Source organism: Canis lupus, chromosome 15 (assembly GCF_003254725.2).
Source record: "Canis lupus dingo isolate Sandy chromosome 15, ASM325472v2, whole genome shotgun sequence".
NCBI lineage: Eukaryota > Metazoa > Chordata > Mammalia > Carnivora > Canidae > Canis > Canis lupus.
In genome coordinates this window covers 23,118,935-24,272,367 of record NC_064257.1, presented here as the reverse complement: position 1 = coordinate 24,272,367, position 1,153,433 = coordinate 23,118,935, and the positions used below count along the sequence as shown (strand labels likewise).

Genomic DNA, 1,153,433 nt, shown 5'->3' with positions numbered 1-1,153,433 from the left:
TCGAAATCACATAGGGTGGAAAATCCAAAGTAATAATATGAAGTTGTAAGGCTAAGGCATATGTTTCTTTTGAGGTAAAAACATATGGCTTTAAAAATTCTAGTTCTAAAAGTAATGCATGCTTATTTTCAGGATTTTGAGAAAGAAAGAAAAAGTATAAAAGAAAGAATACAAAGAACTCACTAGGGGGATCCCTGGGTGGCTCAGTGGTTTGGCGCCTGCCTTTGACCCAGGGCATGATCCTGGAGTCCTGGGATCGAGTCCCACGTCAGGCTCCCTGCATGGAGCCTGCTTTTCCCTATGCCTCTCTCTCTCTCTTTCTCTCTCTCTCTCTCTCTCTCTCTCTGTCTCTCATGAATAAATAAATAAAATCCTTAAAAACAAACAAAACAAAACAAAACAAAACAAAACAAAAAACCCACAAAGAACTCACTAGTCCACCACTCAGAAATATTTGTAGTCAATTTCTTGAGCTTCTTTCTTCTAACCGCTTTGCCATCTATGTGTGCTAACCCATTCAGGATCATAGAGTGTCGCAACCCTTATTTTTTTCACCTATTACTTTATGGAAAGGAATTTACTATGTCTTCAAATACTTTTTCAAAATTTCAAAAATAATTATTTGATTTATTCAACAAACATTGACTAGGTGTCTGTTCTGTGCCAAGTATTATGTGCTTGTTGCTGAAGATCCATTGGTGAAGAGTATCTGAGGTCACTGTCTTCAAAAGCATATTCACCTAGTGGAAGGGATGGGAATCCCACTGGCAATTAGTGGGGGAAATCTTTAGATCTTTAGCCTCAGGACGCTTTAAATAGCTCTTCATGAGAGGTGACCATAGATGCTTATAAAAATGTAGCTGTCACCATTAATTCTTTAGCAGTCTCTTAGCTTCCTCTTTTCTTTTTATTCACACTAAGCCTCTCCTGCTTTTCCTATAGTAGACACCTGGATCCTAGCCTGTTTGAATTTTATAGACTAACATCTGGAAGCCATTTTACAGTCTCTTTTATAGCTCATTCTGGGGTGTTTTCTTTGAGTTGCTGAGAGGGCCAAGCCATAGGAATTACTCCTTTTGTTCTTTCTAATAGTGTCTTTTATTTAAGTACTTTGAGGAGAGAGAGAGAGAGAGAGAGAGAGAAAGAGAGAGAGAGAGCGCTCCCTTCGCTTCACCATTATCATCGAGTTATAAAAAACTTAACTATACCTGATCTCCCATAGATGCAACTTTTTCTAGTACAAAAAATGTTGCTGCATGACTGTGGTGTGCACCAACAATAGACATTTCTGCATGACTGCATTTCACTTTCTCAGTAGTATTCACACATAATCTTTAACTCACTGAGTGCACATATGGCTATAGGCTAGCTGTCACAAAGCCACATCTCCTATCTTCAATTTTTTGAAGACTTTGATTAAATTTTGACATGTATACTTCTGCCTATGTACTTTGAATTGGCAACTCTGTGAAATTTAGTGTATTTCCAAGGCTCAAAGAATGTATACTCAAAAATTACACAAAGTCAAATATCTATACTGTATAGAACATGAAAATATCAAACTGTTTAACTGAATGGAAAGAAAAACACCTTTTTTGTTCTTTTACTACTGAAACCACTTTATACCATTGGACTCTATTTCCTGACATACTTTACCTTTATCTCTCAAAAAAGGGATCCAAAAGAAAGTATGATTTCTTAAGCCATCTGGCTTTGGTTTTACTGTTTGTTCTTAAATGTGTAGAAATCCAACAGGTATCTTCGTGAAAGTATCATGCATTTCCTCCTCTGTCCCTGACCATGTAGACATTTTGAAGACAAGGGAAAGGAACATGTGAAGCTGTGACCTTTGTCACATTTCTTTTTTAGGGGGCTTTTATTTTTTCATTCCAGGCTAAGATCTCTCACCTGTCTCCTTTAGCATTATATGACTTTTCTCTATTTCAATAGTTTTTATTGATAGATTAGCTTCCTATTGCTGGTACAACAAATCATCACAAATTTAGTGACTTAACACAATTTATTATTTAATAGTGCTGTAGGATAGAAGTTCAACACTGATCTCAATGGACTAAAATCAAGGTGTTAGCAAGACTGTGTCCCTTTCCATAAACTCTAAGGGAAAAATCTGTTTCCTGGACCTTTGCAGCTTCCAGAGGCTTCCCACATTCTTTGGATTGAGGCCTCTTTCTTCTACCTTTGAATCTCTTCATACTTTTTTTCCTGTAGTTACTTCTTCTGAGTGACTCTGATCTTTTGCTTTCTTCTTTCCACCTTTAAGGGCCTTTGTGATTACATTGGTCCCACCTGCACAATCCAGGATCATCTCTCAATTTTCAGGTCAAGTTTATTTGCCACCTTCATCCATTGGAATATTTGATTTTTCTTTTCCCTGTGACCTAACATAGTCACAATTTCTGGGATTAGGACATGGATGTCTTTGGGAGCCATTATTCTGGGCATGATTACAATACCCACAATTGGGTATTGTATATATTTGCTTTTCTGTATCTTCTGTGAAAATATGAAGGCTTTCAAGTAGGGCCTGGGTTCTATTCATCCTCTCATTTCAGCCCCAAGCACAGTACCAGGCACATGGTATTTTTTAGTGAATGGTTGTTGAGTAACATGAAATGTTTCCTTGTAAAGAAAAACAAAGACTTAGATAAGTAAAGAGTAGCACAAGACTTGCCAAGGGAGGTGTCAGGTATATGTAATCTTGTAACAAGTGTGACCTTATCCTAGTTTCATTTGAGCTCCCTTTTTTTTTTTTTAAAAAAAATTAGATTTGTAAAATAGGTGAGTACAAATTAAATGTTACAAATTATGGGAAGTATTCCATAATATATCATTTTAGAAATAAAATCAATATATTCTTAGGATATTATAACTACTAAATAGGTAATCCAACAGAAGCAATTTCCTAACCTTTAAAGAGGAGAAAAAGTGATTAAGGAAATAGATTTTATATTTAAAAGTTACTTGCTGTGGCCTTTAAGGATCTTCTCCTTTGTCAGTCTTCCAGGTTCAACGTGCTTATCCCTGTAGATCTCAGAGAATGGGACAAGATTTCTGCATGTTAATATGGAGATTTCAAAATCTATGAACCAGAGGACAATTGTGACTAGCTCTTAGATACCAAAATCTTGCATTTATCAAACATGTGACTATCTTTTAGAAAATCCAAAGAGGAACGATGAAAATGAAACAAATCCTGGCACTATTTAAACCTACCAAAGCTCAAAATTATTTACATAAGAAAGGAGGGATTGTTTGCTTCTCCCTCAATAATAAACTTATGGAATGCACAAATTTCAATGTTTTTTCCCCCATTGTAAATGGAGAAGTCAGCCATATTAGGACATCCAAAATGAGTTTCACAATTACCACCCTCTGGGTTAGACCTCATTTGCTCAGGCAGAGGGAAAGAAGGGTTGAGAAAGCAGCTCTGGAGAGAGACTGTCTGTGATCTACATTTAATACTGCCATTTTCTCTTTGTGTGACCTTGGGCAAACCTATTTTCATTTCTTTGCCTCAACTTTCTTATCTACAAAATGAGAATAATAGCACCTCCCTTATAGAATTATATTGAAGATTAAATGTGTTACTACGTATAAAGTATAGATGAGTGCCTCCTTAGGACATACTGTCACTACCTGCAAGACTCAGTAGAAGAGTCAAGGGGAGGTCCGAATGCGTTAGCTCTGTATGCGGCATGCTGACAAACAGTACATACCTCCGTGTTATGGTTTGAGCTGCTGGCCTAATGTAATAATACAGTGTAGTAGGATCAATCACTCACCTTCACCATGCAAAGGAGTTTAACAGCATAATCCTTTATTGGCCTTAAAATATTCATTTTATGATAGGATAGATTGGCACCAAATAATTCTGTGCACACACAGACTAAACTCACTAATGCAAATATAAACCTAAATTAAAATTTAATATACTTGCTTTATTAAAAATTTTCCCCTTGATTTAAAAGAGATGCAAAGGGACTTGCATTCGAAATGGCATCTAACTAGAAGCTCCCAGTGCAACTTTTCCCCACTTCTCAATAAAAAACTCTGCAGACAGAAATAAAAAATAAAAATGTAAAGTAATGCTAGAAACAGAAACCATAGCCAAATGACAATTTCTAGTTATCTAGAGGTAGATGAAGTAAGTTCAGCAAAAATTATTAGTTTCACTTCTTGGCATACCTAGGAAAAAGATGAAAAAGGACAATATGTACTTTGTATAAATGTGTATTTTTTATGTACTTATTTACATATAAAATGTACAGATATACACATACAATAACACTTGTATTATTAAAAAGTGGTTTTTAAAGAACATTTTGGAAAGCCAGAACAACTTACTTTGCTCAATTCTAAATAGCATTGCATCCGAAAATTTTTAGTTGCTATTTCTAAATAATTGGTTCCAGTTATTCAGTGGGGTGTTGAGATGTTTAACAACAAGCTCTCCAACCTAACAGTCAATCAACCAATCAAGCAACCAATAGCTAACCCTGATTGGTGGGATTTGCTTATTTCCATACTGCCACTATGGCCAATCCAAATCACCAATGTGATGGTGTGGAACTGAACATTAACTGTCGTCATTGAGGGATGGAGCCTTCAGATGTTTTAGCTTCTAATCTTTGAGCTGCCTGGCTGGCATCACGTGGAGTCAGACTTTGCCAAATCCTGCAGATTCATGAATCAAGCAAATATCCTTGTTTTGTGGCCAATAAGTTTGGGAGTGGACTTTTTATTTATCACCAGGTATCTAGAACACTTGCTATCCCCCCCATTATTTTAAATGGTTATCAGGGACCACTTCTTCCTCATATTGATGACCCTACAGCTTAGCATAAAGCTTGCCACAGTGTAGGCATTCAATGTTTTTGCTATAATAGCAGGGAGAGACAAAGATCTCTCATTAAAAAAAAAAGTTCAATATAAGGAGTTTTATAATCTTATTCAATAATTCCAAGGTAATTTGACTGAAAATAAGACACATCTTAAGAAATCTTAGTAGGAGTATATAGATTAAAAGTACAGAAGAGTAAAAAAAAGTACAGAAGAAGATATAAATATATAAAAATATTTCATAACCAACTTTTTAAATCATTATGTCATTATTGTGAATAGTCAGAGTCCTACTGTTAGATTCTTAAAAATCACACTAACTTTTTAAAATGATATCAGAACCAGGTAATTTTCACATGTTTAATAAAATCTCTCTAGGGGTGCCTGGGTGGCTCAGCAGTTTGGTGCCTGCCTTTGGCACAGAGCATTATCCTGGAGTCCCAGGATAGAGTCCCACATCAGGCTCCCTGCATGGAGCTTGCTTCTCCCTCTGCCTATGTCTCTGCCTCTCTCTGGGTCTCTCATGAATAAATAAATAAAATCTTTAAAAAAATAAATAAAATCTCTCTAAAAAAATTCCAAAGTGAAAGTTAGGTTTTAATTAGTCCTAAAATTTAGGACTAATTTAAGAAAACACAAATGTGCTGTGACCTACTGATTTAAGCCCTGGCAATCTCAGGCTCCTCCTTCATTCCGTCCATATAACCCATTATGTCCATTGGCCTTTTTGTTGTTTCTTACCTTAATCACACCATTCTAGCCAGGCTCCTCAGACTTTTCTTATAACTACTAAACGGCGAGTGAGACTGGGAAAAATTCTGCTGTCCTTATGTCTTCCAGTGGCAGAAGACAGAGATTGAAACTAATAAACTATAGTAAAATATCATTTAAAATATCATCATATATCGTCATACATGGAATATTGTGTTATATGCTCCCTGGTATTTATCTGACTTGCTATAACACTCATCAAAGCGCTGCAAGGTAGAGTAAACACTATTCAATCTGAATTCTCCCTCACTGAGAGTCAGTGACCCATATTATGCTTTCCTCACTTTGAATGGCCACTTGCCAATCCATTTGGTTTGTTTATTCTGCTCTGGTCATTCTTTTTAACAATTAGTATCTTATTTTTTTTCCAGACAAGCTTTTAATTCAAGTCAGGTTACTAAGGCTAGTGCTCTAAAAAGAAAACTGAATGGCTGTATCATTAGAATAGATCTAAAATATACAGAAAAGATCAAGCAAAAAGCCAGTAGAACCATAATTTGTTGATTACAGGGTAAGTTACTCAGATATACATTTCCATGGGGACTAGGCAATAATGATCTCATATGGAGAAATTGAATTAATGCTCTCATTTCCTGGAATGCGTTGGACTCCTGGCTGGTAGTGTATACTTTGGTGTTACTTACATTTTGGATTGCCATTTCTCCAACCAGATTTTCAAGTGAAGGGATTAAATAGTATCTCTACATTTTATTTTCTCACCACAGTATAGGCCAGTCTTTTTAAAATAGGCCTGTTGTTGGTAATCATTAAGTATTTTTGAAAGAATGGATAGATGACCAATATTGATATAAAGATCTGAGATGTACAGCTGAAGTACATTAGGAAAATTTTAAATGATAGATCACATTCCATCTGTAGTTTATATTTATGGAAAGATATAATGTCAAATTAAATGTTCTTTAAAATGTATGTTTATTTTTTTATTTCAGTCTCACTTGTTTTCAAATGATTTAGGCATGACATACAGAGTTTTAAATTATTTCAACTTCAATAACAGAATAAAAAGGAATAGAGACAAGCTTAGAGAAGCATAAGGAGTTTATGTCACCAGATTTCTCAGATGACCTCATTACTACTGCTGGGCCACAATTTGGCTTAGTTTCCTGGCAGCTAAGGCAAAAAAAAAAAAAAAAAGAAAAGAAAAGAAACATACCAAGCTAAGTAATATTCATGTCTGATATAAAAGACATAAACATTTCTCTACAGGGGCAAATTATTTCTTGGAAATATATTTAGTGAGACATATATCATGGGAGATCTATATATAAAGTACAACCTTTACATTTGATAATACCTTCACTTTTGTTTGTACCATAGGCATAAAACCACTGTTGAAATAGTTTTTATTTGACCTCTTTTAAAGTTTGAGGGCAGAGCATTAAATCAAAGGGAACAACAAATAACTCAGTCAAGGCATTTCTGTGGGACTCTGAGCTATTACGGTTCAGCTATTATGGTTCACGTCCATGTGACTCATGTGTAATTTTCAAAGATCGAATTTACCGAATCTAGATGAATGGATACTTACCATCTCATGAGACTGTCACTCTCACACATTCATATTTTGATGTAGTCTTTAGCAAGTGCATTTGACAGCTTTAGCTATCAGATGTCAAGGGGCAAAGTTGTCAATCCTCTACTGGTTAAAATATTTCCTCCCTTAATTTCCTTTTCTTTTCTCTTTCCTCCCTTTCTTCCTTCTTTCCACCCTCCTTCTTTCTCTTACCCTTTCCTTCCTTCCTTCTGTCCTCTCTCCCTCTCTCTCTTTTCCTTCCTTCCTTCCTTCCTTCCTTCCTTCCTTCCTTCCTTCCTTCCTTCCTTCCTTCCTTCCTTCCTTTTCTTTTCTTTGTATAGAGATATCATATCAATAAGATAAGTTCAAATTATTGTCCATTCAACCATTAATTCATCAAACATTTACTGATCATCGAGTGTCAAGGACAAAGGAGTGATCTAGACAGTCCCACTGCTGTGCTCAGGGACCTACAGTCAACCCTGGAAGGTACATCGGGAACAGCAACTGCACTTCCATTTCTAGTGATATGATATGTCAGATGAGGAGAAAAATCCTCTTCATACATAATCTAAAATTTATTAATAAAATATTTAAAAATGTAAACTAGAGATTTAGCAAGAAGCTTAGTAAAGCTTAGGTCACTTTCTACGTTCCTAAGCAAATTTGTATTTATTCTTTTGTATTTTTTTTCTTAATGAATGAGTCTCCCCCCAGATTATATAATGTTCAGGTCCTTCAAAATTGACCCTTTCCTGTTATCAGGTTACAGATGAGTGAATGAGAAAGTGAGTGAAAAATCTCAGAGTTACCACATAGGGGTAAACTATTAATCCAGAAAGGTAAATAACTGCAACAAATTATCTTGGAAACATCTATCCATCCTCCGTGGGCTTGGTGGGGAGAGAGGCACAGGGACACTTTGGATGGGAGTTAGACAGGAAAAGCCCGTAAAGTCAGGATCCCTAAAGGTGATACCTTTATGGATAAACTGGAAAAAACAAAACTTGCCACCAAAAGGTGCATTGATGATAGTTGCCTGTTGTGGATTTATTCTCTTAGAGCGGGGTGTGTGGAGTGTGTGTGGGGGGGTACTTTTAAAGAATTCCTGACCACAAGCCTGGCCTCAGGAGGGCTTGAGGCCAGAATTATGAAATTCAGTCATCTAGCCTCATGCTTACAACTTAGTGGTTCACCAAATTCTGCTTGCACACCGAGCAGTTTTCTCCTGAGGCTCTTCTCTTTCTTCCCTTATCGTATGCAGCTAAAAGGAGCTTGCGGATAATTGCAACATTTAGGCTTGGAAATCCATCAGCCTAAATCCTCAAGTTCATTAGGAACTTTTACTATCTTAGGTGACTGTGGACAATGGATTTGCCAATTGCTTTGCTACTAAAAACTACAGGTCACCATACTTTCATCTTATGTTGTTCTCACACTGCATTCAGCGACCACTGTCTCTCTTGCCTGTTTCCCAGTCTTAATACTAATGTCCCAGGTTCATTAGTCCCCTACTTCCAGTACCAAACTCTGTGTCAGTTATCTATTGCTGCAAACAAATAACTCCATAACTAGGTAGTTAATACAACAGTTTAACCGATTTCCATGATTCTGTGGCTTGGTTGGGTGGTTCTGCTGATCTCCTGTGGCTTACTTGCGTGGGTACATTCATTCACCTTGAGGATTGATAGGAGCCTCGTCCTGTCTCACACCACACATGGTAGGGCAGCTTCCAAGAGGGGAAGTTACATGCACAAGTACTTAAGCCTTTACCTTTTTTTTTTTTTTTTCTAAGCCTTTACCTTTACTGGAGTTCTTTCCTTACATGGTTTTGAGTTTACTATCTATTGTCATTAGTGGTTTTTGACAAACTCCCTGGGGACAGGGCTCTTTACACTGAGCAAGCTTTATCACATCAACTGAAGACTAGTCTCATGGATGGGGGATTTTTCTCCAGAGATGCCAGATAGGTCAGATAGCAACAATTCTCTGGGAATTAGACTTTTAGGGATGCTTCAAGTACTTCCTCCACCAGTCTTCTGGTTTTCAAACCTACCATGATGTGAATCTGCTGATTTTCTAGGCTGTCACGGAACGGAGGAGACAGTCATGGGGATTGGGCAAGTTAAGAGTCCATAAGACTTTCTGTTTTTACTGAGATTCAGCTATTTTTCTTGAATACGTGTTCTGTGGGGTATAGCATGTCTTTGTATAATTTCCAGAGTTCTGAAGAAAAATTAGATTCTGATTGTTTTGATGCTGTTCTCTTGCCTTTCTGGAGTAGTGAATTTTGGAAGGTTCCTTCTCTGACATTCCAGAAGAGCTTCTCCTGTGGTTATTTTTTGATGTAGCAAATGGAAACTAATACACTTTCCAAAAATAAATTAGTAGGTTTTGAGAAAGTATAATTGAAGAATGGACATTGGGGAGGAAGTCTATAAATACTTCAGTGAGTGACTCCTGAGAATTTTGGGACCTCTGCTTTTCTTAAAGTTTTCTTTTTATTGGGTCTTGCTTCATCCCTACAAGATAAGAACAGAGAATCTGACTTGTTGCCCTGAGGTTTGACTTAATAAGTGTTTTGTACATTAGTCAGATAGAAGAACTAGGTTGAAATCACAGTGTTTACTCAGAATGTGTTCTTGGGCAATTTATTTAAACTTTATTAATTTCAGTTCTTTCATTTGGAAATTGGAGATGATCAGAGAAAATCAAGATATATTGTGGGCATTTAAAAAATATTGGCCATTATAACAAATCATTCAACTGAAGAAATTGTTTACAGGTAATATTAGTAAATGCTTTGATGTCTTCCTATAGAACTTTGACAAATATTTAAAATAATGTCAGGTAATCATTATTTCTGGTTCAGAATGGGGATCATGAGTTGATAGAGGATATGTTTTCCCTGAATAGTGAATTTATTTATAAAACTAGTTTTAAAGTATTAAAACACCTACTAGTTAAATATGCTTTGTTTTAAAGGAACACAATTTAATGGAATTGGGACCACTGCAGACACCTGAGGATATAACATACTTATTGCAAAATTTAGGTGGTAGTTCAGTGGCAAAAACTGATTAAAGAATCTAGCTAGCATTTTATTATTGAATTGCTTCTCAATTTACTTATTCAAAACTGAGCTTCAAAAAGTTCCCCCAAACTCCAACTTGACATCTTATATTATACTTTATGTTTTAACAAAACTGAGAACTCAGTAGTTACTATATGTATTTAATACATATCTAGCTAACACATTATCTTTCTATCTATCTATCTATCTGAGAAACAGCATGCATACATGCTCAATAAATTTTTTCTTTGGGGTACAAAAATAATATATTATATACATATTTCTGCATCTTTTCTCATGTTACTGTACTTTTATATCTTAGTAATCCACCTGAGCCAGCTGAAAATGATCAGGTAAATGAATGCATTCTTTTGGGGATTAGATAAGATCCCATGACATGAAGTTACCACAGTGATACACATTTGGCAATGATTAGAGACATTTTTAATTATTATGACTCACAGGAGTAGAAAGCATTACCGGCATCTAGTGGGTAGAGGGCAGGGGTGCTTTTGAAAATCCTGCAAAAGACTGGGTTCCCTAACAAAGATAGACCTAGTCGGTAATGTCAATATATAGGCAGAAAAAAAAAACCTTTTTCTAGGGGGTCCCCCCCCCAAAAGACAGACACAGCTTTTCTTATACAAGAGAAGTCATTTTAGGCTCCCAGCTAATTTCTGTAGTCTCTATGTAGGCAGTGTTACCTACTCTATTGGACCAAGGACACTTCTTACAGATGTTCCTAGGTGGTGTCAGAATTACAAAGAAATCCGAGAACCTCATTAGTTAAGGATTTTAAGGGAATAAGAAGGGAATACAAAAACTAAGCCTCTACCAGTCAAGGAAAGAGTCTAACCATATCAGAGACAATAAATTAGTGGTAAAACTCCTCAGTGCTCTTTCAAAAGTAAGACCCTGCATTCCTCACCCCACATAAAGGAACCTGAGACTCCATCCAGTTTATAGGAGTCTCTGAGCATGTCCAGAGCTTCGTGCCCTTGTCCCACAGTTATGATAAGTACATCATAATGTTCACGTGTCCACCCTAGGAGGAGTGTAAGCCTCATTAACATAATGTAGGATGCAAGTATAGGTTGGTTTTCTAAGGACACCTGCACAATCTTATGCCCATCTTTACATGTGGTGACAAAGTTCCCCTTTCTGAATATTCATCCTAAACCCTAAATAAAAAATAAAAAATAAAAACGTGCTTACCTCTGCTCGAAGAGTCACAGTTTTGGAAGTTATTCTCTGTGATCTCCTTATCTATTGTAAGAAAGTTGACTTTGTGACAACTACACTAATACATTCTCTGTGTCTAACTCACCAAGGAGTTTCCTCTAGTGCTGACCTTGAAGAACCCTCCCTAATCATAAACTTTCTCACCTCTTTCCTTTTTGAGTTTTTAGTATCAAGTTTCAAAAAAATCTATTTGCTGTCTTGATTTTATAAGTCTTTTCAAACACTAGATTTTAAATACAACCTCTTAAGTTTCCTTCTAATATTTTTATTTGTTTTACACCTATAAATTTTTAATTTTTTTTTCAAATGGTATGATTTAGAGTCCTAGGGGAAAAAGCCAATTTCCAGCACCACTGATTAAATAACCTTTCTTCTTTCTCATTGAATTAATCTACAATTGCTGGGGTAATGTTTTGGAATCTCTATTTTGTTTCACTGACTTATTTGCATATCTTCATGCCAGTAGCACATAATTTTGATTATTGATTATATTGATTTAACATCTGGTAAGGTATCGTAATCATTTTGATTTATGGTCAAGTTAATCCTACTACTTTTACTATTTAATAATCCTCATTTACTTTTTAAACATTTATTATTTATATGATCCTTAAGGTGATTTTGTCCAATTTTGAAAAAATCATTGAGCATTCAATTTCACCCTTTATAGCTATTAATTATATGTTAATTATGTATTTTATAATTAATTTCTGCTTACTTTTTTGTTTTGTTTTCATTTCTTAAAATGGGTATTGAGTTGCTTAACTTTAGATTTTCTTCTAAATAACAAATGCATTTATGTCTACAAACTTTTTTTAAGTCTATACATTTTGCTTGAATATGATTATAGCTATGCCCCATAGATTCTGGTTATAAATTCTATATATTTCATTGTGTACTCTCTTACATACACACATACACACACACACATAAACAAAAAGTCTAATATAAAACATTAAATATTAAAAATATATAATAACATTAAAATGACATCAGGAGAAGTCTGTGATCAAATTTTGAAACATTCTACGTATATATGCTTTAAATTTTATTTTATTATATTATTTAGTTCTTTTATATCCTATATTTTTTTATTTACATGATCTCTCTGATTCTTAAAAATTTCAAAATCCTGCATTATAATGGTCTTGTGAAATAAACATTTCTTGAAAACATAACAGTGAGAAAGATGTACAAATAAAATGTGTGTACATCTTTGTGAATTACCACAGAGTGAACACACTCCTTTTTCTTCATCCAAGTCAAGAAGTGCAACATTACCGGAATCCCAGAGCCCATCTATTTGGTCTTTGCCACTCCATAACTTCCTACTTATCTTGAAATGGAACCATTATCCTAACTTCTTATATTTTATATTACTCTTGCCTGCCTTTGAAATGCATATAATTGGAATCATTGTAAACATATCCTATTGTGTTATCCTATATACTATATACAATGTATAGATAGTATATATTATATAGTATGTGTATGTAATTAGATAATATATTCACATATAATATGATACATATTCTATTGTTCTTAACTTCCTTAAATTTTTTCTTAATAAATTCCTCCATTAGTTTATTTTTATTGCTCTCTAGTATTCCACTGGACAAATGTAAAATTTATTTATCTATTGTTGATAGATATTTGAGCTGTTTGTAGTTTTTGGGTCTTACAAATAACACTGTTATGTGTGTACTAATATATGTCTCTTGATGCACATATGTGTGAGTTTATTCTGGGTATAAATTTAGTAGTGGAATACCAGTGTCATAGGGCATGCCTGTGTTCAACTTTAATACATACTGCCAAACAGTTGTATAATGTGATTTATACCAATTTATATTCCTACCAGTAGAATGTGAAAGTTCCTACTGCTTAATAACCTTGCTAATACTTGGTAGTCAAACTTTTCAATATTACTCCTACTAGCATTTGTGCAGTTGTAACTCATGTAGGTCTTAATCTGAATTTCCCTGATATGTAATCTCATGTATTTATTGCCTCTTGTATATTGTATTTCAAGTTTCTTGCTCATTTTCCTATTGGGTTTTATTTTTATTGATTTGTAAAGTTTATGATATATTTTAGATGCTAAGTCCTTTGTTATTTACAAAGCACACTTATCTTTCCTTCATTGTAAATGCTGTTCCCCCCTATTTAAAAAGCATTTCCCTACTCCTATTTCAAAAGATAGTCTCTTACATTTTCTTCTAGAGGAGTTATTATTTCCTCCTATTGACCTTTTACAAGTACACTGCACTTGAAACCAGTTTTTGTATATGTGAGAGTAGGTTAAGGATCAAGTATTATCTTTTATATGAATAGTCAGTTGAACAAATACCATTCTACATATTTGATTTTTAAAAGCAGTATTTTTTTATAGAAGTTTTAGGTTTATGGCAAAGTTGAGCAGAAAGCATAGAGAATTCTCATATGTATCTTGCCCTCCCACCCCCATATACAGCCTCCCATTTATCAATATGCTGCACCAGAGTGGTACATTTATTCTTCAGAGTGGTGTTTCTAAAATCCATAATTTACTTTAGGGTTCATTTTGGTGTTGTATGGACATATGTGATTTTTGATGCTGATATAAGTGGTATAATTTAAAACATTTATTTTGGGGGGCGCCTGGGTGGCTCAGTCAGTTAAGCATCTGCCTTTGGCTCAGTTCATAATCCCAGGGTCCTCGGATGGAACCCAGTGTCTGGAACCCTGCTCCGGGGGAAGCCTGCTCCCTCTCCCTCTGTCCATCCCGCCCCCTCACTCGTGCTCCTCTCTCTCCTCTCTCAAATAAATGAATAAAATCTTTTAAAAAATTATTTTGTAATATTTGCTGATGGTACATAGAAACACAATTACTTTTTAAGTGATCTGTGTCCATCAACCTTGCTAAATTCACTTGTGAATTTGAAATTTTTTTCTGTAGGTTCTTACTGATTTTCTAAAACACTGTCACAGTATCTGTAAATAATTTTAGGTTCCTTTTTTTTTTTTCATTTTTCAGGTTTTTTTTTATTTCTTACATTCTTAATACCATGGATTTACTTTTCTTACTTCAAAGAAAAGTACCCTGGCTATGTCTGTTAGTACAATGCTGAATAGCAATTATGATAAGCTTTATTTATTTATTTTTTATGTGAGCTGAACTTGTTTTAACAAATTTTGAGGGGAAGGCATTAAGATAGTGCATTGCTACTCTAGCAATTTGATTTATGTAAGAATCTGTTTGTTACTCTATGGATATGGGGTTACATTTCAGTCTTCCAGTCTTCAGTCTAATGGCCAGAGTGCCTTAACTTCACTGGTGAATAGAGGCATAGAGGTTGCTATTTTTATGGATTAGTGATTCACCAGGAAGTAATATCCTTCTTCCCTCTCTGTCTCATCTTCTCAAAAGCTGGTACTACTTCAGTGACAACAACAAAGAGAATTCAACCTGTCCATCTCGCTTCTTATTCTCTGGCGGAAATCCTCCAAGGAACAAACATTACTATGACTAGATATAAGCCAGGCTCTCTTTATTTACTTTTTATTTTTTAATTTAATTTTATTTTTTCAGGCTCTCTTTAGATTCAAGAGTGGGTTTTAATTCTCAGTTTAGTTCTCTATTGCTCTTACTTCAGAATTTCCTGTACCCAAGTTCTTAGTCACCTCCTCCAGACACCAGGACTTGCTTGGCTCAAGAGAGGTAGAAAGAAGGAATATAGTGGGTGGATGAGATCTGAAACAGCCATCTTACTCGTCTTTCATTTAGAAAGAACAGTAATTGTTTTCAGGGTTGTTTTTTTTTTTTTTTTTTTGTATAAATAATGAATATTCTCTATTAAGTTGTCTATCTGCTTTTTTCTATTTTCAGATGTTCTGAAAGTAAATTTTACACACTAATGGAGGAATAAAACCTATTTTCAAGTAATGTCTTTTTCAGAAAGTTAAGTGCTACAATTCTTTAAAAGAAGATATTACAAACAACTCATTTGAATGTTGAATGGTGGGGATTAATGGTTATTTATAGTGAAGGCCATGTCTTGCAGATTCCTTAAATTCTTTTGGAAGGCAACGTTGGTAAGATTTTTATTAGGGTTATGCTTTCTATGAGACTTTAATAGTAGTTCTATTTTTATCTGGGAAGAAATGAACCTCACAATACTAATTTTCTCACTTAATGGATTTTCCTCCCTTAAATAAGCCCAATCCTCTAATCTGGGGTGAGGAACAGCTTGTTTAGCCTTTATAGAAAAGTCCACTTATATAAGGGAAAAATAATTCAAGTAAAATATGATTTTAACTTTTTATGGAAACTGAAGAAATTGATTCCTAACTTTCCTTCATATCTCATTCTGGAGGTTGCCTTTGCAAAATCTAGGCTTTTAAATTATGCACGAAGTATTTTATACGATGTGTGAGTTGGTGGGAAAGAACATAGATTTTTAAAAAAATGCATGAGAAAACACAAAGGATATGTTTTTATTGATTTAATAAGTATTTCCTTGTATGCTGACTCTTGTAGGCACTGGTCTAATCAGTAGAATAACTGGTGAGCAAGACAGGTGGTGTACCATCCTCAGGCAGCTTATATTTGGGTGCACTGGAAGACAAAAAATAAACATATATAGCATGATATCTGGTAATGACAAGTATAATGAAGGAAAATGAAATAGGAAAACAACAGAGAATTGAGTGCTATTTTAGATGGAACACTCTCAGCAAGCTTAGCAGCTTGTGTATGTATGTAGACATATACATATATGTATTATTGTTTAATTTATTATAAAGAAATGCTACATCTGAATTTGAAATTTGTTGCCATTTTTTATATGTGCTATTTGCTTAAAATTCTATCTCTTCTTTATCTGTGATTATGAGTGTCCTTTATGATTCTTATTTTTTTTTAATGATTCCTATAATTGCCTATTTTTGCTCTTTCTCATTTTAACATGATTGGTTTATTTTACTGGTTTCCTGAAAAAGAAAAACAAAAAAAATCTTGATTTTTATTCATCCTTTCTATATTTTTTGTTGTTGTTTTCCTAATTTCAGCTCCATCATTATTATCTCTACATACTTTCTTTGAAATTCCTCCTAATTTTTCAAAATGAAAAAAAAATTAGTAGTTTCACTACTCCATACTTTATTCTTAGTAATTTATTCATTGATATCTACAGATTTTTCTTTGAATAAATAATGGGCACACTCTCCTATATTCCATTATAAGGTTGACCATGTAAGAACTTCCTGATGTGATGTTAGAGGCCATAGAGGACAGTGACAAAGAAATTTCTCACAGAGAATAGATTCAGGGGGTGCCAAAAAATGAGCTAGCCAAGAAATACCTCTATAACTAGGTATGGAGTGTGATTTTTGAAGAGCAAGAATTGATCCCTAGTGTGGACCAGTGATTTTTGGTATTTTCCTTCCTGTTTCCAAATGGAAACTTTCATTAATGTTATCTAGTTCCAACTCTATCATTCATTGTATGTTATCTGAGTGAGAAATGTAGGTAGATAATATTTAAGATTCCCCATTAAGCCATGACCAGACACCTCCAGACATGGTGGAAAAAATGATCATAAACCAGAGAGCCTGGGCTTCATAATGGATACACTAAATGTGTTGGTTTTGAGGAGTTACCTTCCTTGGAATAAGACAAGTGTGTTTTATCTGCAGAAAGTTGGATGTGTATTATGAGAGGAATGGACTATGAAAGAGATTACTAATTGGCTCCCAATATTTTTCCCTCCTAACTGCACAGTTATAGAATTTTTAGCTTCATTACTCCAGATTAAGATTTCATTTGATGGCCTCCTTGTTGCCAACTGTACTGTGTGACAAAGGGCTGATCAATGGGTTGCGGATGGAAATAATTTATTCAATTATTGCATCAGGTGCTAAAATGGAAGTGTGTACCTTCCCTATGCTCTACTTCCATTTCCACTGATGAAGGCATACCTTATGGTGTAAAGTGAAGCATCACTTTGAACAGGTAGATGGAAACTATTTTAGGATGGACGATGTAATAGAAGGAGCATAGGTCCCTATTGCTTTTAGAGTTGTATACCAATCTTCAACTCTTGACCTGGACATTTAAAGGAGAGGAAATTTAATACTTATTTTGCTTAAGACATTGTTAATTCTGGGTTTTTGTTACAGTAATTGAAACTGTATGCTAAGTAATAGATCAATGGAGAGGAGCATTCCTAGAGGAAGAAACAGATCTAAGAATATAACCTCTTTTTTCTAAGGAGAGTTAGTATTTTCCTGGAGTGAAGTTTGATGGGGTTTTGAGAGTTTAGTTAGTTGAAATATTTGAATTATAAAGAATGGAGAAAGTTCAAGAGCAATTACCTATTGACAATAGACAAATAATATTAAGCACTTTTATTTTGCCTCTTTTCTCCTACCCGTAATATAATCAATGCAAAATTAATGTGCTGGGGTGATTTTTCTTCATTATATACAAGTTTGAACTTGGCTTGATTATTTATTGTATAGAATTCCTTATAACCAGAATAAAAAGTTGAATTGTAGTTATAAACTGAATGAGTAAAGTTGTATATGACAATCTGTGTGAATACAGTTTTGTCATTTAAATGCTCACAGGTTGTTAATCTTTTGTTAGAGAGTTATATATATATTTTTTAAATATTTAATTTATTTATTCATGAGAGACAGAGAGAGAGAGAGATGCAGAGACATAGGCAGAGGGAGAAGCAGGCTCCATGCAGGGATCGAGTCCCGGGATTCCAGGATCATATCCTGGGCCAAAGGCAGGTGCTAAACCGCTGAGCCACCCAGGCGTCCCTGAGGGTTATATTTTTAAAATAAACCTCTGAACGTAATACTTGTATACTTTAATCTTTTTAGTTTTAAAAGTTCGCTGTAAGTTTAATCTTTGTTACATCAAAGAAATTTTATGTTCAAATGAAGTTTCTTTTATACCTCTGTAACAAAATATCATTGCATAAGTAATCACTTTTTTAAGTCATATGAAAACAGGAAGTTCCTATCTTAAATATCTAAGAAAATGTTCCATTTTTTTCCTGGAAGGATTATGTATGTCTTTCCCTCATGATACTGTACCATTTCAGAAAATAGTTACCTTTCTGACCTGATTTATGTTAAGTGTCATTTTGTCCTCAAGTTGCAAAATAAGTGGGATTAAAAATAAACTTGCTAGTTGTTGCTTATACTCTGTTGATTTAACTGTTACAATGAAAAATATTTCCAGAGTTAAAATATATAATTTTATAAAAATTAAAGAATCTGAGAACTAGAAAATATATAAGAAATATATGTAACTATAATATATATAACTCAGTACATGTAAAATCCTCCTATCAAGCATATAGTAAGAGTGTCTTCCTCAATATATGTGTACTTTCTTTTCTGTTCTAAATTCTATCAAACACTTATTTCATATTGATTGAATGGATTTTTAAAATAGATTTTATTTATTTATTCATGAGAGACAAAGAGAGAGAAGCAGAAACAGGCAGAGGGAGAAGCAGGCTCCTTGCAGGGAGCCTGATGTGGGACTCGATCTCAGATCCTGGGATCAGGCCTTGAGCCAAAGGCAGATGCTCAACCACTGAGCCACTCTGGCATCCCCGATTTAATGGATTTTCATTTCAAAACAAGTCATCAAAATTTAACTCATTACTTTATAATTAATATGGAAAAATAGTTTTAATTTAGTACTACACTGTATTTTTTGTTATTAAGCAAGTAAGGTGGCCTACTTAAGATTAGTATTAAGTATAAGCAAACAAAGAAAAAAATGAATCCTTCACACACACGCACACACACACACAAACCCATAGCATACAGTTATTCAGGGTATTTATTCACCAAAATGAGCAGATAAGTTGGTGCTGAAGGAAGAAGTATGTTTTTTTATTTTTTTTATTTTTTTAAAATTTGCACAAAGATGGTGAATAAGTTAGTAGGGAGTCCAGTCTTAAAATGTGTTGCAAAGGGTGGCAGGGTGGTTCAGTGGGTCAAGCATCTGCCTTTGGCTCAAGTCATGATCCCAGGGTCCTGGGATCGAGTCCCACATTAGGCTCCCTGCTCAGCAGGGAGTCCGCTTCTCCCTCTCTCTGCTCCTCCCCTTCCCCCTTGCTGGTGTTGTGTGCACATGCACATGCTCTCTTTCTCTCTCAAATAAATAAATAAAATCTTTTAAAAATGTGCTGTAAGATTAGGAAAGAGATATGTGCTATTGCTACATAAAAACTATCTAGAATTATAATTCTGAATTCCTCTAGAAATCTTTTCTCGGAAAGACTTTTCAAAATTTATTTAAGAAATGGGTAGAAAGAGGCTTCAAGGTTTAGAGCGGAGTCAAAATGCTCTATAACGTATGGAGATACTTAAATGAACTGATGTTAAAGAAAAGAAGAACCTAGTAAGATACAGGCAATCCCCTTTGCTTTTACTAAGGGCATTTTGTATCTTCTCTTTTAATTTAAAAGAAACTAAATAAAGTTCTTTATGGAACTCAGTTTCTGAAATTCAGAGAAAAACCTTGTTAAAAAGTCCTTGCTTGTTTTGTGTTCATTGCACTTACAAATCTCCTTTTTGTAATATTAGCAATGAAAAGCTTAACATTGTTTTGAGTACTTTGTTCTGAATAGCCCATTACAGTGAAATACAATGTGAGTTGGTACTTAATCTTTGCAAAACCCTAACAATATTCTAGATTTTCCTTTTAGATATTTGGAACAAGTCTGCCATACTTACATTTAGAAAACGCTAAGGGCTTGGTGAGCTCTTACGAAATTTAATTCTTTTTGTCAGTGAGGTCTCATTATAAAAACACTGGATAATGCACCTTATAAAATTAACTGTAAATACAAACGAAAATATTTTAAAAATTATTTCAGCTGTATGCTTTATTTGATATCGTGAATTCTTTTACGAATTCCTAGGAAATATGCCAGTTCATTGTTCAGACTTTGCAAAGACATTCAATGGTCTAGTCTTACTTCCACCTCTCTGGGAAAGTAGATGAAAAGCAATTCTGTTGTTTGAAAGAGCAAAATGGCCTTGCTTACCATTGTTACCATTGTAATATTTTTTCATGGGTGCATGACAAAATGAGCTCCTTGGATTTTTTTCCTACTATGTGTAGCAACTTTGTTGAGATATAGCTTATATCCCATGACATTCACTCATTTTAAGTGTATCATTCAATGGTTTATTTATGTTTTCAGAATTGCACAACCATCATCACAATCTAATTTTAGAATGTATCCCTCACCTTAAAAAAGAAACCTTGTGCCCCTTGGTAGTCACTCCGCATTCCAACCCCCAGGCATAAGCAACCACTAACTCCTCGTTTCTAGACATTTTGTGTAAGTGAACTGTACCATATGTGAGTCTTTTGTATCTGACTTTTTTCACTGAACATAATGTTTTTGAGGTTTATCCATTTTGTATTCCTTTTTATTCATTCCTTTTTATCACCTAATAGATTGGTTTTGAGATTCTATGGCAGGAGAGATTAGGTAACTGATTTCTTGAGATAATTTATGGGACTCTGGGCACAAGCAGTGCTACTTTGTAACTCATGAAAATAAAATCAGTAAGTTAAGGAGGGTGTCATTTCCCTTTCCCTCAATTCTGCATTGGATATAGCATGATCATGACTTTTCAAGAAATGACAGTAGCTCTCTTGGCATAGATGTTGGTATTCCCATGTTGAACTAACAATTTAGTTACCTTGCTCAAGTTAGTATAACTACTAAGTGCCAAAGTGTGGATTCCAACTCAAGAAATCTGGATTCAGAGTCTTACCAATAGGATATACAGGACACTGATGGCCAGAACCAAAGGTGTAGCCACGATTCCAACAATAGGAACACCTTTGATTCCCATCATTGGCCATGGAAAATCACACAGTCTTTCTCTTATTTTAGGATTCTTCAAAATAGAGGGGTGTTTTGATGTAGCCTAAAATGACTAATGACCACACAACATCTTGTATTTTAGTAAAACAAATGGGGATTATAGCTTGAAATTATAAATATTACCTATCTTTCACATAATAATGGTCCATTGTTTAAAATAAGTTTAATGTACAATCTTATTTGATCTTCATTAAAATTAGTGAAGAAAATAAGACAGCTAGTATCGAGTCCTTTATATGTGCCAGGCATTATTATGATATTTTTTATGTATTGTCTCATTTAGTGACCATAACAATTCGGTGAAGAAACACTATTTTCCTTATTTAATAAATGAGGAAATACTATTTTTTTTTCATTTTCTAAGTGCAGAAAATGGGTCTCAGAGAGGGAAATAGCTCACTATAGGCCTTATGACTAATAGGTGATAGATCTTGGATTGGAACCCTGTGTCTTTCCTTCTAGTCCTTCTATTTTATCTTACTTCCACAAAAGTAAATGGTTGAAAGCAGATTAAAAAAAATTAGGAAAAAAAAAGCAGATTAGAAGGATAAGGATGCATAAAAAGAAGCTGTGAAAAAAAGGCTGATTCTCCCATCAAGTTTCATTTTTGTGGATTTTTCATAAGCTACGAGATATTTGTGTTGTGCATATGTAAAGCTGTGTTTGCATGCTGTATAGAATTTACCTGGGAGTTAATTATATCTAGTCAGCAAATATTTAATGAGCAGCTATGATTAAGTTACTAGATTACTGTGCTGATGTGAAGTCAATAAACTAAGGGAGGGAGAGAGAAATAGAAGGAGAGGGAAAGAGAGGGAGAAATAATAATTAACACTACCTTCCTTGAAACCCCAAACTCATTGCTTGTGTTAATTCAATCTTTTCAAACATAACTGAACTTGCTCACACCATATTGTATATGTGGGGATAGACCAAATATCTTATCTTGCAAAAAACGTGAAAATTGATTTTGACATAATATTCTCTATCTAACATAAAATACAGAATCACTGAATGTTAGAGCTGTGAGAGAGGCCTTAAAACTCATTCAGTTCAGTGATTTTCAAACTTGACTGCACAACAGAAATCAACCAGAGAATTCCCTAAACTCCAGGCTTTGAGATTCTGATTCAGCATTCTAGGATAGGTCTTTGAGTCTGAATTTGTAATAAAAAATTCCAGCTAGTGAGTATCAGGTTTGTAAACATGCCCTTGGAAACCATTTAGTCTAAATACCAACATTTAAAGGTGGGAAAATCGAGACTCTGATAGATGAAGAGGTTCTAATAGGTTCAGCATACATTTCCAGAAGGCAGGGGTGGCCTGATATTTTGTCGAATATGCTGTTCTGAGGCCTCCTCAAGTAACTGCCTGTCAACCATATAGAATTCAAATGAAAGATAGGACAATTTATATGATTTCTATTTTAATGAGAAGTATGTGAAAACATCTCAAAGCATTAACCTTAATGCTTGATAGAACTATGTTAAGAGAAAGGTTATTTATACTTTCATTTTATCAAATAGCCCTGATTGATTTCAGGTCTATCCAGACATACAAAATGACAAAGGATGTCATTTTCTAGAAAAACAGAATTTGTCTTAAAATAGTGTCTTTTTGATGGTTAATAATTTTATTATTTTGATTATTGATTTATATTTAAGTCACTGCATGTGATAAATGGGATGTTCATACTATAATTCTCATGTGTCATCACTAAACTTAAGGGCAATGAGATTAAAAAGTGTTAATATTCTTATTGAAGCACATTAAGCTTGTCCTCTATTCTTTCCTGTACTATTCAGAGATTAAAATATGTCACATTTAGTTTTTTGAGGTATTGTGTTTGTAGTGAGTGTATAAAATGGATCAAATCAATATTTATAGATAATTATAGAAATATTCCAATGAGTATTATTTTTATTCTAGTACTATTAAGATCTCTTAGTGAAATGTGCATGTATTTTATGGTGGGAGAGGCTTGCATCTTTGGATGTAGTAAGGGCTAAAGCAGGAGTTATTAAAAAAATAAATATTCCCAGAGAAAATTGTTGCAGTTATGGCAGTTCACTCACATACTTGCTTTGTTGAAGTTGCCTCATTGTAAAATGTGTCAGTGTTAACTACAGAATTGTGATGTATTGTGAAAATTGAATATACTTGCACATACAAGCACACACAAACACATTTTGAAACAGTTGCCTTTTTGGTCAGTAATGCTTATCAATTACAGTTATCAGTCTTGGTAATTAAGTGTTCATCATTCAGTCATTCATACATTCACTCATTTAATACACATATATTGAGTGAATTCTGTGTATCAGGTACTAGAGGTGCTTAGTGGAGCTTTCAATAGCCATACACAGATATGAAGACTGATGTTAGAGTCATGGGCCCATTTATATACACATTAGAGCATCTCTACAACTAGAGCTGCACTCTAGTTGTAAAGATAAAGTAGAAGCAGAGAGTCCTTGCAAGGAATTTCAGCTTAGCTTTGAGTGATCTTAATCTCTGAAATTGGGTTAATATGATCCCAGTGGGCCTGTGCCCATAGGAGACTAAAAGTAGTACACTTTAATCCCTTCTGGAGGAAGATAACTAACTTTAGGATCCAAATCATTTCTGCCAACAATTTTTCAAATATAATGCCTGACACTAAAAACCTATACAAGAAGAACCAATGAGGAAAAAAAATAGTAAAAATACTGTATGTAACAGGCCTTATGATATTGAAGGGATGGTGGTGGGAAAAGAAGTTCTGTTGAGTCTGTGGGAAGCTCCAGCTAGAGAATCACAAAATCTTCCTAGAGTTCTAGAAGGAGGTCATGCCTTATACACTGGACAATTATATACCTTTTGAAAGATAGTTTCTGAAATGCGCTTGAGCACTGATAGTGTCTGTATCAGATCATGAGATATAAGTGACTGTTCTTGCGGAATTGTCCATCATGAGACATGTGAGATCTACAAAATCATAAGGTCAGGCAAGACTAGTACCAGTCTACTAGGGATCGAAGTGCTAAATCCACTTCGAACATGAGGAAGGCTCAATGATACAAGCAAGCTGCATGAACAGGTAGCCCAGACACCCGCCCCACCTACTACTGTTATCTGATCCCCTTCCTCAGCTCACACCCACAGCCATTGGAGGAATCCTTGCAAGCAGCTGATAGGGAAGAAAAATTCCTGAGCTTTGCGTATGGGTTGGCTTGGTTTCTGGGTGCAAGTTAAAAATGGAGAGCTGAGTAACAGTCTCATTCAGCAGATGGCTTTGAAAGACTATTGCAAGGGAAAATCCTTCCAATAAGTAGAGCTTTACATGTGCGTGTATGTACATATATGTGGCCCATGCTAAGAATATGTGTTAAGTCATGGGCAGTGACTTGCCTGTTGGTCAGCAGTCAGAAAGGAGACCGACAGAGACATCAGAGTCAAGGAAAGACTGGGGTAGAGGTATATTCATGGATATATAGAAGTGAGAAAAAAGTGTGAAGATTTTTGTGTTACATGTCATCTCTATAAGAGCATCTACCGTGAAGGAGGCACCGAACAAATTAGATCAAATTAGATCAAACCAAGTTGGCAGAATGGTTCAGTATGAGCTAGCCTTTGCTATTGGCTAACTCTAGTGCTACACCATAGGTATATGAATGAAAAAGCCACTTTGACAATATCAGAAACTAATTTTGAGCTGGAAGATGAGGTCCCACGTCCCAGAGATGATTCAGCTAATGCAGCTGCCAAGTATCCAACCTGTAGCAGCAGAACCAACATTGAGCCTCCAATATGGCACCATTCGGCCTTAGACCTCTGTCTCCCGGAAAGGCCAGCAATTTGCATTGGCAGAAATTAATACCTTTTCTCAGTATGATGTGCCTTTCCTACCTGCAGAGTCTGCACCAGTACCACCATCTGAGAGTTTATAGAGTATTTGATTTCTGACATAGGATCCCCACATAACATTGCATTAGATCAGGGAACCCATGTTATTGCAGAGCTCTTATACTTATTTTTAAAAGGGGAAAAATATATATATATATATATATATACTTTCCCCTCTTCCTCCTTTTCGCTCTCTCTCTCTATATATATATATATATTTAAATATATAAATATATATTTAAATGTAAGTTTTAAGTGTATTCCATAACATAAAAAACCAGATTTCTAAACCTCATAAAATTTGTTCAGCATATTTAATTAACTGAACAATGTATTCCAATATTACTGTAAATATTTGAGAACTAATCAGTTAAGGTTTTGGAAATTTTTATGTGTGATATACTCATATTATTAGTCTTTCCTTATAAATGCCAAATAGGTTTTCAACATTATGTTTTCTGATAATGTTAATTGCTTATGTGTGTGTATTTGAATGGAAAAATTCACCAGAAAAGAGCTTTTGAAATAACAAATATAATATTTTTATACAATGCAAAAGAGAGTTCAGTCTAAAAGTATTGGAGTGGGGGATCCCTGGGTGGCGCAGCAGTTTGGAGCCTGCCTTTGGCCCAGGGCGCGATCCTGGAGACCCGGGATCAAATCCCACGTCGGCTCCCGGTGCATGGAGCCTGCTTCTCCCTCTGCCTATGTCTCTGCCTCTCTCTCTCTCTGTGTGTGACTATCATAAATAAATAAAAATTTAAAAAAATAAAATAAAATAAAAGTATTGGAGCTCAGTATAAAAGTATATTCTTTAAGAAAATTAAGTGACAAGAAAGTTGTAGTCAGTTTAAGATTATGCAGAAGAAATCTGTTTACATGCTAAAAATAGAAGCCATGATACTTAGCAGGATAATATTTGCCATTGATTTAATATTCAATACTTGTAAAAACACTAAGCTGCTCCTAAGTAATGCACTGAAGTAGGTTGGTAATAAGTTAGTAAAATAGATTTTAAAAGGAAACATTTGTACTTGTATCCTTTAAAAATATATCTAACCACCAATTTTATTGTTTTTAATTAATTTGCAAGGTGACATTTATGGCAGATTTAAAAAATATACTGGAGATATCTTTTCTCTATGTCTCAATTTCTGCGATGCATTTCTTTTAGGATTTTTAAAAGAATATTTTTTAATGGTAAACAGCCTGCACCTATTTTTTTTTTCTGCTTTTTTTCCCCCCATCATTAGTTAATCTCAAACTGATCTCTTCTGTGTGAGTTTAAATCCTGGCTACACTAGGGGAACATGAACACTTAATATATGACATCAATATATTAATAATACATAACAAAATTGTGAAAAGTAAATAAAATTATGCATGTAACCGGTTTAAAATAACACCTGGAGCATTTGGTAAGCATTAAGTAAATGTTGATCATTGTTACTAGTATTAGATGTGCGTACATATATGTCTTAGTCTATCTGAGCTGTCATAACAAACTACTATAGACTCGGTGGTTTAAAAAATTGAAATTTATTTCTCACAGCTCTAGAACCAGGAATGTCCAAGGTCAAGTTGCCAGCATATTGGGTTTTTGGGGAGAGCATTCTTTCTGGCCTACAGATGGCTGCCTCTTTCCAGTGCTCTCACAAAGGGGAGGGGGAGGTGGGAGAGAGAGGGAGAGGGAGGGAGTGGGAGGAAAGAGGGACAGAGGGGGAAAGAGGAATGGGGGGGGAGAAAGAGGGAGAGAGAGGGAGACTGTGAGAGGGAGAGAGGGAGAGAGCTCTCTTAAGTCTTCTTTTAAGGCCACAGTCCTATCTGATAACCACCCTGCCCTTATGAGTTGATTTAACCTTAATTACCTCCTAAAAACTCTGCTTCCAGGTTCAGTCACTTTGGGGGTTAGGGCTGTGACATGGGAATTTGGAGAGAACACAGTTGAGTTCACAGTACTGTGTTTATAAAATATCTGTCAATTTTATTTATTTTATGGAAGGATTTATATGTACTGAAGGATTTATAAATATGTATGTATGTATATAAATACATCGATGTGTCTTATAGAAATATATAATATACATTTATAGCTTTATTTATATTTAATATATAATATAATATACATAAATGTTTCTTATAGAAATATATTTATACAATGAAAATACCATATGATTTCACTCATATGTGGAATTTAAGGACAAAACAAATGAACAAAGGGGAAAGAGAGAAAGAGAAGAAAACAGATTCTTAACTACAGAGAACAAACTGTGATGCCTGGGTGGCTCAGTGGTTGAATGTCTGCCTTTGGCTCAGGGTATGATCCCGGGGTCCTGGGATCGAGTCCCACATTGAGCTCCCTGCACGGAGCCTGCTTCTCCCTCTGCCTGTGTCTCTGCTTCTCTCTCTGTGAGAGAGAGAGTAAGCACTCTAAACCTTGAATAAATAAATAAAATCTTTTTAAAAAATACTATAGAGAACAAACTGATGGTTACCAGAGAGGTGGTGATGGGAATTCAGGAGTGTACTTGTTGTGGTGAGAACCAGGGGATATATGGAAGTGTTGAATCACTATATTGTACACCTGACAGCAATTTTATACTTTATGTTAGCTAACTGGAATTTAAATTTAAAAAGCAATGAAAACTAGATTGTTTGCATCTATTTATCCACAGTGACTGTGATTTTTAAATATGGCACAAAAGATGCCATTGGAATTCCTATGATGCTTATACGCCAAGACCAGATGACTCATACACACACAATTTAGAGGTTTCCTCCTCTTATTTTTTCTCCTTTCCCCCCACTTTTTTCATCAAATCGTATTGCTGTGACAGCATATTCATGAAGAATTGCTCTTCTATACACTTAATTTTTCCATAAAGAAATACATGAGAAAAAAAAAAAAGAAATACATGAGCACATACTTCTAGCTTCAAATGTAATCGCAAAGAGATATCATTCTCCTCTTGGTGAGGGTTGGGGAAAAAGAAAATAGAAGAGGTGGTATTCGAGGCTAAAAGTACATAATCACCCAGAATGTGGATTTGGGATCAAATGAAGTAGTTTCTTTCAAAATGATTTTCAGAATTGTCCTGACACCTTCTGTTTCACATCTGATGAAAAGCCAAAGGAGTGCCAGTGTTGTCTAGCTGAGCTGCTAGATATGGTTAGAACACTGCTGGGTATGGATGCTGCTAACCCAACGGTGCATGCATTAGAGAATCCCTTTCCTTTTTGAAATGTTCAAAATAATATTTTGTATTCTTTGGGTATTGGATTTTTTCCCATGTAGTTTTTGTGGTTAAAATCAGGAGATTAATATGAAGTTTTTCCTGACATAGATATATTGGAAAAGAATGAAGATAATATATGCTCTTAGAAAGAAGGAATACAGGTGAGATAGTAGGAACTCCAAGGTTTAGAGTGTTAGATTTTGCAGGAATCTTATTATTTTTGGACAAGCCATGTTATGGAAGGCTGTGAAAATTGTACATTTTTATTTATCTACCATGTTTGTTAAATGATAGTATTATAAGGTCAGAATATCTGAATTATTTGCTCCTCATTGCCCTGTCACTTTCTCAGTCCTTCTTTCCCATGGTTTCCTCACCTGTAAAAGGGAATAATAACAGATAGGTATAGTAATGATGTGTCAGATTCACTGTGTTATTTTAGATTATTAGCCATGTTTTCTGTAATCCCACTTCTCTGTTAAATCTGGTAACAGAAGTGGCTCTGGGATGCTGTCTCCGGCCATTCACAGTGCTCTATCCCTCTCGTTGCAACAATAGGTTTGTTTGAACACACAGTGTCAAACGGACCAGAGTCTCCTGTGGACTTATTTTATTTTTGTACTTTAATTATATTAAACCAAATTCAAGCTTTAAAAATAAAGTTGGGGTTGTACCAGTAGTGTACATCTTTCTTTTTTTTTCTTTTCTTTTTTTTTTTGTATTTTGTGTGTTTTTTTTCATTTCATTTTTTTAATTTATTTTTTATTGGTGTTCAATTTACCAACATACAGAATAACCCCCAGTGCCCGTCACCCATTCACTCCCACCCCCTGCCCTCCTCCCCTTCTACCACCCCTAGTTCGTTTCCCAGAATTAGCAGTCTTTACGTTCCGTCTCCCTTTCTGATATTTCCCACACATTTCTTCTCCCTTCCCTTATATTCCCTTTCACTATTATTTATATTCCCCACATGACTGAGAACATATAATGTTTGTCCTTCTCCGACTGACTTACTTCACTCAGCATAATACCCTCCAGTTCCATCCACGTTGAAGCAAATGGTGGGTATTTGTCATTTCTAATGGCTGAGTAATATTCTATTGTATACATAAACCACATCTTCTTTATCCACTCATCTTTCGATGGACACTGAGGCTCCTTCCACAGTTTGGCTATTGTGGCTATTGCTGCTATAAACATCGGGGTGCAGGTGTCCCGGCGTTTCATGGCATCTGTATCTTTGGGGTAAATCCCCAACAGTGCAATTGCGGGGTCATAGGGCAGGTCTATTTTTAACTCTTTGAGGAACCTCCACACAGTTTTCCAGAGTGGCTGCACCAGCTCACATTCCCACCAACAGTGTAAGAGGGTTCCCTTTTCTCCACATCCTCTCCAACATTTGTGGTTTCCTGCCTTGTTAATGTTCCCCATTCTCACTGGTGTGAGGTGGTATCTCATTGTGGTTTTGATTTGTATTTCCCTGATGGCGAGTGATGTGGAGCATTTTCTCATATGCATGTTGGCCATGTCTATGTCTTCCTCTGTGAGATTTCTCTTCATGTCTTTTGCCCATTTCATGATTGGATTGTTTGTTTCTTTGGTGTTGAGTTTAATAAGTTCTTTATAGATCTTGGAAACTAGCCCTTTATCTGATATGTCATTTGCAAATATCTTCTCCCATTCTGTAGGTTGTCTTTAAGTTTTGTTGACTGTATCCTTTGCTGTGCAAAAGCTTCTTATCTTGATGAAGAAAGAGAAATTAAGGAGTCAATCCCATTTACAATTGCACCCAAAAGCATAAGATACCTAGGAATAAACCTAACCAAAGATGTAAAGGATCTATACCCTCAAAACTATAGAACACTTCTGAAAGAAATTGAGGAAGACACAGAGATGGAAAAATATTCCATGCTCATGGATTGGCAGAATTAATATTGTGAAAATGTCAATGTTACCCAGGGCAATATACACGTTTAATGCAATCCCTATCAAAATACCATGGACTTTCTTCAGAGAGTTAGAACAAATTATTTTAAGATTTGTGTGGAATCAGAAAAGACCCCGAATAGCCAGGGGAATTTTAAAAAAGAAAATCATATCTGGGGGCATCACAATGCCAGATTTCAGGTTGTACTACAAAGCTGTGGTCATCAAGACAGTGTGGTACTGGCACAAAAACAGAAACATAGATCAGTGGAACAGAATAGAGAACCCAGAAGTGGACCCTGAACTTTATGGTCAACTAATATTCGATAAAGGAGGAAAGACTATCCATTGGAAGAAAGACAGTCTCTTCAATAAATGGTGCTGGGAAAATTGGACATCCACATGCAGAAGAATGAAACTAGACCATTCTCTTGCACCATACACAAAGATAAACTCAAAATGGATGAAAGATCTAAATGTGAGACAAGATTCCATCTTTCAAGAAAAACTAGGAGTGGAGGGAAAGAGAGACAGAGAGAGAGAGAGAGAGAGAGAGAAACCTGGATAGTATTTGACATATGAATCCATTTATGCCTGAAGGAAACAAAATCTACTCCTAGACCACTTAGTGGGCCATTAATTTTTTTGTCTCCAATTTTTTTGTCTTCCTTCCATTGTCTCTCATCTTTCTTTCCTTCATTTTTCTTTCTTTTTTTCTCTCTTTCCTTTATATTAGTTTGAATTGATTTTCTGTCACTTGCCTTTTGACCAATGCGTAGGTTTTGTCTAATGAAGAAGTTAAAATAATAATAATTTTAACATAGATTTAAAGGAGTTGAATGGGGTATAATACAGAGCAGACACAGTACTAGGATCTGAGGTAATTGCTTCATTATGTAATATTGAGTCATTTGAAACAGTAACACATATTGGGTATATTCCACCTTAGTATAAATTATTTATATGATAAAATCACCCTAAACATTACCTGTTTATACAACAAAATTTATCTTGCTTCTTGAACTTTCTTCTGCTTGTTATTAAGGACATTATATGATAAACATTTAATCAAGGGATTCATCTTTTGTGTAGTAGGTGTATTGAAGTTTAATGTCATTATTTGCTAACAACATTTTAAGATACCCGATCTGATTCACTATAAGACTTCTTCCTCTTACTACTTTCTCTTGAAAGCATACAAAGAAAACTGAATTATGGGATGCTTGGGTGGCTCAGTGATTGAGCATCTGCCTGCAGCTCAGAGCATGATCCCTGGTCCAGGGATTGAGTCCCACGTTGGGCTCCCTGTGAGGAGCCTGCTTCTCCCTCTGTGTATGTCTCTCTCTCTCTCTCTCTCTCTACCTCACTTAAATGAATAAATAAAAATCTAAAAACAAAACAAAACAAAACTGAATTTTGCCAATTACTTTGAACGTCATGTTCTGCATTCATTGCCATGGTAGTAATCATTCTAGTAGATTTTCCATGAAACTTGGTAAATGCTAGGATTTCTTCTCTGAAAACTGTTTTCAGACAATGAATCGCCTCACTCCATTTGACTGTTGTGAGCCTATAAGTATGCCAAGTACTTTAATTCATAAGTCCAAGCCTACAGGATTCCAAACTTGGTATTCTTTATCCCTGTAAGCATTATTTTGATGTTTATGGAGGAAAGTCAATGACTTTGTTCTTCAGTGATTGATTCTCACCTAAGCAAGAGCTGTAATTTACTGAAATTCAATTAATGACATATTGGATCTCATTGAAGGCCTGCCTCTTCACTGTCATTTTGTCCAATGGAATATGTCTGCATTTGTATGGACCTAGCACATATTTAACACATCCTTGCAAAGCCACTAAGAAAAATAATGGTTTTGTATTACGGGGAAGCAAGTTTGGGACTCAGATGTACCATACATTTTAGGACCTACCTTTCAAGACTATCACAACCTCTGTATTAATTAATTGACTTTTCAATGTCTCCTTTGTCTTTATTTGATCAAGAAGATATACTTGCAGAATTTTTTTTTCTGATTATACTTAGTGGAAGAGAAAGACACTAAAAAATGTTTATAATTCTACTTTAAAACTCTGAATCTCACTTTTGTTTCAAATCCAAGTTTAGGTTCTCCCTACTTCCCAAATTTTTGTCTGACTTTTTCTTTGTTCTGAGATTCTATTTTACATTTACTAGTCATTTAGTTCTGACCATTGAAGCCAGTGTGAGTGGCAATAAAAATTACACCACTACTCTAACCCCAGATTCTGAAGCAATTACAAAATAAGACAAAAGGAGGAGACAGGGGATAAACAAACATCACCTTCATTAGTTAAAACCTTGATAAAACTCATATCTTACTGGCAAATGGGTTTGCTAATAGTATTCACCAGAATATTATAAATCTACTTTAGAAGAGATACTGGCTGCTTACCACATCTCCACATGCTCTTCAATATTACCTGGCCCCTTTGCAGTCAAACTGAGTAATGTCACTAGTTCTAGACATATCCATATATTATTCCAGGGGATAGGATTTAAACTCTACGGTGCCATCTATTTTTCCCACCTTAGCCACATTACCAGAAGTTTACATGTTCAAATGGTACAAATGGTGGCAAGATGTAAGCCAACTGGATCCCGGAGTCATTGCTTAGAAATGAGTGGCCCTGTAGAGCTATTGATCTAAGCTGACTTTGTTATGGAAAGCCACCAAATTTTTGTTATCTCAGCATTGCCTAGCTTAATATATCTAAAACACATTCCCTCCTAGTCCTTCAGCAGTGGCAGAAATTCCTCCCTAGAATGGGACAGCAGAGTGGAAAGCGTTCTCTCTATGCAAAGCATATTTTCTCTCCCATAGGAGAGAGGACAGCAAGTGGCTGGGCTAAATGTGTCCACTTTCTCTTCACCAACTCATGGATGTTGTGTGGGGGTGGAACAAGCGAAAAGGTGCAATGAGAGTGGAGCTCTTGCCACATACAAATAAATATCAAGAGTATGAAGAGTTCAAGTCCTCTAACATTCTTGCTGTTCCTGTTCTCTCAGCCCACCGAATTTAATTACCTGTGGATTGCCAGTGTTGTGGTTGTTCCCTTGGGGGGAAGATATCATCAGCCTGCAAAGATAGTCCTCTTTCCACCTTCATGAGGTCAATTCCTCTATATAAACCACTATTCCTTTGGGTACTTTTCTGGACCACTGATGGATAGTATAATTTTGTTGCCTGAAGGCTCTGAAATTGGACCAAAAAAATTCAATATTAAATTAACATTTAGGCCAGACTTGTATAGACACTGAAAAATTTATTTCCATATCTATTTCTCTTATTATTTTGTTCCAAAATAGCCTATCTGTAATTTATAACTACATTACATGACATGAAGATATGCAAATAATGAGCTGTCAATATAGACATGCCTCAAGTTTGCAAAATGAACCCCTTCATATTCTCAATCACTGAGGAGAAATGAACATTCAAGGAAATCAAGCCCTCTTGCAGGTTAGATTACCAAACACCGAAATGCAAAGAAATTGAAAATCAAATGATCTAGTTCTTGGCTATTAAATTTCAAAGAAATTAAAGTCCAAAGTTTGTCCTTCTCTTTTTTCTATCTCAACTAGAGGGATTTCTTGTGTTTAGGGTGATTTAGGACTTCTTCAACAGTCTTACCCTGAGGGAACTCAGAGGTTAATTAATTAAATGCCAAGTTTCTAAGTGGCTCACTTTTTAAGAGCCCAAATACTTGGTAGAGCATGCATTAAAAGTATAACTCTAATCCCAAACCTATTGAATTTAGAATACTGAGCATTCCCCATTTAACAGAAGTTATTCCTGGCCAAATTTTATTGCCAAAAGCTATTAGGAAAGACTCAGTCATTTCAGCGAAGGGGAGGAAAGTATAGAAAGCTCCTACCCTCAAGGTTTAGTCTCTAGGAGAGTAGTTTATACCAGATGTCTGGAATTCATGACTCTGAATCTAAACACTATAAGTTGAATTCCCACATTAAAAGGTGAATTTTGGGGATGCCTGGGTGGCTCAGAGGTTGAGCATCTGCCTTTCGCTCTGGGTGTGATCCCAGGCCCCAGGATCGAGTCCCACTTCGGGCTATTTGCAAGGAGCCTGCTTCTCCCTCTGCCCATGTCTCTGCCTCTCTCTCTCTCTCTCTCTCTCTCTCTCTCTCTCATGAATAAATAAATAGGATCCTTAAAAAAATAAAAGGTGAATTTTGGCATCATCTTATTATCAGACCTATGGGAAATATGCTCATGCTTCCTGTTCATGCATGATGAGAGATGTATCAGGCATAGTGTCTCGATTAGTCTGCTGCTGTAACAAACTATCCTATGATCTCAGTGGTTAAAAAAAAAATTTTTTTTAAACATGTTAACTAACTCCTGCTCACCTTACATCACCGTGGGACTGTTCCATATCTCTTTTTATTCCAGAATCCAGGCTGAAGAATCTTTGCTTACTTGTAACATGCTGCTTTCATAGCAGAGGGAAGAGTAAGAGATGGAAAATAATAATAATAATGGTAAATTCATTGGCTATTAAAGCTGTTGTGTGGACATGGTGAATGTCCTATTTGTCCATATACACTTGGTCAGAGTGAGTAATGAAGCCAACCCCAACATTAACATGATGGATATGTATACTCCTGCACTGGAGGCAGCACATGTCTTATGGCACTGAAGAGACTCATAATTTGCTTATAGGAAATGGGAGTAAATATTTGAGAACAATACAAGCTATTATAAGTTACTATTTCCTCCTTGCAAAATTTAGAATATTATAAAGATGTCATCCAATTGCAGGTCTTTCTCATCCATTATACTAAAGGTATCTTACTTTCCATTTTCTCTCTGAGCCCCATACTTCAGGCTCCCCAGTATTCAATGAAATGTGAGAATGCTCTTGTGTTGTGGCATCAAAAATCTCTTGTGAGAAGGTATTTTCACACATTTTTCAATCTCTCTTGTATATATTTGCTTAGGCCCCAAATAAACTAGTCTCCTAGGAATTTTTATTATAAATTCTTTGACTCATGTAATATTGAAAGGGATGTTTTTAATATTCTAAATATGTCTGTTTGATAGTAACTTGTAATTTAATAGCACTGTAGTCACAAGATGTATAATTCAGATAGTGAATTTTGAAATTTTTTGAGAATAGTCTTACAGATTGATGTGTGGTGGATCAGTGTAAAGAAATATGTATGTTTGAGCATAATGGACATCTCTAATATGTGGGCACAGAGCTTTATATGTATCCATTACATAAAGATTATTAGGTGTACTTTTCAAATGTACCACATCTTTATTAATTTTTTTCTTCATGGCTCATCAGCCATTGAGAAGGGTATATTGAAATATTTCATTGTAATACTCAACTTACTAGATTCATCCTATAACTCTATATTTGCATTATATATATGTTAAAAGCTATTTTATTAAGGTTTTTCAGTTTTGTAATTGTTATATCTTCCTGTTCCAATGAATTAGATGGCCCAAAGCTTCCCAGCTAGAAACTTCGTGTCCTGGTCTCTTTTGTAACAAGCTATATCCATATACCTAACTAATCAAGAGTTCTCAGTTCTGATTAATGGGGTGGGAGCAGAGTGAAATAACTTCTCATTATGTGTATTAGGAGGAAGGTAATTGTTTTCTCTCCCCTTTTCCTCTTTCTGTCAGCTGAGACATGTTATTAAGCCAGTTTTATGCAGTAAAAAAAAAAAAAAGAGAGAGAGAAAGAGAGAGAGAGAGAGCAGTACTCCAGGTGGTGGTGGACCCCATCAAGGTTGAAGGACTGTGAGTCTCTTCATGACTTTCTGGTCCATTGCCTCTACCTTCCCATATCTGTCTCATCTCTTGCCTCTGGATTGTCATATGATAGAGCAGGTGTGTTTGGTGTCTCATTTGTTACCACAGTTTAGGCTTAGCCAAACCAAGTTCATTGGCTGAAGTCAACTTGATCTAGTAGTGAGAGAATCACGCCAGTTTTGTTTTTGTTTTTTAAGTATTTTCCTGGTATATCCTTTTCCAGCCTCTTATACCAAACTTTGCATTTTATCATATTTTGGGTGTGTCTCTTATGAAGAGCATACAGTTAGCTCTTTCCCCCCCTTCACATCTGAGAATTTTTTGCAAGTTTAGTCCACTTAATTTTATTGTGATTGTTGATAATTTTGGACTTGTCTTCATCATATTACTTTTTTCTATTTTGTCAGGTTTGTATTTTTTTTCTTACCTCTCACCTTTTCTAAAAGCTTTATTTTTTCTAATTTTTCCACTCTTACTTTTTTCAAATAGTATTGTAATATAGTCTTTAAAGTGATATATTGATCCAGTTTTGAGTTTAGTAGAAATTAAACAACATATCCCTGAACAACCAATGGGTCAAAGAAGAAATCAAAAGACAAAGTGGTATCTAGAAACAAATGGAAATGAAATGATAACATACCAATACTATGGAATGTGACAAAAATAGCTCTAAAAAGGAAATTTATTGTGATAAATTAAGAAAAAAGTTAGATCTCAAGGAAACAATCTAACTCACACCTCAAGGAATTAGAAAAAGAAGAACAACCTAATCTTAAAGTTAGTGGAAGGAAGGAAGTCATGAAGATCAGAGCAGAAATAAATGAAATAGAAAAAAGGAAAAAAGATCAATGAAATGAAGAGTTGAATTTTAGAAAATATGAACAAAAAAGACAAACACTTAGCTAGACTAAGAAAGAAAGAAGACTTCGGACATCTGAGTGGCTCATTCAGCTAAGTGCCCAACTCTTCATTTAGGCTCAGGTCATGATCTCAGGGTCGTGAGATTGAGCCCTCATCGGGTTCCATGCTTAGCATGGAGCCTACTTGAGATTCTCTGCCTCTCCCTCGGTCCCTCTCCCTACTCTCTCTGATATAAATAAATAAAATCTTTTTAAAAATATATAAATAAGACTCAAGTAGATAAAATCAGAAATAAAAGATGAGACATTACAACTGATAACAGAAATACAAAAAAATATAGGAGACTACTATAATTATATGCCAACAAATTGGATAACCTAGAAGAAATGGATAAGTTCCTAGAAACATACAACCTACCAAGACTGAATCATAAAGAAAGAGAATCTGAGCAGATCAATGATAAGTTAAAGAAGATTCAACAAATAATCAAATCCAATAAGGAAAAATCCAGGACCAGGTGGCTTCACCCATGAACAAAACATTTAAAAAAGAGTTAATACCAATCTCTCTCAAATTCTTCCAAAAAATTGTGGAGGAGAGAACATTTCCAAACTTATCATACAAAGCCAGTATTACCATATTTTATTTTTTGAAGCTTTTTTTTTATATGTGTTTTTTTTCTTTTAGCAGGCTGTGTTTTCTAAAGATGGCCACCACAATATATCCCATCTCACATGCCCTTATGCAAGTTCACCTTATGAGTCTATCTCTCTACCCCTGAAATCTAGGTGGGCACTGTGACTGCTTTAATCCATATTTTATAGTAAAAATGACACTTTCAATTCTGAGCAGGGTCCTTACATGGCCTGGAAAACTTCCACTTGTTACTTCTTAGAATTAAGACTGTTAATAACTTTTTTTTTTTATAGTGTAAGCGTGTCCCAGGCAATATTTAGGATAATTTATACTAAGAAAAAAAATTGTATCATTAATTCAAATTGAAGTGGATGTCCTGTATTTGTATTTGCTAAATATGACAACCCTACTTGGAAGCAAACAAACATACCAGAGGTGTGATTAACCTGAAACTACTGTGCTTGAGAAGCTCAAGCTGAGTGACCAGGCCTTGTAGTATGAGACACCATGTAGAGAGAGAGAGAAGCCAAGGAGCATCGAGGCATCAGCCATATGATTAAAGAAGACATCTTGGAAATAGCTCCTCTAGCCCTAGTGAGTCCCACTAATTCCAAGTGGATCAGATATAAGCCAACTAGCTTAGACTTGCCCAAATTCCTGACATACAAAAGTTGTGAACAAAATAAAATGGTATATTTCAAGCCAAAGATTTTTGGAATGATTTGTTATGCAACAATTTAGAACTAAAATAGATCTCTCTTTGAAACAAACCAGCAAGAAAACAAACAAATACCAATGTCTTTGTAGGTCTAAATTTGCTGTTGTTATTATTCCTGATGAATTTCTTTGGTTTCAGTCATCTTTGTGGATGAACTCATAACTGATTGCATTTAATAGGTAAGAATTCTAAGTACCAGAATTTAAGTTATTCTCCTGAAGGGAAAAGGAAATAACATTTTGTTCTGCTGGGACCAGGTCCCAGATTTAATGCAGGTGTCTCCATTTTAGCTCCTCATCTCACCAGAGACCCTAAAGTTTAGTATTCTTGTCTGAACAATTATATGGACAACCATACCTTTCATCTTCACTGACCATTATCCATTCCTATTCAAGTTTCAGCTCATGGGCTATTGTTTTGGGTTTTTTTTTTCTTATTTTGGACAGAGCAGTGGTGATTTGGACAATTTCTTTCTGTTATTTTTTAAGGATTTTATATTTTTATCTAACAGAGGGAAATCGAGAGAGAGAGAGAGAGAGAGAGAGCGAGCACAAGCTGGGCGAGTGGCAGAGGGAGAGTAAGAAGCAGGCTCCCTGTTGAGCAGGGAGCCTGATGTGGGGCTCAATCCCAGGCCCCCTGGAACACAACCTGAGCCAAAGGCAGATGCTTACTGACTGTGCCACCCAAGCACTCCTCTCTCTGTTACTTTAAATTTAATGTCTTAAAAAAGTATCTTTTATTTACAACTTTTATTTAAAAGTCTTTGTTTTTTTAGTAGAGAGCTTCTTAGATACCTGCTTTATTGCACAATTTCCATGTTATTTCTTCAGAAATTTTAAAATGGCTTATAGGAGAGACAAATTAATGTACTGAGATCCTAAAGGAGCTATACCAAATTCCTTGGACAATCTCCCACCTGTGGCTCTGAAGAAATCCCGAGTTCATAGGAGCATCAAGAACCCTAAGACCTGACATGATAAGAAGTTTGGGAAGAATTTTATTCCTTTAGGCTTTACTTAAGAACAAGATAGTTCAGTTGAGGTTTTAGTTCACATGGATCTTGATGTTTTTAATTTATACCAAGATTTAATTTTGGTATTTTAACTTCTTCCTAGGAGCATAGAACAACAAAACATTTATTTTAGATTTGTGAATCTCTGTTCCTATTATTGGACTATCCTAATTTAACATTTAACTGATTTGCAAAATCTTTGCTTATGTTGGACAATATCAGTGGATATAATTTGAGATGGCAAATAGAAGTGAGAGTGTGCTGTTGACTTTAGGTACCAAATGGACTTGGATTTAATTCCTAAGTGGAACAGGAAGTGACCAGTCCTCCATGGTGATTAGTTTGTTCACAATCACAAAATCATCAGGTTCAACTTGTGATGGTCCTATGCCTTTAATTTCAACAGTGTGCAGTTTTATGCAGCTATATAAACAATTCTAGGTTTTCAGTTTTACTCATCACATGAATTATTGGACTGTTAAAAGTATCTTGTACTTTTTCATTTCTCTGATTAAATAAAGAAAAAGAAAATTTGCCTGGCTAAGTAGGTTATTAGCTGAAATTCTGGAAGTAGATTCTTTTAGCTTGATTTGCCAAGTTTGGCTGTGAGACTTTTAGATAAATCCTCTGAGTTAAATTTTTAAAAATTTCTGGAGCTAAGAATAAAGATTTTTCTTCCTTGTCATCAAATGCAATCTGTAAATAGCCCTGTGCATTTCATAATGATTAGTATTAGCCCTGAAGTTTCCCTTCTGGAGGGGTCAATCAGTTCTAAAATTTTCCTCAACATTTAATTAATATGAATTTTAAATTATTTTTGAAACTTTGAGAAATAAAATTTTCTGATGATCCCAAAAAGGTAATATATGAAGCTAAGATTACCAGGGGTGTAGTGGCTTCATGAAAGAGAAAACCAAACTGTCATGATTTTCTTGTAATTTCTGTCAAAGGGGACAAACAAACCCCTATGTAATCATAAGCTTAATGTTTAAAGTCAATGGGTAAGAGAAACAAGAGCTAAAGATTAGTGAGGAATGTACTTCTTCCTTACTCTTGATACTTCCTTCTCTTTGGAGGGAGTTCCACTGGTATAACCCCCTTAACCTCTCTCCTATTCCTGCCCCCTCCCTCCTGCCTCAACTTCTCTGCACAAATGAGGAGTTAGTTATGTTATTGGAGAGCTTAGAAAGAGACAATGTCCATGCATAGTTTGTCTCTCTTCTCTTTCTCAATATCTCTCTTTCTCTCAGACAGGTGATTTTTAAACTTTAGTGTGAGTCCAAATTCCCTAGAGAGGCTCTTTAAGAATTTTCTGGCCACCCCCCTTCAGAGATTTGATTCAGAAGGTCTAGGATGGGCCCATAACTTTGCATTTTTAACACATTCCCAGGTGATGTGATGCTGCTAGTCCAGGAACCACACTTTGAGAACCACTTCTGTAGTTCGCCCCTGGCCTGAGAGACCATGCATTCTGCTCTGCTCTTCCCAGTAACAGTTATGCAGCAGCAGCTTCTGCCCCCCTGGTAGGGCCAGCAGTAGAGTCACCTCTAATAAGATTGGTATGTCCGTCCAATTTTGAGTCAGTATAAGTAAGTCTACTTTGCAATAAATAGAAGTGCTTTCCCTAAATTTGGTCTTCTATCTGTTTTCACATCTTACATGTCTTTTAACATGATCAGAAGTTGAATGGGGAAGCAGGGTGCTACTACTGCATCTCCTGAAAATCTCAAAATGAGCATATACATTCTCATGTAGTCATCCTAATTGCCTTGATTATAGGGAATTTAGAAATGACTGTATCTTCTCTATCTTTGTAAACTCAGTATGCAATCCACCACTATTTGTTGTGCATTTGAACCCAGTACTTACTATTATTATTTTTTTAAGATTTTATTTATTTATTCATGAGAGACAGAGAGAGAAAGAGAGAGAGAGGCAGAGACATAGGCTGAGGGAGAAGCAGGCTCCATGAGGGAGCCTGATGTGGGATTTGATCCCAGGATTCTAGGATCACGCCCTGAGTGGAAGCAGAAGCTCAATCCCTAAGCCATCCAGGCGTCCTGAACCAAGTGCTTATTAAAGAAAATATAGTTTATATATATAAATATTGCTGTCACCTCCTGGACAAGGAGATATTTCAGTGTTGGAATTATAAAAGTTATCTCAAACATACGAAATTCAAACATGAAATTTCAAACACATGAAATTCAGCAATCTGTTTCTAAGGTCTGATGCTGCTGAATTCATTAAAATGAGACTTTCAAGAATGATGTCCAGGGCTCAGTGAGTGGGCCGTCTTGATATGTGATTTCCTGGGAAGTTAATTTTTCAAGTTTAATTTATCATCGACTTTATTCCTTCAAGGTTTTCTATCTCATGCTGAGTGGATTACAGTCCAGTGACTACTCCTAGCAGCTAGCCAGCTGGTGATAATTGCTGTTAATTTCCTGGTATTTGGCAACCAATTGTTCCTTGACAACTGGAGGGAGACAACATAAGTGTCAGAGGGAATTGCAAAAATAACGTTGATTGTTTTTGCTTGATTATAAAAATGGTACATTCTTCCTGTTGAAAGTTTAAAAAATATGGAAAATATAAAGAAAAAAGTAAGAGTTTAAACATAACCCTTCTACAGAGGAAATCATTTTCATAATTTTGTAAATTTCAGCTCTACCTGCCATCTATCTTTATATATTCTGACAGATTCATTCAAACCACCACCACCACCATTTCTAGTAACAAAAATTTTGCATCATTCTATTTTTCTAGCTCTGGATTTTACTTTTTTGTACTTAAGGATATATCTTCAGCATTTCCCCTCTTTAGTTTTCAGAAGTGTGACTTTTGATGGCACTGCAATATGCTTTTGTATGGTTGTGGAATATATTGGTTTAAGAAATAACGAGACCAAAAAAATCCATCAAACTGGCAATTTATTTAAAATTTATTTTTGGGGATCCCTGGGTGGCGCAGCGGTTTGGCGCCTGCCTTTGGCCCAGGGCGCGATCCTGGAGACCCGGGATCGAATCCCACATTGGGCTTCCGGTGCATGGAGCCTGCTTCTCCCTCTGCCTGTGTCTCTGCCTCTCTCTCTCTCTGTGACTATCATGAATAAATAAATAAAATCTTTAAAAAAAAATAAAATAAAATTTATTTTTGAATCCAGGAGGAATAATCTCAAAAGCAGTCAGATATTGTAATTTCATTTGCTAACCCTAGCCTAATGAGGGCCTAGGCAGCCAAAGAAACAAGTCCAGGGTTGTAGGCCAATATGCTGTGTTTATTGGATATATTAATGAGTAAAAAAACATAGATATAAGGAAATGAACATTTTTTTTTGGTGTGAGGGGATATTTCTCTCCTATTTATTTGTTTTCAACAGACAAACATTATTTCTTAATAACTGAATCCAAATCTAACCTAAATTTATCTTTCTTGATTATGGACAAATTTAGTCATTAGTAGGACTCCTCATTCTCCCAGGTATGAAATGTTTCCATAGTTCAATGCAACATCAAGATATTTCCTGTCTGTAAATGCTAATTAGGCACAATGCTCACTGACCTAGTCTACAGGGGCTGTTCTGATGCTTTAAAATTAGTCTTAAAGATTGGTACTTGTATTAGTCAGGGTTTTTGAGAGCAAAGTCAATAGGATCTATATCTATCTATCATCTATCTATCATCTATCTATCTATCTATCTATCTATCTATCTATCTATCATCTATCTATTTATATCATCTATCATTTGGCATCTATCTGGCATCTATCTATCATCTATCTATCATTTATCTAAGAGGGGATTTATTATAGGAATAGACTCACAGGGTTATGGAAGCTAAATCACAAAATTTATCATCTGCAGGCTGGAGAATCAGTAAAACCAAAGATATAATTCAGTCTGTGTCCAAAGGCCTGAGAACCAGGAGTTCCCACGTCTGAAGGCAAAGATAATGAAAATCCCAACTCGAGAAGAGAGAGAATTTGCCCTGCTTTTGCCTTTTTTCCATTTAGGCCTCCAACAGACTATGGATGATGTTACTCATATTGGTGAAGGTAAATCTTCACTCAATTTACTGAATTAAATGTTAATCTCTTTTGGAAATGCCCTTGCAAATACACCTAGAAACAATGGTTTACCATCTCTCTGGGGACCCCTTGAAATAGTAAAGTTGACACATAAGATAAACCATCACAGTACTCCTTGAGGAGTACTCATTGGCTATTCATTAGATACTGATTTTTTAAGGTACATAACACCAGTCTTTCTTCAGTTTTTACCAGCCTCCTAGCTACTGACTTAAAGTACATAGGGATGAAATTCACCCTCTCTCCTTCAAATGTATTTTAGTCTGTGGAAAACATTTTTTATTTTTATACACGTCGAAAACATATTTTAATGAAATAGGCTATTAATTAAGATAGGAAAAAAACCCACTGTCTTCCAATAGTTCCTGTTTTGATGAACAAAAATTTTTAAGAGAAGGAAGTGTCACGGTCCTGAATACCTGATTCATCTGGAGTGAAAAAGGAATTATCATATAGAGTTTAATATATTTTTTTGAATACATGAATGGATGAATAAATGAGTGAAGGGCTTCTAAATTATAAATAGCAAGTATTTTCATAGTGCGCTTATGATTCAAAAATCACATATTTTGTCTTGTTTTACCTCACAACTCTGAGGTAAAAATCATTATTCCCATATTTTTACGGAGAAATAGATGCTAAAAATAGTTTTGAATTGCCCAGGGCAACATTGCAGGAAATACCAGCTCCATCTAGTTTTGATTCTAGGGTAAGTGTTTATTTTGCCAAACACAACTCCTCTCTTAGGATGGAGTCACCACTAGAGAAAGGAGAAGTAGTACAAGAGCCTAATAAAATTGAATATATAAAAAATCTGTATTGAGTAGTCAGGGAAATGGAAATTGATCATTCAGGAAAGGAGAGAACAATTCTATAGCTTCCTAACTAATACATATGAGACTTGTTGTATCAAGGGTCACACTCGGGAGAAAATGGGCTATGTGAACTAAGGATGAAAAAATATTTAGAAATGAAAACAGAGCCATTCAGAGAATTTAGAAAAGTGATGTAACTAGGAGAGTAGAGGAATAAACTGCTCTCTTGGAGCTCTGAAGTCAATATGCATGTTCTATCATAGGAAATGTAGATTTCTTGCAAAAGCAATTTAACAGTGTAATAAATCCTCTGAGTTTCAATGATTCCAATAATCCAGTTTTGTTCCTGGAAAGAACCAATGATTGGTTGTTTACTCCCTACTGAGGGCTGTAGACAGAATGGAATCCACTGGAAGATGTGCTCCTTAAGTAAGGAATGCAATGGACAGCCTGCCCCTATTCAGTCTAATCTGCTGGATGCTAATTGTGGCTACTGAGTTATAGAGAGGTAAATGATATTTACAGAAAAGGGCTTGCCAAAATCTTAGAGAACTGTGTAATGTGGTTTTTAACAGAAAATTGAGGTACTTCGAGGAGTAGTGATATTTTCAGGTGAATTCAGATATTATACGTGGTACTAAAAAAGAGCATCTAGAATATGAATTATAACAACAGAAGCTTGGATCCTTGACTAAGAAATTAATATTCACACAAACCAAGAAGAGAATGTTTGCTTTTTTAAAATTAATTTTATATTATTTATTCTATTTTATTTTAACTGTAATATAATGAACATACAATGTTATATTAGTTTCAGGTGTATAATGTGATTCAAAAATTCTCTTTTTTTAAGATTTATTCATTTGAGAGAGACTGTATGGAGAGAAGGGCAGAGGAAGAAACTTTCAGGCGACTCCCTATTGAGCACAGAGCCAGTGTGGGGCTCAGTCTCACCACCCACGAGATCATGACCTGAGCTGAAATCACAAGTCAGATGCTTACCTGACTGAGCCACCCAGGCACCCCCTGATTCAACAATTCTATATATGACTCAGTGCTTATAATGATAAGTGTACTCTTAACCCCCTTCACTGATCTCACCCATCATTTGCCCACTTCCTCTCTGATAATTATCAGTTTGTCTCTATAGTTAAGGGTGTGTTTTTGGTTTGTCTCCTTTTTTTGAGATAATATAGTTTTATCTTTCTCTAACTGACTTATTTTGCTTAGCATTTTACTCTCTGGATCTATCCATTTTATGGCAGGATTTCATTCATTTTTGTGGGCAAGTAATAATCCAATATAATATAATATAATATAATATATATCTTCTTCTTTCTGCATTCATCTTTCAATGGACAGTGGGGTTCTTTCCACATTTTGGCTCTTGTAAATAATGCTGCAATAAACATGGACGTGCATGTATCTTTTTGGATTAGTGTTTTTGTATTCCCTGGGTAAATACTTAGTATGGAATTACTGTATCATATTATAATTCTATCTTTAATCTTTTAAGGAAACTCCATATTGCTTTCCACAGTGGTTGTACCAGTTTGCATTCCACCAGCAGTACATAAGGGATCATTTTCTTTCACAGCCTTGGCAACAGTTATTTCTTGAACATTTGATTTTAGCCATTTTGACAGATATGAGGTGATATCTCATTGTAGTTATGATTTTTTTTAAGATTTATTTTAAGACAGAATGTGCAAAGGTGTGTGAGTGGGGGGAGGGGCAGAGGAAGAGAATCTTAAGTAGACTGTCTGCTGCATGTGGAGCCCAATGTGGGGCTCAATCCTACAATCCATTAGATTACCATCTGAGCCAAAATCATGAGTTGGATGCTCAACCAGGCACCCCTTCTATTTTTAAATTGGATTATTCATTTTTTGGATGTTGAGCATTATAAATTCTTTATAAATTTTGGATACTAACCTTCTATTGGATATGTGATTTACAAATATCTCCTCCTATTCCATAGTTGCCTTTCAGTTTTGTTGATTGTTTCTTTCACTGCAGAAGCTCTTTATTTTGATGTAATCCTCATAGTTTTTTTTTTTTTTTAAACTTTTGCTTCCCTTGCCTCAGGAGACATATCTAGAAAAATATTGCTATGACCAATGTCAGAGAAATTACTGTTTGTCCTCTCCAATTACTGTTTGTCCTCTCTTCTAGGATTTTTATGGTTTCAGGTCTTGCACTTAAGTCTTTAATACATTTTGAGTTCATTTTTGTGTATGGTGTGAGAAAGTGGTCCGGTTTCATTCTTTTGCATGTAGCTGTTCAGTTTTTCCAAACCCATTTGTTAAAGAGATTGTCTTTTTCTATTGTATATTGCCTCTTTTGTCAGAAATTAATTGACTCTATGATCACGGGTTTATTTCTGGGTTCTGTATTCTTTTTTATTGTTCTATGTGTCTGTTTTTATGTTAGTACCATACTGTTTTAATTACTACAGCTTTGTCATATAACTTGAAATCTGGAATTGTGATATCTCTAGTTTTGTTCTTTTTCAAGATTGCTTTGGCTATTTGGGGTCCTTTGTAGTTCCATACAAACTTCAATATTATTTCTTCTAGTTGTATGAAAAATGTTGTATTTTGGTAGGGATTACGTTAAGTGTGTAGATTACTGTGGGTAGCATGGGCGTTTTAACAATATTTGTTCTTCCAATCAATGATCATGGAATATCTTTCCATTTCTTTGTGTCAACTTCAGTTTCTTTGATCAATGTTTTGTAGTTTCAGAGAACAAGTCTTTCATCTCTTCAGTTAAGTTTATTCCTAGGAATTTTATTACTTTTGGTGAAATTGTAAGGTGCTATTTCATTATTAGTGTATAGAAAAGCAATAGAGTTCTGTATACTGATTTTGTATCCTATGAACTTACTGAATCCATTTATCAGTTATAGTAGCTTTCTGATGGTCTTTCAGGTTTTCTGTATACAGTATGGTGGCATCTGCAGATAGTGAATATTTTACTTCCTTACCAGTTTGGATGCCTTCTATTCTTCTTCTTGTCTGAATTCTATGAATAGGATTTTCAATACTACATTGAATAAAAATGATGAGATTGGAGATCCTTGTCTTTCCTGACTTCAGGGGAAAAGCTCTCAGTTTATCCTCACTGAGTATGGTGTTAGCTGTAGGTTTTGTATTTATGGCCTTTATTATATTAAGGCCCTCTAAACCTACTTTGCTGAGGGTTTTTTTTTTTTATCATGAATAGACATTGTACTTTGTCAAATGCTTTTACTCCATCTATTGAAATTATCAGATTTTTTTTATCCTTTTTCTTGTTGATGTGATATATCATGTTGTTTGATTTGTAAATATTGAATCACCCTTGCATCCCAGGAATAAATCCCAGTTGATCATGGTGAATAATTTTTTAAAATGTATTGTTGGATTCAGTTTGCTAATATTTTGTTTGGAGATTTTTGCATCTGAGTTCATCAGAGATACTGGTCTGCAGTTCTCCTTTTGTGTGTGTGTGTGTGTGTGTGTGTGTGTGTGTGTGTGTGTGTGTGTGGTATCTTTCTCTGATTTTAGTATTAGGATGAATTTGGAAGCCTTCCTTCCCCTTCTATGTTTGGGAATAGTCTGAGAAGAATAGGTCTGGTTTTAGTATTTGGATGAATTTGGAAGCCTTCCTTCCCCTTCTATGTCTGGGAATAGTCTGAGAAGAATAGGTACTAACCCTTTAAATGTTTGGTGGAATTCACCTATGAAGCTGTCTGGTCCTTTTTGTTGGGAGTTTTCTGTTTACTGTTTCAATTTTATTCCTGGTTAATTGGTCTGTTCAAATTTTCTGTTTCTTCCTGATTCAGTTTGGAGAAATTATATATTTTTAGGAATTTATCAATTCCTTCTACATTTTTCTATTTTTAGGCATATAATTTTTCATAAAATTCTCTTATAATCTTATAATTATCTTACAAATATCTATGTGTGGTGTTGGTTTTTATTGTTCCATTTCATTTCTGGTTTTATTTATTTGATTTTTCTCTCTCTCTCTATCTCTTTGATGAATCTGGCTAAAGGTTTGTCAATTTTGTTGGTCTTTTCAAAGAACCAGCTCCTGACTTCATTGATCTGTTCTATTGGGTTTTTAAAAAAGTTTCTATTTCATCTGTTTCTGATCTAATCTTTATTATTTTCTTCCTTCTTCTGGTGTTGGGTTTTGTTTGTTGTTCTTTTTCTAGCTTCTTTAGGTAAGGTTAAGTTATTTATTTGAAAATTTTCTTGCTTTTTGAAGTAGGCCTGTATTGCCTGTATTGCTCTTAGAACAACTATTCTCAAGTGTTCCAAAAATTTTGTACCATTGTGTTTCTATTTGTATCCATGTTTTTTTTTTTTTTAATTTCCTGTTTGACTTTCTGGTCAAATCATTTATTGTTTAGTAGCATGTTTTTTAACCTTCATGTATTTTTGTTCTTTTCAAATTGTTTTCTTGTGGTTGATTTCTAGTTTCATAGAGTTGTCAGAAGAGATGTATGATATGATCTTTTTGAATTTGTTGAGACTTGTTTTGTTGCCTAATATGTGATCTATCCTGGAGAAGTTTCATGCACACTTGAAAAGAATGTGTATTCTGCTGTTTTGTACTGTAATGTTCTGGATATATTTGTTAGATCCTTCTAGCCCAATGTGTCACTCAAAATCATTGTTTCCTTGTTGATTTTCAGTTTAAATGACACATGCATTTGTGTAAAGTCTCCTACTATTATTGTATTACTATCTATTACTTCTTTTATGTTTGCTATTAGCTGCTTTATGTATTTGGGTGCTTAAATATTTACCATTGTTGTATCTTCTTGTTGGATTATTCCCTTAATAATTATATAGTATCCTTCTTTGTCTCTTATTACAGTCTTTGTTTTAAAGTCTGTTTTGTCTAACATAAATATGCTACTCCACCTTTCTTTTCACTTCTATTTACATGATATATGCTTTTTTATCCCTTCACTTTCAATCTGCATATGTCCTTAGGTCTGAAATGAGTCTCTTGGCAGCAGCAAAGGGTCTTGCTTTTTATCCATTCCATCACCCTACATCTTTTGATTGGAGCATTTAGTCCATTTACATTCAAAGTAATTATTGAAAGATAGTTACTTATTGCCATTTTGTTGCCTGTTGTATGATTGTTTCTGGGTAATTCTTCTGTCTGTTTCTTTTCTTGTTTTCTTCTCTGGCTTTTCTGGTTTTCTTCAGTGATATACTTGGATTCCTTTACCTTTATTTTTTGCATCTATTACTGATTTTTGATTTGTGGTTACCATTAGGTTTATATATAATATCTTATGCATATAACAATCTATATGGTAAGTTGATGGTCACTTAGGGTTTTTTTTTTAATTTATTTTTTATTGGTGTTCAATTTACTAACATACAGAATAACCCCCAGTGCCCGACACCCATTCACTCCCACCCCCCGCCCTCCTCCCCTTCTACCACCCCTAGTTCGTTTCCCAGAGTTAGCAGTCTTTACGTTCTGACTCCCTTTCTGATATTTCCCACACATTTCTTCCCCCTTCCCTTATATTCCTTTTCACTATTATTTATATTCCCCAAATGAATGAGAACATATAATGTTTGTCCTTCTCCGACTGGCTTACTTCACTCAGCATAATACCCTCCAGTTCCATCCACGTTGAAGCAAATGGTGGGTATTTGTCATTTCTAATAGCTGAGTAATATTCCATTGTATACATAAACCACATCTTCTTTATCCACTCATCTTTCGTTGGACACCGAGGCTCCTTCCACAGTTTGGCTATCGTGGCCATTGCTGCTAGAAACATTGGGGTGCAGGTGTCCCGGCGTTTCATTGCATTTGTATCTTTGGGGTAGATCCCCAACAGTGCAATTGCTGGGTCGTAGGGCAGGTCTATTTTTAACTCTTTGAGGAACCTCCACACAGTTTTCCAGAGTGGCTGCACCAGTGTAAGAGGGTTCCCTTTTCTCCGCATCCTCTCCAACATTTGTTGTTTCCTGCCTTGTTAATTTTCCCCATTCTCACTGGTGTGAGGTGGTATCTCATTGTGGTTTTTATTTGTATTTCCCTGATGGCAAGTGATGCAGAGCATTTTCTCATGTGCATGTTGGCCATGTCTATGTCTTCCTCTGTGAGATTTCTCTTCATGTCTTTTGCCCATTTCATGATTGGATTGTTTGTTTCTTTGGTGTTGAGTTTGATAAGTTCTTTATAGATCTTGGAAACTAGCCCTTTATCTGATACGTCATTTGCAAATATCTTCTCCCATTCTGTAGGTTGTCTTTGAGTTTTGTTGACTGTATCCTTTGCTGTGCAAAAGCTTCTTATCTTGATGAAGTCCCAATAGTTCATTTTTGCTTTTGTTTCTTTTGCCTTCGTGGATGTATCTTGCAAGAAGTTACTGTGGCCGAGTTCAAAAAGGGTGTTGCCTGTGTTCTTATCTAGGATTTTGATGGAATCTTGTCTCACATTTAGATCTTTCATCCATTTTGAGTTTATCTTTGTGTATGGTGCAAGAGAGTGGTCTAGTTTCATTCTTCTGCATGTGGATGTCCAATTTTCCCAGCACCATTTATTGAAGAGACTGTCTTTCTTCCAATGGATAGTCTTTCCTCCTTTATCGAATATTAGTTGCCCATAAAGTTCAGGGTCCACTTCTGGATTCTCTATTCTGTTCCACTGATCTATGTGTCTGTTTTTGTGCCAGTACCACACTGTCTTGATGACCACAGCTTTGTAGTACAACCTGAAATCTGGCATTGTGATGCCCCCAGCTATGGTTTTCTTTTTTAAAATTCCCCTGGCTATTCGGGGTCTTTTCTGATTCCACACAAATCTTAAAATAATTTGTTCTAACTCTCTGAAGAAAGTCCATGGTATTTTGATAGGGATTGCATTAAACGTGTATATTGCCCTGGGTAACATTGACATTTTCACAATATTAATTCTGCCAATCCATGAGCATGGAATATTTTTCCATCTCTTTGTGTCTTCCTCTATTTCTTTCAGAAGTGTTCTATAGTTTTGAGGGTATAGATCCTTTACATCTTTGGTTAGGTTTATTCCTAGGTATCTTATGCTTTTGGGTGCAATTGTAAATGGGATTGACTCCTTAATTTCTCTTTCTTCAGTCTCATTGTTAGTGTATAGAAATGCCACTGATTTCTGGGCATTGATTTTGTATCCTGCCACACTACTGAATTGCTGTATGAGTTCTAGCAATCTTGGGGTGGAGACTTTTGGGTTTTCTATGTAGAGTATCATGTCATCGGCGAAGAGGGAGAGTTTGACTTCTTCTTTGCCAATTTGAATGCCTTTAATGTCTTTTTGTTGTCTGATTGCTGAGGCTAGGACTTCCAGTACTATGTTGAATAGCAGTGGTGAGAGTGGACATCCCTGTCTTGTTCCTGATCTTAGGGGAAAGGCTCCCAGTGCTTCCCCATTGAGAATGATATTTGCTGTGGGCTTTTCATAGATGGCTTTTAAGATGTCAAGGAATGTTCCCTCTATCCCTACACTCTGAAGAGTTTTGATCAGGAATGGATGCTGTATTTTGTCAAATGCTTTCTCTGCATCTAATGAGAGGATCATATGGTTCTTGGTTTTTCTCTTGCTGATATGATGAATCACATTGATTATTTTACGGGTGTTGAACCAGCCTTGTGTCCCAGGGATAAATCCTACTGGGTCATGGTGAATAATTTTCTTAATGTACTGTTGGATCCTATTGGCTAGTATCTTGTTGAGAATTTTTGCATCCATGTTCATCAGGGATATTGGTCTGTAATTCTCCTTTTTGGTGGGGTCTTTGTCTGGCTTTGGAATTAAGGTGATGCTGGCCTCATAGAACGAATTTGGAAGTACTCCATCTCTTTCTATCTTTCCAAACAGCTTTAGGAGAATAGGTATGATTTCTTCTTTAAACTGTTTGATAAAATTCCCCTGGGAAGCCATCTGGCCCTGGACTCTTGTGTCTTGGGAGGTTTTTGATGACTGCTTCAATTTCCTCCCTGGTTATTGGCCTCTTCAGGTTTTCTATTTCTTCCTGTTCCAGTTTTGGTAGTTTGTGGCTTTCCAGGAATGCGTCCATTTCTTCTAGATTGCCTAATTTATTGGCGTATAGCTGTTCATAATATGTTTTTAAAATCGTTTGTATTTCCTTGGTGTTGGTAGTGATCTCTCCTTTCTCATTCATGATTTTATTAATTTGAGTCTTCTCTCTCTTCTTTTTAATAAGGCTGGCTAATGGTTTATCTATCTTATTAATTCTTTCAAAGAACCAACTCCTGGTTTTGTTGATCTGTTCCACAGTTCTTCTGGTCTAGATTTCGTTGAGTTCTGCTCGAATCTTTATTAACTCCCTTCTTCTCTTGGGTGTAGGATCAATTTGCTGTTTTTTCTCTAGCTCCTTTATGTGTAAGGTTAGTTTTTGTATTTGGGTTCTTTCCAGTTTTTGAATGGATGCTTGTATTGCGATGTGTTTCCCCCTTAGGACTGCTTTTGCTGCATCCCAAAGATTTTGAACAGTTGTATCTTCATTCTCATTAGTTTCCATGAATCTTTTTAATTCTTCCTTAATTTCCTGGTTGACCCTTTTATCTTTTAGCAGGATGGTCCTTAACCTCCACGTGTTTGAGGTCCTTCCAAACTTCTTGTTGTGATTTAGTTCTAATTTCAAGGCATTATGGTCTGAGAATATGCAGGGGACAATCCCAATCTTTTGGTATCGGTTCAGACCCGCTTTGTGACCCAATATGTGGTCTATTCTGGAGAAAGTTCCATGTGCGCTTGAGAAGAATGTGTATTCAGTTGAGTTTGGATGTAAAGTTCTGTAGATATCTGTGAAATCCATCTGGTCCAGTGTATCATTTAAAGCTCTCGTTTCTTTGGAGATGTTGTGCTTAGAAGACCTATCGAGTATAGAAAGCGCTAGATTGAAGTCACCAAGTATAAGTGTATTATTATCTAAGTATTTCTTCACTTTGGTTAATAATTGATTGATATATTTGGCAGCTCCCACATTCGGGGCATATATATTGAGGATTGTTAAGTCCTCTTGTTGAATAGATCCTTTAAGTATGATATAGTGTCCCTCTTCATCTCTCACTACAGTCTTTGGGGTAAATTTTAGTTTATCTGATATAAGGATGGCTACCCCTGCTTTCTTCTGAGGACCATTCAAATGGTAAATGGTTCTCCAACCTTTTATTTTCAGGCTGTAGGTGTCCTTCTGTCTAAAATGAGTCTCTTGTAGACAGCAAATAGATGGGTCCTGCTTTTTTATCCAGTCTGAAACCCTGCGCCTTTTGATGGGGTCATTAAGCCCGTTCACATTCAGAGTTACTATTGAGAGATATGAGTTTAGTGTCATCATGATATCTATTCAGTCCTTGTTTTTGTGGACTGTTCCACTGAACTTCTTCTTAAAGGGGAATTTTAAGAGTCCCCCTTAAAATTTCTTGCAGAGCTGGTTTGGAGGTCACATATTCTTTCAGTTGCTGCCTGTCTTGGAAGCTCTTTATCTCTCCTTCCATTTTGAATGAGAGCCTTGCTGGATAAAGTATTCTTGGTTGCATGTTCTTTTCATTTAGGACCCTGAATATATCCTGCCAGCCCTTTCTGGCCTGCCAGGTCTCTGTGGAGAGGTCTGCTGTTACCCTAATACTCCTCCCCATAAAAGTCAGGGATTTCTTGTCTCTTGCTGCTTTAAGGATCTTCTCTTTATCTTTGGAATTTGCAAGCTTTACTATTAAATGTCGAGGTGTTGAACGGTTTTTATTGATTTTAGGGGGGGGATCTCTCTATTTCCTGGATCTGAATGCCTGTTTCCCTTCCCAGATTAGGAAAGTTTTCAGCTAGAATTTGTTCAAATACATATTCTGGCCCTCTGTCCCTTTCGGCGCCCTCGGGAACCCCAATTAAACGTAGGTTTTTCTTTCTCAGGTTGTCGTTTATTTCCCTTAATCTATCCTCATGGTCTTTTAATTGTCTCTTTTTTCCTCAGTTTCCCTCTTTGCTATCAACTTGTCTTCTATGTCACTCACTCGTTCTTCCACCTCGTTAACCCTCGTCGTTAGGACTTCTAGTTTGGATTGCATCTCATTCAATTGATTTTTAATTTCTGCCTGATTAGCTCTAAATTCTGCAGTCATGAAGTCTCTTGAGTCCTTTATACTTTTTTCTAGAGCCACCAGTAGCTGTATAATAGTGCTTCTGAATTGGCTTTCTGACATTGTATTGTTATCCAGATTTTGTAACTCTGTGGGAGAGAGGACTGTTTCTGATTCTTTCTTTTGAGGTGAGGTTTTCCTTCTAGTCATTTTGCTCAGTACAGAGTGGCCAATAGCAAGTTGTATTTGGAAAAAGAGAAAAAGAGAGGAGAGAAAGAAGGAAAGAAAAGAGAAAGAGAAAAAAAAGGGAAGAAAAAAAACGAAAAAAAAAAAAAAAGAGAGAAGAAAAATAGAAAGAAAAAGGAGAAAAAAAGGGGGGGGCAGGAAACAAATCAAAAAGCAAAACAAAACAAAACAAAACAAACAAAAAAAAAGAACCACCGGGGAGTATCTTCTGATTCTGTGTACTTTAAGTCCCTTGGCTTCTCCTGGAAGTTGTCCGTCTAGCTGGTCTTCTGGGGGAGGGGCCTGTTGTGCTGATTTTCAGGTGTTAGCACTTGGGGGAGCTGCTGTGCCCCTGCCTGGTGCAGGGCTCAGTGGGGGTTGTTTGCCCCGTGAGGCCGCAGGAGGAACAGCCCCAGTGGCGGGGCCAGTTCTGGAGCCCTGGATTCAGCTCCGGCAGGAACTCCGTCTGCAGGGCCTGGAGGCTCCGGGGCGGGGCCGCTGATGTGCTCAGCTGGGGCAGGAGCGTCCTTGCTGTCCTGGGCCCTCCCGGCCTCTGCCTGTCCCGGGGGAGGCCGGATCCTGGGCTGTGTCCCGGCGCCCTGTGCTCCGGAGCCTGCGCCGTTGGATTCGCGCTCCCGGGCCGCGCAGCCCCCTCCGCGGAGCCGCCCCCGAGCCCCACCGAGCTGCTCCTGGAACCGCGCAGCCCCCTCCGCACGGAGCCTCTTCCTCTGCCCGAGCCCCTCCGAGCTGCTCCCGGGGCCGCGCAGCCCCCTCCGCGGAGCCGCCGCCCGAGCCCCTTCAGCTGCTCCGGGTCCCGCCGGGTCCCGCCGTGCGCGCTGCAGCCCTTAGGGAGCTCGGCGCACTCTCCTGGGCGCGCAGTTGCTCTGTTACTGTCCCCGGGAGCCCGAGGGCATCCCCGCCCTCCTGGGTCCTGCTCCACCTCCCTGCGAGCCCCTTTCCCCCGGGAAGGTCGGTGCAGCTCCTGCGTCTCCGGGACGGGGCTCTCCTGTCCTGGGGACACTCGCCCCGGCCTCAGCCCGGCTCCTCGCGGGGCCCCTCCCCCTTGGAGGCCTTTGTTTCTTTATTTCTTTTTCCCCGTCTTCCTACCTTGATAGAAGCGCGAACTCTTCTCACTGTTGCATTCCAGGTGTTCTCTCTTTAATTCTCAGGCCGAATTCATAGATTTTCAGGATGATTGGAAGGTTTTCTAGGTAATTTGGTGGGGACAGGTGATTTGGGGACCCTGCTCTTCCGCCATCTTGCTCCTCCCCCACTTAGGGTTTTTTTTTTAAGATTATATTTATCTATTCATGAGAGACACAACAGAGAGGCAGAGACACAGGCAAAGGGAGAAGCAGGCTCCATGCAGGGAGCCCAATGTGGGGCTCGATCCGGGAACTCTAGGATCATGCCCTGAGCTGAAGGCAGGCACCCAACCACTGAGCCACCCAGGCGTCCCGTCACTTAGGTTTGAATCCATTCTTTACTCCTCCCCCTGCCCTATTCTAGGTTAATCGAGTCACACTTTACATCCTTTTATTTTGTGAATCTCGTCACTGACTTTTATGGATATACTTACTTTTACTGCCTTAGTGCTTCCTGCTTTTATTACTTTACTTGTGGTCTTTCCTTTCCACGCAAAGAGTCCCCTTTAACATTTCTTGTGAAGCTGGTTTAGTGGTAATGAGTTTCTTTAACTTCTGTTTCGGAAATTCTTTAAGTTTCTTATGCTGAATGATAACCTTGCTGAAAAGAGTGTTCTTGGCTGTAGATCTTTCCCTCGGCACTCTGAATATATTATGCCACTGTTTTCTGGCTTGCAAAGTTTCTGCTGAAAAATAACCTGATAGCCTTATAGGTTTCCCTTCTATGTTTTCTTTTCTCTAGATGCTTTTAAAATTATCTTTTTATCACTATTTTTTTTGTCATTTTAATTACACTTGATGGAATCCCCTTAGGTGACCTTCACTTTTTAATATTTTTTTTCTCTCTCCTCTGTTTACCTTGATTACTTTCCATTACTCTGTCCTCCAGGTCATTGATCCATTCTGCTTCCTCTAGTCTACTATTTATTCCATCTATTATATTTTTTATTTCAGTTATTGAGTTGTTCAGTTCTGATTGTTGTTGTTTTTTTATGTTTTCTATCTCTTTGTTGAGGGTCTCCCTGAGGTTTCTCAAGGCCAGTGAGTATCTTTATGATAATTACTTTCAATTCTCTATCAGGCATATTACTTATCTCCATTTTGTTTAGGTTGCTTGCTGTGATTTTGTCTTATTTTTTTCATTGGAGCCATATTCATCTGTCTCATAATTTTGTCTAACTCTCTGTGTCTTTTTTCTATGTGTTAGGAAAGTCAGTTATATCTCCTGGTCTTGAAAATAGTGGCCTTATAAAGATGTCTTGTAGTGCTCTGCAGGGTAATGTTCCCTTCACCAGAATCTGGTAGTTCTGAGGGGTCTCCTATGTATGCCACAGTGCCCTATTTTTGTGGCTTATCCATATTTGTCTTCAGTCCAGTCATCTGCAATGTCTGTCTTTGCCTGTTGTGGGTAGGGTTTGGTCCTTCTGTTGTCAATGGGCCAGTTTGGGGCCAGCTTGGGCTTGAGCTGAATCAGAACAAGCATTTGCCAGAGATGCAGTAGTACCAAACTGCAGGACACTTTCCCTATGTTATCCCCCCAAGACACTTCTGTTGGTGGTGGAGCCTATAGTCATACCCACGTCTGTCTCCAACCTACTGATGGGGCCACAGTTGGACTGTTATTTGTGCATCTTCCTCTTCCCCTGGGACAGGAGTCACTTTGGAGTAGTGCTGGCCCCTGTCAGAGTTACTTGCACACTGCCAGGCTTGTGGAACTGTTTTGAATTGGTTCCAGCCAAGGGCATATTAGAGGGGGAAGGTGCACAGAAGAACACAGGAATGACCTGTGGTGCCAGCAAAGTTTACACCAGTCTTCTGTAGGAAGTACATGTAGTAGCCTAGGAAAACTCTTGCCCAAGATTGGATGGAAGGGGCATGTCTTCAAGAGAATATGGGAGTGGGGGAATGTTGTTAGCAAGCTAGATGGAGTGTTCATGCTATGCTGATGCCCATGGGTGTCTGTGTTTCTAGTCTCAAGGGTGGGGAAGGTAAATGGCACCTGCCAGCTCTTTTGTTCTTGGAGAAGTCTCCCAAAGATTCCTGCTCCTCTAGCACACAGTGTGATCTTGGTAAATAAATCTCCTTCCTGTATACCCTAGGCAGTTGTCAAACTACCTCTTCTGTGCTGTATCTCAGTGGGATTATTTGTGTGTTGTCTCTTTAAGGGTGGGAGCTCTGCCCTCTTGGTGTTCCCGGAGCCAAGTTTGCTGACTTTTAAAGTTCCAGGTGTTAAGTCTCAGGGATTGTTGGGCCCCTCTGGTTTTCAAAACCAAATGCTACAGGAATTCATCTTTCTGGTGCCTGGGGTGTCTGGCCTGGGGATATGCTCCCCTTGCCTCTCTGTGCCTGCCATATCCCTCCCTCCCATGGACAGTTCTGGAGGCCCATTTGACTTCTGACTGCATTTCTGCCTCTCCTATCCTCTTTGATATGGTTTCTTCTCTACACTTAGCTGAAAAGAGTTTGTTTTGTCAATCTTTGGGTTGTTTTCTGGGTTCTTTACACTGATGTGGGTGTAATCTAGTTGTATCTGTGGGACAAGATGAGCTTAGGATCCTCCTACTCCACCATCTTCCCTGGAAGAAAGTGTTTTGCTTTTTGCTTGAAGACTATGTGCTTTGTCCAAGAATATACTAAACTGAATATGGAGGAGAGATCCAAAATCTAAGATAACAGAATGAGGTTGAATGTACCAAGAATTATATGGATAATAGGATTATTGACTATTAGTAAATACAATTTAAGACATTAAAAATAAAATTTACAGTCTCAGATGTCTATCATATACCAATTTCCAGGGCATAACTACTAAATAAACTAAACATGAGATTATAAGTGGTAAAGTTTAACCTCATTAATGTCCTAAAGAGTTGTTGGAATGGATTCACAATGGAAGTAAGCAATTGCAAATTGTAAAAATACACACAGAAGTCAAGAGAGGAGGACAAGCAGTAACCAGCATCAGGAAGATACATACTAATATATCCTGAACTTCCAAATGCACTGGGGCTGTAACGGGCAACATAGATGTGAGTACACTGTCCTCCTAATGCCAGTATAATATATTTTATGTCCATTCATCTTCATGGAATTAGGGGCCTCTTACAGTCGATGATGTCAACAAAACAAAAATGAAACAAATCAAAGCAAGATAAACCCTGACTTGCTCAATACTTAGGGTATAGATCTAGGCTAGATTAGGCTTTGCTGTGAATTGAAGCAATAAGGAGCAATCAGAGGCCAAATTATAATGGGGTGGGGGTGGGAGTGGACTCTTTTGCACCTGAGAAATAATTCTTTTAAAGGAAAGAAAAATTTTGAGCATCACAGGAGATTAGTGGCCTTGACTATAATTGGGAGTTGGAAGAAAAGTGGGTCTGTAACTCAGTTCCTCACATTTTCCTCAGGGCAGGCAATTTTGACTGGACTAGATCTCCTTATTAATTGCTGGTGAAATTTACTAGCTGGAAGATAAATAAATGTCTTCCAGAAGCTGCTGTATACTGACCACATATCCTTTTAGCAGAGGACTTCTGGTTGCTAGGGATGTTACTGTAAATAAACCTATAATTTATGGATTTATGAGACACAGCTGAACTAGAGATTAGCAGTTGGTCATGGATTTTTTTGTAGCTACCTGGCTAGTAAGGTATAAAAGCTGAGAGAATGCCAGATTAACCAGATTCCTTTTAATGTTTATAATAGATATTGTTAGTGCTGGTCATTCTAACTTAAAATACATTCCACTATGGAATTCCACCTTCATTTTAGGAAGGTGAGTCTTGTAGGGTTAGGACATCCCAGATTTTGATTTGGCACTGATTGTGTCGCCTTTCTTGATTGTGTCCTTTGTGAATTAGTAGTAAAGCTTGATGCCAGGTAAGACACTTTGTGTAATCCTGATTGAGGATTGAGCCCTTTGGAGGAGGAGGGTAGTAACTATTACTTGAACTACAGATGACCTGAGATCCTACAGCCAGACATGAGAGATTAATGAACTAGCAAAATCTAAATCTCTGTGACTTAATGATAAAACAACCTCAAAAGAGAGCATTCGTGAGAAGGTAAAAGTAGGGAAGTGCTCAAGTAACATCATTATTATCTCAGAGCCAAATACATAAATGCTGCTTCTTCAGAATTCTTACATTTGAAGGTGACAGACTAACAGATGGAGGGAGTGGATGATGTGTTCCTGACACAAATTACAGAACTGGCACAGAGGCAAAATGAGGGACTTTCTGGACATCTGCTGGAAGTCTCAGTTGGCTAAAATCAGAGTATCTGACATGTTCTTGATTTGCCTTGCTGATGACTTCATCTCCCAAAAGGCAAAGAAAGCAAGAACAGAAACTGCTACCCTGATTTTGACCCTCTTCTTTAAAGAATTAGTAGAGTAAAAGAGATAGAAAGCCTCGAGGGAAAAAAAAAAAAAAACAGTGCTGTTTTGGAAGTTGGTATAGCCATGAAGGAAAGCCTGGGTGTGTACTGATGAGTAATCTACATATTGTGAAAGCCAGCTTTATGAATGTAAGGGTTTATAGTCTGCCTTCCATGGGCTAGAACTCTTCATAAAGGAAGAGTTGTGAGTGTATTAGTTTTCTATTGCTGCTATAACAAGTCACTACATAATTCATGACTAAAAACAGTCCCAGTTTGTTTTCTCACAGGTTCATAGCTCAGAAGTCTGGACACAGTGTGCCTAAGGTGGAGTCTCAGCTTAAGGATCATATGTTCAAAATTAATGTGTTGTTTGGGCTAGAATCTTATTGGAGGCTCTGGGGAGAAGTCCACTTCTAAGTTCATGCAGGTTGTTGATCATATTCATTTCCTTAAAGTTATTGGACTAACATCCTTATTTCCTTGCTGGTCATGGGCTGGGGCTAGTCTTTGTTCTTAGAGGTTGCATCTGTTCCTTCTCATGCTTTTCATGTCACTCTTTTCAGTAACAGCATATCAGGTCCCTCTCACATGTTAAATATCTCTGACTTTTCTGTCTCCTGTATATCTTTGACCCCATAGGTACAACATTCTCTGCTTTTAAGGACTCTTGTGATTAGATTGGATACACATGGATCATTCAGAGTCCTTGCCCTGTCCTAAGGACTGTAACTTCAATTATGCGTGCAGAGTCCTTTTTTTTTCCTCTCTCGTATGTTAAAGGGCAGAGATCAATACATGGATATCTTTGGAAGATCATTTTGCACACCAAAGTGAGGATCTTTTTCAGATTTGAACTATGCAAAGAATCAGAGTAAGGTATGAAAAAGGCAGATGAAATTATCTTGAGCTCACATTTTAAAGGATTCTTTATAAAAAAAATTTTAAATACTTAAATTGTAAGAATAGCACAAGGAAGACTAATACCTCGAATGAGTTGATGCATTCAAAAACATTAAAAAAATACTGAAAGAACCATTACATTTATGTTTTCAGTAAGAAGATAAAGTTTTAGGCCTAGAGCTGGCCAGGATAAGAGTATTAATGAATATCCAAGAGATAAGGGAACTTTTCCCTTAAGATAAATAGTCTTGGTGGAAAAAAAATTCACACAAGAAATGTAAGAACTAATTGTTTTAGATGCTCAAATGGGCAGTGTCTTAGCCTACTTTAGCTGAATTATGTGCTAGGGCAGTGAAAGGATTTAAGGAAGAAAGCATCAAACATGATTTTTAAAGAATAATATTAAATGATAGAGAGTGAAGAAACACAAAGTAAAGCATTAACTCTGTCCTGTTCTGTTTAGTAGTTTAGACACTGACTTACATAAGGATATAGAAAGAGTTGCTCAGAAGTATCTGGTCTATAATTAAGAAGGAGAGTGTAAAAAAAAAAAAGAATTAAGATACATTCAAACTTCTCAGAATTTTATTTCAGTGTTTATGAAGGGCTATTAACCATGAATACTCATTCAGATGTCATAAATTGATGTCGACCCAAACGGACCAGATAATATTCTTAAAAAGATAAAGGAGAATTGACAGTGCCTGAAGACTATTTTTGTTTGAGATAAACAAAAATACAAAGAAGCTATATAGTAAGATCTGATATCAATCTCTAGTTTCTCTATATTAAGAAACTGAAAACCCATAACCAATATAGAAGAAAAAAATTTTTTTTCTGTGGTCTGACCTGTAGTCTTTATTTTAGAATTTGGTAATTCTTTTAAAATCTTGCCATGTTCTTCTCGTCCTGAACAATTTTTACTTTGATAACTACTTTTTAAATTATAAATAAAAGTAATGTATTCCTTTTTTCAAAAAGAATACATATTATAGGTCAGAGCTGCATCTAGACAAAATTGTATTCTTTCGTGCATCTCTGTTTGTTTTATGGGATCAGTTTTCTTCTTCCTGAAATGTATTCTTAAAGATAATTTCCTTCATTGAGGGTCTGTTGAAGATATTTTCATGTCTGAAAATATCTCTATTTCACATTCACTGTTAGGTGATAGTATTGGTAGATATAAAATTTTAGGTTAACTGTTACTTTATTTTAGGTATTGAAAAGTATAGGTCATTTGTTTTACAATTTTTGTTGTTGTTGGGTTCTGTAATCTACTAATTGTTATTATTTTGTTAGTTATCTATCTTTTCTCATTGGTTACTTCTCCTTTAGCATTCTGCAGTTTCATTTTGATGTGTCAGAGTAGAGATTTGTTTTTCTGTCATTTCTCCTGAATTGTTTTTATACTTCTGATTGCTAATACTTGATTGTCCTTTATCAATTCTATACATTTGTTAACCATTTTTTCCTTGAAAATTTGCCTCTCCTTTGTCCTTTCTACTTGTTAAAATTTATATCTTTACACTCCTTTGGAGTCCTTAATCTCCTTTTACAAAATTTTTCTCTCTTTATCTCTGTCTGCTACAATTCAGATAATTTCTTCAGTACTAACCTGCATTTTGTTAATTATCCCTTGAACAATGTCTGGTCTGGACCAAGACGTTGAAGTTTGTTTTTATTTCAATGAGAAGATTTTCAATATCTTTAAGTTTTTTGGCTTCTTTTCCAAAGTTGCCTTGTCTTTTTTTTTTTTTTTTTTAAGATCTTATTTATTTATTCATGAGAAACACACACAGAGAGAGAGAGAGAGAGGCAGAGACACAGGCAGAGGGAGAAGCAGGAGCCTGATTTGGGACTCAATCCTGGGTCTCCAGGATCACGCCCTGGGCCGAAGGCAGGCGCTAAACCACTGAGCCACACAGGGATCCCCCTCCTTGTCTTATTTTTTATAGATTTTTTTCTCATATCTTCAATTTTTGTCTGTATAATTATTTTGAATATCCACTTGATCATTTTTTACTGCAATTCCCAGGAGTCTAATTACCATATGTGTTGCTTTTATTGACTTTCACAATATTGTTTTCTTCCCCTAATATGGAAATTTGTGTATTATACTTATTTTCATGAGAAATTTATCTGTGGAGATCCTATGGGGCCTTAATTAAATATATTTTCTTCTGTCAGGTACCTATATAAATACATATAAACTAAATATAAATACATATATAAAGTAGAAGTTCAGAGTCTAAACTTATATGATGGCAAGACTTTGTGGATTTTTAGGAGGAGGCTTTTGTTTTTATTTCTATCATGATTCTAGACTGGGATCAAATTTTCATATGTTAGGAATTTAGTAATCTTTCTAATGTGAATGTAATAACGCAAGGTAGCTAATACAGAAAAGTTAGGTTTAGTGACAGAATGCAGTGCTGTTTCATTGAAAACCAGAAAGATGAGTTACAGGTCATGCAATCAGATACTGGCAGTTAGATTATACCAAGCCCATCTTTCTCCCTCCCTCCCTCTCTCCCCCTCTCTCCCTTATTCTCTCCCTCTCTCCATTCCTCCCTTCCTCTTTCCCTCCCTCCCTCTTTAAAAATTATTGGAAAAAGGCACATGCTCTTAATTCATAGGATCTGGGAGCTTATTCATACCATGCAAGATGGAATCTAGAGGACCTGCTTTTTGGATAGGTAGAAAATTAAGGAAGATATAATTTTAATATTTGAGAGAACTATTTTTGGTGTCTTCTAAGCTAACAGGATTCAATTCTCAAATACTAGGCTTATTTAAAAAGTCATATAGTAAATGATGTTATCAGCACACAAACAGACCTACCCAGTGAACGTGAAAGTTAGAGAGCAAAAATATTACGAAAAATCTAAATTATGAAACCTAAGACAGGAATGGAGAGAAACATGAAATGTAGAGAAGAATGGAGGATTTACAATCATAAAGGCATTACAAAGGCCAGGTAATGTAAATTAATACTATCATTTAATCCTACAAGTAGTTGTAGGGGAGATGTAGTCTATGCTTTACTGGTTTAGAAAATGGAGACCTTAATGTTTTGGTTGACCTAACATCATACAGTTAATAAAAAGTAGAACTGGCATTTGAATCCAGGTCTGAGTCCAAAGGTCATCCTAAGAGTACACTTGTTTATGCAAGGCCATACCATGAGGAGAGCACAGACTTGGTTTCAATCCCTCATCTACTATGATTAATTTTTATCCTTATTTAGTCTCTTCTCCTGAATCCACATCTGAATAAAACTTTAATTTCTTACATCTGTCTCTGGCCTGCCTCAACTAAACTCATCTCATGTTCCCAGACAGATATAAAGTCTTGGTCAAGAACCCAGGATCTAGAATCAAACTGCCTAGTAGGAATCCTGGCTCCACCACTTAAAATCCGTGTGACCTTGGGCAAGTTTTGAAATTTCTCTGTGTCTGAGCTTCTCAGCTAAAAACCAGAAGGAAAAATAATAATAGTGAATTTCTCCACGTGATACATAGTAAGCACTTCCAAAATGCTAATTTCAGCAATATTCTTGATTGGGGGAGGGACAATACATATGTGTAGGGTGACATACAAAATATTTGTGTTTGGCATACATGTAAACCAATTAGAAAAGTTACTGGTGCTACCACTGAAGCAGAATTCTTGAAGCATTTAGATTTTTATTGCTATATAGTGTGTCAAAGTCCCACAGGTCCTGGAAAAAAGCAAAATTAGCTGGGGGTGGTGAGAAGGTACTCAAAAGACAAAGCACTAGGGCTATTTGCCAGTTAGTATATGAATATTCTGGTTTTTTTTTAAAGATTTTATTTATTCATGAGAGACAGAGAAAAAGGTAGAGACATAGGTAGAGGGAGAAGCAGGCTTCCTGCAGAGAGTCCGATGTGGGACTTGATCCCAGGACCCCAGGATCACTCCCTGAGCTGAAGGCAGACACTCAACCGCTGAGCCATTTGAGCTCCCAGCACAGAGCTCAACAGAGGCTTGAACGCACAACCCTGAAATCAAGACCTGAGCTGAGATCAATAGTTGGATGCTTAACTGACTGAGCCACCCAGATGCTCCATAAGCATTTTTTATCAACAACAGATGATATAGCCAAACTAGTATGTACGAGTTTGATATAGCCCTGAGTATACGGGAAAAAAAAGTTTGATGAGAGTAACTAGTGTCTACAAAACTAGCCAGGCTCACAATTCCATATTGGAACATTATTCTTCTGATGGGGATATTGCCTTTAAATCTCATTCCACTAGTGTAGTTGTTGAGAAAAACAATAACCAATATTACTGAGCACTTCTTAAGTGTGAGGCTTTGTGCTAAATAAGTTGCATGTAAAAACTAAGTTAATCTTCACAAAAACATATCGAGGTGGACACCATTAATATATGTAATTTGCAGAGAAAATGAGGGTGAGAGAGTATTAGAATTCATTGAGGAAAACAAAATACCAAGTTATTTCCAATGGAGTGTATTTAATGTGGATGTTGGATCAAATAATGATGAAAGGCAAATAAAATAATGATGGAAGAGAGCAAAAAGGGGATGTGGACAACATCCAAAGATTAATAATGGTTGGTAGCAGCTATCATTCCTAGAGCTAAGAAAAGAAAAGAGATCATAGGAGATTAAAAGAGGCACTCTGCAGGGCTCAAGGTTGGACTTCCTTGGGGAAGCTCTGCTCAGCTGGTGTTTGATCCCTGTGGAAGTGTCATCACTTGTCAGGGGCTCAGATCACCAAGGATACTGTTGCATACTTGGACAGCCTAAAGAGCATGTAGCTCAAAGGGTAAGTGAGGGGAGCAAAGCAGTTATTTCCACTCTATAAAAGGAACAGATTCAGGTTTATATCCAAACCTGAGTGTGTGTGTGTTGTAAAGCTAACGCTCAAAGTCAAAGAAGAAAGTATAGGCTAGAGTCAACAATTTGCTGCTGTTGGAGCAGTACTAATGGAAACTGAGTAAAATGTGGTTCAAGGCCCTTCCTTCCACAGACTTTCCAATTTCTCTTTATTACTCCCCAAAGCAGAACCTAACAGTAATCCAGCTGACAAGAGAGTCTGAAAAATGTAATTTGCATAGTGTCCACACTACCAACAGAGAAAGATGTATGAAATTAAGAGCTTGGAGCTGAAACCTGTGTAGGTTGTATGCCAGTGCATACAATGCAGGTATGCATAGGTTGTAATGCAGAGTTTGCAGCTATGTAGGTTATTTGCCTTCACAGGGATGAATTGTAAAGCACCATCTCTGGGAACCAAGTCTGTTACTGCTCAGAGTGTGAGTTGACAGATAAGCCTGGGAAAGAGATCAAAATATTCCACATGGCATGGATTAGAGTTGGAGATATCAATATGAACTCATTTTATCTTAATATAGATACATACAAAAGTATGGTCACATACAAAAGTGTATGTGCATAAGTGTGAGTGTACATAATGTGCATGTGTATACACACACATTTGTGTGGGGGTTAGTATACACACATATATTTTCTTTCTTTGTCAGCTAGAGAGCCTAGGAGCAATGGCATTTCGTAGTAGTGAGCACACTTGAAACCCAGATCTTGTTTTCCAATGACATCTACCAGTAAAAGAAACCAGGGCTCCTTATGAAACTGGCAAGGAATATATACGATGAGCCTACATGTAGCGTCTTTCTGGGTCAGAATGAAGAAAGTGTAAACTGCATTGAAGACCAGCAGGCTTCAAACCTATCATGGTCATAAAAAAGAAAGAAAGTCTGAGAAACTGTCACAGTCAAGAGGAAGATAAGGAGACCTGATGGATAAAGGGAATGTAGTGTACTGGATAAGGCTTTGAAACAGAAAACTAAGGAAATCTAACTAAACTATAGACTTTAGTTAATAATAATGTTTCAATATTGGTTATTTAGGTGTAACAAATGAACCAATCATTCTAATGTTTATGATAAGGGGAAACTGGGCTTGAGGTATATGGGGACTCTGCACTATTTTGGCAATTTTTCTGTAAATCTAAAACTATTCTAAAAAGGCACCATCTCCCTTGGGAATGTGGATTATAGAATTTATTTATATATATATATATATGCATATAATGATAGATTATACTGTATTACACAGATTATGTTATATAGCATATTGTTAGACTAGATGAAAGAAGGTTCATGGATGGAAGGGCACTATTTTATTACTTGGCATTCAAGTTCTTAGGAAAATAACCTATCATCTGTCTTATTAGCATGCTCAGGGGGAATTTTGGAAGCTTGGAAAAGATAATGGTGTATATGAAATGAGGTGAAGATGCCAACTATGCCTTATTAGAGTATTAAGGAAAGCTCAGAGAGGTAGGTACTATAGGATCTCAGTACCCAACAGGTAACGTGTGTCCTAAGGTCACTAAGAGGATATCTCCTTAACAGATCAAGAAATGTGCTATATAGAGGGATATTAGCAAGAAGCTCAGTGGTGGCTATCCTATGTTAAGCAGCATTGGTTGTAGGAAATACTGTTGAAAAGTAAGTTCTTTCGTGTCATTAAAATTGTACCTTCTTAGAAGAGGAGCCAGGGGTAGCACCTAAACATTAGGGACAAAGTGGGTGATGTTAATATCATGGGCAGTAGATCAAATTGCCCCAAGGGGATATCAACCTGCAGGTATCAAGCTGGGTGTTCTTGCAGGCAAGGTAAATTAAAAGTGGATAAGCAAGTGGCTGATGCCACTTATTCCAAAGGAAAATTGTCATCATTATTCAATTTCTAGATGTGAGACATTCCTCAGACCTAGAGCCCATCAGTTTAAGGATAGGCCATGGTCTCTTGAAGAACCCCACAACAACCCAGATATATATAGTAGTGACTCCCTCAGTCATTAACCCCCAAATACTGCTGCCAGTTCTCAGAGTAACTGCACTCTGAAGAAAGGAAATTTCCAAAACTTTTGGAAGCTGTTGGATAAGTGTTCAAGCTTATACTGATATTGGGAGTTCAAAAATGCCATCAAGAAACCCCTATTAGATTAGGGCTCTTGGAGGCCAGTTGATAGCTCAAATGTCTCTCACTGCAACTTTAAGGAGTCCAGGGCTAACCATGTACTTATCTGAAAATTTCCTGAGTATCTGGTAAGAATGTATTTAGTATCTGGAAGAGTCATCATAACTGTTTCCATGTGATAAAAAAGCCAGATACCCCTAAAACACCTAGGCCAAGGTAATAAATCAGAAACTATACTGTTTGTAGACACATAAATGACAGAGTTTAGTGCCATCTTCAAAGATCAATGAATACAGTGGTGACTCTCATTATATACCTAATGATATCTATATATCTAATATATGTCACTAAGCTAGACCCTCCAAAGGCAGTAGATTGTAGTGAATACCAGCTTTCCCAAATGAGTGGAATGAGAAGAGTGGTCCTATTTGAGCAAAGAATGGTTGTTTGTTGTCTTTGCCCAGTACGTTTACAACTGACCAGATATATGAGGTCTAACACATGATTGCAACATAAGATCCAACACATGAGGTCAAGTCAAAGGGTCGGCAGTGCACTGTTAATATCCTAGAGTTCTGAACTCCTCTTATGCCCGAAGTCAGTGAGCATCACACACAATCACCTTGTCAGGAATATTCTGGAAGCTCAATCTTAAGTGAGCTTAATCCTGTGAAAGAAATAATTCACTGGCTTGCAGAGAGCAATACTGTCTTCAGGCTACCCCCCAGGCCATAAGACCCAGCCCAGGGGCCTTGGAACAACCTCACAGACCTGAGTAATGGAGCACCTTGGGGCCTCTGGTTGATCTCATGACATAGGGTTGAAATTTGAAAAGTGAGAGAGAAACATAAAGACCAAGGGGACTCCACATGGATCCTAGTCTGAGCCTGAGACTCTCTGCCTGGACATAACTAGTAGCCTCTACTGGCTCCAGGCATAAGAGGGAAACTTTGACAATTTTGAGGAAGGCCTCTTGAAGAGCAGAGCCTGGATCTAAGGGAGTTACTGGTCTCTATTCTGAGCTCTAAGAGGACAGGATTGGGTCTGTTTACCTCATGGTTTTATCAATACCAAACACTTAATACATTTTTTGAAGGATGAGTAAATTAGAACTTGATTGCCAAAAGCATGAAAGATTAGTTGATTGTTGCAAAATTTTAACTAAAGTTTCTAGTTCCTTAAACATAAATTTTATATTATGCCTTTCTCATAAGATTTTTAAAACCTTAGTGTACTAAGCTATATAAATGCTTAGAAGAGTATCCGGCACAGATATACTTAAAACATATTTGTTGAACAAATGAATGAATAATTAATGAATCCGTGTACGAAAGAAAAGTTTTTTTTAGGTTTTCTGTTTGTAGAGCTTTAATTCATCATTTAATTCATGATTTCTGATTCTATAATGACTTAAAAAATTAATCTCAGAAAGGTTAGTCTGGCCCCGGTTTACCCTGGCTGGTAATTAGGAGAATATAGATATATATCTTATCTCCTGTCCTCTTTATTTTTTTCTTTTTTAAAGAATGGAACTTCTGGGTTCCAGGAACCAATATTTACCTTCATGTCAACACACAGTAAGTGCTTAGTAAATTTTAGAAGGACTCAGCTGACTTTATGGAAATAAAACTAATTGATTGTATTGGTGATGCTCTTGCCTTAGAGGTTGCCAGTATCTGTATAGTTTCTTTCTTTTTTCTTTTTTTTTTTTTATCTGTATAGTTTCTTATCTGTCCTAAGTTTGTAGAGGCCTTGAAGATTCTGACAAAAATCTGGGTTTAAGTTCAGTTTTAGAGATTTCCCAGTAAAAGTTCTAAAAGAGTGATTTTAGAGGGGTTAATTTCCTTATGGTTATTTCCAGTTTTTCATTTATTTAAATTTAAAAATAGCACTCAAAAGGCTCAAAGGATTGCAGAAAGTATAACTTAAATATTTTGAAGCATGTAGGAAAATGCTAGCTTTTTCTTTTATTCTTGAGTTTTAAGCATTGTATAACAACCAAAAATATATTGGATATTTAATTCATCTGTTGGACTGTCTAATTCATATTAATAAAAAATATGCTGAGATTTATTCATATTGCAGCTTTCCTTGGAAAATCTTTGAGGGCTAAGATTATTCTTTTTTTTTTTAGATTATTCTTTTATACATATACAAAACCCTCAGACTCTGACATATTTTATCTTAAAATAACAACTACAGTTCAAGGAAAATGTATAATTCCTCGGTAGCTAAAAAGCTAGAAATATCTCTGCAGAGGTTTAGCATATTCTGGAGGAGAATAAGAGGAAGTCTAAATAATCTTATTTGAATGTATGGCTAAAATATTCAAAATGTGTACTCTTAATTTTTTTGCATTTAAAATGTCATTAATATGTAAAGTCACATAACTGGTATCTTAAAATGCTGGCCACATTTCTCACTTTACAAATGACTGCATTAGGATGACAGCTGTCAGTATGATCTTCCAGCATAAAATTGGGAGTTTGATAATTTCCCCTGTCGTCTTAGTTATCCAAGAAGATATTGTCATCTTCAATAAGAAGTAGAAAGTGGTCCTCACCAGAGGATGTCATGATTTTCTTTAAAGTATCACAGTGATTCAACCTACATATTAATATCATGCTAATTGGCATTGTATAGCTAATATTGATCAGAGTCTACTTTTTTCCTTCTCTATGAAAAACATAAAAATAGATGAGTTACAGCAAGAGGAATGCATAGCTGGGCGTAAAGCACTAAAGTTTTGCTGGGTGTGTGACTGGCTCAATGAAACCCTGAGATAATGCACTCTGCAATCATGCAGATTTGAAAAAAAAAAAAGATCATGCAGTTTTGGATTGACTGTAATTCTCCATCAGCCCTTATCCTCCACAGCAGCCTTACGCCAGTTATTCCTTTAGCTTCCTATAGTGTAGCTTCATATTGCACAGGTGATTTGGGGGGGACCTCAAATATGGTATTATGGTGGAGTTTCACTGTTTTGCTGTATTTCGACTCAATACTATTTCCTTTTTCTTGCCATGGGACTCCTGTTTCTGTTTCTGTACTTTTTGGTAACATCTGTTGTTACCTTCGGTGTGAGTCTGACTTGACATCTGCCTCACTATTTGAATCCTAGGCCTGCCTTACTGTGGGCCTGACTTGACATCGAACTCACTATTTGAATACTAGGCCTGCCTTACTGTGCTTCTGACTGCTGCCTATATTGAATATGTGTTGTTTCTCAGTTGGCTTGGTCATCTGGTGCCTGTATCCCCTACCTAGAATAAAATGTGAGTCCTTGTTTCATCATCATTTTGCTATCGGTGTATAAACCCAAATAACTCATAGATGACCATGTTTATTGGAGAGAAGCAGACTGTACTACCTCTGAATGTGTCATTCAATAGTGAGCCTTTCAGAAAATCTCTGTTGCCTTATGCAAGAAGTTGTGGGCATCATAGTCATACATTTGGAAACTGTTATAATAGAAGAGTTAAGACTACTGCATCTGGAGTCATAGTGATTGGTCTGAATATCAGCCCACCATTTGCTAGCTGGATGATTTTGGCCTCTGTTTCCTGCCCTGTAAAACTGGGATATTTGGACCTGTGAGGACGATTCAGTAAAATAATTTACTAAATAATTACATGCCCCAAGTGCTCTACAAACATCTTATTTGTTGCTCACCACTCTCTATGTTAGGTATATCAGGTCTCATGTCATGATTCAACCAGAATAGACCCTGCCATTCTTTCTATACTTTTTTGTTGTTTTCTTTTAAAATATCTTCTATTATTTGGATGCTCAGATATTTATGAGCTTCCTGGACAGGGAGATTATATTATGTTTTGTGTCATGCTAAAAACCAGTTCTTATTCCTGGTGATTACAATATATATATTTTTTGAATAAGTAAATTAATAACTTTCCTGAAAGCAATTTTATAATGAATCTGTCATGGCATTAGAAATTATTATATTTTTTCACTTTTTCTAATGGAGCAAAGTGGGAAAGTTATAAAAATCTCATAAATAAGAAGCATGATTGGAGATCCCTGGGTGGCTCAGCGGTTTGGCGCCTGCCTTTGGCCCAGAGCGTGATCCTGGAATCCCAGGATCGAGTCCCATGTTGGGCTCCCTGCATGGAGCCTGCTTCTCCCTATACCTGTGTCTCTGTGTCTCTGTGTCTCTGTCTCTCTCTCTGTGTCGCTCATGAATAAATAAATAAAATCTTAAAAAAAAAAGAAGCGTAATGACAAAAGATATTCACTGCAAGAGATCATTGTTTCCAATGGGTCATATTTGGACTATCTTTCTATCTTTCTTTTTTTTTTTTTTTACTATCTTTCTTTTCTGGATAAAAGTTGCATAACTTTAAAAAAAAAGGTCATTAATGGTGGGCACATTTTATATTCAATTTTGAATTATTTTCAAAAATGACTTAGTGGAAATCCCCTTAAAGAAAAGCAAATATAGTAGGCATGCCACACTTTAGAAAAAGGCATATAGCATCAGAGCTATGGTTAGAACCTTGGCCCTACATCCTTAAAAACGTATAATATTGATAGATGTTAAGAAAAATGGCTCTTAAAACTTCATGTGTGTTGTACAGATTTGTTAGTACCTCAAAGATATCAGACTTGCCTCATTTAAGTTCATTGCCACTCATGTGATTAAGTTCATCTATGATTTGTCTATTTGGAATACAGTCACTCTTGGGTCACTTCTACTCTGAAGCACTCTCATTTATGCCACATGCAGCCATTCATTTGCTCTGGGCTGTATTCATTGAATATATGAATGGATTATGTTATGTACACATAATTTCATTTAGAATTCATTAGAATGAAACTTAAGCCGAAACACAAGGGAACCTGCCATGACACACGGGACCTGGAAATCCTGTCTTTCACCTTGAGAAGTTGGTTATACCCTATCAAGAGTTGGTAGTTAGGGGTAATGGTAGGGATGACCACATTTCCTGTTACTCCTCCTTTTCTCCTCAATATCACCCCACGTGGACATATCTGTGTGTCAGAAATGTGGGTTTAATATTATATCAATGAAAATAGCTTAGAATTGAATATTAAGTACTCTCTCTTCCAAAATATTCCCCTTTGCCACGGAAAGTTCTCCTCTGATTACTTTGTTGTGTTGTCTCTCTCTCTTCTTCCTCTCTGCACTGCTTCCCGCTATACCAACCCTCCATCTCACTCTGTTCTTCTTCCCCAGCTTCTTTTTACCTTCTTCCTTCTCCTCCTCCCTCTCTCCTTCTCCTCCTCCCTCTCCCTTCCTCCCTTCTCTCTGTTCTTCTCTGCTCTCTTCTATCCTGAAATCCTCAATGATTTATTATGAAATACATTTTAGATATGGTTTTTTTTCGTCTGCTTCATTATTGTATAACCTAGATTCAGCTTCCTCCCTAATAAGGCTACATCCCTCTAGCAAATTTGGAAACAAGGAATTTTGCCTCACATCTGCTGCTGAATCAGTTATATACTGCAGCTGCTCATCTTACTGCCTAGCTCTCTTCCCCCAACTGATGTTTCAGGTAGATACTGTCCCACACAAAGATGCTCCCCTTTTGACAAGCAACTAGGTTATCTATGTTGTAACGATCATCTCTTTTTATCGTGGTAGACTTAAAAAATTCTTCCTCCACTTTTCTCTCTGCATGTGTCACTATGTGACCTTGATATTATCTAATCCAGTGTTTGCTCCTCTGTATAGGGAATCAGGATATTTCTAGTTCTTATTCTATTTCCATGTCATTGTAGCAGGTGGTATTTAATATGCATTTATGTTTCTTGTTAGAGGAAAACACAGATGATTTATTATATGCTTCTAGTCTCTTCATTTTTCCTCCTAACTTTTAGCTTTGGAAAATAGCATCAGTGTTTAGAAACTATGGAACAAAAACTTAAGCACAAAAAGGAAATGGGTCCTTGGCTAATAACTAGTAAATATTATACCTACTTTTTACTTCTTTATTTATTTATTCATGAGAGACACACATTTATTCATGAGAGAGAGAGAGAGAGAAAGAGACAGAGACAGAGACAGAGACAGAGACAGAGACACAGGCAGAGGGAGAAGCAGGCTCCATGCAGGGAGCCTCAGGTGGGACTCAACCCCAGGTCTCCATGGTCACACCCTGGGCTGAAGGTGGCGCTAAACTACTGAGCCACCCGGGCTGCCCTCTAGTTTTTACTTCTATTATAAAATTATACAACTTCTTTAACATCTGAAATGACATGACTCTGAGAACTGAAACAACTTTAAGGTTATAACCTGTAGACATATCAAACTCATATCTAGAAATCAACTCATCATTCCTCACTACAAGTTGTTTTTCCTTCTTGGTTTCTATGGGACTTCTGCCCATGTCCACTGGGCCAGTCGTTACACATGGAATTGTCCTTGACATTGCTGTCTCCTCCACTTCTTAAATTTAAAGATTCTCCAATGTCTGTCTATTCTAATGTGAATATCTCCTGAATCTTTTATTCTCAGTCTATCCATACTGACAGCACCTTGCACCAATCTGCTAACTACTGTCTCCATTTCTAATCTTGATTCTGTTCACTCTTTTCTTCACATTGCATAAAGAGTGATATTTCTAACATGGCTGTCTGAGTGGACTCTTCCTTTGCTCAATTCAGTGGATCTTAGTTGCTTTTATGATACAGTCTAAAGTTACCAGGCAAATACAACAGGCCAGCTGCCTGTGCATTCAATTTTCCTTTATTGCATTACCAAGTACCCCTGGTTTCTATTGGCTTACTGTGATGTCAGGATATGGATTCCATCTAAGTTCCAAGAATTCAGCAGGGGGCTTGGGTGAGCCCAGTCAGTCCATTCCAGTACCTAGCTTTCATGTGAACCATATTGACCAACTGAAGTGAAACTGAGGATTTTTCTGGAAATAGGACTCACCTTCCTTTTTTGTTTCTGTTCTGGATGTAAAGAGGAAGTGAACAGGTCTGGGAGGTATTGATAGTCTTTGAGATGACCAGTGCAAATGTTGGGGTGCCAAGAATGAAATCTTGGTGAGGAATTGGACCTGGGAAAAGAAAAAAAATAAGCTGAGTTCTAATCTAATTGTTTGCACAGTCATCTCAGGACCTAGAGAGGTTTTCCTGTTACTTGGTACTGAAAGCATCTGCTGAAAACATCTGAACTTCTACTTCTCCTGCTTCAATTTAATCTCTATGATGGAATTGTACAGAATTTCTTTTGGGTCATTCTTTCTCTTATCTCTGGGTCATTGCACTTACAGCTTCTCCATATTAAGCAGTTTTCTCTCTTTTCTGTTCACCTCTGAAAAACTTGGCTAATTTCCAAATATCTTTTAGGTCTGAGTTTTGATTTCAGAAAGCCTTCCTCCAGTTTCAGGTTTGGTACCACTCTTGTGTTTTCCTCTTTTACAGCACTCATAATATTGGTTCCTGTAATTGTCTACTTGTCTGTACCTTCAGTAAACTATAAGCTTTGCCATGATAGGGACCATGTCCACATTGTTAATTACTACATCTTTGGTCCTCAGTTCAGTGTATGGTGCATGATAACAATTGGTTCATTCATTTACTCAGTAAACATTTATAAAACACCTTGTATGAACCTGAGACATCTCTAAGACCTGGATATAAAATAGAATATATTACAGAAAGAACCCTCCTCTTGTGGAGTTCATATTCTAGAGGGTAGGTAGGGAGAGTACACCACTAAAACACTACATATAGAATAGGTTGGAATGTAGTACTGCTCTGAAGATGAACAAATCAGGGGAAAAGCAGAGTAAATGAGTGAATAAACTTGAAGTTGGGCTTTTGTTTTATGTTGACAACGTTATAAAATTCAAGAAACTTAATTTTTTCTGGCCATTTAAACTGTTCCTAGCAATTTTTTTTATAGAGGATGATTTGCTATGAAATAAGTGACCAGCAGTTGAAAGATCATTGTTTAATCATCACCTAGAAACACCTTAAACCTCCCCTCACTCTACATTTTTAGTGCAATAATTTTAACAAGTAATGTTTCTAAGAATCTGTTAACCACCTGCTTAGCCTTTTTTCATTGTGTTGGAATCATTCAGATTATTATTATAGGTTATGATAACCTAAAATAATAAAACCTAGAGAAAACTTATGAATATTTAAATTCCTCAATCATATCTTTGTGCAAGTTGTCAGTTTAAAATTGTCTTTAAAATGATTGCTCAAAGTCAATTTTTCGTTTTCTTTCCAAAATCATGAATTATAAATTATAGTATAGAAGTACCTATGAGATAAGATTTAATAAGGAGTTCATAACATCTTTGAAGTGGTTTTAAATTACCTTAATTTCAGCTTTTGAGTCCTGATACATTTTTTTGAAACTAGATACAAATACTATAATAAAGGAAAGAGATTTTTGTTATTTTTATGAGTACTAATGGACTTTTTAAAAAAGATTCCAAAAAATTTCATTTCTTGTTTAAATTATAGTTGTTTGGAAATACAAGTTTCTAACCTGGCAGTAACATTTTGCTTCTCCTATATGTGTTTCTTTTGAAATTTATGTATATATTTATGGATTTCTAGTTTCCTTTAGAAAGTCCACTTTTCTTTATAATATTAACACAAAAATCTAACCTACTACATTTTCTTTTGTCATTTTACATAAAAAATGGTAGAAAAAGATGTACTTATTTAATCAGTACATAGTTAGACTGCTTCTTATGTGCCAAGCACTGTGTTCATTATTCTCAATTATTTGAATCACAATAAATCTTTATTGAAAAATATCAACTAGAGTTCCATCAAAGTATATCATTGAAATAAAAATCTCTTGGGTTTTTGGAAATCTTTCTGTATAACTAAGGTGAATTCTGTAGCTAAGAGACCTTAAAGGTTAGGGAGGAAAAAGATATTTCTTCTATTAGGGAGGAAAAAGATATTTCTTCTAAAGGGTAAATACAAATAAACTGGAGACCCCATCCCAAAGTATCTACACTTAACAGGATTTGTTTGCTAAAGTATTTAGTCAGTTGGTGACATGTGAGAAGCATGGTGCTAAGCTGACATTTCACATTCTTCTATTTTCAGCTGTGAACAGTGAAGCTTTCAGGTATCTCCGTTGTTTTTACATTGTAATCTCAGGTTAGAATAAAACCCATGTGTCTAGAATGTCCTGCTTTCTCAGTACACCTTGTCTGGTGTACTGAGTTCCAAGTACACCACTGGAATGCATAGGGCTCAGTTCCACTCAGTGGATAATGGCAGTAAGTGTTTGGTAGCCAGCCTCCAAGATGACACCCAATGATTCCCACCTCTTTGTATTCACATCTTTGTGTAGCCCTCTGCTATACTGTACCAGGGTTGTCTGTGTGATCAATAGAAGTTAGTGGAAGTGATGCATGTCACTTCCAAAATAAGGTATAAACGACTGAAGCTTCTGTTTTGAGAGCTCTCTTTCTCTTGTGCCACTTGCTTTAGGGAAAGTCATGATGTTGTGTGAACAGCCTTATGGAGAGGACTATATGGTAAAACAAATTGAAGCCTCCATCAGAAGTCACATGCGTGAACTTAGAAGTGAGTTCTCAGCCTCTAGAACTGCAGCCCTGGCTGACTTCACTGCAGTCATAGGAGATGCTGAACCACCTACCTAAGCCCTACCCTAATAGCTGACCCTCATAAACTATTAAGATAATACATGTTTTTAACTTGTTACTAACTTGAGGAGTATTTTGTTACATAGTAATAGAGAACTAAAACACCTTTAAATTATTAAATTTTGTCTTTTGGTTTCATAAACTAGGTCGGGAGTTCAGTACAATGAATTTTCGATAACTGAAAACTATTCTTGGAGTGAAGTCAGGAAAACTTACAGACTTGTTGCTTTTCCATGATGCAGAAAATACTTGTCACCTTATATTTTCAGTCTTCCTTTCTCTTAATTTTATGGACATATCTTCAAAGAAGAGAGGGAAGAAGAGAGTAAATGAAGAATTGGAAGGAGCATAGTGAGTGCTAGATATTTTTCAGGCTTGTGCTAGATAACCCATTTACTCTTGTCCACAGTGTCATTAAGCTTGCCAACCCCGTTTTTACTTAGAGAAGTTAGATATCATGTAGCTAAAACATTTCACAACTTCAAAAGAATTAAACTGGACTACTTTCTTACACCATACACAAAAATGAACTCAACATGTATTAAAGACCTAAATGCAAGACCTGAAACCATATAAATCCTAGAAGAGAGGACAAACAGTAATTTCTCTGACATTGGTCAGAGCAGTATTTTTCTAGATTTGTTTCCTGAAGCAAGGGAAACAAAAGAAAAATTGTTGGAACTCCCTCAAAATAATAAGCTTCTGCAGAGTGAAGGAAACAATTCATAAAACTAAGAGGCAACATGGAATGGGAGAAGACATTTGCAAATGACATATCCAATAAAGGGTTAGTATCCAAAATATATAAAGAACTTATAAAGCTCAACATCCAAAAAAACCCAAATAAACCAATTAAAAAATGGACAGAAGATAAAAGCCATTTCTCAAAAGAAGATATACACATGGTCAATAGACACATGAAAAGATATTTATCATTACTTACCATCAGGGAAATGTAAATTAAAACTACAATAAGCTATCATCCAACACCTATCTGGATGGCTAAACTCAACAACACAAGAATCAACAAGCGTTGGCTTGGAGAAAAGTGCTGGATGTGGAGAAAAGGAAACACTTGTGGACTGTTGGTGGGAACGCAAACTGGTGCACCCACTGTGGAGAACAGTATGGAGGTTCCTCACAAAATAAAAAAACAGAACTACCCCATGATCTAGCCATTACACTACTGAGAATTTACCCAAAGAATACAAAAACACTAATTCAAAGGGATACATGCACCCCTATGTATATAGCAGCATTATTTGTAATAGCCAAATTATGAGTGTACATCAATTAATGAATAAAGAAGAAATGGTGTATGTTTACAGTAGAATATTATTCATCCATAAAAAGAGTGAAATCTTGCCATTTGCAATGACATGGATGGAGCTAGAGAGCATAGTGCTAAGTGAAATAAGTCAGTCAGAGAAAGACAAATGCCATATGATTTCACTCACTTGGGGAATTTAAGACACAAAACAAATGAGCAAAGGGAAAGAGAGAGACGTACCAAGAAACAGACTCTTCATTATAAAGAACAAACAGATGGTTACCAGAGGAGGGTGGGTGAAATATATAATGGGGATTAAGGAAAGCACTTGTGATGAGCACCAGGTGATGTATGGAAGTGTTGAATCACTTTATTGTACACCTGAAACTAATATAATACTGTATGATAGCTAATTGGAAGTAAAATAATAACTGAAAAAAATGTTCACAACCAGAATTCAAATATGAATATGCTAAACTCCAATGACTGATTTTACATTATACTAAAGTACCAAATGCAAACATAAAAAACTTAAGTCCATAATGTAAGGATGCTATTTTTTTCCAGTTCAGTTGGAACCTCTGTTACAATGTTTGGGGAGTCTATTCTAAAGGGAGAAAAATATCTACATTGACAGATTTGTTGTAAGGATAAAGTGAGAAAGCAAGTGCAAACAAAGCTTTCTCAACTGCAAAGAAACATGCAATATAAGACCTGATATGATTTTTATAAGTCTTGGGATGGATGGTCAATATATATTTGTTCATAGACAAAACAAAATGAGTTTTAATACACTTTGGCTTCCTAGTCCATACATTTCTACAACAGCATGGATTTCTATCATGTTTCCGATATACACTTATTTCTGGCATATAAAATCTATTTTTGAAAGATTTCTTTCTATATAAAATTTATGAGAGAAAAATAATCTTTAAGATACAGTATGAGAATATTAGCTGAACTGTACGTTGTCTGAAATACATGTATGTAGGTGAAACAGTTTTAAATTACTGAAAATATATTTATTAATGTCAATTTTGATTACTTTATCATACCAAGTTGATTTAGATGTGCATGTATATCATTTTTGACTGCTTGATATTACTGAGGCATTACTGATATGCATTTCTGTGAATGGTTTGCTTCAATTAATACCAAGATAGATTCGCCACTGTTCCTTTCAACTGAATGTATTGTTGGTGGCATGTTTGTACTTTAGTCCCGTTGCTTTACCAATGCCAATTCTGAAAGCAGTCATACCTACTGACAAAGTTTAGTAACTTATGTTTCTAACTAATTAAGTGAACAACTGAATAATTTTACATGCAACATATTGGCGTCTTATAAGGAAATGAAGAGCCAAGTGAATACTCTGGGAATGGAGGTTTGGCTGGCCCTCAGTGCTCACTTCTGTAATTTTGATGAGTTATAGATTAGATTTCAGTATCTTTATATATTCTAGAAATAGTTAAAAAAATTATTTTGGCAATCGTTTTGAGTTCCATGACATAAAAGACCAGGAATGTATTTTGTATTATTTTTTTCACATAATGAGTTGAGACTAGAGCATGAACAGTTGGCTTACTGAGGTTTCTAACATGGGATTCAGGGCAGTGTTCACACTTGTGGTCATTCAAAGAATGGCAAAGGGTGGTAGAAAGGAAACTGTACAGAGGTAGGATTGTGTTGGTCACATGTTTGTTAGACCCTTAGTACATAAATGAAGAACCAACAAATAATTGTTATATTTATAAATGAATTAATGAAACTGGAGAGGCATTGTGTGTCAGTCATTTGGGTTATGACAAAGCTTTTGAATTTTATCCTGACAGAATGGGGGAACCACTGAAGGATCTTAAAATTTTGGATCATAGAAAGATTATTTGATGGCAAAAAAAGGATTAAACTGAAGGCAATAAGACTAACTAGATGGAGGATCCAGGCAAGAGATGCTGGTTTGTTAATAAGAATGGTTAGAATGTGATGCAATTCTGAACATATTAATTAGAAAGGCATTTGACTCCAACTAATAGAAAACCCAGCTTAGAGTGATAAATGTCTAGTTAATTTTTTTTTTTCACAAACAGATACTTGGAAGTAGATGGTAGCCAATGTTGGTTCAGGAACTCAGTGATGTAAGGACTGGTGTTTTTGTGATTCTTTGGGAAATTTCATGCTTGTTTCCTTTTGAATACAAAAAAAAAAAAAGAAAGAAAGAAAGAAAGAAAAAAAAGATTCAGGATAATGGCTGAAAGGAGCAGAGATGTGCTAGGTACATTTGTTCTGTTTTATCATGAAGGGGAAAGCTTTCCCAGAAACTTCTTCAGCCAACTTTCTTTTAAGTCTTTAATCCAGAGACAGATCCCATAGCCGTTCTGGCTTCAAGGGAGATTGGGAAATCTGGGGAAAATATCCTCATGATTGATTATCATGATCCATCATTGGGGTGCTATATAGTTTCCCTAAAACATCATGATTCTGTGAGCAAGGAGAAGGGGAGAATGGATACTGGCAAGAGAATTACCAGCATCTTCCGCAGTTAGCTATTTTGACTCAAGTGGCACAGTGGAATAGGTTGCTGTGGCTCTCTGTGCTTGGGTGTAAATGTGCTGCTTCATTGACTGATTCATGTCCATGATTGTTTATGATAGCTCTGATTAGTGAGTATGTAACCTAAAGGAATGGGCAAATTCAATTAAAAAATAAAGCTTCTCAAGCAATTTAATTTTCCTTATCTTCTATTTTAATTTATAGCAGCCACACACAAAAAAACTACAGCCACCAAAGCATCTCTCTCTTTAGCCAGGCTGCGGTAGAGCTTTTTTGTTCCATGGTGATAAAATGTATGATTTTCATTTCAATTAGAAGAAATTGAAATATCGACGTTAGAACTAGAATGCCAAAGGATACCACACCACACTGACTTGCGTTTACATTTTTTGAGTATCTAGATGTTTTATGATTTTAAACTTTTTTCATCAAGGCAGTTGATTTTTCGTGTAGCGGTAGTTCCTCCATAGGAGTAAAATCATATGATTATGCAGCCTTGCACAATGTGCTTCAAGTCCGGCGGCAGTTAACTGCCAAAAGGACATTAACTCCAGGGAGCCTTCATCAGGCTTGAAGAGCTTTGACATCTGGCACGTTAATCAGGGATTTTTGTAAAGTCAGTGAAAACGAAATATCTCCCCTGTATTCCTAATTTGTTTAAGAAAGTTAAATACCATGGACCTTAAATGTTATCAGTTTAGCAATTGAATAACAGTAATCAAGGTCTTTGTCTATTGAAGTGAAGGTATTTTTCTATTTCCCTAACATGTATAGAAAAGACCTTGTTTCCTGTGCAATAAATACTACTTAATTTATCTTTAAGGGAAAATTGAATGTCTTAAGCAGTTTTGTTGTGTGGTAATTTTTTGGATGGAAGCTACAAAATATGCACCTAAAATACATAATCAGAAAAAAGAAGTTAACTATCTTATCCAGCTGAATTAAATTTATGCCATATTTTCTACTATTATGTTTTCTATTTTCATATTTTATATTTATATATCATATATTTTTACTGTTATGTGCTATAAATGAATACTAAGATGTAAATAAATATGTCCTATTCTATACTGTTTTTACATGTTAAATTATAGGCTAGATGAAAATTTCCCACTTGTCTGGAAAATGAACAAAACAATTAACAATGTAATTCTTAGATTCTTTGAATTTTAGATTACAGCCATGGTTTGAGGGATCAACTCCTTTAACCTCCTTTTTTTGAGACAAGGAAATACAAAACCCACATCATTAAATTGCCTATTTAAGATCTCACAGCTCAGTAGGGACAGTCAGTAGTTTGATCATAGGTTACTAATAATATTCAGCATTTTCTAATGATTCCAAATTCATTTTCCCAAATATCTAGATAGAGTCATTGCTCAAACCAGGAAGTGTTTCAATTGTAACTTAACATCAGATTGATGAGATTGGTCTACTATGGACCAAAGAGCCCCTTAGGCAGTTACTCTTTGGACCTCAATTTACAGAAGGATGGAATCTGTGGAAGGATGAGAGATAGTTGACTGGAAATCATTAGAGTTTTGCTTCATTCATTCACTAACCTAATAGATACATAGAGACTATTTGTCAAGTGTCATGTACTATTTAAAGCACTGGAGCTATAACAGTATACAGGCAGATAAAATTCTTGTTCCATAAACCTGCTTCCTTACCTGTAAAATAGAGTTAACACTATGCACAATGCATATTAGGTACTCAATAAATGCTATATTCCTTTACTCTCATCATTATTAGGGTTAGATCGACATTGAGGAATATAAATTCAGTGTCTGAAATGGGCCTGAATAAACCTCCTATCTAAGGAATCTCTATCCAGAATCTAATTCTGTTAGAGATACAGAGTAAGAACTTACTAAAAGTTGGTAAGAGAGCAATATCTTGATATTTTGTCCTCTAGATAGGGACATCATTGAGTCTGCACTAGGCTTTCTACCATGTTATGAGTAGACCAATGAATCCCATGGACACTAGCCCTTTGTCTATGTTTTTTGCCATTTGTCTAATGATTAGAAGTAATCATGTGTGGGACAAAATGTTGATGCATTAGACATTTAGTAAGGTCGCAGATGGTTCTGATAAAAGCATGATGAGTAAGGAAAGCAAATTCAAAAGCAGAATGAATGTTTATTTCCATGAGGATGTTTTACTGCCTTTTTCATGATGGAAGAGATCCAATGTAGTAATCTGGTCTGCATTGTCTAGCTGGCTGATTTCACTGAAGCTTGATAACATGCTGAGGGACTGGAATTAGTCACCACTTCTGAAAAGCTGGAGGACAGTGGTAATAGGAAGATCAGTCTTCATGAAGAGCATTATGCTCATACATAACCTATGCCTATGCCACCATGGCCACCCATCTTGTTTATGAGCCCACTGAACAAGCACTAGGTTGCTAAGAAGAAGGCTCGCCTACATTCAGAGTAGATGAACATATGCATCCGATTGTTAATGGTCTAGTCTACTTCACTGTGAGAGGTTTTGTTGAGTTTTCTTTCCTAATGTTCTTAGTCACAAGTCTTTATCCTTGCTTCTTACAAGCCGCTGATCATTAACCAAGTATTCAGTAGCCACAGACCAATAATTGGTACAGGTCCTTATTTTAGGCTCTCTATCTTTGCAGGCAAAGTGATGATGAGATATATGGCTAATATCTGCTGCTGAAAGGATTTCCTTTAGTCCCTGACCTTCAGAGTCTTTTAGAATATGGTTAAAATAGCCCACTTTTGAATCTGTGTCTTAACTGTTAAACTATTAGGATATTAGACTATCCCATCTATGTCATATGGTTTTGATTATATTTACTTTCATACAAGTTTTAATGGCTAATAATATGTACTTCCTCTCAGCATTTTTCTTTAAAAATATAATTGCTGATCCTCACATATTTCTTTTTCTATGTGATTTTTATGTTAATTTAGGAGACAATATAGGTTTATTGTAGAACCCATCAGTTACTTAAGGCTTATTTTAAGACTTTTAATAAAATTTAATAAGACTTTTTAATAAAATTGAATATATATATATATATATATATATATATATATATATATATATATATCCTGATTTTGAAGGCCTTCCATAATATCAGGACCTCACTCAAACTATTTAGCTTTGCCTTAATGATCAAATTTCTTTCCTTAGAGTTACCCCAACAGCCATTTAGATGAATAACAGCAATAAAATATTGGGGACTTACTGTGTGCTGGTTGCCATATAGTGAATTGGTGAAAAAAATGCTCCACTTCTTAGTAGAGGAAATGTGTTAATTTACAAATAACAATGGCACAAGCTAGTCTTTCATAAATACTCCATAATAAAGATGTGAATGAGGTATAAATCCAGCCTGCCCATCCTCTTTCTACCACTTTGCTAATTTTTACTCATTTTCAAAGCCCAGATCAAAATCATCTTCTGTGTGATGTCTTCTCTCATGGTGATAATTCATAGTGACCTCTTTATTCCACTATTAATATTAACCACATCACTAACATTTATTGAGTTTCCACTTTGTATTAGATATTGCATTATGTGCTTTAAAAAGTTTACTCCTCAAATTTTATAAAGAAGGTTGTATTATGACCACTCTTATTTATTGATGAGGAAGCAAAGGCTCCAATAATTTCCTTCCTCCAAAATCATGCATTAAATAACTGATGGAATTAGATTTTGATCTAGATTTCTTTGTCTTCAATCTTCAAACTTTTTTCCATCATATTTCCTCTTCATTAGGATTAGCACTAATCTATATGCCATATTATCTTAGTTTCTCTTTGAACCATGTATATTATTTCATTTCCTCAATGCCCATTTGACACTAAAATTCTGTCAATGTGTTAGCTGCATTTATTCAGCATCATAAACAATTTTTCTACATATTTAACAAATTTTGTGGCTCATGTCTTCCTTACAAGAAAATCTCCCCTTTTGCCTTGAGAATTTTTCAACCACATACCTTTGCAGTTTATCACTAGGTGATCCTATAGAGTAGTGAGTTTATAAAGTGATTTATAGATGTTGTAGTTTAAAATGTAGTGAAAATCACATTTTAACTGGCTATATATGACACTTAGTTTTGTCTAAAATATTCATCTTCTTTATTGTTGATTCATTGTCTATTAACTGCCCATTTTACTATCTCTCCGCTATCCCAGGGATTCTATGGTAAATAAGAAGGGTGTAGATGAGGGCACACGGGCCGGAAACCCACTGTATCTTTTAGTATTCCTGGAGAATGTGACTCCTACACTGAGATCTGATGGATGAGCATTAGCTAGACAAAATAGGGGGAGAGCATTTTAAACAAATGGGAAAAGTACATGTAAAAGCCTGAGATTAGGAAGAGCATGGAGGATTGCTGAAGCAGAGAATATATGTGTAGGTATGGCTGGGACTTGAGACTGTGTGATAGGTAATGGAGAGAGAAAAGAGCTGAGCCTAATGTCTGGCAAGGGTTGTACAGCTTTTGGAAAGTTTGAACCGACTGGAAGTCAGTGAACAATAGCTAGGAGACTTCAAAGTGGAGTGCGATACTCAGGACTGGGTTGTGAAATTCTTCTAGTTGCACTTTAGAGGAGACGTTGGGTTGGGGAAAGTGATAAAATTACAAGCAGATTTCTCAGTTCAGTGAACAAACAGAAAGATCCTGTGGTGGAACTGGCAGGACTTAGTGACTGAGCGAATGCAGAGATTCAGGAGTACAGCCAGCTAAAAACAGTGGACCAGCCATGTGGAATCTGAAGCTATGGTATTTTGAAGAAAATACTAAGGAATAATAAATGCAAAGATGATTATAATTATAGGAGTTGTTTCCTGATAAGTTGTATAGTACAAATGAAATATTTTATAAACAGAATTTTAAAATAATTTTTAAGCACATCTAATGTTAAAGTGGCCTTCAGATATGATCAACATTAAAGGCTGATTGTAGATTGTTGAAGCCACAATTTACTCTATTCTTGGCTTATTTATAAACAATATTTACTTAGCTAAAGATTTTCAGGAAAACAGCAGTCTTCCATGATGCACAGTGGGTTTGGCTAGCTCAAACCTAATTAACTGCTTATATTAATCCTTACTTGACAATGTAAAATGCGTTGTAATATTTTTAAATGCATGTATTTTATTTCAATTGTCTGTTCTTGCTGCCATAATATATTAGTACTGCTCAGAAATCCCTTTATCTTACTTATTATTAATTTCCTTACTGCTACCAAACCTTGAATCTTTCCAAATTGTTGCATTAACACCTTTTTTCTCTCAGATTCTTCTGTTATCCCTGTAGGTGAAGTGCACAAGATGAAAATTAAACTAAAATTAGACATAATCAAAACATGATTTCATCATAACTCGGTACACATTCTCTAATGAATGGAAATCTTTTGTCTTGTTATACACTAATGTGTCAAGAATGAAAGTAAATTACACAGAAAAACTGCCAATAAAGAAAAAAATGAAATGAATAAACTAATTGTAATGAGAGGACAAGTGATTGATCTGTGAATATTTCTTTGTTGTTTAATTGCAGTGCACTCTTGTGGTATCAATATTAGTCAGCTATTTAATCCAAGTTACTGTTATTTGAAGTAATTTTTATTCCAGGACATAATAGAAGGCAAACACCAGTGGTACAGTAACACTAATTAAAATTTTTGTATCTAAATATTAGTGGGTTAAATTTGTTTTTGATGTTTTATTTATATCCTACCTTCACTCAAGAGTCTCAAGAGTATTTGGATATTTCATTTTATAAGACATTTTCATATTCTTTATCTTTTTTAAACTTCCCAATAGTTATTTTAGAAGGTCATTTTTATTCTCATTTTATATAAAAGAAAATTGAGACTTTGTGAGATTCAGTGACTTTTTGACAAAACCAAACTTGTAAATATCAAAGTTGGCCTTCAAACTTAGATATTCTGACTCTAAAACCTATCCTTTTTCCTGTATCATCATCATCATGCTAAAAAGATAACAATGACGAGTTGTAGTGGCTCATTTCCAATTCCACTAACATCCATCGAATGCTAATTAAGTGCTGAATGCCAATTATGTGCAGCATTGATCAAGGTTCTGAGGCTAACAGCAGGATCTCTTCTTAGATATGAATAACTTCAATACATCATAGGATATACTACTTCATTTACATTTTTGTTGAGTTAGTATATTTTTCAGTAAAGAATTTTCTCTTATCATTATGTTCATGAAAGCAAAAGAAAAGTCATCCACTTTTCTTCACACTTCCTGTGTGAAGAATCCAATTTCAATCCAGATTGTTTTCATTAGATACTGGTGATGGGATAGGGGATGATAGTCTCTACTGGTAACTAGCCTGGGAACACAGGTGTTCTTGCTTGTTTGTTTCAGTTTTGGTCCTAAACAGTCCAGTGAGTCCCAAACCCATTAAAACCCATGTACAACCATCTGCCATTTGTCTGATGTTACATAGCTTTACTCAGCTAGACAAACAACATAGTATGCTTAGTTGCCATATATCCCGGGAAATAGTGGAGTATTCCAAGTACTACATTTAAGGTTACCTCTCTTTAAGAGAAGAGGAAATAACTTTTTGAGTGGTGTGAGAGCTCATCTCTGAGAAGCTTTTTATAAATAAGGAGAAACAAATACATTTTTCTCACTGGCTTCTTATAGAATTTGGGGAACATCTTTTCAACTAGGAATGGGACTTACTTTTTTGTCCTCCAAAGTAGTCTTAAAAGTAATAATGATCTTAGAACTACTTTTTTTTTAAATTAGAGATCAACATTAAAAATTCTAAATTTCTTCCTGTTATTCAAGCTTGAGTCTCAGGTGAGTTTAGATAAATTTTCAATTACAGAAAATAATTTATTAGGGATTTATTAGGGATGGAATGATTGCCAGTACGGCAAACAATGCTCTCAGTTTTTAGCAAGTTGATTATTAGGTTAATAGACTTTAGGTAGAAATCCTCAGAGATAAATGGTCAAATACAAATTATAATGCTCTGAATGAAATTAATGTGAGCATTTTAATGCGCTTGAAATTTTTATTCATAGCAGTTTTGTTTTTTTGGATTACTTCTGCTCATAGCCAGAGAGAGAAAAAAATGTGCTTGTTGATCTCTGGCCTTTAGTTCTTAGTTATTGCTTCTTGCTGCTGAGATTCTGCTAGAACCCATTTACAGCTTTTTTTTTTAAAAATTGAAATATATTCGACATATAATATGTAAATTTAAAGTTTACCACATGTTGATTTGATGTATTTATATATTGTGATATGTTTGCCATTATAGAGGTTAGCCTCTGTCATGTTATATAATTATCATTTCTGTTTTGTGGTGAAATAATTAAGATCTAGTCTCTTAGCAAGTGTGATTATTATAATACAATGTTGTTTTCTCTATTCATTATGCCATGCATTAGATCCCCAGGACTTATTTATGGGCCACTTGCAAGTTTGTACCCTTAAACATCTCTTCTTAAACAACATCTGTTTAAAAAATACTAAAAACTTTTCTTTCTATATGATCATGAGGTCTATGAAGCATAAATAGGCTGCTAGAAACTACCATACAAATTCTGAAATAGTGAATGAAGGCAGGGAACTCCTCCTTTATTCCTGAGCAGATTCTCTGTGGTTTATAAGAAATTTTAAAAGAATTTAGTCTTGGTAAGAACACTATATTTACTCTAGATACCAATAATGCCCTGTATTAGGCCGATGGAAGATTTGGAAGTAACAGTGAGTAGGGAAAAAGTCATCTTGTGCTGTAGATGGTAGCTGAGTAGACTGCCTGAGTTTTGTTCCTAAAGGGCTGTGTTTGAAGGAATATTAATAGATGAATCTTAATCATCTTTATTACTTTTGTGAAAAAAATTTCCACAAAAATAAAGTGACTATGATGCAAATTTACTAGTGCAATTTTGTTATGAATTTTGTACAGTTCTGTAAAGCTATAGAACTTTGAGGCCTCAGCATCCCCTGACATCATGGAGGCATTTCAGAAAAACAGCTGAAAATTTTTTCTATTCTATTTATGTGTCATCTAATGCCTAGGTACAGGGGAGGAAAACTAAAGATTTATGTAGATTAACAAAATTTTTATTTTGTAAATATTTTATTTATTTATTCATGAGAGACACACAGAGAGAGAAGCAGAGACACAGGCAGAGGGAGAAGCAGGCTCCCTGTGGGGAGCCCGATGTGGGACTAGATCCTGGGTCTCCAGGATCATGCCCTGAACTGAAGGAAGATGCTCACCCCTGAGCCACTCAGAGATCCCCTAGATTAACAAAATTTTTAGTGGAAATGTGATATTAAAGCATATGAAAGATATATTGAGGAAAAGTTTCTGTTCCACTATTCCTTGAGTCTGATGAGAAGATAACTTTGTTATCTTCACATTTTGAAATAGATAATAGAAATTTATAATGCTTATCATTGGACCAAAAATTGATTTTGAATACAGGTTGTTATTATCCTTATGGTAAGAAAAAGAATATCATTTGAATTGATTATGCTTTTGCTTTACAAAACATGGTGTCTCAATGCAACTGTTTTATCATTGATCATTTGAAGCTGCAAAGTATAGCTACAACAATGAAAAAAAAAGATGTTTACCAAATGAACAAAATTTATGATTATCAAATACTCTAATATACCTAAAGCTGATTTAAATGCTTTGCAGTGAGCAATGCATGGATTTTAGAATTCATAGTCTCTGCTTTTGAATCATCTGAAGAAAAGGATTTGTAACTTTGGAGATCATGGAATTCAGTGTGGATTGTCCCCTCCCCTATATGTTAGAGACCTGCATTAACACTTCTGGGAAGCTTGAGTAAAAGCTAGAGGCTTCCCATGTTTTTTGATAGTGACCAACATGATCAAGTACACACACACACACTACAGGCATCTCTTATTGCTGAAATTTAGCCCATTTCTGTAAACTTGTTTAATAAAAAAGTTTAATTATAGGACAATCCTTAATGTCTAGCATTTAAAAAAAAATACAGTGATTTTGCAGCCCATACAAAAGTCCTCTCAAATTTTGCCAGATGTTATTAAAACAAATAACTCAAATGAATATATAAAAATCTATTAGGAGTTTATGTATAATATAAAGCACTTATAAATCCAATTAAGTGATAATGTAACACTTAATGAACTCATTTGTAGGCATTGAGTTTTTGGAGAAGAACTCAATGATACTATGCAGTATTAGATACAAATTACATTATTGTTTTTCACTGCAAGGGACCTGTAATGTAATATGATGCAAACAATTAATGACATGATATTTTAAATATTCATAATGAAACCAAATACTTTTGGCAAAATAAAAAAATTTAAAACTTTCAAAATGGGCAGCCCGGGTGGCTCAGTGGTTTAGCGCCTGCCTTCAGCCCAGGGCTTGATGCTAGAGTTCTAGGATTGAGCCCCACGTCGGGCTCCGTGCATGAAGCCTACTTCTCCCTCTGCCTGTGTCTCTGCCTCTCTCTCTCTCTGTGTCTCCCATGAATAAATAAATAAAATCTTTTAAAACAATAAATAATAAAAACTTTCAAAATGGTGACTACTTATCAGTTGAAGGGAGGTAGGATTTGGTGGTGAGAGGTGGAGACAGATACGGTAGTCATTGCTGTTTGAGGGATGGGCAAGAGTTGAGCCAGTGAAGGAGCAAGTAAAAGAATAAATGCCCAAGTTCTATTGTGACCAAATTCAAAGATGTGGTGGACAGTCTTTTCTTTTGGGATCCCAAGATTCTTTAAGGAAATGACTATTCATTATCTATCATCTGAAGCTTTAGACAAAGAAATGAAATGAAAAGCAAAAAAGTCTTTTTGAGACCCTTTGCCAGCTTAAACTGGGCCTGGGAAACCAAAATTTTCTTTTGTAATTGCATTTTTAAAAGTAAGTTTTCTGCTTATGTTATGCTCATTCTCACTGCAATTTAAATGACTATTTTTATACTATTTTATTTTTCCTTTAAGATTTGATGTCAAGTATTCCTGGATCTTTAGATCGACAGTGAAAATTAAGTTGACTGTGTCTCAATAATAAGCATGCAAATTTGCTTTGTAGTGTAATCACTTTATCAAAGGTTTACTGCAATCCATTGGGAAAAATTGTTTCTTCCTCACTATCCGTGGAAAACACTTCATCCATGATCCTCAAATTATTATATAGATTTGCACATTTTTCTTAGGTCATTTGATCCGTCCTGTATTTATGGAAACCCAGCTCTTTCACCAAACCAATTCCTTTCTCCATTTCCTCCTTCCTCAGATTTTTAAATATGTACAACATATTTTGTAGTATGAATGTGATACTTGATGACATTATATGCTAATTGTGGCCATTAGTCCATCACACTAAATATTCCCTAGTTACTGCAAAAATGATTAAATTTTACTCTGGTAATGTGGTAAAACTTTCTAGAATTGAACTTTTTCTATCATTTTTGTTTCTTTTCATATTCATGTCCAGGTTTACAGCCTTTATGTGCTTTCCTCTTCTCTATAGTTTATAACTTCCAACTTCCTACATGAGCCATTCTAGGTCTCTGAATTCAATTACCTTATTCACCACATTTAACCATTTTTTAGGACATTTTTAAGTTCATAGTAAGGAGTGGTTTGTAACCATAATAGAGAATATATTTAAATGACAGAACTGTGAAATATGTTCCTGTTTGAAGGAAATCCAAACTATGATGACAAGATGATCTTACATTTTCTTCTCAGACTCCCAGGTAACTAAAATATTTTTGTTAGCATACACATATGGATTTATTATAATGCCTTTTAGATTTGGACATGGAATTTTAAATACACATAATTGCTCTCTATTGAAGCACATGTTCAGATAGAGAAACTTCAGCTAGGGAGAATGTGGCTAACTGGATTATTGTTCCAACTCTTCAGTAGAGGGATGATGCATCCACACCTTTTACTATGTGATTCTGCAGTGCCCCTCCACTGTAGGAAGACTGTCCTGGATCCCTTGGCCCTGGGTTCAGTAAGTGCCTTGCCATGGCCAGATATTAGCTGATATAATGCAAATAGAGACATGAAAAGCATATGTGTGATTGTGTATCCTTTCGTGTGCCTCAACTACTGCCATGGGAAGAATATGCTGGGCCAGCACTCTGGTCCCAGAAGGAAGATGACAGATCATGGAGCAGAGCCAGCCTGAGTCAGGTTGACCATAGATCCATCGACCCCCATCCTTTTCAGTGAATGAGCCCAGTTGAGACTAGCAGAGGCATTCAGTGAGGCCTAGACTTAGACACACTAGCTACCCACCCACCAATTTATGAGCTACATAAAATCTTACTATATGCTACCAAGATTTCATTTTCGCTTTTTTTTTAAAAGCAAAATTATTGTGGCCATGATGAACTGATACAGAGAATACTTATATAAATAACTGAAATATAAGTTTCTCAAAATAATGCTCTTACATGCTAACAACATTATCAAATACTATGAACTCTGATTTTATCCTATAATTATACTATTCTATTTTCACTTTTCTCTCTCTTTTTTGTTTCTACTTCATTATTTAAAAAATGATGGCTATAGGGCACCAGAGGGGCTCAGCCAGTTAAGCATCCAACTCTTGATTTCAGCTCAGATCGTGATCTCAAAGTTGTGAGATTGAGCCCCACATTGGGCTCAGTGGGGAGTCTGCTTGGGATTCTCTCCATCTCTCTCTGCCCCTCTCCCACTTGTGCTTTCTGTCTCTCGGGTAAATAAATACATCTTTTTTAAAAAAAGATGATTATAATCAACTGGAATAAATTATAAGGCAACTAATGGCTCTCCATCCAAAATACTTTTACCATTTTGTTGTTTCAGTTCTGGACTCTTTCTGTATACCTCATGAAATCTCATGTTCTGACCTTAAGGCTTACATACTCAATGTAGAGCTCCTGTTATTGTCAAGCAAGCGCACAGATTGGCAAGGCCAAGCCCAAGGCCTGACTGATTGAGCTGGTGAGGATACAATGAGCCATTGATAGATTCAGACAGTTTGTTACTTATATAGACAATGAAAAGAATTTTAAGTCAAAGGTGCCAGTTCCCTGCTATTTTTGTTCCACACATAAAAAGGATGATATTGAAATGAAAAGGACTGGAGTTTTGCAATGAGATCTGTTGAACATGCCGTTGACTGAGGAACCAAGTACAGAATGTACTAAGTAGATTTATATTCTGACGCTATGCTGAGGGGGATGGGCTAGAAATTCCTACAACTCATCAGACCTTAGGGACTATGAAAGACTGTTTCATGACAGCCTCTCAGAGGAAAAAAAAAAAAAAAAGAGTGAGTAGGACAGGGCCTTGGGACAGCTCCGTACAGGCTGCCCATCCTCTCCTGTTCCAAGAGAATTGTAAGGCATCCTGCCAAGACTCAGATAAGATGTGATTCAAACCTCTGCCTGTATGGATATGTGCAAGGAAACTAGGGCGCCATGGGAGAGTTATTATCTATAGTTAACACGCTATCTGTTTTTGTTGCAGTAAAAGGTGTAAGATCACAGACTTTATGAAGTACAACATGTCTCTAATTGTCTATACAAAAGTAGTTTTGACCTACATTATTTGTTATCTCAGTGGCTGCCCAATACGTATATTAGCATCTTTCTTATAAGTGCACTAATACTTATTTTCTTCTCAGTGATTAGTATTACGCAGACCCTGGTGATTAAATGGTTGCTTAAACCTCTTCTGGAAAGAAGAGTAATTTTCTGCTTGAAATCTGAGTTAAATATGGAATTAGATTGCTCAGTGCTATGGGGTTTCTTGTTTAAGGCCAATAACTCTTGTCCAGAAGCAATTGTTCAGAGATTTTAGCGTTTAATCATTTCATTTGATATTATTATTTCATCATTACTATGCTAGAGGAAAGATAATTAAGTAAATAATAGTTTGGAGTTTGCATTTCAAATAGTGTTTTTGGATGAGAGTTGTTCATGACCAAACTTTTCAGAATGAAATATTACACTAGGACAGTGAAAATACTCTGTGTAATACAATAATGATAGATATATGCCATTATACATTTGTCCAGTCCCTGAAATTCTGCAAAATCAAGAATGAACCCTAAGGCAAACTATGAAATTGGGTAATATGATGTATCAGTATAGGTTCACCAGCTGTAGCAAATGTGCCCCTGTAGTAGTGGATGTTGATGGTGGAGAACCTATGCACGTGCAGAAGTACATAGGAAATCTCTATACCTTCCTCTTGATTTTGCTATAAACCTAAAACTTCTCTTAAAAAATAAAGTCTCGGGTGCCTGAGTGGCTCAGTTGGTTAAGCTTCTTCTGCCTTTGGCTCAGATCCTGGTATCAGGATTCTGGGATCAAGCCCCATCTCAAGCTTCCTACTCAGTGAGGAGCCTGCTTCTCCCTCTCCCTCTGCCTCCTGCTGGTGCTTGCTCTCTCTCTCTTTCACAAATAAATAAAATCTTTAAAAATGATAAATTTAAAAAAATTTAACTTAAGTCTTTAAAAAAAGGCAAAAAGTTTATTACAGCTCAACTATTAAGTTGTACTTAACTAAAAAGTAGTTTGTTTCAAAAAAAACCTTTCATTTTCTTATAAGTAGAGAAAAATATTAATTAGATGGTTAAATTTTCTATATGATTAGAAAACAATATCTTTACCCAGCATGGCATGTTTATAAAATTACTGCAATAATTTCATTATGTTTTTATGAACAGACATGGCCTGATTATTCTGAAAGAGGCAAAGCAATCAGTTCTGCACACAGGTTCTGCAAAATATTTCAGCTAATGAATTTATCAAAATAGTAATTTATGTCTGCTAAATTACTTTTTATAAGCTATAGGAAAAAGTAAAAATATCCCCCAATATTAGTGCTAACTCTAATGATTTAAAATAGCTATCCTTGAGGAAACTTTGCATGACAAGTTTAAAATTAGATAAAAGTTGTTGCAAAGATGTTAAAAATAAAAGAAGGAAAATGTGTCTTCCTTTAATATACGTAGTCAACAGTTTGAACACTGTATAAAAAAAAGTTATTTCACCATTTTCCTAGAAATTATATTACTGGGAAAATTCTGCAATTTTTTTGTTTTCTTTCTCTTCAGAATAAAATTATACTCTTCATTTAGGGGTCCCTTGTCTTCTCGAACCACAGCCTCCCAATATAACGTTGTGATATGTCAATTAAATCTGTACCAAACATTCTTTGACTCTTTGATGTCAAAGATAAAAATGGCAATGAGATCCCAATATAGCTTTCTGGTTTGGAAGACTACATACTTTAAAATAATCTAGAATAGAGAATATGACTTTTGGCAAGGTGCACTGGTGTTAATCTTGCTCTGGCAGGTCATCAATGAACAGGGTATTTTCCTGTCCTACCCCGATAGGAAGTCCTGCTAATGCCAGAGTTAAGCTCCCTTAACATTCATGCATAATTCAACACGTGCCTTCTGATTTCTGAGCACTGTGCCTATCGTAGAAAGAAAAATATTTCCCTGAAACAGAAAATACATGTGATGAGGCAAAATAAATTGTTCTGTATGGAGAAAGGAAATATTTTTATGTCGTTTTTATTGAAATGCTATTAGATTTAAATCTCCTAGCACAAAGGATAATACAATAAAAATTAAATGTCTTTCCATTACATATCCACATCTCCTTCTTCAGAGGTAATCACCATGAACAGATTTTTGTATTTTTACTGAAATAATATTCTTCGTGTTTGCAAATAGGAATAAATATGCATATTTAAATATTTACTTATTTATTTATTTATTTTAGAGAGAGAGAGAGCACGAGCAGGGGAGAGGAGCAGAGGGATAGAGAGAGAATCTTAATCAGGCCCCATGGTCATCACAGAGCCTCATTCAGGGCTAAATCTTATGAACCTGAGATCATGACCTGAGCTGAAATCAAGAGTCAGGCGCTCAACTGCCTGAGCCACCCGGGTGCCCCACTGCAATATATATTTTTAAAGCAAAATAAGAGTGTACCTGGAGAAATATTTTTCATTAATATACTATATATAAGTATTCATATAAGTAGTACAAGTGGACATGTTTCCAATGGGTATATTTAAAATATTTTACTGTCAGTAACTATTTCTCCCTGGAGTCAGTTTATTGAGAATAATTCAATATTATCTACAAATTATTTTAGTACTTTGTCAGATTCTTATAGGGGACATATTATTCACATACGATATTATTAGCTTGACTAATAACAGCAATGAATAAAGTTAATTGAATGCTCACTATGTACCAGACTCTCTTCTAAGTGATTTACCTGTATTAACTTATTTAATCATTCAATTAAAGCCTACTAATTTTACCCCATTTTATAGATAAAGAAACTGAATCAGAGGAAGATAAGTAACCTGTGAAAATTCCCACAGCCTATGAATAGCAGAGGCTGAGTTTGGATCCACTTATGTTCGTTCCTATGTTCCTATGTATTCTGCTATGTTAGCTATTAATATTTAATAAAAACTACTTTGTTCTTAATTTGAAAATACGATCTTTCAATATATCATATAGTGTTTAAAGAAAATGTATATTGTGATATCATATGCATTTTATTTTCCATTCTGTGTGTTCCAAATATAAATCACAGAGAAGTTTCTTTTCTTTTCTTTTTTTTTTTTTGTCCATCATAATATACTTTCTCTGAATTACTCTCCACAACCTAAATTGCTGTTATTCCCAACTCTTTCCAAAGAACTCTCAAAAGTCGTTTCTATCAGACTGTCTTGACAATCACACGGAGTGTGCTGGATACATCTTATGTGTATCTGAAGGTATTGCATCAAACTTTTGGTCATATGCGATCCATTTGGAAATTGACTTCCTGTCTCTCTCAGCATTGGGCTCCTCAGCTGTGTGACAGTTGGACAGCTATTGGGCTCTTCTTGGCTTCTTTCCTACCTTCCCTTTTACTTCCATCAAAACAAAGAATTCTTCTGTGATATATTAACTCTTCTAGGACCAAACCCTTCTTTAAAAGAAGTAATCATGATTTTACAAAAAAGTCATCATTAGTGTAGAAATGTTGACCCATATTATCTTCCTCAGTATCCACATTCTGCTAACAGTGTCTAAGTGCAGCTGTGCATGACCAAAATACTTCCATATACAGTTTCCATCCGTCCTCACAGAGCAGAAGATAAAGCGTGTTGCTGAAAGTAAAAACAGCTAGGATGTTAAAAGTTTTGGAGGAAGATCTCAGCTTCTTTGTGAAATCCCATCCAGTTCTTACCAATGTAATTAGTTGTTTATTTTAAGTTTTATATCTCATATTATGAAACCATCAAATTATATATCCAATAAAGAATTGAGAGTCACTTGAGAGGAAGAAAAAAAGGAGGGGGGGAGGAGGGATACTGCAGGGTAAGGGAGATGTTCCTAAAATTATTCTAAGAATATTGGCCTAGAAGCCTTGTTTAATTCTTCTTGCCTGACTGGGAAGATCCTCTATATTGCATTTTACATTCAGTTTTATGAAAGGGGCAACCTTCTTCTCTAGAGAATGGTGAGCTAGTGGGATGGACTAACTAATTTCTGGATTTTTTTAAAGGGTGCAAGTCATAATATAATGTTACAGATTGGTTGGGAACTGGAGGTTTTAACTGCTTAGTTAAATTAAGTCTTCCCTCTTCACCACCATTTATACATGCATTGGGTGTGTCGGGGAGGGGGGGTTGGGGGTGGATTTTGCTATTTATTTGTTGTTTATTCAGCTGATTTATTTTCTTATAATTTTGTGGTGGCCATCAGGGCTGGTTACAAATATTCCATTTCTCTGCCTTTGTTGCTTTGACTGACAAATTGTGAGTAGATGTAATATGTATAACTTCCAGGCGTTATTATGACAGTATGAGATTGAGACTATTAGCTTGGGACCTTGAGTGACCTCCTTGAACAGCCTCTCTGCTCATCTGCTTTGGACATATAGTGTGAGGGAGAAATAAACCTTTATTGTGTTAATGCCTGGAGATTTGAGGATTGTTACTGCAGCATAACAGCCAGCCATGCCTGTGCTAACACACATTATTTTTTCTTCTGAATATACCGCTATGGATCCTGAGTGATTTATAGTTTGTTAAAATTTCTGTTGAGATACATTACTAGAGCACATTAGCTTTGTTATTCCAATTGTCATATATTGTTGTGTCATTACATGGCATTCCCCATAATTCTCATCCTTTTTTTTCTATTCCTAAGAGAGATTGACCTTGTTTTCCTTGCTGTTACTTTTCTCTTTCAAATCACATTCATGTCCTTCCTGATTTTTGTCAGAATTGTCGTATTGTCATATAACCTTAGCAACCAACATTAAGGGGAGCCACCACTGACCATAGATTTGACTCTTAAAATTAAAAAGCAGCTTCCCTATATTGGTACACCTGACACCTACTCACATCAGTGCTTTTAATAAAAGGATCTATCAATCTTTTGAGAATTTGCCCTGATATCACTAGGTAAAGAAGTTTTCCTTTCCCTCCATTTATAGCATGGGAGAGCATTCCTATTTTAATTGGCAACCCTGGCTCTATAAATATTATATATTCTTTTGGGGGCCGATTCCACAAAATCATAGAGTTTTATTTAATACCATTAAAAATGAGGTCCAGAAATATTGTTACTAGGTCAGCCTTTCATTCGGCAACAAGGCTTTAAATTATGATGATTATTGGGGGAACACAAATTTTACATCAATCATTTTCTTCATTAAAATATATATTATAAATGGTATCAATTTCTCAAGAATTTATCTCCTCTTTTGCAGTCACTCCCTTGTGACTTATTTTTAGGGATTTAAAAATATCCGTATAGATAAACTTTCCATCACCCTACACTCTCTGGCTTTGACCTCTTCTCCTCCATGATCTTGTCCTCCATCCTGTCTCAGCCATACATTTTCATGGAGATACCCTAAAGACCATGTCCTTTACAATTACAACCACTTCAGATTTCTATTTTATGTATCCCACTCTCTAACCACATCCTCCTCTTTTTTCTTATTTTACCTCAAGACCCAGACCTCTAGTCTTCTTCAATCTAATCAACATACAGCCTTTTCTTTATGTTGCCCTTGCTTTATTTTACCCCCTTAGCAAAGCACAAATCTTGTTTAATTAAACTATTCTCCTATACTAAGCTCCACCTGTGCAAGGAAGAAAGCACAACTATGCTAACATCTCATTTTAAATTCATGATTTTGAATCACAAATAAATCCTTCATTTTGCCCAGCAATCATATTATGCATCCCTAATCATTTCGTATTTCCTCTCTTCTAAATGACTATCTCTTCTTTCCTTCTCAAATTCAAGTCTCTTTATCCTCACCTTACTTCCTACTTCACTGAGAAAATTGTAGCAGTCATCAGTGAACTTTCACAGAAATCCACGACTTTATCTAACCAGCTACCAATATTAACACATTCATATTCCAGTCTTCCTACTTGTTGCCATATATGGGTTCATACTGTTTTCATTTAAAGATAACACCTTCACTCATACTCTAGATCCCATCTCCTGTCACCTACTCAATATCATTGTTCCAGAAACGCTCTCCTCTCCAATATGTTTGTTTCTTTTTTACTTGCTACTGGATCAGTATATAAATGTATTATATTATTTCTATGTCTGAAAATATCTCTTTCCCCATTAGCTCCAATGCCGTTTCCCCAAAGATCTGCAAGTAGCCAATAGGTACATGAAGAGGTGCTCAACATCACTAATCATCAGGGAAATGAAATTCAAAACCACAGTAAAATATTACCTCATACTTGTTAGGATGGTTATTTTCAAAAAGACAAGAGACAACTGGTGCCGGGGAGATTATAGAGGAAAGGGAACACTTGCAAACTGTTGGTGGGAATGTAAGTTGGTAGAGCCATTATGGAAAACAGTATGGAGTTCTCTCAAAAATTTAAAAAATAGAATTGTCATATGATCCAACAGTCACACATCTGGGTATATATTCCAAGGAAACAAAATCACTATCTTGAAGAGATATCTGTACTCCCATATTCAACGCAGCATTATTCACAATGGCCAAGATATGGAAACAACCTAAGTGTCTGTTGACAATGGATAAATAAAATGTGATAAATTTGCACAATGGAATATTATTCAGCCATAAGGAATCTTGCCACTTGTGACAACATGGATGAAATTGGAGGGCATTATGTTGTGCGTGGCATAAAATAACCTAGATACCAAAGGACAAATATTGTATGGTATCATTTACATTTAGTATCTAGAAAAAAGTTGAACTCATAGAAATAACAGAATGACAGTTACCAAGTTAGAAGATGGATAGGCAGATATTAGAGGGTACAAATTTTTAGTTATAAGATGAATTAGTTTTGAGGATCTCATGTACAATATGGTGACTATAATTAATACTAGTATATTGTATACTTGAAATTTGCTGAGATTAGATCTTAAATGTTCTCATCTCACACACACACACAAACACACTAAACACATGAAGTGATGCATGTGTTAATGAATTCAATTATGGTAATCATTTTACAATGTATATGTATATCAATCATCACATTGAACAATTTATTTATTTTATTTTTATTTATTTTTATTTTTTGAACAATTTAAAAATATACAACTTTATTTGTTGATTGTAGTTGGGAAATACAGTTACCAATAAAGTTGGAGAAAAAAATAACTATTTCAAATTAAAATTTCATAGTAGAATATGGTATGGCTCCAAGATCGAGCCACACATTTACATATTTTAGCTTCTAATTTTATTTCTTAAGTTATATACAGTTTTCTTATGAAAAAATCTATTTGTATACCTTAATTTCATGTTGAAAAACTAATTACTATACCACAAAATAATTGGCCAACCTGATTTTATTTTTACCCAATAAAAATGATCTTTTCCAATAATTTATTTGTCAAGACACTGTAAACAGATTTTATTCAAACTACTATTTCTGTCCTCACATGTCCTTTATATAAAAAGGACAGAATGCTATAATGTGTTCCAGATTCTATAGTATTGTTAAATATGAAACCGAAGTTGACCTTAAAAAGTACTATAAATGGTACACATTATTCCATATTATTCTATAGGAAGGAAATATCTCGTTTAAGTCATATGCCTGCTTATTCTATATATAATTCAAAGATATCTTTGGCCAGCTCAAAATAGAGTCCTGCTAGCTCCCAAACTCAAAGTGGAAGTTGAAAGAAAATAACGGAATGAGCAACTCTTGTTGCAAAATATTAATGGTAGAGTACTGCAAAGTTTATTTGAATGTTTTGCCTGACTTTTTTTTGTGGATGATATTTTACATATTTTGGATGTGATTTTTTTACACCATTTAATTTACAAAAATGATACCACACTTAACAGTAATCCTTTTACTAGTTACTAATGGTATCTTTATTTACCTGGAAAATGTTCTAAGAATCCTAGATTTTATGAAGTTACACTTTATAAATTATATCCTATATATTTACATAAATAATGGCATAATTTAAAAAATTTTGAGCACTTTTTATTTTTTTATTTTTATTTATTTATTTATTTATTTATGTATTTATTTATTTATTTATTTATTTTTTATTGGTGTTCAATTTACTAACATACAGAATAACCCCCAGTGCCCGTCACCCATTCACTCCCACCCCCCGCCCTCCTCCCCTTCCAACACCCCTAGTTCGTTTCCCAGAGTTAGCAGTCTTTACGTTCTGTCTCCCTTTCTGATATTTCCCACACATTTCTTCCCCCTTCCCTTATATTCCCTTTCGCTATTATTTATATTCCCCAAATGAATGAGAACATATAATGTTTGTCCTTCTCCGACTGGCTTACTTCACTCAGCATAATACCCTCCAGTTCCATCCACGTTGAAGCAAATGGTGGGTATTTGTCATTTCTAATAGCTGAGTAATATTCCATTGTATACATAAACCACATCTTCTTTATCCATTCATCTTTCGTTGGACACCGAGGCTCCTTCCACAGTTTGGCTATCGTGGCCATTGCTGCTATAAACATCGGGGTGCAGGTGTCCCGGCGTTTCACTGCATCTGTATCTTTCGGGTAAATCCCCAGCAGTGCAATTGCTGGGTCGTAGGGCAGGTATATTTTTAACTGTTTGAGGAACCTCCACACAGTTTTCCAGAGTGGCTGCACCAGTTCACATTCCCACCAACAGTGTATGAGGGTTCCCTTTTCTCCACATCCTCTCCAACATTTGTTGTTTCCTGCCTTGTTAATTTTCCCCATTCTCACTGGTGTGAGGTGGGATCTCATTGTGGTTTTGATTTGTATTTCCCTGATGGCAAGTGATGGGGAGCATTTTCTCATATGCATGTTGGTCATGTCTATGTCTTCCTCTGTGAGATTTCTCTTCATGTCTTTTGCCCATTTCATGATTGGATTGTTTGTTTCTTTGGTGTTGAGTTTGATAAGTTCTTTATAGATCTTGGAAACTAGCCCTTTATCTGATATGTCATTTGCAAATATCTTCTCCCATTCTGTAGGTTGTCTTTGAGTTTTGTTGACTGTATCCTTTGCTGTGCAAAAGCTTCTTATCTTGATGAAGTCCCAATAGTTCATTTTTGCTTTTGTTTCTTTTGCCTTCGTGGATGTATCTTGCAAGAAGTTACTGTGGCTGAGTTCAAAAAGGGTGTTGCCTGTGTTCTTCTCTAGGATTTTGATGGAATCTTGTCTCACATTTAGATCTTTCATCCATTTTGAGTTTATCTTTGTGTATGGTGAAAGGGAGTGGTCTAGTTTCATTCTTCTGCATGTGGATGTCCAATTTTCCCAGCACCATTTATTGAAGAGACTGTCTTTCTTCCAATGGATAGTCTTTCCTCCTTTATCGAATATTAGTTGCCCATAAAGTTCAGGGTCCACTTCTGGATTCTCTATTCTGTTCCACTGATCTATGTGTCTGTTTTTGTGCCAGTACCACACTGTCTTGATGACCACAGCTTTTTTAAAAGCTGTTTTTAGAATCAAGTTTCATAATAAGAGCATTAAACCTAATGAAACTGAACTGTGATTTTTTTCTTTTACATTGGTTATTACATTTTTATATCAGGAAAACCATGTATAGAATATATATATATATATTCATATGACTATGACTATATATGACTATATATATATGTATATATAGCCAGTCATCTTGCAAACCCTTATGATTCAACTCATTATAAACATCATTAGCCTTTTTCATTTATGATTTTATGATCCTGGGTTTTTTCTTCCCTGGAGAAGTAGGCAGGTGAGAAGTGAAGTCATAAGGGTTTTAAACCGAAGTAAAAAAGCTATAGTTAGTGAATCAAAAAGAATCACCATTGGTGACTATGTACTTAATATCATATTAAATATTTTAGAGCAACTTTAGAAACTTTTTGAGTCAAGCTTATGAATAATAATATAAGTTGCTTATTGTTAGGCTTAGTATATACTGGAAGTGTAGTTGCAGCCATACCTGTATTTGAAGAGTTAACAAAGCACTATGAAATATTAGTCTGGCAAACTTAGGCTGCACTCAGTTTGGAATGAAGAAAACTCCAAACAGCAAAGAAAAAGAAAAAGAAAAATGTTTCATTTCCTACTAATTTGTGCTACACATTAATTACCTTTGGGGAATAATGGCGAAAACTTAAAAGAGAACCTTGCCACACATGTTAAAATTACCTGATGTTAAAAATATAAATGTAGCTCAAATTATAATCCACTCATCATTGGTACCATATCAGTGGTTCTTTTCAACCTACCATTGGTCTACAAGGCACGAATTAGCTACGGGCATTTTTATTGATTTCCACTGCCTAGAAAGAAAGTAGAATGTTTCATTTGAGCCAGTGCACCAATATTGAAACTGTTTTTCTGATAACTGGACAATATTCATCCTGGTTTGTTTAAACCAATTGAAAACCAATTAAAGTAAGATATCAAAGCAATTGCTGATACTTCTGTTGTAGTAAAGTCAGTACTATGACATTCCTCCCCCTTTCATATTGTTTCATATTTTTAGTTTGTCTCCATGAGAATAGTCCTATGGAGTCTGCTGGCTTTTCTGTATTTTCTCTCCATCCCTAGATTCACTGAATCTGGTAAGCAAGCAGTAGGGAGTACTCAAGTGATTAGAAGCATATGAGTGCCAGAGAATGAGAGATAAGCTCCATGAAGCTTAGAAGCCTGTCGCATCTGTGTTGATGCTGGAGGTTGAGAAGCCTGCAGAGCATGTCGGGTCTTCTCTTAAAAAAAAAAAAAAAAAAAAAAAAGGCACATTTCTATACCTTACACAGTTCACCCATGAATGAAGAGGCACAACACCTGCAGGGCCTCTCTGGATTTTGGTGGCAATAGAGGCCACATTTCGGTATGCTGCTCTGACCCACTCACTGCGTAACCCATAAGCTCTGAGTGGGACCCAACCAGAGAAGGCTCTGCAGAAAGTGTATGTTGCGGTGTCCACTATCTGGCTCATGGAACAGGTGCATAGTTGTCCTTAATTATTAACAAAAAATTGCATGTCTTTGGTAGATATTGCCTCATTTATAAAATTTTTGTATCTTGCATTTGTGTAACTATGTAAGTTAACTTAAATTTTTAAAAAGGCATAAACAGCCAAACCGTTAGATGAGCATAGCATAAAAAGAATAAAACTAGAAATGGATTTGCTTTCCTTTTTATAAAATGAACTTGTTATATGATGCATGAAACAGACCCATGAATAAAAATCGTTATTTCCAATTAGTTAATTAGCCCATAGGATTACCAAACAAATGAGTGAATGTTAATTTTATGTAACAACTGTCATTCACAAATCTTTACAGTAGTACATGTTGATAGAGAGTTGAAAATTTTTTTTGTGACAGGGATTTCAAATACCAGCTGCATTTTTATACTTTTCTCATGATATTGAACTCTTTTTTGTTATAATTTTCATTGTGAACTGGAAAGTAGTATATGATAGAGCATTTAAGAATTTAGGCTTTTTTAGTTATACTATATATTCAAATATTAACCATGCTATTTTTTTAAAAAAGATTTGATTATTTGAGATAAAGAGAGAGTGAGCTTGTGTGCATGAGCGGGGGCGGGTGGGATGGGGTGCAGAGGAAGAGGGAGAAGCAGACTCCCACTGAGCAGGGAGCTTGTCACAGGGCTGAGCCAGGACCCGCAGATCATGACCTGAGCCAAGGTCAGGCAGACGCTTAACTGACTGAGCCACCCAAGTGCCCACACTGTACCATTTTTAAGTTCTGGTGGCTTTTGTAGGTTATTTCAGTTCTCTGAAATTTTAATTTTCTCGCATGTAAAGTAGGGATAATGATGGTACTAGATCAGAGGTTGACATGAGGCATACAGGAGACAGGACATGCGAAGTGTTGGCCATAGAGAAAGACTTCAACAAATATTAAGTGTTGATTTTCAGTAGACTACATGTCAGCTTCTTTAATTGTAAAATAACAACGCTTTGAAGACTTAAATAAGGTAGATGTCTGTTATTTCAGGTCACATCTATGTAAAGTGAAGTGAGGATTTAGTCAGCTATTCAGTGACTAGAGAAAAGAACCACTATATAAGCAAGGTTTATGAACAAATTGTAAGGACTGGATGTATAGCGGTGACCCACTGAATCTTACTCATGTTTTTTAACTGTAAGAAGTCAGTTTCATTAAACTGCCTTTCAAAAGCAGTTAATTATGTCACAGATCTAGTTACTCTACGCTAAATTGTCTTACTCCTAGCTACTTCATCCTTTTCTTCCAAATTGTATATTTTTATATCTCCCTCACAAAAGGGATTTTTCAATTAGAACAAATAAGGTGTACACTTAGCGATTTAGTTTAGGTTGAAATAATGTTTTCATCTTGTGTTTGGTGAAAAGACAACTTTTTCTAAAATACCTTAATTCTCTCGTTCATTTGACAGTATTGACTGTCAAAGTAACTAATTGTTAAGGGCAGAAATATTAATGGAAATATAGGTGCATTTTCTGTTGCAAAGATTAAAAGATTAAAAATGGTTTTTTGGCATTTGCAATTACAGAAGGTCTTACAGAAAATAGCTGGGTAATTGTTTTGTCAGTTTAGAGATCACACACAGAATAATAGCATTTGCTTCATTTCACTCTGTGTCTTGAATGGATAGGATAAGCTGTTTGGGCGAAGACTTTGGTTTCAAAATATGCTGTGGAATTTTTACATCAAATCAATATCTCTAAAAACATGTACATGATTAATGAAATTTTGTCACGTTATTGATGACCTCCGTGGTTCTCAACTATTTCTCACTGTAGTTGTCATAAAGTGAATTTGCATCAGGCTTTCCGTTGTTTTCCTCAAACTGTGAGCTTGATTTCTCATATTTGGATTTCATTGCCTGACCTGAAATTGGTTCATTGATTGTGATACGTCTCTCTTTGCTTCTTCTGGTAATTGTTTGCCAGAGAATGTGACTTACACGTTAAATGATGGTTTGTGTAGGATCAGGAGACATCAATAGTGAACCCACGAAGAAAATGTATGGTATATAATGAAATATTGATAATCTTGAACACATAAAGCTGTGACTAGTGGTTTTCATAGAAACTCTTATAATTAAAAATGGACTTTTAGTCACAGACATTCATAATTCTAATATTGCTCAAAATTGTTATTCAAACTATGAAAAGCATTAATGTGCTATTATCAAGGGGAGAGTACCACAGACATCCTGTTAGAAAATCAGCTTTACCTGCAACAATAAAAACTTTTCTTTCTCTGCAACTCTTCTGCTACTCTTAAGTTTAGACCAGATCTCATAAACTTAAATGCCTGAGGGAATTTTGCTGCTAACATTTCTTTCATATGGGTAAAGAAAGAAGAATATCAGGTAATAAATGTGTTTATGAACCCATGCATAGCATTTGCCTAATTTCACTGCATTTATACAAACCCGAACAGGTCACACCTTGGTTTAGACTAGTGTTCACAATTGGTTTAGACCATATCCTCATTTTGTCTAGTCTGTAACACGTACTGGCTCACCTTCCATCTCTAATAACTCAAGTACACTCTGCATATAATGTACTGGTCTTCTATATAACCAAACTGATTACATAGTTTCCCTGTTTAAAATGTGCTCTCCTGGGACACCTGGGTGGCCGGTGGTTGAGCATCTGTCTTTGACTCAGGGCATGACCCCAAGGTTCTGGGGTCGATTCCCACTTTGGACTCCCCCGGAGGCAGCCTGCTTCTCCCTCTGCCTATGTCTCTGCCTCTCTCTGTGTCTCTCATGAATAAATAAATAAAATCTTTAAGAAAAATGTGCTCTTCCTTTTCTTTGTTGCTGATGCAAAGATTTCACTTTCTAATACCATCTTCTGCACCTCATCTCACTGCCACAGCCCAGGCTCTTGCCACATTGAGTGTCCGTCCCTCAGGATGAAACCAACACTTATCCTTTAATATCCTCACCAACACTTATCCTTTAATATCTCTCACTCCTGAAAATTTATGTAGTCTGTGAATCATCGCTTTAAAATCAGCTGTTTTTCATCCAGGATACTGGTTCAACCTATACCCATACTGCTTCTCGTGTTGTATTGCCATTTTCAGTGTTTGTGTCTATTTTCTGCTACCTGCTCTTCAGGGCAAGGAAAAATTCTTGTTTATGTGTGGAGCAAAAACCTAACAATATCTAGTACCTGAAAGGTTTTTAATTAAGTAATGTATGTGTGCATGCACATAAGTGTATAAACACATAAACTAGCAGTATAGTAAAATTAAAATTCTATGTGCACATCAAAGCATGATAAATGTTTCTTTTGATTTTTCATGTAGTGAAGATTGGTTTTGACAAGTGTGAAAATATAGACAAAAAAAAAACCCAAATGTAATGAGAATTGTCAAAGGAAATATGTCCTCTCCTCTCATAGTAACAGAGATTCATCTGTACACAAATCCATCTATCTACTATTGTTTCTTACCCTTGGCCTAAGTACCTTCCATATCTGTGACTCTTTCATGATTTTCTACTTTTCTGTAGAGTTTTCACCTGCTTTTCATTCGAGCAACAGAATTGTCCTTGGAATTTAAATGTTTTAAAAGTAAATGTTTTAAAGTAACCCTTTAGCTGTATGCTTACAAGATAACAGACTTTTCTATGATACCCTGCACTTGGGTCTCAATTAGACCTTAAAAGATAAATGTGAAAAAGCACAATAAACTGCCATTTGGTGCATGAATGTGTGTGTGTGTGTGTGTGTGTGTGTGTAAGTAGTATGGGCTAACGCTAGTGATCTGGAGTTCTAAAACATATTTTTACCTATACTTCCAAAAAAAAAAATCTCTGTTTTTCCTTACTGGGTTTAGGATATTGCTATTGCCTGTCTTTGTGATGATTCTGTTCTATTATTATAAGATCTTTTACCTAAATCTCAGTTAAAATTGATTTTTTTCTGATGTTTCCAAAAATATTATTCACATTTTTATTAAATCATACTTTTACAAAAAGAAATGTTTGCATTTGTTATTGCTAAGTTGCTTCCATAGTTTCTCTGTCCTTTCCATTTCTTGGGTGTACTACAAGTTCTGAAACTGCTCTCTGTGATTTCTGAGTTCACCAGGGAGTTCAGGTTAGGCCTTAAAGCATTAGTGTCAGAAACAGTTTGAATAACACCTCTACTAATTATCTCTATCTTGATTAACATGCTTAACCTTTCTCAACCGTACAGAAAATGGGAATAACACTGAAACCCATGTCCTAGAGTTTGGAAGATTAAATAAGCTAATGCATGTAGAACAGATTGTGAAATATCTAACAGATAATAAGCATTAATCAAATGTCAGTTGTTGGGATAATATGATGATGATGATCCTATTTTATCAGTGTCCATTTACAGTGCAACACCATTACAATCCAGCTTCGCCCTATATCACCTCACACTATAACACTCGCTGCCTATAATGATAACCTTTTGTCGCATCATTCAGTAAGATCTACGTGGTGTACTAGGTCCTGTTCTTGTGGATGGAGATACAGCAGTATATGAACAGACACAAGTCCCAATCTTTTGAAAGCTTACATTTGAGTTGAGCGGCAACATCTAATACACAAAGAAAAAGCAAATTCTGTTGTATTTCAAGTGATGATAAGTGCCAGAGAGAGGAAGCCAGAATGGAGTACAGATAACTGGGAAGCAATGGTGAAGTTTTAAGTAGGGCAGTCACAGAGCTCCCACTAAGAAGGTGATACTTGAACAAAGACAAAAAGAGGTGAGAAGACCCTTGTGCCAATTTCCTAGGCAAGAGCAATTCAGGTAGAGGGCAAATGCTTACCAAGTGTGAGATCAGAATAAGGTCAGAGAATTAAAAGGATCAGTGGCTAGAAATTGGTTCTGCTGTCATATAGGCCATTTACCATATGTTGCTTTTCTTCAAGTCAGTGGAGATCTGGAGCCCTTGTAATCACACCCTTTTCAGTTTAGAATCGCTGCACGTGTCTGTTCACAGTAACAGTGAGACACCGAGCACCAGAAGGCCCCCAAGAGGGTCACTTATTTTCCACACAGATTCTTGCCTGTCCCCACTGTGTAAAAGCAGCCCTCCCTCCTGCTGATGGGAGTCAGTATCCCAGGGGGATGGCGAACTCCTCTTCTTGTCATTGATTCCTTGAGAGAGGAAGTCTAACGCTCTGACAGCAGCCGCAACTTATAATTCAGTAGGCCCCTTGTGGTATCTCCTGACTAGAGTGTGACTCCTTTGGGTGCTGAGGTTTCCAGCACTGACAAACTCAGAGTGATGGGGCCAAGGAAGCACAAAATTCTCTAGCGTGTCTCTGGAAGGGATAATAAGTGGGATAGCTCCTGCTTCCTGGAAGGACCTATGCATCTTTTCTGTTGGAAAGACTACAGTATCCTAAGAGTAATGCACTGCCTTTTCAGAGTGCTTCTTCCAGTTACAATTTTGGAAGACTGTTGCGGCGTTGTATGAGATTAGCAGCTTATGGATGGTGAGGTTCAGGATTTGACCAGTGGATTCTATGGTCATGTGCTCACTCTCATAAGTCTTTACTGTGAAGTGACTGCCCTGGCTAGAGGCTATACCATGTGGGATTCCATGCCTAAGAACTAGACATTCTGTAAGCCCCTTGATAGTGGTATTGGCTGACTCTCTACAGGAAAGGAAAGCAAACCCAACACACAATGAGGATCTCCTTCTGAGGGGACGAACTGGTCCTTTTAGGACTGGGAAGGAGACCGATAAAGCCAATTTGACACTCATTGGCTGGTTAGCCTTCACGGGGAATAATGCCATCTTGAGAGCTCAGTGGTAATGTCTGTTGTTGACAAGTTAGACACTTAGAGGCACTAATAGGTAAATTTGCCTTGAGATGTGGAGTCCATAATTTTGGTGTCCCTATGTACCCTTCATGTCTGTCACTGTGATCACTCTAGACCAGCTTGGGCTTGATCCTAGCTGTGTTATTTTTATTTTTTTGATGGACGCTGCCATACATGTTTAACTTTATGACTTGGCAGATCTGAAAGAAGCCAACTCATCATTAGTTCTGGACACACATTCACTTGGAGTGCCCTTGAACAAATATTTCCTTTCTATTAGGTCTTAAGACTTTTTTCTCAAAAGGCCTATGACTATCTCCTCTGGATACATGAATTGCTTTAGAGTCCCTGTGGTTTACATCTGATTCCCCACCAGAGCTTACTATTAGTGCCACATTTTATCCTTTCCTGTTGCTGACATCTCCAACCCTATAATGTCTCCAGATCACATGATGCAAGCAGCAGAGCCGACTGCACGAAGGTCTGGACCTACTACAGCATCCTTTTATGCTCCTGGCACTACTTGGTGTGGGTAGCCTGATGTTTCACCCAGTATATGGCCCAGAGCAAAAGTCTTAGCTGTGGAATGTATTTGGCTCCAGAACATAAAGAGGCCTAGGGCTCCATGCTTCTTTCATTCTATAGGAAATTCAAAACACAGCATTTTGTATTTCAATTTGTGGGAAAACATAGCATACCTCTGACCACTGGATTCCTGAAAATTTTGCTGGAGTGTCTGGTTTCTGAAATCTCCCCATCCTATGGGACACATGTGTCCTAACACAGCCTCTAGAATACTAACAGCCTTTTGCTCATCCTGTTCGTCGACATGATGTTCATTAATGTAAGGGACGAGTGAGATGCTCTGTCGAATGTCTAGATGATACAGGTCTCTTCAGACTGTGTTATGACAGTGGATAACATAGTTAACACAGCCCGCAGGAAATATACAAGTGAAAATTGTCCATTCCGTGAGAATGGCAGTGATTTCTTATCCTCTTTTCTAATTAGAATGGTAAAAACACATTTACCAAATTAACAACCACCAGTCATATACTTGTGGCTTTAATAATCCATTCCAACAATGACACCGTGAACAGAACAGCTGCTGTTATCAGGGCTACTGCTTTATTAGATCAGAAATAGTCTATAACCTTTCTCAGTATCTATTCCATTTCTTCAGGGACTAGACCATGAATTAAATTAAGATATAATATGGAGCACCACCCTTCATCTTTGGTGTTTAATGATAGCACTTATCTCTGCTATAACCCCTGGGACATGACATTGATTTTGATTTTCTATTTTGGCTGGAAGTGAATGATTGGAGGGTGCAAAGTTTCAGAGGTTTCCCTTTGGCCTTTTCCTAATATTACAGCTCTTATTCTAGACTAGGGACTCTTATGGACTCGATACTAATTCCATACATTTCTTCGAGGACTGAGAAAACAAACACCGAGTTGGGTTTCTTGGCCCAGAGGGCGCACAGTGTGTTAGAATTTAGCCAGGACTCCAATAATTACCTGTTTCCTATAGATTCCCACTCTACCTAAAAGGACTATGATAAAACCATGGGTCTTTGGGTATCAGAGTCATCTCAGAATCTTTGTCTAATAGTCATTGAACAGTTTATTTTCCTTTTACTAGACTACAGTTATCTGAGTAAATGTTCATATGTAAGTCCCTTTGGAGAGTAACCATGTTATCCACTTGCCATGGTGTTGCCCTGTTATTTTTCCCAGAGATTCGAACATCTCTTCAGTTACTAGGCTCCAAATGTGAAAATGGGCTGAGATCTGGGAAACTGAGCAAGGAATTGTAATTTTTAATGTGACTCATCCTGCTTTTCCATTCTTGTTCAGCTTGCACTTTTTTTTTTCACCTTTGTTAATTGCTCATCTATTCTTCTAGGGGCATCATAGTCTATTAATCATCTTCACAACCTTTTACAGGGCAAGTCCTCTTTTCTGTTCCCCTGAACTTACTGGTGGTTACAGTAATTACTGTCTTGGTTTCTGGCAATTAAGTACTACCTATAACATCTATTACTTTGAGGCCCCTATAATCCCAAGAATGTTAACGACAGCAGCTCACTGATAAATGAGCTATCCCCTATCACCACACATTCCTGAAAGATTTGATGAATTATGTATTCTCTGGATCCTCTCATGGATCACAATTATTTGGTGGGTCTTAATGTCCTTATACAATATATCTATTCCAGTAATCCTACTTCTCTTCGACTGTTAATTCCTTTCTCTATCATCTGCCCGAGTAACTCAGGCATTTCTACTTCACTTAGAGTTGGCTATCATCTAAGAACCAGGCATCTAAGAACCACTCCACCAACAACTTTCCTCCTTCTGGTGATGTCCGTGATAGAGTATTAATCCCATGTCCCAAGAAAATGCCCTAGCTCTTCAAGTCAATGAATTCTTACTTATTCAGTCTTATATTCTAGCCCTCTTGACCAAGCACACTTAAAATCTAATTCAAAGAGGGCTTTTCAGGTTCCTGCTGATAAATGCCAGCTAATTCTTACAATTCCTTATTGTATATAATCTTAATTCTTGTTTAGACCAAGCGCATCCCCAGCTGGGCTACATTGGATTTAACTCTAGTTATCAGCTTGGAAGCCAGGAGAAGTGAAAGGACACCTGATGCTTCATGACAGAGGGGCTCCTGCAGTGTATTTTAGGACAGTGAAGTGCTAGCCCTTGCCAGAGAAGCATGGGCCACCTCTCTGCTAGGTCAGAGAATCCGAGTGAGTCAGGCACCTGCATTCAGATATCCCTGAATGACCATAATTCTAGCATCTTAGGTTTTCTCTACCTGGCCCTGAACTTTATACAACAGACTTGTCTTAATTGAACATTCAGATATCTCTGGGGCTTTATAACCCCACAATCTTCAAACCAGTGCTTGACTGTGTCTGTCTTTCTGCTGCAGGTAATAAGGTCTTCTATCACAGAGGCCCTGTGGCTCTAGAACTTGGCCATTAACTGCTTGTTAATAGTCTTTAGTCTGTTATTATCTTTCTGCAGGGCCTCAGTACAATATAGCAGTAACTAATCAACTCCACTGCCTTTGTAAGCATCCCCCAACCCTGTTAAATTTTTCAATGCTTGCATTGTGTCATCTGCCGTGGCACTCTTCTCCACTGGGACTGATTTCCTCTTCCCTTTTATTTTTTCAAGTCACTTCAGATAAAATTGTCAGTAATTACACTACCACTTTGTACCAGGGACTATCCATGCCTCATTTATCAACCTGAATGTCAGTCTCTTTACCTTTGGGGTGGTGGTGAGCCAGTCTCAAATCCACATTTTACTGCCTACTTTCTCAGATTACTTCTGCTACCACTTCTATTAGTCAAGATCTAACAACAAGTAAATATTAAGATAGGCTTAATTAGGTAAGGATTTTATTAGAGAAGATGCCTCTGTGACAAAATGTGAAGGAGCTACAGAAGGTGGGGGGCAAGTCTTTACTAAAGAAAGTTTGGATGGAAACACACTAGTCTGCCCTGCAATCTTAAAAGTTTCCACAAAATCATCAGAGAGTCTTGGAGCCTATTTTAGGATCCACGTGTGTTCAGGGAGCAGCCAGTGAGAAGTACAGCCTTGGTGAAAAATGTGGTGGTAGGTTCAGAGTGTAGCAGCCAATGCCTTTGGTCAGTTTAGCTCCCTAGGACTGGAGGTCTGCAAGGTTCTGCATCCTCATGCTGCCATATTAGATTAATGAAATATAACACATTAGTTCAGGGGATAGAGGGAGGTAGGTTACAAACTCAAATAACTATAGGGATATAAATTAACTATAGGCAATATAAATGAACAAAGTAGACAGCCTGGATTCTAGAAAGAAACACTGCTCAATCTTGAAAATAGTTTGATCTCAGTGTTGGAAAAACAACAGGATTTGGTGCTGTGAAAGAATGACTGTTGCATGCAAGAATTGGAGTCTAGTATTGCCAGATCTTCTGGGTTTATTTTATTTTGTTTTGTTTTGAGAAGCCAGAAATGTAGATATTTATATATGAATTTTATGTGCTGAAAACTAATTTTATAAAAAACCTATTGGGCTAGCATAATAGAAGGCATCACCATACTGATTTCAGCTTAAAGACTTGGAGTTTATGTTCCCCCATTTAACTATCTTAACCATTCTTCTTTTATCTTTAGACAAAATATGTTCCATATGTATGTACCCATAAGTTGGAAGCTCAATTCTTATTTTGAAGATTGACAAACCAAGAAAATATGAGTGCATGGGTGGCTCAGTGGTTGGGTGTCTGCTTTCAGCTCAGATCATGATTCCAGGGTCCTGGGATCGAGCCCCACATCAGGCTCCCTGCAGGGAGCCTGCTTCTCCCTCTGCCTATGTCTCTGCCTCTCCGTGTGTCTCTCATGGATAAATAAATAAAATCTTAAAAAAAAAAAGAAAAGAAAAATTCTTGGGAATTTGTTTCCCCTTGGTATAGAATGCTAGTATCAAAATTTTTCTAAAATTAGGGTGAGCTGATAGCTGTTTGCTACATTAGAATGTGAGTGCTTTTTCCCAGTGAGAGGGTACATAGTTTCATCTTAATCTTAAAGGAGTCCAGAAAATATAAATGAAAGTTTATGTTTTTTGTGTCTGTTTTTTTTTTTTTCTTTTCTCATTTAGAGCCTCTTATATAAGAGAAATGTACTTGGTCCCAAGCACCTTTAGGGCATTTTCTGTGCTGTTTCAGAGCCAGGACTTTCTCATCCACCAATAATAGAAATTAAAGGAGGTAATTTTTTTCCCTTGCACACTTCATCATTTCCCAACTGTCCTTCTCTTAGAATTAGTCAGATTCAATAAATGTGATTACACCATCCCACTTTTCTTTGCTTAAGTGTCCATCTGAGCAAAGAGCATTTAGAGATCTTGGGGCCTGTTCATGGATCTAACTTTCAACCTCTTGCTACCCCAGTCTAAGCTACTTAATTATTTGTTCTCAGTGGTAAAGCAGTTTAAAATAAGAAAATTTGGTGTTCCCTGTGTAGATATGGAAGACTTATTTATCCATTTCTTTATAGAAACAATGCCATGAAGTTTACATTTTCTGTAAAAATGTTATTGAGGAGGTCATTCAGTCATTAAAAAGGGTCTTTTATGGTAGTGTGCAAGATACATTTTGCTCCGATCTCAGAACCAGAAAGTTATAGCTTTCCTTGAGAAACTACTTGTTTTTATCATAAGGCACTGAGAATATACCTGAATAGTGCCATTCTTCTGCAAAGCTTGGAGCCAATCTGTGCACCGCCCCCACCCCCAAGAAAGGTTAATGGTTTTTATTTTGTGTCAAGCCCATGCTGACTCCATTTTATTTCCCCATCCTTTTTCTCTTTGTCTCATTTTTCTTCACGTTTTAGAATTTAATCTTACCTAGCTATATGGCATATGTCTTTCATCATATATCTTCTTAAAACTACCTTATGGACCAAAACATATAAATAAATCACACATAAGTCAACACTCCTCCAACTAACAAGTTCCTAATTACATTGAATGGTCACATCTGATACTCAAATATCATGTAAAATTTCATGGGAGTCTTTATCCTGTGCAATTCAAAGACATATTACCACAGATGGGATTAATTTTAGAGTTGTTTCCTGAGTACATGGTGACATTTATTGAAAGCACATTGCAGTACAAATGCAGAGAGTGGAATTAGGCTGTGTCTACCAGCAGAAAACTTGTTAAGTGTGGCCGTGGCCACAGATGCTGACATTCTTCAATCTCTGCTTCTTAGCAGATTCAGAATAGTCCCGTGAGATGTGACTTCCCAAAGAAATAATTTGACCTTCTAAACACAGACATTTCTAAAGTAGAGAACAATTTACTGTTCTTCCACACAGGTAGGGGAAAAGAGAAGAACAACATGAACAAGTCCAGGTTTCACTAAACTTTTGAGGCTTAAACTCTTTCTTAGATCAATCACTTCTCATAAGAAATTCAGACATCTACTTTAGCTGACATTGTCTTTACCATTAGGTTTTTTTTTTTTTTTTTGCGTATAATACAGTAATTGATGAGTTCTCCAATGTTTTCTCTGAAACCTGTATGTTATTTCATTGCAATGTGGATGAGTTTTTTCTTGCTATTTCATGTATTATAATTTAAAGTACCATTCATGGAACTTACATTTAAACAGACTGCTTACAGGTTAAATTGTCATGGGGGAAATTCACTTTTTTCTTTTTCTTTTTTGAAAATATTTTTACTTATTCATGTAAGACAGAGAGAGAGAGGCAGAGACACAGGGAGAGGGAGAAGCAGGCTCCATGCAGGGAGCCCCACACGGAACTCGATCCCCGATCCTGGGATCACGCCCTGAGCTGAAGGCAGACAGACGCTCAACGGCTGAGCCACCCAGGCGTCCCAGGAAATTCACTTTTTTCAAAATGGTAGATGCTGCATGTCTATTGCCCAAGAGCCTCCAAAAACTTTCCACAGAATTCAGAATGAATCCAAACTTTGTATTATGATATAATTCTCCCTTAGTCTGATGTCTGACTAACTCCTTTGTCTTCTACCATTTTCCCTTTCATTCTCAGGGCCCTTTTTTTTTTTTTTTTTTTAATTCTTTTAATAACCAGTATTAGTTCCCTCTCAAGTTGCACTTCCTCCTCCTTTTTCATGAAAATTTCCCCTAGAATCTTCAAATGTCTCTTTCTCTTTATTCAAATTTGCCTTCAGTATACTTCTTAAGAGAGAGGCCCTTCATAAACAGTAGTCCATAATGTCTATAACATGCTATTTCCCTATGTCCCCACCCAATTATCTCATCATGTCATTCTTTTATTTATTTTATACAGATTATATTAATTAGTTTATTTATAAGTTTCCTTATTTGCTGTTTGGTTTCCATTGGTTAGATGTGAGCTCACTGAAGGGATAAGCCAGTTTGTTATGTTGAATGCCTTATCTCCTGTATTTGTGACAGAACTTGGTGCCCAGTAGGTTCTCAATCAAGATATTTTTCTTGTTATTTTAATAAACGTAATAAAAATGAAGTACAACAGCTTATATAAAGAATGCTGGGTATTAACCTCATTCTTGCTTTACTGAGTTGGTGAACAGACTTCCTAGGAATGTCTTCTTCCTCTACTCTCCAGAGGAAAACTGGGAATATTGAAGTTTTCTTCACTCAGTGACAGTGTTTTGTTCTGTTTTCTATGCAAAAATTGGTATCTGTGAAATATATCCATTAGTTTCAGTAGGCTCAAATGTATGGCCAATAGGGCATTCTGTAAGATTTACTTTTTAATTTGGTGTATCTCAATGGTTTCACTTGAAAACACTATGTACGTTCTGCTTGAACCTCTTAATTGACAATTATATATATTTTGCTTACCTGCATTATTTTAGGGTTAGTTTCAAAACCCTGAAGCCCAGAGTTGCACAATATGGTCATACAAATCAGAAAATCATTAGGATGAAATTGCATTCCAAACTCCATTTATTTTGTTTTTTTTTTTCTGTTTTACTACAGGTCTGATTTTATGACTTAACCTCACATTTTATTCAAAGTACATAAAAGATAGTTGTGAAAAACCATGATAAAAATAATATTGAGTTCGGGATCCCTGGGTGGCGCAGCGGTTTAGCGCCTGCCTTTGGCCCAGGGGGCGATCCTGGAGACCTGGGATCGAATCCCACATCGGGCTCCCAGTGCATGGAGCCTGCCTGCTTCTCCCTCTGCCTGTGTCTCTGCCTCTCTCTCTCTCTCTCTGATGTGACTATCATAAATAAATAAAAATTTTAAAAAAAAAAAAAAAAAAAAAAAAAATAATATTGAGTTCATATCGTGTGGTAGGCACTTTTCTAAGCATACTGATAGATTATCTCATTTAATCATAAGACAAACTTTTGTGGCAGTGCTATTATCAGTTTCATTTTACAAATGAGGAGACTGAGGCCAAGAACTCAGAGATAGTGTGGAGCTAGGCTTTGAATCCAGGTAATCTGATAAATGGCCTTTGTGACGTTCAGCATAGGAGCCAGTGGACACCACTCTACTTGCTATTTGCCTGGATCACAGGTTAGGCAGATTGTGAAATCTTTTGCTGTGAAGGTGTCTCCTAGGATCTTCCTTCCCCTCTACCCAGGAATCTCCTGGCCACAGGGGCTTTGGACATGCCATTCAATCCTTCTCTGAGCATTTCTATTTTGCTTGCTTTTTTTTGATTATAAAAGAATATTTGCTCGCTCTAGACAATTTTGTAAAAAAGTAAACATGTATTTATAAAAATATAAAAATCCCCACAATCTCTCAATTATGAATATTTATTCCATTTCTTCCAGTCTTTTATGATGTCTTCCCTTTACAGTTAGATATTTTGTGTCTACATATCCTTATTTGTTGTTTCGGTTCTCCTAAGATGAGGCTAGACATGCAAGAGATTTATTGAGGGAAATGCCTGTTCTGGAATAAAGGGAGAAAGCCAGAGAGGATTGAGAGAATCTTCTCATCATGGTGCTAGTAAAGGAGCACAAGGAATAAAAAGGAATTGGATATGAAGAATTTCAAGGTACTGGGCAATTCTAAAAGTTTCATTGCAATGGAAGATCAGAGACATAGCCAGTGAGCTGTCCATCAATTATGTTCTGCTCATTTTCAAGGTCACCAAGATTTACCCATTATGCAGTACACATCTGTGTCTCCATGCACATTCCAGGAGCAGCTCCTCATGGTTCTTGTGGGTCTCTCAACCTGTGGAGAAATAAAAAAGGGTGAGGTTAGTAGTATGAACATGTCCCTGCTGTTGTCCTAGGGCCACGTCTGATTTTCTTCCTTCCCCCCCTGCCCCCATCCATTCACCTTTAGTTATCACTTCATCAGGTCTTAGGGGCTTGCCTAATTTTGTGACTGAAACCTGTGTTTCTGAGGAGTCTGAGCCCTTGATAATTATGTACTCCTCAGGCAAGAATCACTGTATGTGCTTCTTCACAGTCATAGTTGGGTCAGGGAATACCAGAGGCACCAAATGAATCATCTGGGTTCCATAAGTGCTCCTCCATTGTGTAAAAGATCCCTACTTCCTCCTGCTGATCATATTTAAGTGTATCTGCCACCACAGTGACTTCTCTTCTTACCTGCTGGGTTCTAAATAGAAGAAATCCAAAATTTTCTGGTGGAAGACTTAACTTGTAGTTCAATGAGACTCCAGCTGTCTCCCCTGGCAAGGATATGCCCCTTTTGTGGACCACAACATCCAACATTAGAGATCCCAGAGTTGATTTAGACAAAAATGAAAATTCACTAGGTCTTTAGGAGTAATGGTAAGAGTGATGGTAAGGACATTCAATGCTTCCATCTCTGAGTTTCCAGGGCCATGTAATGTTCCCACTAGAGATGCAGCATCATAATAGAGTTCTCTGGTCTTATACATCAATAATATTGGGAAAAATATCATCCCATCTTTTCTGAATATTGCTCCAAAGCTAGAGCTTCAGCTGTGCCTTTAGAAAACTATTCTATTATTCTATAAGGCTGGCTATTTCTAGATGATGAGATGTCTGATACAACTAGTGAATCCCATAGTCCTGGGCCCACTCCCTTACCTCCTTGCTATGAAGTGGGTCTACTGATTGGGTGCTATAATGTTGAGATTCAATGACTACAGTTCAGGCATTCTATAAGCCTCAGGATAGTGGTTGGTAATGAAGTCTTAGGAGGCAGGAAAGAAACTCATACCCTGAGTAGGTATCTACCCCCGTAAGGATGAACCACAGCCCATTATCAGCAGGGTAGCAGCCCAAGTAGTTGGTCTTCCGAGTGACCAATTGGTCTCTTGAGGCGAAGTGCACACTGGGAGGTCTTGTGCTGTTATGGACTGAATTGTGTACACCCAGAATTTCTATGTTAAAGCCTTAATATTTATGGTGGTTGTATTTGGAGATAGGGCCTGTAAAGAGATAATTAAGTTTAAGTGAGTTCATAAGGGTTTTAAGACCCTAATTCAATAGAACTGGTGTCCTTATGAGCAGAAGAGACACCAGAGCTCACGTGCTCTCTTTCTCTCTCCATGCAAATCTAGAAAAAAAGGCTATGTGAGGACACAGCAAGTAGGTGACATCTGCAAGCCAATCAGTGAGGCCTCACCAGAAACCAATCATTTTGGCACCTTGATCTTGGACTTCCAGCCTCCAGAATCGTGAGGAAATAAATTTATGTTGTTTAAGCCATTCAGTCATCAGTATTGTGTTATGCAGCTGAGCAGAATAATAGGTTGTAGATAGGATGGAAATTTAGCGATGTAGCATCTGGGTTTGTGAGTCCATTATCTTCTCAGCAGATTTCAGACAGAGGAACATTTTCAAGGCTTCCACACATATTCTCTTATTCATTAGTCAGACAACTCTGAGGAGATTGGAATTGTCTTAAATATGAGTGAAGTATAAAATTCTAATAAAAAGCATTCTCCATTCAAATTCTTCTTGAGCATCTGAATATTTAAGTTAACAGTTCTAGGGAAGAGATGGTTAATATGATATCTCAGCCATTAGAGCTTCCAGTAAAGAGTAAAACTCAATTGATAAGGTATTTCTGCAAGAAGGTATCTTTTGCCTTCAGTTTAAAAAGGCATTTTGTTGAGATTGCCAACATTAGAGAGTAGAATTGTCTTGAATATCTCTCATGGTTCATTTTTTGAACATTCAGTATCAATAAATGTGAATCTGATGGTTTTTTAAATATCAAAATAGATATATAAGAAAATGATTTTCTCTTTTGGAGTTGACATCTTTTCACCTGTAGACAAATTCCTAAATAACTCAGTAAATTTTATTTTGCACTTACTATGCATTTATTTTATTATGTAGTGGGGATAAAACAATGAAAAACACAGGTGTTAGTTCCACCCTTACAGAGATTATAGGATAATGGTACTTCGCCACAGTTTCACTGAAGATGTCGAGGTCAAATACATCTCTCCATGCAGGTTTTGAGGCCTGTGTGTCTACTAATTCCATTAGCATCTACAGTCAAGAAGAATAGCATAATGAGAGTAAATACTGCCCAGAATATCTCTCATTTTTTTTCAGTTGATACACATGGTAAAAGATAAATCTTACTAATAGGGTAAGCTAGAATGAGCATTATCATACTGTATACTGTAAATAGTGAACTGGGAGTACAAACATTAAAAGCAAACAAAGGAAACTCAGTTCCTGCAGCAAATCTAGTTCAAACCAAATTTGTGGCCTAAAGAAATGGGACCTGGGTAACATTTTCTATTATTATTCTTTTCAGTTCTATGTTATAGACCATTTCTACAATGCATTCTAATGAGAAGATATTTATAAAATAATCCATAATTCCCAGTGATGAAATTCTTTTGTTCATCACTTACCAAAGATATTTTGATCTTTTAAGTTATTGCTACTATTTTTGCACTGCCATGTGCTACACTAAGTGTGTAGGGTGTGTGTACATGTGTATGTGTACATGTGCATGCACATATTTGTGTGTCTATGTGGGCATTGTTGGGTATACCTCTTATATTTCTCCCTACATCATCCAGTTCCTTGTTTTATACTATACACATTCTAGGGTTTCTGCTAAACTACTGTTCTGTATTAAATTGCTAAACCTCATGGGGAAATGTCTTTTCTTTCCTTAAATAGATTTAATATAGCCATACAAAAGTTTATTCCCAAGACCTTTAGCTATATCCAATAAATATGTCCAAGTAAGAACATGCATTATTTTTCATATCATCAAACTCAAGGACAGTATCACTGGAGCAACTTTACAGCTCTCTATAAAATTAAATGTGCATAACTCTTTTGTTACAGTTACCTCAGAACACATTGTATCTGAAAATGTTTCCAAGAGTCACCGTAAATTTGCAGAATTCAGCCAAGTAGAAGATATTGCTTTATGAATATAGTTTACACTAAACTCATTTAAAAAATATACCCTGAGATGTGGTGGTAAATTGACTTCTAAATTAAATTTAAAAAGTCTACCTCATAATTAGACATATTTGCTGGAATACTAAAAATTGCCACATCGTTCCTCACATGATTTGGTTGCTAGACTACATAGTTAATGATGCGTAATCTATGAAGGTGTGAGTACTCCCTCAGTACTCTGACAAGATATTTCAGTTAATTATTTCTCCATATAATTTGTCTTCAATTTTGAATGTGATTCCAGTGGCAAAAGCTTTATGAATAAAACCAGTCTTTGCTATATCATTTTGCTTTCTGGGTGAGGAAATATCTGGGTCTGGAAAGTGTAAAGGCAAACGAATGCCCAGGGTTAGGAAATGTATGAGTAGGATAAGCTATTCTATTCAAAAGTGTGGGGGATCCCTGGGTGGTGCAGCGGTTTAGCGCCTGCCTTTGGCCCAGGGCGCGACCTGGAGACCCGGGATCGAATCCCACGTCGGGCTCCGGTGCATGGAGCCTGCTTCTCCCTCTGCCTGTGTCTCTGCCTCTCTCTCTCTCTCCCTCCCTCTCTGTCGATCATGAATAAATAAATAAAAATATTAAAAAAAAGTGTGCTGCTTCTGTCTTTTTTTTAAGATTTTATTTATTTATTCATGAGAGACAGAGAGAGAGAGAGAGAGAGAGAGAGAGGCAGAGACACAGGCAGAGGGAGAAGCAGGCTCCATGCAGGGAGCCCTAGGTGGGACTCGACCCCAGGTCTCTAGGATCAGGCCCTGGGCTGAAGGCAGCGCTAAACTGCTGAGCCACCTGGGCTGTCCTGCTTCTGTCTTTTTGAATAATATAAACAAGTGTCCTATTCTTTCTTGGTTATTGATTTTTTTTTGCCATGGGTCTAATCTTATTATTTTATGTTAGTCACTAAACACAGCTTCAATTGGTTTATATTTTGTATAAAGTACCCTATTAACTAGTACTGAGATTGGTGCTGTAAAATGCAATGTATATGTGACCTTAACATAATTAGAGAATTATGTAATTATGAAATTAGAGTTCTGATTGGTTTTATTTGATTTGAACAGCAGTGATCCACATCCCAAAGATGCAGGAAGCAAACATAATACTGCCTGAGTTTTATAGGTGACAAGTATATTTGTTAGACGTAGTTTTCTAGAGTGGCCATTCAGCCAACTCAATAGATGAAATAATCCAAGACACCAAACTCATTTATATTATTATATCAATAAGCAATATATTTTCTGGATGGAGTCTCCTGTTCCTTTGAACTAACTTAAGACAGGCTCAAACTTCCAAACTTAGTCCGTGGAAACCTAAGCCCTTTCTTTAACATTGTGTGAATTTACTGGAGCTTCTATGATTATGGTTCCTCTGCATTTGGGCTTACGCTCTTGTGCATACTGTTTCACTCCCACCCCCCAAAAAGCTCAAAAATATTTTATCCCTATTCATAACATATCAGGAAAACTATTCTACAAAAAAATCACTCATAACTAAAGTAGTTCCATTAAATACCAATTGGGAAGCATATGATGACAGGTGCTGGAGTTGAGAGAAGAGAGGCCGTACATTGAAGCAACAGAAATAATTAGAAAGTAGATAGTTTCTCCTGGATACTTCTTACAGATAGATGTTCCTGCCATACACCGTCCCTCTGGTTCTGAACCTCTGCAGTTCTTTTGTCTCCACACCCTTTCTTCTTATGAGGAAAAAAAAATCCTGTCTTTGTCTCTTACAGTAAAGTATATCACAATTCGTTGTATCTTGTTTTTTTTCTGATACTAGCCTTCATAGGATTTAACCTCTAAAGAAAGTAGCTTAGCAGAAGTTAGCTAGAGGCATTTCCTTTCTAAGGGAAGTTCCTGTTTTTGCCTTGTCCAGTGACTTTTTAGGAATGAAATGTTCTTAGTGACTGAGGCAGAAATGGCTCACTTGTAACAGCTGAGGTTTGCCCTTCTGTAGTTAAGACCATAGGGGGAGTCTTGAGGTTGGTGGGCAACAATGCGTCTCAGAGTATTGACTTCGACTGTCATAGAATCCCTCCTGTGGTAAAGCAATCTCCGTAAAAGTAAAGCTGTATTTTCATAGGAAAATAATTGAAGGGCCTCTTCTGGCTTCAAAGGGCCAAACTTGCCACTCGTAACTTTATACGGAAAGTGATTCTTATCTTTTTGGTTAAGAAGTAACAAGTGTACTACCGGCCTTTGTAGTATCAGTGAAAACCTATATTTATTAAGTAATAAATTGCTGGATTTTCAGTGTTGTACTCTCATAATAAAATTACATTAATTGTGAAATAATTTCTAAATTGGAATATATGTCATCAAGTAAGGTAATACCTTCTTGTCTTGGTATTTCCCCAGAAATAATATCTATAAAATGCTCTATTTTCAGAGCGCAGAGCATTGATCCAGAACATCTGAACCGTCTGTTTAGAAGTACTTCAAGAGTTACAACAAAAAACATAAAAGTATTTAGAGAAATTTCTGTTAGACTCTGCAGACTAACAGGGCCAATTCAGAACTGAAAAATTATTGTTTAAAATTAACCCAATTTGGTTGAAATTTGCCTTTCTATTTCACACTCAATCCATCTACTTTTTTTTAATATACACACATACATATAATTCATTTTTGAAAGAGAACACTGAAAATGTCTATTTTGAAAATAATATGGGCTGAATATACAAAACTGTTAGACACATTGCCATAGACTTTATATCCTCATATTTTAGACATGTCTTCATATTCAAGAATTGTTTTTGCACCGTTGCTTAGCAACATTCTGGTCATTTAATTCAAAAGCGACTTCTAAATTACAAAGCCTTTTGTGAAAAAGAAATCCAATAATCTGATTTTTTTTTCATGTATGAAAAAATATGTGGAGAAAAGGCCTATTGTGCATAAAGGGACTATAGTATTAAATGCTGAAAAATGACATTCTGACTAAATTATTTGTTGTGATCTTTATTTTAAGTCTTTTTATCTAAGGCATAAATAACATTGAAGTCAATTGTTCTTCACTCTGTTCAGTGCTGGTTAATTTGACATCCAATTTACGTCCAAAAGGTTAAGTATATATGGAGAGCCTAATCTTTTAGGAAAAGGCTGGATGAAAATGTGGTTCTTTGTTCTCTGTTTTTGTGTTGCCTGAAGAAGAAATTAAGTAGGGACTTAATATATAAAACACATAAATATGTATTATATAGCACTTACACATCTATTATAAAAACTTGTTACATTCTGCCTAAGGTATTAAAGTTTTGCATATATTTTATCCTCCACACTAATCTCTGTGCTTCTTAAAAGCAGAACCTTTTCTTACTTGTCACTGAATTCCTATACTCTAGTTGTATCTTATATGAAGCAGGCTTTCCATAAATATGCATCAAGTGGAATATTTTAATAATAGTAATTATCATAATAACTACGACAATATTTTTGAGCAGTTGACTATGTGTCATGTACTATATCAAGTACTCTATTTTAATTGTAGAGGCAATTATGGTTTTTTTTTCTGTTTACATCAAAGACAGAGGAGAAGGAAATCTTAAATTATAGCACTGTAAAATCTGGGAAACACTGCAATACATAATCAAGAACTTGCAGTCTTCCACATTGTGATAAATAAGGTAAATTGAAATGCTTGCATTTTTAAGTATTGATAGGTTTAACAACTGTTTTTTTTTTTTTCAAACTTAGATCTCAAAACACACCAGGAATAATTTGTTATATCTTAGTGTAATGGATAGCTGTTGATTTAGCCTATGCAACATCTATTGTCTCATCGGGTAAGAGCTTCCTATTTTTTGTCTTGGGAAATCTCCTCTCCCCCATTCTCAGTTCATGTGGTTACAGTGGGAGGAGCCATCCTCCAACTCCAGAAGTGGGCACATAATCCATGCCTTACCTCTGACAGTGGCATTCCCCTTTGGCTATCCCTGTGGTAACCAATTCACCAATTAATACAGGACACAAACAAAGGAAACAATTAGCAGCACTAGGTGTTCTGTTGCAAATGGGGAAAGAGCTGTGCTCTTTTTTTTGAGATTGCTGGGCTGGTTGGATTTAAGACTAGAGCCACTTGTAGTCACAATTTGAATTTCGTTACTAGCATCCCTTTGAGGTTGAAACTAATGAATAAGTAACAATGTCAAGGCAAACATCACAGAATGATTATTCCAACCAATGTCCACTGATGAATGCTAAAATCATTGAGTAAAAGTTTGAGGAGAAACAGGATATTAGCATAATCTCAAAATGTCTCTAAGTTATCAATTATAAAGGGAGAAATGCTAACTTTACAATAAAGAAATCTGGTAGAGGAAATGTAACCAAGCAATCAAGGTCAACATCATCATAAGTAAGATATGTTGGCACTGTGTTCCCTCAATATTATACACTTTAAAGAGGAAAAAAATCAACATTTTCTGGTATTCTTGCCCAAATGGCATAAACTTACCCTAATCATCAATCAAGAAGAAATGTCAGACAAATTCAGATTGAGGCTCATCTACAAAATAAGTGACCAGGACTCATCAAATTTTCAAGATAATGAAAGACAAGGAAAGACTGTGGAACTGTCACAAATAGGAAGTGACTGGAGAGACAGAACAACTAATGGCATGTTGCAGCCTGGGTTAGATCTTGGAAAAGAAAAAAAGATTTTAAGGAGAAAAAAAAATCTCATAAAATTTAAATAAGGTCTGTAGTTTAATAATATTGTTCTAATGCTAATTTCCTGGTTTTGAAAATTTATTATGTCTACCTAAATTATTAAAATTAGGAGAAACTGAATAAAGAGTATATGTGAACTCATTGTGATATTCTTCGAAATTTTCTATATGTCTAAGACTATTTCAAACTCAAAAGTTGAAAAAACACACAAAAAGAAATTGAGTCAAGAAATTAATAACAATAGATTCCTGGCAACTTTATAGGCCTCTCTCCAGCTATATTTGAACATAGACATACCACTAGGCTTTCAGGTTGTGAGTTGAAAATTCTTTAATCGTTTTAATTAGATTTCTCTCACTTCCAAGCAAAAGAGATATGACAAATATCAATTTCTCTTCTTTGACAGTGAGTATACTGTGGTCTGTCTAGAAAACGTCTCGTGACTAAAAGTGTTTCACATAAGGGAATTTTCCCAATACATTTTGTACAAGGCAATAATTTTTTTCATTTTAATAATTTTGCATGGAGGCATTCCTGTACTGTACTTTTCACTTTCATATCTTTGTAGTGGAGTATACTAAATATGATTTTTCATTCTTTCAGTGATTTTCAGTTACCATTATGAATATAAATCATCTGTCACAGAAAGTGTTGGCATCGTGATTGAAGTATAGAAATGGGGGGTGTGTTTATACATTAATTGGCCTCTGATTGTTAAAATTTATTTGTCTATTCTTATAATTTATGAATTCTACTCAACTTATATGGTTTTACATACATTTTCCTGCTATTTACCTATTTTACAAGTCCCCCCCCCCCCGCCCCCAACTCACTGTTATATATCTGCTGTTGGAGAACACACTCTTACTGAAATCAAATCTAAATCAAGAGTCAGGGATGCCTGTGTGGCTCAGTGGTTGGGCGTCTGCCTTCAGCTCAGGTAGTGATCCCAGGATCTCGGGATTGAGTCCTGCATCGGGCTCCTGAGAGGAGCCTGCTTCTCCCTCTACCTATGTCTCTGCCTCATTCTCTCTCTCTCTCTGTGTTTCTCATGAATAAATAAATAAATCTTTAAAAAAATAAATCAAGAGTTATTTGTAAATGAGGGAATACTATAATTACCTCTTATATGATCAAAGTTCATGGATTTGGGAATATCTGGACAAGAAATTTTTGTTTGTTTTATTTTCTTCATATATGTAACTATGGACTATGATCTATGTGGGTGAATGTATTGAATGTGTGACCTTGGGATATGATAGTGTAACTACATTAGAAGTTAAAGTTTGTAGCTTATGTTTTTATTAATATTTTCCAGCATTTGTTTTCTTAAGAAGTCATCAGTGCTCCTGCTCACCATGATATATTTCCCAAAATGGCCTAAGAAAAATGAACATCACATAATGACAAGGAGAACTATGAATAACTCCCTTGGGCAGATTAAATGCGTCTCCATGTGCCAGGGCCTATGATTACTTCTTCCTGCTTACAGAGTTGTTCATGACATCCCTTTTGTGACGGGTCTTTTGTCCTAGCTGATGTGAATGTAAAGTCTTCTTTTTTGCCTGATGTATCAATTCCCTACAGCCACCTTAAATGCCTATTCCCTTTTATCTTGGTCTCCTTCAAAATTTGTCTCTTGCACATGTATTGGGCTTATAATTAATCTGAGTTGATTGCACTTCTCCTCACTGCCCATATGCATCTATTATTATCCATTCTTCTTCTTTTTTTAATTCCTTCAAGTCAGCAGCAGCTATACTGTGCTGTCATTTCCTTGGCTTGGAATCAATTCTCTTTTCCTGCCAAGTGCCATAGATCCTACAAAGTGCTTCTGTTGCAGTAGTAATTTTGTTACCTAATATAAATGAACAGCAAGACTTCAGAGCCTTTACTATAAATAGCATGGAGTTTCTCAAAGGTTTCCCACTGATGTTCACCAGACTGATTTAATCTCTACTAATAGTCTTAATTCATAAATTGACATTTTATCAATTCTTCTGGATTTTTCCCACCACAGTCCCAATTAATATTTTTATTGTTTGTAGAAAATTGGCTCTTAACAGTTTTGGAGCACTTATTTGTGAATGTAGTTTATCTTAAAGAAAGAGGAAAAAGAGGAATCAACAGGAAGATTCTTCTTTTTTTCTATTATTTCTTATTCTTGTGAACTATTTGTCACTCAACCTTCTGAATACAATAAGATTGTGAAGAAACCTTTTCCTAATTGACAAAGTTGGGATCATCAGTTGGTAAACAAATTTATTGATGATTGGCAATACTCAGGGTATAGCGTTCAGTGAAAGGGAAATGATGTAATGATGTAATGGAGAAGACTCTGGGCAGACAGTTGAAGAGATGGATATTAGTCCCAACTAGACCAATACATTTCTGTGTGCTAATGTGTTATTTCAGTTCCACCTTCTGAAAATAGGTTTGATCACATGAATGTAAATTGCTTTTTTCTCCAATATTTTATGAGTCTAGAATACTGTGTTCCTTGAAGGAATTTACAATTTAATTGAAATGTAGAATGAGAAAAGTTGCATCGTCTGCAATTCCTAATAAGCATTCTATAGTACAGGGACCGTGTTTTATCCTTTCAATGGTCTTGAGTCCAAACATAGCCTGAAATAGAGGTTCTAGTTTTTCCTACTGAGCCACAGATAACAGATGACAGTCACATTTATAACACACACTTAAAAAAATATATATATATATATATAACACACTTAAAGAAACACATGTGATTATGAGCTTTTCCATGTTCAAATGGTAACTTTCACCCCTTCTCTGTCATATTTTAAAATTCATTGAAACTATTGAATCTGTTCTTGTTCATTTATTTAAACATCTTTATTCAGGTATAATACACAATAAACTGCACATATATAAAGTGCACAATTTAATGTATTGGCATATGTATACACCTGAAAAAATGATCATGATATAATGAATATATTTAACAATTCCAGTGATTTCCTCATGCTTCTCTGTAATTCTTCCCTTCTACTACTTCACCATATATTTCTATCCTCAAGCTAATACTGATCTCATTACTATTACTAGACATAAGTTTGAATTTTCTAAAAGTTTAAACAAATGAAATCAGGGAATGAGAAGATACTATTTAGGGGAAAGTGAGGACTTGGCTTTTTGTACTGCATAATTATTTGGTTCATTTGTCTTGTAGGTATAAAAGGGTCATTACTTTTTATTGTTGGGTCCTATTTCACTGTATAAATATACCACAGCTTCTCATCCATTTCTCTGTTGGTGGACATTTATTTGTTTCAAGTATTTAGCTATTACAAAATAAAGCTCCTGTGAACATTTGTATATATAACTTGTATGGACATGTACTTTCAATTACTTGGGATAAATACCTAGGAATGATGGGATCATATGGTTGTTATCTATTTAACCTTTTAAGAAAATGTTAAACTCTTTTCCAAAATAGTTATACTATTTTACATTCTGACTCCTAGCATATAAGGGTTTCAGGTCCTCTATATCTTCGTCAGCATTATAGTCAATCATTTTAACATTAGCCATTCTAATAGGTATAGTGGTATGCCATTGAGTTTAACTTGCATTTCCTTAATGATTCATGATGCTGAGCATCTGTGTATGTGTATGCTAGAGATAGATCTGTGTATCTTTGGTAAGATGTCTGTTAAAATATTTTGCCTATTTTTTTTTAATTTGGGAGTTTTGTTTTCATAATTCTAAATCCTGAGATTTCTCTGTATAATATGGATATAAATTCTTTATCAGATATATTACTTATAAGTATTTTCACAATGTGTGGCTTGTATTTTCATTCTGTTTATAGTTTTTTTTAAAGAACAGAAGTTTTAAACTTTACGCTCTAGTTTATTTTTAAAATAATAAATGGCTTGGATATTATTCTGGCACTTTATTAATTAGCAAATAATTTATTACTTACTTCACAACAAGCCATGATACACAAATGTATTCTGATGCTATGGAAGACAATGCTGAGCTAATGGAGTCCTTATTGGTGGTGAGGTTATGATCAGTGCAGCCATTTGCAGTATTAAAATTTTTTTGTCACATAGTAATTGCTACTACCCAGTCACTTCATTTTTAGGCTATTTAAAAATAACTTAGGGTAAAGATTGTTGTAGATGTAAGCTCCAGGTTGGATAAGCATCATTTGCATGTAAGTCAAAGGAATGAATATATAAATAGTTCTCTATCTTTATAACTTGGTGGATTCGTTGTTATATTTTCAGTATTGGAATATTAAGTTTATATCCTTGAAGTGGAACTGCGTTGTTGGAAAAATACTAATTTGTTCGTAACAGTCCAAAGCAATTACTTTTTATACAATGCCTTTTATATAGCAATTATGTTTTTTGCCCTTAACTCTATTACTCACGAAGAGTAGATGCTAGTCTCCAAGACAGGACGTTTTATGCCAAAAGAACATCCAGTTCCAGGCTGCTAAAGACTGAGAAATCACAAGATTCATTACAAATGGAATCTGTACATTCATAGAAGTGCTGTCCCTAATCATGTTAATGGGAAGCATGGCTGGGAAACTCGATTCAGTTCTCTTATGGTTGATTCATATCTTCCTATTTACTGCCCCCAATTTTTGTAGGCAAAAATGTTGTCTGTGCACTATCAAACTTTGTTTTGATCAAAATCTGGTTTAAGATCTTCAGTATGCTCCAATAAAATAAAGGTAATGAGTATCCTCTTGTTTAAAATGAAAATATCCTGGAAAGTATAATATGATATTAAAGCTTCAAATTTTATAATTGAACTTAATAAAAATATTTTCTAATACTTACACCAGACCTGACCATTAAGGTAATGGTAAATTTGGTTTGGTGTGAGAAAGGAATGAAAAGTACTTTTGGAATACAGTCATTGAAAATAGGTGAAGTTAATAAACACAATAGGTTATTGGTTGGTAAGATGTGGTAAAGAACTAAGGACAAATAGAAGTCCAACAATATCCATGCATTATTTTTTTTAATACTTTGTTTAGAGAGAGAGAACAAGCAGGGGAAGGATCAGAGGAAGAGGGAGAGCATCTCAAGCAGACTCCCCACTGAGTGGAGAGCCTGATGCAGGGCTCAATCTCATGACTCTGAGATCATGACCTGAGCTGAAATCAAGAATTAGATGTTTAACTGACTAAGCCACCCAGGCATCCCATTGTCTTATTCTTAAATATTAAAGCTCCCAAGGGGGATCCCTGGGTGGCGCAGCGGTTTGGCGCCTGCCTTTGGCCCAGGGCGCGATCCTGGAGACCCGGGATCGAATCCCACGTCGGGCTCCTGGTGCATGGAGCCTGCTTCTCCCTCTGCCTGTGTCTCTGCCTCTCTCTCTCTCTCTCTCTCTCTGTGGACTATCATAAATAAAAAAAAAAAAAAAAAAAAAAAAAAGCTCCCAAGGTTACAGGCTATATTCTCACTTTCTTTGTAGTTGGTGTACTCCTATGACTAAGTTCTGGAAATTGGACATAATTGAAAATAAAGACTGCAATTTGTAGTCATGCCCATAAAAAGAAATGTATTTGTGCTCACTTGCCTTCTTCTTATTCCTTGCTTAGCAGGTGACAAGTACCTGATAAGAATAGCACCTGTGGACCAGAAGATGAAAGTCATGTGTTCAGAACTATAGACGTGCCTTCTAATCCTAGGGTCCTTACCTCTAGAGAGTAATAATTTATGAAAGAGATAATAAACATCTATTCCCTTTAAGTTTCTGTATTTTTTGATTTCTTTGTTATAGCAACTTAGCTCGTGCTCCAGTTAATAATGTCAGGATTATCAATTAAGAGAAGATATCACAAATTTCTAAATTAGAAAGATGTTTAAATGTTTCATACAGGATCCCTGGGTGGCGCAGCAGTTTGGCGCCTGCCTTTGACCCAGGGCGCCATCCTGGAGACCCGGGATCAAATCCCATGTCGGGCTCCAGGTGGTGCATGGAGCCTGCTTCTCCCTCTGCCTGTGTCTCTGCCTCTCTCTCTCTCTCTCTGTGTGACTATCATAAATAAATAAAAATTAAAAAAAAAAAGTTTCATACATTTTTACTTTCCTGAAGTTTGATAGTGTATAGATAGTGTTCTCTGTATACAAAAATTGGACTATTTCTTTAAAACTGTATACATTTTTATTTTATAGGGATGTTCAAAGAATTCATCTGCCAAATTATTTTTTATACATAAACTGTATAAAATGGGTTTCTTCAGAGGTCAATTTAAATCTAATGGATACTCTACTGGAATGGTTAATAAGGTATCTGATCTCAAGATTAGAAACTATTGCCAAATTACACATACAGCAGTTACTTCCTTCTCAATGAATTTACTGATATATATATATATATATACTATATACACACACACACACATATATATATACACATACATGCACATATACATTCATATTCATACACATGACAGTAACCATGTTTAAAACTGGTAACTCAGTCTTTAGGAATTGTACAGATTTTTTGTTTGTTTGTTGTTGTTTTATTGTATTATGAGGCCCAAGATTTGTATATTTCCTAAAATCTGGAAATCTTCTGATTGAGGTTGATGGTAGTTTTAAGCCTTAGGTTAGCAAATGGGAGCTGTGGTAGATTTTGACCTTATTATATTCAGTAGCCTACGTGTTTCTTGAGTTCGTGCGTCCTGTTTTGTGCTGGACTTTTTTTTACCAGATAGCCTGGAGAGATTGCTTTGAACTTAGCCTCTTGTAAAGGCTGGCTACCTGAGTTTATGAACTTGCCAGGTTACCACACTTTATGAAGGCTTTATTCTCAGACTTGTGGCAATTTTTATTTAGGTGAGTGACTTTTATTCAGACAAGTGGCTATTTTTAAATCATTAGGACTACAGCAGCAACATTAGCAAATGCAGGTAGACAGTGCTGCCCTTAGCAATCAGGCACAGCAGAGGCAAGGATTCAATTATAGAGAAAAAGGGACACCTGGGTGGCTCAGCAGTTGAGCGTCTGCCTTCAGCTCAGGGTGTGATCCTGGAGAACAGGGATCGAGTGTCCCACATCAGGTTCCCTACATGGAGCCTGCTTCTCCCTCTGCCTGTGTCTCTGCCCCCCGCCCGTCTCTCTGTGTCTCTCGTGAATAAATCAATAAAATCTTTAAAAAAAATTATAGAGAAAACATGGATTAGTTTTCTTTTTTTTTTTTGGATTAGTTTTCAATGGCTGTGTAACACATGCCCACAAACTTAGTAGCTTAAAACAATACAAATTTACTATTTCACAGTTTCCATGGTCAGGAGTCCAGTAGATTGACTCGAGTCTCTCGTGGTTGGCAGTCAAGGTGTTAGCTGGGGCTGCATTCTTATCTGAAGTTTGAGAACCTCTTCCAAACTCATTCAATCTGTTGGCAGAATTCATTTCTCTGCAGCTGTGGGACTCATGGCTTCCATTTTCTTCTAGGCCAATAGGAGACTGTATCTCACACTTCACCTTATTCTATCAGTCTATCTATCTATCATCTATCTATCTATCTATCTATCTATCTATCTATCTATCGGTCTATCTAGCTAGCTATCTAGCTAGCTATCATCTATTATTGTGGTAAGAACATTTAGCAAGAGAGCTACCCTATTGACAAATTTTGAAGGGCATAATACAGTTTTGTTGACTACAGGCATAATGTTGACAGCATATCTCTGTAAGTTATTCACCTTGAGTAGCTGAAACTTTACATCTGTTGAACAGTAACTCACTATTTCTCTCACTCCCTCCAGTCCCTACAAATTCTATTCTCTGTTTCTCTGAGTTTGACTGTTTGAGATACTCATCTAAGTGGCATCATGCTGTATCTATCCTTCTGTGACTGCCTTATTTTACTTAGCATAATGTCCTTGGGGCTCATCCACATTGTTGAATGATGGTGAGAAAACTGGATATCCACATGAAAAGGAGACTTAAACATAAGATCTGAAACTATAAAACTCCTAGAAGAAAACAAGAGAAAAGGCTCCATGGCATTGGTCTAAGCAGTGGCTTCTTGGATATGGCATCAAAAGCAAAGGCAACAAAAGCAAAAATAAACACATAAGACTACATTAAACTATCAAGCTTCTGCACTGCAAAGATAACTGCAAAAATTTGTATTGTCGATAAAGTCAACAGAATGAGAAAGCAACCTCAAAAGGGAGAAACTATTTGCACACCATATATCTGAAAATATTTGCACACCTAATATCTGAAAAGGGATTAATTTTCAAAACATATAAGAAACTCCCAACAACTTAGTAGCAAAAAAAAAAAAAAAAAAAAAATCAATTAAAAAATAGGGAAAGGACTTGATAGACATTTTTCCAAAGAGCACATACAGATGGCCAACATCTGTTTATGAAAAGGTGCTCCACCTTACTAATCTTCAGGTAAATGCAAATCAAAACTATAGTGAGATATCACTTCACATCTGTTAGGATGGTTATCATAAACAGATACAAGGATAACAGATGTTGGTATGTTTGTGGAGAAATTGAAATACTTAAATTAGTGGAAATGTAAAATGGTGCAGCCACTATGGAAACGATGTGAAAGTTCCTCAAAAGATGAAGAATAGTATTCTCATATGATCAGCAATCCCATTTCTGGATATATGTCCAAAAAATTGAAATCAATGTCTTGAAGAGACATCTGCATTCTCAGGCTCACTGCAGCATTATTCACAATAGCCAACACATGGAAACAACCTAAATATCTGTCAACAGGTGAATGGATAAAGAAAATCTGATATATACCTATAATGGAATATCATTTAGCCTTTAAAGAAAAAGGAAAGGAAATCCTGCCACTTCACTTTATTTTAAAAGACTTGCTTGATTAGATCAAACTCACCTAGGGTAATATCCCCAATTTAAAGCCAGTTGATTAGGGATTTTAATTACAACTGCTAAATCCATTCATAGTAATACATTAGTGTTTGAATAACAAGGAGGTTTTACAGCAGGGACTGGAAATCTTGAAGTAGGGGAAGGGATGTCTTATTCTCATCAATTCTGCCTACCAAAGGGAATCATTCCTAAATAGGTCTTTAGATATTAAAGTAAGAAATAATTTTTCAGATGCTTAAATTGTCTTTCTTAGCTAAATCTATAAGCTTTTATCCACAAAGAGAGTTGAGTTCCACAAGGTGCTATAGAACCCAAGTTTTGTTTTAGATTAAAATTGTACATGCCAGGCATACCATGGTAGACAGACTGCCTCACAGTCAAGAAAACCTTCCACTATCCTGCTCTGGAATTACTAATTACAAAATTCTGAATGTAGCTTCAGATAGCTGAGCTTCAATGTGTCATTTCATTCACAAAGAAGGGGTAGATATTACAAGTAAATAAATAAAAGGAAACAATTTCCTTCTCATAAAAAGAATAATCCTTTCAAGGTTATGATAGTAGAAAAAACACATTATTGTAATCCTCAAGGCTAAAATGCCAATATCTCTCATACAAATAAAATGGCAGGTAGCTAGAAGCTTAGTAAAGAGAACCAGGGAAAGAGACAATCAATAAAAGTCCTCCTGGGATCACAGACAAGTCTAGGGTATGGAAAGCCAGTGCACATATATTTCTTGGCTGAGCTGGCTCAGGAGCAGTCAAAGCAAGACTTGAAAGCACTTCCCAAGCCTCAAACAGATCAGCAATGTCTGAAGCTTCACAGCAAAGGGGCTTAAACACAACCTCCAACTGGATATTGGCATAACAATAAGCTACTCTAAGGAGAGGTAACTCTCTTTCTTTCTTTCTTTCTTTCTTTCTTTCTTTCTTTCTTTCTTTCTTTCTCTTCTTCTTTCTTTTCTTTCTTTCTTTCTTCTTTCTTTCTTTCTTTCTTTCTTTCTTTCTTTCTTTCTTTCTTTTCTTCTTTCCTCTTTCCTTTTCAGATTTATTTATTTGAGAGAGAGATAGCAAGCAGAAGGGAGGAGCAGAGGGAGAGAATCTTACAAGCAGACACCCCACTGAACACAGAACCTGACATAGGGCTCAATTCTATGACCCATAGAATTTGACCTGAGCCAAAACCAAGAGTTGGATGCTTAACTCACTGAGCCACACAGACACCCCCAGAGGTGATTTCTTAAGAAGGCAAGTTTTAAAATAATGTTAACGATCATCCCTGGAAGCCTCAAAAACTATATGAATACCCAAGGCTGCATTCTCTCGGAATGATCAGAAAGAGAATATCCAAACTACTATTCCTGGCTGAACATAGGGAAAATATATAAAATTGCTGAACTGTGGTAGTCTCCAAACCACACACACATGTCCAAAGTAAAGTAAACATGTTTACAGTAAACAGTAAAAACATAACTAAGAAGGCTTTTGTGTGACCTTTGACCAATAAGTGGCTTATGCTGACCCAAGAGTGACCAAGATTAAACAACAACAATAAGGGGAGGAATATGTGAGTAATAACATCAGAGGCTGCACACTGCAGGAAAAATACACCATATAGAATTATTTCAGCCAAGCTCTAAGTAAATAAACCAATGACCAAGCAAGTAACAACAGCTAGGTATAATCAGTATCCAGAATTCATACCACATATTTTTATAAATGTCCAAGTTTCAACAAAGATAATGGTACATGACAAAAAACGAGAGAGTGTGACTCATACATAGGGAAAAAACTGGCAATAGAATAGATATTTGAAGTGGTCCAGATGGTGGACTTAGCAGACAAAGGCTTTAAAGCAGTTCTTGCAAATATGTTCAAAGAACTAAAGAAAACCATACTTGAAGAATTAAAAGAAGGTATGATGATCATCCCATAAAATATTGAATACCAATGATGAGATAGAAATTATTAAAAAGAACCACTTTAAATTCTGTGGTTGAAATACAATAACTGAAATAAAAATTCACTAGGATGATTCAACAGTAGACTTGAGCTGATTAATGAAGAAAATGAATGAGCTTGAAGATAGATCAATAGAGATTATACAATCTGAAACAGAATACAGACTGAAGAAACATTAACAGTCTTAGAAATATGTGGAATATCATTAAACACACCAGCACACATATAAAAGGACTACCAGAAGGAAATAAAAGCAAGGGAGAGGATAAATAAGTAGGGAAATAAAGGCTGAAAACTTCTCAAATTTAATAAGAACACCTTCATGCACAGAACCAAGAACTTCCACAGACTACAAGATAAGCACAAAGAGCAAAACACCCGTTCCAATCAGTCAAAATGTTGAAAGATAAAGAGAAAATCTTGAAAGCAAGAAAAAAAGGAACCATAACATCAAACTAGAGTTCAGAAGGCATCGGGACGGATGACAAAAAGTGCCAAAAGCAACAACTGTTAAAAATATATCTAGCAAAATTACCTTTCAAAAATGAGTGTGAGATAAGTGGGTGAGATAAAGACATTCCATGATAAACAAATATGAGAGAATTTGTTGCTATCAGATCAGTCTTGAAAGATATATTAAAAGAAGTTCTTATGACTGGAAGCAACTGACATAGAGAGGAATTCAAAGCCACAAGAAAAAACAGAGTGCTAGTAAAGGTAATTATGCAGGTAATTACACAATATAGCATAATTGCATAGTTCTTTCTCTTTCTTCTCTTGACTGATTTAAAAAGCAATTGTGTAACCTAACGCTTATGATAATATTATTGGGTATATGACACGGGGAAAAGTAACGTATTTGACAATAATGGCATGAAGAAGGTGGACAGGAAGAAAGCTATGTTGGAATACAGAAATGACACTAGAAAGAAGACAAGAGAACCAGAAAAAGTGAATTATAAAGTGCATATAACAAACTATACATATATGCATGCTTTCATTTATCTAGCTTCTTTAAAAGATAAAAGATTATATAAAATCATGACTATAGCCATATATTGCTCAGTTTTCAAAACAGATGTAGTATAAATGGGCTATTAGCCCAAAAATGTAGGGAGGAAATGGAGCTACATAGTAATAAATCTCAAGGAACCCAGTGGTAGGAAACACAACTGATTTCATATATATCGGAACTTTAATAAGCAGCCTCTGGTCCCATTCTCTCGTCTTCTCTTTCTTACACTCTAGCTCTTTCTTACCCTATTTGTCTGAGACTGTATGCTGCATACTGGCTTCATGGTCTTTCTCTTCAGAAAGGCCTGAGGATGACTGTTGTAACTCATGGTGAGTATCGGTTCCTGTGTCAGTGGTTCAAACACCAACAGGACAACGCCTTATAACTTTGAGAAATAATGCCAAAAAACGAACTCCCTGAATCAGAAAACAAATTCCCAAGAGAGAGAATAAGATTACGTTATCTTGGAATATATGCCCACTTTTATTCCTGTCACTTGTGCTTGCAGTGAGGTCACAGGCACAGAAAAGGGTAGCCCACCCCTTTATCAGAGTCTGGGTCTGAAGACGCTTCTCAGAGAAGGGCTGGGGGGGCAGGCATCCCACTGTATATCAGAATTGCCATATTTCTTCTGTTGTTACATTTATGCCAGACGTCCTATGTAACCTTCAACAAGTCATTGAAAGCTTTCATCCCATAATTAAAATTACCAAAATTCTCATTGTGAGAATAAATAATTACATGCACTGAGAATTTTAGAAAAAGCCTACTTCATCGTATTTTTAGATAGTTCAATTGTATGTATTGTAATTCAGGTGAAATAGAAGTAGTTATTTAAACTTCAAACATCGTTACTATTTTTTTTAAACATGATTATGGGAACTTCTATTACCTTGGGAAAGATAATGATCACAATCATTTTATTTCTATAATGATTCCTTTTTAGGTACTAATTATTGCTCTACAACATTTATTTTTTAAAATTCTTTAAAGTGTGTTTAACCGCACTCTTGAATATTTAATTTTGTTTAAAAGTAGTCTCCACTGAATTTTACCTCTCAAGTGAACTCTATAAAAATTGATTTTTGCTTTTCAAGAAAAGTGTTGAAAATGTAGCTTAAGGGAAGACTGTTTTATTATGTTTTCTCCCCCTTGTTCCCTTTGCTTAGATTCCTTTCTTTTAGTTGTACTTTAATGTTGTAGGACTTCCAACATTTCCTAAGGAGACCAGAGTGCCTGTTTTGGTTTTGCCTCCATTGAATGGAAGCAGTGCTTTTTTTTTTTTTTTTTTTTTTTAAGTTTATTTATTTATTTAAGTAGTCTCTACATCCATTGTGGGGCTCGAATACTCAGCCCTGAGATCAAGAGCCACATGCTCCCCCAACCAAGCCAATCAGGCACCCCGGAAGCAGTGTTTTTTAAAATTGAGATGCCATTGGACAGAATTTTGGAAGACCTGTTTTGATCCCACTTCTCTGTATCTAATGCAATGTATGACATTAGGCTGGTGATGGTATTTTTGAATCTCAGGTTTCTCATTTGTGAAAGGAGGGAGTTAGGATATATTTTGCTTAATTTCCATTGTAGCTCTGATACATTTTTTTTTTTTTGTGAATGGCTCTGTGGCATGATTCTCAGTTCAAAGTTATTATAGTAAACAACTATATGACCAGAAAATTATATTTTAAAACGACTCTGAAAAACCATCAGAGATTCACTGCCAGTATGAGAATCTTAAACCACAAGAACTTGACAGAGAATCCTAGTAGGTGTTAGTATATCTTGGTTTATTCACATAATGAGCATTTGCTCCTGATCAAAATGGTCTCTGAGTTTGCCTGAAAAATTAAAACACTGGGTATTATCTATATGTTGGCAAATTGAATTTAAATAAAATTTAAAAATAAAATAAAATAAAACTCCTAGAACAAGAATAAAACAAAGTATTAAAAAAGCTTGATCCCACTTCTTCACCGGGCTATTTAAAAAAATAATAATTAGAATTCTATGATGAAAAAAAAAAAAGAATTCTATGATGGTAAAAGTATCAAGTGACATATATGCCCCAAAATAAAGGATATGAAATTTGAAACTTGTGCAAAAAAGGGATCTTTTTTTTTTGGTTGGGTGTCTCCACTTTATTTATTTATTTTTCCAACATATAGCATAACACCCAGTGCTCATCCCGCCAAGTGTCCCCCCTCAGTGCCCGTCACCCAGTCACCCCAACCCCCCACCCACCTCCTCTTTCACTACCCCTTGTTCATTTCCCAGAGTTAGGTGTCTCTCAAGTTTTGTCACCCTCACTGATATTTTCACTCATTAGAAACAACAAATACCCACCATTTGCTTCCATGTGGATGGACTTGGAGGGCATTACTGTAATGAATGGGTCCTCACAATGGCTGAATGAAATAAGTCAATTGGAAAAGGACAAACATATGGTCTCATTCATTTGGGGAATATAAAAATTAGTGAAGGGGAATAAAGGGAAAGGAGAGAAAATGAGTGAATAGGATCCTTTTTTGAGAAATCCGAAGATAAGTCTCTCCCACCCTTAAATTTAGGAAAGCTTCTATATGGCTGGGGTCCATTCCCAGTTTTGTTCATTGGTTTTGTTTTCCTTTTTGTTAGCTTTGAGTTATGAGTATATGGAAGAAGGAGGGCTCACAAGACAGAAGCCTAGGCCCTGAATTGGCATAATGTCACTCATGCTGTGTTGTGTGGGTAAACGCAAGCCACAGACTATCAAGTCTTGTGGGAAAATAGGCTCCACTTCCTGATAGAAAAAGCTACAAAGTGTTGAGGTCATTTTTGAAATCTATTCGTCCTGAGTTTCTGATAAATTTGACAAATAGTATATCCTTTGCAGAATGTTCATGAGCACTGAGTAAAATACAGTGCTTTTTTCAGTGCCTAGCAAAGGGCAGCCAGTCAATATATAACGTTTTATCAGCTATACAGTTATTATTAGAAACGTTACCTGTGTTTTAGGTCACCAGGAAACCAAATTATTTACTTCTACTCCTATCTTGTATTCCTTCTTTTCTACCTCTATTGCTATTGTGTGCATTATTTCTTGCCATGAATATTGAAATAATCTCGAGTAATAAACAAGTGGCTATTAGTCTCTACTGAGGAGCCATAAACTCCATGAAGGGCAGAGACCCTGACTTCCTGATTTATAGTTGTATTTTCTTTTTTCTGATGTAGTACTCTGAGCACAGTAGATGCTCCACAAATATTTACTATACTGTCCCCAAGCCCTGTTACAGCAGTTATCAACCCACAAACAGGTGCCTATCTTTCTCCACCATATGCCCAGCAAGTGTCTGGTATATAGTAGATGCTTCAAAATTATTATGAGAATGAATAAAAGCAGGGTAGCACGTGCAAAGCAAGGGTAGCTTTAAAATTCATTGCCAGGAGTTTCACCGAATATCCCACTTAAGCCTGGGGATGTGTATTTTCTTCCCTCATTAAAGTCTCATTAGAGTTCCCCCCCCCCCCACTAAATGGACTGAATTAGCTTTCTTTGTTCTTAAAATAATTCTCAGTAGTGAACTTGGTGTTACTCTATCCCCAGATGACTATTGTCCTAACCATTATTTGCACTGAAGCCTGACTTCATTTCTCTTTGATTGCTTTAGCTGATTGAGCAGGTGGCTTATGTTTTATTTCTGAACATTCTCAAAAGACATACTAGTCCAAGTAAAGCAATGTTTATATAATGCTAAACTATAACATTTGGTAATGACTAAATTATTTTGGCATCTTGAGTGCGGAGCTAGTCTCAGCTTCTTCCATAATAATAATGATATTGTGTTAGTATAACTGCCTTCAAGAAAGAAGAGAAATCTAGCATCAATTTGACATGACTAATGTTTAAGTGGATCCTGCTGCCATTGCTTTTCAATAGGAAGAGAAAAATGATAGTTATTCAAAGCACCATGTGAATCATGTGTGTGCTATTGGTGCATAAGTTAAAGTAGCCCTAGGCAACTTTTTACTTACTCTTCTTTGATTTACTGTCTGTCTTAAATTGGAGCACAAATACATACTAAAACAATTTTAGGTCAACTAGTGCTTTTCTTTATTTCCCAACTATAGCCAAATTCTCCAGATTCTTAACTATTCAGATCAAACAGTGACGAAAGAGGCACACAATTTAGTAAAGCAGAGGAAGATACAGCAAAAAAACACAAATAATTCACAAACAAACCACATTTTCCAATTTCTTAAGGGTAAACTGGAGCTAACCCTTCCATAAATACATTTGGTTATTTCAGAAAATGTATGGACTTCTTTTTGGAAGAATTTTACCCTCCATTTTCCTGTGTAATGTTACTTAAGATTGAAAGGGTACTTCCATTATGTACCTATTAATTCCTCTCCTTACTGCACTAAATAATAACATACTTAAGATGCAACTTAAGTTGAATAGGAGTCTTCTTAATGGACACCAACATTCTCTTTATTCAGGTGAAAAAACTGAAGCCCAAAGAAGGCAGGTGACTAGGACAAGGTTACGCTAGCTCTCTATTACAAGAACTAAACTAGGTACTAAGACTTCATTCTTTTTTCCCTTTCTATTCTTTCTACTACATCACCACATATTTTTTATTCTGCTTATTCTTTTGGTGTTATCCTTTTGAATGCTTATTTATAACAAGTTGTTTCAGAGGTACCTATACAGTTAAAAAGAAGTGAGATCTTTAGCATTAGGGAATTGGTTTTAAGGATTTGCTTAGAGATGCAAGACAATTATTATCCAGTCCTAATTTCATAAGCTCTCTTTTTGAACAATATTTTACATAAACAAGGAAGCAATTAATATTTAATTAATATTGCTATGAAGAATGCAAGTCTTATTCACGTTATTTTGGGATATATGCTGTAAGCAAGATATATTTTAGAAGTAAAATGCATGATCTATATTTAATTTGTATTGAAATTAATTTTACTTGATATCCTAGGAATTGTTCGGGAGTATTCTAAAGCATTGCTCTGGATCTGCTTACAACATCTTATCATGTTGCACTCAGTCTATTACATAAATCTCCTATGCAGAAACGCAGGTATATTTGTGATCAGTTCAATGTTGCATATATGGGTAGATCAATATTCATGCAATCAAGATATAAATATGTCTGTATGGTATTAAATAATGGTTGAGTTCCTTTTCCCTTTATTTTTCAAATTTTGTGTTAGTTCCAGTATAGTTAGCTTACAGTGTTATATTCATTTCAGGGGCACAATATAGTGATTCAATACTTCCTTATATTACTCAGTGTTCATCAAAATAAGTATACTCTTAATCCCCCTCATCTATTTTACCTTCCTCCCACCACCCCACCTTCCCTCTGAAAACCATCTAAATAGTTAAGTTCTAAATAGTTCTAAATAGTTAAGAGTCTGTGTTTTGGTTGGTTTCTCTTTTTTTCCTTTATTCACTTTTTGTTTCTTAGATTCCACATGTGAGTGATATGATATGGTATTTGTCTTTCTCTGTCTTATTTTACTTAACATTATACTCTCTAGATCCATCCATATTGTTGCAAATGGCAAGGTTTCATTCTTTCTTGCAGAATAATAATAGATATACTACATCTTCTTTATTGATTCTTCTATCCGTGGGCACTTGGGCTGCTTCCAAAGTTTGGCCATTGTAAGTAATGCTGCGATAAACATAGGTGTGTCTGTGTCCCTTCAAATTAGTGTTTTGTATTTTATCTATCATCTATCTATCTGTATCTATCATCTATCTATCTATCTATCTATCTATCTATCTATCTATCTATCATCTATCTATCATCTAACATCTATCTCTCTATCAGAGAGAGATCATGAATGAGGGGGAGACAGAGAGGGGAAGCAGACCCCCTGCTGAGCACAGAACCCAACACAGGGCTTGCAGGGCTCCATCTCAAGACCCCAAAATCATGACCCAAGCCAAAATCAAGAGTCTGAAGCTAAAAAAAAAAAAAAAAAAAAAACCAGTCTGAAGCTCAACTCACTGAGTCACACAGGTGCCCTGTTTTCGTATTCTTTTGGTGAATGCCCAGTAGTGAGATTACTGAATGGCAGGGTAGCTCTATTTTTAATTTTTTAAGGACCCTCCATACTGTCTTCCATGGTGTTGAGGTGGCTGAACCAGTTTGCATTTGTACCAACAGTGCACAAGTATTATTCTTTTTTCTCCACATCCTCAGCAATGCTTGTTGTTTCTTGAGGAATTTTTTAAGACATTCCGACAGATGTAAGGCTATATCTCATTATGGCTTTGATTTGCATTTCCCTGATGATGAGTGATGTTCAGCATCTTTTCATCTATCTATTGGCCATCTGGATGTCTTCCTTGGAGAAATGTCTGTTCATTTCTTCTACCTATTTTTAATTGGATTATTTGGGGGGTTTTCTGGCATTGAGGTGTATAAGTTCTTTATATATTTTAGATACTCACTCTTGATTGAATATGCCATTTGCAAATATCTTCTCCCATTCAGTAGGTTCTTTTAGTTTTATTGATTGTGTCCTTTGCTATGCAGCTTTTCCCTTTTTTATAGCTTTAAAAATTTTTAATTCTAGTATAGTTAACATATAGTCTTATAACAATTTCAGCTGTACCATGTTTTGATTCAACAATTTCATATACCACCCTCACTTATCACATCAAGTGCTTTTTATTTTGATGCGATCCCAATAGTTTATTTTTGCTTTTTGTTTATCTTGCCTCAGGAGACATATCTAGAAAAGTATTGTTACAGCCAATGTCAGAGAAATTACTGCCTGTCCTGTCTTCTAGGATTTTTGTGATTTCAGGTTCACAGTTAGATCCTTAATCCATTTTGAGTTTATTTTGTTGGATAGTGTAAAAAAGTTTTCTAGTTTTATTTTTTTGCATGCAGTCATCCAATTTTCCCAATCATTATTGGGGAGACTTTTTGTCATTGCATATTCTTGCCTCCTTTACTGAAGATTAATTGACCAAAACATCACAGGTTTATTTCTGAGCTTTCTATTCTGTTCCATTGACCTGTGTGTCTACTTTTTGTGCCAGTACCACACTGTTTTGATTACTATGGCTTTGCAATATAACTTGAAGTCTGAAATTGTGACACCCCCAGTTTTGTTTTTCTTTTAGAAGATTTTTTTGGCTATTTGGTATGTTTTGTGGTCCCATACAAATTTTATGATTGTTTGTTCTAGTTATGTGAAAAATGCTGTTGGTGATAGAGATTGTGTTAAATCTGTACATTACTCTGCGTAGTATGGACATTTTAACAATATTTGTCCTTTCAACCCATGAGCATGGAATGTCTTTCCATTTCTTTGTGTCATCTTCAATTTCTTACATCACTGTTTTATGGTTTTCAGAGTATAGTTCACCTCTTTGGTTAGGTTTATTTCTAGGTATTTTATTATTTTTGGTGCAGTTGTAAATAGGATTGTTTTCTTAATTTCTCTTTCTGCTGCTTCATTATTAGTGTATAGAAATGCAACAGATTTCTGTACATCAATTTTGTATCCTGTGACTTTACTGAATTCATTTATCAGTTCTAGTAGTTTTCTTGGTGGAGTCTTTTGGGTTATCTCTAAATAGTATCATGCCATCTATAAGCAGTGAAAGTTTTACGTCTTTCTTACCAATTTGGATGCCTTTTATTTCCCTTTGTTGTCTGATTTCTGTGGCTAGGACTTCTAGTACTGTGTTGAATAAAAGTGGTGAGAATGAACATTTTTGTCTTGTTCCTGACCTTAGGGGAAAAGTGCTCAGTTTTTCCCTATTAAGTATGATGTTAGTTGTGGATTTTTCATAATAGGCCTTTATTATGTTGATATGTGTTCCCTCTAGATTTACTTTGTTGAGAGTTTTTATTATGAGTGGATGCTGTACTTTATCAAATGCTTTTTCTGCATCTATTGAAATGATCGTATGGTTTTCATTCTTCTCTTTATTGAAGTAATGTCTTTTTCCCTTTAAATTGAATCCTTTGTACACATATCAAGGTGCTGTAATGTATATGAATTCCATATAGTTGCTATATTTGTGAATATATGAAAAGAACCTGCAAAGCTTTATTCACAAAAGTATGGTTTAGATAAACAAAAATATAATAACTATTATATATGTCAAGATAAAAAATGGTCTATAAGTACTTACATATGTATTTTTTAAAGATCTCTTTCACTTGGGACACCTGGGTGGCTCGGTGGTTGAGCGACTGTCTTTGGCTCAGGGCACGATCCTGGGGTCCCCGGATCGAGTCCCACATCGGGCTCCCTGCACGGAGCCTGCTTCTCCCTCTGCCTGTGTCTCTGCCTCTCTCTCCGTGTCTCTCATGCCTAAATAAATAAAATCTTAAAAAAAAATCCCATTCCCTTAATATCACCTAATTTTCTTTCACTTTCTCATGTATATCTGCCTCTTTTAAAAGCTCATTATCAAAGAGCAGTTTCCCATTTTTTCAAAGCATTTCACAGTTCTTACTAATAAGACTTTTGTAACATTATGAGGAAGAGACATTATAATTCTTATTAGGAAAGAAATAAAAAGGCAGAAATATTCTTCTAAAAGTGTGTTTTCTCAGGTAGTTTTGTTGTCAAAGTAGATGGGACTAGTTCTCAGGTTTCTTGAGTTCTTGTTACTACAAGTCATGCTGAAACCTTACCTCCTTTTCATGGAGAATATCACTTGGATTAACTTTGATAACTACACATTTTCAAATTAGCTTTATTATCTGAGAGCTAAATGATAGCTAGCATTCTGAGTTTGTTCAGTGTGTGTGCATGCATGTGTGTGTGTTCACTTAGGAAAGGAGATTGATGACAATGGAAAGATATGAATGTTCTGGAGGAGCATGAAAATATTTGTGTGGTTATTAGCCTGACTTTGGGAGAAAAGGAAAGAAGTGACCAAGAAGAGAACTGTGAACAAATGGCAAGAGGAAGCACTGAGGAAGAAACCAGCCTAAGAGAAAAATCCCTGGATCAGTCAAATATGCTTTCAGATGTACAGAAACCTAGCTCAATCTGGCTTACTGAAGAAGAATTCTTACTGCAAAACATCCAAGAAATTGATGTAATTTTAGTCCAGCTCAGTCCAGGGTTTTGACACTTTTGTGTCATCAAGACTTTTTCTCTTTCTTATGCTCAATTCTGTTCTTGCTGGTGGTTTATTAGCCTGACACTTAGGAGTGAGGTGTGTAAGAGGTTAGAGTGGGAGGTTAGAGTGAAATCTGTAAAAAGAGGTTCAGGGTCACCACCCCTTAACTGTTAATTGTATCCTTGGAAAAGAATAAAATCACCCAAAATCGGGTGCTAGAATCAGAAGGGAAGAAGACTGTGAAGAAAATCTTGACAAACACTGAGTTTTTAAGGTGTAGGAAAAAAAGCCCAATAGGGATACCTTCTGAAAATGAAGACTACCAGGGACACAGAGGCCATGGGCCAGGTTTTGTGTGTCATAGATACATGTTATTTGGCTATTACAATTTTCCCTTTTTCCAAAAAAATCTCTCTATGAAGGAATGGCCACTGGGATTGCATGGCTGTGACTCTTGGCTACAGTCAGATGTTTCAGATGGGTCCAATTGAGCCAACCTGGCTCATCAGATTCTTGTTTCTAAGAAACTAAACTTCAGAAATGAGAGATGTGGAAACCCCATATGGCACTCTGAGTTGAAGCAAACAAGTAAAGCCAATTAAATAAAATACAGCCATGGACATATCAGAAGTAGGAGAGTTTAAAGGGTCTCAGCAGCAGAAGGAAAGGAAGTTAGGGGGAGGGTTGCTGGTGGAAGCATAGGGACTGGAGAGATTTTTGCTTTGTTCTTTAAGTTGTTAAAGACTATCTTTTAATAGTTATATTTGCTTCCTCATTCTCATCAGATAAGCTTGCTTCCTAAATCACAGAGGATATAGAAGTCAATAGGTAGAAAATCTCTCAATTCCATGCCACCAAAGCTGAAAACAATCAACAATGGTGTTTATCTCACTATCCTTCTTTATGTCACAATGGAAAAAGCTGTCTCTCTCTGGTAAGTTACCCCACCATAACATTGTAAATAAGATCCCCAAATTAAATACCTACTATGAGGGACCACTATTGCAAAATTAATGAAATGAAGTCTGTGTCTACACAGTATCCATCCTGAGTTCCAGGGGCCTGTCTGCAAAATCCAAATCCAATTCGTCCTGGCTGCTGTTTGGCATCACCTGATAGCTGCTCTCTGCTCTGGTTAAAATATACATGAAGATGATTGTAGGACCTAAAGCTGGCTGTTACTTCCAGGACAGCACTTGAAATTCCAGGAATATTCCTAGTTATTTTGCCTTTGGGAAATTGGGACTGAAAAATACTGATAAAAATGTCTTCCACTACCTGCAGAAAAGAAAAATATTTTCCCATATGACTCCAACCCCTCCCCTACATTCCCTTCCTCTCATAAAATAAAAGCTTTGATTTGTTCCAGTTTAGAATAGGAGCTGGATGGAGAGAGAATAGGAGCTGATTGCCAGGTTTACTGAATGTCAGGTTTCTCCTGTTCTCTCAAACATATTTTCCAAGATCACTGTATCTTTGATGCCTAGCATGGTGCTCAGTACATGGTAGGATCTCAGTGCAATATTGTAGAATCTATGAATGGAAGGTGTATGAATGGATAGATAATTATGCAAGCTGGGAGAGACCTGAATCCAGAGTACAAGAGAAAGGATAAATGTTAGGGCAGAGGAAGACTTTTTTATCTTATCAAAATAAAATATTTTTTATTTAATTTTTTATTTTATCCTCATCGTTCTGCAAGGAAGGGAATAATACAGATGCTGTTTCATACACGACACAGAAAAAAAGAAAATTAGATAATAGATACTTAATGTTCTTTTAAATTCTCAGAATAGTGTCCTATGTGAATAAGGAATTATAATTGGGAATATGTTTAAATATTTACTTCTAATTTTCATTTCCAAGTGAGTTAATTGAAGCAGTTTGATACAATTTTCTTATTTTGGAACAACAAGCATTATTAAAGTAAGTTATCATGAATCTAATAGCTGCTAGTTTTAAACTAAGCATGGCTATTAAAGCAATGTATCTTGGGTTTGAAAACTAAACTTGGTTATGCTTTATTACATTGCAACTATTAAAATGTGGCAGTTTGATCAAAACCTTGTTTTTTTAAAGAAAAAAGATGTTTACACATGTTTTAAAATTGTTAGTTGTTTGCTATTTGCAGAGGATAATTCCTATTCCCTAATACTCTTGGAAAATTAATTTAAGACAGGCAGAGCAACTCTCTCAAATCGGCTTTGTTTTATTTTATACTTAATAGGTTACCCTGTCCTGAACTTTTTTCATATTGTCTGGTTTTATCTCTTGTTGTTTCTAAACCATCATGAGACACTGTTTGTATTTGATAGGTCCTTTCTGATGAATAAAAGAGAGACAGAGAATGAAAGAAAGAGCGAAAAGAGGGAAGGAAGGAAGGACAATCCTTAGAAATCTCTTTTCAGATTACAAAGGGTTGGAGACACTTTAGGATATAAGGAAGTAGATAAAAATAACTGTAATTTTGTACTTTAATTGCAGTTGACCTCCATGCGTAGAGCCCAAACTAAAGTTAGCCTAGGTAACATAGTTTTTGTAGGGCACCTGTCACCAGTAATTTATTATGATGGTTAATTTTGTGTCAACTTGACTGTGCTAAGGAATGTCCAAAGATCTTATAAAACATTATTTTTCAGTGTGTCTGTTAAAGTGTTTCTAGAAGAGATTAGCATCTGAATCAGTGACACTGAGTAAAGATCTGCCTTTACCCATGTTGTCAGGCATCATCCATTCTGTTGATGACTGAATAAAACAAAAAGACAGAGGAAGGGTGAATTCTTCTACCTGCAGATATCTGAGCTCCACATTATCAGGTTTGTGGCTTCAGACTGAGAGTTACACTCTTGACTGCACTTGTTCTCAGCCTTTTAGATTTAAACTGAATTATAATACTGGCTTTCCTGGTTCTCCAGGTTGTGGACAGCAGATTGTGAGCCTTCTTGGCCTACAAAACAGCATGAGCCAAGGAGCCAACTCTTCTATCTATCTATCTATCTATCTATCTATCTATCTATCTATCTAGCAATCTGTCATATTGGTTTTGCTTCTGTGGAAAACATTGATTAATACATTTGCCTTTATCTTTCTTAGAGAAAAAAATGAGATAAAGAAGCTTGCAATTAAAAAATAATATTTAATGAGTGAAAAATAAAATTTTGCTTTAAAACATTCTGATTTAGGCCTTTGTAAAAAATAAACTAGCTTATTTTCACTAATACAGGAGCTGACAATCAGAAGGAAGAGTCTCTTAGAAAAATTAAAAAGCGGGACGCCTGGGTGGCTTAGCGGTTAAGCGCCTGCCTTCAGCTCAGGGCATGATCCTGGAGTCCTGGGATCAAGTCCCACATTGGGCTCCCTGCATGGAGCCTGCTTCTCCACTGTCTGTGTCTCTGCCTCTCCCTCTCTGCATCTCTCATGAATAAATAAATAAGATCTTTAAAAAAAGAAAATTAAAAAGTAATATATGACGTTAGCTTAGGAACAGGTGGCTGGGTAGAAGGCAATCCATGTTATATGATAAGTCTATGTTATGCTGTAGCAAAATATTTGGTAAATCTGTCTCCTGAGCTAACTTTGGGGGACAGATCATGTACACATGATCTCTTAGTTTTAGGGGAAAAGTTGGGACATAGAATGGCAATGTATCTGTTGATTGTTGTTGCTTGCCCAGGAATTTCAGAGAAAGATGAGCTCAAAAAAGAATTTCCTGAATGTACAAACAATAATAAGACCAGATATGTCAGAAACTCAAGGACTAAACTGTTAGCAGAGACAACTATTTTTAGAACTTGAACAGTGAAGATAACATTGAGAAACACTTTGAGTAACCAAGGTTGATGTATATGACAACAAAGACTGCATCTTACTGCATCTACCAAAACGGCTAAAATCCAAACTACTGTTAATTCCAAATGCTGGTGATTATGTGGAGCAACAAGAACTCTCACTCATGGCTGGTGGGAATGCAAAATGGTACAGCCATTTTGGAAGACAGTTTGATGTTTTTTTACAAAGGTAAATATAGTCTTACCATGTGATCCAGCAATCCTACTTTTATCTATTTAACCAAGGGAGTTGAACACTTACATCTATACAAAATTTAGGACATGAATGTTTTTGGCAGTTTTATAATAATTATCAAAGTGGAAACAACCAAGGTGTCCTTCAATAAGTGAATGGATAAATAAACTGTGGTACATCCATACAATGGGATATTATTATATAATTTTATAAGTAAGCTATGAAGCCAGGAAAAGACATGGAAAAACTTCAGATGTATTTTCTTAAGTGAAAGAAGTCAATTTAAAAATGTTACATATTTTTTTAAATGTTATATATTTTATAATTCCAATTATATGACATTCTGGAAGAGGCAAAACTATGGAAATAGTAGAAAGATCAATGGTTGCCAGGAGTTTATTAACCCTCCCCTACACACAAGCACATTCACTTGACAGTATGTCAGAAACTAAGATTTTTGAACCAGTATGATCATTTCAGTTCTGACTAGAAATTTCTTTTACTTGTTTAGTGTTGAAGAAGGATGAGGCTCAGCAGTTAACTAGTTTCTTATTTTCAGCAAGACCAAGGAGACACTAGTTCAACCAAGAATCTACACTATGGTACAAATAATTTGCAGTAGTATTAGAGTACTAATTCCATGTAAACTTTGGGGATCTTTAGGTCAATATTTTTCCTAAATGATAAATTACTTTATCATTTTTGAGATCAAATGGTTATCTTTTGAAGCATGTATGTGAGTGTGTGAGAGTGTGTGTGTGCTGATGTGTATTTGATCCAGAACTGCACAATTGTAAAAGTAAGAAATCTGTGCAAATCTCAGAGGTGAGAGACTTGGAGGAAAAACAGACTTGGATTACCTAGGTATCAGTAAATATTGTAGTTTGCTGGGAGGAACCTGGATTTTGAAGTCAGGCAGATGTGGGTCTAATTCAGGTTTTAGTTCCATGAGCCTCTGAAGTTTTGTTAACCTCTGTGAGTTTTGATTTACTTATCTGCAAAGTGGGATTAATAATTTATTGCTCATAGAATTACTGTGATGATTAAGATGATAAATGCAAAGGGTGTGGCTCACCACAGAAGCTCAATAAATGTTAACTAATTTCATTTGAATAAATAGTAGGTCGGGTGAGAAAGTAAATATAGGAAGACACAACTTTGGTCAGAATACCATATAGATCTTGGTTCAAGCTCTATATAGATTCTTTGGCACAAATGAATAACATTTCCTTTGTATTAGGTCTTAATTATTAAATATCCAAGTCCTGTATTAGACTAAGGTATATGCATTTAGAAATGCATAATGCTTTTCTTCAAGATGCTTGGAAGGGAGTTCAGAGAACAGTTATTTATATAGCCAGCAGAACAAACAGCAAATAGTGTTAAAAAGTGAAAGTTAATTGGCAAGTGAGCCCAAATTGCTATGATGTGGGAATGGCAGCAAAAATCAAGTGGAAAATGAAGCATTTTATTTGGGTTTAAAACAGGAAAATGGCTTAAATAAATGAATCTATGGAATGACAACATGGGAGAGGATTAGATGACTGATGTTAAGTGTCTACTATGTTTCAACCGCTATCTACAAATTATCAAAATATATAGATTGAGCCTGATATAGTGTTTGCATACAAACAGACAGATGGAGACAGAGAGAGAGACAGGGAGAGAGAAAGATCTAAAGATAGACATGGATGGATACATATCTTCATTTCAACTCTTAAAAGTAGCTATTATTAATTCAGTCTTGCAGATGAAAAAATTGAAAATTATTCCATTTCTTATAGCTAGCAGGTAGAGAAATGAGTTTACCAGCCTGTGTCTGACCCACACTATGGGTTCTTTCTAATATAGCACTTCTTGGATAGCAAAATATTTTTTGGAGAGAGGTAATGAAATATAGGTTAGAGAGGTTAAAGTCAAATTATTTACGTATAAAATTTCTGCTTTCCCCAATTCACAAACACTTCTGTATAGATCAAGAGAAAGGCTGGGGCTTCAGGGTGGAGATAGGGAGGAAGTTAAAGAAATGTAAATCTTATAGAATAGTAACCCGGTTTTTTATTTGCATTTTTACCAAGTTCGGAAATGAATTTTTGAGATCACTAGTATCTCTTTTCTTTTATGACATTTGTTTGTATATAATTTTCATCCATTGGGAATTTCTCACATCTTCATAAGTATTTTCTGGGTAGATATTATGTTCAAAAGTCACAGGTTGTCTTCTACGAGCAGGGTCATAGAATTTGATCGTCTTGCATTATCCAAAATGTAGTCTGGTAATTTTTTTTTATTTCCATAAATTTAAGCTTGTTTAAATTGTAAGGATTTTCTTTTTTGTTCTGGGTCTCATAAGAGTTATATAGCATTTTTAACACAATTTTATCATTTTTACTATGTAATTTTGAGATATGCTAGGTTGTGTAGAATCATAAATAATGGGTAATATTGGTTTTGCCTGGTATTTATTGGAATATTACAAAGGTCAGTAAAAGGAATCCTCAAAATTTATTCTTATAATACTTGAACACATACATTATTCATCGCATTTATTTCTACATTCTTTAATGAGACATCTTTAAAAGGTAATTGAGTATAAATGGATTGAGAAAATCGTTACTGATTTTCTAAAGCACGTTATTTTATCAGTTTTACATACGTGGTTTGCTTCTACAGAGTCACTTAACACCACCTATCAATATTGCTGTAAAATTGTATTGGAGCTTCCTTTGCTTTCTCTCAATAAAGAGCTTTTTTGACAGTCAAATTAATTTTCCATAAGGTACTGTGTGACATATTCAGTGTCTCACACAAGACTTCTGTAAAGTTTGCTTAGATCATCACTGGATTTTTCTCTAATCAGTTAGCATTTAATTTTTATATGAGGTTATTACTTTGCTATTTAAGTTTCTGGTTAAAATTTATCTGTTTCTTAGATTTTCTTTTTCTTTTAAGATTTTATTTATTTATTCACGAGAGACACAGAGAGAAAGAGAGAGAGGCAGAGACACAGGCAGAGGGAGAAGCAGGCTCCATGCAGGGAGCCCGACGTGGGACTCAATCCCTGGTCTCCAGGATCAGGCCCTGGGCCCAAGGCAGGTGCTCAACCGCTGAGCCACCCGGGAAGCCTCTGTTTCTTAGATTTTCTTAGCAGTTGGCCAACTATCTTATGTCATGTGTTTTAAAATTTTGAACTAGTCATAATATTTACTATCCTTTGGTGTTTTGTGTAAATAATATAAAACGTATTCACTGTATATCATATTTTTAATATAGGGCACACATAAAGAAGAAACTGTTACCCATAATTCTATTACCCAGGGATAACAACCATTAACCTTTAGATGTATTCTGAGAGAGAGAGATAAAATAAATACATAGATGCAAAAATTATACCAGGAGATTTAATTTTCTTGGTGAAGTTGCATCCAGACACACATTTCTCCAAACATAACAATGGTCAACAGGTATGTGAAAAGGTGCTGAATAGGGGCAGCCAAAGGGCCCAGGGCGTGATCCTGGAGACCCAGGATCGAGTCCTACATCAGGCTCCCTACATGGAACCTGCCTCTCCCTCTGCCTGTGTCTCTGCCTCTCTCTCTCTCTCTCTCTCTCTTTCTCTCCCCCCCCCCCCCACACCGTGTCTCTCATGAATAAATAAAATCTTTGAAAAAAAAAGTGCTGAATATAACTACTCATCAGGGAAATGCAAATCAAAATCACAATATCATCTCACACCTATTAGGATGACTATTATCAAAAAAGGAAAGAAAGAAAGACAGACAAGTGTTGGGAAGTTTGTAGAGAAATTGAAGCCTTTCTACACTGTTGATGCAAATGTAAACTGGTGCAGCCTCTATGGAAACTAGTGTGGAGGTTTCTCAAAAACTTAAAGTCTCTGTTAGCTTATCTCAGTTAGCTTATTTGTATATGAAATCACCTATTGAGTTGCCACTATGTGATGGCTGATCACACTGGGGAATGTTATGAGTGAAAAAAAATATCAGGCAACTCATAAGTACTTGATAAATATTAGTAATTTTCTACTATACTGATTATCTAAGCTACAGTATTCCATGTATAAGCTTCTTTAAATTTTTTGTCTATATTTATCTCAATCTATTTTAATGTGTATTAATTTCATTTAGATTTTCCTCCAAGAAATGGTTAAATTTTCCAGTTATTAAAAGGATCAGTTCTTCTTTGACAACATATTCATAAGTCACCCAGAGAAAGATAAATACCATATGATTTCACTCATGTGTGGAATTTAAGAAATGAGGGTTGCTGGAGGGGATGGTTTAAATGGATGAGGGGCATTAAGGAGGGCATTTTTTGTCATGAGCCTTGGATGTTGTATGTGAGTGATGAATCACTAAATTCTACTCCTGAAACTAATATTACACTGTGTTAACTAACTGGAATTTAAATAAAAACTGGAAACTGAGATAAACACCATGCTTTATGTTTTATAGAACAATAGTACAATTCTAATAAATTTAGATGTTGATCAGAACAATCTCTCATTTTAAGTTAATGAACAGTGATTTTAACTATCAGTGAAAACCAACTGTAATGCTGTATATTCGTTTATTGAGTGCAGGCACATTATTTTCCAGATGCTGTATGTATTTAAAATGAAGTGGTAAACTACTTGGATATACTCTCAGGATTTTAATATCCTGGAGAGTTATAGTCTTTCTACCTTATATGTTTTAAAAGGAAATATATGAAGTATTGTTCATGCATCCCTCCAACTAAAGGGAATGTTGGAGCGGGTTGAGGGAGATTCTGAGAAGAGATTTGCATGTAAAGTGCATTAAGGAGTATTTTCACAGTCATGGAAGGAAGGCAAAAAAGCAGACCGGCCAAAAGAAGAAGTTGGATTGTGATGCAGACACAACAAAGGCTTCAGCCAATCCAGAAAGAGATTCAGAAGGTGATATGACTGTACAGAATTTTCTTAAGTTGGAGCAAGTTTAACAGGCTTTAAGAGTATTAGACTGTCATTAAATGCATGTACTCTGGGAAGAGTCATGACCTTGGGTGAGTAGACTATTTGACTATGTTCTCAAAGAACATTCCATGATGGTGTATTTTATGTATCAGCTTGACTAGGTGATAGTCCCTATTTATGCAATCAGACACTAATATAGATTTTGCTATGAAGGTAATTTCAGTTGACTTTAATTAAGGGAGATTATCTTCGATAATCTTGTTGGGCCTGATAATTTGAGAGGCTTAAGTGAAGAACTTTCTTGAGAAAGAAGAAATTCTACCTGTAAACAGCAGCTTCAGCTGGTGCCCAGAGGTCCAGCCTGCCCTTCCTGTTAGCCTGCCCTACAGATTTCAGCCTTACCTTGCCAGTCCCTATAATTGTGTAAGTCAATTCCTTTCAATAAATTTCTTCACGTCCATCTCCTACTGGTTCTGTTCCTTTGGTTGAACTTCTACTGATGTAGGCTGAAAGCTGAGGACTGTCTATAAACAGAATGCCTAGTAGCAGGTCAATTAATCCTTCAGTCCAGAAGGAGTGTCTGAGCTAGGCATCACAGTGTTCACCGTGGAATAAATTATTTCTCTCTTTTGCATTCAAATTTATACTTACTACCACTTGCCATGCAGAGAAAGATGAAAGAAGACTGGGGATAACTATTATGCTATTTTACTAGAGATGACTCATATTCAAGATGCAGAAATCCAATCCAAGCAGTCTCTAGCACATATAAAATGAAAATTTGGGGGCAATGCTAACTTCAGGTGCTGCTGAACTCAGAGGTCCAAATAAAATGATAAATTCTTGGATTCCCATTCTTTATGTTTCACTTCTGCTTTCGTTTGGATTAATAGAATTTTTACCATTTATCTTCTTCACTGCTCAGGACTTCATAAGACTCATTCTAGTAAAGCCAATGCAAATAAAGAAAAAAATGCACATGAAGCATTCTGATTTCTTATTTCTTAGACTTAGGTGATAATACTAACCCTAAACCAATTACTATGAGCGAAAAAGACAGAACATGCTGACTGGTTAACAAAGTCTGGGTAACTAACCTTCCATTGGAAATGGGCATTTCATATTTCATGTAAGGAAAATAGCTACAGCCTTGAGTTGCGGGGGAGTGATAGACATTAGCCGGAAACAAGTTCAATCTCCACTTAGTCACAACATAAGATAGAATTAGTAAAATGAAAAATAGATTGAAGGAAATTGCCTAAAATGCAGCCATGAGAACTAAAGAGAAAGAATTTGAGAAATTAATATAGAGGGAAGATTCAGTATCAAATAGGAATTACCTAAATAGAAACTAAATGAAATGAGAAGCAGCAGTATTTGAAGATATAAAGTCTTAAAATTTTCTAGTATTGAAAAAAACATAAATCCTCAGGTTCAAGAAACACAAGGGGTTCCTGAGGAAAATAAACAAAAAATAAAGCCCCCTTGGCACATTATAGTAAAAATGGAGAGCACCAGAAACAGATCTTAAAATTGGCCAAAGGAAAAAGTCAGAACAGGTACAGATGAGTGGCCACTTTTTTACCAGTAGACTTTTATTCTTAAAATCAAAAGTCGAAAAGAGTGTATAATAATTAGCTTAAATATATATAGAGAAACACTATCCACTTGAAAGTCTATTCAGTAGTTTGCAGGAGACAGCTTACATTGCTTTGCAAGTACAAGCTGTTAAATCACTGGCGTCTTCAAGTCTGGGCCACTAAATTGCAAAGGAAATTCCCAGGGTAAGAAATGAATGTAATCTCCATGATATTTGCTAAAAATTTTACTGAATGGATAAAAGACTAGCTCAGATTTCAAAAACTCAACATAATTAGGGAAAACAAAAAGCAACACATTTACAGACTCATGAGAATGAAAATTCAGAACACCAAAGGCAAACATAGGACTATAAATGAAGCAGGAGAAACAGAAGAAAACTAATATTAATTTGTCAACAATCTTGTCTATATAACTAATGGGATTCTCAATACAGTTGAACAATATCTCTTTTTTTGGAATATCTTCTAGATGATATAATTTAAAACTATATGCTAGTCATATATATGTATTTTAGCTAACCCTACTTAAGAAATAGTAATTTTAATTTGAATTAAAAGCTAAGCATTTACCCCAATGTTCATAGCAGCGATGTCCACAATAGCCAAACTGTGGAAGGAGCTACAATGTCCTTCGACACAAGAATGGATAAAGAAGATGTGGTCTATGTAAATAATGGAATATTCCTCAGCCATCAGAAAGGACAAATACCCACCATTTGCTTCGATGTGGATGGAACTGGAGGGTATTATGCTGAGTAAAGGAGTCAATCAGAGGACAAACATTATATGGTTTCACTCATACAGGGAATATAAGAAAGTGAAAGTGATTATAAGGGAAAGGAGGGGAACTGAGTGGGAAAAATCAAAGAGGGAAACAAACCATGAAAGACTCTTAACTCTGGGAAACGAACAGAGTATTTGTGGAAGGGGAGATGGGTGGGGGGATGGGGTAACTGAGTGACAGGCAATGAGGAGGGCACTTCAGGGGATGAGCAATGGATTTTTTTTTTTTTTAATTTTTATTTATTTATGATAGTCACAGAGAGAGAGAGAGAGAGAGAGAGAGAGAGAGAGAGAGAGGCAGAGACACAGGCAGAGGGAGAAGCAGGCTCCATGCACCGGGAGCCCGATGTGGGATTCGATCCCGAGTCTCCAGGATCGCGCCCTGGGCCAAAGGCAGGCGCCAAACCGCTGCGCCACCCAGGGATCCCTGAGCAATGGATTTTATACTATATGTTGGCAAATCAAACTTCAATAAAAACAAATGAAAAAAAAACAAAAACAAAAAACTAAGCATTTGATATTTTTTTAATTGAAATGAATTATATGTGATTATCATTTCATGTTACACTAAACCTAGGGTAGGATTTATATTTTAAATAAAGGTTATTTCATCTTTTTTTAAATAAGCTGGCTTATTTTTTGGATTCTCTTTTACAAAATATATATGTATGTATATATGTAATATATATTTAATATATACATACATGAAACTAGGGATCTGATTCAGAAAGTAAAAGTAAGTATGATTTCAAATCTTCTGTAAACTTTTTATATTTTGCTATGGAAGTCATAAAAGTTACCACTATATAATCACACAGTTGACCCTTGAACAATGTGGGGGTTTGGGATGATGACTGCCTACACAGTTAAAAAAATTACATATGATTTTGTTTCCCCCCAAACTCCATGATAATAGACTACTGTTGACTGGAGGCTTTAACCAATAACATAGACAATTAACACATATTTTGTATTTTATATGCATTACATATTTTATTTTTACATTAGAATAAGCTAGAGAAAAGAAAATGTTATTAAGAAAAGCATAAGGAGGGATCCCTGGGTGGCGCAGCGGTTTAGCGCCTGCCTTTGGCCCAGGGCGTGATCCTGGAGACCCGGGATCAAATCCCACGTCGGGCTCCCGGTGCATGGAGCCTGCTTCTCCCTCTGCCTGTGTCTCTGCCTTTCTCTCTCTCTCTGTGTGACTGTAATAAATAAATTAAAAAAAAAAACTAAAAAAAAAAAAAGCATAAGGAATATATATTTACAGTACTGTATTGCATTTATTTAAAAAATCTGTATATAAGTAAGCCTGCACAGTTCAACAACCCATGTTGAGTCAACTGTATTTTGAATAGAAAGATTAAATGAGATGCAAAAGGAATTAAAAAAAAATAGTTCATCTCTTTCATCAAACTCTTAGATCACCTTTTGGAAGTACAAAAGCTATCTGATGTTATTGGCTAGAAAAGATGTATTTATTATTTCAAAGGAATTAGGACTAATTGAATTCCTAACACCTCCCAGAAACCTTTCGGTGTCTACTGTCTTTGACCCATTGGTCAACTGGCAATTGGACTGATTCATCCCACAGAATCAGTTCTGATGGACACTATGAACAACCTTTATTTGTCTTCTTATACCCATTGCTTCATTTAGTTCATGATAAACTATTTTTTTAAAAAAGATTAATCATGTGTATTTTATGACAGTTTCTGACCAACATTTGAATAAAATTTTATATGAAAGTTATCTGATGAATGTAAAACCATTTTATTGATTTCATGTTTGTTTTCCTTCCTTTCTTTTTTTTTTAAGTTTTAGTTATTTAAGTAATCTATATACCCAATATGAGGCTCGAACTCATGACCCTGAGATTAAAAGTCACATGCTCACCCAAATAAGCCAGGCAGGCTCCCCTGTTTTCCTTTCTTTGAAAAATTTAGAACATGAATTCTTCAGTGCTTCTCTGATCTTCCTTACATACTTCAAAATTAGTTTGGGGGAGCATAGACAAGATGAATTCTACCCATAAAAATTTTAAGTGGATTTTTTTTCCTACTTTAGGCTTAGCCTAGCATTTTTTAAAATGATGATTCTATGTGATTTATTCTTATTTTAAGAGGTGATCATAAAATGCTTAATTTTTAATTGAATTAAAATATATTATTTCTTAAGTAGATTTAGCTAAAATATAAATGGTTAGAGGCCTTGACAAATGTCACTGAACAGTTGCAGAAAAGTAATGTTAGTATAAGAACAATTTTGGAGACTATATTTTGTAAGAAAAATGTTTGGAAAGAAGTAAAGCTGTTTAGCCTAGAGAAGAAACTGATAAAAGTAAACATAATGACTGTCATCAAAGCTTCAAGAACTTTTCAAATAGAATTATCTTTTGAAAGAGAAATTAGTATGGATTGAGAAGACAAATTTAGGTTACTTTTAGAAAATCTTTTAAACAACCACATTGAAATAAAAATGAATAATTTATGGGATGCTGGATATCTGAAGGTGTTAGATGAAAAATACCTGAATTGGGTAAACTCTGGAGTTAGAGTATAGCAAGAATAGCAAATTTTTAGTTCTGCTTCAGGAAAAAAAAATGGTACCAAATGAGAATGTGAAGCAAGAGAGATTTGTTTTTGTTTCTTAAGACAGGAAGAAAACCACAGCACGATTATATGTTAAGAAAGATAATCCATGAGACAAGGGAGACAGGAGAAGGAGAGAAAGGGATATTTGGGAAGAAAAATTCTAGACTCTGAAAAAGCATATGGATGCAGGGCACAAGTGGCATTGGTAGAAATGCAAGTTGTTCATTTCTTATAATGGGAGGTGAGTCAGAGAATATGACTATAGTGTAGTAGATTGAGGTTTATTACGGTGATAGAATGAAAAGATTTGTAATAAGATCTGACTATCTCTCTCAAGTTCTGTCCTCTGAAAATTCTAAAAAAAGTCTGATTTTCTGAAGTTTTCTTATTTCATGAGAGAGGAATGAAAAAGAACAGAAAGGATGCCAACACTTAGAGAATATGTACTACATTCCAGGCACTCTCGAGAAATTTTACTTATGTTATCACATTTTAACCTCACAGTACTCCTAAAATAAAGGCATCAGTGTGATTATTTCATAGGTAAGTAAACTAAGAAACAGAGTGATTAACAGTCTCATTTGTTTAAATGACAACCTGCAACGTGACAAAGGTCAAAATTTAGGATGGAAATATGACTGACTAGATCCCGTGTTTTTTTCCATAACTCATTATTGCCTAAATAATTGAAAACCACATGCAAGAAGTATCTTTTCATTTTGATAAAAAAATGATAATACTATGTCCTTAAAATCTTTCCTAGGCTGAGAATTTTATGGTAGTGGTTTGAAGCAATTATTACAAACTTGCTTTATTTTTAGTTTTCAAGGATTTAAGACCATATGATATTCCGGGAGTACTTAACAGATAATCCCTAAGAGAGTGTGTGCACTTAGAAGCCAATATTTTTTCACTGTTTTTTTTTTATTTTTTCCATTTGAAAAGCAATTTTTAAAATTGAAGTATAGTTGACACATAAGGTTCCATTAGGCTCAGGTATATAATATAGTGATTCAACAATTCTACGTATTATGCTATATTCACTACCAATGTAGCTATCATCTGTCACCATATACTATTACAATGCTGTTGGCTACATTCCCTGTGCTGTGCCTTTCATCCCCCTGACTTATTCATTCCATAACTGGAAGCCTGAACTCTGTGTTCCCCTTCACCCATTTGCCTACAACCGTTTTATACATTTAATAAAAGAAAATTCTTCACTCTTCAGTCATGGTAGTCTATAAAATAGCTCAGAGAGTTGATTGAAGAAATAGAAAAGTCAGTGATGGGGGATACAAGAAACAGGACAGAAGTTGAGGAATTCACCCTCAAGGGGTTTTTTTTGCTGTCTAGCACCTTGGGAAGGTTCTCTTCTTGATGCGTCTGCTGGCACACCTGGCCTCCATCATGGAAAACATCCTCGTAATCACCATTACCTGGGCTGACCATTGTTTTCAGACCTATCATTGCTTCCAGATACCTATGTACTTCTTCTTTAGCAGTTTCTCCTTTCTTCATCATTGAAATTTGTCTTAATTTGCTAACTCCTCCATTTTACTGTATAATTCTGATGTCCAACAAGTCCTTGTAATTTTTGAAATTGACAATGCACATATGTTTAATGTCAAAAACTTAGCACTATTGTCACAAAATTTCAAATTTCAGGTGATATATCTTCATTTTAAAACCAGTCAAGTGTCAAAAGTAACCACCCAGATGGGTGCTGAATATCAACAATTATTTTTTTCTTTGTCTACAATAAGAAAATCAATTGTGTATTTTCCCATTCTATTAATATATATGATCATTTATAAATCCACAGCTTAACTTGAGCAAAATTACTGATTGTGAGTGATTGATATTTTCCTTTTCTTCCTGTTAAGTACATAATATATTAAGCCTCTCTGCCCTTTTCTGCAGTCTTAGGGGATACATATTTTATGCTATCCATATATGGGCAATTCAAGAACACTTGAGAAATCTTTGTAAATTAGAGAAAAGAAACTTGTATTTTTCTTTGTCTAATTATTACTAATAATAAATCTCAGCCAAAAAAATCAAAACTCAGTACATCATCAAAACAGACTGTCATATATAAAGTTAATATAATATAGTGTAATTTCTTTGGACGTCAAAACAAAAATACAAGAAAGCATACTAATATTATATATAACTCCACTCCTCTTATCCTTTTCAACAATAGAAACAAGTAACAAAGAATATGTCTTTGAAAATGTTTATTTATTTATTTTTTTGAAAATGTTTAAAGGTTATGCTTGCTCAAAGGAAAGTTTTGTTTAAAGTGTTATTATACAATCCATAGGGATATATAAGAGATAGACTGTTTTTTTAAAAACACAAGTTATAACAATTAGAAATACTTAGGTAAATTGTTTTGTGTTGAATTCTATGGATGGTACAAAATTAAAGAGTCTGGATTGAATTAGCTTTTTTGAAAAAAGAGTACAGAGCTTTGTTCTGGCTTGCAGGTGGATCCCTTTGATTCCATTGTTTTTCTTTGGGCATTTATTTCAGTTTTATTTTTACTCCTAAAGTGTGGTCTTATTCTATGTACAAGTCCCTACTCTTAAGATTTGGGCTTTTGGAGGTCTCACTTGATTGATGGCCTTCCAAGGAAATTCTCTTCGGCCAAGCTGGAATATCATGATGAGACCTCTGGTATCATCTTTGAGCCCGGCAGCTCTAGGTCTTGTCCTTTGCCTTTGTAGCCCAGCCAAGGAACCCACACACAGATTTCTGAATCACCATCAGCCTTGAAATTAGCAGCCATGTCAGCAGCCCTAACTCCAATCTATGATGCTTAGTTCAGTAAAACCAAGACTGGATATTGTCTAGTTTTATAATTATTTATGGTACAGGATAGGTCCACCACCAATCATTACATCATAGCTGGAAGTGCAAGTTCTGTAGATAAATTATTAACCAAAATGGAATCAGAGTTATTTTTTTCCCTAAGAATTCTCTTTTCACTCTACTTTGTATTTGTATTGAATTTGTCCTTAAAATTAGAAGCATGATTTGAATATTGTAGAAGAAAGTAAATAAATGTTACCTTTTGTAACTTATATTATTTGTTGGTAACCAAGATTTTCAGCATAAAGTAAAATGATGCAGGGATTAAAAGCAAAGTATCTAAGGAAAAGCCCTACAATTTTACAGTTAATGGGATATAGCAAATTTTCCTTTAAGAACTTTATGTATTCCCCAGCTCTATCAATTGAAAAAAGTCCTATAGGCAATGACAACATAGTAACAGTGAACTCTTCTAAGTATCAGTCTGTAACAATTTCCCACCAAAAGAAAGGAGGACTCTTTGAAAACATGGGTGATTTTAAGTGTAGGTCAGAAAATGTGTGAGAGGAGCCTAAGAGATCATGTTGTGCTAGAAAAAAAAAAAACTAATAAGATGATATAAAAACTTTGCAGGTACTGTCATTGACTAAAGATGGGACAGTGTGAGTCTCAAAAAACCCTAATTTTGATTAAAACATAATGAGTATTAAAGGCCATGAGTTTACCATAACACTTTACTTTTTCTTAAAGTAAATAACTTGTATGATTAATAAATTAGCTATTGGTTCCATATTTTGGCTATTGTGAATAACACAACAGCATGGATGAAACTTGAGGGTATCATGCTAAGTGAAATAAGCCAGACAAAGACTAATATGACAGTATGTCACTTATATGTGGAAAGTGAATAAAAAGCCAAATTCATAGAAACAGTAGAAAAGTGGTTGCCAGGGGGTAGAGGGTTGAGGAGAGAGAGAGGGAGAGGTTGGTAAAAGGTACAAACTTTCAGTTATAAGATGAATAAGGTTGAGGATCCAATGTATAACATGGTGACTAATAGTTGGTAACACAGTATTATGTAATTGAAAATTTTTAGAGAGTATAACTTAAATGTTCACAAGCACAACACAAAGATAAATATGTGAGATGACACATGTGTTACTTATATAGAGGGATGAATAACACATGCCTCATCTCAATGTACACATATATCAAATCCTGATGTACAGGTCACATAACTTACAATTTTATGTCAATTGTGTCTCAATGAAGTTGAAAATATTGTCCATTGCCCTAAGTGGAATTACTATTATGTTACATTTTTGATGTATTTGATCACTCTACTTGTATTTAAGAGTAAGCTAAAATGTGTCCTTTTCCCCAACATGTTGTGCTTTCTTTTTTATTTGTTAAACTTTTTCATAACATTTTTATCTGTTTTTAATAGATACAGCCATTTTAGAGACAAACCACATGAGGTTAAAATGACTTAATTTTTAATTTAAATGATAACTTATAGAGTTCTATAATCAAGGTATCTATGAGAAAATGATATTGAATGATTTTTAATACTAGATCGTGGATGTGGCAAGAATTTAGACACAAGAGCTTAAAGAAAAGACATGGGTTGGAAACTATATTTGGAAAAACAGTATGGACTAAGGTCATGCTATTTCTTTTAATTTCAAACTATACTGAGATGGTGAGAAACCAATGAATTCATTCAAGAAATTTTGAGCATCATATTCTCATGTAATTTTGTATTTGGGCTACTTAACCAAGTGAATGAAAGCTACATTACAAGTCAGGGTTGAATCTCTGTCTATTCAAGCCAAATGTATGCATAGTTTTCATAGAAAGAGAAATTGTGCCAGACCAGTTAAACAGATGAGGACAATTTTATTCAAGACTATTGCAATAGAAGAGCGAGATCACTGTAATAAAAGAAAAAGAATGAACTCCATCCCCCCAGAACAAAGATGGGAGGTGGAAAGGTATTGAAAGACACTGCAGGGAGGGGGGTTCAGTCAATGAATTGGGCATCTTGTGTTTGCTGATTGGCATTTATAGATATTATATTCCCATCCTCCCACAGAAACTGGTAGGTAGAGGTCCTATCATTCTTAATGATTATGTTTCAAAGCAATGACTTCCAGGTCCTTGAGAAAGACATTTAGTGATTATAAAAGATTTATACCTCAAAGGATCAGAGAAAGAATTTGCAATTCCAAGTTTTCTAAAGTAAATGTTCTAAGAAGGGAGGTCAGGGGACTATAGGTAGGAAGAAACCTGTCAAAAGCTTAGTCAAGCTGAAGGGGACATTAAGAAAAGGCCATCTTGGTCAACTATATCAATATTCTAATTATTGGACTTGAAGATTTCATAGAACAATAAAGCACCCTATACTTAGTGCTCTCAAGGCATTTAGGGACAAGTAACATATTACTATTTCAAAGTCAATCTTATGTTTAATCTCCAGGGAATTTGGTTCACTGTACATTTTGTTTTCCTTCAAAGAATTATGCTTCTATAAAACTAAGGTTTCCACATAAACAGGCAAAGGGATTTGAGGACTCTTTATCCCAGGGTGAATAAGCAGCCAATATGCTGTCATAGATGATGAGGGACAAGAAGCAGCCCAACTATTGAAAAAGATTAATAAACATTTCTGTTAAGTAGAAAGGAAGTCTATATTCCAGGGCTCCCTTGTGGGAGGGTTGGCATAACCATAAATTGTAAATCAGAGCATAAGGAACCATTGCATGACAAAAAATTATTTCAGGCCATTCAGTGAAGAAAATCTACCAGTGAATTGTTCTTTTCTTTCTTTTCTGATTGATATGCAATTTATGTTCCAAAAGGCTCTAGTCCATCTTAGCTTAAAATTTTATACTTGCTGCTTCTTGAGCTGTCTTGTTTTTTAAAGCTGGGTGAAAGTACAAGGGAGAATTTGTCAGTAGAGTATTTAAAGGAGAATAAGTCTGTAAGATCCCTTGAAAAAAGTAAGATGAGAAAAATGAGTGATATTTTTGAGCAAGGAAAGGACAAAATCTAAGCTTATCTTTTCTTAGATATGACCAAAATGCTGGAATGGAAGACATTTGGAGTGAGGGTGTGGTTTTTAAGTTTTTATTTAAATTCCAGTTAGTTAGCATACAGTGTAATATTGGTTTCAGGTGTGCAATATAGTATTTCTACAAAACTAAAGAATGGCTAGTTAGGATCAGAACAGATATATGGAAATGTCTGGAAAAAAAAAGAAAGTCAACCAAGAATTATGATGAAATTTGTAGAAGTGAAGAATAGAGATAATTTTCTGAGGATACTGAGATCTGGTCTATACCTCAATGAGGAGAACCCAAACAGTAATATTTGAACTTGTCAATGGATATAACCTTATAGTAGTAGTAGTTTTGTAGCTACCCATGCTTGGGTTGATAATTGGGACATTAATTATGGTTCGTTCTAGAATGAGGTCAATGCATTTTTAAATTTCACTTACATGTATTTCAGGGCTTTATGCATATATGCCACCTGCCCCCCCCCTTCCTTTTCAAGCTCTTTCTTCTCTATCTGTTACCAAATTTGAAGCTATTCAAGCAAAGCTTGATCCTATACCACTCTCTCTGCCCATTCCATATAATTTCATCTGTGCCCCACCCTCCATGTGGTGTGTGTGTGTGTGTTTTCCCACAGGAAGGATGGTTGCTAAGTGAGTCGCAGATTTGTGTATCTGATGCAGGCCTGTTCTCTAAGTTCCAAAGCAAATAACAGTTTACCTGGCATCCTTTCCTGGGTATCTGAAAAAAACCTCAGCACAACTGAAGCTGAACACAATCCTTTCCCAATGGTAGCTGTCTTTGATAGGCAGCACCGAGCTCACCTCTCTCCCCGACACAACCCTCCGTATCTGATGCTTTACCATGACTTGTTACTTTTACATCTTAAATGTCTTTTGAACTCTTCTGCTTCTGTCCATCTGTCATGCCAACACCTTCATCCAAGGTGCCATCGTTTGACATCTGCATGACCGCAGCAGCCTGGACCACTTCCATGTTTCCTCCTGCGCTTTTCCTACCTTCCTGACCTACACACCTCTGTCATGTCTCCTTATTACCACTGGAGTGATCTTTCTGGAACGTAGATCTTGAGATCACATCATCAACCTCCTCTTTCAACTTTTCAAGGACTACTCGTTGCTTTGAGGATAAAAAAGGATTTCTTTATATGACCTTCAAGGCTTATACTACTTTGCCATCCCTACCTCACTCTGTGTTCCCCCTTTGTGTATCTCAACAACCACTCTGGCTTTCTTTCGCTCCTTTAACCACTTTACTGACATACTATCATGTTCCCATCTAGAGATTTATGCTTGCTCATCCCTCTGCTTGAAATGTTTTCTCCCTAGATTGCCATGTAGCCTCTTCTTTGGGTCTTGGCTCAAAATAATATATATCACTTGCACAGTAAGACCTTTCCCGACCACCCTATTTAAAATTTAGCATCCCTCTCCCCAACTTCTGTACTTTCTCTTCTTTGCTCTGTTCCTTTGGTGCCTTATTTGTCTCCATAGCCCTTATCATCTTGATACGTACTATGTATTTCACTTATTTTATTAATTTTAATGCGCCATCAGTTGGATTGTAAGCTTGCTTGCAGGTATTTTTTGTGTGTACAGGTAGTATCACTGAGCCTAGAAGAATACCAGAGACACAGCACTACATATTCCCCATTTGCAGCAGCAGATCTACTCCAAGCTTTCTCCTTGCCTGTTCTGTGGTATGGAAGGCTGGCCTCTACAGATTGTATACTTGGACTCTTGCCCTCTGGCTTACACTCAGTAGTTTGCCAACTGGGAAATGCTTTCAGAGGACCAGAGGAGAAAGGGCATCTAGATTGGATATTTATTTCCCTTGCAGCACACCAGTAGTGGCTGTGTCTATCCAGTTAGGGCCAAAGATGTCTCATAATTCCTTTCTAAAGGTTGTAGGATCTCCAGGTTTTGGTAACTACTTCCTGTCTTTGCTTTTTAGGGGACAAGTCTTTTGTTTTAATGGCTAGGCTCTCAGACTCTTCCTTTAGTTTCCTCAACCCTTGCTAAGTCCTGCCCTTCACTAAAATCTCCTCACTTACCTATTTGAGTGTGCCATCTATTTCTGCAGGTACCCTAACTGATAAAGTAGGCATTCAATAGTAAGACCAAAGATTATATACACTTAATGCTAATAAAATTATCTTTTAGGAAAACTGAGTGTGTAAAACACAATGTATTTCTGAGTGCATTGTAACTTCTCAATTAGTGGTAATTATTATTATTGGGCCAAGACTTAGACTCATTGTTCACATTTTTTTTAAGATTTTATTTATTCATGAGAGACACAGAGAGGCAGAGGGATAAGCAGGCTCCTTGGGAGGAGCCCAGTGTGGGACTTGATCCTGGATCCTAGGATCATGCCCTGAGTTGAAGGCAGACACTCAACCTCTGAGCCATCTAGGCATCTCTTCACATCTTTTTTTTTTTTTTAAGATTTTATTATTTGAGAGAGAGAGAGAGGGCTCGTGCACACAAGGTGGGGGGAGCAGCAGAGGGAGAGGGACTAGCAGACTCCTTGCTGAGCAGGGACCCCGATGCAGGACTCAATCCCAGGACCCTGGGATCATGACCTGAGCTGAAGGCAGATTCTTAATGGACTGAGCCACCCAGGTGCCCCTGGTTCACATCTTAATAGTATTCCATACAGCATTTTGTGTATGGTCTAGCTGTTTAGCATATATAACACATAATATAACATTTCACTAAGTCTATCTGCTTTATCTCAGGTTAAAATATTTTATCAATAACTTATAAGTTATAAATAGCTCATTTATCAATAAGAAAATAGCATAGTAATAACTTCAAGATATTTATCTTCATGGTTAATTTATTGTCATTTTGTAAAAATACAAGTACATACTCCAAAAGTGCTGCAGTAGCAGAAATATATTTACCTTGTTTTATGTCAACTAGGTGACTCTTCTGTGTACAACAGTGTAGTCCAAATACAGCCCAATTTACAATGCAAGCAAGAAGAAGATAAATCATAGAACAAAGATTCTAAAAATAACCGGTGATTACCTGTCAGGTCCCTGAGTATCACACTGCTTTAGTAAAGTGGCTCATTTCCACTTCATTCAGACAATAGCCACAATATCCAGTTGGCCACATATAAAGCTGTAGGGTGTTTAACAATGAATTTAATGCTAGGTTTTAAAATTCTGTGCCCCTCTAATTAATGTTTGTCCATAAATTTTTCTAGGAAGGTAATCTACATGATGCTATTAATGACTTTTTAAAATTCTCTGCTGGTGAAGAAATCAACATCACAAGCTTCTGTTTAGAATTCCTCTTAAGCTCACCCCAGAGCTTACTTAATGTAGTCTCTATGACACCACATGGGATTCCAGAAGATCTTTAATGAGCTGGTACAGAATCACTGGGATGAGAAGTATGTCTGCAGGAAGTCCTGTAAGCTCTTCATTGCCAAAAAAGATAAAATTCAAAAGAAGGAGGACCACAGCCTTTGGTCGAGATATAAACTCAAAAGGAAACTGAAGAATTTCTATTTCTATAGCCACATATGTAATTTACTTCATACTGTAATTGTAATTTTAAACTACATAATTAGTCATTTTACTTTTAGTAATTTAGTCTAGTAATGTACTTTATCAATAATACAAATACATGATACAAAATAAATCTAATATTGGTAGAGGCCGAACATCCTTTGGAACATATCTAATAAATCCACGAGGGATCTCTATTTCTATCACTCAGGTCCACTGTGGCCACGAAAGGCAAAAACTTCATATTCTTCTACTTTCCATAATTTTTTAAATTCAATTTCTTCTGTGTCAACTTATGACATTTGTCTTCCAGATTTATATTTAAGCAATTTGTCAGGCATCTCTTCACTCCTGGCGCACACAACATAACCAGCTGTTGTCAATTTTTATCCCTTCCAAGCCTTTTGGATCAGTGACAATATCTCACCTCAAAAGATTCATTGATGTTTTGAGAGAAGATGAGATAATGAATAAGAGATTTCTTTGGAAATTTCAATATTTTTTCTCTATATAAATTGTAAAAAATAATATTTTATTCATCTAACTCTCTAGATTGATTTGCATCTTCAACAATGGCACGTCTTTATCTCCACCCTCTCTGGGACTTTGTTCTCTTTATCCCTGTATCTGGGACCAGGTGATGTGTTGGCACTCATTCTTTCTAATTGTCACTGATTCCTCAGCTCCAGAGTAGAGAGTGTCCTTAACCAACATCCCCTCAATACTTCATTTCCACCCAAATGCTGTTAGAGAATGTGGGCAGACCCATTATCCACATTGCACAGTTGTGTTGCAGAGCTATGTAGTATTCCTCTATAGTTGGGTAGAGCAGGAGGTAGGATTGCCCTGGAGAAAGGCAAGAGAAATAAGCTTAAAACCTTACCAAAAGATTTATTAGTGTATCTCTAACATCATCATAAAATTCATATATATGACTACAGCTAAGAAGATGGACAAATGAGTACCCAGAATATCACACCACAACACACATACACGGACAAATGCTTCTGTGAAAGAAAGACTATTATTTCCCTCGTCTAATGATAAAAGTAACCAGAAGCACAGTCCATCACAGATCACTTAGGATAAGGAAATGCCTCATCATGCTCCAGAGAGTCCAATTGTGGACATTTCCTACTCTAGAGTAGAGTAGAGACTGCTATGCTAACTGTTGTGGCTGTTCATCTTAATTCATCTAATCTAGCTATATTTTTGAAGACCTAAAAGTCTAAATTCAATGAAAATTTATGGAAGATTTTTAAATGAAGATAATTCAAATTTGTTGCTATTTAAAATAGTGAGCTCGAAATGTCGTTACTAAGAAGATCTAACCCTTGTTTTTACTTTAATAATACTTTATTAATCAAATCATTTGATTTTCCTCATAGAATTAAGATTCTCTATCCTGGCTAGTCCCACCTGACAAATTGCAGGCGGGTCAGTGAGACAGAAGCTGTGACACATCCCTTCTCTGGGCTATAAACATTTCCATGCCTCTGCTTCTTTGTGATATAAAGGGAATGGTAGATGGACTGGAAAGAGCGATGAGAAATGGATAGATGATCCCATGGTGCTTTCTGGTTTGAAGAGTCTGAGGCTTGAGATTACAAACTAAATGACTCATTTAATTCCATTTCGACATCACCACCATTCTCTCTATGTATATTCAGCAATTATAATAAAATTGGGTTTGGGGATAATTACTGCATCAGGCATATTGTAACATTTCATTCCAGGGATTTTTACTAGTTCCATGCACTGTTGCACTTTTCTCTCCATTGATTACCCTCCCTTCACTTTGCTTTCATAGAAAAAATATTTATCAAAGTAATATCGACATACAGTTTAAAGATGCATAATACTGAAAATCAGACTCTCGACTGCTAATCCTCAGGGGAAAACACCTCTTACTCTTTCAGTTGTCTCTTGTGATACTTAGCTACACACTCTCAGGTAATATATTAATGTCATTATTTCTTAATTTGTGTCTTTGTATAGTATCTATTGACTTCCTTTTATGGCAGATAAAGTTTTAGCTTCCTTGTGTTCTTGCTGTTCTCTTTCTTCCACCCAATATAGAAATTATAACTTTTAGTTAAATCAGTTATCAATGTTTATCTTATCATGACTATGTAAATATTATCCATTGATGAATGTACGGTGATTTATATTTCTTTTCTTAAATACCTTTTCATGAATTTAAAACCTTTTTCTTTTTCCATAATTTTGTTTTTGTTAACTTCTCTGGTGAAAGCCTACAATCACACAGGTGATAGGAAAATAATGAAGGGTAATATTGAAGAAGGCACACCAATGAAAACTTCAAGTGTTGAAAAAAATCTGTTGTATTTAGTATTTAGTCAGGTTTCTCCAGAGAAACAGCTCCAATAGGATGTGTATGTGTATCTATCAATCTATCTATCAATCTATCAATCTTTCTATCATCATCTATCTATCAAGGCAGGGATTTATATAAGGAATTGGCTCACACAATTATAGAGACAAGTCCAAAGCTTCAGTGTGGGCTGGTAGGCTCAAGACCCAGGAGAGCCAACAGTGCAGTTACAGTCTAAAGGCCAATAGTCAGAGACCCAGGAAAGTCCAGGTGCAGATGAAGTCCAAAGGTCGTCTGCTGAAGAATTCCCTTCGGCTCAGGGAGGCCAAGTTTTTGTTCTATTCAGGCCTTAAACTGATTGGGTAAGGCCCACCCACGGTATGGAAGGTAAAGTATTACTCATAGTTACAGATTTAAAGTTAGTCTCACCCCATAACATCCTCAAGTTGATACATAAAATTAACCATCACACCCATGATTTTGTAAAGCACAGTGGTTTTTAAAGTTTTTTATAATTAAGCATGTTTTACAGTGCTATATTTTAAATTACATTCCAACCTGACTGGATTTTTCACCAATATGAAAATATTAGAAAATTTTTGAGAAAAAAACGGTCTCTTTTCTACATCCTTATTTATTTGAAATAGTAATTAACTTTGCTAACAAGCTGCTTTAAACTCAGTATCGCTTGCTTTTCACCAGGGGTTATTAAAGGTCAAATAAAGAGAGAACATGAGCTCTCAGTGAAAAGAATAGAAGTAGGGGGGTAAGGAATAAACTGTATTTATTTTTTACTTATGCTGCTGCCTCTCATCAGTGTTCTTAAAAAAAAAGTGTAGCTTATTTTTCCTTAAACTTGCACTGTGCAATGTGAAAGTGACTAACCCCATGTGGCTCTTTACATTTAAATCAATTAAAATTACATACTATTCAAAATTCCTTTTCTTGATCACACTAGCTTCACTTCAAGTGTCCAAAAGCCACATGTTACTCTACTGCACAGAGCAGGTGTAGAGCATTCATAGCATTACAGAATGTTCTACTGAATAGCACTACCCTAGACAAATAATATAGAATTAGTAATTATAATCAAATATAGTGTTCCTGTCTTGTGAGAGGATTGAAGCACGCGCTCGTCTTACAAAAGTTGCCTGATTCTCTTTTCTATTACTAAGAGCTGTTTGGACTTTAAAAGTAAGCCTTAGAAGAAATATTACCTTTAAAACATTCCATTAGGACTTCTTGGTTTCTAGAACTCAACCCATTCAATTGATAAGGAAGGTCAAGACGTGAGAGAGAACATGGCACATTAGAGGAAGAGGGATAGGATTTATATTTGGGAATGTGGCACGTGAAGGGAAAGTGCTAACCCATCAGGGATTGGTGGGGGTTGGATTCTTAAGATGTATGTGAAACATGTTGAAAAGTTTAGTTTTAGTCCCAAAACAGTAGACAAGACATCTAAACTTTTTAAACATGGAGATAGCAGAAGCAGATTATTTTCCTTAAATGCAGCTCTCAGTTTTATGAAGAGAACAAGCTAGAAAGAGGATAGGATTTCCAGTCAATCTTATCTGGATTCATATTATTTTTCCATCTGCCACAGTCTGAATTGTCTTATACAAATTCTTTAATTTTAGTCTCAATTTCTCATTTGCAACAGGAAACTAATAATACTTCATGAGCTGTTAAGATAAGTAGATGGGATAAGATATGATATCTACTGAATGCTTGGCATTTAATAGGAATTTTATAATTTGTTAGTCCATAGTCCTTTCCTTAAACACACCTGTTTATATGGCAACAACAGAAGATATGAAAGGAAAATTCTGCAAGTATATAATATTCTTGATCCCATAGTTCAAGATGATTTTTAGGTGGCTTGATTTTTTTTTTTTACATGGCTTGATTGATGGGAAGTACAAGCAGTTTGAGATCCGATAATAACTTATCACCCAGTAACAGGTCCTGAGTGTAGCAACAGCAGAATGGAAGTGAACACCTAGTAATCAAGTGGAAGCAGACCTAATACTCATGTACTCACCACTATTCTGAGACCCATCAATGCAGAATTAGGTGTGGCCATCATAAATGCAAAAGAGAAAATAGTTTTTATCATATCAAAAAGGGTTTTCAGATAGTGTTGTGATTCACTGGGGTACCACAAACATGCACAGATGTGGTAATCTTCAAGAGATGTGTAGAATTGGTATTTCCTACAACTGAGAATACATATTCTGAATGTTTTATTTATTTGACTACTCATCTAGCTGGAAAGCTCTCCTCCCAGAGAGTAACGTAACTTATATTTTTGCTTCATTCGAGTATTTGCTCAAGCATCACTCTTGCAAGGGGACCTTGTTGACCATGACATCCAAAATAGCAGTTTTCCAAAGTTCTAAGTTTTACTTAGAGGATCAAATTTAATCTTTGGCAACAAGTACTGTCAGTTGTTTTCTTGAAGTGACAGGCTCACTCTGTTCATTTTCAAGTAAATGTCTGCCAATTACACAAATCTGATTAACCATAGTTTATCTGCCAGTTGTTCTTTCAAGTAAAAATGTTGCTTCATGAAAAAGGCAGCTAGTTTCAGCTCTCAACTCAACCATTGTACGAATTCCTTTTTTTTTTGATTCAAGCACAACTTAGGTATAGAGCAAAAGTGCCTTATGCATACTTTCCACTTCATCACATAGTACATTATAAAGTCAACATTTAAAAATTAATAATTTTTACTGTTTTAGCTTTAAGCGAAACTGACTTTTTTCTGCAAGTACATGGAATAACGCAGTAATTGGTAGTACAATTTGGTGGCACTGCCTTGATTCAAACTAAGGCACCTGTAATTTCACCCACTGTTACTTTCACACTATCGAAATTGCCCGCAGTAATTAATTAGTGTACAAAATCATGTTAAAATAATAAAATAAATAATTTTATTGTTATTAAGTAAATTATAAAATCTAGGCTTTAAATATGCTCAGAATATTGAACGAAGAAATATATATATATTATATGTATATTAGAGAAAACACAGATGCACAAAATTCTGAATTAGAAAAAAATATAATCATATGAAATATTTTTAAGTTCTAAGAGTTTACAATGTCCAATAGAATTTTTATGAATTAAAAATACTTTATGTAATGGATAATTTTCTGGAGAATTGTAAGTTATCTCAATGCACCCAGTGGAAGATATATAATGGAAAACCCGAGGAAACATTAACAGTGTAACTTAATGTCAGTGACCCTTAATTTATTTTGGACAAATATAGGGCTAAGATTAGCAAGAAAATATGGGTGGAAAGAATAATAATTTATTTTATTAATTTCTTTATTTTATGCATTGAGAATTCATTCATTATTATGACCAAAAAATGGTATTTAAAAATACTGAAAGAGAAAGTTTAATTTGTAAAGACTATACTTATTAGTGTCAAGAAACAATGTCACTGATGATTAAACTGGTGGGAACTCATAAGAATATTTCATAACACATTCATTTTTCTCTTTTCCAATTAAAGCATAGCCACATAATTTGGAAAAGGTGAACACAAGCTATAACAAGTTAAGCATGGGCTGGTAAAATTAACAATTTAGATCATGTTGAATATGCCTCATTGATTTTTCGTCAATGTTTCTCATCTACCATGTTAAAATTTCTGTAGCAAAAAATCCCCTTCTCTTGAAATTTCCATTTCCAAAACATTTCCAAAAGATTCTTATGGCAGATTTACACTTCCTATATCCAGGTAGCTATGAATAATCTGATCTGGTAATAGACCAGGTTGCTAACTCGAATACCTCACTTGGAACTCTTCTAAACTCTGATGGCACATTGCATTAGGAATTTGAGCCTGTACTCCTAGAAGCAGAATTTTTGACACAGTTTATGCCACAGAGGCTGCAGACTGGATGCTCACTTGTCACGTCTTGCCTGGAGGTACGTTTGTGGTTTTTGTTATGTTTCGGTTTGGTTTTTTGGCCCATTGAAGGTTTAAAAAATATTGAATTATATTAACAGCAATTTGGAAATATTTGATTTCATAGCAAACTGAAATGTGGGATCCTGAGCTTTATTCTTTCTATCCTGTATGGCAAAAATCTTCTGGAATAGAGAAGTTGCAGGACTCCCCTCGATGGGGCTTTGACACTCAAGACCTGCATTGTTCATGTATACTACTTGGCTTACTCTTTCATAGCATTTGAATTTATGATCACTTCTTTAGGTTATGGCCAAAATCTTGCTGTCAGAAAATGATTCCCACCATGCTTGCTCTTCTATCAAATTCCTATAAATAAAGACATTCTTTGGTTTATGGAACTCTACAAAATTTCCAGGCAGAGAGCAGATGTGTATCATGGGAGACATAGGTAATTTCAGTCTCACATTAGCGAAGATTGGACTGTTAATACCCGTGCAGGGAGTAAAGTTCCCAGTGAAGGTGATAGAAAGGATGTGTAAGTGTTCATGGGGATGTTCTCAGAAGCAATGGGTCCCAAACATTGTGATCAGGCTAAGAAAGCTGAAACAGCCACAGAAAGCAGCAAAGTTACTTTTGAGGTTAATGTGTAAAAATTCCCTGGCCTGTGATGAATACAAATATTCTCAGATTTAAAAGCCGCTCACATTGGCTTTTGAACAGTCTGAGTCAGTGGCGGACTTCTTAAATATGTGCCTAAGTATATGTGTCTTTTAAAGAAAAAGACCAACCTCTAATATGTTTAATATTCTATGGTAGTTTGATCTCAGAAGTTTGCTTTTTAATTTCCATCTTTTCCATGGGAAACAATTTTGAAATCTGTTGTTTTCTTTTCAAGACACATGCAATTAGTCTCTTTTTGACATTGCTCTAAGAGTAAACATGATTAAAATTGTAATGAAACCATTTATACAGCCATTAATAAAATGTGAATTGAATCCACACTTAACCTCTCCCCCCACATGGCTCTTTCTAGAAATCTATTCAACTTTTTGAATTTTGTCTCAAGTTATTTGGAATTAGGGTTTACCAGAGTCAGCAGTTATCAGAATGGTTTGCTGCCTAAGGGGATAACAAAAACTGGGGCAGAGAATTTAGGTCCATCTTGGGAAAATAGAATATATGCTCCTTTTACTCATTCAAAAACATTTACCCAAATCTGATCATGTTACTTAAACTAGTTCTTGCCTGAGGTGAGGGATAGAATAGGGACAGGTTTAACTTTAATTATACCTTTTTTTATAAGCTTTTCTTTTTATTTATTCCTGAGAGACACACAGAGAGAGGCAGAGACATAGGCAGAGGGCGAAGCAGGCTCCCTGTGGGGACTCCAAGGCAGGACTCAGTCCTAGGACCCTGGGATCACAACCTGAGCCAAAGGCAGACGCTCAACCGCTGAGCAACCCAGGCGTCCCTCTTGCTGTTGACTTTGATAATTTATGAAGAAACTAGTAGATTCCAGGAATGACTGGGGAAAAGGTAAAGGATCCAAGGAAAGGCCTGGCTAATGGCAGTGTTAGTCTGCTAGAGAGCTGGGTTTCTGCATTTGTAACCATCTCTTCATTCTTATCCCTTGATACCTACTATTCCATTCTTTGTTCATACTTTTTAAAGCCAAATTTATCATTCTCCCCAAAGTGGAACATTTTTAGTATATCCTGTACACACTGAGTAAGACATGCTCCCACCAAAGGCTGCTTTTTTTTAAATCACTCTAACCTCTAAATTAGACAATGGCCCATGAAGCCTGACTGCTTAAATTCACATTTTGACTACATCACTTTCTACTTGGGTGGCCTTTGGAATTGACTCTTTCTGTTCCATTCTCTTTGTTTCCTCATCTGTAAAAATTAGGATTACAAAATCATACCTACTGGTTCTGGCTTGAATTGTTTCCCTCAAATATTCATACTCTTAAATTCTAACCTCAAGTACTTGAGAATATTACCTTATTTGGATATAGGGTCACTGCAGGTGTAATTAGTTCAATGATGTCATACTGGAATGAGGTGGGGCCCTAATCACATATGATTGGTGTCCTTATAAGGCAGGGAAATGTGGACACAGACAAACATGTGCACAGAAAGACCACTGTGTAAAGATGAAGGCAGGGATCTGCAAGCCAAGGCATGCCAACCAGTGCTAACAAACACCAGAAACTGGAGAGAGAGACATGGAACAGATCCTCCCTCACAGCCCTCAGAAGGAACCAAACCTATCGCATTTTTATCTCAGACTTCTAGCTCCCAGAACTCTAAGACAATTCATTTCTGTTGTTTAAACCACCCAGTTTGTGGTCCTTTGTTAAGGCAGCCCTAAGAATCTTAAAAATATAAAGCCTTTTTGGTTGGTTCTTCTCACAGAATATGTTAACATTTTCAGCCATTCACTAAAAAATAAAGGGGTAGGTACCATGGTCCTTTGTGGTCCTCCTGAATTATCATACAGACCTAGGTCTGTTTTGCTGTCTGTAAGTTAGGTAAATTCAAACTCAACACTTCCATACCCAACTCATTTTTTTAAATGCCATTGTTAATACTCTCAGGCTGCCCCTTATCCAGGGGATGCTATCTTTTTTTCCCTAGTTTAATTTAACGCAAAAATTTCAACTTATCCTTAGCTTTTCCATTTCCTTCATGATTGGTTGTAACATCTTATTTTTTTGGTAGATGTTCAGATTTTCATAAAATAACATTAAGCTATCTTAATGGTCTCCATATAGTTTTCCCTATATATTTTACACACCGGTGCTCAACACATCATCCTGAAATGCTCATTTGAGCACATCATCTCATTGCTAGAAAAGAGGCGATGTTTTCAGAAAGGGATTTATACAAAAACAAAAAAATGACAACAAACAAAAAAATAAGCAAAACCCTCTGTTTTTGCATTTTACCTTGTACCAAACAGATAACACATTTCATTTTCCCAAAACCTGAACTCCTTGTTTCCAGAATACTTCACTACTGTTTTAAAAATATTTTAACCACTATATTAGACTCATGAAAAAGTTTATAAAATAATATGATGAATATTCAGGTACTCATTACCCAGAATAAAATATAAAGCATTTAAGAACTTTAAGTTCTTAAAGGAAGTTTATGATGTTCTCCTTCCCTATCATCCTTTCCCCTGCTCTTAAACTTCAAAGAAAACCAGATCCATTAATGTCTTTATAGTTGTACTATGTTTCCATCTCTGAATAATGTTTTGTACTATTTTAACATTTAGTATTTTCTATTTATGCTGTATGTGTATTTCTGCAATTGTTTTTTACTCAATATCATACCATTAGGACTCATCACGTTGATTCATGTAGCTCTAGTTCATTTATTTTCCCTCTTATATAAATTGTTACCATGACTATACTAAGATGAATCCATTGTCCTATTGGTGGACATGTAGTTGGTATCTGATTTCATTCATTCATTCATTCATTCATTCAAGAAATATTTATCAACCATCAAGGATACAAAAGGAAAATGAATTACCCATTCTCCTGGAGCTTATGCTCTAGTACAATCCTGTCTTCTTTTGCAAATGAACAAGAGTTTCTATAGAATAAATTTCCAGTGGTAAAATTGCTGGAGCATTGATTATTCATGTTTTAAAATGAATAAATATTTTCAAATTTTTCTTCACAGAGATTGTACCAGAATATTAGAATGTTATTTGATCTTTATCTTCACCAATACTTGACATAGTCAAATACAATTTACCAGTCTGATAGGTACGAAATAATGTATCCTTAGAGTTTAAATATGCAATTCCCCAATTACTAGTGGTACACACATATTTTCATATTCATAGGCCACTTGTGTTCCTGTGCTTTTACCCATTTTCTACTGGAATATGTGACCTTTTTTTAACTGATTGACAAGGGTTCTTTACATATATATTATATACATATATAATATGTGTATTGTAGTTTCAAGTTTTTATTTAAATTCCAGTTGGTTGACATACAGTATAATATTGGCTTCAGGAGTATAATTTAATGATTCATCACTTCCATACACCTAGTGCTCATGGTTACAAGTGCCTTCCTTAATGCCCATCACCCCTTTAATCCAGCCCCCTACCCACCTACTCTCCAGTAACCCTCAGTTTGTTCTGTATAAGTTAAGAGTCTGTGTTTTGGTTTACCTGTCTCTTTTTTCCCTCTATGTTTATATGTTTTGTTTCTTAAGTTCCATATGTGAGTGAAATCATATGGCATTTGTCTTTCTCTGACTCATTTCACTTAGCATAGTACTCTGTAACTCTATCCACATTGTGCAAATGGCAAGATTTTATTCTTTTTTTTATGGCTGAGTAATATTCTGTTATATATATATATAATTTATATATTGTTATATATAACAATTTTGCCTTTGTAACAGAGATATGGTTTTAGCCCAAAGAGATATGAGAAAATTGTCTTAGAGGTATAACAACGTGAATGTATTGTTCCTCTACTTCTGTCTTTAAGGTGATATTTGAATCTTAAATGCCTACTTTCCACAATTGCTTATGACACAAATCAATGCTATGGCAGTAGTCCATGTCAGACTTTATATGCCAGCTGATGTCCAGACATTGTATGACTTTATCATCCTTCATGACACTAGATATCAAAAAAATTACTTATCGTACATTGGGGTGACATTGAAAGAAGGGCCGGTGGCCATTTTGAGTATTAGACTTTTGTTTCTACAGAAAATTAAAAAAAAAAAAAACATAAAATTGACTCAACTAGTAAAGGCTTTGACTTCTGCAGATACTATTAAACTGTAACTTTTTTACTGGGATTATAAATCACTTTACCATCAAAGTATCAAAAACTTCTGCACATTGGAGGATAGTTATTGAACCATCACAATGAAAGAAGAAAACTATGCAGAGTAAGACATTTGAACCTGCTGAGACCACTATGAGATGAAATATAACTTTGCTAACCCTATCAGTATTGCTTTTATATGACTCAGCATGCATATACCGATTATGTCATACCAGCTGGCTGTCTTGATTATTTAAGCAGTTGTCATGACATACAAATTGCTGAACATATTCAACATTATTATTGTTTAAAACTTGTTTTTAAGTGATATATGGCTAGAAATCAGATACCATTTAATGCGGGGGAGAGAAAGATTTTTGTGTGAAGTACCTGGAGGCAGTGATAGATTAGGTGGGGGAAAGAAAGCACAAGATGGATTATGCTCAAACTTGCTTCCATTTGCTAGTTTTGAAATCTCTAGAAAGAGTACCATAATCAAAAAGTGAAGGGAAACATTTTCAAAGGGATTTGGAAAATACAAGGAATATATAGTTCTGTCTCAGGGTTTAGGAGATAAAGTGTGATCTTGAGCATCAGTGGTTTTATTTCAATTTCTGTGAAGACCATACTGTAGTTCTGACACCATGAGAACTGGCACATCATTAATGTGTATGAGAGCTTCACATCTAGGTGGAAATGAGTAGAAGAAATTGAGAGAAAATCTTTGAGAATATATAAAACACACATTGATGACCTCCAGAAATAAATGGAGATTGGGGGAAGGGTAAAGGCAGGTCTTGTGGTCCTGAAGTCATTCTCTAAAAATAAAGGTAGCAGAATAATTTGCTTAATTATCAGTTACATAAATAGGAAGGGATGGTGCCTAAGGATTTGATCTTAATAACAGATGGTATAGAGGAAGAGAATTTTCTTTAAAGATTTTTTATCTGTCCATTTGAGAGAGAAAGTGAGAGCGAGCATAAACAGTGGGGAGGAGCAGAGGGAGAGGGAAAAGCCGACAGGCCGCTGAGCAGGGTGCCTGATGATTCGACGCTGGATCCCAGAACTCTGGAATCATGACCTGAGCAGAAGGCAGAAGCTTAACCAATTGAGCCACCAGGTGCCCCAAGGGAGATAATATTTTTATGTAGTGCTTCAGGTTAAGGAATTATCTCATATTCATAAATTACTGAGTACTAAAACAAAACAAGCAAACAAAAATATTCACTTTTGAGGCTTTGTCTCTTAGTAGAGGATTTAACCAAGTTACATTTATTTTACTAAATAAAGTTTTTTTCTTTTTTAGATCGTTTATTTTATATTTAATATTTTTTTTAAATTTTCCTATCTTTAACTTCCGCTTTATGTATAAAGTCATCCTAACTTCATATTTTTAAAAGTAGTGTTGCTGTTTATATATTTCTAAATTGACAATAATTTTCTCTGTACACTTTGCAAATCTCATTTCATTGCCTTCTAGCTTACATTATTAATCTTATTGAGGAAATTTCTTTGATTTTTACTATTATTCTTTTTTAGGTTATATTTTCTTGCTTGGGATAAAATGTGCTTTCTGGATAGATGTGCTGTTATTTTTGTTTCGGTTCAGAAAACTCACCACCATTATCTTTTTAAATGCTTTGATTAGTGTATGTTGGATAGATCTTTTAGATTTTTTGTTTTAGTTTCACTTTTTTCCCTCTGCTTGTGAGATTCCAATCAGATATCTCTCATTCTGCCTTACATACTTCTTAATATTTTGAAAATGCTTCTTAATATTTTGAAAATATATTCATCTCTTTAACTCTATGATGCATTTTAGCCACTCTCTGGGATATATATATTCCATTTTACAAATTCCCTTTTTGTCTCTTTCTCATCCACTATTTAACCTACTAATAATTCCTTTTATCTCAAAATCATGTATGGCTATTCCTAGAAGTTTATTTCTAATTGTTTTGTTGCTCATTTATATGATGCAGACTAAATGTTTAAAATAATTCACATATAACTATTCTAATCTGTAATTCCATGTCTGCATATGTGAATGTTTAAATCTTTTCACTAATTGTTTCATCTGACTGACTTATGTGGCTTGACTTCTTTCACATTTGTTGATCACTGGTTGACTTCACTTATTCAACTTATCCATCGAAAAGCTAACACAATACAAATTGGGAGACCTTTCTTCCAGAGAAGATTCAATTTTGCATTTTCTAGCATCCGACCTAGAGTATTTCACCCTCCTGATGACCATCATCAATGGGCAAATATCACAGACTGCTTTTCCACTTCATGCCATCTAAGCCTGAATATCCTCACAGCAGTTTTTGTTGGAAAACCCTCAGAGCAATCCATTTTATTGGGGTATGTACTGTTCGAGCATCAGATCACACTTTTTTTTCCATTATAAGGAGAATAATCAAAGGTCTCTTGCTCTTGTGAAACCAGCTATGCCTCATGCAAAGTATTCTATTTAGGGTATCGCTGGACTATGGTGAGAATGGTTTATCAATACACTTAGTCACTTAGGTGTGGAACAGAAGTCACATTAACTATAGATAGATGTTTGTCATCATTATCTGCTAGAGTCTTTGTTGTTAGAATCTATAAAATCATTTGGACTATTGGTGTGCCATGCTTCCTGTTTTACCTGACATTATACGTGGTCTTTTTAAAAAATCTTGGAAGTCACCAGTTAGACACTTTTCAAACATGGCAAGTCATTTTATTTCTGCTTTTTTTTTTTCTGTTGTTAATTTTAAAGTTTACCTTTTTTTTCCACTGTGAAAAACTCTTATACTTGAATAATTACTTACAAAATTCATATATTTTAAAAAGAGGAAAAAAGACCACTGTAATCTCCTCACCTAGGAAAATATAATTCTCATTTTGAATCATTCAATCCCAGTATTTATGTGCATTTTGCTACTATATTTTCATTTAATATGAATATATGCTAATATATTTTCATTTAGGGAATAGAATCTTAAAGTACATTTAAGATTATGTACACTAAGATTATGATTAACATAGACATTAAAATAAATTTAAAAATTAAAATAAGAAAAAAAGACATAACATTTTATACCATGATGTAGCCACTACGAATACTTTATTTTTTTAAGATTTTATTTATTTGTTTGAGAGAAAGAACATGAGCATGGAGGAGGTGCAGAGGAGAGGGAGAAGCAAGCTCCACTGAGCAGGGACCCCTGATGCAGGGCTTGATCCCAGGACCCTGAGATCATGACAAGCCAAAGGCACATTCATTCTTATCTTTTCATGAGATCTTTCAATTATGTGTCTTTATAAATTTTTACCTCCTTTGATTTGGTTTGTTCTCATTCATTCTTGCATGCATGTATACATTTGGCATTAATTCTACTACTGAGAGCCCATTGAGTGCTAGAACTAGATGCAGGCAAACAAATGCAGCTCTGCCCTTGAGACATACCAACTCAGTGAAGAGGAAACATAATTAAAGGCATATAAAGCATATCAGTGGCCTATATAGAAAACACGAGGGGTGCTTAGAGGAGTGGGCAATTCTTCCTAAGAAGAAAATAGTATAAAAACCTTAAAAAAGAGTATCTGAGTTGAATGTTTAAGATGAAAAGATGTTTGTTTACTTGTGAACTTGTAAGACTAAGGATGAGGGAGAAGAAATATGAAACAGTACGTGGTATTAAAGTAATAGCAACTTCAATAGATTCCGTAAGTCAAGAGTGTAGGAGTATTAAATTTTTGGTAGTAGCGGTATAAGTAACTAAGCATAATTGGCAAAAATACTAAGCAGCTAAAAAAACACATTTTCCCAAATTCAATTCATTTTCAGTGATATGTACTCCTTATATTACCAGACACAGCTATATCATATGTTCTCCTGCTATGATGGTGTGATTAGATATTCATTTCAGTAAACACTTGAGTATGTTTTAATTAAAATGCCTTCTGAGGAAATGGAATGTCACATTTTTAAATAGAATTTCAGGTTGCTATAGTAACTAATAAAACTGTCACTATTTATTCTAAATAACATAAAAAGCATCTTTAAAGATGGTAAATCATTTTCAAGATATCCTGACCGTTAGTTACTGGTATTAAATTGAATTGTATTAACAACTAGTGGGATGGTCCGTATGTGGGAAACTGCAGAAAATGGGTATAGAAAAATAGAGAAATCTTTCTAACGCTTATGAGTTAGATGGAAACAAATGTTTAATGCACCTTGTACAGAAGAGGAGATAATTTCTCTTTACTGATCAGATCATCTGTTAAATTCAAATGATCTAATAAAATTATTTTGTTGTTGTTCTCTTGAAAGTATGCCAGCCACTGAAGCATAACGGTAGTTAAGTGAGGGGAACAGCAAGTGACATAAGGGAGAAATGTATCCTGGAACCATGGAGCTCTCGTGGTCATGCTTCTGCAGGAATACTTGCCTGTTGCAGACTTACTGACGTTGGAAACAATATGCCAACTGCAAAATAGTTTAAATATTTTTAAAAAGTGATTTGCACCATATAATGAATGCAATCTAGAATCTCAGACATCCTGATATGTTTTGAAACTTAGTACAGTATAATTAATATATAATCATGTCCCTATTTACCTGACAATGGCAGAGACCACTAGAGCTTGTAAGTAGTAAAGTCAGAAGTTGTGGTCAAGAATTCAAGTTTGGAAGTTAAGAAGAATGCCAGCCGAAGACTTCCAGGACTTTCAAGGCTTGAGAGCAAATTACAAAAATTACAAGGGGTACATGGTACTAATAGGCACCATGATGCTCTTTCTTCTTTTGGAAGAAGCAGCATAATTGCTATGTTTCTAGTTGGTCTTTCTCTGGACTTAGTTTCCTCATGTTACAAAAAGGGGGAAATAATGCCTACTGTAAATGAGGAAGTGATTTTAAATATTCTAGCACAGTGCTCTCTAAAACCTTGGTTCCATTATCTTGCCTACCCTTTTCAATTTTCATAAGATTTAATAAATCCTACACTGCCATAGAAATGTACAGAAGAATGCTTTCACTGAAGGTACAACTTTGAAGTGAAGGAAGAGTTAAAAAGTTTTTTTTTTTTTTTTTTTTTTTTTTTTTTTTTAAGGTAGCAGTCCATGCATGGCAAAGCAAAGTAATTGGTTTCATCGATTAAAAAAAAAATGCAAAAAGATTCTGAGATCCTTTGTCATTAGTGCTGAGATTATTCAAAATATACATTTAAGAATTCCATCATATTGTTTTATCTCTTTTATACTTACTAGAATAGTAGGAAAAATTGTATTTTTCTTCATTTATAATGTTTTATTTTCATGTTTAAGGGATTTGAAAAATTCAGCTGAAAATCCTCCTCTCATCTTACTGTCTTTCTGGTCTAGCCTATTTATCTAGAGGGTTCCTACAATTTTCTTTTGGGGTAATGGCACGGATGTATGCCTTTCATATTAAATGCCTATGTAAAAATATTTTATATGATAATTTGGAATAGAAACAAAATTTTTAAATATAAAGTTCCTGAATTAACTATTTTCCTCATTAGTTTTAGCAATACACGATGGATAGCATGTAGTTTTTGAAGATGATAGACTTAAAAGTTATGATCAAAAGATAAATCCTACTAAACAGAAAATAATTGCTATGCATTTATATAAAAATGAATAAACTATGACTGGGAATGTTATTATTGTTTTTAAAAGAGTAAAATGAAATAAAATGATCTCTATCTATTAGCCAAAAATGATCCAAGAAACAGATGGCAAGAAAAAAATTATTTTGTGTATCATCAATAAATCCATGTGAGTTCTAGCATTCTAGAAAATTGAGCATTAAGAAAAAAAAAAGAAAATTGAGCATTAAGAAAATCTCTTTTCTTAAAAATTATATATTTTTTGCAATGTTTGAAGGTAATCACTCTGATATTATGAAGCAATGAAATACAGAGCATAAAAATCAGATGCCAAGATCAGAAAATTTTGAATTTCCATCCTATATCTACAGTATATATTAGGCATATTACTTAACTTCTATAAACCCCAATTTCCTAACTGTAAAATGCAGAAAGTAGCTAACAATTGTATGTAATAAGTTAGATAATGTATGTATACCCTTAGCAATCCTGAAATTTTGATAATGATTAGAAAAAGATAGAAATATGTACTTGTGCTTTTTCCAAATAATACTGTAGCATACCAAATAATCAGCTTTGCCCTAATAAAGCACTGATCTTTTTTTGAAAAGTACAGGAGGGAACAAAATGATTATTATTTCCTTAACTGAGTATCTTAGTTTTTAAAATATTTGCATACCCTGAGTGCATATATATTTAAGACATAGTACTGTACATTTAAGCCATCCATGTTCAGAAGACCGTAATAACTATATTTAAGGCTTAAAATATCAAAGGTAATTTTATTTTATTTTATATTTTATTTTATTTTATTTTATTATTTTTTAAATAATAAATTTATTTTTCATTGGTGTTCAATTTGCCAACATACAGAATAACACCCAGTGCTCATCCTGTCAAGTTCCCCCTTCAGTGCCTGTCACCCATTCACCCCCACCCCCCCGCCCTCCTCCCCTTCCACCACCCCTAGTTCATTTCCCAGAATTAGGAGTCTTCCTATTCTGTCTCCCTTTCTGATATTTCCTACCCATTTCTTCTCTCTTTCCTTTTATTCCCTTTCACTATTATTTATTTTCCCCAAATGAATGAGACCATATAATGTTTGTCTTTCTCCGACTGACTTATTTCACTCAGCATAATACACTCCAGTTCCATCCACGTTGAAGCAAATGGTGGGTATTTGTCATTTCTAATGGCTGAGGAATATTCCATTGTATCCATAGACCACATCTTCTTTATCCATTCATCTTTTGGTGGACACCGAGGCTCCTTCCACAGTTTGGCTATTGTGGACATTGCTGCTAGAAATATCGGGGTGCAGGTGTCCTGGCGTTTCATTGCATCTGTATCTTCGGGGTAAATCCCCAGCAGTGCAATTGCTGGGTTGTAGGGCAGGTCTATTTTTAATGCACTATAGAGATATTTCCAAATTCCATGTAATTTGCAATTAAGTACTGACACCAAGTAATATGAATAATTATATGCTCCTTCTCTAGACCTATGTAATAACCATTTTCATTTATGCAATTATATGAGTTTAACATATCAGAGAGGGTGCTTACAAAATGCAGGATGTTTTAATGACTCTTTTATAATATTTGGGGCAAAGCTTTATATGAAATCAGAGAAAAACATTTGAGAAAGGGTTTACCTCACATTGTTTACTGTATCACAGTGGTTTTCCAATGTTTCTATATACAGTGCTCTATATTTCTAAAATTTTTATAAGTCTCAGAATGGGTTTCTGAGTTATGTTATCAATTTTGTAGGTTTCTTTTCTCAAACTAGATTAAAAGTTCCTAAAGGATAGAGCTCCTTTTCATCAACTTTAGACGAGTATCAATCAATATCTTGTACTGTTGGCTGCTTGATTGGATTAAATTGAATTGCATGAGACTCCTGGAGTCTGATTTTAGGAGACTTTCATATTCTAGCTCTCCTTTTAATAGTCTATGGCCACTTGTTGCAAATACTTTAAGCCTCTGACTCCTCAGCTGTCAAAAAGGGATCATAACTTGCTCTGCCTTGCTGACTTCAAAGGTCTATTTAGTGCAATAATATGAATGAAAACACGTTAGTTCCATAAATGCCTTGTTTCCTTTCTCCAGTCAGTCAGGAGCTCTTTTTAGCAGCTGATACTAAATCATAGGGCCCAGGTTTTACAAAGCCAACCTTTGGTCGCAAAATAAACAGGCTTTGTTCTACTTCTTTTCTCATTGAAAACAAAATAAATGTATGTCCAAAAATAATTAGCTGATATTCCTCCTAGAGAACCAATTATCCAATAAAATCAGGGAGGAGAAAGGTTGCCAAGAGCATAAGTATGATTATGTTCATTGATGCTTGGAGCATAATTTATATCTAGACACTTTTGTTAATTGTTATGCGTCTTTAATTTGTCTTGTGCTTTATCAACTATGATCACTGCATTTGAATTGGAGGCAGAGACATAGGCAAAGGGAGAAGCAGGCTCCCTGTGGGGAGCCTGATGTGGGACTCGATCCCAAGACCCCGAGATCACGACCTGAGCCAAAAGCAGATGCTCAACCACTGAGCCACCCAGGTGCCCCTGGCAATTTACTTTTTTTTTAAACATAAGAAACCTCATAAGCCAACTACAGACTTTTATCAGTGTTCCTATGATGCTAATTTCTGACAATTATTCGTCTGAATTATATTTACTCTAATACCCAATATGTATTTGACTTTTTAAAAAAAATTCCCCAGTGTGAATATACTATCTATTTCCTGATGGACCCCCTGAAAAAAACTAGTAAGGACAGTAGTTACAAGGAAGAGAAGCTACTGGATATAAAGGATTTTCATTTCATTAAAAGAGTAATAACTTTATCTTAGAATCGTAAGGGCCACTAAAGATTTTTAAATAGAAGAATAGTATTTTCAAATGTCCATGCTTATCCTAGTAGCAATTATGATAATTGAATACATTAAGAGAGTCTTAAATTTCAGAATTGAGCCTATTTAGATTCAGTGGTTTAATAAAAACTAAATGAACAAACAGCTTGTCTACACTAGTTTATTGACTGTTAAGGTATGTTTAATCCAGGTGGGGCAAAATACAGAAAAGGAGGCTTATCAATGTTAGTCTTTTCTCAAAAACACCTTCAAACTCCTCACACAAATATTCGAGGACCTCCATTCGTAGACCATTTTGTCACCACCATCATTATCATCTTCTCCTTGTCCTACTAAATCAAAAGTACTGACTGGTATGTTTTTGACATCTTGCCATGACAGGAATTGTGTACTATTCTCATTTCTGAGAAGTCTCAGGAACTTTTCAGTCCTCTATAATTTGTTAAGCAATTTTTCTTATTCCCTTTTGTCAAAGTCTGAGACTTCCACAACTTATTCCTAGAAATATCCTCATTATCTATTCTTTTCAAGGCTGCTGGCAACTTTCCACAGAACTTAAAGTTGCTCAAATCTTAAGCAAGTTGAATGAGAGGGGACAAAGATCTCCGTTTAAAAATGTATATCTGTGGTATGTGGAAGACTAGAGAATCTATTAACAGATTTATTTTGGAAACAGCGTAGTGGTTTTGTGGTGGTTGGAGAGAGAAGAGAGGTGAGAAGACCAGAGATGATGAAAGTTTACTAGTAAAAGTAAGAGAAGACAAATGAGTGAAAATAAAGCATAGGGAAGAGATCTAAAAATTAGTCCCTCAAAATGAACTTGCTTTCTAAATGTGGATGATGAAGGGGCACCTGGATGCCTCAGTCAATTAAACATCTTTGTTTGGCTCAGGTCATGATCCCAGGATGCTGGGATCCAGCCCCAAATCAGGCTCCCTCGTCAGTGAGGAGCCTGCTTCTCCCTCTCCCGCTCCCCCTGCTTGTGCATGCCCTCTGTCTCTGTCAAATAAATAAAATATTTAAAAATAAATAAATAAATAAATAAATAAATAAATAAATAAATAAAATAAGAAAGTGTGGATGACTAGTTAATAGAAGAGTTGAGGATGATTACAACTGAAGTAAGGCTTGCAGGATCTTTTTTTTTTAAGATTTTTATTTATTTATGACAGACATACACAGAGAGGGAGAGATTGAGAGAGAGAGAGAGAGAGAGAGAGAGAGAGGCAGAGACACAGGCAGAGGAGGAGCAGGCTCCATGCAGGGAGCCTGATGTGGGACTTGATTCCAGGTCTCCAGGGTCACACTCTGGGCTGAAGGCAGGCACCAAACTGCTGAGCCACCCAGGGATCCCAAGGTTGCAGGATCTTATTATATATTGTTGGTGGGATTATAAACTGGTATTTCTATTCTCGTATCATCCAACTAGGCCTTCATTTCTTCTGTCCCAGTGAAATTGTTCTTATGTAGGTCATCGATGACTCGTATGCTGCTAAACCCTAATGGTCAATTCTGTTCTCATTTTATGTGATCTCCCAGCAGCATTTGACAAAGTTAACCACTGCGTACTTTCATATACTTTTGTCCCTAGTTTACTGGACACTGTCCTTTGGATACTTTTTCTTTCCCCATCTTTTAAAAAAATGTACTTTAATTCCAGTATAGTTAACGTAAGGGATGCCCTTCACTTATTTCACCCATTCCCCTCTCCCCACCTCCTCTCTGGTGACCATCAGTTTGTTCTGCATATTTAAGAGTTTCTTTGGTTTTTGCTTGTATCTTTTTCATTTGTGTCATTTCTTAAATTCCATCTATGAGGGAAATCATCTAGTATTTGTCTTTCTCTGACTTATTTCATTTAGCATTATACCCTCGAGATCCATCCATGTTGTTGCAAATGACAGGAGATTATATCTATATCTATATCTATATATCTATATCTATATCGATATATAGATATAGATATATAGTACATGTATCTTTTCAAATTAGTATTTTCTTATTCTTTGGGTAAGTATTTTTCTTTCCTCCCTAATCACTCTTTATTTTTTCTTTTTATTTCTCTGTCATCTTCTCCTTGACCCTTTAGTGTTAATATCCTAAGACTCAGACCTCGGTTCTATTTTCTTAATCTACCTACCTTCACTTCTTTATAGACTTATCCAGGAGACCCTAACTTTTCCCAGATTTATATTTCCAGCTAAGACCTCTATAACTCTAGATATGAATATAAAGCTACATATCTGACAACTTTGCTTGAATGCCAAATAGATATTTTAAACTTGGATGAACACATCCAAAAGTTTGCTCCTGATCCTTCAACAAACTGTTTTCTTGCTAGACTTGTCACTTCAGGTGATGACAACTCAAATTCTGGTTGTTCATACCAAAAGTCATGGGGTTCTCTTAGACTTCTGTTTATATACCACATGCATTCTTTTAGAAAATCCTCTTGTGTCTAACTTTCAAATATTGTAAAATCCAATCACTTACAAAATTCAAGGCTACAACCTTGATTCAAACTGCCATTAACTCTCATTTGGATTATTTTAATGGCCTTCTTATTGATCTCCTTGTTGCTATCCTTGCCCCTCTTTAGTATATCCTCAACACAAGATCAGGGATGGTCCCTTTAAAACATTACTGAGATCATGTCTTTCATCTGCTCAAAATGTCATTTCATTCAGAATAAAACCCAAAGTCCTTATGATGGCCTACAAGTTCCTGACTGATCTGTGCCACCACATATTCCATTGTCTTTCTGATTTCATCTCTTACTCATTCTTTTAGTTACAATGGCATTCTTACACAACACATTTTGTAAAAAACAAAAAAAAAAACAAAAAAACAACAACAACAAAAAAAAAACATTTTGTACTGGTCTCTCTACTTGACATATCTTCCACTAGATATATGTGTGGTCAACCCCCTCACCTCCTTTAATTCTTGCTCAAATTACTTTTCAATGGAATTTATTTGCAACTTGCTCCTGCACAACAATTTCCCAATTCCCCTAAACCTATTGTACTTTTTCCCATAATGCTTTTCACTTTTGAACATATTTTGTAATTTACTTACTTTTTGTATTGTCTATATTCTCTTCCTAAATGTAAACCCCATTAAAACTGTTCTTTGCTTTCATTTATTGATATATTCCATGAATACAAAATGATGCTTAGCACAATGTTTTTAAATAGATACTTGCTTAAATAACTATCATTTCACAAATTAATTTGATATTGTACTGTGGCATTGAACACCCACATGCTTCCAAGTAATTCCACTTTAAGGTACATATACCCAAAAGAAACTTCAGCACACTTGTACTATGCAGTATATACAATCCAGAATATATAGGGAACTCCTACAACTTTATAGCAAAGACAAAAACAACACCAAATTTTTAAAATTGGCAAAGGACCTGAATAGACATTTCTTTAAAGAAAACATCTGAATGACCAACAAGTATATGAAAAGATTCTCAATATAGCTAATCGTCAGGGACATGAAAAATAAAACTACACTGAAATATCACTTCATACATGTTAGAATAATGATGATGAAAAAAAACCCACAAAAGATAATAAGTGTCACTGAAACTGGAAAAAATGAAATCTTCCTGTCCTGTTTGTGGGATGCAAAATGGTGCAGCCACTGTGGAAATAGTATAAATGTTCCTCAAAAAATTATAATAGAACTACCCCATAATTCAGCAGTACTACTCTTGTGTATATATCCAAGAGATTTGAAATCAAGATCTCAAAGGTATATATGCACTCCCATGTTTATAATAACTAAGATGTGAAAACAAACCAAATATCCATAAATAGATGAATGGATAAAGCAAATGTGCTATTCACCCAAAACTAATACAATGTTATATGTCAGTTATATCTCATTAAAAACAAATGGATGACCAGATACATTAATGAATAAATAAAAGAATACATAAGAAAAAAGAGAAAATATGGTATATATACACACAATGGAATATTATTCAGTGTCAAAAATGAAGGGAGTCTTCCTTTTTAAAGTTTTTATTTAAATTCCAGTTAGATAACATACAGTGTAATCTTTGTTTCAGGTATTGAATTTAGTGATTCACCATTTATATATAGTACTTAGTGCTCATCACAACAAATGCACTCCTTAATACTCATCACCTATTTAACCCATTTCCCCACCCACCTTTCCCTCCACTAACCTTATGTTGTTCTCTATAGGTAAGACTCTGTTTCCTGGTTTGCCTTCTTTTTTTATTCCCCCTGCCATGTCCATTTGTTTTGTTTCTTAAATTCCACATATGAGTGAAATCATGGTATTTGTCTTTCTCTGACTTATTTCACTTGGCATAATACATTCTAGCTCCATCCATGTCATTGCAAATGGCAAGGTTTCATTCCTTTTGATGGCTGAATAATATTCCATTTGACATATATATATATATATATATATATATATATATATATATATACACCACTTCTTTATCTGTTCATCAGTTAATGGATATTTGGGCTCTTTCCATAATTTGGCTATTGTTGATAATGTTGCTATAAACACTGGGATTCATGCACCCCTTCGAGTCAGTATTTTTTATCCTTTAGGTAAACACTGAGTAGTGCATTTGCTGGGTTGTAGGGTAGTTCTATTTTTAAATTTTTGAGGAAACTCTATACAGTTTTCCAAAGTGGCTGCACCCATTCCCACTGACTAAGTTAGAGAATTCCCCTTTTCTGCATCCTCACCAACATCTGTTGTTTCCTGTGTTGTTAATTGTAGCCATTCTGACTGGTGTGAGATGATATCTCATTGTAGTTTTGATTTGCATTTCCCTGGTGATGAGTGATGTTAAGCATCTTTTTATGTGTCTGTTAGCTATCTGGGTGTCTTCTTTGGAAAAACTGTCTATTCATGTCTTCTGCCCATTTCTTAACTGGACTACTTGGCTTTGGGATGTGGAGTTTGATAAATTCTTTATAGATTTTGGATACTAACCCTTTATCACACATGTCATTTGCAAATATCTTCTCCCATTCCATAGATCGCCTTTAGTTTTGTTGATTATTTCCTTTGCTCTGCAGAAGCTTTTGATTTTGATGAAGTCCCAATAGTTAAAATAGATACAATAAATTACAGATTGGATTGGAGGAAGTATCCATAATAAATATACAGTAGATTAATGTAGTTTTTAGTGGGAAGTCTGCTTTATGGAACATCTTGTTTTTATGAAGAAAGCAAGACAGAAAGAAGGCCATGTATGAACCAATGTGAATAATGTTTCATGAACTATAAGCTATTATAATAAGCTATTTATCTAATCCTTCCCACTTAGGTTCCAAAAGGAAAAAAAATAATATTTCAGATTTGGTAAGAAATTGTCTATGTTCTCATTGCTTGCGTTTCAACTATCTTTTCAGTGGAAGGCCTCAGGTTGCTCAGGGAAATTATCTTCTCCTTCCTTGTCCTGGGTGTCTCAGGTCTTACAGAAGAATGCTCAATAACCTACTTCAGTCTGGTTATATCTGTGGTAGAGAATCAACAAATCTCCAGGTGTGATCCAAAATACACAAAGACCAAAACACTGTTCTATTTATGAAACCTCCAAAGTAGAAATTAGTTCTTAGCATGTAGATATCACAGTAAGAAAAGTAGATTCAGCAAATAACTGTCTTTATTTTTTCTTCTTATTTACCTTTAAGTAGTTAACATATAGCATATTATTAGTTTCAAATGTAGAGTTCAGGGGATCCCTGGGTGGCGCAGCGGTTTGGCGCCTGCCTTTGGCCCAGGGCATGATCCTGGAGACCCAGAATCGAATCCCACATCGGGCTCCTGTTGCATGGAGCCTGCTTCTCCCTCTGCCTGTGTCTCTGCCTCTCTCTCTCTCTCTCTGTGACTATCATAAATAAATAAAAATTTAAAAAAAACAAACAAATGTAGAGTTCAGTTATTCATCTGTTGTATATAACACCCAGTCTCATGATATCATGTGACCTCCTTAAGTGTCTTTAAACTTTTTATTTTTTAAGTCAAATACAAAAGTAGTTTAATTTTAATGATAACAGATTCTCTAGTTTTTGAAAAAAACTTAGAAAAGTTAGAATGCAGAATGGGTAATCAACTACATCAGTAAATTAAAATGAAAATAGCAAGCAACATAATGAAATATATTTAAACATCAAAATTGGTTTCTTTGAAATTTTGTCAAGTTTCAGTTATGATATTTTGGCCACTAAGAATTTTCATTTGGCGTTCCAAATGGAAATGTTTGTTTTCTTGCTTTTAAAATATTGATGTGCATTTTAAAATTCAGCAGTATCTTTGTTTCTGAAATTTATTTTACTTTAGAGGCACAATAAAATAAATGTGATGGTGATGATGAAGGTAATATGCTATTTGGCTATGATTCTTTCTGAATATAAGATTATTAAAAATAATACTGTCATGAATGTGTGCACTAGAAAACTAATGAAAGTGGAATATAGATCAAATCATTGGCATGATCTAGGAAAAAGCCTACCATTTTAGTCTTTATTATTAGTCATATTTTTCTTAGTTGAAGACAGTTATGAAATATACATCTAATATTCATAATAGCCCCATGAGAATAGTAGGAGTTTGCTTTTCCAAACATACTTAGCAATACATGAATAATATAATGCTGCAAATTGTATAATAACAGTTACAACTATTTTATAATCAAAGGGTAGGTGATAAATGGGAAAACCTTTTTTTTTTAGCTAAGAAACATTTATTCTTTCTATATGGATAGAAAATTTACCACTTTCCTTGTTTTTTTTTTACCTTGTCAAAGGACTAAAAATGAACACGAAACAATTGTCTCTTGTGATAACATAAAGATCATCAAGATTTAGTAAAATTTCTAATGAGGATATGGCTTATGATTTTATTAAACATGTTAATTTTATGCAAGAATTTCCATGTTAGTTTTAGACCACTAGGTAAATTAAAGTGGATTCATATTAATTTTAATAAAACAATCTTACGTTTCACACAGGAGCTGATCCCAATAGCTTATCAAAAATGAAATAGGTGTTGGGTGCCTGGATGGCTCAGTTGGTTATGTATCTGCCTTTGGCTCAGCTCTTCTTGGGATCAAGCTCTGCATGGGGCTCCCTGCTCAGCTGGGAGTCTACTTTTCCCTATCCTTTTGCCCCTCCTCCGCTTGTGTGCCCTTTCTCTCAAATAATAATAATAAAAAAATCTATTTTAAAAATAGGTTTTTTTGTTCTTTCCTAGAGGTGTGAGCCAAAATTGGCCTTGATCATTTTGATCATTATTATAATATGATTAATTCGGTTGACACAGGTAAGCAAGTCAACATTAAAATCACTTATCACATTAAAAGAGTCTTTTTCGTGTTTAAATTAAGTAAATAATAATCACGTTCTTGTAATATACTAGGAACTCTTATTCCATCAGCTCAAAACCTTCTATATCTTTGCAGTCCATAATCCATTTGATATTGATAAACAACCCGCTGATTCTTTCTTGCATTAAATGTAATTCCATTTTGGATCAATAAAAAAACCCTAAGTCCACTCAAAAAAAGAGAAGAAAACCAAATCATACTGAGTTAATGAATTTGCATGCTCTGAGATGTTACCAGCTGCTGCTCTTAATAATAAATGAAGTCATCACTTTCAGCAATCTGGAAAATAAACTGAAATAATTATGTTTTCAGTTTTGATTTAACTGAAAAACAGTTAATGGGAGGGAGCAAACATTCTCCCAACTGAAAAAAGCTGTAGTTCACTGACAACCAGGTCAAGTGTGCATTTTTTACAATGGCCTAATTTATTGGTATGCATATCCACTGAAGTGAGGAAGATCTCCAAGGGCTTAATACAGAGACCCAGCAATAAAACTCAAAAAGCTCTATATTCACAGTCACCAGATATTACTTAAAGACATTGTTTTGCAATTACTGAGTAGTTTCTCAGCACCTTTCTGACTTTATTTTATATTAATAGCTGACATTACTAAATACTTAATCTCCAACTTGCTTTTCTGTTACATTAAATATCACATTTAATCCCCAAAATGTACCCAGGAGGTTGGTGCTATCATTATCCCTGTATTAAATGTAAGGAAACTGAAATATATTCACTTGCCCAAGGTCACACAGTTAGTGACAGATCTTAGATTTCTATAGTCTTTCTGATTCCAGAGCCCAAGTTTTTTTTTTTTTTTTCCAAGATTGTTTTTACCTCTATGATAGTAACTTTGAATGGGCTCATTTTTAAATCCACTATTTGCATTGTGGAATTAATATGTAGATTGCATATTTGATTCAAGAAATGTTTTCAAGAAAAAGAAAGAAATTTTTTTTTTGAGATTTTATTTATTTTTTGAGGAAGAGAAGGAGAGAGAGAGAAAGAGGGAAATAGCATGAGCAGGGGGAGGGGTAGAGGAAGAGGGAGAAGTAGACTCCCCGCTGAACAGGCAGCCCAATGCGGGACTCCATCCCAGGACCCTGGTATCATGACCTGAGCCAAAGGCAGATGCTTAACCAATTGAGCCACCCAGGTGCCCCTGAAAGCAATTGTTTATGTCTGCATACAGCCTGGCAGCCACAACCCAATGCCATGAATATTTACGATCCCAATAATCCAGAAGACATCACTAAAAGTATCTTGTAAATAAGTTAAAATAGTTTCTCCTCTTGCTTTGGGTCACAGATCTCTGATTAGGTGATGGAGGTAATGAACTCACTTCCCCTCAAAATTGTATATATATATATATATATATATATATATATATATATATATATATATATATAATTGCCTTCAATTGTTTTGCATACAATTCTAGAGAGTTCTCTGAGCACCTGAAATCTGTTCATTGACTCCCTGAACTGACAGGCCAGAAACCAAAACAAAACAATAAAAACTGAGCTCATTAATTAAGCCAAAATTAAGGCAGAAAAAAAGGATCTGTGATTTCTTAATCTACCAGGAAGTCTGTCAGTAACTCTTGGCCTACCAAATCAATCAGCCTCTTCCTGCTACTGACGCCCAGTCTCAGGGGGGAGCAACTGTTTGGCCACCTAGAAGACAACTCATTTGGTCTAGGTGTTTCCATTCTGCCTTCCTATAACCTGTTCCCACTTTAGCCAGAGTGATGTGTCTACAATGTATCCCAAATGGTATTACCCACTCATTAAGACTCTCCAGGTGTTTTACTGAATTAGAATACACCCAACTGGTGCTCTGGCTCATGCTGACTTCCCCAACCTCACCTGACACCCTGCTCTCCTCCTATTGTGTCCAAGCTCTATCCCACTGGATTCTTCTTCCTCTCTATCTGCCAACTTTGTTCACATCTCAGGCCTCTGAATCTGCTCTTTTCTCCGGCATGAGGTACTTCTTCAACCTTCTCACGATCAATTCAGTCCTATAACTAAAATCTTAGCTGAAATATTTACTCCTGAGAAAGAAATTCCTTAATAACAAAATCAAAAGTACCCTGCTATCCTCCGGTCACTATTTCAATAATATATTTTATAGCAATCATTAATATCTGATAAATTGTGCTTGTTTACGATTATTTCCATTGTGTATCTTTTCCTCTCTTTCCGCACACACACCCCTACGTAGAATTTGACTGTTTTTCTTCCCACCATCCCTGCCTGCCTGGCATGTAGTAGGCAGTCAATAAACGTCACTTAGTCCATTTCTTTAACTAATTGAGACTATGTATCATGCAGTATTTAGACTGAGTCTAGACTATTAGCTTTTATGTGTGTCCTGAACAAATGTGCTAAATGAATGCATGGTACCTTGTTTCATGTTGACATTTCTGAGATGAACAACTAACCTTTACAAATGGATTTAGGTTTACATACAGTAATCTGTTTTATAATTACCGCTTTTAAAGAAATGACTCCAGTAATTTTACTTAAAAGCTTGAAATTTCTATATATCTAAAGAGAACATGCTTTTCTTAGCTAGCTCCTCTTGCTAATTTTTTTTTTCTGCTCATGTGAAATATAAAACAAACATTGCTGAACATGGTTTAGTATGGCTACTTAGGTACTATACAATCAGTCTCAAGTATTTGGAACTAGTAAAAAAAAATATATAATCATATTGATTTTTAAGTGCTAGAAAAACAATGATTAATATATATAGCATACTTCTATTTTCTTAAGCCCATTTTAAAATATGGGTAGGATGAAGGGTACCTGGGCGGCTCAGTTGGTTAAGTCAGTGCCTTCAGCTCAGGTCATGATCTCAGAGTCCTGGGATCAAGCCCCGCATCAGGCTCCCTGGGCAGTGGGGAGTCTGCTTTTCCCTCTCCCTCTGCCTGCCACTCATGCTCTGTCTCTCTCAAATGAATGAATGAATGAATGAATGAATGAATGAATAAATAAATAAATAAATAACCTTTAAAATATGTGTAGGGTGACAATATGTTTTGTTTTTCCTGGGATAGTTTTTCTGTTGTTTTATCTTAAACATTCATAGTTTCACTCTCAAAGTATCCCAAGATAGCAAATTATGTACTAACTATAAGTATGGGCAATATTAACTTTAGAAGCATTATTTATCAAATAGTAAGAAAGGACAATGATAGATCTACTTTTATAGGTTGCTGAAAAGATTAAATGATTTAGTGGAGCTAATGTACTCAGTAAGGTGTTTGGCATCTAATGCGTGTTAAATAAATGTTAGCCATCATCCAGTTCTAATGAAAAGGATAGACCAGTAAACATTGGCCGATTAGGTAGAATAATAGCATTCAGTGAATCCAGAACTCTTCCCCATCATAGATATCTTTTACTATTTAGCTGTATTCAATTTTTATCTGATGTTTCCAATTTCCCTGGTTTTAATTTGTAAATGGGAGCCAAACAACTACCCAGACCACCAGTAGTCCTTTAAAATGATTGCTTCCCTTGTAGGCAGATTTTTCTGGCATTCTACTTTACTAGAAACAGGTTATGCTGAACAAAGTTCTTTGAAAAAAATATATAACATTCAGACATTACTTGGTTAGGAATATAGGACTGCAATTTTCTTTTCATGTGGGGAGGGAATTGGATTTTGAAAGGTGTGAGAACCGGAAGACAGAGATCATGTGTTTGATTAGAGGTGTTGTGCGTTAGGCCTCTCGTTTTAGAATGGAATTTGTTTGTTAGGTGAATCTGTTTCAGACGTAATAGGCACAACTGAAATGAAAGTGCATGTGTTATATCCCCAACCAACACCAAAGGGCTGTACTATTCATATGTTTAGGAACATTGTGTTTTATGATAAAAAAGATTTTGGGGGTTCCTATCTTTGTGATCTTCAAGATATCAAGCAATACTTAAGAAAACAACTCTTGTTTTTCTTTAAGGGAAACACAACTTTATGCCTTTCAGTTTATACATGGAGATTTCAATCGTTAAATTCGAAGCAATTTACTTGTTTCACTGGAAATGTCCTTAGCAGTAGAAACATAATCAGTCAAAAGATCCTCACTCTTGAATATGTCTGTATGAAAGTTTATTATTTATTTCAGAATGCTAAAGGTATTATAACCTTTTCTTCATTTATAAATAACTGGCAAAAGGATTTTGGAGAATATTGAAGATTTATATTTATCTTTTCATATTCTTTAGTTACCCAGTTCTAGATATGTTCTTCTTTATGTAAGTATTTCTTTGGCGAGGCCATGGGGAATCTATAGAACTATCTTGATAGTTTGAGAACATGGTAGTTCCTTAATTCTCAAATTTTGTCTCAGTAGACAAAATTTTCAATGCTTATTTTTAGTCTACATTTCCTCAGACTAGTTTCTGTCATGAGTGTATTAAAGATTTCAGTTTAATTTTTTTTAATTTATAAAAGTGGCAGAGTGCAAATATGCTATACTTAAATTGTGCATTACTGTGCAAAAATAGATCCTTAAGTTGAATTCACAATCAACTCAATTTCTCAGTCTTGGATTTATAATACTTTCTATAGAGTAAAACAGAAAGTGGAGATCATTTGCCATTTAGTTGGTTGTGAAATACTCTGAACCACGATACCTGATTTGTGAATGACAGAAATCCTATATGATTTTAAGGAGTTGGAAGATGGTGGTTTGTCATCAAAAGGTATTACAGGAAAAACTAGTGTCAGATATTCTGAAAGTGACTGATAAAATGGCAGCCAAAGCAAAGAGACTCCTAAGAAATAACATTGTGTGTGATATAGGTTGTCAAATAGAAAGTTCTACACAAGATTGGGTTTATGCATCCAACAAAATCAATAGCTTGTTGTTTATTGAATGGACTACCGAAGAGTTAGACTCCATTGAAAAGGGAACCAGAAAAATGTAGTGTTTACCACTTTATAAAAATCAGTGGGTATTTAAGAAACAAACTCTCTTCAACATAAAAGAAGACTGAAAAACAATTGCTTGAACCTTTATGCATAATCTGAAGCCAACACATAAAGTTACTAGAGTCTAGTTTTAGAAATGATTATCAATTTGGATTATTCACTTGTTCATTTATCAAATAATTACAGTAATAAATATAAAAACAGCAGGCATTTACTGTACAAAATTCTGGAGATCCAGTATGACAATAACTTATTTTCTTCAGATCACATGGAATCCTTCCTGGATCAAACAGCATACTAAAAGTATGGCCTTAAAAATTGGGTTTTATTGTTTAAATCCTCTTGAATTATAATCGACTTTTTTTCAGCTCTCTTATAGGAAGAATTGATTGATAAGGCAAAAGTCAAAAGATATTTCTTGGTAAAAGCATTACCGATAAATACTGTTAAGCATTTACTGTGGGTGAGGTGATATGTTAAACTGTTCTTCACTACAACCCTAGGTAGGCTTTATTAATTAGAGTAGGGTAAACTACCAAATGGCTCCAACCGAAAAGCTCAGTTGACTAGTCAAAGGATATTACTGCCAGTAGGTGGGCAGCCATTCTCCATGCATGATTCATCTGCTATCAGCTAGTGGAAGGAGAAAGAGAGCAGAGAAGAAAAATATCCTTAATAACCTTGACTCAGAAGAGACAAACATTACTTTCATTCAGAGTCTATCAGTAAGAACTAGTAACATAGGCATACCTGGTTGCAATGGGAACTGAGAAATGGAGTCTATAGATGGGCAACATTTCCCAGCAAAACCTGACTAACATAGACGGGGAGAGAGTGGAACAGCCAACCTACCTGCCTAGTATCTGTTAACATGATGGACATTTTACTGATGAAGAAAGTGAGTTATTGAATTCTTAGGAAACTTGCTTAGGATTATCCAGCTAATAAATGATATATTTAAGACTTTCACTGACAATGCACTGCCCTTTCATTTTTTTTAATTGCCAACTACAATTTTAATGAATATATATCCACTTGCAAGTTACTTCTTATATTCCCTTAAATTCTTTCCACTTGTGTTTCCCTAACTAGCATTTAAGAGACTCTGCCTTTTTTCCATTTCTGTAATACTAATATTTTTTGTGGCTCTGAGATAACTTCAACTCATAATTAATGTTCAATAAATCTTATCTGAATGTCTGATTACAGGTTAATGTTGGACCTAATTTAGAAACATAAGGCATATATAGGAATTGATATAAGAAAGGGATAGAAATAAAGGCTGAGATCAGTGTCTTAGCAAATTTTCAGAGATGAATTACAATGCAACAAGTTAAACTATGACCACAATCTCTGATGTAACCAAGGAAATGATGCATGTGAAAAAAAAAAATGATGCATGTGATGTAAAATATAACTGAGCTTTTTTTCTTTTGATATCATTTGAAAAGTTCCTTTCTGTAAAAGCTGTTAGTAATGTGTGATGTAGGAGGAATGGTTGCTGCAGAGTGTTTAAGCTTATTTTTAGGAGCATCAGCGTCTGAAGTAAATGAGTAACAGTTATACTTTAATGTCATCTACTTTCAAAAACAATAGAAATATTTTTCCAACCCAAAGGAACTAAATTTATTATGCAGATAGTAATAAAAACACACCATAGTTTAAAGTGCTGTGAGGGATCCCCAGGTGGCTCAGCGGTTGAGCGTCTGCCTTTGGCTCAGTTGGTGATCCTGGAGTCCTGTGATAGAGTCCCACATCAGGCTCCCTGCAGGGAGCCTACTCCTCCCTCTGCCTGTGTCTCTGCCTGTCTCTCTGTGTCTCTCATGAATAAATAAAATATATATTTTTTAAAAAGTGTTCTGATAACCAGATATAGTGGTTGTCTTACTGGATATTGCATAAAAATACTTCGTGTAACATTTCCCCTCCAACTCCTGTAGAATATTACGAATGTAGCTCCAAATGGGGAAATGTGTCAAATGTGTTTTTTGGAATGGAGAGGTCAGATAACAGACAAGATCATATCCCATTTGTAGAATTTATGGGAAATATTCAAGAAAAAATAGATGAACCACTCTAAAATTTTCCAGGTTGACTACATGTTGAAAAGATACAGAAGTAAACCTTAGAATTAAATAAATGTTGCATTCTATATAGGACATCTGGAAAAGTCTTTATAAAAGACAAATCTAAGTCTAAATTTATTTTAACACATTAAAATGTCTCTTCACTATTTTGGTGAATTTAGAATTTTCTTTGTAGATTGCTTCCAAATCTTGAACATACTATTTCCTCAAATTTAAGCACTTAACATATATCCTTCGAAATTTTTACCATTTAAAAAAAAAAGAAATTTTTATCATTTTGCAAACTGCATTAGCTATTATTTGCTAAATACTGTTTTTAAATCAACTTTCTTTTTTCACTTAAAGAGATTTCTTTAAATGCTTTTTTTTTTTAAGAATTTATTTATTTATTCATGAGAGACACAGAGAGAGAGCAAGAGAGAGAGAGGCAGAGACACAGGCAGAGGGAGAAGCGGGCTCCATGCAGGGAGCCTGATGTGGGACTAGATCCAGGGACCCCTGGATCACGTCCTGAGCCAAAGACAAACACTCAACTGCTGAGCCACCAGGTGTCCCTAAAGAGATTTATTTACAATTAAACTTTATATTATGCCTTTAAATAAAAAAATTAATTTCCACAAATCAAATGTAAAAGTTAATAATAATAAAACTAAAACAATTTTAAATTTATTTATGTGTATAAATAAATTTTATTTGTTAAACAGATTTGTCAAATTCAAATTTATTTAAATTTATGTATTAAATTTAAATTTGTTAAATTGTTAAATTTATTTAACAATTATTAAATTCTTTCCAGATAAATATTACCTGAAAAACGTATTATTAAGTCTAGAAAGGTATTAAAGATAAATAGGCAATGAAGCGAGATTTTCTTTCTGAAATAGTTAGAGATATTGAAGAAAATACTTGTCTCACTATTTGATTTAATTTTTAACATTGTGTTCATATATATAAAATCATCTTTTACCACAAGCAGCGTGATCCCACATATTGGAATGTAGGGAGTATTGGAATGATTTTATTGGTACGGAAAACATTGGTATTTCTTAGGGAATTTGACTACATCTTAAGTTTTTGTATTATTGCCACAGAGAACAAGAAAGTTGGTTTACTTACCAACAGTAAAATAGGTCATGGATTTTTCCTACAGCCGTTCTCTACACTTGAAGTATCTTTATTCCCATTTCTCCCTGTTAAACAGTTCTTCATTTTTGTAAGAAGATTTATTTTTTAAATTTATTTTAGAGACAGAGCGCAAGCGCACACAGAAGGGAGGGGGGCAGAGAAAGAGGAAGAGAGTCTCAAGCTGACTCTGAGTGCAGAGCCCCACCCAGGGCTCCAGGCAGGGCTCCCAGCCCGGACCCTGAGGTCACAACCTGAGCAGAAACCAAGAGTTGGAGGCTCAACTGACTGTGCCCCCCAGGTGCCCCAAACACACCTTTATATTTTAATCCTCAAATTTAGTGCCACCTCTTCTAAGAGTCCTTTCAGGATCACAGTCAGTGAAACATCTCTTCTTGATTTGTGACTGTTGTCCTGGAATCTCATCTTATTTAGTGTTATGTCCCAGAGTTTTCTCATATTAATTATTATTACTAATAATGCATTAAAATGAGCTGACATGCAACTGATTGACCCCACTCTGCCCCATTTCTGCCTCACTGTTTCCTAGTAGTATTGGAGAGACACGTGGTACACGGTTTTCACTTCAAAGTAAGTGTAAAACTGGAAGATGACTGGTAACAATTCGTGTCTTTTCCCCTGCTGTTTCCAAGCACAAGATAACAAATACTGTTTGGAGCAGCACAAAGGACAGTAAGAAGACCTCCTAGGCCCTTGCTGGACACAGATGTGACAGTCCGTCATGTCACGGCCCATTTCACAACGTGCACAATACAGGAAACTTCATGGAAGCATCAGCCTCAGCAGGAAATTCTAGGTTAGATGTAGGGAATTTGAGCAAGAAATAGAGGTTGCACCCCTTGTTTTAGAAAGGATAGAGATTCTCAAAGTTCTTGCTGCAATAGTTTTGCCATTTATTGTTTGACATAACTACATGACTATTAATATATGCATTTATTTTATGCTTATTAATATTTTTAAATTCTGACAAGTCAAAAATACAATTGCTTGTTTAATAAGATATTAAATACCAAAGACCCACTACACAAGAAAACTGATGAACATGTAGCTTGCTCAAAATGTTTGCTTACATTTAACATCTGCCATGAGGCTTATGGTGATATCAATGGCCCATGAAAATAAAAAGTCACAAATCTGCTGAAAAGGCATCAGCATTTACTTCAAATGTAAGTATTCATTTTAAGAAGATGTTGTCTCAGAAGATGGATAATTAACTCATGTTGCTGTAGAAGATGTATTTATGGAGCTCTCTCTAAACCATGACTTTTTATTTAGCGCAAATAACTATTCTTCTAAAATAATTTCACTAATTTTTTCCTAGTTTTCTTCCACGTGTACAAAGAGCAAAACAGTCACTTTTAACCTGTTGGTTTATTAGCAGAAGAACGTTAGAAACAGGTAAAGGATAATGTTTAACATCAACGATGACTTTTTTGTCAAGTAATACCAGAGAGAAAATCATTTGATTTAATTCACTGTTTTCATTCATTTCATGAAATCAAAGTAAAGCTTTTGGAAGTTCATTCTATACAAGGTGAAATATCTGACATTATTATGAATGCTACTGTAAATTCAGTTTAGAAATTTCAATGTTGAACATAAAATTAGTGGTTTTGTGGTGAAAATTTAAATGCAAATTTCGATGGAGCACAATGTCATGGAAAATCTGTGTTCTTATCAAATTCAGAACTCTTGGAACAGTAGTAATGTGATTTGATTTTGAGTATGGTTCTCATACAGATTTATAATTGTGTAGAAACAAGATGTGATATTTCACCAATCAAAATAGGATTATCAATAATTGTAAGACTCTTTTTAGTATATACTCTTAACTAATTGAACTAAAAGATTTTACAATGAAGCTGATATTAAATACTAAAAAATTACTTCAGCATAGCAATACATGATTTTTTTTTCTTTTCAAATTTTTATTTAAATTCTAGTTAGTTAACTTGTTAAATTCTAGTTAATTAACATCCAGTGCAATACTGGTTTCAGGAGTAGAATTCAGTGATTCATCACTTACATACAACACCCAGTGCTCATCGTCACAAGTGCCCTATGTAATACCCAGCACCCATCTAGCCCAGCCCCCACCCAATGCCCTCCATCAACCCTCCATTTGTTCTCTATCATTAAGAATCCCCTTCGGTTTGCTTCCCTCTCTCTTTTTTCCCACGTCCCATATGTTCTTCTATCTTGTTTCTTAAATTCCACACATCCATAGGCTATTTGTCTTTCTCTGAGTGACTTATTTTGCTTAGTGTAATACACTCTAGCTCCATCTATGTCATTGCAAATGGCAATATTTCATTCTTTTGATGGCTGAGTAATATTCCAATGAATTAATATACCACTTCTTTATCCATTCATCAGTCAGTGGACACTTGGGTTCTTTCCACAGTTTGGCTATTGTTGATAATGCTTCTATAAATATCGGGGTACATATACTCCTTCAAATCTGTATTTTGGTATCTTTTAGGTAAGTATCTTATAGTGCAATTGTTGGGTCATAGGATAGTTCTAGCTTTAACTTTTTGAGGAACTTCCATACTGTTCTCCAGAGTGGCTACACCAGTTTGCATTCCCAAAAATGTTGCAAGAGGGTTCATTTTTTTCTACATACTCACCAATATCTGCTGTTTCTTGTGTTCTTAATTTTAGCCATTCTGACAGGTGTGACATTCTGACAGGTATCTCATTGTGGTTTTGATTTGTATTTCCCTGATGATGAGTGATGTGAAACATCTTTTCATGTGTCTGTTAGTCTTCTGGATATCTGGATGTCTTCTTTGGAAAAATCTCTATCCATGTCTTCTGCCCATTTCTTATAACTGGATTATTTGGTTTTGGGGTGTGGACTTTGATAATGTCTTTTTTTAAAAGATTTTATTTATTTACTCATGAGAGACACACAGAGAGAGAAACATAAGCAGAGGGAGAAGCAGGCTCCCTGCAGGGAGCCAGATGTGGGACTTGATCCCAGGACCCGGGTATCATAACCTGAGCCAAAGGCAGATCGTCAACCACCGAGACACCGAGGTGCCCCTGGTAAATTCTTTATAGATTTAGGATACTAAGCCTTTATCAGATATGTTATTTGCAAATATCTTCTCCCATTCTGTAGGCTGACTTTTAGTTTTCTTGATTGTTTCCTTTGCTGTGCAGTAGCTTTTTATCTTGATGAGTCCCAGTAGCTCATTTTTGCTTTTGTTTCCCTTGCCTTAAGAGACATACCTAGTAAAAAGTTGCTATGGCCCAGGTCAAAGAGGTTGCTGCCTGTATTCTCCTCTAGGATTTTGATGGTTTCCTGTCTCACATTTAGGTCTTTCATCCATTTGAATTTACTTTTGTGTATGATGTAAGAAAGTGATCTAGTTTCATTCTTCTGCATGTTGCTGTCAAGGTTTCTCAACACCATTTGTTAAAGAGACTTTCTTTTTTCCATTGAATATTCTCTTCTGCTTTGTCAGAGATTAGTTGACAATAGCAATATGTGATTACTATCTTTACTGCTCATTACCAACTGGGTTTTAAAAATACTGATCCTTTGATGAACTGTTAAAAAAATCCAAGTGTCTTAAAATAATATTAAACTTATTTTTATGGATTAGTGTTCTAGATTTGTTTGCATTTGGCTAAATGCAAAAAATCATTTGGAAACCTATAACCAATATATGATGCACTAACAATCTTCAGCTTTTAGAGCTTTTAGTAAGTTACAATTACTGCAAATGATACTTGAAAACAGGAATTTATGTGATATCTACTAAAATGAGCATATTATTTTTCTTTTAAGATTTTATTTATTTGGGAAGCCTGGGTGGCTCAGTGGTTGAGCATCTGCCTTCATCTCAGAGCGTGATCCTGGGGCCTGAGGATCAAGCCCCACATCAGGTTCCCTGCTTGGAGCCTGCCTCTCTCTCTGTGGCTCTCATGAATAAACAGATAAACTCTTTTTTTAAAAGATTTTATTTATTTATTTATCAGAGAGAGAGAGAGCATTTGAGAGAGCACAAACCATGGAGAGGGCGAAACAGACTCTCTGCTGAGCAGGGAGCTCAATGACCTGAGCCAAAGGCAGATGCTTAGCCAACTGAGCCACTTAGGTGCACCTAAAGTAAGCAAATTAAATGATGGAAACACATATATAAGATGTAGTTTAGAAATAGAGCAATTATTATTACATATTGATCTGTCTTAAGACTCTTTTGAAGGAACTCATAAGCTTAATTGATTAGATTTATATTCTATGCCAATATTGAATTAACTTGAGAGGCCGTATGATTTTACAGCATCTAAATTTTGTGAAATTTTAAATAGTAAATATTGGATTAATTTATTGTCTAGTTGCTTATGCAATGCAATTAAAAGTTTCTCTGAGTGAAGGCAAAAATATAGGTACCTTTGAAAATGTGTAGGTTGAAATAGGTATCTATTTCAACATAAAAAAAAAAAAGTGAGAATACCCTCCATTGACTACAGTCTTATCTGGGTTTCTGTTACCTCAAGTTCTGTAGAGAGATTATTTTCTAAATAAGGTTATGATCTTTAGAAAAGATTCTTTAAAAAAAAAAGAGATTTTATTTATTTACTCATGAGGGACAGAATGAGAGAGAGAGGGGCAGAGACACAGTCAGAGGGAGAAGGAGGCTCCATGCAGGGAGCCCGATGTGGGACTCGATCCCAGGTCTCCAGGATCATGCCCTGAGCCGAAGGCAGGTTCTCAACTGCTGAGCCACCCAGGCGTCCCTAGAAAAGATTTAATTAAATAAGTCAACCATTTTAAAATTATCAGCCACAAGTGCAATTTTGAAGACAACTGAAGGCCAATTTTTGAAAAATAAAAATAATGAGACCATTCATTCTTCAGAAAAGTAGCAAATATGACATTAGGATAATACAGTTTTGAAACTCATTAAAGCTTATGAATACTTAAAAAGAATAATTATTTTGTTTATGGAATTTATTAGTGAGTTTTAAAAACTATTGGTTGAAGTATATGTGTACAAATACACAAATAATATGTGTACAGTTCCATAGAGTTTCCCTGATTGAACTCACTGATGTAACCAGGAAACACACACACGCACACACGCACACAAACAGAATGTTACCAGAACCACAGAAGACCTCTTTGGCCCCCTCTACTTAGAATGAAGTAGATTTGTTTTGCCAGTTTTGGAACTTTATATAAATAGACTCATACAGCATGTAGTTTTATTATCTGGCTTCTTATCTTAATATAGTGTTTTGAGCATCATCCATATGTATGCTTACAGTTAATTCATTCTCAGTGCTCTGTAGATTTCCACATGTGGATACCAAAATTTATTTACACATTCTAATTTCAATGGACATCTTGGTAGTTTTCAGTTTGGGCTATTAGGAATACTGCTATTATGACAATTTTAGTGTATGATTTTGAAAAGATATATATGCATTTTGCTGAGTATATAAAAAGAACTATTGTTCATATGATTATAGTTAGGATTGCATCCACCACAAATAATAAAACAATTTTGTAAGCCAATATACAAGTATTTTAGATTTTTGTGACTTAATTTTAAGGTCCCTTTGCCCTCTCAAAATCATCTCAATTTGAAGAAGAAAATAAATGATCACATTAATGATAACATGTTTCACTTTATCAGTCTGCAATTGAAGAAAATATTTTGTCAAGTGTACTTTTTGTTTCCCAAATAAAAGGACACATCTTTTACTATTAATAAAATATATATGCAATTTGAAATTTTCTTTTAAAGTAACGCAAGTTGAGTACACGTCAATATGGGGAAAAAGCAGAAAATATAACATTCTTTGCCATTGCTACACTACTTTTTCAAATAGTGGTTAAATCCAATTTCAAGAAAATGAATAAAAGCACAAAAGTAATACAAAAATAACTTAAAACTGAAATGATTCACCTTTAAAATTCATTTTATTTAATGGACAGATGACAATATGGAAAAAGAAATAACATACTTCAACATTTTGAATTTGTAGATTTTCCATATTTGAAACTTTAGTTTAAAATATTGTAGCAAGTATAATTTAACATCGTATCATTGTTCTGTATAGCATTCAAAATGCTTTTAATGAAAGTACTTCCTATTAGGAAGATTTTTTGCTAAGTATTCTTATAAACTTTTATAATTAATTTTTTAATATTTTTAAAAGCTTTTTTTTCTCCTTAGTAAATAAGTAGAAATCTTTTGAGACGATAATTATTTAGCTAAGTATACTGGAAATATCCAAGTTGCAAGCTTCTTTCTAGGAAGTGAAGTACTTGGAAGTCAAAGGGTTGTATATTTTAATGTGTTTTATATTTTGATTCTCAAGAGGTTCCAAATGGCAAATGTGATTCTTCAGTCACTCCATAGTTTTCAGTGTTAATTGTCGTGGAGGTTCTTACTTTGAGGGGAATGGTGAACTGTTTAAAGGAGAGTGAATTAGGGACCCCTAGGTGGCTCAGTGGTTGAGCACCTGCCTTTGGTTCAGGGTGTGATCCCAGGGTCCTGGGATCGAGTCCCACATCAGGCTCCCTTCAGTTAGACTGCTTGTCCCTCTGCCTAGGTCTCTGCCTCTCTCCCTCCCTCCCTCCCTCCCTCTCTCTCTCTCTCTCTGTCTCTCATGAATAAGTAAGTAAAATCTCAAAAAGAAAAAAAAAAAAGAGAGTGAATTCATCCCATTTGAACATCAGGTTCCCACACAACAACCAGCACAACTTTTGATGCTGTACATATGGGTTTCATATCTTTTACTAAAATATTGGCAAAACTTTAACTGAATTGATATTGTCCTTTAGAAGGGCACATGGCTTTTAATCTTGAGTTAGACTACTTTTATGTATATAATTCTAAATTGTTTTTCTTTGAATTGCTGCAAGCCATAAAACCCTAATGAATCTGTTCTTTCCTTTAACCAATATTAATTGAACATTTACTATGTGTAAAGCACCACTGAGGCATTGGGACTATAGGAAGGAAATGGACAACAATTCTAGAGGGAGGAGGTATATGAGAGCCTACATATGTTATGAAGAAAAAGAAATGGTGATGTGAGAGAGAATGGACTACATAATTACTTGCATGTGAGAGGATTACAAAGGAAATAACATTTGAGATCTTCCAAATCATAGCAGTTAAAGCTAGGGATGCTTTCAGTTTCTTAGGTTATTTTAATGAGAAGAGAAAAAATGTTATAGGATCATCATATTCTGATAATAAATAATCAGCAGGAGAAACTATGTTTAGTTTTGGTAATGTAAATTAGAATACTATAAGCAAATTACCCATCAACATGCTTCCACCAGCCCTTGCAGAATTTTATAAGTAGTTCTCTCTTTAACTATGCACTTACTAAATAATTTTGAGAATTATAGCATACTTTATTTTACCATTATTGAATCTTAATGCATATTAGACTATTAGATATCTAAGAAGGCTTGCAGTAAGGAAACCTAATAAATGTTATTTAAACCATAATTTTCAACTGTACTTGATCTTTTTATTTTTTTTTAAATAAAACACCATTAAAATCCATAGGAAACCCGCGGTCTATGAGACACATTTTGGGACATGTTGGAAATGTGTCCATATCACCAACACTGAAAGATTAGAAAAATTTTGGTCACAGCAGAATAGCTAAAGGTACATTTCAGACTATATCTAAGAGGAAAAAAAAAGATTGTTTAATCTTGAATGGATTTTGAAGGAATTGGACTTAAGTCATTGATATTTACTGAGAGGTGACATGTGACATGGACAGATATCATTGAGCCATCATTTAGTTCTATGTTTAACTATTGTGTCTTGAGCAGTTCTACCTCCACCAGCAAGTAAATGTGACTTGAGAAGCAGTTATTTTTTATTAAATATTCATACATATATTTAATGAATAATATATAATAAACATATATATTCATATATATTTACTCAGCTTTTTATTCAAATAAATTATGAGTTGAAAATGGAATGTATTATGGCAAAGAATAGTAAGGACTTACTAGTTCCTTTAAAATATAATGTATAAAATTAGTTTAAGGAGTTTCTTTATTTGTTTAGCATTTGTTTATGAAAGGTTTGCATGGCCATAATACCCTTCCTATGCTAAATATGCTTTAATTCTGGAGCCCTGCAGGATTGGTCATAGTTAAAGTTTGCATAAGAAAGAGAGAGTTAAGGCCAATATTCCATTCCAAAGCTCTTTATTTGGTATTGTTTGGAAAATGTGCAGCATCTGTTATTTTGTTCCAATTAGTTTGCTTCACTCGAGTAATCAGCTAAAACTTTATTTCTGAAAAAATGATTTAAAAAGCTCCAAACAAGTCTTCCCAAAATGTGCCATGTTGGCATGTGGACTATTTTGAGTTGAAGACAATTGAAACTCTTCGGGCTCACATGAAAGTTTTGTCCCTCCATTACTATTACAACAATCTAAACTGTGGATCTTTCCCAGAATTAAAGTTATTACCAGAGATAAATTTTACCTGGGTGATTCATCTGTATGGCAGGACAAACATCTAATTACCAAACATCTGCTCTTCTTACTGTCTTGTGAATTACCCTCCTTCTTTTTGAAGCCCCAGGTTTCTATCTTATTCCTTAGCTTAGGATAAGATATATATATATACCTCACTTTATCTTTTTGCTTGGAACCTCTCATGAATGTGGAGTTCCAGTACATATGAAATTAAATTTGACTTTTTCCTTGTTAATCTATCTCATGTCAATTTAATTCTTAGACCAACCAGAAGCTTCAAAATATTCAGAAATTTTTTCCCTCCCCAATACTATAGAGCCTATAGAACAGGGGCTTTGTTAGGCATGAACCAAATGATGGAGGCTATGTTGAGGATTTCAAATTCAATCCAAAGATCAGAAAAAAAGATGTTGTCAATTTACATATAGTGATATATCACATTTGCATTTAAAAATAATTTTGGGGGGAATAGATAGGATTGAATGAGGGAAAAATAGCAAGTTGAAGGTCAGTATGAAGGTTCAGCCTATTTTCCTCTCATTTTGGATATAGCTCTTCCCTGCCTCGTTTCTTATTTTAGCAGAAAATTTTCAATCACTTCTCCACTTCTCATGAAAGCTACAATTTGTCAATACTAAAATGTAGAAGAGCATCAAATAAGAAACAAGCAGACTTTCAGTATTGGGAGACAGCAGTTACGTATAGTCAGGGGCCATCGACAAAGGGGGCGGAGAATATGAGTGCAGTAGTGGTAGACAATGAATGTTTCAAAGCCTAGATTTTTAAAAATCACTGCTCACGTCAGTTTCACCTAATTTCTATTTCTTGTGAAGATCGTTAACTTAATCATAGGTGAGGATGTTAAATTTAGGAAGTAATACTATATTAATATCATATTTTAAATTTTTGACTGGGAGAGAAAACAGTTTGAAAAGGTAAGGAGACAAATAGGACAAATAGTAAGAAAAATTATTTTTAAGTGATACTATTTAATCCTGAATGATATTTTTGATATGTAGATTTTTATATTGGCTCACATAGCTGAAGATAAATTATAGTCCAGTGGATTAATTATTTTTGCTAAACTCAATCAGAATATTTTTAGTATTCAAATGGAACTTATCACTTTTGAAGGAAATTGCAAATTACAAATTTATTGCTTACTCTTTTAGTCATCTCATGTACATCATGACCAAATAGAACAAATGTTTTAGAAGAAAAGAATAATTATACTTAAATTGTATTTATGATTTCATTTATTTATTTTTAAAGATTTTTATTTATTTATTCATGAGAGACACAGAGAGAGAGAGAGAGAGGCAGAGACACAGGCAGAGGGAGAAGCAGGTTCCAAGCAGAGAGACCCATGTGGGACTCAATCCCTTGTCTCCAGGGTCAGGTCCTGGGCCGAAGGCAGGCGCTCAACCACTGAGCCACCCAGGCATCCCTGTATTTATGATTTTAATTATTTTCTTAAAATTGTTTTATTATGCAAACTCTTTTGCTTTGATTGTCTCAAAGAAGAAGAGATTTACTAAGCTATACATTTTATATGAGATAGAAGATATAGATTTTATATATATCTAAGAAATTCAATGTATTTCGCTTGATAATTGACATTCACGGTCCTGAAGTTTTTCTTACACAGCTTTATTTTGAAAAATAAGTATAAGCTTTATAAGAGCAGAGAACTTTTCCCTTCTTTCCTTCAAGGTTCTTTGGCTGTTCTAATGATTAAATTGATAAAAAGACTAACAGGAGAAAAAAGTAGTTTAATAACATGTATACCTCCTGTATCAATGGGAGAGACCCAGAAAAACTGAGTAACTCTCTAAAGGGGCCTAAGCAATTAATTTAAATATTATCTTCAGCTAAAGACAAAAGAACATATTGGGGGCAGTGGATAGTGCTTGTGGATGAGAAGGACAGTTATGGTAGGTTACCAGGAAAAGCACAGTAGATAAAAGAAAGGTTATAACGCAGATTTAAGTCTTTGCCTTTTTTGTTAGCAGTTTCTAAAGATTTACGTGTATCCTCTTCCTAGTAGCAAGGGAGATCCCCTTATAAATGGAGATTTCCCTTCTAAATCGTAAATGTTCCTTACAAAAGGGTAACTAACTTTTCTTCAGGTTTTCAGAGCTTCACCTGTGCCCACAGTTTCTTAAAAATAACCATTAAAAAAAATCAACATGCTGGTATTTTGGGGTGATATATTTTGGGGTGGTATATTTTGCTCCCCTTCAGCATTATTAAATTAATAAATCATCTTTCATCTTTTATTTTCATTTTTGTACATAGATTATAATTTTAACATAAGTATTATGTAAAATGTTTAATTCATTCACTTTTATCATTTAATTAGGAGCGTCCTAGTACCACAAAATTAAATGTGCACCAAAATAAACTAATACAAGCATTTTTCAAGAGATATAGCAATAATATGGGAAAAGATAGAAGAATGATAGGCATCCTGCAAAGCATAAGTAACTGAGGAGACGAGTTCTGCACTAAATTCCTATTTGAAAACCACGTCCACGTTAACAAAAATGTGCCTTCAAAGGAAAAAGGATGTAGCTTTAAGAATCCTTAAAGAATACTAGTCTTATGGATAAAATTATCTATTATTATAAGAGAGAAACATTTTCCTTGAAAATTCTTCCATTTAAGTAATTTATCATGTCAGGATATTAATTTAAAAAGATTCATGATCTTGTCAGCAAAGCCTCACCAAAGCATGAAGAAAATAGAAGGGGGTCATTACGTATCAACATAAAAAATTTAACCAGACTAAGTGTTTTCCAGATTTGCTTATAATACTCAGTCTGAGGCATGAAGAATATAGTAGGATGGAAAATTTAGTGGGGCATCTTTTTAGCTGATCTCACCTAAGTTTCCATAGCTGAAAGTAGTGGCTTTCTCCTCTATATTTTTGAACTATTTGATCATACCTATTTGTGTGTGTGTGTGTGTGTGTATGTGTGTGTGTGTGTGTGTTTTAAAATTAAAGCCCACATCTATACAGTTAATTTTAAGTATGTAGCTGGAAGAATTTTAACATATGATTTGACATATGAATATACCTATCTTAACTACTACCCAGATCAAGGTATTCAACTCCAGAATATTCTCTCAATCTGTGCTCCATCCCAGGGTGCTTTTCTTCAGAAAGAACTGATATTCTGGTATCTATTGTGTTAGGTTTGTTTCGCCTATCCTTGAATCTAATATAAATTGAATCATACAGTATGTATGGCTTCTTACAATCAAAATTACATATGTGAGATCCATTTACACTATTGTTATTATCACTAATTTGTTCTTTTTATTGCTGTATACTATTCCTCTATGTGTGCACAAACGCAATCTAAATATCCAAATGTTTTTTGGCCATTTAATTTTGTTCAAGTATTTGAGTATTATAAATAAAAGTGCTATGTGCAAATTATTTGGTATGCTTATGTATTCATAGGGTCTAAGTGTAGAAGTCTAGCATAAGTTGTAGGTTTTTTTTTTGTAAGTTGTAGTTTTAACTTTCATAAATACTACCAAAGTTTGCCTAAGTGGCTGTACCAATGTACACTACCCACAGCAGTGTATGAAGCTTTTCCTTGCTCCATCTCTGTTCTAACATTGGAATATTCTCTTAAATTAAGTAACTGTTTTATGGTTTATTTTTCATTTCTTTGATAATAAGCTATGTGAAACTTTTCATGTGCTTATTGACCATTTCAACAACCTTTTTGTCAAGTGGTTGGCCAGACTTCTGACCTTTTTTTTAAATTGAGTTATCTTTTTAATTATTATTTAACAAGAGTTCTTTATATATTCTGGATGAGTCCTTTGTCAGATGTGTTCATTGTGAATGTTTTCTTCTAGTATGTCTTACTTAGTCTCTTGATAAGTTTTCATGAACAGATTTTTTTTTGAACAATGTTCTTAATTTAATGTTGTACAGTTAGCAATTATTGGTGAATTTCTTCTTTATGCTCTGCTTAAGAAATCACTCAATCAGTTAAGTGTCTGAACTCTTAATCTCAGCTTAGATCTGAATCTCAGAGTCCTGAGTTTGAGCCCTGCAGTGGGCTCTTTTAAAAGAAAGGAAGGGAGCAGCCCCAGTGGCCCAGCAGTTTGGTGCCACCTTCGGCCCTGGGTGTGATCCTGGAGACCCAGGATCAAGTCCCACGTTGGGCTCCCTGCATGGAGCCTGCTTCTCCCTCTCCCTGTGTCTCTGCCTCTCTCTTTCTCTGTGTCTGTCATGAATAAATAAGTAAAATCTTTAAAAAAAAAAAAAAAAAAAAGGAAGAAAGACAAAAGAAATCTCTGCTTACTCTAAGGTCATGAAGATATACCACTATGTTCCCTATATAAGTATTATTGTTTTACCTTTCTCATTTACATCAAGAGTCAGAATTGAATTTCTTCTTTATTATGAAAAGCATAAGAGTAGAGATATATTTTTTCTCACTTATATTTAGTTTTCTAATACCATTAATTGAAAATGCCACACATTCTCCACTGACTGGCATTGGCATATTTATTTTTGAATAAAATGACTTAGTGTGTATAAATCTGTTTCTTGCTTCCAATTCTAGTCATTGGTTTATTTGAATATCTGTATTTCAGTATTACACTGTCTTAATTACTGTAGCTTTATAGTAAACTTTGTAATCTGTTATTGTTAAGTTCTATAAAGTTTCCCTTATTTTTTTTTTTCTGTTCAAAGTCCCTTGGATTTTCAGAGCCCTATTGGGTTAGAGAAAGTTCAGTTCATATTTTAATTAGTCTGTAAGTATTTAAGTAGTCTGCAAGGAGTTTTTACTTTATTATAATATAACTTCAGTGTATTTTCATTAGGAGGAATATTTTTCCTAGTAAAACTGGAGAAAGTTCCAGTAAGATGCAATTTTTATTATGGACAATTATGGATTTTGTAATGTGTCATTGGAAATATTCAGAACCGGGACACCTGGGTGACTCAGTGATTGAGCATCTGCCTTTGGCTCACAGTATGATCCTGGGATCCTGGGATTGAGTTCCACATTGGGCTCCCTGCGGGGAGCCAGCTTCTCTTCCTTCTACTTCTGTCTCTGTCTCTCTCTCTGCCTCTCTCTGTGTCTCTCATGAATAAATAAATTAAATCTATTAAAAAAAAAAGGATTGGTCTTGGATAGGATGAGGAACAACTCTTTTGAAAAGGGAAGGACAGAGGAGAGAAGGAGTATAGATATATGGTTTGCAAGTGACAGGAAGTTGAATCCTTTTCTTCTGTGAAATAACAAGCGAGACTACTTGCTGACAAGGAGGAAGGCAGAGCATAGGCTGTAAAAAGGAGAAGTTTTTAAATAATTAATAGACTAAGAAAGCATTTTAACCAGAGGAACTTAGCAGGATAGCTGTTGGGAGGGGTTGAAAGTTAATGTTAGTTTTGTTATCATAAATTTCCTTATAGTGGAATTCTCTCTAGAAGCAAGTGTGCAAGTTGTCATACTGTAGGTATCGCCATAAGTAATTATATTTAAAAAAAAATCTCTTCAAAATATGCTCCCTCACAGATTTTTTTCAATATGTGTCAATATACTTACTTCATATAAAAACATCCTTTGATATGGAATATTATTATGCTTAGAAATTTTAAGAAAAGTCTTGATTTTCTTAGCGTATAAAAACTCTTATTCTATCTGTGGTGAAGAAAGAAAATAATTGCTAATTATTATCTGTGTGATTGATCATCAGCTACTTAAAAGTCATTATGAAGTCAATTCAGGTTGTGATGATATATATGTATAAATTATATATATATATATATGTATATATATATATATATACATATATATATATATATATATATATGCAATAGGGTACCCTGAACTCTGTGTGTGTGTGTCTGTGTCTGTGTCTGTGTATTTGACCCTTGAACAACATGGGTTTGAACTGTGCATTGTGCAGGTTTACTTACACATGGATTTTTTTTTCCAATAAATTCAGTACAGGATGAGCCCTGGGTGTTATACTATATGTTGGCAAATTGAATTTAAATAAAATATTAAAAAATTAAATAAATTCAGTACAGTACTATAAATATATTTTCTCTCACTTATAATTTTCTTAATAACATTTTGCTTTCTCCAGGTTACTTTATCGTAAGAATGCAGTATATAACACATATAACATATAAGATATGTGTTAACTGACTGTTTATGCTGTTGGTAAGACTTCCAGTCAATAGTGAACTATTAGTAATTTAAGTTTTTCTTTTAAGATTTTATTTATTCATGAAAGACAGAGAGAGAAAAGCAGAGACATAGCAGAGGGAGAAGTAGGCTCCCCGCAGGTAGCTCACGCCCTGAGCCAAAGGCAGATGCTCAACTGCTGAGCCACCCAGGTGTCCCAGTAGTTTCAGTTTTTAAAGACTCAAAGTTTGAGGTGACTGAATGGCTCAGTTGGTTGAGAGTCTGACTCTTGATTTCAGCTCAGGTCATGATCTCAGGGTCTTGGAATCAAGTCCTGAGTTGGGTTCCAAGCTCAGTGGGAGTCTGCTTGAGATTCTCTCCTTCTCCCTCTGTCCCTCCCCAACTTGCACTCTCTCTCTCTTTCTAAAATAAAATAAATCTTTAAAGAGTCAAAGTTTACACGCTGATTTTTGACTGTTCAGGGGGGTTAACACTGTTCAAGGGTTAACTATAAATATATAGCCTATTATATAATCTATATAATATATTCTATTATATAACCCTTAGATGAGTTTCCCTGCCAACTTCTGTTCCTTGTATTCTTTTTCATTTCATTTAGAACTATTAATACCTTATGTTTGCATAAGGTTTTAGAAGTTACCAAGTATTTTCATCTCTCTTGTCAACGTTCATGCAACTATTATGCTGCCTACCTAGGCCATAACGTTAATTCTTCTATTTCTAATTCTAGTGCCATTTCTTCTATACCAGAGTGGAAACAGTAATACACTTTTAGTCAGACTGATTTAATAATACTAGGAGACTTAACTTATATTTATTTCTCATGAATATAGAGATATAAGATTTTTTCCACTTATGTTTCATAAATATTTTGTATAAACTCAATATTAATTAGTCAGATAATTAAACCCAATGGGTGAATGCTTTAAAAGAATTCTTTACTCATTTATTTCTTATGTTTTTGTCAAATGAGAATAATACTTTATAATTTTTTTAAATTTTTATTTATTTATGATAGTCACACAGAGAGAGAGAGAGGCAGAGACACAGGCAGAGGGAGAAGCTGGCTCCATGCACTGGGAGCCCAACGTGGGATTTGATCCCGGGTCTCCAGGATCGCGCCCTGGGCCAAAGGCAGGCGCCAAACCGCTGTGCCACCCAGGGATCCCAATACTTTATAATTTATATATGATCTTACACTAACTTATTTGTCTTGGAAATACATATTTTTATTCTATTTTTTTAGAGTGAGACGTACTTGAAATTATAAGACGAACTAAACATATAGTGTTAGATAACCAAGAAATTACACATCTGTATTTCAAATCTACGTGTATTGTAGGGAACAATTTCAAGCTTTGAAGACGTGGTTCATGGTTTAATGTTTTATATAGACCAGCAATGGCTTAGATCCAAAAATAAACAGCACAACTTATAAAGAAAGATTGTTTCTATTTCTTTGTGAACTTCATTAAATATTTTGTTTGTTTTTGCTACACTCTAACAACACTTACAATGACAACTGAAAGATCCCTTTGAAAATCTCCTCAAAATCTGAAAAATCAAGACAAGATCGTTTTAAATTTAGATTCCTGGAAAGAATTCAAACACTTATTTCTCCAAAGATTATAGGCATATTGAAAGATGTCCAATTTCATTTTTCATTAGGAAATGCAAATCAAAACCAGGATGACGGGGACACCTGGGTGGCTTAGCAGTTAGGCGTCTGCCTGAAAAATATTATCCAGCAGGACAGAAGAAAGTTGCAGGATATATTCAACTTGCTGAATGGGAACAATATGCAGCCAAGAATACTTTATCCAGCAAGGCTGTTGTTCAGGATAGGAGAGAAAAAAGAGTGTTCCAGACAAACAGAAAGTAAAGGAGTTGATGACCACTAAGCCAGCCCTGCAAAAAATAGTAAAGGGGACTCCTTGAGAGAGGAAAAGACCAAAAGCAGCAAAGGCTAGAAAGGAACAGAGAACATCACATCTACAGGTAACATAATGGTACTAAATTTGCATCTATTAATAATCACTCTGTATGTAAATGTACTAAATACTCCAACTGAAAGACGTAGGATATAAAACTGGATTAAAACAAAGCAAAAAAAAAATAATAAAATAAAACAAAGCAAAAACAGGGATCCCTGGGTGGCTCAGCAGTTTAGCACCTGCCTTTGGCCCTGGGCATGATCCTGGAGTTCCAGGATCCAGTCCCACGTCGGGCTCCCTGCATGGAGCCTGTTTCTCCCCTGCTTCTCCTTCTGCCTGTGTCTCTGCCTCTCTTTCTCTCTGTGTATCTCATAAATAAATAAATAAAATATTGAAAAAAAAGCAAAAACAGATCCCATGTATATGCTGCCTACAAGATACTCATTTTAGACCTAAAGACACCTGCAAATTGAAAGTGAGGAATGGAGAACCGTTTATCATGCTAATAGACATCAAAAGAGACCCAGAATAGCCATACTTAGAGCAGATAAACCCAAGACTATAACAAGAGATGAAGAAGGGCACTATATCATAATTAAGGGGTCCATCCATCAAGAGGATCAAAAAATTGCAAATATTTATGTCTCCAACTTTGGAGCACCCAAATATATAAATCAATTAATAACAAACATAAAAAAAACCTCATTGATAATAATATAATAATAGTAGAGGACTTTGACACCCCACTTACAGATCATTGAAGCAGAAAACCAATGAAGAAAGAATCATTTTTTTAAAAATATTTTATTTATTTATTTATTTATTTATTTATTTATTTATTTATTTATGAGACACACAGAGAGAGAGAGAGAGGCAGAGACACAGGCAGAGGCATAAGCAGGCTCCATGCAGGGAGCCTGACGTGGGACTCGATCCCTGGACTCCAGGACTGTGCCCTGGGCCGAAGGCAGGCGCCCAACCACTGAGCCACCCAGGGACCCCCAGAAACAATAGTTTTAATTGACTGACTGGACCAAATGGACTTAACAGATACATTCAGAACATTTCATCCTAAAGCAGCAGAACACATTCTTTTGTAGTGCACATAGAACATTACCTAGAATAGATCATCTGCTAGGTCACAAATCAGCTCTCAGCAAGTACAAAAAGATTAAGATTATACCATGCATATTCTCAGACCACAACACTATGAAACTTGAAGTCAATCACAGAAAAAATTTGGAAAGACCACAAATACATGGAGATTAAAATCCTACTAAGAATGAATGGGTTAACTAGGAAATTAAAGAAGAAATAAAAATATACATGGAAGCAAATGAAAATGAAAAACATGGCAGTCCAAACCCTTTGGAATGCAGCAAAGGCTGTTCTAAGAGGGAAGTATATTGCAATACAGGCCTACCACAAGAAGCAAGAAAAGTGTCAAATATACAAGCTAGCCTTACACCTAAAGAAGCTAGAGAAGGAACGGCAAATAAAACTTAAAAGCCAGCAGAAGAAAGGAAATAATAAAGATAGAGCAGAAATAAATGATATAGAAACAAACAAACAAACAAAAAATCACTAGAACAGATCAATAAAACTAAGAACTAGTTCTTTTAAAGAATTAATAAAATTGATAAACCCCTAGCCAGACCTATCAGAAAAAAGAGAACAGACAAAATAAATAAAATTACAAATGAAAGAGGAGAGATCACAACTAACACCACAAAAATATAAACAATTATAAGAATATTATGAAAATTATATGCCAACAAGCTGGGAAATCTGGAAAAAATGGACAAATTCCTGGAACCCTAGAAAGTATCAAAATGAAATGGGAATAAATAGAAAATTTGAATACTATCAGCAAAGAAATTGAATCAGTAATCAAAAATCTCCCAACAAATAAAAGTCCAGAGCCATATGGCCTCCAAGAGAAATTCTACTGGACATTTAAAGGAGTTAATACCTATTCTCAAACTGTTCCAAAAAATAGAAATGGAAGGAAAACTTCCAAACTCATTCCACAAGGCCACCATTACCTTGATTCCAAAACCAGACAAAGACCTCACTAAAAAGGAGAATGGTAGAGCAATATCCCTGATGAACATGGACACAAAAATTCTCAGCAAGCTACTAGTAAATTGAATCCAACAGTACATTAAAAGAATTATTCACCTAGGCTGTAGGAGTTGTTTAGTATTCACAAACCAATTAATGTGATATACCACATCAATAAAAGAAGGGATAAGAACCATATAAGCCTCTAAAGAGAGCAGGAAAAGCATTTAACAAAATATAGAATCCATTCTTCATAAAAACACCTCAACAAAATAAGGATAGATGGAACAAAACACAACATCACAAAGGCTATGTACAAAAGACCCACAACTAATATCATCTTCGATAAGGGAAAATCTAGAGCTATTCCTCTACAATCAGGAACAAGACAGGGATGTCTACTCTCACCATTACTATTTAACATAGTCCTGGAAGTCTTAGCCTCAGCAATCAGACAACAAAAAGAATAAAAGGCACCCAGATCAGCAAGGAAGAAGTCAAACTTTCAATATTTGCGGATGCCACAATACTCTATGGAGAAAACCCAAAAGACTCCATCAAAAAAAATTGCTATAGTGGAAATATGAATTCAGCAGAGTTGCAGGATATAAAATCAATATACAGAAATGTGTTGCATTTCTATGCACCAATAATTAAGCAACAGAAAAAACAAATCAAGGAATCGATCCCATTTGGATTGTACCAAAAACAATAAGTTGCCTGGGAATAAACCTAACAAATGAAGTAAAAGATGTATACTTGAAAACACTATGGAACATTTACAAAAGAAATTGAAGAGGACACAAAGAAATGGAAAAACATTCCATGCTCATGGATTGGAAGAGAAAACATGTTGAAATATCTATACTACTCAAAGCAATCTGCAAATTTAATGCAACCCCTATCAAAATATCACCAGCATTTTTCTCAGAGCTAAAACAAGCAATCCCACAAAAGACCCTCAATAAACAAAGCAATCCTGAAAAAGAAAGGCAAAGCTGGAGGCATCATGATTCTGGACTTTACATAATATTACTACAAAATATGTAATTACAAATTACATATTATCTTGTGGTCATGAAGATAGCATGGTACTGGCACAAAAACAGGCACATAGATCAATGGAACAGAAATGTACCCACAACCTTATGGTCAACTAATCTTGGCAGAGCAGGAAAGAATATCCAATGGGAAAAAAAAAGCAGTCTCTTTAACAAATGGTGTTAGGAAAACTGGACAGCAACATGCAGAATAATGAAACTGGACTGCTTTCTTGCACCATACACAAAAATAAATTCAAGATGGATGAAAGACCTAAATGTGAGATGGAAATCATCAAAATCCTAGAGAAGAACACAGACAGTAACCTCTTTGCCTCAGCCTTAGCAACCTCTTACTAGACATGTCTCCAAAGGCAAGGGAAACAAAAGCAAAAATGAACTATTGGTACTATATTAGAATAAAAAGCTTCTGCACAGCAAAGAAAATAATCAACAAAATTAAAGACAACCTATGGAATGGGAGAAGATATTTGCAAATTACATATGCCATAAAGGATTAGTATCCAAAATCTATAAACAGCTTATCAGAGTCTACACCTAAAAACCAAGGAATCCAGTTATGAAATGGGCAGAAGACTAGAATATACATTTTTCCAGAGAAGACATCCAGATGATTAACACGCATGAAAAGATGCTCAACATCTCTCATCTTCAGGGAAATATAAATCAAAACCATGATGAGATACCACCTCTTATCTGTCAGAATGGCTAAAATTAAGAACACGAGAAGTAACAGGTGTTGGCAAGAGTGTGGAAAAGAGGGAACCCTCTTGCAATGTTTTTGTTGGGAATGCAAATATGTAGCCACTCTGGAGGACAGTATGGAGTTTCCTCAAAAAGTTAAAATTAGAACTACCCTTGGACCCAGCAATTGCACTACTAGGTATTTACCCAAAAGGTACAAAAATACATATTTGAAGGGGTACATGTATCCTGATATTCATAGCAGCATTATCAACAATAGCCAAACTATAGAAAGAGTCTAAATGTTAACTGAGTGATGAATGGATAAAGAAGTTATATATATATAATATAATATAATATAATATAATATAATATAATATAATATAAGTATATCCCCAATGGAATGTTACTCAGCCATCAAAAGGAATAAAATCTTGCCATTTGCAATGATATGGATGTAACTAGAGAGTATCATACTGATCAAAATAAATCATTCAGAGAAAGATAAATAGTATTTGGTTTCATTCATGTGTAGAATTTAAGAAACAAAACAGATGAACATACAGAAAGGACAAAAAATGAGCGGGGGAAGCAAACCATAAGAGCCTTTTATTTTTATTTTTATTTTTATTTATTTTATTTTTTTTCATAAGAGCCTTTTAATGATAAAGAACAAACTGAGGGTTGATGGAGGAAAGTGGGATAGATGGGTGATGGGTATTATGGAGGGCACTTGTGGGATGCCTGGGGGTGCTCAGCAGTTGAGTGTCTGCCTTAGGCCCAGGATGTGATCTTGGAGTCCCGGGATCAAGTCTCACATGGGGCTTCCTGCATGGAGCGTGCTTCTCCCTCTGCCTGTGTCTCTGCCTCTCTCTGTGTGGCAATCATAAATAAATAAATAAATAAATAAATAAATAAATAAATAAATAAATATCTTTTTAAAAATGGAGGGCACTTGTAATGATGAGCACTGGGTGTCATTTGTAAGTGATGAATCACTGAACTCTACTTCTGAAACCAATATTATACTATTATACTATTATACAAGTTACTATGTTTAGTAACTTGAATGTAAGTAAAATTTTTGAAAAGAAAGAAAAGAAGACTACTGCGGCAGAGAATTGAACTTCGCTTCTCTGAAACAGAAGGTGAGAAGATTAAGTATTGGCTTGAGCTAAAGGAAAAATCCTAGAGGGTATTAGGGTGAGGTAAGTCAGGGTGATGAAGCCATCTAAGTTTGCTAACATAGTTGGACTCCTACCCTTCCATAGAGACTGGGAGATAGTGCCACGCTGTCTTTTGATGATTATATTTCAAAAGGGTGACTTGCAGATCCTTGTGAAAGATATTCCTAGGTTGTGAAACTCAAGAGGCTGGGAGAAGATTTATCGATTTCTCAAAATTGCAGAGAAAGAAGGTGCAATTACAAGTTTCTAAGATAAGTGCTCTAGGGAAAGTGGTGGGGTCAAGGGTCTATGGTCAGGAAAAAATGTCTAAAGCTTAGTCAAGCTGAAGCGAAGGCCATCTCAGCCACCTAGGATTAGAAGAGGAGCTAGACAAGAACAAGAGTGATTGCTAATGGGTACAAAGCTTTTGGAGGAAATACTCTGGATTTGATTATGGTTAACTGTTGGCCACTTCTGTGGATATATTGAAAACCATTGACCTGTACACTTTAAATTGGTAATTTGGTTAATTATTTCTCTTTAATATTCTTTACAAAAATAGGCGCTTGTATAATTATGAGGCATGCTGTCCTACCTACCAGCACTACTTTACCAAATTACTGTAAGAAGGAATGAAAAGCATGCAATTATGATGAGTTGTAATTTTGTCTCTAAGATACCTGTCTTTGCTTCTTAAAATTTACATGGTTCTCATCACCTGACTCCAGGTACAACTTAGTGTTTGTTGAGCATCTGTTTTTCTCTTCTTTTATACTCCCTACATTGTCAGCCAGAACAGTCTGCCTGTCAACATTGTTGCTTCCTGATCATTTCATCTATCTGAAGAGCAAGTTGAGACCCGTATGCCAAGTGGCATAATATGCAATCAGCCAAATGTTATTTCATGTACCAAGACTTGGGTCCAAAATCCTTGTGTGACCTTCAGCTCTAATTTATTCAACAGGTACATATGAGGGCCTTATGAAATTGTCTTGCCTTTGTAACACATAGCTTTGATTAAAGGTCAGGTGTGAGCAATGGGCTTTGTTTTTCCTTTGCCTGAGAAAAAGGTTACATTTGACAAGTCGGTATCATTTGACACATTTGACCTCCTGGAAATACTGTCTTTGCATATTTTCTTAATACCAGATTTTGCAGGTTTCCTCCTACTTCACTGACTATCCCCCCTCACCTTTGCTGAATCTCTTTTTTTTTTTCAAATTTCTCGCTGTTGGACTACTTAGATTCTATGCCCTCTCTCCTTGCTTCTTTCCTTTATCTACATCTCTTCCCTATCTATACTTTAGAAGCACACAACTTCTTTTTGTTAATTAATGACAAAATTTATGTAACAAGAAAAAGAAATCAGCATTACCCTTACTCATATAGAGACCAAATAAGAATTAATTTCTTTAGCTATGAATTTCACATATGACTTACTAGAAGGAGTGTTTTAAAGTAGCTTTTTTGGGAACTAAGAGAATGCTATTAAAGTGATGTAACTTGGATATTATTTTTGCTTTCATAGCTTTATAAAAATCACTGCTTCCTTATTTGACATGCAAAGAAACTTTTCTAGTGAATATGTAGGAGCACAGTCAACCCAATGATTCTTTTTTAAAGCAGCAATATAATATTAAAAACAAATGTAAACTCATTCATTAGTAAATATTGCTTAAATGTCTCTTATATATGACAGGTTCTATTTCACAAATTAGAGATACAGCAGAGAACGAAATTGAAAAAAAATCCTACAAGTATGGATTCTACATTATACTGTGAAGAGACAGAGACAAAAAAGAAAAGAAATAAATATATAGTGTACTGTAAAATAAAAAGTGCTATAGAGAAAAATAAATAAGGACAGGGGAAACTGAATGCCTCAGTGGGGTTGCAGTTTTTTAAATGATGGTCTGGGAGGACCTCTTTGAAAATCAAGCATTTTAGGCATATTGTTAAAGGAAAAAATGTAGTAAACCATGCAGATAATATTGAGGTGAAGTGTATTCTAAGCAGAGGGAAAAAATAGTGCAAAGGGCCTGCGGTAAGACATGCATAATATGTTTGAAAAACAAGAAGTCCAGTGTATCTTGAGAAAAATGAGCGAGAAGAGTAGAAAGAAATGAAACATAGATTAAGTAACAGGTTCATGTTGGGCTTTACAGGCAAACTAAAAATGCTAGTTTTTAATTTTCACATTATAAGAAAGACATTTATTTATTGGAGGATTTTGTGCAGAGAAGCGGCTTGATCTGTTACACTTTTAAAGAATCACTCTTGCTATTGTATTGAGAATAAATTTTAAGGGGGCAGATGTGCAAGCAGGCAGATAATAAGGTCATTGCAATAATCTAGGCAAGAGATATAGTAGTGGTTGGTTATGATCAAAAGTATATACGTATGGGTTGGATATGGTGTGTCAGAGAAAGATGTTAAGGATAACTCCAACTATTTTATTACATGAGTAGCTAGAAAGAACAAATTGCCTTTAACTGACAAAGGAGTGATGCAGGATGAAGGGTATGGGGGGCTCAGTGCAGAGATGGTGAGAGCCATGCCAATTTTGAAATGTCCATTACACATTCAAATGGAGATGTTGAGAATGCAATGGAACCTGTGAGAATGGAGTTCAAGGAAGAGGACTGAGTATGGAGTTTACATTCAGGAGTCATTGCTGAAGATACATTATGAATGAGATCTGCAAAGGAAGACTGGACACAGAGGAAAGTGACCCAAATCCTGAAAACGGAGAGTCAGCACAAGAGACTAAAAAATAACCACTATGAAAGGAAGAAACCCAGAATGTATGGTATGCTGGAAGCCAAGTGAGTATAATGAATCAAAGTAGAAGTGATCAACTGTGTAACTGGGCCTGAAAAATCAAGTAAGATGAACAATGAGAGTTGACCATGAGATTAAGCAACTGGTGACTTTGAAATAGAAGTTTTGATGTTGCTGGAAGCCCAATTCATGGCTTGAAGAGAGAATAAGAAAGGAGCTTAAGTAAACATCATTTTGATTTGTTTTTATTTTCATTTTGTTGTTGTTGTTGTTGTTATAAAAGGGAGCAGAGAAATGCATATGTTAGATTGATAACTATGACAGCTATGCTATCTCTTCCAGGGTGCCTGCCACCAAGTATTTTAGTTTTTGAGAATGTAGAAGACACATCTTTTAAGCAGAAGATCAATGAGAATCATGATCTCAAAAACATTAAAAAAAAAAAAAAACCCTCAGTTTTAAGGACACACTCTGGTTCTGGTCTCACACTTTTACACCACATGGGCTGTGAGGATGGGGGTGGGGATGGAGAATGGAGTGAACTGAGACAACCAAACAGTTCTGTCTAAGGCTTAGAATAGAGTAGAATTAAACTCCTTACTTTCTGCTCCTTCACCCAGTTCCCTATCTTCTTCTTTCTTGGTCTCTCAAATAAGATCCACCTCTAGGTCCTAACTTAACACATGCATTTAAAACAAAGGAATCTAAAGAAATATGACAGATTTCTGGGGCTACCCCAATTTAGTTTTATTTGTAATCCCATTTTTCATCCCATTAATAGTTCTTTCCTCTCCAGATTATGGTAATGTGATAGGCATGAGAATATACCCAGCAGATCTCCTCCTAAGGGAGGATAATTGTCTAGACAAAGATGTTGCTCCTTGAAGTCCATTTCCATGTTTGCACTGAGGACATGCCTTCCACAGCCTGCCCTCCTAACCTCTTCCAGTGACTAAATGTGATAGGGATAATAAGGCAAATCCCTCCTAGGAGACACAGGACTCTTGATCAACTTTGGTTCAAGGCTCACAAACAGCTTTGTTGAACCTACCTTAGACTCCGTCCAACTCTCTCCATCTTCACTTACTTCATAGTCTGATAACGTTCCCCCCCTTCCCTAGTCTCTTCTCTATTTCTTTTTGCACAAATATTTCAAAGACAATTGCAAACAGATTCTGAGTTGTCATCAATACCTGGAGATTCAAAGCATTATCATGCTCTCCTTCTCTCTCCTTTGTTCAAATGAAAACCTATAGTGGCTGGGTAAAAAATAAAAATAAAAAAAGATTTGGTGGAAGTCTGGGCCACGGTGAGTCCACTGGGTCTGCACACTCATTCTGTGGTCCTTTTCTTGATTCCTGAGCACCTAAATGGGATTGGTATACCTGACAGTAGGAGTGACTCCACATGGAGTCCCTGGTTTGTGGAATAAAAGCTAATGTTGGGATCCCTGGGTGGCGCAGCGGTTTGGCGCCTGCCTTTGGCCCAGGGCGCGATCCTGGAGACCCGGGATCGAATCCCACGTCGGGCTCCCGGTGCATGGAGCCTGCTTCTCCCTCTGCCTGTGTCTCTGCGCCTCTCTCTCTCTCTGTGACTATCATAAATAAATAAAAATTAAAAAAAATAAAAATAAAAAATAAAAGCTAATGTAGTGGGGGAAACCAAGTAGAATACTTTGAAATGGCTCCCCCCGCCCCAGTCAATCCAGGAAGACAATGTGGGCCCCAATCCATATCTATTTAATTTATCATTGTGACCCCTGCAGACTCTAAAGCATTAATTGCTATAAAGCAGCAATACTCTAGTATTGGCGCAAGTAATAGCCCCAATATCACCCGCTATGTCAGGCATGATGTCACTGCTAGAACCGATTAATAATACCTCAGGCAAATGGTATATGGTCATTTATTTCACAAATGGATTATTTTTCTATTTCACTTCTAAAAGAAGTCAGAAACAATTTGCATTCATATTAGATGGACTATATTAATTCAGTTTTATCTCAGGACAGTGTCAACTTTGCCAAGCTTTCTCATACTAAAGTCAAAGAGATTTGGACCAAAGAGAAATCCCATAAAACACCATAGTGAACCATTATAGAGATGGAGATAATGCCAATGTGACACAGTGAACAAAAATGACCTGAATTAAAAATATATATAAATCTATGTTAGTGACCATTGGCCTGGATGGAAAAGGACTGAGAGATCTGAGACAAGGTCTTTGGTAGAGTTATGGGGATGGAAATGAAGTGAGAGATCTAGGTTCTTGTCTCACGGAGTCAAAGAATGAGTCTCTCCAACAAAGGAGAGGGAGTAAAGTGATAGAAGTTTATTAAGCAAGGATACAGAGAAAGCTCTCAGAGGTGAAGTGGTCCCAACAGGGTTGCCACTGAGGGCTTGTAGGGTTGGCCTTTCACTGAAAACCAGCTAGGGAAACTAAATTCTTTCAACGTATCTATTGATATCACCATTGAGTAAGGACTAGTGGTAACACCTTCAATGGCTTACTTCCTTTTTGGAGTCCAGTAATTCTTTCTCGGTCACTTGTAGCTGTTATATAACAAGACCCCAACTCTGCAGCCTAGGACAGGATGGTCTGGTTTGTTTATCCCTGGTTTCTTTTCATCTCCACATCTTCAGGATTTTTGTAAGCCTGATTCCGTGGTCCCCTACTTAGCCCTGACTGTCCCTTACTCAGATATATCACAGAGCACAAAGTGAAGATTTTTGTATTTATACTGGAAAGCATCCATTATGGAAGAGGCAGTGCACAGTGAAGGAGACAAAATTACTTAGCCAGCTTTCTTCAGTGACTGTCCCGTAATTAAGATAATAAGCGCAATTAAAAAACCAAGTGGCTCGAGTGGCAGAGATGGGGGCTATTTACAGGCTCATTTATATGAAGTCTCTTGCCAGTGTGTACCTAGCCTCTGCTGCCTCTGAATGTGCAACTATCAGTAATAGAAGTCAACTCTGAGCCCCCAAAGTGAGGCCACTCTTTGAGATCAGGTGTCGACCCTGATCAGCTGAAGGCTGGAGAGCAGTATTATGTGATGAGGACAGGAAGTAATGTACGTGAGACGTTGGTGATCCACTTTCAATGCCTCCTGGTATTGACTGGTCCACCAGCTGTAACCATGGACAGATGTGTGCAGAAACTGAGAGGTGTGTGACGGTCAAGTGTCAGACTGTATAGAGGTGGTCTTTGGAAATGAATTTCTTTTCTTAGTGTCAATTAATTAACTCTTGACATGCTTCATCTATCTAGCTTTACTTATTTTTAGATAAAATTAACTAGCTTTACTTATTTTTTAAAAACACACTAGCTTTACTTATTTTTAGATAAAATTAGAATCTTCTGTATAGAACTTCCTAGGTAAAAATAATGGATACCTAACAATACTTTTGTTAGGAATTATGACAATTTTATCCACTATCATACCATTGTCTCGGTATATTTTCATTTGCTTCCCATCTTAATTTAGATTGAGTTTTTTTGCAAAAAGATCTTATTTAGATATATATCTCAAAGATAACGGTTAATCTGTGTTTTCCCTTAAAGCAACAGGCAAATTTCAAAATATAGTCTTTCTTTTTTTGGTTATTCTTAAATGTTATTGTGTTGCAAGTATCATCTGTTTACCCCACTACCTTTTTCTACTCTGCTCTCTGACATTGGCAGCTGACCTGGATAGACTCAGTGAGTTCCCTTTCCCTACAGCTTCTAGTTAGGATCAGCAATTTGGGAACTGGCAGGAGATCAGGAAAAGGTAAGAAAACAAGGTTAGGCAATCTTTTATCCTGAAGTCTTTCCTAAAGGAGTATTTTAAATTGGTTGTTTTCCTCAAAGGTCCCAGTTCTTCTCAAATTGGTCATTTAAATATGATTATTTGCTTCCAGGTCTCTTAATTGCACTTCCTCTTCTTCTTCTTCTTCTTTTTTTTTTTTTTTTTCTCTTCTGGCATACAGGTGACAATACCTAAGTTCATTGATTCTAGCCCCAGGATATTACACTATCTTTTGTGGTTTCCAACACCTTCCCCATACCTTTGTAAATAGTCTTTGAATTGAATTCTAGGATTCTAAACGATACAATGATTCATTGTTTTTCAACATTTTTTCATCATCAGTCCCCTAAGGAGTATTTTTAGACATTATTTTCTTAATCACCCTCCAGTCTCTTACATTAAATACCATTATCATATCCCAGATCTTTTCACACTCAAGACCCAATTTCCACCACTTGGGGGTGATAGAGCCACTGTTGAGATAACAGAAGTAGCCAGTGAAATTTAAGGATTGTGTGGACAGACATATATCATCAAGGACTAAGACAGGACATGGTAGCTTACAGGATGTGATATGTACCTTGAACCAGCAGCTCATACATGCTTAGAATGCAGAGATCTGGGAACCAAGAGATAACAGTGAAGGTGATCTCTCTCATTATTACAATTAGCAACACTTTGACAAATTTCTCTTTTTTTCATTGCAACCTTGAACTCAGTAGCTGTGAGAATACCAGTGCCCAAAGCAGAAATGTTTTCTCAAAAAAAAAAAAAAATCATGATTCTAATGATTTGGAGGCTAAATCTACTTCTGGCCACTTTGGGCTCCTCATGCCTCTTCATCAACAAGAAGAGAACTTACAGAAGCTATCAATTCCCTTATCAAGTAGGTATTAGAACAATGGACAAAAACAGGTCTATTATTGGAATCCAGGAGGTTCACTGTGGTGCCTCTTGGTACTTCTTTGTGCTTAATAATAGCTGTGATCATGGCAAAGCAAGGTGTCAAGTTCTATAGGAAAGATAGGTTAGATTACCACATTAAACAACCTTGTCCAGAAAAGCTCTGGCGAGGGTAAGGAGAATATGAAATATATTATGGATTAAGGCAGTTATGTTCACCAACCTAGGTCTTTGGACTAAAGATGTGGAGACTTAACAGCCATTTTTTGCATTAACATTTTTTTCTTCACTCTTTTTCTCCCATTTTCTTATATGAACACTGGTTGTGGTTAATATTTTAGGTTTCAGATAGACATATAATTGAATGATTTTGTGTGTGACTTTATGAGTCTCCTATACTTGGAATATACCTGTCACTCAGGCCAAAAATAACAGTGAATGCAGAGAAACAAAAGGATGAAGTGTGGCATATATCTTCTATTTGTCCTTTTAGGTTCACTCCCCACCCTGCTCTCCTTCCTGGAAAGTGCACCTGTAGTGACTATCTCAGCAGGTTCTCTTATCCCCTTCCAGTTGAAATGGGCCAATGAAGAATCCCTGGCAGATGATCAGAAGGAAGGAAGGCAGACACATTTGGGTATTCAGTGCACTAAGCCTTTCCCAATAGAGTCCCTTAAACGAAGGTTATCACACTACTAGCTTTTAAAATAATCTCTTTAGTTAACCCTCCTCTTTTTGTCTTAATTGAATATATTATCTGTGTCTTGCTGGGACCTTGACTTATACATTAACTATAATATATTTTTGTTTATATGAGCCTAATTTCAAGATTATGTATCTATGTTAGCCATATTCCCTATAGCATGATATTCAGTATGAAATTGACTGAAGGAATAATTTTGCCAAAAAAAAAAGCAATCTGAATCTTGATAGCTTTGAAATTAATTACTAGCTTAGAAAAAATTTGAATACAATCTGACCTGGTAAGGTCAGCTGTAATAGAGTAGAACATCATTCTACCAAAAACCCAGTTTGTTTTCAAAATCAAAAGCCTGTATGGTAATTTACATAATATCCTAATGAGGGGAAAGAAACTTAAGTAAATGCTTCTCTATATTTGACTTGTTATCTAATGATACACAAGGAAAAATCATGTATACACCTAAAGTGTCTTAACTGTATTTAGTTTAGTATGTTATTTTTTAGACTAACACTTCTGCTTATACATTTTACATTCCCCAAACATGAAACTAGATTCCAATTAAAATACTTTAAAAATATAATTAAGATGATGTTCCTTTCTGATTAAATATGTCATCTTCAGTGTTTTGTCCCCAGGTTATAGCACAGTGAATGACCTACTTTTAATGAATTACAATAAATTATCAGTATTTATTGAATGAATGAAAAATTAATTTTAGAGAAACTACCAAAAATATCACATAAGCATCCAAGAGTTTGTATCACAATCTTATTCAAAATCTGCTGAATTCAAAACAATAGGAAACTATATTAAATGTGAAATTGTTGACAACCTTTCAATTTCTTTTATATAATCTTTCATAGATATAAAATATAGAAAAATGTTGCCATTGTTTTTAATGAAAAAATATGAAATATATTCCAGCTAAGTATAACAATTAGAATGAAGAATAATCCAGTATTAAAATTAACAATCACAGGGATCCCTGGGTGGCGCAGCGGTTTGGCGCCTGCCTTTGGCCCAGGGCGCGATCCTGGAGACCTGGGATCGAATCCCACGTCGGGCTCCCGGTGCATGGGGCCTGCTTCTCCCTCTGCCTGTGTCTCTGCCTCTCTCTCTCTCTCTGACTATCATAAATTAAAAAAAAAAAAAATTATAAAATTAACAATCACAAATTTCTGGAATGAGGTAAAACACTGATTTTCCTCAATCTCCCTTAGTCTAACTAATTTTGAATGTTTAATGCTTTTTTGAGACACAAATCTTCCAAATTTGGCCTGTGGCCCATGAAATTAAAAAGTAAATGTTATGTCTTAACTCTAGGAAACAAACTGAGGGTTGCTGGAGGCAAACTGGGTGGGGAGACGGGGTAATCGGGAGATGAGCATTCTAAGGAGGGCACTTGACGTAATGAGCACTTGTTATATGCAACTGATGAATCACTAAACCCTACCTCTGAAACTAATAGTACACTATATGTTAATTAATTGAATTTAAATTAAAATTTTAAATTTTAATTTTAAAAAAGGAAATATTATGTTTCATGATAGAGACTGACTTTTGTTCATAGCAATGTGTCTACCCACCTATATTTGTGTGTATGTGTGTATTTATTGAACCAGCCACTAAACAATTTTTATTTTAGAGTCTATGAAATTCTTGTTTATATGAACTGTGTCCATATAATGACTTGATTGTCTGCAAACCAAAAAGATGAACTCTTTAGAACTAATGAAAGGAAGTTTCCAAAGTTAACAAGTAAAGCAATCATCTAACAAATTCTATTAAGCTCCTCTATTTTGATTTTAATGAGCATTACTAAATATCATAGAGGAACAGAAACAAAGCTCTGATCCATGTGCTTCAAAAGCTTTTATTCAAATAAGGGAGATAAAAAATAGCCATCCTTTGCAGTTTACGCAGGGCAGTCTGAGTTTATACCTGTGTCCCTAGCTTAATTGTTAGATGCTCCTTTTATTCTCAAGGTGGTCATGTTAGGTCAATAAATCATATAATTATCACCCTAGAGGTAATGCATACAAACAAATAACTAAAATATAGAATGGCAAGTAATTAGTTTTAGGAAATAAGATAAGTACAAAGCAATTACCATTGGAATTCATGATTGGGTGAGTTCCATTCTCTCTGGTGAGGGGAAGACTTCAAAACAGAGGTGGCAGTCTTAAAGAAAGAGGACAATTTAATCGAGATAAAACGAAGGACAGACAGTTTATTCAAAATATTTATATATAATGTGAAAAAATTTTCACATTAAAGTTGGAATGTAGATTAAAAACGTAGATCTTCTTTCCTGTCACGTATCTGGTTTTCTTACTAAGGCTGTATTCACTGCTCAGGGGGGAAATTTTTACATTTTATTTGTATCCAACTTTAACCCTCCCCTATTAAGATAATTTAATCAAGAGACTGGTACACTATAGAAAAAAAAATGCTCAGTCTCATATATTCAGTTTTCCTTTCAAAAGAGTATGTTTTAACATGGTTGATTTTTATTTATTTATTTATTTATTTTTTTTATTTATGATAGGCACACAGTGAGAGAGAGAGAGAGAGAGAGAGAGAGGCAGAGACACAGGCAGAGGGAGAAGCAGGCTCCATGCACCGGGAGCCTGACATGGGATTCAATCCCGGGTCTCCAGGATCGTGCCCTGGGCCAAAGGCAGGCGCCAAACCGCTGCGCCACCCAGGGATCCCACATGGTTGATTTTTATAAGAATTTTAAGAGTAATAGATTTTTTCCAAGTTTTTATTTGAATTCCAGTTAGTTAACATGCAGTGTTATATTAATTTCAGGTGTATGATATAGTGATTCAACAATTCTATACATTACTAAACGCTGACCATGACAAGTGCACTCCTTGATTCCCATTACCTATTTAACCCATCCACTCACCCACCTCCCCTCTGGTAACCATCAGTTTGTTCTCTAAAGTTAAGTGTATGTTTCTTGGTTTGTCTCTCTCTCTCTCTCTCTCTCTCTCTCTCTCTTTTCCCCCATTGGTGGTTTGCTATGCTTCTTAAATTCCATGTATGTGTGAAATCATACCATATTCATCTTTCTCAGACTTATTTCACTTAGCATTATACTGTCTAGCTCCATCTATGTCACTGTAAATGGTAAGATTTCATTCTTTTTATGGCTGAGTAATATTCCACTGGATATATATACATTTTCTTTATCCATTCGTTAATTGATGGACACTTGAGCTACTTTCATATTGTCGCTTTAATAAATAATACTGCTTATAAACACAGGAGTGTATGTATCCCTTTGACTTGGTATTTTTGTATTTTAGGGGGTAAATATCTAGTAGTGCAGTTGCTGGTTCATAAGATAGTTCTATTTTTAACTTTTTGAGGACCCTCCATACTATTTCCAGAGTGGCTGCTCCAGTTTGCCTTTGCACCAACAGTGCAAGATGTTTACTTTTTCTCCACATCCTCACCAACACTTGTCATTTCTTGTGCTGATGAGTATAGCCATTCTGACAGGTGTGAGGGGATATTGAATGGCAGCTTTGATTTGCATTTCCTTCTTGATAAGCGACGATGAGCATCTCCATATTTGGAGAAATATCTGTTCATGTCTTTGCCCATTTTTAAATTGGATTATTTGGGTTTTGGGTGTCAAGTTTGAGAAGTTCTTTATGTATTTTGGATACTACCCTTTATTGGATATGTCATTTGCAAACATCTTCTTCCTCTGTAGGTTGCCTTTTAATTTTGTGGATTATTTCCTTTGCTATGCAGAAGCTTTTTATTTTAACTCAGTCCCAATAGTCTATCTTTGCTTTTGTTTCCCTTGCTTCAGGAGGCATATGTAGAAAGTAGCTATGGCTGATGTCAAAGAAGTTAATGCCTATATCGTCTTTTGGGATTTTGATGGTTTCAGGTCTCACATTTAGGTCTTTAATCCATTTTGAATTTAATTTTGTGTATGGTGTAAGAAAGTGGTCCAGTTTCATTCTTTTGCATGTAGCTGTCCAGTTTTCCCAACAACATTTATTTTATTTATTTTTTTAAGATTTTATTTATTTATATATTCATGAGAGACACACAGAGAGAGGCAGAGACATAGACAGAGAGACAAGTGGGCTCCCCGTGGGGAGCTTGATGGGGGACTCGATCCCAAGAACCTGGGATCACGACCTGAGCTGAAGGCAGACTCTCAACCACTGAGCCACCCAGGTGTCCTGACAATTTGTTTCAGATACTGTCTTTTCCCTGTCAGATATTCTTTCCTGCTTTATCAAAGATTAACTGACACATAACCCTGAGTGTATTTCTGGGTTTTCTCTTCTGTATCATTGATCTATGTATCTTGTGCCTGTACCATACTGTTTTGATTACTACAGCATTGTAATATAACTTCAAGTCTGGAATTGTGATACCTACAGCTTTGCTTTCCTTTTTCAAGATTTCTTTAACTATTTGGGGGTCTTTTGTAGTTCCATAAAAATTTTAGGATTGTTTATTCTAGATCTAGGTAAAATGTCTTTCCAATTCCTTGCATTGTCTTCATTTCTATTCGTCAGTTTTCAAAGTATAGGTCTTTCATTTCTTTGGTTAGATTTATTCCTAGCTATTTTATTATTTTTGGTTCAATTGTAAAAAGGATTATTTTCTTAATTTCTCTTCCTGCTGCTTCATTATTATGCACCATTATTATGGTGCATAGGGATGTAACAGATTTCCAAACATTGATTTTTTTATTCTGAGAATTTACTGAATTTGTAAATCAGTTCTAGCCAGTTTTTGATGGAGACTTTTGGGTTTTCTATATATAATAATGTCATCTGAAAATAGTGAAAGTTTTTCTTCTTTCTTACCAATTTGGATGCCTTTTATTTCTTTTAGCTGTCCGACTTTTGTGGGGAGAAATTTCAGTACTGTGTTAAATAAAAGTAGTGAGAGTGGACATCTTTGTTTTGTTCCTGACCTCAGGGGAAAAGCTCTGTTTTTCACCACTGAGTATGATGTTTGCTTTGGGTTTTTCCATATATGGCATTTATTATGTTGAAGTATGTTCCCTCCAAACCCACTTTGTTGAGTTTTTTTTTTTTTTTTTGTCATGAATGGACATTGTACTTTGTGAAATGCTTTTTCTAAGTTTATTGAAATAATCATAGGGTTTTTATCCTTTCTCTTATTGGTGTTATATATCACATTGGTTGATTTGTGAATATTGAACCATCTTGCAACCCAGGAATAAATTCCACTTGATTGTGGTAAATGATTTTTTCAGATGTATTGTTGGATTTGGTTTGCTCGTATTTTATTGAGGAATTTTTGCATCTATATTCTTCAGAAGTTTTGACATGTAGTTCTCTTTTTTAGTGGTGTCTTTTTCTGACTTTGGTTATCAAGGTAATGCTGGCCTCATAGAATGAATTTGAGTTTTCATTCCTTTTCTATTTTTTTGGAATGATTTGACAAGAATAAGTATTAACTCTTATTTAAATGTTTGGTAGAATTCATTCATGAAACCATCTGATCCTGGACTTTTGTTTGTTGGGAGTTTTGATTGCTTAATCAATATCTTTTCTGGTAATTGGTCTGTCCAAATTTTCTATTCTTCCCATTTCAGTTTTGGTAGTTTATATGTTTCTAGGAATTTATTCATTTCTCCTAGGTTGGCCAATTTGTTGGCATATAGTTTTTCATAATATTCTATTATAATTATTTATTATTTATTATTATTTATTATTATAATTATTTCTATGATATTGGTTGTTACTTCATCTCTCTCATTTGTGATTTTATTTGAATCCTGTCTTTTTTTTGATAAGTCTTCTCAGAAGTTTATCAACTTTATTATTTTTTTTTTTCAAAGAACCAGCTTCTGGTTACAATCATCTGTTCTATTGTTTTTGTTTTTTGTTTTTTTGTTTTTGTTTTGTTTTGTTTTGTTTGTTTTAGTTTCTATATCATTTATTTCTGCTCTAATCTTTATTATTTCCTTTCTATTGCTGGTTTTACATTCTGTTTGTTGTTCTTTTTCTAGCTTCTTTAGGTGAAAGATTGGGTTTATTTGAGAGGTTGTTCCTTCATGAGGTAGGTCTGTATTGCTATAAACTTACCTCTTAGAATCACTTTTGCTGAATCCCAAAGGTTGTGGATCATTGTGTTTTCATTTTCATTTGTTTCAATGTATTTTCCAATTTTTCTCTATTTCCAGGTTGACCCATTTGTTGTTTAATAGCATGTTATTTGACCTCAATGCATTTGTGGTCTTTCCAAATTTTTTTCTTGTGGTTGACTTTTAGTCTTAGAGTATTGTGGTCAAAAAAGATGCATGGGATGACTTTAATCTTCATGAATTGTTGAGGATTGTTTTGTGAACTACTATGTGTTCTGGAAAATGTTTCATGTGCATTTGAAAAGAATGTGTATTCTTCTGTTTTATAAGTGAATTTTCTGAATATGCCTGTTAAATCTATCTGGTCCAGTGTGTCTTTCAAAGCCACTGTTTTCTTACTGGTTTTTAGTTTAGATACTTTGTCCACTGATGTAAGTGGGGTGTTAAAGTCCCCCAGTATGATTGTATTATTATCAATTATTTTTCTCTATGTTTGTTATTAATTATTTTATGTATTTGGGTGCTCCTATGTTAGGCATATGAATATTTACAATTGTTATATCTTCTTGTTGGATTGTTTCCTTTATTATCATATAGTGTCCTTCTTTGTCTCTCATTACAATCTTTGTTTTAAAGTCTATTTTGTCCAATGTAAGTATTGCTACTCATGCTTTCTTTTGACATCCATTTACATGACAGATATTTCTCCATCCCCCCACTTTCAATCTCTAGGTGTCTTTAGATTTAAAATGAGTTTCTCATAGGCAGCATATTGATGAGTCTTTTAAAAAAAATTACCACCATATATCTTTTGATTGGAGTATTTAGTCCATTTACATTCAAAGTAATTATTGATATATATGTATCTATTGTTATTTTATAACTTGTTTTGTGATTATTTCTGAATATTTTCTCTGATCCTTTCTTGTCTTTTTCTTTTTCATGATGTGTTGATATTCTTTAGTAATATGTTTTGATTTCTTTTTCTGTATTCTTTGCATGTTTAGTAGTGGTTTTTGATATATAGTTACTATTAGGTTTGTACCTCTTCTGTATATAATATTCTATATTAAGTTAATCATCATTTAAGTTTGAATCTATTCTTTACTCCTCTCTTCCCCATGTTTTAGGTATATGTTATATTCTACATCCTTTTATCTTGCAAGTTCCTTGACTGATAGTCATTTTTACTGCTTTTACGTTTCCTACCTGTCACTTTTGTTCTCTTCTTTCCACTCGAAGAGTTCCCTTTAATATTTCTTGGAGAACTTCTTTAGTGGTCATTAACTCTTTTGGCTTTTGTTTGTCTGGGAAACTATCTCTCCTATTCTGAATGATCACCTTGAGGGATAGAATATTCTTGGGTGCAGATTTTTCCCATTCAGCACTTTGAATATATCATCCCCCTCCATCCTGGATTTCGAAGTTTCTGCTGAAAAATCCCCTGCTAGCAATATGGGGCTTCCCTTGTTTGCAACTGTCTTCTTTTGTCTTGCTATTTTTAATTTTTTTCTTTATCATTATATTTTGCCATTTTTGTTTTGCTATTTTAGTTTTATGTCTAAGTGTAGATCTGCTTTTGTTGATTTTGTTGGGAGTTCTCTGTACCTCCTGGATATGATATCTGTTTCCTTCCCCAGATTAGGGAACTTTTCAGGAATTATGTCTTCAAATAAGTTTCTGCCTTTTCTCTCTCTTCTCCATCTGGGACTCCTATAATGTGAATGTTATAACATTTGATGGAGTCACTGAGTTCCCTAAGTCTATTCTAGTTTTATGTAATGCTTTCTTTTTTCTCACTCTCTTTTCTTCAGCTTGATTACTTTCCATTACTGTGTCTTCTAGACCATTAATTTGTTCTTCTGCTTCTTCCAGCCTGCAATTTTGTTCCATCATGCATGTTTCTTGTTTCATTTATTGAGCCCTTTATCTCTCCTATGTTATTTCTTATCTTTGTGTTAAAGGTCTCATTGATGTCTTCCACTCTTTTCTCAAGTCCAGTCAGTATCCTTATGATCATTGCTTTAAATTCTCTATCAGGCATGTTACTTACATCTGTTTCACTTAGATCTCTGGCCATGTCTTATTGATCTTTCGTTTGGGATAAATTCTTCTGTTTTCTTATTTTGTCTAAGTCTCTGTGCCTGCTTCTGTTAGCAAAGTCAGGTACATCTACTATTCTTGAAGATAATAGCCTTATGAAGAAGAGGTCCTATAAGGCCTGCTGAATAGTGTCCCGTCTTCCCCAGGGTCTGGAACTTTAGGGAGTGTTTGCATGCACTCTGCTGTTTTGTCTTGACTGCTTTATCTTCAGGCCACTTGCCTGCAGAGGCTCTCTTTGCCTGTTTTGGGCAGTGTTTGGTCCCCAGTGTTTTAACTAGATATATGGTCTGCTTGTGAAATCAGACCTCTTCCCGTGGCTGCTGGAACTGAAGCCCTGAAAAACTCCTGTGTCTGGAGATACAGTGTTGGAAAGGATCTGGGCAAGTTTTCTGGGGGAGGGGGTCCCCTGTGCTGGGAATGGGACAAATGTGGCAGGAACGAGCAGTTCCACTAAAACATGAAGGGGTAGGGCTTGATGTAAGCAAATTGAGTAGTTAATGTAGATGCTGTGCTGCTTCCTGCAGATGGCCCTGACCTTATTCTGAGGAGGAGAGGAGGGAAATGGTGATTGCCAGCTCTGTTGTTCCTATAGTTCTTCATGAATGCTGCATATCTGGGACATGCTCCCAAGATGAGCAACTAACCACAATGAGTGCCCTAGGTATTCCTCGGGTCACTGCTACCATGCTGTATGTACAAGGGCTATTCACCTTGCCTTCTCTTTAAGAGCAGCCCCAATGCCTGTGGGCTTTCCCTGAGCTAAACCCACTAACCTTTAAAATTCCAGGCTTTCGGGATCCCTGGTGGCGCAGCGGTTTGGCGCCTGCCTTTGGCCCAGGGCGTGATCCTGGAGACCCGGGATCGAATCCCACATCGGGCTCCCGGTGCATGGAGCCTGCTTCTCCCTCTGCCTGTGTCTCTGCCTCTCTCTCTCTCTCTCTCTGTAACTATCATAAATAAAAATTAAAAAAAAAAAAAAAAAAAAATTCCAGGCTTTCAGCCCCACTGATTGTAAGAACTCACAAAACTCAGCCACTTTCACTTTCCGAGCCAATCATTATGGAGAATCTTCTTCCTCATGTGCTCCCCTGCATGCTTGTCTGTCTCTCACCCTTCTCCACCACCATGGCTCCCTCCCAACTGCAGTAGCCATGATCCATTTCTCTCCCAAACCACGTCTTCACACTTACAATCTTTTTTAATGTGGCTCTTCTCTACCTTTAGTTGTGAAGTTTATCCTGCCAGTTTTCAGGTCAACTGCAGGACATATTGAGGATGATTTGATAGCTATCTAGTTGCCCTCGTAGGATGAGACCAGCCTAGGGTTCTTCTACTTTGCCACCATCTTCCCCTCTTTAATCAAGAGTTCTGCATTTAACTCTGATTAGCTAAGACCAGTGTTTTTCTACTCCAACAATACTTCTATTGTGCTTTTCCTTATTTTGAGTGAAATAAGAGTGGCTGTTGGTATTTGGGGTTCCATTGAAGAAAAGCGAATTTAAGTTAGGACTATGTTTAGTTTGTGTAAAGCATGGTACTTTTTTTTAAGGTTACCCTACCCCCATGTAGAATTCTGTATTGCTAGCATCCCAGTGTAGGAATGGCTTCCCAGAACTATTTCCACTGCCTACTATCAAAACTCACCCTACTTTCATTACATGATGATGCAGGGCAAGAGTATTTAATATCATATGGTCACATTTTATGGCATCTGAGACCAGAAGTATATGGGTAGCAATGAAGGAAAAAAAGGCCTAAAATGTATAAAATATATAGAGCCACAAGCTAATCTTTGAAAGCATGCTACCATTTCTTAAATGTGTAAAATGTTCAGGTAGTTTCTCTTCCTATGTCTCTCTGTCTCTCCCTTTATCCCTCTTTGTGTCTGTCTTTTTACCTGTTTGTCTCTCTGTCTGTATCTCCTTCACTCTGTCTCCATGTCCTCCCTGTCTCCCTGTCTGCCTATCTGTCTCTCTCAATATGTGTGATGGGATTACTCAATATAGAATTGATGAGAGTTCTTGCTTTGTAGGGCACAAACCTGTAGCAATACTATCAAGAGTGTGGTCTGAAATCAGGAACCAGTAAATATATATATAAACTATTTCCTTCAGGTCTGGTTAAATCATGATTATGTTGCCATACAGACTTAGTCTCTTCTTAGCATCTTTTTAAAAAATAATTTATTTATTTATGTGAAAGAGGGAGAGGGGAGAAAGAGAGAAAAAAATACATAAGCAGAGGAGAGAGGGAGAAGCAAACTCCCTGCATAGGGGCTTGATCCCAGGACCCTGGGCTCATGACCTGAGCCAAAGGCAGTTGCTTAGTTGACTGAGCCACCAAGTCACCCTTCCTCTCAGCAGTTTTTGTGCTCCCCATTTGTGTGGTTCAAGTGACCTTCCAGCCAGTCTTGGAAAGCTCAGCAGCCAGTGCTGTCAACTACCTTCTGGGTCTCATCTCAATTCGTGCAAAAACTTTAGGGAATCAAACTCTAACTTCATATATTAAATATGTCATATGACCATTTACTCTGATATGGACACCCCAAGATTGATAAGGAGAAAGATAACACTTGGGGGACAGTTTTATCCATAATCCAAAGAGGACCAGACAGCTTCTTTCCCTCATTTATCTGACTCTTCAGTGTCAAGACTTAGAAAAGAAAATTCACACCAATTTTACCAATTTCACCCTCTTCTCTCTTCCCTGCTTCCATGGGACAATGAAAGGGCTGGCTTCTTCCCCTCCTCTGTGTCCCAGCTTCCTCCTACTAAAACCAAAAAGCCTTAAAGCCTAACTGTCATAGGAGGAAGAAGCATCTCCTCTCTGCTATGCTTGTGTTCTTTCTTACTGCCCCTAAAAATGTTGAATGGGAGCTGAAATAGTCTGGTAATTTTTTTTCCATATTGCTGGTCCTTCATGTCTAATGTCTTGTTAAAGAGAGCAATATCTCTACTATTTCCGGAACTGTAAACTCCTGGTTTGGCTCTGGAGGTAGGTAGTGAAAGAATTACCCATGACTTAAAGGGGAAACTAAAACACATTTGGGTCACCATTTGCAAAATATCAGTCACGATACACAAACATATCTTTCAGCAGTTCTTCTCTTACGCTTACCTTGTTCACATTTGCTTTCAGAATGGAACACAGAAGAATGAATAATTTGAGACACCTCCAAAGTATAGAAAATTTATATTTTTAACTAAAAATAATTAAAAACTCTGCCCTATACATTGTCAGTACCCTTGAAACTATGGATATTATTTTCAAGGAATAGAAGTGATGTCTATGTAAGAATATTGAAGCTTTTTTTATTTTTTTTTTTTTTATTTTTTTTTTTATTTTTTTTTTATTTTTTTTTGAAGCTTTTTTTAAATTGTGAAACTTTCATTTATTATTTTGAGAGAGAGAGAACTAGAGAGAGACAGTGTGCAAGCAGGGGGGAGGGCAGAGGCAAAGGGAGAGGATCTTAAGCAGGCTCCATGCCCAGCATAGAGCCTGACACGGGGCTCAGTCTCATGACCTTGAGATCGTGACCTGAGCTGAAATCAGGAGTCAGATGCTTAAGCAACGGAGCCACCCGGGTGCCACAGAATATTGAACCTTCTATGTATGTGAATTAAAAACAATAGGAGGTCAGCACTCTTGTCATAGATTTTATCCTTAATACATATTTAACAGAAACAAGTTATAAAATTATGTAGGTTATACTACCACGTAGTAACATGGAGTCCAAATTTATCTCATAGAAAAATTCTGTCAATTTTATGCCTAAAAGTAAAAGCATCACAGCATCTTTCAGTTTATCATAATTTTCTGTGGTAGCTAGTCAAGGCTAGCAAGGCTATTCAAGTGTTTTCTCATGGAATCATCCTTAGCATATACCCTTTCATTCTCTGGTGTTAAGTTGCTGGACTTGTGATCATCTCTACAGTCTACAGAGGAGAAAGGGGGATGTCAAAGGCAAAGCCTTATTTAAAAAAAAAAATGACATTTTGTTCAGGATCTAAAGCCTGGATTGTCCTTCTACATTCTGCTGTCAAAACTCTATCTTCTGCCCAGCCCTATAAGGAGATTATAAAGGCCACTGGAGTAATTAATGAGTGTTTTGTTTCCCACCCTTTACAGCAGAGGAAGGCAGAGAGATTTCAGTGAGTCACAAGTGAGCCAACAGCCAGCATCTGCCACACTGACATGAGGCTAAATTTTGGCATGAATTCAATTTTAAAATATCATTACCTATTTCCATTTATAATTGTAAATTACATTATAATGATAAAACTTTAGCTATAGTAAATATTTATGATTTTAGGTAATATATACATTAACTATTGACTATAACTTTATGTACATGCAGCATGCAGTGTAATTAAACACTAATTCTGATCTATCATGACAGAAGTTTTTTTCAGGATTGAAACAATAATTCTTAGTCAAATCGTAGTAAGATGACAGTATTTTCAATTATAGTAAAAAACCGTGGTGTGCAATATTAATTTTTCCTCAGGAAACAAAAGCAATTGATTTTCAATTGAAATTCTTCTTGAGTCCCAGTGTAAAAATCCTTTGGTCAGCACATAGAAAAGAATACAAAAAAGAAAAAGAATAAGAATAAGGCAAAACTCATGAATAAGAATGAACTTGATTCAGGGGAACATTACATTTACCTTTTTAATTTTCTTTAGGTAAAGTTATCATGGCTGCAGTTTAAGGTATTATAATAGATCAGATTATATACTATAACTATGGCATTTTGAGAAGTTTGAGTATAAGAGTTAGTTGGAATTATCTTGAGTTTTTGTTAAGTACTTTAATATACAATGACAAACAACCAGTATATTTTTAGTAAGTGAGGAAATTAATTCATATAAATGAAGGGGATATATGTAATTCATATAGTTTCTATGGTAGAAAAAGCCTAAAACCAACTTCTTATAAGAAAATACATATCCTAAACTATGACTCATGATGGACAACTTTGAGGACTTTTACCTATACATGCAGAAATTATTCATTCAGGAAATATTTATAGAGCATCTATACTACGCTAAGGCACAGTTGTAGATGATGAGAATATAGTAGCAAATAAAAGATTTTTATGATGTTTGAACCATACTTAAATAGCTCTGCCTAAAAAGGATGATATCATTATGCAAATTTGGTTTGAGGGCCAATAACTCAGGGCTGTTAGCTACTGTAAACCAGAATGCACAGTCTAGGGAAACCTGGGTAGCTCAGTGGTTGAGGGTTTGTCTGCAGCTCAGGTTGTGATCGCAGGGTCCTGGGAATGAGTCCCTCCCTCATTGAGCTCCCTGCAGGGAGCCTGCTTCTCCCTCTGCCTGTGTCTCTACCTCTCTCTGTATGTCTCTCGTGAATAAATTTTTTAAAATCTTTAAAAAAAAAAAAAAAAGAATGCACAGTCTGGGGTAGTCAGTCCTCATATTTTCTGTGGCCTGAGGAAAGATAGTGACTATTTTGTCTTTTATGATATAAACTGAGTTGGAATAGAAAATATCTAATTGATTCTAAACTTTAAGTGATTCTTTTTCTGAATATTTCTAGCATTAGATGACATTCTGGGCTTTGATATAAATGAAAGTCAAAGCAAACATTTTTTTATAAGAGCTTTATTGTGATATAATTCATACAACTTCTATGATTCACCCATTTACAGATGTACAATTCAGTCATTTCTAGTATATTTACAGTCATACAACTATCACCACAATCTATTTTAGAACATTTTCATCACCCCCAAAAGAAACTCTGTACCCATTAGCAGTCTTTCTTCACTTCCTCTCCCTACAAAATATCTCCGCTTCCAGTGCTGGGCAACTGCGAATCAACTTCCTATCTCCATGGATTTGACTATTCTGGACATTTACTAGAAATGAAATCCTGCAATATGTGATCTTTGTGACTGGCTTCTTTCACTTAGCATACTATTGTCAAGGTTCATCCACGTCGGGACATTTATCAGTAGTTCATTTCATGCATTGCCACAGAGTATTCCACTGAATGGATATACCAAATTTTATGTATCCATTCATCAAATTGATTGACATTTGACTTGTTCTCATTCTTGCCTATTATCAATCAGATGATGCTATGCATGTTTGTATACATGTTTAGCTACCCAAGGCATATACTGGGTCGGATGGCAACTGTATATTTAACCTTTTGAGGAACTGCCAGGCTGTTTGCCAAAGCTGCTGTAACATCTTACATTCTACAGGCAGTATATGAGGGTTCCAATTTTTCCACAAGGTAAACATTTAAAGGTAAGCTTTTCAAATTCAAAAGGTAATCTTAGGAATAGACTAGCAGTTCATAGCTCCCCACCCCCCAAACTTGTACTTAGTAAGCCTGAAACGCTTATTTAATTGTGACACTCTGAGATAATCTATGCAGGTTTATCACCTGTTATAACTACTAAATATGATACATTGATTTGGCCTCTCATTCTTTTAGATTCATATTTCACCATCTGCTCTAACTGAAAGTAATGACATTTCTCAGATATGATAGGCTGAACAGTGGCCCCCAAATATAACCAATTAATCTTTGGGATCTTTGTAACCTTGTGCAGCAAAATGGATTTTGAGGATGCAATTAGTTAGGGATCTTGAGGTAGAGAAGTTATCCTACATTGACCAGGTGGGCTCTGAATGAAATCCCAAATTGAGAGGCAAAGGGAGAGTTGACACAAAGAAAGCAATGTGACCACTCAAGCAAGAAGCTACACTGCTGGTTTTGGAGATAAGAAGGGGCCATGAGCCAAGGAATGCAGCTCTAGAAGCTGGAAATGTTAAAGAAATGGTTTCTTTCTTAGAGCTTCTGGAGGAAGCACAGCATTGCTTACACCTTAATTTTGACCTAAATGAGACTGATTTAACACTGTCGACCTCCAGAACTGTAAGAGAGTAAGTGTGTGTTATTCGTGGTATCTTGTTACAGCAGCCATAGGAAATTACTATATCAGGTAATACATTTGCATTTTGATAAGATTTTGAGGGGAGCTACCGTGCCTTACCTCATGTGAATTATTCTCATGGCAATTTCATATATGCAGAAAGTAATCAAAGGAGATATTTGGGACTAAATAAGCTTTTTATACCCCATAAAATTATACATCCTATAAGGTACCTTATATTTAAATCTGTGTAATTGGAAAAGTACACAAAAGTCTTTAACCATTGTATAAATAGTGGTTAGGATTTCAGGTAATAAAGTCTGTTTTCTATAAATTCAATGTGTAGGCATGAATTCATATTTATCCTTAATTTTCTATTCTTTACCAAAAAATCTCTAATCACTTTGGAGAATGACCTTGACTTTTCTGTGTCTCGACTAGAAGGAAGTATAGCCAAATTGTTTGCAAACTCAGGCTTTGGTATCGGTTAATCATAAATTGTGCTGGAAAATAGAATGCATGTATATTAGAGTTTATTACGTGAGGAGTGCAGGAGGTAAGTTTTGTAGAGTACTTAGTACTAGTCAACTTTCAAAAGTGCCCTTTAATTGTTTTCAAATATTACTAGTTTAGCTATCAATGAGCAAGAGTCACATTTTGATGAAGAGCTCAGATTCTGAAATCAGACTTCCTAGATTTGGGTCCCAGCTCAGACGTATATTAGGTGTATGACCCTGGATAAGTCATTTATCATCTCTGTGTCTATTTTCTCCTATAAAATGGTTTGAATAATAGAACTAACTCACAGCGATATTGCAACTGTTGCCTGAGTTCGTGAATGAAAAAGAAGAGCCATGCCTAGCACCTGGAGGCTCAATAATTTGAATATGATTTATTGAAGAGTTGCTTTAAATCCACTAACTTAGCACATTGGGAGGTCTTGCCTTTTCAAGTCTCTATTTGCTTATAAGTGGGTAGAGTAAACCGACATTGTGTCCTGTGTCTTCCACCCTGTCACGACACTGTTCACACCAAACACTGCTGCCTAGATCTCGTGAACCAGTGGGGGAAAAAATCACCTATTAAGTGGCCTATTTAATCAATCCACTCACACAGTGCTTGGGGATAAAGAGGCTCCTGCAATTCTGAAAGCTTCCCTGAGGGCAACATCCCCAGGACCTGTCGCTTGTGTGCAAATTTGTTTCTACTTTTGGGAAAGGAGCCTTATTTACCTAATGAAGCTCAGTTTACAGAATACAGGCTCCAAATTCAGGTCAGGTATGAAGAAGGAGCAAAGCACCCTGCCCGAGCAGGCCAGATTCAAGGCCACGAGGAACAAACACAGTAATACCCTGAATGTCTATTTACATTTTCCTTAAAAATATTAAAACCAAAAAAAATAAAAATAAAAATAAAAAAATATTCAAACCAATTCACATAATTTGATTCCCACAAACATTTATTTGGATAACTTTTCTTAAGCACCACATTTCAATGTCCCATATGTGCAGGCAGGCACCATAGCTCTATCATCATATTTACTCTTGGCCACAATTCCCTCAGGAAGGTATTATCAGCCCCATTCTGCATTTGAGGAAATGAAGTCTAAGATAACTTAGAAACAGTCAACACAGAGAAGAGAGCATCAGTATTTAAAATCTCTGCCTACCTAGTCTCTCAAAAGCAGATGGATGTGCCAATATTCTTTTAATCATTTTCTGAATGTGGAACATGTAGGTTGTTTCCAATATCTTGCTATTTAAAAGTAATGCCACAATGAATAAATCTGTGCATTAATCTTTGTCAGAAATTTTATTGCCTCTAGCTAGAATAGTAGGAAGTAGCACACTAGGTCAAAGTGCATGTAATATTTTTAAGATTTTATTTTAAATACATGAGATGAGATTGCCTCCCAAAAGGTTGTTCCGGGCCTTCTTCCTGGTAGGAGGAAGAGTGCCTGATGCATGCACTTTTACCAACACCATCATCCTTTAATCTTTGCAGATTTGATAGGCAGTCTGTTCTCTCCCTCCCAATTATGTATAATTTCAAATGGTTGCTACTGCATAGATAAACACAGCCAACGACAACATGTGAATGAACTGAAGCATCTATATCTTGAACACAGGAAACTGAAAGCGGTAGTCATTTTATGTTTGCTTTTGTTGGAATGACAAGACTGGAAGGAAATTCAAAATGTCACTGAATTTTTTTTTTTAAACTTGGAACCGAACTACATTGTCCACACATAAAAGTTCACAAATAACACCTGTAGTGCTGGATTAGGTATTGAAATATATATCTATCTAGGTAATCACTATTTATATCAATATGTATTAGATACCTTGCACCTTGAGAAGCCTCCCTCATGCCTGCCCCCAGTGCTGTCCCTGGCAGATGGCCCCACTATTCTGACTTTCGTCACCTGTACACTAGTTCTATTGTCCTTTTTGTGTTTTATGCAAGTAGGATTGTATAAGATCTTTTTAGATCTTTAATTCTTGGGGATCCCTGGGTGGCTCAGCAGTTCCGTGCCTGCCTTTGGCCCAGGGTGTGATCCCGGAGTCCCGGGATGGAGTCCCGCGTCGGGCTCCTTACATGGAGCCTGCTTCTCCCTCTGCCTGTGTCTCTGCCTCTCTCTCTCTCTCTATGTCTATCATAAATAAACAAAAATAAATCGTTAAAAAAAATTTAGATCTTTAGGTCTTTCGATCTTATAGTATATGGTATTTTGCCCAGATTCTTTTGCCCAACACAGTGCATTTGAGATTTATCCATTTTGTGTGTAGCACTGATGTTTTTTCATTGCTGCACAATATCCCATTTTAAGAATATAACACTATTCACTTATTACCACTGATGGTTATTTGAGTTGCTTCCAGTTTAGAGTTATGAAGAATGCTGCTATAAATTTAGCATTGTGCTCAACCTCACTTTCTAAGAGCATTTCTACTGAATAGATACCTGGGAGTAGAATTGTGGAAATGATCACAGTTAATTTTGTTAGATGCTGCCAAATGGTTTTCCAAGGGGATTGTCCCAGTTCATTCCCCCACCGCAGTGCATGAGCGTTCCGATTGCTCCTTGTCCTCACCAACACTTGGCATTGTCAGCTATTTCTTGCTGCCAGGAGTAGTATCTCATTGCTGATTTTCAATTTGTTTTTGCCTGATGACTAAGGACGTGCAACACCGCTTTGGATCTGTAAAGGCCATTTGGATTTCCTCTTTTGTGAAGAGCTTGTTCAATTCATTTATTTTCTTTAAAAAGATCATTGATCTGTGTCTTGTTGGATTTTTTTAATTTAAAATATTTCAAATGAAATCTTTCTTTAGACATGAATATTACAAATGACATCTGAAGCTTGGCTTTGCATAGTGTCTTCTTCTTCTTCTTTTTTTGGATTTATTTATTTATTCATTAGAGGCACAAAGAGAGAGAAAAAGAGAGAGAGAGAGAGAGAGGGAGAGAGAGAGGCAGAGACACAGGAAGAGAGAGAAGCAGGCTTCCTGAAGGGAGCCTGATGCAGGACTTGATCCCAGTACCCCGGGATCACGACCTGAGCCGAAGACAGATGTTCAATCACTGATCCACCCAGGTGTCCCATGCATAGTGTCTTCTGATAAATAAATTTTAACAAAAATTTATTGCAAATGGAGAGACATTACAACAATATGGTAGAACTTAATACAAATTTCTTTAAGACCCTTTCTCTCTCATTCATCAGTACCTTCCCCCCATTTTTTGGTGGCCTGTTTAACCCAATTTATGTCCATAAATTCCTATAAATTTGTCTTATAACTTTTTTTTTTTACCGTCACATTCCCTACCTTAAACATCATTTATCTTCAGATACCTATTTTGCTTGTGAATAGAACACATTATTCATAACAGGAAAGAAGTATTTAATATTTCAAGTGCTTTGTCTTATTTGACCCAAAGCATTGCTTGCTAAGCTGGGTGATACGAATGACGCAATTTGCAAAATTTGGGAGGCTGAGAGAGAAGTGAATTCTGTTGAGGAAGAAACTCATGAAATAAGGAGACCCTGTGAGCAGATTCTAAGGGTTGAAAGGAAGTCGTAGCCCCCAAGGGTGAAGAGGCCTGTGTGGAAAGAGAGCCAGCAAAGGGAAAGGGAACAGGAGGTGCTTATGAATATTCTTAAATTCTGGTACCTGGTTGCAATGAATCTCCATTTTCAGTAAAATCTACATTGCAAACTGTTGCTTTCTAGAATTGTATCCACTTTGAGGTAGGGTGTACAAAAACTTAGGGTGATTCAGGATAGGCACGGGAGATTGGGATGCTGATCAGGGAGGCTCCATTACAGGTGGGTTCCTTGCAGCTCTAATTCACATCTGCACAGTGTTTTAAGTTGTGTTTGTAGTCAACAATAGAAAAAGTGATCTGCAGTCCTATAGCAACATATTTATTACAACAGATACGATTATATCGTGTTTCCGATCTACTACAGTTCTCTAAATGGTGGACATGTGAGACTTGTACCATAATACATCTGAAGTGGGCTTTTCTTTGAAAATTAGCTTTTTTTTTCTTGCTACATTATATTTACATGGTTAAGCAAATTGACATTGGTAATATAGATTCACTCACCATCTTTTTAGGCTTTGTCTTATTTGACATATTTCAGCCATGTCCTTGTTTTTTCCTCTCAGTTACATAGTTTGGGGAGAAATGTAGTTTTATTTTGTCTAGCAAAAAAAGAATAGTAGCAAGAAAGAATAGTAATAATAACAATTGCCTGCTTTTATATTAATATTTCTTTCCAAAAAAAATGAAAGCTGTACCCTCAGAGGGTATTATTATGTTTAAAAACCATATTTTGTTATGGTATACCACTATCTTTCCTATTCCGGCTGGTTCTATAATATTTTCTCGTCTATAGTATTAGAAATTGATAAAATTCACTGAATACTATCACTGACAGACAACTCCTGCTTTCCTTCCTACAAAAGAAAAACTGTCACATAAAATTTCCATCAAAGTCTTTTAAAATTTATACTATTTTGTATAAGTGTGTAAAATTCATGTAACATGTGCATTCACAAAGTCCCTCCATATGGCTAAAACTATTACTTGGAGAACTGATTACTGGGGAGGAATGCCAATGCCCCTGCAAGGGGAAAAGGCACAAGATGATTTCAATAGGGACCCTGAATGTCAAAACTAGAGCCTGATGGTATACTTTGTTAGGCTTTCAAGAGAGATATTCAAAGTCATAAACTATAGATGTTGTTAATTCCGACATTTTATAAAATGACTGAGAACTCATTTTGTGTGCTATCTTCTACAAAAAAATAATTAATTTTCATCTTTGTCTGACTGTCAATGGCTGATTTGGTAGCCCATAAAATGAATACTGAAAGACTCCCTTTTTAAATGAAGGAATTCATGTCTACAAGTTTCCAGAACAAAGAAGATTCTTACTCTCTTGCCAGTGGGATGAAGGGATTTTTTTTTTTCAAATGGATTACACGTGAAATCAGGAAAAGTGTTCAATAGACATGTAGGAAATATTTACTGAGTGCTTCCCTTGTCTGGTATGGATGTAGGATTTCAGAAAAGTCCTGTAGTCTACATGTACTGCATTCTACATGTCTATGAACAAAGACCACTAAAAATTCCCGGCAGCCAGTGGCATTTCCTGTTGGAAAAGTCACTCTGAGTGAGTTTTAACACTCAAGGAAGGTGGCCTAAAGATTCTTTTGCTTCTTTTATTAGCTTGGAGAGAATGTTAATCATCAGGTGCCAATTCTCTTTGTGCTTTTTTTCTCCTCAATTACCTTACAAATTGGTGTCTAAATAAAGCAGGCTTATTACTATTACTATTTCTGTACACTTTACTGAATCTTGGAAAATGTGTCATACAAGAGCAATGTGCGTGTCCTCAGACCTGCTGAATGTTTTTCCTGCCATCTGCTTTATGATTTTCACTCTGCTTCTCCTACCTGGCTCCAATAATCAAGCAAACAGAGAAGGTAGCAGTGATCTCACTGGTTTTTCGTTCATCCAGCATGTATCCTCTTGTTGAGAGTTTTGTTTTCTTGAGGCCAAATGTCACAAAAAATGAACACAATTTACGGTAAGGCAGCATGGTGTGGTGTGAAGACAGAGGGCTTTGGAGCCAAGGCTCTTCAGTTTGAATTGTGATTCTGTCACTTACAGGATTGTGAGCTTGTAGAAGTCCACATCTCTCTGTTACTTAGTTTCCCTAATATAAGTGGTAGAGTACCTAACAGGAAGTGCTGTGTAATTAGACATAGGAGAGAGAGCACATTCGTAGAACATAGCAGGCATGACTTAAATGATAGCTAGAAGTCAAAAATTAAAATCTGCATTTTCTCTAAGTAGGCAGCTTGGACTATGATTAGAGATACATGACACACACTCATGCAATCAGTATCAGAATACAGAATATGATTTTGCCAAATGATTGATCAGGATAGACATTATTAGAGAATTTAAGAAGCCCAAAGTGAAAGGTTCTGTGACGTTCATAAGTTAGTGACCTTTTCTGAGCCCAAAGTGGCACAGTGGGATCACTGTTCCAGGCAGGTGCTGTTGACAACCAGTTGATGCAAGACACCAGAAGTGGCTATGGGAGGTTAGAAGGCCATTGCAAAAATTTAACAGTGTCCCAAAGGCTAGAGGTGTATAGACGGATAGTTCTGTTCACGTTGGAATTAAAAGCATTTAAGGACTGAGGGGAGCAAGCAGCACAAATAGGTAATTTGTTCACCAAATGTTAAACAGAGATAAGCATAATTTCTTCCACAGATAGATTGGTAGCATCATTGATTTGAAATGAATTAAATTGCATTGAGCTGCTTATTAATGCAGAGAAACCAATTGGGGTTATGAAGAAGTATCTTTACAAATTATTTCCCTAGCAACTTCACACCCTGGTGCTGGCGTTGAATTTAATAAAACAGGGCCAAAGAAGCTGTGGCAATTGAAGCATGTAGCTTAGCTACAGAGCTGAGGGAGAGCACACAGGGCTTTCTCTAGACTGTTTCATAGGGATATGTAACAGCCACAGAGAAGCAGCTCAGGATCTGCTTGCTCCCAAGCTCCTAGTCCTCCCTTCATTCTAGGCCACCTACACAGAGAAAAGATATGAATTCTAGTGTCCAGTAGAGTAATAATAATAACTTTATTATTCTACATTTGCTTAGTACTCTTTAGCTGTCAAAGTGTAATTCATATATTTTCAGTAGTTTTTTATCGATCATAATCTCTGAATTTCTAAATATATTCCTAAAAATATATTTCACTTTTTTCAGGAGTTACATCATATTCACACTGTTGAAGTACTTTTTGTGAATTAAATTTTTTAAAAAGCTTAGAAAAAATCCTTATTTTCAAATCACTTTAGTGATACTGGATGAATAGAAATGTAAGACATTTGACCAGAATAAGTATGTCTCTTGGTAGGGAGAGAAAATAGAAGTGTGGAGAATCTAGATTTTGTTTAAGGAACCAAAATGAAATGTTTGAGATAGAGTCTTGAAGACTCTGGCCAATAGAAAAACAATAACCTTTTCCCCTATAGCCCAGCCCAGCTTCTTGAATGCATCAAGTTAGTATTAATATGGTTTTATATAAGTCTTTAGAGAAAGAGAATAGAGTTTCCAGAACTCTAAACTCAGATATTGAGAATAGCAAGTATTCTCTTTATATTAAAAGTGACTCTTACAACACAGTGTGCTCAAGGACAAATGCCCAAGTCGGCAAACACGTATTTCTCATCATCAACTCTAATAAATAATGAGCTGTGCAAGTCACAATCTATCTACCATTGTTCCTGACAAGGAAATGAATATTTTTTAAAAGTGCGTGCCCTGAGTGGATGATTCAGCTCTTCAACTGTAGGAAATCAGTGGTGAAATGTAATAAGCCAAAAGCAAATCAAATAGCTGGAGAGCCTTTTTCTGTGAGTGGGATGTGTGTGTGTGCGTGTGTGTGTGTGTGTGTGTGTGTAAGAGAAAGAAAAGCATCTAGTATGGATACAAAATTCAGATTAAAGAAATCGAAAATGAATTTTTAAAAATGTGGTAAAAGATTGTATATTTCAAAACAGTGATTCTGAGGATTCCGTTAATATACTTTCTAAGAGTTTAAACATCTGTTTGGGAGGGCACAGAAATAATAATTAGGGACTAATAATTCTATCTCTATCTTTTGCTCTGTTCAAATATGTTGTGAGCATAAATTTAATCTAAGTCTCTATAATACTATGTCCAAGTATATTTTAATATGGCAATATCATAATAATAATGTGTAAAGTAATATTAAAATGAAGATTCCTTGTATTGCCTGTTAGACAAGATCCTGGCTGAAGCTGAAAATTTCAAAGTAGTAGTTTATCAACACGTCTTGCCACACTTAATGTAAGAGTTAACATTAATCAAAAAATTTTTTTAATTGTGGACAAATATAAAACTGGATGTGATGCCATGACAGTGAGCATAATCCAAGGCTCTCCTGAGCAAACAAAGATATGTCATCATTCTGGTCAGGAGTAAAATCAGGGACTATGATTTTAAGAAAGTCAAGGAAGAGAGAGTTCTGGTAAACTGGGTTTGTTGACATTGCCTACTATTTCGTGAGCTCAGATTAGATAAAGCTTGTCCAGCATTCTTTTGGCTTGACAACATGGAGCTCAAAGTTGACCCTAGTTAGAGATTATTGGTGTAGGTGTGTAGTGAGTGCAGACTAATGAAATGGAGAGATTACAAGTGTCAAGAAGAATGGTTGAAAATAAGGATCTAGAGTAGTAATTAGTAAAGTGGATGGGTTCTAAGGGGGATTTAAAAGATGGATGAGACTTGAGTAAGTTTATATATTTGTGATGATAGGGAGTCAAGAGAAGGGGAAAAGTTGATAATAAAGAGAAAAAAATCTACAGAACAAAATGTGGATAGAGCTCTAGGGGCAGGAGTATATTTGAAACCAATTTAAATAAAGTTTGGAAACTCTCTAAGAAGTACATTTGTGCTTGTGTGAATTAGAACCAATGGAGATAATATAAGAATACATTTTTTAATAGGAGTGCCTAGGTGGCTCAGTTGGTTAAGTGTCTGACTTGATTTTGGCTCAGGTTTGGGTCACGATCTCAGGATCTTGAGATCAAGCCTCCTGATGGGCTCCACAGTGGACCTGGTGCCTGATTAGGATTATTTCTCTGTCCCTCAGCCACATGGACGTACGTTGTCTTACTCTCAGAAAAGAAAATACACTTTTCACTTTTTAAGAGTTGATAAACCAGTAAGTTATGAAGACAAGCTTTCAGCAGTTTGAAATGAGCTTCATTATAAAATACATTAAATAAATGAGAAAGTATTAAGAAGGTTGGTCATAACAGTAATGGGTTTTAAGTTTTATGAAATATTGTGATAATTAGGTCAGAGTTTTCAAGTGGAAATTGAATGATCATCCTTAGAAATGCAAAATATTCATGGAACCTGATCATCCTTAGAAATGCAAAATATTCATGGAACCTATAACAAGAATGCTACTGAAGTGTTCAGATAAATATAATTCTGGCTGAAAATAATAAGCTGTCATTTATCATCCTGAATCTCAATAAAATTTGGCTCCAAATGTTTTTATGGAAACTAAAATTCCTCATAACAGTTCTTACAGTTTCTGAAATGAGAATTTCTGAAACCCTTTCTAGGGTTGAAAAACAATTTTTTTAAGAGTTGAAACCAGTGAAACTACTATATATAGATATAATTAAAGAATTCATATGTTTAAAAACTTTGGTTTGGTACAGTCATTACTTCACTTCTCATATAGCAATGTAACTTGATAAAGGTTTAGTTTATTGCCTACATTTAGCTGTGTCATTCCATCCTTCCATTATTTATGTCACTATTGGAAAGAAACCAATATCTGTTTATATGCTATGCCTGATAAAAATAAGGTTTCTTCATTATTAAGGCATATGATATAGTGGTGACTCTTAGTAAAAGCCTAAAAATGAGAAACCCTGTATTCTATTAAAGGAATGTGACTTCTCATTGTGGTTTGACAATACAAATACCCCTATCTGTTCATTTTTCACTGCTGCAAGTAAAACTGAATAAGATAACAACTTTCTACATATTCACAAGAGAACAGATACCATAGACTTAGCCATCCTATCCGTTATAGCTTTTAAAATTACTATGACTATCTTTTTAAAAGATTTTTTATTGGTTTATTCATGAGAGACAGAGAGAGAGAGAGAGAGAGAGAGAGAGAGAGGCAGAGACACAGGCAGAGGGAGAAGCAGGCTCCATGCAGGGAGCCCAACATGGGACTCAATCCCAAGACTCCAGGATCACGCCCTGGACCAAAGATGGTGCTAAACCGCTGAGCCACCCAGGCTGCCCAAAATTACTATGGCTATTAATGATGTATTCTAATATTTAATATTACTTATTATTTCATCCAGTGTATTCAGATATTTTTTGTTGCTGTTAAGTAAGCTCTATGAACAATGTGGGGCTCAAATTCATGACCCTGAGATCAAGAATCTTATGCTCCACCAACTGAGCTGGTCATGAACCCTTCATATATTTTTAATAAAAGTTTTCATTTGCCATCAGAGTGAGTCAAAGCAATTTAACTGATTTTTATTTGTAGTGCTAAAAAATATCCAATGTGGGTCAGAAACTAATATTGTTCTCATTCAGGAAAAGAATGCATCTGACAGACACCATATGGGAATACATATTGAGAGTGAGATAGTTTTCAAAATGAAATGTATCTTTAGTTGGACTCAAATACTTAATATGTAATTTCAGTGTAGTCATTAAAAATAATTCCAAGGAAAGGTAGAATGATATAAATTAAAGAAGCATCTTATTTTGTTATCGTTTGCTTTCTTCTCTATCCTTGACATAAGAGATTTAAATAATATAGGGAGAGAGAGTGGGTGTCCTATATTATTTAAGAGAGAGTGGGTGGGGGGATGAGGTAACTGGGTGATGGGAGTTAAGGAGGGTACTTGATGTGATGAGCACTGGGTGTTATAGGCAGCTGATGAATCCCTAAATTCGATCTCTGAAACTAATACTATACTATATGTGAACTAACTTGAATTTAAATAAAATCATGAAAAAAATAAAAAAAAATAAGCATAAGTTTTGCCTAATTTCAGTCTTTCTTTTTTATTATAGTGATTATTCACATGTGAAAGTTCTTTGTAAACTGTAAAGGTCTACACAAAAAAAGTTCTTTTTTTTTTTTTTTTTTTTTTTAGTCAAAAAAATGTTCTTACTAAATATCTTCGTATTCTGGTTATTAGAGTGATTTTTTTTCCCCTCAAAACTTGTGATATTGGGAGATTAAATATACAAGATGGCTTTTATGAAACGGTGAAATTTTATTTTCATTCGCCACAAGGTTTGGTAATATAACCATACAACCTGGTGCCAAACCATTTTGAATTGAAGTAGCATATTCTACATATCAATTATCTTTAATGAAATTGTTAATGAACTAAATTTATATTTTAATTATTCTTATTACAGACTAGATGTTATAAAAATATGAATTGTAGCTCATCACTTCTTAAGTCAAATGAATTTAATTTGGTTTTATAATTGTCATTACAAAATGATTCTTTCAGTGACTTAGCATAGAATTAAATAAATTTTTCCCATAATTTATGGAAGCTTCTCTTAAAGTACTTTTTGTTTATTACTGTTGACTACAGTCATATTATGTAATGATAAAGGGGGGGACTTAGAAAGCTATTTCACTACACTATGGCATGAGAGGTGGAATGATTAATTCTGCCACTCTACATCATATTAAGGGAAATATCCTATCTCAGGTGAATGGGTATGAGAAATGCAGGGAAATTAATTTGTGCAGAGGAGGGCATCTATCCTAAAATGGGGCTGAGGAATGAAGGCTGCTTGTGTGCAGGAAGTGAGTGAGAATGATGATGGCATGGGAAGGACAGAGCCAGTCAACACCAGCTCCTAACTCACAGCAGCGCTCAGGCTGTGGGTTCATGTCAGGCAAGAGTCATCTTCTGGTTCCGAGAGGTCACCTAGCCCCCTGCAGCACATGAAAAGTAGCTGGTGTCAGGGAGCAGAATCCAGGCTCCAGAGGGTAGCAATCGGAAGAGCTAGACAGTGTTTGTCATTAGCAGCGAGAGAACAGTTCCAGGATCAGAACCCCGGCCCCATAAAAGGACTTGGAGAGAACCAGGGAACTAGAGTAGGAACTTTCAGACTATGCAAATATGACAGGAGTAGGGGAAAGAAGCAGCTTGGGGAGCTCTAACATACTCAGAAATCTCATCAAAGCAATAGCTCTAGAACATGTCTTCATAAAACTGATTCTAAAATTGTGCTGCTGACTTCCACATATTTTTCTGGAATAAGTAAAACAAAATGAAGGCATCAGCAACTGTTGTTGAGCCATGAAAAGTTCTCAGTAACCTTCGAAATACTGGTATACTAGAAATTTTACAGAGCATGTTCTTGGACAGATTGTGTGTGTGTATTAAAAGAAATAATAATATAAGTAAACTATTAAAATATAATCATTTAAAAAGAGATATACAAAATAACCAACAAGATGAATAGTTGGGATCTGCTTCTTTAGAAAGGAAATCGATATCAAAATTGCTGAATCTCTAGGAAATAATAATAAAAGTCGAAAACCTGTGTGTGGACCTCTGCTACTGACCAAGGCGAGGTGATACTTAGTTTACCCTACCACCTAAAAACAACTAAAAAAAAATGAGCAAAATTGATAAAAAAAAAAAAAACAGTATTTAAAACATTGGACATCAAGCAAGGAGGTACAGTGGTCCCTAAGAGGGTGAGTCGAAGTGAGCCTTTCCCCAGCTTTTTGCCTTGAGAGAGCTTTGATGCTATGTAATCCAGGGAGGAGGCACCTAGGTGGAGACTGGCATGCTCCCCGAGTTAAGGAGTTGGAGCTGAGATCTAGGGAAACCAACATGGATAGAGTTCTGCAGACCAAAATACCTGAAAAGAAACATCTCTGCACAGGGAAAGATCTGTAGTGCATTCCCCTTGAGTATTCAAGAGAATAATGAACAGTGCGTGACTATGGGAGAAATTACCTGCCGTTCTGAAAAGAACCATTCTAAGGGATGGGGATGTTGTTCATAAGCATGACGTCAAATACAAAACCCCTGAAGTAATAGGTTGATGGATTGGTTTGCATAGTAGCTCAGAATACTCTATGTCAAAAAGATCCAAAGACAATGAACAGCTAAAAACATATGCATTATACAAAACAGACGAGAATCTGTTTCTTTAATGTGTAAAAAATTCACAATTAGAGAAAAGGTTAATAGTCCCTTAGAAAATAAAAATGCTGTAACGTTGCAGAGAGAGATATATGTAGGGATGATTATTACAGGGTTATTTGTAAAAAAATTTTTTTCATATTCTATCAAGAAATAAGGTGGTTGAATATATTTTGTTACACTCATAAAATGAAATATTGTTCAGGAATTAGAAAGAACAAGGGAAATCTCTGTGACCTAATATATAGAGAGAAGCACAGGACAAATTATTTTGGAAAGAAAGCAAAATTGTGGAATATCAATGTAGTATGATCTCGTTTTTGTAAAAATTAAAATAAATAAATTATATGTGTATGTAATTCAAAAAGAAAATAAAATCGAAAAAGTCTATGAAAACATATACCAATAATGAATAAATACAAGAAAATCACATACCACAGACCAATAAATCTATGATCATGTGGAGATATTCATAAAAGCACTACCAGACTTGTAAAACTGTAAACAGCTGATAAACATCAATGTGGAAGTGTTGACACCTGCTACATAAAACAAATTCAAATAGTTGTTATTAATAGAACTTAACACTTCCAATAACAGATAAGGAAATGGATATTGAAATGATCTATTTGAAAACTAGACGTTCAGCTTCTAGAAACGTATCCTACTTCTATAAATGTGGGAGCATATGTGTATGAAGACAGTCATTTTTTTTGTAATGGTCTCAACCAAAAACAACTTAGTGATCATTCATAAGGGCTGCTTAAAAAAAATTAAGGTTTTAAAGTACTATTCATATTCTGCAAGTTTTTGAAAGGATGTGCCATAAATTGGATAAAAAGTTTTGGATTTTGTCAATATGCCCCTCCACATCCACTAAGATTTTGCTACCTAGGCTTGTAGGAAGGTCACCAATAGCTTCCTTGACCTGTGGTTTCCAGTCAGGTTGGAAGAGAAAGAAAGTGACCCCACTCCCTGCTGGGTGACTAAGATTAGAGTGGGCTGGTGGTTCCTAGAAGGCAATCCTATCTATCCAGTCCTTTCTTTTCTCTGTATTTTGGGGTCGTTTCAAGTCTAGGGAAATGGGAAGATGCCCACAGTTACTGGCTTCCAGATACTGTGCTATCCTTGTGGTTTTCCTTCACCTCAACCAAAACTTTATAGAGTCCCATTATTAATCGCTTCTAGGCAATATATATTGTTTGGTACCACAAAAGCAAGCCAAGTATGTCAGGTAGTAAATCACGGAGGTTGAGCTTAGAGATTCTGGAGTCTGGTCCTGAGTCCCAGCTATACCACACTGACTAGAGTGGCTAGAGTGGCTCTGGTAAAATTGCTTCACTTCTTTAAACCTTAATTTTCCCATCTCTGAAAACAAGCAGGCACTCTCTGCTACAGGGTCTATCATGAAAGTTAACTGAGAATGTGAATGTAATATACTGACCCCAAAGACTGGTCATTAGTAATGAAAGGCAACGCGTACTGATCTCTTACAATGCACCACATATTCCAGGCCGTTCTAAATGAAATATTTTAGTTTTTTCAATAGCTTACATATATATATATATATATATATATATATATATATATATATATATAAAGTAGTATCTGGAACATAGCAAATATTATTTTTTAAAATATTTTATTTATTTATTTGAGAGAGAGAGAGAGGGAGAGAGCATAAGCAGGGGGAGGAGCAGAGGGAGAGGAAAATATAGATTCCCCCGTAGAGCTGGAACCTCACGTGGGGCTTGATCACCAGGGCCCTGAGATGGTGACCTGAGCCAGTAGACGCTTAACCAACTGAGCCACCACCATAGCCAATATATAAATGTTTGTGTTATAATTGTCATCCTAATTTCCAAATATTAAAGATAAGGAAATTGAGAGGTTAAATATTGAAGGTTGGTTTAAGAAACAAGAAATTTAGTTTGGATTTGAATTTGGGAAGAGTGGCTTTAGAACATCATATTTTATGTGCATTTATCAAATAAATATTACTTATGATTGTTTAAATTATTCTATTTGTGTAAATATTTAATAAATATATAGTTTATATTTATGGTATATATATGTTTATGGTATATATACACACCATATGAATATTTGTGTGTTCACAGACTATGTCAAGGAAGACTCTATATCAAGTCATTATTTTAAAAATTACAGACTCAGGAATTAAAAATAAATTATGTAAGTGTATGTATATCTATCTACCTGTATATCTATGTACTATCTGTATACATACAGATTTAAGTCTCTATCTATAAATGTGTACATATATAGCACATTAATTTGTAACATCCTCTTTATTTCTACATGTATGACAAAAATCAGCCCATGCATTTGAGTTTGTTTTTGCTTGCATTTCTTAATTTAAAAAAATATAGCTTTTTTCTTGAACAATACTCAAATGTTTGAAACTTGTTTCATCAGACAAAATCACTATATCTTATGTTTTGAATATGTGTAGTTATGATATTTTAGAGAAAAGAGTGTTTGTTTGCTTATGGATATGAAGAAGGATATATCTGCTGTTTGGTGCTACCACCAAACATATGATGATGATTTTTGTCTGAGAAATGTGTTAAATGAAAGGGTATACTTTGTTCATTTCTAGGTTTTTTAGGAGCCTCCAATATTATTTAATATAAGTAGTTGATCTTTTAAAACTCTTCCTCTTATTTTATCTCCCTCAAGAGTAGAAGCTGCCTTAAAATACTGAAATATGCCTCAAATGATGGACATCGCACAAATTAATAGAATCTCTGACTAATGCAGAACTTCTTCTAATGTAACCATGGTTTCATCATTGAACATTTCTATTGTTAGTTCCCTATTCTACTGGAGAGAGGCAAAACAGCAGGACTTTTTGATATCTGAATAATTTGAACATAAAATGACAGCATATAATACAAGAGGAAGATAGCTGAGTTTTATGTGAGTATGGATTTAAATATATATTTTAATTTCCAAAAGGTAATATGGATTCCTATGCCAAAACAATGACTCTAATTTAAGCTACAATTTATTGTGAAGAATTAAGAGCATGATGGAACGTTCAGGCAAACTGTCAACACTGATGTTTAAATGTTGTGATTACAGTTGCTATTTGAGGGCAGAGATCATTTTGCTTGAATTCCTTGCTGGTAAATTTATTGTTCAGATAATATGGTCCTTGAAATGTCGTATAAAATGGATAGCTATGATCAATGGATTTATGGTTTATTTATTGTAGATATATTTTCATTGTCAGGTTTCTGTGTAATAAAGAGGGCAAATCAGTGGGGAAAATGTTGAAGATGCAAATTATAGACTATGCTCCTAATTCTTTCAGTGGCAGGGAAACTTCAAGGCATATACCACCTTCACCGTCTTATTTTTTTCCTTTCTTGTAATTGGAAGACAATAAATGTTTTAAAGAAAGTGTAAAATAAGAAGAAACGTTAGCTCCTTTGGTAAATGATACTGAACAATGGGATGCGATGGTGAAGTTAAATTATACATCATTTATATTGATGAATAGATCTGTCACATAATTGATTAAATTAATAGTTATAGTGTGAAGTTTAAACGTAAAAGCTCCCAGAGCAAAATATTCAAAGATAATTAATTAGCTTTCCTTTGACTTGTCAGCCAAACACTGATGGACACAGAAGGAGATAACTTTTTTCTGTAATTTTTCCCTTAGCTCCTCAAACTATGTTCAAGTACACAAAAACCTCCTACTTTATCTCTTAGAATGCTATTATCAGAGTTCCTAGTTAGATTTTGGCAGATTTTTTACAGCTTGCATACATTTTTTATTTTTATTTTTATTTATTTATTTATTTTTTTATTTATGATAGTCACACACAGAGAGAGAGAGAGAGAGAGAGGCAGAGACACAGGCAGAGGGAGAAGCAGGCTCCATGCAGGGAGCCCGACGTGGGACTCGATCCCGGGTCTCCAGGATCGCGCCCTGGGCCAAAGGCAGGCGCTAAACCGCTGCGCCACCCAGGGAAACCCCATTTTTTAAACTGAAATATCATAATGATGATCTAATGACCCACTCAGACAAATAACTCCTCAAACTAGAACTCGGAGCGGCATTTTTAATTTCCGTGACTTATTCGGAGCTACTACGGACTTCCCATATTTATGTTTTATTGTCTAGTGATGGAAGATGTTTCTTAACTAATCAGAGATGCAGATTACAAGAATGAATATTTTATTTTAGCTCTAGCTTTGATTCTAAACAGCAAAAAAGTGATTTAATACTTAACGATCTTATTTTCTTTACAAAAAAGACTATTTTATTTGTATTAATATTATTATTAAGGATGGATTCTTTTTTTTTTCTTTTAGTTCATAGTATCATGGAGTGGTGTCATATATTACTGCAGGCAAAAATTAGTCTTAGTATGGAGATCATATATTATTCTCAAGTTTCTTATACAAGTGAGTAAATTATTTGCATATGAAGGAATGAGAAGTGTACTGGCATATTTCGGGCCTCACTCATCATACTTACTTCTTACTTCTACTTACCAGTTTATCTTATCATACTGGAAATTCTTTAAAGAAAGGCAATTTATTAGTTCTATTATCTTCTGTCCTCCACAAAAACATATAATATATACACATACATATATATTACATATATACCATCTAGATAAATATGTAGAACAATTTTTCAGTTTATGATACAAAGATAAAAGATGATTTATTTTGTCAGGTTTTTTTTTTGAAGTTTTAAGTTAAAGTTTTCTAAAGTGATTTACTCCTTATTTTCAAAGATCTAAATGGTTTCAGTTTAAAGGCATTATTTAACATGACTACATTTTAATGCATTTTCCTTTCACAATAATTAAATTGTGAAGTTGATGGCCAGAATGGCTCCTGATGTGAAAAATTTGCACTAGAGTGATATCATTTAAGAATTGATTTATCTTAGAAAATTGACAACATAATGGATAAAACAACATTAACCTTGAAACCAGGACTTATAATTAGCCAAAGTTGACAAGGAACAAAGGTCACCATCTGAAGGTTATCTTCAATATCGTAATCTAATTTCTAAAGGACAAACTACTTCATCTAACACCCGCTAAGTGATCACCAAATAATCATTGTAAATTAGTCTAAACTAAATCACCTTGTCTATCCATATAATTCTTTTGTTCTTTGACAGATAAGTGACAAAGAGAATATTAGGTTACTCTTGCTGATGGCACGTGGTGCCTGACACGTAAACATATACGGCCCGTTAAGCCAGTGGTGTTTTATTAATCTCAGCCAGATTGGCCAATGTAGTTAGTTCTTTCTAAAATGTGCTCTTCCTTCACAAGTTAGGTTTTCCTAAATTTTTTCAAATACATTATATCATTGCAACCCTAGAGCCTTGAATAGTTTTCCCACTTCAATAAGTTCAACACATTTTTGGGTCATGTAAAAACGATTAATTGAATCATTTGAAAGACTTTTAGGCAGAGAGGCAGCCTTCAATTTATATGGTAAGTACATTATTACAGTAAAAGATAAGAAAATAAATACATACAATATTACTAAAGAAACTTTTCAAGAAGTGTGGGTTTCTAAGATAATAGGAAGCAAGATTTAAATTAAAATGCCCAATATAAATATGCATGTGGGAAATAATATTTCCTCTCCGTATAAATGCCAATAATAGACATAAATGATAGATAGATGATGGATGGAGAGGCATAGATGTAGATAGAAAGATATTGTATTAAAACGATTATGTAAATATGCAGTGAATATGCAATATAAAATATTTTATGGAGTTGGTAATTGATAAATGAAAGATATCAATCTGTAGTGGTATACCTATTTTATAATGTTGTGGCAGTACCTATTTTATTAGTCATATCTTCAATTATTTAGCTAATTTTAAATGTGCATAATCCTTTATGCACCATTTGAGTTTATATTTAGAGTACATTCATGTGAAATATTATAATTTATTTGTTAAAATTGGACTGTTTGATGTAAATATAATGTAATGTCTTTTCTAAAATGAACCAAGAATATAAATTACACATTTAAATTCTTAAAATGTAGTGTTTATGGCAATAAACATAATAGGATATAATGATATTTTTAAACACTGACAAGAATATTGTTTTTATTCTTGCAGTAAAATGGAAAAAAAATAAATTGTGTTTTCCCATCTTAGAAAAATAAACTCCCAGTTTTAATACCAACACAATTTTAATATTCAGTTTTTTTGATAATATGAACCCAAATATACAAATTATCTTAGATTACTTAACAGAGTTGCCTGTAGTATGCCTTCTGTTTGGAAATTTCATCACATTTTAGCATAAAAATAGTAACTGTGAGGTAATTATTTTTAGGTCCACATTTTAAGATTTTCAAAATTGTCTCTCCTCTTAAAAAAAAAAAAAAAAAAAAAAAGAAGAAAAAGCAAAAGCAAATGGTCCATTCTAAGAGAATGCAAAATCCCAGTACTTGAATATTAAGATATTTTCTCATAACTGCTTTTCTTGGTGATGTCAGAAGGTAGCCTGAAACTTATACTATTGGCATTAAAATAAAATAAATGACATCCTGGTGAAGTAGGAGTGATAAACAAATAAAACTGAGTTTGATATAGAGTAAAGCAGTCATGAAAAATTATTCATGTGACCAATGTATCTTTCTTTACACTTTTCAGCTAATATAAAAAATCATTTTTTCTTGAGTAAGCCCATTTTGTGAACCTACTCTGTGCATGTTTGAATGCTATGTAAACACATACTTACCTTTTTAAAAGTAAAAATAATACCTTCAAGCAGTTTAAGTAGATACTGCTTGTTTTGATAAGTTGCTCATCTGAATTTAATAATTGTTATTGTAATTGCACAGAGAAAGTGTGCCGTATTCAATGTTGTATCTATTGTACGTGACATAATAAATATTCATTGGATGTATTAATAATTTATTATTTTAGACACAGGGATATTTTCTATAGATCAAAAACATATAATCCAAGAATAGTCGTATTAATATTTTGGCATGTCTTTTTATACTTTTTTAAAAAGCTCTCATATAGTCTTGTAGGCAACCAGTATTATTTGAGGAAACAATGTGATGTCTAGCGCTGCCTCCTCATACATTGTTTTTAACTCCGTACCATGTGATTTAGGAATACAAGCTGAAGTCCAAAAAAGGATAATTTAAATGCATGTTTTCCCCAAATAAGATATAAAGGATCTTCATACTTTAACCATCTAACCTAACCATATGTTTATATTCTGATAGTCAGTGAAGATAACTGTATCAGGAAGCATTTTAAGAAATCATTAATAAACTAAATGGTATGTTGGCGCCTTAAATGTTAACATAAATTCTATATAATTTAGTTATGTATTTTCTGAAAATACATAAAAAAATTATTGAAAGTTCAGAATTGAGAGGGTAGAGCAAGGTGTGTTGATCTACCAAGACCATCCCTGACTTTCATCTGCTTGTACAAATTTGCTCTACCGTGACCTCTAATTTTTATCTCGGCTGCAAATACTAGGTTTTACCTGGTTTCTCAGGTCTGGAATTACTGGTGCTAATAATAGCTGGCATTTATTTAGCTCTGTATATAAATGATCTTCTTTAATCCTATGATGTAGGTACTATTTTGTACTTATTTTTCACATCGTGAAATGGGAAATACAGAAAGTTTAAACAATTTGCCTACAGTAGGCTGGCATATGATAGGATTTGAAACCAGGCAGTCTGTTCAAATGATGCTTTCGGTACTACATTTTATTTCCTTACTTAGGGAAAGTATCCTGCCTTTCTCTTGCAACCTCTTGTGAGCAGGAATTGTGCTTCACATGCTGCCAGACATCCCACTTGCTCCTGCTTGACTGCTGGAGTCTCACCCCTTATGTGTGGACATGATAATCCAGATGCTCTGCCCACTGAAATATTGGTGTATGATTTATCACTATACCTCATTATCACTATACCTCTCCTGTCTGTTGCTTGCCCCAAGGCCCTTTAGAGTATGACTTCCTCCTATACTTGCTAAACACCTTTAAGACTATTATTTTTTTTTAAGATTTTATTTATTTATTCATGAGAGACATAGAGGCAGAGACAAAGGCAGAGGGAGAAGCAGGCTCCCTAAAGGAGCCTGATGTGGGACTCGATCCCAGGACCCCCAGATCACAACCTGAGCCAAAGGCAGACACTCAGCCACTGGGCCACTCAGGTGCCCCACACCTTCAAGATTATTAAAGAAGATCAGTTAAATGACTTCTACAATAAAATGGCATGAGGGGTACTGCATCACAGTGAAAGAAAAAAAAAGAGAAAAAACAAATATTTTGTAGTTAAAGCTCAACAAATCTTAGTATCACACTGGATACCAGGCCTAAATTTAGAACCAATTAAATGGCAATTTCAAAATTATGAATGTTACTTATGGGAAGGTTGGATGCATCATTCAGAATGAAGAGAAACTGAGAGGAGGTAGGGATAAAAAGAAAAGAAATAAATGTGGTTTGGCTACACCGAGTTTGAAGCAAAGGGGAAACATACAGAGATATCTTGATACACCATGTCCTCATGTTTATTTTTCACCATGTGTGATATCATTTTTTAAAACTTTTAAAATATCTTTTAAATATTTAAATTTGAAATGGTGAAATAGCAGCAGCTCAGGAAGTTGCATTAAGAAATACGTAATAGGGGATCCCTGGGTGGTGCAGCGGTTTGGCGCCTGCCTTTGGCTCAGGGCGCGATCCTGGAGACCCGGGATCGAATCCCACGTCGGGCTCCCGGTGCATGGAGCCTGCTTCTCTCTCTGCCTGTGTCTCTGCCTCTCTCTCTCTCTCTGTGACTATCGTAAATAAATAAATAAAATTAAAAAAAAAAAGAAGCCTTTCATTAAAAAAAAAAAAAAGAAATACGTAATAGGTGTTCAGGAAATTCATTATAATTATCAGACTAAGAAATAGATTGATATCTCATTTTGACAATTTATTTTTTTATATATATTTTATTTATTCATTTGAGAGAGAGGATGAGATGAAAGGAGAGGGAGAAGCAGGCTCCCTGCTGAGCAGGGAGCCCAAGGTGGGGCTGAATCCCACTGAACCACCCAGGTGCCCCGTAATATTGACAGTTTCAAGGCAAATTCATTTCAAATTGAGTGTGCTACACTTAATCGTTAATAAATGGAAAAATACATCAAATGCTGTTACTAAAGCAGAATCTGCCTTATAGGTATATTCAGTTCATCATAAAAACATCTAGTATTGGGACACCTGGGTGGCTCAGCAGTTGAGCACCTGCCCCTGGCTCAGGGTGTGGTCCGCGGTCTTAGGATCGAGTCCTACATCAGGCTCCCTGCCTGGAGCTTGCTTCTCCCTCTACCTATGTCTCTGCCTTTCTCTCTCTGTGTCTTTCAAAAACAAATAAAATCTAAAAAAAAAAAAATCCAGTATTAAATTTAAAAGTACTCCAAGAATTTTTATTTTTGCCCTTAATAACTTCAAAATGAAATGCAAAATCAGACCAAAAGTTTTTGATTAATAATGCTAAAGTTTTAATTGCTAGACCATTTTTAGGATGTTTTAATCTTAGTATAGAATTCTATTTCATAAGGAAATAGGTTTCAAGAAAGAGATTATGAGATTTGTTCCTGATAATTTGCTTAGGAAATTTCATGTAGTTATTTGTTATAACAGTTAAGGTATTTAACAAATTAATGGATTTCTATTTTTAGAGAACAAAGAATCATTGCTTCCTTCCACTTCTTATTTATTTATTTTGAGTTTCTAAATAGGATACTAAAACCTAATTGGACAGAAATTAATTTAAAAGAGAATTATATTCTTTGGTGTATCTTTTAAATTGATTGTCCTTAGGTTCGTAATCACTAATACATTTTTTTTTTTTATCCCTTTATCTATTCACCCTTCCTCCTATCCACCTCCCCTCTGGTAACCACCAGTTTGTTCTCTGTATTTAAGTCTCTTTTGTTTGTTTTTTCTCATTGTTTGTTCTGTTTCTTAAATTCCACATGTGACTAAAATCATGTGGTATTTGTCTTTCTCTGACTGACTTACTTCACTTAACACTATTATAGGTTCTTTAGGTCCATCCATGTTGCTGCAAATGGCAAGATTTCATTCCTTTTTATGGCTAATATCCCATTGTGGCCACATATCACATCTTCTTTATCCATCTGTGGATGAACACTTAGGCTGTTTAATTATCTTGGCTGTTGTAAATAATGCTGCAATAAACATAGGGATGCATATATCTTTTTGAATTAGTGTTTTTCTACTTTTGGGAAATACCCAGAACTGTGATTACTGGATAATATGGTAGTTCTATTTTTAATTTTTTAAGGAAACTCTATACTGTTTTTCACAATGGCTGTACCAATTTGCATTTCCAAAATAGGGCATGAGGATTCCTTTTCCTCTACATCCTCACCAACACTTGTTTCCTGTGTTTTTGATTTTAGGTATTCAGACATGAGTGAGGTGAAATCTTATTGTAGTTTTTGATTTACATTTCCCTGATGATTAGTGACACTGAGCATCTTTTCATGTGTCTGTAAGCCTTCTTTGGAAAAATGTCCATTCAGTTCTTCGGCCCATTTTTAAATTGGATTACTTGTTTTTTGTATGTTGAGTTGTATAAGGTCTTTATACAATTTGGATGTTAACTCCTTTTTTTAAATTTATTTTTTATTTTTTTTAAAGTAGTGGTTTTAATACAGATTTGCAGAGACTTTGCCAAATTAAACTTTTCAAACATTTCTTCTCCAAAGTTCTGCCTCTGACATTCTTTTTTAAAATTTTTTAATTTATTTTTTTAATAAATTTATTTTTTATTGGTGTTCAATTTGCCAACATACAGAATAACACCCAGTGCTCATCCCGTCAAGGGCCCCCCTCAGTGCCCGTCACCCATTCACCCCTCCCCTTCCACCACCCCTAGTTCGTTCCCCAGAGTTAGGAGTCTTCATGTTCTGTCTTTCTGATATTTCCTACCCATTTCTTCTCCCTTCCCTTCTATTCCCTTTCATTATTATTTATATTCCCCAAATGAATGAGACCATACAATGTTTGTCCTTCTCTGATTGACTTATTTCACTCAACGTAATATCCTCCAGTTCCATCCACGTTGAAGCAAATGGTGGGTATTTGTCATTTCTAATGGCTGAGTAATATCCCATTGTATCCATAGACCACATCTTCTTTATCCATTCATCTTTCGATGGACACCGAGGCTCCTTCCACAGCTTGGCTATTGTGGACATTGCTGCTAGAAACATCGGGGTGCAGGTGTGTTAACTCCTTATCAGACATATAGTTTTATGCTTTTTTATTTCAAAAATAATTATGCCAAATTGTTTTCTTCTTGTCAACTGTATTAAAATGTGAAAACATCATTAATAGTCATAAAAGCCACACATGATAATAAACAAATATAATGAAGAAATAAAGAACAGTTTTGTAAAGAAGTACATTTTATTTATAAGCTTTCCTGTACCTTAGTAGAAAGAGATATAGAAGTAAAGTGCATTTTATTTTATTTTTTTAAAGGTTTTATTTATTTATTTGAGAAAATGAGCAAGAGAGAGCACAAGCTGGGGGGAGAGGCAGAAGGGGAGGGAGAAGCAGACTCTTCACTGAGCAGTGAGCCCAATGCTGGATGCGGGGCTATATCTCAGGACCCCAGGATCATGACCTGAGCCAAAGGCAGAAAAACCGACTGAGCCCCCCCAAGCCCCCCAGTAAAGTGCATTTTAAAGTAGGATGTTTATGACATGCTTCTGGGTCAAAGTTTCTTTTTCTATACACACACACACATACATACACACACACAGATCATGGGTCCATGGTTTGCAAGGTACTGCACAATAACTGATATTTGTAACTGGGGTCACAAAGTACTGATAAATTGTGTGATAAAAAGAAAATCTGTAATAAATGTTTTGAAATAGATGAATACTAGAATGTGAACTCCATGAGCATAGATTTGTTTGTTCTTGAAATTTACTGCCGCTTCCTTAATATTAACACAAGATGCTTAATAAGACATATATGGAATGAAAGAAATGAAATTCATAAAGTAGGAATGAATTAGAGCAGGGAGGAAATTATCTGCATATAAAAATGTATTTCTACCTACTTGGATAAATACTGTTCCTTCTTCTTTTTTCTTTAACTTTGACACTGTTCCTTCGAAGCCCTATATGCTCTGTTCCCAACCTAGTAGGAAACAACCATCTTGCATTTCCCATTTAACTCCTTGTTCCTCCTCCTCTGTTATTTCCTTATATAATTGATGTAATGTTGTTTCTGGTCTTTGCTCCAAAGATCTTTTGATTCCTTCTTCTTTTGTTTTAAAGATTTTATTTATTTTTTTCATGAGAAACACACAGAGAGAGGCAGAAACATAGGCAGAAGGAGAAGCAGGCTCACAGGCTCCCCAAGGGGAGACTGATGTGGGACTCAATCCCAGGACCCCGGGATCACGACCTGAGACTAAGGCAGATGCTCAACCACTGAGCCACCCAGGCGCCCTGATTCCTTCTTTCACTAAAATTTTAGCGTCATTTATTTGAGCAAATTAATAATCCAACAATATAGGTGTCTTACCACTGTCCTAGGACATCTCTCTAGTCAGATTGTCCTTATAACCTTTTCTCCATTTCCCCCATCCCTCCAAATAAAATCTGTATAGTTGTTCAAGCTGTTTATTCATACTTTTACTTCCTAACGTAACTCATAAAAACATTTAAAAACAAATTACTGTCTATCTTCTTTGAGAACATTACTGTTGGGACACGTGGGTGGCTCAGCGGTTAAGTGCCTGCCCTCAGCCCAGGGCATGACCCCGGGGTCCTGGGATAGAGTCCCACATCGGGCTCTCTGCATGGAGCCTACTTCTCCCTCTGCCTGTGTCTCTGCCTCTCTCTCTGTATACCCCATGAATAAATAAATACAATCTTTAAAAAAAAAGAACATTATTGCTTTAATTTGCATAAAATGTCACTGAATTATACCTTTACTTTTTTACACTAAAGTCCTTTGTGATTTTGTCTTATTTCTTTCTTGGGGCCCCAAGCGCTGTGGCCAGTTTTTTTTCCTGGTTCATATTGAATAACATTGTGTCATTACTTAATATATACTTGTTCTGTGAATAAAATAAAATTCTTGATATAATCCTTCCTTTGCACCGGTTATATAGAATGGAGAAAGAGAAAAATTTGACAATGGTAACAAAATCCAAAGAAGATTGATACGTGAACACATTAGCCAAAGATAGGATTTTGAGAAGTATACTAATGTATTAGGCTAAAAGAATAGCATCTATTCTGGATCTGTGGCAGAGGGAAAGGAGCCAGGGCAAAACGGTGATGACATTTCTGTGAGTTTCTGGCATGGCACTTTTTCCATGAATACTGTCAAATTACAGGACCAGGCCTATGTCCATACAGAAGGGATGCATGCTCCTCCTACAGAAGGCAGTGCAATGAGCACGGCAGCAGGTGGGCATTTCTATCTTCTTCAGGGAATATTGGAATAGCAAATAGTAATATAATATAAATAGTTATAAAATATGTAATAATATGCATTATAATAAACTAAATAGATTTGTTTTCCTGTCCCAGACAAAACTAGTTGCAATAATGTATTGTAATCATATGTAAATTTAGGTCTCTGCAAGTTATAAAAATTATACACAGAGTATATGATACTAATGGGTATCTAATGTGTTACATATAGCCCTGGTTACTAATATTTTGATCTCTGACTCCCCTTAAGGATCTCGAACTATCAATATTCATCTAAAAAGTGCACTTGTGCATATATATATATATATATATATATATGCAAATTTTGCATATAATTTCAGGAGATTCTAGAACTTCCTTTTTTTAGATTATTTATTTATTTATTTATTCCTGAGAGACACACAGAGAGAGAGAAAGAGAGAGAGAGAGAGGCACAGGCAGAGGGAGAAGCTGGCTCCATGCAGGGAGCCTGATGTGGGACTCGATCCCTGGACTCCAGGTCATGCCCTGGGCTGAAGGTGGTGCTAAACTGCTGAGCCACCGGGGCTACCCCTCATTCTAGAACTTTCTAAAGCTCCTCTAGGACCACATAGAGAGCTCGGACTTCCAAAACAAGAACTCATGTTCTCTTTTTAGCTTGTTCTGTCTCTTTCCCACTGTCAGCAGCCATAGTCCTTGGAAAGCCATTATTTCAACCTGTAACCTCCTTAAGCCATTGTGATTCGTATTCTATAATTATTACTTCAGTGAAAGTTCCCTTACTCAATAGTCTAGCAATATCTTGTTTCTAAATACACGGGTTGTTTTCCATTTTTAAATCTTACTTGATTTTTCAGGAATATCTAACACTGGTCACTACTCCCTATTTCTTGCAATTTTTTTAAACTTGTATCCGTAACATATACCCTCCAAATTTCTCCCCCTATATGCCTATTTCTTGCTAGAACCATTTTGTAAATATTACTGTTCACTGAGATTCTGGAATTCAGCCCTTATTTTATCTAATTGTACACTTTTCATCATCAGAGTTGTTCACTTCCATGGTTTCAAATACAACTAATGATTTCCAAACATTCATCATCAGTCCAGATTTCTCATCTGATAGATTAGCTTTCCCAATGTATTTTGAATATCTCTGATCGGATGGCTCACAGTCAGATAATAAATGTCAACATGAAAGAAACTAAATTCATTCCGTTTTAAACCAAATACTCTTCCATTTTATATCTCACTGAAGAGTGATTCAATCTTCATATTTTAACCTAAAAGAGCTTTCTTTCTTTCTTCCTTCCCAAATTTTAACCTGTCCCTTCCAAAATATGTTTTACTTCTTTTTGATTCTTTCTTTTTTCATTCTTTCTTTCTTTTTTCTTTCTTTCTTTCTTTCTTTCTTTCTTTCTTTCTTTCTTTCTTTCTTTCTTCTTTCTTTCTTTCTTTCTTTCTTTCTTTCTTTCTTTCTTTCTTTCTTTCTTTCTTTCTTTCTTCTTTTGCTTGCTTTCTTCTTTCTTTCTTCTTTCTTTCTTTCTTTCTTTCTTTCTGAGAGAGAGAGAGAGAGACAGGAAGAGAGAAAGAGAGAAAGAGAGAGTGCACCTGTGCCTGAGCAAGGTGTGGGAGCGGCAGAGGGAGTCGGGGAGAGGGGAAGAATCTGCAGCAGGCTCCATGCCCAGGGCGGATCCCACATGGGCCTCATTTTCACTACCCTGAGATCATGACCTGAGCCCAAATCAAGGCAGCTGCTTAATGAATGAGCCACCCAGGAGCCCCCTTTTCCTTGATTTTAAACTTTCCTAGGCTCCTTCACGATAAATTTAAGCTCTTAAACAAGAGTCACATGTTCTTTCGTGTATGGTTCATTCTCTTCTCTCAGCCTGCCTCAGCCTCACAGAGAGGCCAAACTGACACTGTGCCCTGTTCCGTATGCCAGCTATAGTTTACCTGCCTCTGGTTATTTGCCATTGCTGTTAACACTTTCACACCATCCATTTATGATTTATTTAGTAAACCCTTCTCTTCCTCAGCTCTGATCTCACAGAAACAGATTAGATGGTTCTTTCCTGTGTTCCCATATCACCTCCATTTTCTCTCTTATCACATTGTGTGACTCCTGACTCCCTACGCAGCCAGTTACAAAATGATGCATGGACACCTAGAATTATGAATACAAACTCTGTTTATAAATGTATAATATCGGAAACCCAAAGACTCATTTTATAATCCCCAAAGTAAAATCGATCGGGAGAGAAAATGAAAAGAAAATAAAACACAGATGTATATTGTAACAAATGTTTGGTATGGTAAATGATTGCTAAAATAAAATAAATATGCACACTTGCATAATTTCAAGATGATAATGAGCCTCTACTGCCAGCTTGCCTGGAGTCCAGATTCTGGTTCCTCTGTACAAATTTAACCTCGACCCCGTTGCAGTTTGGCACCATTCAGTGATAGTTGTCTGCCACAACTTACATACCCATAGCATAATTTTGGGTTCTACAGCAGAGTGAGACCAGAGATTTCAGGGAACAGCCAATTGGCTGGCACCTGGTCGGTCAGGATGAGGTTTTGTTGTTGTTGTTCCTCTCTCTGCTGCATCAACCTTCCACACCGATGGTGTGGTTACAGAGGCCAGACTTGAAGTCTGAGCTAGAGTTCAACAGGCAAAATACACTCTGGTTCAATGATACATACTCGTTGAGCTACAGAGATGTGGGGACAAATGCACCTGCCTGATAGAGGTACCACTCCAATTAGCCTAATGAACAGCCATGGGTTTTATTTGTGTTACTTAAGCAGAGAACATATAGGGCCATAATTGAAGTCACCAGCGGATAGCCAAATAAAGACTTTGCGGATGATAATTTTTCATGTCTATCTATTGTATCCTGAATACTTACAGGCCCTTGTATCTTTATTCTTACATATATTTACATACTATAAGTATATAGTTTCCTGGTGTCTCATAAATAATAGGTATCCGGATCTTTCCATCCCTTTCTATGTTTAACACAAGTATAGTCTGTTTTCTAACTACTTGCCTTCTATCTAGCAATGCCCATGAATTGCACCCAGATCCAACAAACAGTTTACTTACCAGCTCCTCATCTATTTTTTAAAATATTCTAAGATGCTTTGCCTACATTTTACAAACCAAAAACGTATTCATCTAACAAATAGAATATTTTCAATAGCAAATGTGCATTTCACAAAAGTACCCTGCTCTGGCTGATTATATTTGCTAAAAACTGCTTCAATAATATTTTTCTTACCATGTGATTTTGATGCTCCTCCCATCGAGAAGTGAGGGTCTATATCTTTCTTTCCTTTGAAATCAAGTGGGCTTGTGACTGGTATCCAATGATAAAATATGGTGAGAGTGACACTATTTGACTTTTTGACTTTCAAAGCTGGGTTATAAAAAGTGAAGCAGGGACACTTGGGTGGCTCAGTGGTTGAGCATCTGTCTTTGGCTCAGGGTGTGATCCCGGGGTCCGGGGTCGAGTCTCACATCAGACTCCCTGCGTGGGGCCTGCTTCTCCCTCTGCCTTGTCTCTGCCTCTCTCTCTCTCTCTGTCTCTCATGAATAAATAAATAAAATCCTTTAAAAAATAATTAATAATTAAAAATAATAAAATAAAATAAGAAGTGAAGTGGCTTCTTCTTCTGTCTTGTTCACTACTTGCTTTTGACTTCTGCTGTGATAGCTGATGGCTCTGGGGCTGCCATGCTGTGAGGAAGCCCAAGCTATCCTGTTTCACAATGCCACATGTAGAAACCATAAGACCACAAAACAGGAAGGGGGTGAAGGAAAGGGGATGAAGTAGAGAGCGAGAGATACCTCCCAGGTCAGCCCAGCTGCTTTAACAGCTCTACTCTTCTAGGTCCAGCCACTGTCACATTTCAACCACATGAGAGATCCTAAGCCGGAACTATCTAGACAAGAACTTCCCAAATTCCTGACCCATTGATACCATGATAAATAAGAAAATGATTGTTGTTTTAAGTTACTATGTTTGGGCATGATTTTTTACTCACTGTCACATGCCAGAACACTTGCCATTTCCCTACCTTATCTTGACCTCCCTTCCACATCTCACCTCTCCACATTCATGAGATACGAACCTGATTCCACCCCATTTCAGATTGAACAGAAGACAAGGGCCAACTGCCAAAGACATCATACAGAACTGCCATTTCGAAGAGAGTTTTATACAGGCTTAGCTTATCTAGGGCTTATTGTTATTAGATTTTTCTTATTAATTTAATATTGAAGATGCTGTTTTCTATACATAGTCCTTCTAAAATCAGACATTTGTATTCTTCATTATTCTATGAATCTTTAAGCTATATCCAAAATGAGGATTACCCATATCATTTATTTTCATTGTTTAATTTACTATCCGTGATTGTTTGCCCATGTCTCTGAATAAAACACTAAGAAAAGGCTTTCACACTGGTGATTTATTTCCCAAGGATTTCTCAGCGAAAGAGCAATCACTGAGCTCACTTCATCCAGTTTTTTTTTTTTGTTTGCCAATTAATTCAAAGAAATATTAGATCGGTATTAGTGATGTCAATAATCAAGGTAGTTAGGTAATTAGAAATAAGTTTGAGTCAAATGCTGAAGGGTTTATATTTTATAGAAGTTGAAAAGTAGGTATCACAAGTCAAACAGTAGATGCCTTGCTTCTTCAGGTGCTTGGGTTGGAAAATCCAGGACTTACTCCTAATGAGTTTTATTTTACTTACCTGTGAGATTGTTGTTAGATGAACACTGGGTGTTATACACAACTGATGAATTATTGAACTCTACATCTGAAACTAATGATGTACTATATGTTGGCTAATTGTAAAAAAAAAAAAGAAAAAAAGACTGGTGTTAGAATAGTATTCCCAGTATACTATTCTATGATTCTTCAATGATAAAGCGAGGCTCCTTGAATTTGAGCAGAGGCAAAAATGAAAACCTTCACTATGAGGTTTTATGTTAGAATCAATCTCTTCTCTAGGTGAGAACAACTGCTGAATATATTTAGGATGTTTCTTCGCTCTTGATATTTTACCTCTATGGGGTCTAAAGAGGAACATGAAAGATGTTTTCCTATAAAATGTTAGTTTTCCATTTAAAAGGAGAAAAATATTTCTGAAGTCATTACTATTTTAGTTTATTGCTCTTAGATTTGATGTCAGCACTGACTGATGGAAAATAAAGTTCCCTGGAACTTGTCTTCTCATTATATTTTGACTTCACACATTAACTAGTAGTTTTTGCTCTTCTTGAACACTAAGATACTCTTACTTATGAGCTGAAATCTCAGTGACTATTTGTCAAATTGCTACATTTTACAGTAATCCCATGTAAATGCATAAAGGCTGATTAATGTAGTCTTTACACAACAACTTACCTTGTGAGAATTGGTGCTTTTACATTTGTGTGGAGGCACAAGAGTCAGCAGCAATGTGCTTAGTACAGCTCTCCTCTTCTGTAGTTTGCTATTTTTAGACAGGTAAGAAGAATAATGTGTAGCATTAACATAACAAGAAACATGAAACATACATAATAAACAATGCTTACTCTTTGTGATCATATTGGGTATTAATTTTATGACATTTTATGGCATTCCATATATTTTTTAATGTATGCATAACAGAAAATTTAAATATAGCATATTGTCTGCTTGCCTTTTTTTTTTTTTTTTCTCTGCATGCCTTCTCTTTCCACTAGGTTCACAAACAATATGTGGAAGAACTGGTTAAGTTTTTCCAAAAGCCTCTATTCTTCTTCCAGCTTTAAACCTAGACTATTTTCCCAGCTTTTCTTGTAATTGGATATTGCCATGTGAGTTGTTCTCAGCAGTAGAATTTGGAGGAAAGTGTGTGTTACTCTTGGACCAAGGATTTTAGAAGTGGGTATGGTTCCTCCACCCTATCTTTTTCCTTTTGCCGTCTGGTTGTAATATCCAAGGAGACAGCAGGGCCCAGATAAAAAAAACGGTGCCTAAATTACCGCGTGAAAGAAAGTATTCCACTGATCAATTCTCACCCTGAAATATCGAGAAAGTGAAGAAAGACTTCAATTGGGTTTGAGTCATTTTGCATTTGAGTTGGTTTGTTGCTTATTCTAAGTAGTACAATGTAGTAGTATTGTGTGGTCTTCTTGAATGAAATAAAATAAAATTCACATTCCCACAAAACTACAGGTAGAGTGTATGAGGGGAGTCATTTTCTACCCAAATCCATCTTAAAATTTAAATTCAACAATAAGCATAAGTGCAGAAAATGTCATTTAATTGTTTTAACAATGTTAAACTTTTGTGAATACAGGCAAAATATTTTCCTCGTGAATAACTATATAGTTGAAATGAGGTGATACTGAGGTCGACTCATCTATTACAACTAATATTACGTTTTCTTTTTTCATCCAAATTATCCTTGCACTTAAAAGATAAATTACCGTCACGTACTAAATCTTTGTTGTTGCCATGGCCCATGCTTCTTTTGTGCTCCATCTCAGTAACTTAATCTTTACAAAGCCATCCTTGATTTTAATAAAAAAGCATTTTTAATTATTATTACTAAAGAGTAGTTGTATGGCACCCCAAACTTGAGACAGCATACAGACAAAAGGTCATATTCAAAATAAAATGTGCAGAAGGAGCATTAGTAAATTAGTAACACTGTATGCCTCTGTGGACTGAATCCCTTCATTGATGTAAGGCACTAAGACTTATCTCATCTTAATCATTGGTCCTTGGCTATTAAAAACCAGAAGGAACAGATGACAACTTAGCAGATTAATTGGTTTTATATTTGTTGGAGAGACATTTTGCCTTGAATGAATCTGGGTCTGTACTTTTTTTGTTCCCAAATTTCTTCGGATTTACTTAAGCAGTGGTTCTCAAGGTGGGATGCTTGACTCCGTGGTATTCCATTACACGGGATCTGATCAGAAATGGAAGTTCTCTGGTCACACCACAGACCTACTGAATCTGAAACTCTTGGGATGGATTTGAGAAATCTGTGTTGTAACAAGCCTTCTGGAGATTCTCTTACATGTTAAATCTGAGGGCCAGTAAGCCAGAAGAATTGGTGAAAGGGATGACTCCTCCTTACTCGTGTGAATTGGTTGATGTAATGCCTTTGGCAAAACTGCTGCTTAAAGGTGTCCCTCAGTTTTGATAGAAAATGTTATTTTCCTTTGAAGTGCTGTGAGTGGTGAGAATATGAGAATGCATAGTGTCGAAGCTGAGAGTAACCATGAAGACTATCTATCTCTTCTTACTAAAATATTTTTTTACTCATGACTATTTCCTGCCTTCCATTATCAAATTTTTCCTTTCTACGATCTCAGCTACCAGGTATCCTTTAACTGTGTGTCAGCCACCTGTGGGGCTTATCCTTAGAATCAAAACTTTTATTTGAGGTGTGAATGGGAGTCAGGCAAATCAACAGTCTTCTTGGAAATGGTCACCACATCGGAAGCTGTAGTTGGCAAACGTTGATCACTAAGGGAATTAGGACCAAGGTTTGATAAGGAAGTTCTTTTATGAGGAAACATATTAACTGTCTTCAAACACACGAAGTTTCCTCGTGTATAGAGGACATTTTATGACTTCTGGGCAATTCCAGAGAGTGATAGTTAAAAGAGGACTGATATCTGATTAATATGCAAAAGCTATCATTAAATTAGGTCTATCTGAGTATGGACTGGGCTGTGTCATGAGTTGATGAGTTTTCTGTAGTTAAGAGTAGTTAAGCCACATCAGAGGGTAGGTTTGGACCCTTGTTGCTGAAAGTGTGGTCCCATCTGGAAGTTTTTAGAGGTACAGAATCTCAGGGTTTACCCCAGTCCCAGTGGATCAGAATCTATGACTTCACAGAATCCATCGGTAATGTGTATGCACCCGATGTTTAAGAACTGGTGCTTTAGGGGACACCTAACAAATCACCTAATTATTCTTATAGGATTAGGTGGTGATGCAGAATTTGAAAAACAGTCTAGAAGAGAAGCGGGTGGAAATGCATGAGCTTGGCCTCGTATCCCACTGTGGGGTCGCTAACGGCATTAAACGCTACTCCAGAAGAAAAGATTCTTTCCTGAATGTTGTACTTAACTTGAGTGAGCTGGTGTTTGAGTCCTATTTCTTCAGTTAGCTCCGGGCTCTTTGTGTCACACCAAACACGAAACACGCCTTTGGGATTTCTTGCACCGCACCTGCAAGGTACTGGCCCTAACCCTCCCCTTAAACCCAACCTTCAATCCTCCTCCCAGTTCCCCCCGTCCGTGCCCTCTACCACCAGCTCCCCGAAACTGGGAATCGCTCCTTCCCCCCACTGCAAGGTCCCCTTTTTGTTGAGAGTAGCTCCGGGTTTTGTGTCCTGCGTCCTCCCCGCGCCGGGCGGGATGGCTCCGTGTGCACGGGCAGCGGCGGCGGAGGGGGGAGGGACAGGTGAAGGGACGCGCAGGTGCAGGGGGCCCGGGGCCGGGGGCGCCTTCTAGGGGGCACCCGTCGCCCGCAGCTGCCATGTGCTAGGGCCGGGGCTCCTGGGCACACAACGCTCCGCGCCCCGGCAGCGCGGGGACGAGAGCCGGGGAGGGGGCGACAGCCACAGGCGCCACCACCCCGCCCCGGGCCCGGCAGCACGGAAGCGGCTTCGGGAGGCCGGGAGCGCGCCAGGCCCGAGGCCCAGCAGGTGCCCGCGCGTCCGCCCCCCGCGCAGCCCCGGTACCCGCGGGCGCGCCCTGCCCGCACCTGCCGCCCGGCCCCGAGGGTCCCGGCGGGCGCGTGTGCGTGAGGACAGCGGGGACGTGATTACTTCAGAATTTATTTAAGGGCCGGTGGAAACCACTGCAGCGGCTTCCAGGGGAAGCCCTGGTTCCAGGGGAAGAGGTGGTGGCGGCTGCCAAGGAGGAGGGAGGAGGAGGGGGGGGAGGAGGGGGAGGAGAAAGAGGGGGAGGGGGGGAGGAGGGGAAGGAGGAGGAAGAGGAGGAGGGGGAAGAGGTGGGGTTGGAGGGGGAGGAGGAGGAGGGGGAGGAGGAGGAAGGGGAGGAGGAGGAGTGTGAAGAGGTGGGGGAGGAAGGGGAGGGGAGAGAGGAGGGGGAGGAGGAGGGGGAGGAGGGGGTGCAGCGGCGGCGGCCCCGGCCCGCGGCGGCGAGGAGGGAAGATGCTGCGGCCGCGCTCCGGGCCCCGCAGGTGGGTCCCCCGCCGGCGGGGGCGGGCACGGGGCGCCGGGCTCCCCGGGGGCTGGGAGGAGGCCCTGGGCGTGGGGGCGAGCGCTCGCCCTTCTCCCCCAGGTGCACGGGACGCCCCCCACCCCCCCGCGCAGAAACGGTCCGGGTCCCCGAGGGGACCTGTGGGGCCCCCCGCGCCCCTTGAGGTCTCCGGCTCCCGACGTTACCGCGCCCTCGGGGAGGGCGGCCGCGCGCGGAACTTCTCGGCAGCTCGCCCCTCCTCGCCCCTCCTCGCTCCTCCTTCCCCCCCATGCCCGCGGCTGGAGGGCCGCCCTCGGGGGGGGGGGTGTGTGAACACCCCGGAGGGGGGAGCAGCGCCGCCCGGTTAAGTCTCTCCAAGACCGAGCGCGACCCGGTCCCCGAGCCCCCCCCGCCCCCCCGCCCCGGGGCCGCGGCCGCTCGCGCGCGGGGAGTCGAGGCGGCTCCGCAAAGGGGCCGCTACTGCTTTAAGAGCCGCCTCCCCCTCTCCTCCCTCCGACAATGGTCTGAGCCGAGCTCTGCTTCCCAAAGCAAAATTTGTAATATGCCATTTTTCCGATGGGCGCTCCTGCTTGCGGCTGCTGACGGCGCGGCGGGGGGATGCCGGCCCGCGGGGGGATGCGGGCGCCGTGGGGCGCGCGCCGCTGAGCCCTTCTCCCCGGTTGCCAGGGCGACGGGCCGGGAGCGCGGGGCGTGAGCTGCCCCCGGCGTCGGGCCGGAGACTGCGGCTGCCGTTGACCCACCAGGAGGCAGGACCCCAGGTTCCAGACACTAGGTACAGACACTGTGTCCGAGTTCCCAGGCTTCCCTTCCGCTGGGTCATCCCACTATCTCCATCACCATCACCACCACCACCACCACCACCACCACCACCACCACCATCACCATCACCATCATTATTATTACTGCTGTTGTTTTTACCAGCCCCCTCCCCGGCCCCACCCCGCCCCCAGGGAAGAGGAGATGCAAATTCCTCCTTGCCAATCACCGGTCCCTACCTTTCCGCCTTCCACCCCCATCCTCTCCCTTCTCCTATTCTTTCTCCACCTCCTGCCTGCTCGGCTCTCCCCGGGCGGGCAGGAGAGAGAGAATCTTAGCGTGCAAATTACGGAGTCAACTTCAGGGTGGTGCTGGTGGTGCTGGGGGTGGGGGGGTGCTGGGGGGGTGCTGGGAGCTGGGAGGGGGTGTGGCTGCGAGAGGACTGTCCAGCCGGGGGGCGAGAGCTGGCTCCGGGCCCTCTGTAAGAGCATCGGGGTGAAGGAAGTGCCCGATGCTCCCCGGGAGAGGGGATGAGCGCATTCCCTGGGGCCACGGGGACTTCGAAGAGTTAAATAGGAGGAGGAATATTCATGTAATGTAATCAGACAATGGCTAGGATGCCTCTTCCCCGAATTACTCCTTGCGGGTTCGCGGAGGTGGAGCTGGGGTGCTGCTCCAGACTGGGTCCTTTGAAGAGGGAAACTAACTCCCGGGGATAATTGCATCTCTGCCTGGAGTAGGGTCGAGAGCCCAGGGGTGTGCTTCTAAGAAGGGATTCATGGGCAGGAGAACGAGCCTTTTTTTGCAGCCCGCTCGCATCTCACTCGGTGCTGCTCCAGAGACCTCTATCGCTAAGAAACCCATTGGATCTTGAGAGCCCTTGGGGGGGATGACTCTAGTGGGCATCCAAAACTTTTATTTTGAAATCTGAGAGATTTGGAAGACAGTCAAGGTTATGGACTAGATAAGAGTAAGGGAGTTGGTTTTCCTGGTGTCAAAGGCTTCAAGCTCAATTGAAGCACCAGGATCAATGAAACCAACCAGGTATTTTCTTCTTCTTCTTCTTATTTTTTCCTTCCCCAACAAAAATAAACAATGTCTCTCCCTAGGTCTTAAAACCTTCCGTAATATATTGAACAGGGCATCAACATTTAGGAAGAGATAACGTAATTCCAATTGACTTCGGGGAGGGGTGCCGAAAAGGCAGATATCAAAGAGAGCTGTTAGGATGTCCTTCCTGGTTTTTCAGGAATTATGTGGTGCTATACAATTTTTAATACTGAAAATGACTGTGGAGGTTGCAAGTGGCATTTGAGACTGAAGTACGCTAGCGGGGGGAATAGCTTCTGGAAGTTGCCTTAGATGCTGTTTGTTCTCTAAGAGCACCGGTGTTTAAACTCTTACTTTGAATATAAGATTTTTGATTGATTTTAATATCTAAATCTGCATTTAAGAAGTAGGTTAACTGTGTTTTCAGGATTGTACAACTGTTTTGTGATTTATATGCGAATCCGAGTGCTAGTGCAAAAAACGGAGCTGGTTCATGCAGGTGGCCTTTATTTTTGGTAGAAATTTATTTTTCCTCTAGTTTTGATGACTTTGAAGACTTAAGATTTACTCATTTGGGTTGACCACTGGTGAAGAAAAAACAGATGAATTCATTTTATTTCCTAAGTGACTTTTGTATAGCTTGATTTTTCCCAATTGCATTTGAAGACTTCAGCATACCCACCAGAATTAAACTTTAGGCGTGGAATCAGAATGAATCATAAAGGCACAATATTCTTTCTGCAAAGGTGAATGTTGGGCACTTTATTAAAAAATAAATTCTTGAATTTGTAATTGTCCTTTAAAATTATACTGTTTGATCGCAGTCAGGTATGCTATTGGAGCCTTACCATGGGCTTATTTAAAAAAGAAAAAAAATCATGGATTCTTATCCCTACCTTACAGAAGAGAAAATGTTTTTGAGAAGTTTTTGAGAGGTGATGTGACTTGTTCCGGTTGCAATGCTGCAGGAGTGGAATCGAATCAAGTTGAGTGTAGAATTAATAGACTAGGACCCTAAGTCCCTAAGCTGCTCCTCCTCATAGCATCTTTGGACTAACCTAAAATCAAAGACTAGCTTTTATGCTGATATAAGAGTCTAAAGTTTGTGAGTGTCTAATATCTCATGGTGACAATAATTCTTTGTTAGAATTAGGGTCAGGTATTCAGAAGGAAATTGTAGCTGAGGTAATCACTGCAGTTTTGCTTTTCCTTGGAATTTAAAGTTTTTTGTAAGTAATTCAGAATGAAGATGTGCTACTGGCTTTTTTCCAAGAAGGATATGGTTTAAAATACAGATTTAAGATTGTTTAAGTAACCCTAAAATGTAAACCTTGCAAGTGTTTTGGCACAAATTGTCACAGTGCTGTCATTTTGCTTTAACCTTAAATGTCAAAAAGAAACACATTGGCTCCTGGTAATGATTTTTTCAGAATGACACAGCTGTTCAGTGTGTGGATTTCATGCATGGCATGTGAACTAATTGTTTTTAATATTCAAACATGTTGGAACATTCCCCCCCACCCCAGTTCTTTTCAATTAATGTAAAGAAAATGTATAACAGTTAGAAAACAGTCTCTTTTTTCCCAGCTTTGTGATAATGTATAAATAAAATTCAAATTGAGAAAAATACAAAAAAATACACTATCTTTTCATCTATTAGGTGTTAGCGATAGTAAGAATGTAAGAATGTACACATGCGTGCGTATGCGCATGTGGGTGCGCTCACATGTGCGTTTAAATACATCTTATGTATTGTTACCTATTTTAGGGTGAATAAGAAATTGAACAAGTTAAATTTTTGCCTTCAGGTAGCCCAGTTTTTTGAGTGATGAGCAATAATTCAAAGTGCTACCTTAAATTATCCTAAAATTCATACCCCTCTTAATTTTTTTGCATAGAATATCAGTCACAAAATACTTTCCTTTTATTGTTTTAGAAGTTTCTCCTACTTGTCAGTGGGCCCTGACCAAATCATTCAGATAATTGAGTTTATCTCTTCAAGAACCCAATGTATATGAAGAGTCACATAAAAGTAATGAACTACTGGGCTGTTAAGTATTGACATTTTATTTGACTATATCACCAGATATATTTTCCCTAAGGACAGGAATATATAGGCAGAAAAATGAATTGACCTTGCATTATAAAACCAAAGAATTGCTCCAGGATCAACAGCCAAACCAGCGTTTCTCCACATCAGCCTTCTGCAAAACCAAGCCCTCTAATTAATAGCTTCTGGCCTTAGTACAACAACTGAAATTGAGATGGGCTTGATTCTTTTTTGAACATAAGATAGAAGATAAAAGAGAAAATGAGACGATTTCTGACTTTTAAAATGCCATACAGTAGGCCAGCGTTGCATCTTAAAGTCTGTTGTCTACTATAAATCAGATTTGCAAATGATTAAAAAAAATTCTGAATAGTTCATTTATTTCATGACTGGAGGCTTGTGATTAACAGCTGAGATGTGAAGTTACTACATTAGCTAATGTAATTTATGGTTTCTGTTTTGTGAAATATTTTGAGAGTGTTAGTTGGTATTGTTTGTATGGAAAACAGACAATGCAGTTCACAGGAACAAAAGAATATTAAGAGTAGTAAAAAAAAAAAGAATATTAAGAGTAATTAGTAGTATAATAACCTAAACAAACTTACACACCTTAGTCACCTTCATAAAGCTTATATTTAGTCATCATCACTTTATCTACTCTGTGTAGACTACCTTAACAGTTTAGGCAGAGAGCATACAAAAGCGATAAAATGGGAGTTATAAAATCAGCAAACTTTAAACTGGTTGGTATGATAAAAAGCTGTTGATAAAATCTGAAAAAAAGTAGGAACTTATTATCATATAAAATGAATACCCAATTATTTGTAGATTCCCTAACTGAAAGAATGAACATTAGTTCCATTATTTAAGTCCTTGAAAAATCACTTACTTCTTACTCATGAAATGCCAGACATTGTGCTCGCTTTTAACGATATAACAAATAAGGGTAAGATGGTGGTTCTAACTGTGAGAGATTTGTAAACTTACAGGGGAAGAAAGGTGATCAACTAGTAATTTGAATAACATATTACTATAAATTGAATTGGAGGAATAAATCATGAAAAAAAAAAAAACCCAAATCTTTGAGAAGTAGGTGAAACCAAGCTGTATTTTGTAGGTAGGAACTTTATACACTGTCAATAAAAGAGAAAGTATGTAGGTTGGAAGAAGTCACAATGAATCCTATTTCACTGAGGTCAAAATATTTAGGGTGGTTGGAGCTGGGGCAGTGGATAGAGGAAAAAACAATTAGGCTAATGAGCTGCAGGGTTTGGTGAGTTGAGGGTCAGGTGGTTTCTTTACTAAGACTTCCCTCCCCTTTACTTCCTTTAAGCAATGATGTGTGAAGTGATGCCCACGATTAATGAGGACACCCCAATGAGCCAAAGGGGGTCCCAAAGCAGTGGCTCGGACTCAGACTCCCATTTTGAGCAGCTGATGGTGAATATGCTAGATGAAAGGGACCGTCTTCTAGACACCCTTCGGGAGACCCAAGAAAGCCTCTCGCTTGCCCAGCAAAGACTGCAGGATGTCATCTACGACAGAGATTCGCTCCAGCGACAGCTCAATTCAGCCCTGCCACAGGTATGCTTCCTGGTAGGATTTGTCCTTCTTATTGCAATTGCAGATGTGATCAGACTTGAATAAGCTTTGCTTTATTTCTATTCTTAGGACTATCTTTTCCCTTAAGTTATGTGATATGCATGGTTTGGTGAGAAAAATATAAAAATTGATTGTTAGTTTACATAAAATCTTGCCTCAAATTTGTGGTACATTGGTGATGATGGGTATGAAGGCTGCATTCCTATCTGGGCTCTCTTTTGAAAATTTTATTTGTATTTTTTGATGGGCGTAGAAAAATCACCTGTTGATCAGCATTCAACCACCCAAATATGGGAATAGTCAGTTTTCTCTTTCTCACTCTTTAAACAGTATCATGACATTTGGACATATGCATTTTCCATCTTTAGCTATGTGGTCTGTCTTTGGAAATGATTGTAGTTTGGAATCTACTGTCTAATTATATTTTATCTGTCTTTCTTTAAAAATGCCTAACACCTGCTCAAAAATTCTTGGAATTATCGATGTATCATCCTCTCTTCTCAAAAAACATTTCAACCAGTTTCTTTAGAAACTATTTTAGAAGTTAGAGAAAAAGCAGGAGTTCAGTTTTATTTTCACAAACTGAAAATTGTTAGATTAGGTGTTTTAAAATATATGCTGGTCAAGCATCTCATTTTATAGAAAAATACATCATTTTAAGGATTTTAAGCTTATTAACATACAAAATTAATATTGAGACTCAATATTCTCATTTAATATACAATAGTTGTGTTTGTTTTAGGTATTAGAAAGATTATAGAATATGAATGAGATTTTTAATAGTCACCTCCACTACACTATGTTTTTCTTTTGAATACAAATTTGATTGACCCTCTATTCTAAGGAGAGTATAGAAATGTTGAAGAGTTGACCTCTTTCCGTGAAGTTGTCTTCTGGCAAATATCTTTTCATGAGCATTAAAAATTATATGGTCAAAATTGATAAAATTCTGAATCCAGCTGTGCTATGAACTTGAAGTGTGATGTTGAGATTTTAAAGACTCTCAGAACGGAAAGAATCACCTAGAACCCTCTATCATCCCTATCAAGTAACCCTATAACCGTATATGAAAAACCCCTGTTCCAGCCCTTTTCATTATCAGTCAGTTTGTCTTGTGTTAAGAGTCAATACTGTTTTCAATAACTCTCGCCTGTTGGTACGCTGGTTTGTTTAAATATGCAGAAAGGGTTGATTCATGTCAAAAGACAACTGTCATAATCTTCACCAGTTATTATATTTTTCAAGGTCGACATTTCAGTCTTTACAAGTGTTTTTCATAAGGTGATTTTTGAAAGATCACCCTCACGCTTACTCTCCTTTAAGATTATTTGAGATGCTTAATGGTGTTAAATTGGCTCCCGAACCCTTTACCACTATTCTTTATCTTCTGTGACAAGCATAGAATGGGCAATCATTTTTCTTTATGGATAGAGTGTTTTATTAAAGAGCCTATGATTATATTATACTTGGGGACAAGTTCAACATACTTTCAGTATGTCCTGGGACAGTAGTCACCTGAAGTTTATAATTGAGTTGCATAAATGTGGCATGTGTTTCCATTTTCCCTAAACTCTTGTTGGAAGTTGACTCTTTGGTCCTAGGTGTAGGACTATGTGTATCCCTCCTGCATTATTTTTGTGTATCTTATTCATGCCTGATTCTGTCAGTGTGGATCCTAACCCTATCAAAGTGATTCTAAGAATAATTTAAGTGTTTGAGTTCTTTCTCTACCTATAAAAAAATGAATGAACAAGATATTTTGGGGGAGAAGAGAAAACTGGAAATATTTCATAAATACTATATTGTGTAGATAAATCTCTTCTTAAAGGTACAAAAATAAAAAAAATTCTAGCAAGGCAGTTGTATTGAACATCTTGATTATAGTAACATCTGAAATTTTAAGTTCTGAATTTTAATTATACTGGTCTGCAATCTCTTGTTCAAAAGCCCTGGGGTCAGTTGTGTTTTAGAGTTCAGAATTTTCTTGTTTTTTTTTTTTTTTTTTTTTATTTGTTTTGGTATTTGTATGATGTATATTATGGAACACTTCTCCAGATGGATTCTGGGAGCACCTCATAATTATACATTTTCATATCTGAAGAGAACTCTATGAATATTCCTATTACATGGGAAAAATAAAGACCATAAATCTCTCATGTTAGTACAAGTCTAGTTTTGTACCAATCAAGTTTGCAATATACTTACAAATAAAATATCAGTTTTCAAAGTATATGGGTTTTGGAATTATAGGTTATGTATCATAAATGTACATAACCTGTACATTTAGATGGATTTAATTCCAGAGTCTTTTACAAATACTTTAGTACTTCTTTTCTTTTTTTTTTTTTAATTTATTTATTTATGATAGTCACACAGAGAGAGAGAGAGAGAGAGAGGCAGAGACATAGGCAGAGGGAGAAGCAGGCTCCATGCACCGGGAGCCTGACATGGGATTCGATCCCGGGTCTCCAGGACCGCGCCCTGGGCCAAAGGCAGGCGCCAAACTGCTGCGCCACCCAGGGATCCCCTAGTACTTATTTTTAATGTTGATTTGCATCTTACTGTTGTAAATATTTGAGTAACTCTAGCAATCCACAGGTCCTTAAACACAGTGATGGTCCTATTATATTTTTAAAGCAAGTTTTTAATAATCTAGTCTGCACCTTAAGGGCTGTAGGTTTTCTGCAAGCAATAGAGGAACATTCTTCTTAAATTTATATCTTTGAATCTTTTAGACTATTTTGTAAGCAATGTACCTATTCTGTTTGGTAGCATTGCATTGGATACTTACCCGGAAGGAGGAAATAACTATAAATGTGAGTCTTGAGGCAGAAATAAAGCATGTGAAATTGAAAACTACCACAATAACATAAAAATGAAATTATTTTAATAAACGTGGGATAGAATTAAAAGCAGCGTCAAACTTTTTGACATATTATGTATGTATGTGTCATACAATACTTTTAGGCGTTGGTGATCTGGTGCTTTGCTTTAGTCACTTTCTCTCTGAACATTCCTTTATGAACAAATGTAGTAGCAATGATTTTAACAATCCTAACCATGTAAAGTATTTCGTAGTAGTTTAGTTTTTCATATGTGATTCAGTGTTTAAAGAGTACTAATTCTGTATTGGCAGTCCTGATGTTTCTAAGCTACACACTCAATTTTCTACCTTTCTTACGCACAGATGCATTTTAATGTTCCATAGAATCTTAGATTCAGTGTGCCCCAAACTCCGCTATCCTCTGCCTTTCATCCCTCATCCAAATATGGTTGCTATGCCTTCTCACTCAGATACCAAGAATCCTAAATTCCATCATCATTGGGCCATATTATTTTTAATCTCTTGAATAATTCTCAAATATCTATTCTTTTCTGGGTTTTTTTTGTACCTGGTCCCAAACTTCATTCTTTTCCCATATCCTAATATTTCTACTTTAGCAAATGTGTCATGGCATGTGTTTGAGTAATACACCAACTTCATGCTTTTCCAGCCCATGTAACTTGATGATTTTCCAATATCTTTTTCATGCATATTCATCTTTATGCTCATAATATTCTTCCTCAGTGTCTTTGTCTCACTTCTCATCTTGGCCAAAACTTTATCTTTTCCAGGGAGCCTTCTCTGAACCACTAGGTACATTTCCTCTGTGTTTCTTAGCCTTATCATTTCCCATATTATCATTAAATTATCTATTTATGTGCCTGTTGCCTGGCTTAGACTATATGCTCCTTAAGAACAGTAACATATCATAATCATCTTCAATACTCTGACCCAGCCACTGGAGTACCAGGTCCATGGTGAGGGCTTTTAAAATAAAATCACAAGTAAATGCATATTCATTTGGATGGAGAAGGAGCACCAAACTTGAAATAGGAAGATCTAGTTTGTATTGTGAATCTTTCATACATCTTCAACTTGAGTCAGGACTTTGGATTTCCATGATACAAAAAGCAGTTACCTCACAGGGTAGTTTGTGATGATTAAAGAAAATAATATAAGCAAAAACTAATTAATTTGTAATCCAATAAATATGAAAACTTATGTGTCTGTTTTATCCAGAATGTCAAAAGATAAATTAATTTCTATATATGTATGTCAGTGAGCACTAGAATAATATACTAGGAATATTGATCAAAAAGTTTTCAATTTTTTGAAAACAGGATGAATATTTGTCAATTACCAATATGCTTAGTAAGAACATTTATTTATTTATTTTTTTAATTTTTTAATTTTTATTTATTTATTTTTTTAGTAAGAACATTTAAAGGAAAAGTAAGGGAAGTGAGTTTTCCATTATATAAAAGTCCTTATTTGGGCAGCCGTAGCGGCCCAGCGGTTTAGCACCACCTTCAGCCCTGGGTGTGACCCTGGAGATACGGGATCGAGTCCCGTGTCGGGCTTCCTGCATGGGGCCTGCTTCTCCTTCTACCTGTGTCTCTGCCTCTCTCTCTCTGTGTCTGTCATGAATAAAAATAAATAAAATCTTTTTTAAAAACTCTTTATAAAAGTTTATAATTTCTTTTTAGCACTTTAGCATATATTGAGGGTCTTCTGTGTATTATTAAATAGTTACATATATTTGTAAAAGGGATAAGGAATAAAAGGAACATAATTGGGCTTCCAGAGAACTCAGGAAATAGAGTTGCTTAGAAAAAAATGTGTAAATGGAGCCAAATTAATATAGTTCCAGAAGTTTATAGACTTCTAGCGGATTGAAGTTCAGCCTATGCTCTTCTTTATAGGCTAGCCTTGAGATTCCTGATTTGTAAAAAGGAGAGAGATAATCTAGCAGCATCCCTGGATTTCTTTTTTTTTTTAAGAAGACTAAATAGCGAGACACCTGGGTGGCTCAGTGGTTGAGTGTCTGTCTTTGGCCCAGGGTATGATCCCGGAGTTCCAGGATCGAGTCCCTGCATGGGGCCTGCTTCTCTCTCTACCTGTGTCTCTGTCTCTGTCTCTGTCTCTGTCTCTCTCTCTCTCTCTCTGTGTCTCATGAATAAATAAATAAAATATATTTTTTAAAAGAAGAATAAATAGGAATCAAATAAGGAGACTAACTGACATATTTGTTTGTTGAAGCGTTGTAGGGTAGGAATGAAATTTTATATAGAGGCAGTGGAGGAATATTACCTGTTTATATATATAGTGACAGTTAACAATAGGAGTTAGTATGTAGGATGGTCAGAATTTTGAGTGAACTGGTGACATGATGAGGTAATAATGAAGGAGTATAATTCTGCCATTTTGATTTAGGATAGATTACATAATATACTCATCAGCTAAGATATTGCTAAACTTCTACTACGTAGAAAGACAAATACCATATGATTTTCACTCGTGGAATTTAAGAAACAAAACAAATGAGCAAAGGGGAGAAAAGAGAAAGAGGAAAAGTGAGAAACAGATTCTTAACTGTAATGAACAAATTGATAGTTACTAGAGGGAGGTAGGTGAGAGGATGGGTTAAATAGGTGATGGGTATCAAGCAGTGCACTTTGATGAGCACTGGGTGATGTATGGAAGTGTTGAATCACTATACTCTACATCTGAAACTAATATAACACTGTATGTTAACTAGCTGGAATAAAAAAAAAACTTTAAAAAAGTAAAATTATGTAACAAACAACATAAAACTGCAGTGTAAAATCTCATGCAAAATTTGGGGTTAATGGAATTCAGCTGATCTTGACTTGGGTTGGTTGATCTTGGCTAGTTCACTTATGCCATTGGTTAGCTGAAGGTTGGCTCAATTATCTGTATATTAACTAGCTATTGTCTGATCCAGAATGGCCTTCTCTGGACCAACTGGGGCCACTCAGTTCTATACATGTCTGTCATCCTGTGATAGGCCAGCCTTGGCAGGTTCTCATGGTCATGGAAGAAGAGTAAGTACAAAGCAGAAATAAACAAGTGCTTTTTAAGCTTCTGCTTGAGTCTTCTCTTGGTAATATTTTTTGGCCAAGCCTAGAGGCAGAGTGGAAAGCAATACAAAATTACATGGCAAAATTACAGGGAGAGTTAAAGCACGAGGACCACCACTGCAATTGGTCTACCACAACTATAAAGTCATTCGGGCCATTATTGTATTAGGGAAAGCTTATTGTGATAATGTAATAGTCCTAGTGAGCTGTGAGAATCTGAAATTAGATTGTGAACCTCGAATCTAAGACAGACCATAGAAATGGGAAGAATATTGGGGAGAAAGGATGGACAAGGACTGATAATGAACTCAATGGCCAAGGCTTTGAAGTTGAGTCGGAAGATCTGGATTTGAATTGAGGTTCTTTCACTTATTAGCTGAGGGGCCACTGGTAAGTAACGTGACTTCTCTGAAACTATTTCCTTAACTGGACGGAGGAATGATGTCTTCTCTTGGGAGTGGCTGATAGGAAGTGTGTGTGTGTGTGTGTGTGTGTGTGTGTGTGTGTATGCTTCAGAAACCCTGAGCATTTAAAAATGTCAGGAGGCATTTTTCATAAATTGTGTGTGCTAGTAGTATACCCTGAAGAGGAATTAAGTTGAAAGAGGCTACTTGTGGAGAGCAGGAATATGTTTATATTTTGACACTTTAAACACAAAATATTTCAGTGATACTTGCAGAGAGTCACTTTAATTCTGGAGGCAGACTACCTAAGTATTTTCTTTGGCCTGTAACCTACTAGCTCAGTGATTTTGGTTAAAGTAGTTAATTCAAACAGTGATGGAACCTGCCTTATAGGATCATTATGAGAAATAAATGGGCTGGAACAAGTCAAATGATCAATTCAGCGCCTCACAGCTAGTACATGCTCAATAAATGTGAAATGCACCTACTGATACTGTTATTATTACTGTAGATCTTTAGATATTATCATCATTATTCTTAGCCAACCTTAACTGCACAATTTTACTGGGCAATAATGAACACTAGCACAAATTGAAAGCACTAAAAATCCTTACTCTTCGCAATCTTTATCAAATTTTGCAAATCCTTTGATTTACCGTTTTTAAAAAAATTCTTAGCTACACTCTTCTAAATGTTTTCCCCAAATTTTCCATTTCCTCAGTGGCCAGTCTCACATGTCCCTTGATTAAGTTAGACAACATCCCGCCATATTGTGCTAGGAAGATAACATCTGGATCGAGCTCTTTCCTTTTCAATGAAACCTAATGCCGCTGCACTAACCATTTTTTCCCTTGCTCCCATCAAAGATGCTGCATCTTTTGCTACCTCTTATAGTTATTCTCTTTTCTTAATGTGCTTTTCTTTCCCCCAGTTAGTTGTTTTCCCCAGTTGTTAGTTGTTCATTTCATTTGGGAAAAACAAGCAGCCTTTGTTTCTCATGATTTATAACTTTTATTTGTATCTCTTTTCTAACCTTTATGACCAGGCTTCTATCATCACCATTCTCTTAAAAATACACTCCCATATGCCACCCACGGATACATATTTTGCAAAATCTAGTGATCCTCTTTTATTCCTCATGCCCCTTGGCTTCTCTGTGCCAAGCAATGCTATTAATTATTTCATCTTGTAATTCCCATGTCCTTAATTCTTTGTAACCATTCTTTTTCTAGGCTACGTGTTATGTTGTCCTTCAGTACTGATTCTTTCCCCCATAACCCCCATACACTTATTTATTCCCATACTCCTCTTCCTTTACTTCTGTTTGCCAGTGTTATACGCTGCCCTCTCTGATTCAGATCTTCCTCTAAATCTTTGATGCCCTCTTCTCCTGTCCTTTTGATTATTTTTTTTGTATCTATCTTCAATTGTTCTTGCTCTATCAAATGACTTTTTTGGTAATATATTCAAATCTATTTCTTAAAAGGGAAAGCACAAGATCAACAAAAGAGTCACTTAATTAACACCTTGTCTCTGCTTAGCCATCAGTCTATCTTTTCTTTTCCGGACACTTTATTTCCCAACTTGTCTGTTCTCACTGTCTCAGTTTCTTCATTTTCTATTCACCTTTGAGCAGCTGAAGTCTGGCTTTTCCTCAGACTCCCTGCTCAAAATAATGTCACCAGTAGGCAGTTGATGAATGCAATAGGTCTGTTTTATTAAAATTAACTGCAAAGTTTGACACTGTGACTGCTCCCTTCTCAAAGGGCAAAACAAAACAAAAAAAGCCAAACATCTTACTCTCTTAACTTACATGACTTGGTTTTTAAGTCTTTTTTGACTTTTTCCTCCCTATTTCTTTTTCTGTGATGAGCTCCTCATCTATCCACTCCTTAAATGTTAAATAACAAAGATGATGAATAATAGCAAGAGCTAATTTTTGTGAACACTCCCACTAGGCAGTGCTTTATTTTAAGATCCAGATATTAAAATGGGAGTCTTTCTATCTTTCTCTTTAAAGAGAGACTAAATAAGTGAGGTGTAAGACTTTATTCACAAAGACATAATCCAACTAATAAGTCCACTGTTAGTTCAAACTCCATTTTAAGACTCTACAAAGGTTGAGGTGGTAAAGCTAGAAGAGAGACTGGATTTTTTTTGGGGGGAGCTGTTGGTTTGTTGTGCATTACCTACCATTATATGTATAAGGGATGGGATGATTGCCGTTCAGTTGAGCCAGGTGAGAGGAACTTCAGGGCAAACACTTAAGAGAGCTTGATTTATTTCCTCCAGAAACTGAAGGATGTAGAATGTAAAGTCTAAAAGACAACTGTGGCTAAAGATGCCTGTGCACAGATTAAAGGATCTCATGGTAATGGTAGGCAAGCTTCAAGTCTTTCAAAAAAAAAAAAAAAAAAGAAAAGAAAAAAAAGTTGATAATTTTTTGAATCCCAGGTCCCCAGGTGGTGAATAATGAGAGAAATTGGAGGATTGATTCCCAATAAGAAACTGAATGTGAACCAAGTAAAACTAAGAAAGACAGGTTCTTTGAGAAAGCCATGGACCTACTCCAGAAGAATGGTCATCAATTGTGTATTTGTCATTCAGAATGCCCCGACCATAGATGACAACTGTGTCAGCCACATTCCACTGTGATCTTTCAATCCAGTTTCACCTTCCTTTTTTTTAAGACTTTATTTATTTATTTATGAGAGCCACACAGAGAGTGGCAGAGACACAGGCAGAGGGAGAAGCAGGCTCCACGCAGGGAGCCCAAAGTGGGACTTGATCCTGGGTCTCCAAGATCACGACCTGAGCCGAAGGCAGATGCTCAACCGTTGAGTCACCCAGGTTCCCCCCAGTTTCACCTTCCGAGGCTCAGACTCTGGAAGGGTCAGAAACTTTTGCTATGAGTGTAGGACATCAACATAAAGGGAGATCACTGTGTCCACATCCTCCATTGCAGACTTCAAGCTTGAAACAAGCCCGAGCTGAGTGAAAGGGGTGAGCCCTAGGTGGGATAGGCGCTTAAGGCTTTGTATATTACATAGTCCTGTATGGAACTAGAACTATGAAATTGTTAGACTACTTAATTCCCAAACAAAAGGAAAGATAGTTTATTTTCTAAGCTGAGCAGAAAAGCTAAGACACCTCCCTGAAATTTTATTTGGGGTTCATTTCTTTACCTGAGGGAATCAGAAGACATAATAGTATTGATTTCTGAATCCAGGTCCTTCATTAAACTGGTTAGATGTATCATCTCAATTAATCCTCAAAACATTCCAATGAGGTTGTTATTATTCCCATTTTACAGATGATACAACCGAGGCACAGAGAGGTTAAGTAACTTGTTCAACACCACACAGTTGGTAAGTGGTACTCACCAGGATTTTATTCATGGCTTACTTTTGTTTTCTCTGAGCCATCTCCTTCATTTCATTATGCTCATTGAATATGAAGAAGTATTAAACTTCTCTGGAAACCTTCTTTATGAGACATGGGCCATTGAAATTATTTCTCATGACTGCTCCTGAGTTTTAATAAGGCAAACAACATTATTATGAATGAAATATGAAAAGATGATTAGAGTTCATATAATTATACAAACACAGTTATTTAAGGATCTCAAATCATTGTATTTATAATACCATGACTTTACCTTTTAATGTACTTTAATAAAGCATACTTTATTGTCCATCAGATACTTTTTACAAGCAAGAAAATATGGATTGCATGGAAAAGTATTTAACAAGAAAAGTAATACCTGGATTTCAGTTTCAACTTTGCTAAACCCCATGCCACAGAAAACTATTGAACTTCCGAGACTTCTGTTTACTCACATATAAAAGAGTAATTCTTTATTTTTTTAAAGATTTTATTTATTTATTCATGAGAGATACACACAGAGAGAGAGAGAGAGAGAGACAGAGACACAGGCAGAGCGAAAAGCAGGCTCCATGCAGGGAAACCGATGTGGGACTTGATCTCGGGTCCCCAGGATCACGCCCTGGGCCGAATGCGGGGCTAACCCGCTGAGCCACCCAGGCTGCCCTAAAAGAGTAATTCTAGTTCCCTCTAATATGTTGAATACTTTTGCTAATTTCAAATGATTACAAAGCATATACACTTTAGCTTTACTGATTTAATCACAACCATTTAATCAACAATTATGATTTATACAATAAATATTTTAGGACCTACTCTGAGTCAGATTCTATGCTTACAGTGTAGCGTTGCTGATATCTGTGCTTTATTTTTAAACCTTGGCTAATTATGGTTCCTAGGAATATATTGTAGTAATAAGAAGACAAGGCCTATAATCCAACTGGATATCAAGTGTATTTGTAAATTCTTTGCAACTGAGGGTTATTTCTAATTATTCCATTGCTTTTTATCCTCTAATGTAACAAACCGTCCATGTTTCTGGAAAAAGGCAGTTCCCTTTCGTGTGCCCATACGTCATCCCCTCTTGCTATTTCAGGACAAAACTTTTCCTCTTCTTTTCCTACATCATCAATGATTCCATCTTTAATGGGTTATAACCAACAGTATTTTTTTTTTTATAACCAACAGTATTAAGTATTCTTTATTTCTCCCATCTTAAAGGAATTCTATTAATAACTTCGCCTTACCAAGTCACCACTCCATTTCTTTCCCTTTTACAGCAAAAGTTAAAAAAAAATTATACACTCATTATTTCCCACTTCTCTCCACAATTTCTTCATTTTCTCTTGAACTTACTCCAGCTGGGCATTTACCCTGTAAACGTCACCTACTCTGCTTTGTGAACATTATCTCTAATCTTCATATTGCTAAGTGCATTGGTCAGTTCTCAGACTCATTCCTGTTAATCAGCAGCATTACCCGCTCTTGATCTCTTCTGAAACACATTCTTCATTTGGCTCTAGGGCAGCACACTTGCCTACTTTTCCTCCTACTTCATTGGTCACTCCTCAGTGTTTGTTGTTGGTCACTCCAGACCCATTAATGCCTGATTATTCCAGAACTTGGTACCTGTACCTTGCTTCTTTCCATCTGGGCTGACACGATTGATGATCTCTTCTATCTCCTGGCTTACCATAGCATCTAAATGTGGATGACTCTGGAATTAACATTTCTAATCTAGACATTTTCTATGACCTTCAGACTCCTACTGTCAAAAACAGAAATTTAACACGTCCCAAATTGAGTTCATGATCTTCACTTACTCTTCTGCATCTCGAATTAATAGCGATGTCAATCTTCTGTTGGCTTAGGCCAAAACCTCAGTGTTTTATTTCTTTCACACGTTCTGTGTTCCATCTGGCAGTAAAATCTCTCCATTTTATCTTCAAAATATACGTAGACTTGAACTACGCTAATCACATCTATAGCTCCATCCTAGTTAGAGTCACCATCTCTTACCTGGATCAGACAGGCTTTTCCTAACTGATGGCTTGCTTATGTTCTTGTACCTCATCAGTCTGCTCCGAAAATAACAAGAAAGCTCCTAATTCTGATAAAAGGTAAGTCAAATTTTGTTTCACATCTGCTCAAATCTCTGAAATGCCTCCCCTTCTCAGTGTAAGAGCCCAGGTGTTTAAATTGACCTAAAGATCTAACGGCTGTCCCCTTCCCTTTTTCCATCTGATAGCATCTCCTGCAGTTTTCTAGCTCATCCATTCTACTCCCACTACCCTGGTGTATTTGCTGATCAACATGTCAAGCATTGAACTGCCTTAGGGACTTTGCACTGGCTGGTCTCTAGGCCTGGAAAGTTATCCCCCAAACAACCATGTGCCTGGCTCTCTCAGCTCTTCAGGGCTTTACTCAGATACCACCTTTTCAGTGAGGCCATGCGTGATCAATGTTTTCAAAATTAAAACAGCTCGCTCCTTAATATTTCCAATTCATCTGCTCTGCTTTTTCTCCATGGCACTTATAACCATCCAAAACAGTGTATACTTTATTTCCTTGCTCATTTATTGTGTGTTTTTCCCTCCACTAGACTCTGTTCCATGAAGCCAGGGGATTCTTTTCTAATGGTTTACAGCTGTATTTTGTGCCTGCAGCAGTATCTGGCATGTTGTAGCTATTGTTCAAAAGTACTAAATAATGAAATGAAAATAAAAGTCATTCTTTTGTTTGTTGAACATATTCTCTGTGGTATCTACTTTGTGCTTATTTGGCAAATCTCATATAGTCATAAAAATTAGACATCATATATTAAACATCTTGATAAAATGAGAAAACAAATACAGTTTATAGTGTATTATGGCTAAAGTGTTTATAACACTAAAGTCCTAGTATATATGAGGCTGGTGTTGAAATTATACCTCCAAGGTCCTTTTAGAAAGTTGTGGGTTTTGTATCGAGAGATTGTGGCATTTTTGATATTTTATAAATCAGAACAAGGCAGATCAGAAGGTAAATGGCTTGCTTTGAAGGTATGAATAAGAGATAGTAGTCCATTTTTACTTCAAACTCCATTTCTCTTCATACTTTCATCTTCTTTTATTAAAGAGTTTATTTCCTAAATTAAGCCAGCTTTTATGAAAGAAATGGTGTGGATAGATAGCTATGAAACGTTATGATACTGCTACCACTATTTGAAATCTATATCTGACTTTCATTTCATGGAAGGACAAAAATGAAAGTAGAATATTTTGGTTATTTTTTAATTTTTGAATATCTTATATTTTAATTATTGATTCTTTTCTTTTTCATTCTTTTTTCTTTTTTTCTTTTTTTGCTGCTCTTATGATCAATGATATTAACAGAAAAATAGCCATTAGTATTTGTAAGATGAATTTCTAACTTGGGTATTCCACGAAATATTATAGTCTAACTTGGTGTACTTCATATTAGCATGCATATGACATTTGTTTTTATTAAACTCTGAAGAAAAAATCTAGATTCAATAACAGAGACATTGAAATTTACACTGTTTGCTTTTTCTGGATCTTTCTATTCAGGACCTTATGGCTCAAGGCTAGGTAGCAACTACCACAATGTTCTAGTTTGGAAGAGAGAAAAAGTTTAGAACTATAGATGCAGAATGCTTTACAAACATGACTGTCACACTTTAGCTAATTATATCACACATCTTTACATCGATCTCTGCTATTTAGTTTACAAAATAGTAGCTCTCTATTAGCTTATATATCACAGACCTTAGTAAGCACCTAAAAGGTATTGTCTGATTACTTAACAGTCATAAAGATTATGTGAATAATTCTTAGTGAAGATTAGTAGATCAAAGGAACATAGTGCCTGAATTTTAAATTATTCTTTGCATTGCAATTTGATTTATGACTCTTAATTTTTTTAAAATACAGATCTACTAATGTCTCCCACATATAACAGCATTTTTTGAGTGATATTCTGAATGATTGGTAATTTCTCTCTTGGGTCTTGAATTATAACAAATTTCTCCCAAAATGAAAATTTTAAATCCTTTTTTGCCTCCCAAGAAGTGAGATCCTTGATACTGAAACTTGGGAAAGGTGCTGCGGGAAAAAGGTAAATATTAAATATTCCTCTTGACTCTCTCTCCCAGAAGGTCAAGAGGTCTCAGACTGCCTGCAAAGACAGTATTCAACATAAGATGAAGATTTCTGCTTTGAAACATTGTTTTTCCTGCAATCCCATGTTCATTTTGGTGTTAATTAGAGGTAATTGTTCAAAAATGGATGTGATTAGAATTTGTCACTGCATTGTTTTATATTAAACTAATATTCCTGGATTATTTTTACTTATGGGTCTCTTATGTCTACTTTTAGGATAATCTGCTTCAATTAAAATATGCAATATTTTGGCTCAAAATGTATTACGTATTTATATGAGAGTTTAGAATGTGCATTTATGTTTTGGTGACTTACCAAAAGATCATTAATTGATGAGCTTAAAAAATAGTGGTTATTAATTTAAAAGTTTTTCATGATAAAATCTTACCTAATGATATATTTCTAAGATAAAGGAGATAAATCAGCTCCAAATGATAGCAAGATTATTATATCTTTGTTAATTGTGTATATGGGAAACATCATTTAACGATATTTATACAAAGTGTCATTTAAAAAATTCTGTAAGTTAATTGCCTAATCTGTTCTGTCATCAGAATATGGTCATATGGACTATATTCAATCTGTGCAAAAGAATCTATGGCAGTTGGCATTGCTTGAGTTAGAAGAAACTTAATCAGTTAATATCTCTGAAATCACTTATTTTGGTAACGTTGTTAGGTAAATTTAATTTGTCTTCTAAAAATGTAACTTCATTTTAGAGCTCCATGCCTAAAATTCTATGTTGGTATAATGTCTCCCCCTATGATTATAGAATTTCTATTTTTCTTTACAATTCTATTAATTTTTGTATGTGTTTGAAACTGTTATTAGCTGCATTCTACTATATCATTGTTTTATTTTCATGGCCAGTTGAACCTTTACTATCATGAAGTGACTGCTTTTCCTAGACAGGCATTTTCTCAGAAATAGTGCTTCATCTGATTTTAATTGTACAATAGAGGATTTCTTTTTTCTTAGTCTGTATGGTACACATTTATCTATCCTTTTACTTCCAATGTGTCTGTGTTTCTATGTGTATTATGCAAAGATAGCAAATGGTTCTTGATTTTATTTGTATGCCAACTGACAATCTTTCTCTTTTAATTATTTGGTCTCTTTATATTTACTGTGATTACTTGAACATTTGTGCTTAATATACTGTCTTAGTAAGGGCTTTCTATTTCCTTGTCTGTCTGGTGCTCCTTTTATTAATCTTTCATGTTTCCTTTTGAATTGAATACTATTTTTAATTATTCAATTTCCTTCTCTATTACTCTGACAGTTTTATACTATTTTGCTATTCTTATAATAGTTAATGTATAAACTGTGATGTGCAAACTCAGTATGCTAAAGTGTAATGTTAATGTGTATTTACCTGCCTTCTAATCCCATGTCTGTGATGCAAAAGATATTATTTTGTAGATTTATACAGGCAATATTCCCTTAGATTTATTCACACATTTACCATTTGTGTTACTGATTACTCTTTCTGGGACTTGACTCTTCCATTTGATTCATTTTTCTTCTTTCTGAAGAACAGCCTTCAATATTTCCTGTAGTGTAGTCTACAGATGAGTAATTTCTCAGGTTAGGACTTTTTGAAAATGTTTTTATTTCACCTTTATTCCTCATGGGTGTTTTCACTGGGTATAGAATATTAAAGTAGTGGTTATTTTCCTTTGGCATTTTTAACATGTCATTTTATTCTGAATGCCCTGTATTAGTTTGGGAACAATGCCCTGTATTAGTTTGGGAACATTTTTGTTCTTTTTTTAAAAATTTTTATATTTATTTATGATAGTCACACACAGAGAGAGAGAGAAAGAGAGAGGCAGAGACACAGGCAGAGGGAGAAGCAGGCTTCATGCACCGGGAGCCCGACGTGGGATTCGATCCCAGGTCTCCAGGATCGCACCCTGGGCCAAAGGCAGGCGCTAAACTGCTGTGCCACCCAGGGATCCCAGCCACCCAGGGATCCCCATTTTTCTCTTTTTAAAATTCATTTACATTCCATTTTTCTCTCATTCTAGCATTCCACTTTCCATATGTTTATTCTTCTCATTTTGTCTTTTATGCCTTCTTACACTTTTTTTTTCTTATTTTCTATTGTTTTATCTCTCTATGATTTACTAGGAACATTTTATATCCATTTTTTGGTTCAGTAATTTTCTCTACTGTATCCAATTTGTTGTCAAATCTATTTATTTGGTTCTTTGTTGTGTTTATTGTCTTTTCTGACAGTACAATTTCATCTGTTTTGTTTTTAAATCTCATTTCCTGTGAAATTTTACAATCTTACCACCTTGAACACTATAAGCATAAGTTATAATAAGTCTTCTAGATAATTTCAATATCTGGGACTCCTATAATCTGTTTCTGTTTACTATTTATGTTATTGTTTATTCTTAATGTCTTGTCATCTCATGTATATGGTTATTTTTGACTATGTGGCAGACATTTGATTTGTAAAATTGTTAGTTGAAATCATTTTAGTTCTAGATCTTATCTTCCTACAGGGGGAGCATGTATTTATTATGGCCTAGGAAAATAGCAATCCTCATTTACCTTTATTCAAATAATTCCTGGGGATATCTATCGTTCAGGTGTATTTCTTCTTGAGTATGGCCTTTCAGAGTCTGAATTTCAAATGAAGAGGATTCCCTAGAGCCACACCATCTTATCAAAACTTGACTACACCTGCCCCTCTAGAGCCCTATGAAGCTGTCAAATATGCTTAGGCTAGTCCCTTTAAAACTTAGGGGGAAAATTAAAAATAAAAAAATAAAACTAGGGAAAATTATCAGACCTAAATGTCCAAAACCTAACTTGATCCCAATTCTTCACTACTTTCTTACTATATTAGGTCATAGATGAGTACGGTGTGTGTGTGGGGGGGGGGGGGGGGTGGACACTATACACACACACATATGGTGTCTGATGTTCTCAGTTTTCCTTATCAAGAGAACTAGTCCAAATTACACGATCTGACATTACCAGAAGCAGAAGTCCATGAGCTATAATGAGTACAATAAATGTAATTAATTGAAAAGAGAACTGAAAGCAATTTTCTTAAAATAAACATGCTAATTTCTGTGAAAAAAATTAAGCAATTATCTTACTTAATTCATTTTCTAGTATACTCCTAGTCTCGTTATATATTCCTGCTAGACTTCTGGATGTCAGTAACTGTTTCAATAGTGTTGAAAAATAATCTCCTTTCCTCCAGCATTTCCTCTTTCAAATACATCCTCCTCACAGCTGCAAAATTATCTATTTAAAATGCAAATCTGACTTTGCCACTCTTTTCCTAAAATGCTTCATGTCCACAAAAAGTGAAGCAAAACAACAAAAACACTATTAGAACAAATAAACTAATTTAGCAGGGTCACAGGATAAAAGATGACTACACAGAAATTGATTGAGGTGACTGATGATTAAGCTGATATTAAAGATGATATGTGATAGATGTATGACAATGATAGAAGTATATACATAATGAATAAAAGTGAGAGATCAGAATAATGGAATGGGGGAGAGAAGAATCGTTTGAACACGCATTATATTTCCAAGTATTACTACATAAGTTGCCACCTTAAAATATTTTATTTTATCCTCATTAGAGTCCTGAAATCAATCTCTTTAATTTTATTTTATACATAATAAAATAAAAATCTCAGAAATTGTTATGTGATTCCTACTCTCATATTACTTATATACATATAAATGTCAAAGTAGGATTTAAATTAAAGTTTTTCTGATTGAATTTCATTTCATTTTATCTTATTTTATTTTTTTGTGGTAAGTAAGGGCACTAAACATGAGGTTTACCTTTTTTTTTTTAAATTTTTTAAATTAAAAATTTTGTTTTACCTTCTTATTTTTTTTTAAGTGGGCTCCGCACTGGGAACCCAAGGTGGGACCTAAACTCACAACCGAATAATTAAGACCTGAGCTGAGATCAAGAGTCTGATGATTAACGGACTGAGCCCCCAGGCACACCGCTTCTTAATTTGTTTTTGTTTTTTTTTTTAACTGCATAGTACAGTATTATTAACCAAAGGCACAATGTTGTGGCAAATCTCTAGAATTTATTCATCTTGCATACCTAAAACTTTATATCATTACACGTCTAAAATGCAACTTCTCCTAGAGCACTTAAGATTTTACAGTCAAAGATTGTTTTTTAGGAAAAAATCTTATTTCTTTATTTAGGAAAATAATTGTATAATTTTTGCCCAAACTATAAAATTGGGTTAAGCTGTCTTTTGATTAATCACTATTATTGTACTCTATTCTTGCTCTTTTTCCATACTGAACTTGCCCATCTGTGTTAATAACATAAATCAATATTTGTTGTTAGAAACCTATACGCAATATTTTTACTCAAGATGTTGTTTATAATTGCATTCAGGGTTGCAGTTAAGTGTTCAGCAACTATTTAAATGCCATTTATGCTTAATGTATTTGAATGTATAATTCCTGTATTCATCATTTATCCATTTTTGTTTTTCATTTTGCTTTCATCATGCTGTGGCATAAGTTAAATAATTGGCTTCCATCTTCTCATTACAATTATGATTGTTATAATAATTTATAATTGTATTTCTTTCTAAAAGTTTTTAGAACTGCTCTTTATGCACCCCTGCACCACTAACTCTTCAGAGTAGTGACTAGAATAAGAAACAGAAATGATATCCTCTGAGAGTTTGTGTTCCAGATATAGTTCTGAGGTCTTTACATATCTATGTACATATGTTATATATGTTATATAACAGACTTATTTTTGAACCACCATAATATGGACTACAGGTTCTATAATTATATCCCTTTTATAGCTAAGGAAATTGACATGGAGCAGGGTTCAGTCACTTTCCCCAGCTGCAAATATAGTATGTGGTAGAGTTCCAATACTACCAATGATATTTTCATTTCTGAGCTCTCACAGCGAGCACCACTCTATGCTGATATATACTTATATGCAACTTTTAATACCATTTCAAACTTACATATTTTTAAACTAACCAATATATCCTAAAAGGAAAGGTTAAGAAGGTAAGATACTGGCAAAATAAAGCCCTTTTGTGAAACTTGATACACTTAACTCTATAAGACTCTAGGCCTTGATGTGCAAAGAAAAGCATTGCCTGTGAAATGTGAAGTTGGGATTTCAAGTGATGTAAATGTCTTGAACCACTTTGGGCCTCACAGTCTGTTTTTGAAGAGTTAGTGAGGTTCATATCCATAGCCAAGAAAAATCAGCAAAGAAGGACTGAACCTTCAGATTTAAGTATTTCACATTGCCATTAGGGAAAATGGAAAGGGGCTCTGGAAAGCTCAAGTTCCAGTTGTAATCCTTCCAGACAGACCAGAGATAGCCTTCTTTCAACTGCTAGGATCAGATAGGAAAAGAAGAGAGGGAGATAAAAGAGAAGAAAGCCTTTTTTGAGCGGCTAGCACCAGGCCACCAGAGCAGCATCCAAAGACTGACTTCTGAAGGCAAAGACTGAGCTGACCTTTGTAGCAGTGATGGCAGTGGCGTTAGCTTATGGAAGTGGTAGTAGTTGTAATCCGAGTAGCAATACCAGGATGGCAGAAGCCCTAGAGATATAACAGCTTAAGCAAAGATTGTTGACTCCTTTTTGTTATCATTAAGGAGTACTTTGTTAGGCACTGGGGCGCCTGGGTGGCTCAGATGGTTAAGGATCTGACTCTTGTTTTTGGCTCAGGTCATGATCTTAGGGTTGTGACATAGAGTCCCATATGGGGGTTTGTGTATATGCTTTCTTCTCTTTACTTTTCTTGATTAGAATATTGAAAGGTTATCTGTTTCTTTTCAATTAACTATTATTTCGCTTATCATCTGTATAATTTTTTCCTTATTCATATATCATTTTAAAATGTTTTACTTTTTTAGGCTATGTTGTTCTTTTTCTAACTGTGAGTTGGATGTTTAATTCACATATTTTCACTGTTTCTTCTTCATTAATATGAGTATTAAGGCTATTTGAGAACTGTTTGGTTTCTGTCAATTAGGTTCCAATATGTAGTATATAAAATATTCTATAGGTTTTTTTTTTTAAGATTTTATTTATTTATTTGAGAGAGAGAGAGAGAGAGAAAGCATAATCTGGGGGAGGGACAGAGGAAGTGAGACAAACAGACTCCTTGTTGAGTGGGGAGCCTGACACAGGTCCATCCCAAGATCCCAAGAGATCCCTGAAATCTCATGATCAGAATCATGACCTGAGCTGAAGCTGAAGTCAGTCACTTTACTGACTGAGCTAGCTAGGTGCCCCTAAAATATTCTGTAATTTTACAAAATTAAAGTATTGACCAAATAATTTTGATTTTCAGATGTTAGATATTGTTAGATTATTTTCTAATTGCTATTTCTATCTATAGTGCATAGTGATCAGAAAATATGGTCTCTACTGGTACTGTCTTTTAAATTTTTGATTTTTTTGTGTTCTAATATGGCAAAATTTATGAACTAAGGGAATTTGGGAATAAAACTTCATTGCTTTTCAAGGTATGGAATTCAATGTATATATCATGTAGATCTGTCTTATTTGTTATTAAATTCTTCTAAATTGTTATTTAATTTTTGCTCACTTGATCTCACATGAACTGAGAAAAACCTGAATTAATTATATTGGCAATTTAGTAACATTTTGTCATTCTTTATAATTACAGAGCTTTCAAGTTATCAGCCAGGCATAACATAATGTCATTCTGAAACTTATAATAAGTAGAATAATTAATGATCACTATTAACAATGTCAAATACAACATTTTAGAAGGGGATATTCTATAAATCTTTTAGTATTATTTTTAAGATTATTCAAATTTAAGATAAGCAGTTGAAACCAAGCCAAAAGATGACTGGAAATACTCTCATAAGAAACAGTGATATTTTTCATTTTATTTTTCTTATATTTGCAGATAGCTCCATTATTTAAAATAAGCAAAGGAATAATAGTTTGAAATTGCCTAAAATGTGCTTCAATCTCAGACATTTTAGTTGACAATTTAGATAAAATTAACAGCAAATATCATTTATAATTTATCTCATTTTCAGTCTTGAAGGAGAAATGTCTCTTAATTTTACCCTCTAATTTGTGCTTTCAGATATAAAGCACCTTAAGTGGGGGGAAATTATCCCATTGTAATATGCAGAATTTTCTCAATGAGCTTGCTTTATAGACAGAAATTCTAGAGTGTCTTTATATTTCAGAATTTGCATTATAATAGATGTTTTTGCAAGAACTTAATGCGCTCAACTGGAAGCTTTTCAGTGTGTACAGGGAATTGTATTCTACTAAGCGATGACATGATTTTTTTATAAAGAAAAGTATTTTCTCGGATACCTGGGGAATGTACTACAGTTGAAATACTAAGGATTTAAGTTGGCAATAATGATAATTAAAATTATATTTCATTGATTTCCACTCCCCCCCCAGTACATCAATAATATGGACAGTTTTCCACAGAGTGATTTCCCTTACTCATTATTTTTATGAAACTTAAAAAAATATTAGCTTTCTACTTTTTTTAGCTTTATGTATTTAAAACTAAATGTAGGTATGTTCACATATCATCTCATTTAATCATCGCTATAACCTATGAGGCAGCTTGTGCAGTCTTGCAGTTGCATTTTTTTAGATCGACCAAATATGTTCTCTTCATGTTTTATATTCGATTGCAAGCAGCAAGGATGCTATGAACTGGTTAGTATTTTGAGATGTCAGTTACAGGTTTCAGAGGGGATGCATGGAATTAGTGGAGCAGTGAAATATGAGGCAGCAAAGGAAAGACACGATGTATTCAAAATCTTATTTTTCTGAACAGGTTTGCCTACATACTGTAACTGTACACATGTGCAACTAAACTTTTAATTGAGGCTAGGCACAGATGATAGAAGGTTATATCCTCAGGCCAGGTTCTGTTGTTTGCTGTTATATATTGCCAATTGGTACGTAATTCATGTCTTTCAGAAACCTGACAAGCTGAAGAGGTAATTAGTTTCCCTTATGCTTGTTGCACTGCATCTGTGAACTCTCAGAAGAGAAATTTGAAAATAAATCATATTTTGGCAAAGCAGCAAGACCAGCTTAGATAAGCATCAAGTGGGCAGGTTTTTCAGAACAGGAATCTTCCTTAGGAGGATTGGAATGAGACAATCAATATTAAGACTTGAATTTTGGTTAATAAAGAACTCCCTGTGTAGAAACTGGGGCTTGCCTGAATTGGTGTTCTGATTTGCATTTGAGAAGTAACTCTTCCTCAAGGGATTTTGCTATGGGAAGCTGAAGTTTAATATAGGAAGTGAGATAGATGTTCTTTCTCTCGTGGGGTTTTGTGATGGTAGATAATACTTTGTTGATGCATGAGGAAAGATTTTAATTTTTGAAGGAAATCACAGAAGCTTTGTTACCTTTTATCACATAAATACACTAAATATGTTAATATAGATTTAGCCAATTTAGATTTGGAATAAGGTATAAATTATATGCACCTTAAGAGAATCCTCATAAATAATGACTTGATGGACAGTAAATCTTGTTTAGAGAAAAATCTATCTCTAAAGCAGGTTGATACACATGAAATCAGGTTCTTATTGTATAGTGTATTCTGACATTATTGCAAGGTTTCAAACCACTTGACTTTTGGTTAAGATTAAATAAGATTAAATATGCCTGGAAAGTGGGATTGGAGGGAGATCGTGAGGGGTGTGTCACATTGCAGAACTCATTGAGTTATACCTACTCTCTATATTGCATCATCTGTATGAAGTTTTGCATGAAAACAATATTATTTTAGAGGTGAATGCTGTAGAAAACGTTTTCCTTGAAAACCTGATGCATTTTCCCTTCTGAAGAGTAGGAATAATTATAAATCACAGGTCTTAACTAATGACCTATACCTATCACTACAGATATTTTTTTGGTTTTATAACATATTCTTTTAAATAGTGAAAATAGCTAATCTTTATTAAGCATTTAAAATACATCAAACACACAGTTATCTCATATAAATCCTTACAAATCCCCTTTGGGGTTGATAATTACCATTGCTTGAACAACATAGGAGTTGGGGCACCAAAACCCCATGCGGTCAAAAATCTATGTGTAACTTTTGACTCTCCCAAAACTTTAGTAATAACCTACTGTTGATGAGAAGCCTTACTGATAATATAAATAATCAACTAACATGTATTTGTATGTTACATGTATTATATACTGCAATCTTAAAATAAAGTAAGCTAGAGAAAAAATGTTATTAGTAAAATCATAAGAGGAAATACATTTACAGTGCTGTGTGCATATTTATTGAAAAATATCTGCATTTAAGTGGATCGTGTTCAAGGGTTAACTGTATTATTTTGTTTTCCAGATGAGGTGTAGAGAGACTTACTGTCATGTCCAAGGTAAAACCTCAGTAAATGGTAAAGCCAAGGCATAAGCTCAGGCAGTCTGATCTCAGAGTTAACTTTTTTCAGCCTACCAACTATGAATTAAATTCCAGGTTCCAAATTTGGGAAATTTTTATATCGGCAGTTCTAATTTCTCTTAAAGTTTGGATAATCTGGTGACTAGATTTGTATTTATTCATGGAAACAATGGCTTTAAGCTGAGCAGCAGTTCACCCTTTAGACACATTTCAGCAAGGCTATCACAATTGTACTCATGGAAGCTGAGACTCTGAATGATAAAAGTGTTTATGTTCTTTTTATTTTGATTATCAGGATATTCAGAACATTTGTGACTGAGTAGTAATTTTCTTCTTCCTTCTGGTATTGATTTTTAATGTTCATAGCTCTCTAATGAGCATAATTTGTTGTGTGCATTTCTTTTTAGGCATGCCAAAGTCTTTGTAGGATGCTTTATTCGACTATTGTGCTAAAATCCCTTCTGTAATTGTATAAAGAACGTGGGTTTTAAATAGACATAAATTTTGTCATAAATAATTTAAAATGATTGCCATGGAAGAATATTAGAGCTTCTATTGTTGAGCTGTATTCTCCTTAAGTATGTGAAATTTATTTAACTAAAAAAAAATAGATGATATAATATTGATGCTATATCATGAAATTATGAAGAAAGGATACAATTGCTTTTTGACAATAGTTGTAAAATAATATTTTCCTAATGGCAAAATTGGGGGATATGCTTTGTGAGACCCCTGATTACAGCTACCTAATCACTGCGGGCAATCTTAGAGTTCAAATGGCCTTTGTGTGTGTGTGTGTGTGTGTGTGTGTGTGTGTGCATGTGCACACACTTATTAGGTGGAATGAAGTTAATATGTGTTAATAGAATAAAAATTCTGCGCGATTCACTCTACCAAATATAGAAAGCATAGTAACCATAACCCCTGCCCAGTTGAAGCTTAAAATGCACTGAGGAACATGAAAGAGTTTAGAATACATACAAAGCAAAATATATAGTCCTGTAGAATAAACCATGGTTAAGCAAAATTGATCAGGGGTGTTTTTCTAGGAAAATATTGGGTCAGCATGAAAGAATATTCAGACTTGGTCTTATCTAAAGGTTTCCCCATTTTACTAGTTATCTTACCATTTCCTCCTTTATTGTAGTACTAATGTCACTTATAATAGCTGCAGCTAGGCATTACAAACTGTCAATATTTTTGTCTTGCTAAGGTGTGACCATTTATCTATTTTATAATCACTTGTTTATTGAAGTTTCCAATTTGAGATTAAAGGGACATTTTATGTGCCAATTCTAATTTGTTTGTTATTACTACCAAACAGAAATATTTAATTTTCCTTCTGAGTGTATAGCATTTTATCATTTCTAGGAGCTTTGATTGGTCAGAGATCTTGTAAGTAATGGAAGTTGATTCTAACTAGATAAAGTGAAAAAAAGAATTTGAGATGTATACAAAGCAGTGCAGTCACAGAAAGGAGACCCAGAAGTTAGTTCTTAGAAAGAATAGGGACCAAATAAAATCCAGAGATGTGAGCAAGAAGGAAGGGACAGTTGATGGGTTATTTGCATTTGAGTTGAATCCCTTCCAGTTATTTTCAGCTTTTCTGACTCTGTTCAATATTCACATTCCCATGTAAAAGAATTGAAGCAGCCCACGTTGAGTGACAAGCTCACACCTTGGCTATAAGGGGGGAAGACTTTCATCAATAGTTCTAGTGTATGCACTGGAGAAGAGTAGGGTTCCAAAGAATCTGAGGTCTCATTAATAGAAGGGTGGGTTAAGTGCTGTGCAGGGAAACTGATAGATGACATTCCTGCTGGAATCTTAAATTCAATCAATTTTAGTTCTCTTATACGTGTGTAGCTCTTGGCTTTGCAAGAATGAAGTTAATACATGCATTTGACATGCAGACACAAATGTATTTAGTGCCAGTAATTTCAACCAATTTTTCCCCTAAGAAACATATTTTATAATCAGTTAGAGCTTTTTCTAGAACCATTTATCTTCCTAATTAAAGAATCCTGTTGAGAGCAACTGTCTGCAGAGAAGTAAGTAACAATTAGGGGATTCTATTTGAAACTTAAGACTTAGGCATATGTAGGCCATGCTTCCTCACCAATTATATCACAGGTTATTTCACAGGACTTGTATTTGACCTCTTAAAGTAGAGAATTTAAGAATACTTAAATTCCATTAAGTATTCTTGAGGTTTGCCAACTTTGAATATAATATATTATATATATATATATGATACAAATCTGATAGTAAAACAAACATCACACTTAAACTGTAAGCAAAGGAAGTAAATGCTCTTTTATACCTAAATATTCTATATAGTTAAAACAAGAATACATAAATAAATTATGTGTGCAATATATCAGAAATATATACTATTTTATCTATTTATTGTTTTTGTTTTTGTTTTGTTTTGTTTTTTAGAAAGAGAGAATGGGAGAGGAGGAGGAGAGGGAGAGTGACTCTTAAATAGGTTGAAAGTGTGGTGACAGCCTGATGTGGGGCTCAATCTCCCAACCCTGAGATCATGGCCTAAGCTGAAATCAAGAATCAGACACTTAACTGACTGAGCCACCCACAAGGCCCAGGAATATACTTTTTTAAAAGTCAGAGGACATATACATTATTTTGAAATGACTTTGTCCCAGCAGAATATTAAAGTATATATAATTGCAGGAAAGAATTGAGTTTTTATTCATTTATCCTTTAAAGATCTATGGTTAAATGCTGTTTTAAATATTGTTTTAATTAAACTAAGATAAAGATGTATAATTAAAAACTATAACTCCACCAAATGGATCAGTTTGACATAAATTTCTCTTTATTGTCAATGGTATCTCAGCATACTTAAAAAAAGAAGCATGACATAGAGATGAAAATTAGGCTTCTATTTCAAGGACATGTCCTCAGTAAGAGCTAATCACCACACTAAGAAGTTTTTAATAACAAATAATCAAGAAGCACCATTAGGATCAGAAACTTATATATAAGAGATTGACATCAGAATGCTATGTGGACTTTTTAAGGCAAAGCCGAAACTTTAGATATTATATTTTAAGAAGACAAACAAGGTATGGCTATGCATTGGAGAATATAAAAGAATTTTGAATTAGTAGAATTACAGGATATAGTTACTCTACATTAAACAACAACAACAGAGGGCTGAAACAACCAATAAATATTTCTATGAAAGCCACTACTAATATGAAATGGAATATTTCTTTCAAACTAATAGAAGCAACAGGATATCATTAGTGTTATTGGGTATTCATGTGCAGTGTCATTTTTAAATTGCTTTATAACTACTTACAGATTATCCTTCAAGGATGGTCTGCTATTCTCCATTCATCAACTTGAACATAAAATACTTTGCATTGGACCTAGTAGAACTGACAATTTATGGAGCTGTAGTCATCCTGGAAGTAGCTGACCATTGCATGTAAGGAAAATATGGCTCACTTGTTTGGAACCGTATCACCATTTCTCTTCCCCATGGTGATGGAATTATAGCTAGAGAGTAAATGCTAGGCTAATGCTGGACCATGAGCATGCATTCTGTGTACATCAGCCAGCTAGCTCTTGTCCTCACAAGTTTTGCCATTGTAAAGATTCAGGACTTAAACAAATGAAACCTAATATACAGAAACTGTTCAAATATTTATAGCAGAATTCTCTTCAAATGTATTAAATGGGAGGCTGCTTGCCATACATTTTTAGAACTACATCCTTGTCTTTTAGCTTGTGGGATTTTTCCACTGTAGAAATTCTCTGAAATTTGGGAGTTCGACCAGATAGCTTTTGAGAGACCTTCAGGTTCTAAAAGATACCTTGTGGAGCTTAGTGCTTTTTTCTTTCTTTTTTTTTAATAAATTAATTTTTTATTGGTGTTCAATTTACCAACATACAGAATAACACCCAGTGCTCATCCCGTCAAGTGCCCCCCCCCAGTGCCTGTCACCCATTCACCCGCACCTCCCGCCCTCCTCCCCTTCCACCACCCCTAGTTCGTTTCCCAGAGTTAGGAGTCTTTATGTTCTGTCTCCCTTTCTGATATTTCCCACACATTTCTTCTCCCTTCCCTTATACTCCTTTTCACTATTATTTATATTCTCCAAATGAATGAGAACATACACTGTTTGTCCTTCTCCGATTGACTTGCTTCACTCAGCATAATACCCTCCAGTTCCATCGACGTTGAAGCAAATGGTGGGTATTTGTCATTTCTAATGGCTGAGTAATATTCCATTGTATACATAAACCACATCTTCTTTATCCATTCATCTTTCGATGGACACCGAGGCTCCTTCCACAGTTTGGCTATTGTGGACTTTGCTGCTAGAAACATCGGGGTGCAGGTGTCCCGGCATTTCATTGCATCTGAATCTTTGGGGTAAATCCCCAACAGTGCAATTGCTGGGTCGTAGGGCAGGTCTATTTTTAACTCTTTGAGGAACCTCCACACAGTTTTCCAGAGTGGCTGCACCAGTTTACATTCCCACCAACAGTGTAAGAGGGTTCCCTTTTCTCCGCATCCTCTCCAACATTTGTGGTTTCCTGCCTTGTTAATTTTCCCCATTCTCACTGGTGTGAGGTGGTATCTCATTGTGGTTTTGATTTGTAATTCCCTGATGGCAAGTGATGCAGAGCATTTTCTCATGTGCATGTTGGCCATGTCTGTGTCTTCCTCTGTGAGTTTTCTCTTCATGTCTTTTGCCCATTTCATGATTGGATTGTTTGTTTCTTTGGTGTTGAGTTTAAGAAGTTCTTTATAGATCTTGGAAACTAGCCCTTTATCTGATACGTCATTTGCAAATATCTTCTCCCATTCTGTAGGTTCTTTTAGTTTTGTTGACTGTATCCTTTGCTGTGCAAAAGCTTCTTATCTTGATGAAGTCCCAATAGTTCATTTTTGCTTTTGTTTCTTTTGCCTTCGTGGATGTATCTTGCAAGAAGTTACTGTGGCCGAGTTCAAAAAGGGTGTTGCCTGTGTTCTTCTCTAGGATTTTGATGGAATCTTGTCTCCCATTTAGATATTTCATCCATTTTGAGTTTATCTTTGTGTATGGTGAAAGAGAGTGGTCTAGTTTCATTCTTCTGTATGTGGATGTCCAATTTTCCCAGCACCATTTATTGAAGAGACTGTCTTTCTTCCAATGGATAGTCTTTCCTGCTTTGTCGAATATTAGTTGACCATAAAGTTGAGGGTCCACTTCTGGATTCTCTATTCTGTTCCATTGATCTATGTGTCTGTTTTTGTGCCAGTTCCACACTGTCTTGATGACCACAGCTTTGTAGTACAACCTGAAATCTGGCATTGTGATGCCCCCAGCTATGGTTTTCTTTTTTAAAATTCCCCTGGCTATTGGGGGTCTTTTCTGATTCCACACAAATCTTAAAATAATTTGTTCCAACTCTCTGAAGAAAGTCCGTGGTATTTTGATAGGGATTGCATTGAATGTGTACATTGCCCTGGGTAGCATAGACATTTTCACAATATTAATTCTTCCAATCCATGAGCATGGAATATTTTTCCATCTCTTTGTGTCTTCCTCAATTTCTTTCAGAAGTGTTCTGTAGTTTTTAGGGTATGGATCCCAAGGCTAGTTCTATCGTAAGTTAAAGTCTTTTTTTCTTTCAGATAACCACATGACCAACACTCTTAATTTCCTCAGGTCTCTTCTCAAATTTTGTAATAATCAAAATTAATTTGGACTTCCTTAATCACTCTATCTAAAAAGGCAATCTCTATCCACATCATTCTCTGTCCCCCTTCACCCACACAACCATGTCATGACCTGGCATATTAAATGTTAATATGTTTAGTATTCATCTCCCTCCTGTAGTGCATACTGTTAGTTCCCTGGACAGATCCTCCTACTAACCATTCCCAGATACTCCTGTTTCTTTGTCTTGACAGACTTGCCCTCAAGCCGAACAGCAGCTATCTCTCCAGTGAGTGCAAAAAGTCCACCTCCTTCCCTCAAGGGGCAGCCGGTGGTGGTGCATTCTTACTGCATATTTTCTCTGTTGGATCAGTGAGAAGCCAGTCCCCAGCTAAGAATATTTCTTGCTTAGATTTTCTGAATCAAGACCTCCATCCCCTTCTTTTTTCGGCCTCTGTTTCTACAGAACTTGACCCAATACACTACTTTGGAGTGTAAGCTGTCTGAGGTTAGACAATTTGTCTCCTTTATTCACTGACACATTCTCAGCACCCAGCCTGGCATCTGTAAATATTTAAGTGATTTAGAATGACTATCTTAGTCTTGAAGGCCCTAGTTATTTTAGGTGATTTGAGACTCCTTCTGTATTGGGTAAAGACAAGCACACAAACAAGTAAGTCTGTCAGCTTTATCTTCTCAATTTGCAAACTTCTTAATGTTCAATTAAAATGGATTTCATCAATGTATATCTTTACTATTATTTTCAACCAACATTGGATTTTTTGAAGTTCTGTGTGATCATTTAAGCCAAACTATGACTTGTGGGTCAAATCCAGCCCTGTTTTGTATTACCCATAAGATAAGAATGTTTTTTACATTTTTAAATGGTTGAAAAAAGATTTAAAGAATTATGCTATTTCATGACCTGTGGAAATTGCATGAAATTATAATTTCAATGTCCATAAATAAAGTTGTATTGGAATAGAGCCATGATCATTTATTCATGTATTATCTATGGCTATTTCATGCTACAAAGGAAGAAATTTTTAGTAATTGTAAGAGACTATACTTCCCACAAAGCCTAAAATTTTACTCTCTGGCCACTGCAGGAAAATGTTTGCTAATCATTTTTTGTAGGTGTAGACTCTCAAGTTGTCTCACTACCTCTTGGATTCTTTTCTTTTTCTTTTAAAAATTAATTTACTTATTTGAGAGAGAGATAAGGAGAAGAAGCACAAGTAGGGGGCTGGGGGGAGAGGGAGAAGCAGGCTCCCCATTAAGCAGGGAGCCTCATGTGGGCCTCCATTCCAGGACTCCTGGATCAGGACCTGTGCTGAAGGCAGACACTTAACTGAACTGAGCCATCCAGGCATCCCTACATCTTGGATTCTTATACACAATTTTATTATACTTCATCATGAAATGTCTTTAGTCCAACAATGAGTGTGACACCATACTTTTCCCTGTAATTATTTTATGACCTCTTTCATTCAAAAAACAAACTTTGTTCTTTCTTTTGGGAACTTCATTCTTTTCCTGGTTAGCAGCTGCTATGTGTCTAGCTGGTAACCTTTCTTAGTCATCCAAAGCATTCACAGCTCTCTGAGTATGTTTGCTGTCTTACCCAGAAAAACATTCCTGGCACAAGTCTTACTAGTAGAAACAAGAAAAAAAAAAAAAAAATAGAATACATGAAAACACAACAAAAAAAGATTTCCATTTGTGGCAATTTTCTTCTAAGAAGTTTTTAGTACTTATTAGATATGAGTCCCACAGTCTTTTATTCCAGATGAGACTAATGTTATCACTATTTCTAACTTGCATTTCTTAGATAAGAGGTCTTTTTTTCTTTCTATAAACAGTATAGAGACAAAGCTTTTGTGTGTGTTTGTGTGTGTGTGTGTGTGTGCACGTGTGTGTATGTGTATGTGTTGATGCTTTCTAACTAAGAAATAGTTTATTATCCAGCTGAAGAACTGTAAGGTGACAAATAGAATATTGAACAATAACCATGGATTACACTTGATATTAAAAATGAATGCCTTGGCAGTTTTATGAACTGCTTTATGATTTAACTATCTCAGCGTTAGAAAATAGTGCTAATGAGTTGAAAAGGATGAACTTATTTCCTTTTTTTTTTTTTTTTTAATTTATTTATTTATGATAGTCACACACAGAGAGAGAGAGAGAGAGAGAGAGAGAGAGAGGCAGAGACATAGGCAGAGGGAGAAGCAGGCTCCATGCACCGGGAGCCCGACGTGGGATTCGATCCCGGGTCTCCAGGATCGCGCCCTGGGCCAAAGGCAGGCGCTAAACCGCTGCGCCACCCAGGGATCCCTGAACTTATTTCCTATACGCTAATTAGGTTTATGCTCTCCTTTGACCATATAAATGTCAATTTAGTGAGATATTTTGCTGGTCTGCTCTTTATTGACATATATATTAAGGCAAGAGTGTGGATGAAATCAGTAAACTTTAATTATATAGTTTACATTCACATTTGAGAAGAAACCTCATTTCATTTAAGATATTTAGATTACATTTGAATATTTTTAAAACTTATTATTCTAGATGGCACATAGATAAATATAAACTCAAAGGTAAAAGTGAAAAATTACCCATTATGACTAGTTGAAGCCATGGCAACCAGTATTAGAATCAAAAATTTTTTTACTGTATCAATGTTAACTATTCAATGTTAAATGTTATTAAATTGACTTATTCAACAAATCTATTAAAGACTTATTAAATAAAATTTATTAGAGAAATTTACTCCAGTTCTGCCAGAAATGTCTCTGAACTATGAATTAAAATTTGAAATTTGTGGTTTCGTACAAATGTTAAGATTTTTTTCCTCTTTCTGTGAAAAATGCCACTGAAATTTTGATAAAAAGTATGTTGAATCTGTAGATCATTTTAGGGAATATGGACATTCTAACAGTGTTAATTCTACAGATCCACATGAACACAGGGTATCTTTCCATTTATTTGTGTCTTCAATTTATTTAATCAGTATCTTATACTTTTTAGTATAGAGATCTTTCTTTTTATTTTATTTTTTTTTAATTTATTTATGATAGTCACAGAGAGAGAGAGAGAGGCAGAGACATAGGCAGAGGGAGAAGCAGGCTCCACGCATCGGGAGCCCGACGTGGGATTCGATCCCAGGTCTCCAGGATCGTGCCCTGGGCCAAAGGCAGGCGCCAAACCGCTGCGCCACCCAGGGATCCCAGTATAGAGATCTTTCAACTCCCTGGCTAAATTTATTTCTAAGTATTTTTCTTTGTTTTTTATCCCATTGTACATGGGTTTTGTTTCTTTATTTCATTTTCATGTAGTCCATTGTTAGTGTATAGAAAATTGATTTCTGTATGTTGATTTTGTATCCTGCAACTTTACTGAATATGTTTCTTAGTTCTAATAGTTTTTAGATGTCTTTAGGGTCTTTCTTTTTTTCTTTCTTTCTTTCTTTCTTTCTTTCTTTCTTTCTTACTTTCTTTCTTCTTCTTCTTCTTCTTTCTTTCTTTCTTTTTTTCTATATAAGATCTATATTCTATACAGATATAGATATAGATATAGTTTATAGATATATAACTATAAGTATATAGATATAGATATATAACTATATAGATATAGTTTTCTATATTCAAGATCATGTCATTTGCAAGATGATATTACTTCTTCATTTCCTATTTTGGATCCCTTTTATTTGTTTTTCCTACCTAATTGGTCTGCCTAGAATTTCCAGTACTATATTGAACAGGAGGGGTGAGAGTAGGCATTTTTTTCTTATTCCTGACCTTAGAGAAAAGCTTTCTACATTTCACCATTAAGTATGATGTTAGCTGTGAGCTTGTCATATATGCCCTTCATTATGCTAAGGTATGTTTCCTCTATACCCAATTTATTGGGAGTATTTCTCATGAAAGGATGTTGAATTTTGTCAGTGTTTTTTCTACATCTATTGAGATGATTCTATGATTTTTATTCTTTAATCGATTAATGTGGTATATAACATTTATTGATTTATACATGTTGCACCACCCTTTCATCCCAAGGATAAATCTCACTTGGTTACTGCATATGATTCTTATAATGTGCTTTAGAATTTTGTCTACTGGAAATTTGTTGAGAATTTTTGCATCTGTATTTATCAGAGATGTTAGCCTATAGTTTTCTTTTCTTGTGGAGTTCTTATCTGGCTATGATATCAGCATAATTCTTGCCTCATAAAATAAGCTTAGGAGTAGTACCTCCTCTTTAATTTTCTGGAAGAGTTTGAGAACGATTGGTTTTAATTTTTCTTTATACTTGATAGAATTTACCAGTGAAGCCATATGCTGAAAGCAATCTTGGGAAAGAAAACAATGTTTGGAGGCATCAGGCTTTCTGATTTCAAGCTATATTACAAAGCTATGGTAATCAAAACAATATTGTTCTGGTACTAAAAACAGACACATATCCCAGTAGAACAGAACTGGGAGCCCTCTTGCCCTTTGGCTTGTTTAAATTTCACAATTATGTATTTAATTCTCAAAGTAATATGTATCCATAGCCATTTGTTGAGACTAATACAGATGATTAAGGAAAACAGCTGATTTTGGGGGATGGGGAGCTACCGTACACTTTACACACACACACACACAGCCGCACCATATATATATAATATATATATAATAAATTGCTTTACAGGGAATTTTCCCCTATATTTTCCCCTATGTTTTCCCCTACATTTTCCCCTATGTTTTCTTTTAGGAGTTTTATAGTAGAACTTGTCTATATTCCAAGGTCAATCATATATAATAAGCTGATGTGTTGATAATAATACACTAAAGTTTGTTCTACATTATTTTTGTAGAAAAAAATAAATTATTTTTGTAGAGCTATGAATGATATATAACATTATATTATTATATTCCTTTCAGGTGTACAACATAATAATTTGTTATTTGTGTATATTGTAAAACGATCACCACAGTAAGTCTAGTTAAAATCCATCACCATACATAATTACAAAAATGTTTTTTGAAGATTTTATTTATTTATTCATGAGAGACAGAGACAGACAGACACAGGCAGAGGGAGAAGCGGGCTCCATGCAGGGAGCCCGACATGGGACTCGATCCCAGGTCTCCAGGATCAGGCCCTGGGTGGAAGGCAGTGCTAAACCTCTGAGCCACCCGGGCTGCCCTAAAATCCATCACCATACATAATTACAAATTTTTTATTCTTGCAACGAGAACTTTTAAGATCTATTTTCTTAGAAACTTTCAAATACACAAAGCAGTTTTATTAACTATAGTCACCATGTTGTATGTTACATCTCCATGATTTGACTTATTTTTTTATAAATAAAAGTTTACACTATTATTACCAAATAGTAAAATATAAAGGTAAAATGAGATCAGAGGAATATAGGCCATTACCTTCTCTTAAATTCATGTGAATTATGTATTTTTGTTAGTAATTGTTCATCTGTTTTATATAATTTAGATTTCCTTGCCTAAATTTTGTACATCTAGCTGGCAAAGCACTATACTTAAATTACAAATGTGTTTCTCATTATTTACCCTAGCACTGAAGGCTATGTTCATAAAGTCTAATAGCAAATGTTACATTCCTCTCTTTAATATTATGGCCTTCACCTTAATGTTCTAGGGGGAAAAAAGAAAAAAAAAAGCTGAGAGAAAGCACATCATATTTGATCATCTAATCTGCTCATACCTAGTAGCTTAAATGTGTACCAAATTCATCAGTTAGTATATAGCTATTAACATGTAGTAGTATATTCAGCTATAATCTAATTAAATTCTTTTAATATTAGTAAAAGAGAGATAGTTTAGTGAAAGTAAAGAAGAATTCTCAGTCTTACAAATGTACAGAAATTGTTCCCAGGACTAGACCCCAAAATGAATATTGCATTTTTGTGGTCTTCTGTTAACATTAGGAAATTATCTGCATATATGTGCCCAGGGTTCTTGTGAAATTTTATGAGATTAGGGCCAAGGAATACTTTTATATCTTTGACAATTAGAACTTCTATTGCTGAACAAATTAATAATACAAATAATACTCTGGTTGATAATATGAATAATATTAATTATATTCAGGGAAATTTGTAGACTTTCCTCTTCATTAACTTCCATTGACCATTTACAGATGTTTATAACAAATGCTCCATTATTACCTTTTGGAAATGATAAGTGTTGGCCTGTGCTCTTGGCCTGATTTCATACCAAGAATTAACATATGTATTCTTGTTCATTGCCATTATTTTATAAAATAATATTAACTTTATATTCCTCTTGGTTCATTGTTAAAGCCAAAACATCTTCCCTTATCCAAGTACAATATCCCCATAGAATTTGCAGTGTACTTTTATAAAAGGTATAGTTGCAAAACATAGTTTTCTTATATAATATTATCTAAGGGATATTCAGACCTTCTCTATTCCTTCATATTCAATATTCTAGTTCTTTCTTTATTCATACAATATAATTTATTTTTCATTCCTCATCTCTAAATGTCACCATGCACTACAGTTGGTTCTCTATTTTTTCTTTCTACCTTGACTCTGAGGGTGAGCTTAGCCAGTTTCATGGCATTAAGTACGATGCATAATGTGACAACTTCTAGATTTCATCTCCAGCTAGTAACTCTTCCTCTAAGAGACTCATATCTGCAGCTGGTTATTGAGTAGTTCCATTTTGACATTGAATAAGATTCTGAAATTTAACATATTTATAACTTGAACACTTGATTTACACCCCAGCCCTTCAGAAAAATTGCTCATCTAACTGCTTTCCACATTTTTGTAATAAATTGCATTCTTCCAGTTGCTGAGGCCAAAAATTTGAAGTCATTCTATACTTATTTCTTTTTTTCTTTCACACACATCCAAACTAACACTTAATTTTCTTGGCTCTGCTTTCAATGCACAAATGTATGCATTTATGTATATATGTATGTACACATACCCATACTTATACACATATTGCCCATTTCATCTGTCCCTTGTGTCTCTTTAATACATACTACTCTCCCCTCTAAAACTCTGACTGTTCTTCAGAATTCTTCTTAGAGTGTCTCCGTGTCTCTCATCAATAAATAAATTAAATCTTAAAAACAACAAAAAAAGAGAGTTCTTCTTAGAATGGTCTTTTCCCAGAGATATAGATGGATCACTTCTTCATTTCTTTTTTTAAGATTTTATCTATCCATTCATGAGAGACAGAGAGAAAGAGGTAGAGATATAGGCAGAGGGAGAAGCAGGCTTGCTGTGGGGAGCCTGTTCAGGACTCGATCCCAGGAACCCGGGATCACTTGAGCCAAAGACAGACACTCAACCACTGAGCCACCCAGACACCCTAATTTCTTCATTTCATTTAGATCTTTACTCAAATGTCATATTGTTGAGGACTATCCCACCATTCTATATAAAATTACTTTCCCCGTCTTTGACTTTTTCTTTCACAGTACTTACTGCTGATTGACTAATTATCACTCATCACCCTTATTTAGAATATAAGCTTCATTAAAACAGCAATTTTATTTTCTCTGTTTTTCCAATGGCTGCAACAGTAATGGATGCATTAGATATTAAACAAATTTTGACAAATAAATGAATCAAACTGACCTGGGAGTTAAATTAGACAGCAGAAAATCTTATGATAATGACATGGGGAAAATGCTAGAAGAAGGGTACATTGGCAAGCCCATGATACATCGCTAGCACATTAGGATTTCCAGAACTTGTTGGGAGTAATTTAAATTGGGTTGCTGTGGAACCACAGAAATTGGCATTGCAGAATCAAGGAAATGCTGTCTCTATAACTTTCATTATGACCTTGTTATAACTTCAGACTTGTGGTAACTAGAGAAAAACTTTAAGTTATATGAAGCCCTAGAGAGTATACTCTTCGAGAGTGGGAGATAGACTCTGTCTGTTCTGCTTTTGTCTTACTCTACTAGTCCTAGATATGTGATCTTGGGCAAGTATCCTAATTTTCTGCTGTGTCAATATTTTTATCTGTCAAATAGGAATACAAATAATACTAACCTCATAAGTTTGCTATGAAGTTTAACTGAATCAATACACTTAAAGCTCCTAGCTTATAGTCAGCCCTCAAAACAGTTCTATTATTATTTTACTTTCTAGTAAATTCATACTAAATATTAAAGGGAATCATAAAAATATTAATTATGACCATGTATCACACAGGTGTAAATTTGACTTATTATTAAGCAAGAGAGTTAAGAATGAAAAAAAAGTTAATCATGGTATTTCATACTTCCAGAAATAGATTCCAGCCCTTGCCTTGAGAATAATGAGCTTATGATACAATCAAACTTTACTTACTCAGTGGGACTCTAGCCACACCATCTCTTAGAGATGTGGTTAAAAATATCAGAACATTTAAGGAAATTTTAGGCATGGACAGGATGGCAGGTCTAGGATCCAAGTTAAAGACAGCATAATTGGAAGTATAACCTCGTGTCTTTTTGTGGTTAATGTTAAAAAAAAAAAAAAAAGAACAGTGATGTCCCACTAAAAAATCCTTTGGTGTTATTGTTAGAGCCAGAGTGAAGGGGCTGAGTCACCCAGTAAGCCACCTGTTAAATCACAATGTTTCAAACTCTATCTACCTTCAGAATATATTTGAGAGTGGGCTGTTCGTTAGTCATAACTAAAAATATGTGGTACTGAAATGCAAGCTAGAGATATAGTCTCTATAACTGATACTTATTACTAAACTCTTACTGTAAGTTTCTAAATCTGTTTAGAAGTTCAGGTAGCCTTGCTTTTAATGCATATCCTTATAAACCAAAATTAAAGTCAGTTGGAGGGACACATTTGCAAATAAGCGTTTTAGTTTTTGTCCAATGCAGGAACAATATTATCAGTGAGGTTTTCTTTGCAATCAATAGAAAGTATTAAGTACTTTAATCAAACTATTACAATGGCACATTGATATAAGCCTCAACGCATTCAAACTTGCAAACTCTGATATTATGTTTAGATTTTTGCTGAATATTAAAGATGAAAGTGAGAGCAACATATCTGATATGTATTATATGTACATTGCGTATGTGTATGTGTTTAATTTTCATAGTCTTGGGATAAAGTAGGTCCTTTTAAAAGTTGATACTATAAATCTTGATATAAAAAACTCGGTATAAAAATTAAACTTGATATAAAAATACTGAAGGGAAAACTGATTTGACTACAAAACAGCTGACCATACAAAAAAAGAAAATATATATAAAAGTTGGAAAAAGTATTTGCAAGTTAGTTGAGTACGTATATTACATACTCAATATATTAAGCAAGTATCGATAATTTCAGTATTGTTAAGAATATGGAGAAATAGTCACTTTTAAGCAATGTTAATATAATTAGAAACTGATAAAACATTTTTGGAGGCGAGTAGAGCAATATGAGTCAGAATTAAAAATGTGAATATTTTCATTTACTTAGATTAACTTAGGGGGATTATCTAGCAGAAATAATCAGGCATGTGCTTAAATATCTATGTACAAGGATGTAAATCAAAGTATTGTTACCAGTAAAAAAGATACTATTCTAAATAACCAACAATAGGGAATTTAATAACAATGTTTAGTGTATTCAAATAATGGAATGCCCTGTAAACTTAAAAAAAATACATACTGCAGAGATATGCTCTCACCATAGATTTTTACTAAAAAAAAAAAAAAAAAAAAAACAAAACTGGTTACCAGATATCAGGAGCAAAATGACATTAATTTTTTTTTTTTATTTTGTTAAATATATATGTGACTCAAAAAATATATATGTGACTCTGTGTGCTTGTGTATGTGTGGTTTGCATTTGTATGTATAACATCAATTTGCTAATGGTAGTTTGTTCATGACAGTGGAAAAACCAAAGAAGGTTTTAGTTGCCGTGGAGTGCCATACAGAGAGAAGTTTGACTGTAAACAGCTAAGCATACAAATTAACAAGATACACTCAGAGTTGATGGTTGTTCTGAGGAAAAGAAAGGGATAATTTCTGGTTAGGGGAAATGATGAGTACTTCAACAGGGAACTCTGGAAAGCTGTCTTGAAGTAGTAACGTTTGAACTGAGACCTCAATGGAAAGGAGCCTCCTTGGAGAGCATTGGGGAATATAGCCTTCTAGGAAGAGGAAACAGCAAGGACAAGGATTCTTAGAGTTTTGCGAGGCTGGAACAGAAAGAAGCCCTAAGTGGGGATGCCTGGACGGCTCGGTGGTTGAGCATCTGCCTTCAGCTCAGGGCGTGATCCTGGGGTCCTGGGATCTAGTTCTGCATAGGGCTCCCCATGTGGAGCCTGCTTCTCCCTCTGCCTGTGTCTCTGCCTCTCCCTGTATGTCTCTCAGGAATAAATAAATAAAATCAAAAAAGAAAAAGAAAAAAGAAAAAGAAGTCCAAAGTAATGGAGGGGTCTGAGGAAAAGGGTGTGAAAAAAAAATCAGTCTTTTTAAAGAAAATAGTTATTTTCATTTTAGTGCAACATATGAATGAAGCAGGACTAAATTTTACAGTTACAAAAAATAATGAGATAATTTTATTTTTAAGAGTTCCCTTACCTTGAAAAGCAAAAATTCCGATAGAATCTTTAGCATTGCAGAGCTTCTGCTTTCCCCGTCCCTAAGTTTAATTTAACAGTGAATCAGGTTCATTGAATCACAGCTAATTGTAAAGCTTTCAAAATTAGCAGAAATCTTCCATTAAGGGCCCGGTGATTATGTTTATTAGTATTTGTGGCCTGATTTGTTATTAGGTAAAGAATGCTATTACAGTGTAATCTCATGCATTTTAACAGCTGTGTTACTCCTAATCATTCCAGGAAAGCTGTAAACTGAGTCTCTTATATTAACAGAGATTCCCTAAACACGGTGGATGGTAACAATCTATTTTATTTTAAGGCACTTCACAGAAATTGGGGGGACTATGTAATTAGTTTAATGTTATTGAATGTCACTGTTGCTTTATGTTAACCCAGTTAAATATTTATAAGTCGTAATGTTTGTACAAGTAATACTTTTATCAAAATAACTTCAGGAAACTTTTTATAAGAGGGTCATTGACTTATAAGTAATTTCTGAATGTATTTTCCTTAATTTTACAGTGATTGATGAATGTATCTCAAAATTTCTAATTTTAACAAACATTGACGATTTTAAGCCACTTTAAATTCTTAAATTATGTTATATTCTGTACTTTTGACATTTCTTTAAAATGAAAAATAAAGATAATCATGATAAATATATAATCATTATATATTTCTACCTCATGTTAATTTTATCTTTAGTTTTACCATGTACAAAGTGCTATTCGAAATCAATAGAGTCAAAGGAATGGTAGTATGCATGAATCAGAAAAATTAAATATTTTGTATAGTAGTTTTCTAGGGTTGTGGAAATAACAAAAATAACACAAGAAATAGCCTCATTGAAAAAAAAAAAAGGTGGTTATGAAATTTCTCACTGACCCAAGACAATTCCTTAGAGACTTTTAGGTTTAATTAAAATTATAAAATATATCTTCCATAGATAAAACTACACTAAAAAATACTCATTTTTTTCTCATATGTGTAAGAAGTTACTACTGTGTTATATAATGCTAAACTTTTATGGTTTTCATTTGAAGCACATATTATGTAGAGAGAATTTTGTGTGCTTGGTATTGAATAAATTGGTGTTATCCATTCCTGAAGAATAATATCAACCTGCTTTATAAACCCTTTTTAACAGCACAGTCCAATAAAAAAAAAATGCCCAACTTAACATTTTCTAGAAGACATATTTATGTATTATTTATTTTTTAAAGATTTTATTCATTTATTCATGATAGACACACACACACACAGAGGCAGAGACACAGGCAGAGGGAGAAGCAGGCTCCCCACAGGGAACCCCATGCGGCTCTTGATCCTGGGACTCTGGGATCATCCCTGGAGCCAAAGGCAGATGCTCAACTGCTAAGCTACCCAGATGTCCCTAGAAGACATATTTAAAAACAGGCAAAAATAGATGAAATAATATTAATAATATTTTTTATTTAAATCAATATATCCAAAACATTTTTCATTTCAACACGTGACAGTAGCCATATTTCAAGTGCTCAGTTGCCTCTGGTGTCTCACAACTCCAAATTTGGTCAAAGAAGCTCTAGTACATTCATTAATCTATGATCTAAAAGAGTCCCTATAGACTGTAGTTTCTCCAAAAAGGAAGCTGTGTTTCATTTAGCAATGATGGTTATAGTGCAAGAAAGATTTATGATTTGTTAGATAGTTTTGTATCATGACAAAACAACCAATTGTACCACTTTAGAAATTTGCATTTTTTTTAGTGGGATGTTTTAGCTCTGAGTGAACAAAAGTCTTCTATGCTGCAAGAGCTTGTTAATTCACTGAAGTGGAGTCCCTATTAATTAATTCACTGAAGTCTTCTCACCCTTTACCTATACTGCTTTGCACTTCATATTCCACAGACGCCCCATTTTCCCTTAGACATGTGACTTTGAACAGGTAATTCATTCCTTCTATCTGGAATAAGCTTCTCTCATTTTATGGGAAACCAAAACTCTACTTACACTTGATGCCTGGCACCAATGGTATACCCTTTGTAAGTCCATCTTAGAATGCACCAGGTAGAGTTAGTTGACTTCTCAATAGTGAGGCCTCAGCATTGTGTTATGTCTTCTATACTGCTGATTGCAAAGTATATTGATTTGTTGTTTATCTCATAATCTTCCTTCCCTCTCCCTCCAATTGGATTATAGATACTCTGAATAGGTACTGTATGTTACTCATTTTTGGGAACTTGACTCCAGCTAGAGGATAGGTACAAGATAGGTCCTGGGATCCCTGGGTGGCGCAGCGGTTTGGTGCCTGCCTTTGGCTCAGGGCGCGATCCTGGAGACCCGGGATCGAATCCCATGTCGGGCTCCCGGTGCATGGAGCCTGCTTCTCTCTCTGCCTCTCTCTCTCTCTCTCTCTGAGTGTGACTATCGTAAATAAATAAATTTAAAAAAAAAAGATAGGTCCTTAATAAATGTTTATACTTAAATTGCTATCCCAAAGTATTATTCACCACAATTTCAAATTTTTCTTATAAGTTATCTGTGGTTATTAAAATTTCCCAAGGCTCACGAAACTTGTATCTACACATATACGTGTAATTTGATTTTGCTACTTAGTGGGATCTGCTCTTGTCCTTAATTTCATCTCATCTCATTGGTACTCAGTTTTTGGAGGGCCATGGATGTTCAAGGTTGTTCTCATCAAAGAGATCCATTTGTTATCATTAAGTTTTATTAAATATTTTACAGCTATTTGACACATCATGAAATCATTTCATGTATCCTCATGTATCCTTTTGAATTTTAGCTCCTCAAGAATATAAATGTTTCTAGAAAGTAATGACTATTTTTATTTTTATCTATTTATTTATTAAGATTTTATTTATTTATTTATTTGAAGGGGGGAGCACAAATGAGTGGTGGGGCAGAGGGAGAGGGAGAAACAGACTCCCCACTGAGCAGGGAGCCCAGTTTGGGGCTTGATTCCAGGATCCTGTGATCATGACCTGAGCCAAAGGCAGATGCTTAACCAACTGAGCCCCCTATTTTTTTTTAAAGATTTTATTTATTTATTCATGAGAGACAGAGGCAGAGAGAGAGAGGCAGAGACACAGGCAGAGGGAGAAGCGGGCTCCATGCGGGGAGCCCGATGTGGGACTCGACTCTGGATCTCCAGGATCATGCCCTGGGCCAAAGGTGGTGCTAAACCACTGGGCCACCCAGGCTGCCCAGACTATTTTTATTTTTATTCAACTATCCCCATAACACCAAACAGTATTCTGGATAAGAGTATATCCTGGGTTCAATAAAAGCTTGTTGATAAATCCACAATATTTCTGTATAACAATTATATGTAATAGGGAAGGGTTACTATTAGAAATAGAGTTAACCTTTTTTCACATTTGTATGATTTATAGTAAACCCTACTTAAGTATTTAAGTTTATGTCAAATACATATTTCATACTTGAGTTTACATTCAGGATATTGAGAGCTACAAATCCAGCAAATGTATTAGATACTGAGCATGCATTAATGAACACAAGGGACAATATCCTACCATTGTATATTTTACAGTATATTGTGTATTTTATAGTATAATGACAAGTAAGCAAATATATATAAAATGATCTTAATTCAATGAAGGAAAGAAAAGTTGAGGAATACAGAATAATAAGGGGAAAACACATAGATGAAGTGGATAGGGACTCTATGAGCAGGGACTTTAAACTGGGACTTGAGTGATTAATAATCATTGCTGTGTGAAGAGTGGGAGAGAGAACATTCCGGGGAGAGGGAAAAGCCTTGTAAAGAGCACAGTGCTTATTGAGATTTAAAAGCTGACCTTTGCAGCTAGAACCCAGTGAGCCAGTGGGAGTGGCATGGGATGAAGGTGGAGGGGGAGGCAAGTGGGCAAGAGATAGGTTTAAGCAGAGACTTGTAGGTTATGAGAAGGAATTGGTTTTTACTCAAAAGATTTTGAGTAACAAAGGACTTGATTCATACTGAACAGAATATACAGCATTGAGTGGAGGAGAGCAAGAGAGCAGATGGAATAAGATTAGGGGCACATTGTAGGAATTCTTATGATAGAAGATGGTGGCTTGGGCCAGAGTTGTCAGAGTAGTGATGAAGCAAAAATTCATTAAGATTTATTAAGAGATTGTAGATGTGGATTGAGAAGGGTGAAGGATCAAGGGTAGCTAACAGTTTTTCTGCTTTACAAATTGTAGATGTTAGGATTTTGTTTGTTTTAAGCTGGGCCAAAGGAAAATACAATTAGACGGCCAGTAAAGGGATCCCTGGGTGGCGCAGCGATTTAGCACCTGCCTTTGGCCCAGGGCGCGATCCTGGAGACCCGGGATCGAATCCCACGTTGGGCTCCCTGTGTGGACCCTGCTTCTCCCTCTGCCTGTGTCTCTGCCTCTCTCTCTCTGTGTGTGACTATCATGAATAAAAAAAAAAAAAAAAAAAAAGAAGGCCAGTAAAAATAAGTTTTAGGAATGGGAAGAAGATGGCAGAGTAGAAGGACCCTGAGCTCACCCCATTCCATGTCTACAATTAAATATCATCCATATCCAACTGAATGAAGTGGAGAGTGATCTAAAGTCTGGCAGAATAAACTCCACAACTAAATAGAAGAAATTGCAGCTGAAAGGTTAGGATGATCAGAATGGCAGCAGAGGAAGGCTGTCTGCGGGAGGGGGGCAACTTTGCACATGGAGTAGGCATAGAAACAGGCCTTCCAAGACCCCAAGGAGCTCACACAGGGAAGCTTAAGCCCCATACTAGCTTTGAAAATTACATAGGCTGAATTCAGAGCATATTGGGGGACTTTTCCCAAAACAAGGGACCTGATAGGAGCCATTTTACTCCGCTGCCCCCCAGTATAAACACAGAGATACACACAAGTTTTCATGAGGACTTGCATACTCCAAGCCTCCAAGCATGAGGACTCGCATATTTCAAGCTTCCTGTCACTGTGCACCACACCTGTCTAACTTGTCGCACTGAGCTGTGCATCCCAAGCCATCCTCAGGCACTGGACTCAACTGTGCCCAGCCAACATTGTGCACTGCACTCCGGCTCCCACCCTAGCCACCCTGCTGCACAGCCCCAAGCCACCACAGTGTTTTGGGGATCTAGAAAAGGACCAGTGGCCAGTGCAACTTTTACTAGCACTGTTGCCCCACTCAAAGTTGGCCTGCCTGGGTCCCTCTAACACCACAGGGAGTTCACTAGAGGAAGAAAGTAAACATGGCATAGACACAACAGCAGGATGTAAGCAACACACAAAGGATACTCTCCTGAAGTGCCAGGTTCTGGTGAACAGGAGACACTGCACTGCAGGGCACTCCAGGACCTTTTCTTCATACAGTGACTACTTTCAAGAAGACATAGCTAACTTTCTGTGTATTAAGAAAGATAGACACAGAGAGGAAGACAAAGTGAGGATACAGAACAATTATTCCAAATGAAAAAACAAGACAAGGCCATAGCCTGAGACCTAAGTGAAACAGATATGGGTAATATGCTTGATAAGGAATTTAAAGCAATGATCCTAAGGATACTCACTGAACTTGAGACCTAAGTGAAACAGATATGGGTAATATGCTTGATACGGAATTTAAAGCAATGATCCTAAGGATACTCACTGGACTTGAGAAAAGAATGAAAGATGTGAATGAGACCTTTAACCAGATATAAGGTATAACATAGCAGAAATAAAGTTCTCAATAAGTAAAATGAAAAATACACCTGATGTAATGAACTACAGGCTGGAAGAAGCAGATGCATGAATTAGTGACCTGAAAGACAGAGTAATGGAAAGTAATCAAACTGAACAAAAGAAAGAGAAGAGAATTATGCAAAATGAGAATAGACTAAGGGAAATCAGTGACTCTATCAAGCATAATAATATTTGCATTATAGTAGTCCCAGAAGAAGAAGAAGAGGGGAAACGGGGCAGAAAATGTATTTGAAGAAATAAAGGATGAAAACTTCCCAAATTTGGGGAAGAAAAGAGATATCCAGATCCAGGAGGCACAGAGAACTACCATCAAAAGCAAACCCACACCAAGGCATATTATAATTAAATTTGTACAATTTAGTAATGAAAAATTTTCAAAGCAGTAAGACCAAAGAAAACAGTGACTTAGAAGGGGAAATGCATAAACCTACAAGATTTTCTTTTTTTTTTTTTTTCCTACAAGATTTTCAACCAAAATTTTGGAAGCCAAAAGGGAGTGGCATGGTACACTCGAAGTGATGAGTGGGAAAATTCTGCAGCCAAGAATATTCTATCCAGCAAGACTATCATTCAGAATAGAAGAAGTGAAGAGTTTCCTAGACTAATAAAACTAAGAGTTCATGACCAAAACAGCTCTTCAAGAAATATTAAAGGAGACTTTCTGAGACAAAAAGGAGAGACAGAAAATGACAATATAGAAGTAGGAAACACAAAAAAATAAAAATGAATATTTCTGTAAAAAATTCAAGGAACTCACAAAAAAGAATATAAAATATAATGACATATATGTAAAACATGAGAAGGAGAGGAGTAAAGAATGGGTTCAAACTTAAGTGACCATCAACTTATTATAGACTGCTATATGCAGAAGAGGCTATTTTATACACAAACTTAATGGTAACCATTTATCAAAACCTACTTCTAAACATAAAAGGAATAAATAGAAATTGAAATATATCACTAACTAAATATATCACTAACAAAAATCAGCAAACCATGAAAAAGAGACAAACAAGAAAGAATCAGAGAAAATCTTCAGAAACAATCACAAAACATAATAAAATGACAATAAATATATATCTATCAATAATTACTTTGAATGTAAATGGATTAAACACTCCATCAAAAGACATAGTGACCAAAACAACAACAACAACAACAACAACAAGATCTATACCTATAAGAGACTCATTTTAAACCTAAAGACACCTGCAGATTGAAAGTGAGGAGATAGAGAAATATCTCTCATGTAAATGGATGTCGAAAGAAAGCTTGAGTAGCAATACTTACATTGGACAAAACAGACATTTAATGAGAGAGAAAGGAGAACACTATATGATAATAAAGGGAACAATCCAACAAGAAAATATAACAATCGTAAATACTCATATACCCAACATAGGAGCCCCCAAACATATAAAACAGTTAATAATAAACATAGAGAAAATAATTGATAATAACACAATAATAGTAGGGGTCTTTAACACCCGATTTACATCCATGGGCAGATCATCTAAACCCAAAATCAACAGGGAAACAATAACTTTGAATGATATACTGGGCCAGATGGATTTAACAGACATATTCAGAAAGTTCCACCCCAAAAGAGCAGAATATACATTCTTTTCAAGTGTACATAGAACATTTTCCAAAATAAATCACATATTAGTCCACAAAACCAGCCTCAAGAAATTTAAGAAGATTGAAGCCATCCCATGCATCTTTTCTGACCACAACATTATGTAACTAGAAGTCAACCACAAGAAAAAATCTGCAAAGATGATAAATCCATGGAGGTCAAATAACTTACTAAATAATGAATGAGTCAACCAGGAAATAAAAGAAGAAATTAAAAAGTACAAGGAAAAAATGTCCACAATCTCTGGGATGAAGTAAAAGCAGTTCTAAGAGGGAAGTTTATGGCAATATAGGCCTATCTCAAGAAGGAAGAAAAATCTCAAATAAATAATCTATCCTTACATCCAAAGGAGCTAGAAAAAGAACAACAAAGAAAACCTAAAGACATCAGAAGAAAGGAAAAATAAAGATTAGAGCAGAAATAAATGATATAGAAACTAAAAAAAAAAAAAAAATTCAGAAAGCAAAACAGACCAAAAAAAAAAACAAACTATAGAACAGATCAATGAAACCAGGAGCTGGTTCTTTGGAAAAAAAAAAAAAAATCAGTGAAATTGATAAACCTCTGGCCAAACTTATCAAAGAAAAAGGAGAAAGGATTCAAATAAATAAAATCACAAATGAGGAGAAATAACAACCAACAGCAAACAATCGTAACAGAATATTATGAAAATCTATATGCCAACAAATTGGACCACCTAAAGATCTGGATAAATTCCTAGAAATATAAAAACTACCAAAACTGAATCAAGAAGAGATAGAAAACTTGAACAGACCAATAACTAGAAAAGAAATTGATTCAGTAATCAAACTCCCAATACACAAAAGTCTAGAACCAGATTGCTTCACAGGCAAATTCTACCAGACATTTAAAGAAGAGTTACTACCTATTTTTTTTCAAGCTATTCCAACAAATAGAAAAGTAAGATAAACGTCTAAATTCATTATGTGAGGCGAGCATTACCTTGATCCTAGAACCAGAGAAAGACTCCACAAAAAAAGAGAACCACAGGCCAAAATCCCTGATGAATGTGGTTGCAAAAATTCTCAACAAAATAAGAGCAAACAGAATCAAACAATAGATTAAAAAAATTATCCATCACGATCAAGTGGTATTTATTCCTGCGTTTCAAATGTGGTTTAATATTCACAAATCAATCAATGTGATACATCGCATCAATGAGAGAAAGGATATGAATATATGATCATTTCAATAGATTCAGAAAAAGCATTTGACAGAGTACAGCATCCATTCATGATGAAAATCCTCAACAAAGTACGTTTAGAGGAACCATACAAAAGAAAGGCCATATATGAAAAACCCAAAGCAAACATCATACTCAGTGGTGAAAAACTGAGAGCTTTCTACCTAAGGTCAGGAATAGGACAAGGATTTCTACTCTTACTACGTTTATTCAACATCGTACTGGAAGTCCTAGCCACAGAAATCAGATGACAAAGGAAATAAAAGGAGTACAAATTAGTAAGGGAAAAGAAAAAACTTCACTATTTGCAAAAGACACAATATTGTATATAGAAAACCCAAAAGTCTCCACCAAAAAACTGCCAGAACTGATAAATAAATTCAGTAAATTCTTAGGATACAAAATCCATGCACAGAAATCTGTTACAATAATGGAGTAGCATGAAGAGAATTTAAGAAAACAATTCGGTTTATAACTGAACCCCCCAAATAATAAGAAACCTCAGAATAACCCTAACCAACAGATGAAAAACCTGTACTCTGAAAACTATGACACTGATGAAGGAAATGGAAAATGGCAGAAAGAAATGAAACGATATTCTGTACTTCTGAATTGGAAGAACAAACATTGTTAACATGTCTATACCACCCCAAAATCTACACATTTAATACAATCCCTATCAAAAGAACAACATTTTTCACAGAGCTAGAACAAACAGTCCTGAAATTTGTATGGAACCACAAAAGACCATGAATAGCCAAAGCAATCTTGAAAAAGAAAAGCACAGTGGGAGGCATCACAATTTTGGACTTCAAGTTACATTACAAAGCTGTAGTAGTCAGCACAGTACAATACTGGCCCCCAAATAGACACATAGATCAATAGAACAGAATAGAAACCAGAAATACACCTACCATTATATGGTAAATTAATCTTTAACAAAGCAAGAAAGAATATCCAATCATAAAACGATAGTCTCTTCCCCAAACAGTGTTGGGAAAATCAGACAACTACATGCAAAAAATGAAACTGGACCACTTTCTTCCACCATACAGAAAAATAAATTCAAAATTGATTAAAGTCCTAAATGTGAGACCTGAAACCATAAAAATCCTGGAACAAAATAAATAAAAGTAAGCTATTGGGACTACATCAAAATAAAAAGCTCTGCACAGAATAGGAAGCAATCCACAAAACTAACAGGAAACCTATGGAATGGGAAAAGATATTTGCAAATGACATATCCAATAAAGGGTTAGGATTTGAAATACATAAAGAACTTATCAAACTCAACACCCAAAAAACAAATAAACCAATTATAAATAATAGTGAAAGGGAACATAAGGGAAGGGAGAAGAAATGTGTGGGAAATATCAGAAGGGGAGACATAACGTAAAGACTGCTAACTCTGGGAAGCGAACTAGGGGTGGTGGAGGGGGAGGAGGGCGGGGGGGTGGGAGTGAATGGGTGACGGGCACTGGGGGTTATTCTGTATGTTAGTAAATTGAACACCAATAAAAAATAAATTAAAAAAATTAAAAAAAAATTTAAAAAAATGGGTGAAAGACATGAATAGACAATTCTCCAAAAAAGATATACAGATGGCTAATAGACACAGGAACAGATGTTCATCATCACTCCTCATTAGGGAAATGCAAATCAAAACTACAATGAGATGTCACCTCATGCCTGTCAGAATGGCTAAAATCAACAACATATAAGAAGTGATAAGTGTTAGTGAGGATGTGGGGAAAATGGAACCCTCATGTGCTGTTGGTAGGAATGCAAACTGGTGCAGCCACTATGGAAAACAGAATGGAGGTTCCTCAAAAAGTTAAAAATTGAACTACGCTATGATATAGCAATTGCCCTACTGGGTATTTACCCAAGGAATACAAGAATACTAATCCAAAGGGATCAACGCACCCCTTTGTTTATAGCAACATTATTTACCTTAGCCAAGATATGGAAGGAGCCCAAGTTCCATTGATTGATGAATGGATAATGAAAAGGTGGTAATATTATATATAATAGATTAGGTAGGTGGTAATATTATATAATATATAATATACCATCATATATGTATGATGGAATATAATACTTATATAATATTATATGTATATAATACATACATAATACATATATAATATTACCACCTAATATAATGGTATATTAATATATAATATTAGTAATTATATATTATATTAATATATAACATAATATAATCTATAATATATAATCATGTATATGATATATATATTGTATATATTATGGAATATAGTTCAGCCATAAAAAGAATGAAATCTTGCTGTTTGCAGTAAATAGGTGAGCCAGAGAGTATAATGCTAAGCAAAATAAGTCCATTAGAGAATGACAAATACCATATGATTTCACTCATATGTGGGTTTAAGAAACAAAACAAACAAGCAAAGGGAAAAAATAGGCAGGGAGACAGAGAGAGAAAGATCAAGAAACAGATTCTTAATTATAGAGAACAAACAAATGGTTACCAGAGGGGAGAAGGGTGAAGGAGGGGTGAATAGGTGATAGGGCTTAAGAATTGCACTTGTGATGAGCACAGGGTGATGTCAGAAAGCGTTGAATCACTGTTTTGTACACCTGAAATTAATACAACACTGTATATTTTTTTTAACAACACTGTATATTAACTAAGTGAAATTAAAATAAAAACTTAAAATAACAAAAAAGAAAAAAAAAATAGACCTAAGTTTGAGGTATCTGGTACATGTCCAATAAAATGTCAAACAGGCATTTTGTCTCAAAAATCTGGAGCTCAGAGGAAATGTTGAGGGTGAAATGCACCTGTAGGCAGCCTTTAAAGTTATGGAGCTGGATGAAAAACCCTGGGGAAAAAGTCTAGGGAAAGAGATGAGTTCTTCAAACTGAACTTGGGGGAATACTTGGCTGAGCTCAGGCTGCCAAAAGAAATACCAGAGGAGGGTGGTTTATTTTTGTGTTTATTCTTTATTTTTTTAGTGCAAAATATAATATTATAATAAAAGCAAAAAAAGGTGCTTTTATTATAGCACAGGGACATGCCATCTACTTCTTACAGTTCTGGAAGCTGGGAAGTTCAAGATTATGGTGCCAGCAGATTTTGGCTTGGTGAAGACCCTCTTCCTGGCCTTTTTTGCTATATCCTTACCTGGAGGAAATAGAACTCTGGTGTCTTCTTTTTATAAAGGCACTAATCCTATCATGAGAATTTCACCCTATGTGACCCGATGTAAGACCTAATCTTGTCCCCAAAGTTCCTCCTCCTAATACTATCACACTTGGGGGTAGGGCTTCACCATGAATACTGGGGAGATGCAAACATTTAGTCCATAAGAACTGGCCTTTAGAGTTTTGTTTGAGGATACACCAGGGAAGTGGAATTAAAACCCAGAGAGTGTAGTGTCATTGGAGCCTTGCCCTTCCCCAAAAAATCTTTTTGTGGCTTCCTGTGGCACTTTGGATAAAACCCAAGATTTTTAGCGTGTTTTGTAAATCTCAGTGTTTTGAAAAAGGATGTCAACAACTCCAGGAAATGCCACTGACCTGCAGCAAAGTGTATTTAAGTAATTTGGTGATATCACCAAGATTGGCTTTCCAGGAGTGGTGGTATTTGAAGGCAGATTGGAATTGCCTGGGCTCTACAGTGAAGTGGAGACAGCGTTAAAAAATTGGCTATCCATGGCAAGAAAGTGAGTAGTAGCTGGGAAGGCAAATGGGCCGAGAAAAAATACATTTGGGCTGGGACATGCTCTAGCACATTTGCATATTGAAGGTGTGTGAATGCAGGATTACATCAACTTGCAAAAATCTAGGCTAGAGTATGGCACCAGACAAGAGTAGTCACAGTGCCATTTGTGGTGGAGGTGGGTCTCAGAAAAAGAAGCTACACTCCGAGTGTTTGCCAGCTGCCCTATTTTTCTTATTCCTAGCCAGCAACCAGCTGCTACAAGCAAGTGATAGGAAATGCCTGCTCACATCCTACGTTTTCTCTCACTTTCTCAAGTTTCCAGTCTGCTGTTCTTTCTTTCTTTCCTTACTTATCCAAGTCTGGTTAACCTAAGCTTCTAGCCACTTTCTTTTTTTATTCTTTTTACCTTCCCATAAAAACTACAGCCTATTCTGGTGAGGTTAACGGAAACAGAAAAAGAGTGCAGTTCAAGGTTCAAGGTTCATCAGAGCAGTTATGTGACTGAGGAAGTGAAGCATAAGTAATAAGCCTCTATTTAGTTTTAATGAAGAAAGATGCTAGCTCTTTTTTTTTTTTTGCAAAAAAAGAATAAAACAAGAGAATGATAGGATATTAGGCAGTGACTGATATTTATTTATTGAGCACTGACTGTGTTTCATACACTGCGTTAAGTGCATTGTGGGCAACGTCCCGTTTATGCTTTGCAACATTTAGTCACCTGTTATTTTTATCCTCATTGTGTATATAAAAAAAGTGAAGTAACTAAATGAAGATCATGCATTTCAGAAGTTTTAGAGCTAAGAGTTGAACTCAGGTAGTCTGACACAGAGCCTAGGCTCCAAAGCCTCGAAATCCTGCTGCCTGGGGTACCAGAGCATGGTGTGAATGGATACCGTAACACAATGCCAGAGCCATGTGGCTTTTTTGAGATGGTGTCCTTCTGAATCCCCTCAAAATGCATAGATCAGTTCGATTCATGTCCTGAAAGCAGGGCACTGTGTCTCTACTCACCCGTATAAGTGGTAGTAATAGCAGCAGCTACGGCCACACTTGATAAGAGGTGACCTTTGCTGAATGGTCATTTAGGTGACTAAATGCCAGGTACTGTGCCAACCATTTTAGCTGGAGCATTTCATTTCATCGTCCCACAGCCCTGTTCAGGGGTCCCACGATGGTCTTCATCTCACAGTTGAGGGAAATGAGGTTCAGAGTGGCTGAGTAATTTGCCACCTTGCTCATAAGTATAAGAGGAGGCAATATTAGCCCAGAACCTAGGCTATAGATCTCAAAATCTTAGACGCTTTTATTTGTTCAAAATTCTTGATGAGTTAGCCAATTCTCCATAGTCTGTCTCTGCTTTATTTTCCAGAGCTTTCTTCATCCCAGTTTGGCTACAATTTGTAGAAGACATTTTATTGATTTCTAGAGAACATAGAATATAGGAAGTTCATACTTTGAGCATTTTCAGTGGTTTATTTCCATTCAGATTTTTTTCAATCAACTTTCATACCCAACTACTTTAGATCGATCTTTCTTTCTTTCTTTTTTCTTCTTCTTTCTTTCTTTCTTTCTTTCTTTCTTTCTTTCTTTCTTTCTTTCTTCTTTTTTTCTTCTTTTTATTTCTTCTTTCTCTTTCCCTTCCCTGTTGTCTTTATTGGTAATTTTTCTCTGAAATACTTCTGTGGTAAATTTTAGCCATCACTTACTTTTTATATTATTCTGAACACTGAATGAAGTTGAAGTGTAAATTCAGCATAATGCACAATGCCAGAAGTGAAACTAGTAATCTTTTACATGGTGACATAAAATTGTTTTGAAACACATGTTCAAGAACCATATGTTTTGGAATATGCCAGAGGGGAGAAAAGAAAACCCTCTGGGCAGAGAAAGTTTTCAGGTTCCATGTTTTATTCTTATAAACTCATCATTTGTTTTTTTCACAAGCTATGACAAATTTTACATTTAGCAAAAGAAAACATCTTTAAAAGCATAAGAACAGGAATTTTAAGTTTTTTTTTTTAAATTTGAAAGCAATAGACGTAGTGAGTAGAACTTTGTCTTTCATTAACAACTATAATTTTTCAAAACTATTTTCATTTATATATCAAGTGTAATCTTTGTAGTTACCCTGGTGGTTAGATAGGTTCATTTTGCTTTCCAAATGAGTTAACTGTGGTCTCCAGAGAATAGCCTCAGAAAACCCAATAATTTTACATAGCAAGGTCAGAATTAACACATATGGCAAAGAAAGAAAATCCTTTTTTTTTTTTTTTTTGGTCATTTTGGCCCTTACTTTGGGATTTCACTGACAGCATTGAACAACCCCTTTAACGTAAGAGGTGTTCCCAGAGAGGGTACAAAAGATTACTCTCCTGAGATACAAGCCCGAAGATAACCAAAGGAAAGAAAGAAAGATCTAGACAATTCTTCTGAAAGTTACAACAGTCAATAGGATGCTGGATGCAAATGGAAAAGAACCCACATTTCCGCCCAGCCATATTTTGGGGGTCCCCCAAGCTGACAGTTGCCAGAAAAGTTCTCAGGACACAAAACTAGCGAAACAATGGGTCAAAGCTGTCTGAGAAAGAGAAAGGATCAATCAATGGATATCTGAAAGCAAATTCAGGAGTCACAATTTAAAGTCTTGTATTTATTTGTCTGACAATCTGACAATGTCTGACAATCTGAATTTGGAAAGGAAAAGACGACAAAATTTTACTTTCCTCTCTCAACCAAGCACCGCAGATAGAGATCAAGGAGAGCTGACTTTTGTAAGAATTCTTATCCTTTGCCAACTTTTGCTACCAGTTTTCCCAGGATCTAGTATTCAGGCTCTGGAGTAGTGGGTCTCACCCACCTAATGAGAAACTGTAGAATATGAAAAGTAATTTCCCTCTATCCCTGATGGTAAGTTTTTGTCTGAGACTCTTTTTTTCTCTAGGGCAGATCATAAATAGAGAAACTTATTTAGATTAAAATAAGTGGCCACTGTAATTCAAGATTATCTTTAGTAAAGTTTAACCTGCTTGTTCAGCCTTAAAACAAAATTTTATTCACTGGAGGCCTCATCCTGGATCCATGCAGACTAAGTTGGACCTAGAATGATTCTGGACCTAGTCTGGTTTCTATCAGACCCAGAACAACTCTGGACCAGGTCTGGTTTCTGAGAGGGACCTACTTTGACCCTGGACCAGATCTAGTTTCAAAGTCAAAGTGGACCCCTGGATGGGGTCCAGTTTCTTCATCAGACCCTTGGACCTGGTCCAGTTTTTAAGCCAGACCCTGCCTAACCCTAGACCCTGTCTGACCCTGAACCCAGTCTGTTTCTAAGTCAGACTCAATCTAGTTCTAGTGGGTTTCAGGATCCAGTCTATAAAAAGAAATTCTCAGTCTGAAAGTTCATGACCCAAAGCTGCAGAGGATCTGAGAAGGACTTAGAGGCAGCGAGAGAGCAGAGGCTCAAGTGCTCAACAGTTACCATCTATGGTTGCTCCTTGCTCCAGGGGTGGGGAGAGGGGCATTGAGGTCACCTTTGATTGTCTCTTTTGACACTAAGACCTGTTAAGAGAAAAACTGAGGCATACAAAAAGTTTTAAGAGTTGGGGCAACCCAATGGCTCAGTTGGTGGGGTCAGTTGTTTCTGACTTGATTTCAGCTCACGTCATGATCTTGGGGTGGTGAGATCGAGCCCTGGGACACGGCCCACGCTCAGTGTGGAGTTTGCTTCAGGTTATTTTTCTCCTTCTCCCTCTCTTTCTAAAAATAAATAAAAAATCTTCAAAATTATTTTTTAAGAGTTTACTTGATCAAACATTGAGTCAAATTGGGCAATATCCAATATAGCAGGTAGGAAGCAGCTCTGAGGCAGCTACACGAATTTAAAAAGACTTTTATAGGCAGAAGAGAGTAGCAATAAAGAAGTTATACTAGACAAAAGAAAAAGTGAGTTCATTATTTCAAAGTTACTTTCCTTTTAGGGGATTCTAGGAGTTTATCATGAAGATTACCTAACTAGTGCTAATTAGGAGATTTGTGATTGGTTTAAGTAAGATTCCATTTCTGGGAGAAGTCTTGGTTTGGTGACATGGGGGGTAGCATAAACAACTCCATTTTGGACATGTTGTCGTGTTTTTTAATAAAGGATAAAATCTTTAAGCATAAAATATAACAAAAAAACTTGAAAAAAAAAGCAGAAGAAAGATATGTTTTTTAGCTTAAGAAAAGACTAGATAGAATGAAAATAATGGGATCTCTAAGTTTGTACATTCTTGCCCCCCCCCCACTATTTTTCAAACCAATGTATTTCCAAATGTTATAGGACTAATTTCACAACAAAGGGGATGTCCACATGCCTAATACCAATATTCCCTAATTTATTCTTTGTTGACTCCTTACCCATAGTCTATCCATACTGCAAAAACAAATATACTACAAAAACAAACATCCTTTGCTAGAAATGCAGATTTTCATCCCTAAATCCACTGAATCAGAAACTTTTGGATGAGGTGTGGAATCTGCATTTTTATCATCTTTCCACATGTATACAGAATTTGAGACTTCTTAAGACCTAAAATTAGAAGGTCTGGTTAATATGATAGAGAAAAGAATCATCCAGGGATTCTAAAAAGTCTGATCTGAGTAATGAATGGTAGCATTATTAATGAAGGTATGAGGGTCAGTTGAGAAGAAAAGATGAAGATGTCATTTTGGATGCATTATATTTGGGGTTTCTCTGTGACAAAAAACAACAGGACAGATAAAGATTCAGAATCATCAGTCCACACAGTAGTGAGTACCCTATAAATGGATGAGATCCTCCAGGGGAATCACAGAGTAAGAAGACAGATGGGTCAAGGGTTTAACTTTGAGGCATACCAGTTTCAGATAAAGAGACATGCATGAACAAGCCTGAGAGGTGGCCATTGGGGTTAGAACTAGGAGAAAGTTCAGGATTTTCATGGAAGCAAGTTTCCTGGGTTAAAATTTCAAGTGGTAAAGGTTCAACCATGTTATGGTAGTATGGACACCTAATAAGAATTTTATTTAGCTATGCATAAAGATCATTGTGCCTTTGGCAAGATAAGATTCAATAGAATTGTGGAAGCAGAAACAAGTTGGAATTGAATGATAAGTGAAGATAAAGAGAGGGGAAGGTATACTGCTTCTCCTAGAAGATGTACTAAACAGGAAGGAGAGACAGAGATACCTGGAGATGATTCAGAGCTAAGAAATATATATTAAGATAAAATAATTGGGGAGCCTGGGTGGTGCAGTTGATTGAGCATCTGACTCTTGGTTTCACCTCAGGTCAAGATCTCACGGTGGTGCAATGGAGCCCCGTGTTAGGCTCTGTTGCTCAGGTTGGAGTCTGCTTGGGACTCTCTCTTCCTTTTTTTCTGCAACCCCCCAAATAAATATATTTTTAAATTTTTTTTAATAAAAAAGATACAGTAACTAATTTACTTTATTTTGTAAAATACACCAAAGGTAAACTTTTATCATTATGGAATCATCTTAGAATCCAATAATTTGCTTCTTCTCTCATTTTGATTACATGATCAAGGGAGAAGCTAACTTTTGTTTTAGGGAGTTTTTCATAATTTTTAAGTGTAGATATTCTGAACAAGTGCTTACATGACTAGTATGAACAAAGTAATTTCACCACTACACAGTTTTTGATATATAAAATATTTATGATAAACATTGTGGAAAAAAACTCTAAAACAAGAAGGAAATATTTCTTTAAAAAGTAGTGTTTACATAATCTTAAAATCATTAAAAATTTATTTATTATTTTTTTAAATTTAAATAATTTTATGTATTATATTTAAATTTTTTTAATATAATGTATACTAGAGTAGGGGTTGTTCAACTTTATCAAATGTTTAAGCTACTATTGACACAAATCAAATACAAATGAAATTGATCCTGCTATATTAATATTTGAGGATATGGATAATTTGCCCATTAGAAAAGGTTTATATTCTATATATCATCCTTAGTGATTTCTTCTAATTTCTTAAATCCTATGATATTTTATTTTTGAAGTATTTCTTTTGTTGTTTTTTTATTTCTGTGTTTTATAGTAGAACTATCGTCTGATTCTGTATATCTTTTAGTAGAAGAATATTTGATCTAAGGCTTTTCTGAGTTAGAGGAAATAAATCTGTTTTCAAAGTTATTCATGCTTAGCAAATATCTTAGCTTTCTCAATATTTATAATAAAGTACCTTGTGCTCAAATGCATTTATTATAATATATGGTAATTATCACAGAACAGGCAACAGATAGCTTACATCCAGTCTTACATCAAAGCCACTACTCTAAAGAAGAAAAGGAATGAGTCCGCTTCCACTAACAGTGTATGTGTGTGTGTGTTTGTGTAAAAGTATTTATATATGTCTGTATATATATAAATGTGTGTATGTATGTGCATGTAAAAGAGTTTATATATATATATGTGGGTATGTATAAGTGTACATGTATATGTGAAAATATGTGTATATACATATATATCTATAAATATGGCTTATTTAAAAATGTTGCTAAACAAATTTACCTGAATAGGATTATTCTTATCACATTGGTTACAGTATTGTATATTTCAAATCCTAAACACTATATATAACTTTGCTTAAAAAGTAATTTCAGGGATCCCTGGGTGGCGCAGCGGTTTGGCGCCTGCCTTTGGCCCAGGGTGCGATCCTGGAGACCTGGGATTGGATCCCACATCGGGCTCTTGGTGCATGGAGACTGCTTCTCCCTCTGCCTATGTCTCTGCCTCTCTCTCTCTCTGTGTGACTATCATAAATAAATAAAAAATTTTTAAAAAGATAAAAAAAAATTTCAAAGACTACCTTGATTGATCATTCCAGCCTGACTTGAGTTAAAATAGTATATTCATCCATTCTTTCAGTTGTATTTATTGAGTGCCTATCATATGTAGACACTGATCCAGATACCTGTAAATTGAGCAGTGAACAAAACAAAACCTTGGGAAAATGTGCTGAATATCAAGGGAGACAATCAATGTAAGAGCATTTGTAACATTTTGTAAGTTTTTCTACTGATTGATTTTCATTTTTCATTTCCATGTTCTTTTGCAGCTTCTAGGTTAATGTTATTACCTAAAAGTGTAAATTATCTTCTTCTGAATAACGTATATCTAAATCCAGTAGAGTGATGTAATTATGTATAGATTTTTCAGTTGAAATGGCCTTAAAACTCTTCATAATTATAAGTGCAACTTATTTATCTGCTTTTCTTTTCCCTTCCTTCTTTAAACCAATTAAATATATCTCCCTAGTCTGAGCTGAGAATTGTTGCAAGAGAAAGGAATTGTAACTAGTGTAAATAATTGTATTTTATAAATCAGTTTTTAAATATTTTAGCATAATTTTTTTAACCTATCATATGGCATAGCATTTAGTGACTCAGACTAAGTTAAGGTTAAGGTTAAGTTAAACTTAAGGTTTTAAAAATGATTTACTGAGAAATTATCTTACTCTGAATGTCACTTTCTGATAAAACCTCCCAAATGAAAGCAAAGATTGTCTTCCTTTCTATATTTAATTAATCACACAATTAAAACATATTGATTAAATAAAATTTAGAAATTCAAGGGACAGTCTACATTTTCTGTGTAAGCTTGCCACTTTTCTCATTAGGTAATATCTGTCTGATTCATTTCAACAACAACAAAAAATATTCTAGATTCACAATAAGCCCAGATTTAAGATTAAAATTTACATGCAAAAGTTATCTTGCTTCTCGAAGGAAAAAATCAAATTAAAAGGTAGAACTTTACTTCCTTTTAAGTATATATGGTTTAAGGATAAAAGAATGTCTTTTCATCTAGTGAAGAAAAACATAGCAGGATATCAAATAGGTCAAGACTAATTGGATCCTATTTTAATAGGTAACTTTATATTGCCTATTTTCAAAAAAGTGTCCAAAACATTTTTAGTTCCTTTTCTGAGAAAAGAATTCATGATATGGCTTGAGAAATTGCTCGTTCAAAAGTAAACTTTAAAGAAATGAAAATGCAGTGATATGTGTTTTTGAACAAAAAGTTTAGCTGAAGCCATGATATACAAGGAAACTTGAAGAGAACGTGCTTAATTATAGGTCTCATTAAACCTGTAAAAATATTGTGAGATAAAAGAAGCCTGGTTGTTTCATGATATTATAAGTCAATATTCAAGGCTTAAATATATAAATATTCAAATATTTCAGTCTTTTTTCCTTATTCTTCATTCAGACACAATGTTTCCTGATGAAATTATGTCACCACACCTTCATGATTGGATGAGATGGAGAACCTATAGGCCACATACCTGGTAAAATTGAAGGGCCAGACTGTTTTAGTTCAAAACTTGAAACAAAACAGGTAAAAACAATATTGCAACAACTACTATTGCAGGTACTTTTGCTACTTCTGCTACTACCAGCTAACCCTTATTTTCATTAGCTATGTGCAGTCATTTACCCTCTCAACAGCCATGTAGGACAGGTACTATTATTATATAAGTTTTATATGTGAGACACAGAAGCACAGGATGTTAAGTAACTAACCCAAGGGTACACATCTGATCAGATTCAAACCCAGATATTGTGGCTCTAAAGCTCATATCCCTAACTACATTATCCAGCCCTACATGTTAACACTAACACCCAACCACATGACACAGAACCACAATATGTTGAAATTAAATGAGCTTCTCAGTCTATTTTCTGATTGCAAAATTCTGGATAAATTTGTCTCTCATTTTGGGGGATCCTGCTTGTTCAGGCAATTATATAACAACCCTGGGAATTAGGAATGAGGTCAAGGAGTTGCCTAAGGAAACTAGAGTTGGGAATATAAAATGCAAAACCATTTAGAAGAAGCAGAAATCAATTGACGTGTATGGTGATCATTTGAGCAGAAAGATAAGGTTTTTTTAGGAAAACATTTTTAAAAATGTTTTAGCTGGTGTGTGTGTGTGCACGCGAGTGAGGCTGGATCATTTCTAAATGCTCACATAAAGGAGAATTCTTTACATGGAATTTTAATGTCTTTTATACTTTATCGTGCTTCTTCAAAAGGATGTTTTTAAAGTGCCTAATTTATTACTAAAGCTCTAGGTAGAAATGAATTGGATGGATATGTTCATATTTTTATTATGTGGTCAGACATTGAATGAGGAGTATTTTTAATCTCTGTTGTAAAATATCTCAGGTTAAAAATAAAGTATGAGTCATCTGCTATGATGGTATATTCAGTAGCTAAAAATCACAGTGCTTTTAAAACATTCTGCTATATCAATTTGACTAAGTCATTCATACATAATTGAAAAGATACAGCTTTTTCTTTATAAGATTTCATATCATAACTGATAGTTATAAAGCTTTGAGGTATCAAAACTCAACCTTGTAGTAATCAACACAAAAAATGCTTTTCTTAGAAATTTAAGGATCCTTAAGTATTCAGAAGTGGCCAAGATAATGGAAATGTGTAGGGAAGAAGGCATATTGTGAGTTATGCATACTTCTTTATGATTCATACTCCTAATTATCAATAATGCAGGCAATCAATTGATCACTTAATGTTTTTTTTTCTCCTGAATATTGCTTTGCTTTTAGAAATCGAGTTGTACAGATGCATAAAAAATAGAAGAAGAAAAACAACTTTTATGAATTTATTGATATAAAAAGTTTAATCCTGTGAAATATTTTTTATTTTAGAATGAGCCTTTACATGGTGAATGTACAAAACTGAGTGATAGATTAGAAATGTATGAATTTTGAGTTTAATTGCTATGTTAGCTCTCAACTGTGTAAACAGTTACACAGTTTTGTAAACCTCAAAACTTACTGGCTTAAAACAACAGCATTTATTACCTCACAGTGTCTGTGGGTAGGGGTTTGGTTCAGAGTAGCTGGGTCCTCTGACCCCAGGTCTTCCCTAAAGCTGGAATCAAAGCATTAGCCCGGCCTGCAGATATTTCAGGCTCCAGTAAGAGAGGAACCGCTCCTAAGTTCACTTACAGGAACCTGGCAAGCTTCACTTCCCAGCTGGTTGTTGGCCTGAGGTGTTTGTTTCTTGTCACATGGACCTCCCCATAGGGATGCTCACAATGTGGCAACTTCCTCTAGAGAGTTCTGAGAGAGAAAGAGAGAGGGTTGTCACAGTTTTTTCAAAACCTAATCTCAGAAGTGATCACTTCTACCGTATTTTCACTAGGTCTAGCTCCCATTCAAGGGGAGGGGATTACACAGGGCATGGATTCCAGAACATGAAATCACTGAAAGCCATTTTAGAGTCCTCCTATTACAGTTCCCAAAGACTATTAAGCCATATTGTAAAAGAAGGAAAATGTATCTTTTCTTCTCTTTCCCTTTGTGATCACTTTCTTCCTTACAGAATTCTCTCTCCTGGCCTCAAATGATTTGTCTCTTCCCCATGACAGATTAAAATTTGCTTTGAGCCATTATCCATCAATAGGTAATTGTTGATGTAATCTTATTTTGTGTGCAACACATTTAGCAAATGCAATGTGAACAATAGAAGAATGAGTAACTTAATGTACCTCTGCCCAGTGGGTTTGTACTGCTGCTTAAGATGGGTTAGAATATGTTGGAATGATTCATTTAGTGTTCGTGACTAATTCCAATCATGAGTTATCTTATAATCATGCCTTATTTCAATGCCTTAGAATAGAAAAATAACGTATAATAGGATCTAAAAGGAAATCCTTCCTGTTAGAGGCTGTGAGAAGGCCTTGTTTCCGCTGTACAGGCAACTGCCTACTCTGAGCATCCTTCCACTGCTTTGGGATTTTTGAATTGACGTATTTATCAAGGGCTTATATAACACAAAAAAGTGTAGATAAATCTCTGCTAAGGGAATTAGAATTTATATGGAAAGAAATGGTAGTATGTATGACAATTTATACATGAAAGTAGGTATAATAGAAGTTCAGTGGATGAAGAGGTCATTCCTGGCTGGGCTGGTCAAGAAAGTTCTATTTGTTTTGAATGTGAGATATCCTTAACAGTTCCTACAATTGAGGTCAAGCCTACTCTGGCCTATATTTTTAATATCACCTTAAGGTAGGGTGAATAACAATCCCCCAAAGATATCCACATCTTCATTCCCCAAAGCCTGTGAATATGTTACCTTATATGGTAAAAAGGACTTTGCTGATATGTTTATGATCTTGAGTTGGGGAGAACGTTCTGAAATATTTGGATGAGTTCAATGTAATCATAAAGGGCGTTATAAGAGGGAGGCAAGAAAGTCAGAAAAGGAGATGTTGGAATGATGCTCTTTGAAGTTGGAAAGGGGGCAAGGAATGCAGATGGCCTCTAGACACTGGAAAAAGCAAGGAACTAGTTCTCTTCTAAGTCTCCAGAAGAAACGCAGCCCTGCCAACACCTTGAGTTTTAGACTTCTGACCTCCAGAATTGTAAGAGAATAAGTGTGTTTTAAGCCACTAAATTGTACTAATTTGTTACAACCATTAAGAAATTAATATACTTCTTATTCTCTGAAATTCCACTGAGCCATCCCCAGGCCTGTTTGCTTAACCCTTCTAGGAAGTCCTTTTGGGTCAACTACCTTTCAGGATGTATGCTCTCCTGGATAGGCCAAATATGGTCTTTGGGGTTATGTGTGTATATGTTTTGGGGCTAGGAAGTAAGAAATAAGGATGAGCTTTGGTGCCCATGTCTGAAGTTGCTGGACATCCTGAAAAGCAAAGACATACTCTATATATGAAGAAGATAACAAATGTTGATAAAGATGTGGAAAAATTGAAACCCTTGTACACAAGTGATAGGAATGCAACATGGTTCAATTACTATGGAAAACAGTACAGAAGTTCCTCAAAAAATTAAAAACAGAACTATCATATGATCCAGGAGTCTCACTTCTGGGTATTTATACATAAGATTTAAAATTAGGATCTTGAGAAGATCCCATGTTCAATTCACAGTAGCTGAGATGTAGAAATTTTTTTTTTTAAGATTTTATTTATTTATTCATGAGAGACGCACAGAGAGAGGCAGAAACACAGGCAGAGAGAGAAGCAGCTCCTTGCAGGGCATCTGGATGTGGGACTCCATCCCAGGACCCCGGGATCCACCCTGAGCCAAAGGCAGATGCTCAACTGCTGAGCCACCCAGGCATCCCAAGATGTAGAAAAATCTTAAATAGATAAATTGATAAAGAAAATATGACATAAAAGGCACCTGGGTGGCACAGTTGGTTAAGCATTGACTTGGTTTCAGCTCACATCATGATCTCAGGTTATGAGATTCAGCGCTGCAAGGGGCTCTCCGCTCAGTGGGGAGGCTGCTTGAGACTCTGTTTCCCTCTGCCTCTCCCTACCACATGTGTACTCTCTCTCTCAAGTAAATAAATCTTTGAAAAACTAAAATATGACATATGTTTATGCATGTGCATATATATATATATTCCATATATATCTGGAATGTTACACAACTAAAAAATAAGGAAATCCTCCCAAATGCAACAATATGGATGAAACTTGAGAATATTATGATTAGTGAAATAAGCTAGTCACAGAAGGACAAATTCTGCATAATTCCACTTATATGAGGTATCTGTCATAAAGTCATAGAAGCAGAGAGTAGTGGTTTCCAGGGGCTGTGGAGAGGGGGAAATGGGGAGTTGCTAATCAATAGGTATAAAGTTTCAGTCATGCAAAATAAATAAGGACTTGTACAACCCGTGCCTATAAGTTAATCATACTGCATTATGTACTTAAGAATTTTGGAGGATAGATCCTATGTTAAATGTTCTTATTTTAATAAAATATATATAGAAAGATTTTTTCCATATATACTCCAATTATGTCCCTATTAAGAGAAGATGCCCATCAATTTTGGCAGAAACTTTTTATTTTTACAGTATTTTATCATGACTTGGTATAGCTCCTTGACTGAGGATGTGGGGATACTTGTCACCATAACATTGTTCTTGGCCTTTGGGCCAAGCTAAAATTGATAAAATTTCCAATTTTAATATTGGGTTATATATAGCTACTGTACGATGCATTCAGGATTCAGTCCAGTTTTGGGGATGCTGGAGGCAAAGAAATAAAGACTGATCTACCATTAAAATGTAGCTGTAGGCTGTCCTTAGTCTACATGTATTGGATTGTACTGAAACCAGTACATGTCAGAACCAGGGAGCTCTGTCCTTGCTTTACGTGATAGCTGAGTTACTACAGAGCCATGCAAAGTTGGGATGTGGTTCTTAAATTCACCAGTTTCGGTTAACACTGTCATGCAAATGAGGACTGTCTCATTTTTCTGAGTTTTCTGAATGGGTAGCTTTCTTTTTTTTTATTTTTTTTATTTTTTTTTAATGGGTAGCTTTCTGTCTGAGTTTTCTGTCTGGGTAGCTTTAAGCAAGAGAAATATTCATACTTTGTTACTGCACTGATCTCAAGGTAGAATTCTTACCTGCCTGTGTGGCTCAGTTGAACGCTCTCAGTTACATTTTGGAAGAATATTAATAATGAAAAATATGTTCCAGAAATATGAAGGAAAAGAAAGATATGAATATAAAATATTCTGAATTAATCATTGTAAATCAAAGCATATTACAAACTTAAGGCTTGGCTTTGGGTTTTTTTTTTTTGAATGAATGAATGAATGAATGATCAAATGAATAGAAGAAAACAAGTCTGTCTATAGAGCATATACTGTCTATAGAGCATTCTGTTATTGATTCTAAATCTCCAGATTAGAAGACTCTTGCATTATTTTATAATCTCAATTTAGTAACATAACATCAGTGCATTTCATGCTCTCATTTCAGTTTCATTTCTTTTTACCTAATAGTATTTTGAGAATGTGATACTGATATTGTAAACATTGATTCATGTCAGAATTTTGGTAGCATCAATTGAAATGGAGCTGGCCAGAAGCAAAATAGAGAAGTTGTATGTCCTATTGCTATTTTGGGTTACCAGTCTAGTCATCATTCATTACTTCAAAAATAGAAGAAATGGGAAATGAATTTGAAATTTTCTTGTGATTTAGAAATTGGTGAATGAATATTTTTTCCCAAAGTAAGTAGCAATGTAAAAAGAGAATTTGTCTGCATATTCGTTAGAATCAGATTAAACTTTGTTCTGAAAATTTTGCATATCTGATTTTAGGTAGTGCTACTGTTATCTGTTTTTTCAAGTTCTCATCTTTCCTTATCTATCTGATTCCTCCATGGCTGTTATTTCCAAAGTTAATGTATGGGGACTAAATACATAATATTTAGCTGAAAATCCCATGCCATAATTCTCTGAAACTATAAACTTAATTTGAAAATATTTTATCTGCTCTCTTGTCAGTTTCTCAGGATTACCTTGAAAATTATTAGTCCTAATTGACTTAATGCCTAGACTCTAGTAACAGAGAGATATAGTTAGATAAATATTTATTAGGAATATCCATTTAATATACATATATTTTTAATAAATTATTTGCTCTGGTTTTGTTTTCAGTTTATAAACAATTCTTTCTTATGGTTATTTATAAATCAAAATGATAAATGGCCTTAAGGTACTTTAGTGTAGTCAACAGAATTGCAGATAATATTAGTTGGAAGGACAGATGTATTTTATTTTTTCCTCTAAAAAATCACCTCAGATAGGATAATCTCCAGTTATTTTTTGACTCCATAAATGTTTTAAGCTATTATTTATGGAGTTAAAAATTAAACCTGATACTTAAAAAGGGTAAGATACTGTATTTTTTTTCCTAGCTATTTACTTATGTTTTGTGTCAGATAGGGGAAGAGTAAGTATGAGTGGAGGTTTAATTGTTAACTAAGATCACAGTAGTTGAGTGTCTAACTCTTAACCAACATTGGCTGATTGATAAATCTCCCATAAATTATGAGTACTTGGCATATAACGTTGATATCCTCTTTTAACTGTTGGATCTTTTCTCTCAGTTATAATAGCACATTTTGAACAGGCTAAAAGCTGCCCACCATGGTGCATAAATATGCGTCGGAGAGCACACCCTGAAAGAGGAATAAAATGTGCATAGGTTCATGGTATCGATGTTATGCAGTAAATAATTCTCTAGCAAAAAGATTGCTCAAATTTTAGTAGGAAGAATAAAAATTATATATTTAAAAATAATGTGAAAAATTTCTAATAACCCAAACTGTAAAAATGCATGGAAAATTATAGGGTGGATTGAAGAGGTAAAATATAGAATTTAGGATCTTTTGCATTTCAGGGAATACATTCTAGAAATTTAATGGAGATTTATATCTACAATTAATCTATATCTGGGTCTTATCCACGTGTATTCTAATCCATGTTTCAACATATATCATTATGTAGTCTGTATCAATAGCCTATTTTTATTTTAGTCATTTATAATCTAATCTGTGTGAATGCATTATTTCATGTATAGTAGTAACTAGTATTATTATCAATAAGTAACTTTCCATGAACTATCATAATTAGTTTTCCAAAATCCTCCTAAAATAGGTACTAGGACATAGATTGAATTATTTTACATGAGAAAGATCAGGCAATTTGCCCAAGTTCACACAGCTGGTAAGCAGTGAACATAGGCTTAAGCCTGTTCTCTTGATCACTAAGGCATTTCTGCCACGTGTGTTGGATTTTGCAGACTTGAGGTAGAATTGAAGGGCTGTTGACCATCTCTCAAGCAAGGTCTGGAATAGTATCTCTCTTGTGTTAACAAAAATATCCGATCATCAGTCGTGCCATCCAGAAGTTCCATTTCTTTAGTAAACTCAAAGATAATCAGCTTCTCAATGGTTGCTTTATACTAGTGAAACCAGTAGATAATGAAAATGAAAATCTGTTAGTATAGGATAATGCACATTTCAAAGTGGTTCCAAGCACACTCAGGAAAATCAGCTCATCCTCTCTTTACAGGAGGAGTTCATAGGAAGCTAAATTCAACATAAATTTATCTGCTTCCTTCAACATTTATTGGTTTTCTTTGTGGTAGCTTCTGAGGATGCGGAGATAATAATAAGTACAGTACTGAGCTGACTTAACCTTCATTTATTTTTCACATGAGTAAAGTGACAATTATAAAATGATATAGTAAAGTTGAGATAGAGTGCAAGATGCTGGGAATAACAGCTGAACCAATAGTGTAGCTTGAAGGACTCAGTAAAGTCTTCTGAGAGGAGGTGATGTCTGTGGTGGACCCCAAAGGGTAAAATTTATCCAGGGGGAAGATGGCTTTCTAGGCAGAAGGATCTGTGGTGCAGAAGCAAGAAATACTTGACCCAAAAAAGGAAGTATGAGGTTCATTATGACAAGAGTATAAGAGTTCTTTTGAGGAAGTGTTGAAAGGTAAAATGAAAAAAAGAAGTAGTCCAGAATGATATAATGAAAGACCTCATGCATAAATACATTTAATATATTTTTTCCTAAGAAGAGATTTTATTAAGAATTTGAGTATGGGAATAACCTATACACATCTGCATTTGAAACACATCATTCTAGAGTAGTGTTTCCCAAACTTTAGTTTGCATCAGACTCACTTGGGGGGCTTGTTAAACAGAGTTTCTGATTTGGCAAAACTGCAGTAAAGTGTAAGAAAATGCATTTCTCTCTCTCTCTCTCTCTCTCTTTTGTAGAGAGGAACCTACCCGTGTGGGGGTGGGGGAGAGGGAGAGAGAGAATCTTGGCATGCTGGACATAGAGCCCGAGGCAGGGTTCAATCTCATGACCCTGAGATTATGACATGAGCCAAAATCAAGAGTCAGACATTTAACTGACTTAGCCATCCAGGAGCCCTGAGAAAATGCATTTTTAAGTTCCCAGGTGATACTCTGATGCTGTTGGTCCCCAGACCACTCTTTGAGAAACACTTTTCAGGAGACAAGATTATATAAGAAGTGTGAGAGTAGAAAAAGCTGAAAAAAACACTGTTTTGGAAAAAGCCAGCATGAGTGGCGGGGGTGGGGTTGGGTAAAATGAGATTTTTTTTTAAGATTTTTATTTATTTATTCATGAGAGACGTAGAGAGAGAAAGGCAGAGACACAGGCAGAGGGACAAGCAGGATCCATGCCGGGAGCCCGACACGGGACTCGATCCCAGGACTCCAGGATCACGCCCTGAACCAAAGGCAGGCGCTAAACTACTGAGTCACCCAGGGATCCCCTAAAATGAGATTTTGAACTAAGGTATTGAATGCAGTAGTTATTAAAGGTAGGTAATAGGTTGAACTGAACAGATAGATTATAAGGAAAAATTAACTGGCTTGGTATATGGTTACCAGGGTGAAGGAGGACTTTACTGACCTCCAGAAATCCAGATTGGGCACCGGACTGTTTATTGGAAGTACCAACAAGATAAGCATAGGAGGAAAAAACTGGATGGGAGGCAGCTGGCTATAGTCATGGGAGAGCAGGAGAGGAGATGATGATGTCTGATTTGGACATACTGAGTTTGAGATAACAAGGATACATTAATGTGTAAAAGTTGGCAAAGAGGGGCCAAAAGAGACTGAGTCAGAATTCAGCAAGAGGTTGACTTTATCACCTCAGCCATATGGAAGGGAATAGACAAGGAAGAAGCAACACACACAAAAAATTCATAAAGGAAAGCGTTTCAAAGAAGGCACTTCATGGAAAAGGCGGACCCTTAAATCTCTCTGATACCTTCTTCAGAAAGCCCTGTTCCATGCAACACTGGCACAGCTGTGTCTTTGAAACATAGTATAATTCCTGTTTAGGTGTGAGTTTGAGGATAGTATTTTGAAATTAAAAATATATGGCAAAAGTCTTTGGAATTTTACTTTTTTTGCTAAGTTCAATGACATTCACTTTCATATTTGTAGGGCAAACAAGGGTATTCTTTTTCCCATAAGAAACAGTCCACTTCACTCAGGAAAACTCTGCTTACAATGCCATTCATTCTTTCAACAAATGTTGAATAAAATATGTTTTCTCCCAAGTCACCCTGTGTCATGCCAAGAAGTTGTCCCCATTTTTTCCCACACCTCCACTTATTTAAGAGTACATAATTAGGAGAAATGATTGCCTTTGGAGTCAGCTTTTCTAGATTTGAACACTTATTAGGTGTATGACTTTGTTCAATCGTATAAACTACAAAAGACTCTCTTCCATCTTAAAAATAATGGAAACAACAGCTAAAAGAGTTAGGATGCTGTTTAAGGCAATAAGGCTCTTTATACTGTGTCTGATATACTTAATGCTTAAATTAGTGTTAATTATATTTTTACCCAGCCCAGGCCTCGGGACACACTTAACCCAGCATGCATTCAAAACCAAAAAACAAATCTGGCAACATTAAATACTCAAACTTATTGTAACCCTGTAAAATCTATTCCTACAATACCTATAAAGTATAATTTTAACACCTTGTTTCTCAGAATTCTTCCTCATGTTGCTAGATTGAAAGGTCTCCTTTTACCCTTAGATTGACATATTCTTAGACTGAAAAGATTCTTGACATCAGAGAGCATGTCATAGCCTGTGGATTCCATTCACCTGATTCTGTATGATGCCTTGTGCTTATTATGTGCACAGTATACATATACTGACTAAATTGTCTTTGTCATTCTGACTTCATACTATACTCTGGACTCTTTGAAAGCTGTGACCTTGACTTATTCATCATCATGCTCTTCATGTTCAGCACAGTGCCTAAAGTCAGTTATTGTTTCATGAAAGAATTAATTGTGTGGCTCACGGAAAATTCAGATTTGGACTGGACTGTGCTCAAAGTAAAAGTGTAGATATTTTCCATTTGAAAAAAAATTTAAAGAATGACTAAATAGGACTCTTTCTGGCTTCCATAGGAAAGATTTATAAAATTGGTTGTGTGTGTTCCCTGCTTCTTCTCTGCCTCCCAGGAAATATACCTTGTAAAGTTGCCAAGGAAACACTAACAGCTTAAGTCTGGTAGAGGAGAAAGATACCTCATTAACAAACTCAGCTTTATTATTTGGATGCTTGCCTCAAGGAGATGCTGTTCTGTGATGGAAGATTCTTTCTATTAAGCATTGTGTGAAAAACTGAATGATTTTTTGAGGAAATTTCTTCTTCTCGTTCCCAGTGCTGTGAACCCACACATTATGAGATGCTACATAAAAACATTATTGACTCGTAGTTCATTGTATTTGAACTATTTATTATTGCTAAGCACATAGGATAGATAAAGTTTTCAGGCATTCACTGTATAATGATTAAGGCATCAGGTCTTTAATTTGAAGTATTGACAGTATTTAACCAGAAGATAAATTTAATGTATTGTTTATTGCCTATTAAGTCATTTTGTATATTTTCCTTCTTATGAACTAGAAACCCTGAGAATATAGAAATTTATTGCTCTAAGATAGGATAATACAGAATTGAGTGCCTTCTCCTTTAGGAGGACATCTCATCAGTGATGGATAATGGAAAAAAATGTACGTGGTGCTTAGGGTTATAACACTTGGGATTCAAAGCTTCTTTCCAGAATTTACCAGCTGTTTGATCTTGGGCAAATCATTCATTAATTTGTTCATTCAGGCATTCTGTAAAGATGGGTTGTGCAAACACTATTACCTTGAGCCTCCTTTCAAAGTGATATAGTCATATAAAAAATGAGAAATTCTTCATTGTTTATATACTCTGAGCCTCAGCTTTTATGTATAGAAATGATATTATGTGCTTTATTGAGTCATTCATCCATTCAGAAAGTATTTATTGAGTTCCTACTGTGTGGCAAGCTGTTCTAGAGGTTGATGGGAGGTGTTCATCCTTTGACTCTTGGCAGCATTGTTCTTTTATCTTACTTCTTTGGATTTAGGGTTGGTTAAGACTTCCAGCTGTTACTAGTCCCAGGGCTTCACCATTTCCTCTGGATCCCCTGAACCATCCATACCTCTATAAAGTATCCTTTTATTAACTACTCTTTTATGTGTTTGAGTTTGCCATTTGTTTCTCGGTGGAACTTTTCACTGATTGAGACAGGGGAAGTCTGTCTGAGATCTTGATACTTAAACTAAGAAGTATCTTAGGAAACTGAGGAAGTGAGGATATCTAGGGATTGAGCATTCTAAGCAGCATGAAAAACATATGCAAAGCGGACCCTGCAATAGGAATCATATTTGAACTGGTTCTGTAACAGCAATGGGATCAATTTGCCTGAGTGGCGTGAGAGAGTGGGATGATGGAAAAAGGATGATATCAGAGGGATGACCAAAGCTAGATCACTAGAAGGCATTGCAAGACATGATAATAAGTTTGTGTTTTATTTTAAGATTAAAGCACCAGGTGGCTTGGATCTGGGCAAGAATCTATAGTTCCATCTGCTATGTAGAGAAGATTTGGGGGAAGGGGAGACAATGACAGATGGAGGGACATGGGCTATTTTTTTTTAGTCCAAGGGAGAGATTTCATTGATATGGTCTAAGGGATTAGGATTTTAGGTATGTATGCAGTAAGGAATAGTCAAATTCAAGCCATATTTTAAAGAAAGAATTGGCAAGATTTGCTGATGCATTTAGACCTGAGAAGCTGGGTGAATGGTGATGTCAAGATGGAGAGTAGTGGGACAGGAACTTAATTTGTGGGAGGGATTGAGGTGGAAATCAAGTTTGATTTCGCATTATGAAATTTTAGATGGCCATAATACATCCAAGTGGAGATCAGAGTGGGCAGTGTGGAGCTCAGAGGAGAAATTGAACTTGAAGATTAAATTTCAGAATTCATCAGCATATGTGATATTTAAAGCCATGGTACCAAATAAAATGATATAGAAGGTGAAACTAAATGGGAACCATAAGAAAAAGTATTGGAAGGAAGATGGAGTGGTCAACTTTGTCAAATGTGTCTTAGAGATCAAGGACAATGATGATGGAACATTGACCATTGATTCAGCCAATTGGGTATCATTGGCAACTTTGATAAGAAGATTGTAGTGACACAGTGGGGACAAAAGCTGCATGTGAGCTCTCTCTCTGCAAAAGAGAGAGTAGGAGATGAGAGACAATTTGAGGAATTTGACCCATACTGTAAAAGGATGGGAGAGAAATGCTTAATATTAGTATTTTGAATATATGAATTTTATAAACTCCACAAACATAAAATACCTTATCAAATGTTTTTATTTTATTTTTTAAAATTTTATTTATTTATTCATGAGAGACACAAAGAGAGAGAGAGAGAGAAAGAGAGGCAGAGACACAGGCAGAGGGAGAAGCAGGCTTCATGCAGGGAGCCCGACGTGGGACTCAATCCCTGAACTCCAGGATCACGCCCTGAGCCAAAAGCAGAGCTTAAGCACTGAGCCACCCAGGCATCCCTCAAATGTTTTTAAATACTGTGGAGCAAATTTTAAATATAATCATCCAGTCAAAATGGTTGATATCTATTTTTGGTTGATTTCACTATACTGATCCATTTTTGATAGATTAATATACTAAAATGTACTCTATATTAAAATTGAATCACTTTCTCCCAAAGAATTTCTAAAATATTCCCAAACTTTAAATATGTATAAACTAAATTTTAAAATATCGGTAGCTAATAACAACACTGTAATATTTTAAGTATTTTTATAATATAAAGTGACTTTTTGGAAGTGTAAAACTTGAAACTTGATATTAACTTTAAATGTAACTATCAGGTTTTAGGATGTTCTGGGTATTATGGCATGTGCAATGTTAGATTCAATGGACTACTTAGAATTTTATTTTCTTCATTTTTTAATGTATTTGATATCCAAGCTATTTTAACATCTTTTCCTTGATCATCAACTGGATGATCCTACTCTTTAGGTATAAAAATAAGGATACGGCAATAGCTCCGAGGGAGACTTCAATGCCAATATCCTCTTTTTCTTCCCCACTTCCATGTGGGGGAAGCAGGACTTAAACCTCAAACTTGTGACTTGCATTGAAAACCACATGATTAATCCCTAATCTCCAATCCTGGAAGTGTCTGTCAAGGGAAAAATTGTGTCAACTCTTAGAGCAGGGGATCATGGGGAGAGGGTACAGATGGTCAACCAACAGCACCAGTGCTACAAAAATGTGGAGTTTATTTTAAATCTCTCCTAATGTAATACCCAAGGTCCTGGCTGCCCTCAAATCTCACCCTACTTAGAGCTCTGACACTAATCGCTGCACCTGCAGCTCAACCTTCCCAAGACTGGAGACTTCTGATTCATGAGCCAGCCGTGGCCTTACCAAGGAGCAGAGCTTTCCTACATTAGAAGAGGCTGCCTTTGCACAGCTTGTGTCAAGGACTGGCTAACCTCACCTAGGTATTTGACACCTTGGAGAACAAGTGAAACTTTCATTACCTGAATTTTTTTTTTTTTTTGAAGAAATAAAGGTGTTAATATAGTTAAGAATCCTGGAGCCTGGGTGGCTCAGTCAGTTAAGCACCTGCCTTTGGCTCAGGTCACGATCCTGGGGTCCTGGGATCAGGCCCTGCGTTGGGCTCCCTGCTCAATGGGGAGTCTGCTTCTCCCTCTCCTTCTGCCTCTCACCCTGCTCGGGCTCTCTCACTCACTCTCTTTCTCTCAAATAAATGGATAAAATCTTTTTTTTTTTTTTTTTTTAAGGACCCTAGTTAATTTTGTTCTGTGTAGATGATGGCAACACATATAATGGAGCCTATGTAATGCTAGTGGCAAGGAGCAGTAGTACCTGAGCAGCAGCAAGCCCACATTCTAATGCTCAGGTACTAAGTTGGCTTGGCATACTTTTACAAATTCAACTGGGAAATGAGTCAGATGGATTTAAAGAATGTATTACATACACAGCATAAATAAAATCACCATTGTGTCAGCCTTCCATGTTCCTAGGTAGGTTAGGACTAGGAGAGACCAGCAGGGTGCTTAGGGCACACAGTTTGAAGTCACTCATTCCTAGGATCGTACAAATGCCAATCCTGTTCTGATAGGGCTCTAAAAATATGGTGTCTAAGGGACAAAATTTAAGGGGGCACTCATTGTCAGGATCCAGCCCATGCAGGGTCAGCACTTGTATGACCCTCAGAATGAATGCCTCCTTATATTGTATACCCTAGATGTATCACCAGTTGCCTCACTCTAGTCCCGGCCAGGTCCCTAAGTCCCACAGACACCATTAAGTTGGATGGACCAGATGACAGACAAAAGAAGGGGGAGGCAACTGGGAAGAAGCCAATTCCTCCTCAGTGCACCTAAGCAGTTTTACTGCCTGCAGATGGATCTATGGCGGGAAAGAGTAAGGTGGAAAGTTCCATGCCTCATTGGTGCACCAGAGAGGTAAGTGAGAAGCAGCTATATGGAAGCTCTTTCTAAGACTGCCTGCCTTGTTCTGTTCTCAAGAGGCTGATGGAACATTCCATCAAGAGTTAGGCTGGGGATGCCAGGGTGGGTTAGTGGTTGAGAGTCTGCCTTCGCCTCCGGGTGTGGTCCTGGGGTCCTGGGATCTGGTCCCAGGATCGGGTCCGCATCGGGCTCCCGGGCCTGCTTCTCCTCCCTCTGCCTATGTCTCTGCCTCTCTCTCTGTGTCTCTCATGAATGATTAAAATAAATAAATAAATAAATAAATAAGTAAATAATAAATAATCTGTTTTAAATGTCTTAGTCAAACAGTATTGTAATAGTAAGCTAAAAAACTCTCTAGGAAATCAATGTTTTTGCATTTTGGTATATTTTGTTATCTACATGAAAAGATATCTCAATAACAAGATAGATGGATTTGTTAAGGATTTCAGTTATATTTTGCAGACAACATACTCTATCAAAAAATCGACTGACAAAAAAAAAAAAAAAAAATCGACTGACTTTTAATGTTCAGTGTTCCTCAAAAGATTTATTTATTTCACCTATAAATTTTACAACATAAATGCATTCATGCACATTTATGCTCATTAGTCATACCTGAAAAGTTTATTTTTGCATCAAGTGATAGATAAGCCATGTTTAATTTGGGCATGTGTCCAAGTAGGACACTTTTTTTCAACTTAAAATAGCACATAAGCTCAAAAATCATTTTTCATTTAAATTAATAATCAAGATAAGAATGTAAATCTGGGGCAGCCTGGGTGGTTCAGCAGTTTAGCGCCACCTTCAGCCCAGGGCCTGATCCTGGAGACCCGGGATCGAGTCCCACGTTGGGCTTCCTGCATGGAGTCTGCTTCTCCCTCTGCCTGTGTCTCTGCCTCTCTCTCTCTCTCTCTGTGTCTCTCATGAATAAATAAATAAAAATCTTAAAAAAAAGTATATCTGTATTCTGTTTAGAGCTGTAGTTGCTAGTTTACTGTAATTCAACATTTAAAAATCATGAATATCAATGCCTTTTGCATTCATCTTCTAAATTCTGCTTGTTTTATTTTTCTCAAGATGATAACTCATGAAAGGCTTAAAATTTTAAGAATTTGAGAATTGGTTCAATTTATCTAAATTAGCAAGAAATCTTCGTATCTATGATTGTAAGAAATCTTCATGATACAACTTTTAAAAATACGACAATGCATTTAAAAAATGGCTAATGTGCTTTTAATCTGAATCAACTTCTCAGTTATCTCTCTGATAATGACATCAGAATTGTTTCTCTTTAATGTATTTTATATGTCTTTCTATTTAGAAAAGCAAGTATTAACTTGCAAAATGTGTTTAATATCATTTCCTTTCAATTTAAATGTACTTGGAAATCACTTCATGTAAATAGAAATTTGTTTTTTGTCATGATTATAACGGGTGTATTTTCAAACAGTGCAATGACTATATTTTCTGTTGATCTAGTATTTTAAGCCACTTTACTACCTAATTTTGTCAGTTCATTCCATGAAATTCTAAAACAGGTTTAAAAATTATACTTTATCTTTGGATTAAAAAAAGTTTGTCAGTTTATAAATGTTTCATGCTTTATTTTTATTATATAAGGACATAAGCTTGCTTAGATGATTTAATAGGAATGCTAAAGAACATGTTAGATCAACAATTTAGGTGATTTTATTGTTGATGGTGTGAATAGTGCTAAAATAAAGAATCTCAACAAGATGGAGAAGCAGAGCCTTTTACAAATAAACTTAACAATGCAGTCATATTAATTAGAATATTTCTGTTTTTGAGAACAAAAATGTATCTTAAAGTTAGTTGCAGGTGGGGAGAAGGTCGATTTCAGATGTTGTTCAGATGATAGAATCAAGGACTTGGACTCTACCATTCTATCTTTTCAAATCCGTATTACCTTAATTTTCCATAAGACTTCTGTCTCATTTGAAGCAATTTTTATAAGCCTCCTCTGGAGACAGAATGAGGGAGAGGAAGAAGTTCCTCAAAGGGATGCTGAATAGGGGAAATTGTTATGTATGATATGTGCCAGTGAAGACAACTTAACAATTTTCTTGGCAAGCATTCCTTGTGGTTGCCTTATCATTTATGGTCCTTGGTAAAATATGCATATAGAAATTCATCACCCATTGAGTACTTGTTCAAAGTCAGCTTCTTCCCATGGAAACTTTCATCACATCATTCCTTCCTTCTCTACTGTCCTCCCTCTAATGTTGCCTTCACATGCTCATTTCAGCCCTGTGTTTTTTGTTAAGATTCCCCACTTTTGAGATACCAGGGAAACAATGAAACTTAATCGTCCCAAATGAATTTGTAGCATAGATCTTGATGTTAGAAAGGTATTGGCTGTTTCTTTGATCACAGGCATTTAATTTTCTCTTCCTTCAATCTTGACTGGGATATCTTTCATCTCTGATTTCTTACTTCAGTTGTATTTCCCAGATTCCTCATCCCTATCCTTTCAAAAAGATGCAAACAAATAAGTGACTAGAGTCACAAGAAAGAAACTTCATATCAGTTAGTATAACTCTTCAGCGTAGCCCCCAAACTCCTCCAGCAGCCTTTGAGCAGACAGCTTTTGTCAAGCTGTATGTGTACCTGTAAGTTGGGCATGTGCTCTCTAATCTGTCACTCACCACCCATTTCTCCATCTCTGATACCTTTCACAATTTCATACTCAGGCATGATCTTCTGTAGGTACTGATTCAAGATTAGAAATCAATCCTTGTAAAAGAGTACCTTGTCTATCCACATTTGTTTATAGTTTTATCTTTCATGTATAGTAATAGAGTGGACTATAGATAATTCAAATTTTTGTAGAGTAAACATTTTCTGTGGGATTTATAGTTTCGCAAATAATATGTTAAATTGCAATTAAAAAAATTTTTTTTTCTTCTGTTGTGTCCTCACTTCAACTTCTTGGAGAACAAAACATCTGCTTTCCTATCTAGAGCCATTTTTTTTTTGCATATTTCAAGAATCATTAGTCTGTTTACATTTTTTTTCTTTTTACAGATTGGCAGGATTAGGGAAAATATCTAGATTTTTAGATACAAGGTATTTAGATAGTGTTGCAGTGTGTAAGGTTGTCAGAAAACAAAACAAAACATAACAAATGTAGCTGTGTGCCCTAACTTTGTAGCTAAAGAAATTATGACACTATGGGACTGGGAAATTCTCCATGCTGTTGAGTGGCATTTTACAATCAACACCTCTCCCCTTTTCAGGATATCGAATCCCTAACAGGAGGGCTGACTGGTTCTAAGGGGGCTGATCCGCCGGTAAGTTAGATTCTTCATTAATTTAACTATTGACTAATTGAATGATGTATACACCAGATCATTAGAGACACTTACTTATATAGTTTGTCATATAGATATCTTTTTGAAATAAATAGATATTGCAGTAATTAATACAAAAGTATAAACTTGATTTGAGGTGTTGTTTGGTGTTTTAAAAAGTTTTAATACCTCGTACAAAATTTGTCTCCATGTATTGACTCTAAGAATAAGAATAAAATCTTCATTAGAATATGTAAATACTCTATGTCCTATGGGCTACACCATAACTTTTGGAACTTGAGGGTTTAGCATTTTACATATGAATGTGTGATTTGGGTTGCAATATATTTTCTAGTTACTGAGAAAAATGATTTTATTGGCCCATTTTATCAACAGTGTTTATTCTTGATATTACTATTCTTTTCTACTTTATCCAGGGATCTTCTGGAAAATAAGAGAAAGTATTCTAAAATTTTAAAGGTTTGTTATTTTTAAGCAATAAAAAGAGATTGATAGTCTAGTATTGGAACATCTTAGTTCTCTCTGTGATTATCTGCTTTCAGAAAATATTAAGATAACATTGAAATATAAACATGAGTTCATGGTGTATATCTAAAGTAGTAAGATTTAATCTATTTCAACAGAGAGTCAATGCATAAATTTGTATCACTGTTTGCTTTTCACTTAGCACTGTGAGTGAGGTTTAATGGTGAACACACAGAGCCCAATGTTGTCAATTTTAGCTGGGTAACTAGGTGAAGTTCATAATCACATTAAAACACCAGTGAGATGTTAAAAAGATAACTTTCAATGGGATCTCTTTCTCTCCTGTCTCCTTCCTGTGTCTCATGATGTTGTCTAATCATCAAGTTGCTTCTAAAATAGGCTAAACAGCATATATTTAGTCTTTTGCCTTCCTTTTATTTTCATTCTCTGAATTTATGTAGGGAAAAAAAGGTATTGTCTTCAGATAGCTGCTTATATTTAGACCCTGAACCTATTACGTTACAGCATAAAGCAAGATGAAATGTTAAGTCAACCAGCCAGTATATTGTGACAAGATTTATGGCCAGCCCTCTATTTAAGTACTGTAGGTGACTGCTTATGTGATGTAATTTCACTCACCTGCCTGGGATGGTGTTTGTGCATAGCATTCAACTTTTATTAGAAGAGTAAATCCATTTCCTTCAAAATTCCACCTTCACGTGTCCACAGATTCCTAAAAGAATTCCACAATTAGAGATCAATTGGTTTTAAAAGGATTTGTCCCTGGTTCAAATAAAAAATTAAATACCTTTCTTCCACAAGGGGTGATAAAATCTTATTCATTATTTATGTATTAAAATAAGTTAATCATATCCTTTCAAGAAAACATTTTCCAAATATGAAAGATTAAATGGGTATAAAATCTAGTTGTTGAAGAAACTTCTTGAAAGGAAAAAAGATCACAGAAAGGAAAGTTGGTGTACAGAAGGCAAGCTTCATCAACTTTATTCCCAATAGGTAAAAGTGAAGTGTGTGTGTGTGTGTGTGTGTAGTTTATAATATTGTGAAATAAAGATTCTTTCTTGGCCATGTCCTACCATGATGTTGGATATTTTTATACTATTGCCTACATTTCTGAAATTCAGACTGTGCTTATTTTTTACCTTTTTGCAGAGTGAGAAACATCATGCAAATTTCAGGATATGTGACCTTAGGCAATCTAATTAGGGGGTTAACAGTACACATAAATTTAGCACTGCCCATTGTTAAAGAGATATCTAAAACGTATTACTTGAAAAGCTATGTAATAAAATCATTTTTTAGTCCAGTATAAAACTTATATAAAGCCGTCTAAGTAGAGGTGAAATGGTAGTAGGATCTAGTGTTACTTCAGACATTCAAGAATAAAACTTTTATTTTTTTAAGAATAAGACTTTGAATGAAGCTATTGATTTCCCCCAACCTAGAAAACTGAAAGTGCGATTACATTAATTATAACCTAAATCCATTTGAATAATTTTCCTTTATTTAAAAAATATCTATATGATAGATCATCTAAATACTATTGTCCATTTCTACAGTTATGTTTTTTGTATAAGTATTTGTAATATATTATTAAAACCATCCTATGATGAAATTTTTATTGGTAAGAAATTTAGGGTCCTATATTTTTCCTCTCATTATACAGAATATATAAAGGGCTGAAGGAATGGCACCTCACAATGCCACCACAATGGTGCATAGCTGTGAAATAATTTCTTGACCAGTTTAACAGAAATCTCAGTAATATAAATGGCATATTTAAATAATGGATTATTTTCTGTGGGTACATATTATTTCTGAAGCATGAAAAGGAAGTGAAGTTTGTATTATTTTAAGTAGTATATATGTATAAAACGTGTACATTTGCAAATTCATTATAAGTAAATTTGCATGCCTGGTAAGAATAAATTTGAGGATCTCCAAGAATATAGCTTACATTAATATTTTTAACAATAAATGTTAGTTAACTTTTTTTTTGAAAACTCAAGTAGTCTCAATGATGTACTAATAATGTACTGATAATGAATGGGAGAATCATTCATTTATGATTTTTCAGGGGCAATTCAGGTTTTATGATGTCTTTCTTCCTCTGAAAAGGATTTCAAGAAGGATTTTTATCTTCAGAAACTGAAAATTAATTGGTTCAGTAAATAGAATTTACAGATTTTTCTAAAGCACAGTTATCTTAAGAAAAAACCCTTCTGTCATCATTTGGATGACAGAAAAATAGAAAAATATTAGAAAAATATTACGTTTAATATTACCTTAAAACTGCCTTTGAAAAATTGTATCAGACATAGACTACATTTAGCATATGATTTTTCATTTGCAAAAATTGGATAAGTTAATCTCCAGTGTAAAAACATAGCATACCTTTACATATAAAAATAAAGTGAAAGAAAATAATTAATTAAAATCTAAAGAGAAAGAATATCACTGAGTTAAATTAGTGCTTTTCTATATACCATTTGCCATAGTGTTTTAAATTTTCTTAAGTTTTTATTCAAATTCCAGTTAACATACAGTGTTATATTAGTGTCAAGTGTACAATAAAGTGATTCCACACTTTCATACAACACCTGATGCTCACAAGTGCCCTCCTTAACCCCCATCACCTATTTTTTTTCTTAAAGATTTTATTTACTTATTAATGAGAGACAGAGAAAAAGAGAGAGTGAGAGAGGTAGAGACACAGGCAGAGGGAGAAGCAGGCTCCATGCAGGGAGCCCGATGTGGGACTCGATCCTGGGACTCTGGGATCATTTCCTAGGCCAAAGTCAGGTGCTAAACCGCTGAGCCACCAAGGATCCCCCCCATCACCTATTTAACTCATCCCTCGCCCACTTCCCCTCTAGTAATCATCAGTTTGTTCTCTATAGTTAAGAGTGTGTTTCCTGGTTTGCTTCTCTTTTTTTTTTCTTTGCTCATTTGTTTTGTTTCTTAAGTCCACGTATAGGTGAAATCATATGGCATTTGTCTTTCTCCAACTGACTTATATTGCTTAGCATAATACTTTCTAACTCCATCCATGTTGTTGGAAATGGTAAGATTTCATTATTCTTTATGGCTGAGTAATAATTCCAGAGTGTGTGTGTATCTCTGTGTGTCATGTGTGTATATATCCCATATTTCCTTTGGCTATTATAGATAATACTGCTGTAAACATTGGGGTGCATCAGGAAATATATTGCAATACAAGCCTACCTTAAGAAGCAAGAAATATCTCAAACAATTTCACATTACACCTAAAGAAGCTAGAAAAGGGGGCAGCCCCGGTGGCCCAGAGGTTTGGCACCACCTTCAACCCAGGGCCTGATCCTGGAGACCCGGGATCGAGTCCCATGTCAGGTGCCCCACATGGAGCTTACTTCTCCTTCTGCCTGTGTCTCTGCCTCTCTCTCTCTCTCTCTGAGTCTGTCATGAATAAAAATAAATAATCTTAAAAAAAAAAGGAAGCTAGAAAAGGGACAACAAATGAAACCCAAAGCTAGAAGAAGGAAGAAATTAATAACAATTAGAGCAGAAATAAATGATCTAGAAAAAAATAGAACAGATCAATGAAACTAGGAACTGGTTCTTTGAAAATATTAATAAAATTGATAAACCTCTACCCAGATTTATTAAAAAGAAAAATACCCCAAATAAAGAAAATCACTTATAAGAGAGTAGAAATAACAACCAGTACCATAGAAATAAAAATAGTCATAAGAGAATACTATAAAAAACTAAATGTCAACAAATTGGGAAACCCAGAAGAAATAGGTAAATTCCTAGAAAACTATAGACTACTAAAAGTGAAATGGAAGAAATAGAAAACCTTAACAGACCAATAACTAGCAAAGAAATTGAATCAGTAATAAAAGATCTACCAAAAGGCAAAAGTCCAGGGCCAGATGGCTTCACAGACAAATTCTACCAAACATTTAAAGAGAGTTAATATCTATTCTCAAACTATTCCAAAAAATAGAGAAGGAAAACTTCCAAACTCTTTCTATAAGGCCAGCATTACACTGATACCAAACCAGATAAAAACTCTTAAAACATTTTAAGTAAAAAGAGAACTATAGGCCAATATCCCTGATGAACATGAATGCAAATAATTTCAACAAAATATTAGCAAACCAAATCCAAGAATACATTAAAAAATCATTCACCACAATGAAGTGAGATTTATTCCTGGGTTGTAAAGGTGATTTAACATTTGCAAATCAATCAACATGACCTACCACATTAATAAAAGAAAAAATAAGAACCATATGATCATTTCTATAGTTGCAGATAAACCATTTGTCAAAGTACAACATCCATGCATGGTGTTTTGAATTTTAAATAATAACATTAAAATGTCTAAAAAACTGGTGAACTATAAGGTATCAGGGTGATGAGTTTTCAGCCAACAGTTAAGAAGGCCAGGATAAGGTATAAACAACACAGCTTCAGATAGTCAAGAGGATTTTGAATACTGAAATCTGGGGCACAAGACATAAACATCCTAGTCAGATATACTAGCTGTACTTGGTACTGGAGAGCTGTGGGTTTGTAGGTCCATGTGATAGATCACTGTCAAGTCTTTTGCCCAAGAACCAGAGACTCAGAAGTGTTGATCCATCCATCAGGAGCCAGGATTTGTCCCAGACTGCGGGCTGGTTCTCAATCTACAACTGGTATTTAGTAGCTCAGCTTGGCCACAGAACTTAAGTTTAATGACAACAGGCCCATACAGACTAAAAGATACAACGAGGAAGGTTTTTCTTTGTAATTTGGTGTAAGAAATGTCTAAGTATTAGTCAGCTATATACTTTCTTATCATTTCTGATTCTTTGTAAGAGTCAACTTGGACAAAATTTAAGAAAGAGTAATGTGGACAAACCCTAGACCACATGAAACACATTTCTGAATATTTCTCACTATAACATACACATTGGTTCAATGTGGAAGTGTCATATTAGTTCAGAGTGCTATTATCAGTGTTTGGATGTTTACCTCATTGCCTCATCCAGAACCAATAGCAATAATGCCATTGGAGCTATGCAGCTCCTTCTCTATTTGTTTTTCTGTTTGTTACTTTGGAATAATAAGATCTATAAATTTGCTTCTTATAGAACTTAGTGCTTATAAATGTTCTTTTTCCTTTATCCAAATGGTTCTTTTTATTTCTAAAATGTGGTGAATAAGTGAATACTCATCTAATTCCCATCCTTGGGTTTGATATGTATACTGTCCTGAACATTCTCTAGCTCTATTATTTTTTTTCCCGTTGAGGAACCAGAATTGTACATTCCATATTTTTGTACTTTCTGTTCTCATTTTAATGTCTTCCTGATGATTCTTAGCAATTTGGGTAAACACTCCACAGAATTTGAAACAAATTTATTTTCCCAAGGGTGCTGTTTAGACCAGATTATACATTTTTCAAATTGTAAATGGTCTTAAAATTAAAAAAAGTCTCCAAAACCAATTTTAATTGATTATTCAAAAAACCCCAATGTTTTACTTATTTGCTGCAAAAGGTAAGGTAATAAAAAATGCAAATCTGAATTGCGATCTGATATAATTTCTCTCAACCTAGACCTTATGTTGCTATATTACTTACTTTCATTCCTCTGTTTATTTAAAATTTAGTGTGTATTTGAGGGTACACTATGTGCTAGACATTTGTTTAGGATTTGGAAATAGAGGGATATAAAATACATAGTTTCTCCTTTCAGAATCTTGCAATATAGTAGACAGGTTGGTAAAATAATTACAATGTAAACACAGGATAAAATGAAAATAAGAAAGAGAATCCATATAATCCAGTTTTGGGGAGTGAACTCAAAGAAGATGAATAGAAGGAAATGCTGTCTAACTTGGTAATTATAGGCTAAGTGGAACTTTGCTAACTGAGGAAAGTGGGGCATAGCATTTCAAGCAGAGGAAACAGTGTATACATAGGTCAAAAAAGAAAATATAAATTACTGTGGCTAGAGTATGAAATAAGCTGGAGTGTGGGAGCTAGTGGTGAAAACAGAAGGCTAGTTTAGGCTGGGGCAAGGACATGAGATATTTCATGGAATTTATTCTCTATACTAAGAATGAGGAACCATTAGAGTCTTAATCAGCTCTCTCCTTTAAAAGCCCTTTCTCTTTCTTTCTTCTTTCTTTCTTTCTTTCTTTCTTTCTTTCTTTCTTTCTTTCTTTCTTTCTTTCTTTCTTCTTTCTTTCTTTCTTTCTTTCTTTCTTTCTTTCTTTCTTTCTTTCGTTCTTCTTTCTTTCTTTCGACTCTACTAGAGTGATTTAGATAATAATCTAAAGGAAAGAGACAAGTGAAAGGCTCTTGTAGTCATCCAAAAGAAAGATAATAAAAATGGTAATTTCAATGTGTGTGTATGTGTGTCTACCCCACTGAATTATAAAACTAACCGAGGGCAGTATACCAGAAGAGAACATCAACATTTTGAATAACACACTGAATGATTGATATGAACCTATAGAGTGACAGTGAGAATGGAGAAGAATGGACTGATTGATGAGATAATAAGGACCTAGTGAATACTTAAGAATAAGGGATTGTTTAGAGGGAAGAGTGTGAGACTTACTGAGAAGTCAAGGCTGACCTTTGAACTTTCTGGTTTGGCCATTGAGTGGAATAAAGTTCCATATGTAGAGGCAAGAATTCTGTGAGGTAGAACACTTTTGAAATGGGGATGATGAGGTCAGTTTTTAACACATTAAATTGAGCTAAGTTGGGAATATATGAGTGATTTTGGAATTTAAAGGTAAGATCTCATTTATAGCCATTGTTTTGGACATGTAGAATGGTTAGTAATTGAAGCCATTGGAGTTGATGATGTCCCCTCCAAGAAGTAGTAGTAGTAGTAGTCCAAGTGAGAAAATAAGAGAGTACGTAATAAAGTTCAGAGGAAGAAAAACATTTAAGTAAAGATCAGAGGAAAGGGAAACATCATGGGAGAGTATGCCTCGAAAAAGACAAAATAAGAGATGAGTACAAGGAAGGAATACCAGGAGAATGTGGAATCCAAATTACTAAGGTCAAGAGAAGGTGGTTAAAGAATTTCTATCAGTTTCATGATGTTGGGAGTTCAAGAAGAACAGAGTGCCCATTTTTATTTAGCGACAAGAGGATAGTGAGTGATTTAGGTTAGAGTAATTTTAGTGGAGTTAATTTAGTTAGAATCAAATTTCCGGTGACCTGAAAGATGAAATAGAAAAGAATTGGATTCTGTGGCTATAGAAAATAATCTCCAACAGCTCAATTATGAAAGAAGTGGGAGGGAGCAATAGCTAATATAGGATATGAGGCTGAGTGTGTTGAAACATATGGAAAGCACATAAAAAGGGAGAAGAATTTACTGAGAAAAGAGAAATTAATTGCTAGAGCACAAAGTGAGGAAAAAAGGATGGACTCGGGTGGCCCTGATGACTTGGCGGTTTAGTGCCACCTTCAGCCCAAGGAGTGATCCTGGAGACCTGGGATCGAGTCCCATGTCGGGCTCCTTGCCTGGAGACTGCTTCTCCCTCTGCTTCTCTCTGTCTCTCTGTGTGTTTCTCATGAATAAATAAATAAAATCTTTAAAAAAAAGATGGACTCCAGGGTTTGTTATAGAGAAAGAGCAGTGTGTCCTCAAATGTGAAATGAGTGAGAAAGAAAAGATTCTTTTTAAAAATATGTTTCTAAAAACATTCATAGGTGGAGATCTTAAGAAGTTGAAAATTTCCATTTAATGGTTTCTATTTTCCTCACAAAGTGTAAAGGAGCTAATTAGCTGATAGTAGCAGAATCATGGGATAAGGTATCTCAAGAATAGAGAAGATTTATCTAGCCATTATGGGTTATGGGAGAACTATGTAAACCACAGGTGGAATACTGGAAAGTGTTAGGAGTCCACTTGTGGTTGTAGGCAGTGAGTTTGTAGTGGTTATGTGACTCAAAGGTGTGTTTTCTTTTACTTCCAGCGGTGCCCTGTAGCTCAGGCATTGGAAAGGAAAATGCCTACAACCATTTTAGTTTCGAGTTATTCTGACCGACCATTGCTATAGAAGGCCCCGTGGGACAAGATAATTGAGAATATTAGCTGAATCTAAGAGTCTAAGCTGAATAAGAATTGCAGTGAAAATAGGAAGAGATTGATAAAACAGAGGATTCAAAGTTCTCAATAAACTTGAAAAACAGGTACAGTGGGTGTAGGAAAAGGAGTAGGAGATTATGGTGAGAGACTAAGATGCTTAATTTAATAAGCATTTCAGGACCAAAACATTTCCAAGTGATAATAAGACCCAGATTGTGGTCATGGAAATGGGTTAAGTACCAAGGGAATGAAGCTGGGAACTGGTGAAACCAGGAAACTGAGAGGCCACTGTTGGATGGATCATTTCTGTGGGTCTTGCAGTGTTTCCTACTACATTTACTCCCTTGGTAATCCTAACCTATTTTACAGTTCAAATGCCATTTAGACTCTAATAATGGAATGTTTTTACATCTGTAGACTGGCACTTCCCTGAACTTCAGACTTGTGTATCCCAACATATCCTTGTATACATTAAAAAAGGAATTTAAAACATAACAAGTTAAAAACCGAGCTTCTGATTTTCTTTGTTACTCTATAGATTTCTTGCAGTTTTCCCCGTATCAGTTCATGGCTACTATTTCAAAAAAATCAAGATCCAAAGTCATTTTGTAGGTTCCACCTTCATAATTTATCTAGAATCCAACCAGTTCTCACATATCCTACAAAACTACCAGTCTGGTCAAAGCCGCTATCCTTTCTCACATGCACATGCTCAGTGAACCAAACAGGATAAATTTAGGCTTAAATTTATCTAGGCTTAAATCACTGTTGGTTTCCCATCAGGATAAAATCCCCAAAGCCAATGGAGTAGTTTCTAAGGCCCTTCTCTTAGGTTCCAGGTACTTTTAGGAACTCCTCTACTTTTTAATTTTTCCATAGCTCCTTCCATTTCAGTTGTACCAACAATTTGCTACATTTTACCCAGGCAAGGACTTGCTGTTATTCCTTCTGCTTGCCATGCTCCCTCCTCATATATCTCCATGGTTTACTCCCTCATTTTCTTTGGGTTTCTCTTAAAATGCTGTTTTAACAAGTCATCCATGAGCCCCCAGTATTCTTTTCTTGCCCCTATGTGTTTATTGTTTGTGTTCTTCTACTGGAATAAAAACTCTGTATGGTGAGAGACTTTGCCTCTTTTGTTCACTATTACAGCGAAAGATCTACAAATAAATACCTGTTATATGAGTTCCTCAATATATATTTCTTGAATGAATGAATGAGAACAAACACATTTTAAGCACATGATTTATATGATTATATTTGTGTGCTTCAAGTGATAACTAGAAGAATACTGCATGGAAAAAGAGATTAAGAATGTTATAATAATTCTGTAATGAGATTACAAGGGTGTACTTCAGACTGTGGTAATGGTAGCAAGAATTAAAATAACAGAGAATAAAAACCATACAAAAGCAGTATTAACAGAACCTTATGGTGGGGGAAAGAAATAGGACTCAAGGATAAATTCAGTTATTGGCCACTGAGAAAAATAACAGCAATAGAAAACCAGAAGGGTATATTTTGGATGCTGTATATCTCATTTATTTATCTTGCTTAATATCACTCTATATAAGCCCCTTTAAGGATATTTCAGTCTGGTTTACCACTGCATTTGTAATGCTTTGAACACAATGGGCCTTCAGTAAGTATTTAATAAATGAATGCACCAAGAATGATAATGTTAACAGGTCTTCAGAAGGTAGAATGTGAATCAGGTATTGAAAACTTCAGTAAATAAGGGAGGCCAAAAAAGGGGGAATATAAAAGATAAGAAATGAAATTTGCATTCTTGATTCAAAGTACTACTTAAAGCCCCAAACCATAGTACCATTGGTGATAAATATCCCCACATTCTATGGGGAAGTGCTAGACATACTCACCACAGACTTACTAAGTGAAAATTGAGGTACTATCAGTTTTGCCACAGTGAATCATCACTTTGAGTGTAAGACATGGCCAGAAAGGCATCAACAGAACTTCAGCTGTAGGGAGTGCTATATGTAGGTTTTTACTCTCTGGAAGAGGGAAGGGTGTGCCTCTTCTAAATCACCTTCTAAATGAAGGTGAACCCAAAGCAATGACTCAAAGAAGGAGCCAATGGTATGTCCATGTTTAGATATTTATTCAGCATCTAAATCAGAAGGTGGTCCCATAGAACAGATGTAAAACAAGGAAGGAGAGAGAAATTAATGTGTATCTCTTGAAATATGAAGACTGCATAATCAATGAATTAGATATTTGCTTCCTGTCTAATAAATTTGGATGGCAGAAGCATGGTTAGACTTACCCTAAGTCAGGGCAGTGGAAAGGGGTCTAGGTAGGAGTGGCTGATACATCTAGTTTGATTTGTGAAAGCTGCATGAGCTTCCCATGGAACAGGTTGATGGGGTAGAAGGATAATGGGATCCTTCATAAGATGGCTACTTTCTACCACAATAGGACCTGGTATTAAGACCAAAAAAAAATTCAAATGTTCCACCAAAGACAGAAACAGATGTGAAGAGAGGTAAGTAGTCAGAGTGCAAATAACAAAATGCTTTTGTCAATAAGCTGTGTAGTATGGGGTGTCCCCATAGTCCAAATAATTCATTAATGAACCCCAATTTAAAAATCTAATATTTAGGCACCTGGCGCATATAAGTCACCAGTCATATAAGACTTGGCCTATTTTTTTCTGTAATTTCTTTTCATATCCCTGCCCTAATCTAGAAGGAAGACCTATGAGGAAGACAGAAGACAAGTGAAAAAAAAAAAGAATCATTTTTCTCTTTTCAGTACAAGTTCCTCAGTCCTAAGTTGGAGTGATCAGGGAATCTTTGAGCTGAATAAGAAATTACAGTTTTGATACAGGGCTGTATTAGGATATAAATTAACTTGAAACAGTCTTAAAATCCTAAAAAAACCTTATTCTTAACAACTCTAAGTGATCAGAAAGCTCTGAACATGCTCAAGCTCAAGCAGTCGGATATGGGGAGGAAATATATGACAAAGCATATTTAGTAGCAAGGATGGATGAAAATTGAAGTTTGTATTTGTTTAGATTTGTTGCTTGTATGCAGTTACTCATTTAAATTGAATTCAGCTCATTAAATAAAGTCATTTATATTGTGGAAAGAGAATGTCATTTATAGTTATTAATGACAAGGAAGGGTAAAGCAGGGAAGAACTAGTGAGATGGTGTGAGTCTCCAAGTAGAGATGGTTTTACTTGAGACTGGAGGTGTAATGGATTGGAAATTCTAATGGTTTTCAAGAAAGGTGCCAACTTTACTTTCGGAAATGAGCTAAGAAATTATGGGCAAAATCATCTTGGTGCTACCCATGAAGCCATATAAATTCAGTTAAGATAAAGTGATGGTGGCCTCCTTCAAAAACGTGATAAAATAGACAGGAAAGATTTTTTTTTTTATAGATTTTATTTATTAATGAGAAACACAGAAAGAGAGAGAGGTAGAGACACAGGCAGAGGGAGAAGCAACTCCATGCAGGGAGCCCGATGTGGGACTCGATCCCGGAACTCCAGGATCAGGCCCTGGGCTGAAGGCAGGCCCTAAACCGTTGAGCCACCCAGGTGTCCCGGAAAGATTGTTTACTGTAAAATAGAGGTTCCAGAAGTCTCAGTGAAAAATTTGAGGGGAAAATAAGAGTGAAAAGTAGGGTACAGATGAGCAAACACAGAAAACACTATAGGATAAAGGTGCTAGAGAAACTTGGTGACTTAGAAGGATTAACATTTTGTGTGTCCCACAAAGATGAGAAAAGTTAACTGGTAGGTAAGTTTCCATAAAGATTCATACTAAGTGTACATATAGATGCCACTCAGACTGTAATTTACCAAAAATAAACAAAACTTAGATAAATACACAATGTAATATAGAAATTATATTTTATGTAAATCTATATTTGAATTGTTTTGTAATCCATGGAAAATAGCATAAGATGTAGTAATTTAGATTATGGGCTCTGGAAAGTGGGCTCAATATAATTTTTGGCTCTGCCTTTTGCTAAGTATATGTAATCTTGATCAAGTTATTTACTTCTTTGTGCCTCAGTTTCCTAAACTGTATGATGAGGGTAAAAATAGAATCTCTTTCACAGGGTGGTCATATTTAGTCAGTTACTACACAGAGAATACTTCAGATAATCATTGGTATGTGCAAAGCTTGTGTTAGTGTTCACCACTATAATTGTTTTGTATAAATGAAAGTCTTCATTAAATAATGTGGATCATTGCAAAGAACTGGCTTAGGTTGTATGCCATATGTTAACTAGAGAAGGAAAAGCAATAGTCTGTGTAAATTATTTTTAAATCAGTTTAACCCAGTCATTTGATGAACCGCAAAGGACATTCTCTTTGGGAGGTGGGTATATACCAGAGTGGATGGGGAATAGGAAAGAAAGGAATTGATTTCATTGTAATCAATTAATATTTTTATCTTGTCAGAATGGTTAGTTAAAATGTTGATGGCATGATTGTGTAGCCAAAATACTGAAAGTTAGTCCATACAGAGGAGTTTTATCGTGAACGTAATGTGACAGTGGCATATATGGCAACATGATTCCCATGTTACGTTATTTCCTATTCATTAATACATTACTGAATAGAACTACTTAAGCATTTATATTTCAACACAATCAGATTACTTAATTAGAACGGACATTAGAAAGTGGTTTCCTACATTCAAAGGTTTGTGTTAAGTGTGAAAGTGAGGAAAGAGATGAATTATAGGCTAACATCTGAAAGTTGGGTTTAAAACAATACTGAATGTGGGAAACATTTATGAGATCTTTTGGCATATTGTTTTATTAATGATTAATGTGGTAAGAAATATTTTCGAAATGATTTTTCCAGTAGAGGTCATTATTTGAGAAGCTCAAAGTAATGAAACAATTCCTTGTTAGAAATAGTCTTGGTACTTACTGTTTATTTCTAATTATAAGAAAAAAGTTATTTGAAAAAATTTTGAGGGGGAACTAATGTGTGAAAAAAACTTACATTGAACGTACATTATTGCAAAGATACATTATTTTTGTTAATTATTTTGTTAATGATATAAAACATCGAAATATATATTGATATAATGTTTTCTGATTATATAAAGTTCAGTATGAATTAATTTACTTTATCTTTGCTCTCCAAAATATCTATCATAACTTTGCCCAAAAGAGTAAAATAATTTCAACCACATTTATAATTTGTTCCTTTGTGCTTGCCTTCTTTTCTCTATTACTGTTATATGTAAATGTGTTTATTTGTATATAAGTATATATATATTTACATATAACATATAAACATATCTAATAAGTGTAAAACATATGTAACACATATATTCATATATATTTATATATATATTTCTTCCTACAAAAGACAGAACAGATTTTTTTGGTCTCTTGAGTTCTTGACTAAACAAGAGGCTGGTTTCTAATTAGATTGTTCTTATCTAACACAATAAAGTGTAACTATTTTTATTCTTGATCAAAGATGCTTATAATTTAGAATGTTTATCTGAAAAGACAGATGGATGAATACAGCTTTATACATATAATTGCTCATTAAAATGTGAGAAATATAAAGTAAAAATAAAGGTTTATTTAGAAAGCATATTTGTAATGCCTGTTGTGTATTTAGTGCTATTCTAGGCACTTTAGAAACAATATCAACTCAATGCAATAGATTTTTGCACTCTAACTGGCTTCCAATTGCTTCTTTTAAAAACATGATTAATAAGTATAAGAAGAGGTATAGAGATACATAATTTTGTGTTATAGGCAATAATTGTAGTAAGTGTGTATTTTGGGTATTTAATTTTTATTTTTTTAGAAGATTGTTTTGAAAGGTAAATGTTGAACCAGGTCTTAAAGAGCTAATTTGCATTAAATTAAAACTTTTATTCTGGAAGGAAGGAAATCAAGGGTCTTTCTTTTCCTGGTATCTAAAAGTAGTTCAATTCTATATATAGCCTTTAGCAACTAATAAAGCTGGCTGCTGCAACCTGTTTACAGTGCATAAGTATATTTAATTCCCAAAGTTATTAAGAATATGAAATGAAGACTAGTTTTTAGATATCCTCAGGTGACAGGACTTGCTCAGCTCCAGGGCTGCTGCTTTTGTTTTTCTGAGGATCCCAAGAAGGTGATGCTCTGTCTCCTTTGGCAACATGGAAAAGAGCTAGTTTTCTAAGAATTTTTCCATTTGTGATACTCATTAAAGTTTGGCTGGGTAAGAAATCGCAGACGTCTTTGGCTAAGAGCCTCCCCATTTCGCTCCTTGGCCTCCAGAGGATAGGAGGCAACATTAAGGTTTGCTTGCCTTCTAGCCCTACCTGGGGAACTTGTGTAAAGGAACACTTAACGGGAGGGAAAACAACTTGCTCTAGCTACCCCTCTATAACTAGATATTCTTTTTCCAATGCATACAGTCAGAGAAACATGAACCAGCAAAATGTAAATGCTTGAAATTGCATGTATATTCTTTTTTTCCCACTTAACATTAATTATAGCCGTGGCAGGCACTTTAAAAAGGAATATGATTATATATTCATAATAAATTAAAGTTGAGATTCTGCAGAGTTCTTACTTTCAGTTAAAGTCTATGTTGGTTCAAGAACACAGTATAATAAGAAATATGTCCTAAAGATTTTATGATAGGCTATTAAATTACTTTTCAAAAAGGTTTTTGAAGCAGTTGAAGTATATTTAGAAAACTAGAAGTATTAGGGAAATTGGGAAGGTAAGTACCAGAAATCGAATATTTGACCAAAAGAGTCCACCAAGGTTTTCTGAAAATTTCTAAGTTTTGTTCTGGCTACATAACAAATTCTGCAGATATTCTTATATTTTACTCATAGTAATCATTTATATTTTTATTGGAGTATGGTGAGAAGTTTTATGGAAAATCCTGGCCATTTTCTCTGTTCTGCCTTTCTTTTATCACAGATTAAAACTGGCAATCCAATGACTTTATCCCTCTGTAGACAGCTCTCTCTTCAAACTTAGAGAAAAATCTTCCTGCTATGCTTACTTAGAAGCACTGGATTTCGTTTCTTTTACTTCACCATTCTCTAAAAGAGCAAGAACTTAACTACAATTTTACATTACAACCAACATCATTATTCTAACTTTTAAATAAAGACATTTAAGTAATTGAATTAAAGTTAAGTGGGAAAAATGGGTCAGTTTGAGATAAAGATTGCCTGAATCAATTAAAAAATATATGGTTGTTTATAAAAGATATTGCAAATATAAGAATAAAGAAAGATCAAAAGTAAAATGATAGAAAATATATGTTGTATAATACTAAGAAAAAATGCCTATGCAGCTATATAATATCAGAAAATAGTCTAAGAAAAAAATTATTAAATATAAAAAGAAATACTTCAACATAAAAATTGATATACCAGGAAGACTGAAAAAATTTTAAGTTTGTGTATCTAATAACACACCTAAAATATAGAAAACAAAAATTAACAGAAATAAAAAGATAAAAAAAGCCTTTGATCATGGTGTAACATTTTAATTTTTAAGATTTTATTTGTTTATTTTTGCAAGAGAGAGAAAGAGCATGAATATATGAGCAAGCATGAGTCTAGGGGAGAGAAACAGAGGAAGAAGCAGACACCCCACGGAGCAGGGATTCTCAACTGTAGACTTGATCCCAAGACCCTGGGATCATGACTTGAACCAAAGGCAGATCCTTAGCTTACTGAGCCACCCAGGCACCCACATAGTGGAATATCTTAATACTTGTCTTAGTATCTTATTGAACAAGGAGATAAAATTTGTAAAGATAATGATAAGTTGAACAATAGGAAAAACAAGCATGGTCTAGTGATCTATAGAGAACCCTATACTTGATTTCTCCAAAATAACCAAATGTGTGTCACACAGGAAGACTCAACAAATTCTAAAGAATTGAATCAGGCTGAAATTTTCTTACAATACCAGAATTCAACTAGAAATTAGTAAACAGATAAAATTTTAAAATGATAAATAGAAAATACTTTTTGAAAGGTAAAACAGATACTTCTAAATAGTTTGCTTGTCAGAGAAGAATTTGAAAATTAAAAAAAAAAATTTAATTCAGTGATATTGACAGGGTACCTGGGTGGCTCAGTCCTTTAAGTGGTCTGCCTTTGGCTCAGGTCATGACCTCTAGGTCTGGGATCTGAGCCCCATGGCAGGCTTCCTGCTCAGTGGGGAGTCTGCTTCCCTCTCTTTCTCTGCCCCTCCCTACTGCTCATCTTTTCTCTCTCTCAAATAAATAAATAAAATCTTTAAAAAAAATCAGTGATATTGAGTACTACATATTGAAACATATAGGAGGCAATTAAAGCCTCATTTAGAGAAAAATATACAATATTTATATATATATTAGAAAAAGTAAAGTTTAGAAATTGATGATGTAAGTATTTATCTTATGAAGCTAAGTGACAAGAAGCAAATAAAACCTAAAATATAAGAAGAAAAGAAGTAGCAGAAATTAATAAAATAGGGTAGAAATATTTAAGAGTATAAATAAATAAATAAATAAATAAATAAATAAAGCTAAAGTTGATTTGTTGAAAAAAATTTTTAACACTGGTAACTCTGGTAGGCTGCTATAATAAGTGAGAAGGTGCAAATAAATATAATGAAAGGTTTTTGAACACAGTTTATGTTTATGAATTTTAAATTGTAGATGAGGAAATTCCTGGACAATATACCATGGCCAATTTTAATACAAGAAATAAGAAATACAAGTAATAATTTTACTATGAAACAAATTTTCAAATAAAAATCTCCACAAAGAACACTACAGGACCAGATTGCTTCATTAATGGATTCTATAACCTATTAATGAAGGTATTATACCAACTACTAAAAGCTTTAAAGAAACAAAAACACTTCCCAAGTTGTTTTATGAGGTGTATTTGTTTTATATTGCTATGTAACAAATTACCACAACCTTAGAGGCTTAAAGCAACACACTTATTATCTCAGTTTGGGAATAGCTTAACTGGGCCTTCTGGTCAGGGTTTAACTGGCTGTGATGAAGATGAGGGCTAGGCTGCATTTTGATATGGAGTCAAGCTCCCTTTCCCAGGTCATGTAATTATTATGTATGCCTATAATATATATACACACCTTGTGTGCAGGTATACACATACATATACAGTGATGAGAATGACATCCTATTACCTTTGCCACGTTCTCTTAGTTAGAAGTAAATTACAGACTTTGCCCATCTCAAAGGGAGGAAATTAGGGAAGGGATGAACATGGGGCCATCCTAGAGTCTGTCTGCCATGTGAGGCCAGAGAGAAAAATCTTAAAGCAAAGCCTGAAAAATTAACTTAAAATTAGCTAATTACATGAAGCAACACATAAAGACATCAGAAACTAGTTGTGTTTATTCCAGAAACGCAAGGTTATTTTAACTTTCACAATTCAATGAATGTAATTCATCATGTTAATTAAATAGGAAAAATCATATAATCATATACATAGGTATAGACAAAATATAGATAAAAATTGAGTACTTACTTGTAATATATTCTTATATAATGATCATATGATTTAATATCATAATGGTTTAATATCAATATGTTAACTACATAATGATTTATATGATAAACTTTCAGCATTCTAAGAATTAAAGTGAACTTTCTTATTTATTAATTACTCTGTCATTATTTTATTCAAATATTTATTTAGGAACTAATATTCACTAGGAACTCAACTCTTTTCCCTGTCCATGTGCACACATAAAGATCACTCCCTTTAAAATACTGGCAGCTCTTGGGGCACTTGGGTGGTGCAGCCAGTTAAGCATCTGACTCTTGATTTTGGCTCAGGTCATGGTCAGGGTCATGATCTCAGGGTCAGACTGAGCCCCGTGTTGGGGCTCAGTGTGGAGTCTACTTGTCCCTCTTCCTCCCTCTCTGTCTCTCCCCTTGCTTTCTCTCAAAAATATAAATAAATAAAATCTTTAAAAATAAATAAAATATTGGCAGGTCACCATATGCATTCACTATACAGAGATTATACTGACCAATTACACATCAGAAGTACATGCAAATTACTTTATACTTATCAAAATTTATATCTGAATTTATTTCTATTTTATTTCTATTTAATAATAAATATTTTTTCTCATATCCTCCCTTCTGTATTTCCTTCCTTATTATTTAACCAAACATAATAGCTTTCCACATCTCTCCATATTTAACAGCTGGAGTTGTGTCCAATTTTCAAGATTCACTTAATATAATTATTCCTTTTTATAAGTTTTTTTTTTTTTTTTTTTTTTTTAATTTTTATTTATTTATGATAGTCACAGAGAGAGAGAGAGAGAGAGGCAGAGACATAGGCAGAGGGAGAAGCAGGCTCCATGCACCGGGAGCCCGACGTGGGATTCGATCCCGGGTCTCCAGGATCGCGCCCTGGGCCAAAGGCAGGCGCTAAACCGCTGCGCCACCCAGGGATCCCCTAATTATTCCTTTTTGATAGCTAAATTACACAGATATTTTTTGGCTAACACTGAAATGAATGAAATGAAAATTTTCAAGGAAGTGTGACTTAATTTGGTTTTTTTAAAAGTAGAAAGAAGATGGATTATTATAAGTAGACTGTAAAATATTATATTTCCCAGGTAACTAGTAGTATGAAAAATTTTGCAAACATGAATGTATTTATATATACTTAAAATGGATAAACAAAAAAGTACAAAAATAGCTTTGCACTCATTAAGTAAAAAGATAAGCTGCTCCAGAATGAAGATTTGAAAAGTAATATCCTCTTTGTTTTGCTACTCTCTGCAGAACTTTAATTCTACAAACAAATCACCAAAATGCATACATCACTAACAATAATTAGGGAAGGACTTATATTAGTATTCTTTTAAAATATTTAACTTGTTACTTGTAATTATGTTTTGTTTATTTTATGTTTGTTAATATTGGAAATTAATCTCTCTCAGCCAAACAAAATACATGCAAAAATGTTCAAGTATAAAATAGCCTTTACCTGGTATTGTTTTTAGAGGACATTGCTAGTACCAAGCAAAAGAGTATAGTTAAGACTCCCTTCCTTCCTCCCCTCTTTAAAGTTCTAGTTATGGATCAGTTTCTTTGGGACCACTAATCAGCTCTTTTGATTATATGGCAGTCTTGATTTGCTAATCTAAACTAGATGAGGTTGGATGCCATAAGGAACACAGGAAGAATGCAATGTTCTTGCCTTTAAGAAATGTAATTCTAAAATCATCAAGACATTAACTTAAGTTCACATATTTGAATGCTATTCAAACAGTTTTAAATATTTATTTGGACATGAAGAAATTCCATTTTCAGAATATTATAGTAAGAACGATTGCTTCAAATACTTGAAAGGAAGTTTCATTTATTTAATATTGAAGATGTGACAAGAATTCAAATGTATTGCCAAAGTATAACTATAAAAATGCAGGTTTTGCTAAAGTGTATGAGGGTTTTATTTAGATATTAGATATATACATCAATCAAAGTATCCATTGTCACACATCTAACTCTTGTTATCTTCTGTAAAGGTTGGATTTAATAGGAAAGCCTACTTTCCTTCCTTTTTCCCTTTCTATGATTCTATGATGCTGTTGTCTGTGGAAAGCTCGTTTTTTTTTTTTTTTTTTTTTTTTTTTTGAAGCCAAAAAAAGAAAGTTATTTTTTGCTGATCCTATCAGAGGACTCTATAGTATTAACTCTGAAATTAATAGACTGGAAAGTCTAATTTAAAAAATATTTAGAGCATTTTCTCATATGCATGTTGGCCATGTCTATGAGAAAGAACGTAAAGACTGCTAACTCTGGGAAACGAACTAGGGGTGGTAGAAGGGGAGGAGGGCGGGGGGTGGGAGTGAATGGGTGACGGGCACTGGGTGTTATTCTGTATGTTAGTAAATTGAACACCAATAAAAAAAAAAAAACAAAACAAAAACAAAAAATAAATAAATAAATAAATAAAAAATAAAAATAAAAAATAAAAAATATTTAAATCCATTTTAGTTAACAGAGTGTATTAGTTTTAGGGGTAGAATTTAGTGATTCATCAGATGCATATAATACCCAGTGCTCATTACAAGTGCCCTTCTCAATGCCCATCACCTAATTATGCCATTCCCCTAACCACCTCCCTTCTAGCAACTGTTTGTTTCCTATGGTTAAGAATCTCTAATAGTTTGTCTTACTGTATTTTTATCTTATTTTTTCCTTCCCTCCCCTTCCCCTGTGTTCATCTGCTTTGTTTCTTTAATTCCACACATGAGTGAAGTCATATGGTATTTGTCGTTCTATGACTTCTTTTGCTTAACGTACCCTTTAGTTCCATCCACATCATTGCAAATGGCAAGATTTCATTCTTTTTGATGGCTGAGTAATATTCTAATATATATATATATATATATATATATATATATATATATATCTCCACAATAGCCAAAATATGAAAAAAGCTCAGATGTCCATTGATGGAGGAGGAATGGATAAGAGGATGTGGTGTATATACACAGTGTAAAGTCTAATTTTTTAGAACTTTAGGTTTTTTTTTTTTAACAACTTATGTAATACAAAGTGCTTTTGCCCTGTGTCTTTCCTTTTACTTCCCATTCTCACATTTTATCTTTGATCTTGTTTATTTTTTTAAATTTTATTTTTTAAGTAATCTCTAGCCCAAATGTGGAGCTCAAAATCAAGACCCCAAAATGAAGAGTCACATACTCTATCAGTAAGCCAGTCAGGCACCCCTCTTTGACACTTGTTTCGACTTACAAATGTTTCTGCTCATTTGCTTTTCCTTCTTCCTTGTATTCTTTATTCCTCAGGTGGTTTTTTAAATTATTATTTTTCATTCCTTAAATATCTTGTTTGTTTCTTGATAGCTTTCTTTGAGTACGATGACAAAGTTGAATTAAAAAATGTTCTCATGTTCAGGGTGGCTGGGTGGCTCAGTCGGTTGGGCATTTGCTTTTAGCTCGGGTCATGATCCTGAAGTTCTGGGATCCAGTCCCACGTCCGTCGGGCTCCCTTCTTAGTGGGGAGTCTGCTTCTTCCTCTCCCTCTGCCTTTCTCTCTGCTCCTTCTCTCTCTCTCAAATAAATAAAATTAAAAAAAGAAAAAAAGAAATGTTCTCATATTCTTAACTGGTCACAGGGTGTGCACATGGGCAATGCACACAAACATGTTACTATATTTATGTTTTCTTTTATATTTAAATATTTATATTTAGAATGTATTTATATATAGTATGCATATATATACTATATAAGTGTTTGTCATGTAAAATATATCACTGAGATTAGACATTTTTGGCTAGTGTGAAGGCAGCAATAGGGACCTATTATTAAGAATGAGAGATAAGGAAGGTCTCTCTGAGAAAGTGACTGCAAAAAGATAAATCATCTAAAGAGTAGATGATGAATGGTCTGGATGACATAATTAGAAGAGTATAGTGGATTCAAGTTGTCCCCCCAAATTCATGTCTACCCAGAACCTTAGAATGTGACCTTATTTAAAAAACACATTTTAATATTAAATCATCCTGTATTTAAGATGTGCTTTAAATCCAGAGACGAGTATCTTTATAAGAAGATGAGAGGACACAGAGAAGCACACAGAGAAGCTAGAGACAGATCGGAGTCAAGTACCTATGTACCAGTGAATGCCAAGGATTCCTGAGAACTACCAGAAGCTAGAGAAAAGCATAGCACAGGTTCTCTCTCAGAGTTTATACAAAAATAGCAAAACTTCCCAACAATTTGATTTCAGAATCGGCATCCATAACTAGAAGAGAATAAATTTCTATTATTTTTTTTTAATTTCTATTATTTTAGGCTACCAAGTTGTGGTCAATCATTACAGCACCCTTAAGAAACTAAGTCAAAGTGCACAGGACCTAAACATACATGACTAAAGTTTAATGAGCTACAGGAAAGTGATATGAAATTTTCCCTGCAGCCAAATCACATTGGGTCTTATAGGGGTTTGTTTGTTTTTTTTTTTTTTTTTCTCAAGTGCTATGAGAACTCATAGGAAAGTTTTTTGTGGGGGAATAACATGATAACATTTATGTGTTAAAAATATTATGCTGGATGCTCTTAAAAAATGAGTGGAATAAGACAAGAATTGAAGCAGGAAGCACAACTGTATGAGTCCAGGTAAGAGATGGTGGGAGTCTGATTTAAGTTGGTGGTGACAGAGAAGTGAACTGAGCTGAGGTATAATTTGAAGTTCCAGTTGATGACTTGTTGATAAATTGAGTATATGTCTTGACAGAAAAATTAAAAATGCCTCTTTAAGTTTTGGCCTGAGCTACTAGATAGATGATCATGACATTTACCAAAACAAGAAGCAGAAAGAAGAGAAAAATTTGTGGGGAGGAAAGGAGGAGAATGTTATTTAGCTTGACAGGTGTGTTATTTATATGGATTGAGATTTAAATTTCAGGGATGAGAGTTTGTAAATATTATTTAAAGGTATGAGAATAGTTAAGATCATTTAGACAAGGAGTGTAGAGAGGAGAGAGAAGTCCAAGACAATATTGAAGCAATTTAGAGGAAAAGTATGCAATATAGGACATTATATAAGGAACTTCCTGATCAAAAACTTAGGAGTGTTATGTTATAGAAGAAGAAAGATGTACATGGAGAGCCAAGTTCTATTGCCTCACTATAGTAGAGTATATATAACATTTATTTTTATATAAATGAGGGATTTACGAGTCAAATGATTTAGAGTTCAAGACGTTTTGTCCAACATCTTGAGAAAAATTTTCCCCAGGAATACATTATAGAAATGGAATTCTGAAGCAAATTGCCAATGACAGTTTTGTAAGACCACAAACCTAGTTCACTTTGCTCTTGAGAGGTTCTGTGAGCAATAAACCTCAATACATTCTCTTCTTAATTTCATAACCAGATCAAATGATATGACTTGGAAAAAAAAGTGTCTATATATGAAAGCCAAGTGGTGCATAAAGGAGGATATAAACCCAAAGCCAATCCAAAGCTTTGTTCACATCTATGGCTGAACAATTAATCCAGTTTTGGACTCTTAGGGATGTATACCTGAAATGGGCCTTACAAACTGTCTAGAAGTATACCTTTACTTAAAAATAAGGGAATCTCAGAAAGACAAAAACAAACAAAATAAAGCAAAAAAACCAAACTTGTCCATGATCCTATCTTGGCAGAAATGGAACTGGCTTTTTTTGGTGGATGTCAAAACTGTACTGTGGTAACTCCTCTTTAGAATTAATCACAAGGGAATACTATCATTCAGAAGGCAATAATAGATTCTAATTTCACTGAGGGAAAGAACAAAAGAAAATATTTATTATACCACAGTTAAATAAGTTGTAATAAAGGACCCTAAGGTTTAATCCCAGTTTTATCACTTTAATAAGCACTTTGATTTTTCTCAAGCTACATATTCTCACAGAGCATCAGTTTTCTCATATGTAAAATCAAACCTGCATTTCACAGATGCACTGTTATGTGAAGACTTGTGATAATCCTTTAGTAAATGTAATTAAGATTCTGAGTTTTTGTAGCCTTCAGTCATAACACCATTAAAGCAACACAGTTTTGACTCACCTTGGAAGCTGGTCTTGACAGGAAGGAGAGAGGTAGTAATGAAAAGGAAGAAAAAAAAGCAACAGCATTTTAAAGTTCTGGTCATGTATGTGTAACACCAATATATTGGTATTGAACTCTTTTAACAGTAAAGTTTTTTGAAAAAATGTTATAGACTTCCCCTGAAGCAAGAATAAATCTTTTCTACTTTCCATCTTACTTTTTTCCCATCTCTCATATTTTTCACCTATAGTATCCCTCTCCTTTCTCTTTCAGTACCCTAGAGACATTTAACCTTCAGATAGTTCTTTTTCTTCCAGGAATCTCTTCCTTTCTGCTGACTCCTCTTTCTCTACTTTCAAATAGCACCTGTGCTTAAAACTATTCTATAAGATGATACTGTCCTCTCTAATTTGGGTCTATATCTCTTCTATACAACCAGATTCAAACTACAAAATTATACCTCCTGCTATAATTTCTCAAACACATTCTCTCTTTCATTTTCTATGAAATTATTTCTATTCCCAAACTATAACAGAATGTTTGGAAATTATATTTGGAGCTGTAGTAATTGAATCCACTGATCTAATTTCATTCTTCATTTCCCTTGCTCTCTCTGTAGCATCTGATACTGCTCTGGCCCTGCCTTGAAAGACTCCTCTTCTTTCTCACACTGCAACCAAGTGAGCATGCCCTAAAATTCAGTCCTTGGTCATATGCGTCTCTCTGTATATAATTACATTTTTACAGTGGTTAAGAAATATCATAGCTGTCACTATAGACAGCTAAATCTAAAATCTCACCCCAGACTTAAATTCTCTTTTGATCTCTAATCTACCCCTTGCAATTAAATAGAAAAAAAAGTTATGTAAGGAATATTATAGGGTTTTCTTAACTTGTGCCCTTCCCTTCTCCTTACCAATCATTCTTGATTATGAAGTCTAGTTTTACCTTTCTAAATTGTATATTTGATTTCCTTCTCCTGTTCAAGAACTTTTACTAATTCCTGTTGACTATAGATTATAATCCTGTACTTAGGTGGATTTTTCTTCTTATGCATTGGGAGTTCTAAGATCCAGAAGACAAGAAAAGAAGGAAGGAAGAAAGGAAGGGGAGAAAGAAAAGGAAGGAAGGTAAAGAGGGAGGGAAGGAGGGGAGGAGAAAGAAAGAAAAACAAAGGAAGGAAGGACAGAAGGAAGGGAAAGAAAGAAAGAAAGAAAGAAAGAAAGAAAGAAAGAAAGAAAGAAAGAAAGAAAGAAAGAAAGAAAAGAAAAGAAAAAAAACGTAAAATTAGTTTTGAAAATTCCTTGGGAAGAAGCCTTGGTAAAGACTGATAACACACTACAGCCAACGCATCCAATACATTTATTTAAAAATTATTTGGGTGTAATATTTAAATAATAAAATTCACATTTTCAAAGTATACAGTGTGATCAATTTTTAATCAAGACCACAATCAAGATACAGAAAATTCTTGTTACCCTAAAATTTTCCCTATGTCCCTTGGTAGTCAAAACCCTAATACATGCACTGTGGCAGACATTGATCTGCTGTCTGTGAGGATAATTTTGATATTTCTGGAATTTCAGATAAATGGAATCATATAGTATGGCTACTTTCAGTTAGCATGACAGGTTTGAAATTATTACATAATTTTGCCTGTATCAATAGTATATTCATTGTTATTACTAAGTAGTATCCCACTGTGTAGTTACATCACAGTTTGTTTATACAGTTGTCAATTGATATATGTTAGGGACTTCTCTAGTTTCCCGCTATTAAGAAGAAACCTGCTATGAATATTCAAATGCGTATTAATCTCTTTTGAGAAGATACCTACAAGTGGGATTTCTAGATTGTCTAATAAGTGATCTTTAATTTTATAAGAAACTGGCAAGCTGTTTGCCAAAGTAGCTTATCATTTTGCAACATCAACACAATGTATGAGAATTCTAATTGTTCCAACCTTCTCACCAACACTTGGTATTGTCAATCCTTTTTATTTTTGTCACTCTAATGAATATATCATGGTGTCTTATTAGAGTTTTAGTTTTCATTTCTTGATAAGTAATGATATTGAGCATACTGTCTAATGCTGGCATTTCCATTGGTTTCTTTTATTATGACTTCTATGTTTATGCTGAAATTTCTTACTTTGTATATAATATCCACTTTTTAAAAACTGGATTTAACAATATATCAATCATTGTTATTTTAAAGTTTCTAACTGAAAGTTCCAGTGTTTGAACAACTTGGATTTCTGTGTCTGGTTCCATCAAACTTTTTTCCCCCCTTTTGTATGCCTTGCAATTAATTACTGATTGAATAACAAACATGTGAAAATGAAAACAAGCTGAGGTAAATATATTTATGTCCATAAATTGTTATGCTTCCTTATCAAGCCATTGATGTGGGATTTGAGTCAATAGGTAGTCAAACTTCATTTGTTTCATTGCAACACAGGCTTAAAAGTCTCCTGTTTTTGAACTGAACCTATATTATATTTTATCCAAGTTTTGGAATGTCAAATGATCTGTTAAAGTGTTTCTGTTCTACCCTCAACCTCTGGAAAACACTATATGCCTGTCCTACAAGGTAGATGGAGAGAAAGCTCTGCATTCTAGCATCTTCTTTAGCAAAAGATTGCAGTTGCCCATTACTCATTGTAGGCTCATGGTAGGAACCATTGAAGAGGGGACTGGAATTTCACAGTTCTCCTCAAATCTTGGTCTGAAGCCGACTCTGTACACCAAGCCTGAGAACTGGGTTCCATTTTCTCCATTTTCCTGCCCCTTCCTGACTGGGAATTTTTCATACCACCTCCAAGGTCGCTGACTTCCTTGATTCAGTAGGTGTTTCCACAAGCCAGTTTCTTGCCTTTCCCACAGCTATAGCCTTCTTCTTTACATCATTGCACATTCCTGGGATTGAAGCTTTTCCTTAGTGTCAATGCTGGTTGGCGGGGGGGGGGGGGGGGGGGGGCGGATTTCTATACCTCTCCCAGTAGCAGTTGCCTTTGGCCTGTGAACAGTGAGTGAGGGTTTCATGTTCTTTCCCTAGTGAGAGTCAACCTTTGCTTGGGACTTTCTATCTCCTATAGACAGATGCCTTTTTTTAAAAAAAAATTAAAACAAGATCAGTCATTGGATGTTACAAAGGTTCTCGCTTTACTCCCAGGGGCAGATATCTTTTTCTTTTTTCATGCCTGTCCCCAAGCAGCAGCTGAGCTCATCTTGTTAAAGGGCTGGTAGTTGACAGGTGCTGACTCCCCTTGGGCATGGAGCTCCCAGGATTCTGATCTCTCATGAGAGCCCATACTAGGCTTTTAAGAATTTGTTAAAATGTGAGTTTACTTCTTCTCACTTACTTTTATAGCTACTTTTATTTGTCTCCCATGTTCTGCCAATAATTAGACATTTTGTGTATCCTGTTTTCTTTAGACAGGCTTGTCAACCTTGGAAATTTGGCTCATCTGGATGCCTGGTGTCCTCACCTTTCTGATTATTAAAGAAAAAAAATATTAAAATTTTCGGATCACCTGGTTATTCCTCATTGTTTACATGGGAGCAATGTTCTCTTAATAACTTTCTGTATCCTAAATGGAAGTAGAACTTCTCATATAATTAATTTTTTTTCCAGTATTGAAATCTATTATTCTCCTTTTGACTGGTTACTAGATAAACTCTGGTTTCCTTGAGGAGTAATATGAACAAATAATATAACATTTGAACACTAGAATGGTCCTCAGGAAGGTGAGATGTAGTACTCTAAGAGAATTGAGGGAACCAAGGGCACTGAAGAAATAACAGATTCAAACTTTCTGCCTCATACTTAACAAATACAATCTCTGAAAGAAATGGTGAATAAATCACTATCATTATTAAGTTTTTCTTCTTTTTTCTACATATATTCTCTCTCTCTCTCTCTCTCTGGCTTTTTTCTCTCCTTCCCCACTACCTAAATTCAAGCTAATATAAATAATGGCTTAGTATGTGACTACTTCATACTTAGCTTAATATTAAAGTCTTTCTAGATAGTGTTTCCATGCTATATTCTAGTTTTCCTCTATTTCCAGAGAAGTACATCAGTTCCAAACAAACTTATCTTCTTCGTTCTGTCCTTTCATGTTTTTGCTTTTAAATAGACTGCATTTTCCTATTCAGATTCTAACTCTGAATTTTTAAGACCTCTACATTTTCAGTAAGTGAATTGCTACTGAAACTTACTTGTATACTTAGCATTTTTTAAAATAAAAATCTAACTTTAATCCAATAAATGAAATGGTATGATCAGTGAACATAAATTTTAAGTAATGCATGCATTTTCATAGCTCATTTGATCATTCATAATATACTGAAGCCTGAATCATGTCTTTGAGCAGTATGCAAATAAAAAAAACTGCCTTCTATTGAAATTTTTAAATAAAGAGCACCACCTTGTGGAAATATATATTTATATGAAATGGAAGACAGAAATAGCAAAGGAATAATAACTCATTTTTAAAATACCTGTAATTTATACTATACTAAATTATTAGTGTAAAAAAGAAAACATCATACTTTTTCCTAAGGAAGATTGAAAGATAGCAAGAGAGAATAGAATATTAATATTTATTTATTTATTTATTTATTTATTTTAAAGATTTTATTTATTTATTCATGAGAGACACAGGGAGAGAGAGGCAGAGACACGGGCAGAGGGAGAAGCAGGCTCCTCTCAGGGAGCCTGATGTGGGACTCCATCCCAGGAGTCTGGTATCACGCCCTGGGCCCGAAGATAGATGCTAACCCCCTGAGCTACCCAGGGATCCCCATATTTTTATTGTGTAGTCATATGTCAGTTTTTTTTCATATTCTGAATCAATAAAAATCTGCAAAATTGTAACTGCTAACTATTCTTTTCATATAAATGTTCTTCTGGAACTAATTTTTAGCATAAAATAATAAATATTGTTATAAAAGTCTATTACAAATGATCTAATCCAAAAAAGCCTTGCTTTAAAAATAAGGAAACCAAAATTGAGGGAATGTATTTAGGGTGTGCACTAGCTATAACAAGTGGTGTGATAGATATGTTCATGGAAGCATCATTGCTGTTTGCCTGAATGGTTTTGGTCAGTTAGCAGAAATTAGAATATAGTAATGCTTCGTTGATCTCTATTGAGAATGGTTTATTTAACATGACTGAATTTGTCATAATAAAACCATGCATAATATATAATATATTATCATTGCTTAAAAATAATTATAATTTTTCTAGAACCTTTCTGTGGTGCATATTTCTTTTTAACAGTATATAGTGCATCTATTGTTTTATGAAACTTAATTTGAAAAAAACTGAACATTTTTATGGATTAAAGTATTGAGGGTTCTTTTAAAATTTCTACTTTTAACATTGCTTCATCTCAGCTTACTTTCAAAGGTTGGACTAAAGCGTACTGATATTCTTACAAAGAGGAACCCAGAATTAGAAATTAGTTCTTCCCACAAGTATAAAAAGCAAACATAGATTTCCATCTTAACAAACTCAAAGGGTGGTCTTATTCTTTAGAACTTCAAATTACCTTACTACTTTTTGATATCAAGTCATAATCATAATCATTCTTTCATGTTGAAATTGCAGAAGAATAAAATGGGGAGTTTTTTGTTATTGTTTAATTGTTATAATTGTTTTTGATATTGTTTAATTGTTATTATTGAAACAATTTTGTTAAGCCAGGTTTTGCCCTCTTGTAACTTGAGTGAGTTAGGCAAATATTTCTAATGAGGTTAAGCAATCTGTCTTTGATTCTTCCAGTTTGTTGGAATCTTAATGAATCCTGATTCTATTCTTTGGTTCTTATTTCTCTAATTTTGGGTGATAAATATAATTTATTTGTAAATATATTTTTCGTATACAATAACAACAGTTATTGTATACGAACAGAAAGGGTTAGTTAGACTTGAGTCTTGCTTCTGGTAATCTAAATTCAGACGACTCCCAATACAGTTATTCATTCTCAGAACCCATCTTACCACATCATCCAACTTGTCCTCATCTTTTCTCCAAGAGCCTTGCCTGGAATGTTGGGCTTTAGCAATATTTGTCTCTCTATTCCTTATAATCAAATGCAATTCAAATCTATTTGTAACTATTTTCATTCTTAATTTGTTGCGTATAACAAAGCATTAATCTGAAGAATCAGATTGCATACATTTATTGAACTATGCATGATTTCCAGAAGTCACTGTATAGGATAATTTACAGAAGCTTTAGAACAAGAGTCTTTGAAAGTATATATTGGTTTCAGGGTCTTCGATGTTTACATTTCAGTTTTCAAAATTCTTCTTTATGGCATATTTATTGGAAACCAATCCTTCAGAGAGATGATATGTGACAATAAATTATGTTAAGTAAGTTTCAAATAATAATCCTTTTGCTCTTTAAGCCAACCTGAGTAGAGTATTTGAATGATAGCTTATTGTATTTGTATAATGATAATTTAAATAATTTGGATATGTATGTTGCAAGAATTAAATGAATGTATATAAAATCCTTAGTACAATGTCTGGCACATAGATGTTTCTGAATATGTTTGCAGTTTTTATTAGCATTATCATTATTACATCCCCAGGAAAATCTTGGAGCAAATAGAAGGATTAGAGGGCTATAAGTATTGTATGAATATGAAAACTAAGGCCAGAAAAATAAAATAACTTACTTAAAATCTTATAGAATTCTGTATAGAAATTGTTCTATAACTAGAGCTAATATTCTACTTTTCACCTTTTTCTGGTATTTCTTTAACTTAGCTATATAAGCAATTTTTATGTTAGTCTTATAACAGGTTTGTCATAAAATTGTGTGTGTGTGTGTGTGTGTGTGTGTGTGTATGAAATAGCAAGCCTGAGGTGACTGCAATAATATAATAAGAGGGTAAAATATGCCAATGAATTTAATCAGTAAGACATCATTACAAGAAAATGATATGAACATGATGGGAAATACCGTATGCAAGTATAAAAGTAGGGGAATAAATAGTAAGTAGGCCAGCTTGACTAGAGCAGAGTTTTCATAAGTGAACAGGCTACATTTTGATGCATCCCAGACTCCCTGATGGTGGTTTAAAACAGTAGTCATTTATTTAGCCTACAAATCTATGGCGTGGCAGTTCGGGGTGTGGGTTATGCTCAGGCGAGCTTGGCGGGCCTGTTCACATGACTATAGTCAGTTGTCAGATTAAGGAAGCTGGCTAGTTTAAGATGGCTGCTGGTATGGCTCATCTTGTGTGTTCTCTCATCCTCCTGCTGGGCCAGATATGTTTAGTAGGTAGCAGTGACGGATGTCTCAAGAAGGAAGGCAGCAGCATGAAAAGTCTCTTGAGGCTCTGATTCAGAACTCAACACAACTTCATTTCTAGAGCATTCTATCCTCCACAGTAAATTACAAGCTAGTCCAGATTCAAGGAGTAGTAACTGGACTCCTCTTATTAATAGGTAGATCTGCAAATAATTGTGGTCACTTTTGTAACCTACCACAACCAGAATTGTAGCCATGGAAATGAAAATGGTACACACTGTGAGATAATCAATGGGTTTTGGAATCAGACAAAGAAATGTAGAAAGTAGAAAAGTCAAGTTAAATTATTTGAACTAAGTGACTCAGTTAATGAGAAGCAATATAATTATTGTGGTTAAAGATTTGTAGTAAGGTTCACCTAGATTAAAAGTCCATTCAATTTTACCACCAACTCCCTCCCTTACCTAAAACCTGGCCTTAGGCATATCATTTAATCTCTTTAAGCTCTCATCTCTTTCTTCATTTGTAGAAAACTGAATATGATAATAGCTACCTCAGGTGATTGGGAGGATTAAATTAAATCATGCAAGTAAAGTACAAGATTGTATACTTGATATAGTATGGGCTCAAAAATGTCACTGATTTAATGATTATAGAATTCATATTTTCTTGGTAGTGGTATCCTGATTACAACAAAAACACATTTCAGGAGGAAATCACAGTCGAACGTATTTCTGTTTGGAACAAAGTTTGACTGCATTGTCAATGGAAGATGCTGGGGCCCTGAACATTTTGAACTGGAGCTTCAGATAGAAATCAGAGATAGAGATACCCACATAGAGATGGTAGTTGAAACCAGGGAATGGAGGAAATCTGGAGCAAAAATCTGTGCAAAGAAAAGAGCATGCAGCCAAAACTAAGTATTTAGGAATTTAGAAGATTAGATTATGATTAGTTTGACCTATTTGATCGAATATATAAGATGGTGTTTCGTTGTTGTTTACTTTCTGGCTCTAATGTTTTGCTCATCCTGTTTTCAGTCATGTACCATTGTTACCAACTGTTAGATCCTGTTCCTCTGCAAAGACTTATTCATAGAAGTCTGCTTTCCATGCTTAATGACCTCAGCCTCTATTGTAGGCAAATAATAACAGCTCAGGAAACATTTTAATTGAATAAAAAGAAATGCAAAATGCATAATATAATGAGATTCCAAAATTTTATAATACTTCATAGATGATAAACATTAAACATATCTAATCATATGTGTTTATATATAATCATGTTCAGATTTGAGTATGACCAATCATAAGTAAGTTTCCCCAGACTCAAATTAAACAAAATAAAACAAAAATCCCTGATAGTTCTTCCTGATAGTGAAGTATAAATTTAGCACTGCCAGATACAAGTGGTAATAACTAACTGTCTCTGGTATAGGAAAAACGGAACCTTTGGTTTCTTCAAAAGTAATCGTGTATTTATTTTATTAATGGCTCACCACAGGGCGGATCATTGTCCAGACCAACAATTTTGGTGTCCATTGTATAATTTAGTATTATAATCTTAGTGTGAACTCTTCCGTGAAATACTGTAGCATTGTTCAGTCCTATTCAATAGACATTTAATTAAAATATATCATAGGATGGATGTTCTTCTTTATTAATTAATAAAACTTTTATAGCCTTTGCGTGAAACCACATATATTTTACCTTAGTTTAAATCCCCCCACCCCAAATAAAATAAAATAAGACATTTCAGCACTGATAGAACCTATTATGACTGCATAATATATTTTATTGCTGACTTTAGGAAAACTAATTTTTTCAACTGAGTAGATATTCTTTGTAAATGTGGTTAAGGGGAATGTGTGTGTTTGAGTCATGCTGGAGGTGGGAGGGGATGTGGGTGGTTGTAGTTTATTTTTCTAGGCTGTAGGTGGTATTTTGATATTTTGGGGATATTTCAAGGCTTAGGAGTGAACATTCTATTGTATTTTCTATTTTCTTTTGTCAGAGATATGCTGAATGTTGTTTTTGTCGTAGGTGGTATTTGGAAATTTGATCCAGAGGAACATGTTTTAAGAGAAAAAAAGTGGGGGGAAATCAATACCAGTCAAGCATACTCCTACACTACTCATCTGGTAGTTGTTATTGCTTTTGTAGTTTTATTTTATTTATTTATTTATTTATTTATTTATTTATTTATTTTTGGTAAGACAGTGAATGATGAACAAATTGTTGGCTTTCATATTTGACACACTAAGGGCTTTGACAAATCCCTTAATTATAAGTACTTCCCTCAAAGAAGAGAAAAGTGACAAAAAATTAAAGAAGAAATACAGGAGAGTCCTAAGTATATAGAAGTTAGGAAGAAAATTTAAAAGAAAAAAAGGAAAAGCTAGGATTGCTGTCTCCCTTTTACTATATTAAAAATGGAGCTGTAAGAAATTCTTGTATAGAGACTCCAAATTTATAAAATTATTATCATCCTACAAATCCTCTTACGTGGATACAATCAGTTGAACAAACATTGCTTCAAGATCCATCCTCAGGATTTCCCTTCTCTCCATAAAATCATGGCTATCTAAATCTAAACTCATGATTCCAAGTATAGCTATAAAAATTAGTCACCATTGTAAGGATAAATTTATCTTCTATCGCATAGGTACTTCTTTTATTTATTAGGTTTTTCCTGAGCTCTAGATCCACATTATAACTTGAATGTCAGATAAGCACCTCAAGTACAAATCCAGTTTTACCTTCATTTTTTTCTCCTGTATTCTATATTTTACCAAATAGTTCTTTTACCAAGTCAGACGATCCAGTTCAGAACTTGGATATCATTCTTTTGAATCTGTCTTTTTTTCTGAACAACTCTTTCATTGGCAAGTTTCCATTAATTTCATCTTCAAAATACATCTCAAACCAAACATTTCTCTTTCATTATGGTGTCACAGCCCTGGTCTAAATCACTGCTGCCTCACAAATGGACCTCTGCAACCGCCTCTTTCTTAGATTCCTTATATGCTGTTTCACTCTCTCAAATTATTCTATAAATTTGACACCACATTTTTCTGTATTATGAAAATCTGATTGCAGCATAGCTGCAAAGGAGTATCAGAGGAAGGAAGTTGGAACATGGGAGATACTAGCCAAATGACTGTAATCCTGAAGTGGAGCTTTAGAAGATCACATTGTCATTGATGGTGAGGACAAGATCAGATATAGCTATCTGCATGCATGTCAGCGATGAACTACTGGAGGGGAGGAGACTGAAAACCTGGAAAAACAGGTTGCTGAATGAATTTCCTATGATTCTTTAAGCCATTAAGAATGGCAATAGAAATTGATGGAGGACCTGGACTTTTACTGTTCTATGGAAGTAACGAGACAGCACCCCCCTTACACAAGTATTGGGGTAGTCAGTGGAAGCATGCCAAAACATAATTTTTATATAAGATCCAAGAATCATAATGTAATACCCAAAATGTCCAGGTTTCAACAGATGTTAATCCTGAGAGGGCACAACAGTTAGAATTATGTGATGAGGAATTTTTTTAAATTTAAATTCAATTTGTCAACATGTAGTATAACACCCAGTGCTCATACATCACGTGCCCTCCTTAATGACCGTCACCCAGATTTAAGAGTCTCTCAATCTTTCTCTCTAATTTTTCCCCATTCAGTTTCTCTTCCTTCCCATATGGCCCCTTGCACTATTTCTTATATTCCACATATGAGTGAAACCATATGATAATTGTCTTTCTCTGATTGACTTATTTCACTTAGCATAACACCTTCTATTTCCATTCATGTCACTGTAAATGGTGGGTATTCATCCTTTCTGATGGCTGAGTAATATTCCTCTGTGTGTGTGTGTGTGTGTGTGTGCGCGCACGCGCGCATACACACATACCACATCTTCTTTATCCCTTTATCTGTTGAAGAGCATCTCTGCTCCTTCCACAGTTTGGCTATTGTGGACATTGCTGCAATGAACATCATGATGAGGATTTTTAAAACAGCCTTCATTAAAATGCTTTAGTGAGTAATGATAAACATGCGTGAAACAAAAAATACAGTCCTGGCTAAGGAATACAAAGTATTGGTAAAATGATGGAAGATATAAAGGGAATCAAATGGAAATTTTAAACCAAAAAGTACAATACCAAAAATAAAAGTACAGTGGCTGAGCTCAACAGTAGAATGAAGAAGGCAGAGGGAAAAATATCACTCAATTTCAAGAAAAAAACAAAAAGGATGATCTGTTCTGAAAAACAGCAAACTAACTGAGAAACAGTCTCACAGACGTGTAGAACTAAAACAAAATCTCCATTCATGTCAACAGAGTCCAAGAAGGAAAGGAGAAAAAAGGGGAGCTGAAAAATATTCTAAGAAATAATGAAAAATTATCATTTTTGAGTAAACCCCAAATAAGATAGTTACAAACATCTACACCAGGACGCATCATGCTAAATTTTTGAAAAAAAGGACAAAGAAAAAAATCTAGAAAGCAAGCAGACAGAAATGGCACATTACGTGGTAGAGAAAACCAATATGAATGAGAGTAGAATTTCATAAACCTTGGCTATATAAGAAGAAAGTGATACAGTATTTTTTAAGAGCTGAAAGAAAACTGTGAACCCAGAATCTTGTCCCTATCCAGTGAAAGTATCCCTTAAAAATGTAGAGAACAGTCAGGACATTCTCAGATGAGAGCAGAAAAGAGAATTTGACATCCACAGACCGACTCTAAAAGGCTGTTCTTTAAAGAGGAAGAAAATAACAGTGGGATACTTAGAACATCAGGAAAGAAGAAGAAACATGAAAGGGGCAGAAATATTTTCCTTCTCCTCTTAAATTTTCAAAATCTGTTTCATGGTTGAAACAAAAATTATTACACTGTCTAGTGTGGTTCTCAAAAGCAATTATGATGATAAGTAATGTGTCTGAAAATCATAATGTGCAGTGTATTCCTTCAAGGAAAAACGCTCCCCTTTTCACCACAAGAGGGCAACGCAAAATCCTCTGGGGGAAGGATTGGTTTTAACCGCAGAGAATTAATGTGTAAGACAAGAAAATGACTCAATTTCAGGAAGTTAGTAACAGAACTGGGAACAACAAAGTTATAATTGGATTGGGTCACTTCATCAATTCATCTGAAGGCCAGAAATATGCTGTTTAAAGAATACAAAACAAAAAACTTAAGCACTTTATTCATTCCATAAAACAAGCTTACGGAAGTCATTCTGGTTTTATGAAAAATGGGATTCATTGTTACAGCAGGAACATTTAAAGAAAGAATGGAGACTTCTTGCCTTGTCCACAGTTTTTAACCCATAGCTATAAAATTCATAGTGCATGCCACAAAAAGATGCCAACCTTGGAACCAACAATTTATACGGAGCAGCTTATGAGAACAAAACCCACTATTGTAAAGGTTAGAGACATTTGTAGAAATGAAAGAAGCTTCAACTTTTATTTGGAAACCATACTTGGTGTGGCAAGGCGCAAAAACTGCTTTACTGGAAGAAAATGGGCACATTTTCCTTATATTCCAAGCCATTCCAAAGTGAAAACCATCTGATCACAGAGAGTACCCTTAAATAGATTTTTTAATATTTTAAATTTTTAATTTTTTGACCTCCTAGCTTCGCCAAAGTGTCTGGCAGTGTTTTAAGTACCTGGTCTTCTCATTTTTGGCATATATTCCCGAGCTCCTAATAAAAATGTAAAGAGCCTTTCTATTATACCCCTCAGCCCTCCCAACAAAAGTCAAATTACCTTAGATATTATCTTAATGAGGAATTATGGCTACTTTGATACTTTTCTATATTGGGTTTTTTTTTGTTTGTTTGTTTCTATTGTCTCATTATCTTCATATGTCTAATTTTACAGTTTTTATCCATGTAAGTATTTGAACCTCAGTTTATTAAGATAGTTTTCCTTTGCTCATGAAATTCCTCTTGCCTCAAATGTTCTATTCCCATATGTACAGTATCCTCCTCTACTAGCAGGCTACTTTTTAGCTTTCAAGAAATAATTTAAAAGCCACTTCCTCTAGGAAATCTCTCTAGTTTTGTTATTGTTTCACTGTCCAGCAAAAAAAAAAAAGAAAAAAGAAAAAAAGGCAACTACAACAACCTAACCATGACTACTTCACTAGTTCTCTTATCTGAGTTCCCAGGTGATCTCCAGAAGATCCTGCGTCACACTGATGTCATTTTATTAAAGCAAAGGGACAGGACCCATGGGCAGAAAGAGCTGCTGCCCCGGGGTTGTGAGGAGCATCTGAGTATACACTTTGGGGTTGAGGGAAGTTAAGGTAAGGGAAGTTTCACAAGATTTTCATATGCTAAAGAAGAGAAACTTGAGGCCTGGCTATTGTCAAATCAAGGTTGTTTTCCCTCTAACGAGATATTAAGTCACTCTGGAAAACTGTGTGGAGGTTCCTCAAAGAGTTAAAAATAGACCTGCCCTACAACCCAGCAATTGCACTGCTGGGGATTTACCCCAAAGATACAGATGCAATGAAACGCCGGGACACCTGCACCCCGATGTTTATAGCAGCAATGGCCACGATAGCCAAACTGTGGAAGGAGCCTCGGTGTCTATCGAAAGATGATGGATAAAGAAGATGTGGTCTATGTATACAATGAATATTACTCAGCCATTAGAAACGACAAATACCCATCATTTGCTTCAACGTGGATGGAACTGGAGGGTATTATGCTGAGGGAAGTAAGTCAATCGGAGAAGGACAAACATTATATGGTCTCATTCATTTAGGAAATACAAATAATAGTGAAAGGGAATAGAAAGGAAGGGAGAAGAAATGGGTAGGAAATAGCAGAAAGGGAGACAGAACATGAAGACTCCTAACTCTGGGAAATGAACTAGGGGTGGTGGAAGGGGAGGAGGGCGGGGGGTGGGGGTGACTGGGTGACCAGCACTGAGGGGGGCACTTGATGGGATGAGCACTGGGTGTTATTCTGTATGTTGGCAAATTGAACACCAATAAAAAATAAATTTATTATTTAAGAAAAAAAGACCATTGGGAGCTTCCTGAGAGGAATTAGTTATACTCTACTTGCCTCAGTTTTTGTCAATGGGCTGCAGGTCATAAGGACCTTTAATTTTATCTACATTTCCTTCTGCCTTTGTTTCCCACAACAGCATTATATTAGAGTTGTTTGCAGATCTCTTCTCCACAAGGTTGTCAGAAACTAAGTGGTGGCAATGAGAAATTTATCCCTAAATCTCCAGTATCTAATGCAGGACCGAGTACAGAACTCCAAGGTCTGGCTTATTAAATATTTCCTAAGCAAAAATAAACTTTTTTTCTTTCTAATTATCCCAAGCCTTTCTACAGATTATTCTCTTATATTTTCCACAAGAAAGAGAAATGACGGGGCGCTTGGATGGCTCAGTGGTTGGGCATCTGCCTTTGGCTCAGGTCATGATCCCAGGGTCCTGGGATCGAGTCCCACATCAAGCCTGCTTCTCCCGCTGCCTGTGTCTCTGCCTCTCTCTCTCTCTCTCCGTGTCTCCCATGAATAAATAAAGTCTTTAAAAAACAAACAAACAAGAAATCACAGGTGTGCTTCAAGAGCACAAAACCCTATAGTTCCATTAAGGCAGAAGAGCATTGTAATATCAATAGCAACGCTGTTTTTGGAGCCCAACAATTACCACATTCATCACTTACTAGATATCTGAAAATGATCACATTTTTTAACCTCTGCAAGACGCAGTTTTTCTCATTAATATCATTGCTACCTCCAAAGAGCTGCCATGAATATGAAATGTAATAAAGCCAGTAAATTTGGTACTTACAGAGTATTCTGCGCAGTGTGAGCCATCATTACGTTTCCTACTCAGGCAGAAGCTGAGAGTCCAGTTAGGTCTCCAGAGCCACTGAAAATCACAGTGCCAACAGCCTTATTAGAGACCCTGTCACTTGGCCAGAACCCAGGGCCCAGGGCCCAAGAAGGGTAGTAGTTCAGAGCAAGCGAGGGCCATTGAAGCCTCAGGACACAGGCCCTCCTAGCCTCTGCTGTAAAGATGGGACTATTCATACACATCCTGGCTAACTTTCCTTTGGCTCAGAGACTAAAAAGGACTGTATTTGCAACTCGCACACTTCCTTTCTTATTCCTAGAGCAGCTGAAAATGTAAATTTATGTAATTTCTATCACCAGTTAAAGAAAGCTAATGGTAAAACGAGGAAATCGGAAATGCAAAGAGAGCAAGAATGAAGTAGCAAAGATGTGGTGTTGCCATCAGACTATATTATTTTTTTATTGCCTGGATCTCTTTGTTAACTACCTTTGGTTTTTGTTTTGTTTTGTTTTGTTTTGTTTTTAGAGAGAGAGAGAACACAAGTGAGGTAGGGGAGGGAGGAGGATGTCTACAGAGGGAGAGGGAAAGAGAGAATCTTAAGCAGACTCATGTCCAGTGCGGAGCCAACTCAGGGCTCAATCTAATGACCCTGAGAACATAATCTGAGCCGAAATCAAGAGTTGGGAGCTTAACTGACTGAGCCACTCAGGTGCCCCACTACCTTTGTATTTCTAACAGTTTTAGTACAATATATATCCAGGTTTTTTTTTTTTTTTGTGTGTGTGTGTGTGTGTATAGACACATATATTTATACACATGCATATACATAGTGGGATTCATTATATGTTTTTCAAATGATGTAAGGGTGATTTTTAAGAGGAATGAGATAATTTTATCTGGTAGGGTAAAAAGTTTGCATTGCCAAAGATATTGTAGAATGACTTTGTAGGTTATTTGTGATTTTTGCAATGAAGACAAAAAAAGTAGACGACTGCAGTTTATGGAGTAGTTGATTACTTTGCTTTTATATTGAGAGCATTTCATGGGATGCAAATTACTTGGAATTAGAAAATACAAATCAGTTTCCCACTTCTGCATTTCCTGTTAATGAATACTTTAGAGAGTTGTATTTTGACAAAAAAAATCTACTTTAGCACTATGTAGAAACACATTACAGGACACCTGGGTGGTTCAGTGGTTGAATATCTGCCTTTGGCTTGGGGCATGATCCTGGAGTTCCAGGATCCAGTCCCACATTGGGCTCCCTGCATGGAGCCTGCTTCTCCCTCTGCCTGTGTCTCTGCCTCACTCTCTGTGTCTCTCATGAATAAATAAATAAAAACTTAAAAAAAACTAAAAGCACATTACAAAAGATGATTATAAGAATGCATGCCATTTATTGTGAAGAAATATATAGAATTAGAATATATATTACTAGAATATATAATGTATATAAATATATATAAATTAGAAATATGTATAATTAGAATATATATAATGTATATTAGAATATATAATTTCATAAAAAATATGTTCACCACATTGTGTAGCATGGAATACATTATATAAAGACACATGTATAAAAGATATAACTAGGAGAATAAAAGAAATATGTTTTTAAATACCTATTTTTTGTACATTTAATGGTTTACAGAAGTAGAAAAGTATGGAATAAAAACAGTATGTGTCCCTAATAATGGACACAAATATATATTCAATACATGCTTGACTTGTTATGCTCAACAGTACTAACATTAAGAACTAAGGTGAGCCGGGATCCCTTGGCGCCTGCCTTTGGCCCAGGGCATGATCCTGGAGTCCTGGGATCGAGTCCCGTGTTGGGCTCCCTGCATGGAGCCTGCTTGTGTCTCTGCCTCTCTCTCTCTCTATAATAAATAAATAAATAAATAAATAAATAAATAAATAAATAAAATCTAAAAAAAAAAACAAAAAAAACTAAGGTGAGCTGAGTAGCTTTCCTGTGCTGGATAATGTGCCATGTCAGGAAGATATATGTCATGCCACTGCATCTTGTTATGAACTTGTACAATAAGTACTATGATTACTACAATTTTACACATGAAGAAGGTTATTTGGAGATTGTAGTTAGACCAGGGCAGAGCCAGAACCGGAAATCCTATCCATTTGTCCTTGAACACACCTCTACACTGCTTAGATATTTTGGAGTCATTGTAAAACGAAATTGGGATGAAAGCATTTCCAGAAGCATAAACTCTAGATAGTAGACGTTGTGCTAATCATGTTGCAACCTGGTTGAGATGGTATCCTCCAAATTTAAGGTTCAACAATTCATGAGTTTGATCTTCTGTATTTATCACCAGAAGAAATCTTGAAAAAGAACGAAAAACTTAATTTCAAAATTTGCCTTATGTCTCCATATTATTATAAACTATAATTTTATGCAACATTATCACTTGTTTTCCCTTCATTTTCACACCGCTAGATCTTTCAGTTAGGTGAGGTAGAGGTTTAGCCAAAGGAACTGGGCTCAGAGAGAACTTTCTTGTGAATGTAGGGTCCAGAATTTATCCTGACTCTTAAACGAGCATTTTCTTTTCCGCCAAACAACACTGAAATTCAGTAGTATAATCCAAATTTATATTCATTACAATAACTAGAAATGTGTATTTTAGTGTAAACATTTCTAGTAGCGTTGAAATCAATGTCTAATTGTACAGATCAGGTTACAATAGCAATGTTTTTTGTAAGAATATTGCTGTAGTTTTGGAATATAGGTGAGGTTTGCTGGGGTGAGGTCTGGAGCCTACGACCAAGAAAACATTCTTGAGACGTCTTTGGTGCAAAATGGTGGTTTTAGTAAGGCATGAGGACAGGGCCTGTGGGCAGGAAGAGCTGCCTGCTACCCTGGAATTGTGAGGAGCAACTGATTATATACTTCGGGGTTGAAGGAAGTAAAGGTAAGGGAAGTTTCAAAAGGATTTTCACATACTAAGAAGGTCCTACAAGTTACTGGAGGCCTTGCCATTGTCAAGTTAAGGTTGTTTTTCCCTCTAATAAACCATTAACATTAAGATAGTTGGGAGCTTCGTGGAGGAACAGTACAGTCTTCCCATTTCACGTATCTGTTGTTGGGCTGCAGGTTAATAAGGACATTTCACTGTATCTACGTTTCCTTCTAGAAGCAAGTTATTGATAAACATGCTTAGGACACATACCCCACCGGGTGGGGGGGGCATTTGCGGGGTATCACCTCCTGCTTTGTCCTCAGCTGGCCTTTTTTTTCCCTCATCAATGTGACAAACAGCATTATTTTTTAAAAATTTTTTTAGCATTTTTTAAGTGAAAGTATTATGTAGAAAAGGTGGACTTATATAGAAAATACTTATTTTTTTAAAAAAATCATGTATATCTAAAATAGTTATGGCTACGGTAGGAATTGGCTTTGATCCCTGATAGCTAAAGCAGAAGTTTTAATTTCTGAAGTTTTATGATTTTGCTTTGAGCTCTTAGAGGTAGCGATGTAGGAAAGAATGGAGATAATGGGTCAGAAAGTTATCAGGCCTAGAACATCAGGCTTCCACAAACGATTTGATGATGATGTAGTCTAAAGAATAATGATAATATGAAGGATGATAATAGGAGATATTTGTACTTTCTTTGGGTTGCCTAGCACTTGAAACTCTCTTGTATGCCTAGAGAATTCGTCACCGTGTATTTTTTCCCCACCACCTAGTTTTATTAAGATAAACTTGACATATGGCGTCATGTAAGTTTAAGGTGTACAACAACAATCTGATGTTTGATGAGGGTGGAGCTGGCTCCTCGAGATAGTGATTTCCCTTCTGGCGGATACAGAAAGTTAAATTGCTTGATCATATAGTAGTTCTATTTTTTTTTTTTTAGTAGTTTCTATTTTTAATTTTTTGACCAAGTTCTGCACTGTTTTCCATAGTGGTTGTACCAGTTTGCATTCAGTGCACAAAGGTCCCCTTTGTTCCACATCCTCACTGACACTTGTTATCTCTTGTCTTTTTGATAATAGTCGTTCTAACAGGTCTCGGTTGATTTCTCTTTGTGGATTTGAGTTTCCCTGATGCTTAGTAATGTTGAGTACCTTTTCATTTATGTGTTGACCATTTGAATATTTTCTTTAGAAAAATGTCAGTTTGAGTTCTTTGCCCATTTTTACATTGGATTATTTGGGGTTTCTTTTTGCTCTTGAGTTATAAGAGTTTCTTCTATTTTTTGAATATCAACCTCTCATCAGATAGGTGATTTACAAATATTTTTTTCCCATTCCATAGTTTGCCCTTTCCATTTTGCTGGCTGTTTTGTTTGCTGTACAGAAGCTTTTTAGATTAATGTATTTCCACTTGTTGATTTTTGCTTTTGCACTTTGTCTCTTACCAAGTATCTCAGGGGAAAGCAGAGCCTAAGTGCCCTACAGAAGCTACAAAAATATTGGCTTTTTTTAAGGCTTCCAGGTGGTCAGGCAATAACTGCATTCTCTAGACCTTTCAAGTCAGATGTACCCAACTAGCTTTGTAAATGAGCATTAGTGATCAAAGAAGCATCCCTATCAGGGGGATTGTGTTTCCTGCTGCTACTGTTAGAAATGAGCACAAATTCAATAAGTTAAACCAACACAAATTTATCATCTTTTCTAGAAGTCAGAAATTGGAAATTGGTTTTATTAAGCTAAAATTCAAGTGTCAGCCAAGTCGGTTCTATTCCTTCTGACCAGTTAGTTCTAAGGGAGAAACTGTCTCCTTGTCTCTTCCAGCTTCTAGAGTCCCCTGCATTCGGTGGCTCATGGCCCCCTTGTCCATCTCCACACCAGTGGTGTATCGTGTTCAAATCACTTTATCTCCCTTTCATTCTGCTTCCCTCTTTAAGGACAGTTGTGGTTACCGTTGGGGCCACCAAGTGATCCAGGATAATCTTTCCATCTTAAGATCCTTAAGTTAATCCCATCTTTAAAGACTTTTGCAACAAATTCACAGATTTCAGAGGTTTGGAAGTAGATGTCTTTGAGAAACCTTTATTCTGCTTACTACAAAAATCCTTTCTGTGGCTCACCAAAAACAGCATTTATTTCCTGGGGCTGCAGTGATCTAGATCCTAGTGGGGACATCTGGAGTCCAGTGGAAGCTGTAAAGTCAATGGGATTCACTGCTCTGTGACAATACCGTGTTTATTTGATGGGTCTTGGGTGAAAAATTTTAAAGATTTTATTTATTTATTCATGAGAGACACACACATACAGAGAGAGAGAGAGAGAGAGAGAGAGAAAGAGAGAGGCAGAGACATAGGCAGAGGAAGAAGCAGGCTCCATGCAGGGAGCCTGATGTGGGACTCAATCCCGGGTCTCCAGGATCATGCCCTGGGCTGAAGGTAGGCGCTAAACCACTGAGCCACCCGGGCTGCCCGGTCTTGGGTGAAATTTAATGTTTCATGTGGTCCCAGTTACTCCAAAGTCTCTGGGGTTTTTTTTTTGTTTGTTTGTTTTTGTTTTTTTTTGTTTTTGTTTTTTGTTTTTTTTTTCCAAGCCAACTGCCTCAGGGTTTTTGTTTGTTTGTTTTGTTTTGTTTTGTTTTGGTGGTGCTATGAGCTCTTGTGTACTCTTTACATACATTCCTGGTCTGTTTACGTTAATTAGATCTCTGACTGTATGAGAGAGAGACCGCATAGAGAGTGAATGAGCTACATGATATTTAAAGATGGAAAGTCCAGTCCATGCAAAACAACCACAGGACAAAACAGGCCTCCCAAAACAACAAACAAAAAACAACTAAGAGAGTTTCCAGCTTCCAGCTGTTAGAAACTCTAATCATTGATTTATTGAATAAATGTAGTAGAGATTAAGGGGTGACTGGGTGGCTCAGTAGATTGTCGACCTTGGGCTCAGGTCATGATCCCAGAGTCCTGGGATCAAGCCCACAACAGGTTCCCTGCTTGGTAGGGAGTTGGTTTCTCCCTCTCTTGTCTGCCTGCTGCTCCTACTCCCCCTGCTTGTGTTCTCTCTCTTGGTGACAAATAAATTCTTTTAAAAAGTGTAGTAGAGATTAATCTGTTATTTTTAAAGATTTATTTTTATTTTATTTTTAGAGAGACAGAGAGAGAGGGAGAGCATGAGCTGGGGGCAGTGCAGAGGCCAGAGGGGAAGAGCAGACTCCCTGCTGACTAGGGAGACTAACAGGCTTGATCTCAGGACATTGAAATCATGGCCTGAGCCGAAATCAAGAGTCCCATGCTTAACTGACTAAGCCACTCAGGCACTCCTGATTGTTTTTAATCTTAAAGGGTTTTCGTCTAAAAATAAATATTTTAAATGACTCCTAGATTTTAAGTTGCTATCTAGTTAAATCAAACTATCAAAGTTCATTAAATGTAATATACATTGTATTAATCAATACATTATAATTCAATCTCTCTCTTCATATATATGTGTCTATATATGTGTGTGTATATATACACACACACTCAGATCTGTGTTACATAAACATTTACAAAACTTAATGATTCAATTTGTGTCCCTTTCTTATTGTAGTGGTCACCCAAGAGCTTGTTTTACCTTTCTTTTTGGCATATATCCCTTCTGGAAGAGGTAGAAAGGTCAAATAATTTAGTTTACCCAGGAAGCCTGCTTAGCATCTCTCTGCCTGTGGTCTTTTTCCTCCCTTTTATTGCTCTGAGCCACTCCTTGTTATTCCAGCACTAAAAACAACAGGAGACTATAAATATCATGTGTCACTGTGTCCTTTTGCTCTAAAAAGAACTACCTCTACAGCTTGCAAATGTAACCAGAAGGCAGCTTCAAAAAAAAAAAAAAAGAGGCATTAATAGAATTTTGAATTGCATTCTAGAAATCAGATGAAAAAAAAAATCCAAAAATGAAAAACAACAGAACTGTTCATTGCTAGTTAGCTCTTGCTAATGGGAATAGGACACAATGAAAATGGATGTAGATCAAGATCACCTGGCTCATAGGTCTGGGTTTACAAATGAGGAAACTGAGGCTTAGAAAGCGTAAATAGCTCAGGATCAATACATTTTTATTTTTTATTTTTTTATCACTACATTTTTAATACAGCTTCATTATCTGATTGTATTTGTATGATTTCTTAAGCTGTCTTTGAGAATAAAAGTGCTCAGCTTATAAATACGTTAGGTAACCAAAATGAAATCCTTTTCTAATAGTAGTACTTTTCTAATAATAGTCTTAGATATTAATATTATATACTAAAATGTCTTTCTCTTAAAAATTATATTAAAGATAATATTTAGAGGGGCACCTGGGTGGCTGTCAGTTAAGTGTCTGCCTTCTGCTCAGGGCATGATCCGAGATCCTAAGATTGACCCCCATGATAGGTTCCTGCTTATACTCTCTCTCTCAAATAAATAAAAATCTTAAAAAAAAAAGATCACAGGAGAATTTCATTTTATTAAATTATTATATTAATTTTATGGATCATTGAATGTCCATAGTCTAAAATTAATAAATAACCATGGCAAATCTCCACTTATTTACTATATTTCTTGAATAATTTTATTGTAGCCAATATTGAATTTTCAGAAATCAAGATTTGCTAACAATTCACATTGAAGAATATTCATGGATATTTCATCTTGAAATATTATAAAGTGAATTTTATGGTATTAATAAATCCTCAAATCATTTCTTGTATACATATATAAAAAAATGTTAGTAGCATCATATATGGCCACAAGAGGGCAATCTATGAAAATAATTGAAATTGCAAGGACCGCAGCATTTAGTAAGTGGATGTTGTCAGCTACCTCTGATCATGAATTTAGCATGATTGTCAGGCTATATAAAGAGGTTCCATTTTAACCACACAGTATTTAATTTTAATCGAGACAAAATAAGTACTACAGTTTCCTTTCGGTTGTGATGTTTATAGCTATGCAGTAGATACATCCTGCGTGTGACACTGGAATAAGATTGCATTCTTATAGTAATGATATCTTAGAAAACAATTGTAGTCAACTATCAATACCATCCTAGGAGAGTGGCAATGATCAAAATAGCTCTCATTTGTAGAGATTTTCGCAGATTTTGATGACCCTTGCATAATCACTGATAAGGCCATTTCCTGCTTTGAAGCACATCATATAAGACTTAATGAAAAAAAAAAAGATCCCTTATGTATTAAAGCTATTTCGATAAGTAGAAGTAGATTGATTATTAATTTTATCTCTATCCCTATGTCTCACGGTAATGTTCCATAAGAATGATTACTTTTCACAGGATCAAAAAGGAAAAGGTGATTAGAGGATAAAGACTGGTTTAGCATACTGAATTCTTCAAAAATGTCTGCCCACACTACCTTCCCACCCCAACAATCCCCCAAATAATACATAGCATCGAAAATGTACATTCACTTTTGTTCTTAGGAAAATAACGCAATAGAGTCTTCCAATTGAATTTCTGGAAGCAGGTGTTCTTTATGATAGCATCACCTTAATTCCTGCCAAGAACATAATGTTCAGCACGCAATTCCAGTTTTATTAAATTTATTATTATGTGCAGTACTCTTCCCATTCCACCAAGACATACTGCACGGTGACTCAAACAGCTCAAAAGAGAATTTCTATTTATATCCAACATTGTGTTTATTTGGTTACATCCCTTAATTGTTAATATCATATAATTTTGGAATTTAATAAGCATGGAATAATAACAAATTTGTTACAGAATTATACTTTCGGTGGTATCTCAGACTATGTAATAATAAATTTACATGGAGATTTTATAAGTTGAAACGTGCTACATAAGTAGAAAACATCCCTCTGATGTTGAATGGAGAAAACTTGAAAATAGTTTTTTTTTTCAAACTATTTGAGAATAATTCTTTCAGATAGCTTTAAAGTTCTTTTTGACCTATGAGACATCCTCTCTACTACCTTTGAGGTTCCTATAATAGGTAGGGTTTATAAATTACATCGACAAACTTGGTATAAATGATAGCAGCAAGAGGTGGTGATCAAACATAGAAAAGGAGTAACTAAAACTAGATCCACATATTCTGCTCTGGAAACCAGACATTTCTGTCAACTAAGTAAGGTTCTGAGATTGGGTTTTTTAATGAAATCTGATAATGATTGCTAGTGAGAATGGTTTCTTCCTCTTTCTGTGACTTTTACATCATGTTTCTGTCACACATACTGAAGTGGTGGTGCAAAAACAATTATGGAGTATAAAAATAGAAGAGAGGGAAAAATCAGGGAATAGCAATAATGCTTAGAAAAATCCCTAGGGGGAAAAAAAAAAGAAAAGAAAAATCCCTAGAGAATGATAGAAATAACATATAAATGAAATCAAGGAATCTTTTTTAAAGTACTTACAATGTTAGTTATTTTAATTTTTTTTAAAGGTTTATTTATTTATTTATTTTTCATGAGACACAGGGAAAGAGAGGCAGAGACACAGGCACAGGGAGAAGCAGGCTCCATGCAGGGAGCCCAATGCAGGACTCGATCCCGGGACCCCAGGATCACACCCCAAGCAGACACCCAACCGCTGAGCCACCCAAATGACCCTAATGCAGTTATTTTCAAATAAAATGTCTACATACAATGTTCTCAGGTTTGTTTTATTACAGCTAGTTTACAGCATTAGAAACCATGACTTTAAAAGTTAGGTATCTTGCCCAGGGACACATAATAGCCATTATGCAGTGTAGCAGAGCCAGGATTTAACTCATACCATCCAAGTCCAAGTCCAGTTTGTGTGTGTGTGTGTGTGTGTGTGTGTGTGTGTGTGTATTTTGTTGCGGTTTGTTTGCTTGTTTTGCTCTTGCCAAAGTTCCTAAAGGAAATCTCTAAACCACCAGAATACTGGAGATCAACAAATTTCTGGATTATTCATACTGCTAAATAGAAAGAAGAGACAGAAGGAAAAAGGATGTAAAGAAAAGAAAAATAGAGTGAAAAAGCAAGAAAGATACAAACTGCCCGGATTGGAGATGGAGAAATTTTGATTTGGTGTCTGAGAGGCACCAAAGCATAATCAAGAAGTAGAAGCCACGTTTCCACACATAGGCCCTTACTCATCCTCCTTCTCCTGTAAAGCCTGCTCTACCCTTGCACTGTCACTTCTTGTGGTCAGTGCACAAGCTGGGTCTCACCCAGGCACAGAGGTGATTCAGGGCTCCCTCTCAGCTGCTACCACTACCTTAGTCAACTTTGGCCAAATTTCTAAAGCTTTTTCAGGCTTCTTTTCAGGCTCACTTCTTTCTTTTTCCCTCCCTCCTCCTTCCTTTTAAACAGAGAGATTTTTGCTAACCCTGGCAAAGGAACTAAGGAAGATCACGTCCTGACACCCTGTACTGATGACAGCAGTGTTGAGTTTTGATACATAGCCTCCAGATCCTTCCCATCACCCTGAGTTTTCCCGCTGTCTTGGAGTGCCTTCCAAAGAGATTTCAAATTTTGATAATGAATCTGAGCACTGTGTCTGAAGTCACACATGATTCTTCTAAATTTCATGTTTTGAGATGTAAATGTAAGCTTTGAATTACCCATTCACAGCTTTTTTTCCAGGGCTTAGGACATGTCCATGCAAATTGAATGTATCATACACAACCTTGACACATCAGAATTACTGAGATTGATAAGGTTAGACCCCAACCATGACCTGGATTAAAGTGTGTAAGTGCACTGATTTAGCTGTTAGGCACTAACCTGAGCCTGATTTTCTCTGCAGATTATACACAATTCTCATGAGCTGAACAGATGCATTTCTGATATCCCAGAAACCTCCTGTTCTTTATGTAGAACATACTTGCACAAATATATTCATATATATACAATATATATGTTCATACAGACATATATTGCATATATGTAATCTGTAGGGTTTTTTCTTAGAAAACTAAAATATTCAGTTTTATTTATTTTAGTGATAGTAGAGACATATCCTATACTGTCATTAATTTTTATTTAAACAACCGTATTTTTTAGCTATGTAAGTCCTCCAGTGGCTCAGGACACTCTTTGCAAGGTGATGGTGAGCATTTATGAATTCTAGTAAATTCTAGTATTACCTCAGAGAGTCAAACTGATTAATTTATTATGTCATAGCATTACTTCATAACATTACTACCTCCAAGCTTTAACAAACTGGCTTAATTTCATTCTACATGAAATTTGCCCGATTATTAACATTTTAACAGACTACATTATTCTGAAATTTTTTAATAGCATAGTTAATTGCATGTGGCCAAACTTCTTCCAGATTTTTTAATGATTTTTTAAATGAAGATTTTTTTCATTGATATAACATATGACTTGGAAGTTTTTACTTCTATCAAAATTCTGAGAAAGCCCAGAATTAGTAAAGGGCTATGTCATTGTCTTAATTCTGATTGCTGTCTATAGTAAAATTTGGAGAGGAAATTCCTTAAAATATTTTGTCATCACCCTTACCATAATTAGATATTGTATATAAAATTATGACCTGGGACAAATGCTAAAACAATGTGTAGGTTATAGGATTTGGTCTGGCTCTGAACCTAAGAAATTAATAATTAAGATATGAGGTATAAAGAAAGAAATGAGCATGTAACTATTCTGTATTTTTCTGGATCTGTAACTTTGCTTATGATTGTCATATGGTTTTCAACGAATCTAGGAAGACTGTATTTTGATATTTAGTACTTATAGATAATAAGATCCATTTTTTCCAAACCACCTGTCTCTTGCATTTCACCTGTTCCTTCCTATTCAACATTTTACATGGAATCTTTTCCCTTGGAAAGGAGAAGATATATTAATTGTGGCCCAATTAGTACAAAATAATATGACAAGTGATTCACTATAAGGATTGATGGCATAATGTTCTGATCAAGAAAATAATGAAAACTGTTTCTTTGTGGGGTGTGTGTGTGGTGTGTGTGTGTGTGTGTGTGTTAAATGCAGTTATTTGAGTAATGCCCCAGATGTAGCTTCCTTGTTTACAGAAGATAAAAGAGTACTAAGTAAAATTTGCCCTTTTTACCCCCAATATCACAGTCTTAGTTTCATCACATCTTAGGTGGAAAAGGATGTGGTTAACACTTCTCTATTCAAAATAGACTCCAAACTCAAAAACATGATATTTGTAGCTAACACATAATAATTTCATTTCCACAAAAATGTTTCTGGTATTGTGATTTATCTAACTTTAACTGTTTAAAAATCTTTGTATAAGTGCTTTTAACTAACACGTATCATAGTAACACATGCTCTGTATCCTCATGTCTGTAGTTCTTCACAACCATAACTATTCCAATCAGGAATTTTTCCAGTTAACCATTAAAGAAATATTGTTTCAACACTTTCTTAGCATAGAATACACAGTTAGGAATAAGGGTCTTTAAGGCTTACAGTCTCAATTTATAGCTAAAGAAAAAAATATAGATTTTTCTGTCACATTTTATGATCCAACCATCAATATTAGTGCTGGAGGTGAATAAGCCATTATCCATGCTCTTAAGAGGATGGTGAATCGAGGGAAATGAATATACAATATACAAATAATTTGTCATGTAAGAAATATAGATATAAGCCTTGTAATAAAACTATGGACAGAAAGATCTGGGACTGATGAGAAGGAGAAATTATACCACTGTTTGAATATAAGAATGAATAATTATTATGTTTATATTTTATATTGAATGAATAATTATACTAATTCATACAGGGATTGGTTGCAGCTATGATAAACAGAGTTATTTAGGATGCAGAATTTTCCTTTTCTCTCTTCCATTTTGCACACACACACACACACACACACGCATGGCCTTTTAAAAATTCAAAATGGTATATTTGTTTCTCTTTTGGATGACCTGCAAACTGAGTTTTAACTACCCATGGTTCCTTGTTGATTATATACTTTTGTTTTGTTTTGTTTTGATTTAACCTGCTTTGGCCTACTTCTAATTTAAGTAGCAAAACCTAATGCCACCCTTCCATATTTTAAGGTTTTCCTCCTTCCCTAATCACTGCTGATGATTATTGGCTTAGGTAAAATTAGAAAAATCAGTTCCTTAGCTCCTGCAATTTGTTTTGATTACCAAATGTTTTTATGTTTCTATCATCACCCAAAATGCAGTGTATTGTCTATAATTTGGGAGTAAAAAGTGCATATACATTTTAGGGCCTCTTACCTATGCAAGTCTATAATTCTATTATGCAAAGTAACTTGTTTCAGGTGAGCCTTTTCACTGACTTCCAGGGAATGGTATTGTCAGTGTAGCTTGTGTATGTTAACCAGTGTTCATTCATTCAACAAACATTCATTGAGCTGTGACTTATGTGAGGCTCTGTTCTAAGTGCTGAGGTTACAACAGTGAGCAAAACAAAATTCCCTGCCATTACATAATTTATGTAATTCCAGTAGAAGGAAAGAATGAGTTAGTTTCACATTATGTCAGGTTTTTTGGTAACAAATTTATATAAGAAAAGATCCAGATACATATCTAGATCATCAGGACATTTGTTCTTCTTTTGAATGTCTGGTTTTAGAAACTGAATCCACATGCCCATAGGATGCAATTGTGGGTATACTGCATACCCGGTCTGGAAACAGATTGTAGTGGGAGTCTTACTTTGCAAATGTAAGTTACTCTGACATCTTTGCAGATCACTTAACTGCTCACATTTGTAAACATCTTTTGGCCTTAGAAAAATTAATGTCCCAATTCTGTGTAGTCGATGATGAAGTTAATGGCATATCATTTTAGGTTATTAAAATTGCCCAAGATAGTCATTAATTTAATGAGCATTTATAAATAACCAGTTTGTATTTCTCATGACACTGATTCCTTTTTGTCTACTCTTTTAAATTAGTGCTATACATTTTGAGCATCTCTGTTTTCGCTATTTTGAATATCTCTTGAAAGTCTCACATCCCTAAATAAGCTAGAATATTTCTCTTGAGGGACCCCACAAGATTGCTTTCCTATTCACAGTTCCATTTAGTGCTGGCGGGAAGGCTTATCTCCTATTTGATTAAAATAGATTAATTTTGCAACTGTAAGCTCATTACCATGCCTCCTCTTCATTGTAACTTCTGTCTTTCCCAAGGTGCTTGTGGAAGAGCATACTCACCCTCTTGTTTTTCTTTTTTTAATTTTAAACTCTTAAATGCATCTTTTTTACCCCCTTACCTTAATGTGTTTCTGAAATGGATAAACCTCACTGAATATGTGTATTCTTATTTACATCAGGTTTAGTTTTCTTCTAAACTATAAACTTTTTCACATCCTTTTAATTATAATTTACTTAATCATATTGCTAGATATCCCTGGTTACCCTCAATATGCTGTCACTAGTTTTGGAGATTTTGCATATCTAGAGGGAAACAATGCATTGACAACCTGGGCACACTTTTTTTGAGGTCCATTTTCCCCAAACCTTCCTTGACTTCTGCAAATGCCAATTATTTTTACCTCTGAACTGGTTGTTTTTAAGTTTTGTTTTGTTTTGTTTTTTTTTAAGATTAATCTGTGTTTTTAAGTCATGTTTACCAAGGCCCCAGGACTCTGTTTAGATGCCTCAAGGGTAACTTCAGCAGACTCTAAACAAGTACTCTGATTCTGTTATCTCTGACACAGATCAAGAAATTCCACTTCTATATGTCTTTTATCTTGGGCTCCCCTATATAATTTCACTTAAAATATATTCTGTTTGTGCTTACCAGAGGGGAGGTGGGTGGAGGGATGGGTGAAGTAGGTGATGGGAATTAAAGAGTACACTTAACCATAATGAGCACTGAGTAATGTATTGAATTGTTAAGTCATTCTAATTTACACATGAACCTAATATAACACTGTAGGTTAATTACACTAGGATTAAAATTAAAAACAAAATAAAATATATTCTGTTTAGAAAAGAAAGTACCAATCCCTGAATTATAGCAACATTTACTCAAAGGACCTATACTGTACCCCATTGACATCTAGCACTCCCAGATTATTTGGGATATTGGCATTGAGCCCTGTATCGAATTACAGGCACATATATAATTCTGCTCTGGCCCTCCATTAAACTCAGAATGGGAAGATACTCATGTGATTGAACATCATCATCATGAATATCATCCGGTGACTTCATTGGTCATCAAAGTGGATTTGGTTGATCTAGTTGGCCAGGAAAATTCCACCTCTTTTTTCAGTCTACCTGGTTTGCTGTCCAGGTTCTCAGCTTGGACAAAGAGGCTGCTGTTGCTAGATAGGAGCCTGAGTGGGCTGCTCTACTGGTCAAACACCAATCCTAGTGTAATGCTTATTGGTCCCTCCTTTTGGGTTTTTCTAGCCCTTCTTCATTTCCCAGGACTCTTTAAACAATAAGTGTTTGTGAGGGTGTAGAGAAGAAGGAAGCCTCATGCACAGTTGGTGGGAAGGCAAACTGATGCAGCCACTATGGAAAACAGAATGAAGGTTCCTCAAAAAATTGAAAATAGAGCTACCCTATGATTTAGTAATTCCACTATTGGGTATTTATCCATGCTTTATTTTTAACTCAGAAGCCAGAATGATTCTTTTAAAATGTTAATCAATCACTTAATCATGTCTCTCCTCCAGTGAAGGCCTTCCAAAGTCTTACTTCCACCCTGCTTCCCTTCTTACTCAGAATAAAATCCAATGCCCAGTTAATGCCCTGTAACATTCACCATAATCTGGTTTACTGCTCTCACTGTGACTTCATCATCTACAGCTTTCTTGCTCTTGTACCCAGCTTGAGGACACCACTCTGCTTGTTCTGGAGTTCTACTCTGAGCATGCTACCACTTTATCACCTTTGTATTTCTTCTTTGTTCTACCCAAAACCCTCTTTCTTTGATGCTTCCGGGGCTAATTTCTCACCTCAAGTCTATCTCTGTTCAAATGTTGCTTTCTCATGAAGAGCTCCATGAGGAAAAGACTATTTTTTCTTCTGTTTTGTTCGCAGTAGAATCCTCAGCAGTTTATACAGCTTTAAGAACTCAATACAAACACACACACACCCACAGATATATATGTATATATTTTTTCAAACAAATAAATGACCGGTCCTTAAGTTCTTCCATTTAATATCTAAATAATATATCTACTTTGCTATGAGTAACTTGGTGCCCTTAACATTTCTAAAGATGTAAAAGGAGATTTTAAATTTGCCTACCATTTTGCAACAGACTTGTTGCTTCTGATTCATGCCCTGGGCTCCATTACATACTCTTGTTTCCACTCCTACCAGAATCTGCCCTCTGCTTGCTTAAACCTGCTTAACTCATGCATGGAAGCATCCCCATCATCTTCCTTCCCTACACTCTCATGGATGCAGCCTTTTATGAATAATTTTTGGAGACTAAAAAGCATTACATCACCAAACAGAAAACAGTTTAAAATCAATAATAGGCAAAATAGTTCATAAAGCTTATTGGCCATTCTCTGCCTCAGATTATATCTTTCTTGCTCTCATGTGAAATTTTGGGCATTTGTTTATATCTTTATAGTTCTAGATTTTAGTTATAGCCTAATTATCAAAGTACAAAAGTTGGTGACATTAATAAAACTTATGGATCATAAAAACTAATCAGTAGTTGAGACCCATTACTGCTCCATTTTGGATCAAGAGGAAAAATTTGAACCATATAAACTTATTGTTTAGAGCTCTCATAATCTTTTTCTTTGATATATAAGTTATAGATTTAGTTGTGAGATATTTAATCTTTGATATGTTTCTGCTTTATCCTCTTTCAATAAAGTTTTTCTTTTTCCATTTCTCTAATGAAGTTATCTTTACCAGTTTTCTTTTTAAATGGTTTATTTTATTTTGTTCATTGTCATAATGAAAATTATACTTTGTATTGTGAATATTAAGCTTTAATGAGTACTTAATTAAAATATGGATCTCACCGGGATGCCTGAGTGGCTCAGCGGCTGAGTGTCTGCCTTTGGCTCAAGGCATGATCCTGGGGTCCAGGATCGAGTCCCAGATTGGGCCTCTTGCAGGGGGGTCTGCTTCTCCCTCTACCTGTATATCTGTCTCTCTCTCTTTGTCTCTCATGAATAAATAAATGAAATCTTTTAAAATAATATGGATCTCACCATGCATTTACCTGTTATTCCTTTGGTAGAAACACTAAAGTTGCCAGAAAAACATTTTAACATTTGAATTGCAAAAGTAATGAAGATCATACTCAAATTTCTTGTAATAGAAACTTTTATGACATTCTCAAAAAGGAAATAACAGATTTTTAAAATATCTTGAAGTATATATATCAGAGATATTAACTAGTTCCATTCACTGTTCAATGCATATATGTGTATATATATATACACATATATATATGCCATATGTATGTACACATATGCATATGTATGTATATATATAAATGTGGCATATATATTAAGAAATATATAAATATCTACAAATCAGGCCATATCCAGGTAGAAAATCAAAGGGTGAGAAAAAAAAAACAACTGATTATTGTTTGTTGTGGCATTAGGGTGAACTGCTTTTTTTTTTTTTTTTTTTTTTTTTAGATTTTATATATTTATTTGAGAGAGGGAGAGAGAAAAGGGGGAGGGGCAGAAGAGGTGCAGACTCTCAGACCTCACTTGAGCAGATAGACAGATTTTGGGGAGGGGGCTCCAGGCCAGGCTCAAGGTGGGTGGGGCTTGATGGGGCTCCAGGTGCTGGTTGGGGGTGGGGAGCAAGCAGCTCAGTGCAGGACTCAGCGTGGAATCATGATCTGAGCTGAAGGCAGATGCTTAGCCCAGGCATCCCTTGGGTGAACTGCTTTTATTTTATTTTTATTTTTTTTATTTTTTATTTTTTTGTGAACTGCTTTTATAACTTCTGTGACCACTTAGGTTAAAAAGTTATATATCTAATATGCATGATTAACCTCAGTTTACAAATCTACTGCACTGACCCCTTAAGCACTGGGAATGAATGTAAGAGTTAATAAAACAAAAAAAATATTCTCATATAAAATGGATAAGTATGATTTTTCACAAATAGGGCAATGGAGAAAATAAAGCTGACTAAGGGAATAGAGTTGCAGTGTAAGAGCCAGTCATACTTTTTACCTTCTCTGTAGATAAGGACTTTCTTAAGTGCTAACATTTAAGCAAACCCTTAAGTAATGGATGGAGGAAACCATTTGAATATTGGGTGGGCTGGGGAGAAAGCCAGGCAAAAGAAATAGCAGTTGCCAATACCAAGAAGACAACATGCTTAATATGGGATTTGAAGTCACAGCTATCTAATCCTTCTTCCCTTGCTCTAGTTCCTGTCCCACCCCTACTGCTCTACTTCTTTCCATTGCACTTATCCCCTTCTGACATACAATATAATTTACTTATTGTGTTGGTGGTTTCTTTCTCTCACTGCAGTTAAAGCTCTGCAGAGAAGAGTTCTGTCTCTTGTGTTCACTAGTGTATCCTAAATGCCTAGAATAGCATTCAACTCATAGCTTGTACTCAGTAGATCTTCATGGTATTAATTGGCATTTATTTTGGAAACTTCAAGGAGATCGTGTGGCAGTGAACAGTATATAGTGCTGTATGGCATGAGGAGAGAATGCCAGGATCAATAATCGTATGGCTTTATAAGTCACAGAAGAGACTTTGTATTTTCTTCAAAGTGTGATAGGAAGCTTCTGGAGGGTGGAGAGCAAAAGAATGGAATGGCCTGATTCACATATTTATAAATACCAATAGGCTGCTGTGTGGAGAATAGTCCACACTCTCCAGCAGTTCCAAGTGTGTGGACAAGCACACCAATATGCTAATAACTCACCTATTGCTGACCTTAGTAAGGGCCACAACGAAGGACAGACTAATTTATGAGGATAGAAGGATTCTGGACTGGTAAGACTTCATAGGTGAGGGGCACTGGAGTTGGATCTTGAGTATGAGTAAAAAGAAAATTTCAGGCAGCAGAAAATAATTGGGCAAAGAATAGATGCAGCACAATCTATGGGTAGAATAAAGAAATTTGGAAAATAGGTTTGGATTCTGAGTACTGAGAAGGTGATAATGACAGTAAGTGCTTTAAATACATTTTCACTTAATTTTTACAAAACCCCAATGAGTTAAAACCTATTTTAATCCCCTCTTCTCAGAAAACTGAGGCCCAGAGAAGCTAAGTCAAAGCTTTATTCAACAAGAAAGAAGAAGCATGGAGATTTGAGCTTGGATCTGTTTGATGCTCAATCCCATGTACTGAGTTGGTGCTTGAATAATAATACAATCAAAATTCAAAAAATTATTCAATTCCTTGCTTCTAATCAATTCAATCCAATTAATATTTATTTTGCATGACTGGGGCTGCTAATGTGTATAATGTTGTCCAAGGCACCATAGTCATGTTACTGGTTATGGTCCTTTTTATATTAAAGCAAAGCATTTATAATAAGAATTTCTGTCTTTGTTATGAAATGTTAATATTTATGTTCCTTTCATTTATTTATGTATGGTTAATGTCAAGCATGAGGCAGATAAATTGAAGAAATTAATGCTTGCTCATAATTTATCATGACATAATAAACTCTTAATTCTGTGTCTCCTTGGCCTTGTAATCAACAAGCTGAAAAACTGCGACTTGACCGTAGTCATTTAGATATCTACAGTTCCACTTAGGAGGTTGTGTTCCAGGACATAATAACAACTTTTAATAATTCACTAATATTCACATTCATTTATTTTTATTTATTTATTTATTTTTTATTCACATTCATTTAGAAAGAATTTCTGCTGAGGTTATTTCCCTAAGTGGCGTTTAAACTTTTCATTCCTTATGTAGTTATTGGACTGAAGGATATACTGATAACACACAACTGGTCACATGACCTGGTCTTAGACAAGAGAAGAAACATTAAAAATGGAATTTAGGGATCCCTGGGTGGCGCAGCAGTTTGGCGCCTGCCTTTGGCCCAGGGCGTGATCCTGGAGACCCGGGATTGAATCCCACATCGGGCTCCCGGTGCATGGAGCCTGCTTCTCCCTCTGCCTGTGTCTCTGCCTCTCTCTCTCTCTCTCTGTGACTATCATAAATAAATAAATAAATAAATAAATAAATAAATAAATAAATAAAAAATAAAAATGGAATTTAGTGGAGAAAAGGTGAAAAGATGGACTTCTCAAAGAAGAAATATTAGCCAATGGCTTTGAGGATAAGCATATACCACATCAGTGCTTCTCGATCTCATTCACATTATAGCACAAATAGGAGATCATATTTTTACATTATATTAGTGTAGATGGAGCAGGGTGCCCAGGCCTAGTATTGAGTATTGTGGGAGCTCTGGGAGTCCCAGGATGTAACGAGTCACCCTGAAGCTGAGAGACTGCTGCTTCAGTACACCTGTAATCTATTTGCAACACACTTGCTGGGAAGCTCTGTCCTAGTTAGCTCAGAATGATTCATGGCATGACCAAGAAAAGCAGGACATTTTTATCTTTCTTATGTTCAGTTGGACTATAAAAAAAAAAAAAAAAAAAAGAATTCACTACATCAGCTATCCCTTAATCCTGTTTGCACACTGAAAAAAAAAAAAAGTCCTGGGGAGATTTAGAAAAATACTGTTTTGGCATCCTTAAACTAATTAAATCAAAAATCACTAGTGGTGAGGCCCAAACATTGGTATTTTTTAAAGCACCATAGAGGGTACTAAGAATATTCCACTGTACTGAATGATCACTAGTGCCTTCTATATCTCTAATCATCTAGGATTTTAAGTGATGTTAGAAGATAGTCTATAGCAACCTAAGTTTGGAGAAGCCAGTAACTATATGGGTGCTATATATGGGGAGAATTATGGAAAACCCACAAAAGAGACTGTCTCTCAGAAAAGAGATTGCAAGACACTGCTAATGATGCCTAAGAACATCCTCCTAGACTTAAAGTTGCCAGGAAGCCTCCCTTTCTCCTTGAGACAAAATTCAAGTGGAAGCATCAGTCTCAGACTTTGAGATGAGAGAAAAAGAGAGGAGAGGGACAAATACATGTGAGATTGTAAGGCAAAGAATTTCAGTTTGAAGCAACCAGCTGTGACTCCACAGCGAATAAGTGAGGAAGCAGTGAAGAGAGGCCTTGCCAGACTGGAGAAAGGTTTATTGGACTGCTGGGGTGGTGGGGCCCAGGCAGTACCAGTTGAGGTTGAGGATGGCGAGCTTGTCGGCACATCGATGGTCTGATGTGCTCCAACAACACACATCGGCTCAGAGAAGCTGGGGAATCGGATTAAGACAACTATTTACTGAGTGGGTCAAACAAAAGTATCTTAAGAAAATAGGCTGAAGGTATTGGCAAGAGAATGAAAGATACAGTAGACTGTGGATTCTTGGTTAGGTTTGGAGAGACTGAAAATAGGAATTGGCTGATAGATTGGGACAAACCTTGGTCCAGTGATATTTATTTTCATGATGTCTAAGAAAAAATGTGGTGAGAATAAGAGAACATGTGAATGGGAGAAAGGGAAGTCATGTTCTGGGGAACACCTTCTCTTCCACTCCAGGTGGCAGGACTCCCATTAGAGTAGTATTTCTGGCCTAATTTGTACTCCTCCAGGAAGAAATGGCTTCCCTGATAGATGAGTCTCATAGACTGAACTGGGCATGAGTGACTCATCCCCTTTGGCCCTTCTGTTATCAGTCTGTGGAATGGCCTCCTCCCCAGAGCATGCAGTCTAAAGTGCTTTCTGCCTTGCTGGAAAAAACTAGCTTCTAGCAACACACCCATTCATAGCCACAGCCCTTAATTGAGGGAGTGAAAATCAATGGATTTGTTTGTATATCTAAGCTGTGTTCTTTAATACAGGCATATTTTAATATTCTCTCTCTCTCTCATTTACATGACACTTTCTTACCATTCTCTCACTTCAAACATTCAATACTCCCTTCCCTAACCTGACTGTCAGTGAATGTCTCAGCTTCCTAAGTTCCTGAGCACTTACACAAACTCCCCGCACTATAATTACCAGCCAGGGAACCCACATGCTCTGTCTTCCCACCTTTTATCTTCCCTCTGAAGTCAGTCTTTCTTGCATAGATTCTATCTCCTGTCACAGACTGAAGGACACTGCTTCAGAAATTCATCCCTTTCTATCCCACCTCATAATTTTTTACCTTATCCTGGACCCTTTCCCGTAAGCACAACTTTTTGTAATTTCTCTCCTTCCTTCCTTTGTCAGCTAGTGTCCCATTTATTTGGTTCCTTTTACAAAAATATGCTTTAAAAGTATGGTATAAACACACTGTCTTCAATTCCTCTCCTCCCATTTCATTTTAAATTTATATCAGTGAGGCTTTTCGAGTGCCATGCATGCCCCTTTCTTTCCAGCCCCGGCCCTGGGGACGTAGCAGCCACCAAGGTGTTGATGCCCAAAAAGAACCGTATTGCCATGTATGAACTCCTTTTCAAGGAGGGAACGATGGTGGCTGAGAGGGACGTCCACATGCCTAAAAACCCTGAGCTGGAAGACAAGAATGTGCCCAATCTTCACATCATGAGGGTCACACAGTCTCTCAAATCATGAAGCTATATAAAGGAACAATTTGCCTAGAAACATTTCTGCTGGGAAAGGTCTGCAGTGTCTCTGCGATGACCTCCACATGCCACCTGGGACTGGGCCTGCCACTCTGCACCACACCATCCTGATACTGGCAGGCCACAGCCCAAAAGTCCAGAGGGAGAGCAACGGGCAAGACTCACGCAAGGGGAAGCTGACAGCTACACCTCCAGACCAAGCCCTGGTGCCAACAAGAAAGCTGAGGCTGTGTCAGCCACTGAATTCCACTTCAGAGGAGAATTTGGTCATAGATGTGTCAGCCACCTCAGTAAAGTTGGAGGAGATTGTTTTTATGTTGAATGAATCCATAGCCAGAGCCAAAGAAGAGGCTTTTCTCCCAACCACCTGCTAACGCCAGCCTCCACAGTGCTAAATCTAGTGGCCAGTGTTCCTTGTCTTAATTGCTCTCGCAGCAGCATTTGACAGAGATGATCACTCTTGCCTACTTGATTCATGTTAATCTCTGGACTTCTAGGATACATCCCTCTCTTCGTCTCCCTGTACCCCACTTCATTGATTTGTTCCTACTCATTCTCCTCTGTTGGCTCAGGACTCTTATTGTTGGAGTGCCCTAGGGCTTGGGTTTGGGCCACTGCTCTTGTCTATTTGCATTTACTTCCTGATGACTTCATTCCAGTTTTTTGGTTTTCTGTCTGCATGCTAATGTGGTCTCCAGATTTGTATATTCAACTGCCAACGTGACATCTCTATTTAGATGACTAATAGAAACTTCAAACTCAACATGTGCAAAATTGAGCAACTGAATTTTTCCCAAACCTGCTTCTGTGGTTTTGTCATCAGCTAGACCTGGTTTCAAATGATGGGACTTTCCTAATTGTCTAAGTGTGATCTTGGACAACTTCTATTTCTCTAAGACTTTGTTTCCTTATATATAACTGAGGAATAAATACCTCCTTCAGAGGGTTTTATAAAAACCAAGTCTGGCTTCCCTGTAATATTATTCAATAAATGGCAACTATTGAGCTATTATTCTTGCTTTTAATGAAAATAAAACAGGATAGTGATTGGCTTTGTCTTTCAAATGCAATTCTTGGAAAAAGTAAAATTAAGGAGAAAATAAAGTGCTTGCTACCATGGCAACTGAGGTAATAGAGAGCTTAAAGATTAAGAAATGATAGTCTGAAGATTGCTTCAGTCTACTACTCAGTTTTGACTAATATTGCCTTTGTTTCTGTAATTTTGTAATCTTTCTAATCTTAAATTTGGGATTGTGAGCGGAGTGTCCATCCATATAAATTAACATTTTTTAAATGTTCTATTATTCCAAGATAGCTATGTTAACCTTTTCCTAAAAGCCTTTGCATAGAATTGGTCACTATCATGACTCTTCTCTTCCTCTTACCCTATCAGTTAAACCTATATCTTCTGAGATGGTGTAAACAAAGTATTTAACATGAAGTGAACTATAAGAAGAGCATTAGGATATCTGCTCGGCCTGCTAAAAACATACCTTTCTTCTTTGTCTTTAATGTGATTTTCCCCCAATACTCTCTGAATGGGTGATGGAGATGAGTTTATCTGTATGTACATTTGAGTGAGTGGATACATGTAAGTTTGCAAAGTTATTTTCCAATCTATTTTATATTTTTAAAGTATATTTTTGAAACTGCTATTTTTATTTTTAATTTTTATTTATTTAAGATAGTCACAGAGAGAGAGAGAGAGAGAGGCAGAGACATAGGCAGAGGGAGAAGCAGTCTCCATGCACTGGGAGCCCGACGTGGGATTCGATCCCGGATCCAGGATCACACCCTGGCCAAAGGCAGGTGCCAAACTGCTGCGCCACCCAGGGATCCCATGCGCCACCCAGGGATGCCTAAACTGCTATTTTTAAAAATCTGTTTTCTAAACTACTAGGCAGGATTATTTAATACAAACAATATGGGTTGGTAGTTAAAATATCTGGAGTTGTACATTCTCTTTTTTTACTCATTTATTTGCCAACAACTTGACTAATTTTTTAAAAATCTTATTTATTTATTTATTTATTTATTTATTTATTTATTTATTTATTTTTTATTTGAGAGAGTGAGAGCATGAACAGGGGGAGGAGCACGGGGAGAGGGACCAGCAGACTCTGCGCTGAGCAGGGAGCCCAACGTGCGACTCAATCGCCCGAACCTGAGTTCATGACCTGAACCGAAATCAAGAGTCAGATGCTTAACTGACTGAGCCACCCAGGCATCCTTCGCCAACGAATTGACTATTATTATGTAGGAAGCAGTGCCTTCAGCCCACACTTTGAATATTAAATATACCACAAATTAACTGTAAGAATCTGGGAATAAAAATAAGCATTTTTTAGTTCTCAGGGCTAGTCAGAAAGTCAAATGAGATAACTACCATTAAAATACAACCCATAAAAAGAGAGAAGCAAAACAGCCAGAGGATGATTTGTTTCAAGCATTTCCCAAATATTTATTGGATGTATACTCTATGCTGTGCATTGTGTTGGTTCTTATTAGTATAGACAAGAAGTTCTATATAAGACAACTTTTGCATACTAAGGTATCTTATTTCATTTCAAACTTTAGAAATTATGTTTCCTGATATAAAAAACAAATTCAAAATTCTTTATTAGTGACCAAGAATTTTTTGTATCCTGATGCAATGATTATAGTGTATAGTATAGTAACAGAGGACATATATGGAAACTGGACAGTAAATAAAGTATGAAAATATAGATTTATCCAGAGTAGCAATCTTGGCCAAAAATGACTAAAAATTTTGCCAATTTCTAGGGAAAAGTGAACTTAATATCAGAACCGTACTATAGAATAGAACATGGGGGAATCCCTGGGTGGCTCAGCGCTTTAGCGCCTGTCTTAGGCCCAGGGCGCGATCCTGGAGACCGAGGATTGAGTCCCACATCAGGCTCCCTGCATAGAGCCTGCTTCTTCCTCTGCCTATGTCTCTGCCTCTGTCTCTCTCCTCTGTGTCCTTCATGAATAAGTAAATAAAATCTTTAAAAAAAGTAAAAAAAGAACATGAAGGGCACATCCAAGTTTAGTCCATATGTAGTTCTTATGCCATAGAATGGACCCAATATTTCTCAACTCACTCTATTTATGTTTATAAAAGTCAGAACTCAGAAATCCCTTCAGGTGTTATAAAAAACTATGTAGGCATCTGGTATTCACAGTGATAGATGAAGAATAACATCCTGTCATAGAACTTTACTGTGATTTTTGTAAAACTAAGCTAGTGACGTATATTTTAGGATGTGAGATAAACTTAACGAAATATAGTAAAATTATTGTGTCATAGAATTATAGAGTTCCAATCAATCAGTATTTTTCTGTTGAAGGACCAAAACAAAGCAATACTCAATCCTGAATTTCATACAGTATAGTATTTTTGATTTAAGCATGAGGGTGTTTATGAGCTATTATAATACATGTAAATATTTGTGAAAAAATGTCAATCAAGCGAAGAGAAACCAAAGTGCGAAGAAGAAGGAGTATGGACAGAAGGTACCATTTTAAAATGTTCTAATTTGAGTTTTGAAGACAATATATATGTAGGTATGCTTGTGCATGTATATGCACATATGTGTATGTATGTATATATACATATGTATGTATAATGCACACACAAAACATGCATACACATAAATATTTTATGATGTTAAAAAACATTATCATCAAGATGTGGATTGAAGGCAAATTTAATATTTTCATCTTGTTATAAGTGGAAGCTGATGAATTTCAATATGCTTGATTTGTATTAATGTATTTAGCCTGTGTGACTACAAATCTTGAGGGATCACAAAGGATTCTAAGTACTGTCTTTATTTGAGACACTCTCAATGAATGGTTAGGTAGCTAAAATGAATCTCTTGAACTTGGAAGAAAGTCTGAGGTTTAGAAGTTTTGTTGGGGGATCCCTGGGTGGCGCAGTGGTTTGGCGCCTGCCTTTGGCCCGGGGCGCGATCCTGGAGACCCGGGATCGAATCCCACATCGGGCTCCCGGTGCATGGAGCCTGCTTCTCCCTCTGCCTGTGTCTCTGCCTCTCTCTCTCTCTCTCTCTGTGACTATCATAAATAATAAAAAAAAAAAAATAGAAGTTTTGTTGGTTGTTGTTTTTTAATTGGGATCCTCCAATGCAAGATCTCACTGTGAGAATTGATTATACTGTTGGATGGAGTATCTCATTGGCTTGCTACAAATGCAGTGTTTCCTCTCACTTCACCTGCCTTTCATTTCTATTCTAACTATAACAGGTGTCTGGCACTGCATTGCTCCTCAATAAAAACTTGTTGAATAAATGAATGAATAAATGAGTGAATGTACAAACCCTACAGACTTGTATACAACCAGCTGTGACTGTCAAGAAGAAGACTCAGAGGCAGGGTGTAAACTTAGAGTGTTGGCTATCTAGATAGGGTCATCTTTGCTGAATCTTATAGAAGTCATGAAGAGAACGAAGCAAATATAGTTAGAGGTGCATAAATATGAATATATATTTAGTAGATAGATAAGATAGATAATCTAGCTGGCAATATGTACCTAACTAGCTTCCACATGCCATCCATATGGATCACTAGGATGTATTGCCCATCTGGACTGCAAATTTCACTCCATCTGGCATGACTTCTAACTGAATGCTTGGCTAGAAAATTCTTTGTTATCCTATAGTGTGATGGTGTAAATTGTAGTGATATCTCTCCTTCTTGTCCTCCTCCTCCTTCTCCTCTGTTCCCTCACTCCTTCCCTTTCTCCTTCCCTCCCTCTCTCTTCCTCTCTCTTGCTCTTCCTGTTCTTTGTCCAGTATGGCATTTTTTCCTCTGAGCATTTATCAGGAACTAACAGCAAATGAACAGTCCTCTCAGTGTATTTCTTTAATTCTCCAAATTCTTATCACTCTAACAAAGTTTTGAGCTACTTATCCAATACCCATAAATGAACAAAAGAAAAGATGTATTGAATTGGTTGTCTTGAAGCGGAATATATCTAACAGTTATTTATTTAAAAAGTTCTATTGAAAGGCTATAAAAAATGTGTTAGCTGAATCTTCCTGGCAGTATATGACATAGTAGGCTCTAAAATATTTTTTTTGGAACTTTTTATAAAACCAAGCTGATAACATACATTTCAGAAGGCTTAAGAGTAATTATTCTCAGAGGCTGAAGGATATATTAGATGACTTCTGGGAATCTTCTCCGTAAGTCTATTAAGAACAAGCGTCTGGCTTCAGGACTTTTATTTTACTCATTTTTAAGAAAGTGTAATTGAGTTATCCTTTTACTTTTTCATCTTCAATTTCTTTCTGTAAAAATTCAAGTGGTTGAAATAGCTGAAATTAAACTTTCTAGAGTTAATATTCTTAATTTACCTCTCTGGAGAAAAGATGTATCTTGAGAGATTTTGGGGGGGTCGTCTGTGTGTAGTAATTAAAATGGACGTGTTATTTATCTTTTATATGGTTGGTAGACATTGCCCAGAAACTAATGTCTGCTGCCATAAGCACATTAAATTTTGTTTCACATAGTAATATTATACTGTATACTTTTTACTTTCAAGTTAATACTTAAAATAGTCTTATTATAAATTAAACTCAATCAAACTAAGAATGAAGTTTCTTGACAAGCCAAAAAATCTTGGAAAGCTATTTGGAAAACTTAAGAAAGATGTCAAAATATACTAACCAAAAGTATGAAAATATGTCTCTACATTTCATATATTTTTGAGACAAGAATGTTCTGACTTTACTTGAGTTCATAGAAATAGGGTGTTAACCAGACTAAATCTCTTTACTAATTTCACTTGAGAAAACGCTTATTATGAAAAACACATCTAACGGAGTTACCTCATATGCCCTGAAATGTTTTCAGCCATATTTCCCAAAACATTCTGTGACAACCTGTATCTTTTCATGCATTGACCCTTCGCTTTGGAAAGTCTTTAACCTCCTGCTCTTGCTAGGGTCACTTTGATATATCCTGTGAATTAGGTGCTTTTCAGATTAAACTCAATCTCCTTTACGTGAAGTCAGTCATTAGCACTTATTAAACTGCATTTCAGTTGCTTGCTAGTTAATAACCTCTTACTAGTTGATGTCCTTCCCACCAAATTTAAAGTTCCATGAGGACAGAGACTATCTTTTATAATTATTCTTCTAGAGCCTGGAAACAGTACCAGACTTCTACAACCACAATGGACAGGGCGAGATTCTGCATCCTTTTAATTTTCAAACATAGACACCACTTTCACTTTTGCTAAGCAGGCAGAGAAAGAAAGTTGAGTTGTCTTCAAATAAACCTTCAGAACAATGATCTACTGTCATCATAAATAGCCCACTTAGAAAACAAAAGTTTGGAAAGGAATGTATGCTTTGATAATTTCCACAACATTTAGAGTAAAGCACTGTATTTAAAATAGTTATATGTTAATACTATTTATCCTTCCAGCTTCTTTCAACATTAATTCATACTGCCTTCTTTCCCCTCCCCACACAAAAACTATGGAAAAGAAAAACTTGTACTCTTCTTGGCCAGAAAGTTTCAGAATTGCTAAAATAGTTTGTTGGTTGATGCAAATTCAGCAAATATATGAGATTATATCAGGAATATATAATATTACACCAGAAATATTTGATTTATTGGCCCCTTTAATAAGAAATCTAGTGAATCGTCTGGTCTATATTATATCAGAACTAATTAACAGATAAGCATAAAACACATGGAGATTTTTTTTTGAACCATAATCTATTTGGAAAAAAAAATCCTTAAAAACCTGGGTTCTGAAGAAACTTCACAGTTGTTTTTGAGATTTATTTCCACTAATAGCTTTTTTAGGAGCACGACTTACATGGTACCACTCACAGGACGAAATATCCCAACATGTATCCTTGAGTATGAAGAATCAAAATTGTTCACATAGATCACGGATTACCAAAACTAGTATGCTTATATACTTATTTGAGAATCAACGAATCCCATGTGGTTAAAAAACCAGAAGGGAAAAAAGGATTATTTTGAAAAATATAGTACTATGGCTGCTTAAATAATCATGAAAAAAGAAAACATGTTTTTTTCAACTTAAATTGCAGTGGTAGAGATATAGTTAATAGTTTTAGCAACAGGGTAATTCCTGCAGGAGAAAAAAAAATTATACTTTATTTATTTATTCATGATAGACCTAGAGAGAGAGAGAGAGAGGCAGAGACACAGGCAGAGGGAAAAGCAGGCTTCATGCAGGGAGCCTGATGCGGGACTCGATCCCGGGACTCCAGGATCGCACTCTGGGCCAAAGGTAGGCGCTAAACCACTAAGCCACCCAGGGATCCCCCCCAAATGTTTTAAAAATAGTCATTTGAGTGCTCAAAAAACAAAAGGACGGGAGCACATCAAAGGGAAATAGGAGCCAACCTCAAGGAGCTCTCTGTGGCCAAAGCTGGGACCATTTGAACATCAAAATAAAATTATATTTTTTATCATAACCCCAAGTATAAAATTAATATATCTGAATCCATACTGATACAAGTAAAAGCTTGAAAAAATAATTATACACAAGGCAAATCTTCTCTATAGATGAATTCTGTTTAATGTGTATAAACACCACCCTCCTCAGGAAGTAAAGGTTAATTTCACCACTTTCTGTCACTTCTTTGAGGATATACTAGACGTAGTGGCCAACTCCAAAGAGTAGAGTATGGAGAGGAGAAAAATAGTAACTTTACAGTAGAGAAATCTGGCAAATACCACCTTGCCAAGCCATGGTTAATATCACTAGGAATACATGTGGATATCATGGACTCCCATAATGATGGGATGAGCTCACTTCATTGATAGTATATGATGAGAAGGACACTTTGCCTCTGTGGTATTCTTCCCACAAGCCCACAGCTCAAGTCAAATCATGAGGGAAACATCAAATAAAATTAATATAGGCATCAGAGCACGATAGCCTGTGGGATTCTTGGCCAGTACTTGTTAGTCTTCTAAAGATCATGAAAAACAAGGAAAAGTTGAGAAGGTGTCACAGACCAGAGGAAACTGGGGAGACATGGAAACTAAATAAATGTGATACCCTGGATTGGAACCTAGAACAGAAAAGAGACATTAACAGAAAGACTAGTGAAATCCAAGTGAAGCCTGGGGTTTATTTGATGATAATTTGCCAATATCAGTTATTTAGTTTTGAAAAATATGCCGTAGTAATGTAAGATGTTAACAATTAGGGAAATCGGGTGAGTGGTATATGGGAATTCTCTGTTCCATCTCTACAACTTTTCCATAAATTTAAAATTATTCTCAAGTTAAACATTTGTTTAAAAATCATCTTCTTAAAAAAAATCACCTTCTTGTTTATTTAGCAGCTTGCTGGGTAAATAACTACCTACTTGCTGAATTTACCAGAGTGTGGGACTATCTAAGGAATTAAGAATCCTCTTTCTGCTTCTTCCTCATTGATATTGTAAATTTGAATCATAATTGGAGAATAAAAGATATAAATGAATAATAATTTAAGTTTTGAGAGCCCATCATAATCATTTTCTTTATTATAGTCTTCAGGTTCAAAGCAGGTGGTTCCTGGTTCTTAATTATGTATAACTGCCATCTTAGGTACATTTACAAAGACACCACTTTTGGCTCATTCTCATCTCTGTTCTCCTGAAGTCTCCACCTTTGAACCATGTGTAAATGGAGCATTTATTTTTACCTCTAAAAAGTGTAAAGTCATCTGAATATGATCTTTTTTACAGACTGAATAATTTGTGTTAAAAGACATAAAAAATGAACATGATTTGCAGTGTAGTCTAGATCTTTGCAGTTAATGTTTTTGGATATTGAGTGAAAAAAATCTTCATGTATACAAAAGATTTTTTTAAATTTGTTTTCTATATACGAGAGATAAAGTTTTGACTTTTTAAAACAAGTGTATTGTGCTTCCTAAGTCATTAATTGTGAAACTTAGTGAATTTTTGAGTTAAACTGGGGGAAGGAGAGTCTCGATTATGCCCATATTGTGATGTTCTTTAAGAGTTTGGAAAAGTAGAAATATTTTGTGCATTTTATTTGATAATGTTCCTAGTATTGTATGGCTTTACTGAATCGTATGCCTTGAGCCTTAATGTTCTAGCCAGGTTATAATATGTTTTGATCTATAAATTTAAAAAGAACTCTTCATGTTGAAAGAAAAGGATCTGTACAAAAGTCTAAAATCTTGCTGAATAGACTGGGAGTAACAAAGAGAAACATACAGAAATGAGAGTGATAGAACAATAATTTGTTCCTAAATACGGCTTTAAACAGCATATGAACATGCTTCAGGTTAGTCAGAAGAGGTCCTCTGAATTACACTGTGCATGCTTCCCTGAAATGAAACTGTATGTTATTGGTTAACCAGGATATTTAGCATAATCACTCTGCTAGACTGTGGTGGAGGGAGGTGATTATCATTGAGAACAGATGGGCAGGTCCACAGCACTGCCAGATTCTGCACAAGCTCCATTTATTGTTGCTTCTTGCTTTTTCGCTTCTGTGTTTTAATTTTTCAAAAAAACCATTTTATGTTTTAAAGAACTCGCTGCACAAAAGGTCGGTGGCTGATAACCTTTCAGCTTAGATTGCAAACGTAGGAGAAAGATTCAAAATGCTATCACTGTGTATCTATGAAGGATGGGACAGATTTCATTTTACCCTCTAGCCTCCCTCAATGCATGCACGGATTTATCTGTACGCTAAGCTCTCTGCTCTGCATCTGTAGCTCCTTGTGGATTATATTGTCTCTGTGATCAGAAATGATTTTCTCGGATATGAACACCGTTTCTGGCTCCCCCAAAGTGCATCCTCCTAATGGGACCCGGTTTTATACTTTCCAAGTAAGTGTGTTTTAAATGGCTTCACTACTTAGGAAGTTAATGTATAGTCAAACTTTTAATAAAAGGGCATAAAAGCAAAGGAAAACTGCAGAGTGTGAAAGTGTTAAAGAGGATGTAAGAAGTGGATAATGTGCATGTCAGTGTAATCTATTTTTTTTAAATATGGAAATAGTATGGCACTAGGATTCTCTGTGAATTCAAGCAAAATAATAATGAACACTTAATTTTCACAGGGTTTTTATTTATTTATTTTTTCACAGGGTTTTTAAAAATTGCTACTGTATCATCCTTGAGGGTTTATGAGATGTGTCTCCTGATATTGTTATTTATGGCTCTCATATGGTGAACATTACAGAGTTAACTTCTCTTATATATTACAGAGGGAATAGAACTAAGAGACATATTATGGAACTTTGAACACTGTCTCCTCTGGGCTTAGAAAAACATTTTATATTTTATATACATAGCATAACAAAATTTCTGTTATTTAATTTTTTACATGTGCAATATATGAGCAACAGTAATATAAGAGGTTTAAGTACCACGTTTAGTATGCTTTAGTATTTGAGATAAAGTAGAAACTCATTAAGATGGAAGATTTTCTGTGTTATCAGAAAGTCAAAATGATTTATAATATAAATATGAATAAGAGTTACAAAGCTGTTACCTACTAAACTGTATTTCAATTGCCTGTGAATAAATCAGTCATCAATCTAGAAAATGGTTAAGTCTAAACTAAATCAGATTCTTCCTCATTTTTATCCTCAAACTGTATCTTCTAGTACTAAGGTTTACTTTGTAATTTAGTCATATCATCATTACATGAAAAGGGAAAATGAAAATGAACCTCTTCTGTCTGTGTATTTTACTTTATGGGAAAATAAACAGCTTGGCATTTAATCATTTTAGGTATATAGTTGTAATGTTCTGGAAAAAAAATATAAAGACCTAGAGGATTAATGTAGTCGAGATAGAATTATTTTAAAAGAGGGCTCTGAATAGATGCACATCCTATTTATTAACGCCTCTTACCTTTGCAAACTATAAGCAGCAAAAATAATTACTCTATCTCTCTCCCTTTTTTATACTTCTATTTTTAATCCTGTTGCCTCTCTTGCTTTACACTGATGTCTAGTGATGGTGCAAGTCTGTGCTGTTACAGAATATATTCACTTCCAGTGGCGATCTGCTTATTGTGGCAGTGACTCAAAATGCAAGTGCCCTGGGGCTGTCTACAGAATTATTACTTTTTTTTTTTTCTTCTCCGTACACTGAGATATAAACACCCTTTACAATATCCTGTAGTCTGGCTCTTTGGGGCAGCTTTTGACATTAAGTATTCTAGTTCAGTCTCTTAAAGTTTAAGGGTCAGTAAATTCCATATGCTCAGTCATGACATAGGCTTTCTACAATTCCTCAGTAAAGATCTTGCTGACACCTTTCTTGGCAGGTGATTTTCTTTGAAAACACACTGGAATGATTTTTAAACACTCATTTTTTTGTTGTTGATATTATAACGGTCTGTGTAAAAACTCTAGGAATTTGGATAAAATAGAAATGTTGACAAATATGAACTCTGTTCCACATTTTTAATTCATAAAGTGATTTTTGATCTTGACATTTATGATAACAGGGAATTTCTGTGTTTAACTTTTTGTTGTTATTGTTTGTTTTTGTGTTGGGTAGAAGAGAAGGAAGAAAAAAAATATAGGTTTTAAGGCATGAAGACAAAGATTTATAAAAGTTGACCCTACTTTTATTTTCAAAAGGCATAATTAAACATGATTGTTTTTATTCTTTATATGTATTAACCTATTTTAAGGCAATATATTTTCTTTGGTTGAAATACTGTTATAAGAAATGAGAGGCTATAGAAGCAACAACATTTCTCAAAAAAAAAACGTAACTTTGAAAATGATTAGTTTAATTTTGAAAAGTGGTTCTTATTATGGAATGACATCAATGCATTTCAGAAATGATTCTGTGTCAAGGAGTTGAGATTTTAATGCTTACTTAAAATTATTTTAGCGCAAGAGTTAACATATGCAAAAACGTTTTAGATAGCTTAGGATGAATAATATTGTTTCAGTTCCATCTTCTCATTAAATGTTCAAACTATCCTGTCATTTTGCTGAAATTGTACATTGCCAAATTTTAAGAGTAAGATTTAAAATGTATTTGACCTGGATGGTTCAAAGGTAACAAGGCAACAAATAAGCTAAAGGATATTTTAATTACAAGACTTTTTTTATCTTTGCATTTTAATTTAGCCAAATATATTCATACTTGTACATATACATGCAAATACTGTTTTCATATAGACTATCTAACACTTAATTTAAATTAATCTCCTTATATGTGAAATCTCACTTCTAGATTACTATGAATATATGTGTATCTGCCTTTTTTTTTTTTTTTTTAATTAAGAGGTGCCTGGATCCTGGATGGTGCCAAAACTCAATTTGCACTAGATGTTAAGTGAATTGTTTATCACCAAAAGTCAAGTTCTAGAATGGAGTTGCTTAGAATACCTTTTGATGGACAGAAATTAAGATTAAATGATGCTATAAGAGAAAAAATTTGATTATAATGTTTTTATGCATCAGGACTGCCAATTTATGGAGCTCAAATGTTTATAAATGGACAGTCTTCTTTAAAACAAAGTGATATGGATATACGTATACTACATGTATGAATTCTCCTTAATTTTATGTCCATAAAAATGATGCCCCAATGTGATTTCACGTTTAGCTGGATATTCGCAAATAAAACCATCTATCTGCTCTATTAAATCTCTAGATTGGCTAATCATGACTTCATGTGTGAATCCCCCCAGAATTCATGTCCAACACACTACCTCTCATTTCCTAAAGATTAACTGTCTTCACCTCATGGTTTTCAAACTGTATCTGCACAGACCTAAGGTTTCATGAGAGTTTGTCAGTAGTTGTTAGAGACAGTAGGGAAGAAGAATACACTCGGAGGATCTTAATGTTTCTTTATTCTATATTTACCAGTCTTATTCAATGGCACTCTATGCAAGTTTTATGAACAAAAATAACAAACAGTATGGTATTAGCAGAACAAAGAACAAAATAAAGGTTGCAAACTACTGCCTCAAACCAAAGGAACTTATTTGTGATGGGAGCAACTTTATCTGTTGAGTCCACAGAGGAGTTATTTCTGTTCAGAATACATTTCTTTGCCATTTAATCTGAGAATTAATAATGTTAACTGCCAAGACTGTGTATGAATGGCTGACTCTCTTGCCTCCTGGGGCCCCCCAGAAAACAAAATATGGCAACATAATAATCACAGTTTTTATGTTTATAATACTTCAGGTCTCCCCTGTCCTTAAAGGATAATAAAGTTCATATCTCAAGCTTGACACAGAAAGCTCTTCATGGTCTGGAGCACATGCGACACACTGCTTTACTTGTTTTGCTTTCTCAGAATGTTGTCTGTACGTGTCTGTTGTCTTTGCCTCTTCACTGAACTGGGCCTGGTAATTTTTTTTTTTTTTTTGACTTGAAGACTCATCTCAAATGGTACCTCCCCCATGAAGCCTTTACTCATTCACCTCATTTCTGCAGGTGTATTAAGTGCCTTCCCTTTGCTCCTTTGCCTGTCCGTACCACTCCTGAAGCCCTTATCATGCTTGGTTTTAATCCCCAAGAACATTTCATCAATCTGTGACCCTAGCACATGGATACTGCCATTATCTCCGTTTAATAAGCTGGGGAAATACATTAGATAGGTAAATGATTAAAGTATGGAAATTTAAAACCATCAGCAACAAATTCTTTTTTTTTTTTTTGAAACTATGTTGGCAGCTGATAAGACAAACTACATATTATTAAAGAAAACATCTAAAGATATATAAAGGTACATTTAAGACTAAGCTTTTGTGTACTACTGTTGGATTCTTCAGAATAGGTAATGGGTACATGAGTAATCAAGGAAAAACTTAATTTTATTATTCTTAAAATATATTGTTATGGCAGCTAGACAAAATCTCTGACATTTTTTTCTTTATAATCTCATAGAGATTTATAATTCTTGTATAATCTTGTATTCCTTATGACTTAGCATTTTTCATATTTTATCAGGAGAAATTTAAAATTTAATTAATATAAATATATTTTCCATTCAGCAGACAGGAATAGCACGTGGAATATATAGAAACTGAAAGGCAAGCTGAAAATCTCAATTGTATGAAGAATTTCATCCAAAGCAGTATTACTGGTATTTAGGTGAGACACCATATCTTTTATCACATGAAGGTGAGGTAATGCTGACCTTTTAGCAAAGAACCAGATTTTTAAAAATATTCTATCCTTTCAGTATATCTAGGAGTCCACTGTTGTTCTTCTATTACTTGGAGCACATTATAACTTATTACTGTTGATAAGTTTGAAATGCATCGAAAGTATCTAGCAAATTCTTGGCACATTTATGTGTTTAAAAAATTAAAAAAGAAAAGAAATGAAGGCAAATTAGCGCTATAAAGAAAAGACAGATCCTGTGGCTCTGGGATTACATGGTAATATAGACAAACAGTATTAGCTGGGGTTCCCAGCTTAATGAGAGAATTGAGGTTTTTCTCTGCATCCACTAGTGTGTAGTCATGATTATGAGTGGTGGAGATACACAAGAAATGGTTCAAACAGGTGGACCAACAGATTCAGAGGTATTTGCTGGTGTGTAGGAAAGGAGGAGCTTAGAATAACTGGAACATGAACTGAAAATAAGAAACGGTTAAAAGTGAAGTGTGCAAACTCCAGAATTCAAGATAAATGTGAATGTCATCCTCTGGGATCTTGGACTTGGTATTTAAGGATTTTCAACAAGGATTGACAGGCTTGGATTTGCTTAGTTAGAATATTGTACTGTGACTTGGCTTGGTGGTAGGACTAGAGCAGAGAGAACGATTCAGTAGCTTTCGAAAAAATTCAGATGAATTTTTATGATTTCCCTGTATTACAGATGAAAACAAACAAAACAAAAAAGTGGTACTCTAACAAAAACCTGGTGCTCACAAAAAGTTTTCAAGTAGTTGTTAATAATGCAGAAAGTAAATAATGAAGTTTCTGTCTGAATTCAAGATTGTGGAAGCCAAAATTTCATGCTCTTTCCCCTATTTTCTGCTGCCTGTAGTGTTGATGATTAAATATATTAGCAAAAGTATTCCAAGCTACATAATTTTCAACCTCAGTGATCTATTTATTTATAAACATATAGAAATTTGCTCCACCACTTCAAAACATTATACTACTGCCTCCTTGGTTTTTTAACTTAAGGCTTTCATTTGGTTACACCTCCTCATTTTATCTTTACTGATGCAAAATCCTCCTAACTGGAAAGACATTTTTATAGTAACTGAATTGTCAATAAACTTGTATCTTGGAATTCCACTGAAAGACAAAAAGAGAAATTGAGGGGGAAAGCTCTCCTAACTACATACTTGTGTTAGGTTTAAAATGCTCTGTACATCAGTGAGACCAACCAAGAGAATCAATGAATAGCCCTTGTTGATTCGGGTAGGAAATCATAAATCTTCCACCTGCAGAGGTTTCTGCTTAATGGAAATGCAGTGGACTTTATGTTCTGTGAGCACAGGGACCGAGTCCTTCTTTTCACTGTTAAGTCACTAGCACCAAGCAAAGTGCCTGGCATACAGCCATGATTAGCAAATAGATACTGAAGTGATTTGCAAATTGAAAGGAAGAATATTTTGCTCTTCATCACAGAGGCATTACTGATACTCTAATACAGAATGGCCTCCTGGTAGGAACGCATAAATGGTTCTAAATTTCCCAGGCTGAGGTCCACAAATATATTTCACTAATATCTCGTTAAAATAGCTATGTTTTTCAAGTAGTCTGAAGGGGAGAGCATTTGGAAGTAGGGAAATCATGAAAGATGTTCCTGAGATAAGCATTTCATGCACCAAGCACAGTGTCAGTTAGTTAGTAAGGGCCCCATAACCATCAGCTGTAACATCAGAAGCAGTAGAGATGGGATCTGTGGACCACACTGGAGGTGGCAAGGATGAGCCAAGAGAAGTCAAGCATGAGGGAAAAGCTATTAAGAGATAACATTTAAAAGACTTTATTAACTTGCCAAATATAGGACACAAAAGAGGACAAGGCAAGATTACCTCCAAAGTTTCTAATGAGGGAGAGAGGGAAATGGAGGAGGAACAGCTTTGAAAAACAATATATTGGGGATCCCTGGGTGGCTCAGCAGTTTAGCGCCTGCCTTGGGCCCAGGGTGTGATCCTGGAGTCCCGGGATCGAGTCCCACATCAGTCTCCCTGCATGGAGCCTGCTTCTCCCTCTACCTGTGTCCCTCCCCCGCCCCCCCCCCCCCGTCTTTCATAAATAAATAAATAAAATCTTTTAAAAAAATCCAATATATGTATTTCAGTGTTGGCCAAATTAAATAGAGCAGTTAGAAACACAAGTTTGGCTCTCAGGAGAGAGGTCTGACAGGTAGATGTAAATGTGAGAGGAATCTGCTTACAGAGGAGGGGAAGCTATGGAAATGGATGAAATGACCTTTGCAGAGAATGAGGAGAATGGGGCAGATGGAGCAGGGCACAAGGTCCTTGGACACAGTCACCTACCCAGAAGTATGATCATTTCGAGTTATGTGTGCTTGGTTTATTTCATAAACACGTTTTGGAAGCTTTTTCCTTATCACCCGTCCTTGAATATTACCCCAAACCTAATTTAAGTTAGATCTTCCTGCCTCTTTATGTATGTCTTTGCTTTCTTTTGTAAATGCATTTTGGAAGCTAACATTCCCTTTCAACCTCCTCCTTCAATGTCATCCCTGAACCTTAATTCGAGTTAAATCCTCCTCTTCTTAATCTTCCATAAAGTAATTAATGTAGGTCTGTTGTATCATTTACTGTACTGCATGCACTTTTTCACTTCTCTCTAAGACTAGTCTGTGAACTCCTGGAGAGCCTAAGGTATATTTTACTTAACTACTTCTATTGGTTTATTGACGCTTAGCCTAATGTCTGTCAAACAGAGGTAGTCCGTACATTTTGAATGAATAAATGAATTCATGTTTAAATTGCAGACTGCCCAAAATTAATTCTCCTGTATTAATTCATGAAATCATTCAACACACCTTGTTGAGAATCCCCATTGTGCCAGACTTGGATAATGGTGAGCAAAACACCCAGTTTCTGCACTTGAGGCAATCTTGGAGTTGCCTCAAGGAAAGTTCTCCAAAAGTCACGGTAGTACATTATTTGGTTCTTTAGAGTAGACCGACAAAAATGCTTTGACTTTAAAGGTACATATAGATAGCACTATTGTGACTTGTAAATTTCAATTAAATAATTTTATCTCCAAATCTACTTTTAGTTATAGTTCACCATTAGCTTTTCCACTGTTACTGTATTCCTAGCAATAAAATTGGATAAGAGTTAAGATCACGTCCTTTGGAATTAAACACAGGATTCAAAACCAAGTCCCACTATTTCTGGGAGTGTGATTGAAAGTAAATCGAATCATTTCTGTATTTTCACTCCCCTTGACTGTTGTAAAAGAATAAGAATAACTCATGAGGTCATTATGAATGCTAGGTAGATTATTAAATCATGTGTAAAATATTTCCTTCTGATAAAGATGGCCCTCAATCAAGATTAGATATTATTGTTTTAATTATTAATGAACTTTCCAAATAATAGCATAATTTATTTTACAAATAATCTTTTTGCTTTTGGCTTATTTTAAATTTAGAAAAATTTAATGCTAAGAGAGTGTATTTTTTACCAGTTAAGAGAGCATATTTACCACTTTAAATACTTAAGGGAGCTTATTAAAGTATACTTAATTAATTTTTCAAGATCTTAATTTTATATATAATATTTTTATGCTTATAGAATGTAAGCTTTTGGAACATTGAAACTAAGTATCCTTCTGAAAATATATTTGCATTCCTTTTGTAAATATATTTTTGTATTTCTAAATTGTGTTATGTAAATTTACTTTGAAGCTTACCTTGTATATTCTTAATGACTTATTATCATCTAAAGTTTTGCACCTATACAAATGCAAACCTAAAATCATCAGTTTGTGAAATTGGCTAATTTAGTGTAACATTCAAAATATCTAAAACTTAAAAGAAAGTACCTTACTTTGTTTGCTGGATGCTCCATACAATATGTAAAGATCTAAAGTAGTTATATCACAGGGAACCAGCAAGATTCAATGCTATTATTGGCAGCAGAACTGTCTGAGAATTGCTGAGCATCTAAAAAATAATTAGACATTTTAACAATACTAAAAAGTGTACAATGTTTTTAAAGAATTTCACAAAATGCTATGTTTTATTACAAAGCAGAGTTGGCAAAGTAAAATTTAAAAACTGAATACTGTCATTAAAAATAAATGAATGTAATCTACCTAGTTCCTGTAGCTTAAATATTCACAATTTCAATTATATTGGTAAAAAAATACAGAAGATTCATAGAAAACAGCATTATACTTAATTAGTTGTTCTCTACCAGATAAAATCAGTGCAGAAGTGACAGTTCTGAACTACAGTGTAATTTTATAGTTATATAGTATAGTTTCATTTTATCCCAAATTTTCATTTTTCTTATTTAGCACAGTATTAATCAGTGCTTTCTAGGATGATCTACCTTTGAAGTTATGATAGGCCTATAGAAAGCTGCAGGTGTATTTTGATTCATGTCACAAAGAAACTAAAAGAGGAAACTTTGTTTGAAATCCTAAAATATATTATATGTTGTCATAAATAGTATAAATTTATTATATTTGAAGAATATACATTGTACATACATACATTGCCATTATTTAACTATGATTAACTAATTAATTAGATTTTATTTATTTATTCATGAGAGACACAGAGAGAGGCAGAGACATAGGCAGAGGGAGAAGCAGGCTCCCCACAGAAAACCTGATGCGGGACTCGATCCTGGACCCTGGGATTACATCTTGAGCCAACGGCAGACGCTCAATTGCTGAGCCACCCAGGAGTCCCTAAATATGTTGTTTTAATACCATTTTGTTTAGATGTCAAAATATTTAATGCATAAAGAATCACAAGTTTTAACAGTAATATAATACAGTCCAAATGGCTGATATGCATTTCTTTCATTCATTCTTTTCACTTATCAATAACTTACTTTAGATGTGGTCAATATTCTCAGGAGCAATTGTTGCAGGACATAACGGGTCAAAATAAATATCACAGATCATCTCTCAAAATACAATGACTTTGTACTAAAAGAGTCAGTTAATTCCAGATGTGTCATTGAGAAAGACTTCAACAAAGAACTTTGCTTTAGAAAATAGTAAGGAATTAAAAAATAATTCTATTACACAAACATAGGTGAAAAAAATCATTTTTTTCAATTTATGTATGCCAGCCGTGTTCTGTGACCAGCCTGGCATCTATGAACTGTGACACCATGCTAGCCTAGACCATGTTTTCCCTAGAAATCTAGACTTTGCCTAGATTTTCAGTGTCTTGTATCTCTTGTAGTTCCCAAACATACTACAAACCCCAGGCCTCCATATCTTTGGTTATGCTGCTCCTGTACCCATGTTGGATGATGCACATGTAGACACAGTCATTTAGTACATTTTGGTGAGGGTGATCCTGAAGAGGATCAGCTAAGGGGCCTGCACAAACAGTTTGAATCCTGAGCTAGGTTGGCATTTTGAAAACAGCAATGACTGGTTTGTTTTACTAAATCTTAAATGTCTAATATTTACTTTTCTTAAAAATTGCATTACAGGAAAGAAACTACATATTTTCTTTGATGTTAAACATGTTTGTTGGGCAGCCCGGGTGACTCAGCGGTTTAGGACCACCTTCAGCCCAGGACGTGATCCTGGAGACCGGGGATCAAGTCCCACATCAGGCTCCCTGCATGGAACCTGCTTCTCCCTCTGCCTGTGTCTCTGCCTTTCTCTCTTTCTCTCTTTCTCTCTGTCTCTCAAATAAATAAATAAATAAATAAATAAATAAATAAATAATAAATCTTTAAAAAAAGAAAACATGTTTGTTGATAGAAGAGAGAGAAAGCTAAGAAACCAAGAAAGGTGAGGTTAAAGGAAGAACTCAAACAGTTAGCATTGAAAGGAAGGTGCTTCATTTTCTAAGAAAGAAAAACTGAAGATGGGTAAGGAGATACAACAAAAACTTGAAAGAGAGGAAGAAAGTTGGGGCAGTTCATATCCAATGGCTCCATCGTAATGGCTTTACCTAAAATAGAGGAGATAAGTAGGTTACATGCTTTAGGACAACAGGAAAAGTTGGAAATAATTAAATAATTGCTGTGTTGGGGATAATAGCTGTCAAGCAACAAGGAGAGTCAAGGTGAGATTGGAACATAAGTTTGTAACAATATTAATAGGTGAATTCTTATGTTAGTTTTCTCAATGGAAATTACAATGGAAAGAAATATTGTCTTAAATGGCAAAATATCAAGGGAGCAGGAATCCTAAGTGCTTTGAGATTAATGCCGACCTGACTGAACACAGTTGAGTCTTCAGGTAATGAACATAAGAAGTAATATATTTAATTAAAATTATAATTAATTTACTTTTTTAAAAAGAAATTAAATGAGAAATTATGCTTTGATTAGTGCTTCTACAGTATCATACTATAAAACACAAATTCCAAGAAAATGTATTTTATTTAAAATATTTCATCATGCCTGCTACATAGTAAGTTCTCAAAAAAAAAAAAACCAAATATATATATATGTATATATATATATATATATATATATATGTGTGTGTGTGGGATGAGTAGATGTTCTTTAATAGGTTTGAAGATTTTTAACCTCATGAAATATTATAAATGAATAAAATTAAAATATTTTGCAGTATGAGGTAATTCTCAAATTTATTTTAATGTTTTGCCTATATGTAATGGAAGGATTAAATCACAGAACAAAACATGTATTTAGGGGAAGATGAGCAAATCAAACATTGTGGATAATGATGGGGCAGTCATGCTTACTATAAGCTAAACAAAAAGTAGAAGAGTTTGTTTTTCTTTTTTTTTTGTACATATAAAATGCCACAGACTAGATTTAGAAAATTATCCTTACTTTCCATGTTACATTAGTCTAATTTCATTTAATATAGTCAGTTAGGGTACCACATTTTCAAAAAATAGAGAGAGAAATCTATAATATGGAATGCTGCCAAATAACTTACGATATGAAAAGTAGATCTCGAGAAGAAAAGATAGAGAAAATCACCTATGTTGTGTAGCTTGGGGTAAAGAATAAGGAAGAGGGACCCAATCTCTTCCACTTAAAAGTCTTTTGATTTGCATACACTCTGGTTGTTCACAATATGGGGTGAGAAAACTGCAGAAATACATGAGTCTAAGTGAAAACAGGAGCAGTTTCAGTTGAATATAGAAAATGAAAAAAAAAAGAAAATGAGTCTATACCTATTGCAGTGATAAAATACTGCAGTGAGCAGTCATCGAAGATAAGTCTGGGAACTCCCTACATCGGGGATTTTCAAGAGAAGGATGAGTCCAAAATGCAAGTAGCTGAAGAAACAGATTTGTGTTTCATATTTGCAACTTGAAACATATGAAAAGGCAAAAATGTATGAATTTTACTGTGATTCAATTTCCTTCTCGTTTTAAGTAATGAGTATAGTTCATATGTTTCTCGGGGTCAATATGAGAAACCACATTTGAAAACAATCTATACATTTAAAAAACATAGTTCAGTTAAGGCTCTTTTGCAAACAACAGAAACAGATTCCAGGTTCATTCATTGAAAGATTATGTGAGAATGCAATGGGACATGCTGAAGGAAAAACAGAAGAATCAGGATTTTATTGACTCATGCAGCCTACTGTGTGCCAGGCTTGATAAAGGGTGAGCAAGTGAAATAAGAAGCTTGTATTTTATCGGGATGAAAGATATAGTAAAATAAATAGGACAGTTAAGTGGTGATAAATGCTAAGGAGAAATACAGAGCACAGAACGGAGATATACTAGAATGAACTGAAGGATAGTCTCTTCACAGTGTCCTCACCAAATAGGTTACCTCGACCTACCTCACTGTATTCAGAATTTAAATTCAAGGGAGAGGAAGTTTGGCTGGCCCAGACTGCACTTCACTGAATCCTAGATGTGCTGACATTTGCTTGCCTTTAGCCTGGCTGGTCCAATCTCTGTCCCAAAGCTTTCCCACTTACCTAGTAAGGTAAACCATAGACAGACTGTGGTGCACAACAGGTTTTAGATTTCCTTTAAGACATAAATAAATGTCCATTCCATCTGGATATTCCTCTCTACTCCCAGAACTTTTCTTTCTGTACCATCCTTTCCCTATTTTCTACCTTTTTTTTACACCCAAATCTCAGTCATCCTTTAGAGTTTGATGCAATATGTGTCTTTCATGAATACATCACATACCCCAGTTAGGTTCACCCCTTGTTAAGATATCATAAGGTGTGGTGCTGAACTCTATCACAATAATTGGCACAGACCTAATTTAAGTATGCATATCCATTTCCTCATTATTCCCCATAAGTTCCTTAAGGACACAATATATATATTTGTCAGGTGAATGAATTTTGAGTGCCCCCAAAATATCTACATATACAAAGGATACCTGTAATTATCCCAAAGATCACAAAATGCACTTTTGCATTATATCACATAAATTGCACATTTTGCATTGTATCACCTAAATTATACATTTTTACATTTATAAATGTATCACATTTTATGTTGAGAATATGTTGGTTAAAGTTGCCATTGTGACTATAATATATGAATTACCTGACAGAAGATAGTTGATTACCTTGCATGTGCATGTGGGTGTGTATATGGTTGTTGATGTGTTCTTTATTTGGTGGAGAGAATTTATAATTAAGGAATAATGTATTTTTGTATGAATTTTAAAATAAATTTTTAAAGATTTTTATTTATTTATTCATGAAAGACACACACACAGAGAGGCAGAGACACAGGCAGAGGGAGAAGCAGGCTCCATGTAGGGAGCCGGTTGTGAGACTTGATCCCAGGACCCCAGGATCACGCCCTAGGCCGAAGGCAGACACTCAACTGCTGAGCCACCCAGGTGCCCCAAAGAAGAATAAATTTTTTCAAAAGATTTTATTTATTTATTCATGAGAGACAGAGAGAGAGAGAGAGAGAGGCAGAACACAGGCAGAGGGAGAGGCAGGCTCCTTGGGGAGCCTGATGCAGGACTTGATCCCAGGATCTCGGGATCACGCCCTGAGCTGAAGGCAGATGCTCAACCACTGAGCCACCCAGGCGTCCCTGAAAGAATGAATTTAAAAATAGTATTGGGGTCAGTAGAGGTGCTCACCATGGGGCTCAACATGAATAAATGCAAAACAGGTGTAAGTACAGCATTCTTTTTATTAATATTATCAAAGTATCAAATATTTGAAAGACTTTGTTTCTCAAGAATATAATTGCTTCCTGTTGTCAATGCAAATCCTTTCTGGGAATTAAAATTGGGCTTTCAGAGATTATGTTATTGACTACAGTTTATGTTATCCTTCCTCTCTTGTGGATCAGAGTAAAAGATCCTTAGAGTTGTTCCAGGGACTCTCAAGTTTCAGAATATGTAATTATCCAAAATGCAGGCTACCAAGTGCCACCCCCAGAGATGATTCAGAAAATCTGGTAAGGGCCAAAGAATTTTCATTTTAAATAGAATTCCAAATGATGTCTGTGCAGAAATGTCACGAATTAGGAAACAGTGGACCGGAGATGGAGAATTTTTAGCACTATGAAAGGTACTTTCTGTTTGAAAGACAACTGATGAATAGGTGAAATGCCCACACGGCCTTGCTCAGGTTTTCAATACAGCTGACCCTTGAATAATGTGGAACTTGAGGCGCTGACCCCCTGCACGGTAGAAAATTTATGCACAGCATTCAATTCCCTCAAAACTTAACTACTAATAGCCTACTGTGGATTGGAAGCCTTACCAGTAAATGGATTGACATGTATTTTATATGTTCTGTGTATTGTACACTGTATTCTTCCAATAAAGTAAACTAGAGAAAAGAAAATGGTATTAAGAAAATCACAAGGAGAACACATTTATGCTTCTATACTACAAAAAAGTTTGCATATAACTGGACCCTTGCAGTTCAAATTCATGTTGTTCGAAGGTCAACTGTAATTATTCTGTTTTAGAAAGACATGCTTTCGATTTGTTGTGATGAAGTCACTTAGTTATTTCCTTCATGGGCAATTTTTAACCAGTTGCTGAATGAATTGTGAGGATTCCAAACTGCTGCTAAGAGGAGCTGATTACGTTGAGGACACACAGGAATGATGAACTTCAGCTTATTCTTCCTTTGGGGCAGATGTTTGTCACAGAATTTCCAAATTCAGATTTAATATATTGCCACGTCAAGAAATATTCATTTGTTTTTAATTAATGATTTATCAGTCCCCTGGAAACTGTGTAAATCAAACAAAATCTTTGAATTATTCACTGCGGTAAATAACCAGTTCCTTTTTGAAAATTCTGATTTCAAATTAGAACTTGATTAAAATAATAAGTGTTCATTAGAAGAGGGGTGTTAGGTGCTTGCTCTTCCTGTACTACTCAATTCTTAGCTATCAAGAATAATCCCTCCTCGTGTGCTTAGTCATTCATTATCTTTATGCCTTCAGCTAAATCTCAATATTAAGGCCTACAGAGTGTCACTTAGCTTTCATAAAATATCTGCCCTCATGCCAAGTTCTGTTTGCAACTTCAGAATCCCACATTCATAAGAAAATTGTGGTGTTAAAACCTTCCCGAATAAGGTTAACTACATGGCTAGTAGTAAATTCACTAATTTCTTGTCTCCAGATTTTTTTGAATTTAGCTTCAATGAGAAGAAAATTGGCAATCTTACTCTAATTTTGTAAAATGAGCAGTTAATAAATATATTTTACCTATTATAGAAAAAAATGCTTTAAAGTTCTTGAATTATTAGTGTTGATCAGTGTCCTCATCTCCTGCTCATTGTCCTATATTTAGGAAGGACAGTGGTCACTATGCAGACATTTTTAATCTAGCAGGGTCAGCCCAGAGCTGACAATATTTTCTGAGAAGCATCATTATGGTTGAAGGAGTGTTAAGATTTGGAATCAGATCGACACATATCCTGCCACTTAATGCCTATGTGACTTTGGGCCACTTATTTAATTACTCTATTGTAGCCCTCACACTATAAAATGAAAATAATTAAACCTAGCTCATGAGAATCTTATGAACATAAGAAATGATATAAAGGGATATTATGAAGATTAAGAGATGAATAAATTCTTAAGTACATGGTAGGCTTTTTTTTTTTTTTTTTTGAGAGAGAGAGTGTGTATGTGGACAGGGGAGGGGGTTGTGGTAGAAGGGCAGAGGGAGAGAGAGAGAGAATCTTAAGCAGGCTCCATGCTGTCCATGTAGCCTGATGTGGGGCTTGATTTCACAATCCTCAGATCGTGACCTGAGTCAAAATCAAGAGTCAGATGCTTAACTGACTGAGCCACCTGGGTGGCTCCTATGGTAGGCTTTTTTTTATAATAAAAAATGATGATGATAATGATCATACTAATATTAAAATATCTGATTGTTTTCTAACTTCCATGATAACCTCCAATGATTTTTACCATCTGTAATGCATGCCCTTGTGTAGACCTCTCCTACATTAAATTAGAACTGACACTGTGTGAATAACATGATTCAAGTGACAGTGGGTGCCTTTTGGAATATCATAAGGCACTGCGGCTTCTACTTCTCTGTCTTAGAATTGTTCACAAGTCAGCTGCCAATCTGGGAGGGTGCTCCAGCAGCCCTGTGGAAATGCTCACATGGAGAGTGGGTAAGGCCTCCTAGCCAATAGCTAACACTAATTTGCCAATCATGTGAGCAAAACATTTTGGAAGTAGATCCTTTAGTAGTAGTCAAGACTTTAGATGATCGTTGCCCCAAACAACCCCTGACTGCAACCTCATGAGAGGCTCCTGGGTAGAACTATCCAACTGAGCTATTTCCAAATTTCTGACTCATAAAAATGAGAAATAATAAATAATCACTGTTTAACTTCCTTAGGTAAAATATAATTTTGTATTGAAAGAATCTGAATCTCTGTTTTTAAAAATATTATTTATTTATTTACTTATTTATTTGAGAAATAATGTGAGTGAGCATGGTGGGATGGGCAAGGGGAGAGAGAAAATGCTAAGCAGACTCCATGGTGAGCATGGAGCCTGATGTGGAGCTCCATCTCAAGACCCTGAGATGACAATCTGAGCCAAAACCAAGAGTCAGACACTTAACCAACTGCACCACCACTGTGCTCCTTGAATACCTATTAAGCAAATAAGTAAATCATAATAGCCTGTGTAGTAATTTATTTTATTATCTGGACTAACAAAATTCAAAATAATGGTATTCTTATATTTGATTTATGTAAATATGAAATTCTAGTATCTTCAGCTATACTTCAAAGCTGTTTCTACCATGTCTGGTTTTAAAAAACAACAACAACAACAACAACAACAACAACAACAACACAACAGACGACTGGTCTAAAAGTTTTTTTAAATTGTTTTAGATAAATTGCAATCCCCTCTCTTCAAAAAATAAGTGGGCAGGGATGTTTTCAGAGAATATATATTAGATGAAAGCATTGCTATGTTAAATTGGCTTTCAAACATGTTTTCACAGAAATATTTCCTAAAATGAGATTTGATCACCTAAAAATTTTCTTTTTTAAAAAAGATTTTGTTTATTTATTAATGAGAGACAGACAGAGAGAGAGAGAAAGAGGCAGAGACATAGGCAGAGGGGGAAGCAGCCTCCCTAAAGGGAATGGGACTTGATCCTGGGATCATGACCTGAGCTGAAGGCAGGTGCTCAAACACTGAGCCACCCAGGTGCCCCTTTCTTCCTCTTTATTAAAAAACTCCTAATTCTTAATTAGGCACATTTCATGTAGGTACACCATTCTCTCTTATAGCTAGGTATGGCTGTATGACTAAGTTTTCACCCACTAATATAAGGGAACAGGTTGTGTGAAACTTCTAGAAGCTCTTTTAAAAAGATGGAAAGCACCATTTCCCACTTTAATCCTTCCTGTTAATTGGAATGTAAAACTGTTTGCTGGAGCTCAAGCAACCATCTTTGATGATGCAATAGAAGCACATACTTAAATTGACAGAAACCAAAAAAGGAGTCTAGGCTTCTGGCTGCTTGGACTTTCCATGAATAGCCTTGGACCATACATCTACAGTATTTTATATGAGAGATCAGTAAACTTCTTTCTCATTTCTGTCATTTTTATATGTAACTGAACTTTATCCTAATTAATAGGATAGTATGATGACATACTAGATAAGGTAAAATCTCTCTGTCTTATAGGTTTATAGCACCATATTTTTTTCTTTCACACTAGTTATCTCAGTGTATAACTATACATTTTTAAAAAAAATTTTGTTTTAAGATTTATTTATTTTTAGAGGGATGAGTAGGAGCAGAGGGAGAGGTAGAGACTCCTCACTGAGTATGGAGCTCAACTCAGGGCTTGATCTTATAACCCTAAGATCATGACCTGAGCCAAAACCAAGAGTCAGATGCTTAACCAAATGAACCACTTAGGCGCCTGGCCTTCTTTCTTTTTTAGTGGAGACTCCAGATAGCAAGACCTATGTATATTTGTGCTCACTTTTATTAACTGAAGCCTATCATGGTGCTGACCACAAAGTCAGTATTTCATAAATATCTGCTTAATAAGAATGATCACAAGGTCAATATATATAAGCTGAGATTGATAAGCCTAAGTGGGACTTTAAATTTCTCATGAAATACTGTGGATGATGATGTTGCAGGTCCATGTTTGTACTGGTTGTATGTCCAGCAGTAGTAATGGATTTGTAAACATCTACTTTGTCATAAAACTTAATTTGTCATAAAACTTAATTTGTAAAAGGAGTGATATGAGACATACTGTTTTGGTGGATGAAGTTCACTGTCCCCATCACACTATGATGAAATTCACAGTTTCCAGTTATCTTAATTACATTTGTCTTTACTTTTAAGAACTGTTTCCATTGTGGAGGTGGAGATTTTAAGAAGTAATTATTAAATGTATGTTCACAAATTACATAAATTGTGTATGTCCCAAGACAGAAATATAACAATTTAAAATCAGTGATCTCATAAATAATGCATTTTAAAATAAATAACTGTAACTATATATGTAAAAATCAGTGATCTTATAAATAATGCATTTTCATATAATAAAGTGTATAAATAACTATTGTTTATATATGTACACATATGATTTTTTGCTTCATAATAAAATATTCTGCTAGTTTCAGAAGAATAACATCAATTTACTTAGCATTCAAATTACTTTTAATATAATTCCATGAAAATAGTAGAAAATATCAAAATCTTTTTGTTTACATATCATCCAATCTCAAGTAACACAAAGCCTTACCACAGCAGCAATTAAGCTTGGTAAATGTGAGATCAGTCTAAAACATAAAAGGATCAATTAAATTAAGCCTTTATTTCTATAAATGGACATGTGACTCTTAATGAAAGCCCCCTCAGGAGAGTGGAAGGTTTTTTTGAAGAAAAACAGAAAATCTGTAAGGACACCATGGTAACTGCAGGTAGAAACATACACATACTATGTTCATGGGAACTTGAAAGTCAAAGGGTATTTATTCTACAGATCATATTACTAAAAAGGTAATTGGTGGGTTATGTAACATGTTATCATTGCATACATTTAGTCTTAATAGAAGAATGCAGACTTTTATGCCTGGGAAGCTGAACACAGTGGCATAGAAATAAGAATCACTTGTTCTAATCCTGACCATTTTTTCTTTAATAGAATTCCTGTAAGCTTTTTCTTTCTTTCTTTCTTTCTTTCTTTCTTTCTTTCTTTCTTTCTTTCTTTCTTTCTTTTTTTTTTATGCAAGGAATTTCAAAATTCTAACGGGGCTTCTGAAACTTCAAGAGAAAAGTCAATAAATGGTTCACTTAATGTTAGTCTTAGATATATTAAAACTCCTTAAAAACTGATCATCCATCACTATTACACAGAATATTATGTTATCTAGAATTCTCCATTAATTTCCTGATTAAAACAAAAATATATTAGCAAGCAATCCATCAGCAGATGGTAAGGCGTGGCATGGAACCTTCTGGCTGAACAGAAGTAGATGATAAAAGAGAAAATCTGAGTTATTTTTCCTGAGTGTCTACAGAAAATGGATATGCAGCCCATGATAACTATTTCTGTATTGTGATATTAGAAAATGTAACATTAAATGTGCAATTGAATACCATCTGTCTAGTTGCAAGCCAGAATCATGATCACAGATCTGACATATTAAGTAAGGCTCTAATGAGAGAGTGAAAGTCAGAGGTACGGTTCCTACTGAGAAAGTTTATAGCTTAGAACAAAGTACAGATGGGATTTTTTTCTTTTGTTATGATATTAGAGTGCTTTTAAGGTAGAAATATTGACCATTTTGAGATATTGGGGTCAACCAAATCTTTAGCAGCCATAGATATTTTTAAAATAATATAGTTAAAGATTGTAGTAATTGCTATTCTATGGAAGCATTTTAATTAACAGTGTTGAAGCTCTTAGCTTCAGTGATTGAAACCATGCTGCTCTTTTTCTGTCTTCCTTTAGGGGTTATACATTCTTAGTTGTGAAGAAAGAGTAGTGATTGTGATTGTCAGACCACGGGCAAGATTAGAATCACCAGGCGAAAGCTCTGAAATCAGAGGCAGAGAGAGGAATGTGGGGCTTCAGGTTTATCAGAGAAGACCTAGAAATAGAAACTGCCTGGGGAACCTAAGTGTTGACTCTGCCATTTCTCCTTTGAGGGTCCAGTCTTGCTAATGTCTAATGTGGTTCGAGAATCAGAATGGTTGTCTCTAAGTATCTTTTAAATGGACATGTATAGATTGTTAGCATTCCAGAGTGGTGATATAAATTCTAGGTATAACACACTACCTGTTGTCAATACCAACGAACTGGCTATTTTCTCACTACAAAAAATGTGATAGCAGTTGTGTACCTACCCTGTAGGGTATCAGTGGTTAAGGAAAAGACAAATCAAGATATGCTACTGCTTTAGTGTGGTGGCCCCTCTTTTCTTAAGGTCTGTGACTATCACCACGTAAATTGGGAACTTATAGCACGTATCTCTGTGCTGTTCCTTCCCACCAATCTGCAACAACAGCAAAAAGAAATATAAAAATATAAAAATCTGAAGATAGGGATGCCTATCTCTTTTATCTAATATACCATTAGATCTGTATCCTGTTCAGTGTCTGGGTGGCTCAGTGGTTGAGCGGCTGCCTTCAGCTCAAGTTGTGATCCCAGGTTCCAGGATTGAGTCCTGCATTGGACTCCCTGCATGGAGCCTGCTTCTCCCTCTGCCTATGTCTCTGCCATTCTCTCTCTCTCATGAATAAATAAATACATCTTTTAAAAAATTAAAAATCTGAAGATAGCATGATGTTTAATTAAACTTGTTATTAGCTTAATTAGTCATTGCCTTTCTTATATCAACTAATAAGCAATACTTGTTCCTATCATATATTGTAGAAGTACTTTTAAATTTAGGTTATGAATTTTTATTACTTTTTATTTACATATGATACGTTAATAATTCACATTTATTAATTAACAATGAAAAGTAGACATTTCTAGCAAAACAGCCTTATTGAGCATTGTCCTTTTTTATGGTTATAATTGTAAGAAAGCTGTTATTTTATTCTGTTTTATAAATTAGAGTAAAATTGACTTCTTTTGGTATACAGTTATATGAATTGTAACACAGTATATATATATATATATATATATTATATAGTTATATATAGTTATATATAGATAGTTATATATGTTATATATATATATAGTCATATATATGTTATATATATATATAGTCATGTAACCACCACCAAATCCAAATATAGAATAGTTCCATCATCTCCCCCCAAATTTCCTATCACTATTTTATCACTATTTTATCATACTCTCCCCTGCACCCAACCATCCTCTGGCAGTTTGATCTATGATCCACCTAGTTTTGCTTTTATCTTTTCAAGTGTCATATAAATGGAATCATACATAATTTAACCTCTGCAGACTAACTGCTTTCATTCAACCTAATACCTTTTGAGATTCATCCAAGTTATTGCATGTATTAATAACATAAATACTTTTAAAAGCTTCTTTTACAGTTCCAAATAAATCTGTCTTTTTCCTATGTAAATATACCATGGACCAAATTACAGTTTGAATATCATTTTGAAGAAAGTAGAAAAATACCTAATTTAGATTTACTTAAACAATGGTTTTTGGTTTTGGCCAAATACATGTTTTATTATTATTTTAAATAAATAATTAGGGCACCTGGGTGGCTCAGTAAGTTAAGTATCTGCCTTCTGCTCAGATCATGATCCCAGGGACCTGGGATCGAGCCCTGCACAGCGGGGAGTCTACTTCTTCCTCTCCCTCTGCCCCTGCTCATGCTCCTTCTCTTGCTCACTCTCTCTAAAATAAATAAAATCTTTTTAAAAATTATAAGTTTATGTCCTTATTTAACAAAGGATAGGGGCACCTGGGTGGCTCAGTAAGTTAGACTTCTGACTTTTGATCTTGACTCAGGTCATGATCTCAGGGTTGTGAGATTGAGTCCTGTGTCAGACTTCACACTCAAAGGGGAATCTGCTTGATATTCTCTCTCTCTCTCCTTCTCTTTCTGTCCCTCCCCACTGTGCTTTCTCTCTCTCTTTCAAATAAAAAAAAATAAAACTTTAAAAAGAAATAAAAGAATCCACAAAGGATAGTATTTTGAAACAAAATAAACTACTTTGTTTAATTTCCTCATTAAGCCAAAATTTCATTTGTAGCTTCTGACCTCTGAGCCTGAGTAGTGATTTAGAGAAGGGGTAAGGCTTGACCCTTTCCAGCAAGAGGGAAAACAGAAGAAAGGAGGGACAGACACTGAACAGGTTACAGATCTAATGGTATATTAGATAAAAGAGAGGCATGTAAGGCAGAAGGAAGATTTGACCATGATGGAGTCCTGTTCTTCACTCTGAGTTGAGACTCACTCAACTACAGGTATAAGGGAACTTGGTTCCCTAGGCATGCCTGTTTTCCCTATAGGATGAACCTGTGGGTTCTCAGATCAAATCTCCCTGATAGAACATGCAGGAGGCAGTTAGTTTGAATATTTGTGGGTTTGCAATTGGGCTAGCCCTGGGAAAAAGCAATCTGACCCAGCAGTAGAGGTGGGAGGTGCAGTATGTAGGCAAGTATACACTGACTGGCAATGGTGACCAGGCTCCAACAGAGACCACAAGTAGCATTTACCATAGGCGGTTTGTGATTAAAAGGGAGGATCACTACCAGACAGACAAGGGATGGAGGAGGTAGAGGACAGCATCCTTTATGGCCCTTGACTCTTGTCTTTTTTTGTGACTTTATCTAAGTACCATCATCCTGAACTGTCCTCTCAGAGTGTAGCCAGGGCACACTCTGGGGAATCAGAGCTTTATCTAAAGGGATTGTTCAAAGTATCAGACTAGATTAAGTTCGTTTTTCATCTATTGCTCACTGTAATCAGGAGGAAGACTAGATGAATTACATGTTAAACAAGCATATACCAATCACTCTCTGTAGCTTCAAACATAGCATTAGTTACATTTATGGCATGACCACTGCAATGTGGTTCTGACACTGACTACCTAGAGTTAGCACGGACTTCACAGGTTGAAGTATAGTCTTCCACAAGACTCCCTACAATTTAGACACCAGTTGTAAGCTCTAGGCTTCCCAAGTCACCCATGCTTCTAACCAACCGGCTACAAATTTGAGGGTCCCCACTACCCTGTCAGGTCAGATGACTCACTAGAACAACTCAGGACTGAGGAAGATGGTATACTTACAATCAGAGTTTTATTATAAATGATACAAATCAGGACCTGCCAAATGTAGAGACCCATAGGATGAGGTCTTGGAGGAGCCCAAATGTAAAGGCTCCATGTTCCCAGAATGTGCCATCCTCCTGGCACATTGATGTGTATCACCAATAGGGAAGCATATCAGTCTTCAGATATTCAGGTATGGTTCATTGACTCATTGGCCTAATGATTGATGTCAGTCTCCAGTTCCCTCCCCTCATCGGATAGAGGTCAGGAAGTTATGTTGACATCACATGGCTGAAAGCCTCAATTCTCTGATCACATTGTTGATCTTTCTGGCTTGCCCAGACCTTATCCTGAAAGTATCTGAGGGACTACCATGAGTCCCTTCATTAGCATAAACTCAGATGTTGTCTTAGGGACCCACCATAGGTAAAAAACCCCTCATTACTGGGGGTATGTGGATTTAAAAGCTCCCTCTTAGAAACCTGGGACAGAAACCACACACACACACACACACACACACACACACACACACACATATTTATTATACAATAGTTTACATACTTTAGAAATTGTGTTGTTAGAATTTTTGTTGTTAGAATAGAGTTTTGTTAGAATATTCTAACAGAATTCAGTAGATTTCAGAGATAAAATTTTGTATCAAAACATTTTTATACTACATATAATAGTTGAATACTGACATACATATGTACATACTATATATGTATGTATCAGTATATATACAAATATGTCTCATATATATGAAAAAGTAGTAAGTGGAATGGCATCACTATTAACATATGTATCTTATATAAATTCAACTATTCATATACTGCAACATCAAACAAGGGGGAGACAAATAATCATTCAAAATTACAGAGAATTACATGCAATGAGCATATTCTCTCCAAGTGAATGTGAGATGAGAAACCTGAACAATTTCTGAAGTTGCTCCTGTGATTCTCACGGTGTGAGCACCTCATGATGCTGAATTAATCTCAGATTTTAAAGCTACTTCTCATACATTAGAAACTACACATTGCACTTTTCAAAAAACAAAGCCCTTATGGCAGGGCAAGTCATCCATCTGGTTCTTTTCCCCTCTACGAGTGATATGCTCTGGCTTGGGAGGAAAACTTCCTGGAGCGGACTTAGTGGGACATAGTATGTTGGTCTCCAGTGTGATGTCTCACTGAGGAATTGTCTAGAATGGTTTTGAGTACATTGATTTTTCCTTGTGAGCTGACTTTTAACACCAAGCCTTCCCCACAGAGAAGATGTGATTTCCATGTAAATGTGTATATATAATAGGTTTGAGAGCATCAGTTTCAAGTCTGCCTTTGGCAGCTAATTTTTTCAAAAGGAAATGAATAGTTGTAGATTTGAACTAAAATGAAGTGATTAGATGACAGATAAAGGAAATATTTGTTGCATGATCTATGACATTTTTGAAGAAACAGCTTGTAAGTTTTTATAAGACATGGAAGATATTGCTAGGACTCTGATTTTCTTATTCTTGTTTCTTAGGGCAACACAGTCTCAACTATATTAAATATCATCCATTTGAGGATTCCTGTGATTAGGAATTGATCTATCATTTTATAATTGGAGTAAATGAGGGGTGGGAAAAACATGTAATACTAATATGCTCATTAAAATGTTTTTCTTTTGACTAGTATAAATATTTTCAGAAAGTTATGCACTTCACCGTATCATCTTACTTTTGTGCTCCTTTTGCCTGTTTGGTGAAAGGTTATTTGGGACAGAGCATCATGGGTTCTGGTTCTGCTATGCCCTATGCATCCGTGTGATTTGTGACAAATGTCTTCCAAAGTCAATTCCTTCTTCATAAAACAATGAGTTTGGACCAAATAATCTCTGAGTTCCTTTCAGCTTTAAAAATCTGTGGTTCTATAAACTTTCTCAGTTCAGCTACACCACTTTTGAAGTGCCATTTGATTAATAATTATTTTCGTAAGTATTTAATGAAGATGAATATTTTCTATCTGCAATATTAATCAGAACTAATAATATTTAAAATAGCTGCTTTTCATACTTAAGTCTACTTTACAAAATGAGTAATGTTTTATGTCATTCACACAGAATTCATTACAGGCTATTTCTGTTTATTTATATGCATTAAAATAAAGATATTTATATAATTTTTGTTTGTTTTACATACTTGAATGGGAACAGTGATTTGTATTAAAGATTTTTGAAATGAGACCTCTTCCATGATACCATTCTGCAATGTAAATATATCTACTATAGCATTTATTGCATTTTATAACAACTATATGTGTACTTATTTCTCTCAAAAGTTTAGGGACCATATCTTACTTACTGAAGTTTATACTTCAGCATCTACAATGATACCTGCCCAATGATACTGATTTAATATCTGCTAAGTGAACAATTAATGAGTAGTGACTGAAGAGTGTGTCATAGAAGCCAAGAAGGGAGACGGTTTTAAAGAAAAGAGTTGTAAATTGTGTCAAATATTAGACAGATTATTAGATGTTGACTTAAAAGACCATTGGATTTAATCCATTAAAAGTGAACATAAATTGTACTGAACAGATTAAAACCAAATGGAAGCGGTGAAGTTAGACTACTTAAGAAGCATAGTTATGTAAAGGAGAAACCTAAGGCAGAAGAATAAAGGTTGTATATATATTAAAGGTGTTGTTTTTAAACCTTTAAATATGTTACTAGTATATAATGTTGGAAGGTCATGCTGAAGGATCCAGTTCGAAAGTCATGCTGGAGGAGGAAGGTACCCAGGTTAAGTAGTGGAGTGACATGTCATAGGAGGGAGAAGATAAAAGTAATGGCATAAAAAAATTGATATTTCTGGGAAGGAATAGATGGTTGAGTTCTTTGGAAAAGATAATTTAAAAAGAAAATGAGGAGTGCCTGGGTCAGTCGGTTGAGCATCTGACTCTTGGGTTTCTGCTCAGGTCATGATCTCATGGGTTGTGGGATAGAGCCCCATGTTGGGCTCTGTGCTCAGAGGGGAGTCTGCTTGAAGATTGTCTCCCTCTGCCCCTCCCCCAGTTACATGCTCTCTGTCTCTCTCAAATAAATAAACAAATCTTTAAAAATTATTTAAAAATAAAAAGAAATAAAAAGAAAATGAATGCAGGTAAAAGAGGGCAAAATGAAAAAATTTATTCCTAAATAAGAAAGACTAATAATGGAGGCCATGACTTCTTTGTGAAGACAATGTTTATTGTCCATTCTCATGCATAATGACTTGCAAAAATATCTCTTGTTGCCTAATAACCTGAAGAAATGGTGATACTACCATATTGGAATTCTCCACAGCAAGTGGTTATGCACAGTTGCTCTCTTAAAAAATGCCCATATACTCTGAGATATTCCTCAGTGAATTTTATTCAGCTATCACATTTAGTCCTAATTACACAAAAGTTTGCAATGTCTTTTTTTTCTGATAATATATCACCTGTAATTACCTGTATAATAAAACCAAATTATGGCTTGGCAATAAAATAATATACTGGCATTCTCTGAATTATTTTTATTTTACATGATAGATTAATCATTTTTTACTTGTTACAACTTTAGGATCAGAGCATCTATGCAATTAACCTTTAGTTTATATTAGCATACTTTATTCTTCTTAATAATTTATAACTTTTAGATTCATTCAATTTTTATGTTCTACTGCATTTTCAGAATTTTCACTTTGTGTCCTCTAAGTTATATTTATTTTTCTGTAATGCTTGGCACCAGACAACTGCTACAGAGCTGGGTCTGAAACACATGCAGGCCCATCCTCTTCTTAAGAGATAAGAAAACTTTAGAATTAAAGAAGTTGTGTCAATATTAACTTATTAAATGATTTTTATCTTTGATGCTATCTCTGTTTTCTGTCACTAGCAGAAAAAAAAATGTGAACATGGAGTATTTGTTACAGTTAAAAGAAAGCCTAGCCAGCATTCATTGGACACAAAGGCAGTCACTGGATGTCGGGTATTCTTGCCTTCACTCTGGTGGAGTGAATTGGCTCTTTCCATATTTGCTGTTTATCACAAGTCTCAGATTATAAACTCAAGTAGAAGCATCCAAATGGCTGAATGTATGGGTGTTCCAGTCAGTAAGGATCAGGGTAGGCATCTGACTTCTTTGCAGTGAAGGGAAGATATCCCCTTCCCTGAGACTCACCCATCCATCCCTCTAGCACTCTCTCCCTTAACTCAGTTACTTTAAGTCGAGTAGTGACCATCTTTTTTTTTTTTTTTTTTTTTTTTTGAGTAGTGACCATCTTATCTAAACTTGCCAATACAATCTTGCTAGGGAATCTTAGGAGAAATAGAAAAGAGGAAGCCTTATACCCATAAAGTTTGGGAGCAGTATGAAATCCCCCACCTTTTAAAAAAATTGGGGATCTAAGGGAGAAAAATCAGAACTTTAGAGGGTTCAGAACTCTTCACAGAAGAATAAGAAAGAGGTACAGATAAGAAGAGTGAGCCTATAGACATCCACATGGTCTTTCTTTTCTTATTTACTGAGACTCAGTTCTTTTCCCATTCCTGAATTTTGTGAGATGCTCGTTATTCTAATAATAATTTATCCTTCTTAGCCAAGTAAGCTTAAGTTGTCTGTTAACTCTGGTTGCTGTAAATATATTCTTCATTTATAGGTCAAATAAAATGAAATAAAATATGGCGAGATTTGATGTAGATGAGATAGGGAAATATTTATATAGTGTTTGACATTTATAAACTTTTAAAGTTGTGAAATAAATTCTATCATAAATAATGCCATATAGGAATGTTTACTACACACAGCCTATTAAAAAGGAGAGAAAATAGAAATTGTACCCCCCAAAAACCCAGTTGTTTTGCTTTGAAGAATTATTTTTTTAAGTAACTTATAAATAACAGGTTATTCTATTTTAACAAATTACTTGCTTATCTGAGTATATCTCTTCTGAAAATACTTTCAGCCTGATGCACCTACATTCAAAGTACAAAGGATCTAAAATTCTCCAGGGTTAATGCTGGTGTAGCCACTCTGGAAAACAGTATGGAGGTTCTCAAAAAGTTAAAAATAGAGCTACCCTATAATCTAGGAATTGCTCCACTAGGTATTTACCAAAGGATATAAAAATACTGATTTGAGAGGTACCTGGGTGGCTTAGATCGTTAAGCATTGACTCTTGATTTTTGCTCAGGTATCTCAGGGCCCTGGGATCAAGGCCCGTGTTGGGCTTTGTGCTCAATGGGGAATCTGCTTCAGGATTCTCCTCCCTCTCCCTCTGTTCCTTCCCCCACTTGCTCACTTTCTTCCTCAAATAAATAAATCTTTTAAAAATAGTTATTTGAAGGGATACATGCACCCCAATGCTTATAGCAGTGTTATAAATGATAGCCAGATTAGGGAAAAAGCCCAAATGTCCATCAAGTGATGAATGGGTCAAGAAAATGTGGTATGTATATACAGATATACATACACAAACACACACACACACACACACGGAATATTATTCAGTCAAAAGAATGAAATCTTGCCATTTGCAATGATGTGGCTGGAGCTAGAGAGTATTATGCTAAGTAATAAGTCAGTTAGAGAAAGACAAATACCGTATGATTTCACTCAAGTGGAATTTAAGAAATGTAGCAGATGAATGGGGGAAGACAAGAGGGAGGCAAACCATGAAACAGACTCTTAACTGTAGAGAACAAACTAAGGATTGCTGGAGGGGAGATGGGCAGAGCAGATGGGCTAAATGGGTGATGGGGATTAATGAGCACGTGTGATAAGCACTGGGTATTGTATGGAAGTGATGAAGCACTAAATCCTATATTTGAAACTAATATTACACACTATGTTAATTAACTGGAATTTAAATGAAAACTTGGAAGAAAAAAAAAATATCCGAGGGTTTAAGTAGAGTTTTCCTTTGCAGCATACTTGAATTTTGAATTAAAGTCACACTGGAACGTTTTCTGAATTTTTAGGAGTCCTCTCCTTGAGAGCTTTTCAAAACATCTCTCTTAGCTTTTAAGTATTAAGAATGGTACTGATAGCAGAGGTTTTAAATTGGATAATTGTTGGTATTAACATGTGTGCATATTTTCTCTTCTTAATTCTAGATGTATAGCAGCTAGTCTCTACAGAAGACTCCAATATTTCCATAATTGTAATTCGGAATTATACTCACGATTTCCGAATTATTATCACAATACTTATTATTAGCAAATAATTTTTAATTTATATATGTGATCAGAAGAGTAGATATATTTTAAATTGCTTTTCTTTAAACTGTAATGTTTGGTCATATTTATTAATTTTTAATTTTTGAAAAGTCCCCATCAGACTTGTGATATTTACACTTACCAACACAGTGCGTAGTACCTATTCCAAACTCTGGGTTACTTCTTTTTACCTTAAACTCCTGGCTTCCTCTCACCTCACCCCACTGATCTGAATTTTACATCTTTTTCCTCTACTTTTTCATGAATTACTCTTGAATATCCTCCATACATGCTCTCCTTTCCTTGAACTCCATATATAATCTTCTAGTATCTACCTCAAAAGGGTTAAGGCAAACAAGAAATTACACAGCATATGTACAATGATTGACATCTCTTAGGTGCTCAGTAGATACAAACTTTCACTCTGATGAAATATGTAAATATCTAAAGGCAGAAGGTTTGACTTGATGTTAATCAAACCATGCACGAAATGGGTTATGTTTCATGATGTTTCATAATAATTTTTTTTTTTTTTAGAAAAAAAGTAGAGAAGCTTTGGAAAGTGATTTTTTTTTTCGAAGATTTATTTTGAGAGAGAGAGAGAGAGCACATGAGCAGGGGGAGGAGTGTAGGGAGAGGGACAAGCAGACTCCACGCTGAGCACAGAGTCTGATGTGGGACTGGATCCCAACCCTGACATCATGATCTGAGCCAAAATCAAGAGTCGAGCACTTAACTTACTGAGCCACCCAGGTGCCCCAGAAAGGGATGGTTTTACACAGAAAGCAGAACTTGGTAGCTTGCATCTGTTACTAATTCCATCAGAACTCTGTTGTAACAGACACAAAGAGATCCCCTTAAACTGTCTCAGTCAGTGCTCCAGAGAACATAAAAATTATTCATCAGGAATAAAAATTATTCATCAGGAGAAGACAAACGTTGCATTTACATAGATTTAGGAACCCCTGAAGTACCTTCAGTAATGTCTCTACACACCCGTGGTTTTCTCCTGAACCACACTTTATAAAGTCGTACCTCTCCTTATGGCATCCTCATACCACAAGTAAACCTATCAAACTCTTACTAAAATCTGAGTGTAGCTGTATATTTGTAAAATTGTCAGGTGTCCACAGGTGCCATTTTCACATATAATAAACCTGTTTTCTGTGGCAATGTCCATGATACGGTATATTTGTCAATTTGGCAATTCTTAGAAAGCTTAGTATGAGTCCTCATAATCTACTCAAAACTAAATATTATCACTTTGGGTTACAGCATTTTGAGTGATTTTTTTCTTTTCCTTTAAGAGCTGTCTTTTCCATCTCTCATGCTGTCATTACTGGAGGCAAATCTGAAACTGATCTTCTAGAAGCTGCCAGTATTGTCTGTCTGCAAAATAAAACTTTCCCTTTCACACTTCTCAGATTAAAAACCCACAGTGGCTCCTAATTTTGCTGAAAGAAGACTGCCATTCTTCTTTAAAAAACCCTAGAGGCAGCTCCTGGGGGTGTTTTTGGCATCATTTCTTGCTGTGGTATACCTGATATTTAGGCTTAGTTGCCCTCCACATTAAAGCCTGTTTCTTATTTTGTGTTTTTGCTGAATTCATCCACTTTCACCAGGATGACTCTATTTAACCGTTAAACCTTCTTCAAAATTCACCTGTTTATTTGTTTAATCCACCAAGTGTTTTTATTGAGTAGCTCCTAATTTTATGGTGAGAAAAAGCAGAAACAGTGCAGCTGTCTTAGAGCCTCCTGTCTAAAGGAGAAGCAAATATTTATCAAATACTCAAAGAAATATAGATATAAAAATTAGTAAGACCTATGAAGAAAAGGAAGGAAGTTCAGAGAAAACCTCCATGGGGAAGTCCAGAACTTCCTCAGTGCAGAACTTGGCCTTACCTAGTTCAGAGGAAGGACACAGAGTGGGATGGTGGCTGAACTAGCCCCTGGACAAAAGATTTTCTGTCATAGCAAGAGTCAAGTAAGGACTTTTCGTGGTATGCCTGTATCACCGTATGCACATCTCAGTCTTGGCACTTATCTCATTAATTTATTTCTACTTCACCAAAGAGATTGTAGGATTTTTGGACCGTGGACTGTGTCTAATTTATTTTCGCTTATTTTATCATAGTTGCCTGTCACATAGAAGGCACCCAAAACCATTTTATGAATTATTAGCTTATACCCTAATTGAAATGTTATGCCTCAGACTAATGAGATTAAATCAGTTCCAATATTATAAGGAAAAAGTGGGACATAGGAGTCAGCATATTATGTTCATGCATTTTGCTTTTTGCCATCTCAAAAATCTGTATCTGTCTTTTCTCCTGTGTAAGTCACAGTAGAAATTAGATGCTGTCATTTTAAGTGAATCATAGGAATAATTTTGGCATGTTATTACACTTTTAAATTTATTAGTGAATTAAGTAAACTATTGCACTAAAATAGCTAAGGTATATACAGAAGTAAGCAATTAACTTTTCATTTAGAATAAAAGCTCATTAAAATTTGTGCAGAATGTGGTTAGCTGTGGTTAAAAGGTGGTTAGCTGATATCTGTTCCTCCCTGATCTGAAGTCTCAATAGATTAAATTTATCAGCTGTTTTCAGATAGTACATTTTGTTCAATTTTCTGAACTGAAGCTTCTATGTTCACCAAGAAATCATTCTCCTAAAAATCAAATCTGAGACACTAGAGCTGAAACTTAAACTTAGGTCCTCTTGCTCTTCTCCTGTGCTTTCACTGGCCTGCAAGTATAAGGTTACATGATGCTGAAAAATAGTACAGGCAAATTGTTGACACATTTAAGCTACATTTAAATATTTAGAACTATAAATTTAAGATCTGAAAAAGCCTTCTGTGAGAGAGAGTCTCCTTATGCCTGACAAAGAGTAGGCTTGTAGTCGACATTTATGAACATTTATTAAATAAGTCGATCCATTTTTTATTTAACAAAGAAGTAAGACACCTTGATAAATCTCCTAGTTCTTTTCAAAACATATATAATCCTCTGCTAATATTTTAAAAGAACAGTCAAATGGTAAGAACACTTTAATACTTATAACTAATATATGATTATCTATTGCTTTGCACATATAATTCCATGTCCAATGCTAAAGGATTTATTTTCTCTCTTTTCCTGTCTTTTTTTCTCTCTTTCTGTGTCTGTCTGTTTCTCTCCTCCCCCCCCCCCCCGTCTCACACACACACACACACACACACACACACACACACACACACACACAGAGTTTTGTCCTTTCAAAAAGAGATACTGGTACTTTTGACAGTCTTTTAAACTCCTTAACTGTAAGATCTCTGGCATCTCTGCTATTTCAACCATATTTTACCTTTCCTGCATCCCAGTCTCTTCTACCTGTATTCCCCAAGACCCAGTAGAGCCCAATAAATGTCAATTAAAAAGACAAGAACAAGAAAGAAGGTGCACAGCTCTTCTGCCTCTGTTAGTGTGAAGCATAATACCATGTGTTGTGTTTTCAATGGAGGAGACCACATAGGTCAACTCATAAATTAACATTTCAACTTCTTATTCAGGCCAAATGAATCTACCGAAGTAGGATGATAATTAATTTCAGTAGATGTATGTCAACATTGGTCTGCGGGAAATATGAGCCAGAAGACTGCAAAAGGGCTTAACATCATAGAATAAACACTGGATAAGAGAAAGAAATGAAATGTGAAGTTAATTTAAGAAATATTATTACTTTGCTGTTTTAGAGGTTTACAACGTCACACCCATGTATGAAGGTGTTTTTCTTTTGGTGTTTCTGTGAACTTTTAGATACAGCAGCACTTGAACCTACTCTTAAGTCTAGAATTACTGAGCCATAAGACAAAAAAGTTTTATAATGATATCTTGGGTATAATTTTCATTATATTTATAAAGTTCCCTTAGTTTGAAGTCATGATTTTCATTATGCAGCAGAAAAACACTAATATTTTCCTCCCAAATGAATAAAACTTTGGAGAACCTGTAACACACAACTCCACAGAATTCCAGTCTTATGTCATCTTTTCTTGCCCTCTAATTTCCTTACCATTTAAAATACACACACACACACACACACGCACACACACGCACACACACACACACACACACACACTGCTGCCACCACATCCACATTCCTTTTTTTAAAAATTGGAACAGGGCCATTTAACATTTATATTTGAAGTGTAGTTAGCTGTTTACCAGAGTTTTGTACCAGTTAGAGCATTCTGAATCAAGCTTGACTCTTTTAAAGAAGTGAAGGATGGCATTTTCTGTTTTAAAATTGTTTTAGCTATTGCATGAAGTACAACATTTTAAAAAGATTCAATTTAAAAAAAAATTTCAGGACCATTACATTAACTCTGGGGTGGATTTAAGAAAAGAGTTTAAGTTGTCTAAATAGCCCTATGTTGCAATTCAAACACCTATAAAAACAAGTTTCACGCCTTCTCTAGTGCAGAAAAGACTATATATTTCAACATACTCCTCTAAAAATGGCACTAACACTACTATTGAATGAAATACGCACATATTCATAATGTGCATTACACCCAGGCCACTGCCACTAGAGGGTAAATCCACAGGTCACAACCCATTCTTCATGAGCTCTACCCACACTTGCCATTACAGGACTTTAACTAACTAGCAAGGGGCCAGCCACAACTTCAAGTATTTTACAAGTCTTCAGAGATGTCTCAAGAGTCCTCCTAAACAAACTCATTGAGCTCCTGTGATCTTCGTCAGTGGTCCTGGCTTCTTTGACTCCCCACCTCCCTCATGTACATTATTCTGTAGCTCTGTGGTCTCACTAAGGTGGGTTTATCTTCACTACCACCAATGTGCCAGGGCCAGGCCGTGTTTCAGGTGGATGTGTGAGAATGCCCTCCCTGGGTGGTGCAGTTATCAGGGATTTATTTGTGTTTTGCTTCTCTGGATTTCCTAACTATTCTCCGTGAACTCATATCAAATTGTAATTTATATTAAAATATATTTGCATCAACGTAAGTAAATATAGTAGATCACAGTGAGTATGCACCAGCCCTCCATTTGTTCTAAATACTGATATAAGGTCCAAGCTCCACCAATTGAGAAGAATAGAGAACATTTGGAAAACCATGAATATAATTCTTTCTATATTTTGTTTTTTTTTTTCTATATTTTGATTTAATCATAAGAGAAGAATCAGTTATCATACAATAATATTTCTTACATACAAGGCAAAATTAGTCATCTATATATTCTTTGAGAAATGAGCCACAATCCGGGGATCCTAAGAAGCTTTATTTGATAAATGTGGTAGAGTCTCATGTGTTATGATGATTTGTGTGCAAATCAAGATTAGAATAACATAATATCTCAAAAACTTTTTAAGCATTACTATTTTTAAGCACATAATTACTTTTTAAGCATGCCATTGTTTCAGGCAAGACCAACTTGAAGGGAGCCTATGTAGGTTGTTCCATCTTGTGGCTCTGACTTAAGAATTAATTTCTTGGGGCAGACTGGGTGGTTCAGCAGTTTAGCGCCACATTGAGCCCAGGGCCTGATCCTGGAGTCCCGGGATCAAGTCCCACTTCAGGCTCCCTGCATAGAGCCTGCTTCTCCCTCTGCTTGTGTCTCTGCCTCTCTCTTCTCTCTCTCTGTCTCTCTGTCTCTCATGAATTGATAAATAAAATCTTAAAGAAAGAATTAATTTCTTTACCAAAATGTATACATTTCTTGTCAGCACGAGTAAGTTAGCTTCTACAACTTTTTCTCCATTGCATAATGTACATCTCTGGTGTATATATATATATATATATATATATATATATATATATATATTTAAAATTTATAACATTCTATTATGACTACTTAATACACTGTAGTTTTATATTAAAATTTTGTTGATCTGCATGTTATGTCAAATAGCAACAATTCAGTGTGCAATATAATTTTTACAATGTCATTTTCAAATCTAGGTAAATGTCAGACAAGTGATATATTTCCTTACTCCTTAAATAGTCTTTAAAATAGAGACCATTTGTTTTATTATTCAAAATAAATTAAAATGTTGTGGTAAAAAAAATAAAAAGAAATAAAATGTTGTGGTATCACACTTCTACATACTAATGATAACAAAATTGAATTGTAAACATATTAATACAATATTTTTTTCAATTAAGGGAGAGCTATATTAATGACTACTATGAAATTTGACCCAGGTACAATTCCATATTACTATCTCTCAGATTTTAAAGAACGAGAGCAGAAAATTTCTGTGTCAGATAGAAAAACAGGATATATATTATATTTTGTTTCTATTAGCTATGTAGAATTCTTTAAAACATATATGAAACATTTTAACATTTTTTTACATTTTATTTAAATTCCAGTTAGTTAACATACAGTTAACTACAGTGATATTTGAGGTGTAAAATATAGTGATTCAACACTTCCATACAACTCCTGTGTTCATCACTGCAAATGCACTTCCTGATCCCCATCACCTGTTTGACCCATCCCCCCACCTCCCGCTGGTAACTATCAGTTTGTTCTCCATAGTTAAGAATCTGTTTCTTGGTTTGCTTCTCTCAACATATTTTTAAGACTGTCATTAAAATGTTTCATTTCTGATGAAGTAAAAAAAAGTATCATATTGCACACCTAACCATATTATGTAGACCAAATAAATGAAATTACGAGTAAATTGTGATGTAATTTTAAAATTATGACCTAGGGCCATTGATTCCCAAGCACATACTTGTAACTGGAAAGTCACCGTCCTTCAAGGAGCTTGTTGATCCTTTTTCCTATAATAATTCACTTGTCTTTTGTGAACATACAGATCTCAATGTGTACGGCTTAGAACAGTAATAATTTGTTCATGCAAATTAGGCCATAGCTTTTCTATAGAAACCTTTCCCAGGTCGCAGATGATATTAGGGAAGTAATTTATGGCCAGAGAATTTGTAAGTACATTATTGCATAAGCATTAATTCTCTCAGACCATTAATACTTTTAAGTAAATTACCCATTTAGTGAGCTAAATGCTACTTAATTTGAGAAGGCTTAGTTATAGTCTGATAGTATTTAAGTCTGTGTAATGACCTAGACTTAGTGTATTTCCAAGAATTAGCTTGAATAATAGAAAAAGGAAATTATTATAGTCATGCATCTATGCAAAGACTAACTTTAATGGTAGCTTATGGAAATTGCTAAAATAAGTCTGTTATCCAGAACGATTGATGACCTTTATCATAAGATTTTGAGTAAGAAAACATTAAGTCTAACAATGATATAACTTCATAAGGTTGATAAATTTTATTTTATTTTATTTTATTTTTTTAATATTTATTTTATTATTTATTTATGATAGTCACACAAAGAGAGAGAGAGAGAGAGAGAGGCAGAGACACAGGCAGAGGGAGAAGCAGGCTCCATGCACCGGGAGCCTGACGTGGGATTCGATCCCGGGTCTCCAGGATCGTGCCCTGGGCCAAAGGCAGGCACCAAACCGCTGCGCCACCCAGGGATCCCAATTTTATTTTATTTTTTAAGATTTTATTTATTTATTCATAAGAGACAGAGAGAGGCAGAGACATAGGCAGAGGAAGAAGCAGGCTCCCTGCAGGGAGCCTGATGCGAGACTTGATCACAGGACCCTGGGATCGGAACTTGAGCTAAAAAGTTGCTCAACCACTGAGCCACTCAGGCATTCCTAGGTTGATCAATTTTAAAGACACTTCTCTAGTCTGGGAAGCAGAAAGGAAAATATGCAAGAATTCTAACTAAAGTGAGTTTGACATTGTATGTGAGTAACAGAAAGGATTTTATATATTCCTTTAAGATTTTGGGATTTGGGGATTTTGAGAGTTTATCTGTTGCAGGAAATTATGTTGATTTGGGAATATCGTGATGAATGAAAGTAGATCTAATCCCTCCACTCATGGAGCTTTTAGTCCAATTTGCAGATTAGTATGAATCAAGTAATCACTCTAAGTAATGTACAGCTATAGATAAGGAAAGATATACAGTTCTATAAAAGCATTTTAGAATGACTTTCAGTTTGGGAAGAAGATACAAAGGGCTTCCATAGATGAATATAATTATATTCCTCTTGATCACAAATACTGTATCTCATAAATTCTCTAGCAGTCTCTGTAACCACAATTTATTGGTAAATTCAATTGGTTTTACAATGACTCATATCCAAATGTGAATAGAGATGGAAACTATATCAATCAGAGTAACCGAAATTGTAAGAATTATTGGTAGGATTTACATGGGATTGGTTAGATAATCTTAACTTCATTTTGTGAAAAAGACTACCAGTGTGTGCGTGTGTGCCTGTAGGTTTTGGAATCAGAGACCTGTTAAGCCACTTCTTATTTAACCCCTTCTTTTTTCTTTTTCTTGTAACATCAATATAAATGTAAAAAAATGTTTTCAGCATTTTAAGAAAGTAAGAGCTGCTAGTTTAAATTTATATTAAATTCAAAAATTAGATAACCTGCCATATTCTAATAAATCAAAAATACAAGTAAGTTGAGAAGCACCAGATGCACCATCCTGATGTACCTTATGTTTTACCTTTTCTTAGATCTATCATTAATTTCAGTAATAAGGACCTCAGAAATGTGTAATTACTAAGTTTCATGCTATATGTGGATTTCTCTCTTAAATTTGATATCACTGATAACATTTTGCATGATGTCTTACAGCCACAAAAGTAGTGTAGGAGGGAAGATAAATTAAGCCAAAACAACCTAATGAAGCATTTACCAAAAGCTAGCTCAAATTTCTCTACTTGTGTTCCCACTTCATTGCTTACTTAATCTCACCTTCAGCAATAAGCTTTTGCTCATAGGATCACCTATTAAATCCAATCAACACATTCTACATATAATTTGTTAAAAAAAAAACAATTCAGAATTTTGCAACTTTTAATATGCGTGGAAAATTGTAAGAAATATTCCTCAAGTGATCATCAAACCAAAATCAATCAGATTTAACAATGAACTAGTTTAAAATATTAGAATCCCAATGAGCCCATTCTATTATTTTTTCCTTTTTTTTAAATTTATTTTTATTTTATGATAGTCACAGAGAGAGAGAGAGAGAGAGAGAGAGAGAGGCAGAGACACAGGCAGAGGGAGAAGCAGGCTCCATGCACCGGGAGCCCGATGTGGGATTCGATCCGGGGTCTCCAGGATCGCGCCCTGGGCCAAAGGCAGGCGCCAAACCGCTGTGCCACCCAGGGATCCCGAGCCCATTCTATTATTCATGACAATATGTGTTATTTATTTGATAGTCATAGACTCTTGTTTATTCATTGGGTTAATTTTGATAAAATCACCACCACACATATATCAATGTACAATCATTGGACTATTCACTATCTCTAAGTATCTGGTCTAATTAGTAAGTTTTCATTATGCTGAATGAGTAATGATAACCCCAAAGTGTACAAATATAAATAAATATTTTTTTTATATAAATAAATATAATGTACATCACCTGGAGTATTTGGGAATAGTTGCCAAGTGAACTGGGAACACCTAGTCAATGATTTTCACATATCATGACTAGTCATGGACTAGTGGTATCAGAGTCACCAAAGGTGCTTTTGAACATAAAGATTTCTTGAATACAATAAGAATTTCCAACAATTTCTTACTCAGTTTACTTAGGGTTAAGCCACAGGAGTTGCTATTACTAAAAAAACTATTTGAATTATTCTGATGAGTAGCAAGGTACTGGAGCCACTGAGTTTTGTCCCATTATGTTTAATTAGGGCCATATTTAAACACTCAGAAGTATAATTATAGCATGTATATCTGTAATCTTTAAGCTTTTTAAAGATATTTTATTTTGAAGTAATCTCCATACTTAATGTAGGGCTCAAACTTATAACTCCAAGGTCAAGACTCACATGCTCTACTGACTGAGCCAGCCTGCTACCCCTAATCTTTAAGCTTTTGTTCTGCAGACATGAGTTGGGATTCTGGATATTTTCTTCTCTTCATATGCAATTAAAATGCTATTATTTATTCTAAAAAAATATCTCAACTCTATCAATTTACTAACTTGTGTTCTAATCTTATTCTTGTCTTTTATGAAATTAATTTTTAATGTTTCATGTTTTGCCATTCAAAATACCAGTGAAAAGATTAAATAACAGAAACAAATGGCTAAGTAACTATTTATTTTCTCCTAATGGAAGTCTTTCATTGTCTAAAAATTATGCCTATTAAGATTTGTAGATTGTCAATTCAAAGGATCTCAGATTAATGAGGCACAACCCCTTTTGAGAAAAATAGGAAAAGAATTAATGCCAGTGTTATCCCTTATTTACAGCTGTCATATTTAGTGAGATTTTATTCAACTAATAATATATGTGGTAATGATTTTATGTGCATTAATGTAATACACGCACACACACACACACACACACACACACACCATATCCTCTAAATAAGAATTATAGTTTAAGTACTTCCAGTTTGAAATCATGGAAATAGATTTTTAAATCAATATTATCTTAAATACACTTTCCAAAACATGTAATTCAGGATATTAGAAGGTTATTTTTATAAAATTAGAGAAAACTATGGGTACAAAGAGAGAGAGAGAGAGAGAGAGAGAGAGAGAATTTTTCAGAGCTTTCAATCTTCTCATCTATATCGTGAGTGCCTAAGAGGCAAACATTAGAATGTATCACTTCCAGAATTCACATGACCATAAAACCCTGTGTTTTTGAAGTATTAGAAGAATAGCCTTTGGGAAATGCTCTTCTTAAGCCAATGAACTTTCCTAAGATTTGCTCACAAACCATACTTTGCACCCCTATTCCCCCAAAAAACATCTACTTTAAAAGAAAGAATCTTAGCTATTAGAGTATCCACCCAGCCTTGCCACTGAGGGTGAAATGAACTCACATGGTACTGAATGAGAAAAACTCTGAAATACATTTCAAACAGGCTTCAATTATTGTGCTGGAAAAAAGTGTGTAGCTTTTTAGTTCAGAAAAACATTTCAATTTCAAATATAAGAACTAATAACTTCCACTTGATTTGTTGCCCTGCCATTTGGACATAATCATTTTCTTCTATAAGACTCTTCACCATATATCAGACAAAACTTCCCTTTGCTGCTTATGAGAATATGAACACTAAGAAATCAATTATTTCTCAAATATTTGCCCAGTTACTTTTGAAACAGTTTGTTTCTGGATCTGAGAAAGACAAAGTAGGCTTTCTATTAGATTTTGGACTATTAAATGTAAATCTTAGCTGATTTAAGAGGCCATATTTTCTTCCATCCAGTTTCCATCATCAAATCCAAAATTTTCTTAATGAGAAAACTGAAGAAACCATTGTACAGAGAAAGAAAAGAAAGTAAGAAAATTTTGGAGAGAAGAAAAATGAAAAAGAGATCTGGGGACATTGGGTTCCTCATTCCAGTTGTCCCAGACACTCAGACACATCTTAATCTTTTTCTAGGAGAAGCCCCATTATCCTCAAAATATGTCCCACATTACCTTAATAAAATTTAATTTCCTGTCATTTTTGACTATTTGAACACCCTAAATTATTTCTCCATCCAACCGATCACACCCAAATTCTTTCTTCTTTACAGATCTTTAAACCACTCGTATGCAACCATTCTCACTGTTGCCATTTTATTTTAGGCTCATTATTGGTATTTCAGTTATCAAGCACTCTTTTACCTGGTTTCCCGATTCTAGTGGTAACCTCTTTCAATTTAAGTTGCAATATCTAACATGTAAACTGTATCAGATCAGTGTCTAGCAAAACAGAAATATATATCAAATCATTTTGTTTTGTTATAAAGCCAAAATCTTAAAAATCCTATGAAGGCCATTCTTACTCTGATTCCCAGACACTTATCCAGCTCTGTCTCCTGCCATCTATCCCATCATCATTGTCAAAATACACACTCCATATTTCAGTTGTCCACTGTTGGACTTCAAAACTTCAAAACATAGTGGCTTAAAACAACTTCAAAACTTCAAAACATAGTGGCTTAAAACAACAATAATATCCTCTTGGTCCATTCATTTTGTCACAAATGATAAGATTTTATTTTGTTTTATAGCTAATATGCCATTGTATATATGTATACCATATTTTCTTTATCCATTCATCTATTGATGGACACTTGGATTGTTTCTGTATCTTGGCTATTGTAAAAAACAAAACAAGTGAACAAACAGACAAAAAACAGAAATAAACCCACAAATATAGAGAACTGGTGGTTGCCAGAAGGGAGATGGGGAGGAGGGTGAGTGAAATAGATGAAGGGGATTAGGAGGTATAAACTTTCCAGGTATAAAAGAAATAAATCATAGAGATGAAAAGGAATATAGTCAATATATCATAATAACATGATATGGTGAAAAATGGTAGCTGTACTTATTGTGGTGGGCAATGAGTTCCATAGAGAATTGTTGAATCACTATGTTGTAAACTTGAAACTAATATAACATTGTATGTCAACTGTACTTCAATAATAAAAAAAATTTAAGTAACTATAAAAATACAGTCATCCACAAGAAGGTTCCTTTCTTATAACAAAACATCTTCTGGTATCACAGTATTGTAATGTAATGAAGTTAACTAAATATAATAATGCAACATCCACTAATAAGGTACAATATCAGTATTCCATTTTGCATGTGGTAAACCTGGAATTTCATTTATCTTTCATCTTTTCATTCAGTTACTCCACAATCTTCTATTGAGCATTTGCTAAATGATAAGTCTTATTTGTCTTGGCCTTGATGTGTTAACATTGCTACCAAATTCTGACTGTTATCAAATTCTGTATTCTGATCATTTTTCCACTAACTATGATCTGTGTTCCCCCTAACCATGCAAATTAAATTGCTTTTGCCGTGTTTTCTGTCCTATTTGCCAAATTCAGTGAATATTTTTCATTTTATTTATTTTATTTATTTAATAATTCTGCATTATTTATTTTTTTCTCTGTATTATTTATTACTGTTGATAACTCCTTTCTTCTTAAATACTGTTTTTGGGATTATAAAATAGCTCAATCATCTGATTCTTCCGATTTCCTTCTCGAACATCTTCCTATCTCAGATTCTTCCTCTCCTTAGCCATTAAATATTGACTTTTCCCTAGGGTGCAGTTTCTGGTTTGCTGGTCTTTTCACTTATATCTTCTTTCTTCACATTCTTATTCACATATTTGCCTTTGTTCCCTACTTTATAATAATATAGCAAAGACATCTTGACTTTATTTCTACTCCCAGATGTCCCATATGCAAGATCAGCTCAATTCAAATGCCAAATTAAAAACCATCATTAAATACTCTAACACTGCTCTGCACAGCTTCCTTAGCCAGAATCCTGAGTTGATTGAAACCAAATTCTTAACAGGAAACTTGTGCCTGTTCAAAATCCTCAAAGTACTGTTTACTTCCACTGCTTGCTTTGCGATCCTCAAAACATCACTTTAATCCCCTAACGTTCTGGCTAATTGCATTGCATCATTCTGTGTATATCCTGTAAAAGATATCCCATTGCTATTTTCCCAAATAAAATTCATCAGTGCTTTTACAAATGATATTCCCTGGGTTTGGAGTGCCTTAACTTCCCAAGTGCCTAGCAAATTCTTATGCACTCATGAAGACTTAGCTCAAATCAGATGTTTCCTTCTAGTGCATTCTGCCTCAGGCCATGAGCTCTAAAACATTTGGATTTTCTCTGATTCTCAAACATCTCATACAGATCCATTATAGTACTTAGTGCATTGCCTGCAATCTTTTCACTTGTCTATCTTCCTAGCTAGACAGCATTTTGAAAGAGGAACAATTTTGTCATTTATCCTATATCTTCTATGTCTAGTGTTAATTAATTGGTCAACTTACTCAAGAATAAAGATTAAAAAATTTGGACTAAATTATTTTTTATTTATTTATTTTTACCACAAAGTTCACAAACTTTTCTCAGGAAGAAGACTGTATTTGTGTTGAAATGTACCTTAATGAGCTTGGTTTCTTACTAAGATAAGATGGTCTGGGGCTGCTTTGAGAGAATACAGAGACAAATAAATTACTTTATATAATAAGCTAATTGGGCTCTGCAAATGTGGAGAGAAAATAGTAGGGACCCCCAAAGAAAAATGATCAGCTGTACAGCAACAATTTCTTAGTGATGTGGAGAAGTAGTGGTTCAAAACAACTTTTTAGAATAAGAATGCCGTGGGGCCCCTGGATGGCTCAGTGGATCAAGCTCTTGCCTTAGGTTCAGGTCGTGGTCTCAGGGTCCTGGGATCCAGCCCCGAGTTGAGGCTCCCTGCCCACTAGGGAGTCTGCTTCTCCCTCTTCCTCTCCTTCTGTGCATATTCTCTCTTTCTCCCACTCTTGCTCTCTTTCAAATAAATAAAATCTTAAAAAAAAAGAATGCCTTATACTCAGATTGCTATTATTTATCCTTATGCTATTATACATTACTGTTATCTATTCTGAGATTATTGTATTTGTTGTCTATTAAATGCCTTATGTGAATGATGTTTTGAGAATATTTAGGGAAAAGAGCCATATTCAAAAATTCATTAAGACAAGAACTTGAGAGTGATGAGATTGTTGTGAGAGTGAACACTCCTGTATTTTTAAAAATATCAAAAGGGAGTGCATTGGACTTCCCATAGGATATGACATGGATGTAGCAATCAATATTATTTAGATTTCAAAATGAAGGAGACCTCAATGGACATTGAGGTCATATTTTTATAGAAGCTAAAATTTCTGTCAGTTCCTGTAGTGTTTCTGATATGCATCATTAGATATCTTAAAAGTAGATTTTTTTTCTTAGAATATATGTTAACTCTCCACTTGTCAACTCAGGTATTATTTCCATTTTTGAATGAGAGCCACTGGTAATTCTGGTAACCAGTAACTCTTACTCAACATTAGTAAAGGGCAGACATTTCTAGGAAAATAGGGGCAAACGAGAAGTATATATAAATAAAGGCAATAATAATATATGTGCCAATGCTCTTTCTAAGGAGGCATGTGTTTCTAAAGGATACGACTGGTGAGGACAGATGGGACAGTGTGATTCTCTATTTGTTTGGAGGCAAGCTATGGCTCAAAGACATGATTTCTACTATTTATTTCTATCATGGGAAACTAAGCTTCCTTATATTTTTCCTTACTAACTAAAGCTTTGAAATAACACAAATATTTCCTCTGCAAATTTAGTGTCATAGTTCTATAATAAGCACCCATAGTGTCTTTGTGTAAACTCATAGTATCTATTGTAGCATTGGTTTAATGACTACCCTCATAATTCCTAACTACGGCTATAGGAGTCATGAATTAATGCTGTCCTTGTTTAAAGGAAAGTAAATATTCTAATTCCCTCTTACTTCATTAAGTGAGAATAGTCCTTTGTGGGAAAAACACAAAGTTTTGTTTCATTTCCTTATTAAATTTTTCCTAGGTACTTACTATTATTATAATTAGAGTTATTATTCTTATTTTTTCCTGATTGAAATAATAGTCATATGGAATTCACTGAGGTTATCAAAGAACCATATAGAAAATTATTCTGGAATTGAACTCAAATCCACAATTTTCTTTGTTCTTTCTCAAATTGTCTGTTGCTTCTTCAATTAAATATGTCACTGAGCTACTTACAAGTTAATCAACAAGTAATAGCTCCCACACAGTGAAGAGTATAGAATTTTGTTTCAACTTAGACTCAAAGGTTGACTGTTGATACCTGGATTTGATATCGTTCAAGATGTGTAATTGATCAAAAATTTTTTTTTTGGTAATGAGATAAGAAAACAAATAAAACTTATACAACGTAGGTTTGTAGTTAATTTAAAGTGAGCATAATTCCATAAAGTGAGCACAATTTCTATAAAAGATAAATGCAGATTGTCATGGACAAATAATTTTGCTGCCAACACCAAAATCTAGGTGCTGGAAAATATTATTTCCTCTTCTCTTCCAGCACACCCACCCCCAGCATCTGCTACACTTCTCATTGCCAGGTTAGAGCATGATTAGGAATCGAGAAGTCACAACCTGCTAACTCTTTCCATACTGGAGAAGAAGACAAACAGGATCAGGAGCTTCCTGGACCAGTGGTGTTCAAACCTCCCAGGCCCTAAACCCTGACTTGTAATGAATCCAGTATTTTCTAATGCAGTGCTCTTTCTTACTTCCTAAGGTGACATTCACAAGAAATATAATTCATGGGACACCTGGGTGGCTTAGAGGATGAGTGTTCTGCCTTTGGCTCAGGGTGTGATCCCGGGGTCTTGGGATTGAGTCCCACATCGGGGTTCCCTGCAGGGTGCCTGCTTCTCCCTCTGCCTATGTCTCTGCCTCTCTGTCTGTGTCTCTCGTGAATAAATAAAAAAGAAATATAATTCATCTAAATATATATATTTTTTTAAAAATCAACATAATTCTCTGAATTATAAAAGAAGTATAAAATAAAGTTAATGCATAGTAAATAGTGTGTACTTTAATATGTAAATGTTCAGGCATTTCCAGACATAATTAATTTGCTAGATGTTTTTATTTATATGTAGGATCTCTGTAAATGTGGCAGAAATATGCTATAATGGTGACTTGAGTCATTGGCAGTAGGGCTTTCCAAAATGTTTTCAAATAAAATTGAATCTGGTCAACATCCCGTTTGCTACTGCGGTGTCATGACTTCTAGGTCCTCTCCGTTGACAAAACAATTATAAGGATATACTAACTCATATGTATATATGTACATACACATAGATGATAGATGATCGATCGATCAATTGATCTAAAATAGATAGATCTGTATTGGTTGCCTGTGGTTGTTGTAAGAAATCGCCACAAGCTGGGTGTTATAAAAAACAAACAAACAAAAAAACAGAAATGCATTCCCTCACAGTCGAGAAGCTACAATCCAAAACTGAGGTGCTAGCAGAACCACTCTCTCTTCTATGCCTCCAGTGAAGAACCCATTTCTTGCTTCTTCTGGCTTTCGATGGTTGTAGGCATTTCTTGGCTTCTAATCACATCAGTCTGATCTCTGTGTCAATGGCCTCACTGCCTCCTTCTCTTCTGTCTCGAAACTTCCTCTCCCAGTCCCTTTTAAGGATATATGTGAAGCTATCCATTCAATAGTTCAATCCCATCACATGTCTATAGTGGTGTCAAATTGTTAACTGGGAGCCCAGAGCAAACCAGCTGAATAAAAAGTGTTTTTACTTGGAAGCCTGATCACAGGTAGCTGAAACACTCAAACTCTTAGTCTTTTGTTTATTGATTACTATAAATACACAGTCTATCTGATTAATATATTACTATAAAAAGGGAACTATGTTGATCAATGACAATTTTTCCACAAGTCCATTTTATTTTTTACAAAGAAAATAAAGCCCCTTCTACATTATCATAGATTCTATAAAGCTCGCACGGGGGTGCATGAAAACAGATGTACTTTGTTACGTATTCTTCTTGGAGTTTATGATTTTCCTTTAGCTCTGGATTTTCTACCACGAAAGACAACTGTTCTCATGGGAACTTCTTATAGAAACACTAATTTTGCACAAAATTATCTTGCATTAGTTTGGACAGTTGTTAAGGAGGGGCTCATGGATAGGGTTGTCAGATTTGACTATGCCGTGGACAATTTCCTACAGCTGAATTCATTTGAATAGCACTATTAAAAAATGAAAACGCCTGCCAATGATTTGTTTGTAATGCAAGGAAAGGAAACGTGGAAGTAACCTGATTCTCTGTAAGAGAATAAATGGTTTTGCTTTTATAATAGAAGACTATTCAGCAATTAAAACAAATGGATAGTTGTATATATATCCATACTGATAAATTTTTTTAAAAAATTAAGTAAAAAAACCAAGTTATTTGTATAAACATTTAAACACAGAATGATACTATATTTTTAATGGATATATGTATGATATGCAGGAATCTGGATGGGAGTACTGTCCTCCAGCTTCAACGTAGTGCATCTCCTAGGAGAAAGGGATTAAAAAAGGACTAGACGAGGAGATACAGGCTTTGATGGTATCTAGGACATATGATTTTTTTTTCCTAAAGAGAGATCCTAAGAAAATGTGGAAATATTAAAGATCTCTAAAATCTTGATAGATACAGCTTGTATGTCATATTATTTCTGTACTTTTTATGTCTTATTTTTACTGAAATATACAAAAATGCCTTAGAATTCTAAATTGTGATAATATATGAATATAATATTATTTGAGTATGTAAATTTTTATTTTGAATACCCCTTGTTTTTGTCAATACTAATAAAAAAATATGTGGTTCTACAATTTGCCCTTAAAAATATTTTTAAAGCCCCAGTTAAATACCTATATTTATTTAAAATAAAATAGTTGATAAATTCCTCCTTTACCAAAGTTCCTTCCTTTAATGAGAGATAATTTCTTCCATCTATTTTTTTAAGATTTTATTTATTTATCTGAGAAAGAGAGAGCAGGGGGAGGGGCAGATGGAGAGGGAGAGGCCCTCAAGCAGACTCCTGCACTGAGCATGGAGCCTAACGTGGGGCTCTGTCTCACTCCCCTGAGATCATGACCTGATCTGAAATCAAGAGTCAGACACAACTGACTGAGCGACCCAGGTGCCCCTCTTCCATCTCTCTTAATAGCAACATAATCTTTGGTTCGTTCTTGGTGTGACATATTGTCACGCATGAGAGATGAATCTCAGTCCTCATGGTGAGTTTACAGGAAAGTTTTTCCATTTGTATACATATTTATTGTTGTACATGAGGAGGTTCTGAAAGATTAAATCATTTTCCCTGAATCCGTTGTTCGCTAATATCAAGCAGAGTTCTTTCCTTTCTTACTACTAACTCTTATGATAAATCTTTTTACCTTTCTTTGTTTTTTTAAGATTTTATTTATTTATTCATGAAAGACACAGAGAGAGAGAGACAGAGACACAGGCAGAGGGAGAAGCAGGCTACATGCAGGGAGCCTGACATGGGACTCGATCCCAGGTCTCCAGGATCACACCCTGGGCTGAAGGCGGCGCTAAACCACTAAGCCACAGGGCTGCCCATCCTTTTACCTTTCTTAAAATATTAAAAGAAAATTTCAAAAGATATGTCATGAGTTTACTCCCTGAGTTATGTTGTTTATTCCCTTGCTGTTTGTCATTTTATTTGGTTTGTTTGCTTTGGTGAAGGCAGAAGTGGGAGTTGGCAAGAAGTATAGTATAGAATCTTCCTGAAATAGGCAATTAATACAAACATCTTTCCCTCCCCACCTCCTCTCTCCACTAAGGGAATTCATTTGGGTAAACAAGCTCTCTTTTGGAATACTGATTAGCCCTAGATGGTAAAAACCTTAGTTACATTTTTGTTGCTTTAATCAGCTTCAATGGAAAGGAATTGAAGTTAATGAAATCAACTTGGGAGGATAAAATTTTCTCCAAGCAATCATGCCGAAAAGAAAATGAAAATGAGGAAATAAGAAATATAAAAGTATGTAAAAGCATTAGCCTATGTGTAATAACAGCTTAGAGTATTAGCTCACTGAGTGACTGCTTGATACTGTGTCCAGTGTAGTGTCTGGTTCTTCACTCAGGCCCAATGACAGTTTATTAACATTTAAGAGAATCAATGCAAGTCCTTCCATTTTAGCTCAAATCCAACTGTACCTCTAAGGCAGTGCTCCATAAACTTAAGCATGCATCGAATCATCCATCTAGAATAGTTACCAAAAAAATGAATTGCTGGCACCACCCTGAAGCTACTGATTCCTTAAGGCATCAGTAGGCCAAAGAATTGCATTTCTAACAATTTCCCCTGTGATGCTGTTGATGATAGTGGGGGAAAATCTTACCAAGTTTTTCTCCTACTTTACTGATTGTTCCTCCTCAATTTCCTTTGCTGGTATTTCTCCTTCCCAGACCTCCTAACACTGGACTACCACGGAGCCTAGTCCTTGGGCCCTTGATCTCATTAGATATCATCCAGTCTTAAGCCTGACATGTATAAACCTAGAAATCTTGAACTTTGCCTGGAAACTGCTCCCATCAGACACTTGCCCATTTTATTTAGTGACTTCAGTTCTTCTAATGAATTATTGTAAAAATTTTTAAATCATTCTTGATTTCTCTCTTTTACATAATACTACATATCCAGAAATCTGACCAGATCTTACCATTTATGTTGCTACTACCCTGCTCTGAGCAGTCACCTCTTTTCTGGATTATTATAGGAGTGTTTAATTGTACACTCTAAATCTTGTTTTTACTCTTGTCTCATTACAGTCTAGCCTCATCACAGAAGTCAGAGTGATGTTAAAACTGTCAGTTCTTGTTATTTTTGTGCTCAGAACTCTCCAAAGGCTCCTCATCTCCTTCCAAATAAAACCCCAAATTCATAAAATGACCTACAGAATGAAATTCATGCTCTGGCTTCACCTCATACTGTCTTCTGGTTCACTCCATTCAGGCTATACTGGCCCCATCCTGTTCCATGAAATAAGTCAATGCTTTATACATTAAGGACTTTGCATTTGCTGTTAACTATATCAAAATAATTTTATGCCTAAAATCTGCATGTTCACCTCCTTCAAGTTTTTATTCAATTAGCATCTTCTTAATGAGACTGACAGGGACTTCCCAATTTAAAATTTAAACTCCTCTTCCCACTCCTCATCCTCAGCATTTCCAGTCTCCCTGTACCTTCTCTATAACTTCCCCCAAAGCACTTTTCATCTTTCTTATTATATAAAATACATGCTGTATAAAATATATATGTACTTATTGGATTCATCTTCATCCCGCCTAGAATATAAACTCCATGATGTTTTGTAGATGGATATATCCAAACATCTAGAATAGTGACTAACATTCAATCAGAATATGTTTAATAAGGGAATTAATTAATCATCAAGATGAAAAACTTTATCATCTTTACCCTTGTTATTGTCATGGTAATATCAACATTTGCTATGTATGGTGCTATGTTTTTATCTTACCTTATCTTTTTTTAATATTCAAAACCAACTTTTGAGATCTATTGCCATGTTTATTTTAGAAAAGAGGAAACAAGCTTATTGGGATATAGTAACTTTCTAACATTAGCAAGTGGTGGGGATGACAACATTTATTTAATAAAATATGATCCAGTGGTTGTAACCTGAACAACTATGCTGTGATGCCTGCTATTAACTTTTGGAGCTTGTGCTTATCATATATGTTATGAACACGGGTAATGTGAGCATAAATTTAAGACATGGGTCCAGTCTCAGCATGCTGCCCAAATCAAACGTTCAACCATACAAGATTATAGGAAAGATACCGAGGAAGATTCAGTAAGGAAATGTCACTCCTTGAGATCCCTCATGGCCAGCCAGCTCTCTTGTCCCTCAGAGCTCAAGTGTCCTGTTATGATTGAGTATCTGCCCAGGTCAGGCAGTGTGCCAGGCCCTGGAAGACTGGTGAAATAAGGAACTCACTTTCAGACCAATGGGAAGGAAGGATTCTCAAAATACTTTGTGATCTGCAGTCTCCCAGAGGTGTGTTAGTGATAGAATAAATGGTCTATCAAGAGCACCTAAGTTTACCAGGAAGGGTAGAGAGGCGTCTCAGGGATCTGAGTTAGATGAATAAATTATTTCCAGAACATTAGTGGAGAGCAGGAAAGGGAATCCAACGACAGGACATTGCATGGACGAAGGCATAGAGACAAGAAAGAGTTAGATGTCTTGGGTATCTTTGATTCTAGTTCAGGCCACCATCTGTTTTTCTCTCTCTCGCTTACCTCTTTTCCTTCCTTTATTTATCTCTTTTTTCCTGTTAATTAGGGAGTAAGGGGCCTGAGGGCAATGTCTGGATTGCCAGTGGGGAGGATTTGTGAAAAAAAAAAAAAAATGGGAAAAGTGAATCAAATGCTTAAATGTTGGATTTCATCTACTACGTAATAATCCCAGCAGAGATTACTTTTTTAACCTCATATTACATTAAATAATTATTCTCTTTTCCCTAGTTACCCTGTCACTGTTTCAGGTTAAGTTTTTTTTTGTGTCATGTATAAAATACATATGTATTTAAGTGCTTTATTGGAAGATACTCAGTTTTGATTCATTTTCCTTCTACTTCCTTCCTATTTAGGTTTTAGGGCTATGTGGTACAGTGTGTGCCTGATAAATTAATATTTACTTATGTAAAATCACAAACTTGTCAGGCACTGGCAGGAAACCGTTAATGATTTTTAAAAATGTATATTTAATTTTCACATTTAATATATATTGATAAATATATATTATTAATTTGGTAATCTACAGTAGCTAATTTGTCATATTTTTTATTCCTTCGAAGAATTTTATTCTCAATAAAAAAATTTGGAACTTTAAGAAACAGTTTCTATTTTTGATCTTCTATAGTAAAGTCACATCTTTACCAGGCATCTAAAATAAGGTGGTTGATGGTTTTTAGTATGGTACTTGAGTAGTTTGGAAAATATAATTAAAAGCTTTATTTGTAAGGCACACAATAAAAGTCTTAGATAAAAATTACAGTTTATATGTAATATTAAATATTCATGAGTATATAAAAGTGTAGAGAAAAATGTGGAAACTATGCTGAGCTAGTAAGAATTACTGTGTTGATAGTTCAGAATATATGATACATTTATCTTGTTTCATGTTTATCTTAACCAATCTGATATGGAAGTAAATAATAGTTGTCAGTTTGTTGTGATTTTAGATGAATATTAAGTGCTTTGGTAATTGATTCTTATACTGTATTCTATACATGCTGAGATGCTGACTATATTTATGACAATCATATTTTCACTGAAGACTTAGCTGTGATAATGTGAAAAAAGGAATTTGAGGAACGGATTTGAAAATCTGCCTTTGTTCATCTTTTATGACTTGCCCAATTTAGTGAAATGATTTTTTTCCCCAGTGGTTACCTTGTATTTTATTCTGGTTTCACATATAAAAGATAGATTTGTACTCAGCTACAACAGACAATGTGAAAACATTTTTCAAGTTATAAGTATATAATAGAACTGAAATTTTCAAACAATGCCTAAATATGAAAGAAAATAAAAGTCCTACAAAATTCATTATTTTCTGTAATGAATATCTTCTTATTCTTTAGCCTTTTTTTTTCCTCACATGAAGAAACTTTGATAGTGTCATAAAAGAAACCTCACTTCTCTTTTAGTTACAAATAGTTTAGGGATCCCTGGGTGGCGCAGCGGTTTGGCGCCTGCCTTTGGCCCAGGGCGCGATCCTGGAGACCCGGGATCGAATCCCACATCGGGCTCCCGGTGCATGGAGCCTGCTTCTCCCTCTGCCTGTGTCTCTGCCTCTCTCTCTCTCTCTCTCTCTCTGTGACTATCATACATAAATAAAAAAAAAAATTAAAAAAAATTAAGAAGAAAAATAGTTTAATGTTTACAGAGTTACTCAGGTTGTTTTTTTTTGTTTGTTTGTTTGGTTGGTTGGTTGGTTGGTTTCTTTTGATGATGGTGGTGGTGAGGAATCTGTCCATGCTCATGAATTTTCTTCTTTCCCTCCTTACCCAGGTAATATCCACATAGAAAAGGAAGCTTGGGTGTTTTGTGATTTTGAGTTAGATTTTCTTTATTTTAGGTGTCTTACCATCATCTCATGGAATCAGCTACAGTGAAATCTTATCTTCCAAGAAGCTGGACATCAGGACCTGGTGTCCACTGAAGTGTGGCACTCTGATCTTCCAACTATTGTTCTGGAACCCAGTGCCAATGAGTATAGACCTAGCCTTTGTCTGGAGTCAAGAGTTCCCAAAATCTGGGACCCTCTTACCCTGAAGTCAGTCCTCTTGGAATTCACCAGCACTCTTAGAAATTCTGTAAATCCTTTGGTGCCCATTGCCCTGAAGAGGTCAACTATATATTTTATTATGCAGGCTGCTGTGTACCAGACCTGCCACATATGCGGAGGATGCTCTGATGTTTTTTCATCTAGACAACTTCTTCAGCAATTGTATTATGGTGGGCACAGCACCCGATAAAACTAGGGCTTCTCTGAGGATGTTGGGGCTTCTGAGGAGTGAGAAACTTCTCAAGATCAGTTTCTTCAGTCTACCTGAATTGATTTAATATATCTAAATCTATTTGTATGTCAGTTACTTTATCTGGACTTCCTTCCAACTTCGTGGTCCATTATCTCAGGTTTGGTTCTTGACAGACATAAATTCTGCTTTGGTTGTTTCATAAAAGCTTTTGAGTAAAAGTTTTATGAATTCGTTTTTTTTTTATTTTGCATACAACTTTTTTTTTCCTACCAGTGTTCAAGTTTTTATTTAAATTTCTGTTAGTTAAAATACACTGTAATATTGTTTTAGGTATACAAGTTAGTGATTCAACACTTACATACAAGAGCTGGTGCTCATCACAAGTGCCCTCCTTAATCCCCATCACCTATTTAACCCATCCCTGCACCCAACTCCCCTCTGGTAACCATCAGTTTGTTTTCTGTTGTTAAGAGTCTGTTTCTTGAATTGCCCTTCTCTCCCTTTTTCCCCTCTATGCTTGTTTATTTTGTTTCTTAAATTCCACATCTAAGTGAAATCATATGGTATTTGTCTTTCTCTGACTGACTTATTACACTTGGCATAATCCTCTCTTGCTCCATCCACATCATTGCAAATGGCAACATTTCATTCTTTTTCATGGCTAAGTAATATCCCATTACTTATATATCTTATATATTTTTTATATATTATATATAAATATATACCACATGTTCTTTATCCACTTATCAGTCGATAAATATATACCACATGTTCTTTATCCACTTATCAGTCGATAAATATATACCACATGTTCTTTATCCACTTATCAACCCAAACAGTTGGGCTATTTCCATAATTTTGCTATTGTAAATAATGCTGCAGTAAACATCGGGGCGCATGTATCCCTTTGAATTAGTATTTTTGTATTTATTTCTTATGCAGATATCTAGTAGTGCAATTGCTGGATGGCAGGCTAGTTCTACTTCTAGCTTTTTGAGGAACCTCCATACTGTTTTCCAGAGTGGCCACAGCAGTTTCCCACCAACAGCTAGAACAAACAATCCTAAAGTTTGATAGAACCACAAAAGACTCCAATTAGTCAAAGCAGCCTTTAAAAAGAAAAGCAAAGGAGGAAGCATCACAGTTCCAGACCTCAAGCTATATTATGAAGCTGTAGTGATCAAAAGAGTATGATACCAGCATAATAACAGTCAAATAGATCAACAGAACAGAATAGAAAACCCAGAAATGTACCCACAACTATATGTCCAATTAATCTTTGACAAAGCAGGAAAGAGTATCCAATGGGGAAAGACAGACATCTTCAACAAATGATGTTGGGAAAACTGGACAGCAACATTCAGAAGAATGAAACTGGACCACTTTCTTACACCATACACAAAAATAAATTCAAAATGGATTAAAGACCTAAACATGATGAAGGAAACCATTAAATTCCTGGAGAAGAACACAGGCAGTAACCTCTTTGCCTTTGGCCACAGCAACTTCTTACTAGGTATGTCTCCTGAGGCAAGGGAAACAAAAGCAAAAGTAAACTATTGGGACAAATAGTAAACTATTTTCATCAAAATGAAAAATATCTTCATAGTGAAGATAACAGTCAACAAAACTAAAAGGCAACCTAAAGAATGGGAGAAAATATTTGCAAATGACATATCTGATAAGGGTTAGTATCCAAAATACATAAAGAATTTATAAAACTCAACACCCCTAAAATGAATAATCCAATTAAAAAATATGTAGAAGGGCAGCCCCAGTGGCACAGCGGTTTAGCGCCGCCTGCAGCCCAGGGCGTGATCCTGGAGACCCTGGATCGAGTCCCACATCAGGCTCTCTGTATGATGCCTGCTTCTCCCTCTTCCTGTGTCTCTGCCTCCCTCTCTCTCTCTCTCTCTGTCTCTATGAATAAAAAAAAAAAATGTAGAAGGTATGAATGGACATTTTTCCAGTGCATTCTTGAGTTAATTTTGAAACTTAAAGTTCACTAATGAGTTGTTAGTCTTTGAGGTCCTGTCATAGCCTTCTCTAAAAAATTCCAAAATAATGAAAAGTAACAAGAAAATAATTAACTTCCAAGAAGAGAAAATGTAAAGGCAATATTTCAAAATACAGGCCCCTTTCATTGTATCAATTCTTCCACTTGGTAAAAAGTCCAGCAAGGCAGTGATAAACGAAAGAGAAATATGATGTTAGTAAGCAGGGTCACTGGGATAGGACAATGGCTAAAGCAAGGAAATTTAAATTTAGAAACCATTATAACTGAAGAGGATCTTTGCCCTACCATTGAAAAGCTCTGATTTATATTTCACACATTTATTAATATAGGGATATTTCTAATTAGAAGTAATTTTTGTACCCAATTTTATTCCCACCCAGAAACTTTATAAGTTTTAAAGCTCATAAGTAATAGAAACTCACTACGGAAAGCCTTCAACTGAGTATATTGTACCAGAACTTATTTGCTATAGATCTTGGAGTCTGTTCAGTTGCAGGTTTGTTTTTTTTTAATAATGTGGGTCTATAGAATAGAATAAAAAGAATATAGGAGACATACGACATTTAAAGAATATATATATATCTATATTTTATATACATAAATTTGATAGACCCTAGAACCATAAATGATCTTTGAAGAAAATGTATAAGTATCCTTTTGTATTAAAATATTGCAGCATTGTTTATAACTATACCATACCTGAATGCCTATAAGCATTTTGAACATTTTAACAGTACCCTTTTCATCATGCTTACACACTGCACTTTATTAATCTCTTTCTTCAGCTGGGTGATATTGGATATGAAACTGAAACCTACTTTGTTCAGAAAGCTAAGTACCCCTTCACAGAATTTCACATCAATGTTCTAATACAAAGTTGGAGTGTCAGCTAGATTTTGACCAAAAACCAGATACATGAGAAACATACTATTAATAGAAAACTCTTAAGTGACATTTGACAAATGGAGACACATTCTTGATTGAGATTTAAAAAGGGAGGAGGGCTTTTGCTTTCGTTGGTGAAAAGTTACTTTAATTAATATGTTGAGAGAAAGGAACAAATAAATATTTAAAAACATTTCTAGCCACCCTGCTAAAGAGAAGGAGGTTACGGGATGGGGAAAACAAACAATAGGCATAGTTCTTGCTTCAATAATTAAGATGAGGATCAAGATAGATTCCATTATAATATCAAGAACTTACTCATAATGGATGCCTAAAAGTCTGCAAGTGGAATAGACTATCCAAAAGAGGGATGCTTCAGATACCTAGGTATTCATAGAAAAGCTAAATAAATAAGTAAAAGAAATTCCTAACTATATAGGATCTTATTTGTTTGTTTGTTGATTTACTACATTTTCCATTCAGTATTCCTTTGGTTGCAAACAACTACACAGTCATGCAAACCAGATCAAGAACAAGGGGTATTGATTATGATTTGAAGAGCCTCACAAAATCCAAGAATGAGCAAGAAAGACTACTTTGGCTTCATGAGAACTGGCAGGACCTTGGGAGCTGAGCTGCTCTGAGTCTTTCAGGGACTACATGATTCTTATCTCATTTTCCCTTTTTATGTCTGTTCTTTCCTCCTTTCTCTATAAATTGACTTAGTCATATGTTTGCAGAAGCTTAACAAATAGCCACTCCAGAACCTAACAGCATATGATCTTCTAGCTGTAAAGTATAAGCTCACTAGTAACAATCTCTACATCTCTCAACGGATTGCATTAGCACATCTCTTAAAGCCAGACCACCAAAAATCATAAGTTTCTCTAAGCAAAATGTCATAGCTGCATTTATTCCAATCTTTGATCCACTTAAGTATGGCCAGAGGATGAAGTTGGAGGGACAGGATTGCATAAGCAGCTCTGTTATCAGGAAATGTGTCCATCACATTTATTTTCTTAATTAATATCTACTTAATGAATTCTCAGTTATTTCCAGAAATTATTTCTGGAAATTTCAGAGTTGATCTTTGAATTTCTTTCAAATTTTCAGATTCCGTTGTTACCAATTCTATTATTATTATAGCCCCTAAATTCAATCTTCCAGTCTGCAGTCTCACTCCATCCATTTCAGTGTACCCTCCTGTGTTGTTCTTTTGGGGCAAAAAGAAAAAAAAAAAAAAAAGTCTTCAAATCCTCCCCAGAACCATTAGCAAAAAGTTTTTCCTTCACATGTCCTGGGAATGTAGGCCCTTTTCCTTTCTACCTCATATTTTGCCATATCATCACATGCTAATCTGTCAGTCATCCTGACCACTTGCTGGTTGCCAATTATTAGTATCTTCTTCTTCATTGGTTTGTCTTTTCCTGCAGTTTGATTAAAACTTCATTATTCAAAATTCTATCCAATTAAGTCTTCTATGATCCTTTGATGTGGTGTTTTGTTTCCCTTTTCTGAGGATTCATGGTATACTCCACTTACACTATCATCATATTTCTTCTCCAGTGTTATTTAATTACCTGTCTCTTCTGCTATACTTATGGTTTTCTGAAGGTCAGGGGCATTATCTTTCCTCTGAATACATGCAATGCCTAGTCAAATTCCAGGTACATTATAGCTAATTAATCAATAGGCACTTTTTAATGAATAAATACTATATATACTATTTATGCCAGTTTGATTTGCTGGCATGGTTTCCATTCACTGGATATATGAAAACTTGGAAAACTTACCTTGAGAAAGGTGAATGTTATGTTAGGAAAAGAATTCAAGTTATTTCTTTGAAATTATTTTTGTATCTTTGATCACAAAAATTTATATGTTTTGCACCTTATATTTCTCACCTGTAAAATAAGGAATGAGGAATAAATGATCTCTAATCAGTCCTCAACACTATAACACAGTATTATAGGAAATATTGATATTTTAGAGTTAGTAACATCAGTTTTTTCATCACAAATATTCCTACGGTAAATCAGAATTATCTGTTGATAATTTCAATCTGGGTTTGCCACCTAATTAATATAAATGAATTTGAAGTATATTAATACAAAATAAGGAACGAGATAAATAGGTACAAGTTTCAAATATGTTTCTTCATCCCTGACATCCACAGAGCCCTAGTGTGTATATCCAGCTGCCTACTTCACATCTACACTGGGACATCTCATAGATACCTCAGACATCTTCAAGAAACATCTTAATTTTCCACCTTCAGAACTTGTTTTTCTTTAGCCTCAATAAATAATACCAATAAATAATACCACCATCTTTTCAGATTCTCAACCCAAAATTCTAGGATTTGTTTTTAATTGCTTCCTTTTTCTTATATGTCTGGCATCCACCAATTCCCAGTGGAAATCAGCTTTCCCTGATTTCACGTATCCAAACATCCCAATTTTCTTTCAGAGTAAAGCACTATCCACTCTTAACTGAAATATAACATAGTCTTATTGGGCCCCTGTGCTTCCATTTTTGTCTCCCTACTATAGCAACCGAAACAATCACTGAAAAATGCATATCAGATCTCATGCCTTCCACAGTTAAAACTTTCCAGTGCCTTCCAGTGTAGTACTTGGGGGGCAGAGGAATCCTTCAAATCCTAATTCTGGCCTTCATAGCCTGAAGTGTTATACTCAGGCCTGCCTAGGTGCTCTGACCCCAAATATTTGAATCTTTTATTTTGTCTTATTTTATATGTTACATTTATTATATTTTAATATATATTATGTGCATTCATATGCTTATTTATTTTTGCTATCCATTCCTACTCTTTACACACAACCATGAGTTCTATTTTAATACATAGAAAGTACTTATTTGATGATGACTGCCATTTTCAGAATTAACATTCAGTGGTTTGAAATTATAAGCCATAAACTTAATTCACTCATTTATAAGCTTTAAATGTTAAATTGTGAATCACACTTTTCTACTCATAATTTTAGCAAATTTTAACCTTTACAAGGCTTTTGTTAAATCTATACTTTGTCATTTATAGACTTAATATATTTTTCTATGTTTTGGTCTGCATCATATAGTTAATAAATTTGATTTCCTTTTTAATGGCTTGAATGGTTTCTCAGATAACATCATTTTAAATTACTTAAATTACTCTCAAACCTTAATAAATATATTTTCAAGACTAGTTTCCCTTAAATATTTCAATACTGCAAACCTAATATGTTTTTTTTCTCAAAATCATAGCTCTAAATCAAATGACAGTAAACGAAAAATAGCCTTGCTCACCAATGTATTCTTAGTGACTAGAACAAGAATATAAAGCTTATGATCTGCTTGGAAGTTATTTCTTCATGTTGGATTTGATTTTAGTTCTCACATTTGACTTTCTCCAATTTTTTTCCTCCCTTCCCTGCAAACTTTTTCTTCTTTATTTTTAGAATATTTTCTTTTTTTCTAATTTTTATTTATTTATGATAGCCACAGAGAGAGAGAGAGGCAGAGACACAGGCAGAGGGAGAAGCAGGCTCCATGCACCGGGAGCCCGACGTGGGATTCGATCCGGGTTTCCAGGATCGCGCCCTGGGCCAAAGGCAGGCGCCAAACCGCTGCGCTACCCAGGGATCCTTCTTTTTTTTTTAATGTAATACTCATAATTCTAGAATTATGCAATATTAAATAAAAAGGTTACTAGCATATTGAAACAGAAAAATATAAGTAAAAAAATATGACATTACCTCATCACTTGATGCTGGAAAGGTAGATGAAATATTAGCATTAGGCTCAGATATCTTTTTTTGATTGGCTAGAGATATCTAGAATTACCTCATTTTTATATATTAGACTTAGATTTTTATTTAACACAGAGAAGTGTTTACTTTGGTGGTATTTCTTTGTTTAATGTGGTCCAATAAAATAAAAATGATTTTCATTTTGGCTGTCAATTTGATCTTTTCTTCTTCTAACACATTGACTTTGATAGGCTATTCCTTTCTTGGTTCCAGGTGAGCTCTTCTTAGCATTGAGAAGAAAATAAGTTTCATTAATGAGATATAAGTTAGTATATCTGATTTTTTAAATTTCTTTTTCTAAAATTGGAACTCTAGCTGCAGTGCTTTAATTTTAGGAAAAATAATCCAAAGTTAGAATATAATACATTTTACTGGTATACTGAAAAATACCACGTCTCTTTGATAGTTATTATTATAAAAATATATATTTTCTTACTCTTTGGTTTACTTAAATTGTAGAGCACACAATGTTTTAAATATAAAATATAATTTTCTGTTGTTCATGCTTCTGATTCTGTTGTGTGGGTGAGCACTGTAGTCCCATGATTTTGAGAAAAATAAAGCTTGGCTTTAGCATATTTCCTTTGCTCATTATAGAGGTAATTACTCTGATGTTGCTGTGGAAGTACTTTTAATAGCATTTTTTGTGGATTGTGTTGCTGGTGTAATATTTCTGTTTATTTACTTAGTTATTTATCAATTGGCAAACTTAAATTACATTTTCTGGGCATAGACAATTATAAAGCACTTGCTTAGAGCTGAAAACATAAGTACTCAGTAATTCTAATGGAATGTAAATCCCTTCTCATTGTCAGGAACTTCTTTTATTTTACCTCATACCTAGAAGTTATGTTTGCCTACTTACACGTATAAATCAGCTTTTTTAAAAAACAAGTGCTGCTTCTACAATATATGAGATATGTATGGGTATTTTATTCAGTAGAAAGCAGTTGCTTTCCATCTAATTCTATTCTGGAAGATAGAGCCCTATGCATTTTATCCAGTCTTTTTGTAGAATCTCTGAATTCCTATTACCTATATCACTGTCTGATTCTTAATTTCTTCTAATCAAAGTGTCTGTTTTAAGACTGTATCCTGACATCCTCTGTCTACTGATGATGGCTTCCCTAATTTTTGCTCACTTGATAAATGGTGCTTTGTCATTCATTCAACAAAATTTTTGAGCACTCTAAGGGCCAGGCACTATTCTAGGAACTGGGATACTGAAGTGAATTTAAAAAAAAAAAAAAAAAGACTCTCCTTTGTGGAGCTTACATTCTAATGGGAGTAAATGGTGATGGTGATTAATATAATAAATTAATATAATATTATATAATATGTCTATCAGATGATCACTAAGCACTGAAGATAAAAGTAAAGCATGGGGACATTGGAGGTATTAGGGAGGGCTTATCTGAGATTATATTTGGACAACAAGTCAAAGAAGGTGAGAAAGGGACTATGCAGATATTTGAGAGAGGGTGGGGAGGTCATTGTGAACCTTTTCAAGATAATTTTAGTTAGGAGAGTTTGAGAGAGAATAGAAAGGGTGGAAGTAAATACCATGAGTAGAGACAACTTTTTTTTTCTGAAAAGAAGCAGAAAAAAATGGGATGGTAGCAAGTAGGAAAGGGGATTAATGATATGCATTCCAGATAGTTGAAATTGCATGTTTTTATGCTGATTGGAAATGGTCCAGTGGAAAGAGAAAATAATCCAGTCAGATGCTCAAATGTAGTTTCTTGGTCTGTTTCCTTAGTTTTGTTCATACAGCACCGACATCTATTAAAATAAAATATTGATAAGCCCAATTCCTACAAGCAAAGAAAATATTTTGGTTCAAAAAATACATCAAGACACAAGCCTCTTGATCATGTAATCGGCATGGATTTTCCAGAATTAAGCCTTCTTGCCATCATCATTTAATAGAATTAGCCGAATTTCCCACCAGTTGTGCTACTATGCTATAGCCTTAGTTCTAATAAAAGTTAATTTAAATTCTCACGGAGAGAAATCCTTTATTTTAACCATTAGGTCTCACTCCCATCTAGAAGCAAGCATAGGTACAATTCTGTTATGGGAATTCCAAAATATGAGGAAGTATATCTATCAATTAAAACAAATATAAATCAATGTAGGCTAGATCAGAACCATCAAGGTGTGGGTAGTTAGAGATAAAATCACTAAGAAATCAAATGTGTTAAATATTTTAAAATATCTGACATTTGTTACTTTTATCTTTGTAACTCAATATTAAGGTAAGAAATGCATTATTTTTGTTTTACATTATCAATTGAGGAAAGTATATTTTGTATACTTGTGTATTCGACATTAGTAACAAAATGTCAAAATTATCAATTCAATTACTTAATAGTTTATAAACAAGTAACTAATTGAATGATTAATATTTATACTAAATCCTAGTAATTCCTTGAGAATACAGTTTTAGAAACTATCAGTTCTAATTTTACATTAAAATAACAGAATCCCAACTAAAGCTGGTTTTAAACTATGTCATGATTTACTGGTAATGGAAAATCCCCAAATGTGGTAGGATTTAGCATTTGGTGGTATAATACTTCAATTAATGTCATCAAAACCATAATTTCTTTTGTTTTTCTGTTCTGCCCTCCAGAAATGTTTTCTCCATTATCAAATAGGCAAAACAAAGCCACAAATTGGCTTTCATTAGCAACCAGGCTCATATACGTCCTTATTTCCATCTAGGAGGAGACAAACACTTCATGATTCCAGAATTCCAAGTGAAATATTCATACAGGGTACATCCCTAGGACAGTGTCTGAGGACAAGAAAATAAAAAATACTATCTCAAATCAAAAAGGTTCTCTGAAGTTAGGAGATTAATTGGCTTTTTGCAGACTGCCTGGGACACATGGAGGAGGGATAAATAACTGTTCTAAAATCTGGATACTGGGATCCCTGGGTGGCGCAGCGGTTTAGCGCCTGCCTTTGGCTCAGGGCGCGATCCTGGAGACCCGGGATCGAGTCCCACGTCGGGCTCCTGGTGAATGGAGCCTGCTTCTCCCTCTGCCTGTGTCTCTGCCTCTCTCTCTCTCTCTCTCTCTTCTCTCTGTGTGTGTGACTATAGTAAATAAATAAAAAAATTAAAAATAAAATAAAATAAAATCTGGATACTTAGGATAAAAGGAGCCAGGGTTGTTGGCAGAATTTGGGCCCTCGTCATTGCAGGGTGGAGACCCTCCACTCCCAGAGGTCAGCTAGCTACATCCCCCTTCAAGGTCAACAGGAGAGTTTTTTGTTATTGTTGTTGTTTTTGTTTTAAAGATTTTATTCATTTATTCATGAGAGACACAGAGAGAGGCAGAGACATAGACAGAGAGAGAAGCAGGCTCCTTGCAGGGAGCCCGATGTGAGACTTGATCCCAGAATCCCAGGATCACACCCTGAGCCAAAGGCAGATGCTCAACCACTGAGCCACCCAGGTTCCCCAACAGGAGAGTTTTTCATTGCAATGGGGGTCAGTTTTTCTTTTAAGCTTTCCACCCCCAATCCCACCCAAAATAATAATACTTTTGATTAACTCAAAAATCAGTGAATTTGAAACATTAATTACATATGGAAAATCTTTTTAACTTTGCCATAATATGCTGTCTAGGAGCAAGTCACAGGTCCTGTCCATACTCGACAGAAGGGATATTATAGGGGTGCCTGAGTGGCTCAGTCAGTTAAATGTCTGACTCTTGATTTCTGCTCAGGTCATGATCCTGGGATCCTGGGATTGGGCAGGTGTTGTGCTCCCTCCTCAGTGGGGAGTCTACTTCCTCTCCCTCCAACTGAGCCCCCCATGCTCTCTCTCACTGTGTCTCAAATAAATACATAAAATATTTAAAAAGAAAAAAAAGAGAAAGGATATAAAGAAAATGAACAGCAGAGGAAAAAAAAAAATCAGTGTCATGACCCTGGCCCTAGGGTCCATTCACCATAGGAGCCAAATTGACACTATCTAAAGGAGCAGAGGATTAAGGAAGGCTTCAAACAATGGGTAAAATGTGAATTTGGTCATGGAAAATAAGATATTTTTACTTTATCTAATTTTTAAAATTAATTTACTAGAGAGAGAAAGTACACATGAGAGCAAAGCAAAGGGGCAGAGTGATAGGGAAAGTCTTAAGCAGACTCCATGCTGAGTGTGGAACCCAAGCTGGGGCATGATCTCACAACCCTGAGATTACAACCTGGGCCAAAATCAATAGTTGGATGCTTAACTGACTAGGCCACCCAGGTTCCCCATGGTATTTTTAGGTAAGAGAGAAAAGAGCATGTAGGTACTGAACTAAAATGAGCAAAAGTGTAGAAGTGTATATGGAGTTTTAAAAGTGATTAAATGTGGAATAGAGAAACAGGTCCAGTCTGGTTCAACCAAAATGTTAATAAGAAAAAAAAAGGGCTTTAGCTTTGACTATGTATGGCCATATCATAATATGTCATAAAAAATTGAGACTTTAGAAAAAATGAGACCTTCCTGGGATGCCTGGATGGTTCAGCAGTTAGGTGTCTGCTTTTGGCTCAGGGTGTGATCTCAGGTCAGGGGATGGAGTCCCTCATCGGGCTCCCTATGGGGAGCCTGCTTCTCCCTCTGTCTATGTCTCTGCTTCTCTCTCTTTGTGTCTCTTACAATGAATAAATAAATAAAATCTAAAAAAAAAAAAAAAAGCTTAGATTTTCCTCTTTAGACAATGAAGAATGATCACAGGCATTTTTTACTCTTGTCCACTTATGTCCACCTATTCATTCATCCATCAAAATTTACAGAATGGTACTTTGTGCAAAGCACCTGTTTGATGATAAAGATATGCAGGTAAAGATTACCCTTTCCTTGCCACCCAGCATTTGCAGTCTAGTGAGTAATCAGTGGGAATTATTTAGCGATTTGTATATGAGACAATTATAAGTCTGTAGCTTTACTTGGTTCAGTCCCAGAGAGACTCTGCCAGTCCAAAGAACCCAGTTCAGCAACCAAAATTATTTCAAAATAATTCAGTTCCTTTACTTATGTTTCTTGAAACTGGGAAGGTAACACAAAGTTGGCAATAATATTTTCTAAACCTTCCCTTTTCTTCACCCTCATCTGCTCTCGTCAAATAGAAGCAACAGTGTTAAAGACCACAGAACCTCCTGTCTGCTTGGGTCCTGGAGTGAGTGTGTGGAGCAGAGTTTCCCAGGCCACTAATTAGAAAAACTTCTATTGAGATGGAAGGGTTTCTGTTGCAGAAGCTACCATCATGCTTAACTAATAAGAGACACTGTATCCATGGATAAGAGCATAGGAAAGCAATGCATTCTAAATAAAGCTCCATTTCAGTCAAAACTGGCAGATGGGAAAGCATTCTGTGAAGAATGCAAGTAAATAAGAGAGTGATTTATTATGGAAAAGGGCTTCTGAGGAAAAATTTGGGTAGGAGGGAAACAGAATGGAGTGAAGTGAAGAAGTGATGTGACTTTTATAAAGATAAGTCTTGCAACAATATGTAGGGTGAAGTGTAGTACTGACCCAGCAGGAGCCCGAGGGCAGAAAGCTTGTGTGATTTCCTATTCAGAAATATTTCTGTTGTATAAAGAGATGTAGTACTGATTGATTCAAGTGTTTCTATGTCTAAAGCATTCTGTATAAGAACTTTTAAAACATTTTTTCATAGAGCTAATCTTTATTTTTTTAAAAGATTTTTATTTATTTATTCATGATAGTCACAGAGAGAGAGAGAGGCAGAGACACAGGCAGAGGGAGAATCAGGCTCCATGCAGAGAGCCCAACGTGGGACTTGATCCCGGGTCTCCAGGATCAGGCCCTGGGCTGAAGGCAGGCTAAACCGCTGAGCCACCTGGACTGCCCAGAGCTAATCTTTAGATAGGTACAATACTCTATTTTTTAATGTATTATATCTTTCCTAACACAGAAGTCTTGTAGAGTTACATTAAATTGCGTATATGTAATTCACACTAGATAGTCAACATGTATTTCTAAAAAGAGGGTATTTGTGTACATATGAGAGTATTTATTCATTCCCTAGGAATATGTGGACAGTGGAACCAAGAGATAAATAGAGCCTGCAACAAATTACTTCAAAGCAACGAAATAGCTACCTTTAAATATCTTAAATAATGACTGTTTTCAGTCCAATTCACATTTCTTATATTCTCTCCTTCTTTTATATCTACAGATTTAATATTTTCAAAAAGCTATTATGGAACAAATACATTTTGTTTTTGAATAGTTCTGTTTTAAATATTTTCCTTTATTCATCCCTTAGATAAGTGTATTATCTGATTATGCTTGGTTGGAATAAAAATCATGATAAATATTGATCCTTCTTATCTTTACATGATAATCTATGATGTAAATTTTATAATAGAGAATCAGGCAGTCCTGGATATAATTTAACATCTTCATAATATCATAAAATAGATTCATATATATAAATGTGCAGTGATTTTAACAAAAGTCTATTAACATTTCAGAATCTCTCAATTATGAAGATCTATTCCTGTTCAAAATCATACTTCAATTAAGAAAATAATCTTATTAAGCACTCATTGCATATATAGACCACACTTACTATTGTGGCTCATAAATTGCAGGTCTTATTATATATGGGCTCTTATCCAAAGAATTAGTGATTAGTAAAGAGCAGAATAAACCTCCATCCACTCAATTCTATGATTAATATGTCAAATTACCACTCACCAGAGTGACTGTATAAGCAGCATTTTTATCAGTGGCTGTTATCTAGGCTGAAAGGAGGCTGAAAACGCACTTTGGTCTTTTGTTAGTGATCATTACTTTCATGTGACTTCCGAAATTTCTAAGTGTCGGGAACGCATTGTTTTCCATTGCCACTAATCATTTAGTTACAGTCGAGTAATTCTTTTATGAATATTTAGTACCACTCCTTTTTAAATATACCGTAATTTTTGGATTATGTGATTCTCTAACATTACATAAAAAATAAGGTATCATGTAAAAAGAAGTTTCTTTTACAAGCATTGGTAATTTGTCACTCCTCCACCTTCCCTCCCTCCCAGACTTCCAGTAGATTCCAAACTCCCTCCCTGACTACTAGGCACTGCATGGTATTAACCCTGCCTACCTACTATGCCTCTTCTCTTAACACATTTACTGTCACAAACTCTTCCTAGCATGCTGGCTCTTAGAATATATTCAGCCTCTCCTACCAGAGGAAAGTTGTGTGAGAGCTTTCAGGAAAAACAATAACCATTTCTGAGCCCCTCCCTCATAGCCATTCTCTTGACCTACTGGCTTGCTCTCTATCCTTCAGATCTCAGTTTATTTGTGTGATTTGTTACGTGTCATTCTGTCAAACCTGTCAGAGTGGCTGGCACATAGTAGATGACCAAAAAGTAGGTAAAGGGAGGAAAAAAAGGATAAAGGACAAGGAATAACAATTGCCTTTTTGCATTGCTTCTTGCATACTGTGTGGAATTACAAGTACATAAACCCAGATAATTCCATTTTAAACTAACTCATTATGAATATTATTATGATAAGCTCTAAATAGCATTTTGTGTGATATGCTTCTACCTCTAAAACCATACAGACTTTAGGAGCAGGTTAATTAAAGCAAGGACCTGAAACATTTCTTTAAGAATACTGTTTCATGCAATTTGACATACTGTAGATCTTTGGATGGTTCATTATAGTAATGAAAGCGACATTGCTGTAAACAATCAAAGTAACATGCATGTAAGTGTACGGATATAGGCTCTCCTATTGCAAGCTTATGTAATGTGGTGCTGGGCTCCATAATTAGCTAATCAGTTTAATAGTTTTTGCTAATTTAATTTTCTTTTCCATTTCCTATTAATAGATTGTCATGGTTGATTTACCTGATGTAATTAATAACTTGGGAACTACATTATGACTGCTGAAAGCATTGCTAAAAATGAACCTTTAAATATTTTTAAGCTATTTAATTTCCTTCCTTAAAAACAGATTGAAGAGTCGAATCAATTAGAAGACAATAAGAGTTTCAGTACAACTCTAATATAGCTTATAGCTATTTTAATTGAACAATTTAAGAATTTATTCAACTAGTTATCTCATATTTTTAATCTTTGAAAATGTTATCATTGCTTTATTTCAAGTAATTATCATTTAAAAAGGTGGGAAATTTTATAAGAGGAAATAGAAATGGAAAAATTTCAAAGATATGTATTCAAATTTCACAGTAAGTGCAAAAAGATGATCTTTGTATTTTCATGTGCCATTGACTTTTACAGTGGACTTTTCCATTTACCTTTAATGGGCAGACCAAATAGAATTTTAATAGTTTGCTTCATCTTAGAATTGCAATTCTGTATAGCTCACTTATTGAACAAAATATTTGAACATATATAGTGTTCTAGTTATTACTACGTAATTATGTTGTTAATTTCCTCAGTAAATATTTATTGAGCTCCCACTTTATGCCAGACACTATTGTACATTCTGAGTCAACAACAGTAAAGGACAGAGTCCTTGGCCTCATGGAGATTATACTTAAATAGGAAAAGAGGAAGATAGATGATAGATAGATAGATAGATAGATAGATAGATAGATAGATAGATGTCACGGGAAACTATACGGCAGGAAAAGTAATTTAGAGAGCATTAGATAACTTGAAAAAGATGACAGTGTACAAGATTATAATGAAGAGTTGTAGAATCTAAGATAGGCAGCTAGGCATGTGAGGACATCAGAATAAAGAGATGATATGCAGTGACTATGCTCCTTCTAGCTTTAAAGAATTGCTGAGTTTTGGGTATGTAAGATGGTAGAGGATGATTTATAGAAAATGAGATGTTTATAATTGAAATTATGGTAACTGGGGTATAGTTATTGTTATTAGTGGGACAGAGCATAACCTTGAAAGTGGGTGGCTGAGGTAATTCAGAGGATTAAATCATTGAAAAAGAGGAAGTCAAGATTCTTCTCCATGGATATGGGACCACTGGAAATTCTGACTGGAAAAACAAAGTGGCAGTGAGCCACGTGCTAAAATCTTTAAGAAATGAGTGAAAGTAATTAAATTACATTTAAAAATTACTTCAGTAAAGAAAAGTAGCAGGCAGTGTAATCTTGGGTTTCCAAATAAGGAGTTTTCAGGAAGGAAGTAGTCTAGAAGAGGCAACGAAGGGTAAGGACTCCTAATACTAGGCATTTCGTTTGATATCTAGGTGCTTCCATGACAAACCAACATTGCTAGTTTATCTGGTGGCTATGGTGTTGGTGCTTGACACCATCCCACTGTTGTTCTAATGGGCCTTGATGAATGGCAGAGCATGGAAAGCTACAACAAGGTACATTTTCAAGTTCTGTTACAGTTAGAGTTTCAGATGTGATGTATGTTTAATCTCATGCCTGCTCAGAAAGCTCTCATTCTATAGCTTCTGCTCAATTGGCTGACAAGCACACTAGAGACGTATGTGGAGCCTCTGATGCAGAATGAGCAGCAGTCTCAGCATCTCGTCAGGTACTTTGTGGATGTTGAGAGGCAGGGCATGATCCTGACACAGATCTCACTGGTACAGGTTACAGCAGATATACTGTGGCTCTGGAGCTGCCACTGCTTTTGTCATTTTTTCTGCTCTCTGGAGTGATGCCAGAGACTTCTTGATTTGTGGAAGAGATAGCAATTCCCCTGGATCCTTGTTCTGTGGGATATCTTTAAGGTTAGTTAGTAAATGTTTAACCTACAGTCTATTTCTTCAGCCGTCCCAGTAATTCAGTCATTTACTATGCTGTGACAAATTTCACCACACCTAAAGCGCTTCTGGTCTCTTGAGCAGTATAGAACAGTTAGTCAGAAAGAGCTACATAGAATTCCATATGGTAGACACAGGGAGGAGTTAAGGAAAAATGTTAAATTAATGACTTCATTTAATTTTCTCTTTTGATCATGAAGCCTTCCTTTTGGCTCTGTAGAACATAAAAGCTATTTATTCAACATGATTTCATGTAGATTTTATAGAATTTCATGTCTGGCATTATCAGCATTTTTCATTAAAAATTATCTAGTTGACTGTGGATACTTTACTAAGCAATATGACAAATGATCTACCGATTCCAGGTGCATATCTTTTCATAATTCACTTTCTAAAATGGTTAAAAGAATGGGCACATTTGTATAAAATACAGTAAAACAACTTTACTAGTTTGCTGAGGCTGCTGTAACAGCATTACAAACTGAGTGGCTCAAAGAACCACACATTTATTTATGTCTCACAGTTCTGAATGCTCAAGATCTGAAATCTAGCCATTGGCAGGGTTAATTCCTTCTGAGAGCTGTGAGGTAGAATTTGTTCTATACCTCTCACATAGCTGGTGGTTGCCTTGACTTGTAGATAGTGTTCTTTGCATGTCTTCACGTGGTCTTCCCTCTGTAACTGTCTCTCTGTTCAAATTTCCTTGATTTATAAGGGCACACACCAGGAAGGAACTTAAATTCCCAGCATAATTTAGCCCCAACCAAGTGACCTCATATTAATGTGGACATCAAAGATCTTATTTCCAAATAAGGTCACATTCACAGGTACTGGGGGTTAAGACTTCTAACACTTTGTAGGAAAGCACAATTTAACCCATAACAACCACCAAATAAAAATATAAATGGTATGTATAAGGTGAGGAAAATGTATAGTAGAGTTGATAAATGGACTGGAAGATTGTATAACTAATTTACTAACTTCATCTCAATAAGAAAGGCACACATATTATGAAATATCATCTTCACTTTGCCAATGAGTACCCTGTATCTATGGGTATTTGCATAATTTGGCTGAGTTTAAGCATAAAGACAGTATTTGAACTCTGAAATTCTAGAACTGATCTAGTTGAAACGAATCCAATACACTTTTTCACTCTTCTATGCTGTTTTCCCAAAATAGAAAAGCTACATAAGAATCAAATATCTAGAAAGCATCTTTTCCTTGATGCTCACAATCCTCATGGAAAAATATAATATTGCAAGAACTATTTCAATCATGAGGAACAGAAGATGTGTATGTTGGGAATTTAAGTTCCTTCCAGGTGTGTGATCCTGATACGGTAGAAACTTTGGTAAGACTTTTGGTAAGAGATGATGAGGACTATGGAAAAGGAGAGGGGGAGTGAGGTCCCAGAAATATATCTGGGTAGAATTTGTAAGTTTTGATTATTTGTTAGGTGTGTAGTAATGAGAAGAAAGGGAGTTTAGAATGACTCCAAGATTTCTGTTTTGAAAAAAGGAAGTCAGTCATAAAAGCATCGATGTGTATATAGAACCATATTCACAAAGAGAAGATACGGGAAAAATAAGTTTTGAGGGCATGAGATTAGAGGTGACTTTGAAACATCCAGATGATGAGCACTAAGAAGTTTGAATATGAAAATCTGAACTGATGGAAAAAGCCACTGATAGTCTTCAGAAGCTAGGACTGAACATCAAAGTAAATGTGAAAGAGTAGTCAAATTGAAACATGAGTCAGAAATCAGAAAAATGGATAATAAAGCTGAAATAACTGTGGCATGATATTTAGAATTTTTTGCAATACACATTTTTATTTGTTTAAATATATAAGCACAGTATGTTGATTAATATCAATATTACACATTTGGATTTGTGTATTATTTATATTCATCAGAATGTGATTGTATACATACTGGTTAATCTTCAAGATTTCTGAGAAACAGTAGGTTTTAACCTACATGCAAAGTTCCTTTGAATTTAATTTTTACCAACCATTCAGAGCACTAAGCTAATAGGAAAGAGGGCTGTAGCCTTACTGTAGATTCCATCACTGTTGAGTTAGCATTATCTGCTGTTTTTCAGCTGCCAAATATTGTTCATTACAAAAAAAAAGTATAATTTTAATTGTCAACTCATTTTTATAGTGATTTTAAAATATCTAAAAGCAAACAAGCATTGTAAAATTCATGAGGTGTCAGTAATAGGAGCATGTTATATTTTCTCTCTCATTAAATTCATTTTAGTTTTCTCACACATGATCTTACAGATTAAAGTAAATAGCAGGGAAAAACACTGAAGGAACGCAAAAAATGCACAAGAAGAAAGGCAAGAAGCATCTACAAGTGATTCTTCTTTAAAATAAGTGACAGCTTAAGTAGTAAAATGTCATAGAATAACAAATGAGTTAATTTATTTCTACAATCTGTTATCAAGGAAAGGACAGTGGATTGAAGCAAAGAAAAAGACTAAATCATGTAGGATAGTTTAGTGTATTTACTTTGAGAAATAGAAATCAAATGTTTTATAGTATGTAAGTAATTATTTTGAATTTCCAGTTTTCTCATAAATGTGTCATTTAGTTGTTCAGAATACTATGATATCTCCCTAAATATTTTCTTTGCATTTTTTATTGAAGTATGGTTGGCATACATTATTATATTGATTTCAGGTGTACAATATAGTGATCCCACAATTATGTACAATACAAAATACCGTGATAGATATAGTTACCCTTTGTCACAATGTGGTGTTATTATAATATAATTGGTTATATTCCCTATGCTGTACTTTTAATTTTTTAATTTTTTAAATTTAAATTCGAATAATTAACATATAGTGTATTATTGCTTTCAGAGGTAGTGTCCAGTGATTCATCAGTCTTACATAATATTCAGTGGTCATTATATCAAGTACCCCCCTAATGTCCATCACCCAGGTACCCCATCCTCCACCCTTCTCCCCTCTAGCAACCCTCAGTTTGTTTCCTATGATTGAGAGTTTCTTATGGTTTATCTCTCTTTCTGATTTCATCTTGTTTAAAATAACATAGGGGCACCTGGGTGGCTCAGTTAAGCATCTGCCTTTGGCTCAGGTCATGATCTTGCAGTCCTGGGATCAAGCCCTGCAAAAGACTCCCTGCTTATGGAGGAGTCTTCTTCTGCCTCTTACTCTCTTTCTCTGTGTGCTTTCCCTCTCTCTCTCTCTCTCAAATAAATAATAAAATAAAATCTTTAAAATAAAAAAAATCTTTTTTTTCTAACTGAATATTCTTAATGGAGAATTTCCTTACATGTGTATTAAATTATAAGAGAATACATAACTCCAAAAAGATCCGAACTTTGACTAGATGAAGATAGTCTTTTAAAAATTTACTTCTACATTGATGGGATGGCCACTGGGTGTTATGCTATATGTTGGCAAATTGAACTCCAATACAAAAATAATAAAAATAATAAAAATTTACTTCTACAAAGGTTAAAATAAAATACGTATTTCTTTTCATGAGTATATAGTATTCCATTATGTGAATATAGAGTAATGTATGTAATCATACATAAATTAATGGGAATTAAGCTGTTGCTATTTTTTTGCTGACACAAAACGTGGTACAATGAACATACATTTACATAAGTTTTAAATAATTTTGAAAATATGGTAGGATAAGTTCCTAGAAGCAAGATTAAGTCAAAGAGTACCTGCATTTTCAATTTTAATAAATATGACTAAGTTACTTTCCAGAGATATACATATATATATAATTTTATATTTCCCTAGTGGAATATATGCCTACTCTTCCTGTTACCTTATAAATGACATCTGTAACATTTATGACCTTATATATGACACCTATGACTCTATAAGGAAACACTGACTTCCTTTTATAAATGAAGAAAGTGTATTTCTAAGCATGTGGGATATTTATCTCTATATTTACTGACCTTTTGAGTCACTTGGTAATTCTCTTTTTCTGCCCTTTATTCAAATTCATATTTACAAAACAGATTTGGCTTAGTTTTTAAAAATTTCTTTGTAAATTTTCATCAACTTCAGTTTAATCTATCCAAGCCGTATTTTTCATTGGTAGACACTGACACTGTTCGTCAATAACTATACAATGGATTTTATGAGTCTACCTAAATATCAGTAACATGACCCACATATCTCAACAAGAAATAAAACCATACTACTGACTTTTTGGTTCCTGTATTCTATTTTTTTTCCCCTAAATCTCCACTTTGAAGACATTAAGGAGTAAGGTAAATATGGTGTCAAATATAATTTTTATGTTTTTGGAAAAAATAGTATCAAGGCATTCCCATTAGCTGTTAGATTATTTTAGGAAAGGAGTCTTGGTGGTATTTGAAATATGAAATGCCTTCATCAAACACAAGATCACACATATGCTAATGATGAAGAAAAAAGCAGATGATCAAAGCCTATGACAATAAAGCACTATATTAGAAAAAGAGGTGTGCCTATGAAATGCCTATGAACATAAAGTGGTTCATTTCTAATTTGCAAGGTAACCTTGGAAAGCTAGGTCCATGTGAAATGTGCTTTTATGCTTAATTGGCCTCTTTGGTAAAACTGCCCTAAATAATTAAAATGTTCTTTGAAACTTTAAGCCATTTTGGATTTAGAACCTGAGTACTATAATTTCTAACTAATTTAGTGTAGCACATCAATAAAATGATTTCACAAGCTTAGTTCACTTCTGTGTCTGTACTAATCCATCTGAAAGCACTGCACTAGATAATTTATTCACCCCATAACTATGTATTGAGCCACTGCATTGGGCCAAACTTTGTGCTGGGCAGCAGAAAAGATGACTAAGACTCAGAACCTGACCTTGAACAGGTGCCAGTCTAGGAGAAAGTCAGTCAAGGAAAGCTGCAATGACATCAGACCTGTGTAAAAGAGGAACCCCAGTCCAGCTGTCAGATGGAGGACAGAGAAAGTTTCCTGAGGATGGTGACAGTTGCGGTGAATTTTAAAGAAAGATTAGAACTTAGATCAAGGCAAGATCATATTGCAAACCAGGATACAGAGCACACAGTCTAAGTAGAAAGTTCAGGGAGTGTAATTTAGTTTGGCTGAGGGTGTGTACAAGGCACTAGTGGGGGATGGAGCAGGAGAGGTAGAAATGTGCCCAGCCATCAGATGTCTTTTGTGTCAGTTTGAGGAGTTTAGATTTTGTTATGAAGACATTGGGGAGCCATTATGGGATTTTAAGTAAGGAATAATAAGGCAACATCTCCTAAGTATTAGACACGTTTAGCTAACATGCTGACATTGATGGACACTACAGAAAAAAGAACTAAAATCAGGCCAGAAAAAAGTTGCATAGTGAATCTCAATAGATCCTAAGAGATTCAGTTTACTATGGCAATTGTAGATCTTACTTACTTAGAGCTTTATGCTTGCGTGCTAAATGCTATTCATGCCTTGGTGCCATTTCAGCTGCACATGAACACTCTGAGGTTGTTCTTAGGCTGTTCTCTCTTTTTAAATGAACAAATAGAAACACTCTCCTAATTTCACAAGATTAGAAGGGATGCAAACTACCCTTCCTTTGAATAGAGAATATCTGCTTCTGTAGATGTGTTTGGTCTATCAAGGAGGACAGTCAGTTCAGGAGTTGGAAATGGTTGGTTATTAAAGAACTCCTTATTAGGAGCCCAACAATAAATATTCATTCACTTGTTAATTTTCCGGGGTGGTGGTGGTGTTGCTGTTGTTGTTTTGCCCTGAGCAATAATTCTGTTCCTGATATTGAACTAGGTGCTGGAGACATGAAAGTGAATAATTTTCTCACTAATGCACCCTCCAATATAAAGGAGAGCCTAATGAAGCAGTGGGTGTATTTTTATGTATTGGAAATCAAATTATACACACACACACAAACATACACACTCACACTTGCCTAGTGCTTTATAAAACAATATTATTTAGGAATACAGTCTTATGCCTTCCAAGTTTCCATAATTTTAAATGATATATTAATCAGTTTTAATTATGAATATCATTGTATATAAATCTTAATCATTTCTGATTATTTCCTCATAATGATTTACTGGAGGAGGTATTAGTTGCTTAACAAATAACCTTGCAAAAAATTTTAGTGATTAACACTCCCACCAGCAAAGTGCCCAATAACAGTGTGAGAGGAATTTTTTAAATGTTTTGTAAATGTAAATGTTATCTGTTGGCATATTGTTGGAAAATGTGCAAAGATGGGTCAAAATGGTTACAAGGTCGACCTAGCATTTTTCAAAGTTCTGTTTGAATGCCAAGTAGCTTTCAACTTCCATTGTTTTGCTTGAAAAATTCTCAAATTTTTTATTGCTAACAAGGGCTATTTTTAGGAAATCTGCCATTTATTTGGCAATGAAAATCTTACAGTTTGTGGCTTTTCCTTTTTCTACTAAATTATTGTTGTGAGTTTAACAACTACATGTCTACTTCTGTTTGAAGATTATGGAAGAGATGAAGATGGAAACAAGAAAAAATAATAGACAGCTAATTAGAATGTTTTAATAGGGACATCAGCTTTCCTGGCTGAAGCTGAATTAGTTTTGTGGGGGTGGTTATGTTTTCAGACTTGGCCTTCTTTTTATTATTTCCAGTCATGAATATTTTTTTTGCAGTTGCAATTTCTTTGAAGGCTTTCCTTTTATGATGACTACATAGAATTAGTACATCATGACATTAATTAAAAAAACAGAAATAATTGTGAGTAAAGACTCTGGAGTTATATTCTCTGGTTAAATCCCTGCTCGGCCACACACATTTGTGACTTCCTGTACCTCCTTTGTTATCACTAAAATGGGCATAACCATGAAATAAGTTTCATGGTGCTGTCTTTAGAATTAAAGACAAAAAATCTGCAGAGCTTTGAATAATATCTGGCACCAAGTAAGTGATTAATAGATGCTAGATATAACATTATATATTTTTATTTGGAAATTCACTTCAGTAATCAATGATTTCATGTTGCTGTGCTGAAACTTTGTTCCACAAATATCAAATTCAAATGTGAAACAAATTTTATTTGATTTGATTTGATTTTTTTTTAAATTTTTTACTTATGATAGTCACAGAGAGAGAGAGAGAGGCAGAGACACAGGCAGAGGGAGAAGCAGGCTCCATGCACTGGGAGCCCGACGTGGGGTTCGATCCCAGGTCTCCAGGATGGCGCCCGGGGCCAAAGGCAGGCGTTAAACCGCTGCGCCACCCAGGGATCCCCAAATTTGATTTTATCTGTAATAATTTAAAAAACTAACATGCAGACAGGTGTGAAGTTCAAATTACCTGGATCTCAAGAGAAACGTATATTTCTCTAGGAAGTTATTATATATGCATCTGCCTTGTGTGTTTATTTGTGTATTTTACTAAGGAAATGTACAGAATAACTTTTTTGAAAAATAATCAATTTTTGGAGATTCAATTGAGATTTAGAATTGTATGTGAAGATAACTTTTGGAATCTGCCCGTTGAACAAGCCAAGCTTTAAGACATAGGCAATTAGGTGATTGGGGGAGTCAGGCTGCAGTTTATGCGTGGTATATGTGTCTTTCTTTATTCCTCTTCTATTCTCCTTTAACAACTAACAGAATATAATGGTTCTGAACTTTTACAAATGTTCACATTACTTCTGATGAAGAAAGACAAGGTTGAGTTCTCAGAGGAAGCATCTTGAGTCCTTTGTTATCAGGGAAAAGAGAGAATTTTTTTTTTTAAAGTGGTGTCCGACTTCCTCTCTTGTTCAGGCTGGGCTTTCAGAACTCTGACCTGCCTGGGTGCACAAAAGCCACATTTGATTGTGCAAGTAGGTAGAGGTGATCCACAGCTTTGAGCTCAGGGCACCGAGAAACCAAAGACTGCATTTCACACAGGAAGTCTTTATATAATTTTAAGTTTAAAAAGAAAGTTTGAAATCAAGAGCTAACATTGAAATGAAGAGTCCTCAGAAGGGGTGAGGTGGAGTGGGAAGATTCAGATGGCAAGACCTGGGAGTATTCCCTGAAGCAAGAGGACATGGGGAAGAGGGGGGAGCTGTTAAGAGCCCTGAGATCCTCAGAACACAGAGGACTCTATACATAAGCCTGCATTAAAAGCTTGTTCATCTCAGCTCTAAACCTGGTATTTGACCCTGATACAGAATCTCAGACCAAAGGAGAGAAGAGGAGGAAGGATAAGACACCCTTTGTAATACAATTTGAAGGTCCATCCTCCTCAACAGGAAGGCTAGGGTTAAAAGCCTTTTTTCCCTTATCATTTTCTAAGTCCTAGAAAATATCTGGAGCCTATGAGCCCTTGTGGAGGGCTCATTCAGAACTATGAATATAGCCATCCACATACCCAGATACCTCACCAGGAGTTCATGGGCAAATGGTTCCACTTTGCTATGGACCCCAATGAAGTATTATTTCTATAATTTTATTTTTTAAAATAAAGATTTTATTTATTCACGAGAGACAGAGAGAGACACAGGCAGAGACACAGGCAGAGGGAGAAGCAGGCTCCATGCAGGGAGCCCGACGTGGGACTTGATCCCGGGTCTCCAGGTTCAGGCCCTGGGCTAAAGGCAGCGCTAAACCGCTGAGCCACCGGGCTGCCCCTGTTTCTGTACTTTTAAATGCCTATAAAATGTGCTCTTGTTATGTGTAATTCTGTAAATTTTAAAATGTTCCTACCATAAACATTTTCTCATTTGTTGCTTGTAGATGATACAAGAGACATAGAATTTGTATCATGAACTTTATTTCAAAGATGAAAAGCAAATATACACAGATAATAAGGCTAATGCCATACTGCAAAGTTTAATAGAATGGACTAGAATCCAGAGCTAAGGGTCTTAAGGACTTAATTATTTCAGAAGCAGGAGTAAAGGCTCTATGGTATTATTTTTAAAATACCTAACACTATTTATGTCATCAGCATGTAGATCTAATTTGAGGAACCTCTGGTCATAGAACAGAGTCCTCAAATGCCAGATTTTTCTGTGCTAGTCTCAAACCTGTCACAGTCCATGAGAGGACTACTACTACTCTAGATGCAAAAGTGAGAAGTTACTTCAGCATATAAATGGATCCCTGAGACATTAGGGCTTGTTCTTTTATGTAATCATGGTTGAGAAAGATTATTCTAGATAAGGGCCATATCTAGCTGGTCACCTGTTTTTGTAAATAAAGTTTTATTGCAACATAGCCACACTCAATTGTTTACAAACTATGCCAGCTTTTTTGTTGCAGCAGTAGCGTTGGGTGGCAGGAAAGAGGTTGTATAAAAAGTTTGCGGACTCGTAATCTTGCTCAATAGAAATAATATACCTACTCTAAACCTTTCTGGTTATATAATATCTGAATATCGTGTCACATTTACCACAAAATGCATCGATAAGCATAGTTTCAAGATAGAAATCAATGAAATAGTGTAGGAATAGAAAACTTGATATATGTGTTTAATTCAACTCATCAAGTAATAGTTCCTTAGCGAAGATCACATGCTGTGTTTGATTTGGAGTTAAGAGAGCATGAGCCACAATCCATGAGCTTGATGAACTTACAGTCTAATAGAGAAAATATACATAAAGAAATATAATGAAATGGTATGTGGCAAAGTTAAGTTAGAGTTACATGCAGAGTCGTATTTGAAATTAAGATAATTCTGCTGATGCAGTTTTGGGGAAGATTCCATGAAGAGTAGGAATGTGACCTGGGCTTTAGAGAACCTTGGAAATGTAATGGAAAGACAAGAAAGGGGGATCCTTGGGTTGCTCAGTGGTTAGCGCTGCCTTCAGCCCAGGGCTGATCTTGGAGTCCCAGGATCGAGTCCCACATCGGGCTCCCTGCATGGAGCCTGCTTCTCCCTCTGCCTGCGTCTCTGCCTCTCTCTCTCTCTCCATGTCTCTCATGAATAAATAAATAAAATCTCAAAAAAAAAAAAAAAGACAAGAAAGAAGAAGCATTCTGGGGCACTAGGGTCATTCAGTCAATTAAGCATCCGACTGGTGATTTCGGCTCAAGTCATGATCTCATGGATTGTGGGATCAAGCCCTGCATAGAGCTCCACACTCAGTGGAGAATCTGCTTGAGAATTTCTCTCCCTCTTTCTCTGCCTCTCCTGCTTGAACTCTTATGAAAATATGTGGTCTTAGTTCTTTCATACTGCTATAACAAAAATACCATAGACTGAGTGGCTTATAAACACCAGGAATTTATTTCTCACAGTTCTGGAGGCAGAGAAGTCCAAGATAATAACCAGCAGATTCAGTGTCTGGTAAGGACCTGCTTTTTGCTTCAGAGACAAACCTCTTTCTGTGTCCTCAGGTGGTAGAAGAGAAGGGAGCTCTCTGGGGTCTCTTTTATAAGGGCAGTGATCAGGATCCCTGGGTGGCGCAGCGGTTTAGCGCCTGCCTTTGGCCCAGGGCGCGATCCTGAAGACCCGGGATCGAATCCCACGTCGGGCTCCCGGTGCATGGAGCCTGCTTCTCCCTCTGCCTCTCTCTCTCTCTCTCTCTCTCTCTCTCTCTCTCTGTGTGACTATCATAAATAAATAAAAATTTAAAAAAAGAAAAAATATATAAGGGCAGTGATCTAATTCATGAGGATTTTATCCTCATGAACTAATCACCTGCCAAAGACCCCAGCTCCAAATACTGTCACACTGAAGATATGTTGAACACATAAAGTTGAGGGGCTGGAGGGGCGGACACAGACATTCAATCTGTAACAGGGTACTCTGTTGAAAAGTAAGCACAAAAAAATAATTTATAAGCCCAGTTTCACTGAGCATATGACTTTGAATTTCCTTGCCCTGGTTCCTTCCACGAGAATGGCAGCATTCTCATGATACTGGCAGTGGCTATGCAACTTACTGGGATTCCATGCTTACTCTGTATCAGAATCTGGACAGCATTAGACTAGTTCTGTTCTGGGTTCTGTGCTTTACTGAGCCCTGCTCCTTTGGTCTTGTTCCTCCCACCAGAATGGATGTTCTTGAGGCCAAGAAGATACACCCAGGTAGATCCTCCATTACCTCTTCTAGATCATTTCTGTGTACCAGAAACTCTGAAATTCCCTAACCCGATAACCTAACCCTGCTTCCAAAGCCCAAGTGGATTTTCCTTTGTCTATAGACTTCATCTCTGACACGCGCTTCCCTAGGACAATTGAACCAAAGGGAGGCAGCTTGTGGTAAAAGAGTTTGGACCTACGGGCCACAATGTATATACATGTGTCTGAGTCCCCTCTCTGTGTGGACCAGAGCTGGTGGTGGTGGGAAAGGAAGGGGAACAGCATTAAATCCCCTGTTGTTATAGGCCCTGCAAATGTTATGGGCAAGCCTGCAGCCAGAGGCCAGAAAACAAGTCCCAGCTGCTGGCCATCACATCACTGTAGATCTGGGTATAGATCAGACCCACTTGCAGAAGGAACCAGAACTCAACAAAGACACCAAATAAAAATCGTCATGGGAAAAACACTTGGCTAAAGAGAACAGAATGTCAGATCCTGGCCTTGTGGTTAATTGCCAAGATTTTCAGTCTGTTGACAATGATAAACCATAATAGCTACTCTACCGTCACTCTCAATACATTCAGGTGCACCTTCTTTTTAGATTTTAATAGTTTGGCTCTTTCTTCCCATTCCTTTCCATAGTCCACTTGCCTCTGAGCCTCAAAAATTTATGAAAAAGAGGATTAAGGGTTGTAAGTAATTGGGAAACAACTAATTTATTTATAATTGGTTTATTATTTACTATGAAACGGCATATAAAAATATCTCGGAACTAATTGTTCTGCCTCCAGAATGTCAGTCTTTAATCATATTATTTTAAATATAGTATTATTTTGCTCAAATTGCCTTGTTTGTATCTCTTTCACAACCAAAAACAATCCAAAAGATTTTATTTTTAATGAGTTTTAAACCCAGCATTACTTAGCAGTCTGCCCCAGTTTTCTATACATTATAGGTTCTGCTTGAAATAACCTTTTTAGTATATTTGTACTTAGGCATTTGCATGACTATTTAGGCTGTGAGGTGCACTTAAAAATGTAGGATTTATAAATAGGGAGAAATGAGCAATCTACTCAATTTATTAGGGACCCAAGAAAATTAGTTTCTGTACAAAGGCTGCAGTTTTCAGTTCATACTTTACCTATAAAGTTTTCAAAAACTGCATAAATGACAAATATTTCATCTTTTTTGTGTGTTATCCCTTCATTTAGTAAAGCTTATTCTTTTTATAAAACAACAAAAGAATGAATAGTCCTATGTACCTAGACCTGGCTAGCTAGAGGTGCACCAGAAAATTTGATCAGAGTCAGGTTTTAGAATACTGGGTATGCCATTCTGAACTTGATCTTTGAACATTGGGAATTTGTATGGCTATTTTATTTATTATTTTATTTTATTTATTTATTTATTATTTTATTTTATTTTTTGCCAGTGAGAAGAGCATATCTGAGTTTCAGGGATATTTCTTAGGGCTCTGAATGGCTGTTTGCAAAGTAAAGATTCTAACAAACAGGAAAGTAGTTAGAAGGCTAGTACCATAGCCCTTGCTAGAAGTGGACCCTGGCAGTGGCAGGGAGGGAGAGAATGAGAGAAAAGGACTAATCAAAGAGAGGTTTCTTATGGGAGAACAAAAAGTACACACAGGGTTTCTAAATAACTGAAGATCTTATGTTCGGTCTCAAGTGAAATTAAATTCTGTCTCTCTGACTCACTTTCTCTTTCTCTCTTACAATTTCTGTGGGCAGATGGCTTTTGATGAAGGCTATGGTTTCTTCTAGAGATGTTCCAGGTAAAGGGAGCAGTTTAAGTTGTATTAGTTAATAAATGTTGGCCTAGTTTTAACTATATCTTCAATATTCATTATTCATTAGATAAATAATAAAAATAAATTTAGGTTAATTTAAATCAAATTCTCTAAGAGTGAGGCTAAAAAAGAAAGATTGAAAGGTTTGCTCATAATGTGAAAAGCTCGCTTGATCTCCTTTATTAAAATTATTAATTAGGTCAGGGCATGACTTCCATGAAAATATGATCTTCCACTGAAAAGCAAAACAAACAAACAAAAATGCTCCAAAAATGCACATCCCATTTTTTTGAGAGGGAAAATTCCTTATTATGTAACTTTCAATACCAGGGCTCAGATCTGTTCCTCTTCAAAGCCATATTAGTGTCTCTAGCTCTATGCATCTTTGGCTTTCAGTTTCTTGTTCTTTGATCTACCTTAGGAGCATATTGACAATAGCAGTATTAGGAGCACTATTTATACTTAAGAGCCAATCTTCACCTTGGAAATACCACTGCCTTTAGCATATACTTTTAAATTTTTTATTTTAAAAAATATTAATATTAATAAACTCCTAACAAAATATGTAAAGATTCAACGAATATGATCACATAATATTATCTTCTTTTATAAACTGGCTAGTATTATTTAGTAATAATAACCCATGCCTCAATGAGTATCTACTCATTTATTTATTCAAGCACTTGATAATTACATTTTGAGGAACTATTTAGTGCCAGGTACTTCTTTAGGCTTCATAATCTAGCAAATGGTCAAAACAGAGACATGTGCCTGTGTCATGGAGCTTCCACAGTGTTCAGAGGAGACAACAAGCCCATTTGAGCAAATATGTAGAAAGTTAAGTAGTAATAATTATCCTGATTGAAAACAAAGCAAAAAGAATGTTGCAAATTTAAGTAAGGTGGTGAAATAGATAACTCCCTGACAAAATGCAAATAAACAGTTGACTGAAGCAAATAAGAAACAATCTGGGCAAAGGCAAAGGAAATGGCAAGTGCAGAGGCTCTGAGGTAGAAATATTCCTGGCATGTTTGAACAGAGGGAGGGTGATTCCACTACAAATGGATTAGGATGAAAATATTCAGTGGTGAAATCAGAGGAGAGGGATGCAGATAGTGTAGGACATTGTAGGTAATAGCTATGATGTGGACTTCCACCAAGAGTGAGATAGGAAGTCATCCGAGAATTGTGAGCAAGGGGTGGTAGTGCTCGTCTGTCTTTGGTGTAAATAGGATCTCCTGGCTACTGTATTGAAGGTAGACCAAAGTAGGGCAACTACTATTATTGGCAATGGTTTTGACCTCTTCCCTGAGGCAGCTTTATCTGAGTTAATCTGATTATGAGGAGCAGAGGTCAAGACTACAAGAATCAAGCCCATGGACAAACAGAAATAGCAGTTGAGAAATCAGAGTCAAAATAACAGCTAAAATTCAGAAAAGCTCACAGCTCAAAGATAAGGGTCATATAGCAGGTCAGGATATGCACATCGTTAGTGCGAATGAATGAATGACCACTTGACACCCTAAATGCTATTTAATATAATACCCAAGAAAGATTAAATCTGATTATGTTAATTTAAATTATATTCTAAAAACAAATAACTTAGTTGTGCATTTTAGAAATGGAAATTGAACAGTTCCTATTGTGCATCACTGGAAGCATGCTGCTAGATTGACAAGATATTGGATGCTGGGTGCCAAAAACAGTCTTGTCTGTAGAGTGTGCTCTTTGGTCTGGAAGCTTTCCAATACAAAGGAGCTAACAATTTGGATAGAATGTGCAAATGACCTCAAAATTCAAAAGGTCATAGAAATTATTTAAGTCAACAACATTTATGGACTGCTTATTGTGTTCCAAGCATTTTACTGCAAACGGAGGCTTAGAAGGGATGAGTGGTATAGGAGTGCCTAGGACCGGGAGGGTGATTACTTCAGTGGTTATAAGGCCAAGCTTTGGGTCGGAGAAATGAGAATTCTAGTCCTGATACTTGCTAGCTTTGTAAGATTGAATAAATAATTTAATCCTTCTAAACCTCAGTTTCTTCAAGTGTAAATGGTGATCTCAATTTCTGCTTCAGAGAGCTGATGGAAGATTAAATTAAATAATTATATGAAGTGCTTGGCAGAGAACCAAGCACGTAATGACCCAGTTAATGGTGACAGTTGCTCTGCTGCTGTTTTTGTCAAAGCATAAGAGTTTACAAGTTAGGACAATAAATATACATTTCACAATGTTATGTGTTATAAAATTGATGTAATATACAGATAGATAGTTCAATGTGATTTCAAGGAAGAAATTTCTAAAGCTATGTGTAAGAATCAAGAAAAACATCACATGGGTAGGTAAGGGAAAATGTAAGCTGGATTTTGAAAAATCTTCAAGATAGAGGTCATCATTCATTCATTCATTCATTTATGATTAGTCATTTAATTTTATTTCGTGTATGCTGTATTCCGGAACTGTGCTAAGAACTGAAAATACAAATCTTTATAAGAAATAATCTTTCCCACCATTTTCCACCATGATGGGAAAGAACAACTAGGGCGAATCAACTGTTACACTATGTGAATCTCTGTTCCCTGATGCTTCCTGTAGGTTATATACCCTGAAAGGGGAATGAAAAGAAGGTAAAGGTTTATTCTGTTTGAAGTAACAAGGGAAGGAAAATGAAAAGAAAATTCTGTAAGTATCCATTCTAGGTGCTTTATAAGTATATTTTCCTCATATTACAGAGGAGGAAGCCTAGAGGCAGGGATGTTAATTATCTTGTCTAGATCATTTAACCAGCAAAAGGAAGAATTGGGATTTGAACATGGCCACAGCTGATTTCAGGGGAAAGGGAAGCACATGTTGCTGTGTACCCAAAAGGAAAGAAGATCTGGAATAATTTTCACCATCTCTTGTGACAACCATAGATGGCTCCCTGCATTGAGGAACTGGTCAAAGCGTGTGGGCTGAAGTAAGTCAGTGCCGGAGAATCATGTCCTTTGGTTTTAGGGTTCCTGGTAAGGGCTGGAAATAGCAATGCAGAATATTGGAAGAGTAGTGTTCTGGAGAGATTGCATAGTAGACACTTAGGCATGGAAAATGATCAGGAACCAGACACACAATCTCACATGAAATGAAGAGTTCTTAGGAGAAGCACTGGACTGTCCATGCTTGAGTAGAGTTATGTGATCGACTGGACTTGCCATTTTTAATGGGGAAGGGAGCCCTAAAGCATTGGGCATGAGGAAATTTGTTCTATAAGCTCAGGATCTTTGCAGACGAATAATGTTAAAGCCAAGAATAAATCCTTCCAAAGAGTAAGAATCTTTGTGTTTAGTTTCTCATTTTACTACATTTCCTATAAGAAATTGTTATTGTTATTTGCTGTTGAGAGGAACTCAGGGAGCCATCAGAAACACAGAAAAACATAACTTTTACTTGCACTTTAGATTACATGATCTCTGACTACTCATTTGTAGTAGAGTAGGACTAGCCATGTGAAAAGCAGAAGCCCTAAGCCCCTTGAAGTGAGACAAAAACCTCAGAACTTTAACAGGGTTCTTTCTATGTACAATTGAATAGTATTAAACAGAACTTTGTGAAACCCTTGGGTGCCACAGGTATTATTGTTCGTATCATTACCGCCTTTCAAAAGGGATCAGAAGCACAGAAATAGCCATTGCCAGTTATCTCAGGGCAATTATTGGGGCATCTACCCTCCCAGAGAATGGGATCAGGATTGCATTTGACTGGTGATATCAGGAAGATATGTGCATTTCAACCATGGACTGAGAGGGTATTCATCACTTACACCTTTAGGTGAGGGAAGCAGAGGGATCTTTGGTCTTTGCCCTTTACTAACTGGCTTACTTTTAAGAATTTTTTAATCCCACTGAACTCTATTCTCCTCATCTGTAAAATAGGGAAAATAATATTCACCTCAGAGGCTTCTCAAATATAAATGGGATCTAATGGAATGTTCTCAGCATGGTACAAACATGATGATTCATCTTCTTCCCTTCTCCCCCTTTCTCTGTTCCTCAATAATATAATTATTATTAGCTGAGCCACCACCTCCAAGGAGAGAATTAACTGGGGAAAGAGGATGGACTCCCCTGAGGCATTGCTTTTGACTGTGCCTCTCAGCTCAGAAGTAGAATCAAAGAGAGAAGAAAGATAAAAGGAAAGAGAAAATGGGAGTGATAGACCTTTTTTCTTTTTTCTTTTTTTTAGTTTATCAAAATTTCTGTAGCTGGAACAAAAGAAAAAAACTATTCACTGACTCCCTCTAGTTGTTATTGTGGTTGATAATAGAACGTGGAGACCAGATGTGGAATGGTGTATCCTTCTTAGAGGCATTACAGAGGCATTGTACGGAGATAGAATGTATGTCCTAGCAGAGAGAGGATGTTCCCATGAGTTCACTTTTGCAGGAGTGGCAAAATCTGCAAAGATTAATGTAGCAAAAGTACTGAAGTTCTTATAGCACCATATCTGCTAGCTGATGGCCAATAGACCAATTGGCCAGTAGGCCAATAGGCCAGCAGAGAGAGTGTCATAACAATTTTCTTTTTCCATTGCTTGATGCACACTGCTTTTCCTTATGTCACTTTCCTAAAGGGAATCATGCATTTTTAAGTCTCTATGACTAGATCCCCTGAGAGGATACAGTAAGAAGGGGACATCATGTTTGTGATTTTTTTTTACAAAAAAAAATTAATAACCTCAGTGTAATCATGAGAAAATATCAGATAAACCCAGATTCAGAGAATTTCTACAAAATATGAAACCAGTACTCCTCAAAAAGGTCAAGGTCATGGAAGACACAGAAAGGCTAAGAAACTGTTACAGGTCAAAGTAGACTAAGAAGGCATGATGACTATATACAGCATGGCATCTTGATGTCTTGGATTGGATTCTGGAACAGAATAAAAATATTAGCGGAAAAACTTAGGAAATCTCAATAGTTTATAGTTTTGTACCACTGTTCATTTCTTAGCTTTGATAAATGTTCATGATTAGATAAGATGCTAACAGTAGTTGAAGCTGGGTAAAGAGTATATGGGAACTCTGATATCTTTGTAACTCTTCTGTAGATTTAAAATTGCTTCAAACTAAATTAAAAAAAATATTCTATGGCACATACCACAGTGTGCTCTCCTGAGCCATGTCAGCTTTACATAAATTTCTGAGAATGAGGGCTGTTAGCATGTTTGTTCATTTTATCATTTGGGATAAGGTGCCCTTCTTCTCCTTTACCTCTTTCCCAACCAATTTTATTGAAGAGCCAGAGAAGGGAAGAATATGGGGGGAAAAAGTAAAGCCCTCCCCATGTAAAGTGAAAGGAACTCTTTAGAACTAGAACTTAAGGGGATCCTTGGGTGGTTCAGTGGTTTAGCGCCTGCCTTTGGTCCAGGGCATGATCCTGGAGACCTGGGATCGAATCCCACGTCGGGCTCCCGGTGCATGGAGCCTGCTTCTCCCTCTGCCTGTGTCTCTGCCTCTCTCTTTCTCTCTCTCTGTGACTATCATAAATAAATAAATTTAAAAAAAAGAAAAAAAAAAGAACTAGAACTTAAGTAGTGCTTAAAAGTAACCAAAAAAGACATGAGACATAAGGGACTTATTTAGATGCAAAAATGTCATGAGGAAAGAGAAAAGGTTCTTTTTACAGTTCATCCCTATTATGTTTTCTTATATAACTCATATACTAAAAGCATAAAGGAAACCCTGTGTTTTTTTTTCTGAAACCCTGTGCTCTAATAAAAAGAAAATTAATTTACAAATAATCTTGGGAAGAAAAGATATGGAGTCACTAGTCTCATCCAGGAATTCAAAAGCATCTCATTTTTTTAATCTTTAATTTTCAATATTGTTGAGCCAACAAATAAATAATAATGAAATGACCTTAAAATGTGGCCTCAGTGCAGTTGCTCCTGTGATTTTATTAATCACAGAGAACAGTCTCTAAGAGGATTATTTCTGTAGTCACAACTGTCATTGGTGAATAAAGCATTTGGTTGTCTCTAGGGAAGTGGGAATGCTGCCAAACAGCTCATATGCATGAGGAACTAAGCATGGGTTAGGACATATATTTTGACCTTTATGATTCAGGACTATTAATTATGACAAATTTTTGTTAGTGATTGTTGAATTAAAAACAAAACAAAACTGCAACTCCACTCTCAAGGGAAATGATGTTCTAGTATGGCTAGAGCCGCTTTAAAATCTGTTAAGTCAGCCCTATTTGCTTGGAGGCATGTCATAGTCAGGAAGAGCAAGATGTGGTACATTGCATAAGATACCCACTTTCTCAGATTTATTTTTATGACCCAAAGCTGCCTCCTTTTCTATCATACTAAACCCTCCTTCTAGTCTTACTCACATAAACATAGCATCATCAACATCCCATAATACACATATACTCAGAATATCCCTTCTGTTTTATTTCTGAATGCTGAATTATCTCATACCATCCCAGAGGGGTGGCTGCTAGAAACCCTGGACTCTGATCATATGTATTAAAGCTAACAAAATACATAGCGTCAAAATTTACTGATACAATTTTTTTCCCTTCACGTAGATTTATGATTATTTTGCCACATTTACGTTCTGTATTCCTTTTCCAACTTTTTATCTGGGATGCTTGAAAGTAAGTAGCAGATGACATGGTGCCTCATCCCTGAAGACTTAGCATGTCTCTTGCAACAGTGAAGATTTTTTCCTATTATAATACAATACTATTAAATTATTGTATTATAATAATATACAATATTATTGTATATATTGTACATACATTACATACATGTATGTATGTATACCCAAGTATTTCATGCAATAGTATTCTCTAACCGTCCATAGTCATTCTTCTCCCGTTCTCCCCAAAATACTCTTATTATTTATAGCTCTTTTATTCAGTCAATAATTTAATCAAGGATCACATGGATCCATAACTGGATCTTCCATGTGCTCCATTTCCTAAAATTGATTTGCCTATTGAAGAATCAAGCTGATTCTCCTTTCTCGTATCCCATTTCACAAAAGCCCATCTCCCTTTATTTAAAAGAAAGAAAGATAAGAGGAGAAAGAAAAGGATAGAAGAAATGAAAGAAGGGAGAGAAGGAAGAGAGGGATGCAGTACATCACTTTCATCCATTTTGCATTTTTCATGGTACATAGTTCTAATTTATAAAAACTCCCTCCTGAGACACCAAGCAATAAAATAAAGCATAGCATTAATATCAGTAAAGTATTGTTTAATCAACTTACAATATTCCTCCCTTTTTCATTATGCTATGCATTGCCAATAAAATTTACTTCCTATATCTTATAAACATCAAACTTTGTAATATATGTAAACTTTTTAATGATATTTTGACTAATAATTAGCCAATAATTTTGACTAATAACAATTTAATAATTTTGACTAATAATAGTTTATGAGAATTCAAACCAGAAGAAAATTTAAAAATTGAGCCTTATGATATTACACATTTTTACTACAATATATTTAAATATATTTACCGCAGGCAATTATGTTAGGTGATTAAACGAGTGACTCTAAGCTTAAAAGTATATCCCAAGTGGTGAGAATTGAAATGGAAATACAATTTAGGCAGAAGAAAAATGTGAAATTTCAGTTTTAGAGAGGAATGTATTTTTTTGTTGTCTGGAAGATAATGGTGATATAAAATTGCAAAAGTATTATGATTCGGTTTGATGTATTTAAAAGGATGATGTAATAGTTTTATTTTAATATGCCAATTATATACATAAATCACCGTAATATATCAGAAATTGCAGTTTGTTTCCGAATAAACATAGAGTAACAATTTTTATATATCCCACTTTAAAGATGTGGGAGGAGTTGCAATCCCTACATTTCCTAGGGGATAATTAAACAAATATGTTTGAAGACTAGTGTCCTAAATATTTTCACACCATGACTTTCTCTCATGTTTGCAACAGTGCTTTTCCCATTCTCATTCTCAGTTGTTGGCTCTGCTTCTTTTCTGAGGAAACTGCTGTTCCCATCATCACATCTCATGTATTTATGCTTTATGCCTGTGTTCTACCCTTGTTGTTACTGTGGGAAACCTGCACCTGCTCCTGGCAAAGGCCAATTTCTTCTTTGGCTCCCCTCTTGTCTACGTTTCCAATGACCTTCTCCTCTTTCTCCTTGTCATTTCCATCAGTGTTCACAATTCTGTTCTTTTTCAATGCAAATTCCATTTTTAAAAACCCTTTTGACTGGGCTTGGGGTTCTAGTTACACCCCCACCCGAATTTCTCTCTTTTCCTTTACAGCAAAATGACTCAGAAAGTTGTAAATGCTCATTGTCTCTAATTTCCTTCCTCAAATTCTCTCAAGCTCTTGCCCCACCTCTCCAGCAAAACTGATAATGTCAAGAACATCAGAGATTTCCATGTTACCAAATCCAGTGATTAAATTTTAGTCTTCAGGGGTGTTTGGCAGAGCTGATTACTCTCTTCTCGCAACATGTTCCAACCTTCCAGTAATAACATTCTATGTTTTTTCTCCTCCCTCTCTGGCCACTCTCACTAAGTTTCTTTTATTATCCCCCACTTTATCTTCCCAATATTTAGATATTGAGGAATACGCCGAATGCAGTCTTTGGACCTCTTTTTTTTTTTTTTTTTGTGCATTATATTATATACCTTGGTAATTATTGGCTGAATTATAGACTTAACTACCATTTTATAAATAATTATTCCCAAATTAATGTCTCCAGCTTGGACCTAAACTTCAGATTTAAAAAAAAAAAAAATACAGCTTAGTTTTCTAAATGGCATCTCAATTTAACATATCAAAACTGAGCTACTGACTTCCTACCCCTTGCTTCACACCTACTCTTCTCAAAATTTTCTTCATCTCTCTTCTGTTCTTCTAGTTGCTTTGGCCAAAATTCACTGACTCATCTCTTTATCTCACACCCACAAATAATTTTCAACATATCCAGTTGGCTTTGTCTTCACAGTATATATTTTTATATACTGGCTACTTAATCCAGCTACTTCAGTCACTTCCATGGCTAACACTCTGGTTCAAGTCATCATTACTTCTCTCTAGATTCTTAAAATTGCCCTCTCATTGGTTTTCCTCTCTTGCCCTACTAAAATGTATCTCTTAAGCAGCTGCCCAAAGGATTATATTAACACTGAAATTGGATCATGTCACTTTCCTGCTCAAAGTCTTCCAGTGGCCTCCCAAAAGTCAAGTCCTTACAATGGCCTGTAGAGTCCTAAGTTACCTCTGGGAACTGGTCTCCTTTTCTTTCTTGCTCACTCCGCTCAAAATACACTGTCCTTTATACTTGCCCTCGCTATATCAGATGTGATATGATATCCTACCCCTTAGGTATCCATATGACTTACTCCGTGATCATCTTGACACCTTTCCTCAAATGTCACATGATCCCTGAGTGCTTTCTTCTTCCCTATCTAAATTGCACACCTCCACCATTCCCCTTTTAAGGGGTTTTGTTTTACTCCTTAACACCACCACCATCTACTATTCTCCCTATGTGCCTATTTGTCATCTTTATTGCCTGTCTTCCCATCTCCTCCCACTATCCCTGCAGATCCCTACTGCTATCCCATGCAAGCACCCTAAGGGTAAAGATTTTTGTCTGGTTTGCGTGAATACAGTCTGCTACTATATTTCCATTCTTTGGCAGAGTACCCAGTCCTCTTCTAGAAAGTCTATCAATATTTTTGAGTGAATGAATGTAATGAAATTTTGAAAAAAATAATTGAGAGATATTCTGGCTTTTTTTTTTTCAGATTTTAGTGTATTGAACATAAGTAGCATAATACCTACTGATACTCCTTTTCCTTTTTTTTTTTTTTTTTTTAAGAATTCATCTATCTATTTGACAGAGAGAGGGGAAGAAGGGAAGAGAGAGAGAAAAAAAAAGGCACAGACGTACACAAGCAGGGGGAGCAGCAGGCAGAGGGAAAGGGAGAAGCAGGCTCCCTCCTGAGCAGGGAGCCAGATGTGGGGCTTGATCCTAGGACTCTGGGATCATGATCTGAGCCAAAGGCAGATGCTTAACTGACTGAGCCACCCAGGTGCCCCAATACTTAGTTTCTGAAAACAATTTCTAGGATAATTTTAAAAACAAAACTGTTTCTGCTTAGATTTGAGGAATTATGAAGAAAAAATAATTGATCATTACATTCTGAGACAGTTGGAGAAGTATTCATTGAAGTAGTAGGACACGAGCTAGGCTTTAGAACACCGGATTTAGAAATGGAGAAAGTTGAATAACGGGATGATCCAGGCAAAAGAAATGATGTGAAACTACACTGAATAGGCAAGAATGTGTGTAAACATGCTTTTCTTCCTGAGCAGAGCATTCCAGTTAAAGGAGAAGAAGCTATGGTTTAGGGCTGCAGGGAGAAGCTAATACGTAGTGACCTTGAATGAAGAGCTGAGAACTTGCCCCTTTATCCTCAAGAGTTGGGGTATTCATCAGATGTTAGGTAACATATTTTGAGAGGGGAATGCGGGAATGAAATGCTAGACACAGTGTGAGAATAGATGATGTTCTGGCTATAAAATTCATTAAATATGAGACAGACTGAAAGTAGAGATCCTAGATTGGCAATTATTTGAATAGAGTGAGGATGAAGAAAAAAAAAAAAAGGTAATGCTGAATTCTGGGAAAATAGCAGAGTAATTTTCCTGAAGCATAGTAGAATGGAAAGAGATAGTGACTTTTAAGAAAGGGTTTCAGAAGTCTAACTTAGAGTGGGTGGGAAAAGAAGACCCTTCTCAAAAGAAGACCCTTCTCAAAAGTTGAAGAGGGGAGAGCATTCCGGGCATAATGAACAGCAAAAGCAAAGTCCATTCGCCAGTGAGAGTTTGGTGTAAAAGGGAATGGGTGACAGTAGCATTATGGTCAGGTAGGAAATGGCTGGAGATGAGGCCAGAAATAAAGTCAGAAGCCTTCTCTTCTGAAGTCAGATAATGGCTTACAGTTGACAAACTACGGTGCCATTTCCCTTCATCAAAAGATATTTAGTAGAGCAATTATGCTTTGAAGAAAGCTGAATGAATTGAGAATGTTAAACATGAGGGAGGATCAACAGAACACGTTTAAGCAAATGTCTACATGCCATAAACAGCAGGATAACATGAGAACAAACCAGGAAATGACCGATAATACTGAGGGGAAAAAAGGCATTGGAAGGTTGGAGGTGGGAGATGCTCTAACAGAGACTGTGATGGGATGGAAGCCTTTGAAGGTTGGATGGAAGAAGATTTTGCTGTTGCCTTTTTCTCCTGCAATGTCAGTCAAAACTGTTTAACAGCATTTGTTTTTATCTGGTGAATGTGAATCTGACGCCCAGAATTTCTATAGGATTTAAATATACAAACTTCAGCAAAGGTCTAATTGTATTTAGCGCTACATGTTCTCAAACCTAAACATCCAGTTTAGAGGAAATAGTATGTTCCTTATTTAAAAATATTACTAATGGCAAAATGGTGATAGGGACAACCATAGAAAAGAATGATGCTAATGGCCTGGATGCATTTCTCTCTACTTGGCAATAATGCCCCTCCACTGAAGAGGTGTTTACATTTATGTTGAGTTTCTGCTGTTTCCATTTGTGATTTTCAGTGGATTGCATTTCCAGAAATACACTAAAAAGGAATATGCCTCTAAATGAATCATCAACAACAACAGTAAAATCAGAATTTTCTGAAGGGTGACCCAGTAACTCCTAAAATTCCCAGGGAACTGATCTGTGAAACAGCGGGTGTTGTAAGTTTGAGTTTTATATTTCCAAACTACATAATTAGTTTATTCAGTATGAATTTATTAAGCATCTACCACGTGCTCAAAATTGCTAAGATGTTTCTTCATAATACCAAGAAAAATGTTAGGTCTTATAATGAGGATGATCTGGTCATGGGGAACCTGGATATATATACAAAAGAAGACTATGACAATAAGTAAAAAAAAAAAAAATGAGGGGGGACATGAGATAGATGGATGGATAGAGAGATAAGGAGAGAGAGAGATCATTTATTTCTCACTGAGGGAGTATCTGAGTAGCCTTCTCTTACTGATGGAATACAAAATAAATAGGGAGCATATCAGTTGAACACTATGCAGCAAGAGTTAGACATTCTTGTTAACTTCGACTTGTGCAATGTTTTGAATTTTTTAAAATGGTGCATAGGCAAATTTCAAATGATACAGGACCTTTTCAGCTCATCTATAGCTTAAGTACTGTAAGGTCTTAAGTAAGATTATACTTGATAGAAACTTTATTTCACACAAAACACTTTATGGGGAGCAACTAACAGTTGAATTATTTGAAATTATGTGAAAATTAAAATTTTAATGAAAGACAAGTCTGTGGATTGTTTTTTTTTTTTCAGGATTGTGTGATAGTGGGGTATAGTAATTATAACAGAAAAGTAAGAAAAAGATGTTCTTTTAAGTGTTTTTTTTTGACTACCTGATTCATAATCAAAACTAATTATTTTTTTGTTATTTTGATTGCTTGAAAGTGGTGCTTTGAAACATATATACATGGACACATCTAAATAAATAGAAAATCAGAAATATCTTGAACTTTTGTTCCCCACAGAGTATTTGGTAAAATACTTTATAATATAAATATTTCAATCTGTTAATAATATCTTTATATATTATTCCTGGACTATTGAGCTACTAGAGGGCCATTTTTGAGCTTTCTCTAAACTTTGACACTTTGGATACCTGAAAAGTCATAAACTACCTGATTAATTAACAATGCCTATTAGTACAGTTTATCATTTTTATAACTCTTGGTGTTACCAAGTTAAAATATGTTGAGAATGGTAAAACAGTATATCTGATCTAAGAAAAACTGGACATTGGTGATGTGGCCTAACTAATTTGTTAAAATAAAATAGGGTCTTGTTTATGTGGCTGATCTCTGTGAACTTAAAATCATTGTACTGTGCTCAGTTTCCCTCCATTCCATTATTTATTAGTCGTTCAAACATATTAGGATCCTGCTTTGCTCAAACACCTCATGTGAGAAGGTTACAACAATAAAGAGACCACAGTTTCTGCCCTGCAGAGTCATGTGGTCCCGTGTGGGAGTTAGACATCTGTACACATAATTACAGCCCCATAAATAGATCTCCTGGTCTATGGGAAACCTCAGGACAGACTTCCAAATTCTTTTTGTTGAAGACAGGCTTCTTAAAATAAAGGATATGCCATCTAAGTCTCGGAGAATGAAGAGGAGTTGGCCAGGTAAACAAGGCAAGCAAGAGGAAGTGTGAGCAAAGGAAACAGGTGGTACAAAATAAGTGAGATCCAGTGCCTTCGGTAGATGCTCAAGGTCAAGGGCTTCTTAGTGACCAGACTCAAATGCTGGCAGGAGCCAGACTGCACACAGATTTTAAGCAGAGGAGCCACAGAATAATTGTGTTTTTGAAAGACCTCTTTGGTGGTGATGTGAAGAGAAGAGGCATTGGATGCAGGAAGAGTTGATGGGAGTCTGGGCAAAAAAAAATAATCTTGATGTTAACTAAGACAATAATAGTAGAGAAGGAGAGGGTGGGTACATACAAGAGAGTAAAAAAGTAGAATGAACATGAGAATGATTGGATATTATGACAGAAAGATGGGGAGAAATCTTTGTGTAATTTATTTCTGTTCCTTTTAATTTGTGTGTTTGCATGTGTGTGTTGGTAGTAATCCCCGTGAAATCTCCAGTTATGATGGAGCAGGGAGGTATTGCACACAGTCTTTAGGAACCAACCCTGCAAAAAGACATATGCACCCACTGTGTTCACTCAGCATTATTTATAATAGCCGAGATACAGAAGCAAACTGTCATCGATGGATGAATATATAAAGAAAATGTGATGTGTGTGTGTGTGTCTGTTTGTGTGTGTACATGTGTATAAAATAGAATATCATTCATCCATAGTAAAGGAAATCTTGCCATCTGATAACAGAAATGGATCTTGAAGGCATTATATCAAGTGAAATAAATCAGACAGATAAAGGCAAATACCTTATGATCTCATTAAATGAAGAATCTAAATTAATTAAATATGGAATAATAACTGAAAAAAAAAAAAAGCTCACATGCAGAAAAGAGATTGGTGGTGGTTGCTAGGGGTGGGGTAGAGAGTGGGAGAACGGGTGAAGGGGCTGAAAAGATACAAACTTCCAGTTATAGAATAAGTAGATCATGGGGACATACAGCATGGATCCTACAGTTAGTAATACTATATTGCATTTTTGAAAGTTGCTAAGACAGTAGATTAGACTTGCTGCAGCGCTGATTTCGTGATATGTACAGATACTGAATTATCATGTACATCGGAAACTAATATAATGTCAATTATGCCTCAATTAAAAAATAAGTGGCAAAATGACAGGTCATGAAATTTTAAATAGGGGTGGTGGGAGGAAGCGTATGACAAACCAGTGCATGTTACGTATTTTATGAATTTGCTAGTAGAAATTGGAATCAATTCTGGCTTCATTTTGATCATACCCTCTGTATGTGATTGTCTGATCCTATTCTCCAAATGCAAATATTTCTTTAAAACCTGCAATAATAGGGACCCCAGTGGCTCAGCAGTTGAGTGCCCGCCTTCAGGCCCAGGGCGTGATCCTGGAGTCCCAGGATCGAGTCCCACGTCGGGCTCCCTGCGTGGAGCCTGCTTCTCCCTCTGCCCATGTCTCTGCCTCTCTCTCTCTCTCTGTCTCTCATGAATAAATAAATAAAATCTTACAAAGAAACCTGCAATAATAAAATGATAGGAATAGATAGGTAAGAACTTTTCTTTGAATAAATGCTGGAATTCTTAGGAATGATTAATATTTTCATAAGATATTTAACTATTTACATGCCTTCTAAATCAATTTCAATTTCTAATTTAAATATGAAAAATTAAATGAAATGGGTGATGAGTATTAAGGAGGGCACCTGTGATGAGCACTGGGTGTTATTTTTAAGTGATGAATCACTAAATTCTCCATCTGAAACCAATTTTACCATATATGTTAACTAACTAGAATTTAAATAAAAACTTGAAATAAAAAAATTTGAATGGAAGTGCAAATGTTAATCATATTTTGAGACTCATTATCCTCACAGATGTTACAAATTATTTGTAAAATACAATTTTTATATTTTGTCTTCTGTGGCCATTTATATTAATTATCCTTTCTGTCCAGATCCTTTAATCATCGGGCTGGCCCTCAATAGCTGTCTTTATCATGATAATAGTTCCCAATGTTACTGCTTTTTCTCTTGCCATAACAGAAATAATTAGAATTGACTAAGATAACATTCTGAGGGTGAATCTGAGAGTGTGGATGTGAAATATCAGCCATGGAAGTTGATGATTAACATGACACCCTCAGTCCCTATGGATGGGTGGGGCTTCGGGGCATACAGCTTACTCCTAGAATCACCTGTAACATGAACTTCCTGTCCTTAAAGACATAAGCTACAAGTTTGTTCCAATAATAATAGTTAATACTTATCAAGTATTTGTACTTGTCTCAGAAACCCAATGAGACAAGTGTTTGGTTCTGTGATTTATCCCCATCCCTAGGATGGAGCTAGGAGTCTAATACGAACAGTTGCTTCTTGAGCTGAAAATTTTAACCACTTTGCTACTCTACCTTCCCAGAAGTCACTTTTCTCCCTCATGTCAACAGGTCAATGATGAACTCACCCCCACAGACATTCTAGTTAAGTCCAGTCATGGCCAGTTGATGTTCCAGATACTTCAAACTTGACACACAGTCTTGTGCATGTTCAGATGTTTTCATCCTTAAAAGCAGAGATCACATTATGTTTTGCAAGACAGGAATATCTATTGGATAAAATTATATATATATATATACATATATAATAATATATGTATATGTATGTATAATATATGTATATGTATGTATATATATGTATATATACATATATAATAATATATGTAATACACACAGGCTTTTAAAGAAATTTTAAAAAGTTCTCAGGATTTCACATGATTCATTATTTGACTATAAGGACATGAGGTAGGGGTGCCTGGCTGGCTCAGTCCATAGAGCATTGACTCTTGATCTCAGGGTCATGAGTTCAAGCCCCAAGTTGGGTGTAGAGATTACTTTAAAAAAATGTTTAAAAAAAAAAAGTACATGGAGTGACTGGCATATGTTTTCAGGTTTACTTAAAAATAAAAATTAGTATTTCACTAAAAGATGACATATTTCTCTTTTAGTTTCACTGCATTACATCATCAACAGATTGGAGCTGACAATTATGTAAAAATAATATATTTAGTTGGACTAAAAATGTTGTCTATTATTATAATGATTACTATCAGCCAAGAGTGGATATGAGTATGACTCTTCTAAGCTAAAGATGTATAGTTAATTTCCTTTATTGCTAGTATGAGTTATGTGAGTTAAATATGGCATACCTTTTAAGAAGTAATCACTAGCTGATTTGGGAAGTCAGCAACCAAGGTTGAAAATATTTGTGTATATTTATTGAACAGAGTTATGCAGTTTAAAAATATTGGCATGTATTTATAGTAAATAGATTTTTATCCTAAAGCAATTTGTGCCTGAAAGTGCATTGATAACATCACTTCTAGAACTACCATGGTTATTTACCATTTCTCTGAGCTTATATCCTAAAGTTCTCTGCCTTGTATATGAGATTGTTTTATATTGTTCATGTTATAATAAATGAGAGTGCCATACAGTGTGGTGCTTAAAAACTTTGACACCTAGTACCTAGGTTCAGGTACTAACTTCTGCGTGTAAGACATTAAAACAGGAATGCCTGTGTGGCTCAGTGGTTGAGCATCTTCCGTCAGCCCAGGGCCTGATCCTGGAGTCCTGGGATCGAGTCCTGCATCAGGCTCCCTGCATGGAGCCTGCTTCTCCCTCCACCTGTGTCTCTGCCTCTCTCTCTGTGTCTGTCATGAACAAATATTAAAAAAAAAACAAACACTAAAACATATCAGACATTGGGAAAATTACTTAAACTCTCTGTGCCTCCATTTCCCCTCATACAAAAATGGGATAGAGTTGCAACATCATATGGTATTATGAATACTAAGTAAGTCAACACAAGGTGCCTAAGTGCTTAAAATATACTGAAAAATATATATGATGTTATTATTATTGATCTTATCAGTTATGCTGTACTTAAAAATTAATTTAATTTCTAACCCTGAAAATATATGGCAGTATATCATGAGCAATGAGCTAAGTGAAATGTGAAGTCAAGAGAGGAAATGGTTTTCCGAAGGTTCAATTTTATTCAGTAAAAGCTTGGTATTGAAAGGTAACTTTTTCTCTAGGAAATCTTGAGGTTGAAAGATAACAATTCACTGTTAAGTCCATTATCATACTTTAATGGATAACATTTTAATTAGTTCAATACATTAACTACTTTCTGAACACAAAACTCATAGTGGCCATAAATGAAGAACTTTGGTCGATGTCTCAACTACTTTAATCCAGTGCAGCAAGTTTCACCCAAGCAAAACAAACCTAAACTCAAAAAGAATTGATGACCCATCGAAATAGTGACATTTTAAATGGAATCTTCAAGCATTAGGTGATTAGTAAATCTTATTCCTGTAATAAAACTACTAGCACTTAAAATTAGCAATGTTATTTGTAGTTTTAATGGGAGATGTTTAATGGAGAAAAGCATTAAATGACAACCAAACAGAAACCTATAGTGGACATTTAAAAGCTGAGAAGATCCAATATGGTCTAATGTATTTCTTGCTAAAATAAGGGTCTGACCTATTATGAAATGTGTACTCGCAGTTCTAATGCTTATTTATTTTCAAGGTACCGTAAGGAATGTTGCTATTAATTCAACTTACTGAAGTATAACTAAACTAGAATATATGCATTTGAATAGTGTAGAAGCATGACAACAAATAAAGCTCGTGAGTGTTGGAATATATTGGTCAATATGAAAACAGTATTTTTGAAACCATTTCTTGGCTCCGTATTCACCATAAATCCCACTTCCTCCAGAGTGTTTCTGTAGCACGTTGTACACGTTTTGACCATGAAGGCTATCCCATAACTATTCATCTGCTTTGTTTACTCTATGAGATAATCAGCATCACTTGAAACAACACCTTATTTAAACATGTCTGCTATAGAACTGGGCTTAACACAGTGTGAACTAATATTTAAAATTTATCCATTATACCTATCTGAAGAGCTTTTGACTTTTAACCTGATGATATTTCAGGCCTTTTATTTGGGCTTATTTTTTTAAAATTTTTATTTATTTATGATAGTCAGAGAGAGAGAGAGAGAGAGAGAGAGGCAGAGACACAGGCAGAGGGAGAAGCAGGCTCCATGCACCGGGAGCCCGACGTGGGATTCGATCCCGGGTCTCCAGGATCACGCCATGGGCCAAAGGCAGGTGCCAAACCGCTGCACCACCCAGGGATCCCGGGCTTATTTAGATACTAAAATTCCTAGACTATAATGGAATTATTAGTAAGGAAATGACCTTTACTCAGGCAGTACCACATTTCTTTCATAGTGTCTTCTGGAATATAGTACCACAAATTTAATAGTAGGGCATTTTAAACATGATTCCTCCCTAGAGATACTTCTATTTTCCGCACAAGGGCAAGAACTAATTTACTTTTATATATTCACCAAATTAAAAAAAAAAAAAGCGAGGGGTGATTCTATAAAGTGCTTTGAAATGATTGCATTTATAATGTTATAAATTCCCAAGTGTGCAACAAGGAATTTAATTCAACTTGAAATCTATATTCTATAGAACTGAAAATACTAGACTTCAGAAATTAGAAAACTATCTTCTATGAAAGTCCTTCTCCATATTGACTTTTAAATACTTTGTATAACTTTATTTCCCTTATAGTTTTTAGAACTTTACTAAAATATAATTTATGTACCATAAAATTTGATTTTTAAAAGTGTACATCTCAGTGTTCATTAACATATTCACAAAATTATACACCTTCATAACTGTCTAATTTTATGGATTCTTAAGAGACACACACAGAGAGAGAGAGAGAGACAGAGACAGAGGGAGAAGCAGGCTCCATGTAGGGAGCCTGACGTGGGACTCGATCCCAGGTCTCTAGCATCACACCCTGGGCTGAAAGTGGTGCTAAACCCCTGAGCCACCCAGGCTGCCAGTCTAATTTTAGAACATTTTTATAACCCTTTCCTCCAAAAAGCTTGTATTCATTAATGATCATTCTCCACTCCCTCTGCCAACCAGTAGTTGGCCACTGCCAACTACTAAACTATTTTCTTGGTCTACTACTTGTCTATTCTGGACATTTCACTTAATTGGAATCACACAGCAGGTGGTGTTTGTGACTGATTTATTTCACTTATCATATTTTTAAGACTCATCCATGTTGTAGTATATTTCAGTATACTTAAATTCTTTTTATTGGTAAATAATATTCCATTGTATAGATCTATCATTCAATGGATAAAATTTTGTTTATCCATTCATTAACTGATGGGCATTTGGGTTGTTTTCATTTTCTGGCAATTATGAATAATACTGCTATGAACAATCACATGTAATTTCTTCATATAGACATATGTTTTTATATTTCTTGGTTACATAAGTACAAACGGAATCTCTGAGTTGTATAGTAACTCTATGTTTAACATTTTGAGGAAGTACCAAACTGTTTTCCAAAGCGACTGCACCATTTTGTAATCCTGCCAGCAAGGATGAATGAAGGTTCTATATGACTTTTTATGATGCATAGTTGAATTAAAGAAAAACTCTATCTCCACTTTTATAAAATAACTTCTAATATTTATCACAATATAATAAATATCACAATATATCTGGAACAAGTCTGTTACCTCCTTAGGCCATAAGCAGAATTTATTCATCTTTGTGATGCCATCACAATTTTGACATGTGACAGTCATTTTTTTTTCAAAATGTTGAATAAATGATCATTTAGATTTATCATTTAATACAAATATCAATAAATATATTATTGTGTTTGATTTCTACTTTCTTTCAATGTGGCAGAAATATGAAGTATGAAACCTTCCCAGTACAAAAGCCTACATAAACACACCAAATAGGCCACTGAAACAGCAGTATGGTGTTTTCGGATGACTGGCGCAACCTGAAGACATTTGCTGATTTGAAGAATTAGAAACTTGGATTTGATGTCATTGGGGTAAACTGGGAACAGAAGAGGAAGAAAGGGAATTGGAACTGAAACCCCTAAATAAATCCAGAACCAATAAAGGGCCACCCCCTCAGAGACTGGGCAACCTAGAAGAAATCCAGCATCAGCAAACAGATGTCAGGAAGACTATCAGTATAAATCCAAGTTAGAAAACTAGGTTTAGAAAAAATAACAATGATTAACACAATGTTGCCCTTGAAAAGGGTAGGAGTTCTATTTTTATTAATTATTTAAACTTTAAGTAGTCCCTGCTTCATAGTGCTTAGCAGAAGGAAAAATAAATTCTCACTGAAGGAATTTCTTTCAGCCAGACCTTAAAGAATTCCCACAGATTAAGGTAAACCAAATATGAGCTTAAAATCACATTTTTAAATCATGAGAACTAAGCTGCCTTGTGCTGGAATCAGAAGAAACAATAAATAGCAAATTCTATTCTCAAGGATATTGACTATTAGAATTACAATACACAGCATATAAGGGTAAAATATTTAAAGAATAACACTTTACAAAGAATGAAACTAGTATGCCATGTCTTAAAATTTATTCATCAATAACTTTATGAGAAAAAAAATTGTACTAGTTTTTTCTTAAAAAGGCTTATTAACATGCATTAAAGTTGTCATTACTAAATATGAACAGTTTAACCTTGTTTCTGTTTAACAAATGCAATTTCTATGACTGGCCCAGTGTGAAAAACTGGCAATATAGCAGAGGCCAGAAAGTCTTAGTTCTGGGCCTATAGTTTACCATCTAGATGCAGAGATTTTTTTTATACTGGATTAGAATTAAAGCTTCTAGTCTTCTGTCTTACTGGGAACTGAAGATTTACTATCCTAGATTAATAAAAGTCAAAGGAAGAGTGGCATAAATAATTTAAAATGAGAGCTAACTATCCTAAAATTCTCATTAATTTTAAACGACTATTAATGTTTTAATATCACTGTGTTCTGAACAATTCACATTTCACATCTGTCAAGATTCTTCAATCAGGATCCACCTTCTGTATGTACCATTGACATCACCACACGAATGGTTCTAAGAGTGATCTAGTCAAAGCATAGAGCAAAATCAACAAGCTTATAGCTAATTAGAAGACTAACCCCTCTTTAATATATTGGGAACATAGATTTAAAACACTAATTAGATTTTCACTACTGGTGAAGAATAGATACAGGGTTTTTAAAGAACACAATGAAGACAATAACTACATTTCAGAGCAATTAAGTTATTACAGAATGGAACTAGATGCTAGTACATATTTACAAGTGTGGAATTGTTTAAAAAATATAAAAACTCAACATAAAGACTGTGTTAAAAATGTTTTCTTCTCTGAGAGTTATAACCTCCTTTTACTTTTTCCTGAATAAAATTCTCACTCAAAGAATGTGTTCTTTCTCTTGAAATATATTATCAAATAAACTAGTTTAACACCAAAAGATAAAATTGGGAAGAAAGAACATCTGAATGTATACTTTGACTCCCAGCTATTTTTAATTTTCTCAAGCAACATTAGCTTAAAAAAAAAAAAAGGAAGGAGTAATATGGACCCTCTGTCAAATGAAGTAGCGTTTCCATGTTGATTTCTCTGCCTAATTTATGCCTGTAAACACAAGATGGTAATCTAAGTCATAGTTGTGCAGCTGAAGAACTTACTATAGTAGAAGTTTTTAACTTGAGCTATTTGAAACACTTTAATTTTTTAAGGTCTAAAAAATATATATAATTCCAGAGCAGAATGACAAATAGGATTAATCTTGGGTACCAGTCTGGGGTAGTAAACAGCTGCTGCATGAAGTTGCAACAAGACGGATATTATGAGACTGTTTCAAGAAACAAGTGATTATTTCAAGTTGTCTCAGGCAAGGGAGGATAGAGGGTCAATACACATGTGGTTTTTTTGATACAGCTATAGAAAGCTGGTGTCAATAAAATTCAATCATTATTTAGTGATTATACACTTCACTTTCCATATGCAATTTTATGCACTGTATGTTTAGGTAGCAATTCAATATTGATGGGCTTATTTAATAAATGAGTAAATATCTATACAATACAGATGAGTCAAAAAATTTTCCTAACTTTAGTTGTTTTTGTTTTTGTTATTGTTCTTTTTTTTTTTTTTTTTTTTTTTTTTTGAGAGAGAGAGCGAGCGAGCACACAGAGTGGGGAGGCAGGATGGGCAGAAGGAGAGAGAATCTTAAGCAGGCTGCATGATCAGAGAGGAGCCTGACATGGGGCTCAATCTCATGACCTCAACATCATGACCTAAGCCAAAATCAAGAATCGGACCCTTAATAGGACTGACCCATTCATGGACCATGGCTAAGTCTTTGCCAAATATTTCTTATGAGCAGTTGAAAAGGTTAAGAATATAAATAAGTAGTTTTCCATTTACAGTCTTCTTGAAAAATATGTCTTGTGAAGCACTTCCCAAGAAAGCAGCATTCTAAGGTTCTTTTTGCTTCTACAGACCAGAAAGATTAGATGTTAGAGGAAGTCCCCTGGGAGAAGAAGGAACAATGGCATATTTCTTATGTAAAGTGTTTTTATTATCTTCTGTTGCTGGGGAGGGGACACTAAGAAAATCAAGAAGATAGGAATGAAGAAATTTCCAGTAGCAACAATAAGCAAGTGTCATTGAAATTGAAAAATTAGATGTTCACAAGAAGACTGAATGGTTATTAAAAAGGAGTATGGAAAAAAAAAAAAAGGAGTATGCTGGGGTATTGTTACCTTAATAAATTTAGCTGGGTCCAAATCTAGCCCTCTGTGGGGCAAGTCCAGAGATTCGTTTTTTTCAATGTCTTTGAGTGGTAGTTAAATGCGTATGAAGGAAGAGGAAGTTAATGTCACTTACCTGCTTAAATCCCTTCCATGGCTTCCATTCCTTTTATCAAAGACCAGAACAAATAGCATAGTTTTTACTCCACTGCAGCTATACAGAACTAATAGTTTTTTTTTAATGTTTTATTGAAACATCATTCACACACCATTTATATGCATATCTTGGAGATTTTGTGGGTTTGGATCCAGACCCCTGCAATAAAGCGAATATCACATAGTGAAATGATTTTTTTAGTTTCCCCATGCATATAAAAGTCCTATTTGCACTATACTATAACCTGTTAAGTGTGCAACAGCCTAGTTTAACTTAAAGTGTGCGACAGTCTGAAGAAAACAGTGCACATACCTTAATTTAAAAACACTTTATGGCTAAAAAATGCTAACCGTCATCTGTGCTTTCAGGGAGTCATAATCACTGATCACAGATCACCATAACTAACATAATAGTAATGAAAAAGTTTGAAATATTGGGAGAATTACCAAATGTGACACAGAGACACAAAGTGAGCAAATGCCGTGAAAAAATGGTGCTGACAGACTTGTCCCACTCAGGGTTAGCACAGCCTTCGATTTGTAAAAAAACACAATTATCTGCTAAGTGCAATAAAGGAAAGTACAATAAAACGTAGTATGCATTATAGTTAACCCATTTAAAGTTAATTCATTGGCTTTTATTAGATTCACAGAGTTAAGCATCCATCACCACAATCAATTTTAGAACATTTCCATTATCCACCAATGAAATTCCACATCTCTTAACTGTCACCTCCTCCAATCTCCTCATTTCCCCTAGCTTTAGGAACTACTAATTTATTTGCCGTTTCTATATATTTGCCTACTTTGGACATTTCACATTAATCAAATTATACAATACATGGCCCCTTGGGGCTGGCTTCTTTAACTTAGCATAATATTTTCAAGGTTTATCCATGTTATAGCATGTATCAGGATTTTATTTATCTCTGCATAATATTCCATATTCTGTATATATTGCACTTTTTCTTCCATCCTTCAATTGTTTGTTCGGGTTGTTTCTACTTTTTTTTTTTTTTTTTTTTTTTTTTTTTTTTATTTTTTGGTCTTTATGAAGTAATTTTATTTATGGCTTTGTTTTTTTTTTGTTTTTTTTTTGTTTTTTTGTTTTTTTTTTTTTTACATAAATATTAATTTTTTTTCATTTTTATTTTTATTTTTATTTTTATTTTATTTTTTTTCCTTTTTTTCTTTTTTTATTTTTATTTTTTTTTAATTGGTGTTCAATTTACTAACATACAGAATAACACCCAGTGCCCGTCACCCATTCACTCCCACCCCCCGCCCTCCTCCCCTTCTACCACCCCTAGTTCGTTTCCCAGAGTTAGCAGTCTTTACGTTCTGTCTCCCTTTCTGATATTTCCCACACATTTCTTCTACCTTCCCTTATTTTCCCTTTCACTATTATTTATATTCCCCAAATGAATGAGAACATATAATGTTTGTCCTTCTCCGACTGACTTACTTCACTCAGCATAATACCCTCCAGTTCCATCCACGTTGAAGCAAATGGTGGGTATTTGTCATTTCTAATAGCTGAGTAATATTCCATTGTATACATAAACCACATCTTCTTTATCCATTCATCTTTCGTTGGACACCGAGGCTCCTTCCACAGTTTGGCTATCGTGGCCATTGCTGCTAGAAACATCGGGGTGCAGGTGTCCCGGCGTTTCATTGCATTTGTATCTTTGGGGTAAATCCCCAACAGTGCAATTGCTGGGTCGTAGGGCAGGTCTATTTTTAACTGTTTGAGGAACCTCCACACAGTTTTCCAGAGTGGCTGCACCAGTTCACATTCCCACCAACAGTGTAAGAGGGTTCCCTTTTCTCCGCATCCTCTCCAACATTTGTTGTTTCCTGCCTTGTTAATTTTCCCCATTCTCACTGGTGTGAGGTGGTATCTCATTGTGGTTTTGATTTGTATTTCCCTGATGGCAAGTGATGCAGAACATTTTCTCATATGCATGTTGGCCATGTCTATGTCTTCCTCTGTGAGATTTCTCTTCATGTCTTTTGCCCATTTCATGATTGGATTGTTTGTTTCTTTGGTGTTGAGTTTAATAAGTTCTTTATAGATCTTAGAAACTAGCCCTTTATCTGATATGTCATTTGCAAATATCTTCTCCCATTCTGTAGGTTGTCTTTGAGTTTTGTTGACTGTATCCTTTGCTGTGCAAAAGCTTCTTATCTTGATGAAGTCCCAATAGTTCATTTTTGCTTTTGTTTCTTTTGCCTTCGTGGATGTATCTTGCAAGAAGTTACTATGGCCGAGTTCAAAAAGGGTGTTGCCTGTGTTCTTCTCTAGGATTTTGATGGAATCTTGTCTCACATTTAGATCTTTCATCCATTTTGAGTTTATCTTTGTGTATGGTGAAAGAGAGTGGTCTAGTTTCATTCTTCTGCATGTGGATGTCCAATTTTCCCAGCACCATTTATTGAAGAGACTGTCTTTCTTCCAATGGATAGTCTTTCCTCCTTTATCGAATATTAGTTGCCCATAAAGTTCAGGGTCCACTTCTGGATTCTCTATTCTGTTCCACTGATCTATGTGTCTGTTTTTGTGCCAGTACCACACTGTCTTGATGACCACAGCTTTGTAGTACAACCTGAAATCTGGCATTGTGATGCCCCCAGATATGGTTTTCTTTTTTAAAATTCCCCTGGCTATTCGGGGTCTTTTCTGATTCCACACAAATCTTAAAATAATTTGTTCTAACTCTCTGAAGAAAGTCCATGGTATTTTGATAGGGATTGCATTAAACGTGTATATTGCCCTGGGTAACATTGACATTTTCACAATATTAATTCTGCCAATCCATGAGCATGGAATATTTTTCCATCTCTTTGTGTCTTCCTCAATTTCTTTCAGAAGTGTTCTATAGTTTTGAGGGTATAGATCCTTTACATCTTTGGTGAGGTTTATTCCTAGGTATCTTATGCTTTTGGGTGCAATTGTAAATGGGATTGACTCCTTAATTTCTCTTTCTTCAGTCTCATTGTTAGTGTATAGAAATGCCACTGACTTCTGGGCATTGATTTTGTATCCTGCCACGCTACCGAATTGCTGTATGAGTTCTAGCAATCTTGGGGTGGAGACTTTTGGGTTTTCTATGTAGAGTATCATGTCATCGGCGAAGAGGGAGAGTTTGACTTCTTCTTTGCCAATTTGAATGCCTTTAATGTCTTTTTGTTGTCTGATTGCTGAGGCTAGGACTTCCAGTACTATGTTGAATAGCAGTGGTGAGAGTGGACATCCCTGTCTTGTTCCTGATCTTAGGGGAAAGGCTCCCAGTGCTTCCCCATTGAGAATGATATTTGCTGTGGGCTTTTCGTAGATGGCTTTTAAGATGTCGAGGAATGTTCCCTCTATCCCTACACTCTGAAGAGTTTTGATCAGGAATGGATGCTGTATTTTGTCAAATGCTTTCTCTGCATCCAATGAGAGGATCATATGGTTCTTGGTTTTTCTCTTGCTGATATGATGAATCACATTGATTGTTTTACGGGTGTTGAACCAGCCTTGTGTCCCAGGTATAAATCCTACTTGGTCATGGTGAATAATTTTCTTAATGTACTGTTGGATCCTATTGGCCAGTATCTTGTTGAGAATTTTTGCATCCATGTTCATCAGGGATATTGGTCTGTAATTCTCCTTTTTGGCGGGGTCTTTGTCTGGCTTTGGAATTAAGGTGATGCTGGCTTCATAGAACGAATTTGGAAGTACTCCATCTCTTTCTATCTTTCCAAACAGCTTTAGGAGAATAGGTATGATTTCTTCTTTAAACGTTTGATAAAATTCTCCTGGGAAGCCATCTGGCCCTGGACTCTTGTGTCTTGGGAGGTTTTTGATGACTGCTTCAATTTCCTCCCTGGTTATTGGCCTGTTCAGGTTTTCTATTTCTTCCTGTTCCAGTTTTGGTAGTTTGTGGCTTTCCAGGAATGCGTCCATTCCTTCTAGATTGCCTAATTTATTGGCGTATAGCTGTTCATAATATGTTTTTAAAATCGTTTGTATTTCCTTGGTGTTGGTAGTGATCTCTCCTTTCTCATTCATGATTTTATTAATTTGAGTCTTCTCTCTCTTCTTTTTAATAAGGCTGGCTAATGGTTTATCTATCTTATTAATTCTTTCAAAGAACCAACTCCTGGTTCTGTTGATCTGTTCCACAGTTCTTCTGGTCTCGATTTCGTTGAGTTCTGCTCGAATCTTTATTAACTCCCTTCTTCTCTTGGGTGTAGGATCTATTTGCTGTTTTTTCTCTAGCTCCTTTATGTGTAAGGTTAGCTTTTGTATTTGAGTTCTTTCCAGTTTTTGAATGGATGCTTGTATTGCGATGTATTTCCCCCTTAGGACTGCTTTTGCTGCATCCCAAAGATTTTGAACGGTTGTATCTTCATTCTCATTAGTTTCCATGAATCTTTTTAATTCTTCCTTAATTTCCTGGTTGACCCTTTTATCTTTTAGCAGGATGGTCCTTAACCTCCATGTGTTTGAGGTCCTTCCAAACTTCTTGTTGTGATTTAGTTCTAATTTCAAGGCATTATGGTCCGAGAATATGCAGGGGACAATCCCAATCTTTTGGTATCGGTTCAGACCCGATTTGTGACCCAATATGTGGTCTATTCTGGAGAAAGTTCCATGTGCGCTTGAGAAGAATGTGTATTCAGTTGAGTTTGGATGTAAAGTTCTGTAGATATCTGTGAAATCCATCTGGTCCAGTGTATCATTTAAAGCTCTCGTTTCTTTGGAGATGTTTTGCTTAGAAGACCTATCGAGTATAGAAAGAGCTAGATTGAAGTCACCAAGTATAAGTGTATTATTATCTAAGTATTTCTTCACTTTGGTTAATAATTGATTTATATATTTGGCAGCTCTCACATTCGGAGCATATATATTGAGGATTGTTAAGTCTTCTTGTTGAATAGATCCTTTAAGTATGATATAGTGTCCCTCTTCATCTCTCACTACAGTCTTTGGGGTAAATTTTAGTTTATCTGATATAAGGATGGCTACCCCTGCTTTCTTTTGAGGACCATTCGAATGGTAAATGGTTCTCCAACCTTTTATTTTCAGGCTGTAGGTGTCCTTCTGTCTAAAATGAGTCTCTTGTAGACAGCAAATAGATGGGTCCTGCTTTTTTATCCAGTCTGAAACCCTGCGCCTTTTGATGGGGTCATTAAGCCCGTTCACATTCAGAGTTACTATTGAGAGATATGAGTTTAGTGTCATCATGATATCTATTCAGTCTTTGTTTTTGTGGACTGTTCCACTGAACTTCTTCTTAAAGGGGAATTTTAAGAGGCCCCCTTAAAATTTCTTGCAGAGCTGGTTTGGAGGTCACATATTCTTTTAGTTGCTGCCTGTCTTGGAAGCTCTTTATCTCTCCTTCCATTTTGAATGAGAGCCTTGCTGGATAAAGTATTCTTGGTTGCATGTTCTTCTCATTTAGGACCCTGAATATATCCTGCCAGCCCTTTCTGGCCTGCCAGGTCTCTGTGGAGAGGTCTGCTGTTACCCTAATACTCCTCCCCATAAAAGTCAGGGATTTCTTGTCTCTTGCTGCTTTAAGGATCTTCTCTTTATCTTTGGAATTTGCAAGCTTCACAATTAAATGTCGAGGTGTTGAACGGTTTTTATTGATTTTAGGGGGGGATCTCTCTATTTCCTGGATCTGAATGCCTGTTTCCCTTCCCAGATTAGGAAAGTTTTCAGCTAGAATTTGTTCAAATACATATTCTGGCCCTCTGTCCCTTTCGGCGCCCTCGGGAACCCCAATTAAACGTAGGTTTTTCTTCCTCAGGCTGTCGTTTATTTCCCTTAATCTATCTTCATGGTCTTTTAATTGTTTGTCTCTTTTTTCCTCAGTTTCCCTCTTTGCTATCAACTTGTCTTCTAGGTCACTCACTCGTTCTTCCACCTCGTTAACCCTCGTCGTTAGGACTTCTAGTTTGGATTGCATCTCATTCAATTGATTTTTAATTTCTGCCTGATTAGCTCTAAATTCTGCAGTCATGAAGTCTCTTGAGTCCTTTATACTTTTTTCTAGAGCCACCTTGTTTCTACTTTTTAGCTGTAATGAATGATGCTACTATAAACATCCATGTAGACTTATGTTTTTCAGTTTCTTAAGTATATTCCTAGTAGTGAAATTGCTGAATCATAAGATAACTATGTTTTACCATTTGAGACACTGCCAGACTGTTTCTTCAAAGCAGCTGTACCATTTTACATTTCAACTAGCAGTATATGACGCTTGGCCACATTCTTGCCAGCACATGTTATTATTTATCTTTGATTCCAGCCATCCCAGTGGGTGTGAAGTGGTATCCCATTGTGGTTTTAATTTGTATTCCTCTGATGATAAATGCTCTCAGATATCTTTTCATTTGCTCACTGACCATTCGTATATCTTTGGAGAACTGTCTATTCAGACTTTTTGTTCATTCTTTGAGTTATTTGTCTTTTTATTATTGAGTTGTAACAATTATCTATATATTCCAGAAACAAGTTCTCATTATAACCTAAATGAGTTGCAAAAATTCCCTCTCATTCTGTGGGTTGTCTTTTCACTTTCTGGATGACCTGATTTGAAGTTAATTTTGATGGTGTCAAAATTTTGATGGTGTCAGCTTGGGTTGCCATGGACAGGATGGCTCACACTAAAGTATTATCTTACCATTCTGGAAGCTGGAAATCTGAGCTCAGGGTACCAGCATAGCCAAGTTCTCTTCCTGACTTGCACATGGCTGCTTTCTGGATGTGTCCTCACATCCTAGAGAGCGAGCTCCAGTGTTTCTTCCTCTTCTAATAAGGGCAAAAATCTCATCCTGAGAGCTTCACCCCTCATCTGAATTTTTTTTAAAGATTTTATTTATTTATTCATGAGAAACACACACACACACACACACACACACACACAGAGAGAGAGAGAGAGAGAGAGAGAGAGAGAGGCAGAGACATAGGCAGAGGGAGAAGCAGGCTCCAAGCAGGGAGCCCAATGCGGGACTTGATCCCGGGTCTCCAGGATCACGCCCTGGGCCAAAGGCAGATGCTCAACTGCTGAGCCACCCAGGTGTCCCTGACCTCATCTAAATTTAATGATCTCCCAAAGGCCCTATTTCCAAATACCATCACACTGGGGATTCAGGCTTAAACATAGCAATTTGGGGGAACACAATTCAGACCATAGCAATAGTGTCCATTTTATCTATTTTTCTTTTGTTGCTTGAGCTTTTAGTGTTGTGTCTGAGAAACCAGTGCATAATCCAACATCATGGCTTACCCCAATGATTTTTTTCTGATAATTTTTTTCTGAGCATTACAGCGTTAGTGTACTTAAGTGTTTTGTTTGTTTGCTTTCTTTGACTTTAGGAAGTTCTTTGTACTGTTTCCTTAATCTGGAAAATATTTTACTCAACATACCTTTTGCCTGGCTCATTCTTAGTCATTTTTCACATGTCTTAGGTGCTCCCTCCATACACATACTTCCTGCAGGGGTTATAGTTGAATTGTGCCTGTGTATGCCAAGGACCCTGGAAATATCCCCCATCACAGCATTTATCACACTGTTCTGTAATTGCTTTATTTACCATGTCTGTTTCACCATTGGACACATTATAAGGTCTGAAAAAATTACAGGAGCTCCTACATATTAGGCATTCAGTAATATTTTATGAGGTCAATAAAGAAATGATCAAAATGTCAATTTTTAATTTATGGTGAGAAATAGAATTGTCAAGCAGACCTGCTATCTAAACTGAGCTGACAAAGGCAAGTCTCTTCTCTGCAGAAAAAACATAGAAAATTCAGTTATTCTAAAAATATTTCTTGGTATCCATGGGCTCAGAGCGTGTTACGTTATTGGAACATTTAATGACACCATGTCATAATAGTGTGTGCTGACAATTCCAGAACACATATACTTGTCTCTACCCCTATTCTCACATGACTGTGATCCTTAAGACTTGACTCCCTTTCAGAAAGAGAGAGAGGGAGAGCTTAGAAGACCCTGACCAGCTCTTTCTTTTCTGTGGATTGGTTTTTTTCTGTTATTTGCTGCCATTCCCTCCCCTTTCTCACTGACAAATTCTGCTTTATTTTTATATTAATACAACATAATAGGACACAAACTGTTATTCTCTGAGCGATGTTCCTCTTCTAAATGCCGCAAACCCATGGCAGGACAATATGTTTTAATATCCTTTATAACTTCTAGGGCACCCACTGGAGCATTTTAACTCAGTGAATAGCAAACAATGTCATAGCCCAAATATTTTTGGCTATATAATTATAACTCTGTTGATCAGAGACATGATTTAGTTTTGTTTTGCTTAGAGTTAGAGCTTTGTTGGGCTATGTAGGGAGATTTAAATATTCAGCCTGAATGCTATTTTGTGTGCCTGGGAGTGTTTGCCACAGCAGGTGTTACCTAACCAGATGCTAAAGCCTTTTAAATTAATACGCAGCATCTTGTCAAACATGCCTCCTGCTTTACACCGTCAGAGCTGTTGAAAATTGGCTTTTCCTGCCAAGAGAGTTGTCGGTTGGCAATGACTCAGCCCTGACATGCTTTAGCTACAATGTTTACTGGGCCAGGTGACTTTACTAATGTGCTTAGAATGTTGAGTTTTAATAAGTCTCCAAATTATTTTCAAGCACCAAATAAGCAAAAAGTATTTTTGGACTTTGGTAAGAATAAAAGATTCATTCCGTCTCTTTCTGTAAAAATGAGTCAAGCTCAAGGACAAGCTTATTAATTGGGTTAGAGAACTAAAAGGCTTGGTTCCTGCATTAGGATTTCTCTCTGATGAGCTTCCTCTCTCTTTTTTATTATATCTTATTTTCATATATCACAATAAGACCAGGCCTGAGGGCTTTTCCTGTTTGAGGAAAAGCTGGAGCAGGTTAAATGGAAAGGATACCTGAACTGTGTAACTTCAGTCTTGGTTCTAGGCCATTGAGTTTGTCTGTCTTTGTCATTTCAGTAATAATATGCAGAGGGACAGACAGCAGTTGGGAGTTAGATAAGCTATTCAAAGTTAGGATCTGGAAAGCTACTCAAACTTAGAGCCAGAACCCAAGAGGGAGAGATCTTAACTCAACAATGGTCCATCCTACTCACCTGAGTCAAGAAATCTATAAAAGGCTTAGGCTATAACCCTGGGTTCTGGCCAGACTTGTAGGCAGCTGGGCTGCTCTCAAACAGCATCTCATAGCAACCAATAGAAGGGTTCACTGCAACCTCCTCAAATATGTTTTATCCTATAATTTCACTTTGGACTCCTGACAATATCTTGAGAGTTGTGTAAGCCCCAGGGTAGTGGAAATAGATGCAGTGAGAGAGGTGTGGAGGGAATTATAGCAGATTGAGGTCACATGCATTGTAGGGGCTTTTAAGAACAGTTTTATGATTTCCAGGTAATTTCTTCATAGTTTCTATCTTTATAAACATTAACATTATGCTTAGAGAACAGAGAATGTTATTTGATGTGTTTTAGGTAATATTAACCAAATTAATGGAAGAGTAAGAATATCCTCCATGCAAAGGAACAAACTGGTACAATAAGCCATTTTCTCTTGTAAAAATGTGCTGAGTATTTTTACTGTGTCACATTAATGTCAGTCATTTTTATCATGCTGTTCCATTAATGATACAGTAGGATCCTCTCTTCTAGAGAGCAATCCTGCTGTCCCTATTTATTATTAGGATCTTCCAAAAGAAAAATGTGTGTGTGTGTGTGTGTGTGTGTGTGTGTGCACGCGCGCGCCAGGGAGTAGAGATCTCAATGACATTTATTTAACTGATTTATTTAGGTCGCTTATATGACTCTCCAGTTGCATTTCAGTTGCCATGAGTGGGGGAGAGAAAAGTGCATGATTTCCTAAAGCATCTACTGAAATGTACTACTCTAATATGGAAAACCTGGTCTTAGAAGAAAACAAAATTGTATGTAGAATACACATGGCTCAAACATTACAGAGTGTATGTCATTTTTTGGACATCTGTTGTAACCAGGACCTACACTAGTCAAATTTGCATTGATTATCTCATTATTATTTTTTTTCCTTTAAGATTTTATTTTTGTAGAGAAGTTTTGGATTCATAGCCAAATTGAGAGGGAGGTACTTAGGTTTACATAGATTCCCTCATTATCAACATGCATAGACCCCCATTGTCAACATCCCCTATCAGGTGGTACGGTTTCTACAATTGGTGAATCTACATTGACACATCAATGTCATCCAAGTCCATAGTTTACATTACAGTTCACTCTTGGTGTTGTATGATCTACAGATTTAGAAAAATGTGTAATAACATGTACCTATTATTATAGTATAATACAGGGTATTTTTATACCCCCAAAACTCTCTGTACTCTGTCTATCCCAGCCCTTTCCATCTCAACCCATGACAACTGCTGTTTTGTTTTGTTTTGTTTTGTTTTGTTGTTTTTTTACTGTCTCCATAGTTTTAACTTTTCCAGAATATCATATAATTGGAATCATGCACTATGTAGCCTATTCAGAACAGCTTCTTTCACTTAGTAGTATGTATTTCAGGGTCCTCTATGACATTTCATGGCTTGATAGCTCATCTCTTTCTAGCGCTGTGTAATATTCTATTGTCTGGATGTACCACAATTTATTTAACCATTCACCCATCAAAGGACATTTTGGTTGCTTCCAAGTTTTGGCAATTGTGAATTAAACCAGTATAAACATCCATATGCAGGGATTTTTGTTCCACAAGCTTTCAGTTCCTTCAGATAAATATGAAGGAACACAATTGTTAGATCGTATGGACTAATGATCTCATTTTTACTCACAGCAATCGCATAAGAAGGCACTGCTACCTACATTGCCTGGACAGACAACTGTGGCTTCAAAAGTTCACTACGATTGGCCTAGATATGAACCTAGCTCTGTTTTCCCTGAAATTGGTACTATTTGGACCAAGCCACTATGGCTTCTATGAGGAGGGAGAGTATAAGGCCAGTTTGCCCGTGAGGCACAGTGAAAGCACTGGTTAGGGCTCACAGTATTCTTAAGGGCCCATGCACATGTTCCAATTACTTTAAAATTAAAGAAAAAAAAAGAATATTAATCAGTCTGGATTATGTTAATCTTTATATCAACACAATCATAAAATACAAATCTTAGTACTTTTTATGAATTGAAGGGGCCCACAAAGGCAAAAGTATGTAAGGCCCACAGAGGTCATAATGTAGACAGAGTAGTCAATTTTGGGATACTGAAAAATGTACTTCCCTCCAAATGTGTCCCCAACCAATCTATGATAGCATTGCCCATAATTTAGTATTCAGCAACAAAGCTGAATCATTTCTAACAGCTGCCTTTAAAAAGCATCTGATACTCAGGGCAGTGCTGTACACAGATAGACAAATTAAAGACTAGAAAGCAGAGCAGAGGTGTGATATAAGATAGGATCATTTCAGTGGGAATATAATAAGTGAGGCATGGTAAAAAACATGGCTTCATGGCTATACAGCCTGAGCCTGCCTGACAGCACTTGTGTTTGATTTCAACAAACATCCACTTTTTAGATGATGCCAGTTTGCTTGATTGGAAGGTTTTTGAAAACAAAAGCTACCCAGTACCTATGTCTATGTAAAATGGTTCTTAAAAAAAAAAAAAAGGTTTATTTATTTACTCATGAAAGACACACAGAGAGAGGCAGAGACATAGGCAGAGGGAGAAGCAGGCTCCCAGCGGCGAGCCTGATGTGGGACTCGATCCCAGGACCCGGGGATCATGCCCTGAGCCAAAGGCAGATGCTCAACCACCGAGCCACTCAGGTGCCCCTGTAAAACGGTTCTTGTTGCATAATTGATTTTAAACAGACCCACATCTTTCAGGTCACCTTAACACATTAACATAATTTTCTATCATGCAGTTATAGGGAAAAGACAACACCAGTGTCTTGTGGGAATACGGATACATAAAAAATCAAGGGGGCACAAAATACTATTTGCATGGAGTTTAAATCTCATTTTCCCTCTAAATTGGGCAGTCTTAGTCAACAATTTCTGTGAAAACTCTGAGAGTCCAGTTGTGCCTGTCAAGTTGTATTAGTTGTGTAGGCGATCTACCTTCAAGCTATCTAGCCCAGGGCTGACCATGAGACATGGCTGTTTCACACACTAATTTTGGATGACAGCTTTTCCTGAGCTCATGCAAGGCTAGGAGGCAATTACGAGACCAGAGGTCATTAACACTGCATTTGATTACATAACATAATGTAGCAATAAGAATAATAAAAATAAATATATATATATGTATATATGTACATACAGAGAAAGAGGGAGCGATGGATGGGGTATTAATTTCTGTAAAACACATGTTTTTTAATTTCCAAGCTGAGTTTCTACAGCCTCTTGCGAATTTATAACTTATATTCTGAGATGTGCATATATATGTAATTTAATGAATATATTAAGACATTTTGTTTTTTGCTTTCATCTCTTCAATATAATATTTCTGTTATTAATTTGTTCTAGAAAAATATGTTCTAGGGTGTAGGGCAGGAGATATGTATCATTATACATGCAAATTTATGTGCAGTTATATCCAAAGAAATGTAGATTTAAAATCCAAAGCTTTCCACTACAAATAGAATTGCTAGAGGAATTTTCAATTTTCAAAAGAGGAGACACCAAAATATAGTAAATTGGGGGTACAGCCTAACGAAGTCATTATAAAAACATTTTGAAGTTGTTAATTTTGTCTAATTTAAATGCTAGATGGTCAAGTCAGCATGCTTCCATGCCATATGCTTTCCTCAGAGCTATTTTTGATTTGCACAAATGTTAGATGGTTGGAGAATAAACTTAAAAGATGCTTTTTTTGTGGTTGGTGAGGTTGTTGGTGGTGCTTAGTGAAGCTGAATTCCAGTTCACCCTTTATTTTTTCTCTTCTTTCTCAGGCTGATTTGAACTTATGATTTTTTAGCCAGTACATACTCAGATATACTGCAGAAATAAGGCCATTGCCGGCTAATTAATAAAGTGGCCCACAAGATCAGAGAATGCAGGTTTAATTGGAGGGTAAAGAGTGTTAAAATTGTAATTATGATGAATGGATTGTCAGAGATTACTCTGGAGACTGCTGCCTGGTGTCAATGACTTGCAATTAAAAGGTTGAATTTCCCTCTTGTCATGCAGCTTCTCCTGCCCTGCTTTTCTGAGGTGAGGATTCACCTATTAAATCAAGGCCTTTCAAACATTTAGTTAATGAGAAAATATGTCCTCTTTTTTTTTCCTCCCAAATCAGCCCCCTCCAGTAAGCACACCATCCTGAAAAGAGAGAAGTTATTGGTCTATTTTAGTCCTATATTTAATATTAAACATCAGAAAATGCATTTAAAGGTGAACATATATAAGAGTAGAATGTTCTGCATCTGTCCAAGGAGGGACAGCCTAGGAGGCTGCGGTGATTTCCCGAGTGAAAAGAGGCATGAGAAGGGAAGAGAAACAACGGCCAGAGGAAGCTCTGAATCTCAACGCTCTCCTCCTGCCCAAGTTACTTCTATAGAACGTGATTAGGTGCAGGAACCCAGGGAATCCTGGTCTTGCCCATATAGCTTTCACTTTTAGCCCCTACAGGAAGCAAAACAAGAGGAGCTTCTTTGCACGAAACCAGTGAGAACAATTCACTGACCTAAGGGCTTTTATTTGAAATATTAGCAGCTCAGACACTTGAATTACACAAGTTCATCCTTAGCTCTGATGCCAGTAGGCCCAGATACAAAGGCAAGTTACCTCTGCTCTGGGATCTAACAGACCTGGGGCAGATGGGAACCCGTACTGGCTTTGCTGGAATTAATCTCTCTCTTTTTTTAGATTAATTGATTGATTGATTGATTGATTGATTTGAGAGAGAGAGAAAGAGCTCATGATCTATGAGATCATAACCTGAGGCAAAACCGAGTCAGACCTTTAAGCCACCGAGGCGCCCCATATAGTTAAGATTATCTTTTAATCAAGTTTCTTTTATAAGACTTATAAATTGAAATTAGGGGTGCAAAGAAATTAGATGACTTGTGTTTGGTGTAAGAAATGATGCTTTCAGTTTTTTTAAGATACTAACAAGAAAAATATTTCTCTCTATATATATAGATAGATAGCCAAATGAATTTGGGAAATTAATACATATGAATTCACAATTCATATATATACAGATATATATATACACACATTTATATATATACACACATATATAAAAGAAAAAATATTTTTTGTTTGGCTTTATTTATTTATTTATTTATTTATTTATTTATTTATACTCCAGTGTAGTTATACATGTGACATTAGTTTCAAGTGTACAATATAGTGATTCAACAGCTTATATTATTCAGTGCTCATCAGGATGTATATACTCTTAATCCCCTTCATCTGTTTTCACCTGTCCCCCACCCATCTCCCCTCTGATAACCATCGATTTGTTCTTTATAGTCAAGAGTCTGTGTTTTGGTTGTTTTCTCTTTCTCCCCCCCTTTGTTCACTGTTTTGTTTCTTAAATTCCACATATGAATGAAATCATATGGTATTTGTCTTTCTCTGATTGGCTTATCTTGCTTAGCATTATACTCTGGCTCCAGCCATATTGTTGCAAATGGCAAGATTTCATTCTTTTTTACTTCTGAATAAAATTCCATTGTGTATATATACCATACATTCTCTATCCATTCATCTATTGATGAACACTTGGGCTCCTTCCATAGTTTGGCTCCTGTAAATAATTCTGCAGTAACCATGGGGGTGCATATATCCCTTTAAATTAGTGTTTTTGTATTCTTAGTGTGAATACATAGTAGTGTGATCCTGGTTCCTAGGGCAGTTCTATTTTTAATTTTTTCTATACTGTCTTCCACAGTGGCCACACCAGTTTGCATTTGCACCAACAGTGCACAAAAGGGTTCCTTTTTTTCCTCTACATCCTTACCAATGACTTGTTGTTTCTTGAGTTTTTTACTTTAGCCATTCTGACAGGTCTAAGATGATATCTCATTGTGGTTTTGATTTGTGTTCCCCTGATGATAAATGCTGTTGAACACCTTTTTATGTGTCTGCTGGCCATCTGTATGGTCTTCTTTGGAGAAATGTCTATTCATATCTTCTGCCCATTTTTAAATTGGATTATTTGATTTGGGGGGTATTGAGTTGTGTATGTTCTTTATATATTTTGGACGCTCATCCTTTATTGGATATGTCATTTGCAAATATCTTCTCCCATTTGGTAAGTTGTCTTTTAATTTTGTTGGTTGTTTCTTTTGCTGTGCAGAGGCTTTTTTTATTTTGATATAGTAGCAATAGTTTATTTTTGCTTTATATCTTAAAGGAATTAATCTACATGGTGAGTTGAATTAGTTTTGAGACTGATTGATATAGCTAGAAATGATTCACTCTTTTTTTAAAAGATTTTATTTCTTCATTCATGAGAGACACAGAGAAAGAGGCAGAGACACAGGCAGAGGGAGAAGCAGGCCTCCTGTGGGGAGCCTGATGTGGGACTCAATCTCAGGACCCGAGGATCATGATCTGAGCCATAGGCAGACACTCAACCACTGAGCCACCCAGGCATCCCAAAATGATTCACTCTTGAGTATAAGTTGCTTGAATGATGAATGCTTAAATGCTTATAACCTATTGAGAGCAAAAACTTTGACTTGCTTCCTTTTTTATCATCTATCTAGCACTTAGAATAGCGTCAATATACAGGGAGTGCTCATAGGAATGTGTGTGTGTGTGTGTGTGCACATGTGTGTGTGCATGTGTGTGTGTGTTGGGTGCATGAGTACTTATTAGGAAAGAGCAGTATGTTCTCTTTGGTCTGAGAATACTTACATGGCACTCTGTTTCCTGACCACTCTTTAAAATTCCAAGAAAAAAATAGAGTAGGGAAAGTCATTTTGGTCCTGGGGAAAAGTAGGAATTTGGGCAGACTATGGTTGGGAAAGAAAATGATTGGTCTGAAAAGTTATTGAATCTGGCTTGCGGCTGGTAACTGATCTACTACTCCTGTGTCAGTGACTCAAAGCAAACTCAGCTCTTCCTATAGACTCCTTTGAATTCAGAAATGGTGGAGTATGAATGAAGTTTTCTTCTAACATTTATCTTTGCTGTCTCAGCTTCTGAAAATACTCTGTGTTCCATATTGTGTTCTCTCTTTCTTACCTTCTTCACTCAAAATTATACTTTTGAAATCTTTCCATGTTGCTATAAGAAGATCTAGCCTATTTGTTCTGCCCTTTGCGCAATATTCTATTATGTGCATGTGCTATATTTAATTCCCCCATTTTCTATAGATGGAAACCCAGGTTGTTCCCAATTCTTGGCCACAACCCCAACTTTCCTCACAATCTCTGATATTCTAATGCCTATAGTACAGTTCCAAAGGCATATATTTTTCCAAACATGCCTTTTTGCCAAGGGCAAAATATATAGCATACATGAATTTTCCTAAATTCATTTGGCTATAGATTTTTTTTCTGAGAATCTTATAGAGATACAGTTCTATAGACTATAGTTTGGGAAACTAGAGAAATAACATAGATTAAATATATATTTTTGACACTGAATAAGACAATATAACCAATGAACAAATGATAAATCTAAGTACATGAATCATTGGGAACAATAGTACCACTTTATATATATGCAACAAAACATAATAGACAATAATGCCGTTGCTATGTAGAATATGGCACAGGATAATATTTTAGATGTAGACAAAAATAACTGCTACAAAGTAAAAAGGATATCAGACATACTGTATGTGGAGCAAATTCTAAAAATCTCACTCAGAAAAAGAAATAACTACCCAATTATTGTTTTGGTATTAAAATTTAAAAGCTTAGGGAAAATGAACTATTCATTTATTGTTATAACAAAGATTCATTGCGTATAATTTGTCAGGAACTATGCTAAATCCTAAGGATATAAAAATAAACAAGATAACAACCTTGCATTAAAGGATCATACTGCTACTTGGAGGAGATGAAAACATAATTCAATTATTTTAAAAATAATTCAGTAAATGCATGAATAGATTTTGGACAAGGTACTGTAGAACATTAATAATGCAAACTGGTAATGTAAATATAAATTAGGGGGTGTCTCAGTCGGTTAAATATCCGATTCTTGATCTCAGCTCAGATCATGATCTCGGGGTCATGAGATCAAGCCCGTTGTCAGGCTCCGGCTCTGCACATCATCTGCTTAAGATTCTCTCTCTCTCCTTCTCTCTCTGCCCCTCCCTCTGCTCACTCTATTTCTCTCTAGATAAATAAGTAAAACTTTTAAAAATAAATAAGTAAATTTAGTTAGGCAGAGAGAATGTGGAAGGAATAAGAGATAGTATGTGAATGAAAGAAATAGAAGAGAGATGAGGAAATGGAAAGATGGAAATTGAAACAGGAAAGGAAAATCTGTGGTAGTTGCAAAAGACATCTTCTGAGAAGGAAGCTTTACAGGGTCAGAGTCACCTGTAAATTAGCAATGTCTCTAAGTGGGTAGACTAAAAAGTTAAATGTGTCACTTTAGCGATGGGTTTTGAGTGACGAAAATCCCTAATGTGCCTCAAATGTGATTTCTGAAAGATCTATGAGATCAAGTGTAGCAACTATGTTATCTTTAGGTCTTCAACACCTAGCAGTGGGTCTGAAATGTCGTAGGCGCCCAATAAATGTTGTATGGATGGATGGATAGAAAGGATGATAAGATTGTATCAATTGATACTGTTAAGAAATTTGATGATTTTGCTTTTTCAGACAAAAGGAGGCAATGTTGTAGAAATTACAGAGTTTTGAAATCAGGGTGGATTATTTTTAGCTATGTGACTGACCTTGAGCAAGTTATTATCCCTGATAAGCTTCAACATCCTCATCTGAGAAATAGGGAAAAGATTAGGTAATTCACATAAAATGCCAAGCTCAGGGCAGAGCAAAGTGGCTCCTCCTCAAAAGGGTAATTGCCATTGTTTGATGAGAAATAGAGTGAACTAATTATAAAAGGGCCATATTTTAGATAGTTTGAATTTTGAAAGTTAAAGTCTGTTATATTTGGTATGTTTGAAAGTAAGAAGCTCTGAAAAGTTTTGTGAGCTTGAGAAAGATACGATTTTTACAGACTGAAAGAGGAACAAATTGGAAAAGGAAAGTCTGTGGTCGGAAGGGAAAAACAACAAATTGTTATCACCTGTACCACTGACTGACTACCTAACATTGGGCAAATCTCTTACCTTCTCTAGGCCTCAGTACGATTTTTTTTTAAGACTTTATATTCTTAGAGCAGTTTTAGGTTTCTACCAAAATTGAGGAGAAGATACAGAGATTGCCCATATGCCCTCCGCCTCCCCATATGTACAGCCTCCCCTATTATAAACACCCCCCATCAAAGTGATGCATCCATTACAGTTGAGGAGCCTACACTGCCACCACTTTACCACCCAAAGTTGGCAGCTCGCATTACCCTTGGTGATTATTCCACTCTTGATGTTACACATTCTGTGGGTTTAGACAAATATGTAATGACCGTTATCCAACATTTTTCCATGCAGAGCATTTTCACTGCCCTCAAAATCCCCTGCACTCCACCTATTCATTGCTCTCCCCCAACCTAACCCTTGTTACTCACTGAAATCCATAGTTTGGCCTTTGTCATGTGGCTGGAATCATGCCATATAGAACCTTCCAGAATAGCTTCTTTCACTTAGTAGTATGCATTTAGGTTTCCTTCATGTCTTTTCCTGTCTTGCTGGCTCGTTTCTTTTCAACATTGAATAATATTCTATAGTCTGGGTGTACCAAAGTTTATCCATTCACCTATTGAAAGTCATCTGGTTTCTTTCAGGTTTTGGCAATTATGAATAAAGCCCTTATAAAGGTCCGTGTGCATGTTTATGTGCGGACATAGTTTTTCATTCCTTTGGGCAAATGCCAAGGAATGGAATTGCTAGATTATATGATAAGAGTATATAGTTTTATTTAGTGTTATTCTAGTATTTGTTATAGAGTTTTATTATGATTAATGAGATAATAAATATAAATTGCCTGGCAGTGGGACACCTGGGTGGCTCAGCAGTTGGGCATCTGCCTTCAGTTGATGGTATGATCCCAGCATCACAGGATCGAGTCCCATGTCAGGCTCCCTGCATGGAGCCTGCTTCTCCCTCTGCCTGTGTCTCTGCCTCTTTCTCTCTCTCTCTCTCTCTCTGTCTCTCTCTCTCTCTGTCTCTCATGAATAAATAAATAAAATCTTTTAAAAAAATAAATAAATTGCCAGGCAGAATGCCTGCCATATTGTAAGGGCTGAATCAGTGTTAATTATATTTGGTGTTATTAACATCTCATAAAAGATATATAAAACTCAGGTCATTTTAACAGTAAGGATGGAGAAGTAGATACAGAAAGAGAAATATCAAAGGAAAGTGTACAAACATTTGATGAGTAACTCTGTATGAGGTATCTGCCTCTATGGCAGTACCAGATACACAGAATGTGCTTGTCTAATTCTTGTTGCTCTGCGTGGAAGACACACTTTGCCTTCGGCCTCCTAGTTCCCCATACTTCCTTTGGACTAATTAAGGATAACACAGGTGAATGTAAGTAATGGTTATCCAATGCTTCAGATAAGAAAAAAAAGTACTGCTGAGTACACTCCAAATCTGAATCATACAAATGTGATGAATAGATAGGATCAATCAAATGGTAGAAAGCAAAGACACTACTGGACAAGCGTTCTGGAAAACCATATTCACAGTCTAACTCACTGTGTATGGGTTGTGAACTTCATGAACTTGGACTTGAGTCTTAGTATTTCAGTTTCCTCAGCCATCAAATGGGAGTGAGACACCCCCATGGGTTATTTAGAGAGAAAGAGGAGATAAAAAATGTCAGCGTAGTGCCTGAAATTTTCTAGGAAGTTAATAAATTTAAAGTTAATCTTAATAGATGGAGACACCAAAAAGCTTGCTCATATTCAGTTCCATGATAACAAATAAAAAATCCAAAGTCATCTATCACCCATAACATCATGACCAATTTCTGTCCTTGGTTTTGAATCTATGATTATTTCAGTGCGCTTATATTCTCTGTGTTCTAAGCATTAAAGAATATTTCTTGATTGTAGAGAGTTTTGATGATAAAAATACATAGGAGGAAGAAAAAAAAAGCACCAAAGCTCACCTATTATTTTAATACCTGGAAATACCTCATGTTATAATTCTGAAATATTTCCTCTGATATTTTATCTGAAATATTTCCTTTGGATATTTTATCTTTCTGTAGATAGTAAGCTAAATCTCTAGAAAGATAGGCCTAAATATAAGTTTTTAAAAACTGTTCTGATGTCAAATATAGATTTGATTTGATTTTGTCTATAATATTCATAAGTATAGGATTACTTTTAAATGCTTATATGTTAACAATATATAATACAGCATCATCATTTTCTTCCTTTCTCCAGCAAAATTCTGCTGTTTTTATAAAGTTTTGCTTTTTATGAAAATGTTTATTGTTTTCTACTTGTTGCTTATTTCCATTCTCCGCTAAGTAATATGCTCAGAGACTATCAACAACATTTAAGCAGGCAGCAATCAGGAGAGAAAACATTTTTCTGTATAATGCCAGCCTAAATGTAACAATGAACTCTTTCATCTTCATTCTAAGCACTAAGTCTACTCTGAGGTCTTTGAAGTACCCATTTGGGCTAAAGCCACTGAGAAAGAAACTCAGCAAAATAAGTGGTTTGAAGCAAACAAAAATATAAACCCTAAACCTTTCCCAGCTTTGCATAATCATCATATTGATTTACTTTTGACTATATTTGCCTTTATAGAGGTTAGGTTAACCAAAACTGTCTCACTGATTTTCATTTTTATTTTTGATCTTCTGACAGTACTTTCTCAGCATGGAGCTGTTTTCCCAAATATTTAAATATTTGACAAGCATCAGTTTTACTACTGAAAATCACTTAAATGATTTAAAGATAATCATAATGATAACAAAGACCTCTTTACTACTTTTCAAAATCATTTTAAAATGGTATTTTCTTATAAATTGGAGTAGCCAAATAATTAAGTGAGTTTCTTGATTTTCTTTTATGTAATCTTTACTGTGTCTAAACTCTGCTTCATGGTAAAAATACCGAGATCACACAATTTCTGATCCTATTTTGAGGAAGCTATTGAAGAGTCCTCCAAATTGTCATTTGTCACACAGAGAGAAGATTACTCCAGAACCATCAATATTTTTTATAGCACCATGATCCATTTTCATTTACTGAAAATAAATACTATGGATGTCTTAGACATTGAGATTGTAGCAGTGAAGTCAAATAAAGTCCTAGTTCACATGGAACTTATGTTTCAGAGGGAAAGGCTGAGCAAGGCATAAATTTGCTGGATGATGTTATTAACTCTTAGATATTTATTATTTAGTAATAAATAATAAATGTAAGAGGAAGATTCTCTTCTCTCATCTTGTTAACATATAAATGAACTTCTTAATCTCTAAATAGCACATTTAGTAGGATTTTTTTGTGGTTGTTGTTAGTAGTGGTTTGGTTTGGTTTTGAGCGTTTTTTTTTTTTTTTTGATGATTTAGTATGCTCAGTCTGAACATTGTTGAATAGGAATGAAAGTATAAGATTTTTGTTGTTCACAAAATTAGCCACATTTCAATAATTCTGTATTATTAGTATATTGTCAATCTTAATTTCAATGTGATGTATCTGATACATTTTGAAACATATTATATTCACTTACCTAAATAACATATTATAATAAAATGTGAATGTTGAACATCATGGTTTAGTATTTTCTGACTATTGGAATCAAATTGATTTAATAACAGAAATATATATGTAAGCCAGTCATTGAAGTTATTATTCCCATTTTTTTTACATTCAAGTTTATATTTTTACTTTTTTTTATTCCTGTGGAAAACATTTTATTTTAAATATCTGAAATAGGTATCCCTGGGTGGTGCAGCGGTTTGGCGCCTGCCTTTGGCCCAGGGCGCGATCCTGGAGACCCGGGATCGAGTCCCACCTCAGGCTCCTGGTGCATGGAGCCTGCTTCTCCCTCTGCCTGTGTCTCTGCACCTCTCTCTCTCTCTGTGACTATCATAAAATAAATAAATAAATAAATAAATAAATAAATAAATAAATAACTGAAATATATCTTAAAATATATTTATTCCTTTTTCAGGAATTTGCTGCACTGACAAAAGAATTAAACGCCTGTAGGGAGCAACTTCTAGAAAAGGAAGAAGAAATTTCTGAACTTAAAGCTGAAAGAAACAACACTAGAGTGAGTATAAAAGTGCCTCTGCTTGGAATCGATTCCATATACAGTTCAATGCCTTATCTCTTGTACACTTATAAAAACACAAACATTTAAAAACTTGAGGAAGACCTCAGGCGTACACCAACTCATGGTCTGTTACTTAAAGTCATGGAGAATATTCTATAAAACTCAAAACAGGAAGTCCAGAGACCTAAATTACAGTCTCAGCTTCTAAATCATTATGCTTGCCTTAGAAAATGTTTTTATTCCTTCTGGCCTTTGCTTCCCTTGACTTGGAAAGAAGGACTGGATCTCAATTGTTAGTTTCAAACTCTCAAAATGTTGTATTGGAATAGAATGCCCATATTTCAGAGGCTGGATGTGGGCAGAGGAGGAGAGGCTCGAGAGGGTATGAGTTTCTGTGATGGGGTGATATGAGGGTTTGGCACTGGTTCTCACCTATTTCAAACGTATAAAACCACTGAAGCAGAACTCTCCTAATTAAACAAGGCCAGCTTTTTTATTTCAGAAGATTGAGGAGATTTCTATTTCTGATGTTCTGATTTCATGATTTTGATGGTTTACTATCTTCTGCTCTTGGAAAACCCCTATATTCTTTCAGTCTCATGCCCTGTGATATTCAAGTCCAGAATTTGATCAAAGATCCTGTATTTTCTCATTCAGAAGAAAAAGTCCCTAAATTTCATAAAATGTATAAATCACCAGATCACCTATAACTGAGAATAGTTTCTCTCCTAAAAGAATGTGGAGGAGAAAACTATATATCCACTCTCACGTGGAAATATATTTCCATTTCAACATGAAGTGGATGAAAAGTAATTTCAGTGTATTGTGCAGATTAATGCTAAAAAGTGAGAAAGTGAGGTATAATTAATAGTGTATTCATTTTATGCTTGATCTTGGAGAGTAATAAAAAAACAATAGCTCCAAAAACAATGAGCTTATGCCTTTAAGGAAAAGTACCATTGTATGCATAATGGTTTTATGATTGAAATCAATTTATCTCTTTATTCATCAGTCTTATTTTATGGTAAAGAGAATTCATACAGGGCAGCCGGGTAGCTCAGCAGTTTAGTGCCTGCCTTCAGCCCAGGGGGTGATCCTGGAGACCCGGGATCGAGTCCCATGTCAGACTCCCTGCATGGAGCCTGCTTCTCCCTCTGCCTGTGTCTCTGCCTCTCTCTCTCTCTCTCTCTCTCTCTCTCTCTCTCTGTCTCTCATGAATAAATAAATAAAACCTTAAAAAAAGAGAGAGAGAGAGAATTCACACAGTATACACACAAGGAATTGGTTTTCATTGAGACTTTGATGAGACAGTCATATGGACTGCCTCAAATAGAACATAACAAGGACAGTTTAGATCATGTTATCAGGTGTCAGATGAATTTTTTTTTCTATTTCTTTCTCACTTTGATATTTTCCCACCCTTGAGTTTTTAACTTACACATTTTTCATGCAAATTTAAAGTTTATTTCTGCCATGAGATTTATTCTGCTCCATTTCACTATATTTTCCATTTTAATGCTTTAGGCTACATTCCCTGATGTAGCACAGTACAGCCAAATGTAAAAGTAGGATCAGGAAGCTGAACATGGAAGGAAATGTAAACTTCTTGGTAGACTTTCAACTAATTCTCATATTTAAAATGCAGCAGAAACTCTAACCGTGTATTTCTCTTTTATACAACTTTTTAAAATTTTTTTATAGCCCTTTACTCCTTTCTAATGCCCTATGAGGAACATGTTATAATTATTCCCATTTTACAGATGAGGTAACTGCTCAGAAAAAGGAAGATAACTTGCTTGAAGTTACATAGTAAATAATTAGAAGAGAAAAGGGATTTGAAAGCTAAGGCAGTCTAAGTCCAGAGCTTGTGTGTGCTCTTAGTCATGAGGCCATTAGCACAATTACTCAAATTAGATCCATGGAGGGGTACCCGGGTAGCCCAATCACTTAAGTGTCCAACTCTTGATTTTGGCTGAGCTCATGATCTCAGGGTCATGGGATTGAGCCCCACATCAGGGTCCTCACTCAGTGTCTGCTTGAGGTTCTCTCTCTCCCTCTGGCCTCCCCACCTCATTTGTATGTGTTCTCTCTCAAATAAATAAATCTTAAAAAAAAAAAGTTAGATCCATGGAAAACTCCAAGATTTACAACAGTTCAGGGAAGACTTTACCCTAAAAGTAAACCATTGCAGTATGGAGTGCATCATTCCTTCCTGACCATGACTAATTTCAGAGAACTAGGAGATTTGGCAGCAGCATCCAACAATCTTCATCATATTACACTCCATAGGGCCCAGAAGTACCTGTGGCTGTTGCACCTGCAGACAATCCTTGGGGGGTTAGAAGCAGTGAGGCAAGCTGTACTTGCAATACCTCTTCAGGGTCAAAGTGAGAAAGATACAGATACTAAGTTCCATTAGGGTAATGGAAAGTGAAGCCATTGATTTTAAACATGACTTTAAACATGAATAATAGGGCAGCCCAAGTGGCTCAGCAGTTTGGCGCCACCTTTGGTCCAGGGTGTGGTCCTGGAGACCCAGGATCGAGTCCCGTGTCGGGTTCCCTGCCTGGAATGGAGCCTGCTTCTCCCTCTGCCTTTGTCTGTGCCTCTCTCTCTCTCTCTCTTTCTCTGTGTGTGTGTGTCTCTCATGAATAAATAAATAAAATTTTAAAAAATAATAATAAAAAACATGAATAATAGGTACTTTGAAAACATGAATAAGAGCGGAAAACATTTTTCCACCCTTCTTAAAGTAGTTCTGTGGAGGATTTTTGTTGTTGATTAGGGAAAAATAGGGAAATAGATTTATGAAAACGTCTTTGTACAAATTTTCAATTATACAATAACTTCCTAAATTTCATAACCACCTGTCACCCTCTCCATCACACAAAAAAAATATCTAGGGCTAAAAATCAGACATACGTTCTCTCCTATCCCATAGTGCCCTCTTAACTTTGCTAAATATAATACTTTTTATAGATTTATATAATAGTTTCTCCTTCTCCATGTTCTGGGTTTTTTTCTTGCTATAAACACCTACTTATTAGCCATAGAGAAAGAGCAACAAGGTAGTATTTCCTTCTCACACCTAAAGAAAATTTGATTGGTGTTATATTGTGAGGAAGTTTAAAGTAGAAGTGAGTGTCTTAATTTCCAGGTTTCTTATACCTGTGACTTTCCATGTTGACGAGTTAACATATGCTCATGAGTTGAGATAAATACAAGACAGTCCACAAAGAGAACATAAGAGATTAAAGTATTTGTGATAATTTTGAGCATCATCAAAAACAATAGATGAGACAGGACTCTACTGAATAATATTTGAATGAATTATATCTTCTCCAAATAAAAAATAGAAGTTTCAGAGAGAGTTCAATGAATGCAGTTTATCTATAAGTTAATAATGATAAAACGATAATAGCTAACATTAATTTACATGTGAAATGTTTCTCTTAATGTTTTGTATGTTTAACCCACTTTATCCTTACAGCAATCACATTATCCCCATTTAACTGATGGGAAAACTAGCATATAAATAGTTTGTCTCAGGCCATGCAGCTTATAAGTAACATTCCTAGGGAATCTACTCCTCAGCCTAACCACAGGCCATGTATTTAAGAGATCATATGCTTAAAGTCACTTGCAAACTGTAAGTGATACAAAGGATTGTGTATAGGGAAGAGCAGAGTTTCTTTATTATTTTGTAGTTCAATTCTAATGTTCAGTAATTGATTTTATATCATTGTGTGCAAAGTATTTTGAGGTATTTATTCTGATGTCAGAGCTGAAAGTTGTGGTCATTTATCATTTTGCCACTATAGTGTTACTATAGTAACACGGGATCCCCAGCTCAAAAATATGAATGAATGAGAGAAATGAAAGTATCACTAAATTCAGCTGCCTCAAATAATTAAATTGAGGACATCTAAATAAAATCATAATAAAATAATAATGATATTATTAATGATTTTTAAAAGATTTTATTTATTCATGAGAGACACAGAGAGAGAGGCAGAGACACAGGCAGAGGGAGAAACAGGCTCCATGCAGGGAGCCCGATGCAGGACTCAATCCTGGATCTTCAGGATCAGGCCTTGGGCTGAAGGTGGCGCTAAACCCCTGAGCTACCCAGGCTGCCCTATTATTAATGATTGTACAGAAATAGAAATTTCAAAAATATTCAAAAAGCTTTATTGTTTAATATTTTCACACTGATAAAAGTGTAGACAAAAATGATTAAACAAAATTTGTTATTTCTAAAACTTCTCTCACAATACTTAGGCAAATTTGTGTATAGAAAATAATTTATTCCTTCCATTTTTTCAGCATACTCAAATCATCTGCTAAACCTTACCATGTTTTGGCCAAATTAATTAATGAAGAGGAGAAAGGAAACCAGAATATTAAACTAGTTCTTGTTTCTTAATATAAGAGTGGAGAATTTTTATTGTTTTGGAACTGTTTTAACTATTTTTGTGGCTATAGATCTCAAAGAATGCTTTATATTATTGGTAGTATTTTAGAAAGTAGCTATTGTGTGACTTTGAAGAAGTTATAAGGCGCCCCTGGGTGGCTTAGTTGGTTAAGCATCCGACCTTTGATTCTGGCTCAGGTCATGATCTCAGAGTCATGATATCTACGAAGAGCCCTGCAGTGAGCCCGGCATCAGGCTCTGCAGTCAGTGTGGAGTCTGCTTGAGACTCTCTGTCACTCTCTCTCTCTCTACACATTCCCCCTGCTCACACTGTGTCCCTCTCTAAATATATAAATAAAATCTTTAAAGGAAAGAAAAAAAAGTTAGACTTCAAGAGCCAGTCTTAATATCTATTTTAAATAATAAAGCTATAATTTCCCCTTAGAGGTCATCAACTAAAAGACTTAATGGTCCTTAATTTAAGCTAAAGACTTAATTTGAAGCATTCTTTATCATGCCTTTACTTATGTTTTCAGCCAAGAAATTATATGGACTTTTAAATACAATCAAACACTTGTCATTACTAAAGGGAAGTTTCCCATTCTTGACAAACCTCTGTCTACACTAGTTAATAAAATCCCTCCAAACATATTTTCTCAGTGAGTGGAAAGCACAGTTCAACTGAGAAAGAAAGACCCTTGCAGCTGAAGGCAGGTGAAGATAAATGTGCACGTATGTTTAGATGCAAGTGTACGTGTATCTGAAAGTGCTCTGAGAGGGTATGATAAAGAGAAGGGGGCCTAAGGACACATGCCCTCCCAACAGTTATTGCATCCTGGGATTCAAACATTTACATAGGACCATAGGGGATTGTAAACAGCATTTGAGAGTATGGCTGTGTTGTGTGGCCATATTACAGCAGCCGAATTCGTGTACAGACCAGAATATGTGTCTGCTTGAATGCCATTTGTGGTTGAAAATAATTGCACACGGGTTATGTTGAATTCAAATTTAAATAGAAGTTGTATAATTTTCAAAATTTAGTTCAAAAATTTCTAATGATGCAATATGTACATATGCATATATGATACATTTATATATATGTGAATATATATGTACACATACATATATATAGGCTGTGGTCACTTAAAATGAATTCTAACATAGGATTATTAGTGGCCATTTATGTAGTCCCTGCAATCCTTTGAAAACACCAAAGAGAGTGCCTTCTGCAAGACTTAGTAAATATTAGACAAAAGTGCAGCTCCTGGCAAAGGTGTAAAATTAGTAGATTGTCAGTGTTATCTTCGTGAGTTCCTCTTTATTCTTCATTTATTTTAATTTATAAGCTTAGAAGCCAGAGATAGATGCTAGATCTGAGTAATTTGGCCACATTCTCTAGGTTAGATAACTTACATTTATCTTACTTCGATTTGACAAGTGAGTATTAAGCATATATTCTATTGAATATTTTCCTAAGTACTGAGGCGTATTCAGGATAAGTTAAATTGTTGAGCCCTTAAGAAGTCGGCGTTATATTATTATAAGAACACGTTATTTGGTTGTTATTTTACATATATGTTTTATATTATATACATATTTAATATATACTATCCTAATTGCATAAAACAGGACAGCTTAACTGTTTTAATCAAGAAGTCATTAATTAAGGAATAGAAGAAATCTCCAAACCTAGCTTCCAGTCACAATGGATAGGACCATATTTCTTAGCCTTGTGAGTTTTCCTTACATTCACAGTTCCAGAAATGTGCAGTCTCTGCTACTACCTGTGACAAGGAAATGGATCCCATGTCTTGCACGTTTCCTCACTTGGCTCCCTTTACAGTCTGTCTAGTGTGAGTGGCTCTGGTTGGCTGACTCTTAAGTCACATGTCTGCCACCTAGTGGTTAACCATACCAGAGAAATTTTGTTTGTTTGTTTCCAATATCGAGAAGATGACATTCAGTATGCAGCTTGGAGCTGGAGCCCGAGCTACAAAGATGGAGCATATGTTCAAAAGATTTTGGATAACCACAAATACCAAGTCTCCACTGCAACCTAAATTTTATTATACTCTTTTCTTTAAAAAAAAGATTTTATTTATTTATTTATTTATTTATTTATTTATTTATTTATTTAGGAGAGAGAGAGCACAAGTAAGGTGAGGGGCTGAGGGAGAGGCTGACTCTCCACTGAGCAGGGACCCCGATATGGGCCTCAATCCCCAGACTCCAGGGTCATGACCTGAGCTGAAGGCAGACACTTAACCAACTGAGCCACCCAGGCAACCCTATACACTCTTTTCATATTAAAATTCTAAACAGCAGCAATACTAACATGTATCTACCCAACAATACAACTATACTTCTTACACAAAAACAAAATCACCTTTTCTCAAAAAAGAAGGTGAATGTATCCAGTTACATGACCAGGGTTCTTCCATATGTATATTCTTACTCTTATTAAATCTCAATCATCTCTTAGTATTCTGTAAGCCATGGACTACTTTAAATGTTGATTAGAATCAAACTCCCAATATAAAATATAGTAAAGGGGGGGAATAATTGAATATACATTATGTATATAACAAAAAATAAAGATCCTCTCTTCTCCAAGTGGTCAAAAAGTCTGACTGGCGATTATAAATTCCAATTCTGACCCTTGATTCCTGGACTTTTGTATCTGGACCAATATGTGTTCATTCATCACTAACTCTAAGTGTATGCTAACTTCAGGAGGATAACATTTCAACCTAGCAATGTGTTATCTCCAAGCAAGAATTAAGATAGACTCTTCTGTGGATCACTTAACCATTCCATAGGCTCACCTGCTTCTGACTGATGTGATAGCATGGTGAAAGCAGGGCTGGGAACATCCATGAATTGCATTACTCTTTTCACTGTAAAATGTGTTTTTTGTTTTTTGGGTGGGTTTTTTTGTTTTTGTTTTGTTTTGTTTGGGTTTATTTATTTATTTATTTACTTGGTCAGGAGTAGTGTTATACATGATAATAAGACTATAAGCAAAAATCTGATAAGATGGTATTGTTAGTAGAAGCAGAGCCATTAGAGAAGGCAAATCATATCCATAAAAAAAGCATTTACTACATTAAGAAACGACAGCACCCCCCCCCTTGATGGAAGGGATTTGATATAATCTACTCGCCTCACAGTGACTGACTGGTCTTTAGGTATAGTGTATCACGAAAGAAGTTCAAGATTGATGACTGCAGCTAGTTGCTTGGCCATTCATCAGCCTTAATGGCGAGAAGCCCATTTTGCGAGATCAATAAATAACTTCCATCCCTGAAGCCCTGGTCACTTTTTTGTGCCCATTGAACAAATATTGTGGGGGCCAGAGAAAAAAAGGTTGATATCAAAAAGGTGAATCATTTCTGTCTGTGAGATTATCAAAAAACCTCTGCAACAGTGGGTCCCAAAGAGTTAGTCCCACTTCAGAGGCAGCATCCAAGAAAATTCGGTATTCTCTTTCCCTCAGTACTGTTGACAGGCTAAATGGTTGCAGATGCTTTTTAAAAAGGTCTTCTGATTACCTACTGCTTCCTAGCAAACCACCCCCAAATTTAATGTCACAAATGACATTTTGCTGTACTCACAGATTCTGTGGGTCAGAGATTCAAAAAGGGCATAACATTTGGGCTCCCAGCTCTGACGACTTGATGGCTAGTGACACTGATGTGCTGGTCAGTGATTTTTTTTTTTTTTTTACCAAAAAAAAATTTTTCAAAAGTAGTAATCTATCTAGTGTTTGGAATTTCTATGGTGTAAATACTCCCATTGTAGCTGATTTCAAGCTCCCATCATGATGTCACTAAATGCAGAGCTGGGAAACGACGCACGGTTGGGAAGCAGTTTATATTACTTCTACCGTTCAAATACAATAGAAGTAAACAGCCCAAGGAACATAGGATATTTAGGAATTTTATTATAAACTTGGAATTTAGTAAAAATAATTAGGAAGCAGTACATTTTAAGTATTATCTTTTTAAAATATTTTTATATAACTTCAGCTTTAAAGAAAACTGTTTTAGTCCGTGACTCACAAAAATCCTGAACATGAACCATCCACTCTTAACAAGTTTGTATGAGCCAGCTTTAGCATACCATTCGCAGGGATAACTCGAATATCTGGACTCCGAAAGGTCTACTTGGGAGCAGTCTGTTTCACATAAATTATAAGGCTTTGTATGAACTTAACCCTGTTTGTCTGATGTTGGTCTTTCTTTGACAAACTTTGCTCTAAGCATATGACTCTGCTTCTGGTTCCTCAATATGCCAACCCTTTGCCTTTGCTGTACCCTCTGCCCAGAGTCCTTCATCTGGCTCCTCATTTGGCCAGCTTTTTCTCATTCTTTAAGTTTCATTTTAATTATCACGCTCTCAATGAAACATGTGCTTACTGGCTCTGTGCAGAGTAGGTCTCTCCTCTTTTCACCTCCCGTAACTCTTTATTTCAGGGTTAAGTTCACACAGAATCCCATTACCTATGTACCTATCTGAAACAGCTTGAATTTAACTAATGCATGTGTGTATCTGTAGAATTCAAGACAGTAGAACACCAGGAATATAATCAGAAATTGATAAGAGGAAGGTTCTCTGAAAATACTGCGTCATCTTCATACTGAAGAACTATTAGTATCGTTTTCACCCTTAAATATGATCCCTACCTACTGATCTATATACATGTAGGATTTCAGATATTTGTGTCCTTTTGTGCCAACGCATGGCAGTTTTCTAATACTTTGAACCGTAATTGGTGATGGTGAATAGAGAGAGATTAATTTATTAAGGGCTAAGAAAGGTGATACTAATATGTAACACTGAATCTTTTATTTATTCATTTGAGAGAGAGAGAGAGAGAGAGAGAGAGAGAGAGAGAAGCACACACGCAAGGGCAGGGGCAGAGGGAGAGGGAAAAACAGACTCCCCACTGAGCAGGGAGCCCACCAGGGGACTGAGATCTTGACCTGACCTGAAGGCAGATGCTTAACGGACTATAAGCCACCCAGGCGCCCCTGTGACACTGATTCTAACAATGACATTGTGAAAACCAAAAATGTTCACTGTTTTGGAAATGTAAGCTTTAGGAAAAATGCTGCAATTTTTTTTTCTTCTTTCCATCTCAGTACCTTATATCTGCTTTTTTCTTTTTTGTTTGAGTAACTTCTGCTTTATTTTATATAGACACCATTTGTAAGCCTATGTTTTTCACTATCCTTTTGAAAATCTCTCCTACAAAACTTCCTGGTCATGTATTGTTGTTTACTGGCAAAATTTCAATAACGGAGACATTAAACCAGCAGGGTTTTTTTTTCATATATCTTTGTTTTTAGCAGCAAAACTCTCTTATTAAACAAAACAAATGTGAAGCCTCAATTCGTAAAACATTTAAAAGTAAAATTTCCTTAGGAAATGTTGGAACAGACTGAAAAACTGTTCATTGGACTTTGCCCTGATCTCTGTTATGGCTTCAGAGGCTACTCTGGGTGAATGTAGGTTCAAGAGTAGATAGTTTAAAAAGCATGCCCTTTGACCTCTTCCCCAAATGATTATTGCAAATCTCAGTTGCTGCATTCCAGTTGGCTGCATATATTTTTCTATTATGTAACCTAAGAATTAATTGTGAATAAAATCATTAGTGATTTTCACTATAATCGTTAGAGCATGTGATTACAACTATCACTATAATCACTACACAAATGTGATTATCACTATAATCGCATTCAAAGCCACATGATAATGACACTCATTTCCTTTAATGTAACAGGTTTTTAAAAAGACTTTATTTATTTATTTATGAGAGACACAGAGACCAAGGCAGAGATATATCTATCTCCCTCCTGCAGAGGGAGAAGCAGGCTCCTGGAGGGGAGGCTGATGTGGGACTCGATCCCGGGACTCTGGAACCACACCCTGAGCCAAAGGCAGATGCTCAACCGCTGAGCCACCCAGACATCCCTAATGCAACAATTATAAATGACCAAATGTAAATTAAAATGGTTTTGACTTTTAATACCTTTTTCTTAACAAAATCATCATGCATTGTGCAATGTTCTTTAATAATTATTCTATTTGTGCCTATTTTGTGTTCTATTTTACTGAATTCATGCTGAAATTATTAAATTTTCTAAAAGAATGAATAATTTACATTGCTTAAATGAGTAATTTGTTATATGATAGAAATGTGACTTACTTTAATGTAATTTATGAACCCTGATTTAGAATCAGATCTGTGCTTCTTTGCTGCTACCTGTGATAAAAATCTGAGGTTATCATTAGCTACTTTGCAATTCTGCAATCTTTTAAGGTAGAAGTCATGAGTATTAGTAACTTGTATTCATAAGGTAATTACATTTGGTATAATTACATTTTCTCTTAAACCCAATAGCTGTTACTGGAGCACTTGGAATGCCTCGTGTCACGACATGAAAGGTCACTCAGAATGACAGTGGTAAAACGGCAAGCCCAGTCCCCCTCAGGGGTATCCAGTGAAGTTGAGGTTCTCAAGGCACTGAAATCTTTGTTTGAACACCACAAGGCCTTGGATGAAAAGGTATAGTATTGATAAAGGATTTTCCAATCTTATGTGTCAATTATACCTCAGTCAAGCTGAAACGTAAAAATAAAATAAAATAAAATAAAATAAACTTTATCTACTGATTTAAAAAAGTTCTAGTATTGACAAAGGGTTTCAGACTTCACTGTGCTTTTGTCATCAGCATCAAGCTCCTTGTCTTCATCCAATGACTCAGCTGATTCCTGACGTAAATCAGTACAGAGAAACACATTCGAATTCTAAGAATATCATTTTTTAAATGCAACTGGATTATTGTGTGTATGTTGGTAATAGTCATAACCATGTTTTTTTATTGCCACTGAATCTATGGCTTATCAAGTTATGCTTTTATTATGGTGCTTTATGGTCCCAGTCCAGATGGCCATTTGAAATTTAATGTTGTCATTCAGTCTCCTGCTCTCTTCCTCTCTCTTTCTGTACTCCCACCCCCTCTGTGAAATGCATGTCTAGGTGCCAACACAGGACCACTAACTGACAATTTAACGTATCTTAGGTATACATTGGATGTACTCTAACCTTTGGAGATTTATATTAGAAGCATACATTTTTTTTAGATCTCTAATATCTTAGCTGTGAATATACATTTTGAAGAGTCTCCACATAGAACAGCGTAAGGTATTAGTGGAAAACCTGCCGTAGGTCTTTTTAAAAGTAGCGGTAAGCTTCTCTTAGCTGTAACTCAAATAACTTCTACTGACATAAATAAGCCAATATGATGATAAATCCTCTCGAGATTAGTAAGGCTTATGACATGATTTTAATTTTGTGAAATGTTAAAGAATTAACTTTTAAAAATTAATAAAGCTTTAAGATTTTGTAGAGCGGGAATTGGGGCACTTTATTAGAAATACCTGACAAGTTCTGAGTATTAAACTCCAAATGAGGGCTTAGTACTCAGTTATATCTAGGTTTTGAGCATGCAGACACTTGCACTCTAGTTAATATTTATGTACATATATACTTTTATCATTGGTCTTTCAGATGTTCTTAAAGCAGGGGATTATGGGAAGTATGTGCAAAAGGATAACTATAATTCTATATTCCAGATTATTGAGTAGAAATTGTAGCTTATTTTTCCATTTTAGCTGGAAGAGGCAAGTAGTTTATGAATAATATTGAATAAAACAGAAATTGATATCATATAAAGATCCTTGATAAATATAACATCAAATCAATATATTTAACACTTAGCTTCATATTCCCTTTCTTATTACAAAAGTACATTGCTAAGAATTTGGAAGACTTTATATTTATGGAATATCTATTATCTGTAGAACAGTTATTTGGCCACACAAAAATAGATGATATTCTCCTTACAACCAAGGAGTTCAAAGTTAGTGCTAGAGATTCATATGTTAATAACAGGTAGTATTAAGAAACAATATGTACAATGCAATATGGAATAGCAGAAAAGGTTGTGACTAAGTCCGCTTGAGAGAGTGATGAAAAAATTCAAGAATGTCTTCACAGAGGGAATGACATTTGGTCTGAATATTAAAGAATGTGTAAGAGATTTTAAAGCATACTCGTAAAGATAACTCTGAGCACCAAGATCAATATGTAAAAGAGCATGGCTTTTCCAGAAAAAAGGTAATAGTTTTAAATGGCTTGAATGAAAATACTTGAGGATGTATGATTTTAGATTTCCCTATAAACATTCCCACATCACTTGAGTGATGCTTTTATGAAAGAATGGTTGTAAGTCAATAAACAACATTCAAGACAAATAACCTGATGAATGTGAGTACATTTAAGAAGAAAATAGTTGTTGTTTAACTGAGAATCTAGAAATAATTTACTGTAGACATTGAGTGAGTTTAGCATAACTAAATGAAGCATTTTACACTCTTGACTCTAGGGTATAATCGTATTTACTAGCTCACTAGAAGTGCCATGGACATTGGTGAGTTCAGGGCAACTGAACTGTTTATCAGCTAAGTAGTGCAGACAATCTAAAGAAAAAGTATTATGAGCTTGGATTCTGTAGTTGGACAGATATGGACAAGTGACTTAACTTCTCTATGCATCTGTTTCCTCTTCTTTTGAATGAATAGAGTAATAGTACATACCTCAGAGAATTGTCATGAGGATTAAGTGAAATCTGACATCAAAACTCCTAGCCAGTACTTAGCATATGTCAAGTGCTCATTAAATGTTAATGAATAGTACTATTAATGTGAGTAAATTTCAGCATTTGATAAAGCTTTCAAACTAAGGATAGTTATTGGAATCAGTTTTGATCCACATTTTTGTTTTAAATAACATTTTATTTAGTTAGTGAGGGATTAATCTGTGCCTTCATAGACAGTTTCCCTAAGAAGAGCTCACAGCCACTCAAGAGGATAGGGAAGGTGGGGGACAAATCACAACATTCGAATTTAACTACTATGGATATCATGTTATAATATATAGAGATGATTAGAATAAGATGCAATTAACCATGTCTTGAGGACAAGACACTACCAACTTTACCACAGAGGGTAAAGTTACACATGAAGAAGTAATAAAGTGTAAAAAATTGAGCATAGATGTGGACAATCACAATGACTAGCAATCTTCATTATTAATGTCCTTATTCATATATCCACTGAAATGGAGGATCAAATTTCCACAATTAGCTAAGACCAACAGCAATTTTGATATCACTCTCCAATAGGTTTATCAATTTCATGGGCTGGAGGAAATGAGAGATATACATGTGTTTTGCAATCATTCAGATTTCATTGACTATTTTTTTTTCTTTAAAAGACATATGGATATGCCTGGGGAATATAAGCAAAAAAAAAAAAAAAAAAAAAAAAAAGAAAGAAAGAAAACAGCCCAGTAAATATATATGCACTCCACATATATTATATATTTGTATGATTGGCTATCACACTGCCAAAACGATTTGAACTTCTGGTCTAAGGAGATTTCTTTACAATGTTTTCTATTATGGGAATGATCATTCCAAAATGAAACCACCTTACTTTTAATTTGGAATGTATGCTTCTTCCACCAGAGTTCCTCTTTATCCTGAGATGCATTTGTTATTTTTAGGGACTTATTTTGTTTTAAATCCTCAGGGATAAAATGTAAGTAGCCTTGGAACAGCTTTAGGGGAAAAGATTCTTGAATTATTTTGAAGAAATATACATTATGAAGAAAACTGATGTAACAGATGAAATTAGAAATAAAAAATTCCAGGTGTACATAAATATTTTGGAGCTTATACTATAGCTCTGTAAATAGCGATATATATTAACTTAAAGACTGCACAGACAATAGATTAATTGAACGTGGTTAAATAGTAAAAAAATCAGAAAAGGTAGAGAGCTAAAGCTATCAATTGTGTTCTTATATTTAGGAAAAAATTAAAATTATAATTTGTCATGGCATATCAATCATATCTAGATAGCTCCACAAGACCACTAAATAATAATTATTATTTATACTAATTAAAATTTATCCTCATATAAATAAAGCACTGGTATCATGTGGTATTGATAATTACAGCACCAGTTTTTACATTTATAGTTAGTTCAAAATATATTCAGAAATTATTTTCTTGTAAAGACAGCTTTAGGTTCATCACTTTGTGGGTAATATAATCTCAGGCTGTAGATACCACTCTAAATTTATTGAAGAGTGATTCTATTTTCAAATTGCTTTATGAGCTTAATGATTTTTACTCATCGGAGGCTCAATATCATGAGAATAAAAATACTTAACTTGTGGTAAATAGGAACCAGTTTAGAACAATTTCTATGATTATCAGTATAGCAGAGTCAGAAAGATATTTTAACCTACAAATAGCCTGGTTTCAACCATTTTTTATATGATTTGAATGACTCTTTTAGAAACATTCCAATGTATCAGTATATCTTAAAATAGGACACCTTTACCTCTTCACAGCAACCTAAATGTGATCTGATCAATGTCGCATACGGTGAGATCGTTAAGTTAGAGTGGTTCATAGTGCTCTTCTCATCCACTAGGATTCTTAGACCTTTCTCACTCAAAACACCCATATTTTTTAGTTGGTATTTTAGGAAGTGGGCATAAAACTTTACAACATCCCTGTTAAATATCAAGCATATCTACTAAGATTTTTTATTGATACCTGCATTCCACATATCAGCAATCCTTATTTTCAGCCTTCAGGATATTTACTGCTTTTGCATCTATTCCAGCTGCTCCTAAAAAAGTATTCCCCAGGTCAAATCATCAAAGATTTCCTTTCAAGTAGCTCTTGTTCAGTTATTAATGAGCATTAGTTTCATGCATTTTAATGAACAATTATTTGTCTAACAGCACTGGTACCTGGCAGTCCATCTAGCATGCCTAAATATCAGAAAAGATCCTGTGTAATTATCTTTGATATCAAATATCAATTAATATGTTACTAATTTCCAGAGAATTTAGGCATAACTAAGTATAATTAATATTAAACTCCTCTTGGACAGTTATTCTTTCTTCTTCAAGATATATTTCAGCAATTAAGTACACCCAGCCACCTGAATATGTATCAGTTTTCATTGTACAGCAAAAGAATATGATTGAGATTTTTAATAAATTTTCTAATTAAATTCTAGATTAATATGATATTAATTTTTAATTAATTAATAATATGTATTTTTGGCTTTATTGTCTGTTTACTAATTGGAAAATAATGTTATAATTCAACATTAAAATTGTTATGTAAGTTTTTTAAATACATTTTATATATTTAACCTATATTATTTAGTAATAATTAATTAAACTATATTACTTAACCTATATATTATATTTTCAGTTAAATCATATTTTTTAAAAGGAAACTGTGATTCATTAAACTATACTATCAATGAATTAATACAATTAGAATTTATAAAAATACAATATTGTATTAAAATACATGTTAACTGTACAAATAATGTAACATTCCCATGTGAAAAAAAATCATTATTAACTTATAATCAAAAAATCACCAGGGATTGCATCTCAGTTTGAAGCTATGAATTTTGTTGATTCTTTTCTAAGGAGAATTAAGCTGCAGTAGACATTCATTTTAATTCAGTCAAATTTCTTCTGAATTTCTTAAATTTCTTACATGATAAAAAAATATGTCTTTTTAAATATGTGTAATATGCAACATATCTAAAGATTTGAACATATAATAACTAAATCAATTTTAGAACTTCTTTTTTTTAATTTTAGAAGTTCTAAGAAAGCAAGAATTAAAAAACTACTTTGAATTTCATTTATGTATGAAACATTTGCAAATCACAATTATTTTCAGATCATAATTACCTTCAAACAATGTGCAGAGTTTTTGGTTTTACAAATATATTGGCTTAACCTTTGGTATGAGTAAGCTAGTTAGGAATTCCAGAGTAAGCAACACTTTCCAATCCCTCAGTAACAATATAGACCTCTTACTAATACAAAATGTATGAGCAATGGACAACATTTTTCGGGTTCTGAGAATCCTTTACGAAGTTATTCATGCCAAATGAAGCTCATGTATTATTTTTTCAAAAGTAGAACTTTTTTTGCCTATGTCTCATCAGTAAGTCTATTTTACAGATGAATTCATAATCTGCTTTTGAACTTGCCTCCACTTACTATGAGTGAGAATTAAGAACAAGCAGGTCTATCTCCAACCCCATTGGAAATCCTGCCTTTGGAACACTAAAATGACTTGCTTATAAGGAAATCCCTTGATATAGTGATGCTATAAGGTGACAATGTATTCATAGTATTAATGAGCACTTCGGGCTCTAAAGACTTTAATAATTTGCCAAATGTGACTGTCTCTGATAATGATGTTGATGGATTCAGCACAGTTTAACATGTATGGGATGTACATTACTGCACATATTTTGGTTTTTCTTCTAGGTAAGGGAGCGACTGAGGGTTTCTTTAGAAAGAGTCTCTGCACTGGAAGAAGAACTAGCTGCTGCTAATCAGGAGGTAACATACCAAACTTTCTCCTCTTTTGAGGTGCAATATCACTAACATTATAGCCCTTGTGTTTCACATCACTTTTATTAAAACTGTCACAAAAAATAAATGACATTCTGTATATGCCACTGAACAAGCTCTGTTGAAACTAGTTGCCAGAGTCATATTTCTGATTTCTGGTGATTCAGATCTGTCACTAAGAGATGAAAAGAAAATTACCAAGAACTAGCAACAAAGGGGCTTAGAAAGATTGCAGTCAGAATACTTGTCCTTTCAAAAAGTACAACACAGCTTCAAAATTGGAAAACATGTCAAATATCTGGTAAACTTAGAAAATGTCACAAATGAAGTTAACTCCTTGGAGATATAAATATACTTCCCTTAAGGTTATTATTCTTATCTTCTAAAAGCATCATGCCCATGTTTAGTGGCATCATTAATCTACTTCTCTTGCTCTCATTCCTGACTAAAGTATAATAACCATCTTTATTACCAGATTTAAAGAGTTATTTTTTTTCTTTAGAAAAATTTACCTTTTGGTTATTAGTACACAAATGAACTAGGGCCATTAGATCAGATATATAGAGATACATAGATAGATAAAATAATACATTAAAAAGATATAAAATACATGAAAAATAATTTGTGTAGGCCACCAAAATAGCCCGATCTCTCCCTCTCTCTCTCTCTCTCTCTCTCTTTCTCTCCCATTTACTTATAAGGCTACCCTTTTCTCCAGAAATTTATTTCAGTGATATAAATATTGCTATTGCTAGTAGTAGACATACTAAAATAATCCTACAAAATCTTAGTTTTAGATAATTAAATATGTGAGAAGCTAATGCTATTAATTGTAAATACTATCAAGGCATTCTTATTAAAATAATATTTGAATTTACATTTTACACACAAATACACATTTTTAAACCATGATAAAAATCTTGTCTAGTATAAATTACCTTGTTATTTAAAATAAGCTAGACCAATTAAACAAGTTTAAAGTTTCCCTTTGTTCTAGGTTTAACAATTTAAACCTTAGAAAAAGTGGTCTTTTAAATACAAGAAAAATGAATTCCATGTGAGCTAAATGCTAGCAGTGTTAAAAGCATAAATGGTGGCACAACAGTTTAAAAATAAATAGACAAAGATTTTTGGTGACCAGATCATCTTAGCAAACTTGATGACTATAGATAGATAGATGATAGATAGATAGATAGATAGATAGATAGATAGATAGATAGATAAAATAAATAAACCAAAAGGAAATAAAATATTTATACATCTTAATCATTATAGTAGAAGAAAACTTCTCAAATAATAGATAATGACAGGAAGGACTCAGTCTTTTTTTTAAAAAAAGAATAGATTTTACCAATAAAGTAAGTATATACATTCCTGGAATGTCCAAAAGGAAAATACTAAATGCTTAATTAATTTTTGTTTTATCATTGTTAATTTTGATTCTCATGTATGTTTAAAAGTACACTTATTTTGGGTACATCCCTCAAAATATTTTATTGATAAGAGTAAAGAAACTTTGGCAACTACTACTGTAGAAGCCTTGCTTACCATGCAGTGATAAAGCTTCTATTTATCATAGACAAAGGTGTGGTGAGACCCCTTGGCAAAATTATGTACCCTGAAATAAAAAGATACTTCAAGTTCAAGTAAGGCTCTGAGAATTTGCTTCATTAATGGCAACGGAATAGTCAATTAGATATGGAAGAACAATGGTTGAGAGAACTAAAGTGGAGGAACGACTTTTGACAATCATCTTAAATATTTTAGCCTCAAATTTTATTGTAGTCTATTGTAGGCAGCACTGTCCACTTGATTGCTTGTGGTAGATTAAATATATTTTAAGTCATGAACATTATTCTACAATTACTGCAGCCCTTTGAATGCTTTTTGTTTTGTTTTACATCATTTGCATAAGAAGAAACTAATTGTGTGCTCATTATTAACTCTAATATTTTTTTCTTTTTGTTTTTGATTTTTATCAAATTCCAGGTGGCTTAACCAGAATCCCTATTTAGGAAGTCACATATCCAAGGTTGAGGAAGGGGGTAGGGAAGTTCCCTTAGTTTCCTAACAATAGATTGTTTATAAATAATTAATGATCTTGAGAGACAGTGCATGGAGAAAGGCCAACTCTTAGTTCATAATGAAACTCACATTTCATGATAAAAATCAAAAAAAAAAAAAAAGAGAGAAATCAGAAGACACTTGCAATTTGAATTCTTAGATAACAATTGGTACAAAAAAATCTATAAACAAGGCATTGTGTATTGTTGATAAAATATATTTAAAAATCTGACAAAAACGTTTAGAAAAATTTAAACTCTTGTCAAATTTAGAAAGGGGAACTAGATAAAATTTGAATATTAGAGGGAGTAATTGAAGCAAATGTTTTAGAAAATAAAGGGCCTTTTTAATAGAAAAAAAGAACTAATTAAGAACACATTCTTCATAATCAAACAAAAATATGTAATAGACAAACACAATCAGGTACTAGAACAAAATTCTGCAGATGGCTGAATGAGCAGGGTTTGGGGAAAATTTCATTTGATGCTTCAGATTTTAATTTTAAATTAAAATGAAAATGTACTTACAAATGTCCCTTATAATTCAAACTCTACATTCCCTGAGTTCAAATAGCAAGCTTGACAAGCGACTATACTATATTATCAGAATCTATTTGATCCACGAATTTCTGGTAGTGGTAGAATTTATCCAAACATATTCCTGAATTATTTCAGTTCCAAAATTCCAAATGAAGAAATCAGAGAGCAGAGGTTTAGACTGCAAGTGATGCCAATATATTCATACATATATATGCATGTGTAGAGTCTGAGAAGATAGTTTATTCTATCATTGTATTACGTTAATAGACTTTATTTTATCGTCTATATATCATTATTCTCTTTCTGTGTTTGTTTGTGTATTTCTCCCTATTTCTGTCTCTCTCTGTCTCATCTTGTCCCATTCTCACACGTTTTGGAGTTATCAACCTTTAATACCTTTCCTTTATATAAAGTCTTCTGAGGAGGCTTCATCTATTTCTCATACACCCAAGGCTACAACCATGACTTCTGTGGGAGAAAAAAAAATGGCAAAATCTATAACTCAAAGTTCATGCTTTCTTCTGAACTTCACAAAAGATTTTAAACGTTGGTTTGGCATTTCCCCACAGCTTTGCTAATGGTTGTAGAGATTGTTCTCTGCCACGGGTATCTAGCACAGGGCAAAGCGGAGAGAATGAAATCTTGCTTAGGGTTCACTAATCAAGATATGCACTTGTGTGTCTGTCATCGCCTACAGGGAGCAAGTTTTCTCATTTACACAAAGGCACCATATGCACTGGTGGGCCTGAACTCCACCTAGTTTTTCCAGGTAGCCCCATGGATTCCCTATGACCCATTAACACAATGAAAGAAGTAACCTTATTCGAAAGAATATGAGGCAGCTCTATGTTCTAATTTGGAAAGAGCTCCAAAACATTCTTTTACAAAAAGAAAACAATTCCATAGGGTGATCCCAGTGTTGTACAAATACAAGTAATAAGGGATGCCTGGGTGGCTCAGCGGTTGAGCCTCCACCTTCAGCTCACTGCGTGATCCCAGAGTCCAAGGATCAAGTCCCAGATCCGGCTCCCTGCATGGAGTCGGCTTCTCCCTCTGCCTTTGTCTCTGCCTCTCTCTCTGTGTCTCCCATGAATAAATAAATAAATAAAATATTTAAAAGATACAAGTAATAATAATACATTATTGTAGGACTAGAAAAAATTTTGCATATAAATACCAAACTGTCATTATTGGTTGTCTCTGCTGTTTGTAAGTATATGTACTGTATATTTCTGTTGTATTTGTGTTTTTAATAACTCTTCATTATATCATAAACAAAATTATAAAGATATTTTAGAGTTAGATGACATTTTCCATTACTAGATGATTCTGTTGATGAGTTAACATTAACAATAGGATAATATTTACTGAGTGCTTTAAATTCCAAGGCACTGTGCTAAATACATATATATATCAGCAGAATGATCCCGGTAGTTTGATACTACTATTATTTTACAGGCGAGCCCAAAAAGGTCATTTCTCCTAATGTGCCATTCTCTCCTACTACAAAATGTTCTTATCTCTGAATTTGTGTTAACTCTCTGTATTTAGGCAGTTCTAATATTTACATTTAACCGTGTCTGTAATCACCCGCCCCCCATCCATTTACTCTCTTTTTTGTGTGTGCATACATTAAAGCCACTATAGTTCAGGTCTTCATTAATTCTCACTTGGAATATTACAGTAGGTTTTCGTTTATTTTTGTTTCCGATACCTCTCTGCTATATAATTCTCCAAGGTTAAACCTGCTAAACAAAGCTCTAATCATAGTGATTATTTCTCATAATGGATTCCAACATGTAGTATATACCTATATGTGATGAATACTATATTAATATATTAACAACATAATAATATATTGTATTAACATGTGTTAATAATATTATCATATAACAAGAACCTCTTCGGGGGGATCCCTGGGTGGCGCAGCGGTTTAGCGCCTGCCTTTGGCCCAGGGCGCGATCCTGGAGACTCGGGATCAAGTCCCATGTCGGGCTCCCGGTGCTTGGAACCTGCTTCTCCCTCTGCCTGTGTCTCTGCCTCTCTCTCTCTCTCTCTGTGTGACTATTATAAATAAATAAAAATTAAAAAAAAAAAAAAAAAACAAGAACCTCTTCATTGGTCCTAACCTACAAATCTAGCTCTAAGTACTACTACCCCTACTGCCCCAACTGAGTCATTCTAAAGTCTTATTAACATAACTATTTTTATTGTTTTTGAAATCAGCCAACATTTTTCCTGCATTTTACTTATGCAAATGTCTCTCTTGGAATGCTTCCACAATCCTAATTTGCCCATTGAAATCATATTTTCCCATTTAAACTGAAGTTCAGACATTACCTTTTTGATAAAATATTTTATGATTCCTTGCCAACAGTCAGCATTCCTTAGTTCAAATTGCTAGAGCTCATTGCTTCAGCATTTATTAGGACTGTTCAACAACTATCAGGGTTAATTATATATCTGTCTAGGTCTAGATTGTTAGTTCCCTGAGAAAATGGACTGCATCTTGTTCATTTGTATTTATTGTATTCACTACAATGATATGAACCTCATGATTAACATGTATTTATCAAATTTCATTGTTTAGCGTTTATTCTAACCAGTGTTTTCACATCGTTCCTTTGTTCTTTCCTTAGTATTCAAGTTTAAGTAACCTTAGTATGCTCGATAAACAACAATGCATTGATTATATGGATCAGATGAACAAGATGTTTGTTCTTTCCAAATAAAATTATTGAGTAACCACGAAGTGCAGAGAATTCGGAGTCTCTGAGAGGAAGAATAGGACAAAATAAAATGATAAATGAAATATTATGCAAATTCATGTAATTTGCCCTCAAGTGATGAAGATGAATATATAAATGTAAGATACAACTTAGTGCAAAAACTAAATAAATAAAAAATAGAGGCCCAAAATACAGAGAGGAGAAGGGTATTTACTCTCAACTAAAGGGTCAGAGAAGGCTCACCCTAGAAGGACAATTTGAGTTTTCCCTAGTTTTCCCTTCATCATGGGTTTGATGAAGTTTTGGCATATAGGTGAGGTCCGGAGCTGACGACCAAGAAAGAATTCTTGAGACGTCTTTGGTGCAAAATGGTGGTTTTATTAAAGCCTGGTGACAGGACCCATGGGCAGGAAGAGCTGCTGCCCTGGGCCTGTCAGAGGTGGCTGATTATATACCTGGGAGTTGGGAGGGGTTTGAGGATAGTGTACTCTCTAAGGAACTTTGGAAGGTTTCCAGGACCTTGAGGAAATAGCTAGTATTGGGAAAGGTCATTTATTACCATCTAATAAAACCTGAGTCATGAGACCCTTCAGATGTGTATCGGTGGGCCATGTGCTTGAAGGATGATTGCCAAAACATGTCTTGGGGATTTAGAGATAAAGGAAATTTCTAAAGGAATTTTTATATGTTAAATTGACTCACAGGCTCCTCCGGGGGTCGGGCTAGGATTGCCTTCTGCCCTTAGCAAAGTATGAACATTGAGGCAGTTGAGTCTGTAGAACACGATCACTCTCCCTGTTCAAGGACTTGTCAATGTGCTCTGTCCTCACCTAGTCCTCTGTTCCCCCATCGATCTGGCTTTAAAACTGGGGGAAAACATTTCAGACTGAGGAGACAGTATGGTCAAAAACAAAAACCTGAAATTGGCTGTTTCAAGAGTAAAAGATGGTGTTGTGTCAGTAAGGATTTGGATATGAAGAGGTATGGGAGTGGAAGGTGGAGAGATGGGGCAGACAGACTCAGATTTCAGAGGGCCCTGAATGCCATGACTAAGGTGTGGAATCCATACTTTATGAAATGAGAAAGCATTGAAGGTTTTATTTTGGTTTATTTTTGTTTTGTTTTGTTTTGGTAAAGTGAAAACTACTGAAAGTATATATATATTTTTTCCTTTCTTTTGTAAAGTCTTAGGTTAGAGTGGAGTAGAACTATTAATTGACATAATTAGCTGATGTGTGATTTTGATCATGATACCTCAATTCAGCAAACATTTATTGGGCATCATCCATTTGCCAGGCATTGAGTTAAAGCACTAGGTATAAGTATATTAACAAATTCAGATATTTAATGAATAGTAGTTTTCTTAAATATACGAAACATATTTAATGTCACTAAACTCTACATATAAAATTGATTAAAATGGTAAATTTTATGTTATGTACAGTTTATCACTATAAGAAATTAATTTGAATACAATATGACTAATGTGAAAATAAAAGTAAGTACAAGGTTGTTTTTTTTTTAAAGATTTTATTTATTTATTTGAGATAGAGTGAGCAAGAGAGAGCACGAGCAGGAGAAGGGGCAGAGGGAGAAGGAGAAGCAGGCTCCTGGGATCATGACCTGAGCTGAAGGCAGGCACTTAACCAACTGAGTCACCCAGGCACCCCAAGGTTTTTTAATATTACAAAAAAAGAGTAATTAATTGTATGGGCATAGAGGAAAAGCAGATGGTATAATAAAAATTCTTCTAGAGAAATTTTGTCATTTGCAACAGCCTAGGTGAATTTTGAGACATTACACTAAAGGAAATAAGTAAGGCAAAGAAATACCGTATGACCTTACTTATATGTAGAACCTAAAAATGTTGAACTTATAGAAATGGAATAGATTGGTGGTTTTCCGGGCCGGAGGTATGGGAGAAATGGAGAGAAGCTTGTCAAAGGATAGAAACTCAGTTATAAGAAATAAGATTGGGGGGATCCCTGGGTGGCGCAGTGGTTTAGCGCCTGCCTTTAGGCCCAGGGCGTGATCCTGGAGACCCGGGATCGAATCCCATGTCGGGCTCCCGGTGCATGGAGCCTGCTTCTCCCTCTGCCTGTGTCTCTGCCTCTCTCTCTCTCTCTCTCTCTCTGTGACTATCATAAATAAATAAAAATTAAAAAAAAAGAAAGAAATAAGATTGGGGATCTTATGTACACATGGTAACTATAGTTAATGATATTGTATTGTATACTTAATATTTGCTAAGACAGTAGATATTAAATTTTTTCACTACCAACAACTAAAAAATGATAATTATGTGAGGTGATGGATGTATTAACTAACCTGATTATGGCAAACATTCAAAAACATGTACACATATCAAATCGCTGCATTGCATACCTTAAACTTAAACAATATTATTTGTCAATTGTATCTCAATAAATTTCAGAATATTTCTAGAGAAAAAAAATTAGCTAGAATTTGAAGGGTGACTTTAAAGAGCTTACCAGATGGACTTGGAGAATAAGAATGGAAGCAGGCATGAGGAGGGATGGGGAGTAGACTGCAGAGATAGGGAGATCAGAGTTAGGGAAGCCTGGGCTTCTTCCTATAGGCAACAGTGAACCAAATAAGAGTTTTTAAGAAGAGAAGAAATGTGACCACACTTTCAATTTTGCAGACAAGTGGTACCTCCAAAAGTTAAAGGTAAAATATGTATATGATAACCAAAGTATTATGTTTATAGTTCTGAACTATAAACATAATAAAATGTTTTTTTTGAAAAGTTTTTTTTGAAAAATAAAATGATTTTTTTGAAAGAAACAAGGGACTAGTGTCAGAAAATATTAAACTGTGTAGAAGAGAGGTATTACCATGACCAGCATTTCTTCTGTTATTTTAGTAATGGGAAATAATACAAATGAAAGAATAAAACAGTATTTTATACACACACACACACAATAAAAATTTGCTGTCATTTTATGCCTCTTCAAATAGCTTCATGGAGGTAGATTGTATTGGTAATGTTGAATACATTTTCCAGGCAATTGTTGTAAAAAGGTGAGTTCAGGTTATTTAGACACAGAAAATACAATAAAGCCTCTCTTTCTTGCAGAGTATTTTTGTTACTGCTTAAAATTGGGAAACCACACATACATACACACACACACACACACACATACACACAAATGTACAATAAAGTGAAATGCAAGGAAGAATAGATTACTTCCTAACAATGTGTTCTCCTTTAGCAGAAACCCACATACTTTTAAAATTATTTCATTAAATGAGACAAAATGGATTATTTACAAGTTACAGTAAAAACTCAATTGACAGACTAATTTTCACTGACTATAAAGGTGTACTTATTTTAAAAGCTTTTCTACATGATTGCATTATACATAAAAATACTGGTACATTGAATTGTAGGCTGAACTATATATTTTTTGAACTATATATTTTTATATTGCTTTTATTCAATGTTTGTTTATTCCAAGCAATGAATTTACCAACTTTCAATGGGAATTTTCTTAGGGAAATTAGCATTTCATTTTATTGCATCTATAACCAGCCTTATCCCTGAAGTCCAATTTCATAAGGAAAATTAAAGAATTTACATGGGCAAATCAAGTATCATTTGCATTCAGAAGGATAATGGTGAGAAGAGCTAGAGGTACCAAGCTCATGTTTGGGGGACTTATAGGACTATGGACTTTGGCCATTGCATTAAATACATTTCACCATTAAATCATCACAAAGATTTCTTGAGTTGGGATAAGAACCAGTACTTTATGAAGTCCATGGAAATGAATGGAAATATGGAAAAAATGAATAGATAAAGGCAAAGATAGAACCTACCCTAAAAAGCAAATACAAGTCTGGGAAGAAACAATGAGAGATGTAAAAATCAACTGAGTCAATAGTTAATGAAACAAAAAAGCAATAGAGAAAGAGAGAGTTTTAAGTGTTGAGATTGGAGGTGACCAGCAGTATCAAATGTTCCATGAAGACATAAAAGATTTTGTCTAATATGAGGTGATTAGATTTACAATTAGGTCACTGGAAATGTTTGCAAAGACAGTTTCAATAAAATAGAATGGAAGGAGAATAGCTATGATGAAAAGAATTTATAAGTCAATTAGAAGTTTAGAAATGGAGACGATGAATAATACTCCTTTGAGAAGTTTGGCAAAGAAGAAGAGAGGTGGTTAAAAGTTGAGAAACTAGGCAATATTGGAGAGAGCCTATTGAAAATGCTTTCAGCCAAGGAAGAAACAAAGGGGAAGCAATTTTTGCTGGGCAACCACAGTAAAGGACAGGCATGGTTTCAAGATTAATTGCAGGTTAGTAGAACTCTTTCCTCTGAAAAACGGAGAAAGGAGAATGAAATGTGTAATGTAGAGATGAATGAAAAGTTTGATTTGGTGGAAGAAGAAGACGTAGACATTTTATCAGAGATATTCTTCTCAAGGGAATATGGGTTCTCAGCTAAAGGAGGTGGGAGCAGAGGTACTTTTTATGAGCTTAAGGAAACTGAAAATAAGGCAATGTAGAATATGGCAAGGAGCCAATAAGACTAACCAAGGAAATTTTATTTTGAGATTATGGACTCAAAGGAGAGTCTCATTGAGTTTCCCCAGCAAATTAAACATTGAAAGTTTCCACTTACCAACTGAAACAACATGGATTTTGCCATGATGTGTCCTTATCTCAATATATGAGGTACTATTATTCATCATAATTTCCAAGGAAGAAATATGAATATGAAATTGAAGTTATTTCAGATGACTTTGGCCCCTTTGAAAGAATCCATAGGTGAAATGTTTTTCTAAGATTGGATAAGAGTAAAAGTCAGAAAGCTTTTGAAACCCATGAGCAACTCACCTATATTTAAATAGTGTGAGAGAAATTTTGTAGCTGAAGGGAAAATGTGGCAAGTGGGAAAGCTGGAAAGCGGCACTTAGTAAAGAAATTTACTTTTGGGGAACAGATAGCAATACTCATCTGAAGTTATGTGATCATTTATTTGCAGACTTAATGAAATGACCAAGTCATTTTCCTCTTCAAATTAAAGCTGCCATTTCTGTGAGTAGAGAGCTCCTGATGTGGAAAAGAGAGACTGCTGCAAAAGTTCTTGAGTTAAATTATTTCAGAATCCTAAAATTGATAATTATTTATCTTGATCAATTCTGCCAATTACTCATTTTTTGCTCCTTTTAATTCTCTTTCCCAGTTCCATGAGTCTGTCATCGCCTTTATAAAAATGATCAATCTTACAACTTTCTAACTTGCTGCATGTTTATTTATGTACACCGCAGCCTAATTCACCTTGATGAACTTATTTTCATCATTAGTAAGTGTATGAAACTAATTTTGCAAATTTCATGACTGACTCTGAGTTACCATCCTAACAGAACGTCAAATACAAGTTTTTCTGTGTTTTATTAGCATTGAAGCTGGTCACCATTGCTAAACGTACCTGAAAATATAATTTGTTTAATGACAACAGTGTTTGCATAAGGTAATGACATCTTGCAGCTCCCAACTTATATCCCAATGTAAAACTCTCTGATGTGACATTTTTAGCTTGCCTGCAAACTATTCTGACCTTCTGATAGACCCATTTATTGGAAACCTATACTTCCTGTTGAAATTGTATCATTTTGGGTTAGAAAATTGTGTAACTCTTAATTGATTTTATTTCATGGAAGAGTTTAATAATAGTTGAACAATGTCCTTTTTTTTTCTATATATTGGTAAGCTCAAAGCTTCAGCATTGTCAAACTGGCAGTTATTCACAAAGGCCTACAATTGCTTATTATACCTCTTATTATCCTTTATGATGATACTGTATTGTAAAGATAAGTATAGATACAGTAAATTGCCCACATTATTATCGTCAATAGAAAAAGTCTTCTTTGCTGTTGATAATTGTATTGTTCCAACACAAAGAATCTTTCCAAATAAAAGGAAATCGAGGTGTCTTATAACAACATATGTTAAAATGCAACAATGAAAAGAGCCAAAGAAATTACTGTTTGCTACTCCCACTGTTTTTACTATTCCCAAGACCTATGTGAAGCAATTGTGTCAAGTATAGGTTAAAGTTGTCTCCTGTTGTTTATGAGACATTTGAAGTCTGTTTGCCAATCTTTTTGACTCTTTTTCCTGTTTTTTGTTTTCCCTGATGAAAGCGTAAGATTCATTTTTCTTGCAATAACAGGATTTGTTGTTTTATTCTTACACATGGAGATTACGAACTGATTTTTTTCTCTTACTGTTAATTGCAAGATCACGCTTGATATTAATACTTGGATCATAAGCATCGTAAATTGACCCATTTTATTTTACCCATATGTTTACTAAAGCAATCTTATTAATTTTAAAGCTAACAATTTGAAAAAGATTACTTAACTTTTACAAAAGTTAAATGGAAAAAAAGGAAAAAAAATAAAAAGTTAAATGGAATACTGAAACTTAGTGAGAGACAGGGTAGAAAGGAAAAAGAAAAAAAAAAGGATATTTAACTTGAAGCTAAAGATCCCAGCTGAGTCTTAAACTGATCACTTTCTAATTCTGTAGCTCCTGGCAACGTATTTACTCTCTCTGCAGCTCAGCTTTTTTTCTCTGTGAAATGGAATACTAATACATTTTGGATCAGCCTATCTTTAGAGCAGACATGATATTTGAATGGGATTGTGTATAGGGAAGTACTTGGGAAATTTGAAGTACTAAACTCATATTGCTATTACAAGTCTCAAAAGGCCAATGTCAGCTAGTTATTAGTTGAATAGCAGAAAAATCTTTTCTATTGACACTTTGAACTTGATGACAAACAAAGTAACAGTACTTTTGTACCTAGGACTAAATCTCTTTTCTTGGATAAATAAACATTTATTCACAAGATGATTCTGTAGCACAACACACATTTTATAAATAACTTTGCAATTCATTTATTTACACAGTTGTTGAAAATAATAGCAATCTACAGTTTTTTGTTTTTGTTTTTTTTTGAGAGATGATTGTGTGCCTGGCACTATGCTAAGCACTGTACATGCACCCCAAAGCACACACATTGTTTAGTTAATCGTCACAATTAACTTATGAGAAAGAAGTAAGAATTCAGAACCAGGATATCTGACTTAAAATTTGAGTGTTCAATAGTAGCTCCTAGGCTGCCTGGCCTTTCTCTTAATAGCAAAAGTATTTATATATGAAAACTGTGTTTCTAAATAAACAGTTTGCCTTTTACCAGTTACTTAAATTCATGATGAATAAATTCTTCATATGTGTTCTATTACTATGGATGATTTCAAGATTCGTAGCTTCTTATATGGCAGAGAGAGAAAAATAAGTGTTAGCTAAGTCAAACATATGTTAAATCAACCAATCGTCAAACTGTCAAATATTGGATTGAAATTCAACCTTTAACTCTATGGAAAAGACTAAAACATCTAGATATTTGCAGTTGCTTGGGTAAATAAGATTACGGGATTTTAAATTTTGCATCTAAGTTTTCTTTTTTGGTGTAAACTTCAGTATCAGTGGCTCTGACTAGTGTGCTCAAGTAAATAGCATGACAGCATTGTATTGATCCCTGTGTTTTCAATATAGAAATTATGAGATCTCAGATTATATTAAAGAAGATCAGTACTTCTTTATTCTCATTTCATTTTTGTCAAGGAAGAACAAAGGATCTTAAATGTTAGGAAATTTGGAAATTTCAAATAGGCAAACTTTTGGGACACTAAGCGGAATGGATGGACAAAAAGGATGCACATATTGCCTTTTTTTATAGTTAGTAATTTGCTCATGATTTTACTTTTAAAAAACTTGACAGCAAAAAACATCACAAATTTGATGAGCATATGTTGTTTGTCTCAGTCTATTCGGGCTGCCATGACATAGACTGGATGGCTTAAACAACAAATATGCATTTCTCACAGTTCTGGGGGCTAAGTAGGCCAAAGCCAAGGTGCTGGCAAGTTTGGTGTCTGGTGAGAGCTCATTTTTGATTCAAAGATGGCTGTCTTCTCACAGTGTGCTCACATGCTGAATGGGCAAGGGGGTTCTCTGGGTTCTCTTTTATAAGGGCACTACTCTCAATCATAAAGGTTGAGTCCTCATGAACTCATCACCCACAAAGGCCTTAGCCCCTAATACCATCACACTGGGGGTTAGGGTTTCAGCATATGAATTTTGAGGGGATGCAAACATTAAGAATAGCCAAACTGCAAAGTTTGAAGGCACAATCATCCACAAGACTAGTCTCCCTTCTGACACCAACTGCAAGTTCAAGGGGTTTGAAAACCCACTATCAGATTCAAGAATTGATTTAGAGGACTAGAATGAGGATATAATAGAGAAAATTCATGGGCTTTCAAGCAGACATACATAGGTTTAACTTCTTATCCTGCCATCTATAAGCTATGCGATTTGACATAAGTCAGTTAATTAATTAATTAATTTATTTATTTATTTATTATTTAATTTTTAGAGACGGAGAGTATGTGAGGGGGAGGGGGGAGGGGCCAAGGGAGAGGGAGAGAGAATTTCAAGCAGGCTCCATGCTCAGCACGGAGCTCCATTGTGGGGCTCAATCCCATGACCCAGAGATCATGATCTGAGCTGAAATCAAGAGTTAGACGTTTCACTGACTGAACCACCCTGGCGCCCCCAAGTCTGTTAACATTTTTAAACCAGTGATTGTCTATCGGTAAAATAAGAATGAGATCGATAACTACCTATAAGCCTATTTAATAATGAAATAACAGGAAAGAAAGAAATGTAACACAATTAATATAACAGCTGTTACATTACTCAATAAATGATAAATATCATGCTGATAATCAAAATAATGATGATTCTTACTTCTCTAATGAGAAAAATTGAGGAAACACATAGAACTTGTCCCATGAAAGGATGATTAAAATGCTGTGCAAATGCTTAGAACCACGCTTCCCAAAGCTAGTTAGAACTCCAGGGATATGATTTGGGAAGTATAATTGAGTTCACCAGAAACTTTTCTTTATAAATGAAATTAACATGCTCAAAATACTATTTCAGATTTCAAATACAGGGTTCAGAGGATGACACATAATAGGCTCAACATGGGAGTATTTATGGGTGCAGGACTAAGTCCTGATTTGCTGCAAGAGGACACTGATAAAATAAGTGTTTGAATCAACTTATGCTCAGGTCCTATTTCCTAGCTCTAGCCATTCAGAACGTAACCCAGTTCTAATATGCACTCTGATTGACATGTTTGCCTGCACTAGCATCCAACCCTGAGTCACCTTGCCTTCCTGGGTATTTGTAGTACAATATTACGCTCCATCTATCCGTCATGACCATGTCATGGCAAAGCCCCTAGTCCAACGTGTTACTATTCTTGCACACTTCTGACCATGATGGCGGAAACCCTAGTGGTCATTGAATTTCTTGCTGAGGGCCATGCTCCCTTGATATTTAAAGACATTGCTTTCATTTATGTCAGGATTACTCTCATCAAAAGGAGAGTGCCGAAGACATACTTCCTATAACAACCAGTTCACAAACCATTTCATCTGTATGTAAACTCAATTTAGTGCTTCTAAAATATACAGCTGGCTCTAAAGCATAACATCCATTTGTACAAGTTACTTTTCTCCTTTCTCACTGATAGTTTTTTTTTTTTTTTTAAGATTTTATTTATTCATGAGAGACACAGAGAAAGAGAGAGAGAGGCCGAGACACAGGCAGAGGGAGAAGCAGGCCCCATTCAGGGAGCCTGATGTGGGATCCGATTCTGGGACCCCAGGATCACGCTCTGGGCCAAAGGCAGGCTCTAAACCACTGAGCGACCCAAGGATCCCCCCTCACTGATACAGTTTATCACAACTTTTATTGGCTCAACTGACACGCACACACACACACACACACACACACACTCAATGACTTCTGTCTTTAGGTTGAAGTGTGTGCCACAGTTGCCACCACTTCTAGCCAGCTCCTATGGAAGGAGCTCAAATGTATATAAAGATAAAATTTTAGGGGTGTGATAAGGAAGCAATACACATGATTTTTGCTTATATCTCATTGAACAAAACTTGGATTCACAATGTCCAACAAGTGCATTCTCTAGTCAGGTGGCCCTATGCAGGAGTTCTATGGCTAAAGAATCGGGGAATGGATATTAATGTGCAACAAGGAGCATCTAGAGCACAAGGCATATAAAGAATCCTTGAGATTCATTAAAAAATTACATAAAGCCATATAAAAATATGTACACAAATATTGGTGGCATTCCCAGTAAATGTAAAATAGCAGTAAATAAATAGAAATAAAAAGTAGCAAAATCAAAATAAGAAAAGTTGAAGACCATGATAAATGATTGATCAAAAATGTATGCAGAAATAATAATTTAAGATCTTATTACATTTAGTAGAAACAACATTCACTCAACAAACATTGATTAAAGCAATCGTAATTAGCAATTATAGAGTACTAAGGAGGCCCTCTTCGAAGCGTTCTATGCAGTTTAGCTAGTTTTATCTTCACGTTAGTAATCTTTGAGGCTGGTATTACAAACATCATTATTAGCAAAAAAAGGAAAACTGAAGCTCAAAAAGATAAATAACTTGTTTAAGGTTACTCTGACAGAATGTGGCAGACGCAGAATTTTACTTCATATCTCGTAGTCTCAATCAGCACTTTGTGTTATCCCCTGGACAGGTACCAGGCACTATCTTGGGCCTTGAGAACATACCAGTGACCAAGTCAGAAGTTACCCTTGCCTCAAAGAGCTTGTATGAGAAACACATACATTTAAAAAGGATCAATTCTATGAAACAAATTACGCAGGGCGATGGATAGAGAGTATTGCAAATAGAACCCACAATTATTCTTAAGATTTTTCTCTGTTCTCTCAGTTCTTATTTTGCAATATCATCGGTCAATGTCATCATGTCATCTAAAACATTCCTCTTTTGACCAGAGGATACCAAAGAGGATACAGGAAAGAAATGCATTTACTTCATTAAGTAATTTCGTTGTCAGGGATAATTTAGCCCGTGTTTCTACTGATTTAAATGACATGAGAAACAATGTGTGAAAGTGATTAGAGGATGTAAGTCTAACACTCAGGAAATGGAGTTACATTTCTGATTTTCACTGGAGCTGTTTAAACAGTTTTGAAATTGTTTATTTTATTTGTTATTTGAGCATGGCTGACACACAGTGGTACATTAGTTTCAGGTGTACAGCGTAGTGATGGGACGACTTTATACATCATGCTCCGCTCACTGCAAGTACAGCTGCCATCTGCCCCCACACATCCCTATTACAATATCATTGACTATATTCCCTATGCTGTTTTTTTAAAAAAAGAGATCAGTGTGAGCAGCTACATCAGGGATCAGCAAACTTTTCTGTAAAGACCCATCTAGTACATATTTTAGGCTTCGTGGGACAGATGGTCTCTGTCATAACTACTCTACTGTTGTACAGTGAAAACAATCATAGACAATCATGTGAATAAATGAGCTTGGCCATGTTCCCATAAAAAATGGATTTAGGGACCCTAAATTGAACTTCTTAAAATTTCTATCTGTCACAAAGTGTTATCCTTCTTTTGATTTTTTTTTCCAACCAATCAAACACATCCAAACCATTTTTAGCTTGCAGGCCTGACAAAAATGGGCAGCCTTAGGGCTCTCGTCGATTATCCTTGCACTAGGTGACCACTTAGGGCCTGTCTTGGAGACTCACTGTCCCTGGCCTCAGCTTTTCACTGGGCTGCTGCCTCAACCTACACAGTTAGTAAGAGGAAACCCCTGAATTGAAGACTATATGCACTGGTCCTCAAACTGAAGGATGCGTGATGGTCACCTGGCAGTCTATTCAAATACAGATTCTTGAAAATGAAGTCCACATTTTTAACAGGCATCATAGGAGATTTTGATGCATGTGATTTTGAACTGCCAGCAAGAACCTGGACCTAAATATAACCTGAACATCGAACATAGAACCCATAAACTGGAGATTACAAAACAGTGAGGAAAGTAGCACAATAGAAATAAGAAAGAATGGGACAAAGGGTACCAGATATTCTGTGAAAAACGGATACTAGGGTGTAGTTAGAAGTTAGTATGGACAAGGGGGAGGAATGTCGCAAGTTTAAAACGCTCTCCTCTATGGAACACTTAACTGGGTGCTGCACATAAGGACAAGAGAGGAAAGGCACAAACACACTTGCAGATGGGAGCTGTGCAACTTCCCCGCAGGGGAAAGTTCCCTTCTCCCTAAGTGGTACTACCATTTGTAGACAGAGGCAATTCCCTGTATCCTTTTTGCCTCAATTAGCTCGGACCTGCTTATGAACTCACAAGGGTATTGTGAAGTTTAAGTTAATGTAAAGAGCTTAAAACTGTGATTGGCACCGAGTATCTTTCAGTAAATATTTTTTTGATGTTGATAATTGTTTGTTTGTTTGTTTGTTTGTTTTGCCATGAGACTGTCTGACTCCTTTGAAAGATGCTTGAACTGAGGTCCAGAGAGATGAAGTGTGTGAAGTTTGGGGCGGGGGTGGGGGGGGGGGGGGGTGGGGGTGGGGGGAGACAAAAAAGGTTTATTCCTCATTCTTTGTAGACTTTCTTTTCTTTATCCATTGAAATAAAGCGTAAAGAGCATGTAAGTTGTGGCCCCTTTCCATTCTGACATTTTGTAATGTATACCCATTTAAAAATCACATAAAAATAAAATTTGAATGAGTGCCAAAGAACTGTAGCACGCGATTGTTGCCATTAGAACCCAAGCAAATAGGTTACTTTAATAGGAATTGTTCAAAATAATGGGTTTAGTGTGCTTCTTTTGTCATTTCTAAGGAAGAACTAAATGGATAAACTCTTTGTATTGCCCTGGCTTCCCTTTTTATATGCAAGAATGACTAATGGATATTGTTTCTGCCTTTTACATTCTCTCAAGTACTTTTCAAGCACTTTTAAATGCTTTTCTTTTCCTTAAGACTTTTTCCCTTACAATATCAGAGCTAAAAAGAATTGTTCCAGTACATAGCCTGTAATTTTGTCACTTTTGCCCTGATTGGGAAAAACAAAAGGTGGAGGGGTGTATTCACAGTGTTAGTTGCCTGATTGAGGAGATCAAGCCTAATGGTGCTGAAAGGGAATGAAGTCCATCTTCAAAAAGGTTACTTTTATTTTTTTTACGTTTTATATCTTGATTGGCCAACTCTATTTTTAAGTGTTATTGAGGTATAATTGATATACAAAAATTGCACGTTTAATGTATACATTTTGATGCTTTTGGACTTAAGCATACACTTGATATACAATCAAGGTGCAACACTTATCCATCATCTCCAAAAATGTTCTCGTGTTCTTTTGTTGGTGTGTTTTTGCTTTTGTCTTTGTGGTAAGAATCCTTAATAAGAGGGGCACTTGGGTGGCTCAGCGGTTGAGCATCTGCCTTTGGCTCAGGTCATGATCCCTGGGTCCTGAGATCAAGTCCAACATCAGGCTCCCTGCAGGGAGCCTGCTTCTACCTCTGCCTATGTGCTTCTCTGTGTCTCTGAGTAAACGAATAAATAAAATCTTAAAAAAAAAAAAAAAAAAAAGAGGGATCCCTGGGTGGCGCAGAGGTTTAGCGCCTGCCTTTGGCTCAGGGCGCGATCCTGGAGACCCGGGATCGAATCCTACGTCGGGCTCCCGGTGCATGGAGCCTGCTTCTCCCTCTGCCTATGTCTCTGCCTCTGTGTGTGTGTGTGTGTGTGTGTGACTATCGTAAATAAATAAAAATTAAAAAAAAAAGAATACTTAATAAGAGATCTGTCTTCTCAGCATAAAGTGCACAATGCCATATTGTTAACTAAAGGCACAATATTATAAGCAGTCTCTAGAATTCATTCACCTTACATTCCAGACACTTCATATCCACTGAGCAACAACTCCCCTTCCCCCCCCCCGCCCCACACCTCAACCCCCAAAAGTGCTAAATCTCTTGTCTGATCTCAGAAGCTAAGCAGGGTGGGGGCCTGGTCACTACTCAGATCAGAGATTAATTTTAACATGATATTTTAAAAGATTCAAATATTTGTTGACGGAAGTACTATTTGGATTATTAAAGTGGAAATTTCATCCTAAAACATCTAAAAATTCCTGAGAGCAGATGATTCACTCTTGAATAAACAAGTGACAGAAACATGTTCAGTATTAGGTAGACTCACCTCTATTAATTATCAACATTTGCTCAAAGCAGTTTAATAGATCCCAGTATACATAACTAAAGTTAGAAACTTTTATTCATGTCTTAACATATTTTATAAAAAATAAACATTTATTGAGACTTTTAAAGACAGACTCTTACAGAGCTTACTGGCCACTTTATAAACTAATCATGTCTGGACCCATTGGACCATTTACTTTGCTGTGACTCTTCTCAGCGTGACTTTGTCTCCTCATTTTTGCTTTTCTTTCTTTTTTTTTTTTTTTAATTTCGAGGGTGTGGGATAATTACTACATTCAGTTGTCCTTCTCCCCTCGCTGAAGACTATGCCAAATTAGCTTTTTTTTTTTTTTTTTCACTTCTGACTTTAGGGAAGATAAGGGGCCTAGTGATTGTGGGAAATATGTTGAAGGAAATCTCTGTTCTATGCCAACATGTCCTTTATGATAAGCAATGCCTTTGGTAACTCCTATTTGTTTGTTGTTGTTGTGGGGCATGTTACAAATTATAAGTTTCTTTATTCTTTATGCAAGATCCATTCAAATTGAGCAGCAGTGTCAAACCAGAAATGGTTAGAAGCCTCCCCCTCCCCGGACAGGACCCAAGTGGGAGTAGAGGGGCTGGAGACAGACTATGTAGAGAGAGTGCCTTGCAAAGAAAGGCTATTATTGGATTGGTTCCTGTGAAGCCTAGGGGGCTGTTTGTGATTGGCTGTCCTTGGCATTTTGGTTGCTTAACCCTCTGGCATTTTATAGGGTCACATTTTGGTTTGCTTATGTAGGGTGCCATGGCATTAGAGACACTTCAGTCTAATGGCCTCCTTGTTTAATTAATTTAAGTTTATTTTTTAAATAGAATTCTTCAGTCTTCAGGGAGGGGAGGAGTTTTTAGCAACTGGCATCTTCCTTTTTTTTTTTTTTTTTTTAAATCTTTATTTATTTTTTTAAATTTTTATTTATTTATGGTAGTCACACAGAGAGAGAGAGAGGCAGAGACACAGGCAGAGGGAGAAGCAGGCTCCATGCACCGGGAGCCCGACGTGGGATTCGATCCCGGGTCTCCAGGATCGCGCCCTGGGCCAAAGGCAGGCGCCAAACCGCTGCGCCACCCAGGGATCCCTGGCATCTTCCTTATAATGTATTTTTTTTCATGACATTCAAAATTTTTAACTAGGGGATCCTTGGGTGGCTCAGCGGTTAGCGTTAGTCCCAGGATCCAGTCCCACATCCGGCTCCCTGCATGGAGTCTGCTTCTTCTTCTTCCTGGGTCTCTGCCTCTCTCTCTCTCCTTCTCTCTGTGTCTCTCATGAATAAATAAATACAATATTAAAAAAAAAAAAACTTTTAACTAAATTACTGCCAACATTCTCAGCATTCAATGCTGAATTATTGCAATTGTTTACACATGGTGTTATCCTTCTCTGTGTCATTTGTTTACCTCAGGGAATATTCTTCACTATTCCTCTTTTTTATTTTTTTATTTTTTATTTTTTTGCTTATATTTATATTTTATAAATATAAATTTATAAAATAAATTGAGGCTTGCTTTCCTGCAGTGATAAATATAATTTGTTCAGAATATGTTTTCCTATTACTGATGCTTTTGGAAAACTCCTTAGGACTTTGCTTTTGATTTTATTCTCTTGATTAATTCTTCTGCTTTACCACATTAGCAGCCTCCTTGGGCATTTTATTACCATTCTTCCATTTTGTGCCACTCTTAGCTGCTAAACCACCAAAACAGCAGTCTTGTGCCTTCACAAGGTCCACTAATTCTCTCCGTTTTAAGTTATTTTGTATTTCCTGTATTTCCCTAATGAAAATGCTAACATTTGATGTTATTATCATTTTATTTTTTAATTTTTATTTATTTATTTTTAAAATATTTATTTAATGAGAGATACACAGAGAGAGACAGAGATACAGGCAGAGGGAGAAGCAGGCTCCATGCAGGGAGCCCAATATGGGACTCATCCTGGGGCTCGATCCTGGGCCTCCGGGAATCACACCCTGAGCCAAAGGCAGACTTTCAACTTCTGAGCCATCCAGGCATCCCTGATGTTATTATCATTTTAAATATTAGAGAAATATCTTCATAATGGAAATAAATTAAAATAAAGAGTAACCAAGTATCAAAAAGTAGAATGACTGAAATACAGACTAGAGATAGTTTCATAGAGAATTATAAATAATATTAGAATTAAATATCAATAGTTATATTAAAAATGGAGCTATTGAAATTAATATTATTGAATATTATAGTTAATGTTGAAAATGAATACCACAAGCATTCTGTGATTTTTTTTTTTTTTTTGGACAAACACATTTATTTACTAACCAAAGGAATGATCCTAATTAAATCAACACTTTGAAATAGTTGCATGTAAAATGTTTGTGGTAAAGATAATTGAACACAGTAATGAAAAGAAAAGCAGTATGGAGATTTGCTCATTGAACTGAGCTTGTTCATCCTCTCAGCTAATTCCTGTCCAAAATGATGATGGAATTTTTGCTCTACTGTTTCATAGATCCGCGTACAGGTGACATTGCTCATGACGCATTCCACCACCAATTTCCCATCTTCCAACTTTCTTGTTATTGTGCTTTCCTTCCCATCCCATTCTTGATGTTGAACCAACATAAACAAACATTTGAAATTCTATTGTTATTGCAACCATTGTCTTAAACTAAAAACTAACGGTAAGAGTTTTACAAGCCAGTTATTGTTTTAAAAATGGGCTTTAAATTTTTTAATATTATTGGAATTTTTTAAAGATTGTATTTATTTATTTTATTTATTTATTTATTTATTTATAATTTTTTTTTAAATTTTTATTTATTTATGATAGTCACAGAGAGAGAAAGAGAGAGGGGCAGAGACATAGGCAGAGGGAGAAGCAGGCTCCATGCACCAGGAGCCCGATGTGGGATTCGATCCTGTGTCTCCAGGATCGCGCCCTGGGCCAAAGGGAGGCGCCAAACCGCTCCGCCACCCAGGGATCCCTGTATTTATTTATTTTAAAGGGAGATAGAGAATGTGAATGAGAGGAAGGGAGAGGAAGAGAAAAAGAGTTTCTCAAGCGGACTCTGCTCAGCACAGAGCCAGAAGAGGGGCTCAATCCCACAACCCTGAGATCTTGATCTGAGCCAAAATTAGCCAACTGAGGCACCCAGATGCCCCTTCAATATTACTGTTAAAAGGATTTTTTTTTCACCATTAAAAGCTATACAAGGAGTCCTTATTTTTTTGGTATAAGCAAAATCAGTTCATGTGTATGATTTAGAAATAGCCAAAATTCAGGGATCCCTGGGTGGCGCAGCGGTTTGGCGCCTGCCTTTGGCCCAGGGCGCGATCCTGGAGACCCGGGATTGAATCCCACATTGGGCTCCCGGTGCATGGAGCCTGCTTTTCCCTCTGCCTGTGTCTCTTCCTCTCCCTCTCTCTCTCTCTGTGACTATCATAAATAAATAAAAATTTAAAAAAAAATATTAGAAATAGCCAAAATTCGTGTGCTGTTCATGCACTGTGTTTTCCATCAAAGAATCACCAGAAACTTACTGGTGATGTGCATTTAAATTTGAGTACCCAGTCCATTCATCTAATGGTAATTGGGAAGGCTGGTCATCCAAAGTGGAACAGGTTAAAAGTAAAGGTATATAGTGTGTTCTCATTTACCCAATAAATATTTGTCGACTTAACAGAGATAGTATAATGGTAAAAATTCGAAACAGCCACTAAGTGATTCTGTATTTTCTACCTCCAAGCTATTTGGTCATTCATTAGGATAAATGGATTCATTCATTAAACCATTGATTAAACAACTATTTTCTGAACCTGACAAGGGGCAAAAATCTCACTCTGCAAACCTCTGATTCTCTTCTCAAAATAATTTGGTCATTCATAGAATCTGCTCAGTTTCACAGTTTTCAATCTTTCTATACTCACTGAAAAACACTGAAAATGAATATTACATATGAGCTCATCAAACTGCATTAGCTATATGAAGTTGTTTCATACTGGCTTTAGTATGCTTCAGTGGTGCTTACAAATCAATGGCCAAGATCTAGAGCTGGAAGGTGAAATACTATTGGCTCGGGGTCCTTAAATCTATCTGAATAAGTATCTCAATATTTATAATTTCCCAATTGACAGAAATCCATAGAACAACACAAATCCAAACTATTGAGGCTGGAGAGTTGCTTAAGTGTAAATCGTAAATCTGTACTGCTCTACTAGTAACTTTTCTTTGCTTTTTTATGTTGCAACGTCAGTGGAATCTAAGCGTGGAATTCAGCTAAATTAGAATAAGTATATGTGTAGAAGCAAATTATGTGTTAGTGTAGTGAGACTTCTGTAAGTCTCACTCTTGGAATTGTTAATTGAGTTTGGGGTAAAAATAGATGAAAAGAATCTTTGTTAATTAGATACGGGCACTGTCTGGAAGTTGTTGTTAAGGAGGTAAGGGCAAACTATGAATTCACAAATATCAGAATGACAATCCCTGGAGAATTAGCATGAAGAGTAGACATGATTTATTTTAAAAAGTAGTTGGGCAATTTTCAAAGTAAATTGAAATGTCTCTGCCACGTAGGAGTTATAAATAAAAATGATAAAAAATGTAAACAACATGATTTTTATTCCTAGGAATAATTGATGTTATATTCTAACTGTATCTGAATTGTTCTGCCAAAACAGGACAGGTAAATTCCCCTGCTATCACACCACAAAACCGTAGTCCTGACCTAGATAAATGTTTGGATTGTGTATGCAGTGAATCACTTCAGTAATTTTCAAAAGGCATTATAGCATAATACTTAAAACAATAAGTTCTGGCGGTATTGGACCTGGATGGGAAACCTATCTGTGTCACAGCTTTTTCTCTGTGATCCTAAGTACATTATTTATTCCCTCTGTGCTAGATTCCTCATCTGTAAAATCAAAATAATAATATCCAATTTATAATGCTTTTGGGAGGATTTAAGAGATTATGCTGATAAATTGCTTTGCAATTTGTGGCATGTAATAGATGTTCAACATTTAAGCAACTATTATTACTGCCAGTAGTTCTTAATTAGAAACTTAATTTCTAATTTTTTTTCTTATTTCTTAGCCTTCCTTACCTAACTTCATGGAATCTCCTGTAGATTAATATTTTCAAAAAAAAAAAAAAAAGGAGAGAAAAATCAAGTGAAAATTAAATTACACTGTTTTTCTTTTTTCACTTTTAGAATTCTGTTGACAGAAATGAATTTCTAGACTCCCTTGGAATTCCATTTTTCCATCTAACGTCAATCTATTCTAAATCTAAAGCATATAAACACAGCATCTACTGCAATACACTCAAATCGTGTTACCTAGGCTGCAATATACTTATATTTTGTAATATTTTTTTTAAGATTTTATTTATTTATTCATGGGAGACACAGAGACAGAGAGAGAGGCAGAGACACAAGCAGAGGGAGAAGCAGGCTCCATGCAGGGAGCCCGATGTGGGACTCGATCCCTGGTCTCCAGGATCAGGCCCTGGGCTGAAGGTGGCGCTAAACCACTGAGCCACCCGGGCTGCCCTATTTTGTAATATTTTAAGACACAATGAGACACAAAGGTCTGGTTAACTTTCATTAACCCCTTCTTAGCCTCCTTTATAGTTGCCTGTGCCTTCCACCCTGTGTGCCTCCTTATATTACAGCCTGTGAATATCCTACAAGACTAGGTCAGTGCTTCTCATTCTTTTCCTTTATTTTCTCAATGAGTTCTTCCATTCTCAGGGCTCCTTTCTAATCTTGAATCATGTATGAACATTGGGAAGATTTCAAGTTCACATAGTCTTCCATGTGAATGACTAATTTTCTTCTCCATGTATTCATTTTCAAGAAATTTTCCATCCAATTTTACTCCCTATTCGTCTTTTCCTTTCATATAGTCTGCTTTCATTCAGTATTTCTAGAGTGCCTCTTACTCGTTAACCAGTGTCTTAAGCACTGGGAATAAAGAATCAGATATAGTTTCTGGTCTCAAGGCACTCAGTGGCAAAATGGGCAGTCAGAAAACTCAGCTAATGTGATAGTGATCATTTGTATAACATGAGTTATTGGAGAATGGTAAGAAATTGTGTAATTTTTAAATCCCTGGGAGGAGTATGGTCCCAGAACCCATCCCAAAGTGGGTGACATATAAGCAAAGACCTAAAAGGTGTTTCAGAAGCAGTCAAAAAGGAGGAAGCATGTGTCAAAGAAAACTTCAGTCCACTTCCTGTGTTTCTCCTTTACTCTCAGATGACTACCTTCTGACACCGGATGTGTGTGCGCATGTGTGAGCCTTCTTCCACTGAGCATTCACTGAGACACCATTAAGTATCCTACAATTTAGCTTAATTCTGACACTCCCTGGATATAGTATCAGATCCCACAGGTTAAAGGCTCAGTCTCACATAACTAGACATGTCATGTGACATGTCCCCCACTTCAGAAGTCAATTGTAAATAAAAGTTGTCACCTGTGTTCCTGACTCATTACCTGTAAGTCAGAGGTTCCCATAACCCCCCTCTTTGGATTCTGTTAATTTGCTAGAGCAGCTCAAAGAACTCAGGGTAGCATTACATTTGCCAGTTTATTAAAGGATACAGATGAACAGCCAGATGAAGAGAATCATAGAGCAAGGTCTGGGAGGGTTTCAAGCCCAGGAAGTTCTGTCCCTGTGGAGGTGGGGTGTGTCACTCTCCCAGCACATGGATATGTTATATTCCACCAACCTGGAAGCTTTGGGATCTTTATGAAAGTTTCATCAGATAAGTGTGATCAATCATTAACTCCAAGCCCTCTCCTCTTCCTGGAAAATCTGGAGTAGAGTTGAAAATTCTAAGCTTCTAATCTGGCTTGATCCTTCTGGCCACCAGCCCCCATCCAGGAGGCATCCAAGAACCCATCCAAAGTCCCCTCATTAGAACAAAAGATGCTTCTAGTGTTTTTCTCAATGAGGAATTTACAAGGGTTTTAGGAGCTCCATGCCAGAAACTGGGGGCAGATAATATATATATATATATATATATATATATATATATATATATATAATCTCACAAAGGCAACCTACATAAATGAAAAAACTCACAGCTATGATGCCGTTTTGTTTATGTGTGACTGCAAGCCCTTTAGTCGCATGAAGTATGAATAATAGGATAAAGTTGCACAGATGAATGGAGTCTTCATTATTGTCACTACATAATGTTTAATATAAATCATATTTGACTTAGTACAAACACACTAAAAGGTAGGTATTATTATCCTTCATTTTATAGCAGAGGAATATAAACTTGAGATTAAATACCTTGTACAAAATCATACAACCAATAATACCTACAGGGACTCAACCTAGCTTTTTATTTTTTTATTTTATTTTTTTAAAGATTTTATTTATTTATTCATGAGACACACACACACACACACACAGAAAGAGAGAGAGACAAAGGCAGAGGCACAGGAGGAGGGAGAAGCAGGCTCCATGCAGGGTCCCCAATATGGGACGCGATCCCGGGTCTCCAGGATCACACCCTGGGCTGGAGGCGGTGCTAAACCGCTGAGCCACCCGGGCTGCCCTCAACCTAGCTTTTTAATTTTTTTTTAATCTAGCCTTTTAATGAATGCTATACTTCTGGGAATCATCTCCCAAACAAGCTATCTGTGTGCAATTACTTGTCTCAGGGTCTACTTTCAAGAAATCCCAAACGGGGAAAAAAGGATGATACAGATGAAAAGTTGATCCAAAGAAGGAAATTTATATAATGTGTTAGCACACTTTTTGGCACATTGTAAGAATTCAATGATTGACTTTTATTTTGTTTTGTTTTCTTATTGCTTCCTTTTTTTTTCCCCTTCCTTTACTGGAATGTAGTCTCCTGGAGAGAAGGGTTTTATCTGCATTTTTCCCATGTGGAGTCTGATCACTTAGAACAGTGATCAGTGAAAGTTTGTTGAATAAATGGATTAATACATCTTAACCACTAGAGAAATCCCCGAATGGAAATATAAATATATTAAATAGACTGCTATCTTCTCCCAAATCACATTTCTCTTAAGAATCTCATGTTTCTGGGGAGGCTGGGTGGTACGGTTGGTTAAGTGTCTAACTCTTGGATAAACTTCGTGATGTCAGGGTCCTGGGATGGAGCCTACATAGGGCGCTGCACTCAGTGTGGATTCTGCTTGAGATTCTCTCTACCTCTCCTTCTGCCCCTCTTGCTCTCTATCTCTCACTCAAATAAATAAATGATAGATAAATAGATAAATAAATCTTTTTAAAAAAATCACATGTTTCTGTGCATTTCCTGATACCTTAAGTATCTAAGTTATCATCTTACTTATATTTTAGCTCTTTTTTGGAAGAGGACATTTTATATCATTTGAAAAACTCACTGAAACTGTTTTCATAAATCTCAAACTTTTGTTTTTAATAATGATTTCCATCTCCCTCACTCTTTGCCTTCAGAGTTCTTCTCCCAGATATCTACATTGCTTTCTCCCTCTCATCTTCAGGTCTATATGTAGAAATCACCTAATTCCTAATTAAAGTGAATAAATTTCTCCAGGCCATTAAGGAAAACAGTTGTCCAAAGGAAAAGGGATAGGAAAGGGTCTACCCGAAGACAAGGTGGGATCCCAGAGATAATCTGGTAGAAAAGATGAGGGCTGGGAAACTTTCCACACTTAGAGAAGACTGGCCAGCAGTAGTCCACTCTATGGGGTCACAGTTTGTCAGAGATTGAAGAGCCAAAAACAGAGGCAAGGCAAGAGCAAAACTTGGAAGATTGGCTTGGAAATATCCTGGGTTTGGAAATGCCTAGAAACAATGAGCCATGCTGTCAGAAGCTAGGTGAGCAATCAGAAAACACAGATAAGGGGCGAGGCAAAGCAACAAGGCAGAAAGCAGGAAGCACACAGATGCTAGAGTTTCAGTTGAGACACATTAGTTTTCTTAGTCTCCTGTTTTGTTTTTTTTTAAGATTTTATTTATTTATTTATTTATTTACTTATTTATTTATTTATTTGAGACAGAGAGAGAGAGAGAGAGAGAGGCAGAGACACAGGCAGAGGGAGAAGCTGGCTCCGTGCAGGGAGCCCGATGTGGGACTCGATCCTAGGTCTCCAGGATCACACCCTGGGCTGAAGGCAGATGCCCAATTGCTGAGCCACCCAGGGATCCCCTCCTGTTGTTCTTTTTTTATCCAGATGATGTTTGCCATAGGAATATTAAACAACCTATAGTACTAGGAACACAACGAGCTGGTGTTCTATCCACTTGACCAATTTTCTCCCATTGTCTCCCACTGGTAAATTCTTAGTCATTCTTCAGAATCTCCACTTAGAGACTCTGCACTCTGTGTTGCCTTCCATGCCCCTTGTTATATTTGCAAGAACGCTTTTAGTTTTAAGTGACAGAAAACCAAGTTTGAGCAAAAAAAGAGAAATTTGGCGCACATATTAATGAAATGCCAGGGGTAGAGGTGATCTAAGAATGGCTAGATTTAGGAGCAGATGTGATTCATCACGGCTCGTTTCCATGTGCTTTTCTCGTGAGCCAGAACCGATGGTAAACAGCCATCCTGATCATATCCTACCAGCTTAACCCCCATAGTAGCAAACTAATCTTCCCTGTACCTCTGCCAGAAAGATCTTAAGGAATATTCTGATTTCCCTGGCTTGGATCATGTACCCATCCATTTGCCCTGAGCTCTGGCTCCCTGATTTACAGTCTCTAGGTTTAGAGCAGGAAAGGAGAATCCCACAGTGAAAATGTACAATGCTGTTACCAAAAGTAATATTGAAAGGATGCTGGACGTTTAAAAGCAAATGTCAACAGTTGCCACATCATGGCAGATCAATTAAAATGATTGTAGACATTTCCTCTTGACCAGATATTCATGGGCCTTCAGTGGATTGATACACTGAAAATGTAGGCACAACTATGCCTGGATGTGAATCTCTCCGGTGGGGAGATGGGGGGGGGATACATACCTTAATGCTTTACAAAGGATTTGAGGGTGGGAAGGTAGACGTACTTGGAAAGGAAATGCTTTCTCCCCATCCCCATTTTGTCTGTCTTTTTTTTTTTTTTTCATTTTGTCTGTCTTAAGCCATGTGAGACAATTGACAGAGTAGAAGGTATCACGATAAGGAGTTAAATTTTATTTGATTCCTACTTAGTTCTCATCAATCTGTTTATCTCAGTTTAATGACTTGTTAAGTGTGGATCATAAAATCTATTTTGTAGATTAAAATAGTTTAGCACAGTCCTTGGTACATGGTGAGTTTCCAGTACTTTCTTGCAGTTTTGTAACAACTGGGTAAGCCACAGAGACTACCCAGAAGCGATTCCTCCTACCGGCCTTTGCCATCTCATTTGTGGTAGGTCATGCTATTTAGAAATAAGGGATCCGGGCCTACTTAGGTATCCTAGACAAGTCATTGCCTCTTCCCATTCCCAGTTAGTGAGGGCTCAAAGAATGTTTTGGGACCATCACCTTTTTCTCATTCTGCTTGTGCTTGCAAACTAGTTCCAAGCCATCTTCTGATTTTGCTTCTTAAGCCTTCTGGGAGAATTTCCTGAAGAGGCCTCTGCTGCCTGGAGCCCCAATGATTTCTAGGTGAACTTCTCTGCCCCTTTGAACACATTTAAAAGGAGGCCCAACCCCCAAAGTTGTATTCCCAGGAGAGAAACTCTCACTTATTCCAATGTGGAAGAAAGAATCAAGATTATTAACACCTACAATTAAATCAGATGCTGAAGATTTGCTTCATAACTACTGGAGGTAATTTGTTATTGGGCAAAAATAGAACAGAATAAAACAATTTAACAATGATAAAAAATATAGAGGATTCTACATCTACTTTCCTGTTTCAAAAACCTGATTTACAGGCCTGAGTAAAAGCAAAAAAAGAATTTGCATGTTAGTAGTTGAAATTATGTCTTTCTTAGAACTGTCATGTTTGTATTCGTCGTAAAACATTTGAAATTTGTCATTTTTTAACACAGCTGCACAATTATATTTGCATACAGTTTTCCATATGAATTTGGTGTTTTGACTTTTTTTTCTTTTTCTTTTCTTTTTTTTTCTTTTTTTTTTTTTTTTTACTATTTGGGGCATTAGTTCACTGAGTCACTCAGTAAAACTTTGTAGAGAGCCTGCTTTATTTTAGGCATTAGGCCATGTTTAAAATTTATCTGAATTACTAGACCAATAGAAATTATTCTGAAAACAGAATTAAATATGGTATTAAATATTTTTAAAAGGTCTTTCTTCACTTCTAAGTGAATTAAATAATGGGACAAAATACATAGGATTTTAAAATTTATTATTACCTTTGTCAACATATTTGTTAAGTCATGGATGTTATCTTAGTGGAATGACAGTATACAATGCTTGCATTTTTAAAAACTCAAAATAAAATTTCATTATGTATTAATGATAATATAATATTACTTTTTTATTCAATAGACAATGTGTTAAGAATATAATATAAAAATGATATACCAAGGGACTATTTTATTCTTATTGTTCCTTTGATGTAATCCATTTCTATGCTAACATCAGAGAAATGTCTCTAAAGGTTCCCACACACCGTAAATCTTTATCTTGTATTATTTCTGGATGAATCAGGTTTATATTCTTTGTTTATCCCTATCCATTCATTATTTAAATCACATTTTTATTGAATAAAATAAACTTTGCATATAATATGATGTGCCCCTTCATATGAAAATATTGTTTTCAATAAGATATTCCTTTGAAAATTATTTTCCCCTGGGATATTATTAAGACTTCTGATAGCTAAATAAACAAGCAAAGGTATTATGTAAATAAAGGAATAGAATGTTAGATTTTAATCAATGAAGTATACACAATGGTTAACAGGGAAACTGTAACAAGTGGTTGATGGCAAGGTTCGTTTTCTCTGAGGAATGGCATCTCATCTGAATTTTGAAAGCTGGGATTGTGTTAACTGTGGTCTGAGCTGGGATAGAATGTTTCATGCAGGCAGTAAGATCAAGTTCATAAAATATGGGTGAGAAAACGCCCAGTGGATTTGAGAGACAGAAAGGAGGCCATTGTGACTGAAGAGATCATATAGGATATTCTAGAATTTGTTAAGAAGTTTAAATTCATGCTAAATAAGTTGGGAAAACATTAAGGTTCTTTGGAAAGCAAGGAGTGGCACAATACCACTTAAGTTTAAAAGGTGAATCTGAAAGTAAATAAATAAAGAAAGAAAGAAAGAATCTGGGTGCTTTGTGGATGATAGATTGTAGATGGGCAAGGATGGGAGCAAAGGAACCAATGGTTTGCTGCTTTCAATTCTACAAGAAGAAGAGCATTTACAGAGTTGGTCTACATTATTGGTGATATGCCCTTACTAAAGGATTTGCTGTATGTTCAAATGCTGGAGGTCATAAACAAGATAACCTGATCTCATGAACACGTCATTGTCTATCTGGGCCTTGAAGCAGTGGCAGGGATGGGGACAAACACCCAACCTCTTGTTGTTTTATATTTATTTGGTGGTTATTGGTCTACATGACAGACTGGTCTCATATATGATTGACTATTTACTGTGTTTTAAATACAATGGGAATTGATTTCCTCAAGAACCAATACCAACTCAGTATCGGAGTTGATAAGATAATAAGATTTGCCATGAAATAAATAAGTTATGATATTAATGTAAAATACTTTAAAAATATGTATGAATAGCAACTATATTTTAAAATACCATTTAAGAATGCTGGAATGCTATTTTTCCCCTTTATTACTAAGATCACTTAAACTAAAACTCTCTGAGAATCTTTCTTAGTTGAAAATACTATGTAAAATTGAGCTGAAAATTTTCAAGAATTAATTGCTTTCTGAGAAGTCTTTTGCAAATGGACTATAGCTGAACTAGCAGCACGAAGATAAGGGCCATTAAAATAATGAAAATGAGACCAATTTAATTCTAAGTACTCATGATAGTGCCACAAAATTAAGTCCAGTTTATGTATTTGCTTATTTTAAAATTACAGTTATGCTGCCTCTTAGGGTGAATGAATGTGCTTATAACTAGCCTTCTGCCTGTAATGTTTTCACTTATCTTTCTTTTATACATTAAAAGTACAAACCAATATGAATTTTAACACATTCCATAAATTAATTTAAAAGTAGTTTCTTAATTAATAACACATGGACCATGGCATTAATTTAGACACATTTCCAACCATATAGATACATTTTTTCAACTAGAAAATATTTTCTTCAGTAAATTTCATATTCCTGTAAGTACTATAAATATCGTTCAAAATGCTAACCTAAATGTTAAAAATATTTTTAAGTAATAAGTAAAATGTAATGTTTATTTTCTGATTATTTGTTTGTATTCATTACTTCTTTACCACATTTGAATAAATTCAGGTTTTCTATACATTATGCTTTATTTTAGATTTTTAAGGCATAGTGCTTTTATTTTGCAGATTGTTGCCTTGCGTGAACAAAATGTTCATATACAAAGAAAAATTGCATCAAGTGAGGGGTCCACAGAATCGGAACATCTTGAAGGGATGGATCCTGGTCAGAAAGTCCATGAAAAGGTAGGACAAGTAGGACATAGTCCTACAGGGAAATATTTACTTGCTATATCATTTGATAGAAATATGAAATATGATGTCCATGTGATAAACATTCTTATTTTTTTATTTGTTGGTCAAAACTTGATGATTTTTCTTTTTATTTATTCCTTTTAATTTGCTTTTCTTAAAAATAGTATGTATTATATATTATTAGATAAGTAATTGAACTTCTCAATACTTGGTGTCAGTTTGATTTTCTGAAATAGTCCAATTCCATATTTAATTGAACATAAGTAATTGAATAAATATATCTGTACAGATAGGTATGCCAGTAGTATATATCCAGGACTTTTTTTTTTTTTATCCAGGACTTTTTAAGTACAATAACAATAACTGTGATTTATAAATAGTTATTATGTACAATTGGTGACTAATGTATGGTTTATCACTGCAAAAATTTCTGGTAATCTCCTATTTGATCTAGTATTTTCCATGTGTTTAAGAAGGTCCTAACAGTACTCCTGTTGATGAGAAATTACATATAAGGATAGCTGAAGTCTTGAGACTTTTACTATTTTTTAGAAGGGAACAATTTTCCTTTGGTTGCAGCTTCCACCCAGGCTAGAAACCAGTAGTCTATTTGGCCCCTTTTCTGGGCTAACCCATTTGGTTCCAGCACAAAAGGAAGGTCAGTTGCGGGTTGGTCTGGAAGCAGATAAAGATTACATAGGTTTTGCATATTCTGTGCCTGAGACTTAGACAATCTGCAGGGATATTTGCCAGTTACATCTTTGGATGGTTGAATACTTTAATCATCAAGACTGCATGAATTAGGTAGCTAAAATGATGTCATCGTGAATGCCAAGAGGTTTTAGAACATACAGATTAAGAAGCAAGTGACTGGACCACAAAACAACACCCCAGACTTCTTAGCTGCACATACACTGAACACTTCCTGATATATCCAGTTGAAACAAATGGAGGGGCTTCTTAAGTTTTCTCCTTCAAGTATAGAAACAAAGGAAGCCAAGGCAACCAGACTAATTTCCTGAGACTGCCATCGATTCTGCTGGCTGAGAAGCAAATAGCTCTTAATTTAAGGCTTCACCATTTCAGCCTTTACCCATGTATTTTTATAGAAATCTCAAACTGAATTTTAAAAATAAACTAGTCTGACAGCTAGATTTCATGAGGTGTATTTCAAATTTGGATAAAATTATTTCTCATCCCTTCAGATAAATAAATTGACATTAATTCAGTAAATAAACCACCAAGCTCTTTAGAATAAGGTGTTTGCACACAAAACTCAGTTTAGGAAACTAGCATGTAGTTTTCTATTATTATTTCATTTTAATTATGTCATCAGTAATACAGGGCTATGTGTTTTAACAGAGAATTATAGAATCATACTCGTTTGGGTATAAAAATGGGCTTTGTGGTCATAAAGTCTTTTTCTTAGAAGTCTACAAAATACTGTAGGTTTTTTTTTAACAGTGCTGTATTTATGCTAATCCAGAAAAGAATTAAAGAAATATGTCTTTGAAAGGTCATAAAGAAGTTGATATCTTGTCTATTTCCTAACAAACTATTTGATATTCAAAGTGTTCTTCTAGTACTTTAAAGGAGAGGAGAGTACTCTCACACACATTTTTTTTTCAAATGTTTTTTTAAACATATAACCCCTAAATATCCAGGCATTATAAAATGTAAGACAATTCATGTCAGATTAACTTTCAGAAACTGGTTATAGTATCAGGGAGGACCTATGTATAATAGATGTTTGTTTCTACAGATTCTGAGGATTCTGAGTAGTTGGTGACATAAATACTCAGTCCCTAACGTTCTTTGCCTTTTAGTTCTCAGAGAAGGCATTTCAGCCAGTATAGAAGAGAAATTCTGTGCCATTGCTAACTTACTCTTCCTTATGGATGTAACTAACGATTTTTAAACATTGTAATTATTTATATTATTTTCCCCAATTTCCCGTAATTTTAGGAAGAATGATTTCCAAATGCTTTGAAACAATCATACACTAGTATTATCAAAATAGTATGCCCCTAGCCTCCAATGTAAGCCTGAAATACATATTATACATATATTTTTTTTCTAATTTAAAGTAAATGACCTGTTTCAATTCATATTACTCCTGAGATGTCATTCAAGAAAGTATTTTGAAAGTTTAAGGGTTTTTTATATTGAAACATAATTGATATACAATATTATTTTAGTTTTAGGTGTACAACACAGTGATTTTGATATTTATATACCCTACAAAATGATCACCACAATGTCTAGTGACCATCTGTCTCCATACAAAATTTTTACAATATTATTGACTATATTCTTTATGTCCTGTATCACATCCCTGTGTCTTATTTATTTTATAACTGGAAGATTGTACTTCTTACTATTCTCCATTTACTTCATCCATTTCCCAATGGCTACCATCAGCTTTATTTTCTTGTATTTATTTATTCATTCATTCATTCATATCACGTTTCTTTGCCTGCCATTCTTTTTTTTCAGTTTTATTGAGATATAATTGACACACAGCATTGTGTAAGTTTAAGGTATATGACATGATGATTTAGCAGATGTATGTATTGTGAAGAAATTACCACAATAAGGTTAATAAATACATTAATTACCTCACCTAATTACCTTTTATGTGTATGTGTGTGCATGTGCTAAGAACATTTTAGATTCACTCTCAGCAACTTTCAAATATATAATACAATACTGCTGATAATAGTCACCATGCTGTATGTTAGATCCCCACAATATTCTAACTGCTGACATTATAGACAAAACATGAAATGATATCTATATTATTACTATATTATATAGTAAATAATTACCATATTAATCTTCCAATAATATCCCAATTACTATATTAATCTTCCTTATATAAATACTTCTAATTTACACATATAAACATTATAAGTGTCTTTCCTTTTCTTTTTTTTTTTGTCTTTCCTTTTCAAAATTATTCTCTGTCTCATGATCATTTAAAGAATATCAATAAAAAAAAACAATAAAAAACAATAAAAAAATAAAGAATATCAATACCATTGAATAGCAAGTGTTACAGGATTGTAATTTAAATACTACCACTTGGGCAGTCCCAGTGGCACAGTGGTTTAGCGCCGCCTGCAGCCTAGGGCGTGATCCTGGAAACCCTGGATCGAGTCCCATGTCAGGCTACCTGCATGGTGCCTGCTTCTCCCTCTGCCTGTGTCTCTGCCTCTCTCTCTCTCTCTCTCTCTCTTTCTGTGTGTGTCTCTATGAATAAATAATCTTTTAAAAAATAAATTAAATAAATCCTACCACTTAATTTTTTATTGGGAATTGTTTAAATGGATATTCAAACAAAAAAAAAGGAAATATTAGTTTGGAGAGTGTCTTTGCATTGAATATTCAGTGAAGAATGTAGTATTAATGCATAAATTGTGAAGTGGTTGTTGGGGAGAAATATACAAAACTATTGTTAGATACTATGGAACTGCCAGAAAGTGACTTTTAAATTCTAGTCACAAGGATTACCCTTTACTTAGAGTAGTAAAGTTGCTTAAATTACATAGTCAGGGTGGGTTATTAGCCAACAGATGTTTAATGTCGGTGGCTTGAGAATTCTGTTGACAAAATAGTTGATAAAAATAGTCTCAAGAAAAGCACACTCTGAAACAGGCCTTATTACTCATAGAAAAGCTGTGTAATTATTATCAACATTTTAAAAACAAAAAATTAAAAGAAAAAATAAGCTTAACTGAAACTAGTTTAAATGTTTCTGTGGGACATGAATTTAATCAGTTGCTCTAGAAGAACATAAATACTCATAGGATAATAAAAATTTTCAGAACGCTAAATTTTGCCTTACGAAAAGTTCAGAACTGGGCTCAATAACTGTCTTCCTGTTGCTTTCTAGAGGGGAATTAATTTGTGAAATTTTGCAATAAACACACTGCTCTTGTAATGGAGATAATAATGCTCCTGACTCATATATTCTCCACTTCCAATTATTTTTTGCAGCTGCAAATATTTGCTAAGTGATGTGGATAAGTAGGTTGTTCAGAAGACATCGTCTCTGTAATAAATTTGTTGAGAAACTAGGGTGAAAAATAATCATGCCCCCATTAATATTACAAAACACGATAAATAAGCAGTGTCAAAAATGATATTAGGGATGCCTGGGCAGCTCAATGGTTGAGTATCTATCTGCCTTTGGTTCAGGTCGTGATCCTGGGGTCCTGGGATCGAGTCCCACATCAGGATCCCTGCATGGAGCCTGCTTCTCCCTCTGCCTGTGTCTCTGCCTCTCTCTGTGTCTCTCATGAATAAATAAATAAAATCTTATAAAAAAGGATACTGGAGTTTAAAGAAGAAATAAATTAAGTGTGATGAGAGGTGTCAGAGAGGCAGCATGGAATAGTGATTTGTTTGATGTCTGTCCACCTGAATTCTAATTCCATCTCTGCCGGTTACTAGCTATGTGGCCTTGCACCTTAACCTCCCTGATCTTCAGTTACTGGTAAATAGTCCTACGCAACTTACAGCTTTGTTGTAAAGGGTAGAGATGCTAACTAGGAATAGCAAAACTTGATTACAAGCAATAAATAGGGTGGTTAGAATATTTATTAATACTATGTTTTCATAGTCATGTGTTTTTCAATAAATATTTAGTGGCAACCTTATAGATGATGCTAGGATATAGGTTCTGGTCTGGTGGCTGGGATATAGTCATGAACAAGGCGGGTAAGGGCCGAGGCAATAAACAAGTGCATATAAGAGGCATGAATGTGATCAAGGGCAGATGTGAAGTATGTTAAATAGACATGGCAAGGAAGCACTTTCTTATTGGGTAGGGTTTGAACTGAAGCCTGAAAGAGGACACGGATTCAAGCACATTGAAAAGCTTAGAGTTTTTGAGGCAAAGGGAAGAAAGACTCAGTGCAAATGCACCACGGGAGGAAAAGAGCTACTTTGGCACATTCTTGGGAAGGAAGGATGATAGAGTCATGGAAGCCAAGTGGTCAAGGGAGAGTGCAGGAGGAGACAGGGCACAGCAGTGAACAGGCCAGATCATCGAAGTACTTGTAGGCTGTGGTAAGGAGTCTAATAGTAGGGGATCCCTGGATGGCTCAGTGGGTTAGCACCTACCATCAGCCCAGGGCGTGATCCTGGAGTCCCGGGATCAAGTCCCGGGATCGAGTCCCACATTGGGCTCCCTGCATGGAGCCTGCTTCTTTCTCCACCTATGTCTCTGCCTCTCTCTCTCTCTCTCTCTCTCTGTGTGTGTGTGTCTTTCATGAATAAATAAATACAATCTTAAAAAAAAAAAAAGAAAAGGAGTCTAATGGTATACTCAAAGCAATGGGAAGATAGAGGAGTGTTTTAACTTGGGAGCATCTTGATTAGATACCTTTAAAAAAAAAAGTCATTCGCACTACAATTATGTCTCCATTTGTCATTATTTCACACATCAGACTTCTGAAGTAGAGATGTTTCCTTTCTTATTTTTACTGATAATGAAATTGAGGCTTACTTTGAAAGATTAAATGACTCATTTGTCCAGAGCAGAACCACACCCTGGTCTTCTCACCTCCAGACAATATATATTTTCACATTCCTTGTCACACGCCTGCATAATTTCTATAGGTGTTACTGTTGATTTTTTAAAAATTCATTCTAACTCATTCTTAGATTTTCTTATCTTTTCTTCTTTTATTATTACATATATTCATTTGTTCTTTAGAGGTGATTATTTCATTCTATTCAAGAGTGTGCTTAAAAATTGTTTTCCTTTAAATTTTTCCCCCGACTTCTCCCAGTGATTTTTTTCACTCTGAACAGATTTTCCAAGGCAATGGAATTCCAAAATTTTGATCAGTACAAGTAGGGCTCTTCAGTCTGGGCAAGAGGGGACCGTGATTGGGTGGGCCTTGCTGTGGCCCTCTGTGCCTCTCTACAGGGTGAGATGTTTGGGAGACCAGAGAGCACGGTAAACCCATGAACCACACTACCACTGTTTCTTGACCACATGCCAGGTACCTGGAAGCCCAGACTTTCCAACCAGACGGCCCTTCACTTGCCTCCAGGGCCTTTCTTGACTTCTTCCCAGGACCCATGTCCACAGTCTGCGTGCCATCTCATGCACCCCTTCCTAGTTGAAGCAGTGGCCAAAGGATGCCTGTTTGCTGGGGTTCTGCAAAATTTGAAAGTGTTGGCTGAGGTGTCTATTCAAGCAAACCCAGATCAGTATTCTGGAAGAGCTGAGACTAGGAAGAGAAGGGGAACAGACTACAGGTGAGGGGCCTTATCTGACAAAGAGAGTCCTGGCATAGAACTTCAAGGAGACGGAGAATTATTATTTAGAATCTGGTCTAAAAGTCAATGTGAAGGTGTATTTTCAAGGAATACAGTAGGTTGTATTTTTACTGGACAGTTTGCTGACTTGATTTATAATCATTCAATATTTAGATTTATGGTATGTGGACCTCTCTTTGTTGTTTTGCCATGCCCTCCCCCCACCCCAGATGCTAGGGACACACCTGTCTGCTATCCACTGTAAGAAATACATTTAATTTCAGCTTTTTCCTCAACAGCGTATTACATCTATTTGCATGGATGTGTAAAACTGAAACAGAAGTCTGACAAAACAATAGTTACATCCTGCCATGTGCAGTACATTTTGATATTTCTTATTCATCAGTGACTGGAACATTAATTCTTCACAGAGCTAAGAGTGAAGGAGGCAGCTGATTTGTCAGTGACCCCACAACCTGTGAGGCATATGTTACCACGTGCAATACATTCAGCTCCCCTCTCAAGCTTCCTTGGCTTGTCATCCTCACTTTGAACCTAAGTACTCCAAATGAGCTGCTTGTTCCCCATTGTTCTTGTTATTCTCTTCTCTTAGAATCTGACATTAACAGATGTCATCAAACAGTCATTCATGACTGTTTTTAGATCAAAATGTATCATAACAACTGAAGCAACAGTAATATGTAAACGCAAAAGCTAAAGAAATACAAAATCAGAAATGGATTTTTATTTATATTTTTAGTTCTGATAGGCAGAAAAACTATGGCCAAAAAAAAAAAAAAATCCACAAAACAAAATGAAGAATAAGTGGCAAGAATAATCCTCAGATCAGAAACTCTAGGAACTAAGTGTGTAATGTTTGCAATATAGAACTTTGGTCATGAAGGACATTGAACTGAAGTGTTACAAAAAATGAAATATGACATTTGCCTTTACCAAAATTAAGAGTCTTGTGGATTTCTAGCAATACACTGCTATGTTTTAGATGAACAGCCAATGGTAAAAATAGGCACTTGCAAAAAAATAGGCAATATGATCCTCAATGATGACAAAAGGATTTTATTTCATCATGCTTTATGGTCTATAATGAAACATCATAATATGAAAATTCTTAGAGTCTCACACAAAGCTGAGAGATGTACATTTAAGGATTTGGCTTATGGATATGCCACATTTCTTTTTTTCTAAAGATTTTATTTATTCATGAGAGACACACAGAGAGAGAGGCACAGGCACAGGCAGAGAGAGAAGCAGGCTCCATACAGGGAGCCCGACGTGAGACTCAATCCTGGGACCCCAGGGTCACGCCTTGGGCCAAAGGCAGGCACTCAACCACTGAGCCACCCAGGGATCCCCCCATATTTCTATTTAAAAATACTAATAAACATAATTTGTCACAAATGACATTCTTTTAGAATCCTTTGCTAAGTTCTGGTTGAAAGCTGTCATCCATGAGATGACTTCCATGTATTAACTGCGTTTTGGCCATTTTTATATTCCTTCCTCACAACGTGTCAACTACTGCCAACAACTGTTCTTCCAGAAATTTAGTTGTTGTCAACTGTGGCTTATTTTATGCATTATTGTTTAAGCCCCAATTTCTTCTCTGTATCAAAGATAATTATCATTTGGATTTATTTACATCCGAATAGCCCTAACAGAATATTTTCTTAGGGGCATCAATCCCATACATATTATAATCTAATTTCTCATAGTAACTTGTAATAATGTGTATACTTCTCTTTTATTCTTCATTTGAATTTTCAAGCAGTGAAGCCAACTGAAGGGATGGCATTAATGAAGGGATGGGATTAATGAATTTGCCATCTTCGGCCAAGTATAGCCCTAGATACATATGGCTGGAGTGGCTTAGAGGTCTATGATTAGCTAGGAGAGGGCCCAAGTTTAGGACATGCCATGCATGGTTCATTCATATGGACATGAAGCTTGCCATATCCGTTTTAAAGTAGCTGAGTTGGAGAAAAGGCTTGTGACCAAAAGTCAGGCATCTTCTGTATGAGATGGCAAAAATGAGAAATAAAAATCTTCTAGTGTTGTATGAGAACTCATTAAGCTCAAAATAAATCTCTCTCTGAATGCAGTGACTGCGTTTTTATGCTTTAACTATGGCCTTACTAGATGGGAAGAGAAAGGGGAATGGACTTGTCTATCTTAGAGACCAGATTCGGTATCATTTATATTATCAGCCCAGATATGAGGGCAGAAGAAAAAAAAAAACAAAACACACCTTTGCTGAAGTAGGATATTTCAGACTTTAAAATACTGATTCACAGAATTTGACAGAAACTATGTTCGTTTATTTCCAACCTATTGTCATAATTTGAGTGTTTATTCATACCAGGGATTTGCTCCCTTAAAGTGGTATAAAACAGAACGAGAACTTTTCCTTCCCTATGTATTGTCTCATCTGCTGAGCCAATGCAGGAAAGTTTTAAAGTCTATTATTCAGATGCTCTCCAGTTGACCTATTTCTATTTTTCACTTTTACAGAGTTTATCCATCTTATCATTTCTCATGAAACACTAGTTTGCCAGGAATTTGGTGTGTTTTACACAATACACTCGCCCAAAAAGAGAATTCCTAGGACAAGAATATTAGGAAATATTGTGCTAGATATTTTTTGAACTAACATCTTTACTGTAGTATTCATTAGAATTTTTATTTTTATTTTATATATTTATTTTTTATATTGTCAAGCTCCAAGGCAAGTGGTATTCAGCTTTTCCTGAATACTTGTATGACCAGAAATCCCCTTTATCTGCAGGGAAATTGCATATGCCAGGACGAGTATTCTGAAGAATATTCCTAAGTGCTGGCTCTGGCCTTTTATAGATAGGCAAACCCTTCTTCAAGCTTGTGTGGAAATCTTATTAACAAAGGCTACACACCAATAAGAACAAGATAAATAACTGATATAAAGCCCTTAACAGCTTTCCAAAAGTCCTTTTACACAGCTGTTTTATTGGATCCCTGTAATAACTCTGTGAGGTTTGTAGAGCAAAGATTACTGGCTCAGCGTCTTAGAGCTTGTGAACAGGAGGAGCTGACGTAAATAGCGTAAGTACCCAAATATTAAAGTGAATGTGGGTGAAGAAAGGCAGCGTTATCAGCTACCTGATTTCATGGATTTCAAGATAGAAGAGTATTCGCTTTAAGCAAAGTCTTAAATGTGTCCATGTGCCTAAAAGCATGAAAGAACTTATAAGACTGAGCATGAACGTTTAAAAAATTCAAAACTGAAACTTAGACAAAGACAACTTTGTTGTTCCCTGTGTTGATGTCTCCAGCAATCATCTAGTCAATTGTGCTCCCCCCAGCAATTCTTAGTGTGCTCTCCTTGTCATTTTTTTCCTTTATCCCATTCCTATAACATACACAATTCTTCCAACTAAAAAATAAAAAGTCTCTCCTGACCTTACTTCCACCATCAGCTATTGCTCTATTTTTGGCTCCCTTTTGCCACAAAACTCTTTGAAGGGGTTGTCTGCTTATAAATCTATTCCAATAAGGTCTTTGTCCCACCACTCCATGGAAACCATTCCTGTTACTCTCATCACTAGTTTTATGTTGGTAAATACAATGACCAGTTCTGATCTTTTGTTGTGGTGGATGTCCTAGTAGATCACTCTTTCCTCCTCGGTTCCCCTCCACCTTTTTTTTTTTTTTTTTTTTTTAACTGACACTGCAGGAAAGTACACTCCCTTTGTTTTTTCTGACTTTACCAGTGGCTCTGTCTCAGTCTCCTTCCTTTCTTCGACCATATTCTTCTTCCCAACTTCTTAATGTCAGAGTGACCCAGGGCTCAGTTCTCCATTTCTTCTCTTGATTGCCATCAGTCTCATAATCTTAACTAGTATCTGTATGCTAATGATTTACAGACCCTTACCTCTACTTTAGACTCTACAACCAAACACATTTATCCAACCACGTATTGAACATCTCCAATTGTACGTCTAAAATATATTGCATACCTAAGATGTCAAAAACTTATCTCTTGTATCCCCCACCCCCAAAAATTAGCTGCATCTTCCACATCTCGGGTGATGGAAACTTTGCCTTTCCAGTTGCTCAAGGTGAAGAATATCAAGTCATCCTCACGTCCTCCCTATGTCTCACACCCCACATCAAACTGTAAAGAAATCGGATTTGCCCTACCTTCAAAACATATCTAGAATCTAGCCACTTCTTACCATCTCCATTTGATCACTCCATTCTGAACCACTATCAACTGTCTCTCACCTGGATTATTGTAATTATTTTCTGGCCATGCTCTCTGCTTCTCCAGTATGCCCTCTACAGTCTATTTTTTTTTTTAAGATTTTATTTATTTATTCATGATAGTCACACAGAGAGAGACAGAGAGGCAGAGGGAGAAGCAGGCTTCATACTGGGAGCCCGACGTGGGATTCGATCCCGGGTCTCCAGGATCGCGCCCCGGGCCAAAGGCAGGCGCCAAACCGCTGTGCCACCCAGGGATCCCTACAGTCTATTTTCAACATAGCATTGACTCAGACTGATGTTTTAAAACCTAAGTCTGAACAGGTCAGTCTGCTCAAAATTCTGCAGATGTTTCCCGTTTATTCAAGGCTTTACATTGTGATTTGCCCTTTTTTGTCTCCCGACTTCACCTCTGACTCCACTCCAGCAGCACAGGCTTCCTGTTAAATTGTTCTTCTTTCTGCCTACAATGCCCTTCTCCCAGTTATCTATATGGCTATCTCCCTCACCTCCACCAAGCCTTTGTTGAAATGCCATAACATATTCTAACATGGCATATAATTTGTTTATTTATATTGTCCATAATTTATTGTCTATCACTCCAGCTAAAGAATAAACTTCACGAGGGTTAGGATCTTTGTTTTATTCCTGATGAGGCTCAAATTTCTAGAACACCTCCTGACACATGGTGAGCTCTTAATAAGTGTATGTTCAATACATAAATAAATGAGTACCACACTATTTTAACTACTATTACTTTATACATCTTAATTCTTAGAGCTTAATTATAATATTTACTTCTCAGATCCCATTTAAAGACTCTATTAAGATCTTATTGGAATTATTTAGTTAATATATTAATTTAGGGGAGAATAGTCACCTCTATGGTATACCGTCTTACCATCTGTAACATGGCTTCTGTCTCCATTTCTTTATGTATTATTTACTGTTCTTCAATAAAATTGTTAATTTTTCACATAGAGATCTTGAAGATTATTTATTCCTAGGCATTTTGTTGCTATTTTAATTGTTTTCATAGTTTTTCTGATTAATAATGGCATAGAAAATGCTGTTGATTTTTCGGTATTGATATGGCATCTATCAAACCTGCTAACTATTGGTTTCAAGAGTTTGTTGTCATCTTAGACTTTTCTAACAATTAAAAAGAATTTAGGGGATCCCTGGGTGGCGCAGCGGTTTGGCGCCTGCCTTTGGCCCAGGGCGCGATCCTGGAGACCCAGGATCGAATCCCACATCAGGCTCCCGGTGCATGGAGCCTGCTTCTCCCTCTGCCTATGTCTCTGCCTCTCTCTCTCTCTCTCTCTGCGACTATCATAAATAAATAAAAATTTAAAAATTAAAAAAAAAAAAAAGAATTTAGAACGTTTTTATTCTATTTTATCTCCCCCTGCAACCAATTTTTATTTCTTTATTTCTTATATATTGCCCAAGACTTCAATGTTCAATACAATATTCAGGACTTCAGTACACTATGGAGTAGCATGGGTGAAAGTGGCATCCTTGACTTTGTAAAGTCAAGCTTTATGAATTATAATGATCTAGACTTTAATGATAATGCTGCTCCATAGTATTGTGGTGCTTTCCATAGTAACCATTTCTCAGATTTGGAACTGCCTATTATAAGTTTTCTAAGAATTATTATCAAGAATACAACCTATTTATCTCTTAGAATGATAATTTCATTGATAGATATTCTGATGATGAACTATTTTTCTTTACCTAGGGCTTAAATTTTTGTGTTTTAACCATCTGCATACTTCTCCAACAAAAATCAAATTTTAAATTTTAAAAATTTTAGGGACACCTGCGTGGCTCAGTCAGTTAAGCATCCAACTCTTGGTTTGGGCTTAGATCATGATCTCAGGGTCGGGAGATGGAGCCCCATCTCGGGGTCTGTGCTCAGCACATAGTCTGCTTGAGATTCTCTGCCTCTGCCCCTCCCCATGCTCCTCTCTCTCTTTAAAATAAATAAATAAATCTTTTAATTTTTTTTAAAGATTTTTTTTTTTTTATTTTTTTTTATGATAGTCACACACACAGAGAGAGAGAGGCAGAGACACAGGCAGAGGGAGAAGCAGGCTCCATGCACCGGGAGCCCGACGTGGGATTCGATCCTGGGTCTCCAGGATCGCGCCCTGGGCCAAAGGTAGGCGCCAAACCGCTGCGCCACCCAGGGATCCCTAATTTTTTTAATTTAAATTTAAAAACAAAAAAAAATCTTGGTTTACATTTATTATATTTACACTGGTTACTAATTCTTTACATATTTAAGTTATGATCTGATTAGATAAGATCCAATCAGCTCATCTACAGATAAGTTGAGCCCTCTTTTGACTAACTTGACTGCAAAAGGACTCAAGTGACCCAATGAACAGTAAATCTGGTAGCACCATTGCTCTGCCTCAATTATCCAAGAACCCCTAAAACTTAATCAGGTCAGAAGCACCAGTTTGTTTTATTTGCTTTTGTTTTGTTCATTTAACATTTAACAATGAACATTAAATGTTCATTTAACATTTAACATTGTTTTGTGAAAAGAGAACTAGAAAATGTCATAAAGTTGCAAGTAAGCATTTTTTTTTCAAAGTATCATTTTTGAAAATAGATGGCCCCTCAGAACCAGATGCCATCTATGTACCATTGAAATAGCCCACTGACATACAGACTAAATGAAATCTTCTATACCAGTCATTGGCCCGTTTTTGAGTTCCACCAACAGTAGAGTAGTGACATCCCATGTCAGAGTGCTTTTTCAGGGATAATTCCTCCTTCTACAGGTGACACCACTTTGAGGCCTAGTTTTACACCTAGTTTCCCAAACTCATCAAGATGACTGAGCCAGGAAGGTCTTCCAGACTCAGCCAGACACTGAGCTAGAACCATGTGTAATATTCGGCATTGGACTCAGATCCCTGTGTACACTCCCACTTCCCACATGTAGGTTCTTCTCACGAACTCTTGGAAATCTTTCTGATCCAGTCAATTGTCTTAGTTTATAGGATAACTCAGAATAACACTGAACTTTAAAATTGAAAGGAAAGCAGTTTTGTTTTTCCTTTCTGCCCTGAGGTTTCCTGGTAATTACGCAAATTACCCTCCTGCTATCCTCTTTTATATCAAGAGTCACTGGAAGAGACAGTTTGTCAAGGTTTCATTAAATATTCTTTTTTGAGGGCAGAGGGGTACCTACTTGCCTTACATTTACATATCTAAAAGGAGTGCTGAGTGATTCCTGTGGAAGAATAAAAGATCCTTTCTAATGTTACTTCCAAATTCTATAGCTAAACAAAGAAGGAATTCAAAATTTTCAGTTATAAACAAAAATGAAAAACAAAAAACAAAAATCCCCACTGTACACATATATCTTTATATCTTCTAACTAGATTATTTAAGAATTTTATAGATGAATCATATCTATTCATATATTCATACCCATATAATATGGGTAATAGCTACTTCTTACATTTCCGAGTGTTATGAATATCAGTCATGGGAATATTGAATAGAAATTCCTCATATTTCATCTAGATTCAAGACACTACAAAATGAAATGTATTTCTATCAAGCCACATATACCAGATATAGCAAATGAATATTCTAGTTTAAAAATTATGAGAATATTAGAACTTCAGAGTAACAGTTATTCCTCAGGTTAAAATATTCTTGCTTTTGAATTTGATGGAAGTTAAAAATGGCTTAGAATGTACAGGAATGTATATTTTATAATTATTAATGAAACATAATTGATCACATTATACTAAAGAACTGACAAGTGAAGGCTCATCAGCCAGATATTTTAATTAAATAAAATTTCTAGGTATTTTTGTGTCATAATGACTTTGGAAATCTCAATGTTGAATAATAAAATGATTAATGAGGAAGTAACTATAAGAGGTCATTTGGTCTAGAAATTTTCTAAGTAGGGCAATATTCAGTCAACTCTGTTATAGAAACTTATTTCTTACCATCTTTCAAAAATAAGAGATAGTTGTCTTTCCATCTGAAACACTAATATATTTTAAAATAATTAGCTGGCACTAGAATAAAGAATACTAATTTTTGAGATATATTATCATATCTTTTATTACATTCATTTCACCAATCATTTTATTACTTTATTATTTTAAATTCTCTCCCTCTGGGCAGCCCGGGTGGCTTGGCGATTTAGGGCCGCCTTCAGCCCAGGGCCTGATCCTGGAGACCCGGGATCGAGTCTCACATCGTGCTCCCTGCATGAAGCCTGCTTTTCCCTCTGCCTGTGTCTCTGCCTCTCTCTGTCTCTTTCTCTGTCTCTCTCTGTGTGTCTCTCATGAATAAATAAATAAAATCTTTAAATAAATAAAGAAATAAATAAACAATAAATAAAAAATTCTTTCCCTCTTTATGCCAGACAGTTTTTTAGGTTTGCTGACTAAATTGTTTACAGTAACTAGTAAAATACCTGGCCAATACTTATCTGTAGTTCTTAACCTCAACTAAATATACAATTACTCAGGGAGGTTAAAAACAATTACACATCTGGACCGCACCATTGGATATGGTTTGGAGTGGGATCCATTTTTTTTATTAAAGTATAATGAAATACATAGTGTTATATTAGTTTCAGGTGTATAATATAATGACTCAACAATTTTATACATAACTCAGTGCTTATCAAGATAGAGGCACTTGGGTGGCTCAGTCAGTTAAGTCTCTGCCTTTGGCTCAGGTCATGATCCCAGGATCCCTGGATGGAGCCCCATGTTGGTTTCCCTGCTCAGGGGGAGTCTGCTTCCCCCCCTCTCTGCACCCCTCCCCCCATTCGGGCTCTTTCTCTCTCATAAATAAAATAAAATCTTAAAAAAAAAAAGATAAGTGTACTTTGTACTTTTGATCTCCTTTATCTATTTCACCCTTCCCCCCACCCACCTCTGGCAAACACCAGTATGTTTTCTGTATTTAAAATTCTGAGGTTTTTTTGTCTTTTTTTTTCTTCCTTTGTTCATTTGTTTCTTAAATTCCACATATGAATGAAGTCATGTGGTATTTGTCTTTCTCCTCCTGACTTATTTCACTTAGCATTCTACTGGCTCTGTTTCACTTAGGTCCAGCCATGTTGTTGCAAATGGCAAGATATCATTCTTTTTTTATGCTTGAGTAATGGCCCAGTATGTGTGTGTCTGTGTGGCATATATATATATATATATATATATATATATATATATATATGTATATGTATATATATATATGGTTATGTGGTTATGTGTATACACAATGGGAGATATATATATATATTTCTTTTTTTTTTTTTTTTTGAGAGAGAGAGAGAGAGAGGTGGGGACAGTCAGGGCCCAGCGAGGGTCAGAGGGAGAGAAAGAATCCTAAGCTGGCTCCATGCCCAGTGTGAAGCCTGATGTGGGGCTTGATCTTAAAACCCTCAGATCATAACCTGAGCAGAAATCAAGGCAGATTCCTTAACCGACTGAGCCATCCAAACACCCCTATACCACATCTTCTTTATTTATTCATCTATGGATGGACACTTGCGTTTTTTTCCATATGTTGGCTATTGTAAATAACACTCCAATAAACAAAGGGATACATATATCTTTTTGGAATAGTGTTTTTATTTTCTTTGAATAAATATCCAGTAGTAGAATTAGTGGATTATATGGTAATCTATTTTTATTTTTTTTGAGAAACTTCCCTACTGTTTTCCACAGTGGCTGCACCAGTTCATGTTTTCACCAATAGTGCATGAGGGTTCCTTCTTTTCCACATTCTCACCAACACTTGTTATTTTTCTTTTTTTTTTTAATTTTAGCCATTTTGACAGTGTAAAGTGATTTCTCATTGGAGTTTTGAGTTGCATTTCTCTGATTATTAGTGATGCTGGGCATCTTTCCATGTGTCTGGAAACCATCTGTATATCTTCTTTGGAAAAAACCTATTCAAGTACTCTGCCCATTTAATAATTGGATTATGTGTTTTTAGTGTTAAGTTGTATAAGTTTTAGGTGTATCTGTGCCTTTAACTTCTGGATTTAATTAATGTTAAGATAAATTCTTACTTTCTACTTTTTGGCCTAACGTTTTCTTATTTTTTCTGGAGAGATTAATAAACCATGTGAAGTAAAATGCATCAGAGAAAAAGAGATCTACTTGAAATTCTTTAGGAGAGAATCAAGCCCTTGTGGTTTAGACATAAAAAACATGGGAAAGGAGGTGTCAAATGGATGAATCAAGTATGGAACTATGTTCATAATAAAGATTAAATTATCTGCTTCAGTGGTGGCTATAGTTAGGAAGACTTTATTGTATATTTGAAAGTTGTTAAGAGAGCAGATCTTAAATATTGTCACTATAAAAAAAGAAATGGTAATTATGTGAGGTAATGGATGTATGTTAACAAATCTTATTATGGCGATCATCTCACAATATATACATGAATCAAATTATCATGTTGTATATCTTAAGCTTAAACAATATCACATATCAAGTATATCTCAATAAAACTGGAAAAAAATATCATCTGCCAAATATAAAATCTTCTTGGGGTACGGGGAGGTCAACCACTTATTCATTCTACAAAAAGTAGATGTCCAAGGGGAACTTAATTATTAAGGCATTATAAAATAGTACTTTAAATGCACTCTGTTCTGTACATTCAACAGGCATTATTTTACCACTTTAAATAAATGTGCAGATTATTCTTTGTTATGTTTCATAAACTGCTCTTCTTTGGTGGAGTAGAAGAGCAATGTATGACCACTAAAATATGCTCAAAATCAGCAATAACCATTAAGACATCATAAAATGCACAATGAAAATGAGTACATTAGTGATTTAACTAACTAGACTACTACTTTTTTTAAAAAGATGTTACAGTATTTTTAAAATAAATACTGAAGCTAGAAGTAGGATGGAAAAAATATTAATGGTAAGGTTATTTTGTAGATGATTATCATATACAAAGAGAGCCATATTTCCAGTATTTTGTTGATAGAAAATGGAAGAACATGTCTAAATTCTTGGCTTTATTTCAAGATTATCTTTAAAAGCACTATGACTATGACATGGTAGGATTCTGGGACTTCATTCACTTCATTTGTTTTGTTTTGTAAACTGTATATTTCTGTCATTTATTTATCTTAATATGCATTTATAATAATGGTTTCCTTAATTTATATCAGCCTTGTCTACCATAAAGATAATTCATCTGTATTATGCTTTAAAACAGGGCAAAAAAGGCTAAGTTTTATTTTATATTTGCTTTTTATGAAAACATTTTTTCATAAACTTTGTGCAATGATGGCTGAAAATATTGTTTCCATATTTTCTTTCTTTTTGAATCCTTACTGTTTTTCCTAAAACTCATCTTACTCATTAATGGAAACATTCATTCATTCATTCATTCATTTAACAAATATGTTTTTGTGGAAGATGCTGTTCTAAGTCACTAGAGTCACAAATTATCAATATTTCTTCAGTCAACAAAAGTCTATCTCATAACCATCATGTGCCAGTCATCATTCTAGGTACTTGGGATACACAAAAAGATAACAGAAAGGCACTTTCCTTGCTGAAGCTTATGACCTAGCAAGTTGGAGGAAGTTAGCAGACAATAAACAATAAATATACTTAAGTAAATCATCTAGTATGTTAGAAGGTGATGCTGAAGAAAAGAAAAAGTAGAGAAACACACACACACAAAATTAGGAGTCTTGGGAGACATGGAGGTAGGGACAATCTGCCCTTTTAAATAAGGTTATCAGGGTCAGCTTCATTGAAATAGTTGAGGTTGTTAGCCATGTGGAGTACTTGTGAAGAGCCTTTCAGTCAGTAGGAAAAACTAAAGCCAAGCCTGCAACGTGGAAGAGTGATTGACTTATTAAAGGAACAGTGAGGTAGCCAATGTGGCTGAAGCAAGATAGCAAGTTAGAGAATAGAAGGAGAGAGGTCATCGAGAGCAGGTCTCGGTGGGAAGGACAAGGGAATAGGAAGTGGAGGGCTATGGTTATTGCTTATTATAATATTTTTGCTCAGTGCTCAATACATATTTTTTGAATGAATGTATATATATATATGTATATATGTATAAAATTCTAACATTTGAGCTTTTATTGCATTTGAAATTTAATAATTTAATAATTTAAGTATATTATTCTACAGTTTAAAATAAAACATTTGAAAGACTTCATAACCCTGTGTTAGGAAATAATTTCTTGAAACAACACCAAGAGTACAAGGCATAAAGGGGAAAAATGATAAATTGTACTTTATTGAAATTAAAAACACTTACATTTCAAACAGCACCATCAGGGAAATGAAAATATTTCATTTAGTATATTTCATATAGTATATCCACATGATGGAATACTATTCAGCAATAAAAAAATCTGATAACATGTTACAGCATGAATAAATCTCAAAAATGTTACGCTCAGTGAATAAAGTCTGTCACAAAAGACTATCTATTCTGATTCAATTTATGTGAAAGGTACCAAAAGGGCAGATTTATAGTGGCAGAAAGTAGGTAAGTGGTACCTATGGCTGGAGGTGGGGTCAGCTGCAAGTGACTGCTAATGGGTGAAGGGTTTCTATTTGAGGTGATGAAAATGTTCTCCAAGTTAGATTATGCTGATAGTACAACTCTTTCCGTATACCAAACACTATTGACATGATACTAATATAATATTGACAATATTAAATGATTGAATTTTACGAATACAAATTATATCCAATAAAGCTATTTAAAATAACCACTGAGTTTTCTTTTAATTCAGTAATTTGTCATTTCAGTTAAAATCCACAATTTATTTGAAAGATAAGTCTACATAACAAAGATTTGGAACAAAAGTCATATTATTTTTCTAGGATATAAACCATAGTTTTTATAGGAACATTTACTGTAAAATTATGAAAACATATATTAAGCTCATCATAAAATATATTTCAGGAGGGTTGAATAGATGAAATGTTACATATTTTTAAGCATAAATGACTTATAAACACTTCAGAAAAAAACTGGGGTTTCAGACATTTTCCCATGGATAGTCCCAAATATCAATGTAGTGTGAAGACATCGCAGTGTACATCTGTTGCTAAAGAAATGAAAAAGGTTAACATTTTAAGTGTTTTATTTTAGTTGCCTGATTACTGTTTATATTTAATTAAATTTTTCTTACCTTGAGCCCATTAAAAATATGCAATTTTTAAACAAGATTTTAATGGACCTCAGGTGCACAGAATTGGAATAATCATTTTTCTAATTAGAAAATTAGCATGATTCAGTTGACTGAACAAGTGTTTGTTGAATGTGTGTGTTTATACTGAATATACTGTGTACACACACACACACACACACACACTACATTCTTGGTACTTGTCTTACTGTATAGCATGTATAATTATATTCTGTTGATTTACATGTTCTGAGTAAAGGCAATATGGTAAAGGTTAGATGAACTGAACTGGGAATTCAAAGTTCTACATTTTAATTCAAATCGGCTCTGTGTGATTCCCTGAGTCTCAATTCCTCCCAAGTTCTTTAGGGCTCTAGAATCCTAAGTGTATTTTTTTTTTTTAGTTATATATAACATTTCTTAAAAGCAAACACTTGTTTTCTAGTGATTTTTTAGTTTCCAAATATTGTCTTTTTTTAAGTTGACTAGAGAAAGTCCTTAATATGAGAAAGGAGAAGTTCTATTAAAGCTTAAGCTTGCTTCATTACTTGCGAGTCGTATACAGAGTCCAAAAATATTTGCTATTATATATATTTTAAAAAAAAACACAAAACCCTGTCAAATCACACCTCCGTTATACCAAATTTGGACATAAGTGGCTGGCAATTGGCCCTAGCCTTCTTCCCTAAATCAATTCTCAGTCGCTGCCTAATGATCATAAAAAACTGGCTTTTCTCAGTTCCATGTACAGATATTTGTGTCTGTATAATGGTCATTATCAATGTTTTTGCATTGTTTTGCATTTCATGCCCATAAAAGCTGTCTAGAAAGTTGGTTTTTCTTTAGCTTTCTGGTACCTCTACATTGTATGTGACATCGCCTCAGGGACAGACATAACTTTGGAAAGAGTTCTTACCTCTGATCCCTCAGCAAGCAGCCATTGCAGCCCTGCGGGGAATAGAGACGCTTGAAGAAGTATCTGGACCTCAGCAACATCTCTGATGTTTTTACATATTTGCAACACCTCCTACCTCTGCTACTAGATGATTAGACGTTCACTGTGTGCAGTGTAAGAGCTCAGGAGTATCTTCAAGGTATTAGGTCTGTAGACCTGGCTTCTTTAGATACCATCTTAAGACTATCTCCATCTCTTCTGCTGTTTTAAGTTAGATTTTCCAGGCTATTTCTCCAGGTGTTGGTTATTGAACGTTTTAAACACTTCTTGCCATTTGTCCACATTCCCTTTCTCTCTGTTTTGTCATTCTCACTGCTTTTATGCTGCTTTCTGTTCTCTTTCTTCTTCACCTGAAGTCAATTTTGTTCTAATGTATCATTTGCATTCTGAAAAGTTACGAGCTATGCAAAAATCACACAATAAAAAACACAGGGCTTGTAGAAGAATAAGGGTTTAGGTCACAACTTTATTAATGGCCTAAAACAAAGAGAAAACTAAGAAAAAATGTAGGCCAGTTTTATAGGTTAGTCATGAATTGCGTAAATGCTATGACCGGTTACTTGATAAAAAGATCTGAAGTTTGTTGACAAGTAGTGGGTGTCAGGTGGGGTTTAGGGTTTGTGCATGATGTGAAGTGGTAGGAGGGGCCTCTGAGAATCAGAAAATTATAACACAGAAGGGGGTGGTTTGTGTCAAAGCATGTGGTAAACTGAGGTGATGTTAGATGTTTGAGGAACATGCACATGTCCGTTTTGTCTATTCCTATACACCTCAGTTCAGCTAGGGATTCTCAGGAATGGACAGGGCATAAGAAAAAAATTTAGAGCACAGCATGACATATCGAGCTGTGGAATCATGATGTCGCATCTCTGAGACTAATGTAACATGGCTTGTCAACTCTCCTTGCATATATTGAAAACAAGAAAACATAAAACTTATAGGATGTTCAAATTGTTTCTTGGTGTATCTATTGTATCAAAACAGATTCATGTTTTCCAAAGAAGCACTCTAGCAACTCCACTGTTCTTTCTTTGCTCTCTCTCATCTTCCTATTTCTTTTTTTTTCTTGTTTATCTTTTTTTAATTTGGCATTTGTTATTCGCATTTATATTAAAGCAAAGTGCATCATCATTTTCTTATTTCAACTTAAGTTGTGCCATTTTGCTTTTAGGGCTGTTTCTCCCCAGTTGTTTCACTGTCTTCACCATAAAACTTCTCCCATGCAGCTAGCAGCTAGCTAGAAGGATGTGCTTCTGAAGACATGGGTCACCCTGGTTTCTAGGCAGCAAGGGGACAAACCAGTCTCAAAGTATGTAGTCCTTTTAAGCCTCCTTCCTGTGGGTTGTGTGCACTCATGACTTTTATGTTCTTAGCATTATAGAAATCAAGGCTTTTTTACGTTATACCTTTGTTCCAGCTAGGTCAGATTCACACCGGGAATAACCTTCTTTGAAAGAAAAATGTGTGTAAGTTCTTTTTCTGAGTGTCATTGAAAATAAAACCTGCAAATGCACACAGGATCTTGAATAAAAATAGAAAATCTTACAGGTTCTGTGTTCTTTCTTATTACTTAGTACTAATATGCTGTTTATATAAATATATTGTTCACAATAAATTTTGAATATAATTGAGAAAATAATAGCTGCCACTTACTAAATGTTGAGGATACACCAGTGTTTTGTTCTAAATTAATGTGTGTGTGCATATATATGTATATATATATTTATATATTTATATTTATATATATATTTATATATATATAAAACTTCTGGTTCAAATGCATCTGGCAACCTATTTGAGAATTACTGATCTACCTTTATATTTTAATATCAATTAAGAGTTTTCCTAAAAAAAAAGAGTTTTCCTAAAAAGTTAGCTTTTCTTCAAAACTAGTTAAGAGTTCTTCTTTCTCAGTGTGAAAGGTGTATCAGTTTCATTTAAGTACATGGATTTTAAATTAAAGATGAAAAAAAAATCCTGAGTGCCATTTCTTTTTTGTTTCCTGCAGCGTTTGTCCAATGGCTCTATAGACTCAACTGATGAAACGAGTCAAATAGTCGAACTACAAGAATTGCTTGAAAAGCAAAACTATGAAATGGCTCAAATGAAAGAACGTTTAGCGGCCCTTTCTTCCCGAGTGGGCGAGGTGGAGCAGGAAGCAGAGACAGCAAGAAAGGATCTCATTAAAACAGAAGAAATGAACACTAAATATCAAAGGGACATTAGGGAGGTAAGTGATTCATAGCGCTTTCAGTCTTTGCTTTCTGGATGCTGCTTCTGAGAGGCTTTCTCCAAATCTCCTCTAATGGCATCTAATCTTTACATCTTTTCAGAAGACCACAATTTGGGATGCATTACATTAGTTATGAAACATGTCCACTAAGGCAAAAATAGTTTACTTCATCAACCCTTTAAATATGTATGAAAAGAAAATTTGGTATCAAGTCACAGATAGAGTAAAAACTTTCTATAGTTTTTAATGAATTTTTAAAACTTTTAGGCTGCTAACTTTAAATAGCTTTAGACGTGGGTATGAATAATGAATTGCTACACTCTTAGCATATGGGAATACTCAAAATCATTACTTTAAATTTTCCCCATCTTATTTTGGTGTTGTGTCTGTGAGTGTGAATGTATCTATGTGAATGTGGGAATCTTTCTTTCTCTGTATGTTCAGTTCTTCCTAGACGTGACATCACTTCATCTATTTAGTAGAGGGCTTGAAAGTTACTGCAAAAGATACAAGGAGATGTTTTATTTGTAACATTGCCTAATCATCTTACCAGCGAAGGTGAAATATTTAGAATCTTTCACTTTCCACTCTATTGCAATAAAAGTGAAATTATCCAGGGCACCTGGGTGGCTCAGTGGTTGAGCGTCTGCCTTCGGCTTGGGTTATGATCCCAGGGTCCTGGGATCGAGTCCCACATTTGCTCCCCACAGGAAGCCTGCTTCTCCCTCTGCCTGTGTCTCTGCCTCTTTCTGTGTCTCTCATGAATAAATAAATAAAATCTTAAAAAAATAAAATAAAATTATCTGTATTGGCGACTTTTTCATTTTTACCTATTTTAAATTATGCATTTTTATCTTTTTAAATATTTTTATATATAATTAACTAGTTGTTATTGGAGTTGACTCTCCTCCATGTATTCAGTTCTTTTCTTCCCATTCCCTCTTGAGCCATTTTACATACTTTATCTGTAACATCCCATCAAACCTGTTCTTACCGAAGTCATTGCCGACTTCCATGTTGTTGAACCCAGCACTGGATACAATTATTCCCTGGAGTAATTCTTCACTTGGCTAAAAGCACCCTTTACTCTTCTGATTTTCATTCATTTCTACTTTCTACCCTCATCTCAAGCTCCTTCATTGGCTCTACTTCTCCCCAGACTTGTAGTGCCTTCCCTTTTCAATCTGCCTTCACTCCCCCTGCTAGGTTCATGCAGTCTCATGGCTCCAAAATCCACCCACTGCCTTATGACTCCCAATTTATATATCCAGCATATCCTATGTCCTGATTGCCAGATGCCTGGAAAATTAGCATATTTTCAAAATTAACATGTTCAAGACTGTTTTCCTGTTATCCTCCCACCCCCAAGAAACCAGACTTTCTTGTAGTCTTACACATCCCAGCTCTCCCCAAGGCCATTATTGTTATTCATATCAAAAGCCTTGGAGCTGTCCTTGGTACCTCCGTTTCACTCACACGGCATTCGAATCAGCTATAAACCTGATTTCCAACTTCAAAATACATCAATAATGTGACCTCCTCTCACAATCTTCATGGCTCTTCCTTATTCACACAACCATCATCTCTCACTGGACTGTTACAATAGTCTTGTGACTGATCCTCTTCCTGCCTTCAATCCACTTCAGTCTATACTCAACATGGCAGCCTGAGTGACCTGTTACAATGTAATCAGCTCAAGTTAATATTCTACTTCAATGGCTATGCACCCTACTTACAATAAAATCAAAGTCTCAGTGGCCTACAAGCCATGTGCAATCTCCACTACCACCTTCCTGACCTCTTGGAAATCATCTCCTACTCTTTCATTTCAGCCCATTCTGTTCAGGTAAAATGGCCTCTTAAACCAGCCAGACCTAATCTGTTGCATTTTCTTTTCCCTCTTCCTTTTGCTCAAATGTTTTCTTCTCATGGACGTATTCCCTAACCTTGTTATTTGCACTTATACACTCTCCCTCTTCTTTCATTTTCTTTGTTTTATCTCACACCATTTACCGCCATCTGACACAGTTAGTCCTTTATTAATTTACTTGTTTGTCACATACCTCCCTCTCCATTGTACGGAAAGATTCACATGGGCTGGGATTTTTTATTTTGTCTTGTTTTGTTCACTGCTCTATTCTAATCTGTACAATCATTGAACATATAATAGGCATTCAAAAAAATCTGTGTTGAAAGAATGGATATTTATAAGTGTTTGATGTAAATATCAAAAGACACAGATGAGATTAGAATGTATATGAAACCAATATCTACAGTCCCAGAAAAAGATAGATGAACCATGAAGTGACAGACTGGGCGACTACCACACAAATGATGGTACTGTGCTCTCTACACCTTTATATGAATTGATCGTTCAAAGATATGTCTCTCATTTTTACACTTTGCCACAACCCAAAGTCAGAGAATTTATAAAATACCTGAAGGTTTGCTATTCTTCAAATCCATTTAGAAACATTAAGATTTCTGGCTAGTGAAATAGCAAGGCTATTTCTTGAGCTCCTTTCTTTCATTTATCACTCCTTTCCTACTTCCTCTCCTCATGTTTATCTAAACCAGTGTTACAGATCAAGCCCAGTATCTTCAGCTCCCCATTTTTTATTGCCTTTGTAAAAATAACCCCTTAATTCTAATAGTTTTTGGATGTAGGTGACAAAAAGCTCAGTTAGATGGAAAATAATCAATTATCTGATGCCAGGTGTTCTATTAGGAACCTTTTCTAGTTGGTGAGGTGTTCTGCTTTCACATGGGATTCTTTTAAAATATAAATAATCTTATGAGCTCTTAAATTTTTATGTAGTTATATTTTAGAAGAAATTCACAAGAAAAGAATATCTCTCATCATTCACTTCTAAAGAAAGGTTGTAAGCACAAATGTTTTAAGAGCCAAGCTGGTGATATAAACATGTGCACATTAAACAGGAAGCAACATAGGAAGTGATAGAGTTAATGACACCTGGACAAAGAAGCTATACTCTGCCTGCCTTTCTAGATACATCATGTGTGGGATGTGTGTGTGTGTGTGTGTGTGTGTGTGTGTGTGTGTGTATGTATGTTAAGGACATTGTGAAGTCCAAATAAAATATTTCCAAAAAGGTTTGGGTCACAGACCATGGGCCCTGGTTTACTGCAAGGAATTTCTTGAGGATCAACTATGAAAACTATTATGGGTGCATTACATTTATTTTCTCTAATTTCTTACATCGGTCCTGCCCAGAAGGTACTTGTCATTATCTCCATTTCTCTCAGGTGGGGTAAAGGGACTTGTCAAAAGCATTTGCACTGCCTTCCCCAGCACCCTACTACTTCCTACCCCTTGGCACCAAGAAGACACAGGACCAGCCTAGCTTCAAAACTTGTGCTTCCTCCAGCATGAGCAGCTTCCAAAATCAACAAAACAGAATCATTTATCAGTGATAACACTAGCATAAAAAATGCAGCTGCACTATAACTGCCCCCTAACTAATCTTTTTTTTTTGCTCTTTCTTTCCAATAAGATGTGAAAATCATGTGCTTTAAAAAGGTATCACTAAAATAAATAAATAAATAAATAAATAAATAAATAAATAAATAAATAATAAAAAGGTATCACTTACACTCAAAACTCCAACCATTGCTTTTATTTTCCTGACTGATAATGTGCTTGTGGGCTATGGACACACAAAGTCTTTTAGATCGCAAGCTTTTTAGTAGGAAAAAAAAGTGATTATTCTTGCTATCCACATAGCATTGCTAACACAGTATGTATATATTGTATAAGCAATGAATATTGGTTGAATTAATTAAGGAAAAAATAGGGAATAGGAAAAACTGACAATAGAATTAAAAACTGAATTCATTTTGCTTTACATGTGAGGACTGACCAATATATCTAACATGAATTGTGGAAGTAGATTTTGTTAATGGCTTTAGAATATATTTTCATCATTATTCTTTGTCAAGAAATAAATCTATTTAAAATTTGTTTGATGTTTTGTCTTATGACAAGAAGAGTAGAGGGTTGGATTAAAGCTAAACATAGTCCATATATTAGAAGACATAAACAATCTTATAGCAGGCTTGGCTTTCTACTTTTTGATCAAGATGGCTACTAGTTGGTTATTGGATAATAATATTTTATTAAATATATAGATATGCAAAGAATTAGAATTTTCTATGATAATACTATTTTGTGAGTAAAACCATCTTATCTTTCCAACTTCCTATTAATAGTTCTTCAAAAATTCCTAAGTGATTAAATGAATACATATATTTTATCTTTTCTATTCTCTGAAACATGGAGTTATATTTTTTATTTACTAGATCTAAGATACTATAGAGTTATATTTATTTGATACAATAAAATCCATTTTGCACAAACTTCAGGTCAAGGGATAATTGAATCTTTACACTGTTTTTCTCCTTTTTTAGGCAGCAGTTTTTAGAGACTAGAAAAATCTTCCTTTTTTAGAATTTCCAAGTGACACATAGGGAAAAGATATTTCTCCGACTTGTAAATTCAAAATTTATTTTTGGCAACACAGCTTGCAGTTAAAAATTGAATCTCCCACATGAATCACTGAATCAAAAATGCAGTAGCAAAGTCTATACAATGACTTTTGCATGCAGTGTTGCCTAGAGTCATATCAGCTAATTGGAAGCACAATAATAATTAATAATCAAAAAAGAAGCTATTTCTTATGGAGTGTGTATTATGCATAAGACCACACGAGGCACCTAAAATATTATATCACAGCAATGCTATAAGGTAGGGATTAACATCTCAACCAAAAACAGGAAACCAAACAAGAAAATAAACCAAAAAAATTGAAAATAAAAAAACTGAGTTATAGAAAAGTTAATCTGTGATAACTGCGTTAATAAATAACAATAACTGGGATTTGGAGTGAGTCTGTGCTACTCCACTGCTCATGTTTTCAAGAAGCTTGTTTATGTCTTTAACTGTATTTATTGCTATTATAATGTAGTTAGAAGTTTATATATGTAGGCTAGATTCAAAATCGATATAATATTCCCAGAGTTCTTTATGAGAATGAAATTAACAGGATACAATACTCAAAAAGAATCCTCTAAGATGATAAACTCTACCCTCTGTGAACCAAAAAATAATATTATAAACTTGAAAGAGTCAAAATTTAAAATAAAATATTTTCAAGTAATAGCTTTTGTTCATATCAGCTAATCTAGAGATGTGTAGATAATGTTGAAAAAAATTAGTCTGGGTAATTTTTGCCAAACTTAGACATCTGAACTTTAATATTAATATAATAGCAAAGTAGTCTTTATTGGATCTTGAAGGTCAGTAGGATTGAGGTAGACAAAGAAGGTAAGAAAAGTGCATTCCAGGCAGAAATGAAGTCACAGAGTGCATTAGTTTCTTGGGGTTCCTGTAACAAATTACCAAAAACTGGGTGACTTAAAACAACAGTAATTTATTCTTTCACAGTTCTGGAAGCTCCAAGTGTGAAGTCAAGGTGTCAGCAGGGACATACATCCTCTAAAGACTCTAGTGAAGAATCCTTCTTTGCCACTTCTAGCCTCTGGTGGTTGCTGGCAATCCTTGTGCTCTTGGCTGACGGCAGTGTAACTACAGTCTCTGCTTCCCTCTTCACAGTGCATTTTTCTCTGTGTCTCCAAATCTGCCTCCCCTTATAAGAACAGTCACTGGATTTATGGTCCATCCTAATCTTATATAATGTCATCTTAACTTGATTGCATCTGTAAAACCCTATTTGCAAATATGATCACAATCACAGATGCTAGGTGGACATGAATTTGTGGATAGGGGGTTGAGGAGTATGCTATTCATCCCAATACACAGAGATAGATATGTCAGGTCATGAATCCACTTATTTACCAGGCATTGTAGCTCTGATTTTCACTGAAGATGGGGGGACAGGGGGAGGGGTGGACGTATAACAGTATTTAAGTCAAAAAGGAGTATGATCAGACTGGCATTTAGTATTCTTTCTTGGTCAGCGGGTTAGAGAATGAGGAAGCAGGAAAAAAAACCAATAGCAAGATACAGGTTAGGCTATTTAGTGAAGAGTTTGGGTGAAGATTACAAAGATGATTCTTTAAAAAAAAAAAAAAGATTTATTTATTTATTTATTTATTCATTCATTCATTCATTCATTCATGAGAGATACAGAGAGAGAATGGCAGCACGAGAGGTACAGAGAGAGAATGGCAGAGACACAGGCAGAGGGAGAAGCAGGCTCCCCGCAGGGAGTCTGATGTGGGACTTGACTCCAGGATCCCAGGATCATGCCCTGGGCCAAAGGCAGATGCTCAACCACTGAGCCACCCAGGTGCCCCTCCAAGGATGATTCTAACAAGAAAAGATGTTTTGTGGGGAGGCAGGGAGACCAAGGACCTGATGGATTTCATGGTAGAAATATTGTTTTGTAATTGCTTTTAATTTTTATATATATACAATTTTTCAAAGTCAAATAATAGTAAGAGGGTACGAATCTCAATACATACACACAAACATACACAATCATGAAGAGTGCCCATCCACTTCCCATCTTACTTGTCTGAGATTCTTAATTGGCGGTTACTTGTGCTATTTTCTATCTTATTTAAACTTAATCTATGCCTTGCTATTATATGAGGATTTTAGCTCTTTGATTCTCTCCCTTCCTTTCTCCTCCACCCATCCTCCTACTGCAATTACCTCAAAATTGCATTTAGTGTCACTGTTACTACGGCTGTGTCAGTCATTCTCACGGCTGATCCAAGTGGTGGTTTCCTATGATGGTATTTCCCCTTGTACAGCTTTTTGTTTTTCTAGGATTTGACTAGTTACTTGATACATTAATTTGCTTACTTGTCTTTAAAACCATGGCATATCTTCCCACTAACCAGACCTGATTAGTAAATTCCATAATTTCAATGCAGTTAAGATCAACGGTCAAGCAGATAATGTATCATTCTTTTTTGTTTTCTTTGAATCATTCCTTTTCCTCCTGCCTCATTGTTTCAACTGTAGTTGTGGGATTTGCTCCCACTATCATCTTGAAAATCCAGGACAAAAAAGTGATCGGGATCCCGAAAGCAGAAAAGATATAAAATCTAGAGCACAGATACTGATTAAACTTTGAGAAAAAGTAGTACACCTGTTCCTAAGTGCAAGCTGGAAGTTCATGATTTGTGCATGTGGTTATTTCCAGTTGGTGGTGAGGGAAGACTAGGACACAGGAGAACTATCTATTTAAGGGCTTCTATTTCTTTGGGGGAAAATGGAAGAAAATTTATTTGCTCTGTGCATGTGGCAGGACTGGCTCTGGGTCCTGAAGGAGAGGAGCCAAAGGACGGATTAGGAAGACTGATCAAAAGAATTGGATGGTAATGCATGGAAACCACCACCATCATCTCAATTTTAGACTCCTTATGCAAGGAAGCTCTCCCACAGTATCAGGAAACCAGATCAGTCTCATGAGGCTTACTTTTTAAAAAAAATTAAATTCAATTAGTCAACGTATAGAACATTATTAGTTTCAAATGTAGAGTTCAGTAATTCATCGGTTGCATGTAACACCCAGTACTCATCACATCACGTGGCCGCCTTAATGCACATCACCCAGTTACCCCAACCCCTGCCTCCTTTCCAGCAACTCTGTTTTTTTTTTGATAGTTAAGAGTCTCTCATGGTTTGTCTCCTTCTCTGATTTATTTCCATTCCATTTTCCCCTCCCTTCCCCTATGATCTTGTTTTGTTTCTTAAATTCCACATATGAGTGAAGCCATATGATAATTGTCTTTCTCTGATGGACTTATGTCAATCAGGATTATACCCTCTAGTTCCACCCACGTCAATGTAAATGGTAAGGTTTCATCCTTTCTGATGGCTGAGTAATATTCCATTGTATACATAGACCACATCTTCTTTATCCATTCATCTTTCAATGGACACTGAGGCTCCTTCCACAGGTTGGCTATTGTGGACATTGCTGCTAGAAACATTGGGGTGCAGGTGCTCCTTCAGATCACTACATTTGTATCTTTAGGGTAAATACTTAGTAGTGCAGTTGCTGGGTCATAGGGTGGCTCTATTTTTAGCTTCTTGAGGAACCTCCACACTGTTTTCCAGAGTAGCTATACTGCTTGCATTGCCACCAACAGTGTAAGACGACTCCCCTTTCTCTACATCCTTGCCAACATTTGTCATTTCCTGACTCATTAATTTTAGCCATTCTGACTGGTGTGAAGTTGTATCTCCTTGTGGTTTTAATTTGTTTTTCCCTGGTGCTGAATAAAGGTGAGCATTTTTTCATGTGTTGGCCATTTGTATGTCTTTTTTGGAGAAATGTCTGTTCATGTCTCTTGCCTATTTCTTTTCTGGATTGTTTGATTTTTGGGTGTTGAGTTTGATAAGTTCTTTATAGATCTTAGATGATAGCCCTTTATCTGGTAGGTCATTTGCAAATATCTTCTTCATTCCACAGATCGCCTTTTAGTTTTGTTGACTGTTTCCTTTGCTGTGCAAAAGCTTTTCATCTTGATGAAATTCCAAAAGTTCATTTTAGCTTTTGTTTCCCTTGCATTTGGAGATGTGTCTAGCAAGAAGTTGCATGGCCAAGGTCAAAGAGGTTGCTGCCTATGTTCTCCTCTAGGATTCTGATGGATTCCTGTCTCACATTTAGGTCTTCCATCCATTTTGAGTTTATCTTTATGTGTGGTGTAAGAAAATGGTCCAGTTTCACTCTTCACATGTGGCTGTCCAATATTCCCAACATCATTTGTTGAAAAGACTGTCTTTTTCCATTGGATATTCTTTCCTACTTTGTCAAAGATTAGTTGATCATGGAGTTGAGGGTTCATTTCTCAGTTCTCTGTTCAATTCCATTGACCTATGTGTCTGTTTTTATGCCAGTGTTATACTGTCTTGCTGATTACAGCTTTGGAATAGAGCTTGAAGTCCAGCATTGTAATGCCATCAGCATTGGTTTTTTCCAACATTCCTCTGGCTATTCGTGGTCTTTCCTGGTTCCATATGAATTTTAGGATTATTTGTTCCAGCTCTGTGAAAAATGTTGATGGTATTTTGAGAGGGATTGGATTGAATATGTAGATTGCTCTGGGTAGCATAGACATTTTAACAATATTTATTCGTCCAATCCATGAGCATGGAATGTTTTTTCATCTCTTTGTATCTTCTTCAATTTCTTTCCTAAGTGTTCTGTAGTTATTAGAGCACAGAACCTTTACCTGTTTGGTTAGGTTTATTCCTAGGTATCTCATATGCTTTTTGGTGCAATTGTAAATGGGATCAATTCCTTAATTTCTCTTTCTTCTGTCTCATTGTTAATGTATAGAAATACCACTGGTTTCTATGTCTTGATTTTATATCCTGCCACATTGCTGAATTTCTGTATGAGTTCTAGCAATTTTAGGGTAGAGTCTTTTGGGTTTTCCACATAAAGTATTGTGTCATCTGTGAAGAGTGAGAGCTTCTTCTTTACCAGTTTGAATGCCTTTTATTTCTTTTTATTGTCTGATTGCTGAGGCTAGGTCTTCCAGCACTACGTTGAGAAACAGTGGTGAGAGTGGGCATTGCTGTCATGTTCCTGACTAGGGGAAAAGCTCTCAGTTTTTCCATGACGCTCACATCTGCAGCTGACTTTTCTTAATATCTTTTTTAAAAAGTAGTTTATACACCTCCTAGTAAATTTCCATATAAGCTGTTAGGAAGATAAAATTATCTCCATATTATCTATGAATTAGATAGTTTAAAAAACTATTGTTTAGAATATCATTGATGCCATGGTTTACTCTATTTGCACTCATAGTTGATTTTTCCCTAGAGTTGTGTGTTTATTTTTATTTAGCATATATATAAGAAGGGAAATGGTTAAGTTTCAATTTGTCAATTCATTTGTAAATATGACTCAAATTTACTTTTTTGCCTCCTTTTTTAACTATTGAGTTACTCTTATTTCTATCTGAAGATGAGAATACTGATGATATTAGTTGTTCTTATGGAAGATGGCTTTGCAGTTTGGAACAGTAGCCACCATTCTACCAATTTTCTGGTTTACAACTCTACCCAAATTGTACTTATCTCTACTGTAGAATGAGCTAATTTATCTGTCACTTTTCTAAGAATGCCAGGTCTAAAATAGGCAGTTTCATGTACTCCACTGCATTGTCAGAGAGGGAAACTTTTCATTAACCCAACATGTAAGAGTTCTGACAGATAAATTGGGAAAATGCACATGATACCTTGCATACCTTCCTTGAAAAGAAAGGCATGAATATTACTTCAAGAAAACAATAGCTTTTAAATCTTATTAGTTTACTTGAATAACAAGACAATACATTAAACTATCTGAAATCTAAAAAAAAAAAACAAAAAAAAAACAAAAAAAAAAACAACAAAAAATAAATAAATAAACTATCTGAAATCTGATTTTAATTACTTTCTTATTTTAATTGTAGGCCATGGCACAGAAGGAAGACATGGAAGAAAGAATCACAACTCTTGAGAAGCGTTACCTCAGTGCTCAGAGAGAATCTACCTCCATACATGACATGAATGATAAACTAGAAAATGAGTTAGCAAATAAAGAGGCCATCCTACGGCAGGTTGAGTATCTCGGTCTTGGTTATGTTCCAGTCTCACAAAACCTGGAGTAAATAAAATACCGTATTTCTTGCAATCAGTCATTCCCTAAAATTTAGAATAGACTAAACAGATGTGGGTTTTTAGTATGTAATTTATAAATTTGTCTCAATGATAATAAAAACAATGACTAATATTTACTTTGGATCTAGACATGAACCAGAAACTGCTAAACAGTTAACGTGTATTACCTCACTTAAATCTAACCATCTCCTGTGAAGTAAGTGTAATTATTATATTGAGGCACTAAGGTTCAGAGACATGAAAACTCTTCCAAGGTCACAGATCTGGTAATTGCTAGAGTTTTTAGCGGAGGCCCAAGTCTATTTGGCTCTAGAGCAAGAGGAGACAAACTGTGGCCCATCTGTCAAAACTCTGGCGCTGTTTTTTAAATAAAATTTTGTTGAAACATAGCCATACCCATTTATTTAATCATTGTCTATGACTGTTTTTATGCTACAATAGTAGAATTGAATAGTTGGGACAGAGACTAAATGATAAACAAAGCCTAAAATATTTATTTTCTGGCCTTTCAGAAAGAAGGTTTTGTCAACACCATCTCTAGAGCCCGGACTCTTAACCATTGTGCTACATTCCATCTCTCACTCCAGTTAATACTATAATTTTCAATATCATGCTATCATGGTACAGCTGAAGCCTTAGTATTGAGTTATAATCTATTTGTCCAGGTTTATACTCACTAGTAACTTTTTTTCTTTCTGCTGCCATTGGTAAGATCTTTCTATTTTTTAATGTGCTGAATTTTATTAAGGAATGTAAGTAAGATATGAAAGTATGAACATAGTCATCTCTTTGTATACTAGATGTGATAGAAGCAGCTGATTTTTAAGTCTAGAATAATGGCTGAAGCTCAGAACCCCTAGTGACTGGCGATTGTTATCTTCACAGTGACTCCTTAAGTGTCTCTTTTTCCATCCCTATTTCAGATGGAAGAGAAGAACAGACAGTTACAAGAGCGTCTTGAGCTGGCTGAGCAAAAGCTGCAGCAGACTATGAGAAAAGCTGAGACCTTACCTGAAGTAGAGGCTGAACTGGCTCAGAGAATTGCAGCCCTGACAAAGGTATTGCAATAACACATTTAGTCAACCTAGATATACTGACAGAAATGATTAATAATCCAAATAAAATCTGTAGATTTTTCTTTAGGTTTTATGAAATCTAAATTTATTTAATCTTTACTATATTGGTTTCTTGGTAAGATGAATTTTTCATGTTATATATCTTATTTACACTGCCATGAATGATTTGCATATGAATGTGATGATACCTCTTCCTATTTCAGTAGGAAATACAAAATTTCACATCCTTATGGTTAATCTTCCATGATAATATTTGCACATTAGAATAATCACCAACTATAGACAAATGATGATATTTAATACGTGCATAGATAAGTCATAATAATTTAATAGACTTAACATAAATTGGTATTAAAAATGTAGGAAATACCATAAGCAGTTGATTGTTTTCTGACTGTACTATGAAAAATTTGTTTGAAATTAGAAGTTAGATTTGTAGAAGTCTAAATTATTTATTTTTTCAGAATTTATTTATTTATTATAGAGAGAGGGAGAGAGCATGAGTGACAAGGGAGGAGTAGAGGAAAAGAAGAGTGACAAGGGAGGAGTAGAGGGAAAAAAGGCCCCAGCTGAGCACGGAGCCCAATGCAGGATTTGATTCTGGGATTTTGGGATCATGACCTGAGCCAAAGACAGATGCTTAACCAAATGAGCCACCTATGGCCCTGTGGAAGTCTAGATTCTAAAACCATTAAAAGTCAGAAAGTGATTTTAATAGTTACAATTTCTTCTGAACCAATTAAATTCAATAGTGATCTGAGGGATATTCAAAACTATCTGCCATGCTATGGCTATTAGATTCTGCAACTGTCTGCATATTTTAGAATTTTGCAACCATTATAATGTTAAAATGACTATTCTAACCTTTAACAGTCAAATGGAAATGATATTGCTTCAAAGTGTTTATCTATGTCACTACAATAAAAGTTTAGATTTGCTCAGTAAAACCATGTGTTACTTTTAATATCAGTTAAAAAATGTATATTTTAAAAAATTTTATTTGTCTCTTTATTTATCTATTTTGGGAGAGAGTGAGAGAGAGAATGGGAGGTTAGGGAGAGACTCCTCACCAGGAGTCTCTGTGTTTAGCACAGAGCCTGATTTGGGGCTCAATCTCAGAACCATAAAATCGTGACCTGAGCTAAAGCCATGAGTTAGATGCTCAACTGACTGAGCCACCAAGGCACCCCAAAAATGTGCACAAATTTTAGATATTCATGCAATTTTTGCTCTGTGCTAAGTTTTCAGTGCCACTATAATAAATGGGTAAGATAGATACGTGAACTGCAAGTTACACAAATTCTGACAGTAGGGGCTATCCAAAACAATTGATGCAGCAATATAAAAGCAGGCACACACATTTACTTTCCTAAAAAAGCAAATGATTGAAGAGGAACAGTAGACTGATGCCTGCTGGTAAAATAGGGTAATTAATCAGGTAGTGAAAAGCCAAACATTTGCAAAGTACAGCAAGGTTTAGAAAGTATTGGAATAGTTGGTTGTCTACAGAGTATCGGAATAACTACCTGAATAAAACATTAGTGTGATTAGGGTAATGTTACAATCTGGATCCTTCTATAGTCATAGACATACCATAAACCCTTCTGGCAATTCAGAAATGTGTGATTTCTAAGATAAAGATAAATTTATCATTTCATTTGAGAAATTTTCTCCAAATTTTATAAAAATGTGCAAACATAGTAGTACTATTCTATTTTTTCTTGAAAGTACATTTTAAATTACTCAAGTATGGAGATACATATATATACACACACACACTTAGGCTTTTCATTTGAGGAACATGAACTTAATAATATAAAGTTATTCAACTATTTTAGGGGGCTTGAGGTGAGTAGCTAATAATAAAAATAACTTTTGTAAAATAATCACCAATATTATTCTGAGTAAAATAGCAAGAAAATCTGGAATCTCTCAAAGTAACACAATTCACCAAATAATAGCTCCAAACTAGCCTCTGATAGAATATGGATGAAACAGACTTTAAAGCATAATACTTGACTTACAAGGCTTCAGATTATATATTCCTAAGAATCCTAAACTTAAAATATTTTTAAAAAACTTGAAATAGGTGCCTTACCATTTTTATACTTCATTTTTCTCGGGGGGTCTTACATATTTATTTATTTTGTTACATGTATTCATTCATGTACCCACAATTATTTCCCTGGTTTACTTCTACTTAATAGTATGTTGCTAAAATTTTACTTCATCTGAATCCTTTTGATTTCTCTTTTCAGTAGTTTTATCCTTCTTAGAAAGTATTTAAAATACTGGAATTCACTCTGCTTCTCTTTTTTAACCACTCTTTTTCAGGCTGACTTAATATCAACACCATTATTTCAAGTACAGAGTTTCTAAATTATTGCTATATTTAATACACATTTGATTTGTCAGTGATGAGGTTTTATCCTCAACACACTCTCTCTGCTGATAATATTTTTATAACATTTGAAGGTACTTTTTCATTTGTTTTTCCAAGTTTCATGGCTATAATGATCTTGTACTTTTTCTTTTCAGTTCACAGAAATGTAGGGACTATCTCTAGAACCTGCTTTATCTATTTTTTCATTGTCATTTTCATTTTCAGTATATCACTATTATTGATCATCATAATTTTTTTCTACTTTTTAGTATTTTTGACACTAAACTAAAAAGATTTCTGCTTAGCTTAAATCTAGGCTTCCCTCTCCTATATTATGAATGGCATTCTAAATAATGCTTCAGACATTTAATTTGGCCTTTTTATTTTTTTTCTGCTTTAGTTATCAGCTACCTATACTTTTTTTCTCCTTGATCCTCTTCTCTTTAGCTTTTATTTCTTCTCCATTTCCAAATATATTCATGCTTTTCTCAAAGCCATTTCAATGTATAATTTCCTCTAAAACTGTAGCTCATTTGAAATTTTCCTGTGTCACATCAGAGTGAAACCAAGATAAGCCCTATATCCCATCAAGAGATACATGAATTGCTTAAACTGCAGTCTCCACAAAGCTAAGATGAATATGAATCAATAGTAGTTGAAAGTTGATCCCAGTTTTTTGTATAGAAATGATGTCTGGATATATTCTTTGGTTGGTAAGCTGTGTGTGTGTGTGTGTGTGTGTGTGTGTGTGTGTGTACGTGTAGATAGGTAAGTAAAGCTCATTTAAGACTTTAGAAAGTCAGAAGGATTGATTATGGATAAAAGTTATTATTTGACTTTGGCAAGTATATACAAAATTAAACAATAAAGACTTTGGGCTCCCAGTTTTATGATTTATAATGTTTACTTCTTTAATTAAAATGCATATTCCTCAGCAAGGACATAATTCATCTTGAATTCCATAAGGTATTTCATTCATTTTTAGTACCAATAAAAACTATCCATAATAACAAAGTAATTTAAATTTGACATAATTCTTGTTCAACATCTGAAGTGAGTTTTCACAATGTTTGATGTTTTCAATACTTAAGATGGAAAGAGGTAGATAGAAGTCTTAAGGACCTTTAGAAGATCCACTGGGTTTGTGTTTTTGAAGAGACAGTTTTGGAAATTGAAGTGTTCATGCCTTGACTACCTTAATCACTGATTAAAATTAATCAGTCACCTGGTTAATTTTTATAACACCAACTACCTGTTAAAATGTACTTTTAAAAGATACAGATACCTTAATGAATTTAGATTATTTAATTTCAACAAAAGTTTGACCCATTTACGGTATTCTTATTTGAATTCTAGGTTTTTAAGTGATATTAGGAAACCATTTTGTGGCATTTGGAAACTATGGTAGCTTTCTGTGTTTCTTTTGCTTGGATGTTTGGGGAGAGAAATTGCTTATTTGTTATTTCTTCATTATTTTCCTATTTATTAAACAATATCAAAAGGAAAATCTTAACGAAATGTAAATATAAAGTCCTAATTTGTATAAGTACACCAGTTAAATGTCAAATATGTATCTTATAGATTAGTTGGAATTTGTCGCATAAAATAGTATATATGCATATGAGCCAATACATGAATAGGCTACTATTTCTTTTCAGGTACTGCATGACATATTTAAATATAGTCCTATATTTGCATAAAGTAAGTTTCACTGTTTTAGAATAAACTTATAAAATATAATAGAATATGTTCTGGAGTTCAATCTTATAGATCTGACATAGGATAATTTTGATGTTATAATTACTTGTAATTATGATTAAAATGTTGATTTAACTTTACATGTAATCTGTGCATAACATACTAATACAACTCGGCTATCAGCAATGTCACATGTGTTAACACTCTGTGTCTGTGGTAACCTGACAATCACCTCCAAGACATGTAACTAACCCCAGCACTGGGCAAATATGAGCTCACAAAGACACCAAGCCGCCTATTCACTTAGGGCACCATTTTGTTTCCATAGCAACAAATCAACACAGAAGCAGTTTTGGGGTAGTTCATAGTGTCATTCAGGGGAGTTCATAGATAAATCTCCTTGTTCTCAGAGCATATTGTCAAATATTGATAATCTGAGGACTTTGAACCACTTGGATTTAAAACTTCAAATTAAGACTGTATCTGAGGATAGGTTGCTAAGGTTCTAGACCTATGGTCATGATTTGTATTCAGAGACCAGAAGTGATTTTGTAAGCTTGTCACTGTTGCTGAGGAAACTCAATCCTGCTTGAATTGGAGAATAGCCATAATAATTAACCCCGTGGCTTAGCTTTTTCTTGATTTCTAGAGTGTTAGGTTTGTAATAAATTTCGTTCCAAATTTATTTCACCTGGGTCATTGCCTTAGCATACACCTCAACATTGAGATACATTGTTTCCATTATTTTTAAGTAATATGATAAACAAACAAACCAAAATATAAAACTTCTAACAATCTATCAGAGACATATTCTAGTGTTTGGTTTCCCATAATTCCAATTATTACATGACTCTTTTCAGAGTTGCTTTAATTCATTCTGTAGTAGTCTTTCATTGCCAGTCATCACTAACCTTCCATACCTTAGATTGGTAGCTTTTTATTTGGGCATATCATTGTTTTTCATTTATAACCATTGACTGCATCGTGTTCACGAGATATCAGTGTAGTTCTTTCCATATAAAATTTTGTCTATAAAAGTATTAAATTTGCTGTCACATTTTTCTTTTAAGCATTCTGTGCTATGTTCTGTTCAGTGTCAGTGTCTTTAGTTCTGATTTTTCAATTTTGTCCCTCTCCTTTTCCTTGACTTGTTAGTCTGATCCAACCTCTTCTACCTCATCTGATGATTATCAATATGTTATGGAAGCTAAACTACAAGAAATGATCTCCATACGTAGGAAGGTAGTCCTACTGGACTTTACTTTCTATTGCTAAATAGAATCCATCTAAGTTTTTCTTTTCATTTATAAAAATTATGTTACTTTTATTTATTGATAATCAACCATCTGTGCAGTTCAGTGCTTCAGGAGCTTAAGATTGGACAATGGCAGGTTTGTGTTCAAACCATGCACAGTCTGCATGTTACATTTGGCTGATTTCATTGCTCATAAATAAGTCCAATGTTTTGCTGATGCTTGGATGTAACAGGCCTTTGTAGCTGACACATTTCAAGCAATGCTGTTCAGCTGCCTGTTTAAAGAAAGTTTATTTTTTGAAAATTACATTTGCAGTTGGTAGTAGCTTGCTTTACATTTTATTTCAATTTATTTAGAGGGAAAGTGTTAATCAAATCTTACAGGTCAGGTACGTTTTTCATATTTCTTAACAGGCTGAAGAGAGACATGGAAACATTGAGGAACGTATGAGACATCTAGAAGGTCAACTTGAAGAGAAAAATCAAGAACTTCAAAGAGTATGTATATCAAGAACCTCTCCCCTCAATCATCAGTTTATGGGCATGTAAGAAATGAATGTTTTTCTATATTATGGGTTATACTTAAAATCTTATGAATATTCTCTCTGCATTTAAAAGGAAAAAAAAGTTTCTGCCAATGTAATCACACCAGACATAAAATGAAATCCCATTTTAAAACTAGAAAAATTTAAAATACTTTTGTAAATGACTTTTATGTCAAATGTATTTATTTTTTCTTGAACGTAAGGCTAGGCAAAGAGAGAAAATGAATGAGGAACACAACAAAAGATTATCTGATACTGTGGACAGACTTCTGACTGAATCCAATGAACGCTTACAACTACATTTAAAGGAAAGAATGGCCGCTCTAGAAGAGAAGGTAAAATGACAGGAGAGTAGAATCACATCAATGTTTAGCAATGCTCTTATGATCATGGTTGTTTTATACCCTGCTGCGTTAATTGTACTGGTCAGAAGATCCATTTATTTTCCTCAAGTATATATGGTTTATTCTTAGAAGTGAACAAGTAATAAATAAATAAATAAATAAATAATAAATTGAACAAGTAGTTTCTGTAAAAATGTATAAGATAAATTTTTAAACGAATAACAAATGCTGCATGGTATGTAAATCTTGCATATCAGCATGATCATCTAGATAAATGCATTAAAATGTGTTTTGTGAATAAAATATTGTAGTTATCCTTCACCTGGGGTGCAAAAAAAAGAATGATAAGACAAAAACCAATATTTTGGAGTATGTAGGGATTCATCTTGCATTGAACTATTCAAATGTTTCGACTAACTGAACCTACTACTAATCTAAAAGTTTTAAAACCGAAAGAGTGAATTTATATTACCAGTAGAACTAGTATTAATCCCAGTACGGAGTTAAGTAATGCAATAGTTTCAGCTGCATTGTTTCAAAAAATAAATAAATAAAAGCTCTTCTTGACAATGTGCAATAATACCATTTACAATTATATACATCTCATTGATAGCAGCTACCAGACCAGCACGAGTTATGTGAGCTGGTTGCCAATTCCAGAGTATAAATGAAGGTAGGGGCTAAAACCCAGGTGGACAAATCATCTTGGAAATTTAGAGGAATGCCAGTCGTTACTTATGCCACAGGTTTCCCCTTCATCCATACAATAAACTAAAATAGGAAAAAATATTTGTGGAATTGTTAAAGTAGACTGATTAATTTACTCATTATAAAGTGACAAGGCATGCCTTCTTCCCATTCAACTGCAAATGCATGGCCACTTTGCCAATTGCTACACACTTAGTTTAATTTTACTAAAATTAAATTAGATAATAATACATTATTTTAAATCATGCTTTGTAGTAAATATTAAAAAGTTTAAAGCTTTTACAATAGTAATATTTTCATGCCAACATTTTAAAAAAATATCTATGAAACAACGTACTCCCACATCATGAGATATAACAGTTTTGTAAATAGTTAAAATTTTGATTCTTATTTCTCTAATAATTTAACCATTAGAAATTAATTACTCTGTTTTTGAAATAGAAGTCCAGAAATTAAACTTTCCAAAAATATGATCTGATAATTTATTTTTTCTTTAAGTAATAAAAATGAGTTCATCTGAATTCTTTATCTATACAACTTTGGCTAATATTTTTCACTATTACTCATTTATGCTCATTTTAAGATTAACCTAATTATTTCAAATTTTAAAAGACTGAGATAAGGAAAATAAAAATAGCTTAAAAGATAATATTTATTCCACTCGTCAATCCAAGTGAACAAAATAACATTTCCCACTTAAATTATGTATTTTTCTAAATGTTAAAGTATCGTGTTTAAAGATTCTATTTAAATTTGGTTTCCACGGAAACCAAGAAATAGTTGCACCAAAGAAGGAATCAAAGAGAAGGAATCAAAGAAGATTCTTGAGCAATAAAAAATTAATCTACATATTTAATTATTTTCTGTTTAGTTAATTCTTTATTTTTTCTTTTCTTTAGAATGTTTTAATTCAAGAATCAGAAACTTTCAGAAAGAATCTAGAAGAATCTTTACATGATAAGGTAAAATGGAAACTTACATTTTACCCATTTTTCTATTTTACACTGATGAATGTTTTGTTGTAAAATAAATTTGATAAGAAAGAAGTTTAGGATGTTATCTGTTTAGAAAATTTTTAACTTTTATATTATGCATACAGAAGAGTGTGCACGTATAGAAAAAGCGTGAGGAATTTTTATAAACTAAACACACTAAAAACCAACACTATGAAAAAAAAAAAAAAAAAAAACCAACACTATGGTAGCCCCCCTCATGTTAACGTACAATTATGTTACCTTAAACGATAATCACTGTTTTGACTTCTAACAGGAAAAAAAATGCTTTTGATTTTTTTGTGTTTTATACAAATGGAATAAAAATGTATGCACTAATTTGTCTTTAGTTTGAGGTATCATTTTGGCAGAAAAGTATTAAATATCTATTCTGTATGATAAATTATGCTAAGTTATATATTTGTAAACAAGATCCTAACTCCAAAGTAGCTGAAAAATCTAATTGAGGAGAGAGAACATAGCTTTGACAAAACAGCGAGTTGCAGAGTAGCAGATGCCAAGTGTCAAATGAGTGAAACAGTAAGAGCTACAGGTAGGGGAGCTCACCATGCATGGCTGCTGTAAATAAGGCTTCAGGAAGGTGTGAATCAACAAAACTTTAAAGAAAGGTAGGACTAGGCTGCAAGCTTTTCAAATACAGTGCATGTGGCATGATTGCAGGTGCTTTGTGTGGGGAGGGGGTAAGTAGGGAGTTTGATATCTTAAATAATAATGAGCATAACAGTCTGGCTGGAGTCAGTTATTCTTATTGTAGGATAGAAGAGGCAGATAAGGACCAAATAATGAAATGCTAAAGGCTGTAATTGCTAATATGTCTTCTCCTCCTTCATTAGCCTATACATTCCTGTTAGCAGTTGTGTCTGACTTCATTTTGTTTAGCATAGGCAAATAACATCTAATCATTAATTTAAGAAGTAACCTACAAATGTGTGCTGAACAAAGAGAAGGAAGAGAGAGAGGGAGCAAAGGAGGGAAGGAGGGAAGATCTGGCAATAGTGTGGCATAGGCAAAGTATTGGAAAAGATGAGAGAATGAAGATTAAAAAAAAGAACAATTGTATATTTAGCCCCACTGAATGATACATATTATGTTATTAATTTAAAACTATTTGGTCCCACAGTCAGAGTATATACCATCTCCTGAAAGATAGATCTGCTATCGTAATACAAGATGGTGCCTGAAAGATAGTATCTAATTCTTTCTGAGGTTGTTAAGAAAATCTACACAGGGGAGATGCCATTTCATCAGGCATATATGCCCTTGAAGGCATATAAAATCAAATAGAGAGGGTTGGGCAGAGGACGGAACCCATGCAATAGCACAGAGAAAAAACAAAGATGATTGATTTGCTGAATCACCGGAAGTTTGCTGTGACTTGTATGTGGTTAAAGAACTAGGTTGTGGCCAGATTGTGGATTTTGGATTTGGTCCTGTTATGCAATGTTATGTTATCCAAAGCTCTGTGTGCTCCTGGCAGGATCCCCAGAACCCACTCCCCCACCACCTACCCAAGCCTTGTAGCTTCAACAATCTGCCGAAGCAACCAGCAGAACTAAACATTCCAAGCTTTGCACCCTTGTTCATGCTAGTAACTAGAGGAAACAAATCCCAGGTCATATCTCATTTCTGAATATCATCCCATACAGCTGAACATTGTTCCTCATCTAACTACATCACCTAGAACTTCTCAAATTTCCACTCCATAATCTATAACTGACTGTACATCATTAGCAAAAACTCCTGTCTGTTCAACCTCTTCTTACTGTTTCTCTGCATCATGTTGATCTCCAAAATTTGAAACTCCTAGGACTGGTTTCGAATTTCTTCTCCATGTTCAGTCCCTGAGTTCAGTCTCATCTGATCTCACGGATTTAAATGCCATCTATATACTGAACATTTCCAAATTTAGATCACCTACTGGGTCCTCTCTGCTGAGAGAGCTCATGTAAGCCAACGTAGTATCTTTTTTTGGACACTTTGGCACCTCAGACATCACAAGTCGGTCCCTCCACCCTGAACACCAGCAGCTGCCTTCTCAGTAAATCACAACTCCTTCTCTTACTCAGGTTAACCTTGGAGTTATTCGTGTCCCCTTTCATTATCTCATACCCCACATTCAGTCCAATAGCAACTTCTGTTAGTTATGTCTTCAAGATATAACTGAAATCCAGCCATTCTCTTTCTGACACCATTAGTGTCCAAGCCACAATCGTCTTGCCCATGTTTTTGGATGAACGGTAATAATTTTATTTCTTCCCGTCCTCCCAATCTTAATCAACAGTCAATTTCACTGCTCTTAGAGTGATCATATCATCTCTCTGCTCAAAAATCCTTCAGTCATTTCCAATCTCAATCAGAGTAAAAGCTAAAGATTTTTAAATGGTTGACAAGGCCTTTCCAGACTACCCTTTCCCAGTCCTGCAAACACACTTTTCTAAATCTATTCCCTATCTGTCTTTCTCTTTAACCTGTCCAATTCAGCCAGAGTGACTTCCTTGCCCACTCCTTCAACAAATATACTCCTCCCAATAAGGTGCATTTGCCCTGTTATGCCTTTTCCTAAGACGTTCTCATTTATTTTTAACTCCCTCCCTTTCTTTAGATCTTTGCTCAAATAACACTTTATTGGAGAGCCCTTCCATGAATGACTCTCTTATCTTCTTTTTCCTACCAACATCCTATAGATACTATTTGTTTATTGTCTTTTTTACTAGATTATAAATTATATGAGGACAGGGAATTTTTTATTTTGCTATTTTAACATAGTGCTTAGCACAACAGAGGTGCTTTATGTATAATTTGTGGAAATAGCTAACAAATGAATTAATAAATGGAATAAGAAACCATTGAATATCTTAGGCAAATGATTTATTTGATCATATGTATTTTTTAATGACACAACTAGGGGTGCCTGGGTGGCACAGTCAGTTAAGCAACCAACTCTTGGTTTCAGCTCAAGTCATGATCTCAGGGTCCTGAGATTGGGCCCCACATTGGGCTCCACAATCAGCACAGAGTCTACTTAAGATTCTCTCTCTCTCTCTCTCTTTCTCTTTCTCTCTCTCCCTCTGCCCCTCCTGCTTATGTTCTCTCTCTCTCTCTAAAATAAATACATTTTTTAAAAAAATTAAAATGGCACAACTACAGAAGAGTGTATAGAGAAGAGAATGAAGTCAGCACCACCTCTGTGGAAGCTGGTGAAATAATGCAGAGAAAAAAAGTAAAAAATATGTAAAGTAAAATGATGATAGTAAGAAGAAAGATGAGAGAAATATTGGTAAAGCCACATTAACAAAAAAGTACAGTGAGAAATGAAATATGAGTCAAGTAAAATGTCAAGCATTGGCTGCTGAAATGGGAAAAATAAAGAGCAATAGAAAGTCCAGAAGGATACATTTAAATTTTTATAACATTATAAAAGTTATAATCATGCAGACAGAATTAAATGCTTACATAAGCATTTAATTAAGGACTATAAGACCACTCAAAAAATTTACAGACTGAAACTGTAATACCAATCTGAGAAAATTTTCAGATGTACAAATAATACTACTAATGGCAAGCTGATAATTTTAATTTGTATCAGGTAATGATTTTTTCCACATCTTTTTAATCCATTTTTCTTTCTCCTTTATCCATGTGCACTACTCTGCTTATAAAATAATCAAAGTCCTTCACTTACTACATAAATAAGACCTTTTCTGTATTTTTTGAACTGGCTCTCATTATGACTGCATTTTGAAGTAATGTATACATAGCTAGTCATGATCTTAGTATTCCTGTATGTTTGCAAAAATTTAGGATTAATGAAGGTCAGATATTATAGATAATTTATTACTGATTTCTGATATTCACATTTTCATTATAAGGAAAAATTTAGACATATTTTACTGTCATGTCTAATAATCTTTAATAAAAATATATCCATCAGTTTTATATTTTAAAAAAGCCATTAAGCTTGTTAGCTTGGTTTATCATAATTGAATGTTGGTATTATTGGCATTTACATATCTTCTCAGTAAAATTTCTTTGGTTTTTAGGAAAGATTAGCAGAAGAAATTGAAAAGCTGAGATCCGAACTTGACCAATTGAAAATGAGAACTGGCTCTTTAATTGAACCCACAATATCAAGGTAACATTAAACTAAAATGCTATCTATAGCTCATCAAAAATAAATATGAAATCCTTATGATTTCCTATTGCCTCAAATAAAATAAATAAGTACCTCTTATTGCTCAGCAGGTCTTGCCCTATGTTTACTCCATTACTGATTTACTGTTTCTATATTCAGAAATAATTCTCTAATTTAGTAATCTGTCCTTCAAATACATAATAATAATTTAAATTATTACCTTTTGTATTATTCATTTAGTTATATAGCTACAAATACATAAAAAAATCTAAATTGGTGAAATGAAACTGTATATAAGGCAATCACATCTTATTCCAGAAAGAGGCAACACCTCTTTTCTCTACACACAGAAATGTTTTCTTTTTTTTTTTTTTTAATTTATTTATTTATGATAGTCACAGAGAGAGAGAGAGGCAGAGACACAGGCAGAGGGAGAAGCAGGCTCCATGCACCGGGAGCCCGATGTGGGACTCGATCCCGGGTCTCCAGGATCGCACCCTGGGCCAAAAGCAGGCGCCAAACCGCTGCGCCACCAGGGATCCCCAGAAATGTTTTCAATGCTTAATGTTACGAAAGAAATATCGTTGACTATGGTCCTTGAGCACCTGCCTGTTTTGTTTAGTCAGTTGCAAATACAGAGTGAAGGAGAAATTATACATGTTTTAAAAACAAATAAATTTAGCCATACTCATCTTCTTTGACTCAATTCCTCATGTTGAAAGAAAGAAGCAGTGACATAATTATTTACTCTCTAGATAGATGGATCAATCTTGATGATTCACATATAAATTTTTTTGGTGCTTAGGGCCTTTTATTTAAAGTGAATAAGAAATCCTACAAGGATTTACTCATTTGATCATTTATTTATTAGACAAGACAATCACATCAGCTAATTGAAACTTTTGACCACTGAAGACTTCTAGAAGTCCATTTTTCTTGGTCTCATGTTTATCCTAAGAATGTTAGCTCCACAGGGGCTGGAATTTTGGGGGTTTTTTGGTTGCTATAATCTCAGTACCTAAAACAAATAAACAAACAAGCATTAGTATATTATACTCTCAATAGGTATCATTGAATGAATGAATACCTAATAAAGCATTTTTCAGATACTCAGGAAAGATCAAAATTTAAAAAATTCTAAAGGTGCTTATATTCTCTTTAATGTAAGTATTAATAAAAGTAATGATTTAAGTATTAATAAAAATAAAGGTGCTTATATTCTCTTTAATGTAAAGTATTAATAAAAATAAGGTTCAGTATTTTGAGTATTTCTACCTTCAATTTAATATAAGAAACACAGTTCTGCAGGCATAAAAACACCCAAATAACTTTTCAAAATGTAGGTCTTTAATTTAGAAAATCATGTTTATTTTTCTAAATGCTCTGTTATGATTTATGTATCTGAACTAAAACTATCAATTTAATGATACATATTCACATGGTGACAGAGATGATGATGATGATGGTGTTGATGAAGAGAAGAGCTGATAAAATATCAACAGAGTAAATACATAGAATGAGCATCAACAAGTCAACAAATTTAGTGTTTTTTAATGGAACCAAATGGCCGTTTTGTTGGATTTTTGAGCTTTGGTCTTAGAAATACAGGGTTGTATAATAAAAGGGTGAGTGAGGGAGGGGAAGAGCCAAACAAAAAACAAGACTGTTAAAAATAGAGAACAAACTGGTGGTTACCAAAGGAAAGGAGGGTTAGTAGGAGGGTGAAACAGGTGAAGAAGATTAAGAGTAAACTTATCATGATGAGTACTGAGTAATGTATAAAATTGTTGAATCATTATATTGTACACCTGAAATTAGTATAACACTGTACATTAATTATACTGGAATTAAATATATACATATGTATCCTTGGGGAAAAAAGAAAAAAACAAGAGTTGTAGAAGTATTGTCTCAAGGTTCATCACTGCAATGAGTCATCATGGACAGCCTAATAATGTGACTTTTATCCACAATGAAGGATCATCGTGGAAACTTGGAAACAACATACGAACAAATTTCTTTGATACAACACCTGTAGTAGAAACAAAACTAGACCAAGAATAAGAAGACCAACATTCCTAGATCTGAGACAAATTAATTACTAGCTGTTTGATTTTGGAAAGCCCGTTTTCCTTAATAAGTTCAAATTTTATATGTATTTTATATGAATTGTGTATAAAATAATATGACTATCTCACAAGCTTGCTTTGCGAGGTGAGCAAAGGGTTTTATAAACAGTAAATCACAAATATACAATATTATAGGAACTATTGATAGATAAATGGACAGGATGGAATTTATAGTATGTTATAGGATAACAGTATTTATTGAACAGCAATTACTTATCAAACATTCATGCTTCTGAGTACACAATTTAAAAGGTCATAATAAGGGGATGCCTGGGTGGCTCAGCAGTTTAGCGCCTGCCTTCGGCTCAGGGTGTGATCCTGGAGTCCCGCCATCAAGTCCCGCATCGGGCTCCCTGCATGGAGCCTGCTTCTCCCTCTGCCTGTGTCTCTGCCTCTCTCTCTGTGTCTCTCATAAATAAATAAATAAATAAATAAATAAATAAATAAATAAATAAATAAATAAAATCTTTTTTAAAAGACATAATAAAGGAGAGAAGATGCATGAGAATGTCATTGATCTTACAGGCAGAGACGGTAGGAAGAGAGGAGCTAAAGTTAGTGAATATCAGTAACATATTCTCTACTAGTACCTCATCTGAGAATAATAAATTGAGTTCCAGAACGGCTGGAGAAAGTCTGATTTGGCTCAACTCTGAAGAAAGGTAGGATCTGGGTCATTGGAAGGGACAATGGAAGATATAGCAGGAAGCAGAGAGATGGATAAAAGATGTTCTTTAAGAAAATTCAGACTTGATTTGTCTATGGAAGTTCTTTGGTGAGGTTATATGCAAGAGTAACAGAAGATTCAGGTGAGGAAACTGCGCAGGTTCTTGTCTAAAAGAACCAGTGACTATATTGTAACTTTGACCTCCAAGTGACTAAATATTGTACACCGAAAATTATTTAAAAGTTGAAATATATGGAAATATTGCCTCTGATTTCTGTTAGTAAAGTGGCTCACAGAGCTGAATAAAAGGAGACAGGTGAGAAGTAATGGCTTTAGATGAAGTATAAGCAATGAGCTCCTCTACAGTTGATGTTGGTTCAGGTCTTTGTTCTTTCAAGATCAATTAAGCACTTTCTACTTGCAAGAAACTGTGCAATGGGGATATAGTGGTAATAGTGATGATGAATACATGTTTCAAATGGGAAATACAGAGATACTATGAGGACTATTACAGTAAAGGGAATACCAGGGGCTACAGTAGTATAAGACAACAGGAATTTTAATCTGAGACATTAAAAATGTTAAACACTTAAATTCGTGAAGACTATTTGCAGCAGAAAGGACAGTATGTTCAAAGGCTCGGGATCAGAGGAAAGTGTGAGTTGTTTGAGAAATTGAAAAGAAGTCAATATGGCTAGATGGAGAGAGACAGGAGGCAGTAACTAGAAGTGAAGCTAGAAAGTAGGAGAGTTCTAGATTGTGGAGGGCCTTGTAAAAGGCCATTGAAGAGTTTTAAGTGCTGTGTCAATAGGAGCAGATTTGCATTTTGGTTCATGTTTTTATAAATGGCCTGGAGTTGAGAGAGAAAACAAGAAAATGATACTCCTAGGATGATGAGTTATAATTTTAGAATCTCCACTCTGATGACCATAAAGACACTACCCAAACAGTGACAGGCAAAAGGTACCCAGAATATTCTGAAGTAGATAGTTTAGACTGTATTATAATTAATTTCATTGATTCATTATCTTACCAGTATTTATCAAGTGTTTATTTATGCTAGGAATACCCCCTTAAGCATACAGTGGTGACTAAAAGTCTGGCCTTTGTCTTCATAAAACATAGGCTCTGTTATAGAGGCCTATTTATGAGTATGACCTGGTTCGTTAGTTTTTATATATGACTAATCCATAATAAAACCAGTTTGCTTGATTAAATTTCAAGTTCACCTCTATAAAAAAAAAAACAATATCTGTCCTCTGCTTAGTGGATGATTTCTTAGTTCATTTGCTTTAAAGTTCTATTTGACAAAACAAGGATTTTCATCAGTTAAGTCAATGTCTTCTACTGTTGCAGAAACTAGACTTTACCTACCCTTTTCTCTTCTTTTTTTTGGAGGGGGGTGTTAATAAATTTATTTTTTATTGGTGTTCAATTTGTCAACATACAGAATAACACCCAGTGCTCATCCCGTCAAGTGCCCACCACCCAGTCACCCCCAACCCCGCCCACCTCCCCTTCCACCACCCCTAGTTTGTTTCTCAGAGTTAGGAATCTTTCATATTCTGTCTCCCTTTCTGATATTTCCCACTTATTTTTTCTCCCTTCTACCTACCCTTTTCTAATCTTGCCAATCATTTGGAATTGTTTGGTTTTTTTCCTTTACTTTTTCCACAGAGAACTAATAGAAAGAGCGTAGATCATCAGGAGCCCCAGTTCCAGAGAAAATACAGCATTAAGCATATTTTCTACTGACAATTGATCATTTTATAGGACATCAAGCTGTCACTGTTATCATCATTATTATAGCAATAAGCTGAATTTGTTGTAAATCTATATAGAAATAATTTGTCTAGGGAAACCTTTATTACACTTTGATTACAGTATACTTTATTATCATGGTTATTGAAAATCAGTGTGATAGTATTTTTCAGTTGGAATTTTCCAACTACTTCATCTCTGAGCAGATTTCAGACTCAAATGTGCTTATCAAAAGATTTTTCGTTATCTTTTTGAAACAATGTCTTATCAAAAGCTGAAATCCTATTTTATTTAAAAATAAGTTTATTAACCTTGAGTCAATCTGATTTTAAGTATTTTATTAATTTCCATAGTAGAACTCTGAAAAATAGAGAATTCTAGAACCCCTAAAGTATACACATTTTACTGTTAGATTAGTAGGGAATATTTACAACAGGTACAACAATAAACAACATATATTGATCTGTACACTAAGTAGTTGAACTAAAGAGTATTGCCAGAATTGAAGCCAATGGATCTTAGCTGTCAGTCTTAACACATCTCATTTTACTACCACAGTTGAAAATGATAATTAATGAATAGGCAGGGTTTTCTTTTTTATATTCTAAACAGAAAATCCACTTAACTTTCAAGAATGGACCTGGGACCAGAATTTCTGACACAAGCCTCAGAAGAGATCTTAAAGAGTCATGACAATTCCTTGATTTTTTTTTCTTTTTTCTTGAGAGTTTATGCTTTATTTAAGCAAATGATAGTGATTTTCTGGGAAGTTTAAGTTTTGAGATTAGTTACATTGCATATTGCCTTTTTTTTTTTTTTTCCTTTTTCTAGAACTCATCTAGACACCTCAGCTGAGTTGCGGTATTCCGTTGGTTCCCTTGTGGACAGCCAGTCTGATTACAGGACAACTAAAGTAATAAGAAGACCCAGGAGAGGCCGCATGGGTGTACGAAGAGATGAGGCAAAGGTTATTTTTTTTTTTATTTCAAGTCTTTGATGATTCTAAGTAAATATACTGCTCCATCTTGGATAGAATTTTAATATGAGAGAATTCAAAACGCTAGAAATTTTAGTTTCAAGTGTGACACATGACATATTTTTATAACTTATGTAAAACCGCTGCTAGGTGCCAGAAGTTGAACTAAGCCTTCCCAGGTGTGTCCACATAACCTTATGAATTTGGCGCTATTTTTATACTAGCTTCAGACATAGAAAAAAATGAAGCTCAGAAATTTTAAGTGTTCAACATTATACAGCCAGCAAAGTGATAGAGTCAAAACTTGAACCTCTATTTATGTGGTTTCAAATTCCACGTTTTTTTTTAATCCCTTATGCTGTATTGCTAAACAAATGGACTTTTGCTTGGCTTGACTTACACAGTGATTTTCATATTGTCAATTAAAATGGATTAAATATTTTAATTATAATTACTATTTTAATAAAACTTTGAAGAAACTGTACATAAACTATTGAAAGTGTTATAGAGAACTCTTCATGATAAACTCAGGTGCGAGTCTTTATTCAATCAGTTTGTAAGCTATGTATATTGTCAATTTATAGTTGAATTTTACAGAGAAGTAATTTAGTTCCTTTGTGACTTAAGTATTGTTTGTTCTTCCCAACCACCTTTATCTGTTGAATACTATATAACCTACTTGTCCTTATTTGTACACAGGTTCTTGATACCCTATGTTTTTTAATTGGTACCTGTGTCATCCCTCATAGCAGGCATTCAATATCTCTTAAATGAATGAATAAGAAGTGAAAAAATGAAGAATAAATGAAGTCCATCTTAGTTCTTTTCTCATTTTTAGATGATAAATAAATTAGTGCTGCTTGGTACCAAAACAATTTGTAACAAATGCTAATTCAGGTCCTTAAATATTAAATAAGTACTCTGGGAAATATCATGTGGTCCCCCACCAAAAATCATTTTACATCACCACAAAAATAAAAACCAATTTTTTAAAATGCAAAAAACTCTAGGTCCTCTCTCACATCCCTTCCGCCCCTATCCTCAGATCCCAGCTTTGAAAGACACTGGCAGATAGGTTACTGAGGATTTGTATCGGGGCACCTGGCTGGCTCAGTCAGTAGAACATGCAACTCTTGATCTCTGGGTCATAACTTTTAGCCCCACATGGAGTGTAGAGATTACTTACAAAAAAAAAAAAAAAAAAGATTTTCATTCACATGAGGGATTTATTATATCAAATAAAAAACCATAGTCCTATAAATTAGTGTGCCTTGGGCTTAAAAAAAAATCAGTGAACCATTTAAGTGATCAGAGCAGTGGAGATGAAATTAAATCACTTTTCAATATTATTTTAATTATACTTTGTAAGAATCTATGTAAATGAGGGTTGGGAAGAGAATTATTATATGACTTGTGTGATAATATTTGTAGTATCAGCCTATAATAAGAACGTGTAAGTAAGACTAATTAGTAAAAGAGATGGAAATGCCTCAATACAAGTGAATACAGATTGTTATATTTGGAAAGAAGGAAAAATGTTTCAGACATAGATGCTTTAAATGTTGAGTTGGGGTTGAACTGGAAATCATACTTAAGGTTATCATCATCATTCCTGTGAAAATTCTTGATGTTCATGCTAACAATTTCTGCCAATTACTTCAGATGCCAATGAAGTATTTTATAAAAATAATACATTAAAATGGTAATAATCAACTTTTTTCCTAGGTTAATTATAAAGGCATGTGTGCCTTTTGTTGATATTTTTCAGAATAGTGCTTTGATAATGAGCAGTATGATACATAGGATAATTACTCTTATATTTACCACACAGGTGAAATCTCTTGGAGATCATGAGTGGAATAGAACTCAGCAAATTGGAGTGCTAAGCAGCCACCCTTTTGAAAGTGACACAGAAATGTCTGATATTGATGATGATGACAGAGAAACTATTTTTAGTTCAATGGATCTTCTCTCCCCAAGTGGTCATTCTGATGCCCAGACTCTAGCCATGATGCTTCAGGAACAATTAGATGCCATCAACAAAGAAATCCGGTGAGTTCAATTTTTTTTTAAGGGGTTAGAAGACCTTGATACTAAAAATGTCATAATTAGACCAGAGGCACTGGCATCATCTGAGAACTTATTGGAACTGCAGAATCTCATACTCACACTGTACCTACTGAATCAAAATGCATTTTCATAATATTCCCAGGTTATCTGTACATGTCCTGTATAAAATTAGGACAGTTTTTATAAGGAACATACATGAAACATATGCCAACTAATGATATTAGAGCAATGTAAAAGAATAAAGATAAAATATTCTCTGATGAATTTGAAGGCACTTTTTACATTAAAATTTATTATTTAAATGATATTTATGATAATAAGGTACCTTCCTAAGGTACATTTAACACTGTCATAAAGGTACTAAATAACATGTGATTAATGTGCGGGTAGCTCTTTAAAAGTATTTAGACATCAGAGTGAAATTAACTAGGACTGAATTATTTCATACTAGATGCGAAAAAATACACTTATCACCACACTGGATAACAGATGGTTTCCAAAGAGTAGATTATTACATTATCAAGTTGAAGTTGTACAAGTAAACAATTCAAACATTGAGAAACGTTGATAATTTCCAATTTTAACTTAATATATACTTTCTTAAATCCTAATGACATTAGTAGTCTTTTTTTTTTTTTTTTTTTTTATCATTGACTTTACTAATCCCAGTGAAGAACCTAACTGTGTCTGGTGGATTTACAGTCTTCCAAGTATTGGGAAACTAATCCTAACTAGTTTTTTCTCAAAGGATGAATAGTTTTCACTATTTTGAGCCATGGTTTGTTTTTCTGACTCTAGCTAAATCTGCTGGCGTCCTAATATGATTCACATCTATACAGTTCTCTACTATCATTAGCCTATTGCAAATTATAATAGGTTCTCATGTAGATGACAGTACTTTCTTCCTGGTTTCCTCATGGTGTCTGGATTCCCATCTAATGCTGAGTAACACTGCAGCAAGAGAAGACTTTTTACAAATGTGCTTATGTAAAGTTACCTTTTTACAGACGCTTCAGTTGCTCTTAAGACAAAGAACAAAATATTCCATATTGTCTACAATGCCCCACCTTCCTCAGCATTACCACCTACCTGATTCCATGTTCCATTATACATGACTTCCAATTCTTTAAATGTTCCTTGCTCTCTCCTTTGTGGTTACTGTCCCTTTTTTCTGGAACATTCTCCTCATTCCACACCATCATGCCCTAATTTTTCACCCTCTTTACTCCTACCATGAACATAACCGCCATCCCATGTTTTGTCCTTCAGTTCATTTTACTGTCCGTCAGTCCCTTACCTTCATTAGATTTTAAATTATGTAAAAACAAGAATTGTATCTTGTTTTTCTCACGTTTTATATCCACATCATGATACTTTTCTTGATAAATAATAAGTGTTTCCTGAATATTTGATTAGTATAAATAGAAAAAATAATACAGAACATAAATTCAAACTGAATCACACTTTTTAATGCTATGGAGCTGATTTGACACACTGGATAGTTTTGAAATCAAGTATGTATCTCTGTGATTTTGTTTTCACTGAAAATATATACACACACCTTCAGTAACAATGTATGTCCCTCCGAACTCAACTTTCTTAGATTAGGATAGTAAAGCCCAGTTATAATCTTGGCCTTGACTAATTAAGTTCATACCCTTTTATATGTTTCCTTGCTGACCCTAATAATGTATTTAATATAGTTTTTAATTTGTAAGAAATTAAGAAGTACATACAATTCAAGTATATAGAAATATTCAAAAGAAATAGGCACCTTGGACAGCAGGGGAAGATGGTGGAGTAGGAGGACCATAAACTCACCTCATCCCATGGATACAACAAGGTAAGACTCCTACCAGTGTAAATAATCCAGAAAATGATCTGAAGACTGGAAGAAAAAATTCCACAAATAAAGGTAGAATATATCTGTAAAAATTAGTTGTGGGACTCACAAAATAAAAGGATGTAAAATATGACACCATATACCTAAAATGTGGTGTGAAGTGAATTAAGAATGGGTTCAAACATAAGTAACTATCAACTTAATATAGACTTCTAATGGTAACCACAAATCAGAAATCAGTAATGGGTATGCAAAGAATAAAGAGAGAGGAATCCAAGTGTATCACTGAAGAAAGTGAAGAAATGGAGGAATATTTATCTTGCAACTGGATGTCAAGGGAAACCAGGGTAGCAATACTTACATCAGAAAAATTGACTTGACTTTAAGGCAAAGACTATTAACAAGAGACAAAGACACTATATAATAAATAAAGGAGAAAATCCTACAAGAAGATATAACAATTATAAATATGCACCCAAGACAGGAGCACCCAGATATGTAAAACAGTTAATAATAAACATAAAGAAACTAAACTATAGTAATATGATAATAGAGGGGACTTGAACTTAACTCAATGGATGGATCATCCAAACAGAAAATCGAGAAGGAAACAGTAGCTTTGAATGACACACTGGACCAGCTGGATTTAACAGATATATTCAGAACATTCCATCCTAAAACAACAGAATACAATTTTTTTTTGGTGCATATGGAACATTCTCCAGAGGAGATCACATATTAAACCACAAAACAAATCAACAAATTCAAAAAGATCAAAGCCATACGATGCATCTTTTTTTACCACAACACTATGAAAGTAGAAATCAGCCAAAAGAAAAACCTAGAAAGAGCACAAATACATGGCAGTTAAATAACATGCTACTAAATTAAAAATTAGTGGAGAAATTAAAGAAGAAATAAAAAATTACACAGAAACAAATCAAAATGAAAACACAATGGTCCAAAATCTTTGGGATGCAGCAAAAGCAATTCTAAGAGGAAAGTTTATACTAATGCAGTCCTACCTCAAGAAGCAAGAGAAAATCTCAAAAATCTAACTTTACACCTAAAGGATCTAGGAAAAGAACAAACAAAATTCAAAACCAGTAGAAGGAATGAAATAATAAAAATTAGAGCAGAAATAAGTGATATAGAATATAAAAACAGACAAACAAAAACCAATAGAACAGATCAATGTAACCAAGAGTTGTTTTTTTTTCAAAGATCAACAAAATTGATAAACCTCTAGCCAGACTCATAAAAAAAAGGCCCAAATAAACAAAATCACAAATGAAAGAGAAGAAATAACATTCAACACCATAGAAATACAAACAATTGTAAGAGAATATTATATGTATGAAAAATTGTATGTCAACAAATTGGACAACCTTGAAGAAATGGATAAATTCCTAGAAACATATAACCTACCAAAACTGAAGCAGGAAGAAATAGAAAAATTTGAACAGACCGATAATCAGCAATGCAATTGAATCAGTAATTAAAAAACTCCCAAAAAACAAAAGTCCAGGACCAGATGGCTTCATGGGTGAATTCTACCAAACATTTAAAGAAAAGATAATACCTATTCTTTACAAACTATTCCAAAAAAATACATAAGAAAGGAAAATTTCCAAATCCATTCGTTTTTATTTGTTTAAGATTTTATTTTATTCATGAGAGACACAGACAGAGACACAGGCAGAAGGAGAAGCAGGCTCCCAGCAGGGAGTCTGATGTAGGACTGAATCCCTGTACTCTGGGATCATGACCTGAGCCAAAGGCAGATGCTCAACCACTGATCTTCCCAGGCACCCCCAAATCCATTCTGAGGCTAGTACCACCCTGATACCATAACCACATACAGATATCACAACAGAGAGAGAGAACTGTAGGCCAATATCTCTAATGAATACAGATGCAAACATCCTCAACAAAATACTAGCAAACCAAATCCAACGATACATTAAAAAAATCATACCATGCAATCAAGCGGGATTTATTCCTAGAATGCTAAAGTGGTTCTATATTTAGAAATCAATCAATATAATATATCACATCAATTTAAAAAAAAAGATAAAAACCATATGGTCATTTCAATGTATGAAGAAAAAGCATTTGACAAGGTATAATATCCATTCATGATAAATGCCCTCAACAAAGTAGATTTAGAGGGAACATACCTCTAAAACCTTTACATGAAAAATCCACAACAAACATCATACTCAGTCATGAAAAACTGAGAGCTTTTCCCTTAAGATCAGGAAAAACACAAGGATGTCCACCCTCACCACTTTTATTCAACATAGCACTGGAAGTGCTAGCCATAGCAATTAGACAACAAAAAGAAAGGGAAAACATCCAAATTGGCAAGGAAGAACTAAAACTTTCATTAATTGCAGATGACATGATACCATACATAGAAAACGCTAATACTCCACCAATAAATAAATAAATAAATAAATAAGCAAAAAAAAAAAAAAACAAAAAAAAACTGCTAGAACTGATAAATGAATTAAGGTGACAAAATACAAAATCAATGTACATAAATCTGTTGAATTCCTATACACTAATAATGAAGCAGCAGAAAGAGACACTGAGAAAAAAATCCCATTTGTAACTGCACTAAAAAATAATAAAATAGGTAGGGATAAACTTAAGGAGGTAAAAGACCTCTACTCTGAAAACTATCAAATGTTGATGGAAGAAATTAAAGACAATGCAAGAAATACAAAGACATTCCATGTTCATGGATTAGAAGAACAAATATTGTTAAAATGTCTATACTACTCAAAGCAATCTATAGATTTAATGCAATCCCTGTCAAAATACCAACAATATTTTTCACAAAACCAGAAAAAACTGTCTTAAAATTTGTATGGAACCCTGATAGACCCCGAATAGCCAAAGCAGTCTTGAAAAAAGAAAATCAAAACTGGAAGTATCACAGTTATATTACAAGGCTTTAGTAATTGAAACAGTATGGTTCTGGCATAAAAATAGGCACATTTTCAATGGAACAGAATAGAAAACACAGAACTAAACTCACAAGTATATGGTCAGTTAATCTTCAACCGAGGAGGAAAGAATATCCAATGAGAAAGTCTCTTCAACGAATGGAGTTGGGAAAACTGGACAGCTACCTGCAAAAGAATGAAACGGGGGATCCCTAGGTGGCGCAGCGGTATAGTGCCTGCCTTTGGCCCAGGGCACGATCCTGGAGACCCGGGATCGAATCCCACGTCGGGCTCCCGGTGCATGGAGCCGGCTTCTCCCTCTGCCTGTGTCTCTGTCTCTCTCTCTCTCTCTCTCTCTGTGTGACTATCATAAATAAATTAAAAAAAAAAAAAAGAATGAAACGGGACCACTTTTTTACACCATACATAAAAATAAATTCAAAATAGATTAAAGATCTAAATGTGAGACCTGAAAACCTAAAACTCCTACTAGAGAGCATAGGCAGTGATTTCTGACATCAAACATAGCAACATTTTTCTAGATAGGTCTCCTGAGGCAAGGGAAGCAAAAGCAAAAATGAACTATTGGGACTACATCAAAAGAAAAAATTTCTGCACAGTGAAGGAAACAATCAACAGAGCTAAAAGACAACCTACAGAATGGGAGAAGATCTTTGCAAATGACATATCCAATAAAGAGTTAGTATCCAAAATACGTTAAAAATTTATATAACTCAACACCCCAAAAATAAGTAATTCAATTTTTAAAAATGGGCAGAAGACCTGAACAGATATTTTTCCAAAGAAGACATACAGATGGGCAGTAGGCACATGAAAAGATGCCCAACTTCACTAATCTGGGAAATGCAAATCAAAAGCACAATGAGGTACCACTTCATACCTGTCAGAATGGCTAAAAACAAAAACACAAGGAATAGCAAGTGTTGGTGAGGATGTGGAGTAAAAGGAAGCCTTGTGAATTGGTGGGGATGCAAACTGGTGATGCCCCTGTGGAAAACATTATGGAGGTTCCTCAAAAAGTTAAAAATAGAACTACCCTAAGATCCATTATCACAACGCTATTTACCCCAAATTACCAAAATACTAATGCAAAGGGATACATGCACCCCTCTGTTTATTTCAGCATTATGTATAGTGACCAGACGATGGAAAGACCCCAAGGGTCCATCAATAGATGAATGGATAAAGAAGTGATGTATACATACAATGGAGAATTATTCGGCCATAAAAAGAATGAAATCTTGGGGCACTTGGGTGGCTCAGTCTGTTAAGCATCTCACTCTTGATTTTGGCTCAGGTCATAATCTCAGTGTGGGGAGATTGAGCCCTGCCTCAGGCTCTGCATGGAGCCTGCTTAACATTTTCTTGCTGGGAGTGGGGGGGGGGGGGGGCCGCTGAGGGCCTGGGGGAATGGGGGTGGGATGAGGTAACTGGGCATTAAGGAGGGCACTTGAAATAATGAGCTCTGAGTGTTGTATGCAACTGATGAATCACTAAATTCTGCCTCTGGAACTAATAATACACTATATGTTAATTAAATTGAATTTAAATTAAATTTTTTTTAAAAGAAAGAAATATGTTGCAGGTGTACAACATAAAAATATTTTCCCTCTCCTTCTGACCCTCACCCTCCCTCATTTGTATGTGCACCTGCGTGTACGGTCTTTCTCTCTCTCAAAAAAAAAAAAAAAATGAACAAAATCTTGCCATTTGCAACAACGTGGATGGAGCTAGAGTGTATAAGCTAAGTGAAATAAGTCAATCAGAGAAGGACAAATACTGTATGATTTCAGTCATATGTGGAATTTATGGGAAAAAAAAAACAATGGGCAAAGGGAAACTAAGCAAAACAAAGGAGCAGAGGGGAAAATGGGAGGCAAACCAAGAAACAGAGGCTTAACTGTAGAGAACAAACTGATGATTATCAGAGGGGAAGTGGGTGGAGTGATGAGTGAACTACGTGATGGGTTAGAAGAGCACGCTCCTCATGATGCGCACTGAGTACGGTGTAGAGCTGGTGAATCACTATGTTGTACATCTGAAACTAATAGAACACTATATGTTAACTATACTGGAATTAAAATTTAAAAACTTAATATAGAAAAAGAAATAAGCATCTTCGTAAAAACCGTGACAGTATTTTCATGAAAACTACTAACACTAACTAGAATTTATTTCTGGTTAAGATTTTTCTTCTTTCACGAACTATTTTAACCATTAAAAAAAAAAAAAATCCTCCTAGCTGGTTTCCTAATTTACTAATTCTCCCTTAAAGAAAGGGATCAAATTACTTCATCTGCCACTGCCCTGCTTGTTAATCTGTGCGTCTATAGATAGCTACTATTTGGGGTGCCTTACTTTTGTGGTCTTATTTATTATTTCATCCTTTTGTAGGATTTATATGGGACTCTCTTCCCAACACATTAGGATATTTCAGAGGAAATCTAATTTCTTTCTTTCTTTTTCTTCTTTCTTTTTCTTTCTTTCTTTTTCTTTCTTTCTTTCTTTCTTTCTTTCTTTCTTTCTTTCTTTCTCTCTTTCTTTCTCTCTTTCTTTTTCTTTCTTTCTTTCTTTCTTTCTTTCTTTCTTTCTTTCTTTCTTTCTTTCTTTCTTCTTTCTCTTTCTTTCTTTCTTTCTCTACATCAGAACTCTAAAGATCAATGGATTGTCATTTATTTTTCTAAATAAACTGAACATATAGGTAGCATTGGATTTCCTGTTTAATTAAACTTCAGTCTACTTCTTACTCAGCTTATCTCTCTAGATTTGACTCTCCTTTATGATTAATACAATGCCTAGAGTTCATAACTACAATTTATTTATAGAAAAAACATTTCTTCTGAAAGTCATTTCCCACCAATCATCTTAAAATACAAAGTTTATTTTCTTTTATTTTAAGAGGAGGTGGTTTTTCCATTGGAATGTGTTTAAAGCATTAATAATGTGCTATGTTACCTGATTAAGCCTTCCCTTGGGATTCTGATCTTTGGGTGAACTTAAAGTGCATCCATGAAAATAAACTTCAAAGTAAGAGAATTCATATTCTTTTTAAAAATATTTTATTTATTTGAGAGAGAGAGGGAGGGCAAGAGAGAGAGCAGGAGTGGGGGTTGGGGGCAGAGGAAGAGGGACTAGCAGACTCCCCACTGAGCAAGGAGCCCAGCGCAAGGCTCCATCCCAGGACCCCAGGATCATGACCTGAGCCAAAGGCAGACACTTAACCCACTGAACCACCCAGGCACCCTACAGTTCACATTCTCTGTGAAACTGAACTTATAATTTAGAATAAATGTGCCTCAGTATTTTTTGACTCAAGTTTTCGAGCAGTTTAAGGTTCATGCAAAGTTGAGAGTTCATGCAAAGTAGAGAGATTTCCCATCTATGCTCTGACCTCACACATGCAAAGCATCTCTTACTGTTAACACCTTTAACCACAGTAGTTTATTAAAAGTGGTGCACCTTTACTGACACATAATAATTACCCAAATTCCATTGTTTACATTACAGTTAACTCTTGATGGTGTACATACTGCGGGTGTGGAAAATGCATGACAAGATTCCAACATTATGGTGTCATACAGAGCATTTTCACTGCCATAAAAACCGTCTGTGCTCTGCATATTCATCCCTTCCCCCACCCTGATCACTGACAACCACTGATCTTTTTACTGCACCCATAATTTTGCCTTTCCCAGAGTATCATAGACCTGGAATCATATAGTATGTGGCCTGTTTAGATCGGCTTCTTTTGCTCAGTCTTATGCATTTAATGTTTTTCCATCTCTTTTCATGGCTTGATAGCTCACTTCTTTTTAGCCCTGAATAATATTCCATTGTCGGTATAAACCACAGTTTATCCCTTCACCTACTAAAGGAGGTCTTGATTGCTCTCACGTTTTGTCAATTACGTATAAAATTGCTATAAACATCTGTATGCTGCTTTTTGTGTGGATATAAGTTTTCAGCTCCTTTAGGTAAATACCAAGGAACATAATTACTGGATGATATGGTAAGAGTATATTTAGTTTTATAAGAAACTACAAGACTGGTTTCCAAAGTGAATATGCAGAAAGAAAACTTTGCCATGATCATAACCTTAGAATTAAGGACTATATATCATAGGAGATCACAATAAGCCATTTGTGGTTAAGAGGAAACTAAGAGGAGGTTACTAATCTCGATTTCTTAAATCAACTACTGGTACATAGTTTCATTATAACCATATACAAAATGTGTATACACTCAACTTAAATAAGATATTATTAAAAAAATAACATATTGCAACCCAACTGAAGCTCTTTGTTCTTTGCATCTTTGTAATAGCTAATTTATATATATTCTTGAAGCGTCTCCTTAAAGAAGAGTAATTAGTGCTTTGTCGTCTCAAAAAGGATTAATAGCAACAGTTAAAACAATTTCTTTAATTATGTATGCATGTGTCTATCTACCTATGGATAGATCATCTCCATAGTATTACATTGCCTGCTGCTTATTTTTTAGTTGACTTGACTAAGTAGGTAGCATTAAAAAAAAAGTCTCAAAGTTTTATTTGACCAAATGATAATTATGAATGACCATTCATTGAAGGTTCTGTCAACTGTACTTTTTCATCAGGTAGGAGGTAAAATTCAAAATCTTTGTTGGGACCTGAGTTTCTAAAATTTTCATTCAATGACACCTCATTTCAGCTGTAAGATTAGGATGAGTGGCAGAAAAAAAAAAGGATTAGCAGCAGAAATGATCTAGGCAGGGGATCCCTGGGTGGCGCAGCGGTTTGGCGCCTGCCTTTGGCCCAGGGCACGATCCTGGAGACCCAGGATCGAATCCCACATCGGGCTCCCGGTGCATGGAGCCTGCTTCTCCCTCTGCCTGTGTCTCTGCCTCTCTCTCTCTCTCTCTCTCTGTGACTATCATAAATAAATAAAAGTTAAAAAAATAAAAAAAATTAAAAAAAAAAAAAGAAATGATCTAGGCAGGCAAGGTTTTAAAAGCGTTAGCAGGTGGGAAAAAAAAAAGTTTTAGCAAGAGGTAGTACAGAAAGAGTTAAACTAAAAGTGGGGAGTAATTGTACATCATTTGAAAAAACAAAGGATTTTCTAAATTTCAGCCAGAAAGTCTCCAGAATTTATTGAAAGTTATACTGCCTTCAAGAAAAGGATGTAAAATGTTCACAGGGTTATTTATTCATTTATTTATGTGAATTCCAATTACTATCTTAGCAGCATGAAATGGATCCAAATTAAGCTGTATCTTTCAGGCTAATTCAGGAAGAAAAAGAATCTACGGAGTTACGCGCTGAAGAAATTGAGAATAGAGTGGCTAGTGTGAGCCTGGAAGGCCTGAATTTAGCAAGGGTCCACCCAGGTACCACCATCACTGCCTCGGTTACAGCTTCTTCGCTGGCCAGTTCATCTCCTCCGAGTGGACACTCAACGCCAAAGCTCACCCCTCGGAGTCCTGCCAGGGAAATGGATCGGATGGGAGTCATGACACTGGTATGATGATGTACACAGAATATTTGCCCCCATTAGGTTTAATGGTTCATTAGCTGATACTTACTGGGTGTTTATTCTAAGGACCTTCTTTGGTTTTTATGTTTTTTTCTTTTTTTTCACAGCATCCATATGTAGTAGGTGCAACTATTAATCCCATTATGAGATGAGCAAATGTAGCCTACAAAGGTGTCCTTTTCTAAGGTCACATGATAAGTAAATAGAAGAGCAGCAATCTAAATATCACAGCAGAATGACTTAAAGTATTAAGTAAATTTTTACTGATGATATCTTGATGAAATAAATTGTGACTGGGTATTTTATTTTTAATGCAATAAATCACAAAAAAATTAGTATATTTGGTTCAATAGAACAACATGTAAAGTTAACATTTTAAATATAGATAATATAATTTTAATAAGAAAAACCATCAAAAATAATAGTGCAATTTCCTAATTTTGTTTTAGAATTTCATGTCGACATGTTTACCCTTCTTTATTCTTTAATTCTTTATGTCATTTATTTTTATATTTGGGATTAAAAGTTGGAAACCTAAATTAGGAGGTACCCTGAACCTAACTGAGAGAAAATCATAGTGCCCTTTGCTAGAAATAATATAGAGACACCTTTAGAAAAAATGATGGGAATGACTACTAAATGGTATAATGTTTAGTCACTTAATTCTGATGATAACATCTATAAGTCTGAGGGTATCACTGCAACAATGAGTAGAGGTACCTAGGATCTGAGAGCGTGAGTGAATAGCTCATGTTCAACACAATAAGTGGAACCAGATTTTTCTTCAAATTTACTGACACAAAAGCATGTACTATTCTGTCCCTTTTTTGTAATTACTTGGGTATATATTTAAATGACAGTAATGAAGACTTAAATATTCTGAACTATTTTTGGAGGCAAAATTCTATTTTTATAGTGAATATTAAAACTATACTATTAAAACAATAAAATTTTAACTAAAAATGAGTTTGAGGATAGAAATTAACTAAAAACAAATCAATGAAATAACAAACAAATCAAATAAACAAATCAATAAAACAAATCAATAAAATCAATAAAATAACTAATAAAATCAATAAACTAACTAATAAAATCAATAAAATAACTAATAATCTTGTAGCACAGAGCAATTAATTTAGCATTCAAGGCAAGGAAGCTTTATTATTATTATTATTATTATTATTATTATTATTTCTGTCCTGCTGTTCTTCCTTACATTTTTGCAACATAGTGTTTTGCTCTTTTAAAAGTATTTCCGTAAACATTAGTATCATAACCCTTAGTAGTGTTATTATTTTATACTAATAAAATAATGTATTTCTAATCATTTAGACATGATGTTTGTATATATATGAAAAAGATGCCACAGCTTTCATGCATTTTTGAGCAGTTAGTCATAAATAAATCAGTGGTAAATGAAGATTATTGTATTGTAATTAGAGTACTTAAACATATTTAAAGCATTTCCTGAAGGTAAAAAAAAGTACTTAAAATGTCCCATATCTGACTCAGAAAAACAAGAAATGAAATCCAAGAAGTCCTTATCACATAATAAAACTTTATCGTTAAATTCACCACTGCTACAGTGAAAGACAAGCAGATTTTCTTTTACCTGGAGAAAATATTGGTGGGCATAATTTTGTTGGATGTAATCTGTGTTTGCATATTCAGAGAAAAGTGAAAAATTTTAGGGACAGAAAAGCAGAGACTGAAAAGATATTATATTCCTTCATATTGTGTTTGTTTATATGTTTTGCAAGAATTGTTATTTGTCCTGATTATAGAATGTGCTTTTATTTACTTTCAGTTCACCACAAATCTGTAAGCATAAAGAACAAAACTACCAATATCTAGTTAGAATATCGAGTGGAATAAATCATACAATTTTTCAATAACATAAAAAATATATAAATGTAAATGTAACTAAAATGGAATAAAATTATTTTACTTACACAAGCAAAATTAACAAAGATAATATGTAAATAAGGTTCATCTGAAATCAGAAAGAATTAACTTTTTAAAAAATTCTGTAAAAGCACATTGACAAGAAAACAGCAGCCTTAAAAACATGTTATACTGAAGCCAGAGCTTTTGGCATTTGGGAATGAGAGATTTGTTAGGATGCCAGGAAACATGAGATATGTGAGGAACAGCATCAAGGACCAAGACTCTGCATAGATAGGGCAAAAGAGAATGTTTATAAACTCCATATATGGGCATCGGTTCTTCATTCATGTATAATCTCCTTCATTCCCACTTATGTTTTCTTAGGAGGATATAATCCCATATTTATTTCTGGCTAGATCACCCCATATATGCTTCATATTCCCTAGGGTTCCATGTGTCAGATATCATGCACATATGCTTGACCTCATCATGTAGACATGCTCCCCACCCATTCCATCTAAGAAGTTCCCTCTCTGTAGTCACTCTCAGGAGGGTTCCTTTTATAAGGGTTAAGGACATTTATTTAGAAAACAGTAGAATGAAAAAACAAAGCAGTCAAGTTATAGAATACTATTTAAATTTTAACATGGTCAAATGGTACTCATTAATTAGTTCTGTTTTATGTTGCTTTTATTATTGCCAATCACAGCCAAGTGATCTAAGGAAACATCGGAGAAAGGTACTGTAAATATCTTTTATATGATTACTAGTTGAATATTGTTTTTTTCTATGAAAACTTTAAAATGATATTCCCTTTAGTTGAACTATTTTATTAACCTTAAAAAATATTAAAAGCATTTAAGTATTATCGAACTGTATAAATATGATTATAAGAGCAAATACCTCAAAATAAAATTGTTTATGCTTTCTAGAGTAATGATTAGATTATTTGGTGTAAATATCCTAGAATTAGATTGTTTATTGTCAATGTTAGAACAATGTTGCTTATTTTTAAATGTAGGCTTTTGGAATTCAGGTATGTGAGACCAATAGAAGAGAAGACCACTGCCAATGAAAAGATAGCTTGTTACACTTCCCAAGAGGAGGGGGCATGCCATGCTATGCAGAGGCAAAGGGAGGTACCAGCGTAGGTCCTCCTGAGGAAGAAAGAGCTAGAAGAGAAGATGAGTAGAAGTTTCATTGTGGTTTCTGTTGGAAAGGCAAGGCAGGGTGAGCAGGCTTAGGATTGACTAGTTTTAGTCATGTCGGGAGGCTGTAGGTAGAGAGGCCATCTCTGGTTGTCTGCTTCCTGGCCTGGAATGGTTAAGGCAGAGGAATATTACCTCCTGAAGTGTAACAGCCATAGAGAATATGACTTGGTGTACGGGTCCAGACTGATTGATGTGCACATGCAAGGCACACTCCAGGGAAGTAGTTTGCTATCTCTAGCAATTAGCTGGCCCTGGGAGGAGCATTCTGTTCTGGATCTGCAAGACACCAGATGCCAGAGCATCAAGAGTACAGAAATTTAAAAATATAATTAATACACTGCTTTCCTGTTTGGTGTGACATAAGTGGAATAAATATTGGAAATGAGAAACAAAATTGACTCCAGTTCTGATTCACAATATGATATCTTGTTAGATAATTGAGAACAGCAGAGCTCAGACTCATGAAATATCAGATGGGAAAGATTTCAGAGATTCAACCCACTATCCAGTGCATAGATCTATTTTTAGCATCATCAAGATGTGATAGTCAGACTATGTCCAGACACGTCAGGAACCAGGAAACTATTTGTTTTTCTTTTGTCTTTTTTAAATTAAAGAAATCTATATTATAGTTGTGTGGTTTAGATTGATGGAATTTTTTTCTTGAGTTATCATCTATCTTCCTAGAGCATCTTCTCCTTGATACCACCAGTTGGTTCTCAACTGTCAAATTTACCCTGCATAAAGTTCTTATTATTTGTCTCTTTGACTTCCTCTACCACTTGAAACAATTATATTGGGAATATAGAAAGACCTGAGTAGATGATGAATGTAAAAGAAGTTTAGTGGATATAAGAAAAAAAAGTTACAAAGGAAGGTCCCATACAGAAATGCAGGCTCAGGGAATTCAGAAGAAATGGTTAAGAAAGGTAGGCCATGGAAAGAAGACCACAAACTAAAAATTGTTGTATATCAGGCTAAGGAGTTACTTGGTATGATTCCACTTGCCTTCAAAAGAACACATTAAGATAAGTATTATCACATCCATTTTATTGATGAGGAAATTTTGTCCTAGAGAAGGTAAGCAATTAGCACATGTCATTTAACAAATAAGAGAAACCAGAATTGAAATCCTTTTTCCTCTACTTTATTTATACAGTGTAAGCTCTAAGCATGATTCAGACAGTTTGTGTATGATGTTTTTAAAATCTGGTATTTGGGAAGTTGGTTTAGTTTGGCAGTGTGGAGAGAATAAGGCATTGTAGGTGTTGCCGGGGAAAAAAATCTGGAAGCAGAAAGGTCAGGCTTAGCGGAAATAATCGTAGGAAACAATTATGGCTAAATCCTGGGACTGTGAAGACATAAGCACATATTAGGAAGACTTCAGAAATGCATTTTATGAATTTAGATGAGTTGTGGGTTTAGAAAGAGTATTCCATAGTATTAACATCATGCTGAAAGTAGTTCTTGAAAAAAAGATTCTTCTGGTGGCACTATGCTCATTGAAATGGAGAGAGGAAATCCTATAAACGTGCCTACATAAACTCTTACAAGCTATCCAGGCTTGGATGACAAAAGCCCAGTCAAACAATTTCATTAACTTTCTCCAGTGCATGAAGTCTTCATCGTATATCATGTATAAACACATTTATGCGGAAGAGCTTAACATAGAAACAAAGCAAGACATTATGTGGCCATAGGATGAGAACACAGCTGTAAAATTTTTGCTATAGCCGTATCGCTAACTTTTTTGTCCCCAGAACTTCCAGAACTGTATCTTCTAACTATGCTTTCCTCAATCCTTCTCTCTATGTGTATGTATTTTAATGCAGTGATGCCATGAAAAAAAAAAATGCAGGGTTGTTGTAAAAAAATACCTCTTTACAATCAACTCGATTGTTGAAAAGTCTTACTGTAATGCAGTTTTAGATGTCTCTTTCTGACAAAATCTATAGTATCCTGAATTGTTCTGGATTCTGAACTAAATTCTTTAAAGAAATCCCTTCCCTTCCCATGAGAGAGAGTGAAATGAAACAATTTGTAAGAATTATATTCTTACCTTTTGTAATCCTTACTTTAGAAAGATTTTTTTTTCAAATAAACTGCCACTCATTTTTTTATACGTCTGGAACACATTGCATTAGCCTGATTTAATGCAGTTTATCTGGTAAATTTGTATTTTTGCCACCTTCTCATCTCACTTCAAAATCTACTTAAAAGATATCCATGTAATGGTAACCTGACTTTGCATGCTTCTTTTTAGTGAATTAGCTCAAATTCAGTAATTTTTGTAAAGCATTTACATTCCTGATATATTGAAATGGATTCCAGGATAGGTTTTCATAGTCCCTGGGTATTGATCTATCGTGTTTATTTACTCTGAAATATGTTTTTGTGCAATGTGTCCTTGTTTTTTTTTTTTTCTACGTAGAGTGTCTTCACATTTAAACAGTTACGAAACCTACACTCTTCAATAATGTGATTTAGATGTGTAAGACCAATCTGTACCAAGTTTTTGGTTTTGTTTTTGTATTATAATTACCCATATAGTCTTGTTTAATGATTCTCCATTTTCGCCAATTTCACTTGAGATCTAGAAAGAGTTCATCTGATTGTATTGTTTTTGCTTCTAGATTGCAGTGGTGGAAGAAGATGGTCGGGAGGATAAAGCAACAATTAAATGTGAAACTTCTCCTCCCCCTACCCCTAGAGCCGTCAGGATGACTCACACCCTTCCCTCCTCCTACCACAATGATGCCCGAAGGTATGAATCTCCCAGCACACAGCACAAGGCATGCTCTCCTGAAACCATTCCTCTTTATCTTCAGGGTTGTCAAATAGACTGCTTAAAATTTATATGAGAAATTTGACTTGAGCTCTAACTATCCAATAGAGTATTGCCCAGCTCCCTCTGCTCAACATCAGTTGTGAAAAAATAGTTTGCATTCTGAGATCAAACTTTTAGTTTTAAAACTAACTGTGTATTTGTGCTATGATTACTAACCAATTTAGATGAGATTAACTTTCCTGTATTTAGTGGATATTTCCTATTCAAGTCAGGCTAATGGAAGGACTTATTAGGAAGAATAACAAAAAGCATAAGGGATTCTAGGAAAGGACTATAAATTTGGTTTAAGGGTAAGAATAATTGAGGTCTGAAGAGTCCATAATTGCATTTCATTTGCTTTTACAAGACAGGTATGTATACCATCCTCCAGATGCTGGTGCTGCCAGCTATAACAGCTACTCAGGCAGAAGTTTTTAAGGGAAAAAAAAGAGTATATTTGCCAAAATATTAAAAGAAAAAGTAAGGGATAATACTCTTTTTTTTTTTTTTTTAAGATTTTATTTTATTTATTCATAGAGACAGAGAGAGAGAGAGAGAGGCAGAGACACAGGCAGAGGAAGAAGCAGGCACCACACAGAGAGCCTGATGTGGGACTTGATCCCGGGTCTCCAGGACCACGCCCCGGGCTGCAGGCGGCGCTAAACCGCTGCACTACAGGGGCTGCCCAATACTCATTTTTCATAATAACTCATCCTATGGTCCTTTCTGTCTGCCTACAAAATCACAAGCAGATCTCTATAATTATTAATAGTATAAAGAAATCTAAGTGTGCCTTTCACATCTTAAATATATGGTCTTTTACAGTCTTATCAATTGCAGCATCTCTAGACACGTAATTGATATAAGTGAACATGACTCAGCGTTAATATTTTATGTAAGAATCTATCTTCTAAATAGTATGTGTTTTATAGCAAATATATCTGAAAATAGAGCTTTCTGTGCTGGCAGGCATTTTTTTCTTTCTGTCTTATTTATTTTTAATTTCTAATGTGGAAAAAAACAGTCATTCCAGTTTCAAAATATATGCTTTCACCCTCCAAGAAAAGAGTGAATTATATTTTAATATGTGAAAGCTATCGGTTTGGAGGTTTAGAGTTTAGAGAATGTGAACTCTTTAATTAGGATAAATAAGTCAAGCAATTCATCATGGTGTTGTCAAATTAACAGCTATGGAATAGATAGCAATATATGTTGAACCTCTTCTATTAATACATTGTCGGCCACATCGACCAGAAATGGAACCCCAAGTAACTGCTTGGTTTCATTTCAGTTTATCATGTACCTAACAGAATACCTGAGAGCTATAAGAAAAAAACATGAAGTGATCATGAGAGTATAAGATAATTTGCTTTTAATTCCTACCTAGATGATTTAAAATTAAATGAATTAGATTCCACAACTGAAAGAAAGACAGGTAGAAGAAAACCCAGTAAAGATGTGGGCTGAAATAGCACCTAAATGTCATTGTTAGTTAAATTTAAATGTCTTGTCAGAGGTCATTATGTTTATGACAAAAAAAAAAAAAAAACATAAACTGAGAAGGAAATAGAGAGAGGGTCCCATGCTAAATAACAGAAGGTCATTCAACATCCAATTAAGAATCCAACCTATGTCCATTGATTCATTTGAGGTTGTATGAAAACTAGAGGGAAAAACACTTAGAACAAAAATAATCTTTTCTAGAGAAAATTTGGAGGCTCAAGGAAACCAAACTTCAATATGGTTAAGAGCAAATGTGGGAGGAAAGGGAGAAAATAAGTGTTCTTCCGTTTGTCCCTTTATAAAGGAACAAGTCTTGTGTACCTTGTGGGACGAGCAGTCTGCTCTCTTTTGTGTTTTGCAGTAGTTTGTCTGCCTCCCTTGAGCCAGAAAGCCTTGGGCTTGGCAGTGCCAATAGCAGCCAAGACTCTCTTCACAAAGCCCCCAAGAAGAAGGGAATCAAGTCTTCAATAGGACGTCTGTTTGGTAAAAAAGAAAAAGCCCGACTTGGGCAGCTCCGTAAGTGTGCATGTGTTTCACTTTCCGCTGCCACTCATTTTGGTCACTTCTGACGGTCCATCTGGTTTTCATTTCATTTCTCATCTTGGCATTTCTTCTTTTTTCTACCTGACAAACTTTCTTTTGCAGTCAGCTCTGTAAATTCAATTTAACCGAATAATGTTTGACAAAACCTACAAGGGAAGAATATTGAAAAACGTACAGTCCTTTAGATTTCCCTGAATAACAATAGCTAGAATTTATTTAATGCTGACTCTGTGATAGACACAAAGTCCTATGAGGCAAGTGTTATTACTGTTATTCTCATTTATTGATGAGTAAACAATGTCTTCATAATTTGCAGAACTGAGAAATTTATTCTAGTGTCAGTGTTTCAGAATCATTTTAAAGCCACTGAGCCTACTGCCACTTAAGGGACTGATATCTATAAAGGCTTTTCTCCTGAAAAAATTGAGATACCTATAAAAAAATTCAAAATAAATTTTTTCAGTCAAAATGAAGAATTATGGTGTGCAGGGGAAAAAAAGTACAGGATTTCTTTGGTTAGAGCTAACATGGCTTTCCACAAACAAACTCTACAGTATGTAGGTGAGGAGACAGGATGGAATAGGGCAATAGGGATTGTGTTAGTTAGTTATCGTCAGTCACCAATTGAATAAAAATATAGATAAGTACATTTGAAATGACCCTAGGTAAATATATTCACATATGTACATAGATAGGTGAGGGATGGATAGAGGGATAGATGGATGTATGGACAGACACACATATTTATAATTGTCTGAAAGAAAAAGTATTTGTAAAATTCCTAAAATGATGATATATAAACCTGCCTTGTGTGTGTCTTCCTATATATTTATTTTTTCTTCTGAAATCTTTTTTCATCATATTGGTTATTTGTGATTGCATCTTCTTTTTTCCATCTTTTACTCTTTAACTTAGAACTATATTTAAATTATTGGGAAAATATTTAGCTTCTACCTCTAACAGTAAATGCTGAACAGAATGATATGAATTTCTTATACTTTCTTTAGGTTTCCAAATAAAGGAATAATTGCTTAACAAGTAATGCTTCAACTCCCAGCCTTACTGTCCTGTCTTGGCACCAAAAGAATTTCTGAGAATATTTATTTTACAAATGTATTATATTCAAAAAAACCTCTCCCAACTTCCATAACGTAAATACAAAGCATAAGAAGCCGTGGGAAATTGCTGTCCAACCAGCTGTGTGATTAAATGTTACTCAGCAGGTGAATTAAATCCTCTTTGAATTTCTGTTTCTCAGGAGACAAACTCCTTAACCTGTAAAAAAATTACTGCATAAGGAAAGAATATAAAAGAGGATTCTTTTTTGAATATCAAGTATACATGCCAAGGCATTGTTGTTGTTTTTTTATTTGACAGCTGTTTATAATCTTACCAAATTGTCATTTCCAATAAATTACAGTATAATTCACAATAGGATAGTTATTTTAAAATATTTATTTTGCTAATGTAGTAATTTTATTTATTTCCTATTTCAATGTAGACGTTCATTTTAGAATCTATAATTTACTTTCCCCTTTTAAAATATGTTTAATTGCCTTTCTCTCATGGATTTTTTTCTATTTTTCTTTTGTATTTAACTTTGATGGGCAGTAACTGAATCAGAAATTTTGCAAACAATATTCTTTAAAAATCAAGGTATCCAAGATATAATTTATAGTCTGGGAAATTATAGATTCTTCTAGAAACCTTATTACCCATTTTCAGTGACTGCGTGGCTCTATGTCAGACCAGATACAAAGGGAATCAATGACAATTACTTTCTGATCAACTCCATCCAAGTTGAAAACTAACAATAGTTGTTGGGGATCATGGCATCACCCCAGGAAGAATTCTGAGCTCTGAGCAATTTTGTTTTGCTCTAAAGAACAACAGAGATACAGTATAGACAAAGCCAGAGTCAGCAGCGTGCTAGGGACTACAATACTGATGAGGAGGACAATGATAAAAATCTGTACGTCTGGTGCTACATAGAAGCTGTGCTGAAGGTGAATCAAAGCTCCTGGAGAAGCCAAAAATAGAAAATCTTTATTGGAAATAAGAGTTGAGTAAGTAAGAAGAAAATACAGAACAAGTAGGTTGAAAGAAACCATATATTTACCAAAAGAATATGATACATGGTAACACTGGCACTTTGGTTGAGAGCTATGGACTCAGGTCTATCTTTGTCTTGGAAGGTGTATCCCTGGTTATAAAGGGAAGACTGTGAAAACTTATCAAATCCAGGGGCTACTATTTGATTTATGCATCAGAAGAAACTAAGGAAGCACCTCTCATGGTTATGATTTTAGTATCTTGATCTGGAAAATTCAGACATAGGCACTGGCAATGTTCTATCTTCTACCAATGAGAATAGAAATAGAAAAAAAAAAGAAGAAAGAGAAAGAAAGAAAGAAAGAAAGAAAGAAAGAAAGAAAGAAAGAAAGAAAGAAAGAAAGAAAGAAAGAAAGGAAGGAAGAAAGATGCCACTGGGAGCAATGGTAGAGTGATGATGGTGTCAAAGAACCAAATTTGAAATTTTGGACCACGTCCTAAGATTCTGAAATCTTAAAGATTTAGCTCATAAGCTCAAAGAAAGAAAAGTAATCGGCATGTAGCTATGCTAGAGGCCTCTAAATGAAATATGGTATGTAGGAAGAAAGCTGTCTAAACAAAAGTATGAACATGTTCACTTAGTTCCATCAGAACAAAGGAGAAATTCTTAGTAATTCACAGAGGAGAATATTGGTAAAGGGAGTGTTGTTTGCATTATATAACAGTCTGGAAAGCTAGGATTATAAGATAAACTTCAGATATGATGGATCAGTCAGTGTGACTGCATTAAAAGCTGCTAACCATGGTGAATCAAACTGAATATTCAAGTAATCATTTTTTCAAATGTGTTAGTAGCAGAGGCTATATAAACATGGAAACCCCAAAGCGCAAAGGAAGTGACACATCAAAAAAACATTTGAACAAAGCTAACAGAAACCAAACAAAATTGGTTTATTCCAGAAGTTTGTTTGTTTATTTATTTATAGAAAATAAGCAAGGGAGAGGGGCAAAGGGAGAGAGAGTCTTAAGCCTAACCATCTTCCTTAGATGTTGACTTATCTTTCCCCTACCCCTAATATCCAAGCTTAAGTGAATTGTCCACAATTATTATTTTCACATTCTCATCTGCAGTCACTTTATTACCTACACAGCCTGACTTCCACACAACTACTGCTAAAATTCTAGAAACAATTTTAGTCCTAACCAACATAGAAGATCAGTTAGGACAATGAAGGATAGATGCTAAACAAACAGTTCAAGAGGATGGTAACACACTCACAGTAGTATTTATTATGATGTAAACTTAAGGAAGAAACAGGATATCTGAGATAAGAGACCTCTTCCTAAAAACGTATTTTGAAAGACTTTGGTGCCAAAGCTGTATGTATAACAAATGATAGATAGGAACAATGTCAGAAGGCTGCTAGTCCCAAATAAACTGTTGATTGGAAAAACTACCCAGACCAAAAGGCAACTTATAAAATCCTCTTACTATTTTTGTTTAGAAATTCTAAAATTTAAAGAAAATGAATAAAAGTAAGGTTTGCCTTATGCGAACAGAATATGCAAATAAGTGGAACTATTCAAAAATTCGTTTCTGCTTTTGCCTGTCAAAGACAAAGATTTTACCCAGAAAAGAAGCATTAACAAAAGGGAATTGAAACCCAGCAGGGTTGAGATTTTGAGGGGAAAGAAGAACACACAGATACTCCAAAATCATTTGTCTTCCTACTTTGAGTGAATAAGCTTATGTTGAGCTACTCTTGAGTGTAGAGTACCAACCATGGACTTTAGTACAATGTCTAAAGCATAACTGTTGGCATCAGGAAACTTTCAGTTTAGTAAGATAAAATACATAAACACATGTAACCTTTTATTTTAAACAAAACATAACAAAGCCTTCAGTACGTTCCTGACCCAGAAAAATTTTACGTGCTACATTGTCTGTCCTACCAGGATAACTAGGGACAGGGGTTTTGAACCCTACAATTTAAGATTGTACATCAACTGATGGAATCCTGACTGGCTTGCCTTTTAATTCTTTCTGAAGGCATTAACCTATTTTGAAGCAAAGCAAATTAAACTCTGTTAAAAATAGCCATGTCAGATGACACTCGTTTGTTTTTTTGACAAAGTTACTCAGTTACAGAACAGGAAAGGCAGTGGGTGAGCTGTGACTCATGGAATCCCTGTGGACAAGATGTCAAAATGGGGTCTGGGTGATGGAAAAATTCAGTGGGGCTTATCACTGGTTGAATAATCCTATTATAGTGCTAATGAGTGGAGTGATGCCACCTTGGATCAAGGTTTCTGGTGGCATAATTAGGACTCACTCTGTCTTTGGTCAGTACATCCCCAGTCACTTGACATGAATATTTCAGTAGCACAGGTATCTGATTTATGGATTACTGATGTGAATCAGAAACACAAAGGAGAAAAAAATAGAGTTATCCCTAAAAACTATTCCAAAAACTGAGTTATGGACAGTCCAAAATATCTCTCCATATGATCTTTACACATTCTTTGGTTTACTACCTGGGAAACACCGGCTCTCCCAGGTCTTTAGAGAACCCCAGTCATAATAAAGAAACTACAAAGAAAAGAACAGAACACACATGACTATCCTAGCTGATGTTAACACTGAATGAAAAGGATAAAGAAAAGAGGCCATTGACAGATATTGTAAGAGAGGTGACCAGAAATCAAAGAAGAGATTTCCAAGAATGGAAAGTTGATCCAATAGAACAAATGTGACAAAGCTATGGAAAAAAAAAAAAAAAACAACAACAACGTAAAAACAGAAAAATATATTGAATTTGAACAGTGTCCCCCATTTTGGATGTATAAAATGCATGTATCATTGAGGAAAAAATATGTAAATATATAAATAAATAAAAGCTACTCCTATGAATTTCCTTGAAATGCACATGAAAAGCAGTATATTTCCAAGCGATTTCTTTGCCTGCTAAATTGCAGTTCTCTTTCCTCTATGGTCATCTGCCAGGTTGCATTACAGTTGCCCAAACTCATTGATTTACTGTAATTAGCATAATGAGGAAAATATCTTCGTAATGAACAACATAGCATCGATATCACACCAAGATTATTTAGCAAAAGCACCTATCTACACATGAAATTTGGATGGCCTGAAATTGTGGGCCTTTGCCCCAAAATTCACATTGTTCTTAGATGCTCTGGAGCCAACAGATACAATATGAGTTCCACAAAGTGTCAATTACAGATGACTCATACTCTGGATAGTGAAAGGGCCTTTCTTTGAAGAAAGCACTAATTGGCTTCAATTATAAGTGCATTTATGCCCTCGTTTATACCCTTTATGAGCCGGGCCTTGTGTCTGCTGCATTTTATCTCACAGATAAAGAGATATAGAGAAATAAGTAACCATTTATTCAAATCCAAGTGAATGCTATGGATCAATACTAAAGAGAGGTCCGATGAAAGAAAAGATGAAGCCAGCACTGGGCAACAGTTTGCAGTCTTAATCTCTCTGGAGCTGGAGCTCCCTTCTTTAATACAAGAGCAGGGACCTCTGTTGGACAAAGGGGGAGAGAGGTACAGACCTTGCAATGTGGGTTTCAGCTAGAAATTCCTACAGACTGTACCTCAAGGGCCAACATGAAATTATTTTGAAAGGAATCTGAGGTCCAAGCTACATAGATATATTTGCCCTCACAGCCCAGATGAGAAGATAGCTCCAACCAGCACCATTCATAGATCCAAGTATATGAGGGTCCTTTACTGAATTCCTTGGCTTGGGTCTATGCTTTGCAGCACCTTCCTTGGAATTTTCTATTATCCCTCTCTGGTGCCTAGGAGAGGCTGCGGCTGGCAATGCTCTCTGTGCAGGACGTCCTAGCCAAGATTTGAAGCAGTGTGTGTCCAATCACCAGAAGCACTGATTTTTTTTTTTAACCTTTCAGACTCTGGGACAAATCAGGGAGGCAGTGCTATCTGGATTTGAGTCCCTGTTTCTCCTCTTCAGAGTATACCCTGACTCTCTTCCCCATGCTTGCAGTCAACCAGATAGATCCCAGGGTGCCTAGAGACTCACACCCATGAGGTTGTTCTGGGCCAGTGGCCCAACTCTGGTTCAGGAGGGTGATCTGACAAGTGAATCATTCATTCCCACTGTGTGGAATGATATTGTATGATTTGGGACCACTAGATTATTGTTCGACTAATTTGGAGTTACTCAAAATGTTTATGTAGAAAATGATCTAGTAAAAAAAAAATACTTGAGTGGGACCCTCACGTCCTAGAAGTGGTCCTGTGCCCAACAATTCCAACTCCTCAAAGACCTTGCCAAAGTAAGTGCACTTAGGGCTACCCCGGAGAACTTCAATGAGGCAAGGATTTTGACTTGGGCATTTGCCCGCACAACTACTGGGTGGTCACTGACAAAGTGATAAGCAACTTATTATGTGAGTAATCCATCGAATCATGAAATTCACATCTTCGATACCTGAGTACATTATGCTCTGAGAGGGTGGGGAATTAATGATGCTTTCTTCATATTCCTAATGAACCTCTCAGAAAGTGAATAACCCCTAACTTCCACAGGCTAGTGTTTCATATTAGGGGCACTCTTGCCACTTTAAGGACACACTAAAGGATTTTCTGCACAATATGTATCAGTTGCCTTTTGCAGTCACGTCGACATCTGAAAATATGCCTCCCTCCCCATTACAACATACGCATATATTCATATTCCTTCTGGAGATTGGTACTGTCTCCAGTTTAAACCATCAGTATATAGAGAGCTGTCCAACAGAAATATAATTCAAGCCACAAATGTGAGTCACATATAATTTTTAATTTTCTAGTTGCTACATCAAGAAAAGTAAAAAGAGACCAGTGAGATAAATTTCAATAATTATTTTATTTAAGTTAATATATTAGAACATTTCAACATGCAATCAATATAAAATTATTAGATACCTTATATTCTTTTTTTTTTTTTGCATTATGTGTTCAAAATCATATGTGTGTTTTATACTGCAACATTTAATTTGGACCAGCCACATATCAAGTGCTTCATAGCTTTGTATGACTAGTGAATAAAACATTGGTATAGGCAGACAGATGGATATTCCTAAAGTCCACACAGCTATATGAACCCACCATCAACTGGCAGGCTCTTCCCAGAGTTAGATGATCATCCATAGAGTAAGAGTTCATAAGCTGGTTTGGCTGGAACTATTCTTACCAAGAGCTGGAACCTGAACTTTGCTGGATCAGTTCAATGAAAGAAGGTTCTCCTCCAGAAATGTTTTAATTGGTCTAAAAACATGCACATGTTTAGACTTTTGCTTCTGTTTAAGGCCATTGTCCTACATGTGATACTTTAATTTTATCTCCTATGGCCAGAAGTGTTCTTTTCTATTGGCATTTTGAAACAGATGTAGCTGTAATTCTCTATTAAGTGCTCTGTCCAAAGGATATTAGATTTTGAAGTATTGAAAGTATTTCCAAGCTCCTCATGCTTTTTATTTTTTATAGCTTTATTTATGACAAGCAAAATCTAATATCTGCTTTAGATTTGACTCACAATATTCTTGTAGAGATTTCTTTATTTCTCTCCTACAGCTTTCATTTAAAAAAAATGTTGTTTTTGCTAATTAAAATGTTGGATTCTTAGAAAAAATTTTAAATCATAATTTACATGTTCTTGTTTGCTCAGAAAAAATAAAAACCCTGATTCATACAACCACTTGGTGGTTGAAATGTCTTGTTTATTTAATGGGTCTACTTCATCAATCTCTATGTCCCCATCTGGACTAATCAAGAATTTTGTAATTTTTGAGTGAGTCATTCATTTCTATTTCCATTTCAAGAGAACAATTTTATTGTTATTTTCAGACTGTGAATAGTAATTTATGGATATACAGTAAGGCAAGTACACTGAAGAGAGACATAAAATGAAAATATTCACTCACTGTGCATAAATGGAAAATCTCACATTTAAAAACGACCCCCAAGACTCCTTTAGTCAACTAGTGGATGGTTCTCCTAATGGTACCAACAACGAAATTCTTTCATAATACAAAAAGTTATTTAAGTGTTGATTCCACATGTGCATAATTAAATAAAATAAATGTTGGTCCCCAAACTCAAAATTATTGATTAGATCCAGACAGCAATCAATGTGTTTTCAATTAAAGAGGAGGACTTTGTTACAATTTTACAGTTCAGTAACAGAGTTACTAGGCTATGAGATTAACATTTATACCAATGCTCCAGAATTAATAGCATCAAGTATTATAAATTGTTCACTAAATTATGAAAACAGTAACAAAATTTGTCATGGTGCCTAATAAGATCATTTCACTAGAGAAACCATAACCTAGTCCAAGCCCTGCAAATGTGAGGTTGGAAAATTAAAATAACAGAATAGCAAAAATTGTGTTTAATAATTGTATTTATTGATATATTGGTGGCGTGTGTGTGTGTAGCCTTTGTAAGAGGTAGTATTAGCCTAAATCTTTCTACCTTATCTTGAGCTTATCTTGGACTTTAAATCCCTTCCATTTAAAAAAATATGTATACCTTAATCCACTTAAAAATAGTGAACATTTTTTTGTTTTACCTTGACTTCATGGTTTTTTTTTTACATATAGGAAATAGCAAAGAGAAAACAGAGCCCAGTATTAAGTTCTCATTTTTCAATTGTCACAAGAATTTATGAATTAATTATGTGCTTATGGATCCTGAATGAAATAATTGCATTGTAAAATGTGTAGTTCTGTGTTTGATGCCCAACATACTTCTCTAAAATGACACTACACTAAATAATCTGTGACTTGCCGAGTAAAAGCAATTCTTCCCAAGATGTTTTGAACACATAGTTTTTTCCAGATATAATTATAAAGTTTACAAGACAAAAGAAAAGCTCCCAGAACATGTGAAGTTCTGGAAGTAAATATTACATTAAAGAGTATAGAAGTTAGCCAGGTGAGGAAGAGAGGATTCCAGAAGCAAGATAGGAAAAAATCTTTAGAAGTCAGCAAATGCCTCTGCATTCCCTTGACTTGGAATTGACATGCACCTTATTGGGTTCATTGGGCTATCATTTATCCCATTATATATAAAATATGGCAAATTTTTCAAATGTTGAAAGAAAACTCTCACGCACTATACCCATATTTGCTCTTGTTTTTTTGTAAGAAGAGAAGTGGACAGCCTGCAGACTCTATTTGTCCATGTATTTATGATGTATTATGTTGCTGCTGGGTGCAATTGAGTAGTAGGCTAATACGTACTCTTTCTTTTCATTCTACCACTGTGGGTTCATTTATGTCCCCATCCCATTTTATGGGCATTGAGTTGGAAATATAAAGACAATCTAAAAAAGCAAAGGAATATCTGATACTGAAGGATTGAGCAAATAACTTTTAAAAATTTCTTTTCAGCATTGACCCAATGTATGCAACCTAATGCCAATAGTTGCTTCTTCACAGGAGGCTTCATGGAGACAGAAGCTGCAGCTCAGGAGTCCCTGGGGTTAGGCAAACTTGGAACTCAAGCTGAGAAGGACAGAAGACTGAAGAAAAAGTAGGTTTGGAGATTTTCTTCTTCCTTTTTTTCTAGCTTTGACTTGCTCTTTATTACTTGTGGGGAACTGAAAAGGCAGTAGTTGGAAACAACAGACTAAGGCCACCATTGTCCTTGTAGTCCTTAAAACGACTTGCTAAACTCAATTATGAAAACAGTAACAAAATTTGTCACTGGTGCCTTAATAAGATCATTTCACTAGAGAAACCATAACCTAGTCCAAGCCCTGGCATTTCCTAATTCTCTTGAGGGGCTGCGTGAGATAGGTAGACACGTCTTTGGCCTGTAATAGAAATAGATGGTTTCTTCTAAGAGACGGACACATTTATTGCAAAACTCGTAAATATTTAAAATATTTAAATGTAGCCTCATAAGTAATATAATAATCTATTTGATGCTGAATCCAGGACTGAACTGGTCTGATAAAATGAGAACATATACCATCCAACTTTGTGTTTCCTCTCACAGCAATTAAAGAACCTCCTCTCTACTTGGAGTATTTAAAAGGAGAATATTTCTTTGACTGATTGAACATAAACTTATTTTAGACCCAGAGCAGATTGTTTTGCATCTGTCAGGAAACTGATAGTGTATCTTTTCATTCACATGTAATATGGAACATTTAAATGACTTGCAAAATTGGCAAATTTTGAGTCTCAGCAGCTGTTAGAAAGCTAGTGGGTCCATAAATAACATATTTTTAAAATACAAAGTAGCATTTTCAGTGATGAAATAGTACCTATAGAACATGTTCTCTAAAAGCCAAAGGATTTCTTCTATTCCAGAATCTTTTGGTTGTTTACTCCTTTTCCTCTCCCTCCCCCACTCAGATATGTATTACATCGTGTTTGTAATCTTCATGTTTACCTTTTTTCCTATGAAATAACATTCATTGCTCTAGTCACCATTATTGTAACAGGTATGCTTATATGATTATAGTGTTTGGCATAATCAATTGACTTCATATTTTTGCCTTCTCATTTGCTTTATAGATGTTTACTAGTAATGAGAAAATACAGACTTGCAAGTTGTAGAGGAGCTCACTACCCTCATTATTTCATTAATTTTCTACTTATTAAAATTATATATATATACAGACTTGCAAGTTGTAGAGGAGCTCACTACCTTCATTATTTCATTAATTTTCTACTTATTAAAATTATATATATATGTAGTATATATGCATCAAATTTAATAGAAACACTGTGCAGAAATAAAGAAGTGACCTTGAGAGCATTATTTCTTGAATACAACCAAATAGTTGTATTCAATAGTGGTGAATATTTCTTCTTATATTACTGATCACTCAAAAATATAATCAAATATTTTCACAATCTGTTCAAACTCTCTTAATTTTATTTATTACTATCAAGGAATACTTTATTCAATTTTGTGGCTATTTTTTGAGAAAAAATTCCTCTAAGAAATCTTCTCTTTAGATAGGTTTTTTAAAACTTATTTCAAGTCTAAAGAACTTCCAATTTTATTTATTTAAAATATGTCTAGAGGAATAAGAGTAATTAAAACCCAGTCTAGCTAATGAACTTGATTTATTTCACTTAAAATTAATTTTTATTTTTCCTACAATGAAATATTTACATATAATGGCAATTTAACCAGTTTTTACATTGCTTATAAGGGTGATAACGAGGCAGACAACGTATTTCATTGGTTGTTAATGGATCCAAGTTAAATGTCTTTGTCAACAGTTACTAAAGTTAAATATTCAAATCATGTAGTGATTTTAAGACTAATATATTTAAAACTTATCTATAATTATTTTAAACACTGTTGGATTGACTTAATGTTAATTTTATGGAATTGTTTCTCAATCCTAACTACCCTCATAGTCAGAAACCTATTTTAGTTCTAGACTTAGTTTGAAGATTTTACTATACTTAACCTTTCAGTTTTATTTTGTAATACGTTTTGGCGAAATATAATTTTAAAATGCACTAAATAAAATACTTGTCTTAATGTTAAAAAAGTTATTAAGAACATTCTAGGATATGATAAAAGGTAATATTTCTCAGTACAATTACTTCCTAGGGATAGTGGTATTTGGGTTAAAAATGATCCAACAAGGCAAGTCAGGGTTGATTAATGGAAGGACAGAAGTATTTCTCTTATTATTGATTATTCCATGGCAAGAACCTCATGAGTATAAATATGTAACCAGTATTTATGAGACATATATAAGTGCTAACACTTACTCAGGGCTTGGATGACACTATGCCTTGGTTTCTGGATTACCAGAGGGAAGTGTCTTCATGTAATGAGTTTTATAAGATAGACAAGATAAATTATTTCATGTTTATTGGTCTTTCAAGATGGAGAAAAAAATTCAAGTACATTTTCAACATAGCAAAATGGAGCAATTTCTTTCAAAATATTGAACACTATAGGTTTATGTGCATAATTGCAATGACTATGGCTTCCTAATAGTTATTTCTTTATGTTCTATCCATTGTCTAAGCCAAATGATGTTTCCAGGACAAAGTACTTAGGTTAGACCTATGTTCACTATCCCAAAATTTATACCAGAGCTTCATTAGTCTCCGTGGGGAAAGCAGAGCTAAGGAAAAACCCTATTTTCAACTTACTAGCATATCAGGTATCTACAGTTAACAATCTGTGAATTTAAATTTAATTGAGAGAAATCTTATCTCAAGAAGTTAGTTATGACACATTTTTTAAAAAACCATATGTGGGAGATACTTTCAGAGAACAGCTTTCAAGATATTCCAAATTCTTGCAAAGTTCAGAAATTTGTAATGTTGGCAGTCCCCAGCTAAGGTCTAATTTGAGGCGCATTTACCATCCAGCAAATCAAACACACATAGGTTAGAACAGCTTACTGCATCTGTGTCCCTACCTCATTCTACTTTTACTTTGCTTTGTGAGGTAGGCATTTGTTTTTTTCTTCTATTTCTGGTTATTTTCCTATGATAAGGCATAGGAATAGTACAATACTGGATCTTCTAAAGCACTCACTGTTCAAGAGGATCTTGTCAACCTTTCCCTTCCTGAGTTGGATATTATCACACAGGTGCTATTCCATCGGAGCACCATCTTACCTAGGCCTGAAGTCAATCTACAGTTGTCCTGCCTGGTTTATTTTTACTATGCCATATATTTGCTCTTCCTTCTTTTAAACCTTTAACTACATTAATTGCCTCAACAGGTTTATATAGTGTATAGTTCATACCTACAAATATTGTGTCAAATTGAAACTCCTCTAATAATTCTTCAAGTACTTCACATTAACTTCTCATCTTCCCCCATTAAAATTTGAATAGTTTTTCTGTAGCCTCATGGTATAGCTCTCCTAATCCTAAAGACTGAGTCACTTATTATTCTCAGTACATTCTCTCCACATTAAAACTGTGATTCTCCTAGCTTTCTTGATGTGGGCTCCTTCTGGAGTGTCACAGCTCTTTGAGATCTTGTCCATCATCCTTTGTTTGATTGCACTGGACTCCAGGCACCTTCTCTGACTTAACACATAGTAGAAGGCATCTGCATTTCTAACGTTCACATTATAAGGAATGGGGCCTGAGAATTTCACCTCCCCCCTTTTATACTGGTCACCCTGATCTTGAAGAACTCATTCCTCCTTCTTAGCTCTCTAGCCAATGTTTTTTTTTTTAAATTAATTTATTTACTTATTCGTGAGACACACACACACACACACAGAGGGGCAGAGACACAGGCAGAGGGAGAAGCAAGCTCCATGCAGGGAGCCCAACATGGGACTTGATCCTGGGTCTCCAGGCTCACGCCTTGGGCTAAAGGTGACACTAAACCACTGAGCCACCCGGGCTGCCTTCTAGCCAATGTTTTAATCTAAGATCTATAACTACTTGCTCAAGATGGCCAACTAAAGCCAACCACACAACTACAAAAGGTAACTGTGTGGCATGATAGAAACTATTGCAAGGCCACAAACTTACATGGTCTGGCCCATCAAAAATGTCAATTTCTTCTTGTTTTGTATATTTTTATTAAAGTATAATTAACATACAGTATTATATTAATTTCAGGTATACAACATATTGCTTCACCAATTATATAGATTATTCAGTGCTGAATTTCTAAATGTTCTTTAATTCCCCAAATTTTCCTTAGGGTTTAGATGTGGGTCTCTTAGGACCCAATAATAGAAACTCTGTTCTTTGCTTTAGTTTAAAACCTATTTGATGATAGACAAAGGAGTCTAGCAATTAGAGATCAAAATGTCAACTTTATTACCAATCAAGCTGTTAGAATATGACTTACAAATGTGGTAAAAAAAAAAAAAAAAAGAGGAGGTTTCCTAAAGCTGAAGCCCAGAACTAGAAATATTTATATGACATAGAAAGAGCTAGATTGTCACAAGCTTCCAAAGTGCACAAGTATAAGTATAATCCCCACCTCTCCTTAAAAATAGCATCTACAATATTATGATTCTGTAAATGTGTCTCTCTAGAATCAAGGACTATGACTCAAGGTCATGAGATCAAGCCCTGCTTAGGGTCAGTGCTGAGATTCTTTCCCTTTTCATCCCCCTTCCCTTCTGTCTCTCCCCCTGCTCATGCTCTCTCACTGCTCTCACTTTCTCTTCCAATCTCTCACTCAGTCACTCACTCACTGATAAATAAATAAATTAATAAATAAATTAATTAATTAATTAATTTGTTTAAAAAATAGCTCACAAGGGAGGAAATGAAATTTTGTCTTTTTTTAAATTTTTTTTAATTTTTATTTATGATAGTCACAAAGAGAGAGAGAGAGAGAGAGAGAGGCAGAGACACAGGCAGAGGGAGAAGCAGGCTCCATGCACCGGGAGCCCGACGTGGGATTCGATTCTGGGTCTCCAGGATCACGCCCCGGGCCAAAGGCAGGCGCTAAACCGCTGTGCCACCCAGGGATCCCGAAATTTTGTCTTAAACATCTAAAAGAACTTTCAAAGTATCAATGTTAAATGTATTAATATCTCATCATATTTCTTGCCTTTATTTACCTGGAATACACAAAGCTAACAATTTCCCATATCACCATCTCCAGAAATGAAATGCTAGGGTGTGTGGCCATCTCTCTGAGTTTTTAAAGATCTGGAAATATATTTTACATCTAAATTAGTTTATAATTGCTAAAAGCATAAAACTATTGGTTCAAAGTAATTTTCCCTCAAAACCTTAAAGGTACTATTCTTCTTGCTTCTAGTTATATCCAATATCAATTGTCATTCTTTTGTATATAACATGTAAGATTCCTTCTCTCTCTCTCTCTGAAAGTTTAAGATTTTTCTCTTTATCTTTGGAGTTCAGAAATATCATAACTATTTCTCTTCAAGTATTTTTTGTTTCATTTTTCTACTTTATACTTGCAATCTGACTTGCTAGTCTGACTGTTTATATGTATTGACTTAAAATTTTTTCCATTTCTATGCTCAACTTTAATTCCAAGAAGCTTACTTTTATGATTAAAGATGAAATTGTTGTTTCATAGTAATACACAGGTCTCTCATGACAGTCCTTGATTGGTAGTGACCATATTAAAATTGACAAAATCCTGTGAATGGTCACGTATCTCCAGAAATATAAATTCTGAAATCTGCATCTTAATTTTTATCTGCTAATTTTCCTACTGCATTTTTACACTATATAATTTTTTATTGAAACTGAGCATGGGTAGCTCAGTCGGTTAAGCGTCTGCCTTTGGCTCAGGTCCGGACCCCAGGGTTCTGGGATAGAGCCCGCATCAGGTTCCCCATTCAGTGGGCAGTCTGCTTCTCCCTCCGCCTGTCCCCCTACTTGTGCTCTCTCCACTCTCTCTCTCTCAAATAAATAAGTGAAATCTAAAAAAAAGAAAAGAAACATGTATGCATACAAAATCTTTTGTATCTTGAGACTTAAATTGAAAAATACCATATAAATATTAACATACTAATCTATCATTTTCAATCTTTAGTTATAATATCTGTAATGTGTTATTATTATCATGTTAGTTATACTATATTCTTCCAAATGGATAGCACTGCTAAATGAATATGGATTTGAAATCAATTTTTCAACATCATTAAAACAAAATTAACATTCCAACTCAGCTATCAGCAGCATCCTCCAGAGAAGTGGTTTTATCCTTGGAACATGGTAGTCGTAGTTAATCACTACCAATGAATCTTTATGTTAGAACTTCAAAGACATGAAAGTGAAGCTCTATAGATTTAGCTAATTTATTTCCATTGCAATCCTAAGGGTCTTCCTCAGTGCATAATCTTTAATGTGTTTTGAGACTCTGCACTTTTAATCTTTGGCATTTGGAAGGTTCAGAGTTTGCATATCTCTAAATAAAATAAATATCACTGAAAATATTCATTATGAAAGGTAGCACAGAAATTCCACAACATTCATTCATTTAATAAATATTTATTAAGTGTCTGTGTGGCAAGTTAAACTTATAAATGAGTTGTATTCCAGGGGTTAATTTGTAAGACGTGTGTTAGAAGCTTTGAATACATTTGCCCATCTAAGTAATGCTATACATACGGAAGGTAAATGTCTTTGCTTCCTCCACAAAAATCTATTTTGTAAGCGTGCTGTAAGAATTGAATCTGACTAGATAAAGCAAAAGGGGGAATTCATGGGTAGGATATTAGAGTATCTCAGAGATTTCAGAAACAACAGAGGCAGGACAACTCCACAATTTCAACAATAAGAGATTATGAAATATTTCTCTAGAGTGTTGTCAAGAGCTCATATTTTCTGTTTCATTCCATTCCAAATGTTAAATTCCTAAGGGAAAGCATGACTGGCTCAGTGTGAAACAGATATTTGTACTTGGATCAATCAGTTATAGTCAAAGGTTCATTTAATACAGACCTGATTACAGGAGAACACGCTGGGGACTCAACTCAAAAGGATCTAATAAAGCAGAATATTTCAGAACCCAATCCTAATGTTCTCAGTATTTCTCTGGGAGAATGTCCCAATATCCTACCTGAAACTTCGCAAGCATGTCTTCTGTGCCTGCCCTGAGCTAGAACTATCACTGCCTTGCCATCCAATCAATCATATGTAGTAGCCCTGTCTAGCTCCAACTGTGGACAATTGTAAAAATTCTCTAAACCTAAAGAAATGATAATATCCAAAGGTAAAGACAAAAATGCATTGAAGATTTTTAGGAAAAAAAAAACTAGGGAAAATCAGAGTGTTTTAAAAATATCTATATTTAGATATACTTTATCCTTTTGGAGGAAGGAAAAGAATTCAGGATGAATAGGGCTGCTGTTTTGAGCTTACAGTGCAATGTTAACGATTAGACTAAGTAGAACAGAAGCCTGTATAGTCTCCATATTTTCTGCCCAGGAGAAACATTTTTTATATGGAAAGATAAAATAAGAATTAGTAATAGGAGATTAAAACTTAAGATAGTAAAAAAAAAAAAAAATAAAAATAAAAAAAAAAATAAAAAAAAAAAAATAAAACTTAAGATAGTTACATGTACTAGAGGAATGGCTTTTTCTAAATAAGTCCATATCATTTGTCTTGATTGAAGTATATCCTGGATTAATGGAATATGCAAATGGTAATTTTTAATTCATTCACTTAATGCCTATTATGTCACAAAGACTGTTAGAAACTACTGATTTTCAAATTACACAGTTCCATTTTTTAAAGTGTTTATAAACAGACAAACATGAAAACAAATTATTGCATGTAAGTATATCAAGATCATGATCACTTCTCTAAATTACTAGGTTTTGAACACAATAAAAAAAAGTGCTACAAACTTAAAACCACCTAATATTCTTATTTAAAAGTTGTTCTCCAAGCTAAAGTGGTTACTTCATTGTTAGTTTCCAAAATAAATGCATAACATAGGTCTTTTTTTTAAAGATTTTATTTGTTTATTCATGAGAGACACAGAGAGGCAGAGACACAGGCAGAGGGAGAAGCAGGCTCCATACAGGAAGCCTGACGTGGGACTCAATCCCCACGTCTCCAGGATCACACCCTGGGCCGAAGGCGGCACTAAACTCCTGAGCCACCTGGCTGCCCAATATAGATTATTTTTGATCAATAAGAAAGGAGATTATGAATGACCAAGAGGAAATGGAGTCCTTTAAAAATAAACTGTGAGGGGCACCTGGCTGGCTCAGTCGGTAGAGCATGCAACTTGATCTCAGGGTTTTGAGTTCGAGCCCCACATTAGGTCTAGAGATTACTTAAAAATAAAATATTTATAAATAAATAAATAAATAAATAAATAAATAAATAAGCAAGCCGTGCCCTTAAACTTTTCAAACATTTTCTAGATATGCAGAGGAGGAAAAATGCTATAAAAACACCATTTATTGAGTTCAGCAAGGTATTTCATTTACTTTTTAAATGATACTTCTAAATATAAAATTGGGTTGAAACTAACAAAATGGATTTATGTCTGATAGAACTATTGTAATCAAAGGGGCTGAACAAAAGACCTGGTGATGGCTGAGTGAACTAGAAGGTGGCCGACTCAGCACTTTGACAAGTGATTTAAGTAAGAGCATCAGATTTGTGGAGGACTGAAGCTAGAAGACATAGTTATGGTTTCAGATAAATTATTTTATTTAAGGAAGACCTTTACATAGAGATCCAGATCTAATAAGATAAAATTTAATAAGGGTGTTTATGTAATTCTACATCCAATTTCATGACTAAACTTACTTGTTACTTGTGTATAGGAGGATATGGTGTGTGTGTATGTATCGGGAGATCTTAACTGCAACTCCTAAGAAAGCTGTTTCTGTAAGAAAAGACAAGTTAGCAAGGAAGGCAATGATATTTCCAATATCCATCAAAAAAATTGATAGGGCTCAAATTCTACACACTGCACAGATCATAGCTGGATATTGTGTTAATTCCTGGGAAATACACTTAAAGGGTTATATTCAAACCAGTGTCTCTTCCGAGGAATACGACCAGTATCCTTGTGATAAGACCTTGGGCCAAAAGTCAGAGGTGATTACAGATAAATTTGAGCCACGTCTAAGTGAGAACTGTTAGCAATCACATATCCGAGAAGAAAGAATTGACCACCTGGAAGGAGAGTTGTTCCTCATGATTATGTCCAATATAGACCTGCCAAGTATGTGTATGATGCAGAAGTACTATACGGGGGATTCAAATTATACGACAGATTGAATCATGCTCTTCAAATTGTCTCTACCCTGGAATTCTGTGATTCTCTATGTAATTCAGAGAACAGGACTCAGGAGAACCTAAGCTTTTCAAATTCTATTCATTTATTTTTTAACATCGCAGTGCCTGGCATATCGCAGGTACTCAAAACATGTTTTCCAAATAACTGAATGCACGGATAGAAGCTGCGTGGGGAAAGAACTCTAAACGTGAAAATCTGAGAAAAGAACAGGAATTAGGGCAGTGACTTCTATCCAGATGACTAAACGAGGAACCTGGGCTTCCTCTTTGCCCTTGGGCTTCCTTCTCCTTATTCCTTTCTCTATGCACCTCTCTCTACTATCCATACAATAGGTCTTTGAAATCTCTCAGCTGGATTGGTTTTCTTCTTTCCCTTTCAGACCATCATAGTTAAACCATGTCCCATTCTCGCCTTCCTGTAATCCATTCTTCACCCTTCAGCTAAAGAGATCGCTCTAAATTATGTTTCTGAACCTGCCTACAATCCCTTAGTTACTACTTAGCTTCCTTAGGATAAATTCCAGATGCCTTTAGATGGCTCATAAATCCCTGCATCCCCTGGTCCCTATTTATCTGACCAGCTTTATCTCTCTCTACTTCCCATGTTGCATGTATGGTCTTAATATACTAAATATCTATTTCTTGTTGATAATTACTCCTCTCTCCCCATGTGCATATATTCTGTTCCATTTTCCTCCTCAGTCTTCATATAGTAATGATAATAATTATCTATTATCTATGCAGTAACTGATAATCACATTGAGCAGTTACAATATTCTAGGTGCCATTCTACACGTTTTAGATGCATTATCTCTTTCAATTTTCTTTTTTTTTTTCTTTTTTTTTATCTCTTTCAATTTTCACAAAGCCTTCGAGGTAGCTGCTGCTGTTTTCCTCTGCCTGTGAGGAAACCTAGCTTTCCAGGCCCTGTGCTATACAAGAGGCTGGACCTACTGGCTCAGCTTTACTCTAAATTATTTGGGATCTCAGGGTAAAGCTGCAATTTAAAGCATGTAGTTGTCAGCTGGACCTTGAATATCCTATATAATCTTGGATGCTTTAAATAAGGAGTCAAAAAAGAACTCCTCACTCTCTGTATACTCTAAAAAGAGTAGCATATTTTTTTCTAGAGAATAGTTTCTCATCTGACCCTATCCCATCTTTCAACATGAGCAACAAATATATTCAAACCAAACACCTTTTTTTTTTTTTTTTTAAAGACTGGGAGGGGAATATAGTTTCAAAGCATAAGATGTAGCTGTGTTATAAGATTTCTTTTTTATATATAATTAGCAGCACATATCTCAAAGTTTGATATAAGAATAGTGATTATCTCTTATAAATAAGCTATGTAAGAAATTTAAACGTGCTTAAATCAATCTTAGGCTATTCATTCCAATAAAACTTACAAAGTCGGTATCAAAGAGCAAGGATAATTAACTCCCTTTTCTAAAAGAAAAAAAAAGTCACTAATTAGACTGCATTTAAATATGATGCTGGTGTCTTAATCTGGAGAGAATTCTCTCCATTTTTTTCCCACAAATATAAGATCTTATATTGGCTCTCCATAGGTTTTTCATAAGGTCTTTGAAGATGCCCTCCCTTCCTGCAGTTATTTAAAAATTAGCCACCCATCAAGCAAGATTCTCTTCCTTGCTTCTACATTCCTAAGGAGGACAGTGGTTATCCATATCTTATTGCTAGAGTTTTATTCAAAAAATAGTTTATGCCAAAAGATTTCCACTAAAAATTATGTATGCGTATATGTATACTTTATGCACATGTGTATACAAAACTACAATTAAATGTCTTTGTTTCATATTTTACATAATCAAAACTTTAATCATGGGCCTGACTGGGTTAGTTTTGCTGGGCAAATTAGAAGAATAAAGATTTCCTAACCTCTGTGTAAGAGTCTCAAGAATCTCAAACTTAAACTATTGGAAATCAGTATTAACTTTAACAAACATTTAATTCTGAAGTACTGTGATGATGAACCATACTGAAAACTTCTGAAACCATACTGAAAACATTTCCTTTCATTTGTAAAGATCACTAGATATGTGTGTGTCCATTTTTTTTTACCTGTATCTCATGTCTTTATATGTAAAGTGAGCCTTTCCGTCACCTTCGGGGTGCTCTTATATCCACATAGATCACCTGTCCACAACTTAACTTGTCCATGTCATGGCTTCATCACTTCCAATGCCATTCTCTACTCCAGGTCAGATACCTTCCATGGTCATAGTCTGTATCTTCTCATCACCTCCAAATCACTCCTACTCCAAAATTTCTATTTATTACCAATTCAAGCATATTATTCTTTCCTAAACAGTCTTCTTTCAGCTTTGCTTTATCGACTTCTTCTGCTATCAATTTTTTTACACTTCTATCCTTTCTCAGCACACTAGCCCCTTTCTCTTCCCTCCTTGCTTCCTATTTAGCTTAGATTCCATGTGCATAATTTCAACACACTCAAAAATTCCTAAACGCTTTTGCTCCTCTTTCATTTGATTGTATCCACGTGTCATACTCGCAGCCCCCAATGAATTTTCTTTCTTCATGTCTGCGTTTGAACACTTCTGTGCTCCTGGAGAACATCATAGCACAAGTTGAGCCAGCTTCAATTGGGAACTCAGCAGTGCCCAGTAACTGCAGTATGTTTGTCTTACAGATCTTGTTTCTACTCTGCAGCTTTCATTAGAGACCCCCACTGTCCTCAAGCCCGCATCTTCTGCAGATGAGCTCAGTCTGCCTGGGAGGGAGAGAAAAAAGGAACCATCAAGGTGCCCTGAATTATTTGCTGCCAAATATGCCCTAACACTAGTTCCCTCTCCTATTTCACTAGAGGAAACTAGGAAACTCTTCTTACCTGAGCCCACCTCTTCCCAGTTTCTCAGTCAAGTTGTGCTGACTTCCTTCAATTCTTCCCTCTTCTGTGTTTTGGCTGCCAGCACTTACACATTCTCAGGTTTCACCTGTTAAGAAGAATCCTTACTTTATTCCCCTTTTCCACGTTACTACCCATCCACTTCCCAATCTGGTGTCAATAACTGATTCTAAAATCTGAGTCACCAACTTGAACTTTAAGAAGCAAGAGGCAAGCACATTGAAGCTCGTGTTGTGAGTTACTTATCCTGTGAAGTTTTAACATTCAAAGTTGACTAGTTTGTAAACAGGCAAAGGCCCATTCATTTAATAAGAGATCTAGAAGATTGAAGGGAGACCGTTGAAAAGTTTCAGGCACCCATTTTGGAATATGACATATACTAGCTGGTAATGTCTCCTTGTGTCTGGATGTATGCTGATGTTCCCAAGGAAAACATGCCAATAATTGGATTGGATCTTATTCATTAAATGGTAACTTAAAACCTGTTCTTTCTCTATGTCAATTGAAACTTGTTATTTGCCTGTTACTCATAGTGGTCTTTAACTGAAGAACATTTATTTTTTCACAGAGTCTGTCTTGGTATTATTGTAACCTTGACAATCTGGAGTGAAGAGAAAAAAAGGATAAAGGTGTTATGTGTTTTATAAATAACTGCTCGTAGGAAAGAATATAGAAAGAAGAAAAATTAAATACTGTATCTAGATGAAAAACTCTGCAAATATATATTCCCTCTGACATAAATTTGTAGTATAATCCCACATCATATATCAGAGTCATTTATGACTCTAGCTCTTTGTCCTTTGCAGAACTTTTTTTAAGTCATGAGCTGAAATATTTAATATTATAAAGTGACATAACTGCTCACTATTGCTTTAAATTAATTGACTATGGAGAACAAGAAAATGCATAAAAACTGAGAAATCAGACAGCTTATAAAAACCGATAACCTACATTAGAACTTTAAGCAGTACTTTTTGAATGTCTCCTTTATATCTGTGTTTCCTGTTTATTTTCATAATTTCTCTTACATTTTTATTTAAGGTATTTTTCTTGGTATAAGCTTTCGGTTTTTGAAAATGACAAATGAGGATGTGAGGACTATTAATATTCCACTGTGTGCAGATTTAATCAACTTGTTTTAGTGGAGGGCATTTCCTAGATAGCTGGTAGGCTGCGAAAGATGATTTTGTCCATGGGAGTAACTGGTCCCAAGTACTTCTGGCAATTTTCCTGGAAAGCTCAGAAATTGCCTTTTCTTAAGAGCTCATCAGAGTTCACAGGTATGTTGATAGGAAAGTCATTTTAACCACTTAGAAGGAGTCTCTTTGGGTTTTAATTTTCTTTCTGTTGCATGTGTGATGTAAAAAATATGCCTCAAATTTCTTAGAACTTTGTAGTGCCAATGTGAATGGACATTTATGTTTTTGTTCTTGTGAAAATTTAAATAGCTTCCCCACAGCTGCTCTGGAGTTAAGGTCAAAGAATATGCATTCTCTGAAAGGCCTATCTAATAAAATAACACATGGTTTCTCTGAATGAATGCGTTTAGATGAGGCACGTACAGGGTGTTCCATTGCACGTCAACCTTTTCTTTATAATGATTGAGCAATAAAAAAGAAACTCTATAAGTTGCCTAATTTCGGAGTTGTGAATTTCTGCTTCATACTTTGTTGTATTTAATATATTTTATGAGTTGTAGTAAAAGTTTTCTTTTTTCTAAAAACTAGTCTATTATGCTTGTATAGAAATTTTAAAATAATATTCTCATGGCTTTTTGTTGAATTATTTAAATTCCATATTTTCCCAGTGCCACTACTATATCCAGGGAGCAAGTGGGCTACCTCAAAAGCTACATTTAAATCGATGTTGTTTTATGATGATTGTGATAGTATTGGTGAACCAATCTAGTTTGCTTTTTTCCTCAAGGAAAGCAACATTTATAAACATCTGTCTAAATAAATGTTCCTATTGAAAGAGACTCAATTGGCACAAATGACATTTCTTTTGCCAGTTCAGACAGAGGAAGAAGAAGTAGTGTAGCAAGGGGAGTAGAGTGATAGAATTCGTTTAGACTTTCTCATGTTCTGAAAGCTGGCAAATCCATCTTTATAAAAACAATAATAGTTATTATTGTGACATTTGTTAGAATATTAAAATTATGGGCCTGGAATGTAAAATTTCTTCTTGGCCCAGTTTAAGGTAAGGAGATCGAAAATTAGAACCTGTTAGTAATTATGTCCAAGTCACGTCTGAGAACTAGCACCCAGATATTCTCACCCTCTAGTGCTCTCTTCAGCTGCTGTATCTCCAGGGGTCTACTGAACTTTTCTTCAGCTCAACAGTAAGCGTGTAAGGTTGTATGAGAATCTGAGCACTATTTTGTAAGTTATCACTTTCATTTGTGAAACAACAGGAGTGGCCTGAGGCAAAGAATGTTCTTTAATAAAGTGCCTGGCTTCTTCCCGGGGTATACTAGAGGCTGGGAAAAATGTGGTCATGCATGTTTCAGAGTGGCTCATTTTCAAGAGACAGACTTACTAGTCAACAATTAGAGCTGCCCTAACCTGATCATGCTTTTGGACGCAGTGAGTATGTATGTCACGGTGAAATTTAAAAAAAAAAAAAAAAAAAAAGGTTCCATGTCTTTCTCATATCTGAGCTTTTGCACATCTGAAATGATGCTCTTGTTTTATTCCATGGCTTTCTTTGGACTGAAATGTATCCATTAACATTTGTGTGCTTTTCTTTTCCATCCATCCTTCTCCATCTCATGAAAAGCACATCTGGGTAAGTTGAATGACAATGGCTGCTGAACATGTTTATTTTCAGCACCATCCTTTTTTTCTTTTATCTTTAGTATTTCTCTTTTCAGTTTTAACACAAGCTGCACTGCCTCTGACCTCAAATGAAAATTGTGAAGTGTATTCATTTCTACACCGTAAAGGAATCATTGGTTCAGAGAAATGTTCATACTCCAATGAATGATGGTGGCCTTGCAGGCACTTCCACTTCTTCAGTTCTGTCAGGCGCATGTCAAAAGGCATTCCAGACATCATTTCCTTACTTCTCAAGTCATTCTCTAGGAGTTAGCGTGGCACTCAGGGAGGCTTAAGTCATAGGCCACTTCTGTACTTTGGACTCTCCTGCATGATTGGGTCCTCCTGTGTGTTCCCTCATGCTTCATGGTGCTCCACTTGCATTCTCTTCCAGACACAAACTTCTATGTTAACTACTAGAACTGTCCTTAAACAAAGAGACTTAAATGCTGGAACTTCCCTACTGGGACTTTTGTACCCAGATTAGATTCCAAAGAAATCCTTGGTTTTGGTTGATTCCTTTAGTGTTGCGTGTTCTTTGCATTATTTCCTATACTATTGGTTAATTTTCAGAGCTTTAAAAATCCAAACTACTCAATCCTGCTCTTTGAACGAAAATTAAAACATGTTATTAATCTATTCCTAAGACAACTTGGGCTGTAAAGCAAAACAAATTATTTACAACATTTATAAAACATTTACATTGGTGTAAACTTTTGCACGAGTAACATGGCGAGCTTTAAAAAACACATTAGTTTGAGAGTTACTCCTTTTAAACTTAAAGCAATGTGTGTGTGTGTGTATATATATATATATATATATACACACACACACACACATAATGGGTAAATAAATGGGTTCCATTGAGATGCTGTTATACAGGAAACTACGGAGAGTGCCCCTAATTTGCTATATGGATATTTCATATATCAATACAAGGTCATGAACTTTGTAATATTGCTTAGTTCATTACTATGGCTTATATTTGTCTTACTTTCCCACTCTAATTTTAAGTTATAGTTACTACTACTAATTATTTAACAATGAAGATTTTACTTCGGTTAGGAAATTTATGATATTAAGGAAAGCTCTAGTAAGTGTTCTTTAAAATGCAAGGCAAGCTGAGGTTAGGGTACTGTTCAACTATGCTAGCCAAAGTTTCAAGCTCTTACTTTGGAAAATAATGAATATTCTAGACATTAGATTTAAGACAGTGTTTTTTGTGTCATCATGTAATACCGGTCTTCTATTTTCTAATGACTTTTAAATTTCATGAGGAAAATAATCCCAATAAATAAAACTTCATTTCCCTATCACTTTTTGAATGAAATACTGAAAGTAATAAATGGATGATGCATTGTCATTTATGGGCTTCAAGAAACTGATGTAATTGTCTTCATTCTAAAATTCAGATTCTTGTCATCTTGTACATACGTGCTACTAGAACTTAACATTTTAGGACCTCAAAATCATTTCTCTAGTAGAATTGATAAAGGCAAGCTTTGGAAGTTAAAGTGTCAGGAGGAGAGTACAAATATAGTGAAAACAGAAGATTTGAGATGGAAAGATCAATCATTGAATAAAGAAACAGAAGATAAGAATTTAAGCACCAATTTTCCCATTTGTTGCATACCCTTGAGGGACTGACATGTTCTCCGTATTTACTGATACTACTGTCAACTTCCTGCACCTCATAAGAGTATGAGAAAATATGTCTAACTTCAGAAACATGAAACTATAAACTTCAAAATCTTGGGCAGCCCCGGCGGCTCAGTGGTTTAGCGCCACCTTCAGTCTAGGGCCTGATCCTGGAGACCCGGGGTGGAGTCCCATGTAGGGCTCCCTGCATGGAGCCTGCTTCTCCCTCTGCCTGTGTCTCTGCCTCTCTGTGTCACTCATGAATAAATAAATAAAATCTTAAAAAAAAAAAAAAATCTGAGTTAAAGAGGGCTGAAAATTAGATGAGGCACTAAGGTAATCTAGTCTAAATGGTATCCAAATAACCTGAAAATTACCAGTGTTCCTCCAGTAAGTCCCCAATTTACTATCAGAAAGTGACTAGAGAAAACAGACCACAGAGTCTTTCAAAAGTGAAATTGTTTCATGAAAAGTAATACAAGTTCCTTTAGTTTTCAATAATAGGGTGAGTAATTGTATTGCCCCATCACATGTTGGATGTGCATGCATGTGTGCGTGCGTTTATATCTTTTTAATGGTTTCGAAACTGATTAAATTCAAAATAAAGTGAGGAAAGAAATTATGTAAATCCCAATTCAAATTCACAAATAAAGTAAATTTCTGAGACTATGCCCTCCATTTCAGAGCAGCTTGAAGAAAAAAAGCTTCAATATGAATAAGCTTCAGTTTTAATGTAGTCAAACTATTTCAACTCCAAACAACCTAGCATGTGTTCTTGGAATCTAAATAAAACACTACTTAGATGCATAATGGACTTTTATATGCACTTCATGTGAAAATGTGCCATATTATGATATACAAACACACATACCCTTGCACACACACAAAATCACAGTATGCTGTGCTTTTAAAATCAAGTCAACCTTGTTAATGTTGAATTCAAAACTCTTAATTTATGGAGTTAAATATGTATATTTAGGCAATCAAAGTTCTGAAGCAGCTGATTGGGATTTTGACATTTCTGTTTAGAATAATTATGTTAATTAAGATATACATTTTCAGCTTGCACATGTTAGAAAAAAATGTGGGTGGCACCACATTTTGTTCATATTTGCTGACCAGAATTTCAAACAGTTCCTCAAATATGTAATGTTGATTTCCATAGAATTGATCGACAAGTCTAGATTTCTGAATGATAGAGTTATAGTCTATCATCTGTTTGAAATTTGAGGAGATCATTTCCTACTTTACCCTCCTGACTACTGAATTTTAATGTAACAATTAATAATGGTGTGAAATGAAAGTAGATTTACTGCTAGCATTATGTAAGGGAGGTTATTCTCAAGCCTACACTGTTAAGAAGTAGATTCAACTGTCAAATTATTTTGACTTATATTTTATTTTTGGTTCCTATTGAACCACATATTTATTTCTTCTGGTTATATCAATAACTGATTACTTGTCATGTGCTACAGTAAATAAATAAGCCCTTGAGATGAATTTCTCAATCAGCGCACTACTTTGTATTAAAATTACACAAAGTCAGTCGAACTGAAACAAGTCACAAGAAATTCAGATTTTCCATCCCAGTTAGGTAAACATGATCAGCCTCCTTCCTCTGACAGAGGTACAGAACCTGATATTAAGGAGGAACAGGAAAAGAAAAGGAACAGCTTCTTTTTTCTCTTATAGTGTTGAAGATTAAAAGGCATGGTAGTAAGGGGGTAAAGACTATACATCTTAGCCAGGAAGCCAAATGAAGATGTGCCACTTCTAAATATAAGTGAACCACAAGAAAAGAAAGAGAAGTGGGAGACTAACATTTTATTTAATACTAAAAATGAAGTGGATGCTATAACGTAATAAAATTATTACAATCAGTTTATCCTCCTTTCTCAGTTATGAAAAATTCAAAGGGTAATTAGCTAACAGATCATATGGGGATTAAGAAAGTTAACTCTCTGGCCAAGTTTTGGGGGCTCAGATTCTGGCTCCACCACTCACTGGTTCTATGCTCCAAGTGACTTTTGCCCTTTAGTGTCTTCATCTCCAAATGAGTATCGGTACATATCTTATCATTGTAAATGTTAAAGAAATTATTCCTATACATATACACTTAGGATACAGACTTTGTGATAAATGCATGCTAGCTATTAATATATGGGATCCAAACTCTAATTTGTCTACATCCAGAACCTCTATTCTTTCACACCATGATATCCTATTTCTGAAGAATAGAAGTGGTTTAGGTGAAACAAGAGAGCACATTAGATAAATCTCTATTACAGTACATTTTAAATGAGAGATATGAGAAGTGCAATAACTGGAGTATACACAAGTTAAAATATTTGTATAGAAGAGAAATTTAATTCTGCCTGGGAGAGGTCTTGGAATCTTACCAAGAAGGATAAAGCATTAGCTGTGTCTGAAGGACAAGGATGAGTTTGCCATGATTATGATGTGAAGAAGGATGTTTCAGTTAGAAGAAAAAGACAGCAAAAGTATGGAAGGTCAAATAGAATGAGATATTGGGAGAATGGCAAGTGTTTCAGTACTGGTTGAGCACAAGAGCCTGGAGAGAAAGCCAGGGCCAGATTACTAAGAGTGTTTCTCATAATGCTAAGATAGTTGACCTTTACTTTCAGGACAATGGGGAGTTTTTTAAGTAAGCAAGTCTTAACAAAAAAATTGTGTTTAGGAGGGTCTCATTGGGAGTTGGAAAAAGGGTAGGAAGGAGTGGTACCAAACAAGAGAATGAGAGACTCTGGGAGTCCACTTCCATGATCCACAAATGATGAGAATTTGAATAAGCTTTGGTGGTGGTCAGTCAATTTGCAAAGTATCTTATTTAATGTTAGAGTACATTTTTTCTCTTTCTGAACAACCAATATAAGTAACTACTAAACAAAATTCTTCTCTTTAAGGTGCAATGCATAGTTTGATGTTAATAAAAACAGAACACTTAGAATTCACCATATGATCAAAGATCCCGGGTGGTTGTCAACATTGAGAGTTTTATGGATCACAATATAATAACTGTTCAAGAGAGACTCTTGTCTAGAGTGTGGGGAGAAAAGCAAGATGTGGTGGAAGAGCAAAGAGTTATCTTTGGGACTTTAGAATCTTGGGTGAGAGATGAGTTGCATGCATGTGGTGCTCATCAACAATCCCTATGGGGGATGTTTGACACTGTAAGTTTCCAGATTTTGAAGGATAAAGAGTCCTTGTGGAATGGGATTATCACAAAATGAAAGGAAGAGTCATGATTTAGGCAAACAGTTAAGATTTTGATAGTTGAAGAAGGGAAAGAACTTATCCACTCTGGAAAATGATAGTTGCAGTGATGGGATTACTTTTTACACAAGTTATTTGTGAAAGTAGGTTCTCAGTTCTGGTTAAAAGTAAGTAAAGATGATTAGAAAAGTAAATCAAAATTAAACCTATTTAGAATTTGTAATTCAGGTTGAGGGTTATACTTTAGACATTTAAGGAACCATTGGAGGGTTTTCAGAGGACAGCACTATTGCAAAAGTAACGGCTCACACTCATTAGCTGCTTCCTTTGTGGAAGGCACTGGTGTCGTCACATTACATGTATTTTCTCAGGTCACTTTCATTGCAGCCCTCTGAGGGAGGTACTGTTACCAGCTTTATTTTACAGATGAGGAAACTGAGGCAGAAAGAGGTAAAGTGACTTTGTCTGTGGATGCACAGCTAAGAGGAGGCACCAAGAATGAAGCCTAAGCAATCAGACTTTAGAAGTTTACCTGGTCTGGTATCATGGCAGATTTTTTTTTTATGTCAGTGTATTAGAAGGGTTTGAGAACTGGAGATAGGAACCAATTAAAGGGTTGGGGCGGGGGGGATGGATGGTGGCAACAAGAATAGAAAGGAAAGAAAGATGAAATAGAAAACATGAAGGGGAAATTGTCAGGCATTAAATGGAAGGCGACTGACTCGGCCATCCTGAGTGACAGAGGAAGGGGTGCTGTATGTTATTCAGACAGTCATATCACAAATTGGCAATCCTAAAATAGCACCGTAGGCTAAGTGGTCTGAGAATAAAGTCTCTTTTCACTGACAGTGATGAACAATCCATGTTGAGAAGAATATGAGAAAGGCTTTACTGGCCCTGTGGTCTGTGACTTTTTTGAGTAATTAATGAACTTTATTTCTCAGAGCTTAACACTTTATTGAACTTGTTGATTTATAAGTTGTGTTTCCCTACTGTAAGGGCATGAGTACAGGGAACTTTGCATGCCCCAGGATCAACCAAATTTGTTAGGTAGTCAGTCATCTGATTTTTTTATAGACCTACTGTGGGCTGAGTTTCATGTTCAGCAAAGAATAAAACCAATTGAGTCACTAAAAGCTTAAAGGTACCCTAGGTAGGAATACTTAGTGTACTAGGGTGCTTATAAAAATAAGTAGTAAATTTTGCCTCAGGGGCAAGGAAAGGATGATTTTCAGACAAGAAGCATCTTTGTTGGTCTTGAAAATCAAGACAAAGTGAGTGGGGAGACAAGGCAGGGAGGCATGAGGACATTGTTTAGTGTGATAGAAACATAGCTCACAAATATGCGAGCATATTCCACCAATTAGGTCAAAACTGCAATAGCCGAGGAGAGACATAAAACCAAAAAAGGAGAAGCCAGACATTTCCATTTGGATGGAGTCATTGAGGCAAATTAGTGTGGATTAGGAGTTAGAAGCTACAAGCCCGGCAAATGCCCTTGATTCATGCACATTTTTTAGACTCTCTTGATCATGTATCCAGAAATCCTTGGGTGTGGTTGTTCCTAGGGTACCCACACCTTGTTCCTGTCCTCAGACCTGCAGAGCTTGCACAGCGCCCTCTCTGTGCGGTTATATATGGGCTGGCAAATGAAAGGACACACACCGAAGTGTTCCCCACCTGTTGGCCTTCTTCCTAAGGTATCACTTTCCAGGCCCAGTAACTCCCTGACACCTGTCTCAAGAGAGACTTTGGGGGAACCCTAACGTCATTCTTTATTGTGGATGATAATGTGTTTCTTGAAAATACTCAATAATTCACAAGTTTTTCTTATTCAAAACGACCTTCCTTTACAATTAGTGCTTTTCTTTGAGTTTTGGCGCAGGTGATGACTAGCCCGAGCCACATAGATTTTCTAAAAGGAAGTGCTACTGATATCCTCTAAATTCTAGTCTAAATCTTAAAACAAAACTGCATACCCATAACGATAGTGAGATATATGTTATCCTTTGGGAAAAGATGGTTGAATATTAGATTTTCTGGACAAAAAAAAACGTTCTGCTGCATGCAGTCCTGCTGCAAAACCCAGCTTCTCCCCGCCCCACCCCATTCTAGCAGGTTTTTCTCAGTTTCAAGTGTGTCACCCCCAAGGCCTTTACGTGGGATCCAGCCCTGCCAGCTGGGAACCAAAGGACAGAAGCCGTTGGACTCCACCTCCCTTTTCTTATTATCTTAGCATATTCTTACTGACTTTTCCAAGGGCCAGATTGCCCAAAGAATTCACAATCGTGCAATTAAATTTCTGTTCCGACAGAAAATAGAACTATCTGAGCACACTGGATTGCCTCCTGTCAGGGATCCCAAGCCAGATCAGACTTGGGATCAGCTGGAATGGGTGTTATTCCCCACACACCAGCTCAAGGGGAGACAGACCTTAAGGACTTTTTTTATTATTATTATTATTGTGTTTTGAAACCTAAAACCCTGAATGGCCTTGTAAGCCAAAATAGAAAAAGATATTTGGACTACAAAAAAGAGAAACATCATGGGGCTCAATTTGCTGACACAAGGACCCCCTAAATGTGAACGATGACAGACATGTTCAACGTTCACAGCTGTTTATTGAGCACCTTGTCTGTGCCTGACCTTGTTCTAGATGCTTCTAATTATCTCTAAACAGAATATGTGAAAACATTGGTCCTTCTTGAGCTCATATTTGATGGGGGATATAATGGACTGAGGTGTGAATGATACTCTGTGTTAGAAGATAAGTGCCATGGAGAGAAATAAATCAAGGAACAGGGGTCAAAATGTCTGGTGGGGGTTAAAGGAGGGAGGGAAGGAGACAGTCAGAGAAGGTGACATGTGAGTAAATAGTAGAAGTCAGAGAGGGAGTAGACCATACGGAGATAGAGGGCCAAGCATTCCTTACAGAGAGAAGAGTGGGCATGAAGATCTTGAGGCACAACAAGGCCTGAGCTGCTTGCAGGGAAGTGGAGGCATGGAGGCAGTGTCGCTGTGTGAGGTAGCAGCTGAATCAGAGAGCTGAAGAGGGTCAGGGGGCGGGGGGGGGGGGAGGGGTCCTAACTGCTGCTTTGCCTTTTCTTCTCAGAGAGACCAGGAGTGATTGGAGGGTGATGAGCAGCGAAGTTACATTATCGGACTTAAGTTTTAACAGGTTCACTCTGGCTTGTGTGATGCAATATTTTAGAGAATTAGAAGTTTCACAATAAAAGTGTTCTGCTTTTAAAATGGCTTTTGTAAAAATAATAATAATAATAATAATAATAAATAAAATAAAATGGTTTCTGTACAACTCATATAATTCACTTGTGACAATGCTATGTGCTTCCCAGGTGTGGAGTGCATATTTACTTGCCTTTTTACTAAATGTAGCAAAAAAACAGCTGCAAATGTATGTTGGTGTCTTCCCCTTGACTGCCACTCGGCTGCTCCATAACTGGAAGTGCTGCTTCCCCTATTAGCTGTAACCTCACAACTCTGATTAACGCTCCCGGCTCTGCCATTGGCTTGCGTGTAGTCCATGCCGAGTCCTTCCCCCGACCTTCCCCCTCTTACTGCTCATGCTGCTTGGAACGCCTTCCCACATGCCCTTCAAAGCCAGCTTGGTTGCCATGATGCCTTCACCAATTGTTTCCATTGCTATTAACCCATTTTCTAAAATCCTCACACTCGGATTGTGCATCACCGAGTTTTAGCATCTATTTGTGTAATACATTGTGCTTTTGGACAGCTCGTGTGTTTGCTTTTCCCTCTAACCAGGGATCTTCTTAAAAACAACTGGGTCCGTGCCTGTGTTTTTCACATTGAGCACAGGTCTAAGCTCACCACAGGTGCTTACAATGAGTACCTAGTGGTCGGTTGGTTGACCCTTTAATCCCTTTCTATCAATCCAGCAACAGTAAGAGTAGGCTACTTGAGTCTGTATTTCAGTGAAGGAATGTCGGGATGCCCACGGGAGTGGGGGCTGGTACCACAATCCAAGGTGAGGAAGCCCCTCTAGTTTTCACTTTGGATTCGAGGCACTGGTGTCACTCTTCCCTGTCACAGGGGCTGAATAACTTACACGTAGAATTAACCTATGCCTTCTTTGCTATTTCCTCAATTGAAACAGCAGTTGATCTATGTGTCTCTTCAGCTGCTGTAACTTCAGTATTTGTATTGCCTCTGTTTCTTTTTCCCGCTGAATTTCTGTTGGCAGTATCCCCTGCAAATATGGGAAGTTCTCACTGAAAAGCACTTTCAATTATATACAGTTGACCATTGAACACGGTGGGTTTTAAACTGCTCGGGCCCACTTACATGAGAATTTTCTTGGATAAATACACTACAGTTTTATGATGTATTTTCTCTTCCTTGTGATCTTCTTAAGATTTTCTTTCCTCTATGCTTATTATAATACAGCATAAAATACATAATATGTGTTAATCAGCTGTTTATGTGGTCATAAGGTTTCCAGTCAGCAGGAAGCTATTAGTAGTTCAGTTTTCAGAGAGTCAAAGTTAAATGCAGATCCCTGTGCAGGGGGTTGGTGCCCCTCGCCCCCATGTTGTCCAAGGGTCAACTGTATGTTAACATATTATAATAAGTAATTGATTATTTGATGGTAGGAAGTAATCAAATGCTTCATTTTGGAGTTCATATATGATATCATTGATCGATTCCTAAGCAATGAAAGACACACATTCAAAAGAGCAGGTAATATACTACATTTTTATCATCTATGTGTAAGATCAGAGCACACTAAGGAAAAGAGAATATATTTTCCAATATCGTCCTGCTCAGGTATATATCAGCTTGAGTTTAGGTGAAAACACATATCTGCTATCTCAACAATGAATGACACAAATTGGTTTTATAAATGGATGTCAGTTATAAAGCTCAGTAGCAGAGACAGTGATTAATAATACAGTTGCCACGGCTTTTTACAACATTCTGCTATCAGGATCAACCATTTGTTTTCACTGAGGTGTTTCACTTTCATTAAAAACGGGGATGATTATAGATGAAAATGAATGTACTATTGAATTTCACACCTTACATTGCTTTCTAGTGATAGGAGTTAATTTCCTTCCAAGTTCTCTTTGAATGAGAGGTAATTTCATAGTCTAGATGAAAAAAAAAAAAAAAAAAAAAACACCTCTTCATGTAGCTACCTGGACCTGGGGAGCATACTAAGATGAAGCACATCTTTGAATGGGGCTAAACTAACCAAATTTATCTACTACCTTTATATACAGACATTTTCTCTACCATTGCAATAGTAAGGAGAAGTGAGCAAGGCAGATGGATGAAGCCTCATTTAATTCAGATCCCATAATGTATGCTTCAATATCTATATGGGGCCATTTTCTTGTTAAAGAGATAAGATATTTGCTGATAATATAATTCAACTTTAGTCCATTAACATTTAACGTTTGAATTTTGTGAATAAATGTTGGGAGAAATTATTTTTAGATGTTGGTGTTTCACTCATAAAATCAATGAGTGATTTCTATGTATTACTAAAAGGAGGAAAGGCTTTTTTTATTCTATATTACCTCAGAAAAGCTTGTAAAGTATTATTTTTTTTAAAAGAAACTATTGTCATTACAAATAATCACCACTGTCTTTTTCCATGCTACCTAACTAATAATCTTTGCTGTGTACTTCAGGCATGAACTTCTAGAAGAAGCTCGGAGGAAGGGATTACCTTTTGCTCAATGGGATGGGCCCACTGTGGTTGCATGGCTGGAGGTAAGAAAATTAAACCAGAAAGTTCTTAAATTAATCACTCCAGTTTGACAGTTTTTCTAGATATGGGTAAGGATGGGTTTCTGAAGTCACAGTTTTCCAATAGCCTGGAGTAGCTTATAAAGGGAATATTTGCTTTATCCAGGGGGCTGTGGGCATTGTTGTGGTCTTAATCTGATACATTCTTGTGATTGGGGTGGAAGGAAACACCTAGTAGGATAAAAAAGTTTCTCTGAATTTCACCATCTTCATGTCTAGAGAAAGAGAAGACAGTTATTAAACCACATATCCGTTGTTGCAAGAAAACCTCTGACCCAGTCCATCAGTCCAGGGTTCTTCTTCATCGGCAGGTTACAGAGAAGAACCACCTCTGTGTTCCATCCTGCTGTGTTATCCAAGATCTCACTGTCACCTGAATGCATAGAGAACCATTCCTTTGCTTATACATTAATTCCTGAACCTAATTCTCTAAAGCCTAGAGGCCAGCTAGGTTTAGACGGCTGGCATAAAGCAAGAGAATGCGTATCCCCTTGCTCTCTTCTGGGTCTAAAGTGAATGTTATATTGAAACAGGAACTACATTCAGCATTTTCTACAGAACACGGGGACCGGGAAAAAGAAAACAACACCCGAGCAGGGTAGAGGGCAGCAGAAGTGGGCTGGGACAGTGAAGGGAGCACATATTTGACCATAAAAGACCCCTTCATACTACTTATTAGTAGTGTTCACTGCCTATTCCATTCAGTTCTCTAATGTGGGCTGCTAGCAGCTGCCAGGTTATGCCAATGTCAGGGCAAAGAAGAAAATGGGTTTTTCTAAGTGGCTAGAGATTATAAGATCACTTACTTCCTTTATCCTATCATATCCAGAGCTAACAAATTAATGAGGAAAAATTAAAACCCATTTTAGTTTAAAAAATAGTCTTCTATCGATAGATGTGAAAACATACTTGGCATTTTTTTCTTGGACTGAGTGAAAGAAGCCTGTGTCTTGCTTTATTTTATTCTCTCATATCAGTCAGGGAATTTTTAGCATATCAGTGATCAGAGCTGCTTCTTCCAGGCGTGCCTTTAAAATTACTATACTTTAAAAATCAATTATAATTCAAAATGCTTAAGAAAGCACACCTCAGAATTGATAGCAGTTTTTTGTTCAGTGTCACTCCAGTAAAATGAGCTGCAGTTTGACCAAGACTAGCTGCTATTTTGGCAAGTGATGAACAAACCCTTAGATATATATATAAAAAGATTTACCGACATTAAGGAGCTAGGAAATGACAGGCAGTGAAGTTTTGTGCTAATTAAACCTATCCTGAGCACACAGAAATTGCTCATAATATGCCTCCTAAAGTGACTCAAATTATAAAATGGAATAAACAAGATGAATGAGCCGGGTGATCCTATGAATGAGAGCTCTTAACTTTCACCTACTTTCACACCCCCTCGTGTGCACAGCCTTATTTAAGAATGATGTGCAAAAGTTAAGTCTGAGGCTTCACACACCACTTATCAACACCAAAAACTTTTTGAAAGTCTACTTCGGGATGATACTGGTTACAGTGTATTGGCAAGCATTTGGGTAATATTATTCAGTATAGAAATCTAAATATCTTTAAAAAGAGGGAGTGAAAAATCATTAGCGTCCCTTGAAGGTATATTTAGATGTTTACTTATTTTGAACAATTTGAGTTTATAAACTAAGAAGTCAAGTCCCGTCTTCCATCATATCTAATGGTGCCCAACGAAGTAAAAGTCAATTCCTTGTTCCTCACCTGCTGGAAGATAGTATGGACTATTCAGTCATGGCTGTTCTTATATCCCTTCTTCCTGTCTTTCATCTCCAGTCACAGCCCAGGCCATACTGACTCAAAGATTTGGCTTCCAGTTTTGTTCATTTGTCTTCCTATAGAGACAAGTAGCCTCCTCATACAATTGAATTTTTTAAATAAAAGGATATCTAGATTAGTTGTCTATTACCATGTTAACAGACTATCCCCAAATTTAGCAATTATTTTTCTCATGGCTCCAATGGGCCAGGAATCTGGACGTGACTTAGCTTGGGTCCCTGATGAAAGTATCTCCCAAGGCTACAACCAAGGGGTCAGCCGGATTGGCAGGCATCTCAAGGCCTGATATGGGGAGAATCCACTTCCAACCTGACTCTTGTTTTCACAGCAATGATCCAGTTCCTTGCCAGTGGCGGCCAGGAACATCCATTCCTTGCCAAGTGGGCATCTCCACAAGGCTGCACACAACATGGCAGCTGAATTCCCCCCAGAGCCAGAACACTGAGAGGAGGGAGGGACAGAGGACCACCAGGAATGAAGCTACCTTCTTTTTGTTACATAATCTGGAAAGTGGCATCTCATCACTTTCCCAATAGTCTGTTCATTAGTCACTGGTTTCAGCGCCAACTCAAGGGCAGAGGGTAGATTACACAGAGGCAAGGCAGCTCTGTCAGGAGGAGGAAATCCCTGGGACCCAGCTTAGAAGCTGCCTGCTGCAAAGCCCTAGAACTAATAAAGCTGAATCTCTTTGTCTTACAAATGAAGACACTAAGGCCAAGGTTTAGAGAAGTTACAGGACTCACCAGTGACTCTGAAGCAATTAGAGCCCAACCTTCTAGTCCAGAGCTCATGGCACTGATTTTTGCTAATTGATAGCTTTTCTTCTTTTCTTACTGTCACTGCTCTCACTCATGTTCTCTCTCTCCTTTTGCTCAATCTGTTCATATCAGCAAGATAGTCCCCAAAAATCAATATTTTGGACATTTAAAGACCAAGATTTAAACCACTCACTTGCATGGGCCCTGCTTCTTACTCATAGCTAATGATGAGGGTGCAGAGAGAATGGAGACAATATTCCTTTTTTCAACATGTGTGATTCAAACTGCTGCAACCCAATCCGTGTGAGTCGGCATTCCCCCACTGCTGAAGATGTGTGCGGACACCGGGCTATGCTCGTTGCACTGCTGATTCAGTGGTTTTTCAACAGCATCATAGCAGAGTTGAAAAATTGGAATTTCTAATTTCCATCTAATGCAGTTTTCATTTCCTTACTCTCTTTACCTCAGGTTTTCCAAATGTTTATAACTTTAGTCTTTTCCTTTAGCACTTCATTCTATCCTCCAAAACTTTGTTCACGCAGAACATCAGCTTAAGTTCACGCAACCATCACATGCTATCGGTAGGTATGTGAGAAATGGGCCTTAACTACGCTACAGCCTTTGACCAAAATCACACAGCTGGAGACTGTAGAGCTGTCTCTACGACAGACAGAACTGCGTTGTACTCAGAATCCTAAAGATTTATAAGCTGAATTCACGCGTTAAACAAAGTCAAATGAGCCTTTACCAAACTCAGCTTGTGGCTGGTCTTCTTGTCCTTAAATCCACGGGGGCAGAGGTGGATTTGGTGATATGCAGCTATCATGGTTAACCTAATAATATAAATTAGTTGGCAAACTGCACACCCTAGAGACTCGATTGCAGATTTTTATTTCCATTGTGGCCTAGCTGACTTCCTTTTTCTTTTTTTTTTCCTGACATGTTTTAATAAGTCGCTTAAGGCCTTTATGCCTCTGTGTTATCTCAGGAAAATAATAATAGCATCTATCTTTTTGGGGGCCTGGTCACTCCAAGAGTTCATATGGGTAAGCTACTTAGACTAGTGCCTAGCACGTATGAGACGTGAACACGTTCCCCATCAGTATGACCTGTGTCTGTGTTTGCTTCTCCCCCGCCCAACAGCTCTGGCTGGGAATGCCTGCTTGGTATGTAGCAGCCTGTCGGGCCAACGTGAAAAGTGGTGCCATCATGTCTGCTTTATCAGACACTGAGATCCAGAGAGAAATCGGAATCAGCAATCCCCTGCACCGCCTAAAGCTGCGACTAGCCATCCAAGAGATGGTTTCCCTGACGAGTCCTTCAGCTCCCCCGACGTCCCGAACTGTGAGTCAGCTTGTGCTCCTTCCCTCTCCCCCTGGCTGGGCAACTAGTAGCCTCCGTTAAGTCCACAGAGCGAGACAGTGGCAGCACACATTTCAATGTCAGTGTGAATTATTCTGAAGAGATTTAGCTGGCTCTTCATTAACCTCACTGCCACTTTTAATAGGTTGGCAAGTGAGGAGCCGTGATGCCCATCCAACTGGAAGGCTGCGATCCAAGACAGACTTTTGAGCTAATCTCTAACTCAAGTCCAGGTTTTTCCCCCCATGCAGAGTGACCCCACGTTAACGCTTAAGGATGTTCCCTTTCAGAGCAAAACAAAACAAAAATAAAATAAAAGGAAATGCGCTGGGGGTAGTAGTGCTTTCTGAAGATCAGTGCTGAATTCACTACTTCTTATGCAGTTTTCATAATTATGAAAGTACGCAGATATTTGGTATTTTATAAATACCCGGTGGAAGACCTTCCTTCAAAATCCATTTGCTTCTCATTTGTAAGTCCCTATTCTTCTCATAATTTTATCCCTGTCCTAATGCTAGGAAGGAACAAAATGTCTTTAAAAAAATGCATGCCAGATGACCAACTCATATACTAAGAACAACTCCAGATAATAGTCACTCTTTCTTTAGTCCATCCCTGAGTTCCATCTTCTTCTGGTAAGGGATATGATTTCGGATGTCAACTCAATTTCTCTGGTTCCATGTCTTATGCAGAATAACAAAATGTGGAGGAATAAGGCAAATTTGAGTTGTGGGTAAAAGAAAAGTGGTATTGCTTTATTGCAGTTTTCAGACACAAAATTAAACTGGAGAATAACCTTTTCTCCTGGGTCTTCAACAGTCTGCAGGAATTGGCGTAATGCGTATCGTTTCTATTTTTACACTTCTTCCCAGTATACTGGATTCTAATGCCAGAAATACCAGATCAAATTATTTAAAAAGGTTTTGTTTGTCATGCTTGGATAATTCCATTTTAACTTCTTTCTAAATAAGGTGTAGAAAAAGATATAATTTAACAAACTCTTATGTATGACATTATTTTTAAATGTCTATCATGTTGTAGACTATAGCTGAATTATCACTTGGCCAAAAGAATAATACAGAATATGTTTAACATAAAAGCTGAGTAGGCCACTAAAACAGGTATTAAAAACCGAATTCAGATCTGATAGAGTTTAATTTCCAAAGGAGAGAGAAGCATCACAGCTGGCTTATATCAACACTCTTTTCCTAAGAGTCAATGTACACACAATTATGGAAAATGCAAAATTGGAACGTCTGAAGTCCTAATTTCAAGATGAAAAGTAGAATATGCTTTATTATTTTTCTTTAGCATCTGAGTCCGTTTCTTAATGGAAAGTAGAATAACGAAACACTATTTTTCTAAAACTGTCTATGTGAACTTAAGAAATTTAAGTCACAAACTATTAAAAGTGCATACTCAGTTGTTTAAAGAAGAGTCAGAAAAAATAAATAAATAAAAGAAAAGAAAGAAAGAAAGGAAAGAAAGAAAGAAGAAAGAAAAGAAAGAAGAAAGAAAGAAAGAAAGAAAGAAAGAAAGAAAGAAAGAAAGAAAGAGCAAGCAAGCTCAGGACACTAGCCTCAGTTCACCACAAAGGCTTTATCTCCCCCCTCCATCCCCCGCGTCAGGATCCCAAAAACACAGAACTAACTACTTTCAGTTTGCTAAACCCTCTTGCTTGCGAGTGATTATGAGCTTTTGCAATTGCTCTTCACTCCTCCTGGAACATTCTTCTGACTCCAGGGTCACCATCCTTCCCCAACTCCTCCTTCATCGAATGATTCTTGAATGTTTTTCCTTGAAAAAGCCAAAATCTAGTTTGCTTCCCTTCCACAATTTCATTGTGGCTCACATTGTTACCACTGTGTATACTTATAAAAACTATCTTCTAATTTTCTCTTAATTTATCTTCCGCTAAGCTGAGCAAGGATATTACCAGTTTTCCATGGTCCCCAGGCCTTAATTCAGTGCCAGGCAAATTGTAGAGAGTAGTCAGTAAACATTCATCCTAAGAATGGTGATTGTACAAGTCACTCTGCCAAGCCAGAAGATACGTATGGCCCTGACTTCAGAGAGGACAACCAGGGTAGGAGCAGTAGGACTTGCTCACCACTAGGTTTAGTAGATGATCTAGTTTAATTCCTCAGTGTTAGGCAGAAGCAAAGAGCTGTGGAATTCCAAAGAAGGGAAAAACCCTTTGTAGTGGAATAAGGCTTCAAAGAGAAATTAACGTCTCAAAGACAGATAGTATGTTATTAATTAAGGACTAAAAATTATTACTTTTGTTCAGTATTAACTTTTGGATAAGTGACCTTTTCAGCCTATTTTCCTTATCTTTTTATAAAGATGAATTATTTCATATCATATATTTTTCTTTTGAAACTTAGTCACATAGCATGAACATTTTCCTCATTTTATTAAATATACGATTGTCATATCATGTTTAATTGCTGCGTAACTCCTTCATGGAAATACCATAATATATTTAACCAAATCCCTAATTTTGGGCATTTTGTTTATTTAACGATTTTCGTTGTATTCACAATACCACAGTGGATACACACATAGTCACATTGTTGCATAAACAGATTGTTTCTTATAGAAGGAAGGAAGATCTTAACTATTTGGATTCACAGTTAACATAGAAGCTACAGAAATCATTGTAAGAATGAGACCAGCTTAACTGAATTTCAAGTAACCTTCACTGCGGCTCACTTTGAACAAACAGTGCAGCCACTCAGGCAAAGCACTGCGGTCACCCAGTGTAAAGGGTGTGTGACACATGAGTGTTAGGTTCTTCTGGGTATAGTGCACTCTTTACAAAGTTAATAAGAGCAATTTATTTGAAGTGATTTAACAATTCATACATTCATATGCCTCTGTTTACGTTGATCCTCACTCCCAAAAGCTGGGAGTAGAGGGGAAGGGCTCTTAACATGGGAGACTCCAGTATGTGAAACACAATTTATAGGTGTGCATAGTTTTATCTTACAGGGAAAAATTCAGAGATACTCTAAATTCCAAAATGGTAGGAAAATGAGAATTTTACACATATAAATTTTACATATATGATGCCTATCCTCTGGGTTTTTTTTTTTAAGTAAGCTCTATGCCCAGTGTGGGGCACTACTGAACTCCTCTTTGTTACTCAACCATATGTATATGAGTATATATATTTCCTCATTACTTATTCCTCACTATTTATAATTCTCTGATAAATATGCTTTCTTTTATATTGGATTCTATTCATCAGTTTAGTTTATATGTAGTTTTCAAATTATACTAAATTACACAATTTATAACAGAAGGCAAATTAAAATGGTACTACTATGTGTTGGTAGAAAAGGCCAGAGAGAGTCATGGTGGAGGCTAATGTCGGGACATCAGTTTTGCTATTTATGATTCTAGACCGCTTCCAAAACAAATAATAAGCAATGCATAGGATATAAATTCCATTGTGGCTCTAGGATGGATGTACCTGGACCACCTTGCAATGTACATAAGGATTTCCCAGTGAAATGGTGGAATTTAATAGGAAGTGGTTCCCAGTGGCCATTATCATCCACAATATGCCTGATCTGGACATTACTAACTGGACTTAAGTTTAGAAATTGTGCATTATTCAGTGTATAGAACAAATATCATGGGTTATCTTATTTAGAAAGCAAATGAGATTTCATAAAAAGAATAGTGCCTGCTAAAAGGAAAATGTCCCTCTTACATCACAGTCTCTGTAATGGTGTAGGGCCTTGCCGAGAAATTGGGAAGCTAGGTTTTGTACTTTCTGATAGTAGTTAGTAAGGTTGAAAAAATGCCCTTTATTAAATTAAAAATAACATTTTACTTCTTTCTCCTCTATAAGAATATAGCAAAACAACACACTTGTGTAATTATAAAAGGAAGAAATCATTTGGGAAAAACTGATAGTGGTTTCCAGACAGGGTGTGATAGTGCTTTCAGCTTTGTACTGACCACCAATTTTCTCTTTTCAAGGACATTGAAGAATCAAAACTTTGTGAATGAAATATTGGTAATTGCACAACAAAGTACCCATGCCTTTGTTTTCTGAAGAACAATAAATACCTACCTCTACAGATCAAACCTAATCAGTTCTTCATGATTACAAAAAAAATGGATCCGATAGCTACATACCTTTGAAATGCAAATCTTGATTTAGCCTTTGTCCTGATTAGTAATCACAGGAGCATCATTTTAAATCTATCCCACATGAGCTTCACAGCATGCCTCTTTCTATTTAATTTTTTTAAGTAGAAGAAAAAGGGAGCTCTGAGCAAACCAGCAATGCTGTCTCTCCTGTGCATGCTGTAGAGGCAAGAGTACTGTCGTGTTGCTGTGGTGCTGTTAACTTACAGTACTGCTGCCTTTCTTCTTTACCACTGCTTCCCTCTGGTGGATCCTACTGCCTCTCCTGGGCCTCCTCACTAGCCTTCAGGCAACGTTTGGGTGACCCATGAAGAAATGGAAAATCTTGCAGCTCCAGCAAAAACGGTTAGTCTTACGGCTTTGTTGAACGTGAAGAAAAATTATTTTGCTGCTATTTCGATGGAAACCTATTTTATTTATGACAGATCTGAGTAATGGGTATGTTTACATCATGATATGCATGAAAACTAACTTTTCTCGTTAAGGTTTTATTTTACTTGGACGTTTCTAATGAAGCAGTGCTAGGTGGTTATAACATGGTTAGTATCGCAAGAGTTTGTAACATGCTTATAATAATCAAGAATTTTAATTATATTCATCATTTATCATTCTGCAACGTTGGGAATTTTTAGTAGCAGATATCACTCCGTATTGGGCATATTCACAGATAATACATGTTATCAAACCCAATTAAACTTGTAATAGAAAAGTTCAGTTTGAACACACCTTTTTTCTTCTTCTTTTTTTTTTTTTTTTTAAGATTTATTTGTTTAGTCAAGAGAGAGAGCTAGAAAGTGAAGGGGCAGAGGGAGGGGGAAAGGGAGAGAGAGAGAGAATCCCAAGCAGACTCCCTGCTGACCATGGAGCCTGAAGAGGGCCTCTCTGTCTTACCACCCTGAGATCAATGACCTGAGCTGAGATCAAGAGGATGCCTAACTGACTGAGCCACCCAGGCACCCCAAACACTCATTGTAATATAATCATTTAGTTTCTTATACTTTACCAGTACAGAACTTAAAACTCAACTCCCCCCTCCCCGCCCCAAATAGCTATTCATTTGATATTCAAAGCACAGGCTTAAAGAAATTTTTAGTGACTCTGATTATAATTGTCAGCTTTTAAACCAATTATATATAGTCATTTTTCATGTAAAGTAACCAAATTGGGTAGGTCAGACATTTTATTCTTAGCAGTTTCTTCTAATTTAATGTCCTTTTGGTTTTTTCCAGATGTGAAAAATTGACTACGTAGTTTATGAAAGATAAAAATTCCAGTCATTTTCTAATTATATTTCTAGTTCAGTGCTTTGGCTTTGCTTTTATTCTTGTTTACTTTTGTTTGTTTTTGCCCATTGCTAAAATCTATTTGATTATCACAAAGCTTTGTTAGTAGAGGCAAACAGTTACTTTTTGTACTTCATCAATTTACTTTATGTTACACTTATTTATTATATATAAATATGTGTGTATATAGTGTATACGTTTATATGTACTGTATATTTGTATATACATAATCAGAAATTTTTATTGTAGTTCATTACATTTGAAAAACCACATACTTTTAAGAATTAAAAAAAGTTTGAAATGACCAGATCCAATGTATCATAAAAAGCCCATTTGTCATATGTGTGTATGTTTAGTCGGAATTAACTAGAAATTATGTGATTGACCTTAAACTGCTAAATTGATTACTGTGGGTTGAATAAGGATCCATGTGTTTATCTACTGATGTCATAATTAACATTTTCAATAACAAACAATTTTGCTTCTGCTAGAATAATTTTACTGTCTTCATTTGAGATTAATTTATGTTTATCTGCTTTATTAATCATTCCCTGCTGCTAACACAGAAAGAATCTGAGGAAGGAAGCTGGGCCCAGGTAGGAAATTCATACACTCTAAAACAGTATCATTGAGTACGCTCTGAGGATATAAAGTAAGAAACTGTAGTATATCATAATATTATAAATCTTCTACTTTGCTTAGGAGTCAGCTAATATGTATATTTGAATTTATTATGTTTAATACTATGTCTTTTTAAATCAATGATATTTTGCAAAGAAAATGAATATCATTTCATATCTGGCCTCTTTCGAAAGGGAAATTTTCTTTCTTTTATAAAACAATGAAGTGTAACTTAAATTGCTCTGAAATCACCTCTGAATATATATAATCAGGAGTCATTCAAGTTGGCTATAATAGGAGGTGTTAAAAAAAATAACCTTATGAAACATATACTCTAAAGTATAATGGGAAGTGTGGGCAGGCTGGGGTCAAAGGACGTGTGTCCACATTGGGAGTGCAGGTCAGAAGTCACTTCCATGAACTGAGATGGTGATATGAGACAAGTATCTGTACTTTGAACAACCATGTGCATTTGCAAGTACATGCACATGTTTCTACATTTCCACACGACATAAGCCTGAAAAAATTAATGCGTGCAATTGCGCATGTGATTCAAACCTTTGACTATAAGAAAATTTTGGTAGACATTACTAGGACCTATATTTAACCATTCAGTAAATTAGAGTGGTATTTGGTTTTGATTTTGGCAAGAACTGCATCATTTTTAAGAACACATGGAAGAAAGGGAGCACCTAAGACTTTCATTAGAAATACAAGTTATAATTACAATTGTGAATTTGTTGTATCATAAAGAACTGAATAAAAGATACTGTAAAACTAGTAGATAGTAATAGTCCTTTTTAAAAATTAGTCTAGAGGTGAGGGTTGATGGTTTTCATTTTGGCTGGACGAACAATGTGTGGTGGGATGAGTTCATTCACATTGTTATATTAAATAACTAGATTATTTGTCTTTGCTTTTGATCATACCCTGCTTCCTAGATACAGAGTCTATACTGACCGATTTCTAAAAGAGACTGAGTCTTTCCAATGACCTCTATGGACCACCGGCTGCGTGCTTCATTAGATAACAATAGTGTCCACACAGACTGCAGCATTCTGTCTCTCTAGCCTTGTAGCTCCTTCCTCTGTTTACCAAGGTTTCTATTTTTCACACTGAGCTTTGCCATTATACCATAGGGAGGGTAGTGGTAGCACAGAAGAGAAGGAAATGGTGGAGTATTAGCTGACAGATAAAAATCAATTAGATTAAATAAACTTACCTATACAAAAGATCTTTAAGCTCAGCATTTATATTAGGCCATTAATTCCATTTTAAATTAAAATGCATATTTGTGTAGGATGTGATTTCTTCCAAGAATACAAAGTGAACACGATCACTTTCTATAAGCAGATACCATGGTACATGTACCCAGAGTTCCATTTTGTCAAATTAAATACTTAAAGGGTAAATGTTATTTCTGCTTTTTTCCCCATATAGCAGAGTAATTAAATGTTAGTTATAATAATATGTAATATACTTCTATTACCATCTCATCTTGTTGGCTAAGAAACTTGACTGCTATAAAACAATTCTAGTGTCCGGTTTTTCTACAGACTCTGGCTTACGGAGATATGAACCACGAGTGGATTGGAAACTGAATGGCTTCCCAGCCTGGGGTTACCTCAATACAGAAGTTATTTTATGGAATGCTTGGTAGATGCAAGAATGTTAGATCACTTAACAAAAAAAGATCTCCGTGTCCATTTAAAAATGGTGGATAGTTTCCATCGGTAGGTTTTTGTTTTGTTTTTTTTCTAACAGTAATTAAAATTAAACAATAAATAATGTGTATATTACTAGAACAAAAAGAGATGCCTAGGAAATAGAGAATTGTGCTATTTGCCAAGTGGACATACACTTGGCAAATATTTTCATGCAGCAAATTGCAGGGCCTATTTAGCGTAGAGCTGTTACACATCACAAGCTCAGAGTTTCCAGAACTACACATGTATATAATTCTCATGCAGTGTAAATCTTTTTATTTTTCTGTATCTTTGGGAAATTCCATTTTTGTGATTTATATCTGTGTATGTTTTTATGTTAGGATATTATTTATTGAAAATAAAATTAGGTCAGTTTCAAGTCTCTACAGTTACTCTCTAAAAAGTTACTCTAAAAGTGGTTACAAATTGTATAACCTAGATACAAGAAAAAAATGTGAGAAGGAATTCTTCTCCAAAGAAAATGCCTTTGTTTTCATATAAATCTTTTAGTATTTTAGCTTATTCATGCATTAATTTTCAGAAAAAAGTACTGAATGGATTGTGAAGCAGCTATAAGGACACAAGAATAAAATGCAACCTCTTTTTTCAAGTTGTTTACCATCTAGCGGGTACAGAAGCTTGTTGTAATACTATGTCATAAATGTCACACTGATATCTTCCTAGGTTATGTGAGAAATGGTCAGTTGGATTATGATTCTTTTTTGTTTGTTTGTTTCGAGTTTTTATTTAAATTCTACTTAGTTAACATTCAGGAGAATTTAGTGATTCATCACTTATATACAACACCCAGTGCTCATCACAGCAAGTACCTTCCTTCATACCTATCACTCATTTACCCCACTCCCCTGCTCACTTCCCCCGCCTCCAGCAACCCTCAGTTTGTTCTCTATAGTTAATAGTCTGTTTTATGGTTTTATATATAGTTTATTATGATGATAATAAATATAAATCTAGATGGTTTTGGCTTGCAAAACTCTATTTGTTCACATCCTGTACAACACTTGATTAGCTAGTGAAATGAAAATGGTGTAAAAAATCAGATATGTTGATGACAAAAGTTATGATGAAGACACAATAATTGGAAATCTTCGATTAAACTTATAGGAAATATTTTGAATCTTAATACAGTTGATGACACTGTTGGATTAAATTTAGTAGAAGTAAAGATGATACAGTCTTTAAAAACTGTTAAAATGCTGAATGGGGAATCTATGATTTAAAACTAATCTAGATTAAGTGAAAACGATATGATTTATACTTGGCACAAAAATCTCAGTTTTGATTAATGGCCTCACAGGCCATATTTAGATTGTGGTTATTGGCAGGTACAATAGAAGCTCTGCTATATGCTGAGGTGACAATAAGAAACTGTGTTAATTTATGGGCATTAAATTGTTATTAATAAAATAGTAAGAGCCTGGTGGAAAAGTTGAATTAATTTTAAAAATTTATTTTATTTATTTTGAGAGAGAGAGCAAGTAAGCACCTGTGCAAGCTGGGAAGAGGGACCCAGGGAAAGGGAGAGAGAGAATCTTAAGCAGGCTTGACTCCCAGCATGGAGCAGGATGTGGGACTTGATCCCATGATCCTAAGACCATGACCCTAGCTGAAACCAAGAGTCAGGTGCCCAACTAACTGAGCTACCCAGGCACCCTGAGAATTAATTAAAGACATTTAGCTTGGATAAGGGTAGACTTAAGATATTTTCCTTTTTTATTTTTTTTAATTTATTTTTTATTGGTGTTCAATTTATTAACATACAGAATAACCCCCAGTGCCCGTCACCCATTCACTCCCACCCCCCGCCCTCCTCCCCTTCTACCACCCCTAGTTCGTTTCCCAGAGTTAGCAGTCTTTACGTTCTGTCTCCCTTTCTGATATTTCCCACACATTTCTTCTCCCTTCCCTTATATTCTCTTTCACTATTATTTATATTCCCCAAATGAATGAGAACATATAATGTTTGTCCTTCTCCGATTGACTTACTTCCCTCAGCATAATACCCTCCAGTTCCATCCACATTGAAGCAAATCGGTGAGTATTTGTCATTTCTAATAGGCTGAGGAATATTCCATTGTATACATAAACCACATCTTCTTTATCCATTCATCTTTCGATGGACACCGAGGCTCCTTCCACAGTTTGGCTATTGTGGACATTGCTGCTAGAAACATCGGGGTGCAGGTGTCCCGGCGTTTCATTGCATCTGTATCTTTGGGGTAAATCCCCAACAGTGCAATTGCTGGGTCGTAGGGCAGGTCTATTTTTAACTGTTTGAGGAACCTCCACACAGTTTTCCAGAGTGGCTGCACAGTTCACATTCCCACCAACAGTGTAAGAGGGTTCCCTTTTCTCCACATCCTCTCCAACATTTGTGGTTTCCTGCCTTGTTAATTTGCCCCATTCTCACTGGTGTGAGGTGGTATCTCATTGTGGTTTTGATTTGTATTTCCCTGATGACAAGTGATGCAGAGCATTTTCTCATATGCATGTTGGCCATGTCTATGTCTTCCTCTGTGAGATTTCTCTTCATATCTTTTGCCCATTTCATGATTGGATTGTTTGTTTCTTTGGTGTTGAGTTTAAATAAGTTCTTTATAGATCTTGGAAACTAGCCCTTTATCTGATATGTCATTTGCAAATATCTTCTCCCATTTTCCTATCGTTTGATATTATTACATGATGGAAGAATAATATTTGCTCTGTTGAACATGTGCTTTTCTGGTTCAGATAAATGCAGATAGTAGGGTGAAGGATTTCTGTTCAATATAAGGAACAGCTTTGTATGACTCTCAGTTGCTCTATAGTATACAGATTGTTAGTGAGTTCCCTGTCCCTGAACTCAAATCTTGTGTGGTTGTATTAGATATTTGAATATTAGAATCTTTGATGACATATTTGTGCCTGTTTCCCATTCTTCACTAAACTGAGTTTTAATTGCTTTATATATACTTATGTTTATATATTATTCATATGTATACTTTTAATTATGGTAAAAATGATTATTATAATGACTCAGTTTTGTTTTGTTTTGTTTTTTTAATAAGAATTCCTGAAACAATGGGGTGCTTTGGGTTCTGGGAAATACACAAGCTTCATCTTTATGCTCTTCTTGGTTCTGACTTAAAGCAGGTAGTACTGACTTGCAGAGTGCATCCCACTGTCTTTATGACCCAGTTTTCCATCTGACAGACAGCGATGTAACGTAATATATATCCTCCTTACAGTACGATTTCATATGACCTATAAAACTTGGCAGAAGCCATTGGTTGAGCCTCCAGCTGCCTAATGTCTACGACTATTATTACATCAGTATGATCTGGTTTTTACACTAAATTAGTTTGCCAAGGTGCCATAGCAAAATACCACAGATTGGATGGCTTCAACAACAAAAATTGATTTTCTCACAGTTCTGGAGGCTAGACGTCCACAATCAAGGTGTCAGCATGATCAGTTTCTTCTTGGCTTGCAGATGGCTGCCTTCTTATTGTGTCCTTACGTCATCTTTCTTCTGCAGTGTGTGCTTCCCCTGTTTCTCTGAATGTCCAAATCTCCTCTTCTCTTTCTTTTTTTTTCTTCTCTTCCTTTAAAAAAAAAATATTTAAGTAATTTTTACACTGAACATGGGGCTCAAACTCAACCCCCGAGATCAAGGGTCACACACTCCTCTGAGTCCACCAGACACCCCCCAAATTTCCTCTTCTCATGAGGACACCGACCAGTGAGACTGGAATAATACCTACCCTAAGGGCTATATTTTAATTTATCTTTTATTTATTTTTATTTTTTTAATTTAGTTATCTTTTAAAAAACACTATCTTCAAATATAGTCATATTCTGAAATACTGAGGGTCAAGGCTTCAATATTTGAATTTGAGAGAATATAATTCAGCCCATGAACTTGGATTTGTTTTCTGATTTCCTCTGATTCTGAACTATGTTAACTCAGCATTGTTCTTACTAAAAGGCAAAGCTTAGAAATACATTCAGTTCTTGGGTGTCACCTGGCCAGTGTGTATGTCTAAACTTGCGTGTGTTTCTAAACAAGAAATCACGAATGACAATGCTCTTTACTCTTGAAGCCTAGAAATTCTTTTTTTCCTATTATACTCTTTCACATCCTTTCTGTCTAATATCACCAAGTCTTCTTGTTTCTTCCCTCTGAACATCTCTGGTTTCTGGATTTTCTTTCTATGCTCATGGCAGTTGTTCATTTGTGCCCTTTATTTTTGCAGCATTGACCCCTTCATTGATTCCCCTAACCCTAGCTTCACCTAGTCTCCCTATCTCCGATTTTGCTGCCAGGTTAGTCTTCTTACATCAAAACCTCTTATGATCAATTCTTTCCCCTGTGAAAACCATCCAAATAGTTCTCTAAAGCCGGGATGTATTCCAAGCTTACACTGAATGCAAGCTTTCCTGAATGTTACCCCATTCTCCATATGTAATCCTATTCCTCCTTCCTGGCGTGGATTTCCAACTCTGTATAGTATGTTTCACTATCACCACACATTTAAAATTTCATTGGCAACCTGTGTTCATGGTGCTACCTTTTCTTTAACAACCCTTTCTCTGCTACTTTGACCTTTAAGGATCAATCAGTTTTCTACTCTTCCACAATATCCTTTCACTCAAATTTCGTATCTGCTGATTTCTTTCACCTACTCTGTATCACTGAGGGGTGGTGGCTCTTCATGTTGATAATGCGGTTCTCTATCTTGTTTTAACTTATTAATGTTTTTATATTATTTTTCTCATCAGCTTCAGAAGAAAGCATTCATTTTTTAAAATAAATTCCTTCCTTTCATCATAACAGCGACTTTATTTTATTTTTTTCCAAATGAGTAAAATGTTCATCTGTCTGCAAATAATGTCAAAATAGCCTGATGGAAGACAAAGACATATGGGTGAACAATATAACCCATGGTTATTTTCAAGACTGTGGTTTTCTTATTTTGAAATTAATATTTTTACCCTTTAGAAACATTGTGTGCTTCAAAGAACTGTAGTTTATTTCCCACCAGCACTAAAAGATTTAATTACAAATGTAATTTATTATTTCTTTGCTCTAAGAAGTGGTGCATAGTGTTGACTATGCTTAATAAAAGAACATTCATTATCTGCTGAGTAAATACAATGTCTTTTCTTCTTCTTTAAAAAAAATGACAGAACAAGTTTACAATATGGAATTATGTGCTTAAAGAGGTTGAATTATGACAGAAAAGAACTAGAAAGAAGACGAGAAGCAAGCCAACATGAAATAAAAGGTAATATGTCTTTCTTTCATATCAAATACCTTTTGTTCTGGGTTTTTAGCTTTCACTTTTATGAACCCCAAATGCTCTGTGTGTTACAATGGTCACTAGGTAGCATAACTATTTATGCCACTATTTAGAATAGCGTCATTTGTTTCTCTTCCATTGCTTTTATGTTTAAAACATAAAAAGGATATCATCACTTTGTAAGGTGAATATCCCATCTAGGACATAATCTTGATTTTTTAAAAATTGAGATTTATTCCTCTGAACCTATTAATTATACATTCTGTTGGTCTTAAAGATGCCTCCATGTAGATATTTTTGTTAAACTTTTAATAGAACAGTCTCCTCTATGATTCAGAGAAACATGATATCTAACTTATTTGTAGCAGTTCACTTTAATTTATGTCATTTGAATTTTATTCCAGTGTTTACGAATTTTATTTTTGTAGTATAGTTATAGAAATTATATAGAGGTTTTACATAGAAGTTACATAGAGAATTCACCGCAATAAGTGAGATTAATCCATTAATAATTTCAGCTATAATTATTAAGTCAAAGAAATGATTTAGAGGCATTGCTAATTGGACAACTATTGTGTGTCCAAAAATGTTTGATTTGAATAAGAGAAGACACTCTTACGGATTAGAAAAGTATGGTTATTTAATAATTAAGCCTCTAAATGTTGAGAAGTACCTTAATACACAGGGGAAAGAATTGTTTAAAAGAACGTGTTAGATCATATACTTATTAGACACCACTTTGCTTTTATTATTGTTGTTGACAGAAAATTTAATTGTTAGGTATAACTATCTATGGGTCTTTTTCAGTAAAAGTCATCAGTCCACTTATGTCCATTTATATTTTTTTAAGGAAAAAATTCTCATTAGAACCACATTTTTTTGTGGAAGCTTTTGGATACAAGCAATGTTTCCATTTACTGTTACCCAGGAGTTGATATGTGGAAGCATTTCATCAAATTCAATAGGTGTTTGTACATTAATTGTTCACAGTTAGGCATGAGTCTCTGTTTTCATCTTCACTTCTTTGGGGCTCACTTTAGATATGAAAATAGTACGTACGGCATTTTATATTACCCTTCCCTTCCTATTCAAGTTTAGTGCTGTTTTATTCTTTAGGATTATCTTAAAGTTCTATCATTTTCATTTGTGATAAACAATGTCAGAAATTACTTTTATCTTTGGCAGTTTGGGGACAGCACATTAGTTCTAGTAGAATGGGCTTGAATGCATGTGAAGGCGATTGGTTAATATATTTTTCCATATATGGTTCATTGGAAAGTAGATCGTCACACAATAGATTTCTTGTAACAGTTCATTTGACTCATTACTTAGGAGCAAGAAAGTGTTTTTCCATTATCAAAATTGAGTTGTTTGATTTCACTTTACTTTGGGGCCCCCAGGAAATTGCATGTTGTTTTCAGCACATTGTCATTCAGTTGAATTGAAATTTGGGAACTAATTGATCAAAGAAAGACCCTAGAAAGGAGTCTGTGCTTGACGGAACAAAAGATGTTTTAGCATACAAATTGATTTTACCCAGGGGATACCACTTTCTAGTTTTCCTTCTGAAGTATTTTTTTCCAATTAGATTTTATTATGCTTGGTCTGACCACATGGAATGCTTCATATATAAGGTAGATGTAAAGAGAAGGAGAAATGACCCATTTGGCCCTACACCAGATATTATATTAGTATTTGGCAGTTGCTGGTTGGAGCATAGCCCTGAGAAAAACTGTTGTGATTCACTATGATTATACACAGACAGCTCCATATGATAGGTGACTGAGTGAGGTCATAAATAGCCCCTATTTCCTGTAACTGATCCAATGACATTTGCAGGAATAACTCTTGATGCTGACGAGGGGTCTCTGTTATTATCTGAAGTGTTAATTAACCTTGACCTTAATAAACAGCTTTCTGAAGTGAGGGGACTGTGTGAACATCAAGGATGTACTAAACATTTAATTTGTTGCTAGGAAACAGTCAACACTGATATCTAGCCATTTACTGTTGAGGTCAAGAGGATCCTTATGGAGCTTTAAAGTCAGGCAATAAATTTTGCTTGAAAACAGATTTATAGAAAGGGATCTGATTTACAAGATGAAAAAAAGGTATGTTGCTGTTCTGAAGGAATACAGTTTAGATTAGTGCCTTATTTACCTTCACCCTATAAGTAAATGGATTAGTTTCTATTTATTATTTTATAAATTTGAGGACTCTTAACCACAGGAATTTTTAATGAAGATATATTCAGAAATATGATAAATATAAATTTCTTAAACTATCAAAATATAAACCCATTTCTAGAAAAAAACAAATACTTCTTATTTACAGATCCACTTGATGCAAAGAAAACTGGACAGTTTTGTTATCTTTTGAGGAAACTATTGTCACATTAGTTTTAAAAAATGTTGTACTTAGTGAAAGCAATTGGAGAACTGATGCTGTCACCATACACACCTGCCCAACTCTTGAAGTGTAAGTTTAGTGCAACCAATAGTTAGAACTAATCAGTTGTGATCAGCAGTTGAACAAAGTAATCAAAATATGATACTAACCATTATATCCCATTTCCTGAGATTTAACACTTCAATAGAACAAGCTAGTGAAAACTCAGAGGAAAATATACACTTTAGGAATGACCCAGGAGACCTAGTGAATATATATACTGTAAAATTTCTCTATGTAGTAAAGATCATTGAGAAAGTCTTTTGTTGAAGACATGGGGGGAGAAAGACCCATTAAGTGTGAGGGAGACAATAATTGTCCTATTCCCTGAAGAAATTCCTTCTCCTTTGACTGGAGCCAGAAATGGTAATAAGACTGTGGGAAGTGGGCATTATGAGTCTTTCTTCACATGTTCCTCATTAACTAAAAAATATACATAAGGATTAGAAAAGAGAAATAGAAAACACAGGTAATCTCATGATATGCCATATAATTCAAATTAACATGTGAACTTAGTAGGGTCTGTATATAAAAATTAAATATGGCTAAAAAAAAAAAATGAACTACCAAACTGTGAAGAAAAACATGGAGGGACCTTAAATGCATACTACTAACTGAAATAAAAGTACTATATGATTACATTGCAAAAAACATAGCATATGATTCCAACTATATGGCATTCTGAAAGGGGTAAAACTATGGACACAGGAAAAAGATCAGTGGTTCCCTACAGTTAGTGGAGAGGGAGGGGTGAATAAATGTTGCACAGGGGATTTTTAGGACAATGAAACTATTCTGTATGATACTGTAATGATGAGTACATGTCATTATACATTTGCCCAAACCTGTACAACCACCAAGAGTGAACCCTCATGTCAACCAAGGACTCAATGCAGATTTGTCTGTTGTAACAAATGTAGCACTATGGTGAAGGATTTTATAGTCAGGGAGGCTGAGCACTTATGGGGGCAGGAGGTATATGGGAACACTACTTCTGCTCAATTTTGCTACAAACTTAAAAATACTCTTTAAAAATAAAGCTACTTTAAAATTTCAATAGAAAAAGCTACTGTATTTCCCAAAGCATTCTTTATACTTTGTCTGGAAAACAACAGAAAATGTATTGTCTCACAGTTCTGGAGGCTAGATTAAGGTGTCAACAGGGTTGCCTCCTTCTCAGGGCTGTGAGGAAGAATGAGTTCCATGCCTCTCCCCTACTTTCTGGTGGCCTTCTGTCAATCGTCATGTTCTGTAGCTTTTAGACACATTGCCCGGATCTCTGCCTTGATTTTCATGTTGCTTTCCTCATATGCATATGTTATTTCCAAATTTCCCCTTTTTAGAAGGAAATCATCATACTGGATTGGGGGCCCACCCTAATAATCTTATTTTGACTAGATTACTTCACTAAAGAACCTACCTCTCAGGTTACATTCTGAGGTAGTGGGGATTAGAACTTTAATTAGGACACAATTCAACCCATAACAACAACAACAAATTTACCAGAATGGCCCAAAAATCAGCAAATAAAACAAAAACATATGAAAAATACAAAGTATTGGTAAAGATGCAGATTTTTATCCATTGCTTGTGGGGGTTTAAACTGTGAGAGTGGAATTTATTTAGCATCTATATTATGGATATTCAAAGCAGCACTCTCCTTAATAACCCACAATGGAATCTGGCCAAACATTCCAGTCCATCACCAGTAGAATGGATCAATTATGGCATAATCCTACAATGGGATACTAAATAATGGAAATAAACAAGATACTTCTGTTTTCCATAGCACGGATGAATCCCACATTGAGTGAAAGACACAGACACAGAAGTAGTTTTGTACAACTTCATTGATAACAGCTAAGGAAAGCAAAACTAAAAAGCAAAACTAACCTATGCTAAGAATAGTTAATATATTGGTAACTGTTGACATGAGGACAGGGACTGAGAACATGAAAGGAGAGGTCTCTATGGGGCCGAAGTACCACTTTATGCTTTGATGGTATATACAAATCTAACTTGACTATAAGTGAATGCATGAGGACAAATTAGTAATGCTTTTGGAAAACTTAAACAATATATAAACACTCTCTGTCCCCCCCCAAAAAAAAACCCTCGAATATTACCCTGATTTTTATAGACTTTTATAACATAAATGGAGGAGGATGAGGGAAGATAAACTTAGTTAAGATTAAGAATATTTCCCAAAGTATTCTTTATATTTTTTGGGGAGAAGCTATACATTTCATTCATATAGAAAAAAATTAACAGGAAAACTTAACTTTTACTGCTCTAGTAAATTATGGGTTTCATTTTCCTTTATACAAGATTAGGAAAAAACCGTTTTCAGTTTTTTACATTCCCTTTTAAGTTCCTTAACATTCTTTCTTTTCTGTGAAACATTCTGGTTCTTCTAGTTATTATACTGGTTTTTATGGAGAATGCTATCAACTCATAAGAAGAAATGGGAACAAATCGAAGATGAAATAATACTTTGGTATGTTTTGGTCTAAGGAAAGGCATACATGACATTTTTCTCTAAAGATTTTAGTTTGAGAAAATAAAATCCAAAGCATTTTATCCCTCAATAAAATGCTACTTTTCAACCTAAAGGGAAAACAACCTGTGACTTGACTGAGTGCTTGATTTTTGCATGAGTATGTGATTGAAAAATAATGAATTTCAAGGTAGTGGGGTAAGTAGCAAACTATGGAATCCCTCTTCTAGCTTACTGTTCTTTGATTTATGCTTCAGGTAAAAAAAAAAATATCTCTTCTATATTCAATATTTAAGTAGTGGTTAAAAAGCAATGATGAAGAACCATGTTAACCTCTCATCTTGCTCTCTTTACTGAAGAGCTATGTATCAAGACACAAATAAGAAATGTCCCCCATCTGGTGATAAAACCACTGAATTTCAGACAGACCCCTAGAGCTCTAAAATGAAAACAGGAAGCACTTTGAGACACTGCGTTCTGTGTGATAGAAGTGCTCTTCAGCGATAACAAACATTCTTCAAAGGACAACTTTTTTTTTTCTAGGCCAAAAGTAGCATAGGTTAGTTACAAGAATGGTGAAGACATGCAACCCAAGGGGGCCGGGAGCATCAGGGACTGAATAAAAAGATAGGCATAAATGCTACTTGGCCAGACACTTGTGCCTCACTGAAGCCAGCAGGTTTGTTTGTGATGCAAAATACTGCAGCCTAAAATGATGCACCTCTTTCCCTAGATGTGTTGGTGTGGAGCAATGATCGAGTTATTCGCTGGATACAAGCAATTGGACTTCGAGAATATGCAAATAATATTCTTGAAAGTGGTGTGCATGGCTCACTTATCGCCCTGGATGAGAACTTTGACTACAGCAGCTTAGCTTTATTACTACAGATTCCAACACAGAACACCCAGGCAAGCCCCTTTATGCCGTAATTGTGCTGTGTCCTAGTTTATATGACAATAAACTAAACTTTTAGGGAAAAAAAGTAAAAGTTGGCTGCGTATTCATGATGCCTAATGAGAGTTAGCTCAGCTCAGCCTTTGAAATAGGTCAGTGGGGCTTTAATTTCAAGCTTACTGGATTTCTAGCCAAAACAAAATCATAAAATTAAGCAGAAAAAGGGATTTAGGGGTTATGTAGTCCAACCTTCCACCTGAATGCCAGATTTCCCAAAACAATATCCCTGGCAGATGGCTTTCAGTCTCTGCCTCTCTGAGAGGCGGTCATTCCTATTCATATGTCTGAATTAGACAGACACTTAGCAGTGACTGTGCCACTGATTCCCCAACCTGGGTAATTATTTGAAATCTCCAGAGTTCTTTAAAAAATGTAAAATAAAGCCTGTGAGCTTCATCACAGGCCTAAGAAATCAGATATCCAGTGATAGATACGGTGTAGGAATCCCAATTATCTAAAGTTTCCCCCAAATTGATGAGCACTGGGTGTTATTCTATATGTTGGCAAATTGAACACCAATAAAAAATAAATTTATTTAAAAAAAAGTTTCCCCTAAATAATGATCACTGGCCAGGTTTGAGAATAGACATGATAAATATCACACAGAAACGTGATAAATATCAAACATAAACATGATAAAAAAATTGGCAGCCTGGACTTTTTATTTTGTTTTTATATATTGCTAAGCTTATATGAAATATTCAGTTGGATGAATATTTTCAGTTAGGTCCCTGGCCCTTGACCTCAGACATCTCTGAGAGGCTCTCTCTCCGCTGTCCAGAGACTAAATACAGAACATTGCCCTGCCTTGTATTTAAATCTAAAAGTTACAATGACTTAAAGACATGAGGTCTAAAATTTTAAGCCCCCATAAATGAAACAGGATGGGTAATGTTGACTCAGATGAATATAATCTCTGTGATTTTGAAAATAAGATGTGACTTCAGTGACGGTAACTGTACTTTGACATCAACAGGCAAGGCAGATTCTTGAAAGGGAGTACAACAACCTCCTGGCTCTGGGAACTGAGCGGCGGCTGGACGAAGTAAGTCCTTCTGTGTCATTGGCAAAGGATCTAAGACAGTCCAAGTCTAAGGCTCTCAAGGGATAGTGCTCAAAGTTCATCAGATGCTTGGTGCTGGAGGGAATCTAGAATTTTCCCCAGTATTGTTCTTACATATTGAATTGTATTACTCATTTGATTTGAGAAGCACCTTTATGAATTCATAAGTATTATCATGTCAGCAGTTAGAAACACTAAGAAGTAATTCAGAAAAAAAAAAAAAAACAAACAGGCTCTTTTATGAGCTGTGACTGCAAAATGATGTTGAGTGACATTTAAAACAAACAAATAAAAAAAGCAGAGATAACAGTCATCCTGATAAATTCAGCTTTTTATTAAGGAATGTGCTTATTTCTTAAATATCAGTAGGTCTTCGCAGGAAATTTTAGGATATTAAAATGAAGAGAAAACTTGCTTTCAGTAAATGAGAAGCTTTTCCTGATCTCAGATAGCATTACTGAGTCTTCCTTAAGAACATAGGAAAAACACGCTGAGTGATAGGATCTGAAAGCTATGTGGAATGTAAGAATCCCGAACATAATATATGCATGTTTAAATTATTTGGAAAATAATAAGCAGGTAAGTAGCCTCCTGAGAGGAAGGAAACACAAGGGACATTGGCAAACTCTGTGCATTGGTAGACACTGTGGGCTTTCATAGTCCTTCTGAGTTTGTTACAGGGTCTTTCTAGAAGAAGTAGAAAGCAAACCTGTGTATGAAGGGGAAAATGCAGAGATGCACAATTCTGTGTTGCAAAATCCAGGTGTTTCTTAGCTAAAGAAAAGCTGATTAAAATAATTTTGTGAATGAACCCAGCAAATCCTAAAATGGGCAATTATTCCACATACAAATGAGTTGGGGAGATGCTTTTGGATTTATAAAACCCAAGCTTTCCTTTGCAGAGGAGGTTATAGACAGGCTAGCTTTATAGTCTTGACCTCACTTAACTTCCTATAAATTCTTACTCCTGTCCAATCAGGATCTAGTGATTAATATTTTTAAAACCCAGTTAATATTTAAGTGATTTTAATTTTATAAATAGTTTGATAATATTTTTTAGTCCTTATTCTTAATTGTCGAATCAAAAAGACAGTCTACATAAACCCTACATACTTCTGAATAGAGTTATTCTCCTTGCTTAAAAGTTGCAAAAGGAATTTTAATAAGAGCTATTAAAGATCTGTCCTATTGCTATATTTTAAAATATGGATTGACCCCAAGGAGCCAGGCAGAGACACAAGCCTATACGAGGTGGTGTTGCTTTCTGAAAGTAATAAGCAGAAAGGTCTAAATGGAATGTGACTATCTGCCTTTAAAATATGCTGCATCTTTTTCTTATTGTTAAAAGCATGGCTTTTAACTCTGAAACTCTAGTCTCAGGATGCCTGGGTGGCTCAGTGGTTGAGCACCTGCCTTCGGCTCAGGGAGTGATCATGGGGTCCTGGGATCGAGTCCCACATTAGGCTCCCTGCAGGGAGCCTGCTTCTCCCTCTGCCTGTGTCTCTGCCTCTCTGTGCCTCTCATGAATAAATAAATAAAAACAAACAAACAAGAAAACTCTATAGACTCTTTTGTCCTAGTTGTTTGTTTTGGGGATTTTTTTTTGTGTGCATTTTTATTTTTATTTTTTGAGTGTGAGCAAAAATAACTAAACAACTTACCCGAACCAGAGTATACTTGTTTCTGGGGCTGATTACATTCAGATTCCACTAAAAGAATTTGAGAAGTGCTCATGTGCTTCTATAGCCTTTAACGACAATTAAGTGGGTATCTTTTAACCTCAGGTCATGGAAACTTTCTCTGATGTTGTCGCTTGTAGGTCCCATTAGCTTTCTGCAGTAACGCTATGTTAAAATAGCAGCAGGAATCATTATTTAAATCCTCAAGTTGCATATTTTTGAGTCCTTAACCCATCCATTATAAGAGTTGTATATCCCTATAATGTAATGTAATGTTTTGTAAAACTGAACAATATTTATCTTTCTGCAGCAGCTCTTTCAAAATTCAAGAAATCAGAGAGGGCACAACTGTGAAATTCTGCTTCTTTTCTTTATTTATAAACATTTGGAGGCCTAGGACCATGTAGAACCTGGCAGCTGAGAAAAGGAATAGCAGATGTCTCTTAAACTGTAAAAACTGTAAAAAACTGTAATCTAAACAAAATGTAGATTTGGATAATAACGATTCGCGTAGAACAATGGATATATGTATAAATCATTTCACAAATAATTTTATTTTTCCAAAATGACTCTGAAATGTCAATGAAATTAGCAGACTATGGTGAAGAATCCCTTACAGTTTTACTCATTTCTAGCAATGATACTTTGAGCTAAATATCGATCTCAACGTGAAGTCCTGAGCTAGTAGCGTCAGTCCCACCTACTGGGCTGTAACTTTAGGGGATAGACAGCTGGTCCCTAAGTGAGAGACTTAATCATATAAGAAGATAAGTTCTATGCAGAATGATTAATATTTTCCTTAGAAATCAGCACAAATAATGATTTGTTTAATACAGAACAATACTAGTTAAATACTAGATTACATATCACTCCTTATGAATTTAGAGGAAGATCACTGCATCTGAGCAGATACTTTGTGTGCACACAGGGCGGAGAGCACATCATGATATAACAAAATCAGCAACCGGCATTACATTTGTAAAAGAGCAACGAGAATTATGTTATACGTTTAGTGGCATCTGAGGAGCACGCATATTCTTAACAGGATGGTTTCCTGGGCTGCACACGTTTTTCAATGAATTACAAGTTAGTTCAGTATCAGCTGAAATCTAACGAATAACAAATTCAGAGTTTCTTCCACAGACTATAGGCTATGCTATCTCATATGATCCAGGCTATATAAAATATAGCTTTTCCCTTTCTCTCGTTTACATAAAAATAAAATTCAGGAAATAGTTGCTCAAGTTTGTGAGTCAAATGCAGTTTGCTCAACACTTCATCCCATACAGTGAAATCAGTTGGCTTGAAGGGTAACAAAGAATAGCTAATATTCTTGTCAGAGAAATTTTGGGGGTTTTACTTTAAGTTTTCAAAACTCTTTACCTCTGTTGATAGCAAACGTTCGAAGTCACAGTAACATTTTTATGAAGACATATCCGTTGCAGATCCCCTGTGTTATCGTTTTGGCGTCAGTAGAACTCTCAAAATAAAGCATAATATATTCCATATGTATGCTTTACAGAAAGAATATAAATAATCAACAGTACATGTTTCTAAGCAAACAGTTTTAAGTACCTGTTGTTATCACATCAAATTATATATATTTTTTTCAAATTATATTTCTGTCTTGGCAGAGTGATGACAAGAATTTCAGGCGGGGGTCAACGTGGAGAAGACAGTTTCCTCCCCGTGAAGTACACGGAATCAGCATGATGCCTGGGTCCTCAGAAACATTACCGGCTGGATTCAGGTTAACCACGACATCTGGGCAGTCGAGGAAAATGACAACGGATGGTACAGTAGTTTTGCATTTCTGCTCATAAAGTAAAAAAAAATTTTTTAAAAACTGTTTAGCAAATGCTAGTATCATTTTCTGACCTTGCATAGCTTTCTGGAATTCTTTTCTTAAGTTGGTTTGCTCTGCTTTGAAGTTTACTTTGCTTTCATCAAAACCCAGACTCTTAGAAACTGCTAATGCATGAACCCATGGCACCTCGTTCACATTTTTCAAAATAACTTATAAAATCCTAAAAAGGACAATTTTGGCTAATGTCCACATCTAGGAAGAACAATACTCATCTGCATGATTTGTGTTTCTTTACTCTTCTATTCTCAAAGTCAACAATGTGTTTTGTTAGAGGTTGGATTTGGACTAACGGTCCTTCGTAAATGGAAATTAACTCCCTGGTCAGCCTACGTGTCTGAATATTATGAATTTTATATTTTGTCTTAGAAATCCAGACTCATCAGATATTTTCACCTCTGAGGCAGAAGGCCTTAAATAAACAAGCACAACTATGAGAAGAGAATTAAACAAACACAAAGCCACCAGTAATTTCCCAATTAGTATTATTTCCTTCTGTGGACATTAGACTTGTATTACATACGTCACAAAAGGAGACAGCGATTCTGAAGGAGAGACCACTTTGAAAAAGTAGTCCCAAAGTCATTTCTATTTGGTAGGGATTAAAAAAAAAATTATAGTCCCCCTCTCTTTATTAAGACAATTGCCTAGAATCATTATTTCTTTGCAAGGTTATAGCTATCATGGCCCGTAAGATTAGTGCCAATATAAACCGTGATCTCTGACCTACATGTCTTCTAACCTGTTAATATTACGAAACATGTTACCAAAATTCATGAGGAATTTAATGTGATTAAAATAAGTGAAGAAGCTCTTCAATACTTGGAGGGAAGAAAAAAAATCCACCAGACTGAGTTCTCTAGGAGCACTCTTTGCTTCAAAAACAGAAGCACCATGGGGAGCTGCTTTTGTTACAGGCTTCATCTAAGGAGGGATACACAACAACTCGAAAGTACAGCCGAATCACCCTGGAATAAATTTTCATTAGTAACTTGGTCTAGAGGGAAGGGATATGAGTGGCTTACGTCTGAGAGAAAGGAGGTCTACTGATACGCTCAGGATCCCTTTACGCAGGGGATGATCTTTCTCATCTGAGATGTTTGTACTCAGTCATCCAAGTTCCTCTAAAGCACTTTTCTCCGTTTGCAGTTGCTTCATCAAGACTGCAGAGGTTAGACAACTCCACTGTTCGCACATACTCATGTTGACAAGCCACTCAAAGGAGGCAGCACTGACTTGCTGTGAGTAGCTTTCCTTGGCGGACAAAGAACAAACCACCCCAAAACGGAACCTACATAGAGTAGTAAATATACACGAAACGCTTTGGGATGGCCTAGCAGTCCAGAAGGGAGATAACCCCTTTGGATGGCTAGAGGGCTTCTAGAAGACAAGTCTTAATATTGTAGCTCTTGATCTAGTCTTTCCCATCACCATCTGTCTGCTCTGAATTAATGTCCCTCTGTGACAGGCCTGCCACTGTCTTATTACACCTCAGCAGGCTGCAGCCCAGGCCGCTGTCCCCTACTTTTGAGTAGCATTTAATATTGACGCACATAGCATTTTACTGAGGACGGTTTGGCACTCTCAGAATAACACACTTTTAAGTGAGTATTTTCTATAGGGGAAGCTGAAGTAAGCTGAGGGTGATTCTAGTAGGTACCCAGAGTCAGAGAGTAGCAGAGACAGGAAGAGGAGTTAGAGGTGGTTTATTATTAAAAACAAAAGTATAACTGAAAATTTTGAACTTTCGGTATGTCGTCTCACATCACTGTGATTTATTATATTTGTTGAAAACAGGTATGAGTGTTAAGTATCTGGGGCTTACAGCATAGGAACAAAATGAAATTATAAGAATGGCGAATAGGACTAAAAACTTGATACATAATCATAAGATATTAGGCATTTGTATTAAGAGAAATACTAGCTGATGGAATCTACTTCCAAGCCCATATAAAAAATGGAGTTTTACTGAAAACCAGTCATAGTAAGACTGTGGTTTCCTTAGGTTATTCATGTCAAATGCTCATGAAACTTTTTTTTTAACCTACAACTCAGTTTTAGCACAATATTTACCACTTAGGATGAGTTAATATTTTGGAAAAATAATATTTAGAGTCCAGTGTGTGCACAGGGATGGGGAGAGGAAACAGTTGTAGGCAGAGGAACAGCTCATCTTGTGCTGTTTATTCATTGCCTTGAACTAAAAGCTCCGTGCAATTTATTGCTGGTCTTCGGGGCCTCAAGTGGGAGCTGGTACGCTGCCTTATTTGGGTCACTCTTTGAAGCTGCTGATAAAACAAAAAGCTTTCTGATAAGAGATTTAATTTCAGAATGTAAAACCTAACATTAAAAATTTAATTACGGTATACAATTTGGCATCTAATTAGGCATGATCTAAAGGATATAATGATTTGGCTAAATAAGAGGCTTTCCAAAATACTGTTTGTAATAGCTTCTACACATAACATGATAATTTCCCCAGGAACTGAATACTTCACTAATTTACAAATGACTATTTAATATGTTGAGTAGTGCTTGCTGCTTAGTTCTTGACTGATGGCTAGAATTGCTCTGTAACTATTTGCAGTCTGTATTTTGTGCATGGCATTCTGGGTCACATTTCCCAGTTTTTACCATTAAGTGGGACGAAGGTCTTTATGGACAGTAACCTAATCTCGGACAACCAATTTCTACTAGCACTTTTGTTATTAAAATAACTCAGAACATATTATTTATTGATTCACTTGTGTCAGGAAAAGAAATTGTGAGCTTCTCCTAAGTATGTTATGGCAGGAAGGAATCAGTGATGCCACAAAACTGATCCAAATCCTGTAGAGTATGTTCTTTCTTGGCATTATGTTTTCATCACCATTAAACAGAGGTGTCTTTTCAAGAGCTCTAAAACTCTGGCTCTGGCTCTGTGAACTAGAATAAGACTCTCTTCCACTGAAAGGGGTCAACTCAACCGAACTTACTGATGAGCACACTCGAAAATTTTCAAGAGGACTGCTCACATTTTCTGGGAAGACCTTTGTTTCTCTTCACTGCCATGCTTTCCACAAACTTGAGCAGATCTCGTTATTCATTAAGTTGGCCTGCACAAAATTGGAGAGGAGCAAATGGTAATTACCTAGAGCTCTGGGTCAGTTCCCAGCCGACGTTGTGTTCACTGACTCAGGGCAGACATAGGCAGGCTGCATGGAGGAGCTGGTGCCAGCAGTGGCACAGGGGGGTCTTCCAGTCGGGGAGCTGCTGGGAGACTAATGATGTGCATTCAATATTTTAGATGTCGTCTTTTCCGTCTACTCTACCTAAAGTGCACTACCATCTCAGAAGACGAACAGCGAAAAACCTTTGTGAAAACTGAATTCTAAGGAAACAACCACAAGTAATGGTTTATTAAGCTGAAAATGTGGTTTGGGGGGAGTCAGATATTAAGTTTGATTAGTTTACTACAATTGTAAGACAGTGCTTAAGTCATTTGAATAATAAACATCATCCACATCATAAATTCTGTACAACAGATGCTTTTATGAAATGGAGCCACTTGTTTTTTCATGTTTTATTGTAATATACTAGGCATTTATGTATTACTGTGTATGTATTTCTTTTTAAATGTGTAAGTCTTATGTAAATGGATATAAATATGATTTTTAAAAAAATAAAATATATGGTTCATGGAGTCTCGAGTGCAAACATTTGACAATTCCAAGTACTGTTTGTATTTTACCATTCCACCATTTTTACAGTTTTTGAATTGTAACAGTCAAATCGATATGTTTCTCCTTCAAGTCTGTCAATACCTAAAGCTGAAAACCTGCCTCTGATCATGTAAAAAAGAATGATTTAACCTGGAACTGGAGCCAAAAATAGTCCTTTAAAGGCAATCAGGGATGTCCTATATCTTTAGAAATAGCACTGTGATGGCTCGATCTCCTTTTCAATACAAAACAGAGCTAAACTGTTTACAAGAGTCAAAAGCAATTATTTAAAAAAAAATTTCTAAGGAATAAACATTATCTTCTCTTGTTACCTGTGGATCAAGAAAAAAAGAAAAAAGAAAAAACTTCTTTACTAAGAACCACATGTTCATCAGATACCTTGAACCGCCAGCCAGCACTGTTCAGTGCATGTCAACCACTGCAGAGTCTGAGGCTCATTTCCATTGAAAAAACAACAACGACAACAACAACAAAAAAACCAACAAAACTCAGAAACCTTTCCCTTTTGTCAATGTAACAGGGCATTAGCCAGACTCATGTCTAATGTTATAAGCTTCTAGCCAAGATGGCCTTGCTGCGACTTCCCTGAAGTCAGTCTTATCAGAGGAAATAAATGAAAGACAGAATGATTAACATATATAGTGTATAAAAGTATAGAAGAGTAATCTCTTCCCTGTGGCTTTATTTGGTGGTGTTACTGTTGTTTATTCTTTGTTTATATGGGAGATTTCAAAGTAAAACCTATTTAATAATACCATTTATCTAACTGCTGATTTTCTGCTGCTTGATCTTATGAAGCGCAAGACCTGTCATTAGTAATTTCCTTTTTGTATTTAATTTGCTATGTTTGCACGTACATTACATTTGTTTTGATGTCTATTTTTGTTTAACAGATTCAGTCAAAAGGTAATGGTAACAGAAACCCTCTCCATTGTCAATAAAAAAAATACTTCCAGTTCTCTGTTTAATCTTTGTTTTCTAGTCACATAATGTTTAACAACTCACTTAGACCATAATGCAAATTGTCCTTTTAGTGACTCTCAGTCTAGTATTTAGCATCAAAAGTGAGTCTGCCACAAGAGGGAGCACTAAACTTGCTTATGGAGGTGATTTTAAATGTTCTAGAAATGTTGCCTGAGCAGAAACAATGGGAAAGAGCTTTCTAAGCTCGTCTGGTCATGGGGATCTTGACTTAAGGAAATGAAATGTAATATAGAAACTATGATACTATAACAACAAACTAGATTTGTATCTACTCTCAATACCTGACTTAATTGCATAATCAGTTTCTCCTCTTTAGAGATCATCTGGTAAGAAATATGAAATAATTTATAATAGACTCTCCTGTATCGAAGTAAAAAGATCAACCAGTTCCCTCAAAAAAGCATAAAATACTCTTCAACGATAATTTCTTCCAGCATCTAAAGTCCATTTAATGAGTTAAGCACAAAATCTCAATATTTTTCCTTCTGACCATCTATCGACTTTATAAATTTTCACATTTGTAATGATGAGAGACTTCTCAAATACAATTTTATGTAAATAAAAATGCTCCTTAAATGTAAAGTGGGTCTAATTTGCATATATTCAATGTATTATCTTGAGCAAAATAACTCAATTGGAAAACAACTTTTCCATAGGTTTTAAAAGAAAGTCTTTAAATCTTTCCAATATCTTACAATAAAAAAATTCTTTGAAGATATCAAAAGACGGTCACGAGGACTTTATTTCAGCACATTTAAATATGATTGCATTTTTAGTGACATTATATTATATTTAAAGACACATTTATTCCAGAATATTTTAGGTACCATCTTGTGAAGGCACTTTCTGTAAGTATGAAATAGAAAATTGCTTTTCTTTTTCCTCCCAAATTTTAGGCAATCTACAATTGAACTGTATCTTTCTTGCCCCACTTTTAGTGAAAGTAACAGTAGTTCTGATTCTTCAAAGGAGATAAATTTCTTCAACCAAATGCAAGAACAGTACTTCCTCCCCAGGCTCATGCACTGTTTTCCAATCTCATTCAACTGGAAAATAACTCAAGCCTGATTGCTAACATTCCCTTCAGAATTGATTGCCAGGAAAAATGTGCAAGAGGTCCACAGATGTACCCTACACACAATTCTCAGATCTGCCTTTGTTTATACCTTGCAAATGAACAATGATAATTCATTCAACTGAAGAATTTGCCATTTCAAATTAACTGAATCTTATATGAAAAAATAAGGTAATTTTTAATGTTTTAACATTAAAAGTTAAGTTTACAGCTGTGATGATGGGCAAAATGTACCCAATATACCCGATAGAAGAGACACTATAAGGAACCCGACAGCTTCAAATTACAAGTTGAATGTCTATTTAGTTGGTTTAATTCCAGATACTAAAATAATTAAAGAGAACAGCTGAATATGTTTTTTCTAGTGTAACAATCAAGAGGCCAATTTAAGCGAATGGGACTTGCCTTTGAGAAGCCATTTATTTATATAGCCTACGGTCCAAAAAAACAAAACAAAAAACCCTATCATTTTCAGGATGTCTTATATAGGTTGTAAGTCATTTATATGAAGCAAACAAGTAATTAAGCTCTTATGTGTTATTTCTCATATATATTTCATAAGCCTAGACTATTATGATAGGACAGCTGCTCTTAAAAATAATGGTCCTGATGAACTGAAAGATTGAGAAATACTTTGAGCACCATCAAAGACTCAATGGGCATGGTATGCTTTTTTTACTTTAAATGTATTCCTTGATAACTGCTATCATGTAGAATCCAAAGTAAATCATATATCTATCTATATCTATCTACTCTGGCTAATTGGCACATTACCATAAGCTTATTAACAAAGACTAATTTTCAATCATTTTTCTTAAGTTCTCAATACTTTTATATAAGTTTAAATGAAGAGATGTGTTTGGATGTCGCTTGTTTTCTAGCGAGTTATTATTTAAAAATTAGAGATTTCACATAAAAATCGGGGTCTCTTAAAAACTCCTGGTCTTTAGCATAATGTAAAAACCTTTATATTTCTTCTTTAAGAACCTTCCTTGTTAGTTTACCACATTTCTGTGTCACATCCTTGTTTTTATAGGAAGCTGCAATCATTAAGTATACAGTCAACTAAGACCCTGAGACAGGAGGAGGAACTCCAAACAGCTCTCATCTCCATTACAAAGAGATTGGATTAAATGACCTCTAGGATCTGTCAGGCATGTGATTTCCCCTGACTAAGTAAAAATGACCTGAAGTCACAGCTGTACTCTGGTATATAACCTTCCCCCAGGAAATGTAGGACTAGACTTATCGTCCTATCTAGAAAATCATCTGTCTAGATGATGACCTAAAACGTCCCATTTTGTCTATTTCACTTAAAATATCCATGCATGGGGACATCTCAAGAATATTAGCAAATATTCAGAATTTCTATAAGAAAAATTACAATTACTTTCTAGTTTCAACTTGAGTTTTAGGTTTTGGGTCAAAGTTACAGATTCTTCATTTCAGGAAGTATTTCTATATTAACGTGTCTATTTCAATTAAAATATTCAAATGGGGTAAGTTTTTTAAAAATCATACATTAGTTAATCTTTTCTTAAATCAAGTGCTATGCAACCCATGTTATAGGCAACTGAAAAAGATGCTAATTGGGTCTACTCAAACAGAAGGCCTAGGTCTTTCACTAGTCTTCAAGTACTTTTTTTAAACCAAGCTTTACAATTCATATTTCAGTTTGCAAGGAATTTCTATTTAAATATTTATTTATGAAAAATCCAAAAATTTGACTCCGATTAGAAAAGTGACTCAATTTGACTCAAAATAGGAAAAAGTCATGATGATTGCTTCAGCACTTCTTCTATGTGCCGAAAAATGCTGGGGTCTTCAATTGTAGGTGTTATCTGGAAAGAAAATAGGAGTCAGATGAATGCTCTTCTTTGAACCCCTTCCATCTCTCAATAATCAGCAATTACCGCATTCCCCATCATCTGATAAAATGCATATGGAAATGTTAAAAAAAGAAAGGAACTCCAAATTTAATATTTTAAAATGTATATATAGGGGCACCTGGGTAGCTCAGTCAGTTGAGCGTCTGCCTTGGGCTCAGGTCATGATCCCAGGACTGGGGATGAACTGGTGTTGGGCTTCCCGCTCCATGGGAAGCCTGCTTCTCCCTTTCCCTCTGCCCCTCCCCCTGCTTGTGCTCTCACTGTCAAATAAATAAATCTTTAAAAAAATAAAATGTATATGTAGTCTTCCAGAGTAATAAACTGTTCTGTTAGCAGAACTATAGGTCCTAAGTGGTATTTTCTCTAGAATCCCTCTAATAAGCCTTTCTATGTGCCTTTATAGAAATATATTTTTTGCATTTGTTCATTCAACTACTATTTACTGCTGCATCACCTTCTATTAGATCTTGAGGATTAAAAACATGCATATCTATGCATGTCTAAAGCCCACAGAAATTAAAAGAATATATATACTTGAATCAGCCTAATGTTTTCCATAATAATTTTCACTCAAAACAGGAGGAATAATTAGCAAATGCATCAATTAGAACTGTTAAGCGTATATAAGCCCAGCCTCAATTGTTTGCTTTCTCATTCAGTAATAGACATAAATGACTACAATGAAGGAAGTTGTGTCTTTAATTCAGTAAGACTGCGTTTCCACAAGTTGTTTAAATTTAACCGATATACTTACTAATAGTGAAAGAATTTCCACACACTGGCTACTATCATCTCAAAGCATAAAGCATATGCTTTTAATTAATCTGTGTTTCCACAACCCGCATTCCTAGAGAGCAGCTATGTAGTTTCCTTAACATTAAAAAATATACATTACTGCCAAAGAAGTGGGGAGAAACGTGTCCGAACATTCTTGACAATTCACCTTATATGGCTTGCCATTGACAAGGGCGGACAGGGCCGACCTGGGAATTTTGCCGGACCTCGTCTTGGGTAACTGTTTGACAAACACTGCATTTCGAAAAGCAGCCACAGGGCCAATGCTCTGTCGAACATGTTTTACAATTTCTTCCAAAACTTGTTCCTCTGTTGTATTTATATCTAGGGAGAGAGTTCAGATGATAAGCCAATTAACTTTAGTGAATCATTCAGGGTCAAACACCAGGGAGGACAAAGACTTCTTACCTTTTCTCAACACGCAGAGTGCTAAGGGGACGTGACCTTTCAGAGGATCTTCCTTGCCAACAACAGCACAGTCGGCCACAGTGCCATGGGAAAGGACTGACTGTAATAAGGAAAAGCATTCATTTAGAAAAGATGTGTGTGTGTACATATATTGTGTATAGACATGCAAACATATATATATTCATACACACACACACACACACATGTAGGTATGTATTTCAATTGGGAAAAAAGTACATGTCCGAGAACTCAAAACCTATAGCTGCCTGCGTGGAAATTACTACTGATTCACAATTCTGATCATTACAACTGGGGTGAATGAATGGTTAGGTCCCCCTTGGTAGTCACTCACTAGAGGCTAGCAGTAATTAAGACAAATTGCCTTGTTTACCTGGAATGTAAGGGAATTGTTTCTTCATCTCACTTGCTCATTAACGAAGTCAGGGCAACTAGGCAGTGGGTACCACATGGGAACAAATTGCATCCGAAAACAGATGACCTCATGGTGATGTGGCTTTAGTGCTGGCTACCATAAGTGCACTTTCCAGAGAAATCCAAGGCAGCCCCATGACTAAACAGTGATTTTATTTCTGTATCTGCTACTGAGCCATGAGCAGAGCATTTGTTTTATTGAGTGACCACCCATCCAGAGAGGATTTTCTGACTTGAAAGTAAAAGCTGGGCATGGCATGAAGCCCTGACATCAGATAATCACCCCTGTGGAGGAATCGTTTTCATACTGCTTACCCTAAGCTCTACATATCTTAAAGAACAAAGCAGCTATCTATCTGGAATCACAAGAACCTGCAGAGTAACCACATGAAATACAGAAGCTTAGGGTTAAAAAAAAAAACAAAAACACATTTCTGCTATGATGGTACTTTTAAAAATGATTGTTCTATTCTGAGAGAGTAATAGGTATCTCAGTGACTGCAAATCTCTAATACCTAGAGAAAACAGTGCCCAATATACTGACAGGTCATTTGGCACTTCTCTCTCTCTCTCTCTCTTTTTTTTTTTTTTTAAGATTGTATTTATTTGTTCATGAGAGACAGAGAGAGAGAGAGAGAGGCAAAGACATAGGCAGAGGGAGAAGCAGGCTCCCTGCTGGGAGCCCAATGAGAGACTCGAGACTCGATCCCAGGACTCCGGGATCACAACCTGAGCTGAAGTTAGGCGCTCAAATGCTGAGCCACCCAGGAGTCCCTCATTTGGTACTTCTCATTCTTTCTTCTATTAATTCTTTCAACAAATATTTACTAAATCCTTCTGTGTTCCAACCACTTCACTAGGCTCAATGTGAGCAAAAAGAGGTAGAGCACTGTCTCACAGTGCTTACAGTCTAATGGATGAGACTGTTTGCTAATAAACATGACTACTTATTATTAAGAATATTTAATATAAAAGTGACAAGGGCTCTGGGGAAATACCTTGGTTTTTATATGAGAACTACAGCAAAAGCAGCCAGAAAAACCTGGGCTTTTATATAAAATATATGGCAAGAGCAGAAGCCTACCAGTCTCAGAGAAACCTTCGGGAAACGACAATGAGCTCAGGCCTACAGGATGAGTAGACATGGGTTAGGCAAGGTGGAGGGGCAGAGCAAAACCCTGAGGAAGGACTTGGCACAAACCATTCAAACCTGAGAGAAGCTAACATTGCTGGAAAGCAGAGAGCAAGACTGAGAAAAGTGCAAGAGGAAATGAGGCTGCAGGGGTAGAAAGGGGCTGTGCTAGGGACTTCCAATTTATTTTAGTAGCATTGGAAAGGCAATAAAACACTTTCAGGAGTTGAGGAGGAGATACAAGATCTTTGTGGATTTTTTTAAGAGACTTTATTTTTAAGAGTAGTTTTAGATTACAGCAAAAATGGAGTAGAAAGCACAAAGAATTGCTATATATGTCCTGCCACCATATATGCACAGCCTCCCCCCCTCTCAAAACCCCTCACCAGAGTGGTATATTTGTTAGAACTGATGAACCAACACATCATTCCCACCTTAGTTCATCGTTTACATTAGAGTTCACGCTTGGTGTTATATACTCTATGGGTTTTATGACATATATCCACCATTATATTGCATTTTTCAGAATAGTTTCACTGTCCTAAAAAAATCTCCTGTGCTCTGCTTATTTGTTCTTACTTCTTGCCAGCCCTGGGAAAACATTGATCTTTTCAGAGCCTCCAAAGTCCTTTTTCAGAATGCTGGAATCATAAAGTATGTATTCTTTTCAGATTGGCTTCTTTTACTTCAGAGTGTATTTTGAAAAACAAACGTACTTTGGGTTCATCATGGAGAACAAAGAGAGGATTGTTATGGGTGAGTATATTACAGTTTATTGAAATTGCCCATGAGACTACCACAGTAGTCTAAGGCTATGACAGGGGGTAATGAAGACTCTATAGCTTCCTTCTTCAGAGGTAAAAAAAAAAAAAAAAAAACACAATTTTATGATAAATTGGGTATGGTGCAAGAAGAAAGAGAAGAGAAATTAAGAATGATTCTGTGTTTTTTTTTTTTTTTTGGCTTGAATAGCTGATTGGATAGTGGTACCATTTTCTAAGCCAGAAAATTCTAGTAAAGGCTAGATTTGGAAGGCATGATCATGTATTAAGTCTTGGAGATATTCCACTGAAGCACCTTTGAGATATCCAAGTTGAGGCAGTTGAATCTGATGGGAGTCTTAATTTAGAGATGCACATTTAAATGTCATTAATGCATAGATGATAAAAACTAGACATAGATTTGATTATTTAGGGAGAAAGCAGTGGGAAGAGTGAAAGTCCTAAGGAATGGGAACATCTAATGGCTACATGAAAAAGGAGAAGCTGCCCAACTAGACTAAAAAGGCACAGCCAGAGAGAGGAGAAAAACCAATGGAATCTGGGACATGCCACTTTCAAGTCCCAAGTTTCCATGAAGTCTTCTTTTAATTATGCCAAGTTGAGAATGAGCTGTCTCTTCTCTGAGTTCCTGGAAGACTCAGTGAACTACTAAACTGGTGCAAGCTCCATGCCCTACCTCGCACTGGCCCTAATTAAACATAGAAATCAACATCTCCTGTATCCTATTGTTACCATCCACTTTGAAATACTGAGTTGTAAGAGTTGCCATCCACATAGTTTTTGACTCTTACGCTGCTGAGGATAGTATGTGTTAGATAAATGATTTTTGGGCTATACATTTTATTAATTTCATTGCTGAGACAGAGATGTGCACCTCATCTTCCATCAGTTGGGCTTAACTAAAAAGCTTCTGTAAAACACTGACTATCCAGACCATACAACACAACCTTCTCCTAGTGCTGCAATCTGAACTTTCAACGTGCTTCCAACAGCTTTCCCATTTGCTAAGATTTTATTTATGTTTCAGGTCCATATGCTTCGAGACAAATTTTATTGCCAGAGATTTGTACTGGTAGTTAGTATAGTGAGTCACAGTCTTTGGAAGAGAATATTTTGTCCATAGCAGATAGGATATAGACTTGGTGGGCCCAATGCTGTAATTCCGGTTGAGGAGTTCCTTAATGAGTGGAGGAAAAACTTTTACCTGCCTACCCAGAGTTTTGACTGTCAAAAAGAAAAATATATATATTAAGTTTTTCACTGGTGTCAGAAGCCTCTACTCCCTTGGTTTTTAAAATGACAATGTAACTATTCAAATTACTATTTAAAAAAATCGATTATCCAGATATTTTGTCACCTAACCAGTATAACTATAATTTTAACTAAATCAAAACACCAAACCTTCTAGTTTGTCCTTATTTCACCTTATTGTTTTCATTTCGCCATGTTTCCACCCTCAGTGTTAGTATGTTTAGAAGTGGATGGGAAAACGCTGCCAAGTTTTCCATACAGGTAGGGTATTTTATTTTATTTTATTTTACATATTTATTTATTCATGAGAAACACAGAGAAGCAGAGACATAAGCAGAGGTAGAAGCAGGCTCCCCTTGGGGAACACGATTCAGGACTTGATCCCAGGACCCCGGGATCAAGACATGAGCCAAAGGCCACTGAGCCACCCAGGTGCTCTGGGAAGGGTATTTTAAAATCAGAAGTAATACATAACACAGTTTTCTTCAGTATCAAAGCTTCACATTTTTTTTTTTTTGCCTCATTTGTGGCCAAATTCTTAAAAATCTGTGAACAACATAATCATTTACCAGAATTGTATATCATCTGTAAATGAGGTTCATTATTATAATGGATAAAATACTATATTAATCTATCAATGTTAAAAAGATGCCATAAAGGGAAGGAGACAGCTTTCTATGTTGGCTCCACAAATAATATCTACATGCCAAATTATGATTTCAACAACTGAATCGTTAAAAAGAAAAGCATCAAAGTATGTCTTGGCAACATGTAAGGGACAGGAGCCAAACAAATGTCCTATGGGGGCAAAAATATCAAAAGCCACTTTTATATATTTCCTCCACATAAAATCCATAAGCATCTGCGATTAACTGAAAGTTAAGATCTGAAAAAAATGATACAACTTGAGGGGTAAAAACCACAAACGTGTGCAATAGTTCCAACTTACAACTTTTCGTCTTTAGGGTTGTGTGAAAGTGATACATGTGCAGTAGAAACTGTACTTCACATTTTGAATTTTGGTCTTTTCCCAGGCCAGCAGTATGCAGCACACAATCCTTTCTTGTGATACTGGGCAGTGGCAGGAAGCCTTAGCTCCCAGTCAGTGATCACTGTGTAAACAACTGAAACACTCACAACCACTCTGTACCCATACAACCATTCTGCTTTCATTTTCAGTACGTATCAAGAAACTACATGAGGTATTCAACATCTTATGATAAAGTGTCCTTTGAGTTAGGTGATTTTGCCCAACTGTAGGCTAATGGTGTTCTGAGCATGTTTAAGGTAGGTTAGGCTAAGTTATGATGTTTGGCAGGTTAGGTATATTAAATGCATTATCAATTTATGATATTTTCAATGTATGATAGGTTTACCAAGACGTGATCTCTTTAACAAGTTGAGGAATATCTGTATAAATACAGATGATAGGGTAATACAGATTACAGGGTAAATGGGCCTGGTAAGTGCCTGTCATTTGTTGTTTCTGGGGTACTGTCATTTTTGTGTAAATTTTAATGGATTTCAAAGGTTCTTTGCCTTTAGTGGCTGAATTATATTTTTAAGTATTTTAATATTAGAAGTATTAGTTTAAATCAAGAACCTACATAAGATGCAATGAGCCAGTCTTTGGCAAGAGATTGTCTCTGCAGTGGGAAGAAGAAGAATGCTTTTTCATTGCCTCTGATATTGGAGTCATCTAGGAAACTGTCAGATTCTGCATTATCATCAATATTCATATTTGTACTCAGGAAAATATTCAGCAATTGTACAACTATTTAAATTCAGTAGTCATTTATTGCTGGGCAGAACTGAAATTACATAGCATCTTTGTTGAATACACATTTTATGGAAATATATTCAATCCTGAAGAACTCACTCCTAAAAATAGCAAACAAAATAGCTAACTTGGAAAACAAACAGAGAAACTTTGGTTCAAATAACTTTCCAAAGGGCAAATTGCAATGAACACTGCCCTAGGCTTTAAGTTCCGTTTTTAAACTCCAGACTTCCAAGTTCCCAAGGATACCAGTAGGATTACTTAACAAAATGAAACTTAAGTTACAGGTGAAAGAATGAAAACAGAGAGCCTAATTTGTTCCCTGGAAGTGTCTTTGCAGCCTGCCCACAACAGTGAAAGAGACCCAAGCATGAAGGACCACATTAGCTCCTAGGAATTTTGGCTCATAAGATCTGAACTAGCAGATTTCAGACCCAATTTTCCTTAAGGAAAGGACACTTTGAACTTCCACCAAGTGTCCCGAGTGTCTAGCTAGATGTCAAGCCTTCAAACATTAATCAACCTTTCAAAAAGAGATGATTATTACTTAATAGTTACAGAAGGCCCTTATATGTGTTGAGATCTGCAAGGATAAGATCCTCTCAATTCAAGAAAGCTATTCCAGAACTCTATTTTCTTATGATGAGAACAAAAAAGAACATACAGTTTCCCGAAATGTTTTTAATGTTGTAATTTTAATAGAATTTCTGTTGGATTCAGTCATATGTAAGGTAAAGCACTTGTCATGTTTTAATCAATTTATTTTTTCATATTTTAATTTAAGAAACTGGATAGACACAGATTTTCACTATCTATGAAAACAACATCCAGTCTAATTATTACAAATGAGGGTCCCATGAATTAAGACCCTGAAGTCCTATTTCAGAAACTCAAAGTAGAAATCCAGCATTAGAATTGACAATTAAGAATCCTAGTCAGAGTCCTGGAAAGCATTTACATAGAAAGTAAGGTTTGGACATTTTAATAAAAGTTGGTTATGTCATCAATGAGAACGTTTCACATACATATTAGTTATCAACGTTAAGCAATTTTGCTAGAGGTGGGGAAAAAAAAACAGGAAAGAATATTAGTTTAAAACTCTCTCACAGATGCCAATATAAAGAAGACAAACCTGATAAGAACTGAGGTATTAACTTTCTTATTAGACATAAATATACAATAGAGTTAATCATTTAATTCACATAAAGGGAGACATTCACTTCAAGTAGGCTTGAGGGCTGACGGGTGTCCTATTATGTGCTGTGTGTGACAAAATTCCTGTTGGAAACCAATGATTCTATTACGCTTTTTTTTTTTCAACTTTATCATTTTACTGTCTACCTTCTGCCTGTTTCATTCTCTGATTATATACACTGAGAAGGATGTCAGTAGAAACGTATTAAAGCATATATTTAAATAGGTTGATACTTCTCTTTTTTTGTTCTAAAAATAAAACAGAACCAAGAACTTTGACTGATAATAAAAGCCTTGCATATGTAATCTCCATATTTTGATTAGCTGAGTCTGCCAGAAATGCAGGTGAATATTAGAGGTAATCTCCTGAAGGCAAGAAATTAAAAGTTCATGCAACCAGAACCACCTTTTGCCCACACGCCAAAACACTTGAAGCTTGAATTTCAATTTTAGGTTATTGCAAAATTCAGAGTAGGCTAAAAATAAGGTAATATTATAATAGCATACAAAGCCACATATTCCAAAATATTATATAAAATATTTTCCTTTTACTCAAATAATATTACATTGTCGCACACACAAAGCCAACATAACAAGAGGTGTTAAGCTATTTGGTTTTCCCTGATGATAAATAAGTATGACTTTTAAAGAAGGTGACCATCTTTAAGTTATAAGAAGGAGAACTCAACTTTGATTCTGCATGCTCTCATCTCTGAATTATTTTTAAGCATTTTCTTTCATTTAAATTTCAGTTTGCTCTATTCCATTTAAAAATAATTCTGGGTTTTTGGTTCTGAAAACGATGGAATAAATATGTTCTATCTTATCTCTTTAACTATTGTTAATTATTAATAATGTTAATAATTGTAATGAAAAACCCTGGGCTAAAAAAACAGATCAGATGACTCTATTAGAATTATAAGAGCTTGAGACACAACCCTCTTTTTTGCTTGTTTCTTTGGAGATTTTGAGTTTTGTTGTCATTATGGTTTGTTTGTTTGTGTGTTTGTTTTGCCTCCTATATATTCTGACCTGGGTGCTTGAGTAGCCCAAAAGGTGGAACTGCCAATAAGTGCAGACAGAAAAGCCCTAAGAAATGTTGACCTTTACAGAAGCCCAGGGAAAGGAGCAGAGGATCTGGGAAACAATCCTTTTCCTCTTACCTCCCTACTGTAGGTGAACACCAACAAAGACTCAGTGCCCTTCTCCCTTCCTACAGAGCTGTAGCGATCTTGTTGACTCTCCACGCCCTACTCCAAGTGAGTGCTGGCAAAAGAGCAATGTCCTTTCTTCTCCACTGCTGGTGTGCATCCTGTGGGATGGAGTCCCGAGGGACCCCTGTCCCAAACACACACAGACTATGGGAGCCTAGAAAGATTCAGTGCCATTTGGCCCCCCTCCCCGGCAAGAGCAGTCATACAGTTCCGAAGTAGATCACTGTTGACCTGCTCTGCTCTCCACTAAGAGAGTGCTATCAAAGAGACTGTCTCATCCTCTGCCCAGGCATGCAGTGCATGTAGGACATGCAGTATTGAACCCTAATAAAAACAGAGGGAGTGCAAAGTCCTGACTTTTTACCCAAGAGAGCAGCAATGGGCAACCCTGGAAATCAGAAAGTGAAGAGTAGATTATGGAGAAGAAGGAGCTGGACAAAGGGATACTTCAAATCTGTGTATGAAGTCCTGAGCCTACCCCAGATATGTGCATGCATGAGTCCAATCAGAACCAGCACAGTGAAGATCCTGAACATTTAACTCGAGTTTCACATTGGCCTCTAGGAGAGACACAAGTGAGATGAACCAAAATAGCGCTTCAGAGACTGAAAATTAAATTAACATTGGAACCACAGTCCATAGGAAGTTTGTAAGGACAGGTGATCTGACCTTAACTAAAATAGGTAATCACAAGAACACAAATCCAGGTGATTTTAACAGGATTCAGCACTTCACAATGTAATATTCAAAATATCTAGGATAGAATCAAAAGTTACTGGACGTAAAAGGAATCAAGAAAACCTAAACATCTCTTAAGATAAAAGACTATTAATTAATACACACAAACACCAAGATGACCCAAATTTTAGAATTATCAGACAAACATTTTAATGCAGCTATTATAATGGTGGCAGGGGGATTAAAAACTTTCCTAAATTCCTCATTGCTGTTATATAAAGCCCTAGCCTCCCAAGAATCTTTATTCTTTTTATTATTTTTATTCATTTATTTATGAGAATTTGATGTATAGCTGATTGTTGGGTTAATTACTCTGGTCTGAAAGGATAATAAAACTTTTCTAATTTCCCTGGGATGGCAAAATTATCAAAGTCTAGACTAGACTAGTTCCCTAGGGTTAAACTCACAACGTGCTGGGGAGAGTGGCTCATTAACTTCCTAGGTATTTACATGTCAAACAAAGATGAAGCCTCAGAACTTGGAAACATCTCTAAGTTGTAAGAGTTGAGACACACAGGGCTATCTGGCTCCTAGAGAGATTTTATTTACATATCAAAGAGTTGGAGTTTGGATTAAGGCCCTTATGTTTTGAAGGAGACTTTCTGATGAGGGATGGAAGATCAATGCTTTCTTCTCCCTTATAAGCAGACAAATATTATCTTACTCATCTCTCATCTATGAAGTGTCTGACACTTATATAGGACCTAAGGCTATGGCCTTGCGTAAGAGAGAATGACATATTTATTATCAAGAAATCTGTCTTTGACCCATAACACCTCATTTACATATTCAGAATAAAATTAACAGAGATGAATATTAAAAAAAACAACAATAGCCATGGTCCAATAAGAATGGGCAAACATTCTTGGAGGGAAAGGAATCAGAGAAGTTCTCAGTAAAGAAACAGAAGCTACAAAAGAAAATGAAATGACTTGAAGGAAGAGAGAAAAATGTATAAGAGAAAAATGAAGAAAAGGCAAAAAGAAAACGAATAAACTGATAGGCATAATATAAATATATGAATAATTTATTTAAATGTTAAGTGGTCTGAAAACACCACTTAAAAAATAGATATTGTCAGATTGGATAAAAATAAAAGTAAGACCTAACTGTATGCTATCTACAAAAAGTCCATAAAAAGAATAATGACCCAGATGATGGATCTGCATAGATCCATAATAACCCACAATGATCCAAATGAAAGGATGACAAAAGATATATGATTCAAACACTATTCAATAAAAGATGGAATGGCTATGTGATTACCACACATAACCAACTTCAGAACAAAGAAAATGACTATAGATGTTTAAAAAAAATCAATATATAAAGACATTGCAACAAGTAAGGTTTATCCCAGTAATGCAAGGCTGAACACCTGAAAATTAATTAATGCAATCCATGTATTAAAAGGCTTTTAAGAAGCCACATGGATCATATCAATAAAAGCAGAAAAAGCATTAGGCAAAAATTCAGCATTCATTCAAGATTTTTTTTAAATCTCATCAAATTAGGAATAGAATGAACATCGTGATTTGATAAAGTTTATCTACGGAAACACCTACAAGGAACATGATTCTTAATGGTAAGGCACTGAATGTTTTTACCCTAAGTTCGGAAATAAGACAAGGGTATCTGTTCTCACCACTGTTATTCAATATCATACTGGAAATTTTAACCAGTTCAAGAAGGCAAGATAAAGGAATAAAAGGCATTCAGACTGAAAAGAAAGCAATAAAATTATCTCTATTCACAGACAACATGATTATCTATATAGGAAATCTCAAGGAATCAATAAAAGATACATAGCAGTTCAAAGAAGTCAACAGTATTTCTATCCACTAGCAGTGAAAATTTGTAAACTTAGATTTTAAAAAAGATTCTGTTTACAGTAGCTAAAAAATTAAATACTTAGGTATAACTCTAACAAAATAAGCTCAGAATCTGTATACTAAAAAATAAAAAATGTTGATGAAACATATCAAAAAAGACCTAAAGAAATGAAGACATATATAAGACTCTTGGATTGGAAGATTCAGTATAAGTCAAATAACAATTTTTCCCAAAAGTATCTATAGATTTAATGCAGTCACAATCAAAATTCATTATAACTATAAAAAGTTCATTCTAAAATATATATGGAAAAGTAAATAAACTGGAACATCCAACAACAATTTTGAAAAAGAAGAGCAAATGTGGACACTATTCAACTTAAGGCATTCTATGAAACTACAATATCAAGACAGAATGGTACTGGTAAAAGGATAACACATAGAATAATGAAACGGAAGAGATACTCTAGAAATAGATCCACTCAAATACTGTCAGCTGATTTGGACAAAAGTAAAAAGGAAATTCAAGGAAGAAAAGCAGTCTTTGCAATAATCGATGCTTCGAACACCTGACATCCATATTTCAAAAAAATAATAATCCTCACTCTACAACTTGCACCATACACACACGAAAACTCAAAATGTAAACGTAAACTGATCTGAAATGTAAAATAAAGTAAATTTAAAATAATAAAGTAAATGCAAAACATGAAACTAGAAAATTCTTAGGTCAAAACAAAGAACTGTTATGACCTTGGGTTAGGAAAGAGTTCTAAGATACAATACCAGAATCATGATTTGTTAAAAAAAAAAAAAAAAAAAAAAAAAAAAAAGAATGTCACTTGACCTCATCAATATGAAAAATACTTCTGTGAAGTACATCTTTTTTGTTGTTGTTGTTAAAGATTTTACTTATTTATTCATGAGAGAGAGAGAGAGAGAGAGAGGCAGAGACACAGGCAGAAGGAGAAGCAGGCTCCACGCAGGGAGCCCAATGTGGGACTCGATGCCGGGTCTCCAGGATCACGCCCCGAGCCAAAGCATATGCTCAACCACTGAGCCACCCTGGCGCCCCTGTGAAGGACATCTTTAAGAAAATAAAAAGACTAGTCACAGACTGGAAGATGATATTTGCAAATCATGTATCAGATAAAAGACTCTCAAAACTGAACAACAAAAAACAACTCAATTTAAAAAAAAAAAAAATGGGCAGAAGATTCCCACAGGTATTTACCAAAGAAGTTATCTGGATGAGAAATAAGCATGTCAAAAGATGCCCAACATCATTAAGTCATTATGGCAAACCAAATTGAAAGCAATGAGATGCCACTACATATCCATTAGAATGGTTAAAATAAGGATAATGACACAACTCCAAGTTTTAATAAAGACAGGAAGAAACAGAAACCCTCAAACACTGCCGGCAGGAATGTAAAATTGTGAAGCCACTCTGGAAAACAGTTTGACAGTTTCTTATAAACTTAAACATATATATTTACCACGTGACCCAGCCAACTCACTATGGTTACTTATCATAGAAAAATAAAAACTAATTTTGCCCAAAAACTTGTACATGAATGCATATAACAGAGTTATTTAAAATTACTTCAAACTAGAAACAATCCAAATATCCTTCAGTGAGTGAATGGATACAGAGCCTGGTTAATACATCCACTAATGGAATACCACATAGCAATATAAAAGGACAAATTATTGATATACAACAATTTGGATGGATCTCGAATGTATTTTCCTAAATGATATAACCCAGTCTCAAATGTTACATGCTATATTATTACATTTCTATGACATCCTAGAGAAGCAAAAACATAGAAATGGAAAAATCAGTAGTCACCAGAGGTTAGGGATGGGGAGCACCAGAATACAAAGGTAATGTTACGAGAGAATTCTTTGGCAGTGCTGACATTTTTCTGTATTCTCTCTGTGGTAAAGGTTCCAAGAATCTATACAAGTATAGTATATTTGTATTCGGTTCGGTACTCATAGTACCGAACAGCAATAAAGTAGATTTTACTCTATGTAAATGTACAAATTAAAAACATTAAAAAAAAGTTCTTCTGGGGACTTGGTGACAATGTATTTACATTAGAAAAAATTCTCAGGATTTAAGAGTACAATAAAATATTTAAATCTCCCACCAGTTAAAGACTATACACAAACCTGGTTATCAAGCAAGAGAAAATCAAGAAGCTAGAGGCAATGCAAGTAGTATCAAGAAGCAAAAGTAGATAAGCTCTCCTATAAATAGCACAAATATGTAGCTTCTTCAAATTCCACCCCCTACCACCCAGAGACTGGGGAGTGTGGAGAATAGGACGATTTATACAAGAGGAAGTGAGGTGAGAGAGGTACAGGTAACCCAGCCTCTGCTTCAAACGAAGGGAACAGTAATTTTCCAGATACACTGACTTAACTTCAGTTCACCTCTGTCTCTAAATACTACCTGGAACAGAAAATTCATATTCATCAATACCTCTTCAATAGCACCTGCAGAAATCCTGTGACCTGCAACATTTATCACGTCATCAACTCGAGACATAACATACAAATAGCCTTCTTCATCCATGTAACCAGCATCCATGGTGTCATAGTATCCCTGAAAATGAGAATCAATAATGTCTCATTAGCATGTATTGCTAGGTAATGCAATCATTTAAGAGTGGTATAATATAAAATGTGATAGAAATGGATTTACTGCACGCATTTGACTTTTTTTTTCATAACTAGGCTATGGAATTAAACTCTTCTTGATTTTGAAAACTTACTAGAATCTCTTTGCTCCTCTAATAGCCAGGAATAAATTCAAATGTTCTTATATATATTCAAGTTAAATGTTTGAATGTAGAATTGTAAACTTTATGAACTCACTTTTTTTTAATGGAGAATTAATAGTTCAGTATTTCCAATATACTTTGGTATTGCAAAGTAATTCTTTCATAGATTTCCTCTTTAATTAATATTAATTTTTAAAAGCTCTAAAGCTCTCTATGAATAATTACAAAATAGAGTGCTAGTTTGTTAACATGAATTTGGATTAGACTCGAGCTTCTGTGAAATATAATAATAGGGATGAAAATTAATTTTTAATCAACTCAAAGTAGCAGCACATCTTCACTGGTCCAGAAATCACAATAGAATGGAGAATCAAGAAGAATACAAAGTAGAAAGAAATATTAATTCTAATGCTTTTCAGTTATCTTGATACTTATGTTAATGAGCATAGGCTTTAGAAACAGTCCAGATGAGTCACTATATGTGCTTCTTATTCTCCTGAGTGTCAGGATGTTCATCTGCTAAACAAGGTAGTGAACTATATATACCCTGTAAGGTTTCAGTGAAGCATAGATGAGATGGTGCATGTAAAGAGGGCCGATCCTGGCACAGCGAAAGGCCTCAGTAATTGGCAGCTCTCACCGTCATTTCTTTCGGTGAGAAAAACCTAGAGTACAGTTCAAGAGCATGGACTCCAGCCTTTACTCATAAAGGCTTTCCCTTTTCTCCCTTTCCAGCTCCATCACTTGTAGACTACAGGCAAGTTACTCTACCTTTTGTGCTGTGATTAACCCTTCTATGAGAGTTTGAGGTCAGGATAGCAAGAGTACAGTCACCCCACATAGTTTAACCATAAACTGAGACCCTGGGCGCTGTCAGTGTTAAAAGTGATCATGTTAAAACCACATGCACATCTCATTTGCCACTATCGGGTGTACTTAATCATATCCGTACTCTGATGATTTAATGGCAGCCCATCAGGCCGATAGATTGGGCTGACGAGAGTCAACTCTACTGACAAATCTTCGCTGCCACAGTCCATCGGGGGCATGTTTTATCTCAGCTACTGAGATCATTTAACTCCAAGATCTCTTTTCTAAAGGAAGCTATTTTAAATCCTGTCATTTGCTTACTTGATTAGGTTACCTGTCTTTCACTCACAAATAATAAAGATAAAATGCTAAACACTGAGACTTATTTGTTTGTTTTAATAGAATTCTGACCTTTTTTTTTTTTTTTCACCTACTGCATAATAAGAACCAAGAACCTCTCGGAAAGAAATAGAAACCAAAGTGCAGCAGCAATATGATGGTGGGACCTGATGTGTATTAACAATAAAGTGCTGTTATAAACACAAAACATATTACGGCGATATAGAGAAGCAGGTAAATGACAAAACAAAAAGAAGGACACAGTAAGTAAGGCCAACGCTTTTGGCCATCCAGGTTACTGGAGGTTGTGCTGCAGGAACCCTGTGCCTAGCGTGTATCTGTATTTTAAAATGGGAACTTAAAATAAAAAGCTAAGAGAACATTCAGGAATGAATGTCAAAAATAGGTAAAGGAGTGGAAAAATACAACTGTGGGCAATCCAAATGAACTTTGCTCACATAACCAGCTATAGAGGAGGTGAAGGGGTCCCAGTGACAGTGTACAATTCTGATCAGGTGCTCTCAGACAGATCCAATCAGGAAAGAATAGAGATAGCCCCCCAAAGTCTTTAATTTAACAAAAACGTTCCCGATATTCAGGGCTGCTCAATTTCAGGAAAATGTGCTAAAGAGAAACTGAGAAATTTCTATGTCCAGAGACCATAAATATAAAAATGACTTAGTTAGCTAATTGTGGTTTGGGCATTCGTATTTCTGAGATCCAGAACTTGGTCCAGATAGACTTTAGAAGTTGTTATCTATGAGTCCAGGACTAAGTGCTCGATTTAATAGGCAAGAACTACAGAGAGGTACTTTGGAAGGTTTAAAAACAAGTATTATAAAGTTCTTACAGGAAATTTTTCAAAGTATAAATGCTTGAATGCTTCCTGATTCTTCCAGAGTCCTGAAAAAGCCCCAGGTGGTAATGGCAACCTTATATAAAAACAGAGCAGTTAGAATTATGATCAAAGTGGTAATAAAGATAGATTGATTAGAACAATTTCCTTGTGTGATGGATAATTGCAAGTCAAATCCCACATTGAAGCATGACCCCTAAATCTACTGGACGGATCCTAATTGAGGCTGAGCAGCTGGCGATGACCTGGCAGCAGCATTGAGGGATGACCATAGTCTCAGGAAAGGGCACAAAAGGCACATTGAGGCTGGCGTTCAAATAGGTATTATTAGCAGCAATCACTGTTTCAATAGGAAGCATAACATCTGCACAAAGGAACCAGAGATTCATGACTGAATTACTTTTTTAGGACAAATATCCTTCTACCATAGGTAAATAAATCCTTTTTGTTGTTGCTGTTGAAGTACCAAGATCCCAACTGCCACATCTGGCTATCTCTGTGATGAAATGCTCCAATTCAACATACCATGAACAATCTTATCCTCACAATCAATCTGCCTCAGGGAAGTCCCTCTCACTGCACCCACTTGCAGTCTCCCTTTTCATGACCATCCCAACCCAGGTGATTTCCCATCCTATGAACACATGGAGATATTTGAGAATATAAAACAGAAGATCGGATATACCTCTTCTTTCCAACCAATTTGTCCTTCTATTTCTTTCCCCCATAGTATCAAATAGGTATTATACGCATGGTCAGGGCTTAATCTTGGTCTATCTTTATACAGGTAAATGAACAAATTCTCACATTGGTTCCCTGTAGGAAGTACCACTCAATGAAAATAATCACTCAAATTGTTTCCTGGACACAAGAACCTTTTAGAAAATGCTTTAAAGTTTGGGAATTTCGAAACTGTAGAATTTAAGGGTTTTCCAACACCTTCCCTCTCCAGGCTCATGCAATAAAAATACAAAGCGAAGCAGTGACTTCACAGTGTTCATATTGAGAAAACTGAAAACAAAGTAGACATTGGCTACTGCTTCCCATGAGGCAGTGTCACACATCCTCCACCCCAACGTTAGACCTCCGAGGCGCTGAGTTGTATTCTCACATTCTGTCCGACGAGTGGTGTTACAAGTGGCATCACTGGCCCAGCTGTGATTGCCCATCTTCAGCCTCCTGGTGGGTCTTCCCTTGAGAAGCCCTCACTTTGTATTAATTTAAGATGGAGAAAAAAAAATGCAACATCTGCATTTCTGGACTTCATGCAATTGCATAAAATGCACATGGAAGCGGTCTGTAATCTGTAAACTACAGACACTCTGCTGTTGCTGCTCTTGCTGTTCCTCGCTAAGCCTGCGCGAAGGCCATGGGCTGAAGCAGGTGATGCCTGTGGGCTCTTGTAGTGGAGTCGGCTATGCCAATCTTAACTCCGTATCACATAATTTCACTTCCTTAGTTTGTTTTTATTGTTACTATCTTATAAGCAGGTGTAAATCATTGGTTATTAAACATGGGAATAAAATATGAATATAGCAGCCACCAAAACACATTCAATTCAGCATCATTTTCGGGATGCCGAGGATAAAGAGGTCAATAAGGATGCCAAGAAGGTTTGGTAGATAATAAACCGAAAACCAATCAAGGATGGAAAAGATAACATTCATGAGTGAAGCTGACTACATGTAAAAGAAACAATCTCGACAATAATCTCAATGGAGATGGATTCTCCTTAATAGTAAATAAATAATTTTCCTATTTTCCTCCTCTCCAGTATATGATGATCTACATCCTTTCTGCTTTTCATGGTGATATTTATTCACTATACTCTAAGAAAAATAAAAGGTAACTGTGATAATAATTGGCAACTGATACTAAGGCTGCTTTGGGGACATCAGAGAGGGCTGGGGTCTGAGGCAAATTAGAATGCGGATGCTGGGTCTAACAGAAGCAGCTGTTTCTTAGCACCATCTGATTGCTGGTGTACAGAAATGCTGATCCAACTTAACATTGCCTGTAGTGAAAACTATGCAGAAAGAAGGACATACTACTGTTCAAGCAGCTTCTCTTTCATTTTATCTCCCCTAGACACAGATTTTGATCCCCCAGCATCCAGACTGCCTCCTCACAGTAGAGACTCCTAAGTATTTGCAATAATAATCCAAATGAATTAGCCCCTCAGGCACCGAGTGCAATCTGAGTTTCCTAGTGGCCTGGGACGTACCTGATTTAGCATGTGTACATGGGACAGAGCGTGCAGCATTTTCTGGTAAGAGTGTTACTAGAGAGAAAGAGAACATTTTATACTTCCCAGAAGCTGGTTACGTCTGCAGCCTCTATCTTTAAAAGAAGATGCTCTGATAATCTGGGTTTTCTCTTAGTGCCTGGGCGAACTATGGCACCAATAATCAGTAACAGATAGAGTAGATTCTTATAATTAATAAAAGCGTAGAGGATTAAAATATAGGTAGCCATCCTCCAGGGGAAAAAAGTTAACAGATTTTAAGGACCTGGACTTTTTTAGCTGTTGCACAAAATTTCAAATACTTGCTTAATTTTTTTAAAGAACAGAGATGGTAGTGATTTTTTTTAATTTTTTTTTTAATTTTTTATTTATGATAGTCACAGAGAGAGAGAGAGAGAGGCAGAGACACAGGCAGAGTGAGAAGCAGGCTCCATGCACCGGGAGCCTGACGAGGGATTCGATCCTGGGTCTCCAGGATCGCGCCCTGGGCCAAAGGCAGGCGCTAAACCGCTGCGCCACCCAGGGATCCCCGGTAGTGATTTTTATACCATTTTTTTTCTCACTCCTGTGAGAAAGGTCTGTATAAATTTGTATCTACCTAGAGACCTTGAGAATTAAGAATAACATACCTAGGATATGATCCAGGGACAGTGAATGAAATGGAAGGAGAAATCCAAGGCCAAATGCTATTGTTCTTTAAGGACCAAAGAAAGGGGATCATTCAACAAAAAATAAATCAGATGCATGAGAACTAGGAAAAAAGAGTATCTTAAGAGCCACTACTGTAGAGTTTTAATAATGATTCAGTGTTCAACAAGGTCATAGAAGCACAGACTTTGTTTGAGAGTGATTCAACAGAGGTCAGGCAACTCAACAATGAAGATACGCTGAGTATTCTCAGGATTGCCATTTCAGGGGCACAGAGCAGACAATAATGGAAGTGACTAAAAAGTAAACAAAGTAAGAGGAGGCAGGAAGCTAAACTATATATATATATATTTTTTTTTAGACTATATTTTTTAAGAGTCTGTGGGTGACTGGAAGGAAAGATATGTCATTGATGGAGTGCAGAGAGGCAGGCTGATTCTAAGACGGGGAAGGTGTGAATAGAATCAGCCAGTGAAGACAAGATGAAGACGTGAAAGTCTAGTGTTTTTACAATACAGTTAGGGAGAAAGACTGTCATGAATGATGTCTATTCCCTTAAGTTAATGAAATAAGGTAAAGATGTTTGTCAGACAAGTTTTACACCAGGTCCTTGGACTCTGTACTGGCAGGAGCTCTTGGAAGGGAAAGTTTTATCACTGAAACGAAGCCACACCTAAAAGCCAAGGTGTGGATCTGCTGGAAATGACAACTGAGTCTCCTGATCATTTCTGACATGTCCCCAGAAAACTACTTCATTATCCCCAAATTGAATTGAGGAACAGGCTGGAGAGCAAGATAAGAGATTGCAATTAGTAATTAGCAGGATACAATGAGGGGAAGCTATCTGTTCTTCACTAATAGAGTCTGATGTGTTTTAAAAATTCGGATGTTGCAATTTCAACATTAGAAACGGAGTCTAAAAAAAGAACCTTAAAAGATGCCATATAATGGTCCTAAAGAAATACAGGAAGAGAGGTTTCCAGAATTGGGGGTAACCATGACTAATATATATATATATATGAAATAAAACACGTGAGAAGAGAAGCAATAAGCTCCAGAGAGATGTTCGGTGTATATATGAGCTAGAGTAGATTTTTTTTAAAACAGAATTGCAAATTAACATTTTTCTTGTTGAATATCCTAATGATTATCCTATTGCTCCTGGAATAATGGATGCCCTGGGGCCTTCTTCTGAAGTTGCAGAAAAAGAAAATTTTCATCTGTAGTTACAATAACATATAGACTGGCAGGAGGAGGGGAAGGTTTGAAAATACTGGGACCCACTCTGGATGGTGCCTACGCTCCTCCTTCAAATCCAAGATAAGGCTGTTGCCACTCTGTGATACCTTTCCCAACTCTTTCAAGCAGAGTGAAAAGGGAAGTTTTGTTGCAACCTGTCCAAGGGTAGATCAAGAGTTACCCTTAGAGAATGTCTTTCCTAAGAACCCATTCCTAAAGAGAAAGAGAAATAACTCAAGTGATCCTCTGTGTGTGTGTGTGTGTGTGTGTGTGTGCGCGCGCGCTGAGAAATCCTTAAACAGATAAGAAAAGAAGGGACTGGTCATTCACTCTGGAATATAACGCATACACGCCTCCATTCCCAGATACAGGATGATCTGTATTTACTGTTCCATCAGCAATCCCCATGGTAACAGAAGTTAAATTGAAGACCTAACTCCTGTTCCCTAGAGAATTCTGGGGGTAGATCCCAACTTTGCACTCCTAGCGTTTCCACTGGAGTCTGTAGCTTTACCTGAGATTTTCTTATGAGGCTGCCTTTTGTCTCCCCACAAAGAGAATGATTAAGCCATCATTTCTTTCTCTCGGGACAAAATGACTAGGTTATAAATGTGAGCTGTAGCTGCACAACTACTACAGATGTTTAGATGCCCATGTCTAAAATGAGGATAATACCTGCCCCACTATCTCACCGTGATGGTGTAAGGCTAATAAATGATCTTACTATAAAATCTGTGTATGACATTTAGAAAGGAACGTGATTACAATTATGTGTCACCCTTAGTTTTACTCAAAGGGATACACTGATGAAAAGAAAGCTGTCCTGACCCTTTCCCAAGACAGCAGCACAGTGACTAAGTCACTCCTGCGAAGCTATAACGATGTGACAGGAGTCAACAGGGGACAGGAGTCAACATCTGGAGGCTGAGAAACCGGCAGGTAGCAGAGTGGAAGCCACGTGGACGATGCCTTCCAGGTACAGCGCCCTCCTCCTGCGCCCAGGCCTGCGGGGCACAGACCAGGGCACATAGCAGGAGGTGGAAAGCTGCACTTCCAGTAGCAACAACTGGATCCGATCCATGGAAAACGTAGGCCCATAAAGGAGGACTTATTTTTCCCCTTTAAAAAAAAAAAAAAAAACCTGCATACTGTGGAAAAGATGTATTACCCAGCACAAGTTGGTTTTGATCAACTATTGCCTGCTTGTGACAGTAGCCAGAGACCTATGGCTTTAATAACGGTGAGCTCTAGGGTACTGAGGAAGGCAATTGCAGTTAAAATTTTCTTTCATGGCCTGTTCTGTGTTGCTTGGAAATTACAGACTCAGTTTTATTTCTGCACTTTAGGGCTCTGGATGCAATTGCAGGAATACCTCCCAAAATTCATGAACATTCTGTATTCATAGCAATTCAGATACCATAACTTTCCCACTAAATTAACTGCCTGGAGTAGGTTTCAGAATCAAAGGAATTTGCTAACATCCACAAAGACATGTAGTTTCTTCTCTACTAGAAAGGCAAATCCTATGAATGCAGAGAATCTAGAAAAGCTGTAGGATTCATGCTTATTACATCCTACGGTCTACAGTAGTTGAGGAATCATTTAAACGTCTATCTTCCAGTGAAGGGATTCCCAAGAAAGCAAAACAGTGCGATTTCTAAAAAGTGTTAACAGAGAAGTGGAAAAAATTAAGTGGAACAAGAGTTTTCTGTTCAACATTTCCACATACCACTATTTCTCATTTTAGGGTGAATCGTCTTAATATGATAAAATGAATCATTACATTTAATATCTTGAAAGGGTGGAAATATGATTATAGCCTCAGATTTTAAAGAAACTGCCACAGAAAGATAGTTTCCAATGTGATTTATCTTGTTCATAACAGATTTTATAGTGGAAGAAGCAGCTACAGCAGTACTTACAAAAGCAAACAAATTTGGAATTAAAACAATGAGTCATTTTTTTTTTATTCGCTAACTTTAATATAGTTGGAGCCCCATACATTTCAAATATTCCATGCTGATTTTCCCTGTATTCTTGTAATTATACTACAAGTATAATTAGTGAACCTACACTGCTACTACATAGTTATTATACAAAATAATAAAATAATAAAGAGAAGCCTAGATATGAATAATTGAGAGTGGACATCTATTTCTGGCCAGGGATCACTCCCAGAGGTAGCTTTTGACACCATCTCAGTTTTAAGTCCCTGGTGGACCCCACTCACCATATATACTCCCTTTTACAGTATCCACCTAAGTTTTCTTGGGGCTCATGTGGCTAATCTCTGAAAAGGAGTCTGCTTTCAGATCACAAACTTTCTCTAGAATGTGGTCTATATGAAAAAAAAAATCCTTCTCTCTCAAATTACATACTTTTTTTTTTTTTTTAAGAACCGCAACAATTTTTATTAAGTCAAGAAGCTTTGGGTTTTTTTTTTCTTTCCCTTAATTCAATTAAACATATATTTTTTATGAGCTTCTATAAAGCATTCATTGGCTAGTCCCATTCTGGGTGAATGATGTATCCCCTCAAGGCACAGAGAACAGTTATGGACTAACACAAAGAAACCTTACCGATAGATGTTAAACATGAAAACATCCTACCCATTCTGCAGGCAGCCACTGAGATGCACGAGTAATTTTGAGGTTGACAGGTTAGGGTGGAATGGCCACTAGAGAAGTGGGTTTACAAAGGAAATCCTTTGGAATATCCTCCCAGATATTACAAATGAGTTCCTATAATAAGGTTTCAACTACTCTTACGAAAAAAAGAGTGAGATCTTGATGGGAACTATTTTTTTTTCCTGTTTTTTCTTCTTTACCTTTTGAATATATATATAACATTTTCAAACATCTCGTCTCACTCTTAAGGCAGGATACAAACTCCACTGCATATCATAATATATTGTATCTTCCAAGAATTCACATAGAAATTTCAGAATCTCAGATCAGTGCAATAAAATTCCCTGTTTAGGAATGCAGAGAGTAGAAAATAATTCTGAATTGGTGACAATCTAAACCATAAAATGTTTTAAGGCAATGGTTGTGTTACTTTTTAAGTACCAGTAACATTAATGGCTTTAAGAAAAAATATAGTTTATATGGGCGACTGCTATATTGTTTTTGAATGGAAGTAGGGCAAAACAACCAATAATTAGAATGGCAAAACACACAGAGGGTATAAAACTGTTGGCATCAAATACACCTTTAGAATCTTACAGAGTTGCTTTATGAAATAGGCTCACTTATATTGAGAAGGTTATATAAAAATGTGTGCTGCTAGAGGGCTTTCAAAAACCAAGTGCTTCCCTAAGTAAGCTAAACATCCACCTATAATTTTGCTCAGATTATTAATTTCTTAGAACGCTTTCCCCCAATTCTCCATTTCCCCCTAAGAAGTCAGATTTCAACCAGCTCTATGTGAACATGCATTCTAGCTCACAATAATATGAATATAAATGGTATATTCAGTTTTTAACTTTTCCATCTTGACAACAAGTGTCTTAAAATTTGGGACGCCTGCGTGGCTCAGTGGTTGAGCATCTGCCTTCGGCTCCTGTTGTGATTCCGGGGTCCTGGGATCAAGTCCCACCTGGGGCTCCCTGCAGGGAGCCTCCATCTCCCTCTGCCTCTCTTTGTGTGTCTCTCATGAATGAATAAATAAATAATCAGTTTTTTAAAAAGATGTCTTAAAATTTAAACTTGAAAAAAATAATATAGTACTTACCTATCTAGGGATACCACGAGAATCTGAGAATTGTATCATAAAGTATATCTGCTCCACTAGCTTTTTGTAAGGTTAACGTATCCTGATCTGAAGAAATCCATTCTTTTTAAAGTTACTGTTTTTCATTTAATTTTCACAGAATTTTAAATGTTTTATTAACCTGAGATTTTTTTTTCTCTAGCTCCATCCATGTAAATGCTAAGATCTTGTACTTTTTCACTGCCGAGTAAGAGTCCATTATATAAATATACCACATCTTTTTTTGTTTTTTGTTTCTTTCTTTTTTTTTTTTTTTTTCGTCTCTCAGGTCTAGGGTTCAGGTTAGGTTTAGTTTAGGGAAAGGGTGAGGTTATGTGTCCAATATTCTGCAGTTCAGAGACCTAATCTGAGAAATTTCATACCTGAGGTTAGGTCTCTAACCTGAGACAGGATGCCGAGTCATGAAAATTATTTTCTTTTATTATCTTATTTTTTAAAGAAATCTCCATGCCCAGTGTGGAGCTCACTGCGGGGCTTGAACTTATGATCCTGAGATCAAGATCTGAGGTGAGACCAAGAGTTGGACACTCAACTGACTGAGTCACTCAGGCGTCCCAAGAATTCTTTTAAATAAGTAGGAAAACAAATTTTTTTCAAAGTTTGACATACAATGTTCTTTATTTACAGCGGCTCCTTCTGCCAAATTCTACTACTTAAACCATATCAGTAAAGATGCCAATGTTCCCAATCAGAGGCACTAAAGCAACCTGTATCAATTATTAAAATAGTCACACCTTGTTTGTCCCCCGATTTAATCAACTTGCATTTCAGCTTCCTTTAGCATGACAATTTTAAAATATGGATTTATTCAAAGCAAATTTCAGTATTTGCACTTCCAATTTTGACGCTTTTGACAACTGTTGTTTACAAATGAACAAGGATGAAAATGTTAGCCAGGAATTGTGGTATTTGCTGAGTTGGGGATTTTATATTATGCTACTATTTGACCTGATACTTACACTTTTAGAAATCATTCAATACGATAGCGATTATCAGAAAAGGAGAGAAGACAACATAAAAAAACGATGTTCAATATGGTATTATTTACCATCATAAATAAATCATAAATATTAAAGAAAAAAGACCAAGATTTCTAGAATGGGTATAAACACTTTTAGAGGCAGAGTTGAAGCGAAACATGCTCATGAGACAGGGTTAAGGAAAAATGGAAATACAAGAATAAGCATCTAAAATGCTGATCAAAAGGAAAGGCACAGGGGATCCCTGGGTGGCACAGCGGTTTAGCGCCTGCCTTTGGCCCAGGGCGCGATCCTGGAGACCCAGGATCAAATCCTACGTCGGGCTCCCGGTGCATGGAGCCTGCTTCTCCCTCTGCCTGTGTCTCTGCCTCTGTCTCTCTGTCTCTCTGTGTGACTATCATAAATAAATAAAAAAAATTTAAAAAAAAAGGAAAGGCACATACATACTATAAAATTCATGTTGTATCGCTAAAGGGTGGGAGTATAGAAACTTTAAATACATCTTTATATTTTTGGTATTTCAGTTAAATAGATCACCCATGCATTATTTGTATCATCAAAAAACTATTTAAAATGCTAGATTTATCTTTATAAAAAATCATATTTAAATTTATCCTACTTTATGGGGCTTCCATGTTTAAATGACAAGAGGTTGGCACTGGGTACTGTCTAGCCATGCGTGAGCTTATTTTGCAACCTCCTACTTAGTGCTATCCATTGTATGTTTTTCTTACTATTATATACCAATTCTTGTGCTCTTAAATAGAAGCATTGTAAATTTTTCTTACTTTACCACAATATTTCCTAAACATCGAGCCTTCAGTTTTTGCATGTTGTCATCCAAAATCATAACTGCAAAGTAGAATAGAAACAAATAACATAAATTTGAATAAAAATGTGTAGGCTTAAAGCTTGAACTTTTCCATGTTTCCTATATCCAACCCCCAAAACTGTAGCTTCACAGGCTTTTTTTAATTCCTATGAGACAATGAACATATAACTATGCTAACATGTCTCACAAAAAATTCAAAGGGCACATGCTTTGATTCTTAACAAGACCATGAATTTTCCCTCAGAAACTCCCTAAGACATTGTATTTCAAACATGCTGTTAATTTCATAATCCATGTTTATATCCACTTCAACGTAGCCTCCTATTCTATCAAAAACATTAAAAATAGACGCAAAAGGAAACAAATAAAGTTCTAAAATAGGCCAAAAAATATTTCAAGCAATAAAAATAAAGTTTTTAAAAGTGTGGGAAACCCCTTTTTGTGATTCAAGGCTTAATATCCACTTCTAAGCCTTAAAGATCCATTTAAGCCTCCCCAAATATCATCCCAGTGGTGCTTTCTGGGCCACACTATTCCAGTCCTGAAAGATTTTAGGAGGTCGAAGCCTGTATCCACATCCTACAACCCCTAGTGCAAACTGGAAATGAGGATATATCATCATGTTCTAAGCTCTAATTGATCCTTTATGTGGCGTCATCCATCCAGATTATTCTACTAAGCGAAGCTATGAGAAAAGAAGGACATTGTCCCCAGAAAAAATTAATCATTCCCTTCTTTGTGTTTTCAGAGCACTTTACTTTAGAATTCTATTCTGACAATTAGTAGTGGTATGCATATTCCTCTCACAAGACTGGGTGGTCATTAAGGGTGGAGGTCATGCCTAACTAACCTTTGTGTCCCCCAAATCTCAATGCCGTGGCCAATTTACTCTGTGCCCCTGTATAAATATTCTGTCTTTGGTTTCTCTATATAAAAAGTGGGAGTGATTCTTTGCTCAGTGTTCTTGTAAGACTTACTTGAAGAGAGTAAGTGACAAGCTTGTGTAAGGTACTCAATGAATGTGCGACTGTTACACTACATCAAAGTTTTCACACACAAAAAAAACGGTTTTCTTTGCTTTTCCAGGTGGATATCACTTTTTTATCCTCATACTGAATACTACATTATGCTTCTGAATCTCTGCCTAACCACAAAACATGAAAATTATGAGTCATAAAGTCACTACCTCCTTGGTTATAGATACTTAAACTCTAATGTTTAACCTATGCTGTCTGTAAGCCAATGGCTTTCAGACAATGAGAAACTTCTGTACTGAAATTTCATGAGGCATCAAAGCTTAACTCTTTCTTATAGCTGGATATAAAAATACTGAAAGGGAAATGTATTTAACATCTCCCACAAACATCAGCCCCTAAAAATGGCTCAACACAAAGCAATTTTTTTCTGATAAAAGGAGCAAGGATGACAGGACTGTTCAAAGTGTGGGTTTCACTGGAGCTGGGTTCACCTTCCCATGCCTGGAAAAGTCACTGACTTCACAGAATATCTCTTTCTGCTCTTAAAAGAAAAATTCCAAAGTGTCTTTTTATAAATACACCTACTAGGCTAAGTCAAATGATCCACGTTTCCTTAACTAATCATTGTCCTAGAAAGAAAATATATTTTTATGTCAGAGAGGCAAGGGATAAGTCTCTACATTTTATGATTTACATGCTAATAGAAACTATATGTAGGATCCATATTCTGTCCACCAAAGATGGATTTTCCTCGTAAATCTGTTAAGCTAAATTGTGACCTTATGCAAATAAAATAAATTCTGTTCTTCATATTCCTTGTCTGTGAAATGAATGTATAAGTCTAAATTAGGTCAGCCTGTCTGGCTTCTAGGAAATATCAGCACGCTACTAGCTAAGACTTAGTTCAGTCTGTTCACTGGCAAGTGCTTGTGTTAATGCTTCACTGTGTTACATCGTGACCCTATGAAGCATGTGGAATTATTATTCCCATTTAGAAATAAGGAAATTGAATTTCTTAAAAGTTAGGTGACTTGTGTAACTTATATAACTAGCAAGTGGAGCCCAAGGGAAATTATTGAACCACTGTAGCCTTACCAACAATTTAAAGCAAATATTTAAAATACATTGTATCTCATTGTCACATACTACCAGTATGGATGAAGTGATTTTTCTATTTAGAATCCTTAGTTTTTTATATTTATTTTTAGCCAACATGGTTCAGAAACTTTACCGTCACTCCTAAGTTAAAAGGTAGCATATTAATGGGAAAAAACTGCAGCTTTTGTAGCAAAAACATGCAAAGCAAACAAACCAACAAAATAAAACATGATGGTCTGCACTGTCTATAGGACCTAACCAGCCATATTATCTAAGAAAAGTAATTCAGTCTCTTCAGGCACCAGTTAACTCATCTTTAGAGTGATAACGATACCTCTGAATTAAATATAATTCATCATTAAGTGAAATGATATATGCAAAGTACTCTGCACCTAGCAAGTGTTTCATAAATATTTTTACAGCCATATTCTTAACGTGCCTTATAAATATTATTTTCTTGGTTATTACAGTCATTTAGAACATGTCCTTGGAAGTCAACAATCTTATTTTTGATCCAATTGACTAATAACAAAATTAAGGCATTTATTTTTAGTACAATGTATTCATTCAATCAAATACTTTTAAGCACTGACTGTGCAGTTTGATTCATATTAGACATGGAAAAAATACCAAATTTATTAACCTTACACATTCCAAATAATCAGGGTCACTTCTCACCATTGTATCCTGGAACACTTTTTCCTGCTTGTCCTGGAGGAGGTGTTTTAGAATTACCTAATCCAATGCAGGATGCTGTAATTGGGGATCCAGTCTCTGGAGAAATAAATATTTATCGTTTAATATTTAAACTTGAGATCATGATGTTTCTTCACTGTGTGCACTGCCCCTTACCTGCCTGCTCCCCCCTCAGTTTGTAATAGAATTTAACTTGCACAAGGGATAGATGAAGGGTGGAAATGCATTATTTAAAAATGAAAAAAAAGGGATCCCTGGGTGGCGCAGTGGTTTAGCGCCTGCCTTTGGCCCAGGGCACGATCCTGGAGACCCGGGATCGAATCCCACGTCGGGCTCCCGGTGCATGGAGCCTGCTTCTCCCTCTGCCTATGTCTCTGCCTCTCTCTCTCTCTCTCTCTGTGTGACTATCATAAATAAATGAAAAAAAAAATTTAAAAAAAAAAATGAAAAAAAATCTAGTAATTGATATCAGATCAACAGTTTTAAAACTTAAGGACACAAATTCAGAATAATGTATATAGTGATGCTCCTTCTAAAGAAAAGAGAGTTCTCTCTAATGTTCTTGGTTATGAATCAGCCGGCAAGCAGAATGCAGAATTACATGGCTATGAGAATTTTACAACACATGCTAAAAACTCAATGATCTCTAGAAAAGATGCCTTCTCTTCACACACATTTCCATTTTATCATGGAAAACAATAGCTACATGCCAGAAATTTCTCTTATTTGTGGCTTAATCTCTGAAATAAGTGACCCAGAGATTTTTGAGAATATATGAACAATATCAACTCTAATTTTTAAAGAACTACACCTGCCTAGAGACCTTGTATCCAAAGCTGACCTTACCAATGCTGAATCAAATTGCTCTCAATCTGCTGTTCCTGGGCTTCTAAAAGGCAGGCAAACAAGGGCAAGCAGGTGGGGAGGAAGGCACGAAGGAAGGAAGAAGGGACATGTATGCTATGCTGATTATTTCTTTTTTTTTATTTTTTATGCTGATTATTTCATCAAGACCAGAGACTTACCCATGATTAACTTACATTGATGAACAAAAATGATAAATTCAATGTCTCTGTCTCAAGTTGTTAATAGAATAATAGCAGCTATTAAATGATAGCCATCGTTCTGAAAATGATGATTTCATGGACAAATGCCTTTGTCATTATTGGTAAACACAAGTTTGGTCTTAGCAGAATCTTTTAAGTATGAGACTTGCATGAGTGGAGGAGAAAGATAGGAGGCATCGACTGTGGGAAGTTTCAGAACTAGTGGCTCAGTATTATGCACACAAACATACCGTATGTATACCAAGGGACTAATTGCCAAGCCAACTGGATCCAAAGTAATCCAAAATATTAAAAAACATCTATGTTCCTAAGGACTCAGAATGTATTCTTTCCACTATGGTTTCTGCCATAATTTATCATACATTTATATCACTTTAGAATGGTGGAAAGAATTTATTACTGATTTTTACTTTCCAGAGTAGTTAGGTTTATTATTTGCATTTTATGGATGGTGGTTCAGCTGGCATCAATAACAGAAGATGGACTCTGGAACATTGGCACACAGATCCTAAGTCACAGTCCAGTGCTTAAGATGATAAGCCATATGGTCACTGCTGAGAAGAGGCAGCAAGTCACCAGAGCAGACATTTCCGATGTTTAACAAAGAATTTTCAAATGGTTTCATACCGTCACCAATGTTTCATACCATGACAAACGACTCAGATGTTTTCATCCCGTGACAAAAAAATGGGCAAGTATTTTACAAAATGGCATTCCATCAGTCGTGTGACACCCCTGCCTCTACTCCCCACAGCACCAGCCAAGCAGGGAAGGAGACCCCCGTGTTGGGAAAGGTCGGCCGCATTTTTCCTGTTGCCTTTTTAAAAATGTCTCAGTACTGACCTCAGCTGTCCTCCAGACTGACAGAGAGACAAGAGCAGTGTGACAGCAGGAAGCAACCTGTCAAGTGAGGAGCCAGACAGAGCAAGGTGACAACAGCAACAGAAGCTACCAGGACACAGGAGGAAGAGAGATGTCCTCTTGATGGCGCTTCTGTTCCCCTCACCCACGTGGTGGGGGAAGCAGTCGCCGAAGTCCATCTTCTGTGTTAAAAGTGTGGCCCATCAAGTTGAGTTTATCACCAGAGGCACTCCAATCATTTCAAGTTCAAACTCTCTACATTTTTTAACACCGAAGAGCCTCTCAGCACCTTGTCAGCAGATGGCTTGAGAGCCTACCAATGGACCTTCCAATGGCTGCAGGGCCTGCTGTCTGGAGGGGGAACAAGCACAAACCCACAACAGAACCCTGACGGCACTCTGCTTCATCTCACGCCTGTGTGGACTCCGAGAAGAGATGGCAGCACTCTGTTCTTCTCCCTCTACCATGGGGCCAAAGGAGACATGGGAAGAGGGGGTGAAAATAAAACCTAGTCTTCAACAGAGGCCCGGGAATGACTAAGCTGACGCTACACATCCTGCCTGGGATTCTTGGCATCTTTGTACAGTGATCACACACTTACCCTCCTTTAAGCTTCAGCTGTTTGGTTGTAATTCAGGATGGGAAGACATGAACAGCAGCACCCTCTTCTCTAAGATTACTGGGACTCAATTTTAAGGGCAATGAAAAGGATTGTCCATTCAGGCACTCACAGTGGACAATATTAGTTGGTGCTTTGAACATGAGTAACTTGAGTAGCTCATGGTCTTTAGTCTGATATTCATTTGGGGGTTTGGAAAAAGAACTGTGGGTAGTGACACGTAAAAGATACACGCGGACGGAATGGCAGTTGGCTGGTTCCACTCAGGGAGCCATGGTTAGGACGAAAGTGGAATGAGAAAGGCCATAAGGGTTGTTGGAGAAACTTTGGTCTTCTCTGTATCTCTGAATGCCCTGACGTGCAAAGAACGTACCGATGCACCTGAATGTCAAGCACATACCCGTGTGCTCACACACTGATGCACACAGACCCTAACCCCCCGACTCTCAGGCTGGCGCACGTGCAAAATCAGCTCCTGGCTGGGGAAAGCCCTCCAGCATGCACCTGGCCTTCCCCAAACTTCTAAGGACTCCCGAAGCTCCATTGCAAAGATGTTCTAAAAACAGCTACTTCACACTGTCCAGGCTGTAATTAACCGGTTATGGAAGGAGACAGGAAATCCAGATGTCACACTGTGACCGGGAAATAGCTGCATTTAAACAAACCAGAACTTTCTCCTTGGAGAGCAGAACTGGATGCCACATTGGGAGAAATCTTTCCAGAGACACCCAATCTTAGAAAGAGACACCCAGGAAGAAGGTGGCAGGGAACCCAAGGTGGTGAAGAAGATGTTATTTTGGTACATTTATATTCATACCGTGTTAACAGCTAATGCAGACACTTCACTTTACTGCCTCTCTGCCTTATGGCATTAGTGAGCTGTTACCTACAGGAATTTTCCCAAAATCAAACTCTAAAAGAAGAAAAGGAATGAGAACTAATATGTTTATCTATATTATAAACATATATATATATTTTTCAAATATGAATGGCGCTGTGTACTATGCTAAGTGCTTTTTGTTTATGTTATTGCATTAAATCAAACTCCATAAAGAGATGGGGGAAAAGGGAATTCTTTTTACAAATGAAAAATACTGAGGACTAACCTAGAAAATTTAAACCGTCTGCCCCGGTTTGCATAGTTCTTACCAACGAGGAGAAGAATTGAACAGATAAGTGCACCATTTGTGAGGTTCTTAGGTAGGTCACAGAGAGCTGAAGAGAAATCACTCAGACTGTGTCCCAGAGGAAAAAAAAAATCCTTGCATCAGAGATGAGCCTGGTCTCTACTAATTGCAAATGGACATAACGGTGGGACCTATCTCCCACTAGCAAATATTTATTGAAGACCTATAACGTGTTAGGTGCTCTTAGTAGAACTAGAGAGAGAACAAGAAACTAAAGTGACCACAGTTCCTATCGTCAAGGAGCTCACATCCTGGTTGGAGAGACCAACAACAAAAAACATAAATAAAACCTATGACATGTTAAAGAGTGATAAGCACTAAAGACTTTTTTAAAAAGCATAGACAGGGCATGAGACGTGATGGGAAGGAACTGCAATTCCAGGTTGGTGGCCAGGAGAAACATCCCTGAGAAGTGGACATTTAGGCAAAGACCTGAAACAAGCGAGGAGCTGTGTCACATGACATCTAAGGACAAGGTATCCAGGAGAAAGGAACCACAGGTGCAAAGGTCCTGAGGCAAGCTTATTCTTAGAGTGTTTCAGGAATAGTTAGGCAGCTGGTGTTACTGAAGAAGAATAAACGAGGAAAGTAGTAACAGGAAATAAGCTCAGATTATCATCTGTAGTGAGGAGACAGACCATTTAAAACTATCTTGAAGACCTCCTAAGACCATAAGCCTTCAGCATGTGATCCTGCAAGCTAATGAGGGCTTTTGAACAAGAATTTAATGAATCACAACAATGCAAATAAAATTTACGTAAATATGTGCACAGCATTCAAATGCTGTGACCAGGTTTATTTTAGTTGGGGTTTTGAGAGAGATGTGCGTGAGAAAATGCATGGACTGGCAGAGGCTGTATTAAGATAGTTGTTTAATATAGAGATTTCTGTGGCTTCCTAAACGTCAGGAACCAATTCACAGGAGAAGTCACTAGGCTAGCAGAAAGACCAGGGCCTGGTCAGGTGGTGCAAGGGAGACACTTGACCCATATAAACCAAACATAATCTTAATGTGAAGATTTTTTGTTACATAAGTGTTAGTGTGTGTATAGATCGACATATTTCTGAAAGGCAATTTGGCAATTATAAAAAGCCCTTAAAAATGCACATACTCTTTAATCCAGTTATTCCACTTTAAGGGATATATAAAGGAGATATTTGTAGGCATTCACAAATATTAAGTAAGCATCAAGGATATTTATGTTAATGTATAGAAGATTGTTTACATTAATGTTTGGAAGACTGTCCAAAAATAGAGATTATTCCATATCAAGAATTAATGTAAAGCTATTCAGACATCACAGAAAAATGCCTGATAGGAAATAATTCTTACAAAATGTTATTTAGAAAATCTGTAAAACAGAATGCATAAATGATTCTCTTTTTGTAAATAATGTGTTGAACAAAAATACGTATCTCGGCAAGATGCACATGAAAATATTGACAGAAATTATTTATGAATGGCAAGCAAAAGGGAAATTATGTTGAATTCAGAAGGCTACAACCACGACTTTGCGATTTACCCACTATGGAGATAAAGGGTGGCTGCAATTGGTTTGAGCCTCATTCTATTGAGAGGTGGGAACTATGTCCTGTCTATTTGAATCTGGGCCACTTTTTGATGGCTCTGACTAAGCAAAAAGAGTGCAAGTGATTTTTAGTTTCCAGGCACATGTTTGGAAAGTTGTAGATCACGATCTCTGGCACCTCTGAGCCACCATGTAAGATGGCCCATTATTCTGAATCCTCCACACTAAAAATGCCATTTGCAAGCATTCCTATCAACAGTCCTGACCAACTCCAGTCTCTGAGCCATTCCCAGGCATGAGAGTGAAGCCACCTTGCACCCACCAGACCAGCTCATTCACCACTAAATCCTGTCCGGGTTGCCTCAATCAACAGTACCTGGAAACAAATAAACCAGTAGATGGAGCATAAAAGCCTTGCTGATCCGCTGCACATAACACACACCCACGAAACCACGATATATGGTTGCTGTTTTAAGCTGCTAGGTTTTGGAATAATTTTCTTTTTCTTTTCTTTTCTTTCTTTCTTTCTTTCTTTCTTTCTTTCTTTCTTTCTTTCTCTCTCTCTCTCTCTCTCTCTCTCTCTTTCTTTGTTTTTTGCATAGCAATAGACACTCGGAACATTCACCACCAAAAATACTATAAAATCTTTCAAAAAAGAAATAGTGCAATCTTCCAAAACATTGTGCATATAATTATCTGAAAACTCTCTCCTAGCCAGTATTTGAAATCAGTTTCTTCCTGCTTGAGAATCATTTGAATCAGCAAGCCCAAACACAGTCTAGTCTCTGACATTTTGTGCTCAGGAAATGTTTGCTGACTAGTAAATACATACTTCTTACATGGGTTTAGGCTCCAGTTCCCATTATTAAGGTCAGGGTTCTTAAAAAATAAATAGCAAATCACAGAATAATGGAATCCTAAAATGAATCAGGGAGAGGGAGAATGGAGGACTCGGAAGAGAAAAAGCTGTATGTTACCATTATAATTCTGTCCCAACACTTTCTTATCCCAAGAATGATATTCAAAGGTCAGTCCTCCAATACATATTTATGGAATTCTCTGAAAGGCATTTCTTTTAATGGGAAGACAGAGTTAAGGGTGGAAAGACATGCCAAACAGAAATAGCAGCATGTTCAAAGGTTGAGAAGTTAGACCATCAAGGGACTGACTGCAAGTTATTCAGCACAGCAAAGCTCAGGGGAACCGGGAGGCTAAGAGAGAACAAGAGACAAAGGGAGGGAGATAAGCAGAGGCAGATCATGAAGTGTCTTCTGTGCCATGGTAAGAAATATGCCTATCATTCCGGGAACAATCAGAGACATGGGTTTTTTTGCAGAAGTGATTTGCTCAGAATTTCATTGTAGAAAAATCTCTTCAGTTGCAAACTGGAGTTTTAAACTGGATCCCAATCCAGAGCAAGAAGTCAGTCAGATGTTGGTGATCTGATGAGGGGAGCAGGAGGGGAAGATGCGACCGTATCTGAGTTAGAGTCAGAGAGTCTTAGTGATTGTTTGGCTATGGACACAGAGCAAGAGGGAGAGGCCCAGGACCACCCCAGGGTTTTGGCTCAGAAATGAAAGGCAACGTGGAAAGAAGAGTAGTGAGTGAGCGTGAGAGAGGAAGAAAACAGGGGCAGGTTCACAGAGCCCGACTCTGTCAATAAGAGAGACAGAGTCGCATCTGAAAAATCTGCTATTTTGTACACACTGTGGTTCTAGAAACACTACATTAAGCAATATGGATTTAGAAGTTGGTGGCCCGTGCAGAGAGCTCAAGTCCTCGAAATCAATCAATTCAGCAGCCTGGTACCGCTGAGTCATATTAATCACAGCGTCCTGAAGCAATTTGTAAAGAAACCATTCTCCCCACTTCCGAATCTATACAGTGTGCTATAAATAACTTGAATGGCGGTAGCAGAAAGAAAGCAGAACAGTGAGATGTACACTGGTGAAAGAAAATCAATTTAATCTTTGTGTTCATGAGATGGTACAATTACCATTTAAAATACTTAATTCAAAGCAGCCTAACTTTCTGTACTGGAAGCGGACGTCTTACCCTTCTCCCTTACCAGCCCCTTACTGCCTCTAACTGTGGGGAAACTCATAAGTAACCTGCAGTTGAGTTAGGTAAGAAATGTTGAATTAATGAGTTAGGTAAGACATGTTGAATTAATGTCATAAGATAAGACATAGGAAGGGAGGACTCTGGACAACACGTGAGCATTCCCATTCTAATCTTGACTAAGCTAGTTGCCTCTGGGAAACTAAACTCTCTATGATTCCTTTTTCTCATGTATAAATTGAGCTCTTAAGTTCCAACTTTTCTTGAGTCTGGATTATCTATCTACAGGCCAGGAGGCTAAAGATGATCTTTACTTTTTGAAGGGAGATCCATAGAAAGGAGAGGGAAAAGCAACATATTTATTGAATGTTACTACAGGCCAGGAACTCTGCTGCACTGTTTGTTCATATTTCACTTCATTTCAAGCTTTCTACAAACCCATGAGATAAAGTGCAAGCAGAAGATCAAGGACTTGCCCATGGCTACAGGGTAAGTGGGGGGGGCCAGGATTTAAAGGCAAATCTGTTACGATTCAGCAACACTTTCCAGGACCTACACTGCTTTTCTAAGGACAATGGTCACCTGTGGTTTTCGAAATTAGAACTGACAGCAAAAGAGGAATTGGGAACTATTTGGGGGCTCGATGGATCCACACAGTGTAGGGTTTACATGCAACAGCAGGAAAGTGAAATTTCCAGACAGTAACGTTTGTCAAGGAACGGTTTGGGAACTCCTTTTTTCTTATAAATATCTACAAAAACATAACATATTTTCACCTTTCAAGAGTGGATTAAATGTGATTCTTGCCAAAGGTAGGAGGATTAGAATAGATGACATTTCAAAGACCAAACCAACTTCATATTATTAATCGATTTCCCAGTGTTTAGTCTCCTGTGAAAACATTATCACTAATACAATAATGGGAACAAATAAATATTCTAAAAAGCAGTTACACATGTCCAAACTACTTCATGTAATCATATTTGAAAAAAAAACAACTATATGTCCTTTCTACATTGTCATGCTATAAAGAGGTAATGTCTGATTCGATAGCTCCTATTTGACTTGGAAGATTCATTTTCAGGTGGATTAACAATTTGTAAACAGTTATTCACTTTCAAGAGGAAAGCCTCATCAAGCCTGCCTTATATTTGACACGAGATTATTCCTTCCACAAATCAAATTCATGTAGCTTACCTCTAAGCCCCTGCTTCTCAAATTATCAGTAAAAATTACCCACCTTAAACTAATGAAGATTGCTCTAAATGAGAAAAAAAAATGTTGTTGCCAGGCAACAAAGATGACATCAGGACTTTTTTTCCCTATTGGCAGATGGATACTATCGGCATTGCTAGCCCAACGTCGCTGAGATGCCACTGCGTCCATAAAATTGTTTTTTCCCCAATCACAACTTCTCATGATAAACTACATAAACTCTCCTCCCCATGAATGAAAAAAAAGAGATGAGCTTATTTTTTACCATTACATTGAAAAAAAACAAAAAGGCAGCAGACTGTAGTGATTCACTTGCATCACTCAAGACTCCTCATTCTATTGTTTGAAAGTAGCATAGGGTCACATAGCCCAGGTCACAGGGTGAGGGCACTGCCACTGCAGGCCACCTTGGCCTGGCACTTTGGATTCCACAGTGTGCATTTCGAGTGTTTAGTGCAATCTGTTGTCTTTGAAAATACAGGCCTGTACTTCAATGAAGCCATACCACCATAGCCCCCAAAATTTGATGGACTCAGACATTAAGTAAAACCCCAAAGCAAGGAATGACAAAGAGTTAGAAAGCAAACATGGGAAGGCAGCGTTTGGTTGTGCACAGGCATATTTCACTCTGAGATATGCAGCCAGGGGAGTGTCTGCTAGTAAATCTTGGCACCCACGCTACAGAGAGTAGCTTATAAATAATTAAAGATAGAATCTTCAAGGTAAGTCGCCAACAAGATGCTTTCCCCACTGTCAGGTCACCTGTAGAGAGCCCCCTAGGCTTTAGTCCTAGAAAAGCATTTTGTAGCAAAATATACAGGATTTTGCATGGGGCAACGTACATTTAAATGAGAAGAAAGTCACACGTTTCGCACATAGTTGTAAAATGTTTTTCTAAAAGGAGAAATAACAAGAATCATAAAGTTCCCAATGTCGAATTGCAAAAGAGGAAGAAAATTCCCTCCTATAGGCTAAATTTCAGACTCTAGACCGACAGATTGGAAGCTCTCGGCAAAAGGTGTAGCAACTTATGCACAAAAGTGGAATGTCTGAGAAAGCAAGGGTAGAAAAAGGAAGAGGATGATCCAGAAAAACAAGTGGCTTAAATTTTGATACCCTACCTATCAAATCCTCAAATGTTGGCTAAGTGTTTCACAATCAGTCTACGTAGGAGGAATGAGAAGCTGCCCCATTTGAACCTCTACCATTCCCACAGAGATCCCTGCTCAGGATAATTGCTATTAAACTGTAATTAATTTTTCAATTTTGTTTTTGTAAAGAAAATATATTGCCGTCTTTAAAAAATCCTGGGCTAGGGGATCTCGTCTGGATAAACCTGAGGATACAGACTCAATTGCGTTAGCCTAACCAATTTTTGTGGTTAAAACTATTGTACAAGTTGTCTGTTCTTAGGAAGTACATCCTACCAAATTGTCCAAAAACAAGGATTATCATGTCAAGTAGCCTTGACACATTTTAATAATATGGTATTAGGGTGTGTGTACTCTTAAGATCAATGATTTTGAACTGTCATGAATGAAGTTTGCTGGAGGATCTGGGGCCACTTTAATCAAATCTAGAATTATCAGATTCCTTCCCAGAGAAGGAGGATTTAGGCTATCTATAGAATATAGGGACTTCAGAACTGGCAACTGCAATTAAAACTGCAGTAGTTCAATCAAATAGAGACAGAAATACTGTGATTACTCTAAGACATAAGAACTCAGCAAAGATGGCTCAAGGCAGATAAAATAAGATCAATAACTTAAGTTGTCACCAATGTCTCAATCCATTAGGTGAATACTGTTTTCTCATTGAAATCCCTCCTTAGGGTTTTTGCAATTCTATGAGGGATCTTACTCCCCCATTAAAGTGACAGGAACAAAACAGACAGGCAAACAAAATCACCCTGTTGCTGCTCAAGTCGGCAGCTCTTCTGTCATTTCTGTTACTTCATCTCTACTTGGGCAGAAGGTACTGGGAACACTTTCTTTTTTTTTTTTTTTTTTTTTTTTGGAACACTTTCAACGTCAACTCTGTATCTTCTGAGGGGAACCACACAGACAATATTCTAGTGGCAGGTGGGAAGAATCATGGATTCCTTTCATCTCAACCCTTTATCAAGTTGTTCTTCATAAAAGCCTTCATTGAACTGGAGGATTCTAATCTCACAGTCGGTGTCTTTAATTAACTGACTCATGGCATGTGAAGAACTAGTGTTTCTACCTAAATAACATTAAAAAGTGGGATGCCAAGCTGCTTGGTTACAATCATTTCTAAACCAGTATCATAGCTTAGCAGTAAACAGTAAGGAGTGGAGAGGAGAGGAAATGTAGAAAAGCTCAGAAAAGAATAAGGTCTACTATGTTTTGGGTTTTAAAAGTTAGTCTCTGAAATTTAAGGAAGCTTTTTTTTTTTTTTTTAACTTGGTCATTCATTCATAAGGAAAACCCTTTATAGTTTTCAACCAGAAAAGACCAAAAAAAGCCCCCAAAAAACCTTACAGCGAAGGACTCCATGCACTGCACAGTTCTTTCTTCCTAAAATTGTTTTGTATCTGATTTCTGGAAAAGCTAAAAATGATTAATAACAGTACAGGGTTTTATCTGGTGATTGTACACCTGATGATAATGAAGTTCTGGCTGTTTATTATTTTCTTTTTGCACATGAATTATCATATCTTAATGGGACAATTATCTATTCTCTTAATTTCCCCTTTTAAAATCATTTCACTAAGTAAAAGTATTTCACTAAGTAAAGGAAATGAAAACTTCAGTCAATAATCCAGATGTTTTCAGTCATTTTATGGAGAAGTTGCTGGGAAGATAAAACATCTGGATAAGTGACAATTTATCTTTTATCCAGATTGATAAACTAAGTGGATACAGCCCCTCCTATCTAAATTTAGCAAGACGAATTTTCTTTCTGAAAGCACATAATGTTTGCATTATGACAATCCAAAACAAGCACTTAATATTCCAGTCATGCTGAACAGTAGTCTTTATGGAAATGCTCCCACAAGGAGTTGATCAGTTCTCAAATTTTCCACAGATTAGTTCTCAATTTAGAATCTTAGATAGTATATAAATCAGATATTAAAGAGTTTTGATATTAAGAGGCCAAAAGAGGATGTCAGTCACTAGAAATCTGTTGTCACTAATACAAATTTCACTTATGTAACAAAAACAACATGGTAATGAACTGGATTGACTGCAGAGTGCCTACTTATAACTCAGGTCACAGGAATTAATCAATTTTTATTCATACATTTTAGTTACTTAACATATCCCTAATTAATTCCAAATCATACATCACCATTTTGAAACAGCTCATTTGTGCACATATATTAATGTAATCAGAGAGCGAATTCATAAATTATACATTGTATGGAAGGCTCATAAAAGTGTACGATCATGTTAAAAAATCAATTTCTAAGTCAGTAAAAAGAAAAAAGATCTTGTAGAAAACCTGTTGAAATGAAGAGTATTCCTTTGGCCAAAGCTTAACATTCCTTCAAATGTTATGAGGTTTTGGTTGGCATACCTCATGTGGAAATGTACCCTCATCTGTTTGATATATAAAACATTAGGAAGTTCATGACTGTACCAGTAATATCGAATTTTCCTTTCTTTTTCCTAAGAGTCAATAATAACCCACAAAGTACTTGCCTTTCCCCGCCCTGGTGATTTAACATTAATGTGATATCCCCTCAAGAAAGGTGTTTGGCTGAAAATATTAAACTTTGGTATCGCTTTGCAGTACTTATCACAACCTACAACTTTGAAAATAATGAATTGGTTTCTTCTAGACAACTGAATAAAAATTCGAACGAGATTTTGTTAGTAGATGACAAATCTGCATTATCTAGGATGGATTTCTTTTATAAAGTATAAAGCCACCTACCTAGCGGGCTACTACCTACCTCTCCACATGTAGGTATTTGTGTACTTTAATTGGACACAATATCAAATTCTGTAAAGTCAGATGGGAGGGGGTGGAAAGAGTCAGTCACTATTAGTAGAAATCCAGAGTGTTTTCCACAGTATTGAGCAGCCATTCAAACCTGATTAAACTGACAGCACCCTGACATGATGTGGTTATTAATTTTCTCTGAACGAAACATTAAAGAAAAACTGCAAATTCACATGAAACTCCATACCCACCAGGGACCTCATACGCTTGCTTCTCAGGCGTCAGTAAGCTTTTCTGTAAGCCTGGACGCACTAACTACATCCGTCGGCACAGGCCATTACGTACAATAATATTAAGAAAAAGGGGGAGAATCATAATCTCATTTATTAATGTGCTGGTTTCTTTCAGTAAGCTGTGGCATAGTCATCTTTAATGGAGGGAAAACAAAATCCCTCTGCAAGCACTTGTGCAAGGTCACTGTGTTGGAAACAACCCCTCGCTTTGACCAGGAAAGGAAAACCATCTTAAAAGTGACAAGATAATTAAAAAAAAAAAAAAAAAAAAAAAAGAGTGACAAGATAGCTTTCTCTTCCTGCCTAAGAGAATAAGTGTTAGGAATTTTCTAGTGAATAGGCCCCAAATCTATAAATATTTTTCTTTGCAGAGGCAATGATTCTTCACTTGTTTTTAAGTGTTTTTACATATGGCACTGCTCTTTCTCTGAATTCGGTCTTCTCTTTTTTATTTCCTAAATAGTTACAGATCTGAATTTAGATAAGAAATGTCTCCCCTGGCAAATAAACTAGAGAGGCTAGAAACTCTTTCTGATTTGCATTGTATTCAGAGGAACCTGTATTTCACTCTATCACTCATTCATTTTACATTTTGTGTTATAGTGGATATGGAAACCATGTTCCTCCAAGGAGCAATATGCAAGAAGATGATGTAAAAGCAGAATTTATTAGCATCAAAAAATTCTAAAATACCAAACACTGAACTTCAGTTTTAGTCACTCACTTGATCTTTTACACTCTAATTATTTTTAAAATCAAGCTGACTTTTTGAGAAGAAACTTTATTAATGTTTTTATTCAAATTTGATACTCCACCCCAGTTACTCAGAAGATGACAATTCTGAAAACATTAAAAAGGTTGATCGAATTTTTTGAACCAAGTGGAATTGAACTAAAATATGTACATAGGAAGGCCACAAGGTTCTCATAGCTCACAGTTACTTTTAGTAGGTCAAATGGAAAACCCAACAAAATCTCTACACTTAGTGATGGGGAAAACAGATAATCTAGATAATCTACTTCCTTTCACATATATACACAATTATGCCTCAAAAGAAGCACAGAGGCATTTTTTAAAAAAATTTGTAACAGATTTTATGTTACATCCACTTAACAGGACAATTTGTTTCCCAAGGATCACTTAGTGGGAAGAAAATAGAGAATAAACAAAATAATTAAATAAATAAATCATATATATATAATGATAAATGTTTTGGAAAGAAGATACACTTCTCTGTCTTCAATGCTAGGCAGAAGAGATTTGATTTGATGGAAGACAACAAGGGAGTCATAAAACCACACAAAATCTTAGGAGAGAAATGGTGCTTTACAAGAAAGTACTCTGGGAACAGTGTGCAGGGTGTACAGGAGAGTGGAGAGAACAGAGGTGACCGATGAGGAGAATTTAAAGCAGGGCACATAATAATACAGCTGCCACAGCTCAAAGACAATGAGAGTACTGGGGTGGTATGAATTCAACAGACACTTCAAAGCAAAATCTGAGATTTAGTGACTTACTGGGTAGAGGCAAAGCAAAGAGGAGGAGAACCAACAAAGGTCTTCAGTACTTTATACCCAGGGACTAGGAGAATGGTGTCATCAATGTCATGTACAGAGACATTTTCAACAAAAGGTTAACCAAAGAATTGCTTATTTCTACTGAAACCAAACTACCTAAGTCCTGAGTTTGTGCCTGATGGTCATAGTTCAGAATTTTCTCTAGTCCTTGCAGTGTTGCTGAACACTTCCACAATATTTATGTACATGCTTGGAGAATGCTCACCAGTTTGCCACCAGTGGTCTAGGACAGGTACTCTGAAGGCCTTTTTGGACCATTCCAGGGTCTCCACATCACATCGTTCTCCAGCCACAAATAATGTTTTGAACCTGAATATGAGAGGAAGAATAAATTGAAATTATTCCTTGAAAACAAATATAATTTCATCCTCACCCTCTAAACATTCTAGAATCTAACCACATTAATTCTGTCAAAGGACAATAGCTATATTATCACAATATCATGCTACATAATGGTGAGAAGGATTATTTGTGTTGACCCAAATGTAACCAAGTTCAATGCTGTAACATCACAGCATTGAAGAAAAGTGCTTAAAAAGTAGAATTCACAGCTAGAGTTTCTCAGTTTTGCAAAGAGCAATTGAGATGATCTTTGTAATACAACTGTCATATTGATCTAATGATCAAAGATAAAAAACTTTTTCCTTTTTGACATCACCTCTGCTAATTTTAGTTCCACATTTGATTGCTATATTCTACTAAAGTCTATACACAAAAATATACTCTTGAGTTGCTAAGGTAACAAATAAGCTCATAAATATGATGTTTTTTGTTCATTTTGGTGCGTTTCTTTGGTAAAGTTTACTCTGCTTTCAAGCACATATTTACCCTAGCCCAAGGACATACACAGGAAAACCAGGTTATTTAAATGTAAATAAATGTGGCCTTCCAGTTCAAAAAGACTCATATCAAAAGGAATATAAAGTTACTAAGAGATGAAGACTATTTGGCATGGAGCACCATGCCACAGAATAGAAAGGATGAAATAGACAAATGGAATTGGGTTGACACTATTGGTGGTTCATTGATAGAATGATTGTTTTCTTTCATTATCAATGTCTCAAGGTCTCCATGGTCTGTCAAAAAAGGAATGCATGTTTGAAGAGTTAAGTCATTGTCCTCAAAGTAAAAAACAAATAAAAACTTGCCTACTCATCCTAAACAATGTGATATAGCCACAGAAGATTTCTTACCATTTTCTTACCATTGCATGAAAATCCATGGAGATTCAGCTATTCTCACCCCAACAATATACATTTCCATCCTCTGCTATAACATACATCTCATTCTATACTTGTCTCTTGTTCATTTCCTACAGAGGACCATGAGCTCCTTAAGACCATTCATCTTCATGACCTCAATACCAATAAAAATATCTGGGATTTTTAGGTATTCAAACATTTCTAGAAGCTTAGAAAGATGAAGTACACAGGTGGGGAGTTGATAAAACTTCTGTTAACTTGACTCATTCTTCTAAGTAAAAGAGGAAGCATGTTGTTTTGTTAGGGTGGAAATAGACAATGGAACAGTGACTTGAAGAGAGAAAAGTTCTGAATATTTTAGGAAATTTTTAATGAATAACATAAAAGTGAAAGACCTGAAGAGCAACCACTTGGCTTTCAAAGATGCAATTAGTAGTCTAGGAGGCTAAACAGAGATAACGCAAACTGGGTGTAGTACAAAAATGAGGAATGGCTTTTATTCCTAGCCAAGTAAATTACAATAAACCGAATTAGTTATAATGATAAACTATTAATTAGCACTGAGTTTTTAATCTAATGACAAATTTCCACGTTATATATGTTAAAACTTAGTATTTATTATTATGGTTTTGCAGTACAAATCTATTACTTATTTTTCCTAGATTTTAATTGCATTTGTATCATTATGGTAGCAATCTTCACACTGGCACTAATAAGCAATATAGAAAGAGATGATATTCCACAATGCATAGTAAAAGTGATATCTGGTTTTTCTGAATGTCAATGTCTTCCATTTCCATTAAAATCATTTACTCTTTACTAAAAGCAAATGAAAAATTGAGATCATTGGTAAGTTAGAAAAATGTCAAAGTAGTATAGATAATTCCTTTCCCTAAATACACTAGAAACTACTAATCTATTTTTTATTAAATTTCTTCAAACTGCCCTAAGTTATTACTTTTATCAGTTACAGATTCTCAATTGTATAACATAAATGGACATTAACACACTGTATACAAGGATTTAGGAATTGAATATGACTAATGAAAAAGTTAAGTGTTGTAATAAATACTTACAAAAGTATTAAATCAAATCAAATTAAATCAAATATTATTTGACTCCCAATTCCTTATAGTAAGCAAAACTATTCTGTGGGAAGTGATATTTTTATAACTGAGATGATTACTGAAAGAAAAAAAAATTAGTATAAATCTATAACTTAAAGATAAATTATAAGATAAATTAAAGATAAACTCATACATAGGGGCATAAGAGGTCTTATTTCTTAAAAGACATTTTACAGCTTGCAAAAAAAGAATAGTAAAATCACTTAACAAATTTCTCATTGACTGCCATTTTATTAATATGAAGAGAGAAATGCCCCATATTAAAATATTTTTAAACAATTTTTCTTTAAAAATACATTTTATAAAGGCATGCCTGGGTGGCTCAGTCAGTTAAGTGACTGACTCTTGATTTCAGCTCAGATCATGATCTCAGAGACATGGGATTGAGCCCTATGTCAGCTCTGCACTCAATGCACTGAGTCTGCTTGAGATTCTCTATACCCACTGCCCTTCTCCCCACTCACACTCTCTATCTCTCTCTAAATGAATAAATAAAATCCTTAAAAAAATTATAAATGTTAAAATTAGCCATTCTTGTGCAGTAATTTGGATTCTGGAGATAAATTTACCTAAGTTAATTACATAAGTCTTCTATCTGCACTGTATAATATGGTAGCTACTAGTTCTATATGGATATTTAAATTTTAAATTAGTTAAAATTTTAAGAAGTAAAAATATCAACGTCATCGTAGGATTATCCTCTTGTCAAGAGTTCAATAGTCACATATGCCTAGTCCCTACCATATTGCAGAACTGAGTTTTATTTGGATAGTGCTGTCCTAGATTATAATGGACAAATATGTGGATAATGTCCTGATGATAGTAACACATGGGAAGATGAATTTACTTCCAAACCCATAATACTAAAAACTTAAACAAAATTATAATATACAATATCCAGAGTAGAAAAAAAGTTGAGGGGATTAATAGGAATGAAGCCTGTATTCCTTTCCTCAATTCTATAAAAAATTGAGTAGAATTCAAGACTCAAATGAAGCTGAAAATTAAGCCAAGAGAAACAGAAAAATGGTAATATTGTCAAATTAATTTTAGTCCCAAATAAAAAGGAAGCTGCATAGAAATGGATAAAAAGCTAAATTCTGATGAAGAATTTTTAGGTAATAAATTAGGAACAGAATAAAACCAAAATGAATATTTCTTTCAAGCTCCATAAACTACCAAACAAGTTAAAATTACTCTTCACTTGTGCCAAAAGAAGTTAAATAAAAATAGATTTTTCAGCAATGCCTCATCAACTCCTAGTTCACGGAACATCATTACTTTTTGCCATCAGTGTCCCTGAGGTTATCTCTATCCTTCCTTCATTCTATTTTCCTCCACTTGCTCCCCACTAGAATTCACTTTTAAAATGTAAAGACACTAGTGGTAATATTACATATGCATTTGTCACTCTGACAAGGACCTACCAGCATTTGTCCAGCAATCTCTCTCTCAAACACAACCAGAAAAGCTAGACAATGTAAAAAAAAAAAAAAAAAAAAAAAGAAAAGAAAAGAAAAGAAACATCTCTTTAAGGTATCAGAAAACTACAAGGGTAATGAGCACTGGAAGCATTAAGATCCCAAAGAAAAAAATGTAGAGATATCTGACATAGACTTGCTGCTTGCCCCCTTTATATATGCCAAAGCAAGTAGTGGTTGAAAAGCAGAGAAATGGAAGAAAAACTTGTGTCTGAGAGGCTTAGGAAATGAACAGCATTTCCTGCCATCACAATTTCTTGGGAAGGGAAAACTGGAGTGCAAGACCCACAATGGAAAAGAGGTTTGTGTGAAACACTCAAGGTCTCAGTTGAAATGCCTGAAGATTTATATCCTAACAATACGGAGAAACTGGGATGAAACTAGCCTTCTTAAATACTGAAGTCTAGCTTCAAGTCAGCCAAATCCCTAATTGGGTCAAAGTGATCTTCCCTCATGCTAACTGCCTGCCAAAATAGGAATTACTCCATGGGACCTTAACAACTCTAGAGTATCAAAGTAACACACAATGGTCTATGAAGATAGAAGGCCATATGACCAACGTGCAAAGGAAAAAATAGACATCAGAAAAAAAAAATCACAGAGAAAATCAGATATTCTTGTTATTAGAGACTTTACAGTAACTAAATGTGACAATGAAATATTTGTATAATATCAGCCAAGAACTGGAAATTATAATGAAGAATGAAATAAATATCTTTGAACTAAAAGATGCAAAAATATAAACTTAGAAACTGAAAGCTTACATACAACTGAAGAGAAGATTGAAAACCCAAAATATACATTAAAGGAGAATAACCAAACTGCAACTGAAAAAGATAGAGAAAAAACATAGTCTATGAGATATAAGTAATATCGTAAGAAGTTCTAACATGTGTCCTTACAGTTTCAATGTTTAAGAAGGGAAAAATTAGATAGAAGCAATATTTGAAAGGATAATGGATAAAAGTTTATAAAAATAATGAAAGCCATCAAGTCACAAATTTAAGAAGCAATTTGAATCAAATGAAATTGAATCTATTATTTATGGGGGGCTGGGTAAAATAGATAAAGAGGATCAAAAGTACACTTATAAGCACTGAGAAATGTACAGAATTCTTAAATCACTATATTGTATACCTGAAACTAATATAACATTGGATATTAATTGTAATTGATAGTAAAAATTTTAAAAAATTTCTTAAAATAAATTTAAGAAAACATATATCTTTTTTTTTTAAATTTTTATTTATTTACGATAGTCACACAGAGAGAGAGAGAGGCAGAGACACAGGCAGAGAGAGAAGCAGGCTCCATGCCAGGAGCCCGAAGTGGGATTCGATCCCGGGTCTCCAGGATCGCGCCCTGGGCCAAAGGCAGGCGCCAAACCGCTGCGCCACCCAGGGATCCCAACATATATCTTTTATACAATAAACAAAAGAGCTAATTAGATAAATTAAATACCTTAATAAATTAAGAGATATACTATGATTATGATTTGGAAGTCCCAATATTAAGATACCTGTTTTTATCATATCAATCTATAAATTCAAGGTAATCTCAAAATTCTAGTTTTGTCTCTGTGTGTGCATGTGTGTGTATAAACTGATAGGCTGACACTAAGACATGTGTGGAAATGCAGTGGGTCAAGATTAAAGAGCAAAGAACAGATGGATGTATTGCTGTTACTATTACTACTGGATATTAAGACCTGTTAGTGACAATGTGAGAGTTGCACAAATATAGACAATTAGCCAATCAATGAAACAGAATTGAAGCAAGAAACAAAGAAGGATTTACGGATACTTTTATGACAAAAGTGGCATACAGAACAGTAGGAAAGGATGGACATTTAAATGAATAAAACTTGTTGGATAACACAGAGTAAAAAAATGAATCTTGACCTCTTACCTCATGCTATGCACAAAAATCAAATCATGTAGATTATATGAAAGGTAAAACAATAAAGCTTCTAGAAAATGACACAGAGGAATAACTTCTGATATTCGAATAGGTAAAATGTCTTAAGTGGGACTTTAAAAAGCATGAACCATACAGAAAAAATATTGATGAAAAGACGTATCTCTTTAGCAAAAGTCAATATTAAGTGAAACATAAAATCAAATCATAAGATGAATATTATTTGTAATACATATAGTTAATGAAGAACTTAGACCAAAAGGCTATGAAAAGTCTTACAAATCAACAAGAAAAAGAAAATTAAAATGTGCCAAAGATTTGGATAAACATTTCACAAAAGAGAATCTTCAAATGGCCAATGAAATATGAAAAGACTAAATAAACTGGGTGACTGGGTGGCTCAGTTGGTTAAACATCTGCCTTCGTCTCAGGCCATGATCCTGGGGTCCTGGAATCGAGTCTGCATCGGGCTTCCTGCTCAGTGGGAGTCTGCTCCTCCCTCTCCCTCTGCTCCTCCTCCCTGCTCATGTTCTCTTTCCCCCCCTCACTCTCAAATAAATAATCTTAAAAAAAAAAAGAAAAAGAAAAAGAAAAAGCAGTAAGCTTTAAAATACAGTAAGTGAGGGGATCCCTGGGTGGCTCCGCGGTTTAGCGCCTGCCTTTGGCCCAAGGCGCGATCCTGGAGTCCCGGGATCGGGTCCCACATCGGGCTCCCTGCATGGAGCCTGCTTCTCCCTCTGCCTGTGTTTCTACCTCTCTCTCTCTCTGTTTATCATGAATAAATAAATAAATAAATCTTAAAAAAAAACTAAAATACAATAAGTGAGAGATGTAGTATTTTTTCTATCTTGCATAAATTATTACAATTTTACTTCTTCACTTCAATAATGGCTTTAAATTATTTCCTTTTCTGATTTGACTACCATGGTGATAACTGGCAACTAAGTCTTTAAAAAGAAACAATAACAAAAGCTGGATATTTGAATTGCTCGTCTGCAACCCATCACAAACCCAAAGATAGTTGACATATGGTCATTGTCACTTGAGACTCAGAAGACCACATACTTGGAGCAGTGAATCAGATGTAGGATATCTCTGAAAGCTTTTGCAAAAGAAGGGTTGATAATTTTCTGAGGAAATTTTGTTTCTGTGAGTGGGTTTTCTTATTCATTTAAATTTTAGTATTGGTGGTCACTGAAGTAGGAAAGTTATTTGTTTAGGTTTGTGCAGCTGTTGGACCAAAGGAAGAGAGGAGCACACCATGTGCACCTGATACCCTCGCCCTCCTCTCCCACTCACGAATACACACCCATAGTATGACATCCTTGATTTGCCAAAGTGGTTCACAGATTTCATGTCAAACGAGAGCATAAACAAAATGAGAAGTAGTTTTCATTATGAGATTTCTAACTTCCCTGAAAAACAGGACAAGAGTAGATGATAATACAGTGGACTTATTACGTGCAAACTGCCCAGTTTTATGCATAATTCCTAGTTTTATCATTCTGTCATATTTATGTCACTTAGAAAATAAAATATTATTGATTCAACTGAGTTCTCTCCAACCTCTACTTAAATCTCATTTCTCTTCACCATCCCAGCCCCAGAGGTAACCAGAATTACTCAGAGGTTTTCATTCCCATTCATTTTTTTTTTTTTTACTATTTGTATAGACAATATGGCTTTTGTAATTTTTCAAAGTTCTCTTACTGTATGTAAGAGAAACCATCAATTTTCTTTTTTTTTTTAATTTTTTTTTTTCATTTATTTATGATAGTCACAGAGAGAGAGAGAGAGAGGCAGAGACACAGGCAGAGGGAGAAGCAGGCTCCATGCACCGGGAGCCCGACGTGGGATTCGATCCCGGGTCTCCAGGATCGCGCCCTGGGCCAAAGGCAGGCGCTAAACCGCTGCGCCACCCAGGGATCCCAATTTTCAATTTCTTTTTAAACTCAGCATTATGCTTTTGGCATTTATCCATGCTAATAACTGAAGTTCTGGTTGATTTCCACTTCTAACTATCCTGTTGAATTAATACACCGTAGTACACAATTTATTTTCCAATACATTTTTACTATACAAGTAATTGCTTATAGTTTGTTTCATTTTGAAACAAACCTGTTAAGAACCTTCAAAGTACATGGTTTGTTGGTCACATTTGTGAGTTTCTCATTTTCATCCCTCCATATTAATACAGGTTTGTCATGGGGCATATAGAGTATGTGGAGCATCTAATATTGCTAGATATTTCCACTTTACAGTCTCCATAGTAGTGTAAAAACCATTCTGCTGTTTTGTAACCTGCAAGTGAGTATCACCATTAGATATTTTAACTTTTGCCTATATGATGGGAATAAAATGTTATTTCTCTGTTTATTGATAAGATTGAGGATCTTTTAATGTTTTAGACTACCCTAGTCTTCTCCATGAACTGACTGTCCATATCCTTTGCCCATTTGTCTATTGGATTGTGTGTTTTCTTACTGATTTGTAGGAGTTCTTTATATCTTCTGTAAACTAATTGTTTAATGGTTATACATGTTGCAAATATCTTCTCTGGGTGAATAATTCATCATTTAAGTTTGTTTATTCTTTTGGTCGGCGATTGTTCCTTTTAATGTAGGAAATTTCATCAATATTTTCCTTAATGATTTGTGATTTATGCTTTAAATGGTCATTCCCTACTAAAATATATTACAATACTTATCCATTTTCTTTTGAAGGAATTAATTCTTTGTTTTACAATTATAGGGCCTTGAATCCAGCTGAAATTTATTTCTGTGTAGTGTATATGGTAGAGAACTTTTTTTTTCTATATATATAGCTAGTTGTTGCAGCACCAATTTATTTAAGGGTCTATCCTTCTTCCACTTGTTAAGTCACCTCCCCTGTAAATCAGGTTTCCATAGCAATGTGGTCCTTTATTCATCTTCATTAGTGTGTTTGTTGATCCCTGCTCCTATACTAGTCTCTTAAGTAGAAGAAAAAGAAGTCCTTCATTGTTATTTGTATCTCTCGCTCCCTGTCCTGTGTTCACCTTCTCTGTCCAATAGGTTTGTGGGCGATGTAGCTATCCCCCAGTGATCCAATGCCACAGTGATGGTCCAGAATTATTAACACACAGTGATACTCAGGATATCACAGATCCTATTCTAGAACAGCAGGTGGGCACTTTAATTTAGTCTCCAGTCGCTGGGCTGTTCTCTGTCTCATTCAGATCTCTAGACCAAAGCTTGCTGTAAGTCCCAGAAAACACCCTCTCACCATTATCATCAATCTCCTTTCATGTGTGAGGTGTAACAACTCACTGCATGTTCAAGCACTGAGCTGGCTCTGACTCCACAATCAAAACAGGGGAACAGAGTCTCCACTATGCTGCCAACGCCTGCTTGTACACCTAGCAAGCCTTCAGCCATGCTTATTATTTTTCAGATCTAGTCTATTTCCAATCCCTGATATGTTTATTTTTGAGCTCATCTCTGGCACTCTGCTTTTTCTTTTTTTGTATTATCACTCATTATTATGCAACTGAAAAAGAAGGGTTGCATCAGAGTATTAGGTACTGTGATACATTGAATGGAAGCAGCAGAACTGAATTTTTCTAACTTGATTATGATTGAACTAGAAGATCATGGGAAAATAAATCACCATGATGCGATGAAGAAGAGCAGGACATTAGGAAGCAAAAAAATAATAATAACAGCCATGACAGTCTATGTTAAGAGCTATTCCAAGTGTTTTACCTGCATTATATGCCTTTTAGTTTCATTATATTCTTGTACTATCGCTGTACTTCTATTCTGGAAGGAGGAGGAGGGAGAGTGGAGAGGGAGGAATGCAAAAAGAAGAAAAACAGCAAAAAGAACAGAGAGGCTGTGTAATTTTCTTGAGGTCACACAACCGGTAAGGGGTAGACTTGAACCCAGTGTGTCTAACTCCAAAGCGAGAATCTTAACTATACCACACCGTACGGCCTCGTCTCAGCTTTGCAGAGGTTAGCTCTGTCATCCTGGGAATGGCACTTCACCTCTTCGTGGCAACATTTTCTCAATTGTGAGATGAGAGGATTACCCCGGATGACCTCTCATCTCTTTTCCTGACTTCTAATCGTCTATAATAAAATGAATTTCTAGTTCTGCTTCGTTCCCTATTTCAGAAGACCTTTTGAAATTTGCTTTGGGAGCGAAAATCTTTGGCAAATCTCCAAATTTATTTCAAAACAATCTTTGATGAGATATGTAACGCATTTGAAAAACACCATTTCATTATTTGAAACATCCTATAAGAGAGAAGCAAGCTCTACGGATAAATCATGAGTCCGCTATCATAATACCTAGTCAATGTCCGATCACTAAGTAAGTATGAAAAGTCCTGAATGTAGATATGAAACGAAGGGTATAGTTGTGTGAAACGACTTGACTCCTGGTCTTTATTCTGTTTCTAACCCAAACTTAACTCTTCTGGACTTTGCTTATCTTGTATTTAAAATCGGATAGTTGGATTTTTGAGATCCCTTCTCTTTCTAATATTCCCTTAGTTCACTGGTGAGAATCTGTTACAGAAGTTCAGTGAAAGTATTATTTGAATAGGCAACAAATATATAAGAAGTAAAAACTTTTATCCCACGAATAACAAAAATCCCTGGATCAAGTTAGTTTCTCAATTTACCTCTTGTAAGAAGAATGTCTGTGTTAAGAATGTGGGCCCTGGGGCGTCTGGGTGGCTAAGTGAGCCTTTGGCTCAGGGCATGATCCCAGGGTTCTGAGATTGAGTCCCGCATCAGGCTCCCCACAGGGAGCCTGCTTCTCCCTCTGCCTGTGTCTCTGCCTCTCTCTCTCTCTGTCTCTCATGAATAAATAAATCTTTAAAAAAAAAAAAAAAGTGAGCCCTTGTCAGATTGCCTTAGTTTCTTTCTAAAGAGTTTTGTAAACTTTCTGGTCCTAATATTACACATTTGGAAAATGAGGATAATCACAGTTCCTACTTATTGTGATGACTGAATAAGAGAAACTGCTTATACCTGGCACATAGTAGGTTATCAGGAAAATTGTGCATCTATTAACAGTAGTAACTTGAATAATTGAGGGTATCTGCAGAGTCTACATCATTAAATATCTATTAAAAACATATGTGCCCACCATCATGAATAACTTAGGTGCCTAAAGACAGAAGGGCATAACCAGGGGGAACTTACTGCAATTTCTCTCTCTTTTTTTTTTAAAGATTTTATTTATTTATTCACAAGAGAGAGAGAGAGAGAGAGAGAGAGAGAGAGAGAGAGGCAGAGACACAGTCCAAGGGAGAAGCAGGCTCCATGCAGGGAACCCGATGTGGGACCTGATCCCAGGTCTCCAGGATCACACCCCGGGGCCGAAGGTGGTGCTAAACCGCTGAGCTACCTGGGAATCCCCTGCAATTTCTCTTACACTAAAATCTCATTTAGTATTAGTTTGAAAAAAATTGATGGTTTAATGCGCATTTAGTACTATCAGACGCTTTATATATTAGGACAATTAGAAAAGGTTCCTGCCTTCACAGTAATGGATAACATCTAAAACCCATGCACAAATGGGGAAAAAAGATGTAGCAAAGAGAGAGACCTTAGCTTGCCAGTCACACAACTTCACACAGTGTTATCAGAAAGCATTTGTTAGTAAAGAGACATTGTGAGGAACTACAATCACAGCTTCTTCAAATTCCCTGGGACTGTCCAAGACATGGAGCCTAAGATGCTGGTACCAAAATCTACTTTTCCATTCTTTTGGCTGAAATGGGGAAAATAAAATTGAAATGTAGTAAATGAAGGAACAAAATGGGGGTGAGTAGAAATATTGTAATGGGAGGTTCATTTTATGAGCGCTTTTATTTTAATGACTGTACTCTCTAGATTATAGGTAAAATTTTATGTAAATCCAGACCTAATTTTTCATAAAATAAAAATATAGGGCAAGGACCAAAAACAAACCCACTGACTATCCAAACTGAAAGCTTCTTGCTTTACACCTGCAATCGAAGTATGAAATCTATTTTAACTCCTTCTTTGAACATAAAATTCATAATACTTGGCATTTAACTTAAAAAATTCAAAATAATACAAACCCATTTTTTGACCTGAAGACACTTCAAATTCCTTCTTTTAGTTTATGATAGCAGTGACCAATTTCAAAGAGGTTCAATACGAATTGACTGCCTTGAAGATACAAATTGCTATAATTATCTTTGAATACACCTATCATTAAACTAAAATGGATGTCAATAAAGCAGCAAAAAATATTTAAGCTATTCAGTGCATATTATTACAAAACAAGAGAAAAATAATCTCCCCTCTTCTTTCAACAACAGTAGTTTGGACGATAATTTTCACATTTTATCTGTATACATGAAATCACATAATATTTTCCTGCTATTTACACTACTATTCTGTTTTCAAAAGATCATCAGATGTTGTCATATATATATATATATACGTATATATATGTGTATATATATATATATATGAGTGTGTGTGTGTAAATGCATCTGAAGTCGTAGTCAGGATTTTACTTTAAGGAAAATATAAGCCTGGTGGTTTAAAAAAGGGAAATATTTTGGTAAGATTTGAACTGAAATAAACACAGTATGGTATTAAAACATATTCACAGTAGAGTTAAAATTCTAACTAATTCAAAGCTATGTTTAGAACAGTCATTCCTAATAACATTCAGAATCTTTTGGCTCTTTCCATAGGGGTATGGCAGTGCCAAAAAGAGTACAATGTTCAGTTGTTCATTCTGATTGCAGTTTTTAATGTAATTTGCCCTGTGCATCCCAAGTTCACCTTGTCAGAGAGTACTGCCTCCCCAAGGCTGCCCCAGGGTCCTGTTGACGGATGGCTCTAATTGCAGTCGGCGCTGTAAACAAGGCAGCTACTCCATGCTCCGCGAGCACACGGAAATAAGCGCCAGCATCTGGTGTTCCCACAGGCTTCCCCTACAATGAGATTCATTTAAAATGTCACTGGGTAAAATGTCTCATATTTCATTGACAGTTCAATACTTATACATTTAACACAGCGATATTAATAAAGTGGGGTTCTCAACAAATCTTAGTTTTAAAATAGCCCTATGTGCTATCATAAATAAAACACACCAAATGCCCAGGCTCCAGAGAGGCCATTTGCTCCATTACATCATCCTAAAAGCTTTTCAATTTGCCATTTTTCCCTTCTTAAGTTTTCTCAAAGATAAAGGACAGGAACTATATATCACAATCAAATTAATAACATAAAACAGTCTTCTGTTAGCCAAGAAATGAAATACATTGTTTTGGGTGATAGATAAGTGAGAAGTATGATTGTTATGCATTTCTAACTAACACTTTTCTTTCTAATTATTTTTAAAAGTGACAAGAATGGGGCTCAGTCTGTTAGGTGGTGGACTCTTGACTTCGGCCCAAGTCATGATCTCAGGGTCCTGAAATCGATCCCTGCATTGGGCTCCCTGCTCAGTGCATAGTCTGCACGAGATTGTCTCTCCCCTCCTCTTTCCTTGCCCCTCCCCCAGCTCACTCACTCTCTCAAAATAAATAAATAAAATCTTTAAAAAAAGAAGTGACAGTAACAATTCTCAAAGTATTTGAGAAGACAGAAATATATGGGATCACAGTAATTTCTGAACAATAACTTTTTCAATTAAATGCCTCATTCCAAGGAAAACAACTCTTATGACTTAAAAAAATTCAGTAAGATATTTCCAAATGTATGTTTCCTATAACCTCAAAGCAACATTTTACATATTCAATAAAAAATTCATGAATAAAAATCTAGCAACTTTATAATCAAAAAGACCCAAACTTTTTTTTTTTTTTTTTTTTTTTGAGAGAGAGAGAGAGAGAGAGAGTGCACTGTGGGAAGGGGCAGAGGCAGAGGCAGAGGGAGAAAGAGAATCCCAAGCAGCCTCCATGCTCATGCCCAATTTAATTCCGGACAGAGGGCTGGATCTCACAACCCTCAGAGATCATGACCTGAGCGGAAATCAAGAGGCAGTGGCTTAACCAACAGAGCCACCAAGCTCCCCCAAAGCATTTTTCAATTGATGTTTCTGTGAAGTAGAAAATGAGCATAGCATAAATAAATCAGTGATTCTGCAAAAATTCTGAGTGTTCCATAAAATCTATGGTCGCCCAGCCATATCCCCTCATTCCTTAATCCAATCTCATTACCGCTACTTTTTCCTTTGATTCTAAAGCAAAGTGCCTGGAATGTTAATATATGTTATATAAAAACAATCAAATCCTTTTGGAAGGGGTTGAGATAATAAAGGAAAACATATCTCTGATTTTGGACCATTTCTTGAATACTTAAAAGTGTTAAAGAACATCAGGCATTCCCAAAAGATGAGTTACTATATATGTAGTGTTTCCTAAACTTCTCTGTCCACATTCCCTATATGAACATCTCATGGATCTTATATTCTGGAAAACACACCCAGGAAACACTGATAAATAAGTTAAAAAGAGAAAAGTTGTTGCTAGTGGCAAACTGAGATGTCTCTCCAAACAGAGAAGAATAAATGAAAGGATAAAAAGAGGTTGTTCATTAATTTAGATTCACTATCTACTTCTACTTGGATCTTTGATAGGTCATTATTAGTTTGTACTTTCTTTTCTTTTAATGACTACCTTTAATATTCTTTCATATAATTATGTTTTTTTAAAATATAACCTCTTTCTTATATCCTGCTTCTTTTTCTCTTACTATTTTTAAAACCAAGGAATTTATTGCAACTAGAAATTCATTTTTATTATCACAAGTATCCCAAAATACTTGATTTCAATTTAATTCCATTATCACATGGTAATAGAATAATCAACATGTTGATATAGTATAAAAAGCTGCCAGATATAATCTGGCAACTCATGTACATAACTTGACTTACAATTTTTTTTTAATTTTTTTTTTTTATGATAGTCACACACAGAGAGAGAGAGAGAGAGGCAGAGACATAGGCAGAGGGAGAAGCAGGCTCCATGCACCGGGAGCCCGACATGGGATTCGATCCTGGGTCTCCAGGATCGCGCCCTGGGCCAAAGGCAGGCGCTAAACCACTGCGCCACCCAGGGATCCTTGACTTACAAATTTTGAAGCCTTGAGCACATCAGTCTAAAATGAACGAGTACTTTTGTTCTTTTGAACCAAGTGAGGTAAACATTTGACTTTTACTTTTTCGATCTGTCTTAGGCACTGTTCAGTCCCTGGTGTACTAGATTGTGACTTCAGAAACTTGATCTCACCCACATAAAGATGATTTATTAACTGACCTTATGCAATTGACTTTCCCTGTCTGTGCTGCCATTTTCATGCCTGCTAAATAAGAATAAATCACTTTTCCAATATTTCCTCGATAAGCTAAAAGCACTGAGATAATATTTTAAAGTAGTTTGACCTCTACTGAAGAAAGATATTTTATAGGCAATTGGAATTGAGTTCACTACAGTTCCGGTGTCATGGGACAAAGATAATACACTCAATAAAGGGTGATATTAGTGTCATAACAGAATGCTATACCATAATGACTACCTATATGGAGGAAAAAATTAATGGATCTTATAATGCCTTCAATTAATTATGTCTAATGATAAAGACGGCTTAAATATTAGAAATAATAAAAACCTTTTTATAAATAATATGATTATTACTGTTGCAATTCTGACCCACAGCAAATACATTTTCATCAATATTTTTTAGCATAAAAATCATGATAACATAGCATTTCTATTAGGACACTAATGGAAGTGATGTATATAATTGCACCATATTCCTTTGTAAATTCGTTGAGCTCAGAAAGGTTCAGATTTTTGCATCTTATTGTCCATTCCCACAGGATCATTCGATGCTGTGCTTCACTATTTTAGAATTTAGTGACTCAAAGGCTTATTGATTTTATTAAACATTCTTCTCCTCTGCTCTCCCATACATATACAAGCTGTGTACACACACACATGCATGCATGCACAGGCATTATTATTTTACAATACTGTTTAAAAATTACCAATAGCACACTAACCACGCTGAGTTGCTTGGAGAAAATGACTTTGATTCCAGAACTTGCATATTCAGTGAGAAGCAACAGCCCAAACACTATTCAACTGAAAAGTAGGAAGATTCTAAAATTGTAGGGATTTTTAACAAACATACACACCGAAAGCAGTAATGCGGCTAAAAGGTAACAATAACAAAAACTTAAATTGGTTTGTTTATTTATTTATTACCAAATTGACCTGTGTTCTCATTCCCTTTCCCCAAACTAAGGCTAAAGTGTCCACTGCTGCCCAGAAAATAGAAGCAAAAAGCAATCCCTACAATGGTGAAGCAGGGATTCTAAGCGCTCAGCTGTTATAGATCGTGAATTTTTAATATCAGAGACTTGTAAGACAGCAACTGCTAATGTTTATAATGTACTTAGCGATGGTGCAAAGCATAGAAACTGAGACAGACAAATACCTGAAGATTAAGTTGCATACACAATTTTCTACCACTTATGATTCAGTATGTTAGTTTGAAGCAACCAGAGACAATAGATAGTGAGTTAGAAAACCAGGTGATGTCTCAACTTCTCACATAATCCATCCTGAGGTTCAATGGAAAATAATGAAAGACAGCAATTTACCAAGACTAAGACAAGCTTACGCATTAGAGTTAGATCTTTGAGCAAGAAATCATTTGCTTTATTAATCCTCTGATTTTGGTTTATCCAAAGGCTTGGTGTCAAAGCTACTTGTCATTTCTCGGACATTGACATACAAATTTCTGAGTCAACTGAAGTTTTTGCCTCTTTTTGTGGCAGGATTAGAAATACATCTGGTCTCTTTTTGAACACTACTTCTGAGAACATCACCGAAGGCATGTTTGTACTGCAGTTCTAAGGTGAAGACAGCAACACCCCTTACAGACTAGTTCTGAATTTAATTTCAGCAGACAGGTGCAGCAGTGCTGGCTGGTTTATTCTGGAAGCATGATGAGATTGGCAATAGCATTTGTTAAGTTCCTACTACATGCCTTGTTCCTTTACTAAGGGATGAAAGTTTGGGCATGCAACATCTAAACTTGAGACTTGTTAAAACATAAGCAGTTCCTCAGGATATAATATTTAGTGAGAGAAAAGTAAAATGCAGGATGGTGTGCATATCATTTAGACGACACCGTATGAAAAAAAAAAAAAAAAAGACGACACCGTATGTATGAAAATGAGGAAGGGGACACTCTTTATGTAAGAGTGAACTAATAGACACAGAAGACTGACCGCTTCCAAGTCAGAGAAATTGAACTGCTAGGAACAGAGGACAGTGAGGTTTGCATTCTTTACCCTTTTGTGAGTTTTGAGATATGAACCAAATGAGTGTACAACCGCTTTTAAAAATGGGCTTTTTCTTCCCTAAAGTCCCTCTCTCAATAACACCTATTAGTTATCCCAATCTTGAAAACATTACTACTGCGTTAAAGCCCTATGAGACAACCACTCTATGCCTTAAGACCCTCAGATCTAGGATTTTGTGTTACTATAGCAGATTCCCTCTTAAGGAGTAAAAACTTGCTTATAAAAACAATTGATAACCAAGACTTTAAATCAACTGGCTTCATTGATTATTTGCTAGAGATTTCCCATAATTCCATGGGGCTCACCGGTGGGGATATCCTACCACTTTGCCTTCCTTGATCTTATTCATACCGCCATCTAATTTGCCTCGATCCAGTGACTGTCAACCCTAAATGTAGATTAGACATGCTTGGGATGCTTTTGAAAGATACCAATATCTGTTCCTCACTCCCAGAGACTATGATCTGATTGGCCTTAAATTTGGCCTGGTATTGTTATGTTTCATGTAATAAGTAATTCTAATGTGCAGCCAACGTTGAGAACCAAGGCATAGTCCTTAGATATCAGGCATTACCTGAGGCTAGGCCATTATCCAATACCAGCTGCCTCATTACCCTGGGAAATGAGCCTAGAACTCAACATTAGCCTTTTTCCACCTGCTATAAATAAATGAGTCAATCCAAGTATCAATAAAAAATATACTGATAATTGAAATCTGACTATTGGGAGCCAAATATTGGGAAAATAATTGGGGAGAATTGCCTCATTCTTTATATCTTGCTCTATAACTTGTCTAGACTCGAGACTCTACATACATACTATGATTTATAGGACCTAGCATTCTGAATACAATTATCCTTTCTCCAAAGACAGGAAGAACAGCCCCAGGTCAGCCGCTTTTTCTGTGTTGCCAGAGACTTCTGAAAGCTAAGTTTCAGTTTAAAGGTTTTGTTTGGTTATATCACTACTTGAAAGGATTATATCTTAATCTTTTAGATGAAAGGTTTCTGACCAGACTTGAAGGTAAGTTCAGGAGTATTCTGATTTTTTTAATGTGTAAATGTTCATTTTCCTAGGGAGATAAGTCAATATGATTGGATTCTGAAAAGGAGTCCATAACCAAGGTCTCTAGGCAGATGAGAGCCTCCCCAACATAGGAATCTCTTCAAAGATTTCCTGCTTAGCTCTGGGAAATGGCTCGGCATCCACATTGGTAAGGAAGAAGTCAAATGGTCACTATTTGCAGATGACATGCTACTATACACCCATGCACAGATTCCACCCCAAAACTATTAGAAGTATTAAAGGAATTTAGTAAAGTTGCAGGTTACAAAATTAATACCCAGAAATCAGTGGCATTCTTTTTTTATTTTTAAAGATTTTATTTATTTATTCATGAAAGACACAGAGAGAGAGGCAGGGACACAGGCAGAGGGAGAAGCAGGCTCCATGCAGGGGAGCCTGACATGGAACTCGATCCCAGGACTCCAGGATCATGCCGCCCTGGGCTGAAGATGGTGCTAAACCACTGAGCCACCAAGGATTCCCATCAGTGGCATTTCTATACATTAATAACAAAGTAGCAGAAAAAGTAATTAAGAAAACAACTCCATTTTACAACTGCACCGCAAAGAATAAAATACCTAGGGATGAACTTAACCAAAGAGGTGAAAGACCTGTACCCCAGAAACCACAAACCACTGGTGAAAGCAACTGAAGATGACATGATAGACACTTTAAATATCCTACAAATTGTGTCCATTATTCCTCAGTAAAGCTGAATTTTAAAGAGAGAGAGAGAGAGTGAGAGAGAGTGAGAGAGAGAGAGAGATCCCTTCTGGTTGGTTCTTCCCCTATTTTCTCCCAGATCCCTGAGAGAGTTGACCATATTGGGCCTTGTGATGAGGATACCCTCCAATGAATAAGCCACTGCTTCCACCCAGGTCATAAGAGTCCATCTGTCCCACTAAAAAGATGCTTACCTCTGAAAGTATTAATGCCAAGTAAATGAAGCAGAGCCCTGGAATTGGTAATTCTGCAGACCCAGTGCTGAGCTAATTAGGGACTCTGACATATTTACCACTCTCAGCAGTCACAGGGAGCATTTATCACTAGGATAGCTGGTAGCTCATGGCTTCTAGCAGGATGGCTTTCACCCCTGAATGCCTCCAGGCTGATGAGCAATCACTGCTCTCTGCACTAGAGGGACAAATTGAGGGTTTCTTTACTCATGGTGAGTAGTATGAGTAGACTTTGCTGTAAGCAGAGAAATTAAATGGCTTCTTGCTTTTATTACACTAACAGATTTCTGCCCAGGAAGTCAAGTGTGGCTATCCCGGATGTACATTGCAATTCGACCTAGGGTTGTGCAGAGTCTGGCTACTCCATTCAGTCCAATAATTTATCTAAAATAAGCTTCAAAATGCTCATAGTTCCCCCATGTACAAAACACACAAACCTTCCCATGGAATCGCTAATACCACACCTTATTGCAAAAACCCTCTTCAGTTATTGTTCTATCAGACCTCTTTCTGAAGTACTTGGCACTGCTGATGCCCATCTTCTAGAAAATCCCCTTCTGCTTCAGGATACCATTTTTCTGATTCTCCTACTGCCTCTCCAATTTTTCATTCTCAGTTTTTATAGCTTCCCTTTCTTAATCTTTACTTCTCTGAGTGTCTTAATCACCTCAGATGACTTAAATTACTAACTTTTCTACTCATCTCTAATTCTGAAAGTTTCTCTGGGCTTCAAACCTTGACTTCCCAATGTCCTACAAATATTTAAGTAGCAGCTTTAAAATTGACATTACTAAAACTAAAAATGATCTTTGCCCCTTCACAATTTCTGTTGTTCCTCATACAGCAGTTCAGTTGGTAACCACCAACTCAACTTCCTATTGAGCTCTATCTTACAATATGCACCCTGATATCCTGACATCCTGCCCTCTCCTTAAAGATCACTGATACCCTGCTTCTGGCCACTAGCTGAAACTACTCAATAATTTCCCAATTATTCATCTCTACATTACAGGTAGAGAGCACTGCTTTTGGAGCCAGAGAACATTGTTTCAAATCCCAACTCTGTCACTCATGGGCCACTGGTAAAGTTACTTAATGTCCCTGATCTTCAGTTTCTATAGTTGTAAATAGGGATTCAAAACATTTATCCCATGGGTGTATGGATAGAAATAGTTAAGACCATGTTTAGTAGAGTTCCAGTCACTCAACACCCAATCAACAGTAGCTATTATTATTACTGGCATGGCTGCATCCACAAAGCTTTCCTTGTCTACTCTAATCCTAAACTTCCCTCAAGACACTGGTAGACAGATTTTGAGCCAGGGTGAACTCCAAACTGCCATTTACAAGCGATGCAACCTAAATCAATTTCTTTAATCCCTTTGATCTTTATTTAGTTCCATCATCAGAAAATTGCATCAAAACAAGTGCAAGAATTAAATGTAGAGTATTTACAGAGGCAATGGCTTAATGTCATCTCTGAAAAAAAAATTATATCTTCTACACAGTGTAAGAAATTTCTTAGGCAATGTTTGGGTCTGCTTCCTTTCTGTCCTTTACATTAATCTTAATTCTTTGACTATATTGTCAGTGTGTTCAGGGCAAGGAGTGTGTCTGATACTTATTCTGTTTCCCTATCAACCTCTAGAAAATACTGAGCTCACAAGAGGCACCAATAAATATCGTTGATGGACCCATGACAATAGCTGCAGTTGCTTGCTCCAACATAAAACACAGGCACACATAGAGAAAAATAAACTCAGAAATAAATATCTTTGAACAACTAGTCATGTGAGAAATCTAAAAGATGCTGGCATCAGCTTTGCAATCTTTTCCGATTGAGGAGATCAAATTATATAGCCTGAATCAGAGTAATAACTGTCATCATTTTTCTCCTTCGGTACATACATAAAAGTACATTGCTGTTATACTAGATTTAAAAAGAACAAGAAAGAAGGAAATCATTTCCTATTAGATAAGAGGAGAAGAAGACTCTGATGTGTGCCTTTGAGTGTACTAGTTAGCAACATCAGGGGTACCAGTCTTAAAAGGAAGTAGCATATCCCTATGCTTGAAGGAAGCAAATCCCTGTCCTAAAAAAAAAAAAAAAAAAAAAAAAAAAAAATCATCAAATTAGAGAAAACAGGTTAACATGGAAAATGCAAAATTTTTGCAAAAAGAAGATAACTCTATACATGCAAGCAATGATTACATTTTAAAAATGAAGCCCTGGAAGGGATAAAAATTCAGAAGGTCCATGTGTGGAAAATGCATCATAGGCATCATAGGCAATAGAGGCAAAAATCCTCTATTTCCTCTTATTGTCTGAGAAGGCAGAATGTAGTACATATCTTCAAAGCTAATTGTTGAATTTTTAACAGATAGCCAACTGTCCTGGTAAATCTAGTGAGCATACATTACTGAAATGGCTTGCTGCTATAAGGTATACAATTTGTGAAATGCAAATGGAGATTATAAGTCCAGAGCAGTTCGAAGTAGGTGACACGTGCATTGAAGAGATACTGTGGATGATTTGAAGAGTGTTCAATACAAAAATAATTTGAAAGTAATTAAAGTAGTATCAATATTCTTAAACATAAGATTTTCAAACTGGAAAATGTTTTGATCCATGTATAGAAAGTGATAGTAATTATGTCTAAAATATGTGTATGTAATCATATTTTGCTATTTTACTATGTATGCATATATCTTGTGATATTTCTTTGAGGCTTTCAAACTACATTATCTTAACCTGATTCCTGAGCAAATAAAGGAAAGCATAGAGCTCATTTTCACACTAATCATCTTAAAGAAGAAAGAATAGATAGGGGTACCTAAACTCTTCCTTCCTCCTATGAATTCGAGAAAAGAGCAATCAGTAAGAGAATATCAATCTGAATATTCTGAACTCTTCGAAGATATATACAGATTATAAACCAGTACGATGAAGCCCAGCAAAAAAAAGAAGCGAAAGATTATACATGTTTAGACAATATAAGCCATGAAATGTACCAGTTTATTCACAGATGAAAGGCTTCATGGCCTCTCTCATTTCACTCACAAGTTCAGCTCTGAAAGGCCAGATCGTTGAGGGGACAGATCACTGGGTTATTTTCCATTTATGCTACTCATTCTTCAAAGTTGATACTAAGAGGATCAACAACATCCTTGGGTGCGGATTCCTTTGCCTGGCTCTTAGAAGAGAATTAACAGGCTCTAAAGGGAGCTGCCTTTAGTGATTTTAGTGATTTGATGACTGCTGCCAAGTTACAAAGGTAGACTTTGAAGGAAGAAATGTGGAGTATCTGCATATTCAACCATTTCAATGACTGGATTTCATGGGAATGAACAGTTGGTTTTTATATTGTAGAATTTTATTCTGGGAGAGAATAAATCCGTGTTTGGATAATAGCACTAGCTTATTATATCTTGGCAACTATTCTACAGGCTTTTCATGGATTGACCAATTTAATAAAATATAAGAAAAATGCTATTAATATTGATATTTATAGATAACAAAACTGAGGTTGAGGGCAAAAGCAGACAGATAAAAGCAGAGCAAAATAAATACCACAGATACTCATATTTCCAGTCCAGTGACCATGTTCATATATCACAATTCAGAATCTTTAAAAAATCCTCTATTTCCTCTTATTGTCTGAGAAGGCGGAATGTAGTACATATCTTCAAAGCTAATTGTTGAATTTTTAACAGATAGCCAACTGTCCTGGTAAATCTAGTGAGCATACATTACTGAAATGGCTTGCTGCTATAAGGTATACAATTTGTGAAATGCAAACAAATGTAAAAGGAGTGCAAGCTTTCATTCCGTGAGGACTTCCAAAGAGACTGTTACTACATAAAAATGGCAACTGCCATATCAAGATCAAGTACACCAACTAGTTTACGACTTAATGCCAAACTAAATTGAAGGTGACCAGTAATCAACATTCCATTCTAGGTAATAACTTAGCCAAAGAACAGTAAGCTACTTTCTTCTTCTTCTTTTTTTTTTTTTAATTTAAGGTAAAACCTATTTGAGTATATTTTGGTATATTTTGTATTTTTTTACACAAGTAGTTTTACATAATTTTCCTCAGATTTACTGAGGTGTAACTGACAAATAAAAATTGTATGTATTTAAAATGTACAACTTGGTGTGTTTATGAATGTATATACATTCTGAAATAATCACAATAATCAAGCTAGTTAATATATTCATTATCTCACATAGTTAGGATTTTCTTTTCTTTTTTTCTTTTTGGTGTTTGTGTTTGGTGAGAACACTGGCAATCTATCCTTTTATCAAATTTGAAACATATAATACAGTCTTTTAAACTGTAATCCTGTTGTTGTACATTAGATCTCCAGAACTAATTCATCTTGAATAACTGAAACTTTGTACACCTTGGCCAACATCTTTCCACCCAACAGCAAAGAAATACACATCCTTCTCAAGGGCATTTAAAACATTCTCCAACATAGATCACATGTTAGGTCACAAAACAAGCAAATTTAAGAAAATAGATATATCATTCCAAGTATCTTTCCTGACCACAATGGAATGAAACTAGAAATCAATAATAGTAAGAAAACAGTGAAATTCACAGATATGTAGAAACAACAGACTCTTGAACAACCATTGGGTCAATAAGGAAATCAAAAGAGAATTTTAAAAGCATCTCAAGACAGACGAAAATGAAAACATGACACACCAAAACTTACAGATGCAACAAAGCTGATACTAAGAGGTTAAGTTTATAGCAATAAACTCTGACATTTAAAAAAAGAGAGAGATCCCCAAAAGAGAGAGAAAGATCTCAAATAAGCATACTAAGTTTACATCTCAAGGAACCATATTAAGAAGAACAGCTAAGAACCTAAGTTAGCAGAAACAAGAAAATAATAAAGACTAGAGTAGAAATAAATCATAGAGAGAATAAAAAAACAATAGAAAAAATGAAAACTAAGAGTTGTTTGAGAAGATAAAATCGATAAACCTTTAGGTGGACTAACTAGGAAGAGAGAAGACTCAAAACAAAAAAAAAAAACAGAAAGAGCAGAGAATGTACCAGATGCTTCAGAAATTAAAAGGATCATGAAGGACAATAACAAAAAGTAATATCAAGTAAGTTAATTTCTTGCTTAGCCACACCGTTGCCATTATAAAAGCCTGGGTTCCACTGTATTATATGATTGAGATGTGTGTACAGGATACACATTTGTACATTAGTACCCAAGTGAAGATAAGTACTCAGCAAGATTCCTTTACCTTGAGAAGAAGTGTCGGGTTTTGATTCTGCAGATGACAGGGTTTTTGTAAAAGGGGACAAAACAGAAGAAAGAAGCCAAAAAGCTTATCTGAGTATATCCATCATTTACCAACACATACACGTGTCTGCACATACACACCAGGCTGCTAAATTTGTTTATACCTGAAAGTTCCTGTATGAAAGTATTGTTTGCTTCATTTCTCCTCTGACAACACTACTATCACAATATATCTTTGTCTATATGTCGTTGGGGTTAGGTCCGTCAGAATCAGTGCTCCATTAAGAAAGTAAATTTCCAAAAAGGCACCGTTTATTCTCTTCCTCTCAAAAAATAAGGACTGAATTATTCAGAATTGGTTTGCATACTTTAACTGGTTGTGCTAGTCTGATTTTTAGAATTGCATACCTTAAATATGTCCAGTTCAATGAATAATACCAAATCTTCGCTTATTTAAAAAAATATAAACTATTACTTTTGTTGTTCATAAAATTCTCTGGTAAAGATACTAGAATTACATATTCCTTCATAAGGGGAAAAAAGTCTTTACTTACAAAATCAAGGTTTGTTTGTTTGTTTCTCTTGATATCTTCATCCAGGTATTTATTAACAAATATTTATTGGGAACTAAATACATGTCAAGAGCACATACACACACACATTTCAGGCTTTTGTGTATTTCTCAATTGGCATGGGAACAAAATTCAAAAGAAGCAATGCTTACGCTATAAATGACTGCATATTTTTAATGGTTAGTAGCTGAGAATTGATGGTGAGCGAACACTAAGATGATCTCCTGCCTCTCGGAGGTTATAGCAGATGGGGCCAAATAAGCAAACCAAAGTGGCCTATAAACTAAAGGGAACTGGGTTTGGAACACAAAAAGGAAAAACCTTAGGTGCTTATGAGAGAGAACAAGATTTGACCCAGTCAGAAAGGTCAAGGAGGGCTTCATGAGGAGGAGATACTTGAGCTATGATCTAAAGGATGAGAGGAAATATATTTCAGGCAACAAGTGGACAAATTCCTGTAGCAGGAATGAGCATTTGAACAACTTGAGGAAAACAGGAGCAGGCTGTGCCTTGGAAGGGAAGAGAGTGAGCAACATTCAAGGGTTGAGAAGCCAAGAATGATTAGGACAGAAAATGTCCATTAGCGTTTGGAAAAATAGAGAGATCCAGGGAAATTACCAAAAGCTGTTATTATGGAATGATGGTGACAGATGCCAATGGGAGAGGACTGTAGAGTGACGTCCAGCTATCAGGCGCAGGTAAGCCTTCAACGAGGAAGAGAGTGTTCTAACTGCAAAGGGATAAGGAACTGAGAACTTATGCGTGATTTTTTTTTTTTTGGAGGGGGTTGTTTGTTTTAATGAAAGAAATAGAAATGTGTTAAAAATTTGGTAATTATCAGAAAGCTAAAGCCAAAGCAGACAACCAGGATTTCCAATATGTTTTCATCCTACAGATGCAGAGCTATATGCCCTCTGTGGCAGAAAAGAAAATCCTATTTTCTGCTTTATGTATTCATGTTGAAACACGAATTCAACAGTGTTTCAAGTGGGTGACTAAACATATCTAGAAGCTGAACTGATTTTCCAACTTAGTTATAACCATTTTTGAGTTTTTTCAGCTGATGTAGATATGTATTCAATTCCTGAATATTAAAAAAATTATCTTTGCTAAGAAAAAGGATTCATACATTATTCATTCATAAATTATCATGAACCATTTACATTCAGTAAGAGATATGTTTTATGAACTCCAGATGACTTGGTCATATAATGAACCAGTATTTCAGAACATCAATTTTTATCAAATCAAAATTCATCATTATGTAAAAATATCATCACACTCACCAATCCACTGCCATATAGCTTTTAAATGCTATAATTCATTAAAAATGAATATAAAGCTTTGAACATACTGAGCTGTATGATTATATTTCTCTTTAGAAAGGTAACCCTATGAGAAGTACATGAAGGACTTGTTATATTATTCTATTCACTGTAAAAAGAATATATTTTTAATTTCCTAATGAGAGATGTTAGCTTCCTAAATAAAAATAAACTAGTCAGACTAAAATAAAATAATATTAACTTGGTAATCCACTTAAAATTGGGGCACAAATGGGATGATCATTTGTGGAGGTTAATAAATATTTTTTCACTTGCTGGCCTGATGACAAGTCAGAACTCATTATCAGTTTATTTTGGTTTTATTTTAATTAATCGAGCAAACAAGTTTTTTTCCCTGCTTTCTGCACACTCAAGTTGTTAATTAATCCCCTTAGAAATGGTTCATTTGGGGATCCCTGGGTGGCGCAGCGGTTTAGCGCCTGCCTTTGGCCCAGGGCGCGATCCTGGAGCCCCGGGATCGAGTCCCACGTCGGGCTCCCAGTGCATGGAGCCTGCTTCTCCCTCTGCCTATGTCTCTGCCTCTATCTCTCTCTAACTGTGTGCCTATCATAAATAAATAAAATAAAAATTTAAAAAAAAAGAAATGGTTCATTTACACAACAAACTTTACCTACCACATGGAAAGCACCATGCCAGGCACAGGGCAGGGGTACAGAAATGACAATATCCCTTGCCCTCAGGGTTTACAGTATCACAGCACTGAATCTGCAAGATTAGAGGAATCTAGATAATATTATTGAAGTACAGAGAACACCTCAATCAGCCAAAGGAAAGCAAAGGAGATATCAGAGAGGAGATGATATTTAACTTGATCCCTTAAGGAAAGGACCACTCTGCTACATAATGAGAACAAAAGTGGAACTTTACCAGCAGGAACAACTCAATCACTGGCAGTTCTGTTCATGTAAGTGCCAGTATGACAGGGTTTTTAAGTGGGAAGCTGAGTCAGAGGCCAGGAACCATCGATAAGACTTTAAACATAGGCCAAAGGCAGATGACTATCACTCACTTGTATGAGGCAAAGGAGTCTGAACTCCTTTTGTAATAGACAAGAGTTCTTTGAAGGCTTAATTTTTTTTCATTTTTGAATTAAACTTTTTACATAAGATAATTGTAGATTCATGCAAATATACCATGTATTCTGGGTAAATACAGTTGAATATCACAACTGTAATACTGATATAGTCAAGGCACAGAACAGTTCCACCTCCATAAGGATACCTCATGTTGCCTTCCTAGTCACAGGTGTCCATTGCTAGTATATAGAAATACACTTGATATTTGGGTGTTCATCTTGTATCCTGAGACCTCATTGAACTCACTTTTTATGTTTTTTTTATATGTTCTATAATTTCCTACATAGATAATCATGCAGCCTCAAAGAGACACAATTTTATTTCTTCCTTTCTAAATGTTCTTGCTTTGGTTTCCAAGACTACGTTGAATAGAGGGTGACAGTGAGTATCTTTGCTTTGGTCAAATCACAGGAAGGAGCATTAAACCATTTATCATCAATACTGACCATTGGCCATTCCTTTAGGGGAATAGTGACAATTTCTCTGAAGTTTTTCTTCATCTTGAGAATATCCTTATTTCTTCTTTATTCCCAAAGTATATTTTGATGGATATAAGATCCTAGATTGACAATTCCTTTCTTTCCACACTTGAAAAATGTGTCACTTTCCTCTGACTTCTGAAGGAAAATCCTGTCATTCAAATGGCTTTCCTGGGATGCCTGGGTGGCTCAGCGGGTTAAGTGACTGACTTGATTTTGGTTCAGGTCATGATCTCAGGGTCCTGGGAAGGAGCCCTGAGTCAGGCTCTGTGGGGAGTCTGCTTGAGAATTCTCTCTCTCTCTCTCTCCTTCTATCTCTATCTCTCTATCCCTCTCTGTCCCTGCCTGCCTCCTCAAGCACTCTCATGCTCTCGCTCTCTCTCTGAAGTAAGTAAACTGTAAAAAAAACAAAAACAAAAACAATGGCTTTCCCCCATAGCTAAGGTATCCTTGCTTTCTCCCAAGTCTCAATATTACTCTTTGTCTTTAGCTTTCAGAAGTTTATGATTTGGGGCAGCCCCGGTGGCTCAGCGGTTTAGCGCCACCTTTGGCCTAGGGTGTGATCCTGGAGACCCGGGATCAAGTCCCATGTTGGGCTCCCTGCATGGAGCCTGCTCCTCCCTCTGCCTGTGTCTCTTGTGAATAAATAAATAAAATCTTAAAAAAAAAAAAAAAAGAAGTTTATGATGTGTGTGAAACACAGTGTGTTTCTGTGGATTAACCGTTTGGAAGTCTACTCAGTTTCTTGAATGAATCTATAGATGTATAATTTTTGCAAGTTTGAGAAGTTGAGAATTTTCATTATTTTTTTCAGTACTTTCTCTGCCCCCCAACTTCCTCCTCTCTTTTCATGACACTGATGTCAAAAATGCTAGATCTTGTTATTATTCCACATTTCCCTGAGGCTCTGCTCATTTTTTTTTTTCAGTCTATTTTATTTCTCTTGTTTAGATTGGGTAATTTCTATTGTTCCTTTTTCTAGTTCACTGATTCTTTCCTCTGCCCTTTCCATTATGGAGCCCATCCATTGAGCTTTCTTTTTAAAATTTATTATTGAATTATGGTTGACCTACAATATTATACTAGTTTCAGGTGTACAACACAGTGATCTGATGAGTTCATACATTATATGATCCTCACCATGAGAAGTGTCCTTACCATCTGTCACCATACATTATTATATAATTATTGATTATATTCCTTATGCTGTACTTTTCATCTACTGTGACTTATTTGATAACTGAAAGTTTGTACCTCTTAATCTCCTTCACCTATTTTATCCATATCCCCATTGAGTTTTTATTTTGGCTACTGTAATTTTCAGTTCTAAGATTTCCACATGGTTTTCCTTTACAACTTCTATACCTTCATTGTGACTTTCTATTTTTCCATTTCTTTCAAGAATGTTCATAATCACTTATGGAAGCACATTTATCATGACTCCTTTAAAATCTTTGTCAGATAATTCTAACATCTCCATCAATTTTTTTTCAGGTATCTTGATATCATTCTAGTTCTTGATATGAGGAGTGATTGTTTTTTTTTTCATCAAAGCTTGGATATTGTGTGTATTATATTCTGAGACTGGCTCATATTGATGTCTTTTGTTACAGATGCTTAACTTTAATTTCACTCCATCAAGAAAGGGACAGGAGGGGCTAGAAATCCAGATTCTTCATTTGGCTTCCACTGATAACCAAACTGAAGAATGCTTCTCATTGATGCTGGGTGAGTTCCACTTCCAACAGTGGGCTTCCACTGATAACTCCCTGGCTGGAAGGTAAGAGTGCCCTGTTACTGCCTCCAGCATGCCTTCCTCTGACACCATCCCAATCAAAAGTGAGAAGAGTACCTCATTACTGATGGGAGGAGGTATAAGTCCAGACTCCTTTGGTTTTCACTGTCACTGCAAGTTTGTGGAGTCCTCATTACTACTGAGCAGGGATAAAAGTCTTGGCTCCCTAGTTGAATTTCTCTGACACCCCTATGGGATGATGGTGGGTTACAGCTCCTATTTACCACCTGATAAATGTGGAAGTATAAACTCAGCTTTTGCTGTTGGGTGGGAAGAGACAGCGTGGATTTTTCTGTGGTGTTTGCCTAGCATAGAGCCATCTAAAGTTTTATGTTTTATTTAGGCTGTCACTTTCATACTCCTTTGGCTTAAGAGATCATGCTTCTTTTTCTTTTTTTAGTTTTAGTTTTTTTTTAATTTAGTTTTTTTTGTTGTTGTTGTTATCATTGGCATTTCTGAGTTGCCAGCTTTTTTCAGCAGCAAATCTAGAATGTAAGAAAAATAAAACCCAGGGTCTTATCACCATGTTGTTCCTTGGGTCTCAAGGTCCCTAAAGCCAGTTTCCCTTCTTCTGCCCACCTTTCAGTCTTTTAATGTTTATGACTTTTAGTTGTATTTAGAGGGAGGAATAGAGAAAAGTATGTCATCTTCATCTTCACAAAAGCAGAACTCAACCCTTTGAAGAATTCTAAGCAACAAAGTTCTATGTTGGCTTTTTACATTTTAGAATGATAACTATAAATGGGGAGAGCTCAGAAATTGGAGGTAGGGTAGAGGTCATCTGGAAGGACATTTAAAGCAGAAGCACCTGTTAGAACATGCTCTAGATTGGTTATCTGATGATAGTCTGAAATATACAGCTGGAGAGAATAGGCACAAATCAGATCAGAAGCCAAACACAGAATACACACCAGCCAACAACATACTTATGCATGCCAGCTGGATATCAGCTTTGAATATATGGCAGGAGGTATGGGAGAGAAGGACACTTTTGACAGGTACTAAAATATAGACTCAGCAAAATGTAATGGCTGATGGGGTGTGATATGTAAAGATCATGACATTAGAATCACTCCTTGATTCTTAGTTTGGATGACTGGGTAGATTCAGGTAAAATTAACAAAACTACAGAGTACATGGAGAGAAATGAGTTTTGCAAGGAAGAATGGAGAGGTGAGATCAGTTCATGTCATCTTGAGCATAAGATGTGTATGCACCATCCAAAGTTGGTCTAACCATAAATTGGTGCTCAGCAGGAAGATCTGATATATACATAGGAGTAGTTAGAAGCCTCAGTTTAATTAGCACAACCCAAATCCAACTGCATGAGGTTTATCCCCAAAATATAAGCAGAAGAAAAAGCTAAGAATAAGACTCTTATAAACCCCAATGTTTAGGATCAAAGTAAGAGAAACCAAGAGAGGGAAGGAGGACAAGCTGTCTGAGAGATAGGAGAACAGAGGAGTAGAGGTCAATTTAGTTCCCTGAGCATTTGCTGAGTGTTTAGTGTGTGCTATGCATTGTGCTGGAAGACTGGATTTTGAGGATCTCACACTCTACTAGATATAAACAGATAGTATCAAGACAGTGTGCTCAGCTCAGTGATCAGTGATAGACATATCCGCGGGGGCAATGGAACCATGGAAAGGGACACTAAACAAAACCAAAGGCTGTTAAGAGGAAACTGAAAAGATAAGAACATCTAAGCAGAGTCTTCAAGCATAGGAGGAATTAACCAGGTAAGGAAGGACAAAGGGAAAGTCACGCTAGGCAGAAGAAACAGCCAGAACAATAGCAAAAGGGTGTGGAGTTCAGGAGGAGAGAGAATTACTTGCAGGAAACAAGTAATTACCTGCAGGAAACAGCAAGGTTGATGCACAGAGAGAGTGAAAAGAAAATCAGATTGAAGATCCTTTGATTTGGTCACGTATGAAGTCACTGTTGACCTCTGCTGTGGTAGATTCTAGGAAGTGATGTGGACAGAAATTGCACCATCATGGGATAAAGAGCTTCTAAAAGAATATGAAATCCACACAGCGTAGGTTTGGAACTTTTTTCAAGGAGTTTAGTGGAGAAGAAAGTTACGATGGGATAGCTACAAGTGGGCAAAGGTCTAAAAAGCTTTGTTTTGCTATCAGAAGGAATGGAGGATGTTTATCCATCATACAAAAGAAACCAGGGTGCAGATAAAAGGTTTTCGAATGTACCTATTATATTTAATCTTTTACATAAAAATATCCCGTAAAGCATCTACACCCTTCTTGAGCACATCATTCCAGGATAAAGACAAACACTTGAGTCCCTTTCATGGTGTTCAAATCATGCTTCAAATAAACCCAAGAAATAATAAAAGGCCAATGGTAAATGCACAAGAACTGTATGTTGTTCAACAATAAAAGGCAGCTTAATACTTATAGGGCAGCTGCAGCTCCGTTACATTTATGTTACTAATACTACCATTCACTAGAGGTATTCAGTGTGGAGATTTATTTTTACTTCAAAGGGAATGATTTTTTTTTTTTAAGAATTCTATTTTTCCGAGAGAGAGAAAGAGAGAGAGAGAGAGAGAGAGCACAAGCCAGGGGATGGGCCAAGGGAGAGGTAGAAGCAGGCTCTCTGCTGGTTAGGGATCCCCCGATGCAAAACTGGATCCCAGGACCCTGTGATCATGACTTGAACAAAAGGCAGACACTTAACCAACTGAGTCACCAAGGTGCCCTGGGAATGATCATTTAATTTTTTTTTTTATTCTATTGCAATAACTTTGGGACAATACTTTCTAGAAATCCTTTAGGAATAGACAACAAGGGCAGCCCCGGTGGTGCAGCGGTTTAGCGCCGCCTGCAGCCCAGGGCGTGATCCCGGAGACCATGGATCGAGTCCCACGTCAGGGTCTCTGCATGGAGCCTGCTTCTCCCTCTGCCTGTCCCTCTGCCTCTCTCTCTGTGTCTCTATGAATAAATAAATAAAATCTTTAAAAAAAAAAAGGAATAGACAACAAGTTCATTAGTATATGTTTTTCGTAAAATAATATTTACCGGCTTTGTTCAGCACAATTTAATTAGCTGGCTATTATTTTTCTGTATTTCCTTTCTCTTTGAAATCATATCTTTAACTGGAAGAAGATATGAAAATGTCTCTGCCTCTAATCCAAATTTTTTCTGTTCCCTCTTGGAAACTACTCCTTTAAAATTTTCATTAAAAAATAAAATAAAATAAAAGATAGATAGATAGATAGATAGATAGATAGATAGATAGATAGAGATATAGATGATAGATTTCTTTAGGTGGTGGTATTAATTTCACAACATAAAAAATTTCATAATATATAAAAATAGATATAGATCTCTTTAGGTGGTATTAATTTCATTCAATTACCTCATATAGAACTGTTGTGTTCCCATGTAGAAGAGGTCCATAACAGATATAGGAATGCCCAACAACCCAGCCTAAATCAGAGGCTGCCCACCACACCTAAAAAATAAGAAGATAGTAAACTACATAAACGTTCATCAGGGAAATGTCAAGTATCATGAATTTAAAACCACGATTACCTCTCCAGGTTTAAGTCCATAGATCGAAGACATTGTCCAGTTTAGCATTACAGCGTATCCCCCGGTGGGTCTAACAACACCCTAAAGGAAAGAAAACATGAAGTTAACATCAATAACCAATGTGTGAAGAGATTCTTTGCCTTCATACTATCCATCTTTAAAAGTTCCTGTTTTAAGTATTTTATATTCTATAAACTACATATGACTTTGGCTTTCATATAATTGTATTCACATCAATATTTATTTGGCTCCCCCAATAATAAACAGAGAAAATTTTGTCTAGATCATCTCACTTGTAGAGTCCATTCTCACAGACCATTCTTGACTTTCTAAAGAAAACTCATGACCTCATAGAATCACATGCAATGACATTTCTTTTTCCAGGGGTGGCATAAATTAACAACATTACATTTGCAGACACTTTTTCCAGAACACAATGGGAACTCTCAAAATTAAGTGCAAAGTCAAACGTAATTGTGTTCTTCAAATAGAGCATAATATAAGGATGGCTATTCCTTGATATTATTAAATAATAGTAGGATGCTTAGAGGAAACAAAGTCATATTCTAACCGGAGCCTCATTACAATGCTATACTGGGGTTCCTGCTGTCATAGTATGAGAGCTAAATGATTCTTTCATGATGAATTCTGGAATTCTGACAAAGAAATCCTCCTGGGTTGGATCTAAGGCTGACAGATTTGCCTTATATTACATTTGGGGCAAAAGTAGGGATTGCTACATCACAGTATTACAGCTTTCACGAACCAGTTTCTAGCAGCTATCCACAATATTGAACATATTCAACTCTAATACAAGATTAATATTTGAAAACTGGCACAAGAGTCACCATAAATAAAAGCTGATGATAAATTTAATAATTGCATTTATTGCTTCACTATAAACATTAATCATCAGTGACTTAAAAAGGCTTAACTGCGGGAATATTCAAAATGATCAAGTGAATGCTTGCTTAAAAACAAGCTATATTTCATTCACATGCATTTGGAAGCATCTTCTAGTAGAGCAACTATTACTACTTTATGCAGAAAATAATTATTTTACCTAAAGGTAAACAGGGCCCTAATTAATAAATGTACTACTAGTTGGAATCTTTCGGCATAACTCACCAGCTTTAACGTACATGCGTGAATCAGAGAAATGAAAAACATACCGACTTTCCATTAGTGACTAAAGTAGCTGTTCTCCTTCGGTACCACTAATAAAACATAGGTATCAAGCTGTGGAACACACTTTATATCCCAGCAGAAACACCTGGCCCCTTGGCAAATGTCACATGCAGCTTCGTTGGCATTTGACAGCTACTCTCTGCGATGCATGACATGGTTAGCATGCAGCTGGCTCTCTGGATCATCATCGGAGTATTAGAAATCCTTAGCCCCCTGCCAGAAGATTTCACACGTGCATTTCTCCCATGTAAACTGAGCAGCTCTTTCCTCTTATATTCTGTACTATTTTTCTTGAACTTCACTCACTCATTAGTTTGTTTTTTTGAGATCTTTTCTTATGATTCAATACTTTGAGGAATTTGATATTAATCATTGCAATTTGCAACGTCACTAAATCTCCCCCTTGCAAAAAGACACCCCATCCAGATGAGGGATTGTTTGAAGTATCCTGAATACAAGCACCCAAACTAACTAGGATAGAAGGGTAAATTTTTAGATTATATGGTACAGAAGAGAAGATGAGTCAACTAGGAATGATAAAAAGGAAGAAAAGGCTAGAAAAAACATAAATGAGTAGTAATTCATTTGTAAAACTAAAAATATTATTGAAAGGAATAAGCGATTAAATTTCTTTTTACCTCTCAAGTGGACTTTATCCTTTACCCTTCTTTAAAGGATATTAACCAATGCTGTGTTCCCCATAAAATGGTGGAGGCTTAAGTCCATTTGGGCAAAAAAAGTGGGACTTAAAAATGAGATCATGAATGAAAAAATATTTAAAATTATACGGTATTTTTAATTTAACTTAGTATCTTATTAACAAAATTATTTCCTTAGTTCTAGCAATCATTGCTTTTTATTTTCCCTTGTGCTGATATCATTCAAAAGACAGAAACTGTTAAAGCAATTAAAGGTTTCCATAAAAAGTTCTCATTAAAAACAACTGAAATGGAGCTACTGGAGAGAGAAAAGCTGTGATGTTTGTTTTTCATTGGTCTTTGATAACAATTTTTATTTTTTATCGATGAGTATAAAAATTTCTATAAAGTAACATTTTACCATTCATTAATCTAGATAATAGATCTGAAATTTAGTCTTTTTCTCTAAAATATTTGGGTAATAGTTTTCAATTTTCTGTGTATTTGATATGGTGTAGAGAAAAAAACTGCATAATTTCATGTTCTTCATGTAGATCTTTCATAAAAAGTTTTAAGTAAAATAAAAATTGAAAGATTAGGTTTACAAAGATAATTTCTTTGTTATAATATTAATATGTGACTAAAAAATAAGACGATAAAGTATTTTTTTGGTTTCTTATTCATAATCATATTTTCCAAGTAACGATAATTAAAAAGCGAAAGAGAAACTTTGTTCAGCCTCTGAAAACACATAAACAATTCTCAAAAACGAAATCATTATACTCTAATAGTCCAAATAAATCTGAAACTAAAAACTCTTTTAAAACATATTTGAGGGATCCCTGGGTGGCGCAGCGGTTTGGCGTCTGCCTTTGGCCCAGGGCGCGATCCTGGAGATCCGGGATCGAATCCCACGTCAGGCTCCCGGTGCATGGAGCCTGCTTCTCCCTCTGCCTGTGTCTCTGCCTCTCTCTCTCTCTCTCTCTCTCTGTGTGACTATCATAAATAAATAAAAATGTAAAAAAAATTAAAAAAAAAATAAAACATATTTGAAATCTTAAGTATAAGGTAAAAACATTTAATATCAGTGCTTACCCCTAAAGTCCAAGCATGCTGCATTTTACTCTTTTGAATGTCTGTTATTACTTTCCTTATGTACTTAATACTCCAACTACCTTAAAAGTAAAAACACTGGATGTACTAATACATTGTCAGAAAAGCCCTGTAAAAAAAAAAAAGAAAGAAAGAAAGGAAAGAAAAGAAAAAAGAAAAGCCCTGCAACCTGCCAATATACTGTTCTGGTTTTTGGAGCATTAGCTATAACACTTTAAAGTCTTCTGGGGAACTTGAAAATTTTCTGGGTGTGAGTAACACTCTATACTCCAAATAAAGACACGAAAGTGAATTCTAGCTCAAAAATGCAAGAGAAGACAATGTTTTGCTCTTTAATACGAAACAACAACACATTTTTAATGTATATGGGCATTTATTTAAGAACTTCAATCCACACAGGTAAAGTTAAAGGCTGGTTATTAGTCACCCACGAACGGGACCACAAAATCATCCCAGATGGTTCTTTATGACTTCCAGCTTAATGAGCTGCCTTTGAAAACAAGGAAAACCACAAAATTTCATAAATGGGGCTATTAAGACATAAAATATGAAAACATAAGACATGTCAGCACCGAGTGCGGTATGCAGTGTTCGTTGCCACAATGTAAGAAAAATACAGAACAATATGGGTTTTATCAGAAGAAGATGAAAGACTGAGTATGGTTAGATTAAGAGTTTGGGATTCTTCATCCCAAAAGTTTTTTCTTTTTTAGTGGATCTATAAAAATCTGGAAAGCAGATCTCACAATACTCAGGGAAGGGAAGTGTGGAGTACTCCAGAGAACGTCATACTAAGTTGAGCTCCTCTGTCATCCGACTCTGCACCGTGCTTGTACAAAACATAATATGCATATTTCCATCCATGAGGTATGTATTTATTCACGCATGCATGTGTAAATATAGATGCTTACGTGTGTGTGCACACGTGTTATAATTTGGCCTGAAAAGTTGAGGTGAAGAACAAAAGAAGAAAGGGTAAATAAATATTTTACCTAACTAAAAGAAATCCATCACCCCCATGGCTGGGGTCCGTGAGTCAAGAAATAAAAGATACAGTTCTGATTACTTAAAAAAAAAAATCCAACAGATCAACAATAATCTTGTCCTTATAATGGCTTTACAGATGATATCTCTTCTTTCTAGAATGAACCACCGCTCCCACCTCTTCCCTGATCCCCGTTAGCTCCTACTTCATCACACAAGTACTCAAAGACATCATGAAAATACCACGTCATCTCAAAGCCATCTCCAACCCCACAGTTTGTGTTAAGTGTCTTTCCTGTTTCTTCCTTGGCTCCTGGGCCAGCAAACGTCTTTGGAGTAACCAGCCTGACCTAGGGCTGTGTCCCTGCCCCGCCCCGCCCACCCCCCCCACACACACACACTGAGAAAGCCTCTTCATCTCCAGCACGGTAACTGCCATGGAACAGGCATGTAATACATTTGTTGACTGATTCAATACTGTGAACAGTTGAGTGAATAATGTACATGTAAGAAAAATACAATTCCTTTTTTTTTTTTTTTTTGAGTAGTCTTCTATGTTGGGAGAAAGCTTTGAAACTTATAGAACCTAGTGAATCATATTAGTTGAAATGGAATGGTTCCATTTGGGATAGAGCATCAAACATAAAATCTCTTGCTACAGGCTTTCGGATAACTCTGAAGCTGCCTCTACAGATGGTACTTTAGCAGCAATATAATTTTTTATTGATCTGAACAACTGTGAGATAAGAGGCAAAAGTATAGCAAGTTCAGCATTTTAACTGCAAGAATTGTACCACAGATTAAAAAAAAAAAAGTTCACTGCTTTTTTATTTGACTTTCTCCTATTTTTTGCTCTAGGGTAAGAAATATGAATGTCACCTAACATATGTAGGAGTAGAAGTGACATAAATTGTGTTAATGTGCATCAGGACCAAAGGCCCACCACTTTCTCATCATGCCTTCCTTTCTTTTTCTTTTTCGTTTTTTTTGTTCATTTGCTTCTTTTTTTTCTTTCTTTTCTTCAAGTGTGCTTGACATACAATATTATGTCAGTTTCAGATACAACATAGTGATTCAATATTTATGTACATTGGGAAGTGATCACCATGACCAATCCAGCTACTGTCCATCACCATACAAAGCTGTTACATATGATTAACTCTATTCCTTATAGTTTGCACACATTATCCCCGTGTCTTATTTATTTCTTAACTGGAAGACAGTTACCTCTTTTCCCCCTTCCTCTATTTTGCCATCTCATCAGCCCCTCTCCTCTGGCAACCATCAGATTGTCCTCTGTATCCAAAGGTCTGTTTCTGTTTTGTTTCATTTTTTTCAATTTCATATATAAGTGAGTTCATATGGTATTTGTCTTTCTCTGACTTCTTTCACTTAACATGATATCCTCTCATGGTTTCCTTTCAATACTTTGCTTTCTTTCCCTCTTTATCCTACCCTCCTTTTCTGCTTTGGCACTGGGCTGGCTTTTTTTGTTTGTTAGCTTCTTGTGTGTGTTTGTGTGTGTGTGTGTGTGTGTGTGTGTGTGTGTGTGTGATTATCACTGTCCCTTCGTGATATCAAGGTGGAAGAAGATACATCACTAAATCTCCCCCTTGCAAAAACGACACCCCATCCAGATGAGGGATTCTTTGAAGTATCCTGAATACAAGCACCCAAACTAACCAGGATAGAAGCCCACAACACTGCAGAAATGTATGCAAAGCAGCTCAGTGTGGTTGCAGGAATATTTACAGCAGCTGACAGATTAACCTATCACACAGCGACCTGACAAATCCAGGGCTGGCAGACGCAGAGATGCAAATATGCCCTAAATATATCTGCAACTTCTAACCAAAGAACAGATTGCCTTACGTGTGTCTTATATGTGCCTATGAGAAATGAGTATTTTTAAGCAGAATTATTTTTATGGGCTCACAACATTATTTTTCCTCATGAAGATCAAAGATTGAGAGAACAAATTATAGGATGACATGAAATTTATATTTAAATGCTTCATAAATGTATGTGTGCTCATCTTTCCTGTACTTCTATTCTGGGAATCCAAATATTACAATTTCAGATCCCATTAATCCTGATTGTACCTGCCAAAAGTGAAATGAGAATCTTATGAATAAAGAGGAATCCGGGAACTAACTGGAGAAGCAAAAGATCATTTAAAGAATCTTCTGAGGATTTACCATGGCCCAATTTTTAGGACAGTGACATACTGCAGCCAAAGACGTCTGAAATATATTCTAGGACCTCTGAGAACGTGCAATGTTATGCAGATAAGTAAACAAAAACTAGTAGGCATAAGACAGAATAAAATAAATGGCATAAAGGTTTGCTGACAATGTATAATTTTGATTCAACTGAAATTCCAAAGTGACGGGATGAAGGAAGTAGTCCTGAGGGACCTTGAGACACGACTACTTTTTCTTGCCCTTCTACATGCCCTACTTTGCAAAACCTACTCACTCCCATGCTTAAACACCAGAGCTCTGTACTGAGGACCCACAAAGGGTCTCAAGGTCTATCTCCCAACCCACATGCACTTCTGAGACCCAGACCTTCACCTCCAACTTCTGGCTAGGCGTCTCCACGTTAATGGCCCAGAGATGCGTCACACTCAATATGTTCCAAAATTCCGAGTTTCTCCTGCCCCAACCCACCCCCTGTGTTTAGTAAATATCCAAAACCATCATTCTCCTGTGCTCTCAGTTTCAAATCTTGGACCCCTCCTCTGCCTCACTCTTATCTTTGAACGAATTCTGATTTCTGTTAATTAGATGCTCTCCCAAATGAAGTCCTAAAAGCCTGAAAATGAATCTCCTTGCCTCCATTGTATGTACTTGTCTATCTTCACACCAAAATGTTGCTAGGGTTTACCTTCCTTCATATTCTTCTCTCTCGCTTAAGTAGCATTAGTGTTCCCCATCCCTTATATACAGAATATAACCTAAACTTCTCGGCTAAATTTTGAGTCTGGCTCCTGCCTATATATCTAGTCATTTCTCCTCTGCACTTGTACCATATGCACTAGCCATCCTGGAAACTTCCTTGCACGCTCCTTCCCTTGCTTATGCTAACCCTTTCTGCCTATATGCCCTCCTCTCTGTGATGCCACTCTATGAAGAACTTTTATTCATCCTTCATATGTCATCTTATAAGAGCTTTCTTTGACCATCCTTTGGTGGAACAGCTCTCCCATTCTTCCCACTATTTGGTCCCATTACCCTTTATTTCTCCTCATAACACTTTTCATACATTACATAGCTTTTTGTTTAATGTCTGTGTCCTGGCTATAGAATATAAACTTCTAAAAAGAGAGCCAGACACATATATGGGTGCTCAGTGATATCTGTGGAACTTAATGACTGTAAGAGACCAATGTCATCTTTTCCAAGAGAGAGAGAAAAAGAGAGGGTGTTGTCTCCTGGGTACGGAACAATAACACAGCCTCCCTATCAGGGAGATGTTCCTGTGCAAAAAATAAAGACCAAAGGAACAATTCAGAGAGCAAGACTGACTCAGGACTGGCCTCTGAGCACCAAAGACGGACCTTGATCTTGACAGGCCAGAGGAGGTGCTAACATCCAGATGCCTTTGTCCACTGAGCTTGGTCACAACGTCTCAAGTGTTGAGTGCCTGTCTTCCGGCGAGGCCTCATCTTCTCATTCCCCTCTGTCCTTCTGAGATCAGTGTTTTGGCCAGCTGGAGACACACACACACACACACAGAACAAAAAACCTCCATCCAGTCTGCATTCATATATACTTCAACCCACTAGACTGAAGGGACTGTGGTTCACTCATATCTTTTAGCACAGAATGAACAGTCAATACACATATATTGAATGGAGCTGAATTCAACACAGAGATCTCCACACAATGAAAGCCTTCTCCAATCTACTGAAACAGATTATCTTCAAGATGGTACATTAGGAAGAAAATGAGAATGAATGAATCTTCAAATGATCTTCAGTTTGGGCATGTAGGACTCCAAAAGAGAAGTTCTTGACCCAGACAAAACCTGGAAAAAGCAAGCCTCCTTATTTGGAACCACCACTTTTCAGATTTGATGCCCTATATGTTACTGTCATTTCTACCACATAGGCTGAGTCAGTTTTGAGTCACTGACCAGCTCTTCTGTTCCTGTTGTAAAGATCTCCATCCAGGCCACAGTGAAATTCAGGGTAATTTAAAATCCTGAAGTGGCACAAATGTTTTTATAAGAATCCTTCAGGCTTATAGGAGCTAAAGTGATTTTTGAAGGGTTCTTTTTTATTTGGTTAGGTTTGTTTTCAGGGTCAGGAGTTTCCTCTCTCATGTTCATACTTTTCTATGAGATTATAATTTTCTGAATCCCCTTTTATTTTATAGCCAAACATTCAGTTAGACTCTATGTGACTGATGTATAATGCAAAACTGCAAAAGGTAGGGGGTTATGATTTGGGTCCAAAAGATCATTTGGACTGCTTGAACAAGACATAGTCATCAAAATGAAGGAGTATTTTTCAGATGACCAGAGTTGTTAAAGAAATCCTAAGACATGATTCTACAATGACACAAATATATTTATCTATATGCATTTATTTATTTATTTTATTCACTCAACAAAAATTTATTAAGTACCAAGCTACATACCAAGCATGATTGTAGACTAAAATGTAATAAAGCATGGTCTCTGTCCTCGGAGAGAATACATTCCTTACCAAATGTTTCATTTTATACAGGCAAATGCGTTTTATATGGGACATCCTAATTTTTCTTTTTTTAAGACTAATCAAGTGGAACCACTATTTTAAAAATATGACAAATTATATCTCAGAACTCTGATGCTACAGAAATCTAATATTAATAAAGAGGCCACTGCTCTCATGGGATGCAAGTGATCGTGAAAGTCCCTTCCCCTAGTAAAATTTTATGATTCAGTGAATGTTGAACTCCTTAATAAAAATGAATAGGAAAATGACACTATAAGCCTTTGTGAAGTTGTATGAAGAAACAGTATTATTTAAAGACACAGACAAAAGTGGTATTTATTTGTTATCTGACACCTTCAACATACTGATGCTTCTAACTTTGTTTTGTGAAGACACCTTTCATGGTAAGCAGATTTAAAAATCCTTGAGTGTCTTCAGTGCTGCAAATCACATAGTTCAATACTCTGGATACACTGCCCATTGTTCAAACCGTCTACATCAATTCTCAAACTTGCGTTTATAATAAAGAATCAAATTCCCTTAGATCAAAAATCAATTCCATACTCCACAAAAGTTATATATCGGTTTAGAGAATAAAAATATTTCATTTAAAACAGTTTTGTAGAATTTTATTAAACCAACTGATGTTTTAATCATTAAAATTTGATTAAACCAATATCCATTCATCTTAATGGCTTACTAGAGCAATTGCAACTTGCTGATGTATGTGAAGATTTTGAAAGAAATCGAGGGAAAGCATCTGACACGAAATATGATTAATATTTTTCAGGATTTAAACACAACATTCCTTTAAGATATAAACTACCCAAGTCTAAATCTCTAGGTACAATCTGCATTTTTACTCAGTAATTAAACATTCTCAGGGCACAAAAAAATCTGCTGGTACAGATACTTATCCCTCAGAGAGCAAGTACCTTGGGCAGCCCCGTTGTTCCGGATGTGTAAAGAATATACAGCGGGTGTTCCGAAAGAACAGGAACACAGTCATGTGACTGTGCTTTGGCCATCTCTTCATCCCAATCAAGGTCACGACCTGGAACCAAAGGAACTGTCTCCTACACAGGAAGTATACAAAAATATGCACTGAACAAAGGAGGTTAAATCAGAACAGTGGAAACTGACTTAATCTATATATATTCGTCTGAGCATCTGCCTGAAAATCTAGGCCTAGACAGCACTAAATATCAGATTTATGACTATGTATTTCAGGGTCACGAGTTAAAAATATTCCTAAAAAGTCCAACAATTTGATATTGGCTTCAAACGAACTGACAAAAGAACATGTTTTTTCAAATCAAAGGATATCCTTAAGAAATCCAATGTGATGCAGTCATGTTTTCATCAACAGTCAGAACTTAGCTAACAGAGGTTCATGTTTTCCATAAACATATATACACTACTAACATTATAAGCCAATTTCTATTTTTTTAAATTTTTTTCTTTTATTTTGGAGCTAAAGTCTTCACAATGAAACGTCAACTCACCCATTAAAATGTTTCTTCATACAAGGGCAATTTAGAACTAATATTGTGTCTGTCTTTCCAAATGAGAAAATATTATATCATTTTCAGGGGTGGGGGAGAAATAAATTTTTGCTTTTCCAAAAACAAAAATTAGTTTTGAAAATTAATGAGCATATGTGACATATCTAAAATGCTATCCAATTTTTCCTCCATCAAAGTCACTGATTAATATAGTAGAAATGTTTATTTTCTTTTTGTTCCTAGAACCAAGCTCTGCGCTGTAAACTTTATGATAATAGAGTCATGAGTTAGTCAGAGACAAATTAGAAGAGATGAGACCTCTTTATTTAAAATACTGCCAACAAAACAAGCCAGACAGATAAAGAGCAGGGAAGTGGCTTATGGGAAAATTATTCTAATGAGGAGACAGCTATTTAAGTAGAATTAAGATTCAGTACATGTCTGATTATTTTCTGAAATGTTAACTAAGCCCCAGATGACACATCAGGAAGTTTATATTTGGTGAATTTATTAGTACAGGCACAGAGGCAAGGCTATACATTCCTCAGTGAAAATTAGTAAGATCCACCACCTACAGAGCATATGTAACCATTCATTTTATCAAGGTGATCCCCGAGTGAAGTGCAGAGACTCTGAGGGATTTAGAATAGCCAAGCCATTTCCATTTCTCAGAATCCTTAACATATTAATCAGGGTTGTAAAAATGTTCATATATTTAAGTGAGTACATTTACAAAAAAACACTTCAATCTAATATCATAAATACAGTGCCTCTGTGAATAATCACATTTAGGTAACAATCAAAATTGAACTTCATGAAGGTGAAGTGTAAGGCCCAATTGGCTTCTCCACCCTTGCTCTGATAGATACTGAATGTGCCACTGAGATAAATAAAAATAGTTAAGTGTAACCAAATTGTACATTTCCACTTGTTTTTAAGGATCAGATAAACACAACTAATTTCAAATTACCAAGTCTTTAACATTACAATAACAGGCTTATAAGAAAATTATCACACTGCATAATGAAAATTGTCAATTGAATGATCACAAAAAAATATCACAGATCAAATGAAATAAAGGACATGAATGAATGGTTATTCTTCAGGCTAAGAAAACCCTTTACAGGCATACGTAAAGAAGACTTGGCAAAAGGAAGAGAGGGAAAAATCAGCAATAGCTTTTACATATATACATTCACTTCTATAGACATGTCCTGTTATCATTCCTAAAGGCAATATTGGTAGAGCACCAGAGCTGACTGATATGATATTCCTTTGATTCTGTTGTTGTTTGCTTGAGGCTTAGGAGTAGCAGCCAGGTTTTTACCTCCTTTGGCAAAAATGTAATTCTGGTTAATGAGACACACCACCGAGCCTCATAGTTTGTGTCTTTAAACTGAAAGCAAAGCCAGTCCACTGGGCTTAATTACTAACTAAACAGCAGGCCTACTATAAAGGGCATCCAAAGCCCTCATCTAAAATAAAGATAACTCAAAATATAAGGAAGAGTCTCAAGAAAAAAGGAAAATGAGAGGAAGTGAGCCATTATGAGAAGGAGGGACAGAGGAGGGGATCTCTGCCTATAAAGAGGAAAGACAAGAGATTTGCATTAAAAAAAATATGAAGAGGAAACTTGCATATCTATATCAAATGTGTTGATAAAGTAAAAGAAAGAGCATATATCTTGTTGGTTAAAGTCATTGAATCAACATTCAAATCTTGGAACCACTTATTAGCTGTGACTTGGGCTATGACCTCTCCATAGCTGAGTTTCTTCATCTGTAAAATGGGACCAGTAATAACATCTACTTCATTGCTTTGTGAGAATTAAATAAGAAGTATAGGAAAGTACTTAGCTTTGGGCCTAGCATAAATTCTTTACAAATTCATGAGTTTATATATGTGCAATTGCTACACACATACTCACAGAAATACTTTGTGTGTGTGTGTATGTGTTCCTACCTTTTCTCCAACCTCCTCATACCCAAAATCTCTTTTATTGCTGACTTTGTATTCCTTGACTTAAAAGCAATAAGCTTTTTTAAAAAACATGCTTGAGGGCATCTGAAAGAAACTCAAAATTCTTTGAAACAGTAAGAATATTAAAATCATTGAGTGCAGCAGTTCATGAACCACAGACTACTAAAACTTTACACAGGAATTTAATGTGGTAATGGGAATTGCTAGGTGGTAATCAAAATGACATAGTTTTAATGCTTTCTATTCTTATATCTTGTCATTTAAGCATTTTCTGCAGATAACCTCTCAAGAGTCCCATAAAATTACACAATTCTTTGCAGTCTTTTAATTTTCCTTCTGCAAAAAATTTTAATCTGCTAGGAACCTAAGCTGGTTCCACTATAAATAGCTGACACTTGCATAGATGTAAAATAAGGTGGTCATTAGATCAAATTTACTAGAAAAAGCACTGTAAAATGTATTCATTGTTGTCTTATATTGCTTTTTCTTCCTTCATGGATCACAAAATAATTTCTCTGTTTAGAATATTTATATTTTGCTTTCATGAATATAGTTTTATTTCCAGACTAAATGCTTTCTCTAAAGTTTTTAAAAGACAAATTTTATATGAAATTAATCATACCACTCCACAAGGCAGGAGAGCTGAGGGATCAAGCATATACTCAGAGTGTGTGTGTTCCGATCATGACCCTGATGTTTACTAGCTGGGCAAGTCGTTTTAATTCTGTTCATTGGATTCCTCTTATGTAACATAGGAATAATGCTATCCTCTAGCTCATAATGTTATCAGGAAGATTTTTTAAACTATTCATTAGTAGAGTATCAAAAATCATATGGTAAACAGTGTTTGGTACTATCATTATTATCATAATTTAAATTAATATAGACCACCACAATAGACTATGCATAGAATCTAATTCATTATCATTGCATATTATATGTGTTTCAATCTTTTAGTTTTAAACTAGTTTTTTCATAAAGACAGAAAACATCATTCTTACTCCTTTTCTTTTTTCCAAAAATGGTGACATTCAGGAAGTATTTTTAGTGGTTTATATAAATCAAGTGTTTCTTTCACGTGGCCAAAACTAGAATCATCCTTAGCACATCATCATAAGAACCAAATTCAAAATTCAGATTACCATATTCGGACGATTATAAATGAGAACGTTATCTGGTTTATGCTGTCCTAATTTCAGTGCTTCTTCTAGAAGTGGGATGTATTCTACTCTCCTTCCAGGTTCAATACCAAATGATGCTGTAACAACCACTTTAGGCTACAATGGAAAAATAGCAATCAGTGAGAAAGTTGAACAATACTAATTGAGCACAATATTTTGGGCGCAGGTTGACAATTTAACATTTTTAAAGAAATGTTTTAATGATTCTGTTCTCTATTGAATAAATGGCCTGAAGACAATAAACCCTTTGTAAATATTGTAGACCTAACCACTTCCACATAGATCTCACTTACCTGTTCCGAACTTCATGTTTAGGATGCTTCAGGCCAATGAGTAGGAGCTGTTTAAAAAAAAACTTTCCAAAGAGTTCATGAATCCAGATAGAATTGCTTTGAACCAATGACATGCAGGCCTAAGGGCCCAGCCCTTTCCGCGGCTGGTATACCAGCTGGTTGTTGCTGGAGTCATAGTGTTTCATAGGTGGGGAGGGTCAGCCTGTTGCTATCAGGAAGCTTTATTACATTTTTTTTTTAAGATTTCATTTATTTATTCATTCATGAGAGACACAGAAAGAGAGAGGCAGAGACACAGGCAGAGAGAGAAACAGGCTCCAAGCAAGGGGCCCGACGCAGGACTCGATTCCGGGTCTCCAGGATCACATCCCGGGTTGAAGGCAGCGCTAAACCGCTGAGCCACCGGGCTGCCCTACATTTTTTATGTCAGCATCTCTGCTTAAATGTGACCGCAAAAAAGGGACCCAAATCCTGACTTTTTTATTGATTCTTTTCTCATTCTAAATACATCCATTTTTGCCAAATACTATATTTGTAATTTCATTGTATTTTTCTTAACAGGGCCCCCAAATGATTGGAGTTTCAAGCCTCACAAAGCCTGAATCTGTCACTAAGTAACACCTGGCACTTCCCTTTACCTGACAACTTGTTGGTCATTCTTCAAGATATACAGAGATGTAGCCAAAAGGGATCCCCGGAGGGAGCTGAAGTCAGGGTTAATCTCCACTGTGGCAGGCCTCAGGTGCCTAACAATAGTCAAAATGTTCCTTCTTCCCCAGACTGCACAGCAAGCTCCCCAAGGCCAAATTTGGATCCCACTTATCTCTGTGTCTTCTACACCTGGCACAGTGCTTGCCATACCATAAGCTCTCAATAAACGTTTTTGGAACTGAACCAAAATTCTCATTAATTTGCAGAAACAAATGTCTTTATCCTTCAAAGCACAATGTTTCTTCACCAAGAAATCCAAAGCAAAAGAGGCCCATAATAAATTATTCGGGAGACAGGTAATCAATCCAAGATAGTGCATCTATTCCTGAATTCTGATTTCTAGTTATAATGCATTTCATCTAGGAAAGGTTTATATTATACCAAGTATATGCATATATCATACTGTCTGCTTTTTGAATATCATTTAATATTCATGGAGCTGAGGCTCAGTTTATTACGTAGCTTGCCCCAGGTTACAAGCGGTGGAATCAGAAAGAGGGCCAGTTCTGACTGATTACAGAACCTTCTCCTCCTGCTATTATCAAGCTGCCTTTCAAAAGAAGGGGGGGGTGCTCGCTTCGGCAGCACATATACAGAAGAAAAGGGGGGGGAAGGAAAGAAAAGAAAAATAAGCCTTGTTTCCTTTTATTATATTTTTAAAGATCCAACATTTGAATAGAATTCACATTTTAATATCTATAATACGAAAATAACTCTAGACAACATTCCCTAAGATTAGAATTCAGAATAAATGAAAGTAAGTTCCATATCAAATTAAAAATATATAGAGAATATATTAAAACCTGAATAATTTAATAAAGTCAAAATTAGACTCTTTCTCTCAAAAAAGAATCCCTTCTACATTTCTATTAAGAGCCTTTTATTGGAGATTTTATTTGGTCTAGACGGACTTGTTAGGATACTGTATAGTCAGTCTTTCCATCTTCATCTGTTAAAATAAAGCTTTTTCCTGAGCCAATTTATTTGAAAATCATGACCTCAAAATCATTCCTGATTTCAAATATTAATTCTATCCAAGTATCTCAGATATACATGTATCTATATATATCTCTACCTTCTCACCTTTAACTTGACCTGCTCAATGGTCATATCCATAAGAATATACACCGATTGCCTAAACTCCTTAACAGTTTGTGTGTGTGTGTGTGTGTGTGTGTGTGTGTGTGTTCATGTGGGAAACAAAGGCAGAAGAAAAATTAGCAAATTTCTTTACTACCTACAGCCCATTGACATTTAGTCATAGGCATATTAATAAGTCCTTGAAACAGGCTGAGGGACCTTCCTCTAGAAACTCTGCTGCCTCGATGTTAATACTTTGCTAAGGCCAAAAGGCCATCTTAGCTCAACCCCCAGGATCCTGAGTCTACTTTAACATATAAAAATTCTGTTGGAAACCTTCTTTATCTCTACACCCCAAGATACATGTTGGCAATCATCCTCCAAGCATATGACCCACCAATATGCATCTAAAGGGTCTCATGACTGAGTTTTTACTAAACAGTAATAAATTATCTTTTCCTAACAATAGTTAGCCCCCTCAAGATCCTGGAAACTTTGTTTCCAAAATACCTGGGAGGCTTCAGCTATCCCTAACCCCTTGCCAGCTTGAAAGTATATACTGGGCCACTCCTCATGACCCCAGGGCAGCTTTTTGCCCAAGAGTCCTGTCCCTGTGTGTTAATAAAACCATCTCTTTGCACCAAAAATGCCTCAAGAATTCTTTCTTGGCCATTGGCTTTGAACCCTACCATCTTTCCTACATCATGTATGATGAATGAAAACTTAGCCAGTGATATTGTCTATATTTTATAAATCTTCATTTTTACGTATCTCAATTTCCCCACATCATATAATTTCCTTAAAATGTAAAAAATACATGTAGTGCATCTCATACTGTTACCCAAATGGTGTTTAGGATTTCTATAGCTAAACTGCTGGAGTCTATAGCTTCCTCAAAGAAGCCCCCCAACTGCCCACTGGTTTGCAGGTTAGTGCTGACTACTATTTTCCCCTAGATTTACCTTCACAAGCACTAGCTCTACGTGTTTGAAAAAGAGAGGAAAAACTCTATCCAGTTAGTCCACAAACCAGCTTTCTAGTTCTAATAACTGATCTATTAGCAAATGAAGTCAGATATGCAAATATTCTCTGCCTTGCATCCAAGGGACCCTCAACACATATTAGTTCCTACATTAAGAATGTCTCATCTCGGGCTTGTGAAACTCGTAAAAGTCAACCATCTATTATTCCCATAATGACCTCCTTCCTCAATCTTCCCGCTGCTAATACTCTGTTGCACATTGTCCATTACTTCACAAAGGGACCACCTGCCAAAGGGTCTGATTCCAACCCCTTGCCTCTCTCCCGCTCCCATCATATTGCAAGACTTGCCTCCTCTGAGCATTGCTTAAAACAAGACACCCACCTGCTCAAAAACTTGCACTGGTCAAGGTCTACAGGACTCGGTTCAGACAAAAATTCCCTTTGCAAGCTCCCCACCCCTCCCTCTTCAGCCACCTCTGTCTCCTCATTGTCTTCCAAATAAAATAAATTCAATACTTATTGTCTACAGCCAGACTTCTATTCTTTTTCTCTCCTTTTGGATCCTCACGATATCAATCATTCAACAAGCTGAATCTTAAGCCAAGATCTAACTTAAATCTCAACTCAGGGAAGTCTTCTTCGGCCATCCCAACTAAAAGAAATCACTCCTTTTTCTAACTCAGGGGTTTGTGGACGATGGCTGAGAGCCAAACCCTGCCCACAGCATCTTTCTATCGAGTTTTATTGGGACATTGTCATATCTTCCGCTTATGCAGGGTGTAAGGCTGCTTGTGTGCTGTAACAGCACAGCTGAGGAGTTGCTATAACCATCTGTAATCCACAATGTCTAAAATATTTACTAGATTGGTAACTTACCAGAAAAAAGTTGGCTGATTCCTACTCTAAATTCATAGATGATAGCTAACCTTTTTAAAATAAGTAAGTACTATATCCTGAGCACTGTGTTAAATATTTTCTTTTTTTTAATATTTTCAATTCAATATTTCAATGAGGTTTTCACAGCAGCCTTATCAAGTTTGTTATTCTAGCACCCCCATTTAACCATGTAACTCTACTCTTCCCTGGTATCCCTCTTAACCATTGTGCTTATACCACCATTCCTGGAAGTATGTACATTATAAAACTACTATGTGTCCTATCCATTTAATAAGTATCACTCACTATCCAGTTCAAGGGATAGTACCTGGCATACAGGAGGAAATTAGTAAGTACGTGTTAATGAATACATTGGTTATTCATTATTTTCCTTGTATGTCTTATATACCCAAATATGGCAAGCTAACTTGAATGGTATGCACCTAATCTTATATTTTATATTCTTTTTCTTAAAGATTTTATTTATTTACTCATGAGAGACACAGAGATAGAGAGGCAGAGACACAGGCAGAGGGAGAAGCAGACTCCCTGCAGGGAGCCTGATGTGGGACTCGATCCCAGGACCCAGGGATCACGCCCTGAGTCAAAGGCAGACACTCAACCACTGAGCCACTCAGGCGTTCCTATATTTTACATGCTTTACGGCACCTAGCAAGATGTTTTTCATATTAGACTAACCCCAAAGTAAAATTTTGGTTAATATATGTATGCCAAAGAAAACACAAATTTTGTTTTCCATTTGAAAGGAGGATCTCATAAGTACAAATCACTCTTAGATGGTCCATTCACAGATAAATGTGGCTGTCCTCTATGTAGCTACTACTTGATTTCTCCAAATAAACCACTTACCTTTGCATGATCAATACGACTACTTAGTTCTTTGGATGCAAATCCCCCAAATATGAGACTGTGGATGGCTCCTATCCTTGCACATGCCAGCATGGTATACATCGCCTGTGGGATCATGGGCATGTAGATAACCACAGTGTCACCTTTCTTGACACCATGTTTGACCAAAACACCAGCCAGCTTAGAGACCTGTAACAAAATCATTACATCAGCCAAGTGTTTTCTGTGTTATTTCACTCAACTTGTAAATTAAGACAGTAACACAGGAAGATGGTCACCCTCTTGGTAGCGGTTTAAAGAAGGCTGAGATAGACATATTTGGTGATGATGGAAGCTTAGTCACAGTAATAACAGACACCTGTATTACAATATTTGGCTATAAACCAACTTACTATTATTATGCCGTATAAACTCTGTGGCTTAAATTTGCTTAATTATTCATTCAGCAACATATTTACTGAGCAACTGTGATATGCCAGACATTGTGTTTCAAGTTGAGAACAAAACAATGAGAAACAAACACAAGCTTTTATTCTAAAGGGCAAATCTGTCGAGTGAACAGAAAAGTAACGTAATGGAAATTTTGATATACATTGGGTTAACTGTTAAAAGAGGTAAGTATGTGTAAGGAAAGAAACCATATCATACATTTAGAAGGTAAATAGGATGGATTCTGTTATTATTATAACTATTTAAATAAACATAACTGAGATTCAGATATAACAAATAGTTAAACCTGGACCAGAGAGGTAATATATGATGCAGCCACATTGCCATCGCAAGTCTTTCAAACTCATATTCTTTGTCCTTTCTACTGCCTGAAACCAATTACCTTTTCTTTACAGTTTTTTTTCCTACTAATTACCTATACAAAGTGACTGCCCTCTATATTGAGATCAAACATACAAAGTTCTTTTACCTTCAATATATGTTTTGGGGACCAAAACTGTGTAAAATATGCTCAGGCCTAAGTGAATAAGAGAGTCAACATTCTTTTTTTTTTTTTTTTTTTGAAGATTTTATTTATTTATTCATGAGAGAGAGAGAGAGAGAGAGAGAAGCAGAGACACAGGCAGAGGGAGAAGCAGGCTCCATGCAGGGAGCCCGATGCGGGATTCGATCCCAGGACCCCAGGATCACTCCCTGATCTGAAGGCAGACGCTCAACCTCTGAGCCACCCTGGTATCCCTCAATAATCTTTCATTTAACAAATGTATATTGGGTGCCTGTTATATGGAAGACACTGTTTTCTGATACATCTGTAAACAAAACAAGATCCCTATCCTCAGAGAACTTATGTTTCAGAAGAGTAAACCCTTACAGTAAACATGAGTAAGTTACGTACCATGTTAAAAGGTAATCAGTACTATGGGTGGGGGAGGTGGAGTAGAACAAAATAGAGCGACTGAGAATGCAGGGGATATAATTCTCAAGGGGACAGCGAGGGTAGACCTCCCTAAAAAGGACACAAACAAGTTAAGAATAAGTTGGATATCCCTAAGCAGAGAGAAGACTAGTACAAAGGCCCAAGGGGATTATTTGTGATGTGACGGAGTAACAGCAAGGAGACCAGGGTGGAACAGAAAGAACAAGTGAGGAATGGTCGTAGATCAGGTCAGAGAGCTAAAGAAAGGGCCTGTAGGGGTCCAATGGGCAATGGGAAGGACTATGGCTTGCCTTTGGATGGGAGTGCTCAAGATACTGAACAGAGGAGGCCTGAGCCAAGGAATTGGGCCACAGTGCTATTTATATCCTTTGATTTCATCCTGCCTCTCCTACTTGTTCAGCAAGTTCAAAGGATTTGGAATCCTGATCATTCTTGCTTTTTCTGTTTATTCACTTCCCCTCTGCAGAGGGGGAGAGATGTGGTCAAAGTTAAGGACTCTGGTGAAAGAAAGTAACAAACAACTCTCTTAGTGTTTTGTTCTCCCCATTTGCACGCTAGAATTTAGTGCTATTTTTTAAGAACTCAAAGCTACCCAGCAAAAAGTTATGAGAAAGATATACCACAGGGATATAAATCATGAACTTAAATTCTATATGGAGCTCAAGATCAAGAAAAACACTGGAAAATTATATCGACACCCTCAGGGTGCAATCCCCATAGAAATGGGATACTGGGTATCCCATTTAAGGTACAGCACTAGGAGAGACCATTGTGAAGAGTTTGTCCTATTTACAACTATAACTTCAGTATCTTGAATAGCGTCTATTGTTGAATAAAAATGATCTTCAACCAAGACCCAATCTGGCAGTGACTCAGTAACTGTGTATTCCAACCTCACTTCACAATGTTGCTGTAAGATGCCCCAAACCTCTGTCCTCTGAAAGAAATGAAATCAATGAATTTAAGAACTTTTTTGAAAAAAAAAAAAAAAAAACTCAAAATGACCAAATGTGACCCCACAATGTATTTAAGTTGGAGTTAAGTCACATCTTTAAAAAAAAAAAAAAAAAAAAAAGGGACACCTGAGTGGCTCAGTGATTGAGTCTACCTTTGGCTCAGGGCATGATCCCAGTTCGGGGATCGAGTCCCACATCTGGCTCCCCATGGGGAGCCTGCTTCTCCCTCTTCCTGTGCCTCTGCCTCTCTCTGTGTGTCTCATGAATAAATAAAATCTTAAAAAGATAATACAAATAAAAATTTGTAAAAAGAGCCAACATATTTAAATGAGGAGGTTTCATATACAAACCCAGATTTCTAAATTCTCCTGAAAACTTGTAAAGTCTAGCAACACTGGGCTTCTGTTCCTGAATGATACCAAGCACCTGAAACTGATGATAAGCTACTACGTTGAACTCACCATTCCTTGGCGCCATTAATCACAGAGCATGAATTTTACTTCCCATCCTGAGTTTGAAATATATTCTTTTAAATCTTATTTTATGTTATATGCTTACACCATAGTTCTATAACCATAAAGGTGTGATATATACGGATAATGAATTTTTCCCCCCACCCACTTCTCATTATCTGCTTGGTCAGGCATCTGAATTGTGAAACACTTCCCTGAAGACAACTTTCAGCAAATTAGGCTGCAGCAGAGCTGTATCAGCGCTAGATGGCGTCCCTCTGGCCTTGTTAACCTTGCTTCCTGCACCCACTCAATGTTTTGATACGGTGCTAACCACATCAGAGTTGATCTAGAGAAAAGTTATACATTATCAATAGCTAGAATTTCTTTTTCAGTAGTGTCCAGGGCTAAATGCAGACATTTCATATATGTATATATGTAGATTGTATACCTTTATGGAATTATATGTATGTATGCGTGTATATATATGAATAAAAACACATGGGAAAACATTTCTGGTGAGACTTCTAAAAAATAGGCATATGAAAAGCAAATGCTAGCTCATAGCAAGAAAAATAAATGGACATTGGTTTAAAATGCAAATGTGAGGGACGCCTGGGTGGCTCAGCGGTTGAGCATCTGCCTTTGGCTCAGGTCATGATCCCAAGATCCGGAATCGAGTCCCACATGGAGTTTCCTGCAGGGAGCCTGTTTCTTCCTCTGCCTATGTCTCTGCCTCTCTCTCTTCGTGTCTCTCGTGAATAAATAAATAAATCTTTAAAAAAACAATGAAAATGTGAAATAAAAAAATGTTTCATACTAACATTGTACCTAGAGAGAGTAAATATGGGAGTCTTAGAACAGAATGCAGAAGTCTTGTTTCCTACACAGATAAAATCATTTTGAAAATAAGTGTAAGCAACAGCAAACAATACGAGGAAAAACCCCAGTCACCTGAGAGTCTGTAATCCCTCAAAGAAAGTGCTATGAAACTTCAACACAAAGGGCAATTTGATTATTGCTATTTCAGGGCTCATCTTGTTTTACTGACTTTCAGAAGGAAAATTATCAAGGAGAAGGAAATTCGATATTATTTTTGTCCAATGTTAATATTCTCATCCTACCATAGATATCAGAATGCAAATTTATCATTTCTATTGCTATCCAAAGGGAAAACATTTAACATATATCTTGTATATATAGTTTTTCAATAAAGGAAAAGTTGAATCATGTGTCTTTCACCCAATCCATATTCATTTTTGCATCTTAAAATTGTGTTTTAATTTATCAACAATTTAATCTTTTTATATCACTCACATACCACCAAATTTAGTTTTCAGTCTGATGGCAAGGACGGTACACATGCTATGCAATCATGGTCAGGCCACACCCCTCTCTAGCATGAGGGTAACTGAACTAAGAAGGAAACCTGAAGAAACAAAATGAATGTACATATACATTTAGACACAGCACTATTTGTTTCTTCCCACAAGAGACTATATGAATTAATCATTATTTTGGTACTAATTTAAAGACATTCAACTATATCAGTATCCTGTCATTGATTCAACTTATACAGTATCTACTATACGTAACTATACGGAAGTCAAGGTTGCAGATGCAAACATAGGAAGACATAGTCCTTAAAGCAAAGAAATGCAGAGTCCAGGGAAAAAGAACATAAATAAATAGTAATGACAAAATAAGAAAATGTAACAACAGATATTTATGTTACGTGAAATGGTATACACATATAGCTGGTTTACATAGAACACATGTGCTTATTTTGGATACAAGCGAGAACTTTAAATTTTAAAATTATAAAATGAAAACATTAGTATAAACAACAAAAATGAATTTAACAAATTTCATATGTATTCATTCTGCAAAATCTTCATTCAAAAGAAGTCTGTGGGTTAGTATAACTTCATGATCCAATGCCCATGACACAAATATAAACATTGGGCGAAATTGACCAAAGACTATGTCCTGTAGAGTAAATTAGCACTTGCTTTACAAACAGCAAGCGTGCCCATCTACAGAAAATCATCTTTGTATGAGAAAGATAGTATTGGTGTCCAAATTATAGTAAAAAGATAATAATTATGGGCAATTTCAGGGCCATGTCAAAGAAAATTATATGAATGAGAAGACAAGAGGAAGTATATTTTTAAGCTGCAATGATGTCACACTGCAAACACTGGTCTAATCAATCACAGAAAAGTTAACTAATTTAAAAATCAATTATAATATCTGAGGAAGCAGTCTTTTTTTCCTAGGATTCTACTTGAAGAATATTCAGAAACCCTTCCACGGTGTGCTACATAAAAACATCTTGAAAGATGGGGAGTAACCAGGGAACTTACAGGTGGCTGCTCTATAAAAGGTTGAATCAGACTTTCTAAAAATCTCGTAAGTAGAGCCAGAGATCCTACATAAAGATATAAATGTGGACTAGCTTCCACAAGGTACAAGGTGTTGGCATCCTTTACCTGCGCACATGCAAGCACATGTTGCTATTATTAAGGAGATTTAAGCTAAATGGTGCCTATTTATTTCTTTTCTGGACCATCTGTCATCTCTTGGTTTCCAATCTTGCCCACTAAAAGTTTCTTCTTCAGAAAAACCAAAGTGATGGAGCTTCCCATCATACTTAGAATAAAATATAGTCTTGGGGCGCCCAGGTTGGTTCAACGTCTGCCTTCAGCTCAGGTTGTGATCTCAGGTTCCTGGGATCAAGCCCCATGTAGGGGAACCTGCTTTTCCCTCTCCCTCTGCCCCTCCTCCTGCTTATGTTTTCTCTCTCTCTCTCTCTCTCTCTAATAAATAAATAAGTCTATTAGAAAATATATAGTCCTCAGGATGTTGTACAAGGTCCTATGGGATGTCTCCTGGATATTCCCCAACCTCACCTTCTTCCACTTTCTTCTCATTGCTGGCCTCCTGGCGCCCTCTGATGGCCCACATTTGTTCTTATTCCAGGGCCTCTGCCTGACTTGATTTTCACTCAAATGGGCACATGGTTCTTTCAGCTGTATTTGGGTCTGTGTCACTGGGTCATTTTCTTGGTGACAAGTAGTTTTCTCTGACAGACATATCTAAAATGGCAGCCCAGGTCAGTCTATAGAGTTATATTGTTCTTCACCAGTATTGTATAATTTTTCACTTATGTTGTATTATCTTTTTATTCATAATGTATCTCCCTAACTAGAATGCAATATTCCCGTAAGGAAAGATTATATCAATCGCTACTGTAGTCTATAATATCCACAGTAGTGCCAGATATATATCAGGCATCCCAAAGTATGTTTTATAAATAAATAAATAGATTCCATCATCATTCTAGTCCAGAAAAATGAATTCAAAACAGATGGTCCAGGGGCAGCCCAGGTGGCTCACCAGTTTAGCGCCGCCTTCGGCCCAGGGCGTGATCGTGGAGACCCGGAATCGAGTCCCACACCAGGCTCCCTGCATGGAGCCTGCTTCTCCCTCTGCCTGTGTCTCTGCCTTTCTCTCTGTGTCTCTCATGAAAAAATAAATAAAATCTTAAAAAAAAAAAAAAAAGATGGTCTATTGATGCTGTTAACCTTCTAAGAGGTCAGGGGTTACACCTTGAAGAAAAGATGAATTATCCACTAAGAACCTATCAACTAATGATAAAAATAAATTAATTAAGCAAATCTAAGAATCAAAGCCATGGACCAGAATTTCAGGTTTCCAAGAAAGCCAAGTAGGTGAGGCAGGATATAAACCTTCACAGTCAGGCAATGCATTAAAACAAGATTCTCACTGTATTCAAAAATAAAATTTCCCTGAGTGGTGCAGTCGCTTAAGTGTCTGACTTGGTTTCAGCTCTAGTAGTGATCTCAGGGTGCTGAGACCTAACCCTGTGTCAGGCTCCACGCTCAAAGGGGAGTCTGCTTAAGACTCTTTCTGCCCTTCCCCCCTGCTCTTTCTCTCTTTCTCTAAAATAAATAAATAAATCTTTAATAAATAAATAATAAAAGGTTCCCGATGTAAAAAGAAAAGCACAACATAGAGCGGACAAGTGATATTCTTGGAAATAATTATTTCTCTCAGACAAGGATTAGATTTTCTTTTACTTTCTAATGGATGAGTAGCTGTTCTTTTTCATGAATCCATTCAGTATATAATATGAGCTTATGCTATAAGGCCTGTATTAGATACTATGTTGGCAAAAAAATCCAAATATTTAAATAAAATATCACCTTTATCCTCAAGGAATATTACTCTGGTCAAGAAATACACTAATAAATAGATATATTAATAAATAATGCAAAAAGCAAAAATAAACCTGGGTACAGAGACAGTGTCCTGGACTTCAAATCATGGAGAAATAGCTTCTGGCATAGAGGGAAGTGAAAAGAAGTGAGTTTATGCTTCAAACAACCTGAAAAAATCAGGCTCAGGATTGTTGTTATTGAGAGTTGATGCTTAGACATTTTGAATGACTCTAAACATTGAGAAAAGGATATAAGGAAACACGAAAATGTTATTTTTCTCATTTAGTTTATTCCTTCCTATAATATCTATTAAATTGGTCTGATACTTGTTTTCTTTATAGGCAGTATTCTCAGAATCTAATCTAACTTACATTTTATTAAGGTGAGAAGTTATTCAAAACAGAGTTCTAGCTACAATTCTGGTAAAAATTTAAATCAGTAGTTGGTGCCTACTTACCTACAATTTAAAATGAAGTACAAATATGTCTGCTAAAACATATTTTACCACATGGCATTATACAAAAGAGTTCATAAAAATAATAAGGCTTATGGGAAACGAAGGTTGAGCTAGACTCAAAAATCAACATAACTAGAGCTCTTTAACATTAGTACTATCACAGCATCCTGTTCGATGGATCATTTACAGCCCTAAACATGAGACTGACTCAATGCTTCCCATTTTAAGATATTCTACTGGAGGGCATCTGCTTCTAAATTTCCTTGCAAAGAAGGACTAGTTAAAACAGCAGTGTAGATTGTGTAGCAGCATCATTAATTGTTTTTAAAATGGAGAGTATCTTAGCTTTGGATCCTTAAAACCACTTAACTCATCAAAACTTGCCCTAAAGGATCTTCATCATTTTTTTTTTCTTAAGGTTTTCAGATACGGATAAGGTGGTCTCTTTAAGTTGTGAGAAAGTCTCTCCTTGACTTCCTAACCAGGTAATAATCCAACAGGAGAATGAATGGGCAAAAGATTTGAGTGGACACTTTAGAAAAGTGAAACAAATGGCCAATAAGCACAGGAAAAAGGAGCTCAATTTCAGGAGTCATTAGGGAAAAGCAAATTCAAACCACAATGCAATAACCCCACACATTCACCTAAAAGGCCCAAAGTAAAGACGACTTGGGATTCTCAATACCAACTGTTGACAACTGGCCCTCTCATATACTGCAAATGGGAATACGAATAGATACAACCAGTTTGGAAAACTTAAATGAAAGAGCCTCATGCACAAAAAGTTGAATAAAAAAGTCAGACTCAAACGAGTACATTCTATTATTCAATTTATACAAAGTTCAAAAGCAAGTAAATGTCATCATGGATGGTGTGGGGATGTCTGAACAATAACCCCATAAAGAAATGACTAAAATGAAGCATAATACGTGCTTCTGGGGCCTGGAATATTTTGTCTCCTGATCCAGTTACGTGGGCATGTTCTGTTTGTGAAGAATCTAACAAGCTTTATGCTTATGTTCTGTGTGCTAATCTGAATGTATATGACATTTCATTCTAAGTTTAAAAAATGGCATGCTTAAAAAAAAAAAAAAAAAAAAAAGGCATGCTAGGAAAAAACCTACACAAACCACTGTAAATTCAATCTCATACCAGCATCATTCACCTACTCACACAGCGTGGAAAAGGGAATTCGCCTTACAGAGATACACCTTTTAGCAGAGCTGACTGTAGTACAGCTGAAGTTTTTACTGCTGATTTAAGAAGATTAAACAAAGACAACTAAGCCATGCACTGTTGTACTCCTTCCCCTCAACAAGGCAATCACCGGCAGGGCTGAGTCTGCATGTTCTGGTTTTTGCATTTTAGGTTCTTGCTTAAGGAAATGCTGATGATGTGACAAAGAAATATCAGATTATCTTACCCTGACGTATTTCTGAGAAGATGGAATTCATACTTTGAAAAGAGCATCCTAAAGGGCAGAGTTGGAGGGAGGACTTCTCATGGGACATGGCCCTTGACTTTAGAATAATTCTCTCCTCCAAATTATGCAACTTTCATAATTACAACTGCTACCATAATTATATTTCAAAGAATTGCCTTCAGTGGAGATAATAGACACTTTCAGTTTGAATTAAATCAAGAAAATTTAGCACACACTGGGTTTTATCAGTTTTTCTGGTACCATATATTTGTGAAAATTTCTCAAATGCCTTTTAGTGATCACGTTTTTATTTAGCAAATAAATAAATAAAAATTCACAGTTGAGGGCACCTCGGTGGCTCAGTTGGTTAAGTGTCTGCCTTCGGCTCAGGTCATGATCTTGGGTTCCTGGGATCAAGGACCAGGTCAGGGTCCCTGCTCAGTGGGGAGTTTACTTCTCCCTCTTTCCGCTGCTCATGCTCTCTCTCGCTACCTCTCTCTCCCTCTCAAATAAACAAATAAAATCTTTAAAATAAATAAATAAATAATAAATAAATTTAAAAGAATCAAAATTGTTTAAATACCAAAAAAAAAACAATTAGAAAATAGAGATACAGAAAAGAAATTCAAAGTAGGAATTTCTAAACATGATGAATACTGTCTGTATATGATCAACACATCCAAATACAAACATAAATGCTCACACACGCCCCTTTATTTCACTGAGGTTTGATATAAGCGCTACCTTGAAAAGAGCTACCAAGAGAAGGATGTGATGAGCATAAACATTTCTCCTGGAATGCAGATTTCAGTTTTAAGTGTAGAAAATTCATGGTGGAAATATTCATCTTGAACTTTCAAGCCAAATGTAAATAAGCTACAATCCTTCACAGGTCAGAATTTACTTAGAAGGAAGCTCGAGTTATATTACTGATACAATTCACAGGTGAGACATTCTCACAATAGAGGAAGTTAGAGACATTTAGAAATTTCAAATAGTATTTAATTCATTCATTCACTCATTCATTCAACACATGTTCAACATGTACCAGTCGCTGCTCTGCGAGCAGAACAAGAAAACCTTCCCTCATGGAAAGTACATTCTAGAAGAGGAAACCCTAAAGAGGACAGCTAAGTAAAATATAAATAATGGGACTGATTAATAAGTGGCAAAACTAAAGAAAAAAACAGAAAAGGGAGGTCCAAAGTGATGTGGATGTGGAAACATTTGTATTTAATATGGCCAGGGAAAATTTTATCCAGGTATCATGGAAAATAACATTTAGGAACCACGAACCATAAGATATCTGGAAGAAAAACTATTTCAACCAGAAGGTGGGTAAGTACAAAGGCTCTAAGTTGGGAGTGGAGCGAGCTGAAAGTTAGCTGCAGGAGGCAGTGAGGTTGGGGTGTGCAGTGCAGTGGGCCTGGGTGTGCAGTGAAGTAGGCCTGGGGTATGCAGTGCAGTGGGCTTGAGGTATGCAGTGCAGTGGGCCTGGGGTATGCAGTGTAGTGGGCTTGGGGTGTGCAGTGCAGTGGGCCAGAGATGTGCAGTGAAGTAGCCTGGGGTATGCAGTGAAGTGGGTCTGGGGTGTGCAGTGCAGTGGGGCTGGGGTATGCAATGGGCCTGGGGTGTGCAATGGGCCTGGGGTGTACAGTGAAGTAGGCCTGGGGTGTGCAGTGCAGTGGGCCTGGGGTGTGCAGTGAAGTAGGCCTGGGGTGTGCAGTGCAGTGGGGCTGGGGTATGCAATGGGTCTGGGGTATGCAATGGGCCTGGGTGTGCAGTGCAGTGGGGCTGGGGTGTGTAGTGAAGTAGGCCTGGGGTGTGCAGTGCAGTGGGGCTGGGGTGTGCAGTGCAGTGGGCCTAGGGTGTGCAGTGAAGTAGGCCTGGGGTGTGCAGTGAAGTAGGCCTGGGGTGTGCAGTGCAGTGGGCCTGGGGTCTGCAGTGGGCCTGGGGTGTGCAGTGCAGTGGGCCTGGGTTATGTAGTGAGGTAGGCCTGGGGTGTGCAGTGAAGTGCAGCGAGCCTGAGGTGTGTAGTTTAGTAGGGTTGGGGTGTGCAGTATAGTGGGGTCGGGCTGTGTAGTGAGTGGGCCTGGGGTGTGCAGTACAGTGGGCCTGGGGTGTGCAGTGGGGCTGGGGCGAAGGTCACAGGAGTTGATCGTGTAGAACCACAGGTCCCAGGGAGGAGTGGCTTTTGTTTTCTTCTCTCCATGGTCTCAGAAGAAAGCACAAATCTGTAGTGTGGCACTCGGAGTTCCCTGAGCCTGCTTCCCTGGAGCCCTACCTCCCTAACCACTCGTGATTGTATCTTGTGCCAAAGCTACGGCGGAGGCACCAGGTTCTCCCTTCCCGGAATATCTGTATGTGCTATTCCTTCTGTCTGCAGGACTCTCCTTCCCACGATCTCCCTTCCCACTTTTGTTTGTTTGGGCTTATTTTAGGCAGTGACTATTCCAGAAAGCCTTTCTCTGCTGTCTTAACAGTTGGCTGAGCTGCATGCCTTCCCATGGGTTTCTAGAGAACCCAATACTTCCCTCTAACGTAACCTTTATTACATTCACATTGGAGCTCTTAGTTCCTTAAAGTGAGGGAATGGGTGCATTCACCTTGTATCACTTGTTTCCAACAGGGTCTGGCATACAAAACAAATATTTGTTGAATGAATGAAAAATGGATCTTGAACCAGGCTCAAATCTCTCTACAAAAAATCTTAATAAAGGCTTGTGTAAATGATCAGATCTACATAAAAGGTGACAGTTTGGGAAAAGCTCTATTTCTGAATCATTCTGTAAAATCTTCAGATCCTTCATGTCACTGAAACAATTTAGCCTAAAATTTGTCTGCTCCCTAATTAAACAAGAAATGCTAACTACCTTAATCAAGTTCTACTTAGCCAGAAACTCCCAATAAATGAGACAAGGGAGATGAAAACAAGTAAAGTACAAAGCCGCTTCTCTTTGTTTGTTCTCAATGGCATTACCATTAAATCTTTCTCTCTCTGTCTTCTCTACTTAATAAAATAAAGGCCACAGGGAACCAGGAGCAGATAATCAAAGTGGAGCACAATGCCTCCCTCTTTCCTAACACTTCTCCCTTTAGTACTTTTAGAGAAGAAAAGCCCAGGGAATCAGAAGCTGTCAGCAGGTGAGAGAAACAGGCCTTTAAAGTACTTTGATGTCAGGCTAAACCGAAACCAATGAACAAGTACAAACCTCAAAAGGGTCTGAGAGTCTAGACTCAATATTAGAAAATCAAGATGAGTTAGCAGAAATGCTTCTAAGCAAAATGTGTGTGTGTTTATTATATACACTTATGCAATTGATTCTAAAAAAAAAAAAATAACAAGTGAGTAAATTATTTAACTGTCCTTATCTTACGTTTCCCTAAAGCTTTCTCTTTGACTCTGATGATGGTATATCAAATTCAAAATGGGTATATAGAGAATATTTGGAAATATATAAAATAAGCTTTCCACTCTGTATGCTAATTAAGAGTCACCAGTGTCTTAGGCCTTAATATTAATAAAATGAAACAGTGACAATACGCCCAAATCATAGGAGTAAGCTTTTAATCAAACAAAACCTCATCTAAAAGCCAAAACTGCAAACCTGAAATAAAACACAGGGTACAACAGGTTATAGGAAATTTACATTATCTCTTATAATAAAACGTGGCCTCAGATGAATACCAAGGTCATTCGCTAATGGAATTCCTTCTCTCCGCAGCCTCAGGGTGAGCTCTGTTTCTGTATAATTCATTCTGAAAATAGAGTTCACACTTACAGATCTATACAAAGTACCCAACTGTGTAATTGTGGCATTATTTTGTTTTGTTCTGTCTTGGGCTGCCTAGCATTTGAACTCCCTTCTTACTAGATTGGAATTCCCCCACTATGGGTCCTACCGGAGCCAGGGCTCCAGTTCCTACTATGAAATCAAAAGAAGAGAAGACATTTCTTCTTCCACCACCTGGTACTTCAGGCATGTAACCTGAAACTGGCCAACTAGGTATTCCTCCTATGTCAGCCTACGAGGTTAATGTGAGTCAGCAAGTCTAATTACCAGACAATTTGTGGGCTCTCCTTAAATTTTTACCTCTGCCCTTTCTCCCTGGAGGTGTATTGTTATTCTGAACCTGGTTCTTCAGTCTTCCCTTTTCATGAATTCCTCTTATGTTTAAATCAGCTGAAGCTGGCATTCATTGATACCACCTGCTGATACCCAGCTTGAGTGAAACTGGTGTAAATTTCTCTCTTGATTGTTCCCAAAAACTCAGGATTGAGACACTGGATGGTCCCAGTTGCCTCTTTTTGAAATCTCTTGGAAGTCTGAACAGGAACATTTTTGATGCAAAAGGATATAATTTTAGGGAGTCAAGGAAAGTTGACCAAATTTTCTAAAAATCAGGTAGCAACCCTAAGTAGGTATTTTAACCAAAAGAAAGAAGAGAATGTGCTTCCAAAAGCCTTAATTTAAAAGTAAATGCTTGCAAACCCTAGTATGACTGACTCTGCTCAACCAGTAGTTCTCAACTAGTAACTAGTTTGCCACCCAGGGATATTCAGCAATGTTTGGAGACATTTTTGGTCATCACAACTGTGGGAGGGGAGCTACTGGCATCTAATGGGTAAAGACCAGGAATGCTGCTAAACATCCTACAACGTACATAACGGTATGCCATAACAAGAATTATCTGGCTTAAAATGTCAATAGTGTCCAGCATGCTGAGTCAGTTAAGCATCCAACTCTAGATTTTTGCTCAGGTAATGATTTCAGGGTGTGAGATCAAGCACCGTGTTGGACTCTGTGCTCAGTGGGGAGTCTGCTTCTCTCCCTCTCTCCTCTCCCATTGCTCATACTCTCTCTCTCTAAAATAAATAAATAAAATAAAATAAATATTAAAAAATAAAATAAATAAAATAAAATAAATAAAATAATAAAATGTCCATAGTACCAAGGTAGAAACCCTTCCCTACATTATTATCTCTCTTTAAATCATATGTAAATAAATGACCCCAATGGAGCTAGAATAGGTGTTCCACAGTCCCCAATACCCAAATACTTTTATAATTACTTCTGAAACCTCATTTCTACCCTAATGTTAAAAGAAAATCTCATAAATCATCTGCCAATATTGTGATTCACTCGAGAACTACACAGATGGGAAAGAACAAACAAACAAAACAAAAAGAGCAAATAAGAGAAAGGCACCGTCTGTAAGAAGACCCGTAGAGTCAGATGTGCCTGAGGGCATGACAGGGTGAAAAACAGTTGTGTGCATGTCCAAGAATGTCTAGAAATGAGGTTGGGGAAAACGCTTCATTCCAAATGGCTTCTACACCGCAGGGGTCCAGATTTTACCCTCTAAGTAACAGTAATTTTTAAAGAAAAGGTTTTTAACTAGTTGTTTCTTAAGGAGAAAACTCTGATGCCACGTTAGGTGGTGACCTATGGGAGGGCAGGCCAGTAATGGGGAAGCTGGGAGGCTGCTTCGCTAGTACAAGAGCCAAAAAGTAGCTGGACTAACGTGATGGCAGCATGGGTGGGAGCACAGGCCTGGAGAGGATTTAAACATATTTTTAGAGGCTTGCTAACCTCTCCCCGTAAAATGAGTATCTTTCAGTAGTGTAGCATACAAATATAAGGGAAAAAAACTATCTACATGAGTTAACATGCCTCTAGTTCTTCCATTGTGCATCAAAAGGAAACCACAGTAATGTATGTCAATGAATTAAGTGAAATAAAGGTTACACAATGCAAATGCATATTATTTAAGTAACTTCTGAATGATTCCCAAATACCACATATAGAAAGTTTATGATATTACCTGCTCCAGAACTTCTTTGTAGGTAATAGTTGCTTTAGTATTTGTAACAGGACTGTCATAGATGATAGCAATCTTATCTCCTTGACCATTTTCAATATGGCGATCGATGGCATTGTAACAAATGTTAAGCATTCCTTCCACAAACCTGAAAAATTGAAAGGTATAGGTTAATAATTCTTTGCAAAATATTAACTAGTTTCTTAACTAGTTTCCATATTTGTTTCCATATTTAACTATACTTATACTAGTTAACTATATTTAACTATAAATTAGTGTAACTAGTTTCTAGATTTCTAGTTTGGCATCGCGGCCCTTAAAATAGAGTTTCCCTTTGCATGCTATGCCAGGTAATGATGTCTACAAAGTAGATATTTAAGATGGTACAGGAGGGACATCTTTATCTTAATAAATATGTATTTATTTTGGTGTGCACTAGGAAAATAGACCTCACAGCTCAAGGTGACAACTTTGTGGATTTTATTGCTTAGGACGAAACTAAAGTATAGAGCACCAAAATCATCTATGTTACATGGATGAAATGAATTGTATATAATAGCAGTGCAGGCCAAGCAAGCATTAGGCTGAGAGAACAAATGGTAGATGTATGACTCAGTCTGGGTATCTGCTGTGAAAAGACAAACTTATTGGAAAATTTAATTCTTTTTTAAAGACATTATATATATAATTTTGGTTTTAAGTAAGTGTGATGTTTCCAGTTGCACAAAGAATAAGCTCTGTTCTGCATCTTTAAGATGTTTCATAATTTGAGTAAAGAATGGGCATGCATATAAAATTTTAATAGATTTTTTTCAAAGACCTTCCCAATTTAGTGCTTTTCATCTTCTAACTGATCAATGCCTTCCTTTGAAAATGCAGACATCATGTAGATAGATGTAGATACCTTTTAAGGTAAATATATCTTATTTTTCCAAAAGAAAAAGCTTTGCACTTGTCACATTTTTAGGAGGAAGGGACTAAAATAAAGTATTCAAGTACAGTAACGGTCTATTTGTCCCAGTGTCAGGCTAGCAAATATTATAACAATGCAAAGTAACAGGGAAAAAACATTGACGCAAGAAGAAAAAGTCATGTCAGAGAGCTGAGTATCACCTTCAGGTCTTCCCTCAAAAAGCCCTGTTGGGAAATGAGGCAGTGAATTAAAAGCAGCTATAGATTTAGTGGCAGCATCAAGAAATTACACACACAGGACTCGGCAGGAGGAGGGATCACTTAATCAGGGTCATGACCCTATACACTTCAATAATCTGTATATGACTACCTGACAGCACAGCACAAAAAGTAACTGATGTAAAGATTCTTAATCGCCAAGTGTGACAAATTCAATGTTTGTGCAAAAGTATTGTCTCTTCCCCTTGCCCCCCCTCCATGAGTAGAGAATACTTCCCTTGATTTGGGCTCATCCATGGGACTGTGCTTTGGTAAATCAGCAGACATGATTCAAGCAGAGGCTTTTTCAAGCACTTGCACAACTGGGCTTGCTCTCCTTCACCTCTACTTCCTCCAGAAGAGCTTCCTGGATACTACAGCTCCTCCGCAGCCTGGTACCCAAACCAGACATTTGCAGGTGGCAGTAGAGCCCAAAAGAAGAGGGGAACCTAACCCAGTCAGATATATGTCTTGGAGCCATGCTTCCAGTCATGCCCATCCTAGATCATCTGACCCCATGACAACCTAGAGCTACACGGATGTAACAGCTGAATATGTTAGGATTTGGACATTTTTAGGATTACTTAATATGCAGCATTGTGGTCATAATTAGCTAATATGCCAAGAAACAAAGATAGTTTGCTCAACATTTTGTGGCAGAAATAAGGAAAGATGTTTTATAGGATTTTCCCACAAAAATATTTATTTATATTTTTTTGGCTTTTATTTCTGCTTCTGAAACAGAATATTGGAATACTGGCTTGCGGGAACACTTCTCGAAGTTGTCATTATTCTCTTTCTTTTTATCTACAATTTCTACTCTACCACACTTTGTGCCCAATAATTAATTATGCTCATGACATTGCAAAAAGAAGGAGCCTCTCAATACTAAAGAACATGAGGAATTCACTTTATCATTCGCTGACTGTTCTCCTACCTCTTTACTTATTCCTTCTCAACATCTTTCCTGGGATCTTCTTCCTCTGTCAAATCTTTGACCATGACTCCTAAGGTCCTATATCCATTCCTTGGCTCACGCAGCGTACACTCCCTGGGTAATCTTTATACTCATATGGCTTCAACTTCCATCTTCGGCTCCAGCCCTGACCTCCTTTCTGAGCTCCATACCCTCATAGCCAACAGTCTGCCGGACATTGAAGGGTTTCAGAATGAGCCTCCCCAAACATGCTACTTTGACATGTGGCTTATTTTGAGCAGAAGACAATCAACACCCAAAAGACTCAGGAAGACCTTTAACCTCCCCTCCTTAACTGCCTCTAAGAATTTAGTTAGAAGGCCTGGTCTAGGAAAAGATCTATTACCAAAGATAACTACAAAGAATATGGGCGAGGCATGGTAGGCTGTGGGGAGGGCTCGGCAGGGCACATTTGTTTAAATTCCTCTCTGTGTCCCATGGTCTCTGTGTGGCAAACAAATATTTGCCTTTCCATCTTCCTTTGAGTTGTCTTCCTTCCTTGTGAAGCTCTAGGCCCCTACTCCCTTCACCTCAGCCTCCATAGATCTATCTTTGAATCTCTCGTGTCTATGTGAGGCTCTCATACATTCAAAATTAGTTTTTCCTCCTGTTAATTTCACTTTATGTCAATTTAATTAACAGATCAGCCAAAGGAACCTAGAAGGATAGAGTAAAAAAAATTTCCTCCCCAACAACATCTCTATTTGGAAAGAGTAACACGTATAGTCAGTTCACCCCACCTCAACCCATTGCCCCATGCCAAATGCAAATCCTCCCCTTCTCCTGTTTTCCATATTTCAAGGAACAACCTTGCACACAGGGACCTGAATTAGAAACCCCAGAGTTCAATTTGATCCTTCATTTTCCACATCCAATCGGCCATATGTAACATCACATTAAGCTCTGTAAGTGTTCAGTTGTCTCTTTGATAACCTGGTTCAGAATTACTGCCTTTTTTTTTTTTTTAATTACTGCCTCCTAATTAATCTCCCTGCCCCAGGCCTCAGCCCATCCCCTCAAGTCATTTCTCCATGCTATTAGATTGTTTTTCCTCAATAAGTCAGACTGAGAAAGACAATTTCCATATGATTTCACTCATATGTGTAACCTAAAAAAAAAAGAAAACAAATTAATAAATGAACAAAAAAAGGAGAACCAGGACCATAAAAACAGAGAACAAACTGATGGTTACCAGAGGGAAGGAGGTGGGGGAATGGGTGAAGGGGAGTAGGAGATACAGGCTCCCAGTTTTGTAATGAATAAGTCACGAAGATGAAAGGCACAGCATAGGGAATAGAGTTAATGATGCTATAATGGCATTTTACAGTAACAGATGGCACTGCGCTGGCAGTGAGCACAGCATAATGTATAGAGAAGTTCAATCACTAGGCTGTACACCTGATTCGAATGCAATACTGGGCATCAGCAATACTCAAATTTTTTTTTAAAAAAGGAGTTTTTAAAGAATGTTTTCCCTCCATGTAAATCTTCTCATACCAAATAGTGCTCCAAGTTATTTAATACGGTTCCATGAAGTTCGGAATAAAAACTGTGTATCTAAAAAAAATAAAAAATAAAAAAATAAAAAATAAAAATAAAAAAATAAACACTGTGCATCTTCCAATGGCTTGCAGAGCCCGTTCATCTCAGCTTTATTTCTCCCCATCCAGCTTCCTACGTTCCAGCTTCAGTGAATCACAGAATGTGTAATTCTTGCATCCAGTCAGCTGCTCTTTCCCTGGCTGTCCTCTACCTCTACCCTCACCCTTCCCTAAGCAGTTCCAAAGGCCTCTGCACAGGTCTCCACCACAGTCCTCATCACATCGTGTTAACAATGCTTATAAGGGTCTGTTGAAGCACTTTCATGATGGCTGTGTTACAGTCCTCATCACATAGCTGCAATCTCTGTGTCATCCCAGTGCTGGCATCTATTGATTGTTTTTCTCACTCATGTTAAGATTTTCCTGGCTTTCGGAATAGCAAGCAATCTGAGGTTGTCTCCTGGACATTGTGGGTATTTTATTATGAGACTCTGAGAGCTTATCTAAAGATCCTATTTGTATTCCAGACCTCCCCCAACACCGTGTCAGTGGAGGACAGGGAGGCCTCATTACAACCAGGTGCAGGCATTAGTCCCAGGTTCCCTAATGGCCTCCTTTGACACAGGTGGGGGTGAGGGGTATCTCATTACTGCTGGATTAGGGTGAAAGTTCAGGATCCCCCTAGGCTTCTATGACACTATCCTGGCTGAGAGGAGGCATCGTTTTACTGTCCCCATGTGGTGTCCCCTGACACTGCCAGTGGAAGAGCCTCCTAACCTCTCTACCTCAGCCAGAATGAAAGGTCTGACTCGCAATATAACCTCTGACGTCACCAGGGCAGGTGGCAGTGCTTGCGGTGGCTGGCTAGAGCACAAGTCTACACTCTGCACCAGGTTTTCACGGGTAAGGATGCGATCGGGGTTATAGCTTTTTCTCTAGTGTTTAGCTGGGTTAGGGTGGTTACTATCTAAAATCCAGAGACAGGCTTTTTGGGGGGCTTGTTCTTTTTTTTTTCCTGTACCTATTGGCATTTCTGGGTGCCTGCTTCTCCAGCACTCAATCCAGGATATATAGGACAAAAAGTAAACCCAAGGAACTCATTACCACGTCATTTCTCATGTCTCAAAGTTCCTAGATGATTTGGTTTGTTCTCTCTACCTTTCAGAGTCTTCTTATGTGGGTTTTATATATAATGACCTAGGTTTTCCTCTGTTTTTAACAGGATGAATAGGGGGGAAAGTACATTTCTCCATCTTGTCCTGAATCCAGACATTTTCATTTTAATTTTTTTTACTTTTTTTTTATTGAAGTTCAATTTGCCAACATATAGCATAACACCCAGTGCTCATCCCACCAAGTGCCCCCCTCATTGCCCATCACCCAGTCACCCCAACCCCCCGCCCACCTCCCCTTCCACTACCCCTTGTTCATTTCCCAGAGTTAGGTGTCTCTCATGTTTTGTCACCCTCACTGATATTTTCATTCATTTTCTCTCCTTTCCCTTTATTCCCTTTCACTAATTTTTATATATAACATTTATTGATCCCTTATTCTAAGCCAACATTTCATGTGTATTAGTTCATTTAATCAAACAACAACCCCGCCTCATGAAGTAGGTACTATTATAAACCCCATTTTACCTGCGAGGAAATTTATCAGACAGTAACTTGCTCAAGGCAGCCTAATTAGAGAACCAAACCCTTAAACGTCACGAACTCTACAGTCAATATTCAAAGAACTTTATTTTTTTTCAAAGAACTTTAGATTATTTTTCAATCATTTGAAAATATATAGTAGTTTCATATTTAAGTTATCCTAGGGTTTTCTTTTTTAAGGATACCCTTAAAAGATATTTAAAGAATTTTCAGGGTACCCTTTAGGCCAGACAGAAAGGAAATAAATGGCAAGGCCTGAAAGCAGTGTCAAACAAGAACTGTTGCAGGAGATAACAAATTGGCATGGCTCCAGAGGTGGTAAGTTAATGAATATACCAATATAAATGGGCTAAACTTAAAGATGGGTTTACTGTGGCTGACTGGACCAGGTGACCCACAAACAGCCTCCTGGCCCAAAGATTTGATTATTCTACTATGACAAGATTCTTATTTCATTCTAAATCAAATCATTTCAGTAAAGGTCAATTGAATGCCTTCTATGTGCTGTCTCGTCACTGTCCCTTCTAAATTCATGAGCAGGTTTTAAATGGGTTGTCTCCCCAGATTATTAAATAACTAATGCCCACTGTAGACAACTGAGAAAATATACCCTGAGTATTTTATTTTTTATATATGTAAATATTTTGCCTCTATGTTTAAGATTCCAGTATTAGCTTTTATCCAAGTGCTCAAAAAATTTAAAAAAAAAACACATCTAATGATGGCATAATATTCCATTCAATGGCTATTCAATAATAAAGTTAACCCTGTACTGTTGCAAATTGCCTTTCATACTGTCATTATTTTAAATGATCCTGGAATGATGTTTCTTATAGAGAAATATTGGTTAAATTGTTTTTATTACATTTGCAGGCAAGATGCCCACAATCAAATACATACATCAAATAACTAAATTCCTTCTGGAAATATTGAATCAATTTATATTACAATCAGCAATACCTGAAATTCCACTTTATCAGAATCCTCCAAATACAGATTATTTTCAATCTTCTTCGGTTTGAGAAGTGAAAAATAGTTTTAATTTTGGTTTGACTACTGGTATTAAGTACAATGTCTTAGCAAGTCTTAAAAGTTCTTTATGTTGAATGTTGAACTTAAATCTGACATTTTACAAATTATTCTCTCAAGTTATTCACTAATTTAAATTCATGGTGTTTCCTGACATAGAAATATCTGAAATTTGCATGTAGTCAAATAAACTCACTCATCATTTTCCTTTGCAATTTTTTCCTTAAGAAAATTCGTAATACTCTCTTCTGGTTTTATTTTTTAGACTGATCCTTGACATATGCCAATAACTTATTCATATGTGTATAAAATACATATATGTTATATAGTATATACTACATATACATTTTGTATGATATACGTGTGTGTGTATAAATATATAGGTAGATACACACACATAACGATGTGATGGTACAATTATATTAGTTTATTTAGCCATAGTCCATTTTACAAGCATCAATTTTTGTACAACTATAGATTTTTGACAATGCTTAGTGTCATTCTTTCGTGATGCTCCATTCTTCCCATATATATTGTGCATACATATTCCCACATATATATCAGAATCTTTGCCAGGGCTATGTAGTTTCTGGATACAACTACTACAATGTTCTGTTGGTAGAGTCTTGCAAATAATTCTCTCTTTAAGGTCAGTCAACTTTTGGGACGCTTGGGTGGCTCAGTGGTTGAGCATCTACCTTTGCCTCAGGTCGTGACCCTGGGGTCCTGGGATCAAGTCCCATATCAGGCTCCCTGTGAGAAGCCTGCTTCTCCCTCTGCCTATGTCCTTGCCTCACTGTGTCTTTCATGGATAAACAAATAAAATCTTAAAAAACGAAAACAAAAAGAACTCAGTCAGCTTTTAGTTCTGTTGAAAAAAGAAAGGAGAAAACTTCATATTCTGTACTCTACCCATCTCAGCCCGGGATTCTTTCTGTAGAAAATTTTTTAAAAATCTGAATGTACCCTACACCTCACTTGAATAACAGAAAAATACATAAGCCTGAAATTAAATTGACTGTAATAGCAGAACCACTAGAAATGGTGCTAGCACCAGATCAGGGCAGTAGCAAATTTTGGACAATATAAAGCAAAGAGAAACAGAATGGCTGCTAAACCCAGAAGTCATGAAAACCATGGTAGATCCAAGTGTACCGATACAGAAAGATTTCCATGACATCTTATATACTGTCAAATTAGAATAAAAGAAAGAAAACCATGTGTAGAAAAAAAGCATACAACCATACCATAGAATACATTTATGGGGAACTATACATCCTAATCAGATAATTAAAAAGCTCACCAAAAGGCTCTCAACAACTCTGAAATAGCTTCACTATCAGAGGCAGGTAGGAATAAAAAATGGGCCATTGGTGTTTGGATGAATAATTAAGACATAAGCCAGACACATATACTCACACTTATATACACATCACACAAGCTTTCACCAGCCCAGTCTAACTTTCTGAAATAGGGAGAGTTTCTACATGGATGAACCTCTAAAATATTTAAGACTTGTAGAACAGAACCACATCCCATATAACTTCCAGAAGGCCTAGAAACCCTACATACGATTGCCACCTGGAAATCCTCTCTTTTCTCTCAATCACAGGACTCTAGTACTAAAAATTGGTATTCACTGACACATAAGCTAAGATCTGGATTCTGAAATGCACTCCAGTTAGCTACCTGAACCTGGACATTCAGATGAATGTATGTGTGTATGTGTGTGCATGTAGGTGTTCATGTATGTGTGTATGAATATATACATATATATAAAATAGAGGACAGTATAAAGCTGAGAAGTGGGAAAGGCATACTTCAAACATAAATAACAACGGGAAAACATATTTCTAACTTCAACAATATATAAAGTATACCTGAAAATCAATATGAAAAAAATGTAAAATCTAGTAGGTAAAGAATCTCACTCACAGCACACTATCCATAAAGGGAAAAAAATGATAATGGCCAATGAACAAAAGATGTGATGCTCAGCCTCACTGATGATGAGGAAAATGAACATTAAAATATGAGATGTCATTTTTCTCCCACTGGATTGATATAAAGATATACAGTACTTTTCATTTTGTCAGAGCAAGGTGCTTGTAGGTTTATCTCCGTGCTGCACAAAAGCACAAGAAAGAGTCTAGAGCAGTATTCTAGAAAATCTTAATAGTGGTAAAATGGGGCAGTATGAAAGGGATAGTCTATATTTTTCTATAATAAATACTGTGTGGTTTGATTTTTTACTAACATGCATTTATGTAGTAAATAGATGATTTAAATATGTTTAAATAAAAGTATAATTTTAACAGAAGATTGCTTGGCTCTTGGTTTGACTGAATCATTAACTCCATATCATCCTACCTACCGCTGATTTAAAAAAATAATTAAATAAAAATATCTCTTTTCAATTTTCTTCTGGTGAAAAGGAATATTTCGTATATTTGTGACAACATCTAAACTTGGTTTTAAGAAACTAAAACTTAGGCCACCAAATTTTTGGACCAGTGACATTCCAAATGGTGACTGCACTATCAACCTGTATTCTTGAGTGAGGACAGATGACATGAACAAATCTCCTGGGTAACAAAAGATAAAATTACATGAATGAGATCCACTTGGACTATTTTAAACTAGGGATATTTGAGGGCTGTTTATTCCTGCAGCACAACCTGGTCTATCCTGACTGATAGAAAAGTTCTCAGACCCATCACTTTTAGCAAATTCAAACAAAATTTAAAATTGTCATATTTCACAGTTTAAGAGGCAGAGGAATACATTCCAGGGCAAACAAAACCAGGGTAATGTCAGCTGGTATAATTATGTAGCCACTATAGGAATGTTCGATGTCCCTGAAAAGAAGTCACCATGTACCATCATCAGTGTCTGAGCTCACAGAGGTGGAGCTGAGAGTCTTCAGAAGGAGCTCCATTAAGAAGAAAGCTCTTGGGGATGCCTGGGTGGCTCAGCTGTTGAGCATCTGACTTCAGGTCAAGGAGTGATCCCGGGGTCCTGGGATTGAGTCCCACATCGGGCTCCCTGCATGGAGTCTGCTTCTCCCTCTGCCTGTGTCTCTGCCTCTCTCTGTGTGTCTCTCATGAATAAATAAATAAAATCTTAAAAAAAAAAAAAGAAAGAAAGCTCTTGAAATTCTTTCTAGACTTCCTTATGTGTCATTTCTTCCCCTCATTAACCTCTGCTAGTTTGCATCAGCATAAAAACTTGGCCTCAGCTCTTCAGAGAGAAACTTCTTTGAATCTGACTTCTCTTCTTCCACTTAGCCTCCCCTGAATCCTGTCTTTCTAATATCTGACATTGGTCCACCCTGTATTTCACATTGACCTTGTTTATCAAATGAGTTAAACTGGGGTGTGTGCTTGGCTCACACACTGGGCTGAGTGGATGAACGCAGGTAGATATCTGAAGGATTTTTAAAAGGTTGACAAGTTCCACAGTCTTGATCTCTAGGTACCAAGAGAAACTAGTGCCAAACGTTCACAAGATTCTTCTTTCCCATCAATTCTCAGGATTACCAACCTTCTCTTTGTTGAGAGCTAAAATTTTGTTATTTGGGCACGTATTTATTAAGTTGGTTTTCAAAATAATAAAAGGAAATAAAACTCAGGCACTAAAAAGAAAAATAAAAAAAAAAGACTTCTTTCAGAGGAAGAAATTGATAGCATTTACTCTGTGATTTTGATTACCCAGATACAGAAAGTGGAATTGGTAAAGTTTAAAATGTTCTTTTCAATTTCGCCACTCCTTCCTATTTCAAGAATAAAATTCACTGTATTTTCAATAGTGTCACCTATGAAATTCTTCCACAAACTACCATATTTCAATCTATAAGAAATCACTGTGAAAGCTTCCTCTAGCACAACTATATTTGGTAGTCACAATGCTGCAAACCTCTCTGTAGTCCCAGCTTTTGATTTCTGTACTGGATGGACATTTGCCATTAAATAACTGGAAAGCCTAACTTATAATTTACCTAGGAGCTCCCTTCCTTGGATTTGTCATACTACATTTTCCTTTCTTGATGACCACCTATTTGTGTCTTTATTTTGGCACAATTTCAGAAAAAAGTTCAAGCTCTTTTTCAAAAGTTAAATAAACTCAAGTATAACATATTGAAAAAAATTCAAAGATGATGGTTATATTTGGCTATCTACATACTAAAATACTAAATGTATAACTAAAATAATGAGGAATGTAAAACCATGATAGGAAATAATTCATTATCTTATAGGCAGACTTTGGCAGATTATAACCACCAATGTTAGCTATCAATAATTATTTTCTCTTCAAAAGGTTTTTATTCAGCAAATTTATTTTATTTTATTTAAATATTGTATTTATTTATTCATGAGAGACACACAGAGAGAGGCAGAGACAGAGGCAGAAGGAGAAGCAGGCTCCACACAGGGTAGCCTGACACGGGACTTGATCCCAGGACTCTGGAATCAAGTCCTGAGCGGAAGACACTCAACTGCTGAGCCACCCAGGCATCCCTTATCCAACAAATTTAACAATAATTTGTTATTGGCTAGACCTGAGACTGTAAAGAAAAGGGGAAAAATATAATTGCGAACATGTCCACCACTCTAAAAGCCAGAATGATTTGCGATAACTATAATAGGAAGCAAAATGTGGCAAATTTCCTAGCAGATGTAGAAACTAAGTAGGATGAAAGTACATTAAAGAGAGAATTCCAGCAAGGGGAATGTGGTTAGGAACTGGTGGATGTTGAAAGGACTATAGTATAGTTGTTGTAAAGGTCTGAACTTTGAGGTCAAAAAACCAGAGTTCAAATTTCAGGCATGACAAGTACTAGTTGTAGGACTGCAGGCAAATTAGCATGCCTAGGTTTTCCTTCCTCCATCTATAAAACCACAAAAACAAAACAAAAACCAACAACATAGCATTTACTCTGTTCCATGACAATACTGCAAATAGTAAACACAAATCCATTCAATTGTCATATTGACTCTGTATATACACTAATATCATCCTCATCTTACAGATGAGGAAACTGAGGCACAGAGAGGTTAAGCAGCTTACCCAAGGTCCATAGTTGTGGACTTCAAACAGGCTCCAAGTCACAACCATTTATTCTGTGTTGAGGAGTTAATATGAAAGTACTCTGTATCCTCCACAAGCACAATTTTATACACATTGACTCCTTTCAATAACCCTCTCACACAATTACTATTATACACACTTACAAGTGGGGAAACTGGCTTAGATAAGTTATGAAAGCACAGTTTTGTGGCAATGGGTATGATGGGGTGAAATAGGACACAAGGGGAGGGTGACTGTAGCAAGGTTACTTGTAATAACAGTGTCGTGGCGATAGAGACGGAAGGCAGGGAGGGGTCTGAGAAATATGAAAGACTGGAAAAAGAGACTTTTAGAGAAAAAAGAGGAAGAGGATGAAAAGAATGCATATCAAAGCAACCAGGGCTCAAGAGGAATCAGCAAACTATAGTCACATGCCAAATGTGGGCCACAATCTGTGTAAATAAAGTTTTATTGCCACACTCAATTGTTTATGTATTCTCTGTGGCTGCTTTTGCTTGATAACAGCAGAACTGGTGCTTGCAATGTAGCCCAGCTGGCCCACACAACCAAAAATATTCACTAGTTGGCCTCTTAAAGAAAAACTGTGCCAATCCCGTCTCTAGGGAGGCCTTGTACAATAGAAATTTCTGTGGTGATGGAAATAGTCTGTCTCTTCACTGATCAACAGTATAGCCACAGGTAGCAGGCTAAATTTAAATTTTAATTAATTAAAAATAAGTATAATTCAAAATTTAATTCTTCAATCATACTAGCCACCTTTCAGGCGCTCAATAGCCACATTTGCCAAATGTCACTGCAGAAATAAATTTTAAATTTTACTTAATTCTAATTAGACTTAAATTTAAATAGCCACACGAGGCTACAAACTACCATATTGGACAATGCAGCGGTAGGGAACTGCAAGGAGGCAGAGGTGGTCCCCGGCATCAAATACCGAAGAGAGATCAAATGAGGATAAGGACTTCAGGTCATTCCATTGAATTAAGGAACAAGTAGGTATTGGTGATCTTTGGGGAGAGCAATTCAGGTACAGAGAGGAGCACTGGGGCCACTGCAGTGGATGCAGGTGTATAAGGGAGAAGAGAACCTGGAGTTCAGACAACATGGCTGAGAAGTGAGGTTATAAAGATGGGGGGATGCTCTGGCTTTTCTTTAGCTTGTGCCAATCTTTCCACTGGCTTTTATTAAAAGGATGGAAAGTGAAGGTAGCTGAGCGGGGAGGCAATGAAAATTAATGGAGATATTAGTTTTTAGTGGCAATGGCAAGTGAGATGAATACAAAAATTAGGCAAAGCTCAGTTTCTGTTTTAGAAGTACAAGTGCATTCATGCTGCTGAAGCAGGAGAGGTTGGGGTGGAGCGGAACAGGAGCCAAGACAACAGAGACCAATGCAAGCCTTATCCAAAAGCCTGGAATGCCTTGTTAGGGAAGGGCAGGCCATTTCAAGGTCTAGAGCTGGAGAATGCCCTGCTTAGAAATGGATTCCAGGTCAGACCTGAGAGGCAAATGAGGAAATGGAATCAGTTAGCATCTACTGACTAGCCAAGAAGAGCAAAGTAAGTAATGAAAATACAGCGGAAGAGGAACTATTGTAGAAACAAATCAAAAAGGAACTGGAAGTAGGAGGAAGGATGGTATCAAAGAAAACAGGGTTTTTTTCATCTCTGGATGTCAAGTTTATGTTGTCTTTAAGGAAAACCCGAAATAAGAAGAAAAAGAGGTTGTGAAATAGGAAAAGGAATATTTTGTTAATCACCAATATGCCAGGTTCTGCGTCTGGTAATTTATATATATCAAATCATTTAATCCACACACTATCCCTTAATAACACTGTTATTCTCATGTTATAGATGAGAAATGAGCCTCAGAGAAGTCAAATGACTCCCCAGAATTACAAAACTAACATGTGGCCGACTGCAACCCAGGCTTTCTGACTCAAAGGCAAATGTGATGAATCTCCAATTATACATGTCTGCGTGCTTATTCGAGTAATTCTTGTACCTTTACTAGAGGCTGTTTCCTGTGGGCAGAGACCACGTGCTAGCTCATTAATGGCACACAGCAAATGCTCAATAATTATTTTTAAATAAATGCCTGCCAGTGTGAATGAATGTGAACTGAAGTAGTACTCTTCTGACACATTAACACAAATAAGAAAAAGTCTCATGAGGTAAAAGCTCAGTAAAAACAGTGACTAGCTCAAAAGACTACTATTGCACACAAACAGAGAAGGCTTTAAGCATTTTTAAGAGGGCATCATATTGCTTTATTCACACAGGGACATCTCATCTAAATTACAGATACTTGGCCTTGAGCGGTATCAACTGACTGTTCCAGGAAACCCTCCAAATTGGGTAATTGCTTACTTGGGGCAGCATAATAACCTTATGTTAATTTAACCACTAGGGATATTGTTTCTGTAAAAGTACTTGGAAAGCACATCTCTCTATAGGACAATTATTTTAACAGAGAAACCTAACACAAAGAGAGAGACATTCTTTAGCCCCACTGATCCTTTATACATGAGTACATACACCCAGAACCTGGCCCCAGCCACCAGCCCTAGACACTGACTGTCCCATTTCAACATGAAAGGACAGCCTAGGCGTCTGCACCACCGCCAGATCATCTCGGATTAAAACGGAGTGAATTGCCAATGGTGAGAAACACAGCCAACACGAAAAAGAATAGAAAGAATGGCTCTCAAGAAATCAATACCTGTTATCTGAACTGGACCCACTGTCAATGAAGAGAAGAGGCATGAATGAATGATCTTAAAGATTCATGGGTTGTGCGTCATGCCTGACAGTTAAAGTCAAAGCCGAGAGTGAAGTCACCGTTTTATCTTGTGGGTTTCATTTTTATGCTAGAGGAAATGCAAGTAAAAAACAGAATTTTAAGCAAAGAGAAATAGAATTCGTAAAACTAAAAGATAAAATTACAATTAATTGAATATTAAAGGTCAAATGCTAAAGATCCAATCAAAACATGTTTAAATTTCAAAGCATGAGTTCGTTAAGATTGACATATAATCATAAATAAATATAAATTTAAAAGTACATTTTAAAGGGAAGCAAATTTCATCTTGCCCTTTCCAAGAGAGCATTTAGGATACTCTTAGGAGCAGAGGTCCTCAATCAACCAACTCAGAAATAAGTCATGATAAGCATGTAAGGAATTAGACTCCAAACCAGAGCAGGTTCCTAGAAAACCAGACCCATAGACCAGGGCCCACGGGATCTCCAAGCAGGTAATCATGACACCTCAAAACTATCTAGAGAACCAAGAAGCTTAAGAGGTGGTGCCACACTCCAATGCCAACCAGTATTTGTTGGAGGGAAGAGAAGATGCCTCTCAGTATTTAATCCTTATAACAGTGATGAAGAAAAAATGAAAAAAAAAATTAAGAAGAGGGAGAAAAGAGAAGAGAGAGCAGCCCAAGCACCATGCAGAGGAGAAGGAAGTCAATTTGTTAACACGATGCTCCTTCACTCTGGTTAGGGTGAAATGTGAAGAGAGGGGAGAAACAGGTAAGGATTAAAACTAATGTGCTCAAAATCTGAGGACTTCAAGACTTATTTTTTTCCTATTTTCATATTCATCTTAGCTATCTATTCCTTTCTCTTTAAGGCTATAACTCACACAGAATGACACACTACAATGTTCTGATGACACTCTCCTCTACAGCTGAGGCTCCCAGAAGGCAGACACCACATTCATTAACTCATTCTGCACAATACTTAGCTCACGTCCACAGAGAGACGTTTAATACAAGCTCTTATTAAAGAGGAGGAATACAATCAGTCACTCTAGAATGTCTGAGGAGAACTTTTTCTTCCCATTGAGCCACTGAATTATTTTGAGATTGTTTCTACAAAGACTGTAATTGGGAGAGACACAAAGAGGGCATCAATTTTGTTTTACTGCTTCAAAGAAAAATATTTGAGGCAAATGTGACGCAACACTAAGATCTGTTTTTAAAGATTTTATTCATTTATTCATGAAAGATAAAAAGAGATAGGCAGAGACATAGGCAGAGGGAGAAGAAGGCTCCCTGCAGGAAGCCTCATGCAGGACTCGATCCCAGGACCCTGGATCACGACCTGAGCCAAAGGCAGAGGATACTCCATCACTGAGCCGCCCAGATGCCCCACAACATTAAGGTTTTAAACAGCCCAGTGTTCAGTGTCCAATAAATTATCTTCTTTATTTATTCTCTAAATATTTCATAAGGAAGAAGGTTGTGAGACTTTATGCAAAATATGAATTTTTGGAGATAAAAATTGACAATATACATTAGAAAGTATGTAATTTTTCTTTGATCTAGAAATCTTCTAAGAATTCTCAGCAGGAAGAAAGGAAAGAAAGAGACAGAAAGAGAAATCTTTGAAATGCTGTGTCCAAAGATGTATCTGCCCTGTTTGTAGTAGCAAGTAAGGAGAAATCACTATGAAGGATTGTGAAATTAAAAACTTTACATTCACCCAATATATTTAAACATTCTGCAAACATTAAAAATCATGGAATAGAAGAATAGGGAATGGAAAAATCACACCTTATTACAAGTGGAAGTATGGATGATATAATTGTTTTCCTATAAGAACAAAAATAGAGACCTAAAGAATCGAACAGACTGACCGATCTATAGATTTTTAAAAGGCAAAATACATACACAAAAAAATGTGTGTGCCCAAACTGCAAATCTGAATAAGGTTTATAGTCTAGTTAATTGTACTGTACCAATGTCAACTTTGGTTTTGATAACGTACTAGTTGTGTAAGATGCTACCATTGGGGAAAGCTTACTGATGGGTACAAACAATCTCTTTGTACTATTTTTGTAACTCTAATTATTATAAAATGAAAATTTTTAAATAAGATAAAAAGAATGAAGGGAAGAATGCAAAATATACCAAGATATGCACTGACAATGTATTGAGATATTGAACTACAGTTGATTTCCACCTATTTCAGCTTTACCAAGTAGAATTTAAAGAAGTACTGCTTCTTTATGGAAAAAAAAAAGTATAAATCTAATTTTTTAAATTAATTCAGAGGAAGAACTTAGTGATTCATCAGTTGCATATAATACCCAATGCTCATTACATCAAGTGCCCTCCTTGATGGCCATCAAACCTTAATTTTGATCAAAATTATTTTGGAATAAAGCAGTGTCAATAAAGAGACAACATCAACTCAAACCTAGGTCTCAAATCTAGGCCTTGTGATTATAAAATCTCTGCTTGTTTATTTAAAAAGCACACTATATCTCATCCAGCTTTCCACCTTCACCTCTCACCAAAACAACTTTATAGACACAACCATGCTATAGACATATCTACAAAGATAAATCTAATTTGACTATCTCAATACCATTGAGGATAACTTAAAAACTTTATTATTCTCTTTTTCCCTAGCCCTATCCTCAAAATAATCTTAGAACAGTATAAAAAACTCTATCTTTGCTTTATCCTTGCCGATCCCCCCAATATCTAACATACATATTACATTCACAAATAAAACATTTTCCATTAACATTTCCATAATTTGAAACTTGAATACAGTGCTGCCTCCATTTCCTGCTAAGCCCACTATTTCCCTTTATTCTCTTTGCTGTTAGTTGACTTTTCTTCACCTTCTTTGTGTTAGCACCTCTAGCAGAAAATGAGATGTTGTACAAATGGATAAAATCAAAACTGGATGATTCTTTTAACTATGAAAGAAAGATTCATTAGTTAGAAAGTGGCTACTGTTGATCAAAATGTGAGGATGTATCCTCTAGTTATTAACACCTCAGCAATCAAAGGCAATTCAGAGTAGAGCTGACTCTAAAGTAAAACACATTTTAACACCCATATTTTCAGAAAATTGTAACTAGGATAGTCCACATCACTCGTAATTACTCTTTTTTAAACAGGAAAATGAAAGCGATCTTATTGCAAGCAAAAACACTTTTTTTTTTCCTTTGATGTATGAAGTTGTTCTTCAAAGTTACACTCTTATCTGGAATCTCATTCAGCACCTGGAATAGTTCCTGGCTTGTAGAAGGCATAGTTGATAAATGTTTGATGAGTGAACAAGAGACAGAAGGAAAGGATGCAGGAAAAAGTTAAGTTCATGAATGAATAAATTCTAGAGCCAACAAACTCCACTTTTATAAATATAACAGGCCAACCAACATGGATGTGTGTATATAAATGTTTATATGCACCAGGCTTGTTTTTAAATCTATAACACTGGTTTTATAATAATAAGATGGGACTAATTGGAGAGGAATATGATACAGTGCTAAGCTGATACACTTTAAAGCTTTAAACAGATCTAGTTTTTCATCCCAGATCTGCCACCTGCATGCCAAGTAAACGTGAGCAAGTTGCTTAATCTTCCTAAATTCTTCTTGAAGAATGAATGTGCTTAATTGAACACCAATAAAAAATAAATTTATAAAAAAAAGAATGTATGTGCTTGAGAAGTTAAAAAACTATGGTAAGGAGTATCATTATTACTGTGGTAATACATTTTATATTCTCTAACACTTTAACACACACTAACACATACACATGTGTGCACACTCACTCATACAAACACACAATAGAGTAAAATTATATTCTAGGACCAGAGATTTTGACTAAAGAACACTATTATTTCTATCAGATATAGACTTTGAAATAACTAGATTTTTAATAAGAAAAAATCTTTCTAATTAAAGGTTTTTTTATCAATTATAAATTTATTTTTTTCAACTATAAATTTAAAAATTAATTATTTTATAAGTTAATTAAACCTAAAGCAGAGAAAATTTTATCAAATTAGATCTACTACGCCTGTAATCCCATTTCAAACAGCTCTTGAAGTATTCAGGTGAAATAATGAAATGTTTATAGTAAATAGTAGAAGATCTTGTACAGTCAGGATCCAACATTTTAAAACAATAATAAAACTAATTTCATATTTTCTAAAATTCAATCTCTTAACAGAATATGATCAACTTTTACTTCAAATAACAATAGTAAGATATATATCATCATAGCGAAATCATAAGTGTGTCCTAGAAAAATAATATTTTTGTATTATCTCATTGCCATCACTTTTTAAAATTCTTTTTAAATTAAGGCATAATTGACATATAACATTATATAGGTTTCAGATATAAAATATAATGATTTGACATTTGTATACACTATAAAATAATTACCACAGTAAGTCTAGTTATCATCCATCACCACACAGAGTTATAATTTTTTTTCTTTTTTCTTGTGATGGGGACTTTTAAGATTTACTCTCAGCAATTCCCAAATATGCAATACAGTATTATTTATCAAGTATAGTCACCATGCTGTACATTACACCCCATGGCACATATTTTATAACCAGAAGTTTGTACCCATTTCATCAACACCCTTTTTTTTTTTCATCAACACCCTTTTGATCCCCACTTTGGCAACCACAAATCTGTTCTCTCCATCTATGAACTTGGGTTTTTGTTTTGTTTTGTTCATTTGTTTCATTTTTTAGATTCCACATATAAGTAAGATCGTTCACCATTCATCTTTTATCACTTTTTACCAATTATTTTCATTTGGTCAATAAAATTCGGTTTATTTGGTTAACTTATTGACTATGAAATGACTAATAAATGATAATCTGGTAACTCTTAAATTGGTCCAACTCTTAAATCTGAAATGCTTGGAATCTGATATGTGCCAGAGAGACAACTTTTTCAGTCCATACTCACATGGATACTTGGTCTATACCATGTAAGTAGGATATTTACCTCCTCGTAATTAATGTGTGTGTCTTTGGCTTGATGATTAAAAACTCATGCTGACTGTAAATTAGTCTCTACTACAACTTCAAGATAAGTGAGCTAAAGAGAAGCAAAGGGAGCCAACTGCCTCATTATGAAACTTAGACCCATATAGAACACAAACTAGTGCAGCCACTCTGGAAAATTGTACAGAGATTCCTCAAAAAGTTAAAAATAGAACTATCCTATGACCCAGCAATTGCATTATTATGTATTTACATAAATGATTCAAAAATATTGATTCAAAGGGATATATGCACCTCCATGTTTATAGCAGCATTATCAACAATACCCAAATAATGGAAAGAGCCCAAATGTCCATCAACTGATGAATGGATAATGTGGTATAGATATACAAGAGAATATTACTCAGCCATAAAAAAAAAATGAAATCTTGCCATTTGCAACAACGTGGATGGATCTAGCCAGTATTACCCTAAGTGAAGTAAGTCAGAGAAAGACAAAATACCGCATGATTTCACTCATATGTGGAATTTAAGAAACAAAACAACCAAACATGGGAGGGGGCCGAGGGGGAGAAAAGAAACCAAGAAACAGTCTTAACTACAGAGATCAAATTTAGGGTTACTGGAGGGGAGGTGGTGGGAGGATGGGTTAAATGGGTGATGGGTGCTAAGGAGGGCACTTCACTGGGGATGAGCACTGGATGTTGAATGTAAGTGATGAATTGCTAAATTCTATGCCTAAAACTAATATTGCACTGCATGCCAACTAACTGGAATTTAAATAAAAATTTGCAGAAAAAAAAGAAAATTTCAAACCCTTTGATGCCTTGATATAAAGAAGATTCATGAGCCATTTTGGGGTCTGGTAGGATGGATAATTCAGGTATAACTACCTATAATTTATATAGGAACCCAGATAGTAGATTGAAAAGATAAATCTGCACATGGTGATGTTTCAAAATCAGGGCAACTGATAATACACCAGGTTATGTGCATTCCACTGTGGATACAAAGATGCCTGAGACCTGATCCCTGCCTTTCCATTACCTAGTCATGATTTGTTAAATTATTGGTGAAAGTATCAATGGAGTGTGAGCTTATGTAGTTAGACGCATGGTGGATGGAGATGAGCATTGAGTATTCTTTGCCAACTAATTTAAAGGGAAACACGATTCAAGGTGATATGCTTTTTAGGGAAAAAAAAATTAGTTAAGAACATGTGTAAAAGTGGAATCTGGAGAACCAGTGAAGATTTACAATTCCTCTAAAATGAGAGAGTGGACAAAACAGATGACAAATGAAGACAAGGGAAGCTACATCTCTCATTAAAAGTTTTTAGCATTTTAACAAAGTTCTCATTCTTTTCTACCTCTTAGGTCTGGACATCTAAACAGTCACATGATGACGAGACAGAAGTTAAAGAGTGTAGTTACAACTCATTATAGAAACTGTGCTCCAAAAAATGAAATAAAATAAATTAAAAAAAAAAGAAATTATGCTCCACAGAGTGACCCAACTTGGTTGAAAAATTAAGTCCACCACTAGATACCGAGTCACTTAATCACTCTGTTCTTTTGTTTATACAGCTATAGAAGTGCATTATGACTATACCTATTTCATAAGGTGTTGGCGAGATTCGAAGAATATAGTTTTAGCGCAGGGCCTGAGGCAGGTAAGCGTTCAGTAATTAGTCACCTGCCTTTGTATTGCCATAGTTGTTACTATTATCATTGCCGTTACTGAGAAATAATACATCAGCACAAAAGAAAGGAATAGCTCAGGCATGAGCTAGAGAATAATCACACATGAGTCCCCTTCTCATTCTATTATAGACTCTACAGATACCCCAAGTTTTATTATGACACACCTGCTAAACACTCAAAGGAAGCATTTAACGGTTTTAGATCATTTTTATTCCCAAAGTCTGGCAACATCTATGGAATAACACAGGTAAGCGAGAAAGCCCACAACTCATTGTCCTTGTACTGAATTTCAAAAAATAAGATATATATTGCAGATATATATTGCATATATATGTATGCAATATGATTTCTGAGAAACTCATCCCTGTACTTAACATAAGCCATTTATCAAAGTTTGTCCACCCAGCCCCAGGATTAAGATGAAAAGCAATGAAAGAAAAACAGGAAAGAATACTGTATATGAATGTGTAAATCAGTAATAAATGCAGTAAATAAAATCAACAAGCTCCATAATTATAAACATACAAGAAGTCCAATATTTTCTTTTACTGCGAGTCTGGAAGACAGGAAAATTTTTAAATATTCATACTTGGATGAATTAATTAGGCTATTTATCACCATGTTCTAATAAAAGTAATATTAAAGCATATTGTAAGCAAAGAATAATGTGGCCATTGTAGATTTTCCTTAAGCCAAAAACCAACAGAACATTTTTAGAGAGAAGGTTAATACTGTTTTCTAGTGTGCAGGAAATATTTTTAAAGTAGGTAACAATTAATATAAAGCCTCCCTCTCCCCAACTTTCGGACCATAAATTAAATATTTACATATAATATATAGTTCATTTTTTCAAAGAATATCAATCTAGTACTCCATATATAATATGGATATTTTCCAAATATTTCTAAGAATTGGGTCTAGATGTTTTAAATTACTTTTAGTGCCTTCAGTGGAGAAGGGATAAGAAAAGAAAGAAAAGCTAAAATTAAATGAGGCAGGCAGCCCTGGTGGTGCAGCAGCTTAGCGCCACCTGCAGCCCGGGGTGTGATCCTGGAGTCCTGGGATCGAGTTCCACGTCAGGCTCCCTGCACAGAGCCTGCTTCTCCCTATGCCTGTGTCTCTGCCTCTCTCTCTGTGTGTGTGTGTGTGTGTGTGTCTCTATGAATAAATAAATAAATGAAATCTTTAAAAAAATTAAAGTAAATTAAATTAACTGAGGCTCTTATTATAGAAACACTATAATGTAGTATTTATTTATTTATTTACTAACTTACTTACTTACTTACTTGAGAGAGAGAGCATGTGTGAGGGGCGAGGGGTGTTGGAGGGGCCAAGGAAAAGGCAAAGAGAGAATCTTAAGCAGGCTCTGTGCCCAGAGTGGAGCCCGACCTGGGGCTCAGTCTCACAACCCTGAGATCATGACTTCAGCTGAAATCAAGAGTCTGATGCTGAGCTGACTGAGCTACCCAGGCATCCCTGTAATGTCGTAGTTAGAGGAAGTATAGAAGCTAAATTCAGACTGCCTGGGTTCAAATCCTAGATCTGCTACCTACTAGTTTTGTAAGTTCAGGCAAGTTTCTTAAACTCTCCATATCTCCATTTCCACACGTATTAAATCAGAACAAAAAATGACCCTATCTCACAGGGTGGTTATAAATATTAAATAATGAAAACACTCAGTATTGCACCTGGCTTCTCATAGCATGGGCGCGCACACACACACACACACACACACACACATACACAAAGCTTAGGTGCTTTTACTATATGCTGGACACTATGTACTCTAGTACCCAATCATCCCAACAATTCAATAAAGTTATTATTTCCCTCTCAATAAATAAGGATGAGATGGATTATACTACAGTAACAATCGCAAACTCTCTGTAACTTGCAAAAATCAATGGTAATTTCTTACTCGTGCAACTTCCCTGTGGGTTCAAGGTGTTACCAATGCAGTTTTCAGTTTGTTATCAATGCATTTTTGCTCACCAGTCCAGACTACTATTCCAGATGTGCTACACAATGGCCGTGGCTGCCCAGAGGACTTAGGATTGAAGCATTTGCAAATAAAAGCTTCACCCTGAAGTAACAAACCCTCCTCTCACTGCATTAGCCAAAGCTGACCACATAACTCTGTGTATATGGGGAAATCCAATCCTTTTGCGTGTCTGACATAGAGAACAGATACCGCTGAACAATAATACCCATCCCAGACCAATTTTATAAATTCCCCCATTTTACAATTATTTGGGCGGAAAGCACTGTCAAGAGTAGAGCCAGAATTCTAACCCAGGAATCAATGTGTTTTCTCCACTAATAATGATGATCCTTGACTTTTTTTTCTCCTACCCGCCAAAATAACATATCTAACAAACCCCCATTGGTAACCGGCAAACTTCATTTGGCCTTGATTAAGGAAGGGAGTTTGGAGGAAGTTAAAGTCAGGGTATTTGTGGTTTAGAAAAGCACTTAACTCTCAATTGAGAATCAATAAAAACTCTATGAAAATAAGAAAAACTGTGGCATGGAAGCAAAGTTAGATTAGTACAAAAGTAGACCTTTCTAAGCTCCAATGCTTTGCTTACAGTTATTTAGCAAATAGTCAATAATGAGGATTATATGTCCCTTTGACTACTACCTGCCTTACTAATTTTTTTTTTTTTTTTTACAAACATCTACATTGGTCATGTCTACTGTAGATACTAAGAATTCATTCTTTCTAAAATCTTCCCAAAGTTCTTTAACTTACCTGATATATCTACTTGGGAGAGATGTCTTGAAGCGATTATACTCGGAAAATACTTTTATTCTAATATCAAAATCTAAAGAGAAGGTATTCCTATTTCTCAGAGTTAGCTCTTAAGTTAAAGACCTACAGAACTTAATTGATGTTTTCCCACTTAGAAACATTTATATTTTAAATCAGTAAAATTCACTAGTCACCTAAAAGCCATAAATTAAATTGTACCACTCTCTAACTTAGAATATGGAAGGGCTTATTTATTTAGTTATTTAGCCATTCCAAGACTTTCAACTGGACAACTTCAAACTAAAAATTCCTTTTTTTTTTTTTTTTTTTTTCAAAAAAGATCTTATTTATTTGAGAATAAGCAAGAGAGAGTACGAGCTGGGGGAGGAGCAGAGGGAGACGGAGAAGCAGACTCTGGGCTTGATCCCAGGACTCCAGGATCATGACCTGAGCCAAAGGCCGATGCTTAAAAGACTGGGCCACCCAGGTGCCCCGAAACTCAAAATTCTTAAACTTCAGCTTTCCTAGATATCATAAGAATAGTACTCCTCCTTTCTATGCACTTTTACCTCATTTGGCCATAATTCCAGCAAAAGCAAACATAATTAATCTCTCTTATTATACGTTCTCTATCAACATGGTTTAGATAAAAGATTTGAGTTCCACATTCAGATGTGCTTCTAAAATTGTAAGGTAAAGAGCTTATTAGATTCATATATTGTCACAGAGATTCATTAGCCTCCTACATATTTCTCTTATAAATGTCACACCACAATGGAAAGCAATGAGTCGCTGCTTGTTGCTTATGAAAGTAAAATTCTTAAAAAAAAAAAAAAAAAAAGAGAAAAAGAAAGAAAAAAGCAGCAGCAGTAGCAGTGGTAGCAGAAGCAAATTAACTTCAACCACTGGATTTTTTTCCTCAACTAATAGCATGTGGCATGAAGGAAGGAAAAGTAAGCCACCTTCCAGGAGGTGCTAAGAGTTTGGATTTTCCCCTGCACCTGGTAGTTGATCCGGTCACAGCTGATTGAATTTCCATTGTTCATTGATTGTGCCATTTGTCAGGCAATCCATCCTTGCTTATGTAATCGCAGCATTCCTGTAGTTCACTCTGTTCTGTCCTGAAAGTTCAGCAGCATGACGGACTGAGAAAATTAGATATGGCACAGGGTCAAGCTGCTGACCTTCAGAATATAAAATAAGGCCCATCTTTTAAAATTGGTCTTTCTCAATGAGGTTGTTCTGTGGGACTCGATTTCTAACAGGCCATTTTTCATGCTGACCACGTACCTTCTTAAAATGTTTTTTGTATTTCTAAAAAAATGGTCATTTAAATTTTAAATATGCCTGCACTGTGCACAATATTATGAATAAATTCATTTCATTTAGAGTTTGTCAAAAGGGGACAAATTTTTCATCTTGAGGTAAGCTTTTCACCTTCAAACCAGAATTAAATAGCATTTTAACAAAATCTGATAAATATGAAGGAAAATACACAGAATCTTAATAAGTTAAAAAAAAAAAAAGACTAATCTTCCCAAATAGTTTAATGTGGCTGACTAAATAATTGCCAAAGTACCAAAATTCAGTAGGGCAATTAAATTACTTTCCAGTTACATAAAATCCCCATTATATTTTCCTTGTTTTCTTTTGAAACAAAGTCAAACTCCCAGAAAACTTACAAATATAAGATAAAGAACTCTTTCTCCCTCTGAACCGCTTACTTACACAATGCCTAATAACCCAAGAATAATTCAATTTAGTGAATCAACAAATATTAATTACTTCATTCCTTTTCAACCGTCTCCTTATCGTCTCTGTAAACTAATAATCAAATGTGTAGATACCTAGAGAAACAGAATCGTTACAGTATATAACAGAACATACAGATTGGCCGAGTGGCTCTTTATTTTATCGTTCAGACTTTTCCACCGAGTTTCTTCCACGAATTTCTAGTATCTAAACAAACAAACAAACAAAAAATAGATAAGAAGCCAAAGTTCAACCTGCAAAAACAGGAAGACCTGTTAATGAGGAACAGGTTTCAAAATAAGCAAAATTCCCTTCATTCCTATGTCACAGATTTCTAAAACAATCCTGAAACTACCTTCTGAATTTGAGTACAGTAGTGTCCCCCCGCCCCCGCCCTTAACCGTGGTTTCACATAACGACTGTTTCAGTAACCTGAGGTCAATCTCAGGCCTAACAGTTTGTCACAGGGCCTACATCATTCATTTCACTTGATCTCATCATGTAGGCATTTTATCATCTCACACCATCACAAGAAGAAGAGAGGTGAGTACAGTACAATAAGCTATTCGGAGAGAAAGAGACCACGTTCACATGATGTTTATTACAGTATATTGTTATGATTGTTCTATTTCATTAGTTCCTGTTAATCTCTTATTGTGCCTCTTTTATAAATTAAATTTTATCATAGGTATGTATATATAGAAAAAAACCGTACATGAGCATTCAGTACTATCCACGGTTTCAGGCATCTGCTGGGGATGTTTGAATGTATCCCCCATACATTCATAAGGGAGACAGACTACTGGCTACTTCATACCCCATGGCCTTTGCATATGCTGTGCTCTTTGCCTGGGATCTTCCTCCCCATGTTTCATGTCTAATCTCTACTCATTGGGATCTCAGTTTAAGCATCATTTCCTCAAGACTCCTCCCATGATCCTTCTAGAGGAGGCTTTGATACATCCACCAGTACCCATTGTATTTCAGAGTATCTATTGCAATTCTAAATAAATAGCTTTGTGATCATTTGCTTAATGTATGTCTTCCCTGCTGCCATGTGGTGACTTCCTTCACTGTCTCTTCCCTCATTTTCTCTGTAGCATCCACACAGTAAGTGAATGACTGATGTCTAACTCTTAGGGACCATTTTAAGAGTTGGAGGGATTAAACAACCTTTATCTCATAGCTAGTAAGTAACTGAGATCTCATATGTCGAAAAACCTATACACTTTTCATTATAGAAATATTAACCAGGGGATCCCTGGGTGGCTCAGCAGTTTAGCATCTGCCTTTGGGCCAGGGCATGATCCTGGAGTCCCGGGATCGAGGCCCGCATCGGGCTCCTGGCATGGAGCCTGCTTCTCCCTCCTCCTGTGTCTCTGCCTCTCTCTCTCTCTCTATCATAAATAAATAAATAAATAAATAAATAAATAAATAAATAAATAAATAAATAAATTTTAAAAATGTTTGTCTTATTAAAAAAAAAAGAAATATTAACCAACTTGAAATCATTTCCTAAGAACCGACATTTAGTTGGAGTCTTTCCTTTTCAGCTTATAGTCACTGTTATTACATGTTAAATTCTAAATCAAATAGTATATAACAGTCTCCTCATGGAATGTTATTCAAATAAAAATAAACAAAAATGGATTGCAATGCTTCCATAGAAAGGAACAAACTGATGACCTAGACAAAAGAGTCAACCACAGTGCTTATTGCAAAAGTGGATTGCCCAATCTTTACTTCAGAGAATCGCAGCTGGATTTCAATTTCAGAATAGGCAGCAGGATGTCTAATTCATGAGAATAACGAAAACATCCATTTTGTTGTTCCAGGATTGGAGAAATTACTAGAAATTCTAATTGCTTCACCTTTGACTGCAGTTTGCCACCGAAGTCTCCAAAATAGAGACCTTAGTACCCCCAAAACAAGGTGTCAACCATGTGAATTAACCATCAAACTGTGAGAAAAGGTGGTTCTTCACAACTTCCTAAAGCACCGACATGTAATTGGGATTTATTTTTTCAAAGATCCCAGAGATTACGGTACCAGAAATATATTTTCAGGGCTATTCACTTTCGAGACCAAGTCCCTTCAGTTTATCACCCTTAAAGATTTCTATTCCATGTTCCTCCTCCTGCATATGTAAACAACACAGGGATAGTTGGGTAGTTATGCCACGTGAAAGCCCAGGTGCATTACCATGTATGTGCTGGAGCTTTTGATAGGCCTACAGATCCTGAGGTGAGTGTACTTTCATGAAAAACAGGCAGGATTATAATGAAGAAGAAGTCAAAGGGCATCAGAGATCTCCATCCCATGTAAGTCAGCCCCATCTAGGAGAAGAGAGCTAGCTGCAGCAACTCCTCCTCAGTTTACTTGAAGATTTGGCTCTCCACATCTCCACTGCCCAGATCCCAGCTACGAAGAAAATAAGCAAGTGTCTCTCACAGTAAATTGTGCCTATATCCCCTTACCACCTCCCAAAGATGTATAAAAGCAAAAATCATCAAATCTACATATTGTTATTTTGCTATCATTTTTTAAACTCATACGTCAGCTCTGCCTCAGACCCTAGGGATATAAAGACAAAAAAAAAAAAAAAAAAAGAGAGACCTTTGTCCTACCCTTGAATTTAACTTTATAGAATACTGTTGACCTGTGAGGGGTATCTGCAAATAGGTGTCCAACACACTAATGGATTCTACTTGAAATTGAAAATGCTTATTGATGAAGTTTAAGACCTACCTCCAGTTCCCTGCCCAACTCTGCTCTGCAAACCAAAATTCTTAGCAAGACTGAATCACAGCTGCTGAAGTAAATACAGACTCAAAGATTCACCTTTATTCACTTTGATCTTTCGGGCCGCTATAAAACAGGTATGGCCAAGTGATTCCAAGAGGACAAAGATGAAGAGTTCAGATATAGTGTTTATCAAATGTCAGTGATCTACAACGTACTGGATTTTTGAAAATACAAAGACCCTTTGGCAAAAATCCTCATTGAAAGCATTGAATGCACACAATTTTAGAAAATTCACGCAAGCGATTAGAGATAAAAAACAAACAAACAAACAAAAAACAGAAAAAAAAAACAAGTTAGAAAAAAAATCTCCAGGTCTAGGAGCACAGGCGTAGATCAAGTCGGTCAAGCATCTGCCTTCTGCCCAGGTCAGGAGATCCTGGAACCCAGGCCCACATTCAGCTCTCTGCTCACCAGGGAGTCTGCTTTTCCTCTCCCTCTGCCCCTCCCCACCACTTGTGCTGTCTCTTTCTCTCAAATAAGTCAAAAAATATTAAAAACAAACAAACAAAAAACTCCAGGTCTAAAATACCTATTTGATGGGCCTTTGACTTCCATGTTCGCTGCACTCACGGGGCCCCTACCAACCCCAGCCCCAACCAACCCTCTAGAAACCTGTGCTTCCCTTGCATTGCCACTGCCACTGCCTTACATCTGGTCCTCACTGGTTTTTACTTAGAACATCCCCATGGCTTTTTTTTTTCTCTCCCCATGGCTTTTTAATGAACTTCTCTCTGCACATGGTTTTAAGGTGGACATGGTCACACAGATAATTTTCAGTACCACCCTTCATGACAGATATGCAGACACAGAAAGAACTTTGAGAACCCACCCTTAGAAAAGACCATAATCTCTGCTTTGATCTGAAAAACACAAGGAGGGTTTCCTGCTCCTGAAATGATTGTGTTCTCAGAGCGCAAGGACAGCAAGTCGGTTTCATCCGAACCATGGTCTTAATTCTTTACCCATTTGATCCTCGGACCACTTCTGCATTTATGTACGAGAACACTGGAGCAGAGAGATTAAGTGACTTAGCTGTGCACACACAGCCTAGTAAGTGGGAGAGCCAGGTCTCAAACCCAGTCTCCGGCTTCGTCCACCACACTCTTAGCTCACAGGCACATTCGGGTACGGGGACCTCCACATCCACAGAGTGCTTGGGTCACTGCCAGGTATACAAAAGAGGGCCAGTCGAACACGACTGAAAACATGGAACCAGAAGAGAAAAGGAGCTCAGATTCTAAAAGGTAAACTATGTAAATAGTCCCAAACAACAGAGAGAGGTCACGGTGAGCATCCAGGACGGGTCCTGGTTGGCTTGCCTTTCTCCCATCCATGTCTCCTGCTCTCAACCAGGAAGTATTTGTCAAAAGCAAACCTGTGTCATCCCCTGCCCCCCCCCCCCCCCCCGCCCCATCTCCCTGATGGGAATTTGGAAATCTGGGGATCCCCACTGTGTTTCTCAAACTTTTACAGGAAACCTCTTTCCCTAACGGCTGGCAGATGGCAACCACATTCTTAAGGACTAGCCACACGGCCTAAGGAGAACCCACAACTAACCCTCACCCTCAGTACCCTGACAAGGCTGGCATTTACTCCACAGTGTATCTCTGTTGTGTTGTAATGTAAAAATACTGTTTATAGCTACTTATAATTGCAACTGTAGACAAAAAAAAAAATTATTCTTACTGTGATTTCCTGGCCTATCTGTGCATACTTTTGCAGTACCTCCGACTACGGTTTCATACCCACAACAGGGCGATGGATCAACTCCAAGCCCTTCCCAGCTCAACCCCTGGTCCCACCACCCCCTCTCCCACCTTTCCAGCCACACAGCTACTTGCAACCAGAGTGACAGTGACACCGCAGCCTGTTTTCCACCCCGAGTCTTTGGGAGTGGGCTCCCTGTGCGTCTTGAGGGAGACACCCACCCTTCCAAGCCCCACTGCGGTGCGGTTTCACCGAAGCCTTTCCTCCATTCTCTCCCCGTCTGCAGTGTGGACACCCGGTCATACTTCCCTCCTTTGTCCCACGCTGCTTGCCTTGGGGTCCGTGGCTGTGTCCCATGCCGGCCCGTGGCGGCCCTGGGGACAGGCCCTGGTTTGAGTCCATGCGACGTCCTGGGTGCCCGGGGGAGCCCTGCCACGCCGCGTGACCTCTGGTCTAAGGGAAATGGGGCTCACAGTGGGTAACCCAGTCCCTCAAGAGAAGGCAGGAGAGTTGACTGTAAAGTTTAACTTTTTAAAAAAAAAAAATTTATTCATGAGACACAGAGACAGAGAGAGAGGCGGAGCCACAGGCAGAGGGAGCCCGACGGGGACTCGATCCCGCGGCCCCGGGTCACGGCCTGGGCTGGGGGACGCCCCACCGCGGAGCCCCCCGGCGTCCCTATAAAGCTGAAGTGACACGCAGATGCAAGGGGCCGCGCACCTCGGGCCTCGGTTTCCCCAACACAGGCCCGGCCCCGGGGGGGGGCGGCGGGGGGGCGCCCGGGGCACTCACCAGCTGGCGGCCGGCGGGTGTCGGTCGTCCAGCGTCCTGGTCCAGGGCCGGTACCAGCTGATCTGCTCGGCCGCCGCGCCCCAGAACCGCTCGGGGTCCGCCGCCGCCGCCGCGAAGTGGCTCCGGTACTCGCCGCCCGCCGCCAGCGCCCGGCAGCCCGCGCCCCCGAGGCCGCCCCGCGCGCCGGGCCCCACGCGAGCCCTGCGGGCCGGGCCGGCTCCCCGCGCGGACGGGCGGGACCCGGGCAGGGGCCCCCCGAGGCCGCCGGCGCCCGCGACTTGGCGGCACTGCAGCCAGGACGGCTTCATCGCCCGCGCCCCGGCCCGGCCCGCAGGTGCGCCGCCCGCGCTCCCGACCGCGCTTCCCGGGCGGCGGGGGAGGGGGGGGGGGGAACCGCTGGGGGGGGGGCGGGGCGGGGTGCAGGGGGCGGGGCGGCCTCCGGGGGGGCGGGGCGGGCGGGGGCAGCTCCCGGGGCCGGGGGGGGGGCCAGGACCCGGGCGGGGTTCGGGGAGGGGCTTGGGGGAGGGGGCGGTTCCCGGGGGAGGCTCCCGTGGGGGGCGGGGCGGCTGGGGAGGCGGGTCCCGCGGGGGCAGGGAGGGGCCGGGGGGCGAGGCGGTCTCTGGGGGGCCAGGGAGGGAGCGGAGTGGGCGGAGGGGCCGGAAGGGGCGGGGGGCGGCTCCCGGGGGGCAGGGAGGGGGCGGGGGGCGGCTTCCAGGGGGGGCGGGGGCCGCCCGCGGGGGGGCGGGGGGCGGCTCCCGGGGGGCAGGGAGGAGGCGGGGGGTCGGCTCCCGGGGTCCTGGGCGCCGGGAGGGGGGCGCTGGCAGTGTGGCCGGAGTTGCGGGAAGAAGCAGCGCGGAGCGGCGGGGCGGGGGCGGGGGCGGGGGCAGCCCGGGGGCGGGGGCGGGGGCGGGGGCGGGCGGCGCTGGTCCCCGACCTCGCAGGGCCCCGGGGCGCGGGTCGGGGCGCGGCTCGCGGGCGTCCCCTGCCCAGAGGGGCGGGCGGGGAGGCCTCTCCGGCCTGCGGCGCGACCGGACGGCCCGGGGCCCCGCGACTGCTCTACTCCCCGAGCCCACAGCCTGCTCGGAACACCTGGAGCGGCTCCAGGAGCCGGGACGGCTGCAGGCGAGGGTGCGGCCGGCTGCTCGCAGGGGCAGCGCCGGGGGGCGGCGGCCTCTGCGCTGGGGAGCCCCTCCCCCCCGGGCACCTCCCCACGACGGCCCCCCCCCGGCCCCTCCCCTGCGGCCCGGACTCCCCCACAGGCCTTGGTGCATCTCCCAAGGTGCCTCTTGGGAGTTTGGGGGGGCCCTTTTCTGGATGCTGTTAAAAAAACAAAGCGGAAAGGAGGACCCAAGTAGCGATCAAGTGAATCAAACAAAAGAGAAAGAGGAAGGTGGGGAAAGCAGAAGAGAAAGGCAGGGTAAATGACTGCCTGGGCTTAACCTTCTAAAAGCTCCTTCACTGCGTCCTACACCCTAGGGAAATCCGGACGCGACCCTGTTTGCCCGAGCACTTGGGGTTGAGAGCCGAGAGACGTGTATTCTCAAATCTGAGGTGACAAATAGTGGAAGGCCCCGACCCCCAGGAAGGATTGTAAACTTGAGAAGCTGGAACCAGATTACTCTGCAGGAAAAGAATACCGTGGAGATAAAGGTTAAACCGAGCAGAGATAAATCTAATGCAAACCAAAGAAAATTTAAATAATCACTTCAGTTATTTCCTTTCAACTGAGAAACAAGGCCCTACACTTTCTCCTGACACCTACCGCCGACTTGATTCCTTCCCAAGGCTTCCAGTCGAAGGGTTTCCAATAGCAAGAGACATTCATCACCCCTTGAACCCAGAAATCAAGCCATTGAACCCCCCAGTTCCCTCCTCTCTTCTGCCCAGTTGCTTAATGCCGCTCCCTAGTATGTAAGCTCCCTTGATTCCAAAGTATCCCCTATTGTATTGCAATGATGCCCACCCCAAAACAGGATTCAGACCTTGTTAATGCTCAGAGCTTGGCAGTCCCGGGCACCTTTAAATACCTGTGTGTCAATGACACTGATTATCAGGGTCTCAAGGCAGACTCTCCGGGTCAGTTCACCCCATTCCTGTCCCTCACCCCAGCATACTCTACAAATAGTATCATTTTCTCTCTGTGTCAAGACTTGAATAAAGTAGGGAATCTGACTCTGAAATGCATGGTTTTTGCACCAAGTGGATCATCTTCCTATTTAGGGAGAAACAGAGACAGAAGAAAAGGAAGGGAAGGAAGGAAGGAAGGAAGACAGATTTTAGACTTCCAATAAACTATGACAAATTGAATACTCACATCCATTCCTAGAACCCTACTGAAAGAGAATCAGAGTGACAGTGACAGTGGTGGTAAAAACCCACAAGGATGAAAAGAATAGGAGCAAAGAAACCAAATGAGAGAATGGAAAGAAGATGGATTCATGGTTTTATGACTTACAGGGTCACTTTAGGGTGGGGAGGGTTCTTAATTTAACTGCTTTTGGTGGAGGAAAAGGATTTCCTCTTCAGAAACCTGGAATGTGTCCGGATTTCCAGGCCCTGGCTTCCTCTGCAGGCTCAGAATGAAGGTTAAGGGCTTAAAAACCAAAGCATTGATTAAAAGATTGTATGAGACAGGGACACCTGGGCAGCTCAGCCATGGAGCATCTGCCTTTGGCTCAGGGCGTGATCCCCAGGTCCTGAGATCAAAGCAGGGAGCCTGCTTCTCCCTCTGCCTATGTCTCTGCCTGTGTCTCTCATGAATAAATAAATAAAATCTTAAGAAAAAAAAAGAAAAAGATAGTGTGAGATGAAGTTAGACCCTCACCTCGCTGGGTGAAACCATTTTCTCTGGACCTGGAAGGACACCATGTTATTTTAAGTGGATGTACAAAATAGATCATTAATGTAATTTCCAAACTAAGCCGCCGGAAGAGCACGAGTGAAGGCACAGTCCAGCAAAGACAAGGAGCAGAGAGTACAAATAGAGCATGAGTGACCAAGGAGACCAGAGGTCTTTATTGGCACTCAGTAGAGAAGTGCAAAATAATGTCAGATGCAGGACAGAGCCTGACACTGCACCATTGGCCTTTGAATTAAGACGCTCCAAGGTGTAAATATGTACACATTGATTCACACCAGGGCAGTAGCAGACTAAGCTCATTTAGGGCAGCAGCAAAGCTTATGAACATCCAACCAATCCTAAATGTCAACTTCAAAAACCTCCAACTTTACCAATATACCTAAAAGTTTACAATCAGAAAATTTTGAAAGAAATCATTATGATTTAAATACACATGTATCTTTGACTCGATAATTGCAAACTTTTAGATGTTTGCACCTCTAAAACTCCAGCTTTTTCATACAAAATATTTTTCTTGTGTGCCAATAAATTATATATATATATCTATTTTTCTTTCTTTCTTTTCTTTTCTTTTATTTTTCATCATAATATGTGCACTCTTTAATCCCTATCTCCCATTTCCCCCATCCACCCACTCATCTCCCCTTTGATAACCATCATTTTGTTCTCTATAGTTAAAAGTCTGTTTCTTGATTTGTCTCTTTCTCTCTCTCTCTCTTTCTCTTTGCCATTGGTTTTGTTTCTTAAATTCCATATATGAGTAAGATCATGTGGTATTTGTCTTTCTCTGACTGACTTATGTCGCTCAGCAGTATACTCTATCCCTATTCATACTGTTGCAAATGGAAAGATTTCATTCATTTTTATGGCTGACCAACATTTTGTTGTGTATATACACCACATCTTCTTTATCCATTTATCTATTGATGGACTCTTGGGCTGCTTCCATAGTTTGGCTATTATAAATAATATTCTAATGTTATAAGCTATGACATTATAAATAATTCTGCAATAGACATAAGAGCATATATCCTTTCGAATTAGTGTTTTTGTGTTCTTTGGGTAAATACCTAGTAGTGTGATTACTAGATATCCACTCTCATCACTTTCATTCTGCATCTACTGAAGTGGCCATATGGTTTTTATCCTTTCTCTTACTGATATAACATATCATGTTGATTGCTTTGCAAATATTATTAAACCCATCCTTGCATCCTGGGAATAAATTTCACGTGACTGTGGTATCTGATTTTTAAAAATATATTGTTGGATTTGGTTTGTTAATATTTTTTGAGGATTTTTGCATCTATATGTATGAGAGATATTAGCTTAGAGTTCTCTCTCTCTCTTTTTTTTTTTTTTTTTGGAGTGTCTTCTCTGGTTTTGGTATCAGGGTGATGCTGGCCTTCATAGGATGAATTTTCCAGTTTTCCTTCCTCTTGTATTTTTTTGGAATAGTTCAAGAAAAAAATGGGTATTAACTCTTCCTCAAATGTTTGGTGGAATTCACCTGTGAGGTCATCTGGTCCTGAGCTTTTGTTTGCTGGGATTTTTTATTATTATTATTATAACTGATTCATTTTTCATTACTGATAATTGGTCTGTTCAAAGTTTCTATTTCCTTCTGCTTTAGTTTTCATAACTTATATGTTTCTAGGAATTCATTCATTTCTTTCTAGTTGTCCAATTTGTTGGAAAATAGATTTTCATGATATTCTATTACAATTACTTGTATTTTTGTGGCGCTGGTTATTATTTCTCCTCTTTCATTAGTAATTTTGCTTATTTGGGTCCTTTCTCCTCCATTTTTCTCTCTCTCACTCTTCTTTTTGGGTCTTGCTAGAGGTTTATCAATTTTGTTGATATTTTCAAAGAACCAGTTCCTGGTTTCATTGATCTTTTCTATTGATTTCTTTAGTTTCTATGTCATTTATTTCTGCTCTAATTCTTATTATTTCTTTCCTCTTACTAGGTTTGGGTTTTGTTCCTCCTTTTCGAGCTCCTTTAGGTGTAAGGTCAGCTGGTTTATTTGAGATTTTTCTTGCTTCTTGAGGTAGGCTTGCATTGCTATAAACTTTCCTCTTAGAATTGCTTTTGCTGCATCCCAAAGATTTTGGACCATTGTGTTTTCATTTTCATTTGTTTCCACCTAATTTTTCATTTCTTTTTTGATTTCTTGGTTGACTCATTCATTGTTTAATAGCATGAGTTTTTTTTTTTTTTTAAAGATTTTCTTTATTTAATCATGAGAAACAGAGAGAGAGAGAGAGAGACAGGCAGAGGGAGAAGCAGGCTCCCTGCAGGGAGCCCGATGTGGGATTCAATCCGGATCCCAGGACTCCAGGATCATACCCTGAGCCAAAGGCAGATACTCAACTGTTGAGGCACCCAGATGTCCCTAATAGCATGTTATTTAACCTCCATGTATTTGTGCTCTTTCCGGATTTTTTCTTGTGGTTGATTTTTGCTTCATAGCATTGAGGTCAGAAAAGATACACAGTATAACTTTGACTTTAAGACTTGTTTGTAGCCTAATATATGATCTCTTCTGGAAAATGTTCCATGTGCACTTGAAAAGAATGTGTATTCTGTTATTTTAGGAAGAAATGTTCTGAATGTATCTGTCAAATCAATTTGGTTCGGTATGTCTTTCAAAGCCACTCTTACTTTACTGATTTTCTGTTTGGAGGATCTGTTCATTCATTGATGTAAGTGGGGTATTAAATGTCCCCTACTATTATCATATTACCATGGATTATTTCTTTTATGTAACGGTTTTATGTATTTGTTTACTTCTATGTTGGGTACATAAATTTCTACAATTGATATATCCTCTTGTTGTATGTCCCCTTTTTTATTATATAGTGTCCTTCCTTGTCTCTTGTTACAGTGTGTTTTAAAGCCTGTTTGAAGAAAAAAAAAAAAAAAAGCCTGTTTGATCTGATACAAGTATTGCTACCCCAGCTTCCTTTAGGCATCCATTTACATGATAAATATTTCTCTACTCCCTTACTTTCAATCTGCAGATGACTTTTGGTCTGAAATGAGTCTCTTAAAGGTAACATATGGATGAATTTTATTGTTTTTGGTTTTTTTTTTAAGATTTTATTTATTTGAGAGAGAGTGTGTGCACAAGCAAGGGGGAGGAGCACAGGGAGACGAAGAAACAACCTACCCACTGGGCAGGGAGCCTGATGTGGGGCTTGATCACAGGATCGTGACCTGAGCCAAAGGCTGATGTTTAACCAACTGAGCCACCCAGACACCCCTTCTTTTATCCACTCTAGCACCCTACGTCTTTTGATTGGAGCATGTAGTCCCATTTATATTTAAAATAATTATTGATAGATATGTATTTATTGCCATTTTTTTTACATGTTTTGTGGTTGTTTCTATAGATTTTCTCTGCTTTCTTCTGTTGCTCTTTCTTGGCTTGCTGGCTTTCTTTCTTTCTTTCTTTCTTTCTTTCTTTCTTTCTTTCTTCCTTTCTTTATGTAAACTCTACACCCAACCTGGCTTGAACTTATGACCCCAAGATCAAGAATCTCATGCTCTTCTGACTGAGCTAGCCAGGCACCCTGATTTGTTGCCTTTCTTTAGTGATATACTTGGATCCTCTTCTCTTTATTCTTTGCGTATCTATTACTGGTTTTTGATTTGTGGTTACCATTAGGTTTGTATATAACCTTTTCTGCATATAGCAGTCTATATTAAATTGATGATCACTTAAGTTTAAACTCTAAGACTATTTTCAATTTCCATAATTTTCTTTCCTCTCCTTTCCTCAGCTTGATTACTTTCCTGTACTTTATCTTTCAGGTCATTAATTTATCCCTCTGCTTTGTCTAGCCCGCTATTCATTTCATTAAGTATATTTTTAATTTCATTTCTTGTGCTCTTGATCTCTGGTTCTTTTTTTAAATCTCTGTGTTAAGGATCTCACTGATGTCCTCCATTCTTTTCTCTAGTCCACTGAGTATTTTTATGATCATTACTTTAAATTCTCTATCAGGCATATTACTTATACCTGTTTGACTTTGGTCGCTTGCTGTGGTTTGCTCCCATTCTTTCATTTGGGAGATGTTTCTCTGGCTCCTCATCTTGTCTGACTTTCTGTGTCTATTTTTGTATGTTAGTAAAATCAGCTACTTCTCTTGCTCTTAACGGTAATAGCGTTATGAAGAAAAGGTGCTATAGTGCCCTGCAATGCAGTGTGTCCTGTACCCCAGGACTTGGAGCTTCAGGAAGTATCTCCTATGCATGTTGCCTGTACTGTTGAGACGTGGCCTCTTTTTCCTTCAGTCCCGGTGTCTGCTGGGGCTTTTGCCTATTGTGGGCAGCAGGGTAGTGAGGTGTGTGATGGTCTACTCTTGCAAACAAGATCTGTGCCCAACACTGCTGGAAGTGAGGTCTTGCCAAACAAGCAGTTCGGGAGATGAGGTATTGGCAGGGTTTGCACAGGCCTTCTCAGGGAGGGACGTACAGCACAGGGAATCAGGAAAATGTAGCTGGGAAGGAGTGGAAAGAGGACTTGGTGCAAGCAAGTTAGATAAGGAGCATTGGCACAGCACTGATTCCTGCAGATGACTGTTGTTTGTGCTGGAGGGTGGGGGAGGGAAATGGCACCTGCCAGCTCCTTTGTTCTTGGAGGAATCTCTCTGTGATCTCTATCTCTTGGGGCCAGGCAGTGCTCTGAGATAAGCAAATCACTCTCCCCTCATCTGCCCTTGGCATATTTTCAAACTCATGGTTCTGTGCTCTCTATGCACAGGTTGTTATGCTGTCTCTTTATGCATGGTGCCTATGCTTCCTTAAACTTTCCAGGCTCTCCAAGAACTGAGCCTACCAATTTTTAAAATTCCAGGCCTTGCTGCTTTTAAGAACTCATGATAAGTAGCCCCTCTCACTTTCAAAGGCAAATATTATGGAGATTTATCTTCGCCATGGGCTCCAGATGTGAAAGACTGTTTTATTTCCTTCTCCACATCACCAGCTCCCTCCTACTGTGGACAGCCGGGTCCTTTACACTCCTAGACCACATCTTTGTTCTCCTACCTTTTTCAATGTGGTCTCTTTCCTAACTTTAGCTGTGGAGTTTGTTCTCCCAGGCTTCAGGTCATTTTCTGGGTTATTTACACTGATGTGAGTGTTATCTAGTTATATCTCACAGTTGTATCTTAGGGATACAACTAGATAACACTGTGAGCTTATGGTCCTCCCACCCTGCCAGCTTCCCAGCCAACCAATAATAAATTGGATATAGTCATATGCTATTCCAGATGATATTTTAAACACTGTAGGTAAAAGTTAATTGATCACATTATCTGAGAAAAGCTTTCTAGTAAATAGAAAAAGCATAATGATGGAGAGAGGTGCAAAGAACGAGTATAGAAAATGAAAAAAGTGGGGATCCCTAGGTGGCTCAGTGGTTTAGTGCCGCCTTCAGCCCAGGGCATGATCCTGGAGTCCCACATCGGGCTCCCAGCATGGAGCCTGCTTCTCCCTCTGCCTGTGTCTCTGCCTCTCTCTGTCTTTCATGAATAAATAAATAAAATCTTAAAAAAAAAAAAAAAGAAAATGAAAAAGTGTGAAAGACTTCTCCAGAAAGAATGAAGGGAAGGGAAGAACCTGAAGCCAGAATATGTAATGCCTTAGGAAAAGATGCTGAAAAATAGGAAGAAAGCAGAGTGGAATTAGATTTAAAAGAGAAAAAGGATACAAGAATCCTGCAACATAATCCCACCTTATAATTTTTGCCCTGGAGTGGTCATCCTTAAGCAGAAACTAACATTTTTCATCAGAAAGAGTAAAAGTGATGAAAGAGTATACAGTTTAAATTTTTTTAATTTATTTACGATAGTCACAGAGAGAGAGAGAGAGAGGCAGAGACACAGGCAGAGGGAGAAGCAGGCTCCATGCACCGGGAGCCTGATGTGGGATTCGATCCCGGGTCTCCAGGATCGTGCCCTGGGCCAAAGGCAGGCGCCAAACCGCTGAGCCACCCAGGGATCCCCGAGTATACAGTTTAAATGTAGTAGTAGATTACCCTGGTCATGTACTCTGCCGGCCACACAATTCGTATTTTCACCTGAATTTGTTAAGAGTCAAATGTTAAACTTTGGCTAAGTATTAGCGGTACTAAGATTTTTTGCTTATAACAACAACAAAAAATGTCCCCATTTATCTAATTTCCTGGATATTATGAAAATTTAGCAAATACATGTAGAAGCGTTTGCATAAAGTGCCTTATCTCTGCAGGGGGAGCCTCAAGAAACACTCCAGATTCTTTCGGACTTAGTAAAGATTTATGGAAAACATGCTGATTTTCATGGTGTAAGAGTACTTTTAAAACTTCTAAGGTGATATACCCCAAACTCCTATTTTTAACCTTTCTTCCTTTTGTGCACATAGCAATTGCAATAAAGGCAAGAGAAAAGGGTGAAATAATTGTTACAATATATATATTCCAAATATTTCAAATAATATTCTAATGGATGAGAAGACTATAACTCCAGTCCTTCTAGTAACCAAGTAAAATAAGACATGGGATTTATCCAATAGCCTTATCTTTACTTCTGTAAATAAATAAACAAAAAAACACTTAAAATTATTTCTAAGTTAAGGAAAGTATTTAGTTGCTTCTATTTGAGACAAACTAGAGAGGAATAACTTAGGCAAATATTTCTAATCATTTTTTTCTAGTTCTTGTTTTGTTTTTCTCTGCATAGCAATTTACCATTGATGAAAAAATATCTTATGAAAATTGAAGATGACACAAAGAAATGGAAAGACATTCCATGCTCATGGATTGGAAGAACAAGTATTGTTAAAATGTTTATACCTCGCAAAGCAATCTACCCATTTACTGAAATCCCTATCAAAATGCCAAAAGCATTTTTCACAGAGCTAGAACAAACAATCCTAAAATTTGTACCACGAATAGCCAAAGCAACATTGAAAAAAGAAAAACAAAGCTGGGAGCATCACAATTTGACTTCCAGTTATTACTACAAAGCTGTAGTAAACAAAACAATATAGTACTGGCACAAAAATAGATACAAAGATCAATAGAATAGAATAGAAAAATCCAGAAATAAAACCACAATTATATATGGTCAATTAATTTTCAACAAAGCAGCAAAGACTATCCAATGGGAAAAGGTCTCTTTAACAATGATGTTGGGGAAACTGGACAGCAACATGCAAAAGAATGAAACTGGAACACATTTTTACACCAATCAGAAATATATATTTAAAAAGGATTAAAGACCTAAATGTAAGACCTGAAACCATAAAAATTCTAGAAGAGACCACAGGCAGTAATGTCTTTGACATTGGCCATAGCAACTTCTTTCTAGATTCTCCTGAGGCAAGGAAAACAAAAGCAAAAATGGACTATTGGGACTACATCAAAATCATCAAAATAAAAAGTTTCTGCACAACAAAGAAAACAATCAACAAAACTAAAAAGTGACCTACCAAGTGGGAAAAGATATTTGCAAATGACAAATCTGACAAAGGATTAGTGACCAAAATATATAAGGAACTTATACAACTCAACAACCCAGAAAATGAATAATCCAATTTAAAAATGGACAAAAGATATGAACAGACATTTTTCTAAAGAAAGCATAAAACGGCCAATCAACACATGGAAAGATGCTCAACATCACTGATTATCAGGGAATATCAAATCAAACTACAATGAGATATCATCTGACACCTGTCAGAATGACTAAAATCAACAACACAAGAAGTGACAGGCGTTGAAAAGGATCTGGAGAAACGGGAATCCTCTCTCAGTGTTGGTGGGGGTGCAGCGACTGTGGAAAACAAAGAGGCTCCTCAAAAAGTTAAAAAATGGAACTACCCTATGAGCCAGGAATTGGAATCCTAGGTATTTACCCAAAGAACAGAAAAATACTAATTCAATGGGACACATACACTCCAATGTTATAGCAGCATTAACTACAATAGCCAAATTATGAAAATAGCCCAAGCATCCATTGATTGATGAATGAATAAAGAAAATGTGGTATATTTCTACAATGGAATATTACTCAGCCAGAAAAAAAAGAATGAAAGCTTGCCATTTGCAACTACATGGATGAAGCTAGATGGCATTACGCTGAATGAAATAAGTCAGTCAGAGAAATACAAGTACCATGTGACTTAGCTTACATGTGGAATTTAAGAAACAAAATGAAAGAGCAAAGGGAAAAAAGAAAAAGAGAGAGCCAAACCAAGAAATAGACTCTTGGCTATGGAGAACAAACTGGTAGTTTCCAGAGGGGAAAGGTGGGGGGGGATGGGCTAAACGGATGATGGGGGTTAGGAAGTGCACCTATTGTGATGAGCACTGGGCGATTCATACAAGAGCTGAATCACAATATTGTACACTTGAAACTAATTATTACACTGTATGTTAGCTGACTGGAATTTAAATAAAAACTTTAAAAAATGAAAAAAAATAAAAATAAAAAATAAAAAAATGGCCCTTTCTGATAATGCAGTTGTGATGGAAAATCCAATACGAATCATTAATACTTAATTCAGATCATCAAAATCCTTGAGAGATCATTTTAATTCTTCTGTACAGACCATCCCTAAGAAATTACCCTGTGTCTGTTTCATATTCCACCAGTAAAGCCACTCTACTGTACTCAAATATTTGTAATAAAACTTTGAATATATTAGAAATTATCTTACTATCAAGGAACACATGATGCAAAGGAAAATAAATATCTTCTGAACTAACATTTTTTCATAAAGTGTAGCCAATTACCTAATGGTATTTTAGGCTGCCTTTTTTTTTTTTTTAATGTTTCTGTTAACATGCTCATGCAGGGAATGTATGAAATTAAACTAGGAAGTGGGGATCCCTGGGTGGCGCAGCGGTTTGGCGCCTGCCTTTGGCCCAGGGCGTGATCCTGGAGACCTGGGATCGAATCCCATGTCGGGCTCCCGGTGCATGGAGCCTGCTTCTCTCTCTGCCTATGTCTCTGCCTCTCTCTCCTTCTCTCTCTGTGACTATCATAAATAAATAAAAATTAAAAAAAAATAAATAAACTAGGAAGTGAAACTTAAAGTCAGTTTACCACAACAAGAGCTGTTCTTATATAACCAGAAGGTGAGCAATAATTTTTTTTGGTTTCCAAAATAACACAAGGATCTCAATTGAAGTACTGTTTTAATATTAAAGGAAATATAGGGTCAAGTAAATGACTTACTTTAGGGAGATCATGAAATCAAGTATTTATCTGTTGGAAACAGTATAGGTAAGAAAAGCTAAAAAGTATGAAATACGGGTGAGGTATGTGGGCACCCTTTTTCATCCATTATTCTGAATGATGAGATGCTTCAATGACTCTTGTGGTACCTTTATGTTTTATTTGTTGATACAATTTTCTGTTTTTAGAGTTGAACCAATAAATATTTATGGCTTGCTTAGGACATTTGTTTAAAAAGAGGTTTTTGTAAATTTTAAAAGCTCCAGAGTACATTCAGAATTTACAGTGAAGATGTTTTGTGTATAAAAAGTATTTCAATTAACATGTCTTTGTTGGGGCACCTGGGTGGCTCAGGGGTGGCTTAGGGGTGGCTCAGTCAATTTAGCGTCTGCCTTCTGCTCAGGTCATGATCCCAGGGTCCTAGGATTGAGCACCGAGTGGGGCCCCTTGCTCAGCAGGGAGTCTGCTTCTTGCTCTCCCTCTGTCTCTCCTCCCTGCTCGCTCTCTTTCTCAAATAAATTGATAAAATCTTGAAAAAAAGTCTTTGTTATTTGCTTACACTTGCATTTTTTAATTCAGATACTCCTATACCTTGATGTGACTATAAAATGTATTTCTTTGTATCTATATACTTACAATTATGTGTACATAAAGTCCATATTTTATAACATTTTATTATTTATGCCCATTGAAATTTGTATCAGCTCAGTATAAACCAACTCATCACATTTAAAACAGCAAGAAAATGGCTATTTTTTTTTATTTTATTTTTTGGCCTTCTTTTTAGATTGTTGTTTTATAGCCACAAACTTCAGACACTTATTTGGCTTTTGCCAGACATTTTAGCAGAATAGACTGGAGGAGTCTTCCTTGTGTCTCTGTCTCTCCCTTTGGAGGTAGGTGAAAAAGCAATAGTGGAAGATTCATGAAGGGACTGGAAAGGTCTCTTCAGAGTAAAAACAGTCATTCTAGAACATAATTTAATTGTTCCACTCTTACCTTAAATCTGTGAATATCTCCCCACTGCCTATGGGGAAAAGTCAAAGCCCCTAACACAGACCTGTGGTTTTCATTTGGTATCTGTACTGCACCCCAGAGGGCATTTGGAAGTGAGTAGGGTAGTCTTACTCACCCCCTGCCGCAACCCCTAAGGCCAGCCTGACCTCCTGGAGGCTGGGCCTGTGCGTCTCATCCTTGCACTCCACCTTGGCTCTCACCTGCTCCCTGCAGACACGAGCAACTTCCCACCTTCCCGCACCCTCCCTGCTATTTAAATTTTTTGAGGTCTCTGTGGAAAGGGCTTCAGTTGGGGCACTTGTACAGTGGGGCCTGGGAGTCTCCTCTTGCTGCTATTTATGGCTGGGGTCTAGTCTCTCTCTGCCCCAGCTGTTTTGAGGCTGACTCCTCCATCTTCATCTATACATCCCTTTTTCATAATTAAAGTTCTGAAAACTCAAAAAATATATATATATATATCTATCTTATCATAGATAAGACTACACTATCTATTGCTGACTAGCACCTTATCCCCTAATTTAGCAACTTAAAACAGCAAATGTTTATTCTCATTTGAGATTCTATGGATCAGGAATTGGGATGGCTTAGCTAGGTAGTTCCGGTTCTAATGAGGTGGTGGTCAGGTTGCTGGTCAGAACTCTGGTCATCTTTTAATGGGCAGGAGAATCTGATCCATGCTCACTTATGTGGTTGTTGGCAGAAGGCTTCAGTTCATTGAGCTGTTTTGAGGGTATCGTGGCTGCTTTTCCCCAACTGAATGGTTTAGGGGTGTGTGTGTGTGTGTGTGTGTGTGTGTGACAGATACAGACACAAAGAAAGGAAGACAGAGACCGAGACAACAGAGAGAAACCAAGACAAACTCATTAATCCTTTATGACCTAATCTCAGAGAGGCAATGAGACTCTTCTGAGACAATGAGGCAATGAGACTCACTTCTGCTTTTATGCTGTTGGTCACACAGACAAGCTCTGGTGCAAAATGAGAGGAGACTTCACAAGAGTGTGAATAGCAAGAGTCGATGACTTGGGACCATCTTGGAGGCTGGCTACCAAAAATAAGGACACTTTTGGTTTGTCACGATGACTGGAGACTGCAATTGTCATGGGCAAAGACCAAGGATTTTAAGTCTTGTTCAAGAAAGAGTTGTATCCACTCTCCAGACTGTCAGCAGTATTGCCAAATAGCTCTTCTGCACTTGGTGTACACTACCTATTCCCATATGTGCACACCTGGCCTTATCTGTTCTTGGCTTCTAGCAATTCTCTATAAAATACTATTTCTTCCAATCTCCACAAATATTCCCTCTGGCTGCAGTGCCTTCTTCACTCTGGCAACCTTTCAAACTCCGTCTTTAGGATTTAGCACAAATGCCTTCATCTCCTGGATGCATTCCCTGATCACATTAAGCAGATGAGCCCTTGCTTTTCTCTGCCCTGTTTATATCTTTGTTACAGTACTTATTACACTGCCGTAATTACTTTTACCAACTCTTCTCCCCTAGAAGACTATGAGCCCCAGTAGGAATATGTTGTATAATCTTAGTTTAATCTCAGTGTCCCCACACCTTATATTGTCCCTGCACAGAGCAAAATACTTCGTAATGCAAGTTTGTTCAACGAATGCCCCATTCACACTTTATAATATACTTTTTAAATAAACATTTTGTTTATCTTTGACAAAAGGATAACTGAAAGTTGTATTTTGTAGATCATGTTGATTAATTTTAGGAGACACTATTTGATTAATATACTTATCTTTCAGAAAACATTCATGTTAAAGTTTAGAATACCATACAAATTAGAAAGAATAATCCTGCCTCAGTGCATTTAATGCTGTTTACCTGTTGAATTCCAAGAGTTAACACAAGTTCTATGTTATAGCAACTAAAATTCATTAAACTGGGTCTGCAATAATAGGATGAAAAGCTACTATCTAAAAAGAATAAGAAATGGGCTAAGTTATGAGCAGCAGTAATCTGAAGCTATGAAAACTGAAGCTTACTATTCTATACAAGTTAATGCAATATCTGAATTGCATTAACCGAAGGAATAACTTATTAACTGAAGCACCTGTGCTATTTGGGAATAATTTAGTAGCCTTTTAGGGCTTTGATCTTTACTTCTAGTGTTTGATACCAGAATTATCTGTTTCTGTGTATTTCTATTTATGAAAGATTCAGCTTGCCAGTTATGACCATGTCTTGACTGACTTCCACAAATCTTCCAGGTGTTGAATGGCTTCCTAGACCTTCACCTGCTTCCAAACTCCTCTGATGCTCTTGGAAATATGACTAGTTCAATGTATACTCATTCATTCAGATATCCTTTTTAGCAAAGAGCTATTTAATGTCAACTATATGTCAGGCATACAGATAGTAGAGGTCAAAAAGAAATACACTTTGTGCTAGATCTCATGATATTTACTTGATAGTGGACAGATATAGGAAATAATAATCTAGCATGTAATAATACAATAAATAAATATTTTAGATAAGGATATGGGCCATGGTGAAAATAAAGCAAAGTAAAAGGTGAGTAAGTGACTTCCCGTAAGAGATGATATTTAAACTAAGTCTTGAATTACAGGAAAGAATTGACATGTGACTATCTGGGGATAGAGAACTTTAGATAGAGACACAAAGGGACCAAGAAGTATAAGGATTTCCATGGTTGGAACAGGCCTGCATATATGAGAGTCAGAAAGTTAACAAGTGATGCTGGAATATGTCGAAAGGTTGAGAGATGCAGTATTAGAGACAGGAGGTACTAGGTGAAAGACGTATAAACTATGGAGAGGAGCTTAGATTTTATTTTAGAAAGTTGAGAGCCATTGGATGAACTTCAAAACCAGAAGTGATGTTTTGACCCTCCTAGTCTGTTAACATAATCATTAGCTCCTGAATCTATCTGTGACAAAAAGTCTTCAGAACATCCAACAGTAGAAGTGGCTTGGGTTTGCTGATGGTGCATTGTCTCTTCTTTCTACCAGGTTTACATTTCATGGATCTTCAGTACCGAGTCCCACCTTGACTCAAGTCCAGAAAGTCCTTTCTCCTAGACGCTATATTCTAGTTTACCTCTGGGTTAGACAGGCACTTAATTCAGTCATTCTCAGCCTTTTTATCTCCCTTGTCAGGTCCATATTAGAGAACCATAAGGAAACTTAGCCCTCCTGAACCCCACCAAAACAAACAATCCCGAAAAACTTAAATATTTCAAGCCCCCATTCTGGGCCTAAGAATAGTTTAGTGGCTTAGGCCCTTAAAAAACAATGTGATTTTAACACAGCCAAACAATGCTAAATATTTCTTAGGTATTCGGTGTCATAACTAATCATTGTTTTACAAACTGGAGTACATTCAATGGGTCTTCTAGACCCAAGACATTCAACCTGCTTAAGAAAGTGGTTTGTTGTTGTTGTTGTTTGTTTGTTTTGAGAGAGAGAGAAAGAGAAAGAGAGCATGAGGGGGGGTGGGGTGGGAAGGATAGAAGGAGAGGGAAAGAGAGACTCTTAAGCATTCTCTGTGCCCAGAGTGGAGCCCTGATCATGGGCTGGGATCATGACCTGAGCTAAAAATCAATAGTCGAACGCTTAACTGACTGAGCCACCCAGGTGCCCCAAGAAAGTTCTTAACCTACTAATCTTAGATACTAGGTCACTTACCTTAAGATATTTCTTATCCCTTTCCTCAATAACCCTCCTCCTCAATATTATCAAGACCATGCTTTTTTCATGTAGGTTTTCTGTAAGGAAAAACAATAAAAACAAACTTGTGTTTACTTGTGTAAACAAGTATAGCAGAAGTTCAGTTCTTGTAAAGGGATGCCCCCTTTATACTTTGTCTTCTTGGGATCAGGTGCTTTAGGAACTAATCTCAACCTTTACTTCTGCCTTTGAGTAATACTGTTTCAAATAACTCTTAGACCACAAACAATAGTTGAATTGAAAATTTAGATTAAAAAACACAAACTTCATTAAACCTGAGTGCTTGTGCTTTCAGGATTAGATAAGCAATAATAGAAAAGTGACTAACTTGTGCTTCTCTATTCTTTATTAACTACCGTATGCGTAATGCCCACTGATTTTGACAGTGCTACATGAAGCAGCTACTTGTAGCAGTGCTCTGTAAGACTCTATAAAAGGAAAATAAATTTGAGCCTCAATACTGTACATGCATTTGTGGTAATTAAAAAGTCCAAGCTGTTAAAATTATGTTCTAATTAAGATATGTAACAAAATTCTTAAATTTCGGTGAAAGTCAAAACAATTATGTACAACAAAGCAAAGACTTCTACAGCAAAAAGTAAATATATCCTAGGGATTTGGTTATGTTGTATGTAATTGAATGATATCAAATTTTATTTGCTGTTATAACCTTAATATTGACTTGTTTCTCCACAAATATTATTAGAAAATAACACTGAACCTATTTACTATAATATAAATTAATTCAAAATAGAGACTGATGTGAATGTTAAACTGCACTGTTGCAATTTCACTTTGGTAATTTGATCAAGATTGTGTGCAAGATGTAAATCCAGGGGACTTGGGTTTTGTAGGCAATACTCTTCCTCTGCCTCCCAAAAATAAAGTTTAAAATTTTTTTAAAATTCAATTTAGTTAACATATAGTGCACTATTAGTTTCGAGATAGAATTTAGTGATTCACCAGTTGCATAGACTACCCAGTGCTCTTCACATCACGTGCCCTCCTTAATGTCCATCACCCAGTTACCCCGTCCCCCACCCACCTCCCCACCAGCAACCCTCAGTTTGTTTCCTGTAATTAAGAGTCTCTTATGGTTTGCCTCCTTCTTTGTTTTTATCTTATTTTATTTTTTCTTCCCTCTCCCTATGTTCGTCTGTTTCATTTCTTAGATTCCATATATAAGTGAAATCTATGGTATTTGTCTTTCTCTGACTGACTTATTTTGCTTAGCATAATACCTTAATCAGCTTAGGTTAGAAAAAAACGACAGTAAGCTTGCAAAGGAAAGACTCAACCCACTTCAAATTTCTCTTCAGAGATGGAACAGGGGTTTAAAAAAATAACATTAAAAAGTAACAATGATTCAATTGTCATGCAATCAAAACAGATTTATTAAGAACTAAAGAGCATAAATGTTTTTTAAATTTTTAAATTTTTATTTATTTTATTTTTTTATTGGAGTTCAATTTGCCAACATATAGCATAACACCCAGAGAGCACAGCTATTTAAATTCTACCTTGAACTTATCTGTAACCTCCCCCTTTATTAAAAAAAAAAAAAGCAACCGAGTGGCCTTTTATTCATTCTGTACAGGTAAATTAATGAAATCTGAGGTGTGCAATTTGAAGATATATCGGTTCAAAATACACGTGGAAACATTGCTAATAAACACGTGTAGCAAACATTTATCCAAAGAAGAGAAAAATGGAGAAAGGGAACTTAACACTTAAAAATTGTATGATTTTTTTCCCACTCACCACAATAACCTTTGATGTGGACAAAAAACTGTAAATTCCAGGCCATCAAAAACAAAGGAGTAATTATCATAGGGAGAACCAGAGAGAAATTATTATGATACAGAGGTTAAGAGCTCAGGCTCTTCAGTCTCTGTTCTGTCTCTTAGTAGCTGTAGGATTTGAGGCAAGCCTCTTATTTCAAAACTGAGTTGCCTCCTGTATAAAATGAGAGTAGTACTGGGAAGCTTAAGTGAGATAATGCATACAAAGTGCTTCGTACAACGTTAATTCATTGTTGACACTAAATAATGGTTATTTCTATTCATCCATTCAACATGTATTTATTAGGTGTCAGGTATATGCAAGACATTCTGCTGGATAATAGGATATAACAGGAACAACATTCTTATTATGGAACTTGATGAGAAGGAAAGAAGATTAAAAAATCCATTATACGAAAGTACTGCGGGAGTAGGAAGCCCAAGATCATTCTTGAAGTCAATAGGGCAAGAGAAGACTGCTTGGAGGAGATCATTTTTAAGCTTAAAAAAGCAGGAATAGACAGGGGTTGAATAAGAAACAAGGTCAAAGAAAAAAATGTTCAAGCAGAAGAAACAGTATATACAAATAGTTGTTTTCTTTTTTTCCCCAGAGATTCGGATGAGCATATACTTTTCTCATCTTCATCCCTAGTTATTTTCACTTACCGTGACCTCCGTCTAGAATGCTTTTCTGCCTTTTTGCAGCTCCCTGTGCCATTCCACCTCACCCATACACCGTGGTTACTAATGATTAAAGATTTTATCTGGACATAGAAGGTCATATTAGTACCTTTAAAGTCATAAGGTAATAAGAAATTTATCTTTAGGGCCACGCAAAGTCATTAAAGTTTTTCAAATGTGTGTGTGTGTGTGTGTGCATAGGATGCATGACGGTGTTTCCTGGTGGGTAATATTCTTCATTGTACTCCACTTAAACAGCATCAACTTACCTTGAGAAAAGGAAAAATAGAACTTCCTGGATCCTGGAGAAAAAAAAGATGGAATTCCACAGATGGAATGGTCCAGAAACTGAAAGTTATAGCATTAACATAAGGTTTATACAGCCCCATAGTCAGTGTGAAAACAGTATGTGCTGTGATACTAAACTGATATGTGCAACAAGAAGAGAAACTGAACCCAGCAGAGCATAAAGGCATAAATGTTCAGAATGTATGGCTCAAAAGAAAGTGACAGCTATGATGACAACAGAAGCATGACTGTGTGCTGGAAAAACTCACAAGAGGCCTTTACGACAGATTATGATGCAAGAAATGGACCATGTGGATCAGAGACAGAAAAGAAATTGGGAAAAGCATTTGATTTGCCTCTTGCACTCGAAATAAACTCCAAATTCCTCAATTTAACTTAGATGGACCTCCAATATTTATCCATTCCTTACTTCCCTTTCCTTATCTCTTACCACATCCCCAACTTGTCCCTGGATTTTCAGTTTCTTTATGCCTGCTTCTCACCCCCCTCCACTTATACACATGGTTTCATTTTACAAGATCATTCTCTTCATAACCACTTGCTTAATTTCTCCCCAGCCTTCAGCTCTGTCCTCATATGTCCTTTCTTCCAGAAAGTCTTTCTAAATACAGTAGCTACCTCTGGCTATGTTCTTCCCCTGTCAGAGCACGTCCTGTCCTTCCCCTGTCAGAGCATGTCCTGAACTATAACTTGTGAGAGAAAGGAGCTAACTTACAGAGGAATCATGAATCTACGATAGCACGATTACATTAGTGGGTGTTTAGTAAGTGTTTGTAAAGAGTTTACTGCTTGGGGCACCCAAGCAGTGTCTGACTTCAACTAAGTTAAGTGTCTGACTTCAACTCAGGCCATGATCTCAGGGTCCTGGGATTGAGCCCTGCTTCAGGGTCCCTGCTCAGAGGGGAGTTGTCTTGTCCCTCTCCCTCTGCCGCTCCCTCTACTCATGCTCTCTCTCTCCTTCTCTCAAATAAAAAAATAAAATCTTTAAAATAAAAGAGTTTACTACTCATATCTCTGCTGCGTGATTATTAGTGAATAGAAATGCAAAGGATTTCTGTATATTGATTTTGTATCCTGTCACCTTACTGAATTCATTTATCAGCTCTAATAGTTTTTGATGGAATCTTTTGGAGTTTCCATATAGAGTATCACGTCATTTGCAAAGAGAAGTTTTACTTCTTTACCTATTTGGATTCTTTTTATTTGTTTTGTTGCCTGTTTGCTATGGCTAGAACTCCCAGTACTATGTTAAATACAAGTGGTGAGAGTGGGCATCCCTGCCTTGTTCCTACTAGAGAGGAAAAGCTCTGTTTTTCACCACTGAGTAGGATATTGGCTATGGGTTTTTCATGCATGGCCTTCATTGTGTTGAAATAGGTTTCTTCTAAACCTACTTTGTTGAAGATTTTTATCATGAATGGATGTTGTACTTGTCAAATGTATCTACTAAAATGGTCATTTAGTTTTTATCCTCTTATTGATATGATATATGACATTGATTGATAATGTGACTATTGAACCATTCTTGTATCCCATGAGTAAATCTCACTTGATCTCAGTGAATGATTTTTTTAAGGTATTGTTGGATTTAATTTGCTAGTATTTCATTGAGGATTTTTGTATCTATGTTCATCAGATATATTGGCCTATAGTTCCCCCCCCTCTTTTTTTTTTTTGTAGTGTCTTTATCTCATTGAGGATTTTTGCATCTATGTTCATCAGATATATTGGCCTATAGTCCCCCCCCCCTTTTTTTTTGTAGTGTCTTTATCTAGTTTTGGCATCAAGGTAATGCAGGCCTTATAGAATGAATTTGGAAGTTTTTCTTTCTTTTCTATCTTTTGGAATAGTTTGAGAAGAGCAGGTATTAACTATTCTTTTTTTTATTTTTTATTTTTTTTTTATTTATGATAGTCACACAGAGAGAGGGAGAGAGAGGCAGAGAGAGAAGCAGGCTCCATGCACAGGGAGCCCGACGTGGGATTCGATCCCGGGTCTCCAGGATCGTGCCCTGGGCCAAAGGCAGGAGCCCAACCGCTGCGCCACCCAGGGATCCCCTTAACTATTCTTTAAATGTTTGGTAGAATTCACCTGTGAAGCCATCTGGTCTTGGGACTTGTGTTTGTTGAGAATTTTATTTATTACTGATACAATTTCATTGCTGGGAATTAGTCTGTTCAAATTTTCTATTTCTTCTAAGTTCAGTTTCGGTAAGTTATATGTTTCTAGGAATTTATTTCTTGTAGGGGGTGCAATTTGTTGGCATATAATTTTTCATAATATTCTTTTATAAACCTTTGTATTTGTATGGTGTCAGTTGTTACTCTTCTCTTTCATTTAGATTTTGTTTATTTGAGCCCTCTCTCTTTTAAATTTAAATCTCAAATGTCTTTAATGCCACCTCACTTAAAATAAAGTGACACCTGTCCCCAAACTTGAATAACTAGAATTTTGAGAGAATAAGAAACTTAAAGTTCTTGATATGAGTGTTTTGAAAATATAAAACAATAGACCAGATTTTAACATCTGGTAAATAACAGACTAGAAAGCTGAAGAATATTTACAAGTCAGATACCTTTGAAGACACCAAGATATAGAACAAAGTTTGAATAATGTTCCTTTTTTGTTAGATCTTGTTATCATAAAACTTATAACTTATCACCTGTAGATGTGGCGGTTTGTTTGCAAGAAGATTGTATGTGAGATTTTAGTTTCACGATCATTATTTTTATTACTAACCTCAAGATGCTTGTTGCTTGTTTACTTGGGTGTTACAGAAAACTGTACTTAATCTCTGTAGAGTTTGTTTTAGTAAATTGGATTTAAAAGCATTCAAATTTAACCTGCTGGCAGTTGTTTAATTGCTTTTGTTTTCATTAACTCGATTTCTTTACAATAGAATTAAGTCAGTACGTATAAAAGATTGGTCGGGTTTTCATGGAATTGGGAATCAATAAATTATATCAATTATGATTTAAAAAGATAGTGTGTGAATGTAACAGAGACATTTCTAAAAATAATGTCATTACCATATCGGCAAGAATCTTTGAATTTAAACCAAGCCTCCTGAATGTCTATAGAAGATTGGCAAAGCCCATCTGGTTGATATCAATATCTATGTTCACTTCTCCTTTGGCTCACTACTAGACTACATTCCAGCTCCTTATGAGGTGGAGCCAAGAGTCCCAAGTTCGGGGCCTACTGTGGGCGTCACCGATGTGTGTTCTCCAAGCCTGGTCCCTTTGAACAAGATACTCCAGATCCTTTTTCCTACCTCTCTGCTAACGAGCTGCACAAAATCCTATGGAAGTCTCTAAGACCTTAGTATATGGTGGAGATACATGACAGGAGCCTAGGTCCCTGAGAAACAATAAAGAGTAGAATCCACCACTTCCTGGCTTGAGTGGTAGGAGTGAGAAATAAGTCCCTACTGTGGTAAGCCATCAAGATTTAGGAATAGGGGAAGCCTGGGTGGCTCAGTGGTTGAGTACCTGACTTTGGCCCAGGGCGTAACCTCAGGTCCTGGGATCAAGTCCCACATCGGGCTCCCTGCATGGAGCCTGCTTCTCCCTCTGCCCTTGTCTCTGCCTCTCTCTCTCTCTCTCTCTCTGTGCATCTCATGAATAAATGAATAAAAGCTTTTTTTAAAAAACTTAGAGGTAGTTTGTTACAGTAGATAGTCTAATCTGAATACTACAGAGGATATGAGGAATATTCTAAATTCATCTCATGGCTTCCTCTCTTAAATACCACTGAACGTGCTCAACCTCGCTATATATTAAATTATCATTAATTGTGTGCAAATTGGCCTAAATAAACATAGCATTGATCTGGATATTGCTAGAAAATCTATTTATCGATTGTTTCCTGCATTTTTACAATTAAAAATGTGAGTCTAAATTAGAATTATATAGCACTTACAATAGTACCAAAATATTCTCCCTTTGTCCACAAAACACAAAAATGCCTTGTTAGTGCTTAGTAATATTTTCTTCTTCCACATGCTCCATATTTTCTGCTAAGATCTTTCTGCTGGACAATTTCTTATGAGTAGAAAAAGAGTAATTTGGGGGCTTGCAGGGAGTCTGATTTAATGAAAATCCATATTAGCAGTTAAAACTCATCAAATTATATCCATGAAATACTCATTCAAATTAGTTAATTCTCATTTTATTTCATCTTGCAAAATGAATATACTTTCTTTCTATTTAAAAAAACAAAATAGTATGCTAGCTACCAGACTGATTAGTTGCTAGCAATATAAACTTCCTCATTCTTTAAATGCATAGAAAAAGTTTTTGATCATGTTGGCTAACAAAAGTAGTACAATTATTTCTGAAGTTCTATTTGATTAGACCCAGAATCCATATCAGAACAATAAGGAGTCTCTATTACTCCAAAATAGTATTTTTGGCTGACTGATTTTTATGGGTAGATGCAATGTTCCCCTTAATTAATTAAACCTGAAAGGAAGTAAGCATTTTATTCCACATTTTACAGATAAGAAAATGGAGATTCAGGGCAGGAAGGTAACTTGCTGAAGGAACCCCAGCTAATAAATGGGAGAGCTACATTTGACCCTAATGAGATTGGCTCAGATAGCCTGACCTCTTAATGACTAAATCCATTAACCAAAATTCTTCAGATGTGAGAGCCTACAGATTGTTGAGATTTTATCTATGGCTCACTAAAGCTCTATAGACGCTAGACTGAAAAATACAACAATTAACTACTAAACATAGTCTTATGTTATATCTTCGTCTAATAAAACCATAAACACAAATTTACGTAGCAATTACAAGGCAGTTACGTGATGGTAAAAGAAGCTATCGGATGACCTAAAACATGTGTATGTATACATGCATATTTGTCTATCCACCCATTTATTCATCCAGTTATTGAAGAGTCTGGACTTGGTTGTGTACAAATAGAGAGGTTAGTTTTCTGTGATCACTGCTTTTGCAGTGCTCATGAAGCATTCTTTCAATCGAGGTCTGCAAATGGCTGTAGCACCCAGAATTTAAAAGCAATAAAGGAGCAAGGAGAGTTGAAAGAGTATTAATTTCCATATACTCAATTTCTTCACAGAAGGAAGGCACACACTTCAAAAATCTCTCTGGACATCAAACAAAGTGACTTCAAAATATTGGTGTAAGAAAGTATATCACTGTCAACGGGTAAGCAAGGTAATATAAACCCCCTTAGGACTTGTGTCTTTCCCTATCTTCTAGACATTTCCATTAAAGTTGAAAAACTGGCACTTAATATAGATTAGTATTGTTAATTGTTGTTTAGAGACCTCACCTCTTCCATCTTCCCATCATTGTCAAAGAATGCATCGATTTTGAGGGACTTCCACAAAAGCAAAGCAAATAGCATATGAGTAAGAAATATCAAATATTGAAAACAACTTTTTTCATGTATTTAAAGATAAGCAGTTCATTTCAGCTCTTCTCAACCTTGGGACCTGTTAGTAGCTGAAAAGAAAAACTTTGAAGTGTTGAAGCAGTATAGGTTAATGAAGTAAATCCTTTCAATATAATTGGAATATGTTTTGAGACCACCAAAATTTTCAAGATGCATTGGATAAAACCCACAGATAAAATTTTTATGATTTCTTCCAGATTTGGTATGTATAATTCAACAAAGGAGTTAAAACCTATTTTATCAAGTCATATCATGAAATACTTATTCTAATTATTCAATCCTCTTCTTATTTCATCTTATAAAATGACTGTACTTTCTACTTTTTATTTAAAAAATAAAGGTATATGCTAGCTTCTAGATTGGTTGGTTTGGGGGAATGGAGAAGTTTCTCTTTATGTAGATATGTGGGAAGTTTAATCATGTTGGCTAGTTACATTGATAAGAGTTCATTCTGATTTCATATAGAATAATTTAATTATTTCCAGTGACCGACTAACAGAGTCTGATGCATAAATGTACACGTATTTTACAAGAAAATATTTCTGAGTAAATAATTTATGATCCAGGCTATGTATTACATACATTATTCAAAAAATAAGTAATAAAAATAGCATACTGATTTATAATTTTGTTTTAGAAATTATTACAAAATTGTATGAGTTAATCTTGCCTTGATTGAGAGGACTCTATTTTACAAGACATGTTCTATACCACATTTCTCAGTGTTTTTTATAATACTTTTGAAAATGAGTATTAACATGCTTACTTGAATAGAAAAACGAAGCTAGACTTTCCTTATCACAAAGCATTTTTTCTGTTTTCCAAGTTTTATTATAAAGAAGTACTGATATTTCTAGGATATGTCTCTTCTTCATTTACCGAGATACATAATCGCAGTTAAACAAGCAGCATGATGATTTGCCCAACCGTGAGTGTCATCAGTGCAAGTGCACCAGATTGCTTGGCGTGTAGTAATGTCATGTTTGCAATTTTTAGTATTGTTGACTCATTAAATAAATGCAATGATCACCATTTTATAACATAGTATTGTTTGGGGATGAGGAGACAGGTTCAGTAACTATGCTGTAAGCTACACAGTATTTTGCTTAAATATTTAGTTAGTTAATTAGTTAGTTAAAATTTTTATTATCCAGAGTTAGATTTAGAGAACCCTGCCTGTTCTGTTACACCTCAATGCCTGTTATATCACCCAAGGAGTCTGGTATGTGCCAAACAACTCTATGAACAGTCAAGAGAGGGTGTAATTTAATGAAACAAGTAAACAGGACACGCTGTCACTTCAAATGGCCACAGCCAGCCAACTTAGAAATACACTTTTTTCTTTTCTACTGATGAAGAACACCACTCTGGGTTGGATTCTATTAGACTCTGTGTTTCCTTTTTCCTGATTTACTTTCACTTTTGCAAGATCACATTCCTAAGTCCCTTCCTAACAACGAGGTCATCAGAGGTAACTTCTGCATCCGTGAACACTTTAAAATGGCTTTAGTTGGCCCTTATGCTTAATTAGATATTTTGGTTGTTTATTAAATTCTGGCTAGCAATCCATTTCCCAACAGAATTTGAAGCTGCTATTTCATTAGATTCTAGCAATCAGTGTTACTGGCAGCATGTTGAGGTTGGTATAATTCTTACTCTTTTGTAAGAACTGTTTTTCTGCCTGAAAACTTTTTAAGATCTTCTCTTTATCCCTGGAATACTGAAATATTCAAAGTGCCTCACTGAAGGTTTGGGGTATTTTCCCCCCATTTTTTTTTATACTAGGTATTGGGTGGGTTCTTTCAATCCTAAAACTCCTGGCTCATTAAAAGCTCTGGAAATTCTCTTCTGATATTTCTTTAGAATTTCCCCCTTGATCACCTTTGTTCTTTTTCTGGAAATTATAATATCTGATGTTAGACCTTCCTCAGAATTTTTTTTTTTTTTAAGATTTTATTTTTAAGTAATCTCTACCCCTATGCAGGACTCAGATTTCCAACCCTGAGATCAAGAGTCGTATGCTCTCCTGACTGGCCAGCCAGGCACTCCAGAAAGTATTTTTGAGAGTGGTTTTTTGGTTTGGCAATGAGAAATGGTTTTACCATTTAAATTGCATAGTAACCAAAGTTAGCTAAATCTGCAGCACCATGGTTTTTATGCAGTTTGTTTAAAGCACATGACAAGAGAAAAACATATTATAAATATATTATATTGGCAAATATATATTAAAATTTAAACTAATTAATTCTCCAAACCTTTCTGAGTAGATTGAGGGAAGTTTTAATTTAGTGGATAAGAGAACAAACCAAAGCAAGATGACCTGAATTGAAATCCTGACTTCATCACTTTCTAGCCAGGAGACATAAGGCAGGTGACAATCCATCCACTTCAATTTTCATCTTTAAAATGAGGTATCCTAGGGCCTATCCATAAGGTTGTAATGAGGATTGAATTGTTGATAGGTTAAGCTGTATGAAATTTCTGTGTTCAACCGTTTTTGACCTATGATCTCAGTTTCATATGGTTCAACCCAATATAAAAAGTTCTTGGAGCAAACAGTGCTTGATACATGGTGAAGACTATACAGCATGAGTCTTAGCAATGAGTCAGTTAAGTTAAATGCCATTAGAGTAACAGTTACAGATAATAATTGTTTGGTCAGTTTTGGTAAAAGCCATTTCAGAATGGTTCCCAGAAGTGGAGTAAGTAAGTGACTTTCACCTTTAGGTAACCAATCTTTTTGCAAGTCAGTGGTTTTCAAATTATTTGCTTTTGACAAAATTGAAGGAGGATCTAAATAAGCTATGGGTAAATAGATTAATAACATTATTTTTGGTGATTAATGTATCATTATACATTAATACAAAATACTGTGCTATTTTTTCTTATAACATAAAGAACTCAAATAATTGAGTGATGCTTCTATTAAAAATGTCATTCCTATCAACAAATTTATGAAAGCATATTTTTTTGTTCTATATAACAATAAGATAGAACATCAATGTATTGATAGACATCAATAGATATGGAATTGATCCTAAATTTGTTGCATTCTAACATTAAGCTATATTAATCTTTGCATATAGTAACTAGTATTTTAAAATTTAAATTTAAAAATAATTTAACCTCAGCCGATTCATTTCTAATTATTTTATATTTGTAATAATATTTTACCTTTTATTATTTTGGATGACATTTATATAATATATTGTTTTTATGAATTGCGTATCATATTAAAATAACTTGATCCAGAAAAATAAATATTAAACCTATAGGACATTTTTAAGAAATTAAGAAATTAAGCTTAATTTATATCTATAATTCTCTTCCATCTGAACAGATAGGCATAAATCAACACTATGTTGCATGAGAAAATGTTCGACTGGGGAATAAGATATCAGTGATGACGCTAATATCTGGGAGTGGCATTTTTTTTTTTTTAAGATTTTATTCATTGAGAGAGAACACATGAGTGGGGGGAGGGGCAAAGGGAGGCGGAGATAATCTCAAGAAGACTCCACGCTGGACACAGAGCCCAACCTGGGGCTTGCAGGACCCTGATATCATGACCTGAGCCAAAATCAAGAGTTGGACACTTAACAGACTGAGCAACCCAGGCGCCCCAAGGAAGTGGCCCTTCTCCAGGCTTTCTTTCTTGGATTTGGTAAACACCATTTCTCCACTGTTAAAGCAAAGAGATGAAAACCCTAGGTTAATAATTTACAATGTGAATAAAGTTCAGCTCTCCTTATTCCCTGAGGTTCTGCTTGGATAAACAGGGTGGGGATAGAGAATAGGGCAATGATAGATAACAGCTGAGCTATTTATTTGTAATCAGCCATCAGAGAGATTATGGCCTCTTAATTATTTTTAGAATTCTTTAGAATGCAGAGAACTGATGCCTCCTTTTTCTCAGTCTTGGGTTTTTAGTTGTTGAACTGAAGTCTATCAACAAGCTATTCGGCTCTATCAATAACCTACTCAACTCAAACAGAATGAAGCACAGATTTTAAAAATTATTTAGTGAAGTTATTGTAAAAACCTTAGAATGCATCCTCAGATCCAAGGAGCCACAAACCCCAACTTGAAGTTCTGTAAGCAGTACACTTTCTAGAATTTAGACAAGTGTCATTTAAATCCTAGGCAGCCTGTGAACTAGACATTCCATCAGAACCACAAAATGTCTATACTACTATTTATAAGACAAATTTCATGGAGATTCATTTAAAAAAATCAAAATAGATAAGCCCATTAGTAAGTTATCTGTTACTTTATCTCGAAATTTCTGGAAAAGTATGAAATAAAATTTTGATTTTACAATCAGCCTTGTAGGGTAAAATTAAGAACAATTTTTAGTGTTATACTATTAATCAATTCTTTAAAACTGTTACAGAATAAATGTACCAAACTGGAAGAGAAGAAAAGGCACAATCATCCCATTGACAGTGTATTTTTATAAGCAAGTCCAGCAATCTGGATGAAAAGACTTTTCCAGTATCCAAATATTTTCTAAAAATGATTATCTAGCAACACTGCTTCTTCTGTTCGTTTTTGGCCACCAGTTTATCTCTAACCTAATCAAGTAGACATCACTGGGGGCTGGGAATAGTCTCCAAGCACATGAAAACAGTGAGCTTAGAAACACATCTCAGTCTTCTACAATGTAGAGATAACAGAGGCCAAGTGTTAAGACGTTCAGCCCAAGCAATGGGCTGAATAAAGTCGCAGAGAACAGTTTGGGAACATGTAAAGGAACCTAGAGAGTTCTCATCAGAATGTTCACTAATCTTGCAGTTTGCAACTTATAGCACATTATCCTCTCAGAGTACTATAATTTAGAATTGATTCTGGTCGCACATGTAGAAAGTCAACGGACTCTAAGGTTTATGTGTGCCTTTTCCTCAATATCTAAACCAATGACTAAATATTACAAACATTCAAGGCAATGCATATATTTATTAACATAATAGTGTTGTCCAGGAGTACAACGTGTTTGTTATTTTCCACATGTCATTTTCTGTTGGATAATAATATCTGATTTACTCAGTGGTCAATCTTCTGGCAATTTCAACATCTGTAATGATCTGAGAAACTGATAGCAAGTGGGAAAGTTCTAACCCACTGAAATACCTGGTATTTTAAGATTCATTCATCTTGTCTACTGGCTAGACCATCAATTCAATATTTTATATAATGAATGGACATTTTCAACAAGCTTGGGTATTTTATTTCTCTGTCCACATCAAAGTAGAAGAACTGAAAGCTTTAAGAATTTATACATTCATTCCATAAACATTTTTTAAAAGAATTTTCCCTGTGCCCAGCCTTGCACTGACAAACTAAAATGTTATATAATAGTTAAATAACAGCAAGAGAGGAGATTGAAAAACAAACATACTCAAGCCAAGCATGAGACTGGTGGCTGTGAAAATGACTCTAAATTGTTAAAATAAAAGCTAAATTGTGCTTATGATTTTATTTTTTTTTTTTTTGGTGAAAGCAAGTAGAAAGTGTGTTTATTTTAGGAGGATACTTTAAATTTTATATTCATTTTATAGGATTGTAATTTAAATATATATTGTTGAAAATGTGATCTTTAATATTTAATTCATTATATAAAATTCATTTATTGAAGCAATGGATTTCACAACACCAGCAGGTGTATGACAATATTAACAGGCTGTGCCTCACTATTTCTTTAGAAACTTTTAGAATTTATTCTCATAAGAATAATCATTTCCAAAGGCCAGTAGAGAAATTTAATAAGCTTGAGATTAATTATGATTACATTATGTCCCAGAAAATGGACATTATGTAATAAGGTACAGCTAGATTCCCTGGAGAAACCACAGTGGTAATTTCCAATTGGCTATTTCTATTAGATACAGGATAGCACCAAGAAGCTTTGAAAAATTTAATAGCCTCTGTCCTCCCTAGAGGACTCAATCAGTGGATTGAAATGAAATGTTATGCTGGATTTCAAAATAGAATATTCTGAAATATGTACACAAGTTAATATTAGTGGTTATCCAGAAAAGTAACCAAACATTGCACATGCTAAACTAGCCATATAGAATTGCCTGAGTTCATAAGGTCAAGGGCTTCATAAAAATACTGCTGTAGGCAAGTAAATATTTAAATCAAAATTGAAAATACAAGCCTCAGGTCTTATAGCTTATGTATTTTCTGGTCTAAGTTGCATATGCATTATCACATTTTGTGCTCATAAAAAATGCACAGTTTTCAAAAATAAACACAAATGGTCACCACCCATCAAATTATTAACATCCCAGTGAGGTTCAGTTTGGCTAAAAACCAAAATTGGCAGTTTCATATCTAATCTCCTAAAGGAGTTCTTTCTTTTTTGTACCATATATTCATTATTTTAACCTAACAACATACCTCAATACTAGTCATTACCAAAACAGCTATCCATGACCATCCACATGTTTTGAGATGTAAAGTTGACAATTATTTCTGAGCAAATGTTTTATATTTTACTGGCAACTTACTGATTTCTAGGCTTTTTTCAGGAATGGCAGTTTTGAATCAATAATCCTACATTATTATTGTTATGCTTCTATAAAAGCATTCTGTTAACTGTTCTTAGCGTTCCATTACATGTAATTAGAGTTATAAGTGCAAATGAAATGAAACTAAAAATTTGACCAATGTTTGGTTCATCCATTTGTAAAGCAATCAAATAAAACAAAAACCTGCCATCTGCTCTATGTATTCAAAATCCACGTATTTCTAACATGGTCTGTGGTAGTCTTTTGAGGTTATTGTGATTTCCAGAGGAAATATATTAAGCTCATTTTTCATGGCATGTTTCTTTTTTTTTTTTTAATAGCCTGTTTCAAAATATTGTGGACTGTCAGCAACTTCATGATTCTTGATACGTACCAATGTTTCTTTCCATTCCTACTTTTATATTACAAATCTATGGAGGTATTTTAAATAATGAAAATAACTTTTACCCCATTTTCTTGAATGCTCAAAGGAAATTCTTTAAAAATCTCTTCCTTAGGCATAATCACTGAAATCTCAAAAGAATGTGACTTTAGATGTATTACAATTGGGAAAAACAGAGCTTTTAAATAGTAATATTGTATAAAATCACCAGATGGCATCTCCCAGTCCCTATAGACGATTTCTCTTCTCTTGGTAGACAAAACATTTAAAAGAACAAGATAAATTATTCTGTACGGAAAAGGAGCTGTTTCCAAGTACTAACTTTATTTTTGTATCATCCTTTCCTCCCTAGTTAGCTTCTTGCTTCCATTGTTAACTGATATTAACAAAAAGAACAAACTATAAATTTTATTACCAAAGAAGTGCCTAGAAGAAACCACTAAAATTCTTTTCTTAAAAATCTCTCCAAGAATATAAAGTCCAGGGTGTGTGTCAAGTGTCTGATGGATGCTCATAATACGACACTGGTACTTCTGACTCAATGCTGACTTCTGTTACAGGAGGCGCAACCCAGAAGGCAAAATTAAATGTGCAATGTCTAAACTGCGTTCACTGATCATTCTTGTTTTCCTCTGAGAACCTCAAGCTGTGGTTTACAAACAGTTTTCTTGCAGAATGTGCTGTGAAATAGCAAACTGATTTTAATTTATCTGTTACCTTGGGGCTTTGTTTACTTTCCTAAATGGAGAAGCAGCAGGATATAAAGAAAGAATTCTGGAAAAGTATACCATCTAGAAGTGTTTCCCAAGATCTTTGCTGTGGTCAAATACGATGTAAAAATAACTGATTCAACAGAAATAAATGTTTTAGTTTATCTGTTTTTTTGAGATCACTCAGGGCTTTTTGTATTCTAATGTGTTTGGTGAATTTCTCAAAAAGAAATATTGGAGAAAAGTGGTACATTTCACCTCAATGCACATATTCTGTTGATTTTTTTTATGAAGATTTGATTTCAAATGAATGTACTTTGGGGAATGTTGGTCTTGTAGAAGCTAATGTTAATCTCTTGTTTTAGACAATTAATTATGAAAGTGTTAATACTATCATTAATGTTATTTTTTTCTTTAAGTGTGATATTATTGAATGAGCAGATTTGGAATATTTTTCTACTTGAATTTCTATTGGGATATAGTGATATGTATGATCATATATTTTCTCAAAGAAAAATGTCTGTTTATGTGAAAAACCTGAGCAAGTCACTGAATTTTTCACATTTCTATATGAGACGTGTTGATGTAAACTATGACATGGCATGGATTGTTCAAGCAGATTTCTTGAAAAATTTTCTCTGAATCATACAGAATGTTAAAGTATGAAGATGTTAATGGAACTATTTAATAAATTTACCCCCCTTGCTTTAAGGAAATTCCAAGTTCAAGGAGATAAAGTAAAATGTTCAAGTCTAAGTGTTGGAAGAAAAAAAAAATGGCAAAAACTAAGAAGAAAACGTAATAAACAGGATCCTTGTGGCATAAATAAAAAACTTTTATTTTTCCCCCTTTCTTCTCTTCAAGGAGTCCAAAGGTTTCCAGCCTTGGCTCCGTTCTTGGTGACATGCTGTAAAGGGCTTCCATTCCCAAGACCACCTCATGGTCCCTGTTAGCTGCTGGAATTTCAGCATTTAGGCATTTGCTCTAAGAACCTAGGAGAGGAGGATGAAAGGATTCTCTTTAAGAGCATTCTCTGAAAGCTGCACACCCTGTTTTCCTTCTATCCCTCATTAGAATTTAGACATATGGTCAAACCTAAAGGCAAGGAAGCCATGTGTCCAGCTAAAAATTGAGAATAAAGTGAAAATAGTGTTTAGGGGATAATTAACAGCCTCTGCCACTCAGGAAGCTAGTTAAAGCAGAGCTTGAAAGTTAATTCAGCTTCTTAGAATTCCTCTTTATTCTTTGTCCATATATTGCACTTGTAAATATACACGGGTTCTGCATTATTAAACTCTTTAAACCTTACTTTGAATCCCCCCTCCTTCTTAAAGCTTTTTCTTACTACCAAACCTCAGTATGATGATTTTTGACTCTGAATTTTCTTGTATTCAGTCTACACCACAAGTCTGGGTGGCATTGTATTTTAGACACTTCTGTTTGTATGCAGATTTTTTCTAACTGCATCTCAAGTTTCAAGAGGCCTAAGAGTGTAATGCTGCTACAGGATTGTGACTGGCCCTAGTTTTTTTTATTTTGGGGATCCAATGACCTTTGAGTCCTCATCCTAGTTTTTTGACTATAACCTTGTTGACCTCTCTTGTTTATAAAAATTCATCCCGCCCCTTAGCTTGTGGCACCACCCACCAACACTTCTCGTGAGTTCCAACTAACATGTTAGTGTTATAACACTGTGTTCCCACAATTCTCAGTAGAAGAGATCTTGAACTTTGACTCCCAGGCAGTGCTCACTTGTAGGATATTTTAATGTAGTCAAAGTTTGCACCCTATTGACCTACAGACCGGATCTGGTTTATAGACAGATTTTGTTTGGCTCATATAAAGTCACTGAAAGAGTAATTTAGTTGCTAACATTTAAAAATCAGATGTCTTGTTAAAAACAGAATTCCTAGGTGCTCTTGAAAAATTCAAAGATCTAGCAACATTGGGCCAACATGCCTACATGCTATTAACGGGCTTCAGCTGAGTAGCTATTACTCAGAAGATATAATGCCATGTGTTCACTAAATCCCATTTCTTTTTCTTCTTTATTTTTTCTTTTTTCTTTTTTTTTTTTCTTCTGAGCATCTGACTTAATTACATTTTGCAATAAATCAGGTGTCACTGTTTGAGTTCAATCAATCCCAGTATAGTTAAAAGTGAATGAATGCTAAAAAAAAATTGCCCATATGATACTCACTGCTCCCTTTCTTAGCCTGTATGTCAGTTTTGTGCAGATGATACAACTGGAAGACTTCAAAGTCATGAGAGACAATGGGGGCACTGCATGGAAGGAGTCTGAATCCCTGAACTATTATGTGGAACAGAGTTCCCATGTTAATCTTTGCCGTAACATAAGCAATAAATAAACTTTTATTATATTAATCCATTGGAATTTGAGGATTGTTACAGCAGTTAACCTAAACCACTTTTTAAAAAAGTAATCTTCAAAAAAAAAAAAAAAAAAAGTAATCTTCACACCCAACATGGGGCTCAAATTCATGGCCCCAAGATCAAAAGTCACATTCTCTACCAACTGAGCCTATCAGGCGCCCCTATTATACCCTCTGTAGACAATGGCAGACCGTCTATAGTTCACCAGGATCTACACCAATCCCAATTTACCTTCCTGACCCCGATAAGGAGTTGAATTTTTGACTTAAATTATGCACCTAGAGCAGTCATAGAGTAAATTTTGAGGATAAAGTCTAAAAGGAATTTGGCAAACGGAAGCATTTAAACATTAGTTTACCAAGGCCCGGATTACTTGCCATAAAAAGAACAGTTGAAGGAATTATGAATGTATAGCTTGCAAATTTAGAAAGTATTTTAAACAATCTCCCAATATTTGAAAAAGTTATGCAGTGAGGATTTGAGCTTGCTCCTCATATCTCTGGAGGGCATAATTAGAACCAAATGGATAAAAATAAAACTAAAATACCTCCTTACACAGCACAATAGACACTATTCTTATACTGGATTAATAGGTTAAACTATAAGACCACTGAATTCCAGAAAAATTCTTAGATTTTATGAAGTTGGTGATAAAAAATTTATTCATCTTATATGTGAGTGTATATACTTATCATTAGTTCTGCTTTCCTTGGAATATTATAATTTTTGTTTTGTTTTGGTTTGGTTGTTTTTATTATTATGATGAACTTGTAATGCTCTGTTTTTACAAAGTGAGCTTCAATTGTGTTACAAATTGATTTATTTATTATGAATACAAAAAGAAATTGCCTTGGTAAAGTCATTAGTAGTCAATAAGTCTTAATGGTGCTAGCATTTTTACTTTCATAGTTCCTAATATTGAAGATAGATGTGCTTTTATGTCTTTTTACATTAACTCTCTTAAATAGTTCTAGTGACTCTTCCATTTATAACCATCTTGAAATTTCATGAGTTTTTGCAGAATCCTAGTTAATGTTAATATCATTAAAATATAAGATATAAAATAAAATATAAAACATATTAAAAGGACTTTTCTAAAATAATTCCCTTATCTGAAGAAAAATATTTCTACATTTCTGCCCTTCTCTGGACTTTTTCAATCTATATGACCTAAACTGAAATAAAAATATGACAGTTACTGTCCAAGTCACTTGACTTTCCCTTCCCCAATCCTATTCACTTCTTTATCTTTCTAGAAATAGCCATCAGCCTAAATTTGGAATTTATTATTCCCATACGTATTTTTGGATTATTACTACATAAGCAAGTATTTTTAAAATTTATTTGTCATTTGAGAGAGAGAGAGAAGGAGGTGGGGCAGAGGGAGAGAGAGAGAATCTCAAGCAGATTTCCCTCTGAGCCTGGAGCCTGACACAGGGGTCTGTCTCATGATCTGAGATCATGACCTGAGTCTAAATCAAGAGTTAAATGCTAAACCAACTGAGTCACCTAGGTGCCATGCTACATAAGCAATTATTAATAAATTATATATTATTGATTTTCCTGCTATTAAAACACATGCAATTGACTCTTGAAAAATGGGAGTATCAACCCCCACACAGTAAAAAAAATCCATGTATAATTTTTAAGGTCCCCAAAATTTAACTAATAGTATGCAGTTGATTGGAAGCCTTAGTGATGACATAAGCAATTGATTAACACATATTTCATAGGTTATATGTGTGGTATACTATATTCTTATAATACAATAAGACAGATACAAGAAAGTGTCATTAAGAAAATCATAAGGAAGGGAAAATAAATTTATAGTAACGTACTGTATTTAAAAAAAAAAAAAACAATGTATAAGTGGACCTGTGTGGTTTAAACCCATGTTGTTTAAGGGTCAGCTACATATGCACCTCACAGAATGTAATTTGCTTTTATTCAACATTATAGGGTTTGGGTTTTTTTTGTTTTTTGTGTTTTTTTTTAGTAAATGCATTCCTGTTAAATGTTCTACTTATTTTTCCCTTAAGCATTTAAACAATTATTAGTGCTAATCCATTTATATGGCTCCAAAGTCAATAAGTATAAATCACTATAGAGTTAAGTCTTCCTCCCACTTCTGTACTTTAGCCACCCAGTTTCCACCCACCTTAGTTCCCCAAAATAGGTACCCATGGTTACTAGTTCCTTGTGTAGCCATCCAGAAATGTTTTAAATGCAGAAATAAATGATAGCATGCTATGCACTGTTCTGTACATTGCTTTTATTTAATAATATATTATCTTTTCATATCGGTGCACAAAGAACATCCTTTATCCCTTCTTAGTGTAGCATGCTGTTTCATTCCATGATTGGACCTTCACATATTTACTATTCTATTAATGTACATTTAGGTTATCTCTTTTTTAGCAACTACATGTAATAATCTTGCACATATGAGCTATATTAGTTATCTGTTCCAGCATAACCAACTAGCAGCTTAAATGAACAAATATTTATTATCTGACATTTTTTGTGGCCAGAGATTTCAGGTACAATCCAGGTACACTATTTAGCTAGATTCTTCTGCCTCAGTAAATCTTGTGAGGCTGTAATTGCGAATTGGTCTGTGTCTGTATCTGAAGGCTTGATTGGGGGAGGATCTGCTTTCAAGCTCACTCGCATGACTGTTGTCAAGATTCAGTTCCTTAGAGACATTTTATTTAGGATAAACACATATTAAAACTATACCTATTATTTTAAAATGAGTGAAAAGGTATCAAGAAAATTAAATAGGAAATAAACGCATAAAAAGATTGCATAAAATTAAACTTAGCAAATCTGAAAATAAGAGATGATAGAATGCAAAAAATAATCAGTTTTATTTTTTAAATGCTTTGATGAATATTTTGTGCCTATAAGTTGGAACACAAATGCTAGAGTTTCACTGAACCAAATGTCTAGATGTGGAATTACTTTAGCAAAGTATGTGTACATCTTCAAATTCACTAAATATTGGCAAATTGCTATCGAAAATGTTTTTTTTAATAAAATGGTTTTGTTAGTTTATATTTACATCAATATTTTAGAATACTCAACAATTCTACATATATTGATTGTCAAACTGTTCCAATTTTGCCAATCCCTTGGGTGTGAAATGGTATCAAAAAATTATTTAAATCTTTATCTCTGTGGTTACTAATGAACTTGATCCCAGGACCCTAGAATCATGATGTAAGCCAAAGACAGATGCTCAACCACTGAGCCACCCAGGCGCCCTCAACAAACTTTCATGTATGGCTTATAGTGTTAAGTTTTTGTGCTTTTTCCCACCCCAACCCGGTAAGAAAAATAATTGCTTTATACATTCTTTAATATTTAACTATTTTATAAAATTTGACTTATCCTGTGAATCTTTAATCTATTCATTTTAGTTATCACATGGCTCCACAAGTTTATTTATTTTTGCTGCATCAATAACCACATTGAAATAAATTTTTCACTAATTCATTTCACTATGCTGCAACTGGCATCCTTATGTACATGAGCACATGATTCTCTGTGGTAGCCCCTAGAAGTGGAGGTACCAAGGTGAAGCATATGCTTGTTTTCATATTCACTAGCTACTGCCAAATTATTATCCTAAGGGAATTGTTAAATTGGTTCTATCACCAGTAAAGTATGAAGTATCACCAGAGGAGTATGACTTCCTCACAAATGTCATCAAACATTAGTTTGCATCAATCTGAGGAGTCTTAATTGTTCTACCAGTAATCTTTTTACAAAGTTATTTATTTCTTTCAATTTGTTTACTTGAGATATATTACACAATTACTAATTCAAAGTGGATGGTCTGTTTCCTGAGTTTGCTGACTGGCTAATCCCAGTTTATCTCTTTCACTAATAAGCAAATATCCCCAAAGAATGTATTAAATAATGTATCCTTCCTCATTGTTACCTCATACGTAAGACTCTTAAAGGTGATCAAGGAAAAGGAATTTACAGTTATTTACTTGCATTTTCTCATGCTCATGCTTTGAATATTCATACTAATAATATCTTATATCTTATGAGCACTTGACAATTTTAAAGAGTTCTAAGTGCATTTGACAAGCATTTAAACTCAGATTAAAGTTTCTCATAACTAAGCAAAATAAAAGTAGTGAAGTATTCTTTTTTGTGTGGATGAGTCACTTTCAGTTTCTTAGTTTTCTATTATGTTATGTTTAATCAAAAATGCTTGCATATTTATATCAACTTTCTGTTTACCCCTTAGATTATTCATGCCTGAGTGGAGTGTCAGCTGCAGAAATAGGAGATTTAATGAGTTTCATGGGGATACCTCATTCCAAGAACAAAAACTGGAAAAGGAATAAAGCACAAGTGCCTGCATACTAATATGGCCCATTGTTAGAGCTGATCTCAGGAGCACAAGATGATAGATAGTCTCTACACAATATACATCTCCTTTAGAGACGACTTTAGTTCCTATTTGGTTTTCTTTTTATAAGTTAATCTCCTACAGACACTGTGCTAATGCTAAATATATAAACGACAAATACCCAAAGGGAGAGGTTACCACTACTGTACTGTGAATACTGCATCACCCTGCACCTGCTCAGGTTTTATTTTAGACTATTGCTTTGTTCCACTGCTCTTTCCTTCACTTTTTTTTTTTTTAAGAACCATTGTTGTTTGTAATAGAAATGGATGCCATAAGAATAAACATTTAGCTTATTAGCATTCTACACAGATATTCTTTTTCTTTGAAAAAGATCCTTAATTTACTTTGGTGAAGATAATGCATTATAAAGCACCTTTTTTACATATTTAATATATGCTATGTAGTGCTAATCTGTTGGGACAGCATGCAAAGTTAATTTAAAAGAGTGAAATTCAAAGTTGATCTAAGAAGTGCATGAAAAATGGAGAACCAAGGCAATTATTTATGTTTTTCAGATTAAAAATTCCAATATATGTATAAATAAAAAAGAAAAAGATTTTGGATCTGTATAATTTAGATACATTATTTTGTGTATGGTTTCTGTGTGTGTCTATGTGTGTGCATGTGGGAACATACATGGAATTATAATTTGGTCTTATATTTTACAAAAATCAAACAAAAGAGTTCCAAAGTATCCTACATTTCTTAAGCCAGGTGAAGTTTTTGGAGCAACATTTTCAAATGGCATTCAGAAGGATTTCATTAACTCATCTGAAACATAGGGAAAAATATGGTTTGATTTAGTTTTAAACCTTGTTTTGAAGTATATTCAGCACTTTCAGATAGATATTCTCTAAATTTCCCAATTTTCTCAGATTTCAAAGAGAATAATTTTCATTCATTAAAGCAGAAAGATGCTGATTCCTCCACACATAAAAGAGTACTCTGATGTGGTGCTTGGGTAACAATGAGGAAGGAGATAGGCAAGAGAGACAAATGGGAATGAACAGTAATATAATGACTAATTCATGTAAGGCACTTTATGTATTATTTATATTATTATTGTAGTTGATGCTATGCCTTGTAATCCACCGCTTTCTTTCGTTCTTTCCTTCCTTCCTTCTTTTCTTTCTTTCTTAAAAAATATTCTTTTTTTGTTTTCCTTTTGGCAAATGACCCAAGAGAAGCTAGCAACTTGATCAGTTTGCATGGTTAATAAGTGTCAGAGTCAGGATTTCAACTTTATGGCTACAAAAATCAGTATCCTGTCCAATTTACACAGGGAGTTTTGGCAAAGGGTGATGAGATGTGCAGATGTGTCTGATAAAGCCTCAGATTTGTTCTTTATGTTCTTCGGTGTTGTAGAGGAGGAATGCATATATTGTTAAGAGCATTTGTCTGGGGACGCCTGGCTCAGGGGTTGAGCGTCTGCCTCTGGCTCAGGGTGTGATCCTGGAGACCTGGGATCGAATTTCGCATCAGGCTCCTTGCTTGGAGCCTGCTTCTCCCTCTGCCTGTGTCTCTGCCTCTCTCTCTGCATCTCTCATGAATAAATAAATCTTTTTAAAAAAAGAACATTTATCTAAGGAATACAATTTCCTGGAGAATTCAAAGATATGAGATACTACTACTAACAGGGCCATATAGTGCCTAAAATTAACAAATATTTTGTGTGATTTAGAAATTACTTCTTGAGGGCTTATTTTTCTTTCTAATTTGATTCTATTACATTTTATCTATTCAACAAGCCGGTGAGCAAAGTATTATTAACCAGATTCAATAGATGAAGATATTGAGGTTCAAAGATCACAAAGCTATTAAGAGATTTATCAGAATTCAGAAGTCTCCAAATGTCTAGTCCTCTAAACTCCTGCTCTTCCCACTACCCCAAGGCGACTGTTCAATACTTCAGAGATGGAGGACAGTCAAGAGCCCAACAATGACTTCAAGCTAAGAAAATGAGACAGTGGGGCACCTGGGTGGCTCCATAGGTTAAGTGTCTGCTTTCAGCTCAGGTCATGGTCTCAGGGTCCTGGCCTGGCTGATCAAGCCCAGCCATCTCCCTACACAGCAGGGAGTCTGCTGCTTCCTCTCCCTCTACTCCTTCCCCTGCTCATGCTCTCTTTCCCTCTCTCAATCTCTCTCTCAAATAAATAAAATATTAAAGAAAAAGAGAAAATGAGACAATTATTGCAATTATTCATACTTCCAAAATACCTTTTTTATACAGAGTAACCCAAATTTTTGGATTCTAAAACATCCAAATAATTCTCTCAATATTTTTTCACTTTATCAAATAAATTAAGTGAAAAAATTCTTCTCTATCAAAATTTTTTGAATTAGATGAAGAAATATTAAAGGAATACTCTAAAATTTCTGAATTTGTTGACAGCAAATGCTACGATGTTTTCAACCATCATCTAGGAAGGCCATTTATCTTATTGGTTAAACCCTGTGGCTCTGGGGTTCTGACTTTCAGAATCCAAATCCTAGTTCTAGAACTTATTTTCTAGATGATGGTATAACATTTCTGAATCTAATCTTTTCCATGCATGAAATGGGCATAATAACATGCCTATGAATCATTCATGATACTTAAGTATAAGTTTCACAAAACTACTCAAAATAAACTTCAATAACCAAAATTCAGTGACCTATGTAAATTAAGAGCTCAGAATTCTCCAGAAGTCTTTGATCACAGCTCTGGCTTCATTTTTTCTAAAGTTTTGTGACAATGTTGACTTACTTCAGGGTAGCCAAATGCCTGCGATAGTTCTGAGATTCCAATCTCACAATGTTCCCTCCAGAGTAAGGGAGCCATACCCTACTCACAATCATCAAATGCAGGCCCTTCAGACTTCAGAGGGATTTACCTATCTATCTAGAAGTCCTTTAAAAATTGTTTCTAGAGAATCAAGAATGAGTACTCTTAGTGGCTTAAGCCAAAGTATTGAACTGGGTATAGGCTCAGTAGTAAACAGACCACATAGCAAGCTCACAGGGAGGAAGAGACAGAAATGGCAGCAAAAAATCATTGTCCCCTGCAGCCTGCATTATCTGGTGGTTGTAGAGTGAAAGAAATAATCTATGCAAAGCAGAGCTTCTGACACATTTTTATGTAAAAAATACATAAACACTAGATGTTATTCTACTAATGCTTTTACTTTATTTTCATTTTATTTGATGATTTTATTAGCAGATGATCTAAAATATAGAAGGCAAGATTATATAAAGTATCTTGTAATTTTTCCAGGATAGTTACTCTATATAACTGAATTAACCTGTTGTTATTTTACATGCTGAATTTGGCTTAAACAGAGAGCCCAATCATACATCTTGATTCAAAAAATTCTTTGCTCTCATCCTCCTTCTTTTTTTCCATAAAAATATTTATAAATTAAATTAATCATTCAGCAATGGTTGATTTGGTAATAAAACACTACAGTAGAGTAATTTTATTAACTAGCTCATTGGTTCTCAGGCTGTATGTGTTCGTGATACACTTTCAAATGCACCAATTTAAGCAGAATATTTAAAAAGATTAATAGAAAATGGGTAATTTTTTTAAAAGCACATTTCAGAAAATGGAAGGGAAGAAATCCTCTCATTGAAGTTACTCAACTATCCTTTGCAGAACTGAGCCACTGAGTAGTTTTATTTACTACTTTGGCCATATTCTTGTGAACTGACAAGATGTTTTCACCTATTTTGATAAGCATGTCATCTCTCCTTTTTTTTTCCACCTTCCTTTTCTCTGCACCTCTTTTTTTTTGTCATAAGAAATTCCATATCACTTCACCAAACCCAACTTTTCATAATGATAATAACAGCTAAAATTCATCAAGTGCCTATCATTTTCCAGAGGCTGTGTTACATTTTTTATACACCTTAACTCTTCTAATCCTCTAAATGGTGACATTCCTTGTAAGAGATGTTTTGGTCCTTTTAGCAGACATAATTGGGAACTCTGGATGAAGTCTACCTTTTATAGCACTCTAGGCTTTAAGGGGTTATTTTTACAGTGTGAATAAGTCACTAACAAGAAAGGATGTTTGTATTGTTATCTCCTAACACACACACACACACACACACACACATCTGCTATGTGATAAGTCTAGAGCTCTTCAACCAACAGGAGAATCCATGCCCAGTCTCTGACTTTACAGCTCCATATGCACGCACACACACAGACTGCCTACCTATTTCTAAATCATTGTTTCAAATTCCTGGAAGAAAGAATCTGGTAGGTCCAGCTAAGATTAAATGTCCATGAATGAATCACTCAGCTATCTCTACCAGGAAGAATCTTTTAGCTGTATGAAAAGAAAGAGGAGGAGGAGAAGGAGGGGGAGAAAATAGACCCATTAGTTTCTGCTATTTGTACGAACGTCTCTGATAAAAGGATGCTATGTTATGCGAGTGCTTAGTTAGATTGGAGGAAAATGGGACATACAGAAGTCAGAAGAGGCTGGACAAAGGGACAGGAAAGAGACCTTGCAGAGACACAATTCATTAGCTTTACGTCTAAGGCTCTAAGGGAGTGCTTTAGTAATGAGCATGGAGAATTTATAAATTATTTATAGTTATTTAATTGTATTTAACTTTGGAGCATACCTGGTTTTCTCTGTAGTGTGAGTTGAATAATTCTTATCCAACTTCTCATAATTTGAGTCAAGAAACCTTCTTGATGGTTTTATAAAGTTATTTCCAAATAGGGAGTTTCAGCAGATTTGTAGTTAAGATTCTTATACCAGTGAGGGCAGACCACATAAACAGCAAGCCTTACAGAATGTTGCAGTAATAAGACATTGCAGTCTGGAAATATTATGCCATTATACTCATTTTTTTTTAAATGTTCTTTCTAGAAGCAATGAATTAGTGAAAGAGCATATCAAAACAAAATACATCACAGCCAACTAAGAACTCATACTCAGATGTGCAATAATCACTTCCCGGACATGATGTCTATAGATGTCTCTTCACACTCTTACACAGAGAGTGACCTACACCATTACTGACTTCTCTGGTCTGAAGTTGTCCAAGAACTTCCTTTCTTATTGGCCTGTTGGACTCTTCTCTCCACTCTACTGAAGAATACCATAGTTTCGTCTGTTACCATGAGGAGCCACAGATTTTCTTTCAAGAAGCTAACTAATACCTGTAATGTTCATTGTGAATATTAACATAACAAGTAAAAGAAAGAATAGGACTCTGCATTATCAATTCAAACTCAATTTCAAATCAAGATCTGAATCAGTTTCAAATCAAGATCTGTATGATTCAGATCTTGATTTGAAATTGAGTTTGAATCCAGGATCTTTTTTGTATCCAGGATCTTTTAACAAGGAAAGTTATGTAAGAAGACAACATTTTGTATTACCAGTCTTTTAATATTAACAATTTCAGTTGCTATGCAATGACACCTCATTACAATTTAATTTAATTTAATTTTATTTTATTTTATTTTAATTTAATTTAATTTTATTTATTTTATTTATTTATTTTTATTTATTCATGAGAGACAGAGAGAGAGAGAGAGAGAGAGAGAGAAGGAGAGGCAGAGACACAGGCAGAGAAGCAGGATCCCCATAGGGACCCTAATATGAGACTTGATCCCAGACCAGGATCCAGGATCACATCTTGGGCCAAAGGCAGGCACGCTAAACCTCTGAGCCATCCAGGGATCCCCTCATAACAATTTTAATTTGCACTTCCCCAATGAATAATGATACTGCACATTTTGTGTTTTTTGGCCACCTGACTCTTCTGTCTTTTGCATGCCTTTGTCTTTTTCCCATTTATAAAACTGAGATTTACATTCTTCTAATTGACTGATTTCCTTAATCTTAATTTTATTATTTTTTGAATAGGATAGTATGGAGATAAGTTCTCTGAAGCATGTGTGTGAGACAAAGGCTTATCTTTCCAGTCTTATAACAATATCCTTTGCGAATAGTCTTAATTTCATAAAAAACAATTTATTAATCTTTTGTGATTTGCTTTTTGTTAACTGTTTCAGAGATCTTCGCATACTTTGAGCACATGAAAACTTTCTCCTCTGTTTTATTCTGGAAGCTTCATTAGGTTTCCTTTTATATTTAAGTGTGTGATCTATCTCAAACTAGTTTTTATGGGTCAAATTTAACGTTATTATTTATGAATATCCAACTGACCCAGCAGCACTTATTGAAATGATGATCTTTGTCTAAGAAATTCCAGGAGTGATCTTATCATAAAACTGATATAGTGTAAGTCTGTCTCTAAACTCCTTATTGTGATTCCTAAATCTCTATACCTGTACTTGTGCCTATACTATACATTCACAATTCCTGTAGCTTTGTACTTAATATTGATATTTACCAATATAAGTAAATATTTACTAATTGATATTTTCTAATAATAGTAATATATAGCTTCATTCTTCATCAAGATTTCCTTGAATCATATAAATCCTTTTCATTTTCTTCTAAATTTTAGAATTAGCTTAATTTTCTTTTTTAAAAAGCTGCTGGGAATTTAATTGGGATTTTATTTAATATATAGACTAATTTGGATGGGGTCTAAAATCTTTAGCGTTTGAATTTTCTATTGCTGCATAACAGATTACCACAAATTTGGGGAATTAAAACAGCAATCATTAATTATCTCATTTTGTATAATCCGAGGTCTGGGCATGGTTTATCTGGGTTCTCTGCCCAGGGTAATGCTCACAAAGCTGTTGGACTACAGTCAAACTGTTGGTGGGGTCTTGGGTCTGAAATGAGGCTCAGAGTCCTTTTCCAAGTACTTGCGCCACTTTTTAAAATTTTAATTTATTTTTTTAATTTTTTAACGATTTTATTTATTCTTTTTTTTCTTTTTTTTAATATAAATTTATTTTTTATTGGTGTTCAATTTCCCAATATATAGAATAACACCAAGTGCTCATCCCATCAAGTGCCCCCCTCAGTGTTCGTCACCCAGTCACCCCCCCGCCCACCTCCCCTTCCACCACCCACCCCTAGTTGGTTTCCCAGAGTTATTTATCCATTTTAAAATTTTAATTTAATTTTTTATTATTTTTTAACAATTTTATTTATTTATTCATGGGAGACACGGAGAGAGAGGAAGAGATTGGCAGAGGGAGAAGCAGGCTCCCTCCTGGGAGCCTGATGCAGGACTCCATCCCCAGACCCCAGGATCTCACCCTGAGCCAGAGGCAAGATGCTCAACCACTGAGCCAGCCAGACATCACTATGCCACTTTTTAAAATAATTTGCTATATAGATCGCTTTTTTGATTACTTGTTGTGACAATTATAGAAACATCACAGTTTGAATAAGTCCTCCTCCTTATGCAAAATAAATTGGAGGGAAAAGGATGTGGGGCAAGACAGGAGACGAAGAGATGGCTAAATAATCCAAGAGGGAATTGGAGGGAAGGGAAAGGAAGTTACCAGAGGTAGAAAAATATAAACCCTAGAGGGGACAGCCCTGCAAGAGTGTCCTAAATTAAATACTTCTAGCTGGTAAAATCTGGTTTAGATTTTTCAGATCTGCAATTGGTAAGTCAAGCCTGGAGGGTGGAGCTACTGAATAATCAGCATAAGACAGACAAACCAGATGCCTTCTAAGATAAGAGAGGCAAAGGCATAATAAACACAAGTCAGTTGGTCAGAGGGATGGTGATGGCAGGACAAAGGGAGAACTAGACTCCTACTAATCTTCCCTTACCACCCTTAGATGGTGAGTTTAAAAGCAAGGTAAGTGGGCAATGTACTACAATGTAGGTTTGGTCAAAAGTTGGCTTTCTCCCTTGAGTTAGTCCTGATGCATGGTCAGGCACCCCTAATCTAGCTAGCTCCTTAATGCCACAGTTCGCACAGGTGACAGACAGGGTCTATGTCAGCATTCTGCATCAACTCAAAGAGTAATTTCACCTAGGTCTCATAAGCTTGGTGTAAGATTTTCTCTTTGAACCCATAGGGTACTACTAAAGTCTGGAAGCTAAAGGTTAATGTGTTTCAACCAGTAGATTCCAGTAGTAAAATTCATATGGTGTTAGATGTCTATGTTATGAATACAAGTATTTGGGGAAAATACTATCAGGAAGATGAACTGCATGATTGGGTGAGGCAGCTGATAGCCAAGGCTCAGTCATCAGAGAGGTTCAACTGGACAGTCATCACCGATAATGTTCTTGATGAGCTCTTGTGTGTCTGTGCAGGGTGAATCTGGAAGTTGATTGTGGCCTGGATCACTGGGGAATGACATTTACCTTGACCTCTGAATTTGTTTTCTTTTATTTAAATTTGATTGGCCAACATATAGTACATCATTAGTTTCAGATGTAGAGTTCAGTAATTTATCAGTTGCATATAACACCCAGTGCTCATCACATTGCATGCTCCCTTAATGCCCATTACCCAATTAACCCAACCCCATACCCACCTTCCGTCCAGCAACTCTCAGTTTGTTTCCTATAGTAGAGTCTTTCATAGTTTTTCTCCCTCTCTGATGATTTTCCATTAAATTTTCCCACCCTTTCCCTATCAGCCTTGGTATCATTTCTTATATTCCACATATGAGTGAAACAATATGATAGTTGTCTTTCTCTGATTGACTTACTTCACTCAGTGTAATACCATCCAGTTCCATCCATGTTGATGTAAATGGTAAATATTCATCCTTTCTGATAGCTGAGTAATATTCCATTTTATGTATATACCATATCCTCTTTATCCATTCATCTCTTGATGAATATCTCAACTCTTTCCACACCTTGGCTATTGTGGACATTGCTGCTATGAACCCTGGGGTGTAGGTGCCCCTTCTGATCACTACATTTGTATCTTTGGGGTAAATACTTAGTAGTATAATTGCTGACATATTATGACATATCAGATAAAGGGCTAATATCCAAGATCTATAAAGCTCAACACCCAAAAAACAAATAGCCCAGTCAATAAATGGGCAGAAGACATGAACAGACATTTCTCCAAAGACATATAAATGGGTAACAAACACTGAAAAAATGTTTCATATCATTTGGTTTCAGGGAAAGACAAATCAAAATCACAATGACATAACATATCACACCAGTCACAATGGTTAAAATTAACAGGACAGAAAACAACAAATGCTGGCGAGGATGCAGAGAAAGGGAAACCCTCTTACCCTTTTGGTGGGAATGGAAGCTAGTGCAGCCACTTTGGAAAAACAGTATGGCGGTTCCTCAAGAAGTTAAAAACAGAGCTGACCCAGCAATTGGCCTCTGAATTTAATATGATGAGTGCCATGGTGATCCTCACCAGCTCATTGGTTATACGGTTTTCCCTCCATTAAGCCTAGGACTGCCTCAGGGGCACTCAAAGGTCAGGAATCAGTATTTGTTCCTTACTGTGTAGAACTTGGAAGTTCACTCCTTTAAGATCAAGAGAGTCTCTTACTTCTTCCTTGTTCGCTGTCCAAACCCTCTCTAAAGGGCTCATGTGATCAGTCTGGCCCATCCATAATAATGGCACTTTTCCTTAGTGTCAACTAATTAGGGACTTTAATTATGTCTGCAAAATCCCTTCACTTTTGCCATATTCCTTGGTTAGAAGCAAGCTAAGGGCCGTGCCCGAAGTCAAAAGGAGGAGATTATACAAGGATGTGAATCATTTGAGTTCATTTTACAGTTCTGCATAGCACAAAGTGGTAAGTCTTCCAATCAAGAGACATGATATTCTCTCTATTTATTTAAGCCACTTTTAAACTTCTCTCAAACATATTTTGTAGTTTGCATTATATCACATCTATTGGAAGATTTATTCCTAAAAATTAGATTTCTTTGTGCTGTTATAAATAATATGTTAGTGTTGTTTCTAATTTCTATTTTCAGCATATAGAAATAAAATTTACTTTTGTATATTAGCTTTGAATCTAACAATGTAGCTAAATATACATAATAATTTCTACTAGTTTATCTGTAAATATTACTAGATTTTATATGCACACAATTATGTCATCTATTTCCTTTTCCCCCCTCAATTTTATACTTTTTTATGCTTTTTGCATTCAACAGAATCTATAGTACAAAATTTAATGGAGTGGTGACAGTGACATTCTTGTCTTGTTCCCAACCTAAAAAAAAAAAAAAAGTTAAATATTTCACCATTAATTATGATGTTAATTATGGGTTTTTAAAAATATCCTTTACCCAATTGAGGAAGCTTCAGCTTCCTTCCATTACAGTTTGTGAATTTTTTTTTAGTCACTAATGAGTCTTGAATATTATCAGATGATTTTTCTGCATGTATTGATAGGACTATATTATTTCTATTCTTTATCCTCTGCACGTGATTAATTATATTGATAACTTTTCTAATATTAAACCAACACTGCTTTCCTGAAAGAAAACACTCTTCATTATGGTAACACATCATCTGTTTTGTCTATCACTTTATTTGACTTGCAAATTCTTATTTAAAACTTTTACTTATATGCCATGAAAGATACTGTCCTGTAACTTCTCTTGGTTATATTGTTCTTGTGAGGTTTTAGTATCAGATTTATTCTGGCTGCATAAAATGCTTTGGGAAGTATTCCCTCTTTCCATATGCCAAACAAGGTTTTTGTTGTTGTTGTTGTTGTTGTTGTTGTTGTTGTTTGATATTATTTCCTCCTTATGTGTTTACAAGAACTCACCAGTAAGGCTTGAGTTTTATTTTTTTGTGAAGACTTTAAGTTACAGATTCAATTTCCCCGAAACATATAGGGCTGTTCAGACACTATTTTTTATTATGTCACTTTTGGTAAATTGTCTTTCATGAGGAAATTTTCCTCTCATTTACCCATCTTCTTTCTGTGTTGTTGCAGAGTATTCTCAGTCCAGGCTTCCAGAATTCCCATCTCTGCTCAACTACCAATAAGAGATTAAGTTAATTATGGACAAAAATTCTTTTCAAGCTATTAGGTAAGTTTACTAGCTATAAATGAATGATATATTGAATATATATTGGGTAATTTTCCATATCTTTCTAATAACAATCAACCATAACCAATAATTAAGTAAAGAACTTTTTGTTTGTATTTTGTATCACTTAAGTAATTTTTTTCTATAAGTTTTTGTTTTTATAACTTTTGTAAATGAATTTTTAGTAACTGAAGTGAGAAAACTAGTAAAAAGTTTGAAAGGATTGAAGACTCTTTTGTGCATGTTTCTCCATCCACTGCCATATAGTCAGTCACCAGTTGATCATCTAAACATCCCCCTGATAAGCCATCAATGTGGCATAATGTGGATATGTTTCATAATAAAACTAAGAAGGACTTTTGCATGTCTTGATAATGTTAAAACATCCTAATAATGTGAAAAAGCCAATTAACCATTAGGATTTTGTTAGCTTGCACCTAAAATAGATATTTTTTTGACTATTATATCCTTTATTTAATCTTAAGTAATTCCGAAGGCACTTCAATATATGGGAACTAAGATATTAACCAATATACCTGAATTTGGGGAAATATAGAATTTGTTATAATATAGCTAAACTATACTTATGCAATATATGTATGCTATTTAAATATTTAGTTTCATTAATAATAAATAAATAAAAATATTAAGACTAATTCATTAATTTGTGAAATGGCAATACTAGACATTTGGGAATTTTGGCTTATTTCTTCATTATATCTTAGAAAGCTTTTAGCTATTCCCAACACAAAGTACAAAATTTTACTTATTTGAAACTAGACTTAAGAATATTGTATCAAACTAGACTTAAGAATATGCTTCATCCTGTCTAATCAACCAAAGAGATATTTATTTTTACCAACCATAAAGGAAGAGAGTTTTCACTTTACACCATTCTATAAAATGATTTAAAAAATCAGGCAATAAGAACTGTCTGCCTGATTTTGTTTGTGAGTTGATTGATGTTTTTGTTCTCTTGCTTTGCTGGATATTCTTGGAAGGGTGTAAGTTTAGTGAGGGATCAAAATGGAGGGCATGCATGCTCAGAGGACAGTCTTCCACAAGTATAAATTGAATATTCTGAGAATTCTGTTACATCTCGATAAACATCATCAGTGTTTCACACACCAGATGTAAAGTACTCTGAAACCCAGCAGTGGCTGCCCTTCTTGAGCATTTTGATGCTTTCCTTCTCCCACTACCTGGGTAGGTTCCTATTGATGCTTGATTGGGATGACAAATAAACACTTGGTTCCTACTGCCAAATATCCCTTTTAAGACCTCTCTCTAGAACTCAGTTCCTCATTATCCATAATTTAAACTTGTAAACCACTTACTCTCTATGCCAATGTGAGTGTGATTTTGTGCCCAAGGAAATTGATTTGTTAGAATTTAATACACAAATACAAATATATGACCAGCTTTCTCTGTAGGTAATTATTTGGTGATCTTATGGATGACAATTCTGTTTAAATATACTATAATATTGAGATTTCATCACTTAAGTATTCAGTCTTTTGTATCCTCAGTATTAAAGTCCATGGATCTTTCACTGGGTAGAGTCATCCTTAAACTACTGACTGCTTGCCCTATAGGGAAGAAAGAGTTGAAAATTAGTCTCAGTACTAGTAAGGAGGGAAAAAGTACTGCCCGGGTTAGAAAAGATAATTGGGATAATGGAAAGTGAAGCCTAGTATAAAGGTTAAATATTTGAGATGCAAGAAGATGTCTTCTTATAGATTCTTCAAAGATTTGCCTATGTTTAATTCTATAAAAATATATTTATTTTGTAAGTGAGATTAATTGTAAAATATAATTTAATAGAAGTTGGTGACTATATTTTTAATCCATTCATATGAATTATTTTAATGTAGAGAAGAATGATATCTCCCTTCTGCTGTATTTGGAAGGGCTTTCAGTTAAACAAATATCTATGTGTATTAAAGATTTTTCTTTTCTAAATACAGGAGATGTGTACAGACTGAGATTAAACTATGGGAAAAAAAAAAGACAAGACACAGAGCTTATCTTATGGCAAACTCTGCATTTTCCATTAAGCCATTGTTACAGTAGTTTTGGAATTCTTTGTGAGCCTAATATTAGTATCATGGAACTTTACAGCTGATAAAGACAATCTAATTTACAGCCTTCATTTCCCAGGTGATGAACAAAGTTCTCCTAAATCCCAGTTCAGAATTGATTTCACAATATCAAAATGTCATTGTCTCCTTACATATGCATTTTTATCTATAATTGTTTCAGCAATGGAACTGATAACTGTAAGAGAATAATTTCCAGATTAGTCAGCATATTGAAATAATTTTTGAATAAGTACTTTAGACAAAACACCTTGTTTTAGTAGCACTATGATATTTTGTTCAAAAACTGAGCAGCCATTTTGCTTATTTTCATGTTATGTAAAGATATTGAAATAACACTATTAGCATGAAAGCCTTACAAATGAATATGAAATATAGTCAAAACTCTCCCTTAGCTAAGCAGACTTATCATAAATAGCACACACATCCTTTGAAATTTCCATTTTAAAAAAGCATAAAGCCTTCAAGTGAGAAATACTAACAAACAGTTCATCTTTAATTAGAGTTCAAATTACTTACACTTTAAAGCATGGAACTTCACTAGAAATCCTTTTTTTAAAAAAACAAATTCACAGTGTTTTAAATTTTATGCAGTGCTTTGAGTATTGAGTGTCCAGTAGCTCTGGATCCTTCTGTTAAATGACTTATTTTGAACAAAGAGCAGACTTCTTGGAATGCATACTGTGGCATTTCACTGAATGAATGCCTAAGTAGATCAAGAAGTTAAATTTAAATTTTTTCTGACTTAACAGAGAATATTTTAGTGCTACACAATAGAGAACTGAAAGCCAGCTTTCAGTTACTTAGTCACTCGGAATGTTAGAAGTTGTATGAAGTAGAAGTTACCTGGGAGAAGTGTTACCATATGGTACATAGATGTTTGAAGCTATTCAAACAATACAATTATCAGATCTGTAAAATTCAACTAACTAAGAATATTTACTGGTTAGAGATATTCTGTCTTGAGCAATTTTCTCTCCCCCTTCTTCTGACTTCAGAAAGTGGGATACCATGGAAAAAAATAAAAAATATGAAGTGAAATAACTATTAAAAATTACCTAAAAAATAAAAATAAAAAAATAAAATAAAAAATAAATAAAAATTACCTAATCACTGTTCTTCCAGGTTAGGTGTATTTTGGTCACTACTTCCTATGCTCATCTAAAACTGTGGGACCACATTTTGAGAATCACTGCTTTGAACCTTTTTACCCTACTCTACCTTTTCTTCACATCTATTGCAATTGCCTCCTTTCCTGGAGTTTTGTTTGGTCATCCTGATCGAAGTTGTTCCCCTCTTCTGAGCTGCATTTGGAAGATATCAATCATAAGAGTATTTTTAGTGTAGGAAAACAGCATTTGCAAAGCTCTGACTCTTGAACTGAGGTGGATTCTACTACTGGGGGTTAGAATATAGTGGAGATGAGAAAGCTGGGAAGTTCCTCTGGGGTGGGACTAGGAAGGATGAAGTATCTCAGTCTCAGGAGATTGCATTTAATCCTATAAGCAATAGGAAAGATGGCAGGCTTGTTTTCTGTTTTCTTTACTCTCTTTCTGTTTGAGTCTACACTTTAAAGTTTTTCAGTTCAGAGCCACCTGGGTGGCTCAATCAGGTAAGTGTCTGAATCTTGATTTTAGCTCAGGTCATGATGTCATGACTGTGGGATCAAGCCCCTAGTCAGGCTCCACGCTCACCAAGGAGTCTGCTTAAGATTCTCCCTCTCTCTCCCCCTATTCCTCACTCTCTCTGTCAAATAAATAAATAAGTCTACAATTTTTTTTCCTGTTAAGTAGTGGGTTTTCTTGTTGTTAGAGTTGCTCCCAACTGTATCTCAGCTAAATTTAGTGAAATGTCAGTTATCAAAGCAATAAATTTCAGATTTTATAAAAAAAATAACAATGTATTAAACCAAACCTCCACAAGGTCCAGGAGAATGAGTAGTAGTTTAACTATTAGAACAAAAATAAACATTTCAGAAAAAGATAACAGAACACACAGTTTCTGCAACTTCCCTCCCCCTCTAACATGGAATAAAAACTACTAGACTTCAAAGAAACAGGAAAATATGTAATTGTCAAAAGTTTCTTAGAAAATGTTCAATAGAAAAAACCCTGAAATATGCAAGATATTAGAAATAACAGACAAGGGCTTTAAAGGAACCATGTCCAATGGGCTTAATGTGAGATTGGAGACAACAGAAGAAAGTGTCAGTGAACTTGAACATAAACAATGAAAGTTATTCAGTCTGGAGGTAGAGGGAAAAAATGTAAACAAAAAAAATGCACAGAGTCTCACTGACCTGTGATAAACATGAAGTGGTCTGCAAGTGGAGTTCTAGAAGGAAAAGAGAGAATAGGGCATAAAACATTTGGAGAAATTTTTCACAAATTTGGTGACAAGTCAGAAACTCAGCTAACTATAGTTGAAAGAAAGTAGATGAAAAACACCATAATTAAACTACAAATGAATATCAAAGAGTAAGAGTCTTAAGCAGCAAGAGGGGAAAAAAGATATATTCAGGGGGATAGCAATATGAATTAAATGATCTGATTGTTTATTAGAAAAAAAAAATGACTTGCAGTGTGATGCCCGGGGGGCTCAGTGGTTGAGCATCTGCCTTTGGCTCAGGGCATGATCCTGGGGTCCCGGGATCGAGTCCCACATTGGGCTCCCTGCATGGAGCCTGCTTCTCCCTCTGCCTGTGTCTCTGTCTCTCTTTCTGTGTCTCTCATGAATAAATAAATAAAATCTTCAAAAAGAAAAAAAAAGATGAAGACCATGGAATGACATCTTCAACGTGCTAAAAGAAATCAAAATTCTATGTCCAGCAAAAATATTCTTTAACGATGAGGATTTAAAAAGATCTTTTTCAATAAAGCCAAAACTGAGATCATTCATCCTAGAGGTCTACACTACTAGAAATGCTGAAGATTTTAGATGCTGAAATGTAATCTGGCAGAAGGCTTTTGCTACTTTTTGTATTCGTCCCATTGCATGTCGTGGACTTATACAAGGTAGGTGCTTAGTAAACAATTTCTTGCAATCCATGTTTGTAAGTAATTAAGAAATAAGGAGTAGTTTTGGACCAATTATCTGAGTGATCAATGGCTCATTTTCCAACTTCTGCAATTTTTGTGTTCTTAGCTTAGTTGTTTTCCCTGGCATTTGAGGATTTTGATTCACCTGTACTCTCCAAAAATTTTACTAAAACCAGCTCAATATAGGGAGAGGGAATGAGATTTGTGGTATCCAAACAGAAATTCTGATTAACCAACAATTTTCCTTGAAAGATTTATGATTTTATTTTATTACTGCCTGAAGCACCCAAGTAATTGCCTTTTGTTCCGGGGAATTCCACATTATCACGGTGTAGCATATTTAAATATCTCTACCTTTAGACACAGTGCAATTTAAAAAGTATTAGCATGCATTTTGTTGGGATAGGCTTTAAGCTATGGCCTGTAAAAAAAGAATTATGAGAAATATTCTGTGGCTGTGTGTTTTCTTTCCAGGAGAAAAATTTATTACAGCACCAAACCTTCCCTTCTGTATCTTAATTTTCTTAATTTCCAAAACTAGAATAAAAACTCCTCATGAATAGAATAGAACTTGGGTCTTGAAATCCTTTGGTGCAGTGCTGTCTACTTAGTAGCTGCTACTGGTGAATAAAAGAAAAAATAAATAAATGAATTTCCTAAATAATCAACTGAGTGGTTGGGTACACAATTTTCCTATTTATTTATTTATTTATTTATTTATTTATTTATTTATTTTTTATTGGTGTTCAATTTACCAACATACAGAATAACCCCCAGTGCCTGTCACCCATTCACTCCCACCCTGCCCTCCTCCCCTTCTACCACCCCTAGTTCGATTCCCAGAGTTAGGAGTCTTTATGTTTTGTCTCCCTTTCTGATATTTCCCACACATTTCTTCTCCCTTCCCTTATATTCCCTTTCACTATTATTTATATTCCCCAAATGAATGAGAACATATAATGTTTGTCCTTCTCCGATTGACTTACTTCACTCAGCATAATACCCTTCAGTTCCATCCACGTTGAAGCAAATGGTGGGTATTTGTCATTTCTAATAGCTGAGGAATATTCCATTGTATACATAAACCACATCTTCTTTATCCATTCATCTTTCGTTGGACACCGAGGCTCCTTCCACGGTTTGGCTATCGTGGCCATTGCTGCTATAAACATCGGGGTGCAGGTGTCCCGGCGTGTCATTGCATTTGTATCTTTGGGGTAAATCCCCAACAGTGCAATTGCTGGGTCGTAGGGCAGGTCTATTTTTAACTGTTTGAGGAACCTCCACACAGTTTTCCAGAGTGGCTGCACCAGTTCACATTCCCACCATCAGTGCAAGAGGGTTCCCCTTTCTCCACTTCCTCTCCAACATTTGTTGTTTCCTGCCTTGTTAATGTTCCCCATTCTCAGTGGTGTGAGGTGGTATCTCATTGTGGTTTGGATTTGTATTTCCCTGATGGCAAGTGATGCAGAGCATTTTCTCATATGCATGTTGGCCATGTCTATGTCTTCCTCTGTGAGATTTCTCTTCATGTCTTTTGCCCATTTCATGATTGGATTGTTTGTTTCTTTGGTGTTGAGTTTAATAAGTTCTTTATAGATCTTGGAAACTAGCCCTTTATCTGATATGGGTACACAATTTTCTAAGTTCTAGTTATTCGTAGGTTGATATTGAAGAAGCTGGATGGTTTGCCACACAATCTAATTATTTAAATGTTGTTGACCTTCTAGGCAAACACCCTAAGTATATCTAGAACTCCTCATTTTGGAGTTCTATTCTCTATTCTCATTTTGGCTCCCTGCATTCCACTGAAATTGTCTTTGTCAGGGTCACAATGATTTTCATTTTCCTGAATGCAGGGGCTTTTTTTCCATCCTCATCATATTCCAAATCTTGGAACCAATAACACCCACCCTCACATTGAGACTCTTTTTCTTCTGATTTCTATGATACCACCTTTGCTTTGTTTTCCTTCTAGTTCACAAGCTTCTTAGGTATATAATTTTATTGTATATTATTTTGGTCATTTGTTGAAATTGTTGTAATTTCTTCCCAATACATTGATGACAATCAATATATTTCCTAATATTAATATATCCTTGAATTCCTATGAATAGCTCTCTGAGGGTTACTAGCTTATGGCCATTTTTAATCACTTCCAAAGGTTTTTCTATTCTACATATTCATAAACAGGTTTGCATTAAGTGCAGAAGGAAAGGGGAGCTCTTTCATGTATTTTGATCTCAGAAGTACATATGTTAGCTTTGAAAATGATAGAAAAACGCTTCCCATTTTTCTAAGCTTCACTAGTGTATATAGCACCAGCTACATCTGCAGTAAACTGCTAAGGGAAGAATTCTTAAATAAGTTTAATAAGTTCTTTAATACATTTAATGACACATTTTAATTGTTATCATAGTTACTTACTCAGAATTTTTTTTTTCTTCTGGAGTCAGGTTCCAACCTTTTCAGAAAAATATCTATTTCATTAATGTTTTCAAGTTTATCAGTAGGTCTATGACAAGCAGTCTCTTAAAACTAATTCATATTTCTTCTTTTTCTCCTGTTTTATCTCTAAAATTATTTTTCCTTTATTGCATTTGTCAGAGAGTTTATATTGTATCTTACCACACCTCCTCCTCATTCCCACTCTCCATACACATGCAAAAGCAAAAACATGTACAATAGAAAACACGGTTTTTAATTTTATGAACTGTTTCTGACCAAAAAATTTATAAATGATCATTTTCTACCTTGATCCCATTTATTTCCATTCCAGTACTCTCTATTAACTATTTTTGTCCCTTCTGTGTTCTTTATTTGAATTATCTATATTAATTTCTTCTTCTTTCTTAATCACATAAGATTTTTTTCAAAGATTTTATTTATTTATTCATGAAAGACACCGAGAAAGGAGCAGAGACACAGGCAGGAGGAGAAGGAGGCTCCTTGCCTCTCCATCCCAGGACCCTGGGATCATGACCTGAGCCAAAGGCAGACATGCAACCACTGAGCCCACCAGGTGCTCCCATAAAGCCTCCTTTAAAGCATATCACTTTATCTCTGAGCATACATTTGGCTGTCTGTCCCACAAGTTCCCATTTTTCTTTTCTTTATATCTAAGAATTTTATTAATGAAGATTGTATTTTCTATCTGAACAAATCATTTCTTTGGGAATCTTTTTGAATTAAGGTTTAAATTCTTACTCTGTGTAGGGCTCTCTCCCTCTGTGAAATATTATATTGCATTAATGTCTGGTACTTGCCAATCAGCTCCCCATTCATCCCTGACACCCTGTGCCCAGCAGTTTCCCTGGTGATTCTACAAGTCGCACATGCTTTTGCTAAACATATGTAAAATTTCCATCCTGCATAGTTTTGGAGAAAATATAATTTGTAACTTCCTCCTGTTTTTTTTCCCCGTCTCTTCTCCTTGATGCTTTGCAGGATTTCTAGGAGAGCAATGGAAAGATAAGTAACGAAGTCATTTCTACTTTTTTTTTTTTAGATTGAATTTGTAAAATATTTATAGTGACTTAATAACTCTGCTATGGCAGAAAGGATCTCTCTGCCACAGTGTCTGCTCACTGAATATATGAATATACTTTTTATAGCATCTCATCACTACTGAAGTTAATTTTAAATTAAACTTTTTCAGCAACTAATCTAACTTTAAGTTAATTAATGTTCAGGCATCCTGTGTCTATTCAAAGAATGTATGATTAACATTTTAGAAGCTAAATTGAATTTATACCTAGGGAATTGTAGGAAGAGTGGTAGCTGGATTAGAAGATATTTCGCAGGATAATAATAAAAATAAAATGAATCCAAAGAAAAACAGTGAATTCTGTATTCGAATGTCTCCAATATTTAGAAAACTAAGTAAATCACTAGAATAGTCTTTTATTTATTTATTTATTTATTATTTTTTTTTTTTGGTGGACTTACTAAGTATTCATATGACCGAGTGAACTATTCTGTGACTTCTTTTATGAGTTTGATCTGGTTCGTTTGTATGTATGACATGATCAAACTAATTGGTATTTTGCACTCCTTTAGCTTTTGCATATAAAATGAAAGGCTATCCAAATTTTTAAAAATTAGGGAAGGAAATTACTATCTATTAGTGTAAATTTTAAAATATCTCTTTAAAAGAAGTATTATCAAGTTCCTAATTTTCATGCTTTTAGTAATAGGCTCCATATAATAATCAATACACAAGATATACTCATCCAAGTTACACATAAGCCTTCTGCATAGAAGCTTATTATTCATCACAGTTGTATAGTCTCTCCTCCTGCTAACAAAATTGTCTCTAAAAATTCTAGTGGTAGATTTATATTAATGAAGACTAACCTGTCTCATAATATTACATTGCATGCAGTTTTCAAACTCTCATATATCATTACCTTTAAAAGTTGCTGCATTCTGCTTGGTTAATTTCTAACACTATAGTTTGGACACAATTTTGAACACAGCATGTTGTGTTCTTTATACTCTTATTTCACAGTTATAATTCAATCTTTCCATTGATATATGATTCATAGTTTACAGGTTTGAGTGGAATCTGCTTCTGAGAGTAAACTAAATACTTCTGTCAAAAGTAGCAACATTGTGGTTATTGTGTTAATAATTTCTATGATACCTATATTAATGTATTTTTATATAGTTCGCCGCCAGCCACACAGCCCAATTTCCTTAATAACTTGATCGTGATATACACAAAATTTGATCTTTCTTTTCTTTTAGGTCTTACTTCAAATGTTATCTTCTTGGTAAGACTTTCCCTGGCCATCCTATTTAAAAATATACCTCCAATATTCCCTACCCTGATTTATTTCACTCCATAACATTTACCTCCTTCTGATATTTTATATTTTACTTATGTATTTGTTTATGGTTTGCCTCCCCTTTCTAGAACTCAAGTTTTAGGCTGTCAGAGATATTATAAGCCTTTGTCCATGCTCTAATCACTGCTACTAGAATAGTTTCTGGAATGTAGTAGTTCTCAACAAATATTTGTTAAATAAACAAAAAAAAAAATCCAGGATGAAATAGACTATATATAATGTCAAGGGTATTACAGGAAGTAATGGAGAATATTTTTAAGTAAAACATTTTTTATTATATTACGCAATATAGCATTTTAATATCTTGGTAAGGTGTGCCAACAAAAGATGGTCTATATAAGTTTCTGTATTCCCACATGATATGTAGAGTTGTATAGAGACATAATATTTGATGGAATCTTAAGAAAATAAGAATGAAGTTCTCAGTACTCTGGATTCATATTGACAATATAGATGTTAAATGATGAGCTGAGTATGTGCTTTGAAGGGTAGAGTAGGGATATAGTAGAAGCTAGAAAACTGAATGAGATATGCTAGTGACAGTTTGCTTCTCCATTTCCAGACGCTGTGTCTCATTCAGTCATCTTCACTGTAACTGCTTCTTCCTGCCAAGAACAACATAAGAGCTTGAAAAATATAAGACGGCTCTGTCTCTACTGATTTCCCCCCTATCTTCTGGTATGCTTAGTACCAGATAAATCAAGACTCCCAGTATAATTGGCTCCTCTATGGCTTAAGGTGCTCTTCGATGTCTAACGAGCAAAGTGTTCTATTATAACCAAGTAGGTAGGGGCATCGATACCAAACGGCCAATACTGGATCATAGCTCATTTTGGCACCCGTGCCTGATGCAGGATGAAGGAAGTAGCAATATGCCAGGTGGAGATAAATCACTTAGCTGGCTGATTACATCAAATTGCTTCCAAAATAATCAGCCGGGACACATTTACCAAATTGGCATTTCAAATCATTATAAGGAAGTTGAATTAATTACCTAGTTATATAGCTTAATATTATATGCTCAGTATGTGCCGTTAGTAGGCACTTAAAAATGCTAATTATTACGTATGGAAGGAAAAATAGAGTAAAATTACAACTGATTTTTTTTTGGTAATGTTAGACTTTACATTATGAGTCTGGAGTATTATCTTAATTATAAACTCTGTTAGTTATCAATGAATGCTTTCGATTAACCTGAAACGTGTACTGAAGCATCAGCAGAGAAAATTGGGAAAAATAGACTGCACCCTACAATATTCAGCACATGAATTTCCTTGTGTCATTCTCTATTTAGAGTCCATCAAAATTTGACTGCAACTCCTTTTAAAATTTTCCTAGTTCTTCATTACTATGTGTCTGCCAGCTCCTGGATCACAATTCAGCCGTGGTGTGTCCTGTAAAAATTCTTCTTGATTAAAAGGCTTTATTGGGTGGCTGTGATGAGGTTTTACACAGTCCCTTGATCCACAGAGTTCACTGTCTTGCCATTTTCACATTTCATTACATAGAGAAAATGAAACATGGGAAAGATTGGGGGATAGTATATATCATTTTTCTACCTTTTGAAACTGATGACATGACAAATGAAAATAAAAATGCATTTTAAATCCTAGTATTATGACATTGAAATTAATGTAAATGGTGAGTTCTGTGACCATCTTCCTTTTTTATTTAAAATAAAAGCTGAATACTACTGCTTGGATTCCGTACCAAAGATTTTTTTATGCCTTTTTAAAAGTTGCTCTCAGAACTAAATGATTCCTTTTCTTTAAGCCTTTAAGGCCTCTGACAGCATCAAAATTATAGAGTTGATGTAGGCTTTTCTTTATCACTTAAAAATAATTTGGTCAGAGAAGTCTCTAAAACTCCACTCTTGGCACAGAAAAAACATTCCAAACTGTTAACACAGTTAACACTCCTGGCTACCACAGGAAGGATTATGATTTTTTGGACTGGTTAAAACCAGAAATATTATTTTTGAAATTTAAAATACTTAACAACATAAATTTGATCACAAAACATAATAAATGCTCACTTCAAAGAAGATGGTAAGTCCATAGTTTTTATTGAGCATATTTATGACACTCCATATATTCATTGCCAGAAATAAGAAAATACACTTATTATACTATATTTATTTCTTGGGTGTTTTTGTGGTAGACAGTTGCCTTCTTTATCCTACTGCCCATTATCCCACCATCCATTATCCTCTCCCCTTCTCATTTGGGAAGGATTCCCTTAATTCAAGTGATCAAGGTTCTATCTTCTAATACAAAAGTCCAAATACCCAGATGTCACATCACATCTCCCTGATTCCCTAGAGTGCCATGACACTGAACTAACGAAATTCTTCAGCTTTGACTTTGAATCTGCAAAGATGCAGATACTGTTAGAGATGTTAGTTTAGTTATATTGAGTCTTGCAGAAGTGCTAAGAGTGGCATCCTTCACATGGACTAGACTGTATTCTCTGATTCTTAACCTTTTAGTGTATACTTATTTCCTGGGACTGATTCTCCAGTTTTCCTATACACTCTTGAACTAATTATTTTTTATTCAAAAAATATTTTTTCTGAAGTTCTCCAGAATTAGTGGTGTTGCTTCCGACAAGAGCTCTGGTGAAGAAATTGCTATTTGGTAATGGATTGTTGACAGCAGATGCTTAGAGAAATAAGATTTTTTGAATTGGTTATGGACTAGAGAGTGTGGAAGGGGAGTGAAAATCTCCTGTAATTATGACAGGTGTAAATCTGGCAATGAAGGTACACAAGGCATGCAGAATTCAAGACTATAGGGTAGGGTGGCTACTTATAATGATATGGAAAGAGAATAAAGCTTGTGTTGTCCATTATGGTAGCCACTAGCCCCATATGGCTAAACCCTAGATAGTAAAGACTTAGTACTTAGAAAAAAAAAGGAATGTGAAATACCTTATTATTAATTTTTAAGTGTTTTTATGTTGAAATGATAATATTTGGGGTATATTGGGTTAAATACAATATAAAGATAATTTTATCTGTTTAATTTTTACTTTTTAAAATATGGCTATCAGGAAATTTATTTTTTTTTAATTTTTTTTTTATTTATTTATGATAGTCACAGAGAGACAGTGAGAGGCAGAGACACAGGCAGAGGGAGAAGCAGGCTCCATGCACCGGGAGCCCGACGTGGGATTCGATCCCAGGTCTCCAAGATCGCGCCCTGGGCCAAAGGCCCGCGCCAAACCGCTGCGCCACCCAGGGATCCCAGGAAATTTAAAATTACATAAGACTCACATTTCTGGCTCATAGGTTTTGGCGTTGGTTGAGAAAGTGAGAACACAATAGGGATGGTTAGATGGGTGAGATTCTGGAGAACTTGAAATATCCTCATTCTCCAATTCTGCTAAACTCCTCTTGATAGATAACGATACCCTTTCTCATTTGCCTAAAACATTGTAATTCCCTTGCATAAGAGTATTACAACAGAAAATTAAGCCAATTTCCTTCATATCCAATGGTCCATCCTTCATGGTAGCTAGGCTTCCAGTTAGAATCATATATCAACATGGTTCCTACAGGTTCAAAGATTTTCAGAACATTGATATTTATTTCTGTAAATGTGTGGGAACATGAGTGAAAATAGATTCTAACAGTGCTCAACAAAAGGGAGTAATATAATTTGAAATTGGGCTGAAGGTATCAATATGAGCACATCTCCCAGAGATTACTGATTCAGTATGTTAGCTCAGTCAGCAGACATGGGCCTAAATGTTTGCTTCCCTAAAGTGACTCATGACTAGTCATCCACGTAACTTGCCCAAATATTTCAGGGAATTGGTACACTGAGTCCAGTTGGCTCCCAGTGTCCCAAATCACCACTGCAGTCAGTCAGTTAGAAGGAGTTCATTCTAGTCAGAAAGTTGATGGTGTTCTGACCAAAGTCGGCCTTTTGGTTGACCCAACTGACTCCTAATCCACAGAGCTTTTATTTAGCAGTTCCTGAAATGATTCTGTAAATTCTATTCCTACTAAGGTTAACCAGAGTCCATTTCTATAGCTCACACCAGAGGACACTCACTGGCTGACAATAGATTTATGGAACTTAAGAATGTCTTCCATTTATTGGGAAGAGTACAGATATTGATAAGACTATACGTTTTAAGTCTAGTTTTGCAACTGGGTAACTATGACTTTGAGTACATACCACCTTCACTTGTAAAATTAGGGTATTTTACTATATTCTGAGTTGCCTGCAAGCCTAAAATTCTTGATACTTTAACCATAACAGAATTTACATGCAGTATATGTCTGCAAACTAATTTATGTTTAACCCAGTGATTTGACAGCTGCTACCGCAAATATTCATGTGTCAACAGAATTAGAATTATTGGCAAAGCCTGCTCTAAACCTGAGGTTATTTTCCTGCCGAATGATATATCCAACAAAGTTCTAAAATATAAAACTACATTCACTAATTTATCTCCTGAAAAAGTGCTCCTTATTATTTTTGTGACCTTGTGGCTATAGATATCGATTGTTAATTTACAATAATTACAACTAAGCCAACTTCCTTAGTCTACAATATAACATAATCTCTGGGACAAAGTGGAAGATAATTATACAAGGAATAATTTTACAAATATATCACAACTGTGGTTAGTGCCACAAAGTTTATAATAGGATGCTGTGAGAACATGTAACAAGGCACCTGGCAGGTAACTGCCTCTGAGAGAAGCAATGTGTTTTTCAGAGCTATGATAAAGGTGGAATCTGAATCATATTAAGGCTGGCAGCTGATGGGTACAGGGCTGTTCAGCTGATGTGTTTGATGAAGATCAAACTGAAGCAGGGGAATGTATGGTGCATCAGTCTGCTGACATACTTTATTAACCCTCTTTTCCTCTTGGAGTTCTGGAGATCTCAAAAGCCTTGGATTCTGGAGAAAACTCAAAGGTTTTCTTCCCTCGCCAACCCAAAATCAGATGTTCACATCACTTGAGAGAGTAATGAAAAGACAAATAAAGGTCTTCTGGTTGCCTCAGACATCAAGATATCTGCAAAGCTCTGCCTCACATGGATGCAGCCGTTCTTTGTCCTGGTTCGTTCTACTTTCTTTTAAACTTAGGGAATAAAAGTTTCCACCTGCAGGAAGTAAATTCAGAATTCTCCTTGAGAAGCAGAGTCCCATAAAAATCCACTATCCACAAAGCAGAAAATAGATTTTCTTTTAGGCTAGTGTTCTCATTTTCTTTGCCACTTTTGCTTAATTTAGGTCCTGGGCATGAGTTTATTTTCACAGAGGTATTTATAGAGAGAAGAAGAGAGAGAAATTTAAATTTGAATTTCTCCAATGTCTTTAAGATATCAGGGCTCTCTCCAAGGAACATGAATGTATTTTCTTTATAGTGGCAGCTTCCTAAACAAGATAGCCTGATGGCTAAGAGCCAGGCTCCACAGGAAGTAGATGAGGTTGTTATTTAGGCTGTCACCTTCGTGGGATAATACTTTGCTCATCTAAGCCTCAATTTTCCAGTCTGTAAAATGTGGGCAATAATAAGATTCTGGTGGGGATTGAATGAAATACATTTGTGAAGTGTCTGGTACGGTGCCCGGTCAATATCTGTACTCTAGATGTTAGCTATCAACATAGCCATCATCATTATTTTTTAATAAAAAGTCAATACAAAAATAGCAGTGGAAGTTTTAGGCCACAGAAAGATAGAGAAAGGAGCACATTCATGTCATATAGGCAGCCTCTAAAAACATTTTAATTTAGATACAACTTATGTTCATCTACATTACTCATTTTCACCATTTTTATGGACTATGTCTCTTTGGGTTAACCTTTATTTATTGCATTACAAAGCAGCACATTAAAATGTTTGAGTAAAGTCCCTGGCATCAGAATGCCTGGATACAAATGCAGTCTTTACCATTTTTGAGCTATGCCCTGCCAGGCCAGTTGCCTCCCTGAGCTTCTGTTTTTACGTCTTTAAAATCGGGGTACCAATAGTGTCTACCCCATAGAGTTGTTGTGAGGATTAAATGAAATAAGATATGTAAAGTTTTCAGAATGGAGCCTACGACAAGCTAAACACTCAAGAAATGTTAGTTCAATATAATTATAGAGTTTCCTAGATTTGTCATGTTCTCCCAAAATCAATAGTGTTCTCACTTCTTATCCTGTAAAGCCGGTTTAAGGATTTTACTCAGTGTGCTAAGAGTTGATAAAATTTTCATTGAAAAAGTTTAGGCTGAAACAAGCAGAAACAAGCAGTGTTGCCAAATCTCAAATTTTCAGGATTGATTTGGGCAACTTTATGATATCAGTCAGGGTTCAGTCAGAGAAATAAAGAAACTACTCCGGTGTTTCAAGCAGGAAGAAATTTAATACAGTGAACTAGTGACTTAAAAATATGTAAGAAGGGCTGGAGAAGGAGTGATTGTGGAAAGCACTCACTACCACTCAGTGTTACTTTTATCATCAGCCATGAGAGCGTTAGAAAGTTCCAGGAGTTGAAAGAGACTTTCAAATGATCTCAGTTCACCACAGCACCAGATGAACGATTTCCAGGGATCCCAAGGAGTTGCAAAGAATCACATGTGTTGAAGCCCAGGAGGTCTCCTTCCTGGACAAAGAATAATGGTTTCTGCTTCTTTCAAACGTTGTGGCCTCTGCTTAGTGGGCTCTAAACCAGAAGGCTGCTGGCAAGGGATTCTGGGAAATGCATCTCCTAGACTCTCAGTTACTGTGATGTGAGGGCAGCAAGAAAAAAAGTACATGCTGGTTGTTCTTGAAAAAATAATATGCAAGTTATTCCTTTGACCAGTCAGCATCTATTTGGACCCTTCTACCTATATTTAAGTTTAAGAACAACGATAAAAATAACAAAGTTCTTAAATCTAACCTATTGCAATTAGTTCTTATTCAAATATAGGTGAGTGTGCTCCCTCTCTTCTTATAAAGGAAAGATACCAAATTCCGTCAGTTACTTTATCCAAAGAAGAGTGATGTTTCCTATCCTTCTAGCTTGATCATGACCATTTTTTGATAAACCTTAACCTAAAGAATAAATTTTAAAGTTATCCACCAAACTTAATATGAAACAGTAGGAAGGGGAAGGAGAAACTAATGTAGGTAAATGTACACAAGTATATTCATAGTGAATCAGGCAAGAAACTATGGGCACTCTAGTGACTTTCTGCACCTAGATAGGAACCAATAATTGATTTAACTTTTTTTTGGATAATTATTTTGCCACCATTGTGTTCAGTTGACACTTCAACTGCTTATTGTTCTTTACCTGGTGAGTCACCTTAAACCTGGTCCCACCTGCATTAAGGTTGCTACAGTCCTCCATCAATTCTTACTGAAAGCAGTAAGAATGTCCCAGGAAATCCCTTCTGTTTTGCATGCCACCCCACTGTGTAGCAGAGATCTTATTTTTCCTTAATAATCAAGACCATTCATTCCAAACTGTTTAGTGAACCTCTTCTTAGCCTGTTGGTTCCCTGGCATCCCATCTTCCAGTTTATAGCAATTTCACTTGTCCTATGGTAAAAACATTCCTCCCTTAGGACTGAGAACCAAAGCTGTTAGGACAGGAATTGGGACACTAGGAATGAAATGAGCCAGTCCACTTAGTTCCTTAGTTCCAGACCCTTGTACTTTCATTATACTTCTAGGTGATTGGGTACCTGGTAAGACGGGTGAATCCTATAGGTATTAGTTTATTACCTCACTTATAGCACAGTAAATCAACTCTTTGGTCAGAAACAACATTTCCTATGACAGAAACAATGGAACCTATGACAGGAAGTCCAAGGTTGATGCTGTTAGCGAAGTTTATGGGACTAGGAAGGAGAATCTATATCCACAATGTCTATTCCACAGAGCTCAAATTGCTACCCTTAATGAGATATAAAAATTCAATATATCGATTTGCTCCCACGTGACTGGCTGATGGTAGGGAAAGATACAGTCCTGGGGACTCAGCTTTCATCTCAGCCCTTGACAGACTGGGTACTCAGTACTCACTGGCTGGGTTGGCCTTAGAGAAAGCCCACTCATATGGCTTAATTTTTGCATGAATTCCATTTGAACTACTTTGAATACTTTGTTTTTTAAGTCACTGAGCACACAGTGGGGTGACTTTTGAAAGATAGTGATTAACACGCACAGATGAAAATCATTTTGTCTATGGGATTAGGGAGTTTCCTCTGCAATGTACGGCCTTCGGTAAGGCTGTGTATATAGAGGATACAAATATCCTTACACTAAATTATGACCTAAAAGGTCCTCTTCTGCTGATTGTTCATTTACCTCCTCCTCCAACTTCCTTACCATCAATGTTCCGGTCATGTCCCTTCCATATTCATCACTGCTTAATAAACCCATTAAAATAATCTACTCTTTGATATATATCCATATATCTGATCATATCCATTACCAGCAACGTGAAACACTAAATGCACTGCTCATAGTTCTGTCTACTAGGAAGAGGTCTCTTTCCCAGCCTTCTAGGACCCTTATTGAGTGGAGTCATTGTGCTATAGGCGTGTGGTGGACAGGTTGCAAATTTCGTTTTATGTGTAAACCAGCCTTGACATTTTTCTTTCTTATAAAATTAATTATAAGAACTGAACTCTCCATGGGGCATCTGGGTCATGAAATGGAGCCCTGCATTGGGCTCCCTGCTGAGGATGGAGCCTGCTTGAGATGGTCTCTCCCTCTGCCTCTTCCCCCAGCCACCCACCCCCTGCTTGTGCTCTCTCTCCCTCACTAAAAAGAAAAAAAGAAAAGGAAAGGAATAAAGGGGAAAAAAAGGAAAGCCTCTATGAAGTCACAGGTACAGGCTGAGGGAGAGGTGGAAATGCTTGCTAGCTGCAAAATCTAAAGGGGATTTTTTTCTCGATGGGTACCGCAAGGAGTAGCAACTTATCTTTTACTTTGGAAGGAATATGTTAAGGTGACAGAGGCCACTGGCACTTTAGAAACTTCACTGAGGTAGCAGGCCCGAGAATTTTCATGGAGATGACTTACCAGCTTCTGGCACATTATGTGTCCTCCCAGAGCATCTAGGATACTTGTTGATTCTTATCAACCAGATGCAAAGAGGATGTCATCAGTGTAGTAAATTGGAAAAAACCTATGGGTTGTAAAGATAATTAAGATTCCTGTGGAGAGGTAGAAAATTAAAATAATCCTGGTAAGAAAACAAAGCGGAAAAAAAAAAAAAACCCAAATCAAAACTGCTACTAGTAATCTCTTTAATGGCTTTGACTTTAAAGACTGGCTGTGGGTTTTCCATTTGTGTGAATTGGTGCTTTAGAAAAACTGAAAATTGGGAGAAAAGGAAAATATATGTTTTCATGTCTAATAAGATTTATAAAACAAAGCAGATGAATAAAAGTGGTGTCTAGGAGTAGGAGTATTATGTAAAAGGAATAGGTAATCATGTAAAAGAATGAAAGGAAGCAAGATAGGATAATAAGACAGAAGTAAGAACTTAAAAATGAATTTTAGATAATAAAGATGAGGCATGAGTACAGATAAAGCAAACTAAAAAGAAGCAACGATTATATAGAATGCTAGGATAATCCATTCGTGAGTTATTCTATCTACTGTAATTACTTTTCTTTTTCAATTAACAACCATGAAAGGGAAAACATCCCCAGTGCTAAAAAGCATTTACGACTAGTATAGAAGAAAAATAACATTTTGCTACAGTCCAATGCCAGGAATATCATAGATTTTATTTGAATTTTAAATGTGCCTAATGTTCATCTTTGGGTATTTATTTAAAACTCACATATGCTGATTAATTATTTTCATTTTCATGGTTGCCATTGTTGTCAAAAAAAACTTTAAGCACTTTCTTGAATAATTTAATATCATTCTCTCCTAGTAAAATTAGTCATCTTCATGCTGCTGTTATAGATTAGAACAATATTACTGGCTCTAGAAATAGTCTTCTTTGTTTCAGCTGAAACACAATATATATACAAAAACTTATATTTTCCCCCAAATTTCCTCCCAATTTTACATTATTTAATATTTTGTGGCATTTTAAATTTCATGTTTTATTATTTTTATTTTATGGCAATGTACATCTAACAGGTTTTTAAAACTCAGAATATATTTTCAGATCCTTTCATTTTATTGAGTCTAAAGTATTAGATGCTTAAACGACTGAGCCACCCAGGCACCCAGAATTACATTTTCTTAATATTGCAATACTGGAGAGGAATGGAGAGAGGCACCATTAAAAGTATGTAATAAGGATTTGCCATGTAGTAGGATTGGCACCATGTTAATTAACTACAGTACAAAACATGCATGCTCATTGCCTTCTGGTAATTTACGATCTAATTCCTAAACCACTCTAAATACCCCCTCATTTTATACGTCTATGAATTTTTAAAAAAATCTCATTTCATTGTTTTATAGTTTGCATCTTCAAATATTATACTTCTAAGTATCTGTCCACATAAGAGTTGAGGGGCATGCATTTTATTATTAGGTGTTTTTTGGTTTTGTTTTCCAGATTTCAGCTCTGTTATTTCACAAATTAGTTTTATTGAGTTATAATTCACATACCATAAAATTCGACCAATTAAAGCATACAATTCAGTGGTTTTTAGTATATTTGCTCCTAATTTTAGAAAATTTCATCACCGCCTAAGAAACCCTGTTGCAATCATTACTCATTCCTCCTTTATCTCAGTCCTTAGGACTCACCATCTATTTTCTATCTCTATGGATTTGCTTGTTCTGTACATTTTAGCATATGTCAGTTTCACCTAGTTTCATTCACTTACAATGATATTTTCCAGATTCATCCATATTGTATCATTTATCAATATTTTACTCTTTATGGACAAATAGGACTGTTTGGATATACCATATTTGTTTATTCATTCATCAGCTGACTGATAATTTAGATTATTTCCATAGTTTGGCTATTATGCATAATGCTGCCATAAACACTCATATACAAATTTTTGTGTGGACACACGTTTTCGATTGTCCTGGCTACATACCCATCAGTGGAGTTGCTGTGCCACATGGTAACACATACTTGTATAAATAAATTCCATCCTTCTTTAACAAAATAAAACATACACATACACACAGAGGTTAAAAACTTTATGAATGTCTTTGTCACACTAAGCTGGATTGGTATAAAAGTTATTGTTCATTATTATCTCTGATTGTTGGCAATTTAGCAACATTACTGAATCATTTTATTCTCTGAGTAAGCCAATTGGATTGTGGCCTAGAATTACCGATGAAAAGCCCTTCTTTCGTATTGTATTTCGAGAAATACAAACCATTGCTCCTTGATCAACGTAGGATAGACATAAGCTTCAGCAGACGTGAAGTTTGACAATACCGTCTGTGAATTCTCCTGCAAACTATCTGCTTTGAGGCTGTAGACAGCTATAAACATACATAGTGAATCCCTATGTTTCCTCAGAAAGCTAGCAATGAACCTGAGACTTCGAGGCTTTTCCTGAACTTTTCCAACATACCCACTGGTTTTCCAAGTTCTGAACTCCTGGTATTAAATCTCTTCCTTCTTGGATTACTTGGAGTGATTTTTTTTTTTTAATTGAAACCTGATAGAGTTATGTTGGAGGCTTTGCCACACGCATATTTTTAAGTCCTACAGAATAAAAATTCTATCCACACATTTAAGAGACCTTATTTTATTTTTTAAGGTTTATTTATTTATTTTATATATAGAGAGAAATAATAGGAGAAAGAGAGAGAGCAGGAGGAGGGGCAGGAGGAGGGCATCTTTAAGCTAAGTGTGGAACCCAAGGCAGGGCTTGATTTCAGGACCCTGAGATCATGACCGGAGTCAAAGTCAAGAGTCAAATACTTAACTGACTGAGCCACCCAGGTGCCCCTAAGACATTTTATGTTAAACCTTAACTCTTATAAGGAGCTTTCTCATGGTGCCATCTTCCTTGACTTAGTGTTGCTTTAGCTTCATCCAGATGGTCTACAAAAGAGAGAGTTTTCTACTAGTACCTTATGCTGAGGTCACCACATCAGTGCCTGTGGCATAACAGGCTCCACTGCCTGGCTCTTGAAATATTACAGCCTGTAGAATTTCCTTCCTGCTTTCTTTTTTTTTTTTTTTTCTTCCTGCTTTCATCAGATGTGTCTTCATGGACATGTGGGACTGTCTCTGATTTGTTATGGAAGGGCTCTGGTTATTTATGAGACTTTACAGGAATGTGGAGAGAGCTAGTCTTCATTTTTGTCTTTTACTTTTGAAAAAGAGTCCTTGGAGTGTTATTTTTCTGTTCATTTTGTTTTCAGCCAGTTGTACAACTTTTTTTTTTTTTAAGATTGTATTTATTTATTCATGAGAGACACAGAGAGAGAGAGAGGCAGAGACACAGGCAGAGGGAGAAGCAGGCTCCATGCAGGGAGCCTGATGTGGGACTTGATCCTGGACTCCAGGATCATGCCCTGGGCCGAAGACAGATGCTAAACCACTGAGTCACCCAGGAATCCCCAGTTGTCCAATTTCTAATAAGAAAATCTATGGTCCTCTTCTTTATTATTCCAGCCTGCCTTCCGTTACAAAAATGTGTTTTGTTTTCTTTTCCTTTTTAAAGATCTTTCTTTCTTTCTTTCTCTTTCTATTTTAGAGACAGACAAAAAGCACACATGCACATGAGTTGGAGGAGTGGCAGAGCAGGAAGGAGAAGTAGGGGGGTGAGAAAATCTCAAGCAGACTCCACACTGAGTGCCAAGTTGTCCTGGGGACTTGCTCATAATTCTTCAGTTGTTCCCTATCATCTACACTATAAAATCCATATTTTTTAGCATGATTCAAAAGGTACTTTGTACGTTGACTCTTTTAACCTACTAAGTCTTTGTTTTGTCCATTTCCTCCAAAATATATCTTTTCCTAACTTCATGTTTTTCCATCTGACTGGGATGCTTATTTACCAGCAAACTCCAAATCATCCTTTAGGTTTTACCTCCAACCATCACCTTCTCTGTTGATTTGATTTTTTCAGGAAGACTTGGATAGAATGTTATCTCTACTGGCATTGCATCATGCACGCTTGTATTAGTTAAGTGTGCTTCTGTCATAAGTGTGTTGTGAAGATTAAATAAAATTGTCCTTGGAAAAGACTCAAATCTAAGCTTTTACAATTTAGCTTTATCCAAATGTATGAAATCAGCACTTTGTAATCTTATGTATTTTTATTATAACTTCCCATTTTTTACAGTTCTACCATTGATATTGTAAATTCTTTTACACAGAGTTTATGCTTATGACTAGAAAAGAATATTCTAGGCATGGCTTGTTCGCTAATATCTACCTGTTGCTGAGACTCTCTAGTTGGTCACCAGACCAAATTTGAGAAGTTTTTAGGTCCTAAAATGAAAATAATTTGTAATGATGATGTACATGTTGATTTGTATTTCAATAGTGTCATTGACTGGGAAGAACAGAAGTGGACCAGCTAAGATACCTGGTGATGATGAACAGCCATAATTTCAATTGCTGGACTACTTAAAAAGTGGAGGGGGCAGGCCATCTTTTGGGGATAGCTTGATGGAGCCACATAAAATCTTTGCCTCTCTATTGACTGCTGGGGCATGTCGCTAGCAAGCAGGGGACAGTACAATGGTGATTCACAGTCTGTCCAGATACACAATAATTCCTGTTCCTTCTGTTAGGGAAGCTCATGCGGTGTGTCCTCAGCCAGTGAAAACTAACAATAAAGTAGCCTCATGTTCTTAAACTAAAAGTGAGTGGGTCTGTGTCTTGTTATGGCCATCTTCAAATATAAAAGAACCCATGATCTATGACCTGTGTAACATGCTCAGGCATTGTTAATGCTCTACCATTTTATATTTAAAACTACAAATTCTTAGCAATATTCTTGTCCCATATTAGACATTGGGTAAAGATGAAAGAAAAGAAAGAAAAAAAAAAAAAAAGAGGGACACATACACACAGAATGAAGAAATGGTGGGAAGGAAGGAAGCCTGACGGCAATCCCTTTCCAGAAGAGGAAATCCTTAAAAGCTTTGCCATTCTTCATGTATGTATTCATGGAACAAATATTTACTTTATGGCAATAGTAGTTTGGACAGCTTATTATGTGCTGGGGGCCCTGCCCTCACGGGGACACCAGATAATAAGCAGGAAAACCAAATGATCTAGAAGATATCAGATAGTGACAAGAGCTACATATAAAAGTAAACAGGGTGGTGGGCTACGCAGTGCCTGGGGAACGGGGCACATTAGATCAGGTGGTCAGGGGAGATGCCTTACCTTACTAGTGGGACTTAACACCTATTAGTGTGCTTTTCTGGGTGAGCTCACACTGCGCCATGTGCTGTGCAAAACAAAAACAAAAGTAGCCAAAGGCAATTGCTCTCAAAAATATTAGTGAGTTTGGGAAGAACTCTGACCAATTTGGCCCCAGAGAACCTGATCAGCTTCCTCTGTTTTCTTACCACACCACCCCCCCTTCCAATGTTGAGGCCTGGTCCGAATCCAGCCAAAACAGTTTCCATCACAAGATTCGTTTCTGAATGTGGTGATTCACGCTGCCATCTGACTCTCTGCATTTGGCTCTGAGCAATGCTCCAGGCATGGAGACATGTGAAGCCAGTGCAATTCAGATTTGAAAATACCATCAGTATTATATTCACTAAACACTCTCATTTTTATCACAGTGTTCTTATTGACAGATAGGAAAAGGAGAATTATTCTTATCACAACCAGATTTTAAAAAGAGTCAATGAGAAGAAGTTCAAGTGCCTTATAGTACCAAAGATATTTTGTTCTGTGTTGACAACAAACAAAATAGTCATTTAGAAAAACTAACGGCATGTGAATTAAGTGGTCAACAAAACTTGATGCTCCCAGTGAATTTGAGTCATTGGCATCTAGGAGGGTGGTTGTTAAGCCTCAATGTGCAGAGAGTTAAAATGTGTCCCTCTGAGCTTTTCACTCAGGCTGATTGCAGATGATATTCCATAGGCAGGATGATGGTTTAGCTGATGCCCACAATCTGAAGGAAGAAAAAGGTAACCAAGGTTTGCAGGTTTGCTTAGTGCTTTTCAATGTGCTGCCCAGGCTAGGCGTGCTAGGTGCTCTGTACATATTTCCTCATTCCAGATGCGCTTCCATTTCCAGGTAGACTACTTCACCAGGGCATCAACCTGCCTTCGATGAACACTCTTCAGTTATGTTCAAGTCTTCCGCAGCTTTTATGGGGATATAGACACAGAGGCTCCATGGTTGTACTTACAGTTTATCAGCACAGAAGGGCAGTGTGCACACCCCCACAAAAGTAAATGGAAGCTCATAAGGGGTTAAAGGTGCCTATTTCCAGAATCCCCTTCTAGAAACTGTACTTAGGAGATGGATAATCCTATAATGTAACCATATTCAAAATATATGTACATAACCTCATTCACTTAAAAGAAAGCAAAGAAAGAACAAAGAAAGAAAGTAAACAAAAATTTTGTCATCTTGCCTCTGACTTATTTTTAAGCTTTTTATATGGAAAGATCAGCAAAGAAAAAAATAATGTCAATACTGCGAAGAGATGAAGGGAAGAGTCAAATACTGGAACGCAGGTTGAGAGCCTCTGTGGCATACCCCCTTAGGCTAGGACATAAATTAAACCATTCCCAAGGGTTGCCTCACAAGAGCAGATAGTCTATTAAGGTGAGGTTTAGAGATCGCCTTATTTATTGTCTGGGTTTTTGTTGTTTCTTTTTGTATCTAATGCATATTGGACTTTTCCTCCCTGTATTTTCATTTGTACCAAGGTTATAAAAGTGATTTGAATTATATATTAGCCATTTACATCCTCATGAAATCTTCCAAGATGACAAATTTGAAAGTGAATGATTATTCGAGGTATGTTTAGAATAGTAAAGCCATAACGGGAAATGTGAATTGCATTTTTGACATTTATCCGTACGTTAATGACTCAAGTATTCACAGAAGTGGGAATTGTTATATTTTCTTCATATGTTAGTTATTGACCAAAATCTTATTAATATTTAGATGCAAATCATTCAGGCATTTTTTTTCTTATGTGGGGTATACCTCCGGAAATAAAACATGAGCCTCCAGGGTAATTGAAAAACCACTACATTTTACAATTATCAGATAAAGTCTAAGGCGATAAATACTGTCTTTAAAACACCTGGGAAACCATTATTTCTGAAAATAAATTGTAAACTAAGCATGATTTTATTTTGCAGGATTTTGAAGCTATAAATCAATTTATGCTTGCTTCTATTCATTTAACCTATTGTTCCCTCACCTCCCTATTTCCAAGAAGGTGATAATAATAACCCCCCCTGTATCTCACAGGGGCTATTATGAAGATAAATGGCATAATATACGTGAACATGTTTTGGGCTACTTGAAGAGGTATATAGAGGGACTGACTTGAAAGAGTCATTTAGAAAAACTAACAACGTGTAGATTAAATGGTCAAGTGTGGTTAATATTAATTACTACTGAGGAACTATAGAATGAAAGTTAATAAGATTTTTATTCTTTCATGTAAATAAAATTTCAGAGATACATTCAATGTATTTTCAGAAAAAGGAATCAGTGATTTACCGCATCCTCTGATTCAGATGTTTCAAAATAAATGCTATTGATTTTTTCCTCTTGAGTTCATTATTTTTGATCACTCTAGTAGGTCCTCATGGGCCAGCTTTCACAGCCTTCTTTTCTGAGCTGTTGAGCCTAAACTCAGAAATATGCCTAGACATTTTTGCCTGTATTACAATCATAAACAGTTAAGTCAATGGTTATATAGAGGTAACAAATTATATTTTTCTCATTAATTTCTAAAAGCCATCGTGTTGTTAACTTCAATCTTAATTGTGCTATTTTCAATCCACCCTTTTACCCATAAATAGAGATGAGTAGTGATGTAGCTTATCAGAAACAACAGGTAATCTATTGATCCCTCCAGCAGAATAACCAGTTGTATGCAATGGGGCCAGTTGTGGGGATTTGTAAAAATGTGGCTGTAACTGGGTTGGATTTATTTTTTTCTTGGCTTCAATATATTATTGGAGAGGAGTCTCAGCTGAGCTCTCCAATCCCTCAGTTGAATTGTGGTTATTCATGGGTTCAAGGTCATCAACAATCATAAAATGAATGCAGATTAATATGGGGAATTGAATTTAATTCTCATTACTCTGGAGAAATACCACTGGGAATGGATGCTATGCCTGCTTGGCTAATAGATCCCTCCTGTGCTCTTAAGGCACCTTGCCTACAGAAATATTTTCACTCGGATAAATAAATAAATAAGCCAAGCAATGGCATGTATCCTTCAAACGACCAAAAGCATCGGCTGTGCGTTTTTGCATCCAGCAACTAGAACAGTGGCTAGAATGAAATAGATGCAGTATACAATATGTTCATGCGAATGAATGGATGTCTTGACGAAAATACTCGTTAACCAATTTTAGATCTCAATTGTGAAAAATATCATTCTTGTATTTTGAGGTCCAATAAAATTAGAAAAAGAGACCTGAAAAGAAACTTGGGCGAAAATAGGGGAATTCAAATAGTCCTCTAAGGCACAGATGCTTTGCTGGAGAAGGGAGACACTTTATTAGGCTCTTCAGTTACATATAAACAAAGCAAGTTCTCTGCCTCCTGTTCTTTGTTCCTAAGGGAAACTGGGGCAATTATTTGGACCTTTTTCATCGGAGCTCCATTTCTGAATACTTGTTCTTTCCTTTGCCCAAAATCTCTCTCCACCACCCCCCCCCCCATTTTATTTTGTTGTGAATATGGTTAAAGCAGGATGCCCTGCAATGGCAAAGTAGTTGCCTTTATAAAGATTATATATTCTTCTTCAGCAAGTTACTCATAGGATGAAAAGAGGTGAGTCTCAGTTACTTGAGGTAAAGAGTATCTGATCTTTAACCAAGAATTAAATGATGCACCCAGCACTTCAGAGTGAGCTCACATATCACAAACCCTGGTTGGGAAAGGCTCCCCGTCTCTTGCCGGGCGTGTTAGTGTCTTTGAAACAAAGACAACCGCTGTTAGTAGGTGTCCAGGTTTAAGGGCTGTGCTGCTGCTGAAGTTGGAGACAGACCATATAGTACTTCCAAAGATAGGGATTATTTAAGTGGTGAAGAATGGTGAAAGGTGAGAGAAAAGGCAAATTAACCAACTTCTCAAATTCCTTCTCTTAGCTAGGCAGCAGTGTTGCCTAACTAGATCTCATTCCCCAGTTGTATTGAGTGTCCATTTTCTTGCTTCCTGATCCAATTCTTAGTTTCAGAGGCAGTTTCAGATTGCGCAATATTTATGCCAGTTGCTAATGGAGGCTGAAAAACATTTTACAATATAAAACAATTCATAGTTCTCTTAAATGTGAGTATAGGTTTGTATTTGCTGCAATTGATAGTGTAAAAATGTGTAGTAGGATTTAATTGAAATTCTAAAAAGTGCTTAAAATGTTTTATTTTATTTTATGTAAGTGAGTTAAAAGACTAATAAAATACATGATTAAAGTTAAAAATGTCAAGGGCAAGCTCACGTACTAAATTCAAGAAGTATAGTCAAACACCCAGAATCCTTTTCTGTGCCATGTATGAGCCTACTTGAAATTATGGCAAAAAAACAAGCAAACAAACACAACAAAAAAAAAGTGACTTCAACTAGGTCAATAATGTAAATATTTTTTGATATATTTGGTGAAATAAATACCGAATCCCACCCAATAACCATTCTCAGACTCACTATGCAAAGGTGTTAACACCAGACAAAACGTGGTACACACTAGGGAAGTAAAGGAAAACAACAAGGTTTTCAAATTAGGAATGATTGTTGAAACCAGACTCTCAACTCTAGGGGTGCTAAGAAAGGAGGATGCTTGAAGGTCTTGCTCTGTTTGGGGAAAGATTTATATAAATAAAGCTTTTCTACTTCATATGTTATCCAAATAGTACACCAAAATTACATTTATTATCTTGTTAAATGAAGTGAATTAGTTTATACATTGCCCCCCAGAAAACCCAAGTTACTAAGAATTTGTCTTAAGCAAAGCACTCTTCTATCTTCTTTGGCCAATTCTTTAATAGGTCTAAGAATCTCATGGGATGTGTATAAATTTGGAGTTGCATCTTTGAAATAGTATCAAGTTTTCAGATTGTGATGGTAATTTGAGATTTCAATAGTTTTAGAATCTGTCTACAATTTTTTACAGGTGATGTTCAAAATTGTTGTATACATGTTGCACAAATTTCAGAAAATGTTCATCATTTTTTAAAAATCCCCACTGGAATTAATGTAAGTAATTGAATAAGGTATTAAAATATTACAATACTCTTTTAAATACTAACAATAATAAAAGAGTGAATTATGATCTTTGACTCAAAATGAGAACAGTTTTAATTTTGTGCTATCTACAATTGTGTGGTATGAATTTTTGCTTGACATTGATAATATTAGAAAATACTTAAAGAGGTAAACAAACCTAAGGTTGAATACTTAAATTTTAGACAGTTTAAAATGTATCATTTTGGGGCACCTGGGTGGCTCAGTGGTTGAGCATCTGCCTTTGGCTCAAGGCATTATCCGAGGATCCTGGGATCCAGTCCCACATCATGCTCTCCGCAGGGAGCCTGTTTCTCCCTCTGCCTATGTCTCTGCCTCTCATGAACAAATACATAAAATCTTTAAATAAGACAAAATAAAATACACCATTTCAAAATTCAGAGAAAGTAAATTTTTAGTTGAAAAAACTGTATATAAGATATGTAACAAAAGTGAATCTTAGTAAGATATGAGGAAATTAAGAAAATGAAAATATTTGAATAACTGTAAAGGAGAAGATCCATGCACAAATAATACTGAAACTAATGTCTACAGATATTATTGCCTAGCTATTATAAATTCAAAGTATGGTCTTGATGGAATAAGGTTGCGCAAACTGAGGCATATATTACTACTTTAAATTTTCTATATAATACCTTAGCATTGAAAGGAAAAAAAATGTATAGTGCTAGATGTAGCGTTATGAAATGGTAAAAATTTGATATAAGATTATATAACTAAATTAAATATTTTTAATGGCTTCTGTGAAGTGTTCATTGTTCAAATATTACCCCCAATACAACGTTTGAACATAGATTAATTCCAGCAAATGTATTATAAATTTATAAACAATTCCAGATAATTTTTTTCCAAATTGAAGTTATTAAAGCAAATAAATTCTATTTAAGCACTGTGGTGATTAGACAAAGGTCTAATTTGGCATTATTGGCAATAGAATACCAATTATTTGAAATCCTTGATTATAACAATATAATGAATTATTCTGCTGACATGGAAGCTAGAAAATTGTTATATGAAATAAACATATAATAATTTATGATTTGTTTTGCTTTATTACTCATCCAAACACTTTCCTCTTTTCAATACAATAATCAAGCATGTGTCATATCTAAATTTTCTCATTTTTGATATATTGCTGACCTTCAGTAATAAAAATTGTCAAAGCTTAGTGCATATTTTTCAATGTATTCATCATGAAAGGATGCTTGTCAAGGTGAAAAAGAAGATTGCATTTCATTTAATACCTGTAACTCCAATTTGTAACTTTTAAATATTTAATCTTATTGTATATGGATCTACATTTATAATGTTTTCCAGCTCTCACAAATATGAGATGGTGAGTCTTGCTCTGAAGAAAGTGGATATTTCTATTTCCACTGATCTTGCAAAGAAGTCAGAGTATCAAAGTATAATGTTCTACAAGCTAAAAATATAACTCATAAAAACATAAAGTAAGCTCGTGTCAAAAACATCCATGAGAGACTAAGCCAAGGGTTAAACTAGTTCAATGAAGTCTAGTAAAGATCAAAGTATGTGCAGTCACAGAAAGAAAAAAATGCTGAAATGGCATTGCTAAATTAAATACAAAACTGCTTAATATCTTCCAGGACCATAAAACATAACCTTTGGGGTTATCTTTTCTATCAGATGGAAATCATTTGTATTTCAACAGAACAAAAACCATTTGTAATTTAACAGTCTTTTAAAGGTTACATCTAACTGCACAGAGTCTGGAACATTATCAATAGGAACTACTGAATCAAACAAAACTGAATCCTCTTAGAGAATCAGATAAGCTTTGAGTAGACCCATTAATGTTCTAGTATGCCATGGACAGGACATGCAGTCATCTTTTGTATTCCAAGTTTTAGATAATTTTTCTTAGGGAAAGGAAAAAAAATCTGGGAAATTTGGTCTTAAATTGGGGTGAAAGAGGGATTTTTTTTGTTTTTTGTTTTTTTATTTTTTATTCTTCTTCTTTTTTTTACTGGAGCTTGGGCAGTGGGCCAGGACTCTGATGAATAGAAGTAGACTCAAAAACACATCCTGTGGTAAGAGTACCTTGGCCTTGGCCATTTAGAGGCAGGACAGAAACAAGGCCAGGAGGTATCCTGTGACTGGAACTCTTCATGGATGGGCCTAGACTGGTGCACTACAAAAATAGCTTTATTTTAATTGTAATGTATTATGTAATGTATTATGTATTATAATTGTAATGTATTTTAATTGTAATGTATTATAGCTTTATTTTTTTTAATTTTTTTTTTTTTTATAGCTTTATTTTAATTGTAATTTATTTTAATTGTAATGTATTAAGGCTGTATCTCCAGCCTTCAGTAAAATCCAGTCAAGTGGTAGCCTCATCTTTAGCTGTGTTGTAGATCAAACAGTGGGTCTGCTCCGTGGCTGGGCAAATTATTTACATTAAGCATGGAAAAAAGAGAGAGAGGTAATGTTTTTCCTAGTGAGGCCAGTATAGTGATAGCAGCAGTGGTTCAAGGGGAGGTGCCCAGGCAAGAGAACCTATATGAATTACATATCATTGAAATTATTGGTTATACAAAGAGGAAGAGCTACGTAGATTGAACGTGGCCATATCAGTGGCAAGAAAAGATCAGGTCATATGAATAACTTAGATTGGTGTGTAGGAGAAATGCTTGGAAGGGGGTCTTGGAAAAGACTAGCTTTTTCTTTTAAACAAATGAATGAAGGTGGTGAGCACCCATGCCTGTTGAATTATTGTATAATTATAGCTAAGAACTCTGGAATCATATTGCCTGGTTCAAATTTTAATTATTTTAATTCCATCTCTTGATAGCTATATGAATTTGATACAACCTAGCTACTTTATGCTTCTAATTCCTCATAGCAAAATATGTATAAAGCATACCCACCACACAGGGTTGTTATAAGAACTAAATGTATAATCTTTCTGTCTTCTACTATCTATCTATCATCTATGTATCATCTTAAAATACTCAAAATGGTGCCTACCATATTCCATGTCTTTTAATAATTTTCTCTTGCCATAACTCTGTTCTTGCCTTTCTACACTCACTTGTGGATTATAGTCACTGGAGCCTGCGAACTGTATTTCCCTTGTTAGTTTGGCTCCAAATTTTGGAAAGCAAGAGGAAGAGAGATGCCATTCTCCTTGCTCTTGGAGATGCCTTCAGTAGAAGTAGTAGCAGCAGCATCGTATAGACCCTTCAGTGAGAATGTGGCTCCCAATTCCCAGTCTGCTGCAAAAACAGCAGAGACAGAGCCTCCCTCAGGGTAGTGGCATGGCAGGGCTTTAGCCTAGGAATGAAACCAACTCAGGACCAGTCAATAAACCTTATAGTACTCTGGTTCACCCAGCTCCACCAAAAACTTCATAACTAATACTCTGCATTAAATCCCTTTGCACTTGAAATAGCAAGTAGTTTCTGTTTTTGCTGATGGACATAGTCATTATTTTACATTATTTCTATTATTAATGTCAGTAATATTATTAGTATTGTTATTAATGTCCTCTGAAACAGTATCTAGGAACCACAAGTTTTAACAATATAACAGTCCTACCTGACTTTTCCAATCCACCACTCTAGTCCTTTTCCCCACAGACTTCATCCTCGATCCAGAAGCATATATAACAAATGATCAATAATTATGTAAACTGGTGTCTCATTTAAATATACCGCTATGGGGATCCCTAGGTGGCGCAGCGGTTTGGCGCCTGCCTTCGGCCTAGGGCGCGATCCTGGAGACCCGGGATCGAATCCCACATCGGGCTCCCAGTGCATGGAGCCTGCTTCTCCCTCTGCCTATGTCTCTGCCTCTCTCTCTCTCTCTGTGACTATCATAAATAAAAAAAAAAAAAAAAAAAAAAAAATTTAAATATACCGCTATGGGTTTATATCTATCATTGATCAATGGCCTAATGGGTGGAGAGATTTATTTCGTTTGACATCAGTCTAAGAAAAATCATTAGTATTTTGGAGAACAGATTTTGAACAATTATAAATATGTGTAATCAATAATAGGAGAGTTCTTATGTTCTACATAAAGCAAATGTGTCAAGAAATATTGTGTGATTTACCTTTAATACATTATCTTTCTCCAGCTCTGTATCGATTACCTGTGACTTACAACAGTTTGAAGGAGAAAATATACACCACACAGGTAACCTTGTTTCACGGCTGAAACAAGTGGAGTTTATTTCAATAGCTGGATTGCCTTGGTAAGAGGAACTTTGATCCATGGATTTAGCATCCAGAATTATACATTCATTGAAAAATATGTGAACATGAGGGCTTAAAACTAAGGAATAATTTTTTCTTTTAATTATCCGGGAAAGGGTAAAACACATAAACAGATGTGGAGGGAAAGTATCTGGTTCAGCAATGCACTTAAAATGTTCTAAGAAAAATAAAATAAAATAAAATGTTCTAAGAGATCAGTTTAAGGTCTCTTTATTTTTCTTTGCTTCTCATTCTCTTTCTTCAAAGACTTAATTCTATCTTAAAATGAACATATCTGTCTTTCCTCACTGTCTTCCTCTGTTAGTGTCTGGAAAAGACTGTCATTCAATTTGTCACTTCTATAGGCTTCTTCTTGCTGGCAAGAAAGAAGCTCCTTATTACACACTAACCATGTTAGCAGAAAAAAAAATGTCTTTACTTTGAATGACTCCTTCCAACAGCATATTTCAGCAAAAAACAGTTTTTTTTTTCTTTGTTAATAATCTGGAGTATATAGCCATAAACCTGTGGCTAAAAATAAATAAGACTGATACCCAGGCACAACATGTAGAACCAGCATTGTTACAGTTATATCACTGTGACATCTGATAATTCTATACATGAAACAGTCTACTACTTTCTGAAAGCTGAAAATAGAAAAATACAAAGAACTACAGGAATGTAATTTGAAGAGTTGTTGACTAGAAGACAGTAGGGTGAAATAAAATTAACACTGGATTTACAATGAGACCACTTGAACTCAATCCCTGACTCCTTTATTCTAAGGATTAATTCATTTAATTCCTCTCTCTCTCTCTTTCTCTGTGTCTTTCTGTCTCTCTCTCCCTCACATACACACACACAGACACACACACACACACACAAATATAGACTCGCATGCACATGCCACACGTATGGTTTATATCAGGGACCAGTCAGCTCTGACTTGCAGGCCAAATTCAGCCTATCATCTATTTTTGTAAATAAAGTTTTATTGGTAAACAGCCATAGCCATTTGTTTACATTTTATCTATGGCTGCCTTTTCACTTCAAAAGCAATTTAGTAGTTGTGACAGAGACCATATGTTTGCAGAGTCTAAAATATATTATCTGATTCTTTACAGAAAACATTTTGCTGATCTCTTCTCTGGCTTAGATTATAGCAGAATACCAAAAAATATTAGTCTCGTCACTTTTAGGTTGAAAAAATATAACAGAACATCTAGTGCTAGGTCTTGGTTACTAAATCATTCTCCAGTAAAAAGAACCAAGGCTCCTTGGAGAAATGGTTGATTCTAGGGCTGGGGCAAGAAATATACAGGGTGAGCCTGGAGCATCTTGTAGTGCCAAAAATAAAGAAGTTATTTAAAAAAAAAAGAAAAATAAACAATACTAGGGGTATGTCAATGGAGCACAATAGACAAGTAAAGGTACTCCCAATGATGAAAGCTGAAACATTTGAGTAAATAAATAAATAAATAAATAAAAATGGTATTGTGTTATAACTCGAGATCTAAAATAAATCTTCATGAGTTCATACTGATATAAATAGCCAACTGAATAAATAAATAATGGGGGGAAAATCTCCAGTACAGAAGAATTTTAAATGATTTACTTTATGTAGATACTCTGTCCTCAAGAAGGTGTAACATAACTGTCCATTCTGTAAGTGTGGCTGTGCTAGTGACTACCTTCCAAGAGTACAATATAGAAAAAGGGGGAAAAAAGAGTAACTTTGTAGTAGGGAATCCTGACAAATACTACTGCAGCCAGGTGATTAAGGTCAACATCAAGAGTGATAAGTCAGATTGATAGTATGTACCCTTGATATGATGAGATGGTACTTGCCTCAGTGGTCTTCCTCTACAAAATATATAGCCCAGATCTAATCATGAGAAAAACACCAGAAAAATCCCAGGTGAAGGGCATTCCAAAAGTATCTGACCAGTACTCCTCAAAATCCTCGAGGTCATCAAAAACAAGGGGAGATTTGAAAATTGTCACAGCCAAGAGGAGGCTAAAAAACATAACTACCAAATGTAATGTTGTTCCTTGGATCGAATTCTGGATCAAAAAAAGAACATAGGTAAAAACTAAGGAAATTTGAATAAACTATGGAATTCAGTTAATGATAATGTATCAATATTATTGTCACATCAATTGTAACAATACATCATACTAGTATAAGATAATAGAGGACACTAGGTTTAGGGTAAATAGAATGCTGTTCTTTTTTTTAAAAAAAAAGATGTATTTATTTATGAGAGACACACAGGGAGAGAGAGAGAGATAGAGATAGAGACAGAGACACAGGCAGAGGGAGAAGCAGGCTCCATGCAGGGAGCCAGATGCAGGACTCGATCCCAGGTCCCAGGATCACGCCCTGAGCCAAAGGCAGATGCCCAACTGCTGACCACCCAGGTGTCCCCTGTGTTCTATTTTTGTATTTTTTTTCTGTACTTCTAAAATTATTCTAAAGAAAAAAATTTATTTAAAGATCTGGGAGGAAACACTAGAAAAGTTACTGTATTTTGATGCCCATATCTTACACATTTAGATATAGAAATTATTTCACCATATGGATCTAATAAAGCAGAATAAAATGAACAAAAATATTCCAAATATTTTCATTCTCATATAGTAATTTACTGTACTAAAATGTTTACTTGAAAATTTTTGTGGCTTTTGCATTTGTAACTAATGGGTTCAGATCTCAAAAATATTAGAGAAATAAGAAACTATTTCAAGCAGAAAAGCCCAAAATAGCCGAAAATAACAGTCATGCTCTGAAATATAATAAAGTCATTCAGAGGTTCTATGTCATCACAGGACAAAAATGAGAAAAAGATACAGTTAAAGGGTAAAATCTGCTGGGGACATGTTTAATTCAAGCATTGTATTTTGGAAACTACCCAAAAGCAGTAAGAGACTTAGCACAATGTCTGGAAAATTAGAGAGAGCAGTACAATAGAATGGCAGTTCATTCATACATTGGAGGAAAGAAATCACCATGGTAAGAAATAAAACAAGTTTTGCCACATTTAAAAGAAAAAATACTGTAAGTCATAAACATATTTCCCAAAGAAATAACTATCTTCAGGTAAAAAATGTGCAGTTTACTATGTGCAGCTTATAATGTAAAGACATTTTTTTTTTTGCCAGGAATAAATCTAAAATTGACAGTTCATTCTAGAGATTACTAAGGTTTGAATGCCTTAGAAAGGTAAGCAAAAAAAAAAAAAAAAAAAAAAAAAAAAAAATCCAAAACTGTCATCTGAAGCATTTTAAATCGATGACAACATGCTTAGTTTTAAAATGATGATTCTAAGCCAAATTAAGCCATACTAGCAACCTTTCTGAAAGAAAATCTTTCACAGGGGCTGTTGTCAGGTCATTTTGGAATAAGGATATGGATATCCTGGGCCTCTAATGCTAGAAGCAAAGGGACAGACCCTGAGTCAATCCTCAGGCAATATCTTTTTCAACCTATTCAAATGTAGGGTAGTAAAGTAATCTTTTAGAAGACTATGATATTCCCTTCAAAAGACATCCTATTGTGAATACAGTTAAACACAAATCAATGATTTCAGTGGCTTTCCCCGATAACACAGAAACAACATTTAGAATTATACCACCTTTATCTAGAAAATAATTTTTAAAAACAGATAGTCCTCAAACAAGTCAAGGTAATAAAGCAATTTAACTTATCAATTCTAGGGGTACTTGGGTGGCTCAGCAGCTGAGCATCTGCCTTTGGCTCAGGTTGTGATCCTGGGGTCCTGGGATCGAGTTCCACATCGGGGTCCCCTCAGGGCGCCTGTTTCTCCCTCTGCCTATGTCTCTGCTTCTCTCTCATGAATGTCTCTTATGAATAAATAAATAAAATCTTAAAACAAAACAAAACAAACTTACCAATTCCATGATACTAGTTCAGACAATATCTGTTAAATTGAATATATTTATTGGCTATTGGTATTCTATATTAATACTTAAATATAGAAAATCATGCAATGTGCTGTTAGGAACTTAATTATCAAAATAATTTTCAAAATCTGATTATACTGATTAACTCCAAATTGAGCATATAAATTCTATACATATTTGCTTTAGCCTGATGTTCATAGTTTGTTGTTGTTGTTGTTATTGTCTTAAAGCAACTAATATTTCAATGAAGAGTAAAACAAGAAAGGTGAAACAGACAGACTGATCCCTCTGACTGTTGTTTAACTTCTTGACTGAAGAGTAAGAATTAATTTTCTTTGTTCCAGTATAGCCTCAGCATAAATTAAGTTTCAGTTATTTAACAAATGTTTACTGATCACAAAATTTGCATCAGGTATTGGGCTAAAACTCTGGGGATACGATTGTAAGCAACATTAAAAAAGGACTCTCTGTCTTTGTGGAGCCTATAATCCAATAGAAGAGACAGATATTAATTAAATAATCACAGAGGCAAATGTGAAATTACTCTTGTAATAATTGATAGGAAGGACAAGTACACAGTGCTGCGCGATATATTGTCAGAGAATTGGAAGAATTTTCTTGGAGAGTCACACTTGAGATCAGATGTAAAGAGTAAATAAGAGTTCACTAGAACAAGAGAAGAGGGGAAATTTCCCGGGTAGAGGAAGAATATATGCTACTATATTCTGGTGAAACTTAGTGTGGCCATGAAGGAACTTTAAGAATGCTCACCTTTATCTTTTTTTTTTTTTTTTTTTTTTTTTAATTCATTTGAAAGAGGGAGCATGAGTGGGGGAAGCAGCAGGAGAGAGAGGGAGGGGGAGGGAGAAGCAGAAAGCTCTGCATGGGGCTCGGTCCCAGGGCCCAGAGATCACGACCAGAGCTGAAGGCAAACATTAAACCATCTAAGCCATCCAGGTGCCCCTGCCTTTACCTTAAGAGAGTAAGAAAGCATTACTTTTCAACCAAAATATCAAAACTACTTTTGTGCTTAAAAAAATGCCATGCAGTGTGGATAGATGTGGATAGATGATGCGACGGAGTTGACTCAGATTCAGGTACATTCATTAAAGAGATCTTAAAATATACTATACTATACTAGAGTACTATAGTATGGTATATAGTCTGAGAATCTGAGAATCCGTTTCTGAGAAACTGAGCCAATGATGTTTTTCCTGGAGATTGTAAAAAGTGAATAGATTTGAGTACCACTTAGGAAATAATACGCACAGGACTTGGTGATGGGAGGAATATGTGTTGGGAGAGAAAAGAAGGAAAGAGAAACAAGTGGAAAGAGTAGCCTCTAGATTTCTGGCTAGTGCAGTTTGATGGGCATTGGAGCTGCTCATTGAGATAGACTATAGGAGAAGATTATTAAAGAGGGAAGATGATGCTGCATACAGTGAGTTCATTTTGGGATGTTGACTCTAAGATACTGCTGGGGGATATGAGAAGGGATGACCACAGTGGCACTCCCTGAATGACAGAACAAGGATCTCTGAAAATCCAGTCCCCATAAAGACAATGAGAACACTGGCAATAATTTTCAGAATCAACTTTTTAAAAATTCTGGAAATTAACCAAAGGCTTACAACAATTACGAAGGTTTTATTTTATGAATCACAACGAGAACAATGAGCTCTATGGCATGTTAACTTCCCTTACTCTCATCACCTGTTCCCAGCTCCATAGTAGCATTGAAAGCCCACAGGCTAACAACCAGTATCTATCAGCCGCTGGAGGGAGCAGAGTGGGTTTGGAGCTTCCTAAAGCCCCTTCCCCAGACACATGTTGCTATTTGACCTTTCCCGTAGCAACTAGGTATAGCTTCCTTCTTAGGGTTTGCCTTTAATTGACCTAACTCAGAACTCCTTGTGCGTGTGTCTTATACCCAGGGTATCCGTGAAAAATGGTTAGTGGTAACCACTAATACCAGTTGTAGCTAAGAAGAGGTTGACCAAAAATCTTAATAGGGGAAATGGAAAATGAGACGTCCATTGAGGGATTTGAAAAGGTCCAACATGTCCTGGAAATCCAGAAGGACTCGCTCATGTGCAAGGCTGACATTTGCCCAGGAATGACTTAAGAAGGCTCTTATTTCTCACCTTTGACTGATACTGATGCTCTGACCAAGAAAGTAATAAAGACGAAGGCAGAGGGTTAACTGTGTGATGGGGCATTGAAGGCATAGTTTAATATACAGAGCCCATCAGTAAAGACTGGATGACTCATTGGTCCAAGACCTTTAAGGAACTATCTGTCTAATTATTAGCTGCTCACTAAGTTAATTGATAAGAACCCTCATTGGCTGCATACAACAAAGAGCACAGGTTGAACTAGTTCAAGTAAGTCACTAAACAAACGTTGGTGGAATTGTAAAGTGGTGCAGCCATTTTGGAAAAGAGCTTGGCAGTTCCTAAAATTCTCTTAAACATAGAGTTAGAATAGGATCCAGCAATTCTACTCCTAGATATCTGTCCAAGAGAATTGAAAATCTGTTTATGCCACAGTTCATACATAATGTTCAAAGCAACATTATTTATAATAGCAAAAAAGTGGAAACAACATAAATACCCATCAACTGAAGAATGGATAAAAAATATGGTGTATCTAAATAAGGGAAAATTATTTGTACATAAAAGGGAATGAAATATTGATACACAGTACAACATAGATAAAACTTGAGACATTATGGTGAGTGTACAAAACCAGAAACCAAAGGTCATATGCCGTATAATTCCATTTATATGAAATTTCCAGAATAGCTAAATCTAGAGAAAGGAAAAATTGGTAGTTGCTCGGGGCTGGGGGGAGGTAGGAATAGGGATGTGGTGTTTTCTTTTAGGGTGATGAAAATATTCTAAAATCATATAGAGGAGATGGCTATACAAATTTGTGAATATATTTAATTGCGCACTTTAAATGGATGAATTTTATGACATGTACATTATAACCCCATAAAGTTGTTACAAAAAATAAAAAGGATGGAATGATAAATTTCAATGTTTGGTGTTTATAAAAAAGAATAACTTTGGATGCAAGTTATAAAATTTTCTTTAAAATTTTAGTATGTTGTTAAGTGAAAAGTTTCATAATCGTCTTGGTCCATTTAAGCTGCTATCACAAAATCCTATAGACAAAATATATTTCTCACTGTTCTGGAATCTGGGAAGTTCAAGATCAAGAAACCAGCAGATTGTAGGAAGGTCTACCTTCTGGTTCTTCTGCCTGTGTCCTCATAAGGTGGAAGGGGCAAAGGAGTTCTCTGGGGTCTCTTTTATAAGGGCACTAATCCCATTCATGAGAATTCCACATTCATGACACAATCACCTACCTCCCAAATGCCATCACATTGGGGGTTCGGATTTAAACATGGGAATTTTGAGGAGATACGTTTAGCCTAAGCAATAATGAAGTTACAGAATTAATTTTTTTTAAAGAATATAAAAAGTAAAGTAGAGGAGATAAGGGGCCAAGCGACTTGACAAGGAAGGAGTTGCAGAAAACATCTTGGAGACATTACATATATGTCTCTGGCTTACATTGTCTTAATGCTATCATGTTAGAGAACATAAATATGTCAAAAGTTACTTTGAAACCAGGCAAGAAATAGTATTAAGATAAAGGGAGCTCACTAAGGAGATTAAAGCATATGGTCCTTTGCTGTTTCTTAAACTTCCAAAGTTTTCAAAGGCGTTTGGATGATAGAACAAAGCATAAAAACAGAGCAAAAACTAAAAGGAGCCATCCACAGTAATTGAAATAGCCAAATATAAAATGCAAATTGTTTTTAAGGCACTGATTCTGTGCTTTAAGAACGCTTCAAGGCTTTTCAAGAGAAGCTGGAGATGGGCGCGCTGTATATGGATAAAGAAAAGAGATTTAATTGAAAAAGAAACAACATCCCTTTCCATGTACGTGGTACATTCAAACCACTACTCAGTGCTGAGGGCCAATTACAGACATACATAAGAGAAGCTAAAACAAAACCTATAAGAGAAGCTAAAAGAAAAGGGATACACATCATAGCTACCAATCAATCTCACCATTGAGCATCACTGTCTTATATAATTATAGCGTTTCTATTTGCTTTGTCCGCCTTACAGTTTTGTTCAAAGTAGTATACCCATCAATACAGTTCCTCTTGCCAGCTAACCTGCTGGCATTTAGACTACTGTCATCTTTGAGTATTAATATTAGAACCATCAGTGAGGAAGACTTGGGAGGTGATAGATAAATTGGCTTTTGAAAAATGGATGAAAAGCTGATATGGTCCAAGGCAGGTCTTTAAAAGAAGTTTTTTGAGAGGTGAGGTAGGGTGGAGAGAAAGAGAGGTGGCCTTTGAAATCAAGCTTGTGAAAGAGAGTGGTTAAATTCCTCAGCTCATGTACTGAGTGTCTTATCTTAAAAAGAGAATAATATCTTCTTCATAGAGATACAGGAAAGATTAAATAAAATGATGTTAGTAAATAGTTTGTGTGTACCTGGAACAAAATAAGCTCTCAATCACTGTAGCTACCATTATATCAGTTATTATTGAATCTTATTTTACATTATAAACAATAAAAGCATCAGAAAAAAGCGACACTGTTGTGACATTACAAAGTGTCCAAAGATTCATAAATAATTGTAGTAAGTTTTGGCCAACACAGTTCTGTATCCTAGGAACTTGGTTCATGTTCACATGAGAAAAGCTGATGAAAACATAATAATAATTTCTACTTAAATATGGCACAGAGGTATAGGGTTTAGGAAACAGTGTTTTCTTCCTTTTGCAACTAAAAAAAAAAAAAAAAGACAAAATTCACCTGGAATCAAATCATATAACAACTGGTATAATGAGAAAAATGAACAGAAAATGTCCAACTCTTTGGAACCTTCTCTCTTTCACGGATGAAAAGTAGAATGGGAGAAAATGATGATTTTTCAAATGACTATATTTGCCACTCAAATATGAATAGCACCTGAATGCTGACAAGTATTTCATATTTATGTAGGATGTAACCCGGCCTTGCTATCCTACCAAGGAAAGTTAGCTACAGAGCTGCATCGGTGGCATATATTACAGCAAATTGTCATTACTGTAATTTTCATTACAGCTCATAGGTGTCATGAGATGCGCGTGTCTTGTCCACCTGTTGGTCTCCTAAGTGCACTATGCATCTCTGGCATGTTACAATACTCAATAAATACTGGCCCAATGAATGAGATACTCAGACTGGGTATGCTGGAAACACACCTGCCACCACATTTCGGTAGGAAAGGATAACAGGTTGCCCTTACTCCAGCAGAGGCAAGGACTCTCCCGGTTCCTCTCCCAGGTGAAAGCTCCAGGAAGGTAATGGTGACAAAGGGGTACACGTTTAAGTAACTAGAGTTACAGGAGGTGCGTGTTGGGGAGGGGGGGAGCTCACACACAGTACGGATATGGAGCCCAGGGTTTTAGGATAGAGCACCTAGGGAAACCATTCCTTTGGGGATTCCAGCTGGGGTTGGACATGCATTTGAAACTTGGTGAGATACAATAATATGGGAGGTTTTGGGGCCAAATAGCTGAGAACATTTTATGTAGACAGGGTGAACAGGCAGGTCTAGGGGGAATGGAGTTATATTATAGGTACTTTTGAGGTGGATTTAGAACCTAACCCTTATTTAATGGCATGTAGTTCTCAAGAGCATGAGCCTGATTCCTGTTCAGTGGGGCCTCAAAGGATACTGACAGCCTGGAAAGATAGATGCAGGCAGTCAAGGTCAGCCCATATTTTTTCCAAGAATACTATGCATGTCCATCTGCTCACACAAGATTTAGATTAAAATCCAGTATGCATTACCTACTGTGTGCCAGGTGACATTTTATCTTGTTACCTCCTCCCAGGAAACAATTTATTTATATTCATTAGGTTTGCAGAGGCTGATTTATTAAAACAGAATGGAGTAAATCCTTCAGGCAAATAGAAACATTTTATAATTCTCATCCATCATTTGTTCTCTATTAGGATTTTTATAGTTATCAAGTCAGGAGGAATAGCGAACACACTTACTGCATGCCAACAGTTTCCGCAGATTATCTCCTTTGATCTTTACAGCAACCTATTCTATAAGTGCAATTATAATCCAAATTTTACAGATGTGGGAACAGAGCAAGAGATACTGTCATTTAGCCAAGGTCACACAGGTACTAAGCAGTGGCTCTGGGATTTAGAGTCTGAGCTGATTTCAAAGCAGGGACTCCAACTCCGGGCCACACTCACCGTCACCATGCACTAAGTAGGTCACTCACAACCGAAGGTTTCAACTTTTGTTCTAAGTTTAGAATAGTGCTCCTCAGATTGTAATGCATTTAAGAATTACTGTATAAGGGTAGAGATTCCAAATCAAGTTGTGTAGATAATATAAGGGAATTCATGAACAAGTTTTGCCTTACTGGCTGACTTTAAAACTTAACCCTTGGAAGAAGCAATCTCACTGTACTCTACAAAAAATCTCAGCCAGCCTGTGAAGCAAATGTGTTGTAAGTAGAAGCCAGCTTTCCGCAATAGGGTGCTTGGATATGCCAACTACAGATAGCTTATCTATTCATTTTGGCTCAGATGTTGTTTAGGTACCATTAGTTTGCCTGCTGCATTGCAGTTAGTATATTAAATGTAAAATATAAAAGAAGTACCTGGAATGTATAGTTATTAGTATTGCCTTTTCAGGCAAGCCTTAATCATTCTCCATTTATTCATTCATTTGTTCCATTCCTCTCTCTCTCTCTCTCTCTCTCTCTCCCTTCTCTCCATCTATTCATAATTCATTCAGTGCTACGTATTAGGTGTGTGGGCCAAATGAAATAAAACATAACCCAAACATGTTCGGTTTATGCCCTTTAAACAAGTAAGGAGCAATTGCATTTCTCAAAGTGATTTAATCCTTAGAACTATGTCAAATATTAATCAATGGAATCAGGTCTTTTGCCTAAAACCATAGAAAAATCTAAGATGTGTAGAACCATGTCCTGATATTTACAGTTTAGAACTCTAATGGATAAAATTCTTGTAAAAAAAGAGGATTAGGGAACCCTGGGTGGCGCAGCGGTTTGTCGCCTGCCTTTGGCCCAGGGCGCGATCCTGGAGACCTGGGATCGAATCCCACGTCGGGCTCCCAGTGTATGGAGCCTGCTTCTCCCTCTGCCTGTGTCTCTGCCTCTCTCTCTCTCTCTCTGTGACTATCATAAATAAATAAAATAAAATAAAATAATTTTAAAAAAATTAAAAAAAAATTAAAAAAAAATAATACCAAAAAAAAAAAAAAAAAAAAAGAAGAAGAGGATTAGGGCAGCCTGGGTGGCTCAGCAATTTAGCGCCACCTTCGGCCCAGGGTATGATCCTGGAGACCCGGGATGGAGTCCCACGTCAGGCTCCCTGCGTGGAGCCTGCTTCTCCCTCAGCCTGTGTCTCTACCCGCTCCCCATGTCTCATGAATAAATAAATAAAATATTTTAAAAAAGAGAGAGAGAGAGAGAAGATGATTAAAAGAATCCCTTTTGAATAAGTGCATTTGCTTGTCATCATGATACTTTCTTTTATTGCTAGATAATAGAAATAATGTGTTTAGCTCTTAAAAATGTCCATCTGCTATCAAGCTAGAAGATCAGTTGTCTGTATTCTATTTTTATGTTTCCACATTTAAAATTTTCTTAGTGAGAATTTCTGGATTTTAATTTCTAAATGTTCCAAAAACACAAACAGAATTAGACAGTTTGATGCCCAAATGCTATCCTGTCCAAATGAAAACTTGTAAATCATGAATAATATCAGAATATGATGAAAGGAATCCTAAGGAAGTGGAGCACCCAGGCCGAAAGATGAGGAAGCTCAACCTACATCTCATTCTGAAGGAAACACATTGATATTTCCTCAATGCAATAAAGTAATGCCCATCTGAGCAGATCTCCTTGGATAAGGATATTGTCAAATTGTACAAAGATATCCTAATGTATTTAATTAGTTTATATTTTCTAATGAATTTGTGGTTTGGAAATCCAGGAAAATAAATGTATGACTCATGGTTTCTACATAGATAAAGAAAAATCAGAATCTCTGATAAGCCTATGAACAAATATATCAACTTTTCTACCATAGAATGCACTCAGTTTTGTAAAAATTAAAAGGCAATTTTAAGTGGTTATTTTTTGTCAAAATGGGCATTTTCTGACATAAAATGTAAATTGAGAGATAAACAAGGTAATGACAATTTTTAATAAAGATTTTATTTATTTATTTATTTGAGAAAGAGAAAGCATGAATTATGGAGTGGGGCAGAGGGAGAAATAGACTCTCTGTTAAGTAGGGAGCCCAACGTGGGGCTAGATCTCAAGACCCCGGGATCATGGTGTGAGCTGAAGGCAGACACTTAACCAAATGAGGTGCCAAAGTGACCCTGACAATTTTAAGCAGACACACGATGACAAAGGTCCACAAATTTAACTTGAATGTTTCACTAAACTACCCATAAAATTTAGAATCCAATGGAATGTTGTTTTCCAGAGCTCCCTTTGAAAGGTGAAGACACAAAGGAAAAGTTTCGCTTATTCCTCTTTTAGTAATTTTTGCATTTAATGAGCATGGCCACTTACAGTTCACAAAAGGTTGTCTTCTGTTTTTTTTTTTTTTTTTTGCTACCTTCACTTCTTCAAGATTTGTGTTAAATGCTTTCCGAACTGAACAATGAAATGTCTCAAAAGATAAACATTCGGAAAGGAAATATTAATATCAGTAAAAAGGATAAAGATAAAAGCTAACATAGAAGAGGAAAATTTGAATAGTGGGAACATGAAGAAAAGAATGCATTAGTAGATGAGAAGAAAAATACATTCTTTAATTTACATAAATATTAACTTTCTGATTTAGCAAAGTAATTAAACAATGTTGATAGTAATCTGAAGTCTCAAATTTAAAGACAATGTCAACCTGAAATTGATGATAATTAGGTAGTAGTATCCTTAATACACTATTCACTATTATAGTATAATCCAGATTTAAATCACATTGGGAAGATGAGGACTCAGAGAATATGAAGGCCAAATTATTGAAGCTGCATATTTGAAATCAAAAGTTCCTTCCTAACATGGAAGAAATTTCTATAGTCATTGAGTAGGTGGATCCCAGAGGACTAGAAAACTACTAAAAAAAGAAAAATGACCTGTCAGATGATAATTAAAATTACCTGCAGGCTTAGCGGTGGTGCTATACCACAATCTTGAGAATGCCATGGAGACATCTAGTAAAATACCTCTTTCTTCACAAAATCTATTTTTCGAAAGGTTACTTGATAATATTTTCCATGGAACTGTATTTCCAAGTCTGTATTGAAAATGAATAGATGAATGGCATTTGCTTTATTTTACAAATCCCTTGAAAGTCAACTTTATGCAATGTATTTCTTCAATAACCCAAGGAGTTAAAGGAGGAAAAAAAATCAGATATGGGATGTAAATAATAACAATTGAAGGAAATCTAACGAGTATCGAGATGGAGGAAAATTGAAGGGCAGAAATATAAATGCTGCAATTTTATCTCCACTTTTTCTCCTGAATGATGTTGAATGCAACAATTAACCTGGCACTAACCTCCACCCACACTTCCCATTGACTCAATGGGAGCTCTTCACAGAGCTACAATTATGAGCTGTGTATAATGCAAAGCTGTTAACTTGCTCATTTACCATCTCTCCTATTCTCTAAATATTTTATCTCATCTATTAATATGAAAACTCCACTGACGTGAAAAGCAGATATTTTATATCTTTAAGAGCTATAACATCTATATACCTCCTATATGAAATGAAAGATAAATCTCATGTCTTTGCCTAAAATATGTCTTACACACATATGAACCTTTGTCTTATACAACCACTAGTCTCAACACAAGTGGCAATCACTATGTGCTAACACATTATGATGCTGAAAACCTATGGTAGGAATGTTGCTCACATAAAGGCCTGGAGTAAGGAGAGGAAGATTTCCCCTAACTGATAATATAATTTTTACAGGCACACTGACATGTTCCATTTTTTCCCTGGGCTTCACTTTAATTTAAAAATTGGTGTTAATAATAATTATAACAGAACTGACATAAATGACTCCGTCTATGCACTGCTATTTAAATCTCTATAACTACTCTCTCTCCTCACCTAGTTCATTTTCCTCAAAACATTTCGAATGAATGAACATATCATCATTATTCCAAAACTCATCTTGGAATGAAGAGGTTTCCTCAATAATTTCCAAAAGCCTTCCCTAATGAACGACTTATCCTTGGTGTTATACCCTACTTTGTTTATATCCTATTCACATTAAAATTTTTCATCTTTCCCCCCACTATTTCATTGTTGCTCTTTGCATACTACTTGGAGCTTAGACTCCAAGCTACTATAACTAATAGAAACTTAAAAAGAAGCAGAGTTAGAGGGATCATATACAGTGACATCTTAATGTGAGGCATTAAGAAATCTTGACTCCTTGGAATTTCTTTTTTTTTAAGATTTTACTTATTTATTCATGAGAGACATAGAGAGAGAGAGAGACAAAGACATAGGCAGAGGGGGAAGCAGAAGTCCCGATGTGGGCCTTGATCCTAGGACCTCAGGACCCCGACCTGAGCCAAAGGCAGATGCTTAACCACTGAGCCACCCAGGTGCCCCGACTCCTCTGAATTTCAAACATAGGTCACTGCATACTTTTATTTCGTAAACTAACAATTCTTCTGCAGCCGAAGTAAAAAACATTCAAGAAATAAATATTTTTCTTCCTGTCTGCCATGATGATCAATATTCATAGTGATGAGTGCCATCTAACAGAGGAATGGAGCTATAGATAGCTAGATCTACAGCCTCAGAATGGGTCTGTTCTCTTCAGATGTGACTAGAACATTCATTAGTTGATATGGATAATTTTGACTGTTATATCCAGTTAGGACTTGTAATCATTTTTCTGTAATAATTTTTAATATACTATTTCAAGAAGAACCACATAGAACCTTTCTGCTCAAAAAGCTCTAAAGCCCTTCTGAATAAAATCTAAAGTCCTTAGAGTGACTTCCAAAGCCTCTTATGGTGCCTGCCATTCCCCTTCCCTACGTTTTTTCCTGATCTTAACATTGTGTTACTTCATTCACGTCTTCCATGTTCCAGTAACGTGGACTGTTCCAATAATAACATAATGCCATTGTTTCCTGACTCCACACATTTACATGCTCCATTCAGTTCAACTAAAATGTCTTCCAATTCTATCTCCAACTAAAAAATTTTCCTATTTTTAGAGACTCAGCACACATGCAAACTCTTTTATAAAGCCTTCCATTTTCCATATAATGCTTGTTCATATGTCTTGTACATTGCATTTACCATACCCTCCACTGTTTTGCAAATAATTATGATGGCTTTAAGGTCTGGCAGGACAGGCTCCATACTATATTTATTCTATTCATGTAAATCTCTGTAGAACATAGAGCAAATATCTTGTGCAAAGTAAGCAATCAATAAATATAGTTGAACTAAATTTCCATTGTATTTAAAATGAAGTCTATCTGCTAGGAAGTTTGGTTCTTTTACTTATTCTTTTATTCGCTAATGTTTATTGAGCATTGCTTATATGCCAAGCAATGAGTATATAGTGGCAAACCAAATATTGGCCTTTGGCTCATGGAATTTATAATGTAGCATTACAACACAGCACAATATAAAAAGCGCAGGATTTCTTGTCACTTGGATTTGGGTCTGAGCTGTGTTCCCCACTAGCTAGGAAAGTTTGGGCAGTTGATGTAATTTCTCTGGAGCTCATTTACCACTGCTTGTTAGATTTGAAGTTCTTCACCATCTTTTACGGCTCAAAAATATTATATATTGTTTTGGCTCTAGAGAAACACATTTCAGTGGATGCAACTTGTTCAATGCTATCTTTTAAAAAAATAAATAGCTTTATCTCTGTACAGACCAAATATAGTAACAGCACATGTATTTACTAAACAAAATAAAATAACCATAAAGAAAAATAAATCAGCTTCAAACAAATATTTTAGTAGGCTTATATAATTTACAAAATGTTACTATAGAAAATTTAGGATTAGTATGTATTGCTGTAGACAAATGATGGCCCTATGGGAAAACCTTGGCCAGGAAGTTCACCAGAGTTGAGAGTGTTCCCTCTAGCACTGTTTCTTCAGTCAGACAGCCATGATGGAAAAGATGACTTTCCCCAGACCGGTTCAGTGCTTAGGAAGGAAATAAGGACACTAAACAATGGCTAAACTATAGAGTGTTATGATCTACTTTGAGGAACACTAAAGAGAGTAATTCTCAAAGCCATTCACAGAGTCCACAGTTTGGCATTTAAGGGATTTGAGATCCGAAGACCTTACGTGATCCAGGAATTATCAGTGAACTCGGGAGTAGAAAAATCCAAGACTGAATAAATCTGGACCTTGATCAACTCTATACAATAGTTGTTTCAGATCGTCTCTACTCTTCGCAGACTCACTTTTATCTCAGTACATGGGCTTGTTACCAACATCACTGAAATGCCAAAAGCTTTCTGGGGGAACTTTGCCAATCACTTCACAGATTCTACAAACTTACCTGAGACAGTGTCTATTCTTTTATCGTCTGGCTCTGAGGAAGGAATTCTACTCCTCTTACCAAGGCCTGTGTTGCCACCTTTGTTCTGGGTCCCTCTTATCCTCTTTCGTCTTCTTGGTAACCATATGCCATCTAGTACTATTTCTCCTTTATCTTCAACCTTCCATCCCTGAGAACTACTTCTCCCTTGGAAGTATTGAAATATGCTCAAGGTTTTCCCTAAGCACACCATAAATGTCTCTTTTTTGGAGAAGTTTAATTCTGAATCCCCAGATTGGTTTAGATTATAAATTCCCATTGCCCCATGTGCTTTCCTTAATAGCATTTATAACTTTTCAAAAACAAATTTAAAGACTTTAAAAATTTATTTGATAGAGTATGTGTGAGAGCACAAGCGGGGAGTGTGGCAGAGGAAGAGGGAGAAGCAGGCTCCCCACTGAGCAGGGAGCTTGACCCTGGTGTCAGGATCTTGGGATCATGACCTGAGCTGAAGGCAGATGCCCAACCAACTGAGCCACCCAGGTGCCCCTATAACTTTTTAAATTGAGAAAAATTTGACAAATACAAATAACTCCAGTAGGGTATTGGTGGTCTTGAAAACTGCTTTATTGGGATGCCTGGGTGGCTCAGCGGTCAAGCACATTGCCTTTGGCTCAGGACATGATCCTGGAGTCCTGGGATCCAGTCCCTCATCAGGCTCCCTGCATGGAGCCTGCTTCTCCCTCTGCCTGTGTCTCTGCCTCTCTTTCTGTGTCTCTCATGAATAAATAAAAATCTTTAAAAAAAAAGAGAGAAAAAAGAAAACTGCTTTATCATCAGTGCTTAGCACATAGTAATCACTTGCCATGAAACAACAGAATGAATGAATGTATTTTCCTTCTCTTGCTCTCTCTCACACACACATATACAAACTCTTTTGAAATAAATGGCTTGCAGTAGTACTTGTAATAAATCTTTTTCCTAAGCTTTAAAAGAAACTCTAATATGCTGATTTTTTTTTTTCTATTTGCAAAGTGGTATAGGAAGGAGTGGTAGAGAGAGAAAAGAGGAAAGAGCCCTGAGCCCATGGGGGTGGTCAGTGTTTACTATGAATTGCCCAGATATGCAGCCACCTCTTCTCCTGAGAGGCCTTCCCCTGTGTTCTTCAGGGATCAGAGAAAAACAAGTGCTTTAGATATTGCCACTGTTTATTAATGGAGCTAAAAAACATTATGCCTTACATTAGAGCTCCACATCCATTTTTCTGTAGTAGACTTTTATTATATAATTGTTTGTGATCATGTATGTCAGCAATTAATTTGCAAAGTTCAAAACTAACATCAGTAGAGAAATCCAAGAATGAATATTTATGTACACACATACATACATGTACACAGGCACACACACATTTAAAGTAGAAACCAAATAGAGATGAAAATAAAAATACTAGTAGTCTTTTGGGATAGAGATGATGATTTTTGTAACCCTGTACAAATGCACATTTGACACTGATTGTAGTTGCAATAAATATGAGACCAGTAGAGAGCACTACATGCACTAACTTTTAAAATACTCCTTCGAATCCCAACTAGTAACAGCATTTAATGAAACAATATCACTTTTCATTTTTAACCTTACTTAGATTTTTCTCCATTTTGTAATCAATGTGTTATTTTATTTGAAAAATAAGGTACTTAAACGTCTCCTTGTGTTTTCATTGTGTTCCTACCTCATTTGGTGCGAATGCAAAATTCAATTAAAAAGAATCTAAAAGTGGATATATATAGGCTTTTAATTTTTAACTTGCTGTAGACATATGTACTGTTAGCTTCTTAGTTGAAAATTTTGGTAATCATCATTGAGTTACTGAATTGCTGGATGGTGCATCATATCATTTTATTTTATTTTAAAAAGATTTTATTTATTTGACAGAAAGAGAAAGCACACAAGCAGGAGGAGCGGCAGGCAGAGGCAGAGGGAGGGGCAGGCTGAGTAGGGAGCCCGAAGAGGGATTCAATCTCAGGACCAGGATTGTGGCCTGAGCTGAAGGCAGAGGCTTTGCCCACTGAGCCACCCAGGCGCCCTCATACCACATATTTTAAATAGCATAATGGTCATCAGTCTATGGCAACTATTTTTGTAAAAGCACTTTGGCATTTTAGGTTTCAGAAATGGAATTAAATAGCACATTTCTATAGATAAGACGTACCAACTGGTGTGTGACAGAGTGTTTACAACGGAGCAGGAATAAAATGCCCACAGGTGTTTTTTTTTTTTTTTTTTTTTTTTTTTTCCCCCACAGGTGTTATACTCTAGAAGCATATCATTGAAAATGGCCACATTAGTACTGGATTATACAAAAGTACAAGGCGATGACTGAGTAGAATTTACATTCATAATGAAGATATAAACAAGAAAGATCATCAATTGCAGCACTCTTTGACATTGCAAAGACCTAGAAATGACCTGAAAGGACACCTGTAAGAGATTATTTCAATAGGATTTTATGAAGTACTTAAGAAATGTTATATATATATCTCTATGTATTGATATGAAAATATCACTATATAAAATAATCAAGGTGTAAATATTATGTATAATATAAAGCTATTCGAGCTTCTAAAAAAGATATGTGAGCACACATGTATATGTATGTATGTATCTATATAAATTAAAATACATGTAAGATACATATTGTATATAATATAAATGTAATTTCTGGAAGAATGCACCAAAAATCTCTGTTAACATTTATTACTTGCCATGAGTGAGTGACCTTTTGTAATACCTTTTAAGAGTGGTTTTCCATATTCATCGTCTTATACTTAAGATATCAAAACAAAAATATTTGTTAAAAAGAGAATATATAAACTATATAAATTACTTAGTAGACTAGTTCACCTATTTGTCCTAGACAAAAGTGGTGATTTGTTTCCTCTCTCCATTTATCTACCAAAAATATTTATATGGCTTGATTTGCCACTACTGATTAATGCAAATGTACAGGTGACAGGAATTTGAAGATATTCAGAGTTAAAACCATCTTTATTTACCTCATTTTTTCCCTCATTCTAGTTATATCCTAAAGAAGCCAAAATAGAAGTCATAATTGGATTTATTATGTGACTAAATGCTTTCAGCAAGTACAAAAATTAAGAGGAAAGAGGAAATCTCTCAAAGACACTATTTCAGGAGGCAGATCTAACTTATAACCTCAGACTCAAGAAAAGGCAAAATAAGTATCACAAAGGTCCACCAACATGGACGAGTGGGTAAGAGTTCATCCAAGACCAGAAAAGCAGGGAAGACCGAGAAGCTGAGAGAGAGGAACTTTAAAAGAGCATAATTTGATCCCACTGATAAGTTACAAAACAAAAGCAAAAAACTTGATGCTTTGGGTTGGGCCCAGAAATTTAAATGCAAACCAATTAAAATTTTAATTTTTGCTTTAAATTAGAGCCAGCATTGGAAGATGAAAATGAGAGTATTGAACTCTCTTCCGAATGCACCGTCCCTGCTAATGTTGCATTTTGCTCTTCGGCTCGCTAATTACTGACATATATGTCCCTCAGCACACCTACGATAAATTCTGCTACTAGCCTCAATTACTGTACTTTCTCATAACCCGGGAATAATTCAAAGATGCCCTTTTCATATGTTTCTCCCTAATTTCATTAATTAATTCCATAGCACCAGAATTAGAGAAAAGTAAGTTAAGTTGAGCTGGATTTTTTTTTTAGAAGTCAGGACTGAAATGCTTTTCAAAAAAACCTATTTAAACCATATTTTATTTTATTATTTTTATTATTTTTTAAACCATATTTTAAATAAAGCTGAAGCTCCAAAGAAACAAACAAGTCCTGACCATGGTTAATGTCCTTTTCAAGGATCAAGGTAACAGTGTTATCTTTTCACCATGGTAAGACTCTCTAAGGACATAGATGCTCAGCTTTAATGATCATATCTTTCCTTTATCTTTGCTTTTTCATAGACGATCATGGCCCACTTGGTTAGCAATCCTGCGATTCAAAATTGCCATGAGTATCATCCCGCTTCAGGATAGAACGTTTTATTTTCTACATGCAAGAAAAGAAAATATCTCCAAGTTTCTTCTGAAAGTCAATGTAGGTAGACCGCCTCCAGGAAGCCTTCACAGAATGCAGATTTTCCTTTCTTTCTGTATACTTTTAACACATATTAATTTGTAATATCATTTATTCTTGTTGATGCATCATTTTGTAATTAATGCTATGCTGTTTCATTGATGCTCCTCTTTCCTGTCCGGATATTTTATAAACTCTTCAAAAATAACATGAAGTTCTCCTTCTAACTCTATCCGAGGCCCAGCCTCCGAGGCCAGCACTCCATCAACTACAGGGTAGATCTGTCGTTTAAAAAAAAAAAAAAAAAAAACTAAAAAAAAACTAAAAAAAAAGAAAAAAATTCTATCAAGTACAATGTGACCTATTTTCTGACCCTTCTCAAGTAGCCTTTCCCCCTGCTGCATATTTCATCACAACTTCCTATTTTATTTTCTTTGTGAACTGTGTGGTGTGTTGGTAAATGTTTAACACCGACTTTTCAGAGAAAAAGGAAAAAGAATACTTCAATATATAGTTCTTGCCAATATACCGGCCGTCAGTGCTCCCACCATGGCTGATCTAACGAGTTGTCACTGCAGGTGATGTCAGGACAACATGCAAGTAATTGGGTCTTGTGAACAGTGTCAACAGGTTTCAGCATAGAAGTCTTTGTGACCATTACCACTGCCTAAGGTTATCTGGTTTGTCGTTTCTTTGTATTTTATCTGTTACCCTTCATAAAAACTAAGATTCATGAAGAAAGGGACTTCTATGATTTCCACTGAATCTCTCCAGCCAAAGAACAGTGCCCAGCATATAGCAAGGACAGAGAAAACATTTGTTGGTAAAAACACATAATTTTCCACTCAAGATTGAACATCTTAAATTTTTAAAAATGTTACGGCAATCGTTCTTGTTATTAAAACTTTACTACAAGGTATAGGTTGTAAACATTTGGAAATATTTCCTGAGTAGATGTGAGAAAGAGAGGAGTCCCATTTCACTTCTAAACATCATTTTATCTTGCCTCTCTTAAATCAATTAGGCTTTCTCAAGGATTATAAGGTTGGGATGCATAAAGAAAAAAAAAAAGAAAAGTGTAAGATTTAAATTTCATTATAAAAAAGATCAATCATAATTTCCAACTGTGAAAATAGAAAAATGTTCATTTCAAAATGAAACAAAGATATCATTTTATATTCAACGAGTTAAACAGGCATAAATAAAATATCCTACTACTTATTTTACGTGCCATTGCCCGTGGCTAAATCAGAGTAAAAATTATTATACTTATGATTTATAGGATAACTGATAATGCAAAATAATGCCAATAAGACCCTATACTGAGGGATAATTATTCACATTTCAGATTTCTGTCTCTCAAAGTTCTTTTTTTTATTTCTTTTGAAAGAAATAAAAAATAATTAGAATTGACTTTTTATATCTTTATTTCATCTTTAATTTTCTAACATCCAGCTCTGAATTAGTAACTCTTCATTTCATTCTGATGTGAATAATTTTTAATGTAGATGCTACAACACAAAATTTTTTCCTGGCCTGGACTTTATTGGTACATTTCATATATGATGGGCACAAAATAATTCATGAAAAGGTTCATTACATTCCTGTTAATTATATTATCTTTCACAACCTGACTCTCAAAGGCCCTCTTTGGCTTGTTTTTCTTATCCTCTAAATGAAACAGCCTTTTTTCTTTTCTTTTTTTTAAACCCAAACACACACCTATGCATGCTCTCCCATCTCTGGCTCTGCTCTTTTGCTTCTCAGAATGCCCTTCTCCTGTCACTATATTTTTGTATACCTGACATTTTTCTAGACCCAGTTCAGTCATCAAATCATTCATTCTTGGCGCAATACTTAGTCACTAATTGATCTGTTTTTTGTTTATTACCTTGTTTATTGTCTTTCTTTCTCATGCAGAATATAAGCCAAGTGAGAACAGGGCTTTTTCTTGTTTACTGCTAAATCCCAGGGCCTAGAACACTGCCTAGCATATAGTAAGTGCATTAAGCATTTGTTAAAGGAACAAATTAGTAATTTATCAGAACAGGTCTAAGGATTAAATATAGTAAGATTCTTTATTTATGATAATTTACAAAGATAGCAAACATTTCTATTACAAGGTATATACATCTTAATCTAATGTTATTTTGACAAAGTGGTGAGAACTAAGGAAGATAATGTGATATCTTGAATCAGTCAAAAATAATTTCTAACATCTAGGGTTGAAAGGATTCCAGTGTGCAGGTGCTATTTTCTTCATATGACCCTGCGCTTATTACACTCCACTTATAATCTAACTCATTTTCTTGGTATACTAATTTTTTTATGCAAACTTTCTCTTGATTTTGTCATATAATTCAAAAAGATTCAATTAAGTGAAACAGACCTTAACGTAGCTTTGAATGAAATTTTTAGCAAGAACAGATTTTATATTTCAAAGTAGGTAGTCATTTTAATATTAACCTATATGGCTACAGGATGGATCCAGTATTGTAATTCTTTTCTCCTTTGACCCAAATTCCCTTTATGCATACCTCTCTTTGAAGATAAGTCCAGCATAACGAGAGAGAGAGAGAGAGAGAGAAAGAGAGAGAGAAGATAAATAGATATATAAAATGCTGGAATCCCTAAATCTTCAGTAATAGAAAATGAAGTGTAGTATTTCTTAGCAGAAAACACAGGGGCTCTTGAACCTGAGTGCTTCTACCCTTAAGCAAGTTGCTTAACCTTTATAAGCCTCAGTTTTCTTATCTATAAAATGGGATACCAATATCTGCTCTTCTGGGCTACAAAGAGGAGAGAGACCAACCTAGCACCAAGCCTAGCATATATCAAGTGCTCAATAAGTATATACTGAGTGAATGAAATCCATTGAAAATATAGTTACCACTGAACTAAAGTACTATAGATCATTTAATGAAAAAAGGGCAGTGTTCATGTATCCAAACAGCTACAAGTATAATTACAGGTGTTTCTTAACAATTCCTTCATTAATACACAGTCAACAGAGCAAAACACATACAAATAGATCAAATACATTGACCTCGATGGAATACTATGGTTAGTAAAGTAGTGGTCCAGGCAATTATTCATGAGACCTAAGTAGGATCACATCTCCTGAAGCAAAAGAAGAGGGTAAGGAACTTTCTTATGTCTCTGCATGTCTGAAGTAGAGACTCACAAATACTATCGGAGAGAGTTATTCATCTTCCACAAAAAAAAACCCCAAATTCTAACAGATACACAGTGTTCATTATTGATTTTCTACACCTGTATAGACCTAAGCTAAAGGCATTGAACTTGCCCCTACTAGAAACAAAAACTAATGAATATATGGTGATTTGTGCCTTCTTTTACTTTTTCTTTTAATCTTTACCAAAACTCTACAGAGTCAACATGGAGAGATTATGAAAGAGCAAATTTTCAATTGGGGAGCTCAAAGTACAAGTCTAGAAGCAGGCTATAAAATGTTTGGTACTGGGGATACATCAGAAAACAAAACGACAAAAAGCCCAATTTCCTAGACCTCACAACCTAAGATTTGTGCTGAAATAGGTACACTTACGGCTTTTAGACTCATGAATCAAGCCGCTCAAATACATATTCATAATAAAGTAGATTGTTAAAAGAACTACATTAGTGACCAGCGGATTTGTGTGTTCCTTTCATCCTCAATTATTGAATGAGGTTTGATATTTCGTGCAAATCCAGGGAACAGACTCTGCTGTTTATTACGCACAGTGTAACTTTTTTTCTGTTGTTTGGCTTAGGGGATGAGAATGATGATCATCAGCCAGAAGCTTGCTTCCTCCTGTCCTTTCCATGCTGCTTAGAGCACTTACCGCATGGAATTCTCACAGCTTGCTTGCTCATTTCTTGTCTCCCGACCTGGACTGGGCCATTGTCCAGGTGTCTCCCCACCTGGACTGGGCCATTGTCCAGGGAAAGGGCCACGTCTCTAATCTTTGTGGGCCAAGCACCTAGCACACTGCTTGCCACCTGGTTCAGGTTGGGTGTAGGTTTCTGGTGTGAGTAAGCGCGTACATACTTTCCTGTTTTCAAAGCAGTTCACATGCACAATATCATCAGGCCCTCACAAAACTCAGATTGTAGGGTAGAATTAGTTCTTCATTTTACAGAATCTCAGTGAAATTGAAGGTTATTAATTCCTTTGTTTGACAGATGAGTAAAGGGGATCGGTGAGAGATCCTGTGATTTCTGAAGAGCACATAGCTAAGACTTGAATTTCAAGATCAGAGTTCTTTCTTAAAAACCAAATGAAATACAGGCATGTTGAACTACTATTTTAAGTAGGTCTTTAGGATCAATGTGGTGTATGGACAGTCATCTTTGAGTTGCTCAAATCACTGGGGAAATCTTTTTTTTTTTTTTTTTCCAAATGTAAAACATGGGATGGAAAAGATCTCCAGAAACCACCCATATTGTATCCGGAAGACAATGAAATGGATGATATGCCAATATTTTGCTGTAAAATCGTGTCTGCCTTCAAGGGTGCATTGCTAGCCAAAACCATTTTGCTTTGTCACGGGGAAGGGGCTGGAGGCAGCTCTGCCACTTCCACTCCTGAACCCACAGGCATCACCATTCTGCTTCTCTAAGATTTCTATGTGCTTCTTATTTTCTTGATCAGGGAATGAAAGTCCCTACAGTGGCAGCAGAGTGAAAGCCATCGAATGGAGTGAAGGGGTCACAGGCAGCATTTGAAGGTTCTAGTCACTGACGCCTGACCAATCGACTCTTAAACGACCCTTTTAACGACATCCTGTCCCACAGGACCACAGGCTGCATGAAGGCAGGGCCTGTCCCCAGCTCCCAGGCGGCCTGTGACCAGGGAGGCAAGCAGCGCTCCTGGCTTCCCGCCTGCCACGCAGGTTAGTCAATCATCAGTGGCCACTCTGGTAACCCTGGGTGCGGATCAACCCGAAAAAGGGCTGCCTCCGTATTTTTCACACCGAGGGACACAAATGTCTCTCTCTCTCTCTCTCTCTCTCTCTCTCTGTGGTTTAATTTAAAACCATTTTTAAGAAGTTTGTGCTTAAGGTCCGTTAGGTCCTCGGCCACCCCCTCCTGGAGTGATGGAGCCCTGAGTCAGTTACCGGGCACCCCGTTGGGCCGGGCGTTCCAAAGGAACTCGAACACAAAGTAGCTGCCGCTGCTCACGGAACCCCAGCATTTCTGGACCAGAAGCATGTTCTAAGGGGTAGGCTCCTGGCTGGACAATTGCTCTTAATCCGGAAAAAAAAAAATCCATCCTCCTCCTCCCCCCCACCCCGTGCCTCCCCCCTGCACCCCCCCACCTCCCCCGTGCCCCGTCCCTCCGCTCACCCCCCACGCCTCCCCCCGCCCCTCCCCCCGCAACCCCTCCTGTGCCCCCCCGCGCCCCATCCCCCGCCCTCCTCTCGTGCCTCCCCTCCTGTGCCCCATTCCCCGTCCCCCTCACGCCCCCTCCCGTGCGCCCCCTCCCGTGCGCCCCCCTCCCGTGCTCCCATCCCCCGCCCCCTCCTGTGCCCCCCCGCGCCCCATCGCCCCGCCCCCTCCCACGCCCCCTCCTCCGTGCCCCCTCCCCATCCCCCCCGCCCCCCTCCCGCGCCTCCCCCCCCGCGCCCCCTCCCCCGCCCCTCCCGGGAGGCGCACGCACTCCCCGCCCATTTCATCTGCGTGCGAAGTTGCAGGGGCGGCCCGCGGGCTGCCCGGTTCGCGCTCGGCGGCCGCGCCAAGTTGCCGGCCAGCCGCCCTCCGCGCTCCGCTACCTGCGCCGCCGCCCCGCCGGGCCCCCCGCCGGCCCCCCCGCGCCGCCCCGCCCCGCCCCCGCCCCCGCCCCCACGGCGCCCCCGCCCCCGCCCCAGTCTCCTCCTCTTTTTCTCACTAGCAGCGGCGGCTGATGCTGAAGCGGAGCGTCGCTTCGGCTCCCGCGGCAGACATGGCGACACTGACAGTGGTCCAGCCGCTCACCCTGGACAGAGGTAAGGCGGCGGCGGCGCGCCCCGCGCCCTGCACCCCGCGCCCCGCGCCCCGCGCCCCGCACCCCGCATCCCGCATCCCGCGGCGGCCGGGCGCGCTCCGGCAGGGGCGGCGGGGGCGGGCGCGCAGAGCGGGACACTTTGCCCCCTTCCGCGCCCCCCGCGCCCCCCGCGCCCTCCGTGACCCCCGTGCCCCCCGTGCCCCCCGTGCCCTCCGTGCCCCCCGTGCCCCCCGCGCCCCCCGTACCCCCGGGGCGCCGGCTTGTCCGGGCGGCGCAGGCTCCGGGGGGGGTGGGGGCGGAGACCGCGGCTGCGGGGGGAGCCGGCGGGAGCAAGTTTGTCCGGGCGGCGGGGCCGGGGCGGGGGTGCGCGCGCGGGGGTCCGGGCGGCGGCGGCGGGGAGCGGCTGTCCCGGGAGCCCCCTGCCCGGCGCCCCGGCCTCGCCGTCCCCCAGCCCCGGGGCCGCGGAAGGCGGGCTTGCGGCGCAACTCTTGGCGGAGGCTGGGGTCCCCGGGGCCCGGGTGCCCCCCGGCGCTGCGCCGCCCGCGCCCCCCCCCGCCGAGGCCGCCGCCCGACGCGGGGAGCGCAGCGCTCGAGGGCTCCGGGGGCGCGGGGGGCGCGGGGCGGGAGCGCATCCCGCAGCTGCAGCCCGGCCTCCGGCGCGCTCCGCGGGCCCCGCACTGGCCGGGCCGCCGGACTGCAAGGCGCCCGAGCAGGTTCCGCACGGAGCCCGCAGCCGCCTTCCTTGGGGGGTGAGAGTGCAGAATCTAAAAAAAAAAAAAAAAGAAACAAAAGAAAGAAAAAGAAAGGTAATAGTTGATTGTCTGCTGCCGAATGCTGATGTGCAAGCCTGCAAATTAAGAGCGGTGGTTACAGAGCTCACAAACCCACTGTGCAACCCAGGATTCCAGCCCGGGATCGTCACCGACCCTACAGCAGCGTAAATCCATTGCCGCCACGACCCAAACAGATGGCAAGCCATTAGGAATTATGGATTTCCTACGAATTTCTGTTTTAACGTAACGAGCTCTTATATTGCCCCATTGACTGAATCAGCTTGTACATATATATCCCCAGTAAAACGACTACACTGGGAGAAAGAAAAAAAAAAAGAAAAAAACAAACTCCCAAGAAAATTGCCTTCCCTGAGCAAGCTGATGTATCAGGACTACTAAAAACGTTTTGCTCTTTGGGTTTCTGCCTCAGACCTTAGATTTCCTGACTGGGTGGTGCAGAGGAAGCACAGTCAGACCTAGATCTGCCCTTAAACTTTGTTCTTGTTTGCAGCCAGACTGTACCTGTCCTTTCCCAGTGTGATTGGGTTCACGTAATAAGTAGCTCAAGAGGCAGAATGAGACTGGATGCAACTGAATAAATGAACCAGCAGCTAGCTGCAAGGTCTGTGATTGATGGATGAGGAGTTATTGGCATCATTGCTGTACATGAAGTCAATGCATATACATATTTTCCCCTCTACATTATTAAACTGTGATTAATGAGTTGATGGCATCATTTAAACCAGTGAAAGAAAAGGTTCTGAAAACTGTTCCTACCAAAAAAAAAAAAAAAAAAAAAAATCTGTATAAAAAGGCAGCTCACCAACACTTATCTGGGTCCTATTCGGGTAGAACTGTGATGCTCACCCCGGATGGCTGGATTAGCATCCTTGGGCACCAGCTTTCCTCTGTGCTCCGCGAGAAATTTGGAGTAGATGCTTCTGACGCTGGGCAGCTTTAACAGTCTATAATTCAACTAGGTGAAATTAGAAGTCAGTTTCTGATCATCTGCTGGCAGTTTTTCCAGATTAGTCCTTCTCCCTGGCTGTTTTGGTGCCTTTTGATGTGCTCAGAGGTCACCCACTGATTTGGCCCCATCAAAGCATTTCTCGCATGCTGTTTCATCTGTCTCCTTATTGAATGGTGCTCCTGGACGGAAGGGACCATTTCTAAATTCACTTTCCTAGTCTCAGTGCCTGCTGTACTTCCTGACTCACAGTAGAAGATAAAAAATTAACGTGAACTAAGGACTGCAGTAATTTAAGCAAAAATTAAAAAGGTAGGGGTTTAGTAGTAAAGCTGAGATACAGTTCATAGACTCATGATGTGTTGGCCCTGGGAAAGATGGCAGGAAGAACACAGGCCAGTGGTTCTTAACCTTTCATTTCCCCCGTGTACTTGACAGATTCCCATCAGTAACCACAGCTCACCGAAGCTGTGATGATTAATAGCCAAGAGGGGCTGGGGCAGGTAGGCAAAGGAGAAGGAAAGATGATGCTGGACAAAGCCTCCCAAAGGCACCTCAGCAAACTTGAACGCATAAATCCATAATTTGATTTTTTTTTTCTTCCTAGCGTCTTTCTTTTCAAGAGAAAAACATTGAAGAAGCAAGAAGTCTTTTCAAGGTTACTCTACTAGTTAGTGGGAAATTTCATGCTAAAATTTAAATCTTCTTGTTTGAGGCCCTTTGGCACCATAAACTGATTTATCTGGAATCTTCAGGGTGAGGGTTTTAAGCAAAGAAATCAAACATGTGGATTGAAATTAAGATTTACTCCTCTCAGAATTCAGAAGATGTTGTGGGAGAGTAAGCAGCTAGAAGTCTGCGCTAGCTTCTTGGATCTTGTTTGGGAAGCAAGTCTTTACCAGGATCAGCCTGAGCGCTGAAAGGATGAACCAAGGGACTTAAGGTTTTCACCGGGCTCTTTTCCATCTGCCAGTAAGACCTCATACTGACCCTGTGTGGGCCTCAGGATGGCTATGGCTGGAGGGGGCTCCTGTTTACTCTGGTCCCCAGTCATTTGGATTCTTCACTTACTGAGTGCCTGGTATAAGCCAGACCCAACTATGGAAGGGTTAATTGGCTAATACAGTGGTGAACTAAACAGACATAATTCAAGTCTCTGTGGCAATTAGAGCCTGTGGCGGGAGAGACATTAAGACACATGCACACACACATATACACAAAAAATTCACTCATTCAACAAATATTCATTGAATGTGCATATAGATATATATATATATACACACACACATCTTATATACTGTATATACTGTTTCTGTGCTGTATCTATAATATTTAATATATAAACTTAAGAAACAGGGTCACCTGAGTGGCTCAGTGGCTGAGCATCTGCCTTTGGCTCAGGTCATGATCCTCTGGTCCTGGGATCAAGTCCTGCATCAGGCTCTCCGTGGGGAGCCTGCTTCTCCCTCTGCCTGTGTTTCTGCTTCTCATGAATAAATGGATAAAATCTCTAAAAAGAATAAAATCTCCTAAGAAAGTTTCTGCTTTTCTGGTCCTTAACAGTGTAGTAGGGGAAACAGATAACAAGTAAGAGATTGATTAATTCAACAAATAAGTATCTAGTGGCAGCCTTATGGAAAGCACTATCTTCAGCTTTGTAGCTAATGAACAAAACAGATAAAGTCTAATGGAGTTTATATGCTAATGAGTGAGACACGGATCACATACCCAGGCAATTGTAAGTACCCGTGAGAAAAAGTAAGCCTGGATCAAGGAGAGTGGCAAGGCCTGCTGTTGTTGATGTGATAGTCAAGAAAGGTCCTCTCTCCTGAATTGATGACATTTGAGAAAAGATCCAAAGGAAATGAGGAAGCAAATTTTGCAGATATCATGACGGGGTGGCGGTGGTGGGGTTGTACTCTAGTAGTGCATCCTGGGAACATAGAGGAAGTCAACGTGAAAATGGGAGCCTAGGGAAGTGTGGTGGAAAGTGAATGTGTGAAGGTGGTGGCCGGGTACCAGATGATGCAATTTATGGTTAGGATTTTAGATTGGTGGAAAGTACGAAGTACAATGAAGACAATAAAAATGACGTAAGGATGGAGAATAATGGGGAAGGACCTACTTAGATTGTGTTGGTCAAGGAAAGCTCCATGAGGAAAGCAAAATTTAAACTGACTTCTGATGTATTAATACAGTTTTTAGGAACAGCATTCTGGATAAAGGGAAGAATACACATAAAAGCAACCTGTACATCTGCACTTTGGCTACCGTCCCGCTAGTACATCTATAACCAAACAAATGATTGAAAAGAAAAATTACCAAGAAGTAGCAACACTCCAAGTATGCATCCTAGGGTAGAAATTTGGTTTTAAGTATATCAAGAAAATCTATAGATCAGCTTTTCGCTTATTATTGCTAGGCTAAAATATCACATAATTAGATTTTCAAAGGCGTACTGAGCACTGTAATTTACATGTCACTATGCATAAATCTACATGTTGAACCCAAGTGGTCATAATATGAGATACAATCATTTTTAGTCTAATATTTTATATTAGACACTGATGTAGAAAGTAGTACCTGTGATTTACCCTTGTGGCAAAGAGAAGAGACTGATAAAGAGATTAGTGTGGAGTCTTCTCTGCCAGAATTTAAATGTTTGTAGTAATTCTTCCCTACACCAGAGGTTAGTTTGCCCCGATTATAATCTTTAAAACTAGGAATGACTTTCAGCCAAACTCAAAAGAACAAAGCAAGATGCAATCCATGATACTTAACACTTTCATAACAAAGGACATAGGAATACATCACTACAATCAAGGCTTCATGGATTTAGGCACTTTCTTAAATACGGTAGCTCCAGCTCTCCTTCACTTCATGTCTCAAGGTCAGAAAAGATAATACAACAGAATTCTTCAAAATTTCACTTCTTTTTTTAAAAAAAAGCTTCATTTTTTTAAAAAGATTTTTATTTATTTACTTATTCATAGAGACAGAGAGAGAGGGGGGCAGAGACACAGGCAGAGGGAGAAGCAGGCTCCATGCAGAAAGCCTGATGTGGGACTTGATCCAGGGTCTCCAGGATTACGCCCTAGGCTGCAGGCGGCGCTAAATTGCTGCGCCACTGGGGCTGCTCCAAAATTTCACTTCTCTGTACTTACCTCCTCTTTCATCAGAATTCCCTTTAAAAAACAATTTGTTTTGCTTATAAACAAATAATACAAAACCAGGTGTTGGAGAAATATGGGTAAATAAAACAGTTTCTAGGAGCAATTGAAATTGTATCATTTTAAACATTTGAGACTTTATTGATGGCATGATCAATAATTTACAATCTGTATCCGGTGCCTATATAAAATAAAACATTGGCATCAGTCATCTAACTTTTCTGTGAGTTAAATGCAACTTGGATAAGTCTCAAAAGTATAAATGGAAATCTTGATTTCTAAAAAGAGTCATAATCCAAGATATTGATTAAACAAATATTACTGTGTTTTCCCTTTTTTAAAAAATAAAACTTTCAGCCCTTTAAAAATTCTAACATAGAACCAAGAGCTTTCAATTGTGGATTTCAACTTTATGGAAAGAAAAAAAAAAAACACATGAGCACAAAATTGAATGCAAATGAAAATCCCATGGGTGCCACACTTTTCATGGAATTTGTGATACACTAAATTTTTTCTTTCTTCTCTTTTCACTTTTCAAGGCATGCAGAGCTTATTACTTTATGTATCTCTGAATTCAAGCCTTGGGCAGTCTATAGCTTTTTAATCAACTGTATTCACCAGTTTTTATAAAATCTGTATTTGCCTGAAAATTGCTTTTGCTCAAAGTCCAAAGGGGCTTGCCCCTCCTTTCTCTCCTTGCTATTCTTTTTAACATGAGTAGTGATTGAGGAAGAAGGAAAACAAAAATTAAGTTAGTTCTTCTGTTGTTTCACACATGTATGCTCTGATGGTCATGATGGGGGAGGAAAGAGAAGAAGGGTTGACCATGTCTTATGGCTTTTGTCCTAAAACGTTCTCACGTCGGCAGCCGGATATGTTTTCGTACTCAAACATTAAGTGCTTGCTTGATTTCTCATGTTTTCTGTGTAATTCACTGCACCTTAAAAAAAATATATTTTTATTGAACTTTTTTCCTGACAAATCAATATTTGAGTCTTTTATTCTGCACTATATATTACAGAACATTTTCTAGGAGCCAGAATTATGACATATCCATTGTTTCTTCTTCTTTGATCATGAAAAGTTGCACAAAGACCCAAATTTTAGAAAACTTTTGATTATCAAAAAAGTATTTTGCCTTCAGTGGGAGTTTTATGTACAGTTTTAAAATGGAAAAGAAATCAAGAAATTAATGATAGAGCTTCCAGAAAAAGAAAAATAAATCTGATGTATACTTTCTAGATTGGTATGCTAGCCATTCAAGCCCTGAGATGTATTGGTGTGCCCTTGTCATTTATGAAATTAATATTTTTGTTATTGGAGTGCTTTCTCAGGGATCACAACTAGGGCCTAACCAGGGCTCGTAAGGAAAAGGAAACATTGAGTATTATCAGATGGGGAGATTTATACTAGGTATTAAGGATGCTATCATTAGGTGCCAAGCTAATTCCTCTTGGAGAGAATTTGTTTTTTAGACTATTAGGCTACAGCCTTCATCAGATCAGAGGGCTGGACTTGTTTGTGTAGAGCTCAGTGCATTGTCTGGCACACAGTTGGCACGCTCTTAATATTTGTTGATTGAATGAATGAAATTGACTTAGCTGGACTACCTATCATGGACACATTTTCAGCACTTAAAAAAAAAGAGCCTTCCAACCTATAATAATATGAGACAGGGGGCTACCTAATTTGATCACTTTGCTGCTGTGTGTATGTGTATGTATAGCAGACTCCTAAAAGTGGCATGTTTTCCAGGGCCAAGAATGGATGTGAAGCGCTGGTGTTGATGTCATGGCCTACTTCCATTGTTCACACCCACCTGCTATTTTAACTTGTTATTTGAACCAAACAAGTTAATCCCAAATACAACTGAAGAGGTTTAAAAAAAAAAAAAAGTTGCGTGTAGCTACATGTACACTTGTGTAGAGGGGTCTAGCAGGATTTCCTACGCGTGTGTGCGTGCACCCCCCCACACACACACAAATAAGCTACACTGCCTCATCCCTTCTATTTTTTTAAACCACAGATGGATTAAAGATAAAGCTGAGTCCTGATAAGCAAGTTAAAATAGATTTAATATGAAATCACTCTGTGTTGGCAAATAGGAACACATTTTAAAAGTCATATTGATTACATCAGTGATTTACTTCTGGGTTAGGTGGTAGACAAGTTGTTTTATGATTGAGTTTTACTAACGTGCTAGCTGAATTTGAAGATTGGTCTAATAAAAAATAAATATGCTCAAAGACTACTCGAAAAAATTATATTAAGACTTATTTTGAAGTTATATTCAGTTGTCTTGAACAGAAAACTATAGCTTCTTCTCTGAACTGATGGCAATTTCCCCTAGAAAAACTATTTAGAATCCAACTAGTTCTGCTGTTTTTGTTTACTTGGCCAGGTGGTGGTAGTTATGATATTTCAGTATAAAATCTGTTTTTTTTGTTTTTTTTTTGTTTTTTGTTTTTTGTTTTTTGTTTTTTTTTTTTGCTATCAAAGAATTATCTTTAACCTAAAAAAAGCGAGAATAAAGGGAATCCCAAAATGTCAATATATGTCAAGCTCCCAGTTTAGACTGGGGAGAAAACCATCGAATCCCAGCTGAACCTATTTAATAGTAATAAGAGAACTGGGAAAAATGGTTAAGAGACTCCTGAACGTGATCTTTTGTGGGGAAATTGGAGAAGAGCAGTAATTGCTGATAGACAAATGTCTTCGATTTCAAAAAGCTGAGAAAAGCATTTGAGGAAACTGCAGTTCAGTCTACTTGTTTTTGCTTGGTTCCAGAAAAGTCTAAGGATATTAAGAGAAGAATGGGATAATGGCACTTATAAAAGAAAATGGTGATCCCCCAGAGCCTACATGAGATCACTAAAAATAGATCTCATCAAATTTCAAGTATGGGCTATGGTCATACTATACTCATGACCTCATAACTTTTATAGAAGCCTTGTGGGAATGTAGAACTAGGTGAAGTGGATGATTATACTCTTGGATTTCTAGTGGTCGAAACAATACTCCAAGGCAGTTTGGTTCTCTGTCCTATTCAACGTCATTACCGATACTTTGGATGAGAGTCATAGAAGATTTGTAGAGATGACACAGAAGTAGGAGAAATAGCAAATGATTTAGGAAACCATATCAATATTCTAAAATTATACCTGGCTTTGATGGCAGGTTACAATATCAGAGATCAAATTTAGGGGCAATGAATATAGTCATTCATTCATTCAATCATTCATTTACCAGAAAAAAGGAGCCAGCTCTGGTTATTTACTGCTCTTGGTCATATCACTCAATGAGTACTGCCCCACTAGACTCCACGTAACCACCTCGAAAACCTCAGACAGGCCCTGTCATCATGATTCAGTCCTCGGCTGGAGTTGGGGTGGTTTCAAATGGCAAAGATGCATTCCAGAGTCAGCCTGCCTGGTTTTGAATCTCAGCTTTTCCATTTACTAGCTCTGCAACTTTCAAAGTTACTTATTTTTTCTTATCTGTAAAATGGCAAATGACAAAAATAGCTTTGACTTTATAACATGTTGGCTTTATATGAGCTAATATGTGTGAAGTACTTAGAACAGGTCATCCTAGTAACCACTCAACAATTATAATTACTTTCTCCTTGGGTCCTGAAGGTTTTGTACTCCCACCCTACCCAGGGGGCAGAGACAGATAATACTTCTTGTCTTCGGGCTACACTAAGAGGTAGGGACTGTTTCTTTTGGTGTTCTCTAGAAGCAAGATGCATTTGGAGATGTGGAGATGCCTGGAGGTCAAACCCAAAAGTTTCCTGTATACATACTTCATTAACCAACCCACTATCCCCAAATCACTTCTTTCTTGATGGTTGAATAACACTTTTCCCCCCATAATTCTGTTGGAATACTTAGCACACAAGATTGACTTTTTTTCTTTTACCCTGCTGTCACCCTACCAAAATGAAGTCATTTACATCCATCTTTGTCTAACCATTCCTTATCACAGTGCCTGAAAAATAAGAGCTCAGAAATGTGCTGAAATAAATTACTGATTGGTCTCTACATGTTGCATGTGAAGGGGGTAAGACTAGGTAAGTGAGCAGATGACACAAGATGACAGATATCTATTTGAGAGAAATTGCCTACATTTATTCTGCACAAAATTCAAATGGGTGCCTTCCAGGAATTAAGGAGCATCCTACTACTGGATTACTAGAAATTCACAGGCAAAAGGTGAATGACAGATTGGAAAAGCTACAGAGTGACTTTAAGATTCAATAAAAGTTTAGGACAGGGATAAGAGTTTATGGAGATGTTCATTGTTTTTGTTTTATCCTATTTGTATGTAGATATCAGAAGCGGTTGACTGGGGAAAATGCAACCAAGGGTGACTTTTTTTTTTTTTTTAACTCCTTTTCAGTGTTTCATAATTGTTAAGCATCACATAATGGGGAGAGGCATATAAATGCCAGTCAGGGGTAAGCGCTCTGGATCCAGATGCCTGGGTTCAAATCCTACCACTTCCTCCCTCTTCCTTGTAAACTTGGCCTGTTGCTACCTTTTCTGTATTTTAGTTTCCACCTGTAAAACTGAAAATAATATGTCTCTACCTCTTGATATTGCTATAAAAATGAACTGGGAAAACGTATGCAAGTGCTCAGAACACTGCCAGGTCCATAGAAGTGCTCAATACTGATTGATTATTCCCCACCTCTTCTCCCCAGGGCACGCATTTTTTTCCCAGTGCAATAAATGAAAGGTATACAAGCTTCAGATTTAGATAGATGGGGATTCGAATTGCAGTTCCGCCACTTACTATCTGTGGAAGCTTAAAATATTACTGATTCTCTCCACATTTTATTTCTTTCATTCTTAATACAGGAATAATGACACTCACTCTGTAGGGTGATACATTCCTTTTATTCTTCTTTCACTTAGCCATTCAAGGAAAAGCGAATGAGTCTACTTTGTGCCTGGTACCAAGTCAAGTCAAGAGCTAGAGGTAGAGCTTGCAGTCTAGGGAAAATAGGCATTGAGCAGATAACTTGTGATAAGATAGTTTAAGCATTTCTTACAGCTGTAGCTCACACGCTGAGCACTCACTACATCACACTGCATTACATTACACGTACTACTGTTCAGACAGGTGTTGTGCTTAGATCTTTTCTTATTTCATTGTGATTAGTCCTCAAAACAAGACTTGGAGACAGATGCTATTTGTATTTTGAAGATGTGGGAAATGAGGTATAAAGAGGCTAAATAAAGTGATCGAGGCTCAGGCTAGTTGATTCCTGAGGCCTTTAGCTTAATCACCATGTGACGCTAGAGAGCAAGTACATAGGTCCATAACAGGGTCGGTATCAAGCTTTAAGGAATTTGAACTTGTAGGGGACAAAAGATGCAGAGGTGGGTGCAGAGTCTTCCAAAGACAGACAGACAGGTAGACAGAAGGCATAGCAGAAATGCATGTTGTCCTGGGCAAAAAAGAAATGACTTTGTCCGATGCTTATAAAAGGAATGTGTACCAGTGTTGGTCAGGATTGACCTAAGTGATGTATTTTAAGAGTCTACCACAATTATTGTAAAACAGCAGGTTTTTAATAAATGATTGGGCTTATTATTAATTTCTTAGTACTGAAGAGAGAATCTCCCTAGATAGAATTACAAGAAAATACAAGCAATAACCTATTCCTTCCCGTGCTGTGCTGAAGAACCAGAAGATGAGGACTGTGGCATTCAGATTACCTTCCAGGATGTGTACTGCACAGCCCAAACTTCCTTCTAGACCCAGGATTTTCATAGGCTCTCATAGGGGGCAATAATAGTGCCCCAAAGCTCCTTTCCTTACCGACTTTGCCTCTCAATGGGATTAGTGAGAGGGATTTGGGAATGGGACAGAACTCAAATTTGAGGTGCAAAGAGAAGATTGTGACTTCTTTTTCTCTTCCAAAATTTGGGGCTTTAGGGGCACCCGGGTGCCTCAGCGGTTGAGCATCTGCCTTTAGCTCAGGGCGTGATCCTGGGGTCCTGGGATCAAGTCCCACATCAGGCTCCCCTGCAGGGAGCCTGCTTCTCCCTCTGCCTCTCATGAATAAATAATTTTTTTAAAAAATTAGCTTCAAATGTCTTGAAAATTATAAACACACTCTGCTTACCCATTATTATTAAAATGCATGCATTGCAGTTTTAAGATGGATTTTGGTGGCCCCAAGTAACGCCTTGCTTGTCTAGCGTGAAATGTGGAGGAGATGTTCCACCTAAGTAAAACCTACAGAGAAGTGAAGTTTAGCCCTTTGGGCCCCCAACTTAACTAAATTTTAACCTAAAGGTACAGGATCCGTTCACTTTCTTTCTCTGATATAGGGTATGTTCTCTAGCAAAGAGGATTCTTCTAAAGGAATTGTGGAAGATAAAACAAGGCAGAAAAACGTCATGTGCATTCCTGAAGGAATGATGAGAGACTTATTTGGATGGCCCAAAGGGACATCCTGTGTCACGTCAGCTTCTCAGACCCATCTGAGTCAGTGGAGGTTGAAAGACATATGCCTCTGGATAAATGAAGCATTCTGGATCGTGTAGACACTCATTTCTGATGACACACACCTTCCAAGTATTGCCAGGTTGGCATCCAAGTGATGACTGTGGAATAGCAAAATATTAAGACGGGCACAGGGGCTATGTCTCTCCCCTTCCTGCTTGTATGTTGAAGCCCTAACCCCCAAAATGGTAGTATTTGGACTTTTGGGAGGTAATTAGATTCAAGTGAGGTCATGAGGGTGGAACTCCATGTTGAGATTAATGCCCTAAGCCCTCCCTGCATCCGGGAGGCAGAGGCTGCCAAGCCAGGCTGTGAGTTGAAGGAAAAGTCTGTTGGCACCTCGCTCTTGAACTTCCCAGCCTCTAGAACTGTGAGCCGTAACTGCCTGTTTCTTAAGCCACCCAGTCTGTGGGATTTTGTAACAGCAATCTAAAGTGACTGAGACAAAAAAAATAAAAAAATAAAAAAATTTAAAAAAAATTAAAAAAAATAAAGTGAGACAGTGTGGCAGTCATCACATGATCTCGGCCTCAGCCATTCTCTGGCCTAAGTAGTAGAACAAATTAGCCACAGGCAAGATTTGTTGTACCTAGATACACATTAAGGTATGCCTAATTTCCTGCTCACTTTCATTTTCTCCCCTCTCTGGGTTTAAAAATCTCTGCTTTACATGTACTAACAAGTTTTCAAAGCTTTTCTCCTGCGTTGCTCTCCGTTACTTTCAGAGCTTTTAAAGAAAATACATTTAATTATTATTTTCTTAAAAGTTTCCCTGCAATATTTTCCAAGAGGAGGTTCTTCTGTTTGTGAATTATATGCTTTCCAAATGTAGAGGAGGTCTAACTAATCGATTGTCTTATATTCAAATAATACTTTACTGATCTATATTATTGATGTAGGCCTTGGCTTAGCTTGCTGTTGTCTTCCTTCTGCTGTTTGTGGCAGTAGCCCTAGGGTTGACACTATACAGCTTTAATTTAGCACAGTTGTCCTTCAAACAGCGTACTTCAAATTGCTTTTTCCTATCTTTTATGCTATTGTTGTACCTGTGCTAGAAACGTGTAATTCATTGCTACTAAACCAGGGGTCACGAGCTATAGGCCCCCCTCCCAGCCAAATTCAGCCTATGTGCTAAGGTGGTGTCTTTTACGTTTTTAAATGGGTTAGAAAACTCAAAAGAAGAGTATTTTGACAGATGAAAATTCTATTAAATTGAAATCTCACTGTCCATAAGTAAAGTTTTATTGGAACACAGCCATGATCATTCATTTACATATTATCGATGGCTGTTCTCCAGCTACAAAGGCCTTGAGAGTCCAGGAGCTGGAACAGACCATTTGGTCGGGAAAGCTCACACTATTTGCTGCCTGACTCTTTACAGAAAATGCTTGCTGACCTCTGCTTTTAGAGCATTAAAAAAATAGAGAAAACTTCTTTTCTTCTTAAAAATATTTAATTTATTTATTTAAGAGAGAGAGAGTGCACGTGCAGACGCAAGAGAGCACAAGCAGGGGGAGGGACAGAGGGAGAAGGAGAAGCGGGTTCCATGCTGAGCAGGGAGCCCGATGCTGCACTCGATTCCAGGACCCCAGGGTCATGACCTGAGCTGAAGGCAGATGCTTAACCGACTGAGTCACCAGGTGCCTGGAGAACATGTCTTTTTATATTTGCCTTCAGTTTAACCATCTGAGGGTCTTTACCCTGAGGTTTCAATCTTTCTTGTGTTCCTGTGTCTCAGATGGTGCTCTCTCCTTGCTCTCTGCCTTCCCCCAGGGTAGACTGCTGTTGCTTGTTACTTGATCCTAGCCTGGTTGGGGGGAGGTGGGGCAGGCAAAGGGGTTTTTCTATTGTCCTGGCCCAGCCCCAGTCTCACGAAGGATGAAGGCCCTGTGCCTGATCCCCAGGAGGGGCCTTCCTCAGTGATCCTCCTCTCTTTGGTCTACAGACTAAAAACGCACCTTCATCGCTGGAGTGTCTTTCTTTCTTTCTTTCTTTCTTTCTTTCTTTCTTTCTTTCTTTCTTTCTTTCTTTCTTTCTGACAGTCACACAGAGAGAGGGAGAGAGAGAGAGGCAGAGACACAGGCAGAGGGAGAAGCAGGCTCCATATACCGGGAGCCCGACGTGGGATTTGATCCCGAGTCTCCAGGATGGCGTCCTAGGCCAAAGGCAGGCACCAAACCGCTGCGCCACCCAGGGATCCCCGCTGGAGTGTCTTAGTAGGAGAGTTTCCCACCCCTTCCCTAGTGGTAGAGGATTTCTAATAGTATTGGCATAAGATTCTGGAACTAGGACTGTTTCCTGCCTCCTCCCTCCTCTTTGTGGTAGAGGTTTTTTTTTTTTCTTTTACCTTCTTCCTGTTGTAATTGGGTCTTCACTTGTGGTCCCTCTCTTAATCCATTTTTTCCCATGAGCTCCCAGCAAAAGTTTGTGGAAAAAAAGCCCAAGAGTATTTGCCTGTGCTCATTCCCCTACTCTGCTTGGAGGAGTTTCTATACCTTTTACTACTACTACTGTTTCGTCAGGTTAACTCATTCTGTGTCAGCCATAATTCACACTAACCTAGCTGAGCACGGAATTGTGTTCACAGTTCGGAAGACAGGCTTTGAAAGCATTTTTGCAGCTTAGTTAATTTTCAGTACTGATTTGCACATCTGAGCAACTATTTGGTTAGGCAGACTGTCTTTATGTTGTTATTCATATTTCAAATTAAAATCCAATTTAGAGACTAATTTGAGTGAATCTCTAATATGGCAGACTGAGCTAACACAGAACCTCTCCCATTACAAACATCAAGATGTGCCAGATAAAATCTAACAATTAGAAGAACTATCTATAGCTTAGATCGCAAGTGGGAGAGCATAATCTCCACGTGCCAGAAATGAAAAGGGAAGTGAAGGCTGGAATGACATCTTGGTAGAAGTTGAGGGAGGGAAATGAAAAACATGTCCAGTGGTTCCAGGCTTAGAAATCAGCCCCATGGCTGGGGGCAAAGCAGGAACTGGGTGGGGAGGTGTTAGATGTGCACTATACCCATACCTTAAACTTCATTACTTAGCTTGGATTCTAAATGGATGCCGCAAGAGTTGGTTCAGGAAATGTGCCCCCAAGAAATTTACAAAAATGATTCCTAGGCTAGAACAAACTAGAGGAAGTATATGAAAGACAGTACTCTTAAGAGAGCTCTAGCTACACTGGTTTCTCATAGAACAGATCATTGCTCCCAAAGGTGTGCTCACAATTGAACATTAGAAACACATGAGAACGAGCTAGACCTTGGACCGACTCAGTATTCACAACCAATCAGTGAGTGAGTGAACCCTGCATTTCCCAAAGAGGGAACAAATTCCGAGAGAAGGTACGTCTGAAAAACGAAAACATTTTGATGCAGAAAAAATGAGAGACTATAAAATCAGCATATTCATAATTATTTTTAAGATGTATTTTGAAAGAATGGAAACTGTAAGGAGATAACCTGACACTGAGAAAGCAATAGGTACATTTGAAAAACATGAAAAAAGAAAGTTTTTTGTTTTTTTCTTTTTTTAGTAAAATGACATTAAATTATATTAAAGTTCTGAAAAATCTGAAAACTTCAATTTATGAGACCATTTTTGTGTATTCACATACAGGAAAAAAAATCACATAGCAACATTTTCACTTTATCTGATGTTACAGGCTTATCTTAGAAATTACTGGGGAACCTGAAAGGAAGCTTTTGTGGCTTAAATATTAAATGAGCCATGAACTGGGGGTGAGGCATATGTTTGGCTTTAATTTTTCTGAGATATTAATCTGGTTATGTCATCCCTGGCATTGAACGCTTTAGCAGCTTCCCATTGTCCAAACTTCTTGTTTTATATGTTCTTAATTTCAATTGAGCATATGCCCAGTATTTACTTGTGTATGACTTTGCCCTTTTACTCCTTATGTCCCAAATGCCGGGAGCATAGTCTGGTACATTGCAGGTGTCTAATAAACAGTGGTTGAATGAACACATAAATTCAAGGTCTTGGCCATGTTGTTTCTTTGTGAGAAAGCTCTTCCCCTTGTCTTCTTTCCTTTTCCTGGCAAACTCCTATTTGTCAGCGTTCAGGTGTCAGATTCTGCAAGAAGTCTTTTCTTGTCCTCTCAGCCTCCTTTATACTTTAGATCCCCATTATATATTTCCACAGCACCTTAGGATGCCCTTTGGTAACAGGACTCAGTCATTCACTCAGCAGGTGGTTTTTGCATTCCTGCTATGTCCCCACCTCTGTTCTAGGCCCTGGGAATGCAATAGTCCCCGCCTCTGTTCTAGGCCCTGGGAATGCAGTAGCAAACACGACAGACCTTCTGAACCCTTGGGAAGTTTATATTCCAGGGTGGTTGGGGTGGAAAGGGCAGGCAAGAAGCAACTGAACTCGTACATACATAGTATTTCACTCAATTTTGAGTAGTGAGGGAAAAAGCATGGTTGGGGGGGGAGCGAGAGAGCCAAGGAAGGGGACATGGCTCATTTACATGGGGAGAGGCAGGGAGGTCCTCACACCTTAGATGGTTGGTTTTTTAAAAAGATTTTCTTTCTTTATTCATGAGAGAGAGAGAGAGAGAGAGAGAGAATCAGAGACACAGGCAGAGCGTGGAGCCCCATGTGGGACTTGATCCCAGGATGCCAGGGTGCCGTCCTGAGCCAGGCGCCACCCCCGAGCCACCCAGGTGCCCTGTACCTTGGATGTTTTTAAAGAGAATCTGTGGGTGAATGAGGCACTGGCCTTGAGGATAAGTAGGGAAGAGTGGACCAGTGGGGGGGAAGGATCAGGGTAAATGCCTTGAGGCGATAACACCCTATAAGTATTGTAGGATGGCAGTGATCCCAGTATGGTTGGAGCAGAGTCAACAAAGGGAAAGGGTAGTAGGAGATAAGGTCAGAGAGGGACTTTATTCATTTATTTATTTATTCGCTTATTTATTTATTACTTTATTACTTTATTTATTTATTTATTTATGAATAAGTGATGTTTCAGTGACCACCGGGATGGGCTTGGCACGGGGGAACTGGGCAGGCTGCAGCTTCAGCCTTGTGGAAGGTTGAAAGGAGGCCCGCGATGAAGGTGCAGCCCCGGGTCCAGCCTCGAGGTGGCACCGGGCTGCACAGGCCAGTTCAGGGTATGTGCCAGGGGCTGGGGGCTGGGAGCTGGGAGTCCGCCAGTGATCCTGGGGGACCCCAGGGCCAGCCCTCCACAAAGCTGAGGGGCCCAGGAACTCCTTTCCTCAAGACTCCAAGGGGGCTCGTTCCACGTAGAGGTCCCAGTCCCAGGGTCTGGGCGTGGCCGTGACAGTGCCCACCTGCTGGGAGGTGGTCACAGCCTGGGGACGGGGTCCAGCCCCAATGACTCAAGGGAAGGTCATCCAGCATCCAGCCCCTTTCCTCACTGCAGGGCCAGCCAGGAGGGCCTGCACAGCACAGTCCCCACCACCGTGGCTACTGGGGCTGCTGGAGGGCTGCTGGGGGCCGCGCTGGCTGCCTGCTGGAAGAGGGCGAGGAAGTTCTTGTGGACATGAGCCGAGCGCTGCAGGGAGGCCACTGAGCCCACGGACTGGCTGAGGCCGAGGCTGGCTATTTTGAGGGCTTTAGTTTTTTACTCCTAAGATATTAAAGCTGCAGGAAGGATTTTAGTTTGAATAGGCTTTCTGCTATGTTGGCCATGGGGCGTAAAGAGTAGATAGGGAGATTAGTTGGAAAGTGATTAAAAAAACCCAGATCAGACATGATGGTGTTTGAGATCTGGGTAGTGACAGGGAAAGCAGTGTAAGGTGGTCAACTTCCCGGTACATTTGGAACATTTAACAAGCAGGATTTGATGAAAAATTGACTATAGCGTATGAGAGAAACAAGCAGGGATGATGATTAGGCCTCTGGCTTGAGAATCTGGAAACAGTGAGCCTTCAGTTTACTGCCAACCGGGAAGAGTACAGAGGGGCAGAGAGAGGAATATAAATTTGGACGTCTTGAGGTATCTTTTGGCCACACAAATGAAGAGTTTGAGTTGGCAGCTGTATATAAAGTTCTGGAGGTCAAGGGAAGAGTCCAAGAGGAGATATAAATAGGGGAATTGTGAACATATAAGATGGCATGTAAGGCACGTGGAGGATGAGAAGATGAAGGTTGTTGACTCAGCTCTGGGCAATTCCAACATTTAAAGGTTGAGAAGATGAGGAAGCACCAGCTAGTGAGGAAAACCAAGAGAGTGGTCATCAGAAGCCAAGTAAATGCCTTTTAAGGAGATTGCAAGGATTATCTGTGTGAAATGCTAACAGGTGAGGTTAAGATGTCATTTGGGAATTGGACCATGGTGTCCAGCAGTGTGGAGGTCATTGGTGGTTCTGACAACTCATTGAAATAGCAGATGAAAGCTTCATTGGAATAGGTACAACAGGGGGTGGGAACAGATATTTTAGAGACAGAATGTATGAGATTTTGGAGAACTTTTGCTTTCAAAGGTAGCAGAGAAATCATAGAGCAGCTGGAGGAAGATATAATATTCAACATACTTAAAACTCCTGTGTCTATAAGAATGGTAAGAACTATACATTGTGATAACAGCTCTGTTTGTCTTGTTGACTTCCTTTGCCTACTATAATACTTGACCCAAAGCAGAAGCACGGTGAAATATTTCTTGAACAAGTACCATTTCAGTTAAAATTATAACCCCAAATTTGTTATTCAGAAATATTTTCAATTGACATTGCCTTTTCTTTTAAATTGGACAAGAAAAAATGTATTTTGACACTGGTGAAAAAATGAAGCGATCACAGATAATATGATTATTCAACATCTACTCCCCAATTCCCCAACTGACTCAATTATGCAAAGCACCACATACCACCTTTATTTCAGAAAAACCATGCAATGTGACAAATTAATTTGCTAAAAATATTCAGCACAGGTAGCTTTAATTATCTGTAGCAGAGTTTTTCAAATTATGGAGAAAAGAAACTAAATCTATTTTTCTTCAACAAAGTAGAATTTGGTTTAAGTTTGGAGAGTATCAGGAAACCATGAAGTCTTTAAGGAGTATCATAGTTGTGTGTGAAAGGTTGATTCGTTGCCAAGGGCTGGTACACATTTATTTGGTGAAACACTTATTCGATTGGGGGACGATCAGTTGTCCTACCTGACATCTAGGAAACTACTACACAGATGAATGAAGTCGTGAAAGATACGATGAAACACGTAGATTGCAGATAGATGGGGGTGCTTAGCTTTGCTTGATGGATAATCAAGAGTGTTTGAAAATTTTAAGCCAGGAAGTGAAATGATCTGAGCTGTATATTTATTCACTAATAAGAAAATTGGTTGCAAGATTGAAATATATGGAGAAGATCAGTGTTTGACAAACATGACTCTGCAAGATTTTATTGGATGCTCCTTGAGAAAAGTTCCAAGGTAAAATGAATGAGGAAACATCAGCTTTCCAAAATACTGGATTAAACAAATTTAGAGATGTCTCTTTAACGTAGCCCATGACACACGTTGTGAATCTCCATGTCCTGTGGACTAGGCACATCATGAAACAATCTGTTCCAGGAACTCTCTTATTCTTTGGAACAGTTTGACAGTTTTGGTCTGTATTTTCCATGTGATCTGGATGACCAGACCCGAACCTGAGGAGGAATTATGGGAACAGAAGGAAAGGAAGAGATTATAATGGGCATGCCTTATTGATTAATAGGTGCTGAAAACAGGCAAAGGGAAAAGCCAAAAGGAAAAAAACATGTTGGTCCACAAAGCTGATGATTTTAGCTTAGCACATAGTGAGCTTTGAGATGCTGTGGGGACAACCACGTGTAAGTTAGGGTCTTGACCTGGGAAAGTGTTTAAGACTGCAAAAAAGTTTCAGAAACACAGATACCATGTAGAGCCTAGTGCCAGAGAATAATGGGAATGATTAGAGCATGAATTAGGGATATTGAAGAAATAGTAGCTACTGATTTTTAGGGGAGGAAAAATACAGGATAGAGAAAAAGACTACTTTTAGAAAGGATATGGCAACAAGTACTTGAAAGTAAGTACTTTTTTTTTTTTTTCAGTGTGACTATCATCATTTCCAGTATTCAGACTGAGATATAAAAAGAAAACCAGGGTAAAAAATGTTTTTCTGCTCAGCATATTAATTCACCATGGCAGAAAAGTGTGATGCCTCCTTCAGAAATCCTGCCATACTCAGGATACTTGGGCAATCAGTGTTTTGTGACAAGTCAGGAATTCCTCACTCTTTTAGCTTTGTCATCCTTCCTGTGAGTATTCGTGGTGAGGCATTGTATCCACATCAGGGTTATGGTGTTAGGTTCCCATCTCCTCTCCCTAACATGCTCAGAGGTCTACCTTCTGGGCTTTCTTGAGAACCACCAGTTCTCAAAGAAGTATTTATTCTTAGATCTGTGCTTGTCAGCACTTGCAGGTGCATCATGGAATGTGTAGGAATTTAATGAATGGCTTAAACGCTGACAAGGTGCCATCACCAGAAACAAAACCTTTTTAAAAAAATCCGAAAACTGGGATTAAATAAAATACCACACACTATATCCTTTCTTGTATTAATATCCTTTACATAATTAGGTCTACCTGCATTTATGTTTAGAGGCAAATGGATGTAGCAAAACCTGTGAATACATTTTCAAGGTCAGAATATGGAGTTTGGAAGAAAAATACGGAGCAGACGGTAAGCTCATAGGAAAATTAAGTCAGCCAGCTCTCCCCAGATGGTCACCTTTATACTGTTTTTGTAGCTCATGAATTAGGCACCTGTGTTTTCTTCAACTCACTCCCTGCCATGTGAATTCTTGCATTTGACATTTTAATTGCAAATAAAAACAGCAAATCCTGATTTTTTTTCCTACCAAAAAAAAACCCTGTGTTTTTTTCCTTTTATTTTTTTTCTTGGAATTAAATAACACTTCATATTTGGGGATTCCTAAAATGCTTATTTGAATTTTACAATTCAAATTGTATGATACGTTATGATTATAGAAATGCAAATATAGTGGTTTGACACACATAAAGGATTTCTTCTTGCACTTTTCAGGAGACTGGCTTGAGAAATTTTTAAGATCTGTTCAACTTCAAAATATATTACTTTTTCTCTTAGTATGCATTTTCAAAGTAAATCTATGATTCATGATAAGAATAGCCACATGAATGTGATAGTCACATGTTAAGTACATCACCCACCCCCATACACGAGAAGTATTCCTGCCTTTAAGTAAATAACGATATTCAAGTAAGTAATGTACTTTTCTCATTCTCTGCTTTTTTTTTTTTTTTTTTAAAGATTTTACTTGTTTATTCATGAGAGACATACAGAGAGAGGCAGAGACACAGGCAGAGGGAGAAGCAGGCTCCATGCAGGGACCCTGATGTGGGACTCGATTCTGGGACTCCAGGATCATGCCCTGCCTTGGCCGAAGGCAGGTGCTAAACCACTGAGCAGGGATCCCCTCTGCTTTCAAACTTCTATGGCATTCGAACTGGCATTCTAGGTTTGAAAATCAGGTAAAGATAGTAAGGCTACCACTATTAGTGCTGAATAAACCAACAAAATAATTTCCTTTCTTTTGCATTGCTTCTATGCATTAAGTGTTAATGTTGAGATGCATGTAAAAGAAAAATGCTTCCTAAGAGATATATATTTTTTCTCTCTCTGTTAGAGATACCTTTGAAAGCCTTGAGAGGTATAGCAGAAAAATAAATGTGTTTAAAGCATTAATAAAATAAGTTGAAGTATTTGTACCTAAGTTAAGGTGCTCAGTGTATGTACAATTAAAGATAAAGTACTACTGCTCAGTAAATCATGGCAGGAGTGGTTCATATTAATACCACTTGTTAAACAATGCCTTTCAAACTACACTTGTTTATGTATGAGTAATTTGTCTTGCAGTGTGTGAAAGAAAAAAATGAGAATTCATGGTCAGATTTAAAGATTAGAATCTTACCTCATTCAAAAGATAAAACAAAGCTAAGCTTATTTTATATAATAAGCTCTCAAATGGAACAAAACCAAATTGTTTACTGTGTATTCAAGACCTTGTTGAGTAAGTCATTTCAAGTTTATTGCATTTGCTTGTTTATTTTGAGTTAATTAGATCCTCGTGACTCATGAACTAGAAAAGGTCTGAGTATAATTTTAAGGACATCTAGTGGTCTATGGGATTAAATTTTTTCATCAGACAAAATATTAAATTATTATTTAATCTAATATGAGTTTGTAGCATCTGTTTTTAACCAATTAAATGTTTGACTTGTGAATTTAAAACTTAACTCCTCATGCTTAGAGTCTACAACCCAACCTCCAACTTCGTCCTGAACTTCCTTAAAATTATACTAAAAAGTGTTTCCAGGGCGCCTGGGTGGCAAGTGGTTGAGCATCTGCCTTTGGCTCAGGTCATGATTCTAGGGTCCTGGGATCGAGTTCTGCATCGGGCTCCCCGCAGGGAGCCTGCTTCTCCCTCTGCCTCTCTCTCTCTGCCTTTCTGTCTCTCATGACTAAATAAACCAAATCTCTTTAAAAAAAGTTTCTGATATATTTTCATGTATACAGAGATTGAAAAATAATTATACAGTCTTTTGGACAGAGTGTGTTAAATAGCATTGAGCAATTCAACCCTACCCCCCAAATATTTCCTCTACCTTCTGGACGGGTATTTTCTTTTGGCTCATTTATTTATTCCATAAATATTTAATGAGTACTTGTCATGTTAGAGGCCTTAAGCTAGGCGTGGACATCAAAGGAAAACAAAACGCAATCATGGTTCTTGTTCTTATGATGCTTACAGTCTACAGGAGAGAAGGAGTAGCCAAATAATCATGGAGATAAATGTAAAGTTACAATAATGATAAATACTAGGAAGCAAGGATAGGTGATACTATGAAAGAATGATGGTACATGTGGAGTAGGCACTTAATCTTTGTTGGCTGGATTAATGAAAGAATAACTGAATGGAAGGGATAATGTGGAGACTTGTCTTAGAGAAAGCTTCCCTGAGGAAGGTATGTGTGACCGGGAATCTGAAGCATGAATAGGCATTCATTTGGTAAAGAGTATAGGAAAAAAGATCTAAAACAAAAACAAAAACAAAAACAAGCTTGGTGGCAAGATAGAGAATATGACAGATAAAGAAGAGTGAGCCTGTAATGAAAGTTCAAAATAGAACATGGTGCTATTAGAAGCTAGAGTGGTTGGTCTTTATTTACAGACAACATAATTGTCTATATAGAAAATCCTACAGAATCTACCAAAAAAGCTACTAAAACTAACTTTCTTAAGGTGAGAAAATATAAAGTTAACGTTAAAATATCAATTGTATTTCTAATGAGGAATTAGAAACTAAAATTTTAAAAATAATATTTGTAGGATCAAACATAGTATCATAATCATGAAATACTTAGAATCAAATGTAACAAAATATGTGCAAGAATTATATACAAAAAAACTATAAATTGCTGCTGAAAGAAATTAAAGATTTATGTAAATGGAATGGCATACTATGTTTATGGTATTGGAAGACCCAAATTGTAGAAATGGTAGTTTCTATGTTGCATAGATTTGACGCAATTTGAGTTAAAATGTCAGCAGTTTATTTTTCTTTTAAATAAAAACTGACAAGGTAATTCTAAAAGTTATACGAAAATGCAGAGGATACAGAGTAGCAAAATTGAAAAGCAAGAACAAAGTTGGAGGATTTATACCACTACTTCATTCCAAAACTTACTATTAAGATATAGAAATCAATAAAGTGTGATATTAGTGTAAGTATTGTATATACAGATCAGTGAAATGGAATAGAGCTCAGAAATAGGCTCCCAGCTACATAGCCAATTGATATTCAGTACTTCTGCTGGGAAGCTCGGTGAAGAAAGGCTAGTCCTTTCAATAAATGGTACTACAAAATTGGATACCCATATGCTATAATCAAAAATTAAAATGGGCTATAAATATAAATGTAAGATCTGAAACTACATTATTTAAAAAGAATCTGTAGAAGTAGCCGCTGGGTGGCTCAGTCAGTTAAATGTCTGACTCTTGATTTCTGCTCAGGTTAGCATCTCAGGGTCCTGAGATGGAGCCCCAAGCTGGGCTCCTCACTCAGTGGGGAGTCTGCCTGAGATTCTCTCTCTCCCCCAGCCCTCAGCTCAAATCAGTCAATGAATCAATCATTTAAAAAAATAATTTAAAAAAAGAAAGTATAGAAGAAAGTCTTTAAGACTTTGGATTAATCCAAGATTTCTTATATGAACGGTAAAAAGCATAAGGTATTATAGAAAATAGTGCCAAATTTAAAATTATTGGTTTTCAAGAGAAATCAATTTACTTTAAGAAAATTTTTAAAAAGCCAAGGAAAAAGAAAATATTTGCAAAACATATCTGATAAAGGATTTTTATCTGGAATATGTACAAAGCTCTTAAAACTCAACACTAAAAGAAAATAAATGACCCAATTAAAAAGAAAATAAAATATTTGAATAGACAGTCCACCAAAGAAGATACATAAGTAGCAAGTAAGCATATTAAAAGACGTTCAATACCACTAGTATTTAGGGAAAACCAAATCAAAGCTACACTAAGACTCTTTAGGGTATTTTTTTTTCTTAGAGGCCTCATTTCTGCATATGATTTCTAAAAAAGTAAACTTTACTCTGTATGATTATTGTCTCAATTACAGACCACTATAGAAATGGCTCTTTCCTCAGACAAGGTCTCTTATCTAGGCTCAAGCTGTCAGTCTTCTTTCCCCAGTAATCAGCTTTCATTTGATAATAAACTCTCATCTTCCCCAAATTATCGCTGTCCAAAACCTCAGACAAATCATATTGTGTCTTTGACCTCAGTTTCTTCATATGTAAAATGTAGAGTTTGGAACACAAAGTCCCTTCCAACTCTGTGATAGTACTGTCCTAAAATTGCAATAACTTTTTAATAAAAATCAAGCAAAATTGCCTCCTTCACCTATCGTTGACCTATCTATACTATGAATAGATGCTTGTAGAAACCAAATTTTGGTAAGACATACTCCTTGTACAGTTGTGCATGTTAAATCTTCAGCCTTTATATTGATTCTTTTTTTAACCTTTTCCCCTGAGTCAAATTTTTTACTGTAACTCTCATGACTGATATATTTGAATTTAACTAAAAAAAAATGAACTTTGATATGGTAGATATGTGAGTATTGATTTAGGAAATGTTGGACTCATAATTGGTATACATTTAAGTATACATTAAGCTATTTTTGGCTAAGACTCAAGGACAAAAGCAATTTTGAACAATTTCAGTAACTGTTGGATAGTATAGTGGAAAAAAATCTGCCCTAGGATTCAGAGTATCTTAGTTTTAGTTCTGGCTTTATCACTAACATTTCAGACTACTTAGGTGTACTCAATATCTATCTATCTATATCTATCTATCTATCCATCCATCCATCCATCCATCTATTGAGAGAGCATGTGTACGCAAAGGCAGGAGGGCAGAGGGAAAAGGAGACAGAGAATTTTACGCAGGCTCCACACCCGGCATGGAGCCTGACACAGGGCTCAAGCTCATCCTGAGATCATGATCTGAGCCAAAATTAAAAGCCTGGCATTTAACTGTCTGAGCCACCCAGGTGCCCCAGTACTCAACCTTTAGATTATAGTCATTGATTTTATCTTACTTGGTTTTGATTTCCTCATCTTTAAATTTATGGAATCTTATCTGATTATCACTAGGGAGCCTTCTGTTTGAATAGTTTATTGCTTCTACTCAGATTTATTTCAGGCACATACAAAAATTTAAATTAGGCTGTCTATCGAGAACACTTTTAAATAACTCATTTTCTTTTACTGTCTTATATTTACTGTTCATTTACCCGGTGGTAAGGCTTTTTATTACTTCCTACTATTTGAGCATTCTTCCTTTTGAACTCTTCTGTATGAAGTCATCTTAGTATAATTCTATATTGGGCCCATTCTTCCTGGAACTCAAACTGCCCTCTCCCACCACTCTTCTTTTATGTCTCATTAATTAAATGGCACTCTTGATAAATGAACCATTCTGTTAGGCAGAACACTTATTTTTTAAGGCTAAAAAAGATCCATGAGTCCAAACCATTGGTTTCATAAAGATGCTGAAGCTGACAGAAATGAAGCAAAATTTCCAAATTTAAGTTATAGCAACCATTTCAGGACTACAAACCAGGGCTCTTGACTTCCTAGTCCTTTGTGTTTTCCATAATATCACAACACATTTCTAGAGCAAGTGGATAATGAATGATAAAAAGAGGATTTGTATCAAGGTGTTAGGTTACGCATGAGTGCCTTTATTTCCCTCCACCTCGAACATCATAGATGTCAAAAAGATGTTAAACAATTTTAAAAAGTGATGGGTGACAAAGGATGTTACTAAAAGACAAAGTTTTGAAGAATTCCTGGAAGATAGCAAGCAGATGGGATCAGATTAATGAATGAAATGATAATAATAATCAGTATTAACATTTATTAAGCACTTACTATGTACAGGCACAGTGCTGAGCATTTTCACTTATGCTATTTAATCTTCAGAATACACACATACACACACACAAACACGCACTAAGGTAGGTTTTATTATGATCTTTGTTTTACTGAAAAGGAAACTCAGCTAGGCAAAGACCCCCATCTGATACCCTGTGCCCAAACCCCTCAGCTTCCCTGACTCTGTGGTTTCTGTTTCCTTTCTAATCACTGTGATATTCTAGCAGAAAAGAGAAGACTAAAATTCAAAAGCATGAACCTAAGAAAGCAGTGCATGTGTATGTGCAAATTCTCCCAGTAAAGACCAGAGAAGAACCATAAACTCAACCTACCGAGGGAAGAAGAGATTCCTGGTACAAACATTTGGTAACTGATTAAAGAACTAAATTGATGGGATGAATCCATTCTCTTTTCTTACTTCTTTAGACTTCAAAACAGTAGCAGTTCTTAGGTTAAAACCTCCAGCATTGCTCTCTAAAGAAAGATATTTGAATTTTGGAGTAGGAGCTGAGATGAGAAAAGGGGCATAGCAATATCCCCAGGCGCCATTCAAAGGCCTGGAGCAACTGAGCCATCATGCCTAGTGACAAACCATCTCTTTATTTCCTCTTGTTGAAGTGGCCACTCCTCAGCCACTTGTATATCTTCTCGTGGAAATAGGCTTTTATTATTAGAAACGGTGTCCACTCACAGATGGATGGGAATGCCTATTTGATTATGGAAGCATAAAGTTTAAGTCCTTAAGTATACCTATTAAATAAAGCAAAAATAAAATCACTGACTTTGAGAATGACCATCTCTGTGAAGGTATATGTATATAATTATATATAATTATTCTAGATGAAATAGAATTGATAGAGCAAACAAATTGGCATTCTTTAAAAAATATCAGAGAAAATCAAGAAAATAATAGGCTGAGGTGAAGAAGAGACAATCATAGAGAAAAAGTTTGAAAACGAGAGATGAAAGATATACGGAACTTAGAGTTGAATTATGGAACATAATAATGAAAATGGCAAAAACATTAGAAAGAGGAAATACTAGGGAAATGTTAGAAAAATATGGCAAAATTATAGTAAAATAACAGTCAAAATAGAATTCAAGCCAAAATTAAATGTGATGAAGATGATAATTTAGGGAAAAATTTCTAAGAATCTATTTGTATCCTAAACCCTTACATACCTGCATCAGAGTTTTGAAGTACATGTGTGTGAGGCAAAACTGATAGTGGGAAAAATGAGCAATTCACACAACTCTCTTAGAGGTTAACAGCTCAAATAGACAAAAATGTAAGACTATTTGAGATTTCAATAAATCACTATATTATACTATATACACTAATATACTAATTACATTAATTATACTAATACACTACAGTGTACTATGTGTAGTATATACTAATACTATAATATTAATCGTATTATATAGGTTTGTATAGGTATTATCTATTGTTTTCAAGCATCTGTGGAATATTTACCTTGTATGACTCCAAAATGTTATTAAAATCCAAAATGCAATGACATAAGTAGTAAGTAATTTTCTCTGATCAATATATGACAAAATCACAAAGTAAAGAATAAAAGTATACTCCTTTTAAAACCATTCCCTTGAGAACTTTTTTTTTTTTTTTTTAATAAAATTTACTTTAGGGGTGCCTGGGTGACCCAGTCGGTTGAGTGACTGACTTTTGGTTTTGGCTCAGGTCATAATTTCAGGGTTTTGAAATTGGGCTCCCTGCTCAGTGGGGAGTCTGCTTGAGATTCTTTCCCTCCCCCTCTACCTTTCCTCCCTACTGACTCGTGTGCATGTGCTTGTCTCTCTCTCTCAGATAAATAAAATCTTTTTTTTTTTTTTAAAGAGGATTTACTTTAAGAAATCAAAATTAGACAAGAAAGAAATGACCCACTGTGTTAAAAGAAGAAAGATATAACTACAGTGGGATTCTTGGAAACATGTAGGGTCACGAACACACCCATAAACCTAAGTAAACTATGAAGAAGGAAGTAATAAGGATATTAGGAAGTAACTAATAATGAAACAAAATATATTTCATAGAACCAAATGCTGAATTTTTTAAAAGACCAGTACCACAAATGAAATGTTTTCATGTTTGAACGAGAAAAAGAGTACTGGTACACATTTTAAAAAGAGAAAATCAGATGAAATGTACATTCTAGGACCATAGAAAGTATTAAAACTGACAATGAAGTGATAGCAAATTGGAGTAGCCCTATAACAGAAGAAACTGAAAAGCTACAACCTACCCTGAAGCCCCAGTTCCAAATGAATTTACAAAGATCTGTCCGTCAAAGAACAAGTACTTCTAAAGTATTTTAACTATTCCAGAGTATATGTTAAAATTAATGGGAAAATATTTGGTGACTCAGTAAATAAGATATTAGGATTCTTTTATTTTTTATTTTTATTTTTTAGAAGGAGCAAGAGAGAGAGCACGTGCAAGCATGAGTGGGGGGAGGGCAGGGAAGGGGGAGAGGGAATCTTAAGCAGACTCCACACTCCGCACAGAACCCCTTGCAGGGCTGGATCCCATGACCCTGAGGTCATGAACTGAGTTAAAATCAAAGAGTCAGATGCTTAACGGACTGAGCCACCCAGGCACTCCAAGGATTCTATTAATTCTAATATAAAGAATGATCTGATGACAGAATAAATGATTATCAAAAAACCAAAATTTTGTAGAATGGAATCACTATATACCCATGATTGCAATTCTTGGTAAAATAATGAATTTTAGGACTTAGAAAATTAAATAAAAGAGCTGCTTCAATTTTAATCTAAAGTTATTCACTTAGTTAAATTATTTTGAGTCATCTTTGAAATTTTTCATTTAATTCCAGGAAAGAATGATTAGTGATAGAAAATCTTAAAAGATTTTTAAACAAAAGTAAAAGTGTCTAAAACACAGGACTGTGATTCAGACTTACCCTATAAACCAACAAGATGTGACTTTATTTTATAATTAGGAAAAAAAGTACTCAAGTTATTTTTGATAATATTTAATTTTATTCATTACTTCATATAGCTGTACTTACAACTAAATAGCACTTCATTAGTTACTGGTAGTTTGTTATGCAAATGCGGTAAGTTACTAAACAATTACTTTTCCTCCGTCTGTCTCTATTCCCAAGATTTAGTTTATAAAAGAAACATCAATAGAAAGTCTGAGAAAGTGGCCCCAGGCAATGGAACGTAATGAGGAGAAATTCATTATTTCATGTATTTCACTTGGAAGTTTAAATCATCTCAAAAAAAAAATCATCTTAATAGCAGTCATGTTCTCAAGAAAATACATAAACTGTTCACCATAACAATTTCTGCAAAGTCAAAGCTTCCCCTGTCCCATGAACATCTTTTACAGATGTAGATAGTACCACACCAACCTCACCACACAATTCCCGAAGTAACTAAGAAACTGGATGACAGTATGATATAGTAGCGAGAACATAAAAGAGGAAACATATTGTTAAGTAGCTTGATAGCAGAATAATATATCAAAGTGTCAGTTTGGATAAAAACATTCATCCATTTTCTAGTATAGGAGATACTTGAGGACATGAGAAGTTAAATTTGTAAGGTTTCTTTATAACAAGCTCTCTGAAAACACCCAATTTGGTCGGGTGTCTCTCCAGCCATTTCTTGATAAAGTCTTTTCCCTTCCAATTTCCTGAGCACTATGAAAAAGGGAATTGGGATTTACTAATGATAATTACAAAAAAAAGCCTTCCAATTTTATGATACGCACAGGTGGAATCACTACCAATATAAAAGCTTGGTTGTTATTTTATATATTAAGCTAGGGAAATATTATAGAGCCTGAGTGTCCACATCGTTTGTGTCTAGTATTTTGAGATGTTAAATAATAACTTTCATTGAGAAATCATCAGATTAAGGAGTTGTGGAAAGAAAGCTACAATACATATACTTTAATTTTAAGGTAAACTTAAAGTTCTGTGAATGATACTCTTTTATCTAGCTGCATCTAAGGTCAGTTGAGGTCGTAAATGAAGCATAAATAGGCAATAGAATGGATCAACAGGCTGGGTAGCTGAGCTGCAGTGTTGAGGTATCCTATTGCTAATCCGTATGTGGTGGTTTGATTGTATTCCTATAGTCATATATCCAGTACACTTAATTGACTAATGAATAAGTGTTCATTATATTCATTTTCTAAGGAACTTCAGAAACAGCATATCTGCATACAAAATGTTGTAGTTTGGACAACATATTTTAAAATACCTCCCTAGAGAGCTTAAAATAAGATGTCTCTAACTTTTTTCACAAGTGCTAAAATGAACTTTGATGTACTTTTAAGTCATGGTTCTTACTCCTTTCATTCACAGAAGGATGATTATTATTTGATCATTATGGAAAGATAGAGTCCGGTCCCTTTAATTCTCATTTTCTCAGAAATCACATTTTGTGAGATATCTAAATCTTGTCAGTAAGATGTGACACAAGTATCACTGTTGACTAGTGAATACCAATACTATGTAAATATAACAAGAAAATCAATTCCATACAATCAGTTCCATTCAACAAATACTTTTTAAATGACCACAATTGTCATGATTCTGTATTGGATACAATGGCATCTACAAAAATTAGTAGGGCACAGATGTTCTAGTGTTTAGCATAGAAGAGGATGGTAGATTGTTCAACTTCTTTCACACATGCAAAGACAGATTACTTTTTATTCAGGGCTAATCCCTCATAGGTTCCCAAAAGACAATCAAATCAGCTGTTCATTTGCATGGATGCCATGAAGGTTGGAAATAAGAAAAAACAAACTGAGCTAATTTCACTGTTACTAGGAATAAGGTTAGAGTTGGCTGTCATGATGTACAGACATGGATACAAAATTAAATAGAAAAGTGAGGTGAAAATATAGAAGGAAAGGGAAGACATCAAATATAATAGAGATAAAAGAAAGCCCCCCCCCCTCCCCCCAAGAAAAAGGAACGTGAGGCTTTTGATTTCCTGAGGTCTCAGGTAATGGTAGACAAATCAAGATTCAGTTTTCCCTGCTTGGGAAAATTAGATGAATTTGAAAAGCAAATTCATGTGGAGGAAGCAGAAAAGAAAAAAAAGAACGAAATGCTGATTATAGTTCCTAGAAAAACTGGGAAGCATTACTCATTCTGACCACATAATGGATTGTTTAACAAAGAAAACTGTATCTTAAGCTTTGTATACCTAAAGATTTGTTTATTGGGTAAGTAATCACTTTCAAATGAAATAGGTACCTTCCGTTTCAGAGAATCTCTTAGCAACTACAGCTTTTCGTTTTGTAGCATAGATTGTTCCATTGGTTGTGGTAGGTTTGGCAAACACTTTAAGGAGAGTCTGGGCCAGGAATTTGTCATTCGATAAATTCATGATTTAAAAATTTTAGTATTGTCAAACATTTTTGTCATCCCGAATCCCATGACGAAAAGTCACTCTGTATTTGATAAATATCATAAAGTAGGCTATTTTTAATAGCATAGTGAGTGAAGGGTTTAATTAAAAAAAAATTAATTTAATTGGGCTCCTTTTTTCGAGTTTACCAGTTAGTTTGCCTTTGAGGAACACGGCCAGGTGTTGGTGGATCAAAGCAGAGATGATTGGCAGATGAGAAGGACACACTGATTATCATGTCTCATTAGTAACCTGTAAAGTGAGAGCATTTCATAAACAGCAGCGGAAGTGCAAAGCATTATTGACCATCTCTTTTATTTTATTGGTACATCTGCTCTGCTGTACACCATTAAATTTTTAAACTGACCATCTATCTGCTTAATGGGAGCTGATTATTAAGTAGTGAGGAATTTTGCAAGCCGGTGATATCCTATTGGTAGTTTGAAACTGGACAGGGTAGGAGTATTTACACAACAGAAATCAGCAAATGCTACCAATCAGGATTTTTTTTTTTTTTTTTTTTTTTTGTCTATTTGTTTTGAAGAGCTGGTTGTTAATTATTTACCAGGTCACCACTGTTGCTATTGCTCTGCACCTCAGTCACCATATCCCATTGGCTCTGGTTTTGCCTGTTCTAACATGTAGACTTGCTTCTCTCAGTTTAGGGTCTTTGCCCTTGCTATTCTCTGTCTGGATCCCCCTCCTTTGGATTTTCATGAAGCTGGCTCCTTCTTACATTCAGGTTTCACTCCAAATGTCACCTTTCCAGAGAGGCTTTCTAAGACTCTCTTAATCAAAGGACCTCCATACGTGACTCAATATCATCAGCCTTAGCTCTACAACCTAGAAGAGTATCTTTAAAGTGATGTGATCTTGTATCAGTTAGCTTGAATCTGGTTGCAAGCACAGAAGACCAAACAGTAAAGCCTGTATTTGTCTCATAGGCAAGAATCATGAGGTTGCACAGTTCAAGGCTAGTACAACAGCTCAGTGAGGACTCCTTTCTTTTACCTGCTCCACCTTCCTTAACATGCGAGGGTTCTTTGCATGATCACAAAATGGGGAAGGAGGAAGGGTGCAAAGACCTAATTGTTGAAGGCTTATGCCAGCAGTTTGTCCATTTAAAAAACCTTCCTAGAAGCTATAAGCAGTGACTTCACACTTAAAACAATTGGCCAAATGACAAGAGTCTGGAAAGAGAAGTATATTTGCTTTCCAGCTTTTATAGTAGAAGGCAAGGGATATGAGGGTTTTAGATGGTTTTAGAGTAGATAATTCATATTGTTTGCCACAGTACCAATATATGTTGATGAGATTAGTGAACAGTATGCTTTAAATGACCCAGCTCCGTCTTCATCCAACTCCCAGATTGAGATGAGTCATAAGTCGAACTGTGCAGTCTAAATGTAGTCAAGTTAATAAAAAGTCATCATTAAGGAAAAATAAAATGATAATTAGATTATTCCAGATCACTGGAAGCTCATGCCACTTGTGTTTCAGTATTTTCTTGTTTGGGGTTATAATGTTGAATCTATCTTAAAGGAAATCTCTTTTCAGTGGTCAAAATATGTTATCAGGGGCACTTAGGTGACTCCGTCATTTAAGCGTTCAACTCTTGGTTTCAGTTCAGGTAGTGTTTTCACATGTGGGATTAAGCCCTGTGTCGGGCTCTGTGCTCAGTGTGGAGTCTGCTTCAGATTCTCTCTCCTTTTCTCTCAAATAAATCAATAAATAAAATCTTTTAAAAATGTTATCAATATGAACACATTGATTATACCATAACGTATTGAGGGATTACCTCCTGGGACTTTGGGCAGCGTTATGATTGTTTGCCCCGGCTTGCCATGGTCCATGATGCTATATTAAAAAAAATTTTTTTTTTGCCATACCTTTATTGTTTTACTTCTAATCCCTTTTCTTTGGAAGGATAGAGAAATAAATGAGAGCATGGCCCCTGGAGTCAAACACACGTGGTTTTGGATCCTGGCCCCTATCATTTACTAGTTGTATTGCCTTGAACCAGATAGTTCATCTTTCTGAGCCTTAGTTATTTGTTATTTTTCTTTAACTACACAGTGGAAACAATAGTAATCCTTTTATATATTGGTGAGTGTTTTATTTATGATATAAATAGGGCAAAAAAAGCACTGAATAAATGATGACCTCACTTTATTCTGGATCACATATTCAACTATCTGTTAGCAATAACCTGAAGAGTGTATCTGTGGTCTGCTTCCTGCATCAGCCTCATTTGAAAGGATTACTTAACAGACTTCAAGGTTCAACCCTCAACATCATTTTTTTTTAAATCTCAGTTTTTAGTGATAAATGGTCCAGGGTTAAATTTTTATGTTGACTAAAATTTGAGAACCAGTGCTTTCAACCCTCAAGCAAGGATTTGTTGATGAGATTAGCTTCATCTTTGTTAACAAGCTTGGACAAGTGCTGGGAATGATTTTAAGAATATGGATTCCTGAGTCACATCTCAATGTAGCCCAGATTCTACAGCCATATGGCTGAAATTCAAATCTTAACTCTACAACTTAACTGTTTCCCTAAGGAAGTAATTTTAACTCTGTTGATCACAATTTCGTTTTCTGTAAAATGGGAGTAATAATAGTACCTACCTCATAGTGCTATTAAGAGGAGTAAAATGTTTAAATCAGTGCCATACTAAATACCATATGTAATAGCTATTAATATTATAAGTAGCATTGCTATTTAAAATCCCTGGGGTTTGCGTTGAGATTCTATGTCAGTAATCCTCAATATGGCCACACATTATAATCCCCGAGGAGCTCTGAAGATCCTGATGTCAAGGCCATACCCAAGAGCAATGAAATCAGAAATATATGTAGGTAGAATCTAGGTATGTGTGGGTCTTCCCCCCTTCCCCCCAGTGCTCCCAGGTGATGATAGTGGGTAGCCAAGACTGAGAACCACTCCTCCCTGCCATTTAAAGGCTTTCCAGGTGATTCTGATGATCAGAGAATACTACCTGAGAGAGGTATACTGGTAAATGGAATAGAGGTTAATCTTTATTGAGGGAGGAAAGATTAAGAGCTCAGCCTCCGACCAGGAAAGCCTGCAGAGCATAGAGCTATTGTAAAAGTCCTGAATGTTGAAGGCAAAAGCTGCTAAAAGAAAAGCTGTGAATGGAATAAAAATAAAAGGCACGGGGCTTAGAATCACTTAGATCTGGACTCCAGACCCAGATCTGTTTGTTAATGAGGTACTTAAAACTCTCCAGAAGCCTCTGTTTTCTCATTGTGAAGTGTGGATATTTACTATCACATAAAGGTTGTTGTAAGGCTAAAGTGGGTTAAAGATGTAAAGTTCTTAGCATACAGTGCCTCCTACTTTATAGATATTAAATGTTTATTGTTATTGTTGCTTTTAGAAGTGAGGCTTAATGAATGGCTAAAATTCACAACACAGGAAACAGTAGATGTTGGTGAAGATGTGGATAAAGGGGAACCTCTTACACTGTGGGTGGGAATGCAAAATGGTGCAGCCACTGTGGAAAACAGTATGGAGGTTCTTCAAAAAGTTAAAAATAGAGCTATCCTACAATCCAGGAGCTATACTGCTAGGTTTTTACCCAAAGGATACAAAAATTACAAATTCAAAGAGATACATGCATCCTTATATTTATAGTAGCATTATCTGCAATAGCCACATTATGGAAAGAGCCCAAACGGCCATCAGCTAATTAATGGATGTAGAAGATGTGCTCTTTCTCTCTTTTTCTCTCTCTCTCTCTGTCTTACACACACACACATGCTGGAATATTACTGAGCTGTAAAAAGGAATGAAATCTTGTCATTTGCAACAATGGGGATGGAGCTCAAGAGTATAATGCTAAGTGATACAAGTCAGAGAAAGACAAATATCGTATGATTTCCCTCGTGTGTGGAATTTAAGAAAACAAATGAACATGGGGTGGAGGGAAGAGAGGCAAACCAAGAAACAGACGCTTATCTTTAGAAAACTGTGGGCGACCACGAACTAGCTGGAGTAACTGAACCAAACCAGTCCCGGACTTGCGTCCCTCATTCACTCAAAAGGCTCAGGAGCCTAAAGGGTGAATAGTTGGTAGACGTTTGAGAAAGGGCTAGAGCAATGGTTCTCAGGGGCTCGGTTGTACGTGATCGCCCACATAACACAATAGATAAAACTTATTCTGACCTGGTCATAAATGTAAATAAGGGTCTCTCTGTCCTTGCTGGTCTGTTTACCATACCTAATATTCCTTTGAAGTATGCACATCTGGAGGAACAAGCTTATCTATTTACCAAGGTCTTCTGGCACCCGTGAGTCTGTCTTACATGCTGAGAAAGGGGAACTTTGGAGGGTTTCACAAACCTGCTAAAAATAAACACCTTCTTGGCTTTGTTTCACTCATGCTATAAAATGTTGTAAAACCTTGAATAAAGCTGGCACTGCTTGGACATCATCCACTGTGTCCCTCCTGTCCCCATCTCTTTACTTCTCTTTTATTTTCCTCATCCCCTTATCCTCAGGACCCTGATCCTGTTGCCGCAGCATGCGCAACAGAGAACAAACTAATGGGTACCAGAGGGGAAGTGGCAGGGGGGATGGGTTAAATAAGTGATGGGCATTAAGGAGGGCACTTGAACACAAGGGGGTTGTATGTAGGTGATGAATCACTAAATTCTATACCTGGAAAAAAAGATGATAGTTAGCATTGTTTGGTGACAGTTGTAAACTACACTCACTGTGATGAGCCCTGAGTAGTATATAGAACTCTTCAATCAGGATTTTATATGCCTGAAGCTAACATCACACTGTATGTTAATTACATTTCAAGAAAAATTATATTAGTGGCAAAAATAAAGAAGGGAGGATTAATGAAATCCAGGATGTGAGAAAGAGTGAGGGGGCAAGGTAATACCCCAGCGTTTGCTCAGATAACGGGGTACATGGTAGAGGGATGAACCTGAGAGTTGGCAGGCCAGAGGAGGAGTCGGTTTCAAGAAAATATTCTGAGATCTTCTTGTTTTCATTGTTTGTCTGGCAGCCTCCCCAGTTCTTATCTAATATTCCTTCTAGTCTGAGCTAAATCCGAACTTCTATATTAGTAACCAAATTTGGTAGGATGGTTCATAAAATAAGTGCAAGGAGATTCTGAATAGGAACCTTGAGGGGACTCATAAATAAAGCATGCACACTATTGCAGTGGTTTCAAGAACAAGTATTTTGCTGACTCAAGGTCTTCTTTTGCTCCCTTCCAGAACCTGGCCTTGCAGGTTTCTGCTACTTTTACAGAGCTAAAGGGAACCAGGATTCCATTGAAAACTCCAGTCTCCTATCCAGTTTATCACTCACCAACTCTTTGCAGCACTGGCCAGGTCTGGGCTGGCGGGACCTGATTTCTCCCACTGTTGGTCCTTTAGACTTCTTTTGGCTTTTACCAACTGCTGTATATCCCATGCGTTCATCCTGCTAGATTCTCTTGGGTGGCTACCAGCAAGATGGTTCAGGCTCCAGTGGGCTCTGCTTCCCCATTCTCTCCCTTTGATCAGATAGACATAGGGGGCAGCCAGATAGACATAGAGGGTAGAGACCGAGCCTGTCGCCTGTGCAACCAGGAAAGATTCAAGTCTCTCCTTTTGCAGGCACCCTCAGTGGCTACCATTGGTTCTACTGGGAATACTACTCAGTGGATAAAACTTGGTGTTCTCCATGAATTTTCTTTCCTCTCACAGTTACCTCTCAATAAGGACTGGAGAAGGCCTATGGTGTAATGTAATAGGGCCGGCCCAGCTTTTAATGGGATGTGCCTGGTTTCCTTGATGGCTTTTTTTGGAATAATATTTCTTAGCCTTGGATGGTCATAGGAATCGTCTGAAAGTTTAAATGAACAAACAAAAATCCTGATGACTGGATTCTAGTCTTATAGATTTTGATTTAATTAGTGTGGGGTAGCAGGCCAGTTTAAAAACTCTGCAGGTTCTAATGACGGCCTTTACTAAGGAACACTGTTTTAGAATGGGGTGGTACTTAACACTAATTACTTTCATCCATGGGCTTTTACCAATCATTCTGAGACTCCCGGAAAAACCCCATTCGGTGTTCCACAGGGTATTAAAGAATAATGGAAATGTGAGGATTCCTGGAATGCTGGGACGAAAAAGAACCCGAAAGATCATTTTCTTTACTTTCTCGACAAACGAGGTCTGTGGACCAACAACTTTGGAATCACTTGAAATGTTGGTTTAAAAGGCCAGTTCCGCGGCCTTCTATTCACACCTTCTGAATCAGCCTCTCTAAAGTGGGGGTGGGGGGGTCAGAATATACATTTTAATAACTTCCCCCAGGTGATTCTTAAGCACATTCACGGTTTAGAGCCATTAACTGTATCAGAGTGTTTCAACCCTGGCTGCACATTAGAATCACATAGGGGCCATAAAAATATCCATGCCAAATAGACCAGTGGTTCTTAACCTTGGCTGCACTTTAGCATCACCTGGAGGGTTTTTGAGAGTCCCATGCTCAGGCCCCACACTGTGCCACTCATATCACAGTCTCTGGGGTGGGACCCAAGTATGTATGGTTTTTACAGCTCCCTAGGTGATACTAATCTACAGCCAAGGTTGAGAACCACTGTTCTGAATATTCTGGTTTAATTTGGGGGGTGAGGGAGGGGAGTCTCAGGCATTAATAATTTTAAAATATACCCCCAGGTAATTCTAATGTGCAGCTAAGGCTGAGAATTCCTGAATATTCAGGTTGGGGTCATTTTCAGCTTTTCTGAACTTCCTCAGTGTGGTTATTTAGTGGCCTTTAACCTACAGATGCAGGCTTGCCTCCTTCCCCCATACCAGATCCGTGCCAGTCTTGACCAAGGAGGCCTAGTCTCATCAGCAGTTACATGTCCATCTAGATATTAACCTCTAATTCCTGCCCTTCTGAGTTAGTTGCATTAATTAATCTATACTCATTTGGTAAGTTTGTATTAAACATCTAGTACTTGTCATGTACTCCACATTGAACAATGGATACGATGGCAAATGAGGTATCATTCTGGACACCTCAGGAAGCTTATAGATTTGCAAGGGTAAAGGAGAAAGATATAGCTGCAGACAGAGGCAGAGCAAAGAGTAGTAATTACAGTAGATGAGTGAAAAGAGAACTGTGGGAACACAGATAGTGACTTAATCTGCCTTGGAGAATCCAGAAAGACATGTCTAAGGAGATGCTATTTAAGCAAAGTCTTCCCACATGGTTTAAAACACCTTCCATGATGTGATTTATCTCTACTTCATTTCTTGCTACTCTTGCCTTGGTTTCAGCTTGAGCCATACTGAACTCCTTTCAGGTCTCTGAATGCCTAACACTGTCTTGACAAGACTTCAATTTGCAATTTATTTAGCTGGAGCATTCTTCCCCTTTTTCCCCACCTGCACCTCCTTACCTAAGACTCTGCTTAGCTGTTAATTCCATGAAGAGGCCCTTCCTGGCCTCCTGAATGATGATAAATGCCTTTTTCATACATCCATGCAATAACCTGTAGTGATTCCTTTACAGGACATGCCCACTTTATTGCATGTCTGTGACTTCTTGAACCTATATACATGTTATGAAAGTGACAACAACTAGCTGTCTTCTTTACCACTGTGTCCTGTGCATAGCACAGTGCCTGGCATTACTGGGTGAAGGACTGAATTGTGTACCAGGAACAGGGGATGATCTATGCAAAGCCATACTGAGGTTGGAATTCTGTGCCGCATAAAATTTTGAATGTCCAAAGTAAAAATGGGCAGAAAAGAGTTTTTAGAGATTATTTAGAAAAGGTCGATTGTTAAGGGCCTTGTGTGTAGCCCTACATGGTCTGAACTTCATCTTGTAGGCGGTGGGAAGCCAGAGAAAGGGTTAAAGGGTTATGTGGGGCAGTATAATAATGAGGTTTATCATTCGGGATAGTCACCCTGGAAGCAAGGTGGAGGATGGAATGAGCAAGAAAAGGCTAATTTAAAGAACAGTTGGGGTGGGGGGGCTGGGTGGCTCAGCGGTTGAGCGTCTGCCTTTGGCTCAGGGCATGGTCCCGGGGTCCTGAGATCAAGTCCCACATCTGGCTCCCTGCGTGGAGCCTGCTTCTCCCTCTGCCTGTGTCTCTGTCCACCCCCCGCCCCCCCCCCACACGAATAAATAAATATTTAAAAAAAAGAATAGTTGGGAGATGTTCCAGTACTATGAGTGAAAAATAATAAAGGCTTTTTTGAAATAAGCAAAAGGGCTCCATTCAGAAGACATTTTTGAGATAGAATATGTAACCCTCACTGACTAACTGCATGTGGGGGTGAATGTGAAGGATGATGCCATTGTCTATCTTGGAAGACAGGCTGGGTGGGATGCTATTAATGGAAGTATGGAATATGGGAAGAGAAAAAAATAATGAGCTCAGTTTTTAACATGTTGAGAGTTCCATATACCTGTGGGCATCTTAGGTAGAGTCTTCTGTGCAGTTGGAAATGCATACAATTCTCAGATGGGTGACTTATTGATTGTGGATATAGCTGGTATTGTCCAATTGACTACTGTGACTTCCAGTGTATGTACAAAGAGATCAACTTTTCAAACTGGCAGTGTTGTGTTGATTTCATGATTTTTGTTTTGTTGGGCCATGATTGGCAATCAGTTGGCAATACTTCAAGGGAGACTCTCCATTAAAGACACTTACTAGTTACTTTCTTTGATTATATACATACATGTATGCCAAACCCACCTAAATTCTGAGGGGATAGTGATTATAATATAATATAATGCCGTTATATAATATAATATATTATATAATATATAATGCAGTTATATTCTTTATATATTTGTGAGTTCAGAAAGGAAGTGTGTCTTGTTCTTTTTGTTAGACTTAGTGCCTGGTCTAAGAGGAACACAAATTAGTGGATGGATAGATGGATGAATGGATGGATGGATAGATGAATTTATAATCTGGTGACAGGATAGGGATACTTTCTGGAGCTAATCGCTTAGGAACTGAAAACCTTTATCTTTTTTTTTTTTTTTAATTTTTTTTTTTTATTTATTTATGATAGTCACAGAGAAAGAGAGAGAGGCAGAGACAAGGCAGAGGGAGAAGCAGGCTCCATGCACCGGGAGCCCGACGTGGGATTCGATCCCGGGTCTCCAGGATCACACCCTGGGCCAAAGGCAGGCGCCAAACCGCTGTGCCACCCAGGGATCCCTGAAAACCTTTATCTTATATATAAATACCTAAGTAACTTTTCACTGAGCTGTTGACTACAACAACAGGTAGAAGAGGTCACCATAAGTATTTTTAAAATGGCCTTTCCTCATAACATTTTTTTCTTGGCATTGCAAAACCACCCTGGGAATTTTAAAGCTATGGGTATAAAAGACAGTGTTTCCTGATACATTAACCTTAAATGTTGTCAAGTAAAGGAGGAGCATTTAACTTAATTGTTACTGAAAATTCTTTTGCTTAATACTGTCCTAGAAGCTGGTAGTTGGGTACAAGACCAGATTCCTTAGGAAGATAACCTCATGGACCATATGAAAAAACTAGAGGAGAAGAAATGACTCTATTTGAACAAAGGAGAGATGATAATGAGGGCTTAGAGTAATAGAATAGCAGTTAAATGGATAGAGCCCATTCATTCATGCATTCATTGAATATTATTCACTGTATTATACCGAGCTCTGGGGATGCAAATGTGGGCAAACTTGGATAAGTTCCTACTCTTTGAGAGTTTATCAATAAGTGGAAGAAATGAATGTTGATCAAATCATGACATTAATTAGTATAAAATTGCAGATGTGATAAATGTAGTATGGGAAAGAAACAGACTAAAAAATACATTTCAGAGATAAAATGGACAAGACTTACTTGGTTATTGGGGTATCAATAAAAGGTAGGTTTCCTACTCTTCTTTCCTGAAAGAACATTCAAACTGATTGTGTGACATACATGAAATGTTATCAAAGAAAGCATATTCAGTGGTGAATTGTGTAGGACAAATTGAAATTACTTTTTACCAAAAGATTAGATCAATAAGCTATGAATTTTAAGTTGTGATATTGCAATTCATTCCACTTATTTTTCATTGCACCATTCACCTGGCAGGATGGTACTCCACTGATGAGATATGGTTGACTCTAGATCTCTCTATTTGGATTTTTTTTTCCCCAGATGTTGCCAGAGCAATTGAATTACTGGAAAAGCTACAGGAATCTGGAGAAGTACCAGTGCACAAGCTACAATCCCTCAAAAAAGTGCTTCAGAGTGAGTTTTGTACTGCTATTCGAGAGGTATGAGACTAAAATTTTAATAACTATATTTAGTCATACGTCTTCTGAAGAGAAAACATGCCTTTTCCACACAAACAGTTGAAATAGTTAAGATGGGAGCTATATCTAAGCTTTCTGTTTTTAGCTCCTTGGACAGACGATAAAATATAATTTAGCCTGCTAAATTCTTAAATTAGATCCAGTCAGGATTTATACATTCGTATAAAACCAAAAGTTGACCTTATGGTACCAGTGAGGTCAGTACCTCAGCAGGTAACTCTTACTTACTTGTAGTCTGAGTTATTTAGTGGCTGCATGAAGTCATATGGAAATTCAAAATAGTCATAATTAGTGATGGTTGAGCTTTCTCTAAAAGAACACTCAACTGAATCTTAAATCAATCTGGAAGAGAACCCTCCTATGAACTAATGTCATAGTTATCCAAACATTACTGTCTAGGGCTATAATGGAAAATTTCTGAACAGACTGATATGCCCTTCTAACAACTCTTTGTAATGCTTTCCTCACTAGTGGTTGCAAGAAGCCTACTGTAAAGCAAATGTGTAGAAATGACTGAATGTTGTGTTGACTGGTGGTGGAATTGACTAGTCCACTAATGAATTTAACTGGTTACATAAGAGTTCATTTGGGAGGTATATACTGTATTGTCTTTTGAATAACATAATACTAAGTAAGCCCATCATTTCTTCCCCGTCAGTTACTAAGTAAGAATTCATATTTAGGACCTAAAATCCATAAATCCAGCATATTTGCTCTGCTTGAAGTCTGCAGTAATAAAGTATCTACTGTCCTCCTCTCCAAAGCCAGTTGAACCCAGTGACTCCCTGGAAAGTTTTGTAGTAGAGGACATACACTTGACAAGCAATACTTGTTACCGACTTTCCTTCCTCTTTGCAATTCTACCAGTAGCCAGTGCACAAATTTTTACCTCAACAATGCTAATATGTGAGTAGTCACATGTGGGAAAGACCTAAGTGACTAAGATAGGAACATACAAAACGTCTTTCACAGCAGATTTAAACTGTAGCCTATCCAGTGTGGGTATGATTTGAATTTTACTAAGATTTGACTTTGTGCTTGTGCTAAATATTTATCAGATGAAGTTTGCTGTTTAATTTTTGTTTATAATAAACACAACTTAAGTAAATAACCCTAATTGTGTCTCCAAGTTCTAAACTATGAATTTAACCAAAGGCTGAAAGAAATTTCTCAAAGTGTATGAATTCTTGGCCACCGGCTGCTCAGTGGGAAAAGTGTAGATATGTTGAACCCCCACGGGCCACTCTCAGTTAAATTCCTGTAGTAATTCTGTAGATCAAGGTTAAATCCCCTCCACACTCTTTTCTTCCTTCACAGAGTGCTACTCCTCCGAGATTCAATGGCCGATTTTTCATTTTTAGATAATCTATCATCTCTTTTACTTTCCACAGAACTGAAAGATAGGCCACATTATAATGCTGCTCACTGGGAATGTGCATGTGATCAACGCAAAGTCTCTACCTCCATTGAATTTACATTCCAGTGAGAAAATTATTAAATAAATATGCAATACAATGTCAGAGGGTGACAAAACTGTGGAAATAAATAAAGCAGGATTAGGGGAAGTAGGAGTAAAGCTCTATTAAGTTGGAGTGATAAGAAAATAACCTAGTTGAAGTAATCGAACATGCCACAAATATAATAAGTGGGGGTATAGCTTTCCAGGCAGAAGAAATCACAAGTGCAAAAACCAAGATGGATCTTAGTACAAGGAAGGAATATCCCAAAAGCCAGAATGTCTGCAGTGAAGTAAAGCAAGGTAGACTTCCCAGAGGCAGCCAGAGAGCAGATCACGTAAGGCCTTACGTGCCATGGTTGGGACGTTGAATTTCATTCTAAGCATGGGAGAAAGCTGTTGGAGAGTTTTGCCCTGACCTGATTAGATTTTTAGAAGGTCCTTCGGACTGCTATGAGAATACAAGTGTATGGGCAAAAGAAGGAACAAGAGAGTTCATTAAAAAAAGTAATGAGCAGGTCAAGAGAGAGACTTGCTGGTGGCAGCTTGCATGATAACAGTGTAAGTTGTGAGAAGTCGTCAGATTCAGTGTGTGTATTTGAGAGTCAAGTAAACGGTCAAGTAAACAGGAGTTGTTGATGCATTGGATACATGGATGAGAGAGACAACTGAATCACCTTTTAGGTTTTGGCTTGAACAACTAGATGAATGGTCATATAATGAGATAGGAATCTTTGCAGTTGGACCGAATTTAGACTGTCCAAGAGCTCTGTTGTACACAAGAGTAAGTTGATGGTGCTTTTCAGACATCCAAGGAGAGAGTCTAGCAGGTCCCTGAGTCTAGATTTTGGCGGAGAGATTGGGTTTGGAGATGTAAATGTGGTGTAGATATCTGTTCAAATAAATGCACAGACCTTTTTCTTTAAGCAGTTGGCTAAGCAAAAAGAGAATAAAAGTAAAAAAAGAAAATAAATATGAAGACATTGTGTTGGCATTATAAATGTATTTTCCAAACCCTGTCTGTGGTAAAGTATATTGTATGTATCATTCTTGATCCATGGAAATCTATAACTGAACTATGGCAGTCCAACAATTTCAGAGGGAAAAAGATGATATAATTTATCCACCTTACATTTCATAAATTTTTATAGATTTTATAAACTTTTAATAAAGTTTAGGTTCATAGTAACGTCCTTATAATAATTTTGTCCTTAAGGACAATGCATGTTATATAGAGATTGTTTTCACCACTTCATCTTGACTCTTATTTCACACTAGTTTTATGGTATTGTTCATATTTACATGTGAAATGTTCGTTATTCTCATTATGTCCCTCTTCATTAACTGGGAAGTAATGGTAAAAATAGCAGTATGTATTCAGTTCTGAATCAGAGAATAGTATCTATCTCCATCTAGTGAAAAGTTCTTCAATAAAATATGAATCCATGTTGCCAGACAGGTGAATTCACAAGCCAGTAAAGAAAGGTGCAGCTAGAAGTGTGACGATGTACAACAACAAATACCTGAAAATTAAAGTTTTTTTTGAGTTAAAGATCCTTTCCCTCCTGGTCTCTTGGGTTCTGGCTATTATGCTGGCATAAAACTTTGAACTTGTGGTTTCTTATTAAAATTATGCTTGGAATCTCTGGTTAAATTGTTTGTGTTTTCAGGAATATGTGAAAGCTATGAATTTGTCATGACAGGTAGAGAAAAGACGAAGGACTACAGGGGTGTCATTCTTAGTTGCATTTTGGCAGAGCAGAAGCAGGTAAAGGTCATTGTCAGCAAGACTGAAAAACCCAAGTTACGCTCAAAAAAAAAAAAAAGAAAAAAAAAAAAGCAGGACAGTTACCAAATTGCCTTACACAAGTGTAATGGTAGTTATTGTTACAATCCCATGTTTTGCCTTACATTTGGATGCAACTACTGACTCAGCTCCTGGCCTATGGGCTGCACTAAGATGGGAAGAATGGTCTATGAAATTTTATTTTGTTTTTTATTGAAAATGAATGACTGAAAGAGATTAGATGTTTCCCCTTCTTAACTATTCTTCCATAATCTGCAATAAAGATAGACAAAAAATCATGATGAGCTCAGTACTGAAGCAAGACCACTTATGTATACAACGAAAAAAGGCATTGATTTATTCATAAATGAGTTTCACTTGAATGCCAATGCACACACAGCTTTAGCCACAGAATACAGATAGTACTTGGCAACCCTTACCTTGATGTTGTGTTGTCTTGCTGAAGAATCTCAAAAGGACCTGATCCATAATTAAATTGCACATATTCTGTGCAAGTAAGTTTGAAGTACGTGGCAGATAAATGGACTGACACGTGAGTCTGCTTTCCCATACAGAGAGGTACCAGCTGACAGGAGAAAGTTCACAGAAGTTTTTGGATGAGAGATGAAATAAAAAAATACTATGATCCCAGTATTCCCAGTAAGGACCATTTCTGGGATTTTAAGTGACATCTTCAAGTTTTAGTTCCTCGGTCTATTATTTGTGTTGAATAACCAAAGTTTATAAATGGAAATATAAGGAAATCTATAGGTTGAAATGGAGAGGATACAACATTGACTTTGGAAAAGAGAATTTCCTATGAGAAGTGACTGGTGAACTTCAGTTGAATTCAAATAGCTCTGTTGCCAAGAGATGAACTTTTTCCTGACACTTCATATCCTTTGTGCCTCGGAGAAAGAAATCAATAGTGTATGAGTGGTCATATTTTAAGAGGACATCCAATTTCTGCAACAAAATTCAAAGAACTTTCTGAAACTAAAGTAATAAAAAACAGAGTTTATTTATTTACCACCATCATCTTCTAAGTTTTACAACATTCAGGCTTCCTGCTTTCCAGGGTGGATATGCTCATTGATCTGGTGTTTGATATGCTGCTGAGAGTGGTCTGTGGTGAGGACTTGCTCCCACGTTAGAACCAAAAATGCAGAACTGAGTGACATAGTCACCAAAAACTGCCTTCCTTGGCCAATCACCAGATGTGTGTGTTAGTATGCCCTAACGTAGTAGAACTGTAGATTAAGAAAAGAACCCAACTCCATATGGAATCATTCTGTGATAGTCAGTAGGATTGTTGGAAAACGTTCCAGTTCTGCTCTCCTCCTTAGCACATGTTACAGTTGGATTTCCCCATCCTCCTTCAAGCATGATGTGGTTATGACAACTGCTTTGGCTAAGAAAATATGAGTGGAAGTGATGTGTGCCATTGCCTTGGTGAAGCCTTTGAATCAGTGCACTATACGTTGTGTTCCTTCCCCTTTGCCATGTGACTGCTGATGTTTTATCTGATAAAGGCTCAATCAGCCTGGGCTGCAGAGTGAGAAAATGAGAAATACAGGCTTTAGCCAACCTTTTAGGAACATGTAGCCTGAGCAAGAAATACACCTTTGTGACTCTAAGCCTCTAGGATATTGGGGTTATAGTGCCAAAACATAATTCAGGCAATCCTGGCTGATAATACACAGCCATCAAGCCAAATTTAGCTTGAGGAAAGGTTATAAGCAGTAGCAAGCAACCCTTTAACTGCTGTAAAACAAAATTAATTTTTAAAGTCTATGTTGTTATTTTCAGTAAGCTATGGTAAATCTTCTTAAAACTATATGAAATTGATAACCAATATACGTACCCATGCCCATTGGGTGGCTCATACATTTTAAAAATTGAGAGACTCAGGTCATAGATTTTGCTTCTAGGTTATTTTCCATTTGCTCCTATTCTCATTTATTTTTCCTCCCTGAAGATGGAGCTCATTAACCCTCCAGCAGCAGCACCTCCCACCCCATCTAAGTCTTACACTGTTGCTTTATAATAGGATTTCTTTGTTTTATATATGTAAAGCTGTAAGCCACTCAGAAGAAATATTTAGAATGTATGAGTCTGCTATTCAGCTGCTCTTAGACGCTGGTGATATTCTTTCCCTGAAGGGATCTATAGATTAGGAAATTACCATCACAATCCCTCCCACCAGTAATATGTTAAATGTCACCGTGAAGCCTTTTTTTCAGATCAAGGGGAGCAGCAGCATTATTAGAGCAGTGTTGTAGTCAAGTCCACCAGTGTTTAAATCCCAACTTTTCTACTTACTTCGGACATCTCTAATAGTTTGTCAGTTTTTACTGAAGGAATGATACCATCAATGTTGAAGTGATTCTGATAGAGATCATGTATGTAAAGTCACAGAGTGAGTATACAGCATCCAATGGTTACACAATGAACGGATGCTATTGTAATTAAAGACTAGACTCCCAAATTATCGCTAGGTAGAGGTGTTGGTAAGTCAGGAAATGGATAAGAGAAATGTTAGTTTCTATAGATGAGATCTAAAAATGCCCATAAGACTAATAGACATATTCATTGCCCCAACATTAATCATGAAAACAAAATAAATGGAGCCATTGTACCCTAATGCCACAATCATATGGGCCATACCGTTATGGGCAGATGTGTTTGTTTTCAGTGCTGTTCTACTGTGTGGATCAAAGTATGGACAGCAAGTGTAATCAGCTTTATGAGGAATCTAATGGTGGGTACAATGATCCACATATATGTGGATCAATACTGACAAGATGAGATGAAGTGTGAGGATCCATAGAAGGTGAAAAGAGAGTTGGGAGGAAAGGAGTGTGGAAAGAAAAGAGGTGGAAAGGGGAGAGGTAGAGGGAAGGAATCAGACAAGAAAGGAAGAAAGAAAATGATGGGAAGGAAAGAATGAAGGACGGCAGGCCTTGCATTGTGAAATGGAAAAATGGCAGGAACGTGGAGTCATAAAGAACACTGACAATGAATTCTGACAACCTGCGCTTGAATCCTTGCTTAGCCATTTAATTATATGATCTTGTGCTCTTTACTTAACTTCTGTGCTCTTGGTTTTATATACCTTTCTTTCAACATAAAATGTGACAATAACAACTTTATGGGACTGTTGGGAAGATTCAATCAGATGAGATGAAAAAGTGTAAGATACCTTGACTAACACAGTGCCTAGGTAAAAGAGTAGGTAGGTAAGAAATGGTGGCTACTCTGGTGAAAATGTCAGTGGTTTTAGCGACAATACAAGAAAATGTTACTGTGTTCTAATAGAAATATTAGTTATAAATACAGGGAATAATAGTTTTTAGTGATCAATCATCCAGAGAAATGTAGAATTTTTTTCTCAATAGGAGGCTCACATTAAAAAAAAAAAAAAGATGCTGACACTCTCAAGTGGATTTAGAATAAACCAGTGTAATAAGGACTCTGGAAACCTTGTCATTCTACAGGAAGTTAAGGACTTGGTGATAGTTAACCACAAAAGAAAAAAATAGTGTGTAATGTATTTGTCATTTATTATTTGGTAGGAGGAAGCAAAAGGGAGGTAACCAATGTAGACCATTGGGTGAAAAGTAGGAAGAATACAAATAACTAGCAATAACCAGCACTGAGTGAGCTCACTTAAAACATAAGAAGCTTCCTGTAACAATAGCAGAGGTTAGGTGGTCGTACTTGATCATTTTTGCACAAGAGTTTTTAACTTTATGTCATATATGAACTTCATGTTGTAGGTGAAGTAAAGGCAAATATGTTTATATGCTTTGATAATGCATATACTTATATAGAAGTATATATAAATTGTAAAATTTATATTTATATGGTCTATTTTTGTTCCCTTCCATTTATGTGCAAAATTTTTATGGAAAATTATGTTTTTAATGTTTTACTTTAAACATGGATAGAATTGCATGGATTGATTATGTAAAATTATCAATCTGTTACATAATGGCATCTAGAATAGTATTACATTCATGGGAATTAACAAAAATGTATCTGACATATGTTTACACGTATCTCTTTCTGTTCATATTGAATTTAGCTTAAGTTGGCAGATGACAAAAGAAAGCAAGCTTGATGGCTCTTACATTTCTCTTGATTTTATTTGCACTGCCAAATGTGATAGGACACAAAAGCCAGATTGTTTCTTGTGTGATAAGTCTCCTGCCAAGAAGAGCCTGAAGTCAGTAAAGCTTATTTCTGAGCATCCTGAAAATACATTCGCACAATATAGAATTTTTATTTTCTTTACCAGAGCTTTATATTTGTCCCAGCGTGTCTTGACACGTCTCCAAGCATAAGGAACCATAAATAATTGGAGAAAAGCTTGATCAAATCATTTACTCTAGAAACGTTTTGAACTGGTGGGTTGCTCAGAAATACAAGAACAGCAAAAATTTAAGAGTGCCTCTGTTCATTTGATATAACCTACTCCTGAACTGTGACATTTTGCTAATATTTTGAAGCCTGTTATGGTGAATATAGCAGTTGTGCTATTCCTCCTTGGCATGAAGTTGGTGAAAACTATGATTGTTCAGGAAAGCTCTATTTTTATATATCATATGAGTGCTGATGGTCCTATTGTTGTGTGTGTGTGTGTGTGTGTGAGAGAGAGAGAGAGAGAGAGAGACCCCATGGATATTTTAAAGACCAAGTTGTTCCAAAGGTAAAAAGTTTCTTTGTTCTGCAAAACTCCTAATAGAAGAAAACTCTTCTTCTTCAGTATCCATGTGGAATACATATGGAGTTTCTGGGTCCAACATTCAGCCTGATTACTCTGGTGAAGAAGACAGAGCTTTTGACTTTTTAGGGAGATTTATTACTTTTAACATCAGCATGCATTAGTGTCAAAGACTCCGACAATTATCCTAAAAGATGCTCTCCCTGCTTTGTGAAAAGTGGCCCAATCATTTCAGAGCCATAGCCTAGAACCTGTTTTCAAGTTTTTATTTAGAAACGGAACAAACTGTGTTCTTTTTCCTGTCAAAAGTTTTTTTGGCTTTCCAGAGGATATGTTGTTAATGCACTTGGTTGAACTTGTGTCAGAAATTTCACTTTATCTATTCATATTTTTAAGTATCTGATTTATTTTCTGTTGTATCTTAGAACAGTTTGACAAGAGAGGTTCATTTGTGGCTAGACTTTCTTGTAGTGAAGTCTAAAATGTCTGTAAGAAGGAGGCTGGTCATCAGATTCCAGATGTATGTATGATCGCTGCTAGAAACGCCTGCCATTTTGGAAGGAGAAATTAGAGCTGAAAACTTGTGACCTTTCTAGGGCTGAAGGAAGGATATATGTGAGGGGAAAGCGAGTTGAAAATGAGAATGCCTTGTCAGTTTAACCATGGGAAAGAACAATAGCAACTGGAAAGACTGCAAAACTCTTTTAAAGGTTATTTCTGCTTAGATGATTTAAATTGAAAAAGGATTTCAAATGTCTTTCTTTGCTGACAGAGGCAGCATCGTTGATGCCAACCTTTCCAAAAATAACTTCATTTGCCTTAAGGACAAAAGATTTGGTGGGACCTAAATTCAACTTGGAGTGTCTTAAAGAAAGCTCAGGTGTCATGACACAAGTTTATTCTGCTGTAAGAGAGTTTGATTCTGTTTGCTCTTGAAAGTGATATGAGCTGCAACTTTGAGCCCTTGGTGGTATTAAAACAGACTCAAAATTTATTGAATACTAAAAATGACATAAATATTTCCATGTGTAAGATCACTCCAAATTTTGACTTCTTCCAAATCAAACAGGCTTCTCGTTGAAATATATTTTAAGCAGGCACAGAGTTTTCTTCTTTTTATATGATTTGGGTAATTTGGAGTTATTTTTTTTTTCCAGGAAACTTTTCTTCTTAATTTTCACACACAAAAAAAAGAGTCACGTAATCTTAATAAAATAATGCAGTGTACAAGGCAAAAAGTAGTATGTGCACTTATACATATGACCGTATTTTTTTTGGGATACCACCATAACTTAATCAGACTCCCAAAAGGGCCCATGGTATATTGCTCCCACCCCACTTCTCAGAAGATGAAGACTACTCCCTAGTAAAGGATTCTGGTATCAGCTGAAATACACTACTTGACTAGTTGGTCTCCATCTCTAAGAGCCTTCCAATTCTATGAATCTATAGCTACATAGCAAGTAACCCATGTTTTTCTTCGAATAAAAGAAAAGGAATTTATGTAAGGCTGAGCATGTGTGGATGCTGGGAATATGTTGACTATGCGAGACTGTATTGTTGGGGTAGGGAAGACAGATTCTATGAAGATTTTTAAAGTGATAAAAAATAATGAGAAAAATAAATGGACTCATTTTATTGAGTTTTTTGAAGAATATAATCTATAATTTTATAGGAAATTGCAAAAACAGAATGACTAACTCACGGGACACAGAATTTTTAAACTTAAGTTATACTTCTGCAGCTTTCTCAGGAAAGACATTTTTAACAATGTGAGGAGTTTCTATAACATCAACATGTCACTTTCTGGTAGCAAGGAATGGGGTCTGTGTGGCAGGAACTGTCTTAGACTTTAATGGATCGTTGATCTTAAAGATATCTAAACAGACCCTCACAAATAGTCCCTAATGACGCTGAAGGCTGTTAGCATCACTGTTGGGTAAATACTCAGCTCAGGCTTTCTATTTGCTGTAACAAATGATAAAATAAACAGCTCATATTTCCAGAAGCTTGTAATTACATGTACTTACATAGTAGTTCAAAATAATAGAGTCCTCAGAGAAGTTGTATTATAGATCAGTTAGATAAAGTGAACATCCTGTCTTCTGTTGAGATCATGGAACTGGAAATGGGAATTTCTATTTTTGGCACCATGGATGACAACTTTTTTTTAGTGAACAAGTCATTGAACCTTTTCTTGCTTCAGTATTGCCAACATATGTGTAGAAAAGTTAATTTGTACAAGCCATTGAAAGTGGATGTTGTTATAAATTGTCATTTTTAAGTAGTTTGCTATTATCCTAGAGTGTGATTTGCACATAGAAAAGAACATGAACATTAGTATCACCTATAATTCGAATATATGCAAGGTAATGATTAACTTTCTCCCTCCATTCCTTCTCTCTTTCTTTCCTTTTTTCTTTCACACAAGATTTAGGGTTGACTACTGACCACTATATTTTGTATTCATCATTTCCTTGCTTTTTAAATAGTCTGAGTGCCTGTGTATTTTCCTCAAATATATTTATTTTATTTTTATTTAAGATTTTATTTATTTGAGAGAGAGAGAGAGCATAAGCGGGAGGCAGGAGAGAAGCAGAGGGAGAGGCAGAAGTAGACTCCCCACTGATCAGGGAGCCTACGCTGCTGGGCTCCATCCCAGGACCCTGAGATCATGACCTAAGCTGAAGGCAGACACTTAAGCGACTGAGCCATCTAGGTGCCCCTCAAATATATTTATTTTAATTGTATTTGTTTAAAATGTTATAAAAAGATATCGTGCACCTGAAACCTTTGGGGAATGTTCTTTTTTCCCTGAATATGATGATCCCTTTTTAAAAAATTTTAAAATTAAAAAAAATATTTAAAGTCAATTATCCAACATATAGTACACCGTTAGTTTCAGATGTAGAGTTCAAGAATTCATCAGTTGCATGTAACACCCAGTGCTCATCACATCACATATCCCCTCCTTAATGTTCATCTCCCAATCCAGGAATCCTCAGTTTGTTTCCTATAGCTAAGAATCTCTCCTGGTTTTTCCCCCTCTCTGATTTCTTCCCATTAAGTTTTCCCTCCCTTCCCCTATGATCCTCTGAACTGTTTCTTATATTCCACATATGAGTGAAACCATACAATAATTGTCTTTCTCTGATTGACTTATTTCACTCAGCATAATACCCTCCAGTTCCATCCATGTCAGAATGGCTAAAATTAACAAGTCAGGAAACAACAAATGTTGGCGAAGATGTGGAGAAAGGGGAACCCTCTTACTAGGATACTCCTAAGATTCAATAGTACTTTATTGTGTTACTGTAGTTCATTTATTTTGACTGTTGCATGATATTCCATTATGTAAATATACTACCATTTATTAATTCACTCTCTTATTGATGAACATTTAAATTGTTTCCAGGTGCTATTAATATACTTGCATTTCTTGTCACATGACCAAGACTTCTTTTGGGTTCATAGCTAGATCTGGAATTTCTGGATCATAAAGTATAAATATTTTCAACTTTAGGAGAGAATGCCAAACGATTTTAAAACTTGGTTGCTCCAGTTTGTACCCCAACAAACAATACAGAAGTTGTGTATCTACAACTTCTAATACCTCCAACTTGACATAGAAGATATTTAAACTTACACCAATCGAATATGCCAACATAGTATCTCATTGTAGTCATCATTTGCATTTAATTGATCACTAAGTTGTTTAATATTCCTTCTTGTAATTATTGGCCATTATGGGTTTTTTTCTGTAAAAAAAATCTGTTCATGCATGTTTTACTGATTTGTGCTTAAATTTAAAATTTTTTATATATTCTTTTTTTAAGGTAGTCTCCTGCTGAGCATGGAGCCCAACATGGGCTTGAACTCACAATCTTATGATTGAGATCTGAGCTGAGATCAAGAGTCAGATGCTTAACCGACTGAACCACCCATGCGCCCTTTATATATTCTTGCTTTTAAATTTTTTCTGGTGGTGTATATAGTTTTCCTACGTTGCATCTCCTATGTTATAACTTGTCTTCAAGATGTCTTTCATAAGTACAATTCTTAATTTTAAATATTCACATTAATCATCTTTTAAATAAATCTTTTGGGGGGTATCTTACTTAAGAAGTATTTCCTACTCCGATGTCTAAAAGATATTCATCTATATTTTCTACTAAGAGTAAGAATTTTAATTTTGAAATTTATGTTCTTAATCCAGCTAGAGTTGATTGTCTTTGTATGTAGTGTGAAGTAGGGATCTGATTTTCTTTTTTATCTATAAGGGCAGCTATTCCCTGCTCTATTTATTGAATAATTCAAAAATTTCCCTATGACTTGCCATATTAATACACACCAGACTACACACATGGACCTGTTTCTGGGTCTCTGAGTACTGGTCAGTTTATCTAACTTTTCATTAATGTCTACTTCTTTCATTTGGGCATGTCAAGGCAATGAGTACAGAGTAGGAGGTATGTTTCAATCCTAGCTTTTTTTTAATAGGAGATTTATGAGTGCTTATTATATGTGTGTATATGTGAAAGTAAATTAATGAAATCAAGCCATTCATGCATTAATGAACAATGATGAGTATGTGCCATAACTTAAAGATTATTATGATAACTCCAATTCTACTTTTTGCACTGGAGGTCCAATGGGGGGGGGTAAATAACATGGCTTAATATTTTCATACAGAATAGTTTCATATTCATGATTTGTGGGTCTCTTTCAATTTCTTTCATCAGGTTAATTAAGGTTTTAAGTGAAGTCATTTATCTTACTCAGCTGAAGGCAGAGAATGTTTCAGTTATCACAGCAAAATTAGCGCCTACCACAGTGTCTGCCAAATAATGAGCATTTAATTAATATTTGTTGGAGAAATTCATTAAGATGACCTTTTTATTGGTAGACATACATATATTTGATTTCCATAGGTCTTGATTTTCAAATGGGACTCCGAGTCATACAGATCCCAGACAAAAATTGATTGCACCTCTAGTTCAGAATAAGATCTTACTTACACTAAAATGGCTTCCAACCTTGATAGGTAATCAGTGATTATAACGAAAATTATTTTTGCATTTAAAAATTATTTCAACTGTGAAAACTGACCTGCAATTAAAATTAAAATTTCGAAGTTTTTTATGCTTTCATATAAATGTATACATTGCTATGGATGTGCAAATATGTTACACATTGGTTTTCATGTGTTGAATACATAACTATTATATTTGATGTAAAATTTAGTAATGTATATAAGATGAAAAAGGAAATTTAGCAAGCTCCTAGTCCTGTAGTTGTTAGACTTAGAGGAGTCCTACACTTCTTTGTCAATCTTGTGATTCCAACTCATAAAAAAATGGATCATTTTTCAAGGAATATGCATTGCAAACTTTTTTAAATGCAGAGGGTTGGTAAATTCTCTAAAACGGACCCATTTGGAGTCTTAATCATTATAACTTAAATTGTACAGATGAGAAAATAAGATCTGGAAAGTTTAAGTTGTCTTTCAAGTTAGTTAGTGCCTGAATTAGTAATACAGCAAAGTTTCCTGAATGCTAGTCCAGTTCTAATTTCACTTGCTATGGACATATTTCAGAACATTCTGAAATGTGGAAACAATGAAACATTATTTCACTACTTATCAGTAATGAGCCAAAATAATTGGAAAATTGCATCATGGTTCCCATTTCCATAATTCCTATTCATATCAGTGTTCCATGTATACCAACAACATTATTTAAAATTTTTGCCTTCTAGTTTTTTTCTTCGCCTCATTTAACACAAGACAATGCATTATTGTTTGGTAATATATCCTCTCATATATTTGTAATCCAAATTCCCAGGAGGCGATGTAAAAATTTTAGTTACTAATCATTTCATAATTGGCATGATATCACCAAAAGTGTTACGATATTTCCAGAAAATTTCGGCCTCTACTAGAATAATTTAGTATTTTTAAGAACAAACTTTAGCAAATGTGTTTCAGGATCTATCACAAATATGCATGTCTATTCAGGTATGCCTTTAGTCCTTTTTTTAGTAAATTAGTACCAGAGGCAGCAAAGCCATTTTCAACAAATAGCTATATTAGGGAGAATGCCTGCTTTCCTATTTAAAGAAAAGACATCTATTACAGATAATCTTGTCTTCCAAACTACTTTGTTTTCCTTGTGTCTACCTGTTGATTAGATAAGAGATGCTAAATATTTATTAGGCCTAATACTTGGAAACCTTTTGCACTGCATTTTCTCCACTCTGTTTCTTGTCAGCAGTAGTGCATCTCAGACTTCTCCTACTGCCTTAAGTCCTGCCTAAAGTTACTTTGCTGTCCATTCTCCATTTTTGCTAGTACCTGGAGGTATTGTCACGGTTGATAGATAAGAGACGGTAGTAATTTTGAAAGGCACCTTTTCAGGTTTTTCAGGGGTCATGCAAAGATATGAGCAAATTTAAAAAATTAAGGAGCAAACCAAGCAACAAGAGGCCAACAGAGATACATCTTTTCCCGTCTTGCTTCTGGAAGGGTGAGGCCAGTGACAAGGGACACCAGTGACAGGAAATTCATGGAGGTTCGAATAGCCAACCAGAAGCATTAATTACCTAGATGACAGTGGACAATGTGTATTTTCCATGTCAAGCGCAATAATGTCCCTCTTAAGGTGAAGAAAGGAGAGGGAACTTAGTCTTTCTGAAACATCCATAGGACAAAATCATTTCTCTCTCATTGATTTTGTAGGCGTAATTTCAGAACAATTTCAGGTCCTAAACACGTGGGGATATCAATATAGGCATGTGGCCAGAACAAGGATGACAGTGACACATGCATCCTTCTAAAGACTGCTTATGGAATATGAGCCCATATGGAGTGAATGTGAGAAAGGTTTTTGGCAGTGTAGCAGAATTAAAGAATGCTACCTTGTGTTTCTAATTGAAAGGATATTCTGTTAAGTTTGTTTTATGACCACCTGCATGGCTACCAGATATTTTTTTACTCTTTATTTCAGAAAGTGAATTACAGCTGGATTCTATTAAAATATCTTTGAAAATCATTCCATTTCCCCACAGATAGGAGAGTAATTGCTTCTATGTCCAGGATAGAGACTAGCAAGGTTTGGAATTGCTAGACTTTATAGCTAAGTAAATGAGACTTTCCTAAACAAGGTAAAAAAAATACATGTATAGATATAGTTATAGATATAGATATAGCAATATAGGTATAAATATGTCCTTTCTCCAGATATAACAAAGATCTATGTCAATTATATTTCAATGAAAATTAAGATAGCCAAATCATAAAGTTAGAAGAAATTTGAGGTCTTAGGAAATTATAAAGACACCATAATTGTTCAATAGAACTTCTCAATAATAAATATTTTAAATGTCTGAAGATATTCCCATGAGAGGACAATAATTTATTAGTTACTATGGTTGAAGAGTTTGTAATTATATGATTCAATCACATTGTTGATATTTCATGCAAAATACCTTGTCAAGCATAGGCAATTACTCAAACAATAGTTAAGAGGAAGAGATTCATTTAAAATGTTCATTTGCCTTAATTAATTTTGGCACATTACTACAGCCGAGGGAGGAATTTTTAAGATCTCCATGACTTACTGACAGAAAGTAATAGAGCCACTGAATCATACTCGATACTCATATTTTCATCTTAGAAAGGATAAACTTGGGTAATAAAGGGTCCATTTAAAATGTTAATTTAAAAAAATAATAAAAAAATAAAATGTTGATTTACTCATTGTGTTTTAAAACATTAAAATTGTTTTTAATGAAATTGCTTATTATTATAATTATGGCTTTATAATATTTGCATTGCCAATTATAAAAACAGATTGAAGTAGCCACACATTTGAACGTGTGACTATGTAAATGAATTTTCCCTAACTTGAATTTCTATATAATGAAAATTGGACTCTGTTAAGCTATAGCTTAGTAAAAAAAAAAATCTCATTTATTTATCTTTAATCCAGTTATAACAATCTAGTGAGAAAAAGAAATATTGCCTATTTCATATTTCATAAAATATTTCTATTTCCATAAAATATTTCCATTCTATGTGAGATAAAATATTTTTTCATTGAATTCCCAATGATAAAGAGACTTAACCTGTGTTAATTTATTATTGAACCATGTATCTCAGTGTATTTGGTATTGTTGTACATATTGGCAGTTAAAAAAGGGTAAAAGGAGAGTTTTCCTCGATGGCTAATTTAAATATATATAACTATTTAATCGGCTTTAAAAGCAGATGCATTGTGGGGCACCTGGGTGGCTCAGTGGTTGAGCATCTGCCTTTGGCTCAGGGAATGATCCTGGAGTCCTGGGATCGAGTCCCACATTGGGCTCCCCACAGGGAGTCTGCTTCTCCCTCTCCCTATTTATTTATGAATAAATAAGTAAAATCTTAAAAAAATTAAAAAAATAAAAGCAGATGCATTGTAATTAAGCTTGTTGACTTGCTTTGCTAATATAGAAATAATTTTTTAGAGATCTTGTTCCAGACACTGCAATTCAATATACATAATTTTATTTTAATGTAGCAGGTTATTTAGGAAATAAATTCATTATGTGTTGTGCATGAACTCTCAGGGACTTTTACTGTTTCCCACTCTTCTCCATTACCTTCCCTTTCACTGAGCCTCTAAAAATCAAGTAACCACTGCTACATTCTCTTTACCTCCTCTCATCCCACTGCTTTTATCCTCTAATGTGTCTGGAAAAGGGAAAGAAGCTGAATGAGATGGGTGCATTCCCCCCTCCCACCCCACCCCCATCGCTGTTTTTAGCTGAAGATTTTTAAATTCTGACTGTGATTTTGGTTCTTTTAACAATGTAGCAATTATTTGTCTTATGACCTCGGGGCTTAGATCATTTCTATGTGAGTGCTTTTTCCATTTATAGCCGAATTTTCCATTGACCTTTCCTAAGTACAAATAATTTCTTAGAAATCCCCGTTTGCTGCTAAAAATAATGCAAACATATTACATTTACGGTGTTCATGTACAATGGTAAATTAGGCCCCGGATCAGTGAATCCGGAGGTACTTATGACAGTGCAACAAAAATGTTCCCTTTGCAAAGAAATGCTAATTTTTGGTTTGTAGCTAGCACCCAGAGGAGCTCCTGGTGAAAGGAATGACTCTGCTATACATAGTCTGGCCAGCGTCCTGGCTCAGCAAGTTTTCTCCTGTTTATAATCTCTAGTCACAACAGATTTTCTCTTCCTTTGTGGTCTCTCTCAGGAAGCCAGAGATGATGGCACAAGCCAGAGATGATGCCAGCAGACACGTAGGAGGTGATTGTGATGCTAGTTTTAATTTAATGCATCTGTGGAACATTTCTTCAGTCCTCCATACTTGTTTCCCCCCCTCACCCCCAACTTCTTATCACCTCACATCGGCTGCTGCTTCTCCACTCTGTGCCCAGGATTTGTCCAGTATTTTTATGTAGCATCAGGGTGATCACCTGGACTGGCAGGATTTCCCTTCCTTCCTATTGAAGAGGAGAGTATACTTACTCTAGTTATTCCTCTGGAACTTCTCAAGGGTAACGAGCAAGATTTGGCACTGCCCGCTTTAGGGACATCATTCATTTTTGTGGTCATCCTGGATTTGAATATTTATTATTACAATTTCCTGGCAGATGGCTGTGCCTTGAAGAAGGGCCAGCTTTTTCTAACATGCCCAGTGGCACTGATTATGCTAAGTACAAGACTGGATTTCCCATAACATACTCTTTGTCATTTTGCACATTTGTATTAGAAAAGCAATACTTTGTACATTGAGATTCTAAGAGAGAACCCAAATCTATTAGGAGTTAGCAGAAATCCCCAGAGCCCTACAACCAGAAAGCTTCCTCTCCTTGATTTAAGCATTCTTATATCCTTTAACTTTCCTCATACAGTGTGATTTCCCATAGTTTCAATCATCTAGCTACCTCTCTAATAAACTCCAGAGTTCATGAGAAATTCTTATTGAAAATATTTGATTCTTTAAGTTTTGCTTGATTGGTTTACACGCAACACAGTTATGTAAATTATTCATGCCCATTCAGTGCCCCATGGGCTTAATTTGAGAGCATTCAAGGGTGGCCTTCTCTTAGACTGAAAAGAAAACATATATATATATATATATATATATATATATGTATGTATATGGGTGTGTATGTGTGTGTGTGTGCATATGTATCTAAATTTCTAGCAATACATATACTATTGTATGGCCATCTACTTCTTAGAATCTTTCAAAATGCATGTTATTCAGTGAAACGATCTCCAGAAGTTTTAACATTAAGAATGTATCTATTCTGGGCAGCCCTGGTGGCCCAGTGGTTTAGCGTCGCCTTCAGCCCAGGGTGTGATCCTGGAGACCCGGGATCGAGTCCCACGTCAGGCTCCCTACATGGAGCCTGCTTCTCTCTCTGCCTCTCTCTCTCTCTGTATCTCTGTGTCTCTCATGAATAAATAAATAAAATCTTAAAAAAAAAAAGAATATGTCTATTCTAAGGACACATGAGATGTGATTTTTAAAAATACAGGGTTCCAACAGACATGGTTTTCAGCCCAAACCTGGGGCTCTTTGCCAAGCTCATCCCACAGTGCTGTGATGGAGTGCGATGCCTTCTGCCTGAGTGACTCCACAGCCAGCCAACTCAACAATCTACCCAAGCAGTTTGAGTTGAGTAGAAGGGACATGTCCCTAGAATCTCCTCACTGAGGAATTCTCTAGTTCATACTGAAACACTTTATTTATGTGGGATCAGAAACCATATGCATCTTAAACACCAAGGTGAATTCCCATGAAGCCTTCAGTTGAGCTTCATAGGCTTCTCTTCATTTGTCTCATACACCACATGGAGTGTTCAAATAAAGTTCAAGATGCTTTAAGTTGTTAAATGCCAATGACTTTTCTCCACCTAATTCAAAACTCAGTTCATCTGAGCTGCTTCACCTTGTGCTTCACCCTGCAGCTTCTTGATGGCAGCTATGTCATTGTTTCGATAGAGTATCACATCCTAATCGACCTTACTTAAGTGTCAGATGCAGAGCAGTTGCAACACCGTCTGTTTTGGACACCAGAGAACAGTCTCTGCTCTAGGATTTCCTCAAGGGGAAGCCAGTCCTGCTACCTGATAGTGATTATATCCGATAGGAACCCGCTTGTGAAACTAGCCAAGAGGCAAGTTCCAGTCTCCAGTGATCTTATCCAATAGGTTGTATATGGTCACTTAGTTAATTAAAACTGAGCTATAAGTGTGCTGAGCAGTCTGTCAGGTAGCATTTCTGATCTGTCTTGTCAGGAGACAAATGAGATCCTAGCCATTCTGGTTTCGGAATTAATTCATTCCTGGCAAATTTGACCCAGAAGACAACACCCAGCTGTGGAGAAAGGCATAATTCCTGCCAGTTTCTTTCCTGTCTTACCAGAAGGGCTGACATCTTTGGGTCCTTGAGTGGGTAAATTCTGACATGTTGGAAGAGCTCTGTGAGTGGTTGTCTTCTCCAAGGCAGATGGCCTCCCATAGTTACTGTTACACTCTTGTGGAAGGCAACTTCAGCATTACCAAAGAGAAGAAATGCTACCATGGTGCAGTCAAGTGGCCAGCCATCCATTTTTTTCACTATGGAAGGCCCAGAATAGCTGCTCCCAGCTTTTCCTTTGCTCTGCTTTCAGTGTAGTAACACATCTGGGATAAGTGTTTTTGTGTGGTCTCTATATCTGATGTATACTTAAATGAAAATTGGAATTCTACTAATATGTTAAATTGGCGATATAAGACACTTATAAAAATATAAGTGCACAGATATAAAAATGTCTGTGCAGCAGACATTTTTTTTTATATATATACATTTCTGGGTCTGCAGGGGATGGCTTACAAATGCTAACAAAATGCAAATCGAAAAGAATGGGAATTTACTATAATAAGACCATACCACTAAGGAAGCATGGTTTGAGAATGGAATTGTCTTCAGTTGATATTCCTCTGAGCCCTGCTATCTTCATGATTTCTCATTTTTATGGATCAAATAAAAGTAGAAAGAAAGATGGGTAGAAGTCTTACATAAGAGGAAACCTATCCAGGTGATGGGGTAGGATATGGAAGAGAGGAATAGAGCAGACACACCGTGTTTCCTACTAAACAGCTTCCCTTGCTTCTCTCCAGCTGCCAGAAATATGATTTTATTTAGGTGCTTACACCTCCTACCTCTTCATCCCTCCCCCAGAATAATTCAAGGAAGGGTGATTTTACTCCCTCAGTTAGGAGAGTCCATCGAATTGGCTTAAAAGTAAAGTGGGTGCCACTGTGAATGGTTGGTTTAGCCAACGGTTGAGAAGTGACCCTGATGCAGCTAACGTGGCATGAGTGGAAATCCAATGACAAAGTTTCTGAGGGATATATCACAGCTCTTAAAAAGAGACATAGAAACAGATAAATACCTCTTTTTTACTGGATACTATCCTGTCTGGATGTGATTTTTGGAACTCTGATGTCCTTTTGAGGGCTGCAAGAATAAGCCTCCAAAGACAAAACTGACATTTGAAGCATTCCAGAGGAGTAAGAGCCTGGGTCCTTGATGAAAAGGTTAAGTCCCTGAACTAATTCTCTAGATTCCCTCTTATCTTGAAATTTCTTATTGCTAGCTTTTCTCAGCCTTTGAGGCAGTATTTCCCCAACTACTGGCTGTACATGAGAATCATCCAGAGAACATTTAAAAATCCCAATGCCCAGCCCCCACCCTACTGCAGTATCCTCTGAATGTTGGGTGGGAGCCAGATACCCATATATTTCAAGTATCTCCAGGTGATTCCATTATGTAGAAACATTTGGAAACCATCTGGTTTGAGCCATTTTGAAGTATATCTTTTGTTATTTCCATCCAAGTGCTTCCTAACTGAAATGACAGATTTCGAACTAAAAAAAAAAGGAAAAAAGAAACTAAAAATATTATTTGTATGAGTAGCTACACTGAGAAAACAGAAACAATATTAAGGAGGGTATAATCAAGAGTCAAAAATGCTTTGATAGTTTTCAAAAGGAACTCTAAGTCAGTTACTTAGCACTTTAATTGAACCATATTCAAATGTAATCAAGTACCTACTACTCTTGATAGAGTAGTCCTACTGATTATTTCCCTTGATAAAGCTTCTTATCTATTTAATAACCTGAAGTTTAATTTATGTAAAATAATTAAAAGTGAGAGAATCCTTCCATCTTTATTAGATTTGGCCTTTGAAGAATGTCCACATAACAGAAACAAATATTGGCTTCTGTTATATATAATTTCAAAAAGGAAGATTCATTATCCTTGTCAGCTGTTACAGATTTCCCTAACCACATGCATAAACACCACACACACTCTCACACACACACACACACACAAACACACACACACACACACACATCATTTTTTAACCCCTGGTGAATCCTAGATTAAGTCCCTCTAATATTGTATCTTGTTGTGTAGTCCATAATTGTTAGAATTTAGGAATTTAGGAAACTGTCTAAGAAGTGGTCCATGGTGACTTACACACCACATGGGGAGATACAGGCAACAAATCTAGCAGCTCACCTAAGTCAAGGTAATAATTCTAGGACTCAAACAGGAAGTAACATTTTCTACTCCCCAGAAGGCTATACTTTTTCTTATTTTGAGGAGGGGGACTTCCTGTCTTCTACTTCTTCAGGGTAGAGATTACAGAGCAATAACCCATCAGCTGTTTCCTTATCTAAGAGCCAAAGGGCAGCAGCCTCTGTGTCTTCCTGCACTTTTAAAACACTCTGCTGGGACTCAGGATCTTGCTGAGAATCTCAGGGTCACCGCCTTCCCATTGCCCATCCCGTCCAAGGGAGGATATTTTTGGTACCCTACATTTTAACCTTGTTTGCAATCACACTACATCATAATCTAACATGATGGCTTCCAGAAAAAAACTTTCCATTTTTGTGAAAATGTTCTTGATCTCCGCTAGCTATCATCGATCCCATTCTTCTCCACTGCTCAGTTATTGGACCGGGGCCTTGGTTTCCTACTTGTCTTTGAGTAAGATCATGCAAACCGAATAGGTACCATATAAGGAGGTATCTCTAGTCTCATTAGATAGTGGGACAGGCCACTCAGTTTAAAAAATAAGTGTAGCAAATTGGCAGGTAAATGAGCAGTGCCTTTCATTGGTCTTATCAGCGTTGAATTTCTTTAACTTCACAATACAGAGATGTCATTTCCTCAGCAGATAAGAAAAATGAGTACCTTATCTTTTTCTTTAAATAAAAGACTTTTAAAAACTTCATTTACATAGGCAGCAAGAACATGAAGACGACACTATAGATTTAGAAGCAGGGATGAGAGGTGCCTGGGTGGCTCAGTTGGTTAAGCACCCAACTTCAGCTCAGGTCATGATCTCAAGGTCCTGGGATGAACCCTGAGTCAGGCTCCCTGCACAGTGGAGAGTCTGCTTGTTTCTCTGCCTCTACCCCTCCTTCCCCCCACCCCCGCCAATGCCCTCTCTCTCTCTCCCCCAAATAAATAAATAAAATCTTTTTAAAAAGTGCATGAGATCCTAAAGTTGTTTTCCTTTAATGTTGAGTTATGCTGAAAATTATCTTCAATAAAAATGAATGAGCAATGTGACAGGAATAATCAGTAGCTGAGAGAAAGTTGGTTGCATCAATCTGAATTGAGAGCATTTACCTGATTGAGGGTAGGCACTTCAACCTGATTAAACTTTCTGAGCTTTTCTCCTCCCTTTTGAAACTTAGTTTTATATATATATATATATATATATATATATATATATGTTTTAATTTGAAGGATATGGAAATACAAAGGCAGATTTTTGTCATGCCTAAGGACAGGTTAATAATGCATTCAGATTCACATCATCTTCCATGTTGATAAAACTGACCTACTTTTTCTTCAAGAGAGAAAATGTCTTATGAAATATTTTCACATAAAAAATGTTTTGGTGTCTTTCTTCTTACATTCTATAATTAAACCTGGCATATCACTTCCAAAAGTTAAATGAAGTTTAGTTCATTTTCAGGTCTGGGCTATGTAATGAGTTAGCATCTCTGCTGCTTGAGACAAGTGGCATTTGCTGCTTTGCCTGCCAGAGAATTTTTCTGACAGTAGTGATAATGATGCAGATGTTTTTCTTTGTAGGGATCTTCCAACAATATCCCTAATGAAAACACATGCCTACTTCCTGGCAAATAAAAACAATCATTTTTGAAAGCAAGAAAATTCAAATGCCTTCATCCTAAGATGGCCAATGTAAACAGTCCATTATTTTCTCGACATCATTTGTGCTGTTTTCTGTCGCAGCAATGAAGTAATTCTTCTCTTTCACTTTTTTTTCTGGCCCTGAGATGGAACCAACTTTTACAAAATCTTGTGCAGATTCCAAGTGGAGTGGAGGCATTTAAAGCAGTGTAGGTGTAATTAGAGCAGAGGTCTCAAGCCTTGTGAATTGACTCTTAAAATTGATTTTCCATGTCGTCTTGAACGTTAGGTCCAGGTGAGCTGATCTGGTTTCAAGAAAGGAAGAAATATAGTTGCTATCAATGTTATGTCCTTAAACTTAGGAATGTAACTTTGCCTTTTGAGATTTATAGTGATAAAACTAATGAAAGATCTGTGTAAATAATCTTTAGCAAACCCTTTTGTAGGTCTAGCTGATATATAATTGAACAAATCTTTTAACATTGAAAAAAATGTGAAATTTTGCAAAAATGCAGCTGACATTTTTCAGAAAACTAAACTCTAGTTGTATTTTGGGGTTAAGTGAACGTTTGCTACTGCTCTTTCCTCAAAGGAACATTTTAATATGCTCCAAAAACCAAGCCTTTAGTCAGTTAGCTTTTAAAAAAGGATCTCAAGTTGATATGCACAAAAGATGTCCTCACACTATTCATTTTTTAAAATGTTATTTATTGTTGTAGGAACACTTAACATGAGATATATCCTCTTAACAAATTGTTAAGTGCACAATGCAGTATTGTTGACCATGGGTACAATGTTGTACAATGGAACTCTAGAACTTCTCTTGCTTAATTGAAACTTTATGCCCATTGTTTGGTAATCCCCGTTTCTCCATTCCCCCAGCCTCCAGCAACCATTATGCCACTCTTTGATGCTGTTAATTTGATTGTTTTACAGCCCTCACATAAGTGGAATCATGTAGTATTTGTCTTCCTGTGACTAGTTTATTTCACTTAGCTTAAACAAAGGACAACACATGTTGGTTAGGATGTGGAGAAATTAGAGCCCTAATGCATGGTTGGTGGGAAAGCAAGATGGTGCAGTTGTTATGGAAAAGAGTATTCAGGTTCCTCAAAAAGTTAGAAATAGAACTACCATATAATCCAGTCATCACACTTCTGAGTATTTATCCAAAAGAATTGAAATCAAGATCTTGAAAAAGTATGCACGCCCTGAAAGTCACGATAGCTTATTCCTAAGCATCACTGCAAGGCTGACTCATACAAGTAGATGGGATACAGAATGGAGTAAAGACCAGAGATATCTGGTGTACCCATTGCTTGGTCATTAAACAAGATAGCATTTATATTTACTTGTCTGTGTTAAGAGAACTATGTCAAAATGCCACATCTGATTGGCTACATCAAAACATTCTCATTCAAAACTTATTTACCACCAGAGGGGTTATTTTGAGCCTCCTTTCTCTCCTTTCATGAATGAGCCATCATGGTCATAAGACATATAAGTAAACAACTCATCAGAATAGAAATGGAAGGGACCTGAACAGTCTGAGTAATTCAAGCCAAATGCTGTCATTAGTAGAAACTTGGTTAAGTTTGTGTGCAGCCATGGATAAGTGATTTTGTTCTCTCTTTCTCTTATCTTTGAGCAGACACATCAACTGTCCTTTTGTATGACCAACCTTAGAACATTTTTAGGGTCTACCTTCATAAACAAAGTATGTTTAATCATGTTTCTCTACTTGCTCAACTTCAATTACCTTTTTAATCTAACACGAAAATGGAGAACAAAATCATTTCTGTGTCTATTTAGCCCTTGAATGAGTGAGCTTCAAACAGAACTCTAACGGAAGTCTGCCTTAAGCCAGCAGTTTTAAAATCCCCTTCATTTCCTCCCTCTCTTTTTATCAAACCTGCACATGTTTGGGAGCTAGGGGTTGTCTTTGATGACAAATTAGAACTTAGTGATTGTTTTATGCACTTTATGAGATTAATTGAACAGAGCCAAGCCTGGTGCCTTGAACAGAAGTTGAATTTAATAGAGCACATCAGAGAAGAGGAAATGGAAAACTCCTGTCCATGCAGAGTGTAGCCTGGTATTTTGGTAATGGGGAGCTGGGACAGCGTCAGGGAAGGCAAGCCTGTTCTGATATTGTTCGTTTCGTAGCTTCTTAAATCAATTATCCTCATAGAATTAATCTTCATTACTTGGGGATGCTGTATTTGTGAATTCACTTATTTGCTAAAACTTATTTTGTGGTCATCCTCTAATATGCACAGAGTTGTGAAAAATGTGAGTTACGCAGTGAGCACCCGCATGTTCCTGGCTGAATATAAACCAGGCGGTGCTCCACCTTCTTTTTTTTTTTTTTGGTGCTCCACCTTCTTGTTTCAGTTCCTTTGCTATAAACAAGTATTATTTTTGTAATCTATTTAGTGTCATGTTTATCTCATTTTTGTATTTTTTGTTGGTGATGTTGCTCTTGGATTGGCCCCCAAGCATAGTGCTCAAATGGTGGCCAGTGTTCCTATGTGTGAGAAGGCTGTGCTGTGCCTTACAGGGGAAAGCTCTTACTGGATTAACTTCATTCAGGCATAAGTCCTAGTGCTATTGGCCTTGAGTTCAATGTTAATGATCAAAAGGTTTTATTGCATAAAGTGTCTTTCAACAAAAACACACATAACACAGGTTAATAAATTGATGGATGATGGGACTGTTGTGATCAGAGGCTTGTAGGAACCTAACCCTATGTTTCCCTAGGAACAATGGCTCAGTATTGGCTAATTCACACCTGCCAGAGACTTTAGAGACCACAACTACTGCAAGTGACGAATCACTTGTAGTGCTTGTTTTCAAAGTAATCATTCAAGAGTTGAGATCAGGCCTAGGAATGCGATTAATATATATAAGTATATAATTGTAATATAAAGATTTATGATTTATCATTTTCCAATATACTTAGAAATTATGATGAAACTATTTTTATAAGATTCACAGAGATCACCAAAATGTGCCTCACTGTAAGGTGAGTGTAAACTGAAGGACTTGGTCAGAGCTTCGACAGTTATGACATCTGCCCTCTGATAACTTTTTTGGAAAAGAATCAAATCTACTTCTCTACTTTGAAGATTTATTTCAAGGACTGTACAACTCCTATCTAAAAGTCTTTAAATGGTGAACTAGTACACACACTTTAAAGCTGTTCTCTGAATATTAGGAGGGGCCATGGAACATTTGGAAAATCAATGATTATGCAATAATTTCATATTAAAACACACAAAAACTCTTTTTTGTTCATTTTTCAACATGTGTCTATAATGTCTCCTGTTCCTAAACTTCATTCATTAAACAATCTTTTTTGGTAATAACCTAATTTCAGAAATACCTGCTTTAGAAATTTTCTTACTTGTTATGGGAAATTTTATCTATAACAAGAATTGCTTCTTGTAGGAAGTATAAGAAAACATTTCTGTATACCATTTAAATTTGGCGGGAGGTACAGATAGGGAATTACTAGAAATAATTTGTTAATATCTTCTCTTTTTTATTGAACTGTGTGTAACCTAGTTTTAACATCATAAAACTTTCAAGTAAACAAATAGAAAAAAGAAAACAAAACAAAAGTAATTAGTAGATTATAAAAATAAGTCACACAATCTGATCTCAATTTCTTTTTAGAATTAGTGACAAACTTTTATGATTTAAAAATCATATGTGTGTCACGAAAAGGGTTTTTTCTTTTTTTGATTTTTTTTTATTGAAGTTCAGTTTGCCAACATATAGTATAACACCCAGTGCTCGTCCCATCAAGTGCCCCCCTCCGTGCCCATCAACCAGTTACACCATCCCCCCAACCGCCTCCTGTTCCACTGCCCTTTGTCCATTTCCCAGAGTTAGGAGTCTCTAATATTTTGTCACCCTCTCTGATGTTTTCCACTCATTTTCCCTCCTTCCCCTTATAATCCTTTTCACTATTTCTTATATTCTTCATATGAGTGAAACCATGTGATGATTGTCCTTCTCCGATTGACTTACTTCACTCAGCATAATACCCTCCAGTTCCATCCACATCGAAACAAATGGTAGGTATTCATTGTTCCTAATGGCTGAGTAATATTCCATTGTATATATAGACCACATCTTCTTTATCCATCATCTGTCGAAGGACATCATGGCTCCGACCACAGTTTGGCTATTGTGGAACACGCTGATATAAACATTGGGGTGCAGGTGTCCTGGCGTTTCACTGCATCTGTATCTTTGGGGTAAATCCCCAGCAGTGCAATTGCTGGGTCGTAGGGCAGGTCTGTTTTTAACTCTGAGGAGCCTCCACAGTTTTCCAGAGTGGCTGCACCAGTTCACATTCCCACCAACAGTGCAAGAGGGTTCCCCTTTCTCCGCATCCTCTCCAACATTTGTTCTTTCTTGTCTTGTTAATTTTCCCCATTCTCACTGGTGTGAAGTGGGATCTCATTGTGGTTTGGATTTGTATTTCCCTGACAGCAAGTGATGCGGAGCATTTTCTCCTGTGCTTGTTGGCCATGTGTATGTCTTCTTTGGTGAAATTTCTCTTCATGTCTTTTGCCCATTTTATGATTGGATTGTTTGTTTCGTGGGTGTTGAGTTTAGTAAGTTCTTTTTAGATCTTGGATACGAGCCTTTTATCTGATATGTCATTTGCAGATATCTTCTCCCATTCTGTAGGTTGTCTTTTAGTTTTGTTGACTGTTTCTTTTGTTGTGCAGAAGCTTTTTATCTTGATTAAGTCCCAATAATTCATTTTTGCTTTTGTTTCCCGTGCCTTCATAGATGTATCTTGGAAGAAGTTACTGTGGCCAAGTTCAAAAAAGGTGTTGCCTGTGTTCTCCTCTAAGATGTTGATTGATTCTTGTCTCACATTTAGATCTTTCATCCATTTTGAGTTTATCTTTGTGTTTGGTGTAAGAGAGTGGTCTAGTTTCATTCTTCTGCAAGTGGCTGTCCAATTTTCTTATTGAAGAGACTGTCCTTTCTCCAGTGGATAGTCTTTTCTCCTTTGTCGAATATTAGTTGGCCATAGAGTTGAGGGCCCATTTCTGGGTTCTCTATTCTGTTCCATTGACCTATGTGTCTGTTTCTGTGCCAGTACCACACTGTCTTGATGACCACAGCTTTGTAGTACTACTTGAAATGCGGCATTGTGATGCCCCCAGCATTGGTTTTCTTTTTCAATATTCCCCTGGCTATTTGTGGTCTTTTCTGATTCCACACAAATCTTAAGATTATTTGTTCCAACTCTCTGAAGAAAGTCCATGGTATTTGGTATTGCATTAAATGTGTAAATTGCCCTGGGTAGCATACGCATTTTCACAATATTTATTCTTTCAATCCATGAGCATGGACTATTTTTCCATCTCTTTGTGTCTCCCTCAATTTCTTTCAGAAGTGTTCTGTAGTTTTTAGAGTATAGATCTTTTACCTCTTTGGTTAGGTTTATTCCTAGGTATCTTATGCTTTTGGGTGCAGTTGTAAATGGGATTAATTCCTTAATCTCTCTTTCTTCAGTCTCATTGTTACTGTATAGAAATGCCACTGATTTCTGGGCATTGATTTTGTATCCTGCCACACTGCCGAATTGCTGTATGAGTTCTAGCAATCTTGGGGTGGAGTCTTTTGGGTTTTCTATGTACAGTATCATGTCATCTGCAAAAAGGGAGAGTTTGACTTTTTCTGTGCCAATTTGAATGCCTTTTATTTCTTTTTGTTTCCTGATTGCTGAGGCTAGGACTTCTAGTACTATGTTGAATAGCAGTGGTGAGTGAACATCCCTGTCGTGTTCCTGATCTTAGGGGAAAGGCTCTCAGTTTTTCCCTATTAAAAATGATACTTGCTTTTCATAGATGGCTTTTAAGATGCTGAGGAATGTTCCCCCTATCCCTACACCCTCAAGAGTTTTGATCAGGAATGGATGCTGTATTTTGTCAAATGCTTTCTCCGCATCTGTTGAGAGGATCATATGGTTCTTGTTTTTTCTCTTGTTGATATGATCTATCATGTTGATTGTTTTATGAGTGTCGAACCAACATTGCATCCTGGGGATAAATCCCACTTGGTCATGGTGAATAATCTTCCTAATGTACTATTGGATCCTATTGGCTAATATCTTACTGAGAATTTTTGTATCTGTGTTCATCAGGGATATTGGTCTATAATTCTCCTTTTTGGTGGGGTCTTTGTGTGGTTTTAGAATCAAGGTGATGCTCGCCTCATAAAACAAGTTTGGAAGTATTCCGTCCCTTTCTATCCTGTGGGACAGCTTTAGTAGAATAGGTATTATTTCTTCTTTAAACATTTGATAGAATTCCCCTCAGAAGCCATCTGGCCCTGAACTTTTGTGACTTGGGAGGTTTTTGGTGACTGCTTCAATTTCCTTGCAGGTTATTGGCCTGTTCAGGTTTTCTATTTCTTCCTGCTCCAGTTTTGGTAGTTTGTGGTTTTCCAGAAATGCTTCCATTTCTTCTAGATTGCCTAATTTGTTGGCATATAGCTGCTCATAATACGTTTTTAAAATCATTTGTATTTCCTTGGTATTGGATGTGATCTCTCCTCTTTTCACTCATGATTTTATTAATTTGAGTCTTTTTTCTTTTTAATAAGGCTAATGGTTTATCTATTTTATTAATTCTTTCAAAGAACCAACTCCTGGTTTTGTTGATCTGTTCTACAGTTCCTCTGATCTCCAATAGGATTTTTTTTTATTTTTATTTTTTAAAAATTTTTATTTATTTATGATAGTCACAGAGAGAGAGAGAGAGAGAGAGAGGCAGAGACACAGGCAGAGGGAGAAGCAGGCTCCATGCACCGGGAGCCTGACGTGGGACTCGATCCTGGGTCTCCAGGATCGCGCCCTGGGCCAAAGGCAGGCGCTAAACCGCTGCGCCACCCAGGGATCCCCAGTAGGATTTTTTTTAATTCGCACTTTCTTACGAAAATCAGGACGCACTTAGTACCTAACATGGTTTTGTCGCTAGGATTCTGATGAGTAATGAGCATGTATATAATCTGCTTTTGTGTTTTAATGAGTGGACTATAATCTAATCGGTAAAATGCTGAGTTTAATTTTATATGCTATATTTTTATGCTTAAGATTTAAAGAAAATCAGGGCAAGACTAATGTATATTTGGCAGTGAACATACTGTAATTGATCAGGAAATAATTATAGTCCATTTTTCTTTTCTATCGACCCTATCCCATTTCTTCCATTTTTAACAGACTTCTAGTTACAAGTAAATGAGCCTGTATTTTTTTGAGTCTGTCTGAATATAAGAGAGAAAAGGTAGGAATGAATAAGTATCAAGTATATAAACTATAGGAAAAATGATAATTGATATACTCTTTCACATGGACAGATGATAAGATCTATACAGAGGATAGAAAGTGCCTTTTTCTATCATCTTTTTTATAAATATAGACATTATAATATTTAATATGATGGCACCATTGAAATAATGTGGCTCTTCCACATTATATTCCACATATTTAACACATGACCAATATTTTAAGTAAAACATCAGATTATAAAAAGTATATAGTGACTGAGTTGAGATTGATTTTTAAAATTGAACAAATAAAACAGACTAGAAATAAATCCCCCCAAATGTTAGCAGTTGTTGAATCCTAATATGGAATTATAAATTATTTTAATTTTTTGCTTGTACAATTCTATATTATAGAAATTTTCTATAATGTATATAAATTACTTTTCCTGTTCACTCACTTTCAAAAAAATGTATTTCTTTGTATTCTTTTTCTCTGGAATATATTTCATTGGAAAAGTCATATAATGAGTTATTTAAGTTCAAAAAAGATGCCTTGGCTCCATCGGTTAAATATAAGACTAAGACTTAGCATATAAATTAAGTAGATGTTAGAGCCCCTCAAGACCCCCTCATCTCCTCACTCTAAATTTCTCCAAGAGGATAACATATACACAAAGGGCTTCATCTGCCAACTAAGTAGATAGCTCACAAATTAGATCTTACAGTCTATATTCCTCCTCTGATCTTCAGATCTACATAGCCAGCTATCTACTGAGCATCTCTCAGAGATCACAAGACAACTCAAACAATATCATCCGAAGTCAAACACATTATCCTGCATCCCTTCCCACACCTCCAAACTGCACCTCTTTCCATCTTTTCTCACCCAGAGCCTACCAACACCAGGTTCCATTCAGTCTACCCCTGAATGGTATTCACTATTTTGCTCTGAATTATATCTAATATTTCTTGTGTGCCAAGCTATAATAGTCTCTTTTTCTACCACAGTCTTTTTATGATATCCCAAATATTGGGTAGGACACGTTTAAACTAAAACTCTACTGTCTGAAATTCCAGTTTAATTGGGCGTCCTATATTTTTACTGTTACCTCAGGAAACCTATTATTAGCTATAATAATTTTAATTCAATCAACTGAATAATCAGATTGGTTTTTAACAACTGAGCTAAATTTTTTCTTTAGTGTTTACTTATTAGCTCATATGGCTCCTGTGACAGTAACAGTATACACCAAATTAACCCAAAGCGATTGGTTCATTTACCACATAAAGACCTATTTTAAGAAGTAGAAATGAATTTTACAACACTTGCAAATTTTTAAGTACATTGGTAAATTTTAAATTTTAAAATTGCTCCCAGTGAGCAATTTTCTAGTGTTTTGGGATCTTTCATTGAGCTTTCACATCATCTTAATCCAATCAGTAAAAGGAGACAAATGTTTAAGCTCCAAAACTCATTTGAATTTTACTCCAAATAAGCAAATAGAGATAATCCAGTCCCCTTGAATGGTGTTATACTAATTGGATATGACATCTTCCCAACATTTTGCTCAGGCATTTCCTGTCGCAGAGGACTCTGGCTGTGTAACAAGGACAGGATGGGAACAGCTGCCTTAAGGGAATTCTTTTTTAGACAACCATAAGGAAAGAGATTTCTCCCTGGTGGCTTGGCCACCTGCCATGTGGACCCTGTGGAAATGCTGTTATTTATGATCTCACTTTTCCCCTGCAGTTATTAAATGATTTGTACAAAGCATTTAATTTGTCTTACTTATGAAAGTTATATGTGTAAAGAACCTACTAGGAAATATAAACCAATCATAAAAATGAGTAGAGAAATTAATAGTTAATGACACAGTTTTTTAAAAAAAATTATAGCCATTCTTCAGTTTTATAGCTTCACAACTAATTATTGTACTTTTATATAACAGAATAATTAGTTGCAAAACTATAAATGTGAACAAAGTATTTGCTTGTCTCTGGAAAATTAAGCAGAAGGATAGTCATTTGAATTCATTTAAAATAAGTGCTGTAAATAACCTCTGGAAATTTCAAAATTGTTAGAGATTTGAGGACTGTGTTATGTAACATACCAATAGTTTTGATGCTTTCCTACTGAGTCTCTACAAAACCAAAACCAAAGTGAAAGATGTGCCATTTACTGTTATGCATGAGGGGATGTTTAATCCTTGTTAAGTGATCCCAGAATACCCTCCTGAAAGGTCCTCTCATCCCTCCCACATCAGTTAGGAGGTAGAGTGCTAGAGAACTTTCTTAATGTGTTCTTCTCATTAGAATTAACCTATAAACAGCATTTCAGAAAAACTTCCTAGTTCCATTGTAACTTGGCTGGACAGATGGGTAGGTATTTAAAGGCATCATTTTGTCCAAAATATTTTTCATCTTCATCTAACTCTAAGTATGGGAGATCACTGCAATTTGAGGCTATATTTTCCTTCAGTGTAGTAATACTATTTTCACATAAATTCTCTAAGACACAGGATTGGTCACAAATTATGGACCCTTTCAATTCAGCTCTTCTACTACGGTAGTCTACTTAGTGTCCTTTGAAGAAAGTCATAAATGGCATGTATCACATTGCAGCAGAAAGTCTGAGTCATGTAGTTGAGCTTGGAAATACAAAGGTGGATTGTGAGAGATAGAACTAAGTTTCGATGCTGTTAAGACACTTTCCTAGCCAGTGGATCCAACTCCTGCCTGATTTCTTGTGACATGCATACAGAAAGGGATGAAGGTGTGTCTCCTGACTGCTAAGCTTTTAGAAACACTATCAGTACCACTAGTAAAACCATAGTCTAATCCAGTTCCTTCCTGGCTGCTGACCAGTCACATGAGCAAGAGGTCCTCCTTCCCTGGGGGTATTGGGACAAAAAGTTGAACAGGTATGTGGAGGCTAATGGAGGGAGGGTGCAGAAGATTTTAGTCCCAAATGTATTTGTTTTCAGTCTTCAAATTCAGTATTTGTTTTTGTTTTTAACTATAGGTAATGCCATCCCGTTGAGGACTTAGTTGTCAGATATATCTTGTCAGGTTACAAGTGAAATAGGAGGCTCTGTAGTAAGGCTGGTTTATGTCTTGAAAACAATAGTTGTACTGGCCAGCGTTAACTGAGGTTTTATCTTCAACGCTAAAAGGAAGCGCTCTCTTGTCAAAGGTATTTTCTATATACTGCATCAGCATGGATTAAAAAAACAGTAATGAAGTTATGAGGCATACTGCCCCCCAAAAAGGTATTTTGTGTCCTTTTATGACTAAACACTGCAGAGTCCATTTATGGTGCCCTTCCTGTTTTGAGAACATAAAGAGTATTTTGCAATGGCACAGTTGCCACCGAATAAGGAGGAATGCTTCTTCTTCAAGGACCATTTCTGGAAGCTGCGTCAGTCGCCATATTGATTATAGCAGTAATGCCATCAAATGTCTGCCTTAATGACTGAATCCTCTTTTGCAAATCATTTCAATGTAATAGAGATGTACTGTCCTTTGCTTCCTGATACCTGTCAGTATTTTTCTTGTCCAGTGGGTGGCATATTTTCATCAAAGTTGATGGCCATAGAAAGCTGTAGAAAAAGACATTACTCTGGAAATTTTATCCTTCTTGGACTTTTCACAGGGTTTGAGCTTTGATGGTCTAATTGTAGCAGACATGACTTGTAACCAGTATGCAATATTTTCTTTTATTTTTGAAAAAAAAAAAGAGGTTGTTGGTTTTAGACATTGTTTCATATCTTAAATTCCTTAGTTTGTAGGAATCCTAACACGGCAATTTTAAACAAAATGTTTCACAGCTACAAAAGCATATGGAAACTATATATGATACATACATAGATAGCTATAGTTTTAAATATATAGCATTTATTTATGGTTGCCATTTTTCTAAAATGGAAGAAAAACTCAAGGCAAAAATTAGTTATCTTTGAACTTTCTTCCTTAATAAATGAACCAATTTTCAGTTGACCTAGGATTATTTCTACAAAACCTCTTAAAATAAGCAGATTATGTTTTCAGTGACTTAAGCTCTATATCTATTTTATTTTACCCATATGAAGTATAGTATACCCATTCACATCAGGGCATTTGAATTTTGTATGCATGGACTCCACTCCACTACATGCAGTTAAATTTAGAGCTACAAATTCATTTTTTTAAAGATTTTATTTGTTTGAGACAGAGAGAGTGCACGACAAAAACACAGAGGAACAGTGAGAGGGAGTAGCTTACTCCCTGCTGATCAGAGAGCCCATTGCAGGGCTCAGTCCCAGGACCCTGGGGTCATGATATGAACCAAAGGCAGATGCTCAACCAACTGAGCCACCCAGGTACCCCCACAAATTCACTTTAGATACCCTCCCTGCCTAAAATCTGAGCAAATTTCAGTAAACTTTCAGTAAACTTTCCATGTTTTTAGTACATTATGATAAATATATTGTGACTTAATATTATAAATGTCCAACTATCCAAATGGCGTATAATTATAAAAGGATACAGAAAGTGATCAATCTTTACTTTTAACGTTGTAAGAATATTTAAATATTTTTAAGTCAGATACCACATCAAATAACTTTTCTTTTATTCCACTCTTACCGGAGTTTCCAAATCTGAAAAATCAAGAAAACCACTAAAAACTATATAAATACAGATACAAGTGTCAGTCTTAGCACTTTTATTGGCTTTTTCTTATTTTCAAAATACACATTCCTACTTGCTTTTTAAATAAAAACTATGCATTTAACAAGCCCTAATGAACACTATAATGTGGGATTTGTACCATATCATTTTCACATTTGGATTTTGTTTCTCATTAATTTCCTCTAATAATTCTGATCATTTGTCTTTCCACTTTTTTTCCCTCTTGAGGTACCTTGGTCTAATGTAATTTTAATTTTTCACAATGTTGCTGAAAGGTTTATTTCTTTCTTCCAGTCACTGATAAAGAGGAGTGTATTTAATCCTAATTGTAATTCTATTGACATTTTAGGAGCCAGCCTGTTCATAATGAGGTCTGCAAAATCTCTGGAGCATCTTATGCTTGAAAGAAATGTTACCATCCATTAAAGTATATGTTGTTTTCCACATTTATAAACTTTAAGGCCTGGGAACTAATGTTATCTTTTTATTGTATCAGAAAGTTTAAGTAGATGTAGGTCTTTGTATTTCAAAGCCCTTGTTTTTAATTTCCAAAATCATTACGAAGTTTCAGAATATTTTCAGCTCAAAATATTTTCTGTTTTTTTTTAAAATGTGGGTTTATGGAAGTATAATTTATATAGAGTAATAATATTTCCTCTTTTCAGTGCACAATTCTAAGCGTTTTAATGGGCACATTGCAATCATGTGATCATCACCATTTTCAAGATATAGGAGTTCCCACACCCCCAGATTTTCTTTGTGCCCAGTAGTCAATTTCTCCCCACCCCTAGCTTCTGGCAACCTTTGATCTATTTTCTGTTCCTATTTTTTTTGCCTTTTCCAGTGTGTCATATAAATGAAATAATCATGGAATCTGTCTTCTTTCACTTAAGCAATACCCATTTGAGATTCACCCACATTGGTGTGTGTATGCGTAATTTGTTCCTTTTTATTGCAAAACAGTATTCCATTGTATAGATGTACTTCCATTTAATTATTCATTCAGGGGCACCTGGGTGGCTCAGTGGTTGAGCATTTGCCTTTGGCTCAGGTCGTGATCCCCGGGTCTTGGGATCGAGTCCCGCATCAGGATCCTAGCAGGGAGCCTGCTTCTCCCTCTGCCTATGTCTCTGCCTCTCTCTCTCTCTCTCTTTCATGAATAAATAAATAAGTCTTTTTTTAAAAAAATAGTTATTCATTCACAGCTGAAGGCTGTTTGAATTGTTTCTGGTTTGGGATGATTATGAATAGAGCTGCTATAAGTATTTACATACCATTTTTGTATGGATATATGTTTTTGTTTATCTTGGACAAATAGCTGGAAGTAGATAAGAGAATCTTAAGATAAGTGTAGGTTTAACTTTATAGAAAACTGTTATCCTGTTTTCCCACGTGGCTGTGCCATTTGGCATTTCTGTCAGCAACGTACAAGAGTTCTGATTGTTCAACATTCTTGCCCACACTCGGTGTTGTCAATTTTTTTAAAAATCTGGACATGTTAAAAGAGTGTAGATGTATCTAATTATGGTTTTAATTTGAATTTTCCTAATGAGTAATGATATTGAGTATCTTTGATGATGAGTATCTTTTCATTTTTACCTTGGTGACATGTCTATTCAAATAATTGATCCAATATTTAACTGGATGGTTTTCTTACTATTGACTTTTGAAAGTTCTTTATATATTCTGGATATGAAGCCTTTTTCAGATATGTGTTTTGCAAACATTTTCTCCCAATTGTTTTTTCATTTTCTTAGCTAAATTTTCCTAAGAGTTAGTGTCTGCTTTTCTTAACCACATCTTAATCTATGCTCTCTCAGTTTCTAAACCCTGGTGTTAACAAATTTGCATTAATTTTTAATGAATAAATTATATAGCTCTGGAATTAGTGGGGACGCAAAGAAACAGACTCTAAACATAGCACAGTTCTGTATAATATTTACTCAAATAACATAGCAATCAGGAGTTCTCCTGGCAGAAAGTATCAGAAAATCCAACTTCAGTGGCTTAAATAAGACTATTTCTCTTTGTTACAAGTTGAGAGATAAAGGCAGCTGCTTACAGTGTTTTAGGAGCTCCATGTAATCAGAGGTGGTATCTATACCTTTCAATGGCCTTTCTCTTGCAGTTGAAGGTTGGTACTACACCTGATTATATTCACAATCAGGACAAGAAGTAGAGAAGAAAAAAGGAAAGCATTGTACCAAGAGAACAACACTTTCCCAGAAGCCTGTCACCTACTTAAAATTAAATTCTTATTAGTCAGGGGTGCCTGGATGGCTCAGCAGTTGAGCATCTGCCTTTGGTTCAGGCCGTGATCCTGGAGTCCCGGGATCAAGTCCCACATCGGGCTCCCTGCGAGGAGTCTGCTTCTCCCTCTGCCTGTGTCTCTGCCTCTCTCTGTGTGTGTCTCTCATGAATAAATAAATCTTAAAAAAAAATCTTATTGGACAGAACTGGGTCCATATGTGTTGGGAGGAAGAGGTTGAAAATGGGAGCTTAGGTATGGTGAGCCTACCCAGTATCTGCCTCACACAACCATTTTAAAATAATACCAAAATACAAAAGACAGTAAAACTATAAGGGCAGAAAACAGAACAATCAAAATCTAATTTTGAATTCAGGGTGTTTTCCACACTGGCCAAGCAGCTAATGTCTAAAGGCATAGTTTCAATTGGATCCTAGGCATGCACATAACAGTCATAACAGAAATATAGTAGCTATTACTATAAGACTTTAATAAGAATAATAGGCTATGGTTTATGAAGCCACATATTTTACCCTCTTTGACTGCCTCTTGAAGATAGGGTTTTATGTAGACGCATAGATAGTAGGTCACTTAAAGTCACATAGAAAAGAGATCCAAGATCCAAGATAGGAAACTCTTGATAGAGATTTGTCAGCCCTTACCCACCTCTCTGTACCAATCAGAGTTTTCAAGACCAAGAAGAATGGTTCAATGTAAAGCTTATATTTTGGTATCGTCCACATAATCTGTATATAAATGTAAGCTCAAAAGCAAAAATTCTAATCATGTTAGAATTTTAGCTATTCAGCTTAACATATCTAAATGGGAATTCTGTTGTAAACTTGGTAAATAAATTGTAGTAAAAGAGAAACTTTTACTTCATTTGTGCTTGCTATTCTCTCTGTGATAAAATTTCCAGAAAAAGTAGTCTATTTACTTGTTAGTGTAAAGAAAAATAAAAGTAAATGATTTATTTGAAAAAAAAAATTTAAAAAGCCCTTCTAAGGATGCCTGGGTGGCTCAGCGGTTGAGCATCTACCTTCAGCTCAGGGCATGATCCTGGGGTCCCAGGATCGAGTCCCACATCAAGCTCCCTGCGTGGAGCCTGCTTCCTCTGCCTCTCTCTCTTTCTCTCTCTCTCTCTCTCTCTCTCTGTGTGTCTCTCATGAATAACTAAGTAAATGAAATATTTTAAAAAAATAAAATAAAAAAATAAAAATAGCCCTTCTAAATGAAAGCTTACATTCATTCAGAGTTTTAGAAGGAGCTATTAATTTTTTTCATCCTTCATATTTGGCCCAGGTGCCTAACACACTGACTAGAATAACTCTTACATGGTTGTTAGCTGCAAATGTTTAATACAGTTTGGAAACCAACAAATTCATCACTCCAAATGAAAGTGAAATAGCACTTTTAATTGTCTTTTATGATTATAATATACTAAGATTCAAAGAAAATAAATCAAATATTATTGTTAGTCTTTTCTCCTATAAAGCACAACAGAGTCTGATCAGTTGGTTTTTAAACACTAGCTGACATGGTTTAGTTAGAGAGGCAAGTCAAAACTGGGAGATATTGATTCTATTTCCATTAGCTAAGTTGCCTTACGAAAGTTACTTAAGCTCATCGTTTTCTAGGGACAAAATGTATCCCTACCTATCTTACTTTTCAAAGACAATTGTACAGATATTTGTAGAAATTTATAAGGAGGTTGTTATAGAAAGCTAAAATATTTTGCCAGATGCCCTGAGAGAATTCTTAAAGGGAAAACAGAAAATGCATGCATGAGCTTCAATAGGGAACTGTGGGGCTTAGAGTTTCCAGAATCAATTCAGTCTCCAAATTTCTGGACAACGTCAGCTACAGCATTTCTACAACACATTCCATCGGGTAAGATGGGCTTAATTATTACTGAAAGTCGGATAATTTATAGAAACTCTTGTATAGGGTTTTAGCTTACATTTTTGTATCAGTAATTGACTTACCTTGAGTAAATCTCACAGATTCAACAGCATTTTGAATATTTGGAACTTATTCCAAGCTATCGAAAATTTACAAATACAGATCAATTCAATTAAGGTGAGGGGGTTGCAGTCCATTTATTCAGAAAATGTACAAGTGCACTTGTATAATGGTGGGCATCATATTAAACCTACATAGTTTTATTCAAAATATAAATAAATACTGGTGACCTCTCCAAGTTTTTGTTTCCCCAGTGCTGGCAAAATAATAGCAGTCTGATGCTGTCTTAGTACAAAAGCCTCATGTGGTTGAAAAAAGGAAGATTTTGGAGGCAATTAGATATGACTCCCTGTACCAAATCTGCCATTCCCTGTGTGGTCATAGGCATGTTATCATCTCTGTGGGCTGTTTCCTTCTGTGTAGAGTGCCTGAATCATAAATTGTGAGCACCGAATGAAATCACTGATATAAAATGCTTAGGATTGCACTTGGCTTAGAGCAAGTTCTCATTAGATGCTCACCAGAATTATTATTTACTCCAAAAGAAAATTTGTTGAACAAGACTTTTTTATTTATTTACAAGATCCTTTACCCAGTGCTATGCAAGTGTCTTTTTATGGCCTACTAATTACTATGTATAAGAAGAAATGATATAGCATAACTTCTTTCTTCCGGGTTTTTCAATCTCAAGACCATTGACGTTTTGGAAGATGATTCTTTGTTATGGAGAGCTACTGTGAGCATTGTAGGATATTTAGCAGCATCTCAGTCTTCTAATAGTAGATGTCAATAGCACCATCCACTTTCCCATTTGTAGCAACCCAAAAAGTCTCCAGACATTGACAAATAAACGTCTCCTAGGATGCAAAAACTTCCCTGGTTGAGAACTACAGTCTTCTATCAACTCTCTGTAAAATATATTCATGGACTACTAGTCCTAGAAGATTCTTCCCAAAAGATCCAAGTCAAATAATTTAGGAAACATTGAATGTTAATAATAATAATAATAGTAGCTAATTTTTAGTAAACTTACTACATGCTGCAAACTGTTCTGGTCTTATTTAATCCTCTTAACAGACCTAGAAGTTAGTTACAGCTTTAAGGTTTATTATTCACTTGAGAAAATTGAACCCCAGTGAAATCAAGTAACTGACCGAGCACATTCCATAAATACGTGATGTCTGCAGAACCTGTGCATTACCTATACATAGTGCGGCCTCTCGCATCCTCCACTCTTTAATTCACGATTCAAAATTGAATGTTAAAGATAATTATTCTTAAATTTTTATTTACTTTAGGAACTTAAATTCATTTTTGCTTTCATCGATTGATGACAACCTTCTAATCGTTTGCTAATGATTGCCCTCTAAACATCCTTTCCCTGGGAAAGATCACCAAAATAACCCCAGACAAATTCAAATGGACCAAAACCCAAGAGGGAAGAATTTCTCGGCTTGGAAGGTGGCCAGGAACAGGGAACAGAAAAAATGAAAATGAGGTCTTTTACCATTACATTAAACAGGGAAAAACAAGAGTCTCCAGGTGAAAGGGCATTGGAACAGAGCAATTTGCATACGCAAAGGCCTGGGTAGCTGGGAAGGCATGATGTGTTTGGGGAACAGTGAGGGTGGAGGAAAACAAAAAGGACAATGAAATCAGAGAAAAGGCTGGGTTCTGCGTTATCGTTGCAAGTTTGACTCCTGTAGGCATGTTTGACTTTGCAATCTTTACAAGTTGTAGATAGCCAAAAGCACGGTGACGACGTAGTCAGGTAGGTCCTTGACAATGATAACCAAAGTCAGTAGTATTTGGTGGTGGGAGACCCAGTGAAGACATGCAGAGCCTTGAGCAAGAGATAATGAGCTCAGATCGAGCGAAGGGATCAGATTTGAGAGAGATTATTAACAAGAAAAACCGAGTATGGGAGAATCTTGCTCGTAAATGGGCTACAAGATCAAATAAGTAGAATTAATTTGTGGAAGATCTATCTCTACAAAACAAAGTGATGCCCTCTCAAGGAAATAACGTGGAAACATGTTAAGCAGCTATACTGGTGACTTAGAGGATTTGCGTTAACAAATCCCAGGCTCCTGGACTCCTTTTTCCTGGAAAACTATTCCGATCCCATTCAGATTTCTCACCAAAATTGTATACCCCAGTTATTTAGTGAAGTATAAGGCTGAATGGCAGATTCAGCCCCTACCTTTCTAATCCAGGCCACTTTGTCTTTTTCCTTCTGAACATGTCACTTGGGAAAGATAAGTCCGCATTAACGGAGATTCAACCAAATGTACTTGAGAAATGGTGAGCCAGCTAAGAAATGTCGGGAAGAGATCAGTCTGAGATACTCAAAGAACTGTTAAATGGATGCATGAATCACATTCTGAATTCACTTTAATACTTTGTACTTAAGTGTAGAAAATAAGATTAATAGAGAGGGGAAAAAATCTTTGATTATAATTTTCTATTTTATGTTTAACTGAAATAGCTAATGGGCTACTCTAAAAAAAATACCCCAGCACAGTTCCAACTGGACCTTTACCTCTACACATTATACAATTGATTTTTTGCAACTTTATTATTTAAATCTTTAAAATGGGCATAAAGTGTAACGTAGTTAACCTTGCTAGTTTTTTCTAAATATCTTCTTCAAACTGTATTTTTTTTCAAACTGTATTTTTAAGAGTCGTTCTCTATACTCAAGTTTATTTATGTTGAAGCAATTTATTTTGCCTTTGATATACAGATTTTTATAATCCCATCCTTGACAATTTAGAATGAAAACATTTTTCCTACTACGTTCTAAGGCAGTAGGAAAGGTAAAGGTAAGGTAAAAATTCTCACTGATAATTTTCATAGCTGTGCCTAAAATCGTAATTAATAATAATACCTGCTATTTAAGGAGTACTCATTAAGTGCCAGGTGTCTTGAAAGTATTATTTCAAGTAAAAACCATACTAAGTAAATATTCTTTACCCAGTTTTCAGAGGGCCAAACAGAGGATCAAAGTGGTGAAATGGTTCAACCAGGACCTTGTAGTCCCCCAATTAACACTGTAAAGCTGAAACTTAGGTCCATTAGTCAAAAAAAAAAAAGTTCTTTGTACAGTATCATTCTGAGTCCAGTTTTACTTCTATTCTTTTTCTTTTTTTAAAAAGATTTTATTTATTTATTCATGAGAGACATAGAGAGAGGCAGAGACGAGCCTGATGCAGGACTCGATTCCAGGACCCCGGGATTATGCCCTGAGCCAAAGGCAGACGCTAAACCACTGAGCCACCCAGGCGTCCCCTATTCTTCTTACTTCATTTAAATGTTAACATGAATCCATAGCTGATCTGCTGCTCTGTGTTACTAGTTCTAAAAATCTCTTACTTTACTTGTCCCTGCCCCTGAATATCATTTTATCTTCTATATTTGTGAATTAGGAATACATATCATGAATGGTAACATAAATCCCAACATGGCAAGGAAAAGATAATTGTTATCTTAGCTTTGTGGAATATTAATTTAAGAAACTTTTTTAAAGATTTTATTTATTTTAGAGAGAGAAAGAGAGAGCGGGAGCAGCAGGGAGGAGCAGAGAGAGAGGGACAAGCAGATTCTATGCTGAGCATGGAGCCCGAGGACACAGGGCTCAGTCTCATGACCCTGAGATCATGACTTGAGCCCAAACCACGAGTTGGGTTCTCAACCAAACTGAGCCACCCCAGCGCCCTGAAAACGAATTTTTAGAGAGTTCCTTAGATTCAGGAAGTTGTTTTATATATATTTTTATTACATATTTGAGAGACAGAACGATATGGTAATGGTAAAAATTCTCACTGATAAAATGGCTTTTATAAAACCAAATATTAGAGTTTTTATGTTTGATAAAACATAGATAGCCGAATAATAAAAGTGTTTGCCTTCTCTGTTGCAACCCTCCCCCACCAAAAATATAGGAGGCATTTTGGTCCTAATCACCAGGATAATGAATTCAGACCTATTTCATTTTGTGACAGAGAACTTGTGTTTTACAATGAAAATTTATTGTCCTATCTGCAATGAAAGAATTGATATTTTTTCTGTTCTTACCCATTCTTCTTCTTTTTCTTCTTCTTCTTTTTTTTTGTGAATGTTTTAGGTGTATCAGTATATGCATGAAACGATAACTGTTAATGGCTGTCCTGAATTCCGTGCCAGGGCCACAGCAAAGGTAAGGCTTGAGTAACTTTAAAAATATACTTGACCCCAGTGATCTAGTAATTGATTGTGCGCGTGTGTGTTTCAGGTATTCTCGTGTGTACACTGTAAGAGAATTTAGACATCAGTGGCAGCCCAGAGTCTAGAACCAGTACTACTTCCCAGGTAAAAATCCTAATGGAAAATTGAACGTTTCTGCTGCTTCTGTAGCTTAAGAAAGGAGAATGATTTCATTAAACTCACTAAATGTCCATTTGGCACAAGCAAATCTACTGGTTCATTGTATGAAATAATACATGGTTTTCTGACACATTTCTCTGATCCAAAAGAAATCTGTTTCCTATTCAGTGCATGGAGATTTATTTGTACAAGTTGAAAGATTTGACTTGAGTCAGACACAAAGAGAATTCACCTGAGACCCACTGACATAGGGTTCCTGCATGTATTCAGCGGAGCAGTGGGTAGCTTGCTGAAAGAATGTGACATTGACCTAAAGCGAAAGCCTGTCACCTTTTGTGGTAGTGACCACATTCGCTCTTTAAAAACTCAAAGCCAGGGATTGCAGAGAAAGCTAATGGAAATCTTAAACTAATGGAAATTGTATAACGATAGGATCATGAAATTATCTGGAAAATAGACCATTAGGAAACAATAGTTTTAAACCAAGATCACTAATGTAGTTCTTATTTTACAAACACAGAAGTGTTATAATGGATGTACAATGACTTGCTTTTTAAAAGCTCTTATCTTTCTAATAATGTATAAGAAATAAGAACTGGCGAAAATAATCAGCATTTTCCATTTAATTCTTTTGTGTTATATCACCTCTTGCTTGATTTCTCTCCTGATTTTTTAGTTTTCATTCTGTAACTGAACACTGTGGATTTGTAAGTTGTTTTGTTTTGTTTTTTTAACCCAGGCAAAAGGAGGGTATTATTATCATTACATCATGCTTTGCTTGTTCTGAAGTGGAACACACACAGAAAAATGATCCCTACATGGTTTAATTAAGGGGAAAGTGAATTATGTAGTGTTTTACCATTCTCATTTCTTATTCATGTAGAACAGCAGGATAGCAGCATAATGTTGCAATAGCACAATATTTTCTGGTTGTTTCTGGGCTGTCTGCATTGCATCCATGTCAGCCATTAAAATCTATGCATGACGACAAGGTTTGCATGAGCGAATGCATGTAGCTAAAAACAAGCCATTATTTCCATATCATTCACTAAATTTCACTAAATGCAGACAGTAGCATAATGCTCAATTGATGTGATAATGCTGTGTGTGGAAAAGAATGTACAGTAGTTGGCAATCAATATTTTCATAGTGTTGAGTAAATCACTTTATAGTAGGCATCTAATCAACTGTGGTTAAGGCAGGTTAATGGAAGTGGAAAATAAGAAGCAGGCAGAGAATCTTTTCTTGACAGAAACAACTTCAGTGCTGTTATTTTCTTTCCGTGAGGGGTGGGAACTAATGGTAAGTTATGTTTTCAACTTATTTTTAACAATTAATACATGTATTTTAAAATAAAACGGTGTCCATGTTAAATGATATTTTGTACATCTAGGTATAAAACCATAGGCTGCTCATTTTGCCCATGTTGCCGTAGTTGTTAAAATATTAATGTAAAATAGAGGAGAAAACATCCTTACCAGATAAGAGGACCTTTCATAGTAATGCAAAATATTGATGTGAAATAATAACAGTCTGTTTGAACCCATTATTTGTTTTAGCTTTTGTTTTCTTTTAGGTATCCTCAATCAGAAAAAAAACAAACAAACACCCAAAATCTAAGTTTGCCAAGCCAGTGGTCTGGCAATAGCAAGATTATATATATATATTGATCCAAGTATATACATATAAGTGCTTCTAAGTACATTGAGTAAATATTCATGAACATTTATGTGCCAGCACCGGGGTAGACTGTGTGTCATACAAAGAAGCAGATTACATGCTTGCTGCCCTTCAGGTGCTCACAGTCGACACGTATACATAATAGTTACAGCATGTGTACCATATGGAGATAGTATGGGGAGCAAACCTCCAAGGAAAGGAGGAATTGCATCTCACTAAGGTAACTGGGGAAGATTTTTATAAAGAAGGGAAATCTGTGTCAGAATGGATAAGTTCTAGAAAGCTGGAAATGACCAGGCAGGGCTTTCCCAAAGAAGAGAGTTCTAGATGACATTGAAATGAAGCAAGCTCCCTCCCCGTTGTATTCTTTTTTCCACAGGAGAATGCTATAAAAATAAGAGGAGTTGCCTGAGCCCACCCACTGCAAAGCATATGATCAGCCTTATTTCCCCTCGTTTTATTACCAAATGACCATCTTTTCTTTCAGGCAACAGTTGCAGCTTTTGCAGCTAGTGAAGGCCACTCCCACCCTCGGGTAGTCGAACTGCCAAAGACTGATGAAGGCCTTGGTTTTAACGTGATGGGAGGAAAGGAGCAAAATTCCCCCATTTACATCTCTCGCATCATTCCTGGAGGCGTGGCCGAAAGACACGGAGGCCTCAAAAGGGGAGACCAGCTGCTATCAGTGAACGGAGTGGTATGTTCATAAAATAACCAGAGGTTTTCTCCCCTAAGCATATTTCCACCCCCTGCTGTTACTAAAGTCAAATGTTGAAATCCTAGAACAAATCATCATTTTGTGTTCAAATGACTCCCTCAGCATTGATGGACATTACACCTACACAAGCAGTCATTTTATAGTTCCTATGTCTCATTTCATCTGTTTGGGTATGAGAAGTATGAGCTGGTTAGAAAACCATCCCAAGAAATTATCCCAATGAGTAGAATCTTCCCCAACATGATGCTCTGATCGAATTAATATTTAGAAGAACATAATAATTCCGAGGTACTTTTTTATTCAAATTACTATAAAAGTACACACATTTAAAACGTAAAGATAAAACTTCTCGCCCTGTATTTTTTATTTTAAGTTAAAGAGGAAGGATAATTTTAATGGAAAAAGATAACGCACAGATAATTCCTTAATGTACAGCTTTAACAATAAAAATACATTAGCCTCTTCCCCCAATAAGTTTGATTATGTTATGTATTCATCGTATATATTTTAATTTTGACACAGAGTTATTAAGGCAGATTAAAACATAAAACATTTTAAAGTATTTTTTAACCTTCATATTCTTTGGATAGCATTACCTCCATATGTAATAAGGACTTGCTAAAGAAATAACTTTATCTGAAATGAATCATTTTCTCTCCAAAACTTCTACTTACATCAGAAATAATCTAAAAAGCATACATTTCAGAAGTTTAAATAAAAACAAATCAGGGCAGCCCGGGTAGCTCAGCGGTTTAGCGCCGCCGCCTTCATTTCAGAGCCTGATCCTGGAGACCCAGGATCGAGTCCCACGTCGGGCTCCCTGCACGGAGCCTGCTTCTCCCTCTGTCTGTGTCTCTGCCTCTCTCTCTCTCTCTCTCTCTGTCTCTCATGAATAAATAAATAAAATATTAAAAAAACAAACAAATCACCGTTTACCTGTATATTAACCTAAGATCTTTTTCCTGAGATCTTAAGATTTTAACACATCAGCTAGGTCTGGGTTATTTGTGGCCATGTTGATCTCTGCTTAGAAGACAATATCCAAAATAAAATACATCCAGAATGTGATTTTGGTATCTAGGGGGTAGATTCTTGTGTATTTATATCTTGTATTTTGTTTATTTCTTTTTTCATTTTTAGCCTAATAGCTTTGTAGAACCCCACACTATTCATTCAGCTCTGCTGATGGCCATCAAAATCATCAATCCATGAATATTCTAGATCACTTCAGCATTCCAATTCTAAAATTGGCATTTCATTCACTTTTTTGCATGTAACAATGCTTTGAGATGAGCTTTCTTGTAGACTTTTAGTTAACTATGACTTTTTCAAAGCACATTTCAACCGATAGTTTCAGAGTCCAGCTTTCTAATAGAGGCTGTAGACTAGGCCATGCAATCATGTCACAAAGTAATCTATGCCACAGTGTATGAATTTACTACAGTTTATCTGAATATATTGGGAAGGTCAAAAGAAAGTATAGATTTTTTAAAAATGAAAAATACAAAAAAAAAACAAAAAAAAGAACCAAAAGTACACTAATAGAAATTGCGATTATATATGGCAACAATAAATGTCAATGAAATCAATTTAATAGGTGGTTGGTTGACTTCTATCTGTCAAAGGAGCTAAAGAGCCTTTGTTAAACCCAAATATTTCTAAGGCAACATCTGTAGGCATTTTATAATCTCTCATGCATTCCTTGCAGTGACCATGTGACTTTATCTGGGCAGCTGCAGGGGGTATAGGAGAATGGAGTCAGACCCATCAGGCTCTACCATTCAATGTTCTTTAATATTCCACATATTTAAAACTTTTAATTTTACCAATTAAGTCTCATTTATCATGGTAAGTTAACGAGTCACTAATTTGCCAATTTTGAATCCATTTTTGACATATTTTTGCTAATAAGCAAAGCATCATTTGTTCAGATTCTTTTATGGTGGCCAAGTTCCAGAGTATTGCCTTTCTAATATAATGCTTGCTGACCACCTTGGACTGGTTTAAGCTCCTAAAGTCAGGATTTCAAATATTACACATCCATATAATTCAACTATGTATTATCAACTACCCATTTTAAAGTATTTAAAAGTAAATATTCTATTTCTAAATATTCTATTCTAAATATATTCTAACAGTCCCTGATGTTGACCAGATGTTCATCAGGAGATAGTTTTCATTCTGCAACTGAGAAACTTCATGAGTTTTTCATAGCCATGCAGAGTAGTTAATCCCAGGCAAGAACCCCGGTTCTTCTAACACCCAATCTAGAAGTCTTTTCAGTATAAATTTCAGTCAGATGGAAATACTTAAAACAAACAAACACCCTGTAACGGAAGAGCCAAAAAAAAAAAAAAAAAGAGAGAGAGAGAGAGAAAAGATTAGCAAATAATCAAATGATTTCTCTTTACACTTTAAAGTACCATTTGGGGAACTCAACATGGAAGATACTGAGACCATGTCATTACTAACCAAGAACAAATTTTAGAAGAGAATGATGTGAAGGGCTGAAGCAAACCTGAACTACTTCAGTGCAAGTACTCTGGGGAAAATTTCCTAAAGTCCTACTTGGAAAGTGAAGAAATTATTCCATGGATCTTTAAGCATCTGAAAAGACATTTGATAGGATGTCTTGATTATGTATGTTTGTTTTTATTCCTTCCCTCCTTTTAAAAAGGATAGGTCACAGTGTCTGGTAAAAAATAAAACATGTATATACAGAACTATTAACATGACATGTTAGGAAATAAAGTAGGATGATGGAAAGAGGGAAAAAATAAATAAATAGAAATAAAAGGTACAGCAATTGAGCAAGTGATTTTCAGTTTCTCTCTTAGTGTCTTAGAAGATAAAAACAGAAGGAAACTCATACCAGCTCAGCTATCATTGGAGGGAATTTTTTTTCTATTCCTGAGCTCCAGAGAAATTTCCCATGGGATTCATACAAATGAGACATTGAATCACCTAATACAATTTTATAGAAAATACAGAGGCCTTTTGTGTGGGGCTACTTCTTATGTCAACCTTCAGTAAAAACAGGGCTGAATGCTCAATTAAAATTTAACATTAACAGAAGGTCAAAATGTTACTGTTCAAATTTATAGCTTTCTAATGATCTCCTTTTCACCCTTCTCTGCCCAAGTATTTCATCAGCAATTTTGAGAAAGGACTAAAGGACCATTTATAAAGGGTGCAGCCAATGTGGAACCAGCAGAGACAGTAAATAAATTTAGTGACAGAGTCCAGATAAAAAAAAAAAAAAAAAAAAAATCTCAGAAATGGTGGAATAGGCCTAATTTAATGAGAATCTACATGAAGTCTTGCTCTTGTGCCTAGAAAACTAACCACCCATGTGCAAAATCGGCAATGGGGGAATGGCTAAACCTCAAAACCTGAAAGAACAAAAAAGCCTGGGGATTTCGATAGATTTCGAGAGGAATATGAGTGAAGTTGGGGGGAAAACCCACAAAAAAAAAAAGAAAACCCACAAAAAACATATTAATGTGAGTATAGGGGGCGTTATTACAAATTTAGTGTACAGACACGGAAGGAGACTTGATCCAGCTCTGGAATGTGCTGGACCCCATTGTGCTCCAGACCTGGTTCCGTCCTTATGGAGAACAATGCAGTTCTTCCAGAGATGAGCAGTCTTGTAGACAATGAGCATGTTAAAGAAGGAAGTGAGTTGTTTCGGATGGAGGAGAGAAGATTTAGGGGAATGATGGCTGCCTTCAGTTGTCCTGCATCGTGTGAGGTGCCTGATAGAGGAGAACCAGCAGCACCTTGGGGTAAACGGCATCAGGAGGGCTATTTCAGCTTATTATAATAAAGAGCTTTTAAATAATACAGACTCTATAAATAGGGAAAGACCGAATCATAAAACAGTATGTGTCCATCATTTGAACTTTTAATCAGAGTTTAGAAGACCACCTTGAAGGAGCCGTTTAGAGGATGTGTGTTGTGTAGAGAGCTGGGGCAGTTGGCCCCAAGGTCCCTTCTAACTCTGTAACTGTGATTCTGTATCCTTAGATGGGATTTTGCTGAGACTGCTATACACACCCCCACACACACCCCTCCTTGTACAGGTAAGTGGGCTCCACCTTCTCCTCTCTGTGTACACTGCTAATGAGAGACTTTTTTTCCTTTTTTTTTTTTTTTGAGATTTTTTTTTCCTGAACACAAAGATTAGAAACCTACTACAATATAATACTTCCTCTTTATTTAGTGCTTTATAGTTTATAAACAGCATTTATATGAGGTTCCCAATTCGTTCCTCAGAACAGTCGCATGAAATGGGTAGGGATAGAGTTTGTTGCTCTCTCTCGCTTGCTCGCTCGCTCACTCTCGTGCGCACAAATACACACACACGGACACACACACAAATGGATACGCAGAAACCCATACTGAAATACACACATGAACGGAATTTCAGCCTTTATTGTGGTCATAACTGATCCTTACCAAATGTGATTATTGGTTATGTAAAAAATCAATCCCAGTGAAATCTGAATAAGTTCCATGGATTGAGCCAACATCAATTTCCTATTTTTAACATTAAGCAATAGTTTTACAAGTTGTTAATATTGGGAGAAATTGAGGAAAGGGTACGAGGGACTTCCCTCTCTGTTTCTGTTCAGCTTCCTATGAATTTATAATCATTCCCTAATAATCATTTTTAAACTGAGGAAGTCCACAAGAATCAACCTGAAATACGATATCCTCCTGGTACTGATAGGAGAGAGGCCAGGTGGGAAGCAGAAGGCAGAAGACAGAAAGATAATAGAAGCATGAGCACTTTAAAAATATGTGGCAGTGAGAAGAGGCCTTCATTAGCCTCTGAAATCCATGCATGTTTTTAGAGCATCATTGGTAGGAAAATTGCAGTTAAATTTGCCCAGCTCTGTAGTTAATCCTAAATAAAGCTGTTGATACAGTGTATGCACAGTGCTAATTGATTTTTAAGCATAACAGATGAATGAGTAAAAGTTTAGGGATGAAGCAGAATAAATGATTTTCCTGGAATTTGGCCTTTTTCCCATTTTATAAATACCTATGCCAAGTTAAGGGTGAGTACTCACAGTCTAAATTATTTATGCAGAAATGCTGTCAGGTGTGGAATGAGGACGAAACAAAAATTAGAATTCCTTAGATTTGAGCCCTGTGGAGCTACAGCATCCCAGAAGGGAAATCTGTATGAAAATATTATTTACCTGTTATCTGAACAAAGAGAAAACACAAATAAGGTGATTTTTTTTAAAGTTGCTATGAAATGCACCAAGATTTCTCTGAAAATTTAAGCTCTGCATCAGAACGTGTGACCATTGGCAGCAGTAATTTTTGCTCATTGCCTCATCTTCAGTCTTCAAACAGAGCTGTGTGCATGATCGAGGCTCCGTATAGAATTGTTGAGCTCCAGACACCACTGTAAGCACTTTACACAATGAATTTGTTATTTCTCTGTAATGATCTTCTGCGGTGGGTGCTACCTTGAGTACTCTCATTTTACAAATGGGGAGAAAGAGAGGAATCAAGAAACCTTGCCCAAGGTCACACAGCTCCCGAAGAGCTGGGAATTCTAACTCAGGCCATCTGGCCTTATTCATTGTAATTTAATGCTAAATATCTATCTCAGCCACTAATAAATTAGTATTTTTATCTGTCTGTAGAAAAGATCAAGGTTTCTGAACTGTTACAGGTTTACCTAAGTGCATTGTTGGTGGGGACAGCGTCTCTTTTTTTCTCAGATTCCCACGAGGGGCTCTGACCTTTCAAAAGTTAAGAACCATTCCTAAAAATAGTAATGTTTTGGAAAAGGATGTGTTTCCTTGAACTCGGGTGGCTCAGAATACCGAAGGGGCCTGAAGAGTTTGGCCTGAATCTATCTGAGTTGTGCCGTATATGAACCCTCTCCTCAGCTCCATGCCAGGGATAGAAATCTGAGAGACCACACACAGTGTGGCCTGGAGAGCCAGTTACAGCCCTGATGGATCCACAGCCCCTGTGGTGGTCCGCTTGGTGGCGGGAGGGGAGCAGGTGTAGACCTGAGCACTGTGGTGGAGGGAGGTAGGGAGGCCGAGCCTTAGTCTTCCCTTCTGTAGAGGCTAGTGTGAGGATCCTCAACTCCGTTCGAGGCTACGGGGCCTCAAGCTAGTCTCCTCACACCCTCCCTGCCTAGGAATCCCTTCCAGGTTCTTTACCTTTCTCAGCAGCCAAATGGGAGATTGTCTGGGCTAGAATTAAACGGGAGTGCAAGCTGGAATTTCAGTTATGTACTGAAAATGTTTTGTTCTCTGGATGACATCATGTGACACCCCACTCACAACTGTGAAGGAGCCACGAGAAACGCAATTGTGCTGTTTTATCCCAGCCCCTTCGGAATGACACGCGCAGGGCAACCACGTAATCCAATGCCGTGCAACACCGAGCTGGTGGCGGCCTGGCCCCTTCCTGAGTTGGCTCCAGACACCACTGAGTTGGCTCCTGATCAGAGATCTTTTCACTTAAAAAGCAGAACAAAGGGTGCCTGCGTGGCCCCGTAGGTTAAGCATCTGCCTTCGGCTTGGGTCACGATCTCAGGGTCCTGGGATCGAGTCCCGCATTGGGCTCCCTGCTCAGCGGTGAGTCAGCTTCTCCCTCCCCATTGCTTGTGCTATCTCTTGTTTGTTCGCTTGCTCTCTCTTTCTTTCTTTCTCTCTCAAATAAATTAAATCTTAAAAAAAAAAAAAAAGTGGAACAGGAAAAAGCTGTGTCACCCCACTAGAACTGCTGCCTTCCTGCCCTGTGATCTCAGCTGGCAGGAATGGGCACTGCGAGCAATGGCTCTCAGACATTACCAGAGCAACTGGAGCCCTGAGCATCCACTGAGACTGTGCTGGTAAAACTCACCGAAGCCACCTCCATGCCAGGACACACTCACATGTAGCTGGTAATGAAGTACGGATCTCTAGGTGCTAGAAAGCGTTCCTATGCAGGGGGTCAGGCTGCCCTACATCTCTATTTAGCTTGCTGATGATGGATACTTGACTGTTCAATGTAGTTGCTGGTGTAGGCATCGCTCTCAGAGTTATTTTTACCATTCGTTGTTTGTGTCTTCCCCATTTTGTGCAGCTATTTCAGCAGGGTTTTTTTTTTTTTCATCTATTCAACAATTATTTGCAGAGCAATTATTATGTGACAGCTGCTGAGCCCGTAAGCCCTGGGTATAGATGGTGAACAAAATAAAAAAAAGGGTTATGACTCTCATGGAACTTTCTGCCTGGTGGAGAGTAAGAAAACGATGCTGATAATAATAATAAGTATACGGGTAAATGTCTGTGTGACTGGTGCTGTCTCTATCACTTATCCCAACCTAAAGGAAATGATGCTGTTGATTCAGTTCAGTTCTAAACTGGCCAGAGTAATGAGGTTTTCACTCCAGGTCTGGATTAGTTTCCCTTGGCTGCTCCAACAAATTCTCACAAACTTGACGGCGTAAACAACAGAAATGTATTCTCTCATAGGTCTAGAGGCCAGAAGTCTGAAATCCGTTAAATGACCCAGAACCAGGGTGTGAGCAGGGCTCTGCACCTCCTGAGACTCTAGAGGACAATCCTTTTTTCGTTTCTTCCAGCTCTCGTGGCTGCCTGGGTTCCTTGACCTGTGGGGCTACCTTACTCAAATCTCTGCCTCCATGGTAACATCACCTTTCTCTCTTCTCTGTCAAATCTTCCTCCATTTCTCTCTTATAAGGACACTTGTGGTTGCATTCAGGGCCCACCAAGATTATGCAGGATAATCTCCTCATCTCAAGATTCTTAATTATAAGAGGAAAGACCCTTTTTCCAGGTAAGGCACCATTTACAGGTTCCAGGGAATGAGACCATTGAGGGCCATTATCCAGCCTTCTAGAGTGTGCTGATATCCTAAACCCAGAGGGCTTACTCATGTCCAGGACTACAGAACAGGACCGGCTGTCCACAGGCCGTGGGCAAATTGGTTTTCCATTCTCAGGATGGCATGTGCCGCATCTTGGCCACCCTTCTCCTCCTGTTCTTCCCCTCCCACCTCAGGTACTTTGCTCCTTGTAGTTTTGGTCTATGTGGTTAGTGAAGCCTTTCTGCATCCTATCTGCCCTATACCCCCCCCCCCCGCCCCCGATCTTGTGTTGTCTTTGGATGATGGAAAACAATGCAGCCGTCTCAGCTTTTCAGCCAAAGGTTTTCAGCTACTTCTGAGTCTGTTTTTTGTTTGTTTGTTTGTTTTGTTTTGTTTTGTTTTGTTTTTGCCACCGTGGTGTGGACTGAAGGAAGCCGAGAGGAGTGGGGGGAAATTTACACAGAAAACACAAATTTATACTTATAACTAGGAAGTCCGTGACTTACCATGGGAGGAGTGGCTGAAAGAAGAGGGTGATTGGGTCATGGGGAGTCCGATTAGGTGAGCCCAAGAGTTCACTGGGAGCCAGTTGGGGCAGGTTCTCCCAGGTGCTACCAGAGAGGTTTTACTTCCTTCTAAGTGCAATAGTGGAATCTTGATGTCCATCATTTCTGAAATCTGGTGATGGCCTAAGGATTTCTGATTCCTTCTCTGGCTCTTCTTTACGAAATGAAATGTATTATATTTTTTCACCGTCTAAGAATAGTATTTTTTTTTTTTTCCTGTATTGACATTTTCTTTCCATACCCTTAAACCACTTTGACTGAGATCTGGCACCCAATGACAGCTTCAGAAGCCATTCTCTGGCTTTCTATTGTTGCTTTTAATGGAAATTAGAAAACTTATACTTTATTGCCGATTGATACTTTCAACATCTCAAAGAAGATATTAGAATTCAAGTTCTTACAGTTTCTGGGGAGTGTAAGGATATTCTAACCATAAAATGATCATTTATTCTTTGAAACTCAATTTCATCATGTGTAATCCAGAAATAACACCACCTTTCTCGCAGGGCGGATGGGATTCACTAAGAGAAAGTATGTGAAGGTACTTGCCACTAGCTATTAATTCTTATTAACTATTACTTACACTGACTTTAAATTCTTTTCCTTTAAGACTGGTAAGAGTCTCCTTCCTGCCTTAACAGTTTTGCCTGCATATGCATTTAAACTTCCAGCTCAGACTATTTCCTTTATTTTCTGTGTATCTTCAAGAGACAGTAAAATCCCCCATTGACCATTCTAAGTCCAGAGGCAGTTGGATGCTATTCATTGGCTGGTATTGACAAGTCATTGGATTTTTTTTCGTGTTCTTCCAACTGCAAAATGGATATAATGGCACCTATCCCATCTGCCTTGCCTAATAGAAACGATGGTAAAAGAGATAATTAATATAGGTGGCACTGGCAAAAATACGACTTTATCTTTCCACCAAAAAAAAAAAAAAACCCACCATTATTGCTGTATATTATTATCTAACTGCCTTTTTCCTTCAACTCCCAGATGGGTCTGTCTGTATTTCCTCTTGCTACAAAGTCTTAATTTGCAAATGCAGAAAATGGAAGTAATCTTCGTCCTTCTGGGGGCTGAGAACTGTGTGGTTTATCTCAAAGGTATACAGCATTTGTCTTAGATTTCTGTGCTACAGCAAGTTCTGGCCTCGTTTTGGCTTTGAGGAATTCACCAAACCCGATTACCGGTTACTGTTTTAACCATTAGCAGAGAAGCCAATTTCTGTTGCCTAAGAGCTATGTTTGATGATTCAGTTTAAGCTTAACTGGCTTGAGAAAGAGCATTCTTTCAGGTTATTAAATGTTGGTCTACAGGCCGCTCGCACCAGCCTAAGAGCACAGTTAGGATGTCAGTTAATCCGCCAATATACCTTGGCTCTACAGGTATACCTAACGAAATGCAGGCCAACGTAAGTCAAGTTTGTGCAATTTTCCACAATGGATTTTGATCTTGTCTCGTCCTTGATTACATTTACAAAGACAGAAGACACTGATACAGATGGCAGTCATTTAACACATCAGGAGCTCTGTGTCCATGATGATCCATGTCAGATGCCCAAACTTAGATGTTCGTTGCTGAGCCTCAGCTGTGGGAAATGGAGGGAAGGAATCTTGGCAGTTGTGGTGCCAGAACCACACCTTTCTAAAGTTAGCCATCGGGTATGATCACTTTTAATGAATTTGCAGAGAGTGTCATATTGAGCCATAGACTTCTTCCAAATCATAACATGCAGGGAGTTTCACAAATGACAACCGTTCTGGAAAGGAGACTTCATCCAAGGCTTGTCTCAGAATTATGGGACCCGTGAGAAGGAACCCTGCCATTGATCTTAATTACCCTGGGTGACAAAGGCAAAGAGATTGACAGCTCACCATGAGTGAATCCGTCTCTACAGGCAAGCAGTATTTTAAGAAATCACTTTGAAGGATTTGATCAGACTGCCAAAAAAGAATTGTTAACCATGTGCCCTTATGCTTGGCACTGGGAAAGGAGCAGTTTAAGCTGCATAGATCATACATAGATCATACCCTAAAGGGGCTTACTTTTATCTAATTCTGGAACATCAAGTCAAGTTTTTTTCATAAATAGAAATGGCTACATCACTCATAATTGGCCTTAGATTTAGCTTTGGGTAGTTTGTAGAAATAGTGTACCAGTATGTCATGAACTGGAATATGCTAAGGCCTCTCCACTTTTCTGCCTGAATCGAGATGGTACTGTTATCTATTTGACCACTCCATAAAGTCTGGAACTGAAGTCTGCAGGGAACCTGAGACCCTGAGAGCTCCCTGAGTTTTACAGTGGGTCTAGAATGAGGCTGACCACCAGGCTGCTAATCCTAAACTTCTTTTTTTGTGTGTGTGTTCGTGATCTGTTTAAATTTTTAGAAAATTTAAATGATTATTCTGTTGTTATTCATTCTTAGGCAATGTAGGAAGCAACTTTAAATATCACTGCCCATGGTGCAGCAACTTAGAGCTAATTACCACAGGAACCCACTGCACACACCGTTTCACATGGGTCTTATTTTATTAAATGAAATTCGCAGGAGGGATAATGCAAAGCCATATGATGCTAGTTATCAGATCACGCATCATTTTGTGGCATCAGTATTTGTAGATCTTAAAAATATTTCCTCCAGTTGTATTGAATGTATATTGCACATATTTGGAGTGTTCCATAAAGAAGCCCAATCACTTTTAACCCTCTTGACCTCTAAAAAAATTTATTAGGAAAAATATCAAGAAGTTAATTATGTGCAAATTATTAGGCATATTTGATTATCCTGTGAATAAAATCAAATATACTCATTAAAATTCCCTCTGATGCACCTTCAATTATTTCTAGAAATGGGAGACCTGAGTCAGACTTTAAACTTTATCTTTTCCGTGTCACTCTCTCTCTCAATCTATCCACAGTCATCTGCTTTCTCTAATACATTAGCTGCACAGTTATTCCACTGAAATTTTAGTTTGAGAGATAAAAATAAAAATTGATGAGAGATAGTTATATTCCCTGTTTCTAGAGCACACATGTAGCCAAACAAGGTTATATGACATTGCCTGGTAATAGTCTTGATATTCATTCATTCATTCATTCATTCATTCAGAATTATGGGACCCATGAGAAGGAACCCTGCCATTGATCACATGTTAGAGAAGCAATGAGGGAGCTACAGGTGAGGTCAGTGGTAGTAGCAACAAGGGAGTAGTTCCTTCCTATACTTTTTTTTTTATTTTTAAAGTTTTTGCTATTTAAAGAATGTAACTTTAAAAAAAATATATCTTCTACTATTTTTTAACCATCTGTCATGTGCCAGGCACTATTTGAGGCAATCAGGGGGTCTCTGGTGAAAGAGAGAGAGAGAGAGAGAAATTCTTTCATGGAATTTAAATTCCAGTAGCGCAGATAAACAATACATGAAATAAATAAATAAACATCCATAATGTTAGATGATGGCAAGTATTAGGGGGGGGAGAAAAGAAATCAGTACAGCATCAGAAGGCTAGGGAGTGCCAGGGTACAGGAAGGAGTGGTGTGGTGCTAGGTGGTCAGAAGAGCCTCGGTGAGGTGATGTTTGAGGAGAGGATGGAAGGAGATTTGGGGGTCATCCCCATGAGTATGTAGGCAAGAACAGTCCATCCAGAGGAAAGAGTCAATGCAAGGTCCCTAAGACAGAAGAGCAGCTGACATTTTAGAGAAGCAATGAGGGAGCTACAGGTGAGGTCAGTGGTAGTAGCAACAAAGGACTAGTTCCCTCCTATACTTTTTTAAAAAGTTTTTGCTATTTAAAGAATGTAACTTTAAAAAAATATATCTTCTACTCAATATATATGCCACTACATTAAAATGGCAATTTAAAAATCCCCAGATATTAGGCTTAGAAATAGAACAGACAAAGGCACCAGCATAAGTCACCACATCAGGAACAAAAGTGCCCGGAAAGGCTTCCTTGGAGAGCTTGCAGCCCAGGCTTTTGCTAAGCACTCCGGATGACCTGGGCAGCTGAACTCTCACAGACTAACTCAGTGGAGGTTTGAGGAGTGATTTGCTAACTTTTCTGACCCCCTACTTTCCTCATTGCAGAAGCTGATAACAGCAGCTACGTGGTTTTAAATGTTTTGGTGTTAAAATATCATAACACGGTCCCTGACACAAAGTAAGACCCGAATCAATGTCAGTTGTAACCCTTGTTACCATTTTAGAATTATAGCAGCAGCTGTTAATTCAAGAAACCATTGCTTTCTCAGAGAAGTGACCACATAGCTTAGTTACAACTTTGTTGATGAACACTAACCAATTTGTGAAATTCAGGTATTCGTTCGTTCATTCATTCATTCATTCATTCATTCATTCAGCCAAATATTGGGTCTGATGTCTTAGTCATTGGTGACACAAAAAGTAAATGCCTCTTATTTCTTATTTATAGGCTTAGGGAAGAGATAGGCATAAGTGTGGGGTTCTGTAGGAGATCACGAACAGGCATGGGACAGGGGGCATGGGGTGTCTGTAGACGAGAGTCATAGGCAGGTAGACACCGTGGGTGAATGGAGGCAGCGAGGAATATGAAAGAGCCACCTCACAGGGCACAATAACAGAGTCCAGACATGAGACAGAATTGCCAGTCCTTCTCTTTGGAGCCTGAAAATACCAGCAGGGGCCAGGCCGTAATGAGGTACACGGGCCTGAAGACTGCAGGCCGTGTCCAAGCAATCCAGGAACTCGGAAGGATTTTAAGCAAGAGAATGACAAGATCAGATGTGCATTTTAGAATCACTGCTGTGATTGCAGCATGAAAAGTGGTTTAGAAAGGGCCACAATGAGAGGCAGGGCAACCAGGCGTGGACATGATGTGTATGTAGTAAGAGGAGAAACAGATCTTATTATGAATCTGTTCTGTAGGGAATAGCTCTGTTGCTTTGTTTCCACACCACGTTGTCATTTGGGGGACAGGGGGCAGAGAGTCAATTATAATCATTTGAAAGTAGGCATATAAAGCCGACTCATTGCATTTTCAAAAAAATTTCCTGGGTGGACTGATTTGTCCCTGTCTCTCCGGATCTCACATCCATCAAGCTTTAAAATCACTGCCATTTTTCATCTCAGGAGCCATTAGGTGAAAAGGAAAAATTTAAACCTGCAGTATTTTATAATTCTTCCCCACCATTTCTCAATCAAACATCATTCCCTGAAAACCTGAACGGATAGCATTCTCACTTCAGCGTGAATAATCTACCAGGCCATATAACTGAAGTGCCAGCACAGACCAGTAAACAACCGAGAGGATGTGGGAGAAAGGAAAACTCAGGCAGATTTCAGCAAATTAATGGTGCCAGCAGAAAAGCCATTCAGTCATGGCTGGTCAAATGGAATGTCGGTGGCTCACACAGACCCCACTTCTACTTCTGTAATTTCTGCAGTAATGCAGCTGAAATCCCTTCATTTCACCTAAATTATCCAGGCAATTACAGTTATAATGTATTTTTGCTCAAATACTTCAAAGCTTTGCCTCAAAGCACTTTTTAAGCAGAATTACCTTTTGTCCCACCTCCTTCACTTTGTTCTAGAATGATTTTCCCTTTTATTTTCCTTGTGATGATACCGGGCTAATGTATTAAAACAAATCATACAAAAAAATACATGAATGCATCCTTATAAAATTTCCAAATGATTCAGTGTGAAAAGACTGTAGTTAATTTTTTTAAAAGTCCCTTTATCCATTTCTCTTTTTTCACTTGATTCTAGTTCCTCCTTTCACCCGCCCCCATGAAGAAACACTTTGATAGTGGGTATTTGTGCTGACATTTTTCTTTACACTTACATACATATATTTACATTTATTTACTTATTTTTATTTTTTTAAAGACTTTATTTATTCATGAGAGACAGAGAGAGGCAGAGACACAGGCAGAGGGAGAATCAGGCTCCCCACAGAGAGGCTGATGCGGACCTCGATCCCGGGACTCCGGGATCACGACCTCAGTGGAAGACAGACGCTCAACCACTGAACCACCCAGGCGCCCTAATTACTTATTCATTTTTAGACCTAAACAAGTACGATAATACAGAGCAGTGATTACAAGCATGGAGACAGAGTCATTACCCATTAATGGTGTGCCCTTGGAAACTTACTGTGCCTCAGTTTCCTCATACATAATTGGGATGATAACATTACATACCTCTCTAGGTTCTTAGGAAGAGTAACTATTTTGATACATTTAAAGCACTTAGAACAATACCTAATAGTAAACATGCAGTGAATGTTAGATATTATTATTTTTATAAGTAAGTTTTAAAACTGCATTGATATTTTCATATGTGCTTATTATTCTGTGACTTGCTTTCTCAGTTAGAGGTATGTCTTGGGGGGGTGGTCTCTGGGAGTCATGATCAGTTGAGCATCCAGACTTTGGTTTTAGTTCAGGTCATGATCTCAGGGTCATGAGATCAAGCCCCACATCGGGCTCCACACTCAGTGGGGAGTCTGCTTGGGTTTCCTCTCTCCTTCCCCTTCTGTCCCTTCCTGCCCTCCCCCCACACTCGCTCTCACTCTGTCCCTCAAATAAGTAAGGTTTTTAAAAAGAAGTTTGTCTTGGATAGCTTGTCTTGTCAGTACATACTTAGATGTTTAATCTACTGTGCAGTAGTCTGTGATATGTGAGTACCACAGTGAATCCAAGCATTCCCCCATTGATGGACATTTAGCTCATTGCCCAATTGGCTTTTTGTTTTATTCGTTATTGTGAACGCAGCTTCAATGAAAATCTTTGTGTATGCCGGTGACTGTTTTTCTAGGGTGACTACTAATATGGGGCTAAGGTTAGGGAGATGTGGGTGTACCTTATTCGTAATGGACACTGACAAACTGACCTCCAATTTATACTTCTACATTGTATGAGAACATAAATTTCACCAAATCTTTGCCAATACATTATCCATTTTTTTAAGTAACTGGGTAATTTTTATCCCACTCTGGATTTATTCTGTATCCCCCTATATAACAGTAAAACCGAGCCTTTTTTACTTGGACACTTTATGGGAGGGAACTAGTCATACTAAATTCTGACAGAAATGAACAAGGCATAATCAACACAGAACAGAACTCCAGCATGATTTGGGATATGAATGGGCTGGGGGAGAGTCTTAGAAGGTAAAGTTGAGGAGATCTGCTGGGAGTACAGAGGGAAGGTCCTTGTAGGTCATTGTAAGATGTTTGAACTTTATTTGGAGCGAGAAAATGACATAATAAAGAACAAATGCTATCTGGAATGGACTTTGAATGATGGGTGGTGGTTTACGACCACAGGAGAATGAAGAAAGGGCATTCTAGGCTAAGGGAAGAAAACAGAGATGGAAACAAAAATACGTGGTACAACCAAAATACATGTTGCTCATGTTTTGAAAATGAATATAAAGAAACAAAATTGGGCCCACGTGTCTGAGGGAAGTATTTTGCATGCTATACAAACTTTTTATTTTTTATTTCTAGAAAATGACATATTCATGGGGCAGAGGAACCTGCATTTATTGGGTGCATTCTGTGGGCCAGATTTACTATGTGGTACTTCACATGGGTAGTTCATTAAATCTTAAATGATACCTCAGAAGGAAATGTTATCCCATTTTGCATGGGTAGGAGCTGAAGCTCAGGGAAATGGAATAACTTGCCCTAAATCACACAGCTGGTGATCTTTGGGCCTAAGCTTTGAAGCCAGCCCTCCCCGGATAAGTTAGGTAAATGCTGGGTAAGTGCTAGGGCCTGTGCTGGGTACTAGGGAGGAACCGTTGACGTGACACGGTCTCTGCCCTCTAGAACAGTGTTTACCTGCTTGTTGGACTCTTCACAGGCTCTAAGCAAGAGCATGGAAAGACCAAGGGACTCAGACAAGAATCTGGAGAAGAGTTCTGATGATAAGAGAGAGGATATTTTAAAATCCAGGCAAGAAATCATGAGAAATAAGAGGACGGAAAGATGAGGTGATATATGGGGAATGAATATCAGTCTGGTGGTTAATTGGATATGGGTCGAAGAGAGTATTAAGGATGTCCCCAAAGTGTCTTGTTCGGGGCACTGCATGGCCAGTGACAGCAAGAGCCAGAGAGGAGGGGTGAAAAGAATCTTTGGAGGTTAGAGCCAGTTAGAGCATTTGAAATAAGTTTTATTTTGTGGACCTACCTGAAAAATCTTAGTGTAAATCACTGGTGACAAATCCAAGAATATCCTGTGGGCGTGTTTTTAATTGGAAGAGACATTTATCTGCAGAACCAGGGAGATGTTGGACAGTAAACCTGAAATACCCTTTAAATATTCACTTCTCCTGCAGGAAGGCATCTGTAATGTTGAGTTTCTGCAATTAACTTAAATGTTACAGCTATTATTAATGTTCATTATTCACGGTACCCAGCAACATAAATGTCCCTGCTGCTTTTTACACGTCACAAGAAGCACATTTGAGAGCTCTGGACTCGGACAACTCCTGCCCAGATTGGTTGTGTTTCTCCCCTTTTGTTTTATATGAATTGCCTGGGCATCTCGGATTCTAAAACAGGTTAAATAATAAAGTGTATCCTTTGAAAGGTTTGATTGAACAATTTCTGGAACCTCTCTGACACCTCTTAGAAAACAATGGAGTAAGATACTGAAGGGGAAAAAAAAAAAAAAGAAACCCAACACTATTCTGGTTGACAGATCCCAGTTGTTATCGCAGGGGGAGAAGATAGGATGATGTGTACCGTGCTTAGTTAAGTAAGATTCCCCCAAAGCTGGGCGCCTGGGTGGCTCAGTCGGTTAAGCGTCTGCCTTCGGCTTGGGTCATGATCCCAGGGTTCTGGAATCAAGTCCCACATTGGGCTCCCTGCTCAGTGGGGAGTCTGTCTCTTTCTGCACCCCCTCCTTTGCTCCTACCCCCCTCATGTAGCCCTTCTTCTCGCTCATGCTCTCTCTCCCTCAAATACATAAATAAAATTCTTAAAAAAATAAAATTCCCTAGACTTCCTATAGACTAAGCCTTTTTTCTAAATTGCAAAATCTTTCCTAGAACCTTCCAGTATTAGCTTTGTCCCCATCACCAAAACAGCCCACCCGTCCTGAAATACAGTGGGGACTGTTTGGACGGTGGGCTTTGGTCTTTGTCCTCAGAGGTCTCAGCCAGTGTGCAGGTTTGCATTGTGACCCTAGGTACTCCTCCTAAACCAGCCTGACGTTTTAAGCCAGGCTCCACCCGTCTTGGGGTTCTGCAGAGCAGGAGATGACGCAGGAGATGATGATGTAGGTCTGCATTTAGAGTCTTGCCAGAATTGCAGAGAGAGCAAGCCCGACCCTGGGTCCAGGAAACCTGCTCTTTCAGACTTTGAAGTTGGATCTCCCCTTCCCCTGCCTCGTGCTGCCCTTTGGGGTTCAGTGCACCTGTCCGTTGATAATTTTGCTTCCCCTCCTGTCCACTGAAAATTCAAACTCCACAAGGGCTGCTGATCTGAAAAAAAAAAATCAGCATATTTACTGAAGAAAGAGGGTGTCCCAGGCACTACTGTAGAGCTATCACAGGGCTGGCCCAAGGGTCGGTGGGATGATTTGCTGACCCAGTCAAGGCGGAGATACATTTGCATGTTTGGTGGAGTGTATTGGTGCATTGGTGAGGATGGGGGGGGTATGCGGGATGGTGGTCATCACACCTCCACACCCCCTCCCATTTGCCAGACCACACCTAGAAGCAAATATTGAGAACTGGCAGTTTCTACCTGTTTCTGACCATCTGCAAGAGTCCCTGCTCCCCAGGGGTTCCAGGTCACCGAGTGTCACGGCTTGGGAAGCCATGGCTGGACAGAGCATGTATTGATTCAGTGGCGCAGACCAGGTGAATCATGACTGGGAAGGCTCCTTGTACCTGCACGTCTTGGGGAGACTTACTGCTCAAACATTAGCAGACTGATTGGAAGATCTCGTTTTTCTAGGAGCTTCTGTTTGCAAATCTCTAGTGCTCATGTTTGTACTCCGGAGGATGGTTGTGTGTGTGTGTGTGTGTGTGTGTGTGGATGTTGACCGTGCGTATGTGTGTACATGTTTATTGAATGTGTGTGTTGCATATTTGTGTCCATTTGTGTGTGTGTGTGTGTGTGTGTGTGTGTGTGTGTGTGTGTTTAATCTCGATCCCAACAACCATCAGGAATTTTTTTTCCTCCACTTGGTTCCAGAACATCATGGGTCGAACAGCTACTAGAAAGCCTTACAACTGAAATGTAGTAGCTGCATTTGTTTCCAATTTTAGCTTCCAGATCTGAAAGGTGGGCTGAGTTCAGCCAGATGCTAGATTTGTGGATTTCTGGCGCAGATTTTTTTTATTTTCTAAAGCTTTTGCTCCCTCTAGGGTTTCTGCCCCTTGGGCCTGCTGGCAATGCTCTGCACTCTCTGCTTTCACGGTTCAGACATTTTTATATTTATAACTATTCTCACAGGTTGAAAATATGTGTAATTATATAGACTCATTTTTTTCCTGTCATCCTCTCCACTCTTTTGTAGTGTTTGCTTAGTTGATGATTTTCCCCTCAAGTCCGCTCACATTATGCATATGCCACTATCGAGCAAATCTCCTGCACACTGCTCCTCTCCTTAACAAACTGTGACACAGCGGAGGGACTGAGAAGAATAGTTTTTCATGAATAAATAATGATTGCTTGTAATTAACATATCAATTGTATGTATGGAAATGATGCTTCTAAATTACTTGACAGTGATTAGAAGCAGTTGACTTACCTAAGTAGTTTGAAACATTCTTCCAACAAACTCCATACATTGTTAATTTATTTAGTAAACTTTGCCCCTAGATGGTATAAAGGAAACTTCTACGTACTCCAAAATTAGATTTTTTAAAAGATTTATTTATTCATGAGACACACAGAGAGGTTAGAGACACAGGCAGAGGGAGAAGCAAGGCTCCTTGTGGGGAGCCCGATGTGGGACTCCATCCCAGGACCCTGGGGGTCACGCCCTGAGCCAAAGGCAGATGCTCAACCACCGGCCCACCCAGGGGTCCCCCCAAATTAGATCTTATTCTTCTTTTGTCCTTAAGCACCTGAAGCCCTACAGTAAGATTATCACAAAGAGCTAGCTAGCATTTTCTTGGACCTTCTTTAAATGTCTCACACTTTTCCAGGTGCTTTGTGTTCCAGTTTCGTGCCCATAATGATCCTTAGAAGGAGATATTCTGTGATACCAATTTTACAGGTGAAAAAATTGAAGATCCTAAGCAACTTGTTTGAGCTCATAAAGCTGATAAGTGAAGAAGCTCAAATTCAAACCAAAGCAGTACTGGCTCCTTAGCCTAAGAGAGAGAGAAAAAAAAAAGGTTTTATATAAATATGACTCATATATACTCATATATATATGAAGGAGAAGGGTCGGGAAGGAAAGAGGGAGGCGGGAGGGAGAAAGATGGTCTATTCATTGACTATTAATTGAGCACACAATAGATGCTGGGCCCAGAGATAAATAAGACTCATCTTGCCCTTGGACAGCCTAGTGACAGCAGAATGATTGTAAACTGATAAATTACAGTGCACTGAAATAGATATTAGCATTCAGGCAGGAACAGAGTACTATGGGAAAATATTAGCATATTTTTTTCCAAGGGATAAATGTGATACTTTTTATACACTTGCCATTTTTCTTCAGCAAAAGAGAATACATTTAGAACAGGAAATTAACATATTTGAGGGAAGGAATGGATCAAAAAGTCATAAAAGTTTTTTCTGAATATGTCCTATAAGCTTGTGCAGAGATATTCCATTCTTAATTAAACACCCGATCAGTATGTATAGGGTTTTCTCAGTGACCAGAAATGATGATTCTAGAGCTACACCAAAGCAAAATTATAAGATTTTCTAGGCTACCCAGCTGTCTTTCCTAGAATAACATAGTAGAGGAACTTTGACCATTTACTAGTTGAGTTTATTATAGTCTAGAGTACTGTGTCCAGACACTAATGTACATGCCAGTGCCTGGTTGGCTGGCTGTGTCCCAACTTTCTAAAGTCACACATTCCTAGGTCGTATCGCGGAGGATGTTGCAAGTTTGAGATCTAGCCTAGGCCCCTAATATTTTAAAAATGCCTCAGTTGATTCCAGTATACACCCAGGCTTAAAAACTACTGGTCTGAAAAGCACAAGCAGGGAATAGCCACCCATAGGATATTTACTTTCTCTTTATTGTCTTGGTTAGGGCTATGGATTTGGTAAGTAAGAGCCTAATCTGGAAACAGGTACATCTCAGTTCGTTCTAATCTGTTCCACGTACTACTTGGGGACTAAGATGAATTTCTTAAACTCTCCATTCACATTTTTACAGTTCTGAGGATTAGATGTAGAGCAGAGAAAGTAGCTTGCAGTGCTTTGCACCTAGTAAATGCTCAACAAATGTTAGAGTATATACACACGCAGACACAGGTTTTTATACACAGACATGTGCACTCTTAAAATAATAAAACACCTTGATAGACTGAAAGAAAAACTGTCATAAGAACAAAATGATCAATCACTATGACCTTTGTGGAAAAGGAATAGTTTGTCTTTGGCTATTTTGGACCATTTCAGGGACGCCTGGTGGCTCAGTGCTTGAGCATCTGCCTTGGGCTCAGGATGTGATCCCGAGGTCCTGAGATCGAGTCCCACGTCGGGCTTCCCACAGGGAGCCTGCTTCTCCCTCTGCCTATGTCTCTGCTTCTCTCTCTCTCTTTCTCTGTGTGTCTCTCATGAATAAATAAATAAAATCTTTAAAAAATATTTTGGACCATTTCCAGCTTGAGAATCATAACCCACTAATAGTGACCCCTTCATGGAGCCCCACATTGCTCCTTTACCAGCCAACTCCTGACACTTTAGACCCATGAGATGGCAGATCTTAGTCTTCTCATTAGTTCCTCTCCTTTCACATCACCCAAAAAGCCAGTCTCTTTACAAAAGGTACGGCTATAACATAAATAAGTCACGGAGGTGTGATACATAGCATGCAGACCGTAGTTAATAATTCTGTATTGTATATTTGAAAGTCGCGAACAAAGTAGATCTTAAAAGTTCTCATCTCAAGAAAGACATTTTTGTGACTATGAACGGTGATGGATGTTACCTACCTAGACAAGAAATAAAGTACAAGGAGATAACTAAGATTATTTCTAAGGGTCTCTACGGCTATAACACTCTGAGTTTCTGATCTACCTAGATATTATAACCCCTGGTAACATGATTTGGCCCTGCATCTGAAGGAATGACTGATGTCATTTTAGGAGCCCATGCATAAGCTGGGCTCTAGATATGCTCAGAATATCTGCGAGATATAGCCAATTCTTGGTTATCTGAAAAAATGTTCAACTTATCAGCAAACTCTGTCAGGATTATGTTCATGTGATCCCCACAGAGTAAGACCTGCATAAAGACCTGGGCATGGACCATTTGACAGCTAATTATGCACAGATAACAAGCTTCCTTCCTAGGACAAGCATCTCTTCTATCCCAGGGCTAGCCAGGGTCAAAACTTAACAACTAGTTTCTCTATTGCAGTGGGGAAAAAAACACAAGTCATGAGCAAATTAGTGTCTGCAGTGTGATCCAAAGTTCCTTTATATTAGAAAGAATTCTTAATCAGCTAGGAAATTGAGCATACCATGAAATAGCAACCATTTTGCTACCTCACAACCTGTGGAAATGGAAAAGCTCTTGGAAGATCAGAATGCAGCCATGTTGTGAAGTTGGTTCATTTACCAGCCACTGATTTATTAAACTTTCATCACGTTAACTAACTTGAAAGCTTCCTAGAACTTAACTACTGCGTGAGATTGCTGATGAAGCAAGTACACATCTGGTTTTTCCTGAGCGATTTTTCCCCCGGCTTCCTGAATGAAAACATCTTCTCTTATGTATTAACGTTACAGGCAATGCAATTCTTACGGTTTTATGTCAATTTAGTATCTTACTAGCTTGTATTTATGCATTTGGAAATGGCAAAAAATGATTTGAATTCTCCCCATATCGATTTCTATGTGTATTTTTAAGAGATTTAGCAGGAGAAATAAATATTTTCAGGATGGAGATGTCCATTCTCCTTAGTACATTTTAATTCAATTCAGTGGATGATCATGGCCAAAGTAGGCATAACTGTGGGGTACATAATATTTCTCTTAGGGCCTTTTCTCTTTCAGGACCATACTTCTCTTTGGTCTACATGTTTCCTAGGTGTACCTACTATACTCCCATGCCTTCTTTACCACCCCTTGCCTTCTTAATAAAAATCTACCTTTTACCAGATGTCTTTATTAGATGGATCCTTGCGTATGAGGTCCTAAAATTGCAATACGTACACATACTCTTAAAGCAAGAGAATGAAATCTAACCATAAAAATTTCCAACTTTAAATGCAAAAGGGGATGTTGCTTTAAAATTGGGAGCCTTGCCGGGTTTCTTCAAATTACAGAAGGGCCGCATTCTCCTGCTACGTGAAAAGCTGATGCTACAGGTTTTTAGTGACGGCTCAGGCTGGGCTGGCTGTGACTGAGGACCATTTCTGAATCAGGGCGGCTTTTATATACACAGCTTTCATAGCAAGAGTTTAATTGTTAAAAAAAGTTTAATTGTTGACAAATACACTATTACATTTCTAAAACATGTTTTACGTAGTTAGCGTGAAATAAGGCATACTTTCATTAAGAGTGAGAAATAGGACAAGCCACAATTAGGGGTAGGTGATAAAACTTTTGGGCACAAGGAATACCTACTAACAAGTGTTTGCACATCAACACATGTGCCCTAACTGAGCAGATAGCTTGGCTTCTTTTTATGTGTGGAATAAAACCTCTATGGGAAGGTGAGCTGCTTTTTCGTTCTTATCTTTAAAAAAAGTCAGAAAACAGCCTTATTCTTTCAAAAAGTTGTGCTGAGGAACTAAAAGCACTCAGGAAATAAATTGTAGGTTACCGAGGCAAGCATACACACTCAAAAGTATTCATAAGGTAGGCACAGCCAGTGGAAGAAGCCATCCAGATCAGTCACTGAGACATTTTTCTGAAAACAATTAAAAAATAGAGTTTTTGAAATACTACATTCTACAAACATATTTCTTCAACTCTTTCTGAGTTACCTCTTAATTTCTGTTGTACCGTTCAGTCCTATAATTTGTATTATTTTAACAAAGCAGTTTTGGAAGCAGAAGTGTGGCACTCTGCCCAGATCCCATCAGAAGCTTCTGTGCCCTGGTGCAAACAGCAAAGCGAAAGGTAGAGTCAACCAGCAGACCTGTTAACTCTGATGAGCCTGCAGGAGCCTGAGCAAAAATTCTGGATTCAAAGACCATGGGGCCTGCCTTTTAATAAATTGCTAACTATATGGGGGAGAACAGAGCTCGGTGTGGGAGAGGGTGACTTTGATGGCTCAGTGGGGCTGGGTATGGCTCACCAGTCATATTTCTCTCAGCTGTTTGTCCCTCTGGTGAGAGTTTGATGGCCTCACAAATTAGTACCACAACTCTCTTGTGGCAACTCTGGATTGCAGGCACAGTGCTTACGCTGGGATAATGGGCCTCTAAAGGTCTGGCCTAGAATCTCCAACCCTATTAAATGAAAGCAGATAGAACAAAAGCCAAAAAGGAATTTAGGAGCCTAGAAAACAGACAAACCAGTGTTACTGAAACCTATAAACGCATACATTTTAATATCAAAAAGGACGTTAGAGAAGGACATGAACAACCAGATCGCCCAGATTTCCTCTTGGAAGCAGAGTTTCCCACATTAACAGTTCATCTCGGGGCAAATTGGAAAGAAATTTTGAGCACACTGAAAACAGGGATGATATTGTACCAAGTTGCCAAAGCTTCCCCCTATCCTTTATGCTCTTCCAAAGAACTTAGTAGAATATAATTCATAGGATAAAGGCTAAATAAGCATTTGTTGAGTGTCCAGGTCAATGACTGAATGAATGATGATGAAAAGAATGAGTTGATCAATAAACGAGCCAGTTTTCCCAGGCTTTAGCCACAGGCAAAAATTCACTCTGCTCTGTATATAACCCCTTGCTCTCCATGTGCCCCAGACTTGGTGAGGGAGTGAGTGCTTCTGAAAGTTGCCTCTGGGTCTCATCATGGTAGTTTCTTAAACCCTTGGTATCTGCTTGGTACCCCAACATGTGACGCAGGCATTCTTACACACCACGGTGACTGCCTCGTTGCTAAACTCAAAGCATTTTCTTTTTCTTGGTCCACATCCACCTTACTGAAGCAAGTGCTAAAATTCTCTTGTCTCCAAATCCATATGATGGAGCAATTACGAATCTCTAGCTATAATGGAATTGCACTCAAAATGCAACTTACTTTGTTTTTTTGGAACTCGGTGTAATACCCATTTTGAGACCCCTTTCTGCTTGAGTTGTAAAATGTGATCTCAGCCAACGTGGGGTGGCCCTCCCCGCCACTCCAATCCACTCTTAGGTGTCCTGGCAGTCTCTCAGCCTGTGTCCTCACGCAGATGTTTTCTTCTGGGAGCTTTATCCAGGAAGCAGATGGAAAAAGGCCTTTGCACTTTGATCCTAAAAAATAGGAGTTAGGTCATCTGCCCTGAGGGGCAGCTGCAAGGAAAATCATCTCCTTTTTTTTTTTTTTTTTTTTTCAAGGGCCCTGTGATGTCTGATTACAGATTGCTTCTGTTTTGCTTCTCCCTAATCCCAACCTGGAGAATCTTTAGAAGGTTTGGGGAAAGAAACCTCTTTGTATTTACTTGTAGTAAAAACATAGTTTCCCAACTCTTATCTATATCATCATGTTTAAAAGATTTGGTACTCAAAAGCCAGGAAGTGATGTATTTTTTGCTTTCTGCTTTATCATTCCTACCTTCTAGGTATGTGTGCACATCTGATGATATCCTTAGTAAATTTCTCTGAAAATAAACTATTCTTTGTAAAGGGTTTATCCAATGCATAACAATAATGCCCTCTGGAAAAACTGTGTCAGTTTGTGTTAAGTTACTAGCAGTGTATGAGAGTCCCCATTTCCCTACATCCTTGAAAATACATCATATTTTTAAAAACACATATTTACCATTTTTGAATTATAAATGAAATATTTTGTGTTCATCTGTACTTCTTTCATTGCAAGGGAGCTTAGCTGTCCATTCATAGGGTTTTTTAAATTACTTTTTGTCCCTGAGTTCATGTGACCATTTTGCTTAGGACTTTATAGACTCTTAAATGTTCTTCATGGTAAGAATATGAACAAATATTGAGATGTCTCAATATGTCATATATCAAGAATATTTTTCCCATTTGTTATTTGGCCTTTCTATGGTATATGAGATACAGAAACTTACAATTTATGAATCTGATTTTGTAATTTTTTCCCTTGGCATGTATACTTAAGAATTCTTTCTCCATTGCAAGATGAAGAAGCCCTGCTTCATTTTAGTTGTTTAATGGTTTTATTTTTACATTTAAATTTTTAATCAGTTATATTTAGCACAGACTAGGAGATTGGGCTCTACATTATCTTCTCTCATTTAATTATTATTTGTTTCAGCGTCATTTAACAGTTCTTTCCCCCTTTGGTCTAAATCCCACATTTATCATATAACAAAGCTTTACACATGATGGATCCGCTTCTGGACTCTGTGTTCTATCTCTTGCTACGATGAGACACTGCTGTAATCATGGTAGATATTTAATGACATTAATATCTGATAGGAAAAGTCCCCCTTTATTACCATTTTTTTCAGAATTTTCTTGGCCAGTGCATTTAGTCTTCCCGATGAATTTTGGAAATCCCACTCTAAACAGTAGCGTGTAAATCTTAGGCCTTGGTTGCTTCTCACCCTTCAAACCTGAACCCCCACTCAATCCATTCTGTACCCTAGTGCATCCTAACCAGCCGCTACTTCACCTACGAACAATAAGTAATAACGAGGATGGCAGTGCATCCCATCTGCAATCCCCTTCTTGAAATTTCAAACCGAGATTTTTGTAGGATACTAATCGCAGATGGGTCCCTCAGGGAGAAGAACATGACAGTTCTCCCCTTTAAGAGATGTCCCTGTCTTTTCAGAGCGTGGAAGGGGAGCACCATGAGAAAGCTGTGGAACTGCTCAAGGCTGCTAAAGACAGTGTCAAGCTGGTGGTCCGATACACCCCCAAAGTCCTGGAAGAGATGGAGGCTCGCTTTGAAAAGCTCCGGACTGCCCGGCGTCGACAGCAGCAGCAGTTGTTAATTCAGCAGCAGCAACAGCAGCAGCAGCAACAAACACAGCAGAACCACATGTCATAGGTGAGGAGCGTCTTCTTCTGCACAACGGAAGTCCCTGACACAGACAAGTTTGTTTCGGTTTTTAATAGGGTTTCTTAGACAGCTGGAATATCATCATTAGATTTAAGATTTAACAACCCCACCTCCCCAGAAATCAAGCAAGCAAAAAAAAAAAAAAAAAAAAAGAACTCAGAAAATATAAACAAGACAAGACCGTTGCTTACTTTATATGCCATTCAGCTGTATTTCCTGCAAATGTAAGATATTTTGGAAAATAATATCTTTGAGAGGGCCAGGTACAGACTATAGGATGCCTTTATATAAATTAGGAAAATGCAGCGTCTGTGCGACACAGATTCCCCGGGCACAGAACTAGATAACAAGCCCTCATTCACCCTCTTGGCCAGTTGCCTTTGCACTGTGTACAAACTAAACAACCGTATAATGCTGATCCTGGGAGGATCCCTCTAGAATACCAATACAAATTATTGGAAAATCACTCCACTGTGAAGAATGAAGTGGAGACCTGCCAGTGTGCATATTCTGAAAGATTCCAGACTCTCTGTGGGTGCTCACTTAAAAAGTGACGCTCTTGCCTTTTTCTAAATTCCATCTTGTGACAAAAATGCTAAGTCAGGTCTTACTATATGTTTTTAAGAAAATCCAAGAAAAAAATGTGAAGAGTGAGAATCACCATCTTTGAAGTGCCCTCCTGTGTGCTGGGCTCTTTTCCCATCTTAGTTCTTATCCTCAGAAAAACCCTTCAAGTAAGTATCACTAAACCTCCGTTTCTTAGATGAATGATATGAAGTTGCAGTGGCTTCGTGGAGCCCTCACAAGCACACCTTCAAGGAGCATAGAATTATCGTCCTTTTTGCTCTCACGGGCATTTCACCTGCCAACATCAGATATTCTGGAGCTCTATAAATTGTCCTTGCTCCCCTTTGGGAGAGACAGTTAATAGCATTACACACCTCTACGCGATGATGTCTGCAAATGTGATTTTGAAGTGAGGTTCGAATGTTCTTGGGAAGGTGACAATGGGTAATAGTGGTTTTAAGTCATTCAACATCAGATTACTGTTTGCACAACCTGAAAGAAACACTGGATATGACATGAGACTTTCAATGGTTTGTGACACTCACAACAAAGGAGAAGCTACTTGGGGAAGTATAAGGACTCCAGGGTTTGTCCTGTGCTGAGAATTCAACAGTCTTATCTCTTATAGCTTGTAAGTTATACCGTATATACCATAGCTTGGTGATTTCATCCAAAATCACCTTCCATTCATTCTAAAAACTACCTTTATTCAACAACGAGTATCTATTTGGTACTGCTGTGGGCTGTAGAAACAGCTTGAACAAAGCAAAGTCTTTGCCCTCATGGTGCTTACATTCTGGTTGGAGGAGAGAACTACTAATAGGTAAATAAAATTAGCTTATTGGGACCCGTACTTCGCAGAGTTAAAATGGAGTGCTTTGATACACCCTGGCTAGGTGACAGCCTTCGATTAGATGATCAAGGGAGACGTCTCAAAGGAGATGACATTTAAGCTGAGATTGAATGCATAGGAGAAGCCAGAGATGAGCATAAGCAGAAGGGGAGCTAGCCGGTGCAGAGCTCCGAGAGCTATTTGATGTTTTTGGAATAGAAGGAAAGCTGGGGTAGTTAGTTAGGAAATAATGAGTAAGGACAGAGAGGTAGATGGGGGCCAGGTCACAGAAAGCTTTTTAAATCACTGAGGGACGGTAGATTTTATTGCAGTGGAAGCCACTAAGGGTTTTAAGCAAGGGAATGACATGGTCTGATTTATGTATTAACAAAGATCACTCTGGCTGTTCTGGGGAAAATAGATTACTGCAAGGTAAGAGTGAGAACAGAGACTAATTAGAAGGCTGTTGTATAGTAGTCTAGGCAAGAGATGCTGACTCAACTGGGATGACAGGGTTGAGATGTAGTGATGGGGTCGCATCACCGGACAAGTCATTTTGCCCACATCCTTCTCCTCTCTAATCTATTCCAAATATAAAGGTGCTTTACCTCAGTATTGTCGGAGTCCTTTCCTAGGTCTTTTTCTAACACCAAGCCACAATCCTTTCGTCAGACTTGGACACTCTTTCCACTAACTCATTTGTTTCTTCCATCCTCAAGAATGACGACTTGTACCGTTTTCCTGATTGATTTGCCACACTGGCCTGGAGTAAAATTATTCTGAAGTGTTTTGAAAGAAATATGTTGCCATTCAGACTTCTGAGGTCTCACTAAAAGCTTCCACTGTTATATCCTTTCAGTCATCTTTGAAAGTGTACAACTTGGCCTGAGTATTTTCTGGGCTGCGCACTCCATGTCACTGGTCTGCTCCAGCAGCCTTCGTTAAACCTCTTCAGAATTTCCTATTGTCTCATGACCAAAGGCTGACTTTTATTTTTTTTAAGATTTTATTTATTTATTCATGAGAGACAAAGAGAGAGAGAGAGGCAGAGACACAGGCAGAGGGAGAAGTAGGCTCCATGCAGGGATCCGGACATGGGACTCGATCCCGGGACTCCAGGATCACAACCTAAGCAGAAGGCAGACCCTCAACCACTGAGCCACGTAGGCGTCCCAAAGGCTGACATTTTTAATAAAAGACATTTACGAACTGAATTTTCTTGTAATGGATACAGTAACGTTCTATTTAAGTGAACATGAAATTTATATTTCTGCCTGCCAAGACAGCACTTGCTCCACACATGATCGTGGCCCCTTGAGATGAAACTCCAGTGGCCATTTCAAGTACAAGTGAAGTACAACCAAGTCCTGTCATCCGTGGATTTTATGGTGAATTCAGTCAAAGAGACCTACATTAGCTCTTGTTTGACTGTTAATTAATTAAATTTTTAAGGATTAAATGGGATTTGTTACACTTCCTAACTCATACTATGGTTGCTTTTGGTTAGAAATTTGAAGCTCATTTGACCAATTTACTTTGAAATGATCTCAGATTTTTTTCTTTTTTTCTTTCTTTTTTTTTTTTTTTTTTTTGTTTTGTTTTGTTTTGGAGTTTAACAAGTTATGCCAAGACCAGGTAAAGCAACATACTTGTCAGATACTGTCTTCACCGTTTATCACGTGAAACACAATCTCCATTCTCAAAATCAGGAATTTTTTTTTTTTTACCTAAAATGGTGTAAGTTATTAAGTAACTACTAATGGCTACTGATGTTTACAAATGGAAAATAGGTTGAATGTAAGTGATGTGTGGAGAGTATCTCTCAGGCCCACTTTTAATTTTAAACTTGCCTGAAATAAAACTCATTTGTATTTTTCCCTAACTTCCATGTTTGATAATCAGGAATAGATTACATTTTCTAGAAGGTAAGAGAGATGATCACTACGCAATGGAATTATAGAAACCTAAGCCGAGAATAGGAATCTAGATATTTTTATGCTATCCTCACTTTCTTGACAGAGAGCATTACATTTATTCAGCTTTAAGCATCTCATTTTTTAAAGCATGATTTTACATACATCCACATTTCGCCCAGATTCTCAAAGAATAAAAGGAGAAAGGAAAAGAAATCCTCCTTGAGTTGTCAACATTCTGAGCAAGTCAAGACTAAAGATTGTCAGATTTCTCTGACCTCCTGTTGCTGGATTGACGGTGGAGAGAGAAGTCCTTGCATTTGAAACCAGGCTGAATCTTAACAGATGTCCAGGGTCGCTGGAGTTTCCCAGGGACCTCACCAATCATCAGGCCCCCGCTTCCCTTCCTTTGTCCACTGTGGACTGCCCGAACTTCCCACCGCCACTGCCACAGCCGCTGTCCTGATGATCCAATCCAGGGAGCCACTGCAGAGCTGAGAAAACCAGCCTCAAAGGACAACCCTGATAAAAATGAATCCAAGGAACCCAGAGTCACCATGCAGAAAACCGGCGTAATAGAAATAATCATGGTAAAGCTGGATAACATTTATTAAGTAGTGAGAGTGTGCCAAGAACTCTTCCGAGTGCTTCATATGTGTTCAGGTAGTTAGTCTTCATGACAGTCCTAGGGGTATAGTAGGTACTATTTTTAATCCCATTGTAAAGGAAGAAACTGAAGTGTGTAGGATTTTTTTTTTAAAAAAAACCTGTACCTAGGCAGCCCTGGGGGCCCAGCGGTTTAGTGCCACCTTCAACCCGAGATATGATCCTGGAGGCCCGGGATCGAGTCCCACGTCGGGTTCCCTGCATGAAGCCTGCTTCTCCCTCTGCCTGTGTCTCTGCCTCTCTCTCTCTCTCTCTCTCTCTCTCTCTCTGTGTGTCTGTCATGAATAAATAAATAAAATCTTTAAAAATAAAAAAATAAAAAAATAAAACCTGTACCAGGGGGGTGGAGGTGACTAGGTGACAGGCACTGAGGGGGGCACTTGATGAGATGAGCACTGGGTGTTATGCTGTATGTTGGCAAATTGAACTCCAATTAAAAAAAATAAATGCAAAAAAATTAATTAAAAAGATTTAAAAAATAAAACCTGTACCACGGTTCACAGCTCGTGAGTGATAAAGCCATGACTCAAACCCAGAAACATGGGCTTCAAAGCCTTTTTGTCTCCACCACTGTGCCATTCTACTTCTTTCTTCGATGGCACCTGCCCTTACATCCCCTGTCCCTCCTCACAGACAGGCTCACCTGAGCTTCCTAGGGATTCATTGTCATGCTACTTAGAGTTGGAGGTATCCAACTCACCCTTACCATTTACCCCCTACCTCTAAGTCCTCCATCACTTCAGCTGTAGTCATTTCCTACCGCTGCCTTTAAAAAGTCACCACGAATTTGGTGGCTTAAAAAAACGTAAATTTCTTGTAGTTCCAACAGACTGAAGTCCGGCACAGCCTTTCTGGGCTTTAGGAGGCTCCGAGGAGAAAGAGCCATTTCCTTGCCTTTCCTGGCTTCTAGAGGCTCTCCACATTGCCTCGTGGTTCCTTCTCAATCTTCCAAACCGGCAAGGGCACCCGAGTCCTGGCCTCTGCTTCCTCCTCATCACGCCCCCTTCCCTGGCTCCTCCCCTCTCCATCTCCCACTTCTAACCACATTCATTGTATATCCCACCTGGACAATCCAGGATCAGCTGCCTATTTTAACAGTCAGCCCTTTAGCAACCTTAAATCCATCTATGGCTTTAATCCCCCTTTAACATGAAATCTAACATATCCACTGATTCTGGGGACTAGGATGTGGAGAGATTTAGGGTCCCTTGTTCTGACTACCACAGTGGCTCATTTAAAAGTCAGCAAAGCAACCTGAGTGATAAAATTTACACTAATATGGAAAGAAGTCTTTTATTTAAACAAGTGAAAAAAAATCACTGATTTGTTGAATTACAAATCAAGGGGATGAGAGAAACAATGAGAACGTTGGATGCAGATGGCTCTTCCCAAGGGGTTGCTTCAGTGACCCATATTTTGGACACCCAGGGATCTCTCAGCTGCTGGCATATCCCTCAGGCCTCCTCCCTCCCCAGCCTCTGGGTAGGTGAAAAGATCCAAGACTGTTACTAAAATTCATCTGTTCTGAGTCCCAGTCCCTTGGGCCATGGACTATACAATACATCAATTTGTTAAAAACTCAAAAACTCAGTCTCTAGCTCTCTGTCATTTGCTAAACTCCGGCACCTGTAGGAAGTTAGTTATTCAATAGGACACTCGGTAAAATGGTCTGTTACGGGGATTAAGAAAAAAAGATGTAAAACTTTTAACAAAGCCTGTGGCAGTTAGTGAGCACTCAGCAGCAGTCGCGTAGCTACTAGGATTGTAGTGGTGCAAGTGTCGGCACTAGGTCAGGCTTGTTGGGTGAGTCCTGGAGCAGCACAGTGGCCTGGCGCTTGGCTTTCCAGCCACTCTGTGGGCCCCAGGGGCCTTTAGGCACATCTGTAGAAGGCATGCCAGCTGGAGGGTGTTGATGCAAGTAGGCAGATTGCAAGGCCTGCCACAATTTCTAAAAATCTGTTTTGTATATGATGCTTCGCACTCATTGGCATAAAAATATCCGCAGCTTTAAAAACAAAGATCGGAAACCACTGTTCTCTCTGAGAGCCACGATTCCAGAATGGGGGGGAAGAGTGACGGGTCTTGGGGGGGTGCTCGGGGAGGTTGCTGTCCCCGAATCTGACCATATGGGCAGCTGCCCACCCTGGTCTGCTCGGTGTCAGGCTGACCTTGCAGGAGAAGAAAGGGGTCTGAGGATGTGCTTCAGAGAAGGGATGTTGGGGCTCCCCACACCCCCAGCAGGGAGAGGCCCCACTGGCCGTACCGCAGCAGAAGCAGTACCCAGCGCCCCGAGAATCCCACTGGAGAGGTTAGCCATCCTTTGCCTTCACGAAGAAAAACAGAGTCATCTGGAACTGGGAAGAAGGAAGGTTTTACATTTGAAATGTTTCCAAACTGGTGCTCTGTATTTCATTTTAGGGAATAACTGTGTCTTTTCCATCCTCATTTGATAATTACTTCCTTTGCAAACATCAAACAATTTTTGTTCATATGTGGAAGATGGTGCCTGAGTGATAGGGCCTAAAATAATCCCTGCTGTTCTCACATAGCACATGCTCTTTCGATATTTTTAGCATCTTGCAGTTGACAAAAGGAATACTAATCACTGGTTTCCCCTTCACTCTTTCCCCCTCTTGCAGGTCCTTAAAGAGAAGATAGTCACAAATCTGAAACCGTGCTTCAGAATCCCAGCACATAGTAAACGGAAGAGACGACATTGATAATTATACCTGTCAAGAGCTGTGAACACGTGGTGTGTAAATTCTTTACCAAGGCGACTCGACACCTTCTTTCTCTTGGGGCTGAACCCCCGCTGCTCGCGTGCTCCTTACACACACAGACCTTACATTCACTGCAGTGGGAATTCTCGGTGTGTGAAGGGAGAGCTTTTCCAGTCTGCAGACTGAAATAGGACCAGAAGGATCAAGTCCATGACTCTCAGATAAATCATGACTCTGGTCTATAGCTTTTCCAGAGATTAGCCAGTCCCTCATTAGGCTAGAGTTCAAACTGCATCAGTTCAAGGTTGCTACCACTTAAAAGAAACCAACCTATGCGTTGCCCCCGCACCCTGACCTCTTCCACATCCATATTGCTGAATCATCTAAATTAGAATTCCAGTTAATTGCAAATGCAACCTTTATCCCCCTCTTGAAAATGGCAAGCTATACCATATTATACTCTGTTCAGGTTCTAGAAGCAATTGGCTTTTTTATTTTCTGTTTCCATGAATTTAATTATGCATTAATGCAGTGGGACACATTTAGTTCAACTTTTGGTTTGCTAGAGGCAAGGATAGAGAACTCTAGTACTGTTTTTTTTTTTTAATTTAAGTATTGCTTGTATCTATGGTTATTAATTCTAACAGAATATAACGTATATTTATTCCACGAATTATATATTATCAGAGTGTATTTGCTACACATTGAGGTCTTTTCTTACCAAAGGTTATGAATCTGGTAAGAGAACACTAGCCAAGGACCCAGCTTCATGAACGGATCCTCCTATGATGTTTATATATAACCCTGCTCTCAATAATTTCTGGTTAAGTTTTATATTTTTCGATTGATAAACTCTGGAGAAATCTAAACTCTTTCTACCTACACGGATATGTTGTTACAGGAATTTATTTAATATTTTAAAGCTTAGGGCTTTACAAAGCTCAATTATGATATGTGCTCATATATATATACACACATACACACACACAAATATATATGTCACACACAAAATCTAGATCAGTTTCCCCAAATATAAACTGGATATTGTTGGAAATTTAAGATCAAAAATATTTTTCCTTTTAAAATCAGGCAGATATAAACCAGGATATAATATTGTGAATGAAAAGAAGCTATTCCTTCTAAAGGGAAAAGCTGCCTAATTCATTACACATATTCATGCAGGAAAATAGACAAGGGACATACCATCTTTCAGGAAATGTCAGTGGCTGGAAAATGACCTGTTAAGAGCCACCTATGCAGATCATCACTTTTGACTCACCGAAAATCTAAGTACCTCAGTCTGATTTTACTCACGGGAATGAATTAGGAAGCAATAATCATTTGAGCACTTACTTACATGGCTTAGGCACAAAAATGTCCCCCAAAAAAGAATAAATGCCCAGTTGAAACATTCTACATAGATCATTAAAACTGAGGCAAATATTTGAATGTTCCCTTTTCTCAAATGCAGCAATTGATTCCCCAACATAAATAAAGTTTACATGTCAGATAGTCTCCTAAATTAGAAATTGATGAAGCTCGGTTCAAGAGCTATTTCTTGAAAACAAAATAAAACCAGTCAGACCTGCCCAGCACATTTCATTTTGCCCTGTCAAGGGGGTATTATTGTCAATACCAAGTTCCGCTTACTCTTCATAGTACATCACCCAACAGAGAACAAAGAGCGAGGAAACTAGGAGGTATGCCTATTTCTATGACCATCCTGAAAACATATCATTTTTTTATTGGAGAAAACTGAGGGGGGGGGAGGGAAAAGGGGAGGCCAAGGGGGAGGACCGAATGTTATGTAAAATAGGTTTACAAAAGAGATAAGCATGACTAAAGGGAGTGAATGGAGACTATGTGAGTATTACTCAGTTTGAAAGAGGTAGCTCTCATTTTTATAAGAAAAATTTAATAAAACATATATTTTAGTTATCATTTAACAAAGAAATATTAAAGCTATTCAGGCGATGCCACAGATTCTCATAAAGGGAAATCATTGCACCCTTGTGATGAGAAAACGCTCATTTCCACACATTTCAATGCCTTGTATAAATTTGGAGCTTAGGGTATGTTTTCATTTAGCCATAATTGTACAGTTGATATGAAATTATCGATTGTTTTCACAACAATATAAATATTGTCATGGTGTTAACGGAAGCAGCTAGCAAATGAGCAGATACCTTACATTTGTGTTTTCTAGATGTCTTTGTTATGCTTCATTTGCATAATGTTAAATGCTAATAAATGGATGCCAAGCTCTCTGTCAAAGTAAAGGGGCAATCCATCACACCCAAGGCATCTAAAGACAGATTACATGTCGCACTGGTCCTACATACAAATGACCAAATGGCCAGTTTGGTTTGTTTTTTTGTTTTTGTTTTTTGTTTTCAGTGAAATCTCATTATTGAAATATAAGCCTTCCCCTAAAGTTTTAATCAAAGGTTTCTGTCCCTAAGACTTAGAGAGGCCCTTTTGTGTTTCTCTGAGTTTCACCGAAGCCAGAAGGAAAGGGAAAAGAAATCACCACAACTGGTACTAAAGTTCTTTATTATCAATGATCACGATAGAGCCACTGAATTGTCCAAAATCATATTAAAAACATACCAGGCTGCTCTTATGTGAACGTCCATCTTGAATGTCACAAATAAATTAGATATTCAAAGTTAGGGGAAAATCTGGAATGACCATTCCTCCATGATCCTGGTGAGTGTGAGTTCTTTCCCTTGGTCACTTTGGTGGCCAGATTTTTCTAAACTCTTTCCTGCTGTGATTTTGAAGGCCAGCACGTGGAGCATAGCTTGGTAAAAGAATACCTGAACCTTTCCATTTGGGGCATTTACATTTTGTGGCCATTTGAAATAGAACATCCGCAGGGAGATAAGGAGCTTAAATTACAATTGACTTTGGAAAGAATAACAGACTTTTGTGCTTCCTCAATCATGTAATCAATAGGGAATTCTCTCCTTCTGTGAACTACCACTGTCTTTTAAGACAATGCTAAAAATCTAAATGTAAAATCTAGCTTTCAGGGGCTTTTGAAGAATTCAAGGCTGTCTCGGAAGAACTTGACTAGAGATGGATTACACAATTTACAAATGCGGTTCTCAACCGAGACAAGTCAAACCGATGTGATCTCAGTTCATTTTACTCAGCTGTGCCTATAGTACTCCAAGACGTTGGGATGTTTTGTCTACGTTTTCTGAAACATCTATAGATATTTGTGAATGTGTGAATCATGCCTGAATTTCTCACCTTTTGGCTAGTTTGTGCTTATTATATGGACAGCCTGTTACTAAGACCAGCTTTCGATAGCGTTGTGAAGTAGAAATCCATACTCTGAAGATCAAGGGAAGCCAACATTAGGCAATGTCTCCCAAAACGTGGGGCAGTCCTACCCACTGCACCCCTTTCTGGATTTTGAACTCCACGAGAAAAAAGTCCGTGACTGCTTTGTGGATTGCCAGGTCTCCGACACCTGGTATGGTGTTGGCCACACTATAAGAGCTCAGTTGGTATTTGTTGAATGAATGAACAATTGGATAGGTGGATAGATAAATAAATGAATTTTGCCTTCAGATGACCTGAAAAATTTCACCAATTTATGGTAATTGGCTCTGTAATTTCTGAATTTCATAGAACCAGAATTGACTCTTTTTTCGTAAATAAATTCTCAGGTATATGAATTTGGAATCAATTACTTTACAGGCTTCAAGGATTTGAGGACATGTAGATAAGGGACAGTGTTTGGAGATTAGGAGTTTTTAACAATGAAGAAAGCTCAGCCTTTCTAGTTCTTTGTGAAAGCTCCCTGAGTTATTTTGCAAGGGCGAATGAAACATAGAACTTCATTTATGAGTATTATAAAATATTATGTGTTAATTTTTATAAAAGAAGAAAAGTCATGTCATCAAGCACGTTATGAGTATCTCCTTCAATGTTTACTAGTATCTTCTCTCTGAGGAGTTCACGGTAATTGGGGACACAGCTCTAAATCTTCTGCTTTCGAAAGATCACTTCTTTCCTATTTGATTTCGAGAATGTACCTGAGCTAAAGATTAATCACATAGCTACCGGCCCTTTTCCATGTGTTTATTCATTTAGCAAATATATATTGTGCATCTACTATACGCTAGGTTCTAGAAAGACAGAGGCCAACAAGACAGACATAGTGCCCTCCTGAGGCTTACTGTGAGGAGCTCCTCAACACTTGCTTTGGCAATAGGTAGAGTTTACTGTCCATCGGGTCCCTCTTCACAGCTGACAGAAGAACTGAAATCCCTAACTCCATGGAAATCATGAAAGACCCCCTGCACCTATTTATATGAGCTTGCTTTTCTAAATGCACCACTCAAAAATACTGCTCAGTTATCCATACACCGTAGTTAGACCCCAGCAAGATAGGGGAGTAATAATTTATTCATAACTAACACTTATTTAGCACTTACTAGGTTCTACTGTGCTTGGTACTTTCCATAGACTATTCATGAAATCCCTTCAACAACTCTAGTAGGTTTCATTTTATAGACAAGACAACTGAAGCACAGATATGTGACTTGTCTGGGTCACACAGCAGATGACATGGGGATTTGAACCCATGCAGTGTAACACAAGAGTTCATGTGTCTAACCATTATCTGTGGTCTGGGGGACACCATTACATTCAAATGAGTCATTAAAATACATGAGTCACTGTATATAAAAGTCCTTTGTAGTATACGAAAAGCTAGCGGTGAAGTATTAAGGTCAACAGACCACCTCAGTGGCAGAAGCGGACTGAAAACTCAATTTTATGTCACAGCTTACTCTTGGAAAGAACACTTCAAGCCAGGGACATGGATAAAGTACAGATTCAGAAAATTTTTGACATCTGATAAATATGTCAATGACTTTTCAGAATTATTTGTTAGCCACTGTGTCTATTTGGTGCTACAAGAAACAAACTCCCTTGCTGTAAGGGCTTATAATAAATAACACAGTGTGGAGCTGAACCAAGGATACTTCACGTTTCTGGGGAAAGATCAGGCAATAGTACTATTTTCTCATCATTGCATGTGATCGCGTCTTTCCAATTGTTTTCTTTACGTTTCTGAAAGAGCTGCAAAATTGTGCAGTGGTTCAACCTGACCAAAGTGGTATTATGCTGCTGGGAAGTAAAAGTATTAGACACAAGACTGGAAGTATTGTCTTCATTATCAAATGACTCTTAAATTCATTTAAAACATGGATATAGGCGCGCCTGGGTGGCACAGTGGGGTTAGTGTCCGACTCTTGGTTTCTGCTCAGATCATGACCTCAGGGTCATGAGATGGAGCCCAGCGTCCAGTGTGGCATCTGCTTGAGATCCTCTCCCTCTGTCCTCCTGCCCTTCCCCAACCCCCACCCTCTCTCTCCTTTTCTCTCTCTCAAATAGATAAATAGGTCTTTAAAAAAATAAAACATGGAGGGACGCCTGGGTGGCTCAGTGGTTGAGCATCTGCCTTCAGCTCAGGGCGTGATCCCAGAGTCTCGGATCGAGTCCCACATCAGGCTCCCCACAGGGAGCCTGCTTCTCCCTCTGCCTATCTCAGCCTCTGTCTCTTTCTGTGTCTCTCATGAATAAATAAATAAAATATTAAAAAATACAATAAAACATGGATATAGAAAGATTTTTAAATGCTGAAGGTGCCTGAATATTTGAAAGCCAAGTTCCTTGTACTTCTTCATTCCAAACCATAGAGTGGGATCATACTGTTGAGGGAGTGGGTTCTAAAGCCAACCCAAAGGGCAGAAATTGAGATTGGCCTTATGTTAGAACCATAAACAGGTGGATGTGACATTTCCAGAGGCAGACAGGAACTGGCGCCTTCTGTGGGATTCGCAAACTCCCTGAACTCCCTGTTAACTTCCACCTCATTCACTCACAAAAAGGGATCCTACACGTGCTGTACCTGTTCTCTCTCTGCCCCTCCCAGTTCAATGGGCACATGATGTAACTTAAGGGCTGGGTCCTATTGGTGGCAGCCAAGGAGTCTTATTCAGAAAACTTGTATCGTTATTCTTCCCCTTCAAAATAATTAACATTATAGAAAGTTTAACTTTGCACATAAATACACCAGTGGAGAAATTCAAATACTTTAAATCCCAAATCAAATTGGTTAACATCTCTCTACCTCCCTCTTGTCCCCTTTATTTCTACTGATAACATTACCATTCCCTCTACAAATACTGTCATCTTTCTCATCATTTGCATCAAGTCTTAGATTCTTTAGATCACACCTTGGCAAAATGTCTTGAAACTATCTTGCTTTACCCATCCTCACCCTTCCTACCCAGGCATAGAACCTTAGTATTTTTCAGCAGGACTTTTGTGAACCTTTAACTATTTTCACAATTAACACTCCTCCCCAATTTTCCCTATTACAGATACTAGATAGCTCCCCCAACTCCGAAGTTATTCCTTTGCTCAGAATCCTCCGAGGGATCCACTATCCCTCTCTCTCACTCACATACACACACACACAGTCAGATTCTTAGTCTGAACCAAAACACTAGTACGGTGTTGGGGAAGGAAGACATTAGATGCCCTCCCATCCACAAGTGCAAAATATAGAACATGAAACATGATGCTGTTGACATCTAGTGCATGGACTGTGAAATCGAAATCATGAGTTTCATGACACTGAAAAAATTACAAGTTCTTTGTTGAGGTGAAATTAAAGACCGAGACCAGCAGTTTCTATAGCGAAGATAGCAAGATTCCAATCAGATTATGACCCACAAATACCAAAGCATTTGCTTGAGGTGGTGTGTGTGTGTGTGTGTGTGTGTGTGTGTGTGTGTGTAGGGATAGGGAACCATGCTAACATTAGGAAGAGGTATAGGTTGAGATGTGTGTGTCCCTACCACGTAACACTGGATTTTTAGCCACTTTGCTCTATCTTGCAGTCCAACTAGACTACTACCTACCCCTGGAAACTGTCCCTGAGCTTTTGATTATTTCTGAGGTGACTCCTTCCTCTATGTCTGAAGAGAATTGCTCAAATTTTAAGGTTCATTTCAAATTGTCCCTCTTCCAAGAAGCTCTCTAATTTCTCCAAGCCCGATGTTATCTATGCCATCATCCAACTCCATTGTGGTATTTGTACCACTCTTCGGCTCCTAGCTTCTCTTATAGTATATGTACTTGGGCCCTTATCATCCTAATTTGCCCTGCAGTTGGTAATTATCTATGGAGTGGGTGCTTAACATTTCTTATGAGGAATTACCTTTCACTTTTTCAACTTCACAGAATGGCTTCTGGATTATTTTGGGGTCTATCTCAATAGCTCACCCATGAAATTTATCTGAAGTGAGCATTCAATACCAGACTCTTAAAAGAGAAAAAATTGCTAATTTCAAGGCACTTTTATTTTTAAAAAAGTAAAGATAATAGTATTAATTCTTATCACTTATTTCCTAGTTTTTTCTGATCTGATTTTTGCTCTCAGGATGCATGTGAAGGGTGATGTAAATATTTTAGATATCATCACCACTCCCACCCCCTGTATACACACACACACACACACACACACACACATATAATGACTTGACTGATGGTTTATTCCCATGTATTTATTTGGTTGCATATTACACGGGAAGAAATGGTAAAGGGTAAAATTAGGGGGACGCCTGGGTGGCTCAGCAGTTGAGCAGTTGAGTTGCCTTCTGCTGAGGTCGTGATACCGCAATCTGGAATTGAGTCCCACATTGGGCTCCCTGCAGGGAGCCTGCTTCTCCCTCTGCCTGTGTCTCTCATGAATAAATAAATAAAATCTTTTTTAAAAAGGGATAAAATTAGGTTTCAAGTCAGCAATGGAACAAACAAGATGGGTACCATATTACTACTGATTGGACTCCAGTCCTGTATCAATGGTCTTGACTATTTCCGCTGTTCCCTAGAACACAGCCCTACCTACTCCTTACTAGACCTCTGCCTCCCCCAGCCCCCAAGCCAGTACATCAGCAATGGGGGATTGGGAGACTAAATATATTGTCTCAACTGCTTTAGCTCTTACAGGAAAATAAAAGTTAATTGAAATCAAAAAATTTCTCCAGCCTTAATCACACATTGTGTTCTTTTGTATGGTCAACACAAAGTTTTATCTGAGTATGGCATTTAAATACCAAACATATTCAACATCTAATTTAAAGATGATATTAATTTATTTCTCACCACAAGATAGAAAGAAAACCCAGTAGGAAATATCCTACATGAATACAACATAGTTTCAAAGGGTCTAATTGCTACCTGTCTAATAAACTTCCTGTGGGCTCTTGTCCATTAACTGTGTTGTATATAAACAGGCTGGAAGAGTGAGATGCAGACTGGCAGGCATGGAAGGAGACCCGGAGAGGGTCCATACCTGGATTTTTTGTTACACAACTTCTCAATGTCTGGTCCTTAGCTTTGCAGATCCAGGCTCACTTTTTTTTTTTTTTTTCCTGAAAAAAAAAAACAACTTTTTTTTCTGAAAAAAAAAAAAAAAACTTTTTTTTTTTTTTTAACTCAGGGCCAGTCTCACTTAATACCTGTTTTCTCAAAATCATTACTAAGAGCACTCCCTTTAACTCTTAGAAGTGCCCCAATTTAGACAACACATTATATTGTCAACCTACCCAGATGTGATAATGCACTGGGATGATAGTTCGGGTTAACCTTTAATTCACAAGAAGATTATAAGGACTTTTTTCTTGTGACAAGTAATCAGAACACAATCCAAAAGAGCTGGAGTAAAAAAGAGCATTAACCACACTTAAAGGAGACCAGATCCAGAGTCTTGATGTCAATAGGTTTCTCACATCTTTTTTTCACCTCTTCCATAACTTTTTCTCCCTTCCCCCAGCTCTGCTTCTCTCTTCTCTTTGTTTGTGGCCCTTTTTTCTCCCCTGCACTCAGTTCCTCTCTCTTATTTGTTCTTCTCCTAATCTTGTATACCATGAGACCTAGATCCTTATAGTTCTTAATCCAAAAGGGAAACTAAACTCTTTTCTCCTCAGAGTCTACATTATAAAAGCATACTCTGAATGGCCCTGCTTGGCCCTCTTGGGTCAAATCACTATGGGAAAAAGTGGAATGAGTGGCTTGGTCTGGGTCACATCCTCACGTCTCCTCAAGTCAGTGTTCACTTACTGGCTATAAAGAAACCAGTATAAGTAGCATACAAACAGTTCTACTATGAGGCAAGCTAAGAGAAAAACTATAAAGGGAACACAATATAAAAATGAGGGTCCATTTACAAACGAGACAACACATTGCCTGAAGAAAAATCTTCTTAGAAGAGATTTCAGTTGAAATGGCTGTTAAAAGTCAAATGGAACTGGACAGGTATGGAAAGAGTCTAGAGTAGCATTGAGATAGTCATTGACTGGAGGAGGAGCACTATACCAAATCTCAGGCTTAAAACAAGAATTATTTATTTAGTTCTTAATTCTGAAGTCCACCAGTGTAGGCTGGGCTCAGAGAGGTAGTCTTCTGGGTGTGGCTGGCTGGGCTTCTAGAGTCAGTTGCACATCTTCTCAGTGGCTTACCTGACAAGGGGTGGCTGACTTCTAACTGAGGTGCCTAAGGAATCCTCCTCTCCAGTAGCCTAGTTTGGGCCTGTTCTCTTGACAAAAGAAAAAACTGAAGAGAAGGTAGAAAGCCCTTTGAGAACTTGCCTCAGACAGACACAGTGGCATTTCCACCACATTCTATTGATTAAAACAAGTCACAAGGCCAGCACAGATTCAAGGATTGGGAAAAGTCTCTACCTCTTGATAGAAGTTCAATGCAAAAGCCATGGATATAGGGAGGGACAGAAAACAACCATTTTTCAATCTTTTAAAATTGAAGCTATCTTTCAATGCTTTTACAAAAATAAGATGATTGAAAAAATGTCCTGGGTAGATAAAGCTATAGTTAACGGCTAACATTTACTAAGTGCCAACCATGTGCTGGGCACTGTTCTAAGAGCCTAACATATATTGACACATTTAATTTTTATGATATCTTTAATTTTAGTGAAATGGACTACCTGCATATGGAGGTCTAGATGTAGCTTATTATTAGAAAAGGAAACATAGTTGAGTCCAAGGCCAAGAATTCCCTGAACTCTGGGCTGTTGTGCCTCATCAGAAGTCAGATTACTTTGCATAATTGCTACTTGGGTTCCCAGCTGTCCATGTAGAATATAACAACTAACAGGATAATGTATTAGGGTTTCTCCAAAGAAACAGAACCAATGGGAGATAGATGGATGATAGATAGATAGATAATAGTAAAGATTTATTATAGGAATTGACTCATGTTACTATGGAGGCTGAGAAGTCCCACAATCTGCCATCTGCAAACTGGAGAACCAGGAAAGCTGATAGTATAATTCAGTCTGACTCTGGAGGCCTTGAGGCCTCCTGAGACCCAGGACTGCCTATGTCAAACGGCAGGAGAAGATGGATGTCCCAATTTCAGCAAGAGAGCAATTTCACCCTTCCTCTGCCTTTTTTGTTCTATTCAGGCCTTTAAAGGACTGAATGCCATCCACCTGCATTGGTGAGAATGATCTTACTCAGTCTACTGATTCATATGCTAAATCCCTTCCAGAAATATCCTCACAGACACTCCCAGAAATAATATTTTACCAGCTATCTGAACATCTCCTGTCCCAGTCAAGATGACACATAAAATTAACCATCACAGTTGGTTTCAACCTCTTCCTCCCACGCAGAATGCAATCTACTGAGGCAGATATGATGGGATGTTGAGAGGATTTCTTTTCCATTGACCAGAATTATGGTTAAGGCTTGAGGCTGAAATCAGACTTTACCAAACACTATCAGAATCGAAGACAGCTTTCAACTTCCTAAGGGAAGACTCAGCCCCATTTACTTCAACTTCTACCCAACCACCAAGCATCACAACAGGAGAGAGAGGAAAAGAGAGACAGAGACAGAGAGTTGTAGAGGATATAATTTTTTTAGAAAATTTTCCATCTCTGCCTCCGCTCCCCCCTGGCCCAAGCCATGTGAGAGAGGAGAGCTTCAAGACAATCTCTCATAGAGATGTAGGAGCAGCTTTAAGAAAACATCACTGGAAACTCATTCCCTTGCTGAATGATTGCTGTGCTGTGGAAATACATTGTTCCCCATGTTGCCATTGCTTCTGTAGCTGCAAGTGATGAGAGGCTTCTTAGGAGAGCTTTGAGATGTTTCCCTTGGATGTGGGGGCACGCATGAACAAGGAGACCAAAGACAAGGAGCCTCCTCCGGGGCCTGTGGCAGCAAGGCTTGAAGGGAACATGGTGTCAGGGAAGAAGATGGGGACAAATCTCTGCTCCATTCCAGTTCTCTGTAGCCCTCAGGGTACCCAGAGGAGGATTCTCGATGGTACCAACAGGTCTATGTGATGAAGGATAAAATTTAGAGGAGGGGCTTCAAAGAACTTGGATGTTACCTCAATGTCAAGTTGTTATATAAGCTTCTAAATGCTGATTCTCACTTATTTTGCCTCCCACCAGTAGTAAACCGTTCATGGGCCAGAAAGAATCCATGGACCACACTTTGAACATGAAAGGGAGTAGGTTTTGCCAGAATACGTCACTTTGGCGTGATGATTATATTTAGCTCAAGGCAATCAAGACCCAGTAAACTCAAGAAAAACTTTTACCTCTCCCTTAATTACCTAAAGGAATTTAGACATGGGGCCTAGCCCAGAAAGAGAGCTATTATGAGATAAATTTTTATCTATAAGACCTATCTGTAAGGCAGGGCAAACATCTAATTACCAAACATCTGCTTTTCTTACTGCCCTATGAATTACTCTCCTCCTCCTAACGGGCCCTATCCCATTCCTTAGCTCTGGATGGCATATAAGCCTCAATTGCCTAACTTGCCCTGGAGTCTCACATATTTGGGGCTCCCATATGGACTAAATTAAATTTGATTTTCTCCTGTTAATCTGTCACATGTCAATCTAATTATTAGAACAGAGAACCTAGAAGGAAAGAAGGTAAAAATTTTCCACGCTTACAAACAGCACAGCTTATGTACACTCTGCAGAAGAACTTTGGATCAAATATAAAGATTGCAGTTTTAAATAGAACCAAAATTTAATTTCAATAGACAAAACCAAGCAGAAAAGTGTGGAATCTACCCAAGATACTGCCAAAAAAGGACTGCAAGGGAGAAATTAAAAAAAAAAAAATTAAAAACTTTATACCATAGGATATAGAGATTTTCAATAAATTAGTGAACATACAATAATTCTCTTACATTCTAAGTTTAAACTGATTTTACCCTTTTGTGAATGCTCACATTTTAATAAAGTCCAATCACAGCAATGGATCTGCTTCAAAATTGAACCAATCAGACCAACAGCCCTGCGCGATATTGTTATTTAAAATAAGAAATATTAAACAAAATAAAAATAATAAAAAAATTAAAAAAGAAATATTTGGTCTGTTCCTGGCACAAAGCTCCTAAAAACCCTTGGAATGTCCTGGGATGAGAGCAATATGTGTCTTTTGTTGTGCTAAGTGACATTTAGCAAATCCCTAGATCACCTAAGGATGTGGACTGATTGCTGGTGGAGCCAACTACACGATTGGCAAGTTGGAATTTTCAGACCTATCTCTACCTTCCCAGGAGGGAGGAGGAGCTGGAGATTGAGTTCAGTCTCCAGGAGCCAATGATGTAATCGATCATGCTGATGTAAGGAAACCTCCATAAAAATCCTAAAAGGACAATATTCAGAGAGCTTCCCATTGGTGAACATATGGAGATGAGGGAGAGTGGTGTGTTCCAAGAGGGTGTGGAAACTCCCTGCCCTTTCCCCACACCTTGCCCTATGCTTGCTGTTCCTGATTTGTATCCTTTATTATTATTATTTTTTAAAGATTTTATTTTTTTTATTTACTTGAGATAGAGAATGAGCAAGGAGAAGGGCAGAGGAAGAAGCAGATCTCCACTGAGCTCATGAGGGACTCAATCTCAGGACCCTGGCATCATGACCTGAGCCGAAGGCAGATACTTAACCGACTGAGCCACCCAGGTGCCCCTTGCTGAGTTGTATCTTTTTATAATAAACCAGAAAGCTAGTAAATAAAATATTTCTCTGAGTTCTGCGAGCTGCTCTAGCAAATTAATGGAAACCTTGGTGGGGGTCATTGGAACTTCCAGTCTAAGCCGGTTGGTCAGAACACCAAATGCAAGGCACCCAACACAGTGACGTTCATGCAGAATTATCCAAATCTAAAATGAAATCTCCTCAGCAGTCTTCCTTACCTCCTGCTCCATCTAGGTGAGTGCTTGATTCAGGTCAGAGAGAAGCATAAAAACTCCTGAGAGAGGAGTTGGCTTTCCCAGCCTGCAAAGAAACTGAATAGGCCACTAGGTAGAGGTCTGTCATGGTTCTATGCTGAGAAATTTTCAGAAATTCGTATGTTCAGGAAAAAAGCAAGCTGTTGGGTTAACAATTTTCATTTCAAATATAATTTTAGAGAGGGATCACACTCGACATAGCATTAAGAGATTTGCATTTCTTATTTCATATTGGACAGAAATACACCATAAAGATGTCATGGTCATGCATACCTTGACTGGAAATTACTGAACAAAGAAAGTCAAACACATGTTCCTTTTCCCACAGAACTTAGAGCTGTTATATAAAAACTCGAGTCGTGGCTTACCTTTCTCTGGCCAGGGTTTGCAATACAAGTGGCACCTGGATTTCTTTTTTTCTCTTAACAAAAGATATATAGATAGATATAGATAGATATAGATATAGATATAGATATAGATAGATATAGATATATCTTGAGAACCATTTCTAATAAAAGGAAGCATGGTAAAGTCAATGATAATTGTCATTAGTTACAAAATAGTGGGGAGGAAGCCCTAGATGAAATTGGGGTCCTAAGGTTGTTTGGACTTTGTTTTGTCTTTTCCATGGTGGTGATGGTAAAGACTTGGAAGAGTAGCAAATTCCAAAGGTGTAAGTAGGTCTCTTTCCCACTAGAAATGGAGACATCAATCCACCCTGGGGATTGAATGAAGAAGTTGGAATTTCACTTAAACATAAAGCCATTGCTCATACTTTATTCTTAGAGGAAACTGAATCACCATTCAGTGTGTGTGTGTGTGTGTGTGTGTGTGTGTGTGTGTGTGTGTGAAAAAGAAAGAAAAGGAACCAGAGGAAAGCCTTGGTGTTACCACTCCAGCAATTGGGAAGCATCTCATGAAACACCAGTCCTTCCTCTCTCTTCTAGGGATGACTCTTAATCTTGCTTCTCCCCTTTTTTGTTTCCTACCAACTGACCTCCCAGGCTCTAGCTCTGTACCCTTGAAATGAAGCAAATAAAGACTTTAAAGACTTGTAGACACGTTCAGATATATTATAGATTAAAAGAGTCATTTAAAACCTTCAGTGAAATCAAGAAAACAGTGATGTAACTTAATGCAGGATCGACCTGTTGATAAAATGAGAGACAATGAACTTCCGAATGCAAATTTGAAATATAATTTCTTAATGTGGCCTGGAAATTCAAATGGCTTTCCAGGGCTTGCAAGTGCAATCCTCTATGTGACCACCAGGTAGCAGACAAAGGCCTTGAAAGAAGGGCTCTTCAATCACTTAGACGTGAAAATGAAAAAACCTCACCACAGAAGGAAGACAAATGAAGCCAGAGAAATAAAGCCCATTGATAACCACAATGGTTCTTTTGTTCTAAAAATTAAAGATGCCAGAAGGTGTAGTGACACAAAACATCTCAGCCATTTTTCATCTCCATATAGTCAAAGGGTTTCAGGAACCATCACTCTGTGGGGTTGAGTTGAGGAGGCCGTGTCTCCTCTCTCTGAAGGTGAGCAAGTCCTAGAGAGAAGAAAGGTGTACATATGTACCACGATTACTGCCCGGAGTGCCCTCATCTCACGTCCAGAAGAAGTGGACACTGCCATAGCACCACAGCCAATCGGTGGACACAGGCTTGCCCGGGAAGTGCCCTGTGCTCTGTACCACAGCCAGTGTAGCTGAAGAACACCAGCGAGTCCTCTACTTCACTTAGTTATGTAAGTGCCAATAGAATGTAGTTTAGTCTCTGGCACATTTTAAATGAAATTCCAGGCCATCAACTCTACCATCAATAAAATCATGGTAAAAATTCTTGCTTCTAGGCAAATTTAAGCCACTCATCTTCTGATGCATAAGATCAACATGCCTTTAATGTGCCTTTAAAGTAATCACTTGGTGTTCAAACACCTTCCTGGGGTTTTTATTTGGAACAGGACTTCTCCAGAAAAGAATCAGTCTTGGAATTAAGTTGGGAAATTTGTCTTTGAAAAGCGGCAGTCCTAATCTTCCTGTCCCAGGCCCTTAACTCTTCTTCACTCTGTAGCCGCCCCCCCCCACCTGCCCCCATCTTCCCTGAGTGCCAGTGTATTCATGATTGCTCAGCATCCGTTGTCCCAAAGTCAACTGCTGTAAAAGATGTGGAGACCAGCTTTCACAGTTACCCTTCTGAGCACCCACCGAAGCTATATAGGGTTCGAATACTTAAAGGAAGTAGGTACTTGAAGGAAGAAAGTATGGCTCAAACCTTTATTTTTATGTTATTTATTTATTTATTTATTAATTTATTGGCTCAAACCTTTAGACTCAGAATGCTGGCTTTCAATCCCAGTTCTGCCCTGACTAGCAAATTCCTTAATGCATCCGTGTGATTTTTCTTTTCCTTTTTTGTAAAACAGAGAGAGTAGTCATAGCATCCAGCTCCTGGAGCCTCTTAAGCCTTAAGTGAGATCCTGGGACAGTGTGACTGGCATGTTGCAAACTCTTAATGAGTGTTAGTTATAGGTCTTCATTACAAGGGAGGTTTTTTTTTGTTTTTTGTTTTTTGTTTTTCCATAAGCCCCGTCTCGAGTGACTGGAATCATTACCCCTGGCAGGTTTTCCCTTAAATAGGCCCGGACATTCTGAGCTTCGCTATGATTTAATGCCTAGACTGCAGTTGAAAAGAACAACTGTTCATGACAACAATGCCATCTGTGTAACCCGGTACAAGTCATCCAATCCTTTTGACAAACGAATCCCTCAGTTTGCAAAGAAATGGTATTGACTGGACCAACCAATATTGTATTTACCGTAGTCTAGAAGCTCTTACTCAACTAAGAAGTATTAAGGTAGGATCTCAGATGACTAACAAACATCTCAGGCCCAGCACATCCCCAATTCCACTCCTGACCACCCCGCCCCCACATTCAGCCCCCCATCTGAATTTATTGACAGCTCCACCCTGCCAGTTGTTTGAGCTGTAGACATTGGAGTGACCCCCAGATCCACTATTTCTTTCACATCCCACATGCAGTATGTCAGCAAATTCGGTTGACTCCACTTTCAAAAATATATCCAGCAGCTGACCACTTTCCACTACTTACATTACCATCATTCTGATTTGGGCCACTATCTCTCACCTGAAGTGCTGTCAGAACTTCCCCATCCAGAGTCTGTTCTCAACACTGTAGCCAGAATCTTTAAAAGTACAAGTCAGATTGTGTAACTCCCCGGCTCACAACCCTGTAATGACTCTCCACCTAGAGTAAAAACCAAGTTTCTTGCAGTGCCCCAGAGCTCCATTAGCCCATTTCTCTGGACCACACTGTCCTCTAGATCGTTCCTCAAAAATATCAGGCGTTTTTACTAGCTCTGCTCTCCTCCCAGAATTCCCTCCTCCAGACAACTGCTTGATGAATTCTTGCAGATTGTTCAAAGCTTTGTTCAGGTCTGAATTTCACAGGATGACCTAGCTTAACCTCCCTATTTCATAATGCAAATTGCCTGTCCACACCCCTCATGCTCTGAACCCATCTCA

At 36.2% G+C, this 1,153,433-nt stretch overlaps 3 protein-coding genes, 6 long non-coding RNA genes and 1 pseudogene across 10 annotated transcripts; 6 read left to right on the top strand and 4 right to left on the bottom strand.

The window, feature by feature from the left end:
• The first annotated feature begins 74,978 nt into the window (after positions 1-74,978).
• On the top strand, positions 74,979-77,846 carry LOC112654800 (uncharacterized). The gene is made up of 2 exons (XR_003133373.2): positions 74,979-75,181; positions 77,609-77,846. It is a non-coding gene; the product is annotated as an uncharacterized LOC112654800 (long non-coding RNA).
• A 198,118-nt stretch (positions 77,847-275,964) lies between these two features.
• On the bottom strand, positions 275,965-289,110 carry LOC125752602 (uncharacterized). The gene is made up of 3 exons (XR_007402538.1): positions 288,985-289,110; positions 284,181-284,268; positions 275,965-276,621 (listed from the first exon to the last, which is right to left on the bottom strand). It is a non-coding gene; the product is annotated as an uncharacterized LOC125752602 (long non-coding RNA).
• On the top strand, positions 288,611-761,728 carry PPFIA2 (PTPRF interacting protein alpha 2). The gene is given in 34 exon segments (XM_025438989.3): positions 288,611-288,761; positions 293,179-293,429; positions 371,882-371,935; positions 571,516-571,617; positions 582,444-582,608; positions 588,492-588,566; positions 621,610-621,726; positions 644,413-644,634; positions 655,099-655,245; positions 656,230-656,364; positions 661,619-661,705; positions 662,133-662,216; positions 662,467-662,598; positions 664,215-664,277; positions 668,369-668,460; positions 673,849-673,984; positions 675,825-676,045; positions 686,139-686,376; positions 688,988-689,017; positions 692,123-692,253; positions 694,181-694,335; positions 703,893-703,986; positions 729,425-729,506; positions 733,250-733,450; positions 737,915-737,977; positions 739,482-739,511; positions 741,093-741,134; positions 741,136-741,269; positions 746,433-746,530; positions 752,224-752,399; positions 753,422-753,490; positions 756,822-756,981; positions 758,201-758,292; positions 760,338-761,728. Coding segments are annotated over 32 exon segments (3,843 nt in total). The 5' UTR covers positions 288,611-288,761; positions 293,179-293,180; the 3' UTR covers positions 758,260-758,292; positions 760,338-761,728.
• LOC118350699 (uncharacterized) lies at positions 298,642-315,705 on the top strand. The gene is made up of 4 exons (XR_004804980.2): positions 298,642-299,762; positions 303,090-303,144; positions 307,314-307,428; positions 315,315-315,705. It is a non-coding gene; the product is annotated as an uncharacterized LOC118350699 (long non-coding RNA).
• Positions 430,246-434,878, top strand: LOC112654268 (40S ribosomal protein S10-like; annotated as a pseudogene).
• LOC112654446 (uncharacterized) lies at positions 541,892-557,151 on the bottom strand. The gene is made up of 3 exons (XR_003133037.3): positions 556,712-557,151; positions 549,266-549,445; positions 541,892-541,994 (listed from the first exon to the last, which is right to left on the bottom strand). It is a non-coding gene; the product is annotated as an uncharacterized LOC112654446 (long non-coding RNA).
• On the bottom strand, positions 755,539-760,175 carry LOC125752601 (uncharacterized). Its single transcript, XR_007402537.1, has 2 exons — positions 758,077-760,175; positions 755,539-757,000 (listed from the first exon to the last, which is right to left on the bottom strand). It is a non-coding gene; the product is annotated as an uncharacterized LOC125752601 (long non-coding RNA).
• A 753-nt stretch (positions 761,729-762,481) lies between the features above and the next one.
• On the bottom strand, positions 762,482-904,981 carry ACSS3 (acyl-CoA synthetase short chain family member 3). Its single transcript, XM_025438990.3, has 16 exons — positions 904,674-904,981; positions 873,935-874,079; positions 859,190-859,378; positions 854,337-854,471; positions 850,645-850,785; positions 841,082-841,162; positions 840,906-841,001; positions 820,431-820,582; positions 808,092-808,195; positions 793,548-793,643; positions 790,751-790,814; positions 781,074-781,155; positions 778,774-778,896; positions 765,925-766,024; positions 765,665-765,840; positions 762,482-764,673 (listed from the first exon to the last, which is right to left on the bottom strand). The coding sequence occupies exons 1-16, from the start codon at positions 904,979-904,981 to the stop codon at positions 764,605-764,607; spliced, it is 2,061 nt and encodes a 686-aa protein (XP_025294775.1). The 3' UTR covers positions 762,482-764,604.
• LOC112654448 (uncharacterized) lies at positions 837,304-855,548 on the top strand. The gene is made up of 3 exons (XR_003133040.3): positions 837,304-837,460; positions 844,734-844,887; positions 855,230-855,548. It is a non-coding gene; the product is annotated as an uncharacterized LOC112654448 (long non-coding RNA).
• Positions 904,982-1,014,078: 109,097 nt separating the features above from the next.
• Positions 1,014,079-1,141,743, top strand: LIN7A (lin-7 homolog A, crumbs cell polarity complex component). Of its 2 annotated transcripts, none has more exons than XM_049094303.1 (8): positions 1,014,079-1,014,199; positions 1,014,369-1,014,528; positions 1,015,201-1,015,291; positions 1,056,848-1,056,966; positions 1,100,514-1,100,585; positions 1,102,920-1,103,129; positions 1,129,641-1,129,859; positions 1,136,489-1,141,743. In XM_049094303.1, the coding sequence occupies exons 3-7, from the start codon at positions 1,015,210-1,015,212 to the stop codon at positions 1,129,857-1,129,859; spliced, it is 702 nt and encodes a 233-aa protein (XP_048950260.1). In that variant the 5' UTR covers positions 1,014,079-1,014,199; positions 1,014,369-1,014,528; positions 1,015,201-1,015,209; the 3' UTR covers positions 1,136,489-1,141,743. The 2 variants fall into 2 exon arrangements, with proteins under 2 accessions (XP_048950260.1, XP_025294727.1); XM_025438942.3 differs by having other exon boundaries at positions 1,015,198-1,015,291.
• Positions 1,141,744-1,153,433: the final 11,690 nt, after the last annotated feature.

Bases quoted from the DNA above. Each gene is read 5' to 3' on its own strand.
- LIN7A (XM_049094303.1), top strand. From the start codon at position 1,015,210: ATGCTGAAGCGGAGCGTCGCTTCGGCTCCCGCGGCAGACATGGCGACA. The intron at 1,015,292-1,056,847 runs GTAAGGCGGCGG...TTTTTTCCCCAG, and splicing joins GCCGCTCACCCTGGACAGAG to ATGTTGCCAGAGCAATTGAA. The intron at 1,103,130-1,129,640 runs GTATGTTCATAA...CTGTCTTTTCAG, and splicing joins TGCTATCAGTGAACGGAGTG to AGCGTGGAAGGGGAGCACCA.
- ACSS3 (XM_025438990.3), bottom strand. From the start codon at position 904,981: ATGAAGCCGTCCTGGCTGCAGTGCCGCCAAGTCGCGGGCGCCGGCGGC. The intron at 841,002-841,081 runs GTAATCGTGGTT...CTTATTTTTTAG, and splicing joins ATGGACTTAAACCTGGAGAG to GTGTGGTGGGCAGCCTCTGA. The intron at 793,644-808,091 runs GTGAGCATTCTC...TTATTTCTCCAG, and splicing joins AGACCACTGGTGGCAAACTG to AGACTGGATCCCCAATTACA.